This window comes from Triturus cristatus, chromosome 10 (assembly GCF_964204655.1).
Source record: "Triturus cristatus chromosome 10, aTriCri1.1, whole genome shotgun sequence".
Taxonomy (NCBI): Eukaryota; Metazoa; Chordata; class Amphibia; order Caudata; family Salamandridae; genus Triturus; species Triturus cristatus.
The window spans coordinates 803,771,820-804,893,220 of record NC_140593.1 but is presented as its reverse complement, the minus strand read 5'-3'; the positions used below and the strand labels follow the sequence as shown (position 1 = coordinate 804,893,220).

General features: G+C 45.4%; 2 protein-coding genes and 1 pseudogene across 4 annotated transcripts; 2 read left to right on the top strand and 1 right to left on the bottom strand.

Moving 5' to 3' along the window:
- The first annotated feature begins 356,389 nt into the window (after positions 1-356,389).
- On the top strand, positions 356,390-953,921 carry MAPK8IP3 (mitogen-activated protein kinase 8 interacting protein 3). Of its 3 annotated transcripts, XM_085628366.1 has the most exons (31): positions 356,390-357,494; positions 533,461-533,581; positions 539,904-539,974; positions 553,212-553,309; positions 570,440-570,463; positions 619,140-619,281; positions 631,562-631,799; positions 634,392-634,497; positions 643,932-644,050; positions 692,361-692,418; positions 693,068-693,220; positions 694,739-694,793; positions 696,941-697,089; positions 710,078-710,134; positions 714,016-714,186; positions 718,068-718,194; positions 728,012-728,107; positions 751,895-752,050; positions 752,342-752,507; positions 790,453-790,638; positions 794,001-794,190; positions 797,003-797,113; positions 805,181-805,261; positions 807,231-807,298; positions 836,370-836,518; positions 851,497-851,668; positions 871,190-871,303; positions 890,586-890,624; positions 916,230-916,409; positions 926,423-926,566; positions 951,983-953,921. In XM_085628366.1, exons 1-31 carry the CDS (start codon positions 357,186-357,188, stop codon positions 952,105-952,107), a joined length of 3,975 nt encoding a protein of 1,324 aa, XP_085484492.1. In that variant the 5' UTR covers positions 356,390-357,185; the 3' UTR covers positions 952,108-953,921. The 3 variants fall into 3 exon arrangements, with proteins under 3 accessions (XP_085484492.1, XP_085484493.1, XP_085484490.1); XM_085628367.1 differs by lacking the exon at positions 570,440-570,463 and having other exon boundaries at positions 619,140-619,188; positions 634,395-634,497; XM_085628364.1 differs by lacking the exon at positions 570,440-570,463 and having other exon boundaries at positions 718,035-718,194.
- On the top strand, positions 855,710-855,962 carry LOC146790037 (large ribosomal subunit protein eL38 pseudogene; annotated as a pseudogene).
- Positions 953,922-970,915: 16,994 nt separating the features above from the next.
- On the bottom strand, positions 970,916-1,120,242 carry NME3 (NME/NM23 nucleoside diphosphate kinase 3). Its single transcript, XM_085628363.1, has 5 exons — positions 1,120,132-1,120,242; positions 1,098,291-1,098,421; positions 1,046,159-1,046,260; positions 1,040,398-1,040,510; positions 970,916-971,922 (listed from the first exon to the last, which is right to left on the bottom strand). Exons 1-5 carry the CDS (start codon positions 1,120,223-1,120,225, stop codon positions 971,805-971,807), a joined length of 558 nt encoding a protein of 185 aa, XP_085484489.1. The 5' UTR covers positions 1,120,226-1,120,242; the 3' UTR covers positions 970,916-971,804.
- Positions 1,120,243-1,121,401: the final 1,159 nt, after the last annotated feature.

The window sequence follows — 1,121,401 nt, the reverse complement described above, 5'->3', positions numbered from 1 at the left end:
ACATTATGTGATAAACCTAAAATAGGGTTTGAGAAGCACCACTAGGAGAGGGGACTTGGCTCTGTCCACGTTAGTAGCCAGGCATTCTGAACAGTGGGTGTGGCGTGGTGACGTGAGGCAAGGTCCGCGTGGTGACGCTGTTTGCGCTAAAGCAAGTGTGGCTCTGAGCCAAGCTTCGAGTCCGGCTAATTTGTGGCAGGGCAAGGTACATGGTGCGGCTCGGACTGAGCAGGGTGAGAGCTCTCATCCCCTCTTCCCCGTCTCCAGATACCTGTTGTCTGCTTCCCACCTTGCCACGCTGGCATGTGCCACCAGTGAGGCTGCCATTGAGCCCCGCAGCTGGAGAACTACCAGGAGTACTCACCCTGGGCTGTGCAATTGGACATTTGATCGCCTGACTCCTGTGCAACAGTCCTCTTGATCAATGCCAAGCCGGCGAGTAACTCTTGCCGGACGGTGGTGAGTATTCCAAAGTAGAGGAAGGAGGAGGAAAGAAGTGAGGGGGTGAGGTGACTGCTGTGCATGGCATGATCCCCTCGGTAGAGGGGGCCACCCCAGGGTGGTGACCACGTGGGCAGCGGAGACGGCCTAGCCAGATCGCGGTGTATTTTTGTCCCGCTCCCCCTAGTTACCATAGTTACCATCCCCTTCTCTCAGCTGTTTGAACTTATATAAAGCCTCTGAATAGTAAGTCACCTGTCAATAGCACTACAATCATTTTCTTTTGAAGGAGATTCTTTAAAAATTGGGCCAAACTTGGTGCGGTCTCTTTGTGTGCAGAACCACATTTGGCAAAAGACATAGTCTCAGCTGAAGAAGGACCAAAATGTGCCAGAAAACTCTGCACTGGCCAGCTGATCCTGCCAAGTGCCTGCATCAAAAATAAAGCTAACCCTTTGAGGAACAGACCAAAACACATAAACCTGCTAAAGTGCAAGAATCAGACTTTCCCTTTTTGGGGGAATACGATCTAAGATGATCTTGACTGTAATTTGAAAATCTCTACTGGATTAGCCACTGATAATCTTTCTGTACACTCTTTACCTCCAAGTACATCTGTATAGGAAACTGGGGTAGCAACTCAGGAGCAAGCACTTTATCTTTTGAATGAGGACATTACCCTTCCTGACATAGACACGGAGTTTATGCTCAGGCAAGAGCAGGATATTACCTCAAAAATTCCATTTATACCCTTATTGACAACTGTCCTGCAACTTTTTAGTAGTACTCCTTCAGAGCATTCTATGGTAATATCTCAAATATTAGTGACCCCTGATCTTGAGCTAATTGGGAACCTGTCATGTAATCCCCCAGGCCAAAAGCCACAAGTCTCTGAGTCACTTTTTGCTTAGAGAGAATTTCATCCTTTCTTTTAGCTCTCTTAGAAAAATTTATAGTGGGTTCCGACTCTATTCAAGATACAGTTACTATGATCCTGAAGGTACTCTAAATAGTACAAAAGAAGATAGAGAAAATGCTAACCAAGAACAATTGAGAGCTTCCTGCTAAAGGGTAACTAATTGATTGCCATCTGAGAATGGCACTAATGTATTGCCCCCACTCACAAGTAGGAAAGGTCCTTGTTAAGGCACTTGTGGATGTCCATAAATCAAGATGTAAGGTGAAAAGCCCTACACTTTCGATAAGATATCTCTTTGATCCTTGCTCAGTGGGCTCTGTGGTCATTATTTCCCCTATGTCACCTTCAAACTCTGATCTCAGAGTCTTCTCCATCTTAAAGACAAAACTCGGCCTGAGTCAAGTGCGATCATACCAATAGAGAATGTACAACCCAAGCTCAAAAAAATCTGAGAGTAAAGACAAAATCTAACCAATCTAAAAAAAACGCCCCAACAAACTTCATTTTTGAAAAGGGGAGAACACTCTGCAAAGGACTGAGGCACCTAACCTAGGTGATCAGCAGGAGAGGCTCAGTCCTGATCCATCTGTTTCAATTATTGTGTCTCCCGCTGTGAGAAATGATCCTGGTACACCACCCATGCACCCCTCCCCTTTGCCTACCTCTCACCCCTTCTTGCTCAACCCAGTGGCTGCTCTGTTTATGGAAACTTGTAAGGCAAAAGCAACTCTGATATCATCTGACCAGGAAGCCCATTCCCCCTCTGATAACACCTCTATGTTAGATTGTGTTCTCCTTTTTGACTCTTATCTGATCCTGAATTTGAATTGAATTCAAAGCAGTGATATTTCATTGGTTTCCTTGACCCATACTGGGCAAGGTATAAAAACAAGGATACTTTTTTACTCTAAAATTGTTGTGACTGTGGTGCTGCAAAACAGTTAAAATCTCCAACGTAAAGCTATTGATGTGTTTTCCGTTTATGAGGAAGTTCATTTTCAGAGCAAAGGGTCTGATAAATTGTTTAATCATGTGGGGTATTGGCATTCTTGATCTTCTAATGGCGCATCAGCGGATGATTGGAGAGGGTTCAAGTATACATAGGAACTAATGGGAGATGTGGGACCTATGGGAAAACTATCAGTGCCCATTCTGATTCTGTAAATGACGAGTTTCAAAAATAGAATTGGTTAGCAGGAGCTTTAACTAGTGTTCGCGCACCGCTACCCGTAACACAACGTCACAACTAGTAATAAATTAAAAGTAGCTTCCTGGAATGTTGTGGGAATAAATAGAAGAAAAGAGAGAAGAATTGTACTTTTTGAATTATTTAAATGCCAATGTAATCTGCCTGCAGGAAACCTGCTGCTATAGCGAGCTCCAGTGTGACGATTTCTACACTATCCAGGAAAGGGGACTCAAAATGGTGAGATATCTATTCTCCTCACTGTCGTGTCTACGACCAATAACGACAGACACGTGGGAACTATTACTAAGAGCTTTATTCACGTGCTTCCAACTTGGTTCCTGTCCCTATCCTATCTGCCCACTTCCTGCCGCTTCTCCTCCCCTTCCTCTGCCCTCCTGACTCCACCCACTCCAACTACTGTACCGCTCACTCTCGACATCTTCCCCTTTTTTAACAAAATGAAATGACTGACTTGTTTATAGTTCTTCAATAAGTCGTTTCGGCTTGCAGATGTCCTGTCTCGGTCAAAGTGACATCATTCCTGTCACCAACTCACGTTCTCCTGGAGTCTCAGGATGCTGATTCTCACCAGCCCCGGCAGGTTGTTCTCTGACCTCACTCCCTTGATGCCCCAACATCCTTTGGAGCGACTCTTTCATGGCTGGAGTGCATTTCTGAAAATGTGACGCATTCCGGGTAACTCTTCGGCTGTCGGACTCTGCAGTCACCATGGTGCCCCTTTTCTAAATGATCGTCAGCGTTTCAGCTCTGAACTTACAGTCTGTTTTCCTTTGCTGCTCCTGCTTGACAAGAACACAGTCTCCTTCATGGATGGAAGGTGATCTCGCTCTCCTTCTGGCGTCCGCATACGATTTCATTCTCTCTTTCCCACGACGGTCCGCTGACATGACCTCTCGATGAATGCGATCAGGTGAGACTGCTCTCAGCACACCTTCCCAGGTGGGTATCCGGTTCCTTATTGGTCTACCCAGCATTAGGGTGGCAGGGCATTTTCCCGTGGTGGCATGTGGAGTTGTTCTATAGGCCCTGAGGACTTCATTGAGAGCCACCTGTAGATCCTTTTTCTCAATGGTCGCTTGCTGAAATGTCTTCTTCAAGGTGGCCATGAACCGTTCAATGGTGCCATTAGCCTGCGGCCATAAGGGCGTGATTTTGCGATGCTTGAAGTTCAGATGTCGCGCAAACTCACCAAACTCATGTCCATTAAAAGGAGGGCCATTGTCTGTCTTGAGTACTTTCGGAATGCCCCACGCCGCAAACACTTCATCCAGCACCGCAACAGTGCTTGCCGCACTAGTGGACGATACAAACTGGGCTATTGGGAACCTCGAATACTCATCCATAATTGCCAGGACATACTTTCCTGATTGAAGAGGACCATAGAAGTCCATAGCAAGTTCCTGCCACACGCCACTGGGCAATTCTGTAATTTGCAAAGGAGCTGGGGAAACTCCTTGACTGACAAGTTGGCATTGCGGACAGTCTTTGAGGGTGAGTTCTACCATCTGGTCTAATACTGGGAACCACACGCGCTCTCTCAGGGCTCTCTTAGTTTCAACCACACCTCGATGACCTTCGTGGGCTAGATTAACGATTCCCTGCCGTAGTTGCGTCGGAATGACAATCCTTTGGTCCCTCAGCAGAAGCCCTTCCGAGGTGGCAGACAGTTCCTCACTCACATGTCGGAACGCCTGCAGCTCTTGACTACTTGCAGGATCCTTCCGTTCCTCCTCACTATCGTGTCTCCACCTGTTTGTCTGCAAACGACGAAGTACCTTCTGAAGAACGACATCCTTCGCCGTAGCCTCTAGAATGGCCTCCAAGGGGACCGCTGGAGGTTGAGCGTGGCCCACCACAAAATGGACATACTCCTCAGCTATGGATGCCCGTGGCGCCGACACGGCTCGAGGGTGACGAGACATGTAATCAGCCGGATTCGCTGATTTTCCCGGCTTGTGCAATATGGTGTAGGTGTATTCCTGCAACCGCAGACCCCATCGCTCAATCCGAGGTGGCATCTTCGACCTGGGATTTCCAAATATGGTGACGAGCGCCTGATGATCAGTCACCATTGTAAAGTGCTTGCCATAAATAAAAACATGGAAATGTTCGCAGGCCCAGACAACAGCCAGACTCTCTTTCTCCGGTTGAGAATACGCCTTTTCGGTGTCTGACAAACAGCGACTCGCATAAGCCACAATATGGCGCTGATCCTCCTCTTTATCATACTGAGCCAGGATTGCCCCTAGGCCCACCGGGCTAGCATCAACAGTTATTTCCGTCTTCCTTTTGGGGTCAAAGTATGCCAGATTATCAGCCGCCTCAACAGCCCTTTTGATGTCCTGGAAGGCCTGCTCACACTGACGGGTCCAGTCAAAAGGTTGTCCCTGCTTTGTGAGAGTTCGTAGTGGATGGCTAATTGTGGCATAGTCCTTGATGTACCTGGCGCAATAACTAGCCATACCCAAAAAGGAACGAACATCACTGACATCTTGAGGGCTCTTGGTGTCATTTAAGGCCACTACTTTTTCAGGGTCAGGTTTCATCCCCGCTCCAGAGATCACATGCCCAAAGAACTTAAGCGTGGATTGATGAAATTCGCACTTTTCTTTGTTTAATGTTAGATTGACATCCAGCAGGGCGTGACATACCCGATCGAGGGCCTTGTCGTGTTCTTGAACATTGGACCCATACCCAAGGATATCATCGCTGTAGTTCAGCGTATTAGGTATATGGCGTATAGTTTGGCATATCGCCTCTTGAAAGATCTCCGCAGCCGAGGAAATGCCAAAACGTAATCGTTTATATCGAAACAAGCCCAAGTGAGTTGCAAAAGTTGTTATGTACCTTGATCTTTCATGCAGCTCCAGCTGATGGTAACCCTTGTTTAAGTCTAGTTTTGAGAAGACCCTGGCCCCATTTAACGCAGCAATCATATCGCTTAAGTGAGGCCCAGGGTGGCGTTCCCTTTCAATCGCAGTGTTAGGAAGCCGCATGTCTACACACAGCGGCACTTTTCCAGAAGTACCTTTCTTTGGCACTATAACTACGGGTGATACCCATGGGGTGGGGCCGTCAGTCCGTTCAATAATGTCAGAGGCGAGTAATTCTTGAAGCTCATCCTCCACGGCTTGCTGGAGGTGGTATGGCACTTGCCTGGGATGTTGAGCGACAGGTCGGATCTGCTCGTTGAAGTGAAGCCGCACCTGACATCTATTCATTTTTCCTAACCTGGTGAACAGCTTGGGGAATTTGTGTAAGATGTCTTGGTCACCACTGACCCGTTATAGAATCTCAACCAACCAAAGTCGCTCTGCCGTTGGTAGGCTGAGAAGGCAGTCAGCTTCCGGGCCATCAATCACATGTACGACAGCTGACACCGACTTATTCTGATGTCGGAGAGTGGTTAGAAATTTTCCTAAACAGGGGAGCGGTTTCTTTGACATCCAGGTGAATACCTGGACGTACACCGGGCACAACGGAGGCGGTGACTTCATCTTTTTGTACTCCGTTACCGGAATGTAATTCAACGATGCTCCACTGTCCAGAACAAACTGAGTGTCATGATTACCCACACTTATGTTCAGTCTCAGGTATGTCGTTAATTGATCCGGATCTGCGGCCATGCTGGCATATTCAACAGTGTATTCAGATTCGCAGGACCCGGATCGAGAGTCATGGGACGGTGACCTTCTCGCCCAGTGAGATCTCCTCGACTCCCTGCTAGAATGTGACGAGCTGGAAGACGATTTTGGCCGATCTTGTACGGCTTTCGCATGGTGTCGGCTGGTGTCAGAGCGAGTTGGCCTCGTCCCTTCGTTCTTCCTCTCCCTGCGATATTCTCCACACATCGCTTCAAAATGATTAGTTCGTCCACATTTCCGACATTGCTGCCCCATGGCTGGACAAGCTTCTCTGTGTGGGAAGTCATACCCGCATCGATAGCATTTCCGTCCACCATCTTGTCTCTTGTCTTTTCTGCCTGACTCATGTCTCCGGCGCTCGGTGTGTCTCTGGCGGGAGGATGGTCGGGATTGATACCGTCGCTCCTTCGAGTATCTGCGCCTGTGGCCATCTTGCACTCGACATACTTGCTCGCGTCTCTCAGGGCACCCGGTCTCCTTGCTCTTGGCTTGCTCCTCGGCTTGGTCATACACTCTGGTCATTTCCTCTATCTCCTCTAAGTGACTCTTCCTTAACAATCTTCTCCTCAGTGTCTCAGACTGACACCCATCAATTATTTGCGACCGGATAGCATCATCCGTTGAGAACGCATCAAATTCACAATATCTGGACAATCAACGCAACCTCGTTATGAAAATGCTCATCACTTCGTCTTTCCCTTGACGGGCTTGGTGAAAAGCATATCGTTCGTAATCCACATTTCTTTTGTGCAAGAACTTCTTGTTCAGCGCCTCACGCACTTTTTCGTAAGTCCCTGTATCCGCTCTAGGCAATTCTTTGATGACCTTGCTGATTTCTTTGCCCACTAGGTTGCGCAGCGCAATAACTTTGTCTTCATCCTCGGTCACTTTTGATCCTTTGATGTAATCCTCAAAGTCTTCAAGCCATTCCTGCCATCTGGGGCCCATGCTCTCCCCGGTCGTCAGCGATAATGGCTCTGGTGGGCGCAAATGTGACACCTTCGTCATGATCGGTGTGACTTCAGCTCTTTGCGGCGAATTGTGATTCGACGTCATGGCAGCGTACTCCTGAGCTCGTTCAGTCTGCCCACTTGCTTGTTCGTTTCTTGCTTGCCTTGACTGGTGCTTGTTTGCTTTCTCTCGTCTTCCTTTTTTTTTTCTTCTTGACTTGTCAAATGCTTGTTTGTTTCTTGCCTGACTTTAAAATGGCCGCCCCTTTAATTCCATAGGGATGTCTCACAAACGACCGCCTGACTCCAAGATGGCCGCTGCACAGGGCCTCTCACTCCCCACGAGGTCTTGGCTGTCACTCTCATTCAGCTTGCCTCACTGTTCTCAGCACTCCCGCAGTCGCAGCACCTTCCTAGTGCCTCGCGCACAATTTGGGGTCAGTTACCTGACGAGGCGAGCTCAGGGTGGGCTCCCGATGCTACTCCTTGCGCGCGTGCCGTTTCCCACGCATCGGGGGTGAGGTTTTGGTTCAGCGCGTAGCAGCGCTCCTTCGGCCACACTTTTCGACGCTCCGGTGCAACCGTCATTCACTACAAGAACTGCCAGCATTCGCCGGGGTGGGCTCCCGCTCTCTCCTTCACCTTCACGTCTCAGGGGGTGACGCTGGATTCAGCACGACCTGGCGCTCTACACTGCACGCGCCTTTCTTCTGTTGCACCAGGGGACAGGGACACGTCTTTCACTGGTTCGGGGACACTGGGCTGCAGCATTCCACCCTCGTCGCCAGCTGTCGTGTCTACGACCAATAACGACAGACACGTGGGAACTATTACTAAGAGCTTTATTCACGTGCTTCCAACTTGGTCCCTGTCCCTATCCTATCTGCCCGCTTCCTGCCGCTTCTCCTCCCCTTCCTCTGCCCTCCTGACTCCACCCACTCCAACTACTGTACCGCTCACTCTTGACACTCACCAATTAGATTAATTGGAAATATGAAAGTTTCAAGGACTGCTCAAACCTTTTCCTAGCAGTAACACTGTTTTCCAATGGAGGGGGGGGGGGTAGAGCATCAACTCCCACTTTATTGATGAATGCCTATACTCCACCTTATGTCTCTTATAATATGTTTGTGCGTAATGTTTTTACCTTTATTAAAAATACTTTAGATATGAAGAATAGCCTTCATGTAATCTTGGTTGGAGGCCTAAATTGTAAAATCTCCAATCATGCTCTTAATCTAGATAAAGAGGAAGCTTTGCTTATTCCCCCCTATCCTTCCCATCTAAAACTAAAACCGATAGAGAGGGAAGATTCTTCTTGATCAACTAAGAAGTAATGACTGTTTAATAGCAAATGGGAGATTACCCTCTGAATCCCCAGCATAGTATACCCATAAATCCCTGATGAGAGGGGTAATTTTGGATTATCTGATTGCTGGGTATACTTCTTTCCTCCTGTGAGGTGACTTAAAAATTTAAGACTCTATTTACAGCGATCCCTGATTGTTGGTTTTCTCCCTAGAGGTGAATACAACCCTTGTTGGGCCTTGGAAATTTGATGGAGCTAGCTCAAAATTCAATAAAAAAACATCAGGCGGAACCCAGTGGGTTCCTAGAATGATAATTATTTTAAAGGATATATGAAAGAAAGTGTTTAATGATCTTGACTCTTGGGAGGCTGATATTCTGCATTCATTTAATCATTTCATGACGCAGATTGTAATACAATCTATCTGAAGGCCGTCCAAGGCCCCAGTAAAGTCAATTCCTCTCTTGATTCTTAAACTCAATAAAGAAATAAATAGATTGGTCTGAAAACAATGTATTATTTTCTTTATTGAGAGAAACAGTTACTTTTCTCTTTTGAGAAGGCTCAGAAGTTGCATCATGACAAGCCTAAAAAAGCAAGCTCTTGACCGTAAGTGGATAGAACTAAGAGAGGCTGCCTTTAAGACCCATATGAGACATTTTTGGGAAATAGTTTTGGAGGGTTGCGGGCCACGGGTTAGATCCTCCCCCTCTGTTATTGGAGAAGACAGATGGGTTGACATCATTTCTGCACTATATGCAGCAAATTATGTGATAGAGAGGCCCCCCATTCTGGAATCCTGTAGACCAACACATTACCATAATAGAGATTGAATCTGCTATTCGAGGAATGCGATCCTCTACTGCCATGGGACCCGATGAAATTCCAGTCTCTGTAGTAAAACAGGAAGCTACCCTTTGGCCCACATTAATATTTCTGATCTTTAAATTTTGTTATGCGAATTGGACAGTTTCTACTTCTTGGAACTGCAAGCATTATTGACCCCCTTTGTAAGAAGGGGGACCACAAAATCCCTGTAAAAGATTGCCAGATTGCCATATTAGATGTAGTGGGTAAGGTGTTCTCCAGATGTCTGTTGGCACAGTTAAACACTTGAGCAAAAGACAATAAAATCATACCACTAGAGCAGACAGGTTTCAGGAAAAAACATGGGACCTTACATAACACAGCTGCATTACAATTAATTAATGAAAAGTATGTGGTTACTAGGGGTTGTTCAAAATATGTGGCATTCATAGACGTCTCCACAGGCTTCAATAAAGTGGATCATTCAGTGCTGTAGAAAAAGTTGTCAGATTTCGTCATTCCAGGAACCTTATTGCACCTAATTATTGCCCTCCACTCTGCCACATGTTGCCATGTTTTGTTAGGTGGTGATCGAGGACTCTCCAGGGTAATCCTAATGCAGAATGGCTTAAAGCAAGGATGTCTCCTCTCCCAGCTGCTTTTCTCCTTATATATCTCGGACCTGCCTGCTCCCCTTTCACAAAGTAGGGGTTTACCACCTAATATTGGGGGACGGACAATTTCATGTATTCTCTATGCAGATGTTTTAAAGGAACAATGGTTCACTGGGATATACATTTTTATGACAAAGTGAGAGTCTTCTGTAATATGGAGACAGCAAACAGAAGCAACTTATTTTTACCAAGGCAAATAATCAACAGGTCGAACAGAATGAAAATCTCTTTCAATTGAATTATTTATTGCATCTAATAAACAATATATTTATAATCAAAGAAAGAGATCTGGTGCTCATGCTGTAAGTGAAAAAGGAGCAGCAGTGCAAGGTGCTAGATGAAAAACAATGTGCATCACTACTTAAAAGACACATGACTCCTATCTATATAAGTTCACTGTTATTGGAGTCTATATAGGTCTGGTGTCAATAACGTTTCGACCTCTATAACTGTTGTGTCATTATCGGTACGGATGTGAGAGCACCCAGTATATGGAATTAAACATATAATGTCTCTATAAAAATACGCCAGGAGCAATTATGGCCTGTTTAGAAAATGTAGATAACCAGAGCTTGACTGGTAGAAAAAGGAATAAATCAAGTTTGAGCATCCATCCCTGAAAGGGTAAACACAGTCAGGACAGACAATAAGGCCCTAGCCCAAAAAACATGAATTTACACAAGAAAGGTTAGAAGGTATGAATCATATAATGCCAAGGTTCAGTGCTGTGGAAGAAGTTGTCAGATCTCGGCATTGAAGGAACCTTATTCCACCTAATTTGTGCCCTCCACTCTGCCACATGGTGCCAGATCCTATTAGGTGGTGATCGAGGACTCTCTAGGGTAATCCCAACGAAGTATGGCTTAAAGCAAGCATGTCTTCTCACCCAGCTGTTTTTCTCCTTATACATGACATACCTGGCTGCTTCCTTTCACAAAGGTGGGGTTTACCACCTAATAGTGAGGGTCAGTCAATTTCATGTCTTCTCTATGTGGATGAAATAGCAATTCTAGATCTTACCCCTAAGGGTCTCAATAGTTGATTGGGGGCACTGCTACATTATGCTGACACACACTTTTAAAAAAATTAACACCTCTAAAAGCAAAATACTCTCCTTCCATGGTAAGACAAAACCTAAATAAGACAACATCCCTTGGTATTTGGTCTCCCAAAAATTGGAAGTGGTCCAAACGTATATTTGTAGGGAAAATAATGTGCAGCAACTGGAGTGATAGTGATCACATTTTAAATAACATGTATAAAGATCAGTCACAGGCTAAGGGTTTGGGAGGTCTCTATAGGGCCACAGGTAGAAGACACTTCTCTCACCTTTTAGCCGTTTATCGGGCTAAAATTCAAGCTACTCTTCTATATGCAGTGAAGATCACAGACATCTGTAGATGAGGCTTTTGAATAAAGTAGAGGGGTAGAGTTTGAGAAGATTTATTTCTTGCAGTACTTCAGTATCTGTGACAGCACTAAGACTGAAATTGCAAATTGAAAGTACTAATGTCCAAGGCTTGTCGGCTGTCGTCCAGTGGACTGCCTGCTTTGAGAAGAGCAAAGGCCATACTTTAAAGTACTACATGAGAAAGGAAATTCTTATGGAGAAGAAAGATAAGACTTTATTCTATAGGAATTTCAAATATGCCACAAAGCAACTTGGGCTTGACCGAAGTCTTGCATTCCCCCCCCCCCCCCACCTCCCAATTAAAGGCTTGCTTTAAACAAGCCTCACATGTCCTAAGTTTCTGCTTGGACTAGGCTTTAGGTAAGAAAAGGGGTTACCAAAGGATAAAAGGCACCATTTCAATTGAAAAAGTTAAACCGTATGTAACATTAAAGATGACCCACGGGGTTAGACGTGTTTGGACATTGTTGAGATTGGATATGTTGCCTTCAAACGGTTTAACATCTAAATGGTATGGACTCTCTGAAGTTTGTAATTTTTGTCAGAATGGCGTTCAGGATCTGAATCAAGTTTTATTTGTCTGCACTGCTCTTTTATTACACTGCAGTAAGTGATTGAGGCCTATCCTTCTAAAATTGTCGGTACGATCATCCTCAGAAGTGTTACAGTTATTATTTGATTCCCCTAATGAATTGTTTTGATGTCGAATTTTTTACATTTTAAAATGTTTTTAAAATTGATACTGATTTTAGGGGGGATATTGGGTTAGCGATGTTAGTATTTATATGCCTTAAATTAATTTGATTAACTTTTCTAAATGAATTTAATGGAAAAGAGCTTTCTGTCTTAACTTGTATGAAATTGTTTTGTGTGGACATCCTCGGAGTTCCGAATCATGAATAAACTTGAACTAGTAGCCAGGAGTTCATGTTTTGATTGGGCAGAAGTTGTGTGCTTCTCCAAAACAAGCATTCGAACATCTCATAGATCACATCTATGCAAGCTATAGGCTTTGTCAATGTTTTTAGTCATGTTGCATAAAAGGGCTTTTTGTATGGCTCATGGATGGGTGAGGCAGAAGGATTCTAGGAGAAATGAAGGGTGTGCAACACAGAGAATGTAGATGCTCCCACCATGCCCTCCAGCCTCCGCCTGCAATAAAAAAACACTATGACGAGGCCAGTGCTGATTGCGTCAAAGCACTTTTTTTGTTGACTCTCTACCATAATGTACAGTAGCCACGTTGCTGTGCAACATGACTAAAATATTGACAGAGTGATTAGGTTGCATAGCCATAACCTATTGGCTTTGCAAAACTTTTATTTTTCTGGAAGACAGGAGAGTGGAAGGGAACAAGCAACCAAATAATCTTGGCTTTACAAAAGCATGCATCATGTTTGGATGCATTAAAAACATGTGGGAGAATGCAGGGGCATGGCAGCTTCCTTTTTTCAGGACCCTGGGCTCCTGCTAGTAAATTAATTGAATCAGTGCAGGTTCTCTGAGGGTGATAGTAGTGATCAGGATATCTATGACAGTCAGACATTTTAGAAATAAAGCCCCTAATGCAGGTTCAGGGATGGTTTTGTTCTCAAAAATAGATGAGGAAATGTGTCCCTAAAGATAAGATCCAAAACAGAATTTCAAGTAGCACCAAATAAAGAATTAGCCTTGATTCAAAAAAGCTCGAAATCAGTAATTTAAATACCATGGAAGCATCAAAAGGAAATATAGACGAGAGCATCCCCAGAGGCTAAGATGGTCTTTTGGCTCACTCCCCAAAACACATAATTTTACAGAAAAAATTCACCAAAGGAACCAGTGGAAATCTAAAAGTCAGCATAGGATGAGCAAATGTATCAACATATCAAATTATAATGCAGAATTATGAAAGCGTCATATAATACCACCTTCCTGGCACTGTCCCCCTAAATGAATATTAATGAATCCCTTGGACTTAATGCCATCGGACATGTTAGCACAAATATTGTTACATAAATAATGAAAGTCTTCTGAATGAAACCTACCTTGCGAGCATGAAGAGACCTTGGAGTGCAACAATGTAACTTAAGAACCACCCCTGAGGCTCTTTCAGGAACAGCCTGTACACAAAGTGTTGATGCACAATTCACTGCGTGAGGTGTCAGTGAGAAGTGAAAACACGGATATTTCTAAATCCAAGATGAAGTTGCAGCCTAATTGAGGCTTAGTTTACATATGCCAAGAACACATTGTTCTGTATATCACAACATTGTTGTTTCAATTGCTTAATGTCATATAACTAAGCAAATATTATTTGAACTAAAAATAACCCCTGCAGTATGAAGTGGAAGAGTATGAAAGGGGTGCGTTTAGGAGGAAGCGCAACACCATTTCAAAAACATCAACAAGTGAGGATACACGTTAGAGACACTGACAGAAACAAAACTCCGGGTGTGTAAAAAAGTCTTCTGCTGAGAAGAGATAGAAGGATCTTTAGGTGCAGCGTTTGGGGTGCACTAGGAGGGTACTTCTAGGAAGGGGCTCTGTGTATTCTGGTTGACATACATTTCCTGTAGAATTGTCTTTGAACCTGTGGTGCAGCAATTAAAAAGGAGTCTGCAGTGCCAGGGGAAGGGTAATAGTGTAGTATGTCAGGGGATTTGCTTCTCTTATATCGCTCTTATTGATCTCTTATGCAGGCGTGGCACAGAGGTTTCACAAAGCTGTCTGTCATAAGCTGTAAAACTATGTATCCTGTAGAACTATGTATCCTGTAGAACTATGTATTCTGTACGATGGCTCTATTGTGCGACCTTATTTGGAGAATGTCATCCTTCTTTCTATAACATTTAACATCGTATCAAGCAGCATGCTTCCAGACTCTTCCCCTGGTCACCTTTGTTGAAAATAGGCAATCACTCTCCAAAAGTGAAATATCTGCAATGAAATGAATAGACTCACCTTCTTAAACGTCTGATTTTGAGCTCTTTAGAATGGCAACAGATTGACAGGCATGCCAAAGACTGCATTTACGATTGTGTCGATCTACATGCTGGAGAATGTTGTGTTAATAACTGTTGCATGGTTCTCCATGTGCTGGGGCAGTCCCTCACGTCATTCTTCTGGTAGAGATTGGCTTCCTCGTAGGCCCCATGTTCCAACGCCCGTATAGGGACTAAGTGGCACTTACATCAAGCATTTTACCGGTTGTAAACGGGCAGATTCGCAGAATCTGCCCCTTTGCGACTGGTAAAATGCTATTTCCGGTGCATCAAACCCAAAACCCATTCGCAATATAGGTATCCGCAAATTTTGTGATTACCTAAATTGCAAATACTTTTGGGGAATCGCAAATTACGATTCCCTATTTGGGATGCATTGAAGCCTTTCCTAAATGCGACTTCGCTTTCAGGAAATGCTAATTACCATCAACTGCAAGTTGATGGTAATTTGCAAAAACTTAGAAAAATGCACAACAGTGCATTTTTCAAAGTGCCATAGGGCATATGTGTGTGCCACATGAGCACACATGCCAAATTTGGGGGTGAGGCAGGGTGACCTTTAAAGCCCCCTAGCACCCTTCAAATTGCATTTGCAATTTGCAAATGGCTTCCCATTCATTCCTACGGGCCTCTAGGCTCACAGGAATGAATGGGACGGCATTTCTTAATTGTGAATCATGATGCACAATTAAGGAATGTGTAGGAACTGCAAATATGTTTGCAAAACCTACATGCATAGGCAATTGCGATTCCTTAATAGTGATTCCCTAATAATTGTTATTAAGGAATCGCAATTCCCTAGCTTGATGCATGTGCCCCTTAATGAGGTTCTTCCTGCTCTCCACTGAAGCTCCCTCAAGGGAGCCCCATGCTTACATCACCCTCACACCCAAAGTTAGAGTTGATGGAGTCGCAGTGTACTGCTTGAGGGAAGTCATGATGATCGGGTACTGGTGGAAGCAAACCGTAGGTTCACACAAGGAATCGCTCACATTATGGGGGAACAAGGATGACAATGACTGCATGTGTGAGAGCAGCAGTAAGGCAAGAAAAATAGTATTCTCACATTGGGCCTTATTGGCTGCATAGATGGACAAATACAGATTTTAAGTCCCACCCTGTCGTGGGTCACTCGCCCCTTCCTCTCTTCCTGGCTTTCATCGCCTGCACACCACCAGACCAACGGAGAGAGGAACCATGTTAAGATGAACTGGAAGTGCTGCCTGCTCATGCTTTCAGCTTTCAAGAGATACTTCCAATGTCAAACCGTGAACAACACATTGAAGTTCTAAATATGGCCAGCTTCTTGGATACTGTTTCCTGTATCTGCATTATCTTATTTATTGAGGGTCTTGGATATGGGTACACATACTACATATTACAGCTGAGCTACTATTAATGAGAATAGAGATATCTGGTGCCCTCTCAAAAGTTAAGCTAGGTTTGCTGACATGTGGAAGCACCTACCAGAGAGATTTAGAAAAAGAAATCAGGAGAAATTATGTTTCCATTACATTGCTTAGGAGTCAAAGAAGATTTAGATAGCAGAAGGCTTAAAATATTGGTTTCAGTTTTTTATTTACATTCTGCCATCTGGCTTTTGCATGCAAAAGGAAAATAAAAATATACAATTTACATAGCATGTGAATGCCTGCAGACTGACAGATATCAACAAGCAACAAAAATGTGGAAGCAATTATGACAGGAAAAGCGAGAAGAAAAAAAGTACCAGCATCTCAGCATGAGCACCGAAAGGACACTAGTAAAGCAATGCATCAGTACTTGGTCCATGCTCTTTCGAAGGGACAAACACACAAAGAGAAAGTTAAACTAGAATGTGCAGACCAATGAGAAGCAAGGAAATGAGTGACGATGGAGCAAACCAATGATAAGTAATGGATGGGCTTGAAGCCTCCTTTATGTTTAAGTTACAAAAGATATTGCAAGTGAAAGCACATCAGTCAGTCATATTAGCTTTATTTCGATAAAAACATATCTTAAAAGTTGTGAAACACAAGTTAAAAAGCTACATTATACAAGGTACAAAGCATTTTATCAAGTAATAAATGCACCCTAAGTGACTAAATAACATAATTCATCAATAAATCCTTGTGATGGAATAATTGGCAATAACATTAAAAATAGTATTTACAAGATAAAAAAATATATATAAAAAATGCAATTCACAAGGTGCAGGTAGCTCATAGCAGCAACAATACTTAAAGATTAGCTTTCAGGGTTCTTGATCTAATCTTCCATGCCCAACTCAGGAATTTGGCCAAACCGCACGCGTGTAGGGCTTGTGCATCAGATCTTAGGATGCGCAACGCCACTAGGTGGCTGCGAGTACCCAACTCCCTGCAGAGCCATCGTTCCCTTGGCACTTTATAGGCTGGGCACACGAACATGACATGAGCTATTGTCTCAGGGTTAGCTTCGCAATTCGGGCAGGAGGCTAATGTCTGATGGGGAGCCTTCCATCGAGCGGTCATTTCACGGGGGAGGAGCGAACCAACCCTGAACTCGAAAAACAGAGCTCTGTCATAAGGTTTTTGTATGACATCTAGGTATGGTTCATAGTAGGTGATATTTTTATGTTGCATGAACTCCTCAGATAACCTACCTAGTTTAGAATCAAGAAAACCCTTATTGTGGACCCAGGACCAATAAGCTTTCTTAAGTTCTGCCTTTGGTGGAGCAGTTCTGTTTATCCACACCTCTTTAAGGCCAAGATGATACAGCAATGTTTTTAGGTCCTTAAGCCATTTGATTTTATACCAACCATCCATATTCATTATTTCACTTAACCCCGCTGCATACTTTGCTAATTCTGCGGTCCGCCACAGGCGGGCCCACAGCAAAAGGGGGCGAAGTCTGGCCAAATCTCTAAATGAATGACACCCTAGATCTTGCAGTAGGGGCCTGGTGGGGGTCCTCGGGGGCAGCATCATAAGATCTTTTAAGAATTTATTTTCTGACCTCACAATTTGGTCTAAGTTAGAAAAACCACAGAGTTCAGCACCATAAAGTGCTGAACTCACTCCTCTAGCCTTATATATGTCAATTGCGGGAGCAATAGCTTTTCTTTTTGAAGTACGATGCTCTTTGAGTATTGCCCCCGCTACCCTTTTATGATTCAGAAGCATTTTTTGTATATGAGTACTCCAGAGCATGGAGTCAGAGATGCGGATACCCAGGTAGTCAAACGTGGTGACCCTCTCTAACGGGACAGAATTTAATACAGGTGGAGTTCTAAGATTCTTAGGAGGATTCAGCAGCAAGTACTTGGTTTTCTCAGAGTTGATGATCAATCCTCTGTTGGTGCAGAATGACTGAAAGCTGTCCAACAAACCCTGCAAGCCCCTCGGGGTCTTGGAGATAAGGAGGGTGTCATCGGCGAACAGGAAGGTGGGAATTTTTTCGTCCGCCAGGGCTGGAGCGTCAGATGGTATTTGCTGCAAATGCTCCATCACCCCAATCACATACAAAGAGAATAGGGTGGGAGCTAAAACACAGCCCTGGCGGACACCCCTGTTCACCGGTATTCTATCCGTCTTCTGCCCCTGGGAGCCCCATCTAACCTGGGCGTAATTACCTTCGTGGAGACGCACCAGGAGATTTAAAATATACTTAGGAACCCCCTGGTCAGCTAAGACCTTCCACAGGCGCCCTCGAGGGACTAGGTCAAAGGCAGTCTTTAAATCTATAAATGCAAGATAAAGACTGCCTTTGCCTATCTTGACCACCTTCCAGTAAAAAAGAATTAACCTGAACACCTGCTCAATTGTCCCTATACCTGCCCTAAAGCCTGCTTGGTAGTCGGAGAGGATCCTGTTTTCATCTGCCCATTCCAGGATTCTCTCCAACACCGCCCTCCCAATGACCTTTTGCACTGAATCAATTAGGCTTATTGGGCGATAATTAGCAGGGTCGTCCCTAACGCCCTTTTTATAAATAGGGACCACCTCTGCTCCTTTCCAGGAATCTGGTATCGGGGAGCCGGTGTCAATTGCATTAATAAGAATGGTAATGAATTTTGCCCATTTAACGGGATCTGCCCGAAGAAGATCTCCGTGAATGCCATCTGGGCCTGCTGCCTTAGCTGGGACTATACGCCGAATGGCGGATTCCACTTCCAGTTCAGAAAAGGGATAGCTGTTTAAATCCCCCGAGCCTATTCTGGGATCTATTGATTTGTCTTTCAATGAGAGATCCTCAGAGTTAGAATAAAGTTTCAGAAAGTGGTCGTACCAGATACAACTTGAGATGTTACAGGTGATTGATTCGCTGTCAGGCTGTGTCTTAATTCTAATAAGATTCCAAAACTGGCAAACATCCTTCTCCAGACTGGCTGTTTTTAAATCTTGCCAGTGCTGCTCTTCCCACTCTTTTTCGGCACTGGACACTGCCTCCTTATAGTCCCTTCTTGCTAGCTGGATCGTGGGAGCGATTTACTTTTAACTGCCAAAACCAGGGCGTTTTTTTTTCGTCTGCAAGTTTTCGTATACCATGTGTTATTGCTATTAGGCTTTTCGCACATTGGACGGTGACCTGCTCTAGTAGTTGGACAAAAGAAATTCCGAAGAGTACTGATTGTTTTTTCATAAATTTTAGGAATTTTCTCAGTAACATCAGGGTCCGTAGAAGCCCCTCTTAGTTCATCTAGAGCCTCTGCCACAGTTTCTCTAATGCCACATAATTTATTTTTGTCCAGAAGAACTCTGTGCCATTTCAAATACCTATCACAATTAGAGGGAGTTACTTCCCTTGTTGGCATTGGATATTCTAGATCAAGATAGCCAGAATTAGGCAACCATGAAGATTTTAATTTTAGAGATAGTGGATTATGGTCGCTATCAGCTGTCGATGTTATCACCATATCTATTAGGTGCTGCCACAATTTATAATTCAATAAGATGTAATCAATTCGCGAGGAGCAACCTATCCTGTTATAGGTATGTGCCCCTTTTACATTAGATAGTGACCTGCCATTGGTTGCCCTTAGCCCATATTCTATGGCTAAAGAATTCAGTTGGACAGCCAACTCGGTCCATCTTTTTATCGGCGAGATACTCAGCAAAGGAATTCCCTGCTTTGCATCATCCTTTTCAATGTCTAGCACAAGTAAAAGCACATGCATTTTTTCAGGCGAGACCTAAAAAGTGCTTGTCCTCCACTCAGCTGTGATTATTTCGTTTACTTATCTAGCTGCCTGAGTCAGCAAGAGTAAGGCTGCCTAAGTTTGAACTTTCAGAGTCACATACATGGCACTGTTATGCTATTAAAGTGTCTTAGATAACTAGATCATTTACAGCATTTGTTTTTCTCTGGCAGTAGCACAGATGGGTAAGGGCAGTTATTCACTTTAGATTTCAGAATGCAGTTTTGTGTTTAGGACCCCAGAGCTACACTAATCTACATGATTTTTAGGGCTGTTTTGAGAGTGCAACTGTTGTTTACATTATGTGAGGAACAAAAAGAGCTCCATGTTGGTTGCTCCGAGTACATGGTTTGATTGGCCGAAGGTTTGTTGCCTCCACTAGAAAGACTGCATTTTTTGGCTGTGTCAGTGTGTAATACAGCAGGACTGAGTTGGTACGGTGGTAAGCCAATGACCATCGCCATCAGCCTATTCTGTTTATTATGAAAGATTATGATAAAGACATTAGGCCTGAAGTATTTATTGTGAAAGCATATGTTAAAGTTGATAGGCATTTCAGTGTGGATAGTTATTACTCATTCTTAAAGCCTAAAGGTATTGATAAATGGGATCTCACACGCTACCATAGTAGGCAATGGTTTTGGTGTTCGTCTCACAGCGTGGCAAAATGGATATAAAATATTTGCTGTGTCAGAATTGTTCTGAGGCCATCTTAGGAGAGATGGTATTTTGCTTAGCCAACTGTAATCTTGTATACCTCTCTAATTTGATGACTGTGTGTCTAATGGCTGCCGTGTGGGAAATCTTAATTTAAAACTGTAGGCCTGCGATGATTATGGTATGGTATATATGTGTGGTGCACTAGAAACATTATGACTGATGCCATTTTCCGGCTTGCTTATTTCTGAAGCATTATGACAAATGCAGTTGGTCTAGCTAATTAATTTGAAAGACATATTTCAAAACCAATAAGCCTTTAACAGCCAGTTGTTATCACATTAGGTTACTGGCTATAGACAGATATTTTGTGAAATATAATCTCACAGATTACCGTAGTTGGCAACGGTTTTAGTGCTGGGCAACCACTCTGACAAACTGTGACGGATTTCACTGTGATAATTCTTGTTAGGCCCTGTTGAGAGGGGTTGTATACTATTTTACAAGCTGTTTGTTTCTGCATTTTTATAATTGTATTATTTTATGCATCATGAATGTCAGTTTATGTGCATTTAAAAGGGCCGGTGTTGAGTAAAGTGTGGAGCCAATGTTAAAGGGTAAAGGCTTCAGCGGTTCATTGTGAAAAGTCATGCCAGATTTCATACATTTTTATATGTTTCTTGTAAAATGTTATGGCAAAGCCAGTAGGCCTGACCTACCTATTGTGAAAAGGATGTGTTAAAGACAGTAGGCTTTTAGGTATAGATTGTTATTACACTGTGATAATACCAGTAGGCAGGTATTTTCTTACTTTTAGGACTGTATACAGGGTGGTTGCCTTGTTGAAAGCTTAAGCTCAGTACAGTTGGTTTGAGCTGGTTATGGGGACAAGCTAATGATACCCACTATATGCCATTATTATGAAAAGTTACAAAAAAGGCAGAAGACCTTACATATTTATTGTGGAAATCATATGTTAAGGTCAATAGACATTTAAGATTGGATTGTTATTACTCTGAATTCAAGCCTACAGATTATTACAAGACAGAAGGCTTCTATTACGCTATCTTTTCTTGCATTACATTGAATAGCAAACAAGTCTATAAACCACTTGACTTGGAGCAACAAGTCCTCTTTTCTTTCTGCGCGCAGTCAAGATAAGTATATCTGTAATATTTTCTCTAAATGTATCTGGATAATAATCCCTTTCATGAGTTCAATTTTGGTCTCTAAAAGATTGTATAATAAATTTGTAGACATTTTCCCAACATTTTGTTTTTTCCAACCCATTCTGAGGCAGCCTGTGCCTTCAATCCTGCTGAGGCCTTACTGGCAGGGTAACCGCTGCTTCGCGCCATTATTTCTCCTCAAGGCAGCATTCTTTAATGTGCTAAAGAGTGGGGGCATCTTTCTCCTCAACCACTCCTTTCTTGTGCTTCTCCGGTGGTGCTCGGACCTCACTGGTCTCTTCCTTAGCCCTCCTCCAACTAGCCTCCTGCATGCCTACAGATTGTCTTTGGCTGCCTGCTACCCGCCTTTGGCCCACCTGCAGTCCACCTCCAGCCTGCCTTCAAGTCTCAAGACATACATCCTGCCTGCATGAATAGGCAGCAATATTCCTCATTTTAAAACTGCTGGAAGCATTCACATTTTGTTGTTATTATTCAATTCTTTACTGTGTATCAGATTTATAAATGATTAATATTATAATAATTTTTCCTTGCTGCCCTCAATTTACCTACACATATTTTCTCATAATATGAAGACATATTCTGAAGAAGCAAAATGTATTAAAGACTCTGTGCAACAGGCTGTCTCTGATTCCATTAATAATATTTCAAAATCCATTGAGGCTTCCATGCAAAGAGTATTACCACATTAGGCTAACTCTGATTCTGGTTATTCCAAACATGGTAAAAAGCTTCATTTTGACCAAAATGATCAATATAAAAACACCTGTTTACACAAATTCTTTATGACAAGAACACTAATAAATTACCAATTCACGTGGTTCAGCTACACAACACTGATGATGATATGGGGGACACTGATAATGACATGGACAACGATGATTCATACATAATGATTTGGTGTGGGCCTCCGGAGAAGAAGCGGGAACATTCTACAAATGAAATCAAATAGTAATACTAATTCTATGCTGGATTTTTTGGGTCAACTGAAAATTGGCCCTTCACTAATAATGCATCCAAACTCAACAGAATGAAAACATGGCCCACTATATGTCACATAATTTGACACAGCCTTTGGATAAGTTAACACAAAACAGGCACCGTTTGGAATGCCCAAGACGCTCATTACCAAATAACATTACTGCTACTCCTACCATTGAACCTAATAATCTCTTATTTGTTACAAAATTCAGCAAGCAACCTAAAAAATAAATTTATAGGGCTTGGACAAATTGCCAAGATAGACTTTTGGATTTTTCTGGTCCTCAATCTAGAATTCTTGATCTAGCTGAAAAAGCTCAAATTGAGAGAAAGCAGAGTGACCCTTTGATCCTGACAAATTGGATACAAACAGCAATATGTCTTTTGGGTAATGCTAATTCTTGAATGGTGCAAGAAAGATGTAAAAGCTTGATATTCACAATTCATCACAAATTGGGAAATTTAGGAACCAAGGAAGCTGGGCAAGAAGTGAATGGCTCACTCTTTGGTGATGCCTTCATCAAAGACCTCAGTAATTAAGTGGTGACTTTTTCTTCAATTGATAAAGCACACTATACTTTGCAAATGTTTTGGGGAGGGCTGGCAAAAGAAGGAGTCACTTTGCTGGCTGTTACACCAGAGAGTTGAGTTGTATCACGCCAGAAGCCCCCTTGCATGTCAACAAGATTTCAAGCCACGGTTCTATCCCTAGAGGAATAGAGACTGTAGACACTGCTGCTTTAGGAAAAGCGGAGCCCAGAATTCAGGTAAGTCCTTTCCTTTCTGGCCAACCTCCAGTAGGAGGTCGTTTAAGATTATTGCTTCAAGCATGGTACAGGATAACTATGGATCCTTGGGTACTTCAAAGAGTACAGGGTTACTTTATAGAGCTTTACGCCGCCCCAGTTCAAATCTCTATTACTCTTCCCCTATCCATTTACAAGGATCAAGAACTTCTAATAAAACAAGAAATTCAGTCTCTATTACAAACACAGGTAATAGAATTGTCTCTGTTCGACCCAACATGTTTTCTAAGCACCCTCTTCTTAGCCCAAAAGAAATACAAATAATTCTGACCAGTCATCACTCTGAAGCCTTCCAACAATTTCATAGTTTATCACCATTTCAAAATGGAAACAATCATTCACCTCAGAGACACACTTTTAGAGAAAGATTAGATGGTTCACTTGGAGTCACAGGACACTTACTTAACAAATCCAATTCACCAACCTTATAGGAAATTCCTTCAATTTGAATGGGGATACTCTAATTATCAATTCACATGCCTTCCATATGGTCTCTCCTCTTCTACGTGGTGTTTACAGAGGTAATGAAACCTGTCATTCCCCACATAAGAGCACAAGGGGTATGCCTAATATCTTATCTGTGTGATTGTCTTTTCACTTTTCATTGTACAAGAAAAATATTTACTTCTGTCTCAATTAACAGCATTCCTGACTCTCTAACAGAATCTGGGTTTCCTTATCAACAAAGAAGAATTCAATTTTAGAACCTTCCAGACTGGCAGAATTTATATAGTTTCTGATAGACTAAGACAAATTCTTCAACTTCTGAAGGGCAAAGTATCCGTGACAAAAAGGAAATATCTCATGTTTTGCCAGTATCCTCACTATTTCTTAGAATTCTTTCAAGAATTGTAGGTCTATTGGAATGTTCAATTCAGGCGATTTTCCTAGGTCCCTTACATTATCGAGCTCCTCAAGGGTTACAAATTTGCTTTCTCTGAAAAGGGCTCTCTTATACCAACATCCACATATTAGATTTAGAATCTCCAATGGTGGCTAGACCACTTAAAAGCATGGAACAGAAAAGCTGCTTTTCCTATAGCACCAGATCTTGTTTTAGGATCGTTGCAAGTTAGACTGGTTTGGGTGCAAGATGTGGTCAGTTCTTGACTGGCAGTACAGAGCCGCAAGAGGAGTCATTGTTGCATATCAATTGTTTAGAGATGTTTTCAGTATTCTTTGCAATCCACACCTTTACCAAAAAACAAAATAAGAAGTTCTGTTCTCCTACGCATGGACAATATCTCATCAGTTTGCTACATAAACTGTCTAAGAGGGAAAAACTCAAAACTATAGAATTGCCAAAAATCTTTGAGAATTCTGTTTCCAAAACAAACTCTTGGTTCACGCAGGATACCTCCCAAGGAAACTAAACATGGTTACAGACCGATATTCCAAAAATATTCAGAATGTAAGTAACTGGTGTCTTCATCCTTAAATATTCAACAAGCTTTCCTCCAAATTCAGTCCCTTTGCAATAACACTTTGCTTGTTGTTTAAATGCCAATGTACTGCAGCAGACCAACCAAGGAAAAAATATGGCAAGCCATCAAACACCTGAGAAATGGAAAGGCAGCAGGACCAAACAAAATTCCTCCAGAGGCACTGAGGACAGACATTGAAACAGCAATAGATATGCTCTACACCATGTTTGGAAGGAGCTGAGAAAAGGAAAAGGTGATGTCAGACTGGAAGGAGGGATATCTCATCAAGATCCCTAAGAAAGTTGACCTGAGTGACTGTGTAAACTACAGAGGGATAACTCTTCTATCATCCCCAGTCAAAGTGTTCAACAGATCCATCCTGAACAGAATAAAGGAACCAGTCGATGCTTAGTTGCAAGATCAGCAAGCTGGCTTCGCAAGGATAGGTCCTATACTGACCAGATTACAACACTGCTCATCATCATTGAGCAGTAGATGGAATGAAACTCCCCTCCTCTATGTCCACTTCATCAACAATGAAAAGGCATTCATTTGAGTGGACAGAGAGACCCATTGGAAACTCCTCTACCACTACAGTGTTCCAGATAAACTCATAAGAATCACAGGAACTCTTATGAGGGAATGACTTGAAAGAGAGTCCATGGAGGACAACTCACTGAAGCCTTCCATGTGAGGATCAGAGTCCCCAGGGTTGTTGGCTCTCACCTTTTCTCTTCCTGTTGGGCATAAACTGGATCATGAAGCTATCTAAAGCAAGGAGAAAAAATTGGATCACGTGGACACCTTGGACGTAGCTCTACAATCTGGATTTTGCAGGCGACCTGGCCCTACTCTCCCATACTCATTTGTAGAAGCAAGAGAAGACTAACAAGGTGGCAGCTACATCAGCACAACTTGGCCTCAGAATTCACAGGGGAAAAAAACAAGATCCTGAAGGCTAACATGGCCAGCAGAGCTGCAGTCACTCTTGCAGGTGATGCACCGGCAAGAGTTAGAGGCCTTCACCTACCTGGGCAGTGTCATAGACAAGCAGGGTGGAACAGATGCTGACATCAAGGCAAGAATCAGCAAAACAAGGTCTGCCTTCATTCAGCTAAATAAGATCTGGCGCACCAAGGACCTAATGCTGCAAACCAAGATCAGGCTTTTTAACACCAACGTATAGTCAGTCTTTCTGTATGAAGCTAAAACTTGAAGGACAACAGTGACCTCCACCAACAAAGTCCAAACCTTTATCAGCACCTGCCTGGAGAAAATTCTCCAAATTAGCTGGCCCATCACCAACAACGACCTATGGCAGCAGACTTTCCAACTTTTTGCTCATGAAGAGACCATGAAAAGACGCTGGAGCTAGATAGGTAACATCCTTCGCAAGCCCTAATCAAACATCACCTGGAACCCTCACGGAAAAAGAGGAAGGTCAAGAAACACCTGATACCGAGGCCTTAAGGCCGACTGCAAGGAGATGGACTACACCTGGAGTCAGATTTGAAAGAAAAGCAAATGGCAGAGGTGGCGGGAGAGTCCTGGTTAATGGCCTATACCCCACGAGTCGTAGTATACATAAGTAAGTAAGACTGACAATATCCTCAACATCTCTCAGAATACTTTCATGAATTGTAGGTCTAGAAACATCTTCAATTCAGGCAATTTCACAATTACCCTTATGTTATTGAGTAATTTAAAGATTACAAATTAGAAATATCTAAAAAAGGGCTCTCTTAGTCCGACATCATCAAATTAGATCCAAATTCTCGTTACATGCTCCACTGTTGGCTAGACTTTTTAGAAACATGGAATGGAATTAAATGGAAAAGCTACTTTTTCTACAACATCACATCTTGTTTTAGAATCCAGTGCATGTTAGACTGATTGGAGCGCGAGATGTGGTCAGTTCTTGACTGGCAGTACATGGACGCAAGAGAAGTCATTGTGGCACATCAACTGTTTAGAGATGCTTGCAGAATCCTTTTTGATACAAACCATCACCAAAAACAAAATAAGCAGTTCTGTTCTGCTGCACATGGCCAATATCTCAGCTATTTGCTACATAAACCGTCTCAGAAGTTCAAAATCAAAACATTATTGTCCAAAAATCAAACTCTTGGTTCACAAAATACTTCCTAGGGAAACAAAACACAATAGCAGTCTGGTATCCCAGAAATCTTAGGGATGCAAATGACTGCCATTTTCATCCTTCAATAATCAAAAATCTTTTTTTCCAAATTCAGTCCTTTTGCAATAGCTCTTTCTGATTCTCGTCTAAATGTGCAACCCCAATCCTATTAGAGTTGGAGACCAGACCCACAAGTATTGGTAATCAACTACGTCTTCTCTTTAAAAAAAATCAAGACTTTCTTTCACCAAAGCTAAGAAAATCTCCATTTTGTGTACCTTTGCATCTTTGTGACTGTATGCCTGGTGATTGTATGACATAATTTCGAAAGACAAAAATTCGACCTACAAAAATATCGCAACAAAAATATCGTGGTCAAGAATATCGACATCCTATCTACAACATGGTAAGTACAAAAATATCGATAATTTAATATCGATGTCAAAAATATCGTAATTCAAAAATATCGTTTTTTTTTAGTTTAAAAATATATGTAAAATAAACCAAATAATACTTATAAATCAAAGAAACATAATTAAATATATTGTATAATATGTAAAATGTATAATAAATATATATAATTAAATGAAACTTTAATTAAACATATATATAATATATAATATATACACTTACTTAATAATTACTTTTAATAATAATTTCTGTAACATATAAATTATTAAATATTTATTTAAATTACCAATACATCTATACACATAAAACAATAACATTAATAAATATTAAATAATTACATATAGCAAATAATAATCAATAATTTTAATTTGAATAATTTTTATTATTAATTATATATTACAATAGCTAAAATATTACAAAACATATTTAATATCAGACACAATAAAACTACTAGTCCAACTTCAACAAAAACAACAGTAAGGAAAATGCTGGATAGCGTAGGGGTAAAAATATCTATTCCAACTCCCGAGAGTGCAACAGTAGGGAAAACATTGGATAGCGTAGGGGTAAAAATTACTATTCCAACTCCAAAGAGTGCAACAGTAGGGAAAGCGTTGGATAGCGTAGGGGTAAAAATTACTATTCCAACTCCAGAGAGTGCAATAGTAGGGAAAGTGTTCGATAGCGTAATGGTAAAAATTACTATTCCCACTCCAGAGAGTGCAAAAGTAGGGAAAGTGTTGGATAGCGTAAGGATAAAAATTACTATTCCCACTCCAGACAGTGCAACAGTAGGGAAAACGTTGGATAGCGTAGGGGTACAAATAACTATTCCAACTCCAAAGAGTGCAACAGTAGGGAAAACGTTGGATAGCGTAGGGGTAAAAATTACTATTCCAATTCCAGAGAGTGCAATAGTAGGGAAAGTGTTGGATAGCGTAAGGGTAAAATTTACTATTCCCACTCCAGAGAGTGCAATAGTAGGGAAAGTGTTGGATAGCGTAAGGGTAAAATTTACTATTCCCACTCCAGAGAGTGCAACAGTATAGAAAACGTTGGATAGCGTAGGGGTAAAAATAACTATTCCAACTCCAAAGAGTGCAACAGTAGGGAAAACATTGGATAGCGTAGGGGTAAAAATTACTATTCCAACTCCAGAGAGTGCAATAGTAGGGAAAGTGTTGGATAGCGTAAGGGTAAAATTTACTATTCCCACTCCAGAGAATGCAATAGTAGGGAAAGTGTTGGATAGCGTAAGGGTAAAAATTACTATTCCAACTCCAGAGAGTGCAATAGTAGGGAAAGTGTTGGATAGCGTAAGGGTAAAATTCACTATTCCCACTCCAGACAGTGCAACAGTAGAGAAAAGGTTGGATAGCGTAGGGGTAAAAATTACTATTCCAACTCCAAAGAGTGCAACAGTAGGGAAAGCGCTGGATAGCGTAGGGGTAAAAATTACTATTCCAACTCCAGAGAGTGTAACAGTAGGGAAAGCGCTGGATAGCGTAGGGGTAAAAATTACTATTCCCACTCCAGATACTAAAACAGTTGGGAAAGCACTAGATAGCATAGTGATTCTATTAACATTATAACCAATTCAATAATTTCTTATAAAAAAATTGCATGTTAACAATGTTTTAAAAAAAAAAAAAAATTATTAAATACCAATTATGTAAAATAAATATTTAAATAAATAAATTTAAATTACATCCCACACTATTCCCCCTTTAACACACAACACACTACACATACAAAATACACAATAGATTTAAATATCAATTTATCTCTTATTTACAATTAATAATACATTCTTTATAATTAATATAGTTATTAATTCACTAATTAATACATATTAACTACGAAATTACAAATATTCACCTATTAATTATTAATTAACAATACATTAATTAGCAATAACATCAAATAAAATAAAATAATCAATTATTTATATTTACTATATTTAACTAACTAATAACAATTAATTAATAATAATTACAAATAAATAAAATATATAATTATTTATTTTATTTTAATTACATCCAACCCTATTCCCCTCTAAACCCACAACCCACTACACATAAAAATTCACATAATTAATTTAATTATGAATTAATCACTTAATAAAATTAAATCACCAATTAATTACTAATTAACAATTAATTAATTAACTATAACAATAAAGAAATATTATTAATAAACTAATTATAATTTATATAATTAACCAAATAATAAATTAATTTTACAATTAATTAATTAAAAATTAATTAATCTATTAATCAAATTAATTACCAATTATTAATTGATTACCAATTAATTAATCATAAATACCAATGAAACAATACATATTAATTCATTAATTATAATTACATTACTTCCCACCCTATTCCCCTATAAACCCACAACCCACTACACACAAAAATTCACATAATTAATTTAATTATCAATTAATCACTTAATAAAATTAAATCACCAATTAATTACTAATTAACAATTAATTAATTAACAATAACAATAAATAAATATTAATAATAAACTAATTATAATGTATATAATTAACCAATTAATAAAATAATTGTACAATTAATAATTATTTAACAATTAATTAATCACTTAATTACCAATTATTAATTAATTACCAATTAATTAATCATAAATACCAATTAAACAATACATATTAATTCATTAATTATAATTAAATTACTTCCCACCCTATTCCCCTATAAACCCACAACCCGCTCTGATACTAAAACGCTAAATTAAATGTAAAATAATTATAAATCTCTAAACATTTATTTTTAAATGTATTAAAATACATTACAATAATCTTTAACATACAAATAAAATACATATTAAATGACATTACACTAAATAAATATCGATATTATTGACATCGAAATTTTTACTTACGATATTACTTACATCGATATTAATTACTTCGATATTATTAACTTCGATATTACTTACCTTGGGATCGAAATTCTGTCCATCGATATTCTTGACTTCGATATTCTGTACCTACGATATTAAAAACACGATATTATTGTAGGTCAAAATTTAAAACTCGATATTTTGGCTAAACACCATGCCTGGTTGCTTCCCAATGGGAAAGCTTATGCTCAGTAGAGTCATCCTGAGTTGGTTTTGGTGATAAGCCACTGATAACATCTAATGTCTTGATTGGCGTGCAGGGAAATGTAATGCCTGATGCTATTGTTTATTATGGAAAGTTATTACAAAAGGCAGTAGGTCTGGCTTATTTATTGTGAAAAGCTAATAATCCTCTAACAGTGGATTGTTGTCACATTGGTGCCGATCACGATCCGGTAAAAAATTCCCCCGTGCGACTCGTATCGGGTCTTTTTACCGTACGAATCGTACAAGTGCCGTACGAACTGGCAATCACGATTCGCATGGTAAAAAGTCCATACGAACCGCACTGGGAATCATTCCCCACACGTCCCCGGGTCGGAAAATGTGTCCGACACGTCCTCGGACGATTTACCTTACAAACGTGAAAAACCAAGTCCGACCTAGGAATCACGATCCATCCCGTGCGTCCGAGGTTACAACCGTATGGAAAAAACACCGTCCGCACCGAACTCCTACAGCAACCATGGAGACATGTGCCCGCATACGCGCCCAACACTCCCCCCAGCCCCCGTACGTCCGGGACGTACCCCCCGTATATGTATACCCCCACCCGTCTAGGTACACCCCAGTACGTTCCAGTCGAACCCCCACCCCAGGACGTGTCATAGCCCCGTCTACCCACACCCCAGTACGTACCAGTCGTACCCCCACCCCAGTACGTGTCGTACCCCCGTGTACCTACACCCCAGTACGTGCGAGCCACACCCCCACCCCAGGACGTGTCATAGCCCCGTCTACCCACACCCCAGTACGTTCCAGTCGTACCCCCACCCCAGTACGTGTCGTACCCCCCGTGTACCTACACCCCAGTACGTGCGAGCCACACCCCCACCCCAGGACGTGTCATAGCCCCGTCTACCCACACCCCAGTACGTTCCAGTCGTACCCCCACCCCAGTACGTGTCGTACCACCGTCAATGTACACCCCCCCACCCCAGTACGTGCCGTACCACCGTCAATGTACACCCCCCCACCCCAGTACGTGTCGTACCACCGTCCATGTACACCCCCCCACCCCTGTACGTGTCGTACCCCCCGTGTACCTACACCCCAGTACGTGCGAGCCACACCCCCACCCCAGGACGTGTCATAGCCCCGTCTACCCACACCCCAGTACGTTCCAGTCGTACCCCCACCCCAGTACGTGTCGTACCACCGTCAATGTACACCCCCCCACCCCAGTACGTGTCGTAGCACCGTCCATGTACACCCCCCCACCCCTGTACATGTCGTACCCCCCGTGTACCTACACCCCAGTACGTGCGAGCCACACCCCCACCCCAGGACGTGTCATAGCCCCGTCTACCCACACCCCAGTACGTTCCAGTCGTACCCCCACCCCAGTACGTGTCGTACCACCGTCAATGTACACCCCCCCACCCCAGTACGTGTCGTACCACCGTCAATGTACACCCCCCCACCCCAGTACGTGTCGTACCACCGTCCATGTACACCCCCCCACCCCTGTACGTGTCGTACCCCCCGTGTACCTACACCCCAGTACGTGCGAGCCACACCCCCACCCCAGGACGTGTCATAGCCCCGTCTACCCACACCCCAGTACGTTCCAGTCGTACCCCCACCCCAGTACGTGTCGTACCCCCCGTGTACCTACACCCCAGTACGTGCGAGCCACACCCCCACCCCAGGACGTGTCATAGCCCCGTCTACCCACACCCCAGTACGTTCCAGTCGTACCCCCACCCCAGTACGTGTCGTACCCCCCGTGTACCTACACCCCAGTACGTGCGAGCCACACCCCCACCCCAGGACGTGTCATGGCCCCGTCTACCCACACCCCAGTACGTTCCAGTCGTACCCCCACCCCAGTACGTGTCGTACCACCGTCAATGTACACCCCCCCACCCCAGTACGTGCCGTACCACCGTCAATGTACACCCCCCCACCCCAGTACGTGTCGTACCACCGTCCATGTACACCCCCCCACCCCAGTACGTGTCGTACCCCCCGTGTACCTACACCCCAGTACGTGCGAGCCACACCCCCACCCCAGGACGTGTCATAGCCCCGTCTACCCACACCCCAGTACGTTCCAGTCGTACCCCCACCCCAGTACGTGTCGTACCACCGTCAATGTACACCCCCCCACCCCAGTACGTGTCGTAGCACCGTCCATGTACACCCCCCCCCACCCCTGTACGTGTCGTACCCCCGTGTACCTACACCCCAGTACGTGCGAGCCACACCCCCACCCCAGGACGTGTCATAGCCCCGTCTACCCACACCCCAGTACGTTCCAGTCGTACCCCCACCCCAGTACGTGTCGTACCACCGTCAATGTACACCCCCCCACCCCAGTACGTGCCGTACCACCGTCAATGTACACCCCCCCACCCCAGTACGTGTCGTACCACCGTCCATGTACACCCCCCCACCCCAGTACGTGTCGTACCACCGTCCATGTACACCCCCCCACCCCTGTACGTGTCGTACCCCCCGTGTACCTACACCCCAGTACGTGCGAGCCACACCCCCACCCCAGGACGTGTCATAGCCCCGTCTACCCACACCCCAGTACGTTCCAGTCGTACCCCCACCCCAGTACGTTCCTGGCGCACCCCCAACACAACCTCCTAAGTACGGAGCGCACCCCATGCCCCAACATCACAACCGCATGTACGAGTCTTACAAAGCCACACACAAGGACAAAATCGTACAACCAAATGGCCCATGTACACACCGTACACACGCTCAAAACGCACGTACACAACAAGGACAAAACAAAACAACTCAACAATACACCATTCGAAAGGCACACAGCCACTAAACATGGCCAACAACCACTAAAATAACACAATCACTGACCTGCAACTGTCAAAAACAAACAGAGGCCCAATACACCACCACTCCTTATAACACACCCACCCAAAATTCAAACACTGCCACACCCACCCATGGACCAATGAAAAGGGCCCACACACACAAACCATGAGCCTTTGCAACAGACCCACTGCTGCCAGACACCACAGAACCAGACTACAAGCGACACCACATCTTACACTTGCACACCTTCACACGACCACCCTCACAAACACCCTCTCATCACATTCACACACACACACAACCATCCACACCCCCCCCAACATCCACACACCCCCCACACCCACACCATCCCCACCCATACCCCTCACCATGCCCACTACCAAGAATCCAAAGTTCAGTCACCGAGAGTTGGAGGTCCTTGTTGATCAAATCCTCAGAGTCGAGCCACAGATCTTTGGAACATTGGTCAGAAGCACCAGCCAGGCAGCCAAAACAGCCATGTGGCAGACCATCGTCGATGCTGTGAATGCTGTTGCGGACACCAGGAGGACCAAGCAGGATTGCCAGAACAGGTGGTACGATCTGCGGAGGAGGGTCAGAGCCAAGAGACAGGAGGAACACGACCAGGCCAACGCCACCGGAGGAGGGCCCTCCCGCAGAGCCGTACAGTACCATCCCTGGGAGGAGAGGGTGATGGCCATACTGCCGGTGGAGGCAGTTGAAGGAGTAGAAGGACTCCGAGACCCGGGTGAGTACACAAACAACGCACCTCACATGGGGGGAACTGCAACCACAACCAAAATTAATAACAGGCACGCAACCACCACAAGCCATCGCATTACTCAACCACACTCCATGAGCAGGCACATGCCACTGCTGCCACCATGCCCCATGCACCCAGCTGGACAATGTCAAGTCACAGGCCACAGAAGACAACAACACATGACACGGTAACCCGGATGGCGGGAGGCTGGGCACCAAGAATCACATAGTGCGACTCCAAAGCAGACAACAATGCCCTCTGCCCATATGGCCTAGGTCACAGCCAGACAAACACTGTGTCCCAACACAGGAATGACTTGCCAGCAAATGGCGGACGCCTTGCATCAACACATGGGGGTGAAGGCACTGTTTTGCACATGCCAGCAGCTAATGAACAGCCAACAGTGTGAAAGAGTGGCAGCACACACCACCACAGCAGCAGCGCACAGACACACAGCAGACAAAATGGGTGCCTGGAGATCAGAAACAAACTCACATCAACAGGCCAAGGGCCACTCAAAGATCTGCTAACAGTGTGTGCCCAGGAAGCTGGGCCAAGGTGACAGAGGGTGACACACGGAGGGAGGGAGAGGGGGACAGAGAGGGAGGGAGAGGGGGACTGAGAGGGAGGGAGACGGACAGAGGGAGGAGGCTGACACACAGAGGGAGGGAGAGGGGGACACAGAGGGAGGGAGAGTGGGACTGAGAGGGAGGGAGACGGACAGAGGGAGGAGGCTGACACACGGAGGGAGGGAGAGGGGGACACAGAGGGTGGGAGAGGGGGACAGAGAGGGAGGGAGAGGGGGACTGAGAGGGAGGGAGACGGACAGAGGGAGGAGGCTGACACACAGAGGGAGGGAGAGGGGGACACAGAGGGTGGGAGAGGGGGACAGAGAGGGAGGGAGAGGGGGACTGAGAGGGAGGGAGACGGACAGAGGGAGGAGGCTGACACACAGAGGGAGGGAGAGGGGGACACAGAGGGAGGGAGAGTGGGACTGAGAGGGAGGGAGACGGACAGAGGGAGGAGGCTGACACACGGAGGGAGGGAGAGGGGGACACAGAGGGTGGGAGAGGGGGACAGAGAGGGAGGGAGAGGGGGACTGAGAGGGAGGGAGACGGACAGAGGGAGGAGGCTGACACACGGAGGGAGGGAGAGGGGGACACAGAGGGTGGGAGAGGGGGACAGAGAGGGAGGGAGAGGGGGACTGAGAGGGAGGGAGACGGACAGAGGGAGGAGGCTGACACACAGAGGGAGGGAGAGGGGGACAGAGAGGGAGGGAGAGGGGGACAGAGAGGGAGGGAGACACAGGAAGATGGACAGAGGGAGGAGGCTGACACACAGAGGGAGGGAGAGGGGGACAGAGAGGGAGGGAGACACAGGAAGATGGACACAGGGAGGAGGCTGACACACAGAGGGAGGGAGAGGGGGACAGAGAGGGAGGGAGAGGGGGACAGAGAGGGAGGGAGACACAGGAAGATGGACACAGGGAGGAGGCTGACACACAGAGGGAGGGAGAGGGGGACAGAGAGGGAGGGAGAGGGGGACAGAGAAGGAGGGAGACACAGGGAGAGCAAATCAGTCCTTTGGTGTGTGGGAATGTCTGCTCGTCAGCAGGTGGACTGCGTGCATGTAGACAAGGGTGGCCAGTGCCAGAACCCCCCCTCTTCATCATGGCAAAACGCAGGGCCATGTTACAACCTGTACACGAGCACAAGGACAGCCACCTGCATCATATAAGTGTGTGGATCCACTCCATGTGCACATGTACAGTGCTACAAGGAAGGCGCAAATGCATAGCTCGGCACACATGCACACTCCACTGCTGACTGCAGTCACACTTGACGCAGCAAGTAAGACTGTGCCACACATAGTTAAAGGGGCCAAATTGGTGCCCAAGGGACACACACATGCACAAGTGCACTGTGAGTGGAATGCAAGACAGATCCTAATTCCAAGAGGAAATGTGCCAACTTTGTAACGGATGAAACATGGATGTTGCATGGATCCAAATTAACATTGTCTCTCTCACACACAGGTCAACGTCGTGCTGCACCCCCCAACACTGGGGGGGAACACTCACAGGACCCGGATCTGCAGGAGACCGATCCCACCGGCAGCGACCACTCTCACCACTCTGCGGACGACCTCGACCGACCTGGCCCCTCTGGTGTCCAACCACCTGCAGCACCTGCGTCAGGTACAACCGTGCCAACCACCACCCCCACTCCTGCCACATCCCAGGAGACACCCAGGATCCCTGCCCCACCACCACAATGCAGCCAGGCTCGCCAGGAGGGACACGGTGTCCCGGGCACCCAGGAGGAGGCAGGCGACAGCGCCAATGCCACCCCTCAGGGGTCCCGGAGACCCGATGTGCCCACAAGTGCAGGCCAGACGCAAGTGGGCAGGGGTGGTGGGAGTGGAGGACGGCGGAGGCGCGAGCCTGACCAGTTGGCTGGGGATCCGGTATTTTCCCATGTCCGTAACATCCTGGACTCATACCGGCAGGACACCACGGGCATGGCCCAGGTTGTGTCCGTCCTCGAGGGGATCAAGGTCCAGCAGGCCCAGCAACATGCGGAGCTAATAGCCTGTCGACAGCTACACCAACGGAGGATGGAGGACAGACAGGCTGAGCAAGTGACGGCGTCCCAGGGGATTCACGCTGAACTCCGTCGGATGGCCGACACCATGGCTGACCCTCCCTGTGCCAGAAGGCGGAGAACATCACCACCCACAGGGAGGGATCATGAGGAGGAGGAGGAAACATCCGACGGAGCATCCCAGACGTCGTCACGGCCTGCTGCTGAGGTTCCCCGCAGGAAGCCGGGTCGTCCACGGAAAGGACCGTGAGGGTGGCTGCTACATCACCATCTCCCAGGACACCTGGCCTGGCACCTGGCCCACTGGAGCAACAGCATCACAGCATCAAGAGACATTCTCTGCCACATGGCCCTGCTGGTCACTGGCTGACCAATGTTGACAAAGACTGTGGCATGGACTCTGAGGATTTCCAATGGCAAGGACACCAACTCCCCTACTGAACTTTGGATTCCCTAATCCCTGAAAGCCCCTCACTTTGCCCCCCCCCCCCATAATAAATCACACTATTAAGAGTAGATGCCTGCTGGTAGCATTATTACCTAACATGTGTCTTGTACAGTCTAAACATGCCTGAGTCATCTGTTCACTTCAACCATCCACACCCTGGGGCCTGAGTCTGGCACAGGACACATGGGTCACAGTTTTTTAGGCAAGACAGACATGGAGCACCATACACACCCGTGATGGTCAGAACCAGCTGAGGGGGTGGCCGAACAACCGTGCTGACAGACACATTGAGTACAGCAACAGTCATGCGCAGAGGTCAGGGATCCTGGCCCGTGTCCTGGGGGGCACCCAGGTACGTGTAGACAGGTGGCAGAACCATGTCCTGCAAGCTTGAGTCCGGTGGATGCAGAGAATGGGGTCATGGACAACATTGGATGCATGGGGATGGCACATGTCACAATACCCACACAGTCATGGACATCATGCCCAATACACAGTCTCAGCACACACACACAGCTTGCATCTTGCCACTCGACACATTGACACATAGCCACAATCAGGGAATACCATGCCAGACATGCAGGATGCACCGTGCCAACACACCAGCATTGACTGAGAAGAGGCACCTTGGAGGCATAGGGACACCTTTAATAGTCATGTTTTTGGGATTGCAGAGGCAACTTGAAGTACACATGAACACATCATGTGGAGTAACATGTGGCTCCAACACTGGCACCCCCCTTCTGCAGCACAAATGCGTGATAGCCATGGAACTGGCACACAAGTGTCGGCTAACAGCTAAATACCCACAGCTGCTCACGGAGAGACTGCCATACACCATACATCCGCTGATGTGGAAGTCCCACGCCATGTCAAGACAATGTTAACCGTATGTGTCCGAGGGCAGTGTCACACACATTGATGCCTTCATCACAATCCACTATCCCATCACTGATGACTGACAACCAGGCAGCCCATCTATTCAGGTGTACCCAGCTGCATGTCGTGTCCCATGGGGATGCCACATGTCTGCAGAGGAACCAAACCCCGACGGGGCAGTGTGCACACATCGTGAACAACTGCCACACCCAATACACCCCAGATGCATCCCTTACCCCATGGAGACTTCCAAACGTGTCCGTGCCTGTAACGCTGAGTCAGCCCACGATGCCATGTCCATGAGGAATAGCAGTGCCACAACAATGCAACCAGAAGACGGCATGCGCAGGTACCTGGGGAAGAGAGACACACAAGAAGTCAGCCACAAAAAGCACAGCCACTTGCATGTGCATTGACTCGACACATGTATGGATGACAACATGCTAGGTCACAATTATGAGTGGGGAAATACTACCATCACTGCCACCATCACTCCAGTGACACACCCACACACACCTCTGACTCACGTGCCATACATGCAGGTGGAGACACGCATCACAACACATGCCACACGGGGACCAAGGCGTGCACACTCAGACACTGGTACTCACCACTAAGCAAAGAAGTCGCGTATGAGCCGAGTCCGGATGTCCTCTTGCGGCTCCACATCCTCCACATCACTAGCCCCATTGCCAAGCCCTTCGTCCTCCACGGGTGGATGGTCCTCGTCATGTTGATTCAGGATGAGTGGCACAGCTCTTTCAACTGCCATGTTGTGCAGCATGCAGCAGACCATGAAGATCTTGCAGACCTTCGCCGGGGCATATGGGAGTGCGCCGCCGGTCTTGTGGAGGCACCTGAATCGGCTCTTCAGCATGCCAAACGTCCTCTCTATCACTCGCCTTGTCCGGCCATGGGCGGTGTTGTAGCGGAGCTGGGCCGGCGTGATGGGGTTGCGGAGAGGTGTCAGCAGCCAAGGCATGTTGGGATAGCCAGCGTCCCCTAAATGGAAAGCACATGGATATCGTTAGAACTGGCGAAGCGGTAGTGCTGCTCGGCCAAACAGAATACAGGACAGACAGACTGTACCCACCAACAACACATGCCCGTTCGTTGCGCAGCTGCATCATCATATCAGGCATCCCGCTACGCCTCATGATGTAGGCATCGTGTGCTGATCCTGGGAAACGAGCACAGACATGTGAAATCACCATGTTGGACAGACACACCACAAGGGCATTGATGGAGTGGTAGTGCTTCCGATTGCGGTACGCCACCTCCCGTGCGTGTGGTGGTACCAAACCTACATGTGTCCCATCTATGGACCCAATGACATGGGGCATCCCTCCCAGGGCATAGAAACCACGCTTGACCTCAGTCATCTGTTCAGGGGTTGGGAACTTGATGAAGTCATCCAGGTGAATCAACATGGCCTCCAAGAAATCATGCAGCACACCGCTGAACATGCTCTGGGACATGCCACCAACATGAGCTATGGTATTTTGGAAGGTACCCGTGGCAAGGAAATGTAGGGCAGCCATTACCTTCAGCTGGGGTGTCAGTGCCGTAGGATACCTGTGCTGCGGTTGCAGGTGTGGTGCCAGTCTCGCCGTCAGCTCCAGAATCAACGGTTGGGTGAAGCGGTAGAGCCGGATCCTGTCATTCTCCTGCATGGTGGCCAAGTCTGGAATTCTTCGGGCAACAGGAGGCGCTCTGCAGTAATTTGGAAGTGACAAGGAAGAGTGAGTGCACTACGAGAACAACTCATGTCTACTGAGCACATGTAAATCTGGCAATACACACATGCCACATAGGGAGTCAGGCATGTGCTACATGCCCAGGACACGTATGGATGCAAGGTGACACTCCTTCCAAGACCCAGCTACACACGGTGATTGAGAACCTCCCCATGCCACGCCATGGAAATAGCTGTGTCCCAGTGCAAGTGCACTGCCCGACGCAAGACAGGAGTGACATACACCCACACATCAGCAGAAGTGTGATGCCGATTGCAGAGACTGGCAGCGGAACACTTGAGCCACAGGTCACATGACATTACACTAGTCCAGCCCACACACCTTGCCATGAAGGTGCACATGTCATGACTCCCCACACATTCCTTGTGAGTTTGCTGACATGGCCTTGTCACGCTACTCCGTGTCCCTTGCATACATGTGCACCTCACATCCTATAACACATGTGGCATGGTGTTGGGAACAGTGTGCAATGACAATCTACACACAGCCACATGTTGGTTGCTGCAACGGCTGCAGCTTTTGAGGGTGCTACAACATCAACCTGATGTAAATCCCGGACACATATATGGCATAGTCACATTGTGCACTGTGGGTAGTGATAAGTCATGTGTCATGACCCCTGTACCGGGCATCATGGGACACTTCCGTGTGTTGGTGTCCGTGCCATGCCAGTGACGCTCACCCCAAGTGCGCAGTCCCACATGCACACATGTCAAAGGAGTCAAGGGCATGCCTGGCACACATTGCACCCTCACACAGTACACATGTACACATCTCATCATACATCTGGTGCCTTCTCCACTCAGGAGGCATGTTCCACATCACAGCCTGTGACACCTGTGCCCCACACATGTGGTAATGCACAGACGATGCCTTGATGTCCATTCCTGGACAAGTATGTTGTTGGACAGGCCTCACAGACGGCTCGCTCCCTCCCCGCTCGACAAGGCCCGAACTCCGGCCCACCTGGCATATCCCCGCGACAAGCACCTGTACTCCGTCTCCCGACGGACCCTCTGCCCTCGGACCCCTACTCATCACGGGGTCCAGCCCCACCGGCTTTCCCGGCCGGGTCAAGCCGCCATCTTGGGCCCTGCACCACGCGGCCGCATGGCCTCCCCTCGACCCTAACCCCGGGCCTGGCCGGCCCCGACATCCCGGCACCACTATCCGCCCAGGAGGTGAGCGGACCACTTGGCAGGTCAATGGGAGACCGAAGTGTCAAGGGCTCTCCCCCGCCAGGTGCCGATCGCCCCCAGCTCCCCCAGGCACTGGCTCCACCCCCTGCTGGGTGTCTGGACACCTTCATCCCGGACCCTCCGACCTCCAAGTGCGAGGGTCCGGACATCAAAGGGCACCAGCCCTATAACTGAGGCAGCTCCGGAGCAAGAAGGCAGTTGTATCCTGGAGTCGAGAGACACCGAGTGAACTCAACCCTGACGGTCTACTGGCGCTGCCGTAGCCCGCTCTTGTGAACCATCGTCCTGCCTGCTGGCGCTGCCGCGGCCTTCTGCAACCAGTCATCTTCCTGGGACCTGCTGGCGCTGCCGCGGCCCGTTGTAACGACCATCCTCACCGGGACCTGCTGGCGCTGCCGCGGCCCTTCTGCAACATTCATCTTCCTGGGACCTGCTGGCGCTGCCGCGGCCCGTTGTAACGACCATCCTCACCGGGACCTGCTGGCGCTGCCGCGGCCTTCTGCAACATTCATCTTCCTGGGACCTGCTGGCGCTGCCGCGGCCCGTTGTATCGACCATCCACACCGGGACCTGCTGGCGCTGCCGCGGCCCATACCACCTAACCACCAAGCTCGAGGATTGTGAGCTCATCATCACCTCAACCGAACTACCTGATTGGTAAATAGACTGTCCCGCTACCCCCTTCCCTACCGTGCGAGACTCTAATCGAGGGGACCCCTGAGTCCAGACCTCCTTGTACCAGTTCACCGTACCTTAAATAAGTGCCTATAAAGATCACTGAACCTTATCCGTGTGTGATATTCGTCTGTGGGGGGGAAGTTACTTGTCTGTACGATCGCTGGAGACGGCTCTCCCCGGAGACCTCTCCTCCTGACCCCGGCCGACCCTCCCGGTCCGTCTACCTTTTCTAACATTGGTGGCCAGCGGCGCGATCCGAATCAACGCGTAATCATACAGAGAGTAGCTCGCCCCACGACAAAGCACGATGTCGACCAAAGATAGCAGCTCCACCGAGAAGTTCCAAATGGAGAAATTAGAAGAATACAACCACCGCGAACTGAGACAATTTTGCATAGAACTTGGCATTGCTACCACCGGCCTGAGTACCAAGGATGATCTGAAGCGCGCTCTTGAGTCGTGGACAGAAACTGGGGTCGCAAGACCCTCCGACCAAAGCAGCGTCACACCAGACCAAAACAGCATCGCACCAGAGGAGAACGCCACGACTCCCGAGGAGCGGGGAACGGGCCTCTCACAGGAGGAGATACGAGAAAGAGACAGAGTCAGACTACACGAATTAGAGATGGCACGACTCAAGATGGATGGGGAGCTCAAGTTAGCTGAACAGAAACTCAACCTCGAGCATATGCGGCTTCGAGAGGAACGAGAAGAAAAGCAGAGACAGAGAGAGCTGGAAGAGAAAAAAATAACGCTCGAGCACGAGCGCCAACTGGCGGAAATAGAACTGCGCAAACAGAATAAGGAACTGGGGGTGCCTGAGCGACCACACACCCCGGGACCAATCGAGAAAAAAGTTCACATCCCCAAGGATGTGGTCCGCGAGTATGTCCGAGAAGACGACATACAACAGTGGTTCAAAGCCTATGAGATCGCAATGACCTCCCACCGGATCGACCGGAGTGATTGGGGAGCCGGACTTTGGGGGAGATTTATCAACGAGGGTCGCGATGCCCTGCTGCAGCTCCCCGATCACCAAATGTCGTCCTACGACCACATGAAGGCTGCCCTCCTCACCCGCTATGGCCTCACGCCCGAGATGTACCGCCAGAGGTTCAGAGATTGCACCCGGATCCCAGGTACAACTTGGGTGGAATACGTGAACTATTTCAGCCGGGCCTTCGAGGGTTGGATCAAGGGAAGTCAGGTCACCACCTACGAGCAACTCTTCAACCTTATGGTATGGGAACACCTGTCAAACAACTGTTTCGTCGAGCTCAGGCAGCACCTACTCGACAGTAAGCTGACTGACCCCCGGCAGCTCGCCGCCGAAGCTGACCGGTGGGAAAGCACCCGGGTGGGCCGGAAAGGGCCACACGACCAGAACAGAAGCAACCAAGGCCAGCACCGTCCTCGGGGAGGAGGAGGGGGCCAGGGGCGAGGGAGAGACGCCTTACCAGCAACACCCGTGGCCAGCACCCCGCCTCCGGCCGGCCGGGGCAACCCCCCGTTGCGGCCTGGGTACCGAGCCAACGTCACGTGCCACCGGTGCCAGCGAGTAGGCCACTACGCCAACGATCCGAACTGCCCGCTGAACCAAACACCCAAGCCCCGCCAGGTAGCTGCCGCTGCCCTGGGGGAAGAGCAGTCGTCGGAGGGACCCGAGGAGTGTGAGCCGGACCAGCAAGGGTGGGAACCGGCCGCCATGGTCCTGGCATGCTTAGGGGGAAGAGACATGGTTCCGCGGGCTCCCCTACCCGCCAACACCAGAAAATACGGTCAGTGGGTGACCATTAATGGACAGAGAGCCGAGGCCTTGCGTGACACCGGCGCCAGCGTGACGGCCGTCCGCTGTCACCTGGTGAAGCCCGAGCAGATCCTGCCGAACATTCTCTGCCCCGTCCGCTCGGCAGATAACTCTGAGAGCATGTGTAAGATGGCCTGCGTCCCGTTTGAATGGGGAGGGGTCTCCGGCCTACTGAAAGTGACGGTCCGGGACGATGCCCCCGTGGACTGCCTCCTGGGGAATGACCTCGAGAGTTCCCCGTGGGCCACCGTCGAGAGAAGAGAGCACTTGGGGATGCTGGGCCTTCCAGACTGGGCCTGCATAACCACCCGATCCATGGCCGGCCGTGCCGCCCCCCGTTCAGAAGAAACCGAATGGCCAGCACCTCCGCCCCCGGTTGCCCCCGTAGAGGACAACGGCGAGTCCGACCTCCCGGACCAGACTACCGAAGAAGACGCGCCACCCCAGGACCTTCCGGATCTGGCTCAGTGGCGGCAAGAAGGGGGGCCCACCCAAGAACAGTTCCGCCAGGAGCAAAAGACCTGTCCTTCCCTCGAGGGACTCCGCCAACAAGCCAGTACCCAAAACGCCGGGGACACCACCGGAACCCACTGGGTCTACTGGGATAACGACCTGCTCTACAGCGAGCAAAGAATCGCCGAGCTGGGGGCCGGTCGAGTTCTGGTGGTACCGCTCCGCTTCCGAGACTTTCTGCTCAACCTAGCCCACGATGTCCCCCTGGCTGGACACCTGGGCCAGGATAAAACGTACAGTCGACTGGTGACCCACTTTTTCTGGCCGAAAATGAGGAATGACGTCCTGAACCACTGCCGATCGTGCCCCACATGCCAAGCCAGCGGGAAGAGTGGCCGGAAGCTGAAGGCCCCTCTACAACCCTTCCCGGTGGTCACCACCCCGTTCGAAAGGGTGGGGATAGACATTGTGGGACCTCTGGACCCCCGTACGGCACAAGGACACAGGTTCATCTTGGTACTAGTGGACCATGCCACCCGCTACCCCGAGGCGGTGCCCCTACGGACAGTGACCGCTCCAGTGGTTGGCCGGGCCCTGATGGGGATCTTCTCCCGGGTAGGCTTCCCCCGAGAAGTCGTCAGCGACCGCGGCACGAATTTCATATCAAAATACATGAAGTCCCTCTGGCAACAATGCGGGGTCACCTACAGATTCACGACCCCCTATCACCCTCAAGGGAACGGACTAGTGGAGCGTTTTAACCGCACTCTCAAAGGGATGATTGGGGGATTGGAAGAACCTCTCCGTCGCCAGTGGGATGTACTGCTCCCGTGCCTCCTCTTCGCCTACCGGGAAGTTCCCCAGAAGTCCCTCGGTTTTAGCCCCTTTGAACTCCTATACGGACACCCTGTGCGAGGGCCCCTCAGCCTAGTCAAGGAAGGTTGGGAGATGGCCCCCCTAACGACCCCTCCAGACGTCTTCAAATACATCCTGGCCTTACGAAACCAGACCCGGCGCTTCAGGGAGATGGCCAAGGCGAACCTCGAGGCCAGCCAGGAGGACATGAAGAGGTGGTATGATCACAATGCCTCCTCCGTTGAATTCGAGCCTGGGCAGCAAGTATGGGTGATGTCCCCCACCGAACCGTGTGCCCTGCAAGATAAGTGGACGGGGCCCTTCAAAGTGGTCGAGCGCAAAAGCCCCGTCACTTACCTCATCGACATGGGGTCCTCCCGGAACCCCCTTCGGGTCCTCCACACCAACCGGCTCAAACCGCACTTTGTGCGCTCCGAACTAAGCCTCTTGATGGCTACAGACAGTGGCACGGAAGAAGACTCCGAGCCCCTCCCGGATCTCCTGAAGGCTCAGGAGAAGGACGGCTCCGTGGACGGGGTCCGGCTCTCTGACGCCCTCACTTCGGAGCAACGCCAGGACTGCCGGAACCTCCTGCTGCAGTTCGCTGCCCTGTTCTCCCTCACCCCCGGGGTCACCCCCTGGTGTTTGCACGACGTAGACACCGGGGACAGTCCCCCTGTCCGGCACCGGGCCTACCGCATACCAGATCGGGTACGGGCCTGCATACAGGAGGAAGTGGCCAAGATGCTCACGATCGGGGTCATCGAGCCCTCGGACAGTCCCTGGGCCAGTCCGGTCGTACTAGTTCCCAAGGCCGCTGCCCCCGGCTCCGCTCCTGAACTGAGATTCTGCGTCGACTACCGGGGCTTGAACGCTGTCACCCGGACCGACGCTCATCCCATCCCCCGAGCAGACGAGCTAATCGACCGGCTGGGGGCCGCCCGCTACCTCAGTATCTTCGACCTAACGGCGGGCTACTGGCAGATCGGCCTCACCCCCAGGGCTCAGGAGCGTTAATAATTATTTAACAATTAATTAATCACTTAATTACCAATTATTAATTAATTACCAATTAATTAATCATAAATACCAATTAAACAATACATATTAATTCATTAATTATAATTAAATTACTTCCCACCCTATTCCCCTATAAACCCACAACCCGCTCTGATACTAAAACGCTAAATTAAATGTAAAATAATTATAAATCTCTAAACATTTATTTTTAAATGTATTAAAATACATTACAATAATCTTTAACATACAAATAAAATACATATTAAATGACATTACACTAAATAAATATCGATATTATTGACATCGAAATTTTTACTTACGATATTACTTACATCGATATTAATTACTTCGATATTATTAACTTCGATATTACTTACCTTGGGATCGAAATTCTGTCCATCGATATTCTTGACTTCGATATTCTGTACCTACGATATTAAAAACACGATATTATTGTAGGTCAAAATTTAAAACTCGATATTTTGGCTAAACACCATGCCTGGTTGCTTCCCAATGGGAAAGCTTATGCTCAGTAGAGTCATCCTGAGTTGGTTTTGGTGATAAGCCACTGATAACATCTAATGTCTTGATTGGCGTGCAGGGAAATGTAATGCCTGATGCTATTGTTTATTATGGAAAGTTATTACAAAAGGCAGTAGGTCTGGCTTATTTATTGTGAAAAGCTAATAATCCTCTAACAGTGGATTGTTGTCACATTGGTGCCGATCACGATCCGGTAAAAAATTCCCCCGTGCGACTCGTATCGGGTCTTTTTACCGTACGAATCGTACAAGTGCCGTACGAACTGGCAATCACGATTCGCATGGTAAAAAGTCCATACGAACCGCACTGGGAATCATTCCCCACACGTCCCCGGGTCGGAAAATGTGTCCGACACGTCCTCGGACGATTTACCTTACAAACGTGAAAAACCAAGTCCGACCTAGGAATCACGATCCATCCCGTGCGTCCGAGGTTACAACCGTATGGAAAAAACACCGTCCGCACCGAACTCCTACAGCAACCATGGAGACATGTGCCCGCATACGCGCCCAACACTCCCCCCAGCCCCCGTACGTCCGGGACGTACCCCCCGTATATGTATACCCCCACCCGTCTAGGTACACCCCAGTACGTTCCAGTCGAACCCCCACCCCAGGACGTGTCATAGCCCCGTCTACCCACACCCCAGTACGTACCAGTCGTACCCCCACCCCAGTACGTGTCGTACCCCCGTGTACCTACACCCCAGTACGTGCGAGCCACACCCCCACCCCAGGACGTGTCATAGCCCCGTCTACCCACACCCCAGTACGTTCCAGTCGTACCCCCACCCCAGTACGTGTCGTACCCCCCGTGTACCTACACCCCAGTACGTGCGAGCCACACCCCCACCCCAGGACGTGTCATAGCCCCGTCTACCCACACCCCAGTACGTTCCAGTCGTACCCCCACCCCAGTACGTGTCGTACCACCGTCAATGTACACCCCCCCACCCCAGTACGTGCCGTACCACCGTCAATGTACACCCCCCACCCCAGTACGTGTCGTACCACCGTCCATGTACACCCCCCCACCCCTGTACGTGTCGTACCCCCCGTGTACCTACACCCCAGTACGTGCGAGCCACACCCCCACCCCAGGACGTGTCATAGCCCCGTCTACCCACACCCCAGTACGTTCCAGTCGTACCCCCACCCCAGTACGTGTCGTACCACCGTCAATGTACACCCCCCCACCCCAGTACGTGTCGTAGCACCGTCCATGTACACCCCCCCACCCCTGTACATGTCGTACCCCCCGTGTACCTACACCCCAGTACGTGCGAGCCACACCCCCACCCCAGGACGTGTCATAGCCCCGTCTACCCACACCCCAGTACGTTCCAGTCGTACCCCCACCCCAGTACGTGTCGTACCACCGTCAATGTACACCCCCCCACCCCAGTACGTGTCGTACCACCGTCAATGTACACCCCCCCACCCCAGTACGTGTCGTACCACCGTCCATGTACACCCCCCCACCCCTGTACGTGTCGTACCCCCCGTGTACCTACACCCCAGTACGTGCGAGCCACACCCCCACCCCAGGACGTGTCATAGCCCCGTCTACCCACACCCCAGTACGTTCCAGTCGTACCCCCACCCCAGTACGTGTCGTACCCCCCGTGTACCTACACCCCAGTACGTGCGAGCCACACCCCCACCCCAGGACGTGTCATAGCCCCGTCTACCCACACCCCAGTACGTTCCAGTCGTACCCCCACCCCAGTACGTGTCGTACCCCCCGTGTACCTACACCCCAGTACGTGCGAGCCACACCCCCACCCCAGGACGTGTCATGGCCCCGTCTACCCACACCCCAGTACGTTCCAGTCGTACCCCCACCCCAGTACGTGTCGTACCACCGTCAATGTACACCCCCCCACCCCAGTACGTGCCGTACCACCGTCAATGTACACCCCCCCACCCCAGTACGTGTCGTACCACCGTCCATGTACACCCCCCCACCCCAGTACGTGTCGTACCCCCCGTGTACCTACACCCCAGTACGTGCGAGCCACACCCCCACCCCAGGACGTGTCATAGCCCCGTCTACCCACACCCCAGTACGTTCCAGTCGTACCCCCACCCCAGTACGTGTCGTACCACCGTCAATGTACACCCCCCCACCCCAGTACGTGTCGTAGCACCGTCCATGTACACCCCCCCCCACCCCTGTACGTGTCGTACCCCCGTGTACCTACACCCCAGTACGTGCGAGCCACACCCCCACCCCAGGACGTGTCATAGCCCCGTCTACCCACACCCCAGTACGTTCCAGTCGTACCCCCACCCCAGTACGTGTCGTACCACCGTCAATGTACACCCCCCCACCCCAGTACGTGCCGTACCACCGTCAATGTACACCCCCCCACCCCAGTACGTGTCGTACCACCGTCCATGTACACCCCCCCACCCCAGTACGTGTCGTACCACCGTCCATGTACACCCCCCCACCCCTGTACGTGTCGTACCCCCCGTGTACCTACACCCCAGTACGTGCGAGCCACACCCCCACCCCAGGACGTGTCATAGCCCCGTCTACCCACACCCCAGTACGTTCCAGTCGTACCCCCACCCCAGTACGTTCCTGGCGCACCCCCAACACAACCTCCTAAGTACGGAGCGCACCCCATGCCCCAACATCACAACCGCATGTACGAGTCTTACAAAGCCACACACAAGGACAAAATCGTACAACCAAATGGCCCATGTACACACCGTACACACGCTCAAAACGCACGTACACAACAAGGACAAAACAAAACAACTCAACAATACACCATTCGAAAGGCACACAGCCACTAAACATGGCCAACAACCACTAAAATAACACAATCACTGACCTGCAACTGTCAAAAACAAACAGAGGCCCAATACACCACCACTCCTTATAACACACCCACCCAAAATTCAAACACTGCCACACCCACCCATGGACCAATGAAAAGGGCCCACACACACAAACCATGAGCCTTTGCAACAGACCCACTGCTGCCAGACACCACAGAACCAGACTACAAGCGACACCACATCTTACACTTGCACACCTTCACACGACCACCCTCACAAACACCCTCTCATCACATTCACACACACACACAACCATCCACACCCCCCCCAACATCCACACACCCCCCACACCCACACCATCCCCACCCATACCCCTCACCATGCCCACTACCAAGAATCCAAAGTTCAGTCACCGAGAGTTGGAGGTCCTTGTTGATCAAATCCTCAGAGTCGAGCCACAGATCTTTGGAACATTGGTCAGAAGCACCAGCCAGGCAGCCAAAACAGCCATGTGGCAGACCATCGTCGATGCTGTGAATGCTGTTGCGGACACCAGGAGGACCAAGCAGGATTGCCAGAACAGGTGGTACGATCTGCGGAGGAGGGTCAGAGCCAAGAGACAGGAGGAACACGACCAGGCCAACGCCACCGGAGGAGGGCCCTCCCGCAGAGCCGTACAGTACCATCCCTGGGAGGAGAGGGTGATGGCCATACTGCCGGTGGAGGCAGTTGAAGGAGTAGAAGGACTCCGAGACCCGGGTGAGTACACAAACAACGCACCTCACATGGGGGGAACTGCAACCACAACCAAAATTAATAACAGGCACGCAACCACCACAAGCCATCGCATTACTCAACCACACTCCATGAGCAGGCACATGCCACTGCTGCCACCATGCCCCATGCACCCAGCTGGACAATGTCAAGTCACAGGCCACAGAAGACAACAACACATGACACGGTAACCCGGATGGCGGGAGGCTGGGCACCAAGAATCACATAGTGCGACTCCAAAGCAGACAACAATGCCCTCTGCCCATATGGCCTAGGTCACAGCCAGACAAACACTGTGTCCCAACACAGGAATGACTTGCCAGCAAATGGCGGACGCCTTGCATCAACACATGGGGGTGAAGGCACTGTTTTGCACATGCCAGCAGCTAATGAACAGCCAACAGTGTGAAAGAGTGGCAGCACACACCACCACAGCAGCAGCGCACAGACACACAGCAGACAAAATGGGTGCCTGGAGATCAGAAACAAACTCACATCAACAGGCCAAGGGCCACTCAAAGATCTGCTAACAGTGTGTGCCCAGGAAGCTGGGCCAAGGTGACAGAGGGTGACACACGGAGGGAGGGAGAGGGGGACAGAGAGGGAGGGAGAGGGGGACTGAGAGGGAGGGAGACGGACAGAGGGAGGAGGCTGACACACAGAGGGAGGGAGAGGGGGACACAGAGGGAGGGAGAGTGGGACTGAGAGGGAGGGAGACGGACAGAGGGAGGAGGCTGACACACGGAGGGAGGGAGAGGGGGACACAGAGGGTGGGAGAGGGGGACAGAGAGGGAGGGAGAGGGGGACTGAGAGGGAGGGAGACGGACAGAGGGAGGAGGCTGACACACAGAGGGAGGGAGAGGGGGACACAGAGGGTGGGAGAGGGGGACAGAGAGGGAGGGAGAGGGGGACTGAGAGGGAGGGAGACGGACAGAGGGAGGAGGCTGACACACAGAGGGAGGGAGAGGGGGACACAGAGGGAGGGAGAGTGGGACTGAGAGGGAGGGAGACGGACAGAGGGAGGAGGCTGACACACGGAGGGAGGGAGAGGGGGACACAGAGGGTGGGAGAGGGGGACAGAGAGGGAGGGAGAGGGGGACTGAGAGGGAGGGAGACGGACAGAGGGAGGAGGCTGACACACGGAGGGAGGGAGAGGGGGACACAGAGGGTGGGAGAGGGGGACAGAGAGGGAGGGAGAGGGGGACTGAGAGGGAGGGAGACGGACAGAGGGAGGAGGCTGACACACAGAGGGAGGGAGAGGGGGACAGAGAGGGAGGGAGAGGGGGACAGAGAGGGAGGGAGACACAGGAAGATGGACAGAGGGAGGAGGCTGACACACAGAGGGAGGGAGAGGGGGACAGAGAGGGAGGGAGACACAGGAAGATGGACACAGGGAGGAGGCTGACACACAGAGGGAGGGAGAGGGGGACAGAGAGGGAGGGAGAGGGGGACAGAGAGGGAGGGAGACACAGGAAGATGGACACAGGGAGGAGGCTGACACACAGAGGGAGGGAGAGGGGGACAGAGAGGGAGGGAGAGGGGGACAGAGAAGGAGGGAGACACAGGGAGAGCAAATCAGTCCTTTGGTGTGTGGGAATGTCTGCTCGTCAGCAGGTGGACTGCGTGCATGTAGACAAGGGTGGCCAGTGCCAGAACCCCCCCTCTTCATCATGGCAAAACGCAGGGCCATGTTACAACCTGTACACGAGCACAAGGACAGCCACCTGCATCATATAAGTGTGTGGATCCACTCCATGTGCACATGTACAGTGCTACAAGGAAGGCGCAAATGCATAGCTCGGCACACATGCACACTCCACTGCTGACTGCAGTCACACTTGACGCAGCAAGTAAGACTGTGCCACACATAGTTAAAGGGGCCAAATTGGTGCCCAAGGGACACACACATGCACAAGTGCACTGTGAGTGGAATGCAAGACAGATCCTAATTCCAAGAGGAAATGTGCCAACTTTGTAACGGATGAAACATGGATGTTGCATGGATCCAAATTAACATTGTCTCTCTCACACACAGGTCAACGTCGTGCTGCACCCCCCAACACTGGGGGGGAACACTCACAGGACCCGGATCTGCAGGAGACCGATCCCACCGGCAGCGACCACTCTCACCACTCTGCGAACGACCTCGACCGACCTGGCCCCTCTGGTGTCCAACCACCTGCAGCACCTGCGTCAGGTACAACCGTGCCAACCACCACCCCCACTCCTGCCACATCCCAGGAGACACCCAGGATCCCTGCCCCACCACCACAATGCAGCCAGGCTCGCCAGGAGGGACACGGTGTCCCGGGCACCCAGGAGGAGGCAGGCGACAGCGCCAATGCCACCCCTCAGGGGTCCCGGAGACCCGATGTGCCCACAAGTGCAGGCCAGACGCAAGTGGGCAGGGGTGGTGGGAGTGGAGGACGGCGGAGGCGCGAGCCTGACCAGTTGGCTGGGGATCCGGTATTTTCCCATGTCCGTAACATCCTGGACTCATACCGGCAGGACACCACGGGCATGGCCCAGGTTGTGTCCGTCCTCGAGGGGATCAAGGTCCAGCAGGCCCAGCAACATGCGGAGCTAATAGCCTGTCGACAGCTACACCAACGGAGGATGGAGGACAGACAGGCTGAGCAAGTGACGGCGTCCCAGGGGATTCACGCTGAACTCCGTCGGATGGCCGACACCATGGCTGACCCTCCCTGTGCCAGAAGGCGGAGAACATCACCACCCACAGGGAGGGATCATGAGGAGGAGGAGGAAACATCCGACAGAGCATCCCAGACGTCGTCACGGCCTGCTGCTGAGGTTCCCCGCAGGAAGCCGGGTCGTCCACGGAAAGGACCGTGAGGGTGGCTGCTACATCACCATCTCCCAGGACACCTGGCCTGGCACCTGGCCCACTGGAGCAACAGCATCACAGCATCAAGAGACATTCTCTGCCACATGGCCCTGCTGGTCACTGGCTGACCAATGTTGACAAAGACTGTGGCATGGACTCTGAGGATTTCCAATGGCAAGGACACCAACTCCCCTACTGAACTTTGGATTCCCTAATCCCGGAAAGCCCCTCACTTTGCCCCCCCCCCCCATAATAAATCACACTATTAAGAGTAGATGCCTGCTGGTAGCATTATTACCTAACATGTGTCTTGTACAGTCTAAACATGCCTGAGTCATCTGTTCACTTCAACCATCCACACCCTGGGGCCTGAGTCTGGCACAGGACACATGGGTCACAGTTTTTTAGGCAAGACAGACATGGAGCACCATACACACCCGTGATGGTCAGAACCAGCTGAGGGGGTGGCCGAACAACCGTGCTGACAGACACATTGAGTACAGCAACAGTCATGCGCAGAGGTCAGGGATCCTGGCCCGTGTCCTGGGGGGCACCCAGGTACGTGTAGACAGGTGGCAGAACCATGTCCTGCAAGCTTGAGTCCGGTGGATGCAGAGAATGGGGTCATGGACAACGTTGGATGCATGGGGATGGCACATGTCACAATACCCACACAGTCATGGACATCATGCCCAATACACAGTCTCAGCACACACACACAGCTTGCATCTTGCCACTCGACACATTGACACATAGCCACAATCAGGGAATACCATGCCAGACATGCAGGATGCACCGTGCCAACACACCAGCATTGACTGAGAAGAGGCACCTTGGAGGCATAGGGACACCTTTAATAGTCATGTTTTTGGGATTGCAGAGGCAACTTGAAGTACACATGAACACATCATGTGGAGTAACATGTGGCTCCAACACTGGCACCCCCCTTCTGCAGCACAAATGCGTGATAGCCATGGAACTGGCACACAAGTGTCGGCTAACAGCTAAATACCCACAGCTGCTCACGGAGAGACTGCCATACACCATACATCCGCTGATGTGGAAGTCCCACGCCATGTCAAGACAATGTTAACCGTATGTGTCCGAGGGCAGTGTCACACACATTGATGCCTTCATCACAATCCACTATCCCATCACTGATGACTGACAACCAGGCAGCCCATCTATTCAGGTGTACCCAGCTGCATGTCGTGTCCCATGGGGATGCCACATGTCTGCAGAGGAACCAAACCCCGACGGGGCAGTGTGCACACATCGTGAACAACTGCCACACCCAATACACCCCAGATGCATCCCTTACCCCATGGAGACTTCCAAACGTGTCCGTGCCTGTAACGCTGAGTCAGCCCACGATGCCATGTCCATGAGGAATAGCAGTGCCACAACAATGCAACCAGAAGACGGCATGCGCAGGTACCTGGGGAAGAGAGACACACAAGAAGTCAGCCACAAAAAGCACAGCCACTTGCATGTGCATTGACTCGACACATGTATGGATGACAACATGCTAGGTCACAATTATGAGTGGGGAAATACTACCATCACTGCCACCATCACTCCAGTGACACACCCACACACACCTCTGACTCACGTGCCATACATGCAGGTGGAGACACGCATCACAACACATGCCACACGGGGACCAAGGCGTGCACACTCAGACACTGGTACTCACCACTAAGCAAAGAAGTCGCGTATGAGCCGAGTCCGGATGTCCTCTTGCGGCTCCACATCCTCCACATCACTAGCCCCATTGCCAAGCCCTTCGTCCTCCACGGGTGGATGGTCCTCGTCATGTTGATTCAGGATGAGTGGCACAGCTCTTTCAACTGCCATGTTGTGCAGCATGCAGCAGACCATGAAGATCTTGCAGACCTTCGCCGGGGCATATGGGAGTGCGCCGCCGGTCTTGTGGAGGCACCTGAATCGGCTCTTCAGCATGCCAAACGTCCTCTCTATCACTCGCCTTGTCCGGCCATGGGCGGTGTTGTAGCGGAGCTGGGCCGGCGTGATGGGGTTGCGGAGAGGTGTCAGCAGCCAAGGCATGTTGGGATAGCCAGCGTCCCCTAAATGGAAAGCACATGGATATCGTTAGAACTGGCGAAGCGGTAGTGCTGCTCGGCCAAACAGAATACAGGACAGACAGACTGTACCCACCAACAACACATGCCCGTTCGTTGCGCAGCTGCATCATCATATCAGGCATCCCGCTACGCCTCATGATGTAGGCATCGTGTGCTGATCCTGGGAAACGAGCACAGACATGTGAAATCACCATGTTGGACAGACACACCACAAGGGCATTGATGGAGTGGTAGTGCTTCCGATTGCGGTACGCCACCTCCCGTGCGTGTGGTGGTACCAAACCTACATGTGTCCCATCTATGGACCCAATGACATGGGGCATCCCTCCCAGGGCATAGAAACCACGCTTGACCTCAGTCATCTGTTCAGGGGTTGGGAACTTGATGAAGTCATCCAGGTGAATCAACATGGCCTCCAAGAAATCATGCAGCACACCGCTGAACATGCTCTGGGACATGCCACCAACATGAGCTATGGTATTTTGGAAGGTACCCGTGGCAAGGAAATGTAGGGCAGCCATTACCTTCAGCTGGGGTGTCAGTGCCGTAGGATACCTGTGCTGCGGTTGCAGGTGTGGTGCCAGTCTCGCCGTCAGCTCCAGAATCAACGGTTGGGTGAAGCGGTAGAGCCGGATCCTGTCATTCTCCTGCATGGTGGCCAAGTCTGGAATTCTTCGGGCAACAGGAGGCGCTCTGCAGTAATTTGGAAGTGACAAGGAAGAGTGAGTGCACTACGAGAACAACTCATGTCTACTGAGCACATGTAAATCTGGCAATACACACATGCCACATAGGGAGTCAGGCATGTGCTACATGCCCAGGACACGTATGGATGCAAGGTGACACTCCTTCCAAGACCCAGCTACACACGGTGATTGAGAACCTCCCCATGCCACGCCATGGAAATAGCTGTGTCCCAGTGCAAGTGCACTGCCCGACGCAAGACAGGAGTGACATACACCCACACATCAGCAGAAGTGTGATGCCGATTGCAGAGACTGGCAGCGGAACACTTGAGCCACAGGTCACATGACATTACACTAGTCCAGCCCACACACCTTGCCATGAAGGTGCACATGTCATGACTCCCCACACATTCCTTGTGAGTTTGCTGACATGGCCTTGTCACGCTACTCCGTGTCCCTTGCATACATGTGCACCTCACATCCTATAACACATGTGGCATGGTGTTGGGAACAGTGTGCAATGACAATCTACACACAGCCACATGTTGGTTGCTGCAACGGCTGCAGCTTTTGAGGGTGCTACAACATCAACCTGATGTAAATCCCGGACACATATATGGCATAGTCACATTGTGCACTGTGGGTAGTGATAAGTCATGTGTCATGACCCCTGTACCGGGCATCATGGGACACTTCCGTGTGTTGGTGTCCGTGCCATGCCAGTGACGCTCACCCCAAGTGCGCAGTCCCACATGCACACATGTCAAAGGAGTCAAGGGCATGCCTGGCACACATTGCACCCTCACACAGTACACATGTACACATCTCATCATACATCTGGTGCCTTCTCCACTCAGGAGGCATGTTCCACATCACAGCCTGTGACACCTGTGCCCCACACATGTGGTAATGCACAGACGATGCCTTGATGTCCATTCCTGGACAAGTATGTTGTTGGACAGGCCTCACAGACGGCTCGCTCCCTCCCCGCTCGACAAGGCCCGAACTCCGGCCCACCTGGCATATCCCCGCGACAAGCACCTGTACTCCGTCTCCCGACGGACCCTCTGCCCTCGGACCCCTACTCATCACGGGGTCCAGCCCCACCGGCTTTCCCGGCCGGGTCAAGCCGCCATCTTGGGCCCTGCACCACGCGGCCGCATGGCCTCCCCTCGACCCTAACCCCGGGCCTGGCCGGCCCCGACATCCCGGCACCACTATCCGCCCAGGAGGTGAGCGGACCACTTGGCAGGTCAATGGGAGACCGAAGTGTCAAGGGCTCTCCCCCGCCAGGTGCCGATCGCCCCCAGCTCCCCCAGGCACTGGCTCCACCCCCTGCTGGGTGTCTGGACACCTTCATCCCGGACCCTCCGACCTCCAAGTGCGAGGGTCCGGACATCAAAGGGCACCAGCCCTATAACTGAGGCAGCTCCGGAGCAAGAAGGCAGTTGTATCCTGGAGTCGAGAGACACCGAGTGAACTCAACCCTGACGGTCTACTGGCGCTGCCGTAGCCCGCTCTTGTGAACCATCGTCCTGCCTGCTGGCGCTGCCGCGGCCTTCTGCAACCAGTCATCTTCCTGGGACCTGCTGGCGCTGCCGCGGCCCGTTGTAACGACCATCCTCACCGGGACCTGCTGGCGCTGCCGCGGCCCTTCTGCAACATTCATCTTCCTGGGACCTGCTGGCGCTGCCGCGGCCCGTTGTAACGACCATCCTCACCGGGACCTGCTGGCGCTGCCGCGGCCTTCTGCAACATTCATCTTCCTGGGACCTGCTGGCGCTGCCGCGGCCCGTTGTATCGACCATCCACACCGGGACCTGCTGGCGCTGCCGCGGCCCATACCACCTAACCACCAAGCTCGAGGATTGTGAGCTCATCATCACCTCAACCGAACTACCTGATTGGTAAATAGACTGTCCCGCTACCCCCTTCCCTACCGTGCGAGACTCTAATCGAGGGGACCCCTGAGTCCAGACCTCCTTGTACCAGTTCACCGTACCTTAAATAAGTGCCTATAAAGATCACTGAACCTTATCCGTGTGTGATATTCGTCTGTGGGGGGGAAGTTACTTGTCTGTACGATCGCTGGAGACGGCTCTCCCCGGAGACCTCTCCTCCTGACCCCGGCCGACCCTCCCGGTCCGTCTACCTTTTCTAACATTGGTGGCCAGCGGCGCGATCCGAATCAACGCGTAATCATACAGAGAGTAGCTCGCCCCACGACAAAGCACGATGTCGACCAAAGATAGCAGCTCCACCGAGAAGTTCCAAATGGAGAAATTAGAAGAATACATCCACCGCGAACTGAGACAATTTTGCATAGAACTTGGCATTGCTACCACCGGCCTGAGTACCAAGGATGATCTGAAGCGCGCTCTTGAGTCGTGGACAGAAACTGGGGTCGCAAGACCCTCCGACCAAAGCAGCGTCACACCAGACCAAAACAGCATCGCACCAGAGGAGAACGCCACGACTCCCGAGGAGCGGGGAACGGGCCTCTCACAGGAGGAGATACGAGAAAGAGACAGAGTCAGACTACACGAATTAGAGATGGCACGACTCAAGATGGATGGGGAGCTCAAGTTAGCTGAACAGAAACTCAACCTCGAGCATATGCGGCTTCGAGAGGAACGAGAAGAAAAGCAGAGACAGAGAGAGCTGGAAGAGAAAAAAATAACGCTCGAGCACGAGCGCCAACTGGCGGAAATAGAACTGCGCAAACAGAATAAGGAACTGGGGGTGCCTGAGCGACCACACACCCCGGGACCAATCGAGAAAAAAGTTCACATCCCCAAGGATGTGGTCCGCGAGTATGTCCGAGAAGACGACATACAACAGTGGTTCAAAGCCTATGAGATCGCAATGACCTCCCACCGGATCGACCGGAGTGATTGGGGAGCCGGACTTTGGGGGAGATTTATCAACGAGGGTCGCGATGCCCTGCTGCAGCTCCCCGATCACCAAATGTCGTCCTACGACCACATGAAGGCTGCCCTCCTCACCCGCTACGGCCTCACGCCCGAGATGTACCGCCAGAGGTTCAGAGATTGCACCCGGATCCCAGGTACAACTTGGGTGGAATACGTGAACTATTTCAGCCGGGCCTTCGAGGGTTGGATCAAGGGAAGTCAGGTCACCACCTACGAGCAACTCTTCAACCTTATGGTATGGGAACACCTGTCAAACAACTGTTTCGTCGAGCTCAGGCAGCACCTACTCGACAGTAAGCTGACTGACCCCCGGCAGCTCGCCGCCGAAGCTGACCGGTGGGAAAGCACCCGGGTGGGCCGGAAAGGGCCACACGACCAGAACAGAAGCAACCAAGGCCAGCACCGTCCTCGGGGAGGAGGAGGGGGCCAGGGGCGAGGGAGAGACGCCTTACCAGCAACACCCGTGGCCAGCACCCCGCCTCCGGCCGGCCGGGGCAACCCCCCGTTGCGGCCTGGGTACCGAGCCAACGTCACGTGCCACCGGTGCCAGCGAGTAGGCCACTACGCCAACGATCCGAACTGCCCGCTGAACCAAACACCCAAGCCCCGCCAGGTAGCTGCCGCTGCCCTGGGGGAAGAGCAGTCGTCGGAGGGACCCGAGGAGTGTGAGCCGGACCAGCAAGGGTGGGAACCGGCCGCCATGGTCCTGGCATGCTTAGGGGGAAGAGACATGGTTCCGCGGGCTCCCCTACCCGCCAACACCAGAAAATACGGTCAGTGGGTGACCATTAATGGACAGAGAGCCGAGGCCTTGCGTGACACCGGCGCCAGCGTGACGGCCGTCCGCTGTCACCTGGTGAAGCCCGAGCAGATCCTGCCGAACATTCTCTGCCCCGTCCGCTCGGCAGATAACTCTGAGAGCATGTGTAAGATGGCCTGCGTCCCGTTTGAATGGGGAGGGGTCTCCGGCCTACTGAAAGTGACGGTCCGGGACGATGCCCCCGTGGACTGCCTCCTGGGGAATGACCTCGAGAGTTCCCCGTGGGCCACCGTCGAGAGAAGAGAGCACTTGGGGATGCTGGGCCTTCCAGACTGGGCCTGCATAACCACCCGATCCATGGCCGGCCGTGCCGCCCCCCGTTCAGAAGAAACCGAATGGCCAGCACCTCCGCCCCCGGTTGCCCCCGTAGAGGACAACGGCGAGTCCGACCTCCCGGACCAGACTACCGAAGAAGACGCGCCACCCCAGGACCTTCCGGATCTGGCTCAGTGGCGGCAAGAAGGGGGGCCCACCCAAGAACAGTTCCGCCAGGAGCAAAAGACCTGTCCTTCCCTCGAGGGACTCCGCCAACAAGCCAGTACCCAAAACGCCGGGGACACCACCGGAACCCACTGGGTCTACTGGGATAACGACCTGCTCTACAGCGAGCAAAGAATCGCCGAGCTGGGGGCCGGTCGAGTTCTGGTGGTACCGCTCCGCTTCCGAGACTTTCTGCTCAACCTAGCCCACGATGTCCCCCTGGCTGGACACCTGGGCCAGGATAAAACGTACAGTCGACTGGTGACCCACTTTTTCTGGCCGAAAATGAGGAATGACGTCCTGAACCACTGCCGATCGTGCCCCACATGCCAAGCCAGCGGGAAGAGTGGCCGGAAGCTGAAGGCCCCTCTACAACCCTTCCCGGTGGTCACCACCCCGTTCGAAAGGGTGGGGATAGACATTGTGGGACCTCTGGACCCCCGTACGGCACAAGGACACAGGTTCATCTTGGTACTAGTGGACCATGCCACCCGCTACCCCGAGGCGGTGCCCCTACGGACAGTGACCGCTCCAGTGGTTGGCCGGGCCCTGATGGGGATCTTCTCCCGGGTAGGCTTCCCCCGAGAAGTCGTCAGCGACCGCGGCACGAATTTCATATCAAAATACATGAAGTCCCTCTGGCAACAATGCGGGGTCACCTACAGATTCACGACCCCCTATCACCCTCAAGGGAACGGACTAGTGGAGCGTTTTAACCGCACTCTCAAAGGGATGATTGGGGGATTGGAAGAACCTCTCCGTCGCCAGTGGGATGTACTGCTCCCGTGCCTCCTCTTCGCCTACCGGGAAGTTCCCCAGAAGTCCCTCGGTTTTAGCCCCTTTGAACTCCTATACGGACACCCTGTGCGAGGGCCCCTCAGCCTAGTCAAGGAAGGTTGGGAGATGGCCCCCCTAACGACCCCTCCAGACGTCTTCAAATACATCCTGGCCTTACGAAACCAGACCCGGCGCTTCAGGGAGATGGCCAAGGCGAACCTCGAGGCCAGCCAGGAGGACATGAAGAGGAGGTATGATCACAATGCCTCCTCCGTTGAATTCGAGCCTGGGCAGCAAGTATGGGTGATGTCCCCCACCGAACCGTGTGCCCTGCAAGATAAGTGGACGGGGCCCTTCAAAGTGGTCGAGCGCAAAAGCCCCGTCACTTACCTCATCGACATGGGGTCCTCCCGGAACCCCCTTCGGGTCCTCCACACCAACCGGCTCAAACCGCACTTTGTGCGCTCCGAACTAAGCCTCTTGATGGCTACAGACAGTGGCACGGAAGAAGACTCCGAGCCCCTCCCGGATCTCCTGAAGGCTCAGGAGAAGGACGGCTCCGTGGACGGGGTCCGGCTCTCTGACGCCCTCACTTCGGAGCAACGCCAGGACTGCCGGAACCTCCTGCTGCAGTTCGCTGCCCTGTTCTCCCTCACCCCCGGGGTCACCCCCTGGTGTTTGCACGACGTAGACACCGGGGACAGTCCCCCTGTCCGGCACCGGGCCTACCGCATACCAGATCGGGTACGGGCCTGCATACAGGAGGAAGTGGCCAAGATGCTCACGATCGGGGTCATCGAGCCCTCGGACAGTCCCTGGGCCAGTCCGGTCGTACTAGTTCCCAAGGCCGCTGCCCCCGGCTCCGCTCCTGAACTGAGATTCTGCGTCGACTACCGGGGCTTGAACGCTGTCACCCGGACCGACGCTCATCCCATCCCCCGAGCAGACGAGCTGATCGACCGGCTGGGGGCCGCCCGCTACCTCAGTATCTTCGACCTAACGGCGGGCTACTGGCAGATCGGCCTCACCCCCAGGGCTCAGGAACGGTCAGCCTTCTCTACCCCCGATGGCCACTATCAGTTTAAGGTCATGCCCTTTGGCATGAAGAATGCCCCCGCCACGTTCCAACGCCTTGTGAACCAGGTCTTGGCGGGGCTTGAAGAATTCAGCGCTGCCTACCTGGACGATATCGCTGTATACAGCCGCCACTGGTCCGACCACCTCCGTCACCTCCAAGAGGTCCTACAAGCCCTCCAGCGGGCCGGCCTCACCATTAAGGCCGGCAAGTGCCAGATTGGCCAAGGGTCTGTGACCTACCTTGGGCACCAAGTGGGGAGCGGGCTGGTGGCCCCACTACAACTTAAGATTGCTGCCATCCAGTCCTGGCAGCCCCCCGTCACCCAGACCGAGGTCCGAGCCTTCTTGGGGCTCACCGGCTACTACCGGCGGTTCGTGAAGGACTACGGCAGCATCGTGGGGCCCCTCACGGGTCTCACATCCAAGAACCAGCCAAAGCGGGTCAATTGGACTCCTGATTGTCAAGCGGCCTTCGAGGAGCTGAAGGCCGCCCTGTGCACCGCCCCGGTACTCCAGGCCCCCGATTACAGTCGGGAATTTGTGGTGCAGACCGACGCCTCCGACCACGGCATCGGAGCCGTCCTCTCTCAGTTGAACCCCGAAGGTCATGACCAGCCGGTGGCCTTCATCAGTCGACGTCTCCTGGCCCGAGAACAGCGTTGGAGCACCATCGAGAGGGAGGCATTTGCAGTAGTGTGGGCCCTCAAAAAGCTCCGACCCTATCTCTTCGGTACCCACTTCCGGGTACAGACTGACCATCGACCCCTGCAATGGCTGATGCAGATGCGGGGGGAGAACCCAAAACTCTTGCGCTGGTCCATCTCCTTGCAGGGAATGGACTTCACCGTGGAGCACCGACCAGGCCAAGACCACGCCAACGCGGATGGCCTGTCCCGCTTTTTCCGCCTCGACGAAGAGAGTCCCCAAGGAGATGGGTGACTCTCCCCGCCTTCAGCTGGGGGGGACGCATGTTGGACAGGCCTCACAGACGGCTCGCTCCCTCCCCGCTCGACAAGGCCCGAACTCCGGCCCACCTGGCATATCCCCGCGACAAGCACCTGTACTCCGTCTCCCGACGGACCCTCTGCCCTCGGACCCCTACTCATCACGGGGTCCAGCCCCACCGGCTTTCCCGGCCGGGTCAAGCCGCCATCTTGGGCCCTGCACCACGCGGCCGCATGGCCTCCCCTCGTCCCTGACCCCGGGCCTGGCCGGCCCCGACATCCCGGCACCACTATCCGCCCAGGAGGTGAGCGGACCACTTGGCAGGTCAATGGGAGACCGAAGTGTCAAGGGCTCTCCCCCGCCAGGTGCCGATCGCCCCCAGCTCCCCCAGGCACTGGCTCCACCCCCTGCTGGGTGTCTGGACACCTTCATCCCGGACCCTCCGACCTCCAAGTGCGAGGGTCCGGACATCAAAGGGCACCAGCCCTATAACTGAGGCAGCTCCGGAGCAAGAAGGCAGTTGTATCCTGGAGTCGAGAGACACCGAGTGAACTCAACCCTGACGGTCTACTGGCGCTGCCGTAGCCCGCTCTTGTGAACCATCGTCCTGCCTGCTGGCGCTGCCGCGGCCTTCTGCAACCAGTCATCTTCCTGGGACCTTCTGGCGCTGCCGCGGCCCGTTGTAACGACCATCCTCACCGGGACCTGCTGGCGCTGCCGCGGCCCTTCTGCAACATTCATCTTCCTGGGACCTGCTGGCGCTGCCGCGGCCCGTTGTAACGACCATCCTCACCGGGACCTGCTGGCGCTGCCGCGGCCTTCTGCAACATTCATCTTCCTGGGACCTGCTGGCGCTGCCGCGGCCCGTTGTATCGACCATCCACACCGGGACCTGCTGGCGCTGCCGCGGCCCATACCACCTAACCACCAAGCTCGAGGATTGTGAGCTCATCATCACCTCAACCGAACTACCTGATTGGTAAATAGACTGTCCCGCTACCCCCTTCCCTACCGTGCGAGACTCTAATCGAGGGGACCCCTGAGTCCAGACCTCCTTGTACCAGTTCACCGTACCTTAAATAAGTGCCTATAAAGATCACTGAACCTTATCCGTGTGTGATATTCGTCTGTGGGGGGGAAGTTACTTGTCTGTACGATCGCTGGAGACGGCTCTCCCCGGAGACCTCTCCTCCTGACCCCGGCCGACCCTCCCGGTCCGTCTACCTTTTCTAACATATGTCCATCCATGGACAAGTATGTCCGCCCTATTCCTACATGTGTGTTGCCTATCACCACAGTGATGTGTAAAATCCGCCGTACTGCTGCTGAGAGGGCCTGTGCATGTTCCCAAATCACTGTGGGAGTGCTGCCGTATGTGTACCCATCGTGATGGCGAGCGTAGATGCGAGTGTACGGTCCGTACCACTACGAGTACGCATACGCGTGCAGACCCATAGTGATAGAGAGCGTAGATGCGAGTGTACGGCCCTATCACTATGGGTCTGCACGCGTATGCGTACCCGTAGTGGTACGGACCGTACACTCACATCTACGCTCTCTATCACTATGGGTCTGCACGCGTATGCGTACCCGTAGTGGTACGGACCGTACACTCGCATCTACGCTCACTATCACTATGGGTCTGCACGCGTATGCGTACCCGTAGTGGTACGGACCGTACACTCACATCTACGCTCTCTATCACTATGGGTCTGCACGCGTATGCGTACCCGTAGTGGTACAGACCGTACACTCGCATCTACGCTCTCCATCACTATGGGTCTGCACGCGTATGCGTACTCGTAGTGATAGTGAGCGTAGATGTGAGTGTACGGTCCGTACCACTACGGGTACGCATACGCGTGCAGACCCATAGTGATAGAGAGCGTAGATGCGAGTGTACGGTCCGTACCACTACGGGTACGCATACGCGTGCAGACCCATAGTGATAGAGAGCGTAGATGTGAGTGTACGGTCCGTACCACTACGGGTACGCATACGCGTGCAGACCCATAGTGATAGTGAGCGTAGATGCGAGTGTACGGTCCGTACCACTACGGGTACGCATACGCGTGCAGACCCATAGTGATAGTGAGCGTAGATGCGAGTGTACGGTCCGTACCACTACGGGTACGCATACGCGTGCAGACCCATAGTGATAGTGAGCGTACATGCGAGTGTACGGTCCGTACCACTACGGGTACGCATACGCGTGCAGACCCATAGTGATAGGGCCGTACACTCGCATCTACGCTCTCTATCACTATGGGTCTGCACGCGTATGCGTACCCGTAGTGGTACGGACCGTACACTCGCATCTACGCTCACTATCACTATGGGTCTGCACGCGTATGCGTACCCGTAGTGGTACGGACCGTACACTCGCATCTACGCTCACTATCACTATGGGTCTGCACGCGTATGCGTACCCGTAGTGGTACGGACCGTACACTCGCATCTACGCTCACTATCACTATGGGTCTGCACGCGTATGCGTACCCGTAGTGGTACGGACCGTACACTCACATCTACGCTCTCTATCACTATGGGTCTGCACGCGTATGCGTACCCGTAGTGGTACGGACCGTACACTCGCATCTACGCTCTCTATCACTATGGGTCTGCACGCGTATGCGTACCCGTAGTGGTACGGACCGTACACTCACATCTACGCTCACTATCACTACGAGTACGCATACGCGTGCAGACCCATAGTGATGGAGAGCGTAGATGCGAGTGTACGGTCGGTACCACTACGGGTACGCATACGCGTGCAGACCAAAAGTGATGGAGAGCGTAGGCATGCATGTACGGGCCGTTGCCATGCATTTGGGGTGCCCTAGGGCCCCCACATGCACCGTACCTGTGTGTGATGCTCCAAATTACATAGGGGACAAGTATTAAGGCCTACATGCATGCTGGTTGTCATGGAGACCAAGTTCAAAATTCGAAATTGTTCTGGAAGGTGCACAGCAGAAGTCAGTTGGGATTTGTCTACTTTGTTGCAATGTGTTTGTGGGGCTGACATCATGCAGGAGAATGAAACCGATAGAGAACCCACAGACTGCTAGGTTTGAAGGGATTGGTGGAAACATAGGATGCAAATGTGAGTGACCAATCTCTCTGTACTCCTGTGCATGAGACTGGGCAGAAGGGCACATATAAGGCAGCCAGGTCCCATGAGGGAGCACTTGCCTGCACATCTTTGCATTCGTCGACCCAGCTGCTGCTACTGATTCCCTGGAACCATGTCAAGGGCTGTGGAGAGGACACAGCCATTCACCCTGGAGGAGAACATGGCTCTGCTGGATGTGATCCTCCCACAGTACTCCATGCTGTATGGGCGACCAGGTTATCAGGTGAGTGCATAGGCCACTGCCACAGACTGTCCCTATGTGGTGACTGTGACTTCTGCCATTGCGTCCAGGTGTAACACACATGCCATGTACTGTCGGGGGGGTCCCAGGGGGGGGGTGCCTGATGTCTCCCAGCAGTGCCCTGAGACAGGAGGGGTGGGGGCCTATCACTCACAGCAGTGCCCTGAGACAGGAGGGGTGGGGGCCTATCACTCACAGCAGTGCCCTGAGACAGGAGGGGTGGGTGCCCATCACTCCCAGCAGTGCCCTGAGACAGGAGGGGTGGGTGTGGAGTCCTCCCAGCAGTGCCCTGACACAGGAGGGGTGGGTGCAGAGTCCTCCCAGCAGTGCCCTGAGACAGGAGGGGTGGGTGTGGAGTCCTCCCAGCAGTGCCCTGACACAGGAGGGGTGGGTGTGGAGTCCTCCCAGCAGTGCCCTGACACAGGAGGGGTGGGTGCAGAGTCCTCCCAGCAGTGCCCTGACACAGGAGGGGTGGGTGCCTATCACTCCCAGCAGTGCCCTGAGACAGGAGGGGTGGGTGTGGAGTCCTCCCAGCAGTGCCCTGACACAGGAGGGGTGGGTGCAGAGTCCTCCCAGCAGTGCCCTGAGACAGGAGGGGTGGGTGTGATGCACAGTGTGAGCCTTAATCATTGATTGTGACATTGCCATCATTCCACCTGTGTACCCACTGTGGCACGTAGTGCTTTTTCCCTCACCAGGGGATGATGTCCCTATGACAAAGGTGCAATGCGTTGGCTGCATGACATGCCTTGTTGTAACCAGCTAATTTGTACCCATATGTCTCTCTGTGACATGTGGCTGGTGTATTGATGTGGTGTCACTTGTTCCTCCTCACAGGTAGGCGCCACTGCCAAGGAGCAGATCTGGCTGACCGCCGTCAGTGCCGTGAGGGGTGTGGATGGTCGGAGGCGGAGCCTGCCCCAGGTGAGGAAACGCTGGCAGGATATCCGGTGCTGGACGCGGAGGATTGCACGGCTCCTGCTGGGGGACTCACCTGAGAGCCACAAGAACCGCGGCCGCCGCCGTCTGAGCCACCTCCACAGGCGTGTGCTGCCGGTGGTCTTTCCAGACCTGGAGAGGCGCTTACAGGCGATGCAGCAGCCGGAAGGGGGTAGGTACATGTGTGTTTGTTGTGTGTCACCGGCATTTGTAAGGGCACAGTAGCATGAATCCACTGGCAGGGTTTAAAGGTGCTGTGCAGATCCTGTTTGCCCCAGTATAGCGCTGTGCCCCTGCCACCCTTCCCCTCCTTGCAATGTGTTCCCTGGTCTGTGTGTAGTCACTCCTTCACAGGGTAATGTAGGCTGGCGCTTTGTCCACGGGAACAATGTCTGTAGCATCATGTGTGGGGGTGGTGTGTAACAGGTTGTGGGACCTTGCCTGTGCACTGTCAAGTTCACTGCATGTGGGTTCCATGTCAGTTGGCACTGATGCTGACTCCAGACATGGGAGTTGGTCTCTCATGTGTCATGCCTTACAGCGCGCATGTCCTATGTAGTGGCCTGTGACATGATGTGCATGAGTGTGCGATACACATAGTGCAGGGATGGTGACGTGTGTTGCAGTCATTACCATTCAGTAGCATGTAGTTGCGTGCCCACTACTGTCCCCTGGGGCACCTTTTCCTCAGTGGTGTATGTGTCATCATAAACGTGGCCACTGTCAGTGTCTACAGCGTAAGTTGTGCTCTGTGCCATTGTCCCCTGTCACCATGTATATAGACGTGCTAATTTGTACAGGTGTCGACTGTGCAGCCTGACCTGATTGTCCTTCTTCATACTCACAGTTGCCAGTGCCTGTGTGTCTTGTTATACTCATCTGAGGATGGGCACTGGTACCTCATTATTTGTACAGGCGCACCTTGGCTGTTTGGCGTCCAATCTTGCTTTTTGCCTGCCCCTGTGTGTTTCACCCAGACTATGAGATGTTGGTGCCACCTGTGTCTCAACAATTTGCCTCGTGTAGGGTCTTGTTGGGGCGGGCAATGCCTATGTGTTAAATCCTGATTACCACTTGCTGGGTCTGGGCAGTGTGTGATGTGCCTGGACACACACGCAATGTGCAGTGACCGAGTCATGTTGTGCATGTTTTCAGCATTACCTATGCAGCATGTGTCTCAAGTTCATGGATATGGTCCCTGGTCATCGGTATTTTCGCCAACGCTGTGTGGTGCAGATGCAGTGCTGGATTGTCCCCAGGGCCTGGGTGCTATGTCAGACTCCTTTTCCTGTGTTTAGCTATTGTCTCATGCTCTCCATGGTATTTCAGTGGCATGGTGGCTCAACCAACTGTGTGTTTCATGCCCTACATCGGTACCCTGTTCAGTAGATGTTAGGGATCTTCCTTTTCAGGCCATGCAATGTTACCTATGTAGATTGGACTCATGTGACAGATGTGTACAGGTGTCTGAATAATTTCTGTCTCTCCACCCTGCCCACAGCATCGTCGGGGGACACAGAGGGAGACATGGACACAGACCAGGCGGAGGGACCGAGCACCAGTGCCAGCCGTGACATCGGGTCTGGCACATCGAGTGGGACAGAGGCGGAGGAGAGTGTGGCCGAGGACCTGTCGACTGGCACATCAGACTACGAAGCTGACAGGTCCGGGGACGATGTCTCCGAGTGGGCGGAGGCTGCACCAGCAGCTGACAGCGGAACGACACCTCGCACCGCCCCCTCAGTTTCCACCAGCCGCCTCCCACTTGCTCGTGTCCCTTCCCAGCGTGCCCGGTCACAGCATGTCTCCTTCCTGCCAGGCACCGCACCCCCTGCCCCTGTCTCCACTGCTGCCGCCAATGCAGAGTCTGTGGACATCCAGCGGCAACTGCAGGTTGGTCAGGCTGCGATCCTTAATGTCCTCCATGCCCACGGCAAAACCCTCACCAACATCGAGGCTTTCTTGGAGGGCATTCATTCATCGCAGGCTGACCAACGCAACTTGCTGAGGTCCATCGACTCCACACTGACTGCAGCAGTGGGTCTCCTGCAGCGCGACCTCCCCCCACCTACCCCTGCCCCATCCACACTTCCCACTCCCATGCCTGTCACACGTACACCCAGACGTCGGCATGCACCCACATCAACGGACACGGGCACCACACCAGCAGGGAAGGTCCACCGCACTCCTCCTGACACGCACACACAGGGTGAGGTAGGCACACCCACTGGGTCGGGGGGCAAACGTGTGACACGCAGCCATAGTGGGAGTTCGCATTCCACCCAGTCCACTCCCTCCAAATCCCCTCCCCTCAGCTCTCCTGGCCACATCTCCCCCAAGGACTCCTTCATGGCCGCTCTGTCCCTGAGCCCCACAGTTACACCACCACGCAAGCGGTCAAGGAGGTCCCCGGTCAGGGTGGTTGAGTCTCCCCCCCTGTCTCCACCCTCCCCCGGTGGCGCTGCGACCCATCCCTCTGACCCCCCCCCCCTCCTTGGGGCCTGAGGTCCCTTCGGGTGCAGGGGACTCCCTGGAGGACCTTGCAAAGGTGTGTAGTGCCATCCTGGCCTCCGCCTTTGGCACTGACCCACCCCCTGTGGTGGAGTCCTCCATCCCTGCACCCACAACGCCGCCCCTTTGCCCTGATGTCCCTGCGGTGCCTGTTGCTTCCCCCCCCCCTGATGCCCTCACCAGTGTGGAAGACGATGCCATTTGACTGTGCAGGCAAGGTAGGGGACACGCATCCCACTGTGTCCCCCATCCAGCTGAGAATCATTGACTGCCCTATGGGCTTTGTGAAGATTGAACTGCCTGCGATCCACGGACATTGTGCTCATGCTGAATAAAGCTTAATTTTGTTTTCATTATCACACTACTGCTATGCTGGTATTGGTGTTGGTGGGGCTGCTACATGGTTTTGGGTGGTGTGTAAGGGTTTGGGTGTGTGGGATATGTAGTAGTGTACTGCTCATTGGTGGGACCCTGTGATCTGTGTGCCATCACAAGGTGTTGGCTAACTTTCTTTGTTCATGTAAGCAGTTACTGCATGGTGCACTTGTCCCAGGGTGTATTCCTTCCTCTGTGTACCCAGCTTTCTTCCCTGCAGGGTGTTCCCAATGTTTAGCGCAGAGCTGTGTCTACATGAGCTGTGTGTGTGACGGAGCCCTTCTACTTTGGCCATGCATGCAGGGCCATGTCTCCACCTGCGACAATCGTGGCATCCTTGGTGATCACTGTACTTGTGTGTGGAGTCTGTTGACATGAGTTCATGGGGACATGTTCCCTTTGTAGCCAGTATGCATGTGGATAATTCTGGCCTCACACACATGTGTTACACCCCTCCAGTCTCAGGGCACTGCTGGGAGTGATGGGCACCCACCCCTCCTGTCTCAGGGCACTGCTGGGAGGACTCTGCACACACCCCTCCTGTCTCTGGGCACTGCTGGGAGTGATAGGCACACACCCCTCCTGTCTCTGGGCACTGCTGGGAGGACTCTGCACCCACCCTTCCTGTCTCAGGGCACTGCTGGGAGGACTCCACACCCACCCCTCCTGTGTCAGGGCACTGCTGGGAGGACTCCACACCCACCCCTCCTGTCTCAGGGCACTGCTGGGAGGACTCTGCACCCACCCCTCCTGTGTCAGCGCACTGCTGGGAGGACTCCACACCCACCCCTCCTGTCTCAGGGCACTGCTGGGAGTGATGGGCACCCACCCCTCCTGTCTCAGGGCACTGCTGGGAGGACTCCACACCCACCACTCCTGTCTCAGGGCACTGCTGGGTGGACTCTGCACACACACCTCCGATTTCTGGATATGTGCGCTTGGCACATACACGGTGGGGGTACGCACAATGCATTCGAGGTGAGGGTACGAGTCTACTGACACTGGTGTGGTGGGGGTACGCTCCGTACGTCCGCGGGTGTGGGTACGGGTCGTACTTACACTGTTGGCATGGGGGGTACGCTCCTTGCATTCGCGGGTGGGGGTACGGGTCGTACTTACACTGTTGGGCTGGGGGGTACGCTCCTTGCATTCGTGGGTGGGGGTTCGAGTCGTACTTACACTGTTGGCATGGGGGGTACGCTCCATGCATACGCGGGTGAGGGTACGGGTCGAACTTACACTGTTGGGGTGGGGGTACGCTCCGTACGTCCGCGGGTGGGGGTACGGGTCGTACTGACACTGTTGGCATGGGGGGTACGCTCCTTGCATACGCGGGTGAGGGTACGGGTCGTACTGACACTGTTGGGGTGGGGGTACGCTCCGTACGTCCGCGGGTGGGGGTACGGGTCGTTCTTACACTGTTGGCATGGGGGGTACGCTCCTTGCATACGCGGGTGGGGGTACGGGTCGTACTTGCACTGTTGGCATGGGGGGTACGCTCCTTGCATACGCGGGTGGGGGTACGGGTCGTACTTGCACTGTTGGGCTGGGGGGTACGCTCCTTGCATTCGCGGGTGGGGGTACGGGTCGTACTTACACTGTTGGGCTGGGGGGTACGCTCCTTGCATTCGCGGGTGGGGGTACGGGTCGTACTTACACTGTTGGGCTGGGGGGTACGCTCCTTGCATTTGCGGGTGGGGGTACGGGTCGTACTTACACTGTTGGGCTGGGGGGTACGCTCCTTGCATTTGCGGGTGGGGGTACGGGTCGTACTTACACTGTTGGGCTGGGGGGTACGCTCCTTGCATTCGCGGGTGGGGGTACGGGTCGTACTTACACTGTTGGGCTGGGGGGTACGCTCCTTCCATTTGCGGGTGGGGGTACGGGTCGTACTTACACTGTTGGGCTGGGGGGTACGCTCCTTGCATTTGCGGGTGGGGGTACGGGTCGTACTTACACTGTTGGGCTGGGGGGTACGCTCCTTGCATTCGCGGGTGGGGGTACGGGTCGTACTTACACTGTTGGGCTGGGGGGTACGCTCCTTGCATTTGCGGGTGGGGGTACGGGTCGTACTTACACTGTTGGGCTGGGGGGTACGCTCCTTGCATTTGCGGGTGGGGGTACGGGTCGTACTTACACTGTTGGGCTGGGGGGTACGCTCCTTGCATTCGTGGGTGGGGGTTCGAGTCGTACTTACACTGTTGGCATGGGGGGTACGCTGCATGCATACGCGGGTGAGGGTATGGGTCGAACTTACACTGTTGGGGTGGGGGTACGCTCCATGCATACGCGGGTGGGGGTACGGGTCGTACTTTCACTGTTGGGGTGGGGGGTACGCTCCTTGCATACGGGGTGGGGGTAGGGTCCGTACATATCCGTCCCCACGCTATGTGATGTTTGTGCGGCCCGTACCCAGGCCTTTGCCACGTGGGTGCGATCCGTCCCGCCATTGTTGGGGTGACGTGTGTGGGCGTGGTCCGACTCGTACCCACGCTCTTCAGGCGTGGGTACGGGACGTACCTGTCTGGTTGTGTTGCCGGTTCGCGTGGTGACGGACTTCCGTTGTGGCGGTCGCTGGCTTATCAGGACACGCCCCCACCCCCTCGTGGTGACCAGGGCATGGGAGTCAGGTATGTCCAGGCCATGTGTGGTGTGTGACTTATGTGGTTGTTTTGTGGCCTGCCCTGGTCGTGCCACCCCCACCCCACCCCACTTTCCCCCCTCCCTTAGTTATTCTGACCTTCTGCGGCGTCTGCGTCGTAACCTGTAGAGGAGGTGTACTGCTATGAGGGCAGGGATGACTCGTAGGTTCGGGTCCATGTCTGTCCGTCGCGTACTGGTCCTCCTTGTTCGCGGCGTCGTCTGTCCGTCGCGTACTGGTGGTCCTTGTTCGCGTCGTCCTGATTTCCCGGCAGTTTTTGGCTGCCGCAAAATATTCAGCGTGCGGGGTGACGTCGGTGCGAATCGTGATTCCTGGGTCGTGAATGGCTGGCTGCGTGCGTCCCGACGTCAGGTCGGCGCTTTCCCGGATCGCATTGGTAGGTGTTTTTTGTTCGGTCGGGCTTTTTTACGAATCGTACGGTAATGGTGTACCCGTGCGAATCGTAATTCCTTGTTTGTAGAAATTGACGACCGGGTACGCGTCGGGCGGAGATTATGCTCCGTCCGACGGTTCGTACCCGGTTTTTGCAGGATCGTGATCGGCACCTAAATGTTGCAGGTCATAGAAAGGTATTTCATTACATGAAATCTAACAGAGTAATATAGTTGGCACCGGTTTTGGTGTTGGTTACACACTGTGACAAAACCTGGGAGTAGAATTTCAATGCAATGATTCTTGTTAAGCCCTATTCAGAGGTGTTGTATACTGTTTTTCCAAATGTACATTTGTCTAACCTCTTATTAATTTTCTGAGAGAAGTCCTCAAAGAAATTTCTTTCAGGATGTAGGGAGTGCGAGTCTTTACCTTTGGCAAGAAATACAACAAATTAAGCCAGTAAGACAGAAAAAACCAAATGCTGACACATGCTCAGAAATTAATGAGGACAGTGATACCTAAGAAAGCAGTGCATTAAATAGATCAGACTCCACTGCATCCAGGAAGATTTTTTTTGTGGCGTTCTATCATCGGAGCAGGGGAAGGATGGACCAGCAACCAACATCTAGGCTGACCAAGAGGTAGAGGTAAAGCAGGAAGAGAAGCAAACAGACACGATACAGAACCAATAAAATTATTGAAATACTCTGTGGGGATGGAGAGATGGGTACAGAAACAGATAAAAAAAGTACTATATCAGAAAGTAATCTGGTAACTTTTTCCAACCAAACTGTGAACTTTGTAGAAACTGATGGTTATCATTGGGTTTGTCATTTTGCCCCACTACTGTTATATTTCATACAGGTACCCAATATAGGCTCAGGTAGCATTATAACCTTTCACCTATATCCTTCCCTACATTACATACATAACGGTTCTTTGGGATTGACCTTTTACCCACATATGACACTGCAGTCGGAACGCGGGTTTTCCCTAGTTCGATTCTCATACATATGCATGGGGCTTCTTGGAAGCACATCAGGACTAACAGCAGGATAATATCTCTGTATAAAGTTCAGGCCCGACGTCATCCTTTAGGCCGACACAGTAGCACAACTAGGTAGGACCCCTGGGGAGACCTATGGGTATAAATACATCCCATCTTGCTTAGGAAGATAGAGGAGACCTTGACTTCCTGGCTGACATAATGACCAGACGCTGAGGTTCGTACATGCAGACGCTCCAGCTAGCAGTGGTCTAACACCCCTCGCAGGGTGTCCAACTCGAGACCAGGACAGGGTCCTATGTTCTCTCATTCTTAGGTAATGGGGTGGACTAAATCCTAGAGGGATTCTTGGCATAACACCTACACAGATGCTAGGTACATTTAGGTACATCTTGTTACGGAGACATCGTAGGCGTACGCACTTTTTCTCATGTGTTTTATATACTTGTATGTATGTATTCCTGATTATTGCAAGATGGTAGAGCTATTCCATCCATTTACTTTATTAGTGCTTCTAATCATATATCTCTACTTCTGTCTAATGGTTGTTGCAGCTCATATATCCTATACTAGAATAACAACTGTTCAATAAATCCTTATTGAAACCCCAAGCCTGTATGTTCTGTGTATCTCTGAGACAAACTAAGTGAGCATGAGTGACTGAGCGAAAAGTAGTATATTGTTTCCATGCTCCTGGGGGATCAGGGTTGTCATTTTCTGAGGTTGCCAAGAACTATTCTCTCCCCGATAAGAAGAGATTCTAGAGGCACTGTGAGCTAGCTGATACAGACAGGCTAACGTATCAATGGGTGTGCACAGAATCAGTCTGCCACCAATACCACAGTTTATGTTATCTAACTAACCACTAAGATGTATTGATTTGCTTGATTATACAATGAAACTCAAATTAAAGAAATCATAGGCAATGATAAGCCTAGCTAACCCTGTATCCGACACCTAGTAACCAGAATATCAATTTGTGGGAGGATTGGGCAGAAAAAGAAGCGAGGAGGCTTTATAGGTGTAATGTTGGCATGAGTTTATTCACAATTCAAACAGATGTGATTGTTTTAGCCAAAAGAAAATAATTTTCTGTAATGTCTTTCTTTTTCCTTATCTCTTTCAGGTTTTCTGAGGCTCGAAGACAAGAGAAGAAAAAAGAGACGGTAAGTATGTATGCCTCTCCACGAATGGTAGGGACAGACACCTTCACCACACCTGTATGAAAAAGAGAAAAATTACAAGAAAACAAAAATAAATGGCCAAAGAGAAGAACAAAAGGTATACAAGGGCTATAACTGATTAGAGGTTTCCTATAAGACGTCTTCTACCCCTGGTGCATTTCTTGGTTCCTCAGAACAAACCAAGAAGTGATCAGGCTCTTTTTCTTTTTTATATTTCCAGGGAGAATGCTTCTATCCCTTTCTGGGGTGCTCAAAAGTGATTGTCGCCAACATTTAAGTGTATGTGCAGGAGGTTGGGCCGCTCTTTTTTCCCTACATATCTATTAGACCCATTGTGAACGATGAACAGATGCTGCCTTATAGTATAGGCTGGAGGCTTATTTTTGTGGGGAAACCTGAGCTCATTAATGGTCTGTCAGGTAGTGGTCCCTTTTACCCGCCACTGCAGAGTAAAGAAGGAAAAATACAGTAATGAAGGGAAAGAAACCAAGTTACACCCCCGCTCTCCTGACCTCCCTTGACTCTCCACTTCCAACCACCCCCCTCCAGCATCACATACCACCTCTGCCGCAAGGGGCTCATTCACATCCTCCTTGGGTGACCATCACTCCTCGCACCATTCGTCGCACCACTCGTCTCACCACTCATCTGAACTCCTGTTAAGTTCGGCGTCTTCTCCTCTGGACTTGTACCAGTAAGTTTCTCTGGTGTCCTCTGGGTCTTTCTGAGGTTCTTAACTGGTCCTCTCCTCTTCGGCGTCTTCTGGGTTACTTGTTTCGCTCCTCCCTCCATCTCCGACTTGCATCCTGTTTCCGAGGGTTTCCTTTTTTCCTCCTTCCTGTGATTGGGATTGGCTCTCTTTCTGTCTATCCTCCCACTCTGCCTGTGTGAAAGAAGGATAGGCCTCCTTTAGTGTTTTGACGAGTGGTTGTTTTAATCCTCCAGGTCCTGTCGGAGCCGTCGGAACTCGGAAGGGGCGGAAACATTAAGGTGAGTCGAGGGGGCTTCTGTTGGGGTCCACTGGTAATCCCCCACACAATGACCTTGATCTACTATTTACTCTAACAGATAGAGACGATATTTGACCAATGCGGAAGACCCTATATTTTATCTGCCAAACAAGGATATATTGACTGATGTAGAATACCCAGCCAGCTTCAAACCGAAATTTATTTTTCCATTATTCTCTCTGCTTATTGCAATTGTTGTATCTGAGAAGGGAGTGAAAGATTTGAATAAAAATAGACATGCTACATTTTGGAAGCATTGCAACTCATCCTTAAAACATAGGAATGCTATGAGTAACTGCAAACTAATGAGGTAATTGTAATCCACCAGGTTAATAAGGGTGGTAATATTGTTGTAATTGTCCAAAGGAAATTATCTAAAGGAAAGATTGAGGCAGCTACAGGATGATTACATGAAATGGTAGAAAATCTGATAGCTGATGCCAATCAGAATTAGTGGGATCTACTCATTACATGGAAAGAATAGGGGCTCCTTGCATTGGAGGAATACCAGTACTTAAGAGTAGCTACCTCATAATTACGATACTATCTTATTGCGAAGATACACAAGGACAAGCACAATCCACCAGAAGACCTATTGCGTCTTCCAAGGGATATTTACTTGAAAACACCTCAGAATATTTACATTGTTCTCCACTGATTTGTATCTACATTACCATCTTATGTTAGAGATATTAGGAATGTTCTCACTTATGTAAAGGACATTTCATGTGCTAAAGAGTGCATCCTAATGGCGGTGTGTGAATAACATGTACACTTCCATCAGACATGATTTAGGCTCAAAAGCCTGTTGGCTTTTCCTCAGGGCTTGCCTACTTCACCCTGAGATACTATTAGACAGGATACACTTTTGACTAACTTTTCTTGTTTTCAGCATGCAGCATTTCAAGCAGATACAAGGCACAGCCCTGTGGACCTACTTCCCCCCAGCTTTGCCACCCTATTTATGGGCTGGTAGGAAGAGCAGGTAACCAGTAATCTCAACCTATATAATGAACATTTTGAGCTCTGGATCCGCTACATGAATGGATGGGTGATTTGTTCTCAAAATATTTTTAACAATAATTCCCCTATTCCAGTTTCCATTGCCCGAATCCGGAAGGAGTGATGAGCAGTTAAGGTCAAGGCAGTTGCAGTTTGGAGGTGTGAGTATCAATAGGGAGAACATGTAGTGGTTGTGAAGGACAGTGAGTGTGCTTTCTTTGCAGATAAATTGAATAATATGAGAAAATTATTAAGAAACTGATGTTTTGAAGACGTTGATTTCAGGCTCATAGAAGTCAAAAGATCCCATGATATTAATCTTGATTTGCAAAGAGGTCAGGTGATGTGGAGTGTGAGATACCATCACTTCCATCAGTAATTATAGGGACAAGCGTTGGTGATTGACTAACTTTGTTAATCCTGGTGGAATTTTAATGCGCACTGGGGTAAAGCTGCCTTAATTGGTGTGAATTGTTGCTGGTTGAGAACTCACTTGCAATTGTAAATTTCTTGAGTGATTGCAGAATCTAAATTCCTTTAAAGAAAAGAATTAAGCAAACAAGATTGGCCAGAAAAGTTGTTTAAAAATAGTGAAGAAATTGTAAAGGAGGGTGAACGCTGTGAGGAGTGAAAAGTCGATGTCATAGTGTTCTGTGCTGTCATTGGTTGGTTGGTGTTCTGTGCGGCAATGCTTATTGGGCATTGTTGATTTGAACTCTGTCTACGGATTTGAATCAAGGAGTTGCTGAAAATGTAAGCAGTTATTTGATTGGCAATTAAAATTCTGACAATACGGAACAAATTAAAAACATTTGGTTTTGCAAAACAATTTAATAAATTGAGTTGTCAAAATGAATTTTTTTTTTTTTAAATTGGGAGGGTAGATGTTACTATTTATATTCAGAAAGGTGAGAAATCGCCTCCTGAGGGTAATCCAGTTTACATAATAACTACGGAGCATGGATTACATTCCTGATTATTGTTAAAACTATGAATGAGGATTACGGAGGATAAGGGTGCATTATGTTTTCCTACATATGGAACCTTTAACACCAGGATTCTAGCTTATGTGATGGGGAAATTGTATGAGATGAAGCCACCACCTCGACCCATGCAATAAGAAGCTTTACAAATCTGGGAAAAGGTTGTGAGAGAGAAGGAAAGTGAGAAATATCAGCTAAGAGCAGGGAGAGAAGGGAAACATTATGCAAACACTTCATTGGATGAAGAACAGCATAGGTGGAGGAAAATAATCATTAGTCCTTAGGCTCCCGCAGAGAGGAGGAGGAGAGAGGGGAGAGGGAAGAAGGGAGATAGAGGGAGGAAGAGGGGGAGAAGGGAGAGGGAAGAGAGGGAAGGGAGAGAGAGGTGTGGGGGGGGATGGAGGGGATGGAGAGAGAGGGTAAAGAGAGGAGGGAGGAGATGGAGAGAGAGGATAGGTTGAGGAGGGAGGGGATGGAGACACAGGTGGGGAGAGAGGGAAGGGGATGGAGAGATGTGAAGGGAAAGAGGGGGGAGTTAAAGAGAGGGGACGGGAAGAGAGGATGGGGAAAAGGGGTAGGGGAAGAGGGGTAATGGAAGGGGGATAGGGAAGGGGAAAGTGAAAGGGGGAGAGAAGAGAGAGGGGGTGAGAGAGATGGGAAGGGGAAACGGAGGGTGGGGAGGGAGGGCGGCGAGAGAGGGAGGGGAGAGAGAAAGAGGGAGGGCAGAAAGAGAGAAGGAGAGCAGAGAGGGAAAGGGAGGGCAGAGAAGAGGAGAGGGGGAGGAGAGGTAGGGGATAGGAGGATGGGAAGAGAGGAGGAGAGGGGGTGATGAGGGGGAGAGGAGGAGGGGAAGAAAGAAGGGGAGAGGAGAATGGGAAGAGGAGAAGAGGGGTGAGGGAGGAAAGAGGAGGAGGAGAGAATGGGAGAGAGGAGGAGGTCGGAGAGGGGAGTGGGGGGGAGAGGAAGAAGAGGGAGGGGAGAGGAGAGAGGGCGAGGAGGGGGAGGGGGAGAGGAGAATGGAGAGGAGGAGGGGATGGGTAAGAGGATGGTGGGGAGTAGAGGAGGGGAGGGGGAGTGGAGGAAGAGGAAGAGGGGAAGAGGAGGATGGGAAGAGGGATGGGGTAAGAGGATGTGGGGGAGAGGAGGAGGGGGAAGAGGAGGAGCTGGAGAGGAGAGCAATAAAGGACACAGCCAAAAAAAAGCACTATTAGGGGAAAGAGCAGTGGGGGATCGTGCGGGATGGGGAAATCTCCAGCTAGCCAGGTCCCCAATTAACTCGCATCAGCTCTGGAGGGTAGCCAATGGGTACAACAACAGAAAGAATGCCACCCTACTGGTGAAAGGTGTTGAAGAGGGGTTTAAAATTCCATTAGAGAGATCCATCTCCATAGGCATAGGGAGGAATCTAAAATCCGCAGAGGAGCACCCAGACCTAGACCAACAAAGGATAAAAATGGAGAAGGCCCTAGAGTGATTAGGAGACCCACTGTCCCCTCATTCCTCAAGGGGTTGGTCATTTCATCACCTGGGAGTGGTACCTAAAACAGAGGTGGACCTGTTCAGACTCAAACACCACCTGTCTTTTCCAGGGGGAGCTTCTGTAATTGATGGGATCAGCCAAGAGGCATGTTCCGTGGAGTACTCAACAGTGGAGGATGGGGCAGGTAACAAAGCTGGTGTTTCTCAGGCCTGATTTAGACTCCGTGGCGGGTCCATCCAGATTACTGGATGACAAAACCTGTGAGATGAGGCAAGTCGGAGGGCTCCAGATTCTGGGGGATCCCAGAGCCGTGGCTAGGGCTGAGGACCATTTCCTTAAGTGGGCAAACATACAGAAGAAATTAGAATCTTGGACACAGGCCCACTTAGCGGCAGTGGCCCATTTCTCACAAGTAAGCACAGAAGAGACCTCTTATGGCCTTGCATTATATTAGGGTAGCAATTAAAGACTGGAAGTGCCTGGAAGGGAAGAGACAGGACATGAGACAAACTGTGGATTTCGCAGAGCTGACCCTGATAATGGATGCACTTGAGAGGGTACCCGTACCCTCTTTCAAGGCTTCCTTGTTTAAAGCTACATTCACCACAGCATTTTTGAGGCATTCATAGTGAGCAAGCTTGTGGCCCCAACAAGAGAGGAGGCAGGTACAGTATACCTGCATGCAATGGATGTCAAGCCAAGCGCGTCAAAGATGGAGTTGTGTAGTCCGGTGGTAGCCCTTCTTTCTCCTCTCCATGCGGAAGCTTAGAGGCTGGAACAGACAGCAGCGGCGGTCTAGCCCGCACTGCTGATGTCATCATGTCCCCTACAGGATGGGTTAAATGGCGAATCGGAACAGTGTTTGGGAGAGAGACGACAGAGTCGGAAAAGGGGAGACAGCAGGAGCACGCGAACAAGGAGACAGAAGGATGCCAGGATTTCACCACCTACAGGGATGCTGGAAGAAGTGGGTCGTGCCAGAACAGGAGACACAAGAACAGCAGGCTGCAGAAAGGAGCTACGCCAACCACAAAGGCAGGCAGATGCAGTGAGTCTTTCTGCTACGGCCCAGGAGGATCGCAGCCCTAGGCAAGTTCTGTGGGCCGGGAGGTCCATAATATGAAGGTGGTGAGAGGGAAGGCAGAGACGTGGAGGCACGGGGAGGCGGGTTAAAACAATTAGTAGGGCACACTACGGGGAGCGGACTATATGAGTGGAGGACACCCTGCATGAGAGCGTGGGGGCAATTGAAAAGGGAAAATCTCATCCACTGCCATTCTTTTGTTTTCACGGGTAGTTTTGTCAAGGGGAGTTGGTGAGTTGGTACACAATACCATTCAAACTCTTCCCTGACAGCTAGTGTTTCTCTTGTTGTTTTGAGGGATGACGGAAACCTGTGAACCTGGGAGGCTGGAATAGAAGGGAGACACCAGTGCATGGGAAACCAGAGGCTGGACTAATAGGAGGGAGATGCCAGTGCATGGGGAACCAGAGACCGTGACATGAGTAGAGGAGTCGCTATCGGACACTGCGACTATAATACATTCTTTCCTTTTGTTTGTACACCCACCCTAATAAAAGAAATACATTAAAAAAAAACAGTATTGAACCTGTTCTTTGTCTTGAGCCTATCTATCCTCTGTCCGGGCCAGACCACAGGCTGCCACTAAGAAAATATACATGATTCTGTTTTGAATAGTGCTTCTTATAACATGCTCATGTTTTCTTGTAGAAAGATTATTTGAGGTAAACGTGAAACTCTCCTTTCTTGCTTATTAAATATTAAATGCAGGTGTGCAAGCATGGACACATAAAAACTACCTTAGCTCATTTATGTACCACCTGAGACCTTGAACCAACGTATGAGCCGAGAAGAATAATTGGTTGTTCATCATAAATGTTCTGCCAAGACGCTCATGTGTGAAAAACAGTGCTTTTAAGGTTGATGAAGGTGGATCTCAAGATCTCAAAGGGGAGAGTGCAGATGAGCAAGTGCCGGTACAAGCCCTTCGAAAGTTTTTACTATAAATTCACTTTGCTGACAGGCTTATCTTTTTGATTGCAGTATAAACATGAAAGCTTTATGCATTCAAATAAGTTGACATTTTTAATGCAACCCAATCAGTGATGAAAAGTCTAAACGGCGCGGTACAACTCAAGTAAGCTGAAACATTTTGACAGAATGCACTCTGTATGTTTCCACCCACGGTGCTTGTGCAGATACATTTAGCTTCTTTGACGCTGCATGACCGCATATTGACTGTTTGTTTCCTTTCAGATACATTTGGCTTTAACAAATGGTGTGTGTGACTCGGATAGACACATTGAGTTCCAATGGAAGCAGACGCCGTGGTTACCGGCCAGGGAGCTCCTGCTATCTTGGACTTTGTTCTGCAGACCCAGACAATGGAATTCCCTGGAGAACCCAAAATACGTGGGCTCATCAGCTCTTTTTAACACACAGACGTGAATTGCCTAAACTGTCATTTCGCAGTTATCTTGGAATAAAGTAACACACCAGGACTGGGTCTGTGGTGTGTAAACGGGATCCGGGGTCCTTAAAAAGGTGAGGAGGGAAACTGGGTTTTCCAGCTCCAAAATGTGGGAGAAAACATAGAGCTGGAATTCTGTGTAGTCTAAGGTAAGACCACTAGACCAAAAAGCCTTATAATTGTTTAATAGAGATGGGGTTTCTGTAAGTGTTTTTTTACTATTGTGTTTACAAAACGGTTTATTTTTGAAAATGTTGAGTAAATTGTTTTTTTGTGGATCCAGAGGCAGAAAATGTAGGTGTTTAGATGAGACTCAACACACACCGGAGCTCGGGACACCGGCGTGGTTTCTAGTGAAGAAAAAGGGTTATCATACAGCATTGTTTCTAGATAAATGGAAACATTTAACTTGTGATGACCCATTCAAGCAGTGGCCTAAGGGAGGTTTATTTGAAAAGGGATGGTTGTATTATTTGAAAGAATGTCTGAGAGCAAGTGGAAAGAAACGCAAGAAGGTGACATTGTTAGAATGGGATTCGTATCATGCATGGAGAAGCTATGCACAATGGATGGATCCAAAAGACAGTCATGGAAAGTTGATGAAATATGAAAGAGAAAAGCTGAATGAAAAATACAATGAGGCATGTAGAGAGGATGAAAGGGTGATAGAATTTTTCTTTGTTCAAAAGGAAAAACAAGTCCAACAAATAAATCCGACTTCACCACCTCCTGTTGAACATGAGGGATATCACTTCATTGAATAGCTAAGCCTAAGTTGCCCAAACCCACCACCATACACAGGGTCTAACTCATCATATACCACTCCCAAATAAAGGAACCCAGAGGCAGGAGAGGCGTCACGCATAGGGGAGCGAGAGTATTTGGATAAAATTAGCCTACAGAAAATGATAGAAAGAGTAAGGAAAGCAACTAGACAACAGATGAAAGTAAACTTTGACCAGAACAGGATAGCGAATGAGGGTTGGCAAGCTTTCTCAGCAGGGAATGTCTATGTGAGAGGGTGAGCCACAATTCCCATGCTGTTTTACAAAAAAAAGAACTATAACGCCTTCAAGTTAATACAGAGGAAGGTGGTTCAGTACATGAACTGGTATTGAAAGGAATATAATAGGCAGAACACTAAGTTCAAATATTACCATTAGAAGTTGAGTTAGCACATCTAAAAGACAATGTGCATCTGGATGATGACAAAAGATGAGGCGTTGTGAGAAGTCGACCTGGCATATGCTGGTCACTAGTTATAGTGGCCACCTTGCACCAGTACAATTCGACTCTTATGGTAGATATATTTAAGACAACCTTTTAAAGAAAGCTATCCTAGTGGTAGCTGTGGAGAGCAGCCTTCAGGCTAAGTCTTTAGAGGAATGTAAAGCAGCTTCTTTTACCTTATAATCTCTTGAATTACTAAATGAAAGGACACCACACAGGTATATATATAAAATATATATGTATTTATTACTAGACACACTCTACTAATCTCTTTATGAGATTAGAAGTCAGGAACATATGCACAAATCAACGTTTCACAACAAGTTAAGCACAAATATGGCTGGGGCTCTAGCGGCGTACCGGACCATATACTAAAAAAGAGGTTTAGGGATATCGACTTGAGAAGAGACAAGGCCTAGGGCCTTCAGAAGTGCTGGGGCCTCACTAATCCACCCAAGGCAGGTAAGTAAAGGCCCCACGGGAGACGCATGCCATGTGAGAACACAGCAGCGGATCCCAATAGACTTCAATGGAGCAAGTCACGGTTGGAATTTTAAAGTTTTAGGATACTTTGGGAGAGTCTACAAGCAAGTCACTTACAGGGTAAGTAGTTCTAGAGCCAACACACACAGGAGCACCGTAGTGCACGAGTTACCTCACCCAGGGAAGCCAGGTGCTTAGGTGTCTTTTGGTGTCGGGTCGCGGCGTTATCTTCAGAGGGAGCCAAAGAAGACTTGCTGCTTGTGAAGAAAGAAGAAGTGTACGGTGGAATCCAAGGCTGGATTCAGAAGAAAGAAGACCTGAAAGCAGAGGGGACAGTTTTCAAAGTCACTTGCCAATGACCCGGGGCCAGGAAGCTGGATGCCCACAGTCGTCGGATGATTTCAGGTGATCACGGGTGTCTTGACTCTTCAGTCACGAGGTCCAGGAGGCGTCGACAACGACCAGGAGCTGGATTCGGCGTGTCAAACAAAGTCTACAGCTTACTGCGGTGTCGGCGACCAGATTGGAGCCAACAAGCCTTGGCAACAGCCAGTCTCGTGGAAAGTGTGTCTTCAGGGGACCCACAAGCTAACCGGCAAGTATTTGCAAAGACGCCTCAGGAGGATTCACTCAACAGGGGCCCACGGTCACTCGGGATGGGGTAGGCCTCTGATCTTCAGTGGAAATCCTGCTGGAGGCTTGGATCACACGTGGTCCAATGCACAAGTTCATAGAGCGTCGTGAAGGGGTTGCACTCGAAAATAGTGCATGGTACCCAGGTATTGCGGTTCCTCGTCACTCATGGGGTCCACTGGGGCTCACGATGGCCTTGGAGAGGTCAGGAAATCCACTTCCAGGGCTGCAGGGACTTCAGACTCCGGCGAGAGCGGGAAAGTTTGCGACTGTTGATGCAAAGTTTTGGTGCCTGCCAAGCAGGGGAGCCACTCCTTGACTCCAAGGGAGATTCTTCCGTCTTCCACAGGTAATGGAATGTCGAAGGTCCAGGATTCTTCTTCAGAGCGTCGTCCAGGGATATCTAGTTTGCAATGGCAAGGGTTCCCTAACTTATACTAAAAGAAAGGGAGGGACTAGCTCTATGACCCCTCCTATGGGAGGGTCAGGGGAGTGGGTGGTTACACCCACTTCCCTTTGTCCAGTTTCATGCCAGAGCAGGGGCAGGTAGCCCCTGAACTGGTTTGAGCTGGCATATGCACAGAGGAGCCTACTGCTCCCCCAGTGCAGGACTTCAAAGCACTCTAGGAATGCACCCACCCAGCCCCAATACACTAAATCCTGTCTGGGAGGTGGTCACACCTCCCTGTGACAGGATACCTATTGTTGGGCCTCCTCCACTGCGAGTTTCGGTCAGCAGCAGGAGGGCAGCCCAGTGTCTGTGCTGGTGGCATCCATTTTGTGATGCCAGGGCTCTTCAGGATTCTACCATGTTTCCACAGTAGGTACATGTCCATCCCTCTAGAAGGGTGGGATCATACTCCCACACCAGTTACTGGTGTGGGGGTATGATTCCAAAGCATTTGACACCAAACACGACATGTTTTGATGCAGCCATCCCAGAGTTAGCATTAACCGCGAGGTTATAATGCACTTAAGAGTATATGGTTTAACCGCATCCACAAACAGCCACAGAGAATAGACTCTGAGAGCTGCAGAGGGGCCCTGCTCAGGCAGAGGCACCCCCTCACATGGAAACTAAGCACCCTGCCCTCAGGATTGATAGGGCCTGCCTTAGGGGTGACTGATAGGTTTATATGTGTGTGCAGGTAGAGATATAGTGAACCTATATATCAGTGAGGAGTGCTAACACTACCTCACCCAGGCTGCAGTAGCAGGTCTGTGGTGTCAGATTTAGTCTGCTTCCCAGGGGTGGCATAATACATGCTGCAGCCCCTGGTAGGCCTGTGAAGTACATATGCCCTTGGTACCTAAGGTACCATATACTAGGGGCTCATAAGGTACCACTGTATCCAAACACTAGTGCATCTAATATGCACTCCAAGTTGTTTAGAGAGAACAGAGAGGCTGGGGCCCTGATTAGCAGGGTCCCAGCCAGACTATAGCCAGAAACCAGTGTAAACATCAGAAAAAAAAGTGGGGGCAACATAAGTGCAGATCCTACTCTCCTACAGGCGTCCTCATCGGGTACATGCACTGGTTCAGTGAAGCTAACCGCATTGTGTGGAAGAGTAGGGAAATTCGAGAGGAGCGAAGGGACAAGCAATCAAAACAGGACAGTCAAGCAGTGAAAATACCCCAGAAAAGGACATGGTTATCAAGGTGCTGCCCTTGAGAGAAGCGCCAGGCTATGATGGGGACCATAACATTCTGAGGGTGCACATGCCCTGGAGCCATGCAGAATTGCACAGGTTTGCTGTTCAGTACCCTGTCATAAGACAGGATAGGGAGGAGTGGTACAGGCAAACTAACATCACAATAAAGACAGGTCACCTAACGTTAGAAGATATAGACCAGATGTTTTCCGTTATGTTGCCAGGTGACATCTGAAAGAAGGTAAGGAAGGAGGATGGTGCAAACTTAAAGATAGATTGGGCAAAAATAGAAGGGGACAATAAAAAGAGAACCCCTAAAGATGGCATAACTGATGAAATGCTGCACTTGCCAAACAAACTGCTAAAGAAATTGGATAAAATATTACAACGAAGACAGATAAATTACAACTAAATAAATAATTGCAAGCAGAAACATAGAGAAAAGGTTTCAGCTGTCTTCTCCAGGACACAAAATGAGTTCTCTGCATCTAGTGGTCTAGAGCCTTCTAGCGATATCACCCAGCTAGCATTAGGGCCTATTTTGTAAATAACCTGCAAAAGAACATTAAAGACACCATTTATCATTATAATCTCACATGGCCCCACAAACAAATATCTTAGCTACTACAGCTGGCCCAACATTATGAAGATATACAGTTAAAAGAAGAAGACGTTAAGGATAAAAAGAACAAAGATTTAAAAACAAAGGTGCTCATGCAGCAAGCTCAAGCATTTGGTGCACCTAGATGAGGACAAGGCAGGGGCTGAGGTACAGGATGGCCACCTAGACCTTCCCCTGTGCAATCACATGTAACAACTAGTACATTTAATGCCGCTCCAACACATCAACAACAGACTTGTTACCACTGTGGTGGCCAGGGCTATTGGGCCCGGGACTGCCATCATCCACCTAGACAAACAGGCAGAGGAACAGGTGGGGGGGGGGGCAATGAATAGGGCAGTTCAGAATGCCAGAATACACAGAACCAGGCTACACAACAAGCTTATAACTACTTTGATAGGAAAACGGTGCAGAGACTGATGATGCTGGACCATTGCCTCATAGACCTCAGTCCCTATGTAGGACAATGGGGTGCCCGAGAGAAATGGTACAGCTGGCTGTCATCCTTGTGGATGGCAGGGACCCATATGTACAAGTAGAGGTGGATGGTGAGGCAGTTACGTTTCTTTTAGATACTGGTGCATCAAGCTCATCTTTGACCAAATGCACACTCTCACAGACCCCTCTCTCAGGAAACATGAAGACATCTGTGGAATTTACAGTGTGTTATTAACAAACCCTATGTCAGCTCTGCTCAACTGTACTCTAGGACCCTTTTCAGATAAACATCATTTTCGGATTTCTGAAACCTGCACTTATAGTTTGCACTGCGGGTTAAAATTGGACCTCCTAAAAAAATGAAATGCCACGTGTCAGTGCAAACCCGATGGGGTGTATCTTGAAATAAATGACAGCTCCTCTCAAATTGCTTCTATGCACATTATCAGAGCAGGTGGAGATACGATCCCAGCACACATTCAGCAGTTAATTGATAATAGAATATGGGCAACCCAAAAGAATGATGTAGGGAAAATCAATATTGACCCAGTACAGATAATCGTGTGCCCAGGAGATGTATGGCCACGAATACCCCAGTACAAGATTTTAGCAAAAGGATTGATAGACCTGCAAGAGGTCGTCAAGGATTTATTAAGAGAAGGAATAGTAAAAGAAATCACAGGGGACCTATGTAATAGTCCTATACTTCCTGTATCAATTAGTCAAATGATAAAAAATGGCCTCCATCATATAGGTTCATAGTTGATCTTCGTGAGATTAATAAAATATTGGTACAGCATTTTCCTGTGGCACCCAAAATAGTAAATATTCTATATACCTCAGTTTTTGTTTCAAAAGGACACCACAGGGGTATTGTGAAAGTCCCTAAATTCATAATCAGGCATTGAAAAGGGAATTGGATGCCTTTAATGTCACCAAACACCAACATTAATACAGTATATTGATGATCTGTTATTGGCCAGCACTAGCGAAGAACAGTGCATAACTGATACTGTAAATCTACAAAATGTCTTAGCTGCAAGGGGTCATAAGGTGTCCCTTGAGAAAATACAATTTGTTCAACAAGAGGTTTCCTACTTAGGGCACTTCTTGAGGAAAGAGTGAAGACAGTTGAATGCAGAGCGCATAAAATCAATTTGGGCTATACTACCTCTAAAAAGACAAAACAATAGCGTACGTTTTTAGGAATGGCTGACTACTGCCACCACTGGATACTTAATTTTTATTGTTGGCAAAGCCATTATTGGCTTTAAACCGCAAGACCACACCTGAGCCTCTCTAGTGGACGTCAGAGCATGAACAGAGCATTCTTGACATGCGGCAAGCTCTTAGCAAATCTCCTGCTTTGGGGCTACCTGACTATTCTAAAGATTTTCATTGGTTCATTCATGAATCTGAAGTGTGTCCACTCGCGGTCCTCCTTTAGGAACACAACGATTACCAATCAATCAAAGTAAGCTTTATTCAACAATACATGTCATAAAAGCGTTGAGCATAAAACACTAGTGGGGCAATAAAAACAAGAAATTAAAATGTTTAAAAAATGTATACAAATAGTCATGAATAAAATCAATTCATCCTAGTACATTATAATACAAAAAAATCTTGGAATGAAGAACATAAACAATGATATTATCAATTGATGACTAGAGCTTTAAAACCATTAAAGGGCACCCCAGCTCAATATTAAAAGCCGAATTTCACTTCCATTGGTAGCATGATTCCAAGTTCAATTGTTTACAGTCAGTAGTTGAGATCTTACAGACCACATCCACCTTAAAAACTTTGCTACTGGGATTGCATAGTGGTGGGATGGATCAGAGCAGATCATTCTCAGGGCAGCACTACATGAACTAGTGCCCCTGTTCCCGCATGTCTGTGCCAACCATAATTTGCGGGGGCCAGCATAAGCAGGGCAGACAAACTACTTGCGAATAGGTTTGTTTTAAATCAGTACAAATAGGGCATTTGTTGTCACCTGATGTGATCCATTTGGCAGTTAAAGACTTTAATGGTAGACAGCCTACTCTAAATTGAAAGTACAATTTACGATCTAGGGGCTTCGAGATTGCATCCCAGTGATACTCAAGGCTCAACCATGGTTTTATTTGTAAAAAGCTCCCTGTCAACGTTGCGCAATCACTTCTTCTATTCACATCTTGTTCAATCAATTCCCAACATCTTTGCTTGATTGATTACAAACAGTCATGCGCTTATTTTTCCGCTGCACTTGGCACTCAACACCATCGTCGAAGAATTGCGGACTTGCCTTAGAGCTGGCGCCGGCAGCAGTCTTAATGCAGCAAGCAGAAAGTCTGATAATGGGGCACACTATTCATCTGTATGCCCCACTTTCCGTGGTTTTGATACTGAATAAAACATGTACACAGCACCTCAAGAATGCTAGGTTGACACATTATGAGGTATTTCTGTTTAACCTACTTGTGCACATACACAGATGTAATGTTTGAACCTAGCAACACTCCTACTTCATGTTGTGAGTGCATATCAACATACTTTGATAATCACAATTGCATTTATAGTACAGAGGACCAGCCAAAAGGCAGGATTGTTGTGCAGGATACATCATATCAGGATGCTGAAGGGGAACTGTAGGTCAATGGTTCATGTCTGAGAACAGAGACAGAGATTGAGAACATCCGCAGCATATGCAGTGACAACGTTGCACACTGTGGTTGGAAGTTGCAGACTAATGGAACAATCAGTACAAACTGCAGAAATTGTTGCTTTAACTAGAGCATCTGAATTAGCCACAGGAAATATGGTTAATATTTATACAGACAGTCAGTATGCATTTAACAGTGGCCCATAATTTTGGCAGAACATGGAAGGAAAGGGGTTTTATCACTTCTCAAGGAGAAAAAAAACAGCATGGTGTGCTGATAACCAGGTTGTTCAACTCCTTAGCTCTCCTGGCAAAATTATCGATAGTAAACTGCAATGCACACAAGAACATAACTGATAAAGTGGGCCAGGGAAAAGCTTTTGTGGGTAAGGTGGCTAAATAAACAGCAAACGACTCTCTAGCCTCATGTTTGTGACACAGGTACCCATGGAACAGATGGATATAACATTGGAGGCTATACAAGACATGCAAAAGGATGCCACTGAGGAAGAACAAAAACAATTGTCTATAACTGGCATACATTTAAATGGGTGCTGGATGAGCAAGACAGGAACATAGTATATGCTACCAGATAAGGATCTCCACCCAATGATTATGACAATGCATTGTTCATGAACATGTTTTGGGTCAACAAAAACATCAGCCAATATGCTACAGACTTTTGTCACAGTTGTATTGTGTGTGCACAGCATAATGATGGGGAAACCGTTCCAGTACCAAAAGGACATTTTGTGAAACTGGCAATGCCTTTTGAAGCTGTCCAGATTGATTACACTGAAATGCCCCCCACTAACAAATATATCTATATATGTATTGATGGCGGTCCATATGTACTCTAAGTATGTAGAGGGATAACCAGTGAGAAGTACTGATGCAATCTCAACAGCTAACTACTTGGTGAAAGAACTCAATCCGCGATTCAGCCTCCCAAAGGTCATTTGGTCTGACAACGGAAGCTACTTCTCTAATAAACTGATGGAGCTAGGCTGTAAGGCTCTGGGGGTAAATCAGAAGTTCCACTCTGCCTATTACCCAGAGGCAGCGAGGGTGCTGGAAAGGAAGACTGGTGTGCTTAAAAATAAGATTGCAAAAATATGCACAGAAACAAAATTGTCATGGATGGATGCTTTTCCGATTGCCTTGATGAAAATGAGAAATACTCTTGATGCAAAAATGAAGTTGAGCCCCCATGAGATAGTGACAGGACGGCCAATGGCAGCCTGGGGGTTCCTGAAAATTAAATGACAACTGCCATGTCAAATGAATTGATGAGAGACTATTGTTTTGGCTTGACTAAACGTCTTGCTTCTATTAACCTGCAGGTGAGTGAGGCTTTGCCAGAGCCCCTGCAAGGTAGCAGGCCCCACTTCCAAACCACTGACTGGGTCCTAATCTGCAGTTTCCAGAGATCCAACTTGTGAGAAGTTGGCCTGGTATCTTGCTGTCCACAAATTAAAGTGGGCACCTTGCACCAGTCCAAACAGCCCTTATGGTGATTGAAGAGGTCAAAGATAACCTTAGAAAGCTATCCAAGTGGTAGCTGTGGAGAGCTTAGTCATGAAGAAATGTTAAGCAGCTTGTTTTACCAGAATGCAACCTTATAGTATTCGGTAAATGAAAGGAGAGCCACACAGTAGTTATACAAATGTGTATTTATTAATATAACACTATCTAGTACGACACAGTATCTCCTACACAGAGATAATCACAAAGCACACAATACTTAAGCACAGAAATGACAGTAAAAAGCACTAATACACAGTGGGCCCCAGGGGGGGAACCAAACCATATACTAAAATAGTGGTATAAGAACCATGACTCGCTGGGGCCCAAAGGAACCACCCAAGGTGAGTAATTAGACACCACGAAGGACGAGTGCAGTGCGGGAATACGACCGCGTGCCCAGTACAATTCTATGGGAAAATCATGGTTGAATTTTTAGAGTTTAAGGACCCTTCCCAGTGGACTCTGAAGAAACCCAGAGAGCCACCCCACCCGTGGATACTGAGGTACTCGAGTTACCTATCCCTGGGAAGCCGGGTGCATAGGTCTGAAGTGGCGTCGGAAACCGCTGTCGAACCTAATGGAGGACTTCGAAGAAGAGCCGCTGCTGGAATGAATAAATGTGTCAGTTGGATTTCAAAGGTGGATTCCTGTCAAAGTGTACCTGAAATCTGAGGGGATAGAGACTGGGTCACTCAGGAGTGACCAGGGGCTCAGTAGACAATGCCCACCGATGTCGGGTGCTTCAAGTGCTTCAGGTGCGTTGATGGAGTTCTTGGCTGCTGGGCAGCTACAGGGACCAGGAGATGTCGAGGATGGCCATGAGCCGGATACGAGCTGTCCCACAAAGGATGTCGAGTGCTGAGGGGTCGGTGTCCGGCGGGAGCACCAACAACCCTGGGCAGCGCAACCCACACAGAAGGTCAAGGATGTGTACAGGTTGGACCAGCAAGGTCCAGGAGACTAACCACAGCAAGGGGAGTCAGGGCAGGCCTAGAGCAACCAGGGGAGCCCAAGAAAGGCAAAGTTAACCCTCAAGTGGACTCACAGGCCGGAGGCACAGGAGTCACAAGAGGACCTCAAGCAATTTCACCAAACAACAGCCCACGGAGCACTCAGTGTGAGGAGGCTGGTGTTCTTGGTAGGAAATGGTGCCAGAGGTTTGGGCTACTCGGAGCCCAATGCACTTATTCTAAAAATGCCAACAAGCATATGCACTTGCATATGTACGTGAGTATTGCAGCCCCCACAAGGAATTTTGACCTCAAAATTGGTGAGAGGGCAGCTTGGACCTTGAGAAACATACAAACCTTATATCACTGAGGAGAGTGAGAGAAGCAAGACAGTTGCAATCTCCCAAATATCGTATTACCACAAAAGCAACTGTTATCCTCGACTTTCACCGGTTGTCAAATCAATTCTTGGGGGCAATTCCAGGATTTATTCCCCAATATATCCTATTTAACAGGTGTTGTCCTGCCTCATAACCAATACGCATGCTAGGGATATCCAAAAACATTGGAGTGGAAATGTATCATAGAGAGTGTAAAAAACTACTAAATGATCCACGTAATTACAAGCGCTTGCAGAGAGACCCAACAGAAATGTTGAAAAAAGACATAATGCTACTAGTGAATGGAGCGGTTGAAGAGTGATGGATAACATCAGCAGAAGCAGCCTTTTTGGTAGAAATGAACCCAAAAGTACCATACTTCTATATCCTTCCAAAGGTGCATAAAAACATCGATCCACCCCCTGGCCGCCCGATTGTATCTGGCATTGGGTCAATTTTGGAACCATTGTCTAAATTTGTTGACCATTTTTTAAGACCTATGGTTCAACAAATGCCATCATACTTGAAGGACACTCGAGATATTTTAATCAAACTTCAAACACTATCTTTCAATGAGTCCACAGACCTTCGGATTACTCTAGATGTCGAGACGCTGTATACCAGCATTCCTCAAGAAGCCTCTTTAGAAGTAATTGAAACGTTACTGAAGAAGGAAGAATGGGCATCCATCACTCCTATACAGTTTATTATTGACTGTGCAAGACTAGCTCTAACAAGGAATTATTTTGAATACGAAGGAGAATACTACCTACAAACCCATGGTACTTCCATGGGCATGACATGTGCGTCCAGTATAGCCTGTCTATATGTCCATGATTTTGAAACGAATTTCCTTTACACCTACAACAATCCTTTTTACAACAAGGTGTCGGTGTGGAAACGTTTCATAGATGACATTTTTCTTATATGGAAAGGGAATGAAATAGAAGCAATGGACTTCTTGAATTGGTTAAACTCGAGAGATCAATACTTGAATTTTACAATGACTGTAAAAAAAGACTGGATCACCTTTTTAGACCTAAAAATCTGGCCCAATGAAGGTCAATTAAAAACTGCAGTCTTCTACAAGCCCACAGATGTGAACAATTTACTGAGATATGACAGTTTTCATCCTAAAACCTTGAAAGATAATTTACCAGTAGGACAATTTCTAAGACTTCGTAGAAATTGTACAGAAAAAGAACCCTACAGGGTCCATGCAAAAAAACTGTCAGATAAGCTATACTCCAAGTCTTATCCACCTAGGCAGGTCAAACAAGCATATAAATCCGCATATAACAACCCAAGAGAAGCATTATTGGAGACGTACCAAAAACCTGAGAACACAAGAACGGTATGTGTAACCACATGGTACAGAGTCAAATAAAAGGAAGGGGATTATTTTAAGACACTGGAAGACCCTTAATTCAGGAACTATCAAAATGGAAAAACCCTTGTTTGCGTTCAAACGAGGCAAATCCCTACGAGACTCAATTGTACACACTCGCCCTAAGACAAAAACTGGTATTATGGAAAATACCAACACACTTTGGAATTTACCCACTGTGGTGGGACATTCCCCCTGCGGCAGCTATAATATATGTTGCCTTACAAAAGCGAGTAAAACCATAGACTTGGGTTTAAAGACACCATGGGAACAAAGAACCTTCACAAACTGTAATAGCCAAAATGTGGTTTACATTATGATCTGTAAATGCCAACAGACATATATAGGCATGACCACACGGAAAGCCAAGGAGAGAATCAATGAACTCAAAGTACTTTTCGATGTGGGAAGACAATAACGAAGATGATGCGTCACTTTCAAGTAACAGGACACACTGAAAACGATTTTACATGGTCTATCATTGAGAAATTACCCAGTAACTGCAGTGAAAAACAACTTTTAAAACTAGAACAGCAGTGGATCTATCAGACTTCTAGTGTCACGCAGGGGTTAAATGAAGACATCCCATGGTCAATGCTAACATGAGGTGGCCCCCTAAAAAATGAAACCAGTATAGGTTGCTTCATTAAAGTACATTAAGTAATATATGGGAGTTTACAAAATGATCTCTGTTACACATATTATGAAGAGACCTTGTTGATTATCACTGATGGAGTATTCATAAAATCTGGGTATGAATAGAAATAAGTTTTCCATGTACACAGGATTACATAGCATTAGACTGCGGGGTCTTAACAATTGTAGCCACTCTAAAATGGAAAAATGATCCGTACGATGAAATGGGTCACAACAGTGTGTGGGGTGGATATTTAAGATACAACCAATCCCAAGTCTAACATCTAGTGGCGTGTTTGATTATAGATACAGATAAGAAAGCCAGGTGCGATAGGGACATGTAGTTCCCACAAGAACGTATACAATTGACACAAAGTAAACATAAGTATGGGTGATGTTGAGAACTACAGACGCGGTTATTACATTGCGCGTCAATCAACGAGTAAACCACATTCCTAAACGCTAGATTTCAACGAGAATAGGGTCGTTGAAAGGAGATTGGTGGTCCCCCGCCCCTTTGTTTAATAATTTGAAAAATGTATTGTGATAATTGAAGGGGGAGGAATACACTGCAACCCCCAGAATTCTGAGCAACTGGGTCGCAGGACAACGAGCGTTCACTTATGTTGCGGTCACGCAACCAATCAGGAAGCGGGCGCTGGCGAATGACGAACGACACGGAATTAACAAGGCATTTAACCGCCACCCGAACGCCAGATCAGCAAGACGGCGGGCGGTGATTTCCGTAGGTGGAGACGTGGTGTCGGTTCTTTGACGAAGTAAGCCGGGCAGGGGCGTTATGTATGAGGTGGAGAGTGAGTGAGAATCTGAGAGAAGGTTTGAACATGGTATGTGTATTACCGTGACAATATACAAGAATACGCACAACAAGATTTGAGCTTTAAACTGCAGCCTTACATCTTTTTGCAATATGAAAGGGGTCTTGAGAACACCAATAATATCCGCGGCGAACCGTAGAGCAGGATCGATGAGCGATTGGTTCGTCATCTGAATATATGAATGTTCCTAGAACCACAGTCACTGTTACTACGATGTTTGATTGTGTGAAAGGTATGGAACAACGAATTTATATCACTGCACAAACGAAGCAAATGAAACAAATACAAACAAGAGAGTATGTTATATGGGGTGAAGTGGTGATTATATCACATGAAGGAAATAATAGGATGCGAAGTGCCAATGACCATCTATAATAAACACATTTGGAGAGTTGAGATTTGAGAGCACTGACAATTGAAGGGTTGTCCTTTCGCTCCACAGTGTGTGACTACAAGACGACACCCTAAGTCACGAGACCCGCATGGTGCAAAAATTGCACCTACCAGTAGGTGAGACAAGTGTATCCCAGTGAGCTTGCCTGTGTTTAATTTTTAAACACTAAAGTATGAAGAGTTGAGGATTAGGTGAAATATAGTATGTATTTGCCCACAATTGCACACATATGCAACTTAAAACCCACTGTCTAAGAGGTGATGGATGTATGTTCGCGAGAATTAACCATCATTAGCATAAATTGGATTTTAAATTTGTCTAGGGTTTGGTGTGATGCTTGGAAGCAACATGGAGAGATTGAGTAAGAATTCAGCAATACGGGTGAAAAAATTCAGAAACACACCAGGGTGAGGTTTAATAATTAAGCACAATTAACCTTGGAGAGATTGGTACTAATTAGAATACACGTAATGCGTATGATTGTCATAAACTAGGTGGAGTCCTCCGTAAATAATACGTATATATCATTTGTCCTTTCTATCAGAAAATCTACTGGAAGCAGAATGGATAGGTGAGTGCAATAGGCCTCAGTCCAACTAAAGTTTAGATGCAGCACTATAGTCAGGGAAATCATTGAACAGATAGTATAGCCCTGAAGAAGGTCCCAGATCCATTTAGGACTCGTAGTGTGGGCCGAAACATGTTGGCAATTAGAAGTGGGTATATTTGAAACAAATAAATTCAAAATAACCTTATTAAATACAATTTTATCTGATACCCCAGGCACCCCACGAATAAAGTTAAAGATAGGGAACACCTGTAGGTATTTTTAAATTTCTTTCGAACTGGTTCCCTGCATAACCAGAAAAAATTTATATAAGAACTCCCATAACATCTTTTGGTTGAGTCCGCCCAGGTAGTACCATCTTACCCGGGTGTGAAAAGACGCCTATGATGAAGCATGTCACTATCTAGTGAGTGAGGCGTCTTCTCCAATATTTGTGGATATCCCTATCATGCGTATTGGTTATGATGCAGGACAACACCTGTTAAATAGGATATATGGGGAATAAATCCTGGAATTGCCCCCAAGAACCGATTTGACAACCGGTGAAAGTCGAGGATAACAATTGCTTTTGTGGTAATAGGACATACAAACCTACCTCCTGTGTTGCCGAAGCCTTTGGAATACGTACGAGCTCAGGATCAGCAGACCAGACAGCAGTGTTGCGGTGCCTGTGAATGCAGAGGAGTGACTCTCTGGTTGTCCTTGATGCTCCACAGGTCCTGCATGGATCCTGTATGCTGTACAGGCACAGACAATGCTTCAGACTGAGATGAAGAGGAGGTCAGGCCCAAACAAAGTCCAGAGAAGTCCAGAGTGTCCAGACGGTCGAAGTTCAGTGGTTTCTGGTTCAGAATCGTATCCACATCCAAGCTAGGGTCCCACAGCCAGGTAAGCCCTTTGTACCCATGGGAGAGGGTTGGACAGATTCAAGGGATCCTCCCAGGGAAGGGCCTGGACAGTGGGGAGGTTACTTCCATGTCCTTTGTCCAGTTTCACACCAGAGCAGGAGCCAATGGCTCCCAGGGCTGGTTTGAACTGGACTATGCACAGGAACACCAAATGTGCCTCTCATGCAGACTTTCTGTCGCTGGCAAGCACACCCACCCAGTCCTAATACACTAAACCCTGTCTGGGAGGTGGTCACACCTCCCTGTGACAGGATGCCTATTGTTCTGCCTTCCCCTGCTCGAGCTTGGATCAGCAGCAGGAGGGCAGAAATGTGTCTCTGGTCGGCAGCAACCATTTTGTGCTGACCCGCACTAGAAAACTGGTACCGGGAACACCAGGGACCCAACGAAGCTGGCTTCTGAGGGGTGGAATCATATCTCCCACACCTGTTTCGGGTGTGGGGTATGATTCCAACATGTTTGACACCAAACACGATAGGGTTAATTTCAGCATTGTTAGAGTTGGTCATCAAGCGGTAGCATAATGTCACTCTTTATTTCGTAAATGGCTGCCTCACTGACAACCTGGGAGAATGGACTCCATAGGCTGCAGGGGTGTCCTGCTCATGCAGTGGCACCGTCTCACTTAGAACCAAGCACCTTACCCTCAGGATTGTAAAGGCCTGCTAGAGGGGTGACAAAGGTTTTAAGCGCAGTGACCCTTAGATATAGTAAACCTATATCTTAAGTATGTGGTGCATGCACCAACTAACACAGGCTGTAATGGCAGGCCTGTAGGTTCCATTTTGCATGGCCTCTCATGGGTGGCATAATACATGCTTCAGCCCATTGGAGGCCTCTGGGGTACCTATACCCTGGGAACATGGGTACCATACATTAGGGACTGACAAGGGCACCCCAGTATCCAATCTGGAGTGTACCAATGTACATAGCATAATGGTTTAAGGAGAAGGCAGATAGACTGGGGTCCTGATTAGCAGGATCCCAGTCAGACTAGTCAAAAACAGTATCACATTGAGCAAAAAGTTGGGGTAACCATAAGAAGCAGATCCTACTTTCCTACACAACTGCACAACTGTCCTAAACAACTGTCTCCAGCCTCGGTGGAAGGGCCCTGAGCAGGTCTTGCAGCTACACAAACGGCTGTTAGATGACCCAATAACAACAAGAACTGGATTCACGTGTCCCATCTGAAGAGGGTCCCACTGCAAGCAACGCCATCACCATCTGCCCCGACCACAGAGGAAGGATCTCAACAACAACCCCAGCCGCTGAGCAACCAGATAGCTCTGTACACCCTGCAATCACAGAAGACGAACAGAGTCTGTGAGACCTGAATTAAATACTTGAGGTGTTTACAAGAGAGCTAACAGATCTAAAAACTGTTGCCTCTCAGCCTGGACCACTGAAGCTATACATACATAACGGGCAGGTGCATACTTGGAGCACAATTACTCATGCTGGATTAAGGAGATTAGAGATCAAAGAAAATAATAAACAGCTACTGCGCGAAATAGCGGGCTCATTTGGGATCAACCCAGACCGCAGTACATATGTAGATATACCAGATTCAGAGTGAAAATTGCAGAAGTGCACCCTGCTGGTCCAACCAACAGTGTGGTATCTAAGCTGGGAACTGGCTGTAACTTTTTGGATAGGATCTCTGCAAGCACTCAAGCTGCTACAGCTTCTTGTAAGGGACACTTTCATCTAGGAATTGCCCTATCGCAAGCCACCAACCAGCTAGAGACATTTGTATTGCCCCCATTGGTCAAGTTTGGGTTACCTGGGGCATTTTCTGCCACAAGTTCAAAATGGGACATGAAACATGGCCAGGGACAAAGACTGTGTTAGATACAAAGAGAGAATTAGCTAAGGGAATGGGGAAAAGGATGATTTGCATTCCACTTGTTTTTGATTTGATAACAGTATATTTACAAAAATTGCCCCTAAGCAGTTTTGACGTTGCTTAGCAGCTATTTTTTACCGCTGTCTATTGCCCAAATCCAAAGCCATTACATGGCATTAGGATCAGCTAGTGGCGGCGAAATTTACCTCTAACTCTAGCATCGCATCAATAAAAATTCGACGTTAGCGTGAAAAATGTGACAGCCGGCCAATTACCGGCAAGAAAACTCATGTTAGTCAGCCGGACGTCACATCCTTAGGTCTAGCGGGAAAAAAACACATGAATGCGTCGCAAACCAAAAAAGAGAAAAAGAATAACCCTGATTGCAGAGTGGAGCAGCCTGGACTCAGTAAAGCACTAGACAACAACCGGCCCTACTCCCCTAACAGCCAGGATGACCAGCCAGAGTCCCAGGGTAAGAGAAAAACCAGATTCAGTCAGGAGGAAAATGAGATCCTGTTTGCGAAGGTGATGGAGCATCAACACCAGCTCTTCGTCAGCTCCAAGGTTTCACTGGGGACCAAAAATGCCATTTGGCAGTCTATTGTCAGCAAGGTGAACTCTGTAGCAGAAGCCAGGAGGCCAGTGACTTACTGCAAAAACCACTGGCATGAGGCCAAGCGCAACACTAAGCAGAAAATGGCCAGCAATCGACAGACAGCACTGCAGACCGGAGGTGGTAGTCCAGTGCCACAGGAGAGCTTGATGCCTTGGAGGAACAGGTGTACACAGTTATCAGTGAGGAGTCGGTGGTTGGTGTAGAGGGACAGGATAGTGCTGACTATGACCAACTACATCAGCAACAGGGTAAATAACAACCATGGACATGGGGGGACGAGAAATGTTTCAGTCAATTTACCTGTCTCAGTGCCCACCCACACTGTTTGCAGATCAAATGCTGGCTACATAGCACCCTGGGGTACATTGACATGTCCCTTGAGCTGTTGTTTCATTTACAAATACATTGAAAGTCACATAATGGTGGTGTAAGGGCCCAGTAATTAAGCACACATGCATACATACAATGACAACTGAGCAGTCATGTGTCTTCTAACTCTGGGGCATATTTACAATAAAAGTGACGGAGTGTGGCGTTGGCCTTCTTGGCTTAATGCAACGCTCCGCCACTTTTGAAACGCAGGGCTTCGCCGTATGTACAACAATACAGCTCAGCCGTGTTTCACCCTGCACTAGCGCTGAATGGAGCGCCTAGCAACAACGCAAGCACTCTTGCACCATTGCGCAAGGGTGCGTGCATTGTGTTGAAGGATTGATTTGTGTGCATGGAGGGACACCTACCTGCTCATAAATAAATATGCATGCAGCTAAGATGTCTCAATATGCACTGCACAATGCAACACACATACAAACGTCAAAAATGAGGACGTCTAGGCGTTTTGCATTGTTGCGCCATGTCAATACCCTATTATTACTGCTCTTACCATTGGCCTAGCCACGTATTTTCTCCATCCTTGGTAATATGGGGCAGCATCAAAATCATTGGCTGTTGTAGTGGAGTGTCCAGTGTAACACCCATTGCCTACCCCTCTCACGCTAAGTACAGTGTGAAAGAGTGCCTCATTCACAAGGCAGTGCAAAGCCACATCAAGTGGGTCAACACTGCCTTGTAAATATGGTGAAGCATGTTTTGCCACAGTAATAGTGTTGCTTAATTGCTGGTTTGATGTGTGCAGCTGAATGCAGCTCACATAACAGAAAAAAATGTTGGCTATAACTTTTTGAAGTTGACTTTACCCTTGTTATTAACATGAAAACCCACCCATCTTTAGCAAGCACCTTACGTTGCTGTTGTGCACATTCCATAATGAATAAAAATGACATACTGGAGGTGCAAGGTGCATCACAAAATTTGCCCAACTGTTCTGCAGTTTTAAGTATTGTGTTCTGCCCCAGCATGTAGGAATGGGTTCATTAAAATATCAACATGCCGGTTGTGGATGCAATGCTCACTAAATCTCACATTCACAGTTCCTTTCATGGTAAGTGAAGGTTAAGAAGGGGCCTCATTAACAATGCTGCAATAATGAACTTTATTTGGCTACACGCTGCCTTGCTATTTACCTCAAAATGCATTTATCTACATGAAAGTTGCTTCATTTGATATTACGTTGGCAGTACGACATTGTATTCATGGTTCTGGGTTTGTGGCCAATGACACATTTACATGCGTGGATCATGGGCTTTAGGTAAAGTCAATAGTGGAAGGGAGAAAATGCATAGCTACTGCTTTCTGTGAACATTCTTCCTGTAACAAATGCATCGAAGGACCATGTACACTACAGTATGTGTTAGACCTGGCATTTATTGTCATGATTACCCCTGACTTTTTGCCTCTACCTCCTCTATTTTTGATGCTGTGAAGGATTGCGGTTTATTGGCTCAGATGCTTTGGGCACTTTGCCACTGCTGATCAGTGTCAAAGTGCAAGTGCTCTTTGTATACACTGTAATGATAATTGGTTGTCCATGATTGGTATGTTTGCCTTACTAGTAAAGTCCCTAGTAAAGTGCACTATGTGTGCCAGGGCTAGGAATGCAAATGCTAATAGTGGGCCTAGAGCACTAATTGGGCCACCCACACAAGTAGCCTAAAGAGAGAACTCAGGCCTGCCATTGCAGTGCCTGTGCACAGTTTGTTAAACTGCCATGTTGTCCTGACAAGTGCACCCACTTGCCAGGCCTTACCCTTTTAATGCACATCAGACACCCCTATGATAGGTCTAGGGTAGCCCCCTGGGCAGGGTGTAGTGTAAGTGAAAGGTAGGACATGTACTAAGGTGTGTACCATGTTCTGACAGTGAAATACTCTCCATTTCGTTTTTCACTGTTGAAATGCCAACTTGCCCATAGGACAGAATGGGGAAGGCTGTGCAATATGTTTCCAACCCATTTTCCCTAAGGCTTAGGATGGAGAGGTGAAGTTTATGTGCCTGAACTCACAATTTAATAACACATCTTTTTGTGAAGGTGGTTTTTGCATTGTGTGTTTATAAACCACTCTTTTAGAAGTGGCTGGGTTTTTGTGTTTTAACATGTCTGTGTGTCTCTGCCAGGCTGTAGATTGACTGTCCGGATTTGAATGTGCTAGGCTATGGGGAATGTCTTGACCCAGGGGAGAAGGTGAGACAGCAACAGGCTAACCTGTATCGGGAGTGTAGGGAGGAGGAGTAGCCCCTGGAGATGGAGAGGCCTGGGTTGCTGCCATAAAACAATGGCTCCATCTCCTGCTGAGTGATTAAGGACCCAGACCCCCACTATCAAAGGTAGAAGGTGTCACTGGCGGGGAGACACCCAGAACTGGTTTGGACAGGGGTCAGTGCCCCTCTGAAACACAAAGACTTCAAAGACATTTAGGGTATAACTATGAGAGCTGAAACCCCTGGACTTTGGAATGGAACTGTTCAAGACTGTAAAGGATTGAAACTACTTCGTGGTCAAGAGGAACCTCTGTCAAAGAAGAAGCAGCTGAATAGACTGAAGGAGAGGAATGACCCTTGTTGTGTGTTCTGGGGCTGGCCTGCAGCTTGCTGATTTAACCAAGGAGAGGCTAAAGGGGCTTTGCTGTGTGCTGTGTCCCCCTGCTTGAAAGGACTTTGCTGTGCTGTGTCCTGAAGTAACTTAACCCCAAGGGCCTGAGTAGAGCTGGCTCCCTTTTGTGGAAACTTAGGAACACAAAAGTTTCCAGAAGTGTCTCAGCGATGCTGTGTGCATGTGCTTTGTGCACCCTGAGACCTTCGTAAGAATTGCCCTGTGATCATGGGCACCTGGAGTCCAAGCGAGTCTCAGCGACGCTGTGTGCGTGTGCTTCGTGCAGCCTGAGACCTTCGTGAGGATTGCCCTGTGATCGTGCACACCCATATTTCAAGTGTGTCTCAGCGACACTGTGTGTGTGTGCTTTTTGCAGTCTGAGACCCTCGTAAGAATTGCCCTGTGATCGTGGGTACCTGGAGTCCAAGCGAGTCTCAGCGATGCTGTGTACGTGTGCTTCGTGCAGCCTGAGACCTTCGTGATGATTGCCCTGTGATCGTGCACACCAGGAGTCCACGTGAGTCTCAGCGATGCTGTGTGCGTGTGCTTTGTGCAGCCAGAGACCTTCGTGAGGGTTGCCCTGTGATCATGTGCACCAGGAACTCAAGTGAGTCTCTGCGACGCTGTGTGTCTGTGCTTCGTGCAGCCTTAGACCTTCTTGAGGAGTGCCCTGTGACCGTGCACACCCGAAGCTCAAGTGAGTCTCAGAGACGCTGTGTGCGTATGCCCTGTTGAAGCCTGAGATCTTCGTTATCATCATCAACCCGGACCGGCATTCCCAGGGGAGCTGTGCCGCCGGCCCTAGCCCGCCGTTGCCAGGAGCAGGACCTTGAACCAACCCCATCGGGGGAGGGCCCGAGTTCCACTGCCCGGAATCAACCAAGTTGCATCGGAGGACCAATTCGCGAGAAGGGGAGAGGAGAGTGAGGTTGGACCCCCCCAGGTAACGTGCGTCGCCACCTGGGGTGGGGTGCGGGCTCGAAGAGGGACGCTCTCGGCCTCTTCCATTCTTGCAGCTCGAGCTTCTGCTCAAGCTCGTATCGCTCCCCGTGCGTGCCAATTAGTGGCAGTACCTGGGCCGGAGTGTCGAGATGCACTTTGTTTTACACCATACCTGTGTTGGGGGCATATGTTGGCGGAAGCTGACCGCGAGTCAGTACGAGAGGCAAAAACACCATCTAAAGCCCTGTGATCGGTGCCGAAGTGCCTTGCGCATTGCATTGTTTCTGCATTACGAACTGCCTGATTGTGGCCTCACACATCGCATTGGGTTTGCATAACAAACTGCTGATTGTTGCATTACGCATTGCATTAGTTTGCATAATGAACTACCTGATTGCTGCATTACGCATTGCATTATTTTTGCATAACGAACTGCCTGATTGTTGCATTACGCATTGCATTATTTTGCCATTACAAAATACTGGATTGTTGCATAACGAGCTGCATTATTTTTACATTGCAAAGTGCCTGATTCTTGCATTATGAACTGCATAGCATTGCATTAGGACTGCATTGGATCATCTAGAATTGCTCGTTAATACCGCCAGAACCTACAAGGGCTGGCTGGCCTAATAACCAATACCAAAGGGGATAATGGACGGAGCGTTTGAGCAAATCAAACACTCACCCCCAGTCAATTGATCTGGGTTTAATCCATAATCATTCTTTAGCTCACTCCACCACCCCAGTTCAGACATGGCCATATGCAAATCAGTCTGACCCCGTGCCTCATGGGAACAGTCCAGCCCGAACTGCCAAGCATATGGTTGGGTCCAAACTGGAATGGCATAGTGAGCAAAAAAACAATGGATTTAGGCCCAGATCTCTGTACTGGGGTGAAGGTATGGCATTGTTCTGCATTCTGTCCATCAATAGTTCTTTTTGCATTGGCCTAATAACCGGCCTGGAGGAACATTACCAATACGCATATGTTGGATTTTTATTGTGTGGTTGCATCGAATATCTTTTTATATAAACATATACTTGTTTTTCTATGAAACTCGTGTGGAGTCCTTTTGTGGTGTCATCATTGGGTCACTGGGAGTGTGGCTGCAAATACTTTATACATTTGCCTTGAAGATAAGCCTGGCTGCTCGTGCCAAGCTACCGAGGGGGTGAGCAGGGGCTATTGGTGTACATCACAAGCTAGCACAGACCACGACGTAACCACATATTGTGTGGGGTTTTTTTTTTTGGTTCTATTTTTGAGCGACCTTTAAGCCACACATCATGTCTCAGAGGAGTCAAGTAGCCAGTGAGGTTGCAGATTTAGAGTTCGACATTGAGGCATTGCTCACCTACCAAGTTGATCAATTGAGGCAATTCTGCAGAGCTTTGGGATGTCCCATGAAAAGTTGCGCCAAGAAGGAGGAGCTGCAAATGGCCTTGAGGGCCTGGTTGGAAGCCAAAGGGGCTCAGGAGATGGGTGATGTTTAGGTGGATGAGAATGAACCAGGGAATGGATTTGGTCCACAGGATTTGCCAGTGGAAGGAGTTTTTCCCCGGAGGAGCTGAAGGAAAACCAAAGGGTCAGAGAGCATGAGTTGGAGGTTTTAAAACTTAAAGCTCAAGCAGAGGAGAAGAAGCTGCTCATTGAAAGTGAAAAGCGAGGAGAGGAGAGCAGGAACGCTCTCACCTTGGAAGAGAAAAAGATTCTCTTAGCTCATGAGTTAAGCATGAGGGAACTGGCCATGAAGGTTAAACAGACAGAGTCCAGTTCAAATGGTGGCAGCACACAATCAGTGCCAGTGGGTAAGGTGTACATTCCCAAAGACTTAGTACGAGATTACCAGAGGGGTGATGATATTTATGCGTGGTTCATGGCATATGAGATCGCACTGAGGATGAATGAGGTGCCTGAGAAGCATTGGGGGGGCAGACCTTTGTAAACACTTTGAGGCTTCTGGATGGGATGCTTAACCCCCTTTAAAGAGGGCAGGAACCCTGACCTGCGCCAATATGAAGGAGGCTTTATGCCTCAGGTATGGGCTCACTCCTAAACAGTACAGGCAAAAATTCTGGAATTTCAAGAAACTGGAGTCCAGTACTTGAGTTGAGTGGGTGAATGTGTACACGCGTGCACTGGGTGGTTGGATGAAGGGCAGCAAGGTAACTGATTTTAAGGGCTTATGTGATTTAATTAGATGGGAGCACTTGAGTAGTCTGTGTGTTCCAGAGCTGCGCCAGCATCTTTTGGACAGTAAGCTGACCGATCCCGGTAAGCTTGCTGAAGAGGCGGACTGCTGGACCAGCACCTGGGTCCACAAGGGGGTTGGAGGTACCACTACCAAAAGTGTACAGGGTCCCCCGCAGAAGGCGGGGGAGGACAAGGGCAACCACAAGGGGTTCTCTAAAGGGCTTCAAAGCAGTTTCCAGGTAAAAGGGTCCCAGTCCCCCAAGGCTAAGAGGTCCTGGCCCCATAAGAGCAAGCGGGACAACAGAGGTCCTCCTACTTGTTATTTCTGTAAAGAAGTGGGTCATATTGCCCCCAAATGCCCCAAGAAGTCACCCGCACCCACTGGTGCTCCAACACCGGGTTTAGTGAGTGTAGCGTTGGGGGAGGAATTGAGTCCTTGGAATGGGGCGGAGCAAGCAGTTATGACCCTGGTCTCACTGGGAGATCAAGAGATGGTCCAGGAAGCCTCTCTGCCTGAGAATACTAAGAAGTACAGGCAGTAGGTGACCATCAATGGAAGGAGGGTGGAGGCTTTGAGTGACACAGGAGCTAGTTTGACATCTGTCAGCTGTCAGTGGGTGTCTGAGGAGCAGGTAATTCCCAATGTACTTCACCCTGTAGTTGCAGCAGACAACTCTGTGTGCCTCCGCAAGGTGGAGCAAGTTCCCTTTGAGAGGGGGGGTCTCAGGTTCCTTGAAGGTCGTTGTAAGTCCGTCCATGCCTGTAGACTGTCTGCTGGGTAATGACCTGGAGAGTTCCCCCTGGAAGGAGGTAGAGCGCCAGGCGCATTTGGAGATGTCAGGTCTGCCTGAGTGGGCTTGTGTGACCACTCGGTCTATGGCAGCCAGTAAAAGTGTTCAAGAGGACCTGGAGCCTGAAACCGTGGCCCAGGTGCCTGCCTTAAAGAGAAGAGCCAGGGGGCGCAGGAAACCGGCCCCCAAAGTTCCCATGGTCTAGGAGGAGGCAAACCTTGAGGGGGATGCCCTGGAGACTACGGGGGAGCAAGTAGCTGAACTGGGGGACCTACCTGAGCTGACCGAATGACAGCAGGAGGGAGGGCCCTCCAGGGAGGAGTTCTGTGCGGAGCAAAAGAAGTGCTCTTCTCTTATAGGTTTGCGGCAACAGGCAGCAAACCAGGCAGCAGGTGATCAGTCCGGGTCACATTTGATTTATTGGGAGAATGATCTCCTATATAGTAAGCCTAAGGTTGCTGAGCCTGGGTCAGCCTGTGCGCTGGTGGTACCCCAGCGCTTTAGAGCCTTCCTACTGGGGTTGACTCATTATGTACTTTTAGTGGGACATTTAGGGCAGGACAAGACCTTTGAGAGGCTTGTCACCCACTTCTACGGGCCTCAAAGGCGCAAGAGTTCTGATACTCATTGCAGGACCTGTCAGACTTGCCAGGCGAGTGGTAAGAGTGGAAGGAAGTACAAGGCTCCGCTCCAACCTTTCCCGGTAGTCAGCATCCTCTTTGAAAGGGTGGGCATTGACATCGTGGGGCCTCTGGATCCCAAGACAGCCTTGAGCCATGCACCGATGGGGATTTTCTCCCGTGTGGGGTTCTCCAGAGAGGTGGTGTCCGACAGGGGTACTAATTTCATATCTAGGTATATGAAATCTCTGTGGAAGGAGTGCGATGTAACCTACAAATTCACCACGCCTTACCACCCCCAGGGTAACGGTCTGGTTGAGAGATTTAACCAGACCCGGAAAGGCATGGTTATGGTTCTTGACGAACCCATGAGGCGTAAGTGGGACGTCCTCTTACCATGCCTGCTGTTTGCTTACAGAGAGGTGCCACAGAAGTCCCTAGGGTTCAGCCCCTCTGAGCTCCTGTTTGGGCACCCTATAAGAAGACCCTTGAGTTTGGTGAAGGAGGGCTGGGAGAAGGCTCCTAGTAAACACCCCCCCCCCCCCCCAGGTGTATATAGCTACATGCTGGCCTTCAGGACCCAAACTAGGCATTTCAGACAACTCGTTCAGGCAAATCTGGAAGCCAGCCAGGAAGAAATGAAACGGTGGAATGACCAGAATGCCACTCTGGTCGAGTTTCAACCTGGGCAAAAAGTGTGGGTGATGGTGCCAATGGAGCCTTGCGAGCTCCAGGACAAGTGGACTGGGCCTTATGAGGTGGTGGAGCGCAGGAGCGAAGTGACCTACCTGGTTGACTTACGGTCTCCTAGGAAACCTCTGAGGGTCCTCCATATGAACCGCCTCAAACTCTACATTGAGTGGTCTGATGTGACCATGCTCTTGGCTACAGACGATGGGGCAGAAGAGGAGAGTGAACCTCTTCCTGACCTCCTGTCAGTCAAGGAGAAGGATGGGTCGGTGGATGGGGTAAACCTCTCGCCTACCCGGACCTCGGAACAGCAGAGGGACTGTCGCCAGGTATTGGGTCAGTTCGCCTCCCTGTTCTCCTTGACCCCAGGAGTCACCCATTGGTGCATCCTTGATGTGGACACTGGAGACACCCTGCCTGTAAAACAAAAATGTTATAGAGTAGCTGATGAGGTCAGGGCCTGCATCAAGGAGGAGGTTTCCAAGATGCTGGCGCTAGGGGTGATTGAGCCATCCAGCTGCCCCTGGGCTAGCCCAGTGGTCATTGTGCTAAAGGCTGCTGCCTCAGGTGCCACCCCCGAACTACAGTTCTGTGTGGATTACCGTGGGCTCAATGCGGTCACGAAGACTGACGCTCACCCCATCCCCAGAGCTGATGAGCTCGTTGATCGTCTGGGAGCTGCCCGGTACCTCAGTACATTTGAATTGACATTTGGGTACTGGCAGATTGCCTTGACCGAGGGGGCCAAGGAGAGGTCAGCGTTCTCAACGCCAGAGGGGCACCACCAGTTCAGGGTTATGCCCTTTGGGTTGAAGAACGCCCCTGCCACCTTCCAGAGACTGATTAACCACGTGTTGAGTGTGCTGGAGGAATTCAGCGCCGCCTACCTGGACGACATTGCTGTGTTCAGCTCCAGTTGGGAGGAACATTTGCGACACCTCTGTGAAGTGTTGAAGGCCTTGCAGAGGGCAGGCCAAACTATCAAGGCAAGTAAGTGCCAGATAGGGCAGGGTTCTGTGGTGTACTTAGGACACCAGGTAGGGAGAGGCCAGGTGGCGCCCCTACAGGCAAAATTTTATACCATTCTGGCTTGGGAACCTCCCAAGACCCAGACAGGAGTGAGGGCTTTTTTAGGACTCACTGAGTACTACAGATGGTTTGTGAAGGGGTATGGTACCATTGTTGCCCTCTTGACAGAACTGACGTCAAAGAAACAGCCCAATAAGGTGATCTGGACTGATGCCTACCAGACCGCTTATGATGCCCTGAAAACTGCCATGTGCACGGCGCCTGTGCTCAAGGCGCCTGATTTCTCCAAAGAATTTGTAGTGCAGACAGATGCTTCAGAGCATTGTGTGGGAGCGGTACTCTCACAATTGAATGACGAGGGCTTAGACCAACCCATAGCTTCCATTAGCCAGAGGCTAATTCCCAGGGAACAGAGGTGGAGTGCAATTGAAAGGGAAGCTTTTGCTGTAGTCTGGGCGCTGAATAAACTGAGGCCCTACTTGTTTGGGACTCACTTCCTGGTTCAGACCGACCACAGCCCCTCAGATGGTTGATGCAGATGAGGGGTGAAAACCCAAAACTGTTGAGGTGGTCCATCTCCCTACATGGACTTTATGCTGGAACACCGACTTTAGGTAAAGTCAATGGTGGCAGGCACAAAATGCATAGCTACTGGTTTCTGTAAACATTCTTCCTGTAACAAATGCATCGAAGGACCATGTACACTACAGTATGTGTTAGACCTGGCATTTCTTGGCGTGATCACCCCTGACTTTTTGCCTCTACCTCCTCTATTTTTGATGTTGTGAACGATTGCGTTTTATTGGCTTAGATGCTTTGGGCACTTTGCCACTGCTGATCAGTGTCAAGGTGCAAGTGCTCCCTGTATAAAGTGTAATGATAATTGGTTGTCCATGATTGGTATGTTTGCCTTACTAGTAAAGTCCCTAGTAAAGTGCATTATGTGTGCCAGGGCTAGTAATTCAAATGCTACTAGTGGGCCTTCAGCACTAATTGTGCCACCCACACAAGTAGCCTTAAAGAGAGAAATCAGGCCTGCCCCTGCAGTGCCTGTGCGCAGTTTGTTAAACTGCCATGTTGTCCTGACAAGTGCACCCACTTGCCAGGCCTTACCGTTTTTTATGCATATTAGACACCCCTATGGTAGGTCTAGGGTACCCTCCTGGGCAGGGTGCAGTGTATGTGAAAATTAGAACATGTACTAAGGTGTGTACCATGTCCTGACAGTGAAATACTCTCCATTTCGTTTTTCACTGTTGAAAGGCCATCTTGCCCATAGGACAGAATGGGGAAGGCTGTGTAATATGTTTCCAACCTATCTTCCCAAAGGCTTAAGATGGAAAGGTGAAGTTTAGTGTGCCTGAACTCACAATTTAATAACACATCTTTTTGTGGAGGTGGTTTTTGCATTGTGTGTTTAGAAACTACTCTTTTAGAAGTGGCTGGGTTTTGCTGATTTAACCAAGGAGAGGCTAGAGGGACTTTGCTGTGTGCTGTGTCCCCCTGCTTGCAAGGACTTTGCTGTGCTATGTCCTGAAGTAACTTAACCCCAAGGGCCTGAGAAGAGCTGGCTTCCTGTTGTGGAAACTCAGGAACACAAAAGTTTCCAGAAGTGTCTCAGCGACGCTGTGTGTGTGTGCTTTTTGCAGCCTGAGCCCTTCGTGAGGATTGTCCTGTGATCATGTGCACCTGGAGTCCAAGTGAGTCTCAGCAACGCTGTGTGCGTGTGCATCATGCAGCCTGAGACCTTTGTGAGGATTGCCCTGTGATTGTGCGCACCAGGAGTCAAAGTGAGTCTCAGCTATGCTGTGTGTGTGTGCTTTGTGCAGCCTGAGACCTTCGTGAGGATTGCCCTGTGATCGTGTGCACCCGGAACTCAAGTGAGTCTCCGCGACATTGTGTGCGTGTGCTTCATGCAGCCTGAGACCTTCGTGAGGAGTGCCCTGTGACCGTGCACACCCGAAGCTCAAGTGAGTCTCAGCGATGCTGTGTGCTTGTGCCCTGTTGCAGCCTGAGATCTTCGTTATCGTCATCGACCAGGACCAGCATTCCCAGGGGAGCTGTGCTGCTGGCCCGAGCCCGCCATTGCCAGAAGCAGGACCTCAAACTATCCCCGTCGGGGAGGGCCCGAGTTCCACGACCCGGAATCAACCAAGTTGCATCGGGGGCCCAAGTTGCGCAAAGAGGAGAGTGAGGTTGCACCCCCCAGGTGACGTGTGTCGCCACCTGGGGTGGGGTGCGGGCTCGAAGAGAGACGCTCTTGGCGTCTTCCATTCTTGCAGCTCGAGCCTCTGCTCAAGCTCGTATCAAGGCCCGTACGTGCCAAGGAGTGGCAGTACTGGGGCCGGAGTGTGGGGAAGAACTTTGGTTTACACCATACCTGTGTTGGGGGCATATGTTGACAGAAGCTGACTGCGAGTCAGTACGAGAGACAGAGAAACCATCTAAAGCCCCGTGATCGGTGCCGAAGTGCCCTGCGCATTGCATTGTTTCTGCATTTCGAACTGCCTGATTGTGGCCTTGCGCATCATATTGGATTTGCATAACGAACTGCCTGATTGTTGCATTATGCATTGCATTATTTTTGCATAGCGAACTGCTGATTGTTGCATTACGCATTGCATTAGTTTGCATAACGAACTATCTGATTGCTGCATTACGAATTGCATTATTTTTGCATAACAAACTGCCTGATTGTTACATTACGCATTGCATTATTTTGGCATTACGAACTGCTGGATTGTTGCATAACGAACTGCATTATTTTTACATTGCAAAGTGCCTGATTCTTGCATTATGAACTGCATAGCATTGCATTAGAACTGCATTGGATCATCTAGAATTGCACATTAATACCGCCAGAACCTACAAGGGCTGGCTGGCCTAATAACCGGCCTGGAGGAATATTACCAATACGCATATGTTGGATTTTTATCGTGTGGTCGCATCGTATATCTTTTTATATAAACATATACTTGTTTTTCTATAAAACTCATGTGGAGTCCTTTTGTGATGTCATCATTGGGTCACTGGGAGCATGGTTGCAAATAATTTACACATTTGCCTTGAAGATAAGCCTGGCTGCTTATACCAAGCTACCGAGGGGGGAGCAGGGGCTATCCGAGAAGGTGTCCTTCCTTTCCCTGACTTAGAAGCGAGGGTCCCTACTTGGCCTAAGGTATGTACCTCAGCCAACTAGGGAATCCCGGTTCTAACAGTATGTATCATCTATGTGCCCACCCCTGTGATGTTCTACAAAGGTCTGCCTTGCAACAATGCACCCATCCTTAAAACCTGCCTCAAAGTCCTTAGTTCTCATGCTTGCATTTTACCAACATTGTCACTGCTGTGAAAAACACAAAGGAATGGAACATACATCTTTACTCTGGCCATGTCCTGTGTATGTAGACACATGCTGGCTTGCACAGTTTAAGTTATTGCTGCACCATGTCCATTCAAAATCTGGTCTAAGGAGTATCTGTTGTGAAATCACACCATCAGCCCACGAAAGGCATACTCTGGTGTGATGCATGACAGATGTCACCTTCTAACAGATTGCAACATTTTCCTGGTGTGACAAGCTACAAATAAGGCAAGAGTAGTAGGCATCTGATAAAACACTTGTGAGCATGGTTACATAACTGTGTGGCAGTCAGTTGTTTGTCCTGACCTCGGTCTTCAACACACAGAGGGATCAATGGACACATATATGTGTTCAGAAGACATACCTAAGCTGCCTCATATTCTGCTAACCCCTACACTGAAAACAATGAAATACAAAGGATGTCAGTGATTCACATTCGCAAAATAGGTTAGGATGTAGCCATTTTGTAGTAGTTTAACCACAGAAAGGCAAAGTGTGTGTTTAAGCTCGAATTGCTAATTTGATGCTTCAACAGAACCAAATTTCTAGATTCTGTAGATTTACAAATTTAAGCTGCACCCCTGCATTTGCAATTGTGCCTGTGGTTATCAAAGCTACCTTGCATCAACACAGGCATCCTTGCATCAAAGTGCAAGAAGGTGTTCCTCTCTGCACAATAAAAATCCATTCATGGGATATACCCATTTCTATGTGTACTGCACATTGTAAAACAAATGGATACTTCTAAAATTAGGAGAATCAAAGCACACCTCCTTGTCTTTTCCACATGAAAAGCATTGCATACCTCGTCTCAAGTGCATGAGTGGCCTCCTCCTTATGCCACACTTGTAAATAGATGGCAGTGGCAACATCAATGGGGGTGCAGTAGAATATTCACCTCAAAACCCAGTGACCAACATGCAATGTGTAGTGTGTAAGGGGATCATATCCACAATGCGGTGTTAAGCCACGTTAAGAAGCTTCACACTGTACTGTAAATAAGGTGAAGTGCTCAGCACCACAGGCAGGTCTGAATAGATGATGTACCAGTGGCAGTAGGAGCTTGTAAATATGCCCCTTACTGTAGGCATACAGGGCAAATGTCCTAATTATGAACAGCTCAAATGTAACATTCAAGGACATTGTACATTGACATACAAAGCTGTGTGTAACAGGTGTACCATGTAACACAGGAGAATGGAAAGTGTCATGCACTCTGATTGTCAAATGCAAAAATACAGTCAACATGTAACAGACACCTACAACAGTATCTGACCTGTACATTGCAGAGGTTGAAACCTCACCTCCTGGTTAGCAGCCTGTCCCACTCATCGATGATAATGTTGATGGAGAACTCACAACCATCGACCATGACACCCTCCAAGAGCTGCTCAGCTCCATAGGCAACCCATCTCTGGACCAAGGGGGATCCAGCAGTGTTGTGGCGTCTCCACATGCCCTACCAAACATCCAGCAGGCACCACCTACCACCACTGCCACAAACCTGAACTCTGAGGACCCAAAGATACAATTTCAATGCAGTGCTGTAGGAGTCCAGTGTGAGATGGCATAGCAGGTGCGGGCAGGGTTGGAGACCCTGGCAGCCAAACTCGAAGGGATCCCTGGGTGCCTCAGTCCCAAAAGGAACAACTCAGCTGCCAACAAAGGCACATATAGTCCACTCCATGGCCTCCAGCCGTCCCTGGCTGACATTGCTGGTGTGACGCAAAGGCAACAACAACTGTCCTGCAAAAATGGCACCAGTGATGTGGCCAAAGAGATTAGGCAATTAGGAAGATCTTGGAAACCATGAAGCGGAAGCAGGATTCCCAGATGCTGCCATGGCTGCCTACCACCATGACGTTGCTGGAGTCCTGCATGCCCTGCAGCTAATCCCCGCTGCAGTGATGCCTCATCTGTTGGCACAGATGAATGCTGCTGCACCTCCAGTGTCTGCTTCTTCTGCCCCTGATGTGTCGGTTTCCCTGGGCTGCCGCTAATCCAACATCAACTTCTCAGGAGACACCACACACATCAGAGGAGGAAGATGTGGATGGCACATCTTTAATAAGGACAGGCCAGTGGTAGCATTCATCTGTGTCAAATGGGCAGTTTCTGCTTAGCCCTGTGCTTATCATCATGGCTGGGAACATCACCAATCACTGTTCTCATATTGACTATGCTACGTTCACCTTGACATTTAATGGACTGTCAATGTTGCCATTGATCCTCAATGACACGACAATCTTCCTCCTGACTGAAGATTTCTGATTCCTCCACATGTCTCATGACCTGTTCCCCCACAAGGACACTGTCTGGACATACCCTGGCTAGGTACACAATTTTGGGGTTGATGTCAAAAGAACTGGTCCATTGTGACAATTTCTGCTTTGCACATGTAAATAAATGCACTTTCATTTGCCTGATGTGTGTTGTCCATGACCATCAAACTGGAGAGGTGTCAACAATGCCTAAGCAGTGTAGCCAGTACAACAAATACAGAGGAGATTTCAAAAATGGAGGTTTGCAGAGTATGGGTTCTTGATAGGCAGCGAGATGACAGAACATCTGTGAATGACACAATGGGTCACATTTCCAAGGCCCTATTGCCACTGGAATGTCACTTTTCCCAAGGTTCAGATGGTGATAGGGCCTTGGATCACAATTAAAGTCAGTGCAAAGCCACTTGAATGGCTTAATTGCACCTTGCTAATAAGGTGCACTTTGACCCTATACTTCGTGTCAATGTGGTGGACAATGAGTGTTGTCATGGGTGTTCAGCCAAAACACTCTTTAAGCAAGAATAGTCACAATATTCCCAAGGATGATATACAAATATTGCAGAACGCGGATAAATGCTGTGTAAATAAAACTTTTGTCGATATATTTAGGTGTGCAGCATCTTGCAGGACACATACAGTCTGAAAAACACCAAGAATAACAGTTTATGTGCAGGAAGTGGCACATACCAGCACATTATCAAACAATTCCACAAAGCAGGCACCTTTGCACTATGGTGCAAATGTGCATGCATTTGTGCAATGCAGCTATACATTACACACGTCTATGGAGAAAAACGGTGCATGTGGAGTAATTTCTTAACTACGACACAGCTCTGTGCTTCTATAGTGACGGAACACAGCATTAGCATTCTATTTGGAATAACTTTGGCGCCGGTTGACGAATCCTCGCAAAAAAGGTGGGGCGCTCCGCTCCGCTCCGCTCCGCTCCTACCCTGAAAGTCTCGGAGTGATTCGTCAAGCGGGGGCCGAGAAAAAAGGAGGGCCCCAAAACGCGTTTTCCCGATGCATTTTTCCATAGGACCTTTAGTTGAAGGTACAGCCCGAACGGCTGAACAGAATTACTTGAAATTTGGCAGAGAGGTAGTCCTCAGGTCAGGGAAGTGCCTTTTGCAGGTCTGGTGTCAATCTGTTCAGTAGTTTTGAGTAATCAAAAGTAAAATCATATATATATGTGGGCGGAGCCTAACCACACATCTCATCCTGAGATCTGATTGGCTGTCAGCACTTCATCCAAGAAGTGTTGGCAGCCATTTTGGGACCAATATACATGATAGCACCTCATTAAAAAGCATTGCAGTTAATAGAAGGTTTTAAGACTTTAGTTACATTATAAATCATTTGTTGATGGTACCATACTCATTTTAGGAATTGTGGTATGTTCTAAGGGGATTTCACCATGTGAAAAAGCCTTCTGCTGGGATATTATGATTGAGAGAAAAATGTTTTCTCATGCCTTTCCCACAGAGGTTTGGAAGGTGATCTATAAGCTAAACTGAGAGCTTATTTTCTGTAAATTTACATTATCTTTCTCAGTCATGTGAGAATGAAGTCTGACATTCTCAGTAAAACATGTACATCCAACAAGGGCAGAGACTGTCAGTTGATTCCTTTGTATTCTACTGCAGCTTCCCAGAGTGTTCCAAAGAACAACTAGAGCACTAACAGTCCTACTTATGATAAACGTATGGCACACCTGAAGCCATCTTGCTTGGATTAAAGTGGTAACACTTAAAACATTTAATTTAAAAAGGAACACAATGAGGGGGTTCATTTTGCCATAGAAATTATGATTAATGCTGAAGAAAGGAAATGAGGGCACATTTTGAGTGACTTCTCAAATCCTCTTCTATTTCATAAAAAAATTCTGACATGCAGACTGAAACATGCACTTTTAATACCAGCAGCAGTTTTCCCTGGTGAGCAGTAGCTTTACTACAGTGATCTAATGAGCAAAAAGAGTGCTAACATTCTGAATTTATGGCAAATATGTGACATATCTCGTTCGTTCGTTTAACTTTATTTCGGCTTTTTAGCCTTAAAAGCAGAATACAGAAAATAAAACACAATCACATCTTTTTCCTTTTCATACATAGCCATAATCCAGCAGTTAAATACATTCCGTGTTACGGGGCGAAAAAATCATTAAATATAATCATATACAAGTTTTTATCGCATTTAAGATCATAAATACAATTATTAAATTAGCTAAAATCCAGACAAATAAAAATATTGCTTAAAATTAAGAGGATCAATGGCACCAACATTCTATACAGGGTAAGACTGGGCAGCAGTATACAATCTAACATTCACAGTTTGTAACCAGCCCGTTTCCTAATAAGGTACACATTAAATAAAAATCTGCTTGTACCAAATACCACAAGTTGCGAGGTATTAGACTTGATTATGCGCTCTGCCTCTTTATAGGATCTAACCCCCATATTTTTACATAGAGGTCTGATCCAGCAGTCTCTCGGTTTCTTATATGCCGGGCAAAAGAAGAGTAGATGAACATCATCTTCCAAAGAGTGCATAGATCAGTGCCATTTGCCTCCCTCCATCTACATGTGGTTGCAGAGATCTGTAGGATCCCATATCTAAATTGCAAGTACAGTGTTTTTGCTAAAGGTGGACCTATTTCATCCATAAATTGCTCAAAGGAAGGGGTATCTTTTATGTTCAGGAATTTCTGGGTCATTGGGCCAATTGAAGAACTATTTAGTACATCAAAATTGACATAAGACCAAAATGAGTCCTTTACACGTTTTTTGGAGGAGCAAGTCATGTTATGAGGAGCATCCCACAAGTGTGAGAGTCCTAACCTCTCATACCACTTGAAAATGTGTTTTAACCACGGTATTTTCATATATCCATCAAATTGGAGTATTTCAATCAACCCACTCTTATAATCACCCAACTCCGGGGTGGTCCATATCCTGACCCAATACAACAAGGGTCTTAGTATGGCATGATTAGCTGTCCTCTTTAAATTAATGTCAAGGAACACAGGCACTAATGGGGTTCTAATCGGAATTTTAAGCAGCCTACGTATAAAATGATTTTCAACCTTATCAAAGTTGTTTTTACAGCTGCATCCCCAGAGCTCGGCTCCATATAGGGCCGCCGATTGGGCCTTAGCTTTAAAGACCTCAATTGCCGGCGTAATTGCTTTGGAGTGGCTTGCACCGTGCACTTTTAATATGGGCAGTGAGTTCTGCTTAAGGGTCAGATTACTCTTTTCTAACTGGCCTTTCCATGTAAGATTGTTATCCAGCATCAGTCCTAAGTAATTGAAACTGTCCACATGTTCCAATTTTTGCTTTTCTAAGAACAGATTTTTCCTGAATGACTTTTGGGGTTTTATGGACATATATTTAGTTTTTGTTGGATTTATTTCAAGACCCTTCTCCACACAATAGTTTTGGAATGAATCCATCAATTTTTGCAACCCCCTCGGGGTCTGTGAAATAAGAATGGTGTCATCAGCGAACAATAAAGACGTAATCGCCTCACCACCTAGCTTTGGGGAGTCGTGGTCAAAATTACTTAGATAACTGGGAATGTCGTTTACATACAGCGAAAATAATGTGGGTGCTAACACACACCCTTGCCGCACGCCACGTTCCACGGGTATGGGCCTTGAAATTTCTCCACCCTTTCCCCATCTTATTTGCGCAAAGTTCCCTGTGTGTAGTTTGATAAGTTCCTTGAGAAGCTCGCCCGGAACCGCCATATTCTTAAGTGTGTTCCACAGCAATTTGCGGGGAACAAGGTCGAAGGCGGCTCTCAAATCAACGAATGCTACGTACAGGCTACCCCTCCTTATGTTTATGTATTTCCAACGGATACACATAAACCTAAACACCTGGTCAACCGTACTCATTTTAGATCTAAACCCTGCTTGAAATTTAGTTAAAACCTTCGTGTCCTCGATCCAATCTAATAGTCTATTTAAAATATGTCTGGAAATTTTTTTTTTGTAAAATATCAATTAAACTTATTGGGCGATAATTACTTGGATCGTAACGATCACCTTTTTTAAAAATTGTTATGATTTCCGCCCCTTTCCAAGAATCGGGGATTGGAGTTCCTACCACTATTGAGTTGCATAGAAAATTAATGTACGGCCCCCACACTTCTTCATCATGCTTTAGAAGGTCTCCAGGAATTTTATCAAGACCAGGAGCTTTTCCATTTTTGACTGCCTGTAGTGCCAGGATTGTTTCGTCTAAACTAAATCGTAAGGGAACAATACTCGGTTCTGGGGTAATCTCCGGATACCCTGGGATTAATCCCTCCTCATCACTAGAATAGAGCTTAGAAAAGTGATCACACCAAGTTTTCTCGTCTAAAAAGATGTCCTTTGGTGATCTACCTTTTTTGTTTCCCTTTACAATTAAATTCCAGAATGTACTCTGGTCTCTTAGTTTTGCCGCACTTAGGAGATCATCCCAGAGTCTACCGTCCCAATCGCTTTTTGCTTTTATCATGGTTTTATTGTATACCTGTCTACCATTTTTTATGTCCTGTTGATTTTCAGATTTTACTGCCTGTATCAACCTGGACTTTGCTATCCGACACTCTTTATTATACCATGGGTTTGTTTGTTCATGGTGGTTCCCTTTTGAGTTTACACCCTTATTATACAATTTACTTAAAAAGGGAGATAGCGCATCTACTAAATTGGTGTGGAGAACTAGGACTTCCTTAGAGCCCATTATTGGCTTCTGCGAAGCTTCAATAGTATCAGAGATTGTAGTATAAATATCTTGTAGTGATTTTTCTTTTCCCAGAAAAGATGGCCATTTCAGGGCACGCCTATTATTCGCTATCTGCGGCTCCTCATCAATAGTACTTAATAATGTTTCTCCAGCTAATCTAGATGAGAAGGGGTGAAGAGATAGCCATAGTTGAAGAGGGAAATGGTCACTCTCTCATCTAAGGTCTATCTTAAAATCAATAATTAAGTACCATAGATACATTGAGACCAAAACAAAATCTATATGTGATCTACAATTGCCTATCGAAAAAGTAGGGGCCGAAGGTCTGTCAGATCTAAAACGACCATTACAAGCCCTCAGATCATGAGCCACAGTAAACTGAAGAATCTGAATGGCAGCTACAGTATTTTTGACTGGCCCCATAGAATCTAAAGGCAAAATTCCATTGGCAACATCTTGTTCGTCAAATAAAGTTTCCAACCCCAAAACAGGTTCGAACTTACAATTAAAATCCCCGCCAATTACTACGTGGGCAGACGTGCCCAATGAATCTAAAAAGGAGTCCAGGAGTTCTACCACCTTGGATTCCTTATTTGCTGGGTACGGTCTGTTATATATATTTATTAAATACATAGTTGCATTTCCCCTCGTCACAATCTTTAAGCCTAATATGTCTGGAGAGGGAATGGTCAATCGGGTAACAACTATATCCAATTTTGCGTTCACCCATGTGACCAGTCCCCCTGATGCTCTACCTCTTACTGAAGGAGTTGCATTCAGGCTAAATGATTTATACCCTAGCATATGGGGGGTTTCTATAGCCCAAGTTTCCTGTAAAAGAATAAAATCATAATCATCTATATAGGAGCACCATATTGCATCTTTTAAATTTCTAGCTAACCCTGCGATGTTCCAGGATATCAATCTTGTACTTAGATTATTTTCTACATTAGGTTGAGATATAGCAGGTAATGTATCAGCCATAGGTGTAGGTGGAGAATTTAAGATTTCAATTTCAATATTCTGTATTCGTAATAGAACCTTGGTTTGTTATAACTTCCTTGCATACTTCGGCCACCCTGACACCCTCTCCCAAGGTGCTCTTGTATGATCCACCACTAAATGGCAGTTCGCCTGGTACCATAACTTTAGAAGTTAAGTTCGTTGAAATATTAAGAATAGCTTCTCCATTATTCATTGATTGTCCTAATGCCTGGGTATTAAGAGATGTTTCTACAACTAGGTCCCCATCCTGTACGAGTCAGTCATTTTGATCCAGGGTACTCAATTCCTGATATCGATTTTTAGTGGAGATTTGGAAAACTGGGTGTCTAATGGTATTTTGGTTCCCCTTAGTAATAGTCCTAAGTTGGCCTGTTTTATCTAAATGACATATCTGAATACCTTCATGATGGAATCAAAGTAAAAAAACTAAAAGCATTTCCTACTGAGGAGACAGCAGTACATGAGGAAATTAGGAAACTTCATAACAAATAAATCACCCAGATGTAGCCCAAATATAGCCCAATGACAGAAGTGTGCAAAACACTTATTATTTTGTGTTTTTGCAGTGTTATATAGTGCAGACTAGTCAGGTATTGGAGTGCTTTACATGAGCATTGGTTACATCACACAACAACACATTCATTTTGGTTGTAGACATGGGGAGACTAAGTGATTTGACCAGAATCACAGAATGTCGAGCTGAAGCAGAAACTCCAACCTGGTTCCCCAGTTGCAAAGTCTACAGTTCTGGAAGTAACACCACATCCTCTCCCCTAAGTGCAACATTTAATCAAGTGGTCAACTGGATAAAAAAACATAAAGATAACAAATAATTTAAATGTGCTTTGTCGCTATTTGAAAACTCAGAAAATATGTCCTTATTTTAGTCTTTTAGAGCACTAACCATAATTTTGATGCCAATAAGACCCTCTCATATATGTAATTTCTAAAGGAAATGCTCTAGGTATTACAGTTTTGATTACATCAAGATGACTTCAGGCGTTCCACACTTTTGTAATAAATATAGAATGTTAGCAATCTAGTTGTTCATTAGGATACTGTTGAGAGGCAGAGGCCAGGGGCACGGACTCTGAAAATTGAAGGCAGGTAGGAGGGTGCAAAGGCAACAATTTAACCACACTGAGCAGGCAGGAAGGGCTCTGGCACCACAACAGACTATGGAGGGCAGTGGAAAGGGGGGCAGGGGCAACAAACCAACAATACAGGACTTGCAAGAGAGGCTGTGGCAATGTAATAGACCATTGTGGGCAGAAGGAAGAGGCAATGGTAGTACAACCATACATGCCAACAGACCCAATTCAGCCAGGAAACGTCCAATGTTTTTAAGCTCAAATGGGCTTTATTTGATCTGTCTCCTGTCTACAATCTCCTCTTTTTCAATGTAACTCAAAGGGGAAAATCAATACCCCAGTTTTTTTTCAAAATCTCCCTCTTACCAAGTTCAAAATGTTTGCAAGTATGGTACATTGGATCATGGAAGGAAATGGGGTAGGGGCATGGACTTGGATAACAAAGGACAGGAGGGACATGGAGAGGTGCACCAAACTGACCCTGCAGGGCAGGCATCAGGGTTTGCAGCAGCACAATACACCACACAGGGCATGCGGGGCGGGAGTGCAGCCCAACAATCCATAGAAAGCAAGAGGGAGGGGACAGGATCATGCACATGGACAACAGAGAACAGAGGGGCAAGAGGCAATGGTAGCTAGCTGACCATAATGGAGAGACAGGAGAGAAAGCTGCAGCATAACAGACCATAAAGGGCAGGAGGGACGGATCAAGGGCATTACAATGGAACAGACAATCCAGGAGGGAGGGAGTAGGGGTCTGCACATGTAAACAGAGGGCTGGGGGCAAGGGGGCAGGGCAGGAGCAGCAAGATAGCCATGGAGGTCAGGCAGGATGGGCACTAGGAGCAAGACACACCATGAAGAGCAACAGTGAGACTGTGATGGAATACACACAGACCATGGAGGGGGTCAGGGGCAGCTAACTGACCACACAGGGAAGGTGGGAGGGGCCATGTCAGCACAGAAGACCATGCATGGCAAGTGGGAGGGTTAGTGGCAGCACAATGGCTATGATGGGCAAGAAAAAGGGTGCAGGGGCATGCACAAAGGACGATGGAGGATAGAAGGGAGGGTCAGGACCTGTGCACAGACAAGAAAGTTCAGGGGAAGGGGCCTCACAACAGACCGCACAGACCATGGACGGAAGGTGGGAGGGGGTCAGGGGCAGCTAGCTGACCACACAGGGAAGGTGAGAGGGGCCATGGCAGCACAGAAGACCATGCATGGCAAGCGGGAGGGTTTAGTGGCAGCACAATGGCTGTGATGGGCAAGAAGGAGGGTGCAGGGGCATGCACAAAGGACCATGGAGGATAGAAGGGAGGGTCAGGACCTGAGCACAGACAAGAGAGTTCAGAGGAAGGGGCCTCACAACAGACCGTGCGGGACAGGCAGGAGGAGCAGTTGCAGCACAACAGACCAGGGAGGGCAGAAGGGTGTGGCAGTACAATGGACCATGTAGGACAGGAGGAAGAGGATAGGGGCATGGCATGTGGACAGGCAGGGTGGAGGTGGCAGGGACAGGTTACAGTCATCTGACAATGCTAGGCAGGTGGGAGGGGAGTGGCAGCTCAGCAGAACACTCAGAGTAGATAGGAGTGGCAGGTCCATGGAACATGGTGGGCAAAAAGGATGGAGCAGGGGCATGCACAAAGACATCGGAGGGCAGGGGGAAGGAGAATAGGGGCAGCAAGCTAAGCACAGAGTTTAAGCAGGAGGTCAATGATGGGGCATAGAATTGGGCAATGGAGGGCAGGAGGAGTGGACTGGTACATCATACTAAATTGAGGGCAGTGGCAGCACATCAGACCATGCATGGCAGGAGGGAGGAGGCTAGTCCATGGATTCACACAACAGAGGATAGGGAGGAGGGGGATGGGGCAGCAAGCTAACTGTTCAGAGAAGGCGGGTATTAGGAACTTTATTGTTTTTAAAACGTGTGTCTGTGCGAACTACTTAAAATATGAACCAGTATGCAGCATAATCTCACTTTTATTCAGGAAGAAGAGGACGTTTGTGACTGTGACTCCGGGCTCACTTGGCAGAAACACCCCCTGACCCTCCACCCCCTATCGCCAAATGTAATGCCCGTGAAAAGGGTAGGTGAACACAGTGTTATATAGAACATAGTCCTGAGAGCACGATTGAAAATGAAAACTAGATATAGTGTATGGTATAAACTATGCACCAAAAAGTGTGATATAAGATGAACCGGGCGTGAAATATAATATGCAATACATTGTGCGCAATGACAGATTCATTGGAGATCGCGAGATAGCACAGGCACTAGCGCGTGCTATGCGATATGCGCCTTGGAGTGTAATATGCACAGGGCAGTGTTGTGTAACCTAACTAGTCTCTAAAGTTGTAATATAAAATATGTGCTGGGGAGTGTAACGTTGCATATGCACTGTGACAAAGATATGGATCCCAGATTGTAATATGTATGGCATAGCACTGTGCGTTATAACAGAGGCATCGAGGAAGGCACGTTAGATGGGGCAATATAACCCGTGCGAAGACAAGTGTGGCATGACATATTCACGGGGTGGTGTTACAGTGCACATGGGCTAGAGAGTGTCATAGCATATGCACTAGCTGGTGGAATACAACACAGAGGTGTGTGGCACTCAGCAGGCAATGGTGGGTGTAACACAGCATTGGGCACTGCCAGGAGCGCGCTGTGACTCTCAAGTGATGTTCGTCCCCTTTCCAGAGATAAAATAAAAAGTATTACACATCCGGCAGTGGATGTGTGTTTTATCAACTGTGAGGGGGGTTTCTTGCATAGTTTTGGTCGAATTCTTGTTGAATCCCCTGTGAATGGCTTGGTGTGCATGTGTATTAAATGTGCCCGTCAATAGCTACCCATGTTTGTATAAATAAACGACATGGGTGTCTACCGGGATTAGGCACGGTAGGGCGTCAGACATGTCAGAGCTTCACTAGTGGTGTAAATACATTCCACGTGGATTCATTGTATGCATAGTCGCCTTTTAATGAATATCACGCAAATCGTCATGGTGATAGGTACGTACTGTTTGTCCAGCATGTCCTAGGTGTGTCTATAAATATCTATTTTTTTAAAATAATAAAAAACAGTGGCCGGCCCTGGGGATTGGGGTCAAAAAAATATAATTAGGAGACAGGCCCTGGGGGATGGGGTCATCAGGGCCAATAAATTAGAATAAGAAGGGGAACCACACAGCCCCCCTTCTTAAAAAATTAAAATAAATAAAAGACTGGCATCGTGCCGGAGGCCACGCCCCCTCCTTGCAGCACACTGCAAACGCGCCCCCTGGCGAGTTGTAAGTTGGGGAATTAATTCCTCTTCAATACTGAGGGTCCCTGAGGGCCAACTAGCCCAACAGGCATCTCCAGTATGCGCCAGGGAGCTGCGCTGCAGACAGGTGTTCTGAAGCCAAGCCCCTTTTTACACCTCTCTGCAACGCAGCTCTGTGGCGCTTACTGGAGGTACCTAGTGGTCTAATTTGACCCTAGGGACCCTTAGGATTTAAGGGGACTTAATCTCTCAACTTAGAACAGCCACAGGGCGCGTTTACACAGTGGTGAAGGGAGGGGACGGGGCCTGAGGTGACGTGTGCAAACACGCACTATGGCACGTTTTAAATTGGGGATATAATTTCCCTTCAATACTGAGGGCCCCTGGGGGCTAACTAGCCCACCAAGTGCTTCCAGTAAGCGCCACTGAGCTGCATTGCAGAGAGGTGGTCCAGGCCGTGCCACTTTTTACACCTCTCTGCAACGCAGCTCTGTGGCACTTACTGGAGGTACCTAGTGGGCTAGTTGGACCCTAGGGAACTTAATCTCCCAACTAAAAACGGACACAGGGCGTGTTTACACAGTGGTGAAGGGAGGGGACGGGGCCTGAGTTAACATGTGCAAAAACGCCCTGTGGTCTGTTTTAAGAGGTAGTTTTAATCCCCCTGCCCTATTATATACTAGGGGCTTACAGAGGAGGTCATGCTAATCACAGGGGGACCCCAACGCATAATGTTCCCTAGTGTATGTAGGTGTTTTCACTGTATTCTAAGTGTCTTTTAACATAGCACTGGCTCTAGGACTGGTTAGTCAGACTCAGTTACCACCAGTATCTGTCTGAAAAAGTTGAGGGTACAGGATGATTTTGCAACAAGGCTTCTTTCTGCTCTTCTTTTTGTTCTTTCTGCACGTTATCCTTCTTCCTGCACTTTTCTCGTAAAAAGCCATTGAAATTCCCCCGTTATAGTTAGTTTAGCTAACTATAACTCGCGCACCCGCAATCCACTGCTGATGACGTCACATATTACATCACTCATGACATGGTCAGTGACATCACTCATGACATCAGTGATGACATCTCAAATGACATCACTGATTACATCACTGATGACATCATCCAGTGAATGTGTGTTTTTGTGAAAATTAAATATGTTTTATATATGTATATCTCAAGGTCGATGGAAGAATAAATGGGTATATAAGTGTCTAAATGGATGATTTGTTTTTGAAAAATTTATTGTGTAACTGACTGATTAAGTGTATCATAGTGAATACATGGCTTAGTGAGTAATGTTTAAATATGTAAATATCTGTATCAGTCTCTCACTTTGTGTATAAGTGGCTGCATGGGTTGGTGAGTAGCTACATGGGTGTCTATATAGGTTATTAGTTGGTTTTTTGAGTATCAGTCTGTGTGTGCATAGTTCGGTGGGGGGTATTACGTAGTGCATAGGTGCATGAATGAGTGACTCACTGTTTGTATGTGTTGAAGACAGCATGTGTGCAGGACTGTATGGGTGGATGAGTGTGTGTATAGGTGTGTTAATGAGTGAATGACTGTCTCAATAGTGTCTTTATGAGTAACTACATATGTTTTAAACTAGCATATGTGACTATTGGTGTATATAAGTGAGTACATGTGAGAGTGAGAGATTGAAAGAGTTCCTGTATGAATAAGTATGTGTTTCTATAAGTGATTGTTTAAAAGACTAAGTATGTGTAAGTTTCTGTAGAAGTAAGTGTGGTGGTGTGTGTTTAACTGTATATGCAAGTAAATGTATGTTTGATACTTTATTAGCATGAGTGACTATGTGTGTGAGTAACTCTATGGATGAGTGGCATTGTGTATCAGGATGTATAGGTGTATGAGTACATATGATGAGTGAGTACATGTATGAGTGACTGTATAGGACTGTTGGTGAATGAGTGGATGTGTATGTGGATCTTAGAATTACTGAAGAGGTTGTTGTAACTGGTATTGGTATGTCCATTGTTTTGAAAATTTTAGTCTCTATTTTTGAATGCGTGTATTAAAGGTTATATTAGGGTGAGAGGCGGTCTGCCACTCTATCACAAGGATGATGTCATCAGTGATGTCATCAGTGATGTCATTTGCGATGTCATCAGTGATGTCATGAGTGATGTCACTGACCATGTCATGAGTGATGTAATATGTGACGTCATCAGCAGTGGATTGCGGGTGCGCGAGTTATAGTTAGCTGAACTAACTATAACGGGGGAATTTCAATGGTTTTTTACGAGCGAAATTTCCAGCTAACTATAACATTTGTGAAACCTATGGTTTTTTCATTGAATTTGCAAGGTTTTTTAAATGCTAATTCCTAACTATAACGTGTGTGAAACCTATGGTTTTTTTCAGTGAATTTGCAAGGTTTTTTAAAAGCTAATTTCTAAATATAACGTGTGTGAAAGCTATATTTTTTGTGTTTTTGCATGGTTTTTTGAATATTATTTCCTAACTATAATGTGTGTGAAACGTATAATTTTTTATTGATTTTTTTTCTTTTTTACATCATTTTTTTCCATTTTATTTTTTCCTTTAAACACTATTCTACCTATGTATATATTCATGGTTTTAATTCATTCTTCAATTTATAAAGTTTCACCTTTTTTAAATTATTGGTTAGATATAGTTGTATAACATAGTTTATATCTTCAACAAACCTTTTTTTTTTTTTTTCAAAAATTAGTTTTTTACCGTAAGCGCACGGTTCGCTTTATGTACGGTGAGCGTACGTAATATTTCTACTCTGTTTGCGTATGCTTACGCAATTTGCCTAGGCGTCCGTACTTCCTACGCGACGCGTAAGCGCATGCTTTACCTGTGCACGCGCGCGCGCACGTTACGCGGAAGTGTTCGAGCGTGCCTGTAATGCGCATGCGCGCGTGCACGTGTCTTTCGTACGCGCATGCGTACTTTTACCGTACGCGCTCGGTAAGCTTAACGTGCGCGTACAGTTGGTCATGTGATCAAGAAACAACACTTTTGATTGGTTTAAACTACTTTCAGTTCTAGAATCTTCCTACACCACACCCATTCCCCTCATTACTGCTTGTGATTTCTTAGGAGAAGGAGCTGAATTGTCTTTGGGATTCAATGGCAGAGCAGCAGACCTCTTCTGAGAGTGAGCAGGGCAGCAGCATCATCAGGCAGAGAAGGAGGAAACAAAAGAATTCTTTTGTTTGGGAGTATTTTACTTTTCCAGAGGGGCAGGAAAAGGTAAATGCTCCATTAGTCACCTGCTCACTTTGTGAGCGTGTCTTATCTAGAGGTAACCCAAGAAAGAAGTATTCCTTTGGTAACCACACTATGGTGAGACACATTAGGGATAAACATCCCAGGACTTTTGCTCGACATTCTGAAGCAAATCCTTCAGAAAGTCACCCGAGCACACCCGCAGAAGCTCAGCCGAGTACATCTTCGGCAGCTCAGCCGAGCCCTTCCTCTGCGGTGGGAGCATCACCCTCTTCTGCTCGTTTGGAAATGAACCCTCGATTTCTGAGGGTACAAATGAGGTGCACCAGATGTTATGGTCTAATTGTTCATGGAGAGACCAGTGTTTCCCTAATAAACAATAAGATAGACCAGCACATCTGTGCTACTTAATAATATTCCCATTCTTTCTTTCCTCTGTCCCTGTATTAACACAACGGCTCTTTTAAGAGCCAACCTTACCTCACAACTTATTTTTAATTTTTTTAATTAATTTTTTAAAACAAATTTTTTTACCGTGCATGTACGGTACGCGCATTTTTTTTCTTTTTAAATTTAAAAAAGGTTTTTTTTTTACCCTACAAGGTCCTTGAGGGAGTACAACGGAAAAGAGAAAAGCAGATAGAGGAGAAGTGAAAAAAAGGGAGCATGAAACTAAATGTGTGATAAATACAGAAATTACACACTTACCTGACCAACAAAATAACTTATTTATTAATAAAACCATCATATTAATAAAAAAAAAGCTGCCCCTTTCCTACAAATGCCATTCTTACAGAACCGGACCAACACAATTAAAACCTCTGACAACAATTCCTGTGCGCACAGACTCATGGTTTGATTCTAGGCACAAAACATTATTCCTCAGTGATACCAGTACACCTTAACTTATGGTGAAAACATACTCCATAATATTTTACAAGTTCCAGACAGTTAAATATCTCCCAAACCACAAAATGTAAAACCCAACTTTTAAAGAAGAATCACAATTCAATTTTTCATATCAAAATTCACCACATACATCCCCTCTCAAACTCATATCTCACCTTTAAAATTAGTTAGTTGAGAAAGAAATGTGGCACTCAAAAAGCAGATTATCAGAGTCAGAATCTCAGAGCTGTACACCTCTCTCCTCCCACCAGAACCAGTAAATGCCAATGTTTCCCTTACTTTTTTCACACATATACATGTTAATTACAAATCTCAGTGCTTCCAACATTTTTTCAAATGGAATCACACATTTCTATTGGTGGAAAACTGCAACCCCTTTCCAAATGAACCCTTCCCCCAACTTGACTTCTGCCTGCTACCATAGCAACAGCTCATGGAACACTGGTGTGAGCAGTGAGGTCAGAAGTTCAGCACACAATGTTTCTATTCCAAACAGCAAGAGTGCTTCACCTGTCAAACCTAACAGCAAATCCAAATTAATCTTCTGTGGGAACACAAGTTTCTGAACCAATACAAAACAGGCTTCTATAATTTGACACATACAGCCTAGTTTTTAGTGTAGAATGGTATGAAACAGCCAATGAGTTATTTTTATTTAAAAAAAAAAGGTATGTAAGCCTCCATTTTACAACTACCTTTCTTTTCATATTGTCATTCTACTGAAAGACACCTTCTGAGTGCATCCAGATCTCCTTGAAAGATGTTCACAGTGTGGATTGTAGGTCACAGCTATGTCTTCTGGAGTGAAAAGTATACAGAAAAAAGAGGTATGGTGAGAGACCTTGCTTTGCCAAATGTAGACATTAAATGGATTGGTCAGAGAGGGTTAAAGTGGCACCAATTAATGCCTTTGGTGAAAACCTTTCTACATCTCCCACAGCCTAACCTTATTATTGTGCACTGTGGTGGAAATGACCTAGGCACTTTAACTGGGGTAGGTCTGGAAATGCTTATTAAGGACACCTTTGTGCAATTGATGTCGCTTTTTCCTCAATCTGCCTTTGTATATTCTAACATATGCCATAGGCAAAAGTGGAACTGGTCCAACCAATTTTGTCCGCAGATTGACAAAGCAAGAAAGCACGTCAACAAATCTATTTCTGCTTTCCTCAGAGACTATGGTATGGGTTCTATATACCACAACAACTTGCGTTACAACATGCAAGGCATTTATAGAGGAGACGGTGTACATTTCACTGATGAAGGCAACAGAGTCTTCCTCTTGAACTTTAGACTCTGCATCGGTACTTACTTGTAGGTACCGAAAAACACTTCATAAACACAACGGCTCTTTTTAGAGCCCCCTAATATCTAAACACTTAAATTTGTTTTTTGCTTTTTTTTTTTTTTTTTTTTCTGCCGTACGCGTACGGTAAGCTTACCGTACGCGCACCCCGCGATTTAAAAAAAAAACATTTTAAATGTATTTTTCTTACTTTTGTGACCTTCTTGGACCCCCTGACAAACGCTAGGGAGTCTGCAACTCTCTTCGTTGCCCCCTTTCCACGTTCTCCTCCTTTGTTTATCAGTGTGAGACACACAAAATGGCGGCCGACACTTCCTGATTTCGACCGATTCAAATGTTTACAGTCATGTAACCACCAATCAGAATTAAGCTCGCGCACAGCACCGTGCGCGTATGGTAAGCTTACCGTACGCGCACGGAGCGCGCTTATAGATATATATATTGATTTAAATGCTATTTTCTCAGCAAATACTGAACACATTTACACCAAAAGGCACATCCCTGACCTGAGGACTACCTCTCTGCCAAATTTCAAGTAATTCTGTTCAGCCGTTCGGGCTGTAGCTTGGACTAAAGGTCCTATGGAAAAATGCATGGGGAAAACGCGTTTTGGGACCCCCCTTTTTCTCGGCCCCCGCTTGATGAATCCCCCCGAGACTTTCAGGGAAGGAGCGGAGCGGAGCGCCCCACCTATTTTGAAAATTTCGCGAGGATTCGTCAATCGGCGCCAAAGTTATTCAAAATAGAATGTTGCGGATTTCCTATTGAAACACGGTCCTAACTATAACTATCTACTGGCGACCGCCAGTAGATAATATATATATATATATATATTCACTGAAAAAACCATAGGTTTCACACACGTTATAGTTAGGAATTAGCATTTAAAAAACCTTAGAAATTCAGTGAAAAAACCATAGGTTTCACACATGTTATAGTTAGCTGGACATTTTACTCGTAAAAAACCAATGAAATTGCCCCGTTATAGTTAGTTCAGCTAACTATAACTCACGCGCCCGCAATGCACTGCTGATGACGTCACATATTACATCACTCATGACATGGTCAGTGACATCACTCATGACATCACTGATGACATCTCAAATGACATCACTGATGACATCACTGATGACATCATCCAGTGAATGTGTGTTTTTCTGAAAATTAAATTTGTTTTATATATGTATATCTCAAGGTCGATGGAAGAATAAATGGGTATATAAGTGTCTAAATGGATGATTTGTTTTTAAAAAATTGATTGTGTAACTGACTGATTAAGTGTATCTCTCACTTTGTGTATAAGTGGCTGCATGGGTTGGTGAGTAGCTACATGGGTGTCTATATAGGTTAGTAGTTGTTTTTTTGAGTATCAGTCTGAGTGTCTGTATGGTTCGGTGGGGGGTATTACGTAGTGCATAGGTGCATGAATGAGTGACTCACTGTTTGTATGTGTTGAAGACAGCATGTGTGCAGGACTGTATGGGTGGATGAGTGTGTGTATGGGTGTGTTAGTGAGTGAATGACTGTCTCAATAGTGTCTTCAGGAGTAACTACATATGTTTTAAACTAGTATATGTGACTATTGGTGTATATATGTGAGTATATGTGAGAGGGAGAGATTGAAAGAGTTCCTGTATGAATAAGTATGTGTTTCTATAAGTGATTGTTTAAAAGACTAAGTATGTGTAAGTTTCCGTAGAAGTAAGTGTGGTGGTGTGTGTATAACTGTATATGCAAGTAAATGTATGTTTGATTCTTTATTAGCATGAGTGACTATGTGTGTGAGTAACTCTATGGATGAGTGGCATTATGTAACAGGATGTATAGGTGTATGAGTACATATGATGAGTGAGTACATGTATGAGTGACTGTATAGGACTGTTGGTGAATGAGTGGATGTGTATGTGGATCTTAGAATTACTGAAGAGGTTGTTGTAACTGGTATTGGTATGTCCATTGTTTTGAAAATTTTAGTCTCTATTTTTGAATGTGTGTATCAAAGCTTATATTAAGGTGAGAGGAGGTCTGCCACTCTATCACAAGGATGATGTCATCAGTGATGTCATCAGTGATGTCATTTGAGATGTCATCAGTGATGTCATGAGTGATGTCACTGACCATGTCATGAGTGATGTAATATGTGACGTCATCAGCAGTGCATTGCGGGCGCGTGAGTTATAGTTAGCTGAACTAACTATAACGGGGCAATTTCATTGGTTTTTTACGAGTAAAATGTCCAGCTAACTATAACATGTGTGAAACCTATGGTTTTTTCACTGAATTTCTAAGGTTTTTTAAATGCTAATTCCTAACTATAACGTGTGTGAAACCTATGGTTTTTTCAGTGAATTTCTAAGGTTTTTTAAATGCTAATTCCTAACTATAACGTGTGTGAAACCCATGGTTTTTTCAGTGAATTTGCAAGGTTTTTTAAATGCTAATTCCTAACTATAACGTGTGTGTAACCCATGGTTTTTTCAGTGAATTTGCAAGGTTTTTTAAATGCTAATTTTTTTTTTTATTCTTCATTTTTTTCAAACATATTTTTAATTTAATTTTCTTTCATTTTATAAAGACTATGCTTAAATTTTTAAAATCCTTAAATATTTTTTTTTAATATATTTTTTAAAATAAACGTAAAATTTATTACCAGATTTTTTTTTTTTTTATAGTACGCGTACCGTAAGCTCACGGTAAGCGTACGGTTTACGCAACGTCCGTAATCTATCTACGCTGCTTGCGTATAGTTACGCACTTCGCGTAGCCACGCGTACTGCGCGTGGGACGCGTGCGCGCTTACGCCACACGCGCACGTTACGCGGAAGTGCCGGGGAGTGACTGTTATGCGCATGCGCGCAAGCGCGTGTCTTTTTTACGCGCACGCGTACTTTTTGCCGTAAGCGTACCGTAAGCGTACCGTAAGCGTACGGTAGGTCATGTGATCTTGAAACACAACTTTTGATTGGTTGAAACTACTTTCAGTTCTAGAACTCTCCTACACCACACCCATTCCCCTCATTTCTGCTTGTGATCCCTTGGGAGAAGGAGCTGGTTTGTCTTTGGGATACGATGGCAGAACAGCAGAGCTCTTCTGAGAGTGAGGCTAGCACCAGCAGCACTGTCTTGAGGCAGAGATCGAGGAAACAAAAGCCTTCTTATGTTTGGGATTATTTTACTTTTCCAGAAGGCCAGCAAGAGGTGAATGCACCCTTAGTTACTTGCAAGCTGTGTAAGCGTGTACTTTCTAGAGGTAATCCTAACAGGAAGTATTCCTTTGGGAATCACACCATGAAGAGACACCTCCAGGATGTACACAGAAGGACACATGGTCATCTTTTTGGAGGTAACTCTTCAGAAAGACGAGCCAGTACATCCACAGCAGCTCAGCCTGGACCATCATCTGCAGGGCTGACTCCTTCTTCTGCAGGTCAGGTGAGCCCTTCATCTGTGGGGGGAGAATCGCCTTTTGCTGGCCCTCTGGAAATGAACCTTCGATTTCGGAAGGTTGATATTCATTGCACATTTTGTAAAGGTCTAATTTGTCATAGGGAGACCAGTGTTTCCCTAGTGAACAACAAAATAGATCAGCACATTTGTAGCTTTGAATGATTTTCCCATGCTTCCTTTCCTCTGTCCCTGCATGAACACAACGGTTCTTTTGAGAGCCAACCTTATCTTTCATCTTTTTTTTACATATGTTTTTTAAAACCTTTTTTTTTTTTTTTTTACCGTACGCGTACGGTGCGCGTACCTTTTTTTTATTTTTTAAAAAAAACACTAAAAATCAATTATCAAATTACAAGGTCCTTGAGAGACTACAATTATTATTATTGACTTACCATACTCACTCAAAAAAATATTTATTCATTTGTTTTTTTTAAAAATAGTTTTAAAAATGGTTGTAGTTTTCGAAAATTTTCTATATCGATCTGAAAAAAAAGAAAAAAGTATTAATATTTTTTTAACAATTTATAATACAGTATACATATTTACATTTTTTTCAAAAAAATATTTTTGCCTTATTTTTGCTGTTTTCAGAATATATTGCATTTCACTATAAATTGCATTCATCATTTACAGCGGGCAAAAAAAAATAACAATCTCAAAGATTGTATTAAAAAAGCCCAGAATCTCTTCTCACTTAAACTTATCATTACAGAAATGTGTATTCTCTGTGTCTGCCTACACTCCAGCAAGGGCAACCAGCCTTAGTGATGCTGAATGTATTTGCATTACAGACTTAAACCTGAAAACCTCACTGGCTTCTAAATACTGTGCATGACTATACATGGCAAGCACATGGGTGTGTGCTAAGCCTCTGCTTCTTCCCCAAAAAATTCGCTCCCCCTTTCCATCTAATGCAACTGTGAAATCACCAGAGCAAGACGCAATAAATCTCTGCCTATAATTCCTCTATGCACACAGAGTCATGTTTTCACATTAGTCCCAAAACGAAATTTCTTTGCCATTTTGAAAGCACACTTACTGCTCTTTTTTTTTCGGGCCGAGTGAAAATCACTTTTACAGACTGACACATTATGAAACCTTTTTTAAAAATTTATTTAATTGCACATGTCCAAGCTGTTTTTTTTTCAGACCAACACCATATGTATTCTCTGTGTCTGCCTACACTCCAGCAAGGGCAACCAGCCTTAGTGATGCTGAATGTATTTGCATTACAGACTGAAACCTGAAAACCCCACTCGCTTGTAAATACTTTGCATGACTATACACGGCAAGCACATGGGTGTGTGCTAAGACTCTGCTTCTTCCCCCAACAATTCGCTCCCCCTTTCCATCTAATGCAACTGTGAGATCACCAGAGCAAGACGCAATAAATCTCTGCCTATAATTCCTCTATGCACACAGAGTCATGTTTTTACATTAGTCCTAAAACGAAATTTCTTTGCCAATTTGAAAGCACACTTACTGCTCTTTTTTTTTTCGGGCCAAGTGAAAATCTCTTTTTACAATTTGAAATCACTTTTACAGACTGACACATTATGAAACCACTTTTTTTTCTTTTATTTAAATGCACATGTCCAAGCTGTTTTTTCAGACCACCACCATGTGCATTCTCTGTGACTGCCTACACTCCACCAAGGGCAACCAGCCTTAGTGATGCTGAATGTATTTGCATTACAGACTTAAACCTGAAAACCCCACTGGCTTCTAAATACTGTGCATGACTATACATGGCAAGCACATGGGTGTGTGCTAAGCCTCTGCTTCTTCCCCCAAAAATTCGCTCCCCCTTTCCATCTAATGCAACTGTGAAATCACCAGAGCAAGACGCAATAAATCTCTGCCTATAATTCCTCTATGCACACAGAGTCATGTTTTCACATTAGTCCTAAAACGAAATTTCTTTGCCAATTTGAAAGCACACTTACTGCTCTTTTTTTTTAGAGCCAAGTGAAAATCTCTTTTTACAATTTGAAATCACTTTTACAGACTGACACATTATGAAACCACTATTTTTGATTTATTTAATTGCACGTGTACAAACTGTTTTTTTTTTCAGACCACCACCATGTGTATTCTCTGTGTCTGCCTACACTCCAGCAAGGGCAACCAGCCTTAGTGATGCTGAATGTATTTGCATTACAGACTTAAACCTGAAAACCCCACTGGCTTCTAAATACTGTGCATGACTATACATGGCAAGCACATGGGTGTGTGCTAAGCCTCTGCTTCTTCCCCAAAAAATTTGCTCCCCCTTTCCATCTAATGCAACTGTGAAATCACCAGAGCAAGACGCAATAAATCTCTGCCTATAATTCCTCTATGCACACAGAGTCATGTTTTCACATTAGTCCCAAAACGAAATTTCTTTGCCATTTTGAAAGCACACTTACTGCTCTTTTTTTTTCGGGCCGAGTGAAAATCACTTTTACAGACTGACACATTATGAAACCTTTTTTAAAAATTTATTTAATTGCACATGTCCAAGCTGTTTTTTTTTCAGACCACCACCATGTGTATTCTCTGTGTCTGCCTACACTCCAGCAAGGGCAACCAGCCTTAGTGATGCTGAATGTATTTGCATTACAGACTTAAACCTGAAAACCCCACTGGCTTCTAAATACTGTGCATGACTATACACGGCAAGCACATGGGTGTGTGCTAAGCCTCTGCTTCTTCCCCCAAAAATTCGCTCCCCCTTTCCATCTAATGCAACTGTGAGATCACCAGAGCAAGACGCAATAAATCTCTGCCTATAATTCCTCTATGCACACAGAGTCATGTTTTCACATTAGTCCTAAAACGAAATTTCTTTGCCAATTTGAAAGCACACTTACTGCTCTTTTTTTTTCGGGCCGAGTGAAAATCACTTTTACAGACTGACACATTATGAAACCTTTTTTAAAAATTTATTTAATTGCACGTGTCCAAGCTGTTTTTTTTTCAGACCAACACCATGTGTATTCTCTGTGACTGCCTACACTCCACCAAGGGCAACCAGCCTTAGTGATGCTGAATGTATTTGCATTACAGACTTAAACCTGAAAACCCCACTGGCTTCTAAATACTGTGCATGACTATACATGGCAAGCACATGGGTGTGTGCTAAGCCTCTGCTTCTTCCCCAAAAAATTCGCTCCCCCTTTCCATCTAATGCAACTGTGAAATCACCAGAGCAAGACGCAATAAATCTCTGCCTATAATTCCTCTATGCACACAGAGTCATGTTTTCACATTAGTCCTAAAACGAAATTTCTTTGCCAATTTGAAAGCACACTTACTGCTCTTTTTTTTTAGGGCCAAGTGAAAATCTCTTTTTACAATTTGAAATCACTTTTACAGACTGACACATTATGAAACCACTATTTTTGATTTATTTAATTGCACGTGTCCAAGCTGTTTTTTTTTCAGACCAACACCATGTGCATTCTCTGTGTCTGCCTACACTCCAGCAAGGGCAACCAGCCTTAGTGATGCTGAATGTATTTGCATTACAGACTTAAACCTGAAAACCCCAGTGGCTTCTAAATACTGTGCATGACTATACATGGCAAGCACATGGGTGTGTGCTAAGCCTCTGCTTCTTCCCCAAAAAATTCGCTCCCCCTTTCCATCTAATGCAACTGTGAAATCACCAGAGCAAGACGCAATAAATCTCTGCCTATAATTCTTCTATGCACACAGAGTCATGTTTTCACATTAGTCCTAAAACGAAATTTCTTTGCCAATTTGAAAGCACACTTACTGCTCTTTTTTTTTCGGGCCGAGTGAAAATCACTTTTACAGACTGACACATTATGAAACCACCATGTGTAACTACAACAAAAACAATTCCCATTTCTATTATTCATTTCTTAAGTTACCACATACATCCCCTCTCAAACTCTAAACTCACCTTTAAAATTAGTTAGTTGTGAAAGAAATGTGACACTCAAACAGCAGATTATCAGAGCCAGGATCTCTGTTGTGTTCACCTCTCTCCTCTCAGCAGAACCAGATAATGGCAAACTTTCCCTCTATTTTTCCACACATATACATGTAAGTTTCAAATCTCAGTGCTTCCCCCTTTTTTTCAAATGTAATCACACATTTCTATTGGTTGAAAACCAACCCTTTTCCAAAAGTACCCTGCCCCCAACTTGACTTCTGCCTAGTACCCTTCCCCCAACTTGACTTCTGCCTGCTACCATAGCAACAGCTCATGGAACACTGCTGTGTGCAGTTAGGTCAGAAGTTCGACACACAATGTTTCAATTCCACAGAGCAAGAGTGCTTGACTTTTCAAACCTTACAGCAAATCCATAGTACTGTTCTTTGGTTACACATTTTTTTGTACCAATACAAAACATGCTTCTATTAATTTTCACATACAGCCTAGTTTTTATTCTAGAATGGTATGAAACAGCCAATCAGTTCTTTTTGTTTTAAAAAAATATGTATGCCTCCATTTCCAAACTGTCTTTCTTTTCATATTGCCATTCTACTGAAAGACACCTCCTGAGTGCATCCAGTTCTCCTTTGAAGATGTTCACAGTGTGGATTGTAGGGCACAGCTATGTCTTCTGGAGTGAAAAGTTTGCAGAGAAAACAGATATGGTGAGAGACCTTGCTTTGCCAAATGTAGACATTAAATGGATTGGTCAGAGAGGGTTAAAGTGGCACCAATTGATGCCATTGGTGAAATCCTTCATTCAAATCCAACACCCTGACCTCATAATAGTGCACTGTGGTGGCAATGACCTAGGCACTTTGACTGGGGTAGGTCTGGAAATGCTTATGAAGGACACCTTTGCACAACTGTTTACACTTTTCCCTAAAACTGCCTTTGTGTTTTCCAACATATGCCAAAGGCAAAAATGGAACTGGTCCAATCATTTCTGTCCACAGATTGACAAAGCAAGAAAGCACGTCAACAAATCTGTTTCTGCTTTCCTCCGTGACTATGGTATGGGTGCCATTTACCACAACAACTTGCGTTATGACATGCAAGACATTTATAGAGGAGATGGTGTGCACTTCAATGATGAAGGGAACAGAGTCTTCCTCTTGAACCTTAGACTCTGCATCGGTACTTACTTGTAGGTACCACTAAAAAAATGACTTCATAAACACAACAGCTCTTTTTAGAGCTCCCTAATTTCTAAACTCTTAAATCTGCTTTTCATTTATCTATTTTTTTTTTTTTTACCGTACGCTTACCGTAAGCTTACCGTACGCGTACCCCGTGATTTTTTTTAAAATCAATAAATGTTTTTTTTGTACTTTTCTGTCCTTCTTTGACCCCCTTACAAATGTTAGGGGGTCTGTAACTCTCCTCATTGCCCCCTTTCCTTGTTTTCACTCTTTTTTTTCAGAGTGAAATACACAAAATGGCGGCCGCCGCTTCCTGGTTTCGACCGATTCGAATGTTTACTAAGATCTAACAGCCAATCAGAATCGCGCTCGCGCACGCCGCCGTACGCTTACCGTAAGCGTACGGTAAGCGTACCGTAAGCGGGCTCAGATATATATATTGATTTAAAGGCTATTTTCTCAGAATCTACTGAACAGATTTACACCAAACCTACAAAAGGCACTTCCTTGACCTAGGGACTACCTCTCTGCCAAATTTTGAGTAATTCTGTTCAGCCGTTCGGGCTGTAGCTCGTTCTAAAGGTCCTATGGAAAAATGCATGGGAAAAACGCGTTTTGGGACCCCCCTTTTATCTCAGCCCCCGCTTGACGGATCCCCCCGAGACTTTCAGGGTAGGAGCGGAGCGTAGCGCCCCACCTATTTTGAGAAATTCGCGAGGATTCGTCGACCGGCGCCAAAGTTATTCAAAATAGAATGTTGAGGTTTTCCTATGGAAACGTGGTCCTAACTATAACTACCTACTGGCGACCGCCAGTAGGTAATATATATATATATATATATATAAATATTCTTTTCACAGCGTGATCCTATGATCCTGCACACTCATTAACGGGTGCTCTGCGTTGGGGCTGGATCCAGGTCCAGTTTTCGTCAATTTTACAACAAAGGACGCAGCACTCAAGGTTTGGATTTTAGCTTAATTTAATCAGGATTAAGCACTCAGACCAACGCGTTTCAGCCCTCCCACGGCTTTGGTCACGGTTAGTGAATCATCTTTAGTTTCTACTATATATCCCATCTCTGCCTTAATGTGGCATTATGGGAGTTGTAGTTTCACCAATATTATACATATTTACAAAAACAAAAGAAATTGCATATTCCAGGCTATTTCTAATCTTTTGATATATAGACATTTTCCTTATGGTGATTTGTGCGGCATTTGTAATGTCAAAAAAGTTAATGGTATAGTACCTATATCATTTCATATTTTGAATGATACTTTGTGTGTGCGCAATCAATTTGTTTTCCCAGTTAGTGGTATAGTACCCATGTTGAACATTAGGGAAGTAGTTTCAATGCAGATAAAGTCTATTACTTTAGTCATAATAACTTATCTTTGACAACTATCGTTATTACTTGCAAATTGGCACATTTTTTTCATATTTACATTTTTCACACTTATTTATACAATTTAACAATCTTAATGGGTATAGTACCCAAAAATTTGTTAGAACATTGATTATAATGTCCATATAGTTTTTCAACCAGTTCTCTTGTGACTAAGTTGAACACAATTGTGTTCCTTTTCGTTGTTTTATTTTAGACCAGCTCTTTCCTTCAGTCCAGATGTACATAAAGTTCCTCATCATTGTTCATTCCTCTCAGTGTTTTTGTTTTAAGTCTGATGATGAACCGTGATTCAATTTGTCGGAGTTTTTTCATCCTATCGCCACCACGTTCTTCTTGTGGTATCATGTGAATCCCATAATAGTTCATAGCTCTCCAGTCGCTTTTCTGGTAAGATGCCATGTGTTTAGCTGTTGCGTACGACATGTCTTTATTTTTTAAAACACCGGATTTGTTCAAGGATTCGTTTTTTAACATGCATACAGTACTTCCTACATATTGCATCCCGCAATTGCATTCGATTATGTATACCACATGATTTGAAGTACATTGGATTTTTTGTTCAATCCTGATGGTTTTTCCATTCGGTTCATTGATGGAACTCTTATTTTTCCCAATTGTGCAAGCTTTGCCGGTACTGCATCTTTTGAATCCTTTCTGTTGGCTACTTAGCCAATTTTCATGTTCGGCTGTGTTGAAGTGGCTTGAAACTAATGCATCTTTAAGAGAGTTTGTTTTTTTATAGGTTATCATCGGTCTTTCTCCCAACATTTTTCCAATGTCTGGATCCCCAGATATTAGATGTCAGTATTTTTTAATTTTGGCCGCTATTAGGTCCCTCTCTTTGCTGTATGTTGTTACAAAACGTGGAGGACCATGTTCTTCTTGTCCTTTGACATTTTTGATATCAGTGTTTCAGCTCTTGATTTTCTATTGATTCTCTTCTTACTGTTCCGTAAAGTTCTTTCATTGTAACCTCTTGCTCTTAATCTATTCATAGATTCTTGATTTCTTTCCTCTGCATCTGTTTCTTTTGAGCAATTTCACTTCATGCGGGTAAATTCTCTTTATGGGATACTTGCTAACAGAGATTTCGGATGGAAACTTGTCCCATGCAGTATGCTGTTTGTAGAGGTCTTTTTGCGGAATGAGGAACTTTATGTACATCTGGACTGAAGGAAAGAGCTGGTCTAAAAGAAAACAATGAAAAGGAACACAATTGTGTTCAACTTAGTCACAAGAGAACTGGTTGAAAAACTATATGGACATTATAATCAATGTTCTAACAAATTTTTGGGTACTATACCCATTAAGACTGTTAAATTGTATAAATAAGTGTGAAAAATTTAAATATGAAAGAAATGTGCAAATTTGCAAGTAATAACGATAGTTGTCAAAGATACGTTATTATGACTAAAGTAATAGACTTTACAAATGCCGCACGAATCACCATAAGAAAAATGTCTGTCTCGTTTTTGCCTACTTGGTGTGGAGACTAGCGTCCGGGAGAATAGCTGATCAACAGGATGAAAAACAATACCCGGATCGTTTTTTTTCTTCTGGGTGTGTTACCCAGGGTCCGTTCAGCACTTTGAATCTTAAAGGGCACGGGGATGGGACCAGCCTTGCCACGGAAGTAGGGGCGAGGGGGATTATGGTCTTCGGTCGCACTGTGTACATTTTGCCATGTTTGGAGGGGATTCGCGCCCCTATGTGGCCCGCTTGTGTAAGAGGGCAGTCGGGGCTGTGCTGTTTCTTTTTCACAGGATATTGTCATCTGGCATGGAGGCAGAGCGGTAGCGACCTTCGCAGCCCTGCTTCCTGCAAACTGATTTAGCACATCAAGGTGCTGCCCTTGGGTCACTTAACATTAACAAAGAACCTCCAGTGCGCTGGGCTGCTACCAGAGCACGAGTTTTCTAGCTGTGAGCGGAGGCACGGAGGAATCCTGGACACCATTAGGCGGCTGCAGTGCAAAATGGTGCTGGTCGGCGTCTCCCGAGGGTCGGCGGCCTGAGGCGGGCGAGAGGGTTCGGCGGCACCCCAGAGCAAGAGGAGAGGTGGGCGTACGTTGTGGGCTAGAGGAAGATAGGCAAGTGCACTCCCCTGCAGATTGGCGGTGAGGAGCAGTAAGGCTTGACTGAATCCCTCGCGCGGATCCCGCTGACAGGTCTCCCATTTCCCGGCGGAAGGCCAGCTGTAACCTCGACCAGTGACTCTTCAGCATGGCCTTCGGCGCGGAGATTCATGAGAGGCTGAGGCATCGTCCTTGTCATGTCCTAGACCTCACCCGCTAACCTAGAAGCCTGGGCCGTGCAGGGGGAGTGAGTCATCGCGGCAGACTGCAGTTGGTATCAGTGAAAAGTAACAGGTGAGCCCCCAGGGTGTAACTAGCCTTCACTTGGGCATGCTGACAGAAAACCATGGCATGCTGTTGAAGAGGCCTGATCACCGCAAGCTTAGCTTGCTAAGTCTGAGGCAGGCGGCCCGGCCGTAACGCAGCCCGGGCACACCGAGCAGTGTGGGTTAAATAAATATCAGCCTATCTCAGGTAGTATCTGTGTGGGGTGAGGTGGGGAAGGGGGTAATAGGGCCCTCCTCTACATTCCCATCACTCTTGGCAGCATTGCCCTGCTGGGGCCTGTGATCTTGTGCCATTTCATAGCGGTACAAAAGGGGGTGGTGATGGACGGAGCATTAGAACCAATCAAACACTCACACCCAGTCAACAGATCTGGGTTTGCTCCATCACCGTTCTTTAGCCCACTCTGCCACCCCAGTTCAGACATGGCCATATGCAAATCAGTCTGACCCTGTGCCTCATGGGAACAGTCCAGCCCGAACTGCCAAGCCATGCCTTCCCTGGACCGGAAACAAGCTTCCTAGGACTGGTTTCTGGCATTTCAGCCGTCTTCAGCCAGGCTTGCTTGAATCCAGTGGCAAAGTGAGCAAGGGACTCACGTCTGAGCATACCCTGCCAACTTATGGCGAACAAAGCGGTACAAAAGGGGGTGGTGATGGACGGAGCATTAGAACCAATCAAACACTCACACCCAGTCAACAGATCTGGGTTTGATCCATCACCGTTCTTTAGCCCACTCTGCCACCCCAGTTCAGACATGGCCATATGCAAATCAGTCTGACCCTGTGCCTCATGGGAACAGTCCAGCCCGAACTGCCAAGCCATGCCTTTCCTGGACTGGAAACAAGCTTCCTAGGACCGGTTTCTGGCATTTCAGCCGTCTTCAGCCAGGCTTGCTTGAATCCAGTGGCAAAGTGAGCAAGGGACTCACGTCTGAGCATACCCTGCCAACTTATGGCGAACAAAGCGGTACAAAAGGGGGCGGTGATGGACGGAGCATTAGAACCAATCAAACACTCACTCCCAGTCAACAGATCTGGGTTTGATCCATCACCGTTCTTTAGCCCACTCTGCCACCCCAGTTCAGACATGGCCATATGCAAATCAGTCTGACCCTGTGCCTCATGGGAATAGTCCAGCCCGAACTGCCAAGCCATGCCTTCCCTGGACTGGAAACAAGCTTCCTAGGACCGGTTTCTGGCATTTCAGCCGTCTTCAGCCAGGCTTGCTTGAATCCAGTGGCAAAGTGAGCAAGGGACTCACGTCTGAGCATACCCTGCCAACTTATGGCGAACGAAGCGGTACAAAAGGGGGTGGTGATGGACGGAGCATTAGAACCAATCAAACACTCACAGCCAGTCAACAGATCTGGGTTTGATCCATCACCGTTCTTTAGCCCACTCTGCCACCCCAGTTCAGACATGGCCATATGCAAATCAGTCTGACCCTGTGCCTCATGGGAACAGTCCAGCCCGAACTGCCAAGACATGCCTTCCCTGGACCGGAAACATGCTTCCTAGGACCGGTTTCTGGCATTTCAGCCGTCTTCAGCCAGGCTTGCTTGAATCCAGTGGCAAAGTGAGCAAGGGACTCACGTCTGAGCATACCCTGCCAACTTATGGCGAACAAAGCGGTACAAAAGGGGGTGGTGATGGACGGAGCATTAGAACCAATCAAACACTCACACCCAGTCACCACCCTCTTTTGTTCCGCCTTGTGCCATTTCATATCACCTTGACAGTTTGCTTAATGTGCATTTTTTTCTAGGGCAGTGTCTGTGGGTCCTCTGTTTCTCATCTGGGATGTATTGTTTCTGAGGTAAAATGTAACTCAAACATGCTCTTCTGGGGTCTTTCAGCCCTGCAGTAGGACCATGTGTCCCTTTCTTTTATAGTTTATTTTATTGTCTGATGCAAAATTCGTTGTGTTTGTGGTTCCTGGCCCGATGCCACTCAGTGTGAAACTCCCTCGGTACCTTTGTCTGCAGTTGTAGTCTTGTATAGTGCCAACAACAAGTTTCCCTGCCTCTAAGCACACTCTTCTGCACCACATCAAAGAGTTTGTTCCTTGAATCTCTCTGTGCCCTCGAATTGCCCTCTGCCCCCCCCGTGGTTTTCTAGATCGCACTGATGAAGGTAGGGATGAAGGGATAAAGGCACCGTTTGACTTCAATATTCCGCCTTTCTTTGCTTCCATAAAACTTTTTTTAAACTGAGAGAAGTGGTTTCTAGGCAACCCGCATTGAAGGGGAAAGTTAACCATGCTGGCCTGCTGCACCCTCATCTCACATTTTAGAAACGACAATTAAAGGAGACAGCAAAAGAGACAACGTGAGGTCTGTAGCATATGAGGCGAGAAAGAACAGAAAAGGAGACAGAGAGAGAGAAAGAGAAAAAGCGAGAGGCTAGGGAAAAGGTGGCGACTGATGAGACCGACAACAGATGAGAGAAAAGAGAACAAGAAAGAAGGCTGGGAAAAAAAGAACCAAAACGTTGGAAGCAGTGAAGGAAAGATGAGAGGAGGCAAGGAGGAAGATGGACGCGGAAAAAGATGGAGAGAATGCGAGGGAGGGATTGAGGGAAGTGGGAATAAATGTAAGGTGAGGAAGAGGGAGATAAAAGGTGGCGATATTAGAATTGGATGGAGAAGGGAGACTGAAGTAGACGAGAGAGGTGAAGGAGACATGGGGCCTGAAGGAGAGAGGGGCAGGAATGCAGAAGGTGGGGCAGGAGAGACGCAAAACAATAGTAGGAGAAAGGTCCAGAAACAGGAAGACAAGCAGGAGTGAGGACACAAAGGTAAGAGAGGAAAAGCGGCACATTAGGCAGATAAGAGAGGATGTTAGGAAAGGAGCTGATGTGAACATACCTTTAATGGGACAGGCCAGTTCTCCAGGTCCAAGAGAACCCAATTAACCAATCATTGTAGTGAGTCCTTGCCTCTGCTTCTTGAACTCCAGTGCTGCTGCAAGCTCTCTGAATCAATCAATCAGGGAATTGTAAGCGTGCTACTCACCCGTAAGGCTCTCAAGGCACTGGGGGGGGGGGGGGTGGTAGGCCGCTCCGTTCAGCCAAAGAGCCAGGTCTTAAGGGTCTTGCTGAATGTGTTCAGGGAGGGGGCATGTCTGATGTCTGCCGGTAGCTGGTTCCAGGTCTTGGCTGTGATGTGAGAGAACGATCTTCCGCCTGATCCGAATGCCCAATACCTTCTGAGGCTTTGACTTCCGGGGTGTTGGAGGTCGAACAGTCAAGACTTGCACTTAGAGGCTGGTAGGGACTCAGAAAATCAGATTGTGATAATCAATGAATAGCAGCTATAAAGGTATTGTAGTAACTTTTAGGTTACGTTAATGTACATGACATGTTCACTAGTTCAATTAACTGTGACAGCTTCACAATGGAATGATTTTTTGGGTAGTGCACAACCTGGACCACACACAGCTCAGTCTGGGGGGGGGTCTGTAAATGGCTCTCGAACATCCATGTGACTAGGGTTGCAGATGTTGTATCGATGCTGCTAAGAAAGTTCTATGAATGCATCTCAAAGTGCACCATGTCCAGGTCAGGTGCTGGCTGTGAGCGGCCAGGGTTGTGAGTCAGAAGTTAGGACTTAACAAGCAGATCCTCGATACACGGGCAAGGATGGAGATTGGTGGTTTGTGCACATCTCGTGTGATGGATGTCTGAGAGGGGCTCACAGGTTCTGGAGATGCCTACAACACAGATGGTTTAGACCAACATCAACAAGAGGTGGTTTCTGATGAGAAAGTGTGGTAGCAGAAAATCATTGTCAACATTCTGTCATCTACAAAAATATCACCCCATTGGAGTTCATTTCCCACAATTACTCCACGTTGCATAATAACGTTAAAAATGTACCGTGAATGTGCCTTGTGCGAATAAAGTTTACCGCAAATGCACGGGAATAACGGAACACGTGCAAACATGTTTGCACTTTTTTGGGTGCAAAATGTGTTCCTGCGTCAAAAATTGATGCGCTGACGCAGTGCATGCTAAAATATAGAACTTAATGGTAGACTTGCTTTTTCGTACCTGCATAACATTTCCCACAATTTTGCCAAAATTTCACATAATAACCTGAAAGCAAATAGCATAATTTTCACAAACCCTACTAAAAGGGAGGGACACATGTGAGTTAAGTAAACTACAGCGATTAATGGTTCAGCTGAACTTTGCATATGAAGTAACACCACTTAGAATGGGCTTCTGCAGGTAAATGGCAATGAAGATGGGCATTGTTCCTAAATCTGCACCACAAAATCTAGCAACGGGGAGGATCCCAAGAATCTTTTGGAAGTGTGGGAGTGTGGGAGGGGCTTCTAAATGATCTTTATTGTGTCACAATTGTAAAATGTGAGTTATTGCATTAGGCATAGTGTAAGTGCATCTGCTGCCACCCTCTTTTCTTGCTCCTGCTAGCCTTGCTTGAAGGAAGTGCCCGTCTGTCAGGTTTGAGCCTCTCTTTAGCGTTGTGACTCCCAAGATCAGAAGGTGTCATTCAGCTTGCTCAGCAAAAAGTTTATATTCTTGTTACAACTGAATGTCAATTTTGTCTTTGTCATGATCTCATACCTAATCAATGATGTATTTGCTTTATTTCGCAAAATCATGTGAAGTTCACTAAAATTCTGTATACTGAGCTCTATAAATTTGTGCCTTGACTTTGCTTACAGAGTTTGCTCCAATATGGTCTGCTCAGAGAACATGGTCAACCAAATCTGTGATTCACTGAATCAAAGATAATTAATGTTTTTGTTGTTAATAGACCCTTTCAGACTTCGATTAGTTTGTGTGCAGTCTGGTGCATTTGCGGCAGACGGTGTAGCAGCGGTTCCTCCATAGGAGCATTGCCCCCCCACACTGCCGCAGAAAGAGTGACAAATAAAATGGAAATGGTAATAAATTCTTTTATTATAATTTTATTTTTTACTCTCTGCCAAACGGAGTTTGAGGGCGGGGCCAGTGTATAATTGCAGCTGATTGGCATCAATGAGGATTGGCCACTTCAGTTTAAAGTGCGCATGTATGTTTGGCCGGGTATCTTACTATGGGCAGCTCGATCAGCGCAATTCAAAACTCACCCACCCAGCTGTCCCAGAGAGCTAGGTTTGAGAGCAGGCACAGGCCTCCAGTGCCTTTCATAGTGCTGAGGCAGTCTGCCCCAGCCAATCCAGATGCTTCGCTCATGCTGCTTAACAGCGTGACAGCAGCAGCTCGATTGGATATGGTAGTTGGCTGTTGGACCTCACGTTTGGAAGTGTCTGGAGCCAGAGACTGGAGATGATCAAGGATGTGCTGCAGGACTAGCTAAGTGAAATGTTTCTTTATTTAATGTTTATTTCTAATGTATGTTCGTAACGCCCACCAATTTTGTATGCAACCAACCACCACTGAGGAAGTACCTGGAATAAAGCTTGAACAGACTCCACACAGCAACCCCAGGGACAACAAGGGTAAAAAGGAGGATTGTCTGAGTGGACCTTGGGTGGAGGATGGCCGGCACTTGACTCGCTGACCACGTCAGACAATACTGACACGCTTTGATATTTAGTTCACGTGACGTCTGATTGTGTTTATTGGCTGTATAGAGATTTGTACTGAAATAGAAATCCTGTCAGATGACAATGGGTAGACCGGTTTGGGTAGATACAGGGAAAATCCTGGGAGATTTAGAGTAAGAAGAGTGTGTATAATCAGGAGCCTCTAGAATATCACAGAGGGCGAGGAGTGCCTAGAACCATTAGCACAGACCCAAGTTGATGGATGCGTGAATGAAAGAGGCGCATTGATCTAGCCGCGCCAAACCGCAGTGAGCCCCAGAATTCTGTGATTGAGGGTCGCTAAAAGCAAGGAAAGTCAGAATGAGGATGGGACAGAACTCTCCTACATCCCTCCATGATACGAGATGCGAAGAGCTCTTAATGCCAGTGCTATCCTGCGGTCCACCTCCTCCATGGTATGAGCTGTGACAGAAGGCTGGCAGACACCCGCCTACCTAGCTGTGAATAAGAGGACAGGGTGGAATCGGGGACCGATAAACCAAAATTAGAGAAAGCGCCACCAGTATGGAAATTAGAGGCTTGGTTACATGCACGACACATGAGGATAAACAGGGTTGTCTCATGAAGGAAAGTTAGATATTGATCATTTAAATTACCTAAGAAACAATTGATAGATCTTAAATATAAAGCGAGTCCAAAACAACTGTCAAATATGCCTTCGGGGTCACCCACAACGTTAGACTTTTCTGGGTGCAGGGTGGGTCCTTACCTCTCTGTGAAAAATACAGTGCTTAATTTGTAAAACAATAAGTGCCAGGGCTCTCATCAGGAGACCACTGCAGCTTGCACCACACTTTGCCCCTGCCAGCACCGCCAATGACAGTACCAACACAACTATTGACCATCACAATCCTACAAGTGTGACAATTCGGACTATTCCAGGCCCCCAAAGCTATAAGAATGGCTTGGGCGGCAGGTAAGAGTCATTTTTGATGTCGATTGAATTAATAATTACATGTTATTGTGGTCATCTCGAAATTAGCAGATGCCACATTGTGGCAGACTGTCAGAAACGCCGGTGTTGACAATTAAGTGCGGGTGCCGAGCACCGAAAACCACCGGCTCAAATTAAGCACTGCAAAATTGCCTCCTATGTGCAGGTTTGCTCAGTTCTCCTTAACTAAAATTGCTGTTAAATGTCCTGCTCATCAGTCGGCACAAGATGAGCTGTTGAGATGGAATGCACTTGCCCACGTTTTCAGAGACGGCATGATTCATGACACAGGTACCCCCGGGTTTGTTCCCTTCTTACCTTCTATTCGCCAACTAACAGAGTTGTCATTCCTGTGCCACTTGCCAAGCCTACATCCTAAGGAATGGTGTCAAAACTAGCCCCTACGCCCACCCACCTCCTTCAAGACCCTTCGTGCACATCTACATTGATTTTATTCAGACCCTGCATTGTTGTTCTTTTGTCTTGTTCTGGTATGGATGTTTTCTGGATGGATTGAAGACTATGCATGTTCTTGAGCTGATGTAACACCTGTAGCCAAAAAACTGCTCATAGATTTTATCCATAAGTTTGGAATTTCTATTTGGATAGAGAGTGACAAGAGTACTCAAGTTGTATCATCTATGGTTCAAGAACTATGTAAGGATTTAGGAATAAAACAATGATTTCAATGCCCTTATTATCCAGAGTCTTCACAGAGATTAGAACGATTTAATGGACTGTAGAAAACAAGATAGCCAAGTAGTGAAACAGGGCTTATGTGGCCTGACATCCTACCTTAGGCACTTCTGTAAATTTGAGCCACTCCCAATTAAAATATTAAATGGAGACCCAATGAAATTATAACGAGACACTCAATTATATATCCTTCTGATGTTTCCAGCTTTAATTTGTTTTTACCTGAATGATGTGACTCTACAGTATTGCAAACAACTGATTCGCTGTCTGAACAACTTAAAGGTTCAAGCTGCCATGCTGATCTGTCCAGCTGGAGTCTGATATGATCTGTAGCCTGGAGAATGGATGCAATTGAAGATCCATGAGCAGAAATCAGCACTTAAAACCCATTGGTCAGGTCCCTACCAGATCCTGCTCACCAGGAACACCACTGTGAAGTGCAGTGGACCGCCAGCTTGGATCCATGCATCGCTACAACCAGGCCACCCAACCAAGAAACTCAAGACCTACCGACCAAGCTACTTCTACACATGTTCCTGTCAGCATCTGCCACAAGTCCAAGGACTGTGGGTGTAAGCATATGTTCCTCCCTTCAAACGGTCTATTTAATCCATTAGGGTAATTCCTTTTTATGACACAACACAGTAGTCCAAGTGGGTTTGAGTGAAAGGATATTTTATTTTCATTCGCTACTTGGTAGATCCATTTCACTCTTTTTTGTCATATTTTATGAAAAGTTTTTAAGAAAAAGGGAACAGCTGACACGTGTTTCGCCCTATGTGGCAAGTTGTGCCAGAGTTTTCTCAAGGCTGTGAAGAAAAAGGAAATACAATGAATACTAAGAGTAACAGGATAAGGGGACCCCAGAGGAAGACACCAACTTACTTTGCAAGTGAAAATGGTAAGAATGTAAAACTTATAATGTTTATTTATTTTATTAATACCTATTAAAAAGAGCTACACGGTTAGTTTAAAAAAAAAAAGGTGTGAAAAGAGAGTTACCAAAGATAGTTTTTAAATCTTACGCGGTGAGACAAAAGAGGAGAGGGAAAGCGGAATCAAGTGCTGGCAAGAACAAGTCTCCAACATTATTATCCTAGATATCAACAGAGCATTGAGATGAAATAGGACTAGGAATGATAATTAAAGTGAAGAGGTGAAAGCCTCATTCTATTCATTTCAAGAGTGATGTTATATACAAAGGAGCTTACTGCGAAGACTTAAGGGGATTCATGCAGGATCAAAGCATGCCACATGGAAGAGTTGTCTTAAGAAGATGGTGGGCTACAATACCTAGGTGCCGATCACGATTCGGTAAAAACAGGGTACGAACCGTCGGACGGAGCATATTCACCGTCTGACGCGTACCCGGTCGTCAAAATTTACAAACAAGGAATTACGATTCGCACGGAACACCATTTCCGTACGATTCGTAAAAAAGGCCGACCGAACAAAATAATCCTACCAATGCGATCCGGGAAAGGGCCGACCTGACGTCGGGACGCGCGCAGCCTGCCATTCACGAACCAGGAATCACGATTCGCACCGACGTCATCCCGCACGGTGAATATTTTCCGGCTGCCAAAAACTGCCGGGAAATCAGGACGACGCGAACAAGGACCACCAGTACGCGACGGACACACAGGACGACGCGAACAAGGAGGACCCGTACGCGACGGACAGACATGGACCCGAACCTACGGGTCATCCCGGCCCTCATAGCAGTCCACCTCCTCTACAGGTTACGACGCAGACGCCGCAGAAGGTCAGAACAACTAAGGAAGGGGGGAAAGGGTGGGGGGTGGGGGTGGCAGGACCAGGGCAGGCCACAAAACCCCCACCAAAGTCACACACCACACATGCCCAGGACATACCTGACACCCATGCCCTGGTCACTACGAGGGGGTGGGGGCGTGTCCAGCTAAGCCAGCGACCGCCACAACGGAAGTCCGTCACCACGCGAACCGGCAACACAACCAGACCGGTACGTCCCGTACCCACGCCTCAAGAGCGTGGGTACGAGACGTACCACGCCCACACCCACGTCACCCCAACAATGGCGGGACGGATCGTACCCACGTGGCAAAGGCCTGGGTACGGCCCGCACAAGCATCACATAGCGTGGGGATAGAGATGTACGGACCCTACCTCCACCCCCCCTATGCATGGAACGTACCCCCACCCCAACAGTGTAAGTACGACCCGTACCCTCACCCGCGTATGCATGGAGCGTACCCCTACCCCAACCGCGTATGTACGTACCATACCCCCACCCCAACAGTGTAAGTACGACCCGTACCCTCACCCGCGTATGCATGGAGCGGACCCCCACCCCAACAGTGTAAGTACGACCCGTACCCTCACCCGCGTATGCATGGAGCGTACCCCCACCCCAACCGCGTATGTACGTACCGTACCCCCACCCCAACAGTGTAAGTACGACCCGTACCCTCACCCGCGTATGCATGGAGCGTACCCCCACCCCAACCGCGTATGTACGTACCGTACCCCCACCCCAACAGTGTAAGTACGACCCGTACCCTCACCCGTGTATGCATGGAGCGTACCCCCACCCCAACAGTGTAAGTACGACCCGTACCCTCACCCGCGTATGCATGGAGCGTACCCCTACCCCAACCGCGTATGTACGTACCGTACCCCCACCCCAACAGTGTAAGTACGACCCGTACCCTCACCCGCGTATGCATGGAGCGTACCCCCACCCCAACCGCGTATGTACGTACCGTACCCCCACCCCAACAGTGTAAGTACGACCTGTACCCTCACCCGCGTACGAATGGAGCGTACCCCCCACCCCAACAGTGTAAGTACGACCTGTACCCTCACCCGCGTACGTATGGAGCGTACCCCCCACCCCAACAGTGTAAGTACGACCCGTACCCTCACCCTCGTATGCATGGAGCGTACCCCCACCCCAACAGTGTAAGTACGACCCGTACCCTCACCCGCGTATGCATGGAGCGTACCCCCAACCGCGTATGTACGTACCGTACCCCCACCCCAACAGTGTAAGTACGACCCATGCCCTCACCCGCGTATGCATGGAGCGTACCCCCAACCGCGTATGTACGTACCGTACACCCACCCCAACAGTGTAAGTACGACCCATACCATCACCCTCGTATGCATGGAGCGTACCCCCACCGTGTATGTTCCAAGCGTACATATCCAGAAATAGGAGGTGTGTGTGCAGAGTCCTCCCAGCAGTGCCCTGAGACAGGAGGGGTGGGTGTGGAGTCCTCACAGCAGTGCCCTGAGACAGGAGGGGTGGGTGCCTAACACTCCCAGCAGTGCCCAGACACAGGAGGGGTGGGTGCAGAGTCCTCCCAGCAGTGCCCTGAGACAGGAGGGGTGGGGTCCTATCACTCCCAGCAGTGCCCAGAGACAGGAGGGGTGTGTGCAGAGTCCTCCCAGCAGTGCCCTGAGACAGGAGGGGTGGGTGCAGAGTCCTCCCAGCAGTGCCCAGACACAGGAGGGGTGGGTGCCTATCACTCCCAGCAGTGTCCAGAGACAGGAGGGGTGGGTGTGGAGTCCTCACAGCAGTGCCCTGAGACAGGAGGGGTGTGTGCCTATCACTACCAGCAGTGCCCTGAGACAGGAGGGGTGGGTGCAGAGTCCTCCCAGCAGTGCCCTGAGACAGGAGGGGTGGGTGTGGAGTCCTCCCAGCAGTGCCCTGAGACAGGAGGGGTGGGTGCAGAGTCCTCACAGCAGTGCCCTGAGACAAGAGGGGTGGGTGCAGAGTCCTCCCAGCAGTGCCCTGAGACAGGAGGGGTGGGTGCAGAGTCCTCCCAGCAGTGTCCAGAGACAGGAGGGGTGGGTGCAGAGTCCTCCCAGCAGTGCCCAGACACAGGAGGGGTGGGTGCCTATCACTCCCAGCAGTGTCCAGAGACAGGAGGGGTGTGTGCCTATCACTACCAGCAGTGCCCTGAGACAGGAGGGGTGTGTGCCTATCACTACCAGCAGTGCCCTGAGACAGGAGGGGTGGGTGCAGAGTCCTCCCAGCAGTGCCCTGAGACAGGAGGGGTGGGTGTGGAGTCCTCCCAGCAGTGCCCTGAGACAGGAGGGGTGGGTGCAGAGTCCTCACAGCAGTGCCCTGAGACAGGAGGGGTGGGTGCAGAGTCCTCCCAGCAGTGCCCTGAGACAGGAGGGGTGTAACACATGTGTGTGAGGCTGGAAGTACACACATGCATACTGCCTACAAGGGAACATGTCCCCATGAACTCATGTCAACAGACTCCATACACAAGTACAGTGATCACCAAGGATGCCACGAATGTTGCAGGTGGAGACATGGCCCTGCATGCATGGCCAAAGTAGAAGGGCTCCGTCACACACACAGCTCATGTAGACACAGCTCTGCGCTAAATATTGGGAACACCCTGCAGGGAAGATATCAGGGTACACAGAGGAAGGAATACACCCTGGGACAATTGCACCATGCAGTAACTGCTTACATGAACAAAGAAAGTGAGCTAACACCTTGTGATGGCACACAGATCCCCGGGTCCCCCCAATGAGCAGCACACTACTACATTTCCCACACACCCAACACATAAACACCACCCAAAACCATGTAGCAGCCCCACCAACACCAATACCAGCATAGCAGTAGTGTTATAATGAAAAAAAAATGAAGCTTTATTCAGCATGAGCACAATGTCCGTGGATCGCAGGCAGTTCAATAGTCACAAAGCCCATAGGGCAGTCAATGAGTCTCAGCTGGATGGGGGACACAGTGCGATGCGTGTCCCCTACCTTGCCTGCACAGTTACATGCCTTCGTCTTCCACAGGGGTGAGGGCATCATGGGGGGGGGGGAAGCACCAGGCACCGCAGGGACATCAGGGCAAAGGGGAGGCGTTGTGGGTGCAGGGATGGAGGACTCCACCACAGGGGGTGGGGCAGGGCCAAAGGCAGAGGCCAGGATGGCACTACACACCTTTGCAAGGTCCTCCAGGGAGTCCCCTGCACCCGAAGGATCCACAGGCCCCAAGGAGGGGGGGGGGGGTCAGAGGGATGGGTCGCAGCACCACCGGGGGAGGGTGGAGACAGGGGGGGAGAATCAACCACCCTGACCGAGGACTTCCTTGACCGCTTGCGTGGTGGTGTCACTGTGGGGCTCAGGGACAGAGCGGCCATGAAGGAGTCCTTGGGGGAGATGTGGCCAGGAGAGCTGAGGGGAGGGGATTTGGAGGGAGTGGACTGGGTGGAATGCGGACTCCCACTATGGCTGCGTGTCACACGTTTGCCCCCCGACCCAGTGGGTGTGCCTACCTCACCCTGTGTGTGCGTGTCAGGAGGAGTGCGGTGGACCTTCCCTGCTGGTGTGGTGCCTGTGTCTGTTGATGTGGGTGCATGCCGACGTCTGGGTGTACGTGGGACAGGCATGGGAGTGGGAAGTGTGGATGGGGCAGGGGTAGGTGGGGGGAGGTCGCGCTGCAGGAGACCCACTGCTGCAGTCAGTGTGGAGTCTATGGACCTCAGCAAGTTGCGTTGGTCAGCCTGCGATGAATGAATGCCCTCCAAGTATGCCTCGATGTTGGTGAGGGTTTGCCCGTGGGCATGGAGGACATTAAGGATCGCAGCCTGACCAACCTGCAGCTGCCGCTGGATGTCCACAGACTCGGCATTGGCGGCAGCAGTGGAGACAGGGGCAGGGGGTGCGGTGCCTGGCATGAAGGAGACATGCGGTGACCGGGCACGCTGGGAAGGGACTTGAGCAAGTGGGAGGCGGCTGATGGGAACTGAGGGGGCGGTGCGAGGTGTTGTTCCGCTGTCAGCTGCTGGTGCAGCCTCCGCCCACTCGGAGACATCCTCCTCGGACCTGTCAGCTTCGTATTCTGATGTGCCAGTCGACAGGTCCTCGGCCACACTCTCCTCCGCCTCTGTCCCACTCGATGTGCCAGCCCCGATGTCACGGATGGCACTGGTGCTCGATCCCTCCGCCTGGTCTGTGTCCATGTCTCCCTCTGTGTCCCCCGACGATGCTGTGGGCAGGGTGGAGAGACAGAAATTAATCAGACACCTGTACACATCTGTCACATGAGTCCAATCTACATAGGTAACATTGCATAGCCTGAAAAGGAAGATCCCTAACATCTACGAAACAAGGTACCGATGTAGGGCATGAAACACACAGTTGGTTGAGCCACCATGCCACTGAAATACCATGGAGAGCATGAGACAATAGCTAAAGACAGGAAACGGAGTCTGACATAGCACCCATGTCCTGGGGACAATCCAGCACTGCATCTGCACCACACAGCGTTGGCGAAAATACCGATGACCAGGGCCCATATCCATGAACTTGAGACACATGCTGCATAGGTAATGCAGAAAACATGCACAACATGACTCGGTCACTGCACCTTGCGTGTGTGTCCAGACAAACATCACACACTGCCCAGACCCAGCAAGTAGAAATCTGGATTTGACATATAGGCTTTGCCCGCCCCAACCACCCCCACACGAGGCAAATAGTTGAGACACAGGTGGCACCAACATCTCATAGTCTGGGTGATAAACACAGGGGCAGGCAAAATGCAAGATTGGACGCCAAACAGCGAAGGTGCGCCTGTACAAATAATGAGGCACCAGTGCCCATCCTCAGATGAGTATAACAAGACACACAGGCACTAGCAACTGTGAGTATGAAGAAGGACATTCAGGTCAGGCTGCACAGTGGACACCTGTACAATATAGCACGTCTATATACATGGTGCCAGGGGACAATGGCACAGAGCACAACCTACGCTGTAGACACTGAGAGTGTCCACGTTTATGATGACACATACAACACCGATGAAAAGGTGCCCCAGGGGACAGTAGTGGCCACGCAACTCCATGCTCCTGAATGGTAATGACTGCAACCCACGCCACCATCCCTGCAGTATGCGTATCGCACACTCATGCACATCATGTCACAGGCCACTACATAGGACATGCGCACTGTAAGGCATGACACATGAGAGACCAACTCCCATGTCTGGAGTCAGCATCAGTGCCAACTGACATTGAAGCCACATGCAGTGAACTTGATAGGGCACAGCCAAGGTCCCAAAACCTGTTACCCACCACCCCCACACATGATGCTACAGGCATAGTTCTCGTGGACAAAGCGCCAGCCTACATTACCTTGTGAAAGAGTGGCTACACACAGACCAGGGAACACATTGCAAGGAGGGGAAGGGTGGCAGGGGCGCAGCGCTATACTGGGGCAAAATGGATCTGCACAGCACCTTTAAACCCTGGCAGTGAATTCATGCTACTGTGCCCTTACAAATGCCGGTGACACACAACACACACATGTACCTACCCCCTTCCGGCTGCTGCTTCACCTGTAAGCGCCGATCCAAGTCTGGAAAGACCACCGGCAGCACACGCCTGTGGAGGTGGCTCAGACGGCGGCGCCCGCGGTTCTTGTGGCTCTCAGGTGAGTCCTCCAGCAGGACCCGTGCAATCCTCTGCGTCCAGCACCGGATATCCTGCCAGCGTTTCCTCACCTGGGACAGGCTCCGCCTCCGACCATCCACACCCCTCACGGCACTGACGGCGGTCAGCCAGATCTGCTCCTTGGCAGTGGCGCCTACCTGTGAGGAAGAACAAGTGACACCACATCAATACACCAGCCACATGTCACAGAGAGACATTTGATAACAAATTAGCTGGTAACAACAAGGCATGTCATGCAGCCAACGCATTGCACCTTTGTCATAGGGACATGATCCTCTGGTGAGGGAAAAAGCAGTACGTGCCATAGTGGGTACACAGGTGGAATGATGGCAATGTCACAATCAATGATCAAGGCTCACACTGTGCATCACACCCACCCCTCCTGTCTCAGGGCACTGCTGGGAGGACTCTGCACCCACCCCTCCTGTCTCAGGGCACTGCTGGGAGCACTCTGTACCCACCCCTCCTGTCTCAGGGCACTGCTGTTAGTGATAGGCACACACCCCTCCTGTCTCAGGGCACTGCTGTTAGTGATAGGCACACACCCCTCCTGTCTCAGGGCACTGCTGGGAGCACACTGTACCCACCCCTCCTGTCTCAGGGCACTGCTGGGAGCACTCTGTACCCACCCCTCCTGTCTCAGGGCACTGCTGTTAGTGATAGGCACACACCCCTCCTGTCTCAGGGCACTGCTGTTAGTGATAGGCACACACCCCTCCTGTCTCAGGGCACTGCTGGGAGCACACTGTACCCACCCCTCCTGTCTCAGGGCACTGCTGTTAGTGATAGGCACACACCCCTCCTGTCTCAGGGCACTGCTGTTAGTGATAGGCACACACCCCTCCTGTCTCAGGGCACTGCTGTTAGTGATAGGCACACACCCCTCCTGTCTCAGGGCACTGCTGGGAGCACACTGTACCCACCCCTCCTGTCTCAGAGCACTGCTGTTAGTGATAGGCACACACCCCTCCTGTCTCAGGGCACTGCTGTTAGTGATAGGCACACACCCCTCCTGTCTCAGGGCACTGCTGTTAGTGATAGGCACACACCCCTCCTGTCTCAGGGCACTGCTGGGAGCACACTGTACCCACCCCTCCTGTCTCAGGGCACTGCTGGGAGCACTCTGTACCCACCCCTCCTGTCTCAGGGCACTGCTGTTAGTGATAGGCACACACCCCTCCTGTCTCAGGGCACTGCTGTTAGTGATAGGCACACACCCCTCCTGTCTCAGGGCACTGCTGGGAGACATCAGGCATCCCCCCCCTGGGACCCCCCCAACAGTACATGGCATGTGTGTCACACCAGGACACAATGGCAGAAGTCACAGTCACAACATAGGGACAGTCTGTGCCAGTGGCCTATGCACTCACCTGATACCCTGGTCGCCCATACAGCATGGGGTACTGTGGGAGGATCACATCCAGCAATGCCATGTTCTCCTCCAGGGTGAATGGCTGTGACCTCTCCACAGCCCTTGACATGGTTCCAGGGAATCAGTAGCAGCAGCTGGGTTGACGAATTCAAAGATGTGCAGGCAAGTACTCCCTCATGGGACCTGGCTGCCTTATATGTGCCTTTCTGCCCTGTCTCATGCACAGGAGTACAGAGTGATTGGTCACTCACATTTGCATCCTATGTTTCCACCAATCCCTTCAAACCTAGCAGTCTGTGTGTACTCTATCGGTTTCATTCTCCTGCATGATGTCAGCTCCACAAACACATTGCAACAAAGTATTTTAATTCCAACTGACTTCTGCTGTTCACCTTCCAGAAGAAATTCGAATTTTGAACTTGGTATCCATGACAACCAGCATGCATGTAGGCCTTAATACTTGTCCCTCATGTGTCCCCTATGTGATTCTGAGCTCCACACACTGGTACGGTGCGTTCCGGGGCCCTAGGGCACCCCAAATGCATTGCAACGGCCCGTACACGCGTGACTACGTTCACTATCAGTATGTGTGGCCTCGCGTATGCGTACTCGTAGTGGTACGGGCCGTACACACGCCTGTACGCTCCCTATCACTACGAGTATGCATACGCGAGGCCACACATACTGATAGGGAGCGTACACACGCCTGTATGCTCCCTATCAGTATGTGTGGCCTCGCGTATGCGTACTCGTAGTGATAGGGAGCATACAGGCGTGTGTACGCTCCCTATCAGTATGTGTGGCCTCGCGTATGCGTACTCGTAGTGATAGGGAGCGTACATGTGTGTGTACGGCCCGTACCACTACGAATACGCATACGCGAACCACACATACTGATAGGGAGCGTACACACGCCTGTACGCTCCCTATCAGTATGTGTGGCCTCGCGTATGCGTACTCGTAGTGGTACGGGCCGTACACACGCCTGTACGCTCCCTATCAGTATGGGTGGCCTCGCGTATGCGTACTCGTAGTGATAGGGAGCGTACATGCGTGTGTACGGCCCGTACCACTACGAGTACGCATATGCGAACCCCACATACTGATAGGGAGCGTACACACGCCTGTACTCTCCCTATCAGTATGTGTGGCCTCGCGTATGCGTACTCGTAGTGGTACGGGCCGTACACACGCCTGTACGCTCCCTATCAGTATGGGTGGCCTCGCGTATGCGTACTCGTAGTGATAGGGAGCGTACATGCGTGTGTACGGCCCGTACCACTACGAGTACGCATACGCGAACCACACATACTGATAGGGAGCGTACACACGCCTGTACGCTCCCTATCAGTATGTGTGGCCTCGCGTATGCGTACTCGTAGTGGTACGGGCCGTACACACGCCTGTACGCTCCCTATCAGTATGGGTGGCCTCGCGTATGCGTACTCGTAGTGATAGGGAGCGTACATGCGTGTGTACGGCCCGTACCACTACGAGTACGCATACGCGAACCACACATACTGATAGGGAGCGTACACACGCCTGTACGCTCCCTATCAGTATGTGTGGCCTCGCGTATGCGTACTCGTAGTGGTACGGGCCGTACACATGCCTGTACGCTCGCCATCACGATGGGTACACATACGGCTGCACTCCCATAGTGATATGGGAACGTACACAGGCCCTCTTTGCAGCAGTACAGCGGGATTCACACATCACAGTGGTGACAGGCGGCACACAGGTAGGGATAGGGCGGACATACTTGTCCATGGATGGACATACTTGTCCATTAATTGACATTGAGGCATCGTCTGTGCATCACTACATATGTGGGGCACAGGTGTGAAAGGCCTGTGATGTGGAACATTACTCCTGAGTCGAGAAGGCACCAGATGTATGATGAGATGTGTACAGATGTACTGTGTGATGGTGCGATGTGTGCCAGGCATGCCCTTGACTCCTTTGACATGTGTGCATGTCGTACTGCGCACTTGGGGTGAGCGTCACTGGCATGGCACGGACACCAACACACGGAAGTGTCCCCTGATGCCCGGTACAGGGGTTATGACACCTGACTTGTCACTACCCACGGTGCACAATGTGACTATGTCATGTATGTGTGGGGGCTTCACATCAGGTTGATGTTTGAGCACCCTCAAAAGCTGCAGCCGTTGCAGCAACCAACATGTGTCTGTGTGTAGATTGTCATTGCACACTGTTCCGCACACCATGCCACATGTGGTATCGGATGTGAGGTGCACATGTATGCATGGGACACGGAGTAGCGTGACAAGGACATGTCAGCATCCTCACAAGGTATGTGTGTTGAGTCATGACATGTGCACCTTCATGGCAAGGTGTGTGGGCTGGCCTAGTTTAATGTCATGTGACCTGTGGCTCCAGTGTTCCGCTACCAATCTCTGCAATCTGCATCCTACTGCTGCTGATGTGTGGGCGTATGTCACTCCTGTGTTGCGTCTGGCTGTTCACTTGCACTGGGACACAGCTATTCCCATGGCGTGGCATGGGGAGGTTCGCAATCTCCGTGTGTAGCTGGGTCTTTGAAGGAGTGTCACCTTGCATCCATACGTGTCCTGGCCATGTAGCACATACCTGACTCCCTATGTAGCATGTGTGTATTGCCAGATTAACATGTGCTCAGTACACATGAGTTGTTGTCGTAGTGCACTCACTCTTCCTTGTCACTTCAAAATTACTGCAGAGCGCCGCCTCTTGCCCGAAGAATTCCAGACTTGGCTGCCATGCAGGATAATGACAGCATCCGGCTCTACCGCTTCACCCAACCGTTGATTCTGGAGTTGACGGCGAGACTGGCACCACACCTGCAACCGCAGCACAGGTATCCCACGGCACTGACACCCCAGCTGAAGGTAATGGCTGCCCTACATTTTCTTGCCACGGGTACCTTTCAAAATACCATAGCTCATGTTGGTGGCATGTCCCAGAGCACGTTCAGTGGTGTGCTGCATGATTTCTTAGAGGCCATGTTGATTCACCTGGATGACTTCATCAAGTTCCCAACCCCTGAACAGATGACTGAGGTCAAGCGTGGATTCTATGCCCTGGGAGGGATGCCCCATGTCATTGGGTCCATAGATGGGACACATGTAGCTTTGGTACCACCACACGCACGGGAGGTGGCGTACCGCAATCGGAAGCACTACCACTCCATCAATGCCCTTGTGGTGTGTCTGTCCAACATGGTGATTTCACATGTCTGTGCTCGTTTTCCAGGATCAGCACACGATGCCTACATCATGAGGCGTAGCGGGATGCCTGACATGATGATGCAGCTGCGCAACGAACGGGCATGTGTTGTTGGTGGGTACAGTCTGTCTGTCCTGTATTCAGTATAGCCTACCAGCACGACCGCTTCACCACTTCTAACGATGACCATGTGCTTTCCATGTAGGGGACGCTGGCTATCCCAACATGCCTTGGCTGCTCACACCTCTCCCCAAACCCATCACGCCGGCCCAGGTCCGATACAACACCGCCCATGGCCGGACAAGGCGAGTGATAGAGAGGACGTTTGGCATGCTGAAGAGCCGATTCAGGTGCCTCCACAAGACCGGCGGCGCACTCCCATATGCCCCGGCGAAGGTCTGCAAGATCTTCATGGTCTGCTGCATGCTGCACAACATGGCAGTTGAAAGAGCAGTGCCACTCATCCTGAATCAACATGACGAGGACCATCCACCCGTGGAGGACGAAGGGCTTGGCAATGGGGCTAGTGATGTGGAGGATGTGGAGCCGCAAGAGGACATCCGGACTCGGCTCATACGCGACTTCTTTGCATAGTGGTGAGTACCAGTGTCTGAGTGTGCACGCATTGGTCCCCGTGTGGCATGCGTTGTGATGTGTGTCTCCACCTGCATGAATGGCACGTGAGTCAGAGGTGTGTGTGGGTGTGTCACTGGAGTGATGGTGCCAGTGATGGTTGTACTTCCGCAGTCATAATTGTGACCTAGCATGTTGTCATCCATACATGTGTCCAGTAAATGCACATGCAAGTGGCTGTGCTTGTTGTGGCTGACTTCTTGTGTGTTTCTCTTCCCCGGGTACCTGCGCATGCCGTCTGCTGGTTGCATTGTTGTGGCACTGCTATTCCTCATGGACATGACATCGTGGGCTGACTCAGCGTTACAGGCACGGACACGTTTGGAAGTCTCCATGGGGTAAGGGATGCATCTGGGGTGTATTGGGTGTGGCAGTTGTTCACGATGTGTGCACACTGCCCCTGTCGGTGTTTGGTTCCTCTGCAGCCATGTCGCATCTCCATGGGACACGACATGCAGCTGTGTACACCTGAATAGATGGTCTGCCTGGTTGACAGTCATCAGTGATGGGATAGGGGATTGTGATGATGGCATCAATGTGTGTGACACTGCCCTCGGACACATTCGGTTAGCATTGGCTTGACATGGTGTGGGACTTCGACATCCGCGGATCTATGGTGTATGGCAGGCTCTCCGTGTGCAGCTGTGGGTATTTAGCTGTTAGCTGACGCTTGTGTGCCAGTTCCATGGCGAACACGCATGTGTGCTGCTGAAGGGGGGTGCCAGTGTTGGACCCACATGTTACTCCACATGATGTGTTCATGTGTACTTCTAGTTGCCTCTGCAATCCCGAAAACATGACTAATAAAGGTGTCCCTATGCCTCCAAGGTGCCTCTTCTCAGTCAATGCTGGTGTGTTGCCATGGTGCATCCTGCTTGTCTGGCATGGTATTCCCTGATTGTGGCTATGTGTCTATGTGTAGAGCAGCAAGATGCAAGCTGTGTGTGTGGGCTGAGACTGTGTATTGGGCATGATGTCCATGACTGTGTGGGTATTGTGACATGTGCCATCCCCATGCATCCAACGTTGGCCAGGCCCCCATTCTCTGCATCCACCGGACTCAAGCTTGCAGGACATGTTTCTGCCACCTGTCTACACATACCTGGGTGCCCCCCAGGACACTGGACTGGATCCCTGACCTCTGCGCATGACTGTTGCTGTACTCAATGTGTCTGTCAGCACGGTTGTTCGGTAACCCCCTCAGCTGGTTGGGCCCATCACGGGTGTGTATGGTGCTCCATGTCTGTCTTGCCTAATACACTGTGACCCATGTGTCCTGTGCCAGACTCAGGCCCCAGGGTGTGGGTGGTTGAAGACAAAAGATGACTCAGGCATGTTTTGACTTTACAAGACACATGTTAGGTAATAATGCTACCAGCAGGCATCTACTCTTCATAGTGTGATTTATTATTGGGGGGGTGGGGGGAACAAAGTGAGTGTCTTTCCGGGAAGTTTGAATCCAAAGTCCAGTAGGGGAGTTGGTGTCCTTGCCATTGGATGTCCTCAGAGTCCATGCCACAGTCTTTGTCAACATTGGTCAGCCAGTGACCAGCAGGGCCATGTGGCAGAGAATGTCTCTTGATGCTGTGATGCTGTTGCTCCAGTGGGCCAGGTGCCAGGCCAGGTGTCCTGGGAGATGGTGATGTAGCGCCGACCCTCACGGTCCTTTCCGTGGACGACCCGGCCTCCTGCGGGGAACCTCACCAGCAGGCCGTGACGACATCTGGGATGCTCCGTCGGATGTTTCCTCCTCCTCCTCCTGATCCCTCCCTGTGGGTGGTGATGTTCTCCGCCTTCTGGCACAGGGAGGGTCGGCCATGTTGTCGGCCATCCGACGGAGTGTAGCGTGAATCCCCTGGAATGCCGTCACTTGCTCAGCCTGTCTGTCCTCCATCCTCCGTTGGTGTACCAGTAGACAGGCATGTAGCTCCGCATGTTGCTGGGCCTGCTGGGCCTTGATCCCCTCGAGGACGGACACAACCTGGGCCATGCCCGTGGTGTCCTGCCGGTATGAGTCCAGGATGTTACGGACATGGGAAAATACCGGATCCCCAGCCAACTGGTCAGGCTCGTGCCTCCGCCGTCCTCCACTCCCACCACCCCTGCCCACTTGCGCCTGGCCTGCCCTTACGGGCACATCGGGTCTCCGGGACCCCTGAGGGGTGGCATTGGCGTTGTCGCCTGCCTCCTCCTGGGTGCCCGGGACACCGTGTCCCTCCTGGCCAGCCTGGCTGCATTGTGGTGTTGGGGCAGGGATCCTGGGTGTCTCCTGGGATGTGGCAGGAGTGGGGGTGGTGGTTGGCACAGTTGTACCTGACGCAGGTGCTGCAGGCGGTTGGACACCAGAGGGGCCAGGTCGGTCGGGGTCGTCCACAGAGTGGTGAGAGTGGTCGCTGCCGGTGGGATCGGGCTCCTGCAGATCCGGGTCCTGTGAGTGTTCCCCCCCAGTGTTGGGGGGTGCACCACGACGTTGACCTGTGTGTGAGAGAGACAATGTTAATTTTGGTCCATGCAACATCCATGTTTCATCATTTCATAAGTTGGCACATTTCCTCTTGGAATTAGGATCTGTCTTGCATTCCACTCACAGTGCACTTGTGCATGGGTGTGTCCCTTGGGCACCACTTTGGCACCTTTAACTATGTGTGGCACAGTCTTACTTGCTGCGTCAAGTGTGACTGCAGTCAGCAGTGGAGTGGGCCGGTGTTGCGAGCCATGCATTGGCGCCTTCCGTGTAGCACTGTACATGTGCACATGGAGTTGTTCCACACCCTTATGTGATGCAGGTAGCTGTCATTGTGCTCGTGCACAGGTTGTGACATGGCCCTGTGTTTTGCCATGGTGAAGAGGGGGGGTTTTGGCACGGGCCACCCTTGGCTACATGCACGCAGTCTACCTGCTGACAAGCAGACATTCCCACACACCACACGGCTGATTTGCTCTCCCTGTGTCTCCCTCCCTCTCTGTCCCCCTCTCCCTCCCTCTCTGTCCCCCTCTCCCTCCCTCTCTGTCACCCTCTCCCTCCCTCTGTGTGTCACCCTCTGTCACCTCAGGCCAGCTTCCTGGGCACACACTGTTAGCAGATCTTTGAGTGGCCCTTGGCTTGTTGATGTGAGTTTGTTTCTGATCTCCAGGCACCCATTGGGTGTGATGTGTGTCTGTGCGCTGCTGCTGTGGTGGTGTGTGCTGCCACTCTTTCACAATGTTGGCTGTTCATTAGCTGCTGTCATGTGCAAAACAGTGCCTTCACCCCCATGTGTTGATGCAAGGCGCCCGCCATTTGCTGGCAAGTCATTCCTGTGTTGGGACACACTGTTTGTCTGGCTGTGACCTAGGCCATATGGGCAGAGTGCATTGTTGTCTGCTTCGGAGTCGCACTATGTGATTTTTGGGGCCCAGCCTCCCGCCATCCGGGTTACCGTGTCATGTGTTGTTGTCTTCTGTGACTTGCCATTGTCCAGCTGGGTGCATGGAGCATGGTGGCAGCAGTGGCATGTGCGTGCTCATGGAGTGTGGTTGAGTAATGCGATGGCTTGTGGTGGTTGCGTGCCTGTTAGTGATTTTGGTTGTGGATGCCGTTCCCCCCATGTGATGTGCGTTGTTTGTGTACTCACCCGGGTCTCGGAGTCCTTCTAATCCTTTGACTGCCTCCACCGGCAGTATGGCCATCACCCTCTCCTCCCAGGGATGGTACTATACGGGTCTGCGGGAGGGCCCTCCTCCGGTGGCGTTGGCCTGGTCGTGTTCCTCCTGCCTCTTGGCTCTGACCCTCCTCCGCAGATCGTACCACCTGTTCTGGCATTCCTGCCTGGTCCTCCTGGTGTCCGCAACAGCATTCACAGCATCGACGATGGTCTGCCACATGGCTGTTTTTGCTGCCAGGCTGGTATTTCTGACCAATGTTCCAAAGATCTGTGGCTCGACTCTGAGGATTTGATCAACAAGGACCTCCAACTCTCGGTTACTGAACTTTGGATTCTTGGTAGTGGGCATGGTGAGGGGTGTGGGTGGGGATGGTGGGGGGGGGTGTGGATGTTGGGGGGGGGTGTGGATGGTTGTGTGTGTGTGTGTGTGTGAATGTGATGAGGGGGTGTTTGTGAGGGTGGTTGTGTGAAGGTGTGCAAGTGTAAGGTGTGGTGTAGCTTGTTGTATGGTTCTGTGGTGTCTGGCAGCAGTGAGTCTGTTGCAAAGGCTCATGGTTTGTGTGTGTGGGCCCTTTTTATTGGTCCATGGGTGGGTGTGGCAGTGTTTGAATTTTGGGTGGGTGTGTTATAAGTAGTGGTGGTGTTTTGGCCCTCTGTTTGTCTTTGGCAGTTGCAGGTCAGTGAAGGTGTATTTGTAGTGTTTGTTGGCCATGTTTAGTGGCTTTGTGCCATTCGAATAGTGTCTTCTTGTGTTGTTTTGTTTTGTCCTGGTTGTGTACGTGCGTTTTGAGCGTGTGTACGGTGTGTAGATGGGCCATTTGGTTGTACGGTGCTGTCCTTGTGTGTGGGTTGGTACGACTCGTACATGCGGATGTGATGTTGGGGCCTGGGGTGCGCACCGTACTTAGGAGGTTGTGTTGGGGGTACGACTGGAACGTACTGGGGTGTAGGTACACGGGGGGTATGACACGTACTGGGGTGGGGGTGGGGCTCGAACGTACTGGGGTGTACATAGAGGGTGGTACGACACGTACTGGGGTGGGGGTACGACTGGAACGTACTGGGATGTAGGTACACGGGGGTATGACACGTACTGGGGTGGGGCTCGAACGTACTGGGGTGTACATAGACGGTGGTACGACACGTACTGGGGTGGGGGTACGACTGGAACGTACTGGGGTGTAGGTACACAGGGGGTTTGACACGTACTGGGGTGGGGGTGGGGCTCGAACGTACTGGGGTGTACATAGAGGGTGGTACGACACGTACTGGGGTGGGGGTATGACTGGAACGTACTGGGATGTAGGTACACGGGGGTATGACACGTACTGGGGTGGGGGTGGGGCTCGAACGTACTGGGGTGTACATAGACGGTGGTACGACACGTACTGGGGTGGGGGTACGACTGGAACGTACTGGGGTGTAGGTACACGGGGGGTATGACACGTACTGGGGTGGGGGTGGGGGTGGGGCTCGAACGTACTGGGGTGTACATAGAGGGTGGTACGACACGTACTGGGGTGGGGGTACGACTGGAACGTACTGGGGTGTAGGTACACGGGGGGTATGACACATACTGGGGTGGGGGTGGGGCTCAAACGTACTGGGGTGTACATAGAGGGTGGTACGACACGTACTGGGGTGGGGGTACGACTGGAACGTACTGGGATGTAGGTACACGGGGGGTATGACACGTACTGGGGTGGGGGTGGGGCTCGAACGTACTGGGGTGTACATAGAGGGTGGTACGACACGTACTGGGGTGGGGGTACGACTGGAACGTACTGGGGTGTAGGTACACGGGGGGTATGACACGTACTGGGGTGGGGGTGGGGCTCGAACGTACTGGGGTGTAGGTACACGGTGGTACGACACGTACTGGGGTGGGGGTACGACTGGAACATACTGGGGTGTAGGTACACGGGGGGTATGACACGTACTGGGGTGGGGGTGGGGCTCGAACGTACTGGGGTGTACATAGAGGGTGGTACGACACGTACTGGGGTGGGGGTACGACTGGAACGTACTGGGATGTAGGTACACGGGGGGTATGACACGTACTGGGGTGGGGGTGGGGCTCGAACGTACTGGGGTGTACATAGACGGTGGTACGACACGTACTGGGGTGGGGGTACGACTGGAACGTACTGGGGTGTAGGTACATGGGGGGTTTGACACGTACTGGGGTGGGGGTGGGGCTCGAACGTACTGGGGTGTACATAGAGGGTGGTACGACACGTACTGGGGTGGGGGTACGACTGGAACGTACTGGGATGTAGGTACACGGGGGGTATGACACGTACTGGGGTGGGGGTACGACTTGAACGTACTGGGGTGTACCTAGACGGGTGGGGGTATACATACACGGGGGTACGTGTCGGACGTACGGGGGCTGGGGGGAGTGTTGGGCGCATATGCGGGCACATGTCTCCATGGTTGCTATAGGAGTTCGGTGCGGACGGTGTTTTTTCCATACGGTTGTACGCTCGGACGCACGGGATGGATCGTGATTCCTCGGTCGGACTTGGCTTTTCACGTTTGTAAGGTAAATCGTCCGAGGACGTGTTGGACACATTTTCCGACCCGAGGACGTGTGGGGAATGATTCCCAGTGCGGTTCGTATGGACTTTTTACCATGCGAATCGTGATTGCCAGTTCGTACGGCACTTGTACGATTCGTACGGTAAAAAGACCCGATACGAGTCGTACGGGGACATTTTTTACCGGATCGTGATCGGCACCTTGGTCTTTATATTCAAAGGTCATAGAATCTGACGAAAGTAGAATACATTCTAATTTGCTTCATGCTAATATATAAAAACATTCAAAATCTGGAGAAAAACAAAATTTTTATGGTACAAATTCAGGGTCTTGAACAGTAGAATGGCACACATAAATAAGAGATGCAGCGTCTGTCTGTAGTAATTCATTCACCATAGAGTCCATATAGGAGTACCTCCATGGTTACAAAGCAACACAAACATTTTGGAGCAAGTTCAGAAACTTCAACAGTGAAAATGCCACACAGTCTATATAGCAGTTGCAGGATGCATATGCAGTCAACATAGGATCCACAGGCGAATACATCTGTAATCTCAAAGCAACATTACACAATGATAGTAAAAGTCTTTCTTAGAAAATATCTTTTTGTGCTTTATTGTAGGAGTGCCACGTAAAAACCGACAAAGGTAAAGGTAAAATCAAAGCAACATTCCTCATCGATAGGGGAAGTCTTACTTAAAGAGATTTTTACTTAAAAAATAATTTTTGTGTGCTTTACTGCGGGAAAGAGTGCCGCATGAGAGAAACAGCAAAGGGAAAAGTAAGAGACTAATGACCATTTGGAACGTATGTGTTGCTCAATGCAGCACACATGTCATTCTAAACGAAACTGAAAACTCCGTAGTCTGCAATAGTTTAACAAAAAAGCCATATTCTCAAGTGAGGGACATCTCCTCATTTATAAGAGATTAAGGGGCATATGTATCAACCAAATTTTTAATCGCAAACGCTGCGATTCGCAAAAAACAGCGTTTGCGATTAAAAATTCGCAAAACGGGATGTATGAGGCAAATTGTCATCGTAAATTTAGGGAATCGCTAATTTAGCGATTTCTTAAGTTTGCGTAAGCATTTAAGAAATCGCATATTGCGATTTCTTAAATGATATGTACCACGCACCAAAGCATTGCGAATTATCCTTAAGAAATCGCAAATTACCACCAACTTCTAGTTGGTGGTAATTTGCGATTTCTGTTAAAAATGCACTTTTTGTAATTTTACAAAGTGCCACGTGGCGCACATACATGCCCTTAGGGCATGTATGTGCGCCATATGCACACACATGCTCATTTCAGGGGTGCATCAGGGTGTCATCATGACACCCTTGCACCTTTGAAATTATTCTCAAATTGCGATTCGCAAATTGCGAATCGCAATTTGAGAATTACTTCCCATTCATTCCTATGGGTCTCCTGGCCCATAGAAATGAATGGGAAGGTATTCCTTAATTGCGATTTCGCAATTTGCTAATCGCAATTAAGGAATTTTAAGAAATCGCAAAAGTTTTGCGATTTTTTAAATACATCCCGTTTTGCAATTCTCAAATAGCGATTCTTTAAAAATCGCTATTTGAGAATCGCAAATGGAGATGTTGATACATATGCCCCTAAATGATGTCTTGCAAAAAGGAACCGGAGTAATGTTGCTTTGAATTTTGAGGACGGCGGCCCGGCCGTAACGAGCCCGGGCACACCGAGCAGTGTGGGTTAAATAAACAAAGCACGCCTGTAATGCTTTTTCCTGTGCAGCCCAGTCACTTGCAGACCCTTCTAGGCTGTGCTTACTGCTAGTCACTGAGAAAGTGCCGTGCGGCGCAGCCCAGAATGTGTTTGACCATCAAGTCTTCTTTAACTGTCCTCTACTATTTGTTCCCCTTTCGCCATTTCTCCTCGCATTATTTCAGTGCTGAGTGCTTCTCATTTCTTTCGTTTGCCTTCTTCTTGACTAGTTGTTTTAAATATTGTGCATGGCAACATTTGTATTATTCAGTAACTCCAGAAAAGCCTTCTTCTCCTATAAGGTTGTTCCAACAACTAACATAGCAGAGGAGCAGTTGACAGCACCTACTCTCAATGAGCAAAGTCATTTTGTCAGCTACTGCTACTTTACAGTTTGGTGTTTCCAGCTTTTCTTACATAATTCATGCACTAGTGTACTTTCTTCCCCAAACTGAATAATATGGCCTTGTAGGAGCTACATGGTGTCTGAAGGGAATGTGCCATTTTCTCGTCAGTTATCTTTCACATTGTAAACACCTCAACTTTTAAACCGATGGAAGATGGTGAATATTTTCTTCTAGCCATTTGAAAAGTGGCACAAAAGTCTTGACTTTAAAAACTTCACAAACTATGGGTCGCAATCATACTATTTGTAAGAATTGCAGGAAGGGTACGAGAGACAAGCTTTGCACTTTGCACAGCCCTAGGCTTGACTACTCAACCGTGGCTGCTTTGGAGACTGTAGAAGCCAGGGCCGTCTTCTCAGACCATGTACCCAATATCCATGTGCGGACGAGACAGTGCAATCCCACCTTTGTGGCTGTATAGGGCTCTCCTGGGCCAGGGAATGAGCCTAATTCCTCTTCTTAGTGTTTCCTCGTCTCTTTCATTTACTGCTGCTTTCTCTTTTCTTTGAATGTTCCTGCTTTTCCATCTCTCCAATTCTGTCTTTTGTGACTCTCTTCGTTTACTTCCTCCGCAGCCCCCCAATAAAGGTTTATTTAGATGAATCTTGTTCAGTTTTTGACTCAACATCAGTCACGTGACACACAGGCGCGCAACACCCATTGGACTCACAGGGCTTCAGCCCACCCCCCCCCCCCCCCCGTGTGTTTCAGCCCGGGATGAGACACCTTCCTGGGCAAAAAAGCAGCCGCACCCGAGCACTTCACAGGTCTTTAAAAGACCATTTGCATGTTAATGAGGTCTCGCTGTTGTTTCACCCCTTCTAAGAGCCCCTGCAGCTCCACTCTGCCTATGGCTTAAAAGATTCAGCCCCCCCCGAATTTTTTTTTAGCCCCCCCCCCCCCCCCCCCGAAATTTGGCTCTAGTTGCGCCTCTGGTGACACAGGTACACTGCACTGGCCCCAGGGTCACCATGAGGCCGGGTGACAGCGAGCTGATACTCAAAGCGCTATCCAGTGCTGCTTACCTAAGGACTCAGAGCAGTGCAGCCCCTATGACACACAGGCAGCAGCCCCTCTCTGCTGACACAGCCTAAAGGCTGCATGCAGTGCCATAATGGAGAACTGGTCCGTATTATCTGAGGCCAGTCCTGAAAGGTCAGCCCGGCCTCTCTCCTGCAATAATCAGCAAAGAAACGCAGTTGGCCCCTAGCCCCATCTCAACCTGGCCCGAGTCTTGCCTGGCAAAGGTGAGCTGAACACTGCAGATGTGAATGGGGTTAAGACGGGCTGGGAAGGGGCAGGTTGGTTCTGGTGGATATAAACGGAGTTAGTTCTAATGACTTTGTAGTGTTTAAATGTACTAAATGGGGAAGGTTGTTTCATATTGGGAATAGCGTTCTGGTGTGCAGTGTAGAGCCAGGCTGATTTTGCTCTCAAGAAAGTGTCACTCATAGTCCTTGAAATGCCACTCATAATTACCTTGAAATTTTGAAAATGTCACACATGCCAATCTGAAACCTTGGCAGCTATGTTCATCATGGATTTTGCTTTGGGTTTTTTATCGATATTCTGACCCTCCATTTTGTGCTGGAGAGTCCGAGACCTGGGTCCACCATCTTGTCGGCAATGACCGGTTTCTACGATCGCTATGGGCCGCCGGTCTACGTCTTGGTGTTTTCCAATCTGGTCTAGTGCTTCAAGTCGACCCCTCCCCCTTCGGGACGCATACACTACCTTCTGATAAGGATGCCCACTACGAGACACCCCTCTCGACCTTTGGTGCTCCAACGCAGAGGGCGAGTCTGGCCCCAGATGATGTGTTTCTGTGAGCTCGTGGACTGTGACTTTTAGGGTCTCCCAATGTACTTTCTCCCATTGCCGGTTTGCTTGACCTCTGTCCGTTTTCCAGCCGCTGGACTCATTTTCCCCTCCCCCTCATTTCCCTCTATTATTTATGCTCTGGTAATCTGATGTAATTCTGTACTACTGGGTTCTCATGTAAAGAGCTCTGAGACCGAGCAACATGGCTGAGGCCCGGTGGAGCTGTTTAGGCAGCTATAGAGGAGTCTAGCTCTGGTTCACCCTATAGGCCATCACCTATCCCAGCCAGACATTGGACATGTTTTTCCTCGTTCTCCCCATTGTGTTTCCTTCCCTCCCCACCTCCTCCCTCTCTGATCCTGTGGCTACCTCCCATTTCCAGCTTATGCATTAATATCTATTGAAATGGTGTTATCACTGTTTCTCTCCTATGTCTATTCTTGGCTCCTGTAACTGATGTAATTTTTGTAACATGTAACTTGCTGATACTCATGTAAAACGCTCTGATACCTCCGGGTCTAGCCAGCGCTACCGTGGTGATTGAATTTGGACACTGGACTAAGTGACTTTTTGACCCAATCTGGATTATGGGCCCACTTACTCTAACGTTTTTGGGTCCCCACGTGGTACTTTTCCTCCCGCTGCCGGTTTGCCAGATTCTGATCTGCTTCCCAGCACCCCTGTTCTCCACTCCTCACCCCCATTTCCTCTATTCCGCTAATGGGGACTTGTTTCTTCTATGTTTGACTATGCAACTGTAGCTAATGTAACCCATGAAAAACAGTTTTCTCCTGTTATTCCTGACCGCTGAGACCTGAGCATCATGGCTGATGCCCGGTGGAGCTGCTAGATCGCTATAGAGAAGATCGGCCCTGGTTCACCCCCTCGGTCGTCACCTACCCAGCCGGACATTGGGCACAGTTCTCCCCGTCTCCCTGCTGTGTCTCTTTCCTCCCCCTGGGGGGTCGAAGAGGTCTGTGAGAGGCGCAGGTAAGGGTGATGCAGCGCGAGGGGTGATGGGAGGAGTGAGACTGTCTGTGAGAGGTGCAGGTAAGGGTGCTGCACCCCAAGGGAGTGGGGGAGGGTCGAAGGGTCTGTGAAAAGCGCACAAATGGGTGCTGCACCTCGAGGGAGTGGGGTGTCTGAAGGGGTGCAGGAAAATGTGTTGCACACCGAGGTAGTCATTGAACGAATGGGTCTCTGAGAGGCGCACGGAAGGGCGCTGCACCCTGAGGGAGTGGGCGGGGGGGTCGAACAGTCGGTTGCCATAGTTGATGCCACAGGGTGATTTTCTTATTGGCAGCCATTTCTGTTGTACTATTTCTCATAGGTGAAAATCGCATTGGGATCCTGTCGGAAATCTGGGACCATTTCTTCATGGAAATCCTTCCAATGTTCCAGGCTATTTTTTACCCAATTCAGGTAAGTGGCCCGAAAGAGTGCTGAGTGGTCCTGAAAACACGTTCTTACTGGAGGAGACAAAATCATTCATTTTAAGCTTGGTATGAATGCCAGCAATTGTAACCACCCGTCCTTTGGCCCTGGACTAGGGCACTGCTTCAGCAAGTTAGTTCATTAGTCCACATCCTACTGGTGTGTGGAGTAAACGCAGGTAAAGGCCGGAGGATGAGACATGGGTTCAGGAGTTTGGTCTTATAACAAAACAAAAGGTGCACACAATATGTGTGAACGTGCTCTATGAAATATTGACTACTTAAAGACACTGGCATAGGACAGACAGTGTGAAAAGGCATAAATAGTGTTTTTCCAGCTAGTTTTACCAGGCTTTGAACTGCAAACGTCCATTAAGGGGTGTGAAATCACCCCAGGACATCGGCACCAGCCGTAGCAAGCTTTAATTATTTGGGGAGGAGTGGAATTGGGGGCCGGGTGCGGTTCAAAAATGTCTCCCAGGTACTTCTCGGCACAAGGCCTCGCCCCCTCCAAAGTCTGACTCTCTTCACACTGTGACAATGTTCTTTAAATTGGCAGGTATGGGCAAGTGATTGGTCAAGTGCACCCTATGTGTGGCCTAACGTTAGCCAGCGTTTGTCATTGGGGTATGCATGTCCAGTTTGTGTTGGTTCATGGCATGAGGAGACCCTCCCAGTGGGGGCTTAATAAGGCATTTCCATCATCTCCACTCCTTTGAGAACAAGCATTTGCAATGCAATAGGTCTCGCATTTATGCAAGTTTGAGCTATTCACATTACAAATAACAATGCCTTTTATTTTTGTTTTCGTTTTTAAAACTTAAATAAAAGGCATTGTCATTTACAATAACAATAGCTTAAACTCGCGTAAATGCGAGACCTATTGCATTGCAAATGCTTGTTCTTATTGGCCGCTTTGCGACTCGGCCCTCAGTGAGTGAGCAATAAGAAGGGAGAACTCTTAGGTCTGGATTCCCCCTCCCTCACCCATCTTATTACAGAAGTTTGCCACAACAGATAAGGATTTTCGTTCCAAAGGCAGTGGAGCGCTGTGATTGGCTTGTAGCGCTCCCAAAGTCAATTTTTAACAAGATTGCAACTACCATATCTCACTGAGTGGGAAAGACAAAACGTCCCCAAACACTCCCAAGGATGGCGCTATCAATAGTGCAGCAGGTACAGCGGCACCGAGGGCTGGAGCGTGTCGGCACAATACAGTCAAAGTACGGTTGCGTTTACTATCGTCTGTTGATCATTTCCATTCTTGCCGTAGGGCCCATGTCATCCTCAGTGCGCCCCTCAGCATCTCAAACACTTATATCCGGAAGCGTTCCAGGGTACTCTTTGTCATGACTGGAATCTTTGGTGAGTCCTGGGTTTTTAGTCAACAACACTTTATATCGTGTGATTTTTCAACCTCTCCTTACAGTGTTAAAAACCAAGAACAAATCTCAGAATACACCGTTCTTTTTGTCTGAAAACCTACTGCTACTGCCTTATGTCCGCTCAGAGGGTACGTCTTCCTGTTGGTGGCCGGGTAAAGGGGAAAATACCTTTCCCTCCGGACTGATTGGCCTGAGAGCATCATTCACACAGGCGGCGCGCCACTAGCTACCAAGGTCTCAACAAACATGCAGTCCCATCTGCTGCTCCAAGCGACAGCGGGAGGTGATGGGAGGGAGGGGGTGGGGGGCAGCAGCAGCCTCCACCTCTCTCACACCCAGGTACTATCAAGCTAGCTCAACAGTGAGGGCCGACAATACGCGAAGAGGGCTGCCGAAGCCAGGTCATGTCAACCCTCCAAGTTCCCACTTCTTGTATAACTCATCCGGTAAGTAGAGCGACTTTATTCCGCTTCCAGAACACTTAGATTCTGCACAACCGAATATTTAGTGATCCTCAAATTCAAGCGAGCTTCTTGGAGTGTCAGAAGCTTCATCGTGGGAACTTCCAAACTGTGGAACTTTCTTCCATTGTATCTGAAGGAACGTCTGATGTCCTGTCCTTCAGAAAATCTCTCAAAACTTGGCTTTTTAGTAATTAATACAGCAGTTCTATTCATGGACAGAAGCAGCGCCAAGACGCCTCCGGGCACTCGAGCGCTTAATAAAATTCAAATCAAATCACTGTGGCTGCATGGGACATGACATATACAGCATATACATTAAACGTCTACGCGTTTGACATTCAAAAACCTGTTAACTGGCCTCATGTCTTGATAGTGACTTTCAGGAAGCCCTGTTTTTCGGCTGTATGTGTTTCAATGAAACACACTCAAGAAAAGTGTTTCTGACTAATGTTCGTTAATGATCCTTTTTTGACAAATTTTTCCTTACTAATGTTTTTCACCAGTTTGATCAAACCTAGAGCTGGAGAAAAGCATTTTTGGATTTATCAGTTTCATGTTATTGTTTAGAGGGGGTTGTATTCCTCCCATAACACCTCACTTGCTATGAGGGTTCCCCCCTCACCTCCTCTTCTCTTTTGTTTTACCCATATGTCTTGTATCGCCCGCTTTTTACCTTTACTACTTCACTCTACTCCAATTACATTTTCCCATCCTATAAACTCTTCTTGTTAACTTCCCCCTTTTACTCCCTTTTATTATTTCACTTCCCCTTTCTTAAAGATTAAAACGACTTCTACCCTCCTGTTTTTCTCCTTTTGAATTTTTTTTTACTTTTACTACTTCGCCATCTACATTTACGTTTAATACATATGCCTATTCTATACCTTTCCACCTTTACTTCATTCACTTTCTTTTTCTGTAATACCCAAGTCTTGTACCCCCACTTTACTCTTTTAACTATTACTACTTCCCCTAACCCATGTATTGCCCCTACTGCATTTATATTTTCTGCAACCTATACTAGGCCTGGGCAAAAATTTCGTTCCGTTCGCGGAAATTGCGATAATTTGACATTTTTGCGTTCCGCGGAGAGCGCGAAAATGTCAAAAATTCCGGTTTCCGCAGCTTGGCGATAATTTGTTTCTTGCTCGCGCTGTAAAATGATACATTCTCGCGCGCGCGCGATCGCCTTACCTGAATCCCTGCGTTCGCCGACAAGTTTTCTTGATCCGGTCGCGTTCTCCATGAGATGTTGTATTGTTTTTAGCCATTTGCGCTGTCTCGCGACAGTTCGCGCCCGCAGTGACGTCATGCGTCGCGCGATCACGTCTTTCTTCTCGCGATCATGCACCGCGAGAACAACTCAAAACAAGATGGCCGCGCCCGCAAGCAACCACATGGGTAAGTTGGCGACCCGCAACCATGCAGAAAATCTCGCGAACATGCCGGAAAAAAACTTCCGCATCTTCGCGATATTTCTGCTTGTTTGCGATAATTTTAAACATTCTCGCGATAATTTGCGAAGGTTAATTCCGCAAATTCCGCCCACCCCTAACCTATACACCCTCCCCCTTGCTTTTACTAATTTTACTCCCTTCTATTTCTCTAACGAGCAGTTTCGTCCCCCTCAAGCTGACTTTCCTCATGTTGGAAATCCGTTAAAAGGACGGTATAGGGGTTATTGGGCTGGTGACATTGAGCATATTGGGACTTGTAGTTAAACGCCTCACACTATAAATCTTTGCCCACAAGTCTTAGCATGCTTAGATCTATTGGGTGGGAAAATTAACTGGAAGTCGCCCACGTGACATTGAGTCAGCTTATGCCCTTCTGCGTTTCATATACATTCAGCTAGCTTGCATGGTGTTCATGTCTGCACCTGAGTGGTTGCAAATCGGCCACATCTCAGAGGAAATCGTGTCTTTTTATGTGGCGCTAGGAGGCCTGCAGCTGGTGTAGACGGCCAGATTACACCCAGCAAAAAAACCACAGATGATTAATAATAGGCCTTCAACCTACCAAGATAACACACGGCGATGGTTCTTCACGCGTTTTCCCCTTAACTGCTTGCTCTGTGTTCAAGTCAGAGAATTCTATCAGGCTGGGCTCAGGACCTTTTTGAGACAACCTTCAGCTATCAAGGTCCAAGTTGAATCGAGGCAGTGATAAGATTGTCCCTTTGAGCTGCGCACAAGGCAGAAACTAAAGCTTGGTTGGATGTCAGCCTCAGTAAAACTCAGAAGTGCTTAAAAACCCTTCCTAGCTGGGGGATACGGGCATCAAACAGGCCGACTGCCAACTTCCTTTCTGCAAATGAGCACAGACTCTGGGGAGGAAAAGCACTTCCTATGCCACTTAACCTTTGACACCGGCTTTCGTTACACTGGAGTTGTCAGTACTGACTCAGTTCAAAGTGAACTCACAAAAATATTTCCAAGAGTGCCGTGAGACAAAAGATTTCCTTGATCGCGGTAAGCAGTCAAAATATCGAAAATAAAATTTCGACCTACACTAATATCGAGTCTTAAATATCGAAGGGACAGAATATCGATGTCAATAATATCTATGGACAGAATATCGACCCTAAGGTAAGTATTTTTATATCGATGTTAGTAATATCGAAGTTAGGAATATCGATATCAAATATATCGATGTTACTAATATTGATGTTACTAATATCGATATTTATATTATTGTTATGTATTTTATTATGTATTTAATATGCATGTGTTATATGTTTTTTGTTAAGTGTTTTACTGGTTTGAAAATATATGTATACAATTTTTATATGTTAATAATGGTTTTTTAAGTCAATTTTGTGTTTTAGTACTGTAGCGGGTTGTGGGTTTATAGGGGAATAGGGTGGGAAGTAATTTAATTGTAATTAAGTAATAATTTATTTTCATTTATTGGTATTGATAATTATATTATTGTTAATTAAGTATTAATTGGTAATTAATTTTTATTAATTGGTAATTAGTTTTTAATAAGTGATTAATTGATAATTATGTTAAGTGTATTATTTTATTATTGGAGTGTGTTGTGCGTTTATAGGGGAATAGTCTTGGAAGTAATTGAAATCTTATTAAGTAATTATTAAATTTGTTGTTGGGTGTTGATAATTTTTTTTTTTTTAAAACCTTTATTTCGTCAAGAGTCTGGACACAGCTATTCAGCCGACAACCCGGAGGTTCGGCAGCTTCGACAGAGAAGGACAAAGAAGCGTCCACATTGCATTAAAGGAGCAGTGAAAAGATTCCATTTTTAAATAAACACAAACACACAACAAACCCCAGCAAGGCAAAAACACTGAGTGCCCATGGTGAAAGCCCCCCAGGGGAGGTCAGACCCCAATCATCTAACAGTCACAGTTCTATGATAAGAGAAAGAAGGGGGACAGCAGAGGCCCAAGCAGTCAATTAATCATCACATCTTATATACTGAGCTGGAAAGAATATCAAGAAGAAAGTTGTTCCTCGGGGGGGATCCAAATCAGGGGCAAGACATATTCCCCCCCTATATTGATTCCACCTCCCCCAGATGGCGTGCCACTTCCGAGGGCGGCCTCTAGCGCAATACACTGTCTTCTCCCTGAGCATACTCCAATCCATATTTTCTTTCCACGCGGTCAATGTGGGGGGCCCCACGGAGCCCCACAATCGCGCTATATCTCTCTTAGCGACCATGTTACCCAGAGTCACCCATTGGGTCTGCGCCGCATTGTGATCAGTGGGCCCCCAGACATTCAGAAGACAACACCGCGTTTCCGGCTGCATAGCAATGCCCGTCACCTCCCCCATCACTGCATGGACTCTCCTCCAGAATTCCGCGATGACACCACATTCCCAGATGATATGCAGGAAGGTACCCACCATACCGCATCCCCTCCTACATAGGCCTTCCTCAGAGAAACCCATATGAACCAGCCTTGGCCCCGTCACATACACTCGATGCAGTATTTTGAGCTGCACCAACCTCAGACGCGACGGGATCGCAACCTCCTTGGGAGAGGAAACAGCAGACTGCCAATCCTCATCATCCAACTCGAGTCCATCCCTAGTCCACTGGTCCCGCAGCCCCAGAAGCGCATCCGCCCGGACGTTTATCAATTTCTTGTAGATGAGCGAGATCGTGCTCTCAGGCATATGGCCATCAAGGATCCGGTCCTCCAAAGGAGAAAACTCAGGCACCCTCTCACCCTCCACGAGGACTGACCGGAGGGCATGACGCACCTGAACATAGCGGAAAAACTCGGAAGCCCCCAGCTCATACTCCTTCTGCAACTCTTCAAAGGACTTCACCCTCCCCTTAATCAGCACATCTCCAACCCTGGAGATGCCGATCAGGTCCCATTTGTCAAAACCTTTCGTATGCCAAAGCCTGCCCAATCTTTCAGATTCAAACAACGGGGTAGCGAGGGTGAGCCTATCCTTCCAGCCCAGCGAGTCAGTTGCCATCCTCCACACACGCACCGCCACCCCAGTAGGCCCCGTGAGGGACGAGTCCAGAGACCGCGAGTACAACGCCCTGTGATAGTTACCACCACGCAGCAACCACCTATCCATGGCATAACCAGGGCTGAGGGCAGGGCCATAGAGACCATGATTAATCGCGCTCAGCTGGGTGGCCCAATAGTAGCGTCGGATGTCTGGAAGCGCAATACCCCCATCATACCATGGTAGCGTCAACTTAGCAATTGCTATTCGAGGCCGCCCGTCCCACAACAACGTTCGTTGGAGGCTTTCGATCTCCCGAAAGTATTTGGCCGGTACCCAATCTAAAGTATTCTGCAAGGCGTAGAGGAACCGGGGAAGAGACATCATTTTGAACAAGGCAGCGCGCCCAATGAGGGAGAGCGGCAGCCTCCGCCAGCCCTCTACATCCCGTCGCAGTCGCGCCAAGGGAGGGAGCAGGTTCCTCTCATACCGCAAAGCGGAGTCCGTGGAGATAAAGATCCCCAAATACACGAAGCCCTGCTGAGCGATCTGGATTGAACAAGTTCGCGGGATCGGTGGAACCTCGCCACTCAGAACATATAAATACGATTTACTCCAGTTGATGACGAGACCCGAATTCCTACCGAAAGATGTAAGAACGTCACAGACCACTATCAGTGATTTCTTGGGCGAGGCAAGATACAACAGGATGTCATCAGCATATAGCGAAATGCGGTCCTCGTGTTCGGGCGACCATCTAAGTCCCCGTATATCCGGGTTCCAGCGTATCCACGCCGCCAATGGCTCAAGGGCGAGGGCGAACAACAATGGCGACAGGGGGCAACCTTGCCGAGTGCCCCTCCCAAGCTGAAACGGAGTCGACGCCCGGCCATTTACCACCACACTCGCAAGGGGTCCCTCATACAGCAACCTCACCCAGCTCACAAAGCCATGGCCAAAGCCGAACTTGGCCAGCACCGCCCACAAATATGCCCATTCCACCGTATCAAAGGCCATCGTGGCATCAAGAGACGCCACAGCGGCTGGTTCACGCAGCGTGCCCGCCCTGGCGATCACGCCATGAAGGCGCCGAAGGTTTAACGCGGTGTTACGATGCGGAATAAAACCGGATTGATCAGGGTGGACCAAGTCTCCAATCACCCTGACCAATCGGGCCGCCAGGACTTTAGCCAGAATCTTCGGCTCGGCGTTAAGAAGGGAGATAGGCCTATATGAGGCACACTTATCTCGGGGTTTACCATCTTTGTGTATAACAACAATCGTCGCCAGTCGCTGATCCAACGGGAGTGTCCCACTCCCCCGCGCCTCCACGAACATGGCGCGCAGGTGAGGGGCAACCATATCCGGAAACAGCTTATACAGGTCAATTGGCAAGCCGTTCGGGCCCGAGGCCTTGCCCGAGTTCAGCACGCGGATAGCTCCCGCCACCTCATCGACCGTAATGTCTCCGTCCAAATCGTCCCTATCTACATCGGAAAGACAGGGCATAGCAATATCACGCAAGAGGTCACGCGAGTCCTCGGGCGGCCTATCCGACACTGAGGTATAAACCATACGGAAATAGTCCATGAAGCACTCCACAATCCTCTCAGGTTCCACAATCACCTCTCCCCCCTCTCCCGTCAACTCCGGCACTACTCTATTAACCCGTTCTTTTTTGTCCAGCCAAGCTAGGAGTTTCCCGGCCTTGTCACCAACATCATACAAACGGCCCTGCTGTTCCCTACTGAGGGTCTTAGCGACATTCGTCACCAGGTCCTTATACTCGGCTTGCTTCAAGCTCAGCTCATGCAGTGAGGCCTCTGTAACCTCCTCCTCTAGCGCTCCCTCCAAAGCCACAATCTCCTCCTCAACCTGCATGGCCACGCCATCTCTCCGCCGCTTGGCCGCCACTACAAGGGAGAGGGCCTCCCCACGCAGCACGGTCTTGAACGCTTCCCACAGCGACACTGCCGAGTCCACGGATCCCTGATTATCCTTGAAATTTTTTTTAACTGTCTTCACCAGTGCGCTGCGCATCTTGGGGTCTCGGAAGTACCAAGGGTTAATAGGAGCCACTCTTCCCCCTCCCTCACGGCCAACATCCAGCCTGACCCACACTGGCGAATGGTCCGATATACCACGCGCCATGTGCCTGGCCTCGGACACCATTGAGGCGTGCGCAGCCAGAGTGAGCAGGTAATCAATCCTAGAGAGGCTACCATGCGCTCCGGAGTGGAAGGTGTATTGGCTCTGTGTGGGGTGCAGGAGCCTCCAGCAGTCTATCAGGCCAAGTGTGTCAAGAAAGTCTGGAAGCCACTTCTGAGCCCCCCCGTGTCTCTGGGCGGGTATCTATCCAGCAGCCCAGAGCCGACAGCATTGAAGTCACCCCCCACCACAAGCATACCCCCCGGGATATCCAGCAAAGCCCTACCCAGATCTGTAAACGTGGAGGCCTGCAGGGCCGGCGGGACATAAACCGAAACTAAAACCAAAGTTCTTCCTTCCCACCGCCCCGCCACCGCCACAAACCTCCCCCTATCGTCAACAATGGTGGAGTCCACCTCAAATGGTAGCGAGGCTCTGACTAGAATGCCCACACCCCTGGACCCAGAGGAAAATCCCGAATGTGCTACGAATTTATAACCCTTCCTATTAAGAGCATAGCACATGTTACCTATAAGGTGCGTCTCCTGCAGTAGGGCGACATCCGGTAATGACCGTTTCAAGAATTGCAAAACAATCCCGCGCTTAATGCGATCCCCCAAACCATTAACATTCCAGCTAATAACACTTAAACCCCTACCCCCCATCCCCAAACGTAAGGAGGCCCACCCCACACCCGAAGAGCCACCATGGAACAGCCCTGAAAATAGTCAATACGCCTTGCATAAACAAACCCCCCAACAACGAACCCAAAATCCCAACTATCCCCCCCACCCTGCACCCCTGCTGCAGCTTACAAAGCCCCCCCAACTTGCAGTGTGCCTGTCGCCCTACCGAACCCAAAATCTACAAAAAGTACCCTAAGGGAGGAAAGAGCTCCCCTCGTCCTCCCACAACCCTCCGTATTTACTGCATTCTGTTCAAGTCATTAACTGGAGTCAAAACGAGTCAGTCCGGTTCCGAAGACATCAACCTTGTTCATCCCGGCCACTGTCCCCATCTGCGGCAGTGTCCTCTCCCGTCCGTCGTCGGGGCAGAGCGTCCAGCCATTCCTCGGCCATGACAGGCGACTCAAAAAAGAATGTTCGGTCTTCGTACACCACACGTAGTCTCGCAGGGAAGAGCATGGCATATTTCAGTTCCCTCTCCCGAAGCCGCCTCTTCACCCCCAGGAAGCCCTGCCTCTGCACCTGCTGGGTGAAGTCAGGATAGAAATTCACCGAAGCGTTCTGGAAGGGGACCGGGCCCGTCACCCTCGATGCTTGCAGGATAGCGTCCCGATCTCGAAAATGAAAGAGCCGGGCGACAATCGGCCTCGGTGGGGCTCCCACCTTGGGCCTACCACCCGGCACCCTATGTGCCCTCTCAACTGTGAAAAACTTTCCAAGACCCTTAGGCTGCAGATAATTAAGCACCAAGTCCTCCACTAGCAGGTCTACAGAAGTCTCGTCCGAGGACTCCGGGACCCCTATAACGCGCACGTTGTTGCGCCTGGCCCGGCTCTCAAAGTCCTCCAGCCGACGGGCGGCGAGATCACTCTCGGTCCGCAACTTACGGACCTCGGTCTGTAGTTCCGAGACATCAGCGGCGAGGCCCGTGGTCTTGAGGTCCAGGGTTTTAACTCGTTCATTCGTTTTGCCCAAATCCGCATGGATCAGATTAACGTCCACCAAGATGGCATCCAATTTGTGTGCCAGGGCATCAAACTGTCTCCCAATCGAAGTCTGCAGTCCGTCGAGCGCTCCCATGACATCCTGGAGCGAGAGCTCCGGGGGCCAAGGGTGAGGCAGCCTTCTGTGCATCCGGCGACTGGCTCGGTCCACCCGGTGACCCCTTCTGCTGGGCGTAGCGGTCCATATTGTTGGCCTGAGTATAGGCTCCCCGCCTGGTGGCCTTAGGCTTCGGCCGATCCACCTCTGCCTTGCCCGACATGGTTGGCTCAAGCAGGTCGGTTCAATCAGGACGACCCTCTCTCAGCGAAAGGAGGCAGGAGTGCGCAGTCCTGCGATGGGCCACCAGAGTAGCGTGCAGAGCGTCCAAATAATAATAAGGCAGCCGAGAGCACTCCCTGGGCAGGGCCAACAAAGGACGAGAAAGTGAAAGTGAAAGGATGTAGACCTCCGTCCGGTAGTTCACACCTCGCCTGACCGCTGTTGTTCAATTAGAGGCCGGGCATCCTGCCAACTCCAGCCCCTGGCATCCTTCGGAGATAGGCCTCAATCTTCCGCCATGCATAACTCCGGTTCCCGGTGGGCGATCCGACCGCGGGTAGCATCAATCGCCTCACTGACTAGTCATCTGCACGATGCCATGCATGCAAACAGGATTAGAGACAGGATAGTCGACGGAGGGCACGAGGGTCTCGGGAGCTCAAAGCTCACGCGGCCATCTTGGTCAAGCGCTAGGCTCCTCCCCCCTGGGTGTTGATAATTAATTAATTGGACATTAATTATTAATTGGTAAATATTTTAAATTATAAAAATGTGGTTATGAAAAATAATTTGTTGTTGATCAATCATTAATTGTGAATTAAATGTGATTAAATATGATGTATTGATATTTCTAATTAATATATTAATAAGTAATTATTAATTGGTAATTAATGTTTCATTATTATTTTGTGGTATAATTTTTGGTAATTGTTCAATATTTTTGAATTGGTAATTACTTTTTTAATAATTCATATGTTTTTGGTTATGAAAAATATTTTATTGTTTAATATTTATTATTTGGTAATTAATATTTATTAATTATTTTTCTTGGTATTTATTATTAATTTATTGTTAATTAATTAATAATTGGTAGTTATGTTTGTAATCATAATTTATTGGTATTTGTAAATAATTTTGAGTTATTTAATAATTAAATCACTAGTTATTTTAAATAATTATTTTATTTATAAGTATGTTATTTTTAACTTCTACGCTATCCAACACTTTCCCTACTGTTGCACTCTCTGGAGTGGGAATAGTAATTTTTACCCCTTCGCTATCCAACCCTTTCCCTACTGTTGCACTCTGTGGAGTTGGAATAGTAATTTTTATCCCTACGCCATCCAACACTTTCCCTACTGTTGCACTCTCTGGAGTGGGAATAGTAATTTTTACCCCTACGCTATCGAACACTTTCCCTACTGTTGCACTCTCTGGAGTTGGAATAGTAATTTTGACCCCTACGCTATCCAACACTTTCCCTAATGTTGCACTCTCTGGAGTGGGAATAGTAATTTTTACCCCTACGCTATCCAACACTTTCCCTACTGTTGCACTCTCTCGAGTGGGAATAGTAATTTTTACCCCTACGCTATCCAACACTTTCCCTAATGTTGCACTCTCTGGAGTGGGAATAGTAATTTTTACCCCTACGCTATCCAAAACTTTCTCTACTGTTGCACTCTCTGGAGTTGGAATAGTAATTTTTCCCCCTACGCTATCCGACATTTTCCATACTGTTGTTTTTTTTGGAGCTGGAGTAGTAGTTTTATTGTCTGTGCTATTTAATATTTTTTGTATTATTTTAGCTAATGTAATACATAATTAATTCTAAGAATATTCAAATTAAATGTAATTTTTTAAATGTGTTATATATAATTATTTAATTTTTATTCATGTTATTGTTTTATGTGTATGATGTATTTGTAATGTATAATAATTTTCAATAATTTATAAGTTATTAAAACAATTATTAAAACCGATTAAATAAGTATATATATTATATATTATATGTATATGTTTAATTAATGTTTTATTAAATTATATATATATTTATTATTAACTTTTAAACATTATAAAATATATTTGATTATGTTTATTTTATTTATAAGTATTATTTGGTTTATTTAACTTTTTTTTTTAACAAAAAAATACCCTATATTTTTAAAAACGATATTTTTGACATTCTATATTTTATTTTCGATATTTTTGTACTTACCATGTTGTAGATAGGATGTCGATATTCTTGACATCGATATTTTTGCTCCGATATTTTTGTAGGTCGATTTTTTGACCTTCGATATTTTGTCAGTGATCCCTTGATCGCAGCCGTTGGTCTTCGCACTTGCAAATAATATTCACCGCGGCCCTTCATCACATTCTGCATGTGTGTGTTGGGAGGGGGTATTTTGTGCTACCCAACCTGCCCATCATCAGCTCGAAGGACTGTGTTGAGAAAAGGAGGGTTATCAGCACTCTGAAGTGTTGGTGGGACATAGGAAACCAGGCACTCCTAGAACAGATCGTTCCTGGATTCATATTTATATTAAACTTGCCTCAGAGAAGCAGAATAAAGGCATAAAGCAATCACCTCATAAACTAGTTAAAACCTCATTTTCGCAACTCGGTTTATAAGCACAGGCTAAAAAAAGAGCACACTTTCATGTACAAAGTGTATTTAAACACAGAAATCTGTTTAGACTAAACATTAGATTGGGGGTGAGGAAAAATACAGTAGTATGAACGTTTTATTTCGGTGTAGCTGGTACGCGGTGCTGTTTTGTAAAGTCGTCACTGGCAGACGTAATCATGGGCGGGAAAGCACGAGTCATCCAGACCCCGTAGCACACCTCCCAAGCGGACACATCGAGGTTTCTGTCCGAGTACTGAAGGGCATCTCGAGGTGAGGGCCACAACAATAACCCGCAATTTTATCTAGTTGGCCAGCAAACAAGAGGATTAAAATTCTGATTCTGGCGTCCCTGCTTGACAAAAAGGAGTGACCCTGCCCTCGCCGATTTATTTTCTATCCTCCGCGTCTTTATTCTGGCACCAGAAGGAGCCACTGGAAATAGTTTGTGCATTTCTATGCACCATTGATAAGCATGCACCTAGAAACACCCTGAGCACATGTTGAAGCGCTAACAGTCGCTTTCTGGTGAATGTTTTCTCACTCACTTTTTATTGTTTACTTCTGTTTGGGGAAGACGATAAGAGCCTTTGTTTTATCTTTAAAGGTAGAGGTAAAAAAGTAATGTACCGTGTGTGGTCCCTTCTCCAAAAAGTCTGAACCGTCTGAGTACTCACAGAATAACAGACCCTCCCTGCCCTAGGACACACGAGGGTTGCCCACGCCAATAAAGTTGAAGAATGGTGGCACACTGAATGTTTAGTTTACGAGGTTGTTTGACATTTTGGAGCAGAGTTTGAAAAGAATCTTTTCTTCTGCAGTTTTCTCCTCACATGAAATGCATGCAGCCCCTTTTCCCGGCCGCCACTCCAAAGCTGCTCATGTGTCGGGGAGTAGTCGCAAAAAAACTGTTGTTGAATTTTGCAGTAACATATGTAGCGCCCCGTTGCCAGAGGCCGCCACATGAAAGCGAGTGTGTTTGTCTGAAGGGGCCCTAGGGGATGCTGCCAGGACCAGGCCCTCAACCGAGCCTGTGAATTGTGAGGGGAACATGATGACATTGGCAATTGGATGAATCAGGCGCGTCTGTCAGCCGGCCCGGTGGGATTACTTGGGTTGAATAAGAGCTGTGAGCGCCGCAGAGCCAGCGAGCAAAAGCCTCCCGCCGAAGTGAGAAAGGACCGGCCTTCAGGCTCGAGAATGGAGCCTCTGACATGGCCCCAAGAAGCCAGCTCCACTTACACCAGGTAGGGCACGGAGCGCTATATGTGCACATGAGCACGCATGGCTGTCCCTCTGCCACCGTAAACGCCGGACCCCTCCCACATGAAAGAAAAATAATAACTTTTTAGTGCACTTTTTTTCCAATCCCAGACAACGAGGAAGGCAAGCCCACCCCACCACCCCAATGTTAAATGTTAATATTTTTCAGGCTATTTTTGGATGTGCACGCTTGTGTGGATGTGGGTAGTGTGAAGTCCTTTGATATGCCTGGTCTAGTCTTTGATGAATGCATAGGTCGGCCCTTTCTGCTGCTCCCTTTAACATCTGCTTTCTTGATTTCCCAGCTGGTATCTCTGGTCACCTTTGCCATCAGTGTCAACATCTGTCTGGGATTCACGATAAATCGCTATAAAAGGTCAGAAGATTGGGATGAAGGCATGCCCTCTGGTAAGCGCTTTTACAGTATGTCTTGCCTGTCCCCAGTGAATCCGTGTTAATGATTACCGGGGACTGCTCACCCCTTGCTGCCAGCCAGTGACTGAAAATGTGTTGATTCTGACCACAAAGGCAGAATACTTCTCACTCAAAATCATCACCTCCAAAAACCAATCAAAGGACATTTTTCAATAATAAACAACTTATCTAATCCTGACCGAGTAACATTAAAAACCACACCTTCGCAACCCTTATGCGACTCCCTGAATAACTTCTTCATAGACATAATCAAAATGATCAAAGCAAGCATCCCCACCTGCACTAAGCCTAATTGTCCAAACAAACCAATAAACACAAAAAGGCTAGGACAAATCACAACGATAAGCCAAGAAGCCTTTTCAGATCTACTGACCAAAGTTAGATCTGGCTCCCCTAGGGACTGCTGTCCACCTTGGATCTTGAAAGAAGCCTTCATGGCCTGCCCAGAGCCAGTCATGGCTCTATTAAACAAATCACTATACCAGGGACAAGTACCCGATGCCTTCAAAGAGGCGTTTGTCATCCCCCTCCTCAAAAAGCCGGGAGCAGATCCTGGAACCCTCTCAAACTACCGACCTATCTCACTGCTTCCCTACATGGCCAAATTACTTGAAGCTCACATAGCCAAAAGCCTGCCACCTTTCTGGAGCAGTCCGACTACCTAGACCCTCATCAAGCAGGGTTCCGCCCAGCTCACTCCACAGAGTCAGTGGTATTGTCAGTCCTAGATTCTCTGCGAGAGAAAGCGGACGGAGGCTCCCCCAAGCCCTGGTGCTGCTAGACCTATCCGCCGCCTTTGACACGGTCGACCACAACATCTTGATCGACCGTGTCAGGGACGCAGGAATCCAAGGATCGGCCCTTGAATGGATAAAATCCTTTCTTACAAACCGCTATCAAGTGGTCCGTCTGGGAAACTTCACAACACCCAAGATTAAGAACACTTGCGGTGTCCCCCAGGGCTACTCCCTCTCTCCGCATCTATTTAATCTATACCTTCTCCCCTTGACCCACGCACTAAAAGAAAGGGAGGTCCATACCTTCAATTATGCAGACGATTTTCAACTGATACTGCCGATCAATGACTCCCCCACCACTGTCCTCGAATTCCAGAGAACAATGCTGTTCATCCGCGACTGGATGAACAGCAATCACCTCAAATTAAATCCAGAAAAAACAGAAGTGATCCTCACAGGAGGCTCATTGAACCGCTGGAGCTCCCACTTCTGACCTAAAGAACTGGGACATCCCCCCGTCCCCTCTACACCTGCCAAAATCTTGGGTGTCATAATGAATAAAGACCTCACCATGAAAAACCAAATTGGGTCCGTGATCTCAACATGCTGCTTTCAACTAAGGAAAATAAGAAAAATCAGTAGGTTCCTCACTCAGGAAGCAAAAACACAGGCAGTTCTCGCCATGGTGATATCCCACATCGACTATGCCAACTCTCTCTACCTTGGCATTCCGGCCTACCTCACCCACCGCCTCCAAATGATTCAAAATCAGGCAGCTAGACTGATCTTCCAAGAAAACAGGCATCAACATATCACTCCACTTCTCAAAAGACTACACTGGCTTCCAATACCCCAGAGATGCGCCTTTAAGGTAGGATGCACCATCTTCAAATCCCTGAACTGCAAAAGCCCAAAATTCATCAACAGTCTGATCAACAAATATACTCCTACCCACAAACTACAATCTGCCCAGATGCATCTCCTGAGCACCCCATCCTTCAGGCTAAAACGCGCGGGGGGAACAAGGTTCGCCACCCTAGGACCTAAACTCTGGAACTCTCTGCCACTTGAGATCAGATCCTCCACAAATCTCATGAGCTTCCGCAAATTGCTAAAGACTTGGCTATTTAAACAGGCATACTAGCAACATATAGTCTAACACCTTCAGAGCAGCGCCAAGAAACAAACCTGGTGTACGTGCGCTAAACAAATAAAGTTTAACATAACATCTGTTCACGACATACGTCTGACTACTGTTACCTACATATTCAATATATCACGTGCATAAAGTCTGCAGGGTCACACATTCTTTGGGTCTGGGGGCTCATTGGACTAGATCATCCACAATAGGATGCCCTGATGCAGGGATTCGGTTACAGTGCTAAGTGGCTCCAGGCAGAAATATGGCTTCATTAAGGCAGGGATGGCAGATCTATGTGAAGCGATGTGCGTGCTAATCAAAACGTGCAAACTCGGTACTGTGGGGAGGCGCAAAAAGCAATCTTCACCTCGCGTTGACGTGGGGATTCTGAGGCCTGGATACAATCCCTGTTCATTTCTTTTGTATGGCAGCTGCGGAAAACTGATCTCTTCGAGGCCTCTGCGGCTTCCCTTTAATAGGTTCCAGCTAGAGTGCGTTCTCGTGCAAGTATACGCTGAGGTTTCCTTTAGTGCAACTCTCAAAAACGTAATATAGACCCTCCCTCCTGTGGCAAGCCATTTGTGGTGGAATTGTGCCCAATCTCATCATTCAGTGTACGCTGATGCGAGGCACAGCGTACACGCTGAAGGTCGCGGTTGTCAGCGCACACGCCTCACAAGCGCCTATGAAAAGCTGCAGTTCTAGGATCTTCGGTCTTCCGGTACTTGACGACATACCCGCCGTGCAACATATTGCACAGGCACTTTCCTCACAGGATCTCCGTTACACCGTTTTTTCTGCTTTCTTAACCCTAAGATTGATTAAGACTTTCCATTACCGAACTTAGACCCGCCGGTTTGGAATTATCACCGGTGCGGCGCCCTGAAGAAGTCACGGGATACTTCCCACTGTGACGAAACACGTGTTGGCTGGGTGTGCTTGTCAATGATAAAGATTAAACTAATTGAAGACTTTCCACAAATCTTGAATGGACCTTTTATAGAAATATTTGTGATATCACAGACTCTGCTATTAAGCATATCTACACAATAACGTGGGCTCGGGGTTTTGTTTCTCTCAAAGAGTGCAGGTTTTTTACCCACACACACACATAGGTGTTATAGGTTACTTCCCATATCCTGGTTGCACCATGTTACATACATAGTGAACATACACAACGTAAACATAGCAAGGCGCCACACTTCCTGGCATATCACAAACCCTATCTCTCAGACACCTTATAAATTCACTATGCACCCTCCTTGTAGTACTCTAATCATTCAGTCAGTACCCAAGTACTCATACAATGACCCAGGCCTTAGCACATAGACTGCTTCAAACCCCTATCCAATGCGCATGCAGTCCTCCAACCACCTACACACTTGTATTTCACACCTTCAATTCCCCAGTCAGTATCCATACACTCCAGCAAACACCCTATCACTCCCCTTGCACTCCTCCAGTGACCCATTCAGGACCATGTACTAATCCATTCACTGCGCCAAAACCCAACCACTTATAAACTCTCCCAGGCACTCTCCTTGCAGTACTCTAATCATTCAGTCAGTACCCAAGTACTCATGCAGTGACCCAGGCCTTAACACAAACACTGCTACAAACCGCTCTCCAGTACGCATGCAGTCCTCTAACCACCTACACACTTGTCTTTCACACCTTCAATTAACCAGGCAGTACCTATACACACCAGCAATCACCCTGTCACTCCCCATGCACTCCTCCAGTCAGCCATCCAGCACCATGTACTAATCCAAACATGGCACCAAAACCCAAACACTTATAAATTCACCCAGGCACTCTCCTTGCAGTACTCTAATCATTCAGTCAGTACCCAAGTACTCATGCAGTGACCCAGGCTTTAACACATGCACTGCTACAAACCCCTGTCCATTATGCATGCAGTCCTCTAACCACATATACACTTCTCTTTCACACCTTCAATTACTCAGGTAGTACCCATACACTCCAGCAAACACCCTGTCACTCCCCATGCACTCCCCCACTCAGCCATCCAGCACCATGCACTAATCCAAACACTGCACCAAAACCCAAACACTTATAAATTCACCTAGGCACTTTCCTTGCAGTACTCTAATCATTCAGTCAGTACCCAAGTACTCATGCAGTGACCCAGGCCTTAACACATGCACTGCTACACACCCCTATCCACTACGCATGCAGTCCTCTAACCACCTACACACTTGTCTTTCACACATTGAATTACCCCGGCAGTACCTATACACTCCAGCAAACACCCTGTCACTCCCCATGCACTCCTCCAGTTAGCCATCCATCACCATGTACTAATCCAAACACTGCGCCAAAACCCAAACACTTATAAATTCACCCAGCCACTCTCCTTGCAGTACTCTAATCATTCAGTCAGTACTCAAGTACTCATACAATGACCCAGGCCTTAGCACATAGACTGCTTCAAACCCCTATCCAATACGCATGCAGTCCTCTAACCACCTACACTCTTGTCTTTCACACCTTCAATTCCCCAGTCAGTATCCATACACTCCAACAAACACCCTGTCACTCCCCTTGCACTCCTACAGTGACCCATTCAGCACCATGTACTAATCCATTCACTGCGCCAAAACCCAACCGCTTATAAATTCACCCAGGCACTCTCCTTGCAGTACTCTAATTATTTAGTCAGTACCCAAGTGCTCAAGCAGTGACCCAGGCCTTAACACAAGCACTGCTACAAACCCCTCTCCAGTACGCATGCAGTCCTCTAACCACCTACACACTTGTCTTTCACACCTTCAATTACCCAGGCAGTACCTATACACTCCAGCAAACCCCCTGTCACTCCCCATGCACTCCTCCAGTCAGCCATCCAGCAGCATGTACTAACCCAAACACTGCACCAAAACCCAAACACTTATAAATTCATCCAGGCACTCTCCTTGCAGTACTCTAATCATTCAGTCAGTATCCAAGTACGCATGCAGTGACCCACTTGCTCCTTTCTACTCTTCTCCTGCCTCTTTCTGCACCCCTGTTGCTTCATTCTGCACTTTCCATGCTTCTTTCTGCACCTCTCTTGCTTCTTTCTGCACCCCCATTGTCTCTTTATGTACCTCTTTTGCCTCTTTCTGCACTTTTCTTGCCTTTTTCTGCACCTCACTTCTCTCTTTCTGCATGTCTGTTGCCTCTTTCTGCACCTCATTTGCTTCTTTGTGCACCCCTGTTGTCTCTTTAAGCAATCGTCTTCCCTCTTTCTGTACATTTCATGTCTGTTTTTGCATCTCACTTGCCTCTTTCTGCACTTTTCTTGCTTCTTTCTACGCCTCTGTTGCTTCTTTCAGCAATTATCTATCCTCCTTCGTCACCTCGTAGTTAGAGGTAGTTTCAATCCCCTTGCCCTTTTATGTACTAGGGCCATACAGGGGAGGTCATGCCAATCACAGGGGAACCCCAACCCATAGTGTATGTAGGTGTTTTCACTGTATTCTAAGTGTCTTTCAGCATAGCACTGGCTCCGGACCTGGTTAGTCAGAGTCAGTTATCGCCAGTACCCGTCATCAAAAAGTTGGGGGCACTGAATGACTTTGCAATATGGCCTCTTCCTTCTCCTCTGTTGGTTCTTTGTGCTCATCTCTTGCTTCTTTCTGTACCTTTCTTCATCTTTCTGGACTTCTGTTTCCTCTTTCTGTATTTCTCTTGCTTCTTTCTGTGCCTTTCTTCCTCTTTCTGCACATGTCCTACCTTTGTAGGCATAGTTTGAAATTAGCATTTAAAAAAACCTTTGAAATTCACTGAAAAAAATCATAGGTTTCAGGGATGTTATAGTTAGAAATTAGCATTTACAAAACCTTAGAAATTCACTGAAAAAAACACAGGTTTCCGGGATGTTATAGTTAGTTGGACATTTTACTCGTACAACACCAGAGAAATTCGGCCGTTATAGTTAGTTCAGCTAACTATAACTCGTGCCCCCGCAATGTACTGCTGATGACGTCACATATTACATCATTCATGACATGGTCAGTGACATCACTGATGACATCACTGATGACATCTCAAATGACATCACTAATGACATCACTGATTACATCATCCACGTGATAATCTGATGCACCTCCTCATACCCTAATATAACTTTTGATACACCCACTCTAATATACAGACTACCATTTTCGAAACAGTAGACACACCAATACCAGTTAGTGCATACCCACTCAAATAATTCCAAGATCTATACAAACATCCACTCATTCACCCATACAGTTACTCATACATGCAGTCATCCATCAATACAGCACTATTAAATGCACTCACATATCTATACAGACACTCACACACCACCACTCATCCATAGAGTTACTCACACACCTAGTCAGTCATGCAAAGAATCAATCACACTCTCATTTACTCACCTATACAGTTGTACACACACCACCTCACTTATTCAAACATATATTAACACATACTTACACTCTTATACAATAACTAATACAAGCACGCACTCATTCATAGAGCCACTCTCACAATCAATCACTCTCACATATAGTAATTTATATACTCCAACAGCCACATATACTGCCTTCACATATGCAGTTACTAACACATGTACCACTGAGGTATCCATTCACTCACCAACACACCCATACACACACTCACCCACCCATACAGCCCTTCACAGATGCACTCTTGAACCCAAACACCCAGTGAATCACCCACTCACAGATCTATGCACAGAGTCACACCTCCCACCCACCCACACAGACACTCAGGCACCCATACAGATACTCAGACAACCAATCAATAACCCCTATATAGCCTCATTTAGCTACTCACCAACCCATGCAACCGCTTACACACCAACTGACAAACTAAACTGTGTGAATGTCTGTATCAGTCACTAACCCATGCATTAAGTAAGACACATTTAATCACTCCCTTATACAGTCACGCACCTATTAAATCATCCATTCAGATAGTTATATACCCACTAATTCTTCAATACACCTTTGCATATATATATATATATATATATATATATATATTCACTGAAAAAACCATAGGTTTCACACATGTTATAGTTAGCGGAAATTTTACTGATAAAAAACCAATAAAATTCCCCCGTTATAGTTAGTGCAGGCAACTATAACTCACGCGACCGCAATCCTCTGCTGATGCTAATACTGTATTTAGACACTTATTTGCCCATGTCTTCTTCCATACATTTTTAGCTATACATATATTACAAATATTTTTTTTTCATAAAGACACATATGTCATCAGCAGAAGATTGCGGTCGCGTGAGTTATAGTTGCCTGCACTAACTATAACGGGGGAATTTCATTGGTTTTTTATCAGTAAAATTTCCGCTAACTATAACATGTGTGAAACCTATGGTTTTTTCAGTGAATTTGCAAGGTTTTTTAAATGCTAATTCCTAACTATAACGTGTGTGAAACCTATGGTTTTTTCAGTGAATTTGTACGGTTTTTTAAATGCTAAGTTACTTTACGCCATTCGTGGCGTGCGCGCCCACTTAACGCAGTTCGTTCCGTGCGCGCACGGTGCGCTTCGCGCACCGTGCGTGCACAGTGAGCACGCGGTGCGCTTTGCGCACCGCGCGCCCACTTTACGCAGTTAGTGCCGTGCACGCACGGTGGGCACGCGGTGCGATGACAAAGCAAGAAAGCACGTCAACAAATCTGTTTCTGCTTTCCTCCGTGACTATGGTATGGGTGCCATTTACCACAACAACTTGCGTTATGACATGCAAGACATTTATAGAGGAGATGGTGTGCACTTCAATGATGAAGGGAACAGAGTCTTCCTCTTGAACCTTAGACTCTGCATCAGTACTTACTTGTAGGTACCACTAAAAAATCATTTCATAAACACAACGGCTCTTTTTAGAGCCCCCTAATATCTAAACACTTAAATCTGATTTTCATTTTTTTTTTTTTTTTTTCCTACCGTACGCTTACCGTAAGCTTACCGTACGCGTACCCCGTGATTTTTTTTAAAATCAATAAATGTTTTCTTTGTACTTTTCTGTCCTTCTTTGACCCCCCTTACAAATGTTAGGGGGTCTGTAACTCTCCTCATTGCCCCCTTTCCTTGTTTTCACTCTTTTTTTTCAGAGTGAAATACACAAAATGGCGGCCGCCGCTTCCTGGTTTCGGCCGATTCGAATGTTTACTAAGATCTAAGAGCCAATCAGAATCGCGCTCGCGCACGCCACCGTACGCTTACCGTAAGCGTACGGTAAGCGTACCGTAAGCGGGCTCAGATATATATATTGATTTAAAGGCTATTTTCTCAGAATCTACTGAACAGATTTACACCAAACCTACAAAAGGCACTTCCTTGACCTAGGGACTACCTCTCTGCCACATTTTGAGTAATTCTGTTCAGCCGTTCGGGCTGTAGCTCGTTCTAAAGGTCCTATGGAAAAATGCATGGGAAAAACGCGTTTTGGGACCCCCCTTTTATCTCAGCCCCCGCTTGACGGATCCCCCCGAGACTTTCAGGGTAGGAGCGGAGCGTAGCGCCCCACCTATTTTGAGAAATTCGCGAGGATTCGTCGACCGGCGCCAAAGTTATTCAAAATAGAATGTTGAGGTTTTCCTATGGAAACGTGGTCCTAACTATAACTACCTACTGGCGACCGCCAGTAGGTAATATATATATATATATATATATATATATATATATATTCACTGAAAAAACCATAGGTTTCAGGCACGTTATAGTTAGGAATTAGCATTTAAAAAACCTTAAAAATTCACAGAAAAAAACATAGGTTTCAGGGGCGTTATAGTTAGCTGGACTTTTACTCGTACAAAACCATTGAAATTCCCCCGTTATAGTTAGTTCAGCTAACTATAACTCGCGCGCCCGCAATGCACTGCTGATGACGTCACATATTACATCACTCATGACATGGTCAGTGACATCACTCATGACATCACAGATGACATCATCTAGTGAATGTGTGTGTTTCTGAAAATTACATATGTTTTATATATGTATATCTCAAGGTCGATGGAAGAATAAATAGGTATATAAGTGTCTAAATGGATGATTTGTTTTTGAAAAATTGATTGTATAACTGACTGATTAAGTGTATCTTAGTAAATACATGGCTTAGTGAGTAATGTTTAAATATGTAAATATCTGTATCAGTCTCCCACTTTGTGTATAAGTGGCTGCATGGGTTGGTGAGTAGCTACATGAGTGTCTATATAGGTTATTAGTTGGTTTTTTTGAGTATCAGTATGAGTGTCTGAGTGTCTGTATGGTTCGGTGGGGGGTATTACGTAGTGCATAGGTGCATGAATGAGGGACTCACTGTTTGTATGTGTTGAAGACAGCATGTGTGCAGGACTGTATGGGCGGATGAGTGTGTGCATGGGTGTGTTAGTGAGTGAATGACTGTCTCAATAGTGTCTTTATGAGTAACTACATATGTTTTAAACTAGTATGTGTGACTATTGGTGTATATAAGTGAGTATATGCGAGAGTGAGAGATTGGAAGAGTTCCTGTATGAATAAGTATGTGTTTCTATAAGTGATTGTTTAAAAGACTAAGTATGTGTACGTTTCTGTAGAAGTAAGTGTGGTGGTGTGTGTATTGATTCTTTATTAGCATGAGTGACTATATGTGTGAGTAACTCTATGGATGAGTGGCGTTGTGTAACAGGATGTATAGGTGTATGAGTACATATGATGAGTGAGTACATGTATGAGTGACTGTATAGGACTGTTGGTGAATGAGTGGATGTGTATGTGGATCTTAGAATTACTGAATAGGTTGTTGTAACTGGTATTGATATGTCCATTGTTTTGAAAATGTTAGTTTCTATTTTTGAATGTGTGTATCAAAGGTTATATCAGGGGGAGAGGCGGTCTGCCACTCTATCACAAGGATGATGTCATCAGTGATGTCATTTGAAATGTCATCAGTGATGTCACTGACCATGTCATGAGTGATGTAATATGTGACGTCATCAGCAGTGCATTGCGGGCACGCGAGTTATAGTTAGCTGAACTAACTATAACGGGGGAATTTCAATGGTTTTGTATGAGTGAAAAGTCCAGCTAACTATAACGCCCCTGAAACCTATGGTTGTTTCAGTTAATTTTTAAGGTGTTTTAAATGCTAATTCCTAACTATAACGTGCCTGAAACCTATGGTTTTTTCAGTGAATTTCAAAGGTTTTTTAAATGCTAATTTCTAACTATGCCTACAGAGATAGGACATGTGAAGAAAGAAGAAAAAACGCACAGAAAGAAAAAAAAGAGATGCAGAAAGAAGCAACAGATGTCCTCAAAGACGAAGAAAAGTGCAGGAAGAAGGATAATGTGCAGAAAGTACAAACAGAAGAGCAGAAAGAAGCCTTGTTGCAAAATCATCCTGTACCTTCAACTTTTTCAGACGGATAGTGGTGGTAACTGAGTCTGACTAACCAGTCCTAGAGCCAGTGCTATGTTAAAAGACACTCAGAATACAGTGAAAACACCTACATACACTAGGGAACACTATGCGTTGGGGTCCCCCTGTGATTAGCATGACCTCCTCTGTAAGCCCCTAGTATATAATAGGGCAGGGGATTAAAACTACCTCTTAAAACGCGCCACAGGGCGTGTTTGCACACGTCACCTCAGGCCCCGTCCCCTCCCTTCCCCACTGTGTAAACACGCCCTGTGGCCGTTTTAAGTTGGGAGATTAAGTCCCCTTGAATCCTGAGGGGCTCTAGGGTCCAACTAGACCACTAGGTACCTCCAGTAAGCGCCACAGAGCTGCGTTGCGGAGAGATGTAAAAAGAGGCACGGCCTAGACCACCTCTCTGCAACGCAGCGCAGTGGCGCTCACTGGAAGCACCTGGTGGGCTAGTTGGCCTCCAGGGTCCCTCAGGATTGAAGGGGAATTATTTCCCCGACTTAAAACGCACCACAGGGCGTGTTTGCAAACGTTAACTCAGGCCCCGTCCCCTCCCTTCACCACTGTGTAAACACGCCCTGTGGCCGTTTTTAGTTGGGAGATTAAGTTCATTTGAATCCTGAGGGTCCCTAGGGTCCAACTAGCCCTCTAGGTACCTCCAGTAAGCGCCACAGAGCTGCATTGCAGAGAGGTGTAAAAAGTGGCACGGCCTGGACCACCTCTCTGCAACGCAGCTCAGTGACGCTTACTGGAAGCACCTGGTGGGCTAGTTAGCCCCCAGGGGCCCTCAGGATTGAAGGGGAATTATTTCCCCAACTTAAAACGTGCCATAGGGCGTGTGTTTGCACATGTCACCTCAGGCCCCGTCCCTTCCCTTCCCCACTGTGTAAACATGCCCTGTGGCTGTTTTAAGTTGGGAGATTAAGTCCCCTTGAATCCTGAGGGTCCCTAGGGTCAAAATAGCCCACTAGGTACATCCAGTAAGCGCCATTGCACAGAGGTGTAAAAAGGGGCACGGCCTGCACCACCTCTCTGCAACGCAGAGCAGTGGCGCTTACTGGAAGCACCTGGTGGGCTAGTTGGCCACCAGGGTCCCTCAGGATCGATAGGGAATTATTTCCCCAGCTTAAAACGCGCTACAGTGCGTGGTTGCACACGTCACCTCAGGCCCCGTCCCCTCCCTTCACCACTGTGTAAATGCGCCCTGTGGCCGTTCTAAGTTGAGAGATTAAGTCCCCTTAAATCCTAAGGGTCCCTAGGGTCAAACTAGTCCACTAGGTACCTCCAGTAAGCGCAACAGAGCTGCGTTGCATAGAGGTGTAAAAAGGGACGTGGCCTCATAACACCTGTCTGCAACACAGCTCCCTGGCACATACTGGAGATACCTGTAGGGCTAGTTGGCCCTCAGGGACCCTCAGTATTGAAGGGGAATTAATTCCCCAACTTACAACTGGCCAGGGGGCGCGTTTGCAAAGTGCTGCAAGGAGGGGGCGTGGCCTCCGGTGCGATGCCGGTCTTTTATTTTTTTAAGAAGGAGAGCTGTGTGGCCCCCTCCTTTTTCTGATTTATTGGCCCTGGGGACCCCATCCCCCAGGGTCTTCACCCTTATTTTTTTGTTGAAAAATATAAATTTGGAAGGGGCCCGCGTGTCCCCCCTCCCAAGGCCTTAATCAGCCCCGGGGAACCCAACACCCGGGTCATGTCCTTTTTTTTTTTATTCTTTAGGAGGGGGGCTGCGTTGCCCCCCTCCTCAGGCCACTTATGGCCCCGGGGACTCCATCCCCCGGGGTCGGCCTTTGTTTTTTATTATCTTAAAAAATATATATTTATAGAAACACCTAGGACATGCTGGACAAACCGTATGTACCTATCACCATGACGATTTGCGTGATATTCATTAAAAGGCGACTATGCATACAATGAATCCACGTGGAATGTATTTACACTGCTAGTGAAGCTCTGACGTGTCTGACGCCCTACCGTGACTAATCCTGGCGCCCCCGCCGGTGGGTACTCTCCAAGTAGACACCCTTGTCGTTTATTTATACAAACATGGGTAGCTATTGACGGGCACATTTAATACACACGCACACCAAGCCATTCAAAGGGGATTCGATAAAAATTAGACCAAACTATGCAGGAAACCCCCCTCACGGTTAATAAAACAAACATTCACCGCCGGATGTGTAATACTTTTTATTTTACTCTCTGGAAAGGAGACAAACCTCACTTGAGAGTCACAGCGTGCTCCTGGCTGAGCCCAATGCTGTGTTACACCCACCAGTGCCTGCCGAGTGCCACACACCTCTGTGTTGTATTCCACCAGCTAGTGCGTATGCTATGTCACTCTCTAGCCCACGGTTACTCATAGTACGGCCCACGGGCCACCAGCGGCCCGGCAAGCCTTCCTTGGTCGCCCGCGGACCTTGCAGACATCCTACCTGTGTTTAAAAAAAAAAATTAGATAGTGTTAGCAAACACTGCCGGGTGCAGCAGCCTGGACTCTGAGACTCTGCTCTGTGGGGGCCGGGGAATTCCAGTGATTGTCAAAGTGGAGATGCAGAGGCCTAAGAGGTTAAATACAACAAAGCTTTATTAACATGTAAATGGTCTTTTAAAGACCTGTGAAGAACTCGGGTGCGTCTGTGGTGCGCGCTGGGAAGCTGTCTCAGTGCGGCTGTTTGTGCGCGCTGGGAAGCTGTCTCATCCCGGGCTGAGGGCTGACACACACACGGGGTGAGATGACAGAGGGTGAAACGGGGTGAGATGACAGAGGGTGACTGAGGGAGGGAGAGAGAGGGAGGGAGGGAGACAGAGGTTGACAGAGGGTGACAGAGAGAGGGAGACAGAGAGGCGCAGCCTGGGGGAGGGAGGGGGAGGGAGGCAGAGGGAGGGAGAGGAAGGGAGACAGAGAGAGGGAGGCAGAGAGGAAGGCAGAGAAGGAGACAGAGAGGGAGAAGGAGGGTGACGGAGGGAGGGAGAGGGAGACAGGGAGAGAAACAGAGGGAGAGAAACAGAGGGAGGGAGACAGAGGGAGGGAGACACAGGCGAGGGAGAGGGAGGGAGAGAGACAGGGAGAGATAGAGGGAGGGAGACAGAGAGAGACGGAGGGAGACGGAGGGAGAGGGAGAGAGACAGGGAGGGAGACGGAGAGTAACCGAGGGAGGGAGGGAGACAGAGGGAGGGAGAGGGAGACAGGGAGGGAGACAGAGGGAGAGACACAGAGGGAGAGAGACGGAGAGACGGAGGGAGGGAGACAGAGGGAGGGAGACAGAGGGAGGGAGAGAGGGAGGGAGGGAGATGGAGAGAGGGAGGGAGGGAGATGGAGGGAGACAGAGGGAGAGAGACAGAGACAGAGGGAGGGAGACAGAGGGAGGGTGACAGAGGGAGGGCGACAGAGGGAGGGCGACAGAGGGGGAGACAGAGAGGGAGACAGAGAGGGAGGAGGGAGACAGGGGGAGAGAGACAGGGAGAGAGGGAGGGAGAGGGAGCGGGAGAGAGGGAGGGAAAGGGGGAGATTGGAGGAAGAAGGAGGAGGGAGGGGGAGAGGGGGAGAGAGAGAGAAACAGAGAGATGTGTGTATGGCGGGTCTAGTGGCTCAGTGGACGAAGGAGTCTGCTGCAGGGACCTGTGTTCAACCTCATGGTCACAAGTGTTTTTTGCTTTATCCCCGCCTCTCCCCCTCTGACCCCGCCCGCACGGTGCGGCCCTCGGCCACAAACCACACTGTAAATTTGGCCCCGAGAGAAAGTTTGTGAGTACCCATGCTCTAGCCCATGTGCATTGTAACACCACCCCGTGAATATGTCATGCCACACTTGCCTTCGCACGGGTTATATTGCCCCATCTAACATGCCTTCCTCGATGCCTATGTTATAACGCACAGCGCTATGCCATACATATTACAATCTGGGATCCATATCTTTCTCACAGTGCATATGCAACGTTACACTCCCCATCACATATTTTATATTACAACTTTAGAGACTAGTTAGGTTAGACAACACTGCCCTGTGCATATTACACTCCAAGGCGCATATCGCATAGCACGCGCTAGTGCCTGTGCTATCTCACACTCTCCAATGAATCTGTCATTGCGCACAATGTATTGCATATTATATTTCACGCCCCGGTTCATCTTATATCACACTTTTTGGTGCAGAGTTTATACCATATACTATATCTAGTTTTCATTTTCAATCGTGCTCTCAGGACTATGTTCTATATAACACTGCGTCCACCTACCCGTTATACGGGCATTACATTTTGCAATGGGGTAGAGGGTCAGGGGGTGTTTCTGCCAAGTGAACCCGGAGTCATAGTCACAAACGTCCTCTTCTTCCTGAATAAAAGTGAGATTATGCTGCATACTTGTTCATATTTTAAGTAGTTCGCACAGGCACACATTTTAAAAACAATAAAGTTCCTAATACCCACCTTCTCGGAACAGTTAGCTTGCTGCCTCATCCACCTCCTCCCTATCCTCTGTTGTCTGAATCCATGGACTAGCCTCCTCCCTCCTGCCATGCATGGTCTGATGTGCTGCCACTGCCCTCCATTTAGCATGATGTACCAGTCCACTCCTCCTGCCCTCCATTACCCAATTCTATGGCCCATCATTGACCTCCTGCTTAGCCTCTGTGCTTAGCTTGCTGCCTCTATTCTCCTTCCCCCTGCCCTCCGTTGTCTTTGTGCATGCCCCTACTCCATCCTTTTTGCCCACCATGTTCCATGGACCTGCCACTCCTATCTACTCTGAGTGTTCAGTTGAGCTGCCACTCCCCTCCCACCTGCCTAGCATTGTCAGATGACTGTAACCTGTCCCTGCCACCTCCACCCTGCCTGTCCACATGCCATGCCCCTATCCCCTTTTGCCTGTCCTCCATGGTCCATTTTACTGCCACACCCTTCTGCCCTCCCTGGTCTGTTGTGCTGCAACTGCTCCTCCTGCCTGTCCCGCACCGTCTGTTGTGAGGCCCCTTCCTCTGAACTCTCTTGTCTGGGCCGAGGTCCTGACCCTCCCTTCTATCCTCCATGGTCCTATATGCATGCCCCTGCACCCTCCTTCTTGCCCATCACAGCCATTGTGCTGCCACTAAACCCTCCCGCTTGCCATGCATGGTCTTCTGTGCTGCCATGGCCGCTCCCACCTTCCCTGTGTGGTCAGCTAGCTGCCCCTGACCCCCTCCCACCTTCCGTCCATGGTCTGTGTGTATGTCATCATAGTCTCACTGTTGCTCTCCATGGTGTGTCTTGTTTCTTGTGCCCATCCTGCCTGACCTCCATGGTCATCTTGCTGCTCCTGCCCTCCCCCCTTGCCCCAGCCCTCTGTTTCCATGTGCAGACCCCTATTCCCTCCCTCCTGGCTTGTCTGTTCCATTGTAATGCCACTGATCAGTCCCTCCTTCCCTTTATGGTCTGTTATGCTGCAGCTTTCTCTCCTGTCTGTCCATTATGGTCATCTAGCTACCATTGCCTCTTTCCCCTCTGTTCTCTGTTGTCCATGTGCATGGTCCTGTCCCCTCCCTATTGCTTTCTATGGATTGTTGTGCTGCACTCCCGTCCCACATGCCCTGTGTGGTGTATTGTGCTGCTGCAAACCCTGATGTCTGCCCTGTACGGTCAGTTTGGTGCACCTCTCCATGTCCCACCTGTCCTCTGTTATCCGAGTCCATGTCCCTACCCTAATTCCTCCTGCCTACATGATCCAATGTACCATACTTGCGAACATTTTGAACTTGGTAAGAGGGAGATTTTGAAAATAAACTGGGGCATTGATTTTCCCCTTTGAGTTACATTGAAAAAGAGGAGATTGTAGACAGGAGACAGATCAAATAAAGCCCATTTGAGCTTAAAAACATTGGACGTTTCCTGGCTGAAACGGGTCTTTTGGCATGTATGGTTGTACTACCACTGCCTCTTCCTTCTGTCCACAATGGTCTACTATATTGCCACAGCCTCTCTTGCCAGTCCTGTATTGTTGGTGTGTTGCCCCTGCCCCCCTTTCCACTGCCCTCCATAGTCTGTTGTACTGCCACTGCCCTTCCTGCCTGCCCAGTGTGGTCAAATTGTTGCCTCTGCACTCTCCTATCTGCCTTCAATTTTCAGAGTCCGTGCTCCTGGCCTCTACCTCTCAACAGTATCCCAATGAACAACTAGATTGCTAACATTCTATATTTATTACAAAAGTGTGGAACACCTGACGTCATCTTGATGTAATCAAAACTGTAATACCTAGAGCATTTCCTTTAGAAATTACATATATGAGAGGGTCTTATTTGCATCAAAATTATGGTTAGTGCTCTAAAAAACTAGTGCTCTAAAATGAGGACATATTTTCTGAGTTTTTAAATAGCGACAAAGAACTTTTAAATTTTTTATCCAGTTGACCACTTGATTAAATGTTGCACTTAGGGGAGAGGATGTGGTGTTACTTCCAGAGCTGCAGACTTTGCAACTGGGGAACCACGTTGGAGTTTCTGCTTCAGCTCAACATTCTGTGATTCTGGTCAAATCACTTAATCTCCCCATGTCTACAACCAAAACGAATTTGATCTTGTGTGATGTAACCAATGCTCATGTAAAGCACTCCAATACCTGACAAGTCTGCACTATATAAAACTGCAAATACACAAAAAATAAGTGTTTTGCGCACTTCTGTCATTGGGCTACATGTGGGCTACATCTGGGTGATATTTGTGCTGCATTTGGGCTCTTTTGTCTCTGGTGGCCATCTTGGGAGATTTATTTGTTATGAAGTTTCCTAATTTCCTCATTTACTGCAGTATCCTCAGTAGGAAATGCTTTCAGTTTTTTACTTTGATTCCATCAAGAAGGTATTCAGATATGTCACACATTTGCCATACATTCTGAATGTTAGCACTCTAGTTGCTCATTAGATCACTGAAGTAAAGCTACTGCTCCCCACGGAAGTCTGCTGCTGGTATTAAAAGTGCATGATTCAGTCTGCATATCAGAATTTTTTAATGAAATAGAAGAGGATTTGAGAAATCACTCAAAATGTGCCCTCATTTTTCTTTCTACAGCACTAATCATAATTGCTATGGCAAAATGAACCCCCTCATTGTGTTCCTTTTTAAATTAAATGTTTTAAGTGTTACCAGTTTATTCCAATCAAAATGGCTTCAGGTGTGCCATACTTTTGTCATAAGTAAGACAGTAAGCGCTCTAGTTGTTCTTAAGAACACTCTGGGACATTCTGTCATTCGGCTATACTTGGGCTACATCTGGGTGATATTTGGGCTACATTTGGGCTCTTTTGTCTCTGGTGGCCATCTTGGGAGATTTATTTGTTATGAAGTTTCCTAATTTCCTTATTTACTGCAGTCTCCTCAGTAGGAAATACTTTCAGTTTTTTACTTTGGTTCCATCAAGAAGGCATTCAGATGTGTCACACATTTGCCATACATTCTGAATGTTAGCACTCTAGTTGCTCATTTGATCACTGTAGTAAAGCTACTGCTCACCAGGGAAGTCTGCTGCTGTTATTCAAAGTGCATGTTTCAGTCTGCATGTCAGAATTTTTTTTATGAAATAGAAGAGGATTTGAGAAGTCAAACTGTGCCCTAATTTTTCTTTCTGCAGCACTAATCATAATTTCTATGGCAAAATGAACCCCCTCATTTTGTTCCTTTGTAAATTAAATGTTTTAAGAGCCACTTTATTCCAATCAAGATGGCTTCAGGTGTGCAATACGTTTGTCATAAGTAGGACTGTTAGCACTCTAGTTGTTCTTTGGAACACTCTGGGAAGCTGCAGTAGAACACAAAGGAATCAACTGACAGTCTCTGCCCTTGTTGGATGTACATGTTTTACTGAGAATGTCAGACTTCATTCTCACATGACTGAGAAAGATAATGTGAATTTACAGAAAATATGCTCTCAGTTTAGCCTATAGATCACCTTCCAAACCTCTGTGGGAAAAGCATGAGAAAATAGTTTTCTCTCAAACATGATTCATGATATCACAGCAGAAGGCTTTTTCACATGGTAAAATCACCTTAGAACACACCACAATTCCTAAAATGAGTATGGTACCATCAACAAATGATTTATAATGTAACTAAAGTCTTAAAACCTATTAACTGCAATGCTTTTTAATGAGGTGCTATCATGTATTATGGTCCCAAGATGGCTGCCAACACTTCTTGGATGAAGTACTGACAGCCAATCAGATCTCACGATGAGATGTGTGGTTAGGCTCCGCCCAGCTATATCTATCTTTTTAACTCTAATTTTCTCAGGAACTACTGAACGGATTTACACCATTTAAGCAAAAGGCATGAGTCTGAACTGAGGACTACCTCTTTTCCAGATTTGGTGTAATTCCGTTCAGCAGTTTGGGCTGTAGCTGCGTCAACATGTCCTATGGGAAAATATATGGGGAAAATGCGTTTGGAACCCCCCGTTTTTCTCAGCCCCCGCTTGACGAATCACCATGAAATTTGCAGGATAGGAGTGGACCGGAGCTGGCCAAAAGTTTAGAAAATTTCATCAAACGGCGCCAACGTTATTCCAAATAGAATGTTGCGGATTACCTATGAAAAATAGGTCCTAACCATAACTACGTACTGGCGACTGCCAGTAGGTAATATATATATATTCACAGAAAAAAACATAGGTTTCAGGGGTGTTATAGTTAGCTGTCCATTTCACTCATACAAAACCATAGAAATTCCTCTGTTATAGTTAGTTCTGTTAACTATAACTCGCGCGCCCGCAATGCACTGCTGATGATGTCTGTGGGAGCCGGCCTCGTGACGTGGTCCTGTTTCCCCGCGCTAAGCCGCACGAGGTCCCATGCACATCGGGACTCCTCCATCTTGGATTGCACGTCACTCCACGTGACCACCTGTATGACCCTGTTCTACCCGGCCTCGGTCCCAGCGAGGCCCGACATCGAGACGCCAACCCCTGGCCCGGGGGATACCACGTGAGCCCTTCCCACTCCCAGCGGAGGGCAGTATCGATGGGACCCCCTACCGTCTCTCCACACCTAGGTGTGATCACCCCACAGCTCTCTGGGGCCTGGCGCCTCTCCTGCTGGGCGTCTGGCCGCTCCCTACCCGGCCTCTCCGCCCCCTCCGGGCGCACGCGTCCGGACATCAAAGGGCTCCCGTCCTATATCTGGGGCGACCCGACAACAGGGCAGTAGTTGTATCCTGGAGTCAAGAGCCCTGCTGATCGGATCGCGGCTGACCCTACGGAAGAAGACTCACCCTGAATCACCACTTGAGCCCTGCTGACGACGTCGCGGCTCCACCGTGCTTAAAGACCTTCACGAACCTTTGGGGCCCTGCTGACGCTGTCGCGGCCCGACCTTGTTGAACCTTACCACCAGAGCCCAGCTGACCTCGTCGCGGCTCGACCGAAGCGGACCTACCACCAGAGCCCTGCTGACCGTGTCGCGGCTCGACCTAAGCGGAACTACCATCCGAGCCCTGCAGACGACGTCGCGGCTCTCCACGTCCGAGCCGCTCTGAGACCAGCATCCAAGGTCTGGCGCAGAGCCCTCCCGTGCCTGGCTGGCACTAAGACTGTCCCGCTACCCTACCCTCTTGAACGAACATTGAGACTCTGATAGGATCCCTCGATCCCTCTGTAAATATTGCACGTATTGCTGCCGATAAAGAATCTAATCTCGCAACTACTATTGAGTCCTGTGTGGTGGTGTTACTGGGCCTAGTACGATCATAGGAGAAAGACCTCCCCGAGGGGGCTTCTCAGCGGCGCTCGGCTATAACTTTGCGGTAGGAAGGTGCCCGGAATAGTCTCCCCGACTACCCGGTGGGCCTCCCTCTAACATTTGGTGGCCAGCGACGGGATCCGAGCAAACGCAATCGTACAAGCAAGTAACGCAACCACTACCTGACCAGACGAGGAGAGAAAAAGGGAACAATGGATGGCCAAGAAGCAACCGTGGCCGCAACCTTCCAGTTGGAGAAACTGGAGGAATACACCCACAAGGAACTCAAACAATTCTGCAAAGACAAAGGGATCCCAACCACAGGATTGGGCACCAAGGAAGAAATGCAGAAAGCCCTGAAAGCCTGGGCAGAACCCGAAACCCCTCCACCCCGAGCCGAAGGGACCTCGGCCCGGGACGGAAACCTGCCAACCACGACCCCGACAAACGGGGAGCGAACCACCCCAGACACCAGCCTTTCCCCCGAAGAGATCCGAGAACGGGAAAGGGCCCGGACACACGAAATAGACCTTGCCCGACTCCGGCTGGACGGGGAGCTCCTACTGGCAGAGAAAAAGATAGCCCTGGAGCAACTACGACTACAAGAAGAAATCGAGGAGAAGAAAAGGCATCGGGAGCTAGAGGAGAGACGGCTAACCCTCGAGCACGAGAGGAGCCTTAAAGAACTTGAACTAAAAGCTAAAACTGGGGAGACCAGCAACCCCGGAGCCCGGGACGCTCTGCCCCCGACCGAGCCAAAGGTTCACATCCCCAAGGATGTCGTCAAGGAGTACTATAAAAATGACGATATCCAGCAATGGTTCCGAGCGTACGAAGTCGCCATGACCTCCCATCGGATACCCCGGAAGGATTGGGGCGCCGGCCTATGGGGGAGGTTCCTCAGCGAGGGACGGGATACCCTGCTGCAACTCCCCGACGCAGTGATGACCTCGTACGACCACATGAAGGAAGCCCTACTCACACGCTACGGACTGTCGGCCGAGATGTACCGGCAACGCTTCCGGGACTGCAAGAAGATCCCCGGTACCACATGGGTCGAATACGTGGACTTCTTCAGCCGAGCGTTGGAAGGATGGATCAAAGGGAGCAAGGTCACCTCATATAACGAACTGTTCGACCTCATTGTCTGGGAGCACCTCGCCAACAACTGCTTTGTGGAACTAAGGCAACACCTCCTGGACAGTAAACTGACCGAGCCCCGGAAGCTCGCCGCCGAAGCGGACCGATGGGTCAACACCCGGGTCCCCCGGAACCCCGTGGGGGACTACCAACGGAGCACCACGGGCCCTCCCCGCCAGCGCGGCGGAGGAGGGGAGTCCCACCGCAGTCGAGAATTCCCAGCCGGGCCGCCCAGAAGCCCGCCACGAGGTCAAGCAACCAACCACCCTTCCCCGACCCAGGGCCGAAGAGGGACCCCTATCGCCCGGTCTGGAACACGACCGACAGTAACCTGCTTCGGATGTCTGCAGACCGGCCATTATGCAAGTGACCCGGCTTGCCCCGTGAACCGACGGAACGGGACCACGGGGCCACCTCCCCGACAAATTGCCGCCGCAGTCCTGGGGGAGGGAGAGGACGAGGAGGAGAACCACGATGACGGGTCCCCCGAGTGGGAACCAGTCGCCATGTCGCTTGTGTGCCTAGGCTCCCGAGAGATGGTGCCCCGCGCCACCATCCCAAGCAACACCCAGAAGTACCAACAGTGGGTCACCATCAATGGGCGACGGGCCGAGGCCCTCCGGGACACTGGGGCCAGTGTGACCGCTGTCCGCTGCCATCTGGTGACCCCCGAACAGATCCTACCACATGTCCTCTGCCCTGTCCGGACCGCCGACAACACCGAGAGCATGTGCCAGATGGCCCGAATCCCCTTTGAGTGGGGAGGAGTGTCCGGCACCCTGAAAGTGACTGTCCGTGACGACGCCCCAGTGGACTGCCTCCTGGGGAACGACCTAGAGAGCTCCCCCTGGGCCGAGGTGGAGCGCCGAGAGCATCTGGGGATGCTAGGACTACCCGAGTGGGCCTGCGCCACCACTCGGTCCATGACCGTCCAGCCAGCTGCGGCCCCGGCCCCCGACAAACCGGCGGGCCCCGAACCATCCACCTCCTCCGGCCCGGAGGAACCTGACAAGGAGGCCGGGCCATCCGAACTTTCTTCCAACGAGGCCGCTCCCCTCAGCGAGATCCCCGAGCTGGCCCAGTGGCGCCACGACGGGGGCCCCACCCGTGAACAATTCCAGCAAGAACAGAAGGGCTGCCCGTCCCTCGAGGGGGCCCGACAGCAGGCGGCCGCCCAGGCTGCGGGGGACCCCTCGGGAACCCACTGGGTCTATTGGGACAATGACTTATTGTATAGCGAGCAGAAAGTCGCCGAACTAGGGGCCAGCCGGGTGCTGGTGGTCCCCCTCCGATTTCAAGAATTCCTCTTGAACCTGGCACATGACGTGCCCCTCGCCGGACATCTCGGGTGGGACAAGACTTACAGCCGCCTCGTGACCCATTTCTATTGGCCCCGAATGAGACGAGACGTGGACCAGCACTGCCGGTCCTGCCCGACCTGCCAAGCTAGCGGGAAGACTGGGGGACGAGTGAAAGCCCCCCTGCAGCCATTTCCAGCCGTCCACACCCCGTTCGAACGAGTGGGGATAGACATCGTGGGGCCCCTCGACCCCCGAACCGCCCTGGGCCACCGCTTCATCCTGGTACTGGTCGACCACGCCACCCGGTACCCAGAAGCTGTCCCCCTCCGAACTGTGACCGCTCCAGTGGTGGGCCGGGCCCTGATGGGCATCTTCTCCAGGGTGGGGTTCCCCCGAGAAGTGGTGAGCGACAGGGGGACGAACTTTATCTCGAAGTACATGAGATCCCTCTGGCAACAATGTGGGGTCACCTATAAATTCACCACCCCTTACCACCCCCAGGGGAACGGACTGGTCGAGCGGTTCAACCGAACCCTGAAGGGGATGATCAAGGGCCTGGAAGAGCCCCTCAGGAGGAGATGGGATGTCCTGTTGCCCTGCCTCCTGTTCGCCTACCGGGAGGTACCACAGAAGTCCCTGGGCTTCAGCCCCTTTGAACTGTTGTATGGGCACCCCGTCCGAGGGCCCCTCAGCCTGGTCAAGGAGGGTTGGGAGGCGAACGTCCAAAGTGCCCCGCCCGACGTCTACCGGTACCTCTTGACCCTGCGGAACCAGACTCGAAAGTTCCATGCCCTGGCAGAAGCCAACCTTGAAGCCAGCCAAGAAGATATGAAACGCTGGCATGACGAGAATGCCTCAGCCGTCGAGTTTGAGCCGGGCCAGCAAGTCTGGGTCATGTCACCCGTGGACCCCTGCGCCCTGCAGGACAAGTGGACCGGGCCCTTCAAGATAGTTGAAAGGAAGAGCCCCGTCACGTACCTGGTCGACCTGGAGTCCCCGAGGAACCCCCTCAGGGTCCTGCACGCCAACCGGCTCAAGCCCCATTTTGCCCGAACTGAACTAAGCTTACTACTGGCTACCGACGATGGGGGTGAAAGTGACTCCGAGCCCCTACCAGACCTCCTGGGGTCCTCGAGCCAAGACGGCCCCTTGGAGGGCGTCCACCTCTCCGCCACCCTGACACCGGAACAGCGCCATGATTGCCAGAAGCTACTGCAACCCTTTGCTGCCCTCTTCTCTCTCACGCCTGGGGTAACCCCCTGGTGCGTCCACGACGTGGACACGGGGGATAGCCCCCCTGTACGACACCGCGCTTATAGAGTGCCTGACCGAGTCCGAGCCTGCATAAAGACCGAGGTCGCCAAGATGCTCGCCCTCGGAGTCATCGAGCCTTCCGACAGCCCGTGGGCCAGCCCGGTAGTCTTGGTGCCGAAGGCCGCCGCCCCCGGCACGGCCCCCGAACTCAGATTCTGTGTCGACTACCGGGGCCTGAACGCAGTTACCAAGGCCGATGCCCACCCTTTGCCACGAGCCGATGAGCTGATTGATCGCTTAGGGGCCGCCCGCTACCTAAGCACCTTTGATCTCACCGCTGGGTACTGGCAGATCAACCTCACTCCCGGCGCACAAGAACGATCAGCTTTCTCTACCCCCGACGGCCACTACCACTTCCGAGTGATGCCCTTCGGCATGAAGAACGCCCCAGCGACCTTTCAGAGGCTGGTAAATAAGGTCCTGGCCGGTCTCGAAGCCTTCAGCGCGGCCTACCTCGATGACATTGCTGTCTTCAGCGACCACTGGGCCGCGCACCTAGGACACCTTGGGGAAGTCCTGGCCGCTCTCCAAAGAGCCGGGCTCACAATTAAGGCCAGCAAGTGCCAGATCGGTCAAGGATCTGTGACCTATCTGGGCCACCAGGTGGGGAGTGGCCAGGTGGCCCCCCTCCGGTTAAAAGTTGACGCCATCCAGGCGTGGGAGCCCCCCGCCACCCAAACCGCTGTCCGGGCATTCCTAGGCCTCACAGGCTACTACCGACGCTTCATAAAGGATTACGGCAGCATTGTGGGCCCCCTTACGGACCTCACCTCGAAGAAACAACCCAAGGCGGTGCACTGGACGCCCCGCTGCCAGACCGCGTTTGATGCTCTCAAAGCGGCCATGTGCACTGCCCCTGTGCTACAGGCCCCCGACTACAGCAAGGAATTTGTAGTCCAGACCGATGCCTCGGAGTACGGGGTCGGGGCAGTCCTCTCCCAGCTGGACGCCAAGGGCCTCGACCGACCGGTGGCCTTTATCAGCCGCCGACTGCTGCCGCGAGAACAGAGGTGGAGCACCATCGAGAGGGAGGCCTTCACTGTGGTATGGGCTCTCAAGAAGCTCCGGCCCTACCTTTTCGGTACCCACTTCAGGGTCCAGACTGACCACCGGCCCTTGCGGTGGCTCATGCAAATGCGGGGCGAGAACCCCAAGTTGTTACGCTGGTCCATCTCGCTGCAAGGGATGGACTTCACTGTTGAACACCGGCCCGGCAACGACCACGCCAATGCTGACGGCCTGTCCCGATTCTTCCGCCTCGGCGAGGAGAACCCCCAAGAAGATGGGTGACTCTCCCTGCCTTCAGCTGGGGGGGACGCGTGTGGGAGCCGGCCTCGTGGCGTGGTCCTGTTTCCCCGCGCTAAGCCGCACGAGGTCCCATGCACATCAGGACTCCTCCATCTTGGATTGCACGTCACTCCACGTGACCACCTGTATGACCCTGTTCTACCCGGCCTCGGTCCCAGCGAGGGTCGACATCAAGACGCCAACCCCTGGCCCGGGGGATACCACGTGAGCCCTTCCCACTCCCGGCGGAGGGCAGTATCGATGGGACCCCCTACCGTCTCTCCACACCTAGGTGTGATCACCCCACAGCTCTCTGGGGCCTGGCGCCTCTCCTGCTGGGCGTCTGGCCGCTCCCTACCCGGCCTCTCCGCCCCCTCCGGGCGCACGGGTCCGGACATCAAAGGGCTCCCGTCCTATATCTGGGGCGACCCGACAACAGGGCAGTAGTTGTATCCTGGAGTCAAGAGCCCTGCTGATCGGATCGCGGCTGACCCTACGGAAGAAGACTCACCCTGAACCACCACTTGAGCCCTGCTGACGACGTCGCGGCTCCACCGTGCTTAAAGACCTTCACGAACCTTTGGGGCCCTGCTGACGCTGTCGCGGCCCGACCTTGTTGAACCTTACCGCCAGAGCCCAGCTGACCTCGTCGCGGCTCGACCGAAGCGGACCTACCACCAGAGCCCTGCTGACCGTATCGCGGCTCGACCTGAGCGGAACTACCATCCGAGCCCTGCAGACGACGTTGCGGCTCTCCACGTCCGAGCCGCTTTGAGACCAGCATCCAAGGTCTGGCGCAGAGCCCTCCCGTGCCTGGCTGGCACTAAGACTGTCCCGCTACCCTACCCTCTTGAACGAACATTGAGACTCTGATAGGATCCCTCGATCCCTCTGTAAATATTGCACGTATTGCTGCTGATAAAGAATCTAATCTCGCAACTACTATTGAGTCCTGTGTGGTGGTGTTACTGGGCCTAGTACGATCATAGGAGAAAGACCTCCCCGAGGGGGCTTCTCAGCGGCGCTCGGCTATAACTTTGCGGTAGGAAGGTGCCCGGAATAGTCTCCCCCACTACCCGGTGGGCCTCCCTCTAACAATGTCATATATTGCATCATTCATGACATGGTCAGTGACATCACTGATGACATCACTGATGACATCACTGATTACATCATCCACGTGACAATCTGATACACCTCATCATACACTAGTATAACCTTTCATCACTCACTGTAAAATACAGAGTACCATTTTTGAAACCATTGACACACCAATACCAGTTACTACATACCCACTCACTAATTCCTAAGTCTACACACACAGCTACCCATTCAACAACAGAATCATCCATACATGCAGTCACTAATAAATAGAACACTATCAAATGCACTTATACATATATATAGACATTGACACATCAGCAGTCATCTTAGTCGGTTATGCAGTCATACTACTCACTCATGAAAAAAATTAATCACACTTACATTTACTGACACAATTATCCAACAACACCTAATTTATTCAAACACATAGTAACTCATAGTTAATATGTTAAGAAATCACCATTACAATTATGCACTCATTCAAATAGTTACTCTCACAATCACTGACTCTTACACATGCTTATTTATATACACCAACTCCCACATACAATGCCTTTTATTTTTTTACTTTGTTGCAGATGTACAACTAAAACATATATTCGCTCACCAACACACAAATAAATACACTCAGTCACCCAAACAACTGTTTCCACATGCACTCTTAAACCTATACACCTAGTCAATCAACCATTCACACATCTATGCATAGAGTTACACACACCCCATCCAACCACACACAAACTCAGTGTCCCATACAAATACTCACCCAACTAATCAATAACTAATATACACACTCATGTAGTTAGTGACCAACTGATGCAGCATGTTATACAACAACAGAGACAGTGATGCACACATTCACATAGTTTAGTGACTAATCCATGTATTATTAAGTGAGACACTTTGAATTACTCACTTAAACAGACAGTCAGACGACTACTAAATCCTCCATCCAGACAGTTATATATCCACTCAACCTTCAACACAAATTGGTATATATATAATACATATTTAAATTTCAAACTAAACCACATTCACTGGATGATGTGATCAGTGATGTCATTTGAGATGTCATCAGTGATGTCATCAGTGATGTCACTCGCACACGCCCGCAATGCACTGCTGATGATGTCACATATTGTATCATTCATGACATGGTCAGTGACATCACTGATGACATCACTGATGACATCTCAAATGACATCACTGATGACATCATCCAGTGAATGTAGTTTAGTTTGAAATTTAAATATGAGTGTATAATTGTAATGGTGAATTTTTAACATATTAACTATGAGTTACTATGTGTTTGAATAAATGAGGTGTTGGATAATTGTGTAAGTGAGTAAATGTAAGTGTGATTCATTTTTTTCATGAGTGAGTAGGATGACTGCATAACCGACTAAGATGACTGCTGATGTGTCAATGTCTATATATGTGTATAAGTGCATTTGATAGTGTTCTATTAATTAGTGACTGCATGAATAAATTATTCTGTTGTTGAATGGGTAGTTGTGTGTGTAGACTTAGGAATCAGTGACTTGTATTGGTGTGTCAATGGTTTCAAATATGGTACTCTGTATTTTACAGTGAGTGATGAAGGGTTATACTAGTGTATGATGAGGTGTATCAGATTGTCACGTGGATGATGTCATCAGTGATGTCATTTGAGATATCATCAGTGATGTCATCAGCGATGTCACTGACCATGTCATGAATGATGCAATATGTGACATCATCAGCAGTGCATTGCAGGCTCACGAGTTATAGTTAGCAGAACTAACTATAACGGAGGAATTTCTATGGTTTTGTAAGAGTGAAATGGCCGGCTAACTGTAACACCCCTGAAACCTATGGTTTTTTCTGTGAATTTCTAAGTTTTTTTAAATGCTAATTTCTAACTATAACGTCTCTGAAACCTTTGGTTTTTTCAGTGAATTTCAAAGCTTTTTAAAATGCTAATTTCTAACTATAACGTCTCTGAAGCCCTTTGTTTTTTTTCAGTGAATTTCAAAGATTTTTTAATGCTAATTTTTAAGTGTGATAGAAGTTATACCTATTTTTTTGTACTGATTTTCTACAGTTTTTTAACTGTTTATGTATAAATATTTAAATAACATATATTTTTCTGAAAATTGCAAACAAAAAATGACAAAATTCAAACTGAAATATTGATTAATTTTCTTGTTTTCATTATTTATTTTAGTATATTTATATCATTTCCTTTAAAAATGTTTTTTTTCTTTTCGGAGTCACACACTCAAAGCTGGGGCACGCTGGGTGATATGTATGTGTCTTTAATATACATATTAGGGCAAGAGATTATCTAAGATATTCATAAAAATAATATATTTGTACTTATAATAAACTTATATATATTATTTTTAAATATATTTTCGCGAAGTCGGGTGCGTGCATCGTGCGTGCCTCGTGAGTGCAGAGAACCAGGTCAGCAGAGCTGCTGTAGAGCCAGAGAACCAGGTCAGCAGAGCTGCTCTAGAGCCTAAGAAGCAGGTCAGCAGAGCTGCTATAGAACCAGAGACCCAGGTTATCAGAGCCGATCTAGAGCCAGAGACCCATGTCAGCAGAGCTGCTCTAGAGGCCGAGAACCAGGTCAGCAGAGCTGCTGTAGAGCCAGAGAAAACAGGTCAGCAGAGCTGCTTTAGAGGGAGAGAACCAGGTCAGCAGAACTGCGTTAGAGCCAGAGAACCAGGTCAGCAGAGCTGCTCTAAAGCCAGAGAACCAGGTCAGCAGAGCTGCTTTAGAGCCATAGAACCAGGTCAGCAGAGCTGCTTTAGAGCCAGAGAACCAGGTCAGCAGAGCTGCTCTAGAGGTAGAAAACCAGGTCAGCAGAGCTGCTTTAGAGGGAGAGAACCAGGTCAGCAGAGCTGCTTTAGAGCCAGAGAACCAGGTCAGCAGAGCTGCTCTAGAGGGAGAGAACCAGGTCAGCAGAGCTGCTTTATAGCCAAGGGACCAGGCCAGCAGAGCTGCTCTAGAGCCAGAGAAGCAGGTCAGCAGAACTGCTCTAGAGCCAGAGAACCGGGTCAGCAGAGCTGCTTTAGAGCCAGAGAACCATGTCAGCTGAGATGTTTTTTTCGGAGTCGCACACTCAAAGCGTACGCATCACGGTGGGTGCGTGCATTCTAGCCGCCATTTTAGAAAAGTCGGGAAGGATCCGCGTACGGTGTGCGACGGCTGCGTGTTTTTCAATTACATCATATTCATTTAATATTACGTGATGTGCGCGATTGGTATGCGGGTCCCGCGTGATGTCATAAACGTGCTGGGGCACGCTGGGTGATATGTATGTGTCTTTAATATACATATTAGGGCAAGAGATTATCTAAGATATTCATAAAAATAATATATTTGTACTTATAATAAACTTATATTATTTTTAAATATATTTTCGCGAAGTTGGGTGCGTGCATCGTGCGTGCCTCGTGAGTGCAGAGAACCAGGTCAGCAGAGCTGCTGTAGAGCCAGAGAACCAGGTCAGCAGAGCTGCTCTAGAGCCTAAGAAGCAGGTCAGCAGAGCTGCTCTAGAACCAGAGACCCAGGTTATCAGAGCTGCTCTAGAGCCAGAGACCCATGTCAGCAGAGCTGCTCTAGAGGCCGAGAACCAGGTCAGCAGAGCTGCTGTAGAGCCAGAGAAAACAGGTCAGCAGAGCTGCTTTAGAGGGAGAGAACCAGGTCAGCAGAACTGCGTTAGAGCCAGAGAACCAGGTCAGCAGAGCTGCTCTAAAGCCAGAGAACAAGGTCAGCAGAGCTGCTTTAGAGCCATAGAACCAGGTCAGCAGAGCTGCTCTAGAGGCAGAGAACCAGGTCAGCAGAGCTGCTTTAGAGCCATAGAACCAGGTCAGCAGAGATGCTCTAGAGGCAGAGAACCAGGTCAGCAGAACTGCTTTAGAGACAGAGAACCAGGTCAGCAGAGCTCTTTAAAGGGAGAGAACCAGGTCAGCAGAGCTGCTTTAGAGCCAGAGAACCAGGTCAGCAGAGCTGCTCTAGAGCCAGAGAACCAGGTCAACAGAGCTGCTTTAGAGCCAGAGAACCAGGTCAGCAGAGCTGCTCTAGAGGCAGAAAACCAGGTCAGCAGAGCTGCTTTAGAGGGAGAGAACCAGGTCAGCAGAGCTGCTTTAGAGCCAGAGAACCAGGTCAGCAGAGCTGCTCTAGAGGGAGAGAACCAGGTCAGCAGAGCTGCTTTATAGCCAAGGGACCAGGCCAGCAGAGCTGCTCTAGAGCCAGAGAAGCAGGTCAGCAGAACTGCTCTAGAGCCAGAGAACCGGGTCAGCAGAGCTGCTTTAGAGCCAGAGAACCATGTCAGCAGAGATGTTGTAGAGCCAGACAACCAGGTCAGCAGAGCTGCTCTAGAGCCTAAGAACTAGGTCAGCAGAGCTGCTCTAGGGCCATAGAACCAGGTCAGCATAGCTGCTGTAGAGTCAGAGAAACCGGATCAGCAGAGCTGCTTTAGAGGGAAAGACCCAGGTCAGCAGAGCTGCTTTAGAGCCAGAGAACCAGGCCAGCAGAGCTGCTTTAGAGCCAGAGAACCAGGTCAGCAGAGTTGCTTTAGAGCCAGAGAACCAGGTCAGCAGAGCTGCTCTAGAGCCAGAGAACCAAGTCAGCAGAGCTGCTTTCGAGCCATAGGACCAGGTCAGCAGAGCTGCTTTAGAGCCAGAGAACCAGGTCAGCAGAGCTGCTCTAGAGCCAGAGAACCAGGTCAGCAAAGCTGCGATAGAGTCAGAGAAACCAGGTCAGTAGAGATGCTTTAGAGTGAGAGAACCAGGTCAGCAGAGCTGCTCTAGAGCCAGAGAACCATGTCAGCAGAACTGCTTTAGAGCCATAGAACCGGGTCAGGAGAGCTGCGTTAGAGCCAGAGAACCAGGTCAGCAGAGTTGCTCTAAAGCCAGAGAACCAGGTCAGCAGAGCTGCTTTAGAGCCATAGAACCAGGTCAGCAGAGCTGCTTTAGAGCCAGAGAACCAGGTCAGCAGAGCTGCTCTAGAGGCAGAAAACCAGGTCAGCAGAGCTGCTTTAGAGGGAGAGAACCAGGTCAGTAGAGCTGCGTTAGAGCCAGAGAACCAGGTCAGCAGAGCTGCTCTAGAGGGAGAGAACCAGGTCAGCAGAGCTGCTTTATAGCCAAGGGACACGGCCAGCAGAGCTGCTCTAGAGCCAGAGAAGCAGGTCAGCAGAACTGCTCTAGAGCCAGAGAACCGGGTCAGCAGAGCTGCTTTAGAGCCAGAGAACCATGTCAGCTGAGATGTTTTTTTCGGAGTCGCACACTCAAAGCGTACGCATCACGGTGGGTGCGTGCATTCTAGCCGCCATTTTAGAAAAGTCGGGAAGGATCCGCGTACGGTGTGCGACGGCTGCGTGTTTTTCAATTACATCATATTCATTTAATATTACGTGATGTGCGCGATTGGTATGCGGGTCCCGCGTGATGTCATAAACGTGCTGGGGCACGCTGGGTGATATGTATGTGTCTTTAATATACATATTAGGGCAAGAGATTATCTAAGATATTCATAAAAATAATATATTTGTACTTATAATAAACTTATATTATTTTTAAATATATTTTCGCGAAGTCGGGTGCGTGCATCGTGCGTGCCTCGTGAGTGCAGAGAACCAGGTCAGCAGAGCTGCTGTAGAGCCAAAGAAGCAGGTCAGCAGAGCTGCTCTAGAACCAGAGACCCAGGTTATCAGAGCTGCTCTAGAGCCAGAGACCCATGTCAGCAGAGCTGCTCTAGAGGCCGAGAACCAGGTCAGCAGAGCTGCTGTAGAGCCAGAGAAAACAGGTCAGCAGAGCTGCTTTAGAGGGAGAGAACCAGGTCAGCAGAACTGCGTTAGAGCCAGAGAACCAGGACAGCAGAGCTGCTCTAAAGCCAGAGAACCAGGTCAGCAGAGCTGCTCTAGAGGCAGAGAACCAGGTCAGCAGAGCTGCTTTAGAGCCATAGAACCAGGTCAGCAGAGATGCTCTAGAGGCAGAGAACCAGGTCAGCAGAGATGCTTTAGAGCCAGAGAACCAGGTCAGCAGAGCTCTTTAAAGGGAGAGAACCAGGTCAGCAGAGCTGCTTTAGAGCCAGAGAACCAGGTCAGCAGAGCTGCTCTAGAGCCAGAGAACCAGGTCAGCAGAGCTGCTTTAGAGCCATAGAACCAGGTCAGGAGAGCTGCTTTAGAGCCAGAGAACCAGGTCAGCAGAGCTGCTCTAGAGGCAGAAAACCAGGTCAGCAGAGCTGCTTTAGAGGGAGAGAACCAGGTCAGCAGAGCTGCTCTAGAGGGAGAGAACCAGGTCAGCAGAGCTGCTTTATAGCCAAGGGACCAGGCCAGCAGAGCTGCTCTAGAGCCAGAGAAGCAGGTCAGCAGAACTGCTCTGGAGCCAGAGAACCGGGTCAGCAGAGCTGCTTTAGAGCCAGAGAACCATGTCAGCAGAGATGTAGAGCCAGACAACCAGGTCAGCAGAGCTGCTCTAGAGCCTAAGAACTAGGTCAGCAGAGCTGCTCTAGGGCCAGAGAACCAGGTCAGCATAGCTGCTGTAGAGTCAGAGAAACCGGATCAGCAGAGCTGCTTTAGAGGGAAAGACCCAGGTCAGCAGAGCTGCTTTAGAGCCAGAGAACCAGATCAGCAGTGTTGCTTTAGAGCCAGAGAACCAGGTCAGCAGAGCTGCTCTAGAGCCAGAGAACCAAGTCAGCAGAGCTGCTTTCGAGCCATAGGACCAGGTCAGCAGAGCTGCTTTAGAGCCAGAGAACCAGGTCAGCAGAGCTGCTCTAGAGCCAGAGAACCATGTCAGCAGAACTGCTTTAGAGCCATAGAACCGGGTCAGGAGAGCTGCGTTAGAGCCAGAGAACCAGGTCAGCAGAGTTGCTCTAAAGCCAGAGAACCAGGTCAGCAGAGCTGCTTTAGAGCCATAGAACCAGGTCAGCAGAGCTGCTTTAGAGCCAGAGAACCAGGTCAGCAGAGCTGCTCTAGAGGCAGAAAACCAGGTCAGCAGAGCTGCTTTAGAGGGAGAGAACCAGGTCAGTAGAGCTGCGTTAGAGCCAGAGAACCAGGTCAGCAGAGCTGCTCTAGAGGGAGAGAACCAGGTCAGCAGAGCTGCTTTATAGCCAAGGGACACGGCCAGCAGAGCTGCTCTAGAGCCAGAGAAGCAGGTCAGCAGAACTGCTCTAGAGCCAGAGAACCAGGTCAGCAGAGCTGCTTTAGAGCCAGAGAACCATGTCAGCTGAGATGTTTTTTTCGGAGTCGCACACTCAAAGCGTACGCATCACGGTGGGTGCGTGCATTCTAGCCGCCATTTTAGAAAAGTCGGGAAGGATCCGCGTACGGTGTGCGACGGCTGCGTGTTTTTCAATTACATCATATTCATTTAATATTACGTGATGTGCGCGATTGGTATGCGGGTCCCGCGTGATGTCATAAACGTGCTGGGGCACGCTGGGTGATATGTATGTGTCTTTAATATACATATTAGGGCAAGAGATTATCTAAGATATTCATAAAAATAATATATTTGTACTTATAATAAACTTATATTATTTTTAAATATATTTTCGCGAAGTCGGGTGCGTGCATCGTGCGTGCCTCGTGAGTGCAGAGAACCAGGTCAGCAGAGCTGCTGTAGAGCCAAAGAAGCAGGTCAGCAGAGCTGCTCTAGAACCAGAGACCCAGGTTATCAGAGCTGCTCTAGAGCCAGAGACCCATGTCAGCAGAGCTGCTCTAGAGGCCGAGAACCAGGTCAGCAGAGCTGCTGTAGAGCCAGAGAAAACAGGTCAGCAGAGCTGCTTTAGAGGGAGAGAACCAGGTCAGCAGAACTGCGTTAGAGCCAGAGAACCAGGACAGCAGAGCTGCTCTAAAGCCAGAGAACCAGGTCAGCAGAGCTGCTCTAGAGGCAGAGAACCAGGTCAGCAGAGCTGCTTTAGAGCCATAGAACCAGGTCAGCAGAGATGCTCTAGAGGCAGAGAACCAGGTCAGCAGAGATGCTTTAGAGCCAGAGAACCAGGTCAGCAGAGCTCTTTAAAGGGAGAGAACCAGGTCAGCAGAGCTGCTTTAGAGCCAGAGAACCAGGTCAGCAGAGCTGCTCTAGAGCCAGAGAACCAGGTCAGCAGAGCTGCTTTAGAGCCATAGAACCAGGTCAGGAGAGCTGCTTTAGAGCCAGAGAACCAGGTCAGCAGAGCTGCTCTAGAGGCAGAAAACCAGGTCAGCAGAGCTGCTTTAGAGGGAGAGAACCAGGTCAGCAGAGCTGCTTTAGAGCCAGAGAACCAGGTCAGCAGAGCTGCTCTAGAGGGAGAGAACCAGGTCAGCAGAGCTGCTTTATAGCCAAGGGACCAGGCCAGCAGAGCTGCTCTAGAGCCAGAGAAGCAGGTCAGCAGAACTGCTCTAGAGCCAGAGAACCGGGTCAGCAGAGCTGCTTTAGAGCCAGAGAACCATGTCAGCAGAGATGTAGAGCCAGACAACCAGGTCAGCAGAGCTGCTCTAGAGCCTAAGAACTAGGTCAGCAGAGCTGCTCTAGGGCCAGAGAACCAGGTCAGCATAGCTGCTGTAGAGTCAGAGAAACCGGATCAGCAGAGCTGCTTTAGAGGGAAAGACCCAGGTCAGCAGAGCTGCTTTAGAGCCAGAGAACCAGATCAGCAGTGTTGCTTTAGAGCCAGAGAACCAGGTCAGCAGAGCTGCTCTAGAGCCAGAGAACCAAGTCAGCAGAGCTGCTTTCGAGCCATAGGACCAGGTCAGCAGAGCTGCTTTAGAGCCAGAGAACCAGGTCAGCAGAGCTGCTCTAGAGCCAGAGAACCAGTTCATCAAAGCTGCGATAGAGTCAGAGAAACCAGATCAGTAGAGATGCTTTAGAGTGAGAGAACCAGGTCAGCAGAGCTGCTCTAGAGCCAGAGAACCATGTCAGCAGAACTGCTTTAGAGCCATAGAACCGGGTCAGGAGAGCTACTTTAGAGCCAGAGTACCAGGTCAGCAGAGCTGTTGTAGAGCCAGAGAACCAGATCAGCAGAGCTGCTCTGTAGCCTAAGAACTAGGTCAGCAGAGCTTCTCTAGAGCCAGAGAACCAGGTCAGCAGACCTGCTGTAGAGCCAGAGAAACCAGGTCAGCAGCGCTGCTTTAGAGGGAGAGATCCAGGTCAGCAGAGCTGCTTTAGAGCCAGAGAACCAGGTCAGCAGAGCTGCTCTAGCTGACACTGACTGACTGACACTGACTGACTGACACTGACTGATTGACACTGACTGACACTGATTGACTGACACTGACACTGACTGACAATGACTGACACTGATTGACTGAAACTGACTGACAATGACTGACACTGATTGACACTGACTGACACTCACTGACTAACTGACACTGACTGACACTGATTGACTGACACAGACTTACTGACACTGACTGACACTGATTGACTGACACTGACTGACTGACCCTGACTGACACTGACTGACTACTCTCTACTGCTCTACTACTCACTCTCTACTACTCTCTCTCCTCTACTCACTCTACTACTCACTCTCTACTAATCTCTACTACTTACTCTCTACTACTCTACTACTCTCTACTACTCACTCTCTACTATTCTCTACTACTCTCTCTCTCTCTACTACTCTCTCTCTCTACTACTTACTCTCTACTACTTTCTACTATTCACTCTCTACTACCCACTCTCTACTACTCTCTACCACTCACTCTCTACTACTCTACTACTCTCTAGTACTCACTCTACTACTCTCTACCACTCACTCTCTACTACTCACTCGCTACTACTCTCTACTACTCACTATCTACTACTCTCTCTCTACTACTCTCTACTACTACTCTCTACTATTCACTCTCTACTATTCACTCTCTACTACCCACTCTCTACTACTCTCTACCACTCACTCTACTACTGTCTACTACTCTCTGCTACTCACTCGCTACTACTCTCTACTACTCACTATCTACTACTCTCTACTACTCTCTCTCTACTACTCTCTACTACTACTCTCTACTATTCACTCTCTACTATTCACTCTCTACTACCCACTCTCTACTACTCTCTACCACTCACTCTACTACTGTCTACTACTCTCTACCACTCACTCTATACTACTCTACTACTCTCTAGTACTCACTCTACTACTCTCTACCACTCACTCTCTACTACTCTACTACTCACTCGCTACTACTCTCTCTCTCTACTACTCACTCTCTACTACTCACTCTACTCTCTCTCTACTACTCACTCTCTACTACTCTCTCTCTACTATTCACTCTCTACTACTCTCTACTACTCACTCTTTACTACTCACTCTGTAGTACTCACTCTCTACTAATCTCTACTGCTCACTCTCTACTACTCACTCTACTACTCACTCTCTACTACTCTACTACTCTCTTACTCTCTCTACTTCTCACTCTCTACTACTCTTTCTACTACTCACGCACTACTACTCTCTACTACTCACTCTCTACTACTTGCTCTCTACTACTGGCTCTCTACTACTCTCTAGTACTCACTCTACTACTCACTCTCTACTACTTACTCAACTACCCACTCTCTACTACTCTCTACTACTAACTCTCTACTACTCTCTCTACTACTCACTCTCTACTACTCACTCTCTACTACTCACTCTTGACTATACACTCTCTACTACTTGCTCTCTACTACTCGCTCTCTACTACTCTCTAGTACTCACTCTACTACTCACTGTCTACTACTCACTTTTCCACTCACTCTCTGCTACTCTCTACTACTCACTCTCTACTACTCCACTACTCTCTACTACTCACTCTCTACTACTAACTCTCTACTACTCTACTCTCTCTCTACTACTCACTCTCTACTACTCACTCTCTACTACTCACTCTCTACTACTCTACTACTCACTCTCTACTACTCTCTCCCCCTACTACTCACTCTCTACTACTCACTCTACTACTCACTCTCTACTACTCTCTCTCTACTAGTCTCTCTACTACTCTCTCTCTACTACTCACTATCTACTACTCTCTACTACTCACTCTCTACTACTCACTCTCTAGTACTCACTCTCTACTGCTCTCTACTGCTCACTCTCCACTACTCACTCTCTACTACTCACTCTCAGCTACTCTCTACTACTCACTCTACTACTCACTCTCTACTACTCTACTACTCTCTTACTCTCTCTACTTCTCACTCTCTACTACTCGCTCTACTAATCACTCTCTACTACTCTCTACTACTCACTCTCTACTACACACTCTCTACTACTTGCTCTCTACTACTCGCTCTCTACTACTCTCTAGTACTCACTCTACTACTCACTCTACTACACACTCTCTACTATTCTCTGCTACTCACTCTCTACTACTCCACTACTCTCTACTACTCACTCTCTACTACTCACTATCTGCTACTCACTCGCGACTACTCTCTACTATTCACTATCTACTACTCTCTACTACTCTGCCTCTACTACTCTCTACTACTACTCTCTACTATTCACTCTCTACTACTCACTCACTACTACTCTCTACTACTCACTCTACTAATCTCTACCATTCACTCTCTACTACTCTTCTACTCACTCTCTACTACTCTCTAGTACTCTCTCTCTACGACTCACTCTCTACTACTCACTCTACTACTCTCTACTACTCACTCACTACTACTCTCTCTCTACTACTCACTCTCTACTATTCACTCTCCACTACTCACTCTCTACTACTCGTTCTCTACTACTCTCTACTACTCACTCTCCACTACTCACTCTCTACTACTTGCTCCCTACTACTCCCTACTACTCACTCTCTACTACTCACTCTCTACTACTCTACTACTCTCTCTACTACTCACTCTCTACTACTCACTCTCTACTACTCTACTACTCTCTGCTACTCACTCTACTATTCTCCACTACTCACTCTACTACTCTCTACTACTCTCCACCACTCACTCTCTACTACTCTACTACTCACTCTCCACTACTCTCTCTCTACTACTCACTCTCTACTACTCACTCTACTACTCTCTACTACTCACTCTCCACTACTCTCTCTCTACTACTCTCTCTACTACTCTCTCTCTACTACTCACTCTCTACTACTCTCTACTACTCACTCTCTACTACTCACTCTCTACTACTCTCTACTGCTCACTCTCTACTACTCACTCTACTATTCGCTCTCAACTACTCTCTACTACTCACTCTCTACTACTCTACTACTCTCTTACTCTCTCTACTTCTCACTCTCTACTACTCTCTCTATTACTCACTCTCTACTACACTTTACTACTCACTCTCTAATTCACACTCTCTACTACTTGCTCTCTACTACTTGCTCTCTACTTCTCACTCTCTACTACTCTCTAGTACTCACTCTACTACTCACTCACTAATACTCACTCTCTACTACTCTACTACTCTCTACTACTCTCTCTCTACTACTCACTCTCTACTTCTCTCTACTGCTCACTCTCTACTACTCACTCTACTACTCTCTCTACTACTTGCTCTCTACTACTCGCTCTCTACTACTCTCTAGTACTCACTCTACTACTCACTCTACTACACACTCTCTACTATTCTCTGCTACTCACTCTCTACTACTCCACTACTCTCTACTACTCACTCTCTACTACTCACTCTCTGCTACTCACTCGCTACTACTCTCTACTACTCACTGTCTACTACTCTCTACTAATCTGTCTCTACTACTCTCTACTACTACTCTCTACTATTCACTCTCTACTACTCACTCACTACTACTCACTCTACTACTCTCTACCACTCACTCTCTACTACTCTACTACTCACTCTCTACTACTCTCTAGTACTCTCTCTCTACTACTCACTCTCTATTACTCGTTCTCTACTACTCTCTACTGCTCACTCTCCACTACTCACTCTCTACTACTCGCTCCCTACTACTCTCTACTACTTACTCTCTACTACTCACTCTCTACTACTCTACTACTCTCTACTACTCTCTCTACTACTCACTCTCTACTACTCACTCTCTACTACTCTACTACTCTCTGCTACTCACTCTCTACTATTCTCCACTACTCACTCTATTACTCTCTACTACTCTCTACCACTCACTCTCTACTACTCTACTACTCACTCTCCACTACTTTCTCTCTACTACTCACTCCCTACTACTCACTCTACTACTCTCTACTACTCACTCTCCACTACTCTCTCTCTACTACTCTCTCTACTACTCTCTCTCCACTACTCACTCTCTACTACTCTCTACTACTTACTCTCTACTACTCACTCTCTACTACTCTCTACTGCTCACTCTCCACTACTCACTCTCTACTATTCGCTCTCAACTACTCTCTACTACTCACTCTCTACTACTCTCTCTATTACTCACTCTCTACTATACTTTACTATTCACTCTCTAATTCACACTCTCTACTACTTGCTCTCTACTACTTGCTCTCTACTACTCACTCTCTACTACTCTCTAGTACTCACTCTACTACTCACTCTCTACTACTCACTCTCTACTACTCTACTACTCTCTACTACTCTCTCTCTACTACTCACTCTCTACTACTCTCTACTACTCACTCTCTACTACTCTACTACTCTCTACTACTCACTCTCCACTACTCACTCTCTACTACTCTACTACTCTCTCTCTACTACTCACTCTCTACTACTCTCTCTATTACTCACTCTCTACTACACTTTACTATTCACTCTCTAATTCACACTCTCTACTACTTGCTCTCTACTACTTGCTCTCTACTACTCACTCTCTACTACTCTCTAGTACTCACTCTACTACTCACTCTCTACTACTCTACTACTCTCTACTACTCTCTCTCTACTACTCACTCTCTACTACTCTCTACTACTCACTCTCTACTACTCTACTACTCACTCTACTACTCTCTCTACTACTCACTCTCTACTACTCACTCTCTACTACTATCTCTGTACTACTCTTTCTCTACTACTCACTCTCTACTACTCTCTACTACTCACTCTCTACTACTCACTCTCTAGTACTCACTCTCTACTACTCTCTACTGCTCACTCTCCACTACTCACTCTCTACTACTCACTCTCAACTACTCTCTACTACTCCCTCTACTACTCACTCTCTACTACTCTACTACTCTCTTACTCTCTCTACTTCTCACTCTCTACTACTCTCTCTACTACTCACTCTACTACTCTCTACTACTCACTCTCTACTACTCCACTACTCTCTACTACTCACTCTCTACTACTCACTCTCTACTACTCTACTACTCTCTACTACTCTCTCTCTACTACTCACTCTCTACTACTCTCTACTACTCACTCTACTGCTCTACTACTCACTCTCTACTACTCTCTCTCTACTACTCACTCTCTACTACTAACTCTACTACTCTCTACTACTCACTCTACTACTCTGTTCTGTTCAGTTTTTATTTCGATAATTAAAAATCATCATAAAAATACAATTTATCACATTTCATTCCTGAACTTCAACAATTTAAAAAGAGAAGGATTAAAAACATATACTAGGGACATGATTTGTGGGTCAGGGGCAGAAAGGACATGTAAATACGATTATATTAGTTCCTTGTATTCCTAAGTCTAACAGTAACTTTTAGGAAATTTGAGATAGCATAGAGAGTATACATATCATTTGCTTTTTGTAAAAACAACAGGGCTGCTTTTGCTTGGCGTATTTTCTGGTTTTTCAGTATTTGGACCAGGAAGCGGCGCCTTGGAAATTGATAAAATGGACATAAAAGTACAAAATGAAGGGTGTCCTGCGGAGACTTATTGTCGCAGCCGCAGGCACCCTTCTGCTCAATCGTTGTGGTAAACCCGCGGGGTAAGCTAAAATGTTAGGTAAAAGATTGAGCCTAAAACGGCACATTAAAAATCTGTCCTGTTGGTTGTGCATTAAAAACAAATATGGTTCCATGCCTGCCCTGTTTGCTACCAAGCCATGTGCAGTTACTGTTCTCTTAAGTTGTCCCACTTTGAGTCTAGCACTTGCAAAGTTTTCCAGTAACAGTTTCTTTACTATGAGTTTAGACATGGTTGTAATCTGCGTATGATCCAAGAACAAATGTGTCTGATGAATACTTTTCAAGGTATTTTTAACATATTTCAACCATGGAATTTCAAGTGCGTTTTCCCTTAGCAAACAGTCTTTAACAATTTCCCTGGTTAATTCCGCCTCTGGGTTGGTCCATACTCTTGTCCACATAGTAATTGGTCTGATCTTTACCTCGTCAGAGATATAGCCCATCCCCAGTTCAAGATGAGCAATGTCCGCAGGGGTGGATTTTGGGATTCTGAGAATTCGGCGGAGGAACTTGTCTTCTTCGATTTGCAATTGAGTCACATCCGTAAATCCCCACACCTCTGCCCCGTATAGGGCCTTTGACTTAGTGATGGACCCATAGAGTGTCATGATCTGTTCCAGGCTCCACCGACCCAGTCTGTGTGCAAAGCTTAAAATTGCCCCATTGGATGATGTAAGTTTGGAACAATGTTCGTCTACCAAAGGCTTAAAGTACATGTTAGAGTCCAGGAGCAGGCCCAGGTAAGGGAAAGTATTTACCGTTTCCAGGACATGTGGCCCTATCTTGAACAGTGGTTTCTTAGCTGGTTTTTTCCCTGCTACCAAGACAAATGATTTTTTCAAGTTCACTGCCAGATCTAGGTCAGCCATGAATTCAACAAACCCATTCACCAAGATTTGTAGACTCCTTGGTGTGTGGGCCAGCAGGACCGCGTCGTCCGCGTACAAAAGGACAGGTATTTGTCGTGATCCTACTCTTGGACAATCTGCGGCTAGAGAGATGAGGTGTCGTTCCAGGCCATTTATGTATAGCGAGAAAAGAAAAGGAGCAAGGATGCATCCTTGTCTTACTCCTCCTGTGCAGGGGAAAGCATCCGTGCAGCCCCCATCCGAGGTGAAACGTACTTTAGCCGTAGTATTCCAATGGAGTTCCTTTAGAATGTTAATCAACTCCGCCTCCATACCCAGGTTAAACATCATGGCCCAGAGTTTAGTTCTATTGACATTGTCAAAAGCAGCTGCCAAATCCATGAACCCCATGAAAACGGTTCCAGTGGAGGCTTTGGTGTATTTAGCTGTTAACAAATACAGATTCAGGCACTGGTCGCTTGTTGACCTCCCCCCTCTGAAACCATACTGGGTGTCCACTAAAGTGCAATGTTCCTCTGTCCAGTTTGTTAGCCTGTGCAATATCACCCGTCCCAGAATTTTCGCTGAGACGTCGATTAGAGAAATCGGCCTGTAGCATTTCGGGTCTTCTCGGCTCCCTTTCTTGAAGATAGGTACTATTAGGGCGGTGGACCAGGAGCGTGGTAGACCAGACCTAATCGCTGCATTTAGGACCCTTGTTAAAATAGGGGCCCACAGGTCTATATTGCTTCTATACAGGTCTGGAGGTGTCCCATCTGGTCCCGGTGCTTTGTTGGGGGTGAGCCCTTGAATTGCTAATTTGAGCTCTTCCAGGGAAAAGGTTAAATCTACACTCCTATCCCCTTCCCACCTACCCTCTTGCAATACCCCCTTCGCATTATTGTACAGTCCCTCGAAGTGACTAACCCATTGTTCTGGGAGAATGTTAGTGCTAACAGTTGGGGCGGAGCTATCTTGAAAACAAGGCCTATTTACTATTTTCCAGAATTCACAATAGTCCCGGTTTTCTCCTGCCTCTCTCAAATCTGCCCATACCTCTGCCTGTACTACTAATTTTCTCTCCTTAATTTTGGCCTTGTAGGTTTGCCTCAGTTTGGACACTATTGCCGTGTCCCTTGGTTTGCTTTTTAGTGCTTGTTTCAAATTCCTTAAAGCTTTCGAGCAGTTGGAGTCAAACCACCGTGGGTTAGTTGATATCTTGCTGGGGCCTTTTGTTTCTAAAAGTGTGTCTGCTAATTTTGTTAGGGATTCAAAGGAGGACACTAGATCTGAACCTTCTATTTGGAGGTCTAAGCAATCCTCTACGTATTTCCCCCCTTTCAAAATTAGAGTTTTATAGAAGTCCTGTGGGTTTATTTTTATCCACTTCAGGCGCCTTCCTCTAGCTTCAGGCTGCAACCTCCCCTCCCTTTCATTCGTGTTGTTCCTACGGTCCATGTGTGTCAGTTCTATAGTTAAAGGGTTATGATCACTAAAGGGACTCCATTTTGTTTTTACCTTAGTGACTTTAGATAAACCGAAGGTTGATAAAATTATATAATCAATTGTGGAGGAACAACCTCTGCCTTTAAATGTGGGGATATATGAGTCCTCCCCCACCCGAGGTATCATGTCCATCGTGTGCGCCAGTGAGTAGGTAGCCAACATTTAGGATAATAGTGTGCCCTCCTGCGTATGCTCAAAATGCGGTCCTTTATGCTGCGGACAGCTGTCCCAGTCTTTTTCTAAAGTGGCGAGGTGAGGGCAAAGGTGAAAATTAAAGTCCCCTAGCAAAAAAATGATTGGATTTCCCCCCTTATTTGTCTGTTCTACCTGTTCCCTCAGTTTGCTATCTAATTCCCTTAATACTGGATTTTCCCCTAGTGTGGACCCAGGATTATAGAGGTTAAAGAATTGTGATTTGTGCCTTCTACCCTGGTGCTTGAGTACCTGGAGAGTATGTGATGTCCAGTGTGGAATTGTCCACTTCCCTTCCAGGGCTAAATCGACATAGATAGATAACCCACCTCTCGCTCTTCCTGATCTACTTTCTTGTGCGGGGACCCCAAAGCACTTATAGCCCTCTATTTGATACCTTGCCGGATCAACTGCCCAGGTCTCTTGGAAAACTAATATATTATAACCCTGCAAATCCTTCCTCCATTCCTGATCTTCAAATTTACCAGCTAGTCCTGCAATGTTCCAAGATAGGATTTTTGTCTTGGTCTCCTGGATACTACTTCCGACTTGGCCCTGTTGTGCTGGACTTATACAATTCCCTGACCCCGCTTTTATAGCGTTAAGCGTCGGGGCGTCTGGTACTTGCTTCATTTCTGGGTTCATACGTTCCATAGATCCTATCACTATACTCCTCCCTCCATTATCAGTAGCTATGCTAGGCCTTCCTGGAGACCCTAGTCATTCTGTTCCATCGAGTGAGTACAAGGGGGTATATCTATTTGTCCACTGAGGGCCTAGTTGATGTGGGTAGTACTGCGTACTGGTATCATTTTGCCTTGCCCAATACTCGTCCCCATGTCTGTCTCTATTCCCCTGTTTTGGATTTTGTGGATAAGCCCCCGATTTTCTGGGATAGAAGTAGGCTCACTCTCTACTACTCTACTACTCTCTTACTCTCTCTACTTCTCACTCTCTTCTACTCTCTCTACAACTCACTCACTACTACTCTCTACTACTCACTCTCTACTATACACTCTCTACTGCTTGCTCTCTACTACTCTCTGGTACTCACTCTACTACTCACTCTCTACTACTCACTCTACTACTCACTCTCTACTACTCTCTACTACTCACTCTCTACTACTCTACTACTCTCTACTACTCACTCTCTACTACTCACTCTCTACTACTCTACTACTCTCTCTCTACTACTCAATCTCTACTACTCACTACTACGATCTACTAGTCACTCTCTACTACTCTACTACTCACTCTCTACTACTCATGCTCTACTACTCACTCTCTACTACTCACTCTACTACTCTCTACTACTCACTCTCTACTTCTCTCTCTCTACTACTCTCTCTACTACTCTCTCTCTACTACTCACTCTCTACTACTCTACTACTCACTCTCTACTACTCACTCTCTAGTACTCACTCTCTACTACTCTCTACTGCTCACTCTCCACTACTCCCTCTCTACTACTCACTCTCAACTACTCTCTACTACTCACTCTACTATTCACTCTCTACTACTCTACTACTCTCTTACTCCCTCTACTTCTCACTCTCTACTTCTCTCTCTACTACTCACTCTTGTTGGAAGGCGGACCCCGAGGAGTCGGCGAGACCACCAAGGGGGGCCCTCACACTGTACGAAGTAGCCGAGCGCTGCCGAGAAGTCTCCTGAGAGATCCTTCTCCTATCACGTACTAGCACAGTAACACCACCACACAGGACTCAAGGAGGTTGTCTCACGACAAGCAATTCTTTATCAGCAATAAAAAGGTTACGAGGTCAATATTTACACGAAGGGATCGAGGGATCCACCAAAAGTCTCAGTGTCTCTTTGGAAGGGTAGGGGTAGCGGGACCGTCTTTGGCAGAGGTGCGGTACGAGGGTACCTGGGGCCCAGTTCTTATCCTCAAGCTGGAGGACCTCCGGATCTCGGAGGGGTCGAGCGGCGACGGCGTCAGCAGGGCTCCGGCGTACAGTTCGTGGAGAGCCGCGATCCAATCAGCAGGGCTCTCAAGATGGTTTCGGCTCAGCTCGAGCCGCGACGTCGTCAGCAGGGCTCCGAGGGAGGTTTCAGCGAGGTTGGGCCGCGACAGCGTCAGCAGGGCTCCGATGTTCCAGGTGGTTTCAAAGTGTTCACAAGAAGGAGCCGCGACGCAGTCAGCAGGGCTCGTGATGGTTCCGACAAGAGTTCTTCTCCGTAGGGTCAGCCGCGATTCAATCAGCAGGGCTCTCGACTCCGGGATACAACTGCCGATCTGCGGCGGGGTCGCCCCAGATATAGGTCTGGAGCCCTTTGATGTCCGGACCCAGGCTTCGGGGGGGGCGGAGAGGCCGGGTGGAGGTGGCCAGACGCCCAGCAGGAGAGGCGCCAGGCCCAAGAGAGTTGCAGGGCGATCACACCTAGAGAGGGGAGGACAGTTGGGGGTCTCATCGATACTGTCCTCCGCCGGGGGCAATGAATGGTTCCTGCGGCACCCCCTGGCCAGTTCGTGGTGCCTCGATGTCGGGGCTTCGCTGGGGTCGAGGCCGGGTTGCGCGGGGTCGCGCTGGCTGGTGCACAGAGTCACGTGGATGCCAACAAGATGGCGGAGCCACGAGGGGTATGCGGCCTCGTGCAGCTCTGGATGCAAGGCCTCGGTGCAGTTCAGAAGGGTGGCCCGTGAAGGCCGGGGCGGGGAACGGGCACAATCCATGGGGTTAAGGACCACGCCACGAGGCCGGGTCCAACAGGCGTCCCCCCCAGCCGAAGGCATGGAGAGTCACCCATCTCCTTGGGGATTCTCCTCATCAAGGCGGAAGAAGCGGGACAGGCCGTCGGCGTTGGCGTGGTCATTGCCGGGCCGGTGTTCAACGTCGAAGTCCATCCCTTGTAGCGAGATGGACCACCGCAGCAGCTTGGGGTTCTCGCCCCGCATTTGCATTAACCACCGCAGGGGCCGGTGGTCGGTCTGGACCCGGAAGTGGGTACCAAAGAGGTAGGGCCGGAGCTTCTTGAGGGCCCACACTACAGCGAAGGCCTCCCGCTCAATGGTGCTCCATCGTTGCTCTCGGGGCAGTAGCCGTCGGCTGATGAAGGCCACTGGTCGGTCGAGCCCCTTTTCATCGGCTTGGGACAGGACGGCCCCGATCCCATACTCGGAGGCGTCCGTCTGCACCACGAACTCCTTATTGTAGTCAGGGGCCTGCAGCACCGGGGCAGTACACATTGCGGTCTTTAGGGTGTCGAAGGCTGCTTGGCAGCGGGGTGTCCAGTGCACCTTCTTGGGCTGCTTTTTGGACGTCAGCTCTGTGAGGGGGCCAACAATGCTCCCATAGTCCCGATAAACCGCCGGTAGTATCCGGTGAGACCCAGGAAGGCCCGGACAGCGGTCTGGGTAGTGGGGGGTTCCCAGGGCTGGATGGCATCTATTTTCGGCTGGAGAGGGGCCACCTGCCCGCTCCCCACTTGATGGCCCAGGTAGGTCACGGATCCGTGGCCGATCTGGCATTTGCTGGCCTTGATTGTGAGCCCGGCCCGCTGGAGGGCGGCCAGGATGGCTTTAATGTGAAGGAGGTGCTCTGCCCAGTGGTTGCTGTACACGGCAATGTCATCTAGGTAGGCCGCGCTGAAGGCCTCAAGCCCGGCCAAAACCTTGTTCACCAGTCTTTGGAAAGTGGCCGGGGCGTTCTTCATTCCGAAGGGCATCACCCGAAAGTGGTAATGCCCATCCGGGGTCGAAAAGGCGGATCTTTCTTGGGCGCCGGGGGTGAGCTGGATTTGCCAGTACCCGGCGGTGAGGTCCAGCGTGCTCAAGTAGCGAGCGGCCCCTAGGCGATCGATGAGTTCGTCGGCCCGGGGTATAGGGTGGGCGTCCGTCTTGGTCACTGCATTCAGGGCTCGGTAGTCCACGCAGAATCGTAACTCTGGGGGGTGGCCGGGAGCTGCGGCCTTTGGCACCAGGACGACAGGGCTGGCCCACGGGCTGTCGGAGGGTTCGATGACCCCCAGGGCCAGCATCTTCGTTACTTTGGCCTGGATGCAGGCCCGCACTCGGTCGGGTACCCGGTAGGCTCTGTGTCGCACGGGGGGGCTCTCCCCGGTGTCGACGTCGTGGACGCACCAGTGGGTCACCCCCGGGGTGAGGGAGAAGAGGGCTGCGTAGTCCCGCAGCAGTTGCTGGCAGTCGTTGCGCTGTTCCGGAGTCAGGGAAGAGGCGAGTTGGACACCTTCGATCGATCCATCATGGACGTTGGACTGCAAGAGGTCGGGCAGGGGTTCGGAGTCGTCCTCGCCCCCCTCGTCGGTCGCCAGTAGCAGGCTCAGTTCGGTCCGGGCAAAGTGGGGTTTTAGTCTGTTAGCATGTAGGACCCGGAGGGGGTTCCGGGGGGACTCCAGGTCCCCCCCGGACTACAATAAGGAGTGCACCACAAACTCCTTATTGTAGTCAGGGGCCTGCAGCACCGGGGCAGTACACATTGCGGTCTTTAGGGTGTCGAAGGCTGCTTGGCAGCGGGGTGTCCAGTGCACCTTCTTGGGCTGCTTTTTGGACGTCAGCTCTGTGAGGGGGCCTACAATGCTCCCATAGTCCCGGATAAACCGCCGGTAGTATCCGGTGAGACCCAGGAAGGCCCGGACAGCGGTCTGGGTAGTGGGGGGTTCCCAGGCCTGGATGGCATCTATTTTCGGCTGGAGAGGGGCCACCTGCCCGCTCCCCACTTGATGGCCCAGGTAGGTCACGGATCCGTGGCCGATCTGGCATTTGCTGGCCTCGATTGTGAGCCCGGCCCGCTGGAGGGCGGCCAGGACGGCTTTAATGTGAAGGAGGTGCTCTGCCCAGTGGTTGCTGTACACTGCAATGTCATCTAGGTAGGCCGCGCTGAAGGCCTCAAGCCCGGCCAAAACCTTGTTCACCAGTCTTTGGAAAGTGGCCGGGGCGTTCTTCATTCCGAAGGGCATCACCCGAAAGTGGTAATGCCCATCCGGGGTCGAAAAGGCGGATCTCTCTTGGGCGCCGGGGGTGAGCTGGATTTGCCAGTACCCGGTGGTGAGGTCCAGCGTGCTCAAGTAGCGAGCGGCCCCTAGGCGGTCGATGAGTTCGTCGGCCCGGGGTATAGGGTGGGCGTCTGTCTTGGTCACTGCATTCAGGGCTCGGTAGTCCACGCAGAATCGTAACTCTGGGGGGTGGCCGGGAGCTGCGGCCTTTGGCACCAGGACGACAGGGCTGGCCCACGGGCTGTCGGAGGGTTCGATGACCCCCAGGGCCAGCATCTTCGTTACTTCGGCCTGGATGCAGGCCCGCACTCGGTCGGGTACCCGGTAGGCTCTGTGTCGCACGGGGGGCTCTCCCCGGTGTCGACGTCGTGGACGCACCAGTGGGTCACCCCCGGGGTGAGGGAGAAGAGGGCTGCGTAGTCCCGCAGCAGTTGCTGGCAGTCGTTGCGCTGTTCCGGAGTCAGGGAAGAGGCGAGTTGGACACCTTCGATCGATCCATCATGGACGTTAGACTGCAAGAGGTCGGGCAGGGGCTTGGAGTCGTCCTCGCCCCCCTCGTCGGTCGCCAGTAGCAGGCTCAGTTCGGTCCGGGCAAAGTGGGGTTTTAGTCTGTTAGCATGTAGGACCCGGAGGGGGTTCCGGGGGGACTCCAGGTCGACCAGGTAGGTGACGGGACTTTTCTTCTCCACTACCTTGAAGGGCCCGGTCCACTTGTCCTGGAGGGCGCCGGGTTCAACCGGGGCAATGACCCATACTTTCTGACCTGGCTCGAATTCTATGGTAGAAGAGTTCCGATCGTACCACCGCTTCATGTCCTCCTGGCTGGCCTCGAGGTTGGCTTCGGCCATGGCTCGGAACTTGCGGGTCTGGTTTCGGAGGGTCAGGAGGTACCGGTAGACGTCAGGAGGGGCGGCTTGGGGCTTCATCTCCCAGCCCTCCTTGACCAGGCTGAGCGGTCCGCGGACCGGGTGTCCATACAATAGTTCAAACGGGCTGAACCCCAGGGACTTCTGCGGGACCTCCCGATAGGCAAACAGGAGGCACGGCAGCAGGACATCCCATCTCCGCCTGAGGGGCTCTTCCAGGCCCTGGATCATTCCCTTCAATGTTCTGTTGAACCGCTCACCCAGTCCGTTCCCCTGAGGGTGATAGGGGGTCGTGAACTTGTATGTGACCCCGCACTGCTTCCACAGGGACCGCATGTATCTAGAAATAAAGTTCGTGCCTCTGTCGCTCACCACTTCGCGGGGAAATCCCACTCGGGAGAAGATCCCCATTAAGGCCCGGCCTACCACAGGGGCCGTTATAGTTCTTAGCGGGACCGCCTCCGGGTACCTGGTGGCGTGGTCCACGAGGACCAGGATGAAGCGGTGGCCCAGGGCGGTCTGGGGGTGCAGGGGCCCCACGATATCGATTCTGACCCGTTCGAACGGGGTGCTGACGGCTGGAAAGGGCTGGAGGGGGGCCTTGACCCGACCACCCGTCTTCCCGCTGGCTTGGCAGGTCTGGCAGGACCGGCAGTGGTTGTCCACGTCTCTCCGCATCCAGGGCCAGTAGAAGTGGGTAACCAGACGGCTGTACGTTTTGTCTTGCCCCAAGTGTCCGGCGAGGGGCACATCATGTGCTAGGTTGAGCAGGAACTCCCGGAAGCGGAGGGGGACCACCAACACTCAGCTGGCCCCGAGTTCTGCCACTTTTTGCTCACTGTATAGCAGGCCCTCGGCCCAGTAGACCCAGTGGGTGCCGGTCTGGTCCCCGTTGGTTTGGGCGGATGCTTGTTGGCCGACCCCTTCGAGAGTGGGGCAGGACTGCTGCTCTTGTTGGAACTGCTCCCGGGTGGGGCCCCCTTCGTGTCGCCATTGTGTCAGCTCTGGTAGGGCGCACGGGGAAGCCATCTCTTCGGGGGAGGATTCACTAGGTCCAGGGTCGGTGTCCGCCTCCTCCTCGCTGCTGGCGGGAGGAGGTGCGAGCCCCTCGGGCTGGGCGGCCCCGGAGGCCGAGGATGAGCGGGGGGCCCGGGCGGTCATGGACCGGGTGATGGCGCAGGCCCAGTCAGATAGTCCCAGCATTCGGAGGTGCTCTCGTCGCTCTACTTGAGCCCAGGGGGAACTCTCCAAGTCGTTCCCCAGGAGGCAGTCGACAGGGGCGTCGTCGCGTACCGTCACCTTCAGCAGGCCCGTCACCCCTCCCCACTCGAAGGGGACCAGGGCCATCTGGCACAGGCTTTCACTGTTGTCGGCCGTCCGGACGGGGCACAGCACATTCGGTAGAATCTGTTCAGGGGTCACCAGGTGGCAGCGGACGGCGGTGACACTGGCGCCGGTGTCACGAAGGGCTTCGGCCCGTTGTCCATTGACCGTGACCTGCTGCCGGTACTTCTGGGTGTTGCTTGGGATGGGGGTGCAAGGTACCATTTCTCGGCTACCCAGGCAGACCAGGGACATGGCTGCCGGCTCCCATTCAGTGGTCCCTCGGTCGAGGGTCTCCTCTTCCTCTTCTCCTTCTCCCAGGGCGGCGGCCGCCAGCTGTCGGGGTGGGGGCCCGCCGGCCCCGGTTCTTCGGTTCAGGGGGCAGACCGGATCGCTGGCATAGTGTCCGGTTTGTTGGCAGCCGTAGCACGTTACTGGTGGCTGTGGTCCGGGTCTGGCCGGGGGCGCCCCCCTTCGGGCTAGGTTCGGGGAGAGTTGTTGCTGCGGTGGCCCTCGAGGGGGGCTCCTGGGGGCCCCGGCGGGAGGGTCTCGGTTCCTGTTCGGCCCTCCCCCTCCACCGCGCTGGCGGGGGGGTCCGGTGGGGTTCCTCTGGTACTCCCCCATTGAGTTCCGGGGGACCCGGGAGTTGACCCATCGATCGGCCTCGACGGCGAGCTTCCGCGGGTCGGTCATTTTGCTGTCGAGGAGGTGCTGTCTCAGTTCCACGAAGCAATTGTTGGAGAGATGCTCCCACACGATGAGGTCGACCAGCTGCCCGTAGGTGGTTACTTTGCTCCCTTTGATTCACCCTTCTAGGGCCCGACTGAAAAAGTCCACATATTCCACCCATGTGGTACCCGGGATTTTCTTGCAGTCTCTGAACCGCTGGCGGTACATTTCCGCGGTTAGCCCGTAGCGGGTGAGCAGGGCCTCCTTCATGTGATCGTAGGAGGTCATCACCTCCTCCGGCAGCTGGAGCAGCGTGTCTCGACCCTCACTCAGGAACCGCCCCCACAGGCCCGCGCCCCAGTCTTTTCGGGGCACCCGATGAGAGGTCATGGCCACCTCGTAGGCCTTGAACCATTGTTGGATGTCGTCATTCTTGTAGTACTCCTTGACGACCTCTTTTGGGATATGTACCTTGGTCTCAGAAGGCGGTAGAGTGTCTCCAGTACTGGGGGTGTTGGTCCCTCCGTTCTTGGCCTTGATTTCGAGCTCCTTGAGACTGCGCTCGTGCTCAAGGGTCAGTTTCTTTTCCTCCAACTCCCGGTGTCGTCTCTTCTCCTCTATCTCCTCTTGAAGCCGTAGCTGCTCTAGGGCCAGTTTCTTTTCTGCCAGCTGGAGTTCGCCGTCCAGCCGCAGTCGTGCGAGCTCTAGCTCGTGGTTCCGGACCTTCTCCCGCTCTCGTATTTCTTCTTCGGAGAGGCCGGTTTCTAGGCTCTTTCTTCCTCCGGTTGCCGGAGTCGGTGCGGTTGATGTGGTCTCAGTCAGGGGCAAGGGACCTTCTTCCTGGGAGGGGCCTGCCCCGGCCTCTAGCCATGACCTCAGAGCTTTCTGCATCTCCTCTTTGGTACCTAGGCCAGTGGTTGCAATGCCTTTGTCTTTGCAGAACTGTTTTAACTCTTTGTGCGTGTATTCCTCCAGCCGTTCGGGCTGGAACTCCATTGTCGCGTTGTTTTCCTGGCTGCTCATGATACTGTTCGTTTGGATGGGTAGCTAGTGGGTACTGGCTGGTACGTACTGCGTTCGGCTCGGATCCCGTCGCTGGCCACCAAATGTTGGAAGGCGGACCCCGAGGAGTCGGCGAGACCACCAAGGGGGGCCCTCACACTGTACGAAGTAGCCGAGCGCTGCCGAGAAGTCTCCTGAGAGATCCTTCTCCTATCACGTACTAGCACAGTAACACCACCACACAGGACTCAAGGAGGTTGTCTCACGACAAGCAATTCTTTATCAGCAATAAAAAGGTTACGAGGTCAATATTTACACGAAGGGATCGAGGGATCCACCAAAAGTCTCAGTGTCTCTTTGGAAGGGTAGGGGTAGCGGGACCGTCTTTGGCAGAGGTGCGGTACGAGGGTACCTGGGGCCCAGTTCTTATCCTCAAGCTGGAGGACCTCCGGATCTCGGAGGGGTCGAGCCGCGACGGCGTCAGCAGGGCTCCGGTGTACAGTTCGTGGAGAGCCGCGATCCAATCAGCAGGGCTCTCAAGATGGTTTCTGCTCAGCTCGAGCTGCGACGTCGTCAGCAGGGCTCCGAGGGAGGTTTCAGCGAGGTTGGGCCGCGACAGCGTCTGCAGGGCTCCGATGTTCCAGGTGGCTTCAAAGTGTTCACAAGAAGGAGCCGCGACGCAGTCAGCAGGGCTCGTGATGGTTCCGACAAGAGTTCTTCTCCGTAGGGTCAGCCGCGATTCAATCAGCAGGGCTCTCGACTCCGGGATACAACTGCCGATCTGCGGCGGGGTCGCCACAGATATAGGTCTGGAGCCCTTTGATGTCCGGACCCAGGCGCCCGGGGGGGTGGAGAGGCCGGGTGGAGGTGGCCAGACGCCCAGCAGGAGAGGCGCCAGGCCCAAGAGAGTTGCAGGGCGATCACACCTAGAGAGGGGAGGACAGTCGGGGGTCTAATCGATACTGTCCTCCGCCGGGGGCGATGAATGGTTCCTGCGGCACCCCCTGGCCAGTTCGTGGTGCCTCGATGTCGGGGCTTCGCTGGGGTCGAGGCCGGGTTGCGCGGGGTCGCGCTGGCTGGTGCACAGAGTCACGTGAATGCCAACAAGATGGCAGAGCCACGAGGGGTATGCGGCCTCGTGCAGCTCTGGATGCAGGGCCTCGGTGCAGTTCAGAAGGGTGGCCCGTGAAGGCCGGGGCGGGGAACGGGCACAATCCATGGGGTTAAGGACCACGCCACGAGGCCGGGTCCAACAACTCTCTACTACTCTCTACTACACACTCTCTACTACATGCTCTCTACTACTCGCTCTCTACTACTCTCTAGTATTCACTCTACTACTCACTCTCTACTACTCACTCTACTACTCACTCTCTACTATTCTCTACTACTCACTCTCTACCACTCCACTACTCTCTACCACTCACTCTCTACTACTCACTCACTACTACTCTCTACTACTCACTCTACTACTCTCTACCACTCACTCTCTACTACTCTACTACTCACTCTCTACTACTCTCTACTACTCTCTCTCTACTACTCACTCTCTACTACTCACTCTACTACTCTCTACTACTCACTCACTACTACTCTCTCTCTACTACTCACTCTCTACTATTCACTCTCCACTACTCACTCTCTACTACTCGTTCTCTACTACTCTCTACTACTCACTCTCCACTACTCACTCTCTACTACTCGCTCCCTACTACTCTCTACTACTCACTCTCTACTACTCTACTACTCTCTACTACTCTCTCTACTACTCACTCTTTACTACTCACTCTCTACTACTCTAATACTCTCTACTACTCACTCTCTACTATTCTCCACTACTCACTCTACTACTCTCTACTACTCTCTACCACTCACTCTCTACTACTCTACGACTCACTCTCCACTACTCTCTCTCTACTACTCACTCTCTACTACTCATTCTACTACTCTCTACTACTCACTCTCCACTACTCTCTCTCTACTACTCTCTCTACTACTCTCTCTCTACTACTCACTCTCTACTACTCTCTACTACTCACTCTCTACTACTCACTCTCTACTACTCTCTACTGCTCACTCTCCACTACTCACTCTCTACTATTTGCTCTCAACTACTCATTCTACTACTCTCTACTACTCACTCTCCACTACTCTCTCTCTACTACTCTCTCTACTACTCTCTCTCTACTACTCTCTCTACTACTCACTCTCTACTACTCTCTACTACTCACTCTCTACTACTCACTCTCTACTACTCTCTACTGCTCACTCTCCACTACTCTCTCTCTACTACTCACTCTCTACTACTCATTCTACTACTCTCTACTACTCACTCTCCACTACTCTCTCTCTACTACTCTCTCTACTACTCTCTCTCTACTACTCTCTCTACTACTCACTCTCTACTACTCACTCTCTACTACTCTCTACTACTCACTCTACTACTCTACTACTCACTCTCTACTACTCTCTCGCTACTACTCACTCTCTACTACTAACTCTACTACTCTCTACTACTCACTCTACTACTCACTTTCTACTACTCTACTACTCTCTTACTCTCTCTACTTCTCACTCTCTACTACTCTCTCTACTACTCACTCTCTACCTCACTTTACTACTCACTCTCTAATTCACACTCTCTACTACCTGCTCTCTACTACTTGCTCTCTACTACTCACTCTCTACTACTCTCTAGTACTCACTCTACTACTCACTCTCTACTACTCACTCTCTACTACTCTACTACTCTCTACTACTCTCTCTCTACTACTCACTCTCTAATACTCTCTACTACTCACTCTCTACTACTCTACTACTCACTCTACTACTCTCTCTACTACTCACTCTCTACTACTCACTCTCTACTACTATCTCTGTACTACTCTCTGTACTACTCTCCCTCTACTACACTCTACTACCTGCTCTCTACTACTTGCTCTCTACTACTCACTCTCTACTACTCTCTAGTACTCACTCTACTACTCACTCTCTACTACTCACTCTCTACTACTGTACTGCTCTCTACTACTCACTCTCTACTACTCACTCTCTAACACTCACTCTCTACTACTCTCTACTGCTCACTCTCCACTACTCACTCTCTACTACTCACTCTCAACTACTCTCTACTACTCACTCTACTACTCACTCTCTACTACTCTACTACTCTCTTACTCTCTCTACTTCTCACTCTCCACTACTCACTCTCTACTACTCTACTACTCTCTACTACTCTCTCTCTAGTACTCACTCTCTACTACTCACTCTCTACTACTCTCTACTACTCACTCTACTACTCTACTACTCACTCTCTACTACTCTCTCTCTACTACTCACTCTCTACTACTAACTCTACTACTCTCTACTACTCACTCTACTACTCACTCTCTACTACTCTACTACACTCTCTACTTCTCACTCTCTACTACTCTCTCTACAACTCACTCACTACTACTCTCTACTACTCACTCTCTACTATACACTCTCTACTGCTTGATCTCTACTACTCTCTAGTACTCACTCTACTACTCACTCTCTACTACTCACTCTACTACTCACTCTCTAATACTCTCTACTACTCACTCTCTACTACTCCACTACTCTCTACTACTCACTCTCTACTACTCACTCTCTACTACTCTACTACTCTCTCTCTACTACTCACTCTCTACTACTCACTACTACACTCTACTAGTCACTCTCTACTACTCTACTACTCACTCTCTACTACTCATGCTCTACTACTCACTCTCTACTACTCACTCTACTTCTCTCTACTACTCCCTCTCTACTTCTCTCTCTCTACTAATCTCTCTACTACTCTCTCTCTACTACTCACTCTCTACTACTCTACTACTCACTCTCTACTACTCACTCTCTAGTACTCACTCTCTACTACTCTCTACTGCTCACTCTCCACTACTCCCTCTCTACTACTCACTCTCGTCTACTCTCTACTACTCACTCTACTATTCACTCTCTACTACTCTACTACTCTCTTACTCCCTCTACTTCTCACTCTCTACTTCTCACTCTCTACTACTCTCTACTACACACTCTCTACTACATGCTCTCTACTACTCGCTCTCTACTACTCTAGTATTCACTCTACTACTCACTCTCTACTACTCACTCTACTACTCACTCTCTACTATTCTCTACTACTCACTCTCTACTACTCCACTACTCTCCACCACGCACTCTCCACTACTCACTCGCTACTACTCTCTACTACTCACTATCTACTACTCTCTACTACTCTCTCTCTAATACTCTCTACTACTACTCTCTACTATTCACTCTACTACTCACTCTACTACTCTCTACTACTCACTCTACTACTCTTTACTACTCTCTACCACTCATTCTATACTACTCTACTACTCCCTCTCTACTACTCTCTCTCTACTATTCACTCTCTACTACTCACTCGACTACTCTCTACGAATCACTCTCTACTACTCTCTCTCTACTACTCACTCTCTACTACTCACTCTCTACTACTTACTCTCTACTACTCACTCTCTACTATTCACTCTCAACTACTCTCTACTACTCACTCTCTACTACTCTACTACTCTCTTACTCTCTTTACTTCTCACTCTCTACTACTCTCTCTACTACTCTAATACACACTCTCTACTACTTGCTCTCTAATACTTGCTCTCTACTACTCACTCTCTACTACTCTCTAGTACTCACTCTACTACTCACTCTCTACTACTCTACTACTCTCTACTACTCTCTACTACTCACTCTCTACTACTCTCTACTACTCACTCTCTACTACTCTACTACTCACTCTACTACTCTCTTACTCTCTCTACTTCTCACTCTCTACTACTCTCTCTACAACTCACTCGCTACTACTCTCTACTACTCACTCTCTACTATACACTCTCTACTACTTGCTCTCTACTACTCTCTAGTACTCACTCTACTACTCACTCTCTACTACTCTCTACTACTTACTTTCTACTACTCTACTACTCTCTACTACTCACTCTCTACTACTCACTCTCTACTACACTACTACTTTCTCTCTACTACTCACTCTCTACTACTCACTACTACGCTCTACTAGTCACTCTCTACTACTCTACTACTCACTCTCTACTACTCACTCTCTACTACTATCTCTGTACTACTCTCTGTACTACTCTCTCTCTACTACTCACTCTCTACTACTCTCTACTACTCATTCTCTACTACTCACTCTCTAACACTCACGCTCTACTACTCTCTACTGCTCACTCTCCACTACTCACTCTCTACTACTCACTCTCAACTACTCTCTACTACTCACTCTACTACTCACTCTCTACTACTCTACTACTCTCTTACTCTCTCTACTTCTCACTCTCCACTACTCACTCTCTACTACTCTACTACTCTCTACTACTCTCTCTCTACTACTCACTCTCTACTACTCACTCTCTACTACTCTCTACTACTCACTCTACTACTCTACTACTCACTCTATACTACTCTCTCTCTTCTACTCACTCTCTACTACTAACTCTACTACTCTCTACTACTCACTCTACTACTCACTCTCTACTACTCTACTACTCTCTTACTCTCTCTACTTCTCACTCTCTACTACTCTCTCTACAACTCACTCACTACTACTCTCTACTACTCACTCTCTACTATACACTCTCTACTGCTTGATCTCTACTACTCTCTAGTACTCACTCTACTACTCACTCTCTACTACTCACTCTACTACTCACTCTCTACTACTCTCTACTACTCTCTCTCTAATACTCTCTACTACTACTCTCTACTATTCACTCTACTACTCACTCTACTACTCTCTACTACTCACTCTACTACTCTTTACTACTCTCTACCACTCATTCTATACTACTCTACTACTCACTCTCTACTACTCTCTCTCTACTACTCACTCTCTACTACTCACTCTACTACTCTCTACGAATCACTCTCTACTACTCTCTCTCTACTACTCACTCTCTACTACTCACTCTCTACTACTCACTCTCTACTATTCACTCTCAACTACTCTCTACTACTCACTCTCTACTACTCTACTACTCTCTTACTCTCTCTACTTCTCACTCTCTACTACTCTCTCTACTACTCTAATACACTCTCTCTACTACTTGCTCTCTACTACTTGCTCTCTACTACTCACTCTCTACTATTCACTCTCAACTACTCACTCTCTACTACTCTACTACTCTCTTACTCTCTCTACTTCTCACTCTCTACTACTCTCTACTACTCACTCTCTACTACTCACTCTCTAGTACTCACTCTCTACTACTCTCTACTGCTCACTCTCCACTACTCCCTCTCTACTACTCACTCTCAACTACTCTCTACTATTCACTCTACTATTCACTCTCTACTAGTCTACTACTCTCTTACTCCCTCTACTTCTCACTCTCTACTTCTCTCTCTACTCCTCACTCTCTACTACTCTCTACTACACACTCTCTACTACATGCTCTCTACTACTCGCTTTGTACTACTCTCTAGTATTCACTCTACTACTCTCTCTCTAATACTCTCTACTACTACTCTCTACTATTCACTCTCTACTACTCACTCTCTACTACTCTCTACTACTCACTCTACTACTCTTTACTACTCTCTACCACTCATTCTATACTACTCTACTACTCACTCTCTACTACTCTCTACTACTCTCTCTCTACTACTCACTCTCTACTACTCACTCTACTACTCTCTACTACTCACTCTCTGCTACTCTCTCTCTACTACTCACTCTCTACTATTCACTCTCTACTACTCACTCTCTACTACTCACTCTCTACTACTCTCAACTACTCACTCTCCACTACTCACTCTCTACTACTCGCTCTCTACTACTCTCTACTTCTTACTCTCTGCTACTCACTCTCTACAACTCTACTACTCTCTCTACTACTCTCTCTACTACTCTCTCTACTACTCACTCTCTACTACTCTACTACTCTCTACTACTCACTCTACTATTCTTTACTACTCACTCTACTACTCTCTACCACTCACTCTCTACTACTCTACTACTCACTCTCTCTCTATTACTCACTCTCTACTACTCACTCTACTACTCTCTACTCCTCACTCTCTACTGATCTCTCTCTACTACTCACTCTCTACTACTCTCTACTGCTCACTCTCTACTACTCACTCTCTAATACTCACTGTCTACTACTCACTACTGCTCACTCTCCACTACTCACTCTCTACTATTCGCTCTCAACTCCTCTTTACTACTCACTCTGGTACTCACTCTCTACTACTCTACTACTCTCTCTACTTCTCACTCTCTACTATACACTCTCTACTACTTGCTCTCCACTACTCGATCTCTACTTCTCTCTAGTACTCACTATACTACTCACTCTCTACTACTCACCTTACTACTCACTCTCTACTACTCACTCTCTACTACTCCACTACTCTCTACTATTCACTCTCTACTACTCACTCTCTACTACTCTACTACTCTCTACTACTCTCTCTCTACTACTCACTATAGGAGAGTAGGATCTGCACTTATGTTGCCCCCACTTTTTTCCTGATGTATACACTGGTTTCTGGCTATAGTCAGGCTGGGTCCCTGCTAATCAGGGCCCCAGTCTCTCTGTTCTCTCTAAACGACTTGGAGTGCATATTAGATGCACTAGTGATTGGTTACTGTGGTGCTTTATGAGCCCCTACTATATGGTACCTTAGGTACCAAGGGCATAGGTACTTTACAGGCCTACCAGGGGCTGAAGCATGTATTATGCCACCCCTGGGAAGCAGACTAAATCTGACACCTCAGGCCTGCTACTGCAGCCTGGGTGAGGTAGTGTTAGCACTCCTCACAGAGGTATAGGTTCCTATATCTCACCATACACACACATATAAACCTGTCAGCCACCCCTATGGCAGGCCCTATCAATCCTGAGAGCAGGGTACTTGGTTTACAATGTGAGGGGGTGCCTCCGCCTGAGCAGGGCCCCTCTGTAGCTGGCAGGGTCTATTCCCTGTGGCTGTTTGTGGATGCGGTTAAACCATATACTCTTAAGTGCATTATAACCTCCTGGTTAATGCTAACTTTGGAATGACTGCATCAAAACATGTTGTGTTTGGTGTCAAACATCTTGGAATCATACCCCCACACCAGTAACTGGTGTGGGAGTATGATCCCACCCTTCTAGAGGGGATGACATGTACCCACTGTGGAAACACGGTAGAAATCTAAAAGAGCCCTGGCATCACAAAATGGATGCCACCAGCACAGACACTGGGCTGCCCTCCTGCTGCTGACTGAAACTCGCAGTGGAGGAGGCCCAACAATAGGCATCCTGTCACAGCGAGGTGTCGCCACCTTCCAGACAGGATTTAGTGTATTGGAGCTGGGTGGGTGCACTCTTAGAGTGCTTTGAAGTCCTGCACTGGGGGAGCAGTAGGCTCCTCTGTGCATATGCCAGCTCAAACAGGTTCAGGGGCTACCAGCCCCTGCTCTGGCATGAAACTGGACAAGGGGAAGTGGGTGTAACCACCCACCCCCCTGACCCTTCAAGAGGAGTGGTCATAGAGCTAGTCCCTCCCTTTCTTTCACTATAAGATAGGTACACCTTGCCATCGCAAGTTAGATAACCCTGGATGACGCTTTACAAGTAGAATCCTGGCCCTTTGATGTTCCACTACCTTTGGAAGACAGAAGAATCTCCCTTGGAGTCAAGGAGTGACTCCCCTGCTTGGCAGGCACCTGAAACTCTAATCAATGGTCGCAAACTTTCCCACTCCCGCCAGAGTCCGAAGTCCCTGCAGCCCTGGAAGTGGATTTCCTGACTTCTCAATGGCCATTGTGAGTCCCTCAGCAGAGCTGAGGCGAGTGGACCCTACGAGTGACGAGGAGGAACCGCAATACCTGGGAACCGTGCACTATTGTCAAGTGCAACCCCTTCACGACGTTCGACGAACTTGTGATTTGGACCATTTGTGACCCAAGCCTCCAGCAGGTTTTGCAGTAAAAATCAGTGGCCTTCCCCATCCCAAGTGACCGTGGGCTCCTGTGAAGCATTTCCTCAAGAGGCGTCTTCGCGATCCTTTGCCTGTTGGCTTGTGAGTCCCCCGAAGACTTTCTTATCAACTCAAAGGGCTCCCCTGGTTGCTCCAGGCCTGCCCTCACTCACCCTTACTGGGTGAGTCTCTCAGACCTTGCTGGTCTGCACCATCGACTTTCTTCACCCCACACGAGACTTGCTGTTGTCAAGGCTTGTTGACTCCAATCCGGTTGCCGACACCGCAGTCAGCTGCAGACATTGTGGGACACTCGGAATCCAGCTGCTGGTCATTGTCCTCATGAGCGAAGAGTCAAAACACCCTTGATCACCTGAAATCACCCGACATCCGTGGGCATCCATCTTCCTGGCCCCGGGTCACTGGCAAGTGACTGTGAACACTGTCCCTCCAATTTTCAGGTCTTCTGCATCTTGAATCCAGCCTTGGATTCCACCGGACGCTTCTTCAGTCGCCGCAAGCAGCAAGTCTTCTTTGGTCTCCATAGAAAACAGAGACGCGACCCAACACCAAAAGACACCTATGCACCCGGCTTCCCTGGGTGAGGTAACTCGTGCACTCCGGTGCCCTAGTGTGTGTTGGCCCTCGAATTACTTACCTTGAAAGTGACTTGCTTGTAGACTTTCACAAAGTACCCTAAAACTTTAAAAATCAAACCGCGACTTGCTCTATTGTAATCAATAGGGAACCCGTGGCTGTGTTCTCACACTGCATGCGTCTCCCGTGGGTCTGTTACTTACCTGCTATCACTGCAGTCGTGAAGCCCCAGCGATTCTACAGGCCCTAGGCCTTGTTATTCTGCAAGTCGACTTTCCTAAACCTCTTTTTTAGTATATGGTCTGGTATGCCCCTAGGGCCACAGCCATATTTGTGCTTAACTTATTGTGAAACGTTGATATTTGAATGTGTTCCTGGCTTCTAATCTCATAAAGAGATTAGTAGAGTGTGTCTAGAAATAAATACATATATATTTGATATATATACCTGTGTGGTGTCCTTTCATTTGGTAATTCAAGAGATTATAAGGTAAAACAAGCTGCTTTACATTCATCTGAGACTTAGCCTGAAGGCTGCTCTCCACAGCTCCCACTAGGATAGCTTTCTTTAAAAGGTTGTCTTAAACCTATCTACCATAAGAGTCGAATTGGACTGGTGCAAGGTTGCCACTATAACTAGTGACCAGCATATGCCAGGCCAACTTCTCACATTGGTGGGCAGCGTGTGGGATTCCAGCTTGCCATTGTTTTACCAGAAACTCTCTATTTGAATTACTAACTGAAAACCACTTAAGGTACTCACGGTACATATAAAGTCAAGCTTAGTATCAATAAGTTCTACTGACCTTAGAGCTGTTTTTGAAGGGATAGCACACCCTTGCTACAGCTCAAGCTAGGATCAGTAGGCCACAGACTAGTGTAGGTAGTACAACACTAGAATATCCTCAAGGGATGGACCCAGTGGATCTACCCAACCTCAGTATAAGGACATGACCTTCTTTGACTTGAAGGCCATGTGTGTTGCAAGACACCTGGGGTTAGGACAGAGTCCCTCCACACAACACCTGATAAATTTGCTAACAGCAGATGATCTGAAACTAGCTCTAGGACCTAGTGGATCTGGATCAGGGGGTGGGTCAGCCATAGTCTCTGGGTCTGATGATGAAGATCAAGATGACCTGGAGTCTGTGGTTGAAGGGCCAGACCCACAAGGGTCTGCAAAGGACAGAGGAATTCTCCCTAAGAGAGCTGACAGAAGTGAAGAGAGGCCTAGGTCCCCTTCAAGGGAATCTAACCACTCATAATACTCTGGCAGAGAATCTGTCCATCAGAGGAACTCATACTTTAATAGAGAGACCTCATGGGATGAGGAAGCTAGGCTTGCCCTCAGAACCAATCAATTGGCCTTAGATAGAGAAGCCTTTGAGCTCCAAAGAGCTTCTAGAAAAGAGGGGTTAGAACCCCCTGGTGGCAGCAACAGTGTCCAAAGACGCAGAGATTTCATTCCAGACCATAGGAACCTGTCCAAGGTTGTTCCTCCCTACCAGAGTGGGGATGATATCCACAAATGGATAACTGCTATGGAGAGGGCCTGTAAAGTTCAACAGGTCCCCCAGAAACAGTGGGCAGCAATCTTGTGGCTCTCTTCTGATAAAGGTAGAGACAAGCTCCTCACTGTTAGAGAAGAGGATGCTGATGATTATGAAGCCCTGGAGAGTGCATTGATAGATGGGTTTGCCTTAACCACTGAACAGTACAGGTTGAAGTTCAGAGATACCCAGAAAGCACTGACTCAGGACTGGACTGATTGTGCAACCAAGGGTCTGGAGGGTTGGCTAGCTGGTTGTAGAGTTACTGATTTTAAGGGATTGTATAATCTTATCATGAGAGAACAGATCCTTAATAATTGCCAAAACCAGTTGTTGCATCAGTACCTGGTGGGCTCTGATCTGACCTCTCCCTAGGAATTGGGAAAGAAGGCAGACAAATGGGTCAGAACCAGGGTGAGGCAGAAAACCCAGAACCAAGGGGGTGACATCAAGAAGCAAGATCCTAAAGGCTCTGAGAAAGGTGGGGATAAGGCAAAAGACCAGAAGTCTTCACAGGGGCTCCAAAAATCTGCAACTGGTGGGGATTCACAGTCTACAAAGGGAAAAGGCCAAAAGAAGCCCTGGTGGAAATTCTGTAAACAGAAAGGGTACTGGACTTCTGATTGTACCAAGTCCAAAGACCAAACCACCACCACTCAAGCCCCTAAGTCAACTATTCCCCCAGTACAAGTACTGGTGGAGGTGGTAATCAGAATAAGGGTGTAGTAGAGTTGACCCTGTGTTCTGATGTGGACTCTGGCCTAGTCAGAGTACCAATACAGGCATTGCTAGTTTATGAGGGAGACCTTGATATGTCCTTCCTAGTGAGCCCCAGTAACCTGGGCAAGTACAAACAGCAGCCTATAATAAATGGCAAACAGGCTTTGGCATTCAGGAACACAGGTGCTAGTGTCACCATGGTGGCAGAGGATATAGTGGACCCTGCACAGATCATCCTGGGTGAAATGTACCAGGTAACCAATGCAAGCAAAATTAGGACCAACCATAGTCTGGAAGTTGTGAATTTCTCCTGGGGAGGGGTAACTGTACCTCAAAAAGGTAGTAGTAAGTGCAGACCTCCCTGCCGAATGTTGGTTGGGCAATGATCTGGAGACTTGAGCCTGGTCTGAAGTACAGTTATGGACTCATGCTGAGATGTTGGGCAAACCTGCAGAGGTATTTGCTGTGACCAGGTCACAGGCCAAGATGCATAAAACTAAACCAGCTCTGGATCCTGAAACTATGGACCAGATGATACCCAAGAGGAGTAGGGTTAAGGCTGTGCCTTCCCCTCTGTCTCAGATCTCAGATTCCCCTCCTGAGGGAGGAGAAGCAGAGCCTGAAGAAGGAACTGCCCCAGAGGAACTTGAGCCTGATCAGGTTGAGTTCTTGGGGGCAGGGGGACCTTCCAGGGAAGATATGAGTAAGGAGCAACAGTGCTGCCCCTCTCTTGAACCCCTCAGACAGCAGGCTGCTGCTGAGGCTGCTGTGAGTGCTAGTGGGTCCCATAAGGTTTATTGGGAGGAGGAACTCCTATATTCTGAGGCTATAGATCCTACCCCTGGAGCCACCAGGAAGTTGGTAATACCTCAGAAGTTTAGGGGGTTCCTCTTGACCCTAGCACATGATATCCCATTGGCAGGACACTTGGGCCAAAACAAGACCTGGGACAGGCTTGTCCCTCATTTTCATTGGCCACACATGTCAGAGGACACCAAGGAGTTTTGTCGCTCCTGTGTCACTTGCCAAGCCTGTGGCAAGTCGTGTGGCACAACAAAGGCCCCCCTGATACCACTACCTGTGGTGGGGGTTCCCTTTGAAAGGGTAGAGATTGACATTGTTGGTCCCCTTGACCCTCCAACAGCATCTGGGCACAGGTTTATCCTGGTGGTAGTGGATCATGCCGCCAGGTACCCAGAAGCAATTCCCCTCAGGACCACCACAGCCCCTGTGGTGGCAAGAGCCCTCATTGGAGTCTTCTCCAGAGTGGGTTTCCCTAAGGTGATTATATCTGAAAGACAGATAAACTTCATGTCAGGGTATCTGAAAGCAATGTGGAAGGAGTGTGGTGTCAATTACAAATTCACTACTCCCTATCACCCACAATGCAATGGGTTAGTTGAAAGGTTCAACAAAACCCTAAAGGGAATGATTAAAGGCCTCCCAGAAAAGCTTAGGCGAAAATGGTACCTTTTACTTCCCTGCCTTCTGTTTGCATACAGGGAGGTCCCACAGAAGGGGGTTGGCTACAGCCCCTTTGAACTTCTGTTTGGGCACCCTGTCAGAGGTACATTATGTTTGGTGAAGGAGGGCTGGGAGTTACCTCTCAAACCTTCCAAACAGGATGTGATGGACTATGTACTTGGTCTCCGCTCCCGGATGGCAGAGTACATGAAGAAGGCAACCAAAAACCTTGAGGCTAGCCAAGAATTGCAAAAAGCTTGGCATGACCAAAAGACTGTCCAGACTGTTTACCAGCCAGACCAGAAAGTGTAGGTGTTGGAGCCTGTGGCCCCAGCAGCTCTCCAGGACAAATGGAGTGCCCCCCCATACAATTGTTGAGAAAAAGGGAGAAGTCACCTACTTGGTGGATCTTGGAACTCCCAGGAGCCCCCTTAGGGTGCACAATGTCAACAGATTAAATCCATATGTGGACAGGGCTGCCATGGGCTTGCTCATGGCAACTGATGAGGACCAGGAGGAGGAGAGTGACCCTCTCCCTGACCTGCTCTCACAAAACCCTGATGATAGGTCAGTTGATGGTGTTGCTTTGGCAAGCAGCCTCATTGAGCCTCAGCAAACGGAAGGCAGACAAGTTCTGCAACAGTTCAGACATATGGTTAGCCTGACCCCAAGTCAGACTTCCTGGTGCACCCATGAGGTGGACACTGGAGACAGTCTGCCTGTCAAGAGTAAAATCTACAGGCAACCTGACCATGTCAGGGACTGTATCAGGACTGAAGTCCAGAAAATGTTGGAATTAGGAGTGATTGAGCCTTCAGATAGCCCTTGGGCTAGTCCAGTAGTCCTAGTGCCAAAACCTCACACCCATGGTGGTAAGAAAGAGGTGAGGATTTGTGTAGACTACAGAGGCATCAATGCAGTCACCAGGACTGACGCCTACCCAATTCCAAGGGCAGATGAGCTCATTGATACTTTGGCCTCAGCCAAATATCTGAGCACATTTGACCTAACAGCTGGCTACTGGCAAATCAAGTTAGCTGATGATGCCAAGGCCAAAACAACATTTTCAACCCCTGGTGGGCACTATCACTTTGTGGTAATGCCCTTTGGTTTGAAAAATGCACCTGCCACTTTTCAGAGGTTGGTGAATAAAGTTCTGACTGGTATGGAAACTTATTGCTCAGCCTATCTTGATGATATTGCTGTCTTTAGTTCCACCTGGCAGGATCACCTGGTCCACCTGTTTTGGAGGCCCTGCAAAAAGCAGGCCTCACTATCAAGGCCACCAAGTGCCAGATAGGGCAGAGTCAGGTTGTGTACCTGGGCCACCTTGTAGGCGGAGGCCAGGTTCAACCATTGCAGAGCAAAATCCAGACCATAATGGAATGGGTAGCTCTAACCACCCAGACACAGGTTAGAGCCTTTTTAGGCCTGACTGGACTATAGGAGGTTTTTTAAGGGATATGGATCTATAGTGATCCCCTTAAATGATCTTACCTCTAAGAAAATTCCAAAAAAGGTTCAGTGGACAGCTAGCTGTCAAAAGGCATTTGATGACCTGAAGCAGGCAATGTGCACTGCCCCCATCTTACAGAGTCCAGACTACCAAAAGAAGTTAATTGTTCAAACAGATGCTTCAGAGCTGGGTGTGGGAGCTGTACTGTCTCAACTTAATGATGAAGGTCAAGACCAGCCAGTAGCTTTCATAAGCAGAAGGCTGACCCGTAGAGAGAAACGTTGGTCAGCTATAGAGAGGGAGGCCTTTGCTGTGGTGTGGGCCCTAAAGAAGCTGAGCCCATACTTGTTTGGCACTCACTTCATAGTTCAGACTGACCACAAGCCCCTCCTATGGCTCAAACAGATGAAAGGTGAAAATCCTAAACTGCTCAGGTGGTCCATTTCCCTACAGGGGATTGACTATACAGTGGAACATAGACCTGGGACCCAACATGCCAATGCAGATGGATTCTCACGGTATTTCCACTTAGAACATGAAGACTCAACTGGTCAAGGTTAGTTTAATGTCCCTGCATTTGGGGGGGGGGGGTTGTGTAGGATAGTAGGATCTGCACTTCTGTTGCCCCCACTTTTTTTCTGATGTATACACTGGTTTCTGGCTATGGTCAGGCTGGGTCCCTGCTAATCAGGGCCCCAGTCTCTCTGTTCTCTCTAAACGACTTGGAGTGCATATTAGATGCACTAGTGATTGGTTACTGTGGTGCCTTATGAGCCCCTAGTATATGGTACCTTAGGTACCAAGGGCATAGGTACTTTACAGGCCTACCAGGGGCTGAAGCATGTATTATGCCACCCCTGGGAAGCAGACTAAATCTGACACCTCAGGCCTGCTACTGCAGCCTGGGTGAGGTAGTGTTAGCACTCCTCACAGAGGTATAGGTTCCTATATCTCACCATACACACACATATAAACCTATCAGCCACCCCTATGGCAGGCCCTATCAATCCTGAGGGCAGGGTGCTTGGTTTACAATGTGAGGGGGTGCCTCTGCCTGAGCAGGACCCCTCTGCAGCTGGCAGGGTCTATTCCCTGTGGCTGTTTGTGGATGCGGTTAAACCATATACTCTTAAGTGCATTATAACCTCGCAGTTAATGCTTACTTTGGAATGACTGCATCAAAACATGTCGTGTTTGGTGTCGAACATCTTGGAATCATACCTCCACACCAGTAACTGGTGTGGGAGTAGGATCCCACCCTTCTAGAGGGGATGACATGTACTCACTGTGGAAACACGGTAGAAATCTGAAAGAGCCCTGGCATCACAAAATGGATGCCACCAGCACAGACACTGGGCTGCCCTCCTGCTGCTGACTGAAACTCGCAGTGGAGGAGGCCCAACAATAGGCATCCTCTCACAGGGAGGTGTCACCACCTTCCAGACAGGATTTAGTGTATTGGAGCTGGGTGGGTGCACTCTTAGAGTGCTTTGAAGTCTGTGCATATGCCATCTCAAACTGGTTCAGGGGCTACCAGCCCATGCTCTGGCATGAAACTGGACAAAGGGAAGGGGGTATAACCACCCACCCCCCTGACCCTCCTAGAGGAGTGGTCATAGAGCTAGTCCCTCCTTTTCTTTAACTATAAGATAGGTACACCTTGCCATTGCAAGTTAGATAACCCTGGACGATGCTTTACAAGAAGAATCCTGGCCCTTCGACGTTCCCCTACCTTTAGAAGACGGAAGAATCTCCCTTGGAGTCAAGGAGTGACTCCCCTGCTTGGCAGGCACCTGAAACTCTAATCAACGGTCGCAAACTTTCCTGCTCCCGCCGGAGTCCGAAGTCCCTGCAGCCCCGGAAGTGGATTTCCTGACTTCTCCACGGCCATTGTGAGTCCCCAGCAGAGCTAAGGTGAGTGGACCCTACGAGTGATGAGGAAACGCAATACCTGGGAACCGTGCACTATTGTCAAGTGCAACCCCTTCACGACGTTCTATGAGCTTGTGCTTTGGACCATTTTTGGCCCAAGTCTCCAGTGGGTTTTGCAGCAAAAATCAGCAGCCTACCCCGTCCCGAGTGACCGTGGGCTCCTGTGAAGCATTTCCTCAAGAGGCGTCTTCGCGATACTTTGCCTGTTGGCTTGTGGGTCCCCTGAAGACTTTCTTATCAACTCAAAGGGCTCCCCTGGTTGCTCCAGGCCTGCCCTCATACACCCTTGCTGGGTGAGTCCCTTAGACCTTGCTGGTCTGCACCATCGACTTTCTTCACTCCACACAAGACTTGCTGTTGCCAAGGCTTGTTGGCTCTAATCCGGTTGCCGACACCGCAGTCAGCTGCAGACGTCGTGGGACACACCGAATCCAGCTGCTGGTCATTGTTGATCCCTCCTGGACCTCGTGAGCAAAGAGTCAAAACACCCTTGATCACCTGAAATCACCCAACATCCGTGGGCATCCATCTTCCTGGCCCCGGGTCACTGGCAAGTTACTGTGAACACTGTCCCTTCCATACACTTCCAGGAAACACCCTGTCACTCCCTTTGCAGTCCTCTAGTGACCCATTCAGCACCATGTACTAATCCATTCACTGTGCTAAAACCCAAACACTTATAAATTCACCAAGATACTATCTTTGCAGTACTCTAATCATTCACTCAGTGCCTAAGTATGCATGCACTGAGCCAGGCCTTAGCACATGGACTGCTTCAAACCTCTATGCACTATGCATGCAGTCTTCTAACCACCTAGACATTTGTCTTTACCACTTTCAATTTCCTAGTCAGTATCCATACAGTCCAGCACTTGTGACTGCCTTTGCACTCCTCTAGTGACCCATTCAGTACCAAGTACCAATCCATTCCCTGTGCGAAAAGCCTAGTACTTATAAATTCACCTAGGCACTCTCCTTGCTGTACTCTAATCATTCAGTCAGCACCCAAGTAGTCATGCAGTGAGCCAGCCCTTAGCACATGGACTGCTTTAAATGCCTATGCAGTATGGATGCAGTCCTCTAATCACCTACACAGTTGTGTTTCACACCTTCAATTCCCTAGTTAGTATTCATACTCTTCTAGCAAACACCCTGTCACTCACCCAGTGTGTCTCCTTATAGTACTGTAATCATTTAGTCAGTTAGCATGAAGAGTTTTAGTGAGGTAGGCTTTAGGGCATGAACTGCTTCAAAGTAGTGTGCACTATGCATGTAGTGTTTTAACCATCGTTACACATGTGGTTCAGGGACATAGTTTCTTAGTCAGTATTTATATAAAATGTGTTTGTACAGTAATGGAATAGTATAATTTTGAAAGTTATTAATATACATTTATTTGTGATTCTTTTTTACAGACACAGAATAGGAGTATTTCTCATCTATTTGCACTCTTCTCGTGCAAGATTGTTCGGATGAAGGGTCCTTAGGTGTTTCATCATACTTGCCGTGCCGCATGAGTAGTTTTTGTTAGGATCCCCTCGTAACAGAACTCTTTTGAAAATCTTGTGCATGATCAAGGTGGCATTGGTCATTGGTCTTTGTTTGCCCCACTGAAGAAAAACGTTGTGGGCGTGGTGCCTTCTGCAAAACAAATTCCTCAGATTCGGTAAATATTTTCAAGCGGCAACATTTACAGTTTGTGTAAGTTAAACTTATAAAACTTATAAAAATTTTGTTAGTTGTATGCATTTTATATATCTGTGATTTGTTTCTTGTGGTATTTTGTTGAGAATACCATGTTGTTGTTTTTTTAACAATCTTTCTGATTTTCCAGGTCTGTCGTCGACATCCATGGTCTCCACAGGAGTGTTCCGCCTTGTTGTTTTGTATTATTGTTGTTACATTTTGTTTATTAGTTTATCGTTCATATATATGTTAATAAAAAAATAAAGTTTGAAAATAGTTTATCGTTTACATATTTATGATTATAAAAAATAAAGTTTGAAAAAAAATTAATAACGTTTTTGGTTGTTCTCTTAACTGCTGTGTGACTCTTTCTTGTTCTTATTACTGTTATTTGATGGAGTCCACCATGGTGTTAAATTTTGGGGCACTTATCGCTGGAATACTGGTGATATCTGCAGTTTGCACCAACTTCTGAATAGTGTGTTAGATTTATCTCAACTTTACTTCCGTTAAAGTGCTGATAATGAAATGGAGACTAGCCGTTCTCATGCAAAAAGACACGAGGTGCATCTTTCCAATTTATTCTAAACACTAAAATCCTGTATTGAATTGCACTGAGGTATTGGATGCACTTACAGTGTACACACAAAATCTATTAAGAAATCTCATTGTATTTATATTGATTGGGAATAGTGGGTCAGGTGCTGGATCTTGATGAGATACACTGCTCAGTTTGTATATTGTTCTGCACACGAAAAAAATCACATCACAACTTTCACACCAATTGCAATGCGAAACAAATTTCGGCGATAAGACACGTTTAGCATCAGGGATTTTACACCTGCTTTCTGCTGGTGTTAAGCAGGACAACTACCTGCACCATGAAAGGGAACACAGCCAAGAGCCACACCAGAACACCCACAGGTGCCATAGAGTCAATGAGCATGATACAGGGATACCCATGAGGGCCAGAAGACTCATCTCAACAACTCCAGGACCGCCAATGCCCCCCAAACCCACATCTTAGTAAGTGTGTCCCTGTGGTCATTGTCTTAGCATGATAGGCACGAGCCCTGCAACATCACAGTGTGCTGTCACCTCAGCGTTGGCAGTGACCTTGGATGTGTAGCTACGCACGCATCCTCCTGCATGCACAACTGGCGTGTGCTGGTCTGGGGTTCACAGGTCAGTGCAGGGGTGTGCCTATCCGGCAAGGGGAATGGGGTGTCTCGGACATGTCCGTGTACAGGAAGTACGGTAAGTGTGTCTCTGTGTTCTGGTGTGGCCTACTACAAGAGCCGCAGCAGTCGATGTTGTAAAGTGGCATGCACCACCTCCAAACAGCACTGTGATGGTGTAGTTGGAATGTAGCAGGACATGCGCAAATAGGCATTACAATGGTGTGCTGTATGAGTGCACGAGATACAACAGCGCACTGTACAAAAGTGTGGGGGCTCGTGGGAGGGAGGAGCAGCCGTTTGGCAACATAACACACAGTGAACTCGACCATGTGCCACATGCTGGGCATCTCATCAATGATGACCACGGTCGCAGACATCCCACAACAACAACGACTGGCCTTTGTACACATCCTGTATGAATGCAGCGTGGTTTTCACTTCTATGCTCGTTTAGTGGTGTGATGTTGGTGGGTTGTGTGACTTGTGCTCATTGTTGGTGTGTTTCATTTTGGCCATTGTTAGTCTATATGTGTGTTGTACTTAATTGTGCATGTGTGCCATTCTGCCCATCTCCCCCTCCCCCCACTCCCTGCTTCTTCCTCTTCCTAGTGCTGTTGTGTCTATAATTTTGTTGCTGCACACATAAATACATGTAAAGAATAAATTATAATAGTTCCTTGATTCTTTTAGGTTTCAAAACTTCTCTATTGGTTTCTTTTTAATTTTCCATATGAACCGTTTTCTTAATATTCAACAACATATAGAAGTCAGAAGTGCAACGTATTCTATCAACACACTTTCTAGAACATTCTACAACACGTGCAGGTTAAAAGTTCATCAATTTTTTAAAACTTAACGATATTTTTTTGCAACATTTTCTTGAACATTTAACGACACGTGCAGGTTAAAAGTTCACGATCGTTTTAAGTTCCAACAGTGCCTTCCAAATGCAAGTAGCAGGTGTGGTTGATCTGAGCAAATTTTACCCTATGATATGTACTCCACGTTGAAACTGCTTTTTCTTAACCAATCACAAAGATGCTTTTCCACAAAACTAATGTGCACCCTACTTTTAAAAAAGAATGCTTTTCATGATATCTTTAGAGATAAGTTATAGATAGGAATTAGCATTCAAAAAACCTTTGAAATTCACTGAAAAAACCATAGGTTTCATGCACGTTATAGTTAGGAATTGGCATTTAAAAAACCTTTGAAATTCACTGAAAAAACTATAGGTTTCAGGCACGTTATAGTTAGGAATTAGCATTTAAAAAACCTTAGAAATTCACTGAAAAAACCATAGGTTTCAGGGGCGTTATAGTTAGCTGGACATTTCCCTCGTACAAAACCCTAGAAATTCCCCTGTTATAGTTAGTTCAGCTAACTATAATAAGCGCCCCCGCAATGCACTGCTGATGACGTCACATATTACATCACTCATGACATGGTGAGTGACATCACTGATGACATCTCAAATGACATCATTGGACTGTGATTAATTATTTGCATGACTAAATAGATGTGTCAGTACCTCAATGGATGATTGGCGGTGTGTGAGTGTCTATGTAGGTGTATAAATGCACAGAGTAACTGTAAGTATGAGTGACTGTACAGATGAGTGAGTGGACATGTATGTAGACCTAAAAGTCAATGAGTGGGTGTGTAGTTATTGGTATTGGAGTATTTATGGTTGTCAAAATGGCCGTTTCAAATTTTGAGTCGGTGTATCAAAGATGCACTAATTTATCACATGGATGACGTCATCAGTGATGTCATCAGTGATGTCATTTGAGATGTCATGAGTGATGTCATCAGTGATGTCACTGACCATGTCATGAGTGATGTAATATGTGACGTCATCAGCAGTGCATTGCGGGGGCGCGAGTTATAGTTAGCTGAACTAACTATAACAGGGGAATTTCTATATATATTCACTGAAAAATCGATAGGTTTCAGGGGCGTTATAGTTAGCTGGACATTTCCCTCGTAGAAAACCCTAGAAATTCCCCCGTTATAGTTAGTTCAGCAAACTATAACTCGCGCCCCCGCAATGCACTGCTGATGACGTCACATATTACATCACTCATGACATGGTCAGTGACATCACTCATGACATCCCTGATGACATCTCAAATGACATCACTGATGACATCACTGATGACATCATCCAGTGAATGTGTCTTTCTGAAAATTAAATATTTTTTGTATATGTATATCTCAAGATCGATAAAAGAATAAAGGGTATATAAGTGTCTATATGGATGTTTTTTTTTGTTTTTGTAAAATTCATTGTATAACTGACTGATTAAGTGTATCGTAGTGAATTCATAGATTACTGAGTAATGTTTAAATATGTAAATATCTGTATCAGTCTCTCACTTTGTGTATAAGTGGCTGCATGGGTTGATGAGTAGCTACATGATTGTCTATATGGGTTATCACTTGCTTTTTCGAGTATCAGGATGATTGTCTGAGTGTCTGTATGGTTCAGTGGACGGTATTACTTAGTGCAAAGATGCATGAATGAGTGCGTCACTGTTTGTATCTGTTGAAGACAGTATGTGTGCAGGACTGTATGGGTGGATGAGTGTGTGTATGGGTGTGTTAGTGAGTGAATGACTGTCTCAATAATGTCTTTATAAGTAACTAAATATGTTTTAAACTAGTATATGTGAGTTTTGCTGTATATAAGTGAGAATATGTGATAGTGAGAGATTGGAAGATTTCCTGTATGAATAAGTGTGTGTTTCTTCAAGTGATTTAAAAAAAAAAAAGTAAGTATGTGAAACTTTCTGTAGAAGTAAGTGTGCTGATGTGTGCTGATGTGTGAAGTAAATGTATTTTTGATTCTTTATTAGCATAAGTGACTATGTGTGTCAGTAACTCTATTGATGAGTGGCGGTGTGTAACAGGATGTATAGTTGTATGAGTACATATGATGAGTAACTACATGTATGAGTGACTATATAGGACTGTTGGTGTATGAGTGGATGTGTATGTAGATCTTAAAATTATTGAATAGGTTGTTGTAACTGGTATTGGTATGACCATTGTTTAGAAAATGTTAGTTTGTATTTTTGAGTGTGTGTATCAAAGGTTATATTAGGGTGAGAGGAGGTCTGACACTCTATCACAAGAATGATGTCATCAGTGATGTCATTTGAGATGTTATCAGTGATGTCATGAGTGATGTCACTGACCATGTCATGAGTGATGTAATATGTGACGTCATCAGCAGTGCATTGCGGGCGCACGAGATATAGTTAGCTGAACTAACTAGAACGTGGGAATTTCTATGGTTTTGTACGAGTGAAATGTCCAGCTAACTATAAGACCCCTGAAACCTATCATTTTTTTCAGTGAATTTCTAAGGTTTTTAAAATGCTAATTCCTAACTATAACACGCCTGAAACCTATGTTTTTTTCAGTGAATTTCTAAGGTTTTTTAAATGCTAATTCCTAACTATAATATGCCTCAAACCTATGTTTTTTTCAGTGAATTTCAAAGGTTTTTTAAATTACAATTTTTAAATGTATTAATTGTTATATTTATTTTTTTGATACTGATTTACTACATTTTTTTTAATTATTTATTTTTAGATATTTTATTTTTTAAATTAAATTACATAATTTTAATATAAATTGGAAGAAATTTTTTTAAAAAATATTGCCTTTGTAAAAATATATATTTTTTAGATGTATTAATATTATTTTGTTTATTGTTTTTAAAAAAAATATATATTTTTGGAGTCGCGCACCCAATGCGTACCTTTCTCAATTACTGCGCGGAATCCTGGCCGCCATTTTAGGATTGTTGTGTAGGATCCGCGTAGGATGTGCGATGGGTGCACATTATCCTGCGCGATTGCTATGCGACTGATACGCGACTTCAAGCCATACGCGACATATATGTATTACATTACACGACATTCACGCGCTTCCACGTGACATCATTTACGTACTTGACGCTCTGGGTGCGCGAATCCGCAAAATGTTTTTAATGCCTAAAAAGATATATATATGTATTTATGTAAATACTAAAGCAAGACATTATCTGAGTTATTTAAAAAAATAATATTCTTTTACTTTTAATAAACTCATGTTACTTTGAAATGTAATTTCACGAAGTCGCACTGGGTGCGTGCTGCGTGTGCGCACGGTGCGCAGATCCCATGTGACCAAAAAAAAAGAGATTTGATTGGTTCATAACACTTCCTATTGTAACTATTGAAGGACACCACCCATTTCAATCATTCTTCTTAGACTTTCTTTGGAGCAACAACTCTACTAAGAAGAACCTCATTTTTGGGTGATTCCACACCTATTTTGGATTTGCATTGAGAGACAATGACTTCTGGACCACAGGAATCATCTGATTCAGAACATTTAAACACAGAAGAATTTGTACAGGAACCTCCACACCCTCAGAGGTATTCTTCCATCGTCTGGAATTTTTTTATTTTTCCTGAAGGACAGAAAAAAGTGAATGCTACCAAGGTGACTTGCAAAATTTGTAGCACTGTACTGTCACGTGGAGACCCTAACAAAAAATATTCTTGCGGGACTGCAAGCATGTTAAAACACTTAAAATGCCTACATCCGGTAAACCTAGCACGTGAGGAGTGCAGAAGACTCCGGGAGAACCCACAACCAACGCCGGCAGTAGCAAGCACTTCAGGGATGTCTCTGCCCAATCAACACCCGGACACCCGTCCCCAATTTGCCAAAGCAAAAATACACTGCACTAAGTGTAATAGATTGCTGTGCTATGGGGAGCAATCTTTTGATTTGGTTTGCCGAACAATTGATAATCATCGGTGCTAGAGGTTTTTTTTCCACATGAAGTTCATGGTTTTGTTCGACCAATTGACTTTTTTTTCCTTTTAAAAACAACAAAAAAACTTTTAAAAAATCCAAAAATATATAAAACTACAACAAAAAAAAAGTTATTTTTAGAACTAACTACTCTGGTTAAAAAAAGAGCTAAATTTGTATGCTAGTGTGTGAGAGTTTAGATGAATGTATGTGTAGTGCATAATTGACTGAATGAATGCATTTGTAGTGTATGATTAATGTATAAGTGCATAAACTATAAGGAAGTGCTGCAGCATGACACTGTAAGCTCTTTCACTACAGTGTGCTGCGGTACTTCCGAAGCATAGGGATTCAACATATGTACATGGATATGCTGCAACTCTGTGCTTCCCTCTGCACTGCTGCACAAACTGCAGCCATGCGGTGACACAGGCACCCTTGCACCATGGTGCAAGGATGTCTGTGTTGTGTGGAGATTATTTTTGTGCAGGAAGGGACACCTTCCTGCTCAAAAACAATCAGTAAAGGCATTTTCCTTTTACAATGCATGCCGTGGAATGCAGCATGCATTGAAAGAGAAAGAAAAAGGTGAAATGAAAATAATTCTCTTTGTTGGGCCTTGCTACAACAATAGGAGGAGGATGCAATATTCACACACATGTGCAGATTTATAATTTCTGATAAATCTGAAGATGTGTCTTCTTCTATGAGTCTTCTGTGCAAACACACACATTAACACCTATAGAACGCCCTTTCAACGCAAAGTGGTATTTATGATGATGTCGTATTTACATTCAGAAGAAAAGGTACACAGACTGCCTTTTCCTGTCTTTGTAAATATGTAAGAGTGTCTTGCACTATCTATGTTACGAAAAGTGACATGTTGTTGGCACAGGATGCTTCTAAATTTGTTGCATAAGTGCTTAGGTATTGATAGACTGTTACAATAAGAACATATTGCTAGTTCATTGTAAATTGTAAATTGTAAATTGTAATTGTAAATTGTAAATTGTTTGAAAAATTGCATGAGAGTGATAGGAGGTAAGCACAGAGTTATGTCTCCAAAGATGCTCAAAGAAGAATGATTGAAATGATTGCGGTTCTTCAATAGGTACAATGGTCACACGATATCCTATGACAGTGAGATTCCAAAACTATATAGGTATAAACTGGGTGTTTTCAAGACTGAATTAATACTTTCTAGCTTCTTGCAGATCTGCTTGCATAGTATATAAAGAAATTAATTTGTACTAGGGTTAATGGCTAGACCTATCCTTAACTATATGAGTAATAAGTAGAGTAATTTCAGTACTGCAAACAGAGAACAAGACAAATTTGTAAGTACTTACGTTTTGGCAAACTGATAGGACACGTTTATAGATTAGTGAAAGGAAGGGATGGGGCCTGATGTGACATGTGCAAACACACCATGTGACGTGTTTTAAGTTAAGGAATTATGTCTGTTTTAATCTTGAAAGTCCCTGGGCCCTACTAGCCCACCATGTCTCTCTATTGAATACCATACAGTTGCGTTGCAGAGAGGTGTTCTGAAGCCATGTCCTATTTTATACCTCTCTGCAATGGAACTCTCTGGCACTTTCTGCACATATCTAGTGGGTTAGTTGGCTCCCAGCGACACTCAGTATTCATGTTAACTTTATCCCGAAACTTAAAATGTCCACAGAGCATCTTTCCACACATATCTACCCCGTCCATCTCCCCTTTCTTCACCTGTGTTCAAACACAGGCCATTGTGCATTTTAATACTTAGTTAAACTTACCTTCACAGTAATAGAAATAAAAAATGCTACACATTTGTTTCAGTTGTTTTTCATAATCTAAATTTCTGAAAATTTCATATTTTAGAATTAGGATCTGTGAAAGAGAAGAAAAAATATAGTTATAATATATAAAAATAAATTTTTTACAACACAGCATAATTATAACATTTTACAAATTATTTTCTTTGCCTTTTTTGCTGTTCTCAGAATATATTGAATTTCACTGGAAACAGTGATTTCAATCTTACTCATCACATAACAGCGGGCAAAAAAAAAACAATCAATAAGATTGTTTAAAAAAATCCAAGACTACATCCTAAATAACATACCATATAATACAAATCACAAATATATAAAATACTTACTACTAAGAAAATTTTCAAATTTAAATTTATAAACACTGTAAATGTTGTTATATACGCTGAGAGAATGTGCAAGAAAAAGTCAGTCATTCAAAGATACACCTTTCCTCGAGCCTCGAGGCAAAATGGTATTATTTTTTTTTTTTTTTTTTTTTTATTAGAAACCGTTAGCACACAGTAAAATACAGACAAGGGCCTACAACCACCAGGGCCAGCCGCTATAGAGCCCGAAGGCCCGCAGTGCAACGCCACACATTCAAATGAGCCCGAGGCAAAGCGCCCGGCAGTTCGTGAACACATATAACAGGCCGTGGCCATAGGCCAGGAGCAATCGGGAACAACAGTTTCGTTTTCTATTACATATAAAACACACTCAAGGCAATGAGAGTCCGAAATAGCAGCGTGCTCTTCCAAGGATAGGGAACAACAGACAGTGTCCAAAGCAGTTCCTGTCCGGAAGCGGCAGAGGGGGGCAACGGGAAAACAGAGCATGGAACACACCTCATACCCTCGCGCAGAATGCGCGGCTAGGGGGTCAAAGCGATATCGACCTCTAATGGCAGAGGCGGGGTGCAGATACTTCCACGATATAAATTCCAAGGACCCCATACCCTAGTCCATTTCCCTGGCTTGCCTCTCGCCACATACACCGTCTTTTCCCTAAACATACACCAATCCATATTCTCCTTCCATACCTCGATCGTGGGCGGCCTCGGGGAGCCCCACAACTGTGCAATGTTACGCTTAGCCACCATGCACCCCAAGGTCACCCACTGTGTCTGTGCCGCATTACAATCATTCGGTTCCCAGACATTCAACAAACACCTCCTAGCCTCTGGCAACAGGGCAACGTGCGTGACCTCCTCCATTACAGTGTGGATACCGTTCCAAAATCGCACAACCTCCGAACATTCCCACAAGATATGAAGAAAGGTGCCTGGCAGGCCACATCCACGTTTACACAGTCCATCCATCGAATAACCCATACGCAGCAAACCGGGCCCCGTGATATACACTCTGGTAACTAGACATAATATCGAAAAAAAAATATCGAGTAGCAAGAATATCGAGTTTTTAATATCGAATGGACAGAATATCGACTTGCAAAAATATAGTGGTGAAGAATATCGAAAAACAGGTAAGAAATATCGATTGCAATAATATAGAAGTAAGTAATATCGACAGTCATAATATAGTTGTTAAAAATATCGAATTTTTTATAGTGTTTTAAGTGTTAGTATATGTGTTAAAAGTATGTATTAATATTGGAATGTATATTAGAATATTTGTAAATTATTGAATTTTATGTTTTTTTATTTTTTTGTAATTTAATTCCGTAGCGGGTTGTGGGTTTATAGGGGAGTAGGGTGGGAAGTAATTTAATTATAGTACATTAAATAATAATTTATAGGAATTATTAATTATTTTTAATTTAATTTTGCGTTTTACTTCTGTAGCGGGTTGTGGGTTTATAGGGGAATAGGGTGGGAAGTAATTTAATTATAGATTATTAAATAATAATTTATAGGAATTATTAATTATTTTTAATTAATTTTGCGTTTTACTTCTGTAACGGGTTGTGGGTTTATAGGGGAATAGGGTGGGAAGTAATTTAATTGTTATTAGTTAATTATTAATTGGTATTGCAAATTAATTGGTTGTTGATTAATTATTAATTGGTAAATAATTAGTATTAATTGGTAATTAATTTGTATTAATTGTTTAATTGATAATTATGTTAATTGTATTAATTTAATATTTGTAGCGGGCAGTGTGTTTATAGGGGAATATGGTGGCAAGTAATATAATTGTAAATAAATAATTATTTTATTTATTTGTGTATATTGTTAATTAATATATCTTTAATTTAATTTTGCATTTTACTTCTGTAGCGGGTTGTGGGTTTATAGGGGAATAGGGTGGGAAGTAATTTAATTGTTATTAGTTAATTATTAATTGGTATTGCAAATTAATTGGTTGTTGATTAATTAATAATTTGTAAATAATTAGTATTAATTGGTAATTAATTAGTATTAATAGGTAAATTGATAATTATGTTAATTGTATTCAATTAATATTTGTAACGGGTATTGTGTTTATACGGGAATATGGAGGAAAGTAATATAATTGGAAAAAAATAATTATTTAAATAATTTGTGTATATCCTTAATTAATATATTATAAATTAATTATTAATTGGTATTTTTTGCATTTATTAATGTTTGTTATTGAAAAACAATTGTTTGTTAATTAATTATTAATTGTTAATTAATTAAACAAAAATGTATTGGTATTTATAAATAATCAATTCTTTTGTGATTGGTAATTAATTGTAATACTTGTTTTTGTATTAATAATTAATTAATTTAAAAATAAAAATACATTTATTATTTTCTCTACTATTGCACTTACTTGAGTGGGAATAGTAATTTTTACCCCTACGCTATCCAATGCTTTCCCTATTATTGCACTCTCTGGAGTGTGAATAGTAATTTTTACCCTCCCGCTATCCAACGCTTTCCCTACTGTTGCACTCACTGGAGTGGGAATAGTAATTTTTACCCTCCCGCTATCCAACGCTTTCCCTACTGTTGCACTCTCTGGAGTGGGAATAGTAATTTTTACCCCTACGCTATCCAACGCTTTCCCTACTGTTGCACTCACTGGAGTGGGAATAGTAAATGTTACCCTCCCGCTATCCAACGTTTTCCCTACTGTTGCACTCTCTGGAGTGGGAATAGTAATTTTTACCCCTACGCTATCCAACGCTTTCCCTACTGTTGCACTCACTGGAGTGGGAATAGTAAATGTTACCCTCCCGCTATCCAACGCTTTCCCTACTGTTGCACTCTCTGGAGTGGGAATAGTAATTTTTACCCCTACGCTATCCAATGTTTTCCCTATTATTGCACTCTCTGGAGTGGGAATAGTAATTTTTACCCTCCCGCTATCCAACGCTTTCCCTACTGTTGCACTCTCTGGAGTGGGAATAGTCATTTTTACCCCTACGCTATCCAACGCTTTCCCTACTGTTGCACTCACTGGAGTGGGAATAGTAAATGTTACTCTCCCGCTATCCAACGCTTTCCCTACTGTTGCACTCTCTGGAGTGGGAATAGTAATTTTTACCCCTACGCTATCCAACGCTTTCCCTACTGTTGCACTCACTGGAGTGGGAATAGTAAATGTTACCCTCCCGCTATCCAATGCTTTCCCTACTGTTGCACTCTCTGGAGTGGGAATAGTAATTTTTACCCCTACGCTATCCAATGTTTTCCCTATTATTGCACTCTCTGGAGTGGGAATAGTCATTTTTACCCTCCCGCTATCCAACGCTTTCCCTACTGTTGCATTCTCTGGAGTGGGAATAGTAATTTTTACCCTCCCGCTATCCAACGCTTTCCCTACTATTGCACTTACTGGAGTTGTAATAGTAAATTTTACGCGCCCGCTATCCTACACAGAAAATATTGAATATTTTTAATTAATATCACGTTAAGATATATGTATTAATTTTTTTTTTTTACTTACTTTAATTATTCATTAAGTTTACTGTTATTTAAGTATTTATAAGTATGTGTCAGTTAATTATATGTATTATTTCATTTATTTAACATTACTTTTAAAACATTTAAAAAATTCGATATTTTGACTAACTATATTATTTACAACGATATTTTGGATTCGATATTTTTGTAATTTCCTGTTTGGAGATAGGACTTCGATATTTTGGCATTCTATATTTTGGCATCGATATTTTTGTAAGTCTATATTTTTGTAGTCGATATTATGTCAGTGATCCATACACTCTATGAAGGATCTTCAGCTGTACAAACCGTAGGCGGGCCGGGATCGCCACCTCTTTCGGGGAGGCCACCGTCGATACCCAGTCCTCATCGTCCAATTCCAAGCCATCGCCCGTCCATGCCTCCCGCAGACGGAGAAGCAAGTCCGCGCGATCATTAATGAGTTTCTTATAAATCAGAGAAATAGTGCTGTCGGGCACGTAGCCATCCAACACTCTATCCTCCAGTGGGGAATACTCGGGAATAGCAGAAGCGTCCGGAAAGACCGAACACAGCACATGGTGGACTTGAGCATACCGGAAGTACTCTCTATCGTTTAATTTATATTCCATTTTAAGCATTTCAAGCGTTTTGAAAGCTCCCTTCACCCAAAGATCACCCACCTTACATATACCAATCATATTCCATTTCTCAAAGCCTTTCGATCTCCCCATCGCAGCATTCGCCGCGTGCCACACACGTACCGCCACCTGCGTGGGTCCCGTCAACCGCGTGTCCGGGGTTACCGAGTACAGCGCCCGATTATAGTCCCCACTCGGGAGCAGAAGTTTATCCATCTCGAAGGCCGGGTTCAGGGCAGGACCGTATATTCCGTGGTTTCACCGCCGCCAACTGAGACGCCCAATAGTATCGTTTAATATCGGGGAGGGCGACCCCCCCATCGTACCAAGGGAGCGTCAACTTGGCGAGAGCAATCCGCGGCCGCCCGTCCCAGAACAGTTGGCGCTGAAGACCCTCCACCTCCCGGAAATAGCGGGCTAGCATGACATCTAGAGTATTCTGCAAAGCGTACAAAAAGCGAGGTAGCGACATCATTTTAAACAATGCCCCCCGTCCGAGCGGCGAGAGCGGAAGTCGTCGCCACCTCGCGACGTCGGCCTTCAATCGCTGGAGGGGAGGGAGAAGATTTCGCTCATAGCGAACCGCGGGATCCAGTGAGATGAAGATTCCCAAATATTTGAACCCCCGGGTAGCAATCTGAATAGGGCAATCCCGTGGCAGGAGGGGGGCATCACCTGAGAGGACGTAGACGCACGACTTGGCCCAGTTGATGACCAGGCCGGAGTTGCGACCAAAAGGAATTCAGTACATCCACCAATACAATTAGCGACTGTCGGGGGGAGGTGAGATACAGAAGGATGTCATCCGCGTAAAGGGAGACACGGTCTTCAAACTCCGGCGTCCATCTAATGCCACGCAACGACGGCTCCCAACGCAACCAGGCGGCGAGAGGCTCTAAAGAAAGTGCAAAGAGAAGGGGTGATAACGGACATCCCTGCCGCGTACCTCTCCCCAGTGCGAAGGGAGCCGACACCCTACCTTTCACCACCACCTGAGCCAGTGGGTCAGCATATAGTAATTTTACCCAACCAATAAACTCAGGGCCGAACCCAAATTTCGCCAACACGGCCCAAATATATGGCCACTCCAAAGTGTCGAACGCCATAGTAGCATCTAAGGATGCCAAGATGGCCGGCTCACGTATGAATTCCGCTCTAGCAAGCACGCCGTGCAACCGCCTCAAATTTAGAGCGGTATTCCGATGGGGTATAAAACCAGACTGATCCTGATGAATCAAGTCGCCCACGACCCGAACCAGTCGGTTAGCCAATACCTTAGCCAGAATTTTGGGTTCTGCATTCAGCAGCGAAATGGGCCTGTAGGAGGCGCAGCGATCTCGCGGCTTCCCCTCTTTGTGTATCACAACTATGGTGGCGAGGCGTTGGTCAGGGGGGAGGAAGCCCACCGCACGTGCCGCAAGAAACATGTCCCGAAGATACGGCGCTATCTTATCGGGACGCAACTTGTAGAGTTCAATGGGAAGACCGTTAGGACCCACGGCTTTACCCGATGCGATCGAGCGAGTGGCCAGAGCGATCTCATCTGACGACAACTTCGCCTCCATCAATACTGCATCAGCCTCCGATAGGGTTGGCAATGCAATGTCTCTAAGCAACAGACGAGAGTCCTCCTCCGAACGCCCAGAGACCGGAGAATATACTCTGCGGAAATGAGCCGCGAAGCAGTCAACGATCTCAACCGGGTCAGTCACACTCACTCCATCCGTCCTCTCCACAATGGGCACCACCCTGCTCGCTCTCTCCTTCTTATCCAACCAAGCAATCAGCTTTCCGGCCTTATCCCCCACATCATACAGTCGCCCTTGCTGGTCTCTACCCATCTCTTTAGCAGCTTCCGTGACTAGCGCTCTATAATCTGATTGTTTGAGGCTGAGAACATGCAATTTCTCATCAGTAACTCCACACTCCAAGTCCTCCTCCATTTCAGCTATCTCAGCTTCCAGGTGGACCACCTCTGCCCTCTCGCACCTCTTAGCATGGGAGATAAGGGACAAGGCCTGCCCCCTGATCACCACTTTATAAGCCTCCCATTGGGAGACAGCCGACGACACCGACCCCACATTATCAGTGAAGTAGTGATCAGTGGACTTGACCAGCTCCGCGCAGATCTTGGGGTTACGAAGATACCAGGGGCTAATGGGTGCCACTCTCCCCTCTGCCCCAGGGACAACCCTCAGTTGCAACCATATAGGGGAATGGTCAGAGATACCCCGGGATAAATGACGCACCTCCCCAATCATCCCAGCTTGGATCGCCGGCATAAGCATGTAATCAAGTCTTGAGAGACTCCCATGGGCCCCCGAGTGAAAGGTATACTGCGCCTGTCCCGGGTGCGTCAATCTCCAGCAGTCTACAAGTCCAAAGTGTCCAAAAAAAACCCCAACCAGTCCTGAGCCCTAGGGAGATCCCTGGGGGGGTGACGGTCCTCCAACCCGGAGACAACTGCATTAAAGTCACCACCCAACACCAGAACCCCCCCAGGGAGTCCCAGGACCAAGCGCCCCAACTCAGCAAATGTGGCCGTTTGTAAGCCCGGAGGCACGTACACAGCCACGAGCGAAATAGTCCTGCCCTCCCACCTCCCCACCAGTGCCACATATCACCCCCTATCATCGTGAAGCACCTCGTCCACTTCCAATGGGAGAGAGGCCCTAACCAGAATGCCCACTCCCCTAGAGCCAGAAGTGAAACCAGAGTGAGCGGCAAGGCGATAGCCCCTCCTATTTAGGGCCTGGAAGGAGTTCCCAATCAAATGTGTCTCCTGCAGGAAAACAATGTCAGGCGAAATCCGCTTCAAGAACTGCAACACCACCCCGCGCTTGATCCTGTCCCCCAGTCCATTCACATTCCACGAAAGGATTCTCAATTCCCTACCCCCCATCCCACTCCCGCACATGGTACCCACATCCCGAAGAGCACAATCCGGATACGTCAGCAGAAAACTTCACATTGCCTTGCAAAACAAAAAAACAATCCCCAACAACCCCCCTCCCCCACAGTCCCGGAACCACAACTCCCCCCTCCCTGCACCCCTGCTTGAGCCCATACAGCCCCCCCAACTTGCAGTGTGCCTGTCGCCCTAACATGTACCACAAAAAGAACCCCAGAAGGAGGAAAAGGCCCCAATAAGCTCCCCGCAACCCCAAAGCATTTGAAGGGCATGTTGTGCAAAATTAGAGTGCAATTGAGCCAAGGTACAGAACATCGCTAGTCCAGTCCATCACCAGGAACCAAGTTCTAGTCCTGCTCCACCACATCTCGACCGCTCTCCGCCGTCCGACTGTCTCGAGCCTGTCCCCGAGGAAGGGCGTCCAACCAGTCTCCAACTGCCTCCGGCCGGTCAAAAAAGTGGGACCGACCCTGGAACTCAACCCGCAACCTCGCCGGGATTAACATCGCATATTTCAGCTCCATGTCCCTCAAGCGCCGTTTGACACCCAAAAATCCCAGCCGTTGTTTCTGGACCGCTTGCGTGAAGTCCGGATAAAAGCTAACATTGGAGTTCTCAAACTTCAGTGGCCCGGCCACCCTCGACGCCTGAAGGATAGCATCTCTATCCCGAAAGTTAAAAAGACGGGCAATTATAGGCCGCGGGGGAGCACCCACCTTGGGCGCACCACCTGGGATCCTATGGGCCCGCTCCACCGCAAAGAACTTGCTCAATCCCTTGGGCGCGAGATGATTCATCACCAGATCTTCCACAAAAAGATCAGCCGCAGATTCCTCCGATCTTTCCGGCACTCCGATGATGCGAACATTGTTCCGTCTAGCCCTGCTTTCGGAGTCCTCAAGTCGATGATCCGTCTGGTCACTGGCAAGCCGCAACCTACGGACCTCCGTCTGCAGGGCGGCCACGTCCACAGTTAGGCTCGACGCCGCTTGAGCCAAAGAGTCGACCCGCTCATTGGTTTTGGACAGGTCTGCCCTGACCAAATTCACATCGATCAGGACCGCGTCCAATGTATGAGCCAGGGTATCAAACCGCTGACCCACAGCAGCCTTCATCTCCTCAATGGCGCCCATGACGTCCTGCAGGGTCAGTTCTGACGACGGGCCCGATACCTCTTTAGACCTCTCGGGCGATTTATGCAGGCCATTGGGGGATCCCTTTGGCTGCGCATAATGGTCCATGTTGTTGGCCTGAGTATAGGATCCTCTCCGGGTAGATTTGGGTTTCGACTTGTCCCCGTCTAGTCTCGCCGCCATCGTCCGGAGGCCACCAAGGTTGGCACCCGCCAGCGCCAGGAACAGGGATCAGGTGGCTAAATCAATCGAACACAGCAGTCACAGACAGAAAGCCTGTGTATCGTCCGAAAATCAGGCCAGACACTCTGCTATCCGCGCACCTCTGAAACCCCAAGGTCCCGCAGCCGATCTCAAAAAAACCACTTGAAAATGAAAGTGAAAGTGCAGGGTACGTGGCAAGTCAAGCCCAGCGTGCCGCTGTTGTTCACTTCGTACCCGGGCACCTCACCTACTCGAGATCGGGACCAAGGCAGTAGCAGGCCGCAAATTTCAGAGGGCAACCATTCGGGTTCCCGGCGTCCGATCTGAATTTGGAAAACGGGTGGCACCTCAGCGCGGATGCATCAGCAAAAGCCCGTCGAATTTACCAGGATTTAGTCAGGATAAACGTGGGGGGTTGCGGAGGCCCTCGAGAGCCGTAAGCCTACGCGGCCATCTTGGTTGCGCGCTAGGCTCCTCCTCCCAAAATGGTATTATTGAAATCCTTTTTATTTAAATTGTCCAACAGTAATCGTAATAATACATATTAATAAATTCCTCAGACACCGAATTATTTCGTTTAAGAACCAACTGAGCATCATTACAATATGTCCAGCCTTTATCACATTTTAAATAGGCAGTGTAATGTCCAGATGTTATGGAAGGACCATCATGGAAAATTATTGCTACCGCTACAAAAGTCCTTCCTGATATTGATAGTTGACTTGCTACAAAATGTTTTATTAAAGTATTCAATTTTCTTCCATCAGCTGTACAATGTTGCATTATTCAAATTACATATTGTCCATATCTTTGTATAAATAATGTTGATAACATTTCTGAGTTGCTTGCCTACACTCCATGTTCTGATTTGCTGCTTTAACTAATTTGTTGAAAGACACTGATTTACAGTCTGGTAATGTCAAATATATAAATCTTTCAGTGTCTATGTTAGTGCTACATGTAAACATACAATTTTCACAATAATGTTCCCATTTATAACAAAGGCCAAAAAGATTTTCAATTTCTATTCCTTCATTTTCCAATATGGTAAGCATATACATTAAAAATTCCTAAGCATCTTGTTGGATATTCTGCGTAAATTGTGTAGAACCAGAACTTACATCCAAAGGATTACGAATATCACAAACGCTTTGTATTTTACTTTTATCAGTTCTCAATTTTTCATAAACACAATACAACAAGGAACAAAATCTTTTTTCCCGATTCTCCATAATTTGCTGTTGCAAACCTTCAAGAAAAAGAAAACATTGACCACTACATTAGCATAGCAGTTGACACCTGAACTATTTTGAAACTGATAACCAACAATCTCTTCAACAGTGTATTTTTTCTTTTTACTTGCAATCACAACATTATCTTGTTTTTTTCCCTTCTCTATACCTTCACTACAGATATTCTCATACCTTCTTTTTCGACCTATCACACGCTTTTCAAATACAGTATACTGACCTAAATAGGGAGCATACACTCTTCTTAACTTATTATACTCTTTTACACAGTTTGCATCTGCAGTAACCTTTGTGTGATCAAAATCAATCAAAAACAAACCAGATAAAGTTCTGACTCTGGACAAAGCAACATATGCCATACCCTCTTTAAACAGAAACTGGAAACTGTTTTCAACTGACATATAAATCTTTAACAAGCAAAAAACGAACTGAACAATGAGAAATTTGTTTCACTTCTTCAATCTGATCAAATTTAATTTTTATAAATTCAATACCATCTTTATTCTGATAATTAACAAAATCCACAACTTTGCCCATTGCTCCATTAACTAAACCTTTTTCTACATCCAAATTACGCCTTAAAATTACCCGACAGTTTATACATGCATATAGATTCTTTTCTAAACCAGCAGTTTTAGATATTGATTTTTCTAAAGAATCCAATTTTGCTTTCAACTTGTCTGTCAAAATAATAGTGATTCCTTCATGCTGTATTTTAATGGCTTCCATTTTTATTATTTCTTAATTTTCCAGCTTCAAAAGTTGAATATAGAACACTCCCGCAGTGTTGGCATTAAGCAGATTACAGATTTATTTTCTGCAATTTTCATATATATTTTCTCAGAAACTATATTTTCATTTGGAAACAAATTGCAAAGTAACCGACTCCACAAAGCTTGTTTGCCATGTTCTGTCAGTACTCCAATTCTTATATCTTGAAGAATAGTTCCATAATTAACATCATTTGCCTGTCACATATTGGTAATGAGTTCTTTGTACTCATAATTTGTCCAAATGTTAACATTTACAACACTACCCAGAGACTTTCTGGTATCTTCATGCGCAAGTGTTTTAAATACTGGTTGTCCTTTTATGGGAGTAAGTTGCAGAAGATCTCCAAAACCTATGACATGTTTTCCTCCAAATAACACGTCGTAGTCTGTTTTAAGAATTTGCTGCATTCTTAAGTGCACAAAAGCAAGCATTAAGTTTGAGACCATGCTTACCTCATCAATATTCAGAAGTTTCATTTTCTTCAGCACTCTTGAAACTTCATAACAAGCTTCTCCAGATAGCTTGTGATATTCCAATTTGTTTTAATGCTCCACAGGTAGCATAAGTAAACAATGCAATGTAATTCCTTTAATGTTGTGTGCTGCCAACCCAGTTGGAGAAGTTACAACACAAGACAAATGTGAGTCCATTGTTTTCTGTAGATAACTGGTGATTACTTTAATTAAGAAACTTTTTCCTGTTCCAGCTTGTCCACTGTCATACATTCATATAGGTTGAAATGAGGTGCATGTGCATTCTTTGTTTTCATGAAGAAATCCATGGTCAATCTGTTGTCTCACTTGCTGATATATTTCTTTCTGTTCAACATTTAGTTGTTTTTCCAAGTTGGCTAAGTCCATAATATCTTCTTGAGCTTGATGCATTGCTGTTTCCACCTCATTCATGGCGATTGCTGCTTCAATTTTAACAATTGGTTCCCCTAGTGGATCTTGACTCGTTGTTGCAGAAATTTGACTGTCTTGAGAACTGTCTCTAGCAATTTCAGCTGCAATAGTAGCTTCTTGATCAATTTCATCATTCAACATTTTCACATAATTTGCAAAAATAGTACATTCTATGGTATCTTTACAAGCATTGAAGGAATCTTGATAGCTGTGAAAATCTCCAAGTTATTCCAATTCTGATCGCCATGGTTTGAACAGTTGCTAAAGTGCTAAATAGTAAAATTCCCTTTTATCAGGAGTGCTGCAACTCAGTTTTCTGTGATTAATCAAATTTCCTTTCCTTTGTTTCACCAAACATCCTACGGAACCAATCATTGCATATTTTCATTCATTGATGTTTTCTGTAGTATTCCGTTTATAAGTGTAGTTTTGCAGCACTTCATAGAGACATATGTTCTCAAGATAATGACTTCTGTTTGGACAATATGTGTCCAACATATTTGTTTTCACAATATCTGTACTTACCGGATCTTTTTCTGCTAAATATTCGATTTCGTGTACAGATTTAAGTACTCGATTTCACGTTGCAGCAAGACCTAGACTCACCCAAATGATTTTTCTTGATTTGGAGTATAGACACGCAGATGATAACCAATCTGAGCATTCATACGCTCCAATTTCTCTATGGGATAACATCTTCAAACTGAAACTGTATAATTTCTTACTTAGACTCTTCTCGTGAGAAATCTCTTCCCACATTTCTTTCAATTCCGTCTTTTGTGATTTTGTAATGTAGGATGTTACATAACAAGCAACAGCAATGGAATTGTCCGCAACATTCTGACTATCCATGTTAGCATTCCACATGGACAGAATAACCGGATTGTAATCATTTATGTAATTTGACTCTTCGCTTCTTCTTAAATTGTAGGTATGTTTTGGAGACTTTCTTGTGATGGTATGTCGCATAGCTGACATAAAACTGTTTACTCTTCCTTTTGATATTACAGGACGTGGAAATCCAAAACGACATTTTGTATAAAACTTTTCCTTAGACTTGTACTTTCGTCGACAGTATTTTCCACAACAATGGCTTTGGAATCGTAAGACTTGTTGTCTTAACTTGTTTTCTTCTGTGCTTTTGGGTATAGCACATGTAGCATATTGTTCAATAAAAGAATAAACAGTATCATTTGAATCTGTTCTGAATTTAGGGGCATCCTTGATCCATATCAGCATATGTATATGAGGAGCACCTCTTGCTTGATACTCCTTTCTCCTAAAGAAATCCACAACTTCTCCAAGAGGAGGATTTTTTTTTTATTGCAGATAAAAGACATCATAGCTTCAAATCTATGATTGCAATACCTGCATACATTAACTGGATCCAAAGAGCACAATTCTCCAGGTGTCTTGTATTCAATATTTTTTATATTCGAATTTGCCTCTCAAAGAAATTTAAGTAAATCATCCCAAGCATATTCAGCACAGCCTAGGGTAAGGAACCATGTAGGAGTTCCTATGTTCCTTAGCATACGTTTAAGTTCTCCATGACGACGGTACCAATACTCATTAGTACCACGCTGACATGCCATCATATTAATCAGCTGAGATTCTAAATGATCATCTCTCTGATGTACTTTATCCATAAATTCCTTTGCAGAAACATTTTGCAGATGTACTTCCAAGTTTTCTACCCATACTCTCATGGGACTTCCCTTTGCTTTTTTCTTTTGGAATAACTCAATAGTATTCCCCATCACTTCTTTGGAATGAAGTGGATGTACACTGTAATTTCTTCACATCTGGACATGTCCACTTTTTCAATTTGTCCACTTGATGTTTCAGTATCTTCTGCTAAATCTATTTCTTCTTCTCCTACATACACATTTCTATAGTACTCATTATTTTTTATCAGATACAATGTTGCCTTTTGCACTTTCCTAACATCCACTAACTCTTGCCAGATTTTCTTATTCTTAGTAGGAACACCATTAACTAAAATAACTAGTGGTTCCTTTTCTACATTCTCTACACCAATAGTTTCAATATTTTTCTTTAAATCTAGAGGTAAATATACCACTCTTCCTTTTAATCCTCTCTGTAAATCTGAAGGAGGCAATTTACCTGTTGTAGGCTCCATATGAATGATAGTCTGAAATGGGTGCACACATTGAATGAGAATAGACTAATTGATATTGAAATCTATCAGTTCTGGAGGAATAGCAACCAACTCTAGATTATTATGAACAGCTCTAGCGGGCATTTTATTCTCATCTAATTTGTTATAACAATATTTGCAAATATGCTGGTCAGAACCCAAATCAAAACAATTCTCTACCAACAAATAAGTTGCAAATTCCTTCCACTTATCATTATTTTCTCTTTCACTTTTTAAATACAGATCAACAGTCCTAGTCTGATTTTTATAGTGAGTTCGCCGGCAACAAATACAAGAATAATTTGGCCTTTCACCTGAAATCACCTTAAACTTTGTAATTTGTTCTTCAAAATGTTTTGCACTACTATGTTTAACATTCTCTTCAACATTTTCTTCTATTAATGTATCAGTTTCAGCACTCTCTTGTTCAGGACCAAAGTAACAAAACTCAATTTCATCACAAACCTTCTTCACATCTGATACTGATCCACGCAAAAGAGCACTGTTCAACTTATTTAACATTAGTGCTGGACTTTTTGCATAATACTATCTTCTGACTAATTTCCACATTTGAGTATGGTGTACTGCTAACATCCTAAAATGGTGAAAAACACTTTGACATACTTTCCTAGAAAGACAAGCTAGAGAATGACCTTGCAAACCAGTATTTTTTCTCACTCTGCAAGGGTCTAGTACTTGCAATATGTTAATCTTTTGTTGAACCGATTTTTTACTATATGCTCGTAAGAAATTGCATAAAATATCAATAGATTCTTGTCGTACACTACAAATACTACTGCAATCCCAAGTGTACATTGGAGCTTTAGGACGTCTGCCTAGAACTTCATCAGCTATCACTTCTTCTGCATTTCTGGGAACCATTTTCTCTTTCTCAATTGGACAACCATTTCTAACCTCATAAGCTCGACCACTGGTATCAACTGCATGCAAAAAATCATTGGTCTGTAAATAACTCTCTTCATTAAAGAAAGGGTCAGAACATGAACTGTGTTTCCATTCACCCCAAAAAATCACAAAAATTTGTTCTGTTAATTACTCTTTTACTCTTACTTTTGGCCTTCATTAAATGGATTGGTTTATCTAGTGATCGAATTCTGTTTAAAACTAAATTAAATAGTTTCCTTTTTACTGCAAAAGCCTTGTCAACAATGGATTCAATATGCTTCTTCATATCATAAAATTATGCTCTTTTTCTATATTTGTTCATATCTTTAAGCAAATTAAGAACCACTCTTTTGTAAAAACAAATTTACGTATTTCTGTGTACTGATTTTGCCTTCTTTTACCATACTTTGAATCTTTTGCATGTAAATTATCCTTTTTTCTTTTCCTGTTATTGATTTTCTTTTGTCTAGTCGAATCATTGTCATTAGTATGCACATTCCGCACACTGTTTGTAGGGTTTGAAAGTTTTTTAATGAATTCCTTGGTTGTCTTACCAGAAGACTTCTTCTTTTTAGCCACATGATGTTGGTCATCCAATACTTGTCGTTGAATTTTCTTCGAAAAATTGTCCTTTTTCAGTCCTTTTCTCTTTCTTGATTTTTCAGGCATGATAACTTCATTTTAATGATGATAAACAATATCTGTAAAAATTAAACATGAATAAATGTAATTCGTTAAATTTGTAAATTATACTTTTCAATTATCATACAAACACATTCTATATAAAAACCATTTAACCACTTTATTTTCTCTTCACTAATTGAAATTGTAATTCAAGGTGTATACATAACTGTATAGGTGATTACTGGTCTGCATGTGTAATGGACAAAGGTTTCTACAAGTGTTTGTGTTATGCCCTGGGACATTATATGAGTACTTACTCACTGACTGAATGATTACAGTCCTGCAAGGAGAATGCCTGGCAGAATGTATAAGTGTTTGGGTTTTGGCGCAGTGATTAGATTAGCACATGGTGCTGAATGGGTCACTAGAGGAGTGTAAGGGGAGTGACAGGGTGTTTGCTGGAAGTGTATGGATACTGACTGGGGAATTGAAGGTGTGAAAGACAAGTGTGTAGGTGGTTAGAGGACTGCATGCATAGTGCATAGGCATTTGAAGCAGTCCATGTGCTAAGGCCTGGGTCACTGCATGAGTACCTTGGTACTGACTGAATCAATAGAGTACTGCAAGAAGAGTGCCTGAGTGAATTTATAAGTGTTTGGGTTTTGGCACAGTAAATAGATTAGTACATGGTACTGAATGGGTCACTGGAGGAGTGCAAGGGGAGTGACATGATGTTTGCTGGAGGTGTATTGATACTGACTGAGGAATTGAAGGTGTAAAAGACAAGCGTGTAGGTGGTTAGAGGACTGCATGCATAGTGCATAGGGGTTTGAAGCAGTCCATGTGCTAAGGCCTGGGTTACTGGATGAGTACTTGGGTACTGATTGAGTGATTAGAGTACTACAAGGAGAGTGCCTGAGTGAATTTATAAGTGATTGGGTTTTGGCACAGTGAATAGATTAGTACATGGTGCTGAATGGGTCACTAGAAGAGTGCAAGGGGAGTGACAGGGTGTTTGCTGGAAGTGTATGGATACTGACTGGGGAATTGAAGGTGTGAAAGACAAGTGTGTAGGTGGTTAGAGGACTGCATGCATAGTGGATAGGTGTTTGAAGCAGTCCATGTGCTAAGGCCTTGCTCACTGCATGAGTACTTGGGTACTGACTGAATGATTAGAGTAGTGCAAGGAGAGTGCCTGGGTGAATTTATAAGTGGTTGGGTTTTGACGCAGTGAATGGATTAGTACATGGTGCTGAATGGGTCACTTGAGGTGTGCAAAGGGAGTGACAGGGTGTTTATTGGAGTGTATAGATACTGACTGGGGAATTGAAGGTGTGAAAGACAAGTGTGTAGGTGGTTAGAGGACTGCATGCATAGTGGATAGGGGTTTGAAGCAGTCCATGTGCTAAGGCCTGGGTTACTGGATGAGTACTTGGGTACTGACTGAATGATTAGAGTACTACAAGGAGAGTGCCTCGGTGAATTTATAAGTGTTTTTGGTTTTGGCACAGTGAATGGATTAGTACATGGTTCTGAATGGGTCACTAGAAGAGTGCAAGGGGAGTGACAGGGTGTTTCCTGGAAGTGTATGGATACTGACTGGGGAATTGAAGGTGTGAAAGACAAGTGTGTAGGTGGTTAGAGGACAACATGCATAGTGGATAGGTATTTGAAGCAGTCCATGTGCTAAGGCCTGGCTCACTGCATGAGTACTTGGGTACTGACTGAATGATTAGAGTAGTGCAAGGAGAGTGCCTGGGTGAATTTATAAGTGGTTGGGTTTTGGCGCAGTGAATGGATTAGTACATAGTGCTGAATGGGTCACTTGAGGTGTGCAAAGGGAGTGACAGGGTGTTTATTGGAGTGTATAGATACTGACTGGGGAATTGAAGGTGTGAAAGACAAGTGTGTAGGTGGTTAGAGGACTGCATGCACAGTGGATAGGGGTTTGAAGCAGTCCATGTGCTAAGGCCTGGCTCAGTGCATGAGTATTTGGGTACTGACTGAATGATTAGAGTACTACAAGGAGAGTGCCTGAGTGAATTTATAAGTGTTTGGGTTTTGGCACAGTGAATGGATTAGTACATGGTGCTGAATGGGTCACTAGAGGAGTGCAAGAGGAGTGACAGGGTGTTTCCTGGAAGTGTATGGATACTGACTGGGGAATTGAAGGTGTGAAAGACAAGTGTATAGGTGGTTAGAGGACTGCCTGCATAGTGGATAGGCGTTTGAAGCTGCACACATTCTACATATTTCAGTACTGCACTTTAGTGTCAAAGCCTGACTCTTTTTGTGAATGCATAAGCAATCACTGGCTTCTAATACTACTAAAACTTGACAACATGACCGGTTTTAAAGCAGTTATCTGTCTGCAAAGACATGAATTACCCAAATGCTGCTCTCACAATGGTTGCCTAAATGCACGCAGACTCACAGTGTGATTCTAGACAAGCAACACTATCCCTTGGACTTTACCAAAACACATTCACTAGTCTGGAAGGGGGAAGGTAACTGCACACATTCTACATATTTCAGTACTGCACTTTGGTGTCAAAGCCTGACTCATTTTGAAAATACATAAACAATAACTGGTTTCTAATTCTACCAAAACATGATCACAGGATACGTTTTTAAGCAGTTATGTGTCTCAAACACATTAAATACCCAAATGCTTCTCTCACAATTGTTTCCAAATGCACACAGACTCACAGTGTGATTCTAGAGAAGCAACACTATCCCTTGCATTTTTCCCAAAAACATTTACTAGTCTACAAGAGGTAAGGTGACTGCACACTTTGCACATATTTTACTACTGCACATTAGTGTAGAAGTCTCACTCATTTTGCAAATACATAAGAAATGACAGGTTTGTAATTCTACCAAAACATGAGAACAGGATAAGTTTTTAAGTAGTTATGTGTCTGCAAACACATGAACTTCCCACATTTTTCTGTCACAATGGTTCCCAAATGCACACAGACTCACCATGTGATTCTAGACAAAACTACTCCCTGGACTTTTAGCAGGAGAAACACATTTCTCTTATTAAAAACAAAATGCACCACATACATCCCCTCACAAATTAATAACTCACCTTTTTGTTTTGTAGATTAAGAAGTATGTCAGTCACACACCAGATTTTCTTAAACAGAATCTCTGTATTGTACTGCTTTCAGGAAAACCAAAGTTTCCCTCCATTCTGCACACATATATATGTAAATGTCAAATCACATTGCTTCCCACATTAATTCAAAAGCAAACACACATTTCTATTGGTTACACATTTCACCCCTTTCCAATTGACATAAGTTTGAACCCTACATCCAATGTGCCTGCTGCCTGTTACCATAGTAACAGTCCATGGAACACTCAACTGAGCACACAGGTCACAGGTTCAGCACACAGTGTTGCTAATCAAAATAGCAAGTGTGCTTGACTTTTCAATATATCAGCTTATCCTATATGATGTTCTATTCAAACAGTTTTTGTTAACCAATCAGAAACATACTTGAAAAAAAGAGAAACATGCACCCTAGTTTTCAGTCTACAATGTTCTCAAACAACCAATCTTTTTTTTTCTTCAAAACTGTATCTTATCCACCATTTTAGAAAAATATTAGTTTTCAAACTGCCATTTCATTTACAGAGACCATCTGAGTGCATCCAGACCTCCTTTCAAGATGCTTAGAGTGTGGATTGTGGGACACAGCTATAACTGGAGCCAAAGGTATGCAGAAAACAGAGGCATTGACAAAGACCTAGCTTTGCCAAATGTAGAGATTAAATGGATTGGACAGAGAGGGTTAAAATGGCACCAATTGATGCCATTGGTTAAATCCTTCTTACATCTCCAACACTCTGACCTCATAATTGTGCACTGTGGTGGCAATAACCTAGGCACTTTGACTGGGGTAGGTCTGGAAATGCTTTTCAAGGACACCTTTGGAGAATTAATGTCACTTTTCCCCCAAACTGCCTTTGTCTATTCTAACATATGCCAAAGGCAGAAATGGAACTGGTCCAATCAATTTTGTCCACAGATTGAGAAAGCTAGGAAACATGTCAATAAATCTGTTTCTGGTTATCTCAGAGATTATGGGATGGGGTCCATTTACAACAACAATCTGCGTTTTAATATGCAAGGCATCTATAGGAGAGATGGTGTACATTTTACTGATGAGGGTAACAGAGTCTTCCTCAACAACTTTAGACTCTGTATAGGTACTTACTTATAGGTACCAAAATCCCTCAATAAACACAACAGCACTTTTTAGTGCCACTCAAGATCGAAACACATAAGCTTGATGTTTATCTAAAAAATATTTCATTTTTTTGCTTGGAGTCGCGCACCCGACGCATTAGGAGTCGCGCACCCTGCGCGAGAGGAATCGTGCACCCAACGCATACACACCAGGGGCTGCAAGCAGAATCATGCACCCAACGTGACAGGAGTCGTGCACCCAGAGCGTGCACACCAGGGGGCTGCGCTGAGCGCCACGCTGGATGCGCAACTCCTAATGCTACCGTAAAAAAAATAGCACCTATCAATATTTTCTATTCTCCCCGGGGACCCCATCCCCCGGGGCTCATTTATAACGTTGGGGACCGTGGGGGGAGCCCCAATGCCCCCACGGTCCCAGCCGGCTCCCCGCGTCCTTCGGGATCCGGCATTGTTTTTCCACACGGGGAGCTGCAAACATGCAGCTCCCCATGTGGAAAAGCAAAATAGTTTGGATTTTGAAAGAGAGAGCTGGTTTCCCTGCTCTCCCTTTCAAAATCCAAACCAAGTTTGCTATGACAGGGTGGGAGCCTTGGCTCTCGCCCTGCCATAGCAAACAACAGTGTCCCGGGGTGGGCACCCTGGGACACTGCAGGATCTGGCCCTGGGGGGTTGCGGTCCCCAGGGCCCTTGAGGGCTCTAGGAGGGGGCCACACAGCCCCCCTCCACAACATACAAGGCCCGGGGGGTGGTGGTCCCCGGGGCTTGGGGGGGCCTTTGAGCCCCCCCAACCATTTCTGAGAAAGCCCCAGGGGGTAGCGGTCCCTGGATTGGGGGGGCCTTTGAGCCCCCCACCCATCTATTTTGCTGTGGGGTGGCGGTTGAGCCTCCCCATTTTTGTTATAGCCTCGGGGGTAGCGGTCCCCGGGGCTGTGGAGACCCTCTGGGTCCCCTATAAATTTAAAACGTTTGCCCTCGGGATATGGCTCCCCTGGGGGCTAATTATTAAAGCCTGCGCTTCGTTTTTTTTTACCGCAAGATCCGCGCACCCTGCGCGCATTCGCCGTTTAAAAAAAAAATACAGCCCTGGGGGTCCTTGTGGGAACCCCTAAGTAGATCTAGAGGGTCAGGGTATTTCTACCCTGCCCCCTTTATGAGTTTTACACACTAGTTCCACTGATTTCTTCAGCCTCGCTTCTACCGAGGCACAAAATGGCTGCCAACACTTCCTGGTTTGGAGTGTTGACAGACAGTTGACAGCCAATTAGCATGCAGCTTGTGATTGGGAGGGTGCACTCAGGGTGTGCTCAGGGTGCGCGGATCCAGCGCGGCCATAGATATATATGTGATTTTGAATTTGATTCCCTCAGGAACTACTGAACGGATTTACACCATTTAAGCAAAAGGCACGAGTGTGAACCAAGGTCTACCTTTCTGCCAAATTTGGTGTAATTCCGTTCAGCAGTTCGGGCTGTAGCTGCGACTAACGGTTCCTATGGAAAATTGCATGGGGAAAACATGTTTTGGGACCCCCTTTTTTCTCGGCCCCCGCTTGATGAATCACCCCGAGACTTTCAGGATAGGAGCAGACCGGAGCGGGCCACGAGTTTTGAAACTTTTGCGAAGATTCGTCAACCGGCGCCAAAGTTATTCCAAATAGAATGTTGGGGATTTCCTGTGGATAATAGGTCCTAACTATAACTACCTACTGGTGACCGTCAGTAGGTAATAGTCACTGGAAAAAAACAAAGGCTACAGGGATGTTATAGTTAGGATCAAATTCCACTTGTGCCAAACCATAGAAATGCTGCACTTATAGTTACCTGAGGTAACTTTAACTTACACCCCTGCAATACACTGCTTATGACCTCACATATTACATCACTCATGACATGGTCAGTGACATCACTCATGATCTCTCAAATAACATCACTCATTGACCTCAGTCATGACATCATCAAGTGAGTTTTTTAAAAGGTTTATGGATGTTAAGCAAATTTCTAGCCTACTACAAAAGTTAGATTAGTATACTCGTTGTACTACTAATGAGTGATACTATCTCTAATGTGTAATCTGAGAGGGTGGGTGACTGTCTGTATCATTGTGTGACTGGGTGTGTGAGTGGCTGTTAGCTCTTGGAAATCCCACTGTGTCACACTTACTGGGGGTAACAGGAGAGGTTATTGGCCCCCAAGGACCCTCAGCATCAAAGAGGAATTCATCCCCCCAACCAGTAGTTTGCCAGGAAGTGTGTTTGCAGAGTGGTGGAGAAAGGGGATGGGACCTCTGGGGACTTCAAGGACCTGCCAATGTTTTCAATTCTTTGTGCTTTGCTAGGAAAGGTGGTCATGTCTCTACTGGGACTGTGGGGGAAGCCTCAATGACCCCTGCAGTCCTTGCCGGCTCCCTGCCCCCTGCCCCCTGTCCCCTGTTGGAGCCAACATTACATTCAAACACAGGGAGCTGCTGGGGGTGGGGTTTGGGGGGCAGCTGACCAGAGAGAAGTCTGTCTCCCAAGCAGCTTGGGAGGGTGCTGCAGTCCAGTGACTGCCATTTTGTACTGGTCTACATGTATAGCCCAAACGTAGCCCAGCATAAATTTAGGGGGTCAAATTGTGCTACCAGCCACCATTTTAGGTTCAGGTGACCTGATGGCTGGTAGACAGGAGCTTAGCTGTAGCAAAATTTCCTAGTGCCTTATAAGTTCATGAGGAAGTAGATTAAGTTGTGCCATTAGAAGTTTAAGCAGAGCAGTCCACTTACTTCAGAATGGAGCCAAATGATGCATGAGTGGCGGAGGCGATGGGGCTACTGAGGGAGGGTGAGAGGCTAGACCTCATGTTAGGAGGGGCAGCAGATGCCGCCCCGGGCCCACCCCACTCGCCATGCATCCACAGGGGTGACGGCAGCCATTTAAACATGCTCCTTGTTAATTAAATGGCAGGCGGTGTGGGAGCATTAGAGGTGGTGAATGTGAGGGTCCGCTCCGTGAACAGAGGAGCGGCCCCTCAGAGTGCTGGGTGGAGGAAAGCATGGGCCTCTGGTGTCGGCCAGGCTGTGGCCTGGATATGACTGAGGCCGTAGTTAGGAGGGTAGGTGGTGTGGTGGAGGGGGGCATGGAGGAGTTCAGTGCAGACAAGGTCAGTGCAGCAGGGACCGCACTGGCTGTTAAAGGCAAAGAGGTACCACCATGTGTTATGTGCATTTACAGGGCTGCCAATGGAAAAGAAGGGAGGAAGTGGGCGGCATAAGAGGGACCGCTCACGTTTGATGGTACTTGGGGTGGGAGGGCCTTAACAGATGTGCAGCATCTTTAGAGCCTCTGGTGGCACTTCAGGAGGATGGGGAGGAGCAGAGAGGAGCAGGGTGGGGGGCAGAGAGTGAGGAGTCCCCAGCAGTGGTAAGCACGTGCTGAGAAGCCAACAGCCAGTGGGAGGGGCAGGGATGTCAGAAGGCATAGAGGAAGAGGGGGAGCTCTCGGGACCAATGCACAGCAGAGTGGTCCCACAGTTCGGTTGGAGACAGGGCAGACTGGGGGGGTAGACTTATTTGAGCACTGGGAGGAGACCACATGGGAGGGAGTGGGACAGGGTGGCCTAGGTGGGTACATACTTGGGTTGGGGAAGTTCCCTGCAATGGGGGGCCACAGGGCAGGGGAGGGGGGTATGTTTTTCTGAGGAGGTGAGAGGGGGTCACCGAGGATTGGGAGGGACCTTGCGTCCACGACAGTGGTGCCTATGCTGGAATAGAGTGGGAAGGAGGATGTCTTAGAAGAGGACAGCTTGGTAGATGAGGATTTTAAGGGTCATTGGGGGCAGCAACTTCTTCTTTGGGCTGTGGGGGATTGGCGGGAACGATGGGCTTGAAACTCATGTGAAGGAATATCAGGTGTGGGCGGAGGATTATTTGAGTACAGACAAGGTGTCAGGTCAGGCGCCAGGTGCCAACACATCAGTCCTTTATATAAACAAGAGTATCCAGTAACTTTAGTTAGAACTTATTCAAAACCGAGCCAGTTGAATCAATTCAAAGGCTCGTGTAATTTATTTCATTTTTTTTTTTAATATTCCATGAATTCATTAAAATTCAAATCATGTCAAACATTAAGGGCAACACAAACTGATGACATTTTTCTACATATGAATTACATAAACAAATAACACATATAAACAATTAATTACATAATACATCAGCATTTTTTGTACAGGGTAGTCAAAGCACCAGTCCATAAATCAAAAGTAGCAATCAGGCGGAGTAGCAAGTCAAAACTTGCAAACCACTATAATTTCTCCTGCATATTTGCACAGCTCTGGGGATCCTTTTGATCAAGTTTACGGTAACTAGGGAGGGAAATTAATTAAACCTTCTCCCTAAGCCCTCGAAGTTAGCTTTTCCCAGACACTGTCGAACCTCGAGGGCCTAGAGAGAAGGTTTAATTAATTTCCCTCCTTAGTTACCCTAAACTAAACTTGATTTATGGACTGGTGTTGCCCTTAATGTTTGATATGATTTGAATGTTAATGAATTCACGGAATATTTGAAAGAATTGTGAAATAAATCACACAAGCCATTGAATTTATTCCACTGGCTCGGTTTTAAATATGTTCTAACTAAAGCTACTGGATACTCTTCTTTATATAATTATTGGTGGTCCCATCCATTAAGCTTGGGACTCAAGCCTTCCTCGGGTTTCAAACATATCAGTCCTGTCATTTTTTGTGCTGGTGCAGTGCAACGTTCCAGACACGGTAGAGATAGGTGCGGCTCATCAGCACCGAGGGGAAGAGAGGGCTAGTCCAAGTGTGGTTCGTCTAACAACATACGAAGGTCCAGTACGATTTTGTTATCCTCAGCAGCTGATAAGTCTTAAAGGTCTCTGGCACTGGAGTGACAGCAAGCAGGCGAGTACCACTGGTTGAGCAGCAGGGACAGGTTAGCTTGTCCCCCAGGTGCCACGTGTCATACTACGAGTATGACTTTTGGATCGGATCATGCAGAGGAAAGGGGGGCTGGCCCCAGCTCGGGCCTTATGGAAGACCCACTAGGATTAACAGTATTGGATTATGAGGAGGATAGTTGAAAGAAGGGGAACTGCAGGATGAGGATGTTAGTGGGGGATGGGGTCCACTAATGAGTTGTCCAATATGTTACAGGTGGGCAAGGAATGGCCAAATAAGAGTGCGAAGGAGTAGAGACCACTGGCGAGGCTGACTGCAACTGCATGGACTTCGACCATGGTGCCAGGTAAGGACAAGGAGAAGGGGAATGCACCAAAGATGGTATCCACAGGCATGGATGCTAGAAATTGATTGAAAGGGGGGGAGCCTGCGCAAATGGAAATACGTGACTGATGTGTGAGTGGGTACTGAAGAGAAGGACATTGCTCACAGTCAGTGCAGTGGCACAAGCAAAAAGGAGGGCTCCGGGGTAGTTACCGTGGAATTATATGAGGCAGGAGGGGCCCAAAAGCAAGAAGCTAAAGATTTACAAATGGTGTATATGTATAGCTTAGTCACTTCAAACCACGTTGAAGAAGAAGGTCATTTTGAAATCAATGAGTTCATCGGACCCATGACCGGTGGCTAGGGTAAGCACTGGGCGGCTTGTTGTATGGCGGATAGGGGCCTGGTATTCCAGCACCTCATGGGGGCAAAGTGACAGCCTATCAGTTACTAGCGGAGCTATGTATGATCTTGGAGTACGGCATGCACTCCTTTCAAAGTGGAGCAGCATCAGAATCTGGAAATTGGGGCTGTGCACATGAGGATATCATGCAGCTGAGCCACTGATCGCGGACTGCTATAGGCACTATGTGAGGGTGATGGGGGAAAAGGGACACGAGGCGGATGCTGCATGGTGAATTGCTTACTGCTTGTTTTTTCATTCCAGGTGTGGTAGCGGCCCAGCTGCAGAGGAATTGGATATATGGGTAGCGGGCCACTCCTTGATTAAGTGGGCAGTCGTCCAGGCATACCTGAGGAGCGTGGGGTTTAATTTGGGTTTCAGTAATGTTCTTCTTAGGGTAACCTGGAAGGGAAAGGGGGAATGCTTTGCAGGGAACTTTTAAACACATCGAATGGCAAGATGGTGAGAAAATTCGATTTTCGATCGTGATCGAATCGACCCGCCATTTTGTGCTCCGCCGCCATTTTGTGTTGCCCTCACTCAGGCAGCATGGCGAGCAAAGTCTTTTCTGCTTTTTCTGCAGCATCGTGTCGAAATAAGCCTTCTGCCTCTATTTACAAAGCTGGTGTTAGGACTGGCCGAGTACACTAATCCCCGTCTGGTTTTCCTAATCCCTGTCTCAACTATCTATTGGTTCACACTATTCTCTTCTGACTTTATCTTACCGTCTGGCCTTCGCTGTCTTCTGTATTCTCTCGTTTCACAACTGTCCTCCAAAACACACACACGTATCTCGTCACCTGCGAGTCGGTCACAAACCTGTTCATGAATTAGTTCATGGGGAGGGGTGCCAAACACAGTTGGAGGAAAGGCCTCTTCGAGTTACTTGATACTTTGTTTTCAAACCTTTCCTATTGGCTCTGTTCTGTTTTCCAACCTTTCTTATTGGCTCTTTTTATATGTTTTAGGTGTGTCTTTGGTTAATGTATATTTCACGTCTGTACTATATAAGGTTGTGCGCCACGGAGTGAAGTGGCAGTCTCCTAAGAACACACCGTGTGTACTTCTAGGACAACTGTACTAGCTGCAGCTAATAAAATCTGACCTTTTACGCCGACAGAGTGTCCCCGTGTCTCTGTGTAGCTGAGCAGGAGAACCCAGGAGATTAAGGCGTACACTGCGCCGCCAAGCCCAAAAGGTTCTGGTTCTTCAACTGGCGCCCAAAGTGGGGCGGCTTCAGAGGTAGTGGTTCTGCCTGAAGGTCGTGAGGAACCCCGCAAGAAAATTCTGGAGATATCGCGAGCCACGTTAAGCGACCCCTGTATGTCGAAAGTGGTCGAAGGTCTTTTGCAGCGTGGTTACTCCTTCCTGGCGGCTACTGACGACTGCTGCCCTGACTGCCGCCCTGCCTTGGCCCTCTTTCGATGATGTATGGTAAAGCGAGACGATAGACGGGGCCTCTGTTGGCGTAAGAAGACATCCTTAGTTAAGTATTTGGTGGGTCGCGCCCACAATTTTGGTCCTTTGTTTCTTTGTTCCTTTGTTCCTTTGGTCCTTAGATTTGACTATTGCAATAGCCAAAGCCGAGGGGTAAGTGCATTTGTGCTGCGTAAACTGAGTTTGCCCCCTTGAAGTTTGTGACAATCCGGTGAAATCACGAGATGCCTGGTCTGACTAAGTTTGGAAAGCTTTGTTGCTTTGGTTGTAATAGGGATTCCCGGCTTGAGGACTCTTGTCCGATTCCTTCGGTTGGAACTACCACTTATGAGCTCTATTCTAAACATGGTATTGGCCCCATTACCTTTAATAAGGCATGGATCCGATACACGAAGAATGATGGTGTTTTAAAATGGCCAGAAAATGGTAGTTTTGAGCCTGACATATTAGATAATTTGGAAGCAGTTTTATTCAAAAGAAAAGCCCGGCCGGCAATGTTTGACTCTTTCCGCCTTTGGCGTAAGGAAGCCAAACAGAGACAAATTAAGCAAGAAAAACGATATAAGAAAGCACAGGGTATGACCATTATACAGGCTGCTCAACAATTTAAAGATGATGAAGTCGATAATGCGATGGAAATTTCAGAGAGACAGCATCGTATGGCGATAGATAAATGCTATCTGATGTTGCCAGCTTCCCCCTCTGATAAAAGAAAGGATTTGGAGGATGATTCCTTGATGTCTCACCTATTGAGATTGCCTCCGCCCTATGCACAAGGTGCTAATGCACCCCAGTTGTTACAGCCTGTTCAGCCACCAGTTGCGCCTCCGCCTGTTTCACATTTTCCCCCTCAAGCATTGCCGCCTCTGCCAGCTTTGCCTTCGACTACTTTGCCTTCATCTTCTTTGCCCTCTGCTCCTCCGGTAATTACTGATTCCTTTTCCGTTAGTTCGCCTAATACTTTGTCCCCTATTCTTATGTCCAATTCTCCGTCTATGCGTAAACGACTCACAGATACGGTTTCAGGTCTTTTATCACCTTTCTTTGAAGCGTTAAACGTGTCTCTGGCATTTTCTCGAAGACAGTCTCGTAGTCAATTCCCAGCTTCCGAAGAACGAGAAATGTTAGACTCTCTTGCTCGTAAATGGATTAAGAAGGGTCCTCGGTATAGTGTGCTTGATATTATGCCTACCTTCTCACAGTGGAATGGGCCTACGCAGAGATATGTTTTCAATGCTATGTGTGATACTCTTATTAAAGGATGGGAGGATATGGACTTGGGTTCGGTTCCTCAGGGTCTGTTAGACATTCAGGCTAATTTTGATAAGGGTCTCATTGTGGGTTCTAAGGTTGAGGAAGCTGTAAAGACACTTGTTTCCTTCAGAACCTTATTTACCTCACAGACTTTTCTAGATTCCGATCCTTCAATTTTAACACTGAAAAATTATCCAATGAGAGAGGTTCCTCCGGTATGGAGAGACGAGGTTCCAGCAACAGGTAAACGTTCCACTTATTCCTGCTCACTTGCAGCGAATATGGGTACATGTCCCCTGGAAAAGATCTGAAGTTTTAGCCCTTAAACAGTCTCTACCGGATCCTCGTAAGAACCCTGCAGGTTATTATAAAGAATTGTCGCAAACTGTTGAAGCCTGCATCATGAATTTAGCAGATATTGATATGTTGATGGGGAATGTAGTTCCACAAGCATTATGGGCTAGGATTCGTAAAGAGAATCATGCCCAAGAATTAGGTGGAGACTGGAATGCTATAATTGCCGCAGATATAAACCAAGTGGGTGGTGCGAAGCCTGATGCTTTGATTTCAGAACTCCCTGGTAGGATTATTACATTAATGAAAACGATGATGCCTGCCTTGAGAGTTAACTGGGATAAACTAGCCGCGTGTAAACAGAAGAAAGATGAGAGTGTCTCCGATTTCTTCACTCGTTTCCAGGAGACATTCATTGATCACAGTGGTCAGGACATGACTACGGAGGGTGGACAGCGGTTATTTGTAGATAAGTTTGTATTTAATTTGCTTCCCGAGCTGTCGCATAAATTGAAAGACTCCGAAAGTTCATGGGTTGTTTCTTCTTCAGCCCAGATATTGGCTACTGCCCAATATTATGAAAATAGAGATAAAGAAGAAAGAGATAAGCAAGAGAAAAAGACTAAAGAATTAAAAACGAAGGTTCTCTTGCAACAGGCTTATCCACCTCGTTATGCTCAGCCCCAGTTCCAACAGCCTCCGCAGTTTCAGAGGGTGTATCAAAAGCCTGAGCCATATATTCCGCGACCTTTGTTAGGTCCTAATCAATGTGCCTATTGTAGACAGGAAGGTCATTTCAAGAATATTTGTCCGGTTTTATTGCAGCGAAATGGGACACTATCTGCTCCACGAGGCCGTGCTGGCCTACAGTCAGCAAACAGAGGTAGAGGTCGAGGTATGTTGACCCAAGAACAGTGTTCCCTTCCTCCTTCTAATTCCGTGAATTACTTTGATCAGCAAAACGCTCGGTCTACACAGTACTACAATGAGGATTATTATGTTGAAGACGGGAATGAAAGTCTTCATGCTAACTAGGACAGCCATGGACAAAGTAAGGGAGTTGTGTCGATTCCAGTAGATCAGAATGGACCTTATGTTAAAGTCACTACAATGGGTCTTTCAGAGCCATTTCTTTTAGATACTGGTGCGATGAGAAGTTCTATCATTCATTCTAAACTCCCTGGGGCACCTTTGTCTGGCTTAACGAATGTATCTGTAGGATTTTCTGGCGCCCCTGTTCGTAATCCGGTTTCTTGCCCTTTGCCTATTTCAATTGGCCCTTATGATTTGGAAGCGCTGCTTATTTTGATGAATGGTTGCAGTGAGAATTTGTTGGGTTTGGACTTATTGAAAAGAATGCATGCTACGATATATTGTTCTCCTTCTGGTGTACATCTTACTTTAGGACAGAAACTGACTTCTCCAATGTATTTGTCGAAAGATCAGTTTCCACCTGAATTGCTTTCTCTTCCAGCAACGCTTTTGGCCACGGGTCCGAATGATGTGGGCTGTCTTGAGATTCCACCTTATGTTGTCCCTCTCAAGCCTAATGTTGAATTGCCACGTATTCCACAGTATAGAATTTCCACTGAAGGTGAAAAAGCGTTTTTAGAAATCATTCATGATTTGATTCAGAAGGGTGTGGTTGAAGAAACGAGAGGAAACATATGCAATAGTCCTATTCTTCCTGTTCTTAAACGCACTGATCCTTCTCAGCCTCCTGTATATCGTTTCGTAATTGATCTTCGGGAGGTAAACAAAATTGTTGTACCACAATTTCCTGTTGTCCCAGATATCACTGCTCTGTTGACAATGATACCTTCCACAGCGACTTGGTTTTCTGTTATCAATCTAAAGAATGCCTTCTTTAGTATTCCCATTGCAGAAGAGAGTAGGGATATTTTTGGCTTCTCTCTTGGAGGCCGAAGCTTCCGGTTCAAGCGCGCACCTCAGGGCTATTGTGAAAGTCCCTCTATTTACAGGCAAGCTTTAAAATGTAATCTTGATACTTTTCATTTGCCGTCTGGTACTGCTCTTATACAGTACATGGACGACTTGTTAATCGCTGCTGATTCAGAAGATATTTGCAAAAATGTGACTGTTGCATTGTTACGTCATTTGTTTAATCTGAATCATAAGGTTTCACCTTCCAAACTACAATATGTTCGTCGACAGGTTACCTATTTGGGTCATCTCCTATCAAAGGAGGGACGATGATTAACCCCAGAACGAATTCAGGCGATTGCGCAAATGTCTGTGCCATTCACACAAAGGGAGGTACGTGCCTTCCTGGGCATTACTTCTTATTGTAGGCAGTGAATCCCTAACTTCTCTCTGTTGGCTAAACCTCTGTTGGCACTCACTTTCAAAAGATACACCTCAGCCCCTTCCATGGACTGACGAATGTCAGAAGAGTTTCACTGACTTACGTACTGCGCTATGTTCTGCTCGGTGAGCAGTCTAAATATCGAGTTTTAAATTTCGAACTACAAGTATATCGAGTTGTAAATATCGTAGGTAAAGAATATCGAAGTCAAGAATATCGATGGACAGAATATCGACCCCAAGGTAAGTATTATCGAAGTTAATAATATCAAAGTCATTAATATAGATGTAAGTAATATCGTAATCAAAAATTTCGATGTCAAAAATATCGATATTTTATTAGTGTAATGTATTTTAATATGTATTTTATTTGTATGTTAAAGACTATTGTAATGTATTTTAATACATTTAAAAATAAATGTTTAGAGATTAATAATTATGTAAAATATAATTTAGCGTTTTAGTATCAGAGCGGGTTGTGGGTTTATAGGGGAATAGGGTGGGAAGTAATTTAATTATAATTAATTAATTAATATGTATTGTTTAATTGGTATTTATGATTAATTAATTGTTAATTAATTACTAATTGTTAATTAAATATATTAATTGATTAATTAATTGTTAATTAATTATTAATTGTACATTAATTTTATTAATTGGTTAATTATATAAGTTATAATTAGTTTAATATTAATATTTTTTTTATTGGTATTGTTAATTAATTAATTGTTAATTACTAATTATTGGTGATTTAATTTTATTAAGTGATTAATTGATGATTAAATTAATTATGTGAATTTTTATGTGTAGTGGGTTGTGGGTTTATAGGGGAATAGGGTGGGATGTAATTAAATTCAAATAATTACTGATAATTTTTATTTATTTGTAATTAATAATAATTAATTGTTAATTAATTATTAATTGGTATTTAATTGTTATTAGTACGTTAAATATAGTAAATATAAATAATTTATTATTCCATGTTATTTGTTGTTATTGCTAATTAATGTATTGTTAATTAATAATTAATTTGTGAATAATTGTAATTTGGTAGTTAATATGTATAAATTTGTAAATAATAAGTATATTAATTATAAAGAATGTATTATGAATTGTAAATAATAGATAAACTGATATTTAAATGTATTGTGTATTTTGTATGTGTAGTGTGTTGTGTGTTAAAGGGGGAATAGTGTGGGATGTAATTTAAAGTTATTTATATAAATATTTATTTTAAATAATTGGTATTTAATAATACATATTTTGTAAATTAATTATTAATATGCTATATGCTATTTTTTTATAACTAATTATTTAATTGGTTATTATGTTTATAGAATCCCTATGCTATCCAGTGCTTTCCCAACTGTTTTACTATCTGGAGTTGGAATAGTAATTTTTAACCCTACGCTATCCAGCGCTTTCCCTACTGTTTCACTTACTGGAGTGGGAATAGTAATTTGTACCCCTACGCTATCCAGCGTTTTCACTACTGTTGCACTCTCTGGAGTGGGAATAGTAATTTTTACTCCTACGCTATCCAACGCTTTCCCTTCTGTTGGACTCACTGGAGTGGGAATAGTAATTTTTACCCTTACGCTATCCAACGCTTTCCCTACTATTGCACTCTCTGGAGTTGGAATAGTAATTTTTACCCCTACGCTATCCAACGCTTTCCCTACTGTTGCACTCTTTGGAGTTGGAATAGTAATTTTTACCCCTACGCTATCCAGCGCTTTCCCTACTGTTTCACTTACTGGAGTGGGAATAGTAATTTTTACCCCTACGCTATCCAGCGCTTTACCTACTGTTTCACTTACTGGAGTGGGAATAGTAATTTGTACCCCTACGCTATCCAACGCTTTCCCTACTGTTGCACTCTCTGGAGTTGGAATAGTAATTTTTACCCCTACGCTATCCAGCACTTTTCCTACTGTTGCACTCTCTGGAGTTGGAATAGTAATTATTTTCTCTACGCTATCCAACACTTTCCCTACTGTTGCACTCTCTGGAGTGGGAATAGTAATTTTTACCCTTACGCTATCCAACGCTTTCCCTACTATTGCACTCTCTGGAGTTGGAATAGTAATTTTTACCCCTACGCTATCCGAAGCTTTCCCTACTGTTGCACTCTTTGGAGTTGGAATAGTAATTTTTACCCCTACGCTATCCAGCGCTTTCCCTACTGTTTCACTTACTGAAGTGGGAATAGTAATTTTTACCCCTACGCTATCCAGCGCTTTACCTACTGTTTCACTTACTGGAGTGGGAATAGTAATTTGTACCCCTACGCTATCCAACGCTTTCCCTACTGTTGCACTCTCTGGAGTTGGAATAGTAATTTTTACCCCTACGCTATCCAGCGCTTTTCCTACTGTTGCACTCTCTGGAGTTGGAATAGTAATTTTTACCTTTACACTATCCAACGCTTTCACTACTATTGCACTCTCTGGAGTTGGAATAGTAATTTTAACCCTACGCTATCCAACGCTTTCCCTACTGTTGCACTCTTTGGAGTTGGAATAGTAATTTTTACCCCTACGCTATCCAGCGCTTTTCCTACTGTTGCACTCTCTGGAGTTGGAATAGTAATGTTTACCTTTACGCTATCCAACGCTTTCCCTACTATTGCACTCTCTGGAGTTGGAATAGTAATTTTAACCCTACGCTATCCAACGCTTTCCCTACTGTTGCACTCTTTGGAGTTGGAATAGTAATTTTTACCCCTACGGTATCCAACATTTTACTTTCTGTTGTTTTTGTTGGAGTTGGACTAGTAGTTTTATTGTGTCTGATATTTCATATGTTTTGTATTATTTTTGCTATTGTAATATATCATTAATAATAAAAATTATTCACATTAAAAATATTGATTATTATTTGCTATATGTAATTATTAAATATTTATTAATGTTATTATTTTATGTGTATAGATGTATTGGTAATTTTTAAAAACATTTAATAATTTATACGTTACAGAAATTATTAATAAAATTCATTATTAAGTAAGTATATATATTATATATTATATGTATATGTTTAATTAAAATTTTATTAAATTATATATATTAATTATACATTTTAAATATTATACAATATATTTAATTATGTTTATTTAATTTCTAAGTATAATTTGGTTTATTTTACATATATTTTTAAAGTAAAAAAAAACCGATATTTTTAATAACGATATTTTTGACATCGATATTTAATTTTCGATATTTTTGTACTCACCATGTTGTAGATAGGATGTCGATATTCTTGACATCGATATTTTTGTTGCGATATATTTGTAGGTCGATTTTCTGTCTGTCGAAATTATGTCATACAACCGTTCTGCTCCTGTATTGGGTACTCCCGATTACAGTAAGCCGTTCACGCTCTATGTCCATGAGAGAAAGGTTTGTGCGTTGTCAGTTTTAACGCAGCGTTTTGGAGACAAACAGCGACCATGTGCATATTTTTCAGCTACGTTAGATCCAGTAGCCAAAGCATTGCCTAGTTGTCTTAAAGCAACAGCAGCAGCAGCAATTTCTATTTGACAGTCTGCTGGAGTAGTGTTAGATAACACACTTATTGTCATGGTGCCGCATGCAGTGGATATCTTACTAAACCGAACGAAAACACAGCATCTTACGAGTGCTCGTCTGTCAGGATATGAGCTGACACTTTTGGCTCATCATGGGCACATCAAACGATGTAACACTTTAAATCCAGCTACTTTGTTGCCTCTTCCAGTAGATAAAGACGTTCAAAACCAACATGATTGTTTCCTCCGTACTGAGGAAGAGACAAAAGGAAGAATTGACTTGAGAGATATGCCGCTAGAAAATCCGGATGGAATTCTATGGGTAGATGGTTCTTGTTTTAAACTTCCTAATGGAGATGCAGTTTCAGCCTATGCTGTTATTACTTTACATACAGTTGTGGAAACAGCACGTATCAGACACAATTCAGCCCAGGCAGGAGAACTGATAGCCCTAAGGAGAGCATGTGTGTTGTCAAAAGGAAAAAGAGTGAACGTGTACACCGATAGCCAATATGCTTTTGGTGTGGCGTTCAATTTTGGGCGTCTTTGGAAAGAGAGGGGATTCCTTACTTCACATGGCACTAAAATACAACATGGTCAGCTGGTGACTGATCTTCTTGAGTCACTTTCTTTACCTGCCCAGATAGTAATTGTGAAGTGTAGTGCACACAAGAAGATTACAGATGATGTTGGTCGAGGAAAGGCATTTGCAGATGAAGTAGCTAAAAAGACAGCGAGAGGTGCTACAAGTCGAATGTATGTTGCGGGTCCTGCGAATTGGGTTAGAGAGAGAGGAATGTATGAGGATACAGTAGAAAGTGTAAGGTCGATTCAGGAAGAGGCTACAGAGAAAGAATTGAGCAAGTGGAAAGACAGTACAGGAATGTTAAATGAGATGGGATGTTGGGTGGAATTATCTGAACATCAACGTTGGCTGTTACCAGATTCCTATGTACTCCCAGTAGTTACTATGGCGCATGGTCCAGCCCACTTAAGTGCGAAAGGTATATGCAAGCTTCTGGCTCCAGTGTGGCAAAATGAAGGAATCCCAAAGTGTGCAGACAATGTAGTGAAACATTGTATTGTATGTTTGATGTACAATCCAGGAAAGGGAACCCCCAACTCCAGCGGGTCACTTTGCTCCTCTGACATATCCATTTGAAGTGTTGCAGATTGATTACATTCATATGGAACGATGCAACAACCTCAAATATGTTCTAGTGGTAATATGCGCCTTTTCTAGGTGGATAGAAGCATACCCTCTAAAAGACAATACAGCCTTATCCACAGCCAAAGTTCTACTAAAAGAATTTTTCCCCAGATTTGGTTTGCCGCGCATTGTCTGGAGTGACAATGGGAGCGAATTTGTGGGCCAAGTCATGCAAAAAGTTTGTGCGGGTCTTGGTATCAAGCACAAGTTCCATGCGGCAAACCATCCACAGTCAGCGGGTTTAGTGGAATGCTACAATGGAACTTTAAAACTTAGACTAGCGAAAGTGCAGGCTAGTACAGGACTTAATTAGCCCGATGCTTTACCATTGGCTCTTCTATCCACCAGAACTGCTGTACACTCTCGTTTAGGACTTAGTCCTTACGAAGTGGCTTTTGGGCGCCCAGCTAATATATGGGGAGTCCCTCGCCCTAAGAAATACTCAGACTTGCCATATCCAATGTTGATTGATTACTTGCATGAACTTACAATAAATTGCGTGTTCTCCATCAACAGGTTTAGAGTGCTTCCACAGACCCAGGTCATTCTATTCCACCAGGTGACTGGGTCTGCATAAAGAATTTCCAAAGGACGAAAAATTTGGAGCCCAGGTGGAGGGAGCCTCGGTTGGTTCTCTTAACGACGAGAACAGCAGTAAAAGTCGAAGGAAAGAAAAATTGGATTCACGGCGTGCATTGTAAGAAAGTGCCTTTGCCTCTACCCTTTGATCAATGGGTGCGTAAGGGCATTAGTGACTCTGAGAGTGAGAAAGTTCCACGATTTGTACCTTTTAGTGATGCACGCCTGAATGGAACATTGTCTGAGAAAGAGGACGACGACATTCTTCAGGAAGCGATAACACCACATCGTCGCTTGAATACGACAAATCCGCGAACATTGTTCCAAGACCAAACTGTACCTGATAAAGAACACTATAACCTAAGACCTAGACTAAAGAACACTTAAGATTTTCTCTCTCCTATGTAGTCTTCTATCCCGGTTGCAGGGTCACGGTAGAAGTCTTGGTTGTGACCTGAGTAGTGGCAATAGGCCTGCAGGACTTGCAGTGTCATAGGATGGCAGATAATCATAATTAAGTGATTGAGGAAGATTGCCGTGAGCATCCATTTAGAAAGATGTAAACTACATTAGGAAAAAGAGAGAGAAAGGATATAATGAAGAAAGAATTCTGTAGATTAATGTACAGTCGTTTTAGTATAGCCTTATGTATTATTATATTTTTGTGTATCCTTTTGGCGTGTATAAGTTGGATTATTTATGCTCTGCAGCAAAAAGTTGTCTCTCCTTCTACCTCTTCGTCTTCTTCTACTATCTCTCCACATCAATTTCATACCCTTCCTCAGCATGAACTCATTAGAAGAACCGAATATTACAACAATTCATTTGTCCAGTTATTACATCAACACAAATTAGTGATAAATACTACTGATTGTTGGGTGTGTGGACTTACGCCACATACCACAGAAAAAGGAATGCCGTATTTAGTTCTTCCGTTCTCCTATGAGGGTTCTGCTTGGGCTTATTTTGTTATCTTCTCCAATGCCTATCAAAGCAAATTCAGACGATCCGTTAGTTCATATATTGGTGGTCCGGATTTCAGCCATAGTTCATTGATAAAGGGAATGGTAGCTATGGCTAAAATCATGGAAAATAGTAAAATTTCCGTTGACGAAAGAAAAGCGTACACTAACTGGAACGTCACCCATTATGTCACTAGCCTTAGTGATAAGGATAAACAAGGAAAATCTCCACCGATTTGGACTCTTCCTCATCAGGGAAATTTCTGTCTGCAAATAAATGGTCAGTCTACTGACACCGTACAAAGAAATAACTGTTCCCACACATACGTCTACTCCTCTCAGAACTCGCCGCCTCTAGTATCATCTCAAGGCACATATTTTATCTGCCACGATAGGGCTTACACGTGGTTGCCAACTGGTTTTTCTGGTACCTGTTATATAGCTTTCCTTCTTCCCCCTACATACACCGCTTCTGCAAATCATCATCGAAACAGATATGGCAGAGGGATCATTGACTCTAAAGACACAGCAGGACAAGAGGGAGGAGATTTCCTCAAAGGATTTCTTCCTTTTTGAGGTCCAATGGCCAACAGCAGATATATAAGGCAATATAAGGCAACTGGTTCGTGTCGTAGAAACCACTATAGACATCACTGTAGGAGCCTTAAGTAATATCACGGCAGAACTACAGGCGGATCGTCTTATGACTTTACAAAACCGAGTTGCCTTAGACTTTGTTCTTGCAGACCGTGGTGGAGTGTGCAAATTGATCGGGTCAAGTTGCTGTATTTTCATACCTGATGACGCTCCGAGAGTATACCAAGCTATCTCTAAGTTACATATAATCTCTGAGTCGATTCATCAGGACGAAGGAGATTGGTCATTATTGGAGTGGTTTTGGGGACTGCTGTCCAAATGGGGTTGGAAGATATTGACATTTCTCGGAGTAGTTTTGACCATCATTTTCTCTTGTCGCCTTTGTAAGCACTGTGGTTCTGCCGTCTGCGACCTTTGTGCCTCTATGTGCATCCCTAAACCCAAACCACAAGTAACAGAGAATATTAGAATGATGCTACAGCAACAGCTCGATGACCTCATGGCCATCGACATTGACTCAGATTAACGTGAGTCTATGTATCTTGCCTGAGTTCTGGCAAAAGGAGGGTCTGAGAAAATTCGATTTTCGATCGTGATCGAATCAACCCGCCATTTTGTTCTCCGCCGCCATTTTGTGTTGCCCTCACTCAGGCAGCACGGCAAGCAAAGTCTTTTCTGCTTTTTCTGCAGCATCGTGTCGAAATAAGCCTTCTGCCTCTATTTACAAAGCTGGTGTTAGGACTGGCCGAGTACACTAATCCCCGTCTGGTTTTCCTAATCCCTGTCTCAACTATCTGTTGGTTCACACTATTCTCTTCTGACTTTATCTTATCGTCTGGCCTTCGCTGTCTTCTGCTCGTATTCTCTCGTTTCACAACTGTCCTCCAAAACACACACACGTATCTCGTCACCTGCGAGTCGGTCACAAACCTGTTAATGAATTAGTTCATGGGGAGGGGTGACAAACACAGTTGGAGGAAAGGCCTCTTCGAGTTACTTGATACTTTGTTTTCAAACCTTTCCTATTGGCTCTGTTCTGTTTTCCAACCTTTCTTATTGGCTCTTTTTAAATGTTTTAGGTGTGTCTTTGGTTAATGTATATTTCACGTATGTACTATATAAGGTTGTGCGCCACGGAGTGAAGTGGCAGTCTCCTGAGAACATACCGTGTGTACTTCTAGGACAACTGTACTAGCTGCAGCTAATAAAATCTGACCTTTTACACCGACAGAGTGTTCTCGTGTCTCTGTGTAGCTGAGCAGGAGAACCCAGGAGATTAAGGCGTACCCTGCGCCGCCAGGCCCAAAAGGTTCTGGTTCTTCAATGGTTGGGGCAAGGGGCCCGGATGTGTTGCTTCTTCACTTTGGGGAAAATGACTTGGTGAGAGAGAAAGGAGTTGTGTTGTTGAGGACTAGAAAACGAGACTTGTTGGGCATGATGTTTCATCTTATGGACTGAGTTTGTGATGCAGCGGTCTTGGAGAGGGGCATGCAAGGGGGCACCAATAGCCAGGGCCAGGAGGAAAATCAATAAGGAGATGCTGCGTTTTTGTAGGTCGAATGATTTTAGTCAAATTTGTCACTCAGATATAAATTTGAGACTGCAGAGACTTAGGGGAGACAGGATACATCTGTCTAGGATTGTAAAGGACCTGTATTTGCCGGAGATCAGATAAGTCTAAGGCTTGAATGATAGGCAGTAGGTGGTCAAACCAATCATCAAATTTAGAGGCAGGGCAGAAAACAGGTTAGTTTCCCAACCCTCCCTAACTGGGTGCCGTGAGCATGAAAAGGTTGCCCTGAGTTGGCAGAAATTGATTGGTGTTGCCAGTTGGGGAACCATGTGCAAAGGGATGGTAGGCAGGTAGTTCATGGTTTATTTTAGGGCATTTGGGGGGATATGTACAAGGAAGTGGCGGAGCGTGTCGTTAGCCTCCTTGGCTCAATGACATGCTCTGCCACCATATTTACAAGAATGCGGTGCAGCCTTGCGTTTCCCCCAGCGAGGGCGCTAAGTTTAGCAGCTTAGCGCCAACGCAGGCACCCTTGTCCAGAGTGCAAGGGTGTCTGCGTGCAGGGGAGGATTTTTTACATGTAGGAAGATGTTCCTTCCTGCACATAAACAATCCTAAAATGCAATTTTGGCGCTTTCCTGTGTGCTGAATGAAGCAGCACACATGAAAGTGACAAAATTGCATTTTTTAAAAGGCTTTTTTAAAGGTTTGTTTATGTACAGAAAGGGACACCTTCCTGTACATTAACAAACCATGGCAAAAGCAAAAACGAGGAGAAATAATGCATTTTTTCTCATTTCGCCAACTTAAGACCTGGGTTTTCCTGTTCTTAATTATGGCGCTGCCTCCTATGTACGCCACCCTTGTACACAAAGGGAAACATCAAATACAATGGGTGTTGCGATGGAACGCCCACCACAACACCCACTGCACGCCCCTCTCATGCTAACCATAGCATGAAAGGGGGCTTACATACAAGGCAGCTTTAAGCTACGTTAAGTGGCTTAACGCTGCCTTGTTCATAAGGCGCAGCCCCTATTGCCACCACAACGTCTGTAAAAGTGACATTGTGGTAGCAATAGGGGCTTGTACATATGCCCCTTGGTTCCTTACAGGTTCATACATATAGTCATACGATTTAGGGGGAATAGAAAGTTGGAAATGTTGAAATGCAATACAGTTAAAAGAGTTAGCTGCAGGGTGGGTGTGTTGGGGGTAATGTGAGGGTGGGGTAGGGGCTAGTTTACTGGATGTATAGCGAGGTTTTCATTTTGTTAGGAGGTTTGCCAGAAACATTTGTGAAGTACACCTGTTTCAATAACGCGGCCTTTTTCACACATAAAAATTTGGTCAGTTTCAGTACTGCACCCCTCCCTTCCAAAGGCAGCTTCCTGTGTGTGAAAGCAATTCTGCTCCACTTCCAGCAAGCAAGAGCATTTTTAATGCTCTTGCTTGCTGGAAGCTGAGCATTTGCTGTGGCTTGGTAGGAGTGGTAAAGCTCCTGCCAAGCCACAGAAAACAGCTATGTCCCTGGAGTGAGCACCCCGGGACATAGCAGGAGCCACCCCTGGCGGGGAGGCGGTCTCCAGGGCCATCTTAGCTCCAATAGGGGGGCCGTGTGGCCCCCTTCCTTTCTTATTTGTAGGGCTTGCCGCCGGGAAGGTGGCGGTACCAGGGGCTGAGACCCTTCCCATTTTAAAATATTGAATTTGGCCCCAGGGAACTGGTGGTCCCCGGGGCCCATTGGAGTCCATGACTAAAGAAACATTCTCAGTGAGGTGGTGGTCCTTGGTGTCCTACACACTGATTTCTTTTTTAATTGCCCCGGGGAGGTAGCAGTCCCCGTGGCAGCAGGGAGGCTGTACAGGCCTCCCTCACACTAATTTAATAAAAAGCCCAGGGGAGGTGTGGGTCCCTGGGGCACTGAGTGCCCGCGAGACCCCACCCATTGCTTCTGCATAAGCCCCGGGGAGCATGGGGGAGGTCCGTGAGATCTCCCAATAGTTTTAAATAACAATGGCTGCATGCCCCCGGGGGCTTAATAATAGAGAAGTACAGGACTCTGTGCTTCTCTTTTTTTAGATTTTCAGCGGGAGCAGTGGCTCCAGCGTGACTCATGCAGATTTTTTTTAATGTTTTCTTTTTGCCCTGGCGGGGTCCCTCTACACCCCCACCCCCAAGAGGCCGAGCAGGATACCAGGACTAGGGCCAGGGGGTCAGATTATTCCTGTCTTACCCCATTTTCTTATTTTTTTGAAAGTCCCAAAATAGGTGAAAACAATTCCTGGTTTGAAGTGTTGGCAATCAGATTTGGACTGTTGGATACTCTGGGGATCCACATCCCTATATATACAAATTTGGATGGTGGTTAATAACTCTGCAACTACTTAATGCATTAACACCACAGCACAATAAAGCACTTGCATGGACCAACATCTATCTTCCTGCCAAATTTGGCTGAATTCCATTCAGCAGTTTGGCCTTTAGCAGTGTCTAAAGTTCCTATGGGAATTAGCATGGGGAAAATGTGTTTTGCCCCCCCTTTCTTGGCCCACACTTGACAGATCACCACAGAACTTTCAAGACAGCAGATAGAGTGACGCTAATACTAGTTTTGAAAATTTCACGAGGATTCGTCAAACGATGCTAAAGTTATTGCCAAATGAAAAAACAATCTTCCTATGGAAACTACATCCTAACTATAAATACCTACTGGCGACTGCCTATAGGTAATATAGATATTCATGAAAGGAGTGATTAGGGAAGGTAAATAATATTGACGAGTGGCTGTCTCCGTATGACCCTCATTCCATGGTGGTTCGAGGCAAAATCAGCCAGAAGAGAGGTGGCGCATGCCGCTCTGAAATCTACAAGCATCTCCGAATAAGGAAATCCGGACCCTGGTGAAGCGGTTGATGCAGAAGCGAGTCGGAGGACCCGATCTAGGCAAACTGCTAAAGCGGGTTGAATGATTGTTTCCACGCCACATTTCAAACAACATAAACATGGTGTTTAAAGTGAAATACCTGCAAAAACAATGTCTGCAGACGTGATGTGCGACAGGGAATCGGCAGCAGATGACCTATTTGACAATGTATAAAGTAATGCACAGAAGAATCTCTCGCAGGGCCTAATCTCAGCAGGTGGGGGAACTGACATTAAAACAAAGCTATGGTAACTGGAAAAATTAATAAAAAACGAACAAGTGAAGTGGTGGGAGATGAGATCGATCTCCAAATATCTGGAAGTGGGACAGATTCCGAGAGGCCTCAGGATTCTTGTGGCTCCCAGTTACGAAAGCCGCTGAGAGCAGCATGGATGCTTCAGTGCGTTTAATGAAAATAATAGTGAAAAATGCGGAAATTGACAGAAATGTGCGCCAGACTCAAATTTAAACTCTAAATGAAGATTTAAAAAACAAGTGAACACGATTTGATTGTGAAGCTAAAAGAAAAAATGGTAATATGGTTAAAAAACAAGAAGATATAATTAAAAAGCGCAAAGCACACAAATTCCTAAGGGACAAAATGGACTGCAAACAAGGACAAATCTTCACATATAAAAGAAGATTTAACAATATGAAAAAACAAAGAATGACAGAAGGCAACCGAGCATTGCAGAAATAGAGGACAGTGGAAACAGGCTCTGAGTACAGCTCGGAGTATGAAACAGACTCTGATGCAGGGAAAGGAGCAACAGGAGAGACACAAGCACCAAATAAATTGTCCCTGGCAGACGAGTTGGATTTTTTACGCAGGTACATAAGACAAACCTTAAGACCTAGAGGACACCAATCGACAACAGACAAAGGAGGAATAAAAGAAGATCAGGGAGAAGTAAGTGCAACAGGGGGTGCCAAACCAAAACAACAGCAAAGATGGAAGAGAAAATAATGCCAAAAATCACTATGACTGCAATCAATTTACCAGACATTAAATTAACTACCAAAGAAGAGCGAGTCTTTTCGTTAGGGTTATCATTTTGCACTAAAACTAGAATGAACTATGCACAAACGAGAATAGACTTATACAAATTAATCAGAAAACTCAAATTAGGTAAATACCAATAGATGAAGAAGAGGAAAATGAGTAAGGAACTGTCGCCTTACCAAGAGGAATCAAACTTGCAGATGTCTAATGCGAGGTTATTAAAAGAGTTTCAGGAACTGGAAAATGAAACCAGTTGCACTGGACAATCAACCATCATTGAACATCTAATGGAGGAACAGAATATGGGCATTTCTAGCAACTCAGAGACGCCCTTTAAACCAACATCCACATTTGTCACATCGTTACCAAGGGATCCCATAGATACATTTCATGATATTGTGGTGGGAGAAATCAAGCACTTGTATCAAAGTACCAACAAACGAACCATGGGAAGATGGATTTTCAAATAAGAGCGTATCACAACTTAATCAAGAATATGACAGCACAGAACAAGATAGTGATACGAAACTTGATAAGGGAGGGAATATAGTCATCTGACCTACCAGACTCTACATCACAAAAGCCCTCAACCAGTTGGGCAATCCAGGGTGCTATGAGAAAAGTAACTTGGAAAGCACCAAAAGAACCTAGATAGTCTATCATGAAAAACTAACAGAGTGGAGAGACATGAAATGAATCAATCATGATGAATATCGCTGCCTCAAAAATGACTTCCCAAAAGTTACGGTATGATATTTGATACCAAAATTCATAAAGACGCCATAACACCACCAGGTCGGCCAATCATCTCCGCCAAAGAAAGCCTGTTTGAGAAAACTTCAATCTATATTGAATACTAGTTACAAAGCTATGTTATAACTTACCATCTTACATCAAGAACACTGGGGACTTTTTGAAACAAATATATCACTTGCCATGGAGTGTCGATTATATTTTGATGACGCTGGATGTATCAACTCTATACACAAGTATCAACCACACCGATGGAATCAGAGCAATTGAAAACTTTCTTCAAACAAGACCTTTAAGACACTACAAACATACAGAAATGTTAATTTCAATGATCAAGTGGTGCCTTAATAACTTTTTCCTACTTAAAAATCAAGTGTATAGGCAAGTCCGTGGGACGGCGATGGGTACCTTTCACCCCCAGTTATGCTTGTTTTCATATGGGCTGGTGGGAGGAGCAGGTATTCATGGCGGCCCATGGTAAAATATGGGAAGAACATGTACTAACTTGGCAGGGCTTCATTGATGATCTATTCGTAATTTAAAGGGTTCCATCAGTCAGCCACTGAGTTTATCCAACAAATCAAACACAATAATTTAAACCTGCCCTTCGCTGGGAACATTAGCCCCACACAGATAGAGTTCTTAGATCTTCATATATTTGTAAGAGAAGGTAAATTGCAAACCAGATTATTTAGAAAGAAGATTGCCTGGGCAACCCATTCCTTCATGCAGACAGTTTTCATCCATTCCTGCATCTACCTCTTGACCTCCCGAGGTGTCTCCGGGAGCAACGCTTATTTTACGAGACTGTTTGTTTATTTTTAACTTTGATTACCTGCATTTGCACTTTCTGCGCTCCTGCCATAGTGCTCCTGGATCCTTCCTCGCTGTCCCTTCTCTTGCACGCGTCCCAGACCGCCGCCGCTGACCGCCCCCTCCTCACCTGGCTCTCCGAGCGGGACGGGCTGGTTTTCCATCTTGGGAGGGTCCGGGCGCCGCGTTGCAGTTCTTTGGCTCCTCCCCCCCGGTAAAGTACTTCAGGCCGGCAGCTGATAGCACGCCCATTCCTGCATCTACCTCTTGTCCTCCCGAGGCATCTCCGGGAGCAACGCTTATTTTACGAGACTGTTTGTTTATTTTTAACTTTGATTACCTGCATTTGCACTTTCTGCGCTCCTGCATAGTGCTCCTGGATCCTTCCTTGCTGTCCCTTCTCTTGCACGCGTCCCAGACCGCCGCCGCTGACCGCCCCCTCCTCACCTGGCTCTCCGAGCGGGACGGGCTGGTCTTCCATCTTGGGCGGGTCTGGGCGCCGCATTGCAGTTCTTTGGCTCCTCCACCCCCTGCCACGCCCCACTTACCATCCCCCTTCATGTGTCCCTATAATATGGCCACCCACCCTCGGCAGTGCAGCGGACGAGCGCAGCGGGCGCGACGAAGGCGCGCCGAAGTTGCGCCTAAGTTAAGCCCGTCTGCGCTCGTCCGCGACGGGCCGGGACCTGGGGCCACTGACCCTGTTCCTATTGTGGCTTACACTGCAGCTCAACTCACTGCTCTGTCATCCTCCCTCCCTCCCCCTCTCTCATTACTGCAACACTTGGATTCGCACGGCATCCTCTCCTCTCCCCCTTCCTACCCTGTACCCATTACTCACTGTCCTATTCCCCATCCCTCAGATTCCCTTCCTGTTCCTTGTTCCCTCCCTGTTCCTACTCTTGCCTCTGCCCATCTTCTTAATACCCGCTCGGCAGTTAAACATCAGCTGGCACTTTTTAATCTTTTGACCACAGATTCCCCTGACTTTTTGTTTCTGACTGAAACCTGGTTTTCCTCCGATTCCCTTCCCGATCTTTTGGCCATCCTCCCCGACTCCTACTATGCTCTTCGAGCTGACCGTCCGGTTGGCAAGGCTGGGGGCAGTGTGGCGATGATCACTCGGTCGTCTTTTAAATTTCAACTTCTTACTTATCCCCCAATACCTAATGTGGACTACTTGGTGGCCCGTTCACTTAATCTTTCTGCCCCTCTTACTGTTGTTCTTGTATACCGCCCCCCCCCAATCCATGCCTTCTTTTGTAGCTTCCCTCCAGGATCTTTTGGCCACTTTGGTGGTCAATAACTCCTCCGTCCTGTTGCTCGTAGATTTCAACTTCTGGCCGGGCGACATCAGGGAAGATTCTTCTTCTAAAGATTTCTCTGCCACCCTTCACTGTTTGAACCTCACGTCTCATGTTACACCTCCTACCCATGTTCAGGGTCACACTTTGGACCAAATTTGATCTACTCGTCCTGTTATTTCATCTCCTTCTATTTTTCCTTGTGTTTGGTCGGACCACTTCATCATCTCTTTCTCTATTCACTTGGGTGCGGTCGACAAGCGTCCCCTTCCTAAAAACCGATTAGCCTGCAATTGGAATCAGATTGACCTCGATTCCCTCTCGCTCGCTTTGGCCTCCTCTGCCCCGGACCTTAATGATCTTCCTCTTGAATCCCAGGCCGAGATCCTCAGCACCTGGCTTTCTTCTTCCTGTGACCTAGTTGCCCCGCTTAGTAAGATCAAAGCGGTTCGTCCTTATGACGCACACAAATGGTTCTCTCCAGAGCTAAAAGCCCTTAAACTCGACCTTAGGCGGTCGGAACGCCACTGGAGACGGAACTACAGCTCTTCCCTGCGCGCTAAATACAAATCACTCCTCACTGAATATAAAAAGGCGATCCTAGTGGCTAAAACTTCATATTTCACTGAGAGAGTGGCTCTCGCCGCTAATAAACCTCGGGAAATCTTCTCCCTGGTCCACAACCTCGCCACTTCTGATCGCTCCACCCCCAGTCTTCTCCCCTCACAGTCCCTCTGCTCCTCACTCAATGACTTCTTTATAGACAAGATTCTGAAGATCAAAGCCAACATTCCTATCGTGTCTCAACCCTGCCCTATTCACCTCCCTCCCCCTCCCCTTTCCTCTTTTGCCCTTTTCCCTCCCATCTCCCTTGAATTATTTTTAAACTCCTAGCCAAAGTCAGGTCTGGTTCTCCCGCGGACAGCGCACCGGCTCGTATTCTCAAAACTCTCTTCACTAACTGCCCTGCCCCTTCTCTTGCTCTTCTTAATTCTTCTTTGGCTTCTGGTTCTGTTCCCTCTTCCTTTAAATCTGCTATAGTTCTCCCTATCTTAAAAAAAACTGGTCTGGATCCCTCTCTTCTTTCTAATTTTCGTCCTATTTCTCTCCTTCCCTATCTTGGTAAGATTCTTGAAGCCTACGTTACCTCTTGCCTGTCCACCTACGTCGAGGAGAATGGTCTATTGGCATCCCATCAGGCGGGTTTCCGCCCGGGCCACTCCACGGAGGCGGTGGTTCTCGCGGTTTTGGATGAACTTAAGGGGAAAGCTGATCTTAATCTTCCCCAAGCCCTGGTCCTCCTCGACTTGTCCGCTGCGTTTGACACGGTCGACCACTCCATTCTTCTCGACCGTGTCAGATCAGCTGGCATTCGGGGCGTGGCCTTTTCTTGGCTTGTGTCCTTTCTTCGGGAGAGGTCCCAGGCGGTTCATCTATCTGGCTTTTCTGCCCCTTCCCGTCCGGTCACTTGTGGTGTCCCCCAGGGTTCCTCCCTTTCCCCCCTTCTTTTCAATCTTTATATCCAACCCCTTATCACTTCTCTTCTGGAGCTGGGGTTCTCTGTGTACAACTACGCAGATGAGCTTCAGCTCATTTTTGATTTGTCTTCCTCCCCTGATTCTCTTCCTAAGTTTTGTTCCACTTTAGTTTTTATTTCTGAGTGGATGAGCGCCAATCATTTGAAGCTTAATCCGGACAAGACGGAACTTGTCCTCACTGGTGGCCCCTCCAATCCTTGGTCTCCTTTACATTGGCCCCTCTCTTTCGGTCCGCCCCCTCTGCCTGTCCCCTCTGTCCGTACCCTTGGCATCAAAGTCAGTCATGACCTTTCAATGCATAGTCAGATCAGTTCCGTCGTATCCTCCTGTTTTTTGTCCCTCCGTCTCATCCGGAAGATTTCACGGTTCTTTTCCACCGACGCACTTAAAACCATAGTCTTGGCCCTTGTCACCTCTCGCCTCGACTATGGGAATGGCCTGTATGTGGGCATCCCCGCTTTCGAATCCCGCAGACTTCAGGCCATTCAAAATCAAGCTGCCCGTCTCATCCTTTCCCTTCCTAAATCCTCTCACATCACACCTGCGGTCAAGACCCTTCACTGGCTTCCTGTTCACTTTAGATCCTTTTTTAAATTGGCCTGTGTAGCTTTTCAGGCTCACTCCCGTTCTGCTCCCTCTTTTATTACCTCTCTCATTTCTTCTTATGTCCCCTGTCGTACTCTTCGCTCTTCTTCCTTGTCTCTTTTGCGCATCCCCCGTTTTCGCAAGTCCAGAACGGGGGGCACACGGTTCTCAGTCCTGACCCCTCAGCTCTGGAACAGTCTTCCTCTTTCTATTCGTTCTATTCCCATCTACTCTCACTTCCGCAAGGCCCTTAAAACTTTTCTTTTCTCTCAGGCGTTCCCCTCCTAGTCCCCCGGGATGTTCTCTGTGAGTTCTGATCAGGTCCTCAGCGCCAGGAAGCCGCTTGGCCGCAGTGCGCTTTACTAAATACTTTTTCATTTCATTTCATTTCATTTCAAAAGCGAGCATCCCCTATAGAGAGTTACTCAGACTAAAAAGAAACAGCAGCATGATAGAGGATTGAAATGCAGGGAAAGGAGAAATGATGGAACGTTTTAAACAACGAGGGTGCTCCAATACTGTATTGGAAGCAGCCCTACCCAAATATCAGTTGAAGAACAGGGACTCCATCGTCTTCCAAGAAGAAAGTAGGAAGAAAAACAAACATTACATAAGGATGATAACTACCTATGGTGAACAGGAAGTTGTGATCAGGAGAATCCTGCAATGACACTGGCATTTGAGAAGGGGTGATTTGGTGGTTGGTCCCTCTATGCCTAGATAACTTTTTGGAGAGCACCATAGGTATGCAGCAGTCCGGAGGTTAAAAGCACAAGATTTTGGCTACAACTGAAAAATGTTTCTTACCCAGTAGCCAGACATATCCATGGTGTACACAATAATGACTCTGAATTCCTTTCATATTATGTGATAGATGCTGTCCCAAATTCCATAAGAGGAGGCAACTGAGAAAGAAAGCTGCGACAACTTGAGAGTAGATACATTGTAAATATGAATATCAAATTCCCAAATGGTTTGAACATGGAGGAGGAACTATATTCATTTTTATGAGATAAGTGTAGTAGGCTTCCCCCAATCATTTAGCAAATTGACTATACATCTCAAATGAGAAATAGATAAAACTTTCTTAACAGGGCTGCAGAACAGTAACATTAAATATACCCCACCAGAAGGACTGATCACACATCAACACAATCTTGACAAAAACATCACAAATAATGGGTAGGACGGAGGCTACGTAGGAGATAGGGGCAATCTCCATGGTGAGGAACAAAATTGCAGGTGGCGTGCAAACTTATGAAAATGAATTGTTTAACATAACTTAGAGGAACAGGAAAGAACATTGGGTGTAAGGCTGGAGAAATTGGGTTGAAAAATGTATTTAAACTAGGATGTTGTGACAAGGGACCCTAGAAATTGAGTTGCCCCTATAAACAAATTGGAAGGCAGATAAGAGCCTAGTAGGTAATACAAATCATTTTATTTTCAGACATTAGTATATATTGTGACAAGTTCCCTCTGACCATAAGTTTTCCATATATATACCCCCAGTACTGTATGAGTGTCTCTTCTCTTCTTCCTTACCCTCAATTTCCTCTGACTATTTGTCCAAAACAATCTAAAGCTTCATGTGTCTGGGAGTCACATTCTATCACAAATTGAATGAATTTAATTCTTATTACTATGCAGATTGACGTCTTTTTCCAATAGGAAACTGCAAAGGTCGTACATGTAATGAAATTTATGATATAACATTAAGTATGCGTTTAAGCAGAAACTCAAATAATGTGAGCTGAAAGAAAGGGGTGAATTTAACTTTCATTTTTTATTTTTCAACGCTACATGCATACACATAATTGAAATACAAAGAATGAGTATAATTGGGTTGAGAATATATTTAATTGTGCACAGTATGAAAAGTCAAAGAATGCTATGCAGCTCCTTTTCAATAATGCAAACTATGCAAAGAATTTACCAAAAGAAATGATGAAGAAAACAGAAAAAGAAAAAAATGAAACAAATATGTATTAATAACGAGGCACCCAAAATGCATAGTCTTTTCTCTGTTATGGAAAACCATGTGACCGTGTTTAAAGGTCTGTTAAAGTGCGGCGCAATATGTAAACAAGGTCACGGCTGTGACTAAAACACGTCATGACAGACAAGCAAGTCTAAAATAAACAACATTGAAACTTACTGGTGTCTGCGTCTAGTCCCTCAAGGGATGAAAGGAGTGAGTATGGAAGGTGAATATATATATATATATATACATATATATATATATATGTATATTACCTACTGGCGGTCGCCAGTAGGTAGTTATAGTTAGGACCTATTATCCATAGGAAATCCGCAACATTCTATTTGGAATAACTTTGGCGCCGGTTGACGAATCTTCGCGAAATTTAAAAAACTGGTGGGGCGCTCCGGTCCGCTCCTATCCTGCATGTCTCGGGGTGATTCATCAAGCAGGGGCTGAGAAAAAAGGGGGTCCCAAAACGTGTTTTCCCCATGTAATTTTCCATAGGAAGCTTTAATCGCAGCTACAGCCTGAACTGCTGAATGGAATTACACCAAATTTTGCAAAGAGGTAGCCCTTGGTTCAGAGTCGTGTCTTTTGGTTAAATGGTATAAATCCGTTCAGTAGTTCCTGAGAAAATCAAAAGTAAAATTACATATATATCTGGGTGGAGCTTAACCACACATCTTATCGTGAGATCTGATTGGCTGTCAGCACTTCATCCAAGAAGTGTTGGCAGCCATCTTGGGACCAATATACATGATAGCACCTCATTAAAAAGCATTGCAGTTAATAGAAGGTTTTAAGACTTTAGTTACATTATAAATCATTTGTTTATGGTATCATACTCATTTTAGGAATTGTGGTGTGTTCTAAGGTGATTTTACCATGTGAAAAGCCTTCTGCTGTGATATCATGAATCATGTTTGAGAGAAAACTATTTTCTAATGCTTTTCCTACAGAGGTTTGGAAGGTGATCTATAAGCTAAACTGAGAGCATATTTTCTGTAAATTCTCAGTATCTTTCTCAGTCATGTGAGAGTGAAGTCTGACATTCTCAGTAAAACATGTACATCCAACAAGGGCAGAGACTGTCAGTTGATTCCTTTGTGTTCTACTGCAGCTTCCCAGAGTGTTCTAAAGAACAACTAGAGCGCTAACAGTCCTACTTATGACAAACGTATTGCACACCTGAAGCCATCTTGATTGGAATAAAGTGGTAACTCTTCAAACATTTAATTTAAAAAGGAACAAAATGAGGGAGTTCATTTTTCCATAGAAAGTATGATTAGTGCTGCAGAAAGAAAACGTAGGGCACATTTTGAGTGACTTCTCATATCCTCTTCTATTTCATTAAAAAACATTCTGACATGCAGACTGAAACATGCACTTTCAATACCAGCAGCAGACTTCCCTGGTGAGCAGTAGCTTTACTACAGTGATCTAATGAACAACTAGGGTGCTAACATTCTGAATTTATGGCAAATGTGTGACACATCTGAATGCCTTCTTGATGGAATCAAAGTGAAAAACTAAAAGCATTTCCTACTGAGGTGACTGTAGTAAATGAGGAAATTGGGAAACTTTATAACAAATAAGTCTCCCAAGATGGCCACCAGAGATAAAAGAGCCCAAATGTAGCACAAATATCACCCAGATGTAGCCCAAGTATAGCCCAATGACAGAATGTCCCAGAGTGTTCTAAAGAACAACTAGAGCGCTAACTGTCTTACTTATGACAAAAGTATGGCACACCTGAAGCCATCTTGATTGGAATAAAGTGGTAACATTTAAAACACTTAATTTGCAAAGGGGCAAAATGAGGGTGTTTATTTTGCCATAGAGATTATGATTAGTGCTGCAGAAAGAAAAATTAGGGCACATTTTGACTTCTCAAATGCTCTTCTATTTCATTAAAACATTCTGATATTAAGAGTGAAACATGCACTTTGAATACTAGCAGCAGACTTCCCTGGTGAGCAGTAGCTTTACTACAGTGATCTAATAAGCAACTAGAGTGCTAACATTCAGAATGTATGGCAAATGTGTGACATATCTGAATACCTTCCTGATGGAATCAAAGTAAAAAACTGAAAGCATTTCCTACTGAGGTGACTGCAGTAAATGAGGAAATTAGGAAACTTCATAACAAATAAATCTCCCAAGATGGCCACCAGAGACAAAAGAGCCCAAATGTAGCACAAATATCACCCAGATGTAGCCCACATGTAGCCCAATGACAGAAGTGTGCAAAACACTCTTTAATTATTGTGTTTTTGCAGTTGTATATAGTGCAGACTTGTCAGGTATTGGTTACATCACACAAGAACAAATTCATTTTGCTTGTAGACATGGGGAGATTAAGTGATTTGACCAGAATCACTGAATGTCGAGCTGAAGCAGAAACTCCAACCTGGTTCCCCAGTTGCAAAGTCTGCAGCTCTGGAAGTAACACCACATCCTCTCCCCTAAGTGCAACATTTAATCAAGTGGTCAACTGGATAAAAAAACATAAAGATAACAAATAATTTAAAGGTGCTTTGTCGCTATTTGAAAACTCAGAAAATATGTCCTCATTTTAGTTTTTTAGAGCACTACCCATACTTTTGATGCAAATAAGACCCTCTCATATGTGTAATTTCTAAAGGAAATGCTCTAGGTATTACAGTTTTGATTACATCAAGATGACGTCAGGCGTTCCACATTTTTGTAATAAATATAGAATGTTAGCAATCTAGTTGTTAATTAGGATACTGTTGAGAGACATAGGCCAGGGGCACGGACTCTGAAAATTGAAGGCAGGTAGGAGGGTGCAAAGGCAACAATTTAACCACACTGAGCAGGCAGGAAGGGCAGTGGCAGCACAACAGACTATGGAGGGCAGTGGAAAGGGGGGCAGGGTCAACAAACCAACAATACAGGACTGGCAAGAGAGGCTGTGGCAATATAAGATACCATTGTGGGTAGAAGGAAGAGGCAGTGGTAGTACAACCATACTTGCCAACAGACCCGATTCAGCCTGGAAACGTCCAATGTTTTTAAGCCCAAATAGGTTTTATTTGATCTGTCTCCAGTCTACAATCTCCTCTCTATCAATGTAAGTCAAAGGGGAAAATCAATACCCCAGTTTTTTTTCAAAATCTCCCTCTTACCAAGTTCAAAATGTTCGCAAGTATGGTACATTGGATCATGGAAGGCAGGAGGAATTGGGGTAGGGACATGGACTCGGGTAACAGAGGACAGGAGGGACAGGGAGAGGTGCACCAAACTGACCCTACAGGGCAGGCATTAGGGTTTGCAGCAGCACAATACACCACACAGGGCATACGAGATGGGAGTGCAGCACAACAATCCATAGAAAGCAATAGGGAGGGGACAGAAGCGTACTGCTGGCAGGAGCGTTACGGCGCTTGCTGTACAATTTTTAAACTTACCTGTTTGTTTTCTTTTAGGTGTTCTGATTCTCGCTCTCCTGCTCCCCTCACTTGCACCATAATTGTGCCCCTCACCGCCGTTTGGCGGGCTGGTTCTGGGGAGGCGGACATCTTGGTTTGGGGTGAGGTGAGGGATTGGTCCGACAGCGCTCATTGCGCATGCGCCAGCGGGGGAGCGCATATTTAACGCGAGTCCCCGCCTTTCCCTCCCCCTGACAAGGAGCGTACTGCTGGCAGGAGCGTTACGGCGCTTGCTGTACAATTTTTAAACTTACCTGTTTGTTTTCTTTTAGGTGTTCTGATTCTCGCTCTCCTGCTCCCCTCACTTGCACCATAATTGTGCCCCTCACCGCCGTTTGGCGGGCTGGTTCTGGGGAGGCGGACATCTTGGTTTGGGGTGAGGTGAGGGATTGGTCCGACAGCGCTCATTGCGCATGCGCCAGCGGGGGAACGCATATTTAACGCGAGTCCCCGCCTTTCCCTCCCCCTGACAAGGAGCGTACTGCTGGCAGGAGCGTTACGGCGCTTGCTGTACAATTTTTAAACTTACCTGTTTGTTTTCTTTTAGGTGTTCTGATTCTCGCTCTCCTGCTCCCCTCACTTGCACCATAATTGTGCCCCTCACCGCCGTTTGGCGGGCTGGTTCTGGGGAGGCGGACATCTTGGTTTGGGGTGAGGTGAGGGATTGGTCCGACAGCGCTCATTGCGCATGCGCCAGCGGGGGAACGCATATTTAATGCTCCTCCCCTAGCGCAGCGGGTTCGCGCAGCGGGCGTGTCTTCGCGTGGCCGGAGTCGCGCCAGAGTCCTGCCCGTCTGCGCCCGTCTGCGCCCGTCTGCGCCCGTCTGCGCCCGTTCGCGCTAAGGCCGTGCGGGTCGTGGCGGGCTCTGGTTCGCGATAGTTATAACTTCTGGTTTGCTGCCATGCGGACATACTCTAGGGAGAGCCTGAAGTCCATCGACCAGGTGAGCCTCTGCTGTGCACTTCCGCCTGTCCACCCTCTCTGTGGTCCGTATCGTTGTCCTTGCAATGGTCTGATACTTGACCCCCCAATGCCTCTCCCTCGGAAATTTCCCTCTGCTGTCCATCATAGTAGGTGCTGTTCTCCCTCTCTGCGGATTATGAACCTAAATGTGAGGTCGATCTTGAAACATCAGCAGAATCTGTACGATCTCATTGAGGATGAAGCTCCGGATATCCTTGCTATAACTGAAACATGGCTTCAGGAAGCTGACACTGCCATTCTCAATCTGGCATGCCCCTCTGACTATTCGATGTACACCTTGAATAGAGCATCTAGAGGGGGTGGAATAGCGCTGATAGTTAGGTCTTGTTTTCCCTGTGTGTGGAACAGCCTTAAGATCGCTGGCTGTGAAAGCGCCTCTTTTAAAGTCTCTGTCAACCCAGAGTTTACACTCTCTGGGATGGTGGTATATCGTCCGCCGGGCAGTGACGTGCTGTTTAGAAATGCTTTTTCGGATATTGTCGGCACTTTGATCACTGACTGCGCCAACTTTTCTATACTGGGCGATTTAAATCTGCATTTCGATACACTGTCCAGTCTGACAGCTCGTGCCATCTCTTTGGACTTAGAGGCTCTTCAACTGTTCCAGCTGGTTTCCCAGCCTACGCACATTGGGGGACATACTCTTGACCCTTTTTTTACCAACTTGACTGAGGCCAAAATCACTGCGATTACCCCAGTAGAATGGTCTGACCATTTCCTGGTGTCTATCCAGTGTCCCGTATCAGTGACTACTCCCACTTCTTCAGCTAGACGGGTACTTAGGAGATCTTGGAACAAACTCAGGCTGGAAGACTTTCATCATCTTTTGTTGGTGGAGCCCTTGGGCCCATTGAACAATGTTGATGAAGGGTATGACCTCTTCTGCTCCTGGCTTACTAGGGCTCTGGACGCTTTGATACCTATTGTATCGACTAAGATCAATCCTCGTGAGTCGAGTCCCTGGTATGACGGGGCCTTACGCGCCTTGAAGGGAGCCAGTAGACGGGCGGAGAGGGCCTGGCGGAAGACATATGGGGCCGATTTAAAAGCCGCATATGCCGCGTCAGTCAAGCTCTATCATCGGGCCATATGTCGTGCTCGTGCGGCCTTCTATGCCGAAGAATTCCGGAACAGCACCAACCCGTCGAAGGCCATCTTCAAGGCGGTTAAAGATCTTATGGCCAAGCGGACTACCTCTTTAGCCGAGAGCTCTGTCTCCCACTGTGAATCCCTTGCTTCTTATTTTTTGGGAAAGGTCCAAGCCATTTATCGGACTTTCCCTAGCATTGGGGTTTCGCTGGGAAGTTCCAATGAGACACCACGTCAGATCACCCTGCCTTCATTTCCCCCTCTCACCTCGGACGGGTTTGATAAACTTGCTTTGCAAGTTAAATCTGGATCTCCATCCGATCCAGTAAGGCCTGCTCTCTTTCGAGACCAGACCTTTATGGGACGCCCCATTGTGCGTTCCCTTGTCAACCTCTCCCTGGAGTCGGGGGTAGTTCCAACTAAATGGAAGCAGGCGGTAGTGTCCCCGATCATCAAAAAACCCTCCTTAGACCCATCTAAGCCTGAAAGTTTTCGCCCCATTTCGCTGCTACCTTGGCCGGCAAAGTTGACAGAGGCCCATGTCAATCTGGCCCTGTCAGAACATCTAGCCCGGACCAACGCCCTTGATCCCACACAGAATGGTTTCCGTGCTGGTCACAGCACGGAGACCGCTCTCCTCGCAATGGTGGAATATCTGCGTGCAAGGTTGGATGCGGGTCAGACGGCGGCGCTGATATTGTTAGATCTCAGCGCCGCCTTCGACACTGTATCTCACAGCATCCTCCTGCATCGGCTTGAGGAGATCGGTGTCAGTGGTCTGGCGCTGCAGTGGTTCCGCTCCTTCCTGGACAACCGCTCCTTCTGTGTGGCCATTCCTCCCTTTTCGTCCAGTTTCCAGCCTCTGGCCATGGGGGTTCCGCAAGGGTCTCGCTAAGTCCCACGTTGTTCAACCTTTACGTGAGACCGCTGGCTGATGTCGCGAGGCAGTGGGGCCTAACTTTGGTCTCATATGCCGATGACACTCAACTGGCGGTTACTCTTAGCGGAGATGTACAACAAGATGCCCCCAGGTTTCAGTCTGGACTGAAGGCGGTGGCTAGCTGGTTGACAGAAAACTGTCTCCAGCTTAATGCCACAAAAACGGAGGTAATGGTTGTTGGGAAGGGAGTGGAGCTTTGGGGCGATCAGTGGTGGCCTTCTGAGCTGGGCCCTACTCCGACCCCAGTGTCGGAGGTGAAAAATCTGGGGGTCTGGTTGGACGTTGGCCTTACCTTTATAGGACATACCAAAAAAACGGCAGCCTGTTGTTTTGGTCTGTTAAGAGGACTTAGACCAGTTCTTAAATATTTCGATGCCCCAACCAGACAGCTTGTAGTCCAGGCTACTATCATCTCTCGCCTGGACTACGCTAGCTCTCTTCTGGCTGGGGCTAATCAGGCTGAGTTAACCCGCCTACAGCGGGTTCAAAATGCTGCGGCTAGAGCCATTGTTGGCCTACCCAGATTTTGCCCGGTGGCGAATGTCCTCCGCTCCCTGCATTGGCTCCCTGTAAGGAAGCGTATTCTTTTCAAGGTCCTTTGCTTGGCTTTTAAAATATTAAGAGGTATAGGCCCTGAAATCCTGTCCAATTTTATCTCCTTCTATGTCCCCACCCGTAGCCTCCGCTCTCAGGGCCAGGCCCTTGCTGTGGTCCCTAGATTTAGACTCAGTCGGATGGGGGGTCGTTCCTTCAGCGTGAAAGCTGCACTAATTTGGAACACCCTCCCAGTTGAAGTCCGTCAGTTAGACGATCTGCTGTCCTTCCGGAGAGCTATTAAGACTTTTTTGTTTTAGCTGTTCATTGCAGGTTTTTTCTTTTTCCTGTTGTGTTGTGTTTCTCCTTGTCTCTGCGCCGGGACGCTCCTTGGCTGGAGTAGCTGTGCGCATAATAAATTAATATAACATAACATAACAGGGCCATGCACATGGACAACAAAGAACAGAGGGGAAAGAGGCAATGGTAGCTAGCTGATCATAATGGACAGACAGGAGTGAAAGCTGCAGCATAAAAGACCATAAAGGGCAGGAGGGATGGATCAGGTGCATTACAATGGAACAGACAAGCCAGGAGGGAGGGAATAGGGGTCTGCACATGGAAACAGCGGGCTGGGGGCAAGGGGGCAGGGTAGGAGCAGCAAGATGACCATGGAGGTCAGGCAGGTTGGGCACAAGAAGCAAGACACACCATGGAGAGCAACAGTGAGACTATGCTGGCATACACACAGACCATGGAGGGAAGGTGGGAGGGGTCAGGGGCAGCTAGTTGACCACACAGGGAAGGTGGGAGGGGCCGTGGCAGCAAAGAAGACCATGCATGGCAAACGGGAGGGTTAGTGGCAGCACAATGGCTATGATGGCCAAAAAGGAGGGTGGAGGGGCATGCACAAAGGACCATGGAGGATAGAAGGGAGGGTCAGGACCTGGGCACAGACAAGAGAGTTCAGGGAAAACAGACCATGCGGGGCAGGCAGGAGGAGCAGTTGCAGCACAACAGACCAGGGAGAGCAGAAGGGTGTGGCAGTAAAATGGGCCATATAGAACAGGAGGAAGGGGATAGGGGCATGGAGTGTGGACAGGCAGGGTGGAGTTGGCAGGGACAGGTTACAGTCATCTGACAATGCTAGGCAGGTGGGAGGGGAGTGGCAGCTCAACAGAACACTCAGAGTAGATAGGAGTGGCAGGTCCATGGAACAAGGTGGGCAAAAAGGATGGAGCAGGGGCATGCACGAAGACATCGGAGGGCAGGGGAAAGGAGAATAGGGGCAGCAAGCTAAGCACAGAGGCTAAGCAGGAGGTCAATGATGGGGCATAGAATTGGGCAATGGAGGGCAGGAGGAGTGGACTGGTACATCATGCTAAATGGAGGGTAGTGGCAGAACATCAGAACATGCATGGCAGGAACAAGGAAGGAGGCTAGTCCATGGATTCAGACAACAGAGGACAGGGAGGAGGTGGATGGGGCAGCAAGGTAACTGTTCAGAGAAGGCGGGAAGGCCAGTGGCAGAACAACGGCCACACAGGGCTGTAATAAGGGAGCAGGGACATGGACCTGGGCAATGGATGGCTAGGAGGAGGGAAGGCAGGAGCAGCAAGCTTGGGTGGGGGCAGCACAATGCCAGGTCTTGCTTCCAACCCCCCAACATCCATCGTGATATGCATCTTACTTAACGTTAAAAAAACTAGAAATTTGCTGAAAAACAACAAAGATTACAGGGACCATATAGTTAGACTCAGAATTCACTCATACACAACCAGTGAAATTCAGCAGTTATAGTTACCTGAGCTAACTATAACTTACGCCCCCGCAATGTACTGCTAATGACCTCAGTCATTACATCATTCATGATATGGTCAGTTACATCACTCATGACATACTCATGACATCTCAAATGAGCTGTGAATGGAATGGAACTATAATCGCTAGAACTTTATTTAGGGATAGTTTGTGTATATTAACACTCCTTTTTTTCCTTTTCTTTCGTGTAAGAACCATTATAATACGCAACGTGCCCAGATTTATATGGCCGATAGCCTTTCACTTTAAAGTAATGTGTAGTCCATTGTTTATGTTGATGTTTGCAATTCTAAGTATATTTATTATGAATAAGTCATGTTGACGAACATACAGGTATGGCGGTCACAGGGCGAGATATGCTGAAATGACATTGTGTGCATATTAACACTTGTTTTCTTTTCTTTAATGTATCAATTCCTGAATTTTCACATTGTGACCAGGCCAATATGGACGCCAGCTTTTTTGATTAAAGTAATATATAGTCCTTTGTTAATGTTGGCAACTGGAGGCATTTTTACATTTAAATAAGGATGCTACAATGACGTCTTGTATCGTTATCAAGGTTCGGACGAGCCGAAACGCGTGGATCACGTCCTTTGCAGATTAAATACTTCCAAACTACAACCTGAGTGCTGATTCCTTCCTTGTAAGAGGGAGAATAGATTAAATACATATATAAAATTCACTGAAAAAAACACAAGTTTCAGGGACATTATAGTTAGAAATTAGCATTTAAAAAACATCAGAAATTCACTGAAAAAAACACAAGTTTCATGGACATCATAGTTAGTTGGACATTTCACTCATACAAAACAAGAGAAATTTGGCCATTATAGTTAGTTGTGCTAACTATAACTTGCGCCCCCGCAATGCACTGTTGATGACGTCACATATTACATCACTCATGACATGGTCAGTGACATTACTGATGACATCTCAAATGCCATCACTGATGACATCATCTATGTGATCATCTGATGCACCTCCTCACAACCTAAAATACAGACTACCATTCTCGAAACCATAGACACACCAATACTAGTACAGCTACAATATTCTGTGCAATATGCATGCAGACCTCTAATCAGCTACATAGCTTTGATACAGTCTCTTAAATACTCAGTTAGTACCTATGCAGTCTAGGAATCCTTCTGTCTGTCCCATGCACTTCTCCATTCAACCATCCAGCACTATCTACATATCCTATCACTCTGCCAATACCTAAGCACTAATAAATTTAGCATGCACTCTCTTTGCAGCACTGAAATTACTCCAGTTATTAGTCATATACTTAAGGAATGGCCTAGCTACTAACACAAGTGCAGGTACAATATTTTGTACACTATGCATGCAGACCTCTAACCAGCTACATACTATTGATACGCTCTTCTAAATACCCAGTTACAACCTATGCAGTCTAGGAATCCATCTGTCTGTCCCATGCACTTCTCCATTCACCCATTCAGCACTATCTACGTATCCTATCACTCCACCAATACCTAAGCACTTATAAATTCAGCACGCACTTTCTTTGCAACACTGAAATTACTCCAGTTATTAGTCATATACTTAAGGAATGGCGTAGTCAAAAACACAAGTGCAGGTACAATATTTTGTACACTATGCATGCACACCTCTAACCAGCTGCAAACTATTGATACACTCTTCTAAATACCCAGTTAGTACCTATGCAGTGTAGGAATCCTCCTGTCTGTCCCATGCATTTCTCCAATCACCCATCCAGAACTATCTACTTATCCTATTATTTCACCAATACCTAAGCACTTATAAATTCACTATACACTCTGTTTATAATACTCTAATTATTATAGTTACTAGTCATGAACTTATGGAATGGCCTAGCTACTAACACAAGTACATCTATATTATTTTGTGCACTATCCATGCAGACCTCTAACTAGCTACATACTATTGATACACTCTTCTAAATACCCAGTTAGTACTCATGCAGTGTAGGAATCGTCCAGTCTGTCCCATGCACTTCTTTAATCACTTATCCACCGCTATCTACTTATCCTATCACATACGTAAGCACTTATAAATTAAGTGTTCACTCTGTTTGCAGCACTGTCATAATTCCAGTTACTAGTGGTATTCTTATAAAATGTCCTCGGCACCAACACAAGTACACATAAAATATTCTGTGCATAATCCCTACAAATCTCTAAGCAGATACATACTATTGGTCCACTCCATTAAATACTGAAGTAGTACCCATGCAGCGTAGGATACCTCCTGTCAATCTCATGCAATTCTTCAATCACCCATCCAGCACTATGTTCCAGTCTGCCAATACTTAAGCACTTATGGGGCAGATTTACAAGCCCCCTGCGCCACCAGTACGTCACTTTTTGTAACGTAGTGATGGCGCCAGGCACTCCTTCATATTTACAAGGAGAGGCAAAGCCACCCTGCGTGGTTTTTCCTCTCCTTGTAAATACGACCCCTTCATGCACAGAACTTTGCGTTGAAGGAGCGTCCCATAGGTGTTGCTGTGGGTGTTCCCACGCAACACCCATAGAACAAGACACATCTCCAGATTTATGAGAAATCGTAAATCAGGAGATGTGTGGGAATGCTGCGCCATCATAGAGTTGGTGTAGCAAGGCACAACGAGGAGAATTGTTTTCGTTTCTCCTCATTATTTCCTCTTTCAATGCATGCTGCATTCCACAGCATACATTGAAAGAGGAAAATGCCTTTACTGATTGTTTTTGTGCAGGAAGGTGTCCCTTCCTGCGCAAAAACAATCCCCACACGACACAGACATCCTTGCACCATGGTGCAAGGGTGCCTGTGTCACCGCATGGCTGCAGTTTGTGCAGCAGTGCAGAGGGAAGCACAGAGTTGCAACATATTTATGTACATATGTCACATCCCTGTGCTTCGGAAGTGCCACAGTGCAGTGCAGCTAAAGAGCTCGCAGTGTCACGCTGCAGTACTTCCTCATAAATCTTCACCTATAAATTCACCATACACTACTAATGCATTCTTTCAGTCAATCATGCTGTATACATATATTCAACCAAACTTTCACACATTACCTTGCAATTATAGTTGTTTCTTTAACCAGATAAGGTAGTTCTGATAAGAACTTTTTTTCCCTTCTTTTTTCTTTTGTATTTATTTTTTATTTTTTGAACAATTTTGTATTATTTTTGGTGTTTTTTCAAAAAATTAACAAAAAAAGAACGAATAAAACAGGAAACATTTGGAATTACTTATCATTCCAAAAACAAAAAAATAAAAAAATTAACAATGATGGTTGCGTTGCGCAGCACAAACTGCATCTACCGCCTGCTCACCGAAGCATATAAGTTTCTTACACTTCACGCAGTGTTGCTCGAAAAAGGTGAATTCTGGCCTAATGTCTATTGCAGGTGTCCCTGAGGACACTCCAGATGTACTTGCCACAGCAGGTGAGGGGTTCAAAGCAGCTCGCCTCATTTCCTCCAGAGCAAGATTGAGAGGATGTATGGTCCAGAGATGCTTGTACATAGAAGCAGTGCCACAGGAGTAGTTTTTTTCACTGCCTCTTGACAGGACTCGATCACAAATTTTGCACGTCACCTTTCTCGCATTTACTTTCTTCTCTCTAGGTGGAAAAGTGAAGAATTTCCACACAACAGATTCCGGCCTCTGTGGACGTGGTGCCTCCTGCAAGAATTCTTCTTCAGAAGATATTTCCTCCTGCTGCTGTCCAGAGGCCCTTTTGTTTGATATTTTTTTTAAAACACCAAAAAAACCAAGCAAAAATGGTTCTTGTAGGAAAAGAGATGTCTCTCTAAAGATGCTCCAACAAGAATGATTAAAATGGGTGGGGTCCTTCAATAGTTACAGTGGGAAATGTTATGAACCAATGAAATCTTTTTTTTTGAGGTCACATGGGATCCGCGCACTCTGCGCTCACAAAGCACACACCTGACGCGACTTCGCGAAAATATATAAAAATAATATACGTTGAGGGGGAGGAGCCTAGCGCTTGACCAAGATGGCCGCGTGAGCTTAGAGCTCCCGAGACCCTCGCGCCCTCCATCGACTATCCTGTCTCTAATCCTGTCCGCATGCATGGCATCGTGTAGATGATTGGTCAGGGGGGCGATTGATGCTACCCGCGGTCGGATCGCCCACCGGGAACCGGACTTACGCCTGGCGGAAGATTGCGGCCTATCTCCCGGGGAAGCCAGGGGCTAGAGTTGGCTGGATGCCCGACTCCTAGTTGAACAACAACGGCCAGGCGAGGTGTGAACTGTCGGACGGAGGTCCCCGCTCTTTCACTTTCGATTTCGCTCCCTTTGTCAGCCCTGCTACTGGAGAGCTCTGGGTGGCTTTATTACCCCAGGGACGCTCTGCAGGCTCCTCTGGCGGTCCACGGCAGAACTGATCACTCCTTATTCCTCTCCTTGAGAGGGACCCGTCTTAACTGAACCGACCTGCTTGGAGTCAACCATGTCGGGCAAAGCAGAAGGGGATCGGCTGAAGCCTAAGTCTACCAGGCGGGGAACCTATACCCAAGTCAACAGCATGGACCGATATGCTCTGCAGAAGGGATCACCGAGTGGATCGAGCCAGGTGCCGGATGCCCAGAAGGAGGACTCGCCTGTGGCCCCGGAGCTCTCCCTGCAGGATGTCATGGGCGCGCTCGAAGGGATGCAGACTGCGATTGGGAGACAGTTTGAGGCCCTGGCGCATAAGGTGGATGCCATTTTGGTGGATGTCAACCTGATCCGTGCGGACTTGGGCAAAACGAATGAACGGGTTAAGAACTTGGACCTCAAGACCACGGGCCTCACTGATGATGTTACGGAACTGCAGACCGAGGTTCGTAAGCTGAGGACCGAGAGTGATCTCGTCGCCCGCCGGCTGGAGGACTTTGAGAGCCGGGCTAGGCGCAACAATGTGCGCGTCATCGGGGTCCCGGAGTCCTCGGATGAGGCTTCGGTTGACCTGCTTGTTGAGGACTTGGTCCTTAATCATCTGAAGCCTAAGGGCCTTGGGAAGTTCTTTGCGGTGGAAAGGGCCCATAGAGTGCCGGGTGGGAGGCCCAAGGCGGGTGCCCCGCCGAGGCCGATCGTTGCCCGGCTCTTTCATTTTCGAGATCGGGACGCTATTCTGCAAGCATCGAGGGTGACGGGCCCGGTCCCCTTCCAGAACGCGTCGGTGAATTTCTATCCGGACTTCACCCAGCAGGTGCAGAGGCAGAGACAGGGCTTCCTGGGGGTGAAGCGGCGGCTCCGGGAAAGAGACCTGAAGTATGCCATGCTCTTCCCGGCCAGACTGCGGGTGGTGCACGACGATCGGACATTCTTTTTTGACTCTCCTGTTATGGCCGACGAATGGCTGGACGCTTTGCCCCGGCGACGGACGGGGGACGACACAGCCGAGGATGGAGACAGTGGCCGGGATGGGCAGGGCTGACATCTCGGAGCCGGTCTGACTTGATTTGACTATACTTGAAGACTTGCATAGAGTGCAGTAACTGTGGAGGGTTGCGGGAGGACGAGGGTTGCTCTTTTCCTCCCTTAGGGTACTTTTTGTAGACTTTTGGTTTTGTAGGGTGACAGGCACACTGCAAGTTGGGGGGGCTTTGTAAGCTGCAGCAGGGGTGCAGGGTGGGGGGAGTTTCAGGGATTTTGGGTTTGTTGTTGGGGGGTTTATTTCTGCAAGGCATGATGCTTATTTCCAGGGCTGTTCCATGGTGGCTCCTCGGGTGTGGGGTGGGCCTCTTTCCGTTTGAGGATGGGGGGTAGGGGCTTAAGTGTTATAAGCTGGAATGTTAATGGTTTGGGGGATCGCATTAAGCGGGGGATTGTTTTGCAATTTTTGAAACGTTCAATGCCGGATGTTGCCCTGCTGCAGGAGACGCATCTTATAGGTAATACGTGCTATGCCCTGAATAGGGAGGGGTATAAATTCATTGCACATTCAGGATTCTCATCTGGGTCCAGGGGTGTGGGCATCCTAGTTAGAGCTTCGTTGCCATTTGAGGTGGACTCCACCATTGTTGATGATAGGGGGAGGTTTGTGGCGGTGGCGGGGCGGTGGGAAGGACGGACTTTGGTTTTAGTTTTGGTTTATGTCCCGCCGGCCCTGCAGGCCTCCACGTTTGCAGATCTGGGTAGGGCCCTGCTGGATCTCCCGGGGGGAATGTTTGTGGTGGGAGGGGATTTCAACGCTGTTGGCTCCGGCCTGCTGGATAGATACCCGCCCAGAGACACAGGGGGGGCTCAGAAATGGCTTCCAGACTTCCTAGACACGCTTGGTCTGATAGACTGCTGGCGGCTCCGGCACCCCACACAGAGCCAATACACGTTCCACTCCGGGGCACATGGTAGCCTTTCCAGGATTGATTACCTGCTCACTCTGGCCGCGCATGCCTCGTTGGTATCCGAGGCGAGGCACATGGCGCGCGGTATATCTGACCACTCGCCAGTGTGGATCCGGCTGGATCTAGGTCGGGAGGGAGGAGGAAGGGTGGCCCCTATCAACCCTTGGTATTTCCGAGACCCCAACATGCGCAGCGCCCTGGTAAAGAAGGTAGAAAAATTTTTCAAGGACAATCAGGGAACCGTGGACTCGGCAGTGTCGCTGTGGGAAGCTTTTAAGACCGTGCTTCGGGGGGAAGCCCTCTCCCTAGTAGTGGCTGCCAAGAGGCGTAGAGATGGTGAGATTCTGCAGGTGGAGGAGGAGATCGCGGCTCTGGAGGGAGCGATGGAGGAGGAGGTTACAGAGTCCTCACTGCATGAGCTTTGTTTGAAGCAAACTGAGTATAAAGACCTGGTGACGAACGCCGCTAAGACCCTCAGTAGGGAACAGCAGGGCCGACTGTATGATGTTGGTGAGAAGGCAGGGAAACTCCTGGCGTGGCTGGACAAAAAAGAACGGGTCAATAGAGTGGTGCCAGAGTTGACGGGAGAGAGGGGAGAGGCGATTGTGGAACCTGAGGGGATTGTAAAGGGTTTCTCGGACTATTTCTGTAAGGTTTATGCCTCTGCGTCGGATAGGCCGCCCGAGGACTCGTGTGACCTCCTCCGTGATATCGAGTTGCCCTGCCTCTCTGCTATAGATAGGGACGATCTAGATGGTGACATAACGGTCGACGAGGTGGCGGGGGCTATCCGCGCGTTAAACTCGGGTAAGGCCTCGGGACCGAACGGCTTGCCGATCGACCTGTACAAGCTGTTCCCGGATAGGGTCGCCCCTCACCTGCGCGCCATGTTTTTGGAGGCGCGGGGGGGTGGGGCCCTCCCGTTGGATCAGCGACTGGCGTCGATTGTGGTCATACACAAAGAGGGTAAACCCCGCGATAAGTGCGCCTCATATCGGCCTATTTCACTTCTTAACGCGGAGCCAAAAATTCTGGCTAAACTCCTGGCGACCCGTTTGATTAGGGTACTTGGCGACTTGGTCCACCCGGATCAATCCGGCTTCATCCCGCACCGAAACACAGCGTTGAATCTTAGGCGTCTTCATGGCGTAATCGCCAGGGCGGGCACGCTCCGTGAACCGGCTATTGTGGCGTCTCTTGATGCCACGATGGCCTTTGACACGGTGGAGTGGGCATACTTGTGGGCCGTGCTGGCCAAGTTCGGCTTTGGCCGCGGTTTTGTGAGCTGGGTGAGGTTGCTGTACGAGGGGCCGCTAGCTAGTGTTGTGGTGAATGGTCGGGCGTCGACTCCGTTTCAGCTTGGGAGGGGTACTCGGCAGGGTTGCCCCCTGTCGCCTCTGTTGTTCGCCCTCGCCCTTGAGCCGCTGGCTGCGTGGATACGTTGGCACCCGGATATACGGGGCCTTCGGTGGCCGCCTGAACACGAGGACCGTATTTCGCTCTATGCCGATGATATCCTGTTGTATCTTGCCTCACCTAAGAAGTCACTTATAGTGGTCTGTGACGTACTCACATCTTTTGGTAGGAACTCGGGTCTCGTCATCAATTGGAGCAAATCGTACTTGTATGTTCTTAGTGGCGAGGTTCCACCGATCCCTAGAACATGTTCGATACAGATCGCCCAGCAGGGTTTCGTGTATTTGGGGATCTTTATCTCCATGGACTCTGCTGTGCGCTATGAGAAGAATCTGCTCCCCCCCCGGCACGCCTGAGGCGCGATGTTGAAGGTTGGCGGAGGCTGCCGCTCTCCCTCGTTGGGCGTGCGGCCCTGTTCAAAATGATGTCTCTTCCCCGCTTCCTCTACGCCTTACAGAATACCTTGGATTGGGTGCCGGCCAAATACTTTCGGGAGGTCGAAGGCCTCCAACGGACGTTGCTGTGGGATGGGCGGCCGCGAATTGCTATTGCAAAGCTGACGCTTCCATGGTACGACGGGGGCATTGCGCTCCCAGACATCCGACGGTACTATTGGGCCACACAGCTGAGCGCGATCAATCATGGGCTTTATGGCCCTGCCCTCAGCCCTGGGTATGCCATGGACAGGTGGTTGCTGCGTGGTGGTAACTACTACAGGGCGTTGTACTCACGGTCCCTAGACTCGTCCCTCACGGGGCCCACCGGTGTGGCAGTGCGGGTGTGGAAGATGGCAACTGACTCGCTGGGCTGGAAGGATAGGCTCACCCTCGCTACCCCATTGTTTGAATCGGAGAGATTGGGAAGGCTTTGGCATTCAAAAGGCTTTGATAAGTGGGACCTGATTGGCATCTCCAGGGTGGGTGATGTGCTGCATAAGGGGAAGGTGAAGTCCTTTGAGGAGTTGCAGACTGAGTATGAGCTGGGGCCCTCCGAGTATTTCAGGTATATTCAGATGCGCCACGCCCTCCGATCAGTCCTCGTGGAGGGTGAGAAGGTGCCTGAGTCCTCTCCTTTGGAGGACCGGGTCCTTGATGGCCATATGCCCGAGAGCACGATCTCGCTCATATATAAGAAACTGATAAACGTCCGGGCGGACATGCTTCTGGGGCTGAGGGACCAGTGGACTAGGGATGGCCTCAAGTTAGATGATGAGGATTGGCAGTCAGCTGTTTCTTCTCCTAAGGAGGTTGCGATCCCGTCGCGTCTGAGGCTGGTGCAGCTTAAAATACTGCACCGAGTGTATGTGACGGGGCCAAGGCTGGTCCACATGGGGTTCTCGGAGGACGGCCTGTGCAGGAGGGGGTGTGGTATGGTGGGTACTTTCCTGCACATCATTTGGGAGTGTGGTGTCATTGTGGAATTCTGGAGGGGAGTCCATGCAGTTATGGGGGAGGTGACAGGCATTGCTGTGCAGCCGGAGGCGCGGTGCTGTCTCCTGAATGTCTGGGGGCCCACTGACCTCGATGAGGCGCGGACCCAATGGGTGACTCTGGGTAACATGGTCGCTAAGAGGGATATCGCGCGATTGTGGGGCTCCTCGGGGCCCCCCACACTGACTGCGTGGAAAGAGAACATGGACTGGAGCATGTTTAGGGAGAAGACGGTCTATTGCTTTAGAGGCCGCCCCCGGAAGTGGCACGCCATCTGGGGGCGGTGGAATCAATACAGGGGGGGAATATGTCTTGCCCCTGATCTGGAACCGCCCGAGGAACAGCTTTCCCCCTGACCTTCTTTCCAGCACAGTCTGGTTTATGAACTATTTGGGCCTCTGCTGTCCCCCCTCTTCCTCCTTACACTATCTTGTAACTGGTAGATGAGTGGGGTCCGGCCTCCCCTGGGGGCTCTCACCATGGTTTTTAGTGTTCTTGCCTTGCTGGGGTTTGCTGTGCTTTTTTATGTTTGTTTAAAATTGAACCTTTGCACTTCTCTTTGTACTGTACTGGGGACGCATCACTGTTTCTAATTATCGATGCTGCCGAACCTCCGGGTTGTCGGCTGAATAGCTGTGTCCTGATTTTTAAATAAAGGTTTTTCAAAAAAAAAAAATAATAATAATAATATACGTTTATTATAAGTACAAATATATTATTTTTATGAATATCTTAGATAGTCTCTTGCCTTAATATGTATATTAAACACACATACATATCATTTTAGAACATAAAATAAATTCGCGGGAGTCGCGCACCCAGCGCGCCCCAGCACGTATATGAAGTCACGCGGGACCCACCACCGCGCAAGCATCACGTACCGTAATGCGCATATGTCGCGAATGTGCAAGAGCAGGAGTCGCGGACTGGTCGCATACCAATCGCGCACATCACGCAATATTAAATGTATATGATTTAACTGAAAAACACGCAGCTGTCGCACACCGTACGTAGATCCTTAACGATGTTTCTAAAATGGCGGCTAGAATACGCGCACCCACCGTGATGTGTACGCTTTGGGTGCACGACTCCCAAAAAAATTTGGAAACATTTAAAAAAAAAAGAAAATAATGTAAATATATTAAAATAAAAAATAAAACAAAAAAATTAAACAATATTTCAGTTGTAATTTTTTTTAATTTGTTTGCAATTTTCAGAAAAATATATAATTGTATTTAATGAATAAAATATTTATAAATAAACAGTTAATAAACTGTAGAAAATCAGTACAAAAAAATACCATTACACTTAAAAATTAGCATTTAAAAAACTTTGAAATTCACTGAAAAAACCCTAGGTTTCAGAGACGTTATAGTTAGAAATTAGCATTTAAAAAACCTTAGTAATTCACAGAAAAAACATAGGTTTCAGGGGTGTTATAGTTAGCTGGACATTTCACTCGTACAAAACCATAGAAATTGCTCCGTTATAGTTAGTTCTGCTAACTATAACTCGCGCGCCCGCAATGCACTGCTGATGATGTCACATATTACATCATTCATGACATGGTCAATGACTTCACTGATGACATCACTGATGACATCTCAAATCCTCAAATACAAATACACATTCATCCATGCAGCCAATCTCACAATTACTGACTCTCAGATATAGTTATTTATAGACACCATCACTCACATATACTGCCTTTTACATATGTAGTTACTTGCACATGTACCACTGAGACATTCATTCACTCACCATCACTCCCATACACACACTCACCCACCCATACAGCTGTATCCATATGCACTCTTGAACCCATACACCCAGTGAATCAACCACTCACACATCTATGCACAGAGTCACACACCTCCCACCCACCCACACACACACTCAGGCAGCCACAAAAATACTCAGGCAAGCAATCAATAACCCATATAGACACTCATGCAGCTACTCACCAACCCATGCAGCAGCTTACACAACAACAGACAGACTGATACAGACTTTCACACAGTTTAGTCACTAACCCATGCATTCAGTAAGACATATTTAATCACTCACTTATAGAGTCAGTCACGTACCTACTAAATCCTCCATACAGACACTTATACACCCACTCATTCCTCAATACAGCTTGGCATATACATAAAACAAAATTAAACTTTACAGAAAAACAGTCACTGGATGATGTCATCAGTGATGCAATTTGAAATGTCATCAGTGATGTCATCAGTGATGTCACTGACCATGTCATGAATGATGTAATATGTGACGTCATCAGCAGTGAAAACGCACTGCAAACTCACCCTGGCGCGCTTGCAGATGGGGAACGAATTCCCCTTGAATACTGGGGGTCCCTGGGGGCCAACTAGCCCACCAGGAACCTCCAGTATGCGCCAGGGGGATGCGTTGCAGAGAGGTGTTCTGAGGCCATGCCCCTTTTTACACCTCTCTGCAACGCAGCTCTGTGGCGCTTAATTGAGGCAGCTGGTGGGCTAGTTGCACCCCAGGGACCCTCAGGATTCAAGGGGGGGGGGGGTAATCACCCAACTTAAAATGCGCCAAGGGGTGCGTTTGCACAGTGGTGAAGGGAGGGGGTGGGGCCGGAGGTGATATGTGTGCAAACACACCCTGTGGAGCGTTTTAAGTTCAGGAATTAATTCCACTTCAATCCTGAGGGCCCCTGGGGTCCAACTAGCCCACCGGGTACCTCCAGTAAGCGCCACGGAGCTGCGTTGCAGAGTGTTGTAAAAAGGGGCGTGGCCTCTGAACATCTCTCTGCAACGCACCTCTCTGGCTCATACTGGAGGTACCTGGTGGGCTAGTTGGCCCCTAGGCACCCTCGGGATTGAGGAGGAATTAATTTTCCAACTTAAAACGCGCCACAGGTCATGTTTGCAGACATGTCACCTCAGGCCCCACCCCCTTCCTTCACCATTGTGCCTACGCGCCCTGTGGTGCGTTGTAAGTTGAGGAATTAATTCCTCTTCAATCTTGAGGGTCCCTGGGGGCCAACTAGCCCACCAGGTACCTCCCGTATGCGCCAGGGAGCTGCGTTGCAGAGAGGTGTTCAGAGGCCATGCCCCTTTTCACACCTTACTGGAGGTACCTAGAGGGCTAGTTTGACCCTAGGGATCCTCAGGATTCAAGGGGACTGAATCTCCCAACTTAAAATGGACACAGGGTGCGTTTACACAGGGGCAAAGGGAGGGGACGGGGTCTGAGGTGACGTGTGCAAACACGCCCTGTGGCGTGTTTTAAGTTGGGGAAATAATTCTCCTTCAATCCTGAGAGCCCCTGAGGGCCAACTAACCCACCAGGTGCTTCCAATAAGCGCCATTGTGCTGCGTTGCAGAGAGGTGGTCCAGGCCGTACCCCTTTTTACACCTCTCTGCAACGGTGCTTACTGGAGGTACCGAGTCAGCTACCTTGACCCTAGGGACCTTCAGGATTCAAGGGAACTTAATCTCCCCACTTAAAACGGACACAGGGCGCATTTACACAGAGGCGAAGGGAGGGGACGGGGCCTGAGATGACGTGTGAAAACACACCCTGTGGCGTGTTTTAAGTTGGGGAAATAATTCCCCTTCAATCCTGAGAGCCCCAGGGGCCCAACTAGCTCACCAGGTGCTTCCAGTAAGCGCCACTGCGCTGTGTTTCTGAGAGGTGGCCTTGGCCGGGCCCCTTTTGTACACCTCTCTGCAACGCAGCTCTGTGGCGCTTACTGAAGGTACGTAGTGGGCTACTTGGACCATAGGGACACTCAGGATTCAAGGGGACTTAATCTCCTAAATTAAAACGGACACAGGACGCGTTTACACAGTGGTGAAGGGAGGGGATGGTGTAGGAAAGTGGCTCTATATATACTGGACCAAAGTAAAATCAGACGAACTACGAATTCCGATTTACTCACCTGTTATCATGAGAGACCTCAGTGCTGCATCTTTGAGCCGAGTACTGATCCTGAAAAGTAATTCTAACCGTACTTACCAGTAACTTGAATTTCCTTCCATAGGATATCATTGCCTACCTTTTGCTAAAAAAGTTTCGAAGTGTCGATTTTTGAAACTTACACATATTCCTCTAAAATCAGCCGAACTACGAATTCCGATTTACTGACCTGTTATCAGGAGAGAACTCAGTGCTGCATCTTTGAGCCCAGTACTGATCCTAAAATGTAATTCTAACCGTACTTACCAGTAACTTGAATTTCCTTCCATAGGCCAACATTGACTGGTTTCACTTGGAAATTCTTCTAAGTGTGGAGTTTTGGAACTTACAAATATTCCTCTAAAATCAGCCGAACTAGGAATTCCGATTTACTCACCTGTTATCAGGAGAGACCTCAGTGCTGCATCTTTGAGCCCAGTACTGAGCCTGAAAGGTAATTATAACCGTACATACCAGTAACTTGAATTTCCTTCCATAGGTTAAAATTGACTGGTTTCACTTGGAAATTCTTCTAAGTGTGGAGTTTTGGAACTTTAAAATATTCATCTAAAATCAGCCATGCTACGAATTCCGATTTACTCCCCTGTTTTCAGAAGAGACCTCAGTGCTGCATCTTTGAGCCCAGTACTGATCCTGAAAAGTAATTCTAACCGTACTTACCAGTAAGTTGAATTTCCTTCCATAGGATATCATTGCCTGCTTTTTGCAGAAAATGTTTCTAAGTGTCGATTTTTGAAACTTACAAATATTCCTCTAAAATAAGCTGAACTACGAATTCCGATTTACTCGCCTGTTTTCAGGAGAGACCTCAGTGCTGCATCTTTGAGCCCAGTAATGATCCTGAAAAGTAATTCTAACACTTATAAATTCACCCAAGCACACTCCTTGCAGTGCTCTAATCATTCAGTCAGTATCCAAGTATTCATGCAGCGAGCCAGGCACTAGCACATGGGCTGCCTCAAACGCCTATCCACTATGCATGCAGTCCTCTAACCATCTACACACTTGTCCTTTACACCTTCAATTCCCCAGTCAGTATCCATACACTTCCAGCAAACACCCTGTCACTCCCCTTGCACTCCTCTAGTGACCCATTCAGCACTATGTACTAATCCATTCACTGCGCCAAAACCCAACCACTTATAAATTCACCCAGGCACTCTCCTTGCAGTACTCTAATCATTCATTCAGTACCCAAGTACTTATGCACTGAGCCAGGCCTTAGCACATGGACTGCTTCAAACCCCTATCCACTATGCATGCAGTCCCCTAACTAACCAACATACTTATAGTTCTGCGCTTATACATAAAAAAACAACAATATTTCAGTTTCAATATTTTAAAAAACATTTTTATTTCCATTTATAGAAAAAATATAAAATGTAATTTAAAAAATAAAATAAGAAAACATAAACAGTAAAAAAAACTGTAGAAAATCAGTATCAAAAAAATACATATAACTATTATTACATTAAAAATTATCATTTAAAAAACCTTCGAAATTCACTGAAAAAATCATAGGTTTAAGACATGTTATAGTTAGGAATTAGCATTTAAAAAACCTTAGAAATTCACTGAAAAAAAACATAGGTTTCAGGGCTGTTATAGTTAGCTGGATATTTCAATCGTACAAACCATTGAAATTCCTCCGTTATAGTTAGTTCTGCTAACTATAACTCGTGCGCCCGCAATCCACTGCTGATGATGTCACATATTACATCATTCATGACCTGGTCTGTGACATCCCTGATGGCATCACTGATGACATCTCAAATGACATCACTGATGACATCATCCACGTGACAATCAGATACACCTCATCATACAGTAGTATAACCTTTCATCACTCACTGTAAAATACAGAGTACCATATTTGAATCCATTGACACACCAATACAAGTTTCTAAAAACTCACTCAGTGATTCCTAGATCTACACACAAATCTAATCATTTACCTATAGATTCAATCATACATGCTGTCAATGATCAATAGAACACTATCAAATATACTTATACACCTATATCGACATTATACACCAGCACACATCCTATTCACTTATGCAGTCATCCTACTCACTTATGCAAACAATGGATCATACTTACATTTACTCAGCTACACACTTATACAAACACCACTTCATTTATTCATATAGATAGTAACTCATACTTAGTGTTTTATAAAATCACTATTACAAGTATACAGTTATCCATACAGTCACTCATACAATCACTGAGTCTTATGTATACTTATTTATACACAACAACTGTCACATACACTGCCTTTTATTTTTCTAGTTTGTTGGAAATGTACCATTGAGAGATATATTTGCTTATCACCACATCCATAAAGATATTCACTCACTCAAACAACTGTTATAACATGTAGTCTTAACCTCATATACCTACTGAATCAATTATTCACACATCTTTGGGCAGTAACACACCCCCACCAAACCACACACACATTCATTCTCCCATACAAATACTCAGTTAACTAATCAATAACTAATATAGACTTTCACATAGCTAGTAACCAACTGGTGCAGCAGTTTACACAACAACTGGCAAAGTGATTCAGATATTCACACAGTTTAGTCACTATCCAATATATTTAGTGAGACACTATAAATTAGTCAAGTAAACAGTCAATCACACTGCTACTAAATCCTCCATCCAGATATTTATATTTATATATCCACTCATTCTTCAATGCAGATTGCTATATATATAATACATATTTAAATATCGAACCAAACCACATTCAATGGATGATGTCATCAGTGATGTCATTCCAGATGTCATCAGTGATGTCATCAGTGATGTCACTGACCATGTCATGAATGATGTAATATGTGACATCATCAGCAGTGGATTGCGGGCGCGCAAGTTATAGTTAGCAGAACTAACTATAACGGAGGAATTTCAATGGTTTGTACGAGTGAAATGTCCAGCTAAATATAACAGCCCTGAAACCTATGTTCTTTTCAGTGAATATATATATATATATATTCACTGAAAAAACCATAGGTTTCAGACATGTTATAGTTAGGAATTAGCATTTAAAAAACCTTAGAAATTCACTGAAAAAACCATAGGTTTCATGGGCGTTATAGTTAGCTGGACATTTCCCTCGTACAAAACCCGTGAAATTCCCCCGTTATAGTTAGTTCAGCTAACTATAACTCGCGCGCACGCAATGCACTGCTGATGACATCACATATTACATCACTCATGACATGGTCAGTGACATCACTCATGACATCACTGAGGACATCTCAAATGACATCACTGATGACATCATCCAGTGAATGTGTGTCTTTCTGAAAGTTAAATATTTTTTATATATGTAGATCTCAAGGTCGTTGGTAGAATAAATGGGTATATAAGTGTCTAAATGGCTGATTTTTTTTGTAAACTTGATTGTATAACGGACTGATTAAGTGTATCTTAGTGAATACATGGGTTACTGAGTAATGTTTAAATATGTAAATATCTGTATCAGTCTCCCACTTTGTGAATAAGTGACTGCATGGGTTGGTGAGTAGCTACATGAGTGTCTATATGGGTTATTAATTGGCTTTTCGAGTATCAGTATGAGTGTCTGAGGGTCTGTATGGTTCAGTGGAGACTATTACTTAGTGCATAGATGCATGAATGAGTACGTCACTGTTTGTATGTGTTGAAGACAGTATGTGTGCAGGACTGTATGGGTGGATGAGTGTGTGTATGGGTGTGTTAGTGAGTGAATGACTGTCTCAATAGTGTCTTTATAAGTAACTACATATGTTTTAAACTAGTATATGTGAGTATAGCTGTATATAAGTGAGTATATGTGGGAGTGAGAGATTGGAAAAGTTCCTGTATGAATAAGGGTGTGTTTTTTTTAAGTGATTTTTTAAAAGAGTAAGTGTGTGTAACTTTCTGTAGAAGTAAGTGTGCTGGTGTGTGTATAACTGTATATGCAAGTAAATGGATGTTTGATTCTTTATTAGCATGAGTGACGAGTATGTGTGTGAGTAACTCTATGGATGAGTGGTGGTGTGTAACAGGATGTATAGGTGTATGAGTACATATGATGAGTGAGTACATGTGAGACCGGCCTCGTGGCGTGGGCCCTCCCAACCAGCAAGCTACCCTGCAACCGCACCGATCCTCGTTGTCACAGACTTCCGGCCCCCATGGCCCAACATCCCGAGGGCCGGCCAGATCCCCAACACGCATGCCCGGCCGAGGGAGAGCGAAACCCCCCAAACCAGACCGAGAGGCGCCGACCCTGTCACACCTCTGGTCTCTTCCCCGAGGGAGGTTTCGATCGACCACCAGGCCCCCGGTGAGCGGCCGCCTCGCCTGCTGGGCGTCTGGAGTCCCTCCCGGACCCACCTGAACAGATCAAAGGGCCGAGTGACAGGAAGCCCCGACACACCGCCCCAGGCACCCAGACCCCTCTCGGCGAGGACTTCGGACTTCAAAGAGGAGGGGAAGTATAACAGGGGGTGCGGAAGGGACGGGAGGGAGAGAAGACCTGGACTGACGAGAGCCTGCTGACCTGGTCGCGGCTCGATCGCTCCCCGAACCGAAGAACTCTGAACCATCTGAGCCCTGCTGACGCTGTCGCGGCTCCCCGAACTCTGAACCATCTGAGCCCTGCTGACGCTGTCGCGGCTCCCCGAACTCTGAACCATCTGAGCCCTGCTGACGCTGTCGCGGCTCCCCGAACTCTGAACCATCTGAGCCCTGCTGACGCTGTCGCGGCTCCCCGAACTCCGAACCATCTGAGCCCTGCTGACGCTGTCGCGGCTCCCCGAACTCTGAACCATCTGAGCCCTGCTGACGCCGTCGCGGCTCCTCGAACTACGAACCTCCGGTGCCTGCTGAGTGACTCGCGGCCTGCTCCTCCAAGAGAATCGGCAGAGATTGCCGAAAGAAGCAACATCCCCTCAGCTCGAGGATTGAGAGCTGTGCGCCGGATACTCTGCAGAGACACTGATTCAAAGACTGTCCCGCTACCCCTTACCCCTCATCACAAGATCGCTGCCGCTTGTGGCACTAATTCTGCTCCTGCCTTCCGGATCATAAAGATCCCTGACAACCAACGATAAAGTCTATTGTCTTGCAAAAGAATTACTGTGTGGTGTCCCTCTATCTGAAGAGAGTAAGCGCAGCGTGTGCGATCCTAGGTACGAGACCCTTCCAGGAAGGGCCTCCCCGCTCTTGCTCGGCCTAACTCTGGGAAAGGTGGGCCTCCGGGTGGTCAGGAACGTATTCCGCAGCCTCCCCGGGGAACGCTTTCCAACATTTGGGGGCAGGCGACGGGATCCGAGCCAACACCTAGAGATCGTGCAGTAGACGGCTAACGCACTACCCAGAAGAAATGGAAGGAGAAACTTCCCTAGGTGCCGCAGGCACCAACCCGAGCACGACATTCCGAGAGGACCAGTTGGAATCTTATACGCACCGAGAACTGAAACAATTTTGCAAAGACCTTGGAATCGCTACCACCGGACTAAGCACGAAAGAGGACTTCCAGGGAGCATTAAAAACCTGGGTCGAGGCGTGAACTCCCCGGACACAAACAGAAGGAGAGCCTCCTAACGAACCACGAAGCACCCCGGGGAGGAACGGCGCCCCCGAGGGGGGCCTATCCCCAGAGGAACTAGCGGACCGAGAAAGAGGTCGCAACCACGAACTAGAACTAGCAAAATTAAAAATCGAAGGAGAGCTAAAACTGGCCGAAAAGAAGCTGGCGGTAGAACAGCTACGTCTACAAGGAGAACTCGAGGAAAAGAAACGACAAAGAGAACATGAAGAAAGAAAACTCCAACTGGAGCACGAACGTAGCCTGAAAGAGATCAAGCTCAAGGCTAAGAATGCGGAGGCTAGACCCTCAGAAACCCAACCCCTCTCCTCCACCGTGGAACCAAAGGTCCACATCCCCAAAGATGTGGTGAAGGAATACTATAAGAACGATGACATCCAGCAATGGTTCAAAGCCTACAAAGTCGCCATGACCTCCCACAGAGTCCCGCAGAAAGACTGGGGGGCTGGGCTGTGGGGCCGGTTCCTGAGCGAGGGGAGAGATACCCTGCTGGACCTGCCCTCCACGGTGATGAACTCCTACAGTCACATGAAAGAGGCCCTAGTAGCCAGATATGGGCTCACCCCTGAAATGTACCGGCAACGGTTTAGAGACTGCAAGAAGATACCCGGTACCACCTGGGTGGAGTACGTGAACTTTTACAGCCGGGCCTTGGACGGGTGGATCAAGGGCAGCAAGGTCTCCACCTTTGAGGAGCTGTTCGACCTAATCGCATGGGAACACTTGTCCGCTAATTGCTTTGTAGAGCTGCGCCAGCACCTCCTGGACAGCAAACTCACAGACCCTCGAAAACTGGGCGTCGAGGCTGACCGGTGGGTAAACACCCGGGCCTCCCGGGGTCCCGTGGGAGACTACGGTCGCCACAGTCAGGGACCCCCCCGCCAGAGGGGCGGAGGGAATCAAGGCCAGCCAAGGGAACTTCCGGGGGGATCCCCGCTCAGCCCCCCCCCCCGAGGACAACCTCCGCCCTTTCCAGCTCCACCTCCAGCCAGCACCGTGCCACCGGGAAGGCCGGGGCCCCGCGTGAGGATCACCTGTTTCCGCTGCCAACAGACCGGACACTATGCCAGCGACCCTCAATGTCCCATGTACCAGCGAACCGCCACAACAACCCTGCCCGCTCGACAAATGGCCTCCGTAGCCCTGGGGGAAGAGATGGAAGACTCCGAAGAATGGGAACCCGCCGCCATGGCCTTGGTCTCCCTAGGGGACCGGGAGATGGTCCCCGGAACATCCCTGCCCGCCAACACGAAGAAGTACCAACAGCAGGTGACGGTCAACGGTCACTGCGTCGAGGGCCTCCGGGACACGGGGGCGAGTGTCACGGCGGTTCATTGTCACCTGGTCTCCGAAGATCAGATCCTGCCCGGCGCCTTTTGTCCCGTCATATCATCAGACAATTCCGAGAGCCTCTGCCGGATGGCCCTAGTTCCCTTCGAATGGGGGGGAGTCACCGGCAAGTTAAAAGTGGCGGTCCGAACCACCCAGCCCGTGGACTGCCTCCTGGGCAACGACCTTGAGAATTCCCCGTGAGGACAAGTGGAACGAAGAGCCCATCTCGAGATGATGGGCCTACCCGAATGGGTATGCGCCACCACGCGCTCGATGACTCTCAGAGTGCCTTCCTCCGAGGGGGGGGAGGCCATGCCGCGGAGCACCGCCACCATCTCCGAGGTCCAGGATGCGCCACCCGAGGCCAACGACCCCCTTCCGGACGAAGCAACCGTTCCCGACGAGGGGTCCGTGCCTTCCAACCCCGAACCCCTGACCGAGCTCGGGGACATGCCGGAAATGGCCCAGTGGCACTGCGAAGGAGGCCCCTCCCGAGAAGAATTCTGCCAAGAACAATCCACCTGCCCTTCCCTCATTGGACCCCAACAACAGGCCGAGGCCCAAGCAGCAGGCGACCGGACCGGCACCCACTGGGTATACTGGGAAAATGGCCTCCTGTACAGCAAACAGAAGTCGGCCGAGTTGGGATCGGCCCGAGTACTGGTGGTACCCCTGCGCTTCCGAAGTCTCCTCCTGGGCCTGGCCCATGATGTACCCCTGGCCGGACACTTAGGCCAAGATAAGACCTACCAGCGACTCGTCACCCACTTCTATTGGCCCAAGATGCGAGCGAATGTGGAGGCCCACTGCAAGTCCTGCCTCACGTGCCAGGCCAGCGGAAAGAGTGGGGGGAAGCGCAAGGCTCCGCTACAACCTTTCCCCATCGTCAGTACCCCTTTTGAGCGGGTAGGAATCGACATCGTGGGACCGCTGGACCCCAAGACCGCCCAGGGCCACCGGTTCATCCTCGTCCTGGTGGACCATGCCACCCGCTACCCCGAAGCCATCCCTCTCCGCACCGTGACGGCCCCCGTGGTAGGCCGGGCCTTGATGGGGATCTTCTCCTGCGTGGGGTTCCCCCGCGAAGTCGTGAGTGATCGGGGTACGAACTTTATCTCAAGATACCTGAGGTCCCTCTGGCAGCAGTGCGGAGTATCGTACAAGTTCACCACCCCGTACCACCCCCAAGGGAATGGCCTAGTCGAGCGCTTTAACAAGACACTGAAAGGAATGATCATGGGCCTCGAAGAACCCCTACGCCGGAGATGGGACGTCCTCCTCCCATGCCTCCTGTTCGCCTACCGGGAAGTTCCACAAAAATCCCTGGGGTTCAGCCCCTTCGAACTGCTATATGGACACCCCGTCCGGGGACCCCTGAGCCTGGTCAAGGAGGGTTGGGAAACGACTCTCCGGGGGACCCCTCCGGATGTGCTCCGATACATCTTGGCGCTCCGCAACCAGACCCGGAAATTCCGAGAACTCGCAGAGGCGAACCTCGAGGCTAGCCAGGAAGAGATGAAGCGCTGGTATGACCAGAATGCTACGCTGGTCGAGTTTCAGCCGGGCCAACAAGTCTGGGTCATGGCCCCGGTGAAACCCTGCGCCCTCCAAGATAAATGGACTGGACCCTTCAAGGTGGTCGAGCGGAAGAGCCAAGTCACCTATCTCGTCGATGTGCAGTCCCCGCGGAACCCCCTCCGGGTTCTCCACGTGAACCGCCTCAAACCCCACTTTGTAAGGACGGAGTTGAGTTTACTCCTGGCCACCGACGATGGGGCCGAAGAAGACACCGAGCCCCTTCCAGACCCCCTGGGGACGAAAGAGACCGATGGTTCCGTGGAGGGGGTGAGACTATCAACCACCCTCACAGCCCAACAGTCCGACGACTGCCGCCAGCTACTAAGGCAGTTCGCGGACCTCTTCTCCCTAACCCCTGGGGTCACCAACTGGTGTGTCCACGACGTGAACACCGGCGACAGCCCGCCAGTGAGACACCGGGCCTACCGGGTCCCTGATCGGGTCCGAACCTGCATCCAGACCGAGGTAGCGAAGATGCTGGCCCTCGGGATGATTGAACCCTCCGACAGCCCCTGGGCCAGCCCGGTAGTCCTGGTTCCGAAAGCGGCTACCCCGGGTGTCGCCCCCGAGCTGAGGTTTTGCGTAGACTACCGAGGACTCAATGCGGTCACCCGAGCGGACGCTCACCCTATCCCCCGTGCAGACGAGCTCATTGACCGCCTCGGGCCGCTCGCTACCTCAGCACCTTCGACCTAACTAGTGGATACTGGCAGATTGCCCTCACCGAGGGAGCCAAGGAGCGCTCCGCCTTCTCCACCCCGGATGGGCACTACCGCTTTAGGGAGATTTTGTTTGGAATGAAGAATGCCCCGGCCACCTTCCAGCGGCTGGTGAACAGGGTCCTGTCCGGACTAGAGGAGTTCAGCGCAGCATACCTCGACGAGATTGCGGTATTCAGCTCCCAATGGACTGAGCACCTCCAGCACCTCCGACAAGTCCTGCTGGCTCTGCGCCGGGCCGGCCTCACCATCAAAGCCAGCAAATGTCAAATTGGGCACGGCTCCGTAACCTATCTGGGGCACCAGGTGGGAAGCGGGCAGGTCGCCCCCCTCCAGCCAAAGATCGATGCCATCTTGTCCTGGGAACCCCCCACGACCCAAACAGAAGTCCGGGCCTTCCTGGGCCTCACCGGTTACTACCGGAGGTTTATTAAGAACTATGGCAGCATCGCAGGCCCCCTCACAGAGCTAACCTCCAAAAAACACCCCAAGAAAGTACAATGGACTCCCCCCTGCCAGAAAGCGTTCGACGCCCTAAAAGCTGCTATGTGTACGGCTCCGGTGCTTAAAGCCCCCGACTACGCCCAGGAGTTTGTGGTCCAGACGGACGCCTCGGAACACGGCATCAGGGCAGTCCTCTCCCAGTTCGACGACAAAGGCATAGATCAGCCCATAGCCTTCATCAGCCGAAGGTTGCTGCCCCAAGAACAGCGGTGGAGCACAATTGAAAGAGAGACCTTCGCAGTAGTCTGGGCCCTCAAAAAGCTACGGCCCTACCTGTTCGGAACACACTTCCGAGTACAAACAGATCACCGACTCTTGCGGTGGTTGATGCAGACGCTGGTCCATCTCCCTCCAGGGGATGGATTTCACTGTGGAACATCGCCCCGGGATGGACCACGCCAACGCGGACGGCTTGTCCCGATTCTTCCGCTTCAGCGAGGCGAACCCCCAAGTGGGTGGGTAGTTCTCCCCGCCTTTCAGCTGGGGGGGCACGTGTGAGACCGGCCTCGTGGCGTGGGCCCTCCCAACCAGCAAGGTACCCTGCAACCGCACCGATCCTCGTTGTCACAGACTTCCGGCCCCCATGGCCCAACATCCCGAGGGCCGGCCAGATCCCCAACACGCATGCCCGGCCGAGGGAGAGCGAAACCCCCCAAACCAGACCGAGAGGCGCCGACCCTGTCACACCTCTGGTCTCTTCCCCGAGGGAGGTTTCGATCGACCACCAGGCCCCCGGTGAGCGGCCGCCTCGCCTGCTGGGCGTCTGGAGTCCCTCCCGGACCCACCTGAACAGATCAAAGGGCCGAGCGACAGGAAGCCCCGACACACCGCCCCAGGCACCCAGACCCCTCTCGGCGAGGACTTCGGACTTCAAAGAGGAGGGGAAGTATAACAGGGGGTGCGGAAGGGTCCGGAGGGAGAGAAGACCTGGACTGACGAGAGCCTGCTGACCTGGTCGCAGCTCGATTGCTCCCCGAACCGAAGAACTCTGAACCATCTGAGCCCTGCTGACGCTGTCGCGGCTCCCCGAACTCTGAACCATCTGAGCCCTGTTGACGCTGGCGCGGCTCCCCGAACTCTGAACCCTCTGAGCCCTGCTGACGCTCTCGCGGCTCCCCGAACTCTGAACCATCTGAGCCCTGCTGACGCTGTCGCGGCTCCCCGAACTCCGAACCATCTGAGCCCTGCTGACGCTGTCGCGGCTCCCCGAACACTGAACCATCTGAGCCCTGCTGACGCCGTCGCGGCTCCTCGAACTACGAACCTCCGGTGCCTGCTGAGTGACTCGCGGCCCGCTCCTCCAAGAGAATCGGCAGAGATTGCCGAGAGAAGCAACATCCCCTCAGCTCGAGGATTGAGAGCTGTGCGCCGGATACTCCGCAGAGACACTGATTCAAAGACTGTCCCGCTACCCCTTACCCCTCATCACGAGATCGCTGCCGCTTGTGGCACTAATTCTGCTCCTGCCTTCCGGATCATAAAGATCCCTGACAACCAACGATAAAGTCTATTGTCTTGCAAAAGAATTACTGTTTGGTGTCCCTCTATCTGAAGAGAGTAAGCGCAGCGTGTGCGATCCTAGGTACGAGACCCTTCCAGGAAGGGCCTCCCCGCTCTTGCTCGGCCCAACTCTGGGAAAGGTGGGCCTCCGGGTGGTCAGGAACGTATTCCGCAGCCTCCCCGGGGAACGCTTTCCAACAGTACATGTTTGAGTGACTATATAGGACTGTTGGTGTATGAGTAGATGTGTATGTAGATCTTAGAATTACTGAATAGGTTGTTGTAACTGGTATTGGTATGACGATTGTTTAGAAAATGTTAGTTTCTATTTTTGAGTGTGTGTAACAAAGGTTATATTAGGGTGAGAGGAGGTCTGCCACTCTATCACAAGGATGATGTCATCAGTGATGTCATTTGAGATGTCATCAGGGAACACATGGCTGGGCAGTTCGGGCTGGACTGTTCCCATGAGGCACAGGGTCAGACTAATTTGCATATGGCCTTGTCTGAACTGGGGTGGTGGAGTGAGCTAAAGTATGATGATGGATTAATCCCAGATCAGTTGACTGGGGGCGAGTGTTTGCAATGTTCAACACGCCGTCCATCATTCCCTTTGGTTTTGCTATGTTCGCCCTAAGTTGGCAGGGTATGCCCAGACGTGGGTCCCTTGCTCACTATGCCACTGGATTCAAGATAGCCTGGCTGATGAGTGTTATGAACCCGAAACCGGTCCCAGGATGCTTGTTTCGGTCCAGGGAAGACATGGCTTGGCAGTTCGGGCTGGACTGTTCCCATGAGGCACAGGGTCAGACTGATTTGCATATGGTCATGTCTGAACTGGGGTGGCGGAGTGAGCTAAAGAATGATGATGGATTAAACCCAGATCAGTTGACTGGGGGTGAGTGTTTGCAATGTTCAACACTCCGTCCATCATCCCCTTTTGTTGGGCTAAAAGATGCAGCACTTGGTTCTCTCCTGATAACAGGTGAGTAAGTTGGAATTCGTTGTTCAGATGATTGTAGGTGAATATTTTAAAGTTCCAAAACTCCACACTTAGAAGAATTTGAAAGTGAAACCAGTCAATGTTAGCCTATGGAAGGAAATTCAAGTTACTGGTAAGTACGGTTAGAATTACTTTTCAGGATCAGTACAGGGCTCAAAGATGCAGCACTGATGTCTCTCCTGATAACAGGTGAGTAAATCGGAATTCGTAGTTCAGCTGATTTTAGAGTAATATTTTAAAGTTCCAAAACTCCACACACAGAAGAATTTCCAAGTGAAACAAATCAATCAAGTATATATAGAGCCACTTTCCTACACCATCCCCTCCCTTCACCACTGTGCAAACACGCCCTGTGGCGCGTTTTAAGTTGGGGAAATTATTCCCCTTCAATCTTGAGGGTCCCTAGAGTCCAACTAGCCCACTAGGTACATCCAGTAAGTGCCACAGAGCAGCGTTGCAGAGAGGTGTAAATAGGGGCGTGGCCTCTGAACACCTGTCTGCAACGCAGCTCCCTGGCGCATACTGGAGATACCTGTTGGGCTATTTGGCCCTCAGGGAAGCTCAGTATTGAAAGAGAATTAATTCCCCAACTTAAAACACCCCACAGGCCGTGTTTGCACAGTGGTGAAGGAAGGGGGTGTGGCCTGAGGTGACATGTCAGCAAGCACGCCCTGTGGTGCGTTTTAAGTTAGAGAATTCATTTCTCCTCAATCCTGTGGGCCCCTGGGGGCCAACTAGCCCACCAGGTACCTCCAGTATGCGCCAGGGCTCTGCGTTGCAGAGAGGTGTTCAGAGGCCACGCCCCTTTTTAAACACTCTGCAACTCAGCTCCGTGGCGCTTACTGGAGGTACCTTGTGGGCTAGTTGGCCCCCAGGGACCCTGAGGATTGACTAGGAATTAATTCCCCAACTTAAACCGCGCCACAGGATGTGTTTGCACACATGTGAACTCAGGCCCCGCCCCCTCCCTTCACCACTGTGCAAACGCGCCCTGTGGCGCGTTTTAAGTTGGGGGATTAACTCCGATTGAATACTGAGGGTCCCTGGGGTGCAACTAGCCCTCCAGCTACCTCCAGTAAGCGCCACAGTGCTGCGTTGCAGAGAGGTGTAAAAAGGGGTGTGTCCTCAGACCACCTATCTGCAACGCAGCCCCCTGGTGCATACTGGAGGTTTCTGGTGGGCTAGTTGGCCCCCAGGGACCCCCAGTATTCAAGGGGAATTCGTTCCCGCTCTGCCCTCTGCAAACGCGCTAGGGGGCGCGTTTGCAGAGTGCTACAAGAAGGGGGCATGGCCTCCGGCGCGATGCCGGTCTTTTTCTTTTTTTGTGTTTAAGAAGGGGGCTGTGTGGCCTTCTTTTCCTAATATTTTGGCCCTGGGGACCCCATCCCCCAGGGCCTGCCCCCTAATTTTTTTTTTTTAAATAATACATTCGGGAAGGGGGCCGCGTGGATCCCTCCCAAGGCCATAAACGTCCCTGGGGGCCCCATCCCCCGGGGCATGGCCATTTTTAAAATATTTTTAGTAGGGGGGCTGCCTTGCCATTCATGGCCCGGGGACCCCATCCCCCGGGGCCGGCCTTTTTTTTTTTTACATTTTGGGGAGGGGGGTGCGTGGCCCCCCTCGTGGGCCGCTTGTGGCCCCGGGGACCCCATCCCCCAGGGCTGGCCCTCTCCGTTGGGGACCGTGGGGGGTCCCCAATCCCCTCACGGTCCCGCCGGCTCCCCACCTCCTGCGGGAGCTGGCATTGCTTTTCCACACGGGGAGCTGCTAAGATGCAGCTCCCCCTGTAGAAAAGCAATTTGCTTTGCTATTTGGAAGAGAGAGCAGGTTTCCTGCTCTCTCTTCCAAATAGCAAAGCAATTTGCTATCCCAGGGCAGGAGCCGCGAGGCTCCTGCCCTGCCATAGAAAACTACAGGGTCCCGGGGATGAGCACCCCGGGACACTGCAGGAGCCGGCCCTGGGGTGTGGCAGTCCCCAGGGCCACAACAAGGCTCCAGGAGGGGGGCCGCGCGGCCCCCCACCCATCCTATACAAAGCCCCGGGGGGTGGTGGTCCCCAGGGCTGGGTGGTCTGCCACGGACCCCCCAATTTGAATCTTTAGTGCCCCGGGGAGGTGGCAGTTCCCGGTGCATGTGGGGGGGCTTGAGCCCCCCACACAGGTTATTTATTTATTTTATAAAAGCCCCGGGGGTGGCGGTCCCTGGGGCTGCGGGGGGGCTGTGTGGCACCCCCGCAATGTTAATTAAGTCGAGCCCCAGGAGGTGGCGGTCCCCGGGGCTCAGGGGGTCCTTAGAAGCCCCCCACATTAAACTATTAAGCCCTGGGGTGGTGGTTCCCGTGCTGCAGGGGGGCCGAGTGCCCCCCGCAATTATTCATACTTTGCCCCGGGGGGTGGCGGTCCCCGGGGCAGTGTGGGGGGGTGGGATTGGTCCCCCTACACTTTATTTGTATCATGCCCCCGGGATTTGGCCCCCCCAGGGGCTAATTAGCAGTGAGCTTCGTTTTTTTTTGATCGGCAGGATCCGCGCACCCAGCGCAGATTTTGCCGATTTAAAAAAAAAAAATTGGGGCTGGTCCTTGTGGGTCCCCCTGAGCAGGCCTTGGGGGTCAGGGTGTTTCTAACTTGCCCCCTTTTCACGTTTTGTGCGTTTTTTTAATAGGTTTCTTGTGCCTCGGTTCTAGGCACAAGATGGCTGCCAACACTTCCTGATTTGGAGTGCTGACAGCCAATTAGAATACATCTCGTGCACGGCAGGGTGCACGGATCCAGCGCGGCCATAGATATATATGTGATTTTGATTTAGATTTTCTCGGGAACTACTGAACGGATTTACACCATTTAAGCAAAAGGCATGACTCTGAACCAAGATCTACCTTTCTGCCAAATTTGGTGTAATTCCGTTCAGCAGTTCGGGCTGTAGCTGCGACTAACGGTCCCTATGGAAAATTGCATGGGGAAAACACGTTTTGGGACCCCCCCTTTTTTCTGGGCCCCCGCTTGACGAATCACCCCGAGACTTTCAGGATAGGAGCGGACCGTAGCGGGCCACGAGTTTTGAAAATTTTGCGAAGGTTCGTCAACCGGCACCAAAGTTATTCCAAATAGAATGTTGCGGATTTCCTATGGATAGTAGGTCCTAACTATAACTACCTACTGGCGACCGCCAGTAGGTAATATTTATATATATATATATATAATGCCCCCGGGAGGGTGGCTTGTCATGTACCACGTGGGCCGACCCCTGTAGCCCTGTAGTGGTGTCCTTGGTGGCCTAGTGGGATTCATGCTTGTGGATCATGGCTCACTGCGATACACAAGCACAAATCTGTTTGTGAGAGGCATTGATGAAAAGGGGAAACTCTCCCCTTTCCAACGATGCCTCCCACAAACCTGGGTGGCATTTACAATGCCCCAAAAGCCCACCAGACGCGGGAGCAAAACTTACCTGCTTCTACTAAACTGCTCCGGTGGGGGTTTGTGATGTCAACCAGTTTCAATAATTTAATGTATTTCCACGCAATACAGCTTTAAAATATATGTGCTTATTTGATTAGGTTTTTTATTTATATTTGCAGTAAAATGTCAAATCTTAGTTGGGCCTTGCATATTCTTACTCTGCCCAGGGTCCCACAAATACTAGAACTGACTGTGACTGAGCTCTACTAGCAGGCAAAACAGGCGTAGCAGGGGAAGCAGCGGTGCAAGATTTTCTAACAAAGCAAAAAACTGATTGGAACCTGGGAGGGTGAATGACATTGTATAAAAAAGATAAAGTGGTTTTATTTTTTGCTTGTTTTTAATGGTAACAGCTAGTGGAGAGGTTCAAACGTCCTTGGCATTCCTTGAGGATTGAAACATTTCATAAGTGGCCCCTTTGAGAGCCTGTAGCTTTTTATCCAATTTATGTAAAATGTGCTTTCAAATACAATATTTGATCCCATCTTTTCCCTACTGAAGGACATTACTGAGAACAGAAATAGCAGGGAGCAGAGAAGGAACTATATGAGCAGAGAGGGAGGAGCAGAGACTTCCTCAATGGATTTACAACATTATCAGTCTTGCAGCTGGATACAATTGCACGCATTTCACAAGTGCATAACCATAAACCCGATCCCAATTTGCATTCAAAAGTAGGTCATGTGACCTGGGCCCACAGTATACCAATAAGTTTATGAACCTGGCTCTCATGGAGGAGGGCCACACCCATTAGACCAGGGCACGAGCCGGGAATACACACAGGTGGACGCCGTCCACCCACTATTTTCACAGGGTGAATTCCGTCCACCCTGCCAAGAATTTGGGCCCCACTGACTAATGTGCTGAAATCATCCCGTTGTAATTTCCAAACCCTGGGACACTTTCAGCAGCGTCTGCACGTTGTCTGCTTTCCATCTGCAACAAGCAGCTACATGCAGGCAGGGTCAGGGCTTTCTTATTTAAGACTCCTGCTGGGCCCATAACAAAGGCCGAATTTGAGGGGTCATCAGGCCTCCTTTTGAGAGTCTCTTAGCTGGCAGCAATCAGGAGCTTCACACCTAGAAGCAAATGAAGCGGAGGGGAAACAAAGGTTAGCACTTCACTCATACTTAAGAAAGGCAGCTTTTTACTTTGTTTTCACTTTTCTCAGTCCCTATTTAGAAGATATGCATGCACTGTAAGAATGTCAGATGTGTTGGACTTTCCCAGTATATACACACAGCAAATTGAATTTATATACAGCTTACTACACCTGAGGAGGCGTTGAAATAATTTAAGTTCCACTATTCTTTCTTGCATAGCCCTACTCATCCCAATGCAGGGTGTCAGAGCGCTTTACATCAACACGCGCATATTACATGTACAATACATTATATACGTTTGTAAATGAATGTACAGGATGTGTTACATAAAATTGGGGGATTGCAAGGTGTAGAAGTCACATATCTCCCATAGCTCACTGTGCTATTACCCTATCAATGCGCTCAAACGTACACATGATAGACCTGCTAAACATATATGTCAGGGCTTTAGATTTGATGTCACTTCGTGTGATGCCACTTTATGTAAAGCTGTGGCTTGTGATGCCACTTTCTATGATGCCAATTCCTGTGATGCCCTGTGTGATGTTGGGTGCGTGATGTCGTGCGCCGTGATCTCATGCGCCGTGATGTCACTTGCATACTGCCTAACTAGGTTAGTCCACCCACTTCGTGTTTTTTAGGACTTGTGCCCTGCATTAGACCCACAGGAAGATCACGTTCGAGCGTCATAGTGCATTGTCAATGTAGCACCGCCCTGGCACATCTCCGCGGCGCCCCATGAGACACTGGGGACGGGAGTGCCCTTTCGGACCATATTTCTCCACATCTGCCATGCCAGTGGACACACTGATTATTTGAAGGTGATCTGGAGACTGCACAATACGGTGTCCTAAGACTCACTCCCACTCCGAGCTCTGGTCTATTCCTTATTTATGGGAAGGAATATTATACCACGCCTGTTTTCTTTGCACAGAAGGGTTGTAAAAAAAAAAAACAACGAAATAGCACGAGTGCAGGTGGCGGCGCTAGAATGAATCAGCTGGTCCCGCTACCCAGAATGCAGACAGCCTGACGTCAGATCAGCAGCCCGGGCGGGGAGGGGGCTGGGGGACCAGGGAGGGAGGAGGCCGAGCCCGGCGGATCCAAGGAGCGCTGTCACAGGCGGCAGGGAGGAGGCTCTGCCGGGGACGCTTGTGCTGTCATTGTAATTCCCGGACTTGGGGGCGTAGGGCGGACCAAACGACAAAAACGGGGAGAAGCCGGGGTTCGGGCGCGTTCAGGTGCGTGTCTGTTCCTCTCTCAGTGGTCCTTTTGGAGTCCGGGCTGAGAGGCAGGGGGAGGGGTGCGCAGAGTCAGGTGCATCATTAATGGATGCGGGAGGGCTGTAGAAGATCGAAGATGCCTTCTCACTGCCCAAGCCCGGCAAATCGGTAGAATGGACGCATCCGTCCTTTAGCGACGTGCTACGATGGGGAATTAAAAGGAAAAGGTTATGATTTTTTTTCGTCGCCGTTAAATTGAGGGCCAAATTGATCCGTCCCTTTAAGGGACGTGTTCGGGGGGACCCGAAGGCAATGCTTGGCCAGTGACCGCTTGGAGCCCCAGGGAGGTTGCCTGGATTTTTGGATGAATCCTGCAGTGAGCCGGGCACTGGCCAGCCAAAGGATGGGCATGCTGATGCGGAAACACACCCAACCCTGCACCTGTATAATTGACTCGTAAAAACAGGAACAACCCAGCGCCCTTTTCAACGGGAGACCGAGAAGGCATGTAGACTCTGCAACCTATACCATTATTTCTGCTTTTGATTCTGTATATACAAATTTACTGCACAAAACAAAAGACCATCAGTGCCTTCTCAAGGCATACAGAGGTCCGCCTGAATCTGTCCTCGTGCCCTGAGTGATAGACCAACATTTAGCAGCCAAGATGATGGAGATACAGATTGACGATGGGGTGGTGTACCAGGATGACTACTGCTCGGGCTCGGTCATGTCTGAGCGGGTGTCGGGCCTTGCTAACAGCATCTACAGGGAGTTTGAGCGCCTGATCCGCTGCTACGATGAGGAGGTGGTCAAGGAACTGATGCCGCTGGTGGTGAATGTGTTGGAGAACTTGGACTCTGTGCTGACGGAGAACCAGGAGCATGAGGTGGAGCTGGAGCTGCTGAAGGAGGACAACGAACAACTGCTGACGCAGTATGAGCGGGAGAAGGCCCTGCGCAAGCAGGCTGAGGAGGTAAGTGCTCACCCCGGGGTGACTGTGGCCTCTGCAATGCCTGGACAGTAACACTTTGGGTACCACATAAGTCAGGCTGGCCATGGAGGTGACTGCTGATCCCACAGTGGGTTGTGAGCACTGTGGCATGGAAAGAGTGAGGCTTTTTGTGCTGTGATGCGCAAATTGGCCACAGAGGTGAGTGATAATCCCATGCCAGTCCATCTAGGGGTTATCTATTGAAATCAACTGCCAACCACTACGCGTCCTTTAAGATAAATACCTGGGATACCAAAAGAAAATGTGTTCCTTATGGCATGCTATGTACGATGGGAGATCCGTCCATTCCAATGTCATCATTGAGGAGTGCAGTGCAGTCATGGATGTGGAGCAATAGAGAAATCAATGTAGAGTTTACTTCCTTGAGAAGTTCTTGAGCTTGTACAGAGTCACGCCCTGGTTTAATTTTAATAGTGATCTAATTTCAGGGCTTGTAAATGAATTTCACATGTTGGATCCCCTGAAAAGCCTTTTACATGTGTAAAGAAAATGCTGGTTGTGCAGGATATTGGCAATTACCTGCGCCTGCTCTATGCTTTAACAAATACCCAAGTGCAACGCTTTACTAGTAGGCCAGTTGTTTGCATAGGACAATGAAAACTAGAAGGGTGACAGTTATATTGAATGCCCTGCTCAATAATATTGGATGCCTGATTAAATACTATAGATGTCCAGTTTTATAATACTGAATGCCTAGTTCAATTGTTTTTTCATCCCTAGTTTTATAGTGATGTATAACGGGTTTACTACTGTTGTATGTCTCCTTCAATACTGTGACACTATTGGATTTCCTTTTCCCTCATTTTGTGTTCAGTGATGTTTTATGCCACCTTTCCTATATTGGTTGCCTGGTCTGACAATATTAGATCCCAGTGCAATAATATTGTGAGTCCAGTTCAATAATACTGTGCATTTAAATATTTCAATGCAGGTAGCTGATGAAAGTGTGTTTCTTCTGTCTGTGGATGAGATTCCACTGAGGCCCCAGATCCAAGGAACATTGAGGGATTTGATTTATGGCTGCTTGCTTGAGATGCATTTAAGTGAAAGGCTGCACATTTTAGAAGCGCTCTTCTAATATCTTGGTGGTACTTGTAATGTCAGCAATGGAATTTGAACTTTGCTGTTGAGCCACAGACCAGGTACAGCAGGGACAGTGGAAGGAAGAGCAAGTTTTACCCCCTAAATTCTGTTCTGGAGGGTTCACCAAAGAGTATGTGAGAGGACTTTGGTGGTCTGTGGAAAGGGAACCAGTTGATATTGCGCTAAAAGATGGCTATTTTTGGCAACTCCGTTTTGAATGTGAGCTAGTTTCAACTTGGTTATTTGCGATGTGGTGGCCACTTTCTATTTTTGCCGCCCTGCGTTAGCGTTAAACCCACATGTATATGTAAAAGGCCCTTAGACTCTGCATTAGAACATTTATCGACCCACTCCAAGCGCCAATGAGAGATCACTCTTATCAATCAATCATCTGAGTTTATAGAGCGCGCGGCTACCTCAATAGAGGTGTCCTGGGGCTATGTTGCAGATTCGTGGGGGGGGGGGGGTAACAAGAAGGTCGATCCAAGGCACGCTGAAAAGCCAGGTTAAGACCTTCCTAAAGGCCGGTTCTGATTCCAACATGGGGAGGGGGGGGGGGGGGGCATGGTATTCCACAGTTTCACAGTTTTCACCATGAACGCTCTGCCCCCTATCCTGACTCATTTGTCGTGTGAGTTTCCTGTAGGGCTTAATTGGTGATCAGTGTCTAATTTTCGTCAGCTGGAGGTCAGATTTTGCTCACACGTGGATCATTTGTGGATATTTGCAACAATTTATATTTTTCGCACTTGGATATTTTGTGTCGAGGGCGGCCATTATTGAGCTATCATTGGGAGCTTTGTTTATTCATGGTACTGGAGTGAAGACGTGCTACCGATTAGGCTGTGGTGCGATAGAAATGACGAGTGGAATCTTAGTTTAGAAGTAGTGGGGGATTTGGGCGGTCTGATTTGATTTGAAATGTGGGGTCTGGTTACCAGGTTAGCTCTCGAGGGCAGCAGATACGTACATTGGCGCAGCTGCATGCGTTTCCATCCTGAAAGAACAGGGAAGTGTATTTTTTTCATTGAGGTTGTTTTGTACCAGATGTGAACAAAATAAATAGTGGACCTAGGTAAGTACAGCAAAAATAGGATAATGCTGGAAATTGTATTAGAGTTATATTTATGTATACGGAGCCTTTAAAATATTGTCATTTGATTGCATTGCAAATCTGAATTTAAATGGCCCTTTGACGCCATCCCTACAGTTCTTGAAGGCCATAGCAGCGTGGTAGTACAGGTGCACGCGTAGGTGTTCTGCACGTTGAACTCTGCTGCAATGGTGCACCTCCCTGGAAGTGCTCCACATTTCATCTCCCTTCGCTCTTCCCATTAACCTTGGGATGTTTCCGGAGTGGCTCTCTGAAGATATCTGTTTTTAAGCAGGCCCTGTGCTTTGCATCTGATCTGAGGCTTATTCTCATTGAGTCGGTGACCAAGGGCATTAAACAAGGAAAGACACACGTTCATCTTCCACGGTGTCCAGTCTCAATTACAGTCCAAAGGTCTTTACAACCCCAAACCTTTAAACGAGAAAACGACTTCTTTGTGCACCTCAGTCGGCATCCCTTTCGCTAGACAATCCATATCGAGGTTTCTAAATTGATAGTGGATTGCGATGAATGAGATCGGTGTGTCCCCCACCTGTGCTCAACTTCCTCATTCCCCCGACTGTGAAGTACTGATTCGTAAATATTTTACTCACTCAACCATTATGGGTGCACAGTTCTTTGGAAATGCGGATTCCAGTGTGGAAGAAACTAGCTGGTCGCACTTCCAATACTAAAAATGATCTTTCCAAAAAGTAACATTTTATGTGAATCAAATAGAAAATTCTTCATTTTGCAGTGTTGAAAAAACACAAAAAGCAGCCTGTTGAGTCAATCCCTAAGTCCTCTCGGTGTCACTCCTCCGCAATTGCTTCCTAAGGCCATTGTACAATCTTGCAAAACACCTTCCTATCACCCACATGTTCGAGATTGGAGTTTACACTATGCGGAAAGGGGAGTAATGTGTGATTAACTAAACTGGTCCTAATTTGTCTTGGAAGCCTGCATGCCTGCCCTAAAACCTACATTAGATGACATACAAACAGATTTCTGAGTACTCTTCTAGAAAACTGCACAGCATTTTTCGACCCGATTTGAATTTTGTCCATGTTCTACCAGAAACGGTGTAATTAAAATAAAATTGAGATGTGGGTGGAGCCAAGTGAACTCAGCGAATTGTGGAAATCCTTGGCGCTCCTCCTTAATGACACCTTTACGCCAGTGTTTGGGCTTCCCCCATGCGCATCTCCTAAAAAGTGGTGGCAGGAGGCGCCCGGCAGTGTCAAGGAAACTTGTTGGCAGATTTCCTTAGTTGCTGCCTTTCAAACATCCCTTTGAGGTTAGTAGATAGATGGTGGTACAGTTACCGTCCATTGCAAGCCTACACCTACTGCCAGCTGGTTACACTCCATTATCAACCAGTTTACTCTTTTTACCTGGCCATTCCTTCAGCGATGGTTCATTGACTCCATCCTTTATCAAAAAACGTTGCATTTCGTTAGACTTAAAACGCGTCCTGTTATTGGTTAGTGCTCATCCATTACGTTTACTCCATTTAAGGCAAGAATATTGAAAGAACCCTTTGGCCCAATGCCAATTTATTACAAATTCATTTCCAAGGTTCCTAGCACCTGAATTAGTCAGATGGGTAGTAAGTACATGCATGTGTGAAAACACATTGCTTATTCTCCCATTCTTGCCTTCACTTGTCTCCTCGTTCAGGGAAGGCCACCAAAAACCATCACATGCTCCTAAGACCCAAATAAGTCAGACAGGTCGTAACCTTGTTTTAAACCAGTAGGAAGCACACGAGCACCGCAAATAATTCATTACATTAAGGCCAGGCATCTCTGTGCATCACATTTGGCTCACACAGTTCATGAAAGAATCCTCAGTGTCAGTGGTATGTTATATGCCTCAACCAATTTCCCCAATGCAGTGGATTAGGCGCCGACCAACATTGTGCACCTATCCTTCGAGATATGAATGTGGCAACCTTGAGGAGATTTGTAGGAGGTAGTTCTGACTACACAAACTTAAAGCAGAAACTGAGTGGGCTAACCTGCACATCTTCCCCTGGACAATAGTTTGTAGCTATGTAAGTCATTTCTAAGTGATCTTTTCTGCAGAGCAGCTCCCGGATAGTTAAATAAGTCAGCAGCCTCTGCCTTACCCAACCAAGAGGAATCAAGGAGAGCCCTGTGTATTGTGAGAAGTTTTGCTGTGTTGCAGTACAAGTGATGTTTGTGCTTATGGCAAATCACATGCACTCGGTAGCCCAGAGATATATTCTTCACTTAATGTTGCCATCTTAGCTCATTGATTTCCGGAAATATCCTTCCCAATGTTGAGAGATGATAAAGAGAACTGTTTCATTTCTATGAATTTTCACAGAAAGTGTGGAGACTACCTTTGCTTTCTGCTTTGTCTTATATCACATGGTGAGCATCCCAAAAGGTATCCAGAGGTCTGGAGAAGTGTCCACATTGTTTCTACATAGTATTCTTTATGCTGTAATAATGGAATGTGCAGATGCTGGCTCTCTATAGAGTGCACAAAAATGAATTACGCTGTGCAGAGAGTCCAGTGAGACCCATATTGGTATACAGAGGCAAAAGTAGATAATACTAAAGCTTTATTTGTGGTAGTGTGTGCGAGCAGTCGTGCTAAGCATTTTTTGAACATACAGAGGCCACAAATGATAGACACACTTAAGAATACAGCCAAGACCAATTGATAAAAATAACACAGATTTTTCTGGAATTTTTCAGATCAAGAACTCTGTTCTACTGTAAGTACTTTTTAAGATATTAATTTTTCAGGTTCACAAAATAAATCAGTTTTGCGCAGTTAGACACCATTGAAGTCAATGGGAGAAGATAGAAAAATGCATATTAAATCACACAGTTGGATCTCAAGGTTCACCTTCGGGATTTAGGTAAGTAGCAAGGCCAGGCCCAATGTCCCACCAGTGGATTCTTGTGAGCATCCCGGATTCGGCTGGGATCAGGGTGCTGAGGTCGTTGGTAGCTGGTGTGCTACGGAGAAAGGGGCCACTTAAAAACACATTGCACAAGGGGACTTAAAGCTAAGTCCGAGAAGTCCCACTTGAGGCAAGAGGTTGCAAGGGCCTTAGGTCTGCAGGAGCGACAGCTTCTTTGTCAGTACCCAGGCCAGGCGGGCTGGGTGCAGAGCAGATAGGTCAGCCGTGCAGCACACTTCAAGATGTCCTTGCGGTCACGGGCAGGCAGCTTGAATAGACGATTCCAGGTCAGCTGGGTCACTCACAAAGTGGGACTCAGGGGTGTTAATGTCCCTCGACAGGTGCTTGCTTTCTGGGCCGATGGAGTCCGGATTGAAGTCTTAGTCGTGGTGAATGCTGCAAAAGGTTCCATACCCCAGGTATTGGTGCGGCACAGCTCCGGTAGATCCTGGTGACTCCACACTTGGAGGGGAGACAGATTTGATCCTCCAGGGCAGGTGTACCACTTTTGGTTCGAGTGCTGCATCAGAGTTGCCGGAGAGCAGCAAGCCAGGAAACTGAGCAGACTGCAGGAGAGTAGCACCTCTACTCAAAGGGAGTTCTTTGGCAATTTGTCGAAAGCTTGAGAGGCTCTGGCATTCTTGGAGGCCTCACAGTTGCAGAATGAGACAGCACACCACAATTGTTGAGTCCTGAAGGCAGCAGGCAGGGGTTGGCACACATTTTCTGCATCAGGGCTTCAGTCCTCAGGTCAACATCTCTTTTTTGCCCTTATCTTCTTTGTATGTGTCGAATCTAAGTTGCAAGGCCCACGGATGCCACATAAATACTAAATTTAGGGGTGTTAAAAGGGGTGACATGTAGGAGCCAATGGGGTACCTACATTTAGAGTGTCTACAACCTCTAAGTGACCACTTCCTGGGGAAAGGGGCACTACCCTGCCCCTAATTGGCTAATTCCCTCTCAAACCAATGTGGAGGGAAATGAAAAGTAGGCTCCACATCACCTGCCCCACCTTTGTGGTGGTGCATGCTGAATGGGGACCCAGTTCCTAATTTTCGTGCCTGTCCTCCTGCCATATGTTCAGCAAGAAAGGGGGTTGGCATCCTCCACTATCTGGAGATGCCTGGGTCACATTTCAAAGGAGGCATCGCCTTTAAAGCTTCTCGCCTTGGAATGCCATCCTGGCCTGGGGAAGCTTTGAAGCACTTCCGCCCAGAGCAAGCTTTGTTCCTGGGTTCTGAGAGCTCTGGCTCTCACCCCATGATGTCAGAAATAGGTCTGGTGGTGGCAGGCTGGCTAAGACTAGTCAGAGACTACACCAGTGGTTGGTAGGTTTTCAGGGGACCTCTAAGGTGTTCTCTGTGTTCATTTATTAATAAATCCAACACTGGGAGCAGACAGGATTTATTAAGAGAAGATGTTTGGTACCAAGCATCTTAGGGTACATGAATCCATCATGGAGCTAGGAAACTCATGATGACAAGTATCCAATCCATGTACTCTCTATGGCTTCCCTGTGCACTTACAATATCCAAGAATGGACTTCAATATTATACGGCTATATCTGCTCATGCAGATATATCCACACATGCGGTATAGTGCCCCATGCATTAGGGCTGTAAGGGCTGCATTAGAGGTGATTTATTTATACCTCATGCAGTGTCTGTGGGCATGGCACACAGGGATGTGTGCCATGTCAACTTTTCAGCTTTCTCTGCACCAAGACACACAGCCTGCAATGGCAGTTTGTATGATCTTGGTGACATCAATTTGTGCTGCAGCCCTAGTGGACCCGCTTCAGTCCCAATGCCTTAGGTACCAGGGGTACCATGTACTAGGGACTTATAGGGGTTGCTGAAGTTGTGCCAATTGTGGTACAGCTTTAGCATTGACTCAACTGAGTGAAATATGTTTTTCGTCGAGAAGAAGACAGACAAGCCCTTTGTACAGAGAAAAAAGAGCCTTTGCAGCCTTTTAAATTTTAGCTTGCAAGGTTCATTAGCTATTTGATAGAAGTAGTTTTTAAAGGGAACCTTGGTAACCGGAAGATCATGGGTAGAAAAGCTGCCACGGCCAGGGATTCGGTAAGGGTTTTAAATTTTACACAGGTAGCCACCCCTCCTCCCAAATAGATCAGATCATGCATGATTTTAGTTTCAGGAAAAATTTGATGGTTGTGCCATGGAAAATGCTAAAGGGAGTTAGAGCAATTTGGAAGAACAATACGATTTTCACAAATGAACTCTCCTCCGTTCATGGAGACGGTGGTAAAAATTCGATTTCCTCCAGCTCCGACTGATGAGTAAATATTGTCCCTATACAGCTCTCCAGATGCACCACTCACCCAAACCCTGGAATAGTTGACTGTATTTTGGCTTCACTGGAAAGGCAAGTCATGGTTCATCCATTTCATACCTGGTGTAATGGGGACAACTTACAGCTCTAGAGAATATAGCTAATTAGTTTGGCCAACTCTCAGGTGATAAGGTCAACTTTACCAAAACTCAAATTGTAGCAGCTGTTTTTTCACTGAATTTCTGAGGTTCCTTCAACATAATTTAAGATTACAACATCTAGCTTTAATGCCACTTTAAACTTTTTTTTTTTTCAATAAAGTTCTGTTTTTTTATCATATTCTAAATGGACCATGTGTAACACCTTCTTCAAGTGAGCAACCCCACTGTGCATACTGTACAACCATGCGTAGTGAAGTTTTGACACGAGGTCTAGTCTACGACCACACCTCATGCCCAACCCTCTGTAAGTATCCAGCCTGACACCATCTGCACAGAATCTCTAGTTGCATGCAGAAATGACTGAATGCTTGTCTATGTATAAAGTTGATCTCTTTATAATTAGATTGTTCTTAGTTGTTTTTTTTAAAGTTTTTAAAAAACACTTTTGTTTGGAATTTTTTAGAAGCTTTGCAAAGTATCAAACTATTAAACTAATATATGTTTTACTTTATTTTTTCACATAACAAGTGTTTATAAAAACAACTCTCTGTGATCCCTTTTTAGGTGGACTTCCATGGCATTGACAAAAATAATTTTGTTGGGCTGTCTGGAAGTCATAATTTTGAAGCAGTGTTTACAGTATGTGGTAAAATGCAGCATCTTCTCCTCATCTTCGTGTAGTTGTTGATTTTGTAGTTCCAGGGGTGCAGTTTCTTCAGCCATGTTGTTTCTTTCAGACAGCTTGAGCTATATGGTTGGGATGCATAGCTCGTAGCTGCTTCCAGATCCCCTCATCCCCATGAAGTAGTAACCAGCTTTGCCTCTATGTGGCACTTGTTTGTACATGGTGCAAGTAACTTGCTGTGCATTTATTTTTTTACCAGCACGTAACAAAAAGAACTGCCATGCAACCAATTTTTTTCAGGATTAGCTGGTTGTGCAGAGGTCGAAGGCGACATAATTAAATTGTCATTTTGCAATGGAAAAAGCCAGGAAGAGCTAGAGGATGGTGTTGTCAGTGGATGCTGCTGGGGAGTTTTGTCAGATGCCATAATGCACTTGAAATGTCTGCACATCAGTGTGGCTCTGCAAAATACAATTCTGGAAATTGTGTTCTGAAAATGCTTTTCCTTTTTCCTAAGGATTGTGTTCCTATTTTTGAGTAGGGTACCCTGAGTGACGAAGAAGATGGCTGCTTTAAATGGTTTTTTTTGTGTCACCTTGGTACCGCGGTACTCCTGTAGGACCCATAAAATCAATGATACAGTGCCATGTCACTGTAACTTGTGCCACAAAGAAGTTAGAAGGATTACTAGGGGTAAATACTCTTTTGGGACATCAGATATGATGAAGAGCAATCAGCAGTTGAACACTGTAAAGAGAAGATAGGACGAGGGGACCTCAGCGTCTTCTGTTGCAGGAATATTTGCACAATTTGGAGATCCTGTACTACCACTAGTCCTTGCAACACAGCCTGATGTGAAGTCTATTAACACCAATATAGGGCTGTACTGCACCAAATATTGTTAGGTGATTTCTGTGTTTAAGCAGAGAGCTGGAGCTTGAGACAAACTTGTGGCTGCACTTCAACCTGAATGCAAAAAGTATGGTGGAAAGAAATTGGACAATACTTGAAAAAAAATGAGAAAAATGTTTCAAAATCCATCCCAATAAGTTCTTCATAAAACCACCAATCTTGGTTAAAAATAGAAAAAGAAATTATGTTGTTTGTCATATCTGTGCCTAAGTGTTTGGCAGTGAACAGTGGGGATTGTGCATAGAGACTGTGAGCCAATCCCCCCAACCCCCAACCCCAGAGGAGCTAAGTCTCACTGCATGAAGACATTGGCTGGGCACAGCATTGGTTGGCAGCAGGACATGCCCGACGGCCAGCCTGGCACCCTACCCACTACCGGATGCCCAACCCATGCACTACGCAGAGCTTTAGGCTTTGTACAGCAGGGGTTGGCTGTGGCACATGGTTAGCTTGCTGCCAGGCCCTGCACTCAACCCCCTGGGAACACCCAACCCCACTGCAACATCCTTTGGTCTTGCACAGCAGCAGCTGGGTGCTTGACCTGTGGCCAGGTACTACATCCAGCCCACAGACATCCAATTCCTAGTGTGCACAGCATTTTTAAATTACTATTTTCAATACCGTGGTACTACAGGGTAGTGCCGAATCCCACAGTAGTACTGCTGTTATGCTGACAAAATTAACAGCATTTTTTTGTTTTTATTACAGGAAGTCTTCACATGGGCCTTAGAGTCAGAGTCTGCTCACCCTGCCCCCTCATGTTGCCTTTTTCCTGCAAATTCAGGACCCTTGGATAAAGACCCCGATTTGTTGAATGTTGCAACCAGCCAAACAGATTGTTTTGTTCCCATGGGACCAAATTGGCTGACGGTGAAAACAAGCTCCCTATATCTGTAAGAAGCAGATATTTTCTTAAATGTTTTGGTACCATAAGACTCCTACTGGATCAACTGTCTAGATATACTTTTCCAGCAGGTTAACCTCTTGGTGCACAATCTAAGTCCCTCTTTAAATGCTGCTTTCTCCAAAACAGCTGTAAAGTTGTAACTGTTTTGGCAAATTTGGTGTAATTCCAATCAACCATTCTTTCTGCAAAGTGTCCAATGGGAATTAACATGAGAACTTTCACTTTAGAGACACCCCCCTTTCCCAACCTTTTCTTGCCCTCCCCTGGACGGATCAGCATGAAACTTTTCTTTCAAGGAGCCACGTTCAATTAACTTTTTGAGGAGGTTTGTGTAGATTCATCAAACTGCATGAAAGGTTAAGAGAATAGAAAAAATGCTCTTCCTATGAAAACTCTGACCTAACTATAACTACACAGTTACCCAGTAGAAACTGCCACTGTGTAAAGTGTGTGTGTGTATATATATTGCACTCTTTATTTATCGTTGTAACGTGTTTCAGCAGAGGCTTGTGCCTTGCTCACACCAAATTATATTATATATTATATATTCACTGCAAAAAAAACAAAGGTTACAGGGACGTTATAGCTAGGAAATAAAATGTAAGAAACATTATAAATTATTAAAAAAACAAAGATTACAAGGATGTTGTAATTAAGTTAAGATTTTACGCACACAAAACCATAGAAATTCAGCATTGATAGTTATAGTTATCTTGAGTAACTATAACTCGGACCCTAGACCACCACCTCCCGCAACATCGTTTGAATGTATGTGGGGGGGTGCCCTCAAGGCAACCCCCTGCACCCCAGGACCGCCACATCTCCGGGGCAGTTTATAATATGTAAAATAAATGTGCTCCCCCCGCAGCCCCCGGGACTGCCACCTCCCCGAGGCACTTAACAATATGTGTGCAGGCAGGCCCTTACCTCCCCGGTGTTGAACTTAAAATTAATGCAGCGAACCTGTACAGCCTCTATGCAGCCCCAGGGACTGCCACTTCCCCAGGGCAATTTATCAAAAATAAGGGAGGCCACAAGGCCCCCCCACCGCAGCACCAGGGACTGCCTCCTCCCTGGGGCTGAAATAGATTAATGTAGGGGGGCCCATCGTGGGCCCCACGGACCACCACCTCCCGGGGGCTAACATTTGTTTTGGAGGGGAACGACGCAGCCCCCCTCCTGGAGCCATGGATGGCACTGGGGACCACCAACATCCAGAGCTGGCTCCTGTTACCTCCTGAGGTGCCGACCCTTGGGAGGTGGCTGTTTACTCTTTCTTGGTGGGAGCTGACAGCTCCCACCAAGCAAAAGCAAAACATGCTCTGCTTTCTTTAAGCTGGAGCTGTCAAACAGTTCCTGGTTGCAGAAAGCAGAGTTTTCATCTGTTTCTCTGCCCGCAAATATGCGTGCAGAGAAACAGACAAAAACATGGCTCTGACAGGCAGGGTGCTGCCTTTCAGTAGTCCCCTGTCTGTGACATCAATGGTGGCTCAGAGGAACTGGCAGGCACCATGGGGGCCTTGAGGCTCCCTCCTGGTTCCCAATACAGGGAGAGGGCCCGGGCCGAAATCAGCTCTGGAAGGGGGGGGCAGCATGGACCCCTACCCATAGTGTAATGGCCGGTCTACCATGCAGCCCCCCCATCTCGTTGCAAAAAGGCTGGGCCCCGGGGGATGGGGTCCCCAGTGCCAAAATGGGCCACACAGCCCCTCTCCACTAGTAATAATAAAAAAAGGCTGGCCCAAGGTGGAAGTCATTGGAGGCCCCACCCCCTCTCTCAACCTCTCTGCAAAGGGGCCTCTTGGCACACAACTTAGGTTGCTGAGAGGTCATCCATAGCCCCACCCTCTTTCTCCATCACTCTGCTAATGCACCTCCTGGTGCACGACTGGTTCAGGGGTGAAGCCTCCTTAGATACTGAGGGTCCGTGGTGGTCAACGAACCCTCCTGTTACCTCCAGTAATTCCTACACAGCGGGATTGCTGAGAGCTCGTGGGAGGCCCCGCCCCCTTTCTCCACTATTTTGAAAATGCACCTCTTGGCGCACCACTGGTTGGGAAATGAAGTCCCCTTGGCTGCTGAGGGTCCTTGGGGGACAACAACACCTCCTGTTACCTCCAGTAACTCCCACACAGCAGGATTGCTGAGAGTGAGTGGGAGGCCATGTCCCCTTTCTCCACCACTCTTCAAACGTGCCTCCTAGCACACTACGGTTTGAGGTATGAAGTCCCCTTGGCTGCTCAGGGTCCTTGGGGGGCCAACAACCCCTCTAGTTAATTCTAGTAACGCCCACACAGTGAGATTGCTCAGAGATTTTAGGAGGTCCCGCCCCCTTTCTATATAACTCTGCATATGTGCCTCCTGGTGCACTACTCTTCAAGGGATGAAGTACTCTTTGATGCTGAGGGTCCTTTGGGGCCAACAGCCCCAACTGTTACCTCCAGTGAATCCCACACAGCGGGATTGCTGAGAGCTTAGCCAAGGCCCGCCTCCTTTCTCCACCACTCTGCAAACAAGCCTTCTGGTGTACTGCTGGTTTGGGGATGAAGTCTCCTGGATGCTGAGGGCCCTTGGGGGGGTCAAGAACCCCTCCTGTTACCTCCAGTTAGTCTCACACAGCAGGTTTACTGAGAGCTCATCAGAGGCCCGCACCCTTTCTCTACCACTCTGCAAACGCACCTCAATGCGCACTATTTGTTGGGAGATGAAGTCCCTGTGGATGCTGAGGGTCCTTGGGGGGCCAAGAATCCCTCCGGTTACCAGCAGTAAGTCCCACACAGTGGGATTGTTGAGACCTGGTCGGAGGCCCGTCCCCTCTCTTCCCCACTCTGCAAATGTGCCTAGTAGATAAATACCACATACATTCACTCAAAGATTAAAGGGGCGTTATATATATCAAATAGCAAAAGCCACACAGATGATGGATGGAATGCAGAGCAAATCAAACACTCACCCTCAGTCCAGAGATCTGGATCAAATCCATTGTTTTTTTGCTCATCATGCCACCCCAGTTTGGCACAGCCATATGCAAATCAGTCTTGACCCTGTGCCTCGTGGGAACAGTCCAGCCCGAACTGCCCAGTCAGGTCCTCTCTGGACTGAAAACAAGCATCCTGAGACCATTTTCAGGGCATCACTCCTCATCAGCAAGGCTAGCTTGAATCCAGTGGCACATAGGGTATATTTAGGAAATAGATCTTTAAAAACCTTAGAAATTCACAGAAAATAACAACGGTTACAGGGACATTATAGTTAGGCTCAGATTGCACTCATACAAAACCATTGAAAATCAGCAGGTATAGTTACCTGAGCTAACTACAACATGCGCTCCCGCAATGCATTGGTTATGACCTCACATATTATTTCACACATGACATTATCTGTGATATTATTATTATTATAACATTTGTTAAGCGCTACTGTTACCCGTAGGTGTCCTGGTGCTATGTGAAATATTGTCCAAGGCTCAGAACGGAGGTAAAATTAACCTGTGAACAGCCAAGTTTTTAAAGCTTTTCGAAAAGCCAATAAGCTGGTCATACCTCTGAGGTATAGTGGAAGATTATTCCAAGCCTTAGCTGCATTCACCACAAAGCTTCTTCCACCCCAGGTGGCCTTTTTTGCAAATGGCACATAGACCAGCTTAGTATCAGATGAGCGCAGTGATCTGTTTAGAGTATACCAAAACAGCTGCTCTTTTAAATAAGCCGGACCGGTCCCATGAAGTGCCTTGTCAACGAGACACAAAGCTTTAAACTGGGTACGCTTCCTAACTGGCAACCAATGAAGCTTCCGTATCTCCCTTGAGATTGGTGCGTATTTTGGACTGCCCGACACCAATCTAGCAGCAGCATTCTGCACGAGTTGCAACTTCTGCATTATTCCTTCCTGGATATTAAAATACAGACTGTTACAATAATCCAGACTAGACATGGTGAGAGCAGTGATGACTGTTTGGCGGCATTCTTTAGGTAAAAGCGGCAGAATTTTCTTGCAGGACATGAGAGCACAGGATATCACTTAGGACATCTCAAATGACATCACTGATGACCTCATCCACAGAACCACTCACACACCCAGTCACACCTCCATACAATCTCTTGTACACCCACTCACATACCCACATAACCACTCACATACCCATTCACAGACCCAGACCTATACAAGTACCTACACACCCACTCACTCCTGCAGAGTCATTTGCATACCCACTCACTCACTCATACAGACATTCATACAACCAGTCACTCACTTACACAGCCATTCACACAGCCATACATTCACCCGTACAGCTACTGACACACAGACTTATTCACCTTAACAGCCACTCACACACCCATACAGACTCTCAACATAGCCACTCACTCAGCCATACAAGCAGTCACATGCTCACTCACACCCACACAATCACTTACATACCCATTCACACATCCATACAAGAACTTCCATATTTGTTCACTCACCTACACAGTCATTCACACAGACACTCACTCTCCAATACAACCACTCCCACTTCAATTCACTTAACTAAACACTCACTCAAACAGCCTCTCACTCATCCATACAGCCACTTAAAATTCCAAGATACTAGCTCATACAGCTATTCAGACACCCACCCACACAGTTATTCACATACCTACTTATACAACAATGCAACTACTCACACACCCATACAGCAGCTCACATACCCACAAAACCACTCACATTCACTCACGCACTGATACAACCACTCTGATCCCCACTCACATACACATACAACCACTGACACCACCACAGACCTAGTCAGAAATCTACTCATTCATCTATACACCCACTCATGCATGCACCCCACTCCCACTCACACACTGATAGTCACACACTCACACGTGTTAGCGATAGTATCACTTCTTAGTAGTACAACTAGTTTACTCATCTACCTTTTGTAGTAGGTTAGTATATATGTCTAACACCCATGAACTCTTAAAACACACTCACTTGATTATGTCATCAGTAATGTCATCAGTGATGTAATTTGAGATGTAATCAGTGATGTCACTGACCATGTCATATGTGATGTAATATGTGAGGTCATAAGCTTCCCTGTGGCTGCCTAGTTTGGGTTCCCCCCCAACTCCCAAAAACAGTATTAAGAGTCTCGGAGTCTGGCTGGACAGATCTCTGTCCTTTAATGTACAAGCCACAAAACTCTCAGCCACATGCTTTGGCATCATGAGGATGCTAAAGAAAATTCTTCCTCTCCTCCCCCTGGAAGCCAAACAAGCAGCCGTACAAGGTCTAATTCAGTCACGCCTTGATTTTAATAACGCACTCTATCTTGGTGCTCCTGAATCCACTCTGAGAAGGCTTCAGACAGTCCAGAACTGCGCTGCATGCATTTTACTCGACCTCCCCCGCAGACAGTCAGTGGGGGCCGGACTGGTAACCCTTCACTGGCTACCGGTGCACCAGAGAGTTATGTTTAAAGCTATGTGCATAGCACACCAGGCCTTCTGGAACACTGGCCCCAGGATTACGGGGACCTAATTACCCACTACACGCCCAACAGAAGCCTACGCTCTAGTCAGACTTTCCTTGCAATGGCTCCCAGAATTAAAAGATCCAGATCCGGAGGTAGGACATTTTCTTATAATGCTGCCAAGGCCTGGAACGCCCTCCCGTTGCATCTCAGAGCTAACCCTAATCTCACGGCCTTCCGAAAACAGCTGAAAATCTTTTTATTTCATCCAGTCTAATTAACCCCCATTCTCTCCCCTCCTGGGCCACTGTGCGGATCCATGGTATTCCCAGCGCTTGGACGCCTCCGGGCAGCAATTCGCGCTCTACAAATACACATCCAATCCAATAAGCAGTCCATTACTGGGGCGTAGGTTGTAGTTAGCTAAGCTAACTATAACTGCTGAATTTCTCTGGATTTGTAAGGATGAAACTTGAGCCTAACTATAATATCTCTGTAACCTCTGTTTTTTCAGTCGATTTCTAAGGTTTTTGAATTCCATTTCCTAACTATAACATCCCTGTAACAGTTGTTTTTTTTCAGTGAATTTCTAAGGTTTTTTAAATGCCAATTTCTGACTGTAATGTCCCTGTAACCTTTGCTTGTTTCAGTGAATTTCTGTTTTAAAAAAATCCTATTTCCTGAATATAACGTCCCTGTAACCTTTGGTTTTTTAGTGAATTTCAAAGGTTTTTCAAATTCTATTTCCCAAACTATAACGTCAATGTAACCTATGATTTTTTAATAAAATCTGTAAGGTTTTTAAATTGTATTTTATATCTAAAATGGATCTATAAAGTGTATTTTTATAAGTGCGTATTTTCTTCAGTGGATTGTTTTTTATCCTTTACATTTTTTCTATTTGTGGCGACATCTTGATGATTGCGATTATGTCGCGAAATCACAAAACAAATGCAGACATTCAATGACCACCTCCACTTTCCAAAATTATACTTAAATTCATTCTAACTATTACAATATACACATTACTAACATAAAGAATGTTTGTACACATATATTTGTACTAACGTTTTAAAAAACTGTGTTTGAACCGTACTTCCTGTTTTCGCAATGACGCAGAGAGTCACGATGCCATTGGTAACTGCGGTGATCGCCCCTTTTTGAAGAGGTGTAAAACTAGGGGTATATTAGTGCACTGTTTAAAGTCATATTTTTGTAGAAAGTTTGTATAAAAAACAATCATTTAAACTGATTCTCCATTTTTGCGGTGACACCGGTCTTCGCGATGATATCGGTAGCCGCGACAATAGCGCCTTTTTTAAGAGGTGTAAAACACATATATGAACACATTTGACGGTATTTTAGACACTAGGAGCTTATTACTGCACTGTTTAAAGCTATATCCATATTTTTGGCCTGAGTTTGTATAAAAACAACCATTTAAACCGATTTTCTGTTTTCGCAGTGACACTGAGCATCGCGATGATATCGATAGCAGCGATCGCTGCAAATACGTCGCACAAGGACAAAACAAATGCAGACATTCTTCTTATTTTTTTTTTTTTTTTTTTTTTCTTTGACCTTCCACCCATCCCCCAAACAACCACTGACAACTGCAGACATTCAATAGCCACCACCACATTCAAAACTTCTAACTGCAAAATGGATCATAACCAACAGACTAAACACATTATCTAAATGACTCTTTAATAGCATGTACAACCTCCTTAATGTCTCTATAACACAGTGAATAACTTTTTCAGTCCAATCTATAACTGCATGCATCACTGTATAAGTAAGTCTCTCATTTACTGTGTAAGAGTGAATCTGTAAGGCAGTGCATCAGTCTATCAAAGTTTCTGTACCGAACTATATGACTGCCTCAGTATATCTATGAGTGGGTGCATCAGTGTCACAACGGGTCTGTGATTGGTTGCATACATCTCTCACTCAATCTGTGAGTAGCTGCATGAGTGCCTTTGTAAGTAACTATATAACTGTCTGACTGGATCTGTTAGTGGATACATGAGTGTCTAAGTGGGTGTCTGAGTGGGTGGGTGAGTGAGTGGCTGAATGAGTGTCTGAGTGGGTCTGTGAGTGAGTGTACAAGTCTCCCTGTGGGTCTATCATTGGCAACATGAATGTCTGAGTGGTTCTGCCAGTGGGTGTGTAAGTTTCTAAGTGTGAATGTGAATGGGTAATGAGTCTCTGAGAGGGTCTGTACATGGGTGTGTGACTCTCTGAGTGATTCTGTAAGTGGGTGCATGAGTATCTGAGTGGGTCTGTGCATGGGTGCATGAGTGCTCATGTGGGTTTCTGAGTGGGTGTAAAAGTCTAAAGTCTGTAAGTGGATATGAGGCTCTATGCATGAGTCTGAGTGTGTCTCTAAGTAGGTGCATGAGTCTCTGAATGGGTCTCTGCCTGTGTGCATTGCTCTCTGAGTGAGTCTGTAAGTGGGTGCATGAGTACCTGAATGGGGATGTGAGTATGTGCATGAGTATTTGAGTGGGTATGTGACTGAATGAATAACTGCGAGTGGGTATGTGAATGAGTGTAGAAGTGTCCGAGTGAGTTTCTGAGTGCATACATGAGCGTGTGACAGTGACCGGTAAGTGTGTACAAATATATATATATATATATATATATATATATAGAGAGAGAGATATATAGATATATATATATATATATATTTACCAATAGGGGCAGCCGCGCTGGCGCTCATGGCGTCATAGCGAATATCATGCACAATTAAAAAATCTATTTTGGACACATAACTTGTGTCACTAACACATTTCTCAAACATGGGGTCAGAGTACCTCGACCTTGACCCCTTATGTTTGCTTTCACAGAACATTTTATGGCCCCGGGAACTGTTCCCAATAGATAAGAGGGTGGCCGCAACTTTCTGTTTAGGTTGCGTCCAGCCAATTCCAGCATTCCTGTTAGCGCATGTAGTTGTGATTAATAACGAAATCGTTGCTAAAATATCCGCAGCAAGAGATAAATCCTAAAATTTCCGGCTTAAATTTCTCAAAAATGACTGAACGGATTTGCACCAAATAACAAAAAGCACAATCTGCATAACAACATCCACCTTTCTGCCAAATATGGTGTAATTCTGTCCAGAAGTTCGGGCTGTGGGTTTGACAACGCGTTCCTATGGGGATTAACATTACAAATGCATCCTTATTTCGTGCCTCTATTTCTTGGTCCCCACTGCACAGATCACCCCTAAACTTTCCATGACACACAGAACATACTTTGACACTTTTTCAGTAAAATTTCATGCAGATTGGTCAAACGTAGCCAAAGTTATAGGCAAGTCAAAAAATTATTTTCCTATGGAAACTAGGTCCAACTATAACTACCTACTGGTGACCGCCAATAGGTAGTGTGTGTGTGTGTGTGTGTGTGTGTTAATATATATATAATATATATATGTTCTTGGGATGCGAGCCCTACAAATGCATACAAAAGGAAAACAGGATTCAATACACTAACAAAGCCAAATCATAGAAAAGGAAATAGCAATGCACTGACCTTTATGAGATGACTATACTGAAATAAAAAGAAAAAATGAAAATAACTTGGACAACACATTAGTAGAAGAAAGGAAGAAAAATAAAAGAAGAAAAATACAAAAAAACACAATGAAGATGAAACAACATGCGGATCAACTCAAAGCATAAATATCAAGTAGAGACCAACTCTCTTCATATTTTTTATGTCCATTTTTAAATTAATATTTTCATGCTTTGAAAGCAGTGACGTGACATACCAGATGTTCTGTTCTGTACCCGTCATCTCTTGTCCTTGCTAGGTTGATAGTATGCATTCCATTGATTACCACTTTCCTCTAGTGGACTGAAGACAGTCAGCAACCTCCTAGCCAACAGCAGACAAATACAAGGTAGGATGCAGTTTTTTCAGATTTTAAGATCTTTATGTGATATACAGTTATATAAATTCATTGTAGGAAGCTAGTGAGCACATCTGAAATTAAACCACAGAGGAGCAAGGGCTGTTTGAAGACGAGGGGACCTGCCACGCACAATGAAAAACTATTACACAAGTTCTTTTTTTACAAATCATGTTGAAAATAGCAAAATAGAAAAAAGAAGCAAACTGTGAGCCTCCAATTAAGATGAACCAGCCAAGTGGCAAGCAATTATAGCGTTTGATTATTGCTGGTAGCTACGGCACTTACATGAATTGCGACTAAGGGAGAGACCCCTCAATTATATGCGCAAAGCCTCTTTGTCAGGAACATTAGTCCGAGGGAAATGATGGTTAGAATGGTGTGATACTAGAACAGTTGTGCACTCTCAGTAGCTGTACTTTAATGCTTGTCCACTTAGTGGTGTTTTTAGGAATGCAAAAATGCTTTACAGAACCGCAGGATGCTCTGGGATCTGCAACACACATTGCTGAAGAAAACAAATGCCTGAAATAGATCAAAACGTGTATTAATGTCAGGTAGTCAAGCAGAGATTAGGCTTCATGAACACTTGAAACACCATCCTGCTGTTACTGTATATTGTCCAGATTCCACTCTTGCTAAATTACCAGATTATCATTCTTTTTGTTTCCTCTGCCAAGACTCCACCCATGACATTGCTATAGTATAGAAGTGCTAGAGAAGTGGCAAATAGCAATAATCAGTTGATTATCACTTCCATCGCGGGTCATCCAACTAAGCCCTTAACCTCTTTTGCATCCTTGGACTTGTGGTGGAACTCCTTGGGACCTGAATAAGGGCCCACGGGCTCTGCCACGTTTTGATTCGGGGGAGCCAGCAGGTTTGGCATTCACTTCACAGTGCACACTGCAGGACCTGGCTGGCACCATCTGGCTGGCAAATTTCACAGAGATGGCAGGGGAGTTCTAATGTGGAATGGGTAGGGCTATGCCTGGAAGCCACACCCTTCTCATATTACCATTTAAAGGATTGTACAAGATCTCCAAAGTGCCAAGCACAAAGTGAGCAAGAAAGGAGCCAACAAACACCAACCTTTTGGTTATTCCCTGATTGAAGGCATCTGTAGCTTGGAAACAAAGTCCAATGTGATATTTGAGCTAATCTTTCCTACACAGGGCTTTCCTGACCGGTTACATACTCCTTCTCTTCCCATGCACAATCCCAGTAGGCATCCTCGAAGGGATAGAGGTTTACTGATGGTAGAGCTTCCACTGGCTCCACCATTGTTTGGGACTGAAATTGGTGGTAGACCCGCCAGCCTAAATAGGGTGGTGGTTGGAGGCAATTTGTTGCAGCATCTACCCTCCCCATATGATGTTTCCAAAGGTGGATCTGGCGGATGCTCTGCCATCAGTAAACTGCCTTCTTCTGCCTTTTTTACATGGTGGGAGTCAGAGGAGGATTACCTGAATTATTGCAGCGTGAGTGACCTTCCACAAATAAGACCCTTGGACAGTGAGCAGCCTGTAGCTGTTGTTTTAACATTTGTTTTTTCTTCAGATTTTCAGTGGACTAGTCCAAAAAGGTATTTACATTCTTCACAGAAGCTTCAAATAACATGGGCTTTCTTGGTGTGGAAACTGGAAAGGATCTTCTTTCCAGTAGAGGAGTTTCAATCTTTGCCCATTACCAAGCATCACATCAAAATGTAACAATCAATCTCAACGTAAGAGTATCCGAAACCTACTATGTTGCAGTGTTCAGCCAATGGGGCTAAAGATTACATTTGCTGCTGCAGCTCTCATACCACTGAGACAGAACCACATTTTAAGAACAGATGAAGCTTTTAACTGTCAACTGTGTTGAATGCACCTTTCTCATGCATGCACAAGAGACATTTGAAATTCAAATACATATTCTCTCCATAATAGTGAAAAAATATTATCATTCAAATGTTCCTTGTTCCTATATCCATATACCTTGCAAGGCCGATCCTTCTCAGCCTCCTGTCTGTCATTGGCTCCTGCACTGAACAAATGGGGCTTCATAGATTCAAGGCAAAGCAGGATCAACTGACCTGTTTTGGAAATAAAAATGCCTCTCAAGCGCATTGACTTACTATTTCAACATGACTGTGCCTTAGCAAAATTCATCAGGTCCTCACTTCATGTTGGGAAGAATTACCTCCCTGAAGGAGAATGCAGTGCCTAAACCATTACGCATCTGGCAAATTCTACCCCAATCCCTAAAGTGAGCAGCTCTTAGGAGGCTACAGGATGTATTTGTCAAGCAACATGTCCAAGAATCAATACTACAGTCCTCACAGCAATTTTTGAATATGGTTTCTACATCCCAAACTTCTTTTACCATGAGATGAGCTTCTAAGCAGGTGACTGTCAATAGGCTGGCCCAGACTGATGATTACTTAACATGGTGCCAAAAAGGGGGTTGGAGGAGCTGGTTGATCTCACCATTCTGGGAATCATACATGTAAAAAACAAATCGCGCCTTGTCATTAACCCACATTACCAATTTGGAAATCTGATAATCAGACTAGAGCTCTCTAACTGGAAGACTTTTTGAACTGCTGCATTTTACAACACAAGAGTAATTACTAATGATTCCCAATGGTTGAAGGTCTTTGACTTGGCCATTTCACACAGGTTAGCTATTGTTTATGTACAAATTGCCATCCATTGAGTCTCAGGGTTTTGACGAAGTCAAAACCCTTCTCTCACACTCTATGAATGACCAAATACATGTCTGTTTTATAGAGTACCAAGCTCCTCTAGTTATAGCGCAGCATAGATCTTCATAGGAGATAGTCAACTGACCTAGAAGTAGAAATCACGCAAAATGGCCAGAACATTGGGAGGTAGAATGTTAGCTAGGTGCTTTAATTTTGTTTGACTAGGACATATAAATTAATTCATTCACAAAAGTCATTTGAATCCAACCTCACTTTTTCACAGCAGGCCACAACTTCCCTCTCTAGACCTGGAGGGAGAGAAGTACAAATTAATCTGCTTCACCTGTGCACCTGCCAAGAAATAGACATATTTTACAACACCAATTCTGTAATAGGCCCTTAAAAGTAATTAGTAGCACTTCTTGACTTTTGTTAAATTCCTGTCTACTTTAAACTCTCTACTGAACTTCTCATTGCACCCCTCGCACCAATACTACTTGATTGTAAATAGGCAATCCCCCTTGTGATGTTGATGTGGGATGTGAGAAATAACTTGCTAACATAACAACAAAAGTACACAGGCTTTGTCAATGCATGTTTTGTTTTGACATGGTTTTTGTAAAACGTTTTGGGAGGGGGTGACTGTTGGGCCCTCCCCAATAAGAAAAAAAACATTGTCTGAAAGCAGAATCTTTTTTTTGGTCTTAAAGAGCACATGTTGCCATAGCAATTAAAGGAACAAAATTGTGTGCGGATATGCTCCTTGAAAAAGAGCAGCATTTCTGACTCAGATTGAAGTTAGCCAGTGGCTGAAGTGGACTGCCCCATGCAGTACAGTGTAGCGGGTAGAAGAAAAATGTGAATGGCGCAACAGCAGATGAATGGATGAAGAGAGCTGGCTGGAAGCAGCCCCTATAAGCAGGTATTATGTATATGTAATCTTAGTAAAAACAAAAGGTCTTGACTTAACAAGGGTCACTTTGGGCATTTGTGGATGACATTCAGTTTATTGGAATGTCAGGTCTGTGAAATCCCCCCCATGAACCTATCTCTTATTTATCTTAGTAGAGCCCAAATTTGACTGTCCGTTCTTTCACTGCTGGACATATGGCACAGCATTCCCTAGTGTCCACTTCACCCTTAGTAGCATGGTTTGATGAATGTAGTCTGTTAGCATTGCTCTTTGTCATATGATGCTATACTCAAAAATGCAAGCTGTCTGCATACCTTTTAGAGTGCCTTCTTGAATGAGACCTCTCTCCAGTATAACACTGTAAAGAGCTGCGCTAAACTCATAAAATATAATGTAATAATGAGAAAATGAACAACCTGAATGGATTTCCCCCTCCCGGAGGACCCTAACAGCTTCATTGTTTTCTTCAAGGGCAGTGTCCTCTATTCAAGCCTCTCTGCTGTGCAGTTTATGTGTTTTCAATAATTATCTTCATGTGTATAATGTCTCAACCACACACCAAGTTAGAGTTGTGTTGCCCCTCTCAAAAACAAAAAACTGCTAACTATCCTCTAGATTTTTTAAAATAATAATATGAACTCTTTTACAAACACAACAGAGCGGAAAGGCTGTCTCAGCTCAGCCCCTTGTCTTTGTGTGGTAGCAGTGAGGATCGTTGGCTGGCACAAACTGGATGCTGTAAATCCGATAGCTAGGCAAGAGCTGAAGATGTTTTAAGAGATGATTGGCTTTCTAATGACAATGCGTACCAATGCGTACCATTGCCCCAGCCCTAGGTGTACAGAGGTGCTGAGGGATGTAAGACTCAACGCAGACAATGCAACACTGATGGAAATACTAGAATTTTAGATTTGACCTTTCAATGTCTGCCATACCTACTGCTGCCCTGAGGGGTGCTACACACCTGCTCACCATATGTAATCCAAGTGCAAATGAGCAACTATCATGTGATTAACTTCTACACACAGAGGCTCTCGTTACAAGTCTGCCAGTTAGAACCGACAGAGAATTTCCTTACGAAGGAATACCAATACTACACCAGTAGGTATTTACCTGTTGCAAAATTCCTGAGAGATCACATCTTAACCCTCATAGTAGGTAATAAGAGAGAGAAATGAAGTTTGTGCACTGACTACTGAATGTTGTTCAACCTACCAAAGCTAGAGCCAAGAAAAACAAACGGCACAGCATTTTTAACGCACAACTTGTAATTCCAGTAAGTGCGGAAACACATATTTTTGTTGATATCAGAATTGCAGTGAAGCCTTTGTCCGGCATTACACAAATTGTAACTTCAATATGATTTCTAGCAACCTTCCTGGTGAAAATGTTCTGTACGTCATAGTTTCCCTGTGACAGCAAGAACAAAGTACCTGACACCTGAGTGATGGTGTGCGGGTTAGAGGGGGGAGCTAGGACAGTGTTTCGACCGCCCTACTGGTTGGCGCCAGATTTTAAGGTGTCCATTGTTTGATGCAAAAGACATAAGGGACTTCTACCACTCCGTCTCATCAAGGTACAGTTTTATTTGTGATAAAATGTTATCCATGTAAGATCCAAGAGAGGCAATGCTGCATTTGGCTGAATTTGTCTAGCGTAGTACGACCCCTGTAACACTACTGTCCCTTTAGCGTAGAAAGGCTCACCATTGGCTACACATGCTGTTTCTATTTTAAATTCTAAATTAGTGGATAGCATGGCTTACAACGGTAACATTCGGTAAAAGTGGGCACCTTTGAAGCACTTGGAGATATGGAATAATATGCAGAGGTACAAACCTCCAGCTAAAGTTCGAAAGAGGATGCAAAAAAGCACAGATTCTAAATGAACACTAAAAGGCTGAGGTCTCACGGATTTTACAACCTCTATGGGTTGCACCGACTTCCATGCATCCATTCTGTAGTCTTCGCTGCATGCTTTTTTATCCACTCACCTCGCACACAGAAATGTCTCTCTACACACCTATCTTGACCCAGAAATAGACTCTACATTTTTCTGTACACAACTGCTTCCATTACTTGGTTTCTTCCACTGTTTATGTGCCTGCACTGTGATAGGCCAGTGATCATGTTGGGTACATTTAGGATTCTTATTTTTATCCATTCCCTCTTCTGACAGGCAGTGCCCTGCCTCAACAGGTTATACTTTGCAGAGGCTAAGCTATGTGTAGTGTCTGTTCAGTTGAGTCATGGAACCCAGCCAAAGATATGTTTAAAATTCAAATGTGACACAATGAGCATTCTCAGAGGTTACCCTGGTTACAGTGCCACATACGTGTTGGTCAGAATTTGGCATTCTTCTATACCTGTCACTGAAAGATTGCAATGTGTTGATCTGATTCCTTCAAAAAATATTTAGGATAAGGTTACAAGGTACTGATTAGTGCTGTAAGGAGTACAGTGCTCGGCCACACAACATCAGAGTACCTGCAGCCAGCTCTCTCTTTTTCATCAATAACTTTTGCTACTGAAAGCTCCAAATGCAATTCATTTTTTTATAGAGCAAAACTACCAGAAACCCATTGACAACTGTTGTTGAAGAAAAGCTCTGCTAAGTTTAGCCACCTGGCATATACTGGACTATTTCATGTTTTGGCACAAACTAATAAAAATGTTTCAGACAAGACTGAACGGAAAGATGGCCGCCAAATAGCAAACCACCGCACTGCTGATGGGAGCCGGCAGGGAACTGCATTTATGGGTTCTTGGATCAATATCTCAAATTTCAGCTGTCTGAAGATAGCAACACAAGTCTGAAAGGTCACAAATAGCAAAGCACTTGGCGCTTATTCCTTAGTTGGATTCATCCTTATTAGTATTTACTGTAAGACCGAGGTCCTCTTCAGCGGTATAGGCAGTGCTTAATTTGTACCAGTGATTGCAGGTAGTGGGCACTGGCGCTCATTTTTGTGGACAATAGTTCGATCACGTCACTCAGGGTCAATTCGGACACTGTCTTCTGTATTGACCATTTTACCTACAAATTATTGTTTTCAGGTGTGTTAGTCTACTTAGTTCAGTGGGAGTAAAGTAAGACGACAACATCCAGAAACCATACGGTGGTTACATAAAAACTCAGGAAAGGGAATAGTATTAATAATGAATTGGAAGTAGGTGGTCACCCTAGTGGAACAAGGACTTATTTTTCATTTTCCAACTTTGACCCAGAGCAAAACGCAAAAGGACAAGAAAGGGTGGAAGGAGGCGTAAGAGAAAGATAGGAAAACAATAACAAAGGGGAAAGTAGTGGTAAAAAAGAACCTGTGGGATAAACAGGCAGAGAATGTAGTGGGTGGAATAAACAGATAGCATCAAGGTAAGTGATTGATGGCATTCGGCCATCCTGACATTCAACAGCACTGGACTTCAAATAAAATCTTTTGGCCCCTGCACTTATGTTTTTAACCAATTAATCACTGAGTAAACAAAATTTGTTATACAAAAGTAATTGTCTTTTAACATGGTATCATGGTTGAGACTTATTGCAAGGCTATTACTTTACTTATTCACTCTCAATAGAGAACCAGCTAAATGAATGGCCCTGGTCCTCCATGGGGTCAATCAGGATCTTTGCGGCCGCTGTATAGTCCCACCAATGTGTTAATAGCGTGGTGTACTTTTATTTACCTCTGTCTAGAGCTTGAAGGCTGCAAAATAGCTAATACGTCATCATTCCTTAAAGTACAATGAGTGTAGTCAGACATTTGTTAAATGGTTCTGGTTCACACTGGTTCCTTGGCAAAGCTAATAGGTCTCAGCTGTAAAATGTAAGCGCTCCATGAGAGGGCATGTGTTTTCTTGCTCTCTCTCTCTTGTGCTGCACCCTCCTTCAACTCTCCCCAGCCCACCCTCATGCACTGTGTTGCTTCATCTACCCCTCCCCACCCAGCTCTTACCCTCCAACCCCCTTTCATGCTCTCTTTTCACCCCATTTCCTTGCTTCCTGATACTGACCGCCCGTCCTCCTTCCCACCCGCTTCCCACATGCACACTGGTGTGTTTTTTAATATATATATTTTTAAGAGTACCTGGCTGCTGAAAGGTTTTACTTCACTATTGCTTGGGGAAACGCCGTATAGTAGCAAAGGAGAGATCTGTAACTAAGCATTGTAACTTCTGCACATAGACAGCCTGCAACAGTGTATCTCTCACATGCACACTCTCTCTCTCTCTCTCATACACACACACACACACGTTGCTCTTTCTACCTTTCCTAATCCTTTGGGGAGGGATGAGCAAAGTGGCAACATTGTAGTGACCTTCGGAAAGCTCTGTGAAAACTTTGGCGAAGGTTGCAAAGATGTTTGCATTGCTACATGTGTGTGAAATTTGGGACAAACTTGTTGCATATATTCTTATTTAACACAAGCAGAATAATCTCATTGCAAAAACAGTAAATGCAATACCACTATGCATAGAAAAGATCAACAAGAAGCAGCCCTGCAGAGATACACTTGCAGACGTTTACCTTTGGGCTTTATTTCATTGGGGGAGTTACAACCTGCTCCTCTTTGTCACATCAGCTGTTTCTCTTTTGGACTGTCTAACAGGAGGATGTTTTGCTGTTGCTGCATAGATGGGTTGGTGAGCAGGTTGCATTCTAAATTTCCTCCCTCTCAATCTGAGAAAGCTAAAAAGAAAGCCACATGGGAAGGTATTAATAGTAGCAGCTAATTTACGTAACAGATGGACATCCATTCTGTCTGGGCTGTGTTGCAACAGATATAACTGCTACCCAATTATATATTGCTCATTTTGCTGACAATAGAAGAATGAAAATGTCAGTGAATCCCATTATAATCCAAATCTGTGATCTATAGGTTCTACCCAGGCCTCATCATTTGGCAGAATAACCATGTAAGATATTGCAGCCTGCAACATACAGGCTACATGTAGATCTATTTCTGTATTTTATATCTATAAGCAACCATTAACCTTCAAAGCTGCCCTACTGATGTCTAAATATATGAGTGAAGTTTACATCCAGGTCTCTGTGAAGGTGAATTACTCCCAAGACTCTCTTTGTAAGATTGGAACTAGTGACCTGTAGGTTCCGGATACATATCTTCTCAGGCTGGAACCCGTGATCTACATGTTACACACAGGTAACTACAGAATATGCTCACTTCAGTAAGCAGTCTCACTGCCATATATTTGAGGCTGATTCTTAAAAGTTGAACTTTTCTGCGGTGAGTTACTTCTATGGGCAGAGACAACTTTCTTGATTTTCCCAATTCTCAGACTTCCAGGCACATTCCTGTATCACACCTCACTCGAGGGCTGCTCTCACAGAAAAAGAACAAGATTAGCATGATTGTCAGCTCCTCGTGACAAAAACAACATGTCTTATGGCCACTTTACAGGTAGGTGCCTGGAAATCATCCATATTTTAAATAAGATGCAAGGCTTGCACAGACACCTCTATCTGGTCTGTGTCCTTTCCTGTGAAAGACTGTGATCTCCAATTACCCCAAACCCCCTCACGCAGGTGTTGGCCATGCATTAAGGTAAAGTAAAAAGAAAGGGGAGCTCCACAAGATTTGGAAGACAATAGTATTGGGGTCGTTGGAAAACCAACCAAATGCCTCTAAACCTATAATAGTCCGAAGTAGAGCAATACGTATGCTCCTCTATATTTAAACCTCTCTCATAAGTGCCCCATTGTTCCTCTTAAAACTAAATATTTAAGGACACGGAAATGAGTATAACAAATCCTATTCTACAAAACCATTTCAAACAACTTGACAAACATATAACATCAGATCTTTTGTCACAGCAGAACTCCCAGTCAAAGCAAACCAGGGACGCATTTTCTGGAACGGTCCATGCCTCTGTGTCATATCTAACTTGAATACGTTATGGCCCTTTCTTGGGATCTTGGCAAATCTATAAACTAAACCCCAAACATCTTACACTGACTAGGGACAGAAAAGGCAAGGTAAATGTGTATGAAGAGCAAATTATTTATCTACTACTTTGCATGTGCAAAACGTTTGCATTAGATAGGGAATATCTTGCCTCTATAATCTCCACATCTCAATGTGATAAGGAGTCTCCAATATAGCCTTATAGCCCGCCTTAGTGGGCTACACCAGCCATTAGAGGCCCTCTCCAACGTTAAAGGTGCAAGCCAAAGGCAAAGCATACCCTACCATGACATGGGGATCCCCATCTATCCCTGAGTGAGTCCCAACCAGGGCCCGAAGCTAATGTTACACTCTCAGTTGGTGGTCTTTCTTTGCATCTGGTGAGATGAGATTGTCGAACCCTCCTTTTGGGTGTACCACTGGTGGCTGGTGGTTTTTTAAAGTGGTGAGGCAAAAATTGCATACCCAAGTAAAATGAGCGAGCGAAGCAAATCCCGAAGAGTAAAAGGAGGGTGCGGAGGGAGTTCTCCCCCGCAACAAAATTAAAAAAAACTGATTGAACTTCCCTTACTGTAAAAAATAAATTAAATAAATTGGAGTCAGGACCGTATCTTTTTATTTTGGCCTGTCCCATCATGGTCTTTATCCCTCATTCACAATTAATTTATTTAATCAGTGACTTTCCTCCAGTCAATGTACCCTCTTTTCTCTAGATTCCTCTGCCTCCTGCTTGCCGATCTTTCATGCCCACCTTTATTCCATATAATGCAAGATGTGAACTAGCGATTCTATTCCCGCACTGCACTTTACTGTATATTGAAAAACCTTTGTTTTTATTAGTGTAGGATGCATAGGTTAAGCCATTTGTAATTTCATCATGTACCTCATATTATATGCATTTCTGATTTCGGGCTTTGTAAATAGCAACTGTATTCTCTCTTTGGAACTTGTGGTGCATAGGTGAAGATTTTCTTTGATCTGTGCTTTGTACTTACGTAATCTACCTTTAACCTGAATCCTAAACTTCTCTTGCACTGCATTCTTTCACTTTGCCATTTAAACCATTAATCCATGCTCGGAGACTATGGTCCATGTTTGTACGTATAAAGCAGCATAAATAAATAAATAATTAATTAAATCGTGGTCTCACTTTCCTCTGACCTCTTTTTCCACCTGGGGATACTAGCCACTACCTTTGATGGCACACTATTTTAATCTTTGTGATGTTAAATCAATATTACGTTACGTATAGACCCATTTTGTTGTTCCTTTTTACTGCTTTATTACTGTTTATCACAATAAAATGGAGCAAAATGTGAAACAAACGGGGGGCTGACTGTATCCTGAGAACCTAGCTCAGCCCCATCCCTCTTGGACCTATATTGAACGCTTCTGCCCTAAGATTATCATGTGCGGTATAGGTAACGTATAAACCACAGCACAACACAGTAGTTACCCCTTACTAGCCCCACTTGGTAATGCCCCTGGTTCTGGGCACCCTGTCCATGGTTATTTATTGTTCAACACACTTCTGAATTAATTTTCGAAAGGAGGCAGGTCTGTTAGGTGACATGTTTGGTGTACAGCAATAGTCCTCAGTCAAAACAAAGGGATTGGAGGCCCTAGAGGCCGAACGTGACTGAAAATGATGCTGGGTGTCAAGAATGGGGACATCCTCATCCATTCCTGGGGACGATAGTAGGCAGGGGGATTTCCAGTAAGAAGAGAGATAGGCAGTCTGCAAGGGAGGTTACAGGAAAACCTCATCAAAGATTACTTAAGGACACACACATCTGAACTCACTTACGGGAAAAGCAATAAATGATACAGCTTCCTAAAAATAAGATTGTTTAAGGTAAATATACTGTATTCTTACAACACGCTTCTTCCCAAAATCAGTGCTTAATTTGTGCCGGTGGTCGGCACCACCACTGTTTTTTGGGGATCGGGACTTATTGTTACTCATAAGACTTTGACCTAAAGCAAGAAAGAGAAAGGAGGAGGAAAAGAAAGAGAGTAAAACAGCAACAAAGCGTGGATAAATAATGCAAGAGTGAGATAAGGAGACAGGAAGAGTAGGATGGAGGGCGAAAGAGAACATGAGCTGGTATCACGACTATGAACCTTGGCATTTGGTATTCATCAGGACTTCTGGTTTGCTTTGGTTTTAGGCCCCATCAGTTATTTTTTCCAAATTAAACACTACTTGAAGTAACCTTAATATGATGTTGCACCCTCAGGGTTAGTCTACTAAACAACAACGGAAGGACAACCATTGCTAGGATTTCAACGATTTACACTTAGTGCAAACAGATTATACTGCGAATTTCACTAACCGCATTCACTACTGCTTGCCTTGGATTATGTATTTGTGAATATGACTATCAAATGTTTTGCACATTTGCTTAGCTGATGCTGAGGAGGATTTGGGCAACGGCAGTGCATAGCGTTTCCAGTCAGTCCTGGGCAGCAGCTATGCATCCAAATATCTAGCTTTTACATGTGTCCCACAAGCAAGTGTACAGAGCACACACTGATACAGGGTCTGGTCATCCTGAGATGTACTGGGCACATTTCTCGCGTACACTTTAAAACTGAGTGACGCAGCTGAGCTTTTATGACTGAAGGGAGCTCATGATTTCTTGAAGAACACACTTTATCGACAAAGACCTCGGGGAGCTTAACTCTGCGGGAAGCTTAGCTAGCATAAGTAACCTAGACGGCCGCGCAAGACCATGACCACCCCAACCAGCACGACGCAAGGAACAGGGGACGGACAAAGGACACAGACACGGAACAAGACATGCTTGGCTATTTTCATATATATATACATCCTGAGACACAAGGCGTCTTCAGAATTTTTACTCACATGATTTTTGGTGGCTTATTAATTCAGTTATTCTCCCTGAGGCCTGTGATGACTGGTGACCTGACTCCTATGGCACACACAAAATGCAGTAACTCAGCCACTGGACTCCTCCCCCAAACCCCAGCCCACCTATCCTAAGAATCTCAACAGAAGTTGCTAGGTGGAAGTGAAGGAGGCAGAGGTTGCTGTCACACCCGCTCCTACATTGTCCCAATTGGTCTGCCCCAGGCTATTTAGATTACTGGAGATCCTTCAACCCTGCCCTGGGCCATCTAAATAACGCCCAAAATAAACATCTATTCCTGGCAGTGACACACACACCACGCCCACCAGTGTGTCGTCAAAGCCCGTGGTTATGCCTGCAGGTCGAGGGTTTCCTCGCCCTGCCAAACATGCGTGGGGCCTCCTCCTCCCTTCTAAAAAACACAGTTCTAAGTAACTTTGCAATTGTCACTGAGCAGCAAGCACAATTTATTGCGAGCTGCTCAGTTTTCTACAACCCTTTTGTTTCTCCCACAGGCTGGCAGCAGGGTGACGCCCACTGTGCCCGTTCACACCAGCCATCCCTGGGGTGTACGTTTGGTGACCCCCTTCAGCGTATACTCCAGATTGTTTTGTAATACAATTGGGTTTGTGCTGGGAAGCTGCAAAGGTTCTATACCCAGAGTAAGTGCTGAGAACACAGACCCCCCTCCCCCCAAGTTAACTGGGGACTATCTCAAGCCCATCAGAAAAGCTTTGTGTATCAGACTTCTCATCAGCCCATGTCTGGAGTATCCCGGTAGCCGGCTGCTTTACCTCCGAAGAACAGTTCTCTGATGCCCTTTGGCGACCATTTTAGAATTCTGTTTGTCTTGCTATGTTTTTTCCATTTCTGAATTTAACATAATTTTCCTCTGGTTAATTCTTGTGATAGCTCTTGATTCCTCGATCTTATTCTTCTGACTTACCTTGGTTTGGACTTTTTAAAAACTTTAGTTCTTAAATGTATTTTTCTTTGGTTCTACCTTACATAGCAGTTCACACAGATTCCCTGAGGATTTACCTTGTTGCTCCGGCCTAGCTACCAAATGTGAGCCAGTACTCCCCCCCCCCCCCCCCCCCCCAATAGGAAATGCTGTTTATCTTTGAGGACAGGAGTATGGGAAATAGCCTGACTGTTTTCTCACAGTTGTAGAAATAGATCTGTTAAAGGAAAATGTTTATCTAAGGTTTTTTTTTTATCCCTGTATGTGTTGCAAGTGGAAATGAGCAGCCTGAGACTCAATTAAATATGAGGAAGTATCCTAATGCGTTATTTCGGGGCCGGGCCGAATCAGAAAAAAATACCTCTGTAAGGGATAGACTCAGGGAGTTGTGTGACAGCATGTGTCACGATGGAATAAATTAGGACATTTTTGGCCGCTTTACCCTTACTAAGATATAAGTTCATGAAATGCTTTTGTGTTTTCAAGAAAGCATTAGATTCCAACAGAATGTTTGATTGTCATCCGCTCCCTAACTTTGGGGAAATAGTTTATTCTGTAGTGCTAGTATGTGTCCCAATTATTATCTGCATTGTGAATCTGTGTTGGAATAAAGAACACTCTGATGGTGAGAAATACCTCTGTAAAGAAATTTGAACAAAGCAACATCGACAAAAACGTTGTGATACAAATTAAATGCACTACACAAACAAAACTATAGTAGGATACTTTTTAAGGCGAAAACATATTCGAATAAGCCCTGCAGGGCCTCATGTGTTTGAAGCTTCTGTGTTACCCCTTCAATAGTGGTTCTGCTCCAGTGACATCAATGGCATCTGTCTCTCACAAATTTGTATCACCCTTCCAACAGTGGTGCATCTCCAGTTGGTTCGTCTACATCAAACATCCGCATCACCCTTCCGACAATGGCCTGCCTTATTTGACACAATAAGCATCGCCCTGCACACACCAGTAGCACTCTCCCAGAAATGAATGATCATCCTTTATCCAGACATCCAGTCATCAACCTTCAAGAGCACCGTCACAGTAATCGGTCACCTCTAGTGGCTTCAATTGCATCCTGCTACCTGATCACCACAATACTGATCCATAGCCGTCCCAACAACTGATCACCTCTATTAAGTCTAATAGTTCCAAGCTATCATGAAACTTCAATACTTGTTCATGTCAATTGACCTCAATAGAATTACCCCTGAAGAAGCCTTCAATACCCGCCAACAATGGTTCACCTTCACTCACTTCAGAAGCATTACCTTTAATGAACCAGTGTAGCCCTCCGTGCAGTAGTTCACCACCAGGATCTCATGGGCATAAACCTTTTGCATCACCCGTTCAACCGTAGTTTAGTTCCATTTTGAGAGCACCATTAAGGGCAAAATTATTATTTTTCTTGACCTTAATGGTGTGCAACACCAATTTAGATTTAACCTCTTAAATGCAGTGTTCATGTCCGCCGTATTACCGCCGTAGTATGGAGGGTGTAAGCGGTTCATGCACTGCACTGCATTAAAGGAAAAAAAATCAGAATATGAGGGAAGAGTTTCCCTCACATTTTTTTGCCACTGTGACCAGCCGTGTGCACATTACACTGAATTCATAGTGTCAATAGAGAAAGCAGACAGTGCCATTAGGCACCGCCTGCTTTCACTTTGATTGGTGCTGGGTGGCTTAACTCTGAAGCACTGATCTGTGTACGAGAGAACCCACTACAAAGAGAACAATGTCCCCTCAACAGTGATACCTCCCCCAAGCGGATCACTGTTTGGGGATCACCCCAGGGCCTTGATCTCCAAGTATGGTTGCAATCATTAGACATTAGGGAAGGTGTGTGGGTGGAGAGTGCCCCCCCTGGTCATGAGCACGTTTTCACCACGTCTAAAATTTGAACACAGTTTTTTTGACCACTGTAGGAGCATAGGGGGTTGTTAGCCCCAGTCTGACCACACGGAGTAAGAAAGGCCACTACCACCAGTGTTTTATTTTTTCCTAAAGGAAAGGGTGTAAGCGGTCCAACCACCCAACAGTGTCTGTAGCAGGCTTTCTATCCATGGAGTCACATTGGAGAAGTTTACCCTGTAAGGGGGTCTTTCGGCCCCCTTACAGGGGCCGAAAGAGCAATATACGCCAGGGAGTTCGTTATTTAAAAAAAGGGTGGGGTAGTCTGTCCAAGCATTGGACTCAGCCCACACCCAGGAGTCATTTTTTACTCTTTGGGTGACAGATTAGGGTGTTTACTCCCAGTGTGACCAGCAGGAGGGTCGCAAGCCCAGTAGACAACTATGGATACATTTTCTTTTGAAAAAAAGGGGGAGTGGTCCATTTGGGGACAGAGACATGCTCCAACCCCATCCAAAAAGGACAGCCTGCCTCCCTGGAAAGCCTCCTTTAGACACCAAGGCAAATTATTAAAATAAATATGGGTGGGGTCATGGTGGGGGCACACATAGGCATTGGGCTGTGCACTCATCCCAAAATGGCCCCCACACTCTCTCTGTCACTCCGGTGGGCAGAAACCCAAATATGTACCAGAGCAATTATTTCAAAATAAAAGAAAGGAAGTGTGGGCAAACAACCAGATCCTTGGGCCCCCACCCCATAATGAGCATACCAGTCTATCTGACACAGGAAAGGTGTTACCTTCAATTTGCCCTTGTGGCTAAAAACCCTCTGGATGCCTGTGATATTTAAATGAATAAATATAGGGGTGGGGACAAGTCCATCCTGCTCCTCCACCCAAAGCTCCCACAGTCTTTGGCCTAGAGCATCCTCACACTCATGGCATGACATGTGGGCCGGAAGAAAGGGCATACATTCTAGTTATTTCTTTCTTGCAATGGTGAATGACTACACTATTCGAGCTCTGGCTCAGCCGGTAACAAGGGATCCTGTGAATTCTGGGCATTTCTGGAACCTAGAGACCCTGCATATCTAGGGTAGTGTGGCTTGCATGAATCTCACAACATTTTCTTATGCAGAATATCCTGAAAATATTAAACTGTGGGTAAAATCGTACCTTTACTTCACATTTCTGAGATGGACAGTTCCAGAATCTGCAGGAATTCACAACATTGCTATCACACAGATTTCCCTCCCATGCTACTTCCAACATAAGTGGAGCACCTTTTTAATCTGGAGAAGTGTGAGAACACAGAATAGTACGACATTTCTACTTTGGGTTGAAAGATGATGGAATTCGTTTAAGGTTTGTTTCAACAGTCATATGAACCATATTCGCCAATTCTTAAAAATCCAACATGATCAATACAGCCACAGTCAATACATGTTTCACAGTGAAAACTGCTTTTTGAGGCTGTAATAAAAACATCTGTAGCACAATTAACAATATAACACTGCCCACTTGTCAGTACATTTCAATGTGCCCTTCGAAGCCTATACATTCATTATATACAATATTTGCAAATTCTAGGAATTCTATACATTTAATCCAAAAAGAAGTGTGTTACAATAACATACACAGGAGGAGTTTAAGCCCTGAGTGGTATGATGGTTCTTAAAAATGTCTCATTTAGTATTGCACATCTTCAGTCAGTGCAAATGTTTTATATGATGTATTTATCACCATACATTAGGGCAGAATGTGATATCCTATTTATGAAGTGTTGAATATAAAAAGTCAATTTAACTCTCTCTTATAAGCAACTAATTTCTTTTCAGCATAATTTTTTTAGGAAGGAGGTTTTTTGGGGCGCAATTCCTCTATTGTATGTTATGTTATGTTATGTTATGTTATGTTATGTTATGTTATGTTATGTATTGGTTCTTGTTAAGTGCATATATCACCCTGAGGTCTCAAAGCGCTAGCCTGACTCAGAAAATGGGAAAGGAAGAGAAGAGGGGGACAAACTAAAGGGAAAATAGTCTCAGAATAGCCAAGGTTTTCAGAGATTTTCAAAACTTTTTGTGGTCGATCTCTGTGCGAAGATGCAGAGGCAGTGTGTTCCACAAAGTGGGGGCAAGACAGGAGAAGGATCTTCCACCCTTCCTAGCAGTGCGGATTTTCGGGATGGTTAGAATTCTTCCAAAATCTATTGGGACCTGTAATCACTTGGCTTAAAAGCTGTTTGTCTTAACATCATATAGTTGTTACTTATTTTTTCCTTTCCAATACCATACTGACAAGAACTAGTCCCTACTTAAACATCCTATGTCTTATAGATAAATGCAGCCAACACTATCCTAAAAACAATATTTCTCACCTCGAGATTGTTGTGGGTATTTCTTCTCTTAATTAATTTCTAGGTATCATTCAAGGCCTGTCTGGTCTAACACTGTTCTAATTTTCCTACTATTGAACCCCTTTCTGTGGATTCATATTTCCCCATTCATGTGACTCATATTCTCCTATATAATGCAAAACACTAAATCCATCACTATCTCCTCCCCCATGTATTTAACATGATTTCAGAATTACAAACATGAGACAACGTTTTCCATACCTCACAGTTTCTAATGAAACTTTACTTCTTTTTTTTTAATTGTAACCTTTTTTTATTAATCCATGATAGATCCCAAAAAAACATAATAGTACACAAAACAAACAAAAAAACATTTACAAGAAATACATTATTTGCATAATTGGTCTTAGTTGATGAAAATTCCCTAAAGTAAAGAGTGCAAAGGGCCATAGAGATAAGTCCCCAATTAATCAACTCATTCATCCATATAGGAGACCACCAGTCCCCAGATCTCCAAACCTAGTTTCTTTTTCCGAATACCTTTCAGAGCATATAAACTATATTCAATATTAAGCATAGCTAAAAATCTAGCCCTCCATAATTCAAAAGTTGGTACATCCTTCTGAAGCCACATTTAGGCAATGCATAACCTGGCCACAGCTGTGACTAAAAAATCAAATACCGAAATGTATAAAGCAATTTATCAGATCCCTCTCCCTCCACAACCCCCAACAATACATGAGCAGTTGATAATCTGACTGGTCCCCCCAAGATTTCCGCTAAAATTTCTCTATATGTCCAAAAAATGTGGTCAAGTGCCTACATGTGTAAAAGATGTGCACATTATCAGCATCCTCTGTCCCACAACGAAAACATTTTCCATCGTTTGATCCCCCCCATATAGACAACTTGGCTGGGGTGTAATAAAGATTAAACACAGTCTTATAATGTTGTGCCCGAAGATTAGCAGATATTAGTAGTCTCCCCGCCAGCTCAATAGAGGTTTCTACACGAGTGCCAAGGCACCCTAGCCTGTTGTCCCATTTGGTATTTTGCATATCTAAATAACCACCCTTAGTATCCAATGATAAATTGTACAGTGTGCCAATACGTGCGATTTTCCTCACGGCTTCAATAACAGGATTTACTTCAATATTCCATTGATGTTTACATAGATAGTCACGGACTTGCAAATATTTAAAGATTTCAGACCTGGGGAGATGATATTTATTAGTTAGCATTTCAAAAGACATCAACCCCCCATTAGTATAAAGATCACCAATATATTGAATCCCTTTAGCCCGCCACCTATCAATGATCCTGTCCGAAAATATCAGTGGAAGAAGTGTTGCGGCCGTTGGCGGGGTGTACAGAGATACCTTCTCTAATCTAAAATACTTTTTCACTGCTTTCCATGCTTTATAGGCGGTATTTAGGACCTTAAACCTAGTTTTCTTGTAGTAGCTCATCTCAAAATTAACAAATAGCCGATTTTTGGCATCACTGCCCAACTGCATTTGATATATCGATGTAGCTTCGGCCGCGCTAATTGGTTCTGCCCCGGTTAATAATATATTCATGTGCTGCAAAATACATACAAAGTAATATAGGGCAAAGTCAGGGACAGCCCAACCACCTTTCTCCTGAGGGAGGATCATATATTGCATGGCTCTCCGGGATTTACCCTGAGCCCACAAAAATCTAGCACATATTGACTGTAAAACTGCCAACTGGGCACAACGAATCTCCAGTGCTACAGATCTGAAAAAATATAACATTTTAGGGAGTATAAGCATTTTAAGGACATTGCATCGTCCTACGATTGAAAGATGCAAACATTCGCACCGGTCCAATTGCTTTCATACATTGTTTAAAATATTATGCCAATTAACCTCCACCAATGACTTTAGACAAGTCCTCAGTGTGATCCCCAGGTATGTTACCTCACTCAAGACTCTCTGGTCATCAAATGGAGCTATATTAGAACATAATATTTGTGTCTTTGCAATATTGAGTTTATATCCTGAAGAAGCACCAAACTCTAACGCCAGTTGCTCTATTTCTGGCATGGCTATAATAGGGTTCGGCGTTACCACTGCCACTTCGTCTGCGTATGCCAACACACGATAGTGCTCTTGCCTCCAAGTTACCGACTCTATCCTTGAGCTTTGTTCTAGCATTTTAAAAAACGGATCTATATACAAGGAGAACAGCAAGTTCCCCGTGTGATATGTACTGGGGTAGATTCTAAGCCCATAATACAAATTCTAGCTATTGGGTGGCGATATAGGGCTTGAATGGCAGTAATGAAGTTTTGTTTAAAACCAAGAGAACGTAGTATAGCCCATAAAAATTCCCAAGCGACCCGGTCGAACGCCTTTTCGGCATCTAATAAAATCAGACTGAGTACACTCCCCGTGGTACTGGCTATATCCAACAGAGTTACCACTCTATTGATGTGATTGGTTGTCCCCCTCTCAGGGATGAACCCATGTTGTCGAATTGATACCAACGGGGTTATTACTTCAGCCAAATGGGTCGCAAGGATTTTTGCATAGATTTTGCCGTCTGCATTTAAAAGTGATATGGGACAATATGAGCCAGGTTGCACGGCGGGTTTATCCTTTTTTTTAACCTCTTCCATGCTCATGACGTCTCCCGGCCGTCATGAGTCACGATGGGCGTGTGCGGACGACGGCCGGGAGACGTCATGACCACGCCCGCGATTGGAATGTCAGCACTGCGGTAGCGCTGCGGCGGAATTTGCGCCGCAGCGAAGAGGTTAAAGACTATAATGCTGGCCTCATCCCATGTTAAGGGGGGAGCTCCTGCCCGGGCCTGTTGAAAAGTGGCAAGCATATCAGTTTTTAATATTCCCAAAAAAGTTTTATATATTTCAAGTGGAAGTTTGTCGGGTCCTGCAGCTTTACCCAGTGCTAAGCTATTAATGGCTGTTTCCAGTTCCTCAATAGAAATAGGGACCTCTAATAGCTCTGCATCTTGCATATCCAAGTTTTCCCCCTTAAAATTCTGTAGCAGGGATTCCCCAACTTGTGGGTCATAGCCCTCCCCCGTATAGAGTGCCTCATAAAAATCATGAAAGACATTTAATATCCCAACGTCAGTTTCTATAAGATTGCCCCTGGAGTCTACCACTGAGCTGATCCTCTGAGCCGCCTCTTTAGATCTAAGCTTCTGTGCCAGGCAGCGTCCGCTTGCCTCCCCGTATTCGCAGTTTAATTTCTTGTTAATAGAATACTTCTTAGCTATCTCTTTACTCCAAAGGAGATTTATTTTGGCCTTGCCCCGGGCTACTTTGGTTTGAAGAGCAGTAGTCTCCTGACCACCATGTATACCTTGCATAAGATTTTCTTCTGCTATAGTTAAGCCGGCATATAATTCCTGCAACACTGCTCGCATTTTTTTTTGTTTATATAAACCAAAACTAAGAGTCTCTCCCCTGAAAGCCGCTTTAAAAGTATCCCATACACACTCAATCCCTGCTCTGTTCCGGTTTGTGAGACAAAACTGCTCAACCCATGTCTTCATATGAGCCACGAACCTTTCATCTAATAGTAACTTCCTATCAAATGAAAAAGCTTGCGGTTTAATTCCAGTCCTAAGCAGCCTCAGGTTTAACACTAAAGGACCATGGTCTGAGGAAACCCTTGGATATACCTGTATTTTAGCTCCAGCCAGTAAGAGACCTGATATAAAAAAATAATCCAGCCTTACCAATTTCTGGTGTGGACAGGAATAAAAGGTATACCCAAGATCCTCCCCTCTTAAAGTAGCCCAAGCATCCACCAATCCATGATCAACCAAGAGAGACTGTAGCGCTTTAAATACCCTCGGTTTCCTCCCTTTATAAAATGTGCTATTATCTTGTAGAGCATTAGGCTCAAGGTGTATATTTAAATCACCGCACACGATCAGCGGAGTGGGCCATTGGGCCAATTCTACATTCAGCCCTTCAATTATTAGGGCCTCATCAAAATTTGAACCATATTTGGAACATATCTTACATTTCTGACTTCCAATTTTACATTCGACGATAGCCCACCTCCCCTGTTTGTCTGCCAATGTTCTACCTGTTCCTTGTATCTGATTCTTAGCCAAAATTGCAACTCCCAGTGTAGTGGTGGATTGCTCTGTACAAATCAATACTGTCAAACCTAATTCCGCTAATAATTTTCTTTTGGCCCATGCGATATGAGTTTCCTGTAAACATATCAGATCAATCTGAAGCATCCGCAACTCATTTGCGACCCGTTGCCTTTTATTATGGTCGTTCAAACCACTAACATTCAGGGAGCAAAACCGAATACCTCCAAATGTGCCACTATCCCCCATCTGTTTTCCCTGCATCTTTAAGCTTACAAGCTGTGTACCTAAGACCAATTAATTTTCTGTTTATATTCACCATACCATCATGGATTATTTTTACTAGTGCCACACCCCCCACTAACCCCCGCCCAACCCCCTTCCTTCAATACCCCCTCTTCCCCCATACAGGGCTCCAGCCGGAGCCGTGACCCACCCCCTCCCCACCCCAACCCCAACAAGGAGGCTTGGAGACACAGAGTCTCCATGATGGATCAAGCTTTTCCTGTCCCGGACCCCCCTGCCCCACCCATGCTAAAACCACATGAGTATTCACCGTCCACCGCATTACAACCCAACTCTACACAAAGGGAGAGAGAAAAAAAAAAAAAACAAGAGGAGAAACAACATCACAATGCAATCCATGCATATTTTTTTCTTTTTTCCCCCCCTTTCTGTTCTCCCTCCTCTTTCCTTTCCTTGCTCCTAGTCCCTTATAGGGATTGCAGATTCTCTTTAGCAGCTGCTTCAGCTATAAAAAACTGTACACGTTCATTATAGATGACTTTGAGCTTGGCTGGGTTCAGCAGATAGGCTTGTGCCCCTTTATCACGAAAAGGTGTGATGAGCTGACGTAATTGCCATCTTTTTTCTACAGCTAGAGGGCAATAGTCAGGGCGCACAAAAAACTCTACCCCCTTCCCGGTCTTCTTTCTATCTGGGTGCGCCAAATCGTACACTGCCTCTCTTGCCAGAAAATTATTGAGTGATATTAAGATCGCCCTTGGTCTTGAAGAATTCTGTCCCGGTCTGTTGCGCTGAGCAAATGGAAACCTGTGTGCCCTCTGAATCTCCCGGCTCCAGTCCCATTGGGTTAGCCTGGAGAAAGCTTAGGAGAAGAGTTCGATGAAAAATTTTTGTGGATCCTGCCCCTCGGCCCCCTCGGGAATGTCCAGCACCCGGAGATTATTGCGCCGGAGTCGATTTTCAAGATCGGTGATTTTCCAGAGGGCGTCATCCTTAGCAGTGCGCAGGGTCTCTGTCGTCACATTCTGCGCTGCAAGCTCATCCTCTAGGTTTGATATGCGGGTCTCAGCCTCATTAAACCTGTCAGCAAACTCCGAGCAGGATTTCGTAACCCTCCATACCGATTTCTGAAGTTTGCGACAGGCCCCCTGCATACGCAGACTCTCTGTGCGGGTCTCCTCCCTATGGGCCATGATGGTCTCATAGATGACCGCCAGCGAAATATCCTCAGGTTTCTCAGTAGATTCAGGGTTGGGTTGCATACCGCTAGGTATTGCAGTCAGGAATCTGCGCTCTCAGCAGATTGATATCCAGTGCCCAGACCTATTCCCCCTTGCTTGCGCACAGTTTTTGGACTATCTAATCCCTTATACATGTCAGGATCAGATTCCTCCCCGGAGGTGTCTGAGGAATCAGACATTGAATAAAAGGGAGGGTCGCCAGAGTCATTCTCATCCCTTAAATCCGGTTCAACCATTTTCTTTCTGACTGCCATTTTAATAGCAGACCCTGCGCTACTTTCTCTCCTCTGTACCTTCTTGTCTGGCCGTCGTGACCTGCCTTCTACTGGTATCTTTTCTGATTTTTTACCACCAATTTTTCCATTTTTTAATGAACCCTGAGGGGTGCCAGCCATACCCCCATCCTCATGGGCCAAGGGGGTCAGAGAGTCATCCTCCCCCTGTAGATCTCCCCCATTTTTGAGGCATGTTCAAGGTTAATAGATGTGGTAGGTGTCGTAGACATATTTTTCTTTACCTTTGCAGTCAAAAATATAGCGGGGACTAACTTTTTACCTCCGTCCACACGAGTAACATCCTTTTTCCCCAGGGATAAAGCCGGCTTTTTAACCTCCGTAGCGTCCACTGTCTCCGTGTTATTTCGTGCTCTACCACGGCCAGCCTTTGGGGGCATTGCAGCGCGATTCAACTCGGCGTCCACTCCGTGTCCTCCGTTCGACGGCACCATCCACTCTCCACACTGGGAGGCGAGCGCACATCCGGAAATCCGTCTCGCCAACACCAGGAGCCGGCAAACACCGGATCGAGAAGCGCTCCACAGCATACCCGCCCAGCCTGCACTTCACCGCGGGCCAGCATGGTGCGCGGGTCGAGGAAGCCTGGACAGCCTGGATGCAGCTACACCGATAGCATGGTAAGCGGAGCAGGGGGGAGAGCTCCGGGAGCTCAAGATCGCACGACCGTACTCGCGGCCGCCATCTTGGCCAATATCCAATGAAACTTTACTTCTGACGTCAATAACATATTTCAATCGCTCACCAAGTTATTTGTTATTCACATCCATATCCTTTATTGTTTCTCATAGAAGCATCACATATGTATAAAACCACCATCAGATTCTTTCCAATATTAATTATTCTTAAACCAGATATAATTACATATTCATTATTGGTTATCTTGGAAATTTATATGATCTTATTATTCAATTTAGGCACAACCTGACTCTCAAAGTTCTAAGCTCCAACGATAAAGTCTCACTATACATCACAATATATATGGATTGCGTTTCATAACAAGGAAGTTGCGGAACATTAAAATGCCCTCCACTTGGAACCAAAGATATAATGCAGCAAGCAAGCGAAGCAAGTGAGCCTCAATCTCTTTCTCTAGAAGAGCTCCTGTTTCTATTTCATCCAAACATCTATATAGTCATCCTTTCACCCTTCCCTCTACCCATTGATATTCACCATTTCACCTTTACATTCTGTCTTCCATTCATTCTCTCATTCTTTATTAAATCTATCATTAGTCTAACCATCCAGTGGCCATTTCATTCATCCATCCGTTCACACATCCATCATCTATGAATCCATCCATTCCTACATCCATACATCCATTCACCCCTACATCCATCATTTGACCCATTGATCAATCAATAATGTCTTTCATCCATCATTTGATCCTTTTGTCTATACAGCCATCCATCCTTTCATCCATCCTCTTAGATTTCCATGTATTTTGCCATTCATCCATACTATCAGATTTCCATTTACTATGTCATCCATCCATAAATCCATTCTCTAAGATTTTCATTTATTCTGCAATTCTTTCACCCACCAATCCAGCCATCCTCTCAGATTTCCACTTACTCTGCCTTTCTTTCTTTCTTCCACCCACCCACCCATCCATCCACCAATCCACCCACCTATCTATCCATCGAGCTTTCCATTCATTCTACAATCCTTTCACACACTCACCCGTCCATCCTTTTAGATTTACATTTACTCTGCAATCTTTTCACCCATCCATTCATTCTCTCAAATTCCCATTTACTCTGCCATCCATCCATCCTCTGAGTTTCCATTCACTCTACCGTCCTTTCACCCACTCACCCACCCATCCTCTAAGATTTCCATTTGCTCTGCTGTCTTTTCACCCAACCACCCATCCTCTCAATTGTACATTTACTCTGAAATCCTTTTACCCATACCAATCCATCCATCCATCCTCTCAGATTTTGACTCATTCTGCCATGCTTTGATCCACCCATCTATCTACCCATTGTCCCACCCACTTATCCATTCACCCACCCATCCTCTCACTGACTCATCCCATCTTTTCACCCTTTCTCCAACTCATCCATCCATCCTTTTACCCACCGATATATCCTTTCACCCCATCCATGCACCCACTCATCCAGCCTTACACCCACCCATCCTTTCTTTCACACACTCATCCATCCATACTTTTATCCCCATCCTTTCATCAACTCATCCATCCGTACTTTTACCCACCCATGCATAAAACTCGTTCATCCTTTCTTTCTCTTTTCTATAACCCTATTCTTCTCGTGTTAATTATGAACTTTCATCTGCCAAATTGGAGATAAAAGAGTTCCATAACACTCATCGTTTGTAGCTGCTAAAGCGTGGGATTCACAATGCTCCTGCGTCCATCCATCCATTCACCCATCCATCCATCCTCTGAGTTTACCATTCACTCTACAATGCTTTCACCCACCCATCATCCATGCTCTAAGATTTACATTTACCCTGCCATCTTTTCACTCAAGCACCCATCCTCTGAAATTTCGATGTACTCTGCATAACTTTCACCCATATCAATTCATCTGTCCATCCATCCTCTTAGATTTCCATTTACTCTGCAATCTTTTCCCCAGCCCTCTGTCCACCCATCCATCAATCCCCCTAGATTTCCATTCACAATGCCATCCTTTCAGCCACTCATCGTCTCACCCACTCATCCTTTCACCCACCCATCTTTTTACCCACTCACCCCCCATCCTTTCACCCATAAATCCTTTTACCAACCAATCCTCCCATCCTTTTACCCACCCATTCGTTCACCCACCCATAAATCGTAAATCTGGTATTTGTAAAGCGAGAACTACTCACCATTACGGGTCTCAAGGCGCTGGGGGCCGTCGTGGAAATTAAGTGAACTATTGCCCAGAGTCACATGGTGCTCAGCTGATCTGCCGCCGGAGCCAGGGATCGAACCGTGAGCCCTGTGCTCTGAAGTCAGCTGCCCTGGCCGCTGCACCACACCTCTCCACCCATCCATCCCTCCTTTCACCCACTAATCCTTAGACCCACTCACCTTTTCAATCATCCATGCATGCTTTCACCCTTCCTTTCACCACTTTCACCCACTCATCCATCCTTTCAGCCATCCATCCATCCTTTCACCCTCGCATCCATCCTTTCAGCCATCCGTCCATCCTTTCACTCATCCATCCATCCATCCTTTCATCCTCCCATCCTTTCACTCACTCATCCAGCCATACTTTCACCCATTCATGCATCCACTCCTTCATCCGTCTGTCTCTTTTCTATAAGTCAATACTCCTTGTGGTAATTATGAGCTGTTATCTGCCAATTTGCAGAGAAAAAAGACCCATAAAACCCGCCACCCTCAATAAAGCTGCTCAAGCGGGTTGCTCACAACTCCCTTATTTCATAAAATGAACAATTCTTTTGATATCTACCACCTCTTCATCCCCATTATTGACTAAAGAACCATTACATTTCCTTATTAATTTAAATAGAACAAACGTGCTTTCCATTTCTAATTCTAAAATGTACTTAAAGGTGATCCATTTGACAAGGACTTCTTTGCTGGGAAAGGATCGGTAGGCCGTCTGAAGCGCTCTCTTTGGTAGGTCCTGTATTTTCAGAGACTGTGATACAGGCGGTGGTGTGGGTAAATGAACCAGAGAAAAGATGAAGGTATTGCTTGGTTGGTTTTGATACTAATACAGTAGGAACTGTGAGCAATATTGTTAGTGACAAAATTGTATATTTTTGTACAGCTCTTCTAGCTCCTCTAAGCTGGGAAGATGGTGAACTAAGCACAACAAAACTTTTGGATAAGTCATTTTTGGAAGAAAGAAAAACATATGCTTTCTTGCATGTCACTATTTCCCTTATTTGAAAAAATCTTAATTGGCTATCTCCGTTGGTTCTAGGGAATCCTTAAACACAGTGTACTTTTAGAATCCCCAACATGTGGGACAATGGATTTAAATGTGACCTTGGTACATTTCCTGGAAAAAGTTACTAAGTCTTAAGTGTGAAGTGTCATAAACATCAAAAAAAGGCTTGGCACTGGGGCGGGAAAATGCTCAACAGCTAATGATACGTGGAACCATTAGTGGCAAATCATGAAGGTAAAGGGAATTCTTTTGCGGGCATTCGATCTAAATAATGAATATATTCACCAGTATTTGTACTCCATCATGCTGCTGCTGAGAATTCCTTTGCTAGCATTCACACTCATCTGCTCTGGCCACGTGCTGTTGACAGTCAGACTGGCTCATATCCCACCTTTGGAACTCTAGAGCTGTCTGTACTGCACATGACCTCACCCAGTCCTAAGGATGGACTTCTCTCTCAACAGTTGGTGCAAACCCGTAGCACCTCTGATCAGTTGAACTCCCAAAGGCGTGTAACTACAAATTGCGTTCTGGAGTGGCACCACAGACTATCTCCTATGGTGAGGAGCCATCAATGCTTTTTATTGTGAGGTCATTAATGCTTGCTGCTGTATTTGCTAATAATGTTTGTTCCTATGTGGCGCTATTAATGCGTTTTACTTTGTGGGACTGTGGAAATGTAACCAAAATTGAGCACACTGGTGCATGGTCACCCTCTCGTCTACGGGTCCGAAGACTAACAAAAAGAGATCTGCACTGGAGTTGAAATAAAACAACAAGTTTATTAATCACTCATGAGTGGGACCACATCAACACAACACTCTCAAGTGTTGTAGGAGGAGGTACACTGAACTCACAAACCATCGTCCTTATATACAGCTTTGTTGCAATGTAAGCATATGGACAGAAATGGAAAGAACAAGTTTAGAAATAGCTATCAGCAAACAAGGGCAGATGGATGACCACTTGGTCAGCGAATAAGGAGGGGGAGCAGGAATGCTTATGGCGGCAGTAAATAGTCAACAGATAACATCTAAGACCAGGTGCACAGGCAGCTACAAACCCCCCAGCACGTACATTGCTGAGCCATGTCGAAAGAGGTCAACTAAAATAGATGACACAGCAGGGTGAAAAGGCGAACAGCAGAGGACGAAAGATTTACGAAGGAAACGAAATGGACACCACAGCCAAAATGGCTGTTGCTTATGCTAATGTAAAATATTACAAGTTTCCACAGGACCCTCAATATCCTTTACTGGGTAGGGACCTTGATGTGGGCTTTTAATACTCATCACTGAGTTGGTGGGGCTTATAATGCATATTATGTGTGTGGCCATTATTGCTTGTACTTTGTGAGGATAGTAAAGCTGTTCCTTATGTAAAGGCGGAATGGAGCCTTAAAAGCATCTTGCTCAGTGGCGGCATTAATGCTAGTTACTAATTGTCTTGTCATGTATCATTTATTAATCCCTCTTTCTTAAAGTTTTTTTGAGAGCAATCCTTGCAGACTTGGGAAAGAGAAAGGCTATTGCAAGTGAATAAATATGTATTGTAAGCTTGTCTATAAGGTTAGCCATTTGTCTTCAAAAGCCAGGATAGATAAGTCTTTGCTAAAGCCTGAATAGTGAAGAGCAGGTTTGGAAAGTTCAATCCAAGTGCACTTGTAAATGGTTGGTTATGAGGACAAAATACTTAGCATTCTGGTTGTTCAATAGGCATATCTGCCCCTGAAGTGTGTTGAATAGGTTTGTTTCCTTTAAAGATGTGTACCATTCCATTTGTGTCTTTTGTTTCTGTCGCTGTGGTACAGTACATTAACAAATCATGAATCAACTTTTCAGAACGTTTCTCAGTGATTGTCTTGCAAAATTACATCGTTAGTGATGGTGCTAAAATGCGAAATCCTGGGGAGAGGCCAAACAAGATGACTGATTAGATCTGTCTTACGAAGATCCCAACCCGGTGAACGCATTCCTTCTGCATCCTGCCACAGCCAGAGATTGTATGCCCATACGATGGAGAACATGAGCACCTTGGGGCCCAAGGGCTGCCAATGAACCCCTGAGAATGACTCTGGACTGCGAAAATGAGCAGTGCGGGAAAACTATGCCGATCCCCATATGGCACTGCATGGTGTGGAGCGTCCCTTTGGGAGAAACGGAGAGGCTAGAGGGCAGGGGATGTGCTGCTGCAAGACGTCGCACCGAGTGTGATTGCCGCATGGGGGACAGGCCCCTAATGACACAGCTGACCAATTGTTGGGGCACTACCAGAGCGCGGAGCCAGCTGCGGCTGACATCTAAGATGGTGGCTCCACCACAGCATAGCACAGCAACTAAGGTTGGGACGGTCCCCTGCCCGGGGTTGATACTAGACACCCACGATACCACGGGGCCTGAGTTGGCCCAGAACAGCATACACGGTTTAAAGCAAGGTATGTCACGCTGATGTGAGTCAGGCCCCAGAGCAGGAAGGAATAGAGGTGGGAGATGCAATACCAGCATACGTGGCCAGTGAAATCACACAATCATTGGACACTGCTGCTTCAGGGGAGGTTCCCCCTGACCTCCCTTACTGCTGTGATTTCCTACTGTGCTGCTGGCTTTCAGACTCGAGGACTGGAGGCCCTGTGTGTGTTGTTACTGCCAGCTGCATAAGACAGTCAAGAGGGCGCCACTGGAAGAGGGGCACCACTCCAGACACTAATGCGTCCCAACATGTGGTCACAGGCTTCAGATCCTTCCTATACCTTCTAAAAAAAACTCTGGGTCTGTGCTGCCTCCTTGAGGCAGGACTCCTTCAGCGCTACCATCGAATGGCCCGGAACGAAAATTGGACAGTGAGGAGGAGTGCATAGGGACAGGAAAGGGATGTGGAGGGGCTGCAACGTGCTTTGTGAAATGTATGTGCTCCGTGTGGAGTTGTGGAGGCAGGCTGCCCAAACAGATCGAGGTACCTTGCTGGAGAGAGACTATTAACTATGGAAACTATTACTGGCTGAAGGGGGTAAGAAAAATAAATGTGTGTCCTGGAGCGTCTCACTGTTAACATTGCTGCTTGCCACGGAGGGAGTGCCAGAGCTGATATGTTGGCACCGACTCCTATCATTGATGCTCCTGTGGGTTCTGTGGAGGAGCCATATGTTGTACTAGTACCCTGAAGTGCGGTGCGAAATAGACTGAGTGGAGGGCGAGTTTGCGCATGCCTGGATATTGCACCCAATACGGCACCATTATGGGAGTGTGAGAGATGGAGGCCCGCGGACGGCGAGAAAGGTGGAGTTTATCCACCTAAGGGTTGACTAGGCCAGTTACCTGCTTACTGACCTGTGCCCTGTGGGCCGATAACTGCCCTCAATCCCCAAGAACACCCGACCAGTTTCTAACAAAACTACCGAGATGGATTTTGGGAACTCCCGCAAGAACTGTAGGATGGCCATGTGACCTGGATGACTGAAGGGGTAGCTGGAAAACATCGCAGTCAACGTTCCTAGCCACAGCAATCCCATACCACGACGATCAGCTCAAAGACCTGAGTGACGAGTCTGGCTAATCAGAGAGTGAGACCCTGATTGGATGTGAGTGCAATTGGCTCCCAGCCAAGCCATGGTGGCTCCCTCTAAATGTACTCGGTTTTACTGTAATCCCTGTGAAGTCGCAGCCTCAAGCAAATTTCATCATGGTCAAATGCAAGCCCCAAAAGGAGTGCAATCCAATCAAAAAAGTACAATACACAGTGCCTGGCCCGGATCTTAATGTACTGGGACGGGGGGACGGGCGAGTCCAGAGTAAAGAGAACCATCACAGGGCCCGGATGAAATCCTTGAGGCTCCACAGGGCTCCCGAGTGGCACTAGAAACCAAAATGAGCAAAATGGCCATGGCTATTAATCACATGAGACTGAACCTTTATAAGGTAGTTAAGAGGGTTACGACCAATGAGGAAGAAGTTGCCACACTTTGCAAAATGTCCAAGATATGCAGGCGACCGTGGAGGGTCTACAGTGCAGTGCGACGCAAATGGAAAGTCATCATGAAGACACCGAAGGGCAATCCAGGTGCAATAACCTGAGATTCCTCTGATATACTGAACGAGCAGAGGGCCCCTCATCAGAGTTTTTTCTAAAAGACTGTATGACCACCACCCTTAAAACTCAATGGCTGTCCAAAATCTTTACTAAAGAACACAGCCAGAGGGCGTTGCCCCTCCACCCGTCCAGGTGCGCCGCCTCGGGTGCTCATAACCCGCATTTTCAATTATTGAGACAGGTACGTAATCTTTCAACACGCATGTGCCCACAGCCACCCACACTACGAGGACAGACCTATTCACATCTACCCCACTATACACGGAAAGTCCAAGATCTCCACAAAAGCTTTCTGGGTGTTACAGGAAGGTTGCGAGAACAGAACATTAAGTATAGCCTAATGTTCTCGGTCAGGCGTTGTGTCTGGCATGCAGGAAAGATGTACTTTCATGAAACTCTACAGGAAGTAGCTGAATGGATGGACTCCTTAGGCCTGAGACAGGTGGATCACAATCTCGAGTGGTGAGAACCGAGGCACCGTGGACCATGCCGCTCGGCCCGGAATTGACCAGTGCCTTTCAAGCAGATGGGGACCACTGCTGAGCAGAGGGGAGACCGCATCCTGGTCTGCTTGGATGGCACATTACAAGCTGAGTTAGGGCCTTTAGAGACACAGAACCCCTACTCACCACTGTGCCTTGTGCAGGAGATCCAAAGCGGTGGCACCGTGACAAGCTGAACGGCCCTTTGGTGACTATTTCCCCACCTTGCAGATAAAAGTCATGGGCTGTGGTCAATCTATACTTATAGCCGAGACTACTTGATGCTCGCCCTTGTTCCTTTATGAGATTGAACAATGACTAAATGGGTGTACATTAGATTGTGTTATTCTTATTTCCAGATCAGGATAGTACAGACACTAGGCAAAAGCGAATTGCTGAGCCCTTGTTGGGGGCTCGCAACTAGCGGAGGATCTGGAGCCCTGGTGTGAACATACACTTTGTTTTCAAGTTGAGGTAGATCGGTTACGGTGTGACACTGGTGCGGGGTTAACTGCCCTCTTGACTGCTAGTTGAGCCAAGAGGGATTAGTGGCTACTGCCCGCAGGTGGAGTTGGGGTATGTAGGCTTTGATATTTTTCTTCTTTATTGTTTTTTCTTCATGATTGAAATGTACAACTTTGATAAGAGAGGTAGGGAAGCTTCCATGGATGTGGCACATAGATTGTGATACTCCAGATACTTTGACTAAATGGTTAGAAACTGCCTGTCACTCAGTGCCTTTGCATGGAGGATATAGGAACTAGATATAAGCTAATAACATGGAATGTGTGGGGTTTGAATAAACCTACTAAATGTAATAGGGTGTATGCCTACCTCCAGAGGTATGGAACATCCATGGCATTTCTCCAGGAGACCCATTTATGGGGAGACTGTATCAAATGCTTGAGGAGAAGATGGCTTGGACAGGTCTTTGCCACGTTATACAAGAGCTATGCTTGTGGAGCCCTGATATGGGTGGCCCCAGGGATTCCATTCAGGCCTACATGAGTGTGCCTAGATATGATTGGGCACTATTTGACCCTAGAAGGCACCCTTGATGCACATTACCTATGCCTCCTAAATGTATATGCACCTAGCACTGATACAGTGCCCTTCTAGGTACGGTGCTGAAGGCTGCGCAGATTTCCCCAAAGACAGAGGTTATTCTTGTGGGCGATTTCAACTGCACCCTAGATGGCCAACTGCATAGATCAGCCCCCACTTAAGCGGTAAGCAGAAAAGAGTCTTGATTTAGTTGACATTTGAAGCTAGGGTCTCCTGCACGCACACACCTATTCCTGCTATACCTCAGCAACAGATACATACAGCCACTTTGATTATTTCTTCATACACACAGCTGCAGCCCAGAGAGTGGTGGATGTGCATTACCCGGCCCACTACATCTCGGACCATTCCACACTTTTGGTCACATAGCCATCACAGAGACACACATTGAAGGTCCCACTGTGGTGGCTTAATGCTGACGCACAGACAGACCCGACCTTCAGGGACACATTATCGGAGGCACTAACACAGGACTTTAAGAAAAATTGGAAAACAATGGGAAGCAGGGTGGTAGAATGCCATGGAGGTGGTGATTTTTTTTTTTTGATCCAGGATGTGTGTCTGACGACCACAGTTGTCATAAGTCGTACTCTAGAGAATCACTTCACATGGCACAAAATTGAGCTGGAAAAGCTGGAGAGGTCGCTCTCTGCAACCTCAACAGTTTTAAAAGATTGGGGCAGACAGCGACACATGGTGTGCGTGAACTGTGGGAGCAACTGGAAAATACAAGAATACAGGGAGGAGACATTGGTACTTATAGGGTGACAAGACATGGTGATTACTAGCGCGCCTGATAAGGGCTTAGACTCCTATGCAACCTAGATTGGCAGTGAGGGACCAGGGCAGCACAACAGTCTATAAGCAACAGGCAATAAATGCTGCTTTTGGTGGAACATTTGCTGCAGTATGTTGGGGTTTAAAAGTTGTCTGCCTATTTGAGGAAGCTACCGCTGCCATGCCTCACTTCGGATGACTGTGAGTCACTGGAGGTGCCATTAAGTATTCAGGAATTAATTGGCACGGTGAAAGCCTTAAAATCTGCTAAATCGCCGGGAGGTGACTGACTCCCTGCAGAGTTTTATAAACATTTCCCAGAAACTCTGATAGATAAATTATTGGTGGTGTATGCCGAGGCCCTCAAATGAGGTAATTTCCACGATCAATGCGGAAGACCGTAATATTGGTAATTCTAAAGCCATAGAAGGATCCCATGGAGGCGGGGTCATAGCGACCCCTCTCTATTCTCAATGTGGATCTCAAACTTTTTTGCCATGTCCTGGTGGCACAATTCCTCCCCATCTTCCATGACTAATGCACAAAGATCAATCGGGTTTCATCCCACAGAGGAATACGCTCCGCAACCTCCGTCAGCATGCGCATGTTATGGACGGCCCAGAGTTGCATGAAGACCATACGCTCTTGCTTTTTTAGATATTGAGCAAGCATTTGACTCTGTGAGGAGATAATATGTATGGAAAGTGCTCTATAGGATGGGACTGGGAACCCAGTTTATAACCTGGATCCAATTGCTCTGTACAAACCTGCGGACAGAAGTACACTCGGGACGATATGTCTCCACAGAGACAGCCTCACAGCGAGGCACCTGACAGGGATGCCTATTATCCCCCACTCATTTTTGCTATCAAGATGGAAACATTGGCTTGTAGACTTCATCTGACCCTCAGTGGCTGGGGAGTGCAGATGGGGATCACTGACCATATAGTATCACTATATGCGGATGATACCTTGTTTACTTAAGGCAACTAGACTTATCCGTCCCGATACTACTAAATTTACTTAGGGAGTTCTGGAAATTCTTGAGCCTCAGGATTAATATGGCCAAATCTGTTCTATTCCCACTGTGTAAACTTGCAGGTTTAACTATAGAATGGCTTCTGGAGTTGAGCCTGCCCTGGAGAGATGATGATGTCCGGGACTTGGGCATCCACATTACACAAGATGAGCGACAGTTTTATGACTATAATATGGGGAGAGTATTTAATGGCTTAAGACCCTCAACCTGTTTTTTTAATATATTGCATCTATCTTTGATGGGAAAGGTAGCACCTATAAAAATGGTAGTATTGCTGAGGTGCTTGAAGTCATGCAGGGAACCATTCATTAACTACCCCAGAGGGGAAACAACCTTTACAAGGCAGTCATTACATCGCACTACCTTTACATAGCAGTCATCACATCGCAACATCCTTTACATCGCATGTCATTACAACGCAGCCATTACATTGCATGTCACTACAACGCATGTCATTACAATGCATGTCACTAGAACGCAGGCATTACATCGCAAGTCATTACAATGCATACCATTACAACGCATAGTGCCCTACACTATCCAACACTTACCCTACTGTTGCACTCACTGGAGTTAGAATAGTAATTTGAACCCCTACACTATCCAACACTTACCCTACTGTTGCACTCACTGGAGTTAGAATAGTAATTTTTAACCCTACACTATCCAGCACTTACCCTACTGTTGCACTCACTGGAGTTAGAATAGTAATTATTACACCTATACTATCCAACACTTACCTTAAATACGATGTAATGGTATGCATTGTAATGGTATGCGTTGTAAAGGTATAATGCGATGTAATGGAATGCGTTGTAAAGGTAGTTTCTGAAAATGCGATGTAAAAGAATGCGTTGTAAAGGATGTTGCCATGTAAAAACTGTTTTGTAAAGGCATGCATTGTAAATGTATGCATTGTAACGTCATACATTCATCCCAGAGTGTATTCCCTGAATTGGATTCGCTAATGGTGGAACTCCTATGGAATGGCAACCAGTGTAAAATAGGACTTGCTATGCTTCAGAGGCAATGGGATAAAGGGGGAATGGAAGTTCCTGACCTGGAACTATACTACCTGGCAACCCATTCACAACATGCTAGACATTGGCTGTACGGGGACCCCAACTGGCAGATGTCCCTGCTGGGGGGCACACATGGGGGCATCTGCTTGGGACACTCGATGCGAGGTGGGGAACTGCTCTATGATTTCCCACAGTTGATCAACCTGATGGGAAGCCTTTGGGAACGGGCAGTGCAGCGGGTAATAAAACAGACGCCCTATGCTCTCGACCTAGACATCTGGATAATCCACCCTTTTGAACAGGTAACTTGACTAATATCAATTGCATAGCGGCAAGAAGGGGGTTGTATAATACTATCTGAGCTATACCCAGAGGGTTGATTCATTACCCTTCAAGATTCATTGGAGACATTTGACTTGGATCAGGGTCAATTCTTACAATATGCTAAAATCGCTGCCATGGCTTGCCAACTATCCCTAGTATTCCCCCAGGCCCCTAAAAACACAACCACTTGCAACTATTATGTCGATGGCAGGGAGTCGCAGACTTATAGCTCATCTCTATCATGCACTGCATACTGATAGGCAAGTTAAGCTGCTACACATAGAGGAAACATGGCAGCACCAATGCGACAAACCTATCTCCCCCAAGGACTGGTCCAAGAAACATCCGGGTGTCCAGAGGGTGTCGGTGAGCTCTAGGTTCAAACAAATACAGTAAAATATTGTCCATATGATCTACTTTTTCCCCAAATGACTTCCCACCATAAATGCATCAAGGGATCAGAGTTGCCCTCAGTGCGGGACTATGGAAGCTGCTTTTCTACATATGGCTTAGCACTGCGCAGTTGCAGTTTCCTATTTGCTCAAGATTTTGGCCCAGCTTAAGTGAGCATCAGCATGGGGCATCCCCCGTACTGTTAATAAGTGTCTTTTGGGCCTTCTCCTGAAGGACCCAATTGAGCAAGCGCTTTAATCTATTAGGCCTTACTGTGGTGAGAAGGTGCATGGCACACTGGCTAGACCCCGTATGCCCCAACATGGGAAGCTTGGGAGAAAGATTTCCTGGAATGGGCAGGGGCGGAAGAGGTACATATGAGAAGGACCAGGAAAGATAAGGCACAGGATGACATGCTGGCCTGGAGTGCAATGGCACAGGTGCTGTTGGAGCCCCCTGGCCAGACTCAGCCTGCACCTGATCAGTCAAGTGTCATGGACATGTGACAATTTTGTAGGTTGGAGACTGCTGGTCAGATTGAACCTACTACTATATCGAAACTGTTCATGGAGGGATCTGTGATAACTGGGCTGAAAATATGAAGGGGATTATTCATGAGCTATGCACTAATATTTTTATGGAAGCTAAGGGGGTGGGTATGGGTAGGATATTTTTTTAAAGAACTGGTATCTGTTAAATAAGTTTGTCACATAGATAGGATACACCATTTCAGCTATTTCTTTGTTATTATCAGAATAAAGCAGTATACTGAACTGCTACCCATTGAGACGCTTTACCAATTTTCTATGATATTATCGGAATCTCTTCTCCTGACCATAGTCCCTGTTATTACAACACCATGTGGACATTGACCTTTCTTTTATTCTTTGCTATTGTACTAAGCACTCTGCTGATTGCCATAGTGTAGCCTGTGTGCCAATAACAAATGTCAATAAAGAAAAGCAAAATCCTGTGCAGGATGTTTAAGGTGTTGTATTGTAGGCATAACCCATCAACTGCTGCATAATCTGCTGATTTGAGAAAAAACACTTGTTTCTAGTTCAGATGAATCGTAAGTTCCTGAAAGCATGGTGAACTGTTCCCGCACAGTGGAAAGCCCTTTTGAAAGGTTGACTGGTCATCTTCAATTGTTTATTGTTGTATTTGGGTGTTAAACTGGTATTAGTACAGTGATCTATTTAGCCCAGAGAGTGTTACAATATATATAAATCACAAAATAATGAATAAATACTATTATGAAATGTGCTGCTATCTGCCACACAATTAAACTTTTCTTGACAAATACTTATGTCAACCTTGCTGCATAATTTGGTACTCTCCTGCTGCATAATTTCAGTGAACTTGATTGTAAGATAATGTCCTAAAAGTGAAGATGTGTTTATAATTCCAAACTGATGTGGGCAATTCAGTGGGTACATCAAGACCAAACCATGTACATCTATAGTTAAGGTCCCAGCTCTGAAAGACTGGATGCAGTTTTTTTCTTCATGGGGTTGTGTGAATCCTATTTGGTCCATTGTTGACAACAGGGAACCTATCAGAGTTTGCTCTTCAAGGGAGTTAGATTTTGAGAGTTGGCGGGCACATGTTTTGAACTTGAGAAAATTAGATTGCTTACACCTGAACGCCAACAATTACAATATTATCCCTGTTGATACTGGGTCCTGCAGTTAATGAAGATTTTGTTGCAGAGTTTGAGTTATGGACAATGTGTCCATGCGATGGGAAAACTACCCAGTCAGCGGTGCATTTTATGCTCTTTTGTAGGTTTTATCAAGATATCAGACTGACATTTTTATGACCAATCTTTGTAACTAAGTAACGTTTCTTTTATAAGGATGCAATGAATTTTATATGTACCCTTGAAAACAAAATAGCCTGCCGGACTGTTGCAGGCTACATCACCCGGGTTGTAAATAGAAGGAAATCCCTTAAACAACTGGATAAATTGGCTTATGAAGAAGACTGAAAGATGGGTTCTGAATGATAAGTCTTTCTAATCCTAATATAATAAGAGGACATTTAGTACGATGGATTTTAGTTATTATTTTATCAAATTAGTTTTTTCAAATTATAATGCATGGAATCATGTTTAACATTTTACGTTATGATGCCTTCTATAGTGTACTTTTATGGATCTCTAAAGAAAAGATATCGAATAAAGTTATTTTTAATTGAATTGAGTTATGGACTAGCTTCATTTTCATATGCTTCTAAAACTTTATGCACTGCAGAGGTCATCAAGAAGGGAAGCAATTGAGCAGGCATGTCTAGCATATTAGCATTGAGATTGCAGGAAAGTCGGACATGCAGGAAAGAGGCAGACCATCACTGCAGATTATCTTTCCCAGTGCCATGTAGAAGGCATTGAAACAACTGCGTTAGGGAACTAGTGGTGGAACTGTGGGATGTGTGAGTCAATTTTTACAGCTCTTTTCTTTAGCCCAGTTTTAGAGACTTTTGGTTCAATGCAAAATTAGCAAAAACAGGCTATCTCTTGTGAACAACATTGTGATGACAGGTTGGCTCTTGTTGGAAAATGTGAAAGAGGAAACCAAGGGCGCCATTTAGAGTTTGATGGAGCAGGACACCTTGCAGACCATAAGGTCTCACGACCCATTTAGGGTCAGGGAACTCCTGATTGTATGTCAGTAGAGGTTTTTGGTGGCTCTGCAGGCACACAAACGTATACAGCAACTCATCTGCCACATGGCCTGCACTTGTATTGCTTCCGGATGTCAGTCGTATTTAGGGTGGGCCTCCCAATGTGGATTTGGAATGTGGATGTGGAAAATCAACTAGTGCACCAGAATAAGAGGGAGAAAATTCACTGCACATCAAGGCTGCTAATCTTTTGTTTTTCAGAAACAAAACCCACTTTGCTGGGCAGGTTGATATGACATGTTGGCCTGCCAGATACTAATTGCTGCCAGAAGTGCTCCTGCTATGTTGGCAGAAGAGCAGTCATCAGAAATAAACCACTGAACAGATGGTGATCCCAAAACAGAGTGAGCAGTTTGCTATGAAAAAGGCCTAGCCTCTGCTTTTCTGACTGGCTAAGTAGACCACAGTCTGCAGTCTATTACTCCTGTAAGCCTTTGATCAAGTAGTGGAAGGTGACCTGGATCATAAGGCATTCCTGCCCAAGGTATGTTTATGTTGTATTTACCAAGATACCATTTTGCAATGATTCTTGGTGGGCCAAACTTGATAACAAGGTTGAGAGGGTTGTCATATATTGGCTTGCCTTTTTGCAGGGTGTAAGTGCTTGGGATCAATTAATACCCTTTCCTTTCATATTGGTCACTGATGCAAACTTGATTTGGATAGGATCTGTATTCATTCTGGTGGTGCTGCAGGAGTATACGTTGGCCCGGGAAAAAAATATATTAACAAATAGACGAATGTCATATTTGTTTGTACGCTTAAGACATGCAAGGCCATTCATTTTTTTCAGCAGAATTTTTCAGAGTGACATTTTCCATATGTATTGTTTACTGTAAACTTCTACTGTTCACCCCTAGGAAAGTGAGTGTGATTTGGAAGAGCACAACCGCGAGTATGCAATAACAAAGTATGGTTACCAAACAAATTTTCTTATGCAAAGATGTAAGAGTTAATAAAAAAAGCATATACTTGGATGATCATCGCAATGTAATCCACAGTACCCTTAGGGACGGACAGCAAGCTACATAAAGAATTGGCACCTTTGTGAGGCAAATTTTCCACTTTAGATACCTAAGGACAGTATCACCTTGGAGAACATGGACAAGGTTCCCAGGTTATCCTACGTCAAACAAGTATTTTCTGAAGTGGTCATTTCAAATATTTTTTACTCACCCAACACAATTGATAATAATTTCAAGGTCTATGTTAAAAATCATTTTTTCAGCCATAAACATGATCTTCGATCGACACTCGTACAAGCAATGGATACTGAATTGATATATTCTTGATTTTACTACCGCATGGCTGGAACCATATCTAGCGTAGATATCTAATACAGAACATGGATTGAATCTTATTAGTCTTAGATTATGCACTGTACACTTTTTAGTAGCTTTCCCTCAGCAAGGAACTTGGTTTCCCATTCTGCCAATTTGTCTTTGAGACAATATGTCGCCACAGTCTACTGCTCATTTTACGTTATTCTGTAGGCTCTACATCTCACCTATAATGCAATTTTAGCGCCCAATTCTGCAAGCAGAAAATATTAGGTCCTACAGGCTAGATCCGCGGTTCTTACTGCGCTTAGAGTTGCATTCTAGTTACTTTGCATGTATTAGCTTTATACGTTGGGCATTAATAATTAGGATCAAGTATGTTTCCAGGGTCAAACATAGTATTTCTGTAAAAAAGGCTCTTTGGTATTTGTATCTTATGCTTTACCATGTTGAAGTTCCTTTTCTTTTGTTATCATTTTTAATTGCATGTATTATAGTAATTAGCCTTGAAAATTCAATTTTATAGCAGGCACACGTATAGAGTTTATTACATTCTATAGCAACTTTTTTAAATTGATGATGTGTACTTTTTGGGGCAATAGCCAAATAAAGGATTTAAACTGAACAGGCTCATCAACACATGTTCTGGGCATGAGCACCAAACATGATATGGTTTGAGTAGCATAATGTCTCTGATTCAATATTGCATAGTTCTCCCTTCTAGTTATTAAAAAGGAAGGAAAGCAGGTACTCAGCTGACACCCTTGGGCCATTTAAGGTGATGCAAAAGGAACCAGTACCCAGGTTTAAATCTTGACAACAAAAAACTTAGATGTGGCCCCATAGGTTAGGATTAAGGCGTGCTACGAACAAAAGCAGGTAGTCAGACTTATGGAGCATGCTGTTGTGGTTCTCAGGATGATCAAACGTCTGTGGAGCGACACCAATGATGTTGCATTCAGCAAAATGTGAGTCTTTAAGTTAGCCCGTCATTAGCGAGAGATAGTGCTGTGGTTGTAGTGAGCAGGTTGTCAAGGATGCTGCTAAGCTTGATTTCTGACATGAGGACTCCAGGATGCTGTGGTGGGGAAAGATATTTCGTGGCGTGGCCAGTGATGGAGGTAGTCCATTCAGGTATGGACATTTTGATGTGGGTGAAGGAGTTCTTTAGCTGAGTGCAGTACAGTGCTAGTGGAAGGGTGGAATACTGAGATGAGTATAAAAGCTACCCCGGTAGAGTGCTGGATATGAAAGCACATTCTATTGCTTTGTCTATGATATCAAATAGACGTCATGAAACACATTTTGTTGCTGCTTCTACGAAGGCAAACACACTTCATGAAGCGGAATTTGCTAATTTTGATAAACAGATATTTGTTCTTGAGATCTGTATAGTTTAATAATGTTATGTTTCATGCTAATGCTTATTATGAATGTTTTGGTTATCACATAGCATCCCTTCCTATAGCAAACCTGGCTTTAGACGTGCTGTTGCTTTGTACTTTAGACAGACTGGGGTACCAGCTAAGCGGGAGGTCTAGTCTGTCCGAAGAGAGTCTTACTTGCCAGTGTAAAGGTGAGTGTACTTCAGAGGCCAACTTTATGCTTACTGATATGTGCTTCTACCTTCTTCGCCTTACATTATTTTTAGAGCATTGGGCAACGATAACCCCTCAGATATATTTAATAACTGGAAACACAGAAATTTATTTAACCACTCCGTGGTTTAGTGATGAATATTCTCCCATTTTATTTAATAAGTTTTTGCCCACCAGTCGCGAGTCATAATTTATTCAGGTACAAATTGCACTAGATGGAAGGAAATCTTTCCCTTAGCCATCGTGGTTTTTAACCCTGCAGGTAATCAAAATACCTGTATTTTTGTATTTGTATTGTGTATTAAAGAACCAGTGTTTAGTCCTTAAACCGATTTTGCTTGTGCATAAAGTCTTTTTCAATGAACATGTGTTGAATAAAATTCTATAAAGCTAATATTTAATTGATCCTGGTTGCCTCATTTAGATGCCATATGGGGGACCTATTCGCAAAGGAATTTTGGAATATGTAAATTAGTGCACATGTAGTATTGTTTTACATACAATTATATTTGTTTCTGAATTGACCCTACAACATCAAAAATGGGAATATTCAAGGAATAGTCATTTGCACTTGGTACAAATAAAAAAGATTGTGCTTTCTTAGCACCTTTACTAATAGTGAGTCGAATGTTTCAGGGCATGTAGGATTACATAAAAAGCATCTGGAGCACTATTTCCCGTACACATAAATGGTTTTGTGAATCACCCCCAAGACACTACATAAGATTTAGTGTGAGCTACATACATTCTTCTCTCCAGTGGTGAGATAGGCAAGACTTTAAGTTCTCCAGCTTCTACATTGCTCTCCCTTGCCACACTGCAGCCTGATATGTACACAACCACTTAAACCCAAACACACCCTTTATAAATGCTCTTCCTCAAACACACTCAATAATGCTACTGCACATAATCCAAACCCAGGCAATGCTAAAAAAAACTTCTGTACCTTCAACTGAAGCATGCGACACGGTGTCAGTGTTTGTCTTGTCATGTTCCCACTCTTTCTCCTTTTAACGTTCCTCTTTTTCCTATTTCTTCTGCTTCTCTGTTCAATTTTCCTTCGTACCCTTCTCAACAGCTTCTTTTTTAAGTTTGAAGCAATGATAGATCTGTGCCATTGATGGCAAAATAGTACATGCGTTATCCAAGAAGGGAGAGTGCGATGGTGGGCAACCTGGTCTACAGAATTACTTTGCAATTGATTTAGAGAGAGGGGCATGCTGCAGCCGTCATAACTTTGAAATGAGTAAACTTTTTACCTGCTATTTCATTAGCTGAGATTTCCACTGATGGCCAAACAGCACTGGTAGAAACGTGTGTTGAAACAGCGAGCACTTTGAGGCATTAGTCTTTACAACACATAGATGACCCATAGCCGTGTGTTGCTCGCCGAAGGTAATATCTTTGTTTTGAGAGCAGAGTGCTAATGGGTTAGTTTAACCCCGTCCAGGCGGCGAGCACTCCCTCCCCACTCCCCATGTTTGTTGCCATCGCTGCGCGCTTTTCCCTTAATTAGTACTTGACCACTTCTTGGTGCCTGAAAAGGTCGCAGTTTTATTTTCACAACAAACATTTTGTTAACAGGAAATCTTCATATTTCAAATTTCAACACTCATGGTCTTATTATAGTCCTTCAATGACCATGTTTCATTTTTATCCATTGTTCATCATTTTTTCTATTCGCATTCTGGACCCAGCCGCCTCAATTGCCTGGGAGAGGAGAGAGGGGCCCCAATCCCTGTGTTTCGATTCACGGGTCTAGGCTTCAACTTGCTACCGATTTGGAGGGTGTCCCTTTCTGGGCATGCCCGGGCTGCAAGTGCCGTCCCGCTCGTCCTGTATCCTTTCGGGGCCCTCCCTTCTCCCAGCGGTCTCTGCCGTTTGGCATCCCAAGGACCTTACTTGAGCATCTACTCTATTTTCTTGCGGCGGGGTCCTCGTCATCTTCTCCGTCTGTACCCCTGCCGTAAGGCATCCCCGGGGTACTGCGGGAGTGTCATCTTTGTTCTTTGTCTGGCGGCACGCCGCCCAATGGCTCCCCCAGTGCCCCTGCCGTGAGTCATGACAAGGACACCATGCGAGCCTTTCATCTATCTCCTAGTAATTTTGTTCTCTACTAGGTTCCTCGTGTCAGCTCCGCTACCCTTCCCCCCTACGGCTGCGACGCCCGTATCCTTAGGTGTGGGTGGGTGGGCTTCTCTTCTTCTTTTGCGGGGGGGGAATTCGAAATGTGGTTTCCCGGGCCGTTGGCCCTTCTTAACCCCCCCCCTTGCCTATCTTTCTCGCCCCCTGATTGGGGGGGGAGCTTCCTTTGTTTGCGGGCCTATCCCTGCCCTCCCCGGCCTAGCCGGGTCTTCTAATTGCGGGGGGCGTGGCGTGGGGGGTCCCGCCGCCGGCCGGCGTTTTACCCAGGCCTCCATCGGGTCCGGCTTTGCCTTCCCCGGCCCGGGTCCTAACTTCTCATTGCCTTCTAGTGGTAGTTGTTTTCATGTTTTGTACTCGCTCAATACATTTGATAACAATGGCTTGTAACGTCAAGGTCTGGCTATACAATGTGTGGTGTAGATAGAGCAATCTGGCATACCCCCCGTGTGTGAAGTTAGGTTTAAAAGATATTAAGGTAGTGAAATGCAGTACTAGATATGTGGGATTATAATAAAGAGGTAAATAAAGGAATGGGCATGCAGAGGGTATTGTGTTGTTACTACTGGGTGATCATTCCAGGGGTGACATTCATTGTATGGGCATGGAGACTTGAATTATTTAATCACCCAGCAGTAAAAGCGATTTCTATAACAAGGTTCTATAACTATTTGTTAGGCATTGACCGCGGTCTGTCCTCTGCCTCAAATCTGATTTTGTCTGCAAAAGGTCTAAATAAAACGTGGATATTAAACCTGTATCTATGCATCTTTTCCTATTTCTGTCCTTTCTACCTCTGCCCCTCTACATGTGCTTGCTATCTGATTATATCTGTGTATTTGGGACTGTATGTGTGCCTGTATGTGTGTTTTGTGTCTATCATCCTGTGTGTGTTTGTGTCTGGACATTCATACCACTAGCAGCCCACAGTTGCAGTATCCCTTTGATTTATACTTCCTGTCCTCTTGTTCCTGTCCTTCCCCATCAGCCCTTCAGTTGAGCTACTGCTCAGCTTTCAGCAGGATCATTTGATTCTCTAGGATATTTACACCAATTCCTCTCTCTTGTTCCTCCTTTCCACTCTCCTGTAGCGTCAAGGGTGGATTTTGTGCATCTTCATGTGCATGCACACCTCGATGTTCTTTTCTTGAACGTAGTTACCTTTGTATCGATTTATTGTAGATGTTCTCAACCTCTCCAGGCTCTGCACACCTCCCAGCACGCCCTGCTGTTTTGTTTTCGTTTCTTTGCTCTCTGTCTGCCTCCCCTTCCAGAGGCGTGTCTGTCTGCGATGGCATTACCGTGGGAGCCTCGGGGGGTTAGTAATGGAAGCAGCGCCCAGGGGAATGCGCCTTCTGTTCCGATAATAGACAGAGCCCAGAGTCAGCCGTGTGATGGAGTAGGAGACAAGCAGTGCCAGGGGTGAGGTGATTTACAGCCGAAGGCCTGCCCCCCCGGGAGCCCCGTCAGACGTGGGCATGTTTATGAAAGCTACAGGCTGCAGGGTGGGAGGGGTTAACATGGCCATGATGATCTAATGAGAGATTGTGGATGCAGGGCCGTATGCCATTGCCTGAAGTGGAGCCCTTATTATAGCATGTTAACATGTGTAAAACAATGCAATTAAAGTTGAGGACTTTCGCAGTGACAGCGCTCTATCTGAATATTTCTGTTCTCTTGCTGCATCACTGTGTGTGTGAGAGAGAGAGAGAGAGAGAGACGGAGAGAGAGAGAGAGGTGTGTGTGTCCACCAGAAACAATTGTTTGTTTTCCTCACATTGGCGTGAAAATAGAGTAAACGAAGATGAAGTCATAAATAGAAAGAAAGCAACAACTAACTTTTTATTGAGAAAATAGTCAACACACATTCGCAATGCCAATAGAATTGACTTCGAAATCAGAGCGCCTCTTCAATCAATAATGTATCCAAGCACTCAATAAATCATGATGCATGCGCTCTGTCACTTCTTGCTGCATTCAAGCATCTATGTATTCAACCACTGACTCATTCCTCCATACACCCAGTTACACGGCAACAATGAAAGAAATACACACAAACCGAGTCTTTTAATACAAGATCCTGGCAGATAACTAAACCAGTCAAGCCATTCTAAAAGATCCAAGGCCAAATTATAACAACCCACAACAAAATTACTGCCTACAAAGGTAATCTGTGAGATTTCAAATAACAAAATGCATGGTTGTAAACTTTAAAATGGACCAATAATAATCTGCCTTTTAAATCCCAGTGGCTTGATTCATAATAAATAAACCAAGCCTACTTCCTTTGTCATACATTTTCATAATAAACAGATATGTGGCATCTTTTCAAATAAACCCATCGGGCCTACTGTACTGAGCATAAAGGTTCCCACCAGGCAACCATCAGGTATACAGTAATAAAACTGAAAATATGTACAAAATTACAGTCGTCAAAACAGTATTAAATCCCTCCTAAACAGGCCTAGTGATGATTTCACATTGCAGTTCTCAGCCTTTTGCTTTGTTTGAGCGAGGCCCCTGCACCAAATACCCAGCCTGTTGAAGTAATTGTGAGAATCCATGTAATAAAATACTTGCTTGAGTACTGTGTAATAGCAACCCACTCATAAAAGCTTATATTGTCTGTAATACATGCTTTTCACAATAAGTAAGTCAGTCCTACTGGATTTACACTAACTTTTCATAATCAATAGATAAAGCTCATGGAATCTGACATCCCTTTTTCCAATAAACCAATAAGCCCTGTAGCTGCTCCCATTGGCTTGACACCGTGAGCAGCACAGGTCTGCCGAAGTGTGCAAACATTGGAAACCAGCAAATGTACATTTATAATATTACAAATATGTCCAAACTTGCACTTGGCAAAACAATACAGCACGGCTCTCAAATCGCGTTAACAAGGCTTATGGCAATGAACAGTGTGATAAGAATATACAGCTAAAGAACTATTGACTTTGAAAACTGGCTTTTGTAATAAATAAGCCAGGGTTACTTCTATTGTCCTAAATTGTCATAATAAACAGATTCAACATAGAGTATCAGACATAATGTTTCACAGTGAACCAGCCAGGCCTACAGCCTTTACCATTGGATTGTCATCATAGCAAATTCTGGCCTTCTGTACTGAGTGTAAGCTTTCCCATAAAGCAAGCATCAGGCATACTGTCATAAAATTACAAATCTATAAAAAAAACTATAGTTGGCAAAGTAAAAAATGATGTCTCCAAAGAAGGCCTTATAAGGGTTATTAAGAACGTTTATCGCGCTATAGGAGGGCACAGAGTCAATCAAAGGTTTGTATTTAAAGTAATACTTTCAAAGCTTGCTGCTTAGGCCGACTCCTACCAGCCCAGGAGTCAAAAGAATCAATTTTTACGCTCACTCAAATTAGAGTGTGTCATGGGGTGCACAGCGCGTGCAGCAGTTACCGCAGTCTGCTCGAATCCACTTACTCACGTTCAGAATAGCCTTTCTTCCGAAACAATCAATGTTAGTCCTTCTTATGAGTGAAGCAATAAAGAAGCTTTTAATGTGATAATTATTTCTATTTTCTGTACTCACAAATTCAAAACATGCCCCAGTGCATTTCGGGTAACCCTTCATAAGGGGGGGAAGTTAAACATGAGTCATATTAACGCATCCCAGAGGAGACCGCATGAGAGAGTCTGGCTTGAGACTACCCCTGCTCCTGATGTACAACCAGTTTAGAGTGCTCAAAAACACTAGTAAGGATTATGATAGTGCAAAACGTCTACTCCCCGTGTTTGTGAGAGCGGGTGACCAATACCAAAATCCACGCCTACCATTGTCATCTATGAGACTTCATGTATCAAAATATTTGTCCACAGCATGTGGTACAGTGTGGTCACAAAGCCTGTCTGACAAGCAGTGCATATCCCTAATGTGCTGTAAGTTGTTTCCCATTGTGTCCGTGGCATGGTTCCTTTTCTGCTGCCCAGGATTGCCATTCCCTGCTTTGTCTCCACTGGGAGGAACAACCACCATGCCCAGAGCTCAGCCGTAAAAAGAGCGGGCATCTTGTATGTGATTTTGCTGCTGGCAAGATGTTTCCGACAGCAGAGATGGCTGAGACTCCACCCTCAGACATGAAGCTTTTCACGCACCTCTAAATAAAAGGAGGAACCAAATAGTGAGCGAAAGAGTTAGGTATTGGGTGATGCCTCATACCACCCACTGCTAAACGATGGCTTGATTAAAAGTGAATTCTGGCTGGGTAATATTAATTTCCCTGGTCAGAACAAAAGAGAAGTATTTTCTGTGTTCATTGGATGTGGCTGAATTTACCCAAGAAAACCTGTTACTTCCCTTTCAGAGGAACAGCTGGTTCTGGGAGGCCAACCACAGCTGTCTAATCAGCCAGTAAGGTAAAGACATTCTGCTGAGGTTGTGTAAATCATTATAAATAAGATGGAAGGGTTGAAATCTAGGAGTACCATGGCCGGTAGTAGGAATCACCTGGCCAGAGAGATTCAATAAAGTGCTTGAAGCCAAGGAGGCAGTGGATGCGTGATGTTGGCCCATTTGTAATTTCTTGTTTTACTAAGTTTGTCGATTTTAAAGTCCACTGTGGACATCACCGTGGTAAGGAATTGGAGGATCCTGTGCATAAGGCATATCAGAGGTAGGATATACTGCAAGGTCTGCAGCTAATAGAAAGCACTCTTAGTTACAACATGCTCATAGGATATGAATGATAGCATGGCACTGAAATTGAATGAGAGAGTAAGTATGTGCTGCATTAGCGAGGGTGGATGTTTCATGAATTATAACAACATAAAAATAGGAGCTGTGCATTCCAAATGGATAAGGTGTCGGACATTAGTTTTTGATGGGTTGAGGCATAGGCAGTTTATTTAATGTAGCACATAGACACAGGCATGCACACAAACATTCTCTCTCTATCTCTCTTCATCTCTCTTCCCCACTTCGTTTGGTTTTAGTATGACCTGACCTCGTTAGCTTTAGTGATCCAAAATCATCCTGTTTTTTAACCTGCACCTCCATTTTAATGTAACAAACATAAGTTGTGACTTCTGATAGGTTGCTGAGATCTCACCATTGAATCCCATCTCAATCTGTTGCTGCCCTTACTGGAACCATGACCCACAGGTTTAATTTACACTGCTAGTACAGGGTAATCTACCATTACTTTGCGGCCACTACTACGACGTACCATTACTACGCATTCTTTACTTAGCAGAATCTTTTACTTCGCATGCTTTAAGTTCACATGCTTCTACGTCGCATATACCGTTACTTAGCAAAGTCAATTACTTTGCTGACTATTCACATCGTTGTTTGGAAAAGGAGGCGCTTCCGTTTCCAAACATCGACGTGCAGCTCTGACGACGCCTGAAGCAGGAGAAGAGAGGAAGCACGGTGAAGCGAGGGACCACGAGGAGAGAGAGGTAAGTGGGGCAGTGTAGTTTTTGGGGTCGTGCAGGGGGTTGTCTTTTAGGTTTTAGGGTAGTGTATTTGGGTTTAGGGTAGTGGTTGTGCAGGGGGCTGTCTTTTAGGTTTTTGGGTTGTGTTTATGTAGTGTAGAGTAGTGTATTTGGGTTTAGGGTAGTGGTCATGCAGGGGGTTGTCTTTTAGGATTTAGGGTTGTGTTTATGTAGTGTAGAGTAGTGTATTTGGGTTTAGGGTAGTGGTCGCGCAGGGGGTTGTCTTTTAGGATTTAGGGTTGTGTTTATGTAGCATAGAGTAGTGTATTTGGGTTTAGGATAGTGGTTGTGCAGGGGATTGTCTTTTAGGTTTTAGGGTTGTGTTTATGTAGTGTAGAGTAGTGTATTTGGGTTTAGGGTAGTGGTCGCGCAGGGGGTTGTCTTTTAGGATTTAGGGTTGTGTTTATGTAGTGTAAAGTAGTGTATTTGGGTATAGGGTAGTGTTGTGGTGCAGGGGGTTGTCTTTTAGGTTTTAGGGTTGTGTTTATGTAGTGTAGAGTTGTGTATTTGGGTTTAGGGTAGTGGTTGTGCAGGGGGTTGTCTTTTAGGTTGTAGGGTTGTGTTTATGTAGTGTAGAGTAGTGCATTTGGGTTTAGGGTAGTGTTGTGATTGTGTAGTGTAGTGTTTTAGGGTAGTGTAGTGGTGTTTGGGTAATGTAGTGTATGAGGGTAAGGGTAAAAGAGTAAAAAATGTGTAGAAGTTGTATACTTAGTAATATACTGCAAAGTAAACGCATATTTAGTACTTTTAAATGTATTTGCGAACTAAAAGCATGTGCAGTTAAATCTTGTAAAAACATCGTAGTAAAATCTTGCAAAGTAATGGTCTGCTAAGTAACATCATATATTCCCAGTACAGTATAGTAAGTCCACAGCCTATATTTGTTGCCTTGATGATTATTTGCTGCTACATAGAAATGCCTCAGGGACAATATATTTACTCTTTCTTCCCAAGTTTTGCTGTTGTGTAAATTACCGAGCAGCACTATCTGGGTGCCCCCTCATTATCTCTCTGCCAGAGGATGCTGTCTTTATTTTGCCAGCACATTACAGTGATTCCCAGAGCACATGGAAGCATTATCTGAGGGTTAACCATTATCCTTAAGTGCACATGGGAGTCCCTTATGAGCCATTTTGGATTCCCTCTACTAATGTTCTTTGGAAAGAAAGTATGGTTCTGATTAGCCTTTGCAAATTCTTCAGAAGGTGTGCCTTATGGTTGTGTCTAGTGGGATACGGTGAGACTGTGTCTGTCATTGGTTTTGATTTGTGCAACAACATGCATTCAAGGGATTATATGTGAGTTGTCACTTTCTGGATGATCCTCAATTCACTGTGCTTCAATATGGAAAAAGCTATGGAATTGGTCTTCGACAAATTGTATGTTTGGGCGTTTACCTAGTGGCTAGCAGACCATGGCCTCCTGTCAGTCACTGCAGCCTCAGCACCCAACCTCGGCATACCTTTTGGCACACAGCCTCTTCTTAAAGGCCATATTAATAAACTCAGTCAATCAATTAGTTCATACTTTATTTGGTATGAAGACCATAAAAGCCGGTAACGGGTTAAATGCAATAAAATTAATCAACAAAGACCTAACGTAAAAAGAGCTTATACAGTATAGCAAGCAGACGTACAAAAAGGAGCATATGATATCAGTAGATTCAGTAGATTCATGAGTACATCTTATTGCAGATCCTAATAGCAGCAGACAGAAAGCTACTGACACACATGCAAACCAAATGATTATCCAGTAACTGTAGAAAAATAAAAGCAGGTCTACTCTAGGTAAAATTAGAAACTTTAAGTACTGGGCTTAGACTTTAACACTGTCGATAAAATCAGATCCTTCACCAGAAATGTACAGACCTTCAACAACATTTTCCAAGGACGTTTCCTATACAGATCGTGTCAAAAATGATCTCCATGGAGCCGTTGTATCTCAGAACATTATTTCTTATTTTTTTTTTATAACAAATCTTTTTATTGATATCACAAGTACGACCATAGTCTGCAAAATCATTAGTGACGTATCGCACATTATCATCAAACATCCAGACCCCCTGCCCCCACCACCCATCACTTCTCGAGTAGTTCATCCGAATTGTGTCGGGATATCCCGCTGCATCTTCAGGTCAGTGCTTAGCCCCATATTTATTGCCCCTAAAGGCATTTCAGTCAATTTTGAGATTTCTCCCCACTTCCAGGGATAACTTCTGCCCTTGTAAACCACTCGTTCTGCCATCATGCACCAGTCCATATCATGTTTCGATGACTCTCAATTCCAGAGCTTGGGTGGCTCCCCATAACTTCGCAATGTTCCCTTTTGCCACAACCAGCCCTATTGTCATCTATAGCGACTGTGCCCTGATAACGTTGTTATCACCTCAAATATTCACTACACACTGCTTCACGGAGACACTCACGCCCTCACCTCCCAACTCTTCTAGGCATTCCACCACTGCAACCCAGTAGTTCTGCAGCATGGGGTCGTTTCAGAGAATGTGCATGAATGTGCTCGCATGTCTATAGCCACATAAACAATTTGCATCCCTCGCCCTTCCCATCTTCACCATCGTGCTCTTCAGGCATAGTAGGAGTGATGTAGCTAAAATAGCTCACTGCAGACTGTGCAAAACTGGGGAGGAAAGCATTGTTCATGTCATTTGTATATGTCCTGGTCTTAATGAATGAAAGGAGAGCATTGTTAAGAGTACTTTTTAACCAAACCCGTGTGGTATTAGAACCTGCAGGCAGGCCGTGAATGCATGCTTTAAGGAAACGGATATCAGTTAGAATTGTCATTTTACAAAATTTTTAAAGCATGTGGCGAAAAACTGAAATATTGTGAGGTCATGTTGCCTTAAGCTTAGAGACACCTGACTGAAATTTCGTTTTTATTTAACCCGCAGATAATTGTCATATTTTGCTGTAGCCACTACAAAATGGGTTAATGTATGCTATGGTTTTTAATAATTATGCGTAATAAACATACTTCCCTTCGTAACCATCGTAATTCAGAAGTAGTAGCGATGTCGAATCTGTAGCTGGATTAGCCGAAACCCTGATCGTATAGCTACTTCTGTCAAGGCTGTCAGGGCCTCCTCTCACTCTCCCTCCTCAAATCCTTCCACCTCCTGCTCCCACTTTTATTTCAACTGAGTCAAGATGTCTGGCGTATGATTGAGGATCTTTTTGTAGATCAGTAACGTGGCCTGTTGGGGCATAAATTCATCTAGTAGTCTATCCCGCAGGGACGAGGATTCCGGAAGGTCTGTGTCCCTCGGAAGGACCGTTCTGAGTGCATGAAGGATCTGCATCATGCCCAACCAGGGGGTGATATCACCCTGAGTCCAAATATCACCCACTTTGGAGATTACTATGAGGGCCCATTTGGAGAACCCAGGTTGACTCCAAAGTGTCCCCAGACTTTCAACATCCCAGAGCGGGATCTCCTGCATCACCTTATTTTTCCACCCTAGAAACACTGTAACCTTCTGCCACGGTTGCACTACCGACTATGTGGGCTCTGGCAAGTCTCTCCACCTAGTCCCCCCATATAGTGACTCCAGGTACCCACAGGGCCCCAACACTGGTGGGTATGTCACAAAGTGCTGCAAACAGGTCACACTGCCTGTGCTGACCCAAACATCAACAAGTATTGGTCAAAGTTTAGGTCTGTTTATAAAAAGCTAATTTCAGGTCCATAAAAGCCGGATGGATGGAACCCTTTTTAGCAACTAGGGGGTTGAAAATCAGGCATTGTCCCTCCTACCATAAAACCATAATGCACCTCACAAAAATGTTTTCCTTCTCTGCCCAGGCTAGTAGTCTTTTCAGGATGGCCTACCCAGCCACCTTAACCACTGACTCAAATTAAAGGGATGGGGCCCATAGTACCCATGGACTTCCCTCTTACCCTTTTTGAAAACAGAAATATTGATAGCTTGAGACCAAACAACAGGGATGTTGGAACTAATTGCAGCATGAAGTACTCTAATGACAATTGGGGGGGGGGCACAAATTAATATTGTTCTTAAAGAGTGGCCAAAGGCTTTGGCTGATGTGCTCAGTCTAACCTTAGAATAAGAAAAAACACGACCATGATGCATAGGCGAACAAGGGGTAACAAAACTATAGTGCTCTGGATCTGTTGTAGAAGGGTCATTGTATATAATGAAAAGTGGCTAACCCATCTATCTAGAAGGACTGTAGGCTCAAAGGAGGAGCTTGTCTGATTTAAAAAAGGAGTTAATAATCTTTCAAAAGGGACCAATGTATTTGTAATGACCAGCCTCAGTGAGGTCGCCCAAAGTTTCTGATTTCACGTTTTCTTCTAAACAGCACTTCCTTATAAAGGAGCTGAAAATTCACTATATCTGACTAATGCCCAAGCCTTTTATTCAGGGCTTGCCTTAGATCACTGTAAATTTGAGAGCATGAGTGGTCAAACCATCAGTTTGGTTTGGGAACAACAGATTGTCCTGATAAATTATCAACATATACATTCTTAAGAGTGCAGAATCAATACATCAGGTAGAGCAACACTTTTCAAGCAGTTATAAATATAAGATACATCAATTTTGCTTTCAAGAAGTTTGAGAAATACCATGATCCCATTTTAAACTGATTACACCTTCCTTTACGACTAGATTCTGTTGTACCACATAAGTAGATTTATCCATTAACTGAGGAATGGAAAAAAACAAAAAGAGGATTATGGCCGCTGGAGCACCCTGGTACTCACAAACATTTTCCTAGGGGAGTGGAGGTCGGGGCACGGAAGGTGAAAAGAGGGTTTAGAGTAAGCGACGCAAGTACATTTAGTGGTATAATTGCACTGGGGATCCATTCCAGCTTCCGGGCTTGACCAAACTGTGTGATCCTAGGCAATTGTTTTATTGGACTGTGCCTATTGGCATTGTTGTCGGGGGGGCATGAATGTTTCGAAATTAATGTTTGAAAAATGTCACTTTTGCAAAAAAGTGCAATGCAATTTTATAATTTTATGTACTATGGTGAAACGCTTCTGCAGGTTAGTGAAATATGCTTTTGTGAATTTTGAAGGGACTTATATTATTACACATTAGTTGCAAGATATCTTTAAAAATTAAAGTGCTCTTAAAGTTAAGTGGTGCAAAACAGATACTGTGCTTTAAAAAAAAAAAACATTTTTAGTTTAACTGTAAATTAATGTGTGCAATGTATTTAGTATTTTTATGAGTATTAGGGCCAGATGTATGACCCTTACAATGTGCGAGTCGCAAATTGCATCACTTTGCGACTCACAAAATGTAAGTTACAACAGGGTCTCAGACACTGTTAGCGAATCCTAATGGGGTCGCAAATTGCCTGTCTCATTAATATTCATGAGGAAGGTGCACTTTGCGACCCCATTAGGTATGGCTAGCACTGCCAGGGATGGTGGTCTGCTTGGGTCAGCAGACCACCATGTCTGTGACAGCTTTTTCAATAAAGCATTTTATTTTTTTTAAATGCAGCCCTATCTCCTAAAAGGAAAGGATGCAATCAAAAAAAAAAATGAAACGTTTCTGTTTCATTTCTTAAGAGTAGGCAGTGGTCCGTGAGACCACTTCTTGCTCTTAAAAAATATTTTCGCACACACTCACAAAGGGAAAAGGTTCCTCTCGGGACCCCTTCCCATTTACGAGTGGCTTACCACCTACTTGAAGTAGGTGGTAAAGTGCAAGTGTTTTGCGGTTGCAAAACAATGGTACATTCCATTGTGACTCGCTATTAGGAAGGGACGCCACTTCCTAATAGCGAGTCGCAAACGCAATTTTTCTAGTCACTGACTCGCAAAATAGTGTTTGTACATGCCAGGACCCGTTTTTGCGGTTGCAAACTGGACAATTTCCCATTTGTGACTGCAAAAAACTGTTGTACATCTAGCCCTTAGTGCGTTGTAAAGTAAAGCCTAGTGCTGCTGTTCAACCAGGGGCTGTATCTAAAGGTGAGGAGGGCAGCATCCTCGGGTGCACTTTGAGAACCACTGCTGTAGCACATTGAATGCATAGAAGACTAAATGAACGTAATCAGCAACACTAGAAATAACCCTGCCAATCAAAGTGGTGTAAGGCAACAATTATCCAGATCAGATGCCCATTGAATATTGATCAGATTCCTGTCAGAGATCCAATCTAGTAAATCAAGTCCTTGACTATCCGTTTGCCACAAAGACAGCACAAAAACAGCAACTCCCATGTCATCTGCAGGCATTCTGGGATAATAGCAGGATGTGTTTGTCCCAATTAGGCATTAAAGTCGCTAGCTAGAGTTATGAACAGGGTGGGTGTTAGACCCGGCCTCGTAGCATGGCTCTTTCTGTCCTCGCACTACCTAACCTGGTACCAGGGACCCCAAGCACACGGCCCAGCCGATCCTTCTCACCAGAACACACACACACAGCCCGGGCCTCCCCGTCCATGGCCTCTCTCCTTTCGGCCACCCCGGGCACGCGTACCCACTTCGTGCACCAAGATGGCCGCCCGGCCCCAGCACAACCCGGGCCTAGAGGCACCACTCCGGCTGTAGGACATCACGCTTCCAGGGGATGAGAGAGGGAGGAGCAGTTTCTATCGCACCTCTGAACTCCCCTGGGACGATGGGTTTCGATCGGCCCTCCGGCCTCCCTGAGGGCTGGCTCCACGCCTGCTGGGTGTCTGGGACTCCTCCCGACCCGGCCCTGAAAGGATCAAAAGACAATAGCAGGAAACCTCGACAAGTGACCCCCAGGTGACAAGACCCCTGCCTGCACAGACTCCGGACATCAAAGAGGGGTCGACCTATAACAAGGGGTGCTCTGGGACTGTCCGGCAGATTCGCCTTGGAACATCTGAGCCCTGCTGAGTGACTCGCGGCTCCCCGAAGAACGTAAGACCTCCGAACCTATGCTTGAGCCCTGCTGAGTAACTCGCGGCTCCCCGAAGAACGTAAAGACCTCCGAACCTATGCTTGAGCCCTGCTGAGTGACTCGCGGCTCCCTGAAGATCGTAAGACCTCCGAACTTGTGCTTGAGCCCTGCTGAGTGACTCGCGGCTCCCCGAAGAACGTAAGACCTCCGAACTTGTGCTTGAGCCCTGCTGAGTGACTCGCGGCTCCCTGAAGATCGTAAGACCTCCGAACTGGTGCTTGAGCCTGCTGAGTGACTCGCGGCTCCCCCTGACTCGCTTTGGTCCCGCCGGACCCCTCGACGACAAGCGTATCCCCCAGCTCGAGGATTGGGAGCTGTGCGCCGGGTACGCTCCTGCATTTGATCTGATCCCCCCAAAGACTGTCCCGCTACCTCCTACCCCCGCCAAGACTCTGTAAACCCACGCTCTGCTTGTAAATATCTGCCTTGCTGATCATAAAGATCCTACCACTTCGATTTGATAAAGCTTGAATCCTAAGAACCCTCGGTGTGGTGTCTCTTTGTCGTGTGGTGCCAAGTGTACGATCCTAGGTACGAGATTCCTCCCCTGCGGAATCTCCCGCCAGTGCCCGGCTACGATACCTTGAGGGTGGGTCTCAGGACAGTCAGGGCCCCCTCCGGGCTCCCCTGAGGTCGCCTTCTAACAGTGGGCATATTCATATGGGATTCCATAAAGGAGTCCAGGTGCTTGTACAAACCATTGAAATTGTTTGATACAAAATTATCATTGTAAAAATGAACAATCAAAAGGCATGTGTCCCTTCAAATTTCAAATTTTATTTTCAATAAACTCACTTCATGCTATTTCTTCATTCTAGCAATCAGAGAGGTCATTCCTCTTCTTTCAACCTGCTTTCGCAGAACTATAGCCCAGGAGTTGATACGTTCGTGCCTGGACTACTATAAATTTCTGTACGCCATAATTTGGCGGTATGATTGCAACTCCTTCAGAACACCGCCACCTCCTTAATGCTTTGGCACAGTAGGTGGCCCCGGTTCTCTTCTTACTGAGGTCTATACTTTGGCTCACAATCTTGAAGCAGTGTCTCTTCAAGGACTGTGCAACAAGGCTCACCATGGAACGTCATCATGGTGTATGAGCAGCCATTTCACCAGCTACCTCACTCGCTCTGCTTCAGCCGGTATTCTGTTGGTTCACCAATCTCAAAGAACTCACTTAGGTGGGCGATTCTTTTAATACAAATAGCTGGAACTCTTCTTTCCAATCTGAACTCTCTCAGGTGACACTTGAGCATTCATAAGCGTCTGAAAACTCATCCTTTCTCTTGCTAGTAAACACTTTATCCATGTTCAGTGCCAGGACACCCTTTTCCTGGATAACTATGCGCTTTGGAAATTGTGATTTAAATTTCAGACTTTTGGCTTGTTGGGAAGGTGTTTCCAAGCCAAGTGAATCCCACCACATATTGTAAAATACTTCAACTGTTTGACTGGTTTCCCCAAGGGAGTACTGTTCTACCAGATCAGAAATCCTAATATTGAAGCATTAAGTTTGTGTGGGCGGTGCTGGTGCATTGTTTCCTGACTTTATTGACACGCCACTTACCTAAATGCACATCAAGGTCCTGTGAGAAGAATCTGGGTATGATCCTGATCTTAACCAAATGACAATTGACGTAAATGCAAGTTCTAGGCTGGGCAAGGTCTTTAATGTGTGAATGTGAGGCAAGAGACACACCGCCATCACATGGCTGGTCTAATTAAGAATGTGTGCAACTGTCCCATGTGATGATCAACTGATGGGTAATGTTTTTCATGATTTTAGGAATTATGAAATATGGCATATTCGTACATGGTCATTCATAGCAGAAGGCTAAGTTGTTATATGTGAGAAGGAACATCTAGGGAATAAACTGCCAGTTTGGAAAATACAGAGAGCAGTAACAAGCTATTCGCGCATTCAAGATGGAGCTCAGAGGGAGAGGGCCCACAAGCTTGAAGTACTTCAATGTCCGGATCATTCAAAAAGAATGGAAGTTTAGAGAACATTTTTCAGGACAGGACAAATAAATCGCATGTCTAGCTTTGGAGTTATCAATGCGTGCTCTTTAGTTATCCGCTAATCGGTTGCTTGAATTATTCATAAGGACAGAAACTTTATACTTCAGTCTGTACCTCTTCCATTTGTGAATTTTCTTTTTTTTAGGTCTCGGCTAGACAGCTCATCCATTGTCTCTTCGAGACAAGTTGCTCACTGTTAGTGGGCTTGGAGGCTTACAATGTTACAATTGGATAGCTTCAAAGTCACTTTCAGTTGTTTGCTTCCTGCTTGTCAGATCTGCAATTGCCACTTCCCTCTTCTTGCATGTGACTGTGACTTTGGCCGCTATGCCACATCCTCTCTCACATCACATAATACCACTCATTGCAACATAATTCCATGCCAATCCGCATAATTGCAGTCCATGCAACGCATTTCAACTTCAGGCAATTCCACTACTCATAATTCCACTCCAACCTGCATAATTATGCTGCACGCCACAAAATTACACTCCACATAATACCAGTCCACTCCATACCACATGATTTTACTCTAAATAAATCCACTCAGTGGCACAGCAAGGGGAGGGGGAGGCACGAGGTTTGCTGGTGGTGGCCTCCCCCCGGCTCTGCCCTGCAGCCATGCGGGGTGGATGTCATGGGAATCGCCCGCATCCCCATACCCCCTCTTACAAACGGCCACCGGGCGCCAAACGCAGTGACCAACACGGACGGCACGACATCCAGCTACACCACTGAATGCACTCCATGCCACATAGGAACACTCCACATAAATTCACTCCACACCATGCCATATAATTCCACTCAGCATAATTCCACTCACTGCCACACAATTTCATGCAACAGAATTCAACTCCACACAATGCCATGCCATACCGTATAATTCCACACCAAACCACCTTATTCTACTCCACAACACATAAATGCACTACACACCAAATGCATCAAATTCACACCACAGAACTGCACATCATACCACATACTTCAACACTACACCACATATTTCTACTCCACGCCACTCTACAACAGACAATACCACTTCACATAATTAAAGTCCATGACACACAGTCCTACTCCACATAATTCCACTACTCTCAATACCACATAATTACTTTCCACATAATTCTACTACACATCATGTTACATAATTCGACTGCACATAACTCCACTCAACGCCATACAATTTAAAGCTACGCAATTCCATGCGACACAATTCTACGGCAGAGAATTCCACTACAAACCATTCCACTACAACCCACATAATTCCTCTCCACACCACATAATTGCAATCCACACAATATAATTGTACATCATGCCACATAATTCATATTTCCACTCCATTCAATGCGACTCCACGCCCTAAATTGCCACTCCACATAAATCCACACCATGCAACATAAATGATCTTTACTTAATTCCACACATATTTTAAATGCACAGAACGCACATCCACTCCACTCCATAACACATGACTAAAAGACATTGGCATTGACAAAGCCAATAGCTCTCGGATTCCCGAGATCAATTGGCTTTGCCAATGCTTGTTCCACATCTTGCATTAAAGTGAATCGTCTCAGCCATTTCTGTGCCTACTGAACTAGAAGCATAGTTTCCTAACTGTTATATTAGTGGTAATACAATGGCTCCTGCTGACAACCTGCATCACATTCAAGACCAGCAGCACCTTTCCATAAGACAATTGCCTCTGGCACTCACTGTACCTCAGAAGCAAGATTAAGATCGCTTGTGAATCATGCATGACGCACGCAGCAGCACTAGCCGACCAAAAATGGAGGACAGAGAAGATGAAATACCGGAATTCTTGTCCTGTTCTCCTGGGAAGTAGAACCCCAATTCACAACCGGCAAGTCTACACCCCTTTCCCACCTCTGCATTGAGCTGAAATCACAGCTTTTAGTACAGGGTTATCACCTGGGTGCTGGATCGACCCTAAAGAGTTCCCACTTCCACCGCTTTCCGTTTCACCCCGTCTATCCCACCTGCAGCTACGCCACATCTCTTGCTGCCCCAATCATCCCTCAAAGTCTCTCTCAGGAGCTCTTTTTCTGTCCACTGTAAGCCCCAACCCATGACAATAGAATGATTTCCTCTCTCCCTCCTTCCCCACACATAAAACAGCCCATTTGTGTATAGCACTCTTGCTTTTCATCTAGGTTTGCTCTGTAGAAGTCACATATATATGTATATACACAATAATAATGATGAGAATTATTATTAGGTGTGACCGCCCTCTGCGTATGGTGTTTACCGCAGATAATTGCGATCCTTTCGTTATGGGTTTGAACTGAAGGTTGGGGTGATTCATGACAGAAAAGGGACATTAACTGCTGTTACTGTCTATCAGCATGTGCGCAATACACCCATTGCTGGGTATTGGGATTACTCTTGTGCTGTCAAGGACACCATCCATACATTTACTACAGTTTCCTAGTGGTAGATTAAATTAATAGTGTTTAGATGCGATCATGGTGGAGGTATGTGAGTTCATGCAGATTGCTGGTGCAGTTAATAGATGTCTTCGAGGAGATTTGGCATTGTTAGGTTGCAGGGGTATAACTTTCAAAGAGGGAGAGGTTTCGATCTTTGAAATGAGGTGTGGACAATTTACAGAAATCCAATGATCGAGATTATGGCAAACGTGTAATTTAGATTTAGCAGTGCTCAAACAGGAGGCATTCATAGACTGAAAATTAAGGAGAGGTTCATTCGAAAGAAAAAAGGAGGGGTGGCAATCAAGCATTTTAAACGAAGGTCAGTTTTTCATGCAAGATTTGCGGAATGTAGAGGGGGCTTTTTGAGATAGAATGCAATCTGAGGGTGCAAGGGAGTTGAAAGAAACAGCCTTATTTATATGTGAGATATTCCTATATTTGGTGCTTTTTTTAGGCCCTGAAAACAAGAGAACAATTTGTCCCCTGCTAGGCTGCCGCAAGATCACTGCGTCAGCTAGGGCAGCTGATCCGGCCGGTGGTTGGAAGCGTAAAGTAATGTCCCCACACATACAGCGGGAAAGATCTAGCCCCTTTAGGCTGCACTGGAAGGAATTATTAACATGAAAGATTATACCAGGTAAATAATGCAAACATCGAAAAGGAAAGGCTGCAAATGTTTGAGCAGATGTGTTCTGATGTTCACTCCTAAAGCCTGGCTCAAGGTATTATTAAAAATGCAAAGCAGGTCTTTCTGAATGCCATTGGTTTGGGTTATGGGACCATAGATCATAAAAGTGTGGGTATGGAAGGGAAGGTTCTTGGTAGGTAAAGCTTTATCACCAAGATAGATCAACAAGCACTATGTGAAGGCATGCGCGGTAAGGGATTATTGAGACATAGTTCTCAGTGAGGGCATTACATTTCTACATCCTTGTGTATATCTTATTGTTTTTTTTTGCTGCCAGGGTCAGCTAAAAGGCATGGATAGTCAGCAGCCATATATTTCTCTTAAATATGTTTACTTTCATTTTAAAAAAAAGTAAATATTTTTATTTGGATCGAATCACAAAGAAAACAGTAGCTTTACAAGTTGTAGAGTCACTCGTTCTTAGAGATTTCACAGTGTCACATGACAGCTGCGTGCATGTAAATCTCCAAAAATGATCTATTTCCACGTGAACACTAAACCACTGGCAGAAAATCCCCTGGTGTACGGTTAGGCTTAGAGCTACAATAATTCCTTGTTTTTATGCAGAACATCTGTCCTTTCTAGTCACTTGACATACCAAGTGGCACCATTGCCCTGTGTGACTGGTGCTCAATTTACCGACCCTTACATGGATGGAAGAATAAGTTTCTTTGCCAGGATTCTGACTTACAACCTGACAATCAGCACTTGTTTCATCAGCAGGCATTCAACTGGGTCAGCCAACTTGCTGATTAAGGTTTGAATGCAGCTTGAAGTTCTATAACTTCCTTTCTGCACCCAGAACATGTTTTCCCAGGTGTAGGTGCACAATCCTGTTCTCCAGCACAACCATGAAATATGAGAAACTCAGTTTCTCTCCCCTTGTAGCAAACACACATATCCCTTTTTAAGACTAAATATTCTTGTGTTTACTGATTCGGAATGTGAATAGGTGCAAGCTGACCATAAAGTTCACATTTTGTGAATGTTTAAAGAGTCTTATTTGGCAACCCACCTTCACATATTCCTAGCCTCCTATTTTCTCATCCCAACCCTGAACGTAAAACTGAAATCTGAATAAATTTCATTCATAAGTAGAATTTCTGTTCATGAAAAATCCAAAAATCCTGATTCTCTGAATCAGGGTTTAAGATTGTTGACTGTGCATCAATTGTTTTGCACACTCAACTGACAGAAAAGTTTACTTTTGTGATTTGGGCTCCCAGGTTTTAGTTGATATTTTCTTTAAAGCTTTGTGCAACCCAGGACCTTACCAGATCAAAGGATCGATCAGCAGTTGCATCAAACTCTCTACTTCAGCATTTTGTTCTGCCTTATCTTCCTTCAGAACTGTGATGATATATTTGTTGTTCTCACACGCTCCTTGTAATATTCAGCTTTTTTTCAAACTCATTTTTAGGCCTGTCATAAGCCAAGACCTTTGTTTTTAAAGAAATGATAATGTATACATAGAGTGGGCTTTAATGCAGAACATTCGGCCATTGGCTTTTTGGGCTAAAGATACTTCAGCCATTGCCCTGAGACAATATCAGTTGTATCTTGGATCAGTCTTCAGGGGTATTTAAGTCTCGCCATCAATTCATTGGCTGTTTTTGATGTATCCTTCTGTCTTCGTTGTGTCTATTTTACATCTAAAAGGTACAGTCACTCGTTACACATTCAATACTAAATACTCCTCTCCCCTGCTACTACTCTTCGTTTCTGCCACTGGTGAAGAGCTCACATCATGAGCTAGTCTGGTGGCTTGTCTACTCTGCCGCCGGACTACTGCTGTTGTCAAATGTGCCCGCGTCTACCTCTTACAGGATGCAAACATTGGCAATGCCAGCAATTGTGGCGTGTAAATTGCAGTGCAAGCCAAATCTATAAGCTTCGCTAATGCTTGTTGCCTTCTGTTATCAGCTGTAATTTTCTCTTAATCTGTTCTAAAGGTAGTGATTCCATGCCCATTTCCTGCAAGTTAAGGTTTTTAAGTACATACCTTTCAAGCAGAACCTGAATAATATAACTATTTCTCTATAAACTGCGCTTTTTATATTTAAAACAACACCTGTAATGCTGAATAGCATTTTACTTTAGCACTCTAATTGCAGTGTTAAATTTAGAGATGCTTCTAGTCGGGGAACTGCCATTACAACGCGGTTTTTACCACGCGCAGCTTTTACATTGCATGCGTTACAACGCATGCGATGTTACAATGCAATGCCATTACAACGCAAGTCTTTACATCGACTTGCGCTAGATGGCGTGCTAACATTACAAATAGTGTAGTTTACTATCCCAACACCTTCCCTACTGTTAAGTGGACTGGAGTTGGAATAGTAAATTACACTTTTCTAATGTTAGCACGCCATCTAGCGCAAGTCGATGTAAAGACTTGCGTTGTAATGGCATAGCGTTGTAACATCGCATGCGTTGTAACGCATGCGATGTAACTGCACGCATTGTAATGACACGCGTTGTAATGTCATACATCCCCATATCTTAAATGGCAGACCATTTTTTATATTATACATAATTTCTGCCCAGTTCAGTGGCTGTAATATGTTACTTAATTATTTTGTCATTTTCACACTTGTTAAAACTGGGCAATGGTTACACCTCATTTACTACCAAAATGTAGTAACAAACAGTAGAAAGATACACAGTTAATCTTTCCAAAGGGCCTTCCACTGCATGACAACATGTGCAGCTGAGTTTTTAGTAACCTTTGAACCATTTGAGCTAGAAACAAAAAATTTTGGGGATAACATCTGCAGATTATGTAACAGATGATGGATTATGTGACAAATGTGGTAAATCTATATTCATGCAATAACGCTGCACAATCACATTATTCCAGTGTCCCTTGTTATATTCATGATATAAATGTAAAGTTTATTTGTCCCTGTACTTATTTTCTGCTATCCCTGGTGATTTCCCAAAACACACAACATCTCTATTTATAGTTTAGTAATGGACACATACTTAATCATACATACACAAAAACCTGACTACCAATTATATAAACTCTCCTTCACACAACCTGCACCACGAAGCAATTGGTGCTGGAGATTCCCAAACCCAAGATGTAGACAATAAGTTAACAAATCTTCTATTCATTTGCCTCTGGAATTACCTCCCCACTTATCTAATAATGGCTTAGTCAATCTTGACCTTCAGTAAGCGCTATTGGAAAACTCTTCTTTTCTCAGTACATCTCCTTAGAAATCTTCAACTTCGACACATTCTGTCCAGTGTAAATGATATTAGGACTTTGCAATGTGGAGCACTCCATTGAATACAATGGAGTGCTCCGAGCTTCTACGGGCCGGTAAAAGTCTGCAAAGCAACATTCCATTGTTGTTTTACAAAGGCCTGTTGGAGCCTGAGGGGATTTAGACCCGTTGGGCTCCAAGATGCGCTTTGTTTGATTTGTTAGAACATTCTGCCCTCTAGTGGCAGAATGTTCTTATAGCCTTATAGCCCTCCGTAGCTGGGCTATACCAGCCATTAAAGTCCCGCTCCCTTGTTAACCCCTTCCATGCTGCGCAAATTCCGCCGCTGTGCTGACGGAATCTTGCGCGGGCGTGGTCATGACGGAACGGTTCCGTCATGAGCACAGCTCAACCGTGGCTCATGACGGAACCGTTCCGTCATGAGCACCGAAGGGGTTAAAGGCCCGAGCCAAATCAGGACTTTAATGGCCGGTATAGACTGCTACGGCGGGCTATAAGGCTATATCAGAACATTGGAATGTTGAGCGCCCCATTGAAGAAAATGAAGTGCTCCGAGCTTCTAATGGCTGGTATAAAATCCTGGAGCATCAACATTCCAATGTTTTCCTTTCACAGCTATTTCTGTGAACAAATCACAGAACCCAAGGGGATTTAACCCCCCGTGCTCAGTGAGGTCTTTGTTTTACTAACTAGAACATTCTACCCTCTGGGGTAGAATGTTCTAATATCCTTATAGCCCTCCGAAGCGGCTATACCGGCTATTAAAGGGCCGCTCCCTTGTTAAAGGCCCTTGCCTTCAACCAGGGATTTTAACTCTGGAGTGAGCCTTTAATGGCCGGTATAGCCCTCTACGGCAGGCTATAAGACTGTATTTGAACATTGGAATGTTAGGCACTCCATTGAAGGATAGGAGTGGCAGATGGAGATTAAATATACACAAAGTTCCTACTGGGAGCATTATGTCGGTTGATTCCCCAGTGTTCTATTGCAGCTTGACCACAGAAGTCTATTAAACAACTAGAGTTTTAACATTTTATACTCATGATAAAAGTGAGGCACTCCTTATCACCAGATTGATGGAATAAGATCTGTTGATATTTTAAAGGGTTAAAATAGGTAACTAGAGTGATCCCTCTTAAAGTCGAGCTTCACCATTCCACTTCTGTTTCCTCAGATTATCCATCCTCTCACTGGCTCACTAGCTCATTAGCTCAATACTTGATTCTTTTTAAAGTAGTAAATTATTGGTAAATATAATAGGTTTGCAGATAGATCTCATATTTAAAATAAAAAGGTTTGTGCTTATGTGGGTAGTAGGACCCTTGAAATGAGTCGCAGTTGCGGCATTTAATTTTTCTTTATACTTCTTAGAGATCATTTTGTCGGTAGTTACATCTCCTGCATGATTATGCAATGACTACAAACATCTTTTTTATTGTGAGTCAAATAAATAAGAAATTATAAAAACGTTTAAAAATATAGATTAATTGTCTATGAAAAATGGCTCTCTTTATAACTAGCAAATGACTACATTCAATATTTTAAAATGAGTAACACTCAAATAAGAAAAAATGTTGAGGCTGCTATATTAGGACACAATGAAAATTGTTAAAGAATTCACAGTTTCACAGACAGAGAACAATATATATAATACAGACACATGGGAGGAATGGTTTCAGGGACTCATTTATTATTAGAAATTCAACAACAGATATGAGAACCATTTTGATGTAAATATTCAGCCTTCTAGAAAGGAAAGGTTTCTAAAGCTGTTCTTTCTAGCTACTTTTCTTCCAGTGCTCCATTAAAGATAATGGGGTAAACCCTGTGTACCTCAGAACGTGGGCATGAGCAATACAAGCTACAGTAAGTTCTGTTGGGCGAGACAATTGCTTAGCAAAACTGAATAAATAATAAAAAGAATCTATCCCAAATAACACATAATGTCAGGAAATGGTCTTGTAACTATTTAAGACCGGCAATAAAAGTCAAAAACACAACACCAATTATAGATCAGTTTTTAGAAAATGTTTATATTATTTATACTAGCTACATTTGTAAATGGCTGTCACATACACAAATGATAGAGCAAATAAGAAATGGAAGTGATTTTGGTGGAAAATTGTGACATAGAGTGCTCATGAGATTTATGACAGAAATAAACATTCATTAGATACTCAAATATATATACAAGGTGTAAGTACTTCACTTTTCAAGTGCAAAGGTTCTCAGACCACCCTTTGGACTGCCTTCCTCTTAGTAACAGGGTGGTGAGACCAGGGAATTGGACAGATCGAAGCATTGATGTTTCGACCCAAAGGTATGCGTAATTAGATAAGCGTCACTGCTGGTCTTCCTCAGGACTGGTGTAGGGACTGTAGACAGCCTATATTGAAGAAATGAATGGAATGAGTGGGGTGCGTAAAGACTAATTGGTAACTAAAGAAGGGGTGGGGGCAAATTACAGAACTCACCAATTCTAAAAAACTCTGCCAATCCTGGATGGAGCCTGAGTATAGACAAAGGAGAAGACTCATGTATGATCTCTCATCGAATTCATTGGTTAGAAGCCATCAAGTCAATTTTTATTTAAAGAGCCAGAATTAGTGATCAACAAAACGTGAATCTATAATGAGGAATGGGGAAAAAGGGGTAGTATTCATTCTACAAGGCCTAAACTGATCAGCGCTCAAGGTGAAAAAGAAAAGGAACTAGTGGTGGACTTACCGCAGGTAATGTTCATGATTAGATTCTTTATTTTTGTGGTAGGCAATAAATCCCGGAATTGTTCTTTGTTTTAGTGGTAGGCAATAAATCTCGGATTTCTAACAAATTCCACCGTCCGGTTGGAATCTGAAGGGGAGAATGAGCGTAAAAGATGTTTCAGGGACTGTTAAAAAAGCTCAAAGAATATGCTTTTCCGGCAGTCTAAAGACATGGCTCACCTCTTTTGAAGGTCGGCAGTAAATGGCCACAACGTTCGATTGTGCGGAGAGACTCGCGATCGACAGAATGGGTGATTAAGTAGATATGACGGCCGCTAGGTAAGTGTGCACGTCGAAGAGCTGTCAGATAACAGCTGACACATGAGAGTGTAGTTGTGTGTCTTCTAAGAATGTACAGAACAAGCTAGTTGGAGCTAACTAATTGAAAGACGGGAAGGAACGATACACACAAAGATGTTTGTGTTGGTTCCATGGAAATTATTTTTTGGAGGTGGATGCCTGAGTTATCTCATACTTTAAAGGACACAAAACATTGTAATTGTAAATAATTGCCAGCAATGATGTCATCCTGTGCATGCACAGTGGTTGAACTGTAATAAAGCAAAAAGAATCAACACATAATATTAAATTATATAAATCATACAGCCAGAGATATCACAATATATATAGTGGTTAACAGTGGTATTGTAGTTGAAAACCTTAAGAATAACATTTCATTAAAGAATCCGAACAGCATGTTACGTTATGGTAGGTGATGATTATATTATACAATTATTACGACCAAGGAAGTTACTGGAAATAAACATTTTTTGCAGGAATGATATTTCATCAAAGCAATAGAGCCACATGAGGTGACAATTGGTATAGGTCCTAGCAATGGCACTATAAAATGACTGCATGTCATAGGGGGAAAAAAGATATTAATTACATTAACTAGTAACGTTTCTTGCATATGTTGAAGCAACGTTATCCGAAATGCATAAATCTCATATGTATGAAAAAGCAATAGAATCACACGAGGTGACAACTGGTATAGTTCCTAGCAATGACATTATAAAATGACTGCATGTCATGGGGGAAGAAGATATTAATTAAATTAACCGGCCACGTTTCTTACATATGTTGAGGCAACGTTATCCGAAATGCATAAATCCCATGTGTAATAAAAAGCCACATTTTCAATAGAATCTTTAGGCAATGTAAACAAGAATGTGGTTTCAATGAGTGATAGAGAACACATGTGGAATGGGAATACTATGATTCGCTGGACTAATGAGGTCCTGTGCTCACAAATGTCTTTAATGTAATATCTAAGGTGGGCCCACCAAACTCATGGAAGGAGTCTATCTTAGTTCCATTCTACAAGAAAGGGGACAAAGTCGAGGCCAAAAACTATAGGCCAATATTGTTGCTAGATAGCAGGGGAAAACTAATGGGAAAGGGGTCCTATTAAACAGACTAGAGTAGTGGGCAGCCAATAATAAGTTCTTAATTCCAGTTCAATATGGCTTCAAAAAGGGAGTGGACTCTCAGGACCAGTGCCTTAATTTAAGCCTATTAATCGCCAAGTGCTCTCAAGTAAAATCTGAGAGATTATATTTGGCGTTTATGGACTTGTCTGCAGCGTTTGACTGCGTGGCACATCAACATCTTTGGAGGATAATGAAAGTAATGGGCATAGAGGAGTGTATTTTATCTTATTATTAGCCAGCTCTACTCATCAGCCACGGCCTGCGTCAGATACGGGAGGGATGGGGAATGCACCAGGGCATTTCCAATTATAGGGGGGTCCGGCAGGGTTGTATTCTTGCCCCTTTTCTTTTTTCTATTTACACCAATGGGGTGGAAGCCCCCCTGCTGGACTCAATACCAGACGTTCCTAAAATTAACAACATTTGCACTTCAATTCTTCTGTATGCTGATTATACAGTGCTTATTTCCCGCACAGGCCTTGCCCTTCAAAAGGTACTAGATGTCTATGTAACTTATATGCAAAAACTAGGTCTAAAAACAAATGAGGCCAAATCCTTTATTTGAATTACTGGCCGCAAAAACAGGAAGGTTCCAAACTTCCATATATCTGGCCAGAAAATAGCCCATACTGATACCTTCTCCTATTTGGGTGTAACGTTTGATAGGCAACTATCATGGAAAATATTTGCTTGCTACTAGGGTATTATCACTAGAGAGAACCATTACTGCTCTCCACTCATTTATTAAAAGATTTGAGGTAAAACCCATTAACATGGCAAAAAAACGTTACGCAGCAAAATCAGTGATGGTAGCAACTTACGGGGCAGGCATTTGGGGAAATATCAACCTCTCTGCCCTACAGATCATAGCGGATTTTGGAAAAAACTAGTGGGTCTCCCGGTAGGCTGCTCCAATTTTATTGCCCATGCAGAATTGGATGTTCCATATCTGACAAATGCAATTGCCTTGGCCCCAATAATGTTGTGGCATTCTGTATGGAGAAGGGAATCTATCCATATCACCCAAAAGCTAATTGAAGACTGCCTATCCCTGAAAAATGCCCATAAGATTCCATGGATCTCCTATATTAAATCTACTCTTTCCTCCTTAGGTTTAGAACGCTTATTTTCTGTCCCAAGTAACTGTTTGAAGTTCTCAAAAAGGGAGATAAAAATCACGTTTTCTGAAATTAAGTGCTGAACTAAGATTGAAAGCAAACTGTACAAAAGTATCGGTCAAAGCATATTTAGAAAGCCCAATGGTACAGGAAAGGCCAACATCCTACAATTTTACTGTGACAAATTCACGTCACAGATTTTTTCTTATTAGGTTTCGTTTGAATTTTATTCCATGTATGTTGGCCCATCCAGCTGGAATTTATTCCATAAATGAATTACCATCCTGTCCATGCGATGGTGTTTCTGCACAATTTAATCCGCATATTCTCTTTCATTGCTAATTATATGCAGAACCACGTAAAAGATTTATTCTGCCCTTGTTGCGTAAATACTGTTTTAAACAATGTCGTGTTGCACTGTATTTTCTACAATCGGTGCCTAACCCTATGCTTTGTTTTCCGTCCACGAAAAATTAGGCAATTGCACAATAACTGAGAATGAATTTTAAGCTGATTCTATCGGCTGGCTTTTATTAATTGTTCTCTAATGGTGTTTGTTATGATGCAATTACCTTTTTATCCCTCTCTTATATAATTTACTTTTTTGTATAGATGTTTTTAAACTAAATCTTTTTTTGTACTTTTATGATCTTATACTATAAGTATCGAATAAAGTAAATTGACTGAATGACTGAGTAGTTAATCCAACCCATTTGTCAGTTGGTCTCCTCGAATTCATTAGGGCCTATTCAACAGTGTTAAGAGTGTGCATCCACCTGCACTCTCTCCTTTTCAGTGTGGAGGAAATGTCAGCTTCCCTCGGGTGGTCGATATCTTCTCCAGTATCCACCATTTCAAACTTTCATCAGGGTGGCCCGCATTAAGAAAGTGTTCAATCATGGAGGCACCCTGAACTTGCCAGCAAATCCTACTGCAGTGTTGTAAAATCCTTGTTTCCACCTTCTATTTCATCTGTCCAACATATATCTTAGCACATGGACAGGCAATCACATAGATCACTTCAGAACTATTGCAATTAGTATGTTGTAGTAGTGTGTGGGTATGCCCCAAGTGTGTGAATTCCCTACCTTTTATTGTGAGCTTACACAATTTACAGTGACTGCATTTGAAACGTCCCACTTAGTTGCATTCTAATGTCAGGTGCACGTGGAGTCTCCAAAACTGATCTAACCACGTAGTCTTTGACATTTCTACCCCTCTTGAATGCAAACATGGGTTTTTCAGTCATGTCTATTTCAGAAGCCACAAGATTCCAGTATTTCATAATGAACTTCTTGATGTCCTGGCTCCTGGTGTTAAATGTAGTGACACAGACACATCATATTAATCTTTGGGCCTCACCTCCAATAGAGTCTCCTGTAGGCAGTACCAAGCTCTTTTCCTTGCTCTAGGCAACAAGCCTTTCGGGTAACCTCTTTCCTTCAGTCTTAGGATGAGTGTGTTAGTTTCATTTTAAAAAGTCTGTTCTGTGTGAACAATTGCACTGTAGCGTTAGGAATTGGCCAAATGGGAGGTTGTCTCATAAATTCCTAGGATGGTGAGAATTGTATCTGAGTAGTGTGTTACGTTCTATGGGTTTCCTGAAGAGAGTGGTATAGATTTTGGAATCTTCTATCTTCAAGTAAAGGTCAAGGAAGCAAATGGTCTCTTTATCGTAGGTCACAGTAAATTTTATATCTGCCGACCTACCATTAAGCCAGAAGGTGAAGTCAATCAAGGTCAATTCACTCCCTGGTCAGATCATCAGCACATCATTGATGTAGCATTTCCACATTGCGATGTTCTCTAGGAAGGGGCTGTCCAGATTATATATGTGCTTATCCTCATACTTGTCTATGAACAAAATGGCCAAACTAGGAGCAAATCCAGCTCCCATGACGACTCCTTTGCACTGGGAGAAGTATTCATTTTGGAAAACAAAGTAGCTCTTAGTCATAGCAATCCCTAATATTCTATTAGGAATTCAGTAGGAACCCAGCTCAGGCTCGTTCTCTTATCCAAAAATTCCCATACTACCTCAAGTGCCTCGTCTTTGGAATGCTGGTGTATAGTGATGAGACATCAAAGGGGACTAAGTTCTCTGTGCTGCAGTCAAAGGGTTGATCCTCTACCATTTGCATTATATCCACGGTGTCTCTCACATATGATTTATTCCCCACCACCTAGGGCTGCAAAAAGGTATCAATGAATTTACTCAGAGGTTAGAAAATGGAGGCACAGCCAGAAACTATTAGTCTCCCTGGATGGTTTTCAAGATTGTTGTGAATCTTGGGGATTGTGTAGATTGTGGGTATCCAGGGATTTTTCTTATTCAAGAAAGTTTACTCAGGTTCACTTAGAAAACCTTCTTCCAACTCTCTATGTGTCAGCTTCTGAATGAGTTTGACCATCCTGGTTTGGGTCTTTGTTAATCTTAAGGTAACTTTCCTCAACTGCTAGTTGTTTATTGATCTCTGCAACATACTCAGAAGTATTTTGTATGACAGTTGCACCCCCCTTGTTTGCTGCTTTAATGACAATTGTCAGATTGTTTTTTAATGATTCCAGACCTTGTCTTTCCAGCTTGGTGATATTGTATTTGATATATTTCCTGTCATTCAGTATATCCATAATCTCCTTCAGTACAATCAGTTCCTAAGCCAGAATTTTGTGGGTCACTAAATGGGAGGCCGGAGTGAAAGTTGATGCCGGTCTAAAATTAGTAGCAGCCGGATGTGAATTAGGTGGTTGGTTGTGTGAGAAAAAATAACTGAGTCGTATTTTCCTAAAGAACTGTAATAGTTCAAATTTCAAATTGAACGTGTTGGGTGGGGTGGTGGGAATGAACAAAATGCCCTCAGATAGGATGTCCGTTTCGGATTCAGTAAGCATGTAATCAGAAATGTTTATTATAGGATCAGGGTGTGATTTAGCTACAGAATATTGATTCTCTGATCCCTCTGCATTGTTTTCAATAGGATTGGAGGACGGACTTTCAACTACCATCTGTAGGTCTGTCTCTGGGTCTGTATTTCCCCGTGGTTTTCTTGTGGGTAAAATCTGTCCCTCGTGTTTTCTCTCTGAGTGTTCCTTCCTCTGTTCCAACCTCTGGGTCTGGGCCCGCTTCTGTGTGACATCCATGTGTTGTCCCCTAAAAAAAGGTAAACCACTGTTTGTATCTTGAAATCTAGGAGCTTGAGGAAATGGACGACTATTGGAACTGGTGGTGGGTCTGTCTGTGTCACTCTCTGAGCCACTACCCACCGACGAGTCAGAAAATGTGGTGAATCTTCTCGGTCCCTGTCTGCCTCTTATCGTGTAGTAACTCTGGTTATCTTGTTGGTAATACTCCTCCGATAAATATGGATAAGTGACTTTCTCATCATATGCTCTAATGTCTTTTGCTAATTTGTCAAGTTTTTTATTTAGAGTAATGGTGTTAAACTCCACTATAGTCTTTTCTGCACGTTCCAAAGCCTCTTTAGCATTATTGAGGGCCCTGTCCTCAAGAATATTTTTTTAGGTCTGCTATCTTTTGCATGAGTTTTTGGACGTATTCAAGAGCAGTTTCCACCCCAAGCACCAGCTACAAAGCTAAACCCCTCCCGGAATTTTGGTATATCTACAAAGATTGCCGGTTCGTTCTTAAACTGTAGTCCCTTGGGGACAATGTTGGATTGAAGATATTTAGTCAAGAGATGGCCGTGAAGTTGGGAACATATTAACTTTTACTCAAGCCTTTCGAGTTTCAATAACTTCTGATTGAGGGAAATGTTTAAAGGTGCTGCCCCTACTCCTAGGAAGCAGAATTCCCCCTGGTCCTGAATGAGCTTATTAATATATTCTTCAATATATGATAGTGTTTCCCTATCTGACATATTTTGAAGAATAAGTTCAATAAATGATACCAAAAACCCTGTGACCCTCAGACCGTGGGTATGAGCAATACAAGCTACAGTAAGTTCCATTGGGTGAGACAATCGCGTAGCAAAACTTAATAAATTATACAAAGTATCTATCCCAAATAACACATAATGTCAGTGAATGGTCTCGTAACTATTTAAGACTGGGAATAAAAGTCAAAAACGCACCACAAATGATAGATCAGTATTTAGAAACTGTATATAATATTTATAATTGTTAAACTTGTAAATGGCTGTCACACACACACATGATAATGCAAACAAGAAAAATGAAGTGACTTTGGTTAACAATTGTGACATAGAGTGCTCATGAGATTTAAGATGGAAATAAACATAAATTAGATACACAAATATATATACAAGGTGTAGGTTAGTTCCTTTTCAAGTACAAAGGTTCTCAAACTACCCTTTGGACTGCCTTCCTCTTAGTAACAGGGTGGAGGGACTAGGGAATTGGACAGATGAATAAAGCATCTATGTTTCAACCCAAAGGTATGCATAATTAAATAAGCATTTTGTGACCTAGATGAACCCTCTAGTTCTTGATGAGAACTCTGTGATCTTCACCGGTAGCCCTGTCAGAAGCTGTGATATGAGTGTTAATAATGTATGATGATTGTCTCAGGTACTAGCTACGAATCTCCAGAGTGGATATTGACTAGCTAGCAGCCAATTAAACGCAGCATTTGGGTAATATGTACCTGTTTGATTTATAATGGCTGGTATCTTCTACCCCAACATTCCAATGGTTGTCTTTCTGTTTCTCCCTCTTTAATTTAATTTAATAATTTGGCTTCTGTAAACCGCCAATAAATCATGAAGAGAGTCTGGGGGATCCCTCTGCCATGGCCATTTAACTTGTTGCCTCGATCTGAACCAAAGACAATACAAAGAAATACAGAAATAAGCATACATCACAAACAGACAGAAAATATTAAATGTTATTTAATTAACAACAACAAAATTGAAAATGTTAATTCTAATGGGAAGGTTGGAGCTTTTCAATATTTGGTGATATTTTTAGGCCAAGCATATTGCTTCATCTTTTTTGGTCTTTTTACTCTTAATGCATGCTTTCTTTGTTAGTGCATACCAGTGCTTTATTTGAGGCTGCAAGTCACCCATACTAGATTTTGTTTAATGTTAGAAATACTTGGACAGCTCCCATGAATCAAGCTAAGGACACTAACTTAATATTTAGCCTTCAATTTCAGATATCCCCAGATTTTACAGAACGTTTTACATTGTTCAATTTTACATTCTTCTTTTTCACGTATACACTTTGTTGGACTTGGCCCGTTTTGCAGGGTCATCCCTGAACATTTTGCCTTCCTCCTGTATTTTTTCTGACCTGTTGTTGGCTGTTTTATGACTCTGGGCACTTTACCACTGCTGAACAGTGCTAAAGTGCATATGCTTTCTATTGTAAATCCATGTATTGATTTATGACTCCATGATTGGATTATTTTATTTACTTGTCAGACCCTAGTACAGTGCACCATGTGTGCCCGGGGCCCCTAAATCAAATGCTGCTGGTGGTTTTGCAGCACTGGTTGTGCCACACACAGAAGCAGCCTGTAAAGTGTGTCTCAGGCCTGCCATTGCAGAACCTGTGTGCAGTCTAGTACTGCCATGTCAACTTGGTAAGTGCACCCACTTGCCAGTCCCCAAACCTTCCCTTTTAATTCATATAAGACACCCCAAGGTAGGCCCAAGGGCAGGGTGCATTGTAGGTATAAGGTAGGACATGCCCTGGTGTGTGTGGCCTGTCCTAATCGTGAATTACAGCCATTTTTGTTTTTCACTATTGCAAGGCTACCAGTCCCCATAAGCCAGAATGGGCAGTTTGATGATAACACCTTCTAATCCTAACTGACCCAGGGAACATGGTAGAAATTCGAGTTTAGTAAGCCTGAACTCAGAATGATAAAATACATCTTTTAGTGAAGTTGGTTTTAACATTCTGTGTTTGAAAATACCACTTTTAGAAAGTAGGTATTTTCTTACCTAACCATCCAGACTGCGTCTGCTAGCTTGTGTATTGTGTGTTTGGTTTTGTGAGTGACAGTGACTGGGGGATTCCAGGAGACAGGGTGAGTCATCACTGGGCTGAATAGACCCATCTGCATGTAGAGTGGTGGGAGGAGTCAGCACCTGGGTCTGAATAGGGCTGTGCCTGCCTTCCACAATGCTGGCTCCACTTCCTGTGGTGCGTCTGATGTCCCTGGCCCACCCTGCCAAAGGAAAGAATGAGTCCTGTAAACAAAGGGCTCCAGGACTGCACAGAACTGGTTTGGACTAGGTACAGGCCCCTCTGCCTTCAGAGGACAAAGGATTTAGTAGTATAAATATGGGGACCCAGACCCCAAGATTTTATATCACTTCTGGAACAACAAGATGAACCTCTGCCAAAGAGAAGAACCAAGGAAGCTGTAGGAGTTGGACAGCCCCCCTGCCAGTGTGCTGTGTTGCTGGGTTGGCCTACAGTGGTGTCTTCAGTGCCAAGGAGAGGAGAAGCAACTTTCAAAGAACTTTCATCATCTTGCAGAATATTACTCCAAGGGCTTGAACTTGTGCTTGCCTCCTGCTGAAGTCTCAGGGACAAAAGACTTCACCACCAGCTCCCTTCTGAATTTCCTTGCTGGGAATTCTGTCTGCAGAAGCCTGCGTGTCGCTGGGAGCTCAACGAGAAGAAGCGTGTCGCAGTCGCAGCTGTTGCCGATGCATCACCGGGGAAGCGTGTCACCGCCGCAGAGGTCGCTGTCGCATCACCGGAGAAGCGCGTTGCAGGGCCTGTCGCGGTCTCCTAAAGTTACAGAATTAACCGCACGGCCGCTGGGCGTGCATGCATCGTCTTCACGTCATCACATCAAGGGCGCCCGCCGTCTTATCCCATTGCACAGGATTGTTGCATCGCATCGAGGCGCCATCTTGTCGCATCGTAACCGGAACGCAGTACGAGAATTAACGCATCACCTCCTCTCTGGTAAGGACCAAGACGCATCCCCTACTCTGCGCAAGCATTGAGGCGTGACACATCGTCTCCCCCGAAGCAAGGAACCAACGAATGCTTACCACACTGCCTCTGAGATAAGCCTGTCTGCTCGTGCCAAGCTACCAAGGGGTGAGCAGGGGTTATCCAGTAGTGTAATCCCCTTTCCCTGACTTAGAAGCAAGAGTCCCTATTTGGTCAAAGGTAACTACCTCTGCCAACTAGAGACCCCCAGTTCTAACATTGGTGGCCATCGGTGAGGATCCTGGACTTGCATTTGTGACTCATATACAGTAATTGGTGTACACTACTAGTGAGTGCAGACCAAACACGACCCCATACTGTTTTCTGGTGTCCTCCATGAAGTATTTTTTGATGCTATGACTCTGGTTAGTTGTTGCAAAATGGAACTCGACTTCTGGCACATGTTCATCTACTCAATGAAGGAGCTACGTGTGTTTTGCAAGGAAAGAGGGCTGCCTATGAAGAGAAGGTCTAGGGAGGATCTAGAGGCATCCCTATTTCAGTATGAGTTACCCCGCTGTAAGGCAATACTACCAGTTGAGTCTAAGGAAGAGGAGTTCTATAAAAGTGAGGAAGAAACAGAAACAGATACCTGGTTTCTGGCTTATGACCAGAGGCTGAGAGAGATTGATGAGGAGCTGAGAAAGCTTGATGAGGCCACAAGGGCCTTAGCCCAAGAAGACGAAATTTGGGAAGATCAGGAAGTGAGCTTTGCTGAGTTGAAGGTGGAATCCAGCTCAGATGGTAGCAGCAAAATTGAATTTTCTAGTGCTGAGGGAGTAGTACACACACCCAGAGACGTGACGGCTGATTTGAAAAAGCTGGTTAATTTACACCAGGAGGTTCTAGGATATGAGGTAGCTCCAGTGGTGTGCAGTGTCCCTGAGGTGAATTGGGAAACTGACGCAGGGGTTCATGGTCCTAGTGGTGGGCGGGACACTCTACTGACTCTAGATGAGAGGTGCAGGGAGAAGGGTTCTCCCATGGTTGAAGTCCTGGTTTGTGAGTGTGAAGACCACCCAGAAGAGTGTGGGTTGAGTGACAGAGACAGTCAGATACTGTCTTGCCAATCTCAGGAGAGTGGTGTGGAGTATGTGTGCAAGGCACTGGATGGTGAGGTGAAGGATAGTTTGGTTAACCCTTGTAGGGGGCTGTGTGATCCAATTGTGGGAGAGCATATTGTAAGTCCCTGTTTTCCAGAGCTATGCCAACACCTGTTGGAGAGTGAGTTCTCTGACCCCAGGGAGCTCACATTGGAGGCAGACCTTTTGGTAGATTCCAGAGGGTCTGGGGAGGCATTGGGAGTGACCCTAAGGGGAGTGGCTCAGGTATCTTCTAACCCAGAGTGGGGTAAGTGGTTCAGAGTAGCCCAGCTAGGTCCCGTTGTAGTGGCAGGGGTGTAGGGTTGCACGTCCTGTCTTTAAGGGGAAGGAGTGAGAATGGGTTATGTCCTGATAGTGCCCAACCTCAGTCTCAGAGCCTGGATGGTTCTTTAAGGGAACACCAGGTGGGGAGCCTAGTCTGTCCTGATGGACCGCCTGTTGAGGGGGATCCCCTAGTGTCTAGTGAACTGGGAGTGTCTGTAAGCAGGCCTCCATCAATTCTGGTGTCTGGCAGTGCCACTCCTAAGTGGAGGGTGCAGAAGTCGAGAGTGAGGGGTGAGAGGGGGAAAGAGTCCCCAGTAGAAGTACCAGTGGGTCAGGGGCCAGCCTGAAGGGCTGAGTCACCGATGAATGACCATGGTGACAACACTTCTGTCCTGGGGGATCTGTCAGATGGACAGGGGTTGGGAGATCAGTGCCAGGCAGACTGTCACACGACACATGAGTTGTGTGTCACCCTCGGGAGGGGGCATATGTGCTCCCAATGAAGTCCTGGTGCACTGGGCAAGTGTTCAACCACAGGGGTTGGTCCCTGGGTTGGGTAGCCAGGTTCAGGTGTTGTCTGACCTGGGTGGGATAACTATAAACAGTGTCCTGACCGGTTTGTCTTCTGGGGGTACCGCTCCTGATGGGAGGGTGCAGTACTCTGGAAGGGGTGCAGAGGGAGGGAGTCCTCGCCTCTGAGCCCGGTTCAACTGGAGGGTTTAGACCCTAGGTTGGAGGGCCAGGTTCAGGGTGTCCCCTCTGACCTGGAAGCCCAGTTGCAGTATAGAACCCCTGAACTGGTGGGCGAATTGTACAGGACACCTGCTACAGGCACCCTGACAATTCTGGAAGGGGATCCCACTCCAAGTGGGAGGGTACAGAGCCCCAAGGAGGAGGAAGACCGGGTGTGGGAAAGCCCACCCAAGTCTCCTGTCCAGCCGCCGGGTACAGGCCTGGGGCTGGTGGGTCAGTGCCAGAATGTCAGACCTGACCTTACAGTAGGGAGACTAGACAAAGGGTACCAAGAACCTGGGGCTACTGCCTCCCGCTCTCTGACGCCACAGAGGTTTGAGAGCCCTGAGCGGCATAATGCCTGGGTCTCATCACTGACTACTGTCAGTGGCCACTGTGGTTTGCTGTCTGTCTGTTGGGACACACCTGTGAGCAAGCTAAGGTTAGGTGCTGCACAGGTGGTGTCCACAGGTGAGGAGAAGGGTTCCCCATGGGTTAGCTTGCTGGGCCCGGAGAGTATGAATAGAGGGATCCAAATGGGATCAGATTGGCAGAGAACTGGAATATGTCCCTGCTTTTGCGAGCCAGGGTCCATGTTCTATCGCCCAAAGCAGGGAAACCCATCAAGGTAGTGATTGGTCTACCCTGCATTTTGGCTGGAAGGGGGTTGTGTTGGACTTGGCCCTTTTGAAGGGTCATCCCTCAACTTTTTGCCTTCCTCCTGTATTTTTTCTGACCTGTTGTTGGCTGTTTTATGACTCTGGGCACTTTACCACTGCTGATCAGTGCTAAAGTGCATATGCTCTCTATTGTAAATTCATGTATTGATTAGTGACTCCATGATTGAATTATTTGATTTACTTGTCAGACCCTAGTACAGTGCACCATGTGTGCCCGGGGCCTGTAAATCAAATGCTGCTGGTGGGCCTGCAGCACTGGTTGTGCCACCCACAGAAGCAGCCTGTAAAGTGTGTCTCAGGCCTGCCATTGCAGAACCTGTGTGCAGTCTAGTACTGCCATGTTGACTTGGCAAGTGCACCCACTTGCCAGTCCCCAAACCTTCCCTTTTCTTCATATCAGACACCCCTAAGGTAGGCCCAATGGCAGGGTGCATTGTAAGTATGAGGTAGGACATGCCCTGGTGTGTGTGGCATGTCCTAATAGTGAATTAAAACCATTTTCGTTTTTCATTATTGCAAGGCAACCAGTCCCCATAGGCCAGAATGGGCAGTTTGATTATAATACCTTATAATCCTAACTGACCCAGGGAACATGGTAGAAATTCGAGTTTAGTATACCTTAACTCAGAATGATAAAATACATATTTTAGTGAAGTTGGTTTTAACATTCTGTGTTTGAAAATACCACTTTTAGAAAGTAGGTATTTTCTTACCTAACCATCCAGCCTGCCTCTGTTAGCTTGTCTATTTTGTGTCTGGTTTTGTGAGTGACAGGGGCTCAGGGATTCCAGGAGACAGGGTGAGTCAACACAGGGCTGAATCTCATGTAACCCCCTAACCGCTACGAAACTCTGTTTGAAAACATGTATTGAGTTGTGTACTCAGTGACCGATTGTAACCGACGACGCCTGCCAATGAATATCTGCTGTCTGACTGTCGAATTGGTTTAATAAAAAGAATTTTAAAAAAAACAAACACAGGGCTGAATAGACCCATCTGCATGTAGATTGGCAGGAGGAGTCAGAACCTGGGTCTGAATAGGGCTGTGCCTGCCTTCCACAATGCTGTCTCCACCTCCTGTGGTGCGTCTGATGTCCCTGGCCCACCCTGCCAAAGGAAAGAAGGAGTCCTGTAAACAAAGGGCTCCAGGACTGCACAGAACTGGTTTGGTCTAGGTATAGGCCCCTCTGCCTTCAGAGGACAAAGGATTTAGTAGTATAAATATAGGGACCCAGACCTCAAGATTTTAGATCACTTCTGGAACAACAAGACGAACGTCTGCCAAGGAGAAGAACCAAGGAAGCTGTAGGAGTTGGACTGCCCCCCTGTCAGTGTGCTGTGTTGCTGGGTTGGCCTACAGTGGTGTGTTCAGTGCCAAGGAGAGGAGAAGGAACTTTCAAAGAACTTTCATCATCTTGCAGAATATTACTCCAAGGGCTTGAACTTGTGCTTTCCTCCTGCTGAAGTCTCAGGGACAAAAAACTTCACCACCAGCTCACCTCTGAATTTCCTTGCTGGGAATTCTGTCTGCAGAAGCCTGCGTGTCGCTGGGAGCTGGAAGTGCGACTCAACGAGAAGAAGCGTGTCGCAGTCGCAGCTGTTGCCGTCACATCGCCGGTGAAGCGTGTCGCCGCCGCAGAGGTCACCATTGCATCACCGGAGAAGCGTGTCACAGGGCCTGTTGCAACTCCAAGTTACAGAGTTCACCGCACGCCTGCCGGGCGTGCACGCATTCTCTTCACGTCATCGCATCAATGGCGCCATCTTATCGCATCGCACCGGATTGTCGCATCGCATCGCATCAAGGCGCCATCTTGTCGCATCCTAACCGGAATGCAGTACGAGAATCAACGCATCACCTCCTCTCCGATAAGGACCAAGACGCATCTCCTACTCTGTTCAAGCATTGAGGCGCGACGCATCGTCTCCCCTGCGAACCTTTTGTTTGTTTTGCGTTACACATCCAGGTACTTTTGTGAGAACTGTGTCGCATTTATCATCAACTTGAACTAAGTGACTTCTACCATCTTTAAGTCTATTTTGAGTACAGTATTGTGGATTTTTGTCGTTTGTTTTCTTGTTTTAAGTCTATATAAAGTATACTTATTTTTATAAAACCTGTGTGGTGTCCATCTGTAGTGTTTTCATTGTATTACTGTATGTGTTCACAAATGCTTACCACACTGCCTCTGAGATAAGCCTGTCTGCTCTGCTGGCAAGCTGCCAAGGGGTGAGTAGGGGTTATCCAGTAGTGTAATACCCTTTCCCCGACTTAGAAGCAAATGTCCCTATTTGGTCAAAGGTACCTACCTCTGCCAACAAGATACCCCCAGTTCTAACACACTTCAATAGTCGTTGAGAGATTTGATTTCATAAACCTTCTCAGGCCCCCTCAGTAGCCGTTGCAAGCCCCAGGGGTCCGTGGACCATAGGTTAAGAACCATTGATTTAGAATATTTTACTCTCAATGAGGGCAATGCTGTATTATCTTCTGAGTTACATAGCTCTTCTCACAAGGCTATTCCAGTTGTTAAAGGTCCTCTCTGACCTTTATAGACCCTGTCTTGAGACTCAGTAGTGGAAGGTCTTTAAAATCATTATACTACTAAGCAGCTGGCTATAATACTGTATTACTGGTAACAATTTGTAACCACTGTTGAAGCTTGGACCATTTCAAACATTTATCTCCAGAACGGCGTCCTTTCTTGCAGCATGATAGGTAAAGGGAGAAAACTGTCACTTGTTAACATCTCAATACAGTGCAACCAATGTGGCCGCACAGTAATCTACTTTAATTATAAATTTAGAATCAAATATATGTAGACCAATCTCAATATAATCATATAAAAATACAGAAAGACCAAAATAAGTCCAAATCTCCAGAAGATATTTACCCTATAAAATACAAACCAGACGAATAACTCTAAGATGATGATGCAGATGATCTGTAAGAAGAACTGAGTATTAAATGGCATCAGATGATTCTTTTTAATATGCATGAGCAAACTATCTTTCCTTTCTCTACCATAAAAGGGTAACCCTAAAGCTAAAAAACATTTGGTATGGGTGAAATCCGAAAGGTGTCAGCTGTTGGAGTCTTTAGTAGAAGGAACTCCAACAATGGGTCAATTAGTATAAAGCCACACAAGTAGAGGCATAGGCCTGTTCTCAATGAAAACCTAAGATGACTCTCCTGTCCCTCACTTTATTCAGCATAAAATATTAATTGCAGTCAGAGTAGACAATCCCACATTCTTTGGTAGTGAATTTCCCTACCTCTGGCACAACTAGATACTTTCACCACCTTTCCCACACCGATAAGTTGCAACTGCGTGTGTCCTTGGTCATTCCTCCCCTTCCCATGAGAACTCGGCTCCTTGCTGGTTGCCGCGCTTCTCTTTGTCAACTTTGTCATCTCATACCTTGCTAAGGAAAACGAAACCCTCCTATGCTAACTAATGAGGTTTTCTCTCTCCATACCTGCAGTTGAAATATAATATAAGTGCACTCATTCTACATTGAAGGTTTAATATGAATTACATGTTTAACTCTAAACGTGAGCATGGACTAAACTGGTTCTCAAGCCCTGCTCTAGACAAGTTAGTAGTGCACAGGGTCACAATGTACATGCACCATTTCTACACACAATATAAATTGAGCTTCATAATACCTGTATACATTGTAAAAAAATTATGAACTATCAATTTAAATGCACCTGCATTAAATCAATTCTTGTTACATGTATACATTTTAAACATTATTTGGCACACTCTCTAGTTTAATAACCTCACAATGGTACACATTTATGTTAACTTATCCTGTCACATTACTATGAAAATATCACATAACCCTTTATTAAACAGGTTCTATACACGACTATTTCATGTGGAATACTTTAAGTATGCAATACTCCACTCTCTTTAGTAACGTTATTTACACAGAATATATTTGAGTGCTGACTACGAATGATTATGATGCACTACTACAATATCTCCGTCGGGATCAAGATTACACTTCTCCACCCCCAATATAATTTACCACTTGCATTTTGAACTTAATTTTTGTAATTAAACTCCAATGCCACATACCATCATGATCTATATAAAGTAAACATAGTTGAAGGTGGCACAGCACTACCTTCCTTTTCCCTTCTGTTTTGGTGACCTAGGAGAGACAGAAAAGGCAGGTGAGAAGGCGAACACAGTTCTGCTGCTTTTTACGGGTCTCTGAAGATCTGGGTGAGGTGAAGGAACTGAGCGCTTCTCCTGTGTGATGTCACAACAGTGATTAACCACCTTGGTTACCCATTGTTTTTTTTTCTTTTTTTTTTTTTTTTGAAACCGTTTATTGCAATCTCAAGAATATACAGGTATGGGCCTACAACCTTCCGGCCGGCCGCTAGAATGACAGGAGCATATGACATACATACAAAAACACTTGGCGTTGCAGAGGAGCAAAATCAGGAGGTATCAGCGTCGTGGGCCACATCACTCCGACCCCACAATACGGTTCCATTTTACACAAACAACACAAAAACCACACCCGCAAGGCAACCTGCAATCGACAGTAACAGCACGTGCTCCCCAAATGGGGGACCCCAGCCATCCACAGGAGTCTAAAGAGGGGAAGGGGAACAGATCGAGGACTGGGGGAATTCCGTGCTCGGGGCTAGGAAAGGAGTCAGCTAAGGGGACGGGGCTGGTGAGACCGCAGGCAGCAGTGGTGGCGCGCAGATACCCCCGCGGTAGGCGTTCCAGGGGCCCCATACTTTCACCCATGCCCCAGGCTTACCCCTCGCCACATACACCACCTTTTCTCGGAACATGCACCAATCCATGTGTTCTTTCCAGGCCGACACCGCCGGGGGCCTCTGGGATCCCCACAGTTGAGCAATGTCACGCTTAGCTATCATATATCCCAGAGTCACCCATCGCGTCTGCGGAACCGAGTAGTCAGTTGGTTCCCACACATTCAGCAGGCATCTCCTCGCTTCAGGCAGCAGCGCGACATGCGTAACCACTCGCAGGACCTCATGCACACCACGCCAGAATCGCTCCACCTTCGGGCATTCCCACAAAATATGCAAAAAAGTCGCCAAAGCACCACACCCACGCTTACACAATCCATCCTCAGCATAGCCCATACGCAGAAGCCTTGGCCCCGTCATGTAAACCCGATGGAGTATCTTAAGCTGGACGAAGCGAAGGCGAGCCGGTATGGCCACCTCCTTCGGAGAGGCCACCGCGGAAATCCAGTCTTCGTCGTCCAACTCCAGCCCGTCGGCAACCCAAGCCTCGCGGAGGCCAGTCAGCAAGCCCGAGCGATCGTTAATCAATTTTTTGTAGATGAGGGAGATCGTGCTGTCCGGAACATGGCCATCCAGCACTCTATCCTCCAGGGGGGAAGACTCCGGGATGGAGGCGACGTCTGGGAAGACTGAGCCCAGTGCGTGACGGACCTGCAAGTACCGAAAGTATTCACTGCCCTGCAGCTGAAACTCCGTCTGCAGCATCTCGAATGTTTTAAATCCCCCCCTCGTCCAGAGGTCCCCCACTTTACTGATGCCGATCGTGTCCCACTTCTCGAAGCCCTTCGAGGTCCACAGGGAGCCCAATCTCTCAGACGCGTACAACGGTGATGCCCGGGTCAAACGGTCCTTCCACCCCATAGCTGCGTTAGCCGCGTGCCATACTCGTACCATGACACGCGTAGGTCCCGTCAAGCGGGGTCCGGGCGCGCCAGAGTAGAGCGCTCGATTATAGTCGCCACCAGGCAGGAGCATCTTGTCCATTTCAAATGCCGGGTTTAAGGCGGGCCCGTAAAGGCCATGATTAATTGCAGCTAGCTGGGAGGCCCAGTAATACCGTTTAATATCCGGGAGGGCAATCCCCCCGTCGTACCATGGGAGCGTCAACTTCGCCAGGGCAATACGCGGCCTCCCGTCCCAGAACAGGCGGCGCTGTAGACTCTCCACCTCACTGAAGTAGCGCGCCGGGACTAAATCCATAGTATTCTGGAGAGCGTACAGGAAGCGTGGCAACGACATCATCTTAAACAATGCCGCCCGGCCGAGCGGCGAAAGCGGCAGGCGCCGCCAGCGTGCGACGTCCTCCTTCAAGCGCTGGAGGGGGGGAAGCAAATTCCGCTCGTAGCGGGCCTCCGGGTCCAGAGTAATGTAAACTCCCAGGTACCGAAACCCCTGCGAGGCAATCTGGATCGGACAGCCCCGCGGGAGGACGGGAGCCTCCCCGGAAAGCACATACACACATGATTTAGCCCAGTTGATGACAAGGCCTGAGTTGCGGCCGAATGAGCGCAAAACATCAACCAGGACAATCAGTGATTTACGCGGGGAGGCTAGGAACAAAAGGATATCGTCAGCGTATAGGGACACGCGGTCCTCATATTCGGGGGTCCAACGGAGACCACGGATGGAAGGGTGCCACCGCAGCCACTCCGCCAGGGGTTCCAAGGCCAGCGCGAACAGGAGCGGCGACAAGGGACAGCCCTGTCGTGTGCCCCGTCCCAGCTCGAATGGGACCGATACTCTTCCATTCACCACCACCTGCGCCAATGGGCCCGAATACAACAATTTGACCCAGCTGATGAACCCCGGGCCAAATCCAAACTTCGCCAGCATGGCCCAGATGTATGGCCACTCGAGCGTGTCAAACGCCATGGTGGCGTCTAAGGACGCCAATATGGCCGGCTCCCGCACAAACGGGACACGCGCGAGCACCCCGTGCAAGCGCCGCAGATTAAGGGCCGTGTTGCGATGGGGAATAAAGCCGGACTGGTCTTGGTGGACCAGGTCGCCCACCACGCCGACCAGCCGGTTGGCTAGCACCTTGGCGAGGATTTTGGGCTCCGCATTCAAGAGCGAGATAGGCCGGTAGGATGTAACCCGGTCTCGAGGTCTCCCCTCCTTGTGGATCACCACGATTGTAGCCAGACGTTGGTCCGGCGGGAGGGAGCCCAGCGAGTGGGCCGCCAGGAACATCGCACGGAGGTGGGGTGCCAATACATCCGGTCGAAGCTTATACAACTCGATAGGAATGCCGTTCGGGCCCATGGCCTTGCCGGATGCGACCGAGCGTATGGCGAGGGCAATTTCGTCGGAGGTAGGAGCGGCATCTAACGACACCCTGTCCGCCACCGAAAGGGAAGGCAGCGCGATATCCCGAAGCAGGGCATGGGAATCCTCCTCCGAGCAGGGAGAAACCGGGGAATACACCTCGCGAAAATAATCCGCGAAACAAGAGACAATGTCTTCTGGCTCGGTGACACGCACACAATCCATCCTCTCAATCAGCGGGACCACACGACTCGCTCTCTCCTTTTTATCCAACCATGCAAGCAGTTTACCAGCCTTATCACCCACATCATACAGTCTCCCCTGTTGCTCTCTATAGAGGCCCCTGGCCGCCTCCGTGACGAGGGCCCTGTAGGCCGCCTGCTTAAGTTGTAGGATGTGTAGTGCAGCATCCGTCACCCCACCCTCTAGATCACCCTCCAGTTCAGCGATTTCGGCCTCCACCCGGGTCACCTCCTCCTGCTCGCGCCTCCGGGCATGGGAAATAAAGGAGAGGGCCTCCCCTCTAAGAACTGTTTTGAAAGCTTCCCACAGGGAGATAGCCGAAGGGACGGACCCCACATTCTCATCGAAATACTGCTGCAAGGATTTAATCAAATCAGCGCGAATGGTGGGGTCGCGCAGGTACCAGGCATTGATTGGAGCTACCCTGCCCTCCCCCCTCGGGAAGACATCAACGTGCAACAGGAGCGGGGAGTGATCTGAAATACCCCGCGCCAAATGGCGCACCTCTCCTACCCTCCCAACATAGGCCGCAGGGACAAGGACATAATCAAGCCGTGAGAGGCTACCATGGGCACCCGAGTGGAAAGTGTACTGCAGCTGCGTGGGATGTTTTAAGCGCCAGCAGTCCACCAATCCCAGTGTATCTAAGAAGCCGGACAGCCACGCCTGCGCCTGGGGGAGGTCCCTAGGGGGGTGACGATCCACGGTCCCAGAAACCACCGCATTGAAGTCCCCCCCAACCACCAGAAGCCCCCCCGGAAGGTCAAGGAGGAGGCGCCCTAGGTCTGCAAAAGTCGTGGACTGTAACCCCGGTGGGACGTACACTGATACAAAGACAACTACTTTACCCTCCATTCTCCCCACTAAGACAGTGTAGCGTCCCCTCTCATCATGGCGCACCTCGTCTATTTCCAACGGGAGTGAGTTCTTCACCATGATGCCCACCCCCCGTGAGCCCGACGTGAAGCCCGAGTGGGCCACCAAACGATAGCCACGCCGATTCATGGCACAAAAGGAATTACCAATAAGGTGTGTCTCCTGCAGAAAGACCACATCTGGCGAAAGTCGTTTCAAATACTGCAGGACCACACCTCGCTTAATCCTATCCCCCAGTCCGTTAACGTTCCAGGACAATAAAGTCAGGTCCCTACCCCCCATCACATACAGAAGCCATCATTCGTCCCCCGGAGAGCACCTTAAAAACACAAATACAATAAAGGGTTTGCCTTGCGGTAAAAACAAACAACACCCCACCCCAACCCACCCATCCCAACAAAACTCCCCCCTCCCTGCACCCCTGCATGAGCCCAAACAGCCCCCCCAAAGTGCAGTGTGCCTGTCGCCCCATGAATGATTAAACTAACTAGTCCCCCAGAGGAGGAGGGAGAGCCCCCAAGAGACCCCGTACCACCTCCACAGGAGGGAGACTTAACGAACAGTCAAAAATGACGACAATGTTGTCCAGAGCAAGGCCTACTATTAGTCCCTCAGTCCTGATCCGGCGAGCCCTCCCCTCCAACCGCGCCCCCCCCACCCCCCCGGCCCCGATCCCCGGGCAAGGAGTCCAACCAGTCCCCGGCTGCCTCGGGACGATCAAAAAAGTGCGTGCGGCCATCCACCTCCACCCGCAACTTAGCTGGAAAAAGCATCGCATACTTGAGGTTCAGGTCCCGTAGACGACGTTTGACTCCGAGAAAGCTCAGTCTCTGCTTCTGGACCGCTGGGGTGAAATCAGGATAGAAGTTCACATCCATATTGTCAAGTCTGACCGGTCCTTGTTGCCTAGAAGTCTGAAGGATAGCGTCTCTGTCCCGAAAGTTGAAAATCCGGGCAATGAGAGGCCTCGGAGGGGCTCCGGCCTTAGGTCTTCCTCCGGGAACCCGGTGGGCACGTTCCACCGCAAAGAATTTACTCAGCCCCCGGGGCTGGAGATGGGTGAGAATCAGGTCCTCCACAAACAGGTCCGCCGCCGCCTCCTCATGTCCCTCCGGCACCCCGACAATGCGGACATTGTTCCTCCGGGCCCGACCCTCGGAATCCTCCAGTCGACGATCCATCAGGGCGCTCGCCTGGCCGAGCCGGCGCACCTCCTTTTGGAGGGCCGCCACGTCCGCCGTAAGGCCCGAAGTGGTGTGGGCCAAAGAATCGACCCGGTCATTGGTCTTGGATAAGTCGGCCCTCACCAGGCCAACATCCACGTGGACCGAGTCAATCTTCTGCGCCAGTGTGTCAAAGCGCTGGTCCACCGAGGCCTTCATCTCGGCGATAGCGCCCATAACATCTCGCAGGGTCAGATCCGCGGGCAGCGTAGGAGCATCAGTCGGGCCCTCAGGGGACCTATGCGGCACCTCGGGAGATCCCTTCTGGAGGGTGTAGCGGTCCATGCTGTTGGACTGATGGGCCGCGCCACGGCGGGTCGATTTCACCTTTGCCCGGTCGCCATCTTGCTTTGTGGACATGGTTTCAGTCCCCAAATCGTGCCAATCACCTCGGAAAAGGCCCACAAACCAGTTCACGGGCTCCGGGGGGGGGGCCGCCACAGGTCCGCAGGACGGATCACAGCCGGCGGGCCAGCAGGGCACCCCAACAAGGCCACACCACCGCACACCGCCCCGCAACCCAACCTCGCCCGAGCAGCAAGGAGGGTGCAAAAGCGAAAGTGAAAGTGCGGGGTACGCGAGTCGCCCAGCCCTGCCCGCCGCTGTTGATCACTTTGTCTCCGGATCGCCCCGTAACTCCAATCCGGGGGGCCGGCGTGGAGAAGGCCGCAAACCTCAATCGGTGCTCCCGCCGGTGTCCGAGGTCCAATTTGGAAACGGAAAACGGGTGACTCCTCAGCTCGGGCTCACCAACACAGTCCCCTCATCTAGGACAGGATATTTTCAGGATTTATGAAGGAGGTCACGGAGGTCCTCGGGAGCCTCGCACCTACGCGGCCATCTTGGTTGCGCGCTAGGCTCCTCCTCTGGTTACCCATTGTTGTGTTTTCACTGCAGAGAATATACAAATTTCAATACCATTATTGTTGCTAAAGGATTTCAATGGAAGCAATATAGAAGAACAATAACAAATGGATAAAATGTGTGAGTAATGATCCTCACCTCTGCAGCTGGATTTCGTCATGCACGGTTATGTTTGTTTAGGATGGGAATAGTGGTGGGCTGCTATTAATTAGTACAAAAACGAAGCAGACAATTGTGTGTTAAGGTTTTACAGTTTAACATAGAAAATAAATTTAAAAAAATCCTTCACTTCATTAAATCACATGGTAGGTAAACTTAGCACTATTGTGGTAAATATTGAAATAATTTCTATGTTGATGCGTTCTCCTTCTCTTCTATACCATTTCGAAACATTATAGCATGATTAATTTCCAACACATTTTTTAAACACTTCTACCGTAGTCCCCACTATGTGTTACACTCAGACAGGTTAACAGTTGTGTTTCTTGAATCAAGAACAGAATTGCAAACAACTGATGTAATTTTCAATCCATGGATACAGAGTTATGGGGCAGTCCCTTTGAATTATCTACATGATGTATCTCCTATTTGCTTTTGTGTAGTCGAAAGAGAGTAAACTACCTCCTTTAAAAATAGGTTTGTCCATTAGTCAATGTCCTTTGCAGCATACTTGCTTTAGAAGCATCACTAATGACTTTGAACTAAATAATTAATCAGCAGTACTAGAGAGCAGGGAGATAACAGGAGAATGAAGAAAGCAGAGATGAAATACAATCACAAAATTAATAACATTACACACCCTTCTGTAATACTGATATGGCACCAAATTGTGAAGCAGTTCAAAGAAAAAACATTGTGTTTTAGGACATGCTTTTGCAGATAAGCATGATTAAACAAAGTGGGTATAAACTCAACCTTGTCAAAGGCAGGGCATGGACAATTCGGCTTTAACCACTTTAGCACCTTAATCTGTAAAATATGTCCTGGAATACAGGAAATACCCATAAATTAATGTTTAATTATTCAATGTATACAGAAGGAGCATACAACTATTATAATTTTCTCCACAAATAGTTATCGAAGTCCATAAATAATCCAAGTTCCAATGCAAGCTTCCTTGTTCACATGTCTTTATTGACACTTATTCATCTCAGGTGACACTTGTTCCAATATTTTCACAATACAGATCAATCAGAAATTTCTATACAGCCAGCCTTTGCGTTTCGTCCCCCATGGGACATCATCAGGGCTGTTAAAAGAAAACACACACTAAAAATCCATTCTACATAAAAAGTAAATATACAAACTCAAACTAAGTACCACACTGTTGATAAAACTTGCTCAATTCCATCTGCCTATAGAACAATCTAAGATTTATAGCACAGAACAATCTAAGATTTATTGCACAAGTGTTTCCCCTCATTTGTGAAATAGGTAACAGTGTCCTAACAAATCACCTACAATAGCATTCTCAATTTGTTTGCCTATATAACATTCTATTTCGATCCAAATTTTAAAATGTTACCAATTTGAATTCAACTTATATCGTTTTTTACCCATTACAATTGAATATCATGTTGATCAGGCTGATCATATTGAATTAGTTTGAAAAATAAATATCGCTAATTTTGATTCCAATTATCCATGATATATTTAATTGGGTATCAAAGGTAGCACCCATCCTCCTTAATTCAAAGAGCCGGTCCACTATCTTTAATTCTCTTTGTTTTTTACCCAATATATTTAATAAAAACATTTATCATCAGATCAGTCCTCCACCCTCGCATCATTATACATGTGACAACCATTCACGCTTCTTATAGCCCTGTTTATTAAAATCCAAATATTCTCACCTAAATTATTTTCTTTTTATTATTCTTATTTGGAGTTCCAATGCTGTGTTCCAACTTTATTTGACCTAAATTCTGTAATGGAGAATTCGCCGATATCAATAACTGCAATTACCTCAGTATATTAGAAAATCTAGATCTAACTATTAGCTCAGTTTGATTTTTTTTTTATTAATTCTAAATCGAGACATTAGCTCACCTTATTCTTAATTAAATCTCAGAAGAGTTCTGTACCATTTTTACTACCAGCCATAGATGGCAAGGATAATTTGTTGCAGATAGAACGTGCAGCCTTAAACAATTTGAGACTAGACAAGAATATAATAATTTGTATGGCTGATAAGGGTGGCAACCTAGTAGTCATGAATAGAATTGATTATTGTGAAGAGATCAAGAGGCAATTAAGTAATGTGGAGTGTTACACTAAGACAAGTGGGAATCCTATGCAACATATAGGAAGATCAATAACAGAAAGACTTTATTCTTGGAAAGAATTAGGTTTACTAGATGAAGCTGAATTTAAGTATCTAAATGTAACCAATCCCTCCTACCCTTTCATATACACTTTGCCCAAAGTACATAATTCAAGAACTAATCCGCCAGGGAGGCCTATAGTTTCCAGTATTAGAAGCATAACAGAGCACTTATCTGAATTTGTGGACTTGTTCTTAAAACCGTTAGTTGTTAATTTAGCATCTTACATTAGGGACACAATGGACGTTTTAAATAAACTACAGGATATGTAGTGGGAATCTGGGAATCAGGAATGAGTCTAGTGACAATGGACGTAGTTGGGCTGTATACATGTATCGACAATGAAAAAGGAGAAAGGCACTCAATCATTTTTTGGGCAGTCGAAGTGCTAGTTTATATGATCATTCTAAAATGATTCTAGCAATGAGTGCGATGATATTAAAGAACAAATATTTTCTGTTCCAGGACGAATGGTATCATCAGATGAGGGGAACAGCAATGGGTTTTAGGTTTGTTCCCTCTTATGCCAACCTTTTTATGGGTTGGTATGAGAGGGAGCATGCCTGGAGCAGAAAAGCCTCAAAGTGGACAGACCAGATCCTATTTTGGGGCGATTTATTGATGACATTTTGGTAATTTGGCAAGGCTCTGAAATAGAGTTGCAGGAATATTTTGAATACTTGAACACTAATGACTTCAATGTAGAATTTACCATCAAGTACCATGAAGAAAAAATTGAATTTCTAGATGTAGAATTGTTCATGGAAGGGGAAGCTATCGAGAGCAGGTTATTTAGAAAGACAACTGTGACCATTTCTATATTAAGACCAGACAGTGCCCACCCAAAGGGAGTCATTAAGTGGATTCCCTTTGGTGAAATGGTGCGAATTCATAGGAATTGCAGTAAAGAAGAGAATTTTATATCAGAATTAGACAATTTACATAGGAGACTTAAGAATAGAGGGCATGCTAATGAGGATCTTCATCGGGCACAAACAAGAGTAATGTCCATTAAGAGAGAAACAACCCTCATACAAAAAGACAGATCACGTATGCATGATAGATTGGCTTTCGTGACCACTTACAGTGCACAACAAGACAAGATTTTTAGAATACTGAGCAAACATTGGAATTTTCTCAGGGGAGTACCGGGACTGACGTGATGTATTGGAGATAAACCAATGGTAATCCATAAAAGATGTCAAACCATAGGGAATTTAATAACTAGGAATTATATAGAACCATTAAAAACAGATAGGGGAAACTGCTTACCACAGCAACCCAAAGGTTTCTATGTATGTGGAATATGCAACATCTGCAGTCTGGGCATTAATAAAAAGAAAGTTTTTTTATACAATACCAAGAAAAGTTATTGTAATAACTGATTTATTAATTGTAATAGCGCAGGGGTAGTATACGTTATCATATGTGCATGCAATAAAATTTACATCGGTAGCACCAAGAGATGTTTGAATATTAGGATTCAGGAACACAGGAGGGCAATTAATTAATCAGGACATGAAATCTCCTATTGATCAGCATATAAAAGAGAAACATGAGTGTGATACAAATTTTAGGTTTTATGGGATACAAAGAATTTGCCCTAGAGCGAGAGGTGGAGACTGGGAACTATCGATTAGAAAACAAGAGGCAAGATGGATCAGCAGATTTAGAGCGGTGATCCAGGGTTTGAACAGCGATAATGAATTGCATTACTGTTTGGAGTAAAATTATTTGCAACGAGTCCACATAGAATGATTGTTACAACATATGTGGGTATCCATTCCTTGCTTTTCAACCTGAATATACTGAAATAAAATAATATAATTGATTTATTGATAGATAAAAATAATAGTTTACTTATATGAATTATTGATAAAAGAAGTCAGAATCTGATTTGATACTTTAAATAAACAGGAAAGACAGATAATGGAAAGGGAACCATAAATATATGTCAGCGGATATTAAGTCGCACCAAAATTTATTTTGGAACTTGGTGTATAAAAGCTACATGGTTTGCAATTTATATAGGGATATTCGGTTATACGAACGGAATTTTTAATGATAGTATTGAATGAATAATATGATTAGTAGAAACCCTGTCTTTAACATCTAAGTTAAGCATGTAAAAATTGCCAATTGAGCAGTGGTTCGCTCTGAGCACGAACAATGAGATAGTAGGTGAAGACCTCAAACTAGAATGGTAATTGGGGTACAAAAAATTGAGAACGGATGACTAATAAATGGTGGAGATGCACCGACGATAAAAAAATTAATACATTTTTTTGTGTTCTTGGGTGATTAGTTGACAGAAGTAAAATGGACCAATAGGAAATTAGGCAAATGATGTGGACCAGTGAGGGAACGGTAAATGAAAATCTTACATTGAAGAGGGGAATGCGCTGAGCTTGACCGGTTCTGAAGAAATTAATTTTTAACTTTTGAAGTTCTTTCATGACCAGTGAGTCACGTGTTTTATATATTTTCAAATTAAATAGGGAATTGCGATTGAAAACATAGAAATAACTAATTATAAAGGGAAGAAAAATGTCAAGGATAGTAATCGAGTGGTGATTGGTTCACGGAATGAGAAGTAGGACCAATGACAAGTGAGGCATATTATGCGGACCAGAGAGGGAGCTGCAATTCAACATTGGACTACAAACAGGAAGTGATATTGGTAACTCGCTGGGGATTGGTTCACGGAAGGAGAAGTAGGACCAATGGCAAGCGAGGCATATGATGTGGACCAGAAAGGGAGTAGCAAACTAACATTAGACTACAAACAGGAAATGACATTGGCAACCCGCTGGGGATTGGATAACTAGTCTATTTAAAGTGCAGGACTTAAAAGCGCTACACCTGATTGGTTCAGAGGAATTTTGAATAGAGGAAGCGAATTGTGACATAGCACAGCAGGATTTATCGGACCAGGCTGGTGAAGAGAGAACTTCCTAGATGATCTCCATATGCTAATAGAAGGTGAGCAAAGGATATAGAGATAGACGAGCTCTGGGGAGTCAATAGAGATTGAACTTAGTTTATTAAATAGTGGTTAATCATGTGTTTTTTTTGTTTTCAGACACCAACCTATCAAAAATAAAGATTGTTAAAATTGCCATCTATGATGGTAGTAAAAATGATAAAGAACTCTTCTGAGATTTAATTAAGAATAAGGTGAGCTAATGGCTGGATTTAGAATTAATAAAAAAAAATTCAAACTGAGCTAATAGTTAGATCTAGATTTTCTAATATACTGAGGTAATTGCAGTTATTGATATCGGCAATTCTCCATTACAGAATTTAGGTCGCATAAAGTTGGAACACAGCATTGGAACTCCAAATAAGAATAATAAAAAGAAAATAATTTAGGTGAGAATATTTAGATTTTAATAAACAGGGCTTTAAGAAGCGTGAATGGTTGTCACATGTATAATGATGTGAGGGTGGAGGACTGATCTGATGATAAATGTTTTTATTAAATATATTAGGTAAAAAAACAAGAGAATTAAAGATAGTGGACCGGCTCTTTGAATTAAGGAGAATGGGTGCTACCGTTGATACCGAATTAAATATATCATGGATAATTGGAATCAAAATTAGCGATATTTCTTTTTCAAACTAATTCAATATGATCAGCCTGATCAACTTGACATTCAATTGAAATGGGTAAAAAACTATATAAGTTGAATTCAAATTGGTAACATTTTAAAATTTGGATCGAAATAGAATGTTATATAGGCAGACAAATTGAGAATGCTATTGTAGGTGATTTGTTAGGACACTGTTACTTATTTCACAAATAAGGGGAAACACTTGCGCTATAAATCTTAGATTGTTCTATAGGTAGATGGAATTGAGCATGTTTTATCAACAGTGTGGTACGTAGTTTGAGTTTGTATATTTACTTTTTATGTAGAATGGATTTCTAGTGTGTGTTTTCTTTCAACAGCCCTGATGATGTACCATGGGGGACGAAACGCGTAGGCTGGCTGTATAGAAATTTCTGAATGATCTATATTGTGAAGATATTGGAACAAGTGTCAACTGAGATGAATAGGTGTCAATAAAGACAAGTGAACAAGGAAGCTTGCATTGGAACTTGGATTATTTATGGACTTTGATAACTATTTGTGGAGAAAATTATAATAATTGTATGCTCTTTCTTCATACATTGAATCTTTTGTCAGATGACCTTTGGGCGGTGGATCATTAGAAGTGAGCATTAAAAGTTGTTCTGAGGCCTAGCGCGCAACCAAGATGGCCGCGTAGGTGCGAGGCTCCCGAGGACCTCCGCGACCTCCTGAATTAATCCTGGCGATATCCTGTCCTTGTTGAGGGGACTGTGTCGGTGAACCCGAGCTGAGGCGCCGCCCGTTCTTTGGGCTCGAATCGGACCCCGAATACCGGTGGGAACATCGATTGAAGGTTGCGGCCTTCTCCTCGCCGGCCCCCCGGATTGGAGTAGTGGGGCGATCCGGGGACGAAGTGAATAACAACGGCGAGCGGGGCTGAGCGACTCGCATACCCCGCACTTTCACTTTCGCTTTTGCGCCCTCCTTGCCTCAGGCGGGGTCGGGCTGCGGAGCGGGGTGCGGTGGTGTTGCCTTGTCCAGGCGCCCGGCTGACCCGCCGACGGTGGGTTGACCCGCTGCCCGGTGGTCGCCCCCGTCCCCCCCCTGACACCCGTGATTTGGTGTGGCGGCCCGTTTGGAGATCTTGGCACGACGGTGTAAAGGCCAGCATGTCCACCAAACAAGATGGCGACCGGGCGAAGGTGAAGACAACCCGCCGTGGCACGGCGCACCAGGCCAATAGTATGGATCGCTATACGCTCCAGAAGGGCTCTCCGGAGACAGCGCGGTCGCCCCTGGTGGGCCCGACGGAGGCACCTGCCCCACCGGTGGATCTGACCCTCCGGGACGTCATGGGCGCCATCGCAGAGATGAAGGCCTCGGTGGACCAGCGTTTTGATACCTTGGCGCAAAAAATTGACTCTGTCCTGGTGGATGTGGGCCTTGTGAGGGCAGACTTGTCAAAAACGAACGACCGAGTTGACTCCCTGGCCCACACCACAACGAGCCTCACGACGGACGTGGTGGCCCTCCAGAAGGAGGTGCGCCGGCTTGGCCAGGCGAGCGCCCTGATGGACCGGCGACTGGAGGATTCCGAGGGTCGGGCCCGGAGGAACAATGTTCGCATTATTGGTGTGCCGGAGGGCCGAGAGGCGGAGGCGGCAGATCTCTTTGTGGAAGAATTGATCCTGACCCATCTCCAGCCCCGGGGGCTGAGTAAGCTTTTTGCGGTGGGGCGTGCCCACCGGGTCCCTGGGGGCCGCCCCAAGACCGGTGCCCCGCCGCGGCCTATTATTGCCCGGATTTTTAATTTCCGGGACAGAGACGCCATCCTCCAGACCTCCAGGCAACAGGGACCGGTCAGGCTGGACAACATGGATGTACACTTCTACCCAGACTTTACTCCGGCGGTCCAGAAGCAGCGACAGAGCTTTCTCGGTATTAAACGTCGCCTAAGGGACTTAAACCTCAAGTACTCAATGCTCTTTCCGGCTAAGCTGAGGGTGGAGGTGGATGGCCGTACGCACTTCTTCGACCGGCCTGAGGCGGCTGGGGACTGGTTAGATACTTTGCCTGGAGATCGGGGTGGGGGGGGCGCGGCTGGCGGGGAGTGCCCGCCGGATCAGAATTGAGGGGTGACTGTATAGGCCTTGCTCGGGATATCACTCCTTTACCATATATTGATTTCGTACGTTCCCCTCCCATGGAGGTCGGGTGGGGTCTGCTGGGGGCTTCCCTCCTCCTCTGGGGGACTAGTTAGTACTTAGCTATGGGGCGACAGGCACACTGCACTTTGGGGGGGCTGTCTGGGCTCATGCAGGGGTGCAGGGAGGGGGGAGTTCTGTTGGGACCGGGGGGTGGGGGGGGTGTGTTGTTAGTTAACACCGCAAGGCAAACCCGCAACTGTTTTGTTGTTTTCAAGATGCTCGGTGGGGGGCGACCGATTGTTTTGACGTATCATGGGGGGTAGGGACTTGATTGTGTTGTCATGGAATGTTAATGGCCTGGGGGATAGGATTAAACGTGGTGTGGTCCTGCAGTATTTAAAGCGTATCTCACCAGATGTTGTCTTCCTGCAGGAGACACACCTTATAGGTAACACCTTTCATGCAATGAATCGGCGGGGATATCGGTTGGCGGCCCACTCCGGCTTCACTTCGGGCTCGCGGGGGGTGGGTATTATGGTCAAGAACTCGCTCCCGTTGGAGATTGACGAGGTGCGCCATGATGAGAGGGGACGTTACACTGTTCTGGTGGGACGAATGGAGGGTAGAGTGTTTATCTTTATATCAGTGTACGTCCCGCCTGGGTTACAAGCCACTACATTTGCGGACCTGGGGCGCCTCCTTCTGGACCTTCCGGGTGGCCTGTTGGTGGTTGGAGGGGACTTTAACGCGGTTGCCTCTGGGTCTATGGATCGCCATGACCCTAGGGACCTCCCCCGGGCACAGGCGTGGCTGCCCGGCCTTTTAGACACGCTGGGCCTGGTGGATTGCTGGCGCTTAAAGCATCCCGTATTGCAACAGTACACCTTCCACTCGGGGGCCCATGGTAGCCTCTCGCGGCTTGATTACATCCTTGTCCCGGCGGCCCATGCAGGGAGGGTGGGGGAGGTGCGCCATTTGGCACGGGGTATCTCAGACCACTCCCCATTGTTGTTGCATTTCGATGTCTTCCCGAGGGGGGATGGCAGAGTGGCCCCGATCAATGCATGGTATTTGCGCGACCCCACCATTCGTGCCGACTTGATCAAATCCTTACAGCGCTATTTCGATGAGAATGTGGGGTCGGTCCCGTCTGCCATCTCCCTGTGGGAGGCTTTCAAGGTGGTTCTTCGAGGGGAGGCCCTCTCCCTTATTTCCAATGCCCGGCGGCGCGAGCGGGAGGAGGTGACCCGGGTTGAGGCCGAGATTGCAGAACTGGAGGGTGACCTGGGGAGCGGGGTAACAGACGCCAAGTTGCATGTTTTGCATTTAAAGCAGGCGGCCTATCGGGCCCTCGTCACGGAGGCGGCCAGGGGCCTCAGTAGAGAGCAGCAGGGGCGATTGTATGATGTGGGTGACAAGGCTGGCAAATTGATTGCGTGGTTGGACAAGAGGGAGAGAGCGAGCCGCGTGGTGCCTTTGATTGAGAGCGTGGATGGTGTGTGCGTCACTGAGCCGGAAGCCATTGTTTCCTGCTTCGCGGATTATTTCCGCGAAGTCTACTCCCCGGTTTCTCCCTGCTCGGAGGAAGATTCCCATGCCTTGCTTCGGGACATCGCACTGCCCTCCCTTACGGTGGAGGACAGGGATTCGCTGGACGCCCCTCCCACCTCGGACGAAATTGCCTCGGCTATTCGCTCGGTTGCATCCGGCAAGGCCATGGGCCCCAATGGTATTCCCATTGAGCTATACAAGTTGCGCCCGGATGTGTTAGCGCCCCACCTGCGCGCGATGTTCCTTGCGGCCCACTCGCGGGGCTCCCTCCCGCCGGACCAGCGTCTGGCTACAATTGTGGTGATCCATAAGGAGGGGAAGCCCCGTGAGCGGGTCACATCCTATAGGCCTATTTCGCTTTTGAACGCGGAGCCCAAAATCCTCGCCAAGGTGTTGGCCAACCGGTTGGTTGGCGTGGTGGGCGATTTGGTCCACCAAGACCAATCGGGCTTTATACCACACCGCAACACGGCGCTTAATCTGCGGCGCTTGCACGGGGTGCTCGCGCGTGTCCCATTTGTGCGGGAGCCGGCCATCTTGGCGTCCTTGGACGCCACCATGGCGTTTGATACGCTCGAATGGCCATATATTTGGGCGATGCTGGCGAGGTTTGGGTTCGGCCCGGGTTTCGTCAGCTGGGTCAAACTGCTATATTCGGGCCCGTTGGCGCAGGTGGTGGTGAATGGGCGAGTATCCGCCCCATTCGCGCTGGGGCGGGGCACGCGACAGGGTTGTCCCCTGTCGCCTCTCCTGTTCGCCCTGGCCATGGAGCCCCTGGCGGAGTGGCTGAGGTGGCACCCTTCTATCCGTGGTCTCCGCTGGACCCCCTAGCATGAGGACCGCGTGTCTCTCTATGCTGATGATATCCTTCTGTATCTCGCCTCCCCGCGCAAGTCACTGATCGTCCTGGTTGATGTTTTGCGCTCCTTCGGTCGCAACTCCGGCCTGGTCATCAACTGGGCGAAATCCTGTGTCTATGTGCTCTCCGGGGAGGCCCCGGTCCTGCCACGGGACTGTCCGATCCAGATTGCCTCCCAGGGTTTCCGGTACCTGGGTGTATATATCACTCTTGACCCGGAGGCCCGCTATGAGCGGAACTTGCTGCCCCCCCTCCAGCGTCTGAGGGAGGACGTGGTGCGCTGGCGGCGTCTGCCGCTCTCGCCTCTCGGCCGAGCGGCCTTATTTAAAATGATGTCCCTGCCGCGCTTCCTTTACGCCCTCCAGAATACCATGGACTTGGTCCCGGCACGCTACTTTCGCGAGGTGGAGGGCCTCCAGCGGCGCCTGTTCTGGGACGGGAGGCCGCGTATTGCTCTGGCTAAATTGACGCTCCCGTGGTACGACGGAGGGGTCGCCCTCCCGGACATCAAACGGTATTACTGGGCCTCCCAACTAGCTGCAATTAATCATGGCCTTTACGGGCCCGCCTTGAACCCGGCATTCGAGATGGACAAGACGCTTCTGCCCGGTGGCGATTATAATCGAGCGCTCTACTCTGGCGCGCCCGACTCCCGTTTGACGGGACCGACGCGTGTCATGGTGCGTGTCTGGCACGCGGCTAATGCAGCTATGGGGTGGAAGGACCGTTTGACCCGAGCGTCTCCGCTGTATGCATCTGAGAGGTTGGGCTCCCTGTGGACGTCGAAGGGCTTCGAGAAGTGGGACACGATCGGAATCAGCACGGTGGGAGATCTCTGGACGAGGGGGGGATTCAAAACTTTTGAGACGCTGCAGGCGGAGTTTCAGCTGCAGGGCAGTGAGTACATTCGGTACCTACAGGTCCGCCATGCGCTGGGCTCCGTCTTCCCGGATGTTGCATCCATTCCGGAGTCTTCCCCCCTGGAGGACAGAGTGCTAGATGGCCATGTCCCGGACAGCACGATCTCCCTCATATACAAAAAATTGATTAACGACAGGTCGTGTCTGCTGACTAGTCTCCGTGAGGCTTGGGTTGCCGACGGGCTGGAGCTGGACGACGAGGATTGGATTTCCGCGGTGGCCTCTCCGAAAGAGGTGGCCATCCCGGCTCGCCTTCGTTTCGTCCAGCTCAAGATCCTTCACCGGGTCTACGTGACGGGGCCAAGGCTTTTACGTATGGGTTTTGCCGGTGATGGAATGTGTAAGCGTGGCTGTGGTGCGTTGGCGACTTTCATGCATATACTGTGGGAGTGCCCGAAGGTGGAGCGATTCTGGCGTGGTGTGCATGAGGTTCTACGAATGGTCACGCGTGTCACGCTGCTGCCTGAAGCGAGGAGATGCTTGCTGAATGTCTGGGAACCAAATGACTACTCGGTCCCGCAGGCGCGGTGGGTGACTCTGGGATACATGATAGCCAAGCGTGATATTGCCCAATTGTGGGGATCCCAGAGGCCCCCTGCGGTGTCGGCCTGGACAGAGCATATGGATTGGTGTATGTTTCGTGAAAAGGTGGTGTATGTGGCGAGGGGTAAGCCTGGGGCGTGGATGAAACTCTGGGGCCCCTGGAACGCCTACCGCGGGGGTATTTGTGAGCCGCCGCTGCTACCGGCGGCCTCGCCGGCTCCGTCTCCCTAGATGGCGCCCCTCCCTTGGCCGCGGGCGCGCGGTCCCCCAGTCCCTGATCTACTCCTGTCCCCCTCTTCAGAATTTTGCTGCTGGTGTGGATCCCCCACTTATGGAGCACGTGTTGTCACTTTGGCTCGAGGGTTGCCTTGCGGTTGTGGTTTGTTTATGTTGTTTTGTATTAAGAAAATGGAACCGTACTGTGGGCATGGAGCTTGGAGACCTACACCATTGATCACTCCTGTTCTCCTACTGTGCACCGCTGGAAATTTTTTTTTGCTGTATGTATGTAATATGCTTTTGATGCTCTAGCGGCCGGCCGGGTGGTTGTAGGCCCATACCTGTAACTTCTATAAACTGCAATAAACGGTTTCAAAAAAAAAAAAAAAAAAAAAAAAAAAAAAAAAAGTTGTTCTGAATATTCACCCCAGAAATAATCACTTAGAATACTCACCTGTGCACACGAGTTCTGACCCTCACCGCTCTTACATGTTGGTTAGATAATTTTTAATTATGATATTACTTTTACATGTGAGCGAAGCTCCTACCATTGTCCGGACAGCTTGCTCTTCTGGACAACCAGCTTGTATATGCTCTCAAAACATATAAAGAAATGTGAAGTTAAGTCTAGGCCCTGTGCTTTCATTGGATATTTATCTTAGCCAAGACATGTTCTACGTGCAGCCTACACAAATAGTAATGTTACTGTTATGGACACAGAATTGAAATCTGTATTTTCTCCAGAGGTGAATTTCAGACCTTAGCTCTGTTGTGGTCATGATGATCTGTTCCTGCACTGCATTGCTAAAGGAATGGTGTGATGAAGTCATAATTGAGGTGGAATATTTTCCCGTACACTGGACTTGGGCCCTGGTTACTGCCAATAAGTCCCTCCAGCACTACTACCTCCCAACCCCCCAGGAGCCATGCTCTTTATTGCCCCATGTTCCAAGTCTCACTAGAGGGCCTCCTGGATGCCTCCTACCACAGCTGGGCCTCCAGGAAATCTGTTGGCACCTCCTGCCAACCCTGCCAAATATAAGTCCGGTGTAATTGGCTCATCTATCTAAGGTAATTCATGACCTGTCTCTACCAGACGAATAATTTGGCAGAGAACTACACTGCCACTAGGAGCGGGTACTACTAAGCCCCGTTTGGATGAGCTACATCACCTTACAACAGGAATTGCCGGAGAGGATAAAGCAGTAGTGTGCATGGTCAGGCGAAGCAAACGCTCCAAGCATTACTAGTCCTATTTCACTGAATTGATGGTGCTATGCAAAAGTATATATTTAACTTTTGATGGTTTGCCTTGACAGCGTAGCTGTACCAGACAATTATGTGAGAATCACAAGGAGAGGGTCTTTGGCTCCGCCCACATGTTGGGAGTAAGGAGTACAAAATGTGATTGGAGTTATATGCTTCAGCTGAGAGAGTGATAGTATTGCACTCATATTAGCAGTTGGAGTTTTTGTTTTCATGACTGACATGTTACAACGTGATGACCTGGCGGCATACGAGGGAAATCCTCTTTATGAGCAAAAGGACGTCAATCAAAGAATGGGAGGCTGTGGGTTCCTGGCGGCCTCTTTTGCAACTTTGTCAAACCGTCCGGCACTGGCTTAATACGGGAAGGGATAAAGCAACATCCTCTGGACTGTTCAGGGCTCCAGGAGAGGGCTGTCTTAGTCTAAAGTATTGTTGTATAAAAGATTGTGCTTAATTACAAAGCAGGCCTACCACATAGATTGTGTGCCTATGCCAGTTTTGACAGACCAGTTGCCAAATATGACCTTTAAAGATGTACCAGATTTCTAATGTAGTCTCTGATTGTTTGATATCAGCCATTCCATAGTCAACATATTCCACAATCTCATATGCAATTGAGTGAAGGGATGTGGCTCTCTTACCACTGAAAAGCAGTAGCCAGTTTCACATGCCAACGCATTTCCAGATTATTGCCCGGTCTGCCTCCTTAAGGCCAGGTACATGAAATCTCAGAAGCACCATGCCTTGATCTTCGGGCAAGAGGTATCGGTTTTCGGCTCAGGCACCCTTAACACTTCTCTTCAGAAGAAGTAGATTCCGAGACAACCTCCACTAGACCTACAATATATTGCTCTCTTTTTCATTCTCTCCTTTAATTGAAGGCAGATGAGCAGTGGGTATCTTGTGTTTATTGGTGAGAAGATGTGCACATCCCTTGAACCAAGGCTGCTCCCAAGAGGTCTAGTTACATCTCGCATGCCCCTCATTATATCATTAGACGGTGCTCCATTACCATTTCTTCTTTACCATGTAGCTGTGAGATCCTATTTTCATGTGCCTGCGTGAAGTTTGTGGCTGTGCAACCCAGAACTGCTTATCAACAGAAGGAAACTTCTACCTGCTGTTGCACCGCCTTAGTAGACACTGGTGTCACTTTCTCAGGTTCTGTATCCCCAGGACTTGGGTACCTATTCTACCTATTTGTTACTGCCAAGGAGCAGGCAGATTCAGATACCTCTGCAAGGACTGCCACACTGATAATCCACTCCCCAACCATAAGAAAAATGTACCTACAGATTGAAAGCAATAATATGGTCACCAGTAGAAAGTATCTCGCAAAGCTTGGAACACAGGGCCTGGATTCCTTGGCTATTTAATTTAATGTGTAGAAAGAAGGGGCTTGTGTTCATTACGGAATACTGGATTCATATGCTTCTAAGGGATACCTTTTCTCTCTTATGAGTGTCCTTTTTCCATCCACTAGGCACTATAGTCTAATCATTACCCAACACCCTGTGCCTTTCACTTTAGAGACAAAGTTTTTCCACTTTGTCTATAAAAGATGCTTCAGGGTCAAGCTAACAGGAGAAGGGCTCATGTTGTGTGACGAGTAAGCCAACCTTAGTCCTTGTATGAAATGTACCCACGTGATAAATTTACCAAGCATAGAGAATACCAAAGCTGAAATTATGTTTTCAATTTTTTTTTATGATTAAGAGGTACTGTTCCAATAATGTGAGGTGTCCCCACTTTGGGAGATAATTTAAACACATAACACGTAATAAACAGAGATTATCTGTAGCATTTGAATGTGCTTTAGCCGATATTTAACATTTTTAGGTTTAGCGTTAACTAATTACATTTGATTTGACTAAAAGTATATATATAAGAGACTTACTTATTGGGGCTTTCATCCAGCCCTCTTTATGCATTTTCTGTTATTGTTATAAGCATTCTTATTCTGCCTACTGCATCATACAGAATGGGTCACTGGGTCATCTCACATTAGCTATTGGCTAACTTCACTGTGAGTAACAGAAAAAAGTAGTTTAGTTCCATGTGCTTTCGAGGGCAAAAAATATTTTTGTTGACGGCAGGCCTAGCAGCTTCTCAGACTATGAAGTTATGCAAAACCATGATAAACCACGTTTCTGGTTTTATGAATTGCAACTGATAGTAAACACCATAATAAGGTTGTGAACCAGGTCTTTGGGTCCATGAAGCATAAGTGATCACAATCACATTTTGTTTGCTTCGTGAACCAGTTTTTCTTTATCACAGTGGTTTGTAAAATGTTTTTACAGTTCATCAACCCTGATTTACCAAATGTGGACCCAGGTTTTTGGAACTTGCACTGTTTTGTGATGTTGCTTCTAGTTCTTGGGTTGTCATGTTCCTCTAAAATTATTAGAGTCCCACCCGGTAGATTTCCTTAGCCTCAAAAGGAAACTGTTACCTTTTCGGAGAGAAGATAAACTGGTAGGTGTCTCTCCCCTACCTAGCTGAGTTAGGTTCATATGGGGAAGAAGGTTAGGAGTCAGACAGAACATGTCAGGGAATCTCTCATCCCTCTGTAGGCGATATGATGGACCCCCTGCATGAATCCCAAAATCAGTGCACAAAAACAAGTATTAGTATTTTTAATTATGAACAACTCGACCAATAATATCTGTAAAGTGAGACAGACAGGATGGTCATCAGCAAGTCTGCAGGAGTAGATAGGCCGGCCTGTCTAGTAAAGTGGTCTCTCAAGAAATCTGGAATAAAAAAAGGGTGTGGAAGAATCAAACCTCTAGCAAATCTGTTGCAGTGTCATTGGAGGGGTTGAATGTATACTTGCAGAAGCACAAAGTGCAATATGTAATTTATTGCTATTATTGAGTGTTGGGAGGGGCAAATTACCAAAAAACATGAAGAAAGGGTCAGAAAGCATGGCAAACTAGGCAAATTGGATATTTCAGTTAATAAACTGCGTGGACTACATAAAATTAAACAAGCACTAAATAGTGGATATTGATATGTAACCCAACACAAAGAATATTCTCTGTACCATACTTGATAGGTCTGTTAGCCATGAAAGCCATTCCAGGTGAGAGTGTTGTGATGCTTAACCCAGAACAACATCAGTAGGAATCCCCTGTGACCAAAAACGCTCACCCTTACAGGGTAACCTATTAAGTAGTCTAGGCTGGACAGCCCCAATGAATAAAATCCTGGAATCCATTGCCCAATTGCTGGCTACACTTGTGAATGAAGTTGAAAATAATGTAGATACTAGTCTCTTAATATTGAATTAAGTTGAGACTTAGGGATCCCAATGATAAGATTCGTCCAATAAGGAATCATATAAGGGTTAGGGGGGTCACATCATCTGAACAAGTGATGGTATGTTGAACCTTTAGCAACAGATTGACTCAAATGGAGAAAGCCTCTAATGTAAGCATCCCCAATAAAGAGAATGTTAATGAATCATCTGAACCTGTGACAGCTTGTCGAATCTTCTCCCATAAAATGACTCAAACAGAGAAAGCCATTGATATAGATATCCCTGATAATGAGAATGCAGATAAGCCTGCTTCACTGTTAACAAGTAGAGACAGAATTGAAGAAGCTGCTCTAGTATCATAAGAGCCAAAGCAGAATACAAATATGTAATCAAGGTTTCAAAATAAAAACTCAACCTAGGCTTCTTTCAAACCTAAAGAGAAGGAGGAAATAAGGAAACATCAAATAACTTTTTGCCTTGAGATGCCTCACAACATACTCATTAATAAACAAGTTGAGTTTGATCAGGCAACATCACCACAGCCAAACTGAGAAACAGAAAAAAGCATTAATCCTCAAAATAAGGATACTGATGTTGTTCTTGTTAGGGGTGCCAAAAGTGGAAGGAGAGAACATGGGTTCCTTGAGTCTTATCAACGTAGCAAGATCTTAATATCTAACAAAACCCTCTTAATCCACTCAACTGCTGTGGCCAGCATACTACCTGGGATTCAAAAGCAACCAAGTGAAGTACAGTGTGCAGAGCAGCCCAGGCAAAGCAGCACAAGCAAAAAATGATAATAACTGAAAGATGTTTCTTGCACTCCTTGAAAGCAGTGGGGCGATGCTCCTCCGCCATAGCGCTGGAGCCGCCACTGCCCTCTGGCTTTGTGTGCAGGGCCTGACCCAGTAGCTCACCAACCATAGCCATGTGCAGCTGGGGGTTATTACTTGCTGAACTGTTTTCTTCTCTATGTTAGGTGGTGCACTTTAGACTACCATGTGCCAGTGCACCCAACCTTGGACCATAATGCAAGCGTGTATGCGTTCTCCAGTCATAGGTTTGGTGCTGTAAGTGGGCCCTTACAATACAAAAAGTATGCTTTAATGCTTTCCCCCTCTGTATGTGTGATGGAGAATGTACCACACACAAAGCTGGAAAAATGTGAAGAGCTTTAAAACTTTCTTCAAATTTACATCTGCTTCAAGGATTCAATATGATTGTGGCACAGATCCCTCTTTACCAATAAGAGTAGGTATTTGCATCAAAATCCATTGATGATTGCGTTGATGAATATCTTACCAGTGGGAAAGATATCTAGACACAAAGTAGTGCAAGGTAGCGCATATTGATAATGAGCATCACTTTGGCCAGCTTCCAAATTTTGATTTATGTTGGAAAGTAAATAAAACCACAATGTTTTATGCCTGGTTAGTGTTATTGAAGTAACACAAAGCCTATGAAAATTGTTATTAAATCTGAGCTTATGTTTCTATGTTGAATAACATTTTGCCAAAGAAAATTGAATTTGCCCTTTGAATATACTTGTCAAGACACAGACATGACAAACAGCATATTTTGCTTTCTATTTTTTTAACTTAGAAATGTGGTTCTAGCACGAATCTTTCTATTTTTGTTGTGGTAAATATTTTTTATTGTTTTATGAAATTCTTTAGAGGTTTAGCTAAAATATCAAGGAAATGGGACATCTGAACTTAGATGGAAAAAAATACTTTCAGCAGTTTGCCTATTGAGCAGCCAACAGTTGTCTCGAGCTGCTCAACTCTGTTCTCTAGAACATACAATTTGTGCACATTTTGTGCCATATCAAGCAATTTCTGTCAATGTGAGTTGGTATCTTGAGTGAGGCTGTATTTGGAAGGCTAAACTGGTGAGTTTGGGGGAGAAAAAACATTTTACGGTTCTATTTTCTTGACTACTTATTTTGACAACATTTTATTGAGTGGTGTGCTTAGCATTTAACCGCTTGATCATGCTCGACGTCCCGAAAGAATACTTTTTCCAGTATCCCCAGAAAAGTCTTGGTGGCAAAGGCTGCAAGTAAATCACCTTAGCGAAGACTTGCTCGCCTGGATGTATTGAAAAGGAGTCCTAAACAATTGACTGTAAGACGTCCACAGCTCTTGCTTTTCTTTCTGGAACTCCTTAGGTTCGGCATGTCTTCTCTAGGTGCCAATTTATCAGTTGTAGTTGAATTCCCCCAAAATTGGAAAAATACAGAACACTCTGAGCAGAGGATGTCAGTACACTCCCTTATAACAGTGATTGGGTGGTACATCCTTCGAAATACATACATCAATACAGTGGCATCAACCAATGAGATGGAGCTTCACTGTGAGTCACAGGTACTGTGGTACCGTATTGAGGTCCTGCGGTAATATGATAACAAATTCTACTAAAAAGTACAAGAATTCTTGGTTGTCTGTGCCTGCGAGAATACCCGTAGACCCTTAGGCTCAAAGTTAAAATACAATTACCCCCTCATAGTGAACACAACTTTTTTTAAAAAACACTTCCAGGTCCCACAGGACTCCGGCGCAACCTGGAAAAGAAAGTAAAGTCCCATGGGAGTGATGCAGCACTCTGTCATTGGCCATTTGAGTCCCAGGGTAGTACACCAAGACATAGAGGACACTAAAAAATAAAAATGAAATCAACCCCATGATTGGTCACTCAAGGAACACTACTCAAAGAATAAACCCACTGCCTTTAGAAACAGCCTGAACTGATTTTCCTGAACACTATTACCAGATTTAGGAGAGGCAGTTTGGTGTAAATATAATAAAAGTCCATCATGGCCTCAGACAAAAATGGACACAAAGGGACATCAAGCATATCATCTACTTGGTGCAGCATCATAAATTACATTATTATCATTCCATCTTCTACTGCAGCACTGCAATAGAGACCTGAGAACTTATCAGTTGTGTGTCAGCTTTTCAAACTTCCAGCTGGAAAAGAAAAATAACAAGTGTGCAGAAGGTTACATGCACTTTGTGCAACCAATTGCTGGATAGAGGAAAAACTGGACAATATTCCATGGAAACCATTGGGATGTGAAAGTTCCTGAGGGCTATGCATCCCAACTACATAGCTTGTGCTGAGATACAGAAGGTGGCGGAAGAACAACAGACCGCCCCATAGGATGTGCTGAATAAACAACGGGAGGAAAAAGTCACAAGAAGATGCAGCATTTTGAAACATTCTCTGGTGAAACCCTAGGAGAATTCCCTCTATTAGATACAAAATCCCTGGACATCCTTTTGTCTAGGGTAACTTCTGGCTCTCCAACGGATCCCGCCCCTCCACAGTACCTCACACTAGTATCCAATACAATTGGCCCAGTCATACTAGACGTATTAAACTCCTCCATTGCCTCCGGCACAGTGCCCCTGGCTTGGAAATGTGCTCAGGTTAGAGCCCTTCTAAAAAAAAACAACCTCGATCACTCGAACATGGCCAACTACCGTCCCATCTCTCTCCTCCCATGGCTGAGCAAGCTAATTGAGAGACATATAAATTCCACATTAGTTCATCACTTGGAATCCAACAACCTGCTTCATGTCTCTCAAACAGGGTTCCGTCCTCATCTAGGGACAGAGACGGCCCTTCTGGCAGTGACTGAGGAAGCTAGAAGACTTCTGGACCAGGGTGGCTCGGCAGCTATCATTCTTTTAGACCTCAGTGCCGCCTTTGACACTGTTAACCATAACATCCTGCTCGAGCGGCTGAAAAATATGGGAGTGGAAAATATGGCACTCACCTGGTTTCAGTCCTTCCTAAAGGATCGATTCTTCCAAGTCTTTGAGGGAACTGCCACATCCAATCGATGGCCGCTCAGCTGTGGAGTCCCACAGGGATCTTCCCTGAGCCCCACGCTTTTTAACACTTATATGGCCCCATTAGCTGAGATAGTCCTTCCATTCGGCATATAAACCATTACCTACGCAGATGACACCCAACTGGTGGTGGCACTAAACCACCCTGAGGGATCATCCTGCGCTCTAGGTGTTTGCCTAGAGGCGGTAGCCAAATGGATGGACCGTTCCCACCTCAAGCTAAAAAGGGACAAGACCGAATTGATGTTCTTGGGTAAAATTCCATCACCCACCTCAGCACTCATTTGGCCGACCTGTCTTGGCCCCATGCCCATCCCAAAGCAACAGATTAAAAGTCTTGGTATGTGGCTCGACAGCTCCCTCTGCTTCAACCATCAGGCTACCAAGCTCTCTGCTACGTGTTTTGGCCTGATGAGGATGCTCAGGAAAATTCTTCCTCTGCTCCCTTTTCAGGCAAGGAGGATTATGGTACAGGCCCTCATACTGTCCCGCTTGGACTTCGGGAACGCACTATATCTGGGAGCCCCTCAGTCCGCACTCCATAGACTACAAGTAATCCAAAATTGTGCGGCTCACCAACTGCTCCAGATCCCCCGGAGACAAACAGCAAAACCTGCTCTAAGGAATCTTCACTGGCTGCCTATCTGGGCCAGGATCCATTTCAAGGCTATGTGCCTGGCCCACAAAGCCATTTGGAAATCCGGCCTTCACATTATTCAGTCTTTGGTTACCCCCTATCAACCCTCTGGGAATCTTCGTTCCAGTTCTGCTTTTCTTGCCACTCCTCTGAAAGTGCGAAGATCTAGGTGGGGTGGACGTTCTTTCTCTCTGAATGCCTCCAACCTTTGGAATGCCCTCACCCCCACTCTCCGAGGAGAACCTAATCTGCTGGTCTTCCGGAAATTGCTCAAAACACATCTCTTTATCACGGCACACTAGCAGGACCCATTTTCAGTCTCTCCGCTCCACAAAAGCGCCAGGAGACCTCAAGGTAGCTAAGCGCTATACAAATCTAATTTCATTCATTCATTCAAACCAATAAAATAATATTTTTAAAGGCCATGGAAGAACATCCTAACACACAATACAAAAACGTGTGGAAAAAACCCAAAGGAAATAAAATAATTATTTTAAAATAACATTTAAAAAGGACAAGTTTTAAAAAAAGACTGTGGCATAAACTGTGATAAAAATGTTTTAATTGCAAATAAGCCCATCAAAGTGTAAAAAACAACACAAACAAACCCCCTAAAAAATATTACACAGTAAAACTGTATATCCGATCTCATTGTGTGTACACTGGGTGAAACTAGATGAGTTCACAGAGTTGGGCACAATGACTAGTCAGAGACTAGGCTTTTTGCCCAATCATGTACTGCATATGGCTGTGCACCATTTGCAGAGGTTCTCCCCACCTGAAGAGTCAGTTACACATCCTCAGTGTAGAATATGTTAAAAAAAATAGAAAATCACTGAAAAAAACAAAGATTCAACTTTCATTATAATTAGATATGGAAAAAAGACTTTTACTTGCGTTAAAAAAACAGAAATTGACTTAAAAAATCAAAGATTAACGTGATGTTATAATTATGTATGTAACTTGTTTAAAAAACCCTTCCGAATAGCGCTGACCAAAATAGTTATATTATCCAGAGTTCTTTACTACTTTGTGAACCTCTTGACCTGGGTACTGAGAGCATGGTTTGCTTCGGGAACTGATATGGGACAGGCAATGCACCCAGGTATCACTGCACACGCTCCAGAGCCGCCCTTTGCGCAGATTGAACAAGTCATGTCAACGGAGGCGTGGAAGTCAGGGGGCTGCCTGATGTTGGCCGACCTGTACCCAGAAGATAAATTTATTACGTATCAGGAGGCAATGACCGCCTTTGAGTTGGGGGCAGGGCAGTTTCTACACTATGCAAAAATAGCAGCAACGGCACGTCAATTGTGGCCAACGTTTCCGGAAGCCCCGGGTTACACCCGGACTCTGGTCACTATGATCGCCATGGGGGGAGGGCGAAACTGTGTTACTCATCTCTATAAGGCGTTGAGGGATGATAAAAAGACCGGCCCCCTAAAAATTGAAGAAAAATGGCAGCAGGTGTGCCCGCAGGAGCTTGCACCACGCGACTGGGTGCGAATCCACGAAAGTGTGCGGAAGGTGGCAGTGAGCAATCGCTTTAAGCAAATTCAGTACAACATAATACACATGACATACCTCTCCCCTAGAAGGTTGCACGCCATTGATGGCTCCAGGGACCCCCACTGTCCCAGATGTCGTGGTGTTCCAGCAGATTTCCTGCATATGGTTTGGACGTGCCCAGTGATCCAGACGTACTGGGGAGCGGTTATTGGTGAACTGACTAGGATAACCGGTTGGACGATTGCATTGGATCCCCGTGTATGTTTACTGGGCTTGATTCCACGAGACCCGAAGCGCAAGATAAGCAGGCGGTTTCTGGTCCTGGGGTTAGTGATAGCCAAAAGGCGTATTGCAATCCACTGGTTGACGCAGCGAGGACCTGTATTGGCAAAGTGGAGGTCAGATTTAAGGGAATGGGCCCTAGCTGAAGAAGGACACATACGGAACACCAGGAGAGACCCCAAGTTGCCTGAGGTGCTACTAGCATGGGGGGGTAATGATGCAGGAAATAGCGGGACAGGCCTCCCAAATCACGATACCCAGTACAGCTGGAATGTCCATTGAAGTGGGGGAAACCCCAGGTCCAGAGAGGGAGATCTCAGGTGGCCCCGTGTGAGTACTTAGATATACGAACTTTGAGTGCCAGTGACCCGGCAGTGAGGGGGGAGGGATAGGGGAGGGCAGTTGGGTTGGGGGAAGCAGCTGGGAGGGGGGTGGGGGGGAATTGTTGTTTTGGTTGTTTTGTTTAAGATTGGTTTGGATACAGTGAATTCACGGAGACATCGATTGTAAAATATTGAAGGTAATGGACTCTCCAAGGTGTCGCACCCACGCATTGTTGCTTTTCGATATTCGTACTGTGCGGTTCCTTGCCTTGACAGAGGTGCACTAACTAAGGAACTGATGGTTGAGAGGGGTGCGGCACGATGGCTGAAGGCCCAATAATGGGATTATGGATGACGCCACAACCGGAACACTTCCAGGTGACACGTGTTAGATTGGCCCATTGGTAATTGGTAGATATCGCTCTCGCGGCTTCCTATGTCAGAGCCTCTTTGAAGCATCTGTCGATATTGCTATGCTATGCGGTGTACTGATGATGCCGAAAGTTGTAATCCTGAAGAAACCAATAAAGTTTGTTGAAAAAAAAAAAAAAAAAAAAAAACACTGCGTTCACCTACCCTTTTCACGGGCATTACATTTTGCGTTGGGGGGTGGAGGGTCAGGGGGTGTTTCTGCCAAGTGAGCCCGGAGTCACAGTCACAAACGTCCTCTAAAAGTGAGATTATGCTGCATACTTGTTCATATTTTAAGTAGTTCGCACAGACACACATTTTAAAAACAATAAAGTTCCTAATACCCACCTTCTCTGAACAGTTAGCTTTCTGCCCCATCCACCTCCTCCCTATCCACTGTTGTCTGAATCCATGGACAAGCCTCCTCCCTCCTGCCATGCATGGTCTGATGTGCTGCCACTGCCCTCCATTTAGCATGATGTACCAGTCCACTCCTCCTGTCCTCCATTGCCCAATTTTATGCCCCATCATTGACCTCCTGCTTAGCCTCTGTGCTTAGCTTGCTGCCCCTATTCTCCTTCCCCCTGTCCTCCGATGTCTTTGTGCATGCCCCTGCTCCATCCTTTTTGCCCACCATGTTCCATGGACCTGCCACTCCTATCTACTCTGAGTGTTCTGTTGAGCTGCCACTCCCCTCCCACCTGCCTAGCATTGTCAGATTACTGTAAACCGTCCCTGCCACCTCCACCCTTCCTGTCCACATGTCATGCCCCTATCCCCTTCCTCCTGTCCTCCATGGTCCATTTTACTGCCACACCCTTCTGCCCTCCCTGGTCTGTTGTGCTGCAACTGCTCTTCCTGCCTGACCCGCGCGGTCTGTTGTGAGGCCCCTTCCCCTGAACTCTCTTGTCTGTGCCCAGGTCCTCACCCTCCCTTCTATCCTCCATCGTCCTTTGTGCATAACCATGCACCCTCCTTCTTGCCCATCATAGCCATTGTGCTGCCACTAACCCTCCCGCTTGCCATGCATGGTCTTCTGTGCTGCCACTGCCCCTCCCACCTTCCCTGTGTGGTCAGCTAGCTGTCCCTGACCCCCTCCCACCTTCCCTCCATGGTCTGTGTGTATGCCATCATAGTCTCACTGTTGCTCTCCATGGTGTGTCTTGTTTCTAGTGCCCATCCTGCCTGACCTCCATGGTCATCTTGCTGCTCCTGCCCTGCCCCCTTGCACCCAGCACTCTGTTTCCATGTGCAGACCCCTATTCCCTCCCTCCTGGCTTGTCTGTTCCATTGTAATGCCCCTGATCCGACCCTCCTGCCCTTTATGGTCTGTTATGCTGCATCTTTCTCTCCTGTCTGTCCATTATGGTCAGCTAGCTACCATTGCCTCTTTCCCCTCTGTTCTCTGTTGTCCATGTGCATGGTCCTGTCCCCTCCCTATTGCTTTCTATGGATTTTTGTGCTGCACTCCCGTCCCGCATGCCCTGTGTGGTGTATTGTGCTGCTGCAAACCCTGATGCCTGCTCTGTAGGGTCAGTTTGGTGCACCTCTCCATGTCCTTCCTGTCCTCTGTTATCCGAGTCCATTTCCCTACCCCAATTCCTCCTGCCTTCCATGATCCAATGTACCATACTTGCGAACATTTTTAACTTGGTAAGAGGGAGATTTTGGAAAAAACTGAGGTATTGATTTTCCCCTTTGAGTTACATTGAAAAAGAGGAGTTTGTAGACAGGAGACATATCAAATAAAGCCCATTTGAGCTTAAAAACAGTGGACGTTTCCTGGCTGAATCGGGTCTGTTGGCATGTATGGTTGTACTACCACTGCCTCTTCCTTCTGCCCACAATGGTCAGTCCTGTATTGTTGGTTTGTTGCCCCTGCCCCCCTTTCCACTGCCCTCCACAGTCTGTTGTGCTGCCACTGCCCTTCCTGCCTGCCCAGTGTGGTCAAATTGTTGCCTCTGCACCCTCCTACCTGCCTTCAATTTTCAGAGTCCGTGTCCCTGGCCTCTGCCTCTCAACAGTATCCTAATGAACAACTAGATTGGTAACATTCTATATTTATTACAAAAGTGTGGAACGCCTGACATCATCTTGATGTAATCAAAACTGTAATACCTAGAGCATTTCCTTTAGAAATTACATATATGAGAGGGTCTTATTTGCATCAAAATTATGGTTAGTGCGCTAAAAAACTAAAATGAGGACATCTTTTCTGAGTTTTCAAATAGCGACAAAGCACTTTTAAATTATTTGTTATCTTTATGTTTTTTTATCCAGTTGACCACTTGATTAAATGTTGCACTTAGGGGAGAGGATGTGGTGTTACTTCCAGAGCTGCAGACGTTGCAACTGGGGAACCAGGTTGGAGTTTCTGCTTCAGCTCAACATTCTGTGATTCTGGTCAAATCACTTAATCTCCCCATGTCTACAACCAGAATGAATTTGATCTTGTGTGATGTAGCCAATGCTCGTGTAAAACCCTCCAATACCTGACAAGTCTGCACTATATAAAACTGCAAAAACACAAAAAATAAGTGTTTTGCACACTTCTGTCATTGGGCTACATGTGGGCTACATCTGGGTGATATGTGTGCTGCATTTGGGCTCTTTTGTCTCTGGTGGCCATCTTGGGAGATTTATTTGTTATGAAGTTTCCTAATTTCCTCATTTACTGCAGTCTCCTCAGTAGGAAATGCTTTCAGTTTTTTACTTTGATTCCATCAATAAGGTATTCAGATATGTCACACATTTGCCATAAATTCTGAATGTGAGCACTCTAGTTGCTCATTAGATCACTGTAGTAAAGCTACTGCTCACCAGTGAAGCCGGCTGCTGGTATTGAAAGTGCATGTTTCAGTCTGCATGTCAGAATTTTTTAATGAAATAGAAGAGGATTTGAGAAGTCACTCAAAATGTGCCCTAATTTTTCTTTCTGCAGCACTAATCATACCTTCTATGGCAAAATGAACCCCCTCATTTTGTTCATTTTAAAATTAAATGTTTTAAAAGTTACCACTTTATTCCAATCAAGATGGCTTCAGGTGTGCAATACGTTTGTCATAAGTAGGACTGTTAGCGCTCTAGTTGTTCTTTAGAACACTCTGGGAAGCTGCGGTAGAACACAACGGAATCAACTGACAGTCTCTGCCCTTGTTGGATGTACATGTTTTACTGAGAATGTCAGACTTCATTCTCACATGACTGAGAAAGATAATGTGAATTTACAGAAAATATGCTCTCAGTTTAGCTTATAGATCACCTTCCAAACCTCTGTGGGAAAAGCATGAGAAAATAGTTTTCTCTCAAACATGATTCATGATATCACAGCAGAAGGTTTTTTCACATGGTAAAATCACCTTAGAACACACCACAATTCCTAAAATGAGTATGGTACCATCAACAAATGATGTATAATGTAACCAAAGTCTTAAAACCGTCTATTAACTGCAATGCTTTTTAATGAGGTGCTATCATGTATATTGGTCCCAAGATGGCTGCCAACACTTTTTGAATGAAGTACTGACAGCCAATCAGATCTCACGATGAGATGTGTGGTTAGGCTCCGCCCAGATATATATGTGATTTTGTTTTAGATTTTCTCAGGAACTACTGAACGGATTTACACCATTTAAGCAAAAGGCACGACTCTGAACCAAGGTCTACATTTCTGCCAAATTTGGTGTAATTCCGTTCAGCAGTTCGGGCTGTAGCTGTGGCTAAAGGTCTTATGGGAAATTGCATGGGGAAAACACATTTTTGGGACCCCCCATTTTTCTCAGCCCCCACTACACGAATCATCCCGAGACTTTCAGGATAGGAGTGGACCGAAGCTGGCCAAAAGTTTTGAAAATTTCGCGAAGATTCGTCAATGGGCGCCAAAGTTATTCCAAATAGAATGTTGCGGATTTCCTATGGAAAGTAGGTCCTAACTATAACTACCTACTGGCGACCGCCAGTAGGTAATATATATGTACATACATATATAAACATATATAATCTGCATATCTATATAAATACAAATATAAATGCATGCATACATATACAAATATGTATGTTATGTACATGAAAGTTTGAAAAACACTAATACAAACAAAGCTAACAAGCCACCTTATTACAAACAGAATTGCTTTAACTTAAACGAGGGCAAGACCTATTGCATTTTCAATGCTTGTTTACTTGGTTCCATCAAGAAGGCATTCAGATGTATCACACATTTTTCATAAATTCTGAATGGTAGCACTCTAGTTGCTCATTAGATCACTGATGTAAAGCTACTGCTCACCAGGGAAGTCTGCTGCTGGTATTCAAAGTGCATGTTTCAGTCTGCATGTCAGAATTTTTTAATGAAATAGAAGAGGATTTGAGAAGTCAAAATGTGCCCTAATTTTTCTTTCTGCAGCATTAATCATACTTTCTATGGCAAAATGAAACCCCTCATTTTGTTCCTTTGCAAATTAAATGTTTTAAGTGTTACCACTTTATTCCAATCAAGATGGCTTCAGTTGTGCCATACTTTTGTCATAAGTAAGACTGTTAGCGCTCTAGTTGTTATTTAGAACACTCTGGGACATTTTGTCATTGGGCTATACTTAGGCTACATCTGGGTGATATTTGTGCTGCATTTGGGCTCTTTTGTCTCTGGTGGCCATCTTGGGAGACTTATTTGTTATGAAGTTTCCTAATTATTTCATTTACTACAGTCTCCTCAGTAGGAAATACTTTCAGTTTTTTACTTTGATTCCATCAAGAAGGCATTCAGATGTGTCACACATTTGCCATGAATTCGAAATGTTAGCATTCTAGTTGCTTATTAGATCACTGTAGTAAAGCTACTGCACATCAGGGAAGTCTGCTGCTGGTGTTGAAAGTGCATGTTTCAGTCTGCATGTCAACATTTTTTAATGAAATAGAAGAGGATTTGAGAAGTCAACCAAAATGTGCCCTAATTTATCTTTTTTCACCACTAATCATAATTTCTATGGCAAAATGAACCCCCTCATTGTGTTCCTTTTAAATTAAACTACTGACTCTCTACTACTCACTCCCTACTACTCTCTACTACTCACTCTCTACTACTCACTCTCTGCTACACTCTACTACTCTCTACTACTACTCTCTACTACTCACTCTCTACTACTCACTCTCTACTACTCTCTACTACTCACTCTACTACTCTCTACTACTCTCTACCACTCACTCTCTACTACTCTACTACACACTCTCTCTACTACTCTCTTCTACTCTCTCTACTACTCCCTCTCTACTATTCACTCTACTACTCTCTACTACTCACTCTCTACTATTGACTCTCTACTACTCACTCTCTACTACTCACTCTCCACTACTCGCTCTCTACTATTCACTCTACTACTCTCTACTACTCACTCTCTACTATTGACTCTCTACTACTCACTCTCTACTACTCACTCTCCACTACTCGCTCTCTACTACTCGCTCTCTACTACTCACTGCTACTTACTCTCTACTACTCACTCTCTGCTACTCTACTACTCTCTCTACTACTCACTCTCTACTACTCACTCTCTACTACTTACTCTCTGCTACTCTACTACTCTCTACTACTCACTCTACTACTCTCTACTACTCACTCTACTACTCTCTAATACTCTCTACCACTCACTCTCTACTACTCTACTACTCACTCTCTACTACTCTCTACTACTCTCTCTCTACTACTCACTCTCTACTACTCACTACTACTCACTCTCTACTACTCACGCTCTACTACTCACTCTCCACTACTCAGTCTCTACTACTCTACTACTCTCTCTACTACTCACTCTCTACTACTCTCTCTACTACTCACTATCTACTACTCTCTACTACTCACTCTACTACTCACTATCTACTACTCTCTACTACTCAGTCTCCACTACTCCACTACCCTCTACTACTCACTCTCTACTACTCTACTACTCCCTACTACTACTCACTCTCTACTACTCTCTACTACTTGCTTTCTACTACTCGCTCTCTACTACTCTCTACTACTCACTCTCTACTACTCCCTACTACTCACTCTACTACTCACTCTCTACTACTCATACGTTTGTCATAAGTAGAACTGTTAGCGCTCTAGATGTTCTTTAGAACACTCTGGGAAGCTGCAGTAGAACACAAAGGAATCAACTGACAGTCTCTGCCCTTGTTGGATGTACATGTTTTACTGAGAATGTCAGACTTCATTCTCACATGACTGAGAAAGATAATGTGAGTATACTGGAACTGCATACTCCTTCGGTGCTACATAGTGCTAGCTAGGCCAGAAGGTATCAGAACGCTTTACTACAATGTGCACATCAAAGATAACAAGTCTATTCAGAATATCAAAGTGAGAGCAATTTATAACAGTAAATGTTCACAACATAGATAACAAGTATATACAGAGAGGCTAACTCACATCGGATCAAATCAATCAATCTGGGACATTATATATACAAACAGAAGAGTATATATTCCTACAGTTCACGTTGATGTTTATTGGTTCATTCACTCACGTTCTGTGAACTGTTCGGTAATTTTCTTATTTATGACTAGAGAATACTTTAAATGTAGTTAGGTGTGGTAAAAGGATCTAAACGAACAATAATTCACTGAAAAAAACAAAGGTTAAAGTAACATTATAGTTAGGTGAATATGTCATTGATAACATTCATGTTTTGAACTAAAAAAAAAAACACAGAAACAATAACTTGCTACACCGCCATGCACTGCTTATGACCTCACATATGACATCACTCATGACATGTTCAATGCCATCATTTATTACATCACTGTATGCTGAGTGTGTGAACCCATTCTTGCTCCGCATTTTCAAGTTTCAGCTCTCCTTTTCACTTGTTTCACATATGTTGCACACGTTGGAGTTCATACTATTTCAGTATCATAAATGGTAATTATTCACATACTACACCCCCTCATTTTAATCTGCTCCCTTATTAATATTTCTGTAGTATTCTTTCTTTCTTCCTATACATAGGGACGCTCTCTTGAGTAGCTGCACACTGTATAAATCCCACATAACATAACTTAAAAAGTTGTCTACCTACATTAAATATACAACACTCAGTAATTATCAATATCTCTACATTTCCAATCTAGAATCAAGTCGCCCAATTTTCTACATCCTATATCTCTGATTCTCCACTCTTTGCCTTTAAGCTTTCCCTTTCAATGATAAACCAGATATTATGGGCATGCCTGCTAAAAGAGGTGAATTGCTCTGAGTGGTTTTGTTGACGGTGTTCTTGGCCGATGTGCCTAGATACAGTGTTCTCCAACCTTTTCTGTAATAAGTGCTACTTACGTTCAATGATTATTATCCAGAACTGTTGTTATTACTGTTGTAATAGTGAGCATATTGGACAAGATTACATTAGTGGCCACCCCATACCAGAATACCAGCAGTGATCACCTCAGTACCACAGAAAGGTGTGCCATCAATAATGTAAAAAAGGCTTTATCAATTTATATAGCCTCTACTTGAATAACAGTAACAGCCATAGCTGTAATAACTCTGGAACCAAGATAATAATATGTCTTCCCAACACTGCCTGATTTAGTACTCAACTATCAGCTTTAAATATATTTTTTTTTAAAGTCAAGTATTTTTCTCCAAACATCAGCTTACGAGTTCTAAAAAATACAAACATTTTCATCTCGTATACATGCTTTTCAAATTTGGTATATATAAATTATTCATTCAACCAAGCAAAAACGTCCTATTTAGTAGGCTGGGCTGCACACAGGAGAGCTACTTGCATATAGCCGAAGAGCTGTCAGTAACTCACAAGCTACTCGTTGGAGGAGCCTGGCCTAGAAGTTCGAAAAGACCTGATTGGTTCATTCGGAGAAGTTATGGCAAACGCTATAGACCTGGTCTGTTGATAATTAAATGTTATGTCACAGGCAGCAGGACTTATGTTTACTGTGTAAAGCTTATGCTAAATGCAATATGTCTTTAAGGGTAAACTGTTATTGCACTGTGTTAAGGAATGTGTACTAAAGTGTGACATGGAAGCTCACAGATTACAGTAGAAGGTAATCGTTTCAGTGTTGACCAACCCCCCACCCCAACAAACCTTGTGGATAGAAGACAGTCTTTGTTAGGCCTCATAAGAAAACATTTTATGTTGCTTTGCAACTGAAATGTTTTGCATATTTGTTATTTTATGTCACAGTATGCCCAATGGCCACTTTTTGTTAAATCTTGCTCTCAATACTGTAGGCCTAAAATGGTTTGGATGACATGTCAATGTTAAAGGTTATATGCCGTTTGTGTTTTTTTTAGTGTTTTTTTTTTTTTAAGCTATGTCCGATGCCATTGTCTGATATGCTTGAAATTTACAACAAAGGTAGTAGGTCTAATATATATTTAGTGTGAAAAGTGTTTGTTAAGGCCAATAGGCCGTTAATAGACATGAAGGATGAATAACAGTGTATGTATGAGTTTTTGAATGAGATACTCAGCAGTGACTGAAGAGGCATTTTCAGTTATAAGTTATAGCCACTGGAAGTGCTTGTTTTGGTAGAGGGGTCAAAACATTCAAAGAAATAAAAGACTTTGGAAGTCACTTCATGTTTTTGGAAGTTTGGTTGTTGTGAATTAAATGACATCCATAATAAATGATGAAAGGCAATATTTAAATGAGGTACCATTTGTTTTGCTGGTTGCTTGCTGTCATAAGAACGAACACATGCAGGGGTATACCAGTTTGTTGCTTTTTAGGTCTGTTTACTGCTTTTCAGGTCTCAAAACAGACCTGAGGGGAGACGAGCCAATCAAATTAAGGAAATTGTGGCAGTAAAAACTATAGAAAATGTTTGTTTGCAGTAAGTATTCAGAACCAGTTAGTGAAGCAGTTTGAATAGTGTGGGAATGATAATTAACTGTTGGACCTGGCCCTCTCTGCAAGGTCATGCCAAACGTTTTGCCTTCACCCCTCCTGTTCACCCCTCCTGTTTTGCTGAACTTGTTTTTGCTGGCTTTACTACTCTGTGCACTTTACCATTCCGACCTATTGCTAAAATGGTTGTGCCCTCTCTCTAAAGTATGGTATAATTGACCTACACCTAATTAGCACATTTAATTTGCTTGAAACTCCCTAGTAAATGGTGCTACATGTACTCAGGGCCTGTAAATTAAGTGCTACCCAGCAATATACAAATCAGTCTAGGGGTAAGCTGAACAATGTCAAACACTCACCCCTAGTACAGAGATCTGGGACTAAATCCATAATTTGTTTGCTCACAATGCTATTCCAGTTTGGACCCAGCCATATGCACATCAGTCTTGACTCTGCTCCCCATGAAAACAGTCCAGCCTGAACTGTCAGGCAAGGCCCGCCCTGGACCAGAAACAAGCATTCTAGGACCCTGTTGGAAGGCGAACCCCGGGGGAGTCGGAGAGACCACCCAGGGGGGCCCCCACACTGTACGAAGTAGCCGAGCGCTGCTGAGAAGCCTACTAGGAGAGGTCCTTCTCCTATACCGTACCAGCACAGTAACACCACCACACAGGACTCGAGGATGTTTATCACGATGAGCAATTCTTTATCAGCATTTAGGAAGTTACGGTTATCGATATATACAAGGGGGGATCGAGGGATCCGCAAGAGTCTCAAAGTCTTTGGTAGGGACGGGGTAGCGGGACAGTCTTTGGTAACAGCTGGGTACGAGGGTACCTTAGGCCCAGTTCTTGTTCCTCAAGCTGGAGGGACTCCGTGTCCCGGAGTGGTCGAGCCGCGACGGCGTCAGCAAGGCTCTGGTGATCAGTTCGTGGAGCTTGAGCCGCGACTAGGTCAGCAGGGCTCTTAAGGTGGTTCAGTTCAGCTCGAGCCGCGACGACGTCAGCAGGGCTCTGGGGGAGGCTTCAGCGAGGTTGGGCCGCGACAGCGTCAGCAGGGCCCCGATGTTCCGTGAGGTTCCTTGTCTCAGTAAGGTGGAGCCGCGACGCAGTCAGCTGGGCTCGTGGTATAGGGTCAAGCAAGAGTTCTCCGTAGGGTCAGCCGCGATTCCATCAGCAGGGCTCCTGACTCCGGGATACAACTGCTGTTCCATTGCGGGGTTGCCCCAGATATAGGTCTGGAGCCCTTTGATGTCCGGACCCTTGCGCCTGGGAGGGGCGGAGAGGCCGGGCTGGGAGAGGCCAGACGCCCAGCGGGAGAGGCGCCAGGCCCGGAGAGGCCGGAGGACGATCGCACCTAGGTGTGGAGGGACGGTGGGGGTCCCATCGAAACTCTCCTCCTCCGGGAGAGGTGAAGTGGCCATGCGGTGCCCCCTGGACAGATCTTGGTGCCTCGATGTCGGGGCTTCGCTGGGGCCGAGGCCGGGGGGAGGCGGGTTGCGTAGGCTGGTGCGTGGAGCAAGCATGGGGGGAACCCCGAAGAGATGAGGGGTTCCTGTGCGGCCTGGAAAAGGGGGCCGCTGAGGCGGGTGTAGGCAAACGGGTACAATCCAAGGGGGACCTCGAAGGGAGGAGGGGTCCCTGGCGGCCTGAAAGGGCGGCCCGTGTAGGCCGGTGCGGGGGACGAGCACAATCCAAGAGGGTTAAGACCACGCCACGAGGCCGGGTCCAACAGACCCGTTTCAGGCTATCACTCCTCATCAGCCAGGATAGCCTGAATCTAGTGGCATGGCGAGCAGGGGACCCACGTCTGGGCATACCCGTCCTACTCGGGGTGACAAATGCAAAAAGAACAATTGATGGGCGGAATACTGAACAATGTCAAACACTGACCCCCAGCCATAGATCTGGGACTAAATCCATTGTTATTTTGCTCACCACACCATTCCAGTTTGGACCCAGCCATATGTAAATCAGTCTTAACCCTGCTACCCATGGAAACAGTCCAGCCCAAACTGCCAGTCCAGGTCCATTCGGGACTGGAAACAAGCATCCTAGGACCGGTTTTGGGGTATCACCGTTCATCAGCCAGGATAGCCTGAATCTAGTGGAATGGCGAGCATGGGACCCAAGTCTGGTCATACCCGTCTGACTCGGGGTGACAAATGCAAAAATAACAATTGATTGACGGAATGCTGAACAATGTCAAAAACTACAGCAATCTCCAAGGCTCAAGAAAGAAGAGCCGACATAGCAGGTAAGAAAGTCCAGACGTTTATTGCCACAGACCCATGACAATGAGCTCCCATCCAGTTCAGAGCGGCAGGCAACTGATCTGCCTGTTCGCTCTAGAACCCAATTATCAGTCAAGACATAAGGTTCCAAATACAATGAAAAGAACATGAGAGACATTTTGAATATAAGCTCTTCCTGAGCAGTAATCACTAAGAACAATCACACAGACAATATTAACGGTATACATACATAGTGAAGCTAGTGAATACCACACACAGTCAGCGATCTGGGACTAAATTCATTGTGTTTTTGTTCTCTACACCATTCCAGTTTGTATGAGAAGATTTGTAAATCAGCCAGGATGGCCGTGATGGCCAGTGGCATGGCCAGCAAGGGACCCACGTCTGGGCATACCCGTTCCACTGAGGGTGACAAGTGCAAAAAATACAGTTGATGGGCTGAATGCTGAACAATGTCAGATACTCACCCTCAGTCAGAGATCTGGGGCTAAATCCATTGTTTTTTTGCTCACCACACCATCACGCAATCTCTGTACTAGGGGTGAGTGTTTGACAATTTTTTTTATCTTTTTAGAATTTCTTGATATACTGTGAAATGTTTTAAGTGCTTCTCGATCTTTTGGTAATGTTTTTATGACCCTTCTATGGATATAATTTTATCTGAATAAAGATTGATTGACTTGAGTACAGGGGAAAACCTCAATGACATACAATTGTTTTTATTTCCAGATTTCCCTAATCATCTGATCTGACACTTGGGTCCAAACCCTTTATGTAGCACTATTAGTCACCATATCCCGTAACCTCGAATCCCACTGCCAATGTGCTTATTTTCTTCCCTTGCAAAATCAACATCTGCCTTAATGCGACAATCTAGCCATGTTATAGGTGCCATGCAATGAGAACTGCAAGTCCTTCTGTTTTGCTGTCAGTGTGTGCCATTTTCCAAGGAATGGCATGCACTGAGGCCATAGCATATGGCCACTTGATAGGCAGGGTAGTCTCTTAGGTGGGCAGGCTTACTGCTATGCAAGTCATCTTTACTCATTGTGTTACCCATTGCATGGAAGGGGATAGCAGCCAACATTAAGAACAAACTATAAAACAGAACATGGAGAGACACATACGAAAAGACACATCTTCTCGTCTGTGTTCTTTGACCTAGGTAAAATGTGAGAAAACAAAACATATTTGCACCACCCAACCATATATATATACTGGCGGTCGCCAGTAGGTAGTTATAGTTAGAACCTAGTTTCCATAGGAAAAGCGTTTTTTGATTTGCAAATATCTTTGGCGTTGTTTGACGAATCTATGTGAAATTTTCCCAAAAATAGGGTCGGATCGCTCAGTTTGTGTGTTGAAAGATTTGGGGTGATACGTCAAGCGGGGGCCGAGAAAAAGAGGGGTCCCAAAACGTGTTTTCTCCATGTTATTTTCCATAGGAACTGTATTACAGGTTACAGCCCGACCTGCCAAACAGAATTACACCAAATTTGGCAAAAGGGTAGGTCTTGGTTTAGAGTGCGCCCTTTTTGTTAAATGGTGTAAATCCGTTCAGTAGTTCCTGAGAAATTAAAAAAAGAAAAATTGCGATATCTGAGCACAGAGGAGGGTTTGCGAACCCTCCCGAGCATGAGCTTCACTCTGATTGGCTGCCAACACTCCAAACCAGGAAGTGTTGGCAGCCATCTTGTGACTCGGTAGAACCAAGTCACAAGGAAAAGGGTGAAACACAGTGAAAAATTAAGAAAAGGGGGCAGGGTAGAAACACCCTGACCCCCTAGGCCTGCTCAGGTGGTCCAACAAGGACCCCCGGGCCAAAAAAAAGCATTTTTTTTTTTAAAACAATCGGCCGAATATGCGATGGGGTCGCGAATCCGTCCAAGAAAATAAATAAAAATTAAAGCGCGGCCTTCCGCACTTCGTTATTGTCAAGCCCCCAGGTGGGCCAGGTCCCCCGGGGCATGCGCAAATTAAATAGCGGGGGCCCGCGGGGCTCCTGCAGCCTGGGGGACCGCCACCTTCCCTGGGCTTTATTGATGATTTGCGGGGGATGCACACAGGCCACCCCCCGCAGCCCCAGCTACCACCACCTCCCCGGGGCTCTTATTTTTTTTAAAAAATGTGTGTGGGAAGCTCGAGCTCCCCCACACGCCCTTGGGACCATCACCTCCCCAGGGCACCAACTATTCAAAATTGGGGTCCGTTATGGACACCTGGCCCCGGGTACCACCACCTCCCCGGGGCTTTGCAGACATGGGAGGGGGGGCCATGCGGCCCACCTCTTGAAGCTCTTGATGGCCCTGGGGACCTCCACCCCCCAGGGCGGGCTCCTGCAATGTCCCGAGGTGCCCACCCCCGGGACATTGCTGTTTGCTATGGCAGGGCGGGAGCATGGCTCCCGCCCTGCCATAGCAAACTCTGCTTTGCTTCATCAAAGCGAGAGCAGGGAAACCTGCTCTCAATTCAATGAAGCAAAGCAGGATTGCTTTTGAGCAAGGGGAGCTGCATGTTAGCAGCTTTCCATGCTCAAAAGCAATGGGGGGAGGCGGGGAGCCGGCGGGATCGTGGGGGCATTGGGGCTCCCCCCACAGTCCCCATCCCAGAGGCCAGGCCCCAGGGTATGGGGTCCCCAGGGCCAGAAGCCCCCCTTCCCCGCAATAATATAAATAAATTAAATTAAAAAGGAAAGGCCGGCCCCGGGGATGGGACCCCGGGGCCATAATTGGCCTGAGGATGGTGGCCACGCAGCCCCCCTCCAAAGTATTAAATAAATAAATAAAAAGACTGGCCATGCCCCGGGGTTGGGGTGCCCGGGGATGAAATTGGCCTCGGGAGGGGGGCCACGCGGCCCCCTTACCGATTTTATTTTTAAAAAATCGAGAAAGGGGTCAGGCCCTGGGGGATGGGGTCCCAAGGACCCCAAAAAATAAAAAAAAAGGGGGGCTGTGGCCCCCCTTGTTAAAAAAAAAGGAAAACAAAAGCCTGCATCTCAATAGAGGCCACGCCCTCTTTCTCCACCACTTTGCAAACGCGCCCCCTGGCATTTAATTAGTTGGGGAATTAATTTCCCTTGAATACTGAGTGTCCCTGGGGGCCAACTCGCCCACCAGGTACCTCCAGTAAGCGCCACAGAGCTGCGTTGCAGAGAGGTGGTCTGAGGCCACGCCCCTTTTTACATCACTCTGCAAACGCGGCTTCTGGTGCACTGGTGGTGGGGCGGTGAGGTCCTCTTGTGTCCTGTGGTGGGGCGGTGAGGTCCTCTTGTGTCCTGAGGACCTCAGGACACAAGTCGACTTCATCCTCCGAGCAGCAGTCCAGTTCTATATTATCATTTTTCTTTAAATACTCCTGCCATTGTTCGAGAAACTCTACACCATGTGCGCTAAGCCCTTTAGCAAAATCAGGGTCTCCTGTAAAAGAGATGGTACTTCATTGTTATTGAGACCCAGGAGGGGCAGTGCCCTCTGCATTGTTGAAGATACGATAGCTGTCCCTACCATGTTACAAACCATTCATGCACTCTAGATGCAGGGAGACAATAGGGTATCTGTGAAGCTTGTTTTACCCTGGGCAACATGACGGTGGAGGAAACAGCACAACATGAAGTCACCAGCACAGAAAAATGAATAAACAATATATAGCATGAGGCAATATTAAAAGACATAATCCACAACTGATAAAAGGTAAAAATTCCCTAATCACCGCTTGTCACCCTCCCGTCCTACCCAGGGCATCTTCCCCTGGATACAACTGGAGAGCCCCTAGGCACCTGGCATTCAGAACCATGTTAATGACAGAGCCATCAGCATTGCCCTCAAGACTAGTCAATCACAGGGTCGACAGAGGGGAGAAGCCAAAAGCGGCGGAGCTCCCCTGCTCCCCACTAAACCAGAAGGACCACCCCTTTACGCCATTGGCCAGTACAAAACATAACACACCTGGTATACCAAAATCTTACAACACAGTACACAACCTACATGTACCATCACGGGAAATCTCTTAAAACAGTGCACGACCTGCACATACCTACACCTGGGATAGCCCCCGGTGTGTACTCACACTTAATCGCCTGGGACACATATCAGCTTAAAATAAAAGGAACACCCTCCCAAGGACCAGTGCTAACCCACACAGTAACTGCCTAGGCACCCGAGGGAAGGACTTCTGAATCTCAGGAACTGTGATGGTAGTAGGGTGGCATATAGCTCAAGCATCAAGTGATGGTCACCCAACCATCAGGAACCGTCTTGGTAGAAATTGCGTCCTGTTGTGGCTAGAGGCCAGTGTGTCAGAGAGGAGAAACAGAAATCACAGCAAGAAAAATATCACACTATTACAATATTACATCTAGTAGGAAATCCTGAGGTAAAGCTGCGTATGAAACCCACAGTGACACTACATTAGTCCAAATAGTAAAATGCGCAGGAGCAAAAGCGGGAATAATAGGGCGAATGAAGGGCCCTTCCCTGGCTGCTCCTCCCAGCACAGAACATGTGTAAGGGGAGTCTTCCGCAGGTGCTAAAACCCACTGAGCCAAAACAGCAGAAGGAGCTAAGAGCAGTGCCCTTGCCCAGCGACTAATAGTTGAGGAACTATGAGGAGTAGCTCTTGACAACATTTCAAACGTCCCTTCCCTCACAATAGTACGAGAGGTAGCAGCGTATGCTGCCAGCAAATTGAGCAAGGGACGTGACTGAGAGCATGCACAGAATTTGGCCACAGATGAAGCTGTTTGTGCTTAGCCTCCCAGGTGAGGAAGTGGAATCTGTCTAGAAATTTGTTCCCAGGAGACAGATATACCTACTTGAACGGATACCGGCATGACAAGCAACTTACAGTATGCCATGGATGAGCAGTGCCTGTGGAGGGAGCTAATATGCTCCCTTAGAACTATGGGTGTGGTGTAATAATAGTAACCTAATGCCCCATGATAACAAAACACAACCTAAATATGCCCTTACGTGAAGTACCCTCGGCATCACCGCTGCCCTTTGAAGGACCAAATAGCCCTACATTACATCCACATCCCGCCATCACGCATTTTCCCGACCACACACTCAGAAAGGGGTGACAGGCTACTGCAGGCACTGAATACCAAACTGCTCCTTGATTGCCCAACCACTTCAAACTTTGGCACACTAAGACGTCCCAGACACGTACCATGGTCCCATGACTGCGACAGAGCATTTAATACCAAAATGCGTGAGTTAAGTGTGACACTGTCTCTGGACCACCTATATTACAGCAGGGATTTTCCATTTGGTCTGCAGCAAAAGGGTTGCTACCTGGGGGTACTGACACAAAGTGACATAGAATGAACTGACTCTCTTGGCTTCACACATTGTCATTAAAAGGAGCACCACCCTGTACTATGCTTGTCTTCTGCCCACTGATTGTGGCGCTGATGACCCAACAGTGAAAGATGCTTTCAATGATTGTGTGCTTGTTATTGATAGACACACCAAGTTACGAGTAGACCCAAGGGACTTTCCATTCCCAGATGCTGCAGGGGACCTGTTTGTTGAGGGCTCAATGCCATCTAGTATTTGCGCACACCTGCTCCAACAGTAAGAATGCCTAGTGTATAATGACTTACAGAGTAATAGGGAACATCACATTTTACAATCTACAGCTGTAAAGTAAATACACCTATATGAAAGTTCCATTACCTGTTAAATGGGAAGTTGACGTCAATAATAGATTGTTACAAATATCTGAATTAGGAGGAGTCCATCTTGGGTTTAAACGTTGACCAGTCAAAAGTCCCAGAGGAGTACCACATTTCCCGGGCCATGGAAAGAAGTAGTTCTTCCCCAAGTACAGACACCACAGGTAGCTAGATACTATTTAGGTTTTGTTAAATGTCCCATGTGCAACAGTGTCAACATAAACTACCACTGACAGATACCTCATGCATCCACCAAAGATTCACCAAGAGATGCTAATGATGATGCAATCCAACATTAGTAAGTATTCCCCAAGACAGCAACAGCACACATACTGGACACATTATCTAGACCCAAACACTGATGGACGTGGGACAGTGCAAGGAGGATTAGGAACACCATGTCATCATTGATGATCATAGGAGGGTATGTGGAATCCATCTTGTCTTGTTCACTTTTTGTGATATTCAATGAGGACAAGGCCTGAGCAATATGTGCAGAAGAAGTAATATTTCCTAAGGTTGAACTTATGCCCTTTTAGCTTACACAATGAAATATCACAAGATATACTAAAATACCCATAGCAAGTTACTGCCATACTTTCTTAGCATGGAATTTATGAATCTATGTCCATATATAGCAAAGACCAAATGCTGAAAGTTGATTGCACAGGTATTATGTAGACCCCTGTCTAGACACATCTCATGATCCCAGCCACCAGGATATGTAGACACGTTTACCTGTAGCCTTCTGCATCACATATATATATATCAAGGTGTGTTTTCTTACTGTGATTGGTTAGATGCTTAATGCTTGTGTAATACTTGCATCTTTTTATCAGCAACATACCATATATTTGTCCATAATAGTGAAGAAATTACCTTTTACTGTATTTTTATTAGACCTGTACCAAAACGCCTTTTTGTGGTTTACAGGAATAAAAGACTCTGATAAACCTTTGCAATTTGAACACTTGGTCGGCATGCCAGCTGTCCCCGTGTTCACATATATATAAAGCTGGCTTGGAAATTCACCTGGGCCTATGACTATTTTATTTAGCTTCAACACTAGGATGCTTGCTTCTTGTCCAGGGAGGATCTGGCCTGGCAGTTCAGGCTGCTCTGTTCCCATGGGGAGCAGGGTCATGTCTGATTTGCATATGACTCAGTCCAAACTGGGGTGTCATGGTGAGCAAAAAACAATGGATTTAGGCCCAGATCTCTGTTGTGGGGGTGAGTGTTTGACATTGTTCAGCATTCCGTCCATCAATTAGTCTTTTTGCATTTGTCAACCCAAGTGGGATGGGGAGGCTCAGACGTGGGTGGTCCCGTGCCTGCCATGCCACTGGATCCAATCTATCCTGGCTGTTGAGAAGTGATATCCTGAAACCGGTCATAGGATGCTTATTCCACGCCAGGGAGGTCCTGGTCTGGCAGTTCAGTGTGACTGTTCCCATGGGGAGCAGGGCCAGGACTGATTTGTATATGGCTGGGTCCAAACTGGGGTGGCATGGGGAGCAAAAGACCGATGGCTTTAGTGCGTGACATTGTTCAGCATTCCGTCCATCAATTGTTCTTTTTGCACTTTTAAAATTTTGACATTTTCTTGTCCCACCCATTGTGCTTTCTGCCAGTGTTCTAGGTCACATGACTGTAAATGGCCCCGCTGTTGGATTTTGTGTATTACTCCCAGACAGTGACACAAACAGATAAGGTGTGGACAGGATGGCTGGTAGAGGAGCTATACCCTGCCCCACTAACACCTCAAAGTGCTCTGCCTTCAACCCACACAAATAAATCTGGCACTATTTTTGGCCCAGACAGTTTAGAACCTTGACAGGGGAAAAACTTTGCAGACCCAGATATGGGGATAGGACAAGGAGCCCTCCCGCCCACAAAGGCTGGAACCAGGGATAAATATTTGAACCCCAGATTCACTCTTCAGATCACTTCTGGACCTGTAAAAGACTTAGAAGAAGGACTGCCCTCCAGCTGGAAGGACTGCCCTGCTGAGTTTTTGCCTGAGGAAGGAATATTAGACCTGTTCCTTAAATCCAAAACCACCAGAGTGATTGAAGGGGCTAGGTGGCTGCCCTCCTGTAGAATCTAAATGGACACAACAATCTCCACAGACCTTGCAACTTACCTGCCTGCTCCTGTACCCTGCAGGACTGAGACCTAGCCCCCAAGTGGTGCCCCCCTAGGTCCTGGACCCTTGGTGTGGTGTTGAAGTTGCCGCCTCCTACCAGAATCCAAAACCTTGGAATTTTTCAGTAAAAACCGCTCTGAAAACCAACAGGAGACTTGAATCTACCTGCAAGTGGAACAGACGAAGCAGTGCACCTGTTGGATTGACTTTGCAGCAGCAAATCCTCTTGGCATTGCTATCTGGCCTCGTGGAGCTGTCTTCAGCTACAGCCTGAAGCCTCATCCCACTAGGTGAATCAGAGCTACTGAAAAACGTATAACTCTGAAGGTAGGAATCTTCACCGGGCTCTACGATGGCCAGCACCCCATCAACATTGATAGTCTCCTTGGCATGGAAACCCAGCTTCTCCCGCTCAGAACTTTTGCCGCCTTCATTGACAGCTTCACCAAGACCTCGTCCAGTAGCTCCCTGTTGTTGATGACATCCTCGAAAACAGCCTGATATCTTGCCCAGCTGAGAATCTACCTTCTCAAGAACTTTAGCAGGATTTATTTCGGAGTCCAAAGGTAATCTGAGACGTGCCCAATACACACCTTGTATCCAGATTGCTCTCCATTGTGATCAGCCTTAACTTTTGACTTTGACCCAGTCTCACACGATTAGATACCCGCGGTTGGGTCTTTGATCATTTATGCGCTACACAAAAATTTAAGAAAATTATAATTCTGGTCTACTGATTGGATTGAATTAATTTTGGTGTAATTGTATTTATTAAAATATACTCTGTTCTTTTAAATTGGTTTGGGATTTTTCTGGTGTTGTGTTTTCACTTTATTACTGTTTAGGTGCTGCATAAATACTTTACACATTGCCTTTAAGTTTTGTCTGACTTTTTTTGTGCCAAGCTACCAGAGGGTTAAGCACGGGTTAATTTAGTGGCTTTTTGTAGATTACTGTGTCAAGGATTGTTTTTATTATTTGAGTGCAGCTTCCACCCCTCTCAACTAATAACTCAATATCTTACAGTAGTGAATTCCATTATATCATTGTAAATATTTGTTATCAACACAGCTGCCTCTGAATAACATATTTTGAATTTCTGTTAGAAGGGCACGCCAACTTTGCAATAGCAAGAAATGCTGTGAAAAAAGTGCAGTCCTTGGCTTTCTGTGCCAGTTAGTGTCTAATTCACTTTCTTTCAACTTTTGTTATGAGAGCAAAGCAGCTGCAAGGGACAAAACTGTATTATTGTGGGAATTCTTTTAAGTTGTTTACAAGGTGATTCTGGATTTTATAGACATAAGGTAATTCTAGCTATGTTAGAGATTTCATTTAAAAAAAGCAATAAAGTTACTTTTAACCGTTTTCAGTACCAACGTAGGTACAGTGAGATACATGATGAAGCAGCTCATGGAAAAAAATGTTTGTCAGGCACTTTAAGACTATTTCAGATGTTCCACGGATGCAAGCTTATAATTCAGCACATTGATAACTGTGGAAGTCATTTCCTGTATGCCTCCAAGCTTCAGAGGCATTTAACTTTTGCTGACATTAGAGTTCAAGTGTTCTGAAAAGGCTAATTGTAAAAACTTCAGTATCACTGAAGGATGACTGCTTATATGTAAAGCTTGGGTGATAGGAGATCCAAACACAGCATTAAAATATGTTTCTTCTGGGATCATTTGCTGCCCCTGAGTTCAGGCCCTCTCCTAATGGGGTGAGGATCTGGCTGGCCTTGGGCCTTAGTCGAGGCCACCTCCACTGAGCAGAGTCCGGACCTGTCAGAGGTTATGGGATGGTTAGGGGAGCACAGAGAAGATACCTGGGTCCACCCCAGTACGAAATTCAGCTAGAGGAACTTGTCCTTGGCGGTGGAGGTATTTACATGAATGCGCCAGTCAATGGGGCCCTCTTTCTGCTGGGATTCAGCAAACGGAGACCCGCCCACCTTCTGAAAAGGTGAGGAATAGCGATTGGGTGCAAGATGGAGTGTCCGTCACAGAGACATAAGATACTTACAGGAGGTCTAGCTGGGTTGTGAGGGCAAACAGGGTATGCTGCCAAAGGAAAAGAAGCCTGAAGCAGGTGACATTCAGGACCCAGGCAGTACTTACAGGCTACTGTAATGGTCTACAAGGTTAAACTTAAAGGAAACACCCCAGAGCAGAGCCTGTGGCCCAGAAGAAGTTAGTGGATAGTTGACTGGGTCACCTAGGAAAGGCTGGGTGGAGGCTTCTACCCAGGATACTGATATCCATTCCTGGGCTGGAAGACAGCGCTTTCCTGTAAGTAAATGAAAGGGTTACTCCGGAAGTGAATGGTCACCTGGCGGGCTGCAAGCAAAGATTTGCCCAGAAGGAAAAGGTATGGTTACGCCAGAGGTGAAAGGTCACTCAGCTGGTCTGGTAGCAGTCGCTTGCCCGGAAGGAAAAGGTATGGTTTAGCTGGAAGTGAAGGGTCGCTAGGCTGGAAGTAGACTATTGCCCAGAAGTGTAAGGAAAGGGTTGTACCCAAGGTGACAGGTGACCTGGGCGGATTGGTAATCAATAAAAGTAGGGCACAATGCTGGTAAGTGTGGTGAGGAGGGCAAAGGTTCATTGAATAAGGAAGAAAATGGTGTTAAAGATCACATGGAAGTTGGAAATTGCCTAAGAAACTGCAGCGTAAATTCCTCCTTAAAGGTGAAATTTGTGTTATCTGCATTTGAGGGATCTAGGTGGGCGACCAGGTAGGAGGTGCCACTAGCTTGAAGGCCTGCCCCGTCCAGCCCCTTGTGTAGCAGTTGTAGCCATCTGTGCATTGAGACTGTGAGACTGCGCCCAACCCCCACCGCCCTCCTACCCGTCATCATACTAAACAGCAGATCAATAATCCATTAGAAGGATCCTGCCGGAGCTGTAACTTGATCTGCTGCTTCTGATCACAGAGGGATGGAAACCATCAGCCTCTGCCCGGGAAGCGAGGAAGGTTAAACAGCAGGGTGTGCTCCTGACTCTGCAGCTTGTCTTATGCCCGGCTGAGGCGCAGCCCACACCCATTACAGGCAACCAAATGGTACAGTCTGAAATGCGTTTATTCCATTCCGTTAAACCTTATAATTTAGGGTTCTTTAATTGGGCAAGTCTGTTTTCTCTTTCACTTGTCCACTTTCCAGATAGAAGCACATCTCGTACAACCCGAGGCTCAGAGGTTAGGTTTCCTCTTTTTTTAAGGCCATTTCCCAGACCTTTCCTACTCCTTACCCCTTCCTGGATGCAAACTGCATGCTCTGGTCAGCAGCGGTGAGTTCTCATGTGCAAGATATAATGGCACTGCCTTGCTTTGAAAGATAATGCTAGGGTGTGTTCAAGTATGTTAAACCAATTGTGGCAGTTAAAGTCAAGCAAAACTATGAGTCCCAGAAAAACTTGATTTGCGTGGTGAAAGTCGAGTATTGGAAACTAACAGTCCTGCTGACGTCTCAGGCGCGCAAGGTGCATTGGGCTTAATGGGCTTCGCACAATAAAAGAACACAACCACAAGACTGTTGTAGCAGAAAAGGCAACTTTATTAGGAAAGGCTTGTAGCTAAACATCGGTTCATTATATACAACTTACAGCAATACCATAAATAATGCATAACCCAATTGAAATTTCCAACTCATGCAAGATCCCCCAATCGAACACACCATAACCCGCCAGCTCATTCATTCCGCTTACACTCATCCTTCACATGTCTCTCGCTCAACCCAAACCATCCTCACCAAAATCACTCCCCTTCGCCTTGCTCCATGTCCTCCAAGCTCTTCTTCTCTTCTCCAGGGTCTGTCCCCCTGCCCCACCCCCCTAAGGCAGGGCGCAACTAGAGCCAAACTTCGGGGGGGGGCTAATACTCTCAGCCAAGGCTGGCCCTAGCACTGGCCGCAAATGGTGCAACAGTCTTTTTTGGCGCCCCCTCCCCCATTTCCTCCTTCTCCATGAATTCCCTCACTGCCACTCACCAGCAATGCACCTCATCTCTCTATAGCACCTTTCTGACAAACATGTAATTTTTTTATAGCGCTACACATAGTTTACTCACACTCAGTTCTATGATCTGCATGGTACACGTTCTATGTAGCAGGCACATTGACCCTCTGCACTGTTTGGGTGGCAGGAGTGCCCATGTGAGTGCTTGGTTAGCGATGCGACAGTGTGAGAGCAGGGTAAGGGGAGTGACTGCAGAGTGAGTGAGGTGACCATATGAATTTGGGTGCGGATGGAAGTGCAGAGTGGGATGAATTAATGCATGGTTAGTTATGGGCTTGTTTGAGTAAGATTCCAGGTTGAAAAGTGAGGAGGAACAGGTGAGTGAAGTGTCACATGAGTGCAGGGTGAGTATTGCGCTTGTGTGACTGCAGGGTGTGGTACAGGGTGAACAGCACAAGTGCATTGTGAGTGCAGAGTGATCACTGTGAGTGCAGGGTGAGCGGGTGAATGGTGTGAGTGCATGGAGATCAGTGTGAGTGCATTGTGATCGCTGTGAGTGCAGGGTGAGTGCGAAAGTGAAGGGCAAGAATGAGTAGTGAGTTGTCTGAATGCAGGGTGAATTCACAGACACTTGAAGTAACTCAGCATGTTATTGATGGCTGGCGTAGGGTTTCAAATATAAGTTAAACTATTGCTATTGTGGCATTCAGAGACGTTTTAAGGCATGGGCAAAGTGGGCTCTGGCCCAGGGCCCCAGCCTTTTTTAGGGGGTCGATAGAGCCAAATCTGTTCAGCAGAGAGTCTTGTCCTGATGACCTTTAATAATTCTTAAATGGATTTTTTAAATATGGTTTTCCTTTAACTTATTTTTAGTGTGGGTGATGTGTGAGAGTCTATTACAGATATTTTGCAGAGAAATGTGTTTGTGTTTCAAGCAACGTCCATAAAAACGTTTCTTTTAGATCAAAACAGGACCTTAGATATTAGAAATAGGAGGGTGTCACAGAGATTACTAGCAGTAATATTAGTGAGCCGCTACTGTGTTACAATATTAAAAACACACATCACTTGAATATTAGATGTAAACACATCTAAAATTTGGACAATGTGCCTGCACACTGCCAATGACCTGGCCAAAGATGGCATGAAAGAGAGGATATTGGATCATAAATTTAAAGCTCTTCCGAATAGGGGCCCCCAAAATGCGTTTGGCCCAGGGCCCCCAAAATCCTTAAGTTGTTTGGTGGCATTAATCAGGGATCGAAGGTGGAGGAAATAAAGAATGTGCTGATCCTGCAACAAATTTCCATTCTTATGATTAGGGTTGCAAGCTCATGATTTTAATGTCCCACACGGTACCAAAAAAACCAGTCACGTAAAGCCATATTTTCAGCACTTATCGGTGCATATTTCGAACACCAAATATAAATAGAAAGCACTTTTTATTGTGTTCTAGGGCTACCTGAATAATTCATGACTGATAATTGAAGGGAACAAAGACAGAAAAGTCACTTTACAAATGCATACATACTTTTTTATTTATCACCATATTTAGTGTCAAGACAAGGTCTTTGCGGGCTCTTTAAACAACACATGGCTGGCATTTTTTATTTCGGGAACCCTACTTTATATTCCTTTTCATGAAATGTATTTTCACATTACAGCAGTAAATGTAAATACGAACGTAAGGGAGAGGCAGAGTGGAGGCCCAGGGGGTTCTGGAACCAGAAAAAAAACTAAGCCTCGGTATCCAGTTTACAAAGGTATGTAAATATGGAAATGGTCTTTAGAGACCTGTGAAAAACTCGGGTGCCGGAGATAAGACTCAAGACACTGCACAGCTGAGCCCACAGCAGCTCGAGCTGCAGCAGACCGGGCTGAGGCACACAATGGGGGCAGCAGACCGGGCTGAGGCACACAATGGGGGGAAGAAGGGGGCTGAAGACCTTTTAGCCCTATGGGCATTGCACACCTGCCCCAAGGTATGGATGCAGGGCCGGACTGCCTAGCGGGCGTTTTGGCATGCTGCCGAGCTGGGGGCTGATGTCAGTGCGGTGGGGGCTAATTGCGTTGATGGAGACCTGCGTGAGCTTCGAAATAAACAAAGCAAAACAAATTTTGTTCAGCACACGCAGGTCCCCATCAACGAAATCAGCCCCCAGCTCGGCAGCATGCCAAAACGCCCGGTAGACAGTCCGGCCCTGTATGGACGCCCCCTCACCTGACTCTCCACCCTCCCAAATTAAATTACCACCTTCGGAAAATCATAACTGGGAAAGAACTGGGGCCCTGTATACAGGATAAACACGCCCTGACAGGGAATAAACAATAACATGAAAAGACACACCTGGGCAAGTTGAATAACAAGTATTGCGGGCAGGACAATTCCAAAACAATACAAAAAATAATTGCAATAAATGTTTCAAATATTATCAAAAAGGATGTTTATTTTTTATATACAAAAATCTTTTTTGCCATAATCTCTCAAACAATCATTATTGTAGAGTAAATACATATACATTTTTTTATAAGATATATCCTGATCATGGAATCTGTTACCATCTCTGATGTAATGATTTAAGCCGTACAGACTATCTTTGCATTATATCCTGTACCATTTCCATTCTGTATGATCGCACTGAATGATTACAATAGAGACTTTATACATAAAAAATATATCTTATAAAAAAGTTTATGTATTTTCTCTACTATAAGGATTTTCTGAGAAATTATGGCAAAAAAGTTTTTTATATATAAAAAACTAAACATCCTTTTTGATAATATTTGAAACATTTATTGCAATTATTTTTTTTGTATTGTTTTGGAATTGTCCTGCCCGCAATACTTGTTATTCTCCTTGCCCAGGTGTGTCTTTTCATGTTACACCTTCGGAAAATATACAGCCTGTCTTACTGTGGCAGGAGATAAAAGGCCCATGAACTAGCATAAAGGCCACCATGGCACCAAGCGCTAAAAGATAGATAAAAGGGTGGGTGGGTGGTCTCGCGAAAGGTGAAGTCCCGCTCCGATCTCTTCTTCCCTCCATACAGCGGCCACCCCAAAAGGAAATCCAACCCTCTCTACTCTGCGCCTAAAATACTCCTTGCTCCCTAACTCCTCCCCCTTTGTCACTCAGCCTATCCCTAACCCAAGTCTTGTGGCAAGTGCCTCCTGCACGTAGCCACCCGGGTGTGACAGGCTAAAGCCATGCTCGCCCCCCCCCCCCCCCAACATATCCTGTCCCAGGCAGATGTAGTAAAAAAAAAACATTCTGCTCGGTGTAACAGCAGTACAGCGTGTGTGTTTTGTTTTTGATCATTTAACCCCTTCGCTGCTGCGGACATTCCGCTGCAGCGCTGGGGGGGGCAGGGGGGCAGCGCGGTGGGCCTGTGCTCATGACGGAGCCGCTCCGTCATGAGCCACAGTTTAGCTGTGCTCATGACGGAACGGTTCCGTCATGACTCCGCCCATTTGCGTTGTCCCCTCGCACAGGCGGGGAAACAGCGCCGCGGAGGCGGAGCGGCCGCCAACAGGATTGTCATGACGGAACCGTTCCGTCATGAGCACACGCCAACCGTGGCTCATGACGGAACGGTTCCGTCATGAGCAGGGAAGGGGTTAAGATGTTCTTGCCACCTGGTTCGCCCTGCCCGATCATTTTGACCTTACGGCCAAAACTGACGACTTTGGAAATGGGGAACCAGGTTCGAGTCTCAGCGTCGGCTCTACATCCTGTGATTCTGGGCATATCACTTAATGATTGATTACCAAAAGTGAATGTGTCCTTGTGTAATGTAACTGATGCTCATCTAAAGGGCCCCAATACCTTCGAGTTGAGTTCACGCTATATAAAACTGAAAAAAAGGAAGATAAAAAGCTTTGACGTGGAAATGCAGGGTGTGACAGGTGAGAAAGCCGCAGGGATGAGAACTGCAGTTATAAGATTCCCACCCGCCCACAAACGCACACACAGCAGAGGTTCAACACTCCCACTGCACCAAATACGAGCAAAAATACCCATCATAAAACCTAATGATTTGCTTGCAGGTTTTTTTGCGTTTCGAATCAAAAGGGTAATTTTTCAACTGTGCATAAGTTACAACATCATTTTTAGAACCAGATTGTTTTATTTTCTCAATGATGTGAGACCACATATAATGTGCACTGCTGTTGAAAAAGAAAAATAGTCTTCTGACATAAACAGGTATGAATCGCTATCTAAATACAATTGCAAACATTGCAAATATATGCATCTGTAATTAGATGGGCACGTGGGCCTTTTCCAGGCATCCAACACTGAGGGCCCGGGTTAGAATTGCAGCAGGTGCATATCCGCCTTCAATAAAATGGGAGAGACTACGAAATATTCACAGTCCTACCAAACTGTAAAATATTTTGTTGCAAGTTCCACAGAGGACACAAATTAAATGGAAAAGAACAGCTTTCAAGGAACGTTAAAGGTGCATACCACGAACCTATAAATAAAAAGCCTAAAACTTGTAAAATGCACTAGTTAAATTGCTTTCGAACATCAAAGCCATTTACAAGTATCTGAACTCTTACTAAATAATGCACAGAGTTACGTCATGTACTGTGGAGTAAAGGTGGCCATCCAGAATTGAATAAGGGTTCTGTGTTTTTTATCCAGAAGCTCCTCAACTAATGCAATTCAGAATCTTTTTAATAATAATTTTTAGGATTATTATTAATATTGTTGTAGTTTACCCCATTGTACTCTTAACTCTGGTTTAAAACTTTGCATTAAGTGAGTTTCAGCGAGGAAGGCCCTGATTACAATGTCCTCAGTTAATCCTGATATGTGAGGTACCTCCTGTTACGTCACATATCGAAATTGCGAGTTTTGCGGCAAGCACTGCATCCTCACAATTATCCACAGGTAACTCTCAGTAGGGTCACAAATTGAAATTTGTCAGGGGAAAAATTCCTGGGAAACACAAGTGCATGAGGATTTTGTAATGCTGCCACTCCCTTTTCTTTCTGGGTTTAATATGTCATTTCTATTCTCTCTTGTTCCTTTGTTTTTGTTTTGTTTTCCATTATTCCCTTGTGCTTTCACTTCTTCTAGTTATTATCAGGTGTTCATCAGGGTCTTGATGAGGGAGAAAACACCCCTGGAGGCACTGAACACATCGAGCATGTGGCATGTAGGGGCTAAGAGCCTGATGGAATACAGCAGAGGCACACAGAAGAAGGCTGAACAGTATAGGGGGCCGGGCCACGTGCAGAGGCCACAAATGGTGATGCAGAGGCAGGAGCAGGATTGGCTCATTGAGTGGTGCACAGCTTACATGGGAGTAGGCGGGGTTTCCATGCGATGGCGATGTGTGCACACAGGCAGACCACACTTGACAGAAGCAGGGGGTGGCCAAGGCGCTGCAGCTTAACACACGGGCTTCAGTTGGAGTGCCGCACTGACACCAGAAGGAAAGCGGTGGCATAAACCAGTGCTCAGTCAGGCCGGGGAGTGGGAGGGGACGACAGCACATATGCGATAGTAGTGGCTCCGGAACAAGTAGGAGAAGCGTTGTCAGAGAGCTGATGTAACAAAGCGTGGGAGGGATCCCACCCTCGTCGCCAGTGTTGCTGGATGCCCTCGGTATGATCAGGGCCCTGCCAGACAAACCCTGCAATACCTCCCAAGCCCATAGATCACACATGCTCATTAGAGTGGTGTATGGGCATAAAGACCACATGCGGTCTACACCCCTTTATTTTATAGCCTCTGGCCACGCGTGGCCCGAGGATGTACATTGTGCCTATCCGGATCAGGTTCTATCTGGGAGAATCCTGGGTGGCTCACTACACTTGCAGTGTCAGATTTAAGCTAGTGCCCAAAAATATTTGCACCCACCTCCATGGCATGCGTAATCAGGGCTTAAGAAGAATTATGTAGTCTGACTATTTATTCTTTCCGGGTTTGTTCAGAAGGGTATATGTGTATGAAATATTGTTTTTTCCTGAATGGCCATTTTTTTCTGAAGCCTCATGTAATGTGGAGCTGCCCAATTTAGTTAGATGCACATTTTATTCTGTGAATGTACCTTCACTAATCAAACTGCATATTTTTGATGCAATTAACATTTATAGGTTTTTATCAACTTTTGTTGGGTCAAGCTTTAAAAAAAAAGGTTTTAAACTTTATTGTGCACTAGATTAATGGCACGTCAATTTGTTGAATAAGTCTGCAAAAATACAACGCAATCAAACATCAATATTTCTAATAATAAGCAACATCTCAGACTCCTGCTATCTTAACTACTTTCCCTGACCTGTGGCTGGTTCACTAATACAAATATGCAGGTCCATTATCTAGTCTGCAGTGCAACAATTTCCAATCACCATGGATTGGAGCTTGTTGGAATAGTAATTCTCTGACTACTCCATGGGCACCCTTTGTTGCAGCGCAGTTTGTGAGCATACATGATGCTTCCCAATCAGTCCACTGTATTTCCCCATGGATAGCCGCGCCCAGCAGACTCCATACTTCTTTGAGTCGTGAAGTTGCACCATAATTTTCCCTAATGATAAACTTCCAATCTTTGTTTATCATTACCCCTAGGTATTTCATTGATGCAGTAAAGCCTAATAAATTACAAGCTGTCGATTGGCTGAATGAATGCACATATAACAAAATTAAAATGTGTGTATTCCAATACCCATAATCTGATGACTGGCAAAAAAGGCTGAATTTCCAAAATATATTTGAAGCTGATATTTGAGTGATAAATCATGTCGAGTTGGGTATACTTATTACTAACATCATTACCTTTGTGCCAAGGGAACTGCAGCTATGGCTTTTAGGCACTACCCTTGTAAAGGCATTTAAACTGGCAAAGCTGTTCCTGCTTTACTGCTGAGATCCCTGCCTGATGCACTGACGTGATTCCTTCTAGTAAATGTGTAAAGGGTGGCCAGCAACATAATCTTGTCTAATGTAGTCACTATTACAACATTAATAATATCTGTAGCTCTGGATAATTTTCATTGAACTTAGGTAGCTCTTACTATTGAAAAGGTTGGAGACCCCTGATGTAGATGATCCACCATATCTCATAATCTGCTAAATTATAGAGGGCAGATTTACTGCTGGCTTCCTAACAAATAGTACCATATCAATGGCATACATGGAGATGAGAGGCCTGCACGCCACGAAGGCTAACACACTGGGCATATGTCTCTCTTGTAGCCAAAAGGTCAGTGCTTCCATACTGGTCATAAACAGCACGATTGAGAAAGGGCATCCTTAGTTCCTCTGCCAATAATGAAGGGGGTCTGAAATGATCTCGCATTCTGGTCTGTGGGGCAGTAGAAAGCAGGGAGATCAATTTTAACATTCATAGTCAATCCGAGTCTGCTGAGTATGTCCATGAAATAGGGCCATTCTAAGAAATTAAATGTTTTTCAAGAACTAGGAAAATGGAAGCTGCTTCTAGATTCAGTGTCAGTTTCTGTAATACCGCAAACAGCAAACTTGGGTTGTCGTGGACCTATCAGGGATCAGCTTGGATTGATACAATTGCTCTCATCAGGAGTATCATGCACCTGGCTCTCACCTTCTCTGTGATTTTATTGTCAATGTTCAATAGAGAGGGGAGGAAGGATTGATATTTCATGGCCGTTTTGCTCTGTTTAAGCTGTGTTTTCAACGTCACCTCTTTGAGAGTCTTCAGCAGGATCACCACTGCAACTGCTTTGGTATATACTGCAAGCAGATACAGGGAAAATATTTCCCACAGGCCTTTAAGAACTCAGCCATTAGGCCGTCTGTATCCTGGGCCTTCCTACCTGCCTGCTGCATAACGTGGCACTTATCTGAGGTGGTCCTTGAGCTATGACAGTGCAATGGCATCTATATAAAACTCAAGGTGAGCTGTAGGCATGTCTGTCTGGGACACGTGTAGTTCTGCATAGCAAGCTCTGAGTTCAAATAATATAGATCAGTACTATTCATGAACAATTCCCCTTCCTCCCTTATCACCAGGGTAATTGTTCCTAGGCTCCTGTCTCTCAGCAACAACCACACCAACATCTTTCCTGGCCTTTCACCCTCATCATACTGCTCAGCTAGTGTGTGCTTCCCTAGCTTGTAAATCCTTGTATGGGGCTGGAATTGAAGCTTGTCATTGCAGCCATTTGACTTCTTCCACTGATGTCTTTGCATTTGTGGGTCTGTTTGCTCCGTAGGAATAATGCATCCACTTTAGAGATCTATGTTTGACCTCATGGTCACAGGTTTCAATCCCGGCAGGTCCACTGAGCATTTCATCCTTCTGGGGTTGATACAGTGAGTAACACTGAGTTGGTTAACAATAAACATCTGTTATTGCAGTGCCAAAACACTCTTCTAGGTGAATGTTATGCATTGAACTTTAACATGAGGTCTTTTCCTTCAACTTGAAAGAAGTTAAGCGTCTACGGTTTGACTGAATGGATCTTGTTTGAGTTTGGTTTGTCAAACCAAATATTTAAGTTCCCAAAGATGTAAGGGTTGCTGTAGGATTCGGTCATGTCAAAAAAGGTGCCTGTGTTTGCGGAGTTGTTTGAAGAGGCCTCTTTCACAATAGAAATGTGCAAGACAAGTTGGGGGGGGTTGTAGGTAAGCCGCAGTTGAGAAGTGTTTTGCATCCAGTAGCTGCAACCTCTTGGAATCCATACACAAAGGGCATCCATACAAATGTTAGAAGATGCAAAGTAATTGTTGATAACATAACATTCCATGTTGACCACTAGTTACCAAACGTACAGAACTTGTATTGGCAATGCCTTTGAGGAGAGCTGCACAAATCATGTTTCTTTCTGATTCTCTCTAAATAGAATCTTTCTGTTTCAGTGCACATCTATCTACAGGATAGACAAGTATTGACCCATTCATAAATTGGGCAAGTAGATTACATGCTCACATTGAGTTTGGTGCATATTGTGCTTTAAGGATTTTTGGTCCGATAAGTACGCAAATCTGCATGTGTCGTGATAGGTGATGTAAGAAATTGGGTTATTAGTTGCTGTGTGTAAGGAGCCACCTCAAGTAATTATCACAATCCTTATCAGGGTGAACCACTAAAGTCACTAAATAAACCTGAACTCTTTACCCTGGTAGCTATGGCACAGAGCAGGCAGGCTTAACTTACAGGCAATGTGTAAAGTATTTATTCAGTACTAAAATAGTGATAAAGTTGAAATGCAAAACAATAACAAATCAAAAAAACGAAATTAGAAAAAGTGAAATTTAATAAACAAAATGACACTGAAATGGCAAAAATCCAGTGAGAGGTACCAGAGATATTAATTTTTAAAGTTTTAACTAGATCTGGTGCCGAGAAGCACAAACTGCAATAGATAGTCTGTGGTCGCAGTAGAACAAGACCTAGGCGCAATTTGATGATGGGCCGAATACACTAATCAGGTTGATCCTGGTCAGGGAATTTACCTTCTGACTTTAGTCCCTTAAGTCCCTATCCACCACAGGAATGCAGTTCTAAAGCCCAGCAGGACCTCAAGGGAGGCAAATACCAGGATAAAGTCCATGTAAAATTGACACAGTTCAACTGAGCAGTTTTGGGAAACGGCCTCTTGTAGCATCTTGTGTGTCCCTGTAGCTTTAACAGGAGGTCAGTATTATGACCCTTGGAGTCCACATATTTGCCCTGAGTACAAGAGAAAGAAAGAGAGCGAGAGAGAGAAAGAGAGAGAGGGAGAGAGAGCAGGGCCTGTCCTCCAGGGCTCTTCTTAGGTTGCAGGCAGCAGATTCTAGCCTCTTCTGATCTTCCGCAGTTCCAGTAGTGTTCTGAAGCGGGTGCCAGGAGATGCAACATTTATGTCTAGCACTAGCTAGTGGGTGGGAATTACCCCTGGGGATGCCCTAACTAATGGGGTAAAGGTTCCCAGGGCTAACTATACCCATTTTGGGCATTTTCACAATGGATGTAGTCTTCTGCATCGTTAAACATCTTGCTCTGAGAGCTGGGCATGGATGTGGGGAGTGTACTGTGGCACACCTACTGTTCTTCCACATCTAAAACTAAAATCCAGGTTTAGGCAGTCCCTGTACCCCAATAAACTCTTAGACAGAAGTCTGTTAAGCCAAACAGGCAGTAGATACACACATATTGTTTTGGCATTCTGTTTCCCTCCTTTGAAGAGTGACCTCAATGTCTTATGTAAAACCCAGCAGACCTGCCAAGCAGGTCTTGACACTCAGGTAGTATCTGACACTGTGATGTCAAAAAGAGGACCACTGTGTTGAAGGTCAGTCTGACTGAGGGAGACAATAGGAGGGTGCAGGTTTAGGTGTTGGCTACTTCTGCATGTGACAGGGTAGGCCTCTTTGAAGTTAATCAATCCCATGGGCCCAGCCCTAAGGCCATCCAGCCAAGGTCACAACAACACTTTCCAACACCCAAGGCCTTTTGTCCCTGTCCTGGGAGCAATGTGACACCTCATTCACGTCTGTCCATTGCTAGTTACTAGTTGGCAGAAGGGAGAGATAAAAATGCAGATTGAGCTTCTAGGGACTTCAGGCAGGTCAAAGGTGACTTTGAAAATTAATCTTTCCAAAATATTTATTACCAATCCTGCTTCACCAGGGAATTGGGCTTGTAATAAATATTTCCAAAAGTCTAAACATTATATTTGTAGCTGTTTCCTAGGCAGAGATAACATTTAATAAACGTAATATTGTATCTCAGTTCTGTCCTACAGAAAGGACAACCCTGCTACAGTGAAAATAGCTTTGAGCACATTTTCACTGTAAGGACATGTTTAACATTAAAACATTACATATCCTACTTTTAATATGATACTCCCTACCCTATGGGTAATAAGGCCTACCTACGGGTGACTTATAAATATTTAAAATTAAGGGTTAGGCCTGTCAAAAAAGGTTTTTTTTGACAGTTCGAATTTGTAGTTAAAATCTGTCCTGCCAGGCAGCTGGTAGTTCCAGAAACTTGCAGTGCTACTGCAGTGGATGTCCACAGCTAGTATTTAATTTACGGGGCCTGGGTACATTTGGTACCATATACTAAAGACTTGTAGGCATGTTATATAAACTCAATAGGTGTATACCAATATCATCATGTTGAAAGGAGGAGGACAAGCTTGTTACCAGTAGTTGGGAGCGGCAAAGTGTGCAAAATTCTTTAGCCATCAAAAATAGGGTTCAACAAAAAGGCAAAGAAACAATTCGGATGACCCTGCAGAAAGGGCAGATTTCCAAAAGATGATAAATACTACACCTTGTAAATATAAAACACTTCTCTGTACTACTATGGGGGTTTACTCTCTAAAATGCCAGAATTAGTCCAAGTGACATCATACGCCTTTGACCGCCAGTGGCATCCCAGGTTCACCCTTTCATTACTACTTACCTTTTGTAATTTGCTACTTTAACAGCTTATTATTTGCGATCCAGTGGATGCAATGAGGGAAAGGAGTGTAAACAAGAAAGCTAAGTATATAAACAGGCTTTTAGTGCACCATTTCCTTATCTTATCACTGCAGTCATGGCCTGAAACAAGGGTTATCAAAGGCTGTACCATCGGTACCAAATCATAAGCCAGGTGTAGCTGTTTCTAACCATGGTAAAACTTACGTGAAGTACATGTGTGGTGTGGGGTTACCATGGATAATAGCAAATGTTAGCTCATTTCCCCCCCTTCATCAATCAATCAATCAATCAAGACATTTGTAAAGCACACTACTCACCCGTGAGGGTCTCAAGGCGCTGGGGGGAGGGGGGTGCTGCCACTGTTCGAACAACCAGGTCTTGAGTAGCCTCCTGAAGGTTAGCAGGTCCTGAGTCTGTCGTAGGAGGATGGGGAGGGTGTTCCAGGTCTTGGCGGCGAGGTGGGAGAATGATCTGCTGCCTGTGGTCGCTCTTCGGATGCGGGGGACGGTGGCGAGGGCGAGGTCGGCTGAACGGAGTTGGCGGTTCGGGATGTAGAAAGTGAGTCGTCTGTTGAGGTAAGCCGGTCCGGTGTTGTGGAGTGCCTTGTGTGTGTGGGTGAGGAGCTTGAATGCATGCATGTTATTTAAACAGATTTTCCAAACATGGGTCATGTGTCACCTTATGTGGCTACCTAAGCTTTTACAAACCAAGGACCTTTGATGGAAGTTATTGAAGAACCAAGGAATACATATTCAACATTCTTCGTGCAATGCAATAGACATGGGGGTGGAAGTGACACTAAATGAGCGACGAAAAGGCTCATGGCCCTACCTCTCACACTTGGACTGCTTGCCCCCCATGTGCAAATGACCCCTCCCCCCCTGCTTCCCTATGTCTCTTCCAGAGGGCAATAATAGGGTGAGGAGACTCACATGGACACCACTGCACGACCTACGTTCATACATAGGTGTAATTTCTCTTTATTGTTCCGGCATAACCATGCTGCCAATGCCCATCCCCCACCCTAGCCCACCCCCGACTGATATGTAGTAGATTGCCTTTTGGGGACGACGATGTAACTGAAGGATTTTGTTGACTCCACTGACAATAATATTGTTGTCTATGTTTCTTTAAAGGCAAAATGCACGACTCTGAGTTAAGCGGGGTCGCAATAATGCTGTGCTTTTTTATGCTATGTTCCTATGTTATGCTGTGGAAGAAAATAATAAAATAAATGTTAAAAAAAAGAATTCTGTGTTACTAAGCTAGGACATAAGGCATTCTCTCTCAGCCCGCTAGAGATTTATTTATTATCTGGCATCATATTCTGCAAATAACATAACATTATTGTGTGCAGGGGAATGCAACATGAACAGGGCAGTAACCGAAGGAATGTCATTAAACTTCACCATTTATTAACAATTTTCTAAAACATCCTTTGGGAGAAGGATGCCTAAACATCTTGTAAAAGTTTTATTTTTTTAAGTCCTGTTATGATGAATCAACTCCCCAGTGTGTTTGGAGTATGCCACTTGTCACAGATTGCCCCAAGCAGTGGAACCTGGCATTCCACATCGAACTAGGTCTATTTGCTCAATGTGTAATAGAACAGAACATTTACTGTTCATTGTACTAAAATTTCTTTAGGGAGATACCCCACAACCCCTACAAATTACATTTAATCCGGTTAAACTGGGAACAGTTTTATGGACACCGTGTGCTTTATTAGTATATGCATTTTGTATTATATATCAATACCCCAACATAGGTCCGTTGTGGTCCGTACAGCGCACTTAGCGCCAGATGTACGACGGGATTTAGCATGTGCAAACGGGTTTGCAACCTGTTTGCGCATGCTAAATCCTTGTGGGCCATGTACAAACACTATTGTGCAAGTCTCAAATAAATTGCGACTCGCAAAATAGTGTTTTGCGAGTCGCTATTAGGAAGGGGCGTTCCCTTCCTAATAGCAACCTCAAAGCCATGTATGAATGTTTTGGATGGTAATGCACTCGCAAAAGGGAAGGGGTCCCCAGGGGACCCCTTCCCCTTTGCAAATGCAGGGGGAAATATTTTTTACGGGCAGGCAGTGGTCCCAGGGACCACTGCCTGCCCTTAAAAATTGAAACGAAAATGTTTCATTTTTCTTTTTTAAACGCATCCCATTTTCCTTTAAGGAAAGCGGGCTGCATTTTAAAACAAGCTGTCTCCGCGTGCACATCTCCTGTCCACGCAGGCACAGCGAGCAGGAGACAGGGAGGCACGCGTACACATGACCCGTACGGGACAGGAGATGTGCACGCGTACACATGACCCGAATGCATGCACATCTCCTGTCCATACGCGTGCCATCTCCTGTCCCCCTTCTGCCGAAAAACCGGCGACAATAGATCTCGCCAAGACGTGCAGCACATGCGCTGCATCGCTAGGCGAGACCTAAAAAACCTGCTTTATTGAAAAGCAGTCCCAGACATGGAGACCAGCAGGCCACCATCCCTGGGAGGGCCAGCCATTCCAAATGGGGTCGCAAATTGTGAGTGGCTCATTAATATTCATGAGCCTCGCATTTTGCAACCCCATTGGGAATCGCAATCTGTGTCTCTGGCACTGTTGTATATTCTAAATTGCGACTCGCAATTTGCGACTGGTTGTACATCTGGCCCTTAATGGAGTGCTGCTGCGAACTGAAAGGTAGGACCATCTGCTGTAAATGTCTCCCCACTCCTTCTCTTCTGAGACAAAGAACGAGTCGCAGTCCTGAAACTGATTGTCTCAATATTTATTGTTTCAAACAGCCGGTAGCAAAAATCCCAAATGCATTTCGGTCCTCCTTGGATATTGATCTAGGGGGCACACAAGTCCTGCTCTCTTTCCTTTGGAGTGACCGATGAATACATACCTTCTCCATCTTTGTGCGCTGTTAATTCTGATGCATGCTGGTACTGATAGTTCTTGTGGTTACACTTTCGTCCCTCCAATAGGTAGTCCTTCAAAATTTATTGTGCCCATTTGTTGCATGCGTACAGTTTTGGTCACCAGCTGTATGAATTTTTGGGGCAATCAATTTCGGGAGTGCGACTTGTTCTTCGTCTCAGGAGAAACAGAATGGGAAGACATATATACACAAGTGTGTGTGTGTGGCGGCAGGCATTTGAGGACTCAGGACTGGAAATAAGTATAGAAACCGATATATGGGGGCAGGGTAGGGATACCTTGCAGACTAAGACTGGGGGAGGGGAGCTAGCCCAAAAACCTAACTAAAAAATATATATATTACCACAAATTCATGGAGAATCAGCGAATCTGCAGTAAAATAAAAAAAATTACTGGCACCCCTGCCTTAAAAAAAACCCTGGAGTGGCCAGGGCACAGGGGCAGCAAAGTGTTTTTGATAGGGAAGGGGCCGTCTCCTGGGGCCAATAGGGAAATTGAAGGGGAGGAGGGTGTAGCCTTCGTCAGGCCATGGGGCCTCTTTCCCTGGGGCCAATTTTATAATAGGGAAGGAGAGACATGCCCCCCGTGAGCCTCCTGTGGTCTTTGGCGACGCCATCCTCTGGGGCCGATACGTTATTGGAAGGGAGGACGTCCCCCTCCCAAAGCTATGCTATGTCCCAGTGGACCCCTTGTCACGGGCTGCATATGAACTTCATAGGGAGGAGGCATGCGTGCTACACTCCCTGAGCTATTGTATGGCCATTGGGACCCCATCCCCCAGAACTCGTTCAGGTACGGTGTCCCAGGGATCCTATCCCTGGGTCACCGAGCGTGGACAGGGAACTCTTATGTGGTCCCACTCAACTAGAACAGAAACCTGCTCCCACCAGCTGGAATAGCAAAAGTTTCCAGCTGCCCGCGATCTGGTGGGCAGAGAACCACAGACACGCTCTCGCCTGGTGAGAGGAAAAAGAAAAACAGCTCACGCCAGGTGGGAGCATTGCTAGCTTCAGCAACATCCGGGAAGGGAGATGACAGCCAAGCCGACAAGTTGCTGGTTCCTCAGGGTTTCCCCAACAACCCCCAACATTGAAAATGTGATAGGGGTGCCCCAGGTGGATAATAGGCTAACTCCTTATTTAATTTATTTTTAAAAGATTCAAATTTCTGCGCTTGCAGGGCTCCTTCGATTTCAGTTACTAGAGGTTGACCCTTAAATCAAATTAATTGTTTAAATGGCACCACAGCACAGTGGAAGAATACATTTTAAAAATACAAGTCTTGAGTATTATGTGCAAGTGGGTGGGTTATGTGATCTTCCCTCAGTGAGCGGAACATTACTTACCGCCTTTCCAACCTAACTCTCTCTCTCTCTTGTGTTTGATGGATATTCACAACCTCCAGTAGTGCTTTGTTCTAGAGCCAGTGCCTATCTTTCCTTGTTGTGAGCTTGAGGCAAAGTGAAGCAGTATGTGGGTGGGCTCATTTTCTCCCCCGGTGCAGGATTTACAACCTGTAGCAAAATGGAAAACAAACTCAGGGAGATATTTGTGGAAACATTGTAAAGCTAGCTGCAGGATGAGGTAAGTCCTACAAATATGTGTGTAAAGAGATCCATTATTGATCTGCCGCTTTTGCGCAGAGCATTCTATTTCAGGCTACAACGCAGCACAGCAACGCCGGCAGCACTGTTGCTTAAAGCGTTCAGGATTTTGTTAATGCAGGTGTATGCTACCTGCTGTGGTTTATAATTAGAATGCAATTTACAATGTATTTTGAGACATAGCTTAGCAGCAAGGCTCAGAAAAGGAGAACATAGGAAATGGATGCTTTGGGACACTGGCATAGTGACCAGATATAGTTTCACATTTTATGATTCCCTCCCATCTGGGCATCCATGGACCATGAAACATTATGTTTGCAGCCATTGACAGTGCATGAAGCAGTAACTATCACCACCACCTCTATGAGCTTCTCTTTCCAGCTCCCTCCTACACTTCCTCCTATAGGAATTCATTACAATTTAAACCTTGCAGATTTTAAATAATTCCACCAATCACTTTTATATTTTTTAGAATTTTGCAGGGAATTTTTAGTAAAATTACATATCCGAGACCCATCCTTTTTTGAAACTATATTGATTATTACTTTGTACACGCGTTGATTTGTATGTTTTACTGATCATTTAACTACTTAGGCAAAAAAAATGCCATTGAGCAGTAATGTGCAATTCCAACAAAATTAGCACTTCTACTAGACGTGTCTCTAATATCTGATGCTTGAATTATATAGATTCAAATACTGTTTACCAAGTTGCTACCATGTTTTTCTGTAATAATGTCTAAACACACATCTAATTGAAATTTACATATCTGAAAATTTACTATGAAATACATTGTCTTACAGTTCTCTCTAAAAACATGAGGGGGCAAATGGGTGGAATTTATTAAGATCACATTATTCACTCACCCCTACCCTCATGACTAATGTAAACAGCTGACAAAGTAGAACAGTTGATGCAGTGATATTATTAATTTGTAGAAGAGGCCTTCTCCACTTCTGTGGTTACAGTTTATAGATTATTGTTTGTTTCTGCATAACCATTAGTAGTTGAACTTTACCAAAGTAGTCTTTCACATGGGATGTTTAGCATAGGCATGACAATACCAACAAATGACTCGTATGTATGCATTTAAATTGCCTTGTTTAATTACAAAGAAAGGTAGTTAGTCGTTTACTAAATAGGATTCACCTAAAATGAAGTGATCTTTTAGAACAGTCTTAAAGGAGATTTACAAACTCCTCATTTTTTGTGCTTTGCGGTTAATGAGATATGTATACTTACCTTGCAATCTCATTACAGGTCAGTAAAGTGGATGCGATATTATTGTAGGTCGGTTTTCTAAACCTCAATATAGTAATGTGTAACCTGCAAGCATTGTCCAAAATAAAGCCTACATGCCAGTCTCCCGATCAAACGTATTAAGGTGGTGTTGTCCAGCCATGGAGACAGCGGATTTGTATTAAAGAATCTTTGGTGCTCAACCGACGAAGGGGGTCTCAGATTCAAATGTATTGGTACCAAGAAGAAGATAATAGTATATACGGAAGGGTGCACAGTGTGCAAAAAATAATTCTGTGTTTACCACCGTCCTATGGCAAATAGGTATTCACATAATGAGTTTTCCAGTGGGCAAGAAGTCTGATTAAAAAGTAGTGATCTAAAATTTCTGTCCGCTTCAAAGAAGGTACCTGAAAATGTGATACATTAATAGCTTAAATGTATGACAACATTTAGGAAAGAGTTTGCCATAGGAGAAGTGGTAGGAGGTGACTGAACTTGGGAATCTAACATTAAAAAATCTGAAACCTGGGATTTGTTGGAAGAACAATTTTTATTATGAGTTGTGTTTACCCCAGGCCAGAATGGAAAACATGTTTTTCTGGAATTGTGACTGTTTTATTTTTTTCAACGTAAGAGAGAGTAACCATCATTTCCCTGAGATACTGAGGAAGAACAGATAAAATATAAAGGAATAGTTTAGGCTACCCGTACCGAAATTAATTATTAAAGTTATGCCAAAGTTATAACCTCTAAATGATACTCACTATCCTGGTGCAAACAAACTCCTAGTCAGCAATGATTTCTCCCCAAAAAATATGCACAGTTGTCTTCCTTGGAATTAAAACCATTGACAATGTGAAGGTTAGTTTGCAGTGTGAACAATTTATTATGAATTATATAACAATTCATATCTAAAATCAAGAAGATAAAGCCAGAATGGCAATGCTATAGACGGAAAAATGTTCATACTTTTCATGGAATGCCTTAGCTGATTAATTTGTATATTCAGTACCTGTTATTGTGACAGTGTTTCAGCCCCATAAGTAGAAAGAATGGAGCCTTTATCAGGACAACAACGTTTGGATTATAGAGACGATTACCCCAAAAAACAGAATTAGTCAGCAGCAGAGGGTCATTGATACCAGAGTGAACTACAGGAGACTTCTGAAATGTTCCAAGATATATAGTTGACTTGTACAAATACATGCATGATGTGTCATCAGATAACAACTTTGACAAAAGTACTTCTTATTTTCTGAAGGCAAATCCTTTTTGTGCCGAAGAAGTGCCTTAATCATGAGTAAAATCCTCATTCTGAGTTCCCTGTTAAATCTGTGTGGAAATACCTGCTCTGTACTTAAAAATTCTGCCCCAGATCTTCTTGTGAGTTAGCGGGGTTACAAGTGTTTTCCCCTGGAAAGGGTAATAACATGACTACCTGGTAATAGTGGGTCCAATTACAAACTTTCCCCCTTCTGGGGGAAACAACAGGCCAAATCCCTGTAGTGGAACAGTGGGTAAATGCTCTGGGGTTATTTATCTTGCCTGTGGGCTGGCAGAAGGAGGCTCTAGAGGTTGAAATGGAGGTGTTCATTTCATTCTGCTTGGGGTAGGTTCTCCTGCTGCTCCATGGTGAAATATGCAAATTGGTGGGGGCTAGGCACTGTAATTGCCTGCAGCGCCCACCACTCCGCTGATGGATCTAATATCTTTGGGCCTGATAATTACGGGCGTTAGACACTGTAAAGGTATAACTAGCCTAGAGCACTATCCCACCACTTAATACCACTCTTGGCAACTGGTAATGAGGGCAAAAGTAGGTGGGTGCTAGTATATGGCTCTTAAATTGCAGTGGGCTAATAGGAAAATCCTAGTCTCCTATGAAAGTTCATACAATCGAAAAAGCTTTGAGTACTGTGCACTTGGTGCTCATTGTAGCAGTCTTAGCATTGATATGGTTGTCTCTGTTCGGGAAATAGAGATTTGCAGAGGTTTGCGGCTTTCCATAATAGTATAAAATGTGTCTATTCATATTTTGGCAAAGGTAAACTCATATAAACTGAAAATGTAACTAAATGATGGAATGGAAAATGGGACAATTTCTCCAATCTAGACACAGCTATGGCAATAGCAACCATATAAATGAACAAATAAAAAGATCATTATTCACAAACATCATAAATGTGATAAGCAAATAAGACTCAATTTCTGTGCCTGTTTTAGCAGTGTTTTGGGCCAGCAGAGGGAAGAAGAGTTTTCTATTCTTGATCAGAGACTTCCCCCTAACTACTATTTGCACACATAGTCAATGAAATAATGTTTTATATTTGGTACACATTATCTGTAAATAATTGCTTGCATAAAGGCTGTTTTATTGACGCTCTGTTTTTCAATGATTCTATCGTAGAAGTTCATTGAGTTTGAAGATGCACTGGAACAAGAGAAGAAGGACTTACAAATTCTGGTGGAAACCCTGGAGCTTCAGTCCCGGCAGATGGAGCTCAAGGCCAAAAACTATGCAGACCAAAGTGAGTAAGCGTCTAGTAAATATCATACTTGCACCCTTTCCTACACTGTCATACTGTACTGTTACATGGTTTGAACGCTTATTAGTGGTCACTGTGACAGCAAAAAAGCTGATAGATATTCGCAGTGCTGGTGTTGAAGGTAGTAGCGCCCCTTTCTTCTTCATTATGGCACCACATTGCTTTGTGGGTTTTGTGGGAGAGCATTGGATTTATAACACTCCAACAGACCCTTATATTTAACATGCAGGTCATACAACATAACATCCAATGAGATTTTGTTGTTTGTAAGTGAAGGCTCTCTTCATAATATTTCAGTGTGTAGGAGATGATTATTAAAAGAGAAGTCACTCTTTGTTGTAGTCTTGTGTGGTGTCTAACAGACCATCTTGAAATCATTTCATGTTATCACTGCCTTCCCTCTCCATATGTGTCTGTTGGATCATCTGTTTCAGTCCTTCTCCATAATCCATAACACTTCATATTAATTTTTTTAATACAGAAAGCCATCTCCCAGGTATTCGATATGACCCCCTTGTTTATAAGAGTTGTGTCCCCATTAGATCGTCTAGTGCATGGTTTTTCAAACTTTTCATCAAATTAACTGCATTTTCATATTGTATTTTATATTTCACATTACCCAGCCTGCTTTCATTTCAAAAATTGTAAAGTGGACCATCATTCTCTTTTGATGATCTGATCCCTATAGGTAACTCACTCTCAGCTTTATATGACCCACAGGGCTTCCTGTCACTAGGTTTTAGAAATCGCGTTCTCTATGTTAGAAATTTTCATTTGATAGACAGTCTCCTGGTTCCGAATGGGCATTGATCGATTTTGTGACACAGATTACATCTACCCTCTTTCCTCCCCAATTAGTGGTCTTAGCTCACAATTCTTGAATGCCTCCAGGTTTACAGTGTGACATCAGTGGGCACCCCCCGTATCGCTCTTCAGTGTATCCATGATGGCACAGGATCAGTCATTCAGCTTTGATGGGAAAGATTGCTGTGTGTGTGTCAGGAATACTCCCCACAAAGATTCATGGACTTGCAACCCATTCCTCTGCTATGTTTCATACAAGAGAATCACCACAATGGGCACTAACTACTTGATGAGATTTTTATTAGCTTGACGACCTGATCTGTTAAGTTTGGGGTGAAGAGAAGCATGATGCCCCCTGAAGAGCCTGATACCTGTTTTTTTTTTTCACTGCACCAGCTTATGTAACTGTACTACATTTGTCCATTCTTGATGACCATTTGCTTCTCAAAGGTTGTTTTGGCAGTCTTTACATTAACGATGAACTATTGTTGTTTTTTCATGATAGAAATCTGTTTAAAAAATAATTCTTGTGTAGTAGATTCCTTTTAGCACACCGCTTTATAGAGTACACACTGCCTCAAAGTCAGGGATTGTTTCCCTACATGCATTCTGCATCCTGGAGACCTGGGTCCCGTTGTATAAAATGAATATATAATCAGCTGGACAGAAGGTAGAGAGGGTTCTATTAGCAAAGTTGAAAATTACTGCTTTCACCAGGATTCAAATTGTAGTTTGTCATAGCAAAAACAGGGCCTCCTTTGGGATGCTTCACAGAGATGAATGTTGAAATGTGAACCAAACAAAATTATTTGAGGAGAACTTGAGGGGGAGCGGGCCATAAATACTACCTTGGAGTGGCTAGTATCCATGGCCCAACGTGGCTAGTTGTGAAATCCCAAACTAGCATGGGTCACTTGTGAAAGGAATTTAACATGAAGCAAATGAAAAGGTGTACTGGGTTCTTCTTCTAGTTTCTTCCCAAATCCTTCAGTCAGGACCAAATAAAAGTGGTGCAGCAGACTGGCTAAAATTCAATCTTTAATTGAAAACAATACAAAGGGGTAGAGTAGTCTGATGTTCATTTCCAGTTTTGTGATAAGCATTCTGCCAGGAGACTGCTCTGACAGATAATTGGGTTTCCCAAGCTGCAGCAAAGAAGCAGAGAAAACTGGAGAATGTGTTGTATCTCCCTCCTCTTGCAGAGAAACCGGATTGAGTGTGGCAGCTTTGTATATAAGTGTTTGTCCAGCAACTGTGTCTTCGGGATGGAGGCATGTGGTCGCCATTTGGCCACTCAGAGTGTTAGTTATTGCACTTCACAGCCATGCTCTGTGGCTGTGGATGCTCATTACGTGGTTGGGCTTGTCTCTTGTACAAGCCAACATGTTCATGGTAAGGGCTAGTGTTTTGTGTTTAAGATGGCAAGGAAGTCTGTCCTCCCAGCCCTGCCACAGAGGCTTGTGGTCAAGCGGGAAGATGCCTCATCCCCATCGTCAACCTTTGCAAGGTGCTAGAAGCACTACCGTCTAAAGGAGTGCCGTTCCAATGAAACAACTTTAAATACAGTTATGTACGCAAAGGTCATCTCCTTAGTGCTCCATGAGATACCCTTGTAGATAATTAATTTTGTTTCCTAGTGTTTCTATAGGAGCTTTGTGTTGAAAATTAAGTTCTCTTCACTCCACTGATTGAAATCCCAAAAGGAAGCATAATTCTCTATCTGTAGTGCTCTGTTGCATCCACCTAATGATAGTACAAGTGCTTTTGATAGCACAGGGAGGAGATGTGGCCAAACAGTCAGAGCTGCCGATTTTGGAACGCAGACCCATTTTCCTGATCTTGGCTCAATATCCTGCGATTCTGGGCAAATCACTTAATCTACCCATACCTGAAAAAAGTATCATATAATCCGGTGCGCATGTAAAGCTCTGCACTGTCTTTGGGCCAAGTTCTTGCTATATTAAGCTGTAAAAAAAAATACTTCATTTCACCCTTCAGTTCTTTTTCAGATAGAAGCATCATTCCCAAATGTATCACTGAATTTGTATAGAAATTAAATCAAGCTCCCTCAAAAGGCTCATATGAGATTTCATTTAACTGAAATATGTTTGGCTCTAGTTATTCAATTTGGTTGTCTGGTATATAGGGCTATGTTTCTTTCTATAGTTCATAAGTGGGCAAAGCAGTAGATAAGAAGAACTTCCCCACTGATAGTATTCTTGTTTGGGAATCGGAGCAGCCACTCTACATAGTGCTAAATGAATCCTGAATTCTCTTTACGTCTCGTTCGTAAGGATCACCTGATACATACTCAAACACCAAGGCAGTAAGGTTTCCTAGGAACTAATTTGGTTCACCCTCGCTTATATGAAATGAGTTGTTAGTGCTTGACGAAGCAGAGTTAATTATCTATGCCCAGGAGGCATAATAGATTGCTGAGCCTTATGGACAGAAGTTATGGCCGACTTGATATTTAATGAAATGGTTGAACTGACGTTAAGTCACATTTTATAGAATACACAGACCTGTATGTATGTAAATTTTGGTTGGGATGCTACCCCTTTGTCTCAATAAGCTCTGCCTTTAAATAGTCACAAACTTCAACTAAATGTGCTTGTAAGCAGGGCGTCGACTCTGTGTGCTGCCCCTCTTCGTACTATTCAGTCCTCTTGTAATCCACCACCCTTCTTTATCAGATTCTCTTGTATATGAAAACCACCAATATGGTATTATAGTGTGGGTCACAGCAGCCCCTATCCAATGTGGTAATGAGATACTCTCATGCCATAAGAGCAGCTACAGTCTGTAGCCTCCATTGACAGTGAGAGACGTCAATGGAGCATCAGCCAGGCTATCTTATATCCAGTGGAACAGCAAGCAAGGGACCCACATCTGGGCATGGCCTTATCCACAATCTAGCCTGGCTGATGAGGGAGGATACCCTCTAAAGGGTTCCAGGTTGCTTGTTTCCGGTCCTCTGAGGACCTGCCTGGCAGTTTGGGCTGGACTGTTCCCATGAAGAGGAGAGTCAAGAATGATTTGCATATGACTGGGTCCAAACCGAGGTGGCATTGTGAACAAAAGAACAAGGGATTAAACCCAGATCTATTGACTGGGGGTGAGTGGTTGAAAAATTCAGTACTCTGTCCATTATCTTGTGTTTGCTATCATTCCTAACAGCTATCACTATCGTACTTTCTGTCACTCTGATGAAATACCCATGACACCACATCCTGGTGTCTGTGTCTCTTTTCCAGAAATCATGTCTTACTCTGGTGATGTCTGTGTATATATTTTCTTTTTGAGTGTCTAGGGTGGGTGGGTGATCATGTACCCTGTTGACCCATTTTTTTTGTTACTGAATTACCAAGCATACACAAAGCAATAAGAGTCTGCACACAAAAGCACTACATTCAAAGTCACTACTAGACTGCTGGAAGATGTAACGCACAATCCTAAGATCGGGACTTTGAGGTGTCTCAAAATATAACGGATATGAAACCTTGAGGAAATACCAGGCTACACTCTTCATAAATCTATAAAGTATCTGAACTACATCTGTAAAAAAATTATATTCAATTAAAGAGCAGTCTAAAGAGCAACAATATATTTTGTATTGCGTTGTAGATCAGTGTTTCTTAAACCTTTGACTTCTGTGGACCCCACAGAATAATTACTGGAACCTGGTGACCCCCACTCAATCATCATTGGAATCCGGGGACCACCCACAGATTCATTAATGGAAGCCAGGGACCCCAGCATGACAATTTCCGATGATTTGAACAGCAAAACAAGGCACACAAAAAATACAGAAACAAGCATTCATCAAACAAATACACAAATGAAAAATGTATTTAATTCACCAACATATATATATATATAAAAATAATTGCATTTTAATCAGAAGGTTAGAGTTTGTCTAACTTCAATTGAAATCACTTATCGTCCATAGTATTTTGTGTTTGAGGCACTTGCACTGCTCCTGTGAATCAATCTGATTATACTTACTTAATTTGTAGCCACCAATTTCAAATTCCTTAACAATTACAGAAAGTTCAAATATTTTTATTTGTGCATTTTTCTCCTTTATTTATCTACACTTTATTAATCTGCAAATATTATTTAATTTTCTCTGCAGTCACAGACCCCCTGAGTAGGGTTTGCGGACCCCCAGAGGTCACTGGACCATAGGTTAAGAACCACTGTTCTATATTAACAGAATACCAATTGAAAATAACATAGAGTTCGTTTTGTATGGGCTTTTGAAAGTGAAGTGAGTTACCTATAAATCTTGTGAATGTAGACAGTTTGTCACCACAAGTTGAGGTGATGCAATATAAAAAAGAGTGGAGCAGATTTTACACCTGAAGAGTAGCTCTGATTTAGAGTTGAATGTTAATTGTCATGCCTCTGTAGGATTAACAGAGAGCACTAAATGCAGCAATGACCGCTAAATGGGTACTAAATTCTTTTGCACATTTTGCCTGGTTACTCTGTGCAAACAAGTAAATCAGGTGCAAAACTAAGCGGTAACAAAACACAGATGTAATTTGTTCCAGGGTGAGTTTTTACTGCATATGTGTTGCCAGCCTATAAATGATAACAAGGGTCCTAGTTGGAAATTGTAATATTTGAATTGTGTAGTTGATGGCGAGAAAATGCTGAATTTATCATACAGAGAGATATTCTAGTTACCCGCCGGCATGTCACCTGCCTCTTTATCTAAACCTATGTATACGTCACACAAAAACCCCATCTTCTTCAGCCAGAAATCTCACTGCGCTCTTGAACCCCGGCATGTACCAGGAATCATTCATGGCCACTAGGGCCAGGGTAGCCAGGTACCATGTTTCAAATCAACATAAAAGCCACTCCGACATTCCCTTCCATGTTAGCAAGTCACTGATCCCTGCACTAGTCCTTATCAAACACTACTATTTCAACATTCTACTTGTAGTCCTTCACCCTTTTATCTTCTCATCACTGAATAAATCCTTCCCTAACTGTCCATACTAGCAACATACCATCAGCCAGGTTCTACCAAAACCTCCCTATGTTAAATTGAAGTTCACATTCCTTGAATTACTGGGGCCCTACTTTTGGAAATTGCTTCCAGTTGATCTGTATTAGTCACTTCACTTAATTCATTTAATTCTGCTCTCAAAGCCCACCTGCCACTACAAGAATCTGCTATCTCCTAAACACATACATAAATATGAGCCATATGACAATATTGTACAGTATCATTTGTATTGTTCTGTTATATTACTGTCATCACTCACCAATCATCAGACCAGTCACTTCATCCTTTGTGCAGTTATCTAGTAATAACTTTATTAACTTACACACCACTATTATTATAGAAGTGTTCCTTGTGTTGATGAAAAGTATTTTTTTGCAGAATTGCACTGAAGGAGAGTAATATCATAGACATGTGATTAATTTGGTGGGTTGTGTTTAAACCTACTTTTGCCTAGTCTCATGGAGTTCTTTCTTTCAGTTACTCGTCTGGAAGAGCGGGAGTCGGAAATGAAGAAAGAGTACAATGCCCTGCATCAGCGCCATACAGAGGTATGAGAGGTCATACTTAAGTGCCTACTTAGTAGGAAGCCATCTTCCTTAACTGTGACAAGCAGACACGCCTGTAATGTACACAGATAGAGACATTCACTTAATGCACAGAATGGGGACTAGTTCTGTCTAGCATGGCTCAGATGATTGCTCTCCAAAGAGCTGTTGAAATATTTTGGTTGTATGCTTTGTTCTCATATATGTATCTGAACAGGGATAGACTCACCACCACTCGACTGGTAAATAGGTCTCAATGAGGTTCTCCTGATCTTAATATTCTCTCAAAGTCTTTTTTCCTTGTGCAGACAAATATTTCTTCCACATATTTAGCTCGATGATGCCTCGCCAGGTTTCGGGTATGGACTGCTCTATAAAAACACAAATTTACCGCTACTAATGCCAGAGTTTTGCCTGAATAATTGTATTAAATTCTCATAACTGCTAGGTGACAATCTCAGTGTTTTTATATAGAAAATTCAAGGATTTTGGTAGAACAGTGCTGGATACTGTTCTGTTGTTATGACCAAGCAAATTTCCTGGAAAGTACAGCATTCTTAGATTTGCCAGGCATAGACTCCACACAATTAAACAAAGAACAGAAGTGACCCCTTTTTAACCAGTGCGCGCCCTTAGGAAACCTGAATTCACCTCTACCAGCCGTACTACCTGCTGAAGCAATAACTGCAGACCAGTCTTAGATCTTCCATTTTCTCCATGCTTCTGAATGGATCTGAGATTAACTAATGCAAGTCAAGTCTAGAAAAGTGTTCATTTCGTGAGACTCTCCAGGCTGATTTTAGGCCTGGACTTGGAAGTCTGTTCTGTTCAATGTCCTCATCCTCCATTCTCCAAAGAATAGAAGCAGTGTTGGCCCTTTCTTCTGTTTGACCCTTCAGCCCAGTGAACATTCTAGTACTGGCACAAACTGCCGTCATGGCAGTCAGTTCCTGTCAATGCATTGTAAGTTTGATGGATGACTCAGTCAACATGATGGAGCTGTATGGCAAACCTGTAATTTCTTTTTTTTTTTCAAAAAGAAAATCCAAAAGCGGGCTTTCCAAATAAAAAAAAACAATGCCCCCATCTTTGCTTGTTTGCTTCGATGGTGAGGAGGCGTTGAGCACTTTCCATTGCCCCTTACCATCATGTTTTTCCTGGCGCCAATGAAAATCGACTGTATGTCTGCCCATCTAAATTAGGTGTACCAAAAAACATAGGCAGGTCAAATTGGATTTTTTTCATGAGAATCTAGTCTTGTTAAAAAAAAAAATCTATTTTCTTATGGATGTTACTTCTATCCACAGATGAAAATACAAATAACAAAAAAATATTTAATCACAGTAGTAAGCTTCCATATAAAAACAAAATGCAAAAATGTGTAACAAGTGAGTAATGAGGGAATTCAATCAGTCTTCCAGTCCGATTCTCATCAGGGGAACTCTCCCAGTCAGCACGTGCAGTTGCCACGCCGTGCATACCTTGCTCTTTGAATTAATCTATGCAGACCTGCTATCAGCACGCCGCCCTTTGCTTTTCGAAAATGTACAGTTCACAATGCACAGCATCCAGCTGGAAATGTTGCAATTCAGTTTTATATATATAAGAAAATCAGCTGATTGAAGAACTGGCTGCCACCAGCAATACTCAAGGATTCATTTCTGGGGTACGAATTTATAGAGGTCCCTGTCCTTGTGGATTGATTTTTCCATCGCAGCAACTTGACCCGAGCAAGATACCTGGTGTGTAACATTCTGTCCTGATGATGACCTTCCAATAAAACCAAGGTCTAGACTCCTTTGACTACAGACCTATATAGACCCTACCCATTGACCCCAAACTAGATATAGCTGAAGGAGTGAATAGTCTTCCTCTTGATTGTGATCCAGTTTCGAACTTGTTACTCACATTTTCACTTTGTTCACCTATGTGAGCACTGGATCAACCATAACTATTGTAATTTTGAAAAAATATTTGTATTATCTTTTTATTAACAGTTGGGCTTTAAATTAACCTAAGTTAGGTAGGTGAACATATAGCCAAACATCCGTCGGCCCTTACTCAGTCGAGCCATCTAAGAGGTTTGACCACTGCAAAGATGAAGGAGCATCCACTATGTCTAAATTGGACAGGCCGACAATAATAGTGGTCGGGAGGGAGCTCCGTTGCCATTGTGAAGGTGTTCGCTCTCCAACAACATTTAAATCAGTCCCTTAGTTTTTATATCAGGTCTGGTCTTTGTAAGCTGTTAGGTTTATTCTTTCTCTCGTAAACAAAATGACCAGATCAGCCACAAAACAGACATAAGTTATGAATATGTCTTCTTTTTTCTTTCTTCTTTGAGAGGGGACTTTAACATTGCCTAATTGAATGGGTAGATTAAGTTCTGTGTTTTTATTTTCCTATAAAAATGGATGTACTACCAACCTTTCTGTCCATGCCTTACCTTTTTCAGAACACCATCCATTCAGATGATGATCTAACTACATTACCAACTGTGTAAGCTCTTCACACTTAATAGGCGGTTCTTCTACCTGCACCAGTGCATCAATTGAGTTACTTCATAGACCTTAGTAAAATAATTCTACTCTTTTCTCTTGAGGCAACCCAATGTTCACTACTAAACGAATAAATGCGAGTATGTTACTCAACAATTCTTGATGGCCCTTTTTAAGCTCATTAAATCATTATCCTGACAAAAAGTATGTGACTTCCTTTCCTTTATTTACTCACAGAGACAGTAATGGGTAATTTGGTTAAACTAAAGGAAGGATCAAATTAGCAGAGTTCCAGTTTAAATATGATAAAACAAGGGCTTCTTCAGTTTGTCTTTCCTGCGGGTTATGGAATAGAGCAAACATTTTTTGATCACCAGCAAATCTTTCAGAAGATGTTAATAGTAAATTGGAAGTTACTAGCGGGTTGGAATGTGGTTAGAACGTAGATGTCAAGAGCTGGTCTTCTGGGTGACGCTTGCAGAGTCCTCTTTGCGCGAAGATAAGGTTGTTTACTTCTAGAGGCAGACGTGGATGCCAGATTGGAACAAGAAGTGTGGAACTGCTCCAGAAAATGGGAGGAGAAAAACTGCTGGCCAAGCAACAGAGTAACATGCATAGAATAGTAGCATAGAATGGTAGCAGGACTCAGAATCCATGGAGTCCAGTGAGCGAGCAGTGATAGAGGAACAATTGCGACAAAACTGGACAACTCAGTGGAGCTCCTTTTGTAGAGAAAGAAATCAGGAAATGACCCATTTTTGAAAATGGTGTCTACCCATCATGAATTGGACAGAAAGGAGGATATAAACATAACTAATTCTCTTCAGAGTGTGTTTTTCACTTTAATAACATCGGACTTAACTTATCCCTATGTAGTGTGTGTTGAGGTCTTCTACCACTCCCTTTGGATTTGATTCAAACATGATTTCTGAAATGGAAACATAATCTAAAAAGAGCCTTGACCTAGCATGTGATTCATGTGGCTAATTGAGGGTCTTTTCTAATGTTGACACAAGATGCACATCTATTACCTGCATCATGGTCAGAAATCAAAAGAATGTAAAATTTGAAGGACATTCTCAGCCAAAACCCTTAGCGACTGTGAGGAAAGACTCCTGATGCCTACATAAATGAAAGGATGCTGACACACACTCTCCTTCTGGGTAAGAATCAGTGTCAAGCACCCCTCCTGTGCAGGCTAAAGAAATGCAGACTAGCACCACTTGGAGATCACCATACCTCCAAAAAAGGCACATTCATCAGAAGGCTTGGCCTGCACCTCATATGAGCTCCCGGGCAAAATAGACAAAAAGGTCCTGAAAAGGCCTTTCTATCCCATTAATCATTTGACTGAGTGTGAACCAAAAAAGTGAAGTCTTTACATCTATGCCACCATTTGCATCTCTTGATGTAAAGAAGGAAAAGTAGATTCCATCATTGATTGCCTCTCCATCAATGGCTTAATTACCAATAGAGTAGTAGGGACACTTCTTTCCGTCGTCAGTCCCTGTCGATGATCCATCATTGATGATACCACAGATGGGTAGGCTGAAACCACTATTGAGGAAGCCTCCATTATTGGCAAACCTGTCAAACACAACAATATCAACTACCAGCCCAACAACGATGGACCCCTGATCTACATTAGCCCTGTTCACTGCCCCTCCAATGACTACCAATTGACAGCCTCATTGAGGATGATGTCCACAAAGATGGTAGACATGTTGATGGTAGACCAATCAACGCTTGACCAGGGAAGGAGTAGCATCCTTCTGCTATTTTACTAGAACATACTTAACCTAGTAAAATTCCTCCTCAACCACCCAACAAGCTCCTGTAAACGGAAGCATATGAAAAATCTGACACAGATGACCCCTATATGGCTGCTTACAATCCTGGACAAGTAAAAATGAAATACTAGGACACAGAGGAGGAGTGTACCTATTTGCCAGTCTACTGTCAAAATTGTCAGCAACCAGTGCATCATTCAAATTATCTTATGTTTCGTTACAAAGTCGGATCAAATGGGGAGAGGAGTTGGCCTAACAGCTAGGGCAGTCGACCTCGAATCTGGGGAACTGGACAATGACGCTGAACGTCCTGTGATTCTGGGCAAATCACTTAATCTCCCCATGCCTTAAAAGAATGAATGTAATGTAACTGGTGCTATGTAAAGCGCTCTGATACCCGATTTGGGTCAAGTTCGCACTATACAAAACTGCAAATAAAAATAAATGATTCTGCTTTTTGTGATCACTGTTATCTTGGCATTTCAGTCTACGAGAAATGTTAGGACAGAGGTATGATTCAGGTGCCAATCAACCTCATTTGCAAGCTCTGTCTTATGACTTTGATTTTCCTTCAGAGGTCTCATACGCAGCAACCACCAGCAGCCCCTCAAGATGTGTCTCCATCTCCACAGGAAATTCCTAGGCTTGATGCCTGAAAGCAATTTGATGCAGCAGCACCCTTTCCTCTAACTCCATTGCCTCTAAATCCACCCTTGGCTGATCTGCTATCAAGACCTTTGCAGGTATATAAGTCAGATGATGACCAGTATTCTGACAAAGAAGCTAGAGAGCTTCCAGAGTCTTCTAGACCAAGAGAAAATGAGTGGGATGACTATATAGTGCCGATAGTAGAGCCGACCACCCCTATCCATTAGACCAACCGCCTGACGACATTGCCAGGTTTCAAGGCCGTTTGGGAGGGCATCCAGAAAATGTGACATTTCGGAAATGAGCAGAGAGATTTACTGCTTTCTCTACTACTTTAGAGAGCAAGTCAGAAAGTTGGTGAAAGCAATACTTTTTATAGGCCACCTGTGGCAGGTGGGATGCAGACACTAATGATGATTTGCAAATTGTACCCAGACTGCATAAAAAATGGAAGATGCCTGACAACACCCCTTTCTCCCTTTTCGCCACCCCAAGGTAGATTAAGTAGGACTCAAGTAGCCCAGAGAAGATCAAGAAACACTTGAACACCATCCAAAGCTCCACTCGTGAGTGAAGGACGATAAATGGATGCTTTTGGAAACTGGATTCTTTCCAAGGTGGCCACAGCAATTAAAGCAGCTAACTCTATTGAAATACTGAGCAGATACCCTTATCAGCTATTGCTGCATAAAGCACTCTGCCTTGACCTACTACCAGATGAAAAGAAACAGGAAATTAAAGCTATCTTTCACAAGGGGGGAAAAGCATTGGCTGCAATTATCAACTCTGCAGTGGCAGCGAGTAGCCTTGGATTCTTCCAGCTGGTAAGTATGACTGTCTTAAGGAGATAAGATTGGCTGTGGGCAACCTCTTTTAAACATGAAGTACACAACAGGATTCAGGATGTGCCCGTTGATGGAGAATTCTTGGTTCTGAAGCATGTTGATGATGTTCTGCAGAACATAAAAGCTGATACTGATACAGTTCTATCACTTGTAGCCTTGTAACAGTGACACAGCCCTTTCAGGGAGGTCGAGGTGGATACCAGCGCTACAGACCTCCCTATTACTAACCAAAGTTGCAATACCACCAGTAATGTGGTTCCCAAAAGCAGCAGTCTGACAGACTATGTGCCACTTTCTCAGGTGCATAGCAAGAATTAACTAAGACACTGAGGTGGTCAGTCTAAGTTGCAAGAGGAGGGTCACTGACTGCCTGTGGCACAGGCGACCATTAATCCCAAATCCTGGAATTGTGGGCCTATAGTTGGCTGGATATCAGCTTTTTGGAAGGAGTAGGCACAAATAGCATTGTACTAGTAGGTGGAGGATCTCATCCAATTTGCACATACCCTGGAATTTGCTCAGCGCTTTTCTCGAAAAGCACCACCCAAGTTAAAGCATAAGTATCTGTATTTGCTAAAAGATGATCCTTGTGGTACAGAAGAGAGCTATCGAATCAGTCCCTAATGAATATTGCAACATAGGCTTTTACTTGAGATTTTTTTTCATAAAGAAAGAAAACAGGACAGTGGAGTTTAATCCAATGCCTGTCCTAAATAAACATCTTCTTTGAAAAGGAATTATTTTGCATGGTAACTTTTCAGATGCTGCAGATGCTGTTGATGGAAAAGCAGTTCATGGAATCCTTAGACCGCCAACATGTCTGCATCCATATCCTCATTTGCTGCAAACATCGAATATTTCTCAGACTTGGGGTGACCGGTTGCCTAATGACTAGGACGCTCGACCTCGGACCTGGGGAACTGGGTTCGAGTCTCGGTAATGACGTTGAACATCCTGTGATTCTGGGCAAATCACTTAATCTCCCCGTGCCTAACAAAGAATGAATGTGTGTCCTCATGTAACGTAACTGGTGCTATGTAAAGCGCTCTGATACCTGATTGGATTCAGGTCAAGTTTGAGCTATATAAAACTCTGCAAAAAATGTGTTTTTTAAAAGAATTCAAAGTCCTCCCAATTAGGCTCACATCATCTCCAAGAGCACTGATGAAATGCATGACACCAGTCACCACACATCTACAATGGTTAGGTCATTAAGTGTTTTCATACTTCGACAACTGGTTGGTGGAGAACCCTTCTGTACAGTCCACAAAGAAAGCTGCCTCTCAACTATTCAACAATCTAGAGTTGAAGCTCAAGAAAGACAAATTATCCCTACAATCACTGCACAGGATTCAATTTCTGAAGGAGCTGCTAGACTGAGAAAAACACTAGGGTGTACCCTTTGAAAGAAAACCAATTGAGCCTCACTACATCTGCAAGTTAACAGCAAAGATAATCACATGTGAAGATGTGCATATCAAAGCGGCTCTTAGGCATGTAGTCCTCATGCACAATACCCACTCCATTCTGCTGGTTAAGAATGTAACCAATAGAGGAGGAACAGATAAGCAGTGGGCTCAGATATCAGTATCCTTTGATGATCGAATACTTGTCACAGGAAAAAACAAGAACACTCTTTCCTATTGGCCCTCTTCAGAGAAGCTATAGGTGGGCTTGTTGTTCCTGCATAAAGAGATTCTGTCACAGGGACAAGGGGGAAAATCACATGACAATCATGGGAAAAGCTACTTTAAAATGAAGCATGTTAATATGAAAAAATGTCAGGAGATGCCAATGGGCAGAGATGCCCTATCATAAGAGGGCATAATTGCCATTTCATAAGAGGGCATAACCTGATACAATCTTCAAGATACTTTAAGACCAATTCTAAATGGCTTATCGGGTTAGAGAAGCTAGTTGGGACTGCTTAAAGTACCTTACAAACACTTCTTTCCACTTTTTAGAGTATTCCACAATCAGCATAGCCACATTTTTGAGTTGTAGAGCATACACATTTCCTTTCATGTGTTTTTAACAAGTCTTTGGCAAATCAAAATATGGATTCTGTAGTGCTAACAAAATGTTGTTTCCTGATATCTTTCAAATGAGACCAGTTCTCATCCGAATCAAACGGAATCGCTAAATAAATAAAGGTATGCACATGCTTAAAATTAGTACCAAGTTTCACATTTCTTTGACCAAAAATCATAGTAAATGTTTTACCCCTTTTTGTTTTTAAATCACGCTCATCCATTTAGCTTGCAAATGCATCCAGTAATCTTTGCAGGTCGTTCGCGGTTCTATACATCTACAAAAGCAGAATCGTAATGAGACAATCACCAGATTTGGCATATCCAAACCCTTTTTGTACAAGATAAAATTCTAAACCTTTAACATATCAAATAAAAAGGCAGAGCACTTTGCTGGAGCTGAAAACGATTATATGATTATCTCAGTCAAACAAGCCAAGACTGCAATGAATGGAAGTTGAATTTAAAACAAAATTCCATTTTAATCAAGTAGGCAACCACAATAAGTATCATGGAGAAATGCGTGCTTGGTCCCATGGTCAGGTACATATAGGTATCCCTTTCATCTTCTTTCTCTAATCCTGACAGTGAAGCTGAAGCAAAAACCTTGTCAGATGATTCTCATCTCCCCAACATGGCCTGCACAATATTGGTTCACAGACCACCTTCATCTATCGGAACGACCACCCATCCTGTGGATTCGCAGTTAAGTAGGCTCTCCAGGTGTCAGGGACAAGGAGCACATCACAATCAGAGATCATTGAAGTTGGTGGCCTGGCTCCTGAATCTTGATTTAATCTCACAATTAGACATCTCTGAGTGTACGCTGAGTGGAGTGTGAAGGCTCCACGATTTTTGTAATGGTATTTATTAACTATGCAGTAAACTTAACTAACTAGCTAGACATCCATGAACACTAGGGGAACATACTAGCTCAGAACAGGGCAAAATATATGCAGCCAAATGAAGATGGTTTTATGTTTTGTGTTCAAAACCTAACATAAAACGTGTATACTTTATAGCACAATTTCATCAGATATTACTTCCTTATCTATTGGACTTGACTTGGACAGGCCTTAGGCATGCATTCATTAAAGACTACATTGCTGGCATATCAAGGGACCACCCATTTCCCAAAAAAACATAATTATTAAATTATTTAAGAATTTTCCATCAAAAAATCCCCTAGCAGAATGGAGCTCAGTGAAGCTTTATTCCGTTTAATGACAGGTTCATTTAAGCTGATCGATAAAGAGAGCCTACGATATCGTTCATGGAAAACAGATCTGTTATTGTGTATTACTTCAGTTAACGGGGTCAGTGAAATGTAAGCCTTTACAATTAAAGCTCCCTAGTTGCAATTCACCTTGAACATAGTCTCTTTATGAACTAATCCACACTTTCAGAAACTAATACTGCAAACAGGACCCTACCGTTTTGGTGGAGCCTAAAACCCCTGAGAAACATGGGGTTCTAAATCTACTTTATGCTCCTTACAAAGACAGGGCTCTCATTCCGGCAACAATGACGGACGCCCTTAACTTAGTGGCATCAAGCATTGAAATGAATACGATGGGTTGGTGTGCCGATGGCGCAGACACCCCTATGGATTGGAATTTGGCTCAAACACACAAAACAATTGGAGTACTGTACTGGATGGGACTTCATAGGCATCTCAAAGTTAGGTGATATATGGGCGGGAAGCTCTATGTACTCCTTCCAGCAATTGTGGCTATGTATGGCATGCATAAAACTCCATTCTACCGTTCTCTTCAACTATTTAATGCTCTATAAATGCATTGAGACACCCTTCAATCCTTTCTGGAGTGTAACCCCTTAGAGACATGTATTACTACCACTTGACTGGGAGGAAAGGGGATTTTAAAATGATATTGCACACAGGTGTACAGCACTCCCGACCCTATAGTACAACTGAAGGAACAGTAGGAATGGGATATAGATGAACTATGATGAGGATGATTTGACAGAAGCCAAATGGCTCCCATAATATTAGCCATTTCCATGTGCCTGCGGCTAATTCTACTTCAATATCTACACAAAGTGTATCATAGCCCCACTAGATAATGCAAGATGAAGCCATGCCTCGCCCCATCATCGCCGTTTTGGGCGGACAATGGATCATTTTTCCATACGATATGGGAACATCTGACTGTGCAATGATATGGGAGTTAGGTTTGTCATGTACTAAACAGGTGATGCACCAGAATATAATGCTGGAGCCCAAACTTGTTCTACTAGGACTGATGGACAAATGGGGAGGCAGCTGCCACACTAGACTGCTGGTGGCTATGGGCTTTCTCATAGCCAAGAGAGATGTAGCACAACATTGGTGATCAACATCAGCTCCCTCAATAACTCAATGGGCCTGAGGGATGGCCTACAACGCTGAGGCAGAAAGAACTGTATATGAATCCAGGAGATATCCAGAGAAACGTTAAGGTTTGGGGGAACAACTCAATTATTCCATGCAAACTACTACCTGAAATTGTACTTATGTCATTTTATCTTTTAGAATGATACATCCATATGTTTAAAATGTGCTCTTTTCTCGTGTTATGTTCTATAATCCTTTTCTCAACTGCTAACATGATTGTTTTATGAATATATTTAGATCAAAACAATGAAGATCGTCAAAAATGAATACCAAAAAATATAACTTTTAATTACATTTACCACATTTAATTAAATAGTACAAATGTTATTTTTTAAATGTTGATTAAAAATATGAATAACCTATATTCTATTTAAATTTCATAATTATTTATTAAACCTTCAGTTTCATATGCGAATGTGCTGCAGCATTTTATTTTATTGGTTCTAGGTTAAAAATAATTATTGAAACTAAATTTTATTTGTGTATTACATTAAAATATATAAAATATTTTTAAAAAATTAATAATCTGTATTATTTTCCCTATAGTTTACTATAGGGAAATCTCTACCCCGGTGGTAGAGATCTCCACCTATTTTTGAAAGGTTACTGGCAGTAACTGTACACTTGTAAATTCTCTCCTAGATGTCAACACCCCTTGAACTAAGAGGGTGGAGACACATAACTCAACATGTGGGTGTAAAAATTAATAATCTTTATTATTTTCCCTATAGTTTACTATAGGGAAATCTCTACCCCAGTGGTGGAGATCTCCACCTATTTTTGAAAGGTTACTGGCAGTAACTGTACACTTGTAAATTCTCTCCTAGATGTCAACACCCCTTGAACTAAGAGGGTGGAGACACATAACTCAACACGTGGTTGTAAATTTACACGTGTGAATAGCGAAAAAGTATAGATTTTCACTTAGTAGCAGAAGTAGATGTATGCATAAGTAAATGAACACATGTAAATGTAACTTTGTGAATATGGTGTTTGTTGTCTAAAAACATGTGCTATAGAAAGATTGTAGATGTTATAAACATCTCAGCAATTATCATATCCAGTAAGGCAAATGATTAATAACAGCAGACCATATTTCATCCCATATCCTGATCCTATCAGTCTAAACCTCCCTAAAGTATAACCAGTTGTCTGACAGCATGGTTGTATCATCTTACCAAAAAAACGCCAAGTCACATAAAGTATCATTGCGAGCCTTACTGATCAGTGGGTCTTATCCCGTCCCTACACTGTTATCTTATGTGTCTTTCTTATGCATGGTGTTCAACGGAGAAAGGAGGGATCAGCTCATATGTGTCTCCTGTTGTGTTGCTCGAGATATTGAACAATGATTCTTGATCAAAATATAGTCATATGCATAAGGTAACTACCAATTTTCTTCCTTCTTGTTGCAAGGTGGACCACACAATGTCATCTCTCCTTGTAGCCATTTTTCAGCAGCTGCTCTCTTGAATAGTGTGTGCATTAGAATATGGAAATTCTCCTTCTTTGCCTTGTTAGCGTAAGTTTGAGAAAAACATGGCAATCATTATGAAGCACGTATATGTTAGCTGCACGATTCAAACAATGTAACCTGCTTTCTGGGGTGTGCACTTGCACAATATACACTAACCTAACATTTTTAATTCACATGTTAGCATACAATCAGACCAATGTAACATTTCAAAATATATAGAAGCTTGTCACATCATTTGGGCAGCATGGCCTTCTTTGAGCCTGCGAAGCTCCACCCTTTGAATTTCACTTTTAAGAAATGGTTGGGGGAAGTTATTTCTACTTGAGTCTTGGCAGATAAATCGGGGTGTTTTAAATTGAATGCTCTAAGTAACATTTCCAGGATGTTAGTGCCCACATATTGAACATATACTTTGGAAAACAAGTAGATGACTGCTTTCTGATTGAACTGTGTCCAGTACCCTCTCTCCTCTAGTCATGTCCAGCGGAGCCCCAGTAGACCTTTTATTTGTGCACATATAATTTCACTTGACTTTTAGTCAGTGCTTTAGGGCCTGTTAAAACCTATAGTGGATAATCCCAGTTCACTCCTGGGTAGTGTTTTTTAAGTAATAATGTGTTTGTGGTATTTTAGGCCAAAACTCAACTGCTTGGGCTCAAACCCATTGGGATGCCAACCCTTGAATTAAGTGCCTCTCGAAAACTAGTACTAAAAGCCGATGTATCATAACACACAATATCCATTGTAGTCTGGCTGGCACTGTTGGTCCATTCACTTGAGACTGTAATCAAAGCCTTAGAAAGGTGAGATCGAAAGGTCTTGTTTGAGCAATTGTATTCAGATAACTGCTCAACCAAGCAGACATTGGAGAGTGATGAGTTATTTCATTGGAATGCAATAATGCCTGAGGCTCTGGGACATGGATGCTGCCCAATAAAGATTAAACAAAAGGGCCTCAGAATGTATTTGCCAGTGTATTGGACAGCTCTACTACAAAGGATTCGTAACCGTTGAATATATCTACTCTCTGCACTGTAAGTTGAAATATCTTTTGGATTCACAAGAAGAATATCACAGCTTTTCTCTGTTAGGTGCAAGATGAGTTTTATGGTATGAAACCATTGTCAATGTGGGACTTTTGAAGGCTGCTGTGTTTTTTTATATAGAATGTATAATATGAATGCTTCAGATACATACAAATCCTAAATGTATGCAATTACCTCATTTAAGTATTCTAAAAATGGCCTATCATTATTGAATTCTTTGAGGTAAACCATATTTCTTGTTTCCTTTTCTTTCACTTATTCTTGTACCTGTTTCTTTTTTCATTGTTGTCATGTCTTTCTTTTCTTGCCCGTCGAGTATCTTTCTATTTTCACGGTTTAATCTGTTTTTATCCTTTTCTTGCATTGTTTTATGTCCTCTATCTTATTGCATCCCACCATATTTCTTGTTGTATTGTTCTTTGTTCCACTCATCCATTCTCTTGTTCTCTTCTTCCTGCACTCTTGTTCCATCTTCATTTTACTGCTGTCTTTTGTCTTTTGTATCATACAGATGATCCAGACTTATGTCGAGCATATAGAGCGGTCCAAAATGCAACAGGTACATGTAGCAGGAAACAGCCAGATGGAGGGTGGCAACCCAGGACGAAGGTATGCCTTTTATTCTCTTCTCTTGGAACAGGGTATGCATGCATGAGAGAACGCGGGTACGAAAAAGAGAGCGAGACCTACTGCCTGAATCCAGGTGCTGGACATGCCTCTTTCAGGATGTTCTAAAGCTCATTGCCCATCTTTGTCTAGAACAATCACCTGCTTGAGTTCTTCAGGCAGAGTGTTTAGTGTGCCTTGTCCACTATGTAGCCGTTAACAGCTTGAACACTGATCCTCTAGTATGGGTTCCTAGCCCTTAGGCCCAGCCATGAATGAAGTGAGAGCAGGTTTATGAACGTGAGATAACTAGGAAATCGTGACTAAGTAGGAGAGAATATTGGGGATGATTGAATTTGTAAGATACATTTCCTATAAGACTTGCCTCTCTTACTGTGTTTTGAATTCATTCTGTAAGTCTCAAGATAGGCTTCTTGGATGCATAGTTGTATGTAACTGGCACTGCTGGAAATACACAAAATGTGCAAGTCACTTTACAAATGAAAATACTATGTTCATAATCAGATATGATTCAGTAATCAAAATGTCTTATTTCCACCATGATTGACTGTATGATTTTGTTATAAAATATCATCACTCCTATTTCTGATGGATTCTTCTACCTGCATACCTCACTCGACCTGAAAATGTTGAAATTGCTATCCTATGCTTGAACATTATACCAGGGCTCCAGCTAAACTCCTATGCCTCCCAGTAGGAGATCTTACCGAGCTGTATATGGTGCCACCCTGTTGCTTTGATGTTAGTTCCTTTTTTTCACATCCTTCAACGCAGATGTCTGCTGGAATCCCATTCTTTTCCCTCCAAATATTGTTTTGGAGTGTCTCAAAGAGGAGCCACTTCTAGAAAAAGATCAGGTTTTTAAAGATGTAGTTCCAGTCACTCTCTGGGATCCTTTTCGGATCACTATGACATCTGTCATTGCAGCATAGAGCCTGCATATGCTTGAAAGTTCACTATTGGTTGTGTCTTCATTCATTCGACAGCTATTGAGAACCAGGAGCGAACTTATTTTACATCTCAAGTCTGTGACAAGCAATAAAGTTGTTGCTTCTTCCTGCTCTCACAGCAGTACAGAGAGAATGCTCTGTCCCTGAAGGAATTCTTCCACACCAAGTTTAGTAATTACTGAATGGATGACTTTTCTGCTTCTTGATGTCAAATTCCTCCTCCACACCCACTGCGGCTGGCCCCACTCCCAGACTTTTCTGGGTCCAAGCACTGACCCCGCATAAGTAACACCTTACACCCAAGCCTTGTTGGCTATGTTGCATCCTTCTCTTGGATTCCTCTAGTGCACCTTCCCAAGGTGCCTGCAGTATCTTAGCCTGGACCTCTGCTGGCAGCCTCATCCCTGGTAACTGCCGGCCTTGTTGATGGTCCAGGCATCGTCCCAGCAGTCCCTCTTTTGCTGCCAAAGCACTTACCAGTTGTTTTGGTGTCAGAACCAGTACGATCCACATGCATGGAACTGATTCTCAATCCACTTTTAGACCTACCTAGGACCAAGACGGTTAGGACCAAGGTGGAATCTATGAGACAGACCAGCTTGAGTTTCCTGGTGCTCTTCCATAGGCTTCAGTAAGAGATTTTCATGTACAGAAGGTTAGTTTTTCTTATTCAGACTCTGAAAAAGGTCCTTATTGGGGTTCGTAATGAACCTGTGACTTAAATACTTTTACTGAAATTGGCCTTGATGGTCCCTCAGCATTCCCTTTGAGGGGCATTTTTTAAGGCAGTCCTATGCAAGGGTAGATGAAGTCCTAGAACTACCTTAGCCTAGAGCTACCTGAGATAAAGACTAAACTCTTGACAGAAATACTGCAGTCAAATTGCTTCACATTGAAACCTTTTTTGCCTTTTAACGATTGCCTTCTAGACCGTATTATGTCTGCTTGTATTAAGCTGGGCTCCACAGAATTCATCCACTGCCAGGTTGATCATCTTCATTGCTGTCTGCAGGCGATCGAGAATTTTTAATACTGTCTCTCTTCACCTGAGGGTCAGATATTTTGAGCTCAATAGTACTCCAAACTTACTGCCAACCCTTTTTCCTCCCCTCCATCCAACAGAGAGTAAAAATAAATTGAGGCAGTGGGAGAAAAATTGTTCTACATTCTTTAAACACTGCACCTGGTGTTGCCACACCTGTTGGTGCACTGTTTCAATGCTGTTTGAGAGATGGTATAGACGATAGTTCCACTTCTGCCAGACAATGTGAGAGGCAATTTTTTTCATCACCAGGCCGATTCTTAGAGCCGCTCTTGACACAGTTGATTCGATGGCTAGGTCTATGGGTTCCTCTGGAACAATTCATAGGCATGCTTGGATTGGCTTCACCAGTCTCCCTGAATATGTCCAGGGAAGCTTGATTGATGTGCCCTTTCATGTCTTCTACTACTTTGTCCTAAAAGCTTATTTGGCCTCAATCGACTTAAACAAAGATGTGCCACCGCCTCACATGTATGCAAACAACTCTCCACTTTTGTGGAGTGTCAAAGCTTTCTACATGACCCCCAGTCAGGGTTTAGCACAGCACTGAGTCCACCCTCCTGTGGGTCACAGAACATCTTAGACGGCTCCTAAACGAGGGTGAGACAGCAGTACTGATTTTACTTGATCTAAGCAGTGCTTTCAATACTGTGTTCTAGGATACACTCACTTTGAGATTGGCACAACTGGGGCTTCAGGGAGCCACACTTGCCTGGCTGTCAGTAGTGGCCGCTAGCAGGAGAAATTGGTGAGGCAGCAACGGGGAAACAAAATAAAAAGACGTACCTGTAGCCGGATGCCCGCCACCTCTTCAGGTTCGACGATGCTCACACAGGCTACCAGACTCTCCTGCACCAATCCAGATGCTGCTTTCATGCTGGTATTACCCAGCATGAGAGAAGCATTGGGATTGGGTTGAGAGGGCTGGTTGAACGCTCCAGCAGGGACTGGGAGACTGTGCTCCTGAACCCTGATGATATCTCCAAGCAGCAGCCTGGAGATATCCAAGTGCACATGGCAGTTTGGCCGTCCTAAGATGGCTGGCCAAACCAACATGCACATTGGCAACACCCTGAGCCCACCACTCCTCCTGTTGCTGATGGCCCTGCCCTGAAGACTCGGTGGCTCCGGAGTTAAATGAAATGATAAAGCTGTTTTATTAACTTCTATATTATCATTTTATTTTACATGTGTCTGCTGGGTCCAGCAGTGAGGCGATGCTCGTCCACCATATCGGCAGCTGGCTGTCCTCTTTCTTAAAGGGTCGAACCTTCCAGGTCTCCTTGGGCAGCGCCTACTCCATGTATCAAGCATTGACCTCTGGGGTCCTGCAATGAGCTGCAGTAAGCCCGGCACTTTTTAACATTAATGTTCGCCCCCTGGCCAACCTGGTGGAGTCCTGTGGTTTCACATTAGTCTCCCATGCGGTTGATGCTTTAATGATCTTTTCCCTATCCTCCTCTCATGACCACAACTCTGGGTTGCTGAACTCCTGCCTGGTTCATGTAGACTCATGGATGAACAACAACTCATTGAAATTGGATGGAGAGAAAAAGAAGTGCTTGTGATTTGAAATAACCCATCCCTTTAGGGACCACAGCACTAGCCAGATGCTCTGGGTGATACTCCTGTCCTGCCCTCAAAGTAAAGAATCTTGGCTTTTTAGTGGACACTAAGCTCTCCATGAAGCCTCAGGTGGCAAAGGTTTCTTTGACCTTTTTCGTGACCCTGAAATGGCTACGGACATATATCAAGATTCTTCCCATATCTGCCCATAGAACTGTCATCCAGGCACTTATTTTGTCCCGATTGGATTATGGCAACATCCTTGACCTGAGTGTTGACAAAGCCTCCATGTGACGTATGCAAGTGGTGCGAAATGAGGCCTCAAATGTTGATTTTCAGACTGCCAAAATATGCATCGGTCACATCTCTCCTCCATGGGCTTTACTGGTTAAGGGTGAAGAAATGCATCTAATTCAAGGCGTTATGCTATATCTTCAAAGCAAGGACAGATGTCACCCCCCACCATATCACTGGCCTGAAAAAAACGCATCTGCCTGCCTGCCACCTATGCTCCAGCAACCTCTCTCTTTGCACTGTTCCCAGCAGGGGAGGTTGCTCCTTTAGGTACCTCGACCCTAAGCTCTAGAAGGCTTTTCCGGAAAACCTGAGATCCTGTACTTCGTTAACCACCTTTTGCAGGCTGTTAATAACGTGGCAGTTCTGAACTGACTGGGCATGGAGTAACCTTACCTGTTTCTAAAGCTCTAGGTAACCCCAAGTGGGTAGCTGCCGCTCTGTATAAGTATCTTAACATAACATAACATGTTGTGGCTTGGGTTCTTTTGCAGAACTGTCCTGTCAACAGTTCAGGACTTTCGGAAGTTATACAAGAATACAACCTAACAAGTCATACATGCCTTGCTATCTTGGTTAACTGCCATATGTGCCTTTCTAGGGCTATCAGGTGTGAGGTGTTTTTAGGGGGGTACCAAATTGGACTTCATCAGTTTTCTTCCATCTCTTTCCTGGCGTACCTTGCCAGACTCCTACAATGCACCCTAGTCAGAGCACATATGACCTGTGAGAAAGAGGTTTCTTTCTGCCTGACAACCTACCATTCCATAAATATGGGCTGCTTAGACATTTGGTTGTGCATGGGAGGGTACGCCCTCCCTTTCAGAAGACCTTCTGATAGCCATAACTTATCTCTCTGCAGGCAACATTTGCTCTCTGAGCATGAATCATCGGAGTGGGTTTCAGGATTCAAACATTCACTATTGGTAAGGAGGTATGAAGCCTGGGGCTTATCTAATCCACCCTGCAGAATGTATGGTTTTTACTTCATTTCTGCAGACTCATAGTTCATTTTTGGCTTCTAAAGTAAATTTAAATCATTCTCCACTTTCAGTTCCACCATTTGGCATGGAATCGGCACTGTATAGCTTCAAGCACAGTATATTGGCAGTCAATTTTTGTGGATTGGGGATACATTTGTTCCCAGGTCTTGAGAACTGGTTACTGGCAGAGGACTCCCCACGGCTGAGATCAGTGTCTCACTTCCCAACCACCATCCAGCACACTGTCAATTTCTCTTTGTTCAGAATCCTTTCTTCGCCTGCTACGTACCCTTACATTCAGCTTATGTGACTAGGCTATTTTTGAAAGCTTCCTGAACTTTAATTTCCTCAGCATGATTCAGTGCTTTTATAACATGCTTCTGTTATTTCGAATGACTGCGCCTACACCGTGTATGGTCTGAATAAATCTTACAATGTATAAAATTCTGAAGGCTATAGTGTTGGGGCTGAGATTGTGATTCCTTGTTGAACTTAAGTGTTGAATCCAGTTAGCTACAAGTTACAGCTGAAGATCTTATTGAGCATATTCTTGCCAACTTAAATTGGCATCTTCCTTCAGAGGAAGATCTGTCTATGCTTTCTCAGTGGGACTCCCCTAAGATGCTTTTCTTGCCTTTCACAACAGCATCGTCATAGTTGTACTGCCTCTTTTGTTCCTGTATGGGGGAACCTTTGATTCTGATTGCACACTTCCTCCCAACCTTCAGCTCCCTTGAATTTGGCAAAACCCTTCTCCAAACTAGGATAGGTGAACGTATTTGTGGTTAGTAGGCCAGAGGGGAGGGAGCAAGCGGATTGTTACTTTTTCCTTCAGTGTTATTTTCTTGCACTCCATCCATGATGGATCGTCTGTCATTTGTGAGGTGTAGATTCTTCATAGAAACCTTCAGAGATGGCTGACTCATTACTGGGACTAGGTTCAGTCAAGCTGAGCTAATCTGCTTTAACCGTAGAGTGATATATCTTATCCTCACTGAATGTTGCCCTTTGACAGAGGCTGTTAGTGGCAGGACGCATTTTGTTTAGTGAACTGGAGGTTCGGCAGTCCTTCTTCACACAAGGTTTCCAGCTGTGTTAGGTTTCGTGTTATACTTTAAACCAACAAGGTTTTTGCTGGGGTCCCCCTTGTTCCTTTGCTTGGTCATCTTCATCTCTTTTTCTCTACAATTTACCAGGCATTGGCAACAAGAATTAGAAAACAGTGTTCTGGAAACGTTGGGCCCACTTTGTACGAGGGAGAAAACTGTGTCTTTGAAATTGTCTGAGCAGTTTCCTGGCTTGGACCTGTGTTAGACTATACCATGGAATTTAATCTTCACCTTCGCTAGACAATATGTCTCCACCCTGAGTTTGCAGGAAAGGACACCTTGAGGTTTTTGTGTTACAAGATTCTTTGATTGCATTATCTCATCAGGTCCATTAATGTATTGTATCAGAATAGTAATTTACATACCTCAATAATGATCTTTGTAGTGGATACTTTATCTACCTGCTGATACCTAATGGACATGCACGACTCCACGCTCTGAGGAGCAGTCCGATATGCTTACAAAGATTCCAAGATAGTTTCTGCTCTGCATTCCTACTGAATTTGTCAGTCTTATCTCTGCGTATGGGAGCCCTGCACTGCGGTGACATCATATATGGTTCTGTGAGGCCAAACATCGGGAGGCACTGGAGTTGAGCTGGAGCCTTGGCTCCACCAGCCGGCACAGACGAGCTTTTTCCAGTTCTTCTAATTCAGTCTGGCTCTTGGGGTGATTCGTGAGATCAGGAATCTGCAGTTAGATAATCAAAAATCATTTTGTAAAGCAGAATTTGAGTCTTGCTGTGTGGTGTTCTTGCTCGTTTGGTAAGATACTAGGGACCTCATTTAGCCTTGTGTATTTAAGCAGGTGATACAGTTCTTCAGCACATTTTAAGATTGTGCAAGACATGAAATTTCATTTAATGCTATTAATAGGGATTACTTAGTGCAAGCAATTTTTGCCTATTATCACAGTTTGCTCTCAGTTTAAGGCTAGAGACAAGTCAGTGATAAACTCAGAAAAACACAACTTGCACTCCACTCAAAGTGTGAAAACAGTTGCACAAGTACACATTTTTCCATTTTGTGCCACTCTGTAAATAACATTGTAGGTTCAGTGGCGGCTCCTCCGCTAAGGCCGTGGAGCATCGCCCCTCTGCTTCTTAGTATTGAAATATAGGAAAAATAAAATGATAATAACTCGAGTTTTTTTATCATTTTATTTGTTCCTGCTGTGACATCTCTGCTGTGTGGGGTGGGGCTGCTCTGCTCCCAGAGCGCAGAAGGAGTGGTAGGTAAACACACTCTGAAAGCGCTCATAAATGTTTGGCCGGCCGTCTCGGGCTGGCCAAACACTCATGCCCACTTTGCATGTTGTCCACCCAGGCTGTATTGCAGCCAGGGTGGGGAACATGCTCAGGCTCCCACTGCCTGTCTGAGCGCTGATCCACGGCGCTCAGACCAATCACAACACTGCATTGCAGCATTGTGGTTGGCTGTGGGGAGCCTGGGTGTGCTTCCTGTTCCCGCTGGAGCAGGGACCATGGAGGAGAGACCGGCTGGAGCGAGGGGCTACTGAGGAGACACGTGTCAAGGAAGTGGGGAGAAGGTCCTTTTTTTCTACTTTTTAAACACCTGCTTCCCCCCGCCTCTCCTTGCCCCGCCTCCCCCATCCGTGCCGGCTGCCACTGTGTAGGTGTCCCAATGGCCAATGTGGTATAGACATGTCTTGTTCAAAAATGTAATGTAGTTACAGATACCACTCTTCTCCTTTGTTGGAGAGCTCAGGGTTGTTTTTTTTATTGTGGACAACCTTAAATTCAGCCACTCACCATGCTAAGGAAGCAATTAAATGATATACATTAATATTTATACAGTAATGAAGAATTAGTAGGTAATGTTAAAAAACATTACGATAACAGAATAGAGAAATTATTAAAAAGCAAGTTTGTGTTCTATCATGCTGTTTTTAACAGAAGTGTTACATGCTAAAAATCAGATGAAAAATAATAGGATAAGTAGTCCAAGGTTTTGGAGAAACTGGCAAAATATATGTTGCCTGCAGAAATAACTAGTGTATTCTCCAAGGAGGGTGCTTATTTAGCAAAAGTAGTAGACCTTAAAAAGAAAATGTTGATGCCTATGGAAACCAATTTAATGAAAGTAGAAGTAGGTGGATATTTGTTTTCTTCTGTTATTAGTTGTGCAGCAACATTGATAGCTAAGTCTACACAGCGAAGTGATGACTGTAGGTAACACTACCAGAGATTAGTGGTGTACCAGCAGCAGAAATTGAACAGAATCTGAAATTATGACTCTGGTGCTCCTTGTCCTCATGAAGGAGATTTTCTATCTCCAAGATCTGAACTGCCCTAGGACATGTTTGTTTCTTATTTCTTATTTGTATTTTTTTAATTAATCAATATTATGCACATTTCTATCATAATCACCTTTTGACAAAGTAAAAGCTAACCCACCCAACAGACTGCATTACTTATATGCTAAACACTACCATGGATCAAAAAGTGCTAAATGTTCAAGCAGGTACGTTTTGAAGACTTTTACGACTCCAATCATTCTGTTTGTCAGTAGTGTTCTTGTACCCCTTGTGTCCTTTATCGTGTTGGGAAACTGGATACAGAGACTGTATGATACAATAATGAAGACTTATGATGGATAGTTCTAACCGCAGATTCTTCACCTTAGCATACTCCTGAGACTTTAGCTGGATCCAGAAAGATTTCACCAGCAATGTTCCTGTGTGCCACTAGATGGCACTGTAATGATCCATGTTGACTACAGACTGTACCAAAAATGCAGAAACAGAGTCACACATAAGCACCACCCCTGCGGGCTGAAGTTTGTTGCTTTTTTTCAAACCCTTCAGAAGTTGTAACTCCGTGCCCGCAAGAAGAGGTCTTGGGCCTCACGAAAGATTTACTTCGGGTCCAGGTTGAGGATGCAGACTCACTCTCGCTCCTGTGATTGCTTTTGCAAGAGGTCAGCTTCAGGGTCAAAGTCCTTTGGTAGGTAAAAATTGAAGTCCACACATAACCAACAGAAAGTGAAGCAGGACCTGACCCTATTACCCTACTCTATCCAAACAGAGGGCATGAGGGTATCACAATGTCAGCCAATCTCTCTCTAGATCTCCCATGCAGAGCTGATGCCTCGGTTTGCCCCAGTGCCCCCTGAATTTCCCAGGCCGTTGTCAATGCCACAGCAAATTAAAGTCTTTATGGAGACTATGCTTCAGTCTTCTGGCTTCCCCTGGAGTCCCTTCAGACCCCATGGATCTGCAGGGGGTCTCAGTTGGGTTGCCGATGGCTGATCGCCCGCTGTGCAGTTTCACTCCCTTCAATCCGTTACGGAATCTGTACCGGCTTCAGTACATACTTCCACAACAGCTCCACAGCCTGTGTCGCTCTCCCTCTTAATAATACTGTTACCGGCACTGCTGGCACCAGAGTAGGGTCAGTACCGGTTCTGACATCTGACCCTAACCCACTCCATCACAATCCTAAACTATGTCACGCAACATTACTAAAGTGCAGCAGTCACCATACCCTTTCTTCTAATTCTATCTCTGTACAAGAGGATGCACCATGAGAAGCTCTAATATCTTCTTGGCTCTGATTCTGACCTATGCTTGCCATCTCCTAGACATGATGATGGAGGGGGTGGGTATGATTTAACCCCTCATTATGGTGAAGTAATTTTTACATGGACTTACAAGCAGCCAATGGGCTTGATGTTGCCCCTCATACTGGGTCAGACTTACTATTAGGACCTCTAGCAGAACAAAGTGCATCATTTAAAGTAGTACTTTGATGAGCAGCTAAGTCTTGGACCTACAACTGCCCTCTACTTAAGTTAAGACACATTCCTTAGAGACACCTTACAATCTGGGCCAGCCACAACTGAGCCCTTGCTCCCGTTCAATAACGCCCTGAATGAGCGCCTTGTCAAAGTCCTGCTCTTGCTCACTGAAGAATAGGCAGATGGTCAGACGTCGCAGACCGATGCCTAGCAGCTCTGATTTTCTCACTTAACATCCTACTCCAGAGAGTATGGTTGTTCAGACTTCAACCAGCAAGGTGAACACTTTTTCATTCCCCACAACTCGCCCGGATAGGGAGTCTAAGAGCATGGAGTTGTTCAGACAGCGAATGTTCTCTTTGGCTAGCCTAGCATTCAAATCGGTCAATACAGTCTGTTTATTTGACTGATATACACCTGCTCTCTGGACATAGCCTGCAAGATCTTGCGGATGGTAACAGAAGACCTTAAGGCTTCACTATTTAAAGTAATTTAAAATGATTAACATGTGGTCAAATATGTGATCTGTGCTGGCCTTGATACTACTGGGAAGAGTGGTTGTCACTATTGTGGTGCTCTGTTATCAGTGCTTAATTTGAGCCAATACGGGCCGCTGAGTGGCACCTGTGCCCATTTTTGGAGATCAGCAATTATTTTTCTTCATCACTGCAGTTATGTTTTTGCATCTAACATTTAGCAAGAGCAAGAGAGGGGAAAACAAACAAAGTGGAAAGACGGAGGAAGAGAAAAACTGAAAAAGATTCACAAAGGGAGACAGAAGGAACCTGCAGTGGTGGGATAAAGAAGCAGGGAGTCTCTGGCAATGAATTAAAGAGGCATGAGGTGAATTCAAGACTACGCAGCCTTGGTATTGGGGATGCTGACATTTAATGGCACTGGCCTGAACATCTGAGCAGAGCTTAGCACACCAGCACTCATTATTTTACAAATTACACACTGTGCCCCGCCATACATGATGCGCGCCACAGGACTCGGGTCTTTCACAGGTATATGCCTTTCAATAGATCATACCTATTTGGCAAAAAAAGGATTCTGCTTTGGAACATTTCACAGAAAGTAGAGCCACGCCATGCTCCCTGGGTCACTTGACCCCTCACAAACAGTTTCTTTACCAGTATCTCCAATCACCCCTGTTCTTTCAGGGCCAAGGAATTGGAGCTAACTGGCAACGCACAGACCTTAAAGGGCATCAGTCTACTCAGTCCCTTTCCATTTGGCAAGGCGATTTAGCTTGCTATTAGTGACACACAACCCCTCTATGGAAGGTAGGATCCTGAATTTTCTCCCATGGTGGTGATCCATCTCATCTGACAGATGAACCCTTCAGATTGTTCAGCTTGGCTATGCCCTATAGTGTCTTTTTGCTTCACCAACCTTTATACCCACATTCGAGTGAAAGTTAGGGGAGCACCTGTCCATTCTCTTGCAAGAAGTGCAAAGTTTACTTTTCACAGTAGCTATCATAAGGGTTCCAACTTAGAAATAGGGCAGGGTTGCTACTCTTGCTATTTCCTCATGCCAAAGAACTCTTGGGGCATTATGACCATCTTAGACCTTGAGTCTCTAAATGCCTTTTTGTGAGAGGACAAATTCAAAATGCTCACACTGGTCCTGATCATGTTAGCGCTGTCGCGAGCATCGGGATCGGGTCCTTGTTGCTGCTGGATGTGTATTTTCCAAAGTGGTTACTGGCAGCTCAAGGTCAGACAGGGGCATTTTCAGTTTCCGTGCTCCCGTTCAGCCTCACCGGTACACCTCTGGTGTTCATGAAAGTAATGGTCGGTGCACATCTTTGGAGCTAGGGGATACCAATTTCCCCTACCTTAAAAACTGACTGTTGACGGCAGGCTACCACAGCCAGTTGTAGACAATCTCCAAGCAACAGCAAACCTCCTGACATTAGTGGGGTTCCTGATGTACGAGCTGCAGCCGTACCTGACTCCTTCACAGAGGTTTCTTCATTGGAGATGCATATAGTACAATTTAGGGCCTTTTCTCCATTGCAGGGAGCCCTGGGCATTTATTGGGTTATGATCCCAATTCAGCCCCGGATCCGGATCTTGATGAGAGCAACTTTGAGGCTTCTTTCCCTCTAAGCCTTCTCCATCTTTTTTGTCAACAATGCCAGGTGTCTTATGACGACTTTATAATGGAGCCTGAAGTTCCAGTGGGCCTAGTCCCAAAGAAACCTATTGGATGCCATTCCAGTTTCAGCGGAGACCACACATTATCTGCAGCGGTGGCTAGTCAGCCACAGTTAGATAAGCTTTAGGCGACTCTCCTTTCGCCAACCAGTGGTGGTGATGTAAAGGTCATCTGGGGGAGGTGGAGATTAGAGGCTAAACCTCCGCTCCATATCAGTCTATTGGAGTTCGGGCTCATACATTTGGCTTTGAAGGCCTTGCTGCCATCGATCAAGGGCTGTGTGTCACAAAGGAAATGCAATTTGATAACCCGTCTCGAGCTTGGGTAACAGAATCAAATGAAGTCAATGAATTAAACACAATCAAGTGTTTAACCGTGTTAAAGCAAATACACAAATCAATTGAATTGAATTATGGGTAACAAAATTAATTAAAAATTAATGAAAAACAAGAGTACAAAAATATAACTATTTTATTTCCTCTATGTGTATTACCGAATAACATACATAGTAGGAGTACAGAAAAATCCACTAATCTTATGTAATTTACTTACCATGATAATTAATTCTAAAGCTCATGGAAATGATCTTCCAATTTTGTTCATGATTATTGTATTAATATGGGCAAACTACACACTGGACTTATGTGTGTCTGATTGCTTTTCCCTGCTTTTCAAGTTATTGACCTTCAGTAAAGCTCTATCTGGTGGACATCAGCATCCTCACTGCCTTCCCACCTACCAGTTCTGTGGAGTGGCCTCTTTTTAACATCAAAAAGGTTCCAAATTAGAAATTTGCACACTGGTACTACCAATTGTTGACGTTCCACCTCTGACTATGTGAAAAGTGACAAGAAACTGACGCAAGTGTGTAGGGACGGCTCTTATAGATGGATCCACTCTATCACTGGCAGCAGCAAGCACGGCTGCTCCCAGGAAGCAGCCACCTCTCCTGCGTCCCCTTCCTGGCTTCTTCTCTGCAAAGGAAGCAGGAAGCACCTAGCTCCCAGCCTCCAATAGCCAATCACAATGCTGCAATACAGCGTTGTAATTGGTCTGAGTGTGGTTTGGTGCTCTCCCACGGAATGGGAGGCTGGGCAGGTTCTCCATGCAGACTGTAATGCAGCCTGCATGGAGAACATGCAAAGTGCACATGAATTATTTTGCCAACCCCAGAGGGATGGTCAAACATTCATGCACACTTACATAGTGCCCACCAATCCTCCCCCTGCTCTGAGAGCAGAGCAGATCTCCCCACACCGCACACCCAGACACCGCAGCAGGAAAAATAAAATGATAACAACATAGAGTTATTCTCATTTTATTTTTCCTTTTTTCCACTGCGAAAAGAAGTGGGACGACGCTTCCCTGCCTTACCAAAGGAGCTGCCACTGCTGTCAGGTAGGTATGGAGTCAACGATGTGGCACACATCCCCACCTACTGGCACACATTAACAATACTGGTGAAACCTTTCCGGATCCAGTCTGTCACATGGGGGTATTCTAAGGTGAGGAATCTGCAATTAGATAGAATAACTGTTACCAAAGGTAAGTAACTTGTTCAGCCATACTCTACTCTCAATAATCAATCCCTGACTTGATTCAGAATTTTGCCTTGAAAAAGCTCATTGTCTGACTTTCTGGAGTAATACCTGTGTCTGCTGTGAGCCTCCATAAGAGAGAAATATTCTGCAACTAATTGAAACATCAGATATTTATTGAAAATAGGACGAGTGGAGTTGCAATAGGATTTCTTCAATGATGCTTATCTCTGGGAATTAGCCATAAGGGTTGTTTCCTACAGCATTCATTTTTTTCTACAAAACACATAATGTTGCCCTTTAAGGTCTTTCAACTCTGTCTTTGTCCAGTTGTATTTACAATTATTGGGGCTACACATTGTTGTGGTATTCCATACTCATTCTTTCTCCAGCCGTGCATACTTGCTGACAGTCCTCAAGGCCAGCATCAAGTCAGGTTTTCAGTATTAATTAAATTATAAACATTGCCCACCATTAAGAGTCACTTAATATGTATTCATTGTCACACATAAATTGCCGGACATGATCCAGCTCACAAGGATTATCAAGTGATTCCCTGTAAAAAATGTGATTATTAATTTGGAAATAAGTACCTTCCCAAGTAACTAAATATAATTTGGTGGGGTCACAACACAGTTCTAAAAGAAACTCTGCTTAGTCTCCTATGCAATGGACCAAGCCACAGGCAGTTCCCCTGAGAAATGCATGTTAAGTTCAAGCCAAGCAGTGTAAAACAATTGTCAAGAAAACAACATGCATGTAGAAGCTATTTCAGGTCCACCAAGATAGAGGTTTTGTTAAGTTGGATACTGACTGAGTTGTTGAGCTGCTTCTGAAGCCTTCATTGTTGACACCAAAAGCTCAGAGTGGTACAAAGCTGCAATTCATTGTCGCCAAGGTTACTTTGCTGCTGGGATAGAGTTGCTGTCCTCCCACCCCTACCCCCCTCCCCAGCCGGACAAGGTTTTACTTTTGTACCAGCCCCTTTTTTGTTGTTGAATCTTCTAAGAGGCCTAGGCTGAATGCTATAGCTGGCCAGGGCTCAATTGGACCAGATTTCTTTTCCACAAGGTGCCTTTGAAACTTTTCTGCGCTGTGAGGCCCAAACCTTAATATATTGTCCATGGAGTGTGGCCCTCCCATGGGGAATCCTCAGCACCATGTCCCACTTCTACTCCGTCCCCTGTAGATGGAAGAATACTCAGTCCCAATCAGTTCTTGGTGCTGCAAAAAGCACATCTGGTCACTCATGCATCCCTCTGGTCCTCACATTAGGCTTCAGGCTTCTAGGCACAACATCTATTTTGCCAGTCAGGGTCTCTACAGGGTCCGGTCTGCGGTGGTTAACTGGACTTTGGTGTCAGGAGTTTTTCTCTGTCCACATAATATGTAAAAGGAAGCTGACCTCTTGACCACTAGAGAGTAGTTCCCGTCCCTCGGTGGCAGTAGGAGTCAGGAGTCTTTGCGTCTTCTTTCTGTCAGCTTTTAGGCAGTCTTTTTTCTTCAGGGTGTTTCTTTTCAGGTCCAAAAATGTTCATTGGCCGTGGTGGTAAAGTGCCAGTCTTACCATATGCACTAGCCAGTGACTGGAAAATTCCATGCACCCAATTCTGAATACTTTTTCAACTCATCCTTCTTACTGCAGACCATCCCAGAATTCCTCATCGAAATGCACAAACCTGGCAGAGTATCCTGTCCACTTATCTATTTAGAGTCAGGCGAATTGCTGTGTTGCCTCCAGTGAAGTCACTGCAGCTCCACTAGTAGATACCTTAGACTAATGGTCCAGCAGTCATCAGGCCATCAGTGTAAGTATCCAAAACCATCTACCGTATTTAGGTCAGACATCCTGAGGCACTTTTTTCCCGTCCGCTGCCACCAGGAACAGCCTCGTGGTCCCGAACAGAAAAAATATATATTCTGACACTCTGGGAGAAGGTGGCAAAGTCATTAGGTTTTTGTGTCCCGCTGATTTTAATCCATTAGGGCAGTAGAGTACATGCTTTCAGCCCCCTGGGCAACAGAGCATGACCAGCCAAGGTCAAAATAAGCCCACTAAGTTCTTTCTTTCATAATATTGATTCCAAGATGCTTAAATGGTTTCTTTTTGCTTAAAATACATTTTCCCCCAGTGATGTTACCTGCACCCTCAAGCGTAACCTTGTCTCACCTTAATAAAAGGATTTTCTCTTTTGTGTAGCTGACACACAGCCTAGTTCCATTTCATTGTGCCAATAGACAGTGCTTTTGATGTGCTCTCTGCACCAGGATTTCTCAAGCCTGTGTGTTGGAGAGCGAAGTCAGTAGAAGACTACAACAGGTTCTCTGTTGGTGTCATATTGTCTCATCTTTAATTCATGTCTAAATTATTGAGGTTGAAAATATGAGGTAGCATCCTTCTTCGATTGAAGTTTGAGGAAATTGCAGTTTGCAAATTATCATACTCACCACTGTGTACTTAGATTGGTTTGTGTCTGTCACTTCTATGTTGTGGCAATCACAATGGCAGAATAGTTTGTGTGTGTGTGTGTTAATGTGCGCATGAATTTGTAGGTGCTCTGTTGCGTTCAGTGACAGAAAGAGTAGCTTTTTGTGCATCAAATTCAGTACTGTGGGATGTCTGTGCGTTTGTCATTGTTCTTTCACATGCATTTGTGGGACACACCAGTCATCTGTTCCATGCTTCCCTACTCATGTCTTAGCATGGCGGGTTACATGTACATGTTTGTTCTTCTCTTTGCATGTATAAGAACAGAGTGGCATGTACCTGATCTATGCACCATTACTCTATTGCCTAAACAGTCAACTGCAACATTACACCTGTTTGTTACTGCTTCATTTCTGTATCCAACAAAATAAGTACTTTGTATCTTTGTTCTCTTTGTTTCAATTACAAGTATCGATGTCTGGTTGTGCCTATTATTCCCCAGCTGTATCCGTTTCAGATACTTGTGTACATATCAGTTATTGCCTCCTTTATGTTGATGTATGAGCACGAACAGGTGTGTGTGTGTGGGGAGGAGTTGTCACTGCACTTAAATTATGGGTAACAACAGAAGGGAAACCTTTACTTTTGTGAGCTTTTATTAGGACGGGGGTGTTTGTATGTGGGCTAGTCTCTGCACAGTATGCACGCATAAGCAAAGAAGGGAGACTGCTCTGCAGAATTTGGGAAACCACTGGATGCAGTAAAGTGCATCTATAACCCCTTTTAAACTTACATAGGCTTGCATAAAAGAGGACATATCTATGTTGCTCTTCTGTCTTCATAGTAAGTGGGGCATATGTGTTTGTTACAGCTCTGCATGGACGAAGAGGTCTTTGGAGGGAAGACTTGTGTGGAGGAGGCCAAGAAGTGGAATTTGTGTTAGAGTAAAACGTGCCTGTCACATTTGTTTGCATAAAACAGCACACAGAGTAAACGTGTAGACTTTGATGGGTGAGCTTGTGTGTGCTGCCACTGATGTATGGGGGTGTTCAAGCACAGGTTGGAAGCATGAGCAGGTTTGTCACTAATGTATGCGCATAGGCACAGAAGCGGAATATGTGTGGTTTCCATCATTGCTTTGTTGCATGTATGGATAAGCATGGCTGGTGTACACTGTTTTATTCTCCTGCATGAACCTTTCACTCTAATGGTTGTTTTCTTGTCTCGCTCTTTGTGCCTTGCTCCTGTGTCTTGGCTGTTCTGTGTGTGTCACTGCAGTCATCGCCACACGTGGAGAAAAAGGTAATATCCCTTCACTTTTGTTGCTGTAGGCCTGGTGTGATAGTGATTAACATGGTGAAGGGGACAATGAAAATTTCCCTAGCTATCGTAACGGGAAGTTTCAATTCTATTAAGGACTCGGAGGCGAGGATTATGCCTTCTTTCTCCACTTTATTCACATCAGCAGCACAGAAAGAACAACAAACTACGTTTCCCATGGGACATCGGGAAAAAACAGTAGTCAACAACAACGTGGTAACAACCAATCAAAACGATTAAGAGTGTCCAATCAGAGCTTCCCCTGTAGAATATAGTCCCTTGTTAGTGTCCAGATCTCCTCTTTCGGAGCGCGAAGACAGCCCAGCACTCGACCTTAGGCATCCTGTTTGTGGGTATCAGAACCTGCAACAAACAAGGCAGTATTACCAAGGGGAAAACACAACCCTAGGAAGCAGAACAGAAGATGGAACGGAAGCGTTAGGGCATAACGAGCCAGTCTCATCAATAGAACATGAATGGAAAAAATGTTACTTACATCTGTACGGGGAGGGATCTCCTCTGAGAATCGGGCGGGATAATCCTCGCCTCCGAGTCCTTAATAGAATTGAAACTTCCCGTTACGATAGCTAGGGAAATTTTCATTCTATGTCAGGACTGGAGGCGAGGATTATGCTTGTTTAAAGCTTGCCCACAACCAACTGAGCCATATTGATTATTGGCTTGAAGTAGAACCTCTTAAAGGTGGAATCCGAGGACCAGTCCGCTGCGTTGAGGATGTCCTCCAGGCGGGCCCCTAGACCAAACGCCTTCGAGGCCATCGCTCCCCTTGCGGAGTGTGCCCCAAAATGTCGGAGACTAATGCCTGCCTCCTGCATCACCCAACGCACCCATCTCGCGATGGTGGGCGAAGAAACAGCCTTAAAGGGTTTCCGGAGCGAAATAAGCAGCTGCCGCTCCCCCGGAGGACGATATTCCTCCGTCATTTCCTCATAGGCCTTGAGACAGCGGACCACACAAAGTTTCGGTGAATCCGGGAATGCCGGGTAAGAGACTACTCGTGTATGGCACTTTGTTCGGCGAGAGAGGGTAAAAGTCACTCCCTCCGGAGTGAACATCCGACCTGAGATATCCAAAGCGCGCACATCCGACACTCTGCGGCAAGAGATTAAGCAAAGAAGCATTGCCAGCTTCGCAGACAACTCCTTGCGGGATAAAAACCGATTGGGTTGCCAAGACAAGAAGAGGTTCAAGACTTGATTAACATCCCACAGGGCCGAGTATCGCGGCTCTGGGGGCAAGGAAAGCCGAATGCCCCGCAGGAGTCTGCAGACCAAGGGGTGTTCGCCCACCGCCGAACCGCCCACTGGGACGTGACCCGAGGAAATGGCTGATCTGAAAGTGTTGATCGACCGATACGCCAGGCCATTGGAGGCTAAATGAGCCAGGAAGTTCACAACGTGGACCACATCTGCGCCCACGGGATCGTAAGCCCGTCGCAAACACCAACGGGACCATCTGCCCCACGCAGACTTGTATCGTTTAACGGTGCTACCGGCCCAGGCTTTGGCGATGAGCTCTTCAGCCGACCGCGAAAGTCCCGGGGCTTGCCATCTACCCCTGAAATCCTCCACGCCATGAGCCACAACGAGCTCGTTAACATCAGAGGATGAGGTGCACCGTACGGATCCTTGAGGAGACCCGGGGTCCGGGGTAGTAGGATTGGAAAATCCCAGGAAAGTTCCAGCAGAACTGGAAACCACACTTGAGACCTCCACAGAGGTGTGATGAGAACCAAGTCCGCCTGCTGTCTGCGAACCTGAGCCGTCACCCGGGTAATCATCGCAAAGGGAGGAAACGCGTAACCGTGATCCATACTCCAATCCTGGAGAAACGCATCCGTGGCCGCTGCCCGGGGGTCTGGCCTCCAGCTGAAAAACTTCGGGAGCTGGTGATCTAGGCGGGATGCAAAAAGATCCACTGTAAACGGACCCCAAAGATCGCTGAGGGAGGCAAATACCGAGGGATCCAACTTCCAGAGGCTGGAGTCTCGGAAGTGACGAGATTGATAATCGGCCTCCACATTGTCCCGGCCCGGTAGATACTCCGCTGTGACCGATACCTGGCTGTCTAGGCAATACTGCCAGAAGCTCGCCGCCAAATCTGAGAGGGCTTTCGACTTGGTGCCCCCGAGATGATTGATATAACGGACCGCTGACACATTGTCCATTTTCAAAAGTACGCAAGACTGCACTGAGTCCTTGGTCCAACATTTGACTGCAAACGAGCCGGCCAGAAGCTCGAGACAATTTATATGTAATTTGCGTTCGGCGGGAGACCACAAGCCTCCTGTGGAAAGCTCTCCGCAACGGGCACCCCAACCCAGCTTGCTGGCGTCGGACTCGATGACCAAATCCGGCACTGAACCGAAAATGGCCCTGCCATTCCATGCCTCCATGTGTGATAGCCACCACTGGATTTCGTTCCGAGCCTCGTCGGACAGGCGAACCTTGTGGGAGTACGGAAACCCCCTCCGAAGAAAGTACGCCTTGAGGCGTTGAAGGGCCCGGTAGTGAAGCGGGCCCGGAAAAATCGCCTGAATAGAAGCCGACAGCAGGCCCACGACCCGGGCCAGCTGGCGGAGGGACACGCGCTGTCGAGCCAGAACGCGACGCAGCTCGTGGCGGATCTTTGCAAGTTTTTTGGACGGCAGACTGAGAGTAGAAGACACGGAGTCGACGACGAACCCCAAAAAGGTGACCGACTGAGCGGGATGGAGAATGGACTTCTTCCCATTGATCACGAACCCGAGGTCCTGCAGCAAGGACACTGTCATCTGTAACTGATTTGCTAAAAGGATGGGACAGGGAGCCATCAAGAGTAGGTCGTCTAAATAGACTATCAGTCTGACTCCGCGAGCTCGCAGGAATTCCACCACCGGTTTGAGCACTTTTGTGAAGCACCAGGGAGCGGAAGACAGCCCGAAAGGGAGTGACGAAAACTCGTAAATCCGGTGACGCCATTCGAACTGTAGGAAACGGCGGTGAGGCCGAAAAATAGGAATCACCAGATAGGCGTCCTTCAAATCCAAACGAACCATCCAGTCGTGAGGACGGAGAACGTCCCGCAGGAGATGAATACCCTCCATCTTGAAATGGCGGTAAACTAACCACCCGTTGAACTCGCTGAGGTTTATGACTGGACGTTTGCCTCCATCCGACTTGTCCACTAAAAAGAGGTTGCTGATGAAACCGCGCGGGTGACGCGTCGCTGGCGAGATGGCCCCCTTGCGAAGCAAGGAAGCCACCTCCTCGTCTACCAGCTGGGCATCGTGACCTGAAAACTGGATAGGGCGAGGGGGAACCCGTTGCATAGGCTGTCCGAAGTACTCTATGTGAAATCCCCTTATCGTCTGAAGAACCCAGGCATCGTGGGTGAGCTGTGACCATGCCCCGTAACAACTTGCCAGGTGCCCCCCTATTCTTTGAGGGGAAAAAGGGATAACACTCACCGGAGTTTGAATTGGAAGCACCTCCTCTGTGACCTCTGCCTTTGCCACGGCGTCCTCTCGTGGGGTAGAAGTTTCCGAACTTCGACTGATCCTGATACTGACCGGGGCCTCTTTGGTTGTTTTGGTGACCTTGGCGACCGGTCGAGCGGCCCCTCCCTCGACCGGCCCCGCGAAAAACACGTGGGAACACTTTTTTAATAGTGGACTGCGCCCTGTCCAGTGACGTGAAGGTATTCACGAATTTGCCTAATTCCTTAATAAAAGGTTCACCAAAGAGACCTCCTTGGGCGACAGCCCCTGCTTCCGAATCCGCTAAGTCGCCGAGTTTCGGGTCAATCTTAATTAAAAGGGACCTCCTCCGCTCGGTAGAGAGGGCACAGTTGGCGTTGCCTAAGAAGACCACCACCCGCTGAGCCCAACCCGAGAGAGTTTCGGGGGAAATCATCGATCCCGAAGCTTTCGCTTCCTCCGCCATGTCGAGGATTTTTGTGGCGGGACCCAAAACGTCCAGGAGCTTATCCTGGCATGCTCTCCAAGATCTGTCGATGCCCTTCTTAGGGTCTCTAATAAATTTTTGGAGGAATGTCAACATCCTCGGATCAATGTCCGGGGTCAGGGCCACTTTCCCCTCCAGCGAGGGGCGAGGACACTCCGCTCGGAGACAACTGCGGGCCTCCTTTTCAAGTGGGCGCCTGATATGCTCCACGACGTAAGTCGCTACCTTGTCAGCTGGGACCCAGTCTGAAGAACGAGGGTGAACAATATCATTAGGGTCCAACATGTCAGAAGGAGTAGGAGGAGGTTGTAAGTTAGAGGGCCCCAAAGGGGTCTGTGAGGGCCGGGTCGGGAGCCATGACCTGGACGGGCTGGCATCGGGATCCCCAGAAGGACCTGGAGGCGAGGGGGGGGGGGATCGAGGTTAGCCAGCGAATCGCCCGCCCCCCCTAAGGGTTGGCTATCAATGAAGGCCCGCTTGAGGCGCTCAAAAGCGTCCACGTCTACCCCGGGGGCCCGGGGGCGTTTGGGAGGGGGAGGCCCCTGGAGTTCCTGGGTGGTAGAAGGCAGGGACGATCGACGCTCAAGACGCAAAAATGCCTGTTCTATTTTTTGCGTCAGCCTGTCCTCCAAAGGAGATATGGCCTGGTCCACCGCCTTGTAAATAGAGGTGTCAACCGCCTCATAAAAGGCATCGCCCCACGGCATATCTGCCAGAGGATCCTCCTCTTCCTCTTGGTAATCCCCGTAAAACTCCATCATGGGGGAAAGGGGCGAAAGACTTTTGCGCTGCACTCGCAAGAAGTATTCACAACTGGGTGTCAGTTGGCAGATTTAAACGTGGTAGATCCACTATATGTTTGGTACATGCAGGGTGACTAGCCCTGAGGGGACATCAGCTGGCCGAAACAAATCAAATTGAGCAGTGCAGATGACTGGGCTGGAAACGTCCCCAAAGTCCGCCTAACGGCGAGTACAAGACCTCCTGGGAGGCGTCAGCACTAATGTGCGAAATACCAGACTCGAGTTCCTCGTTATTATTGCAAACGCGGGAACCGAGCGTCACCAATGTAAATAATAGGCCCGCGAGCTGAAAACTGAAGCTCGCGAGGCCGGTACAGACCACAGTCGGCGTCCTTCTCAGCCCAGAGCTCCGGAGGCACCTAAACGCGCGCGCGTCTCTGGAAACCATGAAAACCAGAGACGCGTCGCGTTCAGTCACCGCCTCTCGCGCCCTCAGGCGGCGGGAGGACCAGAGCGCGCCAGCGGAGCCGCGTAGGAGTGGGAGACGACTCTCACTCCCGCGGCCCAAGACGAGACGAAAATCGTCACGAAAACACACCCCCTATCATAATGACGGGGAAAATAAAATCATATAACACCTTATCGGCGAAAACGCGATGAAGAAGAAACGCGTCTACTGAAATATATAATAAACGTAACTAACAACTCTCAACTGGAGCGAAATAACAGTCATGTAAATACATGTATAAAATAAGCAGTTTGAATCACAAGTATTAAATTTAACACAAGCCCCCCAAACAGAATAACCCTGAGGGACTTAACTGGCTGCGCAGCAGCGAAGAAAGAGGAGATCTGGACACTAACAAGGGACTATATTCTACAGGGGAAGCTCTGATTGGACACTCTTAATCGTTTTGATTGGTTGTTACCACGTTGTTGTTGACTACTGTTTTTTCCCGATGTCCCATGGGAAACGTAGTTTGTTGTTCTTTCTGTGCTGCTGATGTGAATAAAGTGGAGAAAGAAGGCATAATCCTCGCCTCCAGTCCTGACATAGAATTAGTGTATAGTGTGCATTTGCTGCAGAGCGCTTGGAGAAGTAGGTATAGCTGCATGGATCATTCATCCTTTTGAATATGCAGACGTAGAACTGTGTTACTTTATTCTCTGATGGAAGCAACGCCATAGACACTATATTAAAGGAATCCAGAAATGACGATGTCATCCACTTTTGGGTGTGGATATATGTCAGAATATCACAGTTGAAATATTGACCTGGAAAATTATAACACCCACAGAACCGAGTCATAACGGTATGTATATATAGGGAAATATAGATTTACTCTTCTTAAACCCACTTTTACTTAACTTGGGGATCTAGTAGTAGTTGATACGGTAGATTTGATATTATTGTAGGTCAATATTTCGACCACGATATTGTGACCTCCTCAATCCTGGGGTCGTATTATGGAAAGTGCCCCGGGGTTTTAACAGGGTTGTTTGCCCATTATGTGCGCCCACAGGATACTTTGGCAATACAGAAGGGGTTGCAGATGCTTGTGCATACCCGTTGGTAATACTGATCGTGCTGCCGCACATACAGAGTCAGCGATAGCTTCAGAGGGAGTCCCTCATTTACATGAAAATGTTAGAAATACTTTCCCCCGTGCCTACGCCGCATCACGGTTGTGGGTGCAGAGACAAAAACACTCTTGGGAGACGCACTGAAAGTGCACAACCAAAAAGTGCTGCATTATAAGTGCGCCTCCTCAGGGCAGCCCACTTGAGGGCTACATGGGATCCCATGGACTCCCAAGACATCCCCCAGCTGGTGGATGCGGTACTCATGGCACCTGGCTGCAAGGGGATCTCTCTCTTCCCTTCTTCAGAGTGCAGGCATCACAGAGAAACAGGGAGCTGCTTTGAAGCAACTGCTCCCTTTTTCACTGAATGCGCTTCCCGAGAGCAGCACAAGTTTGTGGCTACCCTGAGGTCAGCACATTCATCATAATAGAGTGCACTGTCCCTGTTTGTGCCCGGCGCACATATTTAAGGGTGCATCAGGGCGCAAACAATGAAAGTGCACCCTATTTGTAATAGAGCCTGTGGTGGACAATTCAGATATCCCATTTTCTGAGCAGCTTTATTTTTACTGCGAGAACAGACCATTTCAAGTGTGATGTTGAGCATTAGTCTAATCTAGTGTTGTTTAATATGTTAGGGTCTCTTTTGGAGATTAGCATAGGGGGTGGGATACATGTCATAACATGGTGGCTAACTCACCCGTCGTATCACAAATTCTGTAGACTATAATAGAAATTTAATACAGAGGATAAGACATAGGGTACATTTCTGACATAGCATCTCATACACCAAACTAGGCCCTTAGTCTTTCTTTTTTTTCTCCTGACTTCTTTCTCTCTACATTTGGCAGCTTGGTTGTGCATTATCATACTGGACGTGAAAGGGAAAAGATGAGACATCTCTTAAGACTTATCTCTCTCTTGTTTGGGCAAGTTCACAAGTAGTGACCAATTATTCTCTTATGACACCCTGTATGTGAAATGCAACATTTGTTTCCTCCCTTCACAACCCTGGACATACCACACTGGATGAGTCTAGAGGTGTTGAGAATTATCGTGTGTTTAATGTTGCTCATACTGTGTGGATAGTCTAGACTGCTCAGATACAAGGGAAGATGGACTTCTGTGGCCATGATTCTAGTGGCGGCTCTCTTCCCCTTACTCAATTTGGCACCAGGTTCAGGCACTAGTTAACATATTATTCTGTGCCAGCAGAGACAATAAGTCCTCACGTCTCTCTCTGTATCCCCTTACAGACCAAGGCACAAAGGGGGCCTGGCATTGTCTTCACAATACACATGTACAAGACATTTGTAAGAAGGAAATTACCCCTACAAATAGCCTTATATATCATAATGCACAGTTATAAAAATGTAAAGACATACGACTTCATTGAGATACAAATTCATAATCTGGTAAATTATAATAATTCTTCCCAAGTGACCAATGAAAAATGGGGAACATCTATGTTACCAATCTATAAAACAAGACAACATTAACAATATTTGTTACTTTAAAGTACACTAAACTTGGTGCCTCATTTGTTCTCATATGTCATTCATAATGTGTGCCTCAGCCAGTGTTGGAAAGTAGTTAAAACATCCCTCACTAATGGATCCTAGTAATACTGATGAATTACTGCACCTTGTGAATGATAGGAGAGCAAATTATAAGAACAGGGTTTACATTAAGCTGAAGAGGATTTTTCCTGCTTACAGAAAATAGTGCATAACATTCTCAATGTGTGATTCCTCAAAACATATTTCGGTGGGAGTCTCAAAGCCTTCGACTCAGAAGTTCATCCTTTGTTTTCTTTTAGAGACAACAATTAAATCATATTTTATTGTTATTGAAGATGCCAAAGGACAGCTACACAGTGCCTTGCAAACAGTGATAGGAGTAGACTTTGAGAAATCAGTAATAAATGTTTAAGGCCAGCCACCAGCCAGATTAAGAGTTTTCTTCTGGACTGGCGGGTGGTCCTTTGGCGATCCCACGGTGGTTGTTTTCAAAAAGGCACCACAATGGGAACATCAAAGCACGTTCCTGCATGGCATGGACTGTGAAGTCCATGCCATACAGGAAATGGGGTACATGGTCACAGGGGACACCATGTGCCCCCTGCATGCATCCCATGGGCCATGAGGTACCTGGGGGCCCTTTTGGGCCCTCTTTTTTTCCTCACTGCCACACTACTATATGCGGTCTCACCACCGTGGTTAGGGTGGTCGTGAGGAAACTTGTAAAATGCTTGGCAGTGCAGCAGCGGCACTACCACGGTGGCTGCGGCGGTCCACTCACAGTTTGACCGCCGTACTTGTAATACGGCAGTGGGACCACTGGTGCTGCGGTCCCTGACTGCTGCTGCACCTCCACCACGGGTTCGGCGGCGTAATCAGGCCCCTGATGTTTTTCATCTTTTTTCTACATAAGGAAGTTATTTAATCAGTTCGAAGATGAATCATGAACTTCAGATGGGAATGTGCAACATTGATTTTCTAGATGTGGACCAGCTCCATGCATAGCATCTGTAGCCAAAAAATCTAAAATATACGTTACATAAATAGTAAAGTGTGACCATACCTATAAAGCTAGTTTTGGTTGGGATTTAATTTTTAGCTTTGTTCAATCAAAGGAGGCTTACTTTCAGGCAACGCTGGATGTGGGGTAGGTAGATAGTGATCTTAGTCTGGTTCTCTCGGTCCTTTTCCACATGGGCATACATTTGGGTGCCTCTGTTGTTCACCTTGAAAGGTTTTTACTACTTATCTAGCAGTTAGGAAAGGGTTTACCTATAGCAGTTGAAAAAAAGCAGTGAGAAAGGTAATGTGCAGTAACCTGATGGAAAACAATCCTGAAGATCCAGTGCATAGATATTGCCTGCAACCACAGAAGAAAGACCTGGTCCAGTTCAGGGGATTTGCTGGTTACCTCAAAGTGGCCGTTTAGCCTGGTAAGCTGTATATTATTGTCTAAAGTGCTGTAGGCGAAATAGCGATTGAGATTGTTGGACGTCATCTAGCATGTTGATGCGGTTTAAGCTAGACTTTGTTTCTTTCTTGTGTTAGAGTTCTTTATACAGAAGCTGTAAATAAAAAAAGTGCTGTTATTATTTTAGTCGTTAAAAATACAAACATGAAAGCCCTTAAGTGCGAGGGAGGCATTGAGGGTAGGTGGGAATGTGCTGTGCTTAAGGACAGAGAAGAAGAAATACTGATATGCAGCATATACAGCTCCATGACAGATTCTCTTGAATTTTGGATTAATGTGAAAAAAGCTGTTAACAACTGCTAGTAATTGAAAGATAGCCGAGGTTGGGATTTTAGTTAAGTGCAACTCACTGTTTAAGAAAGACAAAGTAAGTTTCAATCAAGACCTCCCAATATTCATAATACATTAATGGCACTCTATAAATATATAGATCTAAAAGATCCTTGGAGAATAATGCATTCTAAAGGATAAGAAGTTAGGGGCTGATTAGGATGGCGGGCGGACTTTCATCCACCCGCAGACCCTATCGGAAATTGGACCGCCCAACAGGCTGTTGGCAGTCCACACATAGGCATTACAATGCGACTGCCACCACGGAGGTTGCAATGCCTATATTTGGTATTGTGGCAAGTAATGATGGCTGCAGCACATGACGCAAGACAAAAAGGGGTCACTGCACATATCCCTGTACTACGTGGCAGATACCTTGCAGTGCCTGCCACATAGTGCAGGGATATGTAGAGTGTACCATTGGTGCCCCCCAGGGCCCGTGTCTAAGGGCCAGTGGGAAAGGGGCTGCTACGGGGCCCCAAAGTTTGTCTCCACATGCCTTTTCATGGCGGGTTAACCGCCATGAAAAGCCAGGCTGAAAGGGACATCATATTCCCTCCAGCGGTACCTGGTAGGCACTGCCACCGTTGTAGGGATATGATTCCCCTCTTATGCACCGGCAGGCTCAAGGACCTCATTGGATGTGTGGCGGTCGGTCTTTCCAACCAATAACAAACCACCTGCCATCCTAATTTGGCTGGCGGGAAACTTGCTTAGGATGGCGGTGAGACCGCCACCGACGTGCTGCCCCTTAATGTCTTCTGCTTTCCCCCTGTCATGCTCCTGAATTGACTATTTGTTAGTCACACAAGAACTCCGTAAAAGTACTGAAAAATCCTCATATTTACATGTCTGATCATTCCAGGGTGAAACGTTTCATAGAATTAACCTAATTCTCAAATAAAAATTGTGTAGATTAAAAAATTATTTTAATAGCAGCAATTATATTATTTTTACAAAATTAATTGATTATTTTAAAGACAATGGGTACAGTATCCAAGATTAGAAGCTGTTTGGGATACTATGAAAGCTACAGTTACAGTCACTTGCAGTGGAATTGCAGTATACAAGAATAGGAAATGCAATACAATTTTATTCAACCTAGAAATAGAACTCTCAAGGCGTGAAAATTGCCACATATGCTCTGTTAAACATAATCATTATTTAAAAGTGAGTTCGCTAAAAAACATGAGTACAGTAAGATTCGGTCCAGCAATTCTAGATGGTATCTCACAACGCTACAGTTATTGGTGGAGCAAATAAAATGGTCCAATATTATCACATTTAAGGTTAAAAAGGAAGGGCTTGTGTCCAAAGATGGAAGAACTGTGCCATTACTGAGGGATTTCTGTAAAGATCTCTATACTCCTACATCATCAGTCGAACAAAAAAGTTGTATATGTTCTAGGATTGTATGCACCTCCTTAAGCTTAGTGAAGAGCGAATGAACACAAGGAGAACCCTGTTCAGAAATCTGGAATCCAGTAAGCCATTTATTTACTTCCAATGAGTAAAGCTCCAGGTTCGTATGACCCAACCAACTGTTTAAAAAACACGAAACGTTTCGTGTCACCATTTCCCATCACATGGACAAGCGCTAGAAGTTCTCAGAAAGTGAGACGATTGCAATACATTGGCAAGTGCCTGAAATCATATTGATTTCTAAAGAAAATAGAGAGTCCCTCAACCCTTCCAGTTTTAGTTTGATGTCTTTATTTAATTCGGATTTTAAAATATATGCATAGATCTTTACAGTGAGACATCAAATAGTATCATTGATATAGTATTGCGATCATACATGAAAAACTGAGAATGTTTCTCGCAGAATAATTGAGTGCAGAGTGACAAAGGAATAGATGAAGTGCATTTAAACAAATTATTGATAATTGTAAACTTTTCTTTTTGTCTGTTTAAAGCCAGCATTAAACTATTAGAGTATATTTGTAAGTGAAGTGAATAGTGCTTTTAAACAACAATAGCTTGTTTTTTAATGAACTGTTTTGCATTGGAGAGAAATTCAGGGCTCATTTATGTTCAGCTGGTCTTCTAATACGACCCTAAGCAATTTCCCTGAAAATCAAGAAGAATGTTTTGATCTCTCTTTCTGAAAAGAGATAGGAACTGGAAGTAGACCAGCATATACAACTGAAGTAACTTGTGTAGGAGCAGGTATCTTTGGGAAGAGAGGTTAAGCCTTCTTTTAGTTTCTGACATTTGTTTGTCATATGTGAGGGCCTAGTTACCGGCCCAGTTTTTTGGGAGTTGTTAATATTACATTTAATGATTAAAATGAATGAGTAAATGAAAAGTTCATATTTGAGTGGCAATTTTGGGGGCACAAATAGTATTGAGAATGGCCCATACCACATCTAGCATATGGCTAACAAAGTGGGTAGGGAAATAGACGTATTGTGCTAAACTGCAGAGTTGTCAGCTTTAACTAGATAAAGATTATATCGCTTGCTAGAAATTGGGTCTCTAATTGGCAGTGCTTCGAACCCTGGCCAAGTAAGGACCCTCACTCTAATAAGGGTAAGAGAGTCACACACCCTGCTCACCCACTTTGTAGCTTGGCACGAACAGTCCAGTTTATTCCAGAGGCAATGTGTAAGAGCATTTGTACATACACAAAGTAACACAGTGAAAACACTACAAACGGAGTCCAGACCAGTTTGGAAAATTGCCACTTTTTATCTGAATAAAACAAGACCAAAATGACAAACTCAAACAGTTCAAAGTACATTAGATGTGTCAAAAATCAAAGATGGTGCATGTGCAGGGGAGATGAAGTGCCAGAAAAGCAAAGCTATGCGTCGGTTCCTTATTGACAGGGGAGGTGATGTGTCGGTCCCTTTCTGGCTAGTGAGGTGATGCATCGGTTCCTTACTGGCAGGGAATGTGATGCATGGCTTCCTTACTGGCAGGAGAGGTGATGCGTCAATTTGCAGACATGCAGCCTTGGATCCTTACTGTGGTACGGTGTCAAAGAGTTGGCGTGGAAGGACGATGCGTCGAGAATTCAGACCTGATGCATCGATGTGACAGTGAGCATGCAGGCCATGTGTCATTTTCACAGCCGTGAGGCAGGCGCTGCATCGATTCTTAAGCCGCGAGCAAGTGAGCGTCGAAGTCGGAGCGAGGGACACGGTGCTCAGGACTCTTGCTGCAGTGATTTTTCTGGCCTGCGATGAAAGCCGTTGCGGATCGGAAACCACAAATCAAAACAGGCAGCAGCAATGCATCGATCTTTTGCAGTGAGGCATCGAAAAAACAGGCACTTGGAGTTGATGTGCGAATTATTTTCTTTTTCTTAAGTTCAGTAGATTCTACTTCCAAGGGTCCAGGAACTGCCTTTGGCACCTCTTGGCAAGTCAGGACTCTCAGCAGAAGAGCCAAGGCACTGGTAGGTTAAGTCTTTGATGGCCCTGAGACTTCTTAACAGGAGGAAAGCGCACACAAGCCCTTGGAGAATCTTGGAAGCAGGAAACAGAAAGCAAAGTCCAGTCCTTTCACTCCCAGGACAGAAGCAGCAAGCAGCAGGCCAGCACTACAAAGCAACAGGCAGAGTGGCCGATCCTCCTACATTATGTAGCACTTCTTCTTGTCAGAATGTCCTCAGTCCAGAAGTGTTCTGATTTTGGAGTGTCAGAGGTCCAGTACATAAACCCCTTTCTGCCTTTGAAGTAGGCAAACTTCAAAGGAAAGTCTTTGTAGTGCACACAACCCTCCCTTTCTCTGGTCTGGCTCCAGACACACTCCAGGGGGGTGGAGACAGCTTTGTGTGAGGACAGGCACAGCCCTATTCAGGTATCAGTGACAACTCCTCCCACCACTCGTACCCGGGAATGCCCATCAGCCTGGTGATGAGCCATCAGGATATGCAAGGAACACTTTAGCTCCTTTTGTGGGACTGTCTAGAGTGAATGCACAAGAGCCCAACTGTCAGCCAGCCCGGACATGTATTCTTCAGAGAGGCAGAGGCACAGAATAGTTCAGCAAGAAAATGCCCAGTTTCTAAAAGTGGCATTTTCAAACACACAATTTAAAAACCAACTTCACCAAAAGATGTATTTTTAAATTGTTAGTTCAGAAACCCCAAACTCCAAATCTTGATCTGCTCCCAATGGGAAATTACACTTAAAAGATAGTTCAAGGCAATCCCTATATTGTCATATCGGAGTCCTTGCACTAGAGAAAGAAGAAATTAGCATGTTTTCACTATAAGGCCACGTTAAACACACCAAGCCATATCCTACCTTTTAAATACACTGCACTTTGCCTTGGCCCTACCTTAGGGGTAACTTACATATAGTGAAAGAGAAGGTTTGGCCCTGACAAGTGGGTGCACTTGCCAGGTTGAAATGGCAGTTTAAAACTGCTCACACAGACACTGCCGTGGTGGGTTAGAGACATGTTTGCAGAGTTACTCGTGTGGGTGGCACAATCAGTGCTTCAGTCCCACTAGTAACATTTGATTTACATCTTTTGCACTTTACTAAGGACTTACTAGTAAATCAAAAATGCCAATCATAGATAAACCAATCAGCAATAGAATTTAGACAAAGAGCATATGCTTTTTAGCACTGGTTAGCAGTCCTAAAGCCAATAAAAACAGATCAGAAAAAAGTAGGAGGAAAAAGATAAAAAGTTTGGGAATAACCCTGTATAAAAAGAGCGAAGTCCAACATCACCAAAAAGAATACATTTTATGGTTAGTTGTAAAAGCCGTATTTTAGGTCCATGCATTCTGTGAAGAAAGAAATCAAAGTAGAGGGAGGGCAATAAAATAAGATTTATGTAAGCATTTGTATCAAAGAAATATTGAAGAAGGCTATCAGTATTTCGGCATCTGTAATGGTCACATTTTGAATATTGTGGCCGTTCCTCCTCTTATTGTGGTATTACGATGGTCATGTTAATGAGGGTAAACCATGTGGTAGGGCCTGTTCATATGTGTTTCAGGGCCCTATTCAACCATGTCTTTGTGACACCTAATATGCCCTAATTATATTTTTGGATTACTTATTTAATTTCAGGGGTGTGATTGACCCATGAATGCCATTTGGTACAAAGATCATATTTAATAGGTATGTATGTACTCATAGTTTCCTCAGAAAAGGGAGATGTTATTATCTTTAAATCTAAGAGCTCATTAGCCATGTAAGACGTCCTACGGTCAGAGACGTCATAGCAGTGGTGGCTGGTAATTTTTTTAACTGGTGAATCTAAAATCAATAGCTCGTAATTTCATTGAGCACACAAAGTAAGCGAGCCCTTCTCCCCCAGGGAGTCATGAAGGGGGTTATTCCCATAACATTGTTTTTAAATATGATCAAATGGAGCAAAGTCCACCCATGAGGTGTTGCCCAACAATCACACTAAGCAAGCTTCCCATACACAGAACTAGCACACTGCAAGCTTCCCTCATATTCAAAAGGTAGAGCTGAACAGTAGCGCTATATAGTACCTGTTCCATGGATGAGAAGTTTCAATAGCTCCCATCAATGCTTTTATCAAGTCAAATCTTCTTTATTCGATTTGCAATAGCAATCATAAAAGCACAGTACAAACAATTAAACAGATAAAAATCTTCAATGAATACATGAGCTATCCAGAAGCTACAAATTCATAATTAAACATAAAACACCCCCGATAAAAATCTAGATAAATAGCAGCATACATTACTTTTATCCAAAAACTGCAACTACAGTAATGCTTGTCTAGCTCATTTAAAACATGAGGCAAAAAATGAGAGACATCTAATAATAAGAGAGAAATGGTTGTGAATGGACAGGGTGCAACTCTACCTTTTCTTTGTGATGGAACCTTGCATTTTGCCAGGTCTTTACCTGCTCTCTGTAATATCCTAGCACTATGTTAAAAGCACTACAGCACTTGTTAGGGGTAGTAAATGCAATTGCAAATCAACTGTCATGCTTTACCTATTGTGGGGAAAGTTTGCACTAAGAACTTTATGAGTAAAATCTGAAAATAGATTAGTCAAGGCCTACAGAAGGTAATCAAGCGTTACACAACTTTACTGTAATTCAGAAAAAGAAACAGCATTTTGCAAAGAACCATTTGAAAAGAAAGCAATCTGAGATAAAATCAGTGCAGAAAAAAAAATATTAGTATGCAATTGTATGCTAATAGTTTTTTATTACCTGTGTGTCAGCTCATGGCCTCACAAGTCAGACTGGCAGGTCTAAGAGTCACAACAGTAGACAGTGTAGGTAGACAGTGTAGAGCACACGCTTGTAGGTCTGAGGCTGATACTGAGGGAGCATGTGAATGCCTCTGCTCTGGCCATCCTTCATTGCGAAAACCCATAGCAACTTCAATCCAATCTCACTCAGAGACTCTATGGCTAGTGCTGTGACACATCAGGCAGTAAGGTTAATAGATACACACTGGGCATGGTACAGTTTAACTTAAATAAGCCTAGTGCCAGATGTACAAGGAGATTTCGCAGGCGCAAACAGGTTTGCTACTTGTTTGCACATGCTAATTCTGATCGGGCCATGTACAAACACTATTTTGCGAGTCGCAAATAATTTGCGACTTGCAAAATAGTGTTTTGCGACTCGCTATTAGGAAAGGGAGTTCCCTTCCTAAAAGCGACTCATAAGCCATGTATGAATGTTTGCGGTCGCAAAACACTCACAATTTTTTGCCCTATTCAAGAGGGTGGTAATGCAGTCGCAAATGGGAAGGGGTCCCCAGGGGACCAATGCAGGGGAAAATATTTTTTAGGGCCAGGCAGTGGTTCCAGGGACCACTACCTGCCCTTAAAAAAATCAAACGAAAACATTTATTTTTTTATTTTTTTAAATGCATCCCGTTTTCCTTTGAGGAAAGCGGGCTGCATTTTTAAAAAACTGCTTTATTTAAAAGCAGTCCCAGACATGGATGTCTGCCGAGCCGAGTTGACCACCATCCCTGGGAGGGCCAGCCATTCCCAATGGGGTCTCTGACACTGTTGTACATTGTAAATTGCGACTCGCAATTTGCGACTCGTAATCGAGCGCAAATTGCGATTCAAAATTTACACTGGTCGTACATCAGGCCCTGAGTGTCTCTGTTTACAGCATGTCACCTGCTGTCATGGAAGATGCCAGGGCACATAAACACAGGTCACAGCTCCAGCTTTTTTCATCCATGAGAGCGGACCACTGTAAGCCTTGTGTGTACTCCACCTTTTCCTAACTCATCATGAGGATGGAGGAGTCAATGTTTCTTTTTGATTCTACCCTACCTGTGCAAGCTTGGAACAGTGCACCAGACCTTTGCAAACCTTAGATGACTTGACTGAACCACCATGGCTTACATGGCTGGGATGTGGAACCATCGTGTACGGTTTCACAACCAGTTTGGGTTGGTTCTCCTTCAAATGTAATTTTCTGGCTACTTCTCAGACACAGCCTTTGTGTATAGTAACGGCTCTGACATTAGGCAACAAAAATGTGGCTTCCTGAATTAGTAAGCGCGAAGACAAAATAGCAACTTCCTCACCTTGAACAACAGAAACTGCAGTCCCAACTTCACCCTACCTTTTAACAAATGACAGTGCTCAAGAAGTAACCAGCAGCCCTTTGCTTCCTCTTTGAATTTCAAAGGGTAATGTCTCCATCTCCCCTTAATTCAGGGCCTGGAACTCAATCCTTCAGTTACAGGAATGCAGTCAGAACACTTCCACTTCCTAGGGAAGCTGTATACATCCTCTATTTTGTGCAGTGCTAATGCGGGAACAGAGACATCCAAACTGCATCTCATTGTTCCCAGTACTTGGACTCTCATCACTCACAGAACTGTACTACCATACATGTGCTACTCACTCATTGCACATACATGGTATCGATGCACCCAAGGAATTCAGTGTAAGGTTTGGGTTTCACATTAAAGTGGAATTTTACATGGGAGGTCAGTAGAACGCTCTGTCTCCTGTCAGTGAAAAGGGTCTGATCCTAGTAAAGATTCAAAAATCTCAATATGCTGCCTCCACTGCTTTATGAGGCACACCCCGGGCATGGACTGTAGTCCTGTGCCCTCTAATGAGTTCACACTTTGTGCACCTCTCCAGGTTACAGAAGATGTTCTGAACTTCGCATTACCATGGACATGCCTAGACCTCTTCACACATGCTAGATTACTGTGATGCCCGGCCCAAAATAAAAATTCAGGATACCAGTTTCACTAGTAGTCAAGTGCCCTGGGCAGGGGTACATGCCTGTTAACCAATCAGGGGACATTCCCATCCAACATTCGCCATTTCACAAATATGTTTAATATAGAGCTTGGCTGAACTATGGAAAGAAACGTGTGTTGAGTTATTGTGTGTGTTATGGATGTGTTTGTGTATTAGTGTCTTGTGCTTTAGTGTTTTAGATTGTTAGATAACAATATCCTACCCTGCACAGGACCAACTAAAATGCCGTGCTGATGTGCTGGCTATCAGCAACTGGATGGCAAATAATTACTTACAGCTTAATTGAGCCAAGACGGAGGTGCTCTTGGTTGGCCGTGACATCCATAAGTGGGATGATCAATGGTGGCCAGCGACCCTGGGCACCACTCCCCAACCGAAAAACGCAGTCAAAGATTTAGGGGTCTCAATCGACACCACCCTCTCGTTCGAGCCCCATGCAAAAAAGTGTCCGGTACCTGTTTCGGCCTTCTGCGCGGCTTAAAACCCATTGTGTGATTTTTTGACGCGGCCACCCGCCAACTGATAATCCAAGTAGTGGTCCAATCACGCCTTGATTACTGCAATGGTCATTTGCTCGGCGCAAATAAAACTGTCACTGGAAGACTCCAACGGGTACAGAATGCCTCAGCATGTACCCTGTTTGCCCTGCCTAGGAAATGCCACACCTCCAATCTCCTTCGCCGCCTCCACTGGCTGCCAATCAAACAGAGAGTCCAGTTTAAAACCCTCTGCATCACACATAAGATAGTACATGGCCAGGGCCCCCAAATCCTGCGAGGACTCTGTACACCTTATGTTCCTTTGGGAGCACTGCGCTCTGCTGGGCACTATTTGCTGTGTGTCCCACGTGTCCGCCGGAGCAGAGCTGGGGGTCGCTCCTTCAAAGCCCAGGCACCTGCACTATGGAACTCTATCCCACTGGCTGTCCGTAGCACCCACGACCACTGGGCTTTCAGGAAACTGATTAAAACTTGGCTTTTTTTCCTCCATCTAGCCTTATTCCTTTTGCTGACCTGTCCGCAAGGGCTGGGACACCCTGTTGCTGGGGCAGCCATGCGCTTTATAATAACCCCTTAAAAATATATATATATGTTTTGGGAGAGTATCTATTCATGCAGTATTCTGCAACCTCTTCGGTTCCAAGTCTACTGTTGCCATTTCAATGAAACATAGGGTTGAGAACAGCCTATGAGCTATGAAGTCAGCAAAAAGCCCTTTTTTCATGGGGGTGGGGTGCACAGGGTTCCCTCTTTGAGTCAAGTCAACCATTTTAGAGAACACCAAACTTAATAAGAAGCAATGATTTAAGAACCAGTCCTGAAGGTTTCTTGTGAATGGGTATAAAGAAAAATAATACCAGTTTGGCGTATAGTTTTGTAGTGTAGTTCCTATTTCCCTTATAGGCGCAGCACATTGGAATAATATACACTATAGTTGGTGCATAGGACTAAGGTCAGTATGCTCCTATCGAGTACATTAAACTTAATTACTTGTGTGTGCCAGCTAACTCAGAGGTCACTAGAAACTTCTCGAATGAACAAGAAGGGATTAGTTTCTGACAACCACATAAACATGACAACTTTGTTTCCCTTAGAATCGGAATGCGTCTCAGAATCGTGGAAACAATAGATAACAGTTTCACTCAGTCAATCGTGCATGCTTAGTTTCTTCAGAGCTACACAGAAATAGATAGACGGGCGTTTTAATAAAAGGGTTTATTGAACAGTCATGTTTCTCGTGTAAGAGATGTTAGCTCTTACAATCATTAGACAGTAAGCAAGATATAATACGCACAGCGTAAGCAGTAAGAAGAAATAATACTGAAATAGCATTGTCTTGTAGCTATGACATATATTCATATATACATACATAAATAACACAGGCTAAAAAGTGAATACTCGTCTGATGCTTCTAAATAATTCTACCCCAGTATACCTAACCGAAGTGTAGTACAAGGTAAGAGTAGGTGCTGTTTTCTATAGTATGATATATACTAAGTTTATATGCCAAGAGTCCCCTCTAGGTTCTTGTCAACTCCATACCTTAGAATGAGAGAGGGCGGAATCTCTTTCCAGGTCTCAAACTCTAACACCCCGCGAAGGGAGTCAGAACACTGGAAGCTGGATTCTCTGCGAACAGGGATGACAGCGTCTGGTCAGTGCGTCAGACCGGGATATAGTCTCTTCCAAACTTGCCGTGACAAACTGTGCCGTCAAGTCGTGCCGAGCCGTGGTTTGTCATGGTAAGGGAAGGCATATTTATACCTGGAAGGTGCTAAGGAATGCTAGCATTGACGTAAAGTCGGGCAGAGGAAGACGTCATGGATGAACCCCTAAGGAATAGTAGTTCATGCATAATAGATGAGTTCTTGGAGAAATCAATAATCCTAGCTAGGGAAAGTCCCAATGGCTTAAGGGTCTGGTTTCTAAGAACTCGTTGTGACGTGGGATGGACAGATGTAGGCGAACATGCCAGTATTTGGATAGCATGGCAAATGCCTAAATAAGGACAGGGATTCTATGCCTAAATAAGGGCAATGCGAATTGTGCCTATATAAGGACATGGTTCAGGAAAACTTATGTACGGGTATCTAAATCAAAACACTACACCCACTCCATTGACGAATGATCGATATTACTAAATGCTAAACATGCTAAACACATAAAATTGAGTATCACATGTTCACTGAAAACATTTGTAAAAGCATACTAAAAGAAGTCGTTTGTTAAAAAACTTTGCTAGACATGAAATGCAAAGGTGCTGTTCATATGAAAGTAATGTTTCATTCGAAGCATATATTTACAGTGAATACTAAGTGAATTAATGCACAGAAATATACACATATACAATGAAATGGTCCATTTTACAGAAAGAAAACAAATAGTTCAGAGCCATTTAATGTCATGATTACATAAATGCGAAGAAAGGTGACAATGTGTCCCTTGAAGTATTTCAATGAAGTCTGTTCTCTATGAATAGTTCTACTGCAAGTAGAGTTTGTAGCCATAAAAGAAAAAGTCAATATTCACAAAAAGGTGAACGTAGGAAGTTCCAAATTTAGTCTTTGTTTTAAAAATAAATACAAATTGAAGGCCGAATTCATAGATTACATGGTACATTATGAACCAAATCAAAAGTTATTTGAAGATGCTGGGGAAAACTTGAAATCCTCTAATCCTGTAGACAAAAATATGTCTACCGTTGTCGGTGATAGGTCGATTACCTCGTTTAGAAGACTAGCTGCACATAGATGTGATGCATCGTCAGTAGCAGTGTTCGTTGCCGATGTTACCTGTGTGCCTGTTAATCCATCTCATACCTCAACAGTAGCATGTTGCGTCTGTGAGATCTCAATGAATGCCGTCATCAGGATCGGTAGCCTCTGGGGACAACACAGAGCATGGGCCGTTATCGGGCCAGCAGAGTATCGATATCCGTTGGCATGACTGATGAGAGTGATAGACAGATGTCTAGCACGCATTCTTCACCGCAAAGCAGGCAGCGTAGAACAGGTAAGATGCAATCTTGCCAGATTGGTCTGAACGACAGAAACCATGTGGTATTTAGTTCTCATAGACAAGGAAAACACAATAGTTGCACTATGCGCTCACGACACTTCCTTTCCAGGACAGCATTCTCCAAGGTGCTGGGAGTGATGCTGGTAGAGTGGCTTGCCATATCGTAGCAGTAGGAATAAAAACAGGATCCTGAAACGAGTGCTAGAATTAGCAGCAGACCTCCAAACACCGAGTGCATGAAGTTTGGAATGATTCCGAGGACCGCTTAAAAAGGTGTTAACAGTCCCGAACATATGGTCTTAAATACATGCACAATATCGCTCGTATCAGACATGTTTAAGATACGTCCCAACATTTCTGTGTAATGTGTAGGGCAATTTGTCCTTAACAAAGCCTTTATCTCTGCCGAAGTCCTTGCGACTTGTAGATCATAGGTTTCTTTGGCCGAGGTCAAAGGCACGTTTTTTTGTAAAAGAATGGCTTTTATTCTGCTTAAAGTATCAATTTGTATAGAAGTGGAACCGCTACAGGCCCCGTGTAAACTAATATCCTGACATATGAGTGAACCGCTCAGTGCATTTTCATAGTGTGTACCGCTAATAAACACTTCACGCCCCCACACCAACATCTGTGTGTGTAAGGTAAATCCCAGGATGTCCTGATGTATTCTTTACCCAACCTTTCATATTTGCCTACTGGCATGTGTCAAAGGCAATACTGAAAATGGAAAGTTGTAACAGGCAGAGTTATTTTGCCATGTATGATCCATTCTGTATCTGGTTAAATGGCAATTTTTCCAGTTTTTCAATGCTCAGCACTGTATACTTTGCTCCCCTTTGTGCCAGTTAGATCTGTTTATCAGTGAGATTGTAAACATAAAACAGAGAAGACGTGTTGATGAAACGCCAAGGCACATAGTCTGCAAGCAAGTTTCGCAGCGTCCAGTCTAATAACAGAATAGAACGTAATTGAGATTGGCCATGATGCAGCAGGACCAAATCTTGTTCCACAATGTCTATAGCAGAGGATACAATGTTGCCCAATGAATATATCCTGGATGACAGAGTCGTTAACCCATTGTCGACCACAGCAAGAGATTTCTCTAAATTAATACGATCAATTTCTCGTATTCTTTCTGCAGTGCCTGCTTGGGTAACCTTCCATATTTCATTATAAGCAGCATAGATCTAGCAAGAATTCCCTAAGGTCTGCGCCTTCTTTAAGCAAAGATAAGTGTTGTTTCACATCCTCTAGTGTAGATTCCTGTAGCCAATCAAGGCATAATTTTCCTACACTGTATGTTGTTACTACCCTGGATGCTGTCTTTTAACATATCGTGGGTCTGGCCTATTGATTGTTAATCCTTGTATCTTGTTCAGGAATCTTTCTTGACAGATGTTTGTGTCTGTGGGCCAGAGCAACCATTTTTTCCATTGGGAATCTGATCTACTGTTTTGTAAAATAGTATGTACATCGACCACCTCCTTTGTAGTGCTATTACTTGCAGGTGCAGGTATGAACGGTGTGTTCATGTCTTTGATATTGGCTAACCCAAGGCAAGACGTTTGTTGGACAGTGTCATTCAACAACATTATCTGCTGTGGGATGATGCAGGCTCTAAACAAAGCTTCTATCACCTGTACTTGCCAATCTTTTGTACCCCAGACAGATTTTGTGTTGATTGTGTTTTTCCAAAACTCAAAACCCTGTCTAGAGAGGTGGGCAATAAAGACTGCAGAATAAATGTTTTGTATTAGTTAACATATTTTTCATTCCTGTTTTGTTCACATTTTTTAAAGTAAAACATTTCTGGAGTGGATGTGTTGTACCCTGAAAAATGTGGAAACTTCATTTCAAACATTTTTGAGCTACCCCTTGGTGGTGTAGGACAATGTTCACATTGGTTATACATAAATACATTTCTAGGTGTTGCAGATTTATGCAAGAAATGATGACCATAGTGGTTATAACAAAAAAGCTGTTCATAGTCAGTTGAACCCTCCAAGTATTCATGGTTAGAGAATGCAGCAGACCTTTCTAGATCAGACATCATGTTATTAACAGTCTCAAAGTCCCAATCATCAGAATAGGTACTAGAGGTAATAAAGTCACTTATTGATATCTTAAATAAGTGTGGAATCTTCAAAAGTTCTGACGGACCGAATATATCATAATCCGTTTTGTCCCAAACTATACCATCTTGTATAGGAACGGCTGTGGTGTTCACTGCTGACAAGTCTCTTGCTTCATGATGGGATAATTTGTGTGGTTTCAAAAGTAAGTTCACATTTTTACTTTCTGTGTCTAAGTGAATATATCTTCCATTTATCAGCATGCTCAGAGTCATTACTAAGGCTAGCTAAAACAGAAAGAAAAATATTCCAGAATTAACCCATAGTTCAGTCCATGGTGAAACCAGATAAGTCTTTTTTACGTGATGAAAGAAGTCTTGTGCTTGTTCTTTGAAAGTTCTTTTGGCTGGCCTCGTTTCAGGTTCGCTGGGATCCTCAGAAAACGTATCAAAGTTAATGAAATAGCCAGAGGCAGTTCTGTCAATGCTAGATATTGCATCAGGATTCGTTGAAATTGCTGGAACCAGTGGATCACTTGCTACGTTGGTGTAGACAGGTGTATCAGGACGAACTGTTATTTGGGTTTCAAGAGGAACGGGTTCCATAGCACTGTTGCAAAGTCCTTCATTTCTTACTGTTGGATTCTCAATGGCAATGAGTCATTCAGTTTGAACCTCTTGGATTGTAGCTAGAGAAGTGTGTCTGCTACTTGGTCGGAGTCCACAAGGCCTACTGCTTAGTATTGGCCACATAGTGTGGTTTGATGAGGTCGATGGACACAAATCATTTCTCCTTTTTACCAGCAAGGGGTGTCAGAAGTACTGTTCTTGATCAGTGGATTGCCAGGACAGGTTCCGGTTGTCTGTAAGAAGGCCCAAATTCCTTCTTGTTCGCAATCTTCTCTCTGACTATATCCCCAAGCTTTGGTATCCAGGCAGGCCTTGCTGGGACGGCTGGATTATCCCCAGTGGTGGTTTGTTTTAGGAACACGTTGCTTTGTTTCGATCTTAGTTCATTTAAGTCCTGTAAAACAGCCAAACGATCTTTGATATCAAATTGTTTACTTTCCACCACTGTGCCTTTACATTCGAGATCAGGAACCCACATTCTTGTCCCAAATAGGACCCCATATGGAGTGACCCCCCCCTAGAGAACTTCTTGGCAAATTGTTTAACGAGAGTTGGACTCCATAAAGATGTTTGACCCACCCATCACCCAAACCTAATACCCTAGCTGTTATAGACCGCTTTATGTCCCGGTTTTTCCTTTCCACAACAGAATTTCCCTCAGGATGGAATAGAGAGGAGTACCGCAATGCAACGCCCAAACTGGCCATGGCTTCTTTGTAAGCCCGAGACCTAAACCCAGGGCCCTGGTCAGAGTGTAGCGCGCCTATTGCGTATGTGCCGATAAAGACTCGCAAATCTTTTATGACAGTTTGAGCGACAGCCGAGCACTGAGACCACATCCATAGGAACCTTGAGCACGAATCCACTGCGACCATGATATATTTATAGTAACCATCCCTTTGCAAGGGACCGCAGTGATCCAGGTACACCCAAGCTAACGGTTTATCTGAGATTAACAAGGGCGTCTGCGCAGGACGTTTTACTGTAGAGGGTTTCATCTTTTGGCATATTTCACACTCCAAAATATAGTTTTTGGTCTGTTTCCTAATACCGGGCCACCATTATCTCTGTTTTAATAACAATACTGTGGCGAAAACACCTGCATGGGCAGAGGCTATCCCTTCATGTGCTGCTAGGATTAGTCCTAATCTATGTTCCATGTTTGGAATTACCCTATCCCCCACTCCAGGGATTCGAGCAAACGGAACGTTGTTCGCATCAATTATATACGAGAATTTGAGTGGAAATTTTTTAGGTAACGCTGCACCACTGCCTTTGCTTGAAACATTGACAGGCAACAATATCTCACTGTCTATTTTCGTTTTTGAACGAGTGATCGCAGCTACAGAAGCCGTTTGCACAGCCCCCTTTGCGGCTTCGTCAGCCAATGAATTCCCTACAACGTGAACGCCCTCACGTTGATGACTCAGCATGTGTATCACGTGAGTGTTTTGTTGTCCGTTTCGCAACTGAACTACTTGTTCCCAAAGCGTTTTATGCATCTTTGAAACCATTTTGAAGCCAATTCTGTAAATATTCATTATATGATTGAACAGAGTAAAAACAATCGCACACTATAAGTGTTGGGAATTCGCGATCTGTATTTTCTAGTGCCAATTTGAATGCTTGTAGTTCAGCTCGCTGAGCTGTACAATCTCCTAGAGATTGTGTTTGTGACCATCGGTCGGAATTTACCATTACTCATTCGACCATTAACGATCACGCATGCTGCACTGTAAGCTTGCTTACTTTCCGTAGCGGGTTGTGCTGATCCGTCAGTATAAATTATAAATTCATACTGGTCAAGAGGGAGAATATCAATAGGCAGAGGACATTTGTGTTCGTATTGCAGGAATGCTTGTGTTTTTAAATTAGGATCAAAAACATATTCAACATCGGTTGCAGCAAGAGAATTAACCCATTGTATCCATCTTGGATGTGAAGCTTTTGCATTTGGAATGCTCGCTTTTGTAACTGCCTCTAAGGCTGGTACTGGAGTCACAACAATAATGCGTTTCCCCTGAGCTAGAGCTCTTTCTTTTGCTACAGCGGTTTGAACTGCTTTCCGAATTTTTCTGTCGTAGTGAAGCGCATTTCCGCTTCTGTATACAAATGTGATTTGTATGCAATTTGTACTTTTTCACCTTCATTAAAAGTTAAGTAGGTGAATCCGCATTGACCCGAAATTATTCGGATCACTAAATTGCGTGTATTTACGCGTGTTTGTAAGTGATTGGTTTCTAACATGTCAGCTTGAAGTGATGGCAGGATTTCTGTGTGTTCCTGTGTCCAATCTTTGTTTTTGAAATCAGGTTTGATTAATTCGTAGGGAGGTTTAACCCTTTCTGCGTAATTTAGAATGTAAGTTCTTCCAAAATTCATGAAACCTAGAATCGACTATGTTTTTCAGCGTTTTTGGAGGTTGGAGCAGCGCACACTTTTCTAAAAAGTTAGTTACCAGGCTTTTGCCTTCACTTGAAAGCTCATATCCTAGGAATAGGACATTGAGATGGGCAATTCTTGATTTTTTTAAATTTAATTTGTAACCCTCAGTGGCAAAGCCCAGTATAATGGTATTTACCCTGTACAAGTGCCAATCCAGGTCATCGTCTGTCAGATAGATATCATCGACATATGACAATGCCTTGTCATCATAAATTTGTAGTAACTCTGGTACTCTTGCTGAGAATAACTCCGGGCTGTTCTTGAACCCTTGAGGGAGTCAACAGAAGTGACGCTGGGTCCCCATTATTGAGACAGCTGTCAAGTACCTACTTTCAGGTGCTATATTTTGACAAAAGAAACCATTTGAAATATCTAATGTGGTTTTATATTTTTTACGCACAATGTTATTCATTAGTGCTGTACTGTGTGCATTTTGTACTGCAAAAGTTTTAGAACAAGTGTTCAGGTGTCTGTAATCCAAAACTAGATGATATGTGTTGTCTGGTTTAGAAACAGGAAACAAAGGATTGTTCATTGATGAGGTGCATGTTTCAATCACCCCTTGGTATTCAAGTTGATCTAAGATCTCCCTGACCTGTTTTTTAGCTTCTTGCTTAAGTGGGCACTGTCTTTGTGCAGTAGGTTGACATTTTAATTGGTTTTTATGGTGAGGTGAGTCCTCATCCCATCCTACATGATTTTTGTATAATGCTGGAGCCTGGGCAACTGCCCATTCCCTGGCATAAGTATATTTTAAACTTATAGGAACATGGTTGGAGAAGGCTGACATAATGATGTCTTCGCCATGTGGGCACTCCATTTCAAATTTTGGTGGCCAGTCTTATTCTACTAGAAGTATGTCAAAACCCCTTGAAAGTTTTTCCCAAAAGAGTGCTTTCACTTTTCTTGGTATATCTCCCTCCATCCGAAGTGTTATATCATATACCTTTTGTGCAGAACTAACCCTGGTGTCTGCAGTCTCAACTGTAATGTACTCATTCAAGACCACTATCCCCAGAAGTTCCTTCAGGTTCTGGCTAGCTATTGTTACTTCTGCTGCACTGTACAGCATTGTCTGAGCCCATTCTCCGTTCTTGAGTTGTGTTCTCAGAATTCTCTGCATGTCTGATCTTCCGACCTGCTACCTTTTTCTTAGTGAATTGAGGTTTTGGTTTGTTCTTCTGAACGTGTTGATCGTCTCTGGACTTCACGCGTTCTTCTTTGTGATCTGACCGTCCTCTTCTTTCAGATGTCTGCGAAGATGTCTGAAAGGTACGAGAGGAACATGTATCAGTATCTTGATACCTGTCAGGTTTTTTCAAATTATCCCTATTCCTGAGGTTATATCTCCTGTCAGAGGGCTCCTTTTGAGGACACCTACCTCAGGATTGAGAACGTTTTTCTTTTGAATGTTGTTTGTTATTTTCCCACTTCTTTTTCAGAAGATGTAGCGTTGTGTTTAATTGAGTTCTTTTCAGGACCCTCAGACAGTGGTGGTTTAACTGGTTTTCCACCCAAACTGTCTCTGCCTAATTCTTCATAGGATTTTTCTATTATTCTGGGTAGTTCATGTTGATGTTCTGTTACATCAAATTCCCTTAATTTTTGGAAGATCACCACTGCTGCGGCCTCCCCTTTAATATTAGATAATATTATTGTTGAAACCTGGTCAAAGTTCTTTAGTAATTTCATATCTAGATTCAGAGCAGGCTCTGCCCCGTATTCATTTTGAATTTGTTTCAGGACATCAGGTATTACCGCAATAGACGGAACACCATGTGTTTTAGTATAGATGGCAGCAAAGACTGTGCCCCAAGTGGTGCAGTCTCCCAGATGTGGTGTGATCCCCCTTGGTAGACTGAGTGTTAAGATTCTGCGTTTCTCATAAGGGCTAGTATTAGGAAATACTGCTTCGATTTGAGTAATTTTTTGAGCTATCTAGAATGGAATTTGTTCACGTAATCTTTAGTGTATTCCCCTAGTGAGGGATTTGATTTGGAATGGTTATTGGTGGTTGGACTGTAAAAGTCTGCATGACATATTGTACTAACTGTCTTAAATTTTTATTAACTCCTTGAGATGAGTGAGTAATTCATCCTCTGACATCTCTTCGATATCAGGATGAGGAGTGTAGCCGGCTAAAATCGGCCATGTTGCTCCTGGTCTACCTAGTGGACCGAGTCTGGTAATGTGATTTAAATGTTTTAAGGGCGCCTTTAAACCAGAGCTGATGCTCCAGGTATGTGAGTGAAATTTCAATATCCTCGAAGGGAATGTATTCCTCAGGTGGTTCATCTTCTTTGAAGAAGTGAAACACATGTGTTACTGGATTTGATTCTGGGAATGTAATCCACGAATAGAATACCTCTGTCTGAAAAGATTCATGTGCCTCTATCACAAAAACTGCTGTACCACCTCTTGGTATTAGGCCATGTTTTATACGCTTTAGAGTGATGGCTCTCCTTAAGTTTGGAGGGATGTTTATAACACCCTCATCGGTTTCATTTAAACCTGTAGCATTAAAAGCTGTTGCGACTTGGTCAGCCGCAGCTTCATTATTATCCCCGTTTTGGGACATTGTTTTTGAAAAATGTAGAACAAGTTTCAAGGAAACAAAGATAAGGTGCACAATATTTTGGAACACTGTATCCTTCAACGTTGAAGAAACCAAACAGCTAATACATAGGATTCTCGTCCTACTCAGCTATGGCGGATATTATCCTTACCCACTCCAGACGTCTTATGGAGTATTATGAGTAGGGGTCTATGTGAAAAGCACGACTGAGTTACTTCAGTATCTAGCGTTAAATTAGTGCCTTACCAAACATTGGGCGCCATGTAGTGTAGTTCCTATTTCCCTTATAGGCTCTGCGCATTTGAATAATATACACTATAGTTTTTGCATAGGATTACGGTCAGTATGCTCCTATCGAGTACATTAAACTTCATTACTTGTGTGTGCCAGCTGACTCAGAGGTCACTAGAAACTTCTTGAATGAGCAAGAAGGGATTAGTTTCTGACAACTGCATAAACATGACAACTTTGTTTCCCTTAGAAACGGAACGCGTCTCAGAGTCGTGGAAACAATAGATAACAGTTTCACTTAGTCAATCGTGCATGCTTAGTTTCTTCAGAGTTGCACAGAAATAGATAGACGGGCGTTTCAATAAAAGGGTTTATTGAAAAGTCTTGTTTCTCGTGTAAGAAATGTGAGCTGTTACGATCATTAGACAGTAAGCAAGATATAATACGCACAGCGTAAGCAGTAAGAAGAAATAATACTGCAATAGCATTGTCTTTTGGCTATGACATATATTCATATATACATACATAAATAACACAGGCTAAAAAGTGACTACTCGTCTGATGCTTCTAAATAGTTCTACCCCAGTGTACCTAACCTAAGTGTAGTACAAGGTAAGAGTAGGTGCTGTTTTCTATAGTATATATATGTGACGTGAGATGGACGGATGTAGGTGACCATGCCTGTATTTGGATAGCATGGCAAATGCCTAAATAAGGACTGGGATTCTATGCCTAAATAAGGGCAATGCGAATTGTGCCTATATAAGGACATTATTCATGGAAACCTATGTACGGGTATCAAAATTGAAACACAACAGTTTCTTATACAGCACCAGTAGAAGGTTTGTCCCTGTTAACGCACCAGTGGCTATTGAATCGCAGTGCATGTGGTGTAAAATAAAATACCTTCAGAATTGCTGGCATCATATTCCCAGGTGCTACCAGTATGGATGTGAATGTTCCTTAAATATTCAATAGTGCTGGGAATAACTTTAGGGAGCTAAATATGCTGTGTTGCTCATATGCAAATGTGCTGTTGGAGTTTGGGTAAAATGAGTGTTGCATGGACAACACCTCTAGTTCTAATGTTTTGACTGAAGTATGAGTATGTTATGAACCAGATAGAGAGATGTAATTAAATATACAATACTATATGTATTTCACCATCTTGTTTCCTTCTCCTTGTGTGTAGCATTGTGAGCAATATTCATATGAAAATAATAAACAAGGAACAACAGAGAAATTGTAGAATTACTATCTGTTGTGGCCAATATAAAAAGCAAGTTCTAATAAAGACAAAATGTAATTAAAATGTTGAATATATCGTCTTGCATGATGAGAAAATGATTGAAGTGCAGTGGATTCGGGATAAGAAGGGGAGGTATGCTCCTCCCATCTGCTTCTGTGCCAGATAATGCCTTCAATTTGCTGGGGTCATAAAAACAGTGTGTGCTCAATGTATGTACTCTGTTGCAGAGAATATAAACTTGGGGGTGACCAGGGCCGGAGCGGGAATCAAAAGCAGACCTGACAAAAATGTTCAAACCATCCTCAGTCCTTTCCTCCCCTCTCTCCTCCTTCTCTGTCTCTTTCCATCCATCCATTCTCTATCTCATCTTTTTTCCTCACTTTCTCGCTCTGTCTCTCTACCTTCCCTGTAGCTGTACCTATTGTAATTAACCAGAGGGAGCTGTAGAAAGTGACAGACATCAAAATGCCCGATGAAGTGAACATGTATTACAGAAGATACATGTTTGCAATCTCTCAGCTGAAAGAGCGTTGAGACCGAGCACATGATAAATTTTTGCAAAGGTGGACAGCTCTGGAAACCAGATTCAGCAGTTGCAAAATAACAAACCAGCCCGACCACTGCAGGAGGCCATGACAAAGAACGGGCTGTGGGGGCTTTCGAGTTAACCATGGCAGCCCCCTGCTCTTGAAGCCCACTGGGAAAATGACAGAGTGGCACTGTGCCTAATCCACCCCTGCCTTTTGGTAAAACCGGTGTGATGTGTACAGTGTATTCCCTGGCAGACTTTTTCTTCTGCTCACACATAGATTGTACTAGTTTCACTAGAACTGCAAAAACACATAATAGATGTACTGATAGCCACATATGAGAATAAAAGGCTTCATTTAGAGGTCTGGTGGAGGATTTTCTATCCACAATTGTAGCAGATTACCTCCTCTGCCAAGACAGTGACAAACTATCTGCCAACATTTAAGGTAAGGCGGCTCTGGATTCACCATTGAAGTGGCTAAGACCACCATGAAATGAGCCACTCCAGTGTCCATCATGCTGCAGGTAATTCCACCAGTGGATGTAGTCTAAAGAAATGTATGCTGTCCATGTCCATATGTCAGCTGGTCGTAACAAAAGGTCGAGTTTCATGAATCTGGCTGTTCCTCATTGTGGAGAAAATCCAGAATAAAGAAAAACAGCTGGTTTACCGCAGGCACTTTAAACAATAGTTTGGTGAATTATTCAAGAAAAGGGAAAAAAAATCTTTCCTCAAAAAATTTGAAGAAAGTCAAGAGCAAAAAAACCCATGAAAAATGTACTAGAGAATGGCTAAAGAAAATAAATGAGGAGTAAAAGAGTAGTGAGGTTTCACATGGAGATGTCACCTGCTGGAAGCCGGCAGAGTCCCTGTGGATGCACCAGGAAGAAATATGCTGGAATTTTCATGGTAAATTAGATTCTAGCACATAATCCCCCAAAAATTGTAATCCCTGCTATTTCACCCTCCTGAAACTACCGGGACCTCCGGTAATGGGTATTATGGGGGATAGTAGTAACTGAAATCATCATGGGCCGCTCAATCAACTGCGGAGTATCCCCAAGGATCATCGCTCAGCCCCACGCTTTTCAACATCTGCATGGACCCCCTCACCGCCATCGTCAGACAGCACGGACTCAGCATAATATCCTATGCCGGAAAGACACCCAGCTCATCCTCTCCCTCACCAAAGACCCCACCAACACCAGACTCAACGTCCTGGAAGGAATGAAGGACGTTGCATCCTGGATGAGCGCAACTGCCTGAAGCTCAACTCGAAGAAGACAGAGGTCCTCTGGCACTCCCCTTCTGCATGGAACAACACCTGGTGGCCGACCGCCCTCGGCAGCACCCCTACCCCCACGGACCATGCCCGAAACCTCAGCATCATACTCGACTCCTCCCTGTCTATGACCCGACAGGTTAACGCCGTCGCCTCCAACTGCTTCAACACCCTCCGCATCCTCCGAAAGACCTTTAAAATGTATCCCTCCCAAATCACAGAAGACCGTCACCCACGCACTCATAATCAGCAGACTGGACTACGGAAACGCACGCTATGCTGAGATCAACAAGTCTCTGCTCCGGTAACTCCAGATCATACAAAACACCGCAGCCAGACTCGTCCTCGGCATCCCTCGACAAGAACACATCACCCAACACCGGCAAAACCTCCACTGGCTCCCCATTGAGAGGAGAGTTACTTTCAAGATACTCACCCACGCCTACAAATGCCTCCACAACACCGGACCCCATTTCCTCATGATAGAATCACCTTACACGTACCCAAGAGAAACCTCCGATCCGCCGACCTCGCCCTTGCTGATACCCTGCACATCCCCAGAGCCAGAACAGAGGGAAGAGCCTTCTCCTACATCGCAGCCAAGACCTGGAATAAGCTCCCAACCAACATCAGACGTGCCCCCCCCCTGAGCATCTTCAGGTAATCACTCAAACCTGGCTCTTCGACTGATCGGAGCTGCACCCGCAACCCCCCCAGCGCCTTGAGACCCTCATGGGTGAGTAGCACGCTTACAATTCACCTGATTGATTGATTGATTGATTGATTGATTGATTGATTGATTAATAATGAGGACCTAAGTTTATTCATAGAATCATACATAACAGAAACGAACAATGCTATCTAATTTGAACATCGTTTGGGTAAATTTGGCACCTTAAAACAAATTTTGTTTGTTTTACAATAAATGTCTATTTTTAGTTAATGTAAAATTAGTGAAAAGCCTTTTTGTTTCTTACCTGTGCAAATATTGTTAAGCTTTTATTTTTCAAGTGCTGTACTTTTCACTTCTATTGGATTTTGAAGGGCATTAACATTCACATCAAAATATCCATTACCAAAAAAATGCAGGAATTCTCCTTATTCTACACTGTCTCTTTAATCTTTTTTTCTGTACACCTTTTTTCGACAACAACCTGAAATTCGTCTTATTAGTATATTTGCAACATTTTGACTTGTCACTAAATTCTGTTGACCCTTTTTTGTCGCTTCAATCAAATATCTTATGAAGCTGACTACTCACCCGTTAGGGGGGGAATGTGCGGTTCATTCGAAGAGCCAGGTCTTGAGGTCCTTCCTGAATTGCAGAAGTGACGATGATTGCCTAAGGTGCAGAGGCCTGGAGTTCCAGGTCTTCGCAGCGAGGTAGGAAAAAAATCTTCCACCAGCCGTGGTCTTGCGGATCCATGGGATGGTGGCCAGGGCCAGTTGGGCGGAGCAGAGATGTCTGGTGGGAGTGTAGAAGGAGAGGCAGTGGTTGAGGTATTCAGGCCCGGCATTGTGGAGGGTTTTGTAGCGTGTGTGGAGAGATTAAAGGTAATTCTTTTGTTGATAGGCACCCAGTGAAGTTCTCTCAATTGGTCGGTGATGTGGCTGCAGTGTTGGATGTTCAGGATGAGTCTGGTGGAGGTGTTATGGATGTTCTGCAGTTTCTTTAGGAGTTTCGGGTGGTGCCAGCATAGAGTGTGTTGCCGTAGTTGAGTCTGCTGCTGAAGAGCACATGGGTGACCGTTTTCCTTGACTCCGTGGGTATCCACTTGAAGATCTTACGAAGCATTCGGAGCGTGTAGAAGCAGGAGGATGAGAGGGTGTTGATTTAGTTGTTCATTAAGAGCAAGGGGTCAAAGATGATGCAGAGGTTTCAGGCATGGTCTGTGGGCGTGGTTGGGGTTCCGAGCGCTACAGTCCACCAGGAGTCATCCGAGGTGGAGGGGGTGGAACCCAAGATCAGGACTTCGGGAATGTCTGAGTTAAGCTTGAGGCAGCTGTCCTTCATCCAGGTGGCAACTAGCTTCATCACATTGTGGAAGTACCTCTTGGCAGATGTAAGTTCATCTTTGAGGGAAAGAATCAGCTGGGAGTCATCAGGATTGGAGACTTCATCTGATTTCAGTGGGTACTGAGTTGAATGATGGAAGTCTGACTCTCTGTGTTTGGCCGGTGAGGCATGAGCGGATCCATTCTAGGGCTTTGTCACGGATGCCGACGTCAAGGAGCCTTGTGCAGAGGGTATGGTGGGAAACGATGTTGAAGGCCACTGAGAGGTCCAGGAGAATGAGGGCTGCAGTCTTGCCTTGGTCGAAGTGAATGTTATCTGTAGCAGCGAGGAGAGCGGACTCTGTGCTGTGGTTGCTTCTGAAGCCCGATTTGGAGCGGTCCAGGATGTTGTTTGCTTTGATGAACTTGGATAGGTGTGTGTTGATGACTTTCTCAATGACTTTGGCTGGAAAGGGGAGCAGAGACATGGGGCTGTAGTTTGTGAGGTCCGTTGGGTCGGCAGAGGGTTTCTTCAGCATGGGGTTGATATCTGTCTTCAGGGAAGGTGGCAGAGTCAATGGAGCAGTTGATGGCTTCATCCAACAAATGCCCTCATTATAAGGGCCCAACGTTATGTGGTGGTAATACTATACCCAGTGTTACTCATGCTGATAGCACTGGGTGCTAGTATTACTCTCGCCTCACAGGTGATACCTTGGTATGGGATGCGGAATAATGTACAGAAAATTGTGTGTCCACACCAATTTCTTAATGTGAAAATGTAAATCTTGAAACAAAAAGTCTAACTGACAACTACACCCAGGTTCTAAATGGCTAAGACAGGAAAATGCAAAAACAACAGTTGATGGACAGAATGCAGAACAATGTCATACATTCACTCCAGTAGAGAGATCTGGGCCTAAATCCATCGTTTTTTTTCTCACCATGCCGTTCCAGTTTGAACCCAGCCATATGCAAATCAGTCTTGACCCTGTGCCTCATGTGTACAGTCCAGCCCGAACTGCCAAGCCAGGTCCTCCCTGGACTGCGGACAAGCATCCTAGGACCGGTTTCGGGGTTTCACCCCTCTTCAGCCAGGATAGCTTGATTCCAGTGGCATGGAGAGCACGGGACCCACGTCTGGGCATACCCTTCCCACTCGGGTGACAAATGCAAAAACAACAGTTGATGGACAGAATGCAGAACAATGTCATACATTCACCCCAGTACAGAGATCTGGGCCTAAATCCATCATGTTTTGCTCACCATGCCGTTCCATTTGAACCCAGCCATCTGCAAATCAGTCTTGACCCTGTGCCTCATGGGTACAGTCCAGCCCGAACTGCCAAGCCAGGCCCTCCCTGGACTGGAAACAGGCATCCTAGGACTGGTTTCAGGGTTTCACCTCTCTTCAGCCAGGATAGCTTGATTCCAGTGGCATTCACCCCTCTTCAGCCAGAATAGCTTGATTCCAGTGGCATGGAGAGCACGGGACCCACGTCTGGGCATACCCTTCCCACTCGGGGTGACAAATGCAAAAACAACAGTTGATGGACAGAATGCAGAACAATGTCATACATTCACCCCAGTACAGAGATCTGGGCCTAAATCCATCATTTTTTTGCTCACCATGCCGTTCCAGTTTGAACCCAGCCATATGCAAATCAGTCTTAACCCTGTGCCTCATGGGTACAGTCCAGCCCGAACTGCCAAGCCAGGTCCTCCCTGGACTGGAAACAAGCATCCTAGGACCGTTTTCGGGGTTTCACCCCTCTTCAGCCAGGATAGCTTGATTCCAGTGGCATGGAGAGCACGGGAACCACGTCTGGGCATACCCTTCCCACTCGGGGTGACAAATGCAAAAACAACAGTTGATAGACAGAATGCAGAACAATGTCATACAGATCTTTTGACTTGGGGGAGAATGTTTGCATTGTCAGCATTCCGTCCATCATTTGTGTGCTGTAACACTAAGACAGGAAAATGCCAAACATCTATGTGTTTTTTTCTTTTTCATCCTAAGTGTGCCGGGTATGCCCAGACATGGATCCTGGGCTTATTGTGCCACTGGATTCAAGCTAGCATGGCTGATGAGGGGTGATGCCTGGCTGGTGAGGAGTGATGCCCCGAAACCGGTCCCGGTACGCTTGTTTCTGGTCCAGGGTGGACATGGCTTGGCAGTTCAGTCTGGACTGTTCGCATGAGGCACAGGGTCAAGACTTGATTTGCATATGGCTGGGTCTAAACTGGGGTGGCATGGTGAGCAAAAAAAACATGCATTTAACCCATATCTTTTGACTAGGGGTGAATGTTTGATTTGCTCAGCATTCCGTCCATCATCTGTTTGTCTTTAACTTTCTAAAAGTGACATTTTCAAAAATGTAGTTCAAAAGTAATGTGCAGAAAATTGTATTTTCTCAACAGTCTCCTAATGAGAGGCTGTAAATCTTGAGATTTTATAGAGGGCAGAGTCCTGACCTGATATATTTGTTCGTTAGTAAAATATGAGCGACTACTGCACCCAGAAACACCACACAACTTGCAATTTCGTTTATGGCTGTATTTGTCCAAATGTGATTATCAAGCCCCTATTAATAAGGGGCAAGGAGTCAGTCCATTTGTCCCTTAGTGCTCATCGTAGGATAATGCAATCGTGCTTCGCAAAATATCTACATGAGTATGAAAATACACAATCCAGCCCAAATTTGCTCTGATCAAAAGACTTGCTTTAAGCTTTCGTACCATCCCCAATCAAAAAGTGCTAGATATTTCAGACAATTGGATGCCTTTAATTAGCACCTCTTCCAACTTGAAGCTAAGTAGTAAACATTCAATGTTAGCTAAAAAGGCCATATAGCTATTCTTTAAAAACTCTATTGAGTGTAGATCCCTTCTCTTGTCATATAAAACTAAAACGTTTAGGATGTCATGGCTGGAAGAGAGAAAAAAGTTCTCAACGGCCCTGCAAACTCAAAATCCCTTAACTGTACCCCAAACTGTTGAGAAGCTATAAACTAATGTAATATACTCACAAGTACATAGTTTCAGAAGAGAGTTAAATACAAATCTAAGCTAAGGAATTGTAGCAGGTAGTTTATTTTTCTTTATATACAAATTGATTTAAAAAACACACAATTTGCATGCCAATTTCAATATTATATATAAAAGAATCCAAAAAACCATTAATAAGAAGGAGAGAATATTGCTATCAAAATCTGTGTTTCTCCTTATATTCAAAGTGATTTGTCGGTATAGTTTTCCATTACCTTCCTTGTAAAATGTAATTTAATCCAATAGATGAAAAATACAGACTGATTGACAACATTGCTTGCAAGTTATGATGTGTAGACAAATATAGGGAAATAAATTGAATATAACCATCTTTAACATACACTACAAAGACCCAAGGGCTACGCTTGTGAAGAGGATAGGAACAATGTATTCCTCAATGTTTTAATCGTATGAACTCTGTGAGGCAATATTGTTTTTATTCAACTGGGCATTATCAAACTCTCAGCCTGCTGCAAGCGTGAACCTGCACCCGTGAAAAACCTGTTGGCAGTGGCGGCTGGTGACATTTGAAAGTGGCGTGGTGTAAAATTATTGTCATACTGCACCGCAGCGAGCGAGTGTAGCGAACACAACCTTCCCCCTGAGAAAATTTTGAAAAAAGAGTGGACAAATGGTGCATTTTCAAGCAAATTTGAGAAAGCAAGGTTAATAAAGCAATTATCAAAGTGCAGTTAATACATTATTACAAATGTAATATAACATAGGTAGCTGCTTATTCAGTATAACCACAGAGCTTCATAAGAGACTTCGGGATACAATGCATTGCTGAGTAATATCAAAGGAAGCATTTTTAGGTCTCGCCTGGCTATCGCGTAGGCTATCGCGTAAGCGATCGCCCAGCGAGACTCTAGTTAGGGGCTCCCAAAAGTGCTCCCAAAAGTGGATTGCATGGTGAGCACGCGCACAATCACGTGCATCGTGCCGCCATGCAATCCGTTTGGCATTGTACTTCAAAGGGTCCGCTCCCCCGCCTGGAATGCGCTCACCCGCCCCCGCCAAGCGCGCGCGCCACACTCCGCTGGGCTTGTCTTATTTTTCTTGGTTTTTTTAGCGTGCGCGCACAACTCCCACTTCTGCCCCTCCCCTGCCACAGATCGCACCTCGTGGCCGCTCGCGGCCGATGCTTGTTATCTTTGTCACCTCTTTCAGCTCACAAGGACTTGGACTAAATACGAATGAAGTTCCCATGCACTAGCGGCCTCTTGAGGTTCTATCGCCAGCAGGGAAAGACTTGCCTCTCAGCGGCATGTGCCGTCTATAAGCGCAGCCTGTAATGTCACTGGTGCTAAACCAAATCGAAGGAAGCGCCTGTCTCTAATCCCCTCTCGCGAGCGGCCGTGTGAAGGAATTACATTTTGGCTCAGGCCGCAAGATGCCAAACCTCTATGGGAACGCAGGGGGCGCGAGCTCTGTTAATCTGCAAACATTCCGAGCGCGCATTCCTTTTGCGGCCGCGAGGCCATGCTTGTGTTAATAATGCACTTTGAACGCTGCATTTAACCTCGGGCCGCCCCCTTCTTCCTACCTCTCCTCTTCCGCCCTCTTTCTGCCTCCTGAATGCCCTCTCTCCTCCTCTTCCCGCCCACACTCTTTTCCTTTTACGCCCATCTCTCTGCCCCTTCACCGCCCCATAGTGTCCTCTTCGCCACTTACTCTCTTCCCTTACCCTCCCACTGCTGTGTACGCTTTAATAATGGCACGTATTTCAGACACGTATCGCCAAACTTAAAAAACAGGAGGGCATGTATTTCCTCCCACAACTCCCTCGCCCTCTCCTGTTATCCCATTAGTTTGTCCCTCCCCCTCTTGTGCGTCTATCCCTCCTTCTTCTGTTCAGTGCTGACGTGTTATTCCCAATCTGACCGGTTCCCTGGGGCCCCTTCAGCACCTCGGGTAAAAATGCCCGCCTCCCGATTACGTCTCCAGATTCCAGGACTCCATTGCTCTATATAACAGAAACTGCAGAATTTTCCATTCACAAAGACTCCTGCTTGAAGAATTCACAGTTGACAAAACCTCTCAATCTAGCGCTCAAAAACCGCAGCTGGGTGCCTCTTCGGGTCAGAATGCCCTACGTAGCGCCAGGCAAGTATGCAGAACCCTCAACTCACAAGACCTCTCCCCTCAAGAATGTACTTCAGCTTGCATACTACCCCCTCCCCCCAGTTCAAAATGACCCTGCTCACTCAGACCCCTCTCCCCCTCTCCAGTTCACAGAGTGGGAGATTTTGGAAAAACAAGCAGTGGCATAGCCAATAGGTCTGGCCTTCGGGAGCTTATACCTGTTTAGCCATGCAACAGTTGGTGTTGTTGCACCAAGGATATTGTGCTGCATAACTAAATACTTATAAGGTCCCAAAAGCGAGACCTATTGGCTATGCCAATGCTTGTTTTATTAGCCACAGTGCTGTACCAAGACTCCAAGAGGCAATATGGAAACATGAAAAACATGAAAAAGGATCAAGGTGCTGAAAAATAGCCTTGAATATAAGCTTTCCAGCCCAGGACATGAGCTCAGCAGCACCCACATGTTTAACGGGCATACCTGCCTCGCCCAGGGAACTGGAAACCAAACACAGGGGATTATTACATGTTTAATATGCCAGAAACCAGCTCCCCACCTTCAGTCTTCATGCTGAACAAATAAAACATTGTCCCCCAGTCATAGATCTCAGTTAAATCCATTGTTTTGCATGCCACACCATTCCAGGTTAGATCCAGCCATATGCAAATCAGTCTTGACGCTGCTCCCCATGGGATCAGTCCAGCCCGAACTGCTAGTATGACAAACATACATTATAAAAAAGTGGTTTAGATGTATTTTGCTACTGCGATACTTATTGGTCAAACCGCAGCATGCAACACAATTGTTAGAATTTAATAGCAGTCCACAAGAACAAATAGAAAGGTTGCTACATCCTATGAGACACAGGGAAATACCATCCATTCCTCGACTAGTGTAAAATCAAAGGGGAGAACCTGAGAATGCACAATGGCAAAAGACACACTGGGAGTGTCTGCACCCTGGAGTCCTACGGAAAGATCTGTAGGGCGGGTGTAACTGTCACCAGGTGTGTTGCTGTGAACATGGCTTCAGGGCCGGAGGATGGAGACAAAAATGTGAGCACTGGTGATGTATCTTATTTCTGCAACCGAACAGAACCAACAGGTGGTTATGTTTGCATTGCTTGTATAACAATAACGTCCGACCACACCAGGGCACAAGTCCTAAAAAAAGAAGTGGGGAGACGCTCCAAGTTAGGTGGTGTCACCGGAAGTGACCTCACAACCGGAAGTGACGTCACGAGATGGAGTCCCCACTAATTAACAAAAGTTAGAAGGCGATGGGGGCAGGTTCAAAGGGAAAAGGAGAATGTTTACGTTGGAATTAGTCACCGTATTGACACTCAAAGGAGCGGGGAAATTAAAGATGCGCTTGTTCGGTGCGTATTTATTGCCCACTGTAAATTTGCCGGTCTCCGTCTGAAATGCATAAACACATACTGACCTTTTCTAATATACGGCCACGAGCGCCCGTCTGTCATACTGAACGGCTCCATCAACGTGAAACAACTTAAAGAGCTCTGTTCGCCCTCTCTCGACAATAGAAGGTTAGGTTTGGTGAGTGCTGAGCGCGCGCGCAGGCTCGGGTACCGGCTCCATCTTTTGGGCAGGGTGGACGGCGTCCACCCGGTAAAAACCCGGTAAAATAAGTGGGGGGACGCCGTCCACCCGCGTGGTACCCCGACTCGAGCCCTGGACCACACTACAAAAACAAAATGAGATGGGGGGATTTTCACCAAACACAGAACTGTTGTCAAACATATCGGCCCCGGAAAAATACAAGAAGCTTGGGCCTTGGGCTAAGGACTGTCTTCACGGTTAATTAAATACGTATAACATGACTATCGTCCTTCGCTTAATTTTCCTAGCAAAACAGAAATAATTTCAACTTATTATCAGAGATTACAAAACACAAAGTAAAGGATTACTACCAACTTAAAAATTACGACACAGCTGGGAGGAGGAGATCTCATTGTTACAGCATATATATAAACATGTCCCTCTGTAAAGTTTTCCCACTCCAAGCGACGTTTTCGCTTGTCACGGAAGAACAACATTTGTAGCTTGTGTGAAAAAGTCAAGTTGGCAGAAAGTCAAAAACAGCTGTTTACAAAGCACCTTCGGTTTTACGGAGATGGTAAAGACTCCTTGTGGTGATGTGACGTGGCAGCAGAGCAAGGAGATTAAATCTCAGAGCTCCTGCTGACTGCGCTCACCCAGGAGAACACACACAGTCCATGACATCGGACTAGCTCCGTGGCAAGAAAAGCAGTGGCGGCTGGTATTTAACGGCGGTGATGAGGCGGGCCACGGGGAGGAGGGAATTTTTTTTTTTAAACTTACCTATTGCCACCACCACCGCCTCTCGTTCATCTTCGCCCGCTTCCAGGGCAGGAAGCAGGAAGCAGGAAGCAGGAAGCACCTGGCTCCCAGACTCCCATATCCAAACACAACGGTGTAATGCAGCGCTGTGATTGGTCTGAGCACCGTGGTACATCGCTCAGCCAGGGAATGGGAGTCTGGGCATGTTCTGCACTTAGGCTAGAATGCAGCTTGGTGCAGAACATGCAAAGTACACATGACAGTTTGGCCAGCCCAAGGCAGCCAGCCAAAGCGTTTTGTGCTCTTGGAGTGGGCAAACTACTGCCCTGCTCTGTGAGCAGAGCAGCCCCACACCACCCCTAATAACAATGAGTTATCATTATTTAATTTTTCCTTGTTGGCCTGCTCAGGGGGGCGACGTTTCACTGCCTTAGCGGAGGTACAACCACTGTTCTAGGATATGGAAGAGGAGGAAGGTCGTTGAAGACTTTACATTTCTATCTGTACCTTAAGAATACATTTAAGTGATAAGACATCTCATACCAAAAGTTACCTCACACAAACACACATAGACATACACACCCCCAGTTATGCCACCAAGAACCCACAGGGGTTGCATGCCCTTTCACCGTCCTACACCTCAATCTCCTCCCCTATGAGGTATGTACCTACTAATTGAATTGGCCAATAGTTGTTGATATGCAAGTGGTGCAGCAGAACCACAGTGATCATAATGCCTTAGCCCTTGCTCTTGGTCCATTGGGGCTTAATTCCTCCTCTTGTGTTAATGAACCAGTACTCTCCCCCCACTCTTAACAGCGGCTGTCACGGGGCGGCAAACGCAGGGGCCAAAGGTCTAGCTATGCCACTGGTCCAAACCTTGTTTCTCTTATACATCAATGACCTGGTAGCCTACTTGGAGAAGTGCAAACACGATGCACCTAGCTTGGCAGATATGAAGATTCCATCCCTCCTGTTAACCAACGACACCCTACTGATATCCAAATACCCTATTGGTATCCAAAATCTCTTGGACTAGTTTGGTGTATCCTACAAGCAGAGAGGGCTTGAAATCAATTTACAAAAACCAAAGTATATGGTTTTTAACCGCAGTCATACAACCCACCCAAGCGCATCCTTGTGCTCCATTGGCGAGCGTCCGCACTTTTAAGTATTTGGGTCTCACTCTGATGGAGAACTTTGGTTGGTTCGCCGAGATCCATAAGTGAAAGCTTAAGCTCGAATACAACGCAGGGGGAATTTTGAGGGGTCCGAAAGGCTCCAGTTTTCAACTTGTATCCCCAGTTCTCCTAATTTGTAAGTTCCAAGCTTTGGGTGGTTCTCTGTATGGTGGAGAACTTTGGGAACATAAAAAGGTCTTATAGCTAGAGGTAGGGGAGAATAAATGTATACATGCTTTGGTGAACCTCCCCACCAGCACCCCACTTCAGCCACTGCGGCAGTATCTAGGCCAAAGGTCCATTGCCTATGAAGCAGCCCTTAGACCTTTGATATACTGGAGATGGCTATGGACCTCAGTAGACAGCCCGGGGTCTCTGGATTACCCTGGCTAGGACATATCAAGACCCTCCTGGCTCAGATGGGGTCTGAGTATCTTGGGACTAACACAGAAGCTTGGACCAGTATAACAAAGGCTGTAGTCAAGGGGATGTACTGGCGGTATGAAGACGGGGAATTGAACAGGACTAGGAGTCTGGGAACCTTGACACTAGCCTTTTTGCAATTCAAAGATAACGTCCGTATGGGAGAGCACATGGATTCCATTGAACTCCCACTGACAAAAACCTTGTACATGAAATTTCATTTTGGGACTTTACCATTGTACAGTTTCACTGTCAACTAGAGGTCCCATGGCAGTGAACAAAATATTACCTGCCCTTTTTGTCCTCAGGTGAAAGAATGTATTAATCATATATTATTTTTTTGCCAGCGATATTCAAATAATAGGAAGAAGTGGATACTTCAAATTTGCCAGAGTATGGGGATTAGGAATTATAGGGCTGTCTCCAGAGTCTTCAGATGTGACACAACACCCTTGACTGTGTTTGCTTTTTCCCATTTTTTAATGGGGTATGGAGAATCAGACAGAGTAGTGTTAAGTACTGAGATTTCCACTGTAATGTCTACTGTTGCCAGTAATGAGATTTGCGTATGTTTTTAGCTCAACCATATAATTTATTAACCCTTCCTAATGAGGTGCTACCGGAACGTATGATTATAAGTCAATGGCACTGGACACACTGAGGAACATTATGATTGATGATGATTTCTCGAGTTGCTACATGAGTAATGATCCCATGATTTTAATAAGGTTTTAAGGACTTTTATTGATTTTAAAGTTTTTGGGCCAGATGTAGGTAAAATCAATTTTGCGAGTCCTTAATAGCGATTTTTACCGAATCGCTATTAAGGACTCGCAAAATTGAATGTAGGTAGGAATCGCAAAAATATTTGCGATTCCTTATGATTCCTTAATTGCAATCCCAAATTGAGATTCACAATCAAGGAATCCCATCCCATTCACTCCTATGGGCCAAGAGGCCCATAGGAATGAATAGGATTTGCGCCCGCTATTTGTGAGTCACCAAGCGGCACTCCCAAATTGCGGGCGCAATTTCAAGGGTGCAAGGGTTCCAAAAGGACACCCTGTTGCACCCTTGAAATGTGCATGTGTGCACATGTGGCGCACATACATGCCCTAAGGGCATGTATGTGTGTCACATGGCACTTTGAAAAGAGCCAAAAAGTGCTTTTTAAAGGAAATCGCAAAATACCACCAACTTGAAGTTGGTGGTATTTTGCGATTCCTTAAGGCAAAATCGCAATTTGCGATGCCTACCAGCATAGCATTTAGGGAATCGCAAATTGCGATTCTCTAAATGCATAAGCAAAATAAGGAATCGCAATTTTGCGATTCCTTATTTTGCTAGTAGGTTTTAACTTACCTACATTGCAAGCAGCCAAATAGCGATCGCAAACGCTGACATTTCAGCGTTTGCACTCGCTATTTGGCATCCTACATCTGGCCCTAAATGTTATCTTAATTGTATTCTTGTGTGTAACTTTATCGCAGTATCTGCTGAATAAAGTTTCTGATGAACTCATTGAAACCTCTAGGACTGCGTTCATCCCAAGAGCACCCTTGAATGTCCAACTTCATTGAAAGTCAGAATCACATCAGGACTGCTTGACCACATCTCTGAAGGAGTACACCTGCTCACAAAGGAGATGGTAGATTCATTTGGCTGAAGTCTATATTCACTTCCAATACCATAAGGGTTGAAAATGAAAACAAGGAAGGAAACTTGGGCTGCTTTGGTTGAACATGCTATTATTCAGCTGTCAGTTTGGATTAATTGCAGTTGAATTCAACACAGAGAATGTGTAAGTAATTGGATTGCTGGTTTAGGGGGGTGAAACCCTACTCAAGCAGAAACCACAATCCTCGTCATGGTGAAGTCACAAGCAAACCCTGAATTAACCTTTGCTCAATCCTCGGATGCCTTGGCACAAGTAAGTCAGGCTTAACTCAGAGGCAATGTGTGAAGTATTTGTGCAACATTTCAAACAGATTAGACAAATAGAGTACATTTTAATAAATAAAACAAGACCAAAATGACGAATATCCAACCAGTAGAACCGTAGATATGCAGGTGTTAAGATTTCAGTGAAAATAGCACCAAAAAGCATGAATCACCAACCGTGGATATATGGTTGTGCCAGACCGGGACAAACTCACAAGTTCAGGCCTACTGCGATGGAGTGTGGGCCGGATACAGGGACCTTGTTAGAACCGCTAAACAAGAGTACCTCCTAAAGAAGTCGGGGATGGACCCTCGTACTTGACCAAATTTAGGCCAATCTCTTTGTTACCATGCTTTTCGAAGGTCCTGGAGAAGCATGTCAAGAAGCATCTCTCCACCTTCCTCAAGTGCAGTGACTTTCTCCACCCCACTCAAATGGGGTTCAGGCGACAGCAAAGCACTGAAACAGCTTTGCTGGCTGTGTCTGAGAAGCTTTGTTGTACAGAGAAGGGTCGACCCCCTTATCCTGTTGGACCTGAGCATGGTCTTCAACACTGTAGATCATGCCACAATTATTCAGAGGATGGCAACTATGGGTGTTGTCAACTGTGCCTTAAAATGGCTCTCTTCCTTTGGGATGAACAGATCATTCCAGGAGCTTGACCAATCTTGACATTCTCACAGTTTTCCTCTGAACTGTGGGGTGCCACACGGGTTCTCTTTGAGTCCCACCCTTTTTAATCTTTGTCTCCTTTCACTGCCAAGATTGTTTGCACCTTTGGGTTGTCATTGGTTTCATATGCAGATGATGTCCAGTTGGTTTTATCCATCTCCCGCCCACCAGCTCAAATTACCATTATTTGATCCCCTGTAAATCGAAGCTCAATGAAGCCAAGACGGAGGTCATGCTTTTGCACAATGGCTTCATTAGTAATGGTCCAACTCTTATCCCGGACTATCTGATAGGACTTCCCAAATCCAAAGGGCCAATAAAGAGCCTCGGGAAGGGCTTGATTATAGCCTCACAATGGACCATCAAGCAAAAACACTGGTGGCTAACTGCTTTGGTGCCTTAAGGCTGTTATGGAAGGCACTAAACCTACTCTCTTTCCTAGCCAGAAGACTAATTGTTCAGGCTGTGGTCATCTCTCGCCTTGACTATGGCAATGTTCTGTACCTGGGTTCACCTTGCTATGTGACAAAAAGGTAGAAACTATACAGAATGCAGCTGCACTGCTTCTGATCAATCTCCCCAGGCATCAATCGGCTAAAACTACTCTGAGAGAGGCTTCCCATTGAGATGCGTGTTCAATTTATGGTTCAGTGTATTCTGCATAGATCACTCCTCAAGAGAAGCGCTGTCTTATTAAGATTGCTGGCTACTCCTTACATTCCGAGAAGATCACTTAAATACTCCTCAGCTCATTTTCTTCTGATTCCCAAGGTTAACAGATCTTTATGAGGTGGTCGCTCTTTTTCTTATCATGCCCCCAAACTTTGGAACCCCCTTCGCCTTGCACTTCACCAGCAGTCTAATGAGCTTTCCTTCCATAGGGCCTTGAAGACATGGCTCTATGGTAAGTAGCTCAGCTGCTTAAGTTAGTTGCATGTTGACTGACTGAGTGCTGGGATACTTCAGGCATCTACACGCTATATAAGTCTAACAGAATAGAATAGGAACTGCACATGTGTATTGAATTGTTCTGTCCACACTATTGATGCTCAAGCAAAACATTTGTGTCAATTCTAATGGCCTGTCTGTCATACACTGTTTGGCTAATATCATTTATTAGATATGTTAGTGCAGCTAAAGTATTTACCTCCCACACATTTTGACATTGTAGCTGGTGAATGCAGCTGCGTCCTCATCACCCTGTTCACGATTTGCCATCAAAGGTTGCTTGGAAAGGTTTTTAGGCATGATAGACAATTTGCTTTGCAAGTGAATAACTTGTCAATCAAGTGGTGGGCAAAATGGTGCTGGCATCCATATTCACCACGTTATCTTGAACCTCTGGTGATAGAACGGTCAGGCCTTTCATTGTATGTGGTCCTTTTGGGAATTCCTACCATCACTAATTTGTCACTTTATAGACATTCCTTCCTTAGTTTAGATCCTGTCCCTTGCCAGGCTAACAGTCCTTCACATGGCACATGGGGTCTTTCTCAAGGTGACCAGGGGCTGTATTACATAAAGTGCCCTGAGGACACAATGGGTGTTTGCGCCCTCTTTACGTGCCCCCGGGGCACTTTGGTGTTACAGAAGGGGCTGCAGACACTTGTGCGGCCCATTCTGTAATACCGATAGCGCTGGCGCACATAAAGTGCCAGCGCTATCTTTAAGGGAGCGTTACCTCATTTGCATGGGGCACAGCCTTTGCCTCTGCACCCTCGCCATATTACAGATGCAGGCTCAGTGGCAAAGAAGCCCTCAGGAGGCGCACTGACAGTGCATCTCATGGGTACAGCTCTCTGCAGGGGGTAAATGGGGTCCCATGGATCCCCAGACATCCCCTTGCAAGTGGGTGAAGTCTCTGACTGCACCTGCCTGCAAGGGGATCTCTATTCCCCTTTATAAGTGCTGGCGGGTTGCCGCTCTGTATTTCACGTGAATGCCTGCCCCAGGGCACTTTACTTCATTTTAAATGGTGTGCCCGGTGCAGTGAAGAAAAGTGAGTCGCATGTGTTATGTGTGTAATGCTGCCCCAGATTTTTTGTGCATGTGCCTTCATAGTTCCATATGTGGTATTATGCCCTCCCAGTTGCTTTTGATGACTTTGGAACTGGATTCACTTCTGTCCACCACAGGGTAACGGAAACATACATATTATGACTGGTGTGTTTTTTCTCTGGAAAGACAGCTAATACAATTAAAGATTATTGAATGATAATACATCTTTCTTCAGTGGCAGTAAGAAAGAAATTTGAGAAAAGTAAAGACCACTTAATATAAAAGAGACCACCAAAACACCTTGTGTTTTTTATTGTTTCCATCATGCACCTGGTTTGCTGGGTGCTGTGGCAAGTTGTTGGGGATAAATAATTGCCTTTACACAGAAACATGAGTAATGTGCGTGGGCTTATAGGGAGAAATTGGGGGAAACTAGCAGTTTTTATCCAGAACAATTTATTTAGTAAATAGTCATGTTATTTGCTTAGTGTTTGTACTTCATACTGTATTTAAGAAGAGCAATATGTTTTCTGCTTTGAATAGTGTCACCTAAATTATTCTGCCGAGTTTCTGCACTAAATATGGTCTTCTTGTTTTTCTCTACCTTCCCTCACCCTGCCCACATTTACCTCCTTTAGGAAGGAGCGTCCGACGTCGCTGAATGTTTTCCCTCTCACGGATGGAATGGTACGTGGGCAGATGGGGACCAAGATCACCCCCGGTTTGGACCACTGGCACCTGAGTGACCTCAGCCAGATGAAGTCTAACTGCATCTATAAGGTTTGCTAGACGGTCATGGGAGCCTTCCCGTCTCTCATGGGCATCACATACCCCCATTGTGAAGGCGGAGGTCGACCTGTGTCTGTAACCCTTTGCAGCCCTTCCTTGACCACCAGAACAACAGTGAGGTGGGCGACACCAGGAAGGGATTACAAAATTAACCTCCATTGAGTTGGAAATTGTAAACCAGTTTGTTGTTGAGGGGGTCACCACATTTCTTCCTTTATTAAGAGCAAAGAGAGTACTTTTTCTTACACCACATTCGTTCCCTCAGCAGAGTCAAATTATGCACACAAAACCATAGCCCCCTCAGCTATACTTACTTCTAAAGACACATTAGAGTGCAAAACATTTGAAGTAAAAACTTAAAAGCAATAAGTGGGAAATTAATGTGTAAACAAATTCAAATTAGAAATAATGCTGGATAGTGCTAGTGAACGGACAAAAAAATTAAAAGAAAACAAGTTAAAATTAGAGTAGAATATTGGCAACCAATATTGTATTTAAAAAAAGAAAAGTGAAGCTGTCATCAAATATTGCCATATATACAACAGTATTTGGGTTCTTTAAATAAAATATACAACTGAAAAGAGCAGGCCCACGTACAACAATTGAACCCCTCTTCCAAAATCACTCAAGGTGTGTGAGACATCTGCATGGACAAGAAAATTACCTTTGATAATCACATTGTCTTGAAATCCACAACTTGATCAATCAATCAATCAATCAATCATGGCATTTGTAAAGCGCACTACATACCCGCGAGGGTCTCAAGGTGCTGGGGGGACCTGCTACTGTTCGAAGAGCCAGGTCTTGAGAAGTCTTCTGAAGGTCAGAAGGTATTCGGTCTGCCGTATGCGGATGGGGAGGGTGTTCCATGTCTTGGCGGCGAGGTGGGAGAATGATCTGCTGCCGGCGCTCACTCTTCGGATGTGGGGGACGGTGGCGAGGGCGGGTCTGCGGAGCGGAGCTGGCGGGTGGGTGTGTAGAGGCTGAGTCGGCTGTTGAGGTATGTTGGTTCGATGTTGTGGAGTGCCTTGTGTGCGTGGGTGAGGAGTTTGAAGGTTATCCTCTTGTTGTTAGGGAGCCAGTGCAGGTCTCTCAGGTGGGGTGTGATGAGGCTGCGGCAAGGGATGTCGAGGATCAGGCATGCGGAGGCGTTCTGGATGCATTGAAGCTGTTTCAGGAGTTTGGCTGGGGCTCCTGCGTAGAGTGCGTTTCCGTAGTCCAGTCTACTGCTGACGGGGGCCTGGGTGACCGTCCTTCTTGTTTGGGTGGGGATCCACTTGAAGATCCTGCAAAAAATGCGGAGGGTGTTGAAGCAGGAGGAGGAGACGGCGTTGACCTGCTTCGTCATGGATAGGGTAGAGTCGAGGATGACCCCTAGGTTGCGTGCGTGGTCGGTGGGTGTTGGGGGTGTTCCTAGTGCAGTCGGCCACCAGGAGTCGTCTCAGGTCGAGGGGGTGGATCCGAGGATAAGGACCTCCGTCTTGTCCGAGTTCAGCTTTAGTCGGCTGTTCCTCATCCAGTCGGTGACGGCCTTCATTCCTTCGTGGAGGTTGGTTTTGGCAGTGTGGGGGTCCTTGGTGAGGGAGAGGATCAGCTGGGTGTCGTCGGCGTAGGAGATGAGGTTGAGGTCATGCCATCGTGCGATGTGGGCGAGTGGTGCCATGTAGATGTTAAACAACGTTGGGCTGAGGGATGAGCCTTGGGGTACGCCGCAGATGATCTCGGTGGCTTCGGAGCGGAAGGGGGGGAGGTGGACGCTCTGTGTTCTGCCGGCGAGGAAGGAGGAGGTCCAGTCCAGGGCCTTCTCTTGGATTCCGGCGTCGTAGAGGCGTGTTCGTAGTGTGCGGTGGCAGACCGTGTCGAAGACAACTGATAGGTCCAGGAGGATGAGGGCCGCGGTTTCTCCGTTGTCTAGCAGGGTCCTGATGTCATCGGTGGCGGCGATGAGGGCAGTTTCGGTGCTATGGTTGCTGCGGAATCCGGACTGGGACGGGTCCAGGATGCTGTTCTCCTCAAGGAAGCTGGTCAGTTGTTTGTTGACGGCCTGATGTTTTGAACGCTTCAAAGTGGCCAGAATGTGACATATTGGCGATAAGTAAAACTCCATAAATGAGTTACCAAATGTAATGTTGCTTATATTTTATGGTCGTTATGGAATTACAAAATTACTCAGAGGGTGCAGTCAGATGTGGGATTAGGGCTAATGGGATGTGTGAAATCCATGACAATCAGTAACAGGTGGGTGTAGAATAAAGAAGTGCTTGGATACACAGTGTGGGGCAGAGACAGTGGGAGGCACGACAGAGGACGTGCCTCCATCAGCACAGACCATGCTCTTTCATGCGCAGCTGTTGACAATGCTATGGACCGCAGTGTTACAAGTCTGCTCCTCTACTTGGTGAATTGAGAAAGACTCCTCCCTTACCACGCTGGTCTAGACTGGATATCAATACAAGTCACTATCTTTACATGACAAGCTATGGTGTGTGTTGTAGCCTCGTTGGAGGCTTTCGTGGTAACCAGTGGAGAGCCAGGCAGGACATCCTAAATGTTGATATTATCCCATGTTCAAATGATTGGGCATTGGTGTTTTTCTTCTGAGTGCATAGTGAGGCTTTAAATAACCCATAGTTTCATTCCCTCTGCATATTAGGCGCACTAATAATAGTGATTCAGGTGTAACTAATGGGCATTGTTGGCTTTTCTGTGGTTATATTCTGGTGGGTGCTTAATAGTTTTTCATGTGTATAGGATTATGACATAGAACATCCCATTAGTATGTTGGGTACTTTTAGCTTCTATCTGTTTGTTGCTTGGCAGACATTTGCTCAGCAACTGTAATTAAATCATTATACCCCAGTCCTTTGAAATATATGACTGGATTTTCATATCGCCTGTGCAAGTGTCACTGCCACTGTACTGTTTTCCATATTGTGGGCACAGCTTGCTATGTCTTGGAGTCAAGTCCTTATGTAGGGCATCCTCTAGATGCCTGATAGTCTTTGGAAATAACTAATCTCAGAATAGTGAGTTTTATAAAACATGTTATGGTTACGTGGTAGAATAGGATACTAATTGGAAGATGTTATACACGCTGATGGACTTTTTTGAATATTCCTCCAAAAATGGTAGCGTCTTCTTTATAATAAGTTAATTGTGAAAAGGTTGTACACGATTTTAAGCTAGATATGTGGCTTCCTACATTTACACAGCCATGTTGTCCTGGCGGGCCAAAAAATAAAGAATGGTATTGCTTCTAAGTGGAAGCCAGCTCAACTGTACCTTAGTTGAGCTAATTTTTTCTGCTCCTCTCTTTTCTCAAGGCAGTATTTTTTGTGGGATTTCATACTTTGACACTGATGCAGGTCTGATTAACATAAAACAAAAAGCAAAAACAACGGCTGACCAAGGTTGAGCACTTAAATTCCACTAGTTCCTTTTATTGCAATTAGGTGCAACTACTACCAGCATCCGCCGTCGATGGATGCCAATATTGCCAAGAAGTTCATAGATAAGGGAGGTGCAATCTGGTAGAAGTCAATCAAAGACGCAACAAATAAAGTCCATTTAATCTTCTTTTTATTTGAAGTTGTTGTATTTTTTAAGAACTGGCACACAGCCAACGCATTTCGTTCCCTGATGCCAATGGAACTTTGTCAGGGCTATTCGTATAAAGTGAGATTTCAATATAGTAAACCGAAGTGGTGAGTAGAATCTTATTTACGGTATGTCCTCGTCAAACATATGCATGTGTCCCAATAAATTGAATATCAATTGTATTCTTCAGTATATAAAATATTTCAAAGCAAATCTCAAGAGTCACAAAGTTAACTCCCATATAACAGACAGCAGGTTAAATACATTCCTGATAAAGAGTTTCTTCAAGGACACAGCGGTACGGGCAACACCATGATAACCTGGCTATTCATATACTGAAGAATACAATTGATATTCAATTTATTGGGACACATGCATACGCTTGACGATGACATACCGTAAATAAGATTCTACTCACCACTTCGGATAACTATATTGAATTCTCACTTGATACATATAGCCCTGACGAAGTTCCGTTGGCATCAGGGAACGAAACGCGTTGGTTGTGTGCCAGTTCTTAAAAAATACAACAACTTCAAATAAAAAGAAGATTAAATGGACTTTATTTGTTGCATCTTTGATTGACATCTACCAGAGTGCACCTCCCTTATCTATGAACCGATGCAGGTCTGCTAGGTATTAATGCTCTTCGATCTGGCACATCTAAGCACAGGTACCCAAGACCAAGGTTGTCCTGTTTCTCCAAAAGTGTTTGGCTGCAAAGGATTATTACTCTGCCATCCCGTTGTCCCATGTCTTCATCCTTACATCACACTTTCTGTCTGTGTTCCTTGTCTTTGTGTTACATGGAACTGAAATGTGTGTGTTTGGTGGATACTGTTTTGTCATAATGTCTACCCTGTGCAAAGTCAGGTTGCCTACAGTTATAGGAAGACATGGTTTCTTCAGTATATTAATACATTGGTCTCATACTGTCAAAACGTCCCTAACAGTGCCATGATTGGCTTTGACTGTTGCCCACTTGCATTGGGTATCAGATATGGGGCTCATTTTCCTGAGTCCAATCTCTTCAGATACCGCTTACAGAGAAACGTTCTTGGGTTCAGTCCTGCATAAAGTTCTGTTTATCATTCTGATACAAAGGGCCACCTCTCTGTGAAAACAACAGTGAGGAGGACCTCCGCAAGCAGGACGTTGCTGATCCATCCGAAGCTAAGATACATCTCAGCAGGTGAGATTTTGCAATATTGACAAAGATGAAAGATAATTTACAAATTCAACCAATGGATCACTGATTATTTTAGAAATACAACATATCCCTTCCCACTACCACCAATCATATTGTCCTTCTCCCAGAAGGGAAAATTGAGAACTGAAATATAAAGTGCTCGATGATTCCATTTTACTGACCTGCAATACTGAGTAGAGGATATCAAGGCCTCTACATTGATATTGTCATTGTTCATTTGGAGCTTGATTCAACTTCCCACAGATCCATCAAGTAAATGAGGGCAATGTTATATCACATTAAATTTAGATTTTGCTCTGTGGTTTTGAATCAATATCCACAGCTGGAGGAAAAGGGGAGAGGAGTCTATCTTAAGCTATGGGCATACATAACATTAAAATAATGCAAAACCTGCAACGGTGTAAGGTGAAGGGATGCCTAGAAGCTTAAAGATGGAAGGCAGTGAAGTAGTGGAAAATGATGCACACTCTTGGAAGGAAATTGACAATTACCAAATAATTGATGATATTAGAATCATGTTTCAATATGATGAAATAGTATCTGATTTATGAACAATTGTTTGCTGCCTACAGTCTTACTTATGTAAAGAGATGCCCATTGATGAGTGTAAAGTTATGTTTTGTATTCTCAAAACCCGAATTTTCATTGGCAACATAATTTACCCACATTTAATTTTATGCCAAGAATGTGTAATAGTGCATCAGAGAAAATCTCACCGATAGGCAGTGGCTTTTTCTGGGAGGAACACCTGTAAAAGTAGTTGAACACCTACAAACTCTCACAACACAATCTTTTGCTGACAGTTTCCCACCGAGAAAACATGGCTAAGTTTACACTTGGCAAGGGCAAGTGTAAATGTGTGTTCCTGACTGGAAAGTGGAGTGCAAGCTCCACTGTCTGTGCTGATGTTGGGGAAGGGTTTCTCCATGGTGAAAAAGTTGCCTAACCTGTACACATGCATAAACATACACCATGTACATTAATAGGTTAAAATGGTAAGTCATATGAGTAACAGGAAGTCACAAATGAATTCAACCCTTACTCCTAAATTTGTGGTTTCCACAGATTCACTGGAGGAACTACTGAATCCTGTGTGCGTTTCATGGTAGTCAGCAATGCCCTAACATGGTAGACTGAAAGCTCCAAGATAAATGTCATCAACATTTTGTGTGTGGGGTCATTATAGAATCACATGATATGATTCTGCCAGGGGGCTAATGTCATCTCAAAGTACTTTTAAAAAATATTCTCAGTCTTTCTATATCTTAAGGGCTTACCCAGTTGCTTAAGCCTAGTCTACTTTGGACAACATATAAAGACCACAAGTGTGTACCATTTTATATTATTTTCCGGTCACAGAAGAGTGTCTAGACAAAAGAATTTCGCCATTGGACCAGATTACTTTTATAAGGCTTTCTGCAATTTTGTGACCTTTCCAATTTTCTTCACAAGATGTTTTCCTTTTAATTTGAATGTGTTTATTTTCTTATCATTTAATTTTTTTTAGTTCAGTTCAGTTCTGCTTTATTCTGACAACTAGTGTCATAAAAGCTATAAAAAGACATTTAAAAAAAGAGGTACATAATGAGCATATCATACAATAACATGCAAAAAATAATAACGGGCTTCCCCCAGGGCAGTTTCTGCTTCACCGCCAACTCCTAGATAGCTACCGACCACATCAGGACCTACGTAGCGGGGAACCACACCCACACCCAGTGCTACACACGATCCTACATATGGGAGCAGGACGCCATCTAACTACATGGCTTTACAAAGCCATACGGGAATTGACTAATAAACCATTGGCGACCCTCCGGGCCACCTGGGAGGCAGAAATCGGGCGGGTGCTCCATGAAGGGGAGTGGGAGAAGGCTTTGAGATACCCTAAGAAAGTCTCCAGAAACGCGCGATTTAAAAACATCCAATATTATATCCTACACAGGGCCTATCTCACACCTGCACGCCTCCAACGATTCTACCCTGACACTCAGTTCCTATGCCCCAGATGTCACGAACAAAATGCAGACTTTCGGCATATGTTTTGGAGCTGCTCCGTCATTCAAATCTTCTGGCACCACATTCACACCGCTTTGGGTACCCTCACTGGGCTAACTTGCATGAACACTTGGGAGGCCAGCGCCATCGGCATTTTTCGCGTCAGTAAGCAGCACAAGGTGCAGACTCGCTTCCTCTCCTTAGCGGTGCTCTTGGCCAAACGCAGCATAGCCATGCATTGGCGTTCCCCCACCGGCCCTCCGGTGGCAGCGTGGGTGGGAGCTACACTCAAATGGGCGGCGGCGGAGGAGACATTACGGGAGGAGGAGGTGAAAGGGACCCGCAAGCACCCCATATCACTGGAATGGGCCATGTTATTATACCAGTTTAGGCAGCTCTCTCCAGGGGCGGACCCACCAGATGACGCATCTACACAACTAATCCGGAATACACAATCACAGGCTCTGCCCACCTGAATCCGTAGGCTCCCAGCCGCGCGAGGCCTTGACAAACCCTAGCTCCAGGCGCACTATCACGATTTTCGGTCGTAACGACCAGGATAGGTACACATGAGTATCAGAGGTGCCTCACCATCACGACGCTGCATTCCCCCCCTAGTGCAATTGGATATACTCTTCCATATTCATTCCCTAGTTTACACCTCTGTTAAACCCCAGTTCCTTTGCCATATATGGAACCCGAGATCGTAGGATGTGAACGTCACGATAACTGAATACCCTGTTTATGCCTCTTGGTAACGAATCATCAATCAATACAATTGTTAAGTAACCTTACAGGATGTATGATCGGACACGACCACTTGAAGAATATGAATGATGTACAATGTATGAAATGTGAAAATGGCAATAAAAATAAGTTTAAAAAAAAAAAAACATGCAAAAAATAATATATACAAACAATGTATTCAAGTACACCGCTGCGCCCTCGGTGTAAAATGCGGTTACTGGGATCAAGTGAATAATAAATTAGTGCACATCTTGTCAGTAAAAACATACGTTTGATACATTGGGAGTAAAGTGAGGAACCGCATGACAGATCTTCGTAATAAAGTCCTTTGTAATAGGCTCTGGTTACAACTCACAACAAACCTTCTAAAAAGCTCCAACCCTCCCTTGGATAACAGCGCGGAAGGTTGAGAACAGAGAGTGCACGCGCATAACATGGGATTTTAAAGCCTAAGTAAGCAACCTTAGAGCCCTAGATCAGTTGCCTATCGACATCATTTGGCAGAATGCTGTACCATTCCTATCCGAGGCTTCCGTCTAATAAGCCATGCATGACTAAGGAACTTTGCCACACAACACGCAAAAAGAGGTCTGGAATCAGACCTAAGGATGCACAAATATTTTGTCATCTACTATTCTCTCAAAGGACTTGGCAGTAAAGGACTCACTGACTTACTGGTCAAATTTCTAACACACTCAGTATCATACTGGGTTTCTTGACACAAATGAACGATAGGTGAAAATATATAGAAGCCAAGTAAGGTATTGGTATTAGTGACAATATAATACATATGTGCTCCAATTAGAGTTTGGTGGGGAGTCGGTTTTCTCTATAATGTGCGTCTTCTTTGGAAATGAAAGGTAATACAGATTAGTTTGAAAGAATAATCTATTATCATCTTCAAAATCATGGATGCTAAAGTTTACTCCTCTTTTTTCCCTTTCCCAGCCACTAGAGTACTCAGACTTGTTAATTTTAGAGCGGAGATGGAGCTTGGCGCTAATTACTCCAGAAACATGGGAGTACGTGATGCTCAGAAATCATTCCTTGATGGCACCTTTTACACTTAGAAAATAATTTATGAATACAGCATCCTCATTTTGAAATTCACCTTTGACAGTGGTACAGTCTTGTCTTTCATACTCTTTGAAGAGTTATGATAATAATGACAGATATATCATGACAAAGCCTGGATCAGACAAATATAAGGACTACTTTCCTGGCTCCCTCTAGTGAGCTATCTACATCTAACATGAGAGCAGACTCTTATAACTATACGCAATCATTTTTTGGCCTTTCACAAAAGCGATCTTTGCTTCCGATCTTGGAAAGTAGCTTTCATAGTAGTACCTGCCAGGTATAGGGAAGTATATGTTTTGTGCTTTATATCATTTACTATCTTTCTTAGAGATCCAGTGTCTCCTAGAACTCATTTACTTTTCTAGGGAAATTCATTTCTGATTCCATCTTGATCAGATAATTTAACTTTTGTTTTTCCTTCCTGAATCTTACATCTCCTCCTTAATAAATCTTGGAATAGTCTTCATACTAATTGGACCACAAAAGTAAAGATGCATTATTGAATATAGCCGAGTACATCTACAGCTGAATTGTTTCTTATACTGGAGTTACAAAAGTCTGTCACACCATTTATAAAAAATATTATTTTGGTTGGTAGTGTAGTACAGTAAAAGTACACATCTTAAGTTGGTGAATCTATAGAGGACTCCATGCCCAAGAAGAAAACATTTGCTAAAGCAGTAATTATTCACCCATATCATCTTCTACATATTAGACTGTGGTTAGGTTGACCTCATCCTTGCATATACTTTTTAATGTAATTATTTTCTATGCAAAATTGATATCTGCAAAAGTCTACAGAAGGCTTCAAGATCATTTCACTGATAGTGGGACATATGTAAGAATGCATATTTATGGTTAAAACCTATATAGGAGAACTATTAACAATAAACTAACTCACGGGTGCAGCAAAAGCCCTATTCAGTTAAAGATTGCCTTTTCTCATTTCCATTTTGAGCTCATTGCCCACCGCAATCAGTGATTGGGAAGCCTTTTTTCTGGTCCCTATGATATTCTGTGGTTATTGATGAGTATTGTGACGGGTACTGTATCAAGTCTCTCATATTGGAAATGGGATCAACATTGTTTTCTTACTGAGGGACCTACACATCAATTTACCAGCCTGGGTAAAATATGAGGAGAGAGATAAATGTATTGAGCATTTTCTTCTAAAGCGAGGGGGTTATGGGGTCAGACAGGGCTGTATCCTTGCTTCCTTCTTGCTTGTTTCTTAAGTGGTGCAGGTAATCTAAGGTATAATATGTTTTTAGATTGATGAACTGTATTTATTCACTTTTATAATTTTAACTTGTTTGAAACGGAATAACATTATTTGACGTTATTAATCCAAGACCCATTGTAGAAAATAACAAAGTTCAACAATTGAATACAAAACATTTAGGAATTAAATAATAAGTGGACCTTAGAAATTCAACATTAGAGTAACATGAACCAGATGCTAATAATGTACAAAATTATTTTTATTTTTGTTCAACCCAATAAATATTTTTTCTTTCATTTATCATTTTGTTCGTTAAAAATCAATACTCATATTTCATTTTCATATTCGGAAATTGAATACAGTACATATCACTTTATTCCAATTGGTGTTATAGTGTATTAACCAAATCCTATCCACACTCTCTTCCTCACTCAACCACTATTTGTTTGGCAATATAATTTAATACAAAAATTGATCACATGGATTATATTTGGAGGCAAAACACAGTTTGTCCAATCTTTTCATTGCCAATTAAGAATGATTACTGTTAAACATGATTCAAATTGCAACCTGGTATGACATTTATAACAATTCGATGAGAATTTGGTTTCACCAATAGGAATATAACCTCTTATTTCAATCAAGGAACATATTCAACATAGTCATGGATAAGATCAGTCGTGTCCTACGTGCGTTTCGGCAATAAGCCTTCATCAGGAAGCCATGTTTGAAATTAATCCTGTTAACTAGAGTTTGCCAGTATACTTTTGTCGAAGTTGACCAAGGGCTGTACGTATTATATATGGTCTACAGACCAATTTTTGATGATTTACAAGTGTTCCAATCAACAATAAAAAATGAAATGTAGTATTTTCTGAAATGTGTCTGTAACCATCCGTCTAAGGGTGCTCCTTTCTTTTCCCATTCCGGTCGTCGCTTAAAATATGCGATAGATGCTGGACCGCTCGCCTGTCTTACTTTTACCGGTTTAGGAGTACCATACTATCTATGCATGGAAACTCGCCTGTGACGCGTAAAATACCCGGTTAAGTGGTCCCATGCGTGGTGGCGTTCAGAAAATAATAAAGTTCTACAGTACCTAGACACCTACTCCAAAGCCAAGTTAATCCTTTGTACACTTAAACCCCCAATAATAGCTAGTTTGAACAGTCCGAGATTATTGCAAAGTGGTTTGAATGACAGATCACCTATGCCTCATTACCTCAACTGAACTCCTGTATATTTTAGGTAAAAAATTACAAATTGGAATTGTCCCTGTTTGACTAAAAAGGAGGTTACGGTTGGTTGTACATGCTATGGGGAGGTGCAGTGCAGAGCAAGATGAGCCAGGCTCACTGTACTCTTAAAGCTGAAATGTTTTCTATCGTGAAATAGATGACTTTGGATTGGTTCTGTCCAATGAAGTGAATGTTCCTTGAGGCTCCTTATCAGCTCACTTTCTCGATTGAGCTTAAGTATGCCTGGTCCAGTTCTGACCCCCTGGCCCGGTTAGTGGCAGAACTCCTTCAAGAGACCTGCTCTTGATCAGACTTCACTCTGTGCTAGTGCAATAGCGCTTCTCTAAAGTCTAAATGAATACAAAGATCTGGTTCTTAGATATGAGCTCTTATCCAGTTCAGCGAAGTAAAATGTGTGGTATTTTTTAAAGTCATCACTCTGACAGTGTTTGCTGTGCACATCTTGTGTGGCTTCCTCACAAAGATGGGTTGGAGGCTGGCCCCAACTGATAATAGAGATGTCTACACCAGGAAATACCATAGACTCTGTGCATGTCCACAAGAATGCATAGAGTGGGAGCTCCATCTTGAGCAACAATGGCTGTGCCCAAGTGAAAACCATCATCCATAACACAAACAAACGCAACATGTACTTTGACAATTCCACATATCACAACTCACTACAAAAAGGCAAGTGAAATTAAGGTACCCAATTATAGGTCCCTGAACAGATTTTATACAAACAAGTAATATAGATTTCTTTCCCAAGGGTGCAGATAAAATCACCTGTGACTTTCTTTATAATCTCAACTGCTGCCAACCTTCAGTCACCCCATACCCTGGTTAGCAGTCAGTATCCAACCTTCAAAATAGGTGGCAATACACAATGCGTGATCCCTGCTGGCCTGCAGAGGGCACTTGCTTCCAACATTCCAGGCTGAACTCTCTGCACTATTAGGCTTTCAATGATAAGTAAGATCACATTCAGTCTACCCACCAAAAGAAATCCACTTATTAAAGGGTGTTCCAAACGTGATGAGGCAATGGATTTTTATACCAATGCACCTAATTCATGTAAACTTTTAGGATACAGCAATTTTCCTGTCTTCAGTAAACAATTAATATTTTTGGCTTATTGCTTGTTTTCCTTTCTCATATTTTTGTCCTCATAACCAACAGGATGAGATGTCGGAATCAGGCCAGTCTTCCGCAGCACCCACACCAAGTACCACTGGGACCAAGTCCAACACGCCGACTTCTTCTGTTCCTTCTGCAGCTGTCACACCACTGAATGAGAGTTTGCAGCCAATGCTGGACTATAACATGACTACAAAGAACAACAAGCGGGCAAGAGAAAAGCGCCACAGTCGTAACATGGAGGTCCAGGTCACACAGGAGATGAGAAACGTCAGCATAGGTGAGAGAGCGTTCAACTCCGGGAGGTGGCCGAGCACCTGTCGAAAGGAACAGTCGCCTGTGCCAACTAAGGAGACAACACACGAAGGAGAGGAGGGAGGTAGTGTTGGCTCCTGAAGACGTTGTTACAATTGCCATCCTCTATTTTGTTTCAGAGAATAGTTCTTTTATTCAAGAGCAAATTGTGTGTGATGGGGTGGGAAGAGGAGGGTCAAGGATTTATCCCAACATATACTAGTTCTGATGCTCATTATGTTATAATCCCTACTCAGATGTGGAAGCTATTCCTCTCTGGTGCCTGCTGGTACTCTCTTGAATTTGTGAAATGTTTTATTTTTTTATTCTGCATCTTGTTATTTACATTTACAGCAGACTAACTTTTTCAGCCTATTGGCTCATTGTGCTCCTATTTCCAACAGCCTAAGCTCAATCTACTGGCTTTCATATTGTAATTAAAATTGGCATCAGAGGCTTCAGATTAGGACAAACATTGACTAGCATGAAGAGGCAAAAGTTAGGGATGTGCAAATTGTATATCTCTTTCCACCATACCTCCTTTTTCCTATGACCGTTACAGGGACCAGAGACGGAGAATTCATATATCAGTATGGTGAAAAGGAAGACTATAGGTACCATTCAGGCCATCAGTCTCCAACATACCATATTGTAATGTTCTGTTTTCTATTGTAATGGTTTAAGGCATTTATCCCTGAGACATACATTGGTCTCTCTTGACGTGTCATTGATTCAATGTATCTCCAAGCTATTGTCTCTGTTAATTGACCAGAGATAACACTATTGAGCCCCTTTGCCTTTTCATCAGATAGCTTCTTGACTGCTTGATGCTCCAAGCAGACAGACTGTTCATTCTATACCACTGCCTTCACTTCGGTGGAAGACTAAACAACCCTAAAAATTAATAGGCTATTGGCTTCATGTTCTAGAGGATTGGCTGGATATGTTTGACCCCTTCATTCTCCAAACCATCAAGCACCTTTCCTGCCTGACACTCCCAGATTCAACCACTCTCTGCTCATCGCTCATTGGCTCTTACACAGAATCTTTCAAATAAAAGCAAACAACTGACAGCCTCTTCCCTGCCTCACAGCTACTCTTATCAACACACTTGGATTTCTCATGTTTCACCTTCTCAAATGCATCTCACTGATCAAAACCTATTCTCTTTGACTTTCAAGCACTTCCTTCCACAAGAAACACCCTCATTCATGTGTTAAGTGTTATCACCTTAGACCTCCACCTCAAACTACATAGTATCATTATGCTACTCAACCTTTTGGTGCCCTTTGGCGCTGTCAGCATCCTCATGATACTAAAAAACCTTTGGCATCCCTAGTGCTGCATTTAATTGGCTTCCCAAATTATCCTTGAGCCTCTTTGTCTTCTTTTTCTTGTCTCTGACATCTCTGCTGATCCTACTGTTGGCCAACAAGGCTTACATCTAGATTCGCTCCTTTTCTCTCCTTTGCACTGCCTTCCTAGTTGATATTGTATCTTAATTGTACTCTTTTTCTACTACCTTTCTGTGAACAAGAGCCTAATCTTTTTCTCTGATATACCAGTATTCTCCACACTTCATTCTTGCATCTGAAAATGAAATCTGTTACTGGAAGACCTTCCTAAACTCCCCCAAAACTGAAATTCTATACTTCCCTACCCCATGAACCACTTTAACATGTCCGATTTACCTGACGTACTGATGCCATCTTTCTGATTTAAAGATCTCAGTTTGCTCTTCAGTCTCAGAATGTATCTGGAGATCTTTTGATTGTAACAGTTTCCTATTAAGCTGTGTCCAGATTGCATGTCCTCCTTTAAACATTCTTTTCAGCTTTACTTCGTGCACAATCATCTGTGTCCTCAGACAGACACTGAACTTCCCCTACCAACACCAGGTTGCCAGGCTAGCTCCTAAAACACAGGGCACTGTACAAACTAATTATATTATTCCTTAGAGTTACTGAAAAAGAATGTTTGCAAAATGACTGAAGTCCTTTTCAGATAAAGGTTCACCATCCATATACTCATCTCCTCAGTAGTTGAATTAAGTAGTGTATTCACATACCTGACCTCAGTTTATCCATTCAGAAGTCCTTAAACCTCATTAGTTACTCTTGGAGTTTGCTGTTTTTCCTTGTTACCTACTGACACATGACAAAGAAATCTGATGCAAATGTGGCTTGCCTGGAGTTATTTCAGCATGATTCTTTCTTGTCCCCTACAGTCCTCCCTTGGTAACTTGGAAACAGTCTAATGAAAATAGTGATATCATCCTGGAGATGCTTTTGATTGTGTTATACTGCTTGAATGTTGGTCAACCTTCATAAAGGAGCAAATAATTGGTCATAGAGTTAACCAGGAATATTATTTGATTTCTGTATATCCATAAAGAGATCTAAAACTGGTGCTTTATTTCAGACAGCGGGCCTTAAGATCCCATGAAGCCCATTGTTCATAAGGCAGTAATTCTGCGTAGCCCCATGTAAAAATGGTTGTTGGTTCCTCCGTTCTCAACAAAGAAAACATGTTGGCATAATATTTCTCTTAAGCTTATCTCAACTCAGATGTCTTCCAGCAGGGATGGGCAGCAGTGATGAGTGGTCTGACGTTCAAGATATTATTGACTCCACCCCTGAACTCGACATGTGCCAGGACCCCCGGCTAGACCGCACTGGAAACAGGTATGTGCTTTAACCTACAGTCTGCATTAATAGAGGGCGTGTCAAGCTTCAACACTCACCCTTTTTGCTGGCATGTTGTTGTTGGTCAGATGTAGTTTTTGGTTATTACATGGGCTATCTATTGAAGCACTCATTACTTTGTGTGACAATAACAGCCTTGTCAGGGATTGCATTTCTGTGACCATTGAAATGGTTTGTTGTATAGGTTACACTTTAGAGTGAAGGTTACTCATACGCACTAGTAAGCCAGTAAGTCTAAAGAGGAAGGGAGAGATGGACAGTAGAAAGTGTGCTAGCCTCAATGGAAATGTGTTTGGAATTTGTGACAGCACCCCTCTTAGAAACTCAAAAGTGGTTGAGGAATTTTGGGTGCTGCAGAGGATGAATTAGCACCAGAAGGGCAGACTGTAGAGGGGAGCTAATCAATACGAAACAGCCATGAAAGGGTGATTCTTAGTTAATTGTACAGATTGAAAACATTATGGGCCTCATGTAGGTAGCCAAATACCGGTCGGTAACGGCCGATTTTCGGTAATTATACCGTTACCGACCGGTATTTTGGCCATTGGTATGTAGGGGGACAAACTTTGCTTTCGGAATTTACCGAATCGGTAAAATTACCGATTCGGTAATAATACCGAATCGGTAATGTTACCGAATCGGTAACTTTTCAGAATCGGTAATTTTACCGATTCGGTAAATTCCGAAAGCAAAATCGAGATGTAGGGGGAGTGTGTGTGTGTGTTTAAGAGTCGGTATTTACCACCAACTTATAGTTGGTGGTAAATAATGAATGTATGTGTAAATGCATTTTTACGCGCGTAGCAGTGTGCAATGTGGCATACATACATGCCCTTAGGGCATGTATGTGTGCCACATGTGCACACATGGCCGAATCAGGGGTGCAACAGGGTGTCAATGTGACACCCTGCCACCCTTGTATGTGTTCCCCCCATTACCGAATCGGTATTTACCGATTCGGTAATGAGGCATACCTTCCCATCAATGGGAAGGTATGCCTCATTACCGATTCGGTAAATACCGATTCGGTAATTACCGACTAGTAACGATTCGGTAAAAAATACCGACTCATTACCTACATACCAGTTACCACTTCTAAAATACCGATTCGGTATCGTTCGGTATTTTAGAAGTGGTAACTGGTATGCTACCTACATGAGGCCCTATATATCTCACTCACTGAGTGGTGTGCAATGAAAGGGTTGTTTCAGCTGGGGTACTTTGTGCTGAGGAGAACAAAAAGATAAGTAATCTCCAGTGCAGTTGGATTGAGGCTCCAACTCTCGCAGTGAGTATGCCACAGATGATGAGTTGACCTTCAAAGGACACAATGAGAGGCAGCGATAATCTGAAATAGTGGGCAGGAGACATTACGTTGACCCGGAGAGTGCATAGTAAATCTCTTTCAAGAGTGCTTTGATCCTTTATATAAGTCACCTAAGACATAGTTGAAACTGTTGTTAGCTTACAGCAATCAAATGTCAATGATTAGATATGAGGTCCATGGTGCTCTACACAGTGAAATCCCATCCCCTCTTCGGGATTATATAATGTCTTTGTTTCTGCAGTCATTCCTCGAAAGTTTTCTATCATTGCTTTGTAATTTTCTTTGACATTCTCTTAGACAATTATTTTCTGTGAGTTTTTAATGTTTTACTTCTTTAGCAGTCTCCTTAGTTCATTGACTGTGATCTATTTCATTGTGATCGAACATTTGCTTTCTCTTCAGCTAGATTACTTCTATAAACATTGAAACACGAGCACAATAGTAACTAATATCCCATTTGTTTAATGTAAACAATTCTTTCATAGTTACAAAATATGAAATGATATGAAAGAATTTCAATTCACGATTACAACATCTACAGCATTTTAATTACAACAATATGTTTAGACTCATCACGAAGACACAACACATTTCTACAAATCAAAAGTGTTCTCTTCAACAAAACCAGACTTGGAGTCATTCCATCACAGTCTAAAACGGTAGACTTAAGAACACACATTTCATTTGTTTCTTACAAGTTTTGGGTTTTCCCATCTGCCCGTTGTGCCTTTCCTTGTCTTCCTTTCTGGGAGCAGGTTTTGTGGAATGACCCAGTTGCCCACTGGACACTGAGTTCATGGCACTAGGCCAGTGCTAGACACCTCCCATCTGTAGTGCACCTGTTTCATCCTGGGTTTAGACCCAGCGTCTAGGCAATGGGCAGAGAGGTTTAACAATATCCTTCTATGGCATTAGTTCTGTTTGGGCCAGTTATGACCTGGAAGGCGCTGGGCAACAATATCTACTTTTTTGCCTTCTCACATATATCCCTTGAACTTCTCCCCCTTCCCTCCATTTACATATTAATTTTAATACGTTCGATCCACAGGTGGCCCATTATCTCACCCCCCACCGGTATTGCGCTTTTCACCATGTCATAGATGCCCCTGTAGATTTCCTTATGTTGCACAGTGACTGCTTGTGAGTAGGCTTAGTTATAACATAATTATAATCAATATAATTATAATGTGTAAATGTTAAAATACATATAAATTCTCTCTCTAATATAGTTGAAATAAAGCAATTTTGGCTTTAATAGAAATATACAAACACAAATGTTTGCCTATTTTGACACGTGGGGCAACCATTTGGGGCTATTGTGAAACTCAAAGCTTGAAAATTGAAGAAAATGTATTTTGCAGGCGCCTAATAGGCCTACCACTCTGTCGTCCTCTTTATTTTCATGAGGAGCTAGGCCTTAGTTATGTTGAAGATTATATCAGGATAGCCCAGTTCTTCTGTGGTTGTCAATTTGGGGTTACAAACAAGCCATTCGCTACAGGGAAATAATGAAGGACTGCATTCATTTTGACATGTGGCACAAAATTGACTGGTTGAGGCATATTAAGTAGATTTCTATTTACAGACCTGAATTGTACACATTGCCCCATCAGATTAATAAGGGGGAAACACTGGGGGATTAAAAATCTCAGTAGGGCATTAACCATTGGAGAGAGGTAGAAGAAATAAAGGTATCAATGCTATGAGATTATGTTATCATACAAACTACCATGGAGGTGAAGACATATTTATCCTTGGTTAGTAGCCCTTTTGAAAGATCTGTATTAATTAGATTTTGTTTGGGAAGCATTAATAGTTGCCTTACCAAGTTTACTCTACTAAAAGCTTGCACAAAAGGGAATTTATGTTTGTTCTAAGTATCAATTCAATGACATCAGACAATGAGATGTGTTTTCACTGCAGGTCACAGATACCACTGTACATATTCAGGTCCCACGGCACCATGACACCTAAAAATGCACACATTTTACTAAAAACTCCAAAAGATGTTGGTTGTTTGTGCCTGTGAGCAAACCTCTAGGCTCAAATGTAAAATAAAATTACCCCTTCATAGTAGACACAATTTAAAAAAAACCATTTTGCACACTTGTCACTCCCGCAGGACATGGAAAAGGAAGTGAAGGCCGTGCAGGAGTAGTGCAGGACTCTGTCATTGCCTCTATGGGTGCTACTGTGGTACTGTGGAACCTAGGGACACAAAAGATATATAAATGAAAGCAGTGGTTCCAAAACGTTTTAGAACGGTTCAGAACAGTGGTTCCCAAACTGTGGTCTGGGGATCCCTGAGTATCCACAAAGCCTTCTTGAATATAAAGGAATTTGAAATTGAAGGTCACATGTTTTTATTAGTATCCTCAGATTGATTTGTGGGAGCAGTGCAGGTGCATCAAACAGAATAATGTATGGACGGTGAGTGACCTCAACTAAATTTAGAAAACCTCCAACCTTTCTTAAAATTAAAAAATGTATATATATTTATATGTGTTTGCCAATTAAATATGTGTCTTCATTTGTGTATTTGTTTGATGAATGCTTTTTCACAATTTTTTGTGCATTGTTTTGCAGTTAAAATCATTGACTTAGGCTCAGTCTGTGGTCCCTGGCTTCCATTAATGACTCGTGGGGGTCCCTGGGTTCCAGTAATAATTAAGTGGAGATCCCAGAAGTCAAAAGTTTGAGAGACACTGTTTTAGAACCACAACCCACTTTTTAGAACAAATGTTTGCAACCCCCCTCCCTTTAATGGACATGAGGAGGGGTGGTTTTTGAATGTAACTAAAACATTGTATAGTAGCGCAACGTCATTTACAAACAGCACATTTTCATTGAAATGGCCATTAACTTTGCACAGACAGACATACAGTTTTATTAATAAAACCGTATAGCAACAGGACTCAAGTGATAATGTGTGGAAATGGGGTTTGTGTGAATATTTATCATTTGTGCATCACCATTTAAAGTAGCTCTATTTGTTTTGATCCTTTTAAAATCTCTCTTCCCAGCACACTTCAGAATTGCAAAAAAACTGTACTTCATTTTTGCTTTCCAACTTACTGAACGCATACCTATAATATAAATGTATTAAAAAAATGTGGGTGTTACAAGAAAACGACTTCCTAAGACTGCCACATAATTCACTTTAAAAACTCCTCTTACTTTGCAGTCAGAGGAAGAAAAGTAAACACCTATCCCATGTTAACCCCTTGCGTGCTTATGACGGAGTGGTTCCGTCATGCTGCGGCCGTTGCGGCCGCTCCGCCCACGCGGCGCTGATTCCCCGCCTGTGTGGGCGAATAATGTGAGTGGGCGGAGTCGTGACGGAACCACTCCGTCATGAGCACAGCGCGCCCGTGGCTCATGACGGAGTGGTTCCGTCACAAGCATGGCGGCGCCGCGCTGACCCCGAACCCCCCCAGCGCCACGGCGGAATTCGTGCCGCGGCGAAGGGGTTAAGAGAACTTGTCAGAAGACATAGCCTGACATTTGACCTCTGTTGTTAAAGCATCAGAAATGTGACAGGATAAACAGAGAATTTAAGGTCATCTTTATTTCTTGCTCAGACCTCTGACCCATCATAAATCGGCTCATGAACCACCAGCGGGTTGTGACCCACAGTTCATTAAGTACTGGATTAGAGACGTAGGTAACACTACTCAAACCACATAAGCTCACAGCCTTTAGAAACAGCCTCAGACAAAACTGGACACACAGAGACACCAAGCACCTTATCCACCAGACCTATCACAGGTGCACCATCAGAAGATGATGGCATTATTATCATTACATCTATTTCTGCATCACTATAGCAACCAAGGCCTGAGAGCTGCCTACAACTAAACACCAACAAAATGGAAGTACTCATCATGGGCCCAAACCCCGATGCCTGGAACGACACCTGGTGGCCGCCCATCCTCGGAAGCCCACCCACCCCCACGAACCACGCACGGAACCTGGGAATCATTCTGGACTCAGAGCTCAAAATGGACCACATGATCAATTCCGTCTCGTCCTCCTGATTCCACACCCTCCGCCTCCTACATAAGACCTTCAAATGGGTCCCCCTTGAACACAGAAAGACCATCACTCAAGCCCTGGTCACCAGCAGGCTCGACTACGTCAATGCACTCTATGCCGGAATAAACAAAAACCTCACCTGCAAGCTACAGAACATCCAAAACTCCGCCGCAAGACTGGTCCTCAACCTGCCAAGACACTGCCACATCTCCCAGCACCTACACACATTTCACTGGCTCCCCATCGAAGCTAGAGTCACCTTCAAGATGCTCACCCATGCTCACAAGGCCCTCTACGACACCGGACCAGCATACCTGAACAGCCGACTCAAATTCCACGCACCCCAAAGGACCCTACGATCAGCCCAGCTCTCATACGCTGTTGTCCCCCGCACCAGAAAGGCCAGATCAGGTGGCCGCTTCTTCTCCTTTCTCGCGGCCAGAGCCTGGAACGCTCTCCCTCTCCACCTCAGACAGACAACATCTCTCCCCGCTTCACAAGCAACCTCAAAACCTGGCTCTTCGACAGACCTCCTCCTTGATGGACTGGAACCTGCGAAAACCCCCTCACCCAGCGCCTTGAGACCCTCACGGGTGAGTAGTCGCGCTTAACAAACAAACACCTGATAAAAAGAATCACTGGGGTGGCAGTTTCTAGAACTTTTAGCACCTCTGTGATTTCATCAATTATGTCATTTACTATGTCATGAGTGATGTAATATGTGAGGTCATAAGCAGTGCATGACAGGGGGGTGCAAGTTATAGTTAGCTCACAGAACTATAATTGGCAAATTTCAGCATATTTCTGTTTTAAAAGTTAGGTCTTGTGTGACTTCACCACTTTAATCTTTGTTTTTTTAGTGTACATATTTACACACACACACACACACACACACACACACTCCTAACGCTGCATAGTTTAGGGTTTAGAAGGGAATAAAACTCACATGATTTTTATATTATACCACTTCTGCCTCAGAGTTCTACATCTCAAGTCAGTCAAGAATACTTTATTCGACAACTTAATGTCATAAAAGTAAACATTACATTCAAAACTACATTTCATTTTAAAAAGAGGCCATCCTTTAGCTGGGTAGCCAACTCATAACAATCCATGCGAAAAAGGAACTTAGTGAGCAGGATTCAAAAATGCAAATGCGCAGACAGTTTTAAAATACAAAACTACAATTATCTTTTCCTATGATCCATCTTATGATGCTAAAGCTTTGCTAAGCATACAGTACAAATTTGATATAAAGTGCAAAGTGCAGTTAAACGAGCTCATAAATTAAAATAACACATGTTAGTCCTCAAGATAAAAATTCAAAGTGCAAACGGGCAAACATATTAAAACACAAAACTTCACGTTTCTTTCCCTATAATACATTTTTAAGTGCAAAAGGTTTTATAGAGTACAAAGTGCTAAAAAAGTATACTCCAAACGGGGTAAGCTACAGAAATTTTGTTCCTAACGGCCATATAGGGTGCCAAGGGTTGCTCTACATACAATATAGAAACGTTATATAAAGTGCTAAGTGCATATAGGACAAACTCAACATTTTAAGATGAATGCTGTGCTTAACTCGATTTCAGTCAACACCTGACTCCTAAAATCAGGATTGTTACACAAATTCCATATTTTATAGTCTAACAGGAAATCCTGCCGTGTTCTTAGAGACAATAGAGTTTTCTATACTCTTTTCACTTCAATAAATTCCTAAAAGCAGACAAGCTATTATATTCCTAGTTGTATTGTATATACACAACAAGTATATTTCTGGTTCCTGATCAGATCATTTACTCTAGAAAATTCTTCAAAGGTCTGAAAACAGTAATATATGGCTTGGATGTCTGTGTGTGTATTCCTCAAAGGTTGCATAGAACATTACACTCCATAACATCAACCACTTATTGTGTGGTTGATTAATGGCAGCAGGAAAATACAACAAACAATATATTATTTTACTTGCAAATGCATGATTTCTGGGCTATTAATCTAAAACACTGCCCACCGAAGCACTAATTTGTTGTTTTCAACATAGGCACAGTTGTAATATTTGTAATGCCAACCTTTTGAAACTTTGGCCCCAGTTCAATGCAGGATGTACTCAAACTTCTGAATAACATCTAAATCATTTAGAGGCATTTAAAGATATTATTCTTCAGTGTTCTAAGCCTTTTCTCTTCCTGTTTATCAGAAAATCATTATTGTTGACTTCTGCATATTTAACAATGGCTATTTGCGCAATAGAACTTTGGTGTTTTAGAAAGAAGACACTGGAGACAAACAGGCATTTTCTCAGATAACACCAGATTGCCCATAGAAAGTATTATTGAAATTAGTCTATGACCAAGTTTAGGTGGGATGTTGTTGCAGTCTGGTGTCTAAAAAGTTAAATAGTGCTTAGGTGAGCATAGGGCGATTTTTCTCACCATTTTCAGTCTGCCAAGGCTGCCTTTATGCTTGCTAACTCCTGACAAATAGCCACTTGCAAAAGCTGTTGTTACCCAGTAATCACAGAGAAAATTGTACGAGAAATAAAACTATCATTGCCTTCCATGGAAAATACCCTTAAGCAGCTGTATGACAGACTGTTCTCACTTAATGTCAACATTACAGTCTTCATTGATTGTCACAAGGCTAAATACATTTTCTGTAATCTCTTTACATGTTCTCTCCCCTCTCTTCATCCTGCATTTATCATAGGTCGCTATAACATTTAAGTTCCAATTTACAATGATATTACTCTATGGGGGGGATCATGCTAGAGAAGAAATGATATTCCTGTTTTATTTGTCTCTCTACCTTCCATAGAGTTCGAGCCACTTTCTTCTATATCTCAGAGATTGAAATTTATTCTGACCTCGCTTCCAAATGACTATTGAAATGAATCTACTGGGTTGACATTTTGATATTCTCTGACCCCACAGACCATAAATTACTTAAAATGTCCTTAACATTCATAGACCTAAGTAATTTACTTGCAACGGTCTAACGAACTTTATCAACTCACCACTTGAATATAAATCAGTTTCTATTAAGCCATGACTGTATTCTGGATAATACAACTAGGGAAACAATTTCACAGGTATGTAACTTTTGTTTTAAGTGCTTCTGTGATTTATAAATAGAAATTCAGATTGGTGTGGTGGTGAGTAAGAGAGTATGAAAGCACAGCGTGAGGTTGAACTGATCACAAATGTGATGCTGATAGACAATGCCACCTAAAGCAGCAAACTGAACACACCTCAGTTAGCCTGCTACTCAGTCCAATTGCAGGGCTTTTCAAGGGAGTCATTTGGTTCCAGATGTATTCTGTAAAGGTTGAATTATTCTAAGAATAGAGCATAATGGCTTGATCCAGACCCAGTGAGGCTTCATTTAACTTTTAGTTAGAACCTGCTTGGGTACACGGAAGGATGAGCAGAGACCAGAGAATGAAGCACCAGAAGGCAATGTGGCTGTGATAGAGTGTAAGAAAAGTGCAATTGGTCCTTTTGAGTGTGGAATGAATATAAAGACTTACACAGTAAGGGACAACAGTAATTAAACATTCCTTTTTCAGTAGGGCTGTAGTAAAAGTTGAGTTGAACCAAGATGGGTTCTATAAAGGTGGATCTGTGCCATTGAAGACATGCAGGGCATGAGTGTGCCTAGACCTAGTACAATAATGTCAGTAATCACAGAGAAAATTGCACGAGAAATCAAACTGACATCGCTGCGCTCAGTGGAAAATGGTTGGCTCATCTAAGGTTTAGATGCTCGATTTGGGTGGTCTAGATTTTAAGCTGGTAGAGTTAGTGCCCTGAAAAACTGACACCACAGTGGCATTCTGCTCTCAAAGTATACAGTATTTCTAAGTTTAAGTAGAGCCTGTGCTGATTTGGATTTCATGGCAGTATGCTAGAAAGACCCACTACGTTTGTGTTTAATCAACATGTTCTAAAAGAATGGTAATATCAGTTTTGGGAGACTGTCCCCAAAGGATTGATTACCTGCAGACTGAAAGAGTTCCAGCTTTTCCCTTTTTTCTGCTTTCTCTTAATAACAGTCCAACTCAGGGAATTGTAAACAAGGCTTTTGGCATCAACACAGACTCCTTGTATCATGAATTGTCCACGGCCGGCTCTGAGGTCATCGGAGATGTGGACGAAGGGGCTGACCTGCTTGGTAAGTGGACCTTCTTGTTATGTTTTCTACTGAAAGTAGTCAGGATGGAAGCAGGCCGGTGGCAGGATTACTATTAAAGGTGGGCAGCATGTGAGGTGGTTGTTGGCAGCAGGTTGCGGCAAACTGTAGAACTACTTGCAGATCTCTTGCAAACACACCATATTCCCCCATTTACCAAAAATGATCCTTGGCATTGCTCGGGCTGAGGATCTCATACTTTGTGTACAAGTGCTGCCCAACTCAGCCTTGTTGTTGTATTCTAGACCAGGACATATTTGCAACAAATGTTGCTTGACTATTTGTTGGGGTTTGTGCATACCCCTCAGTCATTGAACATAGCTCACCACATTTTAAATGGTTAATCCCCAGGCAGGTTTCTGCAAAACTACACATTACTGTTTATTTTTGTGCTGGACATTCCTAAATTGTGGCTCTATTTTGAGATCAGAAAATAAAGCTCCACTTTCTAGAAACTGTAGAACTTGCTGATGATGGGTGTCATTATTCTCTGCTCTCCTGTTTGTGTTACTAGCAATCTCATCATTGTAATTGGGATGGCGTTTGTATTTCGCTTCATAGTGCTGACGAGTCACGAAGGGCACATTACCGGATGGCTGTCATACTACACAGTAGGAAATTACATGGTTGGAGGGGTGTAATATTGCAGCGAGGTATATATGGGAGGCATTGTGCTGTTATGTGTAAGCGACCAGAGCAGTGCTCTTATTCTGTATTGGGCTTCAGTCATTAAGAGTGTAATGTTGGGAATAAAAGTGAGAAACAGAGCGCAAGCAGTGTGCATTAAATGGAAGCTGTGAGATGCTCTGCAGGTCTCTTGTAGAAGTATTTGATGACAACAAAGCCACCAACCTATGCCTGTGCAGGATGCAGAAGATGTGATAGAAGATATGTAATATTGTGGATGGATTGGTGAGGGAGATGAGAGAGGCAGTGGAGCGATCCATAGTACAGGACTTTATTAAAGTCATCCCGAAAGCAAGTCATTAATTGTAGTTAAAGAGTTAATGCTGCTTTGAAGAGTCTAATCGTGGGACAACGGTGGGAACTGTAGGGATGAACTACAAGAGAATCATGCCAGATACGGTTATTATAAAGGAGGTTTATTGTGCTTCAACGTTTGTAATCTTAGATTAGACTCTTTAAATGGAAGGTCTTAATCTTAGATTACATACATTAATCTTAAATTAGATACGTTAATTTTTAGATGTGATACATTAATCTTTGATTAGATAGGTTAAATGGCAGATTGCATATCTCTTTGTACATTTATTGCCTGCCCTCTTAATAAAGAACACAGTTGGTTTAAGAGGGTAGGTGGGGGCACCATGACTCTGTAGGCATGTCCTGTGATTTATTGTGTATTATCGGTTGTCATTATACGAATGTTATAGTTTGCTACCCTATGGGGCTAGAAAAAAACAACACTTGGTTTGCACTGAATACAGAAACTTAGGATAAAGGTTGCATTGGAGCAACCAGGAGAGATATATGCCTAGTTCATGGCATGCACAGATTACAGCCAACAGTGGCAGTACAGTCTTTAATTTGTTTTTATAATTTTTTTTATTATTGTGCTTATCTTGCTTTTTGAATGTTACCCTACTGTGGGCCCAATAAACAAACATAAGTTCAATTTAGGTCTTGAAAACACAATTGACTTATGACAAACAAATTTCAGTTCTGAAGCACAGAATCTGGGTTGGCAAAAGCAAGAGCTGGAAAAGCAGACAATCCGCATGTATGGTGGAAGTTTTCAATTTAATAATCTTTATTCGGTTTTAAAGACCATTAAGAGATACACAATAGGATAAATAACATGCATAAAAACAGGAAATACAGTGCCACCATTGCATTATCTTTTCTTTGGGTTTTCATTGTGTTCCTATTCAATGTTTTATATAAAGAGCCAAACTCTATAATAAATTCAGCGTTCATAAGATAGTTAAGATTTCTGACTCAACCATGGTGGACGTTTTCAGAATGGCAAATTTATGTCTAGAAATCTGGTTAACAACACCACAGTGAACTTTATTCTTGTAGGATTACTCTAGGTTTGGAGCAGATGACTACCTTTTATGTATGACTGGCGTCCATTTCCAGGAGTACTACTGTGATTGTATTTGAGTCCAATAAAAGTTTGTCACTTTCTCCAGACCCTGGGGTAATCCTACCTTCCTTGGTCTTTGTGTATCAGACTCCGTGAGCATAATTCCTCCACCATCTGACTGTGTGCTACAAAAAAAACTACCGACAAACAAGGACATTATTATGTTTGTTGTGTTACTTGAAGGTGCATCTATATGTTCAGCACGGTTAAAGAAAGAATCCTCAACCACTTATGCATAATATGGCAATGGTACTTTCTGAACTACATGTAAACCAAAAACCAATCACTTACACCAGCCCTTCTGTACTAGTATGTCAAGCGATTAACTTGTGTTGGAAGGTGCAGGTGGGGGGCACAGGCACTCATTTTTGAGGACCACGGCTCATTTTACATCATCAGACTTTGCCCTCGAGCAAGAGAAAAGCAAGAAGGAGAGAAAGGAGGAAGAGACTTTCAATTTGATTGTTTTCTGACTCTGTTGTGCAGGAAGCAATCATGATTGAAATATTCAGCTCTGACCTCAAAGGTTGTTCAGGTTTGTGGCACTAAGATGCCAGTTGGTTCAGTATCCATGAAATGGCACTGTATTGCTGTCTCTGAAAAGCTTGGAAGTGATAGTAGAGTTAATGATTAGCTTTCCCTGTCTGAGATAATCTGCACCTGAACCCTACATACAGGCAGCAAGAGGAACAATCAACTGTCAATAAAGTTTGTTGCAGTACTGCAAAACTCCTCAGGACCCTTTATCATAGTGACCATGAAGATGCGCTAGAGCTTTGGATGCCTGTTAACAGGCAGAAAACACAGTCTGCTCAGTGGAAGGGTCACTGTCCCTTAGTAACCTCGGACATTCGCAGTCTTGCAGTACTTATGGGATGCTACTAAAAGGAAGAACTAAGTGACTGAGTAGCAAGAGGCAGCCATCTTAGAATGAATGAAGTGAAAGGACATACAATACCCTCCGTTCTGTAAATTAAATAATAGTGACTTTTATGCTGCTTATGTTCATGATGTTCTTTTAAATAGTAATTGATAGGTTGACAGATGCAACATCCAATAATACACACATCATAATATTTCAAGCTACTAATACTTCTGTAAACTAAACCAACTGTTAAAAATGCCTCTATAGGAAAATGACTAAATGTCTAGCAAGGAGAGAACAGATGCAGGAATCAGCAATCCTGCTATCGCCTGATGTCGGGAAGGTGTTTGACACTCTGCAGGGGCCCTACCTGATGGCCATACTGGGTAGTATGGGTTTCGGCGCGACCTTTCTTTCATGTGTGAACCTGCTTTGCACTGATCCGGTTGCAAGAGTAAAGGTGAATGGGGTATTCTCGGGTGAATTCAGGCTTAGCAGAGGCGCCTGATGGGGATGCCCATTATCCCCCCTACTTTTTGTACTTGCAATTGAACTCCTTGCAGCATGGATAAGTAAAAATGCTTTGTTGTGGCATTTCAAATGGGATCCAGGTGGGAAGATGTTGTGTCACTTTATGCGAATGACATCCTGCTTTTATGTGGCAGATCCAGACCGTTCTATCCCGAGAATATTTTTGTGAGCTTGGTTATATTCTGATTCTATTCTGGACTGCATATCAGCTAGCTTAAATCAGTGGAATTGCCACTGTCTAACCAGGTTCGCAGATGGGCCCAGGACATTCCATTCAAATCAGGGCCAGGGGGTTTCAAGTGTTTGGGGTTATTTGTGACAAAAAAAAACACTGTTTTCTTGAGGGAAAACTTGATCAGACTCCTTGAGGCATACCAAGTGGACGCAATGCATTGAAGGAGTCTTCCTTTCTCCCTGAAGTGTAGAGCAGCCCTCTACAAAATGATTTTGCTCCCAAAATGTCTATACGTTTTACAGAATACTCCCTTTTATATCCCGGAGGGTTCCTTTCGCTCACTAGATGAGGTGACAAGGGGACTGCTGTGGCAGGGAGGAACGCCGAGGCTATCTATGGCTACTCTGACCAAGAACTATTTTGAGGGCAGAATCGCCCTCCCAGACTTAAGGCTCTACTGCTGGGCAACATGACTACACATGATGAATGACTAGGCTTTTTTGCTTCAGCAGGAGCCCTCCTTGTGGGTGACAGCCGAATGATGAAGCCAGAATTCTATATCTGACATCTGTATTGGTGGAGGGTGCTAAAGCCACTGCTCACATCGACGGCAATAGTGATTGTTGCATGGCACCAGGCCATCCGCACGACAGGCAGAACAGGGACGTTGACTTTGGAAACCCCCTTATGGGAGTCAGACATCCTGCAAGGTTTGCAAGAGATAGAGGACTACAAAACAATTGGACTTTCTGGGCATTTCTAAGGTGGGGGATGTGTGGTGGGACTACTGGATGATACAGTCCACAAAGCTGCAAGAGCAGTACAAATTGACAGGGAGTTAGTATCTCCAATATCAACAATTAATGCTTTTGCTGTGAGAACACGCAGACCTCTTGCGTGAGATCCAGACGAGTCATTATTGGAATGCAGGATGGTAGGATCCCTATTAGCTAAACATGCTGTGTCCCAGATATAATCCACACTTCTGCACAACAGCCTCCCCCTGCTGGACAAAAGTTGGAATAGGATCTAGGTACACTGGAGGATGATGACTGGGATAGGGCGTGCCTTTACTTGAGGGAGATGGGCATGCGGGCAGGGTTCCAGCTAATTCAGCTGAAGTAGCTACATAAGGCATACATGGCAAGGACCCGGCTGTAATGTATGGGAAAGTCCAAAGGTGATCTCTGCCAAAGAGGCTGCCAACAGCAGGGTACCCTGATCAACATGTTAATGGGGGTACCCCAAGATCCATTTTTTTTGGGAAGGGGACTGGGCAACCGAATATCTGAAATCTTGGATATTTATCATAGAACTTACGCCAGAGCTGGTGGCCCTGGACATCAAGGGGGTAACAACCATTGGACCGTTACACACTTTTATTCTGTAAATACGCTCTAGTGGTTGCCCGGAGAGATGTGATCAGACTTTGGGGGTGAGACAGGATCCTGTCCCTGAGGGCCTGGGAAGCAAATTTGGATTGGTGCAAGAGGGCCGAAAAAGTGGTATACCATGCACCGGGGTGCCTACAGATGTATGAAAAGGTTTGGAGCCCGTAGAGGACCACAGACGATATGGCCTCTTGAGCATGGGACCAGGATCCGAAAATGCCCGGCAGGAGGTGAGTGGATCACGCTGGGGCAAACAAGAAGTTAAAAAATGTGTCACAAGGGTTGGGAAACCAGTAGGAGGCCGCTGTGTGGGAGCTACAACTTTGGCCACTGGGATAATGCTGCATAAAGCTGTATTTAATCTGGTATGCCTCGATCACCTGGTTTTAGGTTGTACTTGTTAAATGTGGTGCTATGTTTTGTACCGAAAAATCCATAAATACATTTTATTTTAAAAAAAAAAACACCTCTATGGATCCAACAATTGTGGTAAAATCTGTCTTCAAGCATCCTTAACTCCTATCTCAGACATCTTGCATGGTAAGGAATTCAGAAATAAGGAATTCTACTGCTCGATAGCAAATCTGCTACAGACTGCAGGATTAGAACCAGCAGGCAGTTCTGCAGTGTTTTGTCATGGCATAAACATCACAAGTATAATGGCGTGCAACACTGAGCTTGTAGTCTAATGTCTTACATTTGGCAAATTCAGAACATATCCTTGGAAACCCTAATTTAGAATATAATGGTTACAGTTCATACTTTATAGTGCATTTGTTCACTCTTTAATAAGCATTGATGCCCTCTGCTGGAAGTATTAACATTTTTGAACTGTACGCTCTTGAAATTATGGACTAACACTAAAGGTTAGGATAAATAATGAAGAGGAAAGGACAGTTAGCAGGAATAATGTGGGCAGTATGGCAATACGCACCTATATTGCCAATGTCATCAAACATGCATGCATACATGCACACATGCACACGCACCCATAGTCTCTGTCTGTCTTCATGTCCGAGCTCCATATTTTGACTGAACTGTACAAACAGCATTAAATAATGCTTGCGTTTGAATCTTCTGATTGGCCAATTCAGTCACAGCATCCCATAATATAGCCATTTGGCTACCTCGTAGTCAATCAAACAAGATACTAAATGGCTACTTCTTCACCAAGACATTTAATGGGAGGGGCTTCTTTGTTCACCATCTTTAAAGGGTAGGGAATACTTTACACTGTGGTGACAGAATGGTTTAATAACTTCCATTCTCTTGAACCTCCTGTGGCACCTTGAGGATTCCCTTTCCTTCTCTTTCCAGTGCCTGATAACAAGCTTATGACTTACAACAAAGACGGTGCTCCTCAGTAAGTGCTGTGGTCCTGTGTGTGGTGGGGGAGAGCAAAAACAACAGCCCTGCCAACTCATTAGCCCCTGCCTTTTTCTCTGCCCCACAAAACTCTTCATGCTGCTAATTCGAGGTGAAAGGGCTGGTGGAATCCCGCTTGGCCCCAGAGCCCTTTCTCTCCTTACTTTTGAAATTTGCTTCATAATAGTTGTTGTCCCAGTACCTTTAGCCCCCAGAAGAAGAGGATAAAGGAACTGGGACAACAACTATTATGAAGCAAATTTTGAAACGAAGGAGAGAAAGGGCCCTGGGGCCAAATGGGATTCCACCAGCCCTTTTTAAACAAGATCCGAAGTACTGCTCAGAAATTCTGGCGACTCTCTTTCATAGCATCAGACAGTCCGGGCACCTACTAGCTTCATGGAAGGGCTCTATAATTTCCCCGATATATAAGTCCGGTGATAAAACCTCACCCAAAAATTATCATCTGATCGCACTACTAGACATAGAGGCAAAATACTTTGCTGGTACTTTACAGACAGAGCTCCAGGACTGGGCAAACAAGAAGGAAATAATCCTCCCTCATCAAACAGGGTTTTGTAAAGATACAGGAACCTCAACCAACATATTAACCATGTCATTGCTCATCGACAAGGCAAAATCGACCAAACAGGCGATTCAATTTTGTTTCATCGACTTCAAGGCAGCCTTCAATAATGTTAATCGAGCAAGATTGCGGAGGAAACTGGCGCTTTGAGGAATTTCATCAGCTCTCTTGAACCTTCTAATATAGCTCCACACCAACTTATGGATACAGGTAAAACTATAATTATCAAAAAGAAGGAGTAGTTCCTCTGCCAGATAGACACACGTAGTTGTGCTATGTGGCTGGAGTGAGTGTCGCTAGAAGATCTGTAGTTCAGATCTTAATGCACTCACACACCTGTTGGGGTGTCATGCCTCATCATTGGGCGGTCCTCGTCAGGCCAGCGCTGCAATGCCTGAAAGGCCTGGTAGCTGCTTTTTTGGGGATCTTGTAAATGATGAGTGCAAGTGGGCGGTTTAAGTGGTCTAGTGTGTGAAAGGTGACTTAAAATAGGCTCTGGAACCCACAACCTATCAATTTAATCAGATATGGGCCCCAGACTAGGTAAAAACTGTGGTGCTGTCTTGTGGTCCTTAGGTACCAGGATAGCTACTAGTTGAGAAAGGTCGCTAACATCATGTAGTCAACATGTTTAGTGCCATCTGAGCCCCACCATTGGGCGGCACTTCTTGAGGACCTTGGAAAATCAATGTACCCCCTATCGGGGCTAGGTCCCCTCGGTACTCGAGGAAGACCTAATTATGTCTGCCGGTATCCCCTGCTCGGGCGCCGGGGAAGAAAATCCACCTAAGAAAGTAGGGAACAAAGGTGGTAGACAAACAAGTGACATAAGAACTCGGTATATCACAGTGAGTGCAGAAATTAATACAAAAACAGTTGTGTATTAAAATGTCCTCATGGAACGGGTGACGTGTAACTGCCAATTATTTCAGTAAGACCATCACCCCTCATCACAGGAGGTATTATGGATGTCAGGGTTGAGACAAGATATTACTGACAAAGTTTAAAAGAACTGCCAAAGTCTAAAAACTAGAAAATGCTTGGGTACATCTGATAATATGGGAACAATCCGGTATGTAGTTAGAAAATCGTTCGCCTTACCAATTGCATCTAGGCGAACAATGCCTTACAGCCCTTTTCTGACTTACCTCAATTAGAGGTATCTTGTGCTTCATAGGAGGAATGGAAGGTCCCAATCACACTGAGGGACACCTTCAGAAGACACAACAAAGGAGGAGCCAGTTGACATTACAGGCAAGTATACATCCTAAGGGTTCCAGCCTGTGTTGTGTGGCGCCGTGGCCAGGGCGACTGACTCCGGAATCGGAGGATCACGGTTCGATCCCCGGCACTGGCGGCCAATTAGCCCAGCAACATGCAACTCTGGGCAATAGCTGGCTTAATCTTCCTGACGGCCCCCAGCACCTAGAAACCCTTACGGGTGATTGTTCACGCTTTACAAATGTCGATTATTATTATTATTAGTATGAAACACGTCAACTAATACCTGCCATGTGGCGCTAAGGCTCCTGTTTCGCAAGCGCCACCCTCACGTGAACTAGCTACATGCCAAACTAGGTCAAACTAGGTAATGGCTGACATATTTCGAGGCGCATATCAACCTCCAAAGGGCTCAAACAGGGTTGTGTGCTCGCATCAACATTGTTTAACTTGTAAATGGCAGATATGACATCAGTTTTAGGAACCTGCAACAGGTATGCCCCTCAACTTGGTGGCAAAACCATTTCCAGTATCTTGTACGCCGATGATGTTGTTCTGGTAAGCCATACCCAAGTTAACATGCAACGCATACTAAACAAAATGCATGAGTATGCTGTGGAAAATCACCCAGAGGTGAACCTAAACAAAACAAAAACCCTGACAATTAAAAACGACAAATGACGGTCCCATACTTGGTACCTAGAAAAAACACCAATTGCAAATAGCCTTGCCTATAAATACTTAGGGGTAACCATGGACGAGGGCGGTCAATTTGCAAACCACCTTGAGGTAAACTGAAGGAAGGGGATGGCAATAGCAATAACATTAAAGCAGTTAAAAACAAAACTCACAGGCCCTAATCTCCCCCCCTCCTCTAGGTAGCACAATTCTCCCCACCATTGCCGATGGCAGTAAAGCACTGAGGGGCAGGGACACAAAATTGTTGGACAGCACCTTGGCCAGGGCCTATAGAGTTATGTTCAATCTTCCAACTTACACCTCACCAGCGCATATTTGGCTAGAGTTCAGCCTAACCAAACAACTTCTGGCAAGGCAAGGCTTCTATATAACCTGTTGCCGCAAAATTAGGAACTCTCCCCTGAACGCATTGAATTACCAGCTCTGGCAAGAACTTTGCAATACATCCAACTTGCCGGCCAGACAGTACTTGGAAGATTCACTGGTCACTACCGGGCTATGTGACCAGTGGGAAACTCAAACCACCTATTCAGTCTTCAAGCAAATAGTAAAAAAAGTAATAAAGAAAATCTCCCTTGTAGAAGACAAAGTTGCTTTTGCCTGTAGGAGTCACCCTTGGATGATAATCAGTGGCTACAAATCACTTGGCGCTCAGGAATATTTTAATTTGGAGTATTCCAGGAAGACAAAACAACAATTCTTGAAATACAGGCTAGGAATGCTGCCAGCTACTCCTCACCTCCCACCATGGCAGAGGGGGAAATGTGCCAGCACATGTAGGCTATGTGGAAACAGTACTAAGGACATGACACACCTAATCTGCACCTGTACTAATCTAAAGGATGAAAGGATAGGTTTACTCAAGGCGCACTTTAACGAACGAGGAATTCGACTCGGAGACAGGCTGTGATCGCATGCCTCAAGTCCAAGGACCCGCAGCTAAATGGGAAACTAGTGAAATTTCTGTCACTAGTAGAAACTAAGCAAGGAAGTGCTGTGCTCCTTGCAAATGCATAAACAGCAGAAAGGAACTTCATCTCATACAATCGAAAACTTTTAGCACAGCCATTCGAACTGCTTCAGAAAAAGCAGAGCAAGGCGCCTTTACACATGAGACTTTTGTGTTTTTGTTTTAGAAACATATTTTTAAAATGTCTCTTTTTTTCTCTCTCTCTTTTTAATATCTTTCCTCTATCTTCACTCGTCATAAAAAGTATACATTTTTAAGAGTACTTTTGTAATGGTTTCAATTAAAAAAATACAATAAACTATTACTTAGTAGGTGAGAGAGAAGCAGGGAAGAAGCAGTCTGACACAGCTGAGGAAGAAGCAGGAGCTGGTGGCCTCCGACCTCCAACATCCTTGGCTCCCCTACTTAGTCTGATGTGTGGCCATCATCTTCCTCTCTGTTGCCAAACGGGATACAAAAGTTACATTGCGGTTTTTACACCGTGATGCAATCAGAACGCGGTTGTTACAACGACCACGTTGTTACAACGCAGTGCCATTACTACGCAAGTCATTGCAACGACTTGCACTAGATGGCCCTCTAGACTAAGGAATAGTTTGATTTACTATTCCAACACCTTCCCTAGTGCTGCATACACTGAAGTTGGAATAGTAAATCATACTATTCCTAAGTCCAGCGTGCCATCTATCGCAAGTCGTTGTAGTGACTTGCGTTGTAATGGCACTGCGTTGTAACGACCGTGTTGTGATTGCACGACGAAATACACACACTTTCTTTGTGGGGAGAAAGCAACTGATGATGAAAAGTGGGTGTGCTAGTGAGTACCAACCAGCAAGCCCCACTTGGTGTTACTACCGTGAGGTGCTTTCTCTCCCTCCTCACCTTTTTTCTTCACAAACATTCTTGGAAGTTTCTTTCCTTTCTGTGGTGTAGTGACATTAGGTTACAAATTGAACATATAGACACTCGGATTAGTGGCAGTGAGTCGTGCCGGCGAGGGAGTTGTTGAAAAGGTGCTATACACCCCTCTAGTGTCTTGAAGATAAAGCTTGTTGTTCATTTTGAGTCAGGTCCTTTTCTGTTAAATAATTGTTAGAGTGGGGGGCGGCCTGACTTTCTCGTTCCCCCTTGTGCTCCTTTTGTGTTGAAGAGTTTCGTACGGCGGCTCAGCCATGAGAGCATTTTAAAAGAGTTTTTATGATGAATGATCGTGCCAGCTGTAAATAAATTTCCTGAAAAAAAGGGGAGGGTAGGTCTGTGATTTAGGCTACTTATGATTTTCCTCTCGAGATAATGTGGTCCAGTGCCTGGGCCATTGCTATGGACAGGAATTGCCTTGCCTTCTCTGACGAGCAGATTGCACTCATTCTCTCGGGTACCTCCCTCCTGCCCGGCGCACCTCTAACCAGCAATACAACAGCTAGGGAAGAGTGGGACAAGTTAACCAATACAAAGAAGCGTCAAATTCAGATAGCCCTTCATGGGGCGCTAATGATTGAATACCTCCGAGCTGCAGCGGCCCACCCAGTTTGTTAGTGAGAATTGAACCCAAGATCTTCTTGGAAAACAAACCGTTCCGAGTGGACTGGAGCTACATAGCTAACAAGTGCACTCTGGACTGGTTGATATTAATTATAAACACCGCTAAGAGACTGAGTGAAGAACTGTTGAAGGAAATCCTTTAACTTGAGGAAACCATTAAGAGGGACAAGACGATTACAGATGCCAAAGAACAACTGGCACGTATCCAAAGTGACCTCTCAGACTACAAAACATATATGGTAAACCAGAAGATTAAGGGTCTAAAACTGAATTTAGACCGCTTCTCAAATGAGTGGGAGTTCCCATATGTTGAAGATAAATATTACCAAACTAACACTGAACAGTCTAATCACCAGAACTTTCAGAGGGGTGGATATAGACAGATTAAGCGGACTCCATCCAATTGGACGTTTGACAATACCAGTAGTAAAGAGGAGGAAGTTATTGAACAACCATCTACATCAAATCAGAGTAGGGTGAGATTTACACCACAAAATAGAACCAACGAAGACCTAGGTGCCCTTCTGAGGTGTTTTTTACGCCAGACCCAAAGGGGCAACAGGGGAGGAGGTGCTGGAGCTCAGAGGGGCAGAGGCAGGGGCAGGGCCAATCACCAACCCGCATGGCAGACATGCTCTCCCCGCATCACCCGCAGCAGAGGCAGAACACCCATGTAATGGAGCCCACTGATAATGCACATGCGGTGGGGAACAACTTTCAACCATCTGTTAATGATATTGTTGTTAATCTGTCCAATAATACCTTATCCCAGGAGGAATTGAAAGTACTAAATAAAGGACTGGGATTTGTCCCCACTCCCCAACACGGCACTTTTAAGTGCCTTATTGAGATTTTTGAGATGATGAGAAAAATCTAAATTCCAAAATTTTTCATGGATAAGGAGAGAGAAGCACCGTCCGTCTTCACCACTAATTTACATCGACCTTCGGGGTTCTGCCCACCCGGTACATCGATTGGTCCAGAGGTGGCTGTCTTTGAACAGTGTGTTCTCCACGACATCGAGGCTTTGAAACAAAAGCAGAATCAGTTGCAACCTCATAACATGAGCAGAAGTGATTGAATGGCTGTGAAATCCCTTCAGGAAAATAAATTAATAACGATTAAACAAGCCGATAAAGGTGGGGCAGTGGTTGTTCTCAACACTCAAGATTATGAAGCAGAAGTCTTGAGACTCCTAGGGGTGTGCACGAATTATCAACCACTAATGCGTGACCCCACACCTGAATTACAAGACATCATCAAGACACTGGTGGTGGGTGCGAAGGAGAAGAAATGGATAACATAGAAGGAAGCGGATTTTCTTATTAACTAGAAACCGCGTGTTCCGGCATTTTACATCTTGCTGAAGATCCACAAACCGCAAGTCCCACTACCGGGTTGCCCAATTGTGTCGGAGATCCAATCCATATTGGAGCCTCTGCCCCAGATTGCGGACTTCTTTTTGAGATAATCGGTCATCACACAGTCTTCCTTTGTGCAAGATACCACGGATATATTGAATATTCTCAATACAGTGGATTTTGACCCCAAGAAACAATTCTTGGTTACCATCGACATCGAATCTTTATACACCAGCATACCCCAAGGTGCAACGCTGGTGGCAGCAGCGCGTGCTCTTGGGGCGCGTGAGTGGTTCTACAACACCCCACAGTCTTTTGTTCTGCAGTGCATCGATCTTACAAGGAATTTTTTTGAATACAGAAACCAGCTTTACCTCGAAGTGTCAGGGACATCAATGGGGGCTACATTTGCGCCGAGTCTGGCTTGCATTTATGTAGGCCAGTTTGAGGACAATGTGATCCATCATGCCTCGAACCCCTTCAAAGAGAATATTTCTCTTTGGAGGAGGTACATTGACGATGTCCTCTGTATCTGGACTGGATCAGAGGACCTGTTATTAACTTTCCTCACCTGGTTAAACCTGGTAGACAATTACTTGCGGTTCACGTGGTCTTTTAGTCACACCTCTGCAGTCTACCTTGATGTGGATATAACAGCTATGGACAACAGGCTATCCACCAACGTCCGAAAGCAGATCGATTAGGTCTGAATGATTCCATTGAATGGAATAAAATTGGCAAACATTAAAGCTCGGAGGAAAACTTCCCGCTCTTGTATGAGGTCATCATAATGGGTGGACTAGATTGAATTATTCTGCGATTTAACAACAGAGTATTGACAAACATCAGTTTTCTATTGCCATAGTTTTACTGAGATATTTTGATTGTCTCTCCTGTAAGAAGAACTGGAGTTCAAGTGGAGCTGTTTATTTGCAACTGGCGAATAAAGGCCCAAAATAAGAGGCAAAGCATTACACTTCATCCTAGTCAGTGGCGCTGCGTCTATTAGGGCGCTGGGGCGTTGACCCACAAGCTGCGCCCGCAGCTCCCTCAGCGGCTCTGTCTGAACTGACAATGCATGTCAGTCAGCATGACGCCGGACGACCCACCTCCTTCAGAGTTTGAAGGGGGTGGGCAGTCCGGCATCATGCTGACTGACATGCATTGTCAGACTAGGAGGTGGTGCAGAGCGCACAAAAAGCAGCAGCACAAGTGCACATGTTGGGTTTAGGTTGGAGAATTTTTCCAATCAGCCCAGTTATGCGCACTAATGTTTGCTCTGGCTGGCGGCTGCTCATTAGGAGAGTGAGGGTTGATCAACACCTCAACCCTCGGTCTCCTAATGGGCGGGCGGGTGGGCGGTGAGTATCCCTGCTAAGCCAATCCTGGCGCTGCTGGAGCAGCGTCAGTATTGGCTGAGAGGGGTTGCAGCCAGTGACGCGGCTGTTCCATTTTTGAAGAAGATGAAGGCGCCAACGCAGGACCCTGGCCCAGGACCCGGTCAGGTAAGTTTTCTTTTAATTTAATTTTAAATTCCCCGCTGAACCCCCCTTGGGTTGTTAGGGCGCGCTCGCAGCGCTCGCTCGCCGTGGTACACTCCAACTAAAATTTTACGCCCACCACTTTCAAATGTCACCATCCGCCACTGTTGCTAGTGTGGACTTATTCATAAATATTGAACTGTCCATTCTTTTCTTCCAGGCAAAACATTAGGTTCTAGCAACTGCCTCTGACACTCAAGATCCTGTATCCTTGTGTGTACCTCAGGGAAGAATTAATTTCTACAGTCAATGGCCTCTGTCATTTGGTTTTTCTGGAATGCTGAGCTAGCTTCAAAACCCTGTAGAGCTCTGCTAAGGCCTCATGATCTTATGTATGCTGTTTGATATTGTGTATGGTTTCTTTATACCTTGCACTTCGAAATCTATGCACAGCTTATCTTAGTGTCAGATGTCTTTACTCTACTGCAACCCTCATAAGCACTCTTTGTACAGTGTTCTCTGATACCGTGATCGTCATGTTCACGCTTTATAAAACACTATGGGGAATATTCTCAAGAATGTGTGATAACTACCGCAAAAGTGTTGGGGTGCCAGGAGAAGCAGGCTGAACAAGTGCAGGTGGGGTTCGACCGCATGGCAGCCAAACTAGATGCCATACATAGGTGTCTAAGTCCCATCTGGGACCACTCACAGTCCCTAACGGACACCCACAGTCCACTCCATGCTCTCCAACAAACCATGGCTGACATCGCCAGAGACCTGACTCTGAGACAAGAACGACTGTCCAGTCAGAGTGGCTCCAGCGAGCTCGCCCGGGAGTTGGGATTTATGCGGAGGCTCATGGAGGACAGGAGGCGGATGCGGGCAGAAAGAGCGGCTGCCACGGCTGCACACCAATGAGAGGCAGCTGGGTCCCTCAGTGCCCTAAAGACCATCCTCATGGCATTGCTGCCACAAGGCCTGGCGCTGATGCATGCTGCTGCTACCACTCCATCCACATCTCCGGCCCCTGATGTGTCAGTGCCACACAGTATGGCAGACATTCCACCTCCGGCCCCTGAGGTGTCACTGCAACCTAGTGCTGGAGACAGAACACCACCACCCACATGTGAGGAACATGCAACAGCAGAGGACGAAGATGCGGATGAATCTGCCTCTGTGGTCAGAAGCACGCAGTAGCATGCATCTCCGCCATATGGTCTGTTTCTGCTTGGTTCTGCCCTCTGCAGCATCACCTTCCACTGTCCCCAGATGCACTCTGCGACACTCACCTTGGACCTCGACTGCCATATTCTGTTTGGTCACCAATGACACAGCTATCTGACTGCAGACTGAACTCCTTCCGTTCTGATGTACTTGTCATTCCCTGAAGGACTCTGGCTGGCCCTCCATGGGCCAACGATGCAAAGTGGGGCTTGCATGGCCCTGTACTGCTCCAGCTACAACACTCCATTGAATGTGCATTAAACATTCATTGCCATACCCATGTGTCATGTCTTTGATCTTGCAAGTGTGGAGGTATGGATGAATGTAGGGTCAATGATTCCCCCTTACGTCCATGTTGCTCATGTTGTGGGACATGGGTCACAGGGTGACACATTGCCAATTGCGTTCCAGGTGGCGCCGACACTAGAACGGAGACACACGCATTAGTTACTTCCTCATCCAACCCAAAACAGAAGCACGCCCAGAGCCCCGAGGTCATTGTTCACACCCTTAGGCTGGACTGGCATAAGCCAGGCCAGCCCACTCCGCTTACGCTCACAGGGGGACGACAATGCTACATGTTCCAGGTCTTCCCTGTAGGGATCTGCTGCTCACAGGTCTAGTTGTCAGCATGCCACAGCCACTCCCTCACGGCTTGTTCACACGCACACCACACCCAATCAGCACCGGTGTCACAGGACATGTGACCCTGCCAATAAAAAGGGCCCGGCGCACGTGCTGGATGCCATTTCCACTCTGTAACTGGGTGTCTCCGTGTGGGTATCATTTATGCATGAGGGCCTAGGGCCCTGCCACCTCACATTGCCCAGTGCCGGGGTTGACATGATGGCATCTGCACCACGGGTCTCAATTATAAAGGGTCCATGGCTAGCGGTTGACAGACTTGGTGGTCTTTCGGTGCATTGAGGTAGGGGCACCTTAAGTGCTGAGCGGGTGTGCAGCCTGCGATGATGCACCGTCCAGGCGGTCCGGAATGGTGGCATTAGTGTGAGCCCTGCTGCACCGCAGTGTAGGCCTGAGTCAGCGGGCAGTGCGGCCCTACCGACACGTGGCGTTGCCTTGAGGCAGTGTGCACTGATATGTTCTCTGCCATAGCAAAATCAAGACCCAGAATCAAGTGTGCGACCTGGTGGCCACATGATGTGGAGGGTACCATGGTCGTGGGCCCCGGGCTTGGAACTCCCACCGGCGCATGGTGGGCCCTCTTGGAGACACGCCTGTGGCGGAATGTGAGCAGTGAAGCCTGGGCGGAAGGTGAGCAGTGAGGCCTGGTCGCGCAGGGGCGGGCAATCTCCACTGGGCGGTGGGAGGGGATGGGGTGCATCAGCCTGTGTGCGCAGGGGCGGGCAAGTGATGATGGCATGTGCTACTGTATGGACTCTGGCAACTGTTTCAGATGAGGGACCTAGGAGACTGCAGTGTGTACCGGCACGTGGTTGGAGACACACCGGTGGCAGCAGGTGAGCAGTGAGGCCTGGGTCCGCAGTGTTGGCACTCTATCTCTCCCTCTTTCTCTCTCCCTCCCTCTTTCTCTCTCTCTCTCTCTCCCTCTCCCTCTTTCTCTCTCCCTCCCTCTCCCTCTTTCTCTCTCCCTCCCTCTCTCCCTCCCTCTCGCTCTCCCTCTCTCTTCCTCTCCCTCTTTCTCTCTCTCTCTCTTTCTCTTTACCTCTCTCTCCCTCTCTTTCTCTCTCCCTCCCTCTCTTCCTCTTTCTCTCTCTCTCCCTCCCTCTCTCTCCCTCTTTCTCTCTCCCTCTCTCTCTCCCTCTCTTTCTCTCTTTATCTCTCTCTCTTTTTCTCTCTCTCTCTGTACTTTGATGAGCGCATGACACACCTTCTTATCCAGGTTTTTGTCTTGCAGGCTGTGACTTACAGAATGTCCTGAGAAGACCCAACATGACTCTTCTGAATTGTTGTTTTGGGTTTATTCTATAATAAACGGATTATTTGGATATTCTGAGATTAATGTATGATTCTCCTTTTTCTAACCAAACATGTATGTAGTGTAGGTGATTGTGCGACCACAGGCGAATTGTGTGGTCCATGATTTCATGGAGTTGATGTGCAATATCTTTGTCCACGGGGGGTGGGGTAGGGTCCTGGGGGGATGGGGGGGTGGCGGTCCTGGGGTGGTGGCGGTGGGTGATGTTGCCCTATTGGGGCTCCGGGCTGCATGTTCAGTTGCTCCAGGGCATCTGTTGTTCTTCATGTGTGGCTCTGAGCTGGGCTCCCATGTCTGGTGCCAGTTCTCGTCCAACTTTGCACCAGTCAGAGCAGGTGTTAGTTTCCTGCTGCTAACGCGCTTTATCGCCTGTTTTGTGGTTTTATCGCCGATGTGGCTGTTCGTTGAGAATGTTGCGGATTGGTGTTGTTGCGGTTTTGTGCTCGGGAACGCCTACTCTGCCTCTCATTAGCGATAGTTGCCGGGGTCATCTGTGGCGATGTTTTTTGCGGCTGCTAACGCATGTAAACTGGTGATATGGGCTGTTAGCACCAGCTTGTGGATGGGGTGATAAATTTATCGTGACTTTGGCTGCGATAAAGTGCTGATAACTTGGCGATCGATCCTTGAGAATATGCCCCTATAACTTAAAATAAATATATTCTTCATTATCTTAGATTGCCTCAGAATGAGTTGTCTTCAGGAATGTGTTGATGAGCCATGGACTCGGAGAGATCTGGAGAACTTCCATGGAAAGCATGATAAAGGGTTTCCTCTAGGGGGGAGACTGTTCTAGAACAGACAATAGGGAGAGATGCCTCATAGTTTCGGGCCTCATGACAGCCAAGGTTGTGAATGCTTAAAACACAGAGCATTTAACAACTGTCTTGCGACACACAACACCTCGACATTGAAATAGTACTGCAAGCAAAGAAAGATTATGATTCAGAGATTATTAAGATATTGCTTTTTAGCAATGGGTCGTCTCTTTCATCAAATTATCTCCAAGGGAACTCAAACTTCTGAGACGCGCTCCTAAGAGGAGAACATGGAAAGGCACACAATTGAGAGCTCAACCATGAAGACCAAGGCACATTTAGGAACCTTGTAAATATCCTAGTCTATGACAGGTTAATAAATAAAAGCACAAGCCAAAATGTGCATAAGAGAAGCTTTTCATAAGAACATTTTCAAAAAATTGCTTTTATGCCTCTGATTCAGTCCCAGTGCAAAGCCTCTACGTCAGACCTCATTCTCATCACTTCATCCTAATATCAAACAAATCTCGCACAAGAACTAAAATGGCAACCAGGCATGATTCCTCACTTGAACTCTCATGGTTTAGTGTATAAAAGACTCTACATTTGATTATAATTTTATGAAAGATTTTAACAAAAGACTTGTTCTCGCCAGAAAATCAGCTCGATATGGGATAGTCCTGAAGTTCTTGTAAAAATGATGGGAGCTCCATTTAAGGCATCTTAACTACATTAGATCCCCTAGAGGGAACCTTTAAGTTTAATGTTTGCTAGGTTAGTCAAGTTTAATGTTTGCTAGGTTAGTCAGTAAGATTCATGGTTCTGTTTCTCGGCTTGATTTCTCACTTTAGTGATGTAGTCTGGTCGACAAATCTTGGGAAATTGTAGAAGATCCCTTGGTAAAGAAGAAAAGTTAATTATCAGTAATAATAGTATTGCAGCGGGCGAATTTTCTTTAAATGCACACGTAGACCTCTATTTCTCACTTACCTGCAGCAGTCTAGCTCAATCATTTCCACTCAAAATAGGAAACTGACATGGTTCCATGGTGGGTAAAGTTGTATTTCCTGACGTGTGTACAGCCTGCTTTGGTTCTCATTTATACATAATATTCTACTCCTTATTCTGAGGAATATTCTGATATGACCACTAAAGAGCAACAATGCTATATAGTATAGCTTTTGTTTCGCTTTGCACTGACCTGGAACAACAATTAAACTAGTTTCCTAGTGAGCATATTTCAAGTACAAAAGCAGTGTTACAATTTCGAACAGGTGTGTAACCCGTTAATCCACTTGTTTATACCATCATTGCTTCACTTGCCTCTCTTTTAGAACAACTCTCATCCTAGCTGCAGGCACCCCTTATGATGGATGCACAACTGCAATTCTAACTACATTTAATATATATATATTTTTAATTTCCTATGTGATGGACAGTATTTAAATGGGGAGTTGTTGGGAGTTCAGCCTTATGTAAAATTCATAAGTAGTTTAACTTAAGGCTTTGTTTTGATCACGTGCCCCTCATTTAACATATAACAGGTCACTTTGTAAGAGCAGTGCTCACTCCTCGACGCTCAGTCAGTAATGTATCTCTTCCCGCAAGAGACAGTCTCTGCTTCCTTCTGTCATACATCCAGGGTATGAAGAGTTTGGTGCGGGATAGAGGCTGCTTCTTTGGTGACAAACTGGGCAACATCACAACTTAATTTTCTGATAAACCTGTTTTTTTAAGTGCGAATCATTAAGATACTTACACAAAGATTTACTTTGGAGCAAATCAGCAGATGCCTTGTCCACTTTAGTCCTGCTATCTTTTAGTGTACTGAAAAATGTTAGCACTGGCACATACATAAATAGAGATACCTGTAGCATCCTTGTGATGATCATTTGCTAATGCCATTCCTAAATATTGTCTTAAATGCGTTATTGTGATGCATGAGGCCTGGGAAGTGGCGGAAATACAGACAATGGGAGACTTAAATCGCGAAAGACAACTGGGGCCATTAGGCACACTGGCTGATGACGATGGTCTGCCAAGAGGCCAGTTCCTACTGTAAACTCGCTCATTTTAGCAATGCGGGCACTATGGGGGGGCATAACACATGAACCCAAAACACATCTCGCCATCCAATACCTACACAAATTAGGAATAGGACGTCATCTCACCAAATGGTTCGCAGACTCAATGAGGACGCACGCAACGCAGCCACTGACATCTCTTTGGCAACACTGGGATACTGACTTACAAAGGCCATGCACAGATCAGGAATGGACCGCCATATTGGAAGGGCCTACACGGACACCAAGAAATGCTAGATTCCACCTAATACAGTCCTATATAGAACAGAGGGTGTGCTGCAGATCGGAGCATATAAATTCTCCCTACTTCCACGGACAGAGTAATTCCACAGTCATACGCACATACACTCACCATACGCTAGGGCCCATCACACTAACATTCATTCAATTACTCTATCCACACTGAATATACGAGAGAACTCCTAAATCAATCTGCACCTAAACTGAGGTCAATGTAACCTAATTGATTTGTCTCGAGTCATGATTTAAGCAATAAGAACACATTTGAGATCTCAATAAATTGACAAAGAAATAACCACCCGACACTGTGATTCAAACAAAAGGTTATTTTTTATCTAAATTAGTTCAAATGAAAGTCAATCGATAGCAATATCATTATTCTCATAGTTACCTATTCTAGCTAAATGTCATATTTAGGTCAGGACAGGTCTCTCAGTAAAGTCTCCCGAGTCGCCGTCCCCTCAATCAGCGTCGATCCTCTCGAGCATAAGTTCAGGAAGAAGTGGCCTTAGACCCTCTCTAGTCTAACAATATTTATAGCAAAACTTACACATTAAAGTTACAAACAAGCTCCAAGCGTCCGTTGAGCAGAGCGAGCAGGAAAGGATGTTGACTCGCAACATTTAGAAAAAACCTCCGCTCTCGAATATCTTAAAAATAAAAACACGGAAGAAGGAAGCACAAACTAAACTGCAACATTCATGAATGCTCTTCCCCGGAATCATAGTGAAGCCACCGCAAGTTTATCAAATGTTCATTGTGGCTCTTATTCTCTCCCAAGGATAACTGGCGTCGAGCCCGGAGCTGCTGTCCACACGGAAACTTTTAATACAGACAGAGGCCGAGGTCAGGTTTTCAACCATATTCAGCGAGGCCTCTCTTCGTATTTCATCTACTCAAATGCAGGCTGTAAATATCGGCCATCTTTCACTAGGCCAGAATGGACAATCTTAATTAAAAGAAACACAAAACAACGTTACTGCATCGTAATGATTATACAGTGTTAATTCCCACTAAAACCCTTATGTGTATGTAATTATCTAGCCATTTGCGACATAAAGAAGCATTAAAGCATATTATTTTAAAGCGCAAACACATAACAAATAGTACTTTAGCCACACTTATTTAATTAATTTGCTCACCAACTTAGTTCACTTATTAATCAAGCCATGCAATTGCATTCCCACATGTAATTCTTTCATTAGTAAGGTTGATTAATCAGAAACTCGACAAAATTAATATCTAGTAATTAATCATTAGTAATTTTAATTATAACATACGAAATTATAAGCTGATGTTCGGGTTTAAACAGAAAACCCTGCTCCAGCAATCCCCCCTTTGGTGATATATTATCACCACAAAAATCCAACCCAAAAATTTAGTTCCCATTTCTTAGGAGAAATTCAAATGTCTTTTTGCATACATGCTACAAACCAGTTTCTCTTTCATCATCTCTTTTCGATTCTACGTACACACTCTCCCTAAATTCTTCTAATTCTATTTCTTGTGGGTCTCTCTTTGACCTCTTTTGTCTCTTTTCAGTATTTCCTTTTACTATTTTCTTTTTACTCCTCCTATTTCTACAACATAAACACCCTAATCTAAGAATCAATAAAGCAATAATCACACATGTCAATGGAAATAATATTTTACCAAAAATGGTACTACCTATCTTAGCAATACAATTCTTAACAGCAATCATCTTATTAGCCATTTTAGTCCAGATACTTTCAGCTTCCAGTGGTACTAATTCTTCATGCAAATCAGTAATATTTTTGATATAGACCTTTAGATCTCTGCTTTCGTCAGGAATGTAAGTGCAACAATGTTGAACTTTCAGCATTCCACAGACTCCACCCTCTTTGGCCAATAGAATATCAAGGGCAAGTCGATTTTGCATAGACATGGCGCGTAAGGCAACCATCTCCGTATTTACTAATAGAAACCCTCCAACGGTGCTTGTCGATAAGCGATCCACCACTGTTGACAGTTTCCGAATTCCATATGCATTTAATGAAATTCCCACTGCTGGAATCAAAGCTCCAAAAATATCTCCTACAATTTCTGACCAAGTTTCCCTCTTAAAGCGTGTTAGTAAATTAATTTGTTCTACATCTTCTATCTTATCTATATGAAAAATATTTGGAAAGACCAGGCCAACGTAACATGTGCCATACCAATGGTCAGGCAACCTGTAATAAGCCTTATTCCCACAAATATAATACACTCCCGGGAAAACTGGATCTTCTCCTCCCTTGAATCCCCATCCTGTTGCAATAAAGTATGTATCATGGCACTCACTAGTCCCAACAAAATAGCTATCATATTGGGATTTCCTTCTGGTAATGCATAGTTTACCCTTCTGTGGTGCATCTAAAGCCAAAGTTGGACTGGCCCCATTCTTCAACTCCTTTCCCATCTCAATGTCCCATATTGTCTCACTCATCTTATATCCTCCTACCTTTTCATGCATGCTCACTCTTCTTTTCTCTACCATGTCTAGGAAAGCTTTTTCTTCTTCTTTCAAACTACAGGTTAAATTGTTTCTAAAAATATAATCTAATGTTAATTCTTCTGTTTCAATAAAAATCTCACCAAAAATGTTAGCTTCCTTAGCAGGATTCAGTTTCTTACTCATAGGCAATTGCCCAAAAATGTTATCTTTATTAGACATCTCATAATCTATTTTCCCTAACAAATAAAAAACACTACTTAACACACTACATGAAATTCCATACGTAGCCGGAAGATGATGATAAGTAACTCCCTCTGAAACAGATGCAAGCAATTGCATACAGACGTAGCAATCCCTTACTTCCATTGTCTTTACGTATTCATACAACAATTTTGAAAAAACATTACTAGAAAAATCATTAATTGATCTATCCTTATGTATGTATATGTTACTAATTCTAGTTGGAACTACTTTCTGTGAACTCTTCTCTATATTAGTCATATTCTCAGTATGTATTCCAAAGGTGTCTATTGTAACTCTAAAAGTAACTAGTAAAGCAAGCACACTCCATAGTAGCATTAATAATCCTGTACAGCAGCACATTCTACACCATCCTTTCAAGAAGGTACATCTACTTTGATTATTTTCTGTGTTAGCCATCTTATTACTTTGGCAGTGTCTTTTGACTTAGCCTCTACTACTTCACTACTGAATTTCTAGAACACGAGATTATTTCAATCTGCTAATTTTAGATTTCTTCTTTCTCACTCTTCTCCAAGTGACTCCTTTAATTCACTCAATTTGGATTTTCATCACTTTTTACTTCTTCTTCAGCAACATCAAATTGTATCAGATCTTCGATATCCTGAGCATCTGACTCTTCTCCAATGTCAGTCAAGATAACTTTCAGGATTCCAACAGTTTTCTCCTCCTCATCCACTTCCCGTAAGGTCCCCTCTGGATTTCCTTGACTTTCTGCCTCTTCTTCTTCAGACAGTGCCACATACGTCCATTCCGGTGACCTATACTTCTGGTTGGGCTTTCTGATTCTCTTGATCTCCTCTGGTTCTTTTGATTCCTTTTGTTTTTCACCCTTTGCTTGATTCTGACTTGTCACCTCGTTCACCTGTTCAGCTTTCGTTGAATTCGCTCGTGTCAGTTGGTACCTCAGCCTCTTTATCTTGTTAGGCCAAAGATCTCCCTTTACGCTCCTTTTCTGTTTCACTTCTCTATTGTTTCTTTCTCCAATCCAAGTTCTCTTTCTCAGAACTCGACCCTCTGGTTTCTCATTCTCACTCTCATCCGATTCTGTCTCATTTGCCTCTGGTTCATGAACGATTTTCTCTTTTTCCACAGTCTTCTTTTCCACCGATTGAGATTTCCCTACTACTGTCCCTCCTCGGGTCTCCGACACGCAATCTTCTTGCTGTCTACTTGTCCCTTCACCTAGCTTATCAGGAATGTTCCCTACACCTCCTCGAGGGTCTTCCTCAATCTGTCCTTCTCTATCTTCTTCCGACCCTACTTCTTCAGGAGTAATCTCAGGTGGATTCTCAATCTCTTTATCTGACTCAGGTGTAGTCTCTGTGGAATTGCTCTTTTCCCCTCTTTCTTTTTCACCGCTCGTTGAAACTTCAGGCACCTTTCCAGAATCTGAACTTTCTCCTGAGGTCCTCAATGTTCCTCTTGAAGCCTCTCTTGGTAAGAAAAAAGAATCACCTGACTCTCTTTCTCCTTCCCCCCTTTCAGGATTCTTTTTTCTTCTCACTGTTTCAGTGTCTGCATCATCACTGGAATCTGACTCTTCAAAGTACTCTTTACCAGTCCCATCCTTTGGATTTGGAACTCTCAGAGTATGACTTGCATGAACCCAGTTCTTCACACCAGCACACTTTATAGCAGTCGTCGTAGTCAGAATGACTTGTCTTGGCCTTCCCCACCTTGGAACCAAGCAATTCCTTCTTCTGTGCACTTTTATTCTCACCCAGTCCCCTGGACTTAGATCATGGGCTTGCTTCTTTTCAAGTGTGGTGGCGTCTTCTCCAACCTGGTGAAACACAGAATGAACTGCGTCAGCCAGGCCTTTACAATAATCCAAAATCATGTCATCAGTTATTGTCATCAGCTTATTGACAGGCACGAATGCATGTCTCATTGCTCGTCCCATCAATATTTCATGTGGACTCAACCCTGTAGTTCTATCTGGAGTAGACCTAATAGTCATTAATACTAGAGGCACGACATCAGGCCATTTCATTCCAGTGGCTAAACACATCTTACCAATTCTGTTCTTGATTGTGCCATTCATCTGTTCAACAACACCAGAAGCCTCTGGCCTGTATGCACAATGTAGCTTCTGCTGTATGCTCAATGCTTCACAAATTAAACCCATGAGCTCATTGTAGAAGTGTCCCCCTCTGTCTGACTCAATTGTCACTGGGAACCCGTACCTAGGAATCAACTCTCTTAACAGCAACTTGGCCGCTGTTATTCCATCATTTCTCCTAGTCGGATAGGCTTCCACCCACCTTGAGAACAAACAGACTACCACTAGAACATACCTCAATCTATTGACCTGTGGCATTTCAATGAAATCTATTTGCATTCTGGTAAAAGGACCTCCTTCTCTGCCTATTGTTCCTAGGCTCACCACTGTCTTCTTTCCAGTATTGAACTGCTGACAAATCAAACATCTCTGACAGATGCTCTCTGCAATCAGCCTGAACTTTGCATTGTACCAGGTTTGTTTAAAGGACCTAATCATAGCGTCCCTCCCCAGGTGGCCCTGGCCATGATACATTCTTGCCATTGTTGACAGCATGGAATTTGGCATGACTGGTCTTCCCTCTCTATAGATCCAAACATGATCTTTTTCTCTTGGAGCACAACCTGCCTTGATCCAATCCCTCATTTCCTCATCTCCTGCTTCATCCTGCAACTGCTTCACCTCATCCCATGTTTCCAGGACATTAGTAAACATCACAGAACAAAAAGACATTTCTTGTTCTCTTCCCCTGTTAATCGAATGATCATTCTTTGCACAATACTGTGCTATGTCATTTGCAAAGCGATTACCAAGAGTAACAAAATCATCGCCCTGTCCATGAGCAGCACATTTCACAACTGCTAGTTCTTTAGGCAGCTGTATCGCCTCAAGCAACTTCCTAATCACTTCAGCATTCTTAATAGGAGTCCCACTCGACGTCAAGAAACCTCTCTGTAGCCAAAGTTGGCCAAAATCATGAACCACTCCAAATCCATACTGACTATCAGTCATCACAGTCACTCTCAAATTCTTCTCAATCTTGCAAGCCTTTGTCAATGCCACCAATTCAGCTACTTGAGCAGATCTAACTCCTTTCAAAGACGAAGCTTCCATAACTTCTGAGACTTTACACACCGCATATGCTGCACTCAGCACACCTTTTTCTGTTCTCAAACATGATCCATCCACAAACAGCACATGATCACTCTCTTATGTCTGGTCTGGGTTTTGTGCAGTAGTCAAGCACATCCAAGCAATCATGATCAACATCATCTCCCACATTCACATTTTCAGCATCTGGCAACAGTGTCGCTGGATTCACATTCACACATCTCTCAAGAGTCACATTTGATGCTCCCAGAATGATTTTCTCATATTTAGTCAGCCGACTATGTGACATATATTGAGTTCTGCTTCTTGTCAAAAGAATTGCCACATCATGAGGTACGAACACCCTTACAGGATATCCCATTATTATACCCTCACTCTGTTCCAAGCTTCTGCATGTAGCAGCTACTGCTTTCAGGCAACCTGGTAAACCCACAGCTACGGGGTCAAGTGTTGATGAGAAGTACGCAATCGGCCTTCTCAGTCGTCCATGTTTCTGGATTAACACTGAAAGTGCACATCCATTCCTCTCACTACAATACAATTCAAACTCCTTCTCATAGTCTGGCATTCCCAAAGCAGGAGCTTCACACAATCTGCTCTTCAATTCTTCAAATGCTGCCATTTGTTCTGCATTCAGTTCCAATGGGTCTTTCACCTCACTTTTAGTCAATTTAATCAGTGGCTTTGCTATCAGGGAGAAATTACTTATCCACTGACGACAATAACCCACCATTCCCAGAAACATTCTCACTTCTCTCTGGGTCATTGGGGCTCTCATTCCTCTGATTATTTTGATCCTGTCATTGGTCACTTTTCTTAGACCTTTCTCAATATTATGTCCAAGATAATGTACTTCTTTCTTGCAAAACTGCAATTTGGCTGGAGATACCTTTAACCCATCAATCCGCCAGATGATTCAGTAAAGCTATGGTATCTACTTCACAAGCTTCACGTGTCTTCGATGCCACAAGTAGGTCATCGATATACTGTACTAGTACTGAGCTTTCAGGCATGATCAAACTCTCCAATGATTTCTTCAGCAACTGATTAAATATTGAAGGACTCTCTGTATACCCCTGTGGGATACGGCACCATGCCAAAATACGCTGTCCAAACCGAAATGCAAAAATCGGCTGGCTGTCATGATGCAATGGGATAGAAAAGAAAGCATGGCACAAACCAATTACTGTGTACCATTCAGCATCATGAGGAATCTGATACAAAATCACTGATGGATTTGGCACAATGGGACAGCATGATACCACAATTTTGTTAACTTTTCTCAAATCTTGTACAATCCTGAACTTCCCATTAGGTTTCTTCAGCCCCATTATTGGTGAATTACATGGGCTACTCAGTAACTCTCTCAAAACACCCTGTTGAATCATCATGTCAATTATAGGGGTTATTCCCTCAATTATCTCTGGTGTCAATCTGTACTGTGGGATATTAGGATAAGTGATTCCCTCTTTCACTGTAATCTTTACTGGATCTACATTATTCATCAATCCCACATCTTCTCCAGTAAAATCCCAAACTGCTGCCTTTACTGTATTTCTCAACTCTTGAGGCAAATCATCTGGATTAAACACAGCATATGTTCCAACAATCTCACTCTCTCTATTATCTAGAGTCATCCTGTATAAGACATCCTCATCTGGTGTCTCAAAGGCTATTCCATCCGGAGTACAAAAAATTGTGCAATTCATTTTACACAGTAAGTCCCTACCTAACAAGTTCACTGGACTAGTGTCACAGACCACAAACCTGTGCATATCTGAAAATTTCCCTATTCTTACCCTTACTGGTTCAGTAAGACGAGTCTTAATCTGTGTATTAGCTACACCAACCACTTGGATTGCTTCGTCCGAGAGAGGAAGATTTCTTATATCTACTGACCTGACAGTTGATCTTGTCGCTCCTGTGTCTACTAAAAAAGTAACACTCTCCCCATTTATTTTACCATCAACAAATGGTCCTGCCTGGTCTATTTCTAGAGTTGCTCCAAGTATGCACTCTTCCTCCTCTCTTCGGCACCGTCAGTAGTCCCCTTCAGACTCACTCCCTTTATTCTTTAACCAGTACTGTTGTACCGGGTTAGTACGTCTCGGTTTATTTACCTGCTCATCATTGTAGAATCCTGAGTCCTGGTTATATTTCTGAGACCCTCTATTCTGCGGCAAGGGCGGTTTTGGCTCTTGATTCTGCTGTCTGACAACCTTCTGCTGTTGCTGCTGATGATTACACCCCTCGTTCTGCACCTGTTGATTCAATGATTTATTCTCATTACTCACTAATGGTGGATTCGTACACTCGGATCTCCAATGCCCCAATTGTCCACAGTTGTGACATGGGAACTTGTTTTTGGCCTCCTCTAAATTCCCCGTTCCCTTTCCTGTGCCATATCTGGGCCTATTTCCTGGATTATTTGCTTGTTCAACCAGCTGTGCTTCTTGTCTTTCTGCAACCTTCACCTGTGCCCACATTGCTTTCTCCTTCAGCTTTCTTTGTTTTGCCTCAATTTCATCACTGAAATATTTCGCATGTCTCAAGATCTCATCAATCTTTTTACTCTGCCAATCGACTGTGTGCTCACGAATCCTTTCACTGATTTCAGGTCTAAAGCCATATACAAATCTGTATACAAAATGACTCAAATCCTTATCACCCAGGTGTTCATCTCCACTAAACTGTTTAAAAGCCAGTATCAGCCTTTCATAGAAAGCATGAACTGATTCTTTTGCTTCCTGTTGTGTCCGATCTATCTTAACCCAGTCTGTCTCTTTAGGGGGTACCTTATTCTTCAGGAACACAATAACCTGCTCGTACATCTTCATAACCTCCGGGTCTGGAGCTCCTGTTTTCTGATCTCTTGGGTACTCCTTAGCAGGCCAATCTACAACTATTTTACACTCTGCCCACAAGTCTGCTGGAACAATTATATCAAACAGACTATTCAGGTCAATCCACAGCACTCACAAACCTGTCTACCTGCCTATACCACTCGACGGGCTTTTCTCTCAGTCGAGGGAAATCATTCGTAAATGACAAAATATCCTGTCTAGTCCATGGGACATGTACATATCCTCCTCCAGGAATCTCTCTCATAGGATAGGCATCCACTGTTTTTTCCTTTTCTCTCATGGGAAATGCTGAGTAAGTCCTGTCCACTGAATCTTCTCTTTTCTTGTACCACCTATCCTTCCACTTTTCCACATCACCCCATTTCCGCAATAAGGAAATCATTTCCTTAATCTACCCTGTTCTGCCAACATCATTTAGATTCTCGATGTCCTTGTCAGAAAAATCCACCCTGTAAGGCTTCTGCAAAGCTTTCACCTTATCCATATCAACTCCTAGTTCACTCGCTATTCCTTTTAACCTGTCATGTGTACTCTTAGCCCTCCAGGTGATACTCTTGCACATGAATAACAATTCACCATCATGATGATTTTTCAACATTTCTGTAGGAATTGTTCCTGCTATGAGCTCCTCCAATTCTATGCGCAACCTTGCTACATCAATTGCCTGTGAATCTTTATCTTTCTTTTGAAGAACCTTCAACCAATCATTCAAATCCTCAGCCGTTATTTCTGTAGACCTTTTCACTGCACCCACTTGTTCTGCCATCCTCTGTGGTTCCAAAATTGATCCTCCTAAACAACCAGTATTCAATCCTGAATTAGGCTGTACATTTAACTCTCCACCACATGTGTCATGTCTCAACTGTCTCAAATGATTTTCTTGATTTTCTTCCATCCTCATTCCTGACTCTCCCGAAGAACCAACCAAACCATTTCCTACATAGGGAACCGTCAAACCACTTTCACCCATTCTTTGCTTATCAAAAATAGGCATAACCGGACCTATGGTTACAGGCACTGTAACAGCTTCTAGATTCTTGGTCAGTTCTCTAATTTTCTCAGTCAACTCAGATGTGGTTCTGGCTAATTCTCTTGTTTTCTCATCCCCGATTGCACTCTCTCTCTCTCGCTCTCTCTCTTTTTCCCTTTCCGCGAAAGAGCTACCACTTTTCAAATCAGGTGTCGCAATTTCTGTTTTAACGATTCGCAAAGTATCTCTTATAGGAGTAGCAACTGGCATTCTCTCTTCTGGTTCTGGTCTATATGGAGGCGGTCTCTTGTAAATCATGTCATCCAAGACTTCATCCTCATAATCATTAGCCCCATACCTTCTCAATTCTGTATCAGGCACCTTTTCTGTACCTTTCCTCCCTTCCGTTTCTTCAACAGTTCTCATAGGATATAATCCCTCTGACATACTAGCATCTCGCCATCTCCTCATTTGATCATGATGAGTTTCACGATCATATTTCCTCCCAAAAATATACCTATAATTACCTCCACTCCTCTGCTTTTCTCGCTCATGCACCTCATCTTCCCATTCTACCAATGCCTCGAACTGTGTCGGCCTTGGTCTAGGCTCTAGACACATCATTTTCTCCCGTAAATTTCTCAACATGGCCAGATTAAATGAACCATGTTCCGGGAATGCTAAAACACCATCTTCTTTAGTGTACTTAGCCCAATTGTCTAACCAAATACAGGTATGATACCCATATTTCGCAACCATGAAGGATGCAGGGGTCCTTGTCGGAGGTAGCAATTCACCTTCTCTAGTTATTATGTCTTTATCCTTGTCGAACCACTTTTTAATTTTACCGAACAAGGATTTTTTCTTCTTTTCCTCCGTTTGGTAATACATTTTTACGTTTACCACAACCCTCTAGTCCCTTCCGCAACTGTACGATCTTTTGTCCAATAACAGCGCGACTCACACTAACGCACCAATCCTGGAGCGTCTACGTCACCCTGTACTCCTTTCAATCCCTGCGCGGCTCACACCAGCGCACCAATCACAGCGCGAGCACTGTTCTAATCCACTGTCCAATCACAGCGCGGTCTTTCTGACGTCAGTAGTCGCTGCAGTCGCTTCTACTCTTGTCTCCTGTCACTCGTCTACCCCTCCTTTACAAAGCCTTCTTGGTAGACTCTGTTTCAGATTCTACAAAATCTATTAGTTACAACATATAAACATCTCCATTGTCTGCTTCGCTAACCACAGAATAGTAAAGAAAGGTCTTCCTCACAAGAATCCCGCTTTTCTCTAGAACAGCGCTTACCTCTGCTCCACTACGGAATTATTACTTTCGTTGACACAGTAGCACATCCCTCTACTCTGCCCTTCTAACATGCATCCATTAACTGCTTCCTCCAGGAATGCTCCAAAGAGTCTCACAATTAACTAAATGGTCATACATTCACACACTTTCACACTAGAAAATGTTGCACATCCACACAGAATCCTGTCTTTCCCGAGAACAGCGAACAGTCTGTCCCACTACAGAATTATAACACACATTAACCAAGCAGCGCTTACCTCTGCCCAGTCCTTCAAACAAGCTCAGAGAATACCTATTACTTCTCCAGCGATAAGCTTTAACGGCAAACCGTACGGATCCCTGGGACTTAAGACCAGAGTTTCATAGATAACCTTCCGCTACCATACACACTCCTTTTATACTGAAAATATATCTCTAGTAGTAACACACGGCGATGTCACTGATTCCGAACCCAGACAATGCGACACGCAACTTCAATTGTCACACGCTTTTCCCTGCATACGTACAGGGCCAACAATCCCGTCTTTCCCGAGAGCAGCACTCACTTCCCTCTGCCCTACTACGGAACCGTCACCAGCTCCCTACGTTCCAGAAGCCGTACACAATACATATAACTCAATACGACGACTTCAACATATAATGTTAGAACATATATCAACATAAATCAATAAATCAATGAATCAAAAAGCCTATGTACAAGCAATCTATCAGATCAAGACAATAATCAAACCATCATACTGCTACCAGGAAACTGCTGCAGATCAGAGCATATAAATTCTCCCTACTTCCACGGACAGAGTAATTCCACAGTCATACGCACATACACTCACCATACGCTAGGGCCCATCACACTAACATTCATTCAATTACTCTATCCACACTGAATATACGAGAGAACTCCTAAATCAATCTGCACCTAAACTGAGGTCAATGTAACCTAATTGATTTGTCTCGAGTCATGATTTAAGCAATAAGAACACATTTGAGATCTCAATAAATTGACAAAGAAATAACCACCCGACACTGTGATTCAAACAAAAGGTTATTTTTTATCTAAATTAGTTCAAATGAAAGTCAATCGATAGCAATATCATTATTCTCATAGTTACCTATTCTAGCTAAATGTTATATTTAGGTCAGGACAGGTCTCTCAGTAAAGTCTCCCGAGTCGTCGTCCCCTCAATCAGCGTCGATCCTCTCGAGCATAAGTTCAGGAAGAAGTGGCCTTAGACCCTCACTAGTCTAACAATATTTATAGCAAAACTTCCACATTAAAGTTACAAACAAGCTCCAAGCGTCCGTTGAGCAGAGCGAGCAGGAAAGGATGTTGACTCGCAACATTTAGAAAAAACCTCCGCTCTCGAATATCTCAAAAATAAAAACACGGAAGAAGGAAGCACAAACTAAACTGCAACATTCATGAATGCTCTTCCCTGGAATCATAGTGAAGCCACCGCAAGTTTATCAAATGTTCATTGTGGCTCTTATTCTCTCCCAAGGATAACTGGCTTCGAGCCCGGAGCTGCTGTCCACACGGAAACTTTTAATACAGACAGAGGCCGAGGTCAGGTTTTCAACCATATTCAGCGAGGCCTCTCTTCGTATTTTATCTACTCAAATGCAGGCTGTAGAAATCGGCCATCTTTCACTAGGCCAGAATGGACAATCTTAATTAAAAGAAACACAAAACAACGTTACTGCATCGTAATGATTATACAGTGTTAATTCCCACTAAAACCCTTATGTGTATGTAATTATCTAGCCATTTGCGACATAAAGAAGCATTAAAGCATATTATTTTAAAGCGCAAACACATAACAAATAGCACTTTAGCCACACTTATTTAATTAATTTGCTCACCAACTAAGTTCACTTATTAATCAAGCCATGCAATTGCATTCCCACGTGTAATTCTTTCATTAGTAAGGTTGATTAATCAGAAACTCGACAAAATTAATATCTAGTAATTAATTATTAGTAATTTTAATTATAACATACGAAATTATAAGCTGATGTTCGGGTTTAAACAGAAAACCCTGCTCCAGCAGGTGTGCCTGACACCAGTCAAAATAAATACTTTGGCCGCACAGATTCTTGCTGCCCCGGATGTAATCATGCGGACGCAGACCTGCTGCACATGCTGTGGACCTGCAGGGCCCTCACCACCTACTGGGAGACAGTGGCTCACTGCCTGTCGAACTGTACTGAATGTGAAGTGGTCACGTCCTGGAACGTATGTCTTCTGGATCCCTACCGTAGATCAAAAGAACGCAAAACAACTTCTAGGTTCATAGATTTAGGGTTAATCACAGCTAAGCACTTGAAACATTTGATACCTTAGCCAGGGGTGTCTCCTCTGGGTCCCCCCTGGACCCCCTTCCCCACAGAATCTGGAAGGAATACGGGCTGAGCTCTTTCCCTATTTATAACAGATCTGTGGTCTATTCTTGAGTACGGGGGAGGTCCCTAAAAACTGGAAGGAAGCAGTTGTGACCCCTCTTCTAAAAAAAACACGCTTGACCCCGGGTGTGTGGCCAACTATCGGCCAATTTCTTTATTGCCATATCCTGTTAAAATTCTGGAACGCATCTTCGTTAAGTATATATCCCAGTATCTTGAGGAGTATTCGCTCCTTGATGAGATGCAATTTGGCTTTCGGCCCAAGCACGGTACTGAAACAGCACTTGTTACTGTGCTTGATTATATGAGGATGCGGGCGGATAGTGGCCAGTCAGTGATCTTGGTGCTGTTGGACATGTCAGTGGCTTTTGACACTGTAAACCACGGTATAATGTTGGAGAGACTTAAAGACCAGGGTGTGACCGGTCGCGACCTTGACTGGCTTTGTTCTTATCTAACAGACAGGACACAGACAGTGTGCCTTCAGCCATTCTTCGCTAACAAGTCTTCCTTACGACAGGGAGTCCCGCAGGGCTCATAGATTAGTCCTGTGCTCTTTAACATCTATTTGCAGCCTCTCATTCTGCTTATTAGATCTTTTGGAGTGGAGGTGGTGAATTACGCGGATGATACCCAGCTCGTGTTTTCCTTGGAAGGGAATGATTCAATTTCCTTGGAAAGATTTCACGAGTGTATGACTAGCACCACGAAGTGGCTTAGGAAGAACTGGTTACAATTTAACAGCTCTAAAACGGAAGTGGTCCTGTGTTCTTCCAGAAAATCTGATCAGCCTGTTTACCCATCTTTCAGCTGCCCCCTACTGGCGCACCTATTACCTCTTCTAGCACAGTACGCAATCTGGGGGTGATGGTGGATCAGGATCTCCAACTGAATTCTCAGGTTAACAAAATGGTTGGCACTTGCTTCTCGCTAATCCGAGTGCTGAGAAAGATACTCCCTTTTTTGCCTAACTCTGCTAGAATGCAGGTTGTGAGATGCGTAATTCTCAGCAGACTTGATTACTGCAACTCTCTATATCTGGGTGCGCCTAACACCCTTATCGGGAAGCTGTACAGAATACAGGCCATTGCAGCAAAACTCGCTTTAAATAGGCAGCGAGGGACCTCAACCACATTAGCCTTGCGAGATTTGCATTGACTGCCGATCCACCAGCGAATTCAATTCAAAGCTCTATGCACTGTCTTTAGGGCAGCTCATGGAATGGGTCCTAAGAACCTGCAAAGAAAATTCAGCTGGTATACTCCAACTAGAAACCTTCGTTCTGCTTCTACATTTCTGATGAATGTAGTCAGGTTCAGGCGGTCCAGAACAGGTGGCAGATCCTTCTCTGCCGCTGCTTCTTGGCTATGGAACACTCTCCCTTTGGATCTACGTCAGGTCCAAAGTCTTATGGATTTCAGGAAAAAGTTGAAAACGTTTTTATTCCCTAGGCTGGAGTAATTTTTCCTTCTGATATTATCTCTCTTTTCCTCCCTTCCTTGTGTCACACCGCGGCTGCCCCTATTAACTTCTGGTGGGGACTCTCCTTTTTAAGTGCCAGGATACCCGTCGGGTGATAGAGCGCTATATAAGCACCTCATTACATTTACATCACCAAACACTGGAAAAGCTCAGGACCCTCCCACAAGTCAGCCTGGTTTCACTCACTCACTACTTGGGAGCAGGCAGAGAGCGTTGTTCTCCATCCTGAAGATACCATGGGGATTCGTAAGCACCCAATGGCCCCTGCATGGGATAAATCGTCCAAGACTTCCAAACGGCCTGGCAGGAAATAAAGGAACCCCAGACATATTCCACAAACAATATGGATACAACAGCCAACATCGATCAAGAAGCGTACATCTGAGCCAACACGTATCTCATAATAGAATGCAGCACATTAGCATTACCCGCGCACCCCCAATAGACATAACAAGAGTCGCAACAAGGTGAGACATTTACATGACGGGATCACTGCTGTGTGCTACAAGAGCTGGGAGGTGACTACACAATAAAGTTGGGGAAAGTTATAAAAAAGTTTCCTCCTGACCTCAACTCCTACCCTCCTTAACTTCAAGATCCACCTACCCTCCTGCAAATATGCCATTAAATGCTTCCTTAGGCAACGTCAAACATACTGAATGGCTGATACATTGATATCTGTTATGTTACAACTATTAAGTGGCTAAATGAAACTTATACTGCCTGTGTTGTTTGTTTCCTCTTCTTCTATGTTTGACAATCCAATTGAATGCACAGTTGAGATTGAAAAGTGTTATTTGTCGAAATAGTAATATGCATACTGCTTCCATTTCTTACACTGTTAAAACCAAAATTAAATAAACAAATTTAAACAAAACAAAATGATGATGGTGCATGAGAATATAACCTTTTATGTTGTTATGCTTCACATGCACAATATTATTGTGTGTCTCTAAATCTCCTTATCATACTGCATCTAATATCCCATATCCTTAACTTACTGCATTTATTATTCCTTTTCCTTATCTTACTGCATTTATATTATTCCTTTTCCTTATATTACTGCATTTTATATCCCATAGGCACATTGCATGCTCCTCGTCTGTTATCACATGGGTACCACCAGATGCTGGAGTGTGTGGGGAGCAAAAGTCATTAAGAGCTTAAGTTTCATTTTCTTCTGTTTCCTGCTGCTAGCCGCGCATCCTGATATACTGTTGGTAGTGGACCTTTGAATGGCATGCGCTTGCTAGCATCCTTCCTGGTAACTTTCATACCCTTCCAAGCTGCTGGCACATGGCACTGCAGGAGGTCAATGAGGTACATATTAGTGGTGGGCAAAGTTTCAAACTCAGTAAACCTCACAGTATTTAAACTTCTGCGGACTCGAAGGTTGGAGAAATTTTAAGCAAAAAAAATTTCTACAAGATTTATTTTCTCCTAAAATTATTTCGCAAAGGAATTACCACTCTAACTGTTATTCTGTTTTTTAATTGCCGATGTTCTCCTGCGAAACATATGTTTGGCAGAAGTTTTCTTTTGATATTTTCTTCTCTTTTAAACTTTGCAGATTTTTGAAGTTCACCAAGGTTGCAAGGTTTTGGAAAAAATATTGAGGGAAAATATTTCCAACTTTGCACTTTAATTACTTCACCATATGTTTTTGTTTTTCATTTATGATTTGCAAAGTGCAGTGAGGCACTTTTGAGTGTGAGCCAGTAAACATTTAAGAGTTAACATTATCCTAGGATTCCAGTACCTCATGGTTTCTGACATTTACCACAAAGCTTTTGGGTGCTCTGGAGAGGAGAGTGTTCACTGACCACCTTTTGCCCTACAGGTTTGAGTGGAAAGAGACTTGATGCAGCGGCTCCAGGGTCAGGTGTTGGGCAGTCTCAAGGTTTGTATGATGGGTGAGCAATCTGTCCTTGAACAGATAGAGTGTTACGTACCAACAGAAGGGAACAGAGCTTGGTTTGGAGAGTAGGGGCCCTCGCCTCACGCCCTCGCCTCACTGTCTGTTGAGCTGCACATATGCTGCCATTGCAGGCTCTGGCCTTTCACCAATCACGCCTTCTTGTCATTGAAATGGCCAGGTCATTGTTAATTTTGATTTATTTTTGTTCTAGTTTGTAAAGCTTCCTTTGGTTGGTTTTCAATCACTGATTGACCCTTCTCTTCACTTCCCTCTCTCCCCCTCCCCTTGTCTCTCTGTGCTTCGCTGGACATACACCCTAGGGGAGTTTTCAGGTGTGTATCCTCCACCGCTTCTCTTTTTCCTTTGGTTTGAATTGTTTTTATTTCGTTCATGTTGAGTTCCTTGCTATGGTTGGATTGAATGATGTAGTATGCACATACAATACTCCCCAACTATTGCCAGTTCACTGCTTGCTTTGCACCTTTTGGTCTAACCTTTCCTTTATTTGGGTTTACTGGGCATAGCTAAACACAAGACTAAGGCTGTCTTGCTTTATGCTCACCTGCCTGCTACATCCCAGCTTCTCCTACAGCTATGTGTGCTTTAGGTTCACTTCACTGCCAAAAAAGACAGTTTCCAAGCAAAAAGATTACATAAAGTAGAGAATGATGGCAAATGATATTGAATATTGGTTTCTTCGTCATGGAGCATGGCAAAATGGAGACTGGTAGCTTTTAAAAAATATTTTCTATTACGTATCAGATTGGACGGGATGAGATTACATTGTCTTTCACACTGTTCCAGGCAATTAAAGAAGAGGTTTGGGTTAAATACCTGTGTTTTAAATTAATTCATGTGAATGAAGGTCTGTCCAACAACTCCTGTTCTAGTGCTAACCTATCCCTACTTTGAAGCATTTGCACAGTCATTGATTTCTCCAAATTGGATCTTGTTCTGCTTGTATGTGATCTTAAATAGGTCATCAAGCTTTGTCTCTTCTATGGTATTTGGCACCTGATCAGAACTTTTTACCCAAAGGGGCCTACAAACGCACTTAAAATATTAGCTTCGGAAGATCTTTTTCAAAAACTAAATACAAGATCCAGTGACTGCAGTATCTCAAGCTGTGGTTTGTGTGCTCTTTGAAGTTTTCTATGCTTTCTGATTTTTTTCCTGTGATTTATTATTTATACTCTAGTTTACAGATATAAAAGGGCATTTAAAAATGTGGAGCTTTATATGACATTTGGAGACTTGGGGAATTGCTTACTTAGAGCTTACATACATTTTCTCAATAGAACCAGAGGCAATAATGTTGGGATATTCTTTACATAGCAAGTGAGTGCAGCATATGCTCTCTCTGAGTAGAAATAGTCAAAGAAAAAAGAAGGCAAAGGAATGTGTGATCAAGATGAAAAACTCACATCACCATATGCAAGAAAGGTGACTAAGTAACAGACACTACTTTTATGAAAAACTAAAGTGTTACAGGAGTTAGAGCTTCAACATCACCAGCCTCTTGTAAAAATGAAAGATACTAAAATCACATTTCAGGTTAAAAGCTGTGTCAGCATTTGTACCTAGTGTAGTCCCTCAAAAAGGGCACTCCTTTTACCTATAGATAAAATTTCTATCCTCCAGACTCAAGCAAAATGCCTCATTATTAAAAGGAAATAAAGCTGAAAAAAGGCCTACTTAGACATCTACAGTACTATTCTGTATTCACAGATCATTTATAAATGGTTGATAAGTTTGTTTCCATTCCTTTGAGCTCAAATGTACTGCAACTGCTGTTTTATCCCTTCTTTTGTACTGGCTCCTAGACAACAGCCAGTGACTGTTCCTGATTGGTTCCTTTGGAGCGGGTGCCTCAATTGAAATTGTCTGCCTTGGTTAGTTCTATAATCTTTACCCATCACATTTAAATCATGACATCTGTCCTGATGCTCAAAGCCTTTAGTACTTGTATCTACTGAAGAGGTTTACATTGAGACTCACTGTATCGGCATCCATGTGGAAGTCATAGTCATCCACATAGATGCCATGGTAACATTTGATTGTAATCGCTCATACCCAACAACATGTTTAAGAGACACTGAAGGTTTACTGAATGAATTCTGTGAAGACATTATAAGCACTCACTCACTTTTGATCAAGCCCCTAGGGAACTTTATTTTCCTGTTCATAAATGTAAAAGACTGGGAGCTTGATCTTTACTACTACCCTGCCGTTTCCCCCTTCATACATTTTGGAATTCATTTCTAAGTTAGATATTCCTATGGAAATTGCATTATTAGCTGTTTTCTAACTCCACACACAACTCAGCGTTTCTTTATTAATTTCATAGTTCAGAATATGACTTAGTTAGGAGATGCTCATTTTAGCAATCCGTGATCTTGTCCACTGCAGGGAATAAAGGGTCCCACACTGCCATGTCAGGTTCACCGCCATTCCTCGTCGTGGAAAAGGTAGGAGTTTGAAGAAATTTGGCATAGTCATCTTATCCTGTTCACCTAATAGTGCGTGCAGGTTGCTTCTCATTGGAAGGGCATCCCAGTTGAAAGGAAAGTGAAGAAACTGCTTTGGTTAGCAATGAGTGTTTTCCATTGTTCACAGCATTCTGCTTTTCCAGTTGCCATTCCAGTAGTCCATGTATCTTTCCCTTCACTGATTAATGACTTCTCAACAGTGAGGGCTTCATCCTACCTGTTGCAAAGGGGATTATCTTCAGCTCTTCATCTCTTGTTCTTTTGCCACTCTCTACATAAGTCCCATAGTATGTTTGTTAAATGGTACAAGCTATAAAGATAGGTCCCCATAGAAGTTAACTGGGCCTCTTCTGTCATTAATAATTTGTCACTGATTGCATTTTAGTCTGAATGTTTTTTCAGTTTTTCTAAGTTTAACAAAGTCTCCTTTTTCACTGTCCTTTAGTACGCTATTAACTCCCATCCCTGCCAGGGAATGAGTGTCTCCCTATTCAGTTCTGGCACATATAACAACTCTACAGACCCGCCTCAATCCTGTAGGGGGACCTCAAAGAAGTCAGGGCTATCACTTGAAGTGGTCAGGTCTTGCTCTTCAGGCTCTGCCTATTGGTTTTTCTGACAATAACAGTCTTGATTTGATGCACTACATAAAGAAACATGGAAGGCAGAAACCTCTTTACTTATGAGGGAATCAATGTTTTAGCACTGTTCATAAGAATGACATTGACTGCCGTCCAATACCTCTGTTGACGTTTGTAAAATGGTTCATACCTCTCAATGTGTTATCTGCTTTGCAACCGCTTCCTAACTAGTTCAGAGTCACAGATGTAATGAGCAAAAACATTTTAATAATATATGTCCTGATATGACTTAAGATTGCATCTATGACATGCTTCGAAGCAAAGATAACTTGTCCCAAATAACTACTAGGTTTAGAATATCACTCTGTGGAATTAGTCAGCCAGACCTAGTTGAGAGGAAACGTTTTTACAGATATCTGTGAAAGAGTGGTCACTTTCAAAATTTGTAGTCACTTAGAACCCAAATTGTTTCTGCATAGACACCATTCTCTTACCTTATCGTGTTACAGTATCAGCAACAAACTTTCTCTTGGATGGCTTACATAAACAGCAGTATGGTGGTACTGTGGTCATGTTAAAACTATTGGACCCTCAGTCAACAGATGTGATTGTTGCAACAGTTCCCTTGTGACTACTAAATTCAGTCACATAGCATTTTTTTTGTCATTTATTCCGTTGTTCACCTCTATTGTAAAAATCAGTCCCTCAATTTCCATATTATTGTAGATCCTATTTAATAGGCATGCAAATAGACTTTGCAACCCAGGTTAACATGAAAATATTTTCCATATTGACAAACTTTTCCAAACAAGGAATCTTCCAAGGTTTTGAGTGCTTAATATTGTATCCTCTCCTATCAGGAAGATGATCATTGAGCATATTTCACATGGAACTTGGCATTTTAACCTTAACATAACAATTGCACTGGGAAGTGAATAGTCATCATTCCAGTGATACCATGGAGGCTATTAAAACACTAAGACCGACGCTATACATAACTATCTTTAGAATTACACATGCTTGAGAATTAACTCGATAAGTGGTTAATTTCCTCCTGTTCAGAATACGGCCATCTACCTTACACAGTCACAAGTTTCATTGAACAAAGTAAGAAACAATAGAAATATATATGGAGTTAATTTCACGCACCTTTTGCGTGCACTTAAATGGAACATAGGTGAGCAAAGAGTTGGATTTTGTGACTAATTTTGCAACCCTGAATAAGGATTTGGGAAGTGCTTTGCTCAGAAATTCAACATACTCCAGCAGACATTCTCCAGTTTGGGGAAATTCTGCAGTGCCAAAAATAAGGGTTCAGGTGCGGATGGTGCAGTGCCACAGGTGGCCATTGGGAAGGTAATAGACGTCCACAAAGGAATTTCAAAGTTTGCTAATGGTAATTTTTCACTCATTATATGCACCTAAAATGAATGCAAAAAATGCAGGAATAAATATGTAAATTTGGTGTAAAGGACACCCAAATTACTCAATATTACATGGGGAATTGGGGGAAATTGTGCTCACCTTAATAAATACCCTCAACCGTGCCAAAGCTTTGAGTGCACGATCGAATGAACATTCACTGGAAACGTTTCTGTGGACTAGTTAACTGACTTGAGCATTTACTCTGAGGTATGTGTCCAAACAGAATTATTTGCAGAATATGTGGCAGGCAGGTAAGCATTGGCATTCCAGGATAGTAATTTACTTTGCTATTTAGTGACACTGTATCAATCCCTTTGATAATTAGGCACTTATATCAAGTGGAGTGCATTAATTTCCTAAATCACTATCACTATTCGAGCCCTGACCATAAAACATCTGAACCCAACAATATCCTAAACTCCCTTCACCCAGATTATTGTCCTGTAGGCCAGACCTATCTCTCTCACTTCCCCAATGCACATATTGCCCGTAACCCCAGTATTCTAACTTACTTGATGGAACAGGCCTAGTACCTAATATCCTGAAGTATAAGATCACTTTCAACTAGCGAGGGGTAATGGCAAACTAGAAAGGGGTTGTCTGCTATGTATCGCCCCACTGCCTAGCCAACATGCAGAATGATTATGCACTAGTTATCCTACCTTCAGGAACTTCTCCATCTCACCTGTAGTAAGAGGCCATGTTGCAAACTACGAAAAATATTTTTATTACCACCCTGGATGCATCATAAAGGAGCCTGATAAGTTCAGTTCTGTACTACCTCACACAGGGAGGCAACGGCATCACACCCAGGAGTGTCAGAGATCTTCTTGTGTTGCATCCAAAGTTGAAAGAATGGTAGCATAAGCATCCTGCAAGCAGCCAGATGCAGAGTTTGCCCCAGAATGAGGCTAACATCAGTTTCTCGAACCATCCCACCCTCTCTTGAAGGGGGTAAAGAAGGGAATCTGTTTGTCGTTCAACAGCTATTGCGGGGATGAGTTGGGGAAAGAGCCATCCTTGCCAGCCCGATACCATACCTCCAGCCAAGTCCAGGCATCATCAGTGAGCTGCAATACCAGGAGTATCTATCCAGGATAACTCTTGGAGGTGCTTAGAAAAGCATAATTTATTTTGCTGCCTTGTGTCTCTGTTCCCTGTGATTGCTTCAAAGGTATTTGTTGCCTTTGGACCACCAGTGTAAAATCTTGTGTAGTCAAACAGAAATGCTGTGATTCCTCTTGGTGAGGCATCTGGTGTCAGTGACAGAGCCAGTGCTCTCTGAGTTCTTTTGAATGAGAAGGCTGCGAACCCTTTAGGTTGAAGTATTTTCTGTGTGAAATATTTGACAACTTCGGTCCACTTTGGATCATTTTCTTTTCTGAAATGCTCGCTATGTGCACACAATGTGACTTTTCATGTTTCTACTCCTCCAGCAGAGTTTCTGGATTCTCTCTGTAGACAAACTATGACATCTTTGATATATTTTATTTACTCCCATGGTTGTGGGGTTTTCTTCTCCACTGTGCCCACACTGTTAGATAATTTCTCAAAGTCTGCTCAGAGTAGAGTAGATTTATATCTATGCCTCTCTATCCACCTTATGTTTGTGTCCTTTATTGGCAAAATAGGACATGGAGCAATGGATCAGTGATCTGCATTGGTCAAGCTGGCGAGTGGCAAATTTGAGAACCAAATGGTAACAATTTTGATTCTCTCTTTCAGTTGAGGATTTGCCCACCTATCTTCATCAGTTTGAAGAGTACTATGCAGATACTATTCTGACCGAAGGAATTCAACTTTGAGCCTCAGCACATACTGGCACCTTTCGACAACAAGATGGGTATCAGTATGTTCTCAAACAATTGCCCAACCATAAACTTTATGGCTGCCATGTTGCCCTACTTGTAACAATGGACTTGGTGAAAGCTAGTCTATTGAGGGCTCATTTGTAGGGCCCGTGAGCAATTGAAATTTTCACTTACAATAGTGACTAAGGACTAAGATTTTTTGTTATGCTAAAAAGAACAGAGATATTTGCAAATCTTGCATTTCTGTTCCTTAAGCAGGCTACTGAGTAAAACAAAGCTAAAGTTTAAAAATGATCGATGTGCCCCTTACTTGAAAAGAGAGTCATCCAGTTCTCCATCTACATTAGACCCCAAATATTTTATTATGGAAGGTTAAACCTGAATGAAGGTTTTACTGTTAGAGGAAGGTCCACCCTGAGTCTTCACAAAGGGCTGTGCTGTGAATGTGGCTCACCTTTGAATGTACTTGATCCATTAACGTTCCCACCTAAATATGTGTTTTTAGCAGCTTACAAGGCATGCCAGTTTTAGTAACAAGAGAAGCCTTTCTTTACTCACAGCTATCCCATGAATACAAATATTGGCTTTTCTAATTCCTTCTCTCTTTAAAGTTTGTTGGGACAGTCTTTCAGTACACACATATTTCTCATCCACATGTGCCTGATCTAGTCTCTGAAAAAAATCTATTGTATGTTTGCTTGTTCTATCATATCCCTTTAAAGCTGACACCATTGCAAAGACCTTAAGAGCCGTTTAGAACAGATGAGGATGATATCACTTCTGCAAAAACCCAATTTCATAGATTTACACTCTAAACACCTGTTTGGCTGTTCTCATTTCTGAATATTCCTCTTCAATTGACTAATAATTAATTCTGGTGTTTGAGGATCCATCTTCTGAAATCTAGAAAGATCCCACCCAGCTTCTGTAGCTCAATTGGCCTGGTTATCCGGCCAGTGCTTAATTTACACGATACATACGTTCCAGGGCCCACATCAGGAGGCCACTGCAGCTTCCACCACCTATTGCCTCTTACAGAGCTACCAATGAAAACACCAATACACTACTAATCATCCCACTCTTAAAAGTGTGACAATTCCAGGCCCCCAAAGCTATAAAACGCCTGGGTGGTAGGTATTAGTCACGTTTTATTGTGTATTGAATTAATAAAGATCTGTTGTATTTATCTCTAAATTTGACTGTCGGTGCCATCATGTGCAGACTGTCATAAGTGCCGGTGCTGACAATCAAGTTCCGGGCACCAGAAACCACAGACTAAAATTAAGCACTGGTTATCCCCAAATGACATATTTCCCTTCTACCATTCAACTCATAGTTACAGATATATCTGTTTGTCCTAGACCAAAAAAGAGAGCTAAAATGGACATCAAGGATTGGGGTGATTTTAGACCCTCATAAACTGCAGTTGTCACTTTGTGCCGAATGTGAGGAAAATAATTTGTTATAGAATGTGAAAATTCTGAGAAAAGAGCATAGCCTGCAACATGTGTCTCCTCTGCAGACACTTATGAAAGATAACGCTAGTCATGGCAAATGTATTACATTTTTTGGCTCAACATTCAGTTTTTTAGAAGCCAGTAGATGCAGAAATTCCAAGGAGATGTTTGTTGAATTTTGTAGTTCTTTTCAAAATCTTCAGAACATATGTATACATGGGTAGATTTGCCTTTTAGCGCAGCTCACATACTTTGCCATGCATTCAATTTCAACAAGTTTATACTTATTTTCCTTACAAATGTACAGACAGTGCACAGGCAGACACACATACAATTTTGAGTGGAACTGTGCATGCTCCTGCAGATCCATGCGCTTGGCTTGCACAGCTCTTTGCTTGATGATACTTAACTGCTGCCTTTTCTTCCTCCTTTTCCTTCCTTGCGCTTTCTTGTCTGTTTTCCCTCCTCGCCATGTGGGACTGCACTCATAGTGCGAGATGATTTTTTTGGTAAGGCTCAGGCCTCTATTTTCTCTCTCCCACTGTCAGTGGACAATGTCTTCATAATTTGTGTTTCCATCTCTCTTGTTCCTACTAAGAAGGAAGGACTGCTCTGTGGTGCGGGGTGGGTTCTCACCATTTCCTGACTTTCAATAACTCACGTTGATGATTCAAGTTCTCGGGAAAACAGGTGTGCTTGCTTACAATCACACAAACACATGCACATTTTCATACCCCTCACTATATCGCTTGAAAACGATACTCCTTTATATAAAATCACCTGTGATTTACCAATGCCCCCACTGAACTAAGTTTGTCTTGGCCTGGAAACTGTTGATCTCTAATTGGAATAACCAGCAGATCACCTCTATTCCATATTGGTATGGGATTTTCAGCTAAGAAGTGCTGTCTGTCTACCTCATTTGGGAGTTTTTTTTTTCATTCAGAGATCTCTGCCCTAAACAAAGGCAGCTGTAACCAGATCCTTCAACCCCCATTGTCTCATTCAGGAGCAGAAAGTCTTCTTTCTCTTTTACTCCAATAGTACGTTTAAGTCCCTGGTTGGAGGATCGCTATGATTGTCTTTCCAAGAGATCTCTCTGCCATTCACTGAGAGGTGCCCATCGCCACACACTTGCCACGAGTACTGTTGAATTCACAGTGAGAGCTGCTTTATGTATCCCTTTTACTCCCTAACATCTAGCGGTGTCTCATGCAGAGATGGCTGTTGCTATAGCACAGAGCTCTAGGTCTTCCTCTGCTGACAATGATGGTGATGGGGGTCCTCCTTGGAGGCTAAACAACTTCCTTTGCCTCGGTAGTGATGAAATCATAACATTCCTCTAAATCACAACTGTCTCTTGTTCCCATACAGGGGCGGCTATATCCATCTCTTTGGTACAGACCACATATATTATGCATCAGGACTATATTTTAAATCTGGAACAGTCCCTCTTCCTTGGAACATCAAAGTGACCCAATAGTCATAGTAAATTGATTATATTAATTATTATTTCTTTAATTTTCAGTATGCATGCAGACATTTCCTAATTTTAAGCTTTCTTGATTGTGTTTTAATCATCATGTCACTTCCATCTATGGGATTTGGGCTCTGTCTTGCTGTTGTGTGTTCATAATTTCATGCTCATTTTCTCTATTTTTGTTTATAATTTGAAAGTTTGCTCATAACTTGTGGATCTCATGGGCTGGTGTATTCAAGAAGATATTATTCTTAATAAAGTTTAATAACCTCAATGCCCTCTATGGTCCATGCTGTGAGAGGGTGGGGCAGTTGTCCCAAACTTGGTATCACATAATGGTAGGGGCTCCTGCAAGAATTCGCTCTGTCCAACAAAACCACTATGTCCAGTATCATAAGGGTTTCTTGCCAGAGTCACGTTATCCCACACTGTAAGGGGCTTCCCCCAGAGTTCAGTGTGTCTCAAGATACGTCTGTCCAAGATTCCTCCTGATCCCAAAGTTGTGAAGTCTGATCGAGATTCCTTTTTAGCCTATACTGGAAGATCATGTCACACAGCTCCTTTTTGCCATTACCGTGTGGTACGCAGTGATTGCGCTTCCCTGAGCACTTTCATATACCTCATGTGGATCATTTATCCCAGTGCCCTTTGTATCCCCCTCCTTTGTACCATACTATCTCAGAATCCTTTGTTGTCCATGCTGGGTGGAATAGTCGATGCCACAGAGCCTTTTGTATCACACACTGGCCGTGGTCACCATGAGGTGTTTGAGTCCCATTGGAGGGTTTTTCATTCTAGAGGTCCATGTGTCACTCTTTAGAAATCCCCTGATATCGCAAGCTTCAAACCACCGAAGCATTTTATTTTCAAGCATCCTTCTATTCCAAATACATCCAGTGATTCCAAGGATCCCAAAGAGCTACAGTTGTTAAACCTGCAGGTGGTCAGCTGAAAACCTCTTCTTCAGAAAGCCTTGTCCCTTCATGATTTGGCTGACCTGCATTGCTATCGGGAGAGAAGGAGGGGCGAACACACTCTGCAGCACCATGCATGTTTAGGCCAGCAGCATGTGGCCTGCTAAAGGCATATCTTGTACCCTTGTGTAGAGGGAATGGGGCCTAACAGTTGGGCTAGATTGTCACTTTTTGGAAATGACCATGACTGAATTGCATATAGTTAAGCCCTCCTTAAATAATAAAAACACGCTTAAAATAATGAATTCGACTGCACCCAAGTAAATAAACAATGATTCAGATGGTACATTGCTTTTTTTATGCCTAAGTGAGACCATGTGAATGGCAGGGATAAGTGAAGAGATGGAAGGGTCCCTTTTCTCGCTGTGCCATAGGACTCAAGCTGCATGTCAGAACTGAGGTCCAATAAAGAAGACACAAGTCTAGGAGGTTTGTTTTCCCATTTACCTGGGATGTGGCCTGCCATGTTATCTGTCACTTTTGGTATTGGGACATGGCTATTTTGCTAAAGGCTGTTCCTTTCTCTAATGGCCCAGAAAAGCTAAAAATGATGGACGAGGGCAGACCTAGAGTAATTTCTGTTACCTGCAGTTGAACACAAGAGGAGGAAGACTGAATGATAGAGGAGAAGAGCCTCCTGGACTATCTGTAGCCCCCACACACTTGTTAAGTTATGTCATTCACAGCTGATAAAAGTGTTGTTTTGGGTATAAACCTGCCTGGATTTTCTTTCAGGAATGGGGAAGGAAGTTGGGAACTTGCTGCTGGAGAACTCCCAGCTCTTGGAGACCAAGTAAGGAAATAGGATGAATGTTGTAAGCTTCTTTGGAGCTCTTTATAAGGGAAGTGGATTGCTTGTGATATATTGCTGCACGGTGGAAGCTTTACTGTCATAGGTCGGACAATTACAGACTTCTCAGTAGAACATTAGGCTCTCAAAGATAGGCCTTTGAAACAACATTGTGTTCCCAGCGCAGACTTCTATTGCTATTGGTGTGAGGCTTCCCAAAAATAATTTGCCAGCCTGCAAATCTGCATCCAAGAGGTAAACTTCAACTTCCAAAAAAGTCTCTGGGTAGAACATATGTGTCAATGGAAAAAAGCATAGACTAATAAATGCATGTTTTAGTCTGGCAAGTGCATGCCCTCTCAAATAATCTTTAACTGACTTGGAGCTGTAATATGTCATCTCGGATGTCCTTTTTCTGCTTCATTTAAAAGTGCAAATTTGGTTCTCAGAAAGGTCTGTGGCTGCTTAAGTGATCTACTACTTAGTTCTTGTTACTGATACATTTTAGCCAAGGTGATTCACTGCTCGTTTATCTATACTCTCAGATAGAATCAACCCAGGAGGATGGCACCCTAGACAGATGGAAATAGACAAGTTACTACATAATTCTGACACCCATTGCCTTTGCTCTTTTTTCTCACTTTCATTGAAGAAATGCCCTAAACGTGGTTAAGAATGATCTAATCGCTCAGGTCGACCAGCTATCAGGGGAACAGGAGGTGCTGAAGGGGGAGTTGGAAGCCACAAAGCAGGCCAAAGCCAAGATGGAAAACCGGGTGAAAGAGCTTGAGGAGGAGCTCAAAAAGTAAGTGTGAATTAAATACCATCCTCTAACCCCATGCATGGGATGTGAGAAAGACCTCGTGTAGGATCCTCTCTAAAACACTGTTTAACCCAGAGTCTCTGTTTGACATACCTACAGATCTTATCTCACTGCACTAATACAACTGCATCTGCACACGTCTTGCTACTTTTATTTGTTTATTTAGCAGCTCTATGTCTGGCATTCATATAGAAGTGAGAATTCTTCTTGACTTAAACCCTGACCTTTTGCCCCCATATTCTGATCGATGAAATAACATTCTTCATTCCATAGTAACCAAGCCAAGACTTCCCCTGTTACTGAATAGTGGAGTGCAACATAGATGTGTTCCTATTTGTAACCATCCTTGGCTCAGCAGTATATTTCATGTAGTAAGGATGTTAAGGGAGATGAGTGGCGAAAGTTAACAGAGCATCTCTAGTAATAACAAGGGAGGGAGGGGGTGGGAGCAATAAATAGGGTCTCCAAAGATGAAGAGGAGCAGGGCTGCGGTGACAGCCCTTTATATATGAAGACAAGGCGCCTGCCTCCAGGAGCTAAGGAATTAGACTAAAAAAACACACAGGGCGAAGATGAATACATTTATGAGCGATACCAAATCTAAAACCAGGAGAGGCTTCAGCTGAGAGAAAACAGGAAAGTACATGTACAATGTTTAAAACAGAGGTCGTCTGAAGGAGTTAATATTTGTCCAAGAAAAATAGTGTAAAAAAGAAAAGGACTAGACGAAACATTATTTGCAGCAGAAGAAGGTTTTCTAGAAGAGAGAGGTACCCGGAGAGAACTTGAAGTGGTAATGCTTATAGAAAAAAATTAAAAACAAGAGGAGACTAGAAGAAGAGAGAATTTACAAGAGAAAGGGTTGATTCTGGCAGGCAGAAGAAGTGTCTAGAGAAAATCTAGATGAGACCTTTGTACAATAGTATGAGACTGTAACCTAGGGGGACTTAGCTAGTAGAGATTTTGTAAGCAGTAACAAGGACCTATTGTCAAAGGAGAAGATTTAAAGATAGAAGAAACCGCCTAACATAAGAAAGAGGGAGCGAGGACACACCGAAAGAGATCAGAAATGACCACCTGCTCTTGAAATGACAATTCTGAGAACTGGCAAAGAACAAAGAGTGAATGATTTAGAAGAGACCACAGTGAATATCTAATGAAAGAACCTCCCCACAGGGTTGGGGTAGAAGAGATAACACATGAAATAGAATCAAGATGAGGGACAGTAGCTGATAATGCACATAACTGGAGCTGATGAATGAGGAAAGCCCTAAAATATACCTTTAGGGGCGACTGCTCAAGTGAGCATGAGGTTTGAAGTTCAGGAAGCTTCAAAGCTTACTTAGACCTGAGGAACATTTCATTTCCCACTCTGCCTCCTTCCTGGATTTTTACTTACTTCCCTCTCCCCAGACCACTATACCCTTTGATTATATCTGACTGCTTTTTCCACTTTGTTCAATCTCATAATGACCATAGCCTACATATTTTCTTTCCTAGAGCAAAGTCTGAAGTTATTGTAGCCCGGACAGAACCCAAAGAGGAGGTGGAGGATGTAAGTGATTGCACTTTATTGGGATGTCTTTTTTGTAGACTAGCCAATAAGGACTAGGCAAAAAAACTTTTTTTTTATTTCTACAATGTAGATCAGGTGCTTAGTTCTGCAGAAACACTGATTCGCCACACTGTTAAACAGGTGCTGCTTTTCTGCTCGATCCACTGCGGGATTCACTGTTTTCGGTATTACAGATTGTTGTACGGTTCATTTTCGTCGATTGGTGAATGGTTCATTTTCGTCGATTGGTGAATGGTTAATTTTTGTCGATTGTTGAATGGTTCATTTTCGTCCATTCAGAACTGACCGATCAAACTCAAAACCGTTCGCTTTCAAAAGAATGAAGAATTACCAGTTCTAAATTGTTTAGTGTCATCCCTGGAAAAAAAAGTCAGAAAGTGAATCTCTGAAGTTCTACAACACAGTTCAGCATTTTGTGAGCCCGTCAGATTGCTCAGAGAACCAGGGATGATTTAAAAATTCAACAAGATTAAACTTATCCAAAATGTGGGAATTTTGCTTTTGTTTGGAAAATGAATCCGGCCCCATAGTCATTTGAGTGTTCTGTGGTGCATATGTTATGGTGCACATTTTAGGACCTGATTATGAGTATCCCAGTGAATTGTGATTGCTGTGCTAACACCTATTTGTGCAGAAATCAAAATGATAAGTGGTGCGGTGCTTACCATGGTGGTATAAAGTCTGCACCCCTCATTACATTTTAGACCTAGATCATACCTCCATATGAGGATTTTGTGCAGTAAGCACCAATATCCACAAGTAAACCCATTTTCTGGACAAAAGTCTCGATAGTTGATAATTATCGCACTCGATAAATTGTGAACACCTTGGTGTAGGATTTTATCATACATGGTCATTTTCTCCTCCTACCCAGGGGCATTCATAATCAACATAGGCAGCACACAAGAAACAATGCTCCTGTCTGAGGTCATAAAACTTTCTAATGATTGGTTTTCCTGAAAGAATGTACAGAAAAGAATGGGAAAAAACTGGGAAACAGTGGAGTATGGCCTCTGAGTGGATCAGAGATGCAGACCTGGAAAAGAGAACTACAAAGAAGTAACACGAAGGAAAACAAGAACCAGACAGAGTACCACGGCTCAAATAAATGAAAAATAAAAAAAGAGAAAAAAAACAGTGAAAGCCCTTGAGAGAAATTTTGGAGCTTATCGTGCATGCTAAAAAAGAATGGTACCAGATATCAGTGTCAGATGATCGTCTGGCATAAATATTGTGTCCCAAATGCCATCGCCCCATTGGAGTCAATTACAGAAAGTGTTTACCCAGTGGGATGATATTTTTGTAGAGGCTATTGAAGACACGTTCATGTCAGACTCTATTTTTGTTTATTGTGTTTTGACATACAACCGCTAAAATATGGCACAAAATGGACTTTTGAAAGGGATGTTGCAGAATAAATATATGAAAGGTTCTTTTATACTGGATGACGGCCATGCCAGCATTCTTACGTGCCACAATTATATGGTATTGGTTAATTTACTGTATGCTTTTTATAGAGAGTCAAACATGCCTTAGGTTAAATCTTTGAAGGAACCCATCAATTTAAAAAAGGGGCGTGCACTATAATGCTACTATTCATAAGGACCTTCCCCCTTTTAGTCCTGCCTAGTGCAGCTAGAGATGGATGTGCAAATATTGCAAGCCTACTGGAACTTTTCTGACATTCTGAGTTCTCTCTTTGGAAATTTTAGTTCCATACTCCTCAGACATCAACTAATAAAGGGTTCAGGATCCAAGAGGGGCATATCTAGGGCAGAATCTGTAACGAAAACCTGCCTGCAGGAATGAGAATGTATAAGTTATTTTTTCGCAGTAAACAAAAATCTCAGAAACACTGATATTTACAAGTGGTTTCGAAAGATGGCAATGCTGGAAACTATTAGTGATTCACAAGAGAGATATGAGAGCTCTAAAAATGTATGAAGGATTTGTATGGAAGCCATAATATTTTGTCTTTTTAAATAAGGTAGATGACACAAAAATAATCCTTACGAAATGGGTCCTGGGTTGTCCTTTCAGGAGCGACTTGGTGCCATGAGGGAAGGGCTACTTTGTTGCTCTTCCTAATGGCATCTACCGTTTTTTTTCTTTGTCAACTGATGTAGTGCTCATCCCCGCTGCAGGACAACATCCCCATCGCCCAGCGGAGGCGCTTCACCCGTGTTGAGATGGCACGTGTCCTAATGGAGCGCAACCAGTACAAGGAGAGGTTGATGGAGCTCCAGGAGGCTGTGAGGTGGACCGAGATGATCAGGTGAGGCTTTCCTTGAGGGCAATAATGGGCAGCAAGCAGTGAAGAAAATGCTAACGTAATGCAACTTTTTTAAACTCCACCTCATCCTGTATTTAGCCTTTGCCAAAGCAGTAACTTTATTATCTGGACAAGTAGATTTTTCTTTTGCAATTCAGCATATACAAGTACCAGCATGCATTTAGTGAGAAAAACTAACACATTTAAAATATATATAAAAATACATATCCAATTAAACTTTTACAGAGGTAAAATGTGGCAGAATACAAATAGTAGTACCAAACAACATTAAAACAGAAGTCAAAAAAATATTGTGAGGCTCAATGCAGGAGGTAAAATGGATGTAAATCACCACAGCCAACTGTTGACCAACAAAGCCAAAATGCTTAGCAGTTGTCATGACTTTCCTAAGTAATTAATCATTCTAAAAATGTAATGGAATTAGTGGCCATTGGTTTAATATGGCCTCCCTAGCAACATGACATAGCGGCATCAAAAGCATGGGCACCACCGCAACGTGAGAACTAAGTTGTTGAATATTTCATTGTCCTAAGAGTTTAGGGTAAGGACATATAATATGTGTTAAGGTTACATTAGCCGAAACACTCCGGTACAAGCCACTGCGGATTCTGAGACCAATTTTTCACATTCCCTTCACCCTACAGCAGTATAAACTTACAAATGTCTGCCTTAAAGAAAGGTGCATAGTATACCTCAAGGAATGTTGCAACTCTACATTTGGTTCGGTCAGTGATGTACAATAGGATTTACAGCCTATTGCCAAATATCAATCTGTCTTCTTTACTACCGCATGTAAACTTAATCTACATTTTTGAGCAGCACATCTTTCTGTGTCCTATATGTCCATCAAGCTGTAAAATTCAGGAGCCAGGCAAGATGATTAGCCTTTTGTGACTTTTACCACCTCTTCCGATAATAATGATTTCATAATATGGGCTTCTTTTGTCTCAAAAGTTTGCCGCCGCCCATAAAAGTACTTCAGGTCCACACAATCTGCGCCTATGCTCACAGAAATTGTGCAATACTTCGATCTGAGAATTTTGGGATGTATGATACTTCTAGCTGGAATACTTTTCATTATTGGTTCTTAATCTGTAGAGTTGTGGGGACCCCATTGAATCACAACTGGGAGCCCCATGCCATTTCTACAATTTAAACTACAGCAATAATGCACAGAAAACAAGTAGACACTATATAAACTCACCATATCTACTTTTGTCTGCAACTGCATGTTTGAGTCTGGGAGCAGCTACACACCTGCATAGGACACACATCAGCAAATAATCACGTGAAATGAGAGCTCAGCAGAACGGATGGAACAGAAGTAGCACCTGCATTTTCACTGGTCTCAAGCAGACAGTAGCTTGGTGCGGACAAAGTTGAAGACAATGGCAGGGTCTTGATATCAAAATGTGACAAAGACAGTCATTGCATAAACGTTTAAACACCATCTGTTCATTATGTCAAAGAACATGCTGCCTGCTCCAGGGTAGCAATCTCAGTGTGGAAATATTTCAGCTCGGGGGCATGGGTTGTGAGCACATGGCGGCGGTTGCATAGGAGAAGAGCTCCAGCGCCGTCCAATTTAGCATGGACAATTATCACCTCCCCACCCAGCAGCACACAGCCGGAGGGTGTGAGGGGGTAATTTCTGGCCAAGCTGGATGATGAAAGGGGCCCCTCGAGGAGTGGAAGGCGAGGAAAGGCAAGGCTGGCCCCAGGGGAAATCTAAGATGGCAGGTGCAATGCTGGCCTTGCGGTGATTTGATTGGCCTGGCGTGGGAGTGGCGAGGCGAGGTGAGAGATCACGGGACTCGCCCTCAGGGAAAACCCCAGCTGTCGCAGGGTGTAGGGGTGCCATCTGGCCCAGCTGGAGGTGGAAGGGGCACCCTCTGGAAGAACACATGGCGTGGAGAGGTAAGGCTGGACCCTGGAGCAATCCAACATGTTGGGTGCAACGTTCGGCCAGAAGTGACTCCCTCGGCCTGGTGCAGGAGCAGAGTGGAGTGGCGAGCAATCGCTGGGAGTCGCCCTGCTCTCTTTTTGCACCATGGACTCTAGAGTGGTGAGGGGTAGTCTTGCCCCAAGGAAATGAACAACCTTAGCCGGGGAGTGTGCTTGGGCCCTGGGGCCCTTATACCACAGAGGCACTAACTACAGTCCCGGAGAAGCCAGAGACAGTACTGGAGGCTTGGTAAGTGGAACTGCCCCCTCTCCCTCCCAGGCCAGCGGGACCCCTTTGGGGAGGCATGCGGTTCATTCAGAAGTGGCTGAGGCTGGGCGAACACCGACAGCGTGGAGTAACAAACAACCCCGCCTCCCTCCTTATTTCATACTGCAGGGGCCAGAGGGATACCAACTGAAACTGGGGGAGCGGGGCAGGCGCTAGGAGCCTAGGAAACTTAGGATGCTCATGATGCGGGTGAAGCCGCAGGTAGCCATTGCAGTGAGGAGACTGTGAGGCGGCTGCACCAGGGGGTGGTAGCCTCCATTAATCTTTCAACAACTGGAAGTTGATCTGTGAGCGTAGAGACCGAAGAACCCATGTCCAATGGCCCAGGTGCTGGTAGGCCTCATAATGGTGAGATTGAAGGCAGCAACACTGCGACGCTTAGGGGAAGAGGGGCTGAGTGGGGGTGGGACAAAGACCCCACTGGAGGTGGTGCAGATTTGGACCTAGGGGTGCATACTGCGACAATAATGGCAGCAATTAAGAGAGTCAAAGACTGATCTGGACCAAAAGATCACAACGATGGCCCAGGACATGGGACTGTTGATGGCAGACTACTGCAAATTGGTGGATAGTGGTGACGGAGACCGAATCCACGCTCACCCATTTGAAAACAGCAATTACAGCTGGAGGGGTGCGTATCTCGGTGCTGAAAAAGATGGTGGCAGCCTTGGAGAGCAAACTGGATGTTGCAGAGGGTCCCTCTTCCTGCAACAACATGTTGTTGTTTGGATTCCTGGAGAAAGCAAAGGGCCCCTGCATGGAGCTGTTCCTTGATGACTGGCTCTCCTCAGCGGTGCTGGAGGGAAAAGTGTCCAAGTGGTTTACGGTGGAACGGGTGCACTGAGTCCCTGGCTAACCCTCCGAGGCACCACCAAGGGTGATCGTGGCCCGGTTGTGGAATTTCCCAGACCGGGACAATTTTCTGCAGGTGGCATGGACACTCGGGCCAATGTCGCTGGAGAAAGGGAGTCTCAACAAATATTCTGATAACACAATGATTTGATGGGGGACAGACACCCCAGCAGTTGGGGAAGCAGGTAGTTTTAAGCCTGCAGCATAAGAGTGTAGGGAGGGGGAATTAATACGGAAGGTTGAGGGGAAAAGGGAGCAGCACGATGCCCACAGGGAGGGTCACCACATCCAAAGAACTAATAGAGAAGGGCATTTCCTAAGGGCAGCTTATGACTGATCCCAGGATACATGACAATGGTGAGGGGGCTCTTCCTCAAATACTGTCATGGAACGTAATGGCTTAGGAAGCAAGTTGAAACGGGGAATAGTGACCAAATACCTGGCCAGGCACCATTGAGACGTGATTCTGTTGCAGGAGATTATCTTGGTGAGGAACAGCTGCAGATTCCTCAACCAGGGGTGCTATTGGCTCCTGACTCATGCTGGCATCTCCTGGGAAATGAGGGGAGTTGGTGTAGAAGTTGCTGCCCCTGCAGGTGATACATGGGTGTACCCCCAGGGATGCTATGTGGCGGTGACTGGCAGTTGGAATGGCATGGGGGTTGGTGGTGGCCTCCTGGTTCCAACCACTGGCACTGCAATGAGAGGGGTTTGTGAAGCCCGGAGAATGTATAAAATACGCTCCAGATTCCCTACTAAGGGAATGTGGACCAATTGAACTAGTTGTGGGATCCCCGTAGCGAGGATACCCCTCTGAGAGACTTTTAGATGCGACTGGACCGGCCAATTTATTGAGGGGCCATAATCCCCAAAAACAACAGCTTCAAATTCCATGCGGTCAATGTCCAAGTTGGACTACCTGTTGATGCTACACCTCCTAGTGGGAGCCTTTTGGAACATGGAATAAGTGCCCATGGGGATCTTGGACCATTCCCTAGTTATGATGTTACTCTGGACAGGGCTGCCAAGATCTGAGAGGGGGTAGAGACTAGACTCCAGGGAACTGACAGATAAGAGCACATATGATATGATAAGGCAAGCTACCCAACATTACTTTAAGGACAACGAAGGCAGGGCCAGACTGGGAACCGAAACCAGCCCTGGCAAACTGCTCGGCCTGCCACCCTGAGGGGAGGAGGTGGGTGCGGCCGAGCTGTTTGTTAAGGCCGGTTTTGTTACAGGGGGCTGATATTGCCGGCCCCTGGTAAGAGAAACGGCCCCCCAGGGGCCTAAAACCGGCCCCCACCCTGGCGGCCCACTGGGGAAACTCCCGGTGCCTGCTACGGCCAGTCCGGCCCTGAACGTAAGGACGGTGAGCTCCAGTGCAACAGTTTGAGAGGCATATGAAACAGTACTGGATGAGATCTGATAGCCTACATCACTGGAAAAAAGCAAGAAAGGGAGAAATCATGCAGAAAACTAGAGCATGAGCTGGTACAAGGGGAGGTTGCATATGTATCCCACCCTACAAAGAAACGGACGCTGGGACTAGAGAAACTGAGGAAAGACTACTGGAGCCTTGCCCAGCACGTTGCAAGGCAGCTCTTCAGAAACAAGCAGGGTAGGTTGTATGAAATGGGAAATAAAGCTGGGAAGCTGCTGGCCTGGTTGGCCAAACAGGACGAGAAACAAAGATGGGTACCCAGGGTATTCTCCCCTGGGGGATCCCAAGCAGAGACTCTGGACACAATTGCACAGGCTCAAGACTGGAGGAGACCCTGCCCGACATGGTAAAGTCTGTTAGGCACCTTCCAGTTCCCTGCCTCCAGGAATAGGGCCCTAGAGGTGGAAATGACCAAGAAAGAAATCTCTGGTGCAATGACCCAATTTAGGAGCCGAAAGGCCCCGTGCCCCACAGGTTCACATCAAAGTTTTTTAAGGATGTGAAATCCCATATAGTAACCCCCATTAAAGCGATGTTTGAGGAAGCGTTGCAGGGAGGAATCCTACCCATTGATTTGAGGCAGGTAACATAGCCCTCGTTCACAAGTAGAGGAAGCAGAAGGAAGACTGTGCCTCTTATAGGCCAGTCTCCCTACTGAATATAGAAACCAAAATCCTTGCCACGGTGCTATCATCCAGGATCATAAAGGTGACAGACACAATAATAGACATAACGTTTGTCGCCTATTCAGTTGTCTGGCTTGGAGGGACTGGATTGGTGAGCGGCTGATACAGCTATCACTAGATGTCAGAAAGGCATTTGATTCAGTAGAAGGGCCATACCTGATGGCAGTTCTACAGAAAATGAGCTTTGGACCAATGTTTTTGAAATGTCTCTGCCTGTTATATCAGGAACCGCTGGCCCTGGTCTGCATAAAAGGGGCTCTGTCGAGGGAATTTAGGCTCTGCATGGGCACCTGATAGATGGGCCTCCTATCACCGCTCTTGTTCACACTTGCAATCTACCCTGTGTTGACTTGTATTTGAAGTAAAACCCAACTCAGGGCCTTAAAATGGAACCCAGAATGAGAAGATGTGATATTGCTCTCCAAGGACGATAGTCTACTGTTTGTGGTGGACCTGGATTGCTCGATCCCCATTATTCTGAACAGACTTGAGGTGTTTGGTGCATACGCTGGGATCCGTATTATCCAAACAAATCTATAGCCTTTTCCTCTGATGGAGTGGCCCCGCGTAGCGAGGGAAGCTGTCCGTTGAGATGGGCACAGACAGGTTCAAGTACCGAGGCATCTGTGTCACCTCATGGTCAAAAGCCTTTTTCTGGTAAAACCTGGAGCGTGTTCTGCATGAATACAAAGGGACAGTGTCCCACTGGAGAAAGCTCACAATTTATGAATTAGGCCGAGCGGTCCTCCACAAAATGATATTTCTCCCTATGTTTCGGTATATATTGCAAAACATATCATTTAGAGTCTTAGAATTTTTTTTAGAGACGTTGAGGTGACGACCAGACAGCTTATTTGGAATAGATGCCCACCAAGGATTGCCCTATCTGCATTGACACGGAAGGCAGAGGACGGAAGGGTGACCCTCCCAAATCTGAGTTTGTATTACTGGGTGTCCCAGCTTCAGGTAATTAATGATTGCGAATTTACAACACAGCAAGAACCATCAACATATGCAGATGGGGGGCGATGGACCCCAGGGGCTACCCTGACTGGCTCTACGGTGCTGTCAGGTGGAACTCACTGCCAATGTTTGTCCATCCAGGCATGTAGGATATGGCGGGATCATTCACTGCATTTACCATGATGAACTGGGGCAAACTGAGTGCTGCTGTGTGAGGCAGTGTGCTCCCATCCCCTTTATGTTTGAAAAGGCTTCATTGAGCTCAGCTGATGGACTCTGGCTGCTGCACCTATGCCCAGAGAGTGCAACAGAGACATGAGAAGACTTTGCGCAACATTTCCAGCACCCCTAGAAAAATGTATTGCTCTCTAATGAAGAAGGAAAACTATCTTGAAACACGTATCTAGAGATATACAGCACTGGCAGCACCAACAAGGGTGGAAAAACTAAAGACTGTCGTTGAAGAACATTTTATCATGGACTGCATTTACCCTGATGCAGTGGGGCAAACTGAGTGCTCATGTTTGAGGCAGTGTGCTCCCACCCTCTTTTTGTCTGAAAAGACTCCCTTGAGCTAATGAGCTGACAAGCTCTAGCTGATGCACCTGCTCCCAGCACAGGTTCAGAGACTTGAGAAGACTTTGGGCAGCAGTTCCAGCACCCCCAAAAGAATGTTTGCTCTCTACTGAAGGAGGACAACTGTCTTGAAACTGCTGTCTAGAGATGCACAGCACCAGCAGCACCAACAAGGGTGAAAAACAAAATGCTGTCACTGAAGTAAGTGTTATCATGCATTGCATTGACCATGATGCATTCGGGCAAACTGAGTGCTGGGATGTGAGGCAGCGTACTCCCACCCTCTTTGTTTGGAAAGTGAAAAGAGCACTGGACTGGAGGGGTCGGTGATACTGGAGACCCCGCGTTGGGCCTCTGCACTGCTAGTGCACCTGAAATGTGTGGAGTGTCACAGGAAGTGGGATGTGCTGGGAATATCAAAAGTGAAAGGCGTTTGGAAGGAAAGGTAGATGAGTCCATTCGTCAAACTCCAGGCACAATTTGACCTGATGGGGAACAATATCACCGCTATCAACATGTAAAACATATTCTGGGGGCTACGGGCACCTCCTTCAGGATATTGAGGCGGAAACGCCTCTGGAATAGAGAGTACTAGGGGGTCCTCTACAAAGACATGCTGTCTCACAGATTTATGTCTTGCTGCTAATGCACAGCCTGCCCCCTCTGGACACCACACGATGGAAATAGGAAAATGATCTGGGGAGATTGGAGAACGATGCCTGGGGGGAGGCTTGCAGTTATCACCCAGAGGTAGCTATTCAGGTGCATAGACCAATGAGCAGATAGAACACTGGCGGGCCTATTCACAAACTGCATTTTGTAGTATATTTGGCAGTACTACAATAGTACTACTTGTGCACTACACAATGCTGTTCACATACCTACTTGCAGAGGTCTGCACCTCCACCACATCTATCTTTTATGTGCGGTGATCTTCAGCCCTACTGCTGAGATCCCCGCACACATACACATACCTTTAGTAGTAAATTTGGATGGTACAGTTGGGAGTGGCTGGAAAATGGGGACTACTTACTACGCAGTTTGTGGTGTCTAGGGAGGGGATAAGGGAAGGCTAAGGATAGGTTAAAGGAGCGGCATGCACACAAAAAAGTAAGCCCATTGCTATTCTCAAGCTGCACTTGTCTGGTTATTACTGCCATAAAGGACCCAGTATACTCTAAAACCTGAATTGGGTCTAGCACTACACATGGCCAACCACTGGTACTGCAACATCGCCTATAGTAACTATTGGAAGCAGGAACATAAAATAGAACCCCATAAGAAATAATGTTAAAATACAGTAATTTAGTCATATGTTTTAAAAAAAATATATGTATTTAATGTTACAGAATCAGATATATGGGTGTGTGACCACAGCGGATACTCCATCAGAGTAACCCTCAGATAAGGCTGTCACCACTGAGTGTTGAGGGATCTTGCGTACACCAGGAATCTATATGGAGATATATCTGTGGCCTAATGTGTCAAAATAAACCAAAGTCAGTTTGCTAGATTTGCACAGACCGTGCTTGAGTCAATCCTGATCTGGGTGGTGCCCCCTGCTATTGGCTCCCATTGGGGGCATCAAGATTATCTATAAGAAGAATACTAAGCAACGCCCTGTGCTCAAAAGTTCCTAATCATGGCCTCTCATTAGGGCAAACTGGCCATGACACCTTCCATATGTGAAATGTTGCATACCCAGAAGTGAGATCCAAATGAGACACCAGAAGGTGGAGCCGCCTCTAACTCGATTACCACTGCCATCTCAGACTCTGAAGTGGCCAGAGCTCCTGCTATGCAAGGCGATATTCAACTCTTGATGTGCGAGTTTAAGTAAAAACTCTTTTCTCTAAGACAGGTCCATGGCCGAAACAAACTCTAAACTTGACCATAACCTACAGAAAGTCGAGAACCAGCTGGATCAGGTCGAGACTTTCACAGCAGAGCAGGCCCAAAGCATGTAGAGACTGCAAAGTGAGAGGAGTTTGTAAACACCAATCCCTATGTTACATAAATGAGCAGCAATCTGTCAGAAGACATAGCCATGCATTTTACCTCTACCTTTGAAGCACATCTGGGGCCGTATTATGCATTGTGATTGTTTGTGCCTGGTGCACCTTTTAAAAGGTGGGCTGAGTGCAAATAATTACCCTATTATGTTGTATGTGCTGCCCCCAGGGCAGTGCTTTTATGTGAAAACACGGAGCAGTCGCTCCGTGTTTTCACAGTGCAGGCGGCATCCGCCTGCACTTTCACAGTGTTTTAGAGATCCCCTTGCAGGCGGGTGCAGTCAGTAACTGCTCCTGCCTGCAAGGGGATGTCTGGGGGGTCCATGGGGTCCCCTTTACCCCCTGCAGAGGGCTGCTGTCTGGGGGTGCACTGACTGTGTGCCACCTTTTAAATGGCGCACTGTCAGTGTGCCTCCTGATGGCTTCTTTAACTCTGCACCCGCATCTGTAATACGGCGGGGGCACAGAGTCAAATGAATGCCCTAATTTGCATAGGGCACACCCCTATGCAAATGAGGGAACACCCTCTGAAGGTAGCGCTGGCGCTTTAAGTGCACCATCTCTATCGAAATTATAGAAGAGGACACACAAGCATCTGCACCCCCTTCTATAATACCAAGTGCCCTGGAGTCACGCAAGTGCCCGTTGCGCCCCTGGGCTCTTATTGTAATACGGCCCCAAATGTGATAAGATAAATACAAAATTTAAAGGCATTGTTACTTATTGCTTGGACTTTAATGACCCACCAAATATCAGCTCGCAACCCACCAGTGAGTCGCGATCCACAGTTTGGGAAACACTGCAGGCAGATCTCCGCCCCGGTGGCAGAGATCTCAGCCTATGTGTGAAATGTTACTAGTAGTAACTTTACACTTGTAAATTAGGCTCCACCCCCTGAATGGGTGGAAACATGTAAGTATATGCTTTGTAGTAACTTTACACTCAGAAATGGTGAATAGCAAAACGTAGTAAAGTTACTGCAAAGTTTAAGAATACATTTACACATGTAGATTTACTCATATTTAATTTATCTTTGACAGGAGGCCCTAGTTTTTTTAATTGTGCAGATGCATATTATTTTGTAGAAAATTATAATCAATTCAAAGTACTTTTAGTCAGAAGCTGATTATTAGCTCAGGTCGAAGCATGTTTGAATGCCAACAGTGACTGTGTGCATTCACACAATACCCATTGCTGAACTAGCAATCAACTTCTTACTAAACCATTTTTAAAATGCTTATGGTTTTAAAAATATATATATTTTCATTGATTTTATTAATATATTTATCAAATACATTAGGAAGGCAATACAGTAGACCTCAGTTATGTATTATTGGTATTTAGTGAATCTAGCAATCAACTTCTGACTAAAAAATATTTCAATGCTTATGATTATTTTTTTAAATATATCTTTATTGAGTTTAGTAATACATTCATCAAATACTTTAGGAAGGCATGACAGTAGACCTCAAGTATGTATTATTGTTATTTAGTGAAACTATTATCCCCATAGGACAAACCACTTTTTTTAGAGCTACTTAGCTTAAAATGCGTACGATTATTGACAAAAATAATAGAAGTCATATGGGTCCGTGTACCCAGACCCTGAATAAGCACTGTGACCACAGGTTAAGAACCACTACTTTACAGAATGTGTAACTTTCATTAGTATTTAATGGTAAATTACATTTCCTGTGAAACACCACCAGGTAATAGCCCAAGATGGAGTTTTACAAGAGAATACTTTGAGTTCAAACATCAAGACACATGTCTGGGTCAGACCTCTGGGACACCAAACATGCTACATTCACTCCTAGGGCTCCCTGTTATGTCTATGGGGACATACCGGGCTGGAATTTATGATACCGAGCGGTATCTCCCCTTGAGATAGCAGGATTACAAGTTGAATTGCATGGAACGGAGAATAACGTGAATTCTGGAATACAACATCCAATTCCGCATGTTTTTGTCTCCTTCGGTGTGAAACAACTATCCCAAATCTGCAATCATTTAACACTGGCTTGGAGTGTAAATGTATGGGGAAGGGCTTTATTTGCCCTTGGGGAAGTAACTGGTGAGTGACAGGAGAGCAGGTTTCTTTTTCCTCCAGCTGTGGCAAGCTTCTTCTGACCCCACCCTTACGAAGGATACAACTTCATATTTAGTTTTGTATACATATGTCTAGCCCAACTTTATTACATGACAATGAATACTCATTAAATCAAAAAGCATGTTTCATGTCACTCTGCTTCACTCCACTATATCTCAGCCACCTATCACCTGGCTCCCAAGAGGCACCCTGTCAGTATGATACCTTTAACAAATTCATCTTTTTTATTCAGGCACCTCATAATGGAGCCATCAAAATCAATATTTTTTTAATTCGAGATTCCATCACAGGTTCAACTTAAAATGTAGGCCCAAACAAAAATAATGTCCCTTCATTGGCGAGGTGTCTTTGTTTCTCTTCCTATCAAAATACATAATTCTAGTTGTATCAGTGTTCGTGGTTAGATGATGTTCTACATTATAAGCAGATTCAGCCTTTCTTTAAAGTCCTAACAGATTCTCATCTGATAATACTAGATCGTCAGTGTAGGCTATACAGATAAGATGTAGCAAATGGCTCTTGTAATTAAATGGCAGAGAAGTTAATTAAAAGAGTAAAGTCAAAGGAGGTGACACCACTTATAATTTATTTGCCAATATATGGCTATATACCATTTTAGCAGGAAGCTTCTAAGGAAACCTGCATAACAATTTTTAAATGTTACCCCCACCATACCCACTACCACCACATTGCCAACATCGTCATCATTACCATCCTGCCATTGCCATACCAATGTTGCCACCTTTTATCACTGCCACTATTACCTCAATAACCACCATTAACAGTACGACCATTATCACCACCATTATTATCCACATAATTCCAAAATCACTACCACATTTACTACCAAAACCATGACCTCTACCACCAACATTATGAACACCTTAGCCTCCACTGCTACCACCACCTTCATTTCTACCAGAACTATTACCACCATTACTGCTAATACAACTACATCCATCACCCTTAAAATCACATTTACTCACATAGCCGTCACCACCATTACCACCTCAGTTACTATTAACATTATCACCACTACCATGACTACTATCACCATAACCACCATTTTTACCATTTTTACCATTAACTACATTGCCTCCAACTTTACCACCATTGCTAACATCATAATCACCACTATCATTACTTGTATAATCTCCATTATTACAACTAAGCTTACCACAGCTATTGCCAGCTGCACCACATCAGCACCAATACCACTAGCACCACAACTATCACAACCATTATTACCACCATCATAAATAATACTATCACCATGACTATCATTCTACCTAGAACCACAGTCACCACTGTCAAAGCTGTCACTACTGCCATATCATTGATCTTACCACCATCACCACCACTATCACCCCATCGATACCGCTATCCCTATCACCACTTCTAACATCATCACTACTACCACCACTACTACTATCACTAGAGCCACCACCATCACTATTAAAACCATAATCTCCACAACTACTACTACAACCACCACTATTATCCCTACTGCTACCACTATCACCCCTACTACCAACATCATTGCTGCTACCACCACAACCATCTCCAATACTACGCCACCATTACAAAGATCTCACATGTTTGTCACTTGTTTGTCTGTGTAAGAGAAAGTTGATGTAGCACAATAGTCTAAGTTGTGTGCTATCATTAATACATAAAAAAGGGGGGCACGGCAATTGGCTTTGCCAATGCTTGTTTAATACTTTGCATCTAGCTAATGTAAGGTTGCATATAAGCAGGCCTGTACAGGAGCTCCAATGTAATTGGTCTCATATTCCAGACAATGCCAACTAATTGTAGTGTTTGCTGTCTATTTCTTAGGGTGACCTCCAAATTGCATAGCTGACCGTTTAGGCTTGGAATAACATGGCAAGGTCTTCAGAAGAGTTGTTGTCCTATTGGTATATACTTGGTGTAGTACTTATGAGTCTTGATTGCAATCTCTGTTTTCACCCACATGTGGGAATGCAGGCAGATATTCTAAAAATCCTTTTCTTTATTAACTGTAATTTATGAGCACTAGTTTACATGTAACTATTTTTCTCTCAAAACTCATGTCACTTCTTATATTTGCAGAGCATCTCGGGAACATCCATCAGTCCAAGAGAAGAAGAAGTCAACCATCTGGCAGTTGTACGTATACATATCATAATGGTAGAGGGAAAACCTTAGCCTGCCTAACTTATGGCCTGATTTATATATTGCTATAGATTGTAGTGGCTCACATGTCAAATTTAGTTGTGGACCCACAATAAGTTTGCCACGGTGGAGTTTACTCTATCTCCGCCATGGCCAAATGTCTTCAACAGCCCTGGGCAGTAGGGGCCGTTGGAGAAATGGCCACATGTCCACCCACTCAATTTAGATGGGCAGACATGTAATCGTGTTTTACTGTTTCTTACCGCCAGGTCAAACGTGGTGACAAGGGACAGTAAAATTGGAATAATGCTCCCCCGTCATGGGAGAAAAACTCCCATGGTGAGGGTAGCATTATGTTTTTCTTTACAAAAAGAAAATCCCATAGCAGAGTGTAATATGCATTGTCAGGACCCGCTGTGACAGCAGTTCCTGGCAATGTGTTTAAAAAATGAACGCCGCTTGGCGGTCATTTATAAATTGGGCGGGCAGCGTCACCACCATGTGGATTGAGTAAATTACTCTGTCACCTTGGAGGAATGACGGGCCGTCCGCCCATACTTAATTCAGGCCCTTAGTTTGGCTGTGGGAGGTGCTGAGCAGTATTTGCGGATGGAGGGACAGAGCAGCTCTGGTAGAGGCTGAATGGTTTGTGGGAATGGCTTCATTGTGTACAAGGGGCTAAGGAAATTAAGAAAATCATTGATTATGTAATAAATGTACAGTGAGTAGGAAGTGCTTGGAGGTATGTGGTGTGGGTGAAAATGATTATTTCTGCTAGTTGTGAAGCTATGAGGTGATTGTGGTGCAAAAGTGAAGGAGGGGCGTTGTGAAAGAAATTGATGGCTACGTGTTACTGGGGAGTCTGGGAAGTGCATTGGAAATAATCTGAAAAGCATGTATCTTGGAAGGGCTAAGAGGTTCCTATAGTGTAATTATTTAATAACAATATGTTCCAGTAGAAGGTGAGTCACATGTATGTAGGAAGAACCCAAGTAGTGTATAATGTGTAGGAAGCTGAGGGGTCTGTGTTGCTTAGGAAGCTAAGAAGTGTGTACTGTGAGACTAATTGGACATTTGTGTATTCCCTTTTCTAACTTCCGCAAGGTCCATAGGACTACTCCTTGAGGAAAAATAAGTAATAGGAGAGTGAACAAGTTATAGAAATACAGTTACAGACCGCCTTATGTTAAGAATGAGTAAATGTCACACACTTCCTGAGTATTCAGACTACTTTTGGACCTGATGATCAAGCTGTTCCCTTAGCCATTGGGGGAGAGGAAGTCAGAGTGTTCCCTAAATTGTGATTTCTATTACATAGCTTTCAGCACCCAGCATGGTGGGTCACAGTAATTTAAGGTCTAGAAAATGTTTATGAATAAGCACCTTGAGCCTGCTTAGTGCTTTGTTTATTGAATAAAATGAATCTAACTGTAGTTCCTTTTTAATCCTCTGTGGTCTGGTGTTAATTTCTCCACTCCACCTGACAATATGTTAAAGCAGACTCTAAAGACCACCTCATACCTGCAAAACAGTTTTCTGTCCTATTAGTTTCGCTCTGCAACTCACTAGACCGTTGACAGACATTCCACACTAAAATCTCTGCTGCCAGGCACTCACAAGAATATTACTTAAAGGGCCAGAACAATGCATGAGTGAACACGCGTAGTCCTTACTCAGTGCACCCCACCCCCAGTCTTTGCTTGCATAGTTCTCTAATCACTGAAAGGCTGCACACTTGGACCTGCCTAAGGGAAGTTGCCTCTTAAATTCACAGCAGATAACTTCTACTTGCAGCAACGCTTGCTTGGGTTTTCCTCAAGGTACCGTGCTTTGGTGTGCTTATCTTTCCAGCTAGTAATGCTCATGGTGGGCCTAGCACAGTGTTTTACAAATCTGAAGATGATTGAAAAAGGGAAGTCAATCAGAAATGCCAGCAAAACATTAATGAGTGCAACGCTCACCAGCAGACTGCTCACTGTGGTATACAGGGATCATCTCACTCTTACTCAAACCCATGACTGTATACACAGGGAGAGAGAGAGGATTAAGATCCATGCACAACCTCCCTTAGACACACACCACACTAAGAATGCTAGAATCCAATGGATGCTAGAATCCAATGGTTGTGAGTTGTTCACCACAGATCATCCTGACATGCTTCATCATTGGTGACCTGTCCACACCAAAGTCAGAACATATTACCTATATAGACTCAACCCCTAGTTGGAAGTTCTTAATATGTGTATTTGGATATAAGCAAGGATCCAGAGGGATAAAAACATCTTAGGGTATACCCACTCAGACATCTCACTTTAATAATGGGGTACCCTAGATATGATTAGAAGTGTTTCTACAGGGATGTTTGATGAGACACTATGCGTCATCCATCCCATTACATTTGCTAGCATTTTGGCCTTACTAACACCCTAATTTGGTCAACAGCCTTCTTCAGGGATAAACTAATCCCTGCCTATTCTACATCACACAATGCAAAGTGATGAGGCATAAGGCTCTCATACCTGTACTAGTCCATAAGTGGTCTTAAACTGCAAAACAAAAGAAATGAACAGAAAGCTGGTTGCACACAAAACCGGATACTAAATGAATAATTACAAAGACCAGCACCTCAAATCTAGTGGACACTGTAATTCACTTGCAAATAATGAGTCAAATGAGACGTCATTATTATATCACTGCAAAAGAAAATGTGGTCATGCAGGCATTCGTTGCATGCTAACATCGATTTGCCTTACCTTTAACTTGGGTTCATGTTATGATATGGTCATGTTGAGTGACGTTTCCCTGTAGACACACTTGTGTGTATGTAGAAAGTAGGCATAAGGAGATTGTGTTATTCTGTTATTTCATTACTTTCATTTTTCTTGTGCTGTGATATATATGTGTATATCCGGAATATACCACCCCCCACACTGCTGCCCCCCACGCCCTGCAGCACTCCCTCCAGGAGCCGCTGCTGAAAGAGTGGTCTTTGTATTTCTGCCAAAGACCCCAAGTTGTGATAAATTTCCCCAGGTTTCAAGGTGACAACAAAAGTTAGGTGAGTGGGTCAGCATTGTAGTTCTCTAGAACCAGGCTTTTGTCTTTCTCCAGATACTAGCTAATCGCAGCTTACCTCAAGAGTTCTATTGATGAAGTAGTGAGGGTATAGTTCCCTCTACAAGCCCACTCAAAAGTGATGCTTAGTCTGCTAGAGTGGTGGTGACTGTGTCAAAGAATCCTTGGGTCACCATTGGCCAAAGGTTACCAGCATAGCTGATGTTGCAGCCTTCTGTGTGTGATGGTTCTGTATCCACAATACATGGTCTTTTAGGGCAATAGCTCTAATTATGGGTTTCTTGCAATGTTTGGTGGGGCCTGTAACAGTTGTTGCCAGTCCCATCAGGATTCTGAGATTCATTACAGCACCCAATAATATTTTCCCATTGAGTCCAGGTGTTCAAAGCATCTGAAAGGTCCAGATAAAACCGTGGGGGAATGGGAAATTGCCAGAGAACTCAAACATCAGTATTACTGATCACCCTGATAATTTCCCAGTGCTCAATGGAATTTCAGGGTTTCAAATATAATCCCTGGCAATTCTTGTACTCCCAGTATCATTAAATCCAGGGGTGCAGAATTACCACACCTGCACCGGACCGTTCAAAACAATATATATTCTCTAAAATATCAATAATGGGACACACTGAATGTTTAGAATACTTGAATAAAGTCGGGGGAGCTTTGACATCTCTAATTAAGTTAACACCTCTCACAGCTGTTGAAAGTTTACTTTATAAAAAATAAATTGTTATAGACTGCATGCCCGCCATGTTGTTTCACTTTTTCATGCTTTTCAATCCCCCTTTCTGTTTCAGCTTTAGTCGGCTCTTCAGCTCCTCTGCGAGTCCCCCTCCTGTAAAGAGGTCCTACCCATCGGTGAACATCCACTACAAGTCTCCCACGCCCGCAGGATTCAGCCAGCGCCGCAGTCACACCATGTGTCAGATTTCTTCAGGAGGTCGCACACTTGAGTTCTTCCCTGACGAGTGAGTTGTTAGACCCTGCCAGGCCAACAGAGTAAATAGCTGGAAGAACAAAGTCTAACATACCTTTTCTTTTTTTTTTTAATGGAGATGTGGTGCACCCAGTAGAATCTAGGGGCCAGGCTGTTGGCTGGCTTATTCAGAGAGAACGGATACATCGTATTGATTGTAACATTGAAGGCTCTTCTTAAATGCAACATAAATGCAACATATTTCTGACATCTTGTAAATGCAGATTTTTGGGTCTCTGGAGAGAAAATGGCCAATACCAGTGGCTTTTATCTGAAAGACACACAGGACCAAAGGACAACAAGACATGGAAAAGGGAGACTAAAACAATAGAGAGTTCGGAAGAGAGGAGTAGATGATATGAGTAGAAAATGGATTATATTTATATTGAAAAATAGTAACAAAGAGTTTTTAATGAGATAGTGAACTGAAGGGTTTGGTTTTCCTGGCTTGTGATGTCCTTCCTTGCTTGCTGTGTTAGCCTTCCTGATGCTTACTTGCTGCTATTTCTGTATCCTCAATAAGGATGTTTAATGTCATGCTTCTCTGTTTCCCTGTTAAATGATGAAGGACATTTTGTCTTGTAATCAATTCCAAAGATTCCCAAGAGTGTGCCATTGTTTTCCAGAGGATGAGATAGTGTGGTGCAGCGTAGACCCAAAACACTTTGGATTATAGTACATGTCACAAAACCTTTAACTTGATCTGTGTGAGGTATTATGGAACATCTGAACTCACAAGATATGGTAACTATTATTGGCAGCTCCAGATAGCTGCCACATTGTTCTATGATCCATGCACAAGCCCAACAATGTGCATAGTTCTCCTTTTTGCAAGCCCTGAATGACAAAACAAGTTTTGCTTATCCCTTACGCTACGCTTGTGTCTGCTTCTGTTGTGTAGACCCTACTCATCTGTTTGAGAAACTTGTAAAAGGCTTTTTTGGCGTGCACGCAACCCTAGGGTCCACTTCTTATGGCATTATCTTATTTTTGGATTTTGAGCCAGCTTGTCCCTACCAGGTTGCATAAACGAGCGAGTCTGATAAACTAGTTAAGTTTAAACAGCCAAGCAGGGCAGTTCACAAAATGATCCCATCTCTGTCTCAATAGCTTTAAATCGAATTTCATAATCCGTGATTTTGTGAAGTTATGCTGTACAGTGTCCACAAGTTACATGTGATATTTGCTACCAGTCCTAACTCTATAGTCCTCAGAATGGTTCATGCTTTCCTGTCATAATTAAGGCCTACAAGCCCAGGCATATCTCTAGCTTTTGGCTAGAGTCAGGTCTGGCTCACATTGTTGTGCAGGGTATATGGTCACTTGGTAGTACTACGTAAAAGCTCTTTTTTGATATACTAGTTCACTAAAAGGTCAAGGTTGGTTTTGTGGCTCATCTTGTAATGGCTGTGGAAGAACTCTCTTGCCAGCATAATACTTTTGTTTTCCACTAGTTAATAACAGATACTAGAGGCAATTCGATCAAATAAGAGGGGATATAGCATAATTATGAAATCCCAAGCAACAGTTGGAAAGAGTGTAGGTGGAAGAACAACAGGGTGAGATGCCAGAGGTCTATAGCACTAGGTTGGAAACATTAATGACTTATGAAGAGAGGGGTGGAAGAATGCATGCAGGTTCCCTGAACACACGTGTGAGAGCATATGTGCCACAGTGACAGGAACCAGGGGGTACATTTATCCAAATAAATCGTTTTCAACCAACAAGTTTAGGAGAATTGAACCAAACAGAATTACTGACCATGCTGAAGGTAGACAGACATGTTTTACACTGAAAAAAACCCACTATAGCGAGATTGTTGCAGTTGATTTGAGGCAGCTTATTGGTTGTTATTTACTAAGTGGCAGTCCATGATAAATGCCATCCAGATATTTACCTTTTATAACACCAGGTACACGATAGTCTTTAGCATCTCTTAAGTTTTCATGTTTCGAAGACTTCCCCAGAATGTATTCTAAGCTCCTCAACCAGCAGTGTGCGCTTTTCTGAATGTTCCTTACCTGCTCTAAAAAAGCTAGCCTAATGTCTGTGGCTTGTGATGATGTTAGTACTAAAGCAATTTATCAGGCCAGAGGCCTACGCTGTATGCTGATACTGATTGGGGCCAGTTGTTCTTTGCACCCTGGTCACTTTAAGCCTGCCATCAGTTTATGGTGTCACCACCTCCAAGTTCTTTTATAATAGTGCTGGTCTGGACTCGACGACAAAGTGACGCGATATAGGAGTGAGGAAATGACCATAATAACAATAGATTTCTTTTTCCCCAAGGTATTTGAATTATTTTACATATAGGGACAAACAATGTGGGTGTGGCATTTCAGGAACATTCCAGGCCTATGGCATTGCACAGTTTATTGAGAGACTACCTGCCACTGTGTCCCTCATCCCAACTTCCACAACCAACTCCCTTCCAAGACCTACCTGCAGAGAAAAAAAACAGCTGAGAACCATAAAGAAATCCATCAGCAGATTATTATTACAGGTTCAAGTAACATACTGACACTTTGTTCTGTTAAAGTAACCCCTTTGTGGCATCAACACTTCACAGCACTGACAATTAGCGGTCCCGAAGAAGTGTCAGTTTTCTGAAGGTCCTAGGGCATGACAGCAAAGGGGTTGCATCCCCAAGGTGATCAATTAATGGCTTCCACATGGCTTCAAATGTACGGCTTCCAACCTTAACATCATAGGTGAGAATCTCCATGCCTATCAATAGCCAAAACCGCCTTGTCCAATCAATCAACATTCAAGGCATGCTTTTTCCAGTGATTTGCAGTGGTTGGTTTGGCTGCCAATAACTATAGGTTTCTTAGCACTTACACCCCTTCCTATTACCACTAAACCACTATGGTCCACATTACCATTAGACTATAATTAGAAGTTGTAGAGGAACACTATGGTTCTGGATTTTTTCACCTGGATACTTCTGTCCTCCAGGAATATCGCTACATTCTGGGTGATGCCAGACCTATTACTGGACCGCTTGGAATGGCTCCCCAAGAATCCCAGATACTGGCCTGGTTTTCATTCTAGTTATCTACAAAAGCACAGAACTGGAAGGGCAAAACTGTAGTATTTCTTATTCTTGGGCACCCTGACTTGTGCCTCTAATTTTTATACATACAGTTTTATCGTACCCTTGAAATACTTAAAGATTCAGAATTAGTCGGTGAAGCTTCTACAGTGGTTACATTTCACACATTATAATTAGGAATTAAGCAGAGGCATGAGTACCAGCTACTGTTATGGAGGAGTAAACCCAATATGAACTTGCCATGTTATTTATTTACACTAGTGACTCACTTCTCTCTTGTATCAAGACTATGCCACCTATTTGAAAGCGTAATGAGGACCTATTTTATAAGCATAGCAGTTTCAAGGAATTTTGGCTCCCTGTGTAAGGTACATTTTTACACCTTTATGTTTTTCCTGATCTCCCCACCATCTTGCCCTTACTCCTGTCACCTTCTGACTCACTCTATCTGCCACATGGCGAAGGAGTGCATCTCATCACCATTTTGGTATTGCAAATCATTGCAAGTCTACATGTTTGTGGTGTCTGTGACATTCTGAAGCATGGGGCACAATAGGCTAGCACCATTGTGGCTTACTCACAGGAACAGCCATAGTTATAGGTAAGTAACTGTTTATTTACACGGAATGTTCCTGCTAACACATCCAACCTATGCTTTTCCAGGCTTCTTGCACACTGTACAGGGCAATGTCTGCTTTCTTTTCTCTCTGCTTCTGAGCTTTGCTTGCTTGTGCCCATGCACTGCTTCGCTTCCTTGACCCCCGGCTTCTTGTTTCTAACCACAGATTGAGAAGTAACACTGTTGCTTCTCTCCTCAGTGATTGTACGTCGTCCGCACGCCGCGAACAAAAGCGGGAGCAATACCGCCAAGTGCGGGAGCATGTGCGGAATGATGATGGCCGCCTGCAGGCATGCGGCTGGAGCCTACCCGCCAAATACAAACAGGTAGGATTGCTTCTAGTAAACCCTTTCTGACCAGTGCGGAGAAAGGGTGCTGCAAAAAAGGGATAAAATTACATTTGTCATGTGTCAATGTATATGCAACAACCGCACACCCCCACTTTAACATGGACTAATACTAATAACTCAAAATTGAAAATGTTACTTGGTCCTCTCCTAGTTGGGTGTTCTTATTTGTATCCACTCTAGAGTTTGATGTGTAGGTTTTCACTGAGATGCGTACCTTTTGGGGAGTACTCAGAATAACTGGTTGTACCAGGCTCATATAAAGGTGAGACCAAGAGAAAGGTGAACACAAATGATGCTATCAGTGTCCCTGTGACGATCTAGTGGAAATCTGCCATGTTGGGCCCTCAATTTCCAGACTAGCTTGAGTCAAATGGAGACCAAGCTATGACCCGTTAGAGGCCAGAGGACGATGGGCCATGGCTCTTTTTCCCATTTTCTTTTTAATTATATTTTAATTGTTTTTGTAAGCTCTGTAAAATTTATAATTTGTTTTCACCGGGTGTTTTATGGACTGAGTAGATGTTCAGTCACATATTGCAAAGCATGAGGATATTTATATAAAATGTGTATGAGAAAATCTACAGACACACTTTTCTCCATCGAACAGTAAAGAAACTGTTGTAGTGATTAATAATTTGTTGGATTATATTGAATTGATCTCTAACATATGAGAGCATATACCATCTGTGAGTCCAATTTAGGGGAGCTGCAAGGGTAGGAGTAAGAATAGGGGTCGTAAGATAGAAAAAGAATTACCCCATGAAAATGATACAGAAAGCACTGCCTTTTGTTTGTGCATACTGCACAAGCACAGTGAGAGAGAGATCTAGTTATAAACCCAGGAAACAGGCTGGGGAGGGCTTCAGGGACACAGTGGTGAGGCAAATGTCTACTTTGCAACACATCATCACTAGAAATAAGATGAAGAAAGGAGATGAGAAATCGGGAGGAAGCTAAATACTACACATCAGAAAAGTCTACCCAGAGACAGAAGCACCTTGGAGTCAAACCTAAAGGTCACAGAGAACCATTGAAATCAAAAATCCCTCACGTAAATCCTATAGAGAGAGAGTGGCAGTAATGAGGGATTAAGGATAAAGAGTTACGACAAAAAATAGGTGGAAAGCAGCATGCCCAGCGAGAGTGGAAGTCATACCTGGCCATACTAATAGTTCCCAGACATCAATGGGACTTTCATCGAATGCTAGAAGCAAGTAGGTGTAGGCTCACATCATCATGGTGGCATGTCTCGCACAATTAAAGACAGATTTGAGCTGAATAGTTACTTCTTGGTCTTTTCTTTAGTTTTAAATATGCGTGTGTGCTCCTCAAGAGCTTATTGGATCAACTTGTTTCTGAGACCTTTTATGAGAAATAATCTCGCACCGGTAAATAATAATCCCCCCATCTCTTATAAATCCTCTTTCACATTGCAATATTTTTTCAATCTATCTTCACTGTATGTTTTTTTCATCCTACCTTCTTCATGCATGCTTCCTGAAGTCCCTTGCTCACTGTGCCACTGGATTCAAGCTAGCCTGGCTGAAGAAGGATGACATACAAATTCATCATTAGTTTGCTGTAATACTTCCTGAAGTACACCATACTTTATCTCTTTTCCTTTCTTTACATTATCTCTTTAATAACAACACACACCTTTATTTCCTCCTCTTCCTTTTCATTGCCATCAGACTCTTTTTGTCCCAAATCCTGCCTTACCAGCCTAGGTTGTAATTCTGCAATTTTATTCAGCACACCTTCAAATTTATGTACATATTCTTGTATCACCACTCACAAATCCAGTTTGTATCACCACCCACAAATTACGGATCAGTACTTCGTTTTGTAAATACTTCTTCTAGCAGTTTGTGATCTGTTTTGATTCTGAAATTCATGTAAGAGTGTCTCTTTCTATGATGAATAATGAATCTCCACTCCAGCTCCTTGAAATAAAGTTTACTGTTGTCTTCTCCTTTCCTTAACAGTGTAGTAACATGGTGCCAAATCCTTTTGTATTTGTATCTTTCTCTAAAGTTATGTTGCTTTTGGGATCAAAATACTGTACGCTGAAAGCCTTGTCTATCCTCTCTTGCACATCTTGGCACAAATTTGCTAAACATCTCAGTCATCTTTAAGAATTTTATGAATGTATTTGCACTGCAGTGTCTCGTACGACATTTCTCAAACTTTCTTTTGGTTTTATACCTTCACCAGTCAATTTATGACCCAAGTAGTTTATCATAGTCATGTTGAATTTGCATTTTTTCCCTTTGACATTAATCCATTCCCGTTGGAGTCCATATAGAAATTGTCTGTTTCACCTGTTATGTTGTTTTACGTTATTCCTTTAAATGTAGATACCATCTCTTTTTTTTATAGATTTTTTATTCTGAGAAATAAAAAACACAGTAATTGATTTCATACAATTTCATCCAGTACCGTGCAATTCTATTCAGTATTCAAAAAATTTCATACGATTTCATACAATTACAATTGCAAATTCATCCATACACAGCATACTAGAATGACCTAACTGAGCTTGTTTTAGCAAAACATTAATCCACCATAAATTGAGCCCACATTTTATAAAACCTTGCAATCCCTCCACAACGAGTAGCATACAATAACTCTTTGCTGTTACTTGCTTCATTATCCCAATCCACTGTCCACATAAAGTATTTAGTTTTGTTTTCCATCTTTGCAGCAACAGAGCTCTGGCCACTAACATTGAGACATAAAGCAGCTTTTGGTGCCTGGAAATCAACTTCAAAGTGGAATCATAGCCTAGAACCACCAATGAAGCACTAGGTACCAGCTGCATTTGCCATTCGCTGTAGATCCGAATATAATGTTCAAAGTAAATGTCATTTATCTTTCTCTGTCCCTTGCTACATAGCCCACTTACAGGACATTTTAAAGTATGAATAACTTTTTTAACAGTTTTTTCCCGAGCTTTCCAAGCCATACACTTCCCAGCAAAATTACTCTCTTCATAGAGCTTTTGCATATAAGCTGTATTGTTTACATAATATTTGTCATAACACTAATCACTCAACACATGGCTTGTATTAGTGGAGCCAACCCATGGTTACTATTCAAGAACTCTCAAATATCATCCTTACATGCTCTACCTCAGTCCTCCTCCAGCAAGTATGGCTTATTAAAAACCCACCTCTTAACTTGGAGCTTTCGCCTCCCACAGCTAATATCCAACTCAAAAATGAGTAATCCCAAAAACAATTGAGAAGTGTCTGACGACATTTGAAAAACAAGTTCTTGGAGACTAAAAATAAATCAATCTGCGAGACAGTTTTAAATCTGCCAGAGAAGCATGTATACTGCCTTATTTCTGGGACTCCTTCCCTTCATGGATCTACAAGAGAAAGAACCAGAATAGTTTGGATGGTTTTTGATAACTTGGGCTTCTGTTGCCTTTTAGAACCTGAGGAGGAGTCCACCCCTGGGTATTGCAGAAAATTTAAATCACTTCTTACAACAATTTCACCTGGTATTTTCATTAAAGACTGAAATAGCTCCTGGTACGGCCTAGAATTGTCTTCTACATTGGGCATTAAAACTAATTAAACTGACCTGCAATGAGGAAATAGAACAGTTAACCCAGCACCAGCGGCCCTGTGCGTCACTCGCCCAGTCATGGACTTCCGCATTCAGGTTTCTGGCTATAAAGACGATAACTCCACGATGGGCCGTCGGGCTGCTGGAAAACCTCTGAAACAATCCATTTCTTAAACATTGTAAATTTCGCTAGTTTGGCCAATGCAATAAGGGTTGCATTCCTCTATCCAAGCTTCAATAGCAAGCATTTTCTTTTAAACAAAACAATCTTCAATATACTCCTTTGAATTCCTACCTCTCTCATAATCCTACCAGCAAACACATCCTCATAAAGTGCTTAAATATGTCATATCACGCTACTAAAGTGCACCCTGTGCTTAGCAAGAGTCTGCCATTAAAAAGTGCTTAAGCATACCTTAAAATGCTTAGACAAGCTAAAGTGCATCATGTGCTTGAAAACAACTAAGGAACTTGTGTAGGACAACCCCTCAGATAGCTTGCTATCTCCCTCTCCCTTTGAAAAAGTGCTTGAGCTTACTTTAAAGTGCTTGAAAGTGCTAAAGTGCGACGTGTACTTAATAACAATCAAGGAACTTACTTGAATCACCCCCACAACTATCCCATCATAAGAGTCTTCCCCTGTTGAAAAGCCTAGTCTGGCTTCTTGCCCAATGGTATATCCTTCCTAGTTTAACTGCTCTGGATCTGATTTTAGAGTGCCCCCAACAAAATCCCTTAACCCATCCTCTTCTCCCCACATGCCCTGTTGGGAGCCCACCCTTTCTCCCTCACCTCGCATCCCTTCCTTCGCATTGAAATTTTGGCACCATGTCTGAGTGCCAAGCTCTTCCACCTCTCCTTCCAGCCACAGCTTTTATCTAAACATGAAGTCACAGCCCACACTTCCGCATTAACTCATTGTTTTAAAAAATATCACAGCTTCTTTGACTGTGCTAAACAGTACTTTGAGTCTAGAGAGAAGTTCTATTGTTGACTGTGCCCCAGCAGCTTGAAACCTTGGGATCATGCTCTTAAACTGTTTTCGCCTCTGAGCTGTTTCTGCCATCATATTCGAAACACAAAATTATCTGGCATCCTGAACAACTTCAGCTTAATCGCCATGGCCAGTATCCTCTCTTTGATTCTGTAATCCGCAAAGTTCACCAACATGGTCTTAGGATACTTAGCTTGGCCATTGGCCTGAGCTGGGACTCTCTAAGCCTGCATAATTGTCAAGTTCTGATTGAAACCTGGAATCACATGAGCCTTAATACAAATTTCAACCAAGGGTATACAACCAGCGACATCCTCTTTATGCTCTGTTATTCCAGTTATCCGTAGGTTGGACCACCTTTTAAAGTTCTTCATTTACTCCTGCTTATCCACAATATCTCCTTTTCCAAATGTTCAATAACTTCTTCCAGTGAATGAACCTTTTCCTCATACTCTGACACTCTTTGCTCCATTTTATTTAGTCTGGTCGAGAGGTTTCCCAGTTGTAGACACACTATGTTCAGCCGCTCTTTTAGTTCATCTGCTATTTTGGTCTGTGTGATTTTAATTGATTTAACCTCTCTTCGAACCCACTCTAACATGCTCAAAAAGCATGAGGTCTCTTCTCCCCCAGCTGGCTTAGCAATAGTTTCCCCCACAATGTGTGGGGCTCAACTGCTCTTCTTGTATTGTAGTTGTCGCACACTGAATGCCAGGTAGTTGATTCATCGGGTCATCTCTGTTAAACAGAGGGTCAGTACATGAACCTGGGACAGATTCTTTCTTGCTTCTGCCTGCAGATTTGATTCTACTCCCGGTACCATTCCTGCCAACCTGAAATAAAGGGTACTTCTGGGTTCCATCGCATCCTCCTTCAACACTTCCAGAGGGTGAACTCCCCTCCCTGCTATTTTCCAAAAAGTAATCCCTCGCCATTTCCCGAGCCGCTTCTCCACATTCAGCAACCTGTTCTAGCTGTTTCAGCTGCTTTACCTGTACTTGCCACATTTAGATTTCACCCGCTGAGCAAGCTAATATGACTGGGCTTTCCCCAGTGCTCTGGGAGTCTGTTCTAGGCTCATTTCCCACATTCTCTCGGGCCCTGAAAGCCAAGACGGGGAAACTGTTTGACATATTGACAGATATTCCCTGGTCTTCCTCAACAGAGGTATGCACTACAAATACAGCAGCTGTAGCCTTGACATACCCCACAGAAGCTTTCTGCGAGCTCCTGAAATCTTCCAGTGAGAGTTTCCTTTTTGCACTAGAGTGTTTTGATACCTTTATCGATTTGGATAATTAAGTCGATATTATCTTAGGGTAACCTTGTTGTTAGTATTGTAGATATACTGGTCGCATGAAGGGGAGAGAGGGCTCTGCTGATCACTAAGTCCATTAAAATCACATTCAAAGTCACTGTTCCAATGTCAAGTTCAAATGAAGAAGCATTTTCCCCCAATTATTGCCCCATTAATCTCCTCCTCCAGGAACCAGCATGAGAACAGCAGTCTAGGGTTCAATAACAAAAAAAGTGATAATGCTCTCTACCTGGCACTGATGTGTGGTAGCCCTGATGAGCCCTAAGGTCATCACTTCTCTGACAGCTATGTCTCCATGTCTCCCATTCTGTCCTCAGTAATTAAATCCCAGCCGGTTCTCCTAAAATGGCAGTGCACCCCCAATACAAAATCGCAGGGGGAGATTGCAAAGTGCCAGCAACCAAAAACACTAATGCTGATAACGCTGTAGTCAGGTCCACAGCAGGAGTGCCAAGCAGCCTCCAGCGGCTTCTATCTCCCGCTGCAAGAAACACAAGGGCAGGAACAGAACAGTGGAGAGGTGGAGATCAGGGTAGATGGCTGCGATATCTCCAGTCTGATCTCTCGTTGCCATTGCATCTAACCCCACGTTGTCAAAATCAGATACTATCTTAATAGACTTTAATGCCTTTGATACTTCTCAAGGCATCCTCCATCTCCCTCTGAAATTAAACAAAAGAGCATTCATAAAAACCTAAATATTCTGACGGGGGTGTAATAAAAGCTGTCAGAATCATCATGCAGTCTCTCTGGATTTTATGTCGAAAGCTAGGTTAAGAGAAGAAAATACTTTCCCCCAATTTAGCATTGTCATCATTCCTTTAATGTTCAGGATAGAAACTACTTATCCAATGGTATCACTTAGTTCAGTGCGTATAAATCTATGCATGGTTTAATGTCACCTCCAGGTTTTCGTGTTACCACTACTAGGGCCAACCATTCGGTCTCTTCTCCTGCTTCTATAATTCCCTTGCTAATCTTTTTCACTCCTTGAAGATGGTTTTTCTTATTGCCATTGGTACAGTTCTAACTTCAGGTGGAGGATAAGCACCTTATAGTGCCTACTAAGGAGGTTGTGGCTGCAAAACCAAGGTAATCACATGGCTCTGGTGCTGATCTTCCAGTCAGTGCATCAGGATTTGCTCTAGTGGATGGACCTCTCAAGGGTCACTATTCAACATCCACAGGTTCAGACTACCATTGTTGGTTAAACATGCCTCCTTACTGGGTTAGGGTGCTCATCATGTCAACATGACAAAACCGAGCCTTTTGTCCATGTTGGAGTGGTGCCTGCACATAAAAAAGCTTGAGCTGTAGGCGGTCATTCTTGCTCTTAAGGCCCTTCTCCCTTCCATCTAAAGGAGGAAGTCAACATCCAGACTCTGTTGGACAACAGTCCTACCGTCCATTAAATGAACAAACAGGATGATGTGGGGTCCTAGACCCTATATTTGGAGGGAAAGTCTTTATGGACATTTGGGCGGCAATGGGGACTTTTTAGTGTAGCAACCTGTCTTGCAGGCTCCCTCAGAATGATAGCGGGTGCTCTCAGACATGTGCTGCTGGAGGACCACAAGTGAAAGCTTATCCACAAAGTGACAGAAGTGATCTTCTCCAGATTCAGATTTCAAGTCATGAATCTCATTTCCATGGCCTAGAACAGAAAGTGTCCTCAGTTCTGTGCCATCCACTTCCACAGGTATGGATTCTTGGTAAGATGCCTTCAGGTTCAGTTGTTCTCATTTCTTTCTGTGCATATTTATGCCAATCCTGCCTCTGTCCAAAGCTTTGCGAAAAGTACAAGAGGATCTTGCACTGATTATTTTGACTGTTCCAGGCTGGGATAGGAGGATCTGATATGCCCACATTTTGGCCATAACTTCCCCTCCCACACAGTGCATGCTTACCATGAGGCAGAATAATCTGGTTGTCCACCTCAGTCCCAAAACACAACACCTGCATCTGTAGAGATTGAATAGTGCAAACTAGATTCTTTTTAGCTTCCCATTGAGGTCGCTGACTTCATCTTGGCAGTCAGAAAGCCTGCCTTAAAAATCCATCGTTGGAGGTCATTGGGGCAGATTTTTGCAATGATGTAATTCAGAAGGCATTAATACATTTACATCTCACCTGTCTGACATCGTAGGGATTGCATTGTCCATGCACAGCAGGGTTTAGAGGTGGGAATGGTTAAAGGCTACCCAGAGCTCTGTCTGCCTTTATGTACCTTCCTGATCAACCTTCCCTTTTAAATCTCCACTAATGGCACATTTTCTGAAAGGTTTGCTTTACTTGTTCAATTTCACTACTTTTATGGTTCCTCAGTGGGATTTGAACCTTGTTTTGACATTCTTAATTGTATCTCTATTCAAGCCGATGCTCAGTTTATCAGTTCAACTTCTCGCTCGAAAAACAGTTAAATTGGTTGTAATTACTTCTGCTCACAGGGTTGGAGTACTTCACGCCTTTTTGGTTTGTCCGCCCTTCACTAGAGTTCCTAGAGTTTTCTATCTGGATAGGTTGGTCCTTCACAGTTTCACACATTGTATGCCCAAAGTGGTTCCTGCATTGTGTGTGGCCCATCTATTACCCTTTCATCAGTCTTTCCTCCATCCAAGGAGAATGAACTGCTGCATGGACTGAACCCCAGACGTGTGGTGATGTACTATACTAAACACATACAGCAAGAGAGAGTTGATGGGCAACTCTTTGTTGTCTTTGCTGGAGCAAAAAAGGACAAAGCAGTGACCAAATGCACCATTTCATGCTGGGTCATCCTTTGTTTCGAGATCTGCTTTGCCATTGCCAGAGAGAATCGCCAGAGGACATTCGCTCTCATTCCATTAGGGCCATGGCTGGGTTTAGGACTCTTTTCAATGGCATCCCTGTTCCTGGCATCAGCCAGGCAGCTACATGGTCATCTTTGGGTACATTTTCTAAGCACCATTGCACTACCATCATTAACAAGACATTGCACAAATCATCCACCCTTCTTTCTAAAGATTTTGGTTGTATGCCTAACTATCATGGTTGGAATAACATCCTGCAAAAATATTACATCCACAGTATCGACTACACTATATTGTCAAGGTAAGTATATATACGTAAGTAGAGATTTGCTATTCTTTTTTTTTAAACTTTATTTTTTATTTTTTTCACTGAAAAGCAAAATTTACAGATGGGAAAAGAAGTTGTTAATGCAAGAAGTGTGACCAATAGCAAGCATACAAGTACATCAGTGGACAATAAGTAATGTTGCAGGCTTTCCAATAATAAACACAGACTCACATCACCATTACCAACCTGTAAGTACATATGTCTAAACCCCCATAGTCCTGGCTCCGGATGTAAGGTAAGAAAGCAGTTATTAAGGGCCTGATCCTGACCTCCCAGGAGACAGAGCGAGGGCTTCCCCTTCTACGGCTAATTCCAGCTTGTAATACTTCAGCCATGAGATTTGCTATTCTTAATCCTGCATTTTCATAATTTGACAGTATTGCAGAAGCAAGCGGATATTCTAACTCCAATATAGTGGCATAATACCGATTATTCCTGAACAGTCATGTCAGAGATGAGCTACAAAAGCTGGGATTGTGTGTATTCAAAGCACTTACCAGTTTAAAGCTTTATTCAGGCATTTCCATTCATCCCTTTTTTACTTTTTAAGGCTTATAGAAGCTACTTTGTAACCAGCCTAGTATCAGTTAGTAAATGAAGGTGCATGACAGCATGATATTTGTGGTTTTTGCAGCTACCCTATATGCAACATGTACCTGTGTTCCATGCTTCCTATGGATTTCAATGTCTTCTAGACACAATTTGCAAGTCACATCTGTACCCTCGCAGCCCTTACCAGAGTTGCATCCCCCTACTCACGCCGTCACCTTCTTTTGCTTCCTTACCAGCTGAGTCCCAATGGTGGACAGGAGGACACGCGCATGAAAAATGTCCCTGTGCCCGTCTACTGCCGGCCTCTAGTGGAGAAAGACCCCACCATGAAGGTAAAATAATAAACTTTATTGAACTGACAACTGTTTCTTGGCTTCATGCTAGAAGTCAGTTTAACACTGTGCTTAGATGTTTTGTGGTGTCATCCCAGGATAATGCTGTAACTTTGGTATGCTAGTGTTAAGGTCTTTACTATGCAACACTTGGGTCAGGGCTGTATTGTTATAAAACTGTTGCAACTGAAATTGCAACAGTCATTGTAATGGTTATTGAGAAGAGTACTTTTATTTGCCCGTACTCTTGTGAAACGGTGGTCTGCAAGGTATTCCCCTCCCCTTATTTGAAGCTGTGTGAGCTGTGTCCCCTGCATGTCTCATTCTCAACTCACACCGCTAAGTAGATTTGGAATCTGTATTTTGGTTCCACTGCACAGGGCCTGCTCTTATTGCTTCATGGGGAATTTCAGATATGCACTTGGGTTTCTCAATGCTCACCTTCCTTAGTAGATATCCACATTTTCTGTCTGCAATGATTGTGTGCTGATATCCAGTGCTATCCTCTCTGATCTGTGCTCAAATTGCAAGCTGCTCTCTAATGGAATATCTTTTATTCATAAATCCTGCCATGTCATGTTTGACATCTGATTCTGATAAACATTGTTATTAGAATGGAGTATGGGAGACGTGCCCGATTCAAAAACTGCATTTTATAGTATGGAAAGTAGTACTGCAAAAGTCCTATTTAGCTGCTGCAAAATGCAGTTCACAGGCGTGTATATTTTCACTGCTTCTACTGTTTCCATGGAGAGATCTTCATGCATGTGAGTCTACTACTTAACAGTGTAAATGGAAGGGACCAGGTGAATGGCTGTAAAAAGAGGCTTTCTTAATCCTAAAGGGGAGGGGTTTCCAGCAAAGTAAGGAGGGATTTAGGGAGGTACATGTAGCCACCCCGAAAAGAGTAAGCCCGTTGTTCATAATCTGCACTTCTGAAGTTAAAACAGCCAAAAAGGATCTAATGCAGGCGTACATTTTCTCCACCTAGGAGCTAGAGCAAGTCTAGCTCCTCATATAAGTACCCCTGGCACTGCAACATCCCCACATAGAAAATAACGGAGATGGGGACGCAAAATAAAACTCCATGGTAAATAATTGTAAATTAAACAAATTTATTTACAATAATTAGAAATATATATAAATGTGATCTAATGTTAAAACAATTCTCTAAAAACAAAACATATTTATTATATTATTTTAAAATACTTTAACAATCTTTATTGAATTAAAACAAATACATTTATGTTTTATTAAAATATAATTGAACTACTTTTATTTAATTCTATACTTTTATTAATTTTTAATACATAATAAAAAGATATTTTTCTTTTCCTTTAAATGCACATAATGTCTGATGTCATACATGTTAGCGTGGGACATGTTGCACAGATCTTGGTTGAGCCAAGGTGGTGGTCTATTCGTTCACCATACTACAACGATTTACTGTTTTTTTGTTGTATGTTTCTACAGATTGAGAATGTATGTCACTTCCTTTACTTAGAGTACACGAGGGGCATAGGTTTAAAAATAAGCATTCCTTCTTAGTTTTGAAGTGGAATATTTAGTGCAAATGAGGTTATTTGTTCATATAAAGAGTAGATCGGTTATACAGTAATGGGAGCTATATATATTTGATCCACGTGCTCAATAATTTTGCAGTGAACCAGAAGAACTAAACAAGCATTGGCAATGCCAATAGGTCTGGCTTTAAAATAATGTGGTATTGTAACATGAAGCATTTCAAGTAGATAGCATAGTAATAAATAAGTATTTGTGTGGAAGCAAAGAACCGTAGATTAATATTGATGTAGGTAAAAAGATCAGGTGCCCGACCAAAAAATCCATGTAGATTAATGACTGCCCTGCTCCCATCTGTGCTGGTGCCGAAGAAATCACCATAAATTATCTTGTTTTCTAATACACTTTAATAGCATTACACTTTTGTGTATGCCCCTGAAAGTTCAACTTCAGGCATCATGATAAGTAAACAAAATGATCATAGATGTGTGGAGATCAAGCACTTTTTTGTGAAAAGCACACAACGTCTGCCAAATTAAAACATGTACCCCTGGCTCCCAACATGTTGGCAGATCCATAGCCCCTCTCCTGGTGATTCTTTCTCACATAATTGCCAGATCATTAAAAATTGGCCTGGTTGGTCTTCTTTGTGTGGAGGAACCAGCCAAAATGTGTTTTATTAAGAACCAATTCCCAAGCAAGTCATAGATGATATAGAGGGGTAAATGAGGGGAACGTGAGTGCAGAGATTCATCAGCAGTAAAGAGGATTTCATTAAATCTGCCCCACTTGGTGCGTGGCCAACTGCCAAAGAAGATGACCATACACTAACGCCGCTCCAGCTCCGATCACCTGAAACCCCAATAAATCTGTACATATATCAGTACCAACCAAGCCTGAGGGGCGAAGTCCCGACCGGTGTCTGACTGCGGGTGGATCCCGAAGAAGATTGCGGCGGCTGGCAAAGTGAGGCACTCAGATCCCAGGCAAAAGTAAGCCAATGTGAGTGGCGGGGATGTGCGTGTGAAAGATAGCTGCCCGGAGCTGAAATAGACGACACTACGGGGGCGGGTGCCGGAGACGGAAGATCCCTGATGGCTGCACACTTGTGGCGGGCCCGGCCTGCGTCGAGTGGCCAACAATACTGAAACAGCACGGCGGGAGCTGCAAACTCACAAAAGAGTGAGCAATCAAGAAAACTGACCATAGACTGCCGGGTCGGGTCGAAGTGGCCCCGACTCTCACCGGAATCAGCGCCACCAATCCCATATCACAGCTGCAGTGGCTGAATGGCCTTCGGGCCATGCAGACTTAGAGGACCTGAGATAGCAATACTGCTAGACGGCATCTGGCTGGGTGTACAGACTGAGCAAGCCAGAGGGAGCGGTGGACCACCGCAAGTGATAAGCAGCTGAACGGAGAGCCGTGAGTTCAAGAGCCCCCCCCCCACATACAAGTTACTGCCAAGTGCTGCATTGCACAGTTGTTCCCTTGCAACAATTCCTGCCACTGTAGACTGAGTGCCGAAAACAGGCCTACCTATACTGTTATGTGAGACTAGAGGAGACAACACTGTGAGTACTGCTGGGGAGGAGGTGAGCCTAGCGGGGTAAGCCAACAGGCCGATGGGATTGCACTACCAGGCAGGCCGTGGTGAGGCCCCCGGTACACTCCCCCCACCCCACGACAATTGTTTACCTACCAAAATCCCAAGGAACTTTGCCATGTCCGGGAATAAGGGAAGTCGTGGTTCGCACCAGCCTAAGCTGGACAAGATGGCAAGGCTCAAGACCAAACGAAGGGACCAATGTGCAGGCCGATGTACCACAAGCAGCGCATAGCACGCCTCCAGAACAAAACGCTCCTACACTGCAGGACATTCTCTTGGCAGTCACAGCGGTACGTACATCAATCGAATCTCTCACTGACTATGTCTCCATCGAAATCTCCCTCATCCGGGCTGACTTTTGCAAAATGAACGAGCGAATGAAAGAAGTGGAAGAAGTAACCCAGGGCCTAGCTACCACCACCAAGGGACTTAAGAAACAGAGAAATGCAGGCTACCAGTCAGGCATTGGCAGACTAACTAGATGACTACGGAGGCAGGGCCAGAAGGAATAACTTAAGAGTTATTGGGGTGCCTGAGAAAGCGGAAGGTCTTGCCGTGGATTTGTTCATGGAGGAATTAATCATGCAGCGCCTGCAGCCCAAGACTCTCTCCAAATATTTCTCCATTGAATGAGCACACCGAGCACTGGGGGCAAACCCAAACCAGGGCAGCCTCCCAGGCTAATACTTGCCTGTGTTTTTAATCTCGGCAACAAGGATGTGATCCTACAAACCATGTATTGTGCTCCTCCTCTTAAAATTGATAACAGCACCATCATGTTTTTCCCGGACTTTACAATAAAGGTGCAAACACAGCGCAGGAGTTTCCTCGAAGTCAACAAGGCCCTGAGGGAAAGAGCGCTGACATACGCAATGCTATTTCCGGCAAAACTAAGGGTGGAGTCCGAGTGTAAAAATTGGTTCTTCACGGAGCCGTAGGCGGCCTGGGAGTGGCTGAACGGATGGTGGTAGGTGGGAGGCCCGAATAACTCAGACAGACATAGAAGACGAACAGGGAAAGATCGAATTGGTATCATGTCTGACCAAGAAGAGAGTGGCATTACTGACGCAGAGCGAATGGAGAGCGGCCGGTCTGGCCCCGTGTGATTCGGTGTAGGCAGAGATAAGTTTAGAGGCCCAGGTGGAGGACCCAGTAGTTACACATACGAACTTCAAGGCTCATTAAATAACTATGCTACATAAGGGCCCTGGTGGACCTACATGACCGACTGTCAGAGAGAGTACGACCGGGCAATGGCCTTGAGCAGAAATGGCTGAGTATATATTTTGTGAATCTATAAACACAGACTGTTTGCTATATGAATATTTGGGGTCAACGGGGTTGGGGATCCAGATCTGAGGTTCACATCTCCCCCGAAACTGGGAAGGGAGGGCAACAGGCGGTCTGCAAAGTTGGGGTGGGGGTAGTTTAAAGTCCGTCTTGTAGGGAGGCAGGGTGGGGGGGAGGAATTTGCAAGTTGAGGGGGGTTTACTTCTGCTTAATTGCATCACAAAGGTTGTTAACTGGCTACAGCAGCATGCTATCACTGGTTCCCGTCCATTCCGACAGGCATATAAATACCACGACACACAGACATCTCCGCCCCAAAAACACATCGTGGGCAATAGACCCTTTGCAGTCCCTATGCAAACGCAGTGAAGGTCGCCGTCGCCACTGGGAATATAAGAGTTGAGGTGGCACTAAATCTACTCTCCTGGAATGTCAATGGGTTGGGTGATAATCTCAAGAGGGGGGTGGTGCTCCAATACATTAAACGACAGACATCTGACATAATTTTGCTGCAAGAAACTCACCTTGGTGGGAATACCTACAAGGCGCTGGATAGATGGGGATATACGCTCATAGTCCATTCGGGCTTTACTACTAGGTCCAGAGGGGTGGGGATAATTATGCGGAAAAATCTTCAGTTCATAGTGACTCACATGTGCACAGACGAATACGGGCGATTCGCTGCGATGTCGGGGACCTGGGAGGGTAGGCATTTGAATATCCTTTCGGTATACATACCTCCGGCCTTGCATACTGTTACTTTACCAGACCTGAGTAATATAATTCTTGATTTACCAGAAGGCAAAATAGTGATAGGGGGAGACCTCAATATGACTCTGTGAGACCAGATGGATAGATACCAACCCAGGGATACTCCACGAACAAAAAACAAAATGGCTGAATTTTTAGCGGCGGTGGGCTTGACTGATGTATGGCGGATGACTCACCCACATGCACAAAAATGTACTTTCTATTTGGCTACCCATAAAAGCAACTCCCGAATTGAGTACATTTTTACACTGGCAGGTACAGCACACTATTCTACCAAGGTCGAGCACTTAAGCGGTGCTGGGACCGGCCACCAGACGTGCAGCGGCCCCGCACCGCCAATTAGGATGCCACCACCACCCTGGCGGTCGCATTCCACATTTTTTACATTGCGGCGGGTGCTGCTTACAGCAGCACCCGCCGCACTGCCAAAGTGCCATGTTGTGCATTGCCATGCACAACGTGGCAGGCACCGCGTGGTGCGTACCATCTTGCGCATGAAAACGGGGGTACCATAGGTACCCCCCAAGTGCCGGGGGCTCGCAACAGGCCCCCAAAGAAATTCCCCGCCAGCCTTTCCATGGCGACATTGCCGCCATGGAAAGGCCTTTAAAACCACACATACTAATATGGATGGCGGTGCCTGCTAGGCACCGCCCCCATATTGAGGCCCAAGTCTGCCCTTGCCGGCAATCGGAGCGATTGCCGACCGGCGGAAAAGCGGCAGACGCACTTTGCCTCCGCCGTGATACCCCCGCCATTATAATATGGCTAGGGGTAAATTGTGTTGCGATGGTGGGCGGATCGTCACTGCCGGGCCGGTGGTTGCGATCCGCCCGCCATCCTAATCACCCCCTTAGTGAGTACTGCCCCCAACAATCACGATTAGCCCATGGAGCCCACATATCAAGGCCACCCTGGTCAAAGACACCAACCATTACTTCATGGAGAATGTGGAGTTGGTCCAGTCATCACAGGTTATATGGAAGGCCTACCAAGCTGTGATAAAGGGCCGGGCCCTCTTCCTAGCAGTGGGCCATAGGAAAGAGGAAGATAGTAAACTAGTGGAATTAGAAAAGGATATTCTTTCAAGGGAAAAGGCCTTAGGGGGGCACCCGTGATGAGACAGAGAATCACATCTTAAACTCAAAAGGAAAGGATACAGGGAACTAGCAACTGAAACAGCTAGAGGGAAACACAGCACCAAAATATATAGAGCATACGAACAGGGCAACAGGGCTATTAAATTGCTAGCATGGCTGGATAGACGGGAGAGATCGGAGCGATGGATTAGAGTAATACGTGGGTAGTAAGGGTCTTGGTTGAGAGATCCGCAACATATAGCTGACAGATTTGCTGAATGCTATACGCAACTCTACTCCCCCGTGGCAACGGTCACCATGGAGGAGGCAAAGGGGCTCATAGGTGACATACAGATCCCAACACTGACCCCTGAGGACCAGCAATTGCTGGAAGCGGACCTCACCGCAGAGGAAATCACTGCAGCTATACTTAATATACAGTCAGGGAAAGCGGTGTGGCCAAATTGTCTACCAATTGAGCTCCTCAAAATAACAGCATCCAAGGTGGCACCCCACCTCCTCGATATGTACCTCGTGAGTAAAATAGCCAGAGTATTACCCAGAGACCAAAGAGTGGCTTCCATATTTGTGATCCGGAAGACAGGGAAACCAGAGGAGGAATGTACCTCGTACCGCCCAATATCCCTACTAAACGTCAAAGCTAAAATCCGGGCTAAAGTACTGGCTACGAGTCTATTCCCCATAGTGACAAAGCTGGTCTACGCAGACCCGTCTGGATTTATGCCAGGCCGCAACACCGCACTGAATCTACGTCGGCTAAACAGAGTGCTTGCTAGGAAAAGCACTATTAGAGAAAACGCAGACATACTCTCATTAGACGCCCGCATGGCCTTCGACACTGTTGCGTGACCATATGTGTTTGTGGTCCTTGAACCTATGGGCTTAGGGAGGGCATATATTGAGTGGATCTGGCTTCTATATGCTGAACCACTCTCACAGGTGGTGGTGAATGGACTTTCTACGACATTTAATCTGCGCAGCGGAACACGACAGGGCTGCCCCCTATCGCCACTCATGTTCACTCTTGTCCTTGAGCTTCTGGTGTGCTGGATACGTAGAGACCCCTTGATATGGGGATTGAAGTGGGCAAATGAGTGGGAGGACAGAATTTTGCTTTACGTGGACCGCATCCTATTGTACGTTGCCTCCCCTCGAGCCTCAATTAGCAGGATACTCCAGATCTGTTCTAATCACGGTAGATATTCAGTATATACTATCAATTGGTCTAAGTTGGTAGTATACTTGCTTCATGGGCCAGCACCAGCCTTGCGGCTGATTGTGAAGCCATTAACGTCATGCTTTTGCTACCTAGGTATATTCACAAAGGCCGATCCATCGCTCTTTATGAAAGAAACCTTCTGGGCCCTTTGACTCGGCTGCAATGCGATGTCCGACATTGGCGGACGCTGCCTCTATCATTGCTGGGACACGCAGCACTATACAAAATTATGGCTCTGCCTCGGCTCTTGCACACGCTACAAAACACTCCATATTGCGTTCCCTAAATGTATTTTAAAGCAATAGAAGAGGAAGTTAGAAACCTTCTTTGGGATGGGAAGCCACCGCGCATCGTGGGCCCAAAGCTGGTCCGAGGATCGTATGATGTGGGAATTGCTCTGCCAGTTATCCGAAACTAATACCGGGAAGCGCACCTTTTGATCATGAATAAATGGGTATATGGAGTGCAGCAAGACTCAGCGTGTTGGATGGATAAGTGGCGAATGAGCAGTGGGGGAAATAGAGAGGTACTGTACACAAAACCACGGGGACAGGAGCTCACCGGCCCAACTGCCCTCACGGTCGCAATATGGCACACAACAACTACAAAACTAGGCTAGCGCAAACAATGTACATCAATGTCGCCTCTATGGCATGCAGAAATATGGGGCAATTTAAGTAGATGTAGAGGATTCGACAAATGGGATACCATAGGAATATCGCAAGTTGATGACCTGGTAAAGAAAGGGAAAATACTTACGTTTACGGACCTACAAAGAGTATATGAGTTGTCCACAGGCGAAACATTTAGGTACTTACAAATACGACATGCATTAAAGGTAGCAACCAGAGAGGTAGACGAGATCCCGGAGGCCACCCCACTTGAAGACAGCCTGCTCGCGGACCCTATGGATAGCAAAGAAATTTTACTTACTTAAAGAAAAATTATTAATAATCCACCAGACCCGTTGAAGCATCTGTACGAAGGCTGGCAGACGGATCTGGGGGAACTAGAGGAAGAGGACTGGCGTGATGAGCTATTCTCCCTGCGAGAGGTGGCCACACTGTCACAACTGCGGCTGGTCCAGCTGAAAGTGTTACATCACATGCACAACACTGGTCAAGATGGGTTGAAGTAGTAATGCAGAGTGTAGATGGAAATATGGGGGGACGGACATGTTTTACCATACACGCTGGCAATGTCCAATTATCCAGACATATTGGGAGGCTGTTAACAAGGTGGTTGGCGAGGTGTGTGGGGTGGCCCAGACTCTGTCCCCCAGGGTATGTTTGCTTAATAGCTGGGACGACACAGATTTGAATCGCGTGGACCAACTATGGGCTGCCACTGGCTTTATATTAGCGAAGTGTAATATCTTATGCAAATGGGGTGTTTCTGGGTCACCGACAATGGAAGAATGGGAGCGAGACGTTGATTGGTGTACGTTAGCTGAACGGGCGGTCTACATAAACAGAGGATGCCCCCAAAAAATGGGACAAGGTATGAGGGAAATGGAATACGCATAGAGGCATCATCTGCACCTCCCCCTCAGCACAAGGGAACCGGCCAGCAGGGTTAACGGATGAGACAAGTCCTGTCATGGGAGGGGGAGGGGGGAGTGGAACATGGGATGTCCAGTGACTGTAAGACACTTAAATTTCAAGATTTGATGTGTTCACACATGTTTGTACTGTGTTATGCTGTGCCAATAACTCTCAAAATAAAAAGAGTTAAAAAAATAAATAATCTGCCCCCACTTAATGTCATCATTTAGCCCCTCTAGGGGCCAGATGTACGACTGTTTTTTGCCGTTGCAAACAGAAAATCAGCCCGTTTGCAACTGCAAAAAAGGGTCCTGGAATGTACAAACTCTATTTTGCGAGTCGGTGACTTGCAAAATAGCATTTGCGACTCTCACTATTAGGAAGGGCTATCCCTTCCTAATAGCAAGTCACAATGCAATGTAACATTGTTTTGCGACCGCATAACCATCGCAGTTTACCACCTACTTCAAGTAGGTGGTAAACCACTCGTAAACGGGAAGGGTACCCCTTCCTCTTTGTGAGTGGGTGTGAAAATATTTTGTGAGAGCAGGCAGTGGTCCCAAGGACCACTGCCTGCTCTTAAAAAATGAAACAGAAACGTTTCATTTTTCTTTTTTAAATGCATCCCGTTTTCCTTTAAGGAAAATGGGCTGCATAAAAAAAAAAAACTGCTTTATTACAAAAGCAATCACAGACATGGTGGTCTGCTGACCCCAGCAGGCCACCATCCCTGTGAGTGCTGGCCATTCCTAATGGGGTCACAAATAGCACCTGCCTCATGAATATTAATGAGGCAGGCAATTTGCAACCCTGTTCAGAATCGCTAACAGTGTCTGAGACACTGTTGTAAATTGAACTTTGCGATTCAAAAATTGCGAGTCGCAAAGTGACGCAATTTGCAAGTCGCAAAATGTAAGGGTCGTACATCTGGCCCCTAAGTCTACAGCCTGACAAGCAGTGCCTGAGGCAACCACCAAATACACATTTAATAAGAATGCGCTTGGTCGTCGTGGTGAAGCTTCTAAACATTGACCTCTGACCCAAGGTCCTCTTGCAGCCTATTAGTCCTGTTACCCAAGTGGATTTCCTGTCTTAAGTCTACCGTAATAAGTCATCCAAGTGGATCATGATGAGTAAATGCCACTAATATTTACCACATCTGTAGCAATAAACCAAAAAACAATGCTTACATGCTAAACACCTTGCAGGTTTGAACAAATACTTCTGAAGCCAACACACTCTTTGGGTACAGTGCTACAGCAAAGCCTACGCGAGTACTCTTTTGTTTGATAGAATGGGTGTGAACTTAGTAGAAACTCATCCCACCTGAAAATCATGTCATCGGCTATGCCCTCCTCTTTCCTATCAACAGGAATGGTGCACTCAAAAGTAAAGAAACAAAGAAAAAGAGACATGGGGGACAGGATACAATGACAGAGGAGAAAGGCAGTGCTGAAAATGGGAGAAAATAGGTGAAAAAAGCAGGAGCCCAGGATAACATTGAATGGGGCATATGAAAACAGTGCAGGAAAGCATCAGAGTCTGGAACAAGTGAAGATAATAAAAGAATGAAGACATGGGTACAGCTGTATTCTTCTATGTGATGTTGGCAGGAATGATGACTCAGATGAGGCTGAAGTATTATACTACGTCCCTGCCTATGACAAGGGTTCTGGATCTTGTGTTTTTCTCCACTTTCTCTGAGAGATCATGGGTGTAGTGTTGCGAGACTATGTGTGCTAGGACCCTTGCGGTTCTGCAGACTCAATGGAGGAAGTACGTAACTTGCTGGGATGTATTAAAGGTATGGTTATTAACAGTTATGATGTAATTAGAGCAGTGTGTGATTGTATGCTGAGGAATAAAGATGGACAATCCAGAGCTCCGTGTGGCATATTCATTTGCATGGTTCTGGGGTGGGGAGGAGACTACAATGGCCATTATTGAAGTGAAACATGCTGAAGGCTTCTCAGGAATTTTGTTAATATTCTCTTTCCTTCACAGTGGTCCACAGACGATTTGACACCAAGCACAGGCCAAGAATTAATCAATTCAGTTGGGTGACCATGCATCACCGTGTGCAATCTTTCATGGTGATTGCAGTTCTCAGCTCGTGCAAGGGTCCTACATTTCTGATGAATACTTCCACTTGTAGATTCCTCACATTTTGAATCCTCCCAGGTGCCAGGCAGGATTTGAAAAACATTCCATAACGTCCTTGTACTGGCAGGTACCTCCCATCATTCTCCATCACACTTCCATCATGCCTGCACATGATGATACAGAGCCACATACTGGTGTCGCCCCTGCAAACTGATATTAATTAATTTTTTTCTGCACCTTTTGATGCGGGTCTGGAGCTTTGCTCCCCTGATTTCAGTTTGATTTAGTAATTTTTTTTTAGACTTACTACAGTTGTGGCTGGGTAGCAGGCATGTTACTACCAAACAGTTCTGTCACAACCATTTGCCGGTCACGGACTGACTGACTAACTGACTGAATATTTGTAAAGCGCGCTATTGCTGAGGCGTCTTGGCTCTGAGGAATGTGAAAAAATGGAACAGCAGGAAAGATTAGAGTTGCGTAAAGAGCCAGGTTTTTATGTTTTTCCTAAACAGCGTCCGGCAGAACTGAAGTCTTACTTGGACGGGTAGGGAGTTCCATAACTTAGGTGCTTGGAATGAAAATCGTTTTCCTCCCCATCTTACTCTTTTTATCCTCTGAAGATGTACCAGTCCAGTGTCAGTATTTCTTAGGCAGCGCGGTGGAGCATACTGAGGGAATAGAGATTGTATGTCATTTGCCCCTCCTTCATAAAGGGCTTTATGAACTAGGCAGTGGGCTTTAAACTCCACCCGCCGTCTCACTGGAAGCCAGTGAAGTTGCTTTATACTAGCGGAGGAGTGGTGGTGTTTGGGTAAACTAAGCAGTACTCGTGCTGCTGCGTTTTGAAGTGATTGGAGTTTAGTGAGCTGCCTTGTGCCAGCTCTTAGGTAGAAAGCCTTACAATAGTCTATTCTCGATAGAACTAAAGCTCCTACCACTGTTTTCGTCAGAGAGAAAGGAATGAAAGGAAGGATCTTCCATAGAACCCTCAGTGTGAAGAAACAGGCTGAAGCCACTTGGTTTATCTGAGAGGCACGTGTTAGATCTTTGTCAATCAGGAAGCCAAGGTTTCGAGCCTTGGGCAACGGAACTGGGCATGTTCCGGCTTCGATGGGCCACCATGATTGGCTCCAGATCGATGCTTTCTGACCAAATTCTATAATCTCAGCTTTTTCAGTGTTGAGTTTTAAGAAGTTGGTATTCATCCAGGACATTAGCGATGTAAGACAATTACGAAACCGTTTGGCTTTCATTTCCCCATTTTGCGAAACAGACACCACTAGCTGCGTGTCATCAGCGTGGGACACGAGCAGCAGACCATGACTTTTTATTAATCTGGCTAGAGGGGCCACGTATATGTTAAACATGGTCGAAGACAGGGCCAAGCCCCGGGGGACTCCACCAGGGAGAGTAAACAGTTCTGACCGAAGTACCTCCCAATGAATTATTTGATCCCTGGATGACAAGAATGATGTTAGAAGGGCCAGAGCTTTACCACTAATACCAACGGCCTGCAGCCTTCGTATTAATACCGCATGATTTACGGTATCGAAGGCTGCTGTAAGGTCAAGCAGTATCAGGGCGGCCCTACCACCTCCATCCATCACCTTAAGGATCTCCTCTGTCGCCATGATCACGGCTGACTCCGTGGAGTGCCGAGATCTAAAGCCATGCTGAGTGGAATCAAGGATGTTATGTAGATCCAAATAGGTCGTCAACTCAGAATTCATGGCTTTCTCCAAGATTTTGGAGGGTAGAGGTAGACAGGAGATCGAGCGGTAGTTTTTAGCCTCTAGGGGGTCAAGCGTGTTTTTTTTAAAGAAAGGTCGAATACAGGCCTTTTTCCAACACAAAGGGAAGACCCCTGATCTAGTGACTTGGTTTAATAGTGGGGTCAAGTATGAACAAATCTCCTCCGGCACCAGATGTAGGATGTGTGGGGGACAAGGATCAAGTGGTGACCTTGATTTAGTTTCCAGCAATAAATCTACCACTTTCTCTTCACTTAAAGCGGAGAACTGAGTTAGGCTGCAATGGAACGTCTCCTCTTCCTGACCCTCAAGATGGTTTCTCCCCCTCACTTCAGAAGTATTCAGGAGTTCATTATAGATGGTCTGAACTTTGTTCTGGAAGAAGACTGCCAATTTGTCCACAAAAGTTTGGTCCGGAACAAAAACAGTATCTCCAAATGCGTTCCTTATGTCTGCATTTAATTTTAAATTGTTTAAGCTCGACCGAATACCAGGGAGATGACACTTGCCTTCTCCTAGCCTGCTTAGTCACTTCCGGTGCCAGTTTATTTACTGCCTGGTTAATCCGTTGTCAAAGTTAATTGCTGCCTCGTTCGAGTCCATAGAGGTTGGGGGCTTCTCCTTCAGAGCTATTATCAAGTCTTGTTGTTGTATTGTTTTCCAAGGACGTAATTTGACCAAAGGGGGTCTATTCCTTCAACAGTAGTTTGTGTCTAAGATCGTAACAGTGAAGTGAACTGACCAAAGTAGAGGTCGTGTACTCTTCACTTCAATAAGTTAATTATTTGTGAAGATCCCGTCCAATGTATGGCCTGCTAGATGTATAGGTTCCCGGACAATTTGAGTCAGCCCGAAACTGGCTAAATTGTCAGTCAGTCCTATTGTGTCAGAATTGTTATCAACTTCCAGGTGAAAGTTAAAATCACCTAACACCGTAAAGGAGTCAGTATTTAAGCAGGATTCCAGATGAGTCTGAAGGGAGGTGATAAAAGAGGATCTGGCCCCCGGTGGTCTTTAAATCAGTAGCCCCGGGAAGAGTTCACAGTTATTGTTTTTAACACTAAATGACATTGCTTCGGCATCTAATGATTGTTCTGGCACAGTTTTCACCATGTAGCAGGATCGATAAATTAACGCAATCCCACCGCTCCTTGTCCCTACCCTATCAATATTCGCAACAAAGTAACCAGCCGGTACTACAACATTCCAGTCGGGATCACTTGTTTCATTAGCCCAGGTTTCGGTAAGAAAAACCAGGTCTGAGTTTTCTACTAAAATCAAGCACTCTAGAACATGTTTATGTTTGTTCATTGACCTAACGTTGATTAAGAAGCAGCTGTTAGATTTAAGATTCTTATCAAAGATGACTTGTGTTAGGACACAGGATTGAGAAACCCTACTATCCTGGGTGGCATTATTGTGCTTATTATTGTGAGGCAAACTCCCTTCCCTATTCCTGTGCATGTAGTTCATACCTAAATTCAGGGTCACCAGGCCACATATATTGCAGTGCCTAGGGTTATTGTGTGTTTTATCCAGCTCTAGCTTAGGTTGCGGGCACTCACCAGGGTTGAGCCTGATAAGTTCACTTCTTGAGTAAACATACCTTGAAAAACGAGCAGGGGTTTTGGCGCTGTCCGCGCTCCGGGCGCCGACAGGTGCAGACGGGTGCAGACGGGCTTGCCTTTGGCACGCCATTGGCATGCCCGCTGTGCGGTCGCGGCATCCAGTGTTTTGTAGGCAGTGGTGGAAAGGGGCCAGGCAAGAAACTAGAGCTCTGACTTCCAAGCGGATCCACTCTAACAGGCGGGCACCGCAGTCAGCGCGAGCAGTTATCAAGTAAGTTAAAATAGCACAAGTTAAATTAGCACACAATCAGGTTAAAATCACAAAATCTTAAAAATGAGGCAACTCGGATATTCCAAGCACTCTAATCAGCGCTGTACACACAAATCACATAACGGACCTGCACAACATCTGTGTGTGGTGTCTAGGGTCTAACCCTAACTCCCATCCTGTAACAAGCACTCTCTTCTGCTCCTGAAGGAGATCATAGAGTGGTTGGTCAAGCTATACATTACAAAACTCAATTTAAGAGGTCATACCCATGTTGGATCAATTTCCTCAGTTAAGATGGAAGCAAAACACAATGCTTCTAAGAAGGAGCACTAAAAAACACCATACACAAGACTACTACATCCATAGGATCTGAATCAGTCTTCTTTCTCTAAATCTATTCCAGTCCCGAAAAAGATTCTAGGCTGGTCTTGGATCCAAAGCTCGTTACAGCCTTCAGTGAAGCCATGTTAGATATCATTAATATGATGACACCTCGCTCTGGTCTGCTTTCTGGCCCGAAGCAGCCTTTGAGAACTCCATTTGCAGTTACACCTGGTGGTATTGTCCTTCATGCCAGCTGACCCCAAAGGAAATCTGCCAAATCTGCATTCAGTCACCTTTGCTCCCTTTCATAAGGCCTTGTCAGTTGTCATCCAAACATCACCGCCAATGGCTCTGATGACATTGATTCTGAACCTGCTGACAAGAGGGTCCAAACCCTCTTTTGTAAGAATCTACTTGATGCCATGCTATACCATAACGACGCCTGCTCTGTTTTAAAAATTATTCTCTTGGTAGTTCCACTACCATGAAGCCAGACATTTACCAGAAAATATGCAATTTTTGAGAATTTGACACAGTTCAGATTCCTCAGATGGTCCCACATGATGATGAGGATGATGAGTAGGCAAATAATTTACTCTCTCCTCATTACACTAATGCTGGCCTTAACATATTTTATAGAATGACAGTGGTCTTGATACTTCGCCGTAGTTGTATCTGGATTCTGCAAATGTTTCTCTCACTGAGTAGAATGCATAGTGTTACAGTGGTAATTTGAAGAGCTGCAGAAGTATTGGAACTTAGCTTCTAAATTGGTAGGGGTAAGAAGCAGTGCATTGATGATCAGCTGTTTTAGACTCACTGGTACAAAGAAAGGAAAAGTGGTTCCAACGTGAACTTTGTCCTGCTGAATTGGCCTCTGCACCAAAATATGTCATGCTTTTGCCAAAATGGTTCCACTAGAAGACCTCAGAGCTCATTCCTCTATAGCAAAGGCTGTAACAATGACTCTAGCAAGGGATGTTCCAGTTTTGGATAACTGCTAAGGCACTATCTGGACTTCCATCTATGCTTTCACCAGATATTACTGCACTTAATCCTAGGTCTGTCAGAAAAGTAATTTGGACCATTCATTCCACAGACGTACTTGTGTATGTCCTCTCATCAGGCCCACCACCTATTGGGTAGAAAAGGCTTTAGTACTGATTTGTAAGATGAAGAATCTGGAGGTAGATGTATCCATCAGAAAAGTAAGTTATATATCTTCAATAACAATGTTTTGAGTGGATACTCCACCTACCCCAGAGATGCCTTACTGCCCACCCACCTCTGCATTCTGTGGAGTGGACTTTCAGGAAGTTAGTAAAATCCCAAGTTGGATTTTGCTCACTGCATGTATAACTCCAGTTGTTGTCTCTGCATCTGAGGGTGTAGAAAAAGAAGGAAAACTGCTTTCACTGTGCAAGCATGTTCTTGTACTCTGTGTGGGCATGTGTGGGGCAAAACATAGTCATGATGGAGGCTGATGGTGCCACATGCAGACACATGGAAGTAATTAGTGCATTTTCCAGATCTAGTGTGGCACATGGGATGATTCAAAATATTAGGATGTTGCAGATATATAGGGTATCCACCATACGATCTACAGATAATATTTCCAACAATATTGACATATTTGTCAAAAGGTGGTAAAAGAAACAGTGGAAGAAGTTTAAGTTGAGTCTCAGTATACTCTTTTTATTCTGTGTTTTTTTTGTTACTTTAAGTGGCAAACTCTGTTACTATTGGGTGAAGGCTGACTCTGATGGCTGACATGCATTTGCATAATGCACTTTTTTTTTTAAAAAAACTGTTTTTATTGATAGCATTGCTTCACTTGACATCTTATAGCTTTATCATGTGCATCCTTACGGTTTAATACTATACATTGATGTGCTAAATCTCCGCAACATATCACTTCATAATATATTTGCAACACCCTTTCATTTTATCTTAGCCATGAATATCACCCAATGAACAATTAGAACATAAACATCCGCCCCTCCCCGGCAGATATCGGCATCACCTTTTACATTTCGTGTGGGTGTTCAGGTCGGATGACTAAACTAATTTAAGTTATTTTACGTGTGAGGGGGGCATGCTGCTTTCTGTGCTGGGTACCTGTAAATCTTGTGTGGATGACTGAGTGTTGTACCCTTGTTACTCTGGGTTGCTGCCACTGTCACCGTCACATTTGTCCCCAATCCACCAGGTCGCTCTCAACATTTCCGTCCGTTCGTACTGCTCTGAGGCTGCATTCTTCCGCCACACCCCACTCACGCACATCAGCTTTCTATTTGTTCAATAAGGGTGGTGTGGAAAGAATCCAGTATATCGCAATCCATCTTTTTGCCAGGAACAGGCCCATCATCAGGAACTTATGGCGTATCCTAGTCCCCTTTTTCTGTGTTGGGAGAATACCCAGCAAGTACTGCTTTACAGAGACATCTATGTGTACTGCTGTTGCTGCACAGAGGGTCTGTACCACCTGGTGCCAGTATGATTGCAAATGTATACAGCTTCAGGTCATGTGTAAAAAAGTGGCAGGGTCGACGCCACATCTTGGGCAGCACAACGTGGCCCCCAGTGTGAACCGTGCTCGATGCTGCGGGGTTACATATGTACGATGTAAATAGTGGGATTGGATCAGCTTAAACCGAGCATTACTTGTCGCTTCAGCCACCTGTGCTAGCTCTCTTTTCCATTCCCCATCTGTCAGTGGAGTAGGTAATTTTTCCTCCCATTTCCCCCTAATGGCCGACAGGTCAGTCACTCTGTCTTCTTTCATCGCTATGTATAAGCGCAAGATCAAGCCTCTGCAAGAGCCCGGGTCCAGGAGCGTCAATAGGATATTGGCTCCTCTGGGAATGTGGTCCATATATCCCTGACCGTAAACGAGACCTTTAAGTACTGCAGGCAATGGCCTGCCTGTACCTGGAACCAATTTTGTGCCTCCTCAAAGGTGAGGATGGTCCCATTTTGTTATAAATCCACCATTGAGCTGCATATTGTAGTAAGCCCTCTAGATAGTACAGCCTGAGGTCAGGTAGCCCCAGGCCTCCCGCATTCATGTTTTGCTTAAGTATTTCTAGCTTGACTCTACTTCGACCCCCAGCCCATACCAATGAAATCAAAAGACTATTTAATGTATCAAACGTTGGTTTTTGAATTCTACAGAAGGAATTCTGCAGGACATATATACAGCAGGGCAGTACCACCATTTTCGATATAGCCACTCTTCCCATGATCGAGAGGAGGAGTTTGTTACAGAATTGTATGGACGCTTTTATTCCATTAAGGACCTTGCCCATATTGAGGTCGAACTGAGCCGCAGACTGGTGCGCTACCTGAATACCCAGGTATCTAAAATGTCTGTGTTTCCAGTCCAATGCCACATCGGGAAGGTCCTGGGGGTTCCCTCGTGCAAAGGCTTCCAACGGGAATAGTATTGTTTTCTGTGGAATAATTCTGAGACTCAAGACTGCCCCGAAGGAGTCTAGCACCATCTGTATGTCAAACACTCAGACTCTGCAATCTCAATCCATTTTCATAGTTGCACAATTCCTTTCTATGTGATCTCGCACCCTACAATAATATCCCAGTGCTGAAATATTCATAGGGCTCACACAAAGCTTCAGTGTACTCACTGACCTGCTGCCCTGCACAATGCATTGTTATCCTCTGAATGGGGTAGTTACCATGTTCTCTGGAGACACTTGATCCTGACTTCTATCATCCTCTAGCATACCATATAGGATCTGGATCCCTGTTCTGACTTGCATTATGAACAAGTGTGCAAATCCTGAGACATCAACACAGCCTCTACAATATGCCTAGCCTTGTTTGTTTCATGCTCTAGTATTAGAACATCTGTAGTGCTCCAAAAATGCATGTGTATCTTGACTTAAGGCCTTTGAAGACTATGCGGCCCAGAAGGCAGTGAAGAGTTCTCACACACATATTTAGAAATGCTGTAGATCTGTATACAATGGTTCTGTTGGGTATGCACAATAATTTCTTTGTAACAACAATTCAATTTTCTGAGTAGTTATTATGCACTTCTTCAAAACATTAAATGGCATAAGGAACACACACACAGGACACACATAAAAGATCGACAACAATTATATGGGGTAATGTGTTATTTATATAAATTGCAACATTTATATATACCCACAAGTCGATACAAAGGCTGTCAACAAAATGTGAAAATACAAGGTGATACGTGATTAAGTGACATATTGTGCTCAGTGATAAAGGTGTATTATGTACAAGGTGATTCGAATATGTACAAGGGAAAGAGGGGGCCAGAGTACACATGACTATGCTGCTATATCCAAGTTTGTTTGTTTGCAAGCAAAGCCTTGAACTGTACCGGAAAATTTTGTCAACGTTTCAACCCAAATATATGCACTATTGATTAGTCAATGCGGGTCTTCATCAGGACTAGGGGGAGGAGTTAGGACAGCCTGCAAAAAAGACAGGGAATTAGGGGTGTCACTGTAATGTGTGTTACAAGAACTCACCAATGATCGTCCTATGATTGGTGAGAGTAAGGTGGAGGTGACTCACCTATGGTTTAATCAGAATGAATCCTAATTGGTAAATCCGTGTTGGAATGTTGAGGTCGGGTCAGCGTGATCACCACCCAATCAAGTTAATTCTGAAAATAAACAGGGTGTGAAGATTGATTTAGCTCATAATTCAATCTATAAGTAGCGGCCCAAGTGTAAATGCTCTACATAGACAGTACCCTAATAAAAGTAGAGACTCACCAAATAATGCTGGCACGCAACAGTGGGTGAAATCTTAAACACCGCTTCTTGGAAATTTCATAAGCGTGAGGGTGAAGACGAAGGATCAGGTAAATTCATGATGGTTCTGAAAGAAATTAATAAACGGGGTGTGGAGATTGAGTTAACCCTTACATCAATCTATAAGCAGCGGCCCATACGTCATTGCCCTGTCTAAACAGTCCCCTATTGAAAGCTGAGACTCACCAAATGATGCTGGCAAAGTAAAAGCGGGTGTAATCTTAACCAGCCCTTCTTGGAATTTTCATAAGTGTGAGGGCGAGGACGAAGGATCGGGTAAGTTCTGTGGGCATGTAGAGAAGGGAGGGGGATTAGGATTCATCCCGTAACTATAGCAAAGCTCATATTGCGAGGCAAACACCCCTTACGTCAAGCGCTTACCTAACGTGATATCCTTTGTGAGTTGTTTTACTTCTAGAGGGCGATGACAGGCAAACGTACTGTCCAACGCACTGCGGAAAGTCAGCCGGTTACTGTGAGTGTGGCAAGCCCCAGATAAAACTGCTAGAGCGTGGGAACGTTTGCGTGCACATTGCACTGCGGCATGCAGCAGCTGGATGTTGGCGTGCCTGGTTGCCAAGTAACCAGACCTCATAGCTGTGACAAGTGTTCGTCGAGCTACGGCATGCGGCAGGAATATGCTCCGTGGGCCGGTTGGCCAAGTAGCCGAGAATATAGATTTATGGTTGGAAGGCCAATGGCAGTTCCATGAGAAAGCTCGTGAATGAAGCCGTTCTGAGTTTGATCAATGTGTAGTGTGTATATTGACGTACAAACATTAATTTACACTAGATAATAGATTACAAGGCCACAAAATCGGAATGGAAAATTGTTCACCGTTTTACATGAAAAACCACACTTGGTGAAATATCATGACCACCTCAAAATGAAAAATCAACAGTCCGGACATTTATACATAATTTGGCATGTTGAATCAGGCACAAAGACACCACATAATGATCATTGGTTCAATAACATAGACCGCTACACAAATTTTCAAAATTATATATGCTGATCTTTTGCTACTAAGTAGACACTCATATTTCCTGATTAATGTAAAAACCGTTATGTAGAACCCATCGGGTTGACAATTAAATAAAATCAATGAGCTAGTTGGAATGTGACGTATATATCAAACACTGATTTGGTTTTAACAACAGAAATGCACGTCAGGGCTTTGCAATAGATGTAAGGTCACATCCCAGAGAAAGTTAAAACAGATTAAAACTTGTGTGCACATTATTACAAGTAGATGCCGGCGAGCAGACAATGCATTTAAGTAAATGGCAAGGTAATATAAACAGTTAAAATGATTCATCGAGTCAAAAAAACACAACCTTGTGTAGTTCTTATTTTATGCAATCAACTCATATATTAAGTGGTAGCACACTACAGGTGCCAGTTCTGAAAAACACTTAGATGAGCAGAACAGGTTGGACTTCGTATACGGCGAACAGCTAAACATTACAGTAGGTCCATCTGTCTCGCGGTCTCTTCAAGCTCGTTCAATCCCACCATTACAGTGTTGCGGGCTTTGCAATAGATGTAAGGTCACATCCCAGAGAAAGTTAAAACAGATTAAAACTTGTGTGCACATTATTACAAGTAGATGCCGGCGAGCGAACAATGCATTTAAGTAAATGGCAAGGTAATATAAACAGTTAAAATGATTAATCGAGTCAAAAAAACACAACCTTGTGTAGTTCTTATTATATGCAATCAACTCATATATTAAGTGGTAGCACACTACAGGTGCCAGTTCTGAAAAACACTTAGATGAGCAGAACAGGTTGGACTTCGTATATGGCGAACAACTAAACATTACAGTAGGCCCATCTGTCTCGAGGTCTCTTCAAGCTCGTTCAATCCCACCATTACAGTGTTGAGGGAATGGATCCACCTACATTCCTTGCGATTTAGGGCCATAGATACAGAACCTCCTCTCTGGTGTGGACAGATTTTCTCAATTACCCACCATCTTATGCTTTCCGGGGGATGGTTGTGTGCCATGGAGAGATCAACTAAAAGGGCTCCCTGTACCTTGCACCTGTTTTGTTTATAATGTATACCCAGGTTCTGAGGGACACAGGGTCGCCCCATTGTTTTTTGTATTTAGTAGATCTGTATACAGCAGGATTGATCTTAGTACTCGGATTATTTGAACATAGTGTGAAATATTTTATTATAACTCTGTAATGGTTGTTGGAATCAATATTCATAAATTCGAAAGTCTCACAATATCAACTAAAAATGTTTTCTTGAAACATTTATGTTTGGTTCCTAGTAGTCTTGGAAAAAGATTGAATTTCAGTATTGAGAGCAGGTTGAGAACAATTCTTCAGATTGTTCGTCTCAACACGTGTTGTGAGCAGCAAGCTACAGGCTGAAGCGTGTATCACCCAAATTGCCAGGTTTAGCCTTGGCCTTTGTCAGATCTTTCTTCACTTTCAGAGTTACATTATTACCAATCAGTTGCAATGCTATCTGTTGTTGATGATAAGTTGCAGTCTATATAAAGATTGCAGTTGTATCTGTATTTCACCTTGGCATAACACCTGTCTCTTCCTGCATCAGGTCAACTGTGTAAACAGTCAATTGCCTTTTTGCTTAGGCTCTTCAACGCAATGGGCCTATAAGCATCTGAGGTTGCTTATGGGTTCTGTTGAGGGTGTCCAAAGTGCTGTCTAACCTACACCTTTTCTATCTTTTGTGTCCTCTAACTTTAATTGGGGGTTGGGTACCCAGAACTATGGTGAGCCTTCACCTTCAAAGATGGAGAAGCCTCTCAAATCCAAGAGACAGCAATGGGACCCCAAAGGTGCACAGTTGGAGCATGTGTGAGTGGGACTGCAAATGAGACCTGTGTGTACGTGTGCCCCCTTTGTGATGGGAGGGATGAATGTTCTCTCTTTTGTGGAGTTATTTCATCTACCGTAAATTCTTGGATTGAGAGAAAGTCATCCAAAATCATTTCCACTGCAAAATAATGTTTAATAACACTTTGTGTTGCACAACAGAACTATCTTGCTACTCTAAGCTTAAGGAGGCAGAGCGTTTATTTTAATAACACTTGTTTTATTTCTATGCACTTGAGGTTTTATCTTGGACCCTGTTGGTAAACTGTGTCTAGGTTGCATTTGGTTTATCTTTATCCATTAAGAAACATTGTTACAGAACTGGCCATAATACTGAACATGAAAAACTACGGGCCTTATTTAGAATTTAGAGGACAGAACACCCTGACAAAATTTCACAGATATTGTGTCCACCATATTACAAGTTCCATAGGTAATGATGCACTTGTAATATGGTGAGCGGAACATCTGCCATGTTTGTGACGGAGTAACCATTCAGAAAAAGAATAGCTAAGACCCTAAGTCTTGTAAGCACTTGATACAACTTCAAGATAACGATACTCGATTTGGTCGAGTAGGCCTGGCATGTGAGTTTCCAAAAATATCTGATCTGACTTTTGGTGTTGACATCCTCACATTGTACTGGTTCATAATCTGTCTGAAGAATTGAAAACTGAAAAGGGGCCAATGTAAAAGTAACAGAAACGTACTCACCGGTAATAATGATTTTGGTAGTTGTCTGATGCAAGCTCCTGCTCCCAAACTGAGCTGAGTCAATGCCCCTTTTCAATGCATTGGAGATTAAATAGGAAGACCAAATCAGTATACAGAACGTAAGACAGGATGTGATCAGAGACATTCTGGTGTGGTGCAGCATTTATCCATCTTCTCCTGCATTTCTAATTTTATTCTGTAGCATAGGTTTGTCAGAGTTGTTAGCCAATGGGAATTAAAATACCATAACAGTGTAAAACGTAAGTAGCTCAGTATGAGAAGCAGTTATACATCTAATCCACTTTTCTCCAATTTGTTTATTCTATCTGATAGCTTTGGTGTGCAGCAGGGGTCGACTTGACTGGGTGGAGACCTCTTGAAGAGGATTTGAGTAATGGACTGAAGTCATCTGGACGGGACCCTTTGACATGTGACAGAGAGGTAGAAGGGGAGAGCAAAAGTAACCACACTTCACCGGAAAAGAAAAAGGTAACTACATTTTTTAGGCTTCTCTTCCTGCCTTTGTCCAAAAGATTACAAATTCTTTGTTGAACTGCTTGTCCTTATGTTTCTCCCTCTGGTCATAGAGCCCATCCATCTCTGCCCTTTTTAGCAGGCATTATCTATAGATTCATTCAGTATTGCCTTGATACACTTATCCGTCTTATTCTTGAGCCTCCCTGAGCTAGCTTACCCAACTTCTTGCCTGATTTGGTCTACTTTTCTCATTGTTGATGACCCTTGTTTTCCTCACACATTTCCTGTCTTCATCTCCCTCAGACAAAGGAACTACATGAGATGGATGCTACCTCCAGCCGAGTATGGATACTCACCAGTACACTCTCAACCAGCAAAGTTGTGATCATTGACGCCAACCAGCCTGGCACAGTGGTGGACCAGTTCACTGTCTGCAATGCACATGTGCTCTGCATCTCTAGCATCCCAGGTGAGTAAGAATGAGCTTCCCATTTATGAGAACATAATGTATGACTTCTTACTATTAAAGAAACACTGTACTGAACAATTTCATAAACATTTCAATCAATCAAGGATTTGTAAAGTGCAGCAAATTACCTGTGAGGGTCTCAAGGCGCTGGAATTGTTGCTTGCTTTGAGGTGATCTGTTTATATGAACAGCCAGGTCTTGAGACCTTTCCTGAATTGCTGGAGAGATGGGGTGGTCCTGAGGTGCAGTTGAAGGTTGTTCCAAGCTTTGGCCGCAAGGTGTGAGAAGGAGCATCCTCTGCTGTTGCTACGGTCGATCCTGGGGGTGTCTGCGGGATAGCGGGAGGCGGATCATATGCGTCTGGTCGTTTGGTGGAAGGTCATACATTTGTTGATGTAAGCTGGTCCTTCGTTGTACAGGGCTTTTTGGGTCATCATCTTGAACTGGCATCTCTTCTGGATCGGGAGCCAGTGTAGCTTCTTGAGGTGGGGTGTGATTTGAGTTAATCTGGGGAGGTCAAGGATGAGTCGGGCTGCTGAGTTTTGCATTGTCTGTAGTCTCTTCAGGAGGCATGTGGTGATTCCTATGTAAAGTGAGTTCCCTTAGTCCAGCCTATTAGTGATGATGGCCTGTGTTACGGTCCTTCTGATGTTGACTGGGAGCCATCTGAAGACTTGCAGAGCATTCGTAGGGTGTGGAAGCAGGCGATCAGACCAAAGAAAATCGGTACTGAACTCTATTTTGTGTTCCAAAAGTTTAGTGGTATTACTGGGGAGGGAGTATTATTTAACTTTTCTGGATTATTTCTACATTATGGGCTGTTAGCCACCCTGAAGCAAAACTTTCATAATCCTGCTAGTCTCATTGCTTCAGGAAAATGTCACCAAACGGATACCTTCACACTATAGATGGCTTTTCAACACATTAAGAAAGATATGAAACAAATACTTTGTTTTCAAACAATTGAACCTGTGTCATGGCAAAGAATAAAGATTAAATAGGTATTGAAAAACATTTGAGATCTAAAAGTAACCCTGAAAGCAATGACGAAGAAACTAAATAGGCAAGTCAGTGTTTATGAAGCTTTTTTGATAGTTCTTTAGCTTTACAGTTCAGAGCATGCGTGCTGTAAATCTGGGTACAATTTTAAAACGATACTGGAATTGATGCATTGTGTTTGATGCCTGTAGGGAAACGAGAAACCAGTGGTTCCACTGGTGCCTACCCTGGCTAATGTTGGTTATAGAGACTGGGTACAACTGTGTTAGAAAGCACAGGGGCGTATACTCTAGTGCCTTGCTCAATCACCTCCTGTATCCTCTACCTATATCCTCTATCTGTTTGGGGCACCAATATGAAAAGCCTGCACCAAAGGTTCTTTACTTCACACCCGATCTAGTTCACCATTAGGTGTAGATTGGACACAGCCAACTTATTGAGTTCATATTCCTACCAATTGTTTTCTTACAGGCTAGAACACTAGACACATGTACTGCTGACCTTTAAATTCTGAAGCCACGTGGAATTTAATTGCGTTTTCTAGAGTGTGGGGTCTTTCTCTGAATTCACATGCTTGCACATTCTTGTTTTCAGCTGGAGGATCCTCAAAAAATCTTTCTCTATTTCTTTTGTAGCATTTACAAATGATAAAGAGGAAGTACCTAAAAAAGACCTCAGTGATGTCCAGTGGAGTCCCTTACTGTTCTTCCTAAGCATTATCCAAGTTGATCCACTATTATGATAAGGGATTCTAAATTCACACTTGGGATTTAGCTCCTGTTCACCATTATAGACATTTAATTTTTCTCTGTTGTGGTATGTCTACTGTGTGTCTGGATCAGTAGAATGTTGCATTTGTTTTAGAGTTAATATGGATTCTGGTCATACATTGGTCATACTTTGGATTGTTCTTATTCTCCCTTTCCTAATCTTGGATAGAAAAATGTACCATATAGACTCATATCTATCTTGATGGACTGTAGCCGGTATTTTGGCACAGTAAGAGTATTGAATGTGGGGTTGTGGCTGCACTCGACGACCATCCTCTCTGACCACTTGTGCGAACCAGATGCCTGTCTGGAATCTTTTAGACCGCTTTGTGGCTTTCTATAATGCAGACCACAGAATACTTCTAACTACAGCAGGAGTGGAGAGCATTGCCCTTAAACAGTGTTGTTTGTTTTTGAAAGAGTGCTGTAAGACATTATTTTGCCCCTTTTTTCATTTATAGACCAACACCAGCAAATGCAAGGGTTTGCAGAGCAGTTCCTTGTTTTTCAACCATAATAGTCTGAATAAATAAAACTGTACAATCCTAACAGGACTTTACATTCAAGATCTCACTATATTCTGTCACTACATTGTTTCAGTAAAGAACAGATGGGGGGACATTCTTTTTCTGTTCTGACTCCATACTTGTGGAACTCATTACCTATCATCTTAAGGAACTTGTTGAGCAAGCTCTGCCTCGCAGAAAGGCCTTGGAGACATACTTCTTTGTAATTGAGTCTAATAGATGCCGACTATCCCCTACTGCCAAAAGCCTCCAGGAGAATGCTTTGCTGAAAAATAAAATCGCATCAGACAATGTGTTACACTTATTTCCTGGAGCTAGATTGTGCCTTCTTTAAGTCCTATGCTATTGCAGCAGTAGAGAACTAATTTGGAAATGGCAATTGTTGCTTGGACGTTCAAAGCATGCCCGGGGTAGAGTAGGTCGGTGTTGTTACTAGTGAAGATGTTTTTTCTTCTAAACATAGCGGTCTAACAGAAAAGAAAGTATATGAAATCTGCAGTTCTGTTCATGATTCTTTTCTAGAGTCATTGCTACTGTGTTTATGCAGAAGTGCACAGCAATGTAGTTACCCTTTTCAGATTTTTTCCTGGAACAAATTGTTCAACATTTGCTAATGTGCAAGAGCCTGTAAATTAGAAAATGTAAGTAGCTAGGTAATTTGCTTTCCCATATCACTTTCCCAGCCAGTTCTGGCACTGCATAGTGATGCCAAGGCCCTACCTTTCCCAGTCCATGTCTCGTGTGCCCTGCTGGCCTGCCAAAATTTCCTAGTAAGTGCTAGATCAATTGCCTTCCTTGCCTCCAGAGTCTAGTAGAGCAATAACAGTGGCTGCCTTCTTTTGTGACAGAACTTGATAACAGTGCCTTATAATACTAACTTAACATGTCATCATCAGATTTGTTGCATTCTTCAAAAGGAAGAAAATACAACTATTTTTCTCTGCAAAAAAATAACAATTCTGACCTTCCACCTTCTTTGCATAAGGCAGCCCTCTGACGTTGCATACATGAAATTGTGCAGCAGGTTGGATGCAGGCACCTCCCCTAAGTGTGTTTTTTAAGAGAAGGTTCTATGAAGGGTGAAGTCAGCTTGGAAAGAAAAATGATGTCCTCATTAGAGAGCCAGGAAAAGAATTGGACCAGGAGTTGGTGTAGTACTGTTAAGGAATCTATAGCGCATTACAGGGGCATAGGGAACCCCCCACCTTGAGCAGCCAGGGTTACATTGACTAGTGAAATGAGTCCCACGAAACATCAACTATTTGCTTATGGGCCTATTTTGTCTCCGGATCTGGTGACAAAGGGCTCATAAATAATAGTGCTAAGCAATAAATGACAGAGGGATGTAGGAGGTGGACAGACATGCACAGCAAAGGAAAGGTGAAAGAAAAATAATGAAATTGCAAAAATAGGGAAAACAAAGTAAGCATTAGTGGTAGGCAGGAAAAGAAAAGAAATGCAAAAGAAGACAACTAGAAAGAGGAAAGAAAAAATGGGAAGAGAAATGAAGGCTAAATTAAGGAAATCCAAAAGGAAATAAAGAAGAAAAGGTGAAATGTGGGATCGAAGGGTAAAAAGATTGATAGATGGAAGGGTAAGAGGATGAATCAAAGAGCAGAAGGGTTGGTTGAGTGAATGAGAGAAGGATGAGGAATGAGAAGAAGGGAAAAGTAAAAGGATGCATGGATGAAAGTATGGATAGACAGATATGTGGACATATTGATGGATGTATATATGAATGGATGAATAAAGGGTGAAGACAACTCTCCTAAGGAGGATAGGGTATGTTTGCCTCATGTGCTCAGTGTGAGGAGAGGTTTGGTTCATATGGGCGTATTTGTCTTAACTGATGTTGCCGCTGGGCCTTGTGGGTGTGCATCGAACGTTGCTTCTGGAATGTTCCGGTGGCCATTTTGTCTTCACGCCGTGAAGCACTTGCTTTTTCCTTTGATTTCCAAACTGTCACAAAATGGTTCTCTTTCCCACAGCCTTTACATATCTGTCCAATGGCGGGACATTTGCTTTCATGTGGAAACGAAAATCCACATATAAAACACTTCTTTTTACGTGTAGACATTACCTTGTCTTCTTCAGTCTTTTGCTTCAGCGTACTTTTTAAACTCATGACTGATTCATTCCTAGCACCTCCGGTCTCTGTGTCAGCAGCATGTCTATCAGCATGCTACTGAGCTCTGGCAGCCATTAACACTCGCTCTAGACTAAGAGTTTCTCTCAGCATTTAACGTCTGAATGAATCTGACAAGCATTCATCAATAATTCAAAGACGTATAGCTTCTTCGTCAATAAATTAATTGAACTTACAGTGTTTGATGAATATGTTGAGTATTTCCACAAATTTATCAATGGTTTCACAAACTTTCTGTCGTTCTTGACTGAAAATGTATCTTGCGTAATCTACATTGGGCATTGGATTAAATTTGAAATTCAAAGTTTCTTTAATCTGACTGTATGTGATTTCTTCATCAGTTCACAGCATCTTCCTTATGACTTCTTTTACACCATCACCAGCATGATTTTTTAGGTATTTTCAAATCTTTTTGTTTTAAGTCTCTTCGAGTGCATCAATGAAATCTTCAAACGTCTCTATCCACACAATCCATCTATTGCCAATTTGCTTTTTGGCTGTGTCAAAAGGTGGTGGAGGTTTCAGGTAGGCGGCAGCAGTGTAACCATTTATGGGTGTGGCTGACATTGAGAGTTGAGCTCTTTCAGATATTGTCGGCTGTCCACTAGGACCAGCGTCATCTGCACCAATTCTGAGGAGCTGTAAGGGATCTGCCTCTGAATCATTCTAGACAGTATGTGGTTCGGTAAGCTCCTTCTTGGTCTCCATCGGAGCCCTTCACTTTCTGGAGACCTCTGGAGTTGTTCTAAGTTGCCACATGGTGTCTTTGGTGGTGTGCCACTTCAGGCATTGAACAGCTCAGTAAGCACAGCCCTTGTGCTTCTTATAGGGTCTCCTCGCCTGGTGCTGAGGTCATAGAGCTCCACTTATAGAGGCTCCGGTAAATGACAGTATGCTTTTTTGTTAATTGTTTTGTCAACTAGCGCTTTATGTATTTTATTCGTATTTGACTACTGTAGTCTTTAGCACTTGTGTTCTGTATCTGTGCGTAGCTGCCTTTAACAGTAGCGCTTCATATAATGTATTACTTTCTTGTGTGGCAGGGTGGTACTCCTATGTATGGCCTGACCAGGTTCTCAGCCAATGATTTGTAGATTTTCTGAAATACTTTTGGTATCTTCAATGGCTTCACAGCTGCTAGAGCTGCGCTTTGACGCCATATGCATTAAGTGTCGATTCTGTACTTAAAGGATGGCACACGTGGCACACACGAGCAGTTTGCTTGGACCACGGCAAGCTCTGTGGGAGAGCACTGTAGATGTTCGAGTTACTTATCCCCTATCTAATCACCAATTGTGGTGACTTTCCCAGCCTAGGTAACCGCCAATGACTGCACCACACACAGAGCTTAGTATTACACATCTTTATTCTTCTGCGTGTAACTGCGAACTCAACATTCTAAATCAGTCTTCATTGCATTCCGCTCTAACATTATGTCACCACTCTACGGAGTCCATAAGGAGCCAAAAGAGTTCCGCCATTGCCAACTCACAAAACACTGCACCACTGCAGCTATAGAAGTATAGGCCCCTTCTTTCTTTGCAATATCAGTGAGGTAAAAGGGTCTCTTATTATTAGCTCTTGTTGTGCTGTTTAAGATGAAGCCTAACTGAAATGCATGGGTCAAATAAGGTATTACTAGCCTACTGGCTGTGCATGACATTTCAACACCTAAAAACAGCCTATCATTCTACTGATCTGTGTAAGTAACTTTATGTAAATCCTCATCCTTTTTTTAAACATGCCTGCGAGTGAGGCCCTGCTGCTTCAGCTAGGTAAAGCTGAAGTACTGAAGGAGGGCATTATTAAATCCTTAGTTACTGCTACAGTAAATTGCTATGACCATTTTTTATTTGGAATAGAAAGTGGAGACGCAGTCGAAATGGGCCAAATCAGTGGCATGTACTTGAGGTATGTGGAGCCTTTAGGCTCAAGATGTGCTATGATGTTCTTTGATTCTGGAACTCTAGGGTAAAGCTGTGTACACTCCAGTATTTCAATCTGTTTCCCTACTGCTGGTCATGCTGATGACTGCAGGATTTTTTGTTTTGGGAATAAACATTTCATACTGACATTGGAGAAGAGTGTCTTTATATGTTGATAATGACCTTCCCCTGTAGGCAGTCCCTTTTGCTGCCCTGTTTGAAGGATCACTATGTCAGTGTAGTGGCGGCCATGCTTGTGAGTGATTGTTTCCCCGCAATGTAGGTCCAAGGTATGTTGAGCTCATGGTGGTCAGTTGGGGATGTTTACCAGTTAACTCTTTACCAAGTATTATTTCAGATATATGCACATCTGGGTTTCACCAGATATGTTGTGAGGTTTTAAGGCTCCCAATGTAGAGACAGACAAAATAATTACAGTGGCCTTCCTAGGGTTTGCAGACTGCTTAGCGGTGGTTGTTGTGCCATCCATGCTCGATTAAATGCTGCACATTACCTTATGTAATGGTGCTGGTACTATTATAACATCAGTTATATGCACACTTTGCAGAGCAAATCACTATTTTTATATTTGCATAGCTGAGAAAGAGGTTTTGCATAATATGCTACAGTTAAGTTGCAAATATGCAACTATTAAAACTTTGGTTTCACACCTTTGTTCTTCCTCTAAGATTCACAAACCATTCTCTGTGGTTCAGTTTCTTTGATATATAAAACCTACATGTCACAGAAATGGAAAATATAAGGAAATACAACACAGACATGAGGCTTGGAATTGCTCTGCCACCACTGATTCTTCTAAGACCTGCCAAACAACCGGTTAATTGTGGGACATGGTTCTGCTAATTTACAAGTGATCTATGTGCTATTGTGGTCAGATTTCACCCAGAAAGAAAAAGTTTAATTTAGCTGAGAAAAACTCCACAAATATGAGAGAGATACCCTTCTATCAAAACGGACAGGGTCAGAATATCAAGTTTAAACAAGAAAGGATCCCTTTTGTTTCTCACACTCACTGTCAATACAATATACTTAGAATAAATGTCAGTTCCTCAAGGACATTCACCCTTCACCTTAATACACTGTACTGTCCTTACACTGAACGCTGTTTTATGTAAAACATGTCTAGTATATTCAAATCATTTGATGATTAAAACTCATTATATACAATATTTCATTAATATAATACAATATTATTCTAAAACATTTTTTAAACCATTATTCATATCATGTATAAACTATCGTCAACCGATTATCGCAATATTGCATCCCACAGATTAAAAAAAAAGATAATTACTCTGTTCTATGTATTCACAAAACTGACAATAAACATATTTATTCCAAAATTACAGATTGCATCACAAGTAGTGCACAAATAGTCACAACTTGACAATAAATATCGTCATATAATAAAAAATATTCTGATGTACTCCCACGTAGAGGGGTAATAAGACATAAATTAAATAGCAGGAGGAAGCAATTGATAGTTAGGTTATGGCTTTCAGGATGCTGGCTACTGTCTGGGAGCTTGAAAACGTTACTGGACATTTGATAACAAAATGGATAGTGTTTCGGTGCAGGAATAATAATAAAGTTCAGCAGTATTTGGCCTTTTTGAAGAACCCATCATTAGGTGAGATGTTTGGCATTGTTAAAGTGTTAAACAGTCTAGATTTCAGTTAAGAAGAGAAAAAGACGCAACACTAATATTGCTGTGATTAAAAAAGATTTTAGAAAAAAATGTGCCGTCCAGTCTGTATCAAGATAGGAACGCTGCACCAAATTGTAACTGTGAAATAATATAACAAAAAGATATTTCTTCTAGGTGTGCTAACGCAAACCATGGGTTGGCAGGCGGGCATTGTTCTGTAAGAGCTGTGGTGAGTAGACATATGATAGAGTTATTTTGCAGAGGCATTCCTGTGCAAACTGCAGAGGGATTCCTGTGAAAACTGCAGAGGGATTCCTGTGAAAACTGCAGAGGTATTCCTGTGCAAACTGCAGAGGTATTCCTGTGCAAACTGCTTATGAGTGATGGAGGAAACAGGTGAGTTTTTAAAAATCTTGGAAGTTTTGGCGTGAATGTACAAAAGGATGTGAAGATAGTAACAGACGTGGATACTGATGACTTACAATTAGATGCTTACAATTTGATCTGAATAACAACATACAGAACTGGTGGAGTGCAACATTTTTGTCACCATCATATAAGTCACAGGGACTTAGAGATGTAGTCACTAAACTTCATACTGTTTGTAATCCCTGATGGTGTTGTTCAAATCTGTTAGATGCTTTATGAGCGCTTTCCTTTATTTGTTTTTAGAGCATTATGCATAATTTGTTACAGGAAGTCACATTCCAAGATGGCATCTTGATCTTTGCAAAATGTCAGCTGAAAATGAAGTAATTGTACATAATATTTTGGAAATTTTGGGTATCAGGCGTCTCACCATTAACAAGAAGTAGGACTTTCGCACATAAGAGGTGGAGGATTTTAGCTGACGGAATCAGACCTCATCCAGTTATGGTGTGCACTATTGTGAATGATCGATTAAGGATTAATTGCCATATTTTCTTGAGTTATGTGTATTGGGACATTTCTTACAGATATTGTCACAAACATTTAGTGTGCTGCATAGTCCATGAATAAATCAGTATTGTGAATAGTCGGAAGAGAGAGAACATTGATTTGCTCGGCTTCAGAATGAGATTGTGTCGGCACTATCTTTACATTTGTTTGTAGCTGAACAGGTTCTTGTGTAATGATGTTTGTCAGTGCTTATGGTTTATGGATTGTGTTGGCTCCGATGGATGGAGAAGTACAGAGAACTTTAGGATCTGCTTTACAGACATTACATGTGGTGGAAAGACAGCATTCTCTTATAGCAAAGGAGCTGCTGGCATGTTTCTTTGTTTTATATATAGCTAGGATGGTGTCTGATTTACTGCAGTATCAATCAATCAATCAAATGTCTTTATTTGGTTATGATACAAATAACCATAAAAGCACAAAAAAATCATTCAATTCATTGCTACTTAAATACATGATGACACTAAAATAATAATCATAAAAACACAATATAGTTCATAAAATAATGAGATCTCAGTAGCATTTGAGTTCATATTCACAGTTTACAATAATAATGTTTTCCGTAATTTAAAATCGTTTTTTAAAAACGCAATAACTGATGCAATAACATATTCATTCTCTAGGTATTGTATTGCAAGAAATGCGGGACGACACTGTTTTAGGCCCAATTTCTTTAACCCTTTCGCTGCGGCGGGAATTCCGCCGCAGCGCTGGGGGGTGCGGGGGGGCAGCGCGGTGGCGCTGTGCTCATGACGGAGCCGCTCCGTCATGAGCCACGGTTGAGCTGTGCTCATGACGGAACGGTTCCGTCATGACTCCGCCCATTTGCGTTGTCCCCCCACACAGGCGGGGAAACAGCGCCGCGTAGGCGGAGCGGCCGCCAACGGCCGTGACATGACGGAACCGTTCCGTCATGAGCACACGGCAACCGTGGCTCATGACGGAGCGGCTCCGTCATGAGCGTGCAAGGGGTTAAAACTGTGATGATCCATCTCCTTCTTGGTGTATCATAGTACCTACAGAATAGCAAAATGTGAATAGTGGATTGTACTGCAGTATCAATTTCAGGTAGAACATATTCCACATGGAAAAAAGGTGTGACTTGTTTATCACAACCTTTGGAATGTGACATGGGACCTGCACAATAAATGCACACCTATTTCCTTTAAGGACAACGGGCTGCATTAAAAAAAAAATACTATGACTTAAATCAAGTCTCCTTTCAGATGAGAGACATGGTGGTCTGCCTGCTGAACCCAGCAGGCCACCATCCCTGTGATGGCATCCAATCTAAGGATTGGCAATGTGCGACCTACCTCATAAATATTGATGAAGTGGGTCGCATTGTGAAGCACTAGTACATAGGTTGGTTGGCAAAAATTTGAATCAATTTCCAAAATGTCAATGTGGAACCACGTTTTGAGTATTGATGCTCTGTATATCTGAACCTTGGTTATATCCGAAGGCCATGAACAGTAGAATGGTGCTTCTACAGTTCTGCTGGTTTAGGCCTTCAAGACGGTTGTCTGGTTTATGTGTAGGTGCGCTGTTTCAAAGTTAATTTTGAGAGTAGGAGAGTTACTCGCCTTCTTAGCAAACCTAAGGAGTCAATGTAATTTGTTAGGTGTGCCACAACAGATGTATTCTGAATCCCCCCCTGATACAGAGGCTACAACCTATAAAGAATAAGGGCTAAACACCCACTCGAAGGAGTTGGATAGCCAGTGGGAATCGAGAAGCTTACAAGCATACATTTGCATTACACAGGGAAAAACCTCTTTTAAAAGGTGACCATCCTAGGCTGAGATCATGCCATTTCCCAAAGCAATATCATGCCAGAGTTCCAGGGATTGCGAACTTGATAGGTACGAGAAATACCTTGAAAAAATACCACACTAGAGGAAACAAAGCAGGAAGATAGATAGTGGGGGAAGAATACTGGCAGGGCCAACGCATCACCTTGGCATCACTGTATGCCTCTAATGTAGGACTGGAAAAATTCTTCAAACAAGCTATTCAAGAGCTAATTGCATTCTCCTCTACCCCAATAGTAATAAGTGAAGACTTCACCCTAGAAATGAATGATAATCAGGATAAATCCCAAAAGAAAAAGGGCACCTTTGACATTCTCTCAAGACTGACCATTCACTCGGCAAACATGCCTCTACATAAGGGAAGTATGCAGCGAGGGCAGGGAGGTACAACCCTCACACATGGGTTAGGTCAAGGCATTCTGTGCCTTTTACTAGAAACTATATAAACAGGAGAAGACAGCCGCTGTAGCCGAGCCACCATTTTGGTTCATTGTCTATGCCTAAACTGCAAACAAAAGATTAGGCAGGACTGAGGTAGCCTATATCTAGAGAAAAAGTCCTGGGTGTGAGTAAAAGCCTGAAACTTATCAAAGCCACCAGACCGGATGGCTTTAGGCCCTCTTTCAATGAAAATTGGAATTCCCATCTTCTCAAAATATTGGCAGCGACCTAAAACACGTTTAACAGGGGACACAATGTTAGAAGCGGCAAGTCTGCTGATTACCAAACTGGGCAAAGCATCATATCTCTTGCTATTGGTTCCGAATCTCAACATCAAAATATTTGCGAAAGTTTTGGCCCATAAATTAGACAGAGTAATAGATTATTTGATCCATGCATTTCAGTTAGGCGTCATCCTAAACAGCACAACAAGTGCTAATAATAAGAGACCCTTTTACCTCACTGATATTGCAAAGAAAGAAGGGGCCTATACTCCTAACCCATAGCAAAACGCCTTTGATAAGGTCCGCTGTGTAATCATTCAAGATGCATTAAATACATTTGGATTTTCTAGCAAATTTAGAGGTTGAAAAGGAGCATCGTATAACTCCCGCTAACCCCACACTTCGTGAGGGAATCAGATTAAAGGGTAGATCATCAGTACAAAACATATAGGTTGAGGCATCAAGCAACCTTACATCCCTTGTTGTTTGCACTTTTCTTAGAATCCCTACTGCAGGCCATTAAAATCGCCCACGGATAAAACAAATCAACTACGTTTAAAATATCCGCATTTACAGACCACGTCATACTATCATTTATGGAAGAGTAACATAGAACGATAGTGGACTTCCAGATTAACCTTACTAAGCCGGAAGACTTGGTCATGGTGGGTTGGCAGTCTCTGGCTTCCCACATACAAGCTACTGCGCCCTTTAATTGAACCAGTGACTATATCAGATACTAAGGGGTGCTGCTCATGCCAAACACCTGATTCTACAGAAAATTTAACTTTGAGGACGTTTATAGGGAAGCAAAGGTAGCACTAAGACATTGCAGAATCCACACACTCTCCTAGGTTGAATGTATCACTGCATTTAAAATGACACTCCTTCCAAGGATTTCATATAACTTTCAAGTGCTACCTCTGTCTCTTTTTTTTGAGAAGAAATTGCTCACCTGCAAGACATCTGCAAGAATGTTATCTGGGTGGGGAAAAAAAACCTTCTTTGCTAGAGAGTGTGTATGGAGCACCTTAAACAGGGGGATATGGAGTGCTGAATCATTTCCTTTACTACCAAACTTCGCAACTGCGATATATAGTTGAGTGGTTTAGAGGAGAACTAAATAGAGCGTGGTGTTTCATTGACCAGAATCTAGCAACATGTCTTATGGCAGAAGTCCTCTTGGTCCAAACTGCTGCCCTCTATATTTAAAGATCTCTGTTAGCCTTGCAGTGATCTCTGTAACCTCAGAGAAGACGCTAACTCCGTGGTTCCTCTGAAAGAGCTGAAGGTTTGATGAGCGGCTGCCATGTTTCAGGTGGGTGCTCAATAAACCTTTTTTTTTCTCAAAACAACCTCTGAAATAATAATTTTTTTTGAAAAACAGAAAATAAATTACGCTTACAGCCTGGGAATTTTCTCTGAGAGTGTGAGTATCTTTTTAATTATTTTCTCTTTTGACCACCAGGTTTTTTGTCAATGTGGGGTCTGCCTGAACCTAAATAGAGCAGTTGAACCATCAGTTTGGGAAACAGGGTACTCAATCATGTTTGTGACCAAGTACCCTGTCTTCCAAAACTCTAACTCAGGCTGTGTATCAAACTACCTCAATAGCGATTATAGGGGACTCACTTGTTCAAAGAGATCGAGGGTCTTAGGTTTGGTTGATAACGTTCAATACCCCCGAGCGGGATTATCAGGTTGGTGCTGGGAACTGGAAGTATGTTTCAGTGGAATTGGTGGGGAGTTTAGAGGTTTTCAGGAAGTTAGGTAGCATGCCTGCCATATGTTGTATGATATAAAACACTTTAATAAAAATGGTTGAAAAATGAAATAAGTGATCATGTATCAAAGTTTCCACAATTCTTCTTAAATGGAGATAAGGTAGGGTTGGTGGCAAGGTGTTTTTCTGGTATTGATTAATTTTGGCATGTTGGTATAGAGCACGACTCACTCCCAAAGGAGTATCTCAGCGCTGTGCTGATCATGACGAGGAAAGCACATTCTAAAACAGCCAGGTTTTTAGCATCTTTTTCAAGATTGCGATATCTGGGCAGGTGCGAAAATGAAGCTGGAGTTTGTTCCAGTGATATGGAGCCATATAGAATAATGATCTGCCCTCAAATCTTGAAGGGGGGTCAGCAAAAATGCTTGATTTAAGGATCTTAGTCACCACAATGGCAGGTAGTAGTTAAGGGTTGATGACAGGTAGGCTGGGGGGGCCTTATGAAGAGCCTATATCTCAGACAGCAGCAGAGTTTAAAAACAACCCGCGTTCTGATGGGCAGCTAGTGTAGTCTCCTTAGGATAGGGGTGGAAGAGGAAAGGGCGAAGAAGGTTGCAAATCAGTCATGCGGCTGTATTCTGCACTACTTGCAACTTACTTAACAGGGTGTGGTTTACTCGAACCAGTAGAGCGTTCCCATAGTCCAGGCGAGTGATTGTGAATGCTTGGACAAGGGTTTTTCTAGAGGCATCCGGAAGCCAAGGAACAGCTTTTTTTAGAAACCTCATTGTGGCAAAACAGGTGCCACATGTGGCATTGGCTTGATCTTTCGTTGAGAGTGACTGATCTATTTTCCTTCCAAGATTTTTCAACATCTGCTTAGGTGCAGGAGCAGGATTAAGTTCCACTGGCCACCAGTCTGCCGACCACAACTCGTTGGCTTTGCCAAATAGCATGATCTCTGTCTTCTCGCTGTTTAGTTGGCTACAGTTCTTATTCATCCAGACAGCGATTTCCCTCATGCAGCATGAGAATTTAGCCTTCACTTTGTCTGGATCAGAGCCAAAAGAGATGAGAAATTGTGTCATCTGCATACAACACGATCTCCACGCTGCATGCTTTCGCAATTTGGGCTAGAGGCGCTACAGAGATATTAAACAGATTTGGATTCAGACATGGTCCCTAGGGGACCTTGTTTATTTCCATCGGTCTTGACTTAAAAGTGCTAAGGAAGAGATGTTGTGTGAGATTATCTAGGAAGTCCCTGAGCCAATGTAATTTCCTCCCATGAAGACCAGCCTCATGAAGTCTGCGAATTAGAATGGAGTGAGAGACTGTGTCAAAAGCCGCCGATAGATACAGTAACACTAACATGACTGGCGTTTCTGCATATTAAGAGAGCCTGATGTTATCGGCAACAGCCAAGAAAGCAGTCTCAGTATTGTGTAACTGTCTGAAAACCAATTGAGGGGTCAAATATTTTATACTCCTCAAGAAAATATACAAGCTTTTTATTAGCATATCTTTCGAGGGCTTTTGCAAGTAGAGGTAACAACGAAATCGGTCTGTAGTTGGAGAGGACATCGGGGTTAGCTGAGGGGTTTTGAAGGAGCAGAGATACTAGAGCACCCTTCTATTTCTTAGGTATTTTGGCGGTAGCCAATGAGAGATTGAAAATATCCCTGACTGCTGGCCCCAGACAGTGTGCTAAGCAGTCTGTTGTCCTAGAAGGACATAAATTCTGAGGCGAGCCAGATTTGGCAAGAGCACGCATTTCCTAAACTTGTGTTACAAGCAGCATTCAAAAACAAAGCAGGCTGAAGCTGTTTGTGGGCCAGGAACATATTTCTGGTCCCACTTGCCCAAGGATCTTTAAACCATTGTGGGAAGAGCAGTTGCGGTCTTCTAACAGCATTCACCACTGGGTACTTCCAGTCCCAGGATTCCCTGCACCCTCACACTTGAGCACTGTTGTCAGTGCTATACCAGGTTGTGCCTGGGAAAAGCCTGGGACAAAGGCCAGCCTCTCCGTGCCCGTCAGAGACTGCAGGAGGCTGGGCAGAGCCAGCCCTCTTGGTTCTTCAGTCTGGAGAAGCCAATCAAGTTCCAAAGGTCACATTGCCTGCCCTGACTAGTGCCTGAGCCGTTGTCACATAGTGGAAAAGTTAATTGATTGAATAGTGGATGTTTCCTCCAGGATTCTGTCTCGAGCAACAGTGTTCCATCTAAAGGTCCATTTCTTGTTGTGGTGTCAAGTGTGTAGTTTGGAGGTGAGCGGTTATCCTTTGGTTTTTTTTTCGGTTGCGCCGTACGGGTAACACCTGACAGTGGGCTCTAGGTATAGTTTCTGGGTCTTTTTTACCCACCTTATCCATCTTGATGGGGAAATGGAAATTACCTGTGTGCTGTGAAGTACCAGACTGAGCCTAACACAACTATAGATGCATTTTTGTCAAGAGCGGTAGGTTAGCGGATCGATGCCTCTGTCTCTCATCTTCTAAATCTCCTCTCCCTGGACCCTCTGTGGCCTGTCAATCAGTCTCTTCATCTGAAGGTGCAGAGGAAATTATGCTGTCTGGCCTTGACAGTAGACAAGAAGAGCAGCAATGATGACTGTCGTAACCCCCCCACCCCCTTAGTCACTACAATCCACCTAAAACCTGAAGTTATGATTGTCCCTAGTAAGGAATGGGGGGTCCTTGGCAAAAAGAAAAGACAGGAATTTGGTAGTAAATCAAAACTACCTAAGGTTAATATGGCTCAGTCATCCAGACTGAGGGAATTATTGACCAAAGCCAAGGGCGAGTTGGAAATGTTATTAGACTCTTTTTTTAATACTCTGCTTTCTGCTATTGATGCAAGGTTGGCCCTGATTCGAGATAGGCTAGCAGCAGTGGAGCTGGATGTTAACAAGCAAAATCAATTAGAACAAGCTCTGCGTGGATGTACCTCCACTCTTGCTCCTTCTCTTGCTGTTGTAATCATCCAGAGGTCCACCTCATGTATGATGGGAGAAGGTCAACGATCAGGGGACATGTGCAGGGTGATTCTTTAACTGGTACCAAATCATCCACGAGTGCGCAGCCCTGTTTTAATCCATGTTTAAGGAGACTCAATTTAGTCCCTGCGATTCGAGAGGGGCAGCAGAGGTCGGGGGAGTGTTGATGGTCCTCATGGCCCTGTGCTAAATCAAGCGGTAGTGGACCATGCCATTTCCCTTAGATGTGGAATGGTAGTATCTCACGTTATTGCAGCCAACCCTAACTTGTGGCCGGAAGCCACGCCTTACGTTGTTGTTTTGGTTAAGCTACCCCCCCAACACAGGAGCATTGAAAGCTTCAGCCTGTTGAAAAATAAGGTGACCCATTGGCTGTACTCCCACTTTACTTTGGGGACCCAGCCTCATCGATGGATCTTTAAACCATTGTGGGAAGAGCAGTTGCGGTCTTCTAACAGCATTCACCACTGGGTACTTCCAGTCCCAGGATTCCCTGCACCCTCACACTTGAGCACTGTTGTCAGTGCTATACCAGGTTGTGCCTGGGAAAAGCCTGGGACAAAGGCCAGCCTCTCTGTGCCCGTCAGAGACTGCAGGAGGCTGGGCAGAGCCAGCCCTCTTGGTTCTTCAGTCTGGAGAAGCCAATCAAGTTCCAAAGGTCACATTGCCTGCCCTGACTAGTGCCTGAGCCGTTGTCACATAGTGGAAAAGTTAATTGATTGAATAGTGGATGTTTCCTCCAGGATTCTGTCTCGAGCAACAGTGTTCCATCTAAAGGTCCATTTCTTGTTGTGGTGTCAAGTGTGTAGTTTGGAGGTGAGCGGTTATCCTTTGTTTTTTTTTCGGTTGCGCCGTACGGGTAACACCTGACAGTGGGCTCTAGGTATAGTTTCTGGGTCTTTTTTACCCACCTTATCCATCTTGATGGGGAAATGGAAATTACCTGTGTGTGCTGTGAAGTACCAGACTGAGCCTAACACAACTATAGATGCATTTTTGTCAAGAGCGGTAGGTTAGCGGATCGATGCCTCTGTCTCTCATCTTCTAAATCTCCTCTCCCTGGACCCTCTGTGGCCTGTCAATCAGTCTCTTCATCTGAAGGTGCAGAGGAAATTATGCTGTCTGGCCTTGACAGTAGACAAGAAGAGCAGCAATGATGACTGTCGTAACCCCCTGTTCTGCTTGGGTTTTCGGATCAGATAGAACCCGCTCATCAGAGCCTCACTAACCCAGCCAGAACGTTACCCCCTCCCTAGAACCTATTTACAATAGTGCAACCACATATATCTATCACCTAAGGACAGGGAATTCCTACTATACATACCAAGACCTCTTATCTTACAATCGGCGGCCTCGCGATCCCATACGGATCCAGACCTCTCTGCCCATACGACAGTATCACAAGTGGCGGCCTCGCGGTCCCATACAAACCCAGACCTCTCTACCCAGACGGCAGTCTCAGCACAATCGGCGGCCTCGCGATCCCATACGGATCCAGACCTCTCTGCCCATACGACAGTATCACAAGTGGCGGCCTCGCGGTCCCATACGAACCCAGACCTCTCTACCCAGACGGCAGTCTCAGCACAATCGGCGGCCTCGCGATCCCATACGGATCCAGACCTCTCTGCCCATACGACAGTATCACAAGTGGCGGCCTCGCGATCCCATTCGGATCCAGACCTCTCTGCCCATACAACAGTATCACAAGTGGCGGCCTCGCGGTCCCATACGAACCCAGACCTCTCTACCCAGACGGCAGTCTCAGCACAATCGGCGGCCTCGCGATCCCCTACGAATCCAGACCTCTCTGCCCATACGACAGTATCACAAGTGGCGGCCTCGCGATCCCCTACGAATCCAGACCTCTCTACCTAGACGGCAGTCTCATACAACAGTTCATCCTATGATCACCATAACATACAAGAAGGGAATCAGTTTCACTATTCATCAGATCACACAAGGATTGCCAGTTCAAGCATAGCCTGTTCTCAGGTTCGAGGGGCTTCTCTTTCCCTTATTCAGTTACCACTTACCTGATCAGGGTTAACATCTGTTCATGTAGCCGCAGCTGACTAGAAGAATAGGCTACCCTCTCATACAAGAACACGCAGCACATGTTGGTTCACTACAAACTGGATACTTTATTACTCATTACATACACAATCACATAACATTACGATATAACACATAACCTGCAAAGAAAAGTGAAAGATTAAGTTGTACACTCTAATAAGAAAGGGTCGACATCACCTTAGTAGTATGTAGCCTGCACTCAGTGGTCATCTAGGTTCCCTTCTCGTCTGTGCCTCGGCTCGCCTGGAATCACCCTTCTCCGAGTCACTGGGACCTCTTCCTTATCGGCTACTCTCTCCTCTCTGGCTATTCTGCTAGGAAAGCATCTGTCTCTCGGTTCTTCTCCGCCTTCAAGATGGCGTCTGTCTTCCCTGGAATAAGTAGTAGCTTTACTGCTAACGGCTAGATGCCGCCTACGGACTGAACATGTAACTGCCTCAGACTTTCACTAATATAGAGGTGCGTTTCCTCATGGAAAATTCCGGCCTGTAACCTGCCGCCCACCAAATTCTTGTACCTCCCCGTACCAAGGACACGTTCCCAGCCGGCCGGCCTGATGTAGTGTCTTCGGCATGAAGAAAAATACAATCCTTCGATAAGGGCCGGCCTGAACCGGTTCTCTCCAAGCGAATAACACCTCATAACTAAAACATTACGTTTGACCTAGAAGCATCCCAAGCTGCCGGAGCAGAAAGAAAGATGGAGTCTCTCCCGTTTGAGGCCTACCAGGCCTGAATTCAGCACAGCTCCGTGAAATACCCTCACTACAGGACAGATTATCCCTAATACTAACGAATCTATCCCCTAGGCTATGTGTGCAAGCCCTGATCTATGGGGAAGAGCACAGAATCATGTCGAAGTGCCTGGTAAATAGGCTCCATTCACTACTCTAACCCTTAGACTTGAATGGTAAGAGACTGAAGTCACATTTAATCATCTTTTCCTCACAAGAAGGCCGGGAAAATCGAGCAGAACATTTCACCCTTGACTTCAGTCTATTATACATTCATTAAACGGAACTAATATCTGTGGAAGAATAATATGAAACAAGACTAACTGATCTATGTCTAGTACCAGGTGTGCAGAATTGAAGTAGTGAAGGAATACACTGAATAAAGCAACAGATAGAAATCAAAATGCCGATAGTAATCAGAATACCTCCTAATATTTGACGTAACATATGTAAATCAGGTAACCAATTAAAGAGCCAGTCAAACCAGCCCTGGTCAATGTGTTTTCTAACTTCTTCTGTCAAGTCATGTAATTTATCAATGTGAGCTTGAATGGATTTTGTATGATCCGACAAGTTAAAACAACAAAGACCCTCAAAATCAGAACAATCATGTCCATGTTTAAGCAAAAGATAATCAATGGCCGCTCGATTTTGCAAGATAGCCCTTCGTTCACCCTGGGCGTCTAATAGCATGTCAGACAGGACTGTAGAAGTATGATTGATGGATTTTACCATCCAGCAGGCCATTTTCCCAATAGATTTGGCATTATAAACTGCCAAAGCAGGAACACCAACAATTGAAATAGCCAGGCTAAGGTATTCAGACTTGGAATATAAATGCAAAGATGAGTCACAATCCTCCTGTAACCTCACTGTATCTCGAATCACACGAGAGTTGGCATTCGGATGTGAGGAAAACATGAGCAAGCTCAGTCTAGTAATGGCACAAGGGCCTCCAGAAATATTTGCGGGGATATATGGCCAGGAAGTATTACCACATGAGAAAAGCCATCCGGCAGGTAGTAACATCGTGCGATAGTGACTGGGGGTAACTACCATACTCTTGCAAGTCATGTTATTCTGAACAGAAGTACATGTTTTCGGTGTCCTTTGAAGGCACAAAGTTCGTTCATGAGCGGTGAATGAAGTGGCACCTTTCAATTTTAAACGCATACATTCAGAAATCGCACTAGGATCACAAGTAAGGAAAAAACATAAATCACCTTGTGTGATATTATAGGTAACTATTTGGGACTGGATGGGGGGTATCGGGTCTGACAGTACAGTACACAAGGGGCAATACTCATGGGCAGCGAAATCGCCCAGAAGAACATTGGGGCGAGCATTTGATATATTAAAAATATGAGTCAAAGTCTCCAATGAAGCAGGGACAGCAACTAAACAAGTTGCCAGAATATCCGTCACCGATCTCATCGGTGTCAAGCAGAAATGAGGGGCTTTAGTCACTTGCTTGGCCAATGTAATCCAAAAGTTCGGCGACGAATCCCACGCAGCGAAGGAACGCGACACTCGGGTTCTCAACTCAGCCCGGGTTGATGGGATCCCTCCTCTCTCGTCGTACCAGCCCAAAAGGAGTCCAACGCCGACACATCCTGCAGCAACAGTCCAAAGAATGATCTGAAAGAGAATCAAATACAGGCATTATTCATTCTCGTAAGTAACATTTGTCAGCCGGGACTGCTTCCCAGCTATCTTTCCCTGGTCTCATAACTAAAATGGTGTTGTCTTGACCGGTTGCAATCACTTCTGCTTGTTCAGGGGGATTCTTAGGCGACTGCACCCAAACTCTGGCCCCAGGATTATCTGTGGAGCCAAAACCTTTCTGGCCTCGTACAGTTAGCAACGTTGGGGCAGTGCCTTTTGTCATCTCACCACTGAAGACAGGCATTATTAGCAATTGAGCCACTCGGTCAGTTTGATGTATCAGTAAGTCAACCTCACTGCTATTCAGCAGGAGCACCTTAATCTCTCCCTGATAATCACTATCAATGATTCCTCCAAGCACCTGAATGCCTTTTACAGCCAGCCCCGATCTAGGGGCGATTAATCCGAAATTTCCAGTTGGTATATGAACACCAACACCGGTTTCAATGATGACTCGATCCTTACTTTTTATAACGGTGTCATTCATGGCATGCAAGTCTAAACCTGCCGACCCTGGGGTCGCTCTACATGGAGCCAAAGCTCCGGGAGTAATCTCCCAGTACATCACAGTCTCTCTGATCTCATTGGGCTTAGCATCAACATTCGGAGGAAACAAACGCATAAGTGGGGATTCAGCATTTAGAAAAGGACGGTTATTCAAAATCAATAGCGCTTGAGGCAAAAAGTCTCGCCAATTCTTATACTTGTCATCTGTTAATTTGCGCAATTGGTCTTTCAGCAGGCCATTCAACCTCTCCACAAGACCCGAGGCCTGTGGATAATATGGTATATGAAACACCCATTCAATATTGTTTTCCACACAGAATTCCTGTACCAATCTTCCACGAAAATGGGATGCATTATCAGATTGAATTTGGAATGGCACACCATAATACATCATAATCAATTCCAATGTTTTAATAGTATTCAATTGGGTAGCTTGTTACAGGGAAGGGCCACCAACAGGCCACTGTATGTATCAACAATAGTGCAAACATATTGACAATTCCTACTCATAGGAAGTGGACCGATGTAATCAATCTGCCAAATTTGAGCGGGCAATTTCCCGCGATGTAAATGACCTTTAACAATTTGGGGCACTTTGCGCTGCCTGATATGCTGACAAATGGGACAATGTAGAATAACATTTTTGATTAAATCTAGGGGAATATAAATTCCTCGATCAGCAGCCCACCTGCTAGTGGCTTTCTCTCCAAAGTGTCCTGCTTTCTGGTGGGCCCATTTCGCCAATCCCGCAATATCAGAATCTTGCGTGTCCACCACTGCCTCAGCAATTTTAGATTTCTCATCTGCAATATTATGAAAGAATTTGTCAAGAGAGTCTATCGGGGTATGAGCATCCACATGGAAGATTGTAACAGTACTCTGTGGGAGCATTTCCCAAATCTCCTGCCATAATTCTTTTCCCCACAGTTCTTTTGAATGGATTCTCCAACTATGGGAATGCCAAGTCGGTAACCAAACTGCCAGTCCATTGGCAGTAGACCAAGAATCGGTAAAAATATGACATGTGCCAGGTAACTCTTGTTTCAGAACTTGATAAACAGCATAGAGTTCAGCAAATTGACTGCTCTTACCCTCACCAGTTGTACTCAGCAATTTTTGTGTGATCGGATTATAGGACACTGCCTTCCAATGCCGTTTCGTCCCTATGAACCTTGCTGAACCATCCGTAAACCAGACATGGTTTCTGTCCTCTGCGGACAAATCATCAAAAGGTCTACCCCACTTAACAGGAGACTCCTGTACTAAAGGTACGGAACATTCACTCTCAGTCTCAGTTGATGGCGCCCGAGCCACCTGCTCATGCAAAGATGCAACTCCTTTTTGTCCCACACGTGCCCTGTCTTGTATATACCATTTCCATTTAATCACACTCGCCTCTTGAGCGTGTCCAATTCGGTGAGTTTTCGGCGAACTCATAACCCACTGCATGATAGGAATTTCAGGTCGCAAAACTATATCATGTCCCGAAGTCAATTGCTCGGTATCCACCAGAGCCCAATAACATGCAAGTAACTGTTTCTCAAAAGGTGTATAACGCTCACCAGCATCAGGTAACTTTTTAGTCCAGAAACCTAACGGTACTCTACTCTTGCCTTGTTTCTGCCACAAACTCCAATTCGCATAAAGGCCTTGTACAGACACATTCAAATCCACCTCACCATCACATACAGGCCATAAATCCAGAGCATGCTGAATTGCTTCTTTTGCCAGACTAAACGCATCTTGCTGTGGTTTACCCCATTCAAATGCATTCTTTTTACGTGTGACCTGGTACAAAGGGGCCAATATTTGACTCAAATGAGGAATATGCTGGCGCCAAAAACCAAACAAACCAATGAAGCTTTGGGCTTCTTTCCTATTTCTCGGAACTGCAAAATCAAGAATTTTCTGTTTAACCTGAGGGATCACTTCTCGGTGCCCTTCATGCCAATTAATACCCAAAAATTTCACAGTCTGGGACGGACCTTGTAATTTATCCGGGTTGATTTCACAACCTTTCTCACGCAAGCACTCAATGACTCTATCCAATTGGGTCTGAACTTCCTCTTGTGATTCGCCTTGGATCAAAATATCATCAATATAGTGACATATCTGAATTTGCGGATGAACCGGTACCTCAGCCAAATGCTCTGCCACCAGCCGGTGATATATTGTAGGACTATGCACATAGCCCTGGGGAAGACTTCTAAACGTCATCTGACGCCCGTTCCACGTAAAACTGAATTGTTCCTGACACTCAGGGGCAATCGGAATCGAAAAGAAAGCATTAGCAATATCAATGGACGCATACCATGTACCTGGATGTTTTTGGATTCTTTCAATTAGGGTAATAACATCCGGTACTGCAACAGTCAAAGAGGGTGTGTGTCTATTCAATTCTCGATAATCAACAGTCATGCGCCAAGAATTATCACTCTTACGTACAGGCCAAACAGGATTATTCCAAGCAGAAGTAACTGGAGTTATAACTCCTGCATCCACCAACTCCTGAATAGTGGTACTAATCTCTTCATGACCACCTGGAATACGATACTGCTTCTGACGAACCACTTTTGTCGCCTGGGGAACTTTTATGGGGGGCATTCTTAAACGACCAACCCGTACAGGCCTGGACGATATATAATGTTTAGTTCCAAATTGGTAACATCCATCATCTAAGTGCAAAGTCATTCCTTTCAAAATATCAATTCCAATTATGAATTCTAAGAGTGGCACCACTAATACAGAGTATTCTTTTCTAGGAATTCTACCTATTCTCATTTCAAGTAAGGTTTGAACTGCGGGAGTTTCCTTTCCACCTAATCCGGTAATTGTAAAAGGCTGACCTTTAAACTTCTTTGATTTTCCATGAATAAGAGTGGCCTCCGCTCCTGTATCTACCAATGCTCGGGCCCTTTGGATATTACGATGTCTCCAATAAATATCAATATCTACATAGGGTCTATTATCTCTGTGAGCCCATCTGTGTACTGGAGCTTGACCTATTTCCTAGTCCTTTTTACTGTGTTCTGTGTACCAGGATAAATCAGGATAAAGACTCTCAAGTTTCCTAGGTATCGATACCTCCTGTTCATATCCATCTCCATTACGAAATGGATTACTGTTCTCTGCATTGTACTGCGGGTTTCGATCGGCCAATATGTGTCGATCCTCTCTCCTTCTCAACTCAGGAGATTGATCCCTATCATCTCTACGTCTGCTAACATAATCATCTCTCCCCCTCTCTCTTTCCCCCTCTCTCTCCCTGTCTCTCTCACGACGGGGGGACAAATCACGTACATAACGTCGATCATCACGACGATCAGAGCGCCCACGGCGGTCGTCATCACCGCTACCGTCAGAAAAACCACGATCACACTCAGTTGTCCGAACACGCCGGGCACCCTCCTTTCGATCCAAGCCACGTTTGCGAAACATTTCCCACAAACGAGAAGTAGTCTCACCATCAATGTCCTCCTTCCGCACACCATCGGCCATAAGACCAAAAAACATATCACGTCTAGTAAGTTTATTGTCACCAGGAGTATGAGTGTCAGGCCGGGACTGCCGTTCAGGTTTAAACCACTCACCCAACTCACCGAGTTGGCGTACCGATTCCAGCACCACAGATAACATGTTACCAGTCTGATTAATCAATAAAGTCATCATGACCTGCTTATAAGCAACAGGGGAAGAACGAATAATACGATTCCGCACAGAAGATGTCAAGAAACCATCAAGCAACCTGTCAGCAGTATTCAGAAAAATTGCCGTTTTCATCACCTCCTCTTTGAGACGTTGTGCAGCATCGCGCAAAGTATACCACGGTTTGTCATTCATAGGCCAGTCAGACTCAGTAGGATATTTTTGATTACAACCCTCAGTCGCCAATTGAAGCAAAGAAATTTGACCACCACCATTAAAGTTACGAAAATGATCCTGTACAGTAGAATCCGAACTAAAGGAACAAAACTTCAAACAATCGCCAGCATCCAACATAATGCCAGCAGCGCCCAGTTCATAAAGGCGCACCATCCATGTGAGTAAGGTCTCACCAGCTCGCTGCCGAAATCGCTGCAAAATATCACTAATTTCTTGTTGAGTAAAATCCTCCAAAGAGTCTAAAGCAATACCATTCGGAGCACCGGGAGCCTGCTGCACCTTCCGCCGAAAAACTGGATGCACCGAGACCGCGGGACGAGCATCACAAGGAGCTCGACCAGTACACGTAGAGGAACAATCAGTGGAAGAAGCATCGACCCCGCTCGAAGGACGAGCGCAAGCACGGGGTGCACCATCAGAGGCGCAAGAAGCAGATTTACAAGCACGGCCGGAGCGAGAGGACTCGCGCGTGGCAGACTCCTCACCCGAGGAAGGAGAATCACTCGAGTTCCAGATATTACCATCCCATTCATCAGGATTCCAATCCAGTCCGGCTTTCGCCACGACCAGACGCACCTTTCGCGTCGAAACCCGACCACGCCGATTCTTGTATTTATAACGAGCAATTCGCACAGCCGCCCTTTCGGCAATAGTTTGGTACGTCTCAAGTTTGTCAGCAAGCAACTTATTTTGACACCGCAACAAAGTATGAGCATTCTGAATTTCAACAAAGTTCGCTTCCAAATCCTTATGTAAGTTCTGTAACTTCAACAACCTCTCATGCAGAATTCTGTACGCAGACAGAACAATCCAACCTCTGCGCCCCAAAACGGGAAGCTCATCACCCTTAGACACCGGCGCCTTCTGTAAACAAGTAATCACATTAGCCGGCTCCGCCAGCTCCAAAAAAGAATTCCAATTCTCACTCAAACCAGTAGAATCAGCCCACTCACGGGCTAAGGCTTCATAAGGCGTCGAATCCCAGCCGGGAATATCAACGGGTAACTTAAAAGTAGATTTCGACTTTCTAGAAAACATCTTTGAAAAGAAAGAAAAAGAGAAAAAGAAAAAGAAGAAAGAGAAAAGAAAACTACACGCAGGTATATACGAATAATAAACAAACAAAACCACGCAGGCGCCGAAGGCAAACACGATACAACCACAACGCACACAGGTTTCGTAAACGGTTCGTGACGCCAAATGTTCTGCTTGGGTTTTCGGATCAGATAGAACCCGCTCATCAGAGCCTCACTAACCCAGCCAGAACGTTACCCCCTCCCTAGAACCTATTTACAATAGTGCAACCACATATATCTATCACCTAAGGACAGGGAATTCCTACTATACATACCAAGACCTCTTATCTTACAATCGGCGGCCTCGCGATCCCATACGGATCCAGACCTCTCTGCCCATACGACAGTATCACAAGTGGCGGCCTCGCGGTCCCATACGAACCCAGACCTCTCTACCCAGACGGCAGTCTCAGCACAATCGGCGGCCTCGCGATCCCCTACGAATCCAGACCTCTCTGCCCATACGACAGTATCACAAGTGGCGGCCTCGCGATCCCCTACGAATCCAGACCTCTCTACCTAGACGGCAGTCTCATACAACAGTTCATCCTATGATCACCATAACATACAAGAAGGGAATCAGTTTCACTATTCATCAGATCACACAAGGATTGCCAGTTCAAGCATAGCCTGTTCTCAGGTTCGAGGGGCTTCTCTTTCCCTTATTCAGTTACCACTTACCTGATCAGGGTTAACATCTGTTCATGTAGCCGCAGCTGACTAGAAGAATAGGCTACCCTCTCATACAAGAACACGCAGCACATGTTGGTTCACTACAAACTGGATACTTTATTACTCATTACATACACAATCACATAACATTACGATATAACACATAACCTGCAAAGAAAAGTGAAAGATTAAGTTGTACACTCTAATAAGAAAGGGTCGACATCACCTTAGTAGTATGTAGCCTGCACTCAGTGGTCATCTAGGTTCCCTTCTCGTCTGTGCCTCGGCTCGCCTGGAATCACCCTTCTCCGAGTCACTGGGACCTCTTCCTTATCGGCTACTCTCTCCTCTCTGGCTATTCTGCTAGGAAAGCATCTGTCTATCGGTTCTTCTCCGCCTTCAAGATGGCGTCTGTCTTCCCTGGAATAAGTAGTAGCTTTACTGCTAACGGCTAGATGCCGCCTACGGACTGAACATGTAACTGCCTCAGACTTTCACTAATATAGAGGTGCGTTTCCTCATGGAAAATTCCGGCCTGTAACCTGCCGCCCACCAAATTCTTGTACCTCCCCGTACCAAGGACACGTTCCCAGCCGGCCGGCCTGATGTAGTGTCTTCGGCATGAAGAAAAATACAATCCTTCGATAAGGGCCGGCCTGAACCGGTTCTCTCCAAGCGAATAACACCTCATAACTAAAACATTACGTTTGACCTAGAAGCATCCCAAGCTGCCGGAGCAGAAAGAAAGATGGAGTCTCTCCCGTTTGAGTCCTACCAGGCCTGAATTCAGCACAGCTCCGTGAAATACCCTCACTACAGGACAGATTATCCCTAATACTAACGAATCTATCCCCTAGGCTATGTGTGCAAGCCCTGATCTATGGGAAAGAGCACAGAATCATGTCGAAGTGCCTGGTAAATAGGCTCCATTCACTACTCTAACCCTTAGACTTGAATGGTAAGAGACTGAAGTCACATTTAATCATCTTTTCCTCACAAGAAGGCCGGGAAAATCGAGCAGAACACCCCCCCACCCCCTTAGTCACTACAATCCACCTAAAACCTGAAGTTATGATTGTCCCTAGTAAGGAATGGGGGGTCCTTGGCAAAAAGAAAAGACAGGAATTTGGTAGTAAATCAAAACTACCTAAGGTTAATATGGCTCAGTCATCCAGACTGAGGGAATTATTGACCAAAGCCAAGGGCGAGTTGGAAATGTTATTAGACTCTTTTTTTAATACTCTGCTTTCTGCTATTGATGCAAGGTTGGCCCTGATTCGAGATAGGCTAGCAGCAGTGGAGCTGGATGTTAACAAGCAAAATCAATTAGAACAAGCTCTGCGTGGATGTACCTCCACTCTTGCTCCTTCTCTTGCTGTTTTAATCATCCAGAGGTCCACCTCATGTATGATGGGAGAAGGTCAACGATCAGGGGACATGTGCAGGGTGATTCTTTACCTGGTACCAAATCATCCACTAGTGCGCAGCCCTGTTTTAATCCATGTTTAAGGAGACTCAATTTAGTCCCTGCGATTCGAGAGGGGCAGCAGAGGTCGGGGGAGTGTTGATGGTCCTCATGGCCCTGTGCTAAATCAAGCGGTAGTGGACCATGCCATTTCCCTTAGATGTGGAATGGTAGTATCTCACGTTATTGCAGCCAACCCTAACTTGTGGCCGGAAGCCACGCCTTACGTTGTTGTTTTGGTTAAGCTACCCCCCAACACAGGAGCATTGAAAGCTTCAGCCTGTTGAAAAATAAGGTGACCCATTGGCTGTACTCCCACTTTACTTTGGGGACCCAGCCTCATCGATGGATTAACATGGTGTGGAGCGTCGAGTAGATTAAAAAAGGAAAGAAAACCTTGGGGGGCTACTGTGTGATTATTAACTTTAATACGCCTATATTGCAAGAAGAATCCTTGCCTCCACCATGCGAACACCTCGATTTTGGCCCTACCCCTGTTTTTTTTTATAGGCCTGAGTCAGTGGTTAGTGTTCGAAAGTTGAATCAGTGGCACACTATACCACGTCAACCTTAGCCCAGAATGACCACTTAGCGGTCCCAAGTTAGTTGGATTTAGTCAACAGATTAGCTCCCTTGTTTAATCTGGGTGGCTGTGATTGACTTGAAGGACTCGCTGGCAGCGGAATGTCCATGAAGGATACTTTAAAGAAAGCCGAAGTGAATATACCAGGTCCCGATGCAAAGACTTTTACATTTCTTTGCTGGAACAGTGTGGTCCTTGTGGGCAATGTAACGATCCTAAGTGGCTGGATTTTATGAGGGTCTTTGGTGTCCTTTGTCTACAGAGAACTTGGGCAACATCCAATAGCTTATTTATTTAAGAGTACAAGACTTTCTTTACTCCAGCAACTGAATCACGGTTTGGAAGGGCAAAGGGAGGCCTGGTTACCTTTGTATCACTGACAATTAAGGGAAAGCTGAACGTGATAAACACTGGGGCTCCCACTATTCAGGGTATAACATTTACTACTGCTGGTCAATCAAAGCTGACATTGCTGAATTTTTACAATGGTCAATCCCACACAAATGATGTTAGCAACATCCAGGTCCTGGGGTCGCTTCTAAGGAAATTGCATGTTACTAACTTACTCGCAGTAGACATTGTGGCAGCAGGAGATTTTAATGTCTATTTGTGTGGGGATCACAGGGTAAGGGGGAACAGGCTGTATGTTACCATCAGGCCATCACTTTGAACATTCACCCTAAGTTTTGTTGCTGAATGGATTGTTGAGTGAGTTTAATCTAGTGTTTACCCAGGAGAAGATTTCCTCTAGTGTGCGCGTCTTACATCCTACTTTTATATTGTGGGGTTGTGAGACATTTATTGATTTTTATTTGTGTTTCTGCTTCGCTTTCCCCACTTATTATTAAGGAAGAGATACCTATGAGCCTCTTTAGTGACCATAACCCAGTGTGTATGTGTTTAGGTTGGTCCACCTTGGTTCAGAAATGCCCTATGGGATCAGATCGTATCACCAGCATTATGTCGCAGGGGATGAGATTGAGGTGGTCTCAGCTGGACCCTGATATATTATACAGGGCATTGTATATTCATTGTGAAAATGAATTTTGAGTATTTCTACAAGATAGCAGTTTGCCTGGGGAAGTATTTAGGCATTTGAAGTTATTTCCAATGTGGTGACCAGTCTTTTGAAGGCCCAAGTACCTCGGGGCACCAAGGATGAGCCAAAATGGTTTGATAAAGGATGTACCCTGGCTCGAAAGCAGCTTATGAATGCCCTGAATACCAATTCTAGAGATCCCACTCTAGTGAAGAATAATCGCCTCCAATATAAAAAAGAGTTTGTGCAGAGGAAGAATATCTTAAGGGACATGGCATGGAAAAATCTGCTTGAAACCAGTACCCTAAGAAATAGTTTTAAATTTTGAAAATGAGTAAATAGTGCATTCCTGGCCTTTGAATCTACAGCATCTCTGGGGTCGTATATTACAGACGACAGTTGGGTTTCTTTCTTTGAGAAGGGTTTTGAGACCTCAGATGTGGCTGAAGGAAGGGAGATGGGGTTGTTAGTTGGGATTTACAAACTAGTATTCTCCATTTGAGGAAGTGAAGACGGAAATAGCAGGGTTAACTAGGGGGAAGGCCCCATGACCTTATGGCATCCCACCTGATATGTACATTGTTAACGCTGAGGTATGGGACCCGGTTTTCACCTTCCTTGTTAATGTGGAGGTGAGAGAGAGCATGCCGTCATCATGGGCTTCTTTTGTTATTATCAGTGTCTTTAAAAAGGGAGACAGAGATAACCTGGTGTGTTATAAACCAATTTCCCTCCTCGATTATGTCCTGAGGACAATGATTTCCTCTCAGACGTGCAGCATGGTTATTGCTCTGGGAGTTCAACGGTTGACCAGTGTTTAAATCGTTTTATGGTCTTAAGTAAATACACTATGGCTCAGCCAGGTTCTATCCATTAAGGTTTTATGGAACGCTCCTCCGCATTTGACCGAGTTGATCAAGGGAAACTCTAGCAGCTTATGTCGTCCATGGGAGTGAACTGTGATATTGTCCTTTTCTTAAGAGATTTGCACATGAATACCACCAATTTGGTTCGTTATGCTAATGATTTGAAATGTTCCCATGGTTTTTTCATCAAAAGGGGGTTTGTCAGGGCTGTATTTTGGCCCTGTTTCTTTTTAATTTATATATCATAAGGTTGGAACAAGCCCTGATCGACACTGGAGCATGTGGAAGCCCGACGTTTGCTAGTGCTCTTATATGCAGAGGATGTTGATCTTATGGCAAAAACAGCCTGAGGGTTACAATCCTAGTTGGATTAATTTGCCTACTTCATGGAAGATCTGGATTTGACAGTGAACGTTCAAAAATCCTATGTGATGATGGTAGTTCCACATAAGACTAAGACATGGAAGTTTATGTTGGAGTCCAGTGCAATCCCAAAGACGAGTTTTTTCCTATCTGTGCTTGGTCTGTGACTCCCAAATGAGTTGGCGCCCATTGTTGAATAAGAAGAAGGAGGATTACATAAGGACAAACTCGTCAGTGTTTAATTTTACCTCTAGACTTGGTGAAAGACCAATTCAGGCCCTATTACAAGTGTATCGGGCTAAGGGTATCTCTAAAGTGGGAAACGACCTTTGCAACGCGGTTGTTACACCACGATACATTTATTTTGCGGTCATTACAACGCAAGTCGTTACAACGACTTGCGCTGGATGGCACTCTACACTAAGGAATAGTATGATTTACTATTCCAACACCTTCCCTACTGTTACACACACTGGAGTTCATACTATTCCTAAGTCCAGCACCTCTAGCGCAAGTCGTTGTAACAACCACGATGTAACGTACCGCGATCTAAATGATCGCATTGTAACGTCACATATTCCTCTAAAGTAGTCTATGGAAGTGAGGTTTGGGAGTTTGTCGATCAGGTTGACTTGTAGTCTATGGAAAATTCCATTTTAAAGACATCTCCTATGTGTCCCTCACGGTGCTTCAACATTTTTGGTGCACGAAGAATTAGGGTTGGGCTACATAACAGACTTCAAAGCATTTTTACTTCTTTCATTGTGGTTAAACATTTGGTAAAGACCCATGGCAAAACTAAACAAGGAGATTTTAAAAAACTGTGTGTGCCTGGACAAGTCATTGCAAATTCATTAGCTCAAACGTATTAAGCCTCTTTCTCAGAGTCTAGGATGATGTGAGTTTTATAGCTCACCGGAGGGAATCATGAAGTCAGATTGCAAGTGGGCCAAATAAAAAATCTTTTGTCTTAGGTCCTCTGGTAGAGTAGAGGGGACTCATGAAAACTCGCAGACACGGCCATCTTTTATAGAAGTTTAACCCTGTTATTGAGCCTTATTTTCTTATTTTTAGAAGTACATATGAGTGATTTGTATTGACTAGGATTAGGCTTGGCTGCTTACATTTTATGTTGGCATATCCCCCTGTGAGGGCTTATCCTCTGGAGCCCTGCGGCTGCGATGGACTGTCACTGAAGGATACCCTGCATCTTTAATATTTTGAACATTTTATGAGATCCCTAAGAAGGCATTTATCAGAACGTCGTTAAAAAAAATGAACGTCCAACAAGTGCGACCTGCTCTCTTGTATTTACTATTGCTCACCTAAGAAGTCATTTTTAATGTTGTATTTTTCTGAAAGCCACCATGAGATTGAGGAAAACTTGCAATTAATGTTATCACTGATAGGTTTTTATGAGCTGGGATATTTATTTGTTTTCACAAACACTTATTCTATGTATGTTGTTTAATGCCTATGTTTGTACATTTTTATGGATTTTCTGTTGTTTCATGCTTTAATGGTTTATATGCAAAGAACCGAATAAAGCATGCTTTGATGATGATGAACACACAGGCACAGCCGTAGCATCAGGGTGATGATGACTTAAATCAAGTTCCCTTTCAGATTGTTCAAGACTGGCTAAAAAGTTCTTATAAATTGTGTTAACCTTAGTGTTCCAGCCGTATGGTTACTGTAGCGCTTTGCTGTTGGAGTGCTGTCAGATCATGATTTTAGTTAATTTTCAACTTTGAGTATTATGTTATTTACATTTCAATTTTGACAGTTGACTGTTCTTAGACCAAATGTTGCTTACTGACTTTGGTTGACATTGCTTAATAATAGGCAGCAAGCATCTTTAAGGGATATCACTGGGAAGACTTGGGGCCTCATTTGAGTATGGCAGGAGGTAGGGTGGCAGAGGTAATTACCTCAGCTACCCCAGCTGGGATTGCCGGACACCATATTTAGAGATCACCACAATTTTGTGCAGCTCTTTGTACTTTCAGAGGAGCCACCACCATGGTCGCGCCTCTAAGGCAAGTAGGAACCCTGGTGCTATTTTTCAGGCCTGACATTCACTCCCATAATTTGAGGTAGTGAAAGAACACTGCCACTCAAATAGAAGCTTGCACTAAGTAGAGGACAGAATATCTGGCCTACTGAATTCAAATGTTTGTGGCCATTTAAAAAAACATTGGAGCCACAGAGACATGACATGTTAGCTGTAAGAAAGGAGCTAGCAGCCTATGGCGCAAGATGGTAGACTCTATTCACTAGTGCTCCTGTGTCTGGCACCCGAAATCCTTCACCATCCTGCCTCCATTGTGAAGCGGAGCTCAAGAAATTCAGTAACTTGGGTGGAAGGGGTCACAGCGGTCGCAGTGGCCACAGATGCAGGGTTCCTGGTGTGACAAGTACTATGGAAGGCGTGGAAGCGGCTGTGATACCACAGTGGCTCAAGACTACCAGAGCTGCAATGTGGCTGCATACCAGTGCAGCAACTTGGTTTTGGGGCGGTCGTCCTACTCTCTGTTTGGGTGTCAGCCCCAGAGGAGCGGCAGAGTGCCAGGTGTCACCCCCGGGGCTGATGACATATTTGGGTGCCCAGTGCTTCCTGAGGATAGCATTGCCTGCTGGTCGCTTGTGGCTGCTGGCATGACATTGCGGAGACTTTCCGGAAAGGTTCTTGGGCCTGGCCGCCCACCAGTCCTTTAACATGTGAGGGGTCTAATCCGTTCCCCTGCAACAGTGTGACAAAACTGCCCTTTTCTGCTAGCCAGTGCGATAGCCCATGGCCTGGTGATCCCCCGGCCCACGTGGGGAGGAGGCGGCAGTGCAGGGCATGGTGCGGACCACATGCCATGCCCGTTGTTACCGCAACAAGGCGATGGTAGCAGGGAACTGCTACACCTCTACTGTGCTGGAGACAGAGAGGTCCATTGCTCCACCTGGGCCGGTCGGAGGCATAGAGGATTGAAAGAGAGAGTTGCTGCATGATTCCCCTGTCAAGAATCTGCAGCCTCCTCTGGTTGGGGGGACCCCCCCATTCCTAGATATCAGTCCAGTGGATTTGGGAAGTAACTGAAGCTCGGCGGGCACGCCTGACTCAGCATGTGCCCAGGGCACCCAGATGAGACATCTCTCCCTCTGTCACAATATACCATGGCTTGAGAGCAGGACCCCTAGAAACTGCCAAAACTGAGGGGCCCTGTTCTTGACTGCTTGGGACAAGATGTCCTTTCAAGTTAATTGAGGCAAAGACCGGTATGTGTCTAGACCACTCATGTCGCTCCACGTTGGAGGGTCTGGCGTGTCTGAGAATTGGTGAGCAGACATTTCAGGCTACACCACTGTTGTGAAAGAGAAGACCCAGGATATGCTTGATAAGTTCTCTAAACTCTTCTAGCAGAGCGCGGAGACCCAGGTTCTCCAGGCAGCCGGCCTATCAACTGGCATTAGTGACATCAACACACAGAGCCATGATGCAAGCGACCCATTCCTCTAGGCAGACCCTTGAAGTGACAATTGGAGATGTGGGGGCAGACGTTGCTCTTCTTAGGCAGAATCTCGGTATACCACTGGGTGTGCCTAGACTCTTAAGCTTCACTCCCACTCATCTCAAGAAGGTTGGCACTTTGCAAAATGTTGGTCCTTTTTCACTTCCTATGTGTGCTACGCAATTACCCCTGTATATTCTCTCCAACATTCTTTCAACACTTACAATCAATGATCTCAAGGTTCCTGTGGGTGGGCAAGCTTCCTAGAGTCTCCTATGTCAAGTGCGCCGCCCCAGTACACTGAGGGTGGCTTGGGTGCCCAGCTCTTTGACTTTACTACTGGGCAGCAGTGGTCCCGACATGAGTCTTCATGGAGGCTTAAATTGGCTGCCTTTGAGAGGTAGGGGTACTGGATCTCCTTTATGCGGGATTTCCCCCTACTTCAATCCCAATGGTCTTGAGGGGACCTTTCTTGTGCTACCTGTATTCTTGTCTCATATTAAATGCCTTGGCAAACCCACTTCACAGCCACCCTTATGGGCCATAACGTGGCTGAAGCAAGTATTCTCCTTGCAGGATTCCACAGGTGGGACCTGAATGGAATTTCCAAACTGCGGGATTTATGGGACTATGATCACATTGTGGCGTTTGACCACTTGGTTGCAGAGTACAACCTATATAGATCCCAGTATTTGAAATATCTCCAGGTCCGCCACGCACTGGACATATATAAGAAAAACTTATAGGCAGTGCAGAATTTTAATCCACCGAGACCAAACGAATGTTAGACCCCTTGGGATGTCAGGGCATATCCACACTATACAAGTACCTCCTCCTTAATACCCCAGACCTACTCCTGAACCTGTGATCTGATTGGGAAAAGCATATGAGAATAATTGATGATGATGGGTGGTGGGAGGCAAAGATGGCCTTGTGCATGCTTGCCATTCAATCTTACCTCAGATTATTGACATGTAACTATTTCAACCAAATATACTAAAGCCCTGACAAGCTGTGAAAAATGGGGAGATCTCCCAGTGCTGACTGCTACGTTGCTGCAATCTGGGGGGTTGGGCTTTTATCACACTATTCCTTGTGCCGGTTGTCTCCTCCTACTGGCAGCAAGTTCAAGACACCATGTCACACCTAACGCATACGCCCACCCCCTTGAGCCCTAAGATGATGCGTTTGGAGCCCATGGAGAGTTTACTGACCTCCGGACACCATAGATTATTGACCTGCATTGCTTACCTGGCGGCTAAGAGAGACATTGCTAGATACTGAAGATCACCCGAAGCCACTCCGCTATCTCTGTGGAGTCGAGGAATGGGTTTCTGCTGCAAAGCAGATTAGGAAATCTACAAGTCAAATCAAGCCCTGGCACACATACAGACAGTGTTTTAAATTAATAACTTATATCAGATAAACAAGCATGGCTCATATAAACAGATTTAATGTATTCTTGTTCTAGCTCCAGCCAACACGTGTTTCGTCAATCAGGACAAGGGACCCGTGACTTTCTCAGAGCTTTATGTATACAGGGAAGATTGTCGAGCATTCTGGCTGGTTATAGTTCCATCCCAGTCTAATGTGGCTGGGAAAATTCAAGGGGAGTAAGTCCTTCTGTCCTAAGTGTATCCGACACATACAAATCAGTATTGTGTCTGTACGTCCATAGTAGATGGCGTATTTTGGCCGTTAGGCACCTCTGTATGTGTGCCAGGGCTTGATTTGAATTGTACAGATCATTGGATCTGAATTGTGGGGTGTTGGGTGATTACCTCCTCCCTGGGCACCATATATCAAAGCATAATAGCAATATATATACCGGTAAAAGTGAGCGCCATTTCTGCCCAGGGCACAATCATCACTATCAGTATTCTCCCAGGAAATCTACAAGTGTAGACATTGCCCCCTCAAACAACAGAAAATGTGGGTCCCGTGGCTTTCCTGTTCCCTGTACCTAAAACGCTCAACATCTACCCTTGTATCCCTGCTGTGTACTTTAAGGTTGTGCTGATTTGTATTTGTGAAATGCTGCTCTCTTCTTGTAATCGAGGCCCTCTAGGTTATGTTAGGATCGTTACCTGCATTCTAAAAATAATAAACTGATATGTAAAAAAGGAGCAGGCTGGCTTGAGGGCTCAAGTATTGGTTTGCTGTCCTTCTCAACTAAAGTTTATCAGAGGGAGTAAGAGTATGTTTTCTCTTAGGTCGAAGGAGATTAGGGTTTTGTTTATCAATTTTGTCAAGAAATAAATCGGGAAGTATAAACTGGTGGGGAGGGGTGTGTCCTTGTTGGACATATGATGTCAGAGTTGTTCGGGCCAGAGGTTGGAGGTTGGACAACAAGTAATTGCAATCTTTAGTGTGTCTGATTCATGTATTTTTTGCCATCTTCCCTCACCTTCTGCACTATTTTTGGTTGGAGTGAGAAGATCCAGAGGAGAACTGGGTTTTTCCAGAAGGATAAAATAGAAAGAATTACTGTCTAATGTTGGGTATTTCTGGTAAATGTCAGATTGCAGACAAATGTAGCTTCTGATCCTTATTTGACGAGTAGGATCTCACTTGGTAACATTTATCTGGGGAAAGGGGCTACTGGAGCTGCAACCACAGAATTACTTACTAAGCTGTTTGCTAGTCTCCATATAAAGTAGGACTTTCATGTTGCTGTTCTCTCATACATGTGTACTGTATTGTAATATCGATCTTTATACTTATATAGTTTTACCAATTGTACGTATCAAGGCTATATGTGTACAAAAATATAGCCTTCAAAATATTTAAGCATGGCATAAAGTAAGAGTATTAAAGTGTGATTAAAAATTCTCTGGTAATCCTATAAGGCACAGTATCGGATGCTACAGGCCCAACCAAAATCATGAGATCTGTTCTATATCTGTAGATCCAGTGCATTTCATATGGAGATTTAACCTGCGAACATAATATGAAATAATCAGCGGGAATGGGATTACCAATTATACCCCCCATCCCACCCTCACCTGTTAGTTGCTCATCACTGAGTGGTACCACTTTAACTTCGCCCGCCAGAGTTATCTGTTGCCCCTGTACCAGTAACACAGAGAGGGCGGTGAAGGGAGTGTTCACTGACTTAACAGGACAGACACTGGGGTACATTGAATTAGCTCCTTAGGATATAAAAGTAAGATTTACACTGAATAATCTCAACAACACATGATTTTGGATCCATGTCTCTCTTGCGCCGCATTTTTAAATAGTTGCATCAAAGGCATATGGAAGTCTTGTTTGTGTGCTTGGAAAATGTGATTTCCCAGCGATTATTGTGTTTTCATTGTCCTTTCCAAATTTCCTTCAGCGGCCAGTGATGGTGACTACCCACCAGGAGAAATTTTCCTGGAAGGTGACATCAACCCAGAGGACTCAACGGACACAGACGGCGTACTGGCGGGGATCACCTTGGTGGGATGTGCTACAAGATGCAACGTACCGCGTAGCAACTGCTCTTCCAGAGGGGACACGCCAGTGCTAGACAAGGGACAGGGTAAGATCTTATATTCACCAATATTTCGGTTTATCCTCTGTCAAAACATTTTAAACAAGAGGCGACTGGAATGATGCTCGATTAGACTGGGTTTATCAAATAATTTAAGTTATAATAATGGTATTTGTGTAGCACATTCAATAATTATTACGGCACTAGAAATGTAATAATCCGGATGTCCTTTGGTGCGGTACTGGATGTGTCATTGTTCATTACGAATGTTGCTGTTGTTGTTTGGCTGCCCACAGTTAGTAGTTTATTTTGACACTAGTTTGTGTGAACAGTGTAAAGGTAAAGCGATTTTGATCTAGGAAAGATCCCTGTAGTGTCTTAGGCACATGGCAAGTACGCCAAAGAACTCTTGAGTTTTTGGTTTGATAGTCGTCCATGGCTCTACCAGCCTGTGTTTTTGTTAAGGATTGTGGTCCCAGTTTCACATCTTATAAAAGGAGAGATGCTGGTAGTAGTGTGATGGTTGCTTATAGCCTTATTTTGAAGAGGTCAGAAAAAGAAAATCTGCTAAACAAATAGTCCTATTTATTGTATCCTTTATGGATGACATCCTGACAGCGAAGATTAATGCAGCTGCACTATCGGGCCCTTTCATTAGTTGAGTTAACTCCATAGATATGGTGGTGGATCAGCTGCCCAACCAAGGGTAACGGTCCATCACCCAGTCCTTCAAGGTTGCCTCTATGAAGCCCATCACTGTATAGTGCCTAAGTCCAGATAATTAGAGTGCAATTAACATCCCATATTATGTTTGGGAGACTAGTATGTGAGCACTGATTAGATATCCCTACTTTGGGGTTACCATTTCCCTGGTCTCATTTGTTGATGCAAATTCGGTCAGCAGTGAAAAATGTTGGTTGATATTTAGAAAGATTATTTCGTCACTAAAATTACTTCTCCCCTAGTGGATACATTCACTTTCACAAAGATGCATCTGCCACTCAGTCAAACAGCCACAAATATGTCAGTTTTTCCTCTGTTCTTGGACGAAGTTTGAAGTCCACAGACATGCGGCAAGAAAAAATACTGACCGAATTCCTGAATTGTAAATGGATATATTAATCCGTTGCCATGATCTGTGGATGTTTACATCTATGGGTTGGCTTGAGGTACTTGCCAAGGTTCCATTGCCCATTCTTCCTTCTGTCTGTTTCGATCTTCCTAGGCTGCTAATCTCTGTCTGTGTTTCCATTTCCATCCAACTCCTGTTATCTAATGCACCGCCTGCCTCCACACGTGTCCAGTTCTTTTGCCACTTGAGTATTTCAGTGTAGCCTGCCTACGGGTGGCTTGAATCCATTGCTGTAGCTCCTACCTTTCCACGTTTGATCCTCATAGACACAATGTCCTATCTTAACAGACTCCCTTGTGCATTCACACCTTCAAATACATGCCCCCAATGATGCCTCATTTCTTCTTATTGACAAGCAACCTCCCCATCTAGTGCAGGTTGCCCCCCATCTACAGAGTGTGTTTCTTTTGGAGATTATGTTGAGAGACACTCTCTAACAGTGCACCTCCTTTCCTTTGAAGAAAAGTTGGCAACGAATGAGTGTCAGAAATCTATTTGTCCTCTAAAGTGTATGAAAGCATTGAAACACCTATTTTATCATCATTTTTAGGAAGGCAGTCCCCCCTCACAGAGCTCACGCTTGAAAAAACAACTGTTTGGAACAGCCATTATTCACTCTAGGAAATACCAGAAATTGTTTATGTTTGGATGTTCTAGAAATGTCACTACTGTAAATTTAGCTTTATAATTATCTATTTTTCAAAAGGTTTTACACATCTAAAAAAGGTGAATACTTTGCAAATGTGATGCTGTAGGAACCCTCTATTTGAGGCCTGTTAGAACTTCCAAGCTTTTTTGGTTTTTGCTCTTAGTATTTTTTGACAAAAGAATTAACTTAAGCTCTATGTGGACATTTATCTTTTTCTTAAGATTGTAAAGTTCCAGTGCTCTCAAGCATCAGGACACTCTGCAGGGTTCACAGCGGTTGGTCGTGCCTTTGTCAGACATATTTACTTGGGTTCATAAGGCTGGCTCTTGTGCAATTCCCCAGACATTTGCTCAGCAGTAGTGTGCGGATCATAATGTCTGGTTTGGCCAACCAGTCTCTCAAAGCTTCTTCTCTTACAAATCCTAAGGCATCTTAGGACTGGCCTTCCTGCTTGTTGTACACTATTGTGCCTATTTAAAATGATTACCTTTGTACTCTCTATAGATGGGTTGTAACTGGCTGCCCTACAAATCCCTCTCCTCAATTCATATGTCCTTCTGCATGCCCTTCAGTACCATCACTGAGCCACTTTGCTGTCACAATCACCTACAAAGTCATCATTATCATGTTCTCATCTGTTTTAAGTTCTGCCTCAGTCAACATGGTTAATCAAAATGGTGGGAAGAGTCTACACCATAACCCTCTGAATTGAATGACTATTGATATGTCATTCTTGTAGATGTCAATCTCCAATATGGTTATGGAAGATAGGAAGGGTGTTGCTATGGGGAACATTGCTTTACAATTAAGAGGTAATTCATGGAGCATTCAGGTGCAGTCAGAATGGCTCACACCATTCTGGATAACAACATTGATGTTGGATTAGAATATTAGGGGTTCAATAAGCTGTATGCCCACCCACCCACTACTTTTCCCACTTGTAGGCACACCTCTTTCCATCCAGTGCAGTTCTTTGATGAAGCCATCTTTGCAGAGGATAATGAAATGGCAAATTCTCAGGTCATTGCAGATTTTTAACAAACTGGATCAGTCTTTATCTGACTCTCATTTCTCCCTGAACAGCGCTGGGTATTCCTCTTCCCACTCCTGCCAGTAAGTATGACCCTACATGATGAGCACTCCTTGACTGTTTTTAATAACGCCTCACTACATGGGCACTGGGAGGCCCTTCTGACTTACCTAGGTCAGCATAAATATGATGAGTTATTTACCAACCCTCGGAAAAGGTGTGTGCAGGTATAGCCCCTTCCCTCTGGATGGTCCTCAAATCGATGTTTGTTGGATTTACTCTTCCTATGCATGTACTTTTGTATCCATTTGTATCCGAGCGCAATCTATGTTTTGCTTTGCTTTGCCTCTGCCCTCTGTTCACTTCTAAAGCCATCGGCTAACTGCAAGGGTCATGTTCACGTTATATAAAACTTTCTAAATATTTACCCTATAGAAATTCACATGGAATCACGAAAACAGTTTTCTCTTTTCCATTAGGCAAAAAAACATGTAACTAATTTTGAGTGGCACAGAAAGATAAGGTGATATGTACGTTGACTCACTGCTGAATAGTCTAGGGTCTGGTACTGCAGCTTTTTTCTTTGCTTTCATTCCCAGGTGAAGTGTCCTCTGTTCCTAATGGGAAGCATCACCCTTCACAGTCAGCTGAGGAGGCTACAGAAGCCACAGAGGTACCGGAGAACACAGCGAATGAAACCGAAGTGGCACAGGTTCGGTCTGGCCCTCTTACAGAGCACGTATTTACAGATCCAGTGCCAGCACAGCCAGTGAATGGTAAACCTAGCAGGTACAGTGCAGTCCGTTTTCAATGTTCTGCTATCCTGCTTCATATTACCCTATTTCAATGGAGATGTGTGTCACATCATACCTGGGAGCTTGGTGGCAGGAGCATTCACTGTCATTGTGTGGGGGTAGCTTTCCACAACGGATTAGACTGTGAAGGAGAGAGTATGCAACTGCTAGTACTTCTGTGAAATAAATAGGGATGCTCTAGGTTCACAGAAAAAAATTACTGATTGGAATTTTCTTGCAAGAGGAGATGCAATGCAGACACAAACCATGACCCCGTGACAATTGCGAGAAAGTTAGTAATATTTTCTTTGATGAAATAACCCAAATCTACTCTACATCTAAAAAACAGCCTACACTAGAGGACACTGATTGGGAAGCCCTGGAACCTCGTCCTAGTGCTCGATCCCACTTAGGAAATGTCAGTTTTTCAGAAGAACAAGTCGCTAAGGCAGTGTTAGTGGTCAATTCTGGATCTATGCTAGACCCATGCCCACATTTCATTTTTTCTTGAGTAATAACAGTTCTTTTCCCTTACGTTACTAACATTTTTAATTGCTTGCTAGATACAGCTGTGTTCCCAGAGTCCTGGAAACAAGCAATTGTATCCTCTCTGGCAAAAAAACTGGCAATTTAACAAACTATCGACCAATCTCCCAACTTACTTACCTGTCAAAAATTCTGGAGAGATTGATTAATAGGCAATTAGCTGACTATTTCAAGACTAGTGATCCCTCACAGACATGCTTCACGGCCTCTAATAGTACTGAGGCTACTCTGCTAGCCGAATTAGACAACATTAGACTTTTGATGGACCAGGGCAAAGCTGCCGCTCTGATCCTTTTGGACTTGTTGGCGGCCTTTGATATCGTATCACATGATCTCTTGTTGAGAACCTTTCGTGAAAAAGGGCTTCACTCCAAAACTCTTCATTGGTTCAACTCATTTTTGCTTAACGGAATCCATACAGTACAAATGGGCTCTTTTTCCTCCAACCCTAAAACAATTAAGTGCGGTGTTCCACAGGAAGCTCCCCTTAGCCCAACTATTTTTAATGTCTACGTCTCCTCTTTGAACATGATCGGTAGGAAATGGGATTTTAATATCTGGTCCTACACCGACGATACGCAGTTGTTGATAGCTTTTGTGGAAAAATATGAGAACACTAAGAGTAGCTTGAGCAACTGCCTCTCAGAACCCGCAGGTTGGATGTCAGACCACTGCTTGAAGTTAAACGCAGAGAAATCTGAGATACTGCTCTTTGGTGGCACACATCTAGTTTGGGACGCAACCTGGTGGCCCCAACCATTAGGCACTGCTCCTGAGCCTAAATGTGTTGGAAAAAACCTGGGATTCCTGATAGATAATGCATTAAACATGCACGATCAAGTCTGAGTATTGTGTGGTAAATAGTTTGCCATGCTAAAATTACTGAGGAGACTTTTCATGTTTATCCCTCTGAACTGGAGAAAAACCATCACTCAGGCCTTACTGACCAGTAATCTGGATTATGGGAACGCGCTTTATGTTGGCATGGCTGACTACTTGTTCTCTCATCTGCAAGTCATTCAGAATGCAGCAGCCAAATTGGTTCATAAGAAAAAAAAGTATAGTTCGGCTTCAGTCTGCTTGAAAGAGCTTCACTGGTTGCCCATGAGACAAAGAGCCAAGTTTAAACTGCTATGCTACTTTATATAAACTTGGATCTAGAACCGTGCAGGACAAACTGGAATTCTATGTCCTCTCGCGAGATCTTAGGTCATGCAATACACTCTAGCTAAAACCTTACACATAAAAAGAGTCAGAGCGGGGGTCGCTCCTTTTCCTATTTGGCGGCTACTCACTGGAACAAACTCCTGTTCGGAGCTGCCCTCATTGATGAACACATGAGCTTCAGAAAGAAGCTTATATCCACGCGTTATTGTTCAAGACCCGATGGTTTATGTTACTAAACTCCTCCTAAACAGGTTCTCACCTATCCTGGCGCAGTGATGTCCCTTGGGATGAATGTTGCGCTCTACCAATACAAATACAATACAATACAATGGATAGATTGATCTCACCTGCCTGGGAATGAGTCCCCAGAAGAAAAAGACCATATAAAGGGGAGTGTAGGAAAAGGGTGATGCTGTCCGCTTCAGCCAAATGTAGCTAATTGCTTTATGGCTGAGCACCTGAAGAGGAGAGACAATGGACAGTAATGCTATATGTAAAGATTACTGCATGTAATGAGACAGAAGATAAATCTTAGAAGGACTTGGCATACTAGCTTCAGTGTTTCCAAACAGCATGATAGAGTAGTGCAAAAAAAAGTGAAAATGCCAAGGAAGCGGTACCACTGACAGAAAAAAATAAAGTTGTCTTATCACTGTACACACCATAGTCACACTGCAGGCATTGCGTCCAACTGTGGAGGTCTCAATACTGTTTCCAGTTAATATGAAGCTACCAATATGTTGAAGTGTTTACCACATAGGTCTATCAAAAGAGAGGTAAGGACTTACATGGAAAGGAGAATGAAGAGGGCAAAAAATAATGGAAGGATTTGAAACTACTCTAGGGAAGATGAGATACGATTTGCTGCAGGAGGCTCTAGATTATATTAAGCAGTTCTTCACAGAAAGAGTGGTACATTCTTGAACCTGCCTGATAGCAACATTATTCAATAAAAAAGCAGTAATTTTAGTGTCATATGGTGTTAGAGTAGGGTTTTTCAAGCGTCTGTTGTGTGGAAAGTTGAAGGATATGAGGTCTGGCTATCATTAAGTGTTGTCATTAACAATGTATCTAAAATTTTCTTCTTCACACAGTGAGAATGGTCAGCAAAAGACCGAGCCAAGCACGACGCAGCCAGAGACCGAGACAAATGGAGAGGTCACTAGTTCATCACCCACCATGTGGCTTGGGACTCAGAATGGATGGTATGGTGCTCTCATCTAGTGTTTTGTGATTGTTGCTCCATCAGTCATATTATTTATTTTGAGGTTCATGGTATTGTTAGATTGGCATCTCTGGACACTGTTGGTATTGGATTGGATCGCAGGGCAGGGGTTGCAGGGTAGGGGGCGTTGTGAGAAGTGTATAACAATCACACTTTTTTTATAGGTTGAGGTGTTATTGTTAGGTGGAAAGGCTTGTTGATGTGCCCAATGGTGATTCTCAAGTTAGGGTTCAGTGTCTAAACTAACAGTGAGTCAATGACTCTTCAACACCATTTTCTTAGGAGGATTCCCTGTTAAGGCCTTGTAATGCTTTATTGTGGTGTATTTGATTATCTCTCAGTGTTTGCTAACCACAATACAGTGCTCAGATTCTGATTTTAATTTTTATGCCAGCTCAACGATTCAGGTGCAAGCTAGGGCTTAGGTGGCAGAGGGAGGTAGAGTGATGGTCCCACAGAGGAAGCATTTTGGAAGAATTTATGGTGCAGCTCTGAAAATGCACCTTCCTGATATGGAATGTCATTGGTTAGTGGCCCAGCTCAATAGCACAGGGTTCTAGCATACCTGAACTGTAGAGGGGTTCACCTTGCTTTCTTACTGAAAACACTTCACTGGAACAAAGGATGCTAACCTTTCAAACTAATGGAGGGAGCAACTATACTGCTACTCAAATAAACCAGAATTGATTTCCCTGAAAAACAGGAACAGGAAGCAGCGATTGGCAAGGGAGGAAATACAGGCAGGAAAATGTAGAAGAAAGGAACAGAAAGGAGAGAAGGGCAGAGGAGAGGAGGAGTTGAGAATGTAAGTGGGGAGAATGCATAGTGCCACATTCCCATTCTCCGTCTCACGGCGTGCACATAACAGCTGAAGGCAGGCAATACATCTGTCACAGGGGCAAGCAATCGGACATATACCATTGTTCAGTGGGTAGCTCCCCCAGGAGATGCAATGTATGCCATCCTAAAAAGAGCAAGCTGCTGTCACTAGAGAAGAAAGAAATATATACATATTCTTATCTGCCAAATATAAATTAGCTGGGAACCAAAGTGATGCCCTAGTATTCAGACATACCAGGTCCCTCCAGTCATTTGTTGTCTCTTACTTTGCATTTACAACTCCACAACAGGGAGAAGATTCAACTTTAGGTTATGCCACTCAGACATCTCTGTAGCCAAGGACGTTTCTCCTTCCTGGCCCAAGTTATGCTGACATGCACCAGTACCGATCAAGAGGGAACCGTGTGCCAACATGTTACTTCTACACAGCAGGCCACAGCTTCATTAAGCAAGCTAGACAGCTCTGAGACAGCGAAGTACTGTGACAGAGATACCAGCCATGTGACACCCACCAGTTTGCTTACAGCCATAGATTATAATCAAGGCCACTTGAATTATGCAATCCTGCGATTGAGGCAATGTTTGCATATTTATGCATTTGCCCTGCTGTGTAATCTACAGATTTTAACAAAAAAAACAATTCTAGCTCAAACAGACCAAAAGTTACAAAAGAAAAATGCAGCTTTGGTTCCCTTGCACCAGAAGTCTTTTTGCAAACGTTGATTGGTCATCTTTCAATTGCCTATTGCTGTTTTTGGGTGTTGGTACTAATAATGTCAACTCTTTCCCCAAACACTGTTACCAGGTGTAAAAATGACAAACTGAACTAATGAAGTAATACTATCACAAAATGTGGTGCATTATCCCACATAATTTGCCTTTCCCTTTCATAATATAGACTTTCCTGCCGCAGAATTAAGCCCTCCTGTGCTGCATAATTCCAGTGACCCTGGTTATAAAGTCACTCTCTGATGCCTTTAAGGATTCTGTAGTGCATCCAGCTTCTCTGACTGCATCCATAGCCACGCCAGCAGCTGCTACGCCTCCACCACCACTCCTGCGGAGATGTGACACCCGGGCACCGGTTCAGTGGACAGAAGAATGGAGCTGGTGCTTTGAACCTAAGAAGAAGTTTGAATGCACTGAGCACACTCCAGGAAGGCTATGAAGAAAGAGTCCTCTTTTATAATGCTGCCACTAAGGCCCTGGCCCGCACTTACCCTCCAGGCAGTCAGTGTAATGCCCTTCTATATTGCATTGTGGGTAAACCAAGCAGGCTGGGTTTGCCGATAGGTCAGAAGTGTCAAACAGGCTGTCAAGCTCCTGCAGAGTATTTTATTCTCTGTACCACTATAAAAAATGATGTCAATATTTTTACATCGTTTTAAAGTGGAGTGTGAGCACAGTCTGTGATGCAGGCCACAACTCAGTGAACTCGGGTGAGACAGCTTAAGCCAATGACCACACATTGTATGCATGAGAAAGATCGTAATGAGACAGGTGCACAACCATGTTAACAGATAAACCTGGCTAATTCCTTACAGACTACAATGATACCTCAATAATCAATCAGCAGACCTAACAACTCTCCAAAATCCCTAGAAGTAAACCCCAAATTTAATTGAACTTTTCCACAAAAGAACAGCCTAATTCTAACCTTAACTGTCTTACTGAAAAACACAACTCCCTGGCCAACCCAGCAGGTGCCAAATACCATTTACTTCCCTTCTGACACCTCAGGCAAAATTCCACCTCCCCTATCCCTGCCACAAGCCTATTCACCTTACCAGCACTATTACTATTCATAAGATCCTTGTGCCTACCAAATTAACAACTACTTGTCACACTGGCATTATATCACCCATTCATCATTGACATAAGAAAACTTTTGTTAAATGTAAGCGCCTACCTTATCAATTACACCAGCCAACAAAGGGGTAAATAAAAAGTGTGGGCCTCTAAAACTAATCTCAATAGGACCAACAACCCCTCTTCGCCTTATCACCCGCTACATGCAAAGTATACTACTCGTTTCTCCCTTGCAACCAAAACATGTGAAGCTCAGCTCAACAAAGCCAAAAGAGACCCCAGTAATTGCATATATAGGGTGAGCGAGCAGGACAAAGTTCTCCCACTCTCCTCCCTTGAACGGCTAATTTCCATGAAAAGGTGAGCCCTACACTACCTGTAATTTCTTGCTAATCCCACTCCTGAGCCCTAATACCAATCTGGTATTTCGGTCAGCACCACCAGCCCTAAAAGCCAGGGGAAATAGCTCCATAGCTTGTTTTCTCCTAAAGCCCTATTGGGCATGACAGCGTAAGACAAGAACTACCACATTGTATGTGTGCAAAAGGCCGCTTTAATGAGACAGCTGCGCAGTCACATTAATTTGTAATTCTGACTGACACTTTATAGTCTACAAGATTACCTCACAAAACAATTACCAGACCTAACCACTCTCCCCACCCCTAAAAGTCAACCCCAAAATACTTAACTCTTCCTGAAAGGAACTTCATAAAGGTAAAATTAAGTGCCATATTGCAACACACACCTCCTTGGCCAACCCTGCAGGTAAAATACTTAATTTCTGCCCGCTCAGCAGCACTATCACTCTACCTCATTTCCACCCCAAGTTTATGAGTCGAAACAGGAGACTAACCCACCAGAAACACCCTTGTGCATTTCAGACTAACAAGAACCTGCCCTAAAGAAAAATCCTCCTGGAGGAGATTTCTGTCACACACCTCAAAACCAAAATGTCTTACCCTACATTGATGCCAACTTATCCCTCTATTCCATTAAACATGACTCCCTGCCCATGAAGGAGGAATGCACTTGTCGTCTCATGAATAAAAATGTGTCTCTTCAAACCATATTGCCAAGTGCTACAATCTCTCCATCCTTTCTCTCCTGGAAAATTTCCTAATTTCTTCATTTACCTTTCTCCTAGCCTTATCTATTGCTGCAGGTTTAAATGTCCCACACCAAACCCACCTCATAATCAGCTGTGTCTACAATAGCGTTTTCTTGACCCTCAATCTTTTAATCTCCCCTACATCTCTCTTCGGGATTTTCAATAGGTCAAACCTTTTATTTGCACTAAATCCTTTTCCACTAAATAAATAACGAAAGTAGCTGGGCAGCTGCGACCCTTCAACTCGCCTCCTGATAAGGGAGCCTTTGTTTCTGAGAGCTTCAAATGTTCACACTGCCAGTCAGAAAGCTCTCAGCCCATCTGTTGTGCCTGCCATTTTACGTTCATGCCCACAATGTATTAGGAGAGCTGTCCTGCCAAGTACCAAGCATTAGGTGTTAGACTAACACATTTTTGTGTTGTGCTCCACATCACTGCACTGAATGCATTGTCACTCATTATAGGCATAGTGCCTCAGCTGGCACTCAGTCCGTTAGCGCTGCCTAAAACTGTTAAGATAAACTGGAGTAACAGCAGGCAGCACGCCATGGCGTGCACGCGCTGCTCCCTCCCGCAGGCTTGGGGCTTGGCTGGCTGGCTGAGCAAGTAGCAGCTGCTGCTGTCAGGCTTCTACAATATATCTCATGAGAACTCAATAGATTGATTACTGCCACGGTGCGGCTCTCAGACTTTGACGTCAATTTGAGCTAGTGCCCAATGGCTGCCACCAAGACATGACAGCCAGTCAGTTTGTGTGATACAACAGTCTGAGTTAGGTGCCACAGGGATGTCACGTCATGCTATTGTGGGAGGCTCACTACCACTGGTTTGTGGCAAATAATCATGGCACTCGCATTACTGCCTGCTCGCACTGGCCGCCACGTGGCTCAGCTGTCAGTTGCAGTTATTCAAATCAATGGCCCCAAACGCCACTGCGAATTCAATTGCCGAGGGAGACGGAGTGACTGTTTCAGCGGCCAGGACTGTCACTGGACAGGGTTCACTCACTAAGGAGGCGGCCGGCAAACCTGAATTGACGCTGCAGCTCGCGGCCTGAGCCTGCCTCACAGAGTTGCTGCAAGTTGAAGTAAGTGAGACAGTGTGCAGTGCAGCCACCCAAGTGTGTGTTGGTTACAAATCCCTTTTTAGAGGGAGTGTGGGATCATGCAGCTGCCTGCAATCGCAGGTGTCATACGTGTTACAGAACTCACTGTAGCTGGTACATGCAGGTATAATTTCTGATATGTATATGTTTCCCTGGGCTTCATTGCTTGATATTGCTCACGAGAAAATATCACTCATAGTCGTTAAAATGTCACTCATATTTGCACTGAAATTATGAAAATGTCACACATAGCAATCTAAAATCTTGGCAGCTATGTGAGAGAGGGTTACTCCTAGGAGGTCTTAAGGAAAGCATCCGCTTAAAACCGGCACACTGTTTTACGACATCTGCAACTTCTGCTGTATAAATGCCTAGGGTGAAATATTACATTTCATGTTTATATATGGTGGGAATGGGCCGTAACGTAATCCCAGTGGCAGTGCTTTTCAAGGATGCGTCTTTGTGTCCTCCCTCGAGCCACCCCCCTGTAATTAAGTGGTTAGTAATATCATCACAGACATACATCCTTAATAACAGCTCTTGGAAGAACCACCTTCCACAGAATGCAATAAAACATGTTTTTGTGTCAAGGCCATATTCTCTTTTATTTAATTGAAACCATTCACTGCTGCTGAAATCCCAAACCTACTTGTTTAGAAAAAAAAACCTAGACAGTAGTTTGGTACTGAGGCTACTGTTGGGCCATGATTCTCCTAACCCATCCTGGCAGGCTTCCCCAGACCCACTTAGTCTCTTTTCAATCTGTGCAGGTACCAACACAAATTAGAAATATTGTGAGGTAGAATACTATGACGTCCAATTAAAGGGCCGTCAGCCTGCTAGAAGAATCTAAAAAATACATCACATAGAAAGGAGAGGAAGTGGTGTTACGGCCAGAGCTGCCGACTTTGGAATTGGGGAAACGGGTTCAATGTATAGATGTAGCCTTATGGCTAGAGCAGTCGACCTCGAAGCTGGGGAGCTGGGTTCGAGTCTAGGCAATGACGCTCAACATCCTGTGATTCTGGGCAAATCCCTTAATCTCCTTTGCCTAACAAAAATGAATGTGTCCGTCTGTAACGATACTGGTGCTCATGTAAAGTGCTCTGATACCTGATATCTTCAGGTCAAGTTCGCGCTACATAAAACTCTAAAAAAATATAAAAAAATACACATGCTGCAAAGGATCTTCAAATGGTTGCCTCAGAACACCTGACAGACCGTCACACAAGCACTTATCACCAGCATGCTTGATTACGGCAACCCTCTTTATGCCGGAATCTCCAAACAACTCATACAGAGACTCCAGGCTATACAGAACACCGCTGCAAGACTCATACCCGACCTGCCATGCCACACCCACATCACACCACACCTCAAGAAGCTTCACTGGCTCCCCATTCTCATGTCCAGCCAATTCAAACTTCTCATGCACACATACAAAGCCCTACACAATACAGGACCTGAATACCTGAACATCCTCATACACTTTCACCAACCCACCAGATGCGTACGCTCTACCACAATCTCACTCACACATATTCCCCGCATTGGCAAAAGCAAAGCTGGAGGTCGCTCATTCTCCTAAATTGCACCCAAGACATGGAGTGACCTCCCTCAACACAGAGCCTCCTCCTCACTTCTTTAGTGCCGAAAGAAGCTGAAGACCTGGTACTTCATTCAAGCCCCTTGTGAATCACACACCTGCTCAAGTGCCTGGATACTCTCTCAGGTGATTAGTGCTCTTTACAAATCAATATTACATAACAAGTCTCGGCGTGGGCACAACATCCTGTGATTTAGGGCAAATCACTTAATCTACCCGTACCTAAGAATGAACATGTCTTTGTGCATTGTAACTGGTGCTCGTCTGCAGTGCTCCAATACCTTCAGGTCGAGTTTGTGCTATAAAAAACTAAAAACAAACGACAACAAAATTGTAACACACAGTGTGACCAAAATATGAAAGGTTCCTATTGAGATGTCGATCAGTGACCTGAGAGTTCTGTCGGTAAGGCACTGTTACCTCCCCCTTTCCATCTGCACATCATCACTGCTAGTAATTGTCTTTCATTAGTTTATCCTTCTCAGTGCAGAATCAAAATGCATTGTTCAGCTAAGGATGTTTTTCTGTTTGATGATATAAATACATAAGACACACAATTGATGGACGGAATGCAGAACAAATCAAAACATTCACCCCCAGTCAAGAGATCTGGGTTAAGTCCATCATTCTTTTGCTCACCATGACACCCCAGTTTAGACCTGGCCATATGCAAATCAGTCTTGACCCTGTACCTCATGGGAACAGTCCAGCCCGAACTGCCAAGCCAGGTCCTCCCTGGACCGGAAACAAGCATCCTAGGACCGGTTTCGGGGTTTCACCCCTCTTCAGCCAGGATAGCTTGATTCCAGTGGCACAGGGAGCCCAGGACCCACGTCTGGGCATACCTGGCGCACTTAGGGTGAGAAAGCAAAAGACACACAATTTATATAAATACAGAGTCAGCTTGTAAAATGTCCAACTACTATGCATTAAAAGTTATAAAAATGTCAATATATAATTGAAAATATGTTGTAAAATGCATAATTCTTCAGTTCCAAACCCCTCTTGACTTGACGTGGGGGCTTGTCTGAGAAAATGTTGGTTCCCAATCTGGCCCTACATACAGAGCACCACAGTACACTCCCAGGTTCTGCCCCCTGAATAGAGTGAATTTCGAACGAGAAACAACTCAGTGATTCAGGCAAGTAAATCTATGAAATACTCCAGCACCATAGAATTGTTGATACAATTAGATAAAAACATTTTTATCAGACTGTTAGCCAAAGCCTTGAGACCATGGCACTCTTTGTGAACATCTTTCTTTAAAACATTGAGAGCAGCCACATTTAATGCTTTTCCTATGTACTCCAAGCTATTCTGTTTCTGATTGTCGACATAGGAATAACTAGAATATTCCCTAAGGAACGAAGGCAGGGCAGCATACTTGAAGTAAGATTTACCACTATCAGTCTGTCTTTTAGACATGAAACCTTTGCTATTACCTCACAGGACCTGCTTCAGAAGGGAACCTTTTGCTGACAGGGCTGTAAATAACTGAATAATCTGTGTTATGTGCAATAGTTGCTCCCCACTGTGTATTGAGAGGCTTGCAGGTAAATTAAGATATTCTGTCTTGCAGGTTGTACGTTCACTCCGCAGTATCCAACTGGAAGAAATGCCTTCATTCCATAAAATTAAAGGATTCTGTGCTCAGCCTAGTGTAAGTATGTACCAATGGAAACTTTCTTCTTTCTTCAGCAAAATCTTCATTGTCTTTGTATTAAGTGTTTGCACCTACATCAGCAGGCTTCTCTTCTTGTATTTTTGTTTAGTCCACATGATGCTGCCTGTGTTTGCTTGTCAAGACTGTTCTCCTTTCTATATTGTTATCTGTCCCATGAAAGCTCAGGACACTTTTCCTCCTCCTTGCATTTTCTCTGTCCAAATAATTTGTTGTCCTCAACTATATGGCCTCATACATATACCTTGACTCCCCCAGTAAACACAGCTTCCCTGTCCTGCTGCCAGCCTTATGCAAAATGTGACTCTAATCATCAAAAATCTGAATGCTTCTTCATGTCTTTATTTGGCTTATTGTTCTACTTGTACAGGTTGTATGACAGAGGCACTCATGGCTAAACCACTCTTGCCTCTACAACACTGCCCAAACAACTAATGTGTCTTAACACGCATTCCTTTACTAAGCATGCCTTTACCACGCAATTTCATGGGAAAGGCATGACTGTTAAAGGGATATGTGTGGTAAAGATCACACCCAGCCCTAAAAACAACCCCGGTATATGTGTGGTTAAGGCATGCACGGTTCTGATTGCGGGGAAATGGCATGGGTCGCTCAGCCCCCGTTGTAAAGGCTGTTCCCTACTTGAACAACAGAGGAAGCAATTCTCAGTGGGTTGCAGTACTTTTAATGGGAAAATACCGGCACTTCTCAGTAGAGACAGGTACTCTGAAATGAGGAGTACCTTATCTTTTATATTTCCATTCCAAGCACTGTAAATGGGAAATCAGCATGGGATGATAATCATTGCAGAGAACAACTTCATTAGACAATTGCTTGGGCTACCACTAAGCCTCCCCTTGGTTCCATTGCGTATGGACCTAGGGGTTAGATCCATTGCTGAGGTAATTGCCTGCAGGCCACTACTCTTGTGGCGGCGCCTCTGGGCAACACCGGAATTATCCGAGTACAGACTAGAGCTTTCGGAAATCCTGAAACTCCCCGGCTCAGGAAAGCTGCCATGGCTTCTATTTGTCAAGGAGAGCCTCTATGAAATAGGTCTAAAACAATTATGGGATAATCCCGACACAGCCTGTTTGAAAATATCACGAAAGTCTCTGAGTGCTAGCTATTGGGGCAGAATATCCGCAAAACTTCATGCAGAACCCGCACATGGCACCCTCACTTCACTCTTCCTGGAAATAAAAGACACCTGCAGGCTGGAGGCATGTCTTGATGAAATCCGCCCGGCACTAGGAAGGAAACTATATGTGCAGTTTCGCCATGGCTGCCTCCCTCTGTGTGCTTTCACGGGCAAATGGTCAGGAGGAAGTACAAGTGGGTGTCCGGCATGTAATTTGTGTGATGAGACTGAAGTCCACGTCTTCTTTTTTGGCCCGGGCTATCAAACAGCAAGACGGAGATGGCTACTTCAGCTGTGCAAAAACCTGGGCACCACACATTGCAGGGAAGCATTTAGAATCTTAAAGTACAACACAGATTCTTATTTAGTCTTTGCAGTTTCACGTTTTTTAAGCTCCATGTGGTGGGTCAGGAGAAACTTCCTCAAGATGCAAGATCATGGACTTGATTGTGCCTGATTTTATTGTCTTTTTTTAACAATGTAATATCTTTGATGAATTGTTTTTATTCTTCTTAAATTTGTATCTGCTTGTATATATTTGTGGCTGTTCTTTTATGGTGAAATACCGAAATAAAGTAATATTGGTATGGTATGATAATCATTGTACAACTCTGAATTCCAATCCCTGTGCGAGCTCTTATTTGCTCTGGGATCAGAATTTATCTCCAGGGTTCAGAAGGCCTAAAACATTAACTGCTTCAAAAGCACAAACAAAATCGTTCACCTGAATTGTCCCCAAATTGAAACCAACAATGTTCACTGTGCACACAGGCCCTTTCATCTGCTCTCTTTTCCCCTCTGTTTTAGGCATGTGAAAGGGCGAGTGCTTGTGGCCCTAGCAGATGGAACATTAGCCATATTTCATCGTGGGGAAGGTAAGGACCTAATTCCAGTGAGAGTGGCCATGTCAGACCCATGTGGGTGTATGATATTAGATGGAAAATAAGTTGATGTCACTAAAAATGTGCAGAAGAGGCTATGTGGTCTATCAGTAAATACACATAATAGGGTCTTCAGCTGTATTGGCTGACATAGTATATGCAGATGGCGGGGGACATTATTTTTCATTGATTTATCTTTAGTATGTGAACTAAACAGGTGACTTGCTTTGCACATTTCAACTCATGGGGTGTACTGTGCTGTGGAGAAGCTCTTGGATTTTTCTCTTCCACAAGAAAGGTACCGAACAATATAGAAATGTGGGTTGGTATTCATGGTGGTGGGTAGACTCAGTTGATATCAATGGCTGAGCGTGGTTGCCCTACACATGTGTGCCAGAGGACTAATTGGTTGATTGAGTATCTTTCTGTTCTTTATTTTGTGATTGGAGTCTCTCAATTCGATCAGTCATCACTGCCACCGATAATCAGTACACATGGACAGTGTAGAAAGTTTGACAATAATTGGCAAATCCAGAGCGTCTCAGCCATTTGACATATTGGATTGGCAAAAGATTTTTGTTTTCTTTGATAACCACCATGAATGTGTGAGCATCCACCATTAGCATCTTAGGCCAAATTTGTAAACACAGTATAATACAATTGTGAGACAACATCTTGAACACCACTGATTTTTTGTTCCACCACTGTGACCCTTTTAACCATACAGGATCATTTGTCATTAAGGCCTCTTAGCCTCTTGTTAGTTTCTTCAATGTGGGGAAGCAGGGCCCTCATCTCTTCCAGGAGGAATCCCATTGAAATAGAACTTGTTTTGACAGGTGATGACGTTTCTGTCTTGGGTCTTATGTTCATAGACTTGAGTGTAGAGAGCACCTTCACAGATGAGGTTTGTTAAGAAGAATTTGTGGTTAGCATATCTTGTTTTAGGAGTTAAGAGTCATCAATTATATTCAGTCAAAAGGATATTGCTATGAGATTTGGCTTTATCTGATAGTTTTCATTTTCCCGTTTTTCCCATGGAGGCACCAGGAGAAAGATCATACATTTACAGGCAACTTAAACTCTTAAGATTCTATAAATGCCACATTGAATAAATAGCAAGATATTCAACTTTAGAAGCTACTAAATAAAATGAAGTGCCAGGAAACAACATTTATGAACTCTCAAGGAGTTAAAATTAATTTCTCTGGCAGCAGCATCAACAAGTATTGAGGTAGAAAGAAAGCAGACCAGTTTATGAAGGAGAGAAAAAAACGTAACACTGATCAATTGCATAGATCTTCTTTATTTGGTGTAACTTGAGGACCAGCGTGCGAAAAAAAATGTGACAATAAAGGAATCCCTAGAAATATAGGGAGTTGAGCAATCTTAGTACACCCATTTAAAAAAATGATATCAGGGAGATGTGCTTTTATCTGGATCAAAAATCTCTATCTAAGTAGAGAATGGTGGTCGTATAAAGGGTGACTTGAGAACCTCTATGGTTTCAAACTTAGCGCTGTAAATCAGGAAGTCATTTTCCAAAAGAAGACTGCCTTGAGAATGTGGCACAAGCACAAAATGGTGGCAAAGAGGTTGAGGAGCTGTTTAGAAATATTGCAGTCCATGATAAAACAGCAGTTCTGATGTTTAAGGTGTCCACAAGATACTCTAGATGCTAAAAGCATGGCTGCTTCTTTTTTTCAAAAAGGGTGAAGTCTTCTTTCTTGACAAAATAGATATGTGTTTAGCCGCTTTGGAGCCATGTTACAAGGCAGCCATCTTGTTTGGCACCCAAGACACATCTCACCTAACTGCCTATTTAACAACAAAGTGCCTCCATAAGGAAAAAATAAACAAGGAAATCTAGTAACAGAAGACCGCTCCGCAACTTGTATTTTTACAGAGAGCCCCTGCCTGGGCTCCCAGCACGTGGCACTTTCTGCCCCGCCCCTGCAGCACCCTACTTCAACCGGAGCCGGTCACAGGAGGTGGAAGACCGCTCCGCAACTTGTATTTTTACAGAGAGCCCCAGCCTGGGCTCCTAGCACTCTACTTAAGCCGAAAGCAGTCACGCAAAGCGGGACGCGCGCGGGCGGCTCCCAGGCCAAGAACGGGCCAAGACGGGCCTCTCTTAGCCCGTCATAGACTGGAATAGACTGGGCTGGGCCACGGCCCTTGGTCTGCTTTGAAAGGTACTGTGATACTGACTTTCCACCCGGATATATTCTGCCCTGTAGATATCATAAATTTGTAGTTTTGCGTAAAGATTTGTCCTGCTAGTTTACCCCCTCTGGTCTAAGAACTTATAAATAATATTAGAAATAACATTGCCCTACGAGATTGGTATACACTTAGACTGGTTCTGGTTATTTTTGGGGAACCCGTGAGTTGCTCCTTGCTACATTAACAATCTGAAATGGGTAAGAGAAAAACCCTAAGTACCAAGAACATAAGTCAGCCTACCACAGCGGTGCGCACACGTCAGACTTAACTCAACTATGTAACGGGAGCTCTGGGAGCTATTGAACAGCAAAGACAGTAGAAGAGTCACTGAGTTCGGGCACGGCTAATACTATCTTAGGCGAGGACACACTTAGAGTTGATATAACACAAAGACAGGTGGCCCCACCTATAGAAGTATCAGAAACGCTAGAAGTATGTCAGCGAAGCATAAATGGATGTATTATAGACAGTTCAGGGCATATATCAGGATGTGATCAGGATCATGACAGTAATGATAGCCAACCACCCCCTAAGCTGGCAAGAAACCTTGAAAAACCGCCCAACAAAGATGGGGCGAAAGGTACTACGGTTAAGGTAACTCGTATAGACTCCTGAAAAAAGGTTTCTAGAAAGGGTATATCCCGGGGCAAGATGGTGGCCAGACCTTCGGCCGGGCTAGCTGGTTAGGAACACTCTCTCTCGGCTGACCGCCAGGCTGCTATTTGTAATGGATCCGGAGGCTTCGGAATAGCGGGATACAGCCACACTACCTCCGCATTTGGATTAAAGGAAAATCCTTCTGTATCGGCGGCCGGACCTTTGGCCAGGCTAGCTGGCTAGGAATACTTTCTCCCTCTTGGATTGACCGCCAGGCTGCTTTTTTGTAACGGACCCTTAGGCTTCGGAATAGCGGGACTCAGCCACGCTACCTCCATTTTTGGACTTTAAAAAAAAAAAAATCCCTTTGTATTAGCATGCTCTGGCGCTCCCTCATTTCAAGGAGCCGGCTTACCTGTCGGATTTTTGCTTGGCATGTGGGATTCTGTACGCGCTGTTCTGGCAGTTTGGGTAGCGGCGTCTTTCACTGTGAGGATATGCCACCAAAGGGTAAGAACAGGGCTACGGCTACAGCTCCCGGCACCACTGGATGAGCCTCATTCACCCGGGGCAACAGCTCTTTGAAAGTAAACACCGAGGAGGTGTGTGCTGCAACATCGCTGACTCTGGGAGCTACTACCCTGGAGGAAACACCGTATACCGGGCAAGTGGCTCCAGTCATAGCAAATTCAAAGTCAAAGCACATAGTTCCTACCATGTTTAAAAAACCTGCAGTTAAAAGCAAGACGCCACAGTCATCTATTATTTCTATTATATCTGATAACGGTCAGTCTGTTTTCTTAACTTCTGATGGAGCTGTATCCTTAAAACTTCCATAAAAGCCATTTTTAGATAAAATTGATGCTGGCCTTTCTCCCCGAGCACATTAGTGTCTGCTTGCCCCCCCAGTAGCAAGGGGGAACCACAATGAATAAAGTTGCAATGTCGAGTGCAGTAGGGGGGACATTAATGCCGAACCTGGGGCCACTATTGAAAATGCAGCTTGTGTCTTACAATTTTGTGGAACTCTGGGAGTTGTAGTTTCGGCTCGGGCTACTGGAGCTGAAGCAAAATCTATTAAGCCAGGAGAAGCCCAGCTATCATTGTCACAGCTAAATGAAACTATGCCAGATGGGATGCCGCAATCCGCTCAACAAGCGTCAGGCTCTAATGGGGACCCTGATAAATTTTACTCTTTATCTGATCATACTCGCTCATCCGAGGATGATTTTGGGGAGAACAAGGACTGGACGGATGATTACAGTGAGCCAGGGGATTGGCGAGCCAGCAAAGCACTAAACTCACTAGCTGGTCCCAATACAGTTCGTAAAGCAGTTAGAGATCCGGGGGCCCCAACATCTTGTCCTGACGCAGGTTCACTAGCCTGGAATTATTCTTACTCTATGCAGTCTGCTATGGAAAATAATACGACCGACCTAGGCAATTCAAGTGGAGCCAATATGTCACACAGGCATACCGGTGAGATGACACTGGCAGTTATCTATCAGACCATCATGGTCCACCGAGAAGAAACCCGACAGGAAAGCGCTCGGACACAGGGTGCATGTCGCAGAGTACAAAATTCTATTCGCAGAGTAGCAAAGACATGCTCAGAGATAGCTTCTAGAATTGGGGAAGCGGAAGCAAGGATCTCTACTCTTGAAGATGATATGGCAGCCCAGAAAGGAGTTACAGACCCCATAAAGAACCAAAGAGAAGATATGGTGTGGAAGCTCACGCACCTTCAAAACAGAGCTCGGCGGAACAATCTAAGTGAGTGGAGTCGAGACGAATACTAAAGTTGTTTTTTTCTTTTTTCCCCTTTTTTCCCTTTTTTTTCTCTTCCCTTCTCTTCTTGGGATTGTACCCCTTATTAATATTAGCAGTCTGGCGTGGATGCCGGGGGGCCATGTGTTCCTCTCAACTTTTCCATCATAAGGACCCAGGTCCTGGTGCCTCATGCAGGGGGTGGTGGTCTGGGGAGGGTTCTAGCGGGTGGGCTCGGGGAGGGTGGTTCGGGAGGGGATGCTGGGCTGGGGGGGGGGGGAGGGGTGCCGGCCCTAAAAGTAAAAATTTGCTTGAATATTTGCTATGATCATGGCACTTTTGTAGGGTTTTGCATCGATAAGGCATGCCTAAGGCTTGAAGGAGGGTTTAAAAGGTGTTTTATGTGTACTTTTGTTTTATGTGTACAATTTGGGAAATAGAGGGCACAGGGTAAGATCTCTTTAGCCTATTGGAATATATGTGGGCTTAATGATGGTAAAAAAAGGGCATTGCTTTCAAAAATTGTTCCAGCTTTGCGCATTGATTTAGTGTGTTTGCAAGAGACACATGTCACCTGGAGTGATTGGGACCTCCTCAGAATACCAGGGTTTGATTTAGTTGGGTGTTCCCGTCAGACATCAAAAATGAGAGGAGTTGCAATTTTAATGAGAAGGGGGATTGGTGTCTGTAGGAAAACCGGTTAAGATAATTCTGGGAGGTGGGTTATTACAGAACTGATTATCAATGGTAGATCCTTAACTGTGTGTACAGTGTATGGCTCAAATTGAGATGGTCCTGATGTTTTCCATCATTTGAATGTAGAGCTGGCATTATACTCTCATCCGATTTGTCTGTGTGGGGACATGAACATTAATTTGCTCGCAGATTTCAATATAATGTGTGATATGGGATACAGCGGTAGGAAACCCAGGGTCTTTAGAGCACTTCAAGCCCTGATTCCAGAACACTGTTTGATTGATCTTTGGTTCCACCATAACAAAAATCAAGACGGCTTCACGTATTACTCGGCCCCTCATAACAAAATGGTCCGGTTGGATTATTTTTTTATGACGGATCAGCTGGCTGATGATTCTTCTATTTCAGCCCCTCCAAGAACTCTATCAGACCACAATCCCTTGATTGCTGAATGTCCGTTCTTTCAAATTCATGGTCCTTCAAGGATCTGGACATTTGAAAGGAAGCTCTTAACGGAGCAGCCCTATTTAGATCATATGAAGATGTGGATACCTAAGTTTTTTAATATTAATAGGGGGACAGCCTCTGGCGCCATTGTCTGGGACACATTTAAGGCCACGATTCGTGGAGAGACAAAGAGCTTTTCTGCTTTTCGACGTAAAATGATTCAAGATCAAATTATTAGTCGAATAGAAGAGCTTAGATTAGCAGAAGTCCAATTAATAGATGCTATTAAAGATGGACAGGATACAGCCGAAAACCAGGCATCGGTGGCCAAGACCAGGGCTGGTGTGCTGGAGTACTTTGGCCAGGACCTTGCTGCCAAATTTTTGCAGTTTCGCACTGAGATGTTTGAGTTAGGTGAAAGATCTGGCAGGGTTCTGGCCAAACGACTCCAGCAAAGGAGTCTAGCTAATTGTATCCCTAAGATACAAGATCACTTAGGCCGGCTTCAGGATACACCAGAGGGGGTTATGGGTGTTTTTCGCAATTTCTATCACACACTGTATACTGAGGACAACATCGGTATAGATATAGAGGCAGAAGCAGGCACTTTTTTTCGGGATACTCATACCCATCATCTTACGCCTCAACAAAATGCAGCTGTTTCTGCTCCGACAGAATGGGATGAGGCAGAGCTTGCGATTAACTCCTTAGCCAATGGAAAGGCTGCCGGTCCAGATGCAATTCCTCTGGAACTTTATAAGCTGTTTTGTACAGAGGTTCGGCGGGATTTTTTGTTGGTTCTCAGAGACGCGCAGCACGGCTCCATCCCTGATTCGTGGCACCAAACTAATATTATTCTCTTCGAGAAAAAAAATAAGCTGGCGCTTGACCCTTCTTCACACCGTCCCATATCACTTATAAACACTGATAATAAAATCTATGCTAAAATCTTGGCTAGCTTCGGTCATTACTCCTTTGGTATCACTCCGTCAGCACGGGTTTATCCAAGGGAGGGATACGGCCGATCATATCCGCCGAGCTATTGCATTATTGGACTGGGCACAGGTTACTGGCACTCCCATTGGGCTGATCCTGTTGGACGCCGAGAAGGCGTTCAACAGGGTCGCCTGGGGATTTTTATGGGCGGTTCTGCGGTGGAAGGGATTTAGCTCTGAATTCATTTGTGCAATCCAATCAATGTATATTGCTCCAGTAGCTACTTTATCCATCTCCGGGCTAATATCAAACTCATTCAACATCAGCAGGGGCACTCGTCAGGGGTGCCCCTGCTCGCCTCTGCTATTTGCCCTATATATTGACCCTTTTTTAAATAAAATTGAACACTCAGTAGACATTGCGCCGGTTAGGGTAAACTCTATAGATTATAAAGCTCTGGCCTATGCGGACGATATCGTCGTATTGACCAACGATGTGGCATCGGCCTTCCCTGTGTTACAGACCCTAGCAGTACAATATGGCCAGCTCTCTGGTTACAAACTTAACATTACTAAAACCCAAGTCATCTAATCTGCTGCTATGGGCCCGTCTCAAGCCCCTGTGATCCAATTTGTAACGTACCTAGGAGTTAAAATTACTGCCTCAGTAAGCGACATCCCAGATCTGAACATTGGACCAATGATAGAATCAGTTAATTCCATCTTGACAAGATTGAATAACTTACATCTCTCTTTATTCGGTAGGTGCAATGTCTTAAAGATGCTGGTCCTACCAAAGTTCTTATACCTTTTTAGAACTATTCCTCTTGAGTTTTCTCAATCAAGTATGGCTAGGGCAGAGAGGACCTGTAATAGATTTCTTTGGGGATACCGTCGCCCTCGTAGGGCAGCAAGTTGGATGTGCCTTCCTAGAGAACGAGGTGGCTGGTCAGTACCTATTCTGTTGCTGTATTTCTGGTCTTCAATGATTCAACAGTTCGGTATACCACTGTGCGGGGATAGGGCGTTGGTTCCATTGTCTTGTAGAGCCTCAATTTATGAAATAGGACTAGGAGAGGAAGCCAAGGGGATTTTGAAGCGAATTCTTGAGCCCTGTTACTATAAGAAGACTAGGTTTAAGGTTATTGGGGCAATGTTTTTGGTCTGGCGCAAGATTCGACGTAAATGGCCCATTCCTAACATTAATTTCTATACGCCTTTTTCAGCTGCCAGACTTCTACCCCTAATCTTTCAAGATCAGATTACCTTCAGATGGGCTTCTTCTGGCTTGGCAGTTTTAGGGGATTTAGTCTTGGATGGGGATATGGTCACTTTTTCATTTTTAAAGGATAAGTTTAATCTTAATACACATGAATTTTTCAAATATTTGCAGATTTGCAGCTTCGTTGATAGATTGAAGGTCCAAACAACCACTATATTTGATCGGATTATTCTGTTTGAATTAATCTCAAATAGGTCTAAAATTGGTGGTATCTACCAACAATTACTATTGGGCCTTCCGGATGATATCCTGCTGCAGAATACCAAACTGGAGGCTAAGCTAGGGGTGTCAGGTGTGGATATCACCCAAGCACTCGAATTGTCCAATAAGGTTTTAATTTCTGGAAGTTTACGTTCTCAATGCTTCATGGCCTTATTTGATTTATATCACACCCCGGCGAAGATTTTCAAATGGGGGGCAGCTGGGGGCACCTATGTCCAAGATTCCCAGCTGCAAACGATATACATATGTTTTTTGCTTGTCCTGAATTGGGGTCCTTCCTTTTGGAGGTAGAACAATTCATCAAGTCAAGGCTTATGATACCAGTTACTCTTTCACCTGAGTTGGTGGTCTGTGTGCTAGAAAATATCGGACCAACTGGGAGATCTCGTTATGCATCAGCTTTTTTGTTTATTGCGATGTCCTTAGTCCGCCTTTGTATTACATCACAATGGATTAGCCCAGATGCACCGACTTTTATTAATTGGAGAGTGAGGATTCTAGCTCTCTTTTATTTGGAATCAGCAGTTTGGTGAGGCGGGTGTTGGCTCAGAAGATTTGGGCTCCAGTGGCGGAGTGGCTTAGTGAATAGATTCCATTAGGGCTTGGGCTATTTCTCTTTTCTTCACTATTTCTTTTTTGGATTTCAAATAAGTACCTTTCCTTATTTGTTTTTGGAATACCTTTTTTGTATCTTTTGCCATGATTATTATGCTATTATGCTGTTATTATATGTTCATTGTTTATCAAGCTTCAATAAAAAAAAAGAAAAAAAAAAGAAAGGGTATATCCCTAGCAGCACAAAAATCGGGGAGTAAGGAAAAACCTACAGACAGCCCTACTATATGTGTTCAGAACGAGGTAGTCCAGCTTAAAGTAAAATTAGACTCCCTTGATGCCTTTCTCAGAGGCATACTGGATAATATATTGGAAAGAATCGAAAAAATGGAAAAAGTACTCTCTAAATATCCATTAAAGACTAAGGACACAGTACAGGAAATTTTAGCCGTACATGGAAATACTCATGTCCAACAAAGTAATACCACGAGATGCCCTGATTCCCATATTACCCTTGACAGTAATAGGGATCCTGTGCGTGCAGTGTCACGCACAGCCAATCAAGGGGAGTGTAACACCATTTCACCGGTGGATCCATCTACTGCTACTCAAAATTCAAACCCCAGTCGCAATAACACTAGCACCCAGTACGAGACAAGTGATGAGTGGCAAAAAATACACTTGGACTTACCACCAGCTGCTACACCTTATGTGGTGGTATTAGCAAACGTCCCGGAAATACCGACTGGGGCGATAGAATCTGTGGAGCTCTTACGAAATAGAGCGTTGCACTGGTTAGGCACAAGGTCAGGCCTAACCGAAAGACTCTTTGAGGAATTTAAGATGGCAAGGAGAGTACCGTGGGTAGGTGGAGGCCGCAAAAATCTGACTGGGGACTGTGTAGTATTGACATTTAAAACACCACAATTGGTACAATTAATCCTGAGGAGAGCCTGAAGTAAAATAATAACAAGGCAGGGAGTCAATTTGCTACCACTAGGTTATTTCTACCAACCAACGAGTAACAGCAATGCCCCCAAACTTAGGGATCCCTATTGTTTTGGTCCGAGCCACCAGTTTAATGTGCCCACTTTTAATCGTTGTGAGACATTTAGTAACCTCGATTTAGTTGACTGACTACGATTGGGGGAACACTTTAACAACGTAACATCAAGCAGCTCAGAATTGTTGGATAATGGCGGCACACTGGCATTGTTGAATAGTAACAACACAACCTCTCAATATTGACCCTCCCTGACAGTAAGTGTAAGTACAGTAATCGATCCACTGATAACCATTTTGAATGATTCTACCTTACATTCCCCTCAATATGTTAATCCTATTCCTATTTATACCAACTATCGAGAGGGGCTTTGATTGTGGAAAGGGACAGGGAGATAACTGTCAGCTCTTGTTCTGGAACATCGCAGGCTTAAAATCTAAGGTTACTAATGCCTTATGGTTTGAGTTCGTGAGAAATTTTAATATTATCAGCCTGCAAGAAACATGGGTAATAGACCCTATACAAATAAGTGGCTATAAGACCTTCCATTCCCCATCTATTACTTCCTCACATGGTCGAGCTAAAGGGGGGTTGTGTACATATATATATCAAACTACTTAAATATAGGGAAATTTATTTTAATTGCAACTGAATCCCAATATCAAATAATTAGTCTGCACATCGACGGTACATCCTGTTTGGTGATATTGAACTTCTATAATAACGCTACCCCAGACTTGATTAGAGATGTACTGAAATCAATGAACCAACATATATAACATTTGCATTCTTGCTTGAAGAAGGAGATATTTACGGTATGGGGTGGGGATTTTAACTAATTTTTATGTAAACATATTGATAATGATGTATGTGGCCTCGCATTTGAAAAAGACAATAACTTTGTACATTTTCCACATACCATGTATGGTGACGCACTAAATGAAATTATGTTCATGCTTGAGCTGGGGTTTGTTAACAACTTGTGTTCACCAACGGTGCCGTTCAGTCCCACCTTTAATGGCCGAGGCACATTTTCTACTATTGACTATATACTATTTTCCAGTAGATACTCCTCACGTGTTAGTAATTTTAAGACACATGAAATTGCTTTAAGAGACCACTTTCCCCTAAGTGTGGACGTAAAGATCTATAGCTGCTGACATTGTAGAGAATATTGCTCTGACCAGGCAAAATGGATTTGTACTTAAGTGGGCCATGGTGAATTCTGAAGAAGTTATTATGAAAGTTGTGTCAAATTGTAAAAGTATGTTTTTAATGTGTCTAGATGAAAGGTCCTCTAGAGAAGAAATTATAGAAGATTTTGTGGCTATCTCTTATTATGTGAAAAAAGCTCTCACTGTCGAAATAAAAAGGAGGCCTGCTAAGAAACAAGGATGGTTCGACACTGAGTGCACAAAGGCATACACCAAGCTAAAACATTCCCTTCACACAATAGTGAAAAATAGGGAAGATATAAGAGAGGCAAGAAGAAACTATAGATTAGCTTTAAATGCAAGAAATACCGCATTAAAGGAGGAGGCATGGCGCGCTTTGCGTGATGCCTCTGAGTTACGGGATTCTTCTGCCTTTTGGAAGGCGGTGAACGCGCCCTTTTTAGCTGAGAAGGATAAGGCCTCTATAGAGATTGCCATTACTGAGCCTGAGTGGATACAGCATTATTCAGCGCTGTACAGTAATTCCGCAATAGTCCAAAATGAGACCCTATTTAACATGGAGACCCTTGAACGAGAACTACCAATGGAGTTTACACTAAGTGAATTTATAGCAGCAATTAACTCAAGCCTGGGTGGTAAGGCTCCAGGGCCTGAAGGCATACCTGTAGATCTTTTTTAATTGAATGTAGTTTTATGGGGACCACTTTTAACACAGGTTTTAAACGCATGTAGTGCACATGGTTTTTTTATCCACATAGTATGAATCTATTATCGTGCCAATTTTTAAAAAGGGAGACAGGGCGAACCCAGCCTGCTATCGCCCGATCTCACTGCTGGATTCAACAGTCAAGATCATTGGGCGGATATTATTAGATAGAATGCAGACATGGGCGGAGGAAAAGAATGTGATAAGCGATCTCCAATACGGGTTCCGCAAGGGCCTGGGTACTGTTGAACAGGGCCTTAACTTACATATTATACTGGATAAATACACTAGGGCCAAAAAGGAAAGAATATTTATGATTTTTGTTGACCTGACGGCAGCTTTTGACTGCATCATACATGCTAAATTGTGGTCAATTTTAGCAAGTCTGGGGGTTGATGTTTTAATAATTACTTTTTTAAGGCAACTCTATTTAGGGGCAAAGGCTAAAATCCGCCATGGATTAGGTGGAGAATGCACTAGTCACTTTAATGTAAGGAACGGTGTGAGGCAAGGCTGTGTCCTTGCCCCATTCCTTTGTACCCTGTATATAAATAACCTGGAAACTATTTTAGTTAAAGAGTGCAGGGATCTACCGATGGTAGCGAAGCGTCCAATCCCTGCACTCTTATATGCAGATGATGCAGTTTTAATGGCCTGTACACCTCTTGCACTCCAAAGGGTTGTGAATTCATTCTCTAATTTTATGACACAGCTTCTGCTCTCGATTAATTGCTCTAAAACATTCACAATGAATTGTGGGGCAGGGGCAAATAAGAGGATTAAATCTATCACTATTGATTCTAGGCCTATAGGGTGTACACAAATATTTTCTTACTTAGGAATTGTATTTGACGGGTCTGGTTCTTGGACAGAGGCAGTGAAGATTAGACGCCAACTGTTTGTTAAGTTATTAATGGCATTATCAAACTTTAGCCGTAAACTAGGCAGACGACATACGGGGGAATTATTACACATCTATAGGGCCAAATGTGTGGCAATAGCCACCTATGAAGCGGCAATATGGGGCTACGTAGAGGTACAATCACTGCAAATCGCGGAAAATAAATTTTTTAAATTTCTCCTTTCCCTCCCCGATAGTACTTCAAATTACATCTGCCACCAGGAATTGGGTATGGCATATTTGGAGGACACGATTAAGATCCAACTGGTCCTCCTTTGGCATAAAATTTAGACATCGGATGAAACTGGTTTCAATCGGAATATATTATCAAATGCGCTGAGGTTGGATGCTGTCAAACAAATGAGATGGCTAGAATATGTGAAAACATTCCTTTTAAAGTTAGGACATTTGGAATATTTCACCGAGCCACATTTAACGTGCAGTGTCCCAAGAAAATCCCTAAAGGACAGTTGTATGTGTCTTTTGGGTGAAGGTAGACCGATCATTGAATCGAGGAAATCAACAGTACAAGCCCACCAGTTAACTCTGTTGTCGCCAACGATACAGCCATACCTATTATTAATAGTTGGCGATTTTGATCGTTTTCTGTTGACACGTTTTAGGGTGAATATTTTACATAGACTTTTAAGTTTCCCCAATCTAAATGATTGGGCAAGAGTTTTGTGTAAGTGCCCATGTGATGACATCTCTGTACAATCCACTATTCACATTTTGCTATTCTGTAGGTACTGTGATACACCAAGAAGGAGATGGATCATCCCCGTTTTAAAGAAATTATGGCTAAAACAGTGTCGTCCCGCATTTCTTGCAATACAATACCTAGAGAATGAATATGTTATTGCATCAGTTATTGCGTTTTTAAAAAACGCTTTTAAACTACGGAAAACATTATTATTGTAAACTGTGAATATGAACTCAAATGTTACTGAGATCTCATTATTTTATGAACTATATTGTGTTTTTATGATTATTATTTTAGTGTCATCATGTATTTAAGTAGCAATGAATTGAATTAATTTTTTGTGCTTTTATGGTTATTTGTATCATAACCGAGTAAAGACATTTGATTGATTGATTGCTTGATAGTAACAGCAAGAGGCACTACTCCCAACTCTGCTAACCCACAGGGATATCTAGGAACAGTTTATAATAAAGGATTCTTGTGCTATTTGCCCTGCAATTATTGAAGTGCACTTAACAAAAGATGGAGTGGCGGAACAAATGACTACTCTCATGTACAGCCTGGTATTTAGAACATGGATAAGTGGAGAGATATGTGGTGCCATCAGCATAAGAAGACTATGTGTTTGGCTCCTTCATGAGTACTTCCAATTATATGCAGCCTATTTTTTACAAATCAAAATATCGTATTTGCATATAAAAGTGGAATATGGTCTGATTATGTAAAAGATTTAAACTGGCAAAAGTTTATTTCGTTTTCTTCTTTATTGCTTAATCAAAGAGCGGCTGCCCCTAATGACATAATGTTACCCTGCACACTATAACACATGAAAGGTGCCTGGTGTCTCCTTAAAAGGGTCACAGTTAGGAGTAAAAAAACACAAAGGGACAAAAACATCTTGGCAATCTGTTAGTACTTGATCGGAGATTAAGGTTAAAGTTACAGTAGCTAGGCCAAGCACAAATTTCCCAATGGCATCAATAAAATAGAAGAGCCAGGCAAAAGAATCCAGAAGAAGAATTCACAAGGAATCTATCTGCGGGAGGCAAAAATCAAAGACTAAAATAGATAACAAGTGGGTGATGAACGTGAATTAAAATAAGGAATAAATGTTCATCTTGTGATTGCCTCCTTTATATCTGATTGAAACAAGAACTGACATCACAAGATCAACTCGTGCTTTATCTTGTGTTAGAAACCTCCAATGGCGTTGTCAGCGCCCAGAATTTGGGGGGAAAATTGATAACCAGTGCAAACCCAAAGCACTTACAACAAAGGCCTCCTATTTGTGGCGTTTCTCCGTCTTCAGGCCAATGGATCATGGCCACCATTTTAGAATGAAGCTATAATCAAATGCATTCCAAATATAATCATCAACTTTCAACATTTTAATGACACCTTCCTGCACATAAACAATCATTCCCTACAATACAGGCACACTTGCAAAGCATTGGCACTAGACAGCTAAATTTAGTGCCACCTCAAGGAAAAATAGAGAGGTGCGTCGTTTTGTAGTAAATACACCGCATCCCTGCATTTTGAAAATGTCGGAGCGCGTCGCTGCCAAACATGATTTTAGTTAGCTATCACTGTGTTCTGCACAATTAAATTTTGTTTTAATTTAATACAAGTTGCACATTAATTCTGCACACATGTTTAATAATTATTGTAAGTTGAAAAAAAATCATTCTATAGTTAAGTTAAAAACTAAACTAGTCACATTAAATCAAACAATAAATGATATTTGTGCATGTTTCACCATTCTAAAGAACATTATTTATAAAAGGGAAAGCAGCTAGTTAAAGGCCGAGCATTGAATATGGAAGCTTTGTGTTTTCACCACAGAAGTCTGTGTTTCATGTTTAAAGATGCATTTTTTAGACCGTCCACAGCGTTGTCTGGGCAATACACCATCTTAGGAAATGTAGTTCGTAGGCATCATGTCACCCTTCTTTCAGAATAAAGGTGTTGGCTAAGCATACAAAGATGAAGAAAAAGTTTGGCATCCTACTTCTGGTGCTGGATTTCATAGCTTCACCTGCACCAACTAATGCCTCTAACTCATTGTGGAACAAACATCTGGATGACAATAATATCATAATAATGAGCATGGACCAGGTCACAAGGACTGCCATCAGCAAACAACATGTTGGATGAGTGTGCAGTGCGTGCAGAGTCTTGCTCTGACAACGGACAGTCTCCAGTAAGCTCTGGACACAGATGTGACCGTATGAACCCCACCTGAAGCTTCGGGTTTAGCATCATGTCTTTGAAAGAAATGGCCAACTAGTAAGAAAGCACGGCTAAATAAATCTTCTCACAATTGCTCATTAGATGGATAATCCTTCCTGTAAATGAAGGATTGAAGACAAACTCTGAAAATCAGATTGTCCCAAACTTTTTGAAAACTGTATTCTGCTTGTCATTGTGCTATAATTGGTTGGGGTTCAGAAGATAGCTGGTCATAAGAGCATTGAACCACAAGGCTTCAGTTATGATGGATGGAAGAATAATTCTTCAAGCGCAAGGCAAATTCAGCTGAACGGCCACAGGATTGATACAATGAATGATACCACATGGGTTAAGAATCTTGGTCAAAATTTGGCAGTGTATAAAATGGAAGCAAATGGAAAGAAATCCGGACCTTAACTATAGGAACAAAAAGAGAGGAGCTACATCTCGACTTACCATCATGTAACATCATCTTAATCTTTGAACAACGTAAACTTCCATAAAAAACATTGTCTCCGTTTCGGCGACTTATTCAGATAACTAGTAGCTCCTCATCAGTGGTCAATACAGGGAGAAGAGGAGAAACCTCTTGGATAAAAAGCTTGCAAAACTAAAAGTGTAACATCTTGGTAGAACTATGAGTAGTTGTATTATTGTTTGAAAATTATGCAGTTGGTAGATAGTAGACCAAAATATCTTGACAGTAAAATTGAAGATTCTGTTTCAAACCTGGATTGGTCCGCTCGGTTTAGCAATTTGACAGAAAATGATAATCAGAAGAAAATGTGTATCCATTCCTAAGGCATTACATAGTGCCTTTCAAAAACTTTACTCTTTTGGTATGTGATTCTTAGTGGCCAAATCCTGATCAATAAACTTCCCACAAACAACACTGTCAAATAATGAATATTCATTAATGCCTTTACCATCTACCGATCCTAAATTAATCAGTATCAGGAACTGATCATTTTCAGCATCGTTTATAGATGATCTAATAAAGTCAAATATTTCACCAACATTTCTTTGAGAGTGTTATGTAAGTTAAAATATTGTTTCCATATTGTAGAAAATCACACAAAGCTTCATCAACAATATACTGCAAAACAAGAAGTTCAGAGTTGTTCCTAAAAGCATGCAGAAAGACATCATAGGTTTTCAAACAGGCATCCAAATTTACTAGATGGGTAGCTCATTCAGATCAGAAAATACTTTATTCGACTCTTGGAAGAGCCATAAAAGATTGCACATACATATTTACAATTTAAAACTTTAAAAGCCAACAGGTCTTCATACACAAAATTTACACATTTATAAACAGTAATTAATACTTACTACGAATCTTAAAAGCAGTAAAAAGATTGTTTAAAATACAGTATATAATTTCAGTTGTTTCTAATGAGAGTAGGTATACCATTGCCAGTTCTAAGTAGGAAGTAGGAGTGGGCAAATAAAATGCTTACTCTGGGGTGTATACAGACTACAGAATAAAATAAAGTGCACAGTGCTCTGACATGATCGACCAACACAGGGGCAGAATGGCAGTGATGCAAACCATGTGCCTCGAGTAGGGAAAGTGACTAGTTAATGAATTATTTTTAACCGCAACCTAGTCAGCAGAAATGTTGGCATTCCATTTAAATCAATTTGTAAATAAAGTGCGGGTTCTCTTTGCTGTTGGGGGAAGGGTTCCTGTTCATTAGACTTATTATAAGTAGGATCTGTACACTGGAGACTTTGGTAGAAGAGAGATTTAATAGAGGCAGGTGAAACATTTTTAAGGGTGTCAGGTTTTGTGTTGTATTCTGAGACACCCATTTTAGTAAGCTTCATTTTGGCGTATCTTAACCAAGGTAAATCTTTAACCAAAGCAACAGCGGTTATAGTGCAATATTGTCTTTCAGGTGACTCAATCCTACTTCACCATGGCAAAAACCAACAGGGAAACTCTGAGGCACTGCTAAAAGTCTCCTTAAAAACGTATTTTCCATTATTTGTAATTAATTGCGGGGAACGTCTCAATTTTGACCATGAGGGAAACACTCAATCAATCAATCCACTTTATTCGATTAATTAAAATCATAAAAGTACAAGACAACAACTACAGTCATAAACAGATACAAAAATAAATAACAGTATTATAATCAGTCCTAAATGTATCATTAAAAAATTATTTCATAGACATAAGACCGAAGGTACCTAGAAATGCATGATTACTATTATGTTTCAGCAAACCATATACTGACATATTTTAAAGAATACTTATCTAGGACATCAGTCAATTTTACCAGTAAGATTAACCAAATTATAAGGGTACATAGGGTAAAAAAATTGACATTTGTTCTATCTAGTATGAATGTTGAATATCATATATCTATGATTTTCCGCCTAATCCTGACAGCGGCAACTAAAAAGGAAGCAATATTAAAAATTTCCCACGTGTCAGTTAACATTTGAAAATAAAGTAAAGCTGGTTTGGCCTGTTGGAATCCCTTCTTAAAGAATAGAGGAACCAAAATCTTCTTCCGAATAACAGTGTAATATTTGCAGAACAATAGGAAATGTAAAGTGTCTTGGGTGGAATGGTTATCACAAGTACATAATCCTGCTTCCTCAGGTTTAGACCAGCCCACATAGATGGGTAGCTCATTCTAAAATAGGTTCACTATAGCACCCACCTTGACTCAGTCTTAAACTGTGCAGGGCAAAATGAAAATGCAGCTTCAGAGAATCCAGAAATGTTTTAAATTTACAGGATCCCCAGAGAAACATTAGGCTCCTCACGGAGTAACTGGAATGTCAGTAGACCTAGAAACCAACGTCTGTTTTAATGCTGAACATAATTGTTGTAACTCTAGTGCTAGGGCCTGAAATAGTTTGAGCAATCCAAAGAAGCCTTTGGCATCCCAGTCTGTCTAGGACTGGACACAAAAAAAGTCTGTTTGGAACCCTTCTTGATTGCCAGGCGTAAGGGCAACTCCTCCCAGTAGCCATGGTATCACAGTGTAACCCACGAGAAAGGTGTCAGGTATCTCCTTAAGGAGGTCACAGTTAGAAGAAAAGAACACACTTCCTTGGCAATCTGATAGTACTTGATTGAAGATGGAGACCTATGTTAAATTTGATAAGCCTAGCACCAGACTCCCCTTGACATTTGGAAGGAATGGTCATTCCAACGTAACCACAAGATAAATCTAAAAAGAACCAAGGTGCAAGAAGCAAAAATCAACAACAGAAATAGGAAACAAGTGGGCTAAGAGTGGAATGGAATTTAGAGAATACATACTTTGCATGGGAACCTCTAATGGAGTTCTTGAAACAAGCCACCATCTAGGGGAGTGCATTTCACAGGCTTGACCACTCCTCTTCCTTCAGAATCCTTGCATCGGCTAAACATGCAAAGACCACCAAGTTTGATATCCTTTGTCTGCTGCCAGATTCCACATCTTCACCACTTCTTGCGTCGACTAGTGCTTCCAACTGATAGTGAACACCTGTTGGGGTGACAGCTATCACAGAATCTTCAGCACAGCCCACGCCGTGACGAAGACCAACTACACTTTGGATGTGGCATCCAGTAACATGCCATCAGAGGGTGCAGATGCAATAGATTAGCAGGTTTAATGTTTCTATTGATTTATGTCCCAATGGATTATGGCATAACTGGTTGCCTGGCCATCCTCTATACCAAAAGTGCAAAGTTAAAGGCCCCATGTTCTCCCTCTCTGCACAACAGCAAAGTAAATCTATTGACTATTACAATGTGACATTTATGTACAGAGAAGGTGAAATAATTCTTTGCATTTAATAATTATAAGAAACTCATTAAGGAATAACAGAAGATGCAAGGGCCCAAAAACCTTTCTACAACTTTCACTGGTGCTGCTGAATGTTTGCTTTGCTAAATGCTCGGGCTTCCTACACTTCCTGTCTCTTTATCTTACTCTTAAAGTTATTTTTCAAGCCAACTTCCCCCCATTGTCTTCCTAAATTTCTCATCACTTTTTTTTTCTGATTTCTCTCTGGTTCGAAGTTTGATGATGTAAAATAAATTCTGGCCCTTGAAAATTAGTGCCCTAACTAGCACCCTGAACTGCCTGCACAAATTAAGTATTGGGCTCTACATACACACACATGCACACAACTGTTATGCAGTTGTGTATAGCTAAAGTCTGTGTTCAATAACACAAGTGTATTTGATTTAATACACATGTATTCACTCCAAGATTATACTTTTGTACTGTAACACAAACATTTTTATGGTAAAATAAATGCGTCCATAGGAAGACAACAGTGTTTATGTTATAATAACAATAGGAAGAAAGTGTTTTATATAGTGTTTAATAGTGCAGATCGTGAAGTTTCTAAGTATTGTATATAACCACAATACGTTTTTAAAATCCTTAATTATTGACCTCAGGGGGATGATCCTAGTTTTGCATTGTCAATACATTGTGTTTTCCGATGGATGCTACTACTTGTCGATTCCTCACCTCTTGAATCGCCTTCTGGTGCCAGATTCAAACCAGAAACTTGAAATAGATACCCTATGCTGATAGATGGTGTCACAGTTCATTCTCAGGTCTAGGATCCACTCCTAGATGTGATATCACACAGTTGTGCATGGTGCCACTGCAGCCCATGGATGTCAGTTCCTTTTTTCTGTCTGGGATCCAAGTCTTGTGCACACCAAGCCATCAAGAGGTAGGAGGCCAAAGTCTTCATAGACCTAAGACAAATGTTGGATGGGCACCTCTCCAGGGGTCCTAGGTCTCTCTCCATATTTTGCTCCAGTTCGCCTTTGACTAGCAAGCCCTCAAACAGGACCACTTGACAGTGGTCCTCTAAGAAGCCCTGCAAGCATCTTTTAAGTAATTCTTCTGCTTCTTGATGTTGGTCCCACGCAAGGGGTAGGATTGTTCTCCAAACCTGTCCCTGGCTTTAGGGCATCATAGTTCTCCAAACCTTGCCCTGGCGTTGGGGTAATTCTGAGACTGGAACCAGAACCTCTTGCTCATTTCGCTGAGTTTCCATGCCGTGGCAATGATCCTACACAGTTTATAGCTTTCACACAATGATTATGGCCCTCTTCCGCTCTATCCTGTATCCCTCTGGTGCGCCTGTGGGCTCTAAGAAGGTGTTAGGGCTCCTACCAGACTTCCAGTCATGACTCTGTCACTGGTTGACCCAGTTCGTCCTCATCTTAACCCTGCTTCTCTGCTGGTTGAATCTCCTCCTTCACCAAAGGCCTTACTGATTGCTTCGCCATCAGAACGTTCTAAGAGGCTGCCAATGCTAATTTCAGATCTGTTACAAGTCATAGCAAATTTTCCAATGGTGAAGCCCATTTGAGTCAGAACCCGAAGCAAAGCACAACGGTTGATAGTGGAGGACTCCTCTTACAAGCCATTACATCCTGTAGAGTACTTTGGCAGGCAGCAGCGACTGTTTGGCTCTGATTTAGCCTTCATATATATATATATATATAACACTGTGTACCACAATGATGCTGACAGCGGTGAAACTTGCAACCTTCTTTCCCCCAAATGGGATGTATGCTGGTGACTATTTTCTGCACAGAATGCCAGAGGCATAGATACTTCCACAGAGGTAGACTTTGAGTGTCTGTAAGGACCTCTCAGAGAGGAGACTGCCTCAATTGAACGGAGGTCTTTGAATTTACTTTTCAGAAACTTTACATCCAGCATCCTCCTTAGTTGAACCATTGCTGCCCATCTACAAATAATTGCTGGAGGCCCTTACAGTCACTAGGAGCAACCAGCATATGCTACCATCCCACGATTCACTGGGACAGAAAATGTTTGACTACTCATCATTGTCTGAAGAGTCTTGTACTCCAGGCTTCTACTTCCTCTAATCAGACTGCTGACTTCTTTTATTCTACTTGCACTAGTAGGTAATTGAAAAGAATCCAGGAGCTGGGAAAGGAAGTCATCTCTTCAAGAAGTCCACTTGTCTACTAGTTCAAAACTCTCATGCCCTGTGTGTGTAGTGGTTCAGATGGTCATTACAAACCTCCCTAAAAATATCATCAGTTCATGTGTTATTCCATTACCATCCTGGATGCATCGCACAGGCTTTTCAGTGGATCCAGCCCCCTCAGCCAGTGCTTCAGCCTAGTAAATTCTTTATAGCTCTCGGGGATGTGGTGGCTGCAAAGTTGTCAAGGATGGCAATGGCAGAACTCTTATTTTTTTTACTCTATTTGTTGGGTTTTTAGGTACAAACAGAGACAAAAATGCATCAATATCATTATGCACTGTTCAAAAATTGTACATGACATTTTCCAAATGTAATATGGCCTGAGGCAGGGAAATGGCCCTTCAATAGTCAATTCATGCCCCGCATGACCTCTCTTCCTCTCCCTCCCTCCCCATTATCTCGTCCCCCAGTGGATCCACCCAATCCCCCACTCTCTATGGTGGGTGAGTTAGTACATACATTCATAGAGGGTCCCATATGTTCCTCGGCCTTGAGGTAGGCTGAAGAAGTTTGATATATGTCAGGGATTATTCTTGCCATAGTATGAGGTCTTGGACCCAATATTTAAATTTAGGTGCTCTGCCCCGTCCCCACCTGCAGGCAACCCTTCACTTAGCTAATAGAAGCCCCAGCGCAGTGAATTCCTATGGGCAGCATCAATCTCTTCAGTATACCCTAGCAGGGCCATAATGGGGATGCCGGCAGCAGCACCTTGATCATCATCTCTCCAAGTGCCTCCAAAACCTGTTGTCAGTATGTCTTGATAAGTTCACATTCCCATGCTAGGTGTAGGAAGTCTGCGTTCCCATGCCCACACCTGTCACATCTATCATCTGCCCGAATCTGAAACCTGTGCATCTTAGCCGGTGTGTACTACAAGCGATGGAGGAACTTATGGTGTAGTATCTGCAAGCGGATATTAGCTGAGATGTTTCTAGTCTGGTTACAGCTATATGTCCACTGTTTTGCTGACAGAGGTGTGCCCATATCTGCTTCCCTTTAAGTTTTTGAGACGGTGGGGGCATTCGTCAGGGATACCTGCGTGTGATGATACAAAAGGGAGAATACGTGCCACGGGGAGGTACATTTTAATATAGTATGCCGTGGACCCTGCGTTAGTGGTTCTCAAGGAAAGTTGGGTGTAACTGCTTTAACACTCTACCGCAGTCTCATGTATAAAAACAGCTCCATAGACGCAGGTTCACTATAATTAAATAACTGTCCCCCCACGCGTTTATTTTGAATTTTTGTAGCATTCATCGGCAACCCACTTCTTGTGTCACCTCAAGAGCCAGGTAAGGTGAAAGTTGTAATCTAGGTGAGTGTAGCATCGCTTTCTCTAGTCTATTAGTGGTTCCCCACCTTGCCGCAATAGTACGGTCAACCGTGGTGGGATCTAAGTTTCTGCACTTGGGTTTGTGTGCAAAAAAAACGCCAGTGGGATTAGGTCCATATACTCCTACTCAACGGCGAGGTGCGGCATATATGGGGGAGGTTGAAACCAATACGTTGGTGAGCTTGCCTGCTTGCATAAATAATACAGTTTCATGTCAAGGGCTTCAAAGCCATCTTAGGCAAAGGGATGCATTAGTGTGTCACATTGAAGTCTGGGTTGTCATTCCCCCCACGCCAGCCTGATCAGTTGTGATTGGAGCATTTAAAAAAAAATCTGACCCAGGTTATATAGTATGTTCAAAAAAAGGTACAATAGTTTGTGCAAAATTATCATTTTAGTCAGTGGTATGAGTCCCACCATGGAGAAGGGCAATACGATCCAGCGCGTGGTCATGTCCGTCAGAGATGTCAGGGCCCATCCATAATTAGCTCACATAAGATCGGTCCTGTCCCTAGTGATTCTTATCCCTAAATACTTCACCTCTGCCTGGCACCATACTATAGGGTAATCTAGAGAGTGCAGGTGAGTTGCTTCTGTTAGTGGAAAGATTTGTGTCTTTCCCCAGTTAACTTTGATTCCCGAGATCCCTCCGAAAGCAGTACATTCTTGTAATATTGTGTTAAGACTAACTTCTGGATTATGGACATATAGTGTGTGTAAAACTTTTTATTGTTTGATTAATAAAAATCATTACAATAGTGGACATACAACAATAAAACATATATCAAAAATAAATATAGCCCTTAGTCGATTATTAGCATCACGTAAAGTGTGATATCTGCGTAGAGGGACACCAAGATTTGCCTGTTGGGATATCGAGCGTTCCCAATATTTTTGACGCAGCTTGGCTGCAAGTGGTGCCAAGGCAAATAATAGGAGCGGAGCGGGCATCCTTGCCTCATTCCCCGTGAGATTGGAAAGGGGACAGACCTTACACCATTAACCAGCGCTCTCTCCTGTGGTTGTTGGTACAGCAGTGTTATCCAGGAAAGGAAACCAGAAGGTATCCCCATTCGTCCCAGCACCCCCAATAGATACTCCCACTCCATCGAATCAAACGCCTTGGTAGAGTCTAAGAAGACTGCCACCGCTTCTATGTCCGGATCCACAACCTGCAGCAGCGAAATTAGGGTACGCAAATTATGCAAGGTTGACCGCCCAGAAATAAACCCTGCCTGATCGGGCAGCACATGAGAGCTCATGAAGAGAGTCAGCCTGTTCGCAAGTATCTTGGCCAAGATTTTAACATCACAATTTATGAGGGATAGTGGTCTGTATGATTCGCACTTATCACCCGACTTTCCTAGTTTTAACAATGAAACAATTGTCACTTCTCACATCTTGACTTAGTAAAAACTTCCTCCTAACTAGCCTCATCATATACCTTCTTAAGGCACAGGAGTCAGATAGTCCGCATATGCCTTATAAAAGTCGGCCGGTGGCTGTCTGACACAGGTGCCTTGCCGCAGTGCAGCTGCATCACTGCCACTCTAATCTCATCCTCCTCTATCTCCACAGCCAGGAACTCCCTTTGTACCTCTCCAATCCACCCCAACGCAACATCCTCCAAATATGTTGCTAAGGAAATAGACTGTTTCCCCCAGAAGGAGTAGAGGGATAAGTAGAATGCAGTAAAAGCAATGGCAGAACTCATCCACCTCCTCCTTGGCACCTCTTGCAGAACCCCTGTAATCTGCCCTTGAGTGAGCACATGTGGCCCCTATGGCAGGAGGATGCCATGTAATCTGGCACTCTGGCAGTCAATCACCTAGGACCATTGAGGCTTCCAAATTGTCAAGTAAGGCTGCATTCCAGAAGATGCTGCTTTCCATTCCACATCTCCACTGCCACCTCAAAAATGCATGCATTAGCAATAGAAGGTTCTCCATCTGCTAAGTAAAGGGACAACATAATTATTCCTACAGAATAATATGAGGTAGGGATAACATTCCAATTATGTTCTTTGTTCCTAAAATAGTGGCCACAATCCCATCCTGAACCTTCACATTCTACATTCCTTCCTGCAGAAGGAGAAGTTCAAAAGGCTTTCCCTGCACAGGTCTTTTTGGCTCTGGAACTGGAAGACTGGATGTGTCCTTCAACTTGTAGGACCTGTACTTTCATGTTCCGAACATCCAGGAGGAACTAGCATTTTATGGTGGACTGCACACACTACTAGGTCACAGTTGTCGCATTCAGGCTGATATCTTCCTGAGACTTTGCAAAAGTGTTGTCATTTGTCACAGTGCATCTTTGCAGGTTGGTAATCTTTGTATTCCCATACCTTTACTACTGGCTGCTGAAGGCATGATCAACACAAATGGTACCAGACAACTTGCAGGACACAATTACCCCAGGGTTTCTGATCAACTTCCCTAAGACCCACCTTCAGCCCGCCGAGTGTCTCTTCTTCATCAGGGTGAGGCTGGACACCGTCCTTCTCAGGGTCTTCCTGTTTCCCCAGTGAGTTCAGGTCATTAAGGCAAGGATCCTAATGTTCCAGAAGTGAGCTGTACTTCCAGCCTTGAGGCCTCTGCTCCTGGGCATGCTTTCCTCTCACCTCTTGATGGTGCTCCACGCTCCATGGCAAATGTGTTCACTTCATTTGTTGACTCTGATTTCAATGGGCCAAAATTGTGGAGTCCTGAAGGATAGTTTTAGGATTTCCCTGGATACAACTCCAGATCTGCAGAGGTAAGATAATAAGGTAATGTTTCTCTGAGAGGTAGTTGCTGTCAAACCCCCTCACCTTTGGGAAGATCTTTGTACACCCTTCCGACAGTAGTCCTGTTGGTTAAAAATGCCTTTTCCTTCAGCTGGAGTAGTCATCTCAATGCATTGAAGGTCAGAGGCCTGTGATCACCTTCAAATTAATCTGCTCGAGCTGTGGTGACCAATCTGGTCCTCAAGGCATTCCTACCTTCCATTCCTCCGAAGTCAATCGATCCAAGTGCTGATGGACAATGCAGCCATGATGTGTTGCACCAACAAGCAGGTTGGTGTGGACTTTGGGCTTCTCTGGTTTGGTCTTGGGCTCAAGATCTCAAATGTTTGGCTTGTCATGAGCCATGTGTCGGACTCACTGAATTGCAGGCTGACAGTCTTGCACCATCTTGCAGATATTAAAGTAGATTCTCTATAAAGAAAAGTCTGAGTTTCAACGTATATTTATTCAACAAGCACAGCTGTGTGGAGTCTAGTTGCCAAAGGATCCAGGATCGCCATTATTACAGATATTTGGTAATGTTTAGTATTTGCTTTGATAATGTAAATCAATACTAAACCAATCAGGGGCAGGTGCCTATGAAAAGGCAAGTGTTAGCAGTTCTTGACTAATCAACAAAAGACATGTCTAAACAGACATTTGCAAAGTAATGGCAGGGGTGTTATGGAAATTTCCTTTAAGCAACGTACAGGAATATCTGCATCTATATGTTAAAAGGGCAACAATTATGATTTTATTGCACTGAGATCATAGTACACATTGATTTCTTTTCTGTCCTGAAACATCCTGCAAGCTCAGGGTATTGCTTTTTCTTTTGCAATCAGACTTAACATTAGGGCTCCTACTTGCATACATATTTGATACTGTTTAACAGATACATACTCCTAAATGCAATATGTTTGATCCTCACTGATAATGAGTGGGATCTTCCCTCGGAGGTGGCTTAGTCCATCCTCGCCATTTGGGGCAGCCTTCTGGTGGCTCTCTTTACAGTTCACCTGAATACTCAGTACCAACAGTCTTGTGTGCTATAGTTATGCTGCAGGGGGCCCTAGGAGGCATGTTGTGTCTGTTTCATGCATTTACTTCAATTCCTCTGGTTGCTTGGGTTCTGAGGAAGCTTCATCAGGCCTGTGTGCAGATGTTCTTAATCAAACCAGACTGGCCACCGAGGGTATGGTACTTTGATATGGCCTGCCTGTCTCTGAACCTTGCTCTTCCGCTATGGGAGGCCATAATCTAGCAGTGGGAGGGGTAAGTCCTCCACCCAAATCTCCAAAGTCTCCACCTTCCTCCCTGGAGACTGAGCGGGCAATCTGAGTTCTACCTGCTGAGGTGGTGGACATGATTTTGTCAGCCTTTCTCACCTCTACCAAATCAGTCTATTCTGTGCATTTCTTTTTTTTTATCTCTTAGCACACCAAAGTGGATGATGACCCCTCTGAAGGCACACTTTTGGGATTTATTGTGCTTTGTGCTTTCCTTGGCCAGGCAAGGCTTTGCTTTTGATCTCGATAATAGATATTTGTTGGCCCTTTAATCTTTTCTTTGTTTACTAAATCATCCATCATTGTTTGAGTCTCCTGTCATTTTGTGTTTTCAGCAGGGTTTGATGTATTTGTTTCCCAGTTCTCCCTGTATAATGTTTCAGTGGGATCTTAACTTTGTGTTCATGTATCTGATGAGTTCACCCTATGTACATTTGCACAGTCCTTTGCAGTAGCTTACTTCAAAGACTGTTCTTTATTGCCATGATCTCTGCTCAGAGTTGTCTCAAGCTATAGTCTTGTTTGTTCTTCCTCATTTTGTCTGCACTAACTGGTTCTTAGGACTAAGTTCTTTCCTGCTGAATTACCTTCTTTCATGTCACCAACTTTCTACCCTCCTTCTCATACTACACTGAGTAGGAAAAATGAATTACCCTACCCCTATTCTCAGAGAGCCCTCAGCTTTTTCTTCGACAGGACCAGCTCGTTCAAGGTAGATAATCAGCTTTTCCTTGGCTATGCAAGTTCCAAGAAAGTCAAGGCGATTCAGAAGTGGACTATTTTCCTCTTAATTGGATATGATCTTCAAATGAAAGAGCCTCCTGGAGGCAACAGCCCCTGCCCCCTCTCCTCGGCTTATTCCATGTCCTCTTCCCTATCCAAGTGTCTTCCTGTCATGGATATCTGCCGGCCTGGAAGTGGCCTTTGATTCACACTTTCACCGGGCATTATTTCTTTCTCTCTGAACTCCACAGTGATGACCATTTTACAAAATCTGAGATGCAGACGTCTGGTTTTACCATTGCTTCAGACCCACAACTTGAGATGTTGTGCTTGGGTATTGATTCAACCGATGAGAAATCCGAAGGGTGAATTTTCCATCAGAAAAACAAGTTACTTACCTTTAGTAACATCCGTTCTGACAGAAACTCTATCTTTACTGCAAATTCCGGCCACCTCCCTGTTCTGAGGTGTGGTCATGTGATTTTTAAAAGGTTCCAAGTTCGTTTTTTTTGTACACTTCAACTTCTGTGAATCTTGTTGGTATTTTTATGGCCTCTGTGGGTGTGGAAAAAAGGATGAGAAACTCACATCAGTGAGCCTGGGTGGCACCCTATTGACTCAGTGATGTCATATCCAGGGGTGGGTCCTGGAGCCTGAGCCATGGTGCCACCTTTTGGCGCTGGAGAGTGATTTCACTTTTCCAGAACCCAACTGGCACCGAGAGGAGATTCAAGAGGTGAGGAATCTGCAGCTAGACAAAGAAGCCACAAGAACTATTGTGCCTGAAGGTAGAAATCTCTTAGTATCACACTGCTGTGTCACATAAAATGTGTGAGTGTGTGAGAGAAGACAAGTATAAAGAGTATCACAGTTGTCTGTGCTGGAAGACATTTTTACACTAACATGGCCCCTGGGTTCTGCGAAAACATTAATGATAGTCACATCACCTTGTTTCGCTGGGAAACAGAGGAGCTATACAAAGGTATTTAGATCGCTTTTCTGCCTGTTCCTGGCCTAAACACAACAGGACAGACATTAGGAATGTTTAGAAACCATCTGGCCTGAACTGCTCCCAACAGATACTAGTGAGAATTGTTAGAAGCAATACAAATTTAAACAAATGCCCAGCTTACAGAAAAAGAATACATAAAACAGCAAACATTAGAAGGAGTGTGGCTTGAACAATTACCAGGTTAGCAAGAAACAGAGCCAATACTTCAATACATTTATTATTTTTCAAAGCATTAAATGGCTCTTTTAACCAGGCCACAATTTAAGTACAGATCAAGACATCTGGGCCATATACCAACAGTGGTTGTTGCAGGTGTGCATTTTAATGCATTGGAGTATTAGTGGGTAGGTTATTTGGGGATGGATCCGTGGCAGTATTTCTAAGTTTTCTTAGGCTCATGTAGGCCCAGAATGTGCTCCTAAAATAAGGGAAGCATCTGACATTTTGCTCTCCTATATACTCATGGTCTCTCCTACACCCTTGTCTCTTTGCAGATGGCCAGTGGGACTTAAGCAATTACCACCTGATGGACCTGGGCCACACGCACCACTCCATCCGCTGCATGGCAGTGGTATACGACCGTGTCTGGTGCGGTTACAAGAACAAAGTACACGTCATCCAACCCAAAACAATGCAAATTGAGGTAAGGTGGAAATTAAACGTAGGCGGGTATTGGATGCAGGCCCAGACAGAAGTTTCTAAATGCAGTACCACTCTTAAGCCCTGATAAAAGGTGGAGCAAATCCTGCATTTTGACCCTAATTAATTTTGGCAGGTCAAACCTGGTGAAAATCACTTGGAGGGAAACATGTAGAATATTATGATAAATGTGGAATTCAGTGTGAAAAACAGAAGTTACAGTGCTATTCCTAATTTCCCATTGTAAAACAAGGAATATGAAGGATTTAATATATACAATAAATATTCCCACAGTGTCGCTATTTACAGAGGGCAATATTTGCCTCACCCTTTTTCCTCCCACTCGGAATAAGGGCTTAAGTAGAGAATTTGCATAATGCAGTAAAGTTCTACATAATGACCAGGGTTATTCATGTTTTCCCCTCTGTGTCCATTCAGGCTTTTTCTTAAATAATGTATATTTTTTTCTTACAACTTTTCATATGAACAGTTAAATCGGTTGACTGCCTTTGTATGTCGAAAAATGTTTGCTTTCATTGGCCTTTGCTGTGTTTTCCTAACAGTATGTGTCCTCACTGGCTAACCCTAAGACTTCTTTTTGTGTCAAAATACTACTTGTACTGTGTCTATTCAATTTAGAAACTGGAATGTTCTACATCCTTTTTTACTTTTAGTGGACAAAGTTGTTGGTCTTTATTCATTTGCAGTCGGTCTGCATACAGCAAAAAACACATGTATTGGCATTGAGAGAGGGTATGCCTGTCTGCTAAAGTGTCAAGGATGTTTAAACTCTAAAGGTTAATTGAAAGCTCATGTGAGGAGAAATTAGTACTGTGGAAGAAATAAGTAAAACAAAATGTCTAAAAATGTTTTTGTAAAGATCTGAAAAACTGGATAGGTATTGGTAACATTGAAAGTGTTCATACAAAATGCAGGGCACATTTCACACAGGTAAACTTAGACCTGATTTTAAGTCACAAATTCACAAAGGTAAACTTAGACCTGAAGTCTAAATTTAGGCCTGAAGCTTAAGACCCCAATTCATAAAGTTAAACTTAGACCTGAAGTCTAAGTTTAGACCTAAAGCCTAAGGGCCCAATTCACAAAGGTAAACTTAGATCTGAAGCCTAAGGCCCAATTCCCATAGGTAAACCTAGACCTGAAGTCTAAGTTTAGACCTGAAGCCTAAGGGCCCAATTCACGAAGGTAATCTTAGACCTGAAACCTAAGGCCCAATTCACAAAGGTAAACTTAGACCTGAAGTCTAAGTTTAGACCTGAAGCCTAAGGGACCAATTCATGAAGGTAATCTTAGACCTGAGGCCTAAGGCCCAATTCACGAAGGCAAACTTAGACCTGAAGCCTAAGGCCCAATTCACAAAGGCAAACTTAGACCTGAAGTCTAAGTTTAGACCTGAAGTCTAAGTTTACCTTTGTGAATTGGGCCTACAGTGTCTGCGGGAAGAATACATCACTGCAAGTCAAACTGTAGGCAAATGGGTAAGGAATAGAAAGTGACAAGATGTGGAAATTTATAAATAGTAACTAATGTTGTTATGGCGACTGACGAGCTTGTTTGCTTAGCTTGTTATTTTATACTGTATGGGAAATTATTTTAACTGCATATAGTTATTGTATGCTCTGTGCTTTTTATGGTTTTAGTCATAAAAGCCAAATAAAGACAATTTTGATGTTTTTTGTATATATGGTAGAATAGCATGCAAAGTACTCAAAATGCTTGCGTGGAGGAATGAATCACTGTAAGTGAAACACTAGGCACAGGGGTACGCAGTTGTTTCAGTTTACTGGTAGAGTGAACCACCAGTCCTGACCTGAAAAAAAGCTGTAATTTCAAAACTGTTTTGGGCCCTTGAAATTACTGTACTAAGCAAAAAAAGCAATTGGTTATAAAAATCAACCAACTCTGGAATATTCACACACCTAGGGCTGTATTATAGATAGTGCTCTGGGGGGCAATGGGCACTTGCGCGTCCCCGCGGCACTTTGGTATTACAGAAGGTGCTGCAGACGTTTGTGCAGCCCTTCTGTAATACCAATAGCGCTAGCTATTGAAAAAGACCAAGCGTAAACCTCTTCAGCTCATACGTGCTTTTTACAATTAAAAGATATGGCTCAATGAAAGATGTGGACTTCAACAGGGAGTGGACACGAACTCTGGGTTTCGAAAGAGCAACCTCTTCCCTAGAGGTAGAACTCAGCTGACAAAAGTTTTCTTTAGCCCATTTACGGACAGACCTCACAATTCCCTCAGGGGGGACTATACACTCCTACCTAGACTCTGAGAGAGGCCCTTAATGTACTTGAGCCTAGGAATATGCAGAGCAATAGTGGCTCCTAGAGGGTGTGCTGTGGGGCGTTGGGGAGGGGCGGGGGAAGGGCAGGGTGGGGGGGTAGTAAACTCCGGCTCACGGCCGAGCGTCGTAATGTACATAAATAAATAAATCAAATGAATTTCATTGCGTGCGCTGCATCGCCATTTGGCGTTTTAGCACGTGCCATGCAAGATGCAGAAAATCTGCATCATCCTGTCCACACCTCACGCAGCAAGCACTCTCCCGCAGACCAAATTTATGCAGCAGAAGAGGCGCATAATATAGCTGATGTAAGTATTTGAAGTGAATAATGCAAAGGTTGCAGTTCGCCGTCAGGCGACCTGTCAGCGTGCAACAAAACTTCCAAACATCCAGTGTAAATGAGGCCCCTTGCGCTGCATGCCACTTGTTGTAGGAGGGATTTTCGATAATGCCCCGTTTCCTCAGAGAGGCATTATATAATTTGGTTATAAGGCCCTTACGTGCTTCACCTGCCAGCACCGCCTGCAGTGCCTTCAGCGTTCTCGGTTCCGCTGGATAATCAGGATAGATATCTCGGACAGCCTGCCTCACACATACATATGTGAACCCCTGCATCATATTGTGCTCTCCCCCGACCTGTATCTCTGACAGTGGCCGGAACTGGCCATGTTTATAGAGGTCACCCAGCTGTGTAATCCCCGCAGTTCTCAGTGCATTCACTGTGGCCTTCTCTTGTTTGGCAGAAATATACGGATGAGCCGCAAGCGGCAGCGCTGGAGCGTAGAGGTAGTCTAATTGTGGCCTTTTTGCAAGGGCTTTCCATGCCCACGCAGTGCATTGAACAGGGTTGATTTCGGGCCGCGGCTCACCACTTCCGCCCAATAGGGTAGCCACCACCAGCGGCACAGGTAGCACTGAATCCGCCTCTACTGCGACGTGTGGCTGGAACCGCTGCGGAAAGTACCAGTAGTGTGCAAACTACACCTGAGCACATAAGTAGAAGAGCCTCATATCAGGTGCTTCAAAGCCACCACGCTCAAATGGTTGCACCAGCAGGTCCCAGCTGCATCTAGGCTTTTTACCACCCCAGACAAAAGACAACAGGGCTGACTGCAGTGTATTGAACAATGCGATATTCAGGTTAATCGAGATGTTGACGAACAAATAAGGAAGTTTAGGTAGAACCGACATTTTAAGTACCGCTATTCGGTCCGCTAGGGAAAGCGGTAATTTAGCCCATCTGTAATCTTAGTGATAACACTGCCATAATTCGTAGAAATCACCACATCGGGATCTCTATGTAACCATATACCTAAATACCGTACCGGGTCAATGGACCATGTCAGAGGGAAGTCCAGTTCCACCACGCAGGTACCAACCGTCAGCGGGAACACCATTGATTTTGTCCAATTGATACCTAGACCAGAATATATTTCAAATTTTACGTATTCGCGGAGTAATTCTGGCAAAAACGTGGCCGGCTCGTGGACATACAGCAGCATGTCGTCAGCGTACAGCGAGACAACTAGCGGCCGCTGACAAAAACGCAACGCCGCCGGCATGTGTCGCTAGCGCAGTTTACAAGCCAAAGGTTCTAGCGACAGCCTCCCAGAGGACTCCCGCACTATCCACTGTGCCAGCGTTTTCCTTAAAGAAGTTGTGAGTCACCTCGCCAACTGTGCACTTAAAAACCGGATCAGTCAGTGAAGCTTGTTGTAAATGCCACGCAAACGGGGGCCTCTCGCACTCAGGGACGTGCAGTTCAAGCAGTACTGGGGAGTGGTCAGATAGCGTCTTAGCCAAATGGCTGACATCGACCACCCAGGCTTCAGAGATAAGCCAGTAGTCCAAGCGGGACCACGTACCATGAACAGTAGATATAAAGGTGCTTTCACGTGCCACATGGTGTCGCATACGCCAAATGTCAAAGAGATTCCCAGCTTCCAAGAGCCCTAGTAAAGCGTTGGTCGCCTGCCTGCGTATCACCACCCCACAGCCCACTCTGTCTACCGTTGTATCGAGGCAGGTATTAAAGTCACCCCCCCCATATGATTTCAGCAGAAGGAAACTTAGATATACGGTGCCACACATCCGCAAAGAAAGAATGGTCATCCACATTCGGGCCGTACACATTAACCAGCAGTACTCCCAACCCGCCAAGCTTACCATGGACAATGGCCACTCTGCTCTGATCGTCTGTCTCAGAACTGAGGTCAGTAAAGGGAACCCCCTTCTTAAAAAAAATTAGCACCCCACGAGAGTAGGAGGTGTAGGAGGAAGCAATCCTAACCCCAGCCCACCGCTTGCCCACATATTACTCAGATATCTTCGTAAACTGCATCTCTTGCAGAAAGGCTACCTGGACAGCCAATCTGTCCAGAAAGGCCAGAACAGAACATATTTTTCTTGGGACTGTTTAAGCCACGTACTTTCTAGGTAACGAGCTTTAGGTTACCACCTGTACCCTGCAGTTAACAGTGTATACATAACAGTGTGATGTCCGATTACAATAGTGCATTTCCAGGGTTCAAAGTCAGTGCAATAACAAAGTGCCATCCCATCACCCCCTCTACCCCCCGATTCCCCACCCACTTCAGCGAACCCAACTTGCCAAAGCCATCCCATCCCTGAGAAAACAGACCCCAACATAAAAAAAACAGTTTGTAGCATGTGGGGATCTCCCATGGGGGAGCATCAGAGAGCTACTAGCCTCCTACAATGTAGGAGGTAGCTGATCAGGTCTATTACCTGTGCTAGGATACAAAAACACAGATGGAAAAAACATAATGCATCTATGCCGTCCATTGTGTAGCAGTTCACCCCACTCAACAGGTATATAGCTGCTACAGTGAGCCATACTACTTAATCCCACCACGAGCCAGACATATGAACAGCAAGTAAGGTCTCAGTCTGTCATCCACTGGAAGGCCCACTGCCCCCCCTCAGCCGCTATGTAAGGAAACCTAGAACCATGATACGTGAACTCAAGACATGCCCCGTACATAGGATAGCAGACAAAAATACAGTTTGTCACCAAACAGTCAGTTTACTGCTTTTCCTCGTCCACCTCAGCTGGGGTCTCACGTCTCCGTCTTTTCAGCTTTTTGACATGTTCCATTCCTGCCTTAGGGGTGGTGAAGATTTTAAAGTCTCCCTCCTGGCCAACCCGTAAGCGAGCAGGATACAACATCGCATAGGGGATGCCTTTGTATTGCAGAAATTTCTTCACGGTCCCAAACTCGTGACGGGCTGCGTGGACTGCGACAGTGAAGTCAGGGAAGAAGGACAGAAAACTCCCCTGGTGGTCGATGGCACCCTTTTCCCTGGCCAGTCTCAAAATGGTGTTGCCGTCCCTGTAATTTAAGAGCTAAGCAATGATGGGGCGAGGTGGAGCGACCGGTACCGGACTCGCTGCCAGAAACCGATGGGCCCGCTCGACTATAAACATCATGGACATACTCTCAGAACCAAAAATGTCTTTGATCAGAGTCTCAATATAGGTCTCAATCCTGCCGGTGTTGGTGGACTCAGGCAGGCCCGTAATTCTAATATTATTACTGCAAGATCTAGCCTCTAAGTCCTCTTTTTTTGCTTGTATTAACACCAGGATTTTCTCCATGTTGAGTGCCTTGCCAGCGACATCACTGAGACCATCCTCCGTAGTGGAAACCCTTTGTTCGATCTCCCCTATTCTCGTGTTCTGCCGCTCTAATTGTGCAGACATATGGTCTAGTCTTTGATTGATGGCTGACATATTTCCCTCTATAGCTTGTAGGCTTTTCTGCATGGCCACCAGCGCGGTTTCTAACGTGGAGGGGCCCTAACTCTGGCCATCTGCCTCTGAATCAGAGGCCGACTTTTGCTGCGCCTTATAGGACCTTCGCGCCTCAAACGTGAGGCTAGGCTGGGATTTGTCTGTTTTCCCCATAACAGACAGTAGGCGAGAGTAATGTGAAGCAGCAGACCGTGCAGTGGAGCCAAACTGATTAGGGCAAAAACAACAGTTGATGGACAGAATGCAGAACAATGTCATACATTCACCCCAGTACAGAGATCTGGGTCTAAATCCATCGTTTTTTGCTCACCATGCCATTCCAGTTTGAACCCAGCCATATGCAAATCAGTCTTGACCCTGTACCTCATGGGTACAGTCCAGCCCGAACTGCCAAGCCAGGTCCTCCCTGGACTAGAAACAAGCATCCTAGGACCGGTTTCGGGGTTTCACCCCTTTTCAGCCAGGATAGCTTGATTCCAGTGGCATGGAGAGCAGCTGATTAGGAGCGCACACTGCACATTATTATTAGAAAGCTTATAAAGCGCAATGGTTACTCCAACCGGAGTGTCCCAGAGCTAGGACATAAATGGACCCCAGCAACCCTCCCAAGCTGCCCGCCAACGAACGCGGACATCCACACAAGATGGCACCTTACTACTTTAGCCCTCCCGGGGGGTGACGGAAGAGCCAGGTTTTCCATTTCTTGCAGAACAGAGACTCCAACTCAGATGTCCTCAGATCCACTGGGAGCTCATTCCAAGCCTTAGCTGCCAAGAAACCAAAGGATCTTCCGCCAATCCGCGCCTTCCGCACCCTGGGCACAATCAATCTTGCACTGCCCAATGATCTCAGATTACGAGCAGGCTGGTGGACTGTCAGGAGAGGCCATAGAAAACACGGCCCCCTTTCCCCAAGGATCCTGTGACTCAAACATAAGGCCTTAAAGGTATCTCTGGCCCGGATAGGGAGCCAATGCATTTCCTTCAAAGCTTTTCCTACCAAAGCCCTCCTTGGGACATTCAGGATAAGCCGGGCTGCGGCATTTTGGACCTTCTACAAGATGTTAAGATTTTTTGCAGTCAAGACAGTGCAATAGTCAAGGCGAGACGTGACCAACGCCTGTACAATAGTTCTTTTAGCATCCAGGGGGAGAAGGTCCAAGATCTTACATAGCATCTTCAGAATGCCAAAACAAGTCCCAGCCACAGTCGATATTTGCGAAGAGAAGGAAAGATTTTCGTTGAACCACACTCCCAAATTTTTCACCTTGGCTTTCGCCACTGGACTAGTTCCTAGTGCTTCTGGCCACCAATGCTACGACCAGAGAGAGGGCTGTTTTCCAACCACCTCTGTCTTCCCTGCATTTAACTGGAGACAACTCATCCAGTCCATAAGCTCCCCCAGGCAAGTTCTGAAATCAGCAGCCCTTCCAGGTTCCTTCTGTTCCAGGGTCACAAGTAGCTGAGTGTCATCAGCATATGACACCAGCTGAATTCCATGTTTCAGAACAATATCTGCAAGCGGGCGCATATAAATGTTAAACAGGGTTGGGCTGAGAGCCGAACCCTGCGGCACCCCCTGGTTCAAATGACAAACTCTGGAGCTGAAAGGATGTTGCAGGACCTAGAAGGATCTATTTTCCTGAAAATTCTTCAACTAAATCCATGTGACACCTCCGACCCCGACTTCCCGTAACCTCTCAAGTAGGAGGCCGTTGGACATCTACTAGCAAGTAGGCTTAAGGACAGGATATCAGCGCTCCAATGGAGCCTACAGTTTATATTTCTCAGTCACAAGGTACTAATATCCAGGAGGGCGCACAACGCCAGAAGTGCAAACTCCACAGGCTGGTGCCTCCCACCTTGTGGTTACTAGAGCAGGTAGTTTGACTGTACCAAATCTAGACACTAAGAATGACCGCTTCACCGGGCCTTAAACCCAGGACCGGCCTCAGAGCTCTGTAGACCCCGGTCCAGAATCATAGGGTGAAATCAGGTGTATTTGGAAGACGGAGCATGTAGTTCAAGCTCAGGCCACACTCAGTGGGGCTTGGAGAAGAGAGCTCGTAACAACGTCTAGCGGGCCTCATGTGCAACTCCCTGCCGGGCACGTGTAAATCTTCAAGCCAGGTCAGCCCCAGCACTTTGCGCGCCGCGCACGCAAGCCTCAGTTTCACAGGCCACAGCCCAGCGCCTAGGCCCACACCCGCCGCCGCAGCTACAGGCCCAGACAAGACAGCGCCCCACTCACCGCAGCTCGCTGCAGGTGCCTCCGATCTCCCACAGCGCCTCCAATCTCCAGCGGCGACGATCCAGCACACTCACTGGGCCCAGGCGACACCGCCGGTCTCTGCTCTCCGCTCCAACACTGACAGCGGCTCCGTAGGGGCACCAGGTAGGGTAAGCGCCAGCCACGCGGGTACAAAGCAGGCCGGCACCCGCAGCCACCTGCAGATCCATCGATGCGCACCTCACAGTAGGTTCCTCGTACACTCGCCTCGCGGCTCACCGGCCCGCGCGCCCTCTCTGTAGTGGACGAAGGCTGTCGACATTTTGTCTTCACACCAGCCGGGGATCTCTCAGCTGAAACCACTAACCTCGGCGTACCACAGTAGTCTGCGGTGCCCCAATGCAATCAGGGGTGCACCGCCTTGCAGAGCGATTGTCTTTCCAAAGTTGATGCAGCGATTTTTAGGCAGATATCGGATCAGCCGGGCAGAGCTACATTAAGATGCAGCCATCTTGCCTGGCGCCCTCTAGTGCCCCAGATTGGTTAAATTATTAAAAACATTTAACAAGAGCGGCGCCCTAAAATCAGGTTTATGTTTGATGAGGTCGATGGGTGGCCCGTCTGGGCCTGGGGCTTTATTACCCACGCTCTGGTGGATGGCTTCCTCGACCTCAAACAATGATATTGAGATCCTGGTTGGTGCCCTGTGCTTAAAGGTGTCTACTTCTTGTGTGGGGGCTGTACAGATCATAGAGAGACGATTTTCCCATGTTTCACTTGTTATGTTACATCTTATCGGGGTTAATAACTGTCCCGTTGCTCTCAAATCTTTAACAGCAACCCAGAATGTGTTCCCATTTATTAGGCTGGCAGCTTTGGCATGTGCTTCCCAGCTGTCTTCTAGTATTTCTTCCTTCCTTTTAGAGGTCGCTAGCTTATACATTTCACCATTCTAAAGTGGCTGAGGAAAATTGTGTGGATGCTCCCTAGCCCTACTCAGAGAACCGTAGTCCAGGTTCTTATTACATCTAGACTGGACTACGGTAACATCCTCTATCTGGGAGCCAATAAAGATGTTATCCGAAAGCTTCAGAGAGTACAAAACTCAGCAGCCAGATTGCTTTGTCGGACTCCGAGAACTGCTTCTACTTCTGCTTCTTTGAGAGATCTTCATTGGCTGAGAATTGAGAATCGGAGTAAGTTTAAAGCTCTGAACCATATGTTCAGAATTTAACACGGCACGGCTCCTATGTATGTGCAAAATTTTGTCCATCTTTACTTACCTTCTCGCACTCTTCGATCTACTACTCAGGTTAAATTTCAGGTGCCAAGGATTCGACTTGCCCGTATGTGCGGCCGTTCCTTTTCATATTTGGGCTCTGTTCTATGGAACGCTCTTCCGCTGTCTCTTCGTACTCAGATGAATGTCACATTATTTCGCAAATCCTTAGAAACCTGGCCTTTTAATCAGTAAGCTCCTCTCTACTATTCTGCTGTTGCCTCCGTCGGGCGCCGGGAAACCCTTGCGGGTAGCTCTTGCTCCTAGATATATATTTAAATAACATAACATAACATATACCTCTGCCTTGATGATTTAACAAGTGATTTACACCTCGGGCTGGTCGACAGGGCCTTGCGTAACAGTCTATTGGCCTCTGAGCACTTGGGGTTAAACCATCTAGGTCCGCCTTGCACAGAAGAAATGGGCTTCGATAATAGGGATTTAATAGCCACACAAAGTTTAATGAAAGCGCTGGCAGCCTCAGGGTAGGAGTCCTGTGCTAACAAACAAGAGTTGATAAGGTTCAAGTTATCCTTTGCCAAAATGCAAAACAATTCAGAGTTGTTAACACCCCGCCAAACCAATCTTAAATTATCAGTGGAGGCTTGATAAATTCCTAGCTCCATATTCTGTGTTGAATGTAGGCCTGGGGGATAGTCTCAGCACTGTTTTGATTGGATTGTGATCCCCATGGGTTGTGGCAATGACTTCAGCTCTCAGTAAGTAATCCTCTAAGGCTGGGGAAATAAAAACATAATCAATAGTAGAAGCACATCCCCCTCCTCTAAATGTCGGCTCAGGAGGGTTGTTATCTTTTGTTACAGCAGCAATTTCCATAACATTGGTTAGATTGTGAGTATTCAAGTGTTCCGCTAGTTCCTCGCACCTACAGCAGGTTTGTCCTCTGCTATATGGCCATGTGCTGGTCCTAGTATATGGTAATTTGGCATTAAAATCGCCTCCCAAGCAAATGCTTGCTATTTTGGTAAGTTCGTTGTGATGCTGAAGGGTGGCGATAAATTCAAATAAATGTATAACATTTCCATTTGGTATCGAGTGGAAGTCATTGTTATAAAAATTAATTAGGTAGAGAGAGACGCCCCTTTTATACAATAAAACTTGAAAATTGTTACTTTTAGAGCAGAAAGCCTTAGCACTGCCGCTGCCAGTTCTAAATGGGACCAGTATTAGTCTGTATGCTGGAGGTTGTTGCAGCTATATCTGTATCTTCAATAAAGTTCATCAACTCAACTTGGATATATGTTTCCTGATTACTACACAATGTTTACTCAGATCGATAAGCCCCCCGAATGTCGGCCAAACTTGGGGGTTTGGGCTACAATGTTGTGGCATTCGAACCTGTCAATATGTAGTTCTTGGATTGCCCATGTCTCTTGAAACATGACTATATCCTGCTGTCTAACCAATTTTAGTCAATCCGGGTCGTGCAACCTAGACTGAAGGCCGGCCACATTCCAGCTCAAGATGCTCAGATCTGAGTTGGCTAAGACCTTGGGTGGGGCAAATGAGTCCTCAGTCTCAATTACAGGTGGGGGAAATACGAGCCCATGGGCAATATCAGGAGATTCCAGTGGTGACAGTAGTCAATCCTGGGTGTCCAATTCAGACAAGGCCAAAAATCTGTTGTGTCTGATAGGGACGGGAAACTCGTTTATGGGGGGGACCAAAGATCGGTTTATAAAAATAGCCCAACGGTAGTGGGCAGATGTTGGACTGTTAGTTGTTGTGGTCTTATGAGCTCTCAATAGGGATTTCACCATAGATGGTCTACGGAAATTGATCACAATCCAATCTCCTTCAATGTTCTTGGGAGAAGTGCCAATCCACCCAGCTCTGCGTGCCATGATGATCTCATTCATATCAGACGGGTGAAACCTCCTGTTCTTTGATAACCAGTCCACACATTTATTACGCAGGTGAACCAAGGACTCCCTCTGATCCCTTATAAGAGTTTGGACACTTGCCAGCACCAACACATAAGGGCAAGCGGCTGGTGGTAAACCTAAGACATCTGGGTTTGGCCTCAGGGGATTTTGACTCAAAGTATCTGTTGCATTGCTGCTTGGTATGCCTGACATTATCCCTGCTTGTGCGCCATCTGATCTGTTAATACAGCCTGAGATAGAGTTAGTAGGCAAAATTGTGAGTAAATCATCTGTAGACAATAAGCCATTACTATTTGGAATAAAATTCGGTACTGCATTCACCTTGGATTGAAGACGTTGTCTGCATGTGGTGCATGTGCTACTAACTAAAAGGCTGGTGGGGAAGGGATGGCAGTGACAACAGTAGTGGTAGTAGAAAGTTGACTGTCAGTGGGAGCAGTGCAAGCAATGAGGCCGTCCTCCAGAACGGCCACAATTTGTGCTGTTTCCAACGGTTGGCTAAACTTTTTAATGGCTGTGTCCAGGTGATCTAAGCATTCTAGAAGTGAACTAAGTTTTATATCGAGCAACTCGCTTGATTTGCTTGGACACAGTATCAGTGACAATATTAACAACTGTATCCCCAAAACCCCCGTAGTCAGATGCCACCTCAGTCTGTGTGCAGATGGAATGGCGCAACTTCCCATTTAACACTCCCTCAGGAGTATGGGAGGTGCCAGTTCATGGGGGTTGTTTCCTTTTGGTACAAACAGACTTCTGACTCTTCCTCTTACATTTAGCGGTCAAAATTCCCATGTTTTTAGGGGTATCTGTATTTGCCTGAAGCTCAACTGTGTCACAACCATTTGGACTCCCACTAGCAGGCAGGATTTTATTAATGCCAGTCCTGAGAAGCTGTGGGGAATGCGATACAGTAACGGGTCCCTGTTAAAGTGCAGGATCGATTGAAGCTGCTCTAGGATGGGAACTAATCAGTGAGCCCTCACTACCCAGAGACGGATGGCGCTCCGTCAGTTCAATCTCGCCTGATACAATGTTAACCACCCTTCCAAACATGCTATTAATTCTGCTGGTAATGGGGCGTACAGATGATGTCCCAATGCGCTTTCCCATGGTGCAAAATCAGAGTTAATTCTTTGCAGTTATAAGTACAATCCTACGCCAGTTGTACGCCAGGAACCACAAAGCACACTCACAGGAGTTCCTATTGCCAAAAAACAAACACTCGACAGATGGGTTTCGGCACACTGCCTTTCTCAATTCCAGTCTGTTCGTAGCCATTTTCACAATTAAATACCTTGTGATTTCATTGGACAGATGTACTTACATAAACATCAAAGACAGTCATCTCAAACAACTATTACCATTAGGCGAAACGTATGGAGGCCATCTTATCATTTCCCAGCACTTGTACATATCTCCATTCACATTAAGGTACATCCATGATTAATATTTTGAAAATTGATTTGATGTAATCAGAACCTTGTTCTATTTTTCTTTGCTTCTACCCAATACATTTCATTATTTACAACTAGTTCCTATATAGGCCTGGGCGGTGAACTATGCTCCGTTCGCGGAGTTTGCGGAGTTTTCTGCACTCCGCGCTCATCGGAGCTTGCGGAGTGCAGAAAACTCCGCCTCGCTTAGTGCAGCGGAGTTTTTCCCCGCTCGCGCTCGCGAGCGGTAAGTTCGCAAGCACAAGCTGCCGCTCGGGTAGAATTTCTGCCCGAGCGGCAGGAAGTCCAGCGCAAACAGCAGTTTGCACTACACTCCACCACTTGCGAAACTTCACAGAGTTTTTTTGTAACTTCGCGGAGTTCCACGTTGCAAAACTCTGCGAAATGCGCCCAGGCTTATTCCTGTACCCTTTCTATTGCATGTCCAGCACTTTACATCATTTTCAACTCGTTTTGTGCCCTCGTATGGTGTCAAAATTATACCCTCCATGGATTCACCAGCCAGATTTATAATAACTCTATTTACTAAGAGTTACAATCTCCACAATTGTACCCTGTATGGACTTAATTATTTTAATATTAATTAGCAATAATGTTCCTAATTTTTATTATCATTTTTGTACACTGTTTATGTAGTAAATATTTAGATTACATGTATGTTATTTTTTAAAATACTATATATTTCATTTAGATATTTTAGTAGTAGTTATATTCATACTTACAATATTTTTTACCGGTAATATTTTTGTCATTTACATTACAGATATTGAAAGTTAATATTTTAGCTATCAATGTTTTTAGCTTGTTTTCTTTGCAACACAATAAGTTTGTTGTCAATATTGTGACTTACAACAGAGACAAGTTGACCTGCAGCGACATACTCCTCTGGGAGGCTAGATCTTTGTCAGGGCCACATTCATTTCCTTCCTCACCTGCATTTCAAGATAAATAGACAGTAATTACTTATCCCTCTTTTTCTGCCAGTAGATCAGAGCCCATGACTACTGTCTTCTTCTACAAGAAATGTTTGCAACTTATCAGGTGCTAGCTACCTCTATTTAGAAGAAAGAGCTAGCCCATCAGAGCTGAATTAATTAAGAACCATGCAAAGATAAATCTGTTCCTATAAAACCATCTTTGCAAGATTGAACAAAAATCCATATTCAGCGCAGAATTATATTTTTGGTAGTTATTATAATAGGCGAGGGCATGCTTTTAAAAATATTTTCCCTAACTAAATTATAAAAACATGTACTTTCATTGTCAAAAAACCTTAACTAATGGAAAAGCTACTTTGGTGTCCTTTTGCTATGTGGAGATATCAAGTTAAATATTAAGCATGTCCCACTAACACACATTATGCACCCAGGCCTTGTGGGTTTCAAAGCAATACTAATGGGTGACTTAGCTAATGTCAAAAGTAGGATGTTACCCGTTTCAAAAAATGTTTTCTTTGACTTTGGTCTGCTATGGCATTTGCTCACAGCAACTCCAGGCTGCAGTGGCTGGTCAGAAAGGAATGATTTTACAGTCACATGTGAGTGTCATGTTAATGTACATAGCAGTCTACTTGGGATGATTAACTTTATTGCTATTTATGCTCATCTAGCACCAAATTACTGTTACTTCACTTATCAACTATACACCATACTTAGGGGTGAGAGCACACACTAGGAAACTGGATATATGTCTCCCAGCCAAAATGATAGCAAAGCATAGTCCAAACAAAGTATAAAATATAAAGAAACCACATGAAAATTTGAATTCCTTAAAGTTGATATTTAGACAGTTTGTTCAGAGTTTTTTCTGAGATGATTTCTTGCATGGTGATACATTATCGCAATCATTTGTAATGAACTGAGTTACCAAAGAAGCTGTTGAAGATCTGAGCAGTGTAAGGCACCACATTTAATACCCTTTAAATATGATGCAGTAAAGACTTACAATTTCTGGAAATACATGCATTGTTACCACTGATGACTCTTATATCACCTAGCAAACTCCATGTGTTCTTTCAGAAATCCTTTGATGCCCATCCACGGCGGGAGAGTCAGGTACGGCAGTTAGCCTGGATTGGAGATGGTGTATGGGTGTCGATACGACTGGATTCTACGCTACGACTGTACCATGCGCACACCCACCAGCATCTGCAAGATGTTGACATTGAGCCCTACGTTAGCAAAATGTTGGGTAAGAGAAAGCAGCATTCCAGTATCTATAAACTCCAAATTGCATGTAATGTAATCCTAGTCACCCAAAGTACCTTTCTAGGTACAGGTTTCTGTGCAAATGTACATTTATTGATCAAGAAAACTCCCACATGTCCACTAAGTGGGCCTCAATCCAGATATGCAAGATCTCTAAATGGAAGATTATAACCCAGAGCTGATCAGGGGTTGTCCTCTCTGAAGAGTTTTAAAGAGATATGTTTGTGGTATTCAGGTATTTTGTTGGTATGCAGAAATAACTCAGAAATGTGAGAGAACCTCACTGTTAGAGCTCTTTCGAATCTGATCCCTCACTGCTAGAGTAAAGGTCAGCGGAGGTGTTTCGGTTTCTGAGCCCATTCAGCCCAAGGCATTTACTTGTAAAGATCACTTGCAAGGATGACAGTGGGGTTTAGTTTCACAGTGCATTCATTCATTAAGGGGAAATACCTTTAGCTGCCCCTGTTTGTTTTGTCCATGATCTGACTTTTGAAGTATCACCTTTAAAGTTCAGTTTCAGTTCCCACTTAATCACTGACTCCCTTGTGGGCATCTCAGAAGAAAATACCTTTTAAGATGGATGGTCAGTTCATTTTGTAGACTTGCAATTGAAAGTGACCCAACAGGACACGTCTTTGCTGGGTTCCGGCCTGGGCGTGCAGTAGTGGGGATGAGCAGTTGGCCCTGATGCATACAGGAAAAAGAGGAATGAACATTGCTCCTGCTTCTTAAAGCAACAAGATAGTGGCGTGGGTAGTTTTTCACCATACCATGAGCAATCTAAGTAGAGATGGACCGTGTGGGTGAGATCCAAGTTGCTGCTCTGAGGTGTTGATTTGCTGGCTTGTCTGCTGTGCTGGGAGGAGCTTGGGGTGGCGGCCTTCCCTGGGGTTGCTTTGCAGCTTTCTGGAGGCTTCAAGGTTAGCTGGGTATCCCCTGTGGAGATCGCAGCATTCATCAGGAAGGCAGGTCCACAGTAGTGACTCTGGTAAGTGCCTGGGAGGTGATTGTGCCTAAGGGATGCCTTCTTTGCCTGCTGTCCCATGCCAGCATAGAAAAGAGTGGGTGCACCCCAGTGAGTTTTCTTTCTTGGATGCCCTGAGGAGTGATGACAGAGGACAGGAGTAACTGCCCCCGCTGAGGGCACTGGTGAACATTTACTTCAGTAAGGGCCAACAAGAACTAGGTTGGCCTGCTGGAATCCGCTGCTCAGGCCCCCTTGTATCCTGCCCCCTCTTGGTGTTTGTCACCCTGTTCTGTGGGCATCCAGCCATTGCCTAGAAGGTGTATGGAGAGTGACTGAGGGATTTACCATGTGGTAGGAGGTTGGCACGCTCAAGACATTATATTTACTAGCAATTAACCATGCCTGTGTGTGCCCCTCCTCCCACTTGCAGCTACAGACTCCCTTTGGTGTAATGAGGCAGTCCAGCTGAGGAGCATCGAATCACTACACAACATAGTATCTCTGCCATGGCATCTTAAAAAGGCCAACAAGCCAACACCCACTCCATACAGGACATGCTACATGGTCAGAAGTGAGCCTCAAAGGATGCACCAAAGGGTGAGAGCACTCCTGTATCCTGGTCACATTGGACAAGAGGCTTCCAAAGCTCCCACAGCACGGATGATATCAAGCTACTAATGTGTAAGTTCAAGACAGAACTCTCTTCCTTGCACCAAGACCTGGCCAGAACTATCCAATATAATCTGCAGAAAGTTGAAAGCAGATTAGATCAGATGAAAACCTTCAAAGTGGAACAGGTCGATGACCAGGATGCCCTAGCACTGCCCTTCCTCCCAGAAAATCTGGAGGGCAGCGAAAATGGATCTAGACAGAACAATATTAAGATCCAGGCATCAGCCCAAGGTCCCCAAACCTGAGTTAGAGTAATATTTTAAGGCACTTTTTCGACTCATTCTCCCTGAAAACAACAACATGGAGAATAATCTGGACAGAACCTCTGCAGTTTTCTCTACACACCAGATAAAGCAGACCTTTCCACCCGATGTACTTACTATGGTCTATTTCTGTTAGTAAAAGAGAGTCTTGACTGAGACAAGGGCCGTAAACACAATCTATTTCCTTGTCGACTCAATAACTCTATTCCAGGACATATCGCCTACGTCCCTCATCAAATGTAAAGGATTTAGTGATGCAACAGCTGCCGTATGCCCAAAGTTGATTGTCAATCGGTGGGGATATCCAGTAAGAGTCATGTTTACCCTAAATGGTGAAGCATACGCCACTCATGTTCCAATAGAGGCCCGGAGTCTTCTGGTCTTTACTGACACACCAGGACCTATAAATGACATAAATAGCAATCATGGGGACATTGTATGTGCACAAAGATGGAGAAGACCACCAATACCAATAGAGTAAAGAGAAAATGTTTTTTTTTAAAAAGGACAAAGGATGGAACAGAAGGTATTCTCAGCTACAACTAATGATGACCAACTGTTGGCAAAGAAGCCTTTATGCCATACAAATGGCACCAGCAAACGTTTCCCCCTAAGAAGTTCTTCAGGACGCTCTATTCCAAGTGCCATCATCCTGAATGTTATCCCAGTTGGATTGTTGACTGGTGGGGCTCACTGCCTGCCACCACCAGGCCTTCTATGCCCCACCTACAATATACATATGGCATTCCAGGGGCCACCTGCCAGGTCGCCTTCCTTGGTTGGGCCTGGACAGAGTCCAATCCATTTTGGGTTACCAGATGCTGCCAAACACCTGAAGCTCACCACGGAATGCCTGTGGAGACTACATGTTTTGGTTCTTTTTAATATAATTTTCTATCGGTTACATATTGATTAATCATTCCTAACGTGCAGGATATAGGACTAAGATTGGGTGCAGTATGTTCTGGGAGGACATTGATCACCATTCACATCCCAGGGAGATGTTGGGCCAGGGTAGAAATCTTGGGGTAAGTGTCTTCAAGTGGAGAGTTGGGGCACTGGTATTATCATTCAAGTGGGCACTATCCCTTTTCACAATGGTGGTTAATCAACAGTGTGCCTCCCATAATGTCCAGGGCCTGACAACTTAAAAAACAACATTCAAATGTTGTGCAATTCTAAAATTGTTCCATGACAAAGATTTTGGCATTCTCCTTGTTACAGGAGACACACTTTCTACACAGGGATGTCAGTAGACTTCCATCGTACTGGTACCTGACACAATATTACTCACATTCTACCGATTAAACAAAAGGGGTAGGCATCATGTTGAGGAAGGGATTGCTGCTAAAGTTAGAAGCAGTGACCAGAGACCAGCTGCAGAGGATGGTGGGAATTAGAGACAAATAGCAAAACCGGGACCTCACTGTCATATCTAATCTTGACGGGTACTTTTAACCACAGATTCCTCCCCTTTGGAATATTCCTCATTGACCTGGCTGGATCCAGAATATTTCCAGCAATGCTTCTATGGTGCCTTATGGCTCCGTGCTGGCTTTGTTCTGCCAGGAAGTGGAGTGGAGCTCTATATAACCACCACTTCTGTGCACTGACGTTAGTTAATTCTTTCTGTGCTGTGTATGCAGATCCAGAGTTTCATTTCTTTCTCGTTAGTTGACAGATGTCTTCCAAAATACTTTACCATTGTGCAAGGGAAAGATGTCCCAACCGAAGGCTACAGTCTGTGCTGTGACTGTTGGAAACAGATGTCCCTAGGGGACCCACACAAGGTGTACCTCTGTTGTTTGGGCTCGGGCATGACTCCAAGTTCTGTGAAGAATGTGCCCTCTTGTGCTGAAAGGTGATCCGGGACCATGGTGCTAAGCTGTGTGTCGCTGAACACCATCAGAAGTCATGGACGTCACGTATGTTCCACTCCAAGTTGAGGGCACAGACTCGTTCCTGCTTTAGAATCTGCTTCCAGAAAGCTCCACTTCGCGGTCACAGTGTTTCGGTTAGTCCAAATCTAAAAAGAAATTAGAGAATTTGAAGCATCACTTAACTCCATCCCACCACTATTCCTCTCTGGATCGCTGGCAGGTACGTTCCCGGTCAGCACTAACTTCCAGCCATACCTCGCAAAATCGAAGAGATCAAAGACTTCCTGCTGACAGCCAGGAGAAAAGATGCTAAATCTGTGAAAATCAAGAAAAACAAGGACAATGTGAAGTTCAAGGTGCGCTGCATCAAGTACTTGTACACACTGGTCATCACAGACAAGGAAAAGGCAGAGAAGCTGAAGCAGTCCCTTCCTCCCGGTTTGGCAGTAAAGGAGTTTAAGTAATCCGGACATGTAAAGAAATCCAGTTGTTAACATAAACCACAAAAATCCATCCCACCACTCTTTGTCCAAAGAGAAGTCGGGCAGTTGTTAAGTTGCCAGTCAAACCTGCTCCCAATCCCTGATTGCGGAGCTGAGCCCACAGCTGGTCCCGTTGCTCCCTAACTTTTCCAGGCCATCAGCAACACTGCAGCACGTCATGGCTTTTAAAGAGTTCATTTTGTGTGTTTTGCAAACTTCTGGTTCACTCTGGTGTGCCTTTGGGCCCAAAGAATCCACTGATGAGGCCTCCAGTTAGGTTACCACTGGCGGATTCATTCTGAGTGATGTCTGTGCCCCTAGAATCTGCCTAATGTTCTGCCTCTGGTGCCAACTTCCCCTCTGACTCAAAGATCTGTGTGGGTCCCTTCTCCACAGATGCCAGTCTCAACATTGCCGTAGGTCAAACTCTTGCTGACTTTGCTCTGTGACCTTGATTTGAATCCTCTTTGATCCTGACAGAGGCCTCCCCTTGACTCCAACTCTGCACACCAAGTCCCCCTAACGTCTGATTCATACAAAATCACTTTCTCTTCCACAAGGCCTTTCTTGGAGGTTTCATCACCTTTTTTTACTCAGACTATGATCAACCTGATAATGATTATGTGGGTTATTTACCTAAACAGTATGATGACATGTACATGGACTTATAGAAGATCAGTTGGCTAGATACCGCCCCCGAAGCAGGATTGGTTTTGCCCCTTGGAGCTCTAACAGAGAGCGCATCATTTCCTGTAGTGATCAGATCTGAGGTCGCTATCCTACAGATGCCTCCAGTTGAAATCAAGACAAATATACTTACTGAGGTTTTGCATCCTGAGCCAGCCTCATCTGAGCCCTTATATCCATTTAAAGAAGCCCTTATTGACACCCTTATGGACAATTGGCAAAGCCTTCCTCCTGCCCAGCACAAGTTTAGTGGTCCAGGCTTCCCTCAGCAAAATTAAGCTCAATGCATTCCCCACAACCCCTCCAGACAAGGAGTTGAAGTGGATTGAGGCATTCAGGAATCACATATTCTCCTCCGCCATCTTGATGTTGAGGTCGTCAAAACAGGCTCTCTGGGTCATGACAAAAGTGCTCTTGTTTGCAGTCCCAAAGGAGTTTCAGGACTCTTTGGCTCCAAAGAATCAAGACAAACAGGATACAGCAAAATATCATTATGGCTGGCCTGGATACCACTGACTGCTTCTTGAGTGCAGTGGGCACCAGTGTGGTTCTCAGTCGCCTCCAGACAAGGAGTTGAAGGGGATTGAGGCATTCAGGAATCACATATTCTCCTCCGCCATCTTGATGTTGAGGTCGTCAATACAGGCTCTCTGGGTCATGACAAAAGTGCTCTTGTTTGCAGTCCCAGAGGAGTTTCAGGACTCTTTGACTCCAAAAAAACAAGACAAACAGGATACAGCAAAATATCATTATGGCTGGCCTGGATACTACTGACTGCTTCTTGAGTGCAGTGGGCACCAGTGTGGTTCTCAGTCGCCACTTGTTGATGTTATCCATTAGCTTGTTTGAGGCCCTGCAGGTGTCTCTGATGGATATGTCTTTTGATGGGTCCTGCCTCATTGGTAAAAAGTCTGATTCTGTCCTCAAACACTTTAAAGAAAGCAGAACTACAGAGCTTTCCTGGGCCCTTTCCACCACCCCTGATGGTTTCCTTCTTAGTTCTTACCCTTGTGAGGCTACTCCAGAGCGCTTTCTTATAGGCACTGTATCAGGCCCCACTACAATCTCACCAGTAGCCCAAGTCCTTTCAGGGCTGGAGATTGTGGGAGTGGGGCGTAGTGCAGTCCACCACCCCTGCAGCATCAGCCTCTAAGCTGTTCTATTTTGGCCCTAGTGGCACACAGTCATCCTGTGGAAGGCAGAATGAGACATTTTCTCTACAATGGCAGACCTTCACATCTGGCACATGGGTCCTCCAGATTATCCAGTAGGGATATGCCCTACCATTCCTTTCCAATCCACCTCAGTTTCCAACCATATCAGAGCAGCTTCCAGAGGAGTATCCCTCCATCTTGCTACAATAGTTGCAGGCTCTACCAGCCAAAGGGGCCATCAGAGAGTGCCGGCCTTGGAAGTAGGGAAAGGTTCTTACTCCTGCTATTTCCTCCTCCTGCACGACAGAGGACTTTTTCCTATTTTAGACGTTCGCCCTCTGAATGCCTTTCTATGGAGTGACAAATTCAAAATGCTCACTCTGGCCCAAGGTCTGTCAACCCTGGCTGGATGGTTCCCGTGAACCTGCAGGACACGTACTTTCATGTCCCCATTCTGCATTCCCACAGATGTTACCCGTGGTTCAAGGTTGGCCAGGAACATTTTCATTTGCCATGTTCCTCTATGGCATTAACAAAGCCTATTGGGTCTTCACAAGAGTGATTACGGTGGTTGCCACACATCTGCAGAGGTTGGGAATACCAGCTTTCCCCTACCTCAATGTCTAGCCATCAGAGACGGGCTTGCCATAGTCCATCGTAGACTACCTTTATATGCCAGCGAACTTTGGAACATCTTTGCAGTTCGCGATCAACGAGCCGCAGTCACACATGACTCCTTCACAGAGACTCCCTTTTATAGGAGCTCTTCTGGACAAAGTGCAGTTCAGGGTCTTTAAATCCTCTAAACGAGTCCAGGACATTCGGGCAATGATCCTGACATTTCAGCTTCGGTCCTGGATCTTGGTGAGAGCAGCTCTGTGGCTCCTTGGCATGTTGCCCTCATGCATCCTGTTTAGTCCACGGCACAGGGTGGCATATGGAGGGTCTGCAATGGGATCTGAATTCTCAGTAGGACACCTGGGGAATATCATTCAGATTCCTGAGGACACTGCACAAGATCTGCTGTGGTGGCTGCTAGACCACAATCTAACAAGCGGAAGTTCCCTCTTCTGCTCGTCGCTCCTCCGAGCTGACAGTGGTGATGGATGCGGCCCTGCTAGGCCGGTCATCTGGAAGAGCCGACAATCAGAAGACATTGGTCTCCAGTGGAAACCCAGCTGCACATAAATATATTGGAGCTGCAGCCTGTCCCCCTGGCATTGAAGTGCTTTTGACCTACCTTTGATAGATGGCAGAAGGAGGGTGTCATGGACAACACCACCACCGTGTGGTACTGCAATAAACAGGGTGGATTGGGGCCCTGTGCCAGGACATGCTGCACCTCTGGAGTTGGCTGGAGGGTTAGGTCATTTCCCTGTATGGTAACCACTGGTGTAATATTTAAACGCCAGGGTGGACAAGCTCAGCCACCGACGCTTGGTGGGTCACAAATAGGTGTTGCATTCCAAGATGGTGCAGGACATATTCCAACAGTGGAAAGATCCCTGGCTAAATCTTTTTACCACGGTCAAAAATATGTAATCTCCAGGCTTTCGCATGTTGGAGTGCCCAAGAACGCCCTTTCTAGGAGATGCATTCAGGCTAGAGTGGGGCATGTGACTCATGTACACTTTTACGCCACTGCTTTTCTTGCCCAGAGTTCTGAAGAAGATCAGGAACCACCATGCCAAAGTCATCCTAGGGGCTCTGGGTTGAGCGTAGAGAGTGTGGTACTTGGAACTTCATGGCATCATCATTTGTCCCCTTTGAGGGAGGATTCTCTGTACACGAGGCAGCGCAAGATTCTGCAGTTGAACCTCTGTGATCTACATGTTTGATCTGCCACCTGTGTTGGTGGATGTCATCCTTGCATCCAGGCATCCTTTTACAAAGTTCATCTATGCTTGGTGCTGGGACTAATTTGTGGCCTGATGTGGAGTCCACAACACAAACCTATTACAAGACAAGCTGTCAGATGTCTTACTGTTTCTTTTGCCATTAGCCCAACAATATGTGCAGTAGGCACAAAACCAAAAAACAAGGGTTATTCGACAGCCCTTTTAGGCTTTTTGCATTTGCTGGACCAGCTGTGCTTTTTAAATCACCTGTTGTGATGCTTTTTATTAAAGGTTGGAGCCACGTTTTCCCTCCCAAACCATTTGTGCTGCCTCAGTAGAATCTTAATTTCATCCTGGCTTTCCTTATGTTAACCTCTTCGAACCCATGCATGGCTATTCGCTTCATCTTCTCACTCCCAAAACAGTCTTTCTCATTGCAGTCACTTCGATCATCGCGTGAATAAGCGCTAAGCTCTGTCAGGGCAGCCATCCTTCACCACCTTTTTTCCCCAGGCAAGCTGGTGTTGTGGGCCTGGGTGGCCTTTTTGCCAAAAGTCGTCATCCCATTTCACATTGGGCAATCTATTACTCACCCAAAGTTCTTTACTCCACCTCAACCCTAGAAAGAGGAGGAGTGACCCCATCAGCTGTATTCTAAGAGACCATCAGGTGGACATCAGCTCTTTGTGGGATTTTCTGTAGCAAAGAAAGGCAAAGCAGTGTAGGAGAGGACATCATCACTGTGGGCAGTCCTCTATATTGAGACCTGCTAAGCACTGGCTAAAAAGAAAGTAAGTGTAAGTGGGTCGAGGTGTGGTCCAAGTGGAATGATTTCAGAGGGGGCATTTGTGTGCCTCCATCTATCGAGCAGGCAGACCCCGGGGATGTGTAATATACCACTGCTCTTGACGCTCCGAGGGCTAAGATAGTGATGCGTAGGTCGCACCACCGGGAAGTGAAAGGTCTACGGTGCGTACAGTGTGGACCGTTAGTTGGAAAGGGTGGGGGGGGGGGGAGTTTTGACTGTTAGATACATTTACGCCTGTTGGGGCACATGCTTGTGTTGAAAAGTGGTTCTAAGAGAAACTAAGACCTAAGACCTATGTCCTTCTTCCCTACAATTTGATACACTTGTTTATTAACGCCGCCGTACCCCCGGGTTGACGGCACAGGGCTGTGTTATTTGGCTACACATACAAGATTACTTCCGCTGCCGGCCCATTGGGTTGTAGGTTGTCAGCTGTGTACTGTGTATCTCTCAATAAAGGTCTTTAACAAAAAAAAAAAAGTAAGTAATTTACTCTGTATGTGCCAAATAAAAACAGGTCTGTGAACACTGCTGGGCTTGAAGAACTGGTGAATGGGATTGATTCCCTAGGCCTGATAGATGCTTGGCGAAAGCTACACACAAATGAGGACTACTAATTTTATTGTAGGGTACACAAGGCATACTCCAGGTTTGTTTTTGTCCTGGTGAACAGACAAACATTTGCCACTATATTGGATTAATTGATGGGCACAAGAGTGTCTGCTGACAATTTGCCGGTTGCGCTGATACTATGGCTCCCAGCGTCCTAAACCCCCGAAACCCGGGAGTGTGGAGCCTTAATGAAACAGCATTCAGGGATATCACCCTAAGAAACTAAATAGCCAAAATATTGCGCATTAGTTCAACAAAAACAATATGAGTGCGCTCCAGTTAGGAACAGTATGAGCTGCAGCTAAGGTGAACTAATTTGCCAAGTGTTGACTAATCAAAAGAGTAACAGGGACTAGACGCAAGAACTGTAGGCCTAGATCCTTGGACTAGAATAGCTATACAAATTGAATACCTTGCTCAGTACGTATAGTGCTGTAGCCAAAGCAGGGGGCATAATAGAACATATTCTGAATGGAGAAAAAGCTAGAAAGATGCAGTACACAGCCCAAAAGTATTAAAGCAATAGGTTATTGGCCTATAATTTGCCAGCAACCCAAACCCATAACTACTTCCAAACAATTTGCAATAGTGATGGGATCGAGCTGAGCTTGAGACACAAAATATTACCAACATTTAATGATTACTATCTTAGCCTTAACCAGGGCCAGGTGATGAACCCGACAGGCAATATGTCCCTTTAGAGTGTTCTATGCCTCTTACTGTTACCTCAGGAAACAATTATAGAGCTGGAACAACTAATTTCCCTGATGGGTCGGCACAAGGCCCCGGGCCTTGATGGCTTCTCAATGACATTAATATTTTCTGTTTAAATCTGTTTATTGTATTTTCGTGAAACAATATTTTAATACAGTATACAACATTTCACAACTGTAGCTCCGACATACACAGTACCTGATTTCAAAAGTGACTATAATACTTTGTCATCAGAATAACATGGCATCGGTACATATGTGGGACACCCTTTGGCTTTTGGCGTGCCATAAGAAATCAGGGTGCCGGCTTTTGAGAGTGCGAAAGTGAACAGTTAATACTGTGAACTAGTTGTGTAGGTAACATTGAAGGCGATTATGTGATCGGGCCAGTGGGGTGCATGTTCCCCCGGCATGCTGTAGCATTCAGCTATCATGTATACCATTCTGGTAGGAGCGGCCCAAAATAAATGGTGTGGAGGTGGCAATTGTGGCTGCTACCTATTGGAGGGAAGTGGATGGCTGTGCCAGCTATGCGGTAAAGGTGCGCTCAGAGGTAGGTCACAGGTAAGTGTTCTGTGATGTGCTCCCCTGATTCGCAGTTGAACGCCAGGAGGGGGAATACGCTCCCATGGAATGCACACTCGCTGCATTCGTATGTCAGAGGTGCTAGGAAGGTGTTAAACGGTGAAGGAGTCGAGGGTAACTATGAGTAACTGGGTGGGGGGTGTGGGTGGGCAGATTGTTTGCATGTCACTGGAAGCAGAATATGTCAATGTGGCGGCACATGAGGGGTGACCTGCGCATTGCGGGGAAGGCGAGGGCACCGTGGTCTATGTAAGTAAACGTATGCCTATGTAGGTGCAGCGCGCAGCCACCACACGTGTCGCTAGACGTGTTATGTTACGTGTTGCCTGTGAGGGGTCTCCCTTACAGCATGCCCATCATGGGGTCGTTCTCAATTACATTTTATATAGCTTTCCAAAATGCCTTGACCAATCCTTTGTCAAACCTCTAGAACCATCATCATATGGGCGTGATAGAGAGCGTTACAGATACAATGATGGAGTCAACCATCATGGTCCTCCAAAAACCAGGAAAAGACCCTAAACTATGTGGTTCCTACTGCCCTATTACTCTTCTTAACAATAAGGCAAACGTGTTTTTTACCAGGATTCTGGTCCCTAGATTACATCTGATTTGGACGACTCACTTCAGGCCAGGTTCATACTGGAATGCTAGGCATGTGACAACACACTACAAACAGCAAATTTAGTCCATCTAACAGCAAGGCAACCCCTCTCATTTGATTTGCAGAACATTTTCAATTGGATGGATTTGTGCTTTGTTTCCAAGGTCTTAGTTAAAACATCCATAGGCCCGACCATGACATCTTATATCTTAGCTAGTTTTAACCAGCCGAGTGCCCACATCAGTATTGATAAGAATTACCACAGCGAACCCCCCTTAATAGGGGCATGAGGTGGGGGGACCCTTATTTTGTTTTGTCTTTGCTCTTGTGATCGAGCCGCTGATACGACGAATAAATGATAATCAGTTAATTAAGGGCTTTCTCACCAAGTTTGCAACATACAAGGCTGTCCTCTTTGAGGGTGACAATCTATTGGCTGCAGCTATCTCAGTACCAGCGTTGGTTGCAAAGATAGAGCATTTTTCTGAAGTGGTAAGATTTAAGATTAACTATTTCAAATCATCAGGAATGGGAGTTGCCGACCCTACTTATACCGTACACCCTTATCTAGACAGCAAAGGTTTCCAGTATATGGATGGGGTGCTACAATATCTTCAGATTTCTCAGTGATTGTTCAGCCCTTTGTTTGAGTAATGTTCCAACCTTGTTGGACACACTTGTCAAAGATCTGTAGAGATGAGGTGAACTGTAGGTATCCTGGTTTAGCTGTATCAATAGCATTAAAATGAATTTTCTTCACCATGTGCTGTAATGGTTCATACTCCCTCTCTATGCTTTGCCAAGAATGTCCTTAAAGATATCAAATCTCGCCTTCTCCAGTTTGTGGGGTGGAACAAGAAGCCTAGGGTTGCAAGATCAACCCCCTTCAAGGAGCAGTGCAAGGATGGCTTGGGATTCCCAGCTATAACTCACTATTTTGTGGCTGCACACCTTTGAGAGGCACTGGAGTGGAAGGCTCCTGGCAGAACAAAATCATGACTAGTTGTTGAGGAGTCAGCTACTTGCTATGGCTGCCACACATATTAGGTCTAAGTCCTAAGACCTCCCATATACTATGGACAAACGCCTGACTGATTGGCAAGGCTTGGTTAGACAGAAGAAAGCAACCACCCATCCATATCGCTTGACTCCCCTCATACTAACCTTAGAATTCCCACTGGGAGTGAATGATTCATATTTTTTTAATAAAGCTGCTTTTAGCACACAGAAAATGGGGATTTTTTTTAAAGCACCACACTTCAAGGAGTGAAACAGGGACAGGGGAGGGGATATTTCAGTCCCCAATATATAAGTTCGAGAACCCCAAGAGAGGTAGCCTTAAATACTCCGCAGAAAGAAAAAAAGAGAAGGGAAACAGAACTCCAATTTTTTAACAAAGTCACCCACATATCGCTATGTGGCATGCATCATCATCGAGTCCGCAACCGGTACATGTTTCCAGTACTGGGTGAGCTTAACCCCACTTCTAGGGGAAACACTTAAATTGGTAGTCTGCAAGGTTTAGACAAGGGGACTTGGAGAGAGAAAGGGGTTTTAAAAATTCCTAAGGTTGCAGAATTAATTTTTAATTATGAGCAGCAGCTTTGGCACAGTTAAAAACATGCACAGGGGTGCATGGGAGGGATTTATGAACTCCCCGCCCCCCAGTGAACATGTTTCAGCTGGAATTGCCAAAAAGGTTTTCCAGCTTTCATCAGACCATCCAAATACCGCAGTGATGAGGAATTATTCATTTTTTAATATGAATTATTTGCTCTCTTCACTTTTTTCTCTTTGTAGGATAGTTAGGGCTACCTCTCTTTGGTTCTCAAACTTAGATATTGGGGACTGAGGTATCTCCTCCAACTACCCCTGTTTCCCTCCTTGACGTGTGGTGATATAGAGCAGTGTACAACAGCTGTGGTAAATTACTTATCTTATCAGCACCTTCCCCATATAAAGTTTGGACGAAGTGCTTATCTATTAGGACACACAAAATCTGCATAGTTCTATACATACTTCTCTATAAGGAGCATCTTTGCAAGAGACATGCCAGTGAACCTAACCTTTTTTCAGTGAACATGACAGAAAATCTAGGCCTCACTTTTTCGATGAGGCAGTAGATCTAGTTCTAACGGGGCCCCCACTAATGAATGATGTTAGCATATCCCAATCGATGGTGAAGTCAGAGGATTGGGAAACTTTGACCGAGTTGAAGAGAAATCAAATTAGGACAATCTCCATCAAAGGGGAATTCTGACTAAACATGTCACGTCAAACTCAGCACCTAGAGGATTGATCATCCATAGTGAACCCCAAATCTTTTTAGAACTTTTCTAAAAGGTTGGTCTATGATTCCCTTTGTCTCTTCAAGTCCCCTTGTCCAAATCTAGCAGTCTACCAAATTAAGTGCTACCCCCACAAGCGGGGTTGAGCCCACTCATTACCAGAAACATGTACCTGGTGAGAACTTGATGATGAAGCATGCCACATAGCGATATGTGGGTGACAGTCCATTAAAAAACTGAAGTTCTGCCTCCCTTCTCTTTTTTTTCTTTTTGTAAAATGTTTAGGGCTACCTCTCTTTTACTTCTTGAATTTATTTAATGGACAAAAACTACAATAAAAGACAGAATGTGAGGAACTCTTTCAGATTCAGCCCACAGATACTTATAAGCTGATATAGGCTTTGCACAGAACGGGCAGTGACATGGTACAAGCGGAGGAGGGAGGAAGTTAACACAATTTGAAACCATTCTAGCATGAGCTTCTTTGCGACAGAGCACATCATGCTTATATAGAACACTGGGCATGGTTTCCACACCAATCTGTAACAGTTCCATGTGTAGATGGAAGGAAGAGCAGTCTCGTGCTTTATCAGAGGAAAGGTGGGAGATTAGCAATGGATGTAGAAAATTTCAGTTTGTATCCAGTGTAAAGAAAATGAATATAAAGACCTAACTTGCTGGTTTCTGACCCCAGTTCGGCTTACAGCAATGTTTGGGGGCTCAGACTTGTTTTGGAGGGAGTGTCAGATGTGGAACTTTTTGCTTCATGTCTGTTGGGCATGTCTATGAGTAAAACCTTATTGGGCAGAACTAATGCTCCCAATGAAGGAAATGACCGTGCTAGTCGTGTCTTTACATATGATGGTTATACATGTAGGTCATCATGGCGTGGGCAGGATATATCCGCTACATACTCCCATAGGAAAAAGGAATATTGACTTGTTATTGGCAGAGAGTAGCACTTGCCCATTTATGGCAGTAGAAGTCCCCACCACCCTGGGGGCTCTGTTGGTCAAAAAAATGGCATATAGATTCCATGGAAAAACTACTGGCCATATTGAAGGACAAAATACACTATTTCGAGAAAACATGGGGACTCTTCTTAACTTATGTGGATGGCGGGCTAGGGGGATGGAGGACAGTGCTGCATGTGCCTGAGCAGGTATCATCGATGGCTGGCCACCAGTCCCCATTGAGGTAATCATGGTAATGCTAAGAGACTTATTCATTGGCGTAACTAACTGTGGAATGTCAAATATGAGTAATGTACATACCCAGGGCTTCCACAGACATCACCTGGCATATAGTACATGAATCCATTGATCCTCTAGGCGTTGAATAATGTATTTGATTCTCTTGCCTGTGCATTTTAGTTTGTTAATTTTTCCTTTTTCTTTTTTTCTATTGTCTATTGTCCTAGTTTCACTCCCTGCATTTGATGGTTCTTGTCATGTGCTATTGAACCTGTACATTATATTACAATGGTGGAGAAAACAAATCAATAAAGATTTTGTAAAAAGAAATGACCCTTATGAAAGCAAACAGTGGAATAGATGATAGTGTTTTTTTAGCTATTGACTCGCTCAACCTCCTCTTTCCTCTGTGGGGTGACTCTCGGTTGTCTGTTTTCCTTTCTGACACCTCATTAAATTCACTCATCTGCTTTTACTTATCTGTGCCACATGAGGCATCCCAGAATTGATGACTCCCCACTGTATATTACAGCATGAATTTTATTTCTAGCCAATATATATTGCACCTGAGTACAGTAATTCTAATTTCTTCTACAAATCCTATTTTTTGACAGTTTGTCTGTAGTAAATGTCCGAAACTAGTAACTCATTTTATGTTACCAGTTATTGTTACCTCAGTCACTTCACTGAGCACATATCATACACAAGAGGGGAGAGGATGTAGAGTTACGGCTAAAACGGTCGACCTCGAAGCTGGGGAACCAGGTTCGAGTCTCGGCAACGATGCTCAACATCCTGTGATTCTGGGCAAATCGCTTAATCTCCCCATGCCTAACAAAAATGAAGGTGTTCATCTGTAACGAAACTGGTGCTCATGTAAAGCAATCTGCTACCCGATGTCTCGGGTCCAGTTTGCGCTATATAAAACTGTTAAAAAAAAAAAAAAGGAGTCTTGCAAAATTAAAACACATGTTGACTGGACCTTCTAAATCATTCTTTGAATCGCAAGCAAACATTTGTTTTAATTACCTTATACCCCATCACTATATTGTCATTGGATTATCACAGATTCAAGAAGTGAAGATGATAACATATCTGTATACTTGTTAGACCCATTGATTGTGGACAATTGGTGTTTTTTTGGTTGTGCAGCTTTAACCTCTTATTTAATACTCCCTGTCTTTGTGTATTATCATTCTATTTAATCTTTTCCCTGTGAGGCCTCTATGTGAACTTACTTCTCCCCTCTGGGGTATTTATCTATTTACTGCCTCTTCTGGGATGACTGTCACTATTTACCTTTCCCCTGTAAGGCCTCACTCCATTTAGTTCTTCCGAAGTGGGACACCTCTCACTTTTCTTCATTCCAACTGAGGTCTTGAGATGCCTTTTCTTTGGGTCCAGATGGGTGTGGTGGTCCTATTGTTTACCACTGGTATCCCAAAACTATTGTTCAGTGCTTAATTTGAGCCGTAGTTGCTGGTAGGGGCACAGGCACTCATTTTCGGGGACCAGCACTTATTTTTCTTCGTCTGATATTTCCAGGGTGGGAAAAGCACACAAGAGGAAAGAAAGAGGAAGAGAAAGATGGTAAACTGTCACAAAGAGAGAACACTGGATCCACAAAAGTGAGATAAAGGGGTAGGGAGAGTCTAGCAGTTGATTAAAGAGTCCTGGGGTGGATTCAAGACTACATAGCCTTGTTATTCGGCACGCTGACAGTTGATAGCACTGGTCACAGGCTTCTGAGCACTAGCACGCATTATTTTACAAATCAAGCACATCTACTGTTGCAGTTGTATTGGCAAGCTGTACACTTGACTGCCACTGATTGCAAGGGAGAGCATTATAGGTTTATTTCATTAGGAGATAAAAGGTTTGCTACTTAGATATTATATGACCCTAGTATTACACTCAATAAGCTTTGTGTCAAGTCAGAGCTATATCTTTGAAAAATTTACTTTTTATTAACCAATAGGAAGCAAGCAAATTAAATTCAAGATCAATGTGAACACCTGACCATTTTAGCACAGTTGGGGGTGAAATAACAGCCCCAATCACCAGAAAAGTGCTTACGCAGCAAGTCCTTTCAATCTAAATAACATGGGACTCTACAGCCAGGGATGTCCTTTTGGCGAGAGGTTTGGATGTCGTCAATATACTGGAATCACTCTGATTTATTAGAGCCTCTGCATACTACATTAAATCTATGGGGCTATGGCGTGGAGGTGCCAGACCGAATATATATATGCCTTCTGCCCAAGTTTTCACAAATGTGCAAGGCTGAAAAATTCAGCAGCTTAGAACCAACGTGGCGGAGAGCCCAGGAGAGTGGTCAAAACCCATGTGACACAACAAAGAGCACCTAAAATGAACAGGATTCTTTCTCATAGCAATGGTAATGTTTTTGAGAGTTAAGTGGTCCGTTCACAAAGTCTCTGTTCAGTTAATGGGGCTGTCAGTAGTCTGGTAGTCAGTATCCAAATAGGACACAGTTGAGAGGTGGCTTAGATGAGGGATGAACTTCTCTTACAGTCACAGCTCAACACTTGGATTACTGATGTTAGAGCATTCACCGGTGAAAGGGGGCTTCACACCTTTGAGGAAACATATCTCACAAATAGCCAGTTTCAAGTAACAGCTTTGGTTGGTGGAAACATCCTCAGGATCGGGGACTACATCTGGATCTGGAGACTCACCATTTTGGAGAGAGAAATTGAGATGTAGTTCTACGTTTAAACTATAGCTTCCAAAGGTGACTTCTTCAGAACTGTCGGTTTCACAAACAGTTCAGCAATTACGGTGGCAGACTGCTGTCAAGTTATGTAAGGCTAAAGTGAATCAAAAAATGTTATGTATCCCATGAGGTTTAGGTTAAGGTTCAAAAGTGGCAACCACGTGCTGCCACTACTCCAAGGATGGTTCAGGGCTGTTTGTCTATGAAAAATGCTCACCACACTAGCCCTGGGATGCTCTTTGGAGGTCCTCAACCTTCGGTTCATTGTTTGGTTCTGACAAGTTTGACTGCAAGGTCCACATGGTTCCTGGGCAGCTCACACCTTTAGACATGATTCCATCAGCAGGACCTTGCTCTTTGCATTATGATAAGGTGCTAACTCCGGTCCTTGCACTCAGATTATAGTTTCCTTTTTTTCTAGAACAGTTTACAACTGCAGGGATATTATAGTGTTAGAATTGTAGAATTGTTTCTGGCCTTCAGGACGAACACAGGTAAAACAGTGCTGTCTCCAATAAATATATCCTGAGGCTGTGCCCAGAATATCTGTCAGAAGTCCTGGTAAGGTATGACTACTCACTGTCAGTATTTATACAGTTTTGAGACCACTGTTGGGAAGCCAGAGCAACCAAAGAAGAAGCTTTGCCAAAAATTCAAACAGTTTTGCAACCAGGTGAGTGTATGTCTTCATTAACTTTCTACCTACTTTTTTCTACTATACTCTCGTCAGCTTGAGAGGTAGCCATCACCCACTATGATTGGGGTCCACATTGGCAGTATGCCTTGGTCAGCAGAAAATGTCAACAAAAACATGGAGCGCCTACAGAGGACTCACAAATTGTTGGGCCCAGTGATAGAAAAATACAGAACAGATAAAGGTCCAGCAAAGCCAGAGTGGAACTGCTTCTCTCAGTATGCAATGACTTTCAGACTTACAAGTCTCTCCCTCAGCTTAGCTCTTCCATTCCGAGGCCTCACTTGTTCCAGTGCGAGGCCTCTCTTTAGTTGTTCCACTCCATAGCTCTCTACCTTACTTTATGTACATGAAAGGTACCTTTTCTTTCTTCTTCTCTTCCATATGTAATTTCATTGTTCTTTGAATTCTTTACTTCTGACACATTTCTGATTCCCCAGTTAGGCCTTTCTGGATCCTCCAAAATGCTGCTCTCTTTACTTTTCTGTTGAGCAAGCTTTGCTCATTCACCAAGGTATAATCGTGCAATGCCTCAGTTGTTGATTACTCAAGACCTGATTTATATGTTGACTGTATGTATACTCCTCGCAATGCATATATATACAGCCAACGGAATGGTCCGCCTGCCAAATTTATATTCAGGCAGACTTCAGGTTTGGTTATGGCAGTGACTACATCGTCATAGCCAAACCTCATTGTCAGCCCGATGGAGTAAGGTCCTTCGGAGAAATGGCTGTATGTCCACCCATACAATCAGAATGGGTGAACATATAGCTATTTTTTTTACTGTCCATCACAGCAAACCCTGGTGGTGCGGGACAGTAAAATGCAAATAATGGTTCCCCTCTCCATGGGAGATAACTACAGTGGCGAGGGGGAGCATTATTTTTTTATTTTCAAACAGAAAATTCTGCTTTAGGATTATCTTTTTTTTTTTTTTTAAAGAAAATTGTTTGGTGCAGGGCTGAGTCATGCTGACGCAGCCTTGGACGAAACAGCGATCTGCATTGACAGGAACTGCTGTGATGGTGGTTCCTGCCAATGCATTATAAATGACTGCCTGCTTGGCAGTCATTTATACATCCTCCATAGGGATGGAGTAATTTACTCCGTCTTCATGGTGGAATGATGGACCGTCCATCAAAATATAAATCAGGTCCTATTTTCTATGCACGGTTACATGCTTCTTCCTTTTGTCCATAGGCATGAGTGTTGCTCTTTGCACAAAAATAACTTTTTAGGTGCTTTTTTATTAAACCAGTTTGTGATCTTGGCTTCTGACAGGTGTGAATAGTTCTGATTGTACATTGTTTTTTCTGTTTGATAGGCACTGGAAAGCTGGGCTTCTCATTTGTGCGAATCACAGCACTCCTCATTGCTGGAAACCGCTTATGGGTGGGCACAGGAAACGGTGTGGTCATCTCTATCCCGCTGACTGAGAGTAAGTGACAACTTTCTGAAATTGCTGTCTTGTGACCCTGTGGCATGTGCTCTAAATCCTGAGTTTGAAACAGGTTCAGGTCCCACACACATGCTCCTGAAATGATGTCCAGTCACAGAAGAAGCCTCAGAGAGTGACAGAGATCCCAGAAATGGACAATGATTAAACCAGATTACATCGCAAACATTATCTCTGTGAAGCGTTTGTCATGTGAGGGAAGGAGGAATCATCTTACATAGAATGTCTAGATTATATACCAGTAATCTTCATTACACTTTTTTTTTTTTTTTTTTAATTTTTCAAAACCTTTATTTGAGAGAGTACATCAACAATACAGCCTCACGCCTATAACCCCTCGGGGCGGCTGCTGTCCATCACATTTCTAGCCATCATCTGTAAGGTACACAGCCATTTATCCGACAGCCCAGAGGCCCGGTGGCGAGAAGCTGTCACTCATCTCCCGCATCAGTTCAGTCCTGTGCCTACTTAGCTCGGGGTCGTACCGGTGCATTTATCTTTAATCTCGCATGGCTATCCTGTGCAGAGCCGGCAGAGTCCTTCTCATGGAAATCCGATCAGTAGTCCACTGGCACCTGGAAGGCACCCTCGTCACAGTTATGCATGATGCATAGCAGCGCTCTCCCCCTAGCCCGAGTGAACATGTCCTGCGGCAATATACTCTTCAGCATCTCCCGCCACAGCGACCCCAGTATTGAGTCGCAAGGAAATACCTCCCTGCAAGCCGTGCGCCCACAAGCACCACCACCCAACCAGTCTCTCTCACATACCGGACCTTCATGCTAGCGTTCCTCCTGCCACAGCCGCGTAAGGAGACCTCCCCTCCTCCACTCCTAGGGCGTCTCCGTACTGGTCAGCACACCAAGCCACCTCCGCAGCAGTGTCTCCCATCCCACGGCCGTAAGGTCTTCCGTTAGAGGCATAGCCCACTCCGTCAACAGTCGCCCTGCACCCAAGCCGGTCATCCCATTGCATCCAAATCACATTATCTCGCCCCGCACACAGCAGTCCCCAGGCCTACCCCGCCCGCCTCCCGAGTTCCGTCCAGCCCTGAAGTGCCCTCAGCCACTAAATATGCTCTGAACGGGTCCCAAATATCCTTGGCCCTATTACGCGTTGGTTGTGTTTCTGCGTATAGGAGGTTCTGTTCCTGACAGTGTAGTAGGTCGGCGATCCACTCCTTAAACTTCGGGGCATGGCCCCTCCCCCACCGACACGCGACTCTCCGTTTCGCCATCAAAAGTGCGATATCCCCAAATTTCCGACGCGCCTTGGGTAGCCTCATGGTATAGCCCAACAGCATCACGAGCGGATCACAGTCAACCGTGTCTCCTATCATGGTCGTCAGCGCTTTGTGGACCTGTGTCCAGTATTCCGCCACCGCCGGACAAAGCCATGACAGGTGTAAAAAATCCGCCCCCTCCATGTGACAACGCTCACACCTGTCATCCTCTGCCAAGCGAAACCGCAGCTTCCTAGCAGGCGTGTAGTACATTCGCTGCAGGAACTTATAATGGATCATTCGTAACCTGCAGCTAGCTGCTATCTGCGAGGTCATCCCGCAGCAATACGCCCATTGCGCTTCCGTTATGTCCCTCCCTAGATCCGCACTCCACTGCCGGCGCGCTCTGCATGCCCCGTCACCACTATGCTCTCGAATACTTCGGTACAGGTGGGAGACCAGATGCTTGCCATCCTCTGACGTGAGTACTATTTGTAGAGGCAACACCAACGCAGGCTCCTCTGGAAAGTGCGGAAGGATGGCCCTCAGTCCCTGCCTCAGCCGAAGATAATAAAAGACCTCCAACGGGGTGTGCTGAACCCCATGGAACCACTGCTCCCTCGTCTTAAACCGCCCATCCAGGAAAAGGTCTCCCCAGGATCTAACCCCCAGACCAGCGCACATCTCCTGGAACCCCTTCTCCCGCAACAGGGACAGCTCTGGGTGATAAGCTAGCAGCAATTTTGGCGCGTATAAAAACGGGAGCGCAATTTTGCGGAGGATCCGCTGCCACGCATCCACCGTGCTCGTGACCGTTGCAGCCGGAGTGTCGAGCGCCCCGGCCGGGCCGTAAATAATGCCCTTCAGTGGCAGCGGCCGAACAATCCAGTCCTCCACAGCCAGCTGCGGCATAAATGGCGTAGGCGCAAACCAGTGGTACGCAAAGTGGGCCTGAGCGCTAATGTAGTATGCCAGAAAATCAGGGACATCGAATCCCCCTGTCCCATAGGGCTGGGTAACAACGGACCATGCTAATCGAGGCTGCTTCCCAGCCCAGAACAATCTTATCAATTCTGTGCGGAGTGTACGGAAGAAAAAAGCATCCGGATAGTAAGGGATATTCTGGAACAGATATAAAAACCGAGGCAACACCACCATTTTAATAAGTGAGGCCCTCCCAGCCATAGTGAAAGGTAGGGAAATCCATCGTGTCACATCCTCCGTTAGCTGCGCGACAGCCGTACCATAATTTAAACGCACAGTCTCCTCCCTATTCTGAGATATCTGTATCCCCAAATACCGCAGATCGGTATCACACCAATCGAGTGGATAATCCAGTGGGAAGCGGCGCACCGCAGGGGTCAGGGGAAAGAACTGCGACTTTTGCCAGTTAATTTGTATCCCAGATATCCGGCCGAACACCAAGAATTCCCGAAGCAATGGGTTGAGATGCGCCAGCGGATCCACCACATACAACGTCATATCATCAGCATACAATGACACGTCTATCTGACGTTGGACGCATTTAAAAGCGCTTGACTTGTGCAGTTGTCGAACACGGCAGGCCAATGGCTCAATCGCAATAGCGAATAACAACGGGGACAATGGGCACCCCTGTCTCGTGCCTCTGGTCAATGAAATCGGGCGCGACATTTCCCCATTGATTAAGACTCTCGCTTTCGGGTCCGTATACAACAATCGCACCCAGGCAACAAATATTTTCGGAAACCCCATCCTATACAGTATAGCAAATAGATAGTTCCACTCCACGGAGTCAAATGCCTTGGTAGCATCGAGGAATATAGCAGCCACCGGCAACTCCGGCGCTATAGTATGCATCAGGGAGAAAAGAGTACGCAAGTTATTGGCCGTGGATCGCCCCGGGATAAACCCGGATTGGTCTGGGAGGGCTATTTTGGGCATCAGTAGCGATAATCTATTGGCGAGCACCTTCGCCAATATTTTAGCGTCGCAGTTTAACAGTGAGAGCGGTCTATACGCACCGCAGTCGGTAGGGTCTTTGCCCGGTTTCAACAACGAGGTGATCAACACCTCTCTCATGGACCCAGGCAACACTCCTACTTCCAGAGACTCCTCGTAGACCTCCTTGAGAACAGGGGCCATAATATCCACGTAGCTTTTGTAAAATTCCGCCGGCAGCCCATCCAAGCCCGACGCCTTACCGTTGCTAAGAGACATAATGGCTTCCCGAATTTCGTCCAATTCGAACGGTGCCCCTAGAAACTGTCTGTGGTCATCACTCAACCAGCACAGTGCAACATTATCGAGAAACCCCCCAAAATCCACCTCGCCCACACTGCGTGCCGTGTATAGATCTTTATAATGGGCAGTGAATTGCTCCAAAATACCCTTGGTGTCATGACGTATATCCCCTTCCGACGTGCACATCTCCAATATGTGTGTATTGTAACGCGGCGGCCGAGTGATTTCCGCTAGTGCGCGCCCTGGTCGCTCCCCCTCGCAGAACCTGCGCGCCTGCCAATATTTGCCACAAAATCGAGCCTCCCTATCCGCCTCTCTTTCATACTGTGTAAGACGTTCCCTGAATTCCGCATGGAGGGGGCCCATCGGCCCCTGACTCATCCTGGACTCCAACCCTTTAAGTTCCTCCTCTAGCTTCGCAAGCGTTTTTCGTATGGTTTTCAAGACCCCAAAGCTCTTCGCAATATAGTAGCCCCTAACCGTCACTTTAAATGCCTCCCAGATGGTTTCCACACTATCCACCGAATCTTTATTGCGGGGAAAGAACTCTGCAATCTCCTCCCCCAGCTCTGCTTGAAATAAAGGGTCCAAAAGGGCCGTAGGCTGCATACGCCATCTTGCGGTCACCCCCCCCATACCCCGGAAGTGCTATCTGGGCAAGGACCGGGCAATGATCCGAGTACGTCCGAGGTAGGTGCACAACCTTCCCCAAGTCCACCGCTATGCCCCGGGACACAAAACAATAATCCAGTCTAGCCCATGAGTTAGCAAACGCTGTAAAATGCGTGCCCTCCCGCAACCCACCGTGTACGAAACGCCAGCTATCTATTAAGTGCCCTTCCTCCAAGATACCCGCCAGCGCGTCTCGCGCTTTCTTATTGTAGTGAAAACTGCTATCCGATCTGTCTAATCCCGGGGCCAGCGTCACATTAAAATCTCCTCCCCATAAAATGTGCATAGAGCCAATGTGGAGCATCTGTCCCTGTTGGAAAAGGTAGACGGACCGGGAGGGCCGGCCGGGGTCAGGGGGAGAGGTCTCCAGGGAGAGCCGTCTCCAGCGATCGTACAGACAAGTAACTTCCCCCCCACAGACAGATATCACACACGGATAAGGGTCAGTGTTCTTTATAGGTACTTATTTACGATACGGTAGAATGGTACAAGGAGGTCTGGACTCAGGGGTCCCCTCGATTAGAGTCTCGTAAGGTAGGGAAGGGGGTAGCGGGTCAGTCTATTTACCAATCAGGTAGTTCGGATGAGATGATGATGAGCTCACAATCCTCGAGCTTGGTGGTTAGGTGGTACGGTCCGCGGCAGCGCCAGCAGGTCCCGGTGAGGATGGTCGTTACAACGGGCCGCGGCAGCGCCAGCAGGTCCCAGGAAGATGTATGGTCCGCGGCAGCGCCAGCAGGTCCCGGTGAGGATGGTCGTTACAACGGGCCGCGGCAGCGCCAGCAGGTCCCAGGAAGATGAACGGTCCGCGGCAGCGCCAGCAGGTCCCGGTGAGGATGGTCGTTACAACGGGCCGCAGCAGCGCCAGCAGGTCCCAGGAAGATAAAGATTGCAGAAGGCCGCGGCAGCGCCAGCAGGCAGGACGATGGTTCACAAGAGCGGGCTACGGCAGCGCCAGTAGACCGTCAGGGTTGAGTTCACTCGGTGTCTCTCGACTCCAGGATACAACTGCCTTCCTGCTCTGGAGCTGCCTCAGTTATAGGGCTGGTGCCCTTTGATGTCCGGGCCCTTGCACTTGGGGGTCGGAGGGTCCGGGATGAAGGTGTCCAGACACCCAGCAGGGGGTGGAGCCAGCGCCTGGGGGAGCTGGAGGCGATCGGCACCTGGCGGGGGGAAGAGCCTTTGACACTTCGTTCTCCCATTGACCTGCCAAGTGGTCCGCTCACCTCCTGGGTGGATGGTGGTGCCGGGATGTCGGGGCCGGCCAGGCCCGGGGTTAGGGTCGAGGGGAGGCCATGCGGCCGCGTGGTGCAGGGCCCAAGATGGCGGCTTGACCCGGCCGGGGAAGCCGGTGGGGCTGGACCCCGTGATGAGTAGGGGTCCGAGGGCAGAGGGTCCGTCGGGAGACGGGGTACAGGTGCTTGCCGCGGGGATAGGCCAGGTGGGCCGGAGTTCGGGCCCTGTCGAGCGGGGAGGGAGCAAGCCGTCTGTGAGGCCTGTCCAACATGCGTCCCCCCCAGCTGAAGGCGAGGAGAGTCACCCATCTCCTTGGGGACTCTCTTCGTCGAGGCGGAAAAAGCGGGACAGGCCATCCGCGTTGGCGTGGTCTTGGCCTGGTCGGTGCTCCACAGTGAAGTCCATTCCCTGCAGGGAAATGGACCAGCGCAAGAGTTTTGGGTTCTCCCCCCGCATCTGCATCAGCCATTGCAGGGGTCGATGGTCGGTTTGTACCCGGAAGTGGGTACCGAAGAGATAGGGTCGGAGCTTTTTGAGGGCCCACACTACTGCGAATGCCTCTCTCTCGATGGTGCTCCAACGCTGTTCTCGGGCCAGGAGACGTCGACTGATGAAGGCCACCGGCTGGTCATGACCTTCGGGGTTCAACTGAGAGAGGACGGCTCCGATGCCGTGGTCGGAGGCGTCGGTCTGCACCACAAATTCCCGACTGTAATCGGGGGCCTGGAGCACCGGGGCGGTGCACAGGGCGGCCTTCAGCTCCTCGAAGGCCGCTTGACAATCAGGAGTCCAGTTGACCCGCTTCGGTTGATTCTTGGATGTGAGACCCGTGAGGGGCCCCACGATGCTGCCGTAGTCCTTCACGAACCGCCGGTAGTAGCCGGTGAGCCCCAAGAATGCTCGGACCTCGGTCTGGGTGACGGGGGGCTGCCAGGACTGGATGGCAGCAATCTTAAGTTGTAGTGGGGCCACCAGCCCGCTTCCCACTTGGTGCCCAAGGTAGGTCACAGACCCTTGGCCAATTTGGCACTTGCCGGCCTTAATGGTGAGGCCGGCCCGCTGGAGGGCTTGGAGGACCTCTTGGAGGTGACGGAGGTGGTCGGACCAGTGGCGGCTGTATACAGCGATATCGTCCAGGTAGGCAGCGCTGAATTCTTCGAGCCCCGCCAAGACCTGGTTCACAAGACGTTGGAACGTGGCGGGGGCATTCTTCATGCCAAAGGGCATGACCTTAAATTGATAGTGGCCATCGGGGGTGGAGAAGGCTGACCGTTCCTGGGCCCTGGGTGTGAGGCCGATCTGCCAGTAGCCCGCCGTTAGGTCGAAGATACTAAGGTAGCGGGCGGCCCCCAGTCGGTCGATCAGCTCGTCTGCTCGGGGGATGGGATGAGCGTCGGTCCGGGTGACAGCGTTCAAGCCCCGGTAGTCGACGCAGAATCTCAGTTCAGGGGCGGTGCCGGGGGCAGCGGCCTTGGGAACTAATACCACCGGACTGGCCCAGGGACTGTCCGAGGGCTCGATGACCCCGATCTTGAGCATCTTGGCCACTTCCTCCTGTATGCAGGCCCGTACCCGATCTGGTACGCGGTAGGCCCGGTGCCGGACAGGGGGACTGTCCCCGGTGCCTACGTCGTGCAAACACCAAGGGGTGACCCCGGGGGTGAGGGAGAACAGGGCAGCGAACTGTAGCAGGAGGTCCCGGCAGTCCTGGCGTTGCTCCGAAGTGAGGGCGTCAGAGAGCCGGACCCCATCCACGGAGCCGTCCTTCTCCTGAGTCTTTAGGAGATCCGGGAGGGGCTCGGAGTCTTCTTCTGTACCACTGTCTGTAGCCATCAAGAGGCTAAGTTCGGAGCGCACAAAGTGTGGCTTGAGCCGGTTGGTGTGGAGGACCCGCAGGGGGTTCCGGGGGGACCCCATGTCGATGAGGTAGGTGACGGGGCTTTTACGTTCGACCACTTTGAAGGGCCCCGTCCACTTGTCTTGCAGGGCACATGGTTCGGTGGGGGACATCACCCATACTTGCTGCCCAGGCTCGAATTCAACGGAGGAGGCATTGTGATCATACCACCTCTTCATGTCCTCCTGGCTGGCCTCGAGGTTCGCCTTGGCCATCTCCCTGAAGCGCCGGGTCTGGTTTCGTAGGGCCAGGATGTATTTGAAGACGTCTGGAGGGGTCGTTAAGGGGCCATCTCCCAACCTTCCTTGACTAGGCTGAGGGGCCCTCGCACAGGGTGCCCGTACAGGAGTTCGAAAGGGCTAAAGCCGAGGGACTTCTGGGGGACCTCTCGGTAGGCGAAGAGGAGGCACGGGAGTAGGACATCCCACTGGCGACGGAGAGGCTCTTCCAATCCCCCAATCATCCCCTTGAGAGTGCGGTTAAAACGCTCCACTAGTCCGTTCCCTTGGGGGTGATAGGGGGTCGTGAATCTGTAGGTGACCCCGCATTGTTGCCAGAGGGACTTCATGTATTTAGATATGAAATTCGTACCTCGGTCGCTGACGACTTCTCGGGGGAAGCCTACCCAGGAGAAGATCCCCATCAGGGCCCGGCCAACCACCGGAGCTGTCACTGTCCGTAGGGGCACCGCCTCGGGGTAGCGGGTGGCATGGTCCACTAGTACCAAGATGAACCTGTGTCCTTGTGCCGTGCGGGGGTCCAGAGGCCCCACAATGTCTATCCCCACCCTCTCGAACGGGGTGGTGACCACAGGGAAGGGTTGCAGAGGGGCCTTCAGCTTCCGACCACTCTTCCCGCTGGCTTGGCACGTGGGGCACGATCGGCAGTGGTTCAGGACGTCATTCCTCATTTTCGGCCAGAAAAAGTGGGTCACCAGGCGACTGTATGTTTTGTCCTGGCCCAGGTGTCCAGCCAGGGGGACATCGTGGGCCAAGTTGAGCAGAAAGTCTCGGAAGCGGAGCGGTACCACCAGAACTCGACCGGCCCCCAGCTCGGCGATTCTTTGCTCGCTGTAGAGCAGGTCGTTGTCCCAGTAGACCCAGTGGGTGCCGGTGGTGTCCCCGGCGTTTTGGGTATTGGCTTGTTGGCGGAGTCCCTCGAGGGAGGGACAGGTCTTTTGTTCCTGGCGGAACTGTTCTTGGGTGGGCCCCCCCTCTTGACGCCACTGAGCCAGATCCGGGAGGTCCTGGTGCTGCGCGTCTTCTTCGATAGTCGGGTCCGGGAGGTCGGACTCGCCGTTGTCCTCTACGGGGGCAACCGGGGGCGGAGGTGCTGGCCATTCGGTTTCTTCTGATCGGGGGGCGGCACGGGCGGCCATGGATCGGGTGGTTATGCAGGCCCAGTCCGGGAGGCCCAGCATCCCCAGGTGCTCTTTTCTCTCGACGGTGGCCCACAGGGAACTCTCGAGGTCATTCCCCAGGAGGCAGTCCACGGGGGCATCGTCCCGGACCGTCACCTTCAGTAGGCCGGAGACCCCTCCCCATTCAAACGGGACGCAGGCCATCTTACACATACTCTCAGAGTTATCTGCCGAGCGGACGGGGCAGAGAATGTTCGGCAGGATCTGTTCAGGCTTCACCAGATGACAGCGGACGGCCGTCACGCTGGCGCCGGTGTCACGCAAGGCCTCGGCTCTCTGTCCATTAATGGTCACCCACTGACCGTATTTTCTGGTGTTGGCGGGTAGAGGAGCCCGCGGAACCATGTCTCTTCCCCCTAGGCATGCCAGGACCATGGCGGCCGGTTCCCACCCTTGCTGGGCCGGCTCGTACTCTTCGGGTCCCTCCGATGATTGCTCTTCCCCTAGGGCAGCGGCCGCTACCTGGCGGGGCTTGGGTGTTTGGTTTAGCGGGCAGGTCGGGTCGTTGGCGTAGTGGCCTAGTCGCTGGCACCGGTGGCACGTGACGTTGGCTCGGTACCCAGGCCGCAACGGGGGGTTGCCCCGGCCGGCCGGAGGCGGGGTGCTGGCCACGGGTGTTGCTGGTAAGGCGTCTCTCCCTCGCCCCTGGCCCCCTCCTCCTCCCCGAGGACGGTGCTGGCCTTGGTTGCCTCTGTTCTGGTCGTGGGGCCCTCTCCGGCCCACTCGGGTGCTTTCCCACCGGTCAGCTTCGGCGGCGAGCTGCCGGGGGTCAGTCAGCTTACTGTCGAGTAGGTGCTGCCTGAGCTCGACGAAACAGTTGTTTGACAGGTGCTCCCATACCATAAGGTTGAAGAGTTGTTCGTAGGTGGTGACCTGACTTCCCTTGATCCAACCTTCGAATGCCCGGCTGAAATAGTTCACGTATTCTACCCAAGTTGTACCTGGGATCCTGGTGCAATCTCTGAACCTCTGGCGGTACATCTCGGGCGTGAGGCCGTAGCGGGTGAGGAGGGCAGCCTTCATGTGGTCGTAGGACGACATTTGGTGATCGGGGAGCTGCAGCAGGGCATCGCGACCCTCGTTGATAAATCTCCCCCAAAGTCCGGCTCCCCAATCACTCCGGTCGATCCGGTGGGAGGTCATTGCGATCTCATAGGCTTTAAACCACTGTTGTATGTCGTCTTCTCGGACATATTCGCGGACAACATCCTTGGGGATGTGAACTTTTTTCTCACTTGGCCCCGGGGTGTGTGGTCGCTCAGGCACCCCCAGTTCCTTATTCTGTTTGCGCAGTTCTATTTCCGCTAGTTGGCGCTCGTGCTCGAGCGTTATTTTTTTTTCTTCCAGCTCTCTCTGTCTCTGCTTTTCTTCTCGTTCCTCTCGAAGCCGCATATGCTCGAGGTTGAGTTTCTGTTCCGCTAACTTGAGTTCCCCATCCATCTTGAGTCGTGCCATCTCCAACTCGTGTAATCTGACTCTGTCTCTTTCTCGGATCTCCTCTTGCGGGAGGCCCGTTCCCCGCTCCTCGGGAGCCGTGGCGTTCCCCTCTGGTGTGACGCTGGTTTGGTCGGAGGGTCCTGTGACCCCCGTTTCTGTCCATGACTCCAGAGCGCGTTTTAGATCATCCTTGGTACTCAGGCCGGTGGTAGCAATGCCAAGTTCTATGCAAAATTGTCTCAGTTCGCGGTGGTTGTATTCTTCTAACTTCTCCATTTGGAATTTCTCGGTGGAGCTGCTATCTTTGGTCGACATCGTGCTTATGTCGTGGGGTGAGCTACTTTCTGTACGATTACGCGTTGATTCGGATCGCGCCGCTGGCCACCAATGTTGGAAAAGGTAGACGGACCGGGAGGGCCGGCCGGGGTCAGGGGGAGAGGTCTCCAGGGAGAGCCGTCTCCAGCGATCGTACAGACAAGTAACTTCCCCCCCACAGACAGATATCACACACGGATAAGGGTCAGTGTTCTTTATAGGTACTTATTTACGATACGGTAGAATGGTACAAGGAGGTCTGGACTCAGGGGTCCCCTCGATTAGAGTCTCGTAAGGTAGGGAAGGGGGTAGCGGGTCAGTCTATTTACCAATCAGGTAGTTCGGATGAGATGATGATGAGCTCACAATCCTCGAGCTTGGTGGTTAGGTGGTACGGTCCGCGGCAGCGCCAGCAGGTCCCGGTGAGGATGGTCGTTACAACGGGCCGCGGCAGCGCCAGCAGGTCCCAGGAAGATGTATGGTCCGCGGCAGCGCCAGCAGGTCCCGGTGAGGATGGTCGTTACAACGGGCCGCGGCAGCGCCAGCAGGTCCCAGGAAGATGAACGGTCCGCGGCAGCGCCAGCAGGTCCCGGTGAGGATGGTCGTTACAACGGGCCGCGGCAGCGCCAGCAGGTCCCAGGAAGATAAAGATTGCAGAAGGCCGCGGCAGCGCCAGCAGGCAGGACGATGGTTCACAAGAGCGGGCTACGGCAGCGCCAGTAGACCGTCAGGGTTGAGTTCACTCGGTGTCTCTCGACTCCAGGATACAACTGCCTTCCTGCTCTGGAGCTGCCTCAGTTATAGGGCTGGTGCCCTTTGATGTCCGGGCCCTCGCACTTGGGGGTCGGAGGGTCCGGGATGAAGGTGTCCAGACACCCAGCAGGGGGTGGAGCCAGCGCCTGGGGGAGCTGGAGGCGATCGGCACCTGGCGGGGGGAAGAGCCTTTGACACTTCGTTCTCCCATTGACCTGCCAAGTGGTCCGCTCACCTCCTGGGTGGATGGTGGTGCCGGGATGTCGGGGCCGGCCAGGCCCGGGGTTAGGGTCGAGGGGAGGCCATGCGGCCGCGTGGTGCAGGGCCCAAGATGGCGGCTTGACCCGGCCGGGGAAGCCGGTGAGGCTGGACCCCGTGATGAGTAGGGGTCCGAGGGCAGAGGGTCCGTCGGGAGACGGGGTACAGGTGCTTGCCGCGGGGATAGGCCAGGTGGGCCGGAGTTCGGGCCCTGTCGAGCGGGGAGGGAGCAAGCCGTCTGTGAGGCCTGTCCAACAGTCCCCATAACTGCGTGAAAAACATCGGCGAGTCGACATTAGGGCCGTAACAGTTCACAATCGTGATGGTATCGGTGCCCAGCCTACCCCATAGCAGCACAAATCTTCCCTCCGTGTCCGCACGCTCACCAAGCTTCACAAAAGGTACATTCTTTTTGATCCAAATCGCAACCCCCCTAGCATACCCTGAGTAGGACGAAAAACTGCGTACGCCCGCCCATCTACCAGCCAGCGTATAGTGCGATCGGGGGGCAAGATGTGTCTCCTGCAACAGTGCGATCTGTACATGGTGCTGTTCTAGATAAGCCAACACTTTTCTGCATTTTCTAGCGTCATTTAGGCCCCGAACATTCCACGATAGCACCGTGAGCCGTTCTCTCCTGGTCGTCTCAGTCATCGCTCGGTCCACACCCATTCTCCCGGCAGCATCTCGACTCCCAGCCCCTCACCTTCACATGCAGTTGTGTAATCAGCCAAGCACATCCCCGCAGCATCCGCAACAACCCCAAGAGGGCAAGCAGCACAGGTATCTTCAACCACTCCGTCCCAAGTATTCTCCACGAACAACATACTCCCTCCACCCCCAACCCTCCCTCCCCCAACCTCAAAACATACTTCTCCCCAACGTCCCCCCCCCACTCTCCCCCCGCCCACTGAAGCAAACCCCAACCTGCCAGCCATGTCCCCTCCCCATCCCTCCCCCAATTACCCCCCGAACTAGGGCGAAAACAGTTCCCATAGCTCCCCATGAGTTCTCGGGTATTTCCCTTCGGGGAATCCGCCTAGGTGGCATCACTAATTCCCCCTCATCTACTCCAGTCTCCCACCAATATGGTAGTCGGACTCGAGGACCCAGAGGGGGTGTCCGGCGTTATAAGCTTTGGCAACCCCAGCATGCCCTCCCAACCTCACCGCAGTTCACAACTTATGGAGGAAACACATCTATATTATCCACAAACATCTCGTGCAAAAAACTTCAGCCCTCTCCATGGTCCCCCCCATGTCTCCCCTCCCCGCAGCCCTGAAGAGGGATACGGAGTACCCAGTCCAATGCAGTGCCCGCTTCAAGTGGTTTAACAGTTCACTTACTCGCCCCCGGAGGATAGTGTAGATTGTTCATCTGCTCTACTTACAGTTCGCCGTCCAGTCTCTCCCCGGGCAGCGGTGCCTGCTCATCGTCCACCTCCGCACCCGATTTGTGGGTACGTTTGTAGTGTTTGAGGAAGTCCTCCACCTGCTGCGGAGTCGTGAAAAACCGCTGACGGCCTTGGTATGTGACCCGCAGTTTCGCTGGGTAGAGTAGTGCGTAGTCTAGTTTCAGTGACCGCAGCTTGGCCTTCACCGCCATGAATTTCCTGCGCTCCTCCTGGACTATTGGTGTGAAATCCGGAAACAGCGTGAATGAATTGCCCTCATACGAGAGAGACCGTGTGCCCCTTGCTGCTCTCAGGGCCGCATCTCGATCTCGGTAGTTCAGTAACCGGGCAATGATGGGCCTGGGAGTCGCCCCTGGTTTCGGTCTAGGGCCCAGGGAGCGGTGTGCCCTCTCCACTATAAAGTGAGGGGAGAACACTTCCGAGCCAATCGCTGTGCGTAGCATCCTTTCCACATACTCCTCCATTTTGCCCACATTGGTCGTCTCCGGTATCCCTATGATGCGAACGTTGTTGCGCCTGCTTCTCGCCTCCAAATCCTCGTTCTTGGACGCTATGATGCGCAGCAGGATATCCATTCTGGTAAGCTGCGAGGTGTGCTGCGAAACAGTGTCCTCCGTGTCCGATATCCGTTGTTCCGCACCCTTTAGACGCTCCTCGTGCGCATCCAATTTATGCACCACTGCATCCATTCTCGACGATATCCTATCCACTTTGTCAGCGATCGTCGCGAACCCCTGGCGCATCTCGCGCAGCACCTCCTGCAGGTCCGCAGCCGCAGTCGAGGAGTCCCCTGCAGCTCCATTCACTCCAGTCAGGACTTGCGGCGCTTCCAAAGGTTTATTCCCCTTTTTGCCGGTCTCGAACGACAGCTTGGGCTGTCTCGCGTCCGTCTTACCCGTCACGATCTGCCGGCAGGGCAGGACGCCGCTCCGGCCACTCGACAGTCCCCTCCGCCTCAGGTCCGGGCCCGCCTCGGTCAGAAGACTCGTGCAAGGGGAAGACGGGGGTAACTCGACAGCGCCGGAACCAACCCCCCGATGTGTCCCCGCGTCTGGCTTCAGCTTTCCCCCGACGGCAGCAACACCAGTGCCCAGGCCGGTCCAGTCGATGGCCCCCACCAGTGACCTCGCTCGTGGCGCAGTTTCCTCTCTCGAGGCAGGGTATGTGATCCGCCACTGCTGTGCCCCTTTGCGCTAATACCCAGCTCCAGCTGGTAGGCAGTCTCATGCAGCGGGCCACGCCGTGCAGGCGGCCTCCAAGGGCCCACAGCTCTCCTGTCCCAGCAATCGGCTCCTCCTTACCGGCCGTCCAGCCCGGGCAGAGACATCCCGTAGGTGGCCAGCGCTGTCCCCCGACCCCCCCCCCGGCAGCGAAACGGACGTCAGCGGTACCTTCCACCGCCTACTCGGTCTCCGTCTTGGCCTCTGTGCGTCGCTGCGGGTCCGCCCGATGGGTGAGCCGGAGTGGGGCCCCTTCGCAGCCCACCCGGTCCTGCTGCCAGCGTCCGCGTCCCCCCCGCAGCTCGCAGTCAGCCGAGGAGCTCCCAGCTGCCACCTCCAGCTAGTCCTCTGCTGCTATGTCTCCAATTGGGGGGGGGGGAACAGGGCCTCCGCCCGTCTCTCCGGCAGTGCCTCCGACCCCGGGGGGGGGCTCGCGCCGTTCTCCTCACCAGCGCCAGCTTTCGGAGTCCGCTTCGCGCCTCTCGCCCGTCAGCGGCCTGCGGCAGTTATTGCAGCCCCGATCTCGCCTAGTAGGCGTCCCCCAGCAGGCCGGTTCCTGTCCTCCAGCCGCACAGGTCGCCGGGGCTTCCGAAGCTCGTATCTTCCCCGCTGTAGTGGCTAGCAAGCCAGAACTTGGACAGCCAGCACCGGACCTCTCAGGTAAGCGATGGGTGTGATTGCAGCTTTCTGGGTCGCCATTTAAGGAGTTTATGAAGGATAAATGTCCCCGGACTGCGGGAGCCTTACACGAAGGCGACCATTCGCTAGTGCGCCACCTAGCGTCCCCCGTAATCTTCATTACACTGAGTCATCTCTCTTCTTACAGTACTTTGTGATGTGTTTTGGATCTGAGACAGAGCTTTCCTTTCTTACATTTCTTCTTGATCAGCTCGGTATAGACCATTCATCCACTAGCATCTCTTAGGTTTTCAAAAGGCATCTGCTTGAGGTGACAATTACAGAATTAACAATAATGCTTGCAGAACCAAAAATGGCTGATTATCCCATTTCTGAAATCACGAACCATGGGAAACGTAAATCAAACAAACTCCATATTTATCAGATACAGACCTTCTTCCAGATCACTCAGCACTGCTGGAATAAGGACAAAATCTTGTGAAGTAACTGAACCTGGACTGTACATTAATACCTCTGAGAACAATGTGAAATATGGCAGACCTAAAAATCGATATTACTGCCACCAAACACATCAGTAACAGCTTTGGAGAAGATCAATCCAGAGTTTTCATTTTAAAGTTCCATAATGACCATCATTTAATCCCTCAGTGAAAAAACGTAACTCCACTGTGGTTACGACAACTTCTTGGATGCGTTCTACAAAATAAGTAACTTTAAGTCTAAAAAACAATGCCTCCCAACCTGCTAGTTACCTCACAGGTTCCCTGAAATCCCTAGTTCCAACTCTTTTAGGGTTCTAGCTAACGGTCCATTTTTTAAGCTACTGTGACGGGACCTGAGAAGGGGTTTCAAGGCACAACCTGTATCCCCTTGCTGAGACACCCAGTTTTAAAAAACGTATCCAGTGATGGGAATATGATTTCCTTGTGGACAGCTCACCAGAAGCCTGAACTGCTTTGAACACGTAATCAAAGAAAGAGTACTTGGTTTGTCCTAGCCTCCCATAGTCAAACAACAGATGCATCTAGGGCAAGACTGAGAATCTGAAAAGAGAATGGGACGCATCCCAAATCCAAGAATGCTCCTCTGCCAGCTACCTTAGGAATGTTCCAAACCTAGAATGTGGCCACCAATTGTCTGAGCCTTTTCCCCGTCGACCTTGGAAATATATAGGGAATCACAGGAAACAGAAGGAGCGCTTAAAGAAGCCTGAGTGTCCACTTTATCACCGAGACTTGCGCACTCATGCTGTGGTATTCACAAATCTGTAACAGAATTAAAAGGCTACTCTATTGGACCTGGAAGCAAAAATAATCTCTTACAGGGCCGACACAGTGCCAACACATTTTCGGCAATACTTCCTGAAAGATCTCAAAATTCTGGTATGAGGGGATGATCCGACATTACACCAATGTTGTGACCCATATTCCACCACCAAGGAAAGCAGACCTCTCCAACCAACTCTTCAGCTACTTCCACTGTTGACCTGAGCCTTGACACACCACTTCCAGCTTGTGTAGGCTTCGATAGTATATCGCCCATCCTGACAAACACAAGTGATGGCCGAACCTCCGCTGCAAATGCACTTTTGACTCCCACTTTGCCAAGGAAGGGTTTGTCTCAATTTCAGGTGATCTCTTTGTAAATTCTGTAATGAGAGGGAGAGAGGTGAAGGTGGAGGTGGAAATCCACAAACATCTGTTGTAATAATACCCTTAAAGTGTAGAGAAGTAGAAGCAAGTGGAATGAGCTGAATATATAAACACTGATAGACACCTCCATAACCACAAACTAAATGCCATTCAAAGAAAGGAAACGGACAGTCAGAGTCATTTTTATTTTTTCCTGAAGGGGCCAATACAACGTAACTTTGTTATACAAGGTAGCAGCAAGAAAGACCAGGCTAACATTATTCTGGTTGAGTTTTGTTGTTTAGGAATGTCATTAAAGTATTGTTTCTTCATCCTTTTGCTTTTTTCAGTTTCGTGGTCTTTGATCTACAGAGGCAGGGTATAAAAGCATGTTTTAGGTCTTGTTTAGTTATGTTATAAACTGTAGAGAATCAGAAAATATCAAAATCAGATTTGATATTTTGGCTACGTTTGATTATTTCACTGATAGGTAAAATGGCTGGTTTCACAAGACCCTTTCCCAATATGTACCATCACATTTACCTTAAAGAAAAAATTAGAGGGACCCCTTATACCAAAGGAATAGGGTACTGAAAAGTCATGAAAACGCGTGGAGGGAACAGTATAATTTCTGATGTGATTTTGATACAATAGCAATAGTGTATATTGATGTTTTGTTAAGCGAAAGCTTCTTTTTAAACTAAATAATAAATTGTTTTACTCTTGACATAAAATTTTGTTTTGTAATCACTAGTTAAGGGATTGAAATTATACTGTTCCCTCCACGTGTTTTGACCGAATGCATGTGTGAGTGTGCCGTAACGAGAATATTTAGCCAAGAAATATTAAAATAGTTTCTTCTCCAAAGGAAACACTTTTTCATGACCCATCACATTTACCCACAGAGAATGGGTGAACCCTTTGATACATCATCCCCCTTTTCTAGCAGGCCAGTATTGATAGTAGGTGAATTGCCAAACACCTCAGGTGTTAAACATTTAATGCAAGGTGCAATGACAGGTATATGTGAATAGTGCTGTTACCAAGCATCTGATATAGTGTTGAAAACATGACACCAGACCTTTGGAAAACATGGAACACTTGGTAGGCTGCAGCATAAAGAGTTCTTTCCAAGTTCAACAAAGATTGGAGAGATATTGTTTGTATTTGTGGTGATTCAGCTACGTATGTGAAAAAGTTGTGTGATGACCTGTCAAAATCGATACCTGAGTTGAAGTGCTTTCCTGTAAGAGATCGATGCCACTTGCTAGATGGTATGTTAAATCATCTTTACAATCTTCAGAGTAAATGAAGAATGCTATTGACTTTGTAGTCCATTCTGGTGCACTGTTTCGTTATGTGCGGGAACTAATATGCAAATACTTCTTATTTTGTGCTTTGTGTGGCATAAAGAAAGAGTCATCCCAACTGTGTCATTTAGCGAGGTGTTCTCAGTCCTAGAGGCAGTGAATGCTATATTATCCGTTTGGTGCCCATTTACAGAATTGTTGCTGATGGTGCCAAAGGCAAGAAATGTGAGGATCTTCAGTCGCACACTGATAGTAATGTGAAAAAAGTACCTTACTGCATTCTTAGATTTTTACAGGAAAAAAATGACTGCTGTAGAGGACATAACCAAAAACCTAGAGTCTGAACACACCCTGGCGTGAAGTGTTCACCGTAATTGGTGTAGATGTGAAACATCTCCTTGAGATTAGGCTGGGCGACACTTTTAGTGACTTTCACACGGCAACATGTTCCATGTTAGAATGCTTACCACTTGGTAAGCAAAGAAACGTTTATGAGCAATTCAAGAAATTTTATTTTACAATACATGAGAAATGACTTGCAATGATGCATAGAAATGTCCCTTCACCAACCATGGCATTTGAAGTCAATGAAGCCTCACTGTGGTACTCTGCACAAGTTCTAGATACCTTCCTTAAAGGTGAATTTTCTCCAAACTTTGAAAAATACTGCTTAATTTCTGACCTCTTCAATAACTCTGATGGCATATGCCTCCAGTTCAACACATATGTTGCAGAACCTGTCCCAGAGAATCTCAATCTTCAGGTGTACCAGTACCGGCTTGGTAAGCTACGTCAGTGGCAAAAGTTAGCAAATTGTGCACTGGCTGTTTTGGTATTGCCCGTTTTAAGTGTCAATGTTGAGAGGGCCTTTTCACAGATAAAAGTTTACATGGAAAAAAGAGCAGGCGTGCATGATCAAAGACCCACTGGGGAAGAAGTATTGTATAGTGTACTACAATAAGCTTAATTTGTAAAAATGTGGACCTCACCTCATATACACTGTATGTACACTGTCTATATACCATGCACTATAAGTGCAGAAAGCAAGCAATAATAGAAGCAAAACACCAGAAAAACAAATTTCTGTTGTTTTTAATGGCGCTTAAATGTATAACCACTGATAACCACTTTTTTAATGTTTTGAAATCACTGGAAAACACTGGGGAGAAAAACCACCAGAATTTATCAAAAAATAGAAATTTTAAACACGAAAACCTAAGCATAAAAGAAGAAATGAATATTAAGCATGCAAATCAACAAAGTGATAGGGTGTTAAGCAGGAATATTCACCCAAACCTTTTAGAACAAAGCAGCAATAAGCTATTAATACCAACTAGTGTCATCAAAATGCACTAGACTGCTAACCCTACTATTTTTAACAGACTACATTTTGAGCATTTAAAGACTAATGTCCTCACTTAGGAAAGTGATAAACTTCAAATGCCTCCAGTTCCCTGCTTAGAACATATCCTTCTCTGTACCTGCAGCTCGTGATCCTGCAGACATGGTGCTCAGCATTTGATATTGATGTGTGCCACTATTATTCAAATTGTTGTTTGTTTCATTCTCTCTTTATGTGCCCTTTTCTCTCTCTCTGTCTCTCCTCACCTTTGCCAGCGGTTGTCCTGCATCGGGGCCAGCTCCTCGGGCTTAGGGGTAAGTCTAGGCTCTGTGCCTGCTCTCACTCATGTCACACATCCCCATTCCTTCCATCATCTCTTCTCACCTCCACTTAATCATAGCTGATGTACTTTGAGAAAAGACCAGTGGACCATTTCCAAATGATGTGTAAATCTAGGCATTTGAGTGGAAGGCTGTAGATTGAAGTGGAAATACAAATAGTTGTTGGTGTTATTTGCTTCCCAAATCTAACTTCCTTCCATTGGGTCATCATAAAATTTATTCTGCTGTTTTTAACAACCCTGCTGGGAAGTATGCCAGAAATGTTAGCCTTTCCTCCCAGGTCAGGAAAACAGGAGAACTTCACAATTTAAGTGAAAATAACAAACCCTGGTCTCTTCTCTGCTGCACTTGTGCTACTCCATCATCATTCACCATGAACTTCAGGTACCTGCCTTAGCTCCTCCTGTCTTGTGAAATCATCATATTTAGTTTAATTACTTTCATGCTATGTTTTAGTTTAGAGATGTAATACACCATAAGCTAAATAGCTCATTGTTAAAATGAATGGATAGTTTGGAGTGACACCTTCTTGTTGGAAGGCACCAGGGTTTCTTCTGAAACAGGAAACAATGACGGATGAGCTTCTTCTCTCTACATAGGTTCTTAAATCTAAATCTTTCTGACGCATCTAGTGTGGAAGGTCAAGGAATCATTTGGTGATGTTTGGGAAGCTTATGATGTGACAGAACCTTACCGAAGAATGCTTGTGAACAAAGTCAGTGGCCATTAATTATCTTTGCCAGAAAGGGAACATTTTCCTTTGCCAAAGAGAGACAACCACTGCTATATTAGGCACTCGTCTCCATATCTATAATGATTTCCTGTAATTGTTATGCAACAGCATTACAGGCCAATATAAATTAATTTGCTTTAAAACAATGAGATTTTTAAATCTTACCAGATTCTTTTCATATCACTAAGTGGTCTCCCACACACTAGTGTGAAACAGTTAATTTCCTCAATTTTTACAAACCTGCTGTTGTGTTTTGAAGCAGAGTTCTGCCACATCACAGTGACCACTTGACAGACAGTCTTCAAACACTGAATGCTGGATGCCAATCAAATTGCTGTATATGCTGCGCCACAGCCTGTACCATTTAACAGTGTGTGGCCTTTCCCTCATATTGTGAGGATCCACATTAAATAATGTCCTGCTCTGAGTCACATGGCCCGTTCATTAATTCTCAGTATACACGTTCCTCTCTGTCCTTTCTTCTTATCTCTGTAACACGATTCTAGCTTTTCTTCGCATGCTGTCCTTATTGTGTGTCTACATACAATTTCTACTTGAAACACTGTCTTAAAAATACTGGTTGTGAGTTATCATTCACTTTTAAATCCCTATATATTCCTTGATTAAGCTTTTGCACAACATGTGTATTTGAGAGGCTCATCAAAAAAGGAAATACAAACAAGGGATTTATCGTATAACCAGCTTTAGCACCAACTCCTTTTGAATGGTACGATCTTTAATTTAGACATAGCTATCATTTTTAGAACCCTACCGTCCTTGAAACTCTGCTCCTGTTGGTTAGAGCCAATTGCCTTCACCTGTAGAGACAGGTCCTACCAACTTAAACACAGTTATCCTAACATGCAAGTCCACCAGCAGCACACAGGAGGGAAGGAACCACATTAGAGTCTGTCCAGCTCTAACTCAGTTTTTTTCTCCTGAACATTGGAAATAAATATGAAATGTTTAATCTAAACTTCTCAATAATTTATTATCCTGAAAATAAATTAGAACAAATAATGCATACCTTGAAGCAAGAAATCAAACCAGATATGACCCTTACCACAACACTGTAAACAGTCAATCTCTGTAGACCTAAAGGAACAAGATCCAAAATTGGATGTCTTCCTGATTTTGCCTTCTCTGCTGAAAGACAGACAATGGATGAAGCACATCCACAACATTTTCTATATGGGAAACAAATGTCTAAGCTTCTTCCACCTGCCAAGGCCACATTATTGAGGCTACAGCACAACACTCTATATGCTACTGGGTGGCGAAGTGAGAAATCACCCACAAAAGGAAAGAATTTCGGGAGACATGCACAATTTAAATATCTTCCAGGACTCGGAGAATATTGAAATAGCTAGAAAAAAAAAGGGAATGTAATGTTCAACAATTCCCTGAGTTCCTTTGTAAATCTCCAATGTGAGTTTGAAATGTATTAACAGTAGCCCTTTTTCTACAACTGGACCACGCTCTCCTATCTCACAGTGACGGCTTGGCGGAACTGCCTGATTCAACCTGCTGATTGGAGAATTGGGATGGCATAAGATTTCCCTTTTCTTCTACCAGTTTGATCTTACACTCCCTGAATACAGTTTGTCTCTTGGGGCAATATACAAACGCTCTTTGGAACATGGCACGCAAGGTGTTGCTGGCTTTGCCGGAGAACATGTGCAATGCCTTAACCCAGAATGTACATGATGTTCAAGATGCTGCGAAGAGTGTTCTACTTTCTTGAATTGTGACTACAGACTCTGTTGCCTTTCTTATGGGCACCAAAATAATAATAAGACATTATGCCTGGATGTGTTTTCACTCAGTTCTCAGGGGAGGTCTCAGCTTCATTAATGGACATCCCATTTGATATCTTTGGGCTCTTAGGTGAGAAGGCTGATGCAGCCATGACTTGCTAACTGGGGTCATTTCCTGTGGGCCAGTTCCACTCACAATATAGGAAGTTCAGATGATGCTCGAGAGGTCTTGCATATCTCTAGTAACAACCTCCCATACTGCACAGGAACCCAAGCAGACTTTGTAGTTGCAGGTGTAGACCAGATTCTGTAGGACAGGCTAACTGTTGTAGCCAACATTCCTTTAGTTCTGTTCACTAGGCACAAAACATCTTTATTTCGCCCTCCAATCTCAGGATGGGACCAGTAGGCGGCAGTATCCACAATGCTCTACATTACTGGTGTTCCATCACATTGGACCAACAGTGCCTTCAAATAATCCAGGTTGAATATGCCTATCCCTCTTTGGAAGCATCTTCTCACAACCCACTAGCTTACTCTGAGTTATTGGTAGATCACACTGCAATTATTTCAAAGGAAACAGTGATGTTGCGCATCAAAGGGAAAATTAAACTAGGTTTTACTCCCTGAACTTTCTGGTCTCAAAGAAGAACAAGGGACTCATACTTATTAAAAACCTCCGACATTTTAACTTGTTACTGAAGAAAGAGAAGTTCAGCATGATGACACTTGCTCATGTTTTGCAAGCCTTGGATCCAGAGGATTGGATGGTGTCCGTAGGCCTACTTGGCATGTACTTTCATATGCTGGTCCTGCAGTCCCACAGGAATCCCCTTTGTGGTGAAGTCAGTCCACTTTCAATTTACTGTGCTGGTCTTCAGGCTTACATTGGCCTCATAGATCTTTACAAAGGTCATATCAGTGGTTGAGGGGCATCTTGACAGGTCTGGGATATATGTTTTCCGGTACCTCAACAACTGGCTGCTGAATACGGGCTCACAGCAACTAGTCTCGGAGCACTTACAGTCAACAGTGTCCAACCTGTGTCCAATCCTCAGGAGGCCCAACCCTATCTCCACCCAGTGCAAAAACAATTTGTGGGGCCATTCTAGATACAGTTGCTTTGAAGGCCTTCCTGGTCCCACCACAAGTCCAGGACACTCAGGCTATAATCACGATGTTTCAAGTGAAGGCTTCTGTTCCGGCCTTGAAAGTTCTGGGGATGCTTGGTTTTAGCACTCTGCTGGTGCCTCCTGCATGTGGAATCTTCCATCTAGTATCCAACTGCAATGGCCCAGCACATGGAATGCCTTTTGGTCCAAATCAGACACCAATCACATGTGAGGTAAGCCATTTTCCTTCCCTCTCCAGAGCTTTGGGTGGGGCATGTCACTTGTATGAGGTGGAGAGCATAGGTTTCTGGTCTCAGATGAAGCAGCAGCACCACATAAATTGTCTGATGCTGCAAAGCATCCAGTTGGCCCTGTAGGCATTTCTTCCTTCCATCAGGGTCAGGCTGATTCAGGAGCTAACAGACAACACAACCTCCATGTAGACTGGAACAAGCAGGACAGCATGGGCTAGTTTGCCCTCTGGGGGCTCTGAGACTTTAGCAATGGCTGGCACGACACAATATTTCCCTGACGGTCAGCCACTTTGTGGGATCCCAGGAATACTCCTGCAAACTTAGCAGGAGTATTCACTAAAAATACTCATTTTCCAGCCTTTGCAATCTGGAATTTACTCTTCAGGGGTCTCTAGGAGATGTGGATTTAAGGATTCTGACCTCCAAAACATTTCCCTCTCTGCTGTTGATACCACCGGTCAAGGAGAAAGTAGGCATGCCGCGCATAGTTGATTCTAGTGGCTCTTGATTGGGTTGAGAGGGTCTGGTACTCTGAACTGCTGACCCAAGCGTCTGCCCTCCATTTCTTTAATTTTTTTTATTATTATTATTAGGATAGTGAGACAAATGTGATGCAAAAAATACACAATAGATAGTCGTTAGTCTGAAGCACAATAAATGTATTGCCATAATACCACAATCATTTAAATTTAAACATTCAAAAATAGAATACAGGAGACAAGCCTCAAATCTTGTGGGAGGAATGTCAATGGAACCTGGACCAGACTTCTGATGCAATCTGCTTCCTCTTTTTATCTTTTATATCAGGAGCTCTCAGGCCAGGGGCCTGCCACCCGTGCACAGTGCTGGATGGGGCCCCTGAAGCTCGAGGCCCCGCCACTGCATGGGGGCTTTGGGGTCTAATGTTATGCCTCTGTGTAGCAAACATACATACATTCATCTGAGTTTTCAGTCAAACATCTTGGATATTTAAACTGAACCATATTTCCAAGCATGTAACCTGCTAGAAGTATAATATCAATCAATCAATCAGGGATTTGTGAAGCACACTACCTACACGTGAGGGTCTCAAGGCACTGGGGGGAGGGGGATTTCGGGCAGCTCCGACTTATCCGAAGAGCCAGGTCTTGAGGCTCTTCCTGAATGCTTGCAGTGTGGGGGTTCATCTGATGCTGAGGGGGAGTTTGTTCCCGGTCTTGGCCGCGATGTAGGAGAAGGATCTTCCTCCCGTTCTGGCTCTGCGGATGCGTCGAATTTCAGCCAGGGTATGGTCGGCGGAGCGTAGGTTACTCTTGGGGCCGTAGAAGGATATTCTTTCATTGAGGTATTGGGGTCCGGTGTTGTGGAGGGTTTTGTAGGTGTGTGTGAACAGCTTGAAAGTCACTCTCTTTTCGATGGGGAGCCAGTGGAGGTCTCGTAGGTGTTGAGTGATGTGGTCTTGTCATGGGATGCTGAGGACGAGTCTGGATGCAGCGTTCTGGACAGTCTGGAGTTTGTGGAGTATATATTTGTTGATTTCGGAGTAGAGGGCGTTCCTGTAGTCAAGTCTGCTGGTTATGAGTGCGTGGGTGACAGTCTTTCTGGACTCGGGGGGATCAATTTGAATGTCTTGCAGAGTATGGGGAGAGTGTTGAAGCACGTAGACAATACAGCATTGATCTGTCGGTTCATGGTGAGGGAGAAGTAGAGTATGATGCCAAGGTTGCGGGCATGGTCCGTGGATGTGGGAGGGTTGCCGAGGGCCGGGGACCACCAGGTGTGACTCCATGCGGAGGCGGTATAGTCAAAGACGAGGACTTCTGTTTTCTCTGAGTTGAGCTTTAGGCAGCTGCTGCTCATCCAGGATGCAACGTCCTTCATTCCTTCCTGGAAACTGTGTCTGGTGATGTTGGGTTCCTTGATGAGGGAGAGGATGAGCTGGGTGTCGTCGGTGTAGGATACTATGCGGAGTCTGTGTTTTCTGACGATGGGTGCGAGTGGGGCCATGTAGATGTTGAAGAGTGTGGGGCTGAGGGAGGATCCTTGGGGCACTCCACATCTGATCTCTGTAGGTTCAGATAGGAAAGGTGGGAGTCTGATTCTCTGAGTTTGTGCCGGTGAGGTAGGAGCGGATTCAGTCTAGGGCAGTTCCCTGTATGCTGGTGTTGTGGAGTCTGGTGGCTAGTGTGCGGTGGGAGACGGTGTTGAATGCTGCCTAGAGGTGTAGTAGAATGAGGGCTGCCATGTGGCCCTGGTCGAGGAGAGCGCGGATGTCGTCTGTGGTGGCTAGGAAGGAAGTCTTGGTTCTGTGGTTGCTATGAAATCCGGATTGAGAAGTGTTAAGGATCGAGTTGGATTCTATGAAGTTTGTGAGCTGGTTGTTGATGATCTTCTCAGTGACTTTGGTGGTGAAAGGGAGTCTGTAGTTCTTCAGGTCTGTCGGGTCTGCGGAGGGCTTCTTGAGGAGGGGTTGGACTTCTGCTCATTTCCAGTCATCGAGGAAAGTTCCTGTTTTGAGGGTGCAGTTGTTTGTACATCGTAGTTCATGTGCTATGGCAGAGGCAGCCCTGTGGAAGATGTGCAGCGGGCAGGGGTCAGTAGGAGCTCCGCGGTGTATACTCCTCATGGTCTTTGCAGTTTCTTCTGTGGTGACAGAGGTCCAGGTGGTGATGGCCGGCTGGGTTGCCTCGCTGGTGGGACGGTGTTGTGTCGGTGCCTTGGTCCTGTTCGTCAAAGTTGTCGTAGTGAGCCCTGGTCTTGTGATGGAAGAAGGAGCTGAGTTTGTTGCAAAGGTCCTGGGAGGGAGGGACATCGGAGATTTCGCTGGGGGGTTTGGTGAATTCTTGTATGATTCTGAAGAGTTCCTTGGAGTTGCAGGAGTTGGAGAGGATTCTGTCCTGGATGATGTTCCTCTTCATGGAGCTGATGAGTTGGTGGAATTCTGTCATGGCGGTCCTGTAGGTGGTGCGTGCTTCCAAGGTTTTGTTGTTCCTCGATTCTTTCTCGAGTCATTGGCATGTGCGCTTGGATTCCTAGAGGTCCGTGGTGAACAGGTAGCTGTCGTTGTGCATTGACTGTTGGAGTTCTTGAGTGGGGCGAGCATGTTAGAGCAGTCGGCGATCCATCTGGTGAGTTCGTTGGCTGCAGATTTTGTGTTGGTTGTAGGAGGTGGAGGAGTGCAGCTGAGGGCGGAATTGAGGTGCTCTTCGGTGATCTTGCTCCAGTTTCTGTGCGGGGGCGAGGTGTATGCTTGCGTGTGGTAGGTTTCGAGAACGAGATGTTGACGCAGTGGTGATCCGTCCAGAGGGGCTGCGTGGTGTGACTAAAGTGAAAGTTGTTTCCTCCTGCGAAGATGGGGTCAAGGGTGTGTTCTGCCTTGTGGGTGGGGGTGGTGACAAGCTGCTTCAGTCCGATGTTGGCAAGGTTGTCCAAGAGGGCAGTGCGTAGTCCATGGAGGCAAGGCAATGTTCCTTTCGCCTTTTGCCGCTGCTGCTCCTGCGGCCCCTCCACCCCGGAATCCCCCCCGGAATTCCCCGCTTCCGCCACCCAGCCTCTCCTCCCTCCCACCTCCCCTACTTAATGGCGGCCGCTGCGCAGTCACACAGCGGATGAGTGCAGTGGGCACGCCACCGGCGCGCTGAAGGCTCACCAAAGGCAAGCCCGTCCGCGCCTTGTCCGCGACCCTACTGCGGCAAGTGCCAAGAACCCTGGACCTCCCACTACCCATCGCTACGACACCACCACCCTCCTTGCACTCAACCCTGGAAGACTTAGAGAATGCTAACAGGCCTCGCCGAACATGACCCATGGCCAGTTCTCCTGCCTCCACTGCAGCCAGACCCTCACCGCCACCCCGGCCTCCAATACTGCCGATGCCAGCACCGGCTACACCCTAAAATGCATTCTCCTCAACGTACGCTCCGTACACAAACACCCCATGGAAATCTGGAACCTACTCGACTCTCTCTCACCTGACATCGCCTTCTTCACAGAGACCTGGACCAACGCATCCTCCGCCCCCGACGTCAGCACCGCCATCCCAGATGGATACAAGATCCAGAGGAAAGACCGCCCCAACCACCCAGGGGGGGCCTCGCCATCGCCCAGAAGATCACCCTCCACCTCACCACCTCCTGCCAAACCGTACCCTCCGCCGAACACCTGCACTTCCAGATCCAGACCACCCCCTAAGCCACACTCCAAAGAACCCTCATCTACAGACCCTCCCAGCCCCCGAACACCCTTCGCCACCACCATCTCCAACTTCATCGCACGCCACGTCATCGCCTCCACAAACTACATACTCATTGGAGACCTGAACTTCCACCTCGACAACCCCAGCGACCCCCAACTCCACTATCCTTCGTGACAACCTCGCCAGCATCAGACTTAAACAACTCGTCAACACACCGACCTACAAAGCAGGACACATCCTCGACCCCATCTTCGCAGCAGGAAACAGCATCCAATTCAGCCACACAACACAGCCGCCATGGACTGACCACCACTGCGTATACTTCGCCATCAACAAACCCAAGGCACCCAAACCAGCCCCACACCCACCACGAAGAGACTGGAGCACGGTTACCGACGAGCAACTTAACTCCACCCTCACCCGAGACAACCACAACTGGGCACCCGACGCAAACGATGCAGCCAGAGAACCCCACACCTGGATCTCCCACTGCGCAGACGAGCTCGACACACTACGCAACCCCGACAGACAATGCCCTAGGAAAGCCACCTGGTTCACCACCGCTCTCTACAAGGACGCCATGACGGACTACCACAACCAGATCAGAGCCACCAAGAGGAACTTCATCCACAACAAAATCCTGGCCAACTCCAAGGAACTTTTCAGTGTCATTCAGGAATTCACCAACCCACGCAGTGAAGCCACAGACATCACCCCATCCCAAGACCTCTGCGACAAGCTTGGAACCTATTTCCACCTCAAGATCAAAAACCTCTACGACAACTTCATCGACCATCCACCAGGCGCCACAGACGGCCCCCGCCCCCCAGAAACACCAGCCAGCCCACCATTTCCAACTGGACACCAATCAAGGCCGAAGACACCACCTCGACCATAAAAAACATCCACTCTGGGGCCCCCACCAACCCCTGCCCCCCTCACATCTACCACAGAGCCAGGGCTGCCATTGCACCCAAACTACAACGCACCATCAACACCACCTTCAAAACAGGCACTTTCCCAGATAACTGGAAGTGCGCAGAAGTCAGACCTCTGCTCAAGAAGCCCACAGCTGACCCCACCGACCTCAAGAACTATCGGTCCATCTCGCTCCTCGCCTTCACAGCCAAAGTTACAGAGAAAACAGTCAACAGGAAACTGACACGATTCATTGAAGAGAACGCCGTCCTCGACCCGTCCCAATCCGGATTCCAAAGCAACCACAGCACAGAGACTGCCCTACTCGTCGCCACAGATGACATCCGCACCCTCATGGACCAAGGCCACTCCGCTGCCCTCATCCTGCTCGACCTATCAGCGGCCTTCTACACCGTCTCCCAGCGCACACTAGTCGCCTGACTACACGACGCAGGCATACAAGGAACAGCCCTGGACTGGATCCAATTATTCCTCACCAGAAGAAGCCAAAGGATCAGACTACCACGCTCGGAATCCCACAGGGTTCATCTCTGAGCCCCACCCTCTTCAACATCTCCCCCCTCGCAGCCATCGTCCGACAACACAGCCTCAACATCGTATCTTACGCAGACGACACCCAGCTCATCCTCTCCCTCACCAAAGACCCCACCACTGCCAAACTCAACTTCCAGAAAGGAATGCAAGACGTCGCAGTCTGGATGACCAACAGCTGCCTGAAGCTCAACGCCGAAAAGACAGAAGTCCTCGTCCTCGGTACCACCCCTTCTGCGTGGGACAGCACCTGGTGGCCGACCGCCCTCGGAAGCCCACCTACCCCTCAGACCACGCCAAGACCCTCAGCATCGTACTCGACTCATCACTCACCACGAACTGACAGGTCAACGCCGTCACCTCCAGCTGCTTCAACACCCTCTGCCTCCTCCGCAAGACCTTCAAGTGAATCCCCCCTGAGTCAAGGAAGACAGTCACCCACGCACTCATCACCAGCAGACTGGACTATGGAAACGCACTCTACGTCGGCATCAACAAGTCCCTACTCTGCAAACTCCAGACAATACAGAACACCGCCACCAGATTTGTTCTCGGTATCCCCCGACATGAAAACATCAGTCAACACCTACGAAGTCTCCACTGGCTCCCCGTGTAGAAAAGAGTCACTTTTAAAATCTTCACTCACGCCTACAAATGCCTACACAGCAACGGACCTAAATACATCAATGAAAGAATCAACTTCCACGTACCCAAAAGAAACCTCCAATCTTCCAACCTCGCACTGGCTGAAACCCTGTGCATCCACAGAGACAGAGCAGGTGGAAGATCCTTCTCTCACATTGCAGCCAAGACTTGCAATGAGCTACCGGCAGACATCAGACGCGCCCCCTCCCTGAACACCTTCAGGAAGACCCTCAAGACCTGGCTCTTCGGCTAAACAGATCTGCGCCCCCCCAGCGCCTTGAGACCCTCACGAGTGAGTAGCGCACTTACAATTCCCTGATTCATTGATTGATTGATTGAAGGGCGTGGGGCGCGATGAGGTCTGCGATGTTGTTAGTGAATGGGGCACGGGGTCCAGGAGGTTTGTAGGGTTCTGCATAGTCATTCTGGGGTTGATCTGGAAGTGGAGGTGTTCCATGGGGGGTGAGTAGTCGTTTGAGATGGTGGTTGTGAGTTGGAAGGAGTTTTTGTGTGCGATGGCGAGGCCGCCTCCAGGGTGGTTGGGGCGGTCTTTCCTCTGGATCTTGTACCCGTCGGGGATGGCGGTTGCGATGTCGAGTGCGGAGCTGGCGTTGGTCTAGGTCTCTGTGAGGAAGGCAATGTTGGGCGAGAGGGTGTTGAGAAGGTCCTAGATTTCTACTGTGTGTCTGTGTAGGGCACGTACATTGAGGAGGATGCAGCTCAGGGGCTTGGGCATGCTGGCGTCCGGAAGGTTGGCCGTAGCTGTAAGGGTCTGGAGGTGACTGAAGGTGTGGCAGCATTGTTGGCAGGACAAATGGCCTTGGGTGGTGTTTGGCATTGACAGCTGGCAGTTGTTGTTTCTTCCAGGGTTGAGTGTGTGGAGGCTTTCTGAGTCGTAGCGGTGGGGTGTCGGAGGACCAGGGTCCCTGGCACTGGTCGCGGTTGGGTCGCGGACGGCCGCAGACAGGCTTGCCTTTGGAGCTCCAGCGGATTGGCCGCATAGCAGCCACCATTAAGTAGGGGTCGGGAGAGGGAGAGCAGCTGGGAGTGGGGAGCAGGAACACGCAGGGGGGAGGGACCACAGGGGCAGCAGTGGCGGGGAAGGGAGCAAAACGGTAAACAGGTAAAAAACTGTGAAAAAGAGGCACAAAAAGAGACAAAAGGGCACAATAAAGGCCCAAAGGGACAAAGAGGCACAAAAAAGGCACAGAGAGACGGAGAGGTACAAAAAAGGCACAAAGAGAAAAAGCACAAGAAAGGCACAAATGAGGCGCAGACAGACAAAGGCAAAAAAACTACAGAAGGCTGGCAGAGCAGACCAGCAGAAGAGCAAGGCTTTCCAACTGTACCACCAGGGATGAGGATGAGGAACAGGCAGAAGCCTGCAGGTGGAGGAGGGCCTCGAACACCTACCTGGAACTGGAGAGGTGCTGGGGGCAGCGGCACAATGATGGAGCTGCGCAAGGGGAGAGCAGTTTGCCTGACCAGGGTCAAGCATATGCTTAGTCTTATAGTGTTGGGCTAATAAGCTAGCCATGAATGGATATCTACAATTAAGTGCAAAGCTTTTAATTATAGTGTTACTAGTCACTGAAATTCCCAAAGCCTTGGTCCTCGCCTCTGCCAATATCACATTGCTGTTTGATAAATAATTAGCTAAAAACGTTATATACGTTTTTAATTTTGACTGTTGTAGGTTTACTAAGTATGTCCAACAGGTCAATTTTATCAAGTGTTATGTTGGGTTGGAAGAAATAATTTCTGAAGTTAAGGTATTTAAAAGCCACCTCTAGAAAGTTGATACTCATCCACTAAATCTTAATAAGACCTGATTGTTTGGGTTTTGTATAGCATTTCGAGATGCATAACACCTGAAATGTACCCATTTAATAGTCATAGAATTGTAAAAATTAAATCTAGTAATTTTAAATACCCACTATAAGATATCTATGAATCACTGGAATACTAAGAGGCTTGCTATAATAATCTCAAAGTCTTTGCCACCCTCAACCACCTTAAATGTGACTCTCTTTTAATAGTATGGATCAAACTCGTTTGACATTGTTTTTATACACTGATAGGAGGTTAATTAGATATACAATTAACTTAAGCCATCCCTTTTCTCTTTTCTGCCCAATAATATAACTTAAAGATGGGTAAAGCCCAGTCACTTGGATTATGAAGTATTTTAAGAGATTTCGCAGCATGGTGTAATTTTTTATAGCCCTATATAAAAGTGAAAATAGCTCCTTGAAGTTGTTTGAAACATATCAGGTTAATATACACAGGAATAGAGAGAAATGAAAATGAGAAGTTTGGCAAGATACTCTTCTTGACTAAGTTGTACCTAACTATTATTGTATTAGGTAATCTATTCCATCGCCTCATGTGAGCGACTGAGCTTTTTCAAAGTAGTTTACACTTCAAATAAAAAATATATGCGTTTGAGGCAATGAATGCACTCAAGTGTTTAACAACTGACTTACTTTTACATATTGTCTGGTTGACATTGTAATTCGCTATAAACTTTGGTTTGGTTATATTTAATGAGATCCAAGAAAAGCCATTGAATTGTAAGGCAATCTCTTTGACTACCACTATAGCTTCAATAACATCTTGTGAAAAACTGCTACATCATACGCATAAGCCGCAATTTTAAGTTCAAATGAATTTAAACACACTGCAGTGATCTGTTGCACTGGGCAGGGCTAGGAAGGCTCGAAATATAGAGCGAATAATAATGGTGACAATGGACAGCCTTGATGCATACCTCTCTTAATTATGATATTTACTGTTCGCTGCCCCATCATTATAGTGCTAGCTGTTGGTTTCTTATCCAATTATTGTATCAGTGATTAATTTATTACCAAATTGCATCTATTGCATGGCCAGCCATAGATACGCCCAGGCCACCTGTTCAAATGCCTTTTCTTCATGGAGTAAAATAGTACCAGCCTGTTGTCTCCTGCTATTGGCTGCGTCAGACATAGCTATTGCCATAATGATATGTGCTGCAGTATCATACCCAGATATAAACCCATCTTGTTCATTCGATACTAACCCCTTAATCACAGACCCCAATTGCATTGCTAAAATTTTGGAAAACATTCTGGCATCTATGTTAATTAGTGAAATAGACCAATATGATACTCTTTTTTCTGCTGGTTTCCCTTTCTTTAGAAAAACTGAAATCAAGAAATACTCCTATGATGGTGAGACTGGATTTAGTTCATAAACGCTACTTAAAACATCCATAAATTGCGGGAGTATTGCATCTAAGAAGATCTTATAAAACTTGACTGGTATAGCATCCTTACCAGCAGCGTTACCACTGGCTAAGGTCTTTGTAGCCAGTGTGACTTCATCCCTAGTAAAAGGGGAATCTAATGATGAGGAATCTTGATGAGCTACATCAGGGGTCTCCAATCGTTTCTGAAATAAGAGCTACTTATGTTAAATGAATATCATCCCAAACTGCTGCTAATATTTTTGGAATAGTGAACATACCATATAAGATTACTTTAGTAGCAAGATTACCAGCACTGATCACCTCAATGGTTAAGACAGGGTTGACAACAGAAATGTAAAACAGTACTCATCAATTTGGAATGCCTCTACATTGTTAAGACATAATATGATTAATAAGTCTCCAGACTTCCCATATTTTAACACATAAATATTTAATTTAAATACAAAGTAAAACATTTTTCTGCAAACATCAGCACATGAGTTCTGAAAATACACACATCTTCATCTCGAATACATGTTTTTCAATTTTGGTATACATATATTAATTCAGCCAACTAAAAACTTCTAATTTAGTAGGCTGGGTTGCACAGAGGTGAGTTACTTACAGCTAGCTGGAGATATAACATTAGTTTACAAGCTCTCATTGGAGAAGCCTAAACTACATGCTTGAGTGGTATAGGTTCTCTCATTATTCCCAAACTGTAGGTCGAGGCCCTTTGGTGGGTTGCGAAAGTTAGATCAATAAATAAAGATACCTTTAAATTCTGTGTTTAACTTGTCACATTTGAAGGTGCTTTAACCCCTTGCGTGCGCATGACGGAACCACGCCGTCATGAGCCACGGGCGGCGTGTGCTCATGACGGCGTGGTTCCGTCATGCTGCGGCCGCTCCTCCCACGCGGCACTGATTCCCCGCCTGTGCGGGCGAAATAGAGAGTGGGCGGAGTTGTGACGGAACCACGCCGTCATGAGCACAGCTCGCCCGTGACTCATGACGGCGTGGTTCCGTCACGAGCATGGCGGCGCCGTGCTCACCCCGCACCCCCCCCAGCGCCGTGGCAGAATTCGCGCCGCAGCGAAGGGGTTAAAGACAGAGGTCAAATGTCAGGTTGCCTTATTCTTTGAACACATGTATTGGTGTTCACTTTTCTTTCTCTGACTTCAGAGTGAGAGGAGATTTTCAAAGCAATTATATGACAATGTAGGATACTGTTTTCTGCGATGTACAACAAATTGTAAATACCCGTAAATGATCTGTATGCATCATGCAATTAGGAAAGCAGAAATCAAGCCCTTTTTTGTAACTCTGAAGTGTGCTGACAACAGAGATGTTAATAGGATCAAAACAAATTAAGACACTTACTTGGTAGTGCACAAATGATAACTATTCACACAAACAAGATTATTTGTGTGCTATATAGTTTCATCAGTAAAACTGTATGTCTGTGAAAGTTTAATGGCCATTTCGATGGAAAATGTGTGGTCTGTAAATAACAACTACCACACTATTCTTTAGTTACATTAAAGAATCACCCTGCCTCATGTCCATTAAATATAGGTGGGTCGCAAAAGTTTGTTTTTCTAGAAAGTTTGTTTTTTCAAAAAGTGAGCTGTGGTTCTGAATGATTTGGGAACACCTGCTCTGAATAATGAATGACAGTCCTCTCTGTACAGTTTCCTTTATGTGTGTACAATTTCTGATCACATTTAGCTGGACTATGTTTTCCCTCTAACATCAGAATCTTTTGATTTAACTTTAGTATTTTGTTGTTAACACCCTTTCGTTTGCCAATACTATAGTTTATTATTGCCTCACACATAGTAGCTTTAAATGCAACCCAAACTAGCACTGGACGATTTGATTACTGATTAAAATGAGTAAATTCAGATATCCTATCACGAATATACAATCTGATCTAATTGTCAAACATCAGGTTTCAGGGAAATGTCCACATAGAAGGCCAGGATTACTGTAATCCAAGCCAATTCTAATCTTCTTTTGTATACTTCCTTGAGTAGTAATGTCAGCCGATACAGAAACATAAGTCCATCAATTCTTGAGTATTGTGCATGTGGGTGATAATACAAGGCATCAATAGCCTCATTAGAATGGTTAGCCAGTCAGACATCAATCAATCCCAAAATCTTAACCACATTTCTAAATGTATCCCTAACTTTAGGTAATCCGTCTGACTTTGTTGGATTGGTAACATTATCCTGCCTGTCCAAAGGGCAATCAAAATCGCCTCACACAATACATGTTTTTGCCAGTTCAAGGGTAGAAAAGTGAAGTAAAAAGGGACTGTCATTATTTGTACCATAAACTGAACAAATAGTGTAAGGACAGTCGGCAATTACTAAAGATGCAATACCCATTTGTCAAAATTATCTGCTAGGATTCTATTAACAAATATGTTCTTGGAATATTTATGGATATAGCAATAGCAATCCCTTTTACATTAATTCTATGAGAAGTGCCAGTAACGAAGGTCAATCCCAGTTGTCAGAGCAATGCTTGTTCTTCAAATGGTATGTGTGTATGCTGCCTGCAGAAAACATAATTTGCAACTGTATCCAGTTCACACTTAGGGCCTGATTTAGATCTAGGTGTACGGCCTGCCGTTCCACCATGGGGATGGAGTAAATTACTCCATAACAGAGGGGGACATGTCTAATTTATAAATGACCTCCAAGAAAGCGGTCATTTGTAAAAGCATTAGCAGGAACCGCCATCACGGCAGTTTCTGTCAGTGCATTTTACTCTGTGCTATGGGGCCGCATCAGCATGACAAACCCTGTAGCACAGAGTATTTATTTTTTCTTTACGAACAGAAGAAAAAAAATTACAAAAAGAAAATCCTGAAATGGAATGTTCTTTTTGTAAAGAAGAAACATAGTGCTCCCCCGCCATGGGAGTCTTCTCCCATGGGGGGTTGGGGGGGGGGGGGGTTGTTACTGTAACAGTATTACTGTACCGTATCTTCAGATTATGCCTGTCGGTAAGGAACAGTAGTAAATAGCTATATATTTGTCCATCTAAATTGGACAGGTGGGCATGTAGCCATTTCTCAGATGGCCCTTACTTCCCAGGGACATTGAAAATGTTTGGCTACGGTAGAGATGGAGTAGTGACTGCCGTGGCCAAATTTAAGGTCTGCCTGACATAAAATTAGGTGGGTGGACCACTATGTTGGCAGGGAGGGGAACTCTGTTGTGACGAAGTGCCCTTCCCTCCAACATATAAATCAGGCTCTTAATCTACTGTTCCAACTAAGAATTGTATTGACTCCTTTTCACAAGTTGCCAAAATACCTCCTCAAAGAAAGCAAACATAAAATTACTGTGATTATGAGTGTATGGTCTGTCATGGTAACTTGTTCTCATGCTACTGTTATGCCTAGCAATAATTATTTCAACTTTTCTCATTTTCTGATACCACCCGCACCTAACCCAAGCACCCAACCCTGTCCCCACAACCACCCTCCTCCCTGCTACATCCAGCCCAGAGCCCTGTCTCCTCACATTTAAGCCCTTTAATGTCTCTCCCCATGTAGGGGTAAGCACCCAATCCCTATTCCCTGCAGATGCATTGATCTGCATCCGAAAAGGCTGTAAGGTACATGTGTTTGGGCACTCAGTAAGAAACCCTGACTATAAGGTTAACTATCCTATTTTTGTCCCTTCTTCATTTTAGCATCAGAAGCCTGAGCTCCCTCCACTTTCTGTATTGCCCTTTCCACCAACCTTTTAGATTTGCTGAAGGAATAATCTGTGCCTTCCTACCTATTGACCTGATCTCGGGAATCAAAGCAAGCATGTGATGCCCTCGTAGCACTTTATCAAAAGAAATATACTGATATATGAAAAAACTAAATACTGCTGCAGCTTTGAAATTCCATTAAGTACCAGCAATATCAAGTATTTTTTCTTTCATCAAATAGTCAGTAAAGCAAGGGTTCACCAGAAGGGAAACACAATATGCTTTAATAATGGACAGTTCTCATGTAAGAGAACAAGCTTATTGATCATTGTTTTTTACAATTTCTTATAGGGGAGTATATGCTTCTATGCCTTATGGCATCCCCATTACCCTTCCTTAATTTATGACAACAGGACCTGTTCTCTAATTCTTAATTTTTCATTTGGAGTTTGTCAACTGCTGCCATAGTCTCATCATATCTAGATTTACAAAATGTCATATCGTCCTTTAAATTCCCTTCTCGTTGCTCCAATCAATTAAGAAAAAAATGCAATTTTTGTATCCGATTTTTCCAATTTGCTGCGCATAATGCACTTCAGTGGCCAATGAGGCCTAACCCTACTTACTGTCTAGTATTGCTTTCAATATTAAGCACAAAAGATCATTTTACCACTGTGAGTTTGAGGAACACAAATTATCTTTGATTTCTACAACCTCAGTCACTATCTCATGGGAGGCATGTCAAGCATAGTGAGATCAGTTCAACTTCCTTAATGTTGTTTAGTATGCTGCTCCACTCTATCCTGCTCCCCCCTCATTGCTACACCACCTTTAGACATAATAATGGCAGGAGCTGGCACTAGTTGACTCTCCATCAAGAATGTGTGTGATATCTTCTCATTTCTACTTGTATTGACATCTGTAGGAATTCCTGAGGTAGTCCCATCTGTGTCAGGTTGGTTTAGTGGGAAACCCTGTTGAGATGGGTTGGTATAGAGGCTACAGGTAATGCTAGCGTTGCAGAACTGACCTGAGATTGAGTTGTATTAGCAATTTAGACAGTGGTCCTGAATTAATTATTGATACACGAGAGCAAAAGGCTCTTACTTAGTTGAATGATTTACTAGGTCATGAGCTGAGCAGGAAAGGAAATTTTGAGTAGCTCACAATATTCAATATAACATTTCAATATAAAAAGCAACATCCGAATTATAGATCACCAGATATTTACTTCATTTTTTGACAATTTAATTTTCAAATTCATATAGTATTCAACTCAGGGTTGCTCCAGAGGGAACGTGCATACGGCAAAAGTGCTAAAGGGTGAGTGAGTGAGGAGAAGAGTGATAGAACATAGTAACAATAAAAATTCTTTAAATTCACAAAAGAGGAAGACGGTCGTAATTCACCGTCACAAACAAAACCTGGTCACGTTCACAATTTACAACAATACATGTTATATAGTTGAAGAAAAAAGACCAATTAATCGTCTGGCATGGAAAAAGGATTGCGTGTCCCAGGTAGTAGAAGGGGCGTCGACGTTTCGACCCGTCTAAGGGGCCTTAGGGGAAGTTTGGACCTTGCCCATGCCGATCTTCATCAGGACCAGAAGGGCAACCTGAGTGACTCCTAGATGAAGTCTTGTGCCTAAGAGAATTAAAAACAGAGGGGGTGATCAGGATGTTGGACTAAAATGCATTTTATTATTTAAGAGAAGGGCCTACAAGGCGGCATACCTGAAAATTTCAGGGGCCCTAATTATTAGGGGCGCACAAGGTGCTAATTCCAGACGTCCCTCGTGGTGTAAGGGTTGAATGTCTGAAAAAGTTATTGTAGTGAATCACTTATCAAATTTAAGTAAGTCTCGCCTCCAATGTCAGAATGGTTACGAGGAGGTATAACAATCAATACCTGGGTTCTTCAGACAACGAATGTGAGTCTCTTGGGATGATCAGTTTCAAAGACGAACTGTCAATAAATGAAAGAGAGCATTAACTTAACGAATTCGGAAAACATCCTGGGCGAAGGACCCAACGATGTCCAGGGATTTACCTTAAGCCGAGTTAATCGGTTGTGGAAGCCTCTCAACGCGCTGGTTGCTGACTCCGCGCTCAACCGCGAGGACGTCGGTTACTGAAGCAACCGGCAGCGTGATGATAAAGGTACGCGAAAGAAAGAGTTGAAAGACTCAATTGCGATGCGGCCAAACGATTGCGATTCAGATGGCACTTGCTTGTCACCTGATGCAATGATGCGTAAGTGTCACCCAATATGACCAAGAATTATGTATGGTCACATGTCATAATTTAGGGGGTATATACTGGCTAAGTTATGTACTATAAAACGGGGGATGTGTACTATCCTCCAGTGGGGTAACAAAATCGCATATCAGGAAGGTCAACATAACGCGTATTGCATGTATCAGTACAACTGATAATTCTTATACATTACAAACATTAAAGACAAAAACATACATTTTGAAAAATATTAAAATAAAATAAACCATTTCATCCAATTACCCAAAGGTAACCCAAATCCGTAGTCATGCATCAAAGGAGCGATCTACCCATGAGCTACCATGGTGTTAAGGTAGTAACCACACAATGTTCAGACAAAACATTCTGGGACCCAGTTGGAGTTCCAGGATCATGTATGAATGAGCAGTAAATACAGTGGGAGAGAACAGTCAGACATTTTAAGTTTACAAAGGGCGACAGGGCACGGACTAACATAGATATATTATCTATTGTTGATAATGGCAACCTGTTTGCTAATTTCCTCAAATGAGTTCAAGCCTCTCGTGATCGTATCTAAGGAATGTATCCACCTACATTCTCGTTTATTGAGAATGTCAGTGAAGTCACCACCTCTAGGGTTGGGCTTTACTTTTTCAATGACCCACCACCTCAGACTTTCTGCATTGTGTTCGGAATTCAAAAAATGCTCCACCAAGGGAGCACCCGGTGTCTTGCAACGAATGCGACTACAATGCTGCAGAATCCAGCACTTCACTTTCTGAATGGTTTGACCCACATACATAAAGTCACACGGGCAAACAATAGCATAGTTCACTCCTGATGTATTACAGTTGCTGTGTTCATTAAGTATATGTGTCTGGTTGTTGTGGGTAAATTCATTGATGTTTCTAGTCAAAGGACAAGCTTTGCATGAACCACATTTGTGGTGTCCCCTGACTACCGGGATCCCCCATAGGGTGGTCTGGGCTGGAGTCCGGGAGGTGGGTAAAAGAGATTTCACCAAATGATCCCTTATGTTTTTACCTTTTTTAAAGGCATGAAGTGGAGTTGGTATATTCCCCAGTTCATCAGCCACTAGGTGCCAATGTTGATTAATGGCCTTTTTGATGGTGTTGCTTTTGGTGTTGAATGTGGTGACACATACCAAACGTTCCTCTTTAGATTTTTCACTTGATTTGGGAGTCAAAAGGAATTCTCTATGATTATGCCAGGCACGTTTACGTTCTTTTTTTAAGAGTCTAATAGGGTAACCCCGATCGATTAGTCTGGCGAGAAGGCCCGCTGATTCATTGAAGAAATCTTCCTTTTTGGAACAATTCCTCCGCAACCTCAGGAATTGTCCAAAAGGTAGATTATCCCTAAGGTTGCGGGGATGATGACATGAACATCGTAATAAGGTATTACGTTCGCTGCTCTTCCTATATAGGCTAGTGTATAATTTGCCAGACTCCGATTTTATCGTGATATCAAGGAAGTTGATGGCTTCTCTATTGTAATCGATGGTGAATTGTATATCTGTTGAGCATGTATTCAACCATAGATGGAATTTCTGGAGATCCTCCTCTCTGCCTTGCCAGATAATCACCACATCGTCGATGTACCGACGCCACAATTCTATACAATCCCCATATGGATTCAATTCACCGAGGACAAAGTGATGTTCAAACTCAGTCATATAAATGATAGCCAGATTTGGGGCAAAGCTTGCCCCCATCGCTACGCCTTTGGTTTGTACAAAAAAGTTACCCAGGAAGGTAACGTAATTTTTGGTCATGTCAATTTAAAGTAATGCAATAATGAATTCAGTAGGGACTAGATGTGGTGCGGGTCTGGTATTGAGTGCTGATTCCATACATCTAAGTGCTGCCTGTTGAGGGATGTTGGTGTAAAGGGCAGTTATATCCATGGTCGCAAGTAAATGAGTTTCGGGGTCAAAAGGGTATTCATCCACTAGTTGTATGGTTTGCATCGTGTCCCTTAAATAAGTGGTGGTGTTCTCAGCGATGGGTTTAAGGAACACGTCAATATATTTGCACAATGGTTCCAAAATAGAACCACAGCCCGAGACTATCGGCCTCCCTGGAGGATCTTGCATCCGCTTGTGTATTTTTGGGAGGGTGTAGATTGTGGGCAGTCTGGGGTGTTTATTGTTCAAGTATTCATGTTCCAATTTGCTCAAGTAACCATCAACTAAGGCCCATCTTGTGACTGAGCTTATGAGCTTCCTTATATCTTGTGTGGGGTCTTTACACAACTTGGAATAATTACCCTCCACAGTAAGCTGTGACAATATCTCTTTCTTGTAGTCCTCTACATTTTGTACAACAATTGCGCCACCCTTATCCGCGGGTTTGATCACAATGTTGAGGTTCCCTTTTAAAGACTCTAGAGCAGCACGCTCTTGTTTACTTACATTGTACTTGACATATTGTCGCTTAGACAATATGTTATCAATGTCTCTCATGACCACTTGTTCATATGCCAAAAGTTTGTGCGGCATGAGATGGGCTGGAGGATTAAATTTAGACGGTGGTCTAAGTCCACTGCCTGAGAAGACCGGCATGGGCAAGGTCCAAACTTCCCCTAAGGCCCCTTAGACGGGTCGAAACGTCGACGCCCCTTCTACTACCTGGGACACGCAATCCTTTTTCCGTGCCAGGCGATTAATTGGTCTTTTTTCTTCAACTATATAACGTGTATTGTTGTAAATTGTGAACGTGACCAGGTTTTGTTTGTGACGGTGAATTACGACCGTCTTCCTCTTTTGTGAATTTAAAGAATTTTTATTGTTACTATGTTCTATCACTCTTCTCCTCACTCACTCACCCTTTAGCACTTTTGCTGTATGCACGTTCCCTCTGGAGCAACCCTGAGTTGAATACTATATGAATTTGAAAATTAAATTGTCAAAAAATGAAGTAAATATCTGGTGTTCTATAATTTGGATGTTGCTTTTTATATTGAAATGTTATATTGAATATTGTGAGCTACTCAAAATTTCCTTTCCTGCTCAGCTCATGACCTAGTAAATCATTCAACTAAGTAAGAGACTTTTGCTCTCGTGTATCAATAATTAATTCAGGACCACTGTCTTTTGTATCAAGATTACACCCAGGTCCTTAATTTACTGGGCTACCCCATTTTAGTAATGGTATTAGTAATTTAGAGAAGCCGTCCTTGTGTTGTGACTTCAATGTGTCCACCTTGATCGTACTGCACTGGAGAGCCTAGTGTGCACTGAGCCATTTGTTTCTTCCCCCTTGCTGACCTTCACTCCATTCACATATCACATCATGTCTAGGGTCAGTGCTACTAATAGTTCTACTAAATTCTGAGGAGGAAATTCACCTTAATAAGTCTCAGCATTAGGTTCACTCACAACCCAACCTTCATTAGGTCATTCCTTAAATTTTGCTTGTTTGATTGGACTGTTAATACAATTTTACCCACCAGAGATACCTGCAGGCCCACCAACAATTGTTGTTCCCAAACTGAAGGCACATCCCCTGAGCCTCCCCTGCTTAAAACATTGACTTTTGCAAGCATAAGCTCAGTGGTCTGTGCTGTCTCCACCTTTGGACTCTTAGATGTTCCAGGCAAGGCAGTCTTGGCAGACGCTTGAGAATTAGGGTTAAAGTTTACTGTCGATTTACATGGTTTGCCGCGCAACCTACTCCAGCGTTTCTGCACCTTTTTAAGCCCAGTACAACATTTTATTTCAACTCTTATGTGGTGTCTGGTATCAAGTTTCTTGGCACAAGAGATGGAACAAGGCTTACCAATAGCTTTGCTCGCATTTGAAATGTTCCCTTGCTGCTCAACTTGACAACTGTCTTTTCTGGCTTGCTGCCTCACCAGCATGGCACCATTTATTCCAGCAAAGAGTGGGGCAGGATCCATCATGGTTGATCTGTAATGCAGGTTATGCTAACTGGTCTAATCTCTGGTGCTCCACTTTGCAAAAAAGGAAGCCAGTTCTGTCTCTTCCTCCATTGCTGTCCGGAGTTTATCAAGTCCCCTCCTGACTCATTGTGAAGTCTCCAACAACAATGTAGAGGTTCCACATTGGTCACCAGTTAGACATGGGCTGTATATGGAGCAACTTTGTTGCTAAATAAGTGGGTCTCACTAGACGATGAAGACGCTGTGTCAGACGAGCAGAAGCAAGTCTATATTGACAGTTTACTTGCAGGGACTAACCAACAGCAGCAAGCCAACAACCTTGCTGTGGCCCTGCACACCATTCAGCCGGAACAATTCACTTGTGCATCATGTCTGCAGAGACGGTCTGAACCACCCAGAGGCAAACATGTATCTGGATATGGAGGTATATGTATCACATAGTAACTGCCCTGATTGGCATACAACAGGGCTTTCTGAGTTCATGTCACAGGAACCTCATCGCTGTTCTGCCTCCCACTAACCGTCCTGTCTCCCACTAACCGTCCTGTCTGCAATCTTGTATCTGCCCTCCACTTTGAATTCCTCTTTGGGAAGACTTGCTGTCCCAGCAGCAATGCAGGTTGCTACACCCAAACCTCCACAATTTACAACTCCATGTTAGGAGAGTGAGTAGAATTAACTGAAGTGCTTTTATCTACTATCTAAGGTGCCATTTTGGCTGTTTACAGACCGTCCACCAAACCAGCTTAGTCAGACTACTGGTCTAAGGTTCAACCAGTGTCAAGTTGGGCTGCTACAAGCTAGATTGACCGATATGCTTTTCTTTGTGTTCTCTTTACCCCAGGCAGACTTCTGTGAGCAGTCTCAAGGCTTATTTGCCCTCTTTGCCTTATTTTATTTGCTTGATTAGCCTTCATTAGTCAAATCTTCTATAAGGGTGCGTTTCCTAAAAGGAATTTCATCAATATTTCCCCTGCTTCCTTCCAGTTAGATCTCAATTTAATTCTAATGTTCTTGATGTATTCTTATTTCCAGGCTCTTCACAATTGTACTCTGAGGCTCTTGAATCTGAAGGCTGTGTGTTTCATTGGCAACTGCACTTCGTGTCAGTGAGCTACAGCCTTGTCAGTTCAGCCTACATATTCTAACTTTTTACTGACAAACTAATACTTGGGACACTTACATCCTTACTCCCGAAAGTAGGGTCACTTTCCATGTGGGGCAATCCACTATGCTTTCTATGTTCTTTTTTCTGCCAGATCCAGCTAATAGGAGGAAAGCTATAATAATTGGATCCACAACATGGCCTTAGTTTCTATAATAACAGAACTAAGGAGTACCAGGTGAATGATCAGCTGTTTCTTGGGTTCGCTGATGTGAAGAAAGGGAAGATCGACCATCTCCCTGTGGACTATCTTCTACTTCTAACTGTGATATTCCCTGACCAAAAAGGATCCTCCATTGTGCCTTCTTATTCATTCCACTGGAGCAAAGGCCGCTAATACTACATTGGCTCAGGTCGTTCTGGTTTCAGACATTTGCCAGGCAGTGACAAGAGCATATGTTCCATACTTTTACTAGGAACTATTGCACCAGCTTCCAAATCCACAGAGATGGTCTTTTTGCTTGACCAGTCCTGCAAGATTTTCTGCTGTAATGTCCTCTCCTCAGTCCCATCTGTTTTAAAGGGATGCTGCTTTAGTATCAATTCAGAAAGTGCAGAATCTGTGGGTAAAGGTATCCATCAGAAGAATACTTTACTTGCCTTTAAAAAAGCTCTCTCTGGTGCATCCCTTATTTAACTACTATTTCCGCACCACATGTCCACCTTCCCAACCTGTGGAGTGAAGTTTCAGGTATTAAAATGATCCCAAGTGAGCTTTTGCGCATTTCAGTTGAAAAATCACTTCTGTTAGCTATACTCCACATTCTTGGGTGTGGAATGTCTATTGATTAAACATGTGCCAGTGCACATGGGTGGCACCTTTTTGCAGCTCTGTGTCATCATGTCTGGAGGCAGGTCGGAATCACAATGAAAGTCGATAGTGTATCTTGCCAGAAAAACGTGAGCTATCAAAAGAGTTTCAATATCCGGTCTAGATCCTGAGGAGATTCACAAGGTGAGGAAAGTGTCGGTAAACAAAGTTTTCATCAAAAAGAGCATTATGTAAGTTAATTATTTGTAGGGTATTCTGGCAAATCTCCTCCGGATGAATGTAAAGGTAGATGTGTGTCAGGAAAATTGCTATCCAGTTTCATATTGCTGATTGTGCATTGACGGGTTGTCTTGTGTTTTTTTCTATTTTTGCCATCCTTGTTCTTAGCCAATAAGACCTCCCCGACATCTGGTGAGGGAACTCGCCCTGGTGGCGTGATCCATGTGTACAGCGAAGACATCACCGACAAGGGAGCTGGCAGCTTCATTCCATACTGCTCTATGGCACAGGCACAGCTCTGCTTCCATGGACACCGAGACGCCGTCAAGTTCTTTGTTTCTGTGCCTGGTAAGAATATCCCATGCAAAATCTACTTATTGCATTAACAAGGCATCCATGTCATCCAGCACAAATAAAGAGACTTTCACCTTAGTAAATCTGCCGTGGCTTTAGATAAGGCTGCAATAAATGGCTTTGTGTGCCATGTGTAACAGTGGTTATGTGCTTAAAATTATGACTGCCTCTGTTTAGAGCATGGGCAATGGACAAGAACACCACTGTATGCATCTCATCATTGAAATACTGGATAAGCGATTGGTACTGAGTCATTATTGCAGCATTGTGTTGACATGGGTAACAAATTTATATTGAATACACTCTCTAAGGGTACACTGGTGTGTACCCTTAGACATGAGTGACCGATGATGAGGATTTGACAATGTATTGAACACTGCACATATTGGCCACATTGACCATGTTGGCCAAGCATTCAAGTAATGAGTAGCAGTGGGTATTGCTTGTTTCTTCCTGTGTATGATCACAGGAAAATCACTTCATGCATATGTGCCGAGTTCCTTGACAGTGAAGAGACGTGGAAGTAAAACAGTTAACAATTGAAAACAACCAATGTCCTGAGGTCAGCGAAGCACTGAAAAGAAATAATATACAGGGTGTGTTGCATACTGTGTAATTTTCCACACTCACCATTACATACATTGAAAGTAAGTATGTTTGGACCTTTTTTAATAGGTCAGCAGAATTCCATTAGAGCAGAGGTTTGTACATTGAATATTCCCGAAAATAGAGTAAGCCCCACACAGTGGGATTGCTGAGAGGTGGTCAGAGGCCATGCCCCTTTCTCTACCACTCTGCAAATGCACCTCTCGGCACACTACTGTTGGGGGGAGGACATCCCCTTGCCTCCTGAGGGCCTCAGGACTAAAGGGCACGTCTTCCCCCAAGCAGCAGTGCACCTGGAGGTGTGTTTGCAGAGTGGTGGAGGAAGTGGTAGTGGCCTCTGATCACCTTGCAGCAATCTAGCTGTGTAGGCCTTATTGGAGGTAACAGGAGGGGTAGTTGGCCCCAAAGGACCCTCAATAGCCAAGGGGACTTCATCCCCCTAATAGTATTACATCAAGAGGTGCGTTTACAGAGTGATGAAGAAAGGGGGCATGGCATGCGATCAGATTCCAGCAATCCTGCTGTATGGGACTTAATGGAGGTAATAGGAGAGGTAGTTGGCCCCCAAGGACATCCTTGGGGGGCCAACTACTCCTCCTGTTACCTCCAGAAAGTCCCACACAGCAGGCTTGCTGAGACGTTGTCAGAGGCCATGCCCCCTTTTTCCATTACTCTGCAAATGTGCCTTCTGGTGCACTACCAGTGGGGGGATAAATTCCCCTTGGCTCCAAAGGGGCCTTGGGGGCCAAGACGCCCTCCTAGTACCTGCTGTAAGTCCTACACAGTTTTGCCCAGTCCCCTCTCTCCACCACTTTGCAAACGTGACTGCTAGTTAAAAAACCTTAGAAATTCACTAAAAAAACAAAGGTTACAGGGTTAGATTTTACTCATACAAAACCAGCGAAATTCATTTGTTATAGTTACCTGAGTTAACTACGACTCACGCCCCCGCAATGCCCTGCCTATGAGATCATATATTACATCACCAATTACATGGTCAGTGACATCAGTGAGGACAACATCCGCAGCATCTCTGATGTGCTCACTCACACCCCTATAGAATCTTTTATACACCCACTGCCACTCCACACAACCATTCACAAACCAATACTCAGATTCTCAGAGCCATACCATTACTTACACATCCACTCACTGATGCATAGATCTACATACACACATTCACTCATTTACCCATACTGCCACTCATACACCCACTCACTCACTAATACAGCTATTGACATATCCACTCATACACCCATACAGGCAATCACACACATAGTGAGTCAGCCATAGAACTACTCACCCACCTAGACACTCACCCATACAGTCAATTACACAGCTGCTTACTCACCCAAACAGTTACACACACATACTCCCACATACAAATAGTAACATGTACTCACTCACCTATACAGTTAGTGATAAAAGCATGCACTTATCCATATAGCCACTCCCATATCCACTCACTCAGGCATACAGTCACTCATATACCCTGTCACTCACATACTACCTTTCACATACCATGTTACTCACCCATGCACTCAATCACTCACACAGCCATACAGACACTCACTCACCCATACAGCTTCTCAGAAAGGCCCACAGTACCCCATACAGCAACTGACTCACCCACTCACTCATCCATACAGGCAGTCATTTACCTCCTCACCCACTCATACACAGACACCCAGACAACCAAATAGGTAGTCAGACAATCAATCAATCACCTATATCCGTGTGGCGGATTTCTTTGCAGATAAGGTGGAGAAAATTTACTCCACCTTCCCGGACTCTGCTCGAGTAGGCCACGAGACCGCGGGGGAAGTAGGGAACGTTCTAGAGATAGAATGCATTGATAGATTTACCGTTCCCCCTCCAGAGCTGTTAACTAAAATCTGTATTAGTGTCAAATCAGGCTCTCCAAGAGACCGTGCTTCCCCTAAAGTGCTGGGAGGGAGCATCGCAACTCTTGAGCCATGTATTAGACACCTCTTGGAGTTATCTTTTAGGACAGGAATAGTTCCAGCTAGATGGAAGGAAGCAGTGGTCCTTCCGCTACCCAAGAAACCGCACATCAGCCCAGATTAACTGGAGAATCTGCGTCCAATCTCCTTACTCCCTTACTTCGCAAAGGCTGCGGAGAAAGTGGTAAACACGTAACTTACTGGACATATTGGGAAATACAATCTCCTGCATCCCACTCAGTCGGGTTTTCGGGCCCTCCACTCGACGGAATCAGCCCTGCTACTCGCCACTGAAACCATTAGGAAATATGTGGACGAGGGACAGACAGCGGCCTTAATCCTGCTGGATTTAAGTGCCACCTTTGACACTGTTGCCCATTATACCTTGTTGCAGTGTCTGAGGAAATTAGGGGTGTCTGGCAGTGCATTGAGCTGGATGAAATCTTTTTTTTTTTTTTTTTTTTTTTTTTTTAACTTTAGGGCAAACATACAGCTGTATTCCAAAGAGCGACAATGAGTACACAGTTCATCATAGGTGATACATAGAAAGCATGGAGGAGAAGCAGGCAAAACATTTCAGTGTTGGTGCGGTCAGCATTATCAAAACAGTGCAAAACAACACCCAGGTAAATACCCACAGAAGACACCGTAATGCGTACACATCCTGAGGGGCCCTTCACTCAACACTCCACACAATAAAATCACACCAAGCCCATCGGAGTGGAGACCCACAGCTTCAGTGCCCACCGTACTACACCACAGCTGGATGAAATCCTTCTTGTCTGAGCGCAGTTTTCAGGTGAGCCAGGGTTCTCATTATTCCAAAGTAATCAAACTGAAACAAGAGGTGCCGCAGGGATCGACCCTGAGCCTGACCCTGTTCAATCTCTGTGACGCCATTAGCTGAGATTGCAGATGGGCTTGGGATCAGGGTTGTGTCCTATGCCGATGACACTCAACTGGTGGTTTCCCTGACACAAGCACAGGATACTGCAGCCTCCAACTTCGTGGCATGCGTGTAAGATCTTGCATCATGGATGGCTAATAACTGCCTGAAGTTGAATGGCAATAAGACCGAGGTGCTTGTGGTGGGGAAGGCCCCGTCGGTGTGGTCATCGGCATGGTGGCCCCATAGTCTGGGACCCACCCCCACGCCCTGCGCTCAGGCTAAGAACCTGGGGGTTTGGTTGGATACTAAGCTCTCCTTTGAGTACCATACCAGGTGGGTAGCAGGGGTCTGTTTTGGAGTCTTGAGGGGCCTTCGGAAAAACTCTGGACATGCTGCCTACTGCAGCCTACTGCATGCTCTGGTGACATCGCGCCTTGATTATAGTAATAAACTGTATCTGGGTGCCACGGCTAAATGCATGCATAGACTCCAAGTCATACAGAACGCAGCAGCTCGGATGGTTCTTATGCTTCCGAGGAGGGCCTCCTCGAAGATGGCGTTGGTTTCCCTCCACTGGCTGCCGATTAGGGAGAGAGTCCTGTTCAAGGCACTGTGCGTATGCCACTGTGTCATTCAGGGGACGGGCCCATCCTACCTGTTTGATTTACTCACTCTCTACTCCCTAACACGCCAACTAAGATCATGGGGTATGGGCCAGGTGTGTGTCCCTGCCATTAAGAGAGCTAGGATGGGCGGTTGCTCCTTCTGCTTTTTGGCGGCACAGCAATGGAACAAGCTCCCCATTAGCCTCCAGTTGGAGGGATCGGAGGGTACCTTCCATAAAAATCTGAAAACGTATCTTTTCCCCCCTGGATAGACACGCCTGGGTAGGATAGGGTGTAGTTCCGAGGCAGGTTTTTTGCACCGCAGCACGGGGACACACTGGCAGAGTGTAACCAGGCGCTTTACAAATGTGCTTATTATTATTATTAAATAGCCATTCACGTACCCACTAACACACTCATACACCACTTAGACATCAACTGACAGCCAGATACATTAATTTACACAACCATTCACTCACCTATATATTCACTGAGACACCTAATCACTCATTTATACAGTCAGTCATGCACCCACTGAGTCATCCATATAGACACTTATACACCCACTGATTCACCAAAACACCTTGGTATATATATTTGACACTCATAAACGTTTAAAAAACACTCACAGTCACTGGATGATGTAATCAGTTTTGTCTTTTGAGATGTCATCAGTGATGTCACTGACCATGTCATGAGTGATGTAACATGTGAGGTCATAAGCATTGCATTGCAGGGGCATGAGTTATAGTTAGCTCACCTAGCTCATCCCAAATTACGTCACTGAAGAGATCACTGATGACATCATCAAGTGATTGTTTTTTAAAAGTTTGAGTGTTAAACACATATATTAAGGTATCACAAAAGTTACATTAGTTTACTTTGTGTGCTACTAATGAGGGATTCTATTTTAAAACATAGATTAAGTGATTGTCTGTGTAACTGTGTATCTCTGTGTGTGATTGGGTGTGTGCATGGCTGTATGGGTGAATAAGTGGGTATGTGAGTAGCTGTATAGGTGAGTAAGTGGCTGTGTGAGTGAGTGGGTGTATAAGTGGTATATGGATGAGTGAGTAGATATGTGAGACTGTATAGATGAGTGAGTGGTTGTGTGAGTTTTTGTATGGGTGAGCGGGTGGCTGTGTCAGTGGCTGTATGAGTGAGTAGCTGTATGATATGGTATGTACATATAGCTTCATGGCGAGATTAGTACAACTCACTACCAGCATCCACCAATGTTGCCCACCACTGGGGTTCAGTCCACTATGCTGATTTTTGATATTTAAACTCTCCTCATGTGCGAGGCTGTGGGTGCTGCGTCGGCGTTGGCATCCCATGTGGCCAAGCTGAACCTGATGGACTATGTCATAAGAGGTGATCTGTCATCCATTCCTTAACATCACCATTGCATGGTAAACTGCGGGCATCTTTGGAACTGAACGCTTGATCAATCGTTGGGTGTACCTGTTGTACTCACTTCCGGCAATATCTGATGAAAGCCCTGTACGGTTTGTCATACTGGTTACCCATGCTGCTGTACCATATCATGTACCTATTCATTTGATCGCTACTAACTATGCTGATTATTGAAAAATGGAAAAATAACAAACTGTCAATAAAGATATTAAAAAAAAAAAAAAAGAGTGAGTAGCTGTATGGGTGAGTGAGTTGGTTTGCATGTGGCAGTAAAAGGTGAATGAGTGGGCTCATGACTGGCTGTATGGGTGAGTTATTGGGTGTGTGAGGGGCTGTAAATGTTGAATGAGAGAGTGCACAAGTGGCTGTATGGGTGAGTGAGCAGGTGCATGAGTGTCTGTATGGGTGAGTGCGAGGGTATATGAGTGGCTGTATGGGTGTGTGAATGGGAGTGCAAGTAGGTGTATGGGTAGGTGTGTGAGTGGCTGTATGGATGAGGGAGTGGGTGTGTGAGTACCTGTATTGGTAGAGTTAGTGAGTGTGAGAGAGGCTGTATGGGAGACTGTGTTTGTCTCCATGACTGTTTAGATGACTTAGTACACGTGTTAGTATCTGGATGAATTAGCTTGTCGGCATGTGAGTATCTGTATGGGTGAGTGACTGGTTGTGTTAGTGCCTGTATGAGTGAGTGAGTGAGTGAGTGGGTGTGTGGGTGGCTCTATGCATGAGTGAGTGGTTACATGAGTATTTGTATGGGTTTGTGAATAGCTATATGAGTGGTTGTATAAGTGTGTGAGTGAGTGTATGAGATGTTGCATGGGATGTCAGTGGGTTTATGAGTAGTTCTGTGGATGAAGTCATCAGTGATGTCATTTGGGATGTCATCAGCGAGGTCACTGACCATTGCATGAGTGATGTAACGTGAGGTCATATGCATTTCATTGTGGGTACATAAGTTATAATTAGCTCAGTTAACTAGAACTACTTAATTTCGATGGTTTTGTACAAGAGAAATCTGAGTTTAACTATAACCTATGTGTAACCTTTCAAAGTATGTGAGTGAATGCATGATTGTCAGTGGGTGTTAGATTGTGGTGTGTGTGAGTGCCTCACTGAGTGGGTGTGTGAGTGTTTGAGTGGTCCTGTGAGTGGTTGCGTGATTGTCTGAATGAGTGCATGAGTGGTTCTGCTCATTTTCTGCTGGTTTTCTACTTTTTGTCTTTCTGCTTGTTTCTGACCTCTATTTTGCCTCTTTCTGCTTATTTTTTATATCTATTTTGCTTCATGCTGTGCATTGCTAACGTTTGGTTTCCCACTTTCTGCTCGTTTATGACCCTTATTTTGCCTCTTCCTGCCTGTTTCTCATCTCTATTTTGCATCTTTCTGCTAGTTTCTGACCTCTATTTTGCCTCTTTCTGCTTGTTGGTGACTTTTATTTTGCCTCTTTCTGCTCATTTCTGATCTCTATTTTGCCTCTTTCTGCTTGTTTCCGACCTTTATTTTGCCTCTTTCTTCTCGTTTCTGATCTCTATTTTGCTTCTTTCTGCTTTTAACTGACCTTTAGTTTGCCTCTTTCTAATAGTTTTTCACCTTTATTCTGCCTCTTTCTGCTCGTTTCTCACCCTTATTCTGCCTCTTTCTGCTCGTTTTTGATCTCTATTTTGCCTTTCTGCTAGTTTCTGACCTTTATTTTGCCACTTTCTGATCTTTATTTTGCCTTTTTCTGCTTGTTTCCGACCTTTATTTTGCCTCTTTCTGCTTGTTTCTGATCTCTATTTTGCTTCTTTCTGCTCTGTGCTGAGCTTTAGTTTGCCTCTTTCTACTAGTTTCTCACCTTTATTTGACCTCTTTCTGCTCGTTTCTCACCTTTATTCTGCCTCTTTCTATCTCTATTTTGCCTTTCTGCTAGTTTCTGACCTTTATTTTGCCACTGTCTGCTCATTTCTGATCTTTATTTTGCCTTTTTCTGCTTGTTGCTGACGTTTAGTTTGCCTTTCTGCTCGTTTCTCACCCTTATTCTGCCTCTTTCTGCTCATTTCTGACCTTTATTTTGACTCTTTCTGCACGTTTCGGATCTCTGTTTTGCCTCTTTCTGCTCATTTCTGATCTTTATTTTGCATCTTTCTGCTAGTTTCTCAGCTTTATTTTGCCTCTTCTTACTCGCCTCTGACCGTTATCTCACCTCTTTCTGCTCGTTGCTGACCCTTATTTTGCCTCTTGCTGCTTGTTTCTCACCTTTAATCTTCCTCTTTCTCCCCATTGCTGACCCATATTCTTTTTTTTATTTATTTTTATTTATGCATTTTCAAGAGCAAAAAATGCAGACATGAGTACAGGCAATGTATCATGAGTAATGTACAGCTTCAGACAGATACAATTAAATAACGAAGCAGGCATTGAGGCTAAAGGAGCACAGTGAGCAATAAATCAGTGCACAAAACATTAGAGGCAGTAAAATTAAGATAACTATAGTTCACACATAGCAGCAGTGTTCAGTCTTGAGGTGGTTCCATGGAGGGGGAGAACGGGGGCGTACAGAAGCATATATCATGCATGAAGGACTCAGGTAGGTGCCACATTATCAGTCCGTGTGTTGTCGTACCCATCGATAGGGTGTGAAAGCAGATATGCCGTGAGGGGTCCCCAATTATCTTAAGGACAGGAGGCTAGGGGGAGCAGTTCAGCAAAGGTGTAGATTTGATCCTGCCAGAATACCATGTCTTGGATCCAATCCTTAAATTTAAGTGCTCTGCCCCGACCTCACCGGCATGCTATGCGCTGTTTGGCGAGAAGGAGACTGAATGAGATGAATTTCCGGTGTTTAACTGCTAGGGCCTCAGTCTGTCTCGAAGGAGAGCGAAAAGGGGAGGGTGCGGAAGATGTAACTAGGTCATTTGTTCCAGGGCTTCGAATACAAGGAGCCAATACTCCTGCACGGCACTGCAGTCCCAGGCCAGGTGCAGGAAGTCAGCCCCCGTGACCCCACACCAGTCACATCTATCATTGTCTCGCAATTTAAAGCGATGAAGCCTAGCAGGTGTATAGTATGTGCGATGTAGGAATTTGTAATGGAGAATGCGGAGGCGGCAACTGGACGTGCTTTGTTCCGTCTGTTTGCAACAGTAGGTCCACTGCTCATCAGTAATAACCAGTCCCAACTCTAAGGGCCATTTGTCCCTAGTAGTGTTCTTTGTGATGTTCTGAGTGGTGTACAGAGTATGGTATAGGGAAGAAACCAGGTGAGGAGCCGCATCTCTGTCTAATATGAGGCGCAGAGGGGATACCTCTGGGGGCTCCCGAGGGAATGTAGGGGTATGCTCCTTAAGTCCCTGGCGCAATCGGACATATAAAAAAATTTCCATGGGGGAAGGTGGTTGTGTGGAGAAAATTTGCTGCGAGGTACGGAATTTGCCATGAAGGTAGAGATCCCCCCAGGTTTTAATACCATATTTAACTTGGGTTTTCTTAAAAACACCTTCCTGAAGAATAGGCATTTTATTGCTGACCCATATTCTGCCTCTTTCTGCTTGTTTCTTACCCTTATTTTGCTGCTTTTTTCCCCTAGGACCGCGGGGGAGCCTCTAGGCCTCCGCTGTCCCTGCTGGCTCCATGCCTCCTGTGGGAACCGGCATTGCTGCTGCACAGAGTGAGCTGCTGAAAGGCAGCTCCCTCCAGGCAGGAGCAATCCTTTCATCTGTTTCCCTGCCCACTTGACAGCAGGTAGGGGAACAGACAAAACATCAGTTTCCAGCAAATGAGCATTTTGTCAACTCTCACTTGCTGGAAGCGGAGTGTTTGCTGTGACTTGGCAGGAGCTTTTAAAGCTCCCTCCAAGTCACAGCAAACAGCTATGTCTCGGGGTGGGCACACCGGTACATAGCTCGATCTCGCCCTGGGGAGTGGTGGTAGCCAGGGTCATTATTGGCTCCAGAATCTGCATGGGCCGGCCCCAGAGAGATGGTGGTCCCTGGGCTGTATATGGCCCCTGAGGCCCCCCTCCCTGTTTCAATTATCATATAGGCTCCTGGTAGGTGGTGGTCCCTAGGACGGTCCACTGCGGCCCTCTTATTGCTTTCAATTTAGCCCCGGGGAGGTGGTGGTCCCCGAGGCTCGAACACACCCCATGAGAGGGGTCTTACGGACCCCTCCAAACTTACAATAAAGCCCAGAGGAGGTGGTTGTCCCTGGGGCTTAAAATGCTTAAGGAAGGGGGGATCTGTGCGCCCCCTTCCAATTTTCTTTTCTGCATGCCCCCGGACCATGGCCCACCCAGGGGCTAAACAGTAGAGAAGCACTTATTTATTTATTATTTGGGTGGGAGCCACAGACCAAGGATACTTTACACTAAAGGACATTTTTTAATGCTTTTTTGCCCTAGGCAGTGTCCCTATGGGTCACCCCCCAAGAGGCCTAGGAGGTCAGGGTATTCCTACCCTGCCCCCTTCTCTTTTTGTTTTAATGTTTTTTGTGGGTAATGGCATAGTCAGATAAAACAGCTGGCTTAAATATGTATTTCTGCATTTGCAGGAAATGTTCTAGCTACCTTGAATGGAAGTGTTCTAGACAGCCCCTCTGAAACCCCCAGTACAACTGCAGCAGAAACAGAGGAGCAGAAGCTGAGGAATGTCCTAGTCCTGAGTGGTGGTGAAGGTTACATTGACTTCCGTATCGGTAAGTTCTTTATGTTCCTCTCTTGCTAAATAAACTTTTCACAAATAACTGACGCTGATTCATTAACCACATCAGGTATCTTTATTAGTTGGGATACAGCGCTGGTTATTTGAAATAGTAGTTGTAAGTTATGGTTCCAAAGGTACTGCATTTGTATGTCTGTCTTAAGCATTGCTTGCTGTTTCTTACATTGAAGTGTTATTGTATCCAGAAAATCTTTCAAGAGTGTCTGTTTTTGCAAGGTAAATTAAAATAGCAACATTTATATTTTTTCACAAGGGTGCACACAAGCGTATTTTTCTCTGCCCATTGTTGATGAACATTTCCTTTGTTGACGAAATTTCCTTGTTATGTTTATATCATAGTATGCTACTTTTATTGGGATACTTACGTGAACCAAACTGAAGTGCTTTACTGACACTTTACCCCTATAACATTCTGACCTTAAAAGTTTAATTGCAATTGTCGGTGTACAGCACAGGTTGACACCAAAGATACATCATTACCCATCTTAGACTATTCTCTTTCAGATCCATTTCCAAGCATTAAAATTTCATTCATATGCTGATTTCTTCCAGCTTTATTTTGAGGTAACATACCCCAAAGACTCATTTGCTGGAATTCATTCATTAGCCTGACTAAGATAGCATACTGGTTAGAAGAAAACTGCCTCAAGGTTAAGGAAGGGAAAGCTGGGGTGATTTTCCATGGCCCAAAGAATCTGCAATCTTCTTGGACTCGTTGTCCCAGATCATTTATTTTACTAGGTCTTCCATCTACATTATCAGAAACTGCAAAGAAAATCTGGGAATCTTCTAAAGCACTGACTTGACCATGAAGCCTCTCACAGCAAAGGGGTTAAGGATTGCCAAGTATTCTTACACTTCCTTCTAGGCGACTCATATTCAGTGGGCATTGGAGCCTTCATCAACTAATTTGGGTTATGGGAATGTCATTCTTGGATATTTCCTTGACTACTAACTGTCCTGGCTTCAGCACACCCAAAATGTCAGTGTCCTGCTTTTGGTCTTAATAAATAAAACAGAGTGTTCCCTCTGCACAAGCTTCCTGCTAAAACAACAGTGGGCTTTAAAACTCACACCCTCATTCATAATTGGCTATATGACCGCATCTAAATACTTAGCCTGACAGATTTGCCATCATTGTCCTGTTTGTCTCCTATGCCACAGGAATGTATTTCTTTATTTAGAACCACATGTCAGAGGGACTCCAGTTTGTCAGCTGTAGGTTCTCAGCTGTGCAAGCATTTTCTGCACCAGGTGAGAGAATAATCCCTCTTCAGGCATATTTAAAAATGCATTTAAAATGGTGCTTTGTTTGCTAACCTCTCAGTCTTCCACTGGTACTTTTGTGTATTTCATTGTGTCTACATGTAGTTTGGTCCTTACACCAGGTTTATTTTCTCGCACTTACATTGGAAGTCCTTTACTTCGCGGTTAAGTATTTAATTAGTAGTATATATATATATAAATATATACATACCCACAGTTTATCCCTGTTTGAAGGCGCACTCGACTGCTGACAAACTCTCAGAATTCTTCTATTTCAAGAAAAACGGGCAACTTCCATCCAGATAACATTTTCTGCCTAACGTGTTTCAGAGCAGGCAGCTTCTTGTTCACAGGCTTGCCAGTGTCTATGCAGAAAAGCCGATAAACCAATTTGTCTGCTTGCAAATTGGATATTGATGGCCCTCTAGTGGGCCTCTTAGGTGAGTGTTAACTTCTGTTCATGTTGGGACTCATGGTGTTTCTCAGCCAATTCTTCCCCTCTCATGTTTTACAGAGTGATGGTAGCCACTCTGTAGTTATAGTTAAGGTTACTAGAGATAGGAATTGTTCGGTTTTCTCTCACTTAATAACTTTGCACCCATTTGACGAATCATTGCAATATTTTACAGACCTATTTCTCCCATTACATTGGTGAAGCATTAAAAAGGTTGGTGGCTTTTGGTCATGGGGTTGCAAAGAAAAGGGGGGGGGGGGGGTGTCCCACAACACGCTTGCCCTCCAATACATTGTACATAGACTTTTTTTATTTCACATAGCGGTGAAATGGCTGAACCCCACTGACCACGCTAGGAACCTAGGCATCATTCTGGACAACAAGATAACCATGACAACTCGGGTCAACCCTGTCTCCTCCTGAATCTTATATCCTCCGCATGCTTCATGGGATATTCAAATGGCTACTGCAAAGCTTAAGACGCATCCTCACTCAGCTCCTCATCTCCAGCCAACTCGACTACGGCAATGCTCTCTACACAGGGATCGCAGCTCACCTCCTCCAACAACTACAGACCATACAGAACGCCACAGCCAGACTCATTCCGGATCTCCCTAGATGAGCCCACATAACCCACTACCTCAGGGAACTCCATTGGCTCCCTGTACATAAAAGATGCCAGCCTGACCCATGCATACAAGACCCTACACAACTGCGGACCTGCCTACTTAAACCACCGCCTGAACTTGCATCTGTCCATCAGACACCTCCATTCTGCATCCCTTTCTCTAACTCTTCATCCCCCGCATCCAATGTAGGAGATGCGGAGGTTGCTCCTTCCCTTACCTAGCAGCGAAGACATGGAATGAGCTAACCTTTCATCTATGAGCCTCCCCATCTCTTATAGAGTTCCAAAAGTCCCTGAAGAACTGGCTGTTTGACTAATCATCTGGACCATGATATCGCCAGGATACCCTCACTGGTGAACAAGTAGCGCTCTACAAATCTACTGATTGATTGATTGATTGATTGATTGATTTGCTGTTTTCTGTTACTCTTTACACCATAATCTAAATTGCTGCTATATTTCACATACATCCTTAAAGCCTGCCACTGTACGCCACTCCACTATACACTTGAAAAACAAAGTGGGGCGACCCGGTGTCCCTCAGAATCTGGGTATAACGTTTATAAACAAAAATGGTTCTGTCGGGTTTAAAAGTAATTATCTTTGCGCATAAAGAGTCACATAAACCAAATATCGATGGGACATGAATGACACACATGCCTAACCAGGCAGGAAGCGTTTTCTGGAATAATTAGAATAACAATGTTTATGCATATCCACTTTGCATTTTATCAGAATTACTTCATTCAGATATATTCATCTTTTCAAAAGTACAAAGAGCCTGTTCAGAAATAGGTCAAATATATACATATGGTGCTCATGTGACAAAGGTGCTTGGTGATCAACTTGGTGCAATATGTACAAGGTGGTTTCAAGATTTATATACAAGTGAAAAGACAAAGTTATTTAGAGGCCAGACTGGTAACCAAGAGCCCTACTGGCTGTAAATGCTTATTTTAGTATGTATGGCCTTGATAGGTTTCACCGTACGCCACTTCATTGTACGTCACTCTACTGTATTCCAATTCCTTATGCACTACTCCAGTATATGCTATTCTACCCTACGACACTCCACTCTATGCTATTCCACTGTATGCCACTCCACTGTATGTTATTTTACTGTATGTCTCTACACTGTATGCTACTCTGCTCAATGCCACTCCAGTGTATGTCACTTCACTCTACGCTATTCCATTGGACAGTCCTCTACTGCATGCCACTCCACTGTATGCCATTAAACTCTACCCCACTCCAATGTACGCCACTCCATGCTACACCACTTCACTGAATGCCACTGCATTGTACTCTATGGCACTCCGCACCACCCTATGCTATTCCACTGTATGCCACTCTACTATATGCTACTCCACTGCACTTTATGCTATTTCACCCTACGCCATTCCACTCTACGCTATTCTACTCTATGCCACTCCACTGTACTCCACCCTACGCTATTCCACTGTACACCACTCCACTCTAAGCTATTGCACTTTAAGCATCTTCATTCTTTGCGTCTCTACTGTATGGTATTCCACTCTACCCCACTCCACTGTATGCTATTATTCTCAAGCCCACTCACAATAACCCACTCCAGTCAACACCACTTCGCTGTATGCCACTCCACTGTACGCTACTTCACTATGTGCAATTCCACTCTACACTACTCTATGCTATTTCACTGTATGGCACTCCACTGTATGCTACTCCATTCTAGGCCACTCCAGTGTACTCTCCTCCACTCTACTACACTCTATGCCACTCTACTACACTCTATGCCACTCAGTCCCTGTACACTTCACTGTCTAAACTTGTACTCAACTCTGTACCTGTACACTCTATTGTACAACACTCTACACCATTCTACAAGTTTGCAACACTGTACTACACAGCACTCCACTGTACTGTATGAGATGCAAATCCAGTTTATTGTAGCAGTTTCCTCGACTCTACGCTACAGCACTTCAATGTATGCCACCTCACTCTATGCTACCCTACTGTAGCCTACTCCACTCCACTGTACACCACTCCACTCTACGCTAATTCACTCTATGCCATTCCACACTTCTACACTCCAGTGTACGTTATTCCACTGTATGCTACTTCACTTTACTGTAATCCATTCTATGCCACTCCACTGTACGCTGCACCACTGTATGACACTCTCCTCGACTCTATATAACTTCACTCTAAACTTCTATTGCACTTTATAGCACGCTACAACATTCTACACCACTACATCCCCATACTCTCCACTGTCCAACTATATACTCCACTCTATGCCTGTACACTCCATTGTACAACACTCTATTCCACTATACAACACTTTTCTATACTCTACAACACAGCACTCCCCGCTACTGTACAAGACCTCACTTCAGTTTATAACAGTTTACTACCTATGCTACGCCACTACACTACACTTCATGCCACTCTACTCTACGTTATTCCACTCCACTCCAATCGCTGTATGAGACATTTCCCCAGTCTATGCTACTGTAGAACAAACCTCTATATGCACTATACTCACTCTATGGTACTATACAATAATCCACTCTCCACAGCTCCACTGTCTGACACACTACTGTACTTTGTGCAACTCCACTATACTTGGAACAGGTGTTCCCATGGAACTCATTTGTGAGCAAATAATGAGTGTCATAGATGTAATTAATCAAAATTAACTAACATTAACTTTATTACACCCAAATTCATTTAACACACAGCATTATAAGTGTCTTTCAAAAATACTGGCTGTGCAATTATATGTTTTTTAGTTAATATTGGTTTATTTTGATTAATTCCACACAGAAAGATCTGTGACACTCATAATTTGCTCACAAATGAGTTCCATGTGAACGCCTGTTCCAAGGATAACTTGATACCCCTGTTCACATGGACATAATGGGTTGTTCTTGTTTTTTGTCTAAATACATGTTTTTTGTCTAAATATAACTTCACTATATAACACTCATCTACACTGTATGCCACTCTTTGACACTTTACTCCTGTCTGCACCCCTACACTCCACTGTACAACACTGGTCTATACTGTATTCCACTGTACAACACTCTACTCCACTCTAACCGCATCTTCCCTTTACATTCTCAAGCATGAGATCAGCAACTATGTCAAACACTCCGACAAGCCTCATTCCTAACTCAACTGCCGCCTCCGGACCGTGCTCATACTGAACACGCATGATCACGGAGGGCAGGACAGTCATAGATGGTGTGCCTAAGCACTTCGCATATACTGCTGCAAATACCTTACCCCAGTTTTCACAATCGGTCACCTCTGGTACTAAGTCTTTCTGCAAACTAATTGTCAGTATCCTGTGTTTCTCCACAGGTGTTGTATTACGAAATACTGCTTTCAGTTGGTCAAATTTCTCAGCAAGCCAATAAGGCAAATCATCCTTACTTTGGGGGCGCTTGCCCATAACCAAATTAACCATGACAGGACTAATCGACATCCCGGCCGGTCCAACTGGTTGCGCCACAACCCCAGGTGCCCCCACTTGGAGATTGCGAGAAACGTATTGTACTAGAGCCCGATATACCCCAATTATGAGGTATGAAGTAAATGTAAATCGTTTACCGGTCCTGTAGATAACGTGGATGTGGTGTAAACCCGGCCAAAACTGGCCAAATGGCCCCAGGTATAGACCAAGGGCCTAACCGGACCAGAGTCACAGTGTGGGGGAGGGCACCATTTAACCAAATATGGTGTTGCCATGCTGAAATCGGAACTTCTTGTGTGGAATATGGCCTATAATTTGCAGGTATTGCAGTGAGAGTATATAAGTGGAACAAGTCGTCATCCCCATCTACTGCCCCAAAAGTAACTCAAGAGTAGAAAATCTCAAAGGGAAACTCTGCGTTCGCACCAACCACAAAGATAAGTGCCATACCTGTGTTAGGCACTCCGTATTGCGTTAAATGACGCCGGAGTGCTGCGCGACTAAGCGGAGCAATGTTGATCGCAGCCATAAGGACACAGAAGCGGAAAACACTTTATATAAATTGTAGCACAAAATGGGTTAGTAATTCAACATATAAATCTTTCTACAATCTCAAGCTCGAATAAACCTATAACAGAGTGAGGGTATTGTGGACAAGTATAAGCACTACTAAAGTGTCTCGAAAATAAGACCAAACGTTAGGTGCGCCATGTTGCAGGGATTCTACTCATGCACAGAACAATGCGCAGGAAACCAGGAACTTGGTGTATTGTGGTGTACCAGAAACCCACCTCGGTGCCCAGAACCCCATCCGACTAGCATCAGTGCCTCATTCGTTCTCCGTGCTACAGCGAAGCTACCAATGATTAGACAACCCAGAACAAGCGACTTAGTGAACTCTCAGGAATAGTGTGAATCAAGAACACTCTTTCGGTTTAACACTTATACCAGTCCACAACGTGAGTAATCAGACACACGATATAGTTTAAAATGTTTATTTTAACTACCTGCTCTACGATCCAGTACTTTCGCCAATACTAGTAAACAGATGCATACAAATAATACAATCAGCATTGTTACAATTCCATAAAACACAAAGGGAGAAATCATATTATAATGATAGTGGAACCAGGTCTATAGCGCCGTGTACCACCCTCCCCAGGCTAGGAGCTAGTTTATCTGGGAGATTTCTCAGCCAAACCTTTCTCCTTTCCCTGTGGAGTCCCTCAGGGCTCATCCATTAGCCCTACTCTCTTTAATATATATGTAAAACAGCTAGCCCCGCTGGTGGAATCCTTCGGATTTTCTCTCACCTCATACGCCGACGATACCCAGATTGTGGTGTCCCTGCAACCAGGTGGACACCAGAACACTACTTCTGGGTTCAGGGACTGCATGACAGAGATTGGCAAATGGATGGCTCAAAACTGCCTCAAGCTGAACTCTAGTAAAACGGAGGTGGTCCTCTTTGGGAATGACCTAAATTTTTGGACTCCAGAATGGTGGCCAGACACAATGGGGCCACTTCCAACAGCCAGCAGGAAAGTTAAAAATCTAGGGATAATGATAGACAATCAATTATCCCACAAAGATCAAATAAATGCGGTGGCTTCGGCCACCTCATTCACTCTTAGATCCTGCAAAAAAATCCTGCCCCTTCTTCCCAAAGAGAGTCTAAGAACGGTAATATCAGCACTTGTGCTCTCTAAACTAGATTACTGCAATAGCCTATATTTAAATATGCGGGAAGGGCTTTTGAATAAACTTCAACTGCTCCAAAACGCAGCAGCCCGACTCATCACAGGGATTCCCAAGTATGCAGCTATTTCACCAGAAATCAAAAAATTACACTGGCTTCCAGTAAAAAAACGAATTTTGTTTAAAGCCATGTGTATTGTGCACAGGTCGCTCCAGGGCAAAGGGCCCTCTTATCTTACCAAGCACATTCACTGGTATAAACCCAAGAGAACTTTACGCTCTTCAGAGGCCAAACTGGCCAAAATTGCACCAGCAAAAAAAGCCAACTGGGGTGGTCGGAGTTTCCTGGTTGGAGCCACTAGGGCTTGGAATAACCTACCACCACAATTAAGAGGCATTCTGGATCACCTCAGCTTTAGGAAGGCATTAAAAACCTGGCTCTTTGTGCATTAATAGGCAATTTAGACTATCTCACTCACCTGAAGGATGACCTCCAAACAGCGCCAGGACACCCACGGGTAACAGATGCGCTATATAAAATTTATAACATAACATAACATAACATAACATATAATAATAGAAGATCTCTAGGTTTAAACGGGGAACCCCATACCTCCAAGATCAGATGTGGTGAATCACATCCCAGGACAAGCACAGCTCTCTGTAGATGGAAAGGTTTTCTCCAAGTGCCCCCTACATGCATGCAATGCAATCTTAAAAGGACCCGAGTTCCAGTTATTTGCAGCTGTGTTCGTGTTATGTCTAAGTGAGTGGGACTGATCAACATGAATTAACAGCATACATTGTCATTCGTCCTTGAACACTCTGTGCAGACCGAGGTCGCAGTGTAAGCCTGTACTTGTGAAAAACAGACCGTTCCCATGTGAAGAAAAGCAAGCAGTTTTATTTATGAGAACAAAAGCATGAAGTGTCGTGTGCAAAAGCGGCAAGATGGTGTTTAAGCATATAGTTCACTCATGCTAACATAGTAATGTCTGCAGGCAATATCATATCCTCACTACAGTAACAGGTCACAAGGGGACAGGTGGCACGGCGGAAGGACCTGTCAGCTGTAACCCAATTGGGATCCGTGTGGCCCCAAGGCACGCCGTAAGGAGCAGTTTACAGCATGCCCTCTGTGAAAGCATCAATATGCTGCAGTGTAGACTGCGGCCTGGGAAACTCTGGGTGCATGGGACCAACCGGGGAATTGAGACCTCAATGGAGTGCGACTTTCAACATGACACCCTTGGGCCATCTCTTTAGAGTCAGAGTGGCAGGATGTGGTTGAGTCCCTCTTTACTTATGTTTGTGTGGACTTACTGGAGGACTTTGAGCTAGATTTGGAGCGAACATAGGAGTGGCCCAGTGATCTGGACCAAGACCGTACTAAAAACTTGCAGCAAGATGTGTACTGTTCAGTAAAATACAACTACACCTCCTGGTCGCCAGTTACGCTGGGTATGTTACATACTTGTCACATGACCTTGAGAGGTACTCAGGCACACTTTCTGAGGAAAAGTGAAGGACATCTGTTTACTACAGTCGAGGCACGGCTTGAAGCCTGCCATTTTTGTTGGGGACATCATTCCCTAGCACGCACTGAAAACGTTTTAGGAGTTGTTGGATGACCAACAAAGTTGGGAGTGGACCTCCAGATCCATGTTGAAAGGCATGGAAACAAATTGATCTTGGATTTAACGGATAGCGCTTATATGCAGTTATGCTCTGTCACTTCCAGGGCAGTATGGAGCCAATATGGAACTGCACAACTGAGCCCATGTGCATTGCTTCAAAATTCTCCAGATCTAGTCTGGTGCATGTGATATATTCTAAGATGAGGAATCTGTGGTTAGAAGTATTCTTCAGAAATGCATATGTTATAATTCTAGGTGCTTTCAGCCGGTCCAAATAATCTATTGGTCTTCTTTAGTGTCGCTCACATCATCCTTCCGCCGATTAGAGCATACAGAATTGGGCATTGGGTAAGCCCGCTGCAGTCACTGGCTTCCATCTGTGTGAACGATTGCTTTCTGCCCAAGTGCCAGGTTGTCACCCACACAGAAAATAGCCCAATTTACTGGTGTGACAATGTTTTTTTCTTTTTTATAAATATTGTCCTGTTTTGTATTTTCTTTTTTGCAACCGCTATCATTTCAGAATGGCTTTAAAGCCATTTACTGAGAGTACAGCACCATTTACAGGCTCAGATGTGAGTTACATTGGCAAAACATCCCAGTACTTACATCTTTTTTCACAGCGCTACAGCTGTAGGAAATACCTTGCTATTTCTTCCCATGCTACAGTGAAATGAATGAGAAAACAAATGAACCAGAGAGCCCCGCTTTTTTATTCTGTAGTTAGCAAAGACCTTTTGATTTTAGTAAAATTATATGTATAATATTCTTAAATATAGCCTTACTTTCCTGACCAGACCTCCAAATATCATACATTTTTAGACTTCCTAAAAGGTTTAAATTTATCTAACTGTATAGCTACTGATCTTTTCATATCTAGGAGATGTAATAATTCTTCTTCCATAGACCAAGGAGAATGGAAAAATACTGGAGGTATCATTTCCTGATCTCTCTGCACTGCAGAAGCTACTTTTAGGAATGAAAGTTGGGTCAGGTTTCAAATAATACTTTCTTACAAAATTCTAAAGAAAGAAGGTCTGGACAACAGCTCCCCATCTCATTAATCTTTCTTGCAGATGTGATTGGCACTAGAAATAAAGCATAGTTACCAATTAAAATTCTTCTGTATTCAAAGGCTCAAATGGACAATCCTGACGGCATAGGAATGAATGGATAAAAGAAAGAGTGCGACAGCTGCCCCGGCACCACAGAACAAAGGGTATAATAGCAACTGGCTAAGTTAGAGAGTAGTAAACAACCACATTTTCAGATGTTTCCTAAAATGTGTCTCCTTGGTGGCATTAAAGAGAAGTACTAGCCACAAATCCTATGTTGTAAAGGACATCCTAAGGGTCTCACTGTTCTCAATCCGCTCCAAAGTTCACAAAAAGTTATAATCTAGGACCAATGAGCCTAAAGCGTAACAACTGCTAAATTCTTTCCAAACTCTTCATACAAACATTGAAGAACGGAAGAAATGTTACATTCAGTTATCGCATGTAGTAGATGCCTGACATGCAGTCTTAAAATGTTGTATCCTCCCTTCAGCTGGTCACTCTATGCCACTTCCAGCACAAGCTGTAGCACTGTGCTTTTACTGGTTATTGTGTTTTTTTTCCTTAGGTCTCACTGGTTTTAGTAATTCTTGTTCCACTGTCTCCTGCAGAATGAAGATTGCTAGTGACGCAACAACCTTCTCGATACCTGACAAAATTGGGTTTAAGTGAATGTATAGATAAACGAAAATGCAGGAAGGTTATCGAAGTGGAGAGAGACAATATAGTTTTTCTTCTAATCTGATTTAACAGCTAGATCCATTCAAAAAGCATTTGCAGCTTTCCATTTTTTTGCTGAGTATGTGTGCTAGTCCTGCAAGAATAAATTCCTACTGGCTGATATGATAGTACCATCTGCCAGGGCTGAGGCACCTATGTGTCAAAAGAGATTACAGATAGCAACCCTACCTTTTTCTCCATAGCTTCCAATAACTGAACATTCCAAGCCCTCATGGATTACTTTAAACAGTTCATTGAAATCTGATATTATGGACTGACTTGCATAAGCCCCATAGATACCTGCTTTCATGGATAAGTTTGTACTCATGTAGCTTTTCTTAAGGGCTGAGTAGATTTTCTTTTTAGTCTGAGCTTTAAGGATTTTCTATTCTGCCATGGTGGTTCATCCTGTGAGATAGGCTAATAAAGAGTTTACTGTGACTGAATCAAGAATATGCTTATGCTTGTCTGCCAAAGGATAGAATTCAGACAGAAATATGGGGGACCTGTCTGGGCCCTTTCACTCTCTTTTAATCACACCCAAAACATACTTATATAGACGGAGAACAAAAGAGGGAACCCACTGAAGCGATCTTAATACAGAAGATAAGACATCATGTCTTAATATATAACCGAGGAGATAAACTCAACATCCTTCTCATCATCTTCTGAAGAAAGCATATCATCCTTCAAATTCATGCTCCTAGCCGAGCATGAGTAGTAATATTAATGGAGGACATGGATTCAAGAACAAATCTTTATATTCTGTCTCAAAACTGTCTTCCGAGTAGTCTACCTGCCTCATAGATCTCTTTTCAGGAGGAGAGAATTAATGTACTAAAATATGTGTGGAAAAGGGACAAACAGAAGCTCGGAAATGGGTGGAAGCCATTCCACATCTCTCCCTGCTTATGTGCAGTACTGCCTATTTATTGTGTCCAGCAAGGTGGAAAGCACTTGGTCCAATCCAAGCGCTTTCCGCCTTGCTGCTTGCTGGACCCGATAAACGGATACCTTCAGGCAGTGATGAGCGCTATACCTTAACCTTTTTGGTCCTCACCAGACACACAGCTGTGCTCTAGGAATACTCAAATATATCAAGGATCACTACCTATCTGATCATGTCACACTCTGCTTAGCCTTCTCCAGAGCAGTTCTCAGTTGTGCGACGAGGACTCAACTTGGCAGTGACCCAAATTCCAGCCTTCAACCTAACCATAAGACAGGAGAAAGAACAAGAGTTGTAATGGGTATACTATGTTTTATAGTACCCCCATGGGTGGTCGGAGTTTGTGCCTTCACTTTCTTTTCTTTCTCCTGTCCAGAAATGGAGATTACCTCAAAAGTAATGTCTGGGACAAGGACGTAAGGATAATGAAATGTTTCTGCCTATACCCTCTTTTTCTTTCTCTCAGGTCTAGTATAATTTTATCAGCTTTCGTTGTAACGTATCCCTAATCGTATTTCGCCAAGCAATTATGCTGCACTTCTTGTCATACCAAACAATTCAACATCATTACATTGATTTTTATCTGTTTAAAAAAAAAAAGTCACATAAAAAGAAATATATAAAAATAAAAAAAAAAGTCACCCAGACGGTTGTGAATCTGTCATTGCAGGCATTGTTATACCCAGTAATCCCTTCCCCAACTCGCCCATTTATTTCTAGCAGTTTCCTAGTTGAATGTGGGACCACATCGCTGTTTATTGAAGCTATATTCTACATGACACCCTCCACCATTTGTATTTTAGGACTTGTGGTTATGTTTCCCACTAGCTATAAGGGCGGCAGTTCTCAGCATGTAAAGTATTGATAACTTAAAAAGCATGAACTGTCTGAAGGATTCATACATTGTACTGTAGTTGCACTGCATGACTCCACATTGCAACAAGATGTTGAGGTCTCCATAAAGTCAATTAGCATCTGAGAACACCACTTCAGAACATCATTCTATTTTTCAGACTTCAAAAATATTCAGTTTAAGGGGGATGTCTTCCTCCTATGCAGTGATAATTTCATGCATGTCTTCCAGCAGAGACAGGGGATGGCTAAATCTTTTCTTGTTATCAGCTGCAAAAACTAACAGACAACTTGGGATCTGTTTGCAAGAACATTTTGGGGTAGCTGTAAGACTGAACAGACCGTGACTTATGATACGGGACATACTTTGAAGTTAGCATTTGTGCGATTGATGAATACTTGGTAATTTCTAAAACAAAAATTGTGTAGATTCGCTTAGCTGCCAAGTGGCCTTACTCAATTTGTGAGGCCATCAGCCAATCTTGAGAAACAGCAGAGTTCTCTCAATAAAGGTGAAGAAGCGAAGGCCTACAGTACAAATCATGGCTTCATATAGAGTGGCTGAGAAGTGGCACTATGCAATAATTTATGAGAGTCATGAACTCGATCTACATTTGCGATACAGGTGTCACAGCTAGGGGTGGGCGGAATTTGGGTAGTCGCGGTACGCAAAGCTCTGCGAAATGGTAAAAAATATCCGCGAACACGCAGAAATTCTGCGAACACGCGGAATTGCTTGTTCGCGATGCTTTTTTCCTGTTTGTGATCGCTGTTTGCATGCTCGGGGGGAAATATCTTGCGAACACGCATTTTGAGAACGTGAACAAGCAAAAAATTCAGCAAAGACGCAGAACGCAGAATTTTGGGCAAGTCCGCGTTCTCCCCGGAATGCAAAATTACCCAAATTCTGCAAATTCCGCGAGCGGAACGGAATTTACCGCCCAGGCCTAGTCACAGCCAGGAGCATCACATGTAACTGGCAGGGAATGGTACAGCACATAAGAATTGGAATAAAGTGAGGGAATTATTTGGATAAAAAACACAAGAAAGTAATTCCTCTAACCTAAAGGATGAGAAGGCACCAGTGTTGTGAGATTCTATCACTTATCATCACTTGTTACTTTCCTGATAAATGCCCTGTCTAGTGATAATGTATAGCGGGTATTATACATCCCCATTTTCGAAGGGTGTGCTGCAATGATCACCTTTACATTGTCCCTCGCCTTATGTTCAATCACTGGTTTCCACCCATCTGGTCTCATGGTATGAAACCACTCCCTCTACTAAATCCCTTTTAGGTCTTACCCACAGACAGCTTTAGATGTTTGGTGATAGCTACTATCATCACATATCTTACACATGGATATACAGAAGAACAAGTTACCTTCGGTATCTCCTTTTCTGGTAGAGACTAATTACCTGTCTAACCACATATTCCTCAACTTGTAAATATTCTCAGGCATGAGACTAGATCTGGAAACTTTTGAAGAAATTCCCTCTTGCCTCAGTAGTTGCCGTTGCGTGGCTCTGCAACTGATTGGTCCCTCCCCGGATCTGTCATTGCATTCCTTTTATATGCGTCACCCCTGCGCAGCGATGTTAGTTTCTTTCTGAACTCTGTCCGCCCCAACGATGCGAAGCCCATAGAATTTGACATGTGACAGGTGTGCAGATGTTTTCAATAGATGAAGATCCAGAAAAGGCATTACTGAAGGTAAATAACTTGTTCTTCTGACTTTGAACTGTAGATTCCTCACTTTGTGAACAGATATCAAGGCATTACACCTCCCCAGGTTGGTGGGTCTGTGGAATGGCTCAGACCAGAAAATACTGCATGACAGACTGGGTAAAATAGCCATTCCATAGCAGATCTTGGTGCACAGTACAATCTGCCAGAAGATGGTTCTCATCCTTTCCTAGCTCCAGAGAAACTAATGAAAATTTGGTTCTCCTGTCGGTATTCCCATGAACGCTCAATGTTGAGGCAAAGGGCTATTCTGGGGTGAAGAGGGTGGAGCCATTCTTCCTTCTTGGAGGGATGAGGCGGAGCACAGAAAGCCAGCTGGGTCATAACTTGCCCTGTGTGAAAGCATGTGACTACCTTAGGCAGGAATATTGCTTTTGTCTGGAGGATTAGTTTGGGAAGAACAAACTGCACAGAAGAATCGCTGACAATGTCTGCAGTTCACTCACTTGCCTGGCCGATAATATGGTGGTGAGGAAAACTGTCTTGATGGTCCACAGACAAAGAGGGCAACCATGCATGGGCTCGAAGGGAGTGGACATAAGATAGGTGAGGACCATGGTACAACTGCATCATAAAAAATTGTGTTGGCATGAACATTCGGCTCAACCCTTTAAAAGAAAGCGCATAACAACACATGATTTGAAGAAAGAAGGCTGTTCCAGTAAATGTAGGAAGGCCTAAATAGCGTATAAATAACCCTTAACTGTCGTCACATCAAGGCCTTGCTGGGCCAGTGAAAAACTAAAGAATGTAAGATAAACTTTACTTGTAAGGATTGAACATGAAGGAAGGAACACCATGCAACAAACCCCTCCAAGCATACAGCAGACACAGTTCTGGTAGATGGATGTCTGGCTGCAAGAATAAAACCAACAACTTCAGGAGGAAGATTGAAAGCGATCAACTGTTGCCGCTCACACACCACGCGTAGAGGTGTAGGTAGTGTAAGCTCAGGTGCAGTAACCAGATTTGCTGCTACAGCAGGTGGTTCTTCTGGAGAGGCAGCTGGATCAGAGGACAAATGCTCATGGCCAAAAGATTTGAGTACTGCACTTACCATGCCATAAAGTCCCAGGGCCACGAGGATGACTGTGCCTGATCTTGCCTGATCTTTTTCGGTACTGTAGGCATATAGAAATCCCAAGCCCCAGTGCAGGTGAAAGGAGTCTCCAAGAGAGGACTGACTTGCGAACTCCAATGTGCAAAAGCTTGGGCCCCATGCGTCCTCTGCGATGGCAAAAAGATTGAGCCAGGGTTTTGACCCACTGCTGAAAGACGCCCTCTGCGATCTTCGAAGGTAACTGACATTCGCGACCTGCTAGGCAATGGCAGCTGGGTTCATCTGCCCTGGCATTTAAAGATCCTGTCAAGTGTTGTGTGATCAGGGATATGCCCGCAGTGGTCAGCGGCTTCAAGAGATGTAGAACCCAACACCTCACACCAACCTGTTTGGTTGCAATACCACAGGCAGTCTGTGAGCACCAAGTGGTCAGAAGGAACACTTTTAGTGGCTAGTGAATCGCAAACAACTTCAGCAAGTTGATGTGGAGGTGAACTTCAGGCCTAAGACCACAGTCACCTCCAACTTTCTTAAATTACCTCACCAACTCAGCAATGATGCATCTGTCACAACAGTTAGTTCTGGGTGAGGTAGGCAGAGGGTTCTGCCGCTGGTCCAATTGTGGTTGAACCACCACCACTACAGGTCTTTTGTGGTCTCCTCCTGGGAAAGGGTGAGCATTTTGAATGTGTCCTTCCAAAAAAGAAGTTCAAAGTGCGAAGATCTAGGATGATACGGAGGTCTGTGTCCTAATCTGGCCCCTTAAATTAACAGGATTATCAACCAGTCCCATTCTTCGATGCCAGCACCCTATTGTACCTTCGACCAAGACAGTCAGAACTTGTCCTTGGACAACGGGTTCTCCGGGAGATGTTGTGGTGTAAGTGGCATGTCCTGTGGAGAAGACAAGAAGGGTTGGGAATAGCCATGTTCTATGATCTGGAGCATCCAGTGGTCCGACGTGATGCTCTGACCTTCTACCGCACGATTGTGTGCTGCAGATGGCAAATTAAAGCTTTCCTGCTGTGGAGAGGAGGGGTGTGGCCCTTAGGGACATAGACACTGCAGCCTGCTCCCCTGCCTCTACCTCGAAATGATCAGGAGGGTTGTGGTTGCTGAGGTCCATATTGGCGCCTCTGCTGGTAACCTGTAGGAAACCTCGAAAAGGGCGAGAGGTGTAATGAAACTGGTGTGCGGAAGGAGCTAGACCTAAAGAGTGAGCTATTGTTTTTCTTTCTTTTGAAATGTTCTAGGGCCAAGTGTGTTTTCGCTCCAAACAGTAGAGAACAATTGAATGGCAAATCCATAAGAGACTGCTGGACATATGAAGAATAGTTAGCTGAGCGTACCCAGGCGTAACGCATTAGCACCACACTGGTGCCAACTGCCCTACCCTGACTGTCGGTCGTGTCCAGGCCAGATCATCCAAGATTAGTTGTTGCAATGTTACTTGGATGTTATCTGAGACTACTGGCAAAATCTCTGCCACTTGTAGGTGAATACCTGCCCATGAGACAAGACTAATCGCAGTGCAAGGCCGGTGGATGAAAACATAAAATTCCTCCAACTTCACGATCAGGCATTGAAAACTGGAGTCCAGTAGGAGAACTTACGTACTGCATTATATCGGATGGAAATTTTTAAAAAGTCACAGTTATATTCATTTATTTATTTATTTTATTTGAAAAGTTTTATATATCGCTGGATAGACCCGGAGGTATCAGAGCGCTTTACATGAGGTAGGATATTGTTTCAGAACATTGTTACATAGTTACATCAGTTGCTGGAGCATCACATAACTTAGAAAGGGAAACAGTATAACATAGTTACACGAGTTACTAAAGCATAGCATAACATAGAAAAAAACGGCAAGGGGGAAAGTACTTCAGGGGACACAGGAAAATCAGGCTGGAAAAGGCGAGGCAGTCAAAGAATCACAGAGGGAGGAGGCGGGGGAGGGAAAAGAAACACAAAGGGGAGACGAGGAAAGCAATGTCCAATGTCCGGCTGGGTAGGTGATGGCCGAGGGGTGAACCAGAGCCAAACTCCTCTATAGCTGCATAGGACAGCTCCACCGGGCATCGGCCAAGGTTGCTCCGGCAGTTGTAAAAGGATTTGTGCTTTCATTTAGGGAAGACACGATGACTTAACATAACTTATTTTAAAAATTAATTTGTTTTTTATTTTTATTCTTATTTCACACAGTACAGTCAAAAGGGAAACGGGTGAAGCTATTTATTCATTACGTCTATCAAATAGGTCACCTACCTGAAGTAACAACGAGTAAAAGATCCTAAGGACCTTGTTGGACTAAATTGTGTGTCTTGGCCCTTTTTGAACCAAACATTATTTAATCTTGCTAAATCATACTAGATTAGGGGTGTAACTTCTTTGAGTTTATTTAACATTTTAGGACTTCATAACGCAAAATTGAGCTCATCTTGATGCACATGTTCTTTTGGATCATACTGTCAAATATGCATCGCCTGAATTATGTTTTACACTATGGCAATTTTACATTGTAATTCTTTTTTTTTTATCTGATATTTTGGGGAAAATTGTTATGTTTTAATTAACTAAACAATAAAATTACTTACTTGGTGCATGAAAACCTGTGTTTTGAATGTTTCCTTTTGCTTTGACTATCAGGGAGTTGCTGGGAAGGCATTTGGGTTAGTCGGCTTCTCAATGCCTACACTACTAAACTCTCTCGGGTGGGATATTGAAGTAAGAAATCTGGGTCTCTGGGTGCAGGTCTGTGATGTCATGCAACTTGTCTACTGACTAGGGGAAGGATCCTGGTTTTATAAAGGTGCCGTCAAAGCCTCATTGAAGGGCAGGAGGAGCTCACAGTTCGTATGAAAAGCATTCACAACTTCAGGGAGTACATTAGTTTTGACCTCTGTGGTTGCCAAGATGAGGTAAGGACTTCCACCTTTAAATCATAGGGGACACTGTTCCCAATTGAGTGTGCAAAGTGTCACCCAATCAACAAAAAGAAAGATTGAGAATAGAGTAGATGGTAAGAGGAGGAGGAAAGAGAGAGAGGCAGAGGTTCATCCCCAGTATCAAGGTTCCAATCCCGAAGGGGAGTGCCAAGTCTTGCTTCTTAGTTGCCCTCCACACCCCGAAGGATGTCAGGCTTCATCATCGGGCTTTTGCTCCTCATCGGGCCGGCGCTGCAATGCCCGACGGGTCCCCCGAAGTGTCACTTTCACTGAGATCTTTTACGTGAAAAGCTGTTAGGTGAGTGCAGGTGTGTGGGGTGGATCCAGTAGCAAAAGTGGTGCAGTGCATGCAGTGAAAGATGTCCAAAAATAGGTAAATAAAACTACCTAGAAGTATCCACAGGAAGACCCTTTAATAGCGTGGTACCCCTGGTAGATTAAAAAACCCGAAGGTTGGTGAGTTACTGTGAGGCTTAATGTGCCCGTGTAACTGTTAAAAGGTCGACATGTTTCACGCTTGGTTTGTCTAAATGATCAATGGCGTTTCTTCAGGACCTAGCTGATTTGATAGTAGTGCACGTAAGAATGGGGTTCCGCAGTGGAAATAGTAACCCGCATAAGTGAGAGGTGGCTTGGGGGTAGCCACAGGGCTATGTTCCCTAATATGTGGTGCAAATCTCGACTTGTAGATATACCCAAGCCAAAGGGGTACCTAGAGGGGATGACAGGTAAACAAAGAAAGGATTTTTGTGTCAGACGTGCCATGACAAAAGTGCTCGGTGAACCTTTGCACATTAAACGGAGTAGCGTCTGAAACAGCATAACTACACCAATGGACATTTGAACATGGTGGTGCAGACTCATAGTGATTGCGTTTATAACTAGTAACAGTCGTCAGCCAACTCCCCGAAGGTACATGCGGAGATCTCTCAGATGCGCTAGGCCAGAAGGAATGGTCACAGAGTCTGGCTATTACGCTTGAGGTATCCCGCTTGTCCCCTGAGGGTGATCGCCGTAGTAGTTGTCTGCACAAATGGAGAAGTATCTAACGAAAAGCATAGGTGTAACGTATGGTACGGGACATTCCCGGGAGAATCGAAATTCGGAACCCCACAGTCGGTATGCCATGCAACCAGTACTGGAACATCTATGTATCGTTAAATCCTTAATTGTTACAAATGTGGGTCGGAGCCATAAATATTTGAAACATACTCTTGAAACGACATAAAGAGCAAACTGAAAGGCAGTGCCCGGCTTACCCTCACATTAACGGAAGGAGTCTGCCAAGGCTAGTGTCCGCTGGATACCCGCACCTTATTGGCTATAAACAAGGGAGAGTCCAAAGGTGGACAGAATAACAGTAACTATCAACTGCTGTATTGCTGAACAGATTATTAAAGCCTATTGCATAGAGTATATTACTTGCAGGTCTGTGATGCCTTGCAACTTGTCTACTGACTAGGGGAAGGATCCTGGCTTTGTCAAGGTGTCTACCAGCATGGCCGTCAAAGCCTCATTGAAGGGCAGGAGGAGCTCACAGTTCGTATGAAAAGCGTTCACAACTTCAGTGAGTACATTAATTTTGATCTCTGTGGTTGCCAAGATGAGGTAAGGACTTACACCTACTTCATGATCACCGTGGAAAATCAGGCATAGTCCTCTGTTGGTAGAGCCAAGATAGATGAAAACAGACCAAAGTCTAGGAAGGTATCTAGACCACTTGCATCCTGTCGGCCTTCAAAAATGTCTCCATCACTGTGATAAACTCCAGCTTGATCATCTTCAGAGGCATAGTACGGTTCTGAGTGAGCATAATGTCAGGGTCTAGATGGATTCATTCACTCAGATCAATGTCCGGCATCAGTGACATTGAGCCAAGCATCAGTGACATTGAGCCTGGTGTCAGTAATGACCAGTGGCTGCAGCCTTGATGTCATAGATAGAGCCAGGCGTGGTGCCGACCTTGGACCCAGTGGAGTTGGCACCGAAGGCAGAGTTAGAGCCATTGATGAGAGTGGATCCGAATGAGGGAACTGGCATTGGGTCGAGGTCCAATGGCGTGGTGAACACTGGGGAAGAATCTACCAGCAAGAACCCGATAGTCATCCACCTCAGATCCATAGGGCCTGAAGGCGCTCCAGAGGGACCTGGAGAGACACCAAAACATTTGCTCATAGCCAGGCAAAACTCATGGAGCTGTATGGCATTGCTTTCTTTGTGTATTGGGTCAAGTGGAGGTCTTGGTTCAGGATGCAAAAACTAACTTTGTGGCCTGGAGTTGCTTGTAGCATCATACAACCCTCATATTATGGGAATGGCCCAATGTAGACGAGCCGTGTTTGGATTTTTTACGTTTTTTTGAGATATCCTCAACTTAACTGAGCTTTTTGACTTTTCCGACGACCAGTCATTGAACGACTCCGGAAGCGGTTGTGACTTTGATCAAGACCTGTTCTTCGACTTCCTGAGTTCGGCGACAGCAAGTTTGGCCTCTCGATCCCGAACATCCTTCCAATGAATTTTGGCACAGCAGCAGCATGACTTTGAGTCATGTTTGGCACCATGACCGTCAACATGGGTGTCAATAACTGGCACTTGCTAGTTACAGGCACAACCTAATTTGAACCTTATTGTTTTCGGGGGTGTCGTGCAGCACACCGTAAAATTTGTGAGGGAAATGATCCTGTAAGGTAAGACAGGATTTGGATGCTCTAGACCCCATAGGCAAGCACGGAAGGAAAGGAACGACATCAGAGTGCGGAGGTTGCGTATATATAGAAGACGTCTAGGAATATTCACAATGTGAGGAATCTGCAGGAGTTTTAGGACAGCCTTTTTCACCCATCGTGTACTGTGGGTGCACTGGCTGTGGACATTTTGCTAACAGGGTTGCCCATCAGCATGTCATTTTTTTTTTAATGTTTACACTATAAAATGTAGTGCCTCATCTCATTCTCGGACTCACACATTAGTATTTTATTAATTCTCAGAGACTCTTACCACTGCACTCTCTCTCTTTGTACTCAACTCACCACCCTGATTGTCCATTGCACCCCGAGGCTTCCCAGCCTATCCCCGTCCTGCTCAGTTTTTGTTTAGGCAAACAATATCAGTCTAGGAGAAATACAAATGTGCTAAAAGCACATCTGAAAGCAGTCAACGCATACTGCTTCAAAAATAATAAAGATGAAAAATGAAAAAAGATTATGATCTTTCAGAAGGCAAGCTAATATAGGCCATGTTGCGCACTCATCTTTGCTGTAGGGCAGTGGGAACAGTTTGAAACCATGCTGTCATTTACCAAAGATGGATCAGCAGATTTAAAATGTGGCTAAAAAAGCAAAACCAGCTACAATAGTAATTGCATGAGTTCTAAGAAAGACTACCCGCCAGATTGCCACAATCATTTTGTTAAAGTAGTTGGGATTCTACCCTGTGAAGTCGAATTACGGAGTATGGATCTATTTTCTAGACCGTTAACAAGTATCTTCAAAAGGAAGAGTTGACAATACCTCCCACTTCTTCCACAGCGTTTAAAAACAGTGTATAATCTGGCTATATTACAGGAGGTATATCGCATGACAAAAACAATGCATCCACTATATCACTCTATCCAGTCCACTGCATGGTAATTTTAGGTATGTAGGTTTAAGAATAGTAATTTATACTTACCATTATGAAATAATGGTGTAATATTTTTGATAGTTTGCTCTCAATATAGTCTTACAACAAGAACTAATGTAGGGTCATATGTACTAGAACCTGGAGGAGCGCCGTGTTACGCCAACATTGGCAATGCCGTCCACTATTAGTTTCTATGTGTGCCATGCCCACCAACACTGCCTTTGACATAAGTAAGTCACCCTTCTAGCTGTCCTTACAGCCCTAATGGCAGGGTGCACCATCCAAAAGGTGAGGGCACAGATGCATGAGCAATATCCCCTTTAGTGCTTGTGCCATTCACAAAAATTGTAAGTGCAGTGGAGCCATTTAGAGTAGATGAGCTGGCGGTTTGTCAGCACGAACTCCACAGCTCCATGATGGCTTTGCTGAAGTTTGGTATCAAACTTCGCAGCACATTAAACTCACAATGATGCCAGTGCTGGATGTAATGAAAAATGCACACAGAGGCCAGATGCCCTCTGAAAAACTACCTAATCTGGTGTGGTTCTTGACTGGCGCCCAGGCCTCTGCCACCACCAGACAGGTTTCTGGACCCCTGGGTAGTGGTAAACAGCCATCACATCGCATGCGTTGCAATGCATGTGATTTCAACGCAGTCATTACAAGGACCGCGTTGTTACATCGCAGTACCATTACAACGCAAGTCGTTACAACTACTTGCTCTAAGGGGCTCTCTAAACTAAGGAAAAGTATATTTTACTATTCCAACACCTTCCCTACTGTTGCACACACTGGAGTTGGAATAGTAAATTATACTATTCCTAAGTCCAGCGCGCCACCTAGAGCAAGTCGTTGAAACGACTTGCGTACTGCGGTACTGCGATGTAACAAAGCAGTCCTTGTAATGACCACGTTGTAATCGCATGCGTTGTAAACGCATGCGATGTAACCAGCAATATTCCTGGGTAGAGAGCCCCTCCGTTCTCTGGGTCTGGCAACAAAGCACAGCCAGGGCAGAGGTGTCATGCCTCCTCCCCCAGGATGGGCAGGGCCCCCGAAGATGGAGCTTCACAGGCCTGCCGCCTTTATCAGTTACCCCCAGCCCTTTGCTGCTATCAGCAACTGGCTCCCACCGGTTCTGGTCCCCATTTTTGTCGTGAGAACCATGGGAAAAGGTAGGTAGGAAATGAGATGTGCCCACCTTTGCCAACCCCACCGGGTAGGGAGGTAAGGTGAAGCCTACATTTCATTCCCCACCATCTTGTAAATGGGGGCACCCCTCTTATCAGGAAGGGGATTATGCCCCCCTGCCACTGGACGTGGCATACTAGGGGGTATAGACACTGCAGGGAAGGGACCCATTAGTCCCATCCTGCACACCCCTGTAGAGCCCCATAATCTAGTATCTAGGGGCACCCCTGAACCTTGCTTCTTCAGATTTGACGTGACAAGAAGAGGGACCAAAGAGCCATGCTGCAGAAGAGGAGGACGACGACAATTGCTTTGGTCGCAGCCCAACCGGCCTGCCTCCTACTCCGGACCACTAAAAGCTGACCCTGGCATTTCCTGCAGCCAGCAGCTCCCAAGAACCCTGGAGACCTGTCCTGCCTTCCCAAAGAACTCGGGTCTATCATGCACTCTGGATTTGTCCAACACCAACCCAAGCCAGGATTCCAGAACCAGCCGGGTCTGCGGGTCCCCACCACTCTGCAACGAAGGTCAATGGCCTGAGTTGCCCGATACCCCAACACACAAGGTCCCCGTGTCACTTTTGACCTGTGACCCAGCATTGTACGACCTCCACTGACCTCCTCAATGCCTGCAACCTCATTCTGAAGGGTCGCCCCCAATCGTGACCGGAACCGGTGAGAAGAACCTGACAAAAATGGACACCCCTGCAACGACGGCCCCTGAGGTGTCTGACTGACGGTGTCCATCAACTCTTCAGTTTCAGCATTCAGTCATTGGTTCCCTTCATCCAGTCTTCTGGCTCCAGCCTGCAGTGTTTTTCTAAACCCGACATCCTCCATAGAGAAGCTATGGGCTCCCGACACCTCCTGAGCACGCTGCACCCGGCCGCCCCAGCGCTGCTGGTGGTTTGGACTTGGTGCCAATATGGGACCCCCTTTGCTCTTACCTTAAACCTAGGAGCTTGGCTCCAGAGACCTAGTGCCCTGCCTGTGGTCAATTCCCAACCGAGGTACCCCCTAGCCCAATTGGCTAATATTGGCACTATTCACCTGGCTGCCCTAGTGCCACTGGTGATGCCCCTTGAGTGTCACCCCGAAACTTGGTTCAACTCCCCAAAATGTAAATCCTAAAACTGCTTAGTTACCTGTAAGCTTAACCCTTCGTTTTTCTCCATAGGACTGAATGGAATGGTATTGAACTGTCTTGTTCTGCAACAAAAGTAACTTGGTGCCTTTGCAAGAGTTATTATCAATTTTCTGTGTTGCTTAAACTTTGTTAGGAGTGTGATTCATGCTATACTAGAAAAGTAATCACGAAGTAATCCAAAAGTAATTTCAGGTGTTTTTGAACAGTCTGCAAATTATTTTCTCAACTGCAAAAGTAATCTCAATGCTCCTGCAAAACCAGTGTTCACTGTATTTGAAGAAATAACATTGTATGAAAAGTTTTAACTTACCTGCTACTAAGTACATCTTGCTTCTAGAAATAAAACAATAAAATAACTTTTCATACAAAACAGTTGGTCTGGATTCAGTCTTTGAGTGTGTGACGACATTTTTTGCCTGAGTGTGTACAACAAATGCTTAACACTACCCTCTGATAAGCCTGACTGCTCAACCACACTTACACAAAAGAGAGTAAGGCATTATTTACTTTAGCCTCTGCTATACCTTTGGGGATCCACTGGACTCTGTGCACACTATAACTTACTTTAGTATAGTGTAACCAGAGCCAGTTTCCTACAACAAGGCACTGACAATTACAGTTAATGGGGAGTTTTTACAGAAGTGGTGGTATAGAGTGTCTGATGCACATTGCAATATCCCAGATTTACGCCTGAGGGAGAATGTACTGAGAAACCTTCCCAAAGCAGACATATTGCTATAGGTAACATATTCTCCTTTTATATACATCTCAATCAGGTATGGTGATAGCATCACCACTGTTACGTTCTTTTTTTCCTTCATCTTGGTTGTGACCTGCAATATTTCTGCAACTGTATTGTTTGACTTTTTCTTTGAGTCTCTTTTCAATAATTCTTCAGCAAAGTTGTGTAAAGTAACTAACATCAACTTCTGAACCTTTCACAATCTCTCTGCAGGTGATGGAGAAGACGATGAGACAGAAGAAAGTGCAGGAGATGTAGCCACTCAAGTCAAACCTGTTTTGTCCAAGGCTGAGCGGAGTCATATCATTGTCTGGCAGGTCTCCTACATCCCGGAGTAAGATTCTACTCCTCTTCAGTGGAACTTCCTCAACCCAAATCTCCTGAATGCCAAGACCTACTTATCTGACCTCCTGCATTAATCCTACAAAAGGAAATCCACTCTGGTAGGGTAAAGAACGCGCACCAATTCCTGCATCAGACTGATCTCCTGTGACCTTACAGCTTTCATCTTGGGCTTTTGCATAGACCTCAATCCTGATGCTGACACCCAGACATAGACCTTCAATTCACTATGCGCTTCATTTGGTGATGCTCAGAAAGGGGCCTCCTGGCTGAGCACTATGCGTTTCATCCAAAAGCCCTTGAGGAGGGTGCCCACAGAATGATTTAACAGCATTCTTTCCCCTGAAGAGCTGTGGGTACACCTCAAAGACTGAGATGAGGGTTAATTGCTCATTAATCCACTCTGTCCACTGGCGTTGTGATGCCAGTACTACAAAGACAGATTGCTGCAGAAAGAAGGATAGACTTCAACACCCTTTCAGGATTTCTACTAGGAAGTGAAAGAATGCAAGACTCTGTATATGGTGGTCAGGGGGCAGGAGTGTGACCGGACAAAGGGTTGGACTAACCTTTGAAAGGTATTCGGCTTGGTGGTGCTGTACAAATGTGGCCTGTTGAGAAAGCAACTGTCTAACATCTTGAGAGCTGCAGAGCGGAGCAGTACAGCCTAAATATTCTCAATGATTTGCTTGTGGTCTGGAGGCGAGAGGGGTAGCCCGCTGTGGGGTTGTTGTTCCGATGGTCTTGATTTGAATGCTGTGAAACATCAGCTTATACACAAACCCTGTTGCTGCTCCCTATTTGAATGCCACTTAATCTCTCTCTGGTTTACCCGATACTCAGAGCTCAGTTAGGGTTATTTCAGAACACTGGATGTTGTAATCGATTTCTGCAGGATGTATGTACTGTGATTTGTGCCCATTCTCAGAGAAGAAGACACCTATTCTCAAGTGAAGTGGGGCAATATATTTGTTTCCCATAGTGGTGCTCTATGCACCAAAACTGGGAATAATAACTGCAGTTTTATTCCACTGTCTCCTTCAAAGTAATATAGAGAAGCAGAAAAAACACATCCTAAAAAGGGATGATATTTATTAAACAACAAATCTTCGGGCCATGACAGTAAGACACTGGTTGCCACTGGGTGAAGGTTAGCGTATCCACATTCTGTACAATATAAGAAGCACAGAGAAGCAGACCTTTGACAGGGATTAGTGCAGCAATTAACTGCATCTATTCATGTCAGAAATGTATTATTTTAAACACCCAAGAACAGCAGCTAAAGCAGGAAAAAACATCGCTTTCCAAGGAAGAAGTACTGGCTATCAGTGCTGGGGTGCTTGACCCTCAAGGGTTTTTAGCTGCCAAAAAAAACAAAAGCAAACTGTACAAACACGTAAGAAAGCACTCTTTGTTAAAGACAAAATCATATCGTCATCACAAATAGTCCATTCTATTTAGGGAAGATTCATTCTATGGCATTATATCTTCAAAGTCAATAAGGACTTCATAAATCTTCATTTGTAGTTAAGCAATTTTCTTTATTCAGATTGATAACATTTCTCTAAAAGAACATCTCAGCCAGTCAACATGTTTCGTTCCTGTGTGGAGCTTCATCAGGGCCGAAAAGACGATACACCTACTTTAAAAATAAATATATACAATAACTACGTAAAAAAAAAAAAAACAGATTGATCCAAATTTTGTTCCAAAAATTATAACTAATCATAAGATAGTCACTTGACATCTTTCCTAAAAACTATTAGTTGTTATAGTTTAATTAAGATTGCAGCAGATACTTATATCATATTGGCAGAGGTCTTCAGAACCCACTATTCTTATAGTATACATGCCTTCGATATTACCCAGATAATTACCTATGTGAAGGGTATGCTTTTGAAAGTAGTGAGAAGCAACAAAGAAACAGTACCTCAATCAATTGCTTTCAGAATCATTCATTTGGAGTCTGTGATTCAATATTGTAATGACTGGCTAATGTATACAATCAATTATATGCCAGTATTCATACAGTCTCTGTATGATGCAATAAATAAGAAAGAGGAAAAAGGGATGGAAACATGTATTCAGTGGTCTCAGAAAAAAATCTCAAACAAACATAGTATTTTATTTATCTTTATTTATTTAAAGTTTTGTATAGCGCGAATATGACCCAGGCGGGTATCAGAGCGCTTTACATAAGGGTTGCAGGAGACATTGATCGAGCGCTATAGGAGAAATTTAAATCAGTATACATCAGTTACAGCAGTGACAGAGTGGACTGGACCGTTACATTGGCCAGTTAGCAATTATAACAAGATAGATAAGGAATGTCAGTGGTCTGGTGGCGGGTGACAGTGGGCCATAGCAGAGGCCAGGTGGTACCATAGGCAGGTAAAAACAGGCAGGGCGACAACGGAGCAAAGCTTCTGGTTCAGTTATTGTTCATCAATAGAGCTTTCCCTTCCTTTGTGAAGGCAAGAGTTGAGGGAATTAGTCTTGTTTCCACAGGTAGGGAGTTCCATATTCTCGGGGCAATACCATAGAAAGTACGTTTGTAAGTTTTCAGTTTTTTTATTTCTTTGGCTTGAGGAGCAGAGTTCTGGTGCTCCTTGAGGGCCTGGTGCTACCAGATAGCTCGATCTTATTTGTTAGGCAGATAGGGGTATTGAAGTGTAGTGCTCTGTGGGTCATACTCGCAATTTTTAACTGGATCCTTGCCTCAAATGGGAGCCAGTTGAGCGATTTAAGGTCAGGAGAGATGTGGTTGAATTTCTTGGAACCCGTGATAAGTCTAGTTGCAGCGTTGAGAGATGCTCGGAGTGGGGCTAAACTGAGTTTCGGGAGACGGCATAGAGTAGCACTGCTGTATTCAAGTCTTGAGATGACTAGTCCTTGCACCGCTGATTTGAAGTCTTCTTGTGGTAGGTAAGGTTTAAGTTTTCTGAGGATGCTCAGTTGGAAGTTTGCTCCTTTGGTAGATGCTCTGATGTGATCTTGCATGTTTAGGTTCTTGTCCAGTACAACACCCAGTGATTTAGTGCAGTCAATGATGTGTGGTGTGCAGTTGAGAGCGGTGAGGTTTGTTAAGAATTGCCCCACAGTGGAGGATTGCCTAGTCGGTGAAATGAGGAGGAATTCAGTTTTAAGGGCATTTAGATTGAGGTGTTTGGAAGTTAGCCAGTTTAAGGTTTTGCGCAGTGTTCCGTAGAGTGACCGGATGTCTTCAGGTGAGGATAGTTTCATGTACAGTTGGGTATCATCCGCATACATGTGATATTGGATGTTGGAATCTTTGAGCATTACAGTCAGCAGTTCAATGAAAAGGTTGAATAGTGTGGGGTAGAGTGAGGACCCTTGAGGGATACCCAAAGTGCAGGGACTGGAGTCAGATAGGGTTTGATTGGTTTTGATTCTTTGCATTCTGTTGTTGAGAAAGGAAGCAAACCATTTTAGGACAGTGCCTGAGAGCCCCATCCTACATTCAAGGAGGTTAAGTAGGTTCTCATGTTTGACCGTATCGAATGCAGAAGAAAGATCGAGTAGTATTAATAGGCAGGCTTCATTTTGATCAAGCAAAGAGTGGGCATCGTCCACTATATGCATGATGGCCGTCTCAGTGCTGTGTCCAGCGTGGAAGCCCGATTGGAAGAGGTCAGAGGAGTTGGAATTGTTCAATGTGTTTGCACAGTTGTTCATGAACACATTTCTCGAGGAGTTTTGCCAGGGCAGGAATGTTTGTGATTTGTCAATAGTTATTCGGGTCTTCAGGGTCAGCCGTGGGTTTTTTGGGAATAGGGAGAACTAGTCCTGCCTTCAGGCAGTCAGGGATCTACCCTGGGGGAGCGAAGCGTTAATGATCTTGGACCAGAGCGGGGCTAGGGTTCCTATGTTCCACAGCATCCCTTAGTTCAGTACTCATTAATCTAGTTGGGTCAATAGTATATTAATTGGGGAATATGAAACAAATCAACTTTGTGAAATCAGACATAAATACATGCACAAGCATTATTATGGCAAAATTACGTGATTGAATTTGCATGTGCACATATCCACAATTACTAGATACATTTAGAAGATTAGATTGCCTCTGGCTATTCTTTTTTTTGTTGTTGTCATAACAGTTCCAAGATGGCACTAATGAGTGGGTTGAACAACCATGCATAACTTGTGGGTCGTGAATGAAAGACAAAAAAATGGTTATGCTTACACACAAGAGTTTTAGATCTCTGCAGTCAAGAATTAATCTTTTATAATTGGATATTGAGTGTAGTTGTTGACCAGGGTGCAATTCCAATGACACTACAAAATAATGATTTGAAAGCAACTGATTGAGGTAATGTTTTTGTTTGCATCTAACTACTTTCGAAAGCATACTTTTTACATGGACAAATACCTGGGTAATATCAGGACATGTACACTATAAGAATAGTGGGGTCTGAATACTTGTGCCAACATGATAGAGGTATCTGCAGCAATCTGTATAAAACTATAACAGTTTTTAGGAAAGAAGTTATATGACTATTCTATGATATGTAACAATTTTAGTATCTAAAGATGGTTTAACCTCGTTTTTTTTATTGTAACTATTGTATAGATATGTTTTTAAAGTATATATATATATATATATATATATCACCTTTTCAGCCCTGATGAAGTTCTGCACAGAAAGAAATGCTTTGGATAGGTCATCGGAGACGTTCTTTTAAAGAAGTTTTGTCAATTTGAATAAAGTAAATTACTTTGCAGGCAATCAAGATTTAAGACCTTCTTTACTTTGTATTTATTTCTTAGAAATGTTGTACAGCGAGAACCAGACCCACTAGGTTACCAGAGCGCTGTACATAGGAGCATAAGGTTACCCAAGATACAGTTTAAATTGGACAAGCTGTACAATGAAGAGCCCGATAAAGTTGTAAAATAGATTGCAAATATATGATATACGGGGTAGGTGTTCCTAAATACTTAGAATGGAAACTCAGGCTTGGTGGGATCCAAACTACAATGAATCGGAAGTTTAAGTTTCAAAACCACTAGCACCATTAACACCATCTTGAGGCCAGCCAAGACATAAATCGATAATTCAGTATAAAATAGCTTTTAGTCCGCCCGTCTTGTCTGTCATCGCCCAGGGACCACATGCAGCAGGAATTTATTTGTCAGCCTTGTTTACATGGAATTAGAGTTCATATCATACAAAACCCTTTTCATGGGAAAAGGCACACCACAGACTAAATTCTAGGCGCGAGAAGAGCCCTATGCACTTTTTGCAATGAAGATTTGTTAAGCTGCTTTCTGTACGCTACTGTAAAGATATTGTAAACTTTTGTAAAGAATGTTATGTCCTAAAGCTGTACAAGATGGTACTACCATGGTCCCTTTATCAATCCTACATAATTCTGTTTTTAAGACACTGGTTACGTTTCCTTCTCATCCATTAAAAAGTCACTTACACCACAAACAAATCACCTAATCATATCAACCACAATATGAAACAACAATAAGGGAAGGTGCATTCCTATGTTAGCGAAGGGCAAACTGTTGTGATATTGTTGGCTACTCAACAGATCAGTAATAGAGGTAAGATGGTGGGCATCTTGGGAACTTTCTCTGAGCCACTAGAGTCTGTTTTATATAGTGCCTTTTGATAAAGCTGGAAGGGTCTAATCTCACATGTGAAGTCGGCAAGTACATAAATCTGGAGGACTGAGCCCTGGGGTCTTATAGAGAGTACAAGACTATCAGGATAAAAAGTGGATTTATCTTCCTAGAAATACCTTCATGTATATACATTATTTTTTATTTAAAGTTCTTTGAAAATGGGAAAAAAAATACTATGGAACTAGGCATCCTTTGTCACTTTACTCCTGTACTCTCAGTGGGACCCCCAAGCACAGCCATAAGTTCAGAGGCTCATATGGGGGAGAGCGGTCACAGTGCTGAGCAGTTCTTGCGAACAGGACCCACATTAAAACTATTCTGCCATCAACAAGTATCCACTTTTAATCCACACAACAAGGAAAACTATTGTTTTCTTAATTAACACAAATGAAAAATATATTTGAAAAAATTGAAAATATTTACAAAATGATTATAGTTTTACAAAACAATAATCAAAAAAACCATTAAAAACACTGAAAAACAACATTAATTAAAAGTAACACTTTCACCTCAAGCAACTGTTATTACATCCTCTTAAGACTTTTGTTTCAAAACACTGGAAATAAACTATGCACTTTCTTAATCGGGCAAAGTGGGATAACATAGCGTTTAGTGTGACTATGCAGTAGAAGCCCACACATGTGCAATCAATGTGCTGCGTGGAGTGACATCGAAAGGTAAGATGTCATCTTGGGAAACTCTACTCTGAGCAGTTAAGTTTATCAGTATGCTCATCTAAAGTTGAGTGATAAGGTGCGTGATAAGGTAAGCCTCTTTCAATGGTATTTTGAGTCCTTTCTTTAAAAAAAAATCCAGTATCAAATTAGCAGAATATTTTTCAGAGCTACTTCCGCTTCAAAGCCCTGCAGAGCAAACAAAAAAAATTCTCAAAACAAATCTATAGCTAACTTGGTGACATCTGTATTATGTTCTAGCCATCCAGGTCATACTAACCCAGTGGTTTCTGGTGCTCGGCACCAGCACTAATTGGTTTCCGGTGCTCGCCACTGGCGCTTAATTGTCATCACCACACTTACGACACTCTGCCACATGGTGCCCTGCTCATCTAATTTAGAGATGAGCCGAACAACGGTTATTTATTAATACAATATACATTAAAAAATACTAATTCCTGCCTCCCCGGCCATTCCTTTAGCTTTGGAGACATGGAATAATCTGAACTGTCGCACTTGCAAGCGACAGAGGTGGTTAGTAGTAGTTTTGGTACCGTCACTGACAACGATGACAGGGTAATGGGTGGTGTAATCTGCAGTGGTTTGCGGGTTAGGGCCCTGGCACTTATTTTGAAAATTAAGCACTGTCCTAACCCAGTGGCATATCTTGATTTTGTCAGTTTAGAAACAGAGGTTTTTGTTAATAAAAAGATTGATAGCTGCAACTCTGCATACACAATAATGTTTTTAAAACCAAATTCCGAAAATACCATGAAACAAAGATTATAGAACTATTTATGAACATGGTGGTGCAAGAAAAATTATTTAATGTTGAAACACAAAGCAAACCTATTAAGCAATCGTTAGTGAAAGTAACAGGTTTGCCTTTATCCAAGCACATATAGATATGTATAAAGAAATAAAAGGCAACATAAGCACCCAAACACAGGTGTGAAGTTGGAGACAATAATGATCCCCCCACTTCTAAAAGCTTATTTCCTCAGTCCCATGAACCATGTTTAATTGTACCTGTGTTTTGGTGTGTTACAATAGTTAATCAGTATGAAAAAAAGCTTTGAAAGAGATGGTATATTTGAGAGAGGAAGATAACGCACACCTTACGGTAGGTGGTACATATGAGAAGGGATTTTTATCAAGTTTGGCACCTTAGATCCAAGACAGATGATCTTAGACAAATTGGTGTTAAGACAAGAAAGAATAAGATAGCAAACCTGCACAACTGATGTACAAACCAGAAAAGAATACTTGATTTGCAGTTAATGACACAATGAAGTAACACTACTGTTAGATGGCTGAAATAACCAGTGCAGGAACATATTGCAAAAAAGCACGTATGAGGTTATTGAGATGTGGGACTCGATATTTTACAGCCTTGGCTTCCCCCGTGGGTTGTGGTTGTCCCTAGAGAAAGCTTCGAAAATTATTGTATGGTTCTGGATTGAACAGAAGGCAGCAGCACGACTTCCAAGGCCAACTCCTTGGCCAAAACCTACAACTCTGCCTTCAGCTGAATGTGGAACAGCTTGGAAAAACCGTGTCCTTCCCTGTGGCTGAGAGTTTATCATTACCTCTATGGGCAAAAAAGGGGAAATGATTGGTGCAATTCACAGCATTTGAACGGGAAAGTCTGAGCTTTTCCTGCATCATCCTTCACGCTTACAGACAGGATACTTTTCCTAGCCAAAGATAGCTTTGAGAGAGCAGTTAGTAACATTTACCAGCATGCGGAGGACAACGTACTACAAATTAACAAGATGGGTGAGGGCGGGCAAGCATGTGGCATGTAAAGGCGGGGAATGATGAACAGTAGAGTGGGCACTGTTCTTCTTCAAATAGGTCTGGCCATAGTAAACTGTACTGCTCTACACCTGTCAAGACTAAACTTTACCCAGCTGTGCACCTAAGGGGTAGAAAGCCTCCAACATGATAGTTATAGGATAATGACTGAAACCTGAGACCAGGGTGTTACAGTCAGGTAGAACACCAGAGCCTGCCCCGATAGGCAGAATTGATAGCATCACGTTGCCTCCAAGACATCAGTGCCTTGCCTCCTATCATGAACCATTCTGGGGCTTTGGGAGTCCTGTAAATGGTATTTATTTAAAAATGACGACATGCTCCAAATACCTTCTGAAGTATTGTACGGTGCTTGACTACCCAATGTGAATCCAGCACTTTGGTTCCATGGAGGCTCAAGTAATCCAAATGCACTGGTTGTTAAATGACGCAGGTAGGGTGTGTTACTTGCTCTTTCCTCCACCTGCCCAACTCTGCCTTGACGACTCAACTCTTGAACAACATCTGAGGCAACAGTAATTCGGAAAGAATTCAAGACTGAGTTTGTTTTTTAAGTTCACCGGTGCTCTTAGGGACAGTGCTCCAAGAATCTCCGGGTCTAAGCCTTCGTAACCATCTTACAGCATACTGTCCTTCAATTTAACAAGCACATTCCCACCAGGCCTCTGTCCTGTTATGCATTGCCAGCAAGATGAAAGCTGGTCGGCTTACTTCCTCCTGCCCCCAAAACTGTGATGTATGTAAGTACATTGTATGTTAAAACACGATTCTTCAAAGTGTCTTTTCAAGGCCTGTAAACTGCGCTCTGTGTTTAAATTTGAAGATGGCATATGTAAAGAGACTGCTATGTGAATACTCTCTTGCTTTTACCGCTCCATGCTATGTAATACAGGAAATCATGCAACTGTTCTGTATGTAATAAACGCATCAACATTCTGAATCCCGAGCAGTGTGTGTATGTCTTGGATGTGCATGCAGGTTTGCAGGACAGGGGATGATTTCTATGAGGGAGTGGGGGGGCGGGGGGGGTTGATACCTTTGCAATCTGGAGACACCACTCTCCCATCTGTGCAGTGTAAGCAGCCTGGACTCACCAGATGTGGACAATCAGACCATGGGGATTCAGGTGGGTGCACGTATTTAAATACATGCAATAAAGGTTTGCATACAACTCGATAAGTTCTAGAACTGACATAACTTTAAATATGTCTTGTGGTTGGGGTGTATTAAAAATGGACGTCAAAATTGTTTGCTTGCGGTTGATTCTCTCCCCGTGTATTTCGTGGCACAAATAATCAGCTGCTTATCTTCTTAATTTGCGTTTGTCTAATTTGAATATCAATCCTATATCCCTCAACATCTCTGAAACCTTCCTCAACTTGCAGCCATGTTCTTGCATACCTTCTATCCTATCAACGCATTGTCCCGGACCACCCAATAGCAGCTGATGCATGATTCCCAGGAATACTGACGCTGATGACACTAGGGCCCTGCTTACAAGTTGGGAGGTTAATACCGCCCTGTTTACGCACGGGACAGAATTACAAGTTTGGTTTTATTTAACGCATCAGATAATTATCATATGCGTTAAATAACCAACATACATGTTGGCAGGTCAAACAAACCCCGTCGAAATGTGATCGGGGAAATATGTACGATATTTACCGCACCATGTGGATTTTGGTGTGTTAAAAACCAAAATCTGAATGTTATTACCCAATAATTCAGATTAGTTTCTATTTATAGCACCCGATAAATAACGAACCCCAAGGTATTGTTATTTACCAAGTGCGACAAATAGCTGCTTTACTTGGAATCAGGCCCTGAGTGAGCAGAATTCTGCTGCGCCGATCGAGAGCGCCAGTCACCTGAACCAAGCTGACAGTTGTACAGCTGTTGAGCAGACTCAGAACAGTGTTGTAACTTCAACAGACTGTGAGGAAGTCAAAACCCTCGAGGCAGGGCTCAAGTCCTAAACAAGCATTTGCAATGCAATCTGTTTCGCCTTTGGGATCTTATTTGTATATAGCTATGCAGCACATTAGCCTGGGTGCTGAACCATCTACTGTCCTTTAACATGGAGGGAAAGTAAGCACCAAACTGCATGACACGCCAGGTATGGAAACACATGGAGGGAAATATTGCCTTTCAGCAGGAAATGGTATAGTCCAAAGCTCTGTTTTAAATAGAAAATCACGGCCTTCATGGTCATATCACTAAAAATACAAGATTTGAAAAATATATTGTCTACGGGTGCTCGTGGAAGACAATTTCTATGGACTGGAAACTAGAGAATGCTAAAGTGATTCTGGTATTTTACTGACCTCTGCTGGTCGTTTTCTATCAAGAAAGTTAAATAGAGGCAGCGCCGTAGGCTTAGCGAATAGGAGAAATAAATCTTCAGTAGCCACCTCCCCTGGAGGTGACGTTGGGCCCAAATTGTTACTAATATGGTCCAGAATGTCCAACAACTCATCCCGGGAACTGAACTTCCCACCAGGCACCATATGTCTCTCAGGACCAGATAACTTAGAGCCAGTAGAGTCACCATCATCATCATCCAGCCAGGCCGAAGGGTGCTTAACTTTATGTTTGGCAGACAGGGCTCTGGCGACAGAGGCATTGATCATAGCCAAGGTTGTCAGGGCGACTGAAGCCCCGTCCGGGACAACACCAGTACACTTATCCTGAACCTCCAGATGAGAACAACTGTCCTCCGAATCCAGGGAATGAGACCTTCTCTTTGCCCTCGCTTCTCCATTACATTCAATAAGCAAACCGACACCCAGAAATACCAGAATAAATAGGACCCAGAATGCCTGAATTCTGAGTGAGAACCAGTAAAATCAAAACATGCATGACTCGGCAACTCCCAAGCCACGAAAAGCTCGGAACCAATCCCAAGCACACATTACCCTTTAAGTAATAGACCACACGGTAATCCCGCCAGCACAGAGCTGGCCGCTCACCTTGCAAATGCCAGGAGTGGGCCCAGCCGCAAGACAGCAGTTCCTGGAGACACAGTCTCCTTGGTAACCAGCACCCACCCCGAAGTCAGCCAGAGGCAAGCACAGCAGACTTCTGGCCTGGCCGATGGAACTGAAAGCCATCCGGAGCATAGCCCACCGCACTACAGGCGGCTTGGCCCCAGGGTCGAAACGTCGGCGTATTGTATATGTCTACACAACGCTTATGATCACAGTCCTATTTGTCATTGGATCCTGAAGCATATGTGTTAAAATAATGAGGACATACATATAAAGAATCTTTCTCCCGCCTTTTTCATTGCACGGTCACCTGTTTCTGTATATAGTGTACTGTCTATCACCAATCACCACATGTCACTTTTTTTACCAGTCACGTATTCCATATTGCAAATTGAAATTGTAAACTGCGACAGCTATGATTATTTGATTTTCTCTAAATACATTATTGAATTATAATTTTGGTGTGCTATATACTTATTTTTTTTTCTTTTTGTAAATCATTGATATGTGATAATAGTAAGCTGTTGCTACTGTCCCTAAGTATTTGAAAACCCCGACAGAACCAATTTTTTCTTTAATACGTATACCCAGGTTCTGAGGGACACTGGGTTGCCCCATTACGTTTACCCCTTTGTTCTAGGCCCAGCTGGAATCGGATAAACCCCTTCCCCTTGCTGCTCGGAACAAAGGCAGTCAACGTGCAGGCCCTACGGAAAGTGTCCCGGTGTCAGATAATGACACCAGGACAAGTTCAGTCTATTTCTGTGAATTCAGAGAGAAGTAGGAAAGGGACTGGCACTCTCCTAGAAGCAGCCAGCTGTGCTGCAGGGTAGACGGCGTCTACCCTCTGAACATAGTGGGTAGACGGCTTCTACCCACGACTCGAGCTCTGCCTGGAGGTAATCAAGGTCGTCCTTGCCAACGTGTAAAATAATATTCAAAGTGGGTACGCGTATTTATTCAATTACAGTCTAATATGAAAGACCCCACCTGAAACACGGGCCTCCGTCTTCCACTGCCCCATTGCATTCCAATACTAAAGCCTGTGCTTTCTCAGGAATGGTGAGGTGGCCGAGAACTACACGGGGAGAGGAAGGCACCACACCATGCTGGCCCGCCAGGCTAGTGCTACTGCATGTGATTCGGATTTGTATAGTGCTGCATTGCCTCGCAGACCGGTGAGGTTTGTAAACCTTCTCACACGTGTATCGAGGATTGCAATGCAGACTACAAGTTGTTTAAGTGGACCAACAGTAGTGCTGTCACGGTTACTACTTCAATAACGGGACCACTACTCTGTGGCTCACCGTAGATGAGAAAAAAAGTGACAACATTTGTTGTGTATCAATTTTCATTTGCTTTTTACCGTGTTTAAAACTTTTATTCTTCAGCCAATCTCCCACTGTGCATCACACATAAAACTGTTAAACTGAGTTACTGCTGTTTGTTGTGGTTACCAGCAGAAAAGAATCAACCATTTTGTATACTTCTTTGAAACTGGTCTCAAGAAGTTTCATCTCTGGTATAAGGATTATGTTACTTACCCAGTAAGCATCTGTTCTTGGCATGTAGAGCTGTAATTTACATGCTTTGCATACTCCTGCCATCTAGTGTTGGGTCCGGATGTTTGCACTTTGTTTTTCTTCTAAGAAGTCTTTCGAGTCACGAGGTAGGTGACTCCTCCTATCAGTGATAGTGCACACGGGCATCGACTCCATTGTTAGATTGTTTTCCCGCAGAGGGTGAGAATGGAGTTACTAAGTGTAAAATAAAGATGTCTCTGTGTGTGTGTGTATATATATATATATACATATATATATAAAAAGCAACAGCTATAGGTACTCAGGGAGGCGGGTGGGCGCATGTGAATCTACAGCTCTACATGCCAAGAAAAGATGCTTACTGGGTAAGTAACATTATCCGTTTCGAGGCATGTGAGCTGTAGATCACATGCTTTGCATAGACTATTCAGCAGTATTCTCCTAAAGCGGTGGCTAACCTGTAGCTGTTGTCTGAAAGAGTGTTCTAAGAACTGCCTGGCCTACATTAGCTTGTTGTCTTGCTAACACATCTAAACAATAGTGCTTGGTGAATGTGTCCGGTGTAGACTATGTGGCAGCTTTACAGACGTCAGTTATGGGGATGTTTCCTAAGAAAGCCATAGTAGCCCTTAGCTTGCGGGTGGAATGCGCTCTAGGGGGTATTGGTAAAGTTGCAAACATTTAACAATCCACAGAGCAATACCCGATTTAGAAATAGGACTGACTTTATATGGTGGAGCAAAAGCTACAAAAAGCTGTTTAGTTTGATGAAATGGTTTTGCCCTTTGTATGTAATACAAGGCTCGTTTAACATCTAAAGTGTGTAGAGCCTGCCCTGCCACTGAATCTGGTTGAGGAAAGAACACATGCAATTCAGCAGATTTATTGATGTGAAAGGCAGACACCACTTTGTGTAGGAATTTGGGGTTAGTGCGAAGAACCAATTTCTTTTTGTGTAGTTGGAAACATGGTTCCTGTATGGTTAGTGCCTGAAGCTCACCCACTCTCCTCAGTGATGTAATAGCAATAAGGAAAGCAACTTTCCAAGTGAGAAATTGCAGTGGCTCGAATTGTGGACCCATTAGTCTGGTAAGGACAATGATAAGATTCCAAATGGGAGCAGGTGGAAGTCTTGGTGGAATAACTCTTTAGAGTCCTTCCATAAAGGCCTTGATAACAGCTACTCTGAAAAGCGACAGATGCTGTCTATTTTGAAGGTAAGCAGCTATTGCAGCGAGATGTAAGCGTATGGATGTGTAAGCCCAGGCGCGCAACACCCATTGGACTCGCAGGGCTTCAGCCCCCCCCGTCGTGTGTGGCAGCCCGGGATGAGACACCTTCCCGGGCAGACACACAGCCGCGCTCGAGCACTTCACAGGTCTTTTAAAGACCATTTGCATGTTAATGAGGCCATGCTGTTGTTTCACCCCTTCTAAGAGCCCCTGCAGCTCCACTCTGCCTATTGCTTAAAGTTCAGCCCCCCCCCGAAATTTTTGCTCAGCCCCCCCCGAAATTTTTGCTCAGCCCCCCCCCGAAATTTGGCTCTAGTTGCGCCTCTGTGTAAGCCAATCCTGACTGCTGCAAGTGTAGTAACAAATGATATTTTGAATGGAAGCATCTAAGGGGTTAATATGGTTGTTATTACAATATATAACAAATCACTTCCATTTAGCTGCGTAGCAAGCCCTTGTAGTAGGTCTTCTGGCCTGTTTAATGAAGTTCATACAGTCTGGTGGAAGGTTCCGATAACCAAACTCTATGATTTCAGGTGCCAGATCGCTAAGTTGAGTTCCTTGGGATCTGTGTGTCTTATCTCTCCATGGCTGTGAGTGAGGAACAACTGAGAGCTCCAACAGGGTAGTGAGCCAAGGTTGACGTGCTCATGTGGGAGCTACTAGGATGGTGTGAGGGATGTTTGTCTGAGCTTCCGAATCACTAGTGGAATGAGTGGGAGAGGCGGAAAAGCGTAAGAAAATATCCCTGACCGGTTCATCCAAAGGGTATTGCCTTTGGACAATTGGTGTGGATACCTGGAGGCGAAGTTTGGGCATTTTGCGTTTTGATGTGTGGCAAACAGATATATCTGTGGAAACCCCCACATTTGAAAGAATGGGAGGAGAACCTGTGGGTGAAGTTCCCACTCGTGAATCTGTTGTCTGTGCCTGCCTGCTGAGAAGGTCTGTGATTTGATTGTTTACTCCTGGGAGGTGTTCTGCTAGGAGATACCTTTTGTGATGTATGGCCCACTTCCAAATGGCTTGTGCAAGGCACGACAGCTGGAGAGAGTGTGTCCCTCCCTGTGTCTGTATGTAATACATGGCTGTCATGTTGTTGGTGCGGACCAGGACAGTTTTACCTGCAAGGTGAGTCTGGAAGGCTTTGAGCGCTAGAAATACTGCTAGCAGCGCTAAATGATTTATATGAACTTGCTGTTGCTTTTGACTACACAAACCTTGAACTGTGTGAGTTTGAAGATGAGCTCCCCAACCAGTAAGCGATGCGTCTGCTGTTAGCACTGTCTGTGGAACTGGGTCGATGAAGGGCCGCTCTTTGGATACATTTTGTGGATTCCACCACTGCAGAGAGCGATGGGTGCGGCCGTCTACCAACACTAGATCTGACAATTGACCCTGAGACTGATTCCACTGACGTGCTAAGCATTTCTGAAGGGGACGTATTTGAAGTCTTGCATGGGGAACTATTATGATGCAAGATGCCATCATTCCCAGTAGCTGCATATATACTCTAGCAGGTAGTGAATGGTTAGGCTGAAACTGAGGAGGTGTAGATGCTCTGGTGACATTTTCTGTGAACATGGAGGAATGTTTGGGGGATTGTTGGTAAGCTCCAGGCAACAACCAGATTGGATTATTCCTAAAACCCATCTGTTGAAGTTATTGTATGCCAGACGGGGAGGAATTGAGACAGATGTCCCCCGACAGGAGTGGAATGATCGGGAGGAAGGGGAGGCAAGTCACTGTTTGTTTGTTGAGGGGGGAGGTGCGAGGTGTGGAACTTTTACCTCTTCCCTTGCCATTATTGCCTCTAAATCCACCTTGAAAGTAACCTCTTGAAGAGGATGACTCACTGTTGTCTTTATACAATGTAGAGGTGTTGTCTGTAGATATGTTCTTAGATCCTCCCCTGTAGAAGGAGCGACGAAAAAAAACCCTATCGGATGGGGACTGTAGGGATTGCAACGTCTGTGTCCTTCTTCATCTTCTCTAAGGAAGTGTCTACAACAGGACCAAAGAGATGCTCTTTATCAAAAGATAAGTTTAATATAGAAGCCTGTACTTCGGGTTTAAACCCTGAAATTGTAAGCCAGGCGCGTCTTCTAAGCAAGATACTGGTGTTAATTGCACAAGCCGCTGTGTCAGCTGCATCTAAAGCGCATCTAATAGATGTGTTTAAAATTAGCTTTCCTTCCTGAAGTAGGCCGTGTGCTTTAGCCTTAGAAATTGGAGCAATTGTTCCAATTTGTCGTAGTGCGCTCTGTCATATCTAGCTAAGAGAGCCTGGGTATTGGGAATACTCCAGTGATTGGCTGCCTGCGCAGCTATTCTCTTGCCTGATGCACCTATTAGTTTAGATTCCTTATCTGTAAGAGGAGCATTCCCCGATGTTTGTGAGTTTGCCCATTTACGGGCATTAGATACCACTAAGGAATCTAATGGTAACCGACCCTTGTTGTAAACTGGATCCGATGGTGCAGATTTATACTTTTTATCGACCCTTGGTGTAAGAATTCTTGCGCGAACCGGATCTTTAAAGATGTTGTCCACATGTCTTAGCATACCCTTAAGCATAGGCAGTGTGTGAGTGGATCTCTGGGATGAGCTTAGTATCTCAAAGTGAAAATCCTCTTCAAGTGACTCTTTATGAAGCTGAACTCCATGATATTCAACAGCCCTATTTACTAGTTCTATGTACCCAACATTATCGTCGGGCTGAGAGGGTTTTGTAGGGTATAAATCTGGATCATTATCTGTGTTTGAATCGGTATTATAATTGTCCCATGGATCAGGGCGATTAACGTCCCCGTCATCTTGGTTGTCAGGTGTTTGTGGTGAATTTGTGAGTGTTATTAACAAATTTGGGTTAGGTGGGGAAGGAGGTGTAAGGAGGAGAAGGGTTAGTACCAACATGATTTTTCCTAAGAGGAATGTGGTAAGTGTCCTCTGTTTCTGGTTTGAGTTTTGAAGGCAATTTTGCATGAATATGTCCAGTTTTGGGATAGATGACCAGTTCCTTCTGCTTCAGGTCCGTGTTAGCAGGCGGGACATCAAAATGAGGCTCTTTTGATTGAGTAGGAGCCGTTTTATCTTTCCGTGCCAATATTTTTGGAGCGGATACGAAGATGGTTTCGGTACCGAAGGAGTTGACACTGAAACGTGCTTCGGTGCAGATTGTTTCGGCTCGGAGCCCGAATCCGGACGACTCGATTCCGAGCCGGAAGGCTTTGATGTTTGTTTCAGTGCCGAGCCCGAAGGCGGGGCATTGGAAACACGTTTCTCGGTGCCGACCTTGGCTCGAAGGCAGAGCAGGGACTGGGGCCTTTTTCTTGGGCAGAGATGGTGTTTGGGGCAGGGGAGGATCGGTACTCACGATATGCTGACCCTGCGGAATCTCTTCGTCCATGTCGGAATCGGCTTCTGACACGGAAATGATCTCCTCTTCTTCCTCGGCTCCTTGCGCGTCGTAAATGCCTTGGTCGGCATCTTATCCGAAGAGATCTGGAATGGAGCCGCTGTGTTGATGTTGCATTTTGTGACGTTGAGCCCAACGGTCACGGAGCGTCTTCTTGGAAAGATTTGCACGCGTAGCAGTCTTGTTCCGGGGAGAGGCACAAGTTGCACACTTCGTGCGAGTCAGTGCACGGGTACTTGGCGTGGCACCCGGTGCAGAATTTAAATGGAGTCCGTTTCATCGACTGCAAGGTGGCCCGACGCGGCTAGCCCCGACGGCCTTCCACGAAGTTTCCCACCGAAAGTAATTTTTCTGAAACTAATAAGATATGCGGAGAATGGGAAATGCCATTGAATAACAATACCGTCAAGAGTAAGTGAACTGCGCACCGAGGGGAACCCAAGGAACAGTGTTGAACTGGAGCGCAGCAATACACATCCAAACCTGATGGCGGTAAAAAACGGTCTAACAATGGAGTTGCTGCCCATGCGCATTATCACCGAAAGGAGTCACCTACCTCGTGACTTGAAAGACTTCTTCGAAGAAAAACAAAGTGCAAACATTCGGACCCAACCGTAGCCGGCAGGAGTATCCAAAGCATGTGATCTACAGCTCACACGCCTCAAACCATATTTTCCAGCCCTGGCTTAATAGGTGAAATCGCTTCGTGTTTTGGTATATATAGTTTTATGTTTTCAAAATGTAGGACCAAGACTTTCAAGAGGATAAATGAAGTGTGCTAAAATGCCAGATCTGGTTAGCATCTCTCACGTGACGTGAGGCCACACGGTCTCCCTAAGGTAATGTTTTGGGGTACAAAGAAAGAAATACTATCATATGAAATACTTGTAAAATGTGACACAAACGACAGATGACAGCAGTCTATTCTCAAATCAATACCATCATATTTCTAACCATGGTTCCAAGAACTGACTGCAAGTTACTTCCACATACCCAATTTCTGTAAGCACACAATAGAAAGAGTTAAAATAACTCTAGATTATCCAACCAATATGAGAGTGGTCACAGTCCAGCCAAAATGTGCATAAATGACTAGCACCTTTCCCACGCCGGAGTTTCTCCATTCAAATTTTCTTTTTTGTCAAAAAGTAATAATAATGGTTTTCTGCAGACCTTGAGTCAATAGATATCATTAGGTAAAACTGCACGCACGTGATGGATATTGAAGTTCCTGGTCATGCATTAAGTGCAGAAACAGCACTATAGACCATGCCACCTGAGGTGCTGGTGTATGCTCCGTCTTCATCAACTACCTACCGTCTTTGCACCTTCACCTGTAAAAAAGCGAGCTCTTCTGTAGGCGATAAGATCACCATCTGTGTTCCTCAGCACCACACCCTGCTGCTCCCCTTCCTGATACCTGTCCAAAGGGTACTGACAAGCACAGAGGCCATGTAGGATAAGAAATTACAACAATTTTTTGTTTCTATGCACTTTCTTTTTATTACAAAGCAGATTGACAGAACTATAAAAGATACGTGTGAGCTGCAGTGTAAACAATCACTCCTGAGTAACAGCACATACTTACGTTTCCCAACTGTAAAAAGTGTATCAATTGCTCTGCTTCTGTAACCACTTCTACGCTCTAGAGAAAGACCCTGCAGTGGAGCTACCACTTAGCAGCAGTCCAATATGGACGGAGGCACACAGCACAGTGACACTACCCGGACTTGGAGTCCCATGGAGAGGTCAGGCGGTAAAGAGGCATCATCCATGTCTGTAGTCTGGAAACCTTCTGCTTGTTTCCGCTGGTTGGAAGAGGGTCAATATATTCCTTTGAAATGTGGTATTATTTACCACATACATCCTGTGGGTGGAACTTTCTCTTCAGGTCTACCCTGCAGACATAGCATGCTGTACAGTGTAACTAAGAAGGAAAACGATGGTCTTAGCAGTCTCACTGTGCATGATATCAGAGTACTCCTCGTTGCATATGTGAAGCACAAGGACGGCAGAGTTGGATTTTACAATTAATGATATGCAATTAAAAAAAAGATCCACATGATCATACACAAAAATACAACCCCATGATGCAGTCCTTAGTCAAAGGATTTCATCTTGGAATCCAGGCATGAATAGAAACTGTGAGATTGCGAATATTGAATGGCTAAGGCTCAAATTGTTTGCATTATTGTGTAGTCTATTTTTTTAACAAGTGCAGCTAACACTCTATTTCATGTCCTCATGCCAAAGAGATCCTCATAAAGCAGTGCCTAGACCTATGTATGCAGGCGCTACATGATTACTCTCCTCTTAAGAACACCCTTGTCGCTCAGTGTCGCTGCCACCACTCCAATCACTCGGCCTATTCATAGATCCACTGCTGGGCACAATCTTCCCAACAGACCAGCTCTTCCGGCTTGAACCACAGACTGATTTCCTTTCTTGCACTTTCTGTTGAGTCGCTCCCATGAATCACGTTCCTGCAAGACGAAATGGGGAAGGCGGTAAAGAATACAGCACTTTGGCAGCTTTTTAAATAGCAGTCTGTTCTGAAAGGGGGGGATTGCTTTGCTGTATGCTATCTTTCAGTTCCAAATCATTGCAACATGTGCGGTTATGCAGATTAGCTCATCAACTTCTGCTTGTGTAACCAAGCCCATCAATCGCTGTGTCTATTCTCATACCCATGATCTCTGCACTCATCCCCAAGTCGATCAATCTCTGCATGCTTACTAAAGCCCACTAACCTGCACACCTGCATTCAAGCCCTTCAACCTCTACACCTGTATGCAAGCCCATCAATCTCTACCAGTATGATGGGCTTGTATATCGGTGCGGGCCATGCTCAGACCCATCAATCTCTGCACACCCCATTAACATCTGCACCCCTACCCAAATGAACCAATATCTGCCCCACGGCGAAGGCTTCTGACCTCTGCACCTCACCCCTACCTAAGACTCGATCTCTACCCCCTAGTATCTGCTACACCAGCCATGGCACCCTCTCCCTAGTCAGTCAATATCTGCACCTGATCTGGAGTCTTTCAATGTCTGCGCTCACCAACAGGTACATCAACTCTGAACTAATTTCCTAGTAAATCATCTCTGCCCCTTTTCTATTGATCATAAACCTCTGTGTCTATCTCTTTGTCCATTAATCTAAATGGAACCCATTTAACAGTAGATGCTATTCCAACTGATACTTCTAACCACAGATTCCTCACCCTTTTAATTCCTCCAGTTGGCGTACTGGATTCAAACACTTTTTTTCAGAAATCGCTCCTGTACACCGAAATATAAAGGCACTGGACTCCAAGGCAACTCTTCCTCGCTTTTGGAGGTGATGGTGGAGAGCTGCTTTCAGATACCACTTTTGCCTACTGATGTCAGATACTTTACTTTGTGCCTTTTAACACAAATCGAGGACTGCTCTTGAATGTCTGTCTGTGTATTGAAGACCTCCAAAATTATTTTGTTAGTGATATGTGCCCTGAAAACTACAGGTTTTAAGCTGTGCTGCACCTGTGGGATACAGAAGTCATATTGCTAGTTTGTACTCTTTTGCAGCTTTTCCGAAGCAATTGAAAACATGACTCTTCGCTGGAAGCTTCTTTCTGTTGCTTTCTAGCACTTTGACGCCTTGGCATAATGCGCTTTATAAGTTTCTTTCCATCCCATTCTTTCCAAGTGTATGATCGGGGAGCAGGAGGCAAAGTTTTAAGTCACTTAGCATAACAAACGGAGAGCCCATCATGCTCTAAATCGTGGGTTGCTCCCCTTCAAGTCCTGGTCTTTGTACAAGTACCAGTCCTCGGATAAGTCTAAGAAGGAGTCTTTCCACAACACTTCTACTCCAGGGAGGGTTTGCATACCTGGTACTCAAAGGCACAACTCCTTGCCAGTTATCTGATTCGGATTCCATCATACAGCTGGAACAAGTGCTCACCAGCTATCCTCAGCAGAAGATAGAGGCCTTCAATGAGGCAATGTTGTAGGTCTTTCAGGCGATTCAGTGTCTCATTAAGTGCCTTCGAACCTCACAGAACCATCACAGACCCCAGCTGGACATTCACCTGTGTGGACTTTCCCAGCGCCACTGACCCTGTTTAGTATTTAGCCATGCCTCCACTTCCTTTCTGTCTATTATGATCAGGCCAACACTGGTTCTGGCTTCAGAGATGCCAGTCTCAGAGCTGAGGACAGTATGGACACATTGGCCAATGTCTCACTATGAGATCACTAAGGCACAGCCAGTGGTATGGGAAGGTTCTCCGGTAGTTACTCTACAACAATGTAGGTACCTTCAGCACCTAGACACCTTGTTAGGCTCATACTCAGATGTCTTGGAAATTCATGATGCTTCACAAAGTAGAGACGATGAAGAGGCAGACGATTTGCCCCCTCATCATAACAATGATGGATTTTATCTAAACCTCCCAAAAGTAGGTGGTCTTTAGCACTCACCAGAAATGCAATTGGCCTCCACATTTGGAGAGCCACCCCCAACAAGGAAAGAGGGCAGCAGAGGTGTGGCACAATATATAACTGCCTACTGTTGAAACTAAAGCTTTTTAGCCAACTGAACTCTTACCATTCTATACTAATGAGGTAACCCAAGATACGCCATATAACCTGGGTAACGTTTGGTGCAAACAACAATGTGGTCTGTTGGCAACAATTCTTTAACAAAAGTAAGTATGCAATAATATTTTTAGTAAGGTTTTTGGCACATCAATTAATGAAAGGAAACATACACAAATTTTTCAAATACAGACCACATTGTTGTTTGCACCAGACTGAAATCTTACAGCTGGGCCCTTCATCTTCAGAGCGTTTACTTCCCTTCAATGTAGCCCTAATACACACACAGGATGTGGCATAGACGAAGGTTTACTTTGTACTCCCGGCAAGTGCTGCATATCGAGGTGTCTCGGGCCTGCTCAGGGTGACTCAGCCTTATTGACTCAAAACTTCACCAAAAAGCTTTGTAGTGCAGGCTTCGGTCCGCAACGTGAATCAAAAGCCTTTGCCACTTAGAGAATCTAAATGCATTGATGTGCTAGGCAGTGAGCTTGGCTTTACTCTTTTTTAATGTAATCTTCCTGATAGGCATATACACCCATGCCTAATGAGACATGGCGAGTAAGATCTTGCCCGTCCTCTCAAAGGAGTTTCTATATACTTTTGCCTAGTCAGTATGCTAAGGACAGGATGCAGCAAAGTTACGCCCTGGACTGAACATCACAAAATGTGTAGGACACACTATGGGCACTATTATGATTACTCATCATCAGTGGGATCTCTAAAAATGTACCAGCATCTCTACCGACCTGCACATTGATGGTCAAGGCTGTTTGGTGAAAAGGCGGATTCAGCTCTCGAGCCTTCTGTACTCTACAGTTTAAGCTTCAAGGTTGCCTACCAGATGCACACCATCTTCAATGGGACTTCTGAGCATTTGTACTGCACTCCACCCACCTCTGCAGGAGGACCTACTGTCCTAGCAGGAGGGCCGGGATCTTCAAACAAACCTACATTTCCATGCACGGAGATTGAGTGGCGCAAGTTGAATAGATTCGATCTTGTCATAGAGGTAGTGGATATCATCTAGATGGTGCGCCATCAGTCCACATATTCCATCTTTTCTGGACTTTGGGTCAAGTTTGTGGCCAGGTGAAAAGACAGTAGTGCCAAATCATTGTAGGCTAAATTTTCTGAAATACTTTCATTTGTACCATCTATGGCCCAATATAGCCTTGCAGTGGGCACTGTTTAAAGTTATTTCTCCTTCACAACCTCTCTAAGTTTCCCTGTTTAAGTCACCAGTGGCGATGCGTTTTTTGAAAAGGCTTACATAAGTTTCCTCTCGCACCTTTAGTTATCCCGCAGTGGAAATTTAACTTGGGTCTAACATTCATTTTCAAGCCTATGCACAGTGGTTCATTTAGACTTATGATCCTCAAACTGTCTTCCTCACTGTAATTACTTCCAGGCACCATGTATGTGAACTGCAGGCGCTGTCAGTACAACCGCCATGTACTACCTTCTTTCCAGACATGTTGGTGCTTTGGACCTTTTGGCATCCTTTCAACCAAATGTTGTGGCACAGTTTATCACACTCCATGCCTTTTTCTTTCCGTGACATCCCTCCAAAGAGGATGGGAGCCTTCCCTGTTTGGACCCCAAGAAAGCCCTTAAGGATTGAACTTAGAACATTTAATGGATGACAACTCCTTGTGAGGGGTTTTCTGGTTTGAATAAGGGGAAAGTGTGGTATCCTTGATGTTTTCATATCTTTGTTAATAGCTTACAGGTATCCATTGACTTGGTTATGGAATGTTATGTAGGTGTAGAATGTAATGACATCTGTGTAGAATGTAATGACATCTGCTTGTTGATGTCAGTGTTGGTGTCAGTTGAAGACTACTGTTCTGTGGATGGGACCTTGGATGATGTATGTCCTGAATAAAGAAGATTGAAGACATATGAGAGTCAGCATCTTCTTCACACTGGCGACGATTGATGGGATCTTTTGCTCCTGCTCATACATCAACAGACTTATTATTTTTTTTTTACTTTAACCAAGGTCTCAACACGACGTTTCTCACTGCTCCGACCCGGCAAGGTATTTAATTTTGATCTCTGAGACTTTCATCTGAAGCGCTGCGCTGTTTCAAGCCTAACTCTTCTTGTTCTAATTTCGGCGATTTACTTCTGTGCTAAAATTCAAACTCTGAACCTTATTTTACGCTCTGCTTTACAAGCTCGTCATCCACTGACGATTAATCCTACTGCGAGTGCAAGGCTGTTACTGCGAGTGCAAGGCTAATTGAAGTACACGTATTTCGGCTAAATCTATTGAACTCGTAAACTTACTTCTAGGCCTGCCAGCTCGCGCTTTTCTCAGGCGTTGGTGTTTGAGCTCGAGGATCGTCCTTCGATCGAATGATGCCATTTCTTTGCTTGCGCTGACGTCAGCCTTTGTTAAGCAGAGGTTAATGGAACACTGAAGACGGACTCTATTTCCGTATTTCTGGGCTTCTGTCACGTCGTTCTTTGTCGCTTAGTTACGGCTTTCGGCAGCGTTTCATCGCAACAAACAACAAGCTTTGTTTACACGTTGCCTAGCAACTCTCGTGTAAAACAAGCTCTGCTTTCAAATTACTGCGACTCTCTCTGTGTTCGAGAGGCTTCCTGTGGCATGATATAAACAATTCCTAAAGTGAAGATGTCATTCTACAGACTGAACTTAATCGGAAGTTCTTGTTCAAGCTACTTTGTGCACGCAATTTGATATCTTCCCTCTGATGTGCACAGATTAATTTTTCAATCACGCTGATGTGCACAGCTCATAGAATAACTTGTTCAAATACTTGGAGAAGTGGATAACTTTACTATAATCGCTGCAGTGTGTATATTCTATTCTCAACAAGTGTTATTCACAAGTTTATTTACTTATTGATTTATTTATTTATTTATTTATTCTAAAATGCAGAATGTAACTTCCGCTCCATTTTTTCTTTCTGACCCTGGCGATCCACCTATTCGCTGGTCTAAGTGGAAAAAAGTGTTTTTAAATTATGCAAGAGTGTGTGGTGTTTCACTCAGTGCTGAGAGGAAGTCTGCACTCTTGTTACACTGTCTTGGCTCAGAGGGTCAAGACGTTTTTGAACATCTACCTGACTTGAACGAAGAAGAGTCTACAAATTTAAATGAGTTTGAGATAAACATAAAAAAACTTGATAAACATTATCTTCAAAAGATAAGCACAATTTTAGAACGCTATCAATTTGGAAAACGAACGCAAAAAGAAGAGGAATCGGTGGAAACTTATGTAACTGCTCTTCGGAAGTTGGGAGCCACTTGCAAGTTTGAAGATTCTCTGGAGGAGCGAATACGTGATCAGTTCATGCTTGGCTGCAACATAGAGAAAATAAAAGATGAGCTTTGGCAAAAAGATGATCCTGACCTTGATGAGGTCATAGCCATAGCAAAAAGAATAGAGCATTCCCTTGTTTGTGTTGAGACAATTAAAAAAAAAGAAAAGAGTGTTCCCGAAGAGAAAGTGCTTCATGTCAGTAAAAAACAGTCTCAATTCAAACCTTTACCCAAGTCTTCTAGCTCTCAACGTGCTTCCTCCTCTTCTCAAGGTTTTTCTAAAGTTAAAGTTGAGAGTAAGCTCAGGTGTTACAGGTGTAATGCTCTTGATCATCTAGCTAATGACAAATCATGTCCTGCGATTAAGTTTAAATGTCTTAGTTGTGGGAAGGTGGGTCATTTTACCAGAGCTTGCAATGCACAGAAACTGAACAAGGGTAAGCGTGTTAAAGAGATAATGGTAGAAGAGGAAAGTAACTCGGACTATGATGATGTTGACTGTGGGGAAGTTTATCTACCTAATGGTGATAAAAAATGTAAGGGTCCTCTAGACGATGTAAATGTGAACAGTTCTTGTATCAAAATGCTTTTTGATTCTGGGGCTAAGATATCATTAATACCAAAAGTGTTTTTTGATAAGGAATTGCGTGGTAAGGTCAAGGTATTTAAGCCTGACATCAAACCTCTTGCATATGGTGGACAGCCTATAAAACTGTTTGGGTACTTCTTAGGTGACATCGAATATAAAGGAAGGTTAACTGCAGGTAAGATTTACATCTCCTGCAGAGGCGACAGCATAATAAGTTGGTTTCATCAAGCAGATTTAGGAGTGTCATTAGCTCCTGGTTGTGACCCATGTATAGTTCTAAGAGATTTGGGTACTACTTCTAGAGTTAGTTCTCACGGCCCTGGTACTTTGAACTCCGTGTCTCTTAAAGATAAACCAGGTAATGCATGGCAGCTCCAATTTAAAAATGTGTTTAGTGATAAACTAGGTTGTCTCTCTGGATTCACTCACAGCATAACTCTAAAAGCAGAGGCAAATCCTGTTACGTGTAAAGTACGTAATGTTCCTTTGGCCATGCTAGAACCAATGCGTCTAGAATTAGAGAAATTAAGAAAGGAAGGTATCATTGTGGAGACTGAGGCATGTGAGTGGTTGGCTCCGGTAGTTTTGGCACGCAAGGCTTCCGGAGAGGTTCGTTTATGTGTGGACTTGCGCGCTCTCAATCGTGAGGTTGTACCTGATAAATATCCGTTACCCAACATTACAACCATGTTGACACAGCTTGGAGATGCTTGTGTTTTCTCGTCTTTGGATTTAAGGGCTGCATATCACCAGGTCAAAATTGATGAGAAATCCATGAGTCTTACTTCTTTCATAACCCCTTTTGGAACTTACAAATTTACTCGGCTGCCTTTTGGTTTGATTTCCGCAGCGTCTGTGTTTCAGAGGGTCATGGAGGATGTACTTGATGGGATTCATGGGGTAAAAATATACCAGGACGATGTGCTGGTTTATGGTTCCTCCCAAGAGGAACATGACCAACGGTTGAAAGCTGTTTTGCAACGATTTGCAGAGAGGGGTTTGACCTTAAGAGAAAATAAATGCAAGTTTAATCTTAAAGAAATTGATTATTTAGGTCACTGTCTAACGTCCACTGGGGTCAAACCCAAGGTGAGTCTGGTTAAAACTATAAGTGAACTACCGGTTCCAGAGTCCAGAGATGAGCTGGTTACTTTTCTAGGTATGGCGGAGTATTATAATAAATTTGTACCGCAGTTTGCTTCCCGTACACCTAATTTGAGATCTCTTTTAAAAAAAGGGGTCAAATTTATCTGGTCCTCCAAATGTCAATTGGAATTTGATGATGTTAAGGTGGCTCTTAATTCTGCTCCCTCTCTACAGAGTTTTGACATCACTTCAGACTCTATACTTGTTACGGATGCAAGCTCACGTGGTTTGGGTGCAGTTCTCAAGCAAGTCAGGAATGGGAAAGAGGTCACCATTCTTTTTCTCTCAAGAGCTTTGGTAGGTCCGGAGCTTCTTTATTCTGTAATTGAGAAGGAGGCACTGTGCATTTTTTGGGCAATCAAGAAGCTTAAAAAATTTCTTTGGGGTAATGCTTTTACTGTTCATTCGGATCACAAGCCGTTAAAGGATGTGTTTTGCAAGAAAAGTCTTGATGCAATCTCTTCACGGATTTGCAAGTGGGTAATTGCGCTACAAGACTTTGATTTTGTGGTCAAATATATACCAGGGGTTGACAATAAGGTTGCGGACTGTCTGTCCCGGCTAATTCCAACGCAAAATGAAGATAGTGCTGAGGATGTTGAGGACTCTTGGGAGGTTGACCAATTTAAGGTGTGTGAAGTTGTTGAGGGTGTTGTCACTGAAAGAGATTGGAGGGATGCCATGTCTGCGGATGTAGATTTGATAGAAATTTGTGGTTTAATTGCGGATGGTTGGCCTTTATTGAGAAATTTGAGTGAAAATGCTCGTAGGTATTGGAACGTGAGGAATGAACTGTCTGTGAGTAAAGGTCTGTTGTGGAGAGGGACAAGATTAATTCCTCCGTCTGTGATTAGGGGGAAAATCATTCATCTTGCACATCAAGGTCATCAGGGCATTTCAAAGACAAAAGAAAGAGTGCGTCTACATTTCTGGTGGCCTGGTGTAGATTTAAGTGTGGAACGTCTGATAAGAGATTGCACTGAGTGTAACATATCTGATAAGGTATGCAAAACCAGGGTACAACCTATGGTTATTCGTGAAGCACCTATTCGATGCTGGCAAGATGTAGCATTGGATATTCTAGGGCCTGTGTACAATAAGAGTGGCCAGTTTTTTGTTCTAGTTCTGATGGACATGTTCTCTAGATGGCCAGAAATAAAAGTTACACAGAGTATACAGACTAGTAATGTAACTAAGTTCTTGGAGGAGGTTTTTGGAAGAGAAGGGTTTCCTGAATCTTTGTTAACTGACAATGGGGTTCAGTTTGTCTCAAGTGATATGGAAGAGTTTTTAGCAAAAAAGGGCATTAAACACAAACGTTGCTCTCTCTATCATCCTGAATGTAATGGGATGGTGGAGAGATTCAACCGAGTATTGAAGGAGTCCATCCAGTTAGCCAAGGCGCAAGGGAAAGACTGGGTAGCTGGGATTCATGAGAGAGTCAAGGTTTACAGGATCACACCTCACTCCACTACCGGTGCTATTCCCTTTGAACTTTTTAGAGGTCGTACTCCTAATAGTGTACTGTTCCAGTCCTGGATGAGGGAGAAAGGGGCTGAGACGGAAAATTTAAGTAATGCTCAGATGCTAGCAAGACAAAGTGCCAAGTCCTTGCAAAGGAAAAGTAAGTTTGATGTTAGACATGCGGTAGCTCGCACCTGTGTAAATGTTGGTGATCGTGTTAGAGTGCGACTTCCTCATAAATTGGGTGCCTCAAAGTTCTCCTCTCCTTTTAAGGTTGTTAAACTTTTTAACAATGCGGTTAAACTTCATGATGGACGCATTTGGAACTTAAATAGGATATCACTGATCCCTAATAATCTACCTGAGTGTGAGGACAAACTTTCCAGGCTGGTGCCTAGGTCCATACGAAGGGATGATAGTGCTTCATTGCGTAAGAGCTCACGTGCTGTTAGAGTTCCTGCTGCTCTTCATGATTTTGTGTTAGATTGATCGGAACATTAAGAGTAGGTTTTCATGTGCTCTCACAGTTCCTGCTTTTCTCAATGATTTAGTGTTATTTTGAAACAATGTACATCCTTGTATTTGTCTTTTCTTTTTGTTGATTCGGGGGGAGGTGTGTGGTATCCTTGATGTTTTCATATCTTTGTTAATAGCTTACAGGTATCCATTGACTTGGTTATGGAATGTTATGTAGGTGTAGAATGTAATGACATCTGTGTAGAATGTAATGACATCTGCTTGTTGATGTCAGTGTTGGTGTCAGTTGAAGACTACTGTTCTGTGGATGGGACCTTGGATGATGTATGTCCTGAATAAAGAAGATTGAAGACATATGAGAGTCAGCATCTTCTTCACAGAAAGCTGTTTACAAATGGACCTTATTGAGAAGGACTGTCCCCTGCATAAAAATGTGCAATGTTTTGGCTAGGGAGCCGCCTCCTAAGGGCCTTGAATCTCATTCTTCTTTACCTAAAGCTGCCACTACAGCCTTAGCAGGTGTGTTCCTGTGCTGGACATCTGGCAGGTGGCTACATGGGCATCCGTTCACACCTTAATCAGCATTATTGCCTTGATTCACAAGTTTGCAAAGGGCATTTTGTTTGCTCAGTTGTGCAGGGTTTCCTGGTGTAGCATCCCCTATCCAAACTGTCCATCTTATGGGAAGTTCTGCTTTAGTATCTATTTTAAGGGTAAGGAATCTGTGTTTGGAAGTATCCATCAGAAGGAAAAGGTCTTATCTTCTGTAACACTCTTTCAGGTGGATACTTTACCTCCAGATTGCTCAAACTCTGCCTCCCCCTGTTCTGTGTAGAATTTAATGAGGCCCCATGCTAGCTATTGTGTGCAGAAGCAATTGCTGAAACAAATTCTGGGTCCAGTCTAATACTTGAGGCATAGGGGAATCCACAGTGGAGTTACTTGTATTGTATTGTATTGTATAAATATTTATATAGCGCACTGTGACCCTTCGGGTATCCAAGCGCTCCAACCAAACGAGATGTTTTAATGCTGAGGGGGGCAGAGTAGGGGGCATCATGCTACTGGGAAGAGCCAGGTCTTAAGGCTCCTCCTGAATTCTTACTTGCGAGGATCCCATCCCTTTTCTTACCCAGAATGCTTTGAAAACCTCAACCTTTAGCTAAAACCCAACATTTTTCTTACTTTTCTGTGAGGTTAAGTTCCAGAATCAGTGGAGATCCACAAACTTCTTTTCACTAATCATTCCCATAATTCGCTCAATAAAAACGGTATCACCCATACAAGAATAGATGAGAACTGAGACCATATGAAGTCAATGTACTATCACTGTGATCTTTGCATGGGCCATAGGTTAATTCATTGCTGTCTTAGTGCAGTCCTCACCCCATTTTATAAGGCCCTTCCCTAGAATAAAAGGGGCAGCAAGATTATCATGCCCTTTGGATGGGTCGGGCACAGCCCAATACCAAGATGGGCTGCATTCACCCAATTTTACTAAAAGAAATATCCTCCCAGGTGTATGGAGGGCTTTCTGCTTCTTCAGAGGCGCAAATCTGGTGTAAAGACCTCAAATCACCCCCAGAGACAGGTACTAGGACTGTTGTGCCCTTGTTCTGCGGGGGAGGAGAGGAGGCCACTCACAACCATTTAAAAAACACAGAATGACCTTTCTCTTGTAGCCTTTCTGCTCCTGGCGGGACGGACTGGTAATACTGCCAATCAGTCTAGAGGGTGAGGGCGGGGTATAGGAGCAAGAAGACTGTCATATCTTTTGGGGGAGGAGGGGAGCACAGCCCAATGTCGAAGTTGGCCTCGCCCACGCCATTTTAAAAATAAATTATCCTTCCCATATGTCTAATAGGCTTTTGGTGTCTAGTGGTGTTTCAGCCCACCCTGTGAAGTAGAAACATCTATTCTACACTTTTTGCAGTGGGGACAGGGCACGACGCTGGAGTGGGTCCCCTCCACCCCATTCATTTGTTTAAAAAACAATGACAGGACCTTCCCTATTATCTAGTGGGCCTTCTGCCTCCCCACCCCACAGCAATCCCTAAGCAGGTATCCACTAGAGAGAGGTACCGCTGGAAAGGGGAAATTGTGCCCTTTTTAGTGGTAACTCTCATGCACTGATCGGTGCCTGGAATGCATTTTCTTCTTTAGTGTGGGGGACAAACTATTCATGTCTAATGCACTAAAGATGTAATGTGGTGAACGTGAATGGTTTATCAACCACGTTAAAGTGGTTAAATGTGCCCTTAAACACATGGGGTGAAGCTTGTAAGAAGCACAAATACAGCTCCTGTCACTCTCTTGAGATTATCAATTCCACCTCTACATAGTTCCCTAGATTTTCAAAATCCAACAACCAATACCAATTTAGTAACAAATGATCATTACTTTTGTTCTGCTGTAGCCCACGCCTCAGCAGCAGGACACACCAACAATAATACCAGTGATCTAGCCAGCCCTCTCTCAAATAAAGTACTGAACAAGTCTTCCAAATACATAAAACACCAATGGACCCTCACATATAACACATAACCTACACAAAGCCCTCCTCATTTGTTTGCACACAAGCCCCTATTACAGCACACACTAGTCATACTTTATCCCCATAGAACCTTCACCCACTCAGGAATCTATCTCTCAAACGGAACCGCTCCCCCTTTCTTATACAGCTATCACCGCATCTTACCAGACCGCAATCCCACCCACAACATTCTCTTTATCCAACTCTTCCACACTTATTAACTCCTCAAACACCCCATGCCACGCCATTCATTCTCAATTGGAACTCTCCAAATGTCCACATCAATATCCTTCAATCCTCACTCTTTCTCAACGTCCTCTTGACCACTACAGATGAGCAGTCATCCTCATCTACTTAGTCTCATACACTCTCTTCACATCTTCCATCCATGAGCCATAATTCCCTCACCCACCTGCCTGCTCTGTTCCTCCTCCGATCTCTACGCTTGATCCTTATCATTGCTTTTCAAAGACAAAACAACACACTACCAACCCAACGTTCATCAGACAACAAAGACTCTTCCAACTGGAGCCTTCACATGCCATTCCCATGGCCCCAAACAGCCATTGTCACACTCTCTTCTGATCGATACAGATCCTCCACCTGCCACGAGAGGAGGCTCACAAACTCTCATGCTCATTACAGAAGAATTTTACCATCTTTCAACCTCTTGTCAATCACCAAATAACACAACACCTGCACACCCTACACTACACACACCCCAACACCACCAACCATTACTGGCCCAAACTACTCAATGCAAGATAAGGAATATGCTACTTACCAGTATGCATCTGTTCTTGGCATGTAGAGCTGCAGATCTACACACTTGTGCATAAATCGCCATCTGGTGTTGGGCCCAGATGTTTGCAGTTTGTTTTTCCTCTTGGAAAGTCTTTGGAAGTCACGAGGTCGGTGACTCCTCCCTTGGATCGTATAGCGCATGGGCTTCGGCTCCATCCTCAGATTGTTTTTCGCCAGCAGGGAAAGATGGAGCGTAGTAATAACAGTGAAGATGCCCATGTGTGTGTTATCTAAATAAGATAAACTGGAACAGATACAGGTAGCCGGGGAGGCGGGTGGGCGTGTGTAGATCTGCAGCTCTACATGCCAAGAACAGATGCATACTGGTAAGTAGCATATTCCGTTCGAGGCATATGAGCTGCAGATTACACACTTGTGCATAGATTATATAGCAGTACCCACCGTTAGCGGCGACCACCCGTATCTGTTGCAGTGGTTTGAAATAATGTTTTGAGTACAGCCTGGCCCACACTAGCTTGTTGCTTAGTTTGCACATCTACACAATAGTGTTTGGTGAAAGTGTGCGGTGTTGACCATGTAGCTGCTTTGCAGATATCATCTAATGGGATGTTTCCTAGAAAAGCCATTGAAGCCCCTATTTTACGTGTAGAATGGGCTTTAGGGGGAACGGATAGCGTTCGTTTTGCTTTATGGTAGCAAATCTGACTGCATTTGACATCCACCTAGCTATCCCCGACTTGGAGATGGGGTTGCCCTTGTGTGGTGGAGAGAAAGAGACAAACAGTTGTTTGGTCTTACGGAAAGGTTGTGTTCTCTCGATGTAGTAGAGTAAGGCTCGTTTGACATCTAGTGTGTGACGAGATCTTTCTGCAACTGTTTGTGGTTGCGAGAAGAATACTGGTAGTACTACAGATTGGTTTAGGTGAAAAGGAGAAATGACTTTGGGGAGGAATTTTGGGTTGGTACGGAGAACCACCTTATTATGGTGCATTTGTAGAAAAGGTTCTTGAATAGTAAATGCTTGTATCTCACTGACCCTTCTGAGGGAAGTGATGGCTAGAAGAAAAGCGGTTTTCCATGTTAAGAATTGAAGTTCACATTTGTGTAGGGGTTCATAAGGATGTCCCATTAGTCTGGTGAGAACGATATTTAGGTTCCACACAGGTGAGGGTGGCACTCTGGGGGGAATTATTCTTTTAAGGCCTTCCATGAAGGCTTTAATGGCAGGTACTCTAAAGAGTGAGAGATGTTGCCTGTTTTGTAGGTAAGCTGCTATGGCTGCGAGGTGTAGTCGAATGGACGTATAGGCTAGATTGCACCTTTGTAGGTGGAGTAAGTAGCCTATGATGTGTTGAATGAACACATTTAGGGGATCGATGGTGTTGTTATGACAATAGACAACAAAACGTTTCCACTTGGCGGCGTAGCACGCTCTAGTGGTAGGGCGCCTAGCTTCTTTGATGACGTTCATACAGTCAGGGGGAAGATTTAGGTACCCGAATTCTAGGATTTCAGGAGCCAGATCGCAAGGTTGAGCTGAGCTGGGTCCGGGTGTCTGATCTCTCCATGGTTCTGGGTTAAGAGGTGTGGAGAGAGGCATAATTTTTGATGCGGTACTACCGATAGTTCCAGCAGTGTGGTGTACCACGGTTGTCTGGCCCAAGTTGGCGCTACTAATATTAGTATGAGGGAGTGCTGTTGTAGTTTGCGCACCACTAGTGGAATGAGTGGGAGAGGCAGAAAAGCGTACGCAAAGCTGCCTGACCAGTTCATCTATATCGCATTGCCTTTGGACAATGGGTGTGGGTATCTGGGAGCGAACATGCGGGTGAAGTTCCCACTCGTGGAGTTGTTGTGTTTGTCTGCTGAGTAGATCTGCTATAGTGTTTTGTACTCCTGGGACATGTTGGGCTTTGAGAAAGATTTTCTGGGGTATGGCCCATCTCCATATGCTCTGTGCTAATTGAGAGAGCTGTGGAGAGTGTGTGCCGTCTTGTTTTTGAATATAATACATGGCTGTCATGTTGTCTGTGCGGATTAGGACTGCTTTGCCCGAAATTTGTGTTTGAAAGGATTTTAGGGCTAGGAAGATTGCTAGTAACTCCAGATGGTTGATATGGAGTAGCTTCTGTTGAGGTGTCCATTTGCCTTGCATGTTGAGATGTAATAGATGAGCTCCCCAGCCGGAGAGCGATGCGTCTGTTGTTAGTACTATCTGCTGAACCGGGTCCAGGAACGGTTGACCTTTGGAAAGGTTTGTGGTGGTCCACCACTGCAGAGAGCGATGGGTACGACCGTCTACCAACACCAGATCTGTTAATTGACCCTGGGCCTGGTTCCATTGGTGCGCTAAGCACTCTTGGAGAGGACGCATCTGGAGTCTTGCGTGAGGTACTATGAAGATGCAAGAGGCCATCATCCCTATTAGTTGCATGAACACCCGAGCTGGAAGGGAGTGTTGTGCTATGAATTTTGCGCGTAGAGCCTGAATGCTTGCAATCCTGGCAGGAATGGGGTAGGCGAGCGCTTTTGAGGTGTCTATAGTGGCACCTAGGTTTTGTTTTATGTGGGATGGTTGGAGATGGGACTTTTCGTGGTTTACCGTGAAGCCCAGCTGGTGAAGTAGCTGAATCGTGGTGTGTGTGTGTTGTACACACTGATTGTATAAACTGGCTTTATCAACCAGTCGTCTAGGTATGGGAAGACATGAATGTGTTGTCTTCGCAGATGTGCGGCCACCACTGCTAGGCACTTGGTGAATACTCGTGGTGCGGTAGTGACTCCGAACGGGAGCACTTTGAATTGGTAGTGTTGGCCGTCCACTACAAATCTGAGGTACTTCCTGTGAGCATTGTGCACTGGAATGTGGAAGTAAGCGTCTTTTAGGTCCAAAGTGGTGAGGAAGTCGTTTTGGGAAAGTAGCGGAAGTACCTGCTGAAGCGTCACCATATGAAAGTGGTCTGAGTGTATGTATTTGTTTAGGGGCCGAAGGTCTAGGATGGGCCATAGAGTCTCGCCCCTTTTTGGTATGAGAAAATATAGGGAGTAGACCCCCATATTGTGTTGGTTGGTAGGAACGTGTTCTATTGCCTCTTTGTCTAGGAGGGAGATTACCTCCTGCTTGAGTAGCCGCAGATGTTCTGGTGACATCGGGCGTTGCCTGGGTGGAATGTTTGGGGGGGTAAATGTTAGTTCTAGGCAGTAGCCTGACCGAATTATTTGTGTTACCCATTTGTCTGAGGTGATGGTAGTCCAGACCGGAAGGAAATGTTGGATTCTGCCCCTGACCGGAGTGTGATGGTCTGGGGGAAGTGGAGGGAAGTCATTGGGTAGGCGCGGTGGCAGAGCGGGCGGTGTTTGTTTTGCCTCTGCCTTTGTTATGTTGCCCCTGTAGCCGCCTCTTTGGTAACCCCTTGTAAAGGTGGACTGAGTAGGGGATTTGTATGAAGTGGAAGTGGTTTCTGAGGAGTAGCCTCTGGATGTGCTCCGAAAGGAAGAGCGGCGAAAGGAGTGTCTGGGAGGGTGAGATTGTAAGACTCCCATGGATTTTGCCGTGTCAGTGTCCTTTTTAATTTTCTCTAGGGCGTCATCCACTTTGGGGCCAAACAGATGTTCCTGGTCAAAGGGATGGTTGAGGATGAAGGCTTGTACCTCCGGTTTAAAACCTGATATCCGTAGCCTGGCATGGCGACGGAGGAGGACACTAGTATTGATAGCCCTAGAGGCTGTGTCTGGTGCATCTAAGGCACAACGTATGGAGGTATTGGTAATTGTTTTGCCCTCCTGAATTAGCTCATTGGCCCTAGCTTTGTATTTATCAGGGAGATGGTGCATTATGGCTTCTAGCTCGTCATAGTGGGCCCTGTCATACCCCGCTAGTAGTGCTTGTGTATTGGCGATACGCCATATATTGGCCGCTTGAGATGCAGTACGCTTGCCTGATGCGTCAGGTGGTGGTGCGTCACCTGACGCCTGGGTGTCAAATGTATCTAGGAGGAAATCCTCCTCCACTGGGTCGGTATGTAAATCTACCCCGTGGTAGTGTGCCGCCCTTTGCAATAAATGGTTGAACCCCAAGGAGACTTCTGGTGGAGAAGGTCTGGAAGGGTAAAGATCGTCTTGTGGGACGTTAGGGACATCAGGGATATTATAATCGTCCCATGGGTCTGGGGATCCTGTGGGAGTGGGGTCCCCTGTAGGTATATCTTGGGGTACATCCCCTATGTCGTCGTATGGATCCCCTTGATCATCATCATCCGGGGATGGGGTGGGGGAATGATGAGGTGGGGGTGGAGGAGGTGGAGGAGGGGAAGGTGGAGGAGGTGGTGGCGGTGGGGAAGGTAGTCTGAAAGGGGAGGTAGCAGAGTCCTTCCTTTTGAGAGGTGGAGGCGGAGCAGGTTTGTCTAACTGTCTCTTTTTGATAGAGAGCATCAAATGTCCAGTTTTGGGATCCTTAGTTAATGTTTTTTGTAAGGGATCCGGTGTGAATAGTTCTGGAGAGGTTGGTTCGTCCGTCGGCGCCGAAGGCGTCGGGCCGTTGGATTCTTAGGCTTGTCGGTGCTGGTTCGTTGTTTGGAACCATGCTTGGAAAGCTCCGATTGTTTAGTAGGCGCCGAGATGGATTTCGGCTTCGAAGTGTCGGTGCCGGTGGTCTTGTGGGCTTTTGTCGGTACCGAAGATGGGGTCGGTGCCGAGGAGCTGGGTCTCGACCACGAGTGTTTCGGTGTGGGTTCGGTGTCGAGATGGAGGCCGGTTTCTTTTTCGGTGCCAAAGAGTGTTTATCGGCTCTGACGGTGGGCTGGCTCGAGCCCGAGCCGCCTGAAGGCGTAATTGGCTTCTTTACCGGTCCCGAAGGTGCGGTGTGGGAAGCAGTGTCTTTGGTCTTGCTTAGGCCTGAAGGCAAAGGCGTGACCGAAGCCTTTTTCGGTGCCGGTGTGGGGGGGGGTAGAGTAGTACTCACGTCCCTCTGTGCCGGAGTGATGTCCTCCACATCTGAATCGTCAGCTTCGGATGCGCTGACAAGTCCCTCGTCCGTGTGTTGTTCTGGAGCGTCGACGCCTTCCCCGAAGATGTCGTCCGGGATCGCCGTCGAAGAGTGTGCCATGGTTCTTCTGGCTCTTCGGTCCGGAATCGATTTATTGGACCGGAAGGATTTACATGCCGGACAGTCTCGAGCCTCGTGTTCAGGGAAGAGGCAGAAGTTGCACACCTCGTGGAGATCGGTGTGGGGGAATTTGGACCCACATCGAGGACACTTTTTAAATGGAGTCCTTTCCATTAGCCAGGACCGGAGCTTGGGTACGCCCGAAGGCCGCCGTCGACGACTGGAACCGAAGGTCTTGCCGATGAGAGGCGCGTTGAGTGGGGAGATCGCGATCGAAAACAATACCGCGAATTGGGGTGAGGATTGCGCGTCGATCGACGAACTGGAAGCTGTTCGGAACCGGAGCGCGAAGATTACAGCCGAGCCCGATGGCGGAAAAAAACAATCTGAGGATGGAGCCGAAGCCCATGCACAATACGATCCAAGGGAGGAGCCACGGACCTCGTGACTTCCAAAGACTTTCCAAGAGGAAAAACAAACTGCAAACAATCGGGGCCCAACACCAGATGGCGATCTATGCACAAGTGTGTAATCTACAGCCATATGCCTCGAACATATCTTTCTACAATACTGGAATCTCCTGTGTCTACCTCAGTTCAACCGTCTTTAGCATCACCCTTGCTAACTCAAACTAACAACATAGAGTCTAACACAGGACTAACATCAATTGCTGCTTTCGAAGCTCTCAAAGCAGACTGGAACCTTCTCCCACCACCACCAACAGACACGCTTTTCACATACCTGATACAGAAATGAAATTTAAATATCTCACAGTCATCAAATGAATCTATTCATCACCCATGTCTACCACTTAACCTTTGCTTAGCCATAGCAGAAAAGTACACAAACACACATACATACATACACACTTCAGGCAAAAGACCCCTCTATCCATGACACAAAATAACCAGACTCAATGTACTCTAATGGTCGGATTAAGCCTATTAAGTCACTACTGAGTCTATTTGAACAATAAAGTGTTAAATCAGATCCCACTGTATATACCACAACACTATCCTATACTAACTCTAGAGACATTACTCCTCCAGACACTCCACACCCTTCAACTCCCTGTAATACAATTGATCAATGAATACATCTTTATTCCGTTTAAAACAAGTAAGCCATAAAAGAAAAACAGTACAGTACAATACAAAATCCAACTAGGTGAGCTAAAATCGAGTGCATGATTTACTACATTTTGGAACAATCCAAGCATCAGTTAAAAACAATTAGGATGCTAATACAACACAGAATCCATTACATCATTCTAAAATCTTGGAGTTTCTCGTTCTAATAGCAGCATTTAAAGAAACTTGCAGCATAAAAACAAGATCTGAAAAGAATCAACATAGTGGCGGGTACATAATTAATGAAAAAGTGGTTCAGACATGACAATAAAGTTAGTAATACAATCAGACAAGAAGCACCTCATACCGTTTCTTTATTACCAATGCCCTACTAATACAATTTAAAACTGAATGATAAATCTCTATTGTGGACAGATTTTGCAAAAACAACAAAGCTTCCTGGTGTTGTCTCAGTTTTGATCTGCGGAGAACGGGGATCACAAGAGTGCCTAGGCATTGCATATAATGAGCAACACATTATACAGTGACGTGCTTTTATTTATAACATTATTACAATGACACGGGGGTAGATCATGTGACAAAACACATTGCAAAAGGAATGCTGCCTTAAAATGAATGAAACTCAATCTAAAAATGCAAGATAGCAACAGTAGGTGGAGTTTGTAATTCAGCATAAGTAAGGTTCCAAATTCCTTGTAATTAAAACCAGAGCATATCTTGTTACTGACACCAAGGCCTGGACTCTCTACAACCTCATATCCCTGCGATAATTAAGAGAATTTTGCCTGACTTCCTCTTAGCATTTTGGAGCTATCGCTTGAGGGTTTTCAAACAAATCTTTCCGGTCTATAGCCTCAAAGGTTTTCTTTAGGTATGAAAAGCAGGGAATCTAGTCAACCCCATCCAAAGACAGACTATAAGAGATGCAGGTTTTAACCAAAGCAGCCTCCAGATTCCCCCAGGACTTGATCCACAACATAAGCGAACCAAGACCCATCAAATCCTCAAAATATGGGAGGCCTAATTCCATGTGACAAATAAAAGTGGCCGACCCCTTGGGGACTGCTAGAAGCCTGCAAGTCAAGCAATTTTCTACACGTTGAAGGATTCCCACATCGGTATAGCCCCACAAACCCACTCCATATAACCCAACTGATATACATTTGCTTTTGTATAGGCTAGCCATCTCATAATAGATTTTTGACATGGTCTGTTGGAAAATCTAAAAATGTCCTCGATATATCTACTAAACTGTTGCTAATATACAGTTAGGAGAGACTTCCATTTAAACAAAGCCCTAAACAAAATCCCCAGGTAATTAAAATCCTTCAACTTCTTCATTTGTATTTCCCACATGAAAAATTGTTTTGACCTCGTACTTGATTGCCATAAGTCATAATAAGTGATTTAGAATGATTCACTTTTAAATCCAGATCTTCTATATAAGAGGAGAAGGAGTCCAGTGAGACCTGGAGGCAATTTGCTGTACGGGCAATCAACACTGCATTATCTAAGTACAGCAGAATTAATATAGATTGCCTTCCCATTATGGGGGGAGCAGTGTCCTTTCCTACCTCGGAGAGATGTTTGTCAATCCCATTTATATAAAGGAGGAAGAGAAAGGGTACTAGAATACACCTCTGTCTCGCACCCCGAGTAGTTCTAATTCGTGAGGCAGTTTCCCCCTGGATGCCATTAACAAACTCTGACTGTTAGGTCCTGGTGTAGCTTTTAATTAGATCAGATTCTACCCCCATGCTTTCCAACCCAAAGTTTGGATCAGTTTACCAGATCAAAAGCATTAGATAAATCAATGAAGACCAAGTGAAGGGCACCCTTTTTGGTCATTACATATTTCCCCGCTATCATATAAAGGTTAAACATTGGTCTATGGTCCCAATACCTGGTCTGAAACCAAATTGAACATTGAACAGAATCTTATTTTCTTCAGGCCACGTTTCCAAGCCTGACCGAAGCACTCTTCCTAAGAACTACACTCTATGATCTAGCAGAGAAATAGGTCTGTAGCATGCTCGTAAATCGCTATTTGCTTTTTTTTTTTTTATAGATCAACACAATTATAGCTGTCCTCCAAGAGTCAGGAATTGGACCCGTCGCAGTGCTCCTGAACAAATTAGTTAACAAGAGTGCCCATAGGTCAGTATTAGATTTAAAAATGTCTGCTGGGATGCTATCTGGGCCTGAGCACTTTCCAAAGGCCGCATTTGCGGATAGCAGCGGCTACTTAATTGTTCTCTATTACTATTTGGTGGGCATGTGCTTCTTTTCCGTGCATCTAGGTTTCATTTTCTGCAGTGATGGGTAATAACTGCCCCTCGCCTGAATGAAAGATTTCAGAAAAGTGGGCCACCCATACATCTGATAGAATCAGTGATTCTAGCTTCGGGAATCTTGATCTGTAAAGAAAGGGTGATTAACTATCTGCCATAACAGATTATTATCTCTTATCCTAGCAGCTACTGAGCTATCCTCCCAAGTTTTATCCCGGATCCCCTTCTTCCTTTTCTCTAAGATAATTTTAAATGACTTTCTTGCTGCTCTAACATCAGCTGTAGACTGTGGATAAGTCTTCAAAATTGCCTTTAGCTGCTTATGCGCAGAAGTGCAAGTAGTATTAAACCATCTGTGTGGCAGCCTTTCAGTCGCGAGTTTGACTGAAGTTAACTTGTCGGAAATAGACCTACAAATATTACCAAAACCCGCTAAAATGGAGTAACGGGGGCATGGCCAGGAAACATGGCAGAAAGAAAGTGAGCTCCCATTCCAGCCACGAGAAACTATCCTGTAATTCCTGATCCGAGGACATCTGACATTCACCTTTCCCCTCTAGGGGTAGCAGTGGCTGGCCCACAGCACTCTTCGGTGGCCGTAGATACCCCATGGTGCGAACTATGGGGCTCAGAGAAGGGACAGCGGAGGTGTGGCCCAATCCCATAGACGTCGATCACACAGAGACATGCCTCGGCCTGTAAGTGTATCCTGCTGCACGTCAACAAGCCTCTGAACGCTGCGCATCCTGGCACAACCAGCCGCTGCTCCTGACACCCAGCCCCCCTGAGCCCCAGCACATCTAGTGGTAAACAAGTCCCGAAGGCAACACCACCGCTGACCGGCCCTTCGAGATATCTGCCCCAACCCCTAACTTGGAGTGCGGTGTGGTGGGCTCTGGTGTCATCAGAGCTGGTGAGGATGCCCCAGAGGGATTGGGGGCCTTACGTTTTTGTGTGTGCCAACTGCAAGTAAACAAGGCGAAAGGGCCTAGGTGGAGTCCCCCTACAAGGAGCGGTTTACCAGAGGCATACTGGCAACCCTGCCTTTAAGATGGCGGCACCAGCACAGTGTCTGCAATTAGCGGCTGCTTTTTGCGGGTCTGTGGTGCTGTTTTCTCTACAGAACAGCGCTTCTGCGTGACACGACTGACGGGCAATAAAGAGCCCACATGACAGCTCCCTTTGCTGGGCGGGCCGTGTCTTACAGTTCCTGACTGTGCCTTTTCTCACGTGGCGCAGTTGGGGTGCTGCAGACTGGGACACTTTGATACCCCAGGCCGCAGCACCAACAACTACACCCCATGAAAGTGAGCTCTCTCCCATGGTGTGGACGGGTGCCACAGGGATCGATCACTGGGATGCGTAGTGCAGAAAGAGGTCACATCTACCACCACACGTGTATACCAGGAGAGGAGGCCCTGAGATGGGGGAGGTGTTGGTGGCTTCCTGACCCAAGAGTGACTGGAGTTTACTGCCGCTGGGCTCCATCACTGATGATCCCGCGGGATGTCCCAGGGCAAGCCTGAAGGGACTTCACTACTCCTCCTTGCCTCCACTGACAAAGAATCATCCTCCCATGTGGCGCATACATCACTATGGGTAAGGACACACCTGTCCGTGCTCATATGACAAACACCACAGCACAATATACCACCCCACGCAAACCCACCCAGAGGATAACGAAGCAAACAGGTGCACCCGACACTAAGGATCTGCCAGATGAAGACAAAGAGCCATCTATATCTGACTTGCTGGCAGCCATACAGGGGTCCCGTACAGCACTCAAACATAAAATCATAATCATAAAATCAAAGCTATCACAGATGACATAATCATCTCCTGACCGACTTGAGAAAAGTCTCCGACAAAGTCAAACCAGCAGAGAGCAAAATAAATAAATACAGGTCGCAGTCCTCAAACCCCAGATGGCTCAGATAACTACATTGAGGCTAGACAGGCGGGCTAAAGATGCAGAGGGTCGCTCTCGTCAAAATAACATCAGGGTTCTGGGATTCCCTGAAAGAGCGGAGGGGTCATTCACAGAACAATTCCTGGAAAATTTAGTGGCGAATGAACTCGAGCAAAAGGGCTTGTTCAAACTCTTTGTGGTTGAAAGGGGCTAATCGGGTGCGGGTGCAGGTCTTGTGACCTGGTACGCCCCCTCGTGCCATCATGGAAAAGATCTTTACCTACTGCGACAGAGACTGCATCCTTCCTACTGCCTGAAAACACCTGGTCCCTTTGCCAATACCAAGATTGCAGTTCACCCAGACTACACGAAAAGTGCAGGATATGTTAAACAGAAACTGAAGGCGCATGATTTTTAGGTACATGCTCTTATACCCTGCGAGGCTCAAAGTCCTTCATCAAGGGAAAGACCATTTTTTTGAGTGCCCGGAGGAGGTGTAGGAATGGCTCGAACGTCTGAGGAGATAACAAGGGCTCCAGCTAACGAAGGACAAACTGAACACGTTCCCGGAGAACTGCATGTCACTTGAAGATACTTGAAGTATGCTCAGTCACAATGCTATGATTGTTGGCTGCACTAATTTATGACCCTGGGTCATGGAAGTGTATTGGAGGGAAGCCAGATGTATATCTGTTCTTTTATCTAGGATGGGAAGCATGTTGGAAATGATACTGCTGGAGGTCAGTCAGACAGCGCTGGTGGTTATAGCAACAGACACACTAACTTATATGTTGATAACACGGGCCGTATGAAGCATGGTTAGCTGAAAGACAGTTGATTAGGGTGCCTGGCTTAGTGGCTGACCGAATGTTTGTTCAAGCCAGTCCCAGTTGAACAGGCGTTGATGCTATGCGAGTCCTGGGACACGCACTGGATGGGCATGAACGGGCGATTGGTTGCACCATGTTTGTCCGTGGGTTGGTGGGAGCGGTATGGTTTGCATTGTTTGGTTGACTTAGTAGTTTGTCAGCAGCGGGAAAGCACTGCATGGGTTAGAGGGTGGTACACACTACTACAGCAGATTTGGGATGCGGGTTGAACACTGGTTCCTCACCTGGAATGTTTGACATCTGGTGACTTACATTAAACTCCACAGAGTACTCCCATTTCTCAAATGCCACAACATTGGCATAGCATAGCATGCCTGCAAGAAACGCATTTAGATGACTCGGGAGTCTTTAGATTAGCCAAAAACTGACAGGGCCAGATCTACCATGCCTCCTAATCTACGTACGCTAGGGTAGTGTTGATCTGGGTGGTGCCTTTCTCCCTCACGTATATGGAGGTGATGTGGAGTGCAGGTATGTCCTGATACCGGGCATGCTAGACAGTCATGACTTAAAGATCCTAAACTCCTATGGCCCTAATGTTGATGACCGCAAGTTCTTCTTCACTATACAGGACCTAATCACGCATGAGGTCCACCTGCCCCTTCTTTGGTTAGGGACTTTAACAATATATTAGACCCAGACCTGGGCAGAACCCCCACCAGGTATCTCAGAATCAGGGTTGCTCACACACGTAAATTACAGCTACAACTGAACATTGACAGGGTCTTGGGTGCATTACGGTCATCCGTGACCTTTTGGAACACGCTGCCCCTTGATTTGATGGTAAGGATGGCCATAGCTAAAATACTCATTCTGTCCTCTCCCTTCTAGGGTCTTCAAGGAACTGAACTCCATTCTTACCTTGCTACTCTGGGCAGGTCGGTGCTGCAGGGTGGCCTTGTCGACAATGTCCAGACAGTACGAGGACGTAAGGACCGGAAGTCCACTGCCTTGATTTGTATTACTACACCTCACATCACCAGCATGCAACATGTTAGTTTGACCATAATTAAGAAAAAAGACTATTGTTTGGCAGCTTATTTATAGACCGGCTTCCGGAACTCTTGATTGAGGGGGTCTGGGTTCTCAACGGAATTCCAATACATAGTCCGACAGACAGCAACCCTTTGGCAAAGATTTGCCCAGGTAGTCTTGAAACGAACTCCATTCCATAGGGAACTAAGAGTCTGGACATTAAAACCGGTCAGACAGATGATGGACAACATGTCCTTCAGTGTGTGGCAGGATGTGGGGATTCACCTGCCTGGGAGACTTATACCCAGAGGAGACATTCATTTCCTTTGAGGAGGTCTGCCAAGAATTCGCTCTTGGGCCTGGACACTTTTTACATCACACTGGCCTGGCTGATCTCGCTAGAGCGGTCCAACCATGCTACCCTATAGTGCTTGAACCCACACAAACCCTAGGTATCGTTTTAACTTGTGGCTCCGCTCACCACCTTATTGCAGTACTGTAGATAACCATTCTTGCCGATGCGGTGGGGTCACCCCGCGGGCCGTGCAGCTTGGGAAATGGATCGGGCAACTGGACACGGGTCAATGAGCTCATACACTCAGTCTCATGTAACACCCACTTTCAATTGATTCATTACAATTTCCTTCACATGACGTATCGTACACCCAGGGACCTACATCAAACATCCTCAGCTCGACCTAATAATTGTTCCCGTTGTAACGCAGACAATGCAGATTTTCTACATTTAGCTGGGCAGTGCCGATAGGTACAGGACTTTTGAACTCAGGTGGTTGAAGACATCCACAGGGCCACGCATCAGTGTATGTCTCTTACTCCACAGTGTTGTCTGCTGGATAACATTAGGCATGTGAAAGGTAAGAAGATGCCATATAAATTCTTACAATTAGTATTACTCTTAGCCAGACGGAGGGTAGCCATTACATGGATGGGGCAGATAGCACCCAAGATTGCGCAGTGGTATAGGGATGTCATGGAGTGGACTTAACCGGAGGAGACGCATATGCTGACTAGTAGGCATGATGAAAAGGTTTCGGATGATATGGCTTAATGAAGAGACCTCTGTACTACTCTGCTAGATACTCATTCTGAAATTGTGTCCAATGATAGCACTGATACGAATGACTGAAAATAAGAGGCTTGGCCCGGGAATTTGGGGAGAGCGTGGAATCGCTTGATTGCATGCCACCCAGAAAGAGTGTAGTGCACGTGCGGCACACGTGTTCTCACTAATACGGACAAGTAAGATTTATTGCCCTTGGATTACCTGTCAAGATAATATCTTGCATTGCATGTGTATGCTTACTCGCCTTGCATATCGCCGTCTGCTAATAAAGTGTTTTTTTTTTTAATGGAGTAACCGGAGTCCTCCAACAGGTGAGTTAAAAAGGAGTCCAAATTCTTATGCACATTCAGGCCACTGGATCAACTTTAGCCCAATTTTCTTTTCAACCATTATTTTTAGAAAACTTTATTTTGGAGTATTTATTCCTTGGAGGCTTTTTTTATCTGATGGTTTAACAATATAATAAGTGAATTATGATCACTCTCGCACGTTGCAACAATTCTAAATTCGAGGAGGAATGGTGCCAAATACGCTGTTATAAGGATGTAATCTATAGTACTTCCTCTGAAACTTTTAAAGTCAGGAGGCATCTTTTCTCCTTACCAACAAGGTAAACATTAAATCGTACTTCAAGAAAAGGGTATTTAGGGCCTCCCCATATCGTGTGTGCTTAAAACGTGTAAGGTTCATCTTTTTTTAGCTCATAAAACAATAAGCCTGAATCCCACTGTAGTGACATAAGGGAATATTAAAGTCTCCCACCCATATTAAAGTCACATTACCTTTGGCTTCCATATAAAACATGTCTAAAAAATTGTCACATTTCTCTATCGCAATAGTTAAATGCTGGTAAAAATTAATATGATAATCCTTTACCAACAAAATAGCAGGCTCAGTTGGAAAAGCTAAAAGAGTTACCAGAAAAAGAGAAGGACCATAAACGTAGGATTTTTAACTGATAAAAAAGTAGCAAGGCCTCCCCTTTGCCCTTCCCGCCTGTGATGCAAGGCTACCTCAAAAAAGGAATAATAACCATCAATATGAAAGGCTTTGTCATCCATGTTTCTATGCAGCAGAGAATGTCTGATGAAGACACAGCATCAATCCAGTCTGGATTTGCAATTTTCAAGTGAGCGCCTGCAATGTTCCATAAAATGAGTCTCAAACACTTTGTTGTAGCTGATAAGTCTGGCTCTGTGGGCAAGGCCAGAAAGTCTACTGTTTGATGGCCTCTGGGCGGGCAGTCAGTGAATTGCATCCATACCAGTCATTAAATCAAAATAATTCCTCACCATGAAACCACTGAGACATTTTTTCACTGGCGCATGTTGTTTGGTTGAATGACATAACCATGCATGACTAAACCACATGTTCCCTAACAACACGGTCGGAACAACAAATGCCTCTTAACCACACATTCCTTTACCATGCAAAGTCTTTACAACGACTTGCCTTAGGGTAAGCGCTAGTCTTTGGAACAATATAATTTACTATTCCAACTCCAGTCCGCGGAACAGTAGGAAAAGTGTTGGACTTTAAAATCTAACACCACTTTACCTAAGGCATGTAGTTGTAAGGACATGCGTGGTAAAGAAAAGCGTGGTTAAGACTCATTCTTTGTTACGACCGCGTAGCAAAGGCAAAGCTTGGTTCAACGGTCGTTGTAAGGAATATGCTACTTACCAGTATGCATCTGTTCTTGGCATGTAGAGCTGCAGAGTCACACACTGAGGATAAGATCGCCATCTGGTGTTGGGCTCGGATGATTGCAGGTTGTTGTTGTCTTCGGAGAAGCCTTTGGTCACGAGGTTGGTGACTCCTCCCCTGGACAACAGTGCGCATGGGCATCCACTCCATCGGCAGATTGTTTTTCGCCATGATGGGAAAAGATGGAGTATATAGAAAAGAAAGAAAGGATGTCCATGTGTAATGTCTAAGTAAGACGGATGCTGGAACAGATACAGGTCCCGGGGAGGCGGGCGGGCGTGTGTGACTCTGCAGCTCTACATGCCAAGAACAGATGCATACTGGTAAGTAGCATATTCCGTTCGAGGCATATGAGCTGCAGATCACACACTGAGGATAGATTATACAGCAGTGCTCCCCTTAGCGGTGGTCGCCTGTATCCGTTGCAGCAGTTTGAAATAAAGTTTTTAGGACAGCCTGGCCCACGGAGGCCTGTTGTTTGGCCTGCACGTCAACACAATAGTGTTTAGTGAAGGTATGCGTGGTAGACCATGTGGCTGCCTTGCAAATGTCTTCTAAGGGAATATTGCCTAAGAAGGCCATAGAAGCCCCTATTTTACGCGTGGAGTGCGCCCTAGGGGGAACTGTGAGTGTACGTTTAGCCTTGAGGTAGCATATTTGGATGCATTTAACTATCCACCTGGCTATTCCTGATTTGGAGATCGGGTTGCCTTTGTGTGGTGGCGCGAAAGCAACAAAGAGTTGTTTTGTCTTTCGAAAAGGTTTTGTTCTGTCGATGTAATAAAGCAAGGCTCTTTTAACATCTAAGGTATGTAGGGCCCTTTCAGCTACCGAGTCTGGATTTGGGAAAAAGACCGGTAGTTCTACTGATTGGTTAAGGTGGAAAGGGGAAATCACTTTTGGAAGAAATTTAGGGTTTGTCCTAAGAACCACTTTGTTACGGTGTAGTTGTAAGAAAGGTTCTTCAAGTGTAAGGGCTTGTATTTCACTTACTCTGCGCAGGGAAGTGATTGCGATAAGGAAGGCTACCTTCCATGTTAGGAATTGCAATTCACATTTGTGCATAGGTTCAAATGGGGGGCCCATGAGTCTTGTTAGAACCACATTGAGATTCCACACTGGGGCAGGTGGCAATCTTGGGGGAAGAATCCTTTTGAGACCTTCCATAAACGCTTTGATGGCTGGTACCTTAAAAAGGGACAGGTGTTGCCTATTTTGCAAGTAGGCTGCCAAGGCTGCTAGGTGTAATCGTATAGAGGAATACGCTAGATTGCATCTTTGCAAGTGTAGTAAATAGCAAATGATGTTTTGGATGGAAGCATCCAATGGATGTATGTCATTATTAGCGCAGTAGATGGCAAATCGTTTCCATTTAGCGGCATAACACGCTCTAGTAGTAGGTCGTCTGGCTTCCTTTATGATATTCATACAGTCTGGAGGGAGATTGAGGTAACCGAACTCTAGGACCTCAGGAGCCAGATCGCTAGGTTCAGTGTTTGAGGATCTGGGTGTCTGATTTCTCCATGGTTCTGGGTTAATAGATCCGGGGAGAGGCGTAGCTTTTGATGTGGAACTAAAGATAGTTCCAGAAGTGTGGTGAACCACGGTTGACGTGCCCAAGTGGGAGCCACTAGTATTAGTGTTAGTGACTGTTGTTTCAGTTTGCGTACCACAAATGGAACTAGTGGGAGAGGCGGAAAGGCGTACGCAAATCTGCCTGACCAGTTCATCCATAGGGCATTGCCCTTCGACTGTGGGTGTGGAAACCTGGCGGCGAAGGTTGGGCATTTTGTGTTTTCGGCGGTGGCGAACAGGTCTATGTCTGGTTGTCCCCACTTTTGGAAGAAGGGGAGTAGAACTTTGGGGTGTAGTTCCCATTCGTGGATCTGTTGTGTGTGGCGACTTAGGAGGTCGGCCACTTGATTGTGGATCCCTGGGAGATGTTCTGCTAACAGGTAGATGTTTTGGGGAATTGCCCATCTCCAGATTTGCTGTGCCAGTTGGGACAGTTGGAGAGAGTGTGTCCCTCCCTGTTTCTGTATATAATACATTGTCGTCATGTTGTCTGTGCGTATGAGGACAGTTTTGTTCTTTAGGTGAATTTGAAAGGATTTTAGTGCTAGGAACACTGCTAAGAGTTCCAGGTGGTTGATGTGGAGCAGTTTTTGTTGGCTGGTCCATCTGCCCTGAGTGGTATGGTGGAGGAGGTGGGCTCCCCACCCCGTGAGAGATGCGTCTGTAGTTAGCACAACTTGTGGAAGAGGCTCTAAGAACGGTCTCCCTTTGGACAGGTTGATGGTGTTCCACCATTTCAGTGATCGAAGTGAGCGACTGTCCACCAACACCAGATCGGTAAGTTGTCCGTGAGCTTGGTTCCACTGTTGTGCTAAGCATTCTTGTAAGGGACGCATTTGAAGTCGTGCGTGTGGGACTATGGAGATGCACGACGCCATCATGCCTAGGAGCTGCATGAACACTCTTGCTGGAAGAGATGGATGAGTTTGAAATTGAGAGATGAGATTTTGTATACTGGCTATCCTGGCTGTGCTGGGATAGGCAATGGCTTTGGATGTATCTATGGTTGCTCCTAGATACTGATGTAAGTGGGAAGGTTGTAGGTGGGATTTGGGGTAGTTGATAGTGAATCCCAAATCGTGGAGAGTTTGAATCGTGCGATGAGTGTGGAGAACGCATTTTTGGTATGTATTGGCTTTTATGAGCCAATCGTCCAGATAGGGGAAGACATGGATCTGTTGTCTTCTGAGATGCGCTGCCACGACTGCTAGGCACTTGGTGAACACTCTGGGTGCTGTTGTTACTCCGAATGGGAGAACTGTAAATTGATAGTGTTGCCCATCTACCACAAATCGTAGATATTTTCTGTGAGCGGGATGCATAGGGATGTGAAAGTATGCGTCCTTGAGGTCCAATGTGGCGAGGAAGTCTCCCTGTTGTAAAAGTGGGAGGACTTGTTGGAGAGTGGTCATGTGAAAATGATCCGAATGTATATACTGGTTTAGTAGTCTGAGATCCAGTATGGGCCTTAGTGTTTTGTCCTTTTTGGGAATGAGGAAGTATAGAGAATATACCCCTTTTCCCTGATGTTGAAGGGGAACTGGTTCTATCGCATGTTTTTGTAACAGGGATTGAACTTCTTGTTTGAGGAGAGAGAGATGATGCGAGGACATTGGACGTTGTTTGGGCGGTATGTTTGGGGGGGATTGTATGAGTTCGAGGCAGTAGCCAGACTGGATAATTTGTCTTACCCACCTGTCTGTGGTGATGGAAGTCCAGACAGGCAGGAATTGTTGGAGTCGTCCCCCGACCGGAGTGGAATGGTGTGGGGGGAGTGGTGGCAAGTCACTGTTTGGTGGCTGGTGAGGTGCGGGTGTTGTTGTTGTTGCCCCGTCCTCGACCTTTGTTATTGTTTCCCCTATAACCTCCCCGGAAGTAACCTCTGTTAGGGGATGTTTGTCCAGAATTTTTAAAGGTGGACGTGGTCTCAGTTGATGTGTTTTTGGAGCCTCCTCTATAAAAGGAGCGACGAAAGGAACCCCGGTTCTGATGAGACTGCAGTGCTCCCATAGACTTGGCAGTTTCATTATCCTTTTTCATTTTTTCTAATGCAGTATCCACTGCAGGGCCAAATAGCTGCTCTTGGTTGAAAGGTTGAGCTAGAATTGCGGTTTGAACCTCCGGTTTAAAACCGGAAATACGGAGCCAGGCATGTCGTCTGAGTAAGACGCCAGTATTGACCGCTCTAGAAGCAGTGTCTGCTGCATCTAAGGCGCATTTAATGGAGGCATTAGATATTAATTTGCCTTCTTGGATGAGGTCAGAGGCCTGGGACTTAAAAGGTTCAGGCAGATGCTGCATAAGGTCCTCAAGTTGGTCATAATGCACTCTATCATACCTGGCTAACAGGGCCTGGGTATTCGCAATACGCCAATGGTTAGCCGCCTGCGCGGCGACCCGTTTGCCCGAGGCTTCTAAAAGCTTAGACTCCTTGTCTGGGGGAGGCGTTTCTCCAGTTGTCTGAGAGTTAGCGCGCTTCCTGGCATTTGATACGACTAGGGAGTCTAAAGGGAGCTGGGCCTTAATGTATGCAGGGTCTTGCGGGGCTGGTCGGTACTTTTTTTCGATGCGTGGGTTGAGCACCCTAGCTCGAACAGGGTCCTTAAAGACTTCAGTAGCATGCTTTATAACCCCTTTGATCATGGGCAGTATGTGAACAGTCTTTTGTGACTGCTCAAAGGTATCAAGGAGGAAGTCCTCTTCAATGGCGTCTGTGTGCATTGTAACGCCGTGGAATGTTGCTGCCCTATTTATAAGTTGGCCGTACCCTAGGTGGTCATCAGGAGGGGAGGGCTTGGAAGGGTAGGTAGTGGGGTCAGGCATGTCAGGTATTGGATAAGACCAGTCATCCATGGGTGCTGGGTCTGGGAACGTAAAAGGGTCGTTTGGGTCAACAGGATCATCAAATAAATCAGGGTCCGCCCCTCCCCCTAAGTCATCATTATCATCCTGTGGAGGAGGTGAATGATAGGGAGATGGTAAAGGTAAAGGTAAAGGTAAAGGAGAATCAGGAGGAGGAGGGGGGGACGGGTTAGGAGGTAAAACAGGAGAGGAAGGACGAAGTGGTGAAGTAGCACAGTCCTTTTTCCGTATGGGAGCTGGGGGAGGTGTAGTGTCCAGCTTCCGCTTTTTATATGGGATGGCAGTCACATGTCCCGTTTTAGGATTGATGTAGATCCGCTTCTGAGTAGGATCTGGTCGAAAAAGATCATCTGGCTCCGAAGGTGGTGTCTGTGACGTCCGCTTCGGGTCTTTATGAGCTTGTTTCGGCGGGGACGCAGTTTTCGGCTCCGATGATTTTTTCGGGTCCGATGGATTTTTCGGTGTCGACTGATTTTTCGGTGTCGACTGATTTTTCGGTGTCGACTGATTTTTCGGTGTCGACTGATTTTTCGGTGTCGACTGATTTTTCGGTGCCGACTGATTTTTCGGTGCCGACTGAGGTTTCGGTGCCGACTGAGGTTTCGGTGCCGACTGAGGTTTCGGTGCCGACTGAGGTTTCGGTGCCGAATGAGTTTTCGGTGCCGATGGACTTTCAGGCATCGATGTTGAAGAACGTTTCGGTGCCGGTGGAGACTTCGGTGCCGAGGAACGTTTCTGTGCCGAAGGAGATTTCGGTCTTGGAGCCTGTTTCGGTGCCGACAATGGGTGTTTGGGTGCCGAGGGTGTTAAAGGCACAATTAGGTGAGGTTTGCTCGAGCCCGAGCCACCCACAGGCTTAGATGTCTTCGGAGCCGGGCCCGAGGGCGGGGCTTCTGAAGAGGATTTCCGGTCGCGACTGGGCCCAACTGGCGGAGTCTTGACCAATGCTTTTTTGGATGGGGCAGGGGCAGGGGGGGTGGTACTCACACGCTGCCCTGGAGTGATGAGGTCATCGGAATCGTCGGCTTCGGACACGATCTCGAGATCTTCGGTGTCGTCTTCGGGAACATCTTGAGCAAAGATGTCCTCCGGTTCTGGAGCTGGTTTGGCCATAATATGGCGTCGAGCTCTTCGGTCCCGGAGGGTCTTCTTCGAACGGAAAGCGGAACAAGCTGGACAGGTGGACTCGTTGTGTTCCGGCGACAGGCAGAGGTTGCAAACCTCGTGGTGGTCACTGTGGGGGAACTTCGCTCCACACTGGGGGCATTTTTTGAAGGGTGTCCTGTCCATCAGCCGCTTCCGGAACCGGTCCGAGTTGATGTCGACGTCGATGGAATGAAGATTAAAGAGTTAAATCGATTGCTGGAAGTTTTCTGCTGGAGCGGAAAAAAGTTCATCCGAACCCAATGGCGGAAAAAAACAATCTGCCGATGGAGTGGATGCCCATGCGCACTGTTGTCCAGGGGAGGAGTCACCAACCTCGTGACCAAAGGCTTCTCCGAAGACAACAACAACCTGCAATCATCCGAGCCCAACACCAGATGGCGATCTTATCCTCAGTGTGTGATCTGCAGCTCATATGCCTCGAACTTGCTGTTTTCCTTGTTGATTTCCCCACAGGGTAGCAGGTGATTACTGGCAATAGGACAGGTTTGTAGAAGAAACCAAGGTGTTGAGGCACAATGCTCTCCTGGTTTTTCGTCAGATAGTGTAAACGCTGGAACAAAAAGTTCACAAGATTAGGTGTTTTAAAATTAACCACCCCACATTCCCCTAAAGTGTTCTTTCTAGAGGGGCCAATCCGTCCAACTCTACGTATAAACAGGATCTTATTGTTTAAATCATCAAAGTATCACTCCAATAACTAGACTTATGTTTGATAGCCTCAATGTCTTCTGTCACCCCGTTTAGCAAGGGAGGAACATTCACCAAAACAATTACATAAGGCGTATAGTCAGGGGCGAGCTGGAGGGTCTCTGTACATTTATGATGGGTATTGCCATTTGTTACCGGTCGCTTATTACTTACAATAGCCCTCTAACTGGTCTCCACATGTAGGGCCTGAGGTAAAGGATTTGGTAATTGGCCCCCATGTGTAGTAACAATGACCTGAGGTCCAAAAGGGGGGGGCTGGACTTGCCTCTGTGCTGCGTCAAGTACCCCCATCACCGTGGTCAGGTAGTTGACAATAGAAGACTTTGGTACAGGTTGGTCACTACCATTTGCTTCATGGGGTGTGGCCTTTCTATTCCCCATGATTCACAGAGTACCACAACAACTAAACCCCAGGTGATATAACAGAAGATGTCTGGCCTACCTTGAATATACACAAGCTGGGCTAAAGTACGATGGTGGAAAAACCGTGGCTAAGAGGGGTGCTATTGGTGCAGACATAGTGTGCATCCCGCGCTGCGGGCGTTGTAGGGAGCTTTTAAGCGCTATTGCGGCATGCAGTGTACAGGCGGCCCTTTCTCCAAACTGATGGCCAAAAGTAATGCTGGGGGACATTGTCCTACCCCAGCTAGGAATCCAGAAAGCAGCCCTTTCGTTGCATTTAAATGACAGAAATACATTCTTAACCTAAATAATATCATGCTTGTCTATGGTTTGTTGTCTAAGGAAAAAATGAGGGTGACCTAATTTAAAGAAACAATCCTTAACATAATTAAGTCACAGGATTTTGTTAGCATGGTCAAGGCTTAAACTATCTTAACCAAGTTATCTTTAATGATAACTTGCTTAAGCTCGAGTTGAGAGAACAAAGCTGGATTCAACTGGGTTGGGGCCAACTTAAAATAGCACGACGTTATGTCTGAAATGCCATAGCTTTTAAAATATGTATACTGGGGGTGTGGCCAAGATGGCGGCGAAGGAGGACGCATAGATCGGAGCTCCTAACTGCCGCCCGACGAAAATAGCACCAGCGGGCCTCTCCGGGGGGCGATATCCTCCTGGGTGACGGCAGTGGAGCCCTACTGTTAGGGGGCTGTTGAAGCGGGCCCTGCAGCCCCGCGATAGACGCTGAGAGCCACGGCACCAGGGCGGCATCGTGAGCGGCCCGGAGGCCCTATCCCTCGGCGCAGCAGTGGGCGGCTTCTCCTAGCGGTGGTCCTGCATTCTGGATCATCGGGGAGAGCCTCTCTTTGCCCGGCCGCCATGGCGGCAACCCGGACGGCACGCGGGTTGCCCGCGGTACTGCTCAGCCGCCTCCAGATTCAGGATTGCCGGAGGGCGCCAGACTGGAGACAGAGCAGTGGGTCCCATCGGAGCGGCTGCCGGGACTGAGGTGTGACTGGGACTCGGCGAGCCTGGCCGTGGTTGTGTAGGGGGCCTGTAGACAGCGGCGAGAGTTCCCGCGGCCCAGCGGGAGGGGAGCGACAGCACGGTGAGTGCCGGCGGCCATCAGACCACGATCTCCTGGGGCACGGCGACCCCGGCCTCTTCCTCGGTGCAGAGGAGGCTCCTGGGCGCGATTGGTGCGGGAACCCTGGAACCGGATCTGACGGATGTAGCGAGGTCTGGGCTTCGCCCGGATCGCCTGAGGAGGAAAAGAAGCCTGTGGAGCCCCGCATACTGCCCCTGTGTGCACCGGTGGAGTTGGACCAGACAGGGGGCGGCGCGCGGCCCGGAGAGTTGGGGCCAATGCTGGCGCTCTCCCTGCTCCATAGAGACAGCTTGAAGCCTGGTGAGTGGATGCACCTTGGGATGGATCCGGTGTTAGCCCTGAGGCGCTCCCGTTAAGCCTGATTGTAAACACTCTGCCACTGATCCTGGGGCCCCGGGGCAGTCCCCTGATTGCTGGTGGGGGGCCTGGGTCCTAGGAGCTGCTCCGGCCGCCAGAGCTCCTGACTTTGCTGCGCTCGGGCCCGGACTTTGCTTACAGGCCTACTGTGGCCTCCCGGGGAGTATTGACTGCGCTTCGTAGAGAGGCGGCAGGACAGCCTAGGGGTCGCTGACCGCTTCGAGGGCTCCGAGAAAGAGCTCCACTTGGTTCTGGAACGCTGATCGCTGGGCTGGCCTTGGGCCATCTTGTGGAGTGGTGATCTTGGCCGCAGCGTGGGATTGTGCCTCCTATTGGGGAAGGGAGAGAACGGGGCGTAATTAAGGAGATCTGCAGCGTCCTGTCCTGATCAGCGGAGGTTCCGCTTGCTGGACGCCCGGGACAGGCGGGGGCCCTCCTAGCACACGCCTCTTTTTTGTTGTAGCGCTGAAAGCACAGGGGCATGTCCATGTCCAGAACACGAAAGGGGAAACCTTTGACCGACATATTTGGCCGCTCACTGTCCAATCCTAACATGGTGGCAGCAGCGCCTGGGAAAGTGACCCCCAGCGTCCGCAGAGAATGAACCGATAACAAAGGCGTTTTAAGAGTCGCTGTTTCGCACTCTCTGTGAAGACATTCAGTCAGTAAAAATCGAGTTCGCAGCAGAGGTCAAGGAGATGAGGAGGGATATGGATGCTATCGGAGAACGAGTGGCCTCTCTGGAGGAGAAAAGCGACGCTGGTGTGACAGAGATAACAACGCTCCAGCAAGAAGTCATCAGAGTGCAGGACCAACATATGGACATTCAATCACACCTGGAGGACTTGGAAAATAGGTCCCGTAGACATAACATAAGGATCCGGGGGGTGAAGCCAGCGGACGACACCAAGGACCTGTTTGCTTTCTCCAATAGCCTCTTCCGACACATCCTCGGCGACTCCTATACATCAGACATTATCCTGGACAGAGCACACAGGGTTGGGCCACCTAGGGCACCCAATGCCCCGCCAGCAGACATCTTGGTCTGTGTACTGGACTTCAGGATTAAGGAAGCCATCCTCACTAAGGCACGGTCATTGCATCCTATCTCTTTCTGTGGTCATTCCGCGGTGCTAGACCAGGACTTAGCTCTGATCACCCTGCAACGCCACCGGCAATTCCGCCCGGTAACTGAGCACCTTCGGCAACTGGGGATCACATACTCATGGGGTCACCCCTTCCGCCTCATCTTCCGCTATAATGGAAAACTTCACCAACTCCGCTCCCTGATAGACACTTGACGGCTGCTGGGCATTGCCCTACCGAATGACGATGACGACGCACACAGCGCTGGATCGGGACCGGAGGTCTCGCCGTCGGGATGGCAAAGACAGAGCAGGCAGAGACGCCCTCGGAAACCGCATCAATCTGAAATTGCCAGGAGCCAGCGGGCGGCCGTCACGGCTGTCTCGGAGGCCCTCGTGGGCGAGGGATCTAGCACTAAGTGATGCCCAGGGGGAAATGTGTCTGCTTTTTCTGCCTTGGCCCGGATCTCTGGCATGCTTCCACAGGGAGTGTAGGTGGGCGGCGGGTGGAGTGGTGCTCTTCCCCTTGGCCACAACACGGAGCCCCCTCTTTTCGCTGACCAGTCATCTCAGGATGGCGGACAATGTCAACTGACTTTATGCAATCGAACTGTCCCCAACTGGTTGTTGTATTGGGGCCGAGGTCCAGGGAATTTTGGGGCCTCTCTTTTTCCCCTCTTTTTTTTTCTTTTTGGTTGAGTCCCCTCGTCCACCCCCTTCCCCTGCGCTCTGCGTCTCAGCTACTTGGAGGGGTGGATTATCCTTCCATATGCCCACAGTTCTTAGTCTACACAACTGTCCGCGATGTACTAAAGCTCCCGCCTTCTGCTACATTTCATGTCACATAACCCAGTCTGTATCTTGACGTTTAATGTGCGTGGCCTAAACAACCCCATTAAGCGCAGGGCAATCCTCCATTACCTGGAGTACACTAATGCCGACATATGTCTCCTTCAGGAGACGCACCTTATCCCCAAGGACCACCATAGAATGAAGTCCTGTGCCTTCTGCACACAAATGTTTTCTTCTAACTCTACTAAATCGGCTGGGGTTGCCATACTTGTTTCCCGTTCCTTCCAGGGTAGGGTGGTACAGAAAGAGGCAGAACTCAAGGGTCGGTTGCTCGTATATCAATTTCAGGTGGCGGGTGTTTCTTTTATAGCGGGCTCCTTCTATGCACCCAATGAGGGGCAGGAAACATTCTTCCACAATGCTCTTACTGAGGCGACGGCCAATTCGGAGAGGTGTCTATTGCTGGGGGGGGATATGAATATGGTATTTGATAACATTCGCGACCTTGTCAGCGATCAAGTCAGGTTGGTGCTCTCTCGTCGGCGGCCTCGGCACGTCTCCAAGATCTAAGTATAGTTGACATTTGGCACCATTTTCACCCCCACAGTCGAGCATACACCTTTTACTCGAGAGCACACAAGACATACGCCAGACTAGATTATCTCCTCGGCTCCACCCCGATGCAGACTCTTGCGTGCGACTCCGAGATCCTGACAGCATCTCTCTCAGACCATTCCCCGGTCATCGCCTCCTTCCGGTTCCCCCCTGCGCGGCCGCCGATGAGACACTGGCGACTTCGCAACACACTGCTCCGATTCGGCTTTGGTGATAAACTGCGCTCTCGGATACTCAACTGTTATCGCCTGCCCAAGGCGACCGTGCGGGTAAATGGCCAGACGTCCTTGCATTTCTCCATAGGCAGAGGCACTAGGCAGGAGTGTCCCCTTTCACCCCTCCTGTTCGCGCTCTATATGGAACCGCTGGCGCTGAGGGTTCGCAGCCACCCCTTTATTACAGGCATTCGTTTTGGAGGCGACACTCACACCATCAGCCTCTACGCTGATGATATTTTGCTCTCCCTCTCTAACCCGATCCCGGCAATGCGTGCTCTTTTCGTAGAACTGTACTGCTTCGCGCAGGCCTCCGGCTTTAAGGTCAACATTGATAAATCAATTGCATTAGATATATCCCTCTCCACTGCCATACTGGCCCATATGCAAGTGGAACACACTCTCCAGTGGTCGACCTCTTCGATCCCATATCTGGGAATTCAGCTGGCGCCCACTATTCCAGCCACCGCTGCTGTTAACTACGCCACCCTTCGCTCACTCCTCCGCACGGAATTGGGAAAGTGGAAGCACCACACTTTATTGTGGTTAGGCAGAATAGCTGCCATTAAAATGAGCATCCTCCCCCAAATCCTGTATCTCTTCCAGACCCTTCCCCTTCGGCCTCCCTTAGGTTGGATTCAACAGACACAGGCTGACCATGCGAATTTCATTTGGCAGGGCCGTAAGCCTCGGTTCAAACATGCGATCGCGGTTCTCCCGCCGGAGAGGGGGGGTGTCGGGATTCGGGACTTACAGCTTTACTTCAACGCTGCACAGCTCCGCTACCTGGTAGAATGGTACCGCCTCGAATCGGAGAAACACTGGCTGTTTCAGGATCAAGCGGTGGCAGCTAATCCCCTACAAGGCATCCCCTTTCTTCGGAAAACAGATAGACCGCCCAATCTATATGCCTCATATATCACGGGGATGATCATGGAGGTTTGGGACCGAACCAGCACTGCCCACGAACTGACTTCCTTTCCCTCCCCACTGACGCCCCTCTTTAATAATCCTGAATTTCACCCTGGCAATGACCCTAAGGCCTTTGCTGCATGGCGTTCCTCCGAATGTCGTTCCCTCGGTCATCTCTTTGATTTAGATGGGATCCTCTCATTCCCACTACTTAAGACACATTACGGCATCCCTGAATCGGAACGTCTACGGTACCTACAACTTAGGCACTGGGCGCTCCACCCGCAAATTAAACCCGGTGCCCAACGCCTACTGACTCCATATGAAAAATGGCTTATCACCCGCACCTCTGATAAAAAGCTTATTTCTGACCTATATAAACAGCTGCTACTGAGCACTACTCACACTTATAACGCAGGTCGATTGCGCTGGGAGCAGGAATTGGGACGCACCCTTAGCCATAAAGAATGGGAAGGTATCTAAAACAGGGCACGGCACTCAGCATACGACATAGGCCTCACAGAGACATTGACTAAAGTAGCTACCTACTGGTATTACACGCCAGAACGCCTACACCAATTTGACACACAACAAAGTGCCCTGTGTTGGAGGGGTTGCGGAGAGGTTGGCACACTCACACATCTTTTATGGAGCTGCGATCGCATCCAGCCTTACTGGTCTTGCATATAAGCTGAGGTGGACACCTACTTTGACACACAAATCCCGTGATTCCCTGCGTATGTCCTCTTGGGCTTACCCAACCCTATCACATATCCCCTAAAATCTAGCAGGGGTCGTTTGATAGTTATCACACGGGGGGCAGCCACTCAGAATATTCTCGTGCACTGGTGTTCTACTCATCCACCAACACACTCCGGATGGCTGCAGAGGCTTTGGCTGGTACTGGGCATGGATAAGCTCTCCCTCACTTTTGAGGGCAGAGGGTCTGAATTTCCAGAATTGTGGCGACCTTTCTTGACACTACTCACGGACGAATTTAGAGAACTGACATGCCCTTGTTATCTCAGACTTCTCCGCCTTGCTGACACACAAAGGCCGCAAGCAAGGCCCTCACGTACCCTCAGGCGGGTGCGCTGATTCTCAGGGCGTTTTTCTTCCTTGCCCCTTTTTTTCCTTTCACCTGTTCGTGGATGAGGGTGGTGTGGGGGGGAGGTAGAGTGGGGTTTTTAGGATTGTTCTGTGTTCCCTATCCCCACCCTTTGTTTCTCTTTGTAGACCCGCTCCACGCATCTTACTTTTGTAATGTTCTTACTTGCGACACTTGATGTCCTTATTGCACTGTCTACAGGGAGCTGGGGGTCGCTTTGTTGTTTTTTCAAAACTAATAAAAGATTTAAACCATAAAATATGTATACTTATCTGTCTGTGTTTTGGAACTTTCTTGTGGGGGAGTTAGACAATGTTCCCACTATGTATAATTGTAATGGGGACGCTGTCCATTTGCTCGATGCAGAAAATGATGTCCATAATGGTGATAGCAAAACATCTCAGCATTATTAGCAGACTGAAGATATAAATATTCTGATTCAAACACAGTATAGTGCTCTAATTCAGAAAGCATGGAATTTACAGTGTCAACATCCCAATCATCTGACTGAAATCCCAGTACTATTACATCACCCATAGAAACTTTGAAGACATATGGTATCTGCAGGGTCTCCGTAGGACCGAATATATCGATAGGAACTTTATTCTAAACAATTCCATCAGTCACTGGAACAGCTGAAATATTGATAAGTCTCATTTCATTTGATGTGAGGAAGAATGTGGAGCCAGCACCCCATCAACCAGTTCCGTAGCAGAACGTTCTGGAAGATACTGGCTGTTGATCAAAAGGAAGAAGGCAGTCACAAATCCAATCCCCATGAATAAAAGAACCGAGGTAAATACGATCCAGATATATACCCATGGAGGGACTAGATAAGTGTGTTTAAACCATGAAATAAAAACACAAATTCGCACTGGTGGTGAATGCAGAAACAAAGACACCGAAGAGCTGTCAGATGAGAAATGGCCTTGATCCATATGGTATCCGGAGAAACTCAACTGGAAGAGAGGAGGCTGTGACTCGGCAGTCGATTTCGATAACTGTAACTTAGAAGGGGTGTCCAATGACAGGTCAGTATAAACAACATCCATTGTAGAAGATGAAAAGGTAGAAACAGGTACCATGTCAACTGAGGTTTCGACCTCCCCCCACACCCGGCTGCCAGAGAGAAGCAGCAACAGTAGTGCTCACAGGCTGCAGAGGAAAGAATTGCGGGGCACCTCCTGGGCATACTATGGAGAATGGGCCATGTGGTGTAGCTTGACATGCTCAAAGGAGACAAAGCGGTTTTCGTTATTGCCTGGAAGTGGTGGCAAAAACCACAGTTTGTGTACCCTGGACACCAAGGACTGGAAGGCATGGTAAATTGAGCCAAATTCCTTCTTGAGGACCACTTTTTCGCGAACAAGGTCTCAAACTTTGGGCAGCCAACCAGACACAGGAATCAGAGTATCTGGACTAGAGGAAAGAGAGATGATTGTAGGCAAAAGCGTGCGAGCCAGGCCATCACAGCACTTTTGTAGACCCTATAAGACAGAATAGTGGTTATCTATGCCAAAGGTTGCAGCTCCTGCCACAATGTCTGGACCATCAAGTTCTGGGACATACATCTTGATGCCAAAGAGCATTTTGTACGGGGTCCACAGACCCAGAGATGTTTTAGGGAGATTATTTAATGCTCGTTAAACCACATAGAAATGGTGCAATCAACCACACCCTGTATCTAATACCCTAGCTGTTATGGACTGCTATAAGTCATGATTCATTCTATCCACAACAGAATTGTCCTCAGGCCTATGTGGAGAAGAAAAATGTACTTGCACACCCATGGACTACATCGAATCACTGTATGCCTTAGAAGTGAAAGCTGGACCTTGGCCCCAGTGGAATGTGCAACAGGCATAAGCCACGACAAAGACTTCCGAATCTTTAATAACAGTTTGAACATCATCCAAGCACTGTGACCAAATCCAGAGGAACCCGGAGAAAGAATCAACTGCAACCAAAACCAATTTGAAAGCAGTATTGGAAATTAAAGGACCGCAATGATCTAATTATACACAGCCAAAAGGCTGATTAGAAATAAACAAATTTGTCTGTGGTGGTCCAGACATAGAACATTTTGTTTGCTGACTAATGTCACACCTTAAGACATATTTTCTTGTTTGCTGGTACAAACGCTGCCACCAATATCGCTGTCAAAGAGAAATAGTGGCAGCCATGCCCGCATGTGCTGAAGCGACACCTTTATGCGCAACGACAATGTAGCGATCACGCAAGGGGCAACCACGAGGCATGAACCAGGTAGACACAAACAGGCCCCAAAATCGCTAAGCTGGTGGAAAAAAGGTCTGGGATACTACATATCCCAGCATGCCGTGTGCCGCCTCAAAAGGAGGCTCGGACCTCCCTTGCTATAAGCACCTCCTCCTCAAGAGGAAGGTGCTTGTCAATCAACGACCGAGAGGAAGTGGCGGATGGTGCTCCCCGCCGGATCCCAGCGAGAAGTATTTTCAGCGTCTCTCCTGTCGTCAAAAGCCCAGCCGAGTCCCGTGAGCAGCGGAATCACGGAGCAACCCTCAACGCGAAACGCAACGGAACCGGAGAACCAGGTATTCGTGGGAAGGGCAGTGCGCCCACGGTTCTGTTTCCAGTCCCCAGCGGGAAAAACCAACTTTCCTTCTAGCCCATGAGTGCATGGGAATAACTGAGTCCGCTATTTCGAACCTCCCGAGTTACACGAAAGAACTTGTGTATGCAACGAAACGCACAGTGTGCAACCGCATACTCCCGACTCACCTCCTCGTTTACCAGGTCTTCCCCCGAGCTAATTACTGTTTCACGCTCAGCCGAGTTACGTCTTCAGTCGGCTTTCCTGCTTTTGTGGCCGCTTACCGAGGGACGTAGAAGCGGAGAGAACACCGCTTTTGTCATCCTCGGAACGAAGTCATTCCCTCTCTTTACGGATAGTTATCCGTTCGCAGGACTCTTGTATTGTTTGTATTTACGAGATTTTCGACAGGCACACCGCAACCCCGTTTGTCGAAACATTGTACCTGCGTCCCTGCAGGACGCCAGTGTGCGTATCGTGACTTGTGCAGGAGATTTCAGGTCCTTCCCTTCTCAGAACCAATACTAAGAGCATTGAGGAATTCATCTTGGAGATAGGGGAAACCTGAGCTAACCCCATCACCAGCAGTCTTAGTCGAACAGTCCTGAGAAGTCACCTCTCCTGCCGCAACGACCTTTGTTGTTCTTCCCCTTTGTTTCCCCGTTTCCCCTGGGGGCCTCCTCGCACAGTAGGGTGTTCTCTCTCTGTGGGAGTGGGCGCTTACGGGAGGTGGAGTTCACACAACAGCCATCGTTCCTGCTGAGTCCCCGCGACGAAGGTTAGTGACTGTAATAGCGTTTGCCTCACGAATCCCGTCCCTGACAGACAATAAAAGAATGTCAGCGGTTCATTTGGGTATCATGCGATCGCCAACCTCTGGTATAGTTCCAAACTGAACTTGCTGTTCATTGAGGTAATATAAATATTTGGATGGAAAACCTTTTGGTAAAGCGGTGCTGGCCTGAAAAGCATGGGCGGCAGTCAAGATGTCATTATCAACAAGAGTTTTAGAACATGTAACTGCTGCTATTTTACATGTGCTTACTGCAGATTTGGCTGCCTTATCAGCCAGAGAATTACCTACTGCATGTGCTCTCACACGATGATGACCCTATGTATGAATTATATGAGCTTGTGGCAAATTATCCTTAAAATCTACCACCTTACCCCGAAGCATGTTATGCTTGATTGTGCTACCTTTGGAATCCTTAAAATAATTTTGTTGCCAAAAAATACAAATTATCATTAAATGATTGTACACAGTAAAACGTATCACACACTATAAGTGTTAGGAAATGAGGATTCACATGATCAAGTGCAAGAAGCAAAGCATTCAGTTCAGCTAACTGCGCAATGCAGTCTCCTTGAGACTGAGTGTCAGTAAGGGTCTGTTGAAAAACACTATCTAACATAGTGCCTAAAAGCTGAATATTTCAGTTTAGAACCTATAGCTGGTTACACAGAACCATCCTGTACACAATACATTTGTGTTCATCAAGTGGCATGGAAGAACCAAAGAAGGTGCAAGGTAAACGTACTCATATTGCATCTGTAAAGAAGGGTCAAAGATAAAATCGACATCAATGGCTGTTAAGGACATAGCCCACTGAATCTACCGGGGAGGAAGGGATTTAGAATTAGGAACGCTAGCTTTTGTGGCAGCCTCTAAGGCAGACATAGGAGAAACAAGAATATTGCGTTTACCTTGAGTCACAGGCCGTACTTTGAGGACAGCCATCTGGACTGCCCTCAATATTTTTTCAATGGAAGCAAAACGCATTCCCGCCTTGGAATAAAAATGCGATTTTCTATACTATAAGTACTATATCACCCTCATTAAATGTGACATAGGTAAATTCAATTTGTTGTATTTAGACGTGTATGTAAACGTTGCGTTTCAAGCAAATCAGACAGTAAAGATCTGAGAGTCTCAGTGTGTTCAGGCATCCAGCAGTTAACAGAAAAATCTGGACATATCAAGGCACAGAGCAGTTTAATACATTGAGCATAGTTGGGAATATATGTCTTCTTGAAATACAAAAAGCCAAGCAAAGATTGCAACTTTTCTAAGTGTATTGGGTGGTTGCAACAGCGCACATTTGAGTAAAAAGTGAGGGGCCAAGCTCTTACCTTCATCAGTCAATTCATAACCAAGAACAAGGACACTGAGGAAAACGATAAGAAATTTTGAAAAATTGTACATGTAACCAAGTTCAGCATATCACGTAATTATGCGATCTACCCTTAATAAATGAGGATTTAATTCATCATCCGCTAAGTACACGTCATCACCATAGGACAAAGCATCTGGGTCAATCTCAAGGAGATTAGACACAATTTGTGCCGCAAAAACACCGGAGCTGTTCTTATAGACCATACGCAAACAAGCGTATCACCTCTGGGATCCGAGGTCGGTAAACGCGGACCAATCACGGCTCTCCAGATCCAAATTGTGACTGAAAAAAACGCTGAAAATATAAATTGTGGTTTTACATTTTTTACGAACAATATCATTAATCAGCGCTGTACTGTATGTATTCTGGACAGCAAATGTACTTGTATGACTATTCAAATGTCGGTAAACCAATACAATACGATAGGAGTTTTAAAACCAGAAGAAGAGGATTGTCCATCTGAGATGAACAGGGCTCAATTAACCCCTTGTGCTCCAACTGGGTAAGAAAGTCTTTAATGGCTACTTTGGCATCACGTCAAATACGATACTGCGGCTGAGGGTGTGGAGTGGAACGTATAGGAATAACATGGAAGGGAGAATCCTTATCCCAACCAGCTTGGTTGCAATATAATGCAAAGGCCAAAGCAAGGGCCTATTCAGAAGCATAAGCCTGTTTAACTGCATCTGGACTAGAAGTGGAAAAAGAGGGGAAGATAACATCCTTACCCTGGGGACAAGAAAGAATAAAAGGAGGCCATTCAACTTCTGAAAAAAGAATATCATATGAAGTCATCAAATTGTCCCAAAAGACTGCTTTAATTGTGCGTTTAACATCACCTTCGATTTGAATGTCCAAGTGGCAGCGCCTGTAAGGGAGTGCACCGCAGGTATACATGGTCTCCACTGTATTAAAAGTCTCAGTTTCTCTTGCCTCCAGAAGCCAGCGGAATGTCTTGTGCACTATGGTGACTTCTGCCACGCTATCGAGGAGAATCACCACCCAACTACTGTCCAGGAGAAGGGTTCATACCATCTGGGGCATATTTAGCTGTCAATAATGCAACTTTCTTCTTTTGAAAACGGGATTTATAAGGAGGCAGATGATTCTCCTTCTTTATAATCACATCAAAAGGACGTTGTGGGTACCTTTAGGTTGCACGTACTCTCCCTCCTCTGTCATACTGTTGGTCAGAAGAGTCCTGAAAGGATCAAGGAGACGGGGATCAGGAACCTGAAATCGATCAGGACTTTTAATCTTAGAGCAGTCACGAAAATCGTAACGCCGTTCAGAGTAATTCAGCTGCAGTGAACAGCCACGAGGTCTAACTTTTGTTGAGGTGGTTTCGATTTTTCCCATGTTTTCTTTAGAAAATCACGGGCAGGGGGAGCATCTTTGTCAGAAACTGGCTTTACTAGAGTGGAAACGGAGGGTCTGATTCCCAAAGTATTACGTCCCAAGGACTTATACACCTGAGAAATAATAGCGGGTAACTTGCATTTGTGTTCTGCAATGGCTCGTGTATAGCCAAAGAAGCTGCTTCACCTTTATCATTAGAAAGAATCATTTCAGAGACAACCATGACATTTCCAACTAATTTCATCCCCAAATCAAGGGCAGGACCTGACACATGCTCATTCTGTATTTGTTTGAGGACGGTTGGCAGAACTCCCATCGAGGGCGTGCCATAACAGTGAGTATATACTGCGGCAAACATAGTCCTCCAGGTGTTGCAATCGGCCAATGGGTAAACACATAGGTAAAATTCTATGTTTTTCTTGTGGACCCGTAAGGGGAAACACAGCATCAAATTGATAAAGGGACATTTGCCCATAACCGAACGTGCAATGACCGGAGTAATAACAGGTGCCTTAGCTTGTTGTGCCTGAGCAGGCGCACCAGCTCTAGCAGGACCAGCTAGGAAAGTACGGGAGACAAACTGTATTAAGCGTCGGAATAAAATAACTACTTGGTTATACAACATACGCGTCTCTGCCATTTTCAGAGCAGCCAAATTGGGATACGGCGTGAAACCTGCAAGAGTAGGCCAAGTGGCCCTGTCAATACTTAAGGGGCCCATACAAGCAATATCGGGGGCATGGGGAAAGGCGCCATTAAACAAAGTCTGGTGTTCTTAGATTGTAAGAGGAACTTCAAGAAGTGCATAAGGATGATAAAGATTTGATGCTGCAGGTGCAGTATAAGTATGAAACATTGTCATTAGCATCAACAGCAGGAAATGTGATGCAAGAATAAAAAACTTCCAAGCAGTATGCTGCATAAGCCTCTATTACAAAAACTACAGGAGCCCCCGCATTAGGGACTCAATGTTAGTGTAAGTGTTGACTAACCGATTGATGGCAATTAGCCGTAATTGGAATGGCCATAATCAAATAAGCAAAGGATTTAAAAAAGGCAGCACAAAAAAAGGTATAAACCTTTTAATATTCAAGCTTGAAAAACCAACAGAACTAGGTGGTACCTAAACACTGTGATGGACAGATCGCAAACACCATGGACCTCTCCGCAGAATGGTGCATGGGTATTGTGGACAAGCGCTACTCAGGGCTCCCGCAAATAAGTACCAGACCAAACGTTTTTGTCACCAAGTTGCAGGGATTCTGCTCAGGAACAGAACTATGCTTGGGACCATAGAACATCAGTAGGTAGGGACTGAGTCACCATACGACCTCAGAACCATGAGCCTGAGTCCGACTAGCTATAGTGTCTCACTTGCCCTCATACTCATATCAAGAGAGACAAGTGAGTTGACAATCAAGAACAAACACTCCTGAACATCTCAGGGATTGTGGTGACAGGACACCCCCTTTCGCTTAAACACTCGCATTTGTCCACAATAAGATATGAAGGAAGTTTGTAATGTTTATTTAAACTATCATGCTCTAGAATGCAGTATACATGTCACAATCAGAAAACAACTGCCAAGCAAAAATACCATCAGCATAGTCAGTAAACCATATGTAGTGAAAAGCCCTGTCATATTATAAGACCGATTAGCCTACCCCATTCCCTTCTACAGAAGCTAACTGAGTATATAGCAAAGATCTCTGGGAGTAGTAGCGGGCCCTGTGCCTTAGCATACACAGATGGACGTTCTACATCTCAGATACAGCTGTGATCTATTCTCAGAAAATCTCTCTCTATGTGTGCTACAATGCTGTGCCCATCTATATGACAAGGCATACATGTTCATAAACAACACCTACATTTCTGTGTTGTGTCTAGGTGCTAGTGCCCCACCAGAACAAAATAACAAGGGACATTGTTGTTTGACCTTGTCTGCTGTGTTCAGACTAAATCCCAGGAAAGAACAGAACACAAAAACAACAGCAGGTTCTGGGTGAAAAAGCAATGCGGCACAAAGGCAAGCATATTTATAAAGTAACATGTGAAAACCAAATGCGGCCTGTGTTGTGCACATTTGTGCTAACATAAAGAAAACTACAATGAGCCATGCACGGATCACATGACAAGTTTAGCTTTGCTTTGTGCTTGCCAGGTGCTACAGGGGTCATATTACTTTACTGTGGGCATCTCTGGTTCCTTGCAAAACCTGAAAACCTTTTAGCATGACAGGTAGCTTCTTATATAGGGGAACTTAACATCAGGCTACCCTTGGAACCCATTATTAGGAGCTGGCCCCTGTTTACTTTTGACATTAATAACAGTGAAGAGGACCAGTTAAGTCCTTAACTGGCTCCATTGCTGGACACATGTGACCACATATCACGTCACCAGGACAAATTAGGATGTTCCTAGGACTTTTTAGGATGTGAATCTTGCTGTGGGTGTGTTGGTTGTTTGAGATAACCATTTTTAGGAATTGAAATTAGGCAATTTTTGTTTTTGAGCATCTTTACCGTACCAATTTGGTATTACATTTGTCTATATACAATCAATGAAATACATTTTTACCTAAAAGGCATCTCAACACTTCTGTAGTTTATCAAGTTTGATGCAGCATCCTCTGCACTTAGCAAAGTACACTCAGAAGCTATAAAGATGTATGTGGTTGCTATTTGGGTCCAGAACGAGCTAAGTCCTGGTTTTCATTGTCTATGTGCATCTTAAGTGCGCTAATTAAACGTAGGCTAATAAAAGTCCCTTTCTTTTGTAAATTAAAGCACTGACTTAATATTGAAATTATTGACAGTTATTTTTTGTGTTACACTGAATCTTTTTTTTTTTTTTTTTTTTTTTTTTAAAACCTTTATTCTTTAAAATCAGTGACACAGCTATTCAGCCGACAACCCGGAGGTATGGCAGCTTTAGAGACACAACATCTGCGAGTGTCCACATTACACAGTCAGGAGAATCAAAGGTTCTATTTTAAATAAACACAAACCCAAACCTAAACATAAGCAAGGCGATAAGTACTGAAAGCACAAAAAGGGTTCCCATCGGGGGCGCGAGCCCCATTTCGTCCATCAGACACAGGTCCATGATAAGGGAAAGGAGGGGAAGTCAGAGACTCAAGAAGACAAACACATACCAGCGAGGAGTACAAAGCCGGAAAGAAAGCTAAGGGGAGAGCTGCTCCTCAGGCGGGTCCGGGTCTGGGGGCAGGCATATGCCCCCTCTGTATTGGTTCCATCGCCCCCATACAGAGTGCCATTTCCGAGGGCGCCCTCGAGCACAGTACACTGTCTTCTCCCTAAACATGCTCCAATCCATGTTTTCCATCCACGCTGTCAATGTAGGAGGCCTAGGAGAGCCCGACAGACGAGCGATGTCGCGCTTGGCTACCATGTTCCCTAGGGTCACCCACTGAGTCTATGCCGCGTCGTGGTCAGTAGGACCCCAAACATTCAGGAGACAGCACCGCGCCTCCGGCTGCATGACGATGCCCGTCACCTCCCCCATCACATCGTGGATTCGCTTCCAAAACTCCATAATCGCACCGCATTCCCAAATAATATGTAGGAAGGTGCCCACCATACCACAGCCTCTCTTACATAAGCCCTCCTTTGAGAAACCCATATGGACCAGCCTGGGCCCCGTCACGTAGATCCTATGAAGTATTTTAAGCTGCACCAGCCGCAGGCGCGCGGGGATCGCAACCTCTTTGGGAGAAGAAACTGCATACTGCCAATCCTCATCATCTAGTTCGAGGCCGTCCCTGGTCCATTGATCGCGCAACCCTAGAAGAAGATCCGCCCGAACATTAATTAGTTTCTTATAAATGAGCGAGATCGTACTCTCTGGCATATGGCCATTCAGGATCCGGTCCTCTAACGGAGAGGACTCGGGCACCTTCTCCCCCTCTACAAGGACTGACCGCAAGGCGTGGCACACTTGAGAGTATCGGAAGAACTCCGTACTCCCTAGCTCATATTCCTTCTGCAGCTCCTCGAATGACTTTACCCTACCCTTAACCAAAAGGTCTCCAACCCTGGATATACCGATCAAGTCCCATTTCTCAAACCCTTTTGTATGCCATAGCTTTCCCAGAATATCGGAGTCAAACAGAGGGGTGGCAAGGGTAAGCTTACCCTTCCAGCCCAGTGAATCCGTCGCCACCTTCCATACATGCACGGCCACCCTGGTGGGCCCGGTAAGGGTTAAGTCCGACGACTTCGAGTACAACGCTCTATGGTAATTACCCCCACGCAGCAACCATCGGTCCATGGCGTAGCCGGGGCTCAGCGCCGGACCATATACACCATGGTTAATCGCGCTCAACTGAGTGGCCCAATAATAACGTCGAATGTCTGGAAGCGCGATACCCCCGTGTACTGCTCGATTTTTCCCGGCCTTTCTGTGTTAAAGGGGAACTAATGTGACTTCAGTCTCTTTCCATCCAAGTCTAAGGGTTAGAGTAGTGTATAGAGCCTATTTATTAGGCACTTCGACATGATCCTGTGTTCTTCCCCATAGATCAGGGTTTGCACACATATCCTAGGGATTAGATTCGTTAGTATTAGGGGTAATTTATTCTGTAGTGAGGGTATTTCATGGAGCCGTGCTGAATTCAGGCCTGGTAGGCCTCAAACGGGAGAGACTCCATCTTTCTTCCTGCTCCGGCAGCTTGGGATGCGTCTAGGTCATAGGCAGTGTTTTAGTTAGGAGGTGTTATTCGCTTGGAGAGAACCGGTTCAGGCCGGCCCTTATCAAAGGATTGTATTTTTCTTCATGCCGAAGACACTACATCAGGCCGGCCGGCTGGGAACGTGTCCTTGGCACGGGGAGGTACAAGAATTTGGTGGGCGGCAGGTTACGGGCTGGAATTTTCCATGAGAAAATGCACCTCTATATTAGTGAAAGTCTGAGGCAGATACTGGCACTTGCTTTTAGTTCGTAGGCGGCACCTGGCCGTCAGCAGTAAAGCTACTACTTATTCCAGGGAAGACAGATGACAAACTTGAAGGTGGAGAAAAAACCGAGAGATAGATATTCTTCTAACAGAATAGCCAAAGAGAAGAGAGTAGCCGATGAGGAAGAGGTCCCAGTGACTCGGAAAAGGAGAAGGGAGTAGATCCGTGACTGCGGAGGTGTGACTTCCAGGCGAAGCCGAGGCACAGACGAGAAGGGAACCTAGATGACCATTGAGTGCAGGCTACATACAACCAAGGTGATGTCGACCCCTTTCTTATTAGAGTGTACAACCTAATCTTTCACTTTTCTTTACAGGTTATGTGTCACACTGTACTGTTATGTGCTTGCGTATATGATATATATATATATATAATAAAGTCAGTTTGTAGTGAATCGACATGTGCTGCGTGTTCTTGTATAAGAGGGTAGCCTATTCTTCTAGTCAGCTGTGACTTGACATGAACAGATGTTAACCCTGATCAGGTAAGTGGTAACTGAATAAGGGAGAGAGGAGCCCCTCGAACCAGAGAACAGGTTGTGCTCAAACTGGCAGTTCTTGTGTGATCTGATAAATAGTAACACTGATTCCCTTGTTGTATGTTATGGTGATTATAGGATGAACTCGTGCTGAGGCTGCCATCTGGGTAGGAAGTCCTGGGTCCATCTAGGACCGCGAGGCTGAGGCTGCCGTCTGGGTAGGAAGTCCTGGGTCCATCTAGGACCGCGAGGCTGAGGCTGCCGTCTGGGTAGGAAGTCCTGGGTCCATCTAGGACCGCGAGGCTGAGGCTGCCGTCTGGGTAGGAAGTCCTGGGTCCATCTAGGACCGCGAGGCTGAGGCTGCCGTCTGGGTAGGAAGTCCTGGGTCCATCTAGGACCGCGAGGCTGAGGCTGCCGTCTGGGTAGGAAGTCCTGGGTCCATCTAGGACCGCGAGGCTGAGGCTGCCGTCTGGGTAGGAAGTCCTGGGTCCATTTAGGACCGCGAGGCTGAGGCTGCCGTCTGGGTAGGAAGTCCTGGGTCCATCTAGGACCGCGAGGCTAAGGCTGCCGTCTGGGTAGGAAGTCCTGGGTCCACTTGGGACCGCGAGGCCGCCACTTGTTGGTCTTGGTATATATATATAGTAGGAATTCCCCGTCCTTAGGTGGTATATATATATGTGGTTACTTATTGTGAATAGGCCCTAGGGAGGGGGTAACGTTCTGGCTGGGTTAGAGAGGCTCTGTTGAGCGGGTTCTATCTGATCCGACAACCCAAGCAGAACATTTGGCGTCACGAACCGTTTTCGAAACCTGTGTGCGTCGTGTTGCCTCGTGTTTGCTTTCGGCGTGTGCGTGGTTTTGTTTGTATATTATTTGTGGTATACTTGTGTGTCTAGCTTTTCTTCTTCTTTCTTTTCTTTTTCTTTCTTTTCTTCTTTCTTTTTCACAATGTTTTCTAGAAAATCTAAATCTACTTTTAAGTTGCCCGTTGATATTCCCGGATGGGATTCAACGCCTTATGAAGCCTTAGCCCGTGAGTGGGCTGATTCTACTGGTTTGAGTGAGAATTGGAATTCTTCTTTGGAGCTGGCGGAGCCGGCTAATGTGATTACTTGTTTACAGAAGGCACCCGTATCGAAGGGTGAGGAGATTCCCGTTTTGGGGCGCAGAGGTTGGATTGTTCTGTCTGCGTACAGGATTCTGCATGAGAGGTTGTTGAAGTTACAGATCTCTCTTAAGGATGTTGAAGCGCACTTTGTTGGGATTCAGAATTCTCATACTTTGTTGCGGTGTCAAAATAAGTTGCTTGCTGATAAACTTGAGACTTACCAAACTATTGCCGAAAGGGCGGCTGTGCGAATTGCTCGTTATAAATACAAGAATAGGCGCGGTCGGGTTTCGACGCGAAAGGTGCGTCTAGTCGTGGCGAAAGCCGGGCTGGATTGGAATCCTGATGAATGGGATGGTAATATCTGGAACTCGAGTGATTCTTGTTCCTCGGGTGAGGAGTCTGCCAAGCGCGAGTCTTCTCGCTCCCGCCATGATTGTAAGTCTGCTTCTCGCACCTCTGATGGTGCACCCCGTGATTACGCTCGTTCTTCGAGTGGGATAGATGCCTCTTACACTGATTGTCCCTCTACGAGTACTGATCGGGCTCCTTGTGATGCTCGTCCTGCGGTTTCTGCGCATCCAGTTTTTCGTCGGAAGTTGCAGCAGTCTCCCAATGCTCCGCAGGGTATTTCTTTAGACTCTTTAGAGGACTTTACTCAACAGGAAATTAGTGATATTTTGCAGCGATTTCGGCAGCGAGCTGGTGAGTCCTTGCTCACATGGATGGTCCGCCTTTATGAACTGGGCGCTGCTGGTATTATGTTGGATACTGGCGATTGTTTGAAGTTTTGTTCCTTGAGTTTGGATTCTACTGTGCAGGATCATTTTCGTAACTATAATGGTGGTGGTCAAATTTCTTTACTCCAATTGGCGACTGAGGGTTGTAATCAAAAATATCCTACTGAATCTGACTGGCCTGTGAATGACAAGCCGTGGTATACTTTGCGCGATGCTGCTCAACGTCTCAAAGAGGAGGTGATGAAAACGGCAATTTTTCTAGGTACTGCTGACAGATTGCTTGATGGTTTGTTGACATCTTCTGTGCGGAATCGTATTATTCGTTCTTCCCCTGTTGCCTATAAGCAGGTCATGATGACTTTATTGATTAATCAAACTGGTAACGTGTTATCTACGGTACTGGAATCGGTACGCCAACTCGGTGAGTTGGGTGAGTGGTTTAAACCTGAACGTCAGTCCCGGCCTGACACTCGTACTCCTGGTGAAAATAAACTTACTAGACGTGATATCTTTTCTGGTCTTCTGGCTGATGGTGTGCGTAGGGAAGACATTGACGGTGAGACTACCGCTCGTTTGTGGGAGTTGTTTCGCAAACGTGGTTTGGATCGGAAGGAGGGTGCCCGGCGTGTTCGGACCACTGAGTGTGATCGTGATGGTTCTGACGGCAGCGGTGATGACGACCGCCGTGGGCGCTCTGTTCGTCGTGATGATCGACGTTATGTACGTGATATGTCCCCCCGTCGAGAGAGAGACAGGGAGAGAGAGGGGGAAAGAGAAAGGGGGAGAAATGATTATGTTTACAGCAGACGTAGAGATGATAGGGATCAATCCCGTGAGTTGAGGAGGAGAGAGGATCGTCACAGTTTGGTCGATCGTAACCCGCAGTACAATGCTGAAGACTCGAATCCGTTCCGTACTGGGAATGGATATGAACAGGAGGTACCGATACCTAAGAAACGTGAGAGTCTTTATCCTGATTTATCCTGGTACACAGAATGCAGTAAGAATGACTAGGAAATAGGTCAAGCTCCGGTACACAGATGGGCTCACAAAGATAATAGACCCTATGTAGATATTGATATTTATTGGAGACATCGTAATATCCAAAGGGCCCGAGCATTGGTAGATACAGGAGCGGAGGCCACTCTTATTCATGGAAAATCAAAGAAGTTTACAGGTCAGCCATTTACAATTACCGGATTAGGTGGAAAAGAAACTCCTGCAGTTCAAACTTTGCTTGAAATGAGAATAGGTAGAATCCCTAGAAAAGAATATTCTGTACTAGTGGTGCCTCTCTTAGAATTCATAATTGGAATTGATATTTTGAAAGGAATGACGTTACATTTAGATGATGGGTGTTACCAATTTGGAACCACGCATTATATATCGTCCAGGCCTATACGGGTTGGTCGGTTAAGAATGCCCCCCATACAAGTTCCCCAGGCGACAAAAGTGGTTTGTCAGAAGCAGTATCGGATTCCAGGTGGTCATGAGGAGATTAGTACCACTATTCAGGAGTTGGTGGATGCAGGTGTTATAACCCCGGTTACTTCTGCTTGGAATAATCCTGTTTGGCCTGTACGTAAGAGTGATAACTCTTGGCGCATGACTGTTGATTATCGAGAATTGAACAAACACACGCCCTCTTTGACTGTTGCAGTACCGGATGTTATTACCCTAATTGAAAGAATCCAAAAGCATCCAGGTACATGGTATGCGTCCATTGATATTGCTAATGCTTTCTTTTCGATTCCAATTGCCCCTGAGTGTCAGGAACAATTCAGTTTTACGTGGAACGGGCGTCAGATGACGTTTAGAAGTCTTCCTCAGGGCTATGTGCATAGTCCTACGATATGTCACCGGCTGGTGGCAGAGCATTTGGCTGAGGTACCGGTTCCTCCCCAAATTCAGATATGTCATTATATTGATGATGTTTTGATCCAAGGTGAAACACGAGAGGAAGTTCAGACACAATTGGACAGGATCATTGAGTGCCTGCGTGGGAAAGGTTGGGAAATCAACCCGGATAAATTGCAAGGTCCGTCCCAGGCTGTAAAATTTTTGGGTATTAATTGGCATGAAGGGCACCGTGAAGTGATCCCTCAGGTTAAACAGAAGATTCTTGATTTTGCACTTCCGAGGAATAGGAAAGAAGCCCAGAGCTTCATTGGTCTGTTTGGTTTTTGGCGCCAGCATATTCCTCATTTGAGTCAAATATTGGCCCCTTTGTACCGGGTCACGCGTAAAAAGAATGCATTTGAATGGGATAAACCGGAGCAAGATGCGTTCAGTCTGGCAAAAGAAGCAATTCAACATGCTCTGGATTTATGGCCTGTACGTGATGGTGACGTGGATCTGAATGTGTCTGTACAGGGCCCTTATGCGAATTGGAGTTTGTGGCAGAAACAAGGCAGGAGTAGAGTACCGTTAGGTTTCTGGACCAAAAAGTTACCTGATGCTGGTGAGCGTTATACACCTTTTGAGAAACAGTTACTTGCTTGTTATTGGGCTCTGGTGGATACCGAGCAATTGACTTTGGGACATGATATAGTTTTGCGTCCTGAAATTCCTATCATGCAGTGGGTTTTGAGTTCGCCGAAAACTCACCGAATTGGACATGCTCAAGAGGCGAGTGTGATTAAATGGAAATGGTATATACAAGACAGGGCACGTGTGGGCCCGAAAGGAGTTGCCTCTTTACATGAGCAGGTGGCGCGAGCGCCGTCGACTGAGACTGAGAGTGAATGTTCCGTACCTTTAGTACAGGAGTCTCCTGTCAAGTGGGGTAAGCCTTTTGATGATTTGTCCGCAGCGGACAGAAACCATGTTTGGTTCACGGATGGTTCAGCGAGGTTCATAGGGACGAGACGGCACTGGAAGGCGGTGTCCTATAATCCGATCACACAAAAATTGCTGAGCACAACTGGTGAAGGTAAAAGCAGCCAATTTGCTGAGCTCTATGCTGTTTATCAAGTTTTGAAACAAGAGTTACCTGGTACATGTCATATTTTCACCGATTCTTGGTCTACTGCCAATGGACTGGCTGTTTGGTTGCCGACTTGGCATTCCCATAATTGGAAGTTACATTCCAAAGAATTGTGGGGAAAAGAGTTATGGCAAGAGATTTGGGAGATGCTCCCACAGAGTACTGTTACAATCTTCCATGTGGATGCTCATACCCCGATAGATTCTCTTGACAAATTTTTTCATAACATTGCAGATGAGAAATCTAAAATTGCTGAGGCAGTGGTGGACAGGCAAGATTCTGATATTGCGGGATTGGCGAAATGGGCACACCAGAAGGCAGGACATTTTGGAGAGAAAGCCACTAGCAGGTGGGCTGCTGATCGAGGAATTTATATTCCCCTAGATTTAATCAAAAATGTTATTTTACATTGTCCCGTTTGTCAGCATGTGAGACAGCGTAAGGTGCCCCAAATTGTTAAAGGTCATTTACATCGCGGGAAACTGCCCGCTCAAATTTGGCAGATTGATTACATCGGTCCACTTCCCATGAGTGGGAATTGTCAATATGTTTGCACTATTGTTGATACATACAGTGGCCTGTTGGTAGCCCTTCCCTGTAAGCAAGCTACCCAATTGAATACCATTAAAACATTAGAATTGATTATGATGTATTATGGTGTGCCATTCCAAATTCAATCTGATAATGCATCCCATTTTCGTGGAAGATTGGTACAGGAATTCTGTGTGGAAAACAATATTGAATGGATATTCCATATACCCTACTATCCACAGGCCTCGGGTCTTGTGGAGAGGTTGAATGGCTTGTTAAAGGATCAGCTGCGTAAGTTAACAGATGACAAGTATAAAAATTGGCGAGACTTTTTGCCCCAAGCAATATTGATTTTGAATAATCGTCCTTTTCTAAATGCTGAATCTCCACTTATGCGTTTGTTTCCCCCGAATGTTGAGGCTATGCCTAATGAAATCAGAGAGACTGTGATGTATTGGGAAATCACTCCCGGAGCTTTGGCTCCATGTAGAGCGACCCCAGGTTTAGACTTGCATGCCATGGATGACACCGTTTTAAAGAGTAAGGATCGGGTCATCATTGCTACCGGTGTTGGTATTCAAATACCACCTGGGAATTTCGGATTGATAGCCCCTAGATCGGGGCTGGCTGTAAAAGGCATTCAGGTGCTTGGAGGAATAATTGACAGTGATTATCAGGGAGAGATTAAGGTGCTCCTGCTGAATAGCAGTGAGGTTGACTTACTGATACACCGCACTGACCGAGTGGCTCAATTACTCATTATGCCTGTTTTCAGTGGTTCATTAATGAAAAGCGCTGCCCCAACTTTGCTAACTGTACGAGGCCAGAAAGGTTTTGGCTCTACGGATAACCCTGGGGCTAGGGTTTGGGTGCAGTCGCCTAAGAATCCCCCTGAACAAGCAGAGGTCATTGCCACCGGTCAGGACAATACCATTTTGGTTATGAGACCAGGGAAAGATAGCTGGGAAGCGGTCCCGGCTGACAAATGTTACTTACGAGAATGATTAATGCCTGTATTTGATTCTCTTTCAGATCATTCTTTGGACTGTTGCTGCAGGATGTGTCGGCACTGGACTCCTTTTGGGCTGGTACGACGAGAGAGGAGGGATCCCGTCAACCCGGGATGAACTGAGAACTAGAGTGTTGCGTTCCTTCGCTGCGTGGGATTCATCATCGAACTTTTGGACATCGCTAGCTAAGAGGGTGACTGATGCCCCTCACTTCTGTTTGACACCGATGAGATCTGTACATGATATCTTGACGACCTGTCTGGTTGCTGTCCCTGCCTCACTGGAAACTCTTACCAACATTTTCAATGTTTCAAAGGCTCGCCCCAATGTTCTCCTGGGTGATTTCGCTACCCATGTGTATTGCCCCTCATGTACTGAAATGCTAGACGAGCAACCCCCCATCCAGTCCCAAATAGTTACTTATAATATCACACAAGGTGACTTATGTTTCTTTCTTACGTGTAATCCTAGTGCGATCTCGGAATGTCTACGCCTAAAACTGAAAGGTGCCACTTCATTTACAGCTCATGAACGGACTTTGTGCTTTCAAAGGACACCGACCACATGTGTTTCAGTTCAGAACAATATGACTTGCAATAGTTTGGTAGTTACCCCCAGTCATTATCGCACGATGTTACTACCTGCCGGATGGCTTTTCTCATGTGGTAATACTTCCTGGCCATATGTCCCTGCAAACATTTCCGGAGGCCCTTGTGCCATTACTAGGCTGAGCTTGTTAATGTTTTCATCACATCCGAATGCCAACTCTCGTGTGATTCGAGATACTGTGATGTTACAGGAGGATTGTGACTCATCTTTACATTTATATTCCAAGTCTGAATACCTTAGCCTGGCTATTTCAATTATTGGTGTTCCTGCTTTGGCAGTTTATAATGCCAAATCTATTGGGAAAATGGCCTGCTGGATGGTGAAGTCCATTAATCATACTTCTACAGTCCTGTCTGACATGCTATTAGACGCCCAGGGTGAACGTAGGGCCATTTTGCAAAATAGAGCGGCCATTGATTATCTTTTGCTTAAACATGGACATGACTGTTCTGATTTTGAGGGTCTCTGTTGTTTTAACTTGTCTGATCATACACAATCCATTCGCGCACATATTGACAAGTCACGTGACTTAACGGAAGAAGTTAGAAAACACATTGACCAGGGATGGTTTGACTGGCTCTTTAATTGGTTGCCTGATGTACATATGCTACGTCAAACATTAGGAGGTATTCTGATTACTGTTGCTATTTTGATTTCTATCTGTTGTTTTATTCAGTGTATTCCTTCACTCCTTCAATTCTGTACACTCGGTACTAGACATAGATCAGTTAGCTTTGTTTCATATTATTCTTCCACCGATGTTAGTTCTGTGTAATGAATGTATAATAGACTGAAGTCAAGGGTGAAATGTACTGCTCGATTTTTCCCAGCCTTTCTGTGTTAAAGGGGAACTAATGTGACTTCAGTCTCTTTCCATCCAAGTCTAAGGGTTAGAGTAGTGTATAGAGCCTATTTATTAGGCACTTCGACATGATCCTGTGTTCTTCCCCATAGATCAGGGTTTGCACACATATCCTAGGGGATAGATTTGTTAGTATTAGGGGTAATTTATTCTGTAGTGAGGGTATTTCATGGAGCCGTGCTGAATTCAGGCCTGGTAGGCCTCAAACGGGAGAGACTCCATCTTTCTTCCTGCTCCGGCAGCTTGGGATGCTTCTAGGTCATAGGCAGTGTTTTAGTTAGGAGGTGTTATTCGCTTGGAGAGAACCGGTTCAGGCCGGCCCTTATCGAAGGATTGTATTTTTCTTCATGCCGAAGACACTACATCAGGCCGGCCGGCTGGGAACGTGTCCTTGGCACGGGGAGGTACAAGAATTTGGTGGGCGGCAGGTTACGGGCTGGAATTTTCCATGAGAAAATGCACCTCTATATTAGTGAAAGTCTGAGGCAGATACTGGCACTTGCTTTTAGTTCGTAGGCGGCACCTGGCCGTCAGCAGTAAAGCTACTACTTATTCCAGGGAAGACAGATGACAAACTTGAAGGTGGAGAAAAAACCGAGAGATAGATATTCTTCTAACAGAATAGCCAAAGAGAAGAGAGTAGCCGATGAGGAAGAGGTCCCAGTGACTCGGAAAAGGAGAAGGGAGTAGATCCGTGACTGCGGAGGTGTGACTTCCAGGCGAAGCCGAGGCACAGACGAGAAGGGAACCTAGATGACCATTGAGTGCAGGCTACATACAACCAAGGTGATGTCGACCCCTTTCTTATTAGAGTGTACAACCTAATCTTTCACTTTTCTTTACAGGTTATGTGTCACACTGTACTGTTATGTGCTTGCGTATATGATATATATATATATTTAATAAAGTCAGTTTGTAGTGAATCGACATGTGCTGCGTGTTCTTGTATAAGAGGGTAGCCTATTCTTCTAGTCAGCTGTGACTTGACATGAACAGATGTTAACCCTGATCAGGTAAGTGGTAACTGAATAAGGGAGAGAGGAGCCCCTCGAACCAGAGAACAGGTTGTGCTCAAACTGGCAGTTCTTGTGTGATCTGATAAATAGTAACACTGATTCCCTTGTTGTATGTTATGGTGATTATAGGATGAACTCGTGCTGAGGCTGCCATCTGGGTAGGAAGTCCTGGGTCCATCTAGGACCGCGAGGCTGAGGCTGCCGTCTGGGTAGGAAGTCCTGGGTCCATCTAGGACCGCGAGGCTGAGGCTGCCGTCTGGGTAGGAAGTCCTGGGTCCATTTAGGACCGCGAGGCTGAGGCTGCCGTCTGGGTAGGAAGTCCTGGGTCCATCTAGGACCGCGAGGCTGAGGCTGCCGTCTGGGTAGGAAGTCCTGGGTCCATCTAGGACCGCGAGGCTGAGGCTGCCGTCTGGGTAGGAAGTCCTGGGTCCATCTGGGACCGCGAGGCTGAGGCTGCCGTCTGGGTAGGAAGTCCTGGGTCCATCTAGGACCGCGAGGCTGAGGCTGCCGTCTGGGTAGGAAGTCCTGGGTCCATTTAGGACCGCGAGGCTGAGGCTGCCGTCTGGGTAGGAAGTCCTGGGTCCACTTGGGACCGCGAGGCCGCCACTTGTAGGTCTTGGTATATATATATAGTAGGAATTCCCCGTCCTTAGGTGGTATATATATATGTGGTTACTTATTGTGAATAGGCCCTAGGGAGGGGGTAACGTTCTGGCTGGGTTAGAGAGGCTCTGTTGAGCGGGTTCTATCTGATCCGACAACCCAAGCAGAACACCCCGTCATACCACGGAAGCGTCAACTTAGCAATCGCTATGCGTGGACGCCCTTCCCACAATAGCGCGCGCTGGTGGCTTTCGACCTCACGGAAATAACTGGCCGGGACCAAGTCAAGGGTATTCTGCAGGGCATAGAGGAAACGGGGAAGAGACATCATTTTAAACAGGGCGGCACGGCCAAGGGGGGAAAGCGGCAACCGCCACCAGCCCGCCACGTCCCGTCGCAGACGTGCCAAGGGAGGGAGCAAGTTCTTCTCGTATCGTAAAATGGGGTCGGTGGAAATATAGATCCCCAAATACAAAAAGCCCTGCCGGGTTATCTGGATCGAACAGTTGCGCGAGACAGGCGGGACATCCCCACACAGGACATACAAGTATGACTTCCCCCAGTTGATGACAAGACCAGAGTTCCTACCGAAAGAAGTCAAGACGTCACAAACCACTATCAGAGATTTCTTAGGCGAGGCGAGGTAAAGCAGAATATCGTCGGCGTAGAGTAAAATACGGTCTTCGTGGTCAGGCGACCAACGAAGCCCACGTATATCCGGGTGCCATCGTATCCACGCCGCCAACGGCTCAAGGGCAAGGGCGAACAACAACGGCGACAGGGGACAGCCCTGCCGGGTGCCTCTCCCGAGCTCGAACGGTGCAGACGCCCGCCCGTTCACCACGACGCTAGCAAGAGGCCCCTCATAGAGCAACCTCACCCAGCCTACAAATCCAGGCCCAAAGGTTACACTGAATCTTAGTCTCCTGCAGTAAAGATCAGATTTGACTACTGATACTATTTTTATGTTAATCTAAACACAAAATATAAACCCACTCTTCACAGCTTTACCTTCAATCCATAGTATTTGCAGGCAGGACTAATATCACTCTCCATTACTCATACTTCAACCTTCGAATTTCAGACTGCTCCCTCTTATGACTTCATTCTCATCAACAACACCGCACAAATATTCTATTACTTCCACTGTACAAAAGCCTAAGGAAATCAACAAAAACATACCTTTTACCTGACACACTCAGAGTTAGGAAGACCACAACAGACGTAAGTGTGGATTCACAGCCCGAAATTTGATGTGCATTCCATACCTGAAAATCCTCTTAACCAGGAAAGTTGTACTTAATAAATAGATGTTTAAATAAAAAAAAAACACAGGAAAGTTGTACAAGGAGAATCACTGGAAGATGTAGACATTACCAACAATAAAACACCAAGCGTACCAAGAATGCAGCTCCAAACCTTAGCCAACAATACCATCAACCACATCCAAGACTACTAAAAAACATAAAAAACACAGCCTACTTCCAGCAAAACCAGACAACACCTCTTACAACAAAACAACTCCCTAAATCACATAACACGTCTCTTCACTAACAGACAACAACACAGACTATGTATAAACCTCATTAAAAGACTTAAACTATTAATTTCCACTGGCAAGGTTTAGATGATTGACTGTAATAAATATCTAGTTTACAAAGCATGCTATGTAGTTGGTAAGTCAATTATTAGTCAAAACAATTCCCTAACCTACTTTGACTATAAAAAAAAAGAAAATTGACGAATGTAGCAAGTTTCTCTTTTCAAATAGAAAATCCAGTTTCGAGATTTTCTTTTTGAAACGAAAAAAAAAAATCTGTTTGCTGCAGGGCTGCATACTTCCAACACAGCCCTGCAGCAAACAGTAAAATGCATTGACAGGAACCAAAGTTCCTGCCAATGCCTTTATAAATGACCGTCAGCTAGGTAGTCATTTATAAATTGAACTGGTGGAAGGATGGTCTTCCACCAGGGCAACAAATATTTTACTCCATTGCCCTGTCGGACCCGTGGGCCATCCACCAGGAGTTAAATAAGGCCCTAAGTATCTATTCAATAAAGTGTGCAACATAATTTGTACAACAGATAATATTTTTAATAATTGCTTAATCTGTTTCTTCTTGTCTTACTATATGTGTGACCCTAAGGAAACAAATGAGGTTCACTTGCCTGCCTATACTGCTTCTCTCAATATCACACAAATGATAAAGCAACTCAATTTTTGAAGAATATCTAGTTTTTATCAAACTATCATCATCACCCGAAACTGACCACACAACCCTAAAAAGTAATAAGTTATAGACAGTCCTTACCCAGACACCCAAACACACTTCATTATACGTTGGTTTTCATCAGAATGTTAAACTATTCCCAACAATACCACTACACATAATTGTTTCGATCTCATACTCAGACACCACATGCTACACAGACATTTTTCACCTACATGTGTGCAAAGCAGCACCAAAGCTATTCTGTTGGCGATGACTGCTAACTTGACAGCACTGTCAGACATCACACCAACTTACACCCTAGAAACATGAACATAACAAGCACTGGCAAAGCCAATAGGTCTCACTTGTACAACCCATTAGTTTTGGCAATGCTTTTTTGCTGATGCAATGCATATTAATAAAGTCACCTTTTTTGATGTTTTTGATAAAAAGCCTTTTACATATATTTTCTCTCCAAGCTGTATCTGTGAATTTTATGCTTTGTTTTGTTTATCCGCCATATACCATGGACAAATTGGTGCTTTAGAACTAAAGCGTCCTTTCTGCCGAAGGTGGTGGTGTCTTTTCAGGTGGGGCAGTCCATCTCGCTCCCTGTGTTCTTCTCTTTGCCATAATCCTTTAAGGGGGAGGAGAGCCTACACCAGTTTGATCCTAGCCTGGCTCTCACATAGTACATTAAACACAGACAGGATGAAGGAGCTCTGGGTGGAATATCAACTCGAACAGATTCGCCAGTGCAATCAAAGGAAAGGCAGCCAAGAAATGGCCCTTATCAATGTGGATTGTCCTTTGTATTCATATGTGCTATGCTCTGGAGAAAAAGGATTCTCCTGTGTGCCTTTGTGCTCATTAAAACAGGCTACCATGGCCTGGCTAAAAGTGCCCTGTGTTGGACATCTGCCATGATGCTAAACGGGTGTCAGTCCATAACTACATCGAACACTAATGTATTGATTCACAGGTCAGCTGATTTGTTGATTTTGCTTGCTCGGTCCTGTAGAACGTTCTGCTGTAAAGTCCACTCCTTAGACCCACCACCTTAGGGAGCTTGCTGCTTTAGTACATATTCAAAAGGTATGGAATATGCGGTTAGAAGTATCCATCAGAAGAACAAATACTTACTTACCTTCCTTAACACTCTTTCTGGTGGACACTATAACCACCGATTCCTCACAATCCACTGGCCGCCCCATTCTGCTGAGTGGAATTCAGGTAGATAATGAGTCCAAGCTAGAGATTATTTAGTGTCAACATCCTAAATTGTTAGTCGCCCTGCTTCTGCGGGCATGGAAGTTATGGATAAATAAACTGACATCAGCATACAGAGATGTTGAGTATATGTGGCTCTGTGTCATCACTTCCGGAGGTGGAACTATGCTACCACACAGTTACGACTGAAAAATGCTGTGATCTAGTCAGGCACCTGAGAAAATCGAAATGGTGATGACGCTGGCTGTATTAAAGAGTATCCAACAGAATGAGCTTGGCTATCAACAAGTAACATTCTTCTAAACCAAACGCTAAACAAACTTTCTGCTAAACAAGCCCAGTTAATTACCAACTAACAACATTCACCATCAACATGGCTCTTTCTACATGTAAAGGTGTTGAGTTGGAGAAAGTCACAACAATAGTTCAAAGTGGTAGAGAAATGCCAATAACATAACAAACAAATAAAAGAAGGAGTTGAAGGTCAGAAATGTTTCATACCCTGCCACTTGGGTGATATGGGGAGAGTTTCAGCCACAATATTCTATAGATAAGATACTCTCATGTACTTTGACACACTGTTTTGAAGTTTCCCATCAGGCCTAGAGTTTTGAAGATAGGACCTGTGGATTTTCATTCCCAAGTAGCTGTCGAAGGCATCAAATCCACAGTGGACAGCCAGCAGTAAAAAGAGCAAAACATGAGGACAAGGAAGAGGTGATTTCATCAGATGTGCAGGACAAACACCAGTCTGGAAAGGTGACATTCAGCATGTTTTTATGTATTATAATTGGCTCATACAAGAATGAGTTCACCAGAATAAGAAAAAAATCAATGAAAAATGATAAAAGAAAATCTCCTAGATGTCCAACATACGATTGATGCCCTGCAGGCAACTGAGCCCTGAGAACAAGTGATCAGGAGAAGTTAAGGCTTTGTTTACAAGCTATGGCGGAGGAGCAGACTGTACTCGCTACAAAGCTGGAAGACAGTGGAAAAATGTCTAGCTACAACAACATTGAAATGAGGGGAGACTCACCCTCAGTCCACAATGATAACCTAATAACGTACATTCTGATCCTCTTTGCCAAGGTTTTGAAGGACAAGAACAAACTGGGCGTGATAGTGAATCAATGGTCGTCCATTGTGTCTAAACAGATTAAAAGCAAAAGACTAATCTTTCTCCAGAGGTCCTGATATTGGGACACCATGACAAGCTGAAAGAACACATCATGCAGTCAGCTTTTCTGAGTGTCCAAAACAAGCTTGTCTCAAATCGAGAACCCATCACAACTGGCCAAATCAAGATGAAAGATTTAACAGCCTCCCTCCAAGAAAAGATCCCGTGTCATTGACTATTCCAAATTAAGCACATCTTCATGCTTAGTGTAAAAACAGTGGAACTGACTTCCTCCTCAGAGGCAATGAGAACCCTGGTCATATCAGAGGAGGAAGAAGAGAAACTTAAGCAAGGAAGGCCTAATGAGTGTCCTCATTCAAGATGGATCCTCGGGCCTCAGAAGACGAAAAAACACTACTCTGCAGCACAAAACCCTGATGGAAGAAATGAGCAGCTGAAAGTTCAAGCTACTCTTTAATGAAGACAGATTGATTGGCCTTGAGAGTCCCTGTATTAATATTCTTTTTGCGCACTATCTTTTTCAGGTTTGATCTCAGCCTGACTATCATCAAGACCTACTCTGTTCACCTTACAAGAGGAAATAAAATCTTTGGTGACCTGAAAATCTCTTGACCGAGTTTTGAGGTGAAACTCCTAGTGCAGTGTGGTTGCAAGATGTGGGTATTCCTAGAATTTTTTCTTCAGGTGTTAGTTTAACAGTTTTGTCATTCTTATCTGTTTTCTTTGTATGTGCTAGCTATACATTTCAACAGTGATGTGGGTGGGGAATATGATGCCTTATTTTCATATATCTGAACAAGTACAATGAACAAGTCATCTTCTAACTTTAGGGGTTAAGAGGCTTCATCCATCAACATGCAGATTCTACCTAAAACCCTCCTCTTTCAAGCATGACCTCAGTCTTTGCTTCTGCCCCTCTCAATCAAACACTAGATGTCAAGCAATTTCTTTGTACTCGTGAGAAAACTGAATTTCTATTCATCACCCCCAAACAGAAAAATATGTTTGATCAACTGCTTCTTTTCAAACGAGGATAAAAGGCTTTTCTCATTCAATTGTCTCACCAGTAATATCCATGAGGTGTACACCTCACTCTTCTGTTTCTCTTGTGCATTATCTCATCATCAGGCTCCACTTCCACTCACTGGGTGTGAACCAGATCGAGCCATTAACTATTCCATTTGTTGTGTGCAACTAGTGGCTGTACCTCCAGTTTAAAAAGGCCACACCCATTTTACAATACTATCAAGTCTAGATCTTGGGCCATTTCTTTCTTAATTACTTCTCAACAAATGCACAATCGATTACAATTCAAGTTTAGATAAATTGTCTAGGGTCCACCTCTCTTATTTCCTAGGAGTTGCCCATTTCTTAAAACTCCTATCTTCACTTCTTTCTAAGTAGACTTCCTAACAGGGTCATGTACTCAACCATCGGCCTCCAGTACTGAGACCAGTATTTCAAACCTGTCTCTAGCGGGAATATAATATATGAACACGACTCCTGGTTAAGGTGTGAACAGCAATAATGATAGGCAGTCCAGAACCAGCAGCCCTTCTGAAAAATCTTGTTGTCTGGAAAGACTAGGCTCTGGCTTTTAAAACTCAAGGTACAAAGATAGTTAAGGAATCCTTGCTCCCCTTGATAATAATCACACATGTCCTTTTTTATCAGCTTCAATTAGTGGCTTCATGCCTCACTTTGATTGAATCATAATTTGATCATTCCTAGGAATACTAGATTACTTATTACCAAGACTTGAGAAACTACAACATCCAGGACCACAGTCTTGATGCACTTACAGAAAAGAAAAAATATCTGAACAGCTTTAGCAGCGCTTCACTGGCATCCTCTAAAGACGCGGGTCTTCTTAAACTCCCTGTGCATGGTAACACAACACGATATAGGATGATACAAGCTTTCTTCACAGACAAAATCAGACTCTGAGAAGCACCCTAAAATCTGAAAGCCCCTAGTCAGTCACAATCCTGAAGGTTAAAATTAAATCTAGATGCAGTGTGTGTGTTTTTTTTCATTTCTGACTGCTAGCGCTTAGAATGACCTACCCGTAAATCAAAGATTAGAAGTAAATCATCTGAGGTTCTGCAACATACTGAAAACGCAATTGTTTCAGATGGTTTCGATTCATCTAGTTGTGCCTTTTGGTTAGTTGGCTTTGAGCAGCAAGAAGTCCCATAAGTGTATAAGTTGTGCTTTACTAAGTCAAACATAACAAAAGATTGTGTCCCATGGAAGTCATATAACTGTAATGAATACCTAAAAAATAATAGGGATAACTTCATCCTTCAATCGAAAAACCTTAATTCCAAACACACTGTAACCAGGGCAGATTTTCCACATATTCCTGTTGCAGGCACTTAATACAATTTCTGGGTCTGATGTTCTTACCACCTGGGTGTCTGTTTCTCTCTAGAGGGCTACTGGTATTTTTAACAAACTAGACTAGCAGAGCCCTTAGACTCTCCCTTCAGAGTTGTACGCTATGTGGTTCAAGTACACATTAAAGCGTGTTCTCACCTTCCAACATCCACACACAGGTCCCCTCGAATCGTCCCTGGCAGAGAGTCAGCAGGGTTGGTTTCTCCAATCATGGTGCGGGCCGTCTTCACCACGTCAAGCCCCTGCCAAACCTGTGCGGTATCAGGTTTACAGGAAGAGAAAACAAGAGAAGAGGCTAGAGTTGGGGGTCTTCATAGATAACAAACTTGCGTTTGAAAGCAGCAGGATGGAGTTCGAGATCAAAGCTCCAGGTTAGTGGGGAAAACAAGACAGTAACAAATCACAATGTTTGGTGCCTTGACTTCAGAACAATTTGACTGATTAAAGCCAGACAAAAGCTGTGATCACAGATCATCTCTCATTGCACCAAATAAAGACCAGAGATTGACTGTCAACCTAATCGGGTATAATTTTAAGCCCCCGACAAATAAAAAATTGGACCAGCGAAGTGATCAAACAGTACATCAATCTGAAACATGTTACGCAGAGTGTATATCAAACTATTAAAAAACCAGCTCACCCACGGGTCGCTCATCAATGCTATAAGTTGAAATAACCTTTATACAAATAAGGATCAAAAACCCCTGAAAAGAAGCTTGTGCTGTGGGACTGATCCACAACTTCCATTACCAAAAAGTAGCAATTCCCACTGGAGCTAACATTTAAAAAGCTGCACAATTACACTTCAAACTACGACGTAAAAGTATTGCAGCCTAACAAACTTGCCCTGCTTTCCTCAACCTTCTCTCAATTTACAGGATACACAAATCTCACAAGCGTGTTGGTGGTACATCTCTAAAAGTACAAGGTGCAACCCCCTGCATTTCCAGCACCTGAGGTGGGACGAATTCCTCTTTTAGAGCCTGAAGATGTTTGAAGACAAACCTGTTCCCTCCACCTATGTACCCACTGCAGTCTACCTACCGTCACCAAGGTCACATTTTAATTCAACATAATCGAATACATTCCTCCTTCTCCAAGGTTTTTCAAGGTTATCCTCTTTTTTAAGGGAAGGTCACAGTGATGGAAACGGTCGGATTATAACCTTACAGGTGTCTCTAGGGCCCATGGTCACACACGCCTCTAATAAACGCCACTTCTCCTTACCTTCATTCTCTATTCCTCCTAAACTGCTTCTGAGGTGACAAGAGTGGCACTACACAAAAATTAAGCATCTTCTCTCTGAAAACATGTCTGTGACTTTGATAGTCAGGCAGGCATGGGAAAGAGTCAGTCACAGGTCAATTTCCCCTGAAGACGCAGTAACTTTTCCATCATCTTTGGCCTTTCTGGAGTACAGGCCTAACCTACGCCCTGCCTTACCCTACTACCCCTGGCCTATCACAAGAAGTGGCCTTAAAGGAGTTGTGCCAACTGGTGTAAAGGTCACTCTACATCTGTAATTTCCTCATCTCAGCCTCTCTTTTTTCTTTCTTAAATTCTCTTTTCACGTCACCTTCCATCTATTAGGTCATAAAATGATGTTGGCAGTGGGGTGTCTAGTGCAGTATGCTTGCCTCCAACCAGTATTCTGCCGTCCAGGATGTTTGAGGAGGGGGCAATCATAACCAGTGATGATGGTGGTAGGTGAAATGCACCCATGCTGTCCCTCCCAGATAAATGCAGATCGGGGACACAAAGCCCTTTGAGCCCAAGGGTGTTGCGCTCCTGACTGCCACCAAGATGCACGGAAAATAAATAAACTATACTCAAGGGATTCAACCCTGTAATGCAAATGACAGTAAAAAGGGGTTCAGAAAGAATACAAGTGCAGATTACAGCAGTAACAACTATCACACAGTACATTATCACCAAATGTCAACCTTATCCATGAGTATGGATAGTATAGTGTAGCCGGAGGCCCTGATCGGCAAGTAGGATATGGCGGCACCAGTGGCCTTCAGGCATGCACCCGGTCGGAGAATCGCCTTGGAATTAAGACCATCAGTGTCCATGTGATCAGCGTGGTATATCTAACCAAGTCATGCAGCGTCCTCGAGGAGAAGGGGTGTGTTGTGGTGCCGTAGGCATAAGGGTGTTGGCGCAGTCCAGTCTGCTGGTGATGAGGCCATGAGTGACCGTTTTCCTGAAGTCGGAGGGGATCCACTTGATTGTTTTACGTAGTATGCGGAGGGTGTTGAAGCATGCGGAGGAGACTGCGTAGATCTGGCAATTCATAGTGAGCGATGAGTCCAAGATGATGCAGAGGTTATGAGTGTGGTGTCGTGGTGGGTGGGTTTCCAAGGTGGGGGGGGGTCATCCCATGCGGAGGGGGTGGAGCCGAGGAGGAGGACTTCTGTTTTCTCTGAATTGAGTTTCAGGAAGCTGTTCTTCATCCAGGTAGCGGCGGCTTTCATTCCTTGTTGGAAGTTGTGCCTGGTAATGTCGGGTTCCTTGTTGAGGGAGAGGATGAGCTGGGTGTCATCGGCGTAGGAGACGATGTTGAGCCCGTGGTTTCTAGCGATGGTTGCAAGGAGGGCCATGTAGACGAAGGCATTGAGGGGAACAAACAGGCACTTGGGTTTTTTAGGAAGCTGGCTCTTTATGTGATATATCAAGAACCTGATATACCGTGTAAAGAGTCAAGGAGTTCCCTTATGAGTGGACAGGAGCTTGCTGTGCAATCCCGAAGTGCTCTATTAGGGGGATAGTGTGGCCGTGCAACCTTAGGCATCGAGGAGCGCAAGACATTTGCAAATACATACAATGATTAATAAGAGACACACACGACTCAAGAAGGAGATCCACACCAATTTATAAAAATAGCAAGTATCATTATATATGTTTAGACTTAAGAGAAAAATCATTCAGGTAAGTAAGTTTTTTATTATAAGCTCTTTTCACTTTAAAAAGAGGACACTGCAATTTCTGAGTTCTACAATGTCTCCCATGGAAGGAAGAACAAGCTCTGCAAACAGGTACAGTACAGCGACTTACAAGACCAACATCCAGGAAGTAAAGTGAGTGGTGGACAATGTCCAAGGCAGCACCAGCAGCACACCACCAGCGGCACGATAGCGGCGGGTGCAGGGTACAAAACATCATCGGTAGACCAATAGGTTTCTATAGAGATCGGTCACTGCGAAAAGAGGCAGCAGGTTCTGGCTGGAAGGTCAGTCGGGACACATGTCTTGCGATGCTCGGGATGTAGGGACACCTGGGGGCCCGCTTCTCCACAGCCCTGGGGTGTCGGATGCAGAGGTGTCTTTAGGCATCAGGTTTTCTTATTGGGAGCAGTCGCAATCTAGGGGGCCAGCTTCCAGATGGTGCAGGCAACGTCCGGGAGTCCACGAGGGATGAAACCATGAAGGACTTGAGCTCTGGAATGCTGGGGGACCTTGTTGACACAGATGGCCCACTTTAACTAAGGCTGGAGGCGAAGGGTGCAGTGGTGGCTTCAGGTGTTGGGTTTTGGCAGTTCTGGAGGCCTCAGAGCCTTTTCTTTTGGGGTTTCTGCAGGATACAGGGAACAGTTCTGCGTTCTTCGGGGGGGTCTTGGTCTTTATTGAAGGCAGGCAGTCCTCCCAGGTTTTGGAGGCACACAGCTGCAGGATGTGTCATCTTTGGCACAGTTTCAACAAAGAACAGCAGGAAGGACAAGGCTGGGGCCAAGTCAGGTGCTCTCTTCAGTCTTCTGCTTTTGCAGTTCTTTGTCTCCTTCTTCGTAGGTCATCAGGATCTGCTCCTCTGGTGTCGGGGGCTCCCCCAAGTGCTTTTAGAGTTGTTAGGGGAGTGTGGGAGTAGTAGCCAATGGGCTACTGACCCTTGGGCTCACTACATCCCCTATATGACCACTTACTGTGCGAAGTGGCATCAGAAAGATGGGTACTTCTGAAATATCGTCTCAACCTCACAGTAGCCCAACTTCAGAGTGGTACTAGCCTTGAGGTGGCACACCTACCTGACCAGCTAATTTTCCCACCTGTCCAGGTGCCAAGGGGGACCTGGACATAGGGGGGGGGGCTTCCTCTCCTGTGAGGGAGTCAGATTCACATTATAAAGGCAGCAGCTCTTTGAAGCTTGCCGACCCAAGGAAGCTAATCAGCAGGTCATTCTGCGGGAGAGAGTGTTACACTCTCTTCCGGGCAGGCTTTTGTTCTGGGTCTCCTGAGAGCAAGGCTCTCACCATAGGAAGTCAGAACAGCATCTCAGGAGGCAGGCTGGAAGAAACCAGTCAGCAAGGTTACCAGAGGATGGTAGGTTTTCAGGGGGCACCTCTAAGGTGCCCACTCGGTTCATGTATTGGTAAATCCAACACTGGCATCAGTGTGGGTTTATCACTATGAGATGTTTGATAGCAAACATCCCTATTTTCAGCGAAACCATCATGTAGCTAGGCAACTCGTTTTCAACAGCATCCAGCACATGTCTCAACATGGCTTCTCTAGACACTTGTACTGCCAGTAATAGGACTGACCAGCACAGGATCATATCAGCTCATGCAGGTATGCTCTCACATGTAATATTCAACACCCTGCTCTAGGGCTGTCAGGATGACTTACAAATATTACATGTAGCGTTAGGGACATGGCACACAGGGATGTGTGACATGTTGTGCTTTCATGTTTGTCTGCACCAAGACACGCAGTCTGCAATGGCAGTTCTAAGTGTGCTTTATGAGGGGTCCCTTACGGTGGCAAAATTTGTGCTTCAGCCTTTAGGGACCTTCTTTAGTACCTCTGGCCCTAGGTATCAGGGTATAATTTACTATGGACTTACAGAGGGTGCTAAAGGTTTTGCCAATTGGGGGGAACAATTGTACAGATTTGGGAAAGAGCTCTGGCACTGCGGACCAGGTTAGCAGGAACCTAGTGCATTTTCAGTCGAAATCACATAATTTACCAGGCAGAAAGTGGGGGTGACCATGTCGAAAAATGGGGAGGGGGGGGGGGGGTGACCATGTAAAAAAGGTGCCCTTTCCTACAGGTTTGAAAGTCCGATGGGGCCACCAAAGACATGTCAGCTCTTCATTATGTCACTCACATGTCTCCGGCTCCTTTTACAGAGAAGCAGGCCTGTTTTACCATGGTCCTGCCACGCTGTCCTTTAGCAATTAGGGCCATGTCATGGATGACCATAATGCCTGCATGGGATAAGCAGTCAGTCTCTGTCACTCTCATTCTTGCTCTATAACTCCATCTCTTTCAACATCAAGAATCAAGGCAGACATGAATAGCTCGGATGTTGGGGCTCTGGATAGATCTATATACACATACTTGCACAGGCCACAGCCAAAGAGGAGTATGTTTGACTAACGATGCTTTGTTTAACTGGGTCCTGCCAGTTCCTGGCCCCTTAACCGTCCAGGTGGCCAGAACACCTGTTTCTCTTTGCCCATCTCTGCCCTCTCTTCATTACAAAAATCCCTCATCCCATGCTGTTTTTCTCCCCCACTTCCCAATCTAATCCCTGCACACTCATACCTGTCTCTGTTGCTTCTTCTTTCTTCTCCTCTTGCCCTCCTCATCGAATACTTGCTTACTCTTTTCAAATGCCGTTTCATTTTCTCCTCTCCTGTATTATTTGTGTCCCATACACCTCTGCTTCTATACCCTCTCTCTTTTCACAAGTTCATTTACTAAAATGTTACTGACATACACACACATTCAGCAGGGTCCAATATGAAAAGAAGTCTATTTCTAGTTTCGATACTGTATCACTAACAGACTAAAAGTACTAATGAAAGGCAGAAAACAAGTGTTGTCCCTATCCAAGGCTACATCAACTTTCCTGATGAACAGTCAGTTTCAGTTTTCCCTGTCGAGCAGCTTCTACTTACCATAGCAATTATTGGCCCAGAGCTCATGTACTTCACCAAGCGGTTGTAGAATGGCCGATCCTTAAGGGCGATGTAATGCTCTTTCAGCAAGTCCTCAGATGCCTAAACAAAAGCAATATAAAATCTTAGCACAGTCAAAAAATTCAGGGAGCAACAAACTGGAATAAAAAGATCAGGACAGCAAAAACTGCATTTCTCGCGCGTCGCTCCTTACAAAGAATCTGCCTCCTTACAAGAAATGTATTTACACACACACAGAGTACACCTGAAAAAGAATATTTCAGGACCGTTTAAACCTATCCACGTTGCCACTGAAACAAGACTAATGTCTTTAATGAATCTTGAGACAGCCAGACAAGCATTCAGCTTAAAGTACTCTGCTTCACACCAACAACAGCCACACTTCCAGTTTAAAAAGATGTTTGTTCATTATCATCAACACTATATTCGGTTTCACAGATAAAACCATAACAGTCAAACAAACATTGTAAAACGTCACCAAAATACAAAATCACACTACAGTACATCCAGGGTTAAAATTCATGAGATCAAAAGTCAAGATTCGTCACAGCTTGACCTAAGCCTTACAGCAACCCGTAAAAAAGTAAGCGTGTACATAACGGTGTCCTTGGAGAGGAGTTGTAAAAAGATAAAAGCTGGTCTGACTCTCCTATAACAAGCCTTTTTAAGAATGGGGATAATACATAACTTTCTGAGAGCCGCATAAAAACTACAAAACATTAAAAAGTGCATCATGTCCTGAAGAGATTGGTTATCACAGCCACAAGGTATGAGGCACTGTCCTCTATGTGAGCCACGTGGTTGTGCCAGGAGATAATGGAAAAGATTAATCTGGAATCTGGTCAACAGGAAGCGGTCATAAATGCTTTTAAGCCCTAAGAGGTATGGTTCAGTGGTTGGTACGGTTTTTAACACAATGCACCTACGCACACTGGACTTACACAGCTCTATTTACCCTCTGTCACAACAGCTCCTTTTGATAAACGCTCTTTAGCCCAGGCAAAGTCCCGCTTGCATATGAGCTCAGGGTTATCAAATTGTTCTACCCTACCTAGCCTAGAAAGGCCTGTTCTTATATACTGGAGCCATCTAATGCGCTTGACATAGTCAAGGAAGAGACAGTCCTTTAAAATAGCTTTACTAAATGCGTTATCTTGCTTAGCCCAGATCTTTAACCACAATGCTAATGGGCGAAAGGCCAATTCATCTGAGAGAAAGGGCATCCCCAATTCTTCATGCACAACATAGGATGGGGTACTTTGCGGTACTGAAAGGGCCCGTCTTAAAAAGGAATTTTCAGCAGCTTGCAGACCCTCCAGACCGATGTAACCCCATATCTCGCTCCCATAACTAACCTTTGAAATGCATTTCGCTTTATAAATCTTTAAAATGGCCCCTATTGGTTTCCCCCCCTACTCTGGAAGCAAAGTTAAAGCAAGCATTTGCAATGCAATAGGTCTCGCATTAGGAAAGTGTGAGCAGTTGGCATTGCTATTAATAATGCAACACTAGCTATTGTCATTGTAAATGATAATGGCATGACTTTATGTGTTTGTTTTATAAAATAGATTAAAAAGGCATTGTCATGAACAATGGCAATAGCTTAAAATTTTGCCATGACCTAGAAGAACTTTAAAATGTAATAACTGCCCTTTCAAAGCCTGTGGCTTTTTGACGCATTTAATTTAAGACGGGCAGAGGATTATGCCCCAACCCATTCAAGAACCAGCTGGTGAGCGAATTTTCCTGACCATAAGTACATTTGGAGTGCGCTGTAATATGATAATGTAAAGGTTTGTGGGAAATTTTCCAGTTGCGCATTCAAACTGGCATTTGGTATGGGACATCCGAGGGTGAGTGCAACTTCGAAGCCTGGTATATGAAGGTGGCTTGAGGTCACAACCCCCTGCTTTGCCCGGCAGCCAACAGCTAGCAGGGCTATAAACTATATACAACTCCTCGGGTGCAGCCTGATTGCTATGATGAGCTGGGCTGCGCTGGAGCAGTATGGACAGCTGTAAGGGGGAGGCAAATGTGAGAGAATGGCTGAAAGATTTATTGTGTGTGAGAATGTATGTGGTCGCCAGCCTAATTGCATTACAGCTGGTGCCAGACCCTTGGGGGCAAAGGGTATTTCACTCTTTCCCACTGACACACAACAGACCTCTTCTCTGCCAGTGAAACTACTGCAGCATCTCAAGACCCGGTTCCAAAAGTCAGGGACGGTCTTGGTTTCATAGAAAAAATATTCATGTTTATTAACGAATACAGATTTTTTCTAAAGAAAAGTTTGCACCTCAAACAGTCCCATAGAGCCTATAAAGAGATCTGCTACTTTAATTAAATATGCTAAGTAAGTTTGCTCACGAAACCGGGCTTCAAACGACAATAATATTTGCAATGCTTTAAAAAAGGGATTTGGAGAGAACATTTATTGGTGTAAACCAAATACAGAGCTTACTCCTCGGAGAAGGGACCTCGACAGGAGGTTTCCGGTTTTAAATGCGGCTTCGCCTGTGGCTCGCACCGCCGGGGATTTACAAGGTTAATAAGAATATTAGACAGAAATGCAGTTCCGCATCTGAGCAGCAGAGCCAGGAAAGCTTTCTTGAATATCAGGTTTGTTTATAAGGTCTGGAAGTTTTTTCAGGAGTTCAGAACTCTGAGGGAATCTCAGCTCGGTGAATACGTCTTATCTGGGTTTTAAGTATGCAAATTCAGGGAACTATACAGTTTGTGAAGCAGTACTGTGACCATCTGGGGTAAGGGACACTGAGAAATAGGCAGGAAGCATGACTGGACATGACCAACTGCATTGGCCGCGCGGCCGTGAAATTAACGCTGCGCGGCCATGAAAGAGAAAGTGAGCCACACGGGGTAACATGGAAGGGGAGGGGGCGGTGAGTGCTAAAGCAACACAGGGAAGGGTGAGGGGGTGGATGTGAGATGCAACATGCAGGCTGGCAAATGGTGTGCACTTTCGCGGCCGCTTTGATGTTCTCAGTGGCCGCGCAGCTCACTGAGAACATCAAAGCTGCCACGAAAGTGATCAGCGGGCTGACAAATGGTGCGCGCGCCCGGCGCACATGCACTGTAGTTGGAGACCTGAAAAGCCACTTGTCTGCATTTCCAAATCCCGCTTCCTAAAGCTCTCGGCAGAGCAGTGCTTAAGCGCTGGCTCAGGCGAGAACTAAACAGCTGCAGTTGCTTTAGATAAGTCTCCTTTCCTACGAGTGAGTAAGGGGCCCCAACTCAGGGTGTCGTCAAACACAATACATTTGTCTTGGGCATTGACTGAGTTCCTATATTAAAGTGACCTGCTTGGTTTTGTGGGGTCCCACCTGCATGGCAAAGAATTTGGTGTGATTAACAGTCAGGTCCAAATTCTCCATAAATTGCACAAAGGAATTCAACAGGAGTTGTAAACCCCTAGCTGTCCTCGCCATGAGAACAGCATCATCAGCGTATAGGAGAATCAGCAAACTACGCTTACCCACCTGGGGGCAGTCAGCTTTTATATCCACAAGATGCTTGTTCATAGAGAGGCCATAGCTACATACATCAGGCACAACTGTATAAAATTACATTACAACAGGAAATTACAATCCAATTTGAGCATTTCACCTGTCAATAACTTGCCCAAAAGACACAATGGGATGCCAAAGAACAGGTCTGAAAGGGGACGAAACAAATCATTCTCTTTGCTCTTTTATTATGACTTACAAATAGAAGTCAATAAGCCTGTATGGTTCTTCAATAAAAGCACTATTCAGTTTCTTTTAACTATCCTTGTGGGTAATAACATGACAACTGATACCCCATTCACCTGGCCTGTATACTCACTGACACAATTGTTTGCCAACTATTGCTTCATAGGTTACCGTAACTTACCATAGTGGAATGTCTCACCGCTTTTGCCGGCCTCTGCTTGCCCACTCTTGCCATTACATGACTCGAGGGAAGAGAGATCACACCTCCCAGCATCCTATGCCTGGCCCGAAGCCGCAACGTAATTCCAGGGCGCCAGAGTGCTATAAGAAGACGAGAGGCTTCCCGCAGGATGGGGCCCTCGATTCACTGCTTTTTTCAGCCTCTGCTCGCCCGCTCTTGCGATTACATGACGGGGGGAGAGAGACGACACCTCCCAGCATCCTTTGCCTGGCTCGGAGGCCGCAACATAATTCTAGAGCGCCAGAGCAGCATAAGAAGACGAGAAGCGTCCCGCAGCGTGGGACCCTCGACTCACCGTTTTTGCCAGCCTCTACTCGCTCGCTTTTGCCATTACATGACTGGGGGGGCACACCTCCTGGCATCCTTTGCCTGGCCCAGAGATGCAATTCCGGGGCGCCGGAGCGCCATAAGCAGATGAGAGGCATCCCCCAAGGCGGCACCCTCAACTCACCGCTTTTGCCGGCCTCTGCTCATCCGCTCTTGCCATTACATGACTGGGGGGGGAGAGAGACCACACCTCCCAGCATCATTTGCCTGGCCCGGAGGCCATCACATAATTCCAGGGCACTGGAGCGCCATAATGCGGCAAGAGGCGTCCCGCAGTGCAGGATGCACATGAGTGGCGCCCAGGCAAGGAGCTGGCCCGTCTGTGCCCGTCAGCGAATGGAAGAGGCCGGGCTGTGCCCCCACCGAACGCCTGCTTTTTAAGGTACTCTTGCATTACCAGTGTTTCTTCGAAAGATACATTATGTATTGACATTGACCCCTTGTACCGAGGCAACTGGAGACCGACTTGAACACTGAATAACAGGATATTGTGCTTTGCACCTAGTATTTGTGTGTGGTTCATTTTAATTTCTTTTGGGTGGATTTTAGGCAGTCATTATGGCAAAACAGAAAACTAGGGAGGGTGATCTGGGGACTGCAAAAATAAATAATTGAAGAAAAAAACCTGCAAATTGGCAGGGAATAATTGTGCAATAGGCAGGATCGACCATTTATTGGAAGAATGCAAGCAAATCCTGGTCCAGGAGCCAACTGATATTGTCTCCACAACAAATACACCCCCTACACTTTGTAGTGAACTAAAAAAGCGCAGAATACCAGGGATGTTCACGAAGCCCAGAGCACAGGACTCTGAGACTTCAACGGAGGCACAGATTATTCAATGCTGAGCCTTGCCTGTTGCCACCCCATCTGTATTGCTCCCTGCTGATTCGGAAAGTAGAGTGGAGGGTTTTCTTTGCAGCATCCATTTTTCCCCCTTGGATGAGTTACAGATGGGGGAAAGTCGGCCTAGGATCTCTGCAAATGCTGCAACTGACACCTCCTTAATACTGCCCGGGTGCCCCTCTGCTAATGAAGCTGCCTTGATCTCTCTTGTAACATCTTTGAAAAAAGAGGCGGGTAAGCTAAAATCTCTGGTAGCATCCTTGTCCACCACATTAAACCAGCTCCTAGCCCAGAGTAAACCTTTTTACCACCCACACCCTCAACTTTTCAGCAGTGCTCTTCTTTGACTAAACCCTTTCATACTTTTCCGATTCTATCCTTGATCGCTCAACAACGCTCCCTAGATAGCTCTGGAGCAAGAGCTAAGGCCACGAGATGGTATCCAATCACTCAACTGACATCCTAGAGAGTAAGCCTTCGTACACTAGGGAGCAATTTTTTCCATGGGCCATGCACAGCCATACAGTGTCTTGCAGCAAAGATATAGGAATATTGTTCCCCAGATGGGTAGAAAAGAAAATGCCATCTTTGGATACGTCACATTGATTAGCTCTTCAAAACTTAATAAAACTTCGGCCATAGAGACTGAAGAGTCAGTCAGTCAGTCAAAGCACTTTATTTCGATTAATTAAAATCATAAAAGCAATGGGCAATCACACAAAATTAGTAACAAATACAATTCATTGGTAAATAGCATATACAAATTTGAATAAAACAAGTGTGATAAAAACAATAATAAAAGAAGTTATAAAAGTAAGAAGTAATTCTATGTGCAAGGAGCAGGATTCATACGGAGCCACAAAATACAATTAAAAGAAACACAAAAAACCCCAATTGTACAAATTAACAATCAATCTCCCCAGAGAAAGACAGTTTTTTGTTCTTAAGCCTCATAGCTGCCACCAAGAAGCTGGACACATAAAAAATATCACGGGTGCTACTCAGCATCTGTAAATGTATTAGGGCTGGTCTAACTTGGATAAAACCTTTCTCTTTTAAAAGTGGGAGCAAATATTTTTTCCTCATTTCAGAATAAAAAATACAAAACATGATAAAATGCAGGGTATCTTGGGTTGAAAAATTGTCGCACCTGCAGGGCGTGCTACATTCAGGTTTGGCCCACACAGGGGAAACTCCCCAGGGAGTAGTGAATTAGGTTAAATCTAAACCTGGTCAGTAAAAATCTATGAAAAGGTTTAGTTACGAGCTGTAAATATGGCTCCAGGGAGGGCGAGGTGACCAGAACAAAGTTCTGTCTCACAACTGGTTTTTTAAGCTCCATCTCCTCCCGGGTCAACCTTGCCTCTTCTAGAATAGTAGCCCTGATCCATAGGACGTCCTTCTTGACAATATTCTCCGGGGACGTAAAGAGCTCTGGACGACCTAGATCAGCAAAAGTCTTTCTCACATACTCAACCCAGGGGATCCTTTTAGCATTTTCCATGGCAATAATATCTGTAAGTATGGCTCAACGTAATTTCCTTATTTAACCATGTTTTTGCCCAACAAACCAGGGGGGCCACCCTCAACTTGTCCGTAATGTATCCAATCCCCACCTCTGTGTGAGTACTAAATGTGGGGGTGGATTGGGGGACAGACAGGAGGGATCTCAAAAACATGTTTTCAACTCTTTGTATTTAGACTTGGGCTACGTGGCCCCACAACGGGGCACCATACAAAGCGATGGACAAACATTTAGCATTGTATACTTTTATCAGTGCCTCCATGGGTCTTGCCCCCAACCTTTTTGAGAAACCCAAAAGAGCACTGGTGGACCTTGCCATAGAAATGCTTTTTAGCTTAATTTGGGGGTCCCAAGAACCCTTATAATCAAAGAGAACGCCTAGATATGGAAAGATACAAACCCTTGACACCTCCGCCCCCTTGCAATGAAAGGTTTTTAGTTTACGGCTGCGGCTACTTCTGCCCACGACCATGGCGTGAGATTTATTAATGTTCACCTTCAGGTCTAACTGGTCCATAAAAGAGGCAAAAGAGTCCAGCATCCTTTGCAGGCCCACCCCAGTGCGGGCCAGTAAGAGAGCATCATCCGCGTATAGGAGAACGGGGATTGATAATGCTCCTACACGCTGGAAATCTGCCCTAGTGGTACCTAGGAAGCTATCCAGGGCATTTATATAAATAGTAAAAAGGAGGGGGGCCAAAATGCAACCTTGTCTAACCCCCCCTCTCTGAACTAAAGTGTCGAGTGCATCTTCCCTCTTGGTTTACCCTAATGGTGGCAAAAAGCTTTTCGTGTAGGGCCGCTAAAAAGTTAATCAGTGGGGGATCAATGCCAATATCATGTAGGATCCTCCAAAGCTTGGCCCTGTTCACCATGTTAAAGGCCGAAGATAGGTCCATAAATGCCATAAATAAGGACCCGTCCTTTGCCACTATGTACTTGCTTATTAAAAGATGTAAATTTAAGCATTGGGCCATGGTACCCCTTTTTTCTCGAAAGCCATATTGTAAATTAGAGAGTACCCCTAGCCTCTCCACATTTTCCCTGAGTCTAAATAGGAGGACTCTGCCCATGATTTTAACGGCAGAGTCTAACAGGGAAATGGGCCTGTAGCAAGAGGGGTCCATGCGCTGACCTTTTTTAAAAATCGGGACTATGACCGAGGTGGACCAAGAGGCTGGGAAAGGATTACAAACAGATGCATTAAAAACATTAGTTAAAATTTTTGCCCAAAAGGTCGGTGAGTTCATGTATAGATCAGCGGGGACACCGTCTGGGCACGGGGCTTTATTCTTTAATGTTTCTTTGATTGCTTTTTCAACCTCCCCCCGATTAAAAATTATTGGGGACGTTGGGTAAGATATTTCGGGAGGGCCCTCGTAACTCATGCCACCAACACCGTAAACTTCTTCAAAATGGTGAAGCCAAACATCATCCTGAATAACACAGTCGGTGTTAGTATTCTCTTGGCCGGAGAGAAAAGGGTCATTAATGGTAGCCCAGAACTTGGCACTATCCCGCAAAACATCTATAGACAGTAATTTGTCCCAAGCCTCCTTTTTAATTGACTTCTTTCGCCCTTTGATTGCTAATTTATAAACCTTTCGTAAATTGGCTACATTCCCCCTATCTCTAGGACTTGTTTTTAATGCTTGTAGTAGCGCCCGATGTGCCTTGGAGCAACTACTATCAAACCACCTAGGGCCGGAATTGCCACTATTGTTATTCGTATTAGTGAGATCCGGGAACAGATTATCTCGAAGGCGCTTATGGTCTCATAATCTACACGCTCACTATCCAGACAAATGGACATCTGACTTCCTACCTCAGTGGTTAAAATCTCTAAGAAGGTATCGGGCACAACCCTCGTCCACTTTATTCTCCGACCTTGGTCCTTTGCAACAAGGGGGGCCCTCACTCTGTATAAACAGCTCACGGGGGTAATAATGTCCCCCAGAATCAACTCGAGAAACACAGGATTGTGATCACTAAAGGACAACGGGACTGCCCCGTATGTCCCCACCAGTTGCAAAAGGCCCGTGGAAATGAAGAAATAATCTATCACGGTGCCCGAGGTTAAATCCTTAAAAGTAGGAACCCTATCCACCCCTTCTATAAGATCGGGTTCAAATACGTAGCAGTTAGCTAGGAGTTCTTCAAGGGCCTCCCCCTGCCTGGAGTGCTCAAAGTGTGGTATCGCAGCTCCAGGCGGACCCTCAAGAACCCCCTCATAGCAACCATCCCCGCAAGGGTGGATGTTAAGATCGCCCATTAAAATAAGCTCGAAAGCAGTGCTTTGTTTAAGACTATATTCAAATATAAAAGATCCCAGGGCGGCTATGTGTATATTTATATTTTCCCTCTCCCTGTGATTATACAAATTTATCAAAAGAATGTTCCTAAAATTAGGAAGAACCGATTCTACTATTAGGTAGTTACATGAACCAGAGTCCAACTGCCTAAAAGAACCCGCAAGGTTTACAGAAAGCAAAAGGATGAGCCCACCCTTAGGTCTACCCATAGTTCCCATCATGGCTGGGACCGAAAAACTGGTATATCCATCTAAGTAAAAACTTGATGTAGTGTCCCAGGTTTCTTGTGCCGCTATGATGTCGTGTTTTTTTATAAAACGAACCCAAATAGCATCAGACCGCTTTTGTCTGATGCCATCGACATTCCAACTAATAATTTTACAACCTGCTGGGCCAACTCTTGTGACAAGATTATCTACCGGGGGCCCAGCTGTCACAGGCCGTCAATCGTTAGAGTCTAGGTCTGAAAGAGGGTTGAAACGGTTACCTAGCAGCAAAGGTGCCTGTACCTGGTGTATAGATTGTTGGAGAGATATACTATCAGTACCCTCTAAGGTTTGGGCCCCCAGTGTCGCATGCCGGGGATCACTGTGTTGTACCAAGTTCGAACTACGGGGAAAAAGGGCCTTATGACGGGCAGGATTGTTATTAGGAGGTCTGGTAGTATCCACACTGGGTGGTACGGAGGGGTAAAAAAACTGTAGGGGGACTGGTCTAATACCATCCTGTGCGACTTTTGAGCCATCCCAGAACAATTTATATGCTGTATAAGGATTATTGAAATTGACTACAATACAGTCCCCCCTAACTGCCTTTGGCCGATGCCCTATCCATCCCACCCTTCTGGCCGTAATTATACTGGCGGCGATGTCTTTCCCTCCACTACAATAATTCGCGGACCAAGAACTGACCTTCCTCATTAAGGCACCTGTTGTTTCAGACTCACCGGCCTGAAGGTGGGGAACACCTACAAGGACTGCTACCAGAGGGGCTGCCTCTGGGAGCAAGTCAAGTCTAAAGGGGTTATCACGAGCCGGATCGGCCAAACTGGGGGATAATTGGTCAGGGGTGCTACTCAAAACATCTTGCCCTTTACCATAAGAACCCCCCAGTGAGTTACGTCCGGCTGTGGCATGGGGGACACTGACCTTACTTCTCACAGGAATATGCGTGCTGGAATTGCGACTTAATTGAGGTTTAATCATGTGTGCTTCAGCATTGTTCCCTGGGGTACTAACAACAGTCGTAGCCAATCTGTTCTGCACCCTAAACTCCTTCATAAAATCATCAATTTTAGCACATTTTTCCAAAAGTCCAGCAACACAAGTATTCAAAGTGTCCACAATATCCTTGGCCAGATCTGTAAGGATAGGCTCCAACCGTGAAGAGACCAGTGACTATCATATCCCCCAGATCGTCATTACCAGGCTTGGGTGGGTCTTGGACATTAGTCTTCCTGGGTTTTTTCTTCTTAGGGGCCATTACTAGACCCTGTGTAATCGTTACTGGGGGCTCCTGGCTGCCGTCATTAACTGTCAAAGGGGCAGCCGGATCAGTAGTGGCAAAAGGATTAGCTACGGTGACTACTGGTTCCAAGGGGACACTGGGGGTGTTTGCAGACGGGGAATCAGGCGGAGTGCAGGGGGGGTGGTCGATTGTAGGCCAAGTTCCAACTCCGCATTTACTATTTCTTTCGTTAACGCCCCCACAGCGGAAGATAGGTACGAAATTATAGACTCCGACTTCCTGGGGACTTTGGCCTTTTTCCCCCCTTCCCCGCAATTGAATTACTTGCGCTTACCCATTTAGGCGATGTTAGATGGGTGGCCCAGCCCGGCCTTCCTCGGCCCCTGACGGCCACAGACGGCCCGCCCTTTGCCCGGGCTTCGTCCGGCGCCGCCCGCGCGCGTTCCGCGTGGCGTTGAGGAGGGGCTCCTAATCAAGTCCTTGCCAAGTAGAGGGCGGGACCGGGAATGCTGGCGATGCCCCTTTGGCTCCTGGGGCTTGTGGTCCGCTGGGCCTCTGCAGCTCTCTGCCCCCGCTGTACCGGCGCTGCGTCTCCCGCGAAGCGGAAGGCGTGAGGTCTTCAAATAACCCCCGGCAAGTAGAGGGCGGGACCGGGAATGCTGGCGATGCCCTTTTGGCTCCTGGGGCTTGTGGTCCGCTGGGCCTCTGCAACTCTCTGCCCCCGCTGTACCGGCGCTGCGTCTGAAGAGTCATTATTGAATAAGTCCATTCATTGCATACGCCATATTCGGGGATGTCGGTCACTAATTTGTGACTACATTGTTGGAGCAGCAGGAGTAGCGAATAGAAGTACAAGCCTCAACAAAATTGAGCTAACTCTAACCTCTCTGCTACTGATAGACAATCTGGTTGCGTTAGACGCAAGAACAACTCCATCCCAAAAGGCCATCGCAAAATAGAGAATCGTGAAATTTGCGATTCTCTATTTTGCGAATGCAATTAAGGAATTGCAAATTGCGATTCCTTAAATGCAATTCTGGAAGCACCAGAAATTTGATATGTGGCCTTAAGAAATCGCAAATTACCACCAACTTGAAGTTGGTGGTAATTTGCGATTTTCTAGAAAAAAATTTTTTTTTGCTTTTTTCAAAGTGCCAATTGAGCGCGAAATGTGCACACATGCATATTTCAGGGGTGCAACAGGGTGTCCTTTTCGCACCCTAACAACCTTGAAATTGCATTCTGAATTTGCGATTCTCTAATTGGTAATCGCAAATTGAGAATGTCTTCCCATTCATTCCTATGGGCCTCCTAGCCCATATGAATGAATGGGAAGGTATTCTTTATTTGCGGATCTCAATTTGCGATTCGGAAATAAGGAATATGTAGGATTCGCAAATTTTTTAGCAAATCCTACATACATTGCATTTTGCAATTCTCTAATTGCGATTCGCTAAAAATCGCAATTTGAGAATCGCAAAACTCTTTTTTGATACATACGGCCCTTTGTCTATATTACCAAGTAATTGACATATCTTGGTGTTGTATTTAGCGAGTTTAAAATACCGACCACTTATGCTTAGTTGTGTTTTATCTTGCATTTTAATTGGGTGGTCTCTTGTAAATATGTACCCTTTTATGGTTATGTACTGTAACCGAACAAAGTATATATTGACTGACTAACTAACTAGGAAGGATTCAGAAACTTACAAATTTAATGTTCAGGGTAGAGAAGTACAGTTTGACTTCCTGACTATTAAATAGACTAACATTCACAAAACATTCTATTGAACCTGGTGTCCATAATTAAAAATTATTTCTCTATTCCAGGACTTCTTAGTACTTTCACAGTAAAGGATTGTTGGTGAAGAGGATACTAACATGCACCTGCCCTGCCCACATTATCCTGTCACGTTATAAAATTAGTCCATGTCACTAGGCTTGAATATTGCTAGGAAGAATCTGCAATTTCAAACCATTTAATTTTCTGTTGAAAGTTTTAACATATAAAGTAAGGTGCAGTCTTTCTAATGGCTCCAACCATCTTTTTGTATTTGTTTCTAAACTACAGAAGGCAGACAGTTAGGGTTGTATACATCTTTCTTTCTTTTGAGAAGGCTATACAACATCCAGAACACTCTCACATCCAGAGGGGATTGTTGGTTCCCTGTGTCTTATTGTAGGCACATCTTGAGTGTTCTCCAAACTTTTAAACTGATAGTAGGCATATTTGAAACTTTCTTTGCCGCTTTTGAAGCAAATACCATAGTGGTTGCTCAAATTTCTTAGGAACAACTCAGATGTAATTTGTGGAGTCAGTTAATATTTTTCAGATTAAACAATGTATTTTCTAAAAGGGAAGTGGAATTTATTTGGTCTATATCTTGATCCGGTAGGGTATGGGCATAGGGCATATATATCCGTTGTATAAAAGATGGTCACGTTCTGAGGTACTGTTACTGTTGATGCTTTATATATAAATTTGACTTGGTTGACAGTAAACCACACAAACTGTGGGTATACTTATAAAAAGTGAAATTTCTTACATTCAAACTGCATACCACACTCATTTCGATCACACAATAATTTCATACATAATTTAAATCTCCTTCAGATATAAGATCTGATGTGATCTTTGCCAGCACGACTGAATGTTATTTTGAAATTAGTTTCTCTCATACATTTAATCAGTACAGCACCAATGGTCAAAAACAATCTCAACCAACACATCATTTGGTAAAAAAACTTCTCTCAAATATTAAATCAACTATGCTCTCTATGTCTATGACTGCAATCATCTTTATTTATAAAAATAAACCCATAAAATATACAACGTAATAAAAATTTAAAAAACAATGCATTGTAAGTTACAATAGCACGGAATCTCTAAATTTGATAACGGATTTTAAAGGGCCAAAAACTGCAAACAAACAGATTAGTTTGATGACATTTGAAGATAAAATGCGTGCTGGCCTACATCTAGTAAAATCGCAATTCTTAAGCAGATGTACAAGATAGCGACAACAAATGTTTTTTTTTAATTATACATCTGCATGCCTTGAGGCCCTACACTGGTTAGCAGTTGCCAGAAGATCCACCTTCAAGCTGCTTTGTAACACACACAAAGCAATACATAGCAAAGGACCTGCAAGAAAAGCAACAAATACATTAACAATAGAACCTACGGCCAAAATAGCTCCGCACCTAATAATTCCAATATAGAAGAAAAAACCCATGGGTGGAACATTGTTCTCTATTCATGCAACCAAACTATAGAATTTCTTACCCACACATAAGATCCACTGACAACCATCTTACCTACAGAAGATTAGTCAAGAGCAGGCTCTTACCCACATGACAAATATAATCACAACACAACAGTATTCACAGACCTGGCAAACTATGCTTCTCACGGCACAGAGATGAAGTTTTTGTTACAAGTGTCACTTTACACAGAACTATGTTTCCTGTTTAATGCAGACGCATTTAAATAAGGGGGAAAACGTGTTACACCACAAGATACATGCATATTTAAGACAATGTCAATTGCTGCTTCTGTGTACTTATAGGTGTATATATAGAAAAGTTCATGAATGCTACTAAATCTTTAAGAAATACTATGAAAAATGTGCATTCTACACCACAAGATAAATGTGCACATCTGACTATGTAAATATTGCTGCTTCTATCCATATAGGGTATTTCTATAGAGAGATGTTTTCTCCAGCCAATTAAACCTTAGCAAGTGTCATGTGCATACATATATGTACAAGATAATCTCAGTTACGCTATTCTCTCTCTTACTCATCCCAAACCTGACTACTGCGAAAACCCAAACATCCTTCTCAAATTTCACCTCCTTGCTACTTTTTCTTTCAAATCCATTGCCATCATCCTATTCATAGTCTAAACTCTACTAAACACACACCGATTTCAAACCTAACACAACTAATGCAAAAAAACAAAAACACTTTTAATAATCTATGATTAACCTATAATCTTGGATTCCTGCGTAGCGTGCTACTCCCCACAAATCCCTTCACCCCCTCATCAGGGGTAGTAAGCACTCTATAAATACCAATTACAATTTACAATTACAATATGAAGTGTATCAGTGATTGAGAGAAGAATTGATCACACAGATAGCAATATATTGTGTCAGAGGAAGTCCAGCCTTTGGGGAAAGAAAGTTGATATTTTATCATTTCCAACCAGAAACGACATGACAGCTATTTGTCCCATAAATTAGTGGCCAATGATATACAAGGTTCAACATCTAAAGAATTTCTCAGCAATAAACGATATCCAACAATGGACTTTTAAAGTTCAACTTATTCCATCTCTGAACACCTAATTTTAAAAAAATGCTTAATTGACCTACTCTCTATACCTTATGATAATCTATGTATATTTTTGGTCTAGTGGGTTTAAAGCATAGATTTTCAAGACATTTAATCCAGGGTATCATTACGTGTCTTTCCAGTGATTAATTATAGCTCTAGTATGCAAAGTAGCAGGGTTAGTACAGCTAGACAGCCATATTTGTAAAGCAGCTAATTTGATGAAATTCCCTATCAATTTCTCGGGAAAAGCAAAATGAAGGCTACTAGGAGGTAGACTAACAAAACGGCAACAAAAACGATTTTGCTCACGTTGTAATATATCAATATTGATGTACTCCCAAATATCTGATCCAGAACAAACAGGTAAACATTTCCTTCTATAGACTGCAATCATATGTTTTAGTGACTTGTTACGCAGATTGGAGACAAAATTAAATGCACAATTTAAACACTGAAAAAACAGTTTTCTTCTGGATGACAGCAAAGAAGATCAGATGCTAGAGGAATTGATGGTCACCCTCAAGATACAAAAAAGCATGGACCTTCTCAATCGTTTTGCTCTTGATAATTATAGTCATTAATTGTCTGGAATGTGGACCACAGATCATCACATACATTTTAGAATAATCTGTATCCAATACAAGATCATCAATAAATGAGACAAAAGCATCTACAATTTTTTTTAGCCCATTAGCAGTGTGTGATAGTAGGACAGTGTTGTCCGCATAAAGCAGAGCGGGAATGGGTGTTGGTTTAATCTGCATCATATCTTGACAATCAGAGGCTAAATAAAGTTTCAGATTACTGATGTACAAAATAATAGGAATGGGGGCAAGTACACAACTTTGAAGTACTCCTCCATCAAGTCTAACGTAATCAGTGAATTCTCTTTTGCGTCCATACCTAACTTTACAGGATTGACTCTTGGGCAAACACTGCAAATTAATAAGAGTAATAGCGACACCCATTGTTAATAAAAATGAACCATAGCTCATTTGTTCACATGATCGAAAACACTGATGAGATCTTTTAAGGCCTAATGAAGAGAACCCTATGCCACCTTCATATATTTACCAGTAATCAAATGGAAATGTAAACATTGTTCAAAGGTTCCTTGGCAAGCCCTAAAGCCATACTGTATATCGGCAAAGAAGATGTTTCTGAAAGACCAAGTCAGAATTCCTTCAAGGAGAACTCTTCCTGTAATTTTGACTATCATATCAATAAAAAGAAATGGCCCGATAACAATGGGGTCCTTCTTGTTACCTTTTTGAATACTGGTACTATAATGGATTATGACCAAGAAAAAACTCAGCAAGTAGATAAATATTGTTGACAGTAATGCACAACAATTTAAAAAAAAACCGATATATTATTTTATTACAATGATTATCAGCTAATGGAGCAAAGAAAACATTTAGTTGTCTAGCCAATACTTTCTTTAAAAAGTGTAAAGAAGAGGGGGTGATGATTGCAATATTCAAGTTCATAGATAGAGTGATCAGAAACACAATCAATCAGGTCCCTTAAAATAATAAAAACGATCAATAACTGATGGATATTTCCCTACAAGTAAATGTAGGAATACTATTACCTGAGGATAAGGACTAATGAACATTAATGAGATTTCTATTAATCCAGAAATGAAAAAGAGCTTCACCTCCCAGGGCTTGGTTTCTGGTAGGAGATGTGGTCATTATCACGCCGAGAAAAGGGGTTTTGCCAGATTAGGTTGAGACCCATTTTAACACAAAATAACACACTAAATTGAATGAGGAGTAGCCTGTTACACTGAATCTTGTTGTAAGTTACATTATCTTGAATATTTGGAAATGAGGGTATAATATTAGTGAGATCATTGAAAGAGAAATGTTCGTTATAAAAGTTAAGCAGCCCTAAGTAAGGACCACTATTCCAATTTTATTTTTTAACAACTGAACATTCACAATGTCAGTAGCAATGATCAACAAATGACAGTATAACGATACCTTCATCCAACATATTATACCACTTTAGCTCTGCCTGAGATATAAGGAATAGTTTGAACAACATGGGAGGAGAAACCATCACAAAATATATTAGAAGTGGCACTAATTTCTTGGAATAAGATAATGTATTGTTTAATTAGTGAAATCCAAATCTTGTTGAGTAACTTAGAGGATAATCCTGCAATATTCCATGAAATGTACTTTATTATGCCATGATCAGAATAGTAAACTTGAGAAACACCACAAAGTTTGTCGGTAAAACCTTGAGCAAGTGGAGGATTTTCCAATTGCCCAATGAGAAGGACCAGATACAGTGGAACGTTAATCATCATCCAAGCTCTTTGCTCTCTTCGCTGTGCTCGTGCACGCCCTCTGACCTCGATGCAGACGCATACTTCCAGTTCATTGCCACTGGCCCGACATTGGACTTACATTAGGAGCTACATCGCAGGTTTTAGATTCAAGTTGTACACGGATTGGCTGCTTTATTCCGCCTAATCTACCCCCTGCACTTTGCCTTGCAAGCCTCGTTTGCTCACTACTCACCGCAAAAGCCCCCCAGTTCATAGTGTCTCGATTAACTTTGAAGACCTAAGCCAACGCGGCCCTGACTAATTGGGGGGTTGAGGGGGTCAGCGGCTGCACAGTGGCACCGCAGTACAAAGGGGGGATGAAGAAACAAAGGGGTGAACCCTCAAGATAAAAGCCATATGGAACCTGCACAACGGCAAGACACTTAGACAGTCCTGCAGGAGCAGCTGCCTCTAGTCAGAGGGTGGAGATGACGGCTGAAGGGAGGTAAGTGGACGCAATTTAATTTAAATTTAAGATTAAGTTACCGAAGTAATTAAAGTTTAATTTAAGTTCAAGATATTAAGCTGACTAATCGTCATCCATACACAGTGCCGCAAGCTATACCTGCCATCACCTGGTCCCCACCAGGCCGGTAGTTCTCACAAGACTTTGGCAAGGCTCCTGCAACCCTCCTGCTTATATTTAGTTCCCTCACAGCAACAACCAAGGACAACCCCGAAAAAGCTCTGGTTTCACCCCTAGCCTTTCAATCTGAGTATGTACAGTTGTCAGTATCCGCCGGGATCTATCACCACCATACAGAACTCTTAAGTCCCCATATAACAGTATAGCACTGACCGGTAACGAAGTCTGTGGTCTTAGACTGGCAAACATTGTTGATGAGTGAACTTGTGGCAATAGACGTAAGGCATCTGGAGTAGTATAGCATTGCGGAAGCGGCACTGCTTGCATCACTCGTACGACGCTCTGCCCCCCGTTCTATATCACAGACTTCTATAGTCCTTAATAGACAGCTGCCTGACTGTGTTCGTTTTTTGTCTCCTTGATCAGGACCATTCTATCCCGACCCATTTGACTATCACATCTTGCATGGTCTGCGGACCACTTACGGAAGTCAAGAGTGGCAATGAGAACATGAAGCTCAATTCTATTACCGGCTGCAACAAGGGTACAAAATGGGAAGATCTTGAAAAAAAGCTCAGCAAAGTGCACACTGAGGAGCACTGATCGTTCTGCTATGCTACTGAGCAAAGCAAACATGAGATGATGATGGACGGAGCGCTGAAACTTTTCAGACACTCACCCCCAGTCACAGATCTGGGTTGAATCCATCAGGGAAGACCTGTCTTGGCAGTTCGGGCTGGACTGTTCCCATGAGGCACAGAGTCAGGACTGATTAGCAAATATCTGGGTCTGACCTGGGGGGGGGGGGAGCAGTGAGCAAAAGAACAATGATGGATCCAAGCCAGATCTATGACTGGGGGTGAGTATCTGAAAAGTTTCAGCGCTCCGTCCATTATCTCCTTGTATTTACTGAGCGAAGCAGGTTGCTTTCCATCAGGCATTACGACCACGGCCTCTCAGATGCTACCCATCGTGGAAGTAAGCTCAGTGTCGTCGTGACAGCTTTAACCAAGGTAATTACATCAGGTCCTACTATAAGTGTGCTCCCAGATCCCCCAGCCTGAGACAAGCACTCATGAGAGTCAAGTGGAGTACAAAACAAGCCCCATTGTGTAGAAAACGAAGGAGGAACTTAACCCCTTGGGTAGACAATGGCCACCTGGATCTGCCTCGTTTACGTCATAAGTAACATCTAGAGGAAAAAAGCGGGATGAAATGGACAGTGAAGCCCTAGTATATCCACTTTCGCCTACCATAACAGCAGATAACAAGAAGATAAACGGTGTATGCACAACAAAAACAGAAGAACAGTCTGAACAAATTATGGCAACCTGATGTTGCACCACCAAAAGTTGTCTGTGTTATTACAACCAAGTTGCCCATCTCTAATGGCCAGCTGCTCATTGGCCATACATGAAAAAGATCTACTAGTTGTACTTTGGAGTAAGCCTTGTACATACATGTTTGCTAGTTACCTCTCTTTTCGGTTTAAAAGATTGGAAAACAGCCCTGTTAACGAAGCAAGGGACCTCGTAACTCAGACACCAGCAATGGAGGCAAGTATTAAAAAGCCAATACAAATGTCAAAACAAATGTCAACAACTCATAGAAACAAGGCAAAACTGTAGAGAGATGATGCTTTAAACTAATCTATAACAGACCAAGAGCTATACCTTGCCATAGACCTATTTGACCATCAATCCAGCCCTCTCTTTGTCAAACCAAGTCAAACTCCCAAGGAATTGCTGCCTGCGGCTTCTAACCTACCTCCCCTCTTCTGTAAATAAAGAATGCCCCAACCAACAAACTGAATACCATAAAGAGTGTTAGGGTCAAGTAAAGAGAACTCTCATTACTATTGGCCAAGCAACATTAATTGCACGCTGATAAACTTTATGTGCGAATTTAGGTACTGCTATTTTTGACTACTATAACAAGAGCAATAGACTTGAAATTAGAAAGATGATACAATTTAATCATCAAACCCAATCAACAACTCTGGGACCTGAGCTGCAATGCTTTTATATGCACCTAATGGACAAACTAGTCACTCTCCCAGAAATTATGTTCAGTTTAATTCAAGATTTAAGAAGCAATTTTGCAACACTTAAAGAGGAATATCCTGAAGGTAGGAGCCTAGAACCAGAAACACCAGGGGCATGAAATTATTTGAACCTGAGCCAGAACATCAAGGAAGAAGTTTCAACACAGGCAGTCCTAAGTCTATCAAATGCCAAACTTCAGCAGAAAGAAGATAAGACAACAGAGAACCTTAAAGTCCCTTCGTTGCTTTCTAGAATTTTTTTTAAAACGACTGAAAAAAATCAACAAAAATGGAAAAAAAAACCTGTTAATATAGTAAGTGGCTTCTTTTCCCTGTTTAAGCACCCTGACCCAGAGAAGGCTCCATCTGATTAATTAGAACAGGAAGAAGACAACGCCATTAACATAGGGACAATAACAGACGGAACACCACCCAAGCGTTCTATAGAAAAATCAAATAAGGCTCACACGGAGAAAACAGACACTGCCTGAGTGCCATATCGAAACACTAAGATAAATCTGATACACACAGAGCACTCAAAGGAATCTGTAAAGAAATCACAAGGCATGCAACCCAGTAGCTCAGTATTAACTCAGACTAAAATTGTAATATCAACGAAGGAAATACAAGTATTAATAATGAACAGTACGCACTCATCTATGTGTATATATAAGTTCCATCTGTCGGAGCCAACAACATCTATAACATAGTCTTTGTCTGAGAACTCACTGCCCACTGAGAATGCGAATAATAAAGCAGCAACTGACTGGAATAATAAAGAGAAGAAAGAAACTAAGGGAAACTTGGAGAGCTGTCAAAGGCAACTGGGACCGAATAAGACCACCTCAAAGAAAAGTTACAATCCCAGGAGGGTCAGGCTCGCCACAGATACTTGAACACCATCAAATAGCCTTCCAACTATCGAAAGAAGTGTCTTGCCTATTAATCTTTTACTCAAAGTATCCAAAGCCTGGAAAACATGGCATACTAAGTAAGGGGGATTTGTTAAAACTATTCTGTACATTACTAGGCCTGGAGAAAATCTCCTCATCCGATATTCATTCAGTGGCATTCAGCAGGAGGGAAATCGGAGATATTAACAAATGCAAGAATAATATCCTGTGTAGCAGTGAGATTAAATCCAAAATACTATCCCACAAATCAGCTCTTGAAGCATGGGGTATCCAGATAAGGACCCCTCTGATTATCCAATATCCAGAAGAGTTCTTTCTAATGGCCAAGGAAGGGCTTCAACTATGCAAATGGGTCACAGGAATGTTCTAGACCATAAGGCTTAGAAGAGATCCTTCCTTCGGAATGCTCAAGAGCCCTGAATTAATTGGCAATGCCTTTCAAGGGATATCGATTGTGAGATGCAATGTGCATCCAGGGTACACGAGCAACACCAGTTCCTTGCTACCCAATAATGATCAATGCCCCCAACATAGAAGGCTTTCCATGTACGGGCGACCAAAATCAAAACTTAAGACTCTAACTTAACTATTGTATCCTGGAATGCAGAGGCTTGACCAACTTGCTTAAAAGACCAGACGTATTAAAGGAACTTCAACAAAACGAGATTGTTATATCTTAGACCTGGCAGCGATCATCATGCCCGTGGCAAAACCACAACAAATAGATACCTCAGCCGAATCATCGGAAAAAGGGGACCATATGCAAGGAGAGGTGGCAATTGACATACAAAAGAACTTGGAGTTTAAGTCACAGTTTTACACAGAGGAGAAGACAATCTTATTATTATAAAATTGCAGGCCTTCATCGCTGGTCATCTGGCACCATCAATAATAATCATTGGAACTGTCTAAATAAACCTGCACCCCACAAACAAAAAAACCTGTCAAAAATCCCTAGTTGAGGTACTACAAAACACTTTACAGCCCTATCCTGAAGTGCAATGGCTCCTAACAGACGGCTTTAACTCAAACATGTTCGTGCACACACTTACATTGACGTGGCAACGAGGAGAGGATTCTGAGATGGTGTCAGAACAACTAACCTTGTGCCAGAATCCACAGGAGCAGATGAACATTCCATAATCCCCTCCTATGTCAACCTGAAAAGCAATTAGTTCATTCACAATGCAAGTTGCCACGGGGGGAAAGGGGATTGGGGAAATAAGAGAGACTGCCTTGAAGTCTGCTATGTCGTCTTCAATACATCATCAGTCATCACAATCTTCTATTGTGTTTTCGCTTGGGCTGGGTTTTCAGATAACATGGTATCTAAAAATGCTAATATAATAGTTTTGTTTTAGCTTTTTGTCACACTTGAAGTATTAACAATCACTCTCTTCTCAATCTCACTCTTGATATATACTTTCATTCTGTCGCCTCTAATTCTCTTATTATGTATTTCCTTTTATCTATGACTCCTAAGGAATTAGCTTCTCTCTATTAGTTATTTTTTTTAAATGGCAGTCATACTGGATTGGAGATAATAGAATACCTCTGTGCCTTCTTGTGAGGATTCTCTCTATTTAGTTCCAAGAACTTCTCAAATACAAATTTAAATAATTGTCTTTCTCCAAGAAAAAATAAATAAATTCTCTTAGTACAATATCACAGTCACCTTACTTGAATTTCAGATCTAGAAATTCCAGTCAGAGAAGACGCGGTGAGGACACACTACTCTCTCGTCAAGGATTAAGTTGAAGAGCGCTTTTTCGGCAGCGCAGGAGTGCACTGAGAGCTTGGAATACTCGCGCTAAGCAAAATACTACCGATAAAAAACAGGGGAATGATTCTGTTAAGGAGTACAGAGGTGGGAATCCTAATATTATAATCAAAACATGATACCTCTGACACCATTGATAACAATCTGCTCTGCTACCAGTTGGATTTTTTATTTATCTCTGGGTTGCAATTAAATACACATCAAAGGTATTTTTTGTTTTCACCAAGACATGTTGTCCCTGTGCAGGACCTACTAAAAGAATAACTTGATGCTTAGAACAGTGTGTGAAATGAATACAAGAAAAAAATCAAAACACAAAACGTATAGGCCATAAATACCTAAGACTTACATCTGTACATATAGCATGAAAAATGACTGTACAATTTACACAGAACAAATAACTGTACCATTTACAAGCATCAAACAATGCAGTTTTACATGCGAGAAATAGTCCTACTCTTTTCTTAAATAGAGGTACGGGGACTCCGCCAATCCAGAGGTTGAAAAGTGATATCGGCCACTGGAAGTCCTTGCCTCTTTCTTTGTTGGGCAAAGCAGTTCTTTATAAAATGATGGCTCTGCCCCATTTCCTTTATGCCCTTCAGAACTACATGGATCCAGTTCCTAAATTGTACTTAAAAGAGATAGAATCGCTACAAAGAACTCTTTTATGGGACGGCAAGCCTAGGATCTCCCTAGCCAAACTTACCCTCAATTGGTACGACGGTGGCATCAGTCTCCCGTATATTAGGAAATATTATTGAGCGGCTCACTTGACTGAGATCAATCAAGGGATGTATGGTCGTATGGATGATCCAGGATATGCCATGGATAGATGGCTCCTCCCTGGCGGAGACTATACTAGAGCTCTCTATTTTAAACCCCGTAAATACCCCCTTACAGGTCCAACCGCACACTCGGTACACGTATGGCATGAGGTGAAAAAACACCTGGGATGGGACCGTAGGCTCACGCTGGCGACTCCCCTCTAGAGCACCGAACGGCTGGGGAACCTGTGGCAGACTAAAGGGTTTGACAAATGGGACCTCATTGGTATCTCCCAGATCAAGGATCTCTGGGTTAAGGACGAGATCCTCCCCCTTTGCCGCTCTCCAGCAGCAATACAGCCTGGCGGGCACCGAACACTATAGGTACCTTCAGGTTCGGCACGCACTCCATGCCCACCTAACCTCTAAATCTTCCCTCCCTGATGCATCCCCCCTCGAGGATAGAATACTTGACGGCCATCTTCCCGAGAAAGCCATCTCTCTGATCTACAAAAAACTGATAAACAACATGGAAGACCCACTCCAGTCCCTAAAGGACAAATGGGTTAATGACGGCCTAGAACTAGATGAAGAAGACTGGCGAGAGGCGGTCTCCTCCCCGAGGGAGGTGGCGGTCCAGGCAAGGTTTCGGTTAATGCAACTAAAAATCTTGCACAGAGTTTATGTTACTGGGCTGGGCTTGGTACGCATGGGGAGGATGGATAGTGGTGAGTGTAGACGTGGGTGTGGGGAGGTGGTTACGTTCCTTCATATTATCTGGGAATGTGAATTCATACACACATACTGGCAGGCCATACATCACACTCCTCGGGAGGTGCTTGCAGTCGACCTACAGCCCGAGGCGAACGATGCCTCTTAAATGTTTAGGAACTAACTGATCTCACCTCCTACATGAAGCTATGGGCTACTCTGGCATTCATGGTGGCTAAAAGGAACATAGCACAACTCTGGGGGGCCCACCAACACTATGGAAATGGAAGATAGATTTGGATTGGTGCATGTTCTGGGAAAAATCAGTATATGTGGCTAGAAGGTGCCCCGGGAAATGGAGCAAAGTTTGGGGGCCCTGGAACTCTTACAGAGGAAATATTTGTACCCCCCAAACACCCCTGAATGATGACGAGACTCTTGCAACCCCTTAATGGTCGATCTTCATTTATAGAGCTCTGATTTTCTGTTGTACCGTTCCGGGAATGGAAAGATGTATGGTCTCCTGCTCATGTGGAAAAGTGATATGTAATGTCGATTTGTTTAATAATAAAAAACGATTTATAAAGAAAAAGAAAAGACTACCTCTACTCCATAGGACTCAGGCCTTCGGAAACCTTCGACCTTTACTCAGACAACAGCCATGAACCCTAGTGAGGTACCTTACCTTCAAGAAGGCGGTACTCAAGGAGACTGCAAAATTAACAAGCATTGGCATAGCCAATAGTTCTCGCCTTTGGGACCTTATAAGTGTTTAGCCATGAAACAGTTGCATAACTAAATACTTATTAGGTCCCAAAAGCCAGACCTATTGGCTATGCCAAGCGGCCGTGAAAGTGATCGCGATCAAACATCAAAGCGGCCGCGAAAGTGAAAGTAATCGCGGTAAGGCGCGGCGCGAGAGCCCGCGCACATGCACTGTAGCTCTAGGCTGGCCTGGTAGCACTTTTTGGAGCCCTCTCAATAAGTCTCGCCAGACCAGCGCATGCGCTGGGTCAGGCGAGACCTAAAAACCAAGGGTACTTTTAACAACTTTTCCCACTGACACAGATGGGCCATTACGAGCTTGATGGAGGATCCCTCAATAATTATAAAACCAGCCCACAAGAGAGGAGCTGTTGTGGTGATGGACACTACTGATTGTGATCAAGAATCTCTTTGGCATCTAGCCAATGAGAGATACTAACAACTTGTGAATTCTGACCCCTTTGAAAACCTATGCAAAAAAAATTACATCTTTGGTTACCTCAGCGGAGGCACAAGACTGGATTACGGAAAATGAAGTGGAATTCTTGGTGGACACCACACCTAAGGTCCCTTATTTTTACATACTGCCCAAATTTCACAAAGGAATCTTACCTCCTCCGGGCAGATTGTTTCTGGCATTGACTTCATATTGGAACTCCTGAGTCAATTTTGTGACCACTACCTTCAACTTTTGGTCACTAAAAAACCCTTGTTTGGGAGCGCTAGGTGGCGCCTGACCGGAATGGCCGCCTTTCGGTAAGGCTCCCGGCGCCGGACCCCACGAGTCCTCCTGGCTCTGTCCTGGACTGCCCTGGCCGGCCCGATCTGGGCGCTGCGGCGTGCGGAGCTGACCCGCTGTCCCGGGCCCGGACCTGAAGTGCCGTTGTCCTCGCGGGACCTGCCTGGAAGCCGCGGCACCGGACCGGCGGTAGACGGCAGCGGCTGTGGAGCTGCGACGCGGGCAGGCTACAAACTGAGCCCGCGGCGCCCACGAGGGGTGTAGGCCCAACCCTGCCGGTGAAGGAGAGACGATGGACGCGAGGCTGCCGCGGGCCCTGACGGGGACGGAGCAGCGAGGCTCCGGTCTGGTGGCGGCCCATGGGGGCCCAAGAGCTGTGAGGCTGACCCCCAGAAACAAGATGGTGCAGTGGAGCAGGCGGTGAGTGCGGCTGCGGGGGAAAACATCGCCGGGGCTGCTGCGGGGGCCGGGTGCGGTGGGGAGACCCCCCCCATCGGGCCCCCCCCCTCCTCCCCCTGTTTGCAGTGCTGGCGCTGGACCTGTCGTACCGAGGCAACCTGGGGGGATCCGGGTGCCGTGAGGTCCTCTTCTGGGTTCGGGCCGCGAACCGGCGGTCGGGGGGGGGGGGGGTGTGACCTCCTCCCCCTCCCGTTGCTCCGAGGTGGGCCTTGCTGGGGGTGCAGTACTCGGGACCCCGGAGGGAGAGGTCCGAATTGTAGCAACGCCCCCTTTGGAGTTGGAGGGTGACCGCGCTGGCGAGAAGCTCCCTCAGAGGAGGCAGTTGCGTGCGGACACACACTCATTGAGGCCCTGGCGGCCTGTCGCCTGCGAGAGAGTCGGGGGACGTTGTATAGATCCGGGGCTCTGAACTGAGGTGTGGGACCTCGCCTTGCCCGTGGAGTGCCGCGGGCGCTGCTGTGGCTCAAGGATGTGATCGGCTGTCCGGCTGGGAGGCTCGCCGGGGACTGAACTGTGGGTCTGGAGGTGCCTGGCCTTTTCTCTACGCGGGGTACCCTGACCGTGCCTCCTTCTGCCTCCAATTCGCCTCGTCGACATCCGTAGACGTCCTAAAGGTGCATCCCCTGCCCGTGGTCCGGCCTCGCTGACCTCCGCGCCCGGGACGTCCTCACCATGGGTAAAGACAAGACAGCCAAGCAGACGCCCGTGGACACCCAAACCAGGATGGACCAATTCACGACCTCCGAGAGGGGGTCAGGCCCTACAGGCACGCCGGCCCCGGCCCCAGCTACGGACCGTGCCGCCATCCTGCAGGCCATAAATTCGTCTCGCGCCTCCCTGGAGGGCATGGTGGGAGAGGTCAAGTGGATGTTGCTCTTCTCCGACAGGATGCCGAATCCAGAATATCCACCGCGGAGGATGACATCCGCCACCTGCAGGACCAAGTCCGAGAACTGACCACCCACTCCAAAGAACTACACCGCCGGGTCGAAGATGCAGAAAACCGCAGGTTGCTGCGCCTGGTGGGATTCCCGGAGGGGGTCGAATCGGGCCGTGCGGATGACTTTATGGAGCGCTGGTTCAGATCCTGGAAACGGTGGACAGCCTGTCTGCCTCGTTCGTGGTGGAGAGGGCCCACCGATCCCTGGCCCCCAGGCCCCCCGGTGCGCCCCCCCGGCCCTTCATCCTCAAGATCCTACATTTCCGGGACAGGGATGCCATTCTCCGCGAGGCCCGGCGCACAGACACCCTCAAATACCAAAATCACACGATCATGGTCTTCCCGGACTACACTCGAGAAGTCCAGGAACTGCGCCGATCCTACACTGAGGTGAAACAGAAGATGCTCTCCCTGGGCCTTCAATACCAGCTCCAGTTCCCGGCCCGCCTTCGGGTCATCTTCCAGCATAAGACACTGTTTTTCGATACGCCACGAGCGGCCTGGTCCTGGTTAACGGAAGAACACTCCTTGCACCGCTCTGGACATGGATCACCTGTGGGCGGGCGGGGGGGGCGGGGGCTGCCCCGGTCATCGAGGACCCGCCGGCGGCGCCGCACGTTACCCCGGGGGCGCACGGCGGGGGAGGCGGTCATCACACGCTCCAGGGGGCGGCTGCGCCGGGGGTCGAGGGCTTCCTCTGCCTCCTCGGCTGCACCCGCCAGTCCCGCGGCTGGCGGGCGGCGGGCCGTGTCACCACGGCTGGCGGATCGCGCGGCCCGGCATGCCGCGCCTGTGGACACCGCGGACCTTTCTCGCAACCCTAACATTTGACATTCTTCTGCTGTCTGTGTTTCGTCGGGGGGGAGGGGGGTTGCTGGTGCTCGGGCCTGGGTTGGAGCGCTCCGCTGTCTATGTGGCTCTCGGCCAGGGCAGGTGAATCAGGCTTGGTTTCTGTTGTATCAGGGGTCCACTAGTGCTCTAGCCCAAGCGTTTTAGCTTGGTGGTTGTTCCATTTTGTTCGGGCGACAGATGCTTCTGTTTTCGAAGTATAGGGTGGGGGGTGGGGGATTGGGATTGGTTTGGGGGTGTTTCTTCCTCCTAGGAAGGGTTTTGTTGGTGGGGGGTGACTCCCTCTTTGTTGTTGTTCCAAGGCATCATGTAACCTTTGACCTGCTCTCCTGCTCGATGTCCCGCTGTCCCTCCTCTCTGGGGGCTTGCGCAGCCGCGCCTCCATTGACCCCCTTTTCTGTCCTCGACCATGGCTGGCCCGCCTGTTCCTAAGGCCGCCATGCGCGTATTGTCCTGGAATGTTAATGGTCTTTTAGATCGCTTTAAACGCATGGCGGTCCTTAAATATGCACAACGTGCGGAGATTGATGTGCTTCTCCTCCAGGAGACCCATCTCCTTGGCAATAAATGTCCCTTTCTCAACCGCTACGGCTATGATAGGGTGTGGCACTCAGGTTTTACGAGGGGATCCCGGGGGGTGGCTGTCTTGCTCCGCAGGTCCTTTCCCTTCGTCCTGGCCCAGGTGCACTTGGACCCCCAGGGCATGGTGGTGGCGGTATGTGGTACTCTTGAGGGACGACCCCTCACCTTGCTGTCCCTTTATGCGGCTCGGTCCCTCCTGCCGTCGGCCCTCTCTTACGCCGCGGGCCTCCTCCCGATGCTTCCGGCGGGCTTACTCGTTCTAGGCGGAGATTTCAATGCGTTCTACACGCCCCATCTGGACTCGACGGGACCGATCTCCCCGGCCCGAGCCGCTCACGCGAAGCAGCTCTCGAACTGGGCTGAATCTCAAGGCCTATGCGATGTCTGGAGGATTTGGCACCCACGGGCTCGCCAATACACCCACACTTCGGCGGCACACCACTCCCATGCCCGGATCGATCTCCTCTTCGTTCCGTCTACCGAATGCGCGGGGGTGCAGGATGCACGCATTCTCCCGAGAGGCCTCTCGGACCACTCGCCGGTGCTCCTTGCTCTTGGTCCACCTCCCCTTTCTGCCCGTCCAATGTGGCGTCTGAACGCTTGGTTCCTCCACGACAAAGCTTTTCGGAAAGTGGTCGGTGGCGAGATAGCTGATTATTATTCTCACAATGCGGGCTCCGTCTCCTCCTTTGCCGTCCTTTGGGAGGCCAGCAAGGCGACTATTCGGGGGGCTGCAAAGGGACATGTGCAACAGCAGAAACGTACTCAGACCCAGCAACTCGCGGCTTGCGAAGCTCAAGCTTTGGAGCTGGAGCGACACCAGGGGACGTTGGGAGACGCCACGCGGCTGCGCCGCCTGGCCTTCCTGCGGGAAGAGATCCGCCTACACTCTCTGGAGGCGGCAAAGACTCTATGGCGCTCCTCGGTGGCCCGGGTATACGGATGGGGAGACAAAAACGGTACACTCCTCCACCGGCTGGCCACTTACCCCCGAGCGGGCAGGATCATTCCTGCCATCAAGGACTCTGCAGGCGGAACCCAGACGGTCTCAGTGGCCATGGCCCAAACTTTTGCTGACTATTATTCCCAGTTATACCGAACCCGGGCGTCTGAGATCTCCCTTGTGGAGTTGCTGGGGGCGACTGGGGCGGTGCTCGGGCGGCTGGGACAGGAGGTCTCTGAGACCCTCGACTTGCCTATTACGCTGCAGGAGATTGAGGAGGCGATTAGCCGCCTGGCGCCCGGGAAGACCCCGGGACCAGATGGGTTCCCTCAGGAATACTATGCTCACTATCGTGAGACCCTGGCCCCGAGGCTTCGGGACCTGTTTGCTGAGGTGGTGGAGAAGGGCTCGTTCCGGCCTGAAACGAACACAGCTACCATAGTTGTCCTTCCCAAGACGCAGCCCCCGTCACAGTCCTGCTCAGACTACCGGCCCATATCCCTTATTAATACCGAGCTCAAGATCTATGCCACGGTTCTAGCGCAGCGGATACGCCCATCTCTTGCCTCCCTGGTCCACCCGGACCAATGTGGATTTATGCCGGATCGGGGGACCAGACACTGCCTGCGGCGCCTGCACCTCGCCCTGGCACACCGAGGGCGCCTTTCCCCCTATCTGGCCCTTCTGCTGGTCGACTTTGAAAAAGCCTTCGACTCAGTGGGGTGGGCATACTTGGGAAATATCCTGGAGCGCATGGGCTTCGGTCCCCGGTTCCGAGCTATGGTCGGTGTCCTGTATGCGAGCCCACGTGCCCGTGTATTGGTCAATGGGGCTCTATCCCGCCCGTTTCTCATAGGTCGAGGGACGCGACAGGGCTGTCCGCTCTCGCCCCTCCTATTCGCTCTGGCCATGGAGCCACTAGCTGTACTGATCCGGTCGGACCCCACTCTCCGCGGGTGGGATTGGCCAGGAATGATCCCTGACAAAATTGCCCTCTACGCGGACGACGTCCTCCTCTATCTTTCTGATCCAGCGACCTCGGGGCCCCGGGTCCGCCAGATTCTCCGCCGGTTTGGCCAAGCGTCGGGTCTTCATCTGAACCCTAAAAAATCCGTACTGGTCCCGCTACACCCGTCGAGGGAGTGTTTCGACTGGCAATCTGACATTCCCCTCCGGAGGCTCTCCTTTAAATACCTGGGGATCTGGGTCACCCTCCTTCCGGAACTCTGTTGGGCCCTCAACGTGGCTCCTGTAGTCAACAAGACCAGATCAGATATGCTTAGGTGGCAGTCGCTCCCGTTGAACCCGTTGGGGAGGGTCGCCCTCTATAAGATGATGATCCTCCCCAAGTTCCTATACATGTTACAGAATACTCTGTGCCCCTTTCCGCGCCCGTGGTTCCGGGAACTGGATAAGATGGCGATTAAATTTCTCTGGGGCGGCGGCAGGCCCCGGTTGGCCTTAGATCGCTGCCTGGTCCCCGGGTACGACGGAGGCCTGAGCATGACTAATCTGTATCTGTATTATTTGGCCACCCAACTGCTGGTGATTCATGACTGGTTCTCGAACGGGTGGGATGATCCGGCCTATAGACTCGAGGTGCACTGTATCGGGTTCTCCTCTATCCAGGACATGCTCTATGGGGCGACGGTTCCCCTGTCGCTCCCCGATTTCGTGCGAGCCCCCTTTCTGGCGTGGCATGCAGCCTTGCGGCTTACCCGCTGGTCGGGAACGAAAACACAGCTCACACCACTTTGGGTACGGGACCTGGCTGCGGGAGGTGGCGGGCCTTGAAGGCTTTCGGCAGTGGGATCTTCTAGGGATCTCCAGCCTGGGTGATATATGGCGGGGGAGCCACATGTGTTCCTTCCAGGAGCTTCGGACCCGCTTCTCTTTACAGTCTTCGCAATTTTATAAGTATCTTCAGTTGCGTCATGCGGTCCAAGCCCATGTCCCTCTGGAATCCAGATTGCCTGCCCATAGCCCGCCCGAGGCTCAGGTGATGTTGGGATGTCTGGGGAAGGGGGGAATATCCCGCATATATAAATCCCTGATCAATAATACCCCGGTAGACTGGAGCGGACTAAAACAGCGATGGGAGACTTGGGTGGGGCCACTGGACGATGCGGACTGGAGGGACGCCCTTATGGCACCCAGATCGCTTACCACTTCCGCTAGGCTGCGGCTCATCCAACTTTACTACCTCCACGCCGCTTATCTGACCCCGGACCGCTTATATCGTGCAGGCCTCCGCACGGACGCCTCATGTGCTCGCTGTGGGGTAGATCCGGCAGACTTCTTCCACATGGTATGGTCTTGTTCCCGCCTGGAGAGTTATTGGACCACGATTGAAACCGAGCTAACTGAAGTCCTGGGATGGGAGGTCCCCCATGACCCTAGAATGGCCCTGCTGGGCATAACGGATGGGCTGGACGGGTCCCGTAACGACAAATACTTTCTAACTACTGCCCTAATGGTAGCCAAAAGGGATATTGCGGCCGTGTGGTCACAGCCGGACCCGCCCAGAGGGGCTACCTGGAGAAGAGGGGTGGACTGGTGTGCCGCTCAGGAGCGGTCGGTGTACGCTGCCCGGGGCTGCCCCAAAAAATTCCGCAAAGTATGGGGGAAATGGCTTGGGGGCCTGTTTTGAGGGGTGGGGGTGCGGGGGGCTGGGGAGGAGGGGTGGGTTTTGCAATTGCTTGCCAATGCTTCCATGATTGGTTTTATTGATGCCAAGTTCAGCGAACTGTTGTATGCCATACTTGATTTTGCCTTCTATAAAGAAATAAAAATGTGCTTATCAAAAAAAAAAAACCCTTGTTCGTCAAAGACACTAAAGATGTCCTGAATCTAATCTCAAACAGTAACAACATGGAAGAAATTGATTTCCTAGTGACCTTCGATGTGGAGGCACTATATACAAACATCCCTCAAGATGCCAACATAAAAGTCATTGAGACCTGTTTGAGGTCAAAAACTGGACTAGTGCCACCCCCATTGCCCTCATCGAAGAATGTGCCACTGTTGCACTAAAGAATAATTATTTTCTATTTAAAACCCAGATGTACCACCAGATACAGGGGACGTGCATGGGCAGCACCGTCGCCCAGAGTCTTGCCTGACTCTACATGGCACATTTTGAAGAACAACATAAACTCACAGAGACCAAACCTTTTGGATCTAACATACTGGGGTGGCACAGGTACATAGATTATGTATTTGTTTTCTGGAAAGGGACAGAGGACACATGCAAAACGTTCGGAGACAGGATTAATTCCCCTAATCAATATCTAAGGTTTACCCAGTTGATTTCCCGTAAGGAAATACCCTTCCTTGACTCCTTAATCTCTCGAGAAGGAGGGATACTCCAGACTAAAACATCCAAGAAGAACACTGATTGTAATAGCCTGTTCCGGTTTAGCAGCCATCATCCCAGATCCCTATGGGAAAACTTGCCCTATGGCCAACTCTTACAACATTTGAGGTACTGAAGCAATTTACGTGACTATGATAATCAAGCTATAATACTCAGTAATATCCTCACTGCATGTTATTACCCTTCCAAAACTATTAAACAAGCACGTAACAATCACTGTGGGGCCCTCCTCGAAACTAACACAAGGCCTACAGAGGATATCATGACTTGCGTGACCACTTTTACCCCATCCTCTAACACGATCAAACCGATCATCTCAAAGCATTGGGGGATTTTGAATACAGTAGGAGGTCATTACCAATGGGGATCGTTTGGGGTCTGTCACCTCACCCAAAGCTCTAAGACATTTCAGCTAGCCCTAACTTTATCTGGGAGCAGAGAAGTCACACCAACTGCTACTCAAAAAATTGCATAATGTCATTACTTGCCCATGTGACCTACATTGCATAGGCATGACTACGAGGACTGTCAAAACTAGGATGATGGAATACAGAATAACATTTGCTGCGGACGCAGGAACACCAAAATGTACAGTTATTTCCTTGAGCACCCACACCATTCAGAGAGATTCAGATGGAATGGTTTGGAGGCCAACCCAAGTTGTAATGTCCAGAGTTTGTTTAGAAGAGAACAATGCTGAATCTTTGTCTCTCCACCCATGAGACATGCCTCAAGGATGACATTCTGTGGTGACAATGTAATTCTTTCTTGTTCCCTTGCAACACGTTCAGCCCTTCATTTATCTCCCTGGACCTCCAAGGGCCATTACACACTAATGGTGGGACATGTTTTTAACCCTCTTCCCCTTTTACTAAGGCTAACGAAACATACAAGCTGACACCTCTTACACAATACAGTCACTGTTCCAAGACATATATAAGCAATGATCCAGCACTGATGCCACAACATCATGTACTTTCTAACACCATGGAATACCTGACTAACTCAGGCTAAATTAAGATGGCCGCCAAACAACACTCAAGTTTCCAGCCTTCGAGATACTTAGAAGTCTGGAGGCATTCATTTAGATACAAATCTGATATGCTAATCTCCCCACCTCATCATACTGTTAATCTATCGCCTAGAGATACATGATTGACTTCTAACATCATGTTCCTCTTTTTTATTTTTTTTAAAAAGACACAATTATCCCCTTTTCCCGAAGGTTCTGCACGTTTGGAATGGTTTTACATGATCTCTCCCACCTCTCCAATATGACTGTCGAAATGGAACCCGACTTTCCGGCCTCTGTGACACGCTTGCATTCTCTGAGTACCGGCAGCGACGACGGCCTGATTGCCACACCTACAATCAATTCTGTTGTTCCTGGGCCGATTAAAACTCTCAGACGACCCACCTCCTCTGCAAGCAGAGGAGGGTAGGTCATTTGCTTTTGCAGCGCCTGAACCAAGAAAGTGACATTTCTGGTTACGCATACTGTCTATCCGACCGGACAAGAACACTTACTCTTAACTCTGTTTCTCCTCAGAAGTAGCGGAGCGCAGACCTATGCTTTGCGACCTACGGGGCCAATACCTACTGATTTTATGGGCATGAATTCATGCTTTCTGTATACAAACACATGATTATCTTTAAATTGTTATAGGGTGCCAATTTTCCTCCCAATACTGTGTGTGTGTCTTTTTATATGTACCACTCAAATTTTACCAGCATGTTTCTCACACTGTGTGGCGACTAATCAGTGCAGTTTCTCACTGGCATGTTCGTACTACATGACCAGCGCCGGCACTCAGCATGAGCATGACCACTTAGAGGGAAATGATTATTGATACGCACATGATTCTGAAATCAAGATAAATATGAAACTCCATGCATTTTCAATGTTTCTTTAAGTCTTTTCAAGTTGGACGGTTAGGTCACTCAATTCTTTGTAAACAGGTATTTTTTAGGGAATACCTACTATTACACTTAATAGGTGTGGGGTAGGGCATTGAATAACGCTTTCTTCGTCCTGAAGAAGCATAGCTGACCCGGTTTCGTTGGGTCACAAGATGCGAAACATGCTGACCTAAGATTACATATGAGCATACTACTGGGACACATCATCTGTCTACAGTAGACTTAACCTACATTTGGTCTTTTAACCCTGGCAGGAGAGCCCCCAGAATAAAACTTTCAAAGTAGGGATCTTTTAGTCAGTTTTAGATTTTTTCAATCACAATCACATACCCACCCTCACTTATCCTACTGATTTTAGGAGCCCTCTTACACACAATCATCATACGGCTTTCCTTTCCTTTTTTGTTCCTGATCTTGACAGGAACAGCACCTCACTTTTGTTCAAATTACGTTTCAGGAGCCCAGGTACTGGAACTCCATTTACTCTTGGCCCCCTCTCTTTCCTTCTCTTTTTGGTCGAGCCTAGCAGCGGGCATGGGTTATCTACTCTGGTGCCGTAGACCACGCCCACCACTTTCCATTTATTCCATCCTATGCCAATCAAAATTGCTTACTTTTATTTGGCGAAACGCTGCTTGTTGTCCCGCCTTTGGGTGTGTTGTGACTTTGGTGGCGACTACCCCGGTCACATGTCGCCATACTCATTGCTTAACAGTGTGTGTTTGGCGCACTCCTTTTTTACGTTGAATGGTCCCCGCGCTATGCCTTGTTGTTTGCCTGCCTCTGCTTGTTTGAGCACCGTTTCATCTTTCTTCACGCCCGCTGGCCGTCATTTATAACTATAATTTATGTACATTTCATAGCGCAATCGGGGCGGCGAGTACCACCTTTAACAAGCCTGTAATTATTATTGGGTTTTTTAAACGCTATTTTTCCAGTCTGGCTGATTTTCACGCTGGTTTTGGAAGGTACGATAAACCCATATCTATGCAACAACTTTAAGATGCACTTCAAACCTGCGTTTCCCTCTCTGGCGCCAGTCTCTCCCAATACTCCAAAAAAAAAATAACATATTTTACTAAAGTTCTAACTGGTCGCTGTGAAATAGCATAGGTTCACCGTTAATGTGAATAAAAAGGCGTTTTTTAATGTAAGAAAACACCTGGCGGTGATGACCTGCGCTCACTATCAATTTCTTCTAAAAACAGACGGGGTAAAAAAGTAGAATTTTTTGGGTGTATCATGGGGTCAAATTTAAGGTGATTTTGGGAGGCCCGGAGTCTTGACAATTCTTAAATGTTCTGGGGTCATGGGTGCCCCTTTCTGCATTTAAGTGGGTGTTTTTCTACTCAGGCACCCCACTCCCCTCCAACGTGTCCATGGCTGTTTGCCCCCTTCCCCCTTTTCGAGAAGAGCTTGGTGGGAAGACATGGCCTGGGGGTAAAACATATACACGCACACAAGCGCACACACACACACACAGACACAAGCGCACAAACACGCACAGAGACACAGAGACTGACTGACAGACACACAGACAGACACTGACACACACACAGACTCAGACAGACACACACACAGAAATACAGACACACAGGCAGACTCTGACACACACACACAAACAGACAGACACACCCACAGACTCACACAGATACACACAGAGACACACATCCACACACACACAGACTGTGACACACAGACATACAAACAGAGACACACACCAACAGTGACACACAGACAAACACACACAGACACACAAACACAATCAGACACACAGATAGAAACAGACACAAAGACAGACAGACACAGACACACACAGAGACACACATCCACACACACACAGACTCTGACACACAGACATACAAACAGAGACACACACCAACAGTGACACACAGACAAACACAGACAGACACACAAACACAATCAGACACACAGATAGAAACAGACACAAAGACAGCCACACATACAGACACACAGAAACAGACAAAGACAGAGACAGACACACACACACACGTCCACACACACCCAGACAGACACACACACAAACAGACACACACAGACACACACACAGACAGAAAGAGACACACATCGATACACACACAGACAGGCGCACACGCACCTAGACACACAGATAGACATACACAGACAAACACACATACACAGAAAGACACACAGACAGACAGACACACTCAGACAGAGACACACACTTAGGCACAGACACACATAGGCACACACAGACACACACACACAGACAGGCAGACACACACCAGACAGATACACAGACACACACACTCAGGCAGACACACCCACAGACACTCAGGCAGACACACCCACAGACACACCCACAGAAACACAGACAGACCCACAGACAGACCCACAAACAGACCCACAGACACACACACACGCACACAGACACACGCACACAGACACAAACACACACACCGACACACAAACACACACACAGAAACACAAACACACAACCCAAAGACCACGGGTAACTTCACGTACATGGCTACTTACCAATACAGATCTTTTTAAAGGGACCTTGTGATCTGCTTGAAACAAGCCCTAGGCGCTTTACACCAACATGACATCATATGGGGACCCTCAAGACAGGTGGGACTTCTAAATGTTTCACTAGATACCCGTGTCATGTTTTGGATTCAGAGATTTGTACAAAAGACACTGCGCGCATGGGCACAAGTCCGCTTTATGCCCAGATGTTCCGTAGCATCCTCAGCACACACAACAGCCCCCCCCCAAAAGGCTGTGTCTGGGAACAGGCGGCCCCGTTTGATGCCGGACAAACATCCGAAGATGCAACAACACGCAGAGTTCAATGGACTCATTTAAAACCAGCACAACTGCCCAAAGTGGGACACTTTGGCATACCAAAACACTCAAGAAAACTGAACATGCGCAACTGAAGGCAATCTGTAGAAAGCATTACAAGGCAGAAAAGCGCAATGCTCAAGAGTGAGACAGTGCACACATAGTACATGAAACAGAATGCTGTACCATGGAGGGCCACGCGGAAGATAAAATAGAACACACACAGTACAACATGATACATCAAAGGTACCGAATAAAGAACTGCTACAGAACTCTAGATACAGTAACTAAATGAAATACAGAGTAGTAAGATACAGCCCTATGCAGTGACCTTTCGTTAAACATGGCGTCCAATAATGTATGGAAAACCAAGAACAGAAGGACAGCAAAATACGCTGTGATAATACCCCGTACGGTGTAAGGCTGAGGACTGCGGCCGCCAGCATGCTCTGGGGCCCATCCATATGGACTGCAGCCCCCAGCGTACTCTACAGTCCACCCATACATACTGTGGCCCCCAGCACACTCTACACACCATCCATACGGACTAAAGCCCCCAGCACTCTCTGCAGCCCCCGCACACTCTACAGTCCATCCATACGGAGTACGGCCCCCGCACACACTACAGTCCATCCATACGGACTACGGCCCCTCGTACACTCTACAGTCCATCCATACGAAGTACGGCCCTCCGCACACTCTACAGTCCATCCATACGGACTGAGGCCCCCAGCACATTCTACAGTCTCCATACATACGGACTGAGGCCCCCAGCACACTCTTATAAGGTCCCAAAGGCGAGACCTATTGGCTATGCCAATACTTGTTTGAATATATATAGTGTATACAGAAGCTGAGATCAATGCAGTATTTTATCCTTACAATGCGACTTTATATGCCTCCGCTCACGTGGAGGACCCCACTAGGATACATGACTTCCTAGTGTACTACTCCATGACATTAATGCACCCAATGATTGGAACTCGAAGACCCGATAACGGTCCAACAGATCAAAAAAACACATTCAGCAGATAGCGAGGGGCAAAACACCATGGTTAGATGGGCTTCCTGTGGAGTGTTTTTGCAACATATATACTGTTACCCGCTCCCAGGCTACTGAAGATGTGAGAAGCTGCTAAGTGCAAGTGTAGTCTCCCACCGTTGCTGAGAGAGACGCTGTTTGTGCTGCTTCCGAAACCAGGATGGGACCCCTTGGTGGTGACCTCCTATCGCCCTTTCTTGTTACTGAATTTAAACTATAAAATACAGGGAAAGGTGCTGGAAAATTGCTTTTTGCCCATAGTGCAGACGCTAGTGCACCAAGACCAAAATGGTTTCGTACCAGGGCAGAACACCTTCTTAAATCTCCACTGTTTACTTAGCGTCATGAACTGGGTGAGGCGCCAACAGACAGAACATTGGATTGCATCCTTAGATACTGAAAAAACTTTCATAATGCTGGAGTGGGTGTATTTAATGGGGGTACTATGAACTGGGACTAGAGTTTTGTTGCTTGGTGAGGCTCCCCTATAAGACCCCCATGGAGAGAATGCGCACAGGGGAAACGATATTGGACATTGTACATAAAGAAATAAGCACTAGACAGGGGTGCCCACTATCATCTTCGCGCTGGAGCCCCTGGCTTGCCTATTAAGAACAAAAATGTCAGAATAGGGAACACTGATAGAAAGGAACTGGCACATGATGCCTTTGTATGCCGATGATGCACTGATCTACCTTCGTAATGAGATTATAAGGAATGGAAAACTGGCGCTAGTCATTGAAATGTTAGAGAACTTTGGGATAGCGTCGGTGCGGAGGTTATTTGGGATAAGTCCTGTCTATTCCCATTAATCAAAATGCCGCCAGGCATCCAACAGAACTTTCTCACGGAGTGGCTGCAAATGGAACACGCAACCTTCAAATACCCTGGTTTCCACATTTTTCACAATGAAAAGAATCTGACTGATGTCAATTTGGGGAGAACAATGATGTCCATCCGACCCACCCTACCGTTTTGGAGGGCATTACCATTATCGCCACTGGAGCGTATACAGATAGCCAAGATGCTGATACTGCCCCAACTGCCGTATTTCTGTGCCATAATACTGGTGACACTGAAATCCCCTTTTTTTTTAAGAGAGACACAAACGCTACACACATCTTTAATCTGGGGAGAGGGCCGCCGCCAAGTGGCACTTAAAAAAATGATATGTTTTGCTGAGTAAGGGGGGCCTAGGAGCTCCCAAATTCAAACTTTACTACATTGTGGCACAACTCCAGTGGCCTATGTGGTGGATGGCGACGTCGCGAGACACGTATACATTAGAAGTACAATCACATCTTGGGAAAAATCCATGATACATTAGCTGATGATCCACGGTTGCAGGGCAGATGGACACCACTCCCTGATGACAGTAGCCAAAATGTCCTTGACGACACATTCTGAAAAAAACAGACCCCTACCATATGCACTGGTACTACTGTTGTGATCCTTGCCAGAGACAGATATGCTGGTAATACTGCACGATGTGAACCAATAGAGTGAGGCAGAAATACAGGTATGAGGGATTTGATTATTGATAGAAGCTTCAAAACATTTGAATAGATACTGGGTCTGGTCCAATTTTTTGTGCATAAATTGATGGGAAGAATAGTAGTACTCAAATGGGTTCTAGGACAGGCGGCACCAAGTACCTCGCCCTTGCTCCATGCCCTCTTCACACATGGCACCACCAGGCAGGCAATTAAGTGCCTATATGCCATCCTATTACAAAAGGAGGGAACACCATTGGGCATGCTAAAAGAATGGTGGGAAACACAAATAGGCCCAGGAGACATCACCTGATGAATGGGGCAACATAATGTGAAACTCATTAAAAAAAACTCTAGACTGTGATATACAAATTTAAATACCTTTACCACACATACGTGACAACAAAGTGCATAGGGCACATGCACCCAGGAGCATCGACACAATGCCCAAGGTGCCCAGTAAGTGAAGCAAACTTTATCTACATGGTATGTGCATGCCCAGAGATAGAACACTTTTGGAAAGAGATAGTGCGGAATGTCTCAGGGCTCATGTGGAGATTGTTCCCAAGAGGGACGAAGCGATGCATGCTGAGCATAGCTAAGTGTAACAAGAAAACTCAGAAGGGCTGCATATTCATCGACCTCGCAGTTGTGCTGGCAAAGAGGCGCATAGCAATGGCATGAAAAGCAGCTTCGGCACTGAGCATAGGGGAGTGACTACGAGATCTGCCGAAATAGACCTTGCGGAAATGGATGCATTGCCGGCTTCCCAGGTGGCGGGAGGCACGTGAATCAGATACACACACTAGGACGCCATCCTGGAGAAGATCTAGGCCAAATCATATATTAAGCCCCCCTGATGGGATTAATTTAGACACACAAATGACAATTGGGACTCGACCCTTAGGCAAAACTAGGGAACTGCTTGCAATTCCTCCCGATAATTGTCGCACCCCACAGAAGCGGGAGCAGACTGGGACCTGCCCCCCGTCCCATTCCCCCACTGGGATGGAATCTTGACCAAAGGGAACCCACACATTTGAGGGTCCTAGGTGACCCTGTGCAAACCCGGTCAGTGGATACCTAAGATCAGTTGGTTTATCGGTTTAATGTTTGAAACTGTTAGGCTTTCCTATGTATTGTAGTTAGCTCCTGTGACCACCATGCAGATGATTGGATCCCAAACAGCGCACGATTCGAACAAATGTCTGAGCTGTGTACTGATGCTACACTTACTTGTCAGACTGGTCTGTCTTCCACACTGTATTACCATTGTTATTAAAATAAATACAGAACTACAATGATAAAAAAGCCCCTCCTCTCCAGCAGAAATAGTTGACTTTTTCAAATCATTTAGACTAAACTTTCTTTTCTTGGATGTTTCCTCATTACCAGGACCCAGTATGGACAGTAACTCATTTGCGGATTCCAACCTATGGCAGACAAACATAATGTGATGGGTGTGTCTTGTGGTGCTGTACACGTGAGTGACACTGTCAAGGATCCCCCTTCTATCTTCTGATTAGTTTGTTCAGGGGGAGTTGACCTATACTAAACTGGAGCTACAGACACTTATTGCTAAGTGTCTGTAGCTCTAAATCAGGTTCTCCATTGGAACTGTGCCCTCCTAAGATCCTTCAACTGGCAGCCAGTATTATAAGTCTTCCTTTAAGTGCCATTTTGAACAAAGCAATCTATTTCGGGTGTTACCCAAGGTTGTGGAAAGAGTCTGCGGTTAGACCTCTTCTTAGAAACCCCAATCTTTACCCGAAGGACTTGAAGAACTATCACACCATTTTGTTGCTCCCCACACTGGCCAAGATCATGGAGAAGCATCTTAACCATCACTTGATGGCACACGTTGAGCAACAGGTCTTGCTGGACACTTCACAGTTCGGATTCAGATCTCATCATGGTACTGAAACAGCCCTTCTATCCGCAACTGGCAGTATCAGGCGTCTAGTTGACGAGGGGCAGGCTGTGGCCCTGATACTTCTGGATATGTCTGCAGCCTTTGATACCATCTCCCCAACCCTGCTCAATATACGCTTGCGTAAAGGATCTATGGCCTTGAAATTGCTCACGTCATTCCTTACGGACAGGTTCCAGATGGCGATTATAAGGGAACGTATATCTGTTTTTCCATGCCTTCTGGAGTCCCTCAGGGATCCTCCCGGAGCCCCCTGCTTTTTAGCTTGTATATTACCGGGCTGGCCAGGCGTATCCATTCCTAAGGTCTTCAGGTTGTGTCGTATGCTGACGACACACAGATCAATGTATTTATTTCTAAGGACATCGAGGTCATAGTGGCCAACTTCAACAACTGTATGAAGGCAGTGGCAGTATGGATGAGAAAGAACTGTCTGAAGCTGAATGGTGAGAAGACAGAGGTGCTGATGTTTGGGAATCAATCATAAGTATGGAATCAAAATTGATGGACAGACAGCCTGGGGACATGGCCCATCCCCACTAATTCAGCTAAACACTTACAAGAGTTATCCTGAACAGCGACCTGTCTTGGTTATTCAGGTCAATCATACTGTTTCAACCTGTTTCTGTATTATCAGAAAATTGCAGAAGATCCTTCCTTTTATCTCTTGCCATTCATGGAAACAGGTGGCCTTGGCTTTAATCTAATTCAGGATTGATTATTGTAGCACACTTTATCTGGACACCAATAAGACGACCCTCATTAAATTACAATTGCTGCAAAATGCAACGGCCAGGCTTACACTAGGCATCATCCCCAAATACATGTTAGTCACAAAATAACTGCATGAACTTCACTGGCTCCCTGTACAGAAGCGGGTCACCTTCGGGGCCATGGGCACTGTTCACAAAGCAATTTAGAGTGCCAGTCCGGGGTGTATTAAATCTATGTTACGATGGTACTCCCCAAGTAGACTCAATTGAACGGCAGGTCACAATTTGGAGGTCATCCCTAGAGTGAGGAAAAAGAGATGGGGAGGTTGAGTTTTCTTAGTCACGGCTGCCAAACTCCGGAATACCCTCCACCTCCATATGACCATTATAAAGTTGCATATGCCTTTCATGAAGGCCTTAAAACTGGGTTTTTTCAATTGTAACTTGCCTTTTACCCTTCTTGATCTGGCTATGAGCAAAGCTACTCTTGGGATTGGCTATAAGCGCCTTGAAGCCCTTGGGCAATTTGCTTTGCTGTATAAGCTTATTTAATTTCATTAATCAACCTACTACTTCACCATAGTTTAGAACTCTGGCTTTGGGACAGTATCCACAGAATCTGCTGTGCAAATATCCTTAAATGGAGAATCCTAAAGTGCTTGACCAACTTGTGTATTCTCCTCAGATTTGCCTTAGGAATGCAAGTCAGCAACAATCCCGTAAAGTCGTTTTAAGGTCATACCAACAAAATAAATCACCTTGAGACTCCTTTATCTTGAGCCTTACTTATAATAATTAGCTTAATTTAGCTGCACAGGCCAATTGCATCCTTCTCAATTGGCCACCCAGTGGATCAAAATTACATTTATGAGCAGAACACCTTTGCCAAATAGGCTAACTTAAAGAGAGTGGCAAGTCTCCCAAAGTTTCTTTTGAAGCTACTAGAACTCTAAAAGGGTTTTTAATTCTGCTTGCTGCAACTTGCTACGTGGTGCGTTCATTACCCTTAGTGAGGCAAAATCAGTTTACCCAGGGGCCATTCAAACGCTGGCATTGGCTAAGAATGCTCTCCTATTTCTCTAATGGGAAAATACCACCCAATTGGGTTTCAGTAAGTTTACAGTTTTACTATTTTATTGGGCACATAATATAATGCTGGAAACAGCACGTTCCTAATTGGAGTAGATAATTATTTCAATAATTGCCAATTGGTGTACAGGTCTGTCAAAGACAGGCTAGCTAATAAATAGGACCATGAATGCATCGTTTCACACAAGGATTCGAGATGTTGATAGATTTGTTTTAAATAATGTATTTTTCTCAGGTTCAGGATTATTAAGGGTGAATAATCGCCAGTTCCACGGCAAGCAGTGTTGATCAAATCTGGGCTGCCACGCTGCGATTGTTGGTTCTGCCATTTCGGTGATTAGACATGAGCAGTGCCTCTCATTCTGCAGCATTTGTTTTATTTAGATTTCTTGATGTGAAACTTACAACTAGCAAATGAAAACCACCCTGAAATAATTTATATTTATAACTCCTTCCACTACGTGACGAGTGACTCGGGGAATTATTTCAGTCAAGCTTTACTATCCAGACATTGTGCTTGTTTTTTTAATGGTTTACCTTTACTAAAAATGTTTCAACACATCTTTTAACAGTTGCTTACACATCTTCTCCTATTAAGAGTAGAATAATAGTATCCTAATGTTCACTTTTTAGAATGAAAACATTCAGTTCAGTTCAAAAGCTTTATTCGGTATGTAAAAATACAACCATATAAGCAGAACAAAACACATAAAATACATAATAGACTAAAATATCTTATACACTGAACATGACAAAAAACATTGTTTAAAGTGCATAGTGCTTCCTTGAGTAGTTCAGACTTAAACTTAGTTTCCAACAAAGCATCCACATTATATTTATAACAAAGTGCAGATCCCAAATAATGTATCTAGTATGTGCAAATATGCAAAAGATGCTAAGTATAGTAACAATCCCATAAATACAATATTCATCCAGAATTCGTTCAGACTACAGAGTTCATATCAAAGTCTCGGCGGTACCTAAATGTGCAAAGTACATAACAAAAATAGAACTAATCAACACAGACTATGGACTTCCTTATATTCATGCATTTTAGCACATAGGATGCCACAAAAAAACAGGTATCAGGGCTTTCTAGAGTTGTTAGGAACTTCATTGCTGATTTAGTGGAGCGTATCTTATATTTTAAAAGGATAGGTTTTAAATAAAATTTCCTAAAATGACAATAAAATTTGCAGAACAATAAAAAGTGACAGCAGCTTTGTTTTGAAATATTATCACAGGGACACAGCATATTAGATTTGATCTTTATATCCGGGAATGAGACTAGATGATGCACAATCCCAAGCCTTAGTCGGGTTAGGACAAATCTGTGCGAGTTGTAAGTCACAAACGCAAGGTATGTCTGAAAACCTCTCCTTAAATTCAAATCAAGGTAAGAAGCAACTGTTGCTAAATTGTTAGACTGATTCTCTCTAGCCGCATTCTTAAATGCTAGGAACTTCGATTTTATATCTTTCTTTGATATCAGTGCAGCTGCTTCGGGGTTCAGACGAATATTACAGTCAAACAGAAGGTTAAACCAGTAGTAAATATAGCTCAACCATGGTATACGAGACAAATTATCAAGTTTCAAACAATCCTTGATAATTGTTTGTGTAAATGCTGTCTCAGTTTTGGACCAGATGGAGCGCCAAAGTAGCAATGGGCGTAATGCGGCTAAGTCCATGATAAAGTCAATACCGGCTTCCATATGAGTTAAGATATTGGGAACTGAGGAGGGGGCACATAGCAGTTTCTTCAAAAACTTGTTTTCATCATTCTGTAAACCATTAACAGGATGATGGCCCCAAACTCCTGCTCCATACAAAGCGGATGAGATACACCTGGCTTTGTAGATAGCCAGCATGTCTTTTATTCTCCTTTGCCCTAATTTAGCCGCAAATCTAAAAATACTACTGGTATTTCTGTTCATCTTTAACCTCACATTCTCGTCCTCTTTTGTCCATTTCCCATCACCTGAAAATGTTATCCCCAAATAACAGAAACTATTGACCGATTGTATCTTCACTTTATCAATAAAGAAGGAAGAATTGAATTTCACCCTCTTTCCGCAGGTCATAACAAAAGTCTTGGTCTTATTGATTATCAGTTTCCTCTCTTTGGTAAATAACACAAATCTATCTATAAGGCGTTGCAAACCATTCTGTGTTCGTGATAAAAGAACTGCATCATCTGCGTATAATAAAATAGGGGTAACGCTTCCATCAATCAAAGGGGCGTCTGAAGATAATTTGCTTAAAATCAAATCAATTTCATTTATAAATAATGAAAAAAAAAACGGGGCCAAGACGCACCCCTGGCGAATTCCTCTTGCGACTTTAAAAAAGGGCGTGCATTCTCCCATGGGACCATAACGTACTTTACATGAAAGGCCGGAGTATAGCCGGGCCAGAAAGTAAACACACTCTTTAGGGGCACCCAGATCTAACAGGGTGTCCCAAAGGATGTTGTGGTCTACAAGATCAAAGGCACTACTTAGGTCTGCGAAACAAAGGAAAAGATTACCATCCTTAGCAACGGTATATTTATGTATAAGGAGGTCTAAATTAACACACTGTTCCATCGTCCCCAGTCCTTTCCTAAATCCGTATTGTGCCTTTGAAATTATCATGTTATCCTCGGCCCAAGTCTCGAGTCTATTTAAAATTATTCTACTCATAATTTTTATAGATGCATCTAATAGAGAAATGGGACGGTAATTACTTGCCTCAGACCTGGATCCCTTCTTAAAAAGAGGAATGATTATGGACTGACCCCAGGAAATTGGCATCTGACCCTCCACTGTTGCATTAAAGAACCTGGTCAGAATGGGGGCCCACAGATCTAACTCGGACTTATATAAATCCAGCGGGACTCCATCCGGGCCAGGCGCCTTTCCACCTTTACTGTTACTTAGGCCCTCATAAACCTCATCAAGGCCAATAGCCAAAGGCAATCTTGGCCAAGGAAACTCGTTGTCCAAATGGGAATCTAAAATTAACCTATCCGGATTAAAAATGTTTAAAAAGTGATGCATCCACGATTGACAGTCGACATGAGAGGTTATTTCAGGCACTAAATCATTTTTTAAAAAAGGACTATTTATAGTCTGCCAGTATAATTTACTATCATTTGTTTCAGCCGCACAGCTGAGATTGTACCAGGCCTCCTCTTGGAGAGCTTTTTTCCTTTTAATAAGTAATGTTTTATAAACAAAACGGCAGTTTTTAATTGTTGTGCAGTTTCGTGGTTTGGAGCTCAACGCGTGTTTTAAAGCATGGAGAGCCTGAGTACAGCTTTTATCAAACCAACCAATGTTGATTACTTTTTTCCCCTTATGTGGTTTTGTGAGTAGGTTGTCGATTGTTTCATTGATAATACATAGGTGGTTTAGTATAACATGCGAGTTTACCTCATTGCCGATACAATAGTTTACCTCCGTGTTACATTTTCTTAAAACCTCCTCCAACAACTCGTGTGGGACAACCTTCGTCCATTTAATCCTAAACCCATTAGGTCTTACAGCCTCGATATGGTTAATACGATCGTTAGCATCCATATTTTTGTAACCCCAACAGTGCAATGATAAAGAGATACTGTTATGATCACTCAAAATTTGCTCATTAACACACAAGTTGGAGTATGCACAATCATTAGACAGTAAAATGTGGTCAATATATGAATTAGCTCCTCTACCAGTAAAAGTTGGACAGTTTTCGTTAATGCTGTTCTTCGTACAACTTAACATATCCAAGTCAAACTTAGCTAGCATCATATTAAGGGCAGTGCCATACGTACAATGTGAGAAGTGTAAACAATCGTTTTCCTCCATGGTACCACTTTCCCTTCTTAGACCACATAAATTACTCGAAGCAAAAGGACAGGGACCTATATTGAAATCACCCAACCAAAGGACTATAGATTGGTGGCCTATAACTGCCTGTGACCTCTCAATTTCTTTTTCAAGCTGAATCAGGATTTTACCTCTGTCAGCAGTGAATACATTATTATAAAAATTTATCAGCAACAAATCTTTCCCTTTGTCAAACTCTAGACATAATACCTGAGAATAGACGTCCACTGAAACACAACTTTTAATTTTGCAGGAATTTAGTTTAGTGGATATTAAAAGCAAGAGACCTCCTTTAGCTCTTCCAGCAATCGAACTCACTGCATTCAAACTATGTGAGACATAACCCTCAATAAAGATAGGTTCCTCGCACCACGTTTCCTGAAGACATATTATATCGTACCCTATGTTAATAAAATCCTTCCACAAAGGGGAATCTAATTTCCTTTTCAAACCAGCAATATTCCACGTAACAACGCGGTAACCTGTATCAGGATCACACTTTGCCACTGTACAATCGTTTACTGGATCTACGAAGGAAGAATCTGGATTTAAAAGGGAGTCTGCAATGGTACAATAGTTCTGAGTCTTTTTAATTCCTATGTTCTCTATAACAGCATCCACTTTATAGGGTTCAGGTGGAGGGGGCGAAGGAACAGTCATTGCTTTATCAAGAATGCCACAAATAACTAATTTCTCATTCGAATCCCTGGTATTATCGGGCAGTCAGTCGTTTTCCTCCAATGAGGACAGGGCAGAGTATCGGTTAGAAAGGGGGAGGGTATAATCCCTTTGCCTGCTGAGTTCCTCATTATTGTGTATATTCCCTCTATTAAAGTACACCGGGGCTCTCAGTGGCAAGAATGGAGGGTAACCAACCCCACCCCTAATTAAACCGGGTTCATACAGCTCAACCTGTTGAGGCCGTGGCAATTGCGGACCATTCAAATAGCTATAAAAATAACCTAGAGGCCTAGCAGAGACTAAATTAACTTGGTTGGGTAGGGAGGCGGCTCTTAGGAGGACGGTTGCCACATGTTGTGGGTATTTAAAATTGACTAGTATACAGTCCCCTGTGGTAGTTTTCCTACCTTCCCCTATCCAGCCAACTCTGCGGGTAGACAAAATATCGTTAGACAATGCCAACGGGAATCCACAATTTTTATTGAGCCAGGCAAGTGACTTATTCTTTAGAGAGTCATGAGTTTCCTGGCTGGAGTTGAGCATACTGGAATCGACCTCCGGAACGTTGATCAATACCACTGTGTAAGGAGCACACTGTGGTGGGAGGTTAGCGATATGGTTTCTCTTGTGTTTAATATGCCCAACATTTCCCTCGGCTGCAGGCTTCTGAATATTATTTGGGCGTGTAAGTGCAGAGAATGATTTTCCTGATGAAGTGGCTATAGTGGAAGATGATGGAACTGGTGTCACAGTGGATGGCGCATTTATGGGCCGACTTAACTGGCTACTGTCCCCCAGAGCCAAGGAAGCTCCTATACTGTGAATACCAGACGGGTGCAAAATAGGTTCCATGGCACCATCTGTTGGTTTTTGGACCATAGGGGCCAAAGCGGCCAATTGGGGGGTTAACAAAGGGGAAGATCGTTTTTCATAGGAAGCCAAGAGGCCCTTTAAACTATCTACTTCTGCTGAAACTGAGTCTAACTTCGCCAGCAAAGGACTGATTAAAATCTCTAATTTGGTCTCAAAAATTGAAACCAAATGTCCTATTGATGCTGCATGCAGAAAAACCCCCTCTGCATTATCGTTAGTCCCCAATGTTTCTTTTGGCAAATCTGATATTACCCCCCTGCTTGATTGAAAAGTACCCTGCTTTTTTGACTTATGAGTCACCACCCTCTTCACTGGTGCTTTCCTGCACGCCCGCACTTTCCTCTGCATAGGAGAGGGAGTTGGGGTGGTTTTGGAACAGGATGCAATAATCAATGGGATGGATGAATTAACTGGGGAAATGGGTTCGTCGATACTTCCAGCATTATCCACATCAAGGGGTACATCAGCAATCACATCAGCATCGTCAGTATTAACCCTACTGCTTTCAGCGAAAGATGTTTCGGTATTAAGTGCTAATGCGTCCACTAGGGAAACTTCAGAGTTAGATCTGCCCAGTGAAAGTCTCCGATCTTTATTGATCTTATTTACGATTTTTACCAGGTAGTTGTCCATAGTCCTCTTTTCCCCTGCGCCGGATTGGTTAGAAGACTTGGACTTCGGCATGAATGATGGCAAATGCAGTAACCTTTAAGACAGATATATATGTAAGACTGATCACTTACAAGTTCGTCGAAAATCAAAATTCCGTGGCCCTGCCCTGCCTCGGACGGCCACAGACGGTCCCGCCCTTGTCCCGGGCTTCTCCCGGCGCTACCCGCGCGCGATCCCGCGACGCGGGAGCAGCGTCGTTGCATTAAGCGCCTCCTGGCGCGCAATTAGGGCTCAGCTGGGTTTGGCTCGCTGGGGCTGCTGGGGCGTGTAGTCCCGTCTCCCCACCGCGGCCGCGATAGGTGTTGACGCGGCGGCGGGAGACCGGGACAGCTTGAGGCAGCAAAGCTACGGGAGCAGGCAACAGAGTCCGCACCACCAACAAGGGACAAAGTGCAGGTAAGTTTTGCTTCAGGAAAACATTCAGTATTCATCATAGAGAAATTGAGAAAGTCGAACAGATACTAAGACGGTACAGCTTTATGAATAAAGGAGTTTAGGCATCAAATATGTCTTCAAAGAAGTTTTACTGCAGGAGAACTATTTGTGGTTTTCGGAGTAGCTCCCCTCCGTTGGACAGACTATGTGTTAATTGAATATTCTTTATTGGTGCTTAAGAAAGAGCCCAATCACAAGCTCAAACCATCAGGGAATCCCAATGATAACTAGGGCAAACTATCCGCAACTGAAACTAATTAAGTAATTTCATCCCTCTCCAAATTACAGATTTCTTAGGGTCATAAGTTACCACAGAACAGCAAGCGTAACAGCTTCTGGTACTGGGTGAAGAAGTAAGGAACAAGTCGTGAGAGTGGTTAACCCATCTAAATTTTCATCCTTGGAGTCGGAGTCTAAACCATAATCTGTACAAAATGTTGCTTTCAATGCCATATCCTACACAGCTTAGTGAGGGTATTACTCCTCAAGAGTGAAGTTTTGTATGTGTAGAAGATGTTTTATGTGTTTTTGTGTAGCGCAATGTTCACCCTTTCACTACCATCTTCGAGCCATTTGCATCATGGAGATTTCTCAGGACAAATAAACAGGAGGGATAAGAAATATGTTTATGGTTCCGAAAAAAAATATGTTGTTTAGAACACACCCAAATCGAAACTAAGGTAAGTGAGGGAATGCTCTCTCTGCACAGAAAAACAAGAATTTGCAATGCAATAGGTCTCGCATTTGCGAGAGTTTAAGCTATTGGCATTGTAAATGACAATGCCTTTTATTTATCTGTTTTGATAATTAACACATAAATAAAAAGCATTGTCATTTACAATGCCAGAAGCTCAAACTCTTGCAAATGCGAGACCTTTTCATTTCAAAGAATCGGCAGCCTTGTCCTGGGCTGCTTGGAAAATGAAAGCACGCACGGCGCACTGAATCTTGCAGGAAAGCATGTCGTGCCAGCAGTAGGAAAAACTCATTAAAGAAAATAGAGCTTACAGACTAAATAAAACATACCGTGTAACAACAGAAGTAAAAGGGCCAGTCCTCATGGGAGGTTACAAATGAGAACAAGGCGGGACTAACAAGCCTATTAACACAACAGAAGCCAGGATTTACAAAGGTCAATGACACAAGCCAATGAAAAACATGGGTGGGGAGTGGGCGGAGCTTCAAATCCATACTCGAACGCCTCGCAGAGCAGCGCATTTGCTGCCCACGCTCGACCTAAAAGGTAATAAAACGGTTCTTCTTGTATGTGGTGCAGATAATGAGAGTGCTAGGGGCCGTCAGCTGAAGATGTAGACATACAGACAATGGTGGCAACTGAGAAAGCGGATAAATGGAATAGGAGAAGGGGCTAGAGAAAGAGAGTAAAAGTGTGGGTAGTTGCAGGCCATAGAGGGATTACGAGAAAAGAGGATGCAGTGGAAAATCCGGTTCGGCATAAGTGTCACAAGTCTGATCCAAAGATTCATAGGGGAAGAAAGTACCATCGGGACAAAATAAAATGTAGTGGAGAAAACATAGGGGCTGTACTAGAAATCAAAACAAACAAAAAATAATCTACAACTCAGGAAGAAAAAGAGCTTGTGACTGAAAAAGAGATCAATAATTTTCAGTGGGCCATCAACTGCCCATCCAGCTTCGACCTTAACAGATTACACGTGTTTCAAATATCAGACCATTTGGTGCCATTTTTAAACAGTCGAGAACCTTTCTTCATTGCAATATAACAACAAATTACAAAAATGTACAGAGGGGGAGTGACACAAGCATCTTATTTCAGTAAAAGATAATGTATCACCATAATATTTTCTACACTTTAAAATCATATTTCACAACCATCGCAAACAATGGTGTGCTCAAAGCACTAAACAGGATGGGAATACAAAGTCTAGCAAAAGAGCCATGAATAACATATTCCTTTAAAGTGAAGTGGAAATCAGTTTTCTGTGACTGCGTACATGACTGCTGTGTCCATTTCAAAGACTCTTACCTGTATGAGCTTCATCCCAACCAGGTGGAATCCCTTTCTCTCAAAGCGTCGGATGATCTCACCCACCAGGCGTCGCTGGACACCATCGGGTTTGATGGCCAAAAAAGTGCGTTCATTGATCCCCGTCCATGCTGAGGGAAAGGAGAGACAAAATAAGTTAACTAGAAATACAGACCGAGCATTGGTAAAGCCAATAAGTCTTACCTATATAACAAGATCACCAAGCTATTAGCTTTGCCAATGCTTGTTTGTAAACCAAAAAAAACTATTTCATAATACTGGAGGACAAGAAAGCATATATCTTAAAGAATCTTAAAATTGTACACTGAATTCAATATATCAATCTTTATGAATGAAGGTTTATTTTTCAATTATGGTTCACTTAAACTCTAAACAGAATTTAAAAACAATAAGGAAGTTTAAAGGAAAATGTTTACACAGGTCTAATTTACTTTCCACAAAACTAAGAAATGAAACATGCTCTAGCCATCTGGTCCTCTTAAGTAGCCCAGGGTGCATTTTTATCAACCTCCAGGAGAACAAGCATTTGCAATGCAATAGGTCTCGCATTTGCAAGAGATTGAGTTATTGGCATTGTAAATGACAATGCCTTTTGTCTATGTGTTTTGAGAGCCTGCAAGCAGTGTATAAACATGCACTTTGCACTTATAGCCCTTGCTTACGAGAAGCAAGGCTGGCAGTAAAAGAGGCACAGTTACTGCCAGCCTTGCTTCTTGTAAGCAACAACTATAAGTACAAAGTGCGTGTTTACACACTGCTTACAGGTTTTCAAAACATATCAATAATAGGCACTGTCCTTTACAATGCTAATAGATCAAACTCTCGCAAATGCGAGACCTATTGCATTGCGAATGCTTGTCTTTATCACATATGACAGTGTCTTCCAATACGTGCTTTAGGGCGTTTACTGTACAAAAACAATGTAATGTGGTAAACGCTTCTTAGAGGAAGAGCCACTGCTAGCACAAACACTAACTTACACACATCAAACCCAAATAGAATCATTTACATGCCACTCCCTCATTAATCCCAATTCACAAACCCAACAGAAATAACACCTCATGCGTAACAATGCGCATTCTGCAATATGTCAAAACATAGGCATCACAAACATTATCCCGACACAAGTCAATGTATCTCAAAGCTGTAAAAGTGTTCACCATTGCCGCCACATACAGCTTAGCGCACCACAGATTACACCCACAAGATTAGTGGCTCTTGCAGTTTTACACCAATCATCCTGCCTCTACACACACGCAGAACACAACCCCTTCCTTTACCTTGAAAGAGCACTTCCCTCTCTCAGCTACATGCACAACCCTCCACTTGCCCCCCAATCCCCATCCCAATCAACAAAACCTTAAATCAGGAAATAAAGCCTTATCACAATGTTATCACTCAACCACTCTAACATCATCTTCCACAATCTGGTAAAACGTCTCTACCAAGCTCGTTGGTAAAGATAAATCCCTCACACCTCTTGAATACCATAATTATGAAACAAAACAAAAAAAGTGCCTACTAAATTCATAGGTAACACACTTGACAATGTCTTTACCATCATGAATACAATTAAAACTGGCACTATTTGACCCTGGAGTAAGATGAGCATGCTGTATTGTCGATTTTAATCCACCAGAGACAGCCCAAATGAATCAAACATTAGTATCACTCATTCAGGGCACCCAAGCATTTGAAAGAAATTATGCTGCCACAGCACAATCTGTTCCAACCAAGCATAACGCCACCCAACATTTATACTTGTGCTCCCATGAAACTGTACAGACTGAAGCAAAAGCCTCTACTCTCTGGTAAAGCCAGGAACCCACTGGCAGCAAGCTCTCTGCCGTGGTCAAGATGACCTATTATTATTTAGCCATCAAGAATCCATCCATCAGAAGCTGTCAAACACTGCCTTTTCTCAACACTGCACCACACACAATAGCAGATTTAATAAGAAGTGCAACACCATCAATGAAATAGAGAAGATCGAGCAGCGCTGTAATAGCACAAACAATCAACACCCCTCCCAATCCTCCTTGCAAGGTCCCAAAATAGACCCCTTTTAAAATGTTCACATTTTCTGATCTCACACGCGTCTCAATGGTTCAATGCGTCCATTATAGGAATCTGTATTTGACTCTATGGTCACAGCTTCCAATTCAAGCATATCTATTCAGCCTTTCATCAAACTGAGGACAATAAATAGTACCACAGAGATGGGTAACAAACATCCATTATCTATTAAAGGCACAAACAAACATGTCTTACAGGCAACCTACCAAGCGCTTTGTTTCTCACCCTCTAATGTGCAGAATCTAAGTGTTACTAAGGTCTGAGCCACGATCTGGGCTAAGGCTCGCCAGAATGGTGTTTTCCCACCTTTTGGAACATGAGAGAGGCTTGGGGTACAATCTCATTCTCTGTATGTTGGCTTCTTTTGGCTTAGCAGAAGTAGGTGGAATGTGGACATTTTAAAAATGGTATAGTTTTAGCTCTGGTTGGTAACCTGCATCGCTCCTCCACTTCTTTCTTTGTCCGTGAAGCCTATGTACGCAGTGTAGACAGTATTACTGCCTTCAAGAATGTGTGGTTGCTGCTCATGTCACCAATTCCCAGGGTTTCCCACTGGCATCTTACTACTCATTTGACAGCATCTCTGCCTTGCGCATGTTTTTTTTTTACATATTTATATAGCGCGAACTCGACCCGAAGGTATTGGAGCGCTTTACATAGCACCGTATTTACATTACACATTCAGGCACGGGGAGATTAAGTGATTTGCCCAGAATCACAGGATGTCGACGCGGCCTCGAGGCTCGAACTCTGGTTTCCAGCACCAAAGTCGGCAGCGTAGCCGACGGACCACATCCTCATTGCCATGTGGATCACTGGGCCTTCTCTGATTGATACCTTTGTATGTTGTACATGCACACATCACTACCCTGCCCCTCCGGCTAGGATGGTTCTATGTTGTTGCGTGTCAGTTTTAGTACTACAGCCCCCACCCGGACTACCTAGAACGCAGACCACCCGGTTAAATCTCTCCCTCTTCCCCAGGCCTCCAGCATAATACAAACCATGAAACGCAGCACGCAACCTGCACAGTAAATTATAACTGCCAGCTAATAACAATTACATAGTGAGCTTCTCTCCCTCAGCTCTTCCTCCCATCACACTTTTAGGCGCTACGCCCCAAGGTAAGACCTTGCACCTCTCTGGATACACACACCAAAATCTTCCCACATTGAATGAGAATTCAATACTCCGTCAACCACGCACGCCCCAGCAGTGTAGCATACTACCCGTCGAAAATGTGCTTCAACGACCCATGCTATGAAGTGATGTGTGTTAATGCTGCAACACAATACACAGACCTGCCAGCTCACAAGATGCCACAATGTAGCACATGTTTTCGACTACCTGCAAAATCAAAGAGAGGCAGTGGAAAGGAGCTGAAAACCACCGCAAACTGGGGATTTTAAGCTTGTTCTGGAGGCACTAAGCAGCCGGTGTCCATTAGAAGCGGTGAAAACATCCCGGCGACTGCCTTGATGACCCTTTGTTTTTTGTTTTTTAGGGAGGGGGTGGGGTGCTTGGTGAGGGGCAGTGTGCCCCTTAGAGAGCTCCCTGCATCAGGCCCCACCCCCTCTTCACACAGTGAAGTTATTTTGTAAGTTGCAGGTACCAATACAATGTGGAGTCGAGAGGCGCTATGAGACGAGAGGCGCTATAAGACGCAGTGCGCCTGATGAAGCGCTTCCCTCTTTGACACCCCACTTGTTCTCTCAGTCTTATGCATCATTTTTGATAACACCCCGCTCACTATTCTCACTATTAGTAGAGGCAGTGAGCAGGGCCAGTTCGGTGCCAATGAATGCGCAAGGCACCTGGTCCGAACCGCTACTGTGCCATCCAAGCATCTGTTTTATAATGTACTACTACTCCCAGGCCACAGGCCGAGCCACTTCACGAAATCTTCTTAATCAAGACCGGACCCTGCCGTGCTGCGTGCATAGATTAGGCTACACACTGAAGGTGCTTACAGCTGTGGAACAGCAGCTTGTTACACTGCTTAACAAAACAAGAAGTACGACCGAGGAACCCTAAGCCAAGAGGACGTGCGGGCGACGGGGAAGCCTCCTGGGAAGGTGGATGGCTCTACCATGCCCAAGAAGACAGAGCACGTCATCGTTGTCCCGCCAATCTTCGACTTCGACGAGCTCTATCGAGCCCATATGGCAAGCAGCTTGAACGGGAGCACAACATGAAATGGAGACGCGAGGAGCTACAATGTCAAACAAGCGCTTGCCATGACGTATTTGCTCGGCTTTCTCGCCTGCTAAAAGGTTTCTTGACTTTATGGGCCATGTGTTTGGCCCCATAAAGATAAGAAACCTTTTGCGACGAACGCAAAGCAGGCGAGGCCGTCCAAATGGGACGGGCGAAAAAGCCGAGCGAATAGGTCACAAGGAGCTCTTTTCCAATGGCTGGCCACCGTTTGGCATAAACGGTGACGCCAGCCAATGGAAAAGAGGGGCAGGGCTTAATGCCCCTTACAGAAAAATACCCATATCATTAAATCTCGCCAGCGAGACTGCGCATGCGCGCAGCCTACGCCAGGCGAGACCTAAAAAACATCTCCTTTTCACTCATGCTAATTACACCTTGTGTCACAAACAGCAGCTGAGATTGCAGCCGCTGGCCCCTCCCAGGACCGTAAATGCCTTTGTATGACAAAGACCTGCGCATGTGTGCAATACGGTGAATGCAGGAAATAAAACAAAAAACAACCTTTTAAATTCTCCTCTTTAGTCATACCCTGGGAAAAAACACATGTTGCTGTGTTTTGAGAGACAAGCTGGAAGCGGTGAGGCGAATCAGAGCGCAGAGGCAGCTCTTTGGGGGTGAGGGTGGAAAGCATCACACAAGGAAAAAGAAAAGAAAAAATACATGCCCTCTCATGGAATGCTGAATGAAAAAGAAATCCGTTCCAAAAATGTGTGCAGTGGAAGGATACAAGCCTCCAAAGAATAGTAAAGAGGTTATGCTCTAGAGGAAGAACAAAGAAAATAAGATGAAGGCAAGCTATTTACTAAAAAGCACACAAATGAGAGCGACCACAGGGCCACCCAATAGTAAGCAATGGGTATGCTCTTTGCCCACTGTATGGTTTAGATATGTTCCACAAGGGCATTTCGGTAAGCGAGACCTGAAAAGCATTACGTCAAAGCCTTGACATGTGCAGCTAAGGTCTCGTACACTGGTTAATACCCGAAAACACTGATGAGGTAATTTAGACCAAAAATGTATAATCAAAAGGAGAAACACATGGATAAACTATATTTGAGCTGAGTGCTTGCGTTTTTTTGACTGACTGATTAGAGTATTTGTAGAGTTTAAACTGTGAACCAACGGGGTATACTGGCGCTGTAGGATTCAACTGAAACATAACCCACTGGAAGTCTTAAAGAAAAGAACAAGCAAAATAAAACATTAGTAGTATTTGCTCTGATTTGAAATGTTGAGCAAATAAAGGAATGTTATTTACTGAAGGACAAATAATTTTCATTTGATTGAAGAAAGGAAGGTAAGATATTCCAAGTTTTTGCTGCAAGAAAAGAAAAAGATCTACCTCCTGCTCCAAACTTCTTAAAGGATGGGAAAATAAGAAAGTTACTTCCTGATGATCTTAAAAGCTGGGTGGAAGTGTAATAACCTGATTCGTAAAAGGCTAAGTGTACTTACTATACACATTGCTTTAAAAGTGATTCACTCAGTCACATTTAACCCATTTAGAGAGAGATGTGTAAATGCTTTGGAGATTGAAAATCAATCTAATGGCTACATATTGAATTTGTGTTAACCTTTATAAAAGAGTTTTGGGAGATACTTATAAAGGGCTTTGCAATAATCTAACTACAATAAAATGATTGCTTAGATCATAAAATGACAAGCGTTTTGGTCTAAGTACGGAGTAATCTTTTTCAGCACGCTAAGATGGAAAAGACATGATGACAAGATTGTATTAACTTGTGGGCGCAATATCTGCTAATCGTCAAATTAGGACTCTAAATTGTGGATTTCGTTTACTGCTTTGGGGCCGTGTCTAGTTCAGCAGGCCAATAATTCATTATATCTGAAGGGCTTGATTTGCCAGCAGAATCTCTGTCTTTTCTGCGTTAACTTCAAGAACATCGGATGACATCCTGGATATAGCTGAAATAAGACCAATACAAACGTTTTTAGGATTTGATGGTGTAGATTCATCAAGACTCACCATAGTCTGAGAATAACTGGAGTACATTTTAAAAATGATGCTGAAATTATATCGTACTCCTGAAGTTTTATCTTGGAATGATGACAAAGGGTGGGAGAGACTGCTTGAGACCTATCTTTTGAACAGGTGAGGATCCCATTCAGCGCAGCTTTTCTCACACCCATTTCATATAGATGATCTATTAATGTACAATGAGAAATAGTATCAAAAGCCGCTGACAGATCAAGCAGGATGAGGGCTCCTAACCCCCAATCTGCCGGCACTGCTCAGTCACCCAGAACTGCTGCCAATTCCAATTCAGTACTGTTTGACACTGAAACCCGACTTACGAGGGTCCAGTAGCTTTATTTGCCGCATATGTTCAATACGTTGGGAGTTCACTTCATTTTCAAACATTTTTATTACAAAAGGCATTTGTTAGATAGTTCTGTAGTTGTTAGAATACACTGGATCGGCTGTCATTTTTTAAATAGAGGTTTCCATAAAGCCTTTTTTTAACATTCAGAAACTGAATCTAATTCTTGCAAAGTGCTGCATGAATACTGAATCGAGGATAAGGTGCTCTCCTCTAACAAGTTAACGGAATAAGCTGGACAACGGTCTAATGAAGAGCCTTAATGAACTGCATTAAATGATGAGTTTCACTTTCTAAAAGTAATTTACATTTTGTAAGAACAGACCATCAAAGCTTAGATTGCATCAAAGGTGTTTTCTAAATTATTGGATTGTGACAGTGATTAATGTATCTTAGTGACTTTCTAATGAAAGAACGGAAATGGTGTAACCCAAATGCTAGGAAGCAGCAATAGTGTTTTGGCAAGTCAGGATTTGCCAATGAATTACTAACTTTAAAAATCTCTACAGTTGAATTATGGGCATTTATTATTTGAGCCGCATAAATAGAAGTACGTGTTGAACAAACGAATGAATTGTAGTACCAAAGTACAGCCTGATAGGCTGAGGGGGCTGGCTGAGGAGTAAGGCGATCCGACAAAGTTTCTGAGCTTTGTTTTACCAACTTAAAGGGTCTTGTGAATACCAAGGTGTTGACTGATGAAATTGAGCGTTATGACCTTTGGTAAACCGAACTAGAGCTTTTAAGGTAGTTGTTAACAAATGTTAAATTGTTGACGTGCCACGGGAATATGTTTACTTCTCATGGATAAGTTTTAGGCCAGTTTATGATCAGTTTTGGTTGGGGAAAATGTATCCCAGATATAATATGGATTCCCTGATGTTTGAGGTTGTGATTGAACTCTCTCTTAAGCACCATAAAGAAAATTCAATTAACAGATGGTCTGTCTAAGGGAGGTGAGCTTATCCAGAAATCACAACAGATTTACTGTTCCTGAATACCAGGTCAATTTTTCAACTTGCTTCATGAGTGGGAATTTATACTTATATAGTTGGCTTAAACATAAAGACTGCTATGATTCTAGGACGTCTTTTTTAATGTCAGGGATGTCAACTGTGATGTTAAAGTCCCCTAATATAATTACCTGATTTGGAGATTTCAGGTGGCATCAAAAAAATCTCTTGAGTAGATGCCGAAATTTGTTGCAGTACATGGTGTCCAGCACACAAGCATACATGTTATCAATACATGTAAGGGAATTGAAGTTTTAATCCTATTAATCTACCTTGATAAAAAGTTTCAAACTTAATAGTAGTAATTTTTAGATCCTGCTTAAAAACACTGCTAAGCCTCCTCCTCTTATTTATGCAGGACAAAAATCGTTTATAAACAATTTCTGCATTGGAAGCGTTGCGCGTCCATGTTTCAGTGGTAAAAGCAGATATTAATTTGTACTTCAGATGTCCACTTCTTTTTTTTATATGTAGGTAGAAATAGAATATTAATTAGTACACCTTTAGAGTTGTTAGTGCCTCCTTAAATGACTAGAGGTGAGATAAACCTATTTCTTGGATGTCTGTTTTTAGATGAGAGGAGTGTTCACAAGCTTCAATGTAGGGATAATTTAGAAGGTCATGGATTTTGAGCTTTTTCAGATTAAGGGATAAAAGAGTTTCCATTAAATAGGTACGAGGAAGTGCCACCTTCTCCATTGGAAAAAAAAGATGCAGCATGGCTGGCATGGGCCGCATCCAGGCGCAGATGGGCTAGGTTTGGGCATGCATCTGCTCTGCAGTCATTCGTAAGTAAACCTGGGTGATCTGCACATTGCAATAAGGTCAAACCACAGGCACTATCCAAAATGACAGCTCTAATGTGGAACTAGGTAAAATATATCAAGATGGAAGGCAGAAGTACATAATCCAATAAAACGCTCTTCCACAAGAGGAGCAAATATGGTCATCCCCAAGTAACCCTGGGTGATTTGCACATTGCAATAAGGCCAAAACACTAGCACAGCCACTACCCAAAATGACGGCTCTAATGTGGAACTAAGCCAAGTAAACCAAAAAGGAAGGCAGAAGCTCATAACCCAATAAAATGCTCTTTACATAAGAGAAGCTGACCGAAGAGCAGGGAAGAAGCAACAGAAGCACTAAATACAATAAATTACAGTGCAACATGAAGCAAAGAGCATGTATGCTATCTTCAAAAAAGCGCCCCAATGAAGGTAGAAATTGCCTACACACAATAAATGAATTACAGTAAAACGTTAAAAACTCAAATGCAGTATGCCAACAAAGAGTCCCACTGAGTCTGCCCTGCAGCCATCCCTAAAGAAACCCTGAGGGGTGATCTGCAGTATTGTTTGTGCTGTGTACACATGGGGGCAGAAAATGGGGAGGACAATAAATCTAGTATCTTAGACCATTGTATATTTGTCATTAGCATATATTTCCATTTCTGCACAGGCAGTTACCACCACCTAAAAGCTGGTAGTAAACTGTTGGGTAAATCACGAACAAGCAGAATGTGCAGTCAGGCACAAGAGGTAAACCTGGCAGAAATACTGACTATGCCCGTGTTAGCACTGCTCCATTGGTTTGCATGATATGGTATACTATACCAAGCAGAGTTGTACGACTGGTAAATCGGGAATCCTGTACAGGGAGAGATCTATTAGTGTGAGAGATTAGGAGACTCTCAGGATCAGGAAAAAGGTGGTTAGTACCGCCGAATATGGGAAAGAGGATACAATCTGATTGAGATCAGACCTCCAAGAGTGGAAGGATGAAGAATTAGATTACATGATGCATTCATTTCTTTCCACAACTGGACAGAGTGTTCTGGGATTAGCAGGGTGGAGAAACCACTCCTAATGCACAAGGAAGGCAGCTTTTGTACCACAATGACGGAGACACAGTGGAGGCAAGATGAAATCTCCGAAGATTGAAAAATGGTGGCGAGTCATGTTACTCCAAGACTCCCAAGTAGGTCCAGAGTTATTCTATCCAAACAGGGAGGAGAACGGGGCTTGTGCTAAGAGACAGCACTGTCCACAGCATGCTCGGCCTAGTCTGGTGACAGTGACTGGCTTGTGCGGGGGGGAAGGGGGGCGGGGGCGCATGTCTGTGGAGGAGTACAATATGCTGCAGACTTTCTACCAAACCTGGTACTAGGCCAGAGGTATCACAGAGTGCAGACATGTGCTAGGTGGACCCGTGGGGGAAACAAAAGGAACAGCCCTCAAATTGACCCAAAACTTACAGTCCAGTATGTTTTTCGAGACATGTTTATACAGATGGCCTTTTTCACTGCCATGGAATCCACGTTAATTTGAATCTACATATTTATTTAAAGTCAATTATTTGTCATGTTCGGAGTCATACTTTATCAGGGGTCCCTTTCCTAATTTCGTGACGATAAAGATCAGAATCCAGCACCTAAACTACTCTTTATTAGCAATGTCTTAAAAGTATTGTCGCTAGGTTGGATGAGATTACATGTGCAACATACATGCTTGCTTGCACTCACAAATCTGCTTCCCGTGCCTGGCTATGCGCACACATAAATCCTGGCATGGTCAGCACCAGCACTGTTACAAAATACACAAGCATTGGCATAGCCAATAGGTCTCGCCTTTGGGACCTTATAAGTGTTTAGCCATGCAACAGTTGCATAACTAAACACTTATAAGGTCCCAAAAGCGAGACCTATTGGCTATGCAAAGCGGCTCTGCGGCCGCGAAAGTGATCACGATCAAACATCAAAGCGGCCGTAGGGCCGCGAAAGTGAAAGTAATCACGGTAAAGCTCGGCGCCCGCGCACATGCACTGTAGCTCTAGGCTGGCCTGGTAGCACTTTTTGGAGCCCTCTCAATAGGTCTCGCCAGACCAGCGCATGCGCTGGGTCAGGCGAGACCTAATAATGCACATGTAAGAGGTAAAAAAAAAAGAGGGGGGGCTACACTGCCAGCAGATGCTTCTCTACAGCTACTGGAAATACTTTTGGGATGTGTGCAATTTGTGCATCTCTATAGTTAGCACTGAACCTGCAACGTAATCCACCAGATGGAGGGCACTGCCAAAATAATGTGTGCCTAACTGGCATTTTGTGGTGTCTTCCTTCACGCAGTGACTACCTTCATATGACATATATAGCTCATTGAATGTGCAGCAATCTATGATCAATATTCCTCACACGGTTGGTGCCCTCTATTGCTTGAACTACTCTTGCCAGATGTGTGATCATATACCAATTGTAGTGCACACACCATGTCCCTATAAATCTGGAAAGTTATGTGTGCTTCTCTAGAGCCAAAAATGCTCAGATTATGCCATACTACTGATGGCATTGCTAAGGTGGTCTACGTTAATGAATGCTCTAGCCTAATAAATGCCTTTTAGAAGCTCATGCTGAAAACGCGCTATGCCTTGATGTGGCTTCGGCCTTACGCTCTCATCCGAGAAGGGATTTTGGAGAGGCTGATCATATAGGGCCAGATGCATCAAAGGGTGTTGCCCATTCTGTGTCTATGGGAAAATGTGTTCATGCATATGGCCCTTAGACACCAAGGACTGGATTGAATAAGACGTTAAGCAATGCTAGTCATTCTTTAAACAGCATCATGTTCCTCTCCTTACACTTTCACAGTGCTCAACATCTTTACAATCAGCTCATCTGTACCGAACTGCCAAACATCCCCACACTCTTCAAATAAAATAAAAAGCAGTGTAAGCTCCCTATTAAATTCTGGTTGCAGTAAAGCTCCGCTTTAACTTTTGCCTCGATGAAGACCTGGAACTCAGGAATCGCAGAGGACTAACTCTTTTGGTTGCTTTCATAACTGGCTTCATGGAGGTGTTGAGCTTGGAGGTGTCAAGTCCGGGAAGCACGTGATAGCAGTATAAAACAAGCATTGTTAATGCAATTGGTCTCGCATTTGTTTGAGTTGGAGCCATTGGCATTGTAAATGGCAATGTATTTTACCCATGTTTTATGGAGTGTATGTATGTGGTGTGTAGTGGAACTATGTGGTTTGGACTGGATTAGTTAGTTGTGTAATTGTGTGGTGTGTAATTGTGTGGTGTGGATTTGTGTAGTGTTATTATGTGGAATGGTGTGCTGTGGAAATATATATGATTAGCAATTCTGTGGCATTCAGTGTAGTGGCATTCTGTGGAATTGGATTGTGTGTTGTAGAGTGTTAAGTAGAACAGTTTAATTATGTGTTGTGCTGTTGAATTTTGCGGCACAATGTGGACTGGTGTGGTGTGTATTGGATGTATGTGGTGTGTAATTGTGTTGAGTAGTAGTATGTGGTTTGGTGTTAAATTATGTGGTATGAATTTGAAATGTGTGGAGCTGAATTGTATGGCATGGAACGGTGTGTGTATAGCTTTGCGTTTATGGTGACGGAAAAAAACAAATGGGTAGGAGTCAAGCATCAGATCTGTGTGTTTAACAAAAAAAGGAAACAGTTGGAGCTATTGGCATAGTAAATGTCTCTTACCTATGTGTTATGGATTGGAGTGGAAGTGTGTGGTGTGTGTCAATTATATGGGTTGGATTGGACTTGTTACTTGTGGTATTGTGTGGTGTGAAACTGTGGTGCGGATTTGTGTGGTATGGTGTGCAGTTGTATTAAGTGGATAGTAATTATGTGTTTTTGAGTGTATTGGAATTATGTGGAGTGGGGCTGTGTGTAATGGCATGTAAGTATGTGGAATGGTATTTTGTGTTAGAGTGTTTCGTAGTGGATGTTTAAAGTTGACGTTATGTACAATTGAATGACTCTTTTAAAAAAAGAATTAACAAAAAATGTATTCTATTTTTTTTGTTCTTGCAATGCTGGAAAGCTCTTCCTGCCTGTTGTAATGCTTGTTTGTTATATCTTTTATTGTTATGAATGGAGGGACATAAACAATTGGAGGTTGGAGTCTAAGAAATAGTACCTGAATTACAACACAAGCAGCGGACAGACACTAGGAGAGAATCAACAGATGCCAGATTCCGAGGGCACACTGAGGTGGTGCTAAGTAATGCTTAAGTGGTGCTGAGGTGGTGGTGTGCTGGTGCAGATGTGATGCTGAATGATACTCAGGTGGTGCTGAGTGATGCTGAGGTAGTGGTGTGAGGGTGATTCTGAGTGTAACTGAGGTGGTGCTGAGTTTTACTGAGGATGTGCTGAGTGACGAGGTGGTGGTGCTGCTCTGGTGCTGTGTTAAGGTGATGCTCTGCTGATGCTGAGTTGCTGCTGAGGTGGGGCTGCGTTGGTGGTGGTGCACTGATGCGAAAATGGTGCTCTGCTGATGTTTATGTTGAGTTGTGCTGCGCTGATGCTGGGGTGGTGCTGCGCTGGTTCTGAGGTGGTGACCTGATGCCGAGGTGGTGCTGAGTAATGCTGAGGTGGGGGTAATGCACTGGTTCTGAGGTGGTGCTGAGCTGGTGCTCAGGTGGTGCTGAGTGATGTTGAGTTGGTGCTGTGCTCAGGTGGTGGTGCACTGATGCTGAAGTGATGCTGCGTTGGTGCTGAGTTGCTGCTGAGGTGGGGCTGCGTTGGTGATGGTGAACTGATGCTGAGTTGCTGCTGAGGTGGGGCTGCATTGGTGGTGGTGCACTGATGCTGAGATAGTGCTGTGTAGTGCTTATGTTAAGGTGGTGCTGTGCTGGTGTTGATGTGGTGCTTCTCTGATGCTGAGTTGAAGCTGCACCTGTGGTGGTGCACTGATGAGGAGGTGGTACTGGTGGTGAGGTGATGTTTAGGTGAGGCTGAGTGATGCAGATTCCCTCACCACCACCACCACCACCCTTTAACAGTGTCCCTTAAGGCTCCATAACCACTAACGTTCAGATGCATTGAATTAGTTATAAAGCACCACTCATACCAGTGTAGGGTGTCAGAACACTTTGCATCACACACAAATTACACAGAGGCAATTAATCATATGTGTATAAATTAGCGTAAAGAAAACGTTACATAAGACAGAGGACTACAGGGTGTAGAAGTCATAAGTCATGCATAATGGTAGGCAGCATTGCTAAAGAGTGCTTGGGCCCCAGAAGCACAACTAAGAATTGAAAACAGAACACCAGAGTTGGGGGTTCTATTGAATAATAAGAAGCGATTTCTACCCAGATTAACTTTTTTTGCAACATTAATATTTGCTCTAATCTATACTTTGCAGTGCATGCAGTTCTTTGATGACAGTTATAAATTCACTGTTCTATGTTAGGATTTTAACTTATAAGCTGCATGTAACAGAAAAGCAGTAACCCACGTACCTATTTACATGTTATGCAATTTGTGATCTGCATGGTACACTTTCTTTGCAGCCGGCATATTACCCTCTGCACTACCTTTCCATGAGTTAAAACAACTTCCACTAGACAACTCCATCTCTCCAGCAAGAACATTAATCACCGGAGTTATCTTGACCTTTTTATTGTCTGGAAATTGCTGGAGGCCAGGAACGTGTTAGCCAGTGCTTTATAAAGCAAAATAAACTTGGAAGCATTGCCCCTCTGGAGTCAGTATCCAGAGCGATCGCACTGAAACATTGCCTCTCTGAAGTCAGTATCCAGTGAGATTGCACTGTAACATTGCCTCTCTCAGAAGTCAGTATCCAGTGCAATCGCCCTGCCCTTGTGCTGGCCCTGCGTTCTTGTTCTGCATTTATTTAATGTAGTACATTCAAATGCACATTTTACAGGGGACATTTTTCCAGAAGGAAACATTTTGGCCTCAGCGTTAAACCGACCAGGAGAGACTTCGAACTTCTCAGCCAGCACCAAGCACAGGTTCTGGAGGGGAGGAAAGCACACAAGCAGCATGTATATTAAAGTATCAGCTGAGCACTGATTTAATGGAACTGAAACAATGCGCTGTGTTCAAGTAGTGGTTTAACTTTTTACATGATTTAGAGCTGCAGTAGCTAGAAGGCATGGCTGGCTGCTGCAGGCTTCGGACAGGAAGGACAAGACGAAAGCCAGGGGGGTTTCAAGGGACCCGTTAAAGAGGCAATCAGTGCCAGTTATAGCCTTGTGGGGCCCAGAGCTGCTGTGGTAGTGTTTTTGTGCCTGTTTCTGGGGGAAATTAAAGGAGGCAAACTCAAAACCACAATAATTAATTGCTTGCATTCCAAGCCAGCCTGGGAGCCGCCTCTGAGAAGAATACAAGAGAATGCCAGCCACATGGAAAGAACTGGGAGGGTGAATGCTGCAATAAAATTTAGGCAGCTACATCTGAGCACCCACAGTGTAACACGAGGTTGAAAACATAATAAAATAGTCTCCCCACAAGCAGATCAACAGAACAAAGCGTAATGATATTGTACTAAGTCCCTGCTCCTTGGAGGAAAAAGGAGGGACCAAAGAGGCAGGACTGGCCACTAGTAAGCAAGGATTTTTAAAGGACATTGTAACAATCAAATGAGAAGCAAGGAATTACATTTGGCCCACAGAGATGTATGTATACAAGAGGTCGTATGATACTAAAGTATACAAGCGGTAGTATGCTTACACTCGACCTAAATAGAATGGCCTGCATACCTTTAACTTTGCACTTTTTTCTAATAAGATTATTTGCATCAACTTGATTTATTGTGTAATGAGAGACTTTACTTCACACAGTGTAATGATTTTGTTCCTCGAAAATTAAACACAAAGCACTATCCTATCGTATGGTGTTAAATGGATGAATTGCACTATTCACTCGGAAAACCTGTATTCATACCCGGGTTCTGAACCACAATTTGAGATCATAGTCAATTATTTTTCTTGATACAGTATTCTGCAAGTACCTACAAACAATATTATTTCAGGGTGTGGGCTGTGCAAAAGCCTCTCTTGCAAACCTTTTAATAGAATAGAACGTTGCTACATCCGCTGTGACAATATAGGCAACGCATGACAGTTAACTTGTCTCCTGATTCACTGACAGTACCTTTGTGGGGGGATGAGAGGCAATTCATGAATACACGAGATCATGTTTCGAAACTATCACTTCTAATAAACAGAATTGAATGCAGTGATACAGACTCATACTTCAGTGTTACGTTGAAGCTTGTTAAAGGAATTCGCGTTTGCAATTATGAAATGTTTTTAATCATACCATCTCAGGACGTTTGTGGCATGAATTGCATGCCAAATATTAGAACAACTGAGCTTGTGCTTTGGCTCCTACAGCCAAGTCAGGGGAAGGGGAAATCCTTTACAGAGAGTCATTTTCTCTCTGGATTTCCATTCTCTTGTTGAAACTCAGGAGCAGCAACATTTTTGTGGTGTCACCAAGGCTTTAAGTCGAAGCTTTTTCAATATATGTCATAGTTACTGCTTATTTATCTTATGCAACTAACAACCATTGACAAAGCCAATAGTCGTGACTTGTTGTAGGTATGATGTTACTTGTATCATATATATGGATGCAATGATAGACACAGCAAAATAGAAGTCAGGCGGCACACTATTCTAAGCACAGATTTATAGCTTACGTGTTTAAGCCACGCCCATAATTACATTGGCAACGCCCCTTTGAGAGACACCCTAGTTTTTTTCATCCCATTTAAAGGCCGGAGCTTGTCCCTCTAGTAGTTCTGATTGCCCACACGGAATGGTTTGATTTGGGGCTGGCTTTATTTATCTAGCATGCCCCTCTGTCATTGACACTGCTCATGCAGTGGATTTGTGCTCCACAGCAAGCACTGCTGTGGAGCACACATGCGCTGCACGAGCACTGCATGAGCTTCTCTGGCTCAGATTACTGTGTGTGTTGCCACGGCTTTAAGTGGGATGAAAAAACTGGGGGGGGGGGTCTCAATGGGGCATGGACAGTCTAATTAAGGGCGTGGCTTAAAACACTAAGCAAAAAAATGTTTTAGCTTCGTATAGTGTGACTTGTATTTTGCGGTTTCCGTCATTGCATCTAGATGTATGATACAACAAGTAAAATTATACCTACAAGTCAGGACTACTGGCTTTGTCAATGGTTGCATAAGATGAATAAGCAGCAACTATGGCTTGTATATAATATTGAACAAGCTTCCACTTAAAGCCTGGTGACACCACGACAATGTTGATGCTCCTGCGTTTCACAAAGAGAAGGGAAATCCAGAGAGAAAATGACACTCTTTCGAGGATTTCCCTTCCCTTAGAACGCTCACCTGGCATGACATCATACCTTGACTTCTCCACCAGTGAGAAGTGAGCAGCAAGCAGCGCACATCGATGTGCCTGCTGTCACTGCAGTCTGGAAAAAAAACGGACCGCCTGTGCCAGGGCAAAAAACAGAGCCCGATTGAGACCCGTTTCGAGGACCCCTTTAAACAAGCATTTGCAATGCAATAGGTCTCGCAATTATAAGAGTTTGAGCTATTGGCATTGTAAAATTACAATTCCTTTTATTTATGTTTTGGTCTTAAAACAAACAAAAGGCATTGTCATTTACAATGTCAGTAGCATAAACTCGCATAAAAGCAGTGTGGGGAGTGCAGCAGTGTGCGGCGTGCAGCATTGTGCGGCGTGCAGCAGATGTGGGCAGTGTGCGGCGTGCAGCAGTGTGCGGCGGGCAGCAGTGTGCGGCGGGCAGCAGTGTGTGGCGTGCAGCGTCATGCAGCAGTGTGTGGCTTGCAGCAGTGTGTGGCGTGCTGCAGTGTGTGGCGTGCTGCAGTGTGTGGCGTGCAGCAGTGTGCAGCGTGCAGTAGTGTGCGGCGTGCAGCAGTGTGCGGCGTGCAGCAGTGTGAGACGTACAGCAGTGTGAGGCGTGCAGCGGCATGCAGCAGTGTGTGGCGTGCAGCAGTGTGTGGCGTGCTGCAGTGTGTGGCCTGCAGCAGTGTTTCGTGTAGCAGTGTGCGGTGTGCAGCATTGTGCGGCATGCAGCAGTGTGCGGCGTGCAGCAGTGTGTGGCGTGCAGCAGTGTGTGGCGTGCAGCGGCATGCAGCAGTGTGTGGCATGCAGAAGTGTGTGGCGTGCAGCAGTGTGTGGCGTGCAGCAGTGTGTGGCGTGCAGCAGTGTGTGGCGTGGCGTGCAGCAGTGTGTGGTGTGCAGCAGTGTGTGGCGTGCAGCAGTGTGTGGCGTGCAGCAGTGTGTGGCGTGCAGCGGCATGCAGCAGTGTGTGGCGTGCAGCAGTGTGTGGCATGCAGCAGTGTGTGGCGTGCATCAGTGTGTGGCATGTAGCAGTGTCACGGTTGCAGCAGTGTGCGGCGTGCAGCAGTATGTGGCATGCAGCAGTGTGTGGCGTGCAGCAGTGTGTGGCGTGCAGCGTCATGCAGCAGTGTGTGGCTTGCAGCAGTGTGTGGCGTGCTGCAGTGTGTGGCGTGCTGCAGTGTGTGGCGTGCAGCAGTGTGCAGCGTGCAGTAGTGTGCGGCGTGCAGCAGTGTGCGGCGTGCAGCAGTGTGAGACGTGCAGCAGTGTGAGGCGTGCAGCGGCAGGCAGCAGTGTGTGGCGTGCAGCAGTGTGTGGCGTGCTGCAGTGTGTGGCCTGCAGCAGTGTTTCGTGTAGCAGTGTGCGGTGTGCAGCATTGTGCGGCATGCAGCAGTGTGCGGCGTGCAGCAGTGTGCGGCGTGCAGCAGTGTGTGGCGTGCAGCGGCATGCAGCAGTGTGTGGCATGCAGAAGTGTGTGGCGTGCAGCAGTGTGTGGCGTGCAGCAGTGTGTGGCGTGCAGCAGTGTGTGGCGTGGCGTGCAGCAGTGTGTGGTGTGCAGCAGTGTGTGGCGTGCAGCAGTGTGTGGCGTGCAGCAGTGTGTGGCGTGCAGCGGCATGCAGCAGTGTGTGGCGTGCAGCAGTGTGTGGCGTGCAGCAGTGTGTGGCGTGCATCAGTGTGTGGCATGTAGCAGTGTCACGGTTGCAGCAGTGTGCGGCGTGCAGCAGTATGTGGCATGCAGCAGTGTGTGGCGTGCAGCAGTGTGTGGCGTGCAGCAGTGTGTGGCGTGCAGCAGTGTGTGGTGGCATGCAGCAGTGTGTGGCGGCATGCAGCAGTGTGTGGCGGCATGCAGCAGTGTGTGGCATGCAGCAGTGTGTGGCGGCATGCAGCAGTGTGTGGCATGCAGCAGTGTGTGGCGTGCAGCAGTGTGTGGCGTGCAGCAGTGTGTGGCGTGCAGCAGTGTGTGGCATGTAGCAGCGTTACGCGTGCATCAGTGTGTGGCGTGCAGCAGTGTGTGGTGTGCAGCGGCATGCAGCAGTGTGTGGCGTGCATCAGTGTGTGGCATGTAGCAGTTTTGGCCTTTAAACAACATGTCCTCCCCATTTGTAGGGTTTCTGTGCTCTGTGTTAGGCAGGCTAACCATTCAAACCTGCTCTGTAAAGCTTCAACATGATAAAAGCCCCGGCACCTCTTTGGTTACAAATTAAGCACTAGGAAAGTGGCTGTAGCCAAGACACTATTGAATTTTAGTTTATATGCTCTGTGTTACGCAAACTAAATAAAGACATATACAGTGTAAAGCTGCTGCCTCATCAAAACACCGGCACTTCCTTTGTTACAAATTAAGCACTAGGAGGGTGGCTGTAGCTACGTGTTTGCAGCTACACACAAATAAAAATAATAACGTAGCTCCACTTTAGTTCATATTTATGTTTGTGTCTATAGAAATATCAACTAATTTGTCCACAATCACAGGCTATTAAGCATATTCAGACATTAAAACCTGGTTTCAAAACTCGTAGGTTAGCAGTAGTGGACTTTAAAGAACATCCCCTCCCCATTTTTCCGGTTTGTGTGCTCTGTGTAAGGCAGGCTAAACAAAACAACATGCTGTGTAAAGTTGCCACCTAATCAGAGCCCCGGCACCTCCTCTGTTACAAATTAAGCACTGGGAAAGTGGCTGTAGCCAAGCCACTATTAAATTACAGTTTATGTCCTCTGTGTTACGCACAATAAAAAAAAAGTATGGCGTGCAGCAGTGTGTGGCGTGCATCAGTGTGTGGCATGTAGCAGTGTCACGGTTGCAGCAGTGTGCGGTGTGTAGCAGTGTGTGGCGTGCAGCAGTGTGTGGCGTGCAGCAGTGTGTGGCGGCATGCAGCAGTGTGTGGCGTGCAGCAGTGTGTGGCGTGCAGCAGTGTGTGGCGTGCAGCAGTGTGTGGCGTGCAGCAGTGTGTGGCATGCAGTAGTGTGTGGCGTGCAGCAGTGTGTGGCGTGCAGCAGTGTGTGGCGTGCAGCAGTGTGTGGCGTGCAGCAGTGTGTGGCATGTAGCACGGTTGCAGCAGTATGCGGTGTGCAGCAGTGTGTGGCGTGCAGCAGTGTGTGGCGTGCAGCAGTGTGTGGCGGCATGCAGCAGTGTGTGGCGTGCAGCAGTGTGTGGCATGCAGCAGTGTGTGGCGTGCAGCAGTGTGTGGCGTGCAGCAGTGTGTGGCATGCAGTAGTGTGTGGCGTGCAGCAGTGTGTGTCGTGCAGCAGTGTGTGGCGTGTAGCAGTGTTACGCGTGCAGCAGTGTGTGGCGTGCAGCAGTGTGTGGTGTGCAGCGGCATGCAACAGTGTGTGGCGTGCAGCAGTGTGTGGCGTGCATCAGTGTGTGGCATGTAGCAGTTTTGGCCTTTAAACAACATGTCCTCCCCATTTGTAGGGTTTCTGTGCTCTGTGTTAGGCAGGCTAACCATTCAAACATGCTCTGTAAAGCTTCAACATGATAAAAGCCCCGGCACCTCTTTGGTTACAAATTAAGCACTAGGAAAGTGGCTGTAGCCAAGACACTATTGAATTTTAGTTTATATGCTCTGTGTTACGCAAACTAAATAAAGACATATACAGTGTAAAGCTGCTGCCTATTCAAAACACCGGCACTTCCTTTGTTACAAATTAAGCACTAGGAGGGTGGCTGTAGCTACGTGTTTGCAGCTACACACAAATAAAATAATAACGTAGCTCCACTTTAGGTCATATTTATGTTTGTGTCTATAGAAATATCAACTAATTTGTCCACAATCACAGGCTATTAAGCATATTCAGACATTAAAACCTGGTTTCAAAACTCGTAAGTTAGCAGTAGTGGCCTTTAAAGAACATCCCCTCCCCATTTTTCCGGTTTGTGTGCTCTGTGTTAGGCAGGCTAAACAAAACAACATGCTGTGTAAAGTTGCCACCTAATCAGAGCCCCGGCACCTCTTCTGTTACAAATTAAGCACTGGGAAAGTGGCTGTAGCCAAGCCACTATTAAATTTCAGTTGATGTCCTCTGTGTTACGCAAAATAAAAAAAAAGTATAAAGTGTAAAGCTTCTGCCTCATTAAAACACCAGCACTTAATTGTTACAAATTAAGCACTAGGTGGGCGGCTGTAGCTACGTGTTTACAGCTACACACAACAAGTAACATGATACCTACAACAAGTTAGGACTATTGGCTTTGTCAATCGTTGTTAGTTGCATAAGATAAATTAGCAGTAACTGTGGCTTGTATATAATATTGAAAAAGCATCCACTTGAAGCCCTAGTGACACCACGACAATGTTACTGCTCCTGAGTTACAAAAAGAGGCACAAGAATCCAGAGCAGACATGGTGAGTAAGTTGGCTGAAGAGGTGGGGGTGGCAAATGGTGTTCACGGGCGCTTTGATGTCCTCAGTGGCCGCGCGGCTCACTGAAAACATCAAAGCGCCCTCGAAATGTAAGTGATCGCAATCGCGATCACACTGTGTGACAGGCGAAAGTGAAAGACGAGTGCTTTCAGGCTGCCAAATGGTGCGCGCGCCCGGCACACATGCACAGTAGTTGGCGGCCTGAAAGCACTCGTTTGCACTTCCAAAAGTGCTTACTATAAGTCTCGTGCTTACTATAAGTCTCGCCAGAGCAGCGCTAAAGCGCTGTCTCAGGCGAGACCTAAAAACTGCCGGTGCTGAGACCCGACCCACTTAAAGCCCTATGCGTTGCTATCTGTACTCGACACTGCTCCTATAGTTTATGCTCCTGTCAGTGGCTGGCCGAGAAGGCACTGCCCGTGCGTTAAGAGCTTTGCTCTAAAATTGGAATGCCATGCAATTGAATCTCTCTATCGCTGGTGCCCGGTCCTTCTTAATGGGATTGCTTTTGCACAACCCAAAGCACCTATGGCTGGCATGCAACGTGGGTTCGCATGTAGGGCTCCGTAAAAGTAACGGTGCTCTTGGCGCTAACAGTGTCTATGCATCGTGCGCACACTAATGTCTACCATACATGCAGCATATGCCCCTTAATAGTTGGCAGAGCTTTCTATTTCTCACCCACGGGGAAGATGTGCGCGAAGAACGTCAGAACTAAGCAGATCATGGCGGTAGCTTGAACAAAAGGGAAAGCATGAAACGTGCGCGCGCACATTGAACTCAAATGCACTACAGCCGTGAGCGGAGCACGTATCCCTAAAAGGCGGAGAGCAAAGCGAAAACACAAAAATAGGACAACAACAAAAGCATCCTGTGTGAGGAGTGCACGGCCATGTTTGAATGATGCTGCATCTTGATGGTACGCTAAAGTTGTGCGTTAGAAATCCACGAACATTTAACTCTGAAACGTTTCCATATCTTTAGCATTTATACTGCCCTAATAGAATATTTCTAGTTCCTCAAAATTCCACCCACTTTATGTTTGAACGGACAATTTATTATACAGCTATAATTCTTTTTTTTTAATTCACATCTTTGATTTCCTTTCTGTTTGATCCAGGGTAGAGCTTCTTTTCATGGCTTCAACGCGCTTTTTTGAAAACTTTCCGACCTCCTCGGTCGACATGCCTCCAGTTCAGCAGCCTCCTCCCCAGCCTGAGAGCATGTAAATGAATACCCACACAGGGACTTTATGTCCCTGTTTCTCAGCATACAATCACACACAGTTCTCTGATTAAGTCATAAATTAACAACCACGCCTTAACACCTCTCAGCAATTGACTGCAATTCCCCTATTGAGTCGCCCTGAACCGCAAGGGTACAAGCCCTGCCAAATGCCACGCATCAGGCGTTAGATTAACGCATTTCAGTGCGGTGATCTGCATCACCGCACTGAAATGGTGAGTCACGCATTATAGGCATAGCGCCTGCCTGGCTGCCAAGCCGTAGCGCTTCTATCCTAATTGAAACTAGCTGCCATGCCAGGGCGCTGTGTTCTGGCATGCAGTCTTGCTAATGGAAGCAACTTTAATGCGCATTAGTGCTTTTCTACTGTCTCCTGTAGTCCCCAGAGGCTGGCGCATGCGAATTTCCCTCATCGGCTGCGGACTGCAGCAGGCTGTGACATTTCTCCCAGCTCTGTGTTAACTGGCAGCTCCTCATGAGCAGGGATCTCAGAAGCGAAACGTGCACTAGGGCAAGTTAAACGTCGTTCTTATTTGGTCAATTAAACTGGATCAACCCTGCAATGACAGCCGCAGCGCTCTGGTGGGTTACCGACAGTAACAGCAGTTGGGCATATGCCATCATGGGTGGCCCCGGGAGGGCCGAACTGAGAGGAGGCCTGGGGGGAACCTGGGGAATAATGGTGGGAGCGGCAGGAACCGGTAGA

Coding starts and splice junctions, on each gene's coding strand:
- NME3 (XM_085628363.1), bottom strand. CDS start 1,120,225: ATGTGCGCGCGCACGTTTCATGCTTTCCCTTTTGTTCAAGCTACCGCC. Junction 1,046,261..1,098,290: donor TTGGGATGAAGCTCATACAG/GTAAGAGTCTTT, acceptor GCTTTTGTTTAG/GCATCTGAGGACTTGCTGAA. Junction 1,040,511..1,046,158: donor CTGGGCCAATAATTGCTATG/GTAAGTAGAAGC, acceptor GATACCGCACAG/GTTTGGCAGGGGCTTGACGT.
- MAPK8IP3 (XM_085628364.1), top strand. CDS start 357,186: ATGATGGAGATACAGATTGACGATGGGGTGGTGTACCAGGATGACTAC. Junction 752,051..752,341: donor CTTCACCGGAAAAGAAAAAG/GTAACTACATTT, acceptor CATCTCCCTCAG/ACAAAGGAACTACATGAGAT. Junction 807,299..836,369: donor CATATTTCATCGTGGGGAAG/GTAAGGACCTAA, acceptor GTCTCTTTGCAG/ATGGCCAGTGGGACTTAAGC.